This window comes from Vulpes lagopus, chromosome 3 (genome assembly GCF_018345385.1).
Source record: "Vulpes lagopus strain Blue_001 chromosome 3, ASM1834538v1, whole genome shotgun sequence".
NCBI lineage: Eukaryota > Metazoa > Chordata > Mammalia > Carnivora > Canidae > Vulpes > Vulpes lagopus.
In genome coordinates, this window is record NC_054826.1 from 34,154,983 (window position 1) to 35,287,845 (window position 1,132,863).

Sequence of the window (1,132,863 nt, forward strand, 5' to 3'; positions counted from 1 at the left end):
CCACACGGTCATTTGATGTTCTGTGATTAGGTTCTTGTCTTTACCAGCATCTAGTTGAATACCAGGAAAAGCTTTTTTTAATGGTGGATAGTCTTCTGTTTCAAATAATATGGCCTTTCTCCACTACCCTTTGGTGTTGACAATGTGATTCTTTTTTAGGTGTATCATAACACTATACAATAGCTTCCCACTTAAATATCTTTAAAACCTAAAGACTGATATGATATATAGCCCACAAGTCAGGGCTGTTTGCACCATATCATGAACCTGCAATAGAGACTTTTACTGTCTGAGCCCACTCAATGGAGGCAGCCTTCCATTTTAGTTGATAAATTGTTCAAGGTAACATTCTTAAGTGTGACAGCTATCATTTTATTGTCTATCAGCTCCAAATTTACCTTTTATTACCCTACTTATGATACTAGAGCTATATTTCATAATTTTTTTTGCTAGCTCACATGTAGTTAAAGCTTTGCCAGTAGAGGATGCTGGAAGGTCTCTTTGGCTTTTTTGTTTTCTTTTTTGTCTAGTTCTGGTGTGTTTTCCTTGCTTCTTTCACCCTCTTGCTCTTACCTAGCATGTGTGACAACCAAGACATTCCTTGATTTCAAAAAGGATGATGGTATTATGGAGGAGCAGAGGCCAAATGGCAAGACTTCTAAATATAAGCTGACCACACCTTGCAACCATAAAGAGCAGCAGGGACATACAGGTAATTAGAAGGCCTTGGCCTATAAAGCCCTTTAGAAGTATTTAACTGATTGTGTTGTCTCAGTAACAAAATTTATGGACAACTTGCTAGCATATTGCTTGATCCATATAACTAAAGAAACCTCTACCTCTGGTAACAGAAAATCTTACTGGAATTACCACAGTGGTTAGTTATAGCCACCTTTCCAGACCTATACTAATTAGCACTCTTAGGTTCCTTGATTGAAATGAAGTCTGGGTCCCCTTGAGGAAAGACCTTGTAACATCACAAGTGCCTATTATAAATCTTCCTCCAGGCCTTCTGCAAGGAATCTGTAGCCATACTAGAAAGACTAAGCATTGGAGGAAAAGGAAATGCACAGAACTTTCAGAGATTACTAGACAATGGCTTTGAATGAAGGCTCATTCCTGAGACACAAAGTAAGAGGCTTATGGCAATCAAGTTATAGACGAACTCTTAGTTCATGTCTGAATCATACATAGGCTAGTTTACCTCCCCCCAACCAGACCAATTCCGTGATTATTTGCTTCAGTTCCATAATATATAATTTGAAGAGATATACTGAGAATATCCACCTATTTCTCTGACACTTCAAGTAGGAACTATTATGGTAGGAAGGGCCAAGTGGAAGCCCCTGGAACTTCCCAATACCAAGAGTTAACCAGAAGCAATACTGTATCCCTGATGGATTTGCAGAGATTGATGACACCACCAAAGATTTGAAAGATATGGGTGTGTAATACATTTCACATCTTCATTTAACCCATCTGGTGGACTGATGCAGAAGTTGAGTGGATCTTGAAGCACTGTGGACTATCATAAATTTAATCAGGTTTTGATTTCTAGTTGCAAATTTTCACCTCATATACAGTGTTTTTACTAGGGCAAAATGACATGGCCCTTGCATCTGGTATGCAGCTATTAACCTGGGCTATGATGTTTTCTCCATACCAATTTTCAGGGGCCACCAAGAGCAGTATGTTTCTCTCTGGACAGCCAACAGTATATCTTTACATCTTGCCTCAGGGTTACATTAACCCTGCTCTCTGCTATAATATAGTCTGCAATGATCTTGATCATCTTGACCTCTACGAAATACCACACTGGTATACTACATTGGTTATATTATGCTATTTTTATCTAATAAGCAGGGTGTAGCAAGTAATTTGATGCCTTGGAAAAAATATATGAATGAAGGTGTGGGAAATAAAGCACATAAAATTTCAGGGCCCCACTGCTTCAGTGAAGATTTTTTTTTTTTTGGATTCACTCACTTGGAATATGTCATGATATATCCTCCAAGGGAAAATATAGGCTGTTCAATCTTGTACCACACATGATGAAACAAGAGGCACAATGCTTGGTAGACCTTTCAGACTTGGCTATATATTGAGTCAATATATGCCACATTTGAGGGTGCTACTTCAACCTATCTACAAAGTCACCTTGTAGAGTTGCCAATCTCAATTGGGGAAGAGAGCAAATATAAAAGCCTCTGCAGGGATCCCTGGGTGGCGCAGTGGTTTGACGCCTGCCTTTGGCCCAGGGCGCGATCCTGGAGACCCGTGATCAAATCCCACGTTGGGCTCCCGGTGCATGGAGCCTGCTTCTCCCTCTGCCTATGTCTCTGCCTTTCTCTCCCTCTGTGTGACTATCATAAACAAATAAAAATAAAATAAAATAAAATAAAATAAAATAAAATAAAATAAAAGCCTCTGCAGTAATTCCACAGTCCTCTTCTTCCCCAGCCTCGTATCAAATAAATGAAGAGACTTTTGTCTTTCTTTTTTACTGTCCAAAAAAAAAAAAAAAAAAGAAACAAAAAACAAAACTGCATTATAAGCTGCTCTATCACTTGGGCCTTATGATCCTATGATTCAATTATACTTGAATTATCTGTGGCCACTCGAATGCTGTATAGCATCTCTGACAAGCACCAAAAGATCACAGCATAGATATCTATAATTTTGAAACAAATCTCTGTTCTATTTTTCTAATAACTATTACTATTTTTGAGAAACAACTTCTTGTTTGTTGCTGGTCCTCAGTGGAGACTATATGCCTAATGATGGTACATCAGATCTCCATGTGACCTGAGCTTCTTGTTATCAACCAGGTGTGTCTGGCACACTTTGCCCTAGGTTGAGTGTGCATACAATCAATCAAGTGGAATAATGAATGAGAGGCAGAGTTCAAACATGTGCAAAAGGTACAAGTAAATCATGCTCAGATAGCAAGAGTAATGGCAGGAATTACTCCTGTTGCATTGTCTCCTCTCCCAAAATCCATGTGTATGCTCTTAGGGGGAGTTATTCAGTCTTCTCTGTAGTGGATGCCCTTTGGGGGCCACTCACATGAGAAACAAATATCTTTAAAGTCCTTACTCATTTAGGATTTGAACCCTTAGAAATAAATGTTTGTTTACTCCACCAGGTGAGAATTCTGACCAGGTTCGGCCCTGACTGAGGGCCAGGAAAATATAGAATGAAAAGTGGAAGAAAGAAGTACAGACATCAATTCCAGCCTCTGTGACCACTTACAGAAACAAGGACTATTTTCTCTTTGCTTGTTATATTTGCATATGCTTATGACTTTCTTCTTTTCTTTTTTTTTTTTCATTACTAATGTTTATATGACTTCTTGAGGTAAATGTATATGACTTTTTGAGGTAAATGTACAGTTAACAAAATATTCACCAACACTCTAAATTTGAGGAGTAATTAATACAGTCTGACATAGATACAAAGGTTTTGAGAGTTTATGCCTCTTTTTCTTGGGGAAAGAGTGAGGACTTCTTCATTTGTATAAAGGATTGCTCTATCTTGTAAGGTGGAGTGCATCTGATTCATTGTACCTAAATTCAAATGTATATAGAACGATGCATAGAGAAGCTGAACATTCAAAGGAGTGGACTGTGCCTGATACTAACTTATCGCCTGTCAGCTCCAAATCTACTTATAACTGCCCTGTTTCTAATACTGGAGTTGCATGTCGCAGACATTTCTTTGCCAGCGAGCATGTTGTTAAACTTTAGCACCTAGAGAGTCACTGCAGGAGAAAGGGGCTTCTTTTTCTGGGGTTCTGGTATACATTCCTTGTTATTAGCTTCTAGGTGGCAGAGAAGATATGTAGGACACCTAATAGAGCTCCCTCCCAGTGAGTTTCAGCTAAAACTTACAGGAAACATCTGGTAAATTCCGCTGGCTCCAGCCAATTTCTCAGTGAATTCAGCAATGCTTCCTATTGGCAGCTTCCCAGAAAGCTTTCTTGGTAGCCCAGGAGGCAGTTTCTCCTTAGTCTTGGACTGCAGCATCTCAGAGGCAAATTTCTCTGCCATCCAAAGGGTCACAGCTCCAATGATATCAGAATTGCAACTTAGGTAGCTCTTTTCTAAGTACTTGGGTACTTGCCTCAGTTCTAGCTAAGTAGTGGCTGCTTCTGTGATTCCTGTATTCTTGCAAGTTCTCTTTAGTTGTTAGTAGCCCAAATCCTATCAATAGCTAATTCCCTATATCAAATTTTCCTGACTGAATCCTAACTAATATATTAGGTTTAGAATCTACTACCTCCAGAACCTGTCCTATCAAGTCGTCAAATATACATACTTACTTCTTGCTTATCTGGAAAAGCTAATATGATGTCAGCCATATAGTGGACCAGCGTCATACTCTGCAGAATGTCCAAATAGTTTAGATCCAACAGTGGGCAGAAGAGTTAATGTGACTCTCAGGCAAAACTATAAATTTATACTGTCATTTTATCCAAATTTGAACTTCTCCTGATCTTCCTTCCTGATAGGGATGGAAAAGAATGCACTCACCAGCCCACTGGCTACATAACTTGTACCTGGGGCTGTCTTGATCTCTTCTATTACAGTTTCCACTTTTGGCACAGCAGGTACAATGGAACTAATGCTTGTTTGAATCTGTGGTAGTCCATTCTCATTCTCCAGAATCCACATAGTTTTTATAGGGGTCAAACTTAAACTTATGAATTAGATGGGAATAATAAGGAGTGCATTATCTTTGCATAGTTCAGATTTTAATTTTGGAGAAAAAAAAGATTTTAATTTTGGCATTTATCTTTGCTATGGGACCCCAACTGCCTCATTCCTTTAATACAATTTTTTATTTATTGCCTTAGCCTGATTCAGAAGTTTTCAACTGGCTTTCCTCAAACTGTGACAGGACAAGAAACTAATATGGGGGTCTCTCCCAGGTACCAAATATGCCTATGCCAATCATACGGTCACAGATTTTAGAAATGTCCACTGGTTGGGTCATGGAACAAGTAGATTTATTGGTAACCAGATCCTGGCCAATATACCATTTATTACCTGATTCTGTCAATATGCACCCACTCAAAAATGGGGACGTGATGACACTTGAAGTCCCTAGATATCAGTGCCAACTCAGATCCTGTGTCCAACAATTCTTGAAATATCTGAGTATTACTCTTTTCTTGGTTTGCTGGATTAAATAATGATAGATCTTTGAGGGGCAAGGAGTGTATACACTTACTGAAGTGTTGCTCTATCCCTCTTCCTGGGGACCCGGCACTATCCAACAATTCATTCCTTTCTCAAAACTAGTTGTTTTTTTAAAGATTTTATTTTATTTATTTTTTCATGAGGGACACACACAGAGAGAGAGAGAGAGGCAGAGACATAGGCAGAGGGAGAAGCAGGCTCCATGCGGGAAGCCTGATGTGGGACTTGATCCCAGGACTCCAGGATCACGCCCTGAGCCAAAGGCAGACGCTCAACTGCTGAGCCACCCAGATGTCCCTCAAAACTAGTTTGTATCAGGAAACTAGGGAGGGAATAGTTTAGGTTTTATTTGTAGAGTGGGCCTCAGTCTTTTCGATATTCTTTTGATTGTATAATTATAATCCAGGAGTTGGCAAACTTATTCTGTGAAGGGCTAGATAGCCAATATTTTAGGCTTTATGAGCAATAAGGTGACTATCACAACTAGTAAGTTCATCCATTGTAGGACAAAAGTGGCCACAGACAATAATATGTAAATAACTAAGCATGGCTGTGCTTAATAAAACTTTGTTTACAGATACTGAATTCAAGTCATATAATTTTCATATGTCATGAAATAGTCTTTGGATTTTTTTCAGTCATTAAAAGGTGTGAAAAACAATCTTGGCTCATGAACTATACAAAAACAGGTTGGATTTGACCTGGAGGCCTTAGTTTGCCGACCCATGGTTTAATCACTGCCATTGTTGGCTGTCCATCTATCTTGTTCCTAGAGATGCTGTGTTCTTTTAACTGATTTTGTAGCTTTCTGCAGGTCAGACTTCCTTGGCTGCACTATGACTGTAATTGCAATATGATAATTGTGACTTGATTCTAATAGTCAAGCAACACCCCTTATATTTCCTATCATCCTCAGTGCTATTACGGAGTCTGGTTTGTAAAATAATTTCCTATTCATTCTGGTCTATGAAGGGACAGACACCACTGAGCTTCTCGGCTCACCAGTATTCCCAAGTGAATTCTAAAATGTGGTACCCTCCCTGTTCTCTACCCCCTCACACAGAACACTGTAGGTTTTTAGCCTTATATAATAAGTACACTCTAGGCATGTATCCACTTTCTTTTTAGCCTTTTGATCTCTTCTTTGGTCATCTGCCATGATAGTTCTGGCATTTCTACTTCACTTAGTTTAGGCCAAACTGCTAAGAGCCATCCTAATTCTGTGTTATCACTGTCTCCTGGAGTCTTTGCCAGCATATGTGATCCTCTGTCACGGGAGAGGACTTCTATGACAGAAACTCCCTTTTATCCAACTTAATGTCCTATTCCCCCTTATTAGCAACCCCAGGATTTGTCACCACATACATTCTCCCAATTCCTGCTGATGCCTGTTGGCTATCATGATGATTATGATTCCTTAATCCATGCCTATTTTACCCAGTTACCTATCAAATCATCAGATGTGATAAACCATAATATCTACAAGTCTCAATTTTCCATCTGTAAAATAATGTATATCCTCCATGATATTTATTTGAGAATAACAGAACTCCTGTGCTAACTCATTTTGGCAGAAAAGGATTTGTTAAAAGACAGAATCTTTCTAGAGGGCAGAGACCTAGGCTTGGCAACTATACATCTGAGAAAAATGCCCAAATTTCTCTGTGTCTTCTAGTAGAGACTCTTTTGCTGCCACAATTGCTGGAAACAGACATGAAATTTGACATCACAGATAATGTGTACAGTGCTACCCATGTCTTCAGCACTTGTTTATTCTTCATGGTCACCACAAAGTAGATTCTACATGCCTATGCCTACACATTGCTCCTTCCTGAACATAAGTCTCAAGGGAGAATGACTGACTAAAGAAACCTGGATAAAATGACTATGTCCTAGTTGCTAGGAAGTCTGGAAAAAATGGTTCTAGTTTCTACCCTGGGAAGGCAAGATTCGTAATGTAGGAAAGCCCACAAGCAAAGGAAGGCTTTAAATGGTGCTGAGTGGTCACACATATGACAAGAGTATACCAGAAAATGGAGAGCTATAGACAGTAGAAGCCTAGTGCTCAAATGAAGTAATCAAGATAATCTCTAAGAAGCCTCTAGCTCTCACATACATTGCTTTAATGATCCTAACAAGAATATGTCTTTGCATTTAGAGCACATGGACACATAAAATTGATATTTATGAAACTCATATGATTTTATAAATTTGTCTAAATCCTTTTAGTATCACATTGATGTACATTCAAAAACACGTGTTTTTGAGTGTGTGCATTTATATAAATAACCTGGTTTATCTGATTTTCAAGCTAATAAATAAACTCACCCTCCTGTTCATAAGGAGAAACGTAAGGTTACAAGTAAGATTATTTAAATATTTTAGTTTATAAAGTGAAAGAACTCTAGTCTCAGTTATTTTTCTAGGCGTTTTCTCAAAACCTCCTTGGCTACCTAGTCAATTAAAAGGTTTGGAGATTGTTCAAGGAATTTAAGTTTTAGGTTACTTTTTCATACATCAAGGTCACTCAAATTCCAGCTCAAATATCTGATCAGTTTTCTTTTGTCTCCCCACCAAAGCACCTAATGATTACAATTTACTCCTATAAGCAACAAATCTTCACTAAGAATACTGTTCTTAACTGAGGAGAGGGCATACTCACCAGTTGGAAATCATTATTTTAGCCCATTGTACTTCTTCATCCTTTAGCAGCTAGGCAAAATGGAAATGGCATGGGTTTTGTATCTAGGGCAGACTACATAATATCCGCTCTTCCTTTCTTCCTCCTGTTAGATTCTGGAAGTGAAGTGCCCTTTGTAGCTGGAGGTAGACAAAGCAAGGGGAAGTTTATATGTGGAACTTAAAAGAAAAGTATCTTAAAAGGAACTGACTCACCTGCGAGGTTTGTCCTTTTTGTACCTTGCTGTTCTCCTTTTTTTCCTCCCTGGAATTTGGAGGTGATGGCTGGAACTCTTGCAGTTATCTTTGTCCTTGAAGATAAAGCTATGGATAGCTAAACAGAAAGATAGATTCTAGGTCCATGATGACTTCATGGAGCTGCTCTACCAGCACTTTGTAGCTTACTTCTAGACTCTTTTTTCCATGAAAGTAAACTACTACTCTAAAAAATCAAATAAGATAATTTTAAAAATTAAAAAAAACACCTTTTCTTTTTTAAAGTCACTGTCTGTATTACTATCAGCCAAACACATTTCTTATCCAGTAAAAATAAGATTCAACCTGGTTAAAATCTCTTGGTTCTATGCCTCTCTAGGTATGAAGTTCTAAGTCCATCCTTTACATTGCCAAGATTCCTTATTATTACATATAAAATTGGAGTGCCTATTTTATTGGGTTGCTCTGAGGTATCAGTGAGCTAATATAGAGGGAGTACCCTGTCCAGTCCTTTCTATAAAGTTGATTCCCAATGAGTGCTAATTCCTTCTGACTTTCTCTTTGTAGTTTCTCTCTTAGTGATAAGTTTGGGAGCAATAAAATCTTCCTAAGGGGCTACTGAATCATAGGGCAAAAATGAAATTGTGTAAAGTTTGGTGAGAAGCATATTTTGTTTAATTTAAGATATTTGAAAATTATTTGACTTTATATGGATTCTATTTAAACTTCCTATTAATACGAACATATTTGACTAACCAGACCACCTTTTTAGTTAAGAAACATGACACTGCTAAAAGAATAATAAATTCTCTGAAACCGGAGGGCCTCAAAGGAAGGCAGCTGACCAGGGACTTAATTTCAAGCTTGTAAGAGGAATTAAAATTTCAGATCTGGTTTGTACTACACTAATGTTTCTTAGCCTTTCAAAATTTATGGACCCTAGTGGTTTTCCTCATTTTATACTCTATATATTTTTTACCAGCCAAAAAGACTTTGCTGACCTTTACTGACCATCAACTTTACTAAACATTATAAGAATAATAGCTTTATATGATCCTCTTCATCTATCCTTTCCCTCTTTCTCCCATGGAGAATTTTTTTTTCAGTACAGTACAAGAATGAAGAACACAGATTTGCTGCTAATGGATCTGGATTAATAAGAGATTACTACATACACACATCTTAAACAACACTAATACATTTCTAATGGTGAAATATTGGGAAGGTGGTAGGTCAATTATGGGTGTTTTATATGGAGAAGTCACCTCACATTATATCTTTATATAGCAGGGGCCTATGTTCTAGTACTCTTGTAAGGACTGAGGTTCTGGAGTCTACTGGACTCTAACCCAGCAGAGGCCTCCAAGTCTTTGTCCTTCATTTAGGGAAAGAACAAATTTAGTGGTAGTAGCAGTAGCAACAGTATCAAGCCATAATAATAACTTTGTTTAGCATTTTCAAAATACGTTCACTGTGACTGCTATAGAGGCATGCCACTGAGATCCCCTTTCAGGTGAGAAGTTCCTCTGAGAAGTACAATAAACTCCAGCTGCATACCTTTTGGGATCTGGACACAGCAGTATAGCCAGGCCATTCTGCCCAATGGGGCACTTCTCTAACGGGCAGTCTGTGCTCCAGCTCTCCAATGGCCTGCCTGAGACTTTTTCAGAACTGCACTGCAGTATGAGGCTCTTTCTACACAAGTGGCCTTTCTTCTATCTTCCCTTTTATAGGTGTCCAGCTTACACTGTAACCTAATGGCTCTTCTTGACCACTCTTGTTCTTTTTCTGCTTTATCCTTCTGTATTAGTTTGCAGGGCTGTCCTAACAAAGTACAACAGACTGAGTGGATTATACAGCAGAAGCTTGTTCTTCCACAATTCTAGAGGCTTGAACTCTAAAATCAAGATATTGACAGGATTGGTTTCTTCTCAAGTGTCTCTCTTTGTCTTGTAGATAGCAGCCTTGTCACTATATTCTCATATGGTCTTCCTTCTGTGCATGTGTTTGGGTGCTAATCTCCTATTCTTATAGGACAACAGTCAGCTTGGATTAGGGCCCAGGCTAATGACCTTAATTATCTCTTTAAAGAGCCTATATCCAGGGGCACCTGGGTGGCTCAGGAGGTTAAGCATCTGCCTTTGGCTCAGGTCATGATCCCAGGATCCCATGATCCAAAGGGTCCTGGGATTGAGCCCTGCTTGCTTGGCTCCCTGCTCAGCAGGGAATCTTCTTCTCCCTCTCCCTCTGCCCTTCCCCTTCCTCTCCTCCTGCTTGTGCTCTCTCTCTCTCTCATAAATAAATAAATAAATAAATAAATAAATAAATAAATAAATCTATCTTTTTTTTTTTTTTTTTTTTTAAGAGCCTATGTCCCAATTGAGTTATGGTCTGGGGTACTGGGGATAGAACTTCAACATATGAATTTGGGAAGAACACAGTTCACCCCACAGCACCTTTACCGGAATGTCCTTCAGTAAATCTCTTCTTGTGCTTCTCATGCTGTCATGCATCTGCTCCCAGGACCTAAGTGACAAACTAACAAAGATGATTCTCCCTAATTTTCCGAACATCCCTGTTTTAGAAGTGAAAAGTGAAATAACTTCAATAAGATATCATTACTAGCACAGATTGTGGCCAGAACCTGCATCTTCTCTCAGGCTAATGCAGTTTTTTTTTCTATATTTTCCTGGAGTAAACTATTTGTTTCACATAATTGAGCAAAGATGCAAAATTTTCCCTCCAAGCCTTCTTACACTGAATTGGCAATAATGTCATATAGTTTGGTGCATCTTTAACAAACTCACGTTTATTTATCATTTTCTGTACTTTAATTACTAGTAGCCTTTCCCTTTTTAAAAAAGATTTTATTTATTTATTCATGAGAGACACAGAAAAAGAGACAGAGATAGGCAGAGGAGAAGCAGACTCCCTGCAAGGAGCCTAATGTGGGACTGGATCCCAGGACCTCAGGACCCCAGGATCACAACCTGAGCCAAAGGCAGATGCTTAACCACTGAGCCACCCAGGCTCCTTAGCCTTTCCTCTTTAATTTTAAATGAATACCATTTCTAGACTCCAGTTTTGAAGGCTGAGATTTTGTCTTTTTCCTCTCTGTTCTACAGTGTCTAGGAGAGTGATTCATACAGTTGATGCTCAATGAATACAGCTTACTTTAACAACCACTGATTGTGTGCTTGTTCTAACCTGCATTCCTAATGCCTAACCCAGCAACTAACATATATTATTTCTCAATATACATGTATTCAATGGAAAACTTGTTAATAATTACTGAGCAATTACTGGATGGGAGATAGACATACAGGTTTTCTCACTTAAAACCTATAACAACCCCTTGATAGGAGGTACTACTCTGATCTCCATTATTCAGATATAGTGTGAGGAGATTCTATTGCTTGTTAATGCCACACAATTTGTGATGGAGCTAGAATATAAACCAAGGTTGTTTGATTTAACAACTACTTTACACTCTGGAGCATCTTAGGTTATTCAATGGCTTTGCCAACACAAAAACTATAGGAGAAAACTAATTTTAACTAATTATCTTTCAAAACTTGGAAACTTGGAAACAACTCCTTGGCCTGTATTTCCAGTCATAAAAGTATCATGACTCATTAATAACAGGAGTCCCCTCGTTGTGTTTGCAAGATTAGTTATAGTGTTATAAGGTATCCTTGAGAGAAAGGAAAAGTGGTTCTTCAAGACTTTCAGTGAAGAAAAACTTTGAGGAAGGATTTATAGGAAACAATGTTGACCTTTAATTCTTACTTTGGTATTTTTGGTCACGGACTGTTTGATCTGACAGCTGATAGAAATTAAAACTATAGTCATATTTCAGGTTTTTCATTAAAAAGGTTACCTTCTAATGAGCATTGAGAAATAGGACTGTACCATGGTAGAGTTTCATTCAAACTTTTTTTTTTTTTTTGAGGATCTGTGAAAAGATACGTTGTGGAAGCTAGCAAGAATCCTAAAAGGAAAAACTTACAATCACTGTCTTCTAGGAATTTGAGGTCTTGTGGAAAAGACTGACACATAAATTAAATAACTGAGCTAATTTTTGAGTGGCCTCTGTGTTTCAGACACTGTGGTAAGGAGGACCAGGACCAGAGTCATCAAAGTTAGGCACTCATTGTGAGTGTAAAGTTTACAAGGATGCCCCAAAATCAGTATTCAAGACAAACAATATTTTATGTAATATTCTGAAAATCAAAACAAATGCAAGCAAATCCATGATGGAAAAAATACCAAATTTTAAATAAAGACAGAATAAGTATTACTGATTTTTCCTTTTGCCTTGGGCTCAGCATGGCACTGGAGCTGAACACTTGACATATACATCAAATGCATATGTTTCTGCCATCCAAACCACTTGCCTCCGATTAATTTCTCAGGCAGACAACTGGAAATTTGGAGAAAAAAGGTTTTTCTTTAATGTAGTGGTTAAAAGCACAAGTTTCTGTCTCAGACACACCTGAGTTCAAAGATCATCTCTGATGCTGACCCACTGTGCTCTTGGGGGACACACTTCATCATCCTGAGCCTCTGTTTCCTTTTTCTAAAATTGTGCTAATAGTACTTAGCTCCTAGAGCTATTATTTTAAATGAGCTGATACATGTAAAATGTCCAACTAATGTATTTGATAAATCTTATCTACTATTATCATATCATAAACAACGGTATATTAAGCTATGAGTGATACAAATATTATACATTGGGATTGCAACACTGTGAGTCATTTATACCAGGATGCGGAGTGCAGGGTATTATTAAAGGTTTAACAGGGGCAGTTATCTTGAGTCTTGGGTAAAAACTTGACAAATGAGAGAAGGCATTAGAGACAAGTCTCTTTTACAAGGAAGGCATGAAATCATGAACGTAAATGGCAAATTGTGTGCAGAGCATATAGCCTATAGAGGATGGTAGGAGGGAATAGAGATCATGGCTTGGAGTTGTGACTATTCCCTGTTTATATGGCAAGTGCTGGAAGGTTTTTGAGGAGGGAAGTGCCATATATTGACCTGACTTTTAAAAAGATAACTGGCCCCAGGATGAATGACTGATGGCAGAGTTGATGTTTTCAGGAGAAATAAAACTTAATATACATGGATATAGAGAATATTTCATAGATTATATGAAAGAAGAAACTGGTTTGAAGTTACATTTACAGCAAGTGATATTTTTGAATGTTCCACTGAGGAGAATAGTAGATCATATTTTCAAAATTGTAATCATAACTGGAGAATTCAGGAAGACTCAAAATTCCCGTTTCATAGAGCTCTGCTGTATCTTGAGGAAAATGTGGTACCAGAGATGTCATATAATTATCCTGGATCTACAGCCCAGGGCTCAAGCAATCATTCTGCCTAAAGCAATCAGTTTGTGGGCACATTATAATTTGTTTTACTACACTTGTATTTGTTCAAGTCTTAGTTATTCTTAAAATAATTTTATAGCAAAATTAAGCAAAATGTTTAAAAAATTATCCATAGTCTCATCATTCTTATACAACTGTTTTATTCTCCAGGCTTCCTGCTGGTTCATTTGTGTGTGTGTGCATTTTCCTACAGTTGTAATCAAAGCACATGTATAATTTGCATTCTTTTTTTTTAAGCCTAACGTTAGATTACAATTTTCAATTTTTTCCCCGAAATGTGCATAATCCAACAATATTCCACTCTTTCCTCACTAAAGAATGGGTAATATATTATAGAAAACAGAAGAGGTGGAAACATCTGCATTTGGAGTCATAGAAATTAGGGTTTGAAACCCAGCTCACTTTTTGCTAGATGGCTGAATTTGGCAAACTTATTTACACCTCTGTTTCTTTGTCCGTAATATGCAGTAACGGCATGTTCTCACGTGCTGGGAGGTGGACATGGGATGTATGTTCCATAAAATGCACATTTCTTTTTTTTAAGATTTTATTTATTTATTCATGAGAGACACAGAGAGGCAGAGACATAAGTAGAGGGAGTAGTTGACTCCCCAGGGGGAGCCTGATGCAGGACTCAATCCTGGGACCCAGGACCACTCCCTGAGCTGGAGGCAGATGCTCAAACACTGAGCCACTCAGGCATCCCGAAGTGCACATTTCTAAGCCTAGGTTAAATTCTTAATATACTATTATTGCGACTATTATTATTCCTATCAGTCACTATACCAGCAGTACAGTTATGGTTCTTAAAAAAATGTTTATTCAAGGCTTACTGTATACCAGATACTGTGCTCATCACTGTGGTGGAAAACTCAGGGTTCTTACCTCCTAGGGGTTCTTTGTTGAGTAAGGGTGATGATTGTGTAACTGGTAGATTGCAATGAAGAATATTAGGTCTATTTTTGGTATCTCTTTCTTGCTTCACATGGGTTCACATCCTGGTTTTGGTGCTATCATCACTGGTGAGCTATGAGTCTTTCAAAATCCCTTTGCAAATTTCTTGAGTCAGATTATTGCAGGGCCCACTAGCTTTACCCTGAGCACTTTCTGTGAGGAGGGCAGCTACAGAAGATAGCTCTGTGAGTAAAAGAGCAGGTGCTGCACTCAGACTTCTGGCTTTTCAAACCCCAGCTTGGCCACTAGCTGCATGTGAGACCTTGAGAGAATTTCCTGACTCCTCCAAACATCAGTTTCAAGTACCCATCCAATGGGGACAATATCTGTCCTGTAGGGGTAATTGTGAGCATTAAATGAGACAATCCTTGTGATGTTCTTCACTCAGGTCTGGCCCGTTGTCGGCCCCATACTAATGGAAGTGGCTCTTATAATCAGTATTTATCTTCTAACTCTGTGAACTATCATTGGCTTTAACTCATCTGTCCATTGCTCTGACTCATGAAATGCTAGTGCCTCGGGAGGTAATAAGAGAGGTCCTACCACAGTCAAAAAAAGAAACTTTGACACCCAATGTATTTGACAAATGCTACTGTGACTTGACTTCCTTTGTGATTTCTGTTTACACCCTGTATCCTTCTCACGTTTATGCTTCTTCACTGATCAGCTGTCTCTGCGTCTTCTCCACCTGTCTAATGTCCCTCCAGTCAAGATCTGATATCTGTGGGTCTGCTAAGCACCTCCATCTGCAATCTGGCCAGATCTGCCATTGGCTCTGCAGACCACACTGGATATTCTGGATGCACTTCTCAGATGCCATCTATGGTCCATGTACTCACCACAGCCTCTTCTTGACCTGACAGACCATCCTAATTCCATCTGCTCCTCTGTCTGATGGGAGGTTGCTTTTTTATTTCTACTTTTGATGTTTGTGGTAGCAAAGAACAGATGAGTGGCAGAGTGTCAATAGGGAGTTGGTTGTCCTGGGAACAAAGCAGCTCTTTTTCTTGGTGTTCTTTTGCCTGTACAGTGTCTATGCTTTTTGTTTTCTAATTCCCACTGCTTTCCACATGAATTTTATCTGTAGTTACAATTATGTAAGCTGGTGGTTCAGTGTACAGGCGCTCCACAGCATGTGTCCTCATGACATACATATAAAAAATTTTTAAAGACTTTCTTTCTTTCTTTCTTTCTTTCTTTCTTTCTTTCTTTCTTTCTTTCAGAGAGAGAGAGAGAGAGAACACAGTAGGGGGAGCAGAGGAAGAGAGAAATGATGGGGTAAGAATCTCAAGCAGACTCCCCACCCAGTGAAGAGCCCAACACGGGGCTCTATCTCAGGACACCGAGATCATGATCTGAGGTGAAACCAAGAGTCAGTCACTCAACTGACTGAGTGACCCAGGCACTCGTAACTTTTTATTGGTATAAAATTTGCATAACATACAATTCACCATTTCAACCATTTTAAAACATATAATTTAGTGACTTAGTTCATTCACATTGTTTTGCAACCATCACGACTATATAGTTGTAGAATATTTTTATCCTCCCATTGGAAGAAATAATTTATCATTTCCCATTTGCCTAGTCCCCTCAAAATCACCATCTGCTTTGTGTCTCCATGAATTTTCCTATTCTGGATGCTTCATATAAGTGAAATAATATAATACATGACATTTTGTGTCTGATTTCTTTCATTTAGTGCTATGTTTTCAAGGTTCATCCATGCTGTAGCACATAGCATTCCTTTTATGGCTGAATAATATTCCATTGTATAGATATACCACATTTTGTTTATCCACTCAACTGATGAACATCTGAGTTGATCCCACCTTCTGGCTAGGGGCAATAGCCCTGCTGTGAACATTCCTGTACACATTTTTGTTCAAATACCAATTTTGGGGTATTTGGAATGGGATGGCTAGGGATAGAATTGCTTGGTCATACTCTATGAGATTGCACTTCAATATTTTGTCACAGTTAGGTTTTCTAAACTTACAGAATTCCTCTCACATATATAATTTAATGTCATGAGATTCCAGAGTGGTAAATATTTGGTTCTATTGGTATGATGGGTCTCAAATTTTCATCCTGGGAACATTTTCTCAGAGACCAAATAGCTTGCATTGAGGTAATATCTGTGTGACTCAAAACAACAACAACAACAAAAAGGACTCACATAAAGCATGCTTTCCAAAGAAAATACTGTATGGAGAAAGCATTGGTGAAAAAAAAAAAATTATACAGCTTTTGAAGTCCAAAAGAATAGCTCAATTCTGTCTGGTTCACCATAGCCAGTGAATAATGGAAAGCAGCGTCTTTTCTTTTAGCAATTTGGAACTGGCTGGCAATCTTCATTTTGCTGTTCTCTCCTCCAACAAGCCAATGAATAGATGAGGAAAATGGATGGAAATGAATACTTGAATCACCTCCTAATTGTTTTACTCAGTTCAAATGGCCACAGTTACCATACACACATTTTTCTCTATGAAGGAATCCCCAAGATGATAGAAAACAGTCATCTTTTTAAAGGATTTCCTCATTGCCTCTGTTTCTGTCCCATAAATAAACTGGCACATGGTCTTCTACATCCACACTTGCATTTTGTTATTGGTTTCTAAACCTAAATCAAACTCTCCTCATGAAGTTTGATTTTATCTGCTTAGTAGAGATCGAATCTAATAGCCACTGAATACATGTTGTTGACAAAATAACATTAATGTGCACTCAGGCAAATGCCTATGCAATGAAGGGACATTTTAATAGCGGCACGCTGAATAATCAATTCCACTTTAAGACACAGATCAATATTATCTTGGGGATGTCTAAATAGCCATTAAATATGAACAGAACAGGTCTAGCAAGCAGAAAAATGAGAAAGAAGATTGTTTTTGACAACAACATGAGGCTTCTAATGATTCTGAATGGGACATTGGCCTGTCTGGAAAATTAACTGTTATTTTTTTCTCACTGATGAGTCTAAATTAGTTTTGTTTTCATTTTTGTTTAGTTATGGATTTTTTTTCTGCCTTAAATATTTTATTATCCGAGGGGCACTTGGGTGGCTCAGTCGGTTGGGCATCTGACTCTTAATTTTGGCTCAGGTCATGATCTCAAGGTTGTGGAATCAAACCCCTCCATCCCCCCTGCCCCAGGCTGGACTCTTTGCTCAGCAGGGAGTCTGCTTAGGATTATGTCTCTCCCTCTCCCCTTCCCCCTACTCTCTCTAAAATAAATAAATAAATCTTAAAAAAATAAATATTTTATTATTTGAGAAAAGAATGCTATGTATTTCCTGTAGCCTATCTCCCGGGGCTTCACATTTTTGGGGCTTTTGTTTATTTACTTCTCTTGAAAAGCTTTTTACTTTGTTTATTTATTTATTTATTTTTAAAGATTTTATTTATTTATTTATTCATGAGAGACAGAGACAGGCAGAGACACAGGCAGAGGGAGGAGTAGGCTCCATGCAGGGAGCCCAACGTGGGACTTGATCCCAGGTCTCCAGGATCAGGCCTTGGGCTGAAGGTGGCGCTAAACCGCTGAGCCACCTGGGCTGCCCAAACTTTTTACTTTAGAATGGTTTTATATTTCTAGAAAAATTACTGAACTAGTAAGAGAGTTCCCATATATACACATACATCATATCTACTTCCCCCTATTATTAGCATCTTAAATTAGTATGATAGGTTTGTCACAATTAATGAACCAATAATATATTATGGTTAACTAAAGTCCGTTTTATTCAGACATCTTAGTTTTTAATCTAATGTCTTTTTTCTGTTCCAAGATTCCATTAAGATACCACATTGCATTTAGTTGTCATGTTTCCTTAGATGCATCTTGGCTGTGATAGCTTCTCAAACTTTCTGTTTTCGATCATTTTTGACAGTTTTAGGTGCACTGCTCAGGCATTTTGTAGAATATCCCTCAAATGGGATTTGTTCTGTTTTCCTCATGTTTAGACTGTGGTTATGAGTCCTTGGGAGGAAGATCATAGATGTAAAATGCTGTTCTCATCACATCACATCAAGAGTGCATACTCTCAACATGACATCACTGCTCATCTTAACCTTGATCACTTGGCTGAGGCAAGGTTTTTGAGCTTTCTCCATTATAAAGTTCCTCTTTTATCCTTCCTTACATACTGTGCTCTTGGAAGGAAGTGACATAGATGCCCTACCCACACTTATGGGATGAAGGGTTATGCTTTATCTCCTTGAGGTGGGAGTATGTACATAAAATTTTTGGAATTCTTCTATATAGGAGATTTGTATCTACTTATTTATTTATTAGGTCAATCATTTATTATTTTTATTTTTTTATTTTTTATTTTTTAATCATTTATTTATATCAGTGTGGACACTTTAATATTTATTTCAGATTTTGGGTTGTAACTTAATATTACTTTATTTAGTTTTTCCAGTTGTTCTACCTTTGGCTCTGGGGAACACTTTTAGTTAGCTCCTTTGTCCATTTGACATACCCCCAATACTGTGTGTGTGTGTATGTGTGTGTGCGTGTATTTTGAGGACTTCCTTACTTTCTGACACTACAAGATGCTCCAGCCTCATTTTGTATATTTCCAGCCTTAATTCTAGAATCAGCCATTTCTTGAAGATGCCCTGCTTTTTTCCCTTTCATTGGAAAATGGTATCAGAAACTAGGATCTGGGTGCTAGGCATACTCATTGTTACTGCATGTCATTGCTTTTAGTCCTTCTCAGATGACAAAACAAGGAAATATATGTATGTTTTAGTCCTCAGATGACAAAACAAGGAAATATATGCATGTATACACATGTATGCATGTTCACATACAATAATTTCTATATGTATCCATCTGTATCTGCATGAGTTCATAATGATCTCTCCAACTCCATTATTATATAGATCATTCTAGCCTTCTCTCATGGCTTATCTGAAACTCCCATTCCAAAAGTGAGAAACCAGATACCCACTATCATTCCTTTAGATATTTGTTCAGTTCCAGTAGACATTTATAGTGGTTTCTTAATTGTTAACACATGCCCTCATGAGAAACAACTTTATTAGCTATAGAATTGTGCTTATGTACAGTTCCTTTAGCTGTTAGTCTTATATGCTCCACTCATTTGTAGTTACTTAAGTCAGCATCTTCTTCTTCCACTTCTTTCAATGAGAGTGTTTCACACGTTTGTAATTAAGAGTCTGTATTCCTTCCTGGATCACCTGGTCTCCTAATTTATTAAATAAATTAAATTTGCATTTAGTAAGATTTATTATTTGTGCTATAACCTTCTATGGGTTTTGACAAATGCACAGTGTCATTTATCTACCATCATTGTATCCTACGCTATAGTTTCACCAACCTAAAGATAATCCTCTCTGCTTCGGTCTTCAATCCTCTTCCTCCCACCAAAGCTCCTGGCAACCATTCATCTGCTTACCATCCTGTAGTTTTACCTTCTCCAGAATGTTACATAAATGGAATTATATAGTGTATAGCCCTTTCAAACTATCTTCTTTCACTATCAGTATGCATTTAAGGTTCTTCTGTGTCTTTGCATAAATTGATAGCTCATTCCTTTTGATTGATGAATATTGTTGTATTGTATATATTATATGGATATACTACAGTTTGTTTATCCATTTCCCTATTTTTTTAAAAGACTTTCTTTATTTATTCATGAGAGACGCAGAGAGAGAGAGAGAGGCAGAGACACAGGCAGAGGGAGAAGCAGGCTCCATGCAGGGAGCCTGATGTGGGACTCGATCCCGGGACTCTAGGATCATGCCTTGGGTGTGAAGGCAGGTGCTAAACCACTGAGTCACCCAGGGATCCATATCTATTTCCCTACTGAAGGACATTTTGGTTGCTTCCAGTTTTTGATGATGAATGAAGCTGTGATAAACATATGCCTGCAGGTTTTTGTGTGGACATATGTTCAAATTAATTGGGTAAATATATGAGTGCAATTTCTCAATTGTATGGTGACACTATGTTTAGCTTTTAAGGACCTGTGAAACTGTTTTCCAAGTAGCTATACCATTTTGTGTTTCCATTAGCAATGAATGGGCATTCTTGTTACCTACCATCTTCACCAATAATTGGTTTGCCATTTAACAATCCATTTGGTGGAAAGTTAGGCGCCTGCTTGTTGATTATGATCTCAGAGTTGTGAGATCAAGCCCCATGTCGGGCTCTGCACTGAACATAGAGCCTGCTTGGGATTCTCTCTCTCTTTCTCTCTCTGCCCTTTATTAAAAAATAAAAATCCATTTTAATAGATTGTGTAGTCATTAAATTAAATTTGGTTTAGTGACCATCCATATTTAATGGAAAAACACACACATCCCAAATATATGTTGATTATGATGGAATCATTTTGATTGTTAGAAGTTTCCCTTTTTATAATACTTTTTGTATCACCAAAACTTTCCATTTATCTCATTTTTTCTAAGGGTATAAAATGCAGAATAGTATATTGGTTACTTACTTTAATTTTGGAATTAAGTAAATAGAGTTTTAATCTGGACTCTGCCACTTGTCATTTTTGAGACTGTGGGTAAGTTATGAACTTGCCTTGCTTCAGTTTCCTTGTCTTTAAGACAGGGACAGAAATGGAACTCAGCTGGAAAGGTGATATGAATTCAATGAATGAATGGATGGAAAGCATGTAGCACAGGGCGCAGAACATGGCAAATATATGGTTATTATTGTTATTACTGTTTTGCTGCTATTGTTATTCTTGGTAATGTTAGTGCTACTACTGCTACTGAAGGCTCTCGTTATTTTTTAAAAACCGTACATTTTCAATCCTTCACTTTTGAGGTGCACCGATCATTTTCACCCAACCATGCCTCATAAAAATAGAATAAACACACTTCACATTCATTACATTTCTTGCAGCATGATTTTTTTTTCTACTCCAAAGAGCATGGTGGAATAGATATTTGCAAAGGTAACCTAAGTGTTACAACTCATTGGCTTCCTGTTATTTCTTGTATTACTAATAATTTCTTACATTTGCTCAGTGCTTTAGATTTTACATAGTGCTAGCTTCACAGATTTTATCTCATTTGCTTCTTGAAACAGTTTTCTGAGGTAGGCAGGGCATGCTTATTAACCCCCAATTTTGGTGAAGTGAGATAACTTGCATGACAGGTAAAGGCAGAGCAGGGTTTGAATCTAGGTTCTCTGCAAACTGATTCAGTGCTTTTCCCAGTAAACTAGAATAAATCAGAATGAATTGAAACAGAATGAATATCCAGATCAACACGCCTGGGATAGTCATTGGTTCCTATCAATTCTGGTGCATCTATATAGGTTCATGGGTGGCAGGGAGCTTTAAATACTCTCTGTTGCATTTTAGGGCTTTAAATCAGCAGTAACATCACCAACCCTCATGTCATCCTAGTGATCTCCTACATACAATCTAGTGTGTGCCTACTGACATCCCCCACCTGCTTCTAAAGCATTTCATTGCTCACGTTAAGAAGTCTAGTAGCCACATTTCTGCACTCTGTCTGGGATTTACACCAACCTTTCTTCCCCACTTCATATCTCAGGCACAGGGTTAAGTTCTTAGCAGCTTTGTTAGGACTGTGACTACATCCTCCTGCTTCTGTCTGTTGGGCCACAGGTGGACATTTGACCAACGAGATACCCTGATAAACAGACTTGAGGCCCAAAGACAAGTTAATAAATGCATGGGGCAGATATTATCTTCTACAGAAGCAGAAAAGCAGGGAGCTCTTTTGCAGCAAGAAAGGAAAGAAGTAGAAGCATAGCAAGGCAATGAGATGAAAAAGAGATACAAAAAGAGAGAAAGAATATGAGATCTAGCAGGATTCCATTCCTACCTTCCCATCTTGCCTCATTACTTTCCATGTATTTCTTGAGTCTCCTTGATTCTTTAAAATCAGTTTCCTGCCTCACCCCTTAAGCTAACTTAGGTTGGTTTCTGTTACTTTGAAAAAAACCAAAGTATTCTAATTTACAATGGGAGTGAAATTCTCCGGATGCGAAAACTTCCTAGTGAGCTGCAGCCAAAGCAGCTTTCAACAGCAGCATTAACTTTCAAGGGTAATGGGCCACCACTGAGTCAGTTTGTGGATTCTGCACAGCAGGGGGTACTCAAAAGTACTTAATACTATTTCCACCTCAATGTGAACAACTCTTCATGGAATCCCAGAATCTCAGCACACGGTGGTAATATCAAGTCAGTGATTTAATCCTTTACCCCAATCAGAATTCTGTCCTTCCAACTTTCCATCAGTTTTTGCTCTAAATCTTCCGTGGTTGGGAAGCAAAGCATAGAAAAAGAAAGGGTATGGATTTAGGAGTAACATAGGCTTTTGTTCAAATCCTGTTCTGGAACTTTCTAACCTTAAAATCTTCTGGCAAGTTATTTACTCTCTTTGATCCTGCCTTTCCTCATTTGGAAAACGGTTACTTTATGGAATTTTTTAAAAGAGGATTTTATGAAATGAAAGCATGCAAAATACCTGCTACAGTGCCTAATCCATAGTAGATACTCAATAAATATATCCACTGACAGCCTTTTCCAGGAACTCATTGATTATCTTCACAATGAATTAGAGATGCCTATAATGTGTCATCTATAGCTTTCCTATGTAAAATATATATGCCTGAATTTGAAAGTCTAAGATGAAATCCTTGATCTATAGCTTTCTTATAAATCTCATGATAAGGAAATCTGTGATAATTTCTACAGATTCTTTTAAAATGAAAGGTTGAACTGGTGGACATTTGAGATGACTTTACAATATGAGATACTGTAACTCTACTGTTTACACTCTAGGTGTGATTTTATTTATTTTAAATAAATCAATACTCTCCCCTCATTTTGTTGGTTGGTAAACAATAAGGACTTCTTCATTCCTTGTGGTCTCTTTCCTGCAGCAGGGAAATTACTACCTCCAAAAGTTTTGGAAATATATAATTGCCAAGCATCTCTGTTGAGTCAGACGAATCTGCTTCCAACCGAGTATTCCGTCCCAGCTCTTCCCTCCTTTGGTCAGTGGCACTGGTCCCAGAACAAGACCATGCATGAGAGGTTTCCCTCCTTTCTTGTCAGATTTGCACAGACATGTCCTTGTCATTTCTCCATTTCTTTTCCTTATCTAAGAATCTGTGTTAGCTGTTCAGCTGCTTTCCTTCCTACTTAAGTCCCCAAAGTTTGGAATTTTGTGAAGCAATAAAGGTGAACTCTATTGTAAAATAAGATTCTGGCCTGCACTGGAGCATTTGGAATGCATGAGTGTTTTAGAAACGTCCTTTTCTGCTCATAGTCCATTGATACTGCTTCAGGGACCTGGAGTTTTTGGGTAAATATTTTCCTGGCTTAGACTTTTCCTATACTCCGAGCTTCAGTCTCTTCTTCTTCCAGCTTGCCCCCAATCCCTGGGCTTCCATCCACTTATGCCTTAATGGATTGATTTACTTGTTGACGAGTTAACTGAGTTGCTACTACATACAAAACTCTCTATTAACTCTGATCTATATTTCACTGATAAAAAATATCCGAACCTTGCCCTCAAGGAACTCATGGTCTAATAGAGGTGATAAGATACACACACATGGAAACAAAACCCAAAACCCATGGATAAAATATTCAATAGCTTGGCTCAATATTTCTCAAACCACAAATTGCAGCCCATTAGCAAGTCATGGAATCAATTAGCAGGTCATGACCAGCATTTTTTTAAATGAAATAAATTGGGATAGAAAATATTGAAGGGAATCACATTAAAGATGTGTTGTTTTATGAAACTTTTATTTAAATTATAAGGAAAGAAAAATAAATTATAAGGAAAGTGTGTTTGTGTGTAGGTAAGGTGTAATATATGGCTTAAAAACACTGTGCTTCACACTCAAAAGTTTGAAGAACACTAGATTAGGAGAGGAATAGATAGAGAAATGCGTCTCTAACTTGTACATGTGAATCAGCTAGGAATCTTCATACAAAGATTCTGATTCAGTCGCATAGGGCAGGGGACTCAGGTGCCCTGTGGTGCTGCTGGTGCTGGTCCTTGTAAGGAGCTGGAGTGTTACAAAGAGAAACTCTATTTCAAGAACCTAAGGAAGTCCCCAAAGCCATTCATTTGAGACAGTAAGAGCCTCCAAAGGAATGAAAGGAAACAGGATTTCCCCTTCTCTTCCTGGTTTTTGGTTTAAGTTGATTGATAGAAATCCTAGTTGAGCCCATTCTTCCCCAAAGCCTGTGGCCATCCAGCTCCTGGATGCTGAATGTTGAAACCAAGGGACCAGGGAAACTTCAGACCATTTACTGTGAAAAGCTCCACTGCAGTCTCTGAGGATTGGCCCCCAATTTTCCATTATATCTCAGACACATGTGCCTTTCCATACAATGTCCCCTGCAATTAACAGCAGACTACTTCCTATAAAACAGGCTTAAAAGAACAGGGTTGGGAAGAGCTTCATTGATTTCAGCTTTACCTGCCACCACATTTCATTAGGCTCTCATCACTTGCATCCTGATAGCTGCCTTGACCTCCTAATGGTTTGCTATGCCTGCAGTTCCTTCCCTTTCTTTCCTCCCCCTGGCCTTCCCCTTTCCTCATCTCTTCCCCCTTCAAATCCATTTTGTACAGGGATGTATTGATCATCCTAAAAAGCAGCTTTCACTATTTTCTTTTGCTGCTTAAAACCCTTCAATGGATCCCCATCACCTAGGCAAGCTCTCTGCTCTTGCCAAACATGTTTGCTGCTCTTGTAACATGTCCTTCTTCATCTCTCATCGTGACCTCTCTCCCTTCCCTTGCATGATCTTGCTTTTCCAGATTTCTGGATCCTGCCCACTCCTTAGGATTTCACTTAAATCCCGTCTCTTTCATGAAGTCTTTTTTTTTTTTTGAAGCCCCAGAGGAAATAAATAAATGCCTCTCCTTTTGCTGATGCTCATCACAAAACTGCTGAGTATAATTTGTGTCCTGATGTGTGGCAGAGAAGGCACATGTTTGGCAGTAGAAGACCAGAGCTAACCAAAATGGATGTGCCTAACCAAATTGGATATGTGTGACCTTGGACAAGCCATTTGTCTTTTCTGAGCCTCAATGCTTCCTTTAAAATAATGAGAAGCTTGGAGACAGAGATCTCTAAGTGTCTGCACACATACTCAGTAATATGTACATTGTGCTAGTTTTTGTGTGTCCCCAGAGATGTTTCTGTTCTGTAACTTTTTTAAAATAAAAAAGTAAGGTTTCTTGTTAATACGAATTATTTATTACCCATCCTTTGAAGTGTCTGCTAATCTAAAAATTCTCATATGTATTTGTTTTGTCTTCCTCACTCCTATCAGGAAGGAGCCTCGTTTAATGGTTGGAGCCAGGAGGCCCAAGGAGGGCCCTAAGGGCGCGCAGAGCAGAGGACACAGCCTGCAGCCAGGGAGGGCCCTCTGGTCCAGGGCACCCCGGGCATCTCCTAGAGTGAGCGCTCAGTAATTATCTGTCCCTTGACTGGAGGTTGTCAGGCCCATCTTGCAAGACAACTCCTTTCTCCCTGGAAGGAGGAGCCCCTTAGAGTCTGTTGGTTAACGGGAAAAGTGCTTACTCTGGGAGGAAGGCGGGGCAAGCCGGAACGAGCTCTCGCCGGGAGCCCGCATATTCCCTCACTCGGTGTTTCCGAACCCCATCCTTCGCCTGGGAGAGGTGAGGGGCTTCCAGGGTACTTGGAACCTGTCCCTTTGGTGGAGACACGCATCCGCCTCCGGCCGCCGCTCCCGGCTGATCCTGCGGAGTGGAGCGCCCCCACCCCCCGCGACCCGGGTTTCGCTCAGGCTCCCTCCGTTCTGCAAAGGGAGGGGGAGCTAGGGGAGCCTTGCACGCCAGTCTTCCCGGAGCTGCAGACGAGGAGCCCTGCGCCCTGGGGAGCCTCCGGGCGGCTTCCCCTCCTCGGCCGCGCGGGCGTGCGGGCGCTCCCCGCCACCCCCACCCGCGGCTCGCCCTAGCTCCCTCCCTCCAGCCCGGCCGGCCGGAGCGCGCACACCGGGGCTCCGGCACGTGGGCGCGCGGGAGGCGGCGGCCGCTGCTGCCGCTGCCGCTGCCGGAGCCCAAGCCCGAGCCGGAGCCCGAGCCCGAGCCCGAGCCGGCGAGATCGCCCTCCATGCTGCGGGCTCTGCGGTCGCCTTCCGCTCAGCCTCTGGCCCGAGCCCAGCCCCGCGAGCCCTGCGAGCGAGTGAAACAGCGGAGGGGAGGAGGACTCGGACAGGAGGAGGGGCGCGGCGGGCTGGGGCGAGCCGGGCTCTGAGCGAGGGGTGCAGCCCGGCTCTCGCGCCAGCTCTCCGCTCCCGCCGCCGCTGCGGGTTCCAGGCAGCGCGATGCCGCTGGGCTCCTTCTAGGCGGCGGCCAGCGGAGGCTTCCCGCAGCCTCTCGGCCCGCGGCGGCCCCCATTCCGCCGGCGAGCCCCTTGCCTATCCCAGAGGATTCGCCGGGCCGCTCGAGCCGAAGCGAGCGCGAAGTCCGAAGTCCACCCCGGCGCCGCCAACTTCCCCGGGAGCCCCTCGCCCCACTGCAGCCTGCGCCAGCGCTGGGAGCGATGCGCCCCCAGCCGGGCGGCGCGCCCTCTGCCAACTCGCCGCCCATGGGATCGACTGCCCTCGGCTGCCCCGCTTGGAGCGCGTAGCCTTAGCCGCGTGGCCCGGGAGACGAGCGAGACGCCCAGGCGTTGCACGGATTCCACGCGCGCCAGTCTGCGGGGGTCCCCTCCGGGGGCGGCGTTCACGCCCAGGGGTGAGTAGCCCGTTCGCGGAGGCGAACCGTCCCCCCAGCTAGTTGCTTGCAGGGATGGCAGGGAGACACGAGAAAGTTGAGACCGACCCTTTGCACCTATCCTGGGATTTGGCAGCGAAACGCAACATGGGTTCCCCCGGTCCGATTGCCTTCGGGGTTTCCCCGATTGCCTTCACGTCTGAACCTAGGAAGGAGGCCCCTTCCGCTTCCATAGGACAAACGGGGCTCCCTAGAGCAGGCCGCTGACTCTCCCCCACCAGGGTGGCTTTGGGGGCTTTTCTGCCGCCCGCGCGTTAAGCAGACGCCCGGCTGAGCGCTTGGAGATCCACTGCCGCCTGGGCGCGCTCGGAGATCGTGGGCAGCCCGGGCCCCTCGGGGAGGCTGAGCGCGCTTCCTAAAACAGTAGTGACTGCCGGGATATGAAGCAAGTGTGTATGCGTGTGACTGGGAGCAGGGAAGGTAGCCATAGGAGGAGGCGCAAGTGAAATTTCTCTGTTGCTGATGGATTGGGTACCCTGGATGACCCGCTCCTCAGTGCGGGTTTGTGGGCGCAAGATCTAGGGTGGCCGGACAGAGTCCAACAGGTGGCCTGCACGGGCTCCCTGTGGCCAGGCACGCGGGAAGGGAACCGCAACTGAACCGCATCTAGGGGCGCATCTGAACATGGGTAAGGAAACGCGCTCTGCTCTCAGGCCCGGTTTGCGCTGAGTGTGTGAGGCATCCAAATGCCTCCTGTCGGAAAACAGCGGCCTCATTGTGTGCCTGACTGAGGTTTCAACTTGCAGGCAACTGAGGGGCCATTCAGCTGGGGCGACGTGGACTTGGCTGGTCCTCGGACGCGAGCCCCTGCCTTCTTCAGTCCCTGGTGGCGGGTATTCCAGCTCCCCGGGCTGGGCAGGGAGCCAAACGTCAGCGTTTTGCTCCTCTATACTCCCCTAGGGGGAGGGGGAGTTGCGGGAGCATTGCGATGAGCCTCGGCCTGAGCTGATTCTTCTTTACCTGGCTGGCTCCTGCACTTTCATCCTAAGACTCAGACGGAGGGCTCCAGGTGATTGGCGTGTATAGGTGGTGTGCGGGGAGGAGTGTGCGGGCAGGTCGAGCTCGAGAGCTGTGCGGAAAGAAACTAGAGAGAGACAAAGTTCTGCACCTGCCCACGGAGATTGGAACTGGGAGAGGCTGTGGTTCAGCTTTGAAAAAGTTTCATCTGAACTCTGCATCCTTTGGTGTTTTCGAGTGTGCAAAATACTCTGGGTCCTGATAGCGGTGGCCCTCCAAAGTAGCATCTTCCAGAGCCTGCTGTGTAACTTCTCTATCCCTCCGGTTGCCTAACTGTAGATCTGGAAAGTTATCTCTGCTCATGGCAGAGGCTCTGGTATGTCTAGGAACCGGAGATGGGCTGGGGTTGGCAGATGGAGGAGCAGCTTGGGGGAGGGGATGTTGGGGGGAGAGTCTACATGCAAAGCAGAGGCTCAGGTTTTACTTAGATTTTGTTAATGGGCTGATGAAGACTGATGGGCATTTTAAGATGCTGAAGCTTTCCCAGCAGCCCCTTGGCGCTGCCACTCCACTGCCAGCTCTTGGGGTATGGCTGTGTCAGGGAAATGAGGTGACAGACATTCCACAACGCAAAAGAACTCTCCACTGCCAGGCTTGGCCCCGTGGCTTCCCATCCAGGGGAAGGTCTGGGGACTAGACCCCTGTGGCCTTACTGTTTCTATTCCCTAACCCTGCTGCGTCTTCCCAGGCGGGATTCCATGTCCCTTACCATGAGGGATCCTCCTCACTGGGGGTCTCTGGCAGCAGGTCTCCAAGAACTTGTAACTAGAGGGAGCCTCTTGTAGAGGGCGCTGGCTGATTGAGCGTGGGCCTCGGGCTTCCTAGCCAGGAGTGTGCCCCCTAGGGGCTCCTTGTTGAGGGGACTCAGGAGCAGGCGTCAAGAGCAGGGATGGGCAGTGAGGCGGGCTGTTTGACAGTAGAGAGACACACAGAGGCGGAACACAGGGGAATCAGATACACACACACACACACACACACACACACACACACGGAGGCAAAAGGAGAAAGAGACGAAAAAGAGAAAGAAAGCTATAGGGTAGAGGGAGCAAAAATAGGAGAGAGGAGTGGAAAGAAGGAAGAAAGAGAAAATAAATCCGGAGAAAAGAGCATGAGAAGGAAAGTCTCAAAGGGACAGGAATGGGAACCAGGGTGGCGAAGTCAGGGGGCAAGAAAGAAAAGGGTGGGAGAACAGAGTGGGCCGAGGAAGAGGGGAGGCACTCGCTTCTTGTATCTAATTTTTACAAACCACTCCGATGGTCTAAGGAAGTTGACATAATCCACATCCTTAGGTAGCCCTTCACCAGTGTTTGTTTCTCTGGGGAGTCGTGAATTATGCAGAAATTGGACACTGGCTTGGAACCCAGCTGTACTGGAGATGACAAGAATATAAGAAGTTCAGATGCTTGGTATATGCACAGGTGCACGAGTTCATTCGCCTTCCCTGGCTTTATTTATTTATTTTTCTTTCCTGGGTAAACACAGGACTGGAGAATTGGGGAGAAGGTTGTTTCCTTAACTGTTTTAGCCAGTGATGCTCTAACCCCAGCTTGGAAGAATCTCCTGCCTAGCCTCTGAGAAAAACAAATTACAGGACCCACTCCCTTGGGAATCTGAGCCAGCAGGGACAAGAAGGTGCTTTAATGACCGCCCGGGCCCTCCTCCAGCAGGTCATCCTGGACCCACACTTTGCTAAACGTGGTGTAGAGTGGGCAATGCCCTTCTCTCATTTGTTCTATTTCCTCCTAAGAGGCGTAGCTTCATGCCTCTCTCCAGCAGCCCACCCTCTTGCCAAAAGTGCTCATTTCTTGTGATTTTCTCTTGCTATAAGGACAAGCCCAAGGATTGCTCAGCCAGGGTTACTTTCCATGAACCTCATTAATCACAGTAGCTCCAGGGGACAGCAGAAAGGGCTTCTGGTTGACCTTGTCAGGGCTATCCACAACTACCAGGTATTGAGCACTCAACAGGGCACCGTCCTGGGCACTCCTTAGACACTGCCTATTTAACACAAAAACTATTTTTATTTTTATTTTTATTTTTTTATTTTATTATTTTTTTTCAAAAACTATTTTTAAAAAATATTTATTTATTCATGAGAGGCATAGACAGAGGGAGAAGCAGGTTCCTCACAGGGAGCTGGATATGGGACTCCATCCCTGTACCTGGGATCATGCCCTAAGCCAAAGGCAGACGCTCAACTGCTGAGCCACACAAGCATCCCAACACAAAAACTATTTAATAATTAAAACTATTCCATGGGCCCTTTTTTTTTTTAATCACCGGTCTTTTATTTATTTTATTTTTTTAAATTTTTTATTTATTTATGATAGTCACACACAGAGAGAGAGAGAGGCAGAGACACAGGCAGAGGGAGAAGCAGGCTCCATGCACCGGGAGCCCGACGTGGGATTCGATCCCGGGTCTCCAGGATCGCGCCCTGGGCCAAAGGCAGGCGCCAAACCGCTGCGCCACCCAGGGATCCCTATCACCGGTCTTTTAGAGTTGAAGAAACAGAAGCTTCAAAATGATAGATCTATTAATTGTAATAATTAGAATACTTATTATAAATGTATTAATTATAATAATATAAATACATATTCTTGTTCCCAGAGAAATCATATTAGTTGTCCAGCAACTGGAGAGTAGCAGTGCTAAAGTCAGAACCTAGGTTTAGGGACTTGAGTCTAAGGTCCTACTTATGTACTGTAGTGGCTCCTAACCCCAACACTCTGTTAGAGAATGGTGGAGCCAAAGATCCTCGGAGAGCTTTCCTGACACTCTCTGTCTCTCTGTCTCTCTCTCTCTCACTTTATCAATGGAGGAAAAGGAGAAGTAGCAGAAAAAACAAAAAAGTGACTTGCCAGAGATCCTACACCCAGTAGGTGTCAGAACTGGGGCCAGCACCCTGATAGCTTGAATCTCAGTCCAGCCTTGTCCCCATCAGACCAGTGTGGTTGCATCTAGCTTATCACCAAGGTCACATGAGCATCTCAGTTGGAACACAAGTTCCTGGACCCCGCTAAAGGCTTCCCAAATCCAAACCTTGGGGCAAAGAGCCCATTTTTGTCTATGCCCCAAGTCTGCATCCGCACATTACGGTTCACCCTGGTCATAACTCCTGGATTCTGACACTGTGGGTCTCTTTCAGACAGCTTCAAGAGCACTCCAATCCCTCCTGCTTCCAATCAAAAAAACACACAAAAAGTAGTGTGCTCTATGTGTTCTGTAGCTCTTGCTAATGTGCCACAGGTAAAGAAACAAGCTGGTCAACCCAGAGGCAACTTTGAAAGCTTTTTGAGAGGTATAGCAATCACATTGATGTTTATGATACTTGGTTTTTTCCTGTGCCAAGTTGGAAGCCATTTAAAGAAACATCAAATGCTCCTTCAGTGCATCAGTGACGGTGTTTGTACTAATACTTGACACAAAATGACACCATGAGCCAGGCCAATGTGCTGCTATGTCAAAAGTGTCAAGTTCCATCTCCCAATTTAGTGGATCTAGCTGTGGTGTGAGAAAAACCCCTTGCCTCCTCTTCATTATTACACTTTTGACTCCCTCAGACTATGTCAGTGTCTCCTGCAGGGAAAAAGGAGCCATCACACACACTCTGTCTCTTTCTGGCCCACTTAAATTGTTTTCTCGGTGACCTCAACATCTTTTCCCTTCTATTTCATTGAAAAGTGGCCAAAGGTGCCAGACATCTTGTCCAGCAAACTGTTTTGTCATCTTTTCCCTTTTCAGTCCAGATTTATTTTCTGAATCTGATGCTTTTAACCCTGACCTCTTATTCAAGGATGGTAATTGAGCCTCAGGTAGCTTTGATAAGCGATTGTCCGATAACATGTGTTTTAAATAATGACAGCTATTCGAATAGCACACAAACCAAGGAATAATGCCATTTACAACATCTGCATCTTTAATATGCTGGGAATGTTTTGCCACTTCAGTGGTGAAAACCTACATTGCTGGCAGAGCTCGCAGTGGCGAAGTAGAAGGTAGAAAGAAACACTGTTAGTGCTTAAGACTAGGGCTTGGAATCTAGGGTCAAGGCCTACCTTCACCGTGCTAGCTGTTGTAGCCTGGGTCTGCTTGTTGAACTCCTCCAAGCTTCCGTGTCTTCACCTGGACGTCGGAGACACGAACAGGGTGCCCCTTCTGTGTATGCGGCCAGGACTTACCTTCGTCAGTGACTAAAGTGCTGAGCACAGCATTGGCATGTGGTAAGGACTCCTCTATTAGGTAGTATTTGTTACACATTTGTCCTGTGCCAGGCTTCATTTAACTGAGGATGACACTGACAACACAGAAGTTAAGCAACTTGCAGTGTCACCCAGATCCTAAGTAACAGCGGGAGACTTGAAAGCCACATCTGCCCTTTTAAACCCCCACAGACTCTTACTATTGCATTGATTTAACTCCCTGTTCTCTTCTTATACATTAAGAAACAGTGTTGGATATGCAACATATTCTGGTTTGGATTTTAATTAAACCCATTACATAGAACATTAAGGAGAGCAATTCTAGATGGGGATCTTTTGAATTTGGGAGGATAGTTTTTAGGTTGTTACATCACCTCCAAAAATATGGTTTTGCTTTTCCAGAAACTGGTAAGAGTCTCATGGATTGGTAAGAGTTCAACTGTGGGTACCTGGGTGGCTCAGTTGGGTAAGCATCTGCCTTTGGCTCAGGTCATGATCTCAGGGTACTGGGATTGAGCCCCACATCAGGCTCCCTGCTCAGTGGGGAGTCTACTCCTCCCCTAGCTCCTTTTCTCTCACTCTCTTGCTCACACATCTCTCTCAAGTAAATAAATAAAATCTTAAAAAAAAAAAAAGAGTTCCCCACTACTTTTGTTTGGTTAATTTCTACCTGTTTTTAAGATCTTGGCATAGATATTGCTTCTTTGGGAAATTTCCTTTGACTCCTCAAGGGCTGGGTTAGAAGTCTTTGTAGTGTGTTCTTCTACTTAAACTGTAATGTACATGTCTACTTACTTCTCTATATATGCTATTTAGTCTGTGTATAAACTTCTTGAGATCAGGAATCTGTTCTTAATTGAAGTTGTACTTACAGTGGCCAGGACAATGCATGACAGATAGAAAACTAACACAATACCTTTAGTGACCAATTGAAACTTTGAACTAACTCTTGGTGGCCCAGAAAAAGTGGTCATTGTCCTTAAGCTCTAAGAGACAAGTATCCAACCATTGGAATTGAAAAGCAGGAGGTATAATGTGTCCCCAGAGGCACCAGTCCTTCAGATGGAAGGAGGAATGTAAAGGTATCAGTAGTTGTTGATTAACTACTTTGGTAGCTTTGGGCAAATTCCATTGTGATGTTGCTTAAGATGTAATTAGAAGGGACATTCTGATTTATAAGTTAATGTGATTTTATCTGTACATTTAATTAGTTGCTCAGAAAGATACTGGTTTCTCAGCCCAAAAGTTTTAAAAATTAATAGACTTGTGGAGTTAGAACCAAAGTCAGAGATAATCTAGTTCTACCAGCTTGTCAAGAGAAGAAAGGACAGGCTCAGAGAAGGAAAGGGCCTTTTCCCAGGTCATCCAGCAAATAAGTGCCAGAGCCATCATGAGAGCCAGAGCTTTCTAGTTGCTAGCCCTGGAGTCTTCCTGCACAGCTGAGAGTGGTTAACACATCTGTGGTAAGCTACTTGTTGCTTTGAAGGCATGCTTGGAAGCCTTCCTGCATGGACACAGCTTGGCCTTTGCAAAATTCCAAGTTAGAGCTCATGCTGAAAAGGAAGGAAGCAGGACTGAAGTGGTGTGCTACTAGGGCAAACCCCACGTTTCAGAGAAGTTTGTGAGATCATGTCAACATGTCCTATGTTGCCGAGGTCCTATGGGCTTCTGGGATTCCCAGTCTGCTTTTCAAACAAGAAAATGTGACTTGACAGGGATCTTTCTTTGATGTTCAAGTGTGGTATTTCAAGGAGATTTAAGGATATATGGAAGTGCATTGCCAAGCCTCTAGCTGTGGATTTGTTGGCAAGTAGTGTTTCAGATCAGGTTCCCCTTTCTTCTTGATACTATTTTTTAGATGGGACATGGTCACCTTGGGACCCTTCTCTCTCCCTCTGAGGTGCTCTGATGTCTGACTAAATGGACCAGCCTAAATACATCCTCGGGCGCAGAAACGTGTGCAGTCTACTCTGACATTGTTAACACACAGATCTTTATCACATGGTGTCAATATTATGGAGACAGTAAGACACAGATCATTGATGCGATATATTGTGGATGATCTTTTGGAAACGTTATAATCAGTGCTGAGAAGGCAGCAGAAATATCTCAACATAGCACCTTCCCTGCATCCCCAAATCTTACCAAACCTACCCAAAGTAACAAAATTGTGATTATTTAAGGAGGGAAGGCCCAGATAAGAATTCTTTTTCCTCTCAGCCATAATCAGTCTGAGATTATTGGTGCTATTTATGATTTGGTCTTCAAGGACTGGGTGCAAGGAAGAGGCACCTTTCTTTGTACCTCTACGACCAGAATGAATTCCTCCTTTTCCTACTTCATCTGGGTTTCTAAAATCCCTTTATTAAAGAATAATTACTTTGGGCTTCAGATAATTTGGAATTTTCTGTGATTCACTATTATTTTCTGAATAGGATATAGATCAGCTACATTAGCTGTTTAGACCTATTATCTCATTTATATGTTTGACCTTACTGCATTTTGATAGGCATTGAGGATAAATACTACCATTACCACCACCACCACCTGTTCATATGACTTCTTCCACTATTACTATCAGCATGTATTGAGGTCCTACGATGTAAACTGACATGCTCCTAAGTTCCTTTCATGTTTTTTCTCATTTCATGTGCCCACTAGCCCAGCAATTATAGTTATGGGTAGGGCAATCATGATATTACCATAGAAATGACAAATATGCTGAAAAGTCAGGGCAGGATACAACTAGAATAGTAAGGAAAAAAGGTGGTAGTCTAAGAAGGAAAATATTGTGGAATAGCAATGCAAATGGGCAGGAGGGAAAGTGATCACTCTTTTCCCTATTCCCAGACACCCAAATCTCCAAGTAGGATCTTTAGGGAACTAAGGAAGCTGAGGGTTGAAAGGTTAATGTGCATCAAATCTGCACCACCAACAGTGCAGAGCAGTGCTTTGAACCCAGACTTTTCTTATTTTCAAACTTCACTAGGTAATACTGTCTCCAGTTGACTTAGAAAATCCCTGGCTTGAAAGGAGCTTAGAGAATATCTCACTTGTCCTGTGGCTTTCAAATGATTGTAATGTACATTAAGAAACATATTTCACATGCTTATCTAGTATACACATCCATACGTAACTGATACAGAGGTTTTAAAAAATAACACCTTTACTATGTTTTTCTGATACTTCTGATTTTAGTCTATAGCTGTACACATACCCAAGTACAGACACAACATACAAATATAAGTGAAACAAAAGTTTCAAAAAATATTTACCCTTGCTCTGGGTGATATACTCTGATGTTTTCCATTCTCTTCTAGTTAATTTTTAAAAAATTATACTACGACATGCAAAATTGATCCCGTGACTCTGATGGTGTGACACTCTTGATCTGCAAAGCTCTTACCTAATTGGCAAATATAGATTTTAGAGTGGAGATAATGAGGCCTGCAGAGGCAGAGCCACTTTTTCTGATCCAAGGTACCATGGCAAGCTAGTGCAGAGCCAGTGTTAGACCCAGGCTCCCAGGATCCACTCCCACTATGAGTAAAAACATTTTTGATTGCGGATGTTGGGCCATTACTTAGCTTCAATCTGATAGCAAATTGTTGTCATTGATTGTTCATAATTTCTGCCTTTTGACTTGACCTTGACTTTACCTCACTCCAAGTAGAGATTTTTTTGTGAGATTTCAGTGACAGTTGATTTGTGATGCATGAGTTTGGTGGTGGGTGTTTGTGGTTTAATGGGTCTGTGGAGCAGCAGGGATGGTGGTGAGGGCCCTTTGGCTCCTCTGTAGGCCTCTACAGATGCATTGATTGTATGATTAAGGATAAGATACTGAATGATGGAAGAAGCATTGATGCCAACTAGGATGTTCTTTCTCTCAATACTGGTCTCTCTCTGGCCCACTCCTCCCTTTCTCAACTCAGAGGGTATTAGCTACTTCTAGGTTTAAAGGCATTATTAATATGAGGATCTTATGACAGTCTGGCGTTGCCATACTTGGTGTACAAAGGACTTTTTCTGGAAAGATGATGGGACCTAAGATTGGTGGCCGAATTTTTAAAACGTGATAAGTTTTAATTTAACACTGTGTATGAATGGTAACAGGCTAGCCAGTATAAATGGGTGAAAAGGAAGCATTCTTCTATTTCTGATCCCAAGTCCCAAGTTCCCTCTTTCCTGGTACAACCATGTTTCCAGGGTGTTCTGCATTTTCCCTAGTATGCGTGGGGACAGGATGCACATATTTTTCCTCTCTCATATGAATGACAGCATGCAACATATCTTGTTCTTTTAAATTTAAATGGCACATCTTCAGGAATGTTAACATAAGTTTATATTGAGCTGCCTTGTTATTTTTCTGAGCTGCATAGTGTGACATCATATGGATGCACTGGGAATTATTTAGCTGTGGTAAAGTCTGGTGACTAAACTCTGGGGTGAACCTACCTTTGTGTGTGTGTGTGTGTGTGTGTGTGTGTGTGTATGTGTGTGTGCATGTGCGTATGTGCGTGCGCGCATGCGCATGCATGTGTGTGTTTGTGAGAGAGAGAGAGAGAGAGAGAGAGAGAAGTGGAGCCAGAGAAGGCCCCACTAAATCAAGTTGAATTTGTGCATGTTTTTAAGAAATGAATTTTTACTACTGTGTGAACTTTTTTTATACCAATAAAACTACCAACAATTATTTGTTGAGGATCTTTTATCTCTGGGATCCTAAGAGGATAGGAGATAAATAAAGACAATGCTTCCTGTCCTTGATGAATCTGTAAACAGCATTTACTTAATCAAAACAGGTTGGGAATGATAAACAATTGTGTGTTATTGAGACTTAAGCCAGATGCTGTCTAGAAGATAACTGCTAAAAGAACATTCCATGCAGAAGGGAGAGCGAGTACACAGGCCCTGAGGAGGGATTTGGAGTTTCACAAGGAGAACCAGCAAGGAAACTAGTGGTTCTTGAAGTAGAGACTGTAGTAGTTCATGTTTTCCTAGCTTGAGGCCAGCATATGAGTATGTGGCAGAAATATAATGTTCCATCTAAGCTGCCCCAGCCAGGGTTCTGTAGAAGGCTTGAAGAGGGTAAATGGCTATTTCTCAATAACAATAAAATAGATTTTCCTTTATATAAACATGTAGAGCTCAGGATTTTTCAGTGAAGCTCCCTTGCCTATAATCCTAGTGAGTTTGAAGGAAATGTAGTCAGGAAACAATTGTTCAGTGAAGGCACATACCATACACTTGAATAAATGAATGAATTAGAAAGTAAATTCACAGGTTTGGCTAGTGTGAAAACAGTTGTAAGAGATAGAGGCAGCTGCCTCCCTATGAGCAGAGTACTCAGGAAATTTGTGAAAGAAGCTGGTTTTAAATGGTCATTTGGGAATGTCCATACCATCCAAAGGAGGGAGGAAATTTTACTTTGTATTCCAACTGTAAGTTTTTGTCAGTTTTAAGATCAGGTGTTTTGAATGAAACAGAATGAACTGAAACAGCCCTGAGAGTTAATAAGAGCCAGTTCTTTGCTCCCCCTCCCCTTACCCTACTTTAATGAAGCTTTTAATGTGCATGTTCCAGCATTACTTCCACCAGCTCAAAGGGAGAGATGAGGCAGATGGTATCAAAATGCTTGACATGTATTAATATATTTTTATTGAATGACATATTTTTAACAGCAAAAGTATCCCTTCTTTTTTTTTTTAATGTTTTATTTATTTGAGAGAGACAGAGACAGGGTATGAGCACAGTGGAGGAGGGAGAAGGAGAAACAGACTCCGTGCTGAGCAGGGGAGGCAGCACTGGGGATCAATCCTGGGACCCTGAGATCATGACCTGAACTGAAGGCAGATGCTTAACCAGCTGAGCCGCCCAGGCACCTCAGCAAAAGTGTCTCCTACGTCTGCATAAGATTTTTATTTTTATACATCATAATGAAGAGTGTTGTGGAAGCATATATGTAGGACCAGTTGATTGTGAGAACATACTTGTGTTGGATGTTTTCTGTGCATTTATTTCTGTTAAGAAAATAAAATAGCAATGAAAAACACTACCCAGTCCGGGTGGTTCTTTTTCAGATGCAAAATCCCTCAAACTGAAATCCTTTTTGTTCGCGAATTGGACCTGCCAGCTTTAAAAGAGGGCATTTGGGATAATATGATAAACTGGCCCACGCATTCAATCTTAGCTCATCAAGGCTGCGCCAGAATTGACATTTTCGTATAGTATGACTTGATGCTCTGATTACAAATTGGTCCTGAGTAGCTAGACTGTTTGTAATTTTATTCACTAAGGGATTGTGCTTGTATCATTAGGTCTGTTTTGGTTTTGAAACCTGGAGGAGGAAATGTATTTCTGATTCCCCTCTCTTGTTTAAGAATGTGATAGAGAGGGAGACTCATACAGAAACAAATGCAATTTCTTATATGCAAAATTAAGAGTTTCAATTTTCCTCAAGGCAGTGATGATAGCATTTCCCCTCCCACTTCCTCCTGGAAGTTTTGCTGTGAACAGCTTAAATTGTAGTTTCAAGCAGGGTGTTGGGTATTTATATTTCTCATCATTGATTTTACTTGTAATAAATGGGGGAATTATTTTGGGAGAGAGGACTTGTAATTGTATATCTCTTGTGCTTGTTTTCAAGAATTCTGTTTTTAATTCAATTGTATGAACTTTTTTTTTACACATTGAAATTACCAACAATTATTTTTTCATCAAGGACTTTTTGTCCTTGGGGTGCTGGGAGAATAGAAGACAAGGAAAGACAATGCTTTGTGTCTTTGGAGAATCTAGAGACAGCACTTACCCAGAGCAGAATGAGAATGATAAAACTCTTGTATGTAATTAAGACTTAAACTGGATGCTGTAGATAGTAAATCTACTAGGATCCAGAAAGGAAGTGATTTGGTAGGAGCAATATAATTGGATGGTGTTTCCAACATGTCATCAGAGAACTATCATATAATGGAGATGAATAGTTTTATGTGACTCTAATTATATCAACTGAACTCTTAAAATAAGAAATTAAAAATAATTATCTTATACTTTCACTTGGAAGACTATCCCAGTGCTTTAAAATATCTAGATTGTGGTTAAACCTAGGTGTCAGTGCACTACTGATTTGAGATAAGGGACATCTCTAACCCTCCAAGTACCTATCCATCTCGCTCAGAGAAAACAAAAACAAACCTAGAGCAGAAAATCAGGTAGGAAGTACTGAGCAAAGAACAAGTGAGAAAGACCAGAACTGTTCTGAGGCAAATACCCAAATAGCTCTGTATCTGAGGACCAATCAGGCTTGAGCTTGCTACTTAGAAACCAGAAGGCAAGGAAACTAAACTTGACTCCTACATGAAATCATGACCTGGAATGGGACCAAGTGATCCTAGGTTGGTAGCTTTCGGTGGCTTCTAGCAAAAGCAACCACACATTCTCTATAGAGGAAAGCATACCCTATATGAGACCACAGGAATTCCATAAAAAAGATAAAAAAGTGATCCCACAATCAAAGATGATAAAAATACATTGGGATGCCTGGGTGGCTCAGTGATTAAGCATCTGCCTTCAGCTCAGGGCATGATCCTGGAGTCCAGGGATTGAGTCCCACATTGGACTCCCTGCATGGAGCCTGCTTCACTCTTTGCCTATGTATCTGACTCTCTCTCTCTCTCTCTCTCTCTCTCTGTGTGTGTGTGTGTCTCTCATGAATAAATAAATAAAATCTTAAAAAAAAGAAAACCAGCCAAAGATATAAAGAAATTTGTCTGAAAATTTCAGACAAATCAGTCAAAGATAAAAAGTCAAAGTCAAGAAAAGAAATCTCAAATTCTTCTCAAATAGATATATATGTACATATATACATACACTTAACTATATTACTAGCTAACCTCCCTGGTTATATATAACATATACAGGTATAAACAATAAAAGTTGAGTGCTGCTTATTTTTTAGCAAAATGCAGAAATGTTGTTATAAATAATATTTCATAAACAATGTAATTATTGAGCAGAACAGAGCAGAATGTCAAAGATATAAAGAAAACAAAACAGAAAACATACTTAACTCCTTGAGATTTTTAGTTGCTGGAATTATCACATATGGAACATAAAATAAAGAGGTATGAATCCTTAAAGAAGTATAGGCAGTTATTTAAAATGTTAGCCTATGACAACAGATTTAAGTTTTTAATATGTTTAATCAGAGCCCCAGAAGGGAAGCAAAATGGAGGAGACCTAACAGTTGAAGAGGTAAAATCTGGGAGTTTTCTAAAGCTGATAGATGATGTTAATCCACAGACACATAAAGTACAAGCAAGATACATTAAATAAAATTAATCCATACTTATACTTGTAGTGAAATTGCAAAACATAACAAAACATAAACATACAAAACATAAAGAGAAGGTCTTAGAAGCCTCTAGAGAGCAAAGACAGATCATCTACAAAGGACCCATGATTACCAGTTGCTCACAGACACCAGTAGAGGACAGAAGATCTGGAATAGTATCTTCAGAGATCTGATAGAAACTGTCAAGCTAGACTTGTTTCCCTTTTAATAATAACAAAATAAACACATTTTCAGACAAATTGAGCTTGGCAATGGAAATAACAAAAGAAAAGTAATACTAAAAGAAGATTTGATATAGAGGGAGGAACTATAAGTAAAATAAATAGGTAAAATGAAATAAGGCTAAATATTATCTGCATCACAGTATATTTTTTCTAACATGTGTATTTTTTTGAAGAAAATAAAATGCCAGACAATAAGAGCGTGTGTCTAATCAATCACGGAAGCATAAACTAAACTCCCAAACAACATCACAATCTGCTGCCTTCTTCCCTCTTGCCCTCTTTCTTTTTCTGATTGATCTCATTAGAGGCTTATCCATTTTATTAGACATTGCAAAAACCAAAACCAAAACCAAAAACCCATTGACTTTACAGATCCTTTATTTTATATTTTGCTCTTCAAAAGGTACATAAAGTGAAGAAATAAGCTACAAACTGGATAGTTTTTTTTTCCCACACAGGTAGGTAATGAAGAAGTAGTGAGTGGAATATATAAAAAGCTACTACAAAAAACAAAGATAAGACAGCCTAATGGAAAAACAGTCACAGTGCTTCAGTAAGAGTTGCTCTGAAAAGGAAGAACATGTGATCAAGAAATGTATTAAAAGTCACAAAACCTAAAAAAATAATAAAAATAAAAGTTGCAAAACCTCATTAGTAATTGGGGGAATGAAGAATGAGATGTAAGTGAAATATTGTTTGTGCTTCCTAGATTAGAGCAGATGAAGATGTCTGAAAACATGAAGCATTGGAGAGAATTTTATTACATTGCTTTGAGAGTGTAAATTGGGCATCATTTAGAAATTTGGCATTTTCGGGATCCCTGGGTGGCGCAGCGGTTTGGCGCCTGTCTTTGGCCCAGGGCGCGATCCTGGAGACCCGGGATCGAATCCCACATCGGGCTCCCGGTGCATGGAGCCTGCTTCTCCCTCCGCCTGTGTCTCTGCCTCTCTCTGTGACTATCATAAATAAATAAAAATTAAAAAAAAATTTGGCATTTTCTTGTGAAGTTAGACATTGGTGTACTCTATGACTCAGTAATTCTGCTACTCTGTATATGTCTTCCAGATACTCTTGCATATGTGCTACAGTTGACACATACCAGAGTATTCATAAAATCATTATTTATAATAGTAAGAAAATGGAAATAACCAAAATGCCCATAATTAGGGGTGAATAAATAAGTTGTAGGATATTTATGCAGTGGATGAAATAGCAGAGAAAATGAGTGACTCATGACTATATACACTAACCTTGAGATAAATATTAGGCTCAATAATTACATTATTTATGAAATATTATTTATAACAACATTTTTGCATTTTGCTAAAAAATAAGCAGCACTCAACTTTTATTGTTTATACCTGTATATGTTATATATAACCAGGGAGGGTAGCTAGTAATATAGTCAAGTGTATGTATATATGTACATATATATCTATTTGAGAAGAAGAAATAGAAACAAAGTTCAAAGTAGTGTATGACAGTGGTCTTCTTGAGGAGGGAGTAGGAGGATGCAAGAGGAGAGGTGCATGGCAAGAGGAGTCCAGAGATTGCGTAATTTTCAGAAGCAGAGGGTCTAGGGATTTGGCTGCCCTTTACCTGAGGAAGTGCGGTTATTGGAAGTGATTGACTTTGGGAAGGAGAGACTCTCGCTTGAATAGCTGGCTTTTAGATTTTGTGTGCTCCATTTGTATGAGTTTAAAACCAGTTCCTTGAGATGATGGATGCAGAATAATTAGTCTTTTCCTAGGAGGGTAGGGATCTTTTATTTTTACTTGTAAAGTAAGTCTTATGATTTCCATTTAATTTTTAATTTAATTTATTTATTTGAGGTGGGTAGAGAGAGTAAGGTGCACCAGCAGAGAGAGGGGAAAGGGGGGAAGGGGAGGGGCAGAGGGAGAAGCAGACTCCCCACTGAGCAGTGAGCCTCATGCAGGGCTCAATCCCAGGCACTGGGGATCATGACCTGAGCCTAAGGCAGGTGTTTAACCAACTGAGCCACTCAGGTGCCCATGATTTCCATTTTAAAGTTGTTAGAGTTAACTACTTGCTCAAGAGTTACCAGCTACATAGTGGTAAAGCTGGAATTGAAGCTCAGCTCTATGGCTTCACAAGTTGGCATAACATAAGATAGTTTATATCTGAATTATAGTACCTATCATATTCCATGTTGTAAGGTTGTAATAAGGTTATTCCCTAGCTTACTGATGATGCTCTTCACTTCTCTATCTTGGTAAACTGCTTCCAGTTACGGAGACCAAAGACCCAGGCTTCTCCCAGACATTTCTCAGTATTTCCCCCTACCTCTAATAACTTAGCATTCCTAAACACCCGAGTCTTAGCATTCCTAAACACCCGTATGACTTGACCATTTACCTCTGTCTTTAAGAAAGGCAGATTTCATCCTGTCACTTTTGGCTACTTTAAAATTATTCTGTTCTTTTCATTTTGTCTTAGGATAAGACTCAAATCCTTCCCTCTTTTCCATCTTAGCTCGCACCTGTCTCACCTCTCACTGTTTGTGCTTTTTTCTTTCTGTCTCTTATTCTTTCTGGGCACAGGGTCTTTCTATGTGCTGTTTGATTTAAAATTGGAACACTTGACTATATTGCTGGTTATAGTAGTCTACAAACCCCTAGGTCATGCTTCCTAAATTCTTGAAGATTTTAACTCCTGGTTCACTCTCTCTTTACTTAAAACAACTCTGGTCATAATTCTTGACAATTGCAGTTTCTCTGCAGATAATTTCCCCAAATTCCTGGCCAATCTATTTAATTATCATCCTTCAGTGATCTTATTCTCTACCTTACCTCATCTCACTACTACCCTGGGCCTATCTTAGTCTTCTGGTTCTCAAGTTTGGGCATGTATCAGAATAACCTGGGAGACTTTTTCAATTTAGCATGCTGTGCCCCACCCTTAGACTTAGTAAATCTGGAGTGGAGCTGGAGAATTGACATTTCTAACAGCTTCAGAGTGATGCTGATGCTGCTGACCTGAGGACCACCCTGTCCTCACTGTGGTTGTTCTTTTCAACAACTGCACTATTCCCATGATCTGAATTCCAACACCTTACTCTCTAACCGCCACGTTCTAACTCTGTAGATCATTTCCTTCTTCTAGTAGCTTCACTCCAATGATTCTTGATTAGAGAAACAAACTAATCTATCTTGATTAGATAGACAAACCCTATCTCTGATCAGATGTAAGAAAATGGAGAATTTTGTAATGATCCAATGCATGTGATGCATGCAGCAATTAGGATGAGTCATTCAGGAATGGTGTTATTTTCTCTGTGTCAAGTTTGTTTGAAATTTCTGGGAATTGTCACACTGTTCTAACTTCTTTTCTCTATATGTATTTGTCTAACTTAAAAAAAGTGGAATTATTAAGCTCTTGTAGGCAAAATGTTATAGAAGCAGATATAAAATACATTAATAAGGTTGGTTCATCTTAGGGGTAAGGTGCTAAACACATACATATCCAAACACACAATTTACTGTTGGATTTTTATTGTTTTCATCAGGCAGTATATGATTTCATCTATGTTCTTTCAAAATGTAGGTATTTCAGATATTTATCACATCTGTTTTTATTTTAAGAAAATATCTGAAGCAATATCATTGTATTCCTGAAATGAATAAGGAAACCATATGTGTGTTTGGTGATAGTATCTTACATTTACAAGTGTTGTGGTGTTGCTTGCACAAATGATTTCACATCATTCTTTTTCTTTTTTTAAAGGTTATTTATTTATTTGAAAGAGAACGGGAGACACAGTGCACAGAGCGAGAGGGAGAAGCAGCCTCCCCACTGAGGGAGGAATCTCTCTCTCCAGCAGAGAGCCCAACAGGGGGCTCAATCCCAGAACCCCAAGACTGTGACCTAAAGGCAGAGGCTCAATCTACTGAATCACCCAGGTGCCCCGATTTCATGTTGTTCTTAACTACAACCCTGCGAGATGGTTAGGAAACACATTTGTTCCTCTTTTAGAGAAGGGAGGACTAGAGGACTCAAGCAGTTTGTCCAAGGACACAAACTCAGTCAAGTTGGACCGTATATGGACCTTCTGCTTTAAAACCCAGAGTCATTCTCCTTTGGATCAGAGAATCATGATGGTTGAAAAATCTCCAGAGATAAGAGTTCCAAGGAGGCATGAAAACAAATTATATCAGTCATAGAGTATAATACAGACCATCAAAATCAAATTCCAGCTGTTCATCATGGTATAGCTATAAGTATTGCCTTATCTTCTGATTTTCAAAGGAAGCTGAAAATATGGAGTTTTAGTTATATATTTTAAATTTGAAGATGTTTATACAACTCACATTAGAAGGAAAATACTATCTAGGGCCAAATTTAACATGTCTGATTTGTCTGTGGGGGTGTTAGTCTGAAACCTGCGATCTAAAATTATATTGCAGGTGGGAGGTATTCCTTCTACAACAGTCTTAGCATCTGGTAGTTTTGTCCTTTGCTTAGGTATGTCTAATGATGTGGAATTTTCTTTTCTTTTCTTTTTTTGAAAAAATATTTATTTACTTATTTTAGAGAGAGACTGAGACAGAGAAAGTGAAAGAGAGAGAGAGAGCGCACAAGAGGGGGGAGGGCCAAAGGGAGAGATGCAGACTCTGTACTGAGCATGGAGCCCTATGTAGGGCTCAATATCATGACCCCGTGATCATGACCTGAGCTGAAATCAAGAGTAGAATGCTGAATGGAATGGGCCACACAGATGCTCCATGATGTATAATTTTCTATAACTTAATGTGGTTGGGTTCATTGTTGGTCATTTCACTGTTCTTAGGTTACTTATCCTGAGTTACTTCATCCTACTTATATCCTGCATCTATTCATGATTCCATGAAAGGGAATCCTTTCAGACATTTCAAGAGAGCACCTTTTAAAAAATTTTTAAAAAGACTTTATTTATTTGAGAGATAGAGATAGTGGCAGAAGGCACAAGTGAGGAGAGGGAAAAGCAGGTTCTCCACTGAGCAGGGAGCCTGATGCGGGGCTTGATTCTAGGACTCTGAGATCATGATCTCAGCCAAAGACAGATGCTTAACCACCTGAGCTACCCAGGTACCATGAGAGAGCACCTTTTTTTTCCTCAGCTCACCTCCCCAATTTTTATAAGCCAAACATTCAAATAGTCTTTCAACTGTTTGTCTTAAGGCATGGTATTTAGAGTGTTTATAATCCCAGCTACCTTCTTCTGGGTGTTCCTTAAATCTGTTAAATTTCTCCTAATCAGAGTAATTCATAGTGTTCCATAATAACATCTCTTATCCAAGAGATAAAATTAGGTTTTGGTTTACCGTTACAATATCAAGCAAAAACACAAAAGTTTTTGAAATATTTTTGAGGTTATGTTTGGAGCAATATGACCAAAAATGTGGTCTATGTCACAATATTAAATTCAGTCTTCCATGTGACCCAAGATGATGAAGGTCAAGAGGCATGGGTCATCATCCACTTGGGAAAGAGTCACCACACTTGAGACATCATGAGCAGAGAAAACAAATAGTTCTAAAGAAGGGTCTTACTTTAAAAGGTTCATAAATTCTAGATACGACTTATGGTCGAGCTGGTTCTCACAAGGGCAAGGGTCTTTGTGGCTTGCTGCAGATACTAAACTCTGGAGTCTAGAGTCAGGAACCGTGGGGAGTTTTAATTACATGCTTGTCAGTGATTCTCCTAGATAATGTTGTAAGGCCAACTTGTGCATAATCAGAGCCATAGTTTATTAGAAACCTGCTATATGCCAAACACTATGATAGAAGACAGATGAATACGATAGTGCCTGTGGATAATGATTCAAATAAGTGATAGATGTTATTATCAATATCATTAGTATGTTCAACATGTTATTTGATTGTTATAATTCCCTAAGAGGTATTTATTATTGCCATTTTATAGAGAAGGAAACAGACTTAGGTGAAGTTCTGGGACTATACAGCTTGCAAACATCAGAGCCTAGGGACTTAAACATTACACCATGTGCCCCACCCTCTCCTTCATGCTACTTTTCCCCTTGCAATTGAAGATAGACTTGGAATTGGGGTATAACCCGTTGTTCCTTCTGAATTATTGTCAAATTATTTCTTTGTGTGGTGATTTGGCAGTGGATTTAATTTTGAACTCAGATGCAGAAATACATGTTTATCCTTGTCAAACGTTTATTTGTGATATTGGCCCTATATTCTAGTCTATTTGAATCACACTGAAACTCTAGAATTTTATTCATTGTATCAAACTTGTGCCACTTGCACATTTGACAAGTGATATTAGACTTCTAGGACTTTTTCCTAGTTTTTGATGAATAGATTTTTGAGAGGGACATAAAAAAGGGGGAGGCGGCAAAGCAGAGAGAGCCTTGGGGCAAACTCAGAGATACTTTCATTCTTGGAAGTTCCCATCTTTGTATCAATCATGAATTGAAGTTTTTTTTTTGTATATGGTGGGCTGACCTAACATACATTTACCGTCCTAATCTTAGCCTAATCTATTTTACATGTTTTGCTTCTCATTCATAGGTTTATTAAGAAGTATTTTGGCAGATTCTTTACCAAAACCCATAGATCCTACGATTACAGAATTCTTCTACTCTGCAAGACTAGTAGGCTTATTTAAAATTCAGGTGACTTTGGCATAAATTGTTTTTGTTCAACTTATAATGACTTTAGTTATCACTGCTTTCTAATATTGACTCATTCTTACTTGGCTTGAGAGAAGTGACATTTCTTTCACTTAAAGATTCTATAATGATTTCAGCTTTTAAACTGACTTCAGGGAGAAGACAAGGACTAGGAGCCTGCAAAGTTCTGAAGTAAACCATAGTTGTTACAATTAGAATCTGGGCACTTGTTAACAATTTTGTATAATCAAGTGTCATCAAAATGAATGTACAGATGTACTGCAAATAGAAAAGATATTTTTACATGATTTAGATAAATAATAGTTTTGGTGTGGGAGGATTGTTCTAAGATTGTACAGAAAGTAAATGCATTACTCATTCCTTTGCAACTTGTCCCACCATAGGGCAGAGGGTTTATTTAAACATAGACCAGAGCTTGCATGTTCCATATAATTTTCCTATATCTGCTGGGTGGTAAAAGGAAACCACCCTGGAGAGTTGCATTAAAAGCTGTATTTCAAAAAAAAAAAAAAAAAAAAAAAAAAGCTGTATTTCATCTGGGAGGGGAAAAAAACCCTGTATTTGTCCCTTTTAATTGGTGTATGAAGAACAATATTTCTCCAAAGATTCCATTTCTAGTCTGTATTTATAGAATAGCATCTTAAAATGACAGTTTTCTTGAAAATGCAAACTTTAAAAAAGCTTCATACCATACTTTAGAAGGCAGGATTTTAAAAGGTACTGAACTTAATTTGTGAACAGTTAGGGGTCTTTTTTTATTGAAGAGTAAACTCTGAGGTGTCTGTGGGCTACTTCTGGCCCTTGGCCAAAGTGGCATGTGAGTCCAAGAATCTGTTAAGTGTCAGGGTTTTTCAGTGTAATGGGATTGCCCTTTACGTGGGGAGTGTGCTCCCTGATTTATAACAGCCCTTACTCCTTCGTAATTTGTATACATTTGCTGTTCCTGATGAGCCTCTGTAGGAATTTCATTTTGTAACCCCTGGGGTAAAAAGGAGGAAGGGTGGTCTTGTGGATGTAATTGAGATGAGGTGGCAACACTTCTGTGGAATAATTGCAAACCCTATGGAATCCGTAGGTTCCATATTTCAAATTTACTGCATTTTTGAATTATTTTTCTACCAGATGTGGTTCTTTGCTAATTTTAGAACTGATTAGCACCTAACTATGTAAATACAAGTACAAAATGTGTTGGTTAAATATATACACAAAATTAAATAATGGATATATTTATTTGCAATGATGATCATAAGAAACCATCGTGTGGAATTGTTTTAGGAAAGTGGTTAGTAAAAGTACTTGCCTGTAGGAATATGTTCTACATTTTTGAGTTTGACAAATTATCAGTGGATAAGCATGCACATTTTTAAATATACTCTTTTATCTATGTACATGAGCACCTTGACAGCTTCTGGCTTGAAGTTGCCATGTAACTTTGAAATGACTGTATTTGTTTGTGGTAAAGATTCGATATCCGGCCTCTAAAATTTTAAAAAATGAAAACATTCTTCAAAAACCAATGTTCAGTCCTTTTTTGTGTTACATTTTTGACTCAGTTAATGCCACCTTTTAATGCATTACTACCTTTATTTTGTAGCCTGACTGTCCAAAGGCAATTGGGGATAGTACAAAGTACTTTGAAGTCAAGCCTATGGCCAATCAATCATTTGACCCTGGCCAAACCACATGATGTCCTCCAGACCTTGTTTTCTCTATACTTAATGAGCCTAATGGCCTTTTCTACTGAGGTTTCATGAGGATTAAATGAGACAATGCATGTAATATCTGTAATGATAATAATAATAATAATAATAATAGTAACAATAATAGCCAACGTGAGTTATTTAAATAACACTAAGCAATATTCTCCCACTTTCCTTCATGTCATTGCCAAACCTGTGGCCTAATAGACAATTTGGTCTTATCTGGTGGAACATAATATCCATTTAACTTCCCCCCTGCATTGCCTTATTCTCCACATGCCTTACAGCTAGAGTGACATATTTCGAAAGTAAATATCATCTGACCAGTTCAAAGGCTCTCTATTGCTCTTAGAAACAGTCTACAAGTTTTGGCATGGTGTGGCCCCTGCTGCCACCTCAGCCTCATCAGCTATGCTCCCCATGGTTCTCATCACTCAAGGTATCCTTTGCTATTATTTCCTTTATGTGTCCTGCTCTGACTCACTGTCTCCTTCCCCAGGGGACCCTCACTCAGGTCAGTCTTTTTGCTCAGAGCCTTTTCGCCTGTTCCCAGCTGCTTAATACCTACTTGTTTGGCAGATTTCTCCTCCTCTCCAGTTACCTCCCTTTTTTCCCTGATCGTTAGCCTCCCTAGTCAGGTCTGGTTGCCCCACCCTCAATCTCCTCATGCCATAAACTTATCCTTCAAAACACTTGGCACAGTTAAAATTTTATATTGACTTCTGTGATTATTTAATCAATCTCCATCTTACTTGCTAGAATGAAAACTCCATGAGGTCAAGGACTAGGTCTGTATCCCCTGCACCTAGTAGATGCCTTATGATCACAGACCCTCTATCAATATTTGTTGAATGAATTAAATTGCAGATAACAGAGAATACTTACCCTCTTTACAATGAATCCTTATAGTGGCACTGTGAGGTGGGCATCTTCCTTTCTTATGGAAGAGGAAAATGAGATTCAGAGCATTTTTGAAATCTTTGCTTAACACAACGCAGCACATTGGTAGTAGTGCTGTAATTTGCATTCAAGCTACCTTGCATCTGATCCTGTGCTCTTAACCTCTAGCCTTTGCTGCCTCTTGAAGGACTAAATGTAAATGCTCAGTGTGGTTGCTCTTGTTACAGTTAGACTCTGTCTCATTTCAGCTACCTCTCTTCTATTTTGTTTGTGTGCCTTTAGAGTACATGAGTTTTATCAAAGCCTTCTGTAATTCAGAGTCAAACGTTACTGAGCGCTAAGAAGGATCAGGCTTTATGCTATGGTAAGTTTAGGAGTGAAATTGCTACACGGTTTCTCACAATTGCACACAGAATTGCACAGAAAATTCTTTCTCCTTGCTATTTGTGCAAAGGACGGTGAGAATTTATGAGAAAGCCTGCCTACCTCTGATGGGGAACTGGAGCTGATGAGAGGCCTCACTGAGGAAGTGATGTTTTGGTGGGAATTGTCTGTCATTTCTTAGTAGACTGTGAGGTCCTCAAGACCAAAGACAAATTTTCTTTAGTAAATTCATTTCTCAGTCACTGGAGGATTATGGTTCCCAGGTGTGCCCCTGTGTGTATGGGTGCTTTTATTCGTTAGATATATGTTGACAAATATGTATAATGCAGGAGTCACTACTGCCTGCCCAAGGTCCAGATTTACTGCCTCTCCCACCCATCACTCCGTGTGTATTTTTTGGCCCACATCATGTTTAAAATGGTCTTGAGTTGACATGTTTTTATGCAGAATTCACCCCAAATGCCTACCACTTTGCCATAGCCCCTACCATTCTCTGCTGTCTTGCACTGATGTGATTCATTCATTGATATTAATTAATTACCTGATCCCTTTTGAGTTGGCTGACCGTGTATAAAGTACCACGGTAGAACCTTCTTGGGCTGGGGAGCAACCAACATATTCTGGAAAAGAGAACTGAACTAGCCTTTGGAATTGCAAGCTTGCTCTTCACCTAGTGTGGCCTTGAGTGCTTCTCTGATTCTGTTTCCTCATCTCTAATCTGAGACTAGGAACCCCTACTCTATCTTTCTCTCAGAGATGTTGTGAAAACCAAATGAGATAATGGACAAGAGAACATTGAGTAAATGGGAAAATGTTGTTCAAGTAGAAGGGGCTATAATTAAGAGTGAATTTGGCTTCAGACAGAGCAAGCCAGCCAAGGACAGCCTGCCCTATAATTTTTGGCACCCACCACAAAAAGAGGACTAATTAAAAGGGCAAGAGTTACAGAGTTATGACACAGAGGCACAGAGGGAGAAGACCCCCTGCTTCCAATCACCAGCATGAGGGAGGAGGAGAGAGGAGGTAATATTAGTTTGAATGGAGTCCCAGAGAACTATACAATTATGCAAATAATCACACTGCATTGTATTGTGTTGTTCTGGAGCAGTACGTTATGGCATCCATTATAAAGTGGACCATTAAACATTCTATTTTTAAACCACTTCATAGTGTTAAAAAACTTTGTCCAAAAGTGAGCTTCATTTATTTTTTTCAACAGACAAGAGAGAGGAAATGTAGTTTTTCTCCCCTTAATTTATAACTGAGAGTTTATCGATAATGCATTTTATTTCATAAGGCTTAATTTCATGCTTAGTAGTAGTTGCAGAGTTGTCTGCTGACGATTTATGCACTTGCAATTATTTCTAACCTCCTACTTATAATTCTCCCTTGACTTTGTGCATTCAATGTCTTTCTAGATACAATTTTTGGCTTATTGTCAGCCTAATTTTGCAGCCATGAAAACTGTCTAGAATCCAGAGAAATGGGTAACGCACAGCCTGTAACTCTGAGCTATGATGGGGACACACATTAACCTTTGAGAGAGACTGCCAGGGTGCATGAGGCCCCTGTTTGCCACGCTTCCATACAACTTGGTGCATTTTCTTTGTTATTCACCATGAGATGTTATCGTAGCTCATGGAGAAACGTTATTAACTTTAATTTACCAAAATTGAGTGCTCTATGAGACAGTGAATCAAGCTGCATTCTCCTGGCTGGTAAACACATTTATTAAAACAAAAAGATTAGTAACTAACTGTGCCCTACTTGGGTGGATTCACATAGACCATGAAAATAACATTCTCACAACCTGGGACTTGATATTTTATTTTATTTCTGTTTGTACTGTTCTGAGACCAATTCTATGAAACTAATAGAACTATCAGACCTCTCAAATCTAACATCATAAAACATTTTATTGTGGAGTCACTTAATTTGTGGGGGAAACATAGAATTGGCCCTTCCTTGTAAATCAGGGGATCATCCAGCATGTTGTCATAGCTGAGGATGTTATTCTCGCTAATGCATAGTGATTGGTAAATTAAAAAGGACTGTCTCTTCGAATTCTTTCTTTTATGGTAGGAATTGCACTGTGCCTTTCTTTTCTTCATGTGTTCACGGGAATGCCCATGTGGTAGGCCAGGTCCTTCTATGTTCTGGTAGCCTTGGCACTATCTCTGAGAATGCAGTTTCCCTTTTACATAACACTTTTTTTAATAGCCATTTCCCCATGTGCATGTTGGCCATGTCTATGTCTTCCTCTGTGAGATTTCTCTTCATGTCTTTTGCCCATTTCATGATTGGATTGTTTGTTTCTGTGGTGTTGAGTTTAATAAGTTCTTTATAGATCTTGGAAACTAGCCCTTTATCTGATACGTCATTTGCAAATATCTTCTCCCATTCTGTAGGTTGTCTTTTAGTTTTAAATTGAACACCAATAAAAAATAAATTTATTATTGAAAAAATAGCCATTTCCCCGCCTCTATACTGTGAATTACTCAGGAGCTAGCACTCAATTCATTAATGTTTATGATCCTAATAGGAGCAGAGTGCTGGGTAGATAGTTGGTGTGCAACTGATGATGGTTAAATACATCAATGGTTTTGTATTTTTCCTTTCCATAGTCACACTGGAGAAAAAAACAATTAGAACTACAATTTAGTGGCTCAGCGGTTTAGCCTGGTGGCTCCATGGTGTGATCCTGTAGACTCGGGATCGATTCCCACGTCAGGCTCCTTACATGGAGCCTGCTTCTCCCTCTGCCTGTGTCTCTGCCCCCTCTCTCTCTCTCTCTCTCTGTGTGTGTGTGTCTCTCATGAATAAATAAATAAAATCTTTAAGGAAAAAAGAATTTCCTCCACATTAAAAAAAAAAAAAAGAAAAGAAAAAAAGGAGCTTAGGCTCTGGAGCCAACCGCACCTGGGTTCAGGTGCTCCTGGCGCCTACCAGCTTTGTGACTTTGTGAATTCCACTGCCTCTGTTTTCTCATCACTAAAATGGAGGCAGCAGTAATAAAGAACACTGATCTCACTTATATAAAACACTCCTGGCCAGTCTTAGATCAGCATTCATAAGGGTAAGTGGCTTGAGGTGCTTTTCTGCGAAGTGGAGTGCACTGTTTCAGACACTTGGAGGTCAGAAAGGGGCAGGGGAGTTCCAAGTGAACTTGGAATGAGACTTAGTTTTATCAGAAAATGCCCTTGCCTTGTTGCTGGATGATAGTGATTTATTGAATAGGTTGGTCTTTTCTCCCCTTCCCATTTCTCCCTGGGTGGCTCCCCCATGGTGTGGGGAAGTATCTTACACTCCCTCCCAAAATTGTTAATATGTTGGCCAATAAAAGAGAGGCACTGCAAATGTCACATGAAGCCCAGTAAACTTCAACAAGTGGCCCGGAGTTGTTGCAGGGATTGAGTGGGATTATGTTTAAAATAAAGTTCCCAGCACATAATTAACCATTCAGTAAGCGTTTGCCATCATATTTATCACTGTGTCCCATCTACAGGTGCAATTGTATGTGACTAGAATTGGTATAAAAACATTACTGGTTTATGAGAAATGCAGAGCATTTTTAGATGTAGCTCATTAATATTAAGCACGTCCTTGAGAAGCTGTCCAAAGAACAGTCTTTACCTTACCTCGAATGGTGACTTTGAAACCTTAGCCATGTTAGGCCTGGGTTATGCACACCGGTGTGAGGAAGATGTCACTGCAAAGATGACACAGGTTTAGTATCAAACTGACCCTACCTCAAAGCATCTCAGACCTCAATTCCATCTCAGGTTTCTGCAGTCAATGCCAGAGTTGGACATGTGTGTCCTTCAGTCCTTTTCCACAGGGTGTGCCTGATGCCAGGGCTATCTGCTAGCTGTGGATGGCAGGCTGAGGTGGAAGGCCACGTGGGGTGGATGGGCTCAGCTCCTCCCTGGGCTTCTGATGTGGGGTTGTGTATTCTGATTCAGTTTCTAAGCCAACATTCTGGGCAAGGAGACAGGAAACCCAGGTTGAAGTTTAAGTAACAAGAAAAAAGTAATTTAATCATGGAAAGCCTAGAGCTAGAAGGCATGTCAAGGGCTTATTAGTCTGTAGTTAACAATGAACTAGTATTTATTGAGTATCTACCATAGGGTAGGCACTGCACTAAATGCTTTTCATATATTACAACTTATTTAAGTCTTGCAATAGCCCCGCAAATTAAACAGTATTTTACCCATCTTCCTATGTGCCAGATACATGAAGGTTTTGTATATATTACCCCATTTAATCTTTATAACTGTCAATGGGGCTGGTGATATTGAACTTGGAAAGATTAAACCTTGGAGCACTCAGGTGACTCATTCAGTCACAAATAGTAACTAAGTGGCAGAGCCAGGTGGTGAAATCAAGTGTCTCTGAGAGCAAAACACAAACATGGCTATCCCCTGTCTCATCTTTTGCTTACTGTGGCTGACACCAACGGCTGTAAGGAACATGCCCCAAGTACAAGATGTTGGGTGGGTCTTCTTCAGGATCTGAGCTCTTTCCATGTTCTCACTCTCTCTGTGTAGACTTGCAAGATCTCCAGAGCCCTTCTGGCTCTGGGATGGTTATTGTAGGTCTGCTCCTAATTCAGCTGTTAATCTCCTAAATGAACACCTTGAATTGAAGCTCCTCATAATGTATAGTTTCATTCTGAGTTATAAGTAGAGCCAGGATATAACATCCATGACAAAATGACTTTCCTGATGGCTTATCACCTCTACAGACATTTGTTTACTCCTGACTTTACTATTTCCTTACACTTGTTACCAGGGGGAAGGACAGTCTCTGCCTTAAACTTGATCCAAGTCATGGAGAATTTTATCATTACCTGAGTGAAATATGCAAAAAGAGGTTTTGCAAGTGCAGTTTCTCAGTTCATGCAATTGGAATGATTGTGGCTTTTTTTCTCTCTCCTTATGGATAGGACCAATTCTGGATGGCTAATAGCCTTCTATTTTATGCTTCCATTGTCTTCAGGGAAGTTGGTGGTCAGTTTACTGTGGTATTTGGTCATGGGCCTATGCTTGAGAAACTTTTCCAAGATATGATAAAGTCTCCAATTTGCCCAAAACTTTCTTGAACTGAATTTCCATTGTATGATTTACATATTAACCTTGGAGGAAAAAATATTTTCAGTATCATAGCCAGGAGGCTGAAATTAATGTTTTAGTTATGTGTCATACAGGACATTACTGTGTTATAGGTGATTCATATCACCTCTCTCTGTGTCTCATCTCCTGCCTCTTTTCCTCTTGAGTGCATATTTATTTTACTTATCTCTTCTTCCTTCCAGAATGTAACACGTTAGTTACAGGTTATAATGATGCAAAATACTGATGCTTATATTTATTAATTATTTAGGACTTCCTGGAAATCCACAGTATTAGTGCTTTGGTTCTGAAGCTTATGCCAAGGTGTCCCTCTATAATTATATTCTACATCTTCCTCCTGACCATTCCCTTCCCTTTACTGGGCACACCCAGGCTCGTTGAGGGGGGACAAAACACATCCGAGGCCTGACAGCTATGAAAGAAAAACATCTAGCTGAAGCACTTACCAGTTGGTGGTGATGTGCAAGTCACATCTGGACTATAGGTTCCCCATCTGAAAAAAAAAAAAAAACAGATGTTTGGATGAAATGATGCTTAATGTCCCTTCCCATAAAAATTTTGGTGATTTTTTCTGACCTCTCTGCTAACCCACTATAAAAAACAATGGCAATATCTTTGATTTTCCTAAAATTGCTCTCTGATAATACTAACATTATCAGCTATGTTACTTCACAGTTTGCAACACACCTTTGCTTATTTTAATAATAATAACAGTAGTAAGCATAATAACAGGTATCATCTATTTAGCACTTACCATGTGCCAGAGACTCTTTTAATCTTCATGGTGGCTCTGAAGGTTTGTCTTCACCTGTACACTTTCTTGAAACCTACCTGTGTCTCATGATCCAGTTCATTGTATTACAGCTGCCCTTCCAATACTTAGTTCTTTTTTTTCTTCTATTTCTGACTTTGTACCAGCAACATGTATTTCATTAGGCATCAGGAGGACCCAGCCAGAGTAGGTGAATGAGATTCATATTGTCAGAAGCAAAGCAAAGTGGAGCGAACATTGTTGATTTGTGGTTTATCTTAGCCTCGCCTTCCTGCAGACACTCTTAGTAGGGGAGCTGAATTGGCACCCTGGACTTGCATAACTGGTGCTAAAAGAAAAATGTGCAGAGAGCAGAAATCTACTTTGCATTTGTTTTAGAGCAGTAGAATTTATTCTTGTTCTTTTTCCTTAGTTTTGTTTTGTGGTCATTTAATTCTTCAATTAAACTCTCTTATTGGGAGTAAGATCATTGTAACTGGCCCTAGTTTCTGATCATCTTGCTCTTTGAAACGTAATAGTACTGAACTTTCTAATCTCGGGGCTGAAGGAATTACAATGGAACCTGATGTTTCAGAATGATAATTCTCAACCAGGGAGAGTGGCTTCTTAGAGGATGAGAGGGCAGCCAATTGATGAAAAGACTCATATGCAAATTCTAAAAATAATGTTATAGCTGATAAATGAGAAACCATGAATAGAGTTTTGTTAGCCAGGCTATAGAGAGTTAAGCTATGTAAAATATTTTTGACAAGTAGGGCATAAGTTAGGTATGCTCAACCAGATGTGTTTCTCTCTCCAGGTCAGGGTTTCAAAATGTCAGTGATGTGATGGACTATATCTCCATTCTGGATAAATATGCAAGATTATTTTCAGAAGCATTGTTTGTAATAGCAGAACCAAACAGGACCAGAAAAAAAAGACCCATCCAAGGGAGAGTGCCTGAAATTAGTTTGTGGGCTATCATAGACTGGGGTATCATGGTGCCATTGATATGAATGAACAGTGCTGCAGATATTGGAAGATCTCCAACATATATTTTGAGTTAAAGTGACAATATGAACGGTACAGTGAATAGTGTTAAAAAGAAAATGACAGGCCCCAGATGGCATCACATTAAGGCATCAAATCAGTAAACCAATTAATGCCTAACTGGACTGCAGTTTCAGCAACCCCCAGAAATGTAACCTGTAACAAGTCAACATGGGAGTTTCCTGGTCAGCGTTAGGAAATTTACTCATAGACCCTAACGTTCCCCTTAAGAGGGTGACCTTACCTAAAACAATGGATTCTTTGCTAATAATTTCTTTTTTTCCGCCCCCTCTCTATCTTTAAAAGCCTTTTCTTTTCTGTTGCCATTTGGAGCTCACTTGCTAGACAGGCTTGCTACTGGATTCATGAATCGATTAATCAAGCCAATTAGATCCTTAAAAATCACTCAGTTGGATTTTTGCTATTTTAACAATAATGTGATCCTGTTAGTATAAAAACAGCCCTAAGCCTTACAAAAACAATAAACATCTCTCTCTCTCTCTCTCTTTTATAAACTCTCTCTCCCTGGTGTTATACATGTGCATAGACTTCACTCTTCTTTTGGAAAGACACATAAAAATTATGCTAGAAAGGTTAGCTTTGGCAGGAGAGACCACAAAAGAAGCTTAACTTTTTACTTAGTACTTTTTACTTTTTTAAAAATTGCTGAATGAATCATCCAGTCATTTATTCAACAAACATTGGTTGAAAAGTTACTGTGCCAGGCAGCATAATGCTCTCTATAACAATGGCAAGATCCCAACTTTCAGAAAGCTAAGTCTACTGAAGAAACAAAGAGTAATAAGAAAGAAAAAAGAATTTGGAGAATTCTAAGAGCTAAGAAGAATAAAAAAAATTAAATATTAATAGGGGGAGGACCATTTTAGATAGCATAGCCATCAGCTATTACCTTTTAAATGCTCCATAAAATAATAATTAAAAAAAAAAAACAAGTAGAACACCTTGAATGATCCTCACCACAAGCATTTATCCCATTACTCAGTTCTGCTAGTCAACTGTGACTCAGCAGATGTACATGAGATGTGTCTGGGAAGCTGTAGGCCAATCATCTGGGTTTGTAGGTTGTAGGTTCAGCTCAGGTCCACTCTGTATTTGTTTACTGTGAGTCCCAGGCTGAAAGCACAACAGCTACTCTGGGAGGCTGTTTTCATATTCAATCACTAGAGTGCAAAAGAGCCAAGCCAAACTGTGCAAGCCTGTTGGAGGCCTTCCTTTGCTTCATTGTCTGCTAAGGTCTCACTGCCAAAGCCTAGGGACAGGGTGTGGAGAATTATAGTCCACTCATGGGAACAGTGCATGGAAGTGAATATTGCTGCAAAGTAATTGACGCTATTAGTCAAGGCCACTGTGATAGTTGAGCTGGAAACTAAACATCAGTGAGCCAGACATATGTAAGACCATGCTAAGATCTAAGAGTCACGGTGAGGGAATCTTTCTAGGGAGAGAAGACCATAAATGCACAGAATTCTCATCTAAACTGTCAACTGGAAAAAAAAAAATAAAAAAATAAACTGTCAACTGGAATTGACAGATCAGATCGTAGGCCATTTTTTTCTTTGAACTTTTTCATAAGAGTAAATGCAATTAAATGTTCATTCAGAATGGAATAGTATGCGTTGAAAAAGCTCTAAGGAACACCGAATGTAGAGCCCTATAGGCTATCTAATTTTCTACATAGAAGAACATTTATGATCATTAACGTAGCAGGACATGAAATTCAACAATTTGGAGTTACCAGGATGCAACTGGAACCATATACAGGATTCCAAAGTAGATAATCAAGAATCAGATGACTATTACTACTCAAAAGGAGGGTTAATTTTAAAAGCAATAAAAAGATGGTTTTGTGAGGGTTTCCTTTAAAATGTGCTGATATTCTTAGCTCCCTTCTATGACCAAGTGGGAGTGGTAGAGAATGTCTCCCCCTCACCTCAAGTGCAGCAGGAAAGTTATCAGTGGTACCACCTGGGGCAGAAATTGAGGAATGTGGTTGTCTGGAAGCAGATCCACACCTATGAAAACTCAAACAGCCTGTGGAGGAGGGGCTGCTCATGGGTGTGACTGCACTCCTCTCTTACGTGGGTCAAAGGTGTACAAATTCCTGGAGCCACATATAGAACTTGTGGTATGCCAGTTGGCCAGGGGTAATTTAAAAAGATTCCTGCCCAAGAGGACAACTCACCAGGGTGAGGGGAGCCCTACTGGAAGAGGCTGGGATGTTTCCCCAGAGACAGAAGCTATGAAATAAATGCTCAGCCAGCCAAAGGAAGTCACGGTGGAGGCACTTAACTGGGAGACCCATGACCACATCCATGAGAGAGAGAGAGCCTGCTTTTAAAATACGCCAGGGGCAAGGAACAGGAAGCCACCATAGGACAGTACGATTCATGGAAGAATTCTTATCCCTCTTAACTCCCTAACTCCTTCCACATGGACTTTGAACAGGGCACACACAGCAGCTACTGGAAGGGAAGTAGGTAAGCAAGAGGGGAGAGAAGCTGAGGGCAGCCACAGCCCATTCTCAAAAGCAGGTGGCCCATCCACAGCAGACTGTGGCTGCTGGGTGAAGGGAGAGAGGCCCAACTTTGAGAGAAGAATAAATTGTGTGTTTGTCTGCTGTACTACACTTGCTAATTTCTCAGTCAAGAGAGTACTGAGTTAGAGTGATGATAAAGCTTTCTAAGAGTGGTCAGAAGTGTCGCTGGACTGCTTACATTTTTATCTAAGGTAGCGTTTCAGCTAAACCATAGAGCAGAGTTTAGGGGAAGTAGCAGTCAAAAATAATTTGCTTTTATGATTTCATCCTTTGAATCTTGTCCAACCTACTGATTGCATTCACATTTATTAAAAGTTAGAGCTTGAAGCATTATGTTAAGAGTTTTGTAGATATTGCATTCTCAAGAACTCTGTAAGGTAATCATCATTGTGACCATTTTACAGATGAGCACAACTGAAGCCAAGGGGAGATTAAGTGATTGTCCAGGTCCAAGCATAATTGATGTCAAAGTGGGATTCAGCTCATGTCCAGTCCATCTGATTTTAGAGTCTGTGTTCTTAGTAGATCTGATTTCCTTCCCTGAGGGTAGCATCTGCAGTGTATGGAGGAAGTGACCACGCTCACTCTGGCTCCCTTTGCACCCTCCAGGCCAAGCAGAACTAGATTCTTCAGCTACTTCTTAGGGTGTGGGTACTTCACCCATCCTACTCACTCTCCCACAAGTCATGTGTGGTCCCTGTGCATGTGTGGTCCCTGTGCATGTGTGAATGCTAAAGATTGTATTTGATCACATACATTGTGACTTAGCAGATGCTTCAGTAGCTGACCATCAGCGATTGTGTGGAAGTAGGCTAGGGCCTGCTGGATGCACTTTGCACAGGATCCCCTGCTGTGATTTTCACCAGAGTGTCTGAGGCAGCCCCTCCAGGTGGCAGCCTGTGGAAGGCAGAGCAATTGCCTCTTTATATAGATCTCTAGTTCCTTGAATTTTATGAGATGCAGTGAGAATTTAACAGTGGCAGAGCATTAAAGCAACAGCAGCAGCTCTCTTTCCCAAAAAACTTTCTAATAATACTGGAAATAGTTTTACCAAATAGCCTCTCTTGCACTCACTCGCTTACACATTTGTCCAGGCCTTTGTTCACACTAGATGCTGGTGGAGAGTCTACTCTGCATTAGACACTGAGATACAGCCATGGATTGGGGAGTTCCCTGTTTCTGGGGAGCTCAGAATCTATACTGGGAGGCAGGTAAGTAAATCACTTGTCATGCTATGGTGGGAAAAGTACTAAATTGAAGTGTGAACCAAACGTGGCGAGAGCACCCAAGAGCAGGTAACTTGGAGTGTTCAGGAATGTCAGACTGTGTTAGTCATGGTGTTGGGCCTAAATTAGAAAACCAAAAAAAAAAAAAAAAAAAAAAAAAAAGAAAAGAAACAGAAAAGCTGTGAGAAGCTCTCCTTTCAAGTTCTGCCTTTATTTTACAGAAAATTATTTATCTCCTGAAGGGCTGGGTGATGAATGACATATATTTGTATAGAAAGACCTATTTGACCTTGAGTGGAATCATCCCAGAAGTTCCTCTGGATTTGCATGTTGTCCTTTCATAAAGGAAAGCTTGAGTTGCTGGGCTGTATCCCTCAGGCCCTTCTTAGCTCTGTTGACCCACCTTTCCAGAAAGGTAGACCCATTTACTGCTTCTGCCACGCAGAAATAAGTCAGATAGCTGCACGAATACATGTATTCAAGGGTGTTCACTGAGGTATTGCTTATAATAATAACAAATTAAAATGTCATAAATATCCATCAATAAGAGATTGACTAAATACATTAAAGACCACACCACAATGAAATACCAAACTGTCCTTTTAAAAAGATGAGTAGGATCTGTACATATTAACCAGGAAGAGTGTTCACAATACATAAAGTTAAAATAGGTTATAGGTCATAGAACTGTATGTAGTATTATGTTGTTTGTTTTTTTTTTAAATGAATTAATATATGCACAAAAAATCTACTGGGATGGGTTCCAACCTATGAATAGAGGCTGTTGTGGAGGAGGTGGTATATGAGGTGCCTGGAAGGGGATTTCACTTTCTCTTTTAAGCACATCTGTATTTCATACATTTTTAGTTATTTTTATAGAGCCAAAAAAAACCCCCCCAAAAACCTAAAGGCATATTCAATTGCAATTACAGAAAGAAAAGGGAATTTAGAAGGGAGACTTGCATAGCAGAAGGAGGACATGGATGCAGGTAACAAGCTCACAGACTCTGGTTCTTCTCTTTGGCTTTAAATGGTAGCCAGTGTTGAGCCCTACCATCTCCCTCCTCTACCCTAAAACCTTCACTCTACCCAGATTCTCCAGTTTTCAACCTTGGTGTAGCCCTGGAAGACTCTCCTTCTCCTCATTCTCTGCTTTCTATTCTGCAACCAATTACAAAAGGTCTTTTGTGTGTTCTCATTTTTTCCTTTGACTCTTTCATTCTTTTTTGATATGCTGGCCTGGCCTATTGGGGTGACTCTCTTCTGGTCCCTGTCCTTTATACATTTGTGCTGATAGCCGACTGATTCTTCTTCTTTATTTTTTATAAGCTTTTTTCTTTTTAATTTTGAGAGAGAGAAAGAGAGAGAGTGAGCAGGGGGAGGGACAGAGGGAGAGGTCTCTTAAGCAGACTCCACACTTAGTCAGGGGCCTGACACCAGGTTTCCTCCCACAACCCAGGAGATCATGACCTGAACTAAAACCAAGAGTCAGACACTCAACCAACTGAGGTCTCTGGGTCCCCCCGGACTGATTCATCTAAAACATTTTTTTAAAATATATTTTATTTATTTATAAGAGAGAGAGAGAGAGAGAGATACAGGCAGAGGGAGAAGCATGCTCCATGCAGGGAGCTCGACATGGGACTTGATCCCTGGTCTCCAGGATCACGCCCTGGGCTGAAGGTGGCGCTAAACCGCTGAACCACCTGGGCTGCCCTGATTCTCCTAAAACACAGAGATAACCATTTACTCTCCTTATCTCAGCCCCATTGCTCGTGGAATAAATACAAATTCCCTTGTTTAGCCTTCAAGACCCTACATGATTTGTATCCTTCCCTATACCTGACAGAAGACCATGTTTTGCGCTCTTCTCTTTCATGTTTTTATTTGTAACCCTTGTTTCTCCTTTTTATGCTACCATTTAACACCTAACATAGAATACTTTGTGTTATAGCTATTATAGTTATATGAATCTCTTTTTTTCATTCATTCATTAATTCAGTGAATCTTCATAGCATGACTTCTGTGTACTTGGTATTGTGCTGGGGACTGAAGATATAAAACAGACTCCCACACCCTAGTCTCTTCCCAGACCCAGGCAGAGCTAAAGGAGACAAACAAATACAAGTGCCACTTGGGAGAAGCCCTGGGAAGAGAACAGACATGGGGCTGAGAAGAATAACTGTGGTGATGATGGGGTGCAGGAGGAGGGAGGGAGTGATTGGGGAAAAGTTGAATTTAAGTTCCACCTCAAAACCAGAAAGGAGCCAGCCAGCCATGGTGTGAGTGGGAGTAGAACATTCCAGGCAGATGGAATATCAAGTAGGAGTATATTCAAAGTTCCTGAAGCAAGAAAATGCTTGGCTGCACCAGGATCTCAAATAGGACTTCGGAGGAAGGAGGGTGAGTGAGAGAGTGGTGGAAGATGCTGGGAAGGTAGGAGTCTTCAGAGTTGGGCCTTAAAGATCATGTGATGAATTGGGATTTTGGTTCAAGTGCAATGCTGTTGCACTTGGATGTGAGATGATAAATCTAGTTTATCCGGTCCTGCACTCCCCTCAGCCCCTGTCACAATGTCCTGCATATAATTGCTGCTCACTGAGTACTTGTTGCCATATTGAGTGATGTGCCTGTGATTGATTATAGAATTAGTTGCACTTCAGCAGGGGATGAATTTAGTTCTCTTTATCAGTTTTTATCCAGCAAGCTGGATAAGTTCATAAAAAGGTAACTTTCCTGGTAATCTCCTATTTTCAGTTCATTAATCATATACTGAATGATGACTCTGGCTTTGCTTTAAAAAAAACTGCAAAATGATCTCTTAAGTATTCTGGATATTTGAACTTTCATTTAAATTCCATAGAGAAATTCTTTAGTTTTTCTTTATTAAAATATATTTAAATTTTTGACATGGAAAATCATTAGAGTGCTGCTGTGTTCTGAACCACACAATATACGTTTGCTGTTGGTTTAGAACTTTGGTGGACCCTGGCAACTCGCAGATGAAGTGGGGTCCAGAGGGTCAATTCCCTGTCCAAAGGCATCTTGTTACTTAACATTCAGATTTCCTGGATCCTTACCATGCTCTGCCATGTTGTTCCTCTTATATGGAAATATTCAGCTTTCTCTAGATTCATCTGTAATACAGTATAATGTTGACAAGCACAGTGCCTGATAAATATTTGTATTATGCTCCTTAAAAAATAGCTTGAAAAACCTATTCCTGTGATTTTTATGAAGAAGTAATTTGAGAAATTTGCTCCTCTTTACTTTGTGGTTAAGGACATGCAGTAGTCAGGAATCTCTGTTCCTAGAAACAGAAACCAAATTCAAAATCAGGGATATGTTGGAGTGCATTGGTAAGCCATGGGAGGTAGAGCTGGCCTCAGGTGCTGTAGGGTCCCCAACGCTTCAGAACCTGCCTGCCCTCTTTGGCTCTTGTTTCTGCCTTGGAAAAGGCAGTACCTCCTCTTTGTTTGGACCAATGAATAGAGAGGGAGAGGGGAGCAGTTCATTGCCAGGGAAGAAGAAGATGCTGCTTCCAGGGGAACAGACACGACCTAAATGTTGGAGACTCCATATTGTAAGGATTAGCTATTTGGACTAGCAATCATGAGAGCAAATATCTGTGTAACACTTTGATATTTCCAAATGCTTTTGTGTATGTTTTCTCATTGTATCTTCAGAAAAATCCAGTAGGTTTCCAGGAGGGACAGCAATTTGGCTGGACACAAGTAGATGAGGGAATGAGTAGTAGGAGATGAAGTCAAAAGGATGTCAGAAGAGCAGATCAGGTAGGCTGTGGCAGGGGTGGGTTGGAGGTCTAAGTCTGGAATCTCTGCTTTTATTCACATATTGTTTTGTAGACCCTTCTCTGTAGAAACTTTTTTTGAAGTGTACATTTGATTTTTAGAGACAAATGTTTTTTGAGTTAAGTCTTCAAGATAAGCAACAAGTGTTGACACTGGTTTTCTGAAGTTACCACATCTATGCATTGATTTCTTTCACAAACATTTTTAATGCCTGTTTTATTCCAGGCACAGTTGTAAGCATCTAGGATTCAGTGGTGAGTAGGGCATAGTCATTACCCAGGAGAGACCTCCAGGTAGTTGGGGAAACAGATGCATAAACAAGTAATTACAACAGTGGCATGACTACTAATGATACTCTCTCCCACTATGGCACATGATACAAAAAATCAGGAAGCTTGTCTAGGAGTAGTCAAAGAGAACCTACTGAAGGACACAACATTTGGCTTGAGTCTTGAAGAATAAGTCTTGAAGACCTTTTTTCTAGGTCTTGGGGTGGTAAATAGAAGAGGAAGCCAGGAAATAGCATGTGCAAAGGACAGGCAGTGGGAAAGGTGATCATGCAACTAAAGCATGGGATGTGAATGAAGAGGTGATGGTGGTACAAAAATAGAATGAGTGTGATCTATCTTCTCACTCCAGAGTCACCTTTAAAGATTCCAACATGCACATGGATGATGAACCTCTAGAATGCTTAATAAAAATTATGCTCTAACTCTTAAGTTTTCAACTTCTGTTTTGAATTCATTTTGCCCTAAAATTAACACGTAAGAATGGAGACAATGAATAACATTTCTTCAAACTCCAGGATGTCAGGTTTTCACTTTGTTCAAATTCCTGGGCCAGGATATTTTTGTGCTTTCGGATGTTAGTTAGCCTTTTAGCTTTTTTAGAGGATTGTTGTGGTAAAAAGCTCTTCTCACAATTTTTACAAAGTTACTACTGATCTGTAAGTGAACTCTCAAGTAGGGTCATCTAGGTGCTTTGTAACATTCTTTCTCATTAAAAATAAGAGCAGAAATCAAAGAATAGGGGCCATTTTTCCTCTGTCCCTGTGGTTGTTTTAAGGAATCACTGCAAATTTAGGGAGTTGAACAACACAGATTGACTCTCTTACAGTTCTGGAGGTCAGAAGTCCCGGTTTCACTGAGCTAAAGTTAAGGTGTCAATAGGGCTGGTTTCTTCCAGATACTCAGAAGAGAAAATTTGATTACTTGTGATTACTTCTGAATCTAGTGGGCACCTGTATTCCTTGGCTTATGTTTTCTTCCTACATTTAAAACACATTACTATAATCTCTGCTCCCATTACCACCTGGCCTTTTCTTTTGATTCCTGTGTTTATCTTATAAGGGCCCTATGATTATATCAGACCCACTCAGATGATCCATGATAATCTCCCCATTTCTAATCCTTAACTTGGTCACATTGCAAAATCCTTGTTGCCATGTAGGGTAATATCCACAGGTTTCAGGATTAGATAGAGGACTTTTTTGGGAAGCTATTATCTCAGCCTGCCAAGGTCCCCTACCAGTTAATGAATCCTTTGGTGGTAGCAGTTCAACTCCTGTTACCTTTCTTTAAAAAAACAAAACAAAACAAAACAAAACTCCTGTTATGCAGTCTTGACCATATTGAAGCCATGCACATTGCACATTTCTGTGGTTGAAAGTTTGTGTATGATTTTTTTTTCTAGTTTGCACCTAAGTGCTTTTGGATTTATTGTATAGACAATGCAAATAAGAAATTCAGTGATTGAAGTTTAATACCATTGCTTGTAAGAGGTTTTTTTTTTTTTAAATATTTTATTTATTTGTCTTAGAGAGAGAGCGGGCATGAGTGGAGAGTCGGACAGAGGGAGAGGGAAAGAATCTCAGGCAGACTCCATGCTGAGTGCAGAGCCTGATGTGGGGCTCAATTTCACGACCCTAAGATAATGATCTGACAAAACCAAGAATTGGGCACTTAATCTACTGAACCACCAGGTGCCCCTGTTTGTAAGAGTTTTTTATGACTTGCCTAAAAATTAAGATATTGGTTAGTATGGAGATACTTTAGTAACTTTAGAGAGAGAGAAATGTTTACTTTTAAAGTACTAAGTGACTCACTATGGTTACTTACCCAAAGGAAATGAAAATACTAATTCATTTTTTTTTTACTAATTCAAAAAAATATATGTACTCCTATGTTTATTGTAGTATTATTTATAATAACCAAAATATGGAAGCAACCAAAATTTCCAATGATAGAGGAATAAAGAAAATAGATAAAGGAATAGAGGATATAAGAATAGATAGATAGGGATCCCTGGGTGGCGCAGTGGTTTGGCGCCTGCCTTTGGCCCAGGGCGCGATCCTGGAGACCCGGGATCGAATCCCACATCGGGCTCCCGGTGCATGGAGCCTGCTTCTCTCTCTGCCTGTGTCTCTGCCTCTCTCTCTCTCTCTCTCTGTGTGACTATCATAAATAAATAAAAATAAAAAAAATAGATAGATAAAGGATATATATATAGAGAGAGATGTGTGTGTGTATACATTATATATATATAATTATATATATAATTATATATATAATTATAATGGAATATTACTCAGCTCTAAAAAAGAATGAGACCTTGCCATTTGTGACAACATGAATGGACCAGAGGTTATTTTGCTAAATAAAGTAAGTCTAATAGCTAAAGATAAATACTGTATCAGTTCACTTATATGTGGAATCTAAAACAAACAAGCAAATAAACAACAGCAATGGAAAATCAGACTCATAAATAAGGTGAACAAATAAGTGAAATAGGTGGTAGGGATTAAAAGATATAAAATAAATAAGTCACGAGGATATGAACATAGTCCATAATATTGTAATAACATTGCATGGTAACAGATATAACTATACTTATCCTGGTGAGTGTTGTGAAATGTATAAAATCACTATGTGGTACACCTACAACTCATGTAACATTGCATGTCATCTATACTTCAATAATAAATTAAAAAAAAACTAGAGTGATTAATTTCTCATGATCCTCCATGATGTCTTACAGTACTTCATATCTCTTTTAGGGCATACACTCTCTCTTATGTTAAAGTTGTTTATATACATGATTTATCTTCTCTAGACTGTAAGCTTCTTGGGGACAGAGTCCTTTTTTGATTTATTAGTGTATCTTATGGATCATGTAGCCTACCTGAAATATAATTAGGTGCTTTGCATGTGTTAACTATTTAATGCTCACAAAAACCTGAGACAGAGGTTCAGAGAAGATATATTACTCATCCCAAATTGAACAGTTTAAGATACAGCGATAATATTCCACCCCACTCTGACTCCTGCTCTTATGCTTTATCAACTCCATTATGTTCCTCTTTATATTGCACCAAAGTATATGCTGAATGAATAATTATTGCTTTGTAGCTAGCACAGCACTTTCACATACATTAGATTATTAGATACCCATTTTAAAAAAGAGGCAGCAATCACTGGCTTCTTTATTACAGAGATGAGCAAACAGGCTCAGTGTGGTGAAGTGTGTTCACTCATTCAATCTTCATTCATTAAAGAGACATTCACTGAACTTCCACGAGGTGCTAATGCTCGGTGAGGTTTTAGGAAACAGTGGTAAACAGAGAAAAGTATGTACCCTCAAGGAATGTATGGTTCTCTGGGGAATCCTGTATTACCTGTGCCATGACTCTTCTACAGGAGAAGTAGTGTTTTGTAGAGTAGATAATAGAGGACCAAATCTATGGCATCACAAAAGGCTTCTCTTAGCAAGGTATATTAATCAATGTACTTTTAGTTTCCCAGAAATAGTAACTCTATTTAAAATAGCTAAAACACTCATGTATATTGGGTCATATTGCTGAAAAAAAAATCTATGCACATAGATTAGATCTGGAAGTTTATACGACGTTATTTAAACTCTGTGTTGGATTTATTCTTTATCCCTGGTTACAAAGATGGCTACTAGGGAGTGAGATTTTTTATTTTTCTTACTGTTAGAGACCCAGAAGTAAAGAGGATAGTTCTTTTCTAGTAGCTTCAGGAAACATAGTTCTTTAGGAGGACTCAATTTGGCTCTGTTTGGACCACATGTTCAAATACAATGATGGCACTGGGTTCAAGATACTCTGATTGGCTGGATGGGGTCATGTGACTCTTTCTCCTCTGTGGAGAAATCAAGTTTCCTGCTTGATATTGGGAGAGGGAGAGTTTTCTGAAGGGAAAATTTATTAAGTTGAGTGAATTAACTGGTATACCCTACAGGGTCACATAGTACAGGCAGATATGCAATAACATGAACTACATGTTTCTCAAAATCACCACACTGTGCAAAGTCAAGCAATAAAAGCGACATGGCCTATGGGTAAAAAATGGGATTAGGAACAGTACAAAAAAGCCTTTTGGTGGCACATGAAACAAAAGAAACCTAATAAAAATGGTAGCACAGCTGTGTCCATAAATACTTCAGTAAATATAGCACTCTACCTTGAAAAAGATCTGGAATTTGCTTTTGGAAGTAGACAAAGAATGGGCTTCTCCTTATGAGTTATTGTGAATGGGTAGAAGAAGGGTAATACAAATTTGCTGTCCTTTGGAGCCTTAAATTCTGGAGCATGTTTTTCTGCTGTTGAGAATAGTCCTTAGAGGCATACATTTATAATTGATACTTGTTTCATCAAATTGAAAATTTGATACAATGGATAGCTTCTTTTTCTTTAATTAATTTCAATAGAACTGCTACAAATTATTTTATAGCTCTCTTATCTTCACTTGTATCTTCACCCAAAAGGTTTTGGAAATTTTTAGAGATGTTTGAAACCACCAAACCTACCATTACTAGCAAAATGGGACATTTATATGTAGGAGTTGGCAATTTCTGCTTAAGTTCTTCTTATATAGATGGTGCTTTCTCTTTGATTGTGAAAGGATTGTTTCTTTCTTTCTTTCTTTCTTTCTTTCTTTCTTTCTTCTTCTTTCTTCTTTCTTTCATTTATTATTCATTCTAGATGCTCAATTATCTCTTCAGTTCTTCTGTGTCTTTAGGCTGTGTCCTTATTGAATTTCCAATAGTTGAATTGTTGTAGTCCTAAACATTTTTTTTTCTCACATTGTCTCTGATGGTCTGCAATATTGATTTCTCTAACCCATTGCTCAGGGGAGCAGCATATTCTCTTCCTTCAAATTCTTATTTAAAATTTTTACTCAGGATTTATTTATTTTTAAAAAAAATTTTTTTATTATTTATTTATGATAGTCACACACACACACACACACACACATACATACAGAGAGAGAGAGAGAGAGAGAGGCAGAGACATAGGCAGAGGGAGAAGCAGGCTCCATGCACCGGGAGCCCAACGTGGGATTCGATCCCGGGTCTTCAGGATCGCGCCCTGGGCCAAAAGCAGGCGCCAAACCGCTGCGCCACCCAGGGATCCCTTTACTCAGGATTTAAAACTCTTATTTTGCATATACTTCCTAGCATTTTTGAATATAGATACTTTGCATAAATAGATGTTGAAAGAGTGTTTTCTCACATAGGCAGGTTCACGAGTATGAAAGAAGAGTGAAACACAGCATTGTAGGATAGTACACAGTGAACTGGTTACTGTTAAATATTTGAGATGTGTGTCTTTTGTGTGTTCTTGCATGGCTGGTTCATCTGGATGGAATTTCTGTGTTTATCTAGTGTAGTGTTTTTGGTGGAAAAAATTGAGTATATGCAAATGCCAAACTTGTGTTATACTCAAATTGTTTTCTGATTGATATATCAATCTGCCTTTTCAAAACAAGTATTATAGAAGAACTGACTGTAATTGGAAGAGAAAAACAAATAGAACTTCTAACTGCCACTTTTTGCTCTACACAGTAGTGTTATGAAGGCTAGCCCTTGTGTGAACACTTGGTTTCAAATATGATAAAATTAATACAGGACTTTCAGAGCCAAAGTGTCTAGTATTGTCATCCTTGGAGCTTATAAGTCTTTACATTTATTTTTGGGCTATTGCAGTTATTGTTTAAAATGCATTTGGAATAGTTTTGCCCTTGCCCTTGCCCTTGCCTATAGAGCCATTTCATGGCATATTAAAAATCATTTTCACTATTTAATTACTAAGTCTCTAACAAGTATCCCTACCTGATCATTATTTTTTTTTTCTGATTAAGAAACACATTGCCAAAAGAGAGTTTATGAGAGTACTCTATAAGCTGTAAAGGATTACACTAATACAAGTTGTTACTTTATGACCCGGCAATAGTTAACTTAAACATGAACCGTATCTTTCTAATATAAGCTTTGACACCATTGAGGATTCCCAAAATAAAGTGGAAGAGGCTCTGAAGTTAGTTCCTAAAGGAAAGCTCTTAAAATGAATTGAACTTTGTTGGGAGAAGTTGTATTGCAAGCTTAGTTTGAATAAACTTCCTTGATCTCTACTGTAATGTATGTTTACTTTCACCATTTTATAATTTCCATGTATATTTCTAAGATTTTATTCCTTCCCAATTAAATCAAAGTGAAAAAACTTGAAGAGTGGGTCCATATTTTAATCCTTTGTTCATGTAACAATGTCCAGTCTGGTATCTCGTACAAAGGGAGTACACAACTGATGATTACCTACTTGGCTGCTTTGTTCGTGTCTTTCTAGAGGTTTCCTATGCATAGACGTTACTCAGTGAAATCTGATGCTATGAATCTTTTCTTTTATTGTTGAATATGGTATTTTTTTCTAAATATAGTATTTTTTAAGTAGGTAGGATTATATTTAAGTGAGGCAATCAGTGAGATAAAAGGAATTTTTGTTTTGTCTTTTGTTTCCTTCTTTTGAATCTTGGTTACAGAAATGTGAGCTTATAAGCACTTCAGCACATAGCAAAATTCCATTATTGGGCCCAGCAACTCTTGTTTCTTGTTTCAGTATATTATTTCCTTTTTAGCTCCAAACCCTGGCTTATTCCACTGCTCTTGAAGAGACTCACTCAAAGTGCCTTCTATGTGTCCCTATATTTGCATGTATTCTTATGAAGTACATAGTACTAGTTCGAAGGCTGTAGAGTTTTAATTCACATAAAAATCATATGCTATTCTGTATCTTGTTTCTTGTTCTTTTTTTAAAAATCAACCATGTTTTTGAGATATGTCCAAGCTATTGTTGTAAACCTACTATGTTATTTCTGAATTCTATTCCATAATAAGTTTTCCACAGCTTAAATTATCCACTTTCTTACTGATAGACCTTTAGCTTCTCTCCAAATCACTCTTGCCAAAGATAATGGTGTCTTTGTTTAATATCCTTGTACATGTCCCCTTTTAAGCCTCTTAGGAACCAGTGTGAGGGATTCTATGGGCCAGATACTTAGATATGAGACTTCTGACCCATAGTGCATATTTATACTTAATTTATCTAAAAATGACCAGATTGACTTTTGATATAGCTATTCTAATTTACACTCTCCAAATCAGTGCTTGTGCTCTTACACCTTGCCAACGCCTGGTATGATTTTATTTTCCATATTTGTCTTTACAGTGGGTAAGAACAAGTATCATATTATTATTTTAATTTGCACTTTTCTGATTAAGGATAAGTCTGAGTACTTTCTCGTATTTAGTGGACACTCAAGTTTTATTTTTTGTGGGTTTTCTTTTCACATACTTTTGGGTATATTCTTAAAGGACATATATTAATTCACTAAAGAAAAATGCTACCTTTAGACTTGTGGGATTAAGACACCGAAATAAAATGTAGATGATCTCTCAGTAGATTTGGTCATTATGTCCAAGTTTTTCCTATCTGTACAGCAACAGTATAGACAAATTCTGGATTCATTGTTTCTCTATCTGATTACAGCATGGAGGATTATCTCATTGCCTGACTCTAAGTTCTTTCCCCTAAACCACTTGACACTGTCACTTTTGGAAAAGACACTTGGGAAGCTTTGTGGCATTTAGAGTCATATTGTATTGTCTGCATAACTGAGTAAATTTTATGTGTTCTGGCAGGATTTGATTTCAAATGGTTAGAAAATGCTTTCTTTGTGGAGCCAATTAAAATAGTGACATGGATAGTACATTATTTTTCTTCCTCTGGAGTGGAACTTCTGTCAGCATTCCTGTATCTTAATTGGCTCTGTTTGAAAGGATATTTTGAAATCCCCCACTGCACTATAATTGTACTTATTTATCCCATGAATTTCCATCTGGTGCCTTTACAATGATTGTTGAAAATTACTTGTCTTGCTCCTCGTTGGGAGCTGAGGTGCAGTGTCATTTGAATTGATGAGGGCAGTACTACTTCAGATGAGGTAGCAATCCACAGTGATGGGCAGGGGGGAATGCAGTTTCATTGGGTGCAAAGGGGAGAACATGATTTTTATAAAAACACAGTACAGGATAAATTAATAGTAAATCATTAACATGATTTATAGCAGTGATTCTGAAACTTTCTGTGTTCATAGGGCACTTTGGATTATTTATTCTGATCCCTCATTGGAAGAGAATAAAAGACCCCAAATGACTTTGAGCAAGATAACACTATATGAAATAGTCGGTTTCACTGATCAAAATGTCTTACAGACTTTCTAAAGCACCCAGAATTAGCACCTGATTAACTTGGCCATTCTTTAGCCCAGTGCTATAGTTTGAGTTAAGGTTCACATGCTTCTGGCTTATCTGTCTGTATATTTAGAATAAAGTTGTATAATGACTTTTGCTTTTATTTTGTATTTAGCTTCCTTAAGGGGTAAAGTTTAACTTTCAATTCAATGAAATGATGCACTGTTAGTTCTAGAAATGACCCTCTACATCATCTAGCTAGATCATGTTAGAAATGAAGAATCTGAGACTCTGAGAAACAACATTTCCTAAAAGTGAAGAATCATTGTTGATCAGCTTCTTAAGTTTTAGGAAACTCTCAAAAGAGAAATATTTCCTTCCTCCAGTTTTTCTGGAGACCTTCCTGATAAATAGGCCATGGAGTCATATGGGTCTTACTTATCTCAGGTTCTTTGGTAATTTCCATCCATCATAAGAGACCAACAAACCCTCAAATGAAAAAGACATGGAAATAAGTAGTTGTTTGGTGTGGTTTTTAGTTTGTCTGTTTCTGGATATTTTATAAATCAACTGATAAACTAATAGATATTTTCAATTAATTATTCTAAATGGTCATATTCCTTAGACTACTTGATCATTAGAGTTAGTCCAGTGTATCTTCCTAGATAAAGAAAAACTGAGAGTATTAGTAGTTAGGAGCACCTGGGTGGCTTAGTCAGCTAAGCATCCAACTCTTGATTTCAGTTCAGGTCATGATCTCAAGGTTGTGAGATTGAGCCTTATGTGGGGCAGGGCATGGAGTCTGCTTAAGATTCTTTTTCTCTCTCCCTCTGCCCCTCCCTAACCCCTGCTCACATGTGTACTCTCTTTCTCTCTCTCTCTCTCTCTCTCTCTCTCTCTCTCTCTCTCTCTCAATAAAACAAAAACAAACCCAAAAGAAAAAGAAAAGAGTATTAGTTGTAGTTATTGGCTTATACCTGCTTACCATGAAGTCCAGGGATTCCTCATGGGTTACTTGAAATGGTGGTCCCATGGAGAGGAAGGGCTAAGTGGATGGAGAAGGAGGAGTCAAAGAGAATAACTCCACATTATTCACATTTGTTTCAGTTAGATCCATACTGTTGTTTTTTTTTTTTTTTTTTTTTAAGAGGGAGAGAAAATGCTAAAGCAGGGCAAGGTGAGGTTTTTGGAGGAGGGGTGCTGTGGAGGGAGGGAGGGAGGGAGAGAGTGAGAGTGAGAGTGAGAGTGAGAGTGAGAGTGAGAGTGAGAGAGAGAGAGAGAGAGAGAGGGAATCCCAGCCAGGATCCACACCCAGCATAGAACCCCACTTGGAGCTCATTTCAGGACCCGGAGATCATGACCTCAGCTGAAATCAAGAATCTGTTGCTCGACCAACTGAGCCACCTGGCGCCCTTCTTTTTTTTCTTTTCTTTATTATTATTATTATTATTATTATTATTATTATTATTATTTTAACGTGCATTTGGATTTTATTTTATAAAGAATTTGGCTGCCACACAAATTTTGAAAAACCGCTAAAGTTCATTTAGGGAGCAGGTAAGTTGAACAGAGACTAGTTCATTATTAGTAGTAATTTTAGCAAGTGTTTCAGGTTAGCGAGTATGGATCTCTTATATGGCAAGAGCTCTTCTGTGGATGAGGATCATGCCCCTGACTGTTGTAAGGGATAAACTAAGACCTTAAGTCTCATTGTTTGGGAAAAGGATACCAGGTCAAAAGACTCTAGTTCCATGTAAGTAAAAGAATTATCCAAAATCAAAGGATTCATTCCAGAGCTAGAAGGAGTAGACAGAAAGGAATAGATGGAGGGAGGGAAGAAGGGGATTAGAAAGGGAGAGAGATCTTGTGACCTCTGTCTGTCAGACATCTGTCATCTGAAAATTCATAGATCTGTTATCGTGAGGCATTCTAAAGATGAAATGATACAGTGTATGTAAATTGTGTATGGAAGTGCCAGTATGTATGGAAGTAACTCCATCAGTGGGAATGCCCTTGGTGGGAAACTCAAAGTACCACACCCCATCCTATTAAAGCTTGAAGAGGCAAAGAAGGAGAAATAACAGAAATTTCAGCATAATTTAATTTAAAAGACTTTAAAAGTTTTATTTTTATTTATTTTTTAAAAAAGATTTTATGTATTTATTCATGAGAGACACAGAGAGAGGCAGAGACATAGGCAGAAGGAGAAGCAGGCCCTCTATGGAGAGACCGATACAGAACTCGAGACCCCGAGATCACAACCTGAGCCGAAGGCAGATGCTCAATCACTGAGCCATCCAGGTGCCTGGGATTTTAAAAATTTTTAAGTGATATAGACTTACAATATAAATACATTGAAGGGCAGTTTATAGGAATTCACAGATGAATATTGAACTGTTAAATGGCACTAGAGTCACTTTCCTAATTCCAGTGACATTTGGGGTTGCTCTTGAGGACAGGCAATCTTGCTGCTTGGTGACTGATTTGACCCAGTACAGAATTCCTATATTCTTAAAAGTTAGGATCTAGAGAGGACTTTTTTGATAGACTCTTAAAGCAGAATCACTGAAGGTATTCTGTATTTGTCACAGTGGGAACTCCTAGAACATGATGAAACTAAGCAACCCAGAATAAGACAGATTAATTGTCCCAGATTAATAACAACCCTTGTTCATTCTAGAATTAATTCATGCTGAAAATAACATTGCAACAATGTCATCAAACATCTCCCTCTCCAATCCTCAAATACCAGAAAAGCTGAGCTAAAGCATTCTGTCCCCTGGGTGGAAATGAAGAGCGTGAATTGTTTGGAATACAGCACGTGGTAATAACAAAGCTACAGGAATTATCTGCAGCTGTATATGTGACAAACAGAAGAAACAAGAAAAGTGGAACACAAAAGAGTGAGAATTGACTTAGCATCATCCTTTGGTTTTGCATCATGATGTCTTCTCTGTGGCTCCAGGCTCTGCTCTCAGTTACTTTAGATCACAGAGATATTAGCCAGTCATGAGTATAAGATATTGTAATTAGTAAACCAGCTTCAGTTCCTGCTTTGGAAAGGTTTCCAGTCTAGTGGGGAGGGGGGCCGGATAAATACAGATGAGGCAGTGTGCTGTACAGGGACCAGGTGCCATGCTTGCAGAAGCAGAGTGCTCTATGTGCTTTTGACACTTCCCCAGATGCTGAGAGTTGCAGTAGGTTTCCTGGAGGGAGTCCTATTTGAGCTGTTACCTCAAAAGGGGATGGAAGTTAGCCTGGAGCTAGTCGAAGTAGGGTGGGGGGTTGCAATTGGAAGTGGACAGGGAGGGATTTCTAGGCAAGTCTGAAGTCCTAAGGTAGAAAAAGAGAGCAGAACTAAGGGCTATTGAATAATGTCAGAGCATGGAGAGTTTCAGGGTGGAAGCTAGAGCTGATGCTAGAAAGGTAAACGTGCTGGGCAGACAGTACTAGCAGTGTTAATAGGATTTGGAAGGAGGGGGTAGTTAGTGAGGTGTTTGAAGCAGGGGAGACTCCTGATCCAGCTGTATCAGGACCAGTGACTGCAGCTGGGAGAGACCAGTTCAAAGGTGGTTGTTGTCATCTGGGCTGGAAGTGTGATGTTTTTTGGGGGGAAGTGTTGGTCCTGGTTGTAAAATTAGAGGCCAGAGCCCATTTTTTATTCATGTTTTTCATCCTTTTTCCTAATCCCTTATCTCCAGTATCTACAAAAAAGTTATATGTTAAAAGTAGTTTGAAAGGGCAGTCCAGGTGGCTCAGCAGTTTAGCCCTGCCTTCAGCCAAGGGCGTGATCCTGGAGACCCCGGGTCGAGTCCCATGTCAGGCTCCGTGCATGGAATGGAGCCTGCTTTTCCTTCTGCCTGTGTCTGTGCCTGTCTCTCTCTCATTCTCTCTCTCTCTCTCTCTGTGTGTGTGTCTCTCATGAATAAATAAATTAAATCTTTTAAAAAAAGTAGTTTGAAAATTATATAGACACAAATATCAGCTATTAATAAGACAGAAGGATGAAATTGGTCAGGTTACATATAGTACTTTGAAGTCTGGTGTTCCTAGCTCTTCTACTGTTGTGATATTTTTCACATGCATTTTTTTATTGATTAATATAGGATTCTAATTTTCTCAATAGTCAAGATATTTAAATTGCTGGTGGGAATATAAATGGGTCTGTCCCCTTTGGAGACCAATTTATTATGTGACATAGTGAGTTTGAAGTTGTATATATATTCCCTGGTCCCATGTCCACTTCAGGCTCAGAGAAAGTCTCACAACAGTTTGCATAAGAGATGTGTATAATGCTGGGGTATTCATCATGCTACTGTTTGTAGTAATGAATGATTGATGAAACCACCTCACAGGCCATTATAGAGAAACTGATAAATAAGTTGTGATTGATTCACACAATAAAATGCTAAAAAAAATCTTGAAATGAAATAGATATATATTTCTGTGTACATGGACAAATTAAAAAAAACATCAATTCAGGCCAAAAAAAGTGAAATTTTAAAAGAATATACTATGATACTTTCGAAATTTTAGAACTCATAAACCAATATATTTTTATTACTTATGCATGTGTACATGTGTGATAAAATGTACACAAAGGCATGAGAAAACTGAGACAACTTCTGCACCAGTCTCTTTAAAAGTATCCTCGTAGTCTTTAGTATATTTATCTATAAATAGCAAGATAAAGTTCTACCAGAAGATCGATAGAGCTGTAAATTACGCCTTTCTCAGTATAAAAAACCTGAATGTTCCAGATATTACTATGATTACTGCTAGTTTCCACATATTTAGTGCTTCCCATATACTTTTCCATTTATATGCTGGACTGGCCCTTTGGGAGTTAGCTAATGCTACCTTGGGGGATGTGAAAGCAGTGTTTGTCATTGATGACAGCACCTGTTTGGAATAGGTGATCATTTTTTCTCTTTTTCTAGAAATGTGCTGCTTAGGAAATGTTCAATAAGGAAAAAAGAGGGCAGATAGTGTTGCTTTTCTGAACAAAATGCAGTGTTCCATTTGCAATAATGTCTCATTTTAATCTGGATCCATTCTGTCACAAATGTCAGAAACTGAAGTTCCCCTGGCTTAAGACAAAATGAGGATTATCGGCTTGACTCCTGAAAACCTGGATGATGTTTTATTAGGCATGGCCAGATCCAGACACTTAGCACTTCATTGTAAGATCTGTGTCTCTGGCATCACTTCTGAGCAGACAGCCCCAGACTCACATCCTCCCAGTAATCGATCAGAGACCATCTCCTGCAGGAAAGTCTCGAGGAGGCTTTGGATCGGTTTGCTTTGAGTCACAGGCCCCTTTCTGAAATAGTCACCATGGTACAGAAATTAGTTGGGATCTGGTCAGGCAAAGGAAGTTTGAGGCACAAATTAGAAGGAATAAGGATGGGGACACCTTGGTGGTTCCCATCAAATTCAGTGGTTGAGCATCTACCTTCGGCTCAGAGTGTGATCCTAGGGTCCTGGGATCTTGCATCAGGCTTCCTGTGAGGAGTCTGTTTCTCCCTCTGCCTATGTCTCTTCTCTCTCTCTCTCTCTCTCTCTCTCTCTCTGTATCTCTTATGAATAAATAAATAAAATCTTTTTTTTTTTAAGGAAGGAATAAGGATGGAGTAGTTCATTAAAGGGACTGTGGAGTGATGTGGTCAGGGGCTGGGTCAAGGAGGCATGCTAAAACTAGATGCCACAGAACACCTTTAGTTCTCTTTTATTCGGTTTTCTCCTTCACACCCCTAAAGAAACCGTGTGAGAGATAGGCAATGTGTGTTTTAAGTGTTCTTGAGTTTTGCTGAAGCAAAAAAATTGACTCCTAGGAATGAATGGCCTTTCCCCAGGTGAGACTCTCCTTTCCCACGCTAATATTCATCATCAGTCGCATTTGGCTGAATGAGAATTAGGGAAGCTCCTCTAAGAGATGTACCAGAAATTGCCTTGTTCAATGATGGGCTTAAAGATGAAACCCGTGCTTTCCCACTTTGAGAACATTAGCGATCAGAGCTAGTTCATTAGCTGCCTTAATTTGCGCAGATACTGATGGAAGACGGGACGACCCACCTTCATCAGAATGCTGCCAGGGTGTGATCTGAGTGCAAGTGAGCTTTGCTATTAAAAGTCCAGTAATGACTTGTGTCGGTTTATGCAGATTTGCACTGCTGGGTTACTCTGTGCCCAGCACTTGGCAATGCCCAGATAACATTTAAATCAGGCACTAAGTGTAATTAAGTACTACCCTCAGCATAGCTCTCCTTTTAAGACATTTTTATTCACCATGATTTAGAACATGACAATTGGGTGAGATTAAAGCAGCAAATTGTGCCTATAAAACAAACCCCTGAAAATAGCAAGGGACTATAAAATTTTATAAAGGGAATACTGCACATGCCTCCAATCCGATAAAACTTTTGTGAGCTGGGAGATTAACTGTGAAATAAAAGTAAGCCAATACAGTATGTGCCACATCCAGACTATAAATTGCATATTATTGTTTAGCATAACTTTTATGTTCCCTCCCCAAATGACTCCTTAGCATCTTGAGAATACCCCCAGACAGCAAACAATTAATTAACCTTCAAGGGGATGAACTCAAGAGACAGTGGGCCATGCTGTGAGTTTAAGGAGTTTGAGTGACAGTATTGTAATGTGATAGTATTGGGTCTTTTGGGGATTTCTGTGGTTCTTGTAGTTGCTACTTTGGTTTCCTTATTTACTTGGTTCATGTTTATATCCTGTCTGATAGAACAGATTTCTGAGGCTTTTGAAAGCTATTAACTTTTTGCTTAGGGTTCCGGGATTTTATGGCTACATGGCACTTTAACCCTCATATACCCCAGCACCACCTTTTAAAAATAAAGAAGCTGAGCCTGCAAGCATTAAGTGACTTGCTTAGGTTTACACAGTAAGGTAAGGAGACACTGGATCCTCCTTCAAGGATAATCATGCCCTGTTCTGTCCTGCCTAAAACTTTGAAGGTTTTCTTCTATTAAAATGGAAACAATATATAGGTATTTTTTCCTGATTTTAATAAAAAAGATTCTTTTTTAGAACATCTAGAAATTCCAAAGAATATTTTGAAGTAAATTGAAAAGAAATTCATCTAAAATCTCACCAATCAGAGATAACCACTTTTAACATTATATTATTATGTATCTTTCCAGCCTTTTACCTATGTACATGAAGAAATATAGGTAAAACTATTTCCTTAGAAAAGTAAGAAATACTTTTTATTCACTTAATAAATTGTGTTTTATTCAATTAATACATTTCTTGGGAAGATTTTTCAAAGGCATGATTTTTAAATTTTTTGTTATGTTGAAATGATATGGCTCTTTAATAATTTGCTTAATTATTAATAATCTGCTTAATTATTCTACTACTGTTTTATTATGGGTCCTTTTTTTCCCCTGGGTCCAGATACTAAAGACTTTTGAAAGTAAAAAATGACTTTGGAGACACATGAAAAATGACAGATTATTGATGGAACATAAATTTTTTTAATGTTTCATATCCAGAGTAGTTTTATGTGAACAATTGAATCAAGTTTTATGTGATAATATCCAAGATTTTTGTACCAGATAAGATTGGATAATATTATTTCTACATCAAGATAGATTTATAAGTTAAGTAGATTTTTTTATGATTTGAATTTGCTCTCCTGCCAAGTGTATGCTAGATATATAAGTATCAGTCTCTATAACTTTAAAATACTATGTCTATCACTTGGCCTTCTATAGCAGCCATTCATTCATTAATTCATTCATTTATCTGTTTTGTTTTGTGTTTTTTCTTTCACATCCTTGCCTTCTAAGCATATGCCAAGCACCAGAGTGCTTATGGACACATGAAAGATGAATATGGCATCATCTTTTCCTTTGACAGTTTATACTTCAGTTGAAGAATCAGTTAAGTGGGGACACCTGGGTGGCTCAGCGGTTGAGTGTCTGCCTTCAGCTCAGAGCATGATCCCGAGTCCCGGGATTGAGTCCCACGTCAGGCTCCCTGCATGGAGCCTGCTTCTCTCCCTCTGCCTGTGTCTCTGCCTCTCTTTCTCTGTGTCTCTCATGAATAAATAAATAAAATATTTATTTTTAAAAAAGAATCAGTTAAGTGAACAATTCACCACTATAAGGCAGAGCAGAACATGGAATAATGGGAAAGCATGGCTTGCTGAAGCATAATTGACTCCTAGGAATAAATGGCCTTTCCCCAGGTGAGACTCTCCTTTCCCACACTAATATTCATCATCAATTGTATTTGGCTGAATGAGAATTAGGGAAGCTCCTCTAGGAGATGTACCAGAAATTGCCTTGTTCAGTGATGGACTTAAAGATGAAACTCTTCACAGTCTGAAGATAAAGGAGGATTTTGATGGAGGATTTTGATGGACACTGATTGGACACTCCAGGCCAAGAGAATAGCAAAGACACAGAAGAGTCAAGATATTGATAGTGCTTGAGGAATGCTGTTGTATTTGGGAAAAGGAAAATGCAGAAGGAGAGAAAGAAGAGATGTCAAACCATAAAAATATACTGCTTTTATTTTCCATATTTAAATTCAAAGAGAGAAATATCTTCTTTTCTGATTCTGCTCGTGTCCATCATTCAGGTAGGCAATGAGGGATTATCAAGACTGTAGAATGAGCTGGAGACCAGGGAGTTGTAAGTTCTAGTCTCTTCATGTTACTTAATGTTATATACTACCGTCTCTTTTTTTTTTTTAATTTTTATTTATTTATAATAGTCACATAGAGAGAGAGAGAGAGGCAGAGACACAGGCAGAGGGAGAAGCAGGCTCCATGCACCGGGAGCCTGACGTGGGATTCGATCCCGGGTCTCCAGGATCGCGCCCTGGGCCAAAGGCAGGCGCCAAACCGCTGCGCCACCCAGGGATCCCTACCGTCTCTTTTTTTTATTTTTATAAATTTATTTTTTATTGGTGTTCAATTTGCCAACATATAGAATAACACCCAGTGCTCATCCCATCAAGTGCCCAGCTCAGTGCCCATGACCCAGTCACCCCCCACCCCCCGCCCACCTCCCCCTCCACCACCCCTAGCTCATTTCCCAGAGTCAGGAGTCTTTCATGTTCTGTCTCCCTTTCTGATATTTCCCACTTATTTTTTCTCCTTTACCCTTTATATATACTACCGTCTCTTTTTTTTTTTTTAATTAACTTTTATTGGTGTTCAATTTACCAACATACAGAAAAACACCCAGTGCTCATCCCGTCAAGTGTCCACCTCAGTGCCCGTCACCCATTCCCCTCCAACACCCGCCCTCCTCCCCTTCCACCACCCCTAGTTCGTTTCCCCGAGTTAGGAGTCTTTATGTTCTGTCTCCCTTCCTGATATTTCCCAACATTTCTTTTCCCTTCCTTTATATTCCCTTTCGCTATTATTCATATTCCCCAAATGAATGAGAACATACACTGTTTGTCCTTCTCCGACTGACTGATTTCACTCAGCATAATACCCTCCAGTTCCATCCACGTTGAAGCAAATGGTGGGTATTTGTCGTTTCTAATTCCTGAGTAATATTCCATTGTATACATAAACCACATCTTCTTTATCCATTCATCTTTCGATGGACACCGAGGTTCCTTCCACAGTTTGGCTATTGTGGCCATTGCTGATAGAAACATCGGGGTGCAGGTGTCCCGACGTTTCATTGCATCTGAATCTTTGGGGTAAATCCCCAACAGTGCAATTGCTGGGTCGTAGGGCAGGTCTATTTTTAACTCTTTGAGGAACCTCCACACAGTTTTCCAGAGTGGCTGCACCAGTTCACATTCCCACCAACAGTGTAAGAGGGTTCCCTTTTCTCCGCATCCTCTCCAACATTTGTTGTTTCCTGCCTTGTTAATTTTCCCCATTCTCACTGGTGTGAGGTGGTATCTCATTGTGGTTTTGATTTGTATTTCCCTGATGGCAAGTGATGCAGAGCATTTTCTCATGTGCTTGTTGGCCATGTCCATGTCTTCCTCTGTGAGATTTCTCTTCATGTCTTTTGCCCATTTCATGATTGGATTTTTTGTTTCTTTGGTGTTGAGTTTAATAAGTTCTTTATAGATTTTGGAAACTAGCCCTTTATCTGATATGTCATTTGCAAATATCTTCTCCCATTCTGTAGGTTGTCTTTTAGTTTTGTTGACTGTATCCTTTGATGTGCAAAAGCTTCTTATCTTGATGAAGTCCCAATAGTTCATTTTTGCTTTTGTTTCTTTTGCCTTTGTGGATGTATCTTGCAAGAAATTACTGTGGCCAAGTTCAAAAATGGTGTTGCCTGTGTTCTTCTCTAGGATTTTAATGGAATCTTGTCTCACATTTAGATCTCTCATCCATTTTGAGTTTATCTTTGTGTATGGTGAAAGAGAGTGGTCCAGTTTCATTCTTCTGCATGTGGATGTCCAATTTTCCCAGCACCATTTATTGAAGAGACTGTCTTTCTTCCAATGGATAGTCTTTCCTCCTTTATCGAATATTAGATGACCGTACATTTCAGGGTCCACTTCTGGGTTCTCTATTCTGTTCCATTGATCTATGTGTCTGTTTTTGTGCCAGTACCACACTGTCTTGATGACCACAGCTTTGTAGTACAACCTGAAATCTGGCATTGTGATGCCCCCAGATATGGTTTTCTTTTTTAAAATTCCCCTGGCTATTCGGGGTCTTTTCTGATTCCACACAAATCTTAAAATAATTTGTTCTAACTCTCTGAAGAAAGTCCATGGTATTTTGATAGGGATTGCATTAAACATATAAATTGCCCTGGGTAACATTGACATTTTCACAATATTAATTCTGCCAATCCATGAGCATGGAATATTTTTCCATCTCTTTGTGTCTTCCTCAATTTCTTTCAGAAGTGTTGGTTCAACACTCGTAAAACCATCAATGTGATTCATCATATCAGCAAGAGAAAAACCAAGAACCATATGATACTCTCATTAGATGCAGAGAAAGCATTTGACAAAATACAGCATCCATTCCTGATCAAAACCCTTCAGAGTGTTGGGATAGAGGGAACTTTCCTCGACATCTTAAAAGCCATCTATGAAAAGCCCACAGCAAATATCATTCTCAATGGGGAAGCACTGGGAGCCTTTCCCCTAAGATCAGGAACAAGACAGGGATGTCCACTCTCACCACTGCTGTTCAACATAGTTCTGGAAGTCCTCGCCTCAGCAATCAGACAACAAAAAGACATTAAAGGCATTCAAATTGGCAAAGAAGAAGTCAAACTCTCCCTCTTCGCCGATGACATGATACTCTACATAGAAAACCCAAAAGCCTCCACCCCCAGATTGCTAGAACTCATACAGCAATTTGGTAGCGTGGCAGGATACAAAATCAATGCCCAGAAATCAATGGCATTTCTATACACTAACAATGAGACTGAAGAAAGAGAAATTAAGGAGTTAATCCCATTTACAATTGCACCCAAAAGCATAAGATACCTAGGAATAAACCTAACCAAAGAGGTAAAAGATCTATACCCTAAAAACTATAGAACACTTCTGAAAGAAATTGAGGAAGACACAAAGAGATGGAAAAATATACTACCGTCTCTTGATCTTAACTGTCTTTTTTTAAATTTAGGCTCTGTTTCTCAAGGGTGAAATGGAAATAGCAAAATAAAATGTAAAGCATGTCCATAATATTTAGATAGTGTCACCAAAGAGCATATCAGTAACTGTTAGAGTTTGCACTGAACCTATTTTGCAAATTTAGGCTTTCCTCTCTCACAATCAAAAAGCATAAAATTTAGAGTAATACTTCAGTTAGCTGGATTAATGGAGACTCTTTGAAATTATTATTGAAAGAGAAATGCAGCTTTATTACTTTCATATACATAATTTGAATTAAGCTAATAAAGAATTGCTTAATAGATGCCCTGATGAACCTGCTTTAATGAATACATGAAAATAATTTGTAATTAGAATAATAATTTTATGCAAATGAGAGCTGACGAGGTTTTCAAGTGCCTGAAGATAGTTTGTTTTCTGAAATAAGATAAAAATACCTTTTAGAGTTATACAAATACTGATTCTTGCATTTGCATGGTGCTTTCTCATTTTTTGAATATAATACTTAAAAATACACCTTCTCATTTGATTCTCACAACAATTATGATCCGCATAAAATATGTTAGGAGTTTTTAGCCTCATTTTATAGATAAGAAGTCACAGAGACATGGAAGTTAAATAATTTGCCATAGGACACAAAATTAGTAATTGATGGAACTGGGCCTAGGGCCTAGGGCCTTTGATTATTAGTCTATTGTTTTATATCTCAGCTTATACTATTAATTTTCTTAGAATTTCCTCTGTTTTCTGCTGTAGTATAAATGACCATTAGTACCATGTGTTTTGGACTTTGCATAAATTCAGGAAGCAATAAGGATCAAGGAGCCTTGATTATATTTCTAAAAACAACATGTTATGGTATGGTCTTCCCTTATTACTGCCTCAGTAATTTGAATCAAACCCATAACATCTAAATTCTAAAAACAAAGCTTTACTCCTGTGTTTTTAAGATTAAGTTGGCATTTTCTAGTTTTAGAAGGTATCACCATACGTTTTCAGTTATTAGTGAGGTAGAAAATATCATGGTTGTTTAGAATATACCCCAGAAAGAAAGAGAAAACTTTATATTCTTACTCTTCATTGGTTACTTTCATGAGTGAATATGGGAAAGTGTAACTTTCAGAGGATTGCAATGATTTTCGGCATTGCATTTAGATACAAATCTGGAGACTGATCAGATCTACTATTGCAAAGTTAAGTAGTAAGATGTAAGATACTTCAAATTGATATATTTTAAAGAAATTCATAAATATAATGACAGTTATTATCAAAGTGATTTTTACATGTTTAAATAAAAACATTGCTGTTTTTTTTTTCCAAATATGTAGATCAAAAAAAAAAAGCAACTCAATTCCCTAAAAACATGAGCAACATGGAACATCACTGTGTCATTTCCTTGTTATATTAGAGAATTGGCATAAAAACCTCTTCCTTCAGGTCTATGCATCAAGATTTGCTGATGGAAATAATAGGTATATTGCTTGTTCTTATATGTCTTTTATATAAAAGCTGGTGACATGCATACTCATTGCAGTATTATGCTTAGGCTGCAATACAGTGATTTTGCAGTGTTCTAAGTAGCATTTTAAATTTCTTTGCACTGCACAAAGCTCTTCTCAGCTATTTAATATAATACTTTCCCATCTGTCTGTCTTCCATGACAACTTTTGAAGGGACTAGTGGAATTTATTTTACAATGAACAAATATATGATTAGGGTTCTGGATAGGATGGAGTGGAGTGACTTGTGGTAGAATAATGCTTTTGTTGAGGACAACCAGAAAATATGGATAACCGTTGAAAATGTTATGCTTAAATGCATCAGAGAATTTTTGAAGTAATAAGAACTAGAATGGCAAAAATTTCAGAGATGGTAACACTATAGAAAGCTGAGCTGATGACTGATATCTGCTTTTTCTCTGGGGAGATGCCCTACTTCTGGCCATGGGTAAGAAGTAGAGGATGGGGCCTCTGCCCAGACAGAGGGATGCTAATAATGTAAAAGAAAACTTATAGAACTTTTGGTAGTCTTATGGAGTGAAATAAAAAATTAAAAAAAATGGTGACTCAAAACACAGCCTGCTTTTTGCTCATTACCTTTGCTAAATTATGAAAATCAGTGGAATGGCACGGGGGGCAAGAAACAAAATAAAACAAAAAGTCAGGAACTTCTGGGAAGTATCATTGAAACATCAGAGATTAGTGTTCACCAACTATTGGGATAATGATCCTGGTGATCATATTAGCTATTCAGTAGGAAGCATACAAGACTGCACCCTAGAGGGAGCAGACTTCTGGAGGTTGATTGAGCCTTAGTAAAACTATAGCCAGTCTCAGAGCAGATTATTCTTTGGTTGAATAAAGATGATCAACTGTGACTCTTTCTGCTTAGCAGAAAAAAGGGCAAATTTTCTCCAGAGGAAGATAGCGTAATCTGGAACCTCTACAATTTTTAACACAGTGTCTAACATTCATTTAACTATAACTGAGAAAAAATATCAAGACAAAAAATCCATCAATAGAATATATTCACAGGTGATCTGGAAATTGGTGTTATAAGACAAAGATTTAAAAGTGGCTGTGATTCATGTGCTCAAGAAGATAGAGATACTGAGTGGCAATGGATAAAAACATGGATACTTTTACCACAGAAGGAACATCCATAAAAAGAATCAAATGGAAATTGTAGAACCAAACAGTATGATATCTTAAGTACTCAGTAAATGTATTTTACAGTAGAATACAGGGACAATAATCTGGTAGACAGCTCAATAGAACCTGTTCAACTAAAATACAGTGAGGAAATTGAAGAATGTGTAATAGGTAAAGTAAGGATTAGAATTGTAGAATATAATGTAAATATCTAACATACAAGTAATTGGAGTGCCAGTAGTAAAACAGAGAAAGACATTTCAAGATGGTGATATAGAATAATCCTGAACTCACCTCTTCCCAAGAACACAACAAATACATGGCTACATATGAAACAGTTCTCTCTGAAAATGACCCAAAAGCCAGAATAACAACACCCCTACAACAAAGGATTAAAGGGGGCCACAAGCCACAATGAGACGGATAGGGGAAGCAGCCCCATGGTCTTGCAAGAAACCCTACACCACATGTAGTCATCCACATTTAGAAGAGATCTCATAATATGAAACTTGACCCTGAGGTTTGTACTCCACAATAGATATTCTAATCCTTGGGAACTGCATTGGAGAGATGAGCCCCCAAAGCCTGTGGCTATGAAAAAAAATGGAGCTTACTTCCAGGGGAACCATGGGACTATAGGGAATGGAAATTCCACTATTTTTTTTAAATTTTTTTTTATTATTTATTTATGATAGTCACAGAGAGAGAGAGAGAGGCAGAGACATAGGCAGAGGGAGAAGCAGGCTCCATGCACCGGGAGCCCGATGTGGGATTCCATCCCGGGTCTCCAGGATCGCGCCCTGGGCCAAAGGCAGGCGCTGAACCGCTGCGCCACCCAGGGATCCCTGGAAATTCCACTATTAAAGGCCTTCCACATAGACCCACTCACTGCATAACCAAGCACAAAAGCAACAGTTTGAAAAGCACCTAGACCATATGAGAAGGAGATTTACTTGTTAATCTTAAAGTGTTTGCCTGACAGTGAGGTACCTGTTAGGACTTTTGCAAGGGATAGAGGTGCTGATGGGTGCTATTTTTGCATTCTTCTTTTGCCTAGTTAGTGCTGGCACCACAAAGGCCATTTTCATACCCCACTCTCTAGCCTGCTAGCTCTGGTGGGAGCACCCCGCCCTGCATGCCACAGCCACAGCCTGCCCCACCACAGCTGGTGAGTATGTACAGCCTACCCACGGGATGCTCCTTGAGTGCTACCTCTGGTGGCCAGGGGAGATTGTGTTTGTGGGCCCCATGGGTTTGAAACAATTGTATACAAATAACAGACTGAAACATACCTCCATTCTTCATTTCTTCATTATTTTCTTGTCCTGGAGCTTTAGCCTGGCGGACAGGCTTCAGGTTTGCCGTATCCCAGAAGCTACAGAAGTGGCCCCAGGGAACATGGGCAGGGATACACCACATTAGCATCGCCCCCGCTTGGCTTTTCTATAGTTTATTGATACTTCCAAGAAAGAAGCTTATATCTAAAGCCATGATTTTTGCAACTATTACTCAGGAGATAACTTCACACCTTCTGGTGTGAGGCCAGCAGTGTGGACTCACATGACTCTACTTATTTATATACTTTAAAAACTGCTGCCTACAGATCTGGCTTATAGTTAGCCTGAAACTAGGCAGTGTTTGAGATCTCTCCCTTTGGAACACTGACTCATTTTAGCACACCCTCAACAACTGAGCACTATCAAGAACAAATCAGGCTATTTAGACAATCACAGAGGTTTGAGAAACAACCAGACTAGGGCAAGGCTGAATGATAAGGTTCATCTCCTACACAGGTCTACTCCTTCAAGACTAGAGAAATAGCTGTTTTGCCTAATACAGAGAAACACACAGAGTCCAGCAAAATGAGAAGACAGGAATATTTTCCAAAGGAAAGAATAGACAAGAGCTCAGAAAAGAACCTTATGATATGGAGAGAAGTAAACTACCTGATAAAGAGTTCAAAGTAATGGTCATAACGATGGTCACTGAACTTGGGAGAAGAAAAGATGAATGAAAGGAGAATTTCAACAGAGATAGAAAAATATGAAGAAGTACCAAATGGTACTTGAAGTAGAAGAATGGATTAGCAGCCTGGAAGATAGGGCAGTGGAAATCACCCCATCAGAGTAGCCATTTTTTTTTTTTCTTAAAGTGAAGATAGGTTAAGGGACCTGTAGGAGAACATCAAGCAGAATAACGTTTGTATAATTAGTGTGCCAGGAGAAGGAGAAGAGAGAGAAAGGTGTAGGAAACTCTAATGGCTGGAAACTTTTGAAAAAGTAATGGCTGGAAATGTTTGTAACCTGGAGAAGAAAACAGACATCCAGATCCAGGAAGCACAGAGAGTTCTAAATAAGATGAACCCAAAGAGATCCATATCAAGACATGGTACACTTGAAATTTTAAAACCAAGAATATGGGATCCCTGGGTGGCTCAGCGGTTTGGCGCCTGCCTTTGGCCCAGGGCGCGATCCTGGAGACCCGGGATCGAATCCCACATCAGGCTCCCGGTGCATGGAGCCTGCTTCTCCCTCTGCCTGTGTATCTGCCTCTCTCTCTCTCTCTCTCTGTGTGTGTGTGACTATCATAAATAAATAAAAGTTTAAAAAAATTATTTAAAAAAAATAAAATAAAACCAAGAATATTAAAAACAGAAGGAGAAAAAAAAAACTTGTTATGTATAGAGATATGAGGTGATTTTCAGCAGTAACTGTGCAGTCCAGAAGAGAATAGTATGATATATTGAAAACACTGAAAGGAGAAAACCTTCAAGTAAGAATACTATACTCAGCAAGGTTATCATTTGGAATTGAAGAAGAGATAAAAGGTTTTCCAGACAAGCAAAAACTAAAGGAGTTCATCACCACTAAACCAACCTTCAAGAAATGTTAAAGTGACTTCATGAAGCTGAAAAGAAATGGCACTAATTAGTTACAAGAAAATATGTGAAAGATCTCACTGTAAATGCAAATATATAGTAAAGTTAATATATTAGTTACTAATAAAGTTAATATGAAGGTTAAAACAAAAGTAATAAAGTTAACAATAACATAACAATTAAGGGATACACCTAATAAAAAGATGTAAAATATGACAAAAACAAAGCATGTTCAGGGGGAATAAAAATGTAGAGTTTTTAGAATGTGCTCAAACTTGTTATTTTTAACTTAAAATAGACATATATGATGTTATAGGTGAATCTCATGATAACCACAAAGCAAAACATAACACTAAAGAAAATCATCAAACCACAAAGGAAGAGAGCACGAGAAGAAGAAAGGAACAAAGAGGAACTATTAAGAACAGGCAGGAAACAATCAAGAAAATGGCAATAAGTACATGTCTATCAATCATTACTTTAAATGTAAATGGACTAAATTCTCCAATCAAAAGACAGAGTGGCTGAGTGGTTTAAAAAAATGCTCCTCAGTTATATGCTGTCTTTAAGAGACTCACTTCAGAACTGAGGACACACTAATGGTGACAGTTAATGGATAGAAAAGATACTTGATGCAAATGGAAGGAAAAAGAAAGGTGGTGTAGCTATACTTCTGTTGGACAAAGTAGATTTAAAGCAAAGACTCTAATAAAAGACAAGGAAGAACGTTACATAATAATAAAGGGAATATAATATAAGGAAATAACAAGAGGATAGAACAATTGTATATATTTATGCATGCAACATAGAAGCATCTAAATGTATAAAGCAAACATTAACAGACTTAAAGGAAGAAATTAAGAGCAATACAATAGTAATAGGGGAACTTAATACCCCACTTACATCAATGATAAATCATCTAGACAGAAAACCAGTATGGAAACATTGACCTTAAATTGCACATTAGACCAAATGGACTTAATAGATATATGTATAGAACATTCCATCCAAAAAGCAGAATTCCATACACATTCTTCTTCAGTGCACATGGTGTATTCTTTTTGTTTGTTTGGGGTTTTTTTTTTTAATATTCTTTTGGATAGATCATCTGCTAGGCATTAAACAAGGCTCAGTAAGTTTAAGAGGATTAAAATCATATCTAGCATTTTCCAGTTGCAATGGTATGAAACTAGAAATCAATTATGGAAACAAAATTGGAAAATAAGAAGGTAGAGATTAAACAACATGCTACTGAACAACCCATGGATCAATGAAGAAATCAAAAGAGGAATTTTAAAAAACCTGGAAATAAGAAAGCTGTGAAAATGGAAATAGAGAAGTAAAAAATCTATGGGATGCAGCAAAAAGATTTTTTGCCAGTAAAGTTGCAGGATAAAAAATTAGTTTACAGAACTTTCTTGTATTTCTGTACACTATAATGAACTATTAGAGAAATTCAGAAAACAATCCAATTTACAATTGCATAAAAAAGAATAGAATATCTAGGATTAAATTTAATGAGTGAAAAATCTGTACATTGAAAGCTACAAGACACTGACAAAAAAGACACAAATAAATTGAATGATATTTCATTTTCATGAGTTAGAAGAATTAACATTGTTAAAATGTTCATACTACTCAAAATAGTCTATAGATTCAATGCAATCCCTATTAAAAGTGGAGGCATCACACTTTCTGATTTCAATGAATACTACAAAGATCTAGTAATCAAAACAGTATGGTATTGACATAAAAATAGACACATAGGTCAATGGAACAGACAAGAGAGTCCAGAAATAAACCCAGATATATATGGTCAATTAATGTATGACACAAGAGCCAGGAGTATACACTAGGGAAGAAATAGTCTCTACAGTAAATGGTGTTGGGAAAACTGGACAGCTATGTATAAGAGAATAAAATTAGATCACTATCCTATACACAAAACTAACCCAAAATGAATTAAAGACTGACATATAAGACTTGAAATCATAACACTCCTAGAAGAAAACATAGGCAGTAAGCTTCTTGATATAAATCTTAGCTATATATTTTTTTGAAACTTCAAAGGCAAGGGAAATAAAAAATAAACAAGGGGCAATGTCAAACTAAAAAGCCTCTGCATCTTTGCATAGTGAAGGAAACCATCAGCAACATGAAAAAGCAGTCCTACTGAATGAATGATTTATGCAAATCATATATCCAAAATGTATAAAGAACTCCTACAGGGGATTCCCGAGTGGCTCAGCGGTTTAGCACCTGCCTTCGGCCCAGGGCATGATCTTTGAGTTCTGGTATTGAGTCCCATGTTGGGCTCCCTGTATGGAGTCTGCTTCTCCCTCTGCACCCGCATCTCTCATGAATAAATACATGAGGTCTTAAAAAAAAAGAACTCCTACAACTCAACAACAACTATAGAAAACAAACAATCCAATTAAATAGATGGAAAATCTGAATAGACATTTTTCCAAATAATACATAGATTCAATAGGCACAGGAAAAGATGGTCAACATCACTAATTATCAGGGAAATGCAAATCAAAACCACAATGAGATATCACTTCACACCTGTTAGAATGACTATTCTCAAAGAGGCAGATAACAAATGTTGGCAAGGATGTGGAGAAGAGGGAACCATTGTACACTGTTGGTGAGAATGTAAATTGGTGTAGCCACTGTGGAAAACAGTATAGAGAGTCCTCAAATAATTTAGAAAATTGCTATTCCACTGCTGAGTATTTATCCAAAGAATATGAAAACACTAATTCAAAGAGATATATACACTCCTATGTTAATAGCAGCATTGTTTACAATAGCCAACATATGAAAAGAACCTAAATGTTCACTGATGGATGAATGGATAATGATGTGATATATGCAAATATATATATATGAAAAAAGGCATATACATATATATGTATATATTAGCCATAAATAGGAGGAAATCTTGCTGTTTGCAACAACATGGATGGACCTTGATGGTATTGTGGTAAGTACAATAACCCAGATGGAAGAAAATACTATGTGATTTCACTTATATATGGAATCTAAAAAAAAACCAACAAGAAATGAACAAACAAAACAAACTGATGAATATTTATATTTTCTAGATAAAAGAAAAAAGGGAACATTATCCTGATTTCATAATTCTTTAATGCAGAGAGTCTAAGGACTTTTAATAAAGTTAGGAACCTAGGTATTCTACTGTACTAAAAAATAATTCAAAAGGAATTTTAACCTTTATAACAATTTTTGTTAGAAGAATGAAAAATTAATTCCTTATATGTATTTGAAATACATAATCATACTGAAGACTGATTTGTGTCTGTCATCTTAAAGAGGAGCCAATATAACTATTATTGGACTTTAGTAAATTTTTATATAAGTGGTCAGAAGTACAGAGAACTGTACTTCCATCGAGTTCTATGATTTAAAGGTCTTTTGATGATGAATGTCTAAGAGTAAAAATTACATTGGTTTGGGATTTAGAACTGGGTAAACATTTTGGTGCAAATTACCTGTGACCTAAGACAAAAAAGCTAGTATCTTAGAGCCAGTGTTTCTTTATCTGTCCAATGAGGACGTTGGGCTTGAAGATCATTAATACTCCATGTAGAGACGCCCGGGTGGCTCAGCAGTTGGGGGCTTGCCTTCGGCCCAGGGCATGATCCCAGAGTCTCAGGATCAAGTCCCACATTGGGCTCCCTGCATGGAGTCTGCTTCTCTCTCTGCCTGTGTCTCTGCCTCTCTCTCTCTCTTTCTGTGTCTCTCATGAATAAATAAATAAAATCTTAAATAAAAAAAAAAAGACTCTGGGTAAATCTGATGAAATCCGAGCTGTCTTTTCATTCTACCTTATTGAGAGAGGAAAATGGCAAGTTGTAGAGTGATTTTTGTAGGCATTGAGTTGCCATAATTATTATCACCCCACGAAAGCCATCCTATGAGTGATACTACTGATTTGCTCTATACAGCAAGGCCAACAGGTGGGCCTTGAGAGAAGTGTGAATTCACAAACTCTTGGTTTCTTTCCCTAGTTGTTACTAAGCCAGTGGGAAAACAGGCAAGCCCTGAAGGCAACACATTCTCTAGGTCACCACCTTTAGATACCTACTTTGACTTAAACCCTTCTCTGTATGTTCTCAGACTTAATCTCTGTCCATAAACCTCCCATACTGCCACACACAATTCTTTTCCTGTTGTTTCATAAGAATATCAAAACTATTGAGTGTCTCATTTTTATTATGCCAGTGTCCTCAAGTACCTTGCTGACAGCCACCTGTTATAACTGACTAATATTTACTTTTTTTCAGATATTTTATTTTGAACTAAGTGGCACAAAGTATTTCCAAACATACCAGAACCATGTGGTTATACATTTTCCTTAATGATACCTCTAACCAAAATTATTTGATCAATTATTTAACTTAATACTTTTTCCAACTTTAGTACAATATATTTACCTTCAACAAATACCATGTATCATACTCTTTCTCTGGAACAAATTGCATAAGTTTTAATATCAGTTTTTATTATTATTTTATTATTATTATTTTTTTAATATCAGTTTTTAAAATAGTAGTAGTTGTATGGTGTGTATTTTAACTCATTTTACCAGTTTACTCTAGAATCTGTTCCATAATCAGAATATGCATTACTAAATTGCCTTCCTTAGACAAATTTTCTTTTCTAATGACACATGCCATGTTGGCACTGTTTTCATCAATGATCTCAGCCTCTGTCTGTGGGAGGCGATAGACGTGGGGGTTCCAAAAACAGCTGCATGAGGGATGCTTTCAGAAGAGTACATTTAAAGCTAAGGAAATGAGATGATTTTGGCTATGCTCTTTTTCTGCATCCTGCAACCTTGCCTTGGGGATTTTTAGGGGAAAACAGCTTCACCATGATTCGTAAACCATTGTGATGACATGCGTGTGATACTTCTGTTCATTCCAAATGCCTATTGAATAAATGATCTGTAGAGGAAACGTAGGGAATAAATTCATGCATGTATGTAAACATTAGTTTGTCTTTTTCTTTGTTTTCTAGGTAATTCCTGAGCAATTTTTAGATGTTGTTACTTTACCCACAATAATTAAATTACTTCTTATATTAATTTGATGAACAGCTCATCATGGTAGTCTCTACATCATCATTGTTCCAGGGACAGAGGCCTCTCTCTTTGGCCAGACATCTTTCAGTGTACCTTTTAAAAATATATTTAATAAGCAGCCCATGATTCACATATCTGATATGCATTTTATACTAGAAGGATTAAAATTGAAATCCGAACAATTGCCTAATTAACGTAGAGGTTCTACTTTCATTCTAATAATAATTACTAATCCCTGTTCTGCTATTTCAAATATAGATGACTGCTATTCTCTGGTAGCAAAATACAATCCCAACCAAAATGCATTCTTTTCTTCATTATAAGCATAACATTGTTCCCTTTCTACTTTCCTGTTACTTCCTACAAAGGACAATAACTTTTATTTCCCTATCTTCTTTGCCTTCCATACCTGCAACATAACTCTTCCAAATGCCTATATCACCTCCTTATTCCTACCTCCTACTTCCTTTTTAATTTTTTTCTGGAATAGTTTAAGAAAATGAATCCCCTTTATAGGTGCCTGTTTCCTAAATCCCTCCTTAGCATTCATATTCCACATGCCCTGAGAGCTTTCTCATTACTTTTCAAAGCTCAGTGCTATATCCCCTTTAGTTTATCTTCCCTTTTCTATTCTTTTCTTCGGCTTGGGTGCCTTTGTTGTTTGCTTAGAGTATTTTTTTCAGGTATTCCAGATTAGGCATGCGTGTGATATACTTTCTCAGTTACTGCAAGTCCTAGATGTTCTTTCTTCCACTGTGATTGGTGAATTATACCTTGGTGGGTAGAAAGTTCTTGAGTCACAGATCTTTTATAAACATAGTCAGTTGATGCTTTGGCTTCCAGTACTGCAGATGAAAAGTCTGATGCCTATCTGAGTTTTGTTTTCTTTTTAGGTGAACTGTTTTGTTTTTCCTGACAGTTTGTAATACTTTTTAAATTCTTAAACTTCATACATCTTATCAGAATAAGCCTGGGATTGTGTGTGTGTGTTGTGGTGGTAGTTTTTTGTTTTGTTTTGTTTTGCTTTTTTCCATAGTGCTGCTTAAAACTCACAAGCCCCACAAGCCCTTTCAATTTCAGGTTGAGAAGTCCAGTCCAGGGAAGTATTTTTGGTTTTGCGTGTGTCTTGGTTTTCCTAGTATTGGTTCCTAGGAATTAATTGCTATGATAGCCTTTCTGTCATCTGTCCTCATTTTCCATTTGTATTATGTTACATCTTTCATCTTAGTTTCTTAGTACTTTCCTTTGTGATCTTCACATTTTATTATTTTCTCTTTGTTTTGAACCTTGAAATAATTTCTATATTCCATTTTCTGGGCTGCTCATTATTATCTCAGCAATCAATTTATTCTCATTTTTAGTTCTTTTATTTAATTTTGTAGTTCAGAATTGTGTTTTTAAGTTCTAGGAAGTCTTTTGATGTTTGCACTTGAATCTTTCTAGAAACTTAATTATTTTGCATTGAAGTGCATTCCTCTCTTCCAGGAGTGCCCGTTTACCTGGTTCACTTTTCTAGTTGCTTGGCCTCCCAAGGTATTTTTCTTGGTTGATTCATTGGGACTCAAGTTTAGTTATGAGAATATTCTTAATTGTAGATCATCTGTATTTGGTGGTGGTGGGAAAATAAAAGCGATTTCTTGCCTTGCGAGTAAAGGGCTTAGGACTATTAAACTCCTTTTACTACAGTAGTAGGAAACCACTTCACAATCTGATCTCCCTCTGCACTCCAAACCATGAGAGTAGGGAAGATGTATTATATCCATTTAGATCCCTCCTGGACATTGAGTCGTCAGGGAGACTTAGCATTCTCAAAACAGATAAAGTTGAACTTCCCTCACCCTACACTGCTGAGCTCTAAAGATCTGGAATCAGCATGCTTTATATAGGGCTCTGAAGCTCTCTGGCACTTGTGCCAAATTTGTTTCAAGTTCGTTGCCCTGGGATTTCACTAGATTCTGAGTCCTGCTAAACATCTGATAGTAGCTACTGAATTTAGAGAGGCAGAAGGCTAAGCTGATGGTGGTGGGCAAATAGTATAGGTCATGTTTTTAGAACACTTGTTCAGTTCCTTTATAATAATAAAAATTTATAAATTTATAATTTTATTAAAATTAAAAAAAAACTAGTATGAAAATAATATGTACAATAAGTACCACTAGTAGTAGGCTATAAATTTCCATATTTTTAAAAAAGATTTTATTTATTTATTCATGAGTGGCAGAGAGAGAGAGAGAGGCAGAGACACAGGCAGAGGGAGAAGCAGGCTCCATGCAAGGAGCCTGATGTGGGACTCGATCTCGGGTCTCCAGGATCACACCCTGGGTGGAAGGCAGTGCTAAACTGCTGAGCCACCCGGGCTGCCCAAATTTCCATATTTAACCTGCCACAGATTGCATTATATAGGTGTTAACTTAGAATTGTGGAGAAAGAATTCTAGAGACTTGGATTCAAGTAGTGGCTCTGAGTTATTAGATAGGCAATATAACCCCTTTGTACCTGTTTCTTTTCTGAAAAATCAGAATAATTATAGTAATGCTCTTTTGAAGTTGAGATACTTAAGGGGTTGATACCTAGCCCATTACTCTCTTCTTCCACTAACTTTGTCTCTTGGAATTGCTTTGCCAACAGCGCTAGTCTAGCAGTTCTACTTGTACCATAGGACCTCCTTTCCCTAGGAACAGCTGGTGGGGTTAGGAGTAGACATGCTGGATTAGATGAAAGTAATTTGCCCAGAATTGGGGATTTTAGAGATTCTTTTAGTCCCAGCATGCCACCTGAGCCAAGGGCAGGCTAACATTAGATGCTAAGGATATTATTGTCGAGTGGCCAGCCATCTCAGCCACATGTAAGGAGAAGTCAGAGTCTGCTGGCACAGAGATGATAGCAGATAAATCCCAGATTGAGAGAGAATGACATAGGAAGAGTATTTCCTTGGTTCCTGGAGGTTTTCTAGTTCTTGGCTTTATTCTTCCTCATAGGCTTGACTGAATTTTCTCTTCTTGGAATTCATGAGTTTGCTTCTAGATTAGATTTATTTCTACTTTTCTGTGTCATTAAGTTAGTTTAGGTGAGTTTCTGCTGGTCTGAATTAGAGGATTCGTAAGACCCTTCTCCTTATAACTGGCCAAGTGAGTATACATAGAAAATGATAATGAAAAAAATATGTTAAAAATAATCAAAATAATAAAGACCCAACTTCTCCCTATTCTCCTGGACAAATATATTTGCTTAAATATCTGTAATTTAAATAATTTATGTGTATTTTTATTCATTTATGTTTTATTTGTATATATTTTATCAGCATCTCCACTTTAAAATGGGCCATTAGTCTTGTCTCCAAGGTGTTCCAGTCAGAAGTTGGAGCATTTTTTAGCAAATAATTGAGATGAACTTTGGTCACATTTTGGAATCAGTATTTCTCCAGTATTTCCAGAGTTACAGTGAAAGTGGTGGAAATAGCCAATATGCTGTCTCTTTGAAATCCAGCCTCCATCTACTACTCACAGGTATTTCCTGCTTGAGGGATCTGTCTCCTTTGGGGAAATAGTGTATTTTTCCATAAAGAGAAAGCATGTCCATAGAAAAAGAAGTAGTTTCAACTTTGACAGTTTCCCTGAAACTTGTATCCCTAGGAAAGAAAACATTGCAAAATTCATTATTTCCTTAAGAGTCTCTACATTAGTGTTCCACAAGCCATGAAAAACAATAGCCAGGAATAATCCCTTCCTCTCTCTTTGAAGTCATTTATCCAAGATGAAAATAGGAAGAAACATCATCCCTAACTTCACGTCAGTCAGTGTCCAATCAGGAAAACAGAAATTGCTCAATATATTTCAACAGAAGGGATTTAATGGTGTAGAAAATTCATTACATGGGTGACAGAAAAGTTGAAAGAGCAACCAGGGGCACGAGGCCATCCAGGGATTAATAGGAAGCTTGAAGAGACCAGAGGAGGGAGTATTATCAAAGTCCTGATGTCAGAGTCCACAGGAGCAAGAACATGGGCAGGGATACACTTATAGGAAATTGGACTATGGAGAGAGGGTGCTTGGATCCATGAAGGACAGATGCTTTCCAGAGAAGAGACATTACACAAGGCAGAGTAAAAGAGAAATAAATACTCTGACTTATCTCCTTTTCCCACATTCTAGTACCTGTCATTGGATGAACCTACCTCCAAGGCAATTGGCCAAAGAGCCCATGAGATGTGGTTCCTTGAGATGCAGAGCAGGGGAAGGACAGGAAATGGATCTGAGAGCTAGCAGGCAAAGTCCACCAGATAGCTCCTGGAATGATTGAAATATCAGTCATAACTTAATCTTTCTATTTATATATTTTCAAGGTAAATCTCCAGGAGGGAGATTTTAGCTTTGGAAATAGTTTTTAGCAGGTGATGGTACTACCTTAATAGGGAACATAGGAAATATATAAGGTCATTTGTTGTTGTTTCTAAAATGATTGTGTGTGTGTGTGTGAAAGATACTGGTATCTAAAGGATTACAATGCATGGGACAGTGCCATGAAAAAATCGCCTCATCCACATGCCAGTGTGCCCCATGGAGAAACATGGTGATTTTATGTTCCAGTCATCTGAAATGGAAAGAGCTGGCTCAAGAAGCAATAAGTGCATGGTCATTAAAGGATGTCAGTTAAAGCCTGAATAGCCCATGGCAGGAATATTGTAAAGAGGATAAAGAACTCAGATAGTGAGGGCAGAAAATGGGGTTGGAGTTGGGCTTGACCTCTCAGTCTCTTCTATATTTAAAGATTATTTTTGGTAATTATGAAAACAACGACATTTATTCATTGCCTGTTATGTATCAGCTTTTGTGTTGAATGCGTTATACATTATCTCATGATTCCTTCAATAAAACAGTGAGGAAGATAAATAATACTGTTACACACATTTTACAGATAAGGAAACTAAAGTTCAAAGGAGTCAACTGACTTGCCCAAATTGCTCTATTAGAAAGTGATGGAGGAGGAACAGGGATCCAGATCTGCCTGACTTTAAAATCTGAGTCCTTAGTCAGTCAATATGCTCTGAGGCTTCCCTGTTCTAGTTCCTATGCTGTCCTTGTCTCTCCAGGTTTTGAATTTTCCCCTTGGGATCTATGTTATGCATTATAATTGTATCACCTGTGTGCCTCTAGTTGTGGTTGTTGGTGGTTAGGTCCAGGAAGCTATTCAGGAGAGACTCAGATTTGGCAACTATCACTTGGCTTCTGGAATGTTAATTTCCTGACATATGACCCTGTTGTTTGTCCTGATGCCCTGGAGTTTATTCATTACTCACCCTGACCATCTTTTGCCACTCATGACTGAGTGCTCTATGCTGACCACTAGCAAACTGAAATTTTCAGAAAGTTTTTGTCTTGGCTGTGCTTTTATTCTTCATGCAAATAGAGCAAATGGAAATTAGCACACCCAGGAGCCCTATACTGTCATTCATTCACATAAATATTTATGAAATACCCAAGGTGTACCAGGCATGTGTACAAACATAGATAGAGCCTCTCATTCCCATAAAGTTTATACTCCAGATGCTGTGCTGCCCAGTGGAGCCTTCCACACCGTCCAGTGCATTAGCCACTAGCCACATGGGCTTCTTGAGCTACTGCAATGTGGCTAGTGGAACTGAAAAATGAAATTTTTCATTTTGTTACATTTAAAATTTAAATACTGTATTTGGACAGTGCAGGTCTAGAGGGGAAAATAGAATATTATGAAAAAGGATATATGCTCATTTAACGTTATGGACTACCTGTAATAGACAAATCAAGGGATAGAAAGAAGAATAAGACTTGGCTGATTGGAGTCCACAGAAGAGGAGGATACCAACATTTCAATAGATATCTATTATGTGTGTAGGTTGAAACATAATTTTTTTTAGGTTTTTTTTTTTAATTTTTATTTTTTTAATTTTTTTTTATGATAGTCACAGAGAGAGAGAGAGGCAGAGACATAGGCAGAGGGAGAAGCAGGCTCCATGCACTGGGAGCCCGATGTGGGATTTGATCCCGGGTCTCCAGGATCGCGCCCTGGGCCAAAGGCAGGCGCCAAACTGCTGCACCACCCAGGGATCCCAGGTTGAAACATAATTTAAAGCAAACAGGTTCAGGGAAAGTGAGGGAGTGACTGGTAACCTGGAAAATTAGGGGCTGTTTCAAGGACAAGGGGAATTCTGAGTTTGACCTTGAGAAATGGAAGAGTTGGCTGATGGAGGGCCAGCATATCTGGTAGGGCAGAGTTTCTCAATCTGGGTACTACTTTGGGCTATAGGTAATATTTTAGTAATAGGTATTTTGGATTGGATAATTCTTTGCAGGGGTGGCTGTCCTCTTTGCATTGTAGAACATTTAACAGCAGCCCAGGCCTCTACTCACTAGATGCCAATAGCACCATAACCCTCATTTCTGTTACCCCAAAATGTCTCCTGTTCTTGAGAAATAGTCTTTGAAGGAATAAGCTCTGGTTGAGAACCCTTAATGTAGAGGAAATGCTGTGTGAAAACCATAGGTGTTAAATATGGGAGTGTCAGTCATTTAAGGTGGGAGCATGTGTGGAGAGGATGGGGCTAATGAGAGTGAGCACATTGCTCGGTGTGGCATCAAATCTGAAAAAGCCTCAGACAACATCCATGCAGTACAAGCTATGTTGTAAGCAACAGAAAGCCAGTGGAGACTTTTATGGTAGAAGAGCAAGAGGATGGATTTGTTATTTTGGAAGCAAACCTGAAGTGGAGAGTTCTCCAGCACATAGTGCCAAGTGGGAAACAAGCTAGGTTGAGGAGCAATTGGAAGCATATTATACCAGGGCTGATGCCATGGCTTGTGCCAGCACCTAGTGAGGGCTTGGCCAAAGGTTGTGATAGCTGAAAAGGGGAAGAGGTTGGCATAGCTACTCAACAACATTTAAATAAATCATGTCTTTCAGTGATGTCTTGACTAACAAAAGAACTGACAAAACATCCTTGGAATGACAGACTTTGAAGACATTTATGTGATTTTTTAAAAAACTCTGTGTTCTGCATTTTATATTCTCATTAGAAATGAAACTCTTTTCCAGAGTGATTTTATGTGTACACTTGTTGAATTAAGCATCAGAAAATATTATTTTTCCTACTTTCATGTTTATTGCTATATTGAGACAGACAGGGTAGGTAAGAATATGATTTTCATCTTAATTTATAAGAAATTCTGATGAATTTGAATATATATGTAATATATATGTACTTATATTGTGTTATGTGGGTATAGTATGATAAATGCTAGCTATTATGATGAACAGTTTGAGTATTGGGGAGTAATGCTTGTAATTACTTGATATAAATGTCTTAAACCATAGAAGACAGCAGTGAAAGGATAGAAATTCTGTGGTTTTTAGTTCACTGCTTCTCTTAGAAAACATTTTGCTACTGTGTTAATTTCACTTGTAAGTCATGTGATTAGTTCATTTAAACCATCTACTGTAATTTAGAACATACAGTAATTAGTACAGAGGGCTTATAAGCTGAGATTCTGAATATTCAGGGCTAGATTGATCTCTAGGGAACATACTATATCAGCATTGAGACTGTAGCAGTGAATCAACAAGTGAATGGATAAATAACACATGTGCATGGTATATAGATACATACATTATATATACAAACAAAAATATCTGCTTAATTTACTTAGGTTAAGTGCAAAAAAGAAATGTCTCTAGAGATATTTCTCTTTTCTGAGATTTAAATGCTTAATGGCATGAAGTGCAGCCTTTCCTGACTGAATTCCCATCCCTTTCCCATTAGTCCAGTGGTTTATTAGCTCTTAATTTATTCTATCTTGTTCATTTAAATCCTTGTGAAGTTAAACAATGTACTGTATAGATTGCCATTAAAAGAAAGTGTGTTTGGGATCATTGCTTCCTTTAGAGTGATGGTGCTTCTACAATAAGAGAGTAAGCTCCTTGAAGGCTGAGACCACCTCCAGTATGTTCTTACATGAATTTTCTAGAAAACAAATTTGGATTCATTTGTGTTTTATTTTCTCTAATGCTCCAGCTTGTAGTTAATATACTTCAGTGTTGGTCCAGCCAGTAGGTTGTGTGTATAGATATTAAAACAAAGCCAAATGCCAAACTGTCAGAGAATTGTGTTTTTTATGGTAGAACTGTGGTCCATTGCTTGAAATAAGTTCATAAATCCCATGAAACATTCCCTCTGAGCTTTCTTAGATTATATTTTTTAAGTGCAGCCCATAAAATATTTCTTGGTCATTTCAAGTATTTTTGTTCAAAAGAAAGTTTTCCTTGTTTTATAATATAAAGCATTTGGTGTATTCTTATGGGAAACAGGTACTTATCTATTTATTTGTTTGTTTTCGGTGTAAGATGTTTCAGACCCTTTAGAATGCAAGATGCTCCTCCCAAAAGACTCCTTTTATTGAGAGAGGATAGTTTTCTTTTTTACCTCTTAGGCTTATCCTGGGGTTGGGTGAGTAGGTTCTTATGGACCAAAGATAGGTAATTTGGAAAGAAAGCTGGATTTATTCTAAGAGACAAAAATAGCACCTTGTATTAGTAATATGTTGGCTTTTTGGATGTATTTAACTGAAATTGCTATGTCAGATAAAAATTTGGATAAATAAAATTTAAGATATGAATGAATGAAGCTGCCATTGGCACTTAGACCTCTCTAGGAGTTCTGAGGGTGCTGTCCTGCTTTTATAATTTCATTTCCCAGACTTGTTTACAGTTAGGCCACATATCCCCTGGGCTTCCTCCTTCTACTCAGAGTGAGAACTTATAGTTGGTATCTTGCCACTTGGTGATTTATCTTTTTTTTTTTTTTTTGCCTTGTTTTTGGCATTTAAAAAATTTTCATTTATTTCCAGATCTTCTTTCTGGCCACTGAATAGCAACACCCACCAAAGTGCTATTTTAAAAGGTTCTTGTGTAGCATAAACAGTTGCTGGATGGTAAATCAATCTGGTTGCATTTTGTTTTCATTAACCCTTTGTACTCATCCCCATTGGTAGGGAGAGTGAAGAAGGCTCATGTGAGGCAGACAGAGGTGCTGACACTCTGCTGTCCTGAAGAATTTGCTCTCTTCGTACAGTACCTACCAGGTAACTTTTCTATCCCATAACTCCTCCTCACTCAGGAAAGTCCAGTGGCGATAGGATGCTGGACAATCTGACCCATTGGTGAGAAGTAGATAAGGCACAGAGTCATTTACTTGAAAATGAAAGAAGCATAGAGATTATCTAGCTCATGGGTTGTCATTTTGACTTTAGCAGAACTCTTGAGCAGGTAACGTCTTTCATAAAATAGTGATGTTTGAGACAATAATGATAATGATAGAAAAACTTACTGAGTGCTTTCCAGTGCCATATTGTTCTTGTAAGAAACTGGGAGGATTTGAAAAATAATGTACGTGCTAAAGTCACATAGTTATTGAGAGATAGATATGGGTCTTGGCTGTCATAGAGTCACCTTCACCAACTCTGGAACTCTCTATTTGTAGACGTCTTTACTTGATAACTAGGTCCATTACACATTATTGCATTAGCTGTTGCCACTCTGGTATCTTATATGAGCTGGATACATTTAAGTATATTTTAAGAGAACTTGGCTATCCTGTTGTGAACTCATAAGTGTAGAGCTGATAATTGGCCAGTTAGCTGCAAGTCTCTGAACTGTTTCTGAGAGCCAGCCAGGCACAGTGCTAAGAGATGAGGTCTATCTCTGCCAATCTCAGGAAGCTCACAGACTGGTGCCAGGGATGATGTGATACATTTTGATTAGAGTGGTTATATCAGGAAGTAAGAGAGAGAATATGTAGAAGAATGTTTGTCCATCTCATTGTGCTTTAGTCCATATAACAAAGAATCACAGATGCATAGGCTTGTAAGCAACAGACATTTATTTCTCAGTTCTGGAGTCTGGGAAGTTCAAGATCAAGGTGTCTGCAGAGTTGGTGTCAGGAGAAAGTCAGCTTCCTAATTTGTAGATGGTTGTCTTCTCCCTGTTTCTTCACATGGGGAAAGGGACAGGGGAGCTCCCTGGGGTCCTATTTATAAGGGCACTAAATCATGAGGGTTCTACCCTCATGATCAAATTACCTTCTGAAGGTTCACCTTCTAATGCTATCACATTGGGCATTAGGTTTCAACATAGGAATTTTGGGATACATGAACATTCTGGCCTGTAGCACACTGTTAACTGCAAAGGGCAAGAACAGAACTTATTCTGGCTGTGTGTTTAAAATTATTGAGAAGAACCAGGAGGTGATGAATATAGTAGGTTATTGAGGAAACTAGCCTATTTAGAGACATTCTTGGCTAAACTTTGAGGTTAGTGTCACCAGCCTTTTTTTAACAAGAGTCTTAGTATCACTGATTCTTTGGGTGGGTGAATGATCTTGCTGACTTGCTTCTATTTCCTGATTCCTGAATGTATGATTGTGCATTCTCAGTTGACAGAAAGAATGAAGAGTGGGAGGGGACAGAAGAATAGAGGCAAAGAGAAGAAAAGGATACACAATTGGTAAAAGAATTGTGTGAACATCTTGGGTCCTGAATGAACATCAAGTATGCATAAACGTGGCAATGGATATTTATGATTACTTCAGGAAAGCATTATCTTTCTTTCCCAAAGAGTTCTTAAATGAAAACATAACTCAGTAAGAGTCATTTGATGGAAGACTTTCTGGAATGTGTGATCCTGGCAAGTCTTTAGGCCTTGGTTGTCTCTTGTATAAAATGAAAGGGTAAGATGAAATAAACCTCCCTTTTCCATGCTAATATTCTCTTCTCTGTTTCCTTCCTCTTGGCTTAAAAGTTGGTCATTTATTGCTGTATGAGTTAATTTATCCAGGGTTATTACTTTCATTAGATGTAATTAACAAAGAATGCAGATACTTTGATATTTTTATTTTCACTAAAGATAATGGGGATATTAATTTAAGATTGTACAATCTCCAATAAAATAAGCCATTATAATTTTAATGTCATTGCTTTAAACTTACTACACCATGTGTTCCTGCACTTATTTTTTTTTTCTTATCAGATGCTCTTTTCTTATGTTCCTTAATTTCTATGCAGAAGCCAACACACCTTTTAATAATTTGGGCTTTTGTCTTGCTCTTTAAAACTAAAACAAAAGCTTTGCAAGATATTTACTTCTAGAAGATTGTGTATGCTATTTTAGTGTTGTTTTCCCTTTTCTTCCAAATGTCAAGCCAATTTTAGGAGCATTTTAAAGGGTTGTAGATACCTCTGTCTGTCTATCTAATAATAACATAGGTATCTTCTTTGATTGGTTGAATCAATTATGTTAGTTTGCTTTCATACAGTTACAATTAACCTTCCTAAATTCAATAAATATTAAATGTTGATAAAATCCATAAAAAATGTTGGGAATGGGAAAACAATAGCCCCATGAAAGTTAGATATATAAAAACTTTTGCAGTAAAGCATGGATAAAAAGATTTGGCTTAAAATATCAATTATTTGATTTTGGGGGGCAAAGAGATTTTCTTTGAGTAATATTCCTTCAATGTCTGCTTTTTACTGATAAATTCCATTAAGTGCTAGATTGTAGATCCCAAGGGACTACAAATAAATCATTATGTTTTCCAACAATGCCCCTTTCTGTTTGTCATTTAGCCGATGCTGGATATAATGCTCATCTGTGAAATTATGGAAGAGGATGTCTATTGCACAGAACCAGAAATGATGTCAAGATTTTAAAAACTAACATTCAGTTCCATGCCTGGAAATTGATAGTCACTTGAAAGGTATTTGTGAAATAAACCTGGATACTTATGAATAGACATGTTCCTTACAGAATAAATTGGACCAAGAAAGAAATACTGATCCTGGGCCTATTGGTGAGAAAGCTGCCGAATGTCAGTTTGATCTCACCATGATAATTTCTTCCTGAAGGCAGCAAGCTGGGGATGAGCATCGTCAGACCAGGAAAAACCAAATAAACCATCATATATTTATAATCTAATGTTATTGCCAGTTCTTAATTTCCGTAAAAAATTTCCATCACCAAAATCAGGTATTCAGCTGAATTCTGCCTTTAGCATATCAGCAGAGAAAGAATTAATTAGAAGAGCAGTCTGTTTGAAACATAGGAAGTCCACTTCAATGCTACAGAGACACTGAAGTGTTTCTCAGAGTATCATCACCTTTGAAATCAGAAGCAGGTATGATGTTAATTATAAGGTGGATTCTCAGAATCCACCAGACTATTTCAACATAATATTTGAAAACACATTCAGAAATCTGTATATTTTAAATGTTCTCCCAGGATGTCTTCAGTTGCTTAAACAACCATCCCCAAGGAGAACCATTACTGTGGTTTTAGTTGTATAGCCACCCTGGGAATAACCTAGGCATCATCACAATTGTATTTTGTAAAAGAAAGTAATGCTTTTAATGGGAGAACCAGGAAGTTTGTTTTAGATTTCAATGACCCTTGTGTCTTTAGGCATCTTGGTTTTAGTTGCAGAGGTGACTGATGGTGGGATTAAAAAAAAAATGAGGGGAAGAAACGAAGGACATAGGACATTGGATGCTTGAAACTGGTTGTCTTTGTTCTTGCATTTAATAAGCAAAACAATGTCTTGATCACAGTGAATATGTGGAAGGGAAATGAGAAGGGGTTACAGAAGCATGTTTGACGGGTAGGAGGTATGGGATGTTATGTGCAAGCTTAGAAGTTTTTATTTCATTCTTCCGGCCATGGTGAGCCACTGAAGGTGGAGCAGCGGAGTGAGATGATCAAAGCTTGTCTTCAAAAAGCAAAGCAAGAAAGGCAAACTATCAAGTGGACTACAAGGGAGAGGGCAATACGTTTGAAACTGCAAGAGATTTTTGTTTGCATGCTTAAAAGAAAAGGCCTGTGCATGCATGAATTCAACTGAGAGCAAAGGGCTAGCTAGAGAATAAAAACAAAACATCCCCAGGTCAGAAGAACATCCTATGAGCAGGTCCTAATCAAATCCTTCAATTTCATCACTTCTCATCACACTTCCAGGTTACTGTTGGAGGACAGCAGTTTTCCTCTAGACATTTTCTGTGTTGTTGAGCTGGCATCCTCTTTGGGATTCTTCTGAAGGCTTGTTGGTTGACTCTGTGACCTCAGAACATTTGCTTGTGATTTGATAGTTTTCCAGGGAGACTTTCTTGGGATCCTGCCCTGGCCAGACTTTTGCTTTGATTATGGACCAGTTCACTTGTCTGGTAGCCTCTTATCACATTCCTTTGGACATCATTTGCAATGTATGTATTTTTAAATGCCACTGGAAAAGGGTAAGGTAGTGAAACTGTAGTGGCTAGAATCTTCCTTCTCCTACTTCCATTAAATCAGTCCTCAGTAACTTAGAATCTCTTAATTCTTTGATGAGAGGCAAAGGATCATTCATTCATTCATTTTTCAGTCCTCCAACAAACGTTGAACACCCACTGGATGTCTGGTGCTCCCCAAGATATTGGGAATATGGGATTATGAAATGAGAACATTAGCTGTCAAATGTGGAGGGACCGCCATTTACATGGCTAACTATTAGTTACCATTGTTCTTAGGGTGACATCACACATTTTTCATCTGGCTTCTTGGATCCCAAGGCTCCTATCTCCTACATAGTTTCCAAGTACATCTTGTTCTACCCTCTTAAGGTTAGATATGCCAGCCACACTGCTCTTGGTTCCACCAGCACCTTATACATGCCAACATCCTCTCTACTTCAGAGCTGTCCAGTTTGCCCATTCTGTTTCCAGGAGTGTCCTTCCATCTCCCATTTGTCTGGCCAGACTCCGCTCCTCCTTTAGTGTTAGCCTTAAACTGTGACTTTTTCTAGGGTCCTTTCTTTGTCCTCCAAGACTCAATGTTTACCTCTTGCTGTATATTCTCATCACTCCCTGTGTTTTCCTTTCATAGAACTTATCAGCAATATAATTGATTGTTTTTATGAGTGTTGCTATATTTCTATTTTTTATTCTAGACTCTAAGCTACATGTGAGAGGGGATAGAAGCTTAAGTCTTTCATTGCAGTAACCTGAACCTACTGCCAGGTCCATAAATGGCACTCTGTAGGCATTGTTTGGATAATTGAATGAATGAATGAATATAAGGTGGGAAGGGCAGTCACTGCATATGCATAGAACATAGGAATGTCATACCAAACTCAGTTTTGGAAGGATCAGGGAAGACCTTGACGCCAAAACTATAAACCTAATATCTACATACCAAGCAAAATAATGCCCTGCATCTCTTCAAGATCCTAAATCATCAACCACAGACTAAACCCTTTTGACTCTATTTACTAAGATAGTAAAATCTACTACTATTTTAGAAAGAATATCTGTGAAGGGTAAAACCAAATTGTTTTGCATATAAATCTTAATTATAAGAAAATAAAATAACCAAAAGTTTTTAGTCAATGGACATTTCCTAGAGACTAAACAACATAATCAATGATTATTTCTTATGGCTCATCAATTTACAAATAATCCTTTCTGATATTAAGTAAACCTTTTACTACCCAATTTAATAACTTTAGCACAATTCTTAAAGACTAGTGTTATTATCTGCTTCATTTAATCTTAATTTTGTAATAGTATACCTGCTGTAACTTATCTCATTTTTTTAAACATATCTGTACTATTGTCCGTAATTTCAAATCATAGTCTAAGCAGACTATATATTTCAATCTTCTCTGTTCTCTTACTCTTTAAATTGACAATGGTCTTTCTCATTTTTGTTCTTTACCCATTGTTGCCTGTTTGTTATATATCTGTTAAAGTAGCTCATAGAGAAAACTATAATCCAGATTCATGAAGTTGAGAGCTTTACTGCTCTCAACATAAAGTTAGAATCCAAAGGATCTATCTAGAATATTAGTTGGACAATGTTATGAAGCTATATACATGATACATTATAAAACATACTCATTTGAACCATTCCTCCAGGTTATCACAGACATGTCAGTCATTAATAAAAATTGGCAATAAGTAAAGATTGACAGGCAAAGAGACAAGCCAAATATAAGCAGACTTAACACACTGGAAAACATTTACTGATAGTTGTATTTATAAGCAAACTGACTAGATACTTTGAAGTTGGAAGATTTAGGGTTCTGTTCATTGAGCAAGCTGACTGAGTATTCCCCATGTAAAAAACCTTTGTCCTGGGTTGGAAATAGAGGAAAAAAAAGGAAGATGACTGGTCTTTTCTTTTGAGAATTGGAAATTTGTTTAGAATGGTAAAAACACACAGTATCTAACACTTGGTGGATGCTTAGAAAATGATGTATTAACTAGTGGAAACCATTTTCACAAAGATAGTGGGTAAATGATTCTGTGATAAATCACTAAGGAAAGCTTCCTAGAGATGAGTTTTGAGCAAAATGTTGGAAATGCAAGAGCTTATAGATTATGTAAGAGCTTATAGGAACAAGGCAGAGCTGTGCCTTCTTGAACTTACCTTTAATGGAATGAGTAATTCATATACAGGTCTCAGTAAGCATATTAGCTTAACTAATAAGGTAATTGTGGAAAAACACCGAGAAAATAATGAGGGCTGGCTGAACAAATGATTGATGTGATAGTAGGTTGGATAATAACAATTATTAATTTTTAAGAAGTTTTGAGGATTTATACATGTAAGTAGTAGGTCCCTCATTCATATGATGCCTGAACACAACTATTGTGTACCTGCTTGCCTTTTTATATATTGCTCCTCAAATCCCATTACCTATGTATATTTTATGCTGTTGCTATCATAGTGCATGTAGGACTTTGTATTTTGCATTTCTCATTTAACTGTACGTCATAAACATTTTCTACATTTCCTTCTAGTTACAATAATTTAATAGTGTAAAATTTCATCATGTTGATCTGTTGCAATTTACTAAATCATTGCCTTATTGTTGAATATTTAGATTGCCTCCTGGTTTTATTTTATTTTTAGTAATGCTGCAATAAATACCGCTGTACATATACTATTTTTCCTTCCATTCAATTATTTTTAGAGTACATATTCACAAAAATAGATTTATTGGATCTGAAGGTTAGAACATTTTTATAGCACTTGCTGCTTGCCATTCTGATTTTGGAAGGATCTGCCAATTTTACTCTGCTGCTAACAAATGTATATAGGAGATGCTTGTCCTCCTATCTGTGTCAAAATAGGCTTAATCATTAGAAATATGTTTGTTAATTGATAGGCTTAAAATTATACTTTAAGTTTGATTTAATTATGGTTTCTTTCTTCCTTGTGAAGATGGTAATTTTCTTAATTTGTTTATTATTTGTATTCTCATTCATGTAAATTAGGTGTTCCTATCATTTGGCTTTTTGGCTAATGAACTCTTTTCTTTCACAGATATAAGAATTATTTAAAGGGCATAAGATTTTATGTAGGGCCAAAGGAAATCATTAGCTCAAGGTCAGACCTGGAAAACTTTTTTGTTGTTCCCACATGAAGCCTGAACATATCTTAATACATAATAAATAAATAAATATGCTAGTGCCATGTCTGATTGAAATGGCTGATAGTGGATCCACTTCCTTGGATCTCCCTCTCTTGGCTGCAGAAACAGCTCAGAAGAACGGACATTAACATTATTTTATGGTAGGAGATGCACATATTTGAAAAAATAGCCTATGACTGATATTCAGATCATAAGTTAAAGATGTTTTAGAATAGAGAGACTATAAAGAAATTTTCACTGTAGATTTTCTGAAGAATCAGGCATGCAGAATATATTTTTCTTTACTCAGTTCAGTGAACACTTTATAAAGAAAACATGTTGATTGCTGGGAAGGATACAAAAGTGAACCAGGTTATGATTAAACTCTGAACAAGCTTTCTATATCATAGTGGAGATAAGATATATACACAGCAACATACAGGATTATGAGAAAATTCTCTAACTAGAGAGCAAGTAAATTTTATTTACATATACAAGAGCAGATGTGTGTATGTTGGGGGGGGGAGCAGAGGTTATCTCAAAGTATTAATAAGATTCCAGTAGAAGCAGAGGTTATCTTCAAGTGTTAACAAAATTTCAGGAGGCAGAATTCAGGTGAGAGGAGGGTGTTCCAAGAGAAGAGGAAGAGGCAAGACACAGGTTGTGGCGGACAGAGTTCGTATTAGGCTGGACATTCCTCAGCGGAAAGGAACAAGGCAGGAATAGTCATGGGAAGACAGAGGGAGAGGTGTAGTTTAGGAATTTTAATTTTCATTCCTTGTTTTGGGAATGAAGAGGAGGAGGAGGGTGCCAAAGTCAGAGCTATCTTTCCAGCACTTCTAGCAATTTCTTTCTTGGAGATAGTAGATTTTCCTTTTGCAGCTTCCATGTTTACACAGTTTTTCAAGAATGCTCTGTAAATTGTTAGAGACATGAGAAAGAATAATGTGATGTAGTGAAAAGAGAATCAGACTAAGTCATGGAGCTGGATTATAATCACAACATACTGAGTCTTTGGGGGTGGATGACACGGTCTCTCTGGGTTTCAGCTTTTCCACATGTATTGTCCGATCTATCATCTATCTATCTATCTATCTATCTATCTATCTATCTATCTATCTATCTATCTATCTAAAGTAGGCTCCATGCCCAAAGTGGGGCTTGAACTCATAATCCAGAGATCAAGATTTGCATGCTCTGCCAACTGAGCCAGCCAGGTACTGCCAACTTTACCACACATAAGAGGAAGAATAGATTGTATATTTTTCAAAGTTCCTTGTAACTTGAATGTTCTAAAATCCCAAATGTGGGATCCCTGGGTGGCTCAGCAGTTTAGTGCCTGCCTTCCACCTGGGGCATGATCCTGGGATCCCAGAATTGAGTCCCGTGTCAGGCTCCCTGCATGGAGCCTGCTTTTCCCTCTGCCTGTGTCTTTGCCTCTCTAACTCTCTCTGTGTGTCTCTCATGAATAAATAAATAAAATCTTAAAAAAAATTAAAAAATCCCAAATGTGCTTTGGGAAACCTTAAAATATCTTTCTATTTGTCTACCTATCACATGTGTATATATATATATATATATATATATATATATATATATATATATATATATCTGAAATTTTATCTTGAGTGTTTAAGTTCATTGTATTGCAGCTTTTCAATAGTCACTAGTTTTTTCCCCATATAAAAACAACCCAAGGATAATATGCCAAAACATTTGACTATTATAAGTTTAGAAGGATTTAACTACATTAACCACTTTTTCAGATGACAGCTGGAGGAGTAGGGATGTGTCATGTGGGAAAGGACTATTGACAGGAGGGAATAATAAACAATGAAACACTTATATGGCACTTATCATGTGCATTCCCATGTACTGAATTGTTTAATCACAATAATCCTACAACATCTGTACTATTATAATCCTCATTTTAAGATGAGGATATTGAGGCATACAGACCTAATCACTTCCTTAAAGGCACCCAGCTCATTAGGGGCAGAGCCAGGATTTGAACCTAGGAATCCTGATTGAGAGTACATATTTTTATCTGCCATATGGTACTTCTTCTTGAGGGTCTGTGGAGAGAAACATCTGTGGAACTGGATTCTGTCCATGGAAAGCACAAAGATTGTAGTCTCCATGGGAAATGGAGTAGATTTTTTTTTTTTTTTTTGGAGTAGATTTTTGAAAGGGAAGATACAAATGTGCCAGTGATACTCTTGTGACTTCAACATTTTGCTCAGAAATGTTGCTATCAGAAGTATAATTACAACTGATCAGGACATCATAAGCCTTTCTCTTATCTGAACTGTATTTTAAATTATAGAAACATAGTTCTACAGCAGTAGCCTGCATTGATTTCACTGAGATCTGCAATTACATGGATTTGGTTGTTATTTTGAACAAGGCCAGAATGTCCAAGCATTACAGCTGTGAGAATGAGCAACATCAGTTGTTTTGCAGTCCTGGGTCATATTCTGGGGCCAGTGCTCCTTTATGCATTTCCCAGCACTGCTCTTTGAAAGGTCAAACTGTAATCAAAGCACTAATCTTTGCCAGTTCCCTCCGCGTAATAGTTAAGCCACAGAATCCCTGAGAAATACTACTTTGCTTTTATCTTCTCTGAGTTTGGCTCTTCAGCCTATCACAGATAGGCAACAATGGAAAGAAAGGTCTAGTCTTTAACCGTTTTGTTAAAATAATACACACGAATGTGCTTTGTGTCCTATAAACTTCCATAAAGATAAAAGGGTTATAATTATAGCAGCCTTAGAATTTATACTTCAAGTGACCATTACATGTGAGTTTCCTGTGTTTAAAGGTGCTGGTTGAGTGGCCAAGATCACAGCTTTGACAATGAACAGACCAAAACTTCAGTTCCTAACTTTGTTCTTAACATTTGCATGTCATGGACAAAATGAGATTAATATGTTCACTGGCCCCAGAGGCTTGTAAAGCTTAAATGGGATAGTGCATGCAAATTGTTGAGCCCAGCCCCACGAATACTGCATAAATCTTAGCTTTTAATGGTAGTGGTGGCTATAGTAATAGAAATATCATTCTAAAGCAAAAGCCAGAAAAAGCAATAAAACAATTGAGTAGATTACCCAGCACATACCTGAAACTAAGTCTATCACTTTTAAGCAGAAAAAACATACAAGGCAAATTTTAAGAAAACAAAGATATGTCCTGAGTCTTTAGAAGCTCATTCTCTTTGACCCAGTTTATTTTTTCCCCCACATCAAGGACTCTGTTCTAAATTAATAATCAGGGATTAAGGCAAAGGCTTATATACTAAAATAGCCTTTGAAAGTTATTTTTAACAATGACAATAGAAAGAGTCCAAATGTCCAGCCATAGGCGAATGCTTTAATGCATGAGAATACAACTTTAATATGATAGGATATTTATTTTGTAGAATATTAAAAAAGGTACAATTCAAAAGGATATGTAAATGACAAGGAGCAGTATTTATTGTTTAATATTTCAGAGAAAAGGCAAGATCGTACTATAATTTTAATACTGTTTAATATATTAATATTAGTTAAATATGTAAATAAATATATTTAAATGCATTTTTGTTCCTCAGCTAGAAATGGGGTTAAAATAGTAATGGTAATGCCTATATTAAAGGGATTTTGTGGGGACTGTAGGATGACTACTACATTCCTGACACATAACTCATATTAGTTCTATCATTGCATGTTGGCTGAATTTAAATTATTTTCCTTCAGTGATTATTTAAGAAAATTAATAATACTTAAATTAATTTAATTTAAATGCCTCAGCTTAACTATTCTTTACCGAATATCTATTATGTGCCAGGCACTGAATAAGATGCTGGGAATACAAAAATGATAAAACAGGGCCCCTGGGCTGAGAAACTCACATTCCAGTGAGGAGGGGAGAGGCATAAAAATAAAAAAGCAGTGGGTTTAGATCTAACTATTTAAATTTATAATGTCAGCTTCTAAATGGCCCCTCGTTGGACACATGAATTGCAGAAAGGTATCAGCTAAACAGTAGGAAACAGGTTAAACAGGTTGAGTTTTGCCCCCCCCCCCCCCTTGCCTTTCCCTCTCAGGCGGGTATGTTCGTGCTGCTTTCAACCTGCTTAAGCTTATACGCAGAAGCCCTGAAAATAACCTTGAAATGTCCTGAAATTGACCATGAAGCACAGTAAATAAGATTTGGTGTCTATAACCCTAGACAATGATTATTTTGCACATTGAGGTTTGAGAAATACTGAACTAGATTAAAAAATGGAACAAAGAAAAAAATCTATAGGCAGTTGTCTGGATAATCCCTAGCACTGAGTAAGAGATGGATGCAGAATTCTAAAGTGTTTCTGCTCAACTGCAGGATTTTATCCATTATGTTTTAATATTCAGTCTCTGTAACTTGAATGCACATTGATATTTTACTTGTTCTTATGAGCATTGCATAAAGTAATACATAGGAAAGCATCTAGCTCAGGGACTGGCACATAGTAGATGTTTACTAAATATTAATTGATCTAAATCTCAAACTTGCTTGATCACATCCAAAACCAGATTGTTCTTTGAAAACTTACAGAGAAGAGATTGCCTCCTGCTTTCTGTCTCTCCTCATTGACGTCCTGCTAAATAACTGAGTAGCAATCACTCCCAAGCGCTTAGCCATCTATCTCCTCTTTCTCCAAAGTTAGGGAATCAACCCATGAACTAAATGGCAGATGATGTGGCTCCCCTGGGATACAATGGATGTTAGCAGAGGGTTCTGGACAAAAGTCTAAGTAAGGTGCCCAGTGCAGAGGCAGGATCTTTTCTGGTAGCTAGCGGTGCATTCACTTTTTTGCTTTAACAAATGTAAGCAGTGTCTATTCACACTGGCCTCAGGACACTAGAGAAAGCATCCCCTGGTTCCTCTTCCTTAGGGTGTCATCATTACCAGTTTGCCCGTATCTGACCCTTTCCACCTGGGAGTTCAGAACTCTTCAGCTGCAAATTCATGGTTGGTGTTCCTGTTTGAATCCCAGATTACCATACCAGGACAGCTGGAACGGCCTGAAAGAGAGAAATTCATCGGGCAGAGGAAATCATTAGCCTGTCGTGAGTCATCAGGACTGAGAAAAGTCCGATTAGGAAGGGTTTAAGCTGCCAAGGGAAGCCTGTGATGTGCCGCTGGAGTATTAATCTTGGATATTTCCATTCCACTAAACTTGCTTGGGAGTGTTTTAGCATTCACCACAGGCACAGGGGTGGTGTCCCCTGTTCAAGAACTGATACTTTTTTGTAAAAACAAAAAAAGAACCCCTAGACTTTCTGAAAATGGATTTTTGTTTTGCATTATATTCCTGCATTGTAATTAAATGTGGACAGGGGAGCAAGGCTGTCTGGATTCACATCCTAATGTTTCACTTGACCAGTTAACTTCACCTCTCTGTACCTCTGTTTGCTTATCTGTAAAATGGGGACTATAGTATCAGAGATTTTGGAGAATTAATGACAAGAATCAGAACTTGAATAGAATCTTGAAACAGAATCTTGCAAAGGCCAAGCACTCAGTAAATGTGACATTATAATTATTGTCATTATTAGAATAGGTTGAAGCTTTCCAGTACTGGTAGAATTTCATTAGTATCAAATCTCCCACTATTAAAATTTTTATATTATTAAATACCTGAGAAAACATTCAAACGCAAGATCCTTGTAGGGAAAATAAATTCAGTTAATTCTATATGCACCATCATTTGCTTGTTTGAATTTTATTTTGTTTTCAAGATTTATAATGATTTGTCACAGAATTTACATTTAATAAAATACCTTCACATGCATTACTCTCTCTCTAAGCCCCAGTGGGACACTGAAGCCGAGGCCCTGAGAAATTGGGTTATTTAATTGACAGTCTTTGAAGTGGTGAGCCATTAGGACATGAACCCATGTCTTCAGACTCCACATTCTTCTCTCTGTTATGCTGAGGAAAGGGGAGCCTGAGAGAGCAAAAGTGCGGAAGGCTTTGGAGTTGTTAGAATCTTGCTTTAAGTTGTAGGGCTGCCACTTACTATGGATTGTGGTCAACAAATTGCCTAGTTTCATTAAGCCTCAGTTTCCTTATCTGTAAAAGTTAGAGGACCATACCTTCTCTAGACTTGCTGTGTAGATGAAAAACCAAGCAGATCACATATAGGAGATGTGCTAGCCCAGCTCCAGCTCCATGGCCACTACATGGTAAAAGACAGTTTCTGGGAGAAAAAAAAAGAGACAATATCTGCTTTCATTTCTTTAGCATTGAAAATGTACGAGGCATAGCACTAAAATCTTTTTTTCTCTATCAAATGAATATTTCATCAATGAGAGCCTATGTCAGAGTTTGATTCCAATTGCAACCAAGATATCTTGTGATCCATATGATTCCATTCCCAGCCAGTTATGATGATTAATGCACTTCTGTGAAGAGGGGAATGAAAGTAAGAAGGAGCAGAGAAAGAAAAGCTGACCTACTCTAGTCTTAGGGAACTTGTAAAATTCAGTAGTGGCTAAGCAGCAAGGGGAAAGTTTCCTAAACAGTGACTTCATCTCTTTGGTCCTACAAACTAGGTGTCTAGATATAAAAATCAAATAGAAAAAATAAAAAAAAAATAGAAAGGCAAGAACATGTCTTGGTGGGTAAATGGTGCATTGTACTACACTATCCTGGTGATATTTTCTAATTTGTTCAGAATTAATATTTGCTGTTGAAACAACTGCTTGTCTAAGGGGTCTTTGGATTAGATGGTGTACTTCTGGTTCTTTATTAACATATGGTGCTAGAATTTTAAGGTGAAATGACAGAAAGAGCAAGAGAATGTTAGAGGTGCTAGAAACATGTCAGAGAGGTACAAGGTGTTGGCTGTTCATACAATGGAGTTGATTTTGTACATTGATTTTTTTGGGGGGGGGTTTATAGTGGATCTAGAAAAGCAAGTAAATTATTTCTGAGACACTTGATTTTTCTAAATAACAGTGAATTTTGAAGGAAGCTCCAGTGAATAGATCCATAAATTCAGAGAACAAACTGGTGGTTGCCTGAGGGGATGGGGGCAGAGATATGGGCAGAATGGGCAAAGGGGCTTGGGGGTACAGGCTTCCAGTTATAGAATGAATAAGTTATAGGGCTGAGAGGTACAGCCTAGGGAATGTAGTTGGTGATATTGTAAAGCACTATATGGTGACAGATGGTAGCTACACTTGTGGTGAGACGGCATAATATATAGAGAAGTTGATTCACTATGTCCTACACCTGAAATTAATGTAGCATTATGTGTCAACTTTACTTCAAAAAGAAAAAAAAAAGGATAAAGGAAGCTCCCACTGAAAAGGTGAATCCTGTTGCTTGTGTAAAATGCCATCCATTAGCCAGTCATGTGACTCTAGCTCTAAAATGTCCCCCAGATCTGCCTGTCACTCTCCAGTTTGGGTGCTGCCCCACCATGCCTGCCATCTTTGTTTCTCCACTGAATAATAGCATTGGGCTGCCAACTGGACTCCCCACGACTACTTTTTCAGTCTTCATCATTCATTTTCCAGCCAGGAGTTGGAGTGATCTTTTATTAACATAAATCTTCTTCTCTGCATTAGAATCTTCCAGTGGCTTCCTATTTTTCTTATTACATGTACAATAAAATCTAAGTCTGCTGTCATGGTCTACACCATCTGACAGAATTCTGACCCTTCTTTCTCTCTGACTTCCCTCTTACTATTCTCAACTTTGCTCCATAGATTCCTCCCTCCTTTAGCTTTCATTTTAATCCTTGGCTAATCTTTAAATTGGCCAGATGTCCTGGCTCACGTCTTTACATTTGCTGTACTCTGTGTGAATGACTGGGTCCTTCTTGGCATGCAGCTCTCGGTCTATGTGTCACCCGTTCAGATAGATCTGCCTTTCTGCTCAGTGTCAAGAATTTTTTTCTGAAAAAAAAAAAAAAGAATTTTTTCTGAAGAACCCTAAGGGAAGTTCTATTGTTCATTTATTCACTTGTTTATTATCTCTCTTTCCCTCAGCCATAATGCAGGCTCCATGAGAGTAAGAATGACGTTTATGTCTTGCTGTTGCCATGCCCGGTATTTAGAAAGCATTCTCAAGAATCTGTGCTCACCTGCTGAATGAATGAATGAATGAATACAACTAGACTACAGGGATCCCTGAATGAATGAATGATCATAACTAGACTGCAGGAGCCTCAGGGCAGGATCTAGGCCTTGTCTGTTTCCTCTGGACTATTTTGCATATAGGTGCTCAGTGTCTGTTGATTTGGATTCAACTAAGAAATTTATTTTCCTGTTCAGTGGCAAAAAGTGTTAGAGGAAATTTACAAATATGTTTTGAAGTACTCTTCAGGGAAGAAACTTGCTTTTTGGGTAACTAACCATTCCAGGTTGCCCAGAATTGATTTCTAGGATGCAAGGTTATTAGATTACCCTACATGCTTTCCCTTGCTTTAGAGTCAGGAAGACCTAATATGTATCAATCAGGAATTATATTTAGCTGCTAATAACAGAATCTAGAAGTAACATTATTTTAAACATTAAGAGATTATTCTTTCACATAGAATGCTTTCACATGTGGGCACGCCAGGTCACATGTGATCTGTATGGAAACTTCAAGATCATCAGTGACCCACATTCCTTCTTGGGTTTGAGAACTTCACCCTAGTACATGATGTTCATTTTCAGAGTAACCTCCTTTTCTACTGTGGCTTCTTGAAGCCTTCAGCCATCACTTCTATAGTCTAGACAGGCATTGTGCCAACTATCTGTCTTCTTAAGACTTCCGGTGTGTTCTTTCTAAAATCTTGTGTTTGCATTTCACTGGCTCACTGTAGCTAAAAGAGAGACTGGATAATATGAGATGATTTTTTTTGCTGGGCAGATTGCCTCTCTGAACAATTCTTAACATGTTACTGAGAGAGAGAGAGAGAGAGAGAGAGAGAGAGACTGGTTAATGAGTCATAGGCAGTTAGCAGCTTCCTCCATATCTGGATTCATTACTTTATTGATGTTGTGACTTCATGAAAGTTGCTTCATTTCTCTGTGCCTATTTCTGGGTCTGTACTGTGGTCATGAAAACAACAGTAATAGCAAGGGCTGACTACCTATATGTTGGGTTCCATTACTTGTCAGCCATCTTATATACAGTAATTTTACAAGGGGTGTGTTACTATCCTCATTTAGATGAGAAGAGTGAGGTTAGCAGGTGGAGCTAAATCTGGAATTTGAACCCAGAGTGGTTGGACTCAACCTGCATTCTTTCTCTTACCCTTTGCGGTTCTACCTCATTGGCTATAGAGATGAAATGAGAAACTGAATGGGAATTGAACTGCTTGAAATGTACATTTCTGAAGTGTATTGAAGCAATATCTCTGTAAAGAAGACATTTTTGTGGTGTCATTCATTTGGAAAATATAAAAATTAGTGAAAGGGAATAAAGGGAAAGGAGAGAAAATGAGTGAAAATATCAGTGAGGGTGACAAAACATGAGAGACACTTAACTCTGGGAAATGAACAAGGGGTAGTGGAAGGGGAAGTGGGCGGGGTTTGGGGTGACTGGGTGATGGGCAATGAGGGGGGCACTTGGCGGGATGAGCACTGGGTGTTATGCTATATGTTGGCAAACTGAACTCCAATAAAAAAATTTTAAAAAAAGAAGACATTTTAGTGTTTTTTACAAGAAAATGTTCATGGTATGGGATGCTTGGGCAGTTCAGTTAGTTGAGTGTCTGACTCTTGGTGTTGGCTCCAGTCATGATCTCAGGGTCTTGAGATGGAGCCCCATGTGAGCTCCATGCTCAGTGCAGAGTCAACTTGAGACTTTCTCTTCCTCTCCCTCCTCCTCTGCTTCTCCCCTCACTCATATGTGCACACACTCTCTAACATAAATAAATAAATAAATAAATAAATAAATAAATAAATAAATAAAATGTTAAAAAAAATAAAAAGAAAATGTCCGTGGTAGATGCATATAGAGAATGTTTTGATGTCATTTGTCAACCAAATGAATCTAATGCACAATGCCTCCTTTCTCTACCCCAGCCTCTTCTGGTGTTAAAAAACTCTCCCTACCAAGAAGTGCTTCTTGAATTTGTACAAACTGTTTTTGGTTGTGTTTTTTGTTCTTGTTTTTGAATTTGGAAAACTGGAAGACCTGGCCACTATTTTTGAAATGCCACTTGAAGGGAATGATCAAGTCATTTCTCTCTTTCCTCTTTCAAAGTAATTGAGAGGTGGTGGAAGTCACTGAACTGTTCAAAGGAGATGAAAATTTCCTGGTACTGGGGGTGGATGAACCATTTCCTTCCCTTAGCACTGGCCATAAACATTTAGGTAATGCAACGCATTTCTTTGGCATTCATGTGCCTCTGAGCCTGTAGCCTAACAGTCTTTCCTTTGTTCCATGTTCAAGGAGGTCAAGTTTTTGAAAATGCGTGAAGTTTTGAAAGAGCTTTTTTCCTGAAACCTGCTATAAAGCATTATTCTCCCCAATAATGTTTGTAAATAGCTGATGTTTGATTCCTCTAAATTGCACCAGACTTTTCTTATTCGAAAGCCTTTATGATGGATTTCCCCTAGACACATTGAACTCCATTTCAGAGAGTGATGGTTGTATGTATTTCCAGGGAATAATAAATAAGAAGAAAGCAGAGAGAATAGACACATTCTCGGGCCTCAAAGGAGGCTGCTAACAAGTGAATCAAAGACCAAAGAAAACTTGGTAAGCTGACTCATAGCCTGATTAGGAGTCCACTTTGGAGGAAATTGAATGGAAGACTTAGAAGCCAAAGTAGCAATTTCTCTACCTTGTCTACTATCATTTTCCTTTAAAAAAAAAAATGCTTTCTTGGTTTAAGAAAAAAATGTGAGTGACCCATAATTTTAGGGGTAAAATTTCATGCAGAAAGATAACTGAGTGAGAAAAGCCCTGGAATGCAATCTTAAGTTATATCAGTGATTTGAATCATAAAAATCATAATTAAAGTGAATACTTATCAGGGGCTTCTTACATACCTGACATTGTGCAAAGATCTTTAAATACATTCTCTCACTTAATTCTCCACATAGCCAAAAAATAATGATGTGTAGAAGACAGTGACATCATTTCTATTCATAGATGAGGGAGTGGAGGCCCAAAGTGGCTTCATACATTGCCCCGAGCCACTCTATTAGCAAGTGGCTGTAACTAGATTTAGACCTGCTTTTGTCTGCCAAGGAATTGTAGTATATATTAGTCTGCCTGGATTGTCATAATATACAGTACCCCAGATGGAGTCACTGAAACAACAGAAATTTATTTCCTTTCAGTTATGGAGGAACCAGGATCAAGGTGTAGGGTATGTTTCTCTCGTGCTTCTCTCCTCAATTCGTAGATGGTGACCTTCTCACTATGTGCTCACATGGCCTTTTCTCTGTGCCTGTACACTCTAGGTCTGTCTTTCTTTTCGTCTAAGGACACTAGCCCTATTGCATAAGGGCTCCATTAGTGATCTCATTTAATCTTCATTACCTTCTTAACGGCTTGATTTCCAAATATGTCACATTGGGGGTTAGGGCTTTAGTGTATGAATTTGGAGGGGAGTGTGGACCCATTTCAGTCCATAACTAGAGCCAATGAACTTAATGAGTGTCCTCAGCTATTCTGATAATAGGCCTTTGATCAAAATCATTATAACTTCTCTGGCCCCAAGTCTGTCATGGATTTAAAAAAAAAAAAAGAATCTTGCTTTTTAAAATAACTTTATTGAGGTATTATCGATAAACTATAAAAATTGCAATGATTATCAGTTTTTAAAGACTTCTCATTCTAACAAATTACAGTTAAGAAAGACTGTATAATTCATCAACAAATTCAGATATTATTGGTATAAAATTAAAATGGGGCCATTCTCTAGGGTTTCTGAGTGGCTCAATTGGTTAAGCATCTGACTCTTGATCTCAACTCAAATCTTGATCTCAGAGTTGTGAGTTCAAGCTCCATGATGGGCTTCATGCTGAGCATGGAGCTTTCTTAAGAAGGGGTGAATGGGTGATGGGCACTGAGGGGGGCACTTGATGGGATGAGCACTGGGTGTTATTCTGTATGTTGGTAAATTGAACACCAATAAAAATAAATTTATTATAAAAATAAATAAATAAGTAAAAAGAAAATAAATAAATAGGGCAGCCCCAATGGCCCAGTGGTTTAGTGCTACCTTTGGCCCAGGGTGTGATCCTGCAGACTCAGGATCGAGTCCTGCATTGGGCTCCCTGAATGGAGCCTGCTTCTCCCTCTGCCTGTGTCTCTGCATCTCTCTCTCTCTCTGTCTATCATGAATAAATAAACAAAATCTTAAAAAAAAAGAAAATAAATAAATAAAATGGTCCCTTCTAATGGTAACTCTTTTGAAAGTAGGAAAGTATTGTGACCTCCTTTGGGGCCATGTTGTTACTTCACTCTGTAATTGCCATCTTCCCATGGTGTCATTGGCCACTCTGTTTTCCAGACACAAAAGAAGTTAATTTTTCTTCTTGCTTGTTTATGCCTTTATCTAGGAAACAATTAATGCTTATTTGATGTATGCCAGGCATTCTTTCTTCAAGCTTAAACTCACTGATGCTTGTTATATGTGAGACACACTTCGAAGGCCATCCGTTCATTGTATCTGATTTAGTCTTTTAATAAGCTTATATCATTGTGCAGGTGGGGAAATTGAACCTTTTGGTGCTTAAATAATTGGCCTAAGGTCAGTCAGGTAGAAAGGGTAGAGCTAGTATTTGACTTCAAGTCTGATTCGAAAGCCTGGGTCTTTAGCTCTTAAGCCATTGAGATGAACTGCCTCTTGTGCTCTTGTAAAGACTCTTATGCCTTCACCTGTTCTGTGGCTTCGATTTTTTTTTCCTATTCACGGCCTCTTCTGGAGGTCTGCACCTCTTCTTTTCCCCTTTCTTCCCCCTCCTAGTCCATTTCATCTTATAGGATGTATACAATATGAAAGAGGAAGTTCTGCCTCTGTTTCACTCCCAAATTTAATTGCATTGCCTGCTTTAACCTCTTGCCAATTAAATAGTGGCAAACATAGAAACCATTGTCAGATTTATAGGAGAAAGCAGGTTGAGAAGTGCAGTTGCTTTTTGAAGGATGCTTTCTTTTTTCACTGACATTACCTGGACTTTTGTATGCAATTGCTTTGTACCTTCCATTATTTTTAATTTCAGCTTACAATTAGAGCTTGCAAATTGAATTGCTTTCTCTGAGGAGCTCCGATTTCTCTATTTGGCAAGTACCACAGCTCCCCCCACTTTGCTCAGCTGAAATTAACATGGTTGATTTTGTTTCCTTGTACTGCAAACTCGCCTGATCAGTAGAATCATGACCGCACTTAGTAATTGCTTCCACAGAGTCTGTAGGGAGAGTGGCTATCAGCAGTGCTCGGCCTGATGAGGAGAATGGAGGTTCTCCAGGGAGGTACAAAAGGCGCTTTAGGCAATGATCTTGGGGATTAAAGAGAGCTGTTCCTTTTCACTTGTACTCAGAAGTCTTATGGCATTTACAAAAGCCATGAAGGGCCCTGCTATTGGAAGTGTCTTCTTTAGAGTCAGGATAAATTCAGAGACTTGGTTATTTATTATGGCTCACAGATGCTGCAAAGGGACCATATTAACTGAATATTCTAACTCAACCTCAGCTTAGTTCTGATTATATTTATTGGTGAAAACTTAATGTTTAGCCAGTTCTTCAGTATTTCATGTTTCATCTCAAAAGAGTTAAATTGATTTTAGTTTCGCAAATGAGAGAGGGGATTAGTTTTATACTGAGAGACCACAGGGTGTAAAATGAGGGCCAGCACAGCCATGTGGGTGGTCAGTGTCAGGTTACTGAAAATGTTCCAGAATTTAAACCTGGATGACCTATAATACCTTTTCAACTCCTGAGATTCAGGGTCATCCTCCACTCTCAGCTTTACCTCACTACATTCTCTGTATGGTAGCACCCTGCACCTTACTAGTATTTATGAACCTGATGGTCCCTTAATACACTAGTTTCTTTGGTATCTCTGGGAAACTGTTTTCTCTGCTCTTCTGTCTGGTTGATTCCTAGTTAGTCTTTAGGATGCAACCCAGCATTACCACCTTTCTGTATATGAACACCTATCTTGAGGATCGAGTTTAGAGGCTCTACTCTTTTTACTGGTGTACCTCTACTGTAGTACCAGTCACATTGTTTCCTAAGTTTTGGCTGGCTTATTCTATTCCCCTATGTGAGATCAATGACAATGATCAATTTATTTATTTATTTTTAAAAATTTTGTTTATTTATTCATAGAGACACACAGACAGAGGGGCAGAGACACAGACAGAGGGAGAAGCAGGCTCCATGCAGGAAGCCTGACATAGGACTTGATCCCAGGTCTCCAGGATCACACCCCAGGCTGCAGGCAGTGCTAAACCGCTTTGCCACCGGGGCTGCCCCCTCTTTATTTTGTAAATCATGTGTCAAGGATGTAGCAAACTTAATGAAAAATGTTGATGAATATGTGAATGAAACAAAACAGCAACTGATTCTTTTGTGTATATAAAACTACAGATTTTTAAGTGTCATTATTTTGATCAGTGCTGAATAGTTCAGTAAGACTTTTTTTTTTTTTGCTTTACAGTACCTAGTTTTCTCTTGTATGTACTTTGAGGAATCTTACGTACATCTCATGGAGTATTGTCAATGAACATGTGCATCAGTTTTTAAGAAAGTCAGAAGGTAATGAACTAAAATTTAATAGTTTATATAAAGAAATAACTATTATGTAGAAAAAGCAGGTTTTGTATTTGTAATATCAAAACAAATGAGTAAGAAAATCTTATCCCTGGGGAAAAGGTAGATGAATCATATAGAGCAGTGACCCCTTTTACTTGCAAACTGGAGGGGTTTTTCTAGTAGTGTTGGGCATTCAAGAGACCTCCTTTCCAACAGAGGGCGCTGCTACTCCACAAGCTATGATGGACCCCAACAGATAAAGACATCAAAAGAATTGGTCTAAATGCATCACAGCTGGCTACTTGAAATTATGATTTATGTTCAGCTGGAGCCCAATTTGAAGAATTTTTAACCAAGGGGGAAAAAGCCTACCAGCTCATTCTGCAAGCTCCAGTCTTGTTACGTGCTACCTTGCAGCACTTTTCAGGTCAAGTGAGGGAAACCACAGTGCCTCACAGAGCCATGTAAGAGCCCCCCACGTTGGCCCTGCATGATGCATGAGTACCTCTCCCTTTCAAGGAACCCACATTTGCTGAGCGCATTTCTACTTTGCTTTCTCTTTCTAATAATTTTAAGCTAGGTCTGCCTACTTGGCCTCTGGCTACAGGAGGAAAGTGAATATGGAATGTACATGATTAATAGTTTCGGCGAATAGTCTGGAGAATGCATTTTCTTAGAGACCCGGCGCTGAGGTGTGGAAGGACCTCAGCCTTCCTTTCACGCTTCCTCACTTTTGTTCATGCTGTTCTGTTGGCCTTGACTGCCCTTGCCCCTTCCCTGCCTGCTGCATCCTCACGGTTCTCTGACAGCCAACCCAAACACCCATGTAGAATTACTCAGTCCCATGTACTCCTCAGCTTCTTTCTTGCAATTTTTAGTGGCATTTGCTTTATTTTGCCTTCTACAATTATTAGCTGTTTACATATCTGTCTCTTCTCTAAGACTGTGACTGCCCCATGGTGGAAGCTGGGTCTTACTCATCTGGCACCAAGAATGCATATCACAGGTGCCCAATAAACATTTGCCGATTGGAAATGCATGTTTCTGAGGACCATACCACATACAAACATGGAATTTAGAGTAATTAAATCGTCACAGGCTCTATGGAATTTTTAGAAATGCATTTGTCTATATGTATTGATAAAAAGAAAAAGGATAAAAAAGTATATGATAGCTGAAATATGACTGATTTTGTGGTGGGGGTAGAGGTGGAACTCCAATTTAGGAGATGGTCTTTGTAGACTCTGCCTAAGAGTGGTACTCTGCGGTTTTACTTACTAATGTATGTTTTCTGTTTTCATGAAAAATTAGTGTTTGGATGGTTGCAGAAAAAGGCAGTGCTGTGACATGTTTTACACCCTATATAGCTCTTGCCAGGTACTTTTGACAATTCTTTAATGTTTTTTCACAGTTACACCTTTTATTCTTTGTGACATGACAAGTCACCCAGTCCTCCCTGTTACTCTTCCCTGACACCATGTTTACAATGAAGCCCTAGCATCATACAGCAAATGGGCTGTGGCAGATGCCCCCACCAGTCATCCCTGGAAGTGTTTGGGAGAACCTTTAGCTTTCATCATTGTTTCTTCCAAACAAAAAAAAACTTTATCACAAAGGGAACACATGCTCAATGTGAAAAGCTGAAACAATTTATAAAAGTACAGATGGCTTGAAAAGTGAGATTCTTTTCTTGTACCTCTTCTCCAAAACCTACTCTGACCCCCCAGAGAACCACTGTTCCTGGTCATTTAGCAATGTTTACACACACACCCACACACACACACACACTTTTTCTTTATACTCCATATTTTGAGCTCCCATTTTATCTAATGACAGAAAACATGATTATACTCAATCTGAGAAAAACTCTTTTTACAAGTTTAAGTCCTGATAGTTCAGGTTCCCTGTGGCTTGTCTAAAGGCCAGGATTTGAAAGAGGGTCATGGTTTCTGGAGTGAAAAAAACAGCTGGACTCAAAGGGGTATGTTCACCCTAGAATTTTCTAGGGCAGGGATCATCCTCCCTGGTTCCTGGTTCCCTGGGCACCCAGTAAAGTGCTGGCAGTCCCATTTGGTTCTTGGCTGTGCTGTTTATGTCACTATCTGGTTGTCTATACAAGAGGCTTCAGGTATATCGACTTTCTTCTTTGTTGATAAGGAATAGCTCTTCAAGATATGGGGAACTAGGTGAGGCTGTGTTTCCCTCTCACACTCCCCCTCTCTGTACAGCCATCCCTACTCAAGATCCCTCTTTCCTTGATGGAGTGAGAACCTCCTTCGGAAGTGCTCACCCTAGTTGAGGGAAAGCAGGCAATAGGCATCCCTGCTCTCAACCCTGTACTTATCAGAAGGTTCTATTTCTCCTGTACCCTTGAAGGTAACCTTAGGGGAGACAGGCCCTCAGAGGTAGGACTAGTTTGTCATACTTTTGTGTTCTTCTACCCAGGGCAAGGTGTTCCATCTACCCACATCTTTTGGGATAGTAAACAAATGAAAAATAATTTTGCAAGCATTGTATATACATGGATCTCAGCCTTTAAAAACTGAAATGTCAGGAAGTGGATATCTTTTTCTATCTGCAGTTCTGCAGTGACATCTTTACCTTTACAGCAATGGAGTACCCAAAATGGGGATATGGCACAAAAAGGAGTTTGCGGGGGGAAGCATACTCATTGACTGCTCACAGAATCATCCAGACCCACGAAGACACATAGGCACACATATATCATGTTTTTATTGTTAAATTTCTGTTGGCTCTTTGCCTAAATGGAATCCTACTTAGTATATTGTCTGTGATGTGCTGTTTTTTTTTCTTTAGTGATATATCATGAATGTATTTTAATTGCTGGATAGTATTTCTTAGTGTATTAGCCTGTGCAGATGGTCATAACAAAAATCCTATATTCCCTGTGGTTAAACTCACAGGAATTTACCCTCTCACAGTTCTGGAAGTAAGAAGCCCAGATCAAGGCACAGCAGGGCTTGATTTCTGGTGAGATCCCTCTTGCTGGCTCATGTGCAGTCACTTAGACTTTCTTGAGTGCCCACAGAGAGGGAGCTCTCCGGGGTCTCTTCTTCTCCTGGATCAGGACCCCCACCTTTATGACCTCATATAACTTTCATTACCTCCTTATAGGCCCTGTCTCCAAATAACAATCACATTGTGCATTAGGCTTTCAATACATGAATTTTGGGGAGACACAGTTCAGTCCATAGCACTTAACGTGGAACATGATAATGGCCTCCTCTAGGGTGAATATTAACCATTTATTACAAATGTTTTAATACTGGTTTCTTATCTGTCACTTGATTAAAAAATTGTGATAGTTTTCATCATATAAAATTTTTAAATCTGGAATTTTTTATTTGGCAGGGGGCATAGTCAAATGTTCTGATAATTCTGAGGGCTTCTCAGAATCTACATAAGGAGAGACCTCATCATGACATTCACAGCCTTGCTTCTCTCCATGCACCCCACAGTCACACAGCCCCACACAAGGCCCACCTCCTGGACTGTAAACACAGAACAGAAATGCTTAGAGTGCCTATTGTCATAAAAACAATCAGAATAAAAGCTTTCATTGAACATAATTCAGCCTGCTTTCCTTATGCAGAAATCAGCAAAAACTCTCTTATGTCTCCTTGAATTGTTCTTTCTGAATTAGTGGCTGTTTTGTGGATTGTTGAACTGTCCCAGCTCTCATTTAGAATTGTACTTGGAGACTTCAAAAAGGCATCTGGCCCTTCCAAGCACCAAGTTTCAGTGGACAGATCTGGAGACATCATCTTGTTTCTTTATTTTTCTTTTTTTATTGTGAAAAAAATGGAAACATACAAAATTAGGGAAAATAGTGGAGTGAGATTTGTGACCATATGACCCAATCTTGGCTCCTTCTCACCTTCTCTCCTCTATTGCGCTGCATTATTTTGAAGCAAGTCCTGAGTGTCGCATCATCTTATCTGTAACTGTTTCGTCCTGTTGTTGCCCATATTCTGTATTTTGCTGACACTCTATGGTGTCATTTGATATGTTCCTCTGTATTCTTGTAAATTGGTAGTTCAATTGCAGCAATTCTCAAAATGTGGTCTGGGGACATATGGCAGGGGGTCTCTTAGACACTTTCAGGGGATATGTGGGACCTTGACTGGTTTCATAATAATACTAAGATGTAAGTTGCCTTTTAAATTCTCATTCTCTCACAAGTAGGCAGTGGAATTTTCCAGAATCTGTTTGACAGGTGATATTACAACAGATTGGGTGCAGAGGCAGATATGAGAATCAAGTTCTTTTCTATAGAGCCAGATGTTAAAGAGACTTGTAAAAATGTAAAACAATCCAATCTTCTCATTAAACTTTTTTTTTTGTTTTTGAAAAATAGCTATTTTCATAAAAATATGCTATTTACATTAATATGTGATAGATTCATTATTGTTATCTTAAAATAAATTAGTAAATAAATATTTTAATACATTTGTCTTTTATCATTTATTGATTTTTCAGTTAATTGTTTATATCAGTATAGATTCATGAATATTTATTTTATACTTGAGATTACATTCCAATACTATTTTATATATTTTTTTGCTCACAATTTTCTACCTTTCGCTATTGGGATTTATTTCAATTGGCTCCTATGTCCCTTTGACACACTTCTATAAAGGTTTTATTTATTTAGCACTTCCTTACTACTGTGTGATTCTTTAGGCTCACATATTTCTTGCTCCTGTTCTGGGATTAGCCATTTCTCTGAAGACTTCTTGTTCCTTTTATTGGAGAATGGTATTAAAAACCACAGTCTGGGTGCTAGGTGTGCTCATTGCTACTGGGGTAGTGTTTCTTTTAGATCTCTCAGCTAATGGAACCAAGATCATATATATATATATATATATAACCTGTATATATACATGTAGCTAAATATTTCTTCATGTAACCATCTGCACTTACATTACTCGAAACATGAGTTTTATACTGGTGTCTTCAATTCTGTTTTCACGTGGATCATTCTAGTCCTCACCCTCTGCTTATCTGTAAATTCCCACTCTAACATGAGAAACTTGGCTCCTAACACCCACCATCAACTTACTTAATTGTTCCATTCAGTATACACATGTAGCTGTACCAGAAATAACCCACAGTCTTTTGGGAAACAACCTTACCAACTAGAGTGCAGTGCTTTATGCACAGTTCCTTTGACCCTCAGTCTTGCAGAAGAAACCTTTCCTCCCAGTTCCCTTTAGGGAGGTTTCAGATATTTATAATACAATTAGATTCTCTTGTCACAGAATGCATTGTTTCCTGGGATCCCCCAACTTCCTAAATGATTTTTGGAAATTTATATACATTTATATACATTAAGGTTCACTCTCTATGCTGTAAGATCTGTGGGTTTTGATAAATAGATGGCATGTATCCACCACCACGGTGTCACACAACATAGTTTCAGCACTGTAAAAATCCACTGTATTTCAACTATTTAACCTTTGCCACCTTTTGTTTACCACATAGATAGATAGTTTGCAAATATTTTCTCCAAGCTTGTGGACTGTCTTTTGATTTCTTTTAACAATGTCTTCCACAGAGTAGAAATTTTAACTGTCATAGAGTCTAAGTTATCAGTCATTTCTTGCTTGGATTATTATGCTTTTGGTGTTGTATCTAAAAACTCATTGCCAAATCTAAGATCATATAGAATTTCTCCTGTTTCTCCCAAAAGTTTCATAATATTGCACTTTATATTTAAGTCTGTGATCCATTTTGAGTTAACTTTCATAAAAGTGGAAGGTCAGAGTGTAGATTCAGTTTTTGTATATGCACATCCGGTTGTTCTACCATCTTTTGTTGAAAAAACTGTCTTTGTCCTTTGCTCTTTTGTCAAATATCAGTTGGCTATATTTGTGTGTGTCTATTTCTGGGCTTTCTATTATGTTCCATTGATTTGTGTGTCGATACAGTGCCATCTTGATTATGATAGCTTAATAGTAAGTCTTGAAATTGGGTGGTGTCAATCTTCCAACTTTGTTCTTCTTTAGTATTGTAATAGATACTCTGGATCTTTTGCCTTCCCATTAAACTTTAGAATAAAAAAGGTTCTGTTTCAAGATTATGTTTTATAATTTTAAAAAACCCTATACAACATTCATGTGATTCAAAAGTCAAATCTAGAAAACACCGCTTTTGTCCTCTCCATTCTTTTTTGTTCTTTGTCCTAGTAGATATATTTAAATACATACACATAATAAATATGTGTGTGTGTGTGTGTGTGTGTATGTGTGTGTGTGTGTGTGTATACATGCCAGTGTCTTTCCTCACTACTTTGCCAATACCCTTTGCAAGCTTTGGGATTTTTTCCAATTTGATAGGTGGGAAACAGCATCTCAGTGGAGTTGTAATTCACATCTCTCTTATGAGCAAGATTGAACATCTATTCAAATGTTTAAAGTTCATTTGCATTTTATTTTTGTGAATTCTCTGTTTATAGCTCTGCTCATTTTTCTATGTTGGTGGTCTTGTTCTTTTTTATTTTATAAGCTTTTTATTTATTAGAGATATCAACCATCTGTCAGTCAGGCATATTGCAAATATTTTTTTCACAGTGTGTCACTTCTGAAAGTTTATCTTGATGCTTATAACATGCACATTTTTTTTCATTCCATAAATCCTGTGAGAGACGTATCCCTTTGTCATTTTATAATAGTCTTGTGTAGTCTATGTGGTTTAATATGTGACTACCCTTTTTCTCCCAAAGGTCAGGGGTAAAAAAGAAAACTCAGAGATGGTTATGTGATTTCTGTTGGCCTGGCCAATCAGGTAGCACATCCTTCTAGACCCATTAGTTTTTCTAGCAGTGGAGGGGGGCATGGTTTCACTGAGATTAGTGGGAATCCTTTTGGGATTAGTGAAATGCTGTTGGAAAGGCCTCCCTGACTTTATCATCATGAGCCAGGCCTGTTGGGAAAAATGTCTTCTGTCTCTTTGAAAGAGTCAGCTTGAAATGAAATACCAGAAAGAAGAGAAGAGAGGCAGGTGAAGAAAGAGTGAAAGATGCCTGAAGATAATTTTTGAACCTCTGAATTGAGCTGTCCCTCCATTTAGACCACTTTATCACATGAGCCAGAGAATTACTTATTTTTGCCTACACTAGTTTGAGGGTTTGTTTTTTTTTTTTGTAGTAACCAAAATATGACCAACTAAGACAAAGTTGCTTGTTTTCAAAGGATGCTTGTTGCTATCTAGTGGTGTTAGGTAATATTGGCTCAAATAAGCAACTGTATAATCATGGAAACTAAATGACATGTAGAATTTTAATAAAATTAACACAGCATCACAAAAAGTCTTCCAATTAATGGGTAGAAATGTCTAATTATGTTTGTCATTAATTCAGCTTTTTGGTAACTATGAAAGTAAAACAAAAACAAAATAGAAATCTCCAAACTACTTGCTTGTTCTTCTGTAAAAACTATTAATTATGAATATCAGAACATCATTTATCTTCTACTTCTGCTAACACTTTGATTGTAATGATGTCTCATCAGTTGTTATGTGAATCTTTTCTCCAAACTGATCCTAGATTTATAAACTCCCTGTAAAAGCTTCCAGTTACCCAGAGTCCACATTCTTCGTAGTCACCTTGAAAGCTGTGTCTTTCTCACTTGTTCCAATTTTCAAATAATTTTCAACTTCTATCCTTGAGAACAGGTCTGGTTAAAGAGAGATGTTCGTACAAAGATAGTATGTCTTATGTGAGGATTATGTTAGAAGGTCTACACATAAGGTAAAAAAAAAAAACACATATGCTCATAATTTACCTTGAAAAACAAATAGAAAGTTACCATTTGGAAAATAATGAATTACCCTTCAATGGGTTGGGCATAGCCAATTTTTCCTTAAGTTTTGCACCAGGTGGCTATTTCCTTGACTAGATGAAATACTTAGCATTGGTCTAAGGGGTATGTTTTAGGAAAAATTCATATCTTTAAATACTAGAGTAGCACACAGTGAGATGCTCACACTGAGGTAACAGCAGACTTGTGTTTTCCAAATTATGCATACACTGGGGGCATATACTCATTGAGTCAGTGCGCAGAATCTTCAATTTTAAAATTGTTATGTTTCTGTCAAGTGTGTACATTTGAAGTCTCAAATTTATATTCTTAAGTCTTATGGATTGAATGGTTGTGAGTCCCCCCAAACCCCAGGTCGTATGTTGAAACCCTAACCTCCAATGCCATGATATTTATAGATGGGACCTTCTTATTTTTTTATAAAGATTTTATTTTTTTATTCATGAGAGACACACAGAGAGAGGTGGAGAGGAGCCTGGTGCAGGACTCGATCCAGGACCCCGGGATCATGATCTCCCAAAGGGAGATGCTCAACTATTGAGCCACCCAGGTGCCCTGAGATGGGACTTTTTGAAAGTAATTAGGGTTATATGAGTTCATGAGGATGGGGTACTCATGATGGGATTAGTGGCCTTCAGAGGAAGAGAGAGAGATCCTTATACATACACTGAGGAAAGGCTATGTGAGCACACAGAGAGAAGGCAGGAAGAAAGCTCTTATCAGAACCCAGTGTGTTTGCACCCTGATCTCAGACTTCCACCCCCCAGCACTGTGAAGAACATATTACTGTTGCTTAAGCCCCTCAGTCTATAATATTTTGTTATGACAGCCCAAACTAAGACAAGTGATATGAATTAGTTGAACTATGTGACTCATTCCTTCTACCCAGAGCAAGACCAAAATAGAACAGAAGAGATGGCTTCTGACTCAAGGCAAAACAGTCTGAAACTCTTGCCTGCAGATGTAGATCTGGGAATTAAGAAGGTAAACATTGACCAGGAGGTGGTACAGCTAGGGCATGATGTGGTCCCAAGGCTCACCTGTACCTTTGACTCTTACTGGCTTCCTAGTCTTCTGTTCCAGTCTCTCACAAAACACAAAAACATTTCTTCCCTTGACTTAGTTCCACTGGACACCTGTATATCCTTCTAGTAAATCTTGCATCCTCATCTCCTCTTCCCACATACATAGTTCAGCTCACACTGACTTGAAGTGAGTTTCTCTTATGTCCCAACCACACCTGGAACAAACACAACAAATTGTTCTTATAGTGGTACAAATACCTTCTAGTAGGACTGATATTTTGAGACTCAAAATTAATTTCCTCTGCAATTTTGAATAAACGGCAATATTATGGGAATGCCTGGGTGGCTCAGCAGTTGAACATCTGCGTTCGGCCCCCTGTAAGGAACCTCCTTCTCTTTTTATGTCTCTGCCCCTCTCTCTCTGTCTCTCAAGAATAAAAAAATATCTTTCAACGGCAATATTATAAATCAAAAAACAGTTTATGAAGGCTTTTTTTTATATTGAAGGAAAGTTTTATTATTAGTGCTTTATATTAGCAATGGCTGTTTCACCGTCTGTTTTCAAGGTGCATTAGCCACATAACAATAAAGATACATGTTAATTGTCATAAAATCAGAAGGCTTGTTTTTCAGAGCTACCTCTGACCTTTAACTATCCCATGGTCAATACTCTAACTTTTATTGGTGTTTAATTTACCAACATACAGAAAAACACCCAGTGCTCATCCCGTCAAGTGTCCACCTCAGTGCCCGTCACCCATTCCCCTCCAACACCCGCCCTCCTCCCCTTCCACCACCCCTAGTTCGTTTCCCCGAGTTAGGAGTCTTTATGTTCTGTCTCCCTTCCTGATATTTCCCAACATTGCTTTTCCCTTCCTTTATATTCCCTTTCACTATTATTCATATTCCCCAAATGAATGAGAACATACACTGTTTGTCCTTCTCCGATTGACTTATTTCACTCAGCATAATACCCTCCAGTTCCATCCACGTTGAAGCAAATGGTGGGTATTTGTCGTTTCTAATGGCTGAGTAATATTCCATTGTATACATAAACCACATCTTCTTTATCCATTCATCTTTCGATGGACACCGAGGCTCCTTCCACAGTTTGGCTATTGTGGCCATTGCTGATAGAAACATCGGGGTGCAGGTGTCCCGACGTTTCATTGCATCTGAATCTTTGGGGTAAATCCCCAACAGTGCAATTGCTGGGTTGTAGGGCAGGTCTATTTTTAACTCTTTGAGGAACCTCCACACAGTTTTCCAGAGTGGCTGCACCAGTTCACATTCCCACCAGTTCCAAGGGAAATCAAGTTTATGAAGGCTTTGTGTGTTGATTTTGAGTTTGTATTTCCCTTGACTTTACATTTCTTCTTTGCACATAGCCCTGCTCCTTCAACGGGATATGGCAGCTTCCCACTTTTCTGGATTTCTAAAATCTTGTATTTTTTTAAGCAAAATTATGTTGTCCTATATTTCCCCTCTTAATTGTAAATTCTCCATTTTCCTTAATTAGGTTCTTCCTACACTTGGTGCATAAAAACTAATCTTAAGCAAGTTTGTGAATTGCCAGAAGTATTGCTAATACTTAGTCTGTAGTTTTATTTTTATAAACAAGGATGTTTATAACATACTAGAAGAAGGTTGTGACTCAGGAATCCTGGAAAGAGGCATAATTTATTAATAAAACCTTTCTTACAATGATGCAGGGAAAGAGTAGATAATACAGCAGCTATAAAAGAAAAAACAATGACCTTATAGCACTGTCATCTAGCCACTTTTATTTTCTTAAGATTTTATTTATTTATTCATGAGAGACACACAGAGAGAGGCTGAGACAGAGGCAGAGGGAGAAGCAGGCTCCCTGCAGGGAGTCCAATATGGGACTCAGTCCCAGGACCCCAGGATTATGACTGGAGCCAAAGACGGACGCTCAACCACTGAGCCATCCAAGCATCCCTCATCTAGTCACTTCTTAATTGCTTTTTACCAAAATTTAATTGGGGAAGTTTGGTGCTGCCATCCTCACATTGTTAAACAGAACATAAGGAAGTAAAGGGCGGTGACTCACCTAAGTTCACCTGCCCGCTTAAAAACAGCATCACAAGGAGTAGGTTTTTGCACGCTAAAAGTATCATTGGAATGGTTAAAGCTAGGTCATCCAATCCGTGCTACTTGATGGCTGGGTGATATTAGTTATTTTACCTTTCTGTGTTTCCATCACCTTATCTTTAGTACTAACTTGCCTTGGCTTCAATGAGATAACATATGAAGCACTTGGCATGGTCATTTTTCAGTCTTACAGCTATTACCAAATTTCAATCCAAAAATTGCACATCCCTGCTGCCTTTCATGTCGACTTGGTGGCTGAGTAATTTGATGATTATAGAAGAAAAGTGTGGGATGTGTACCTTCCTCTCACTGGATTTTGAAGAAAAATTAAGGGGTCAAGCTGTAAGGCTCATACCGGGTTTTACACATTACCTTCCCTTCTGTTTCGTTTTGCCCAAATGAGGCTATAACAATGAACAATTTTATTATAACCCCTTTCTCCATAAATGTATAACCTTTCCACCTCACTTAACTTTCCACTGAAAAACAACTCAGAAATATTCCACAGATGTAATCATTGTGGTGATAAGACAGGAGACTTCTAGGAAGATATCAAATAGCTTTTTGTGTTTCACATAGTCTCCCAAGCAGTGTAGGCTCAAAGTCCCTGGCAAAGCTAAGTAATTGTCTGAAAACCATTTTTTTTTGTTTTGTTTTGTTTTTGTTTTTGTTTTGTGCAAACCCAAGGGAGATGACCAGGGAAGATTCCTATATGAATTATGTTGACTCTTCAGGGCATTGCTCTCTCTTTCTTATCTTTAATATTCTAATATCTGTCCTCACTTTACCTTTTTAAAATAATATCTTATTTCCAGAATAACTAACATGTTGTGTATATTAGTTTCAGGTATACAACATAGTGATACAACAATTCTATACAGTACCCAGTGCTCAACATAATAAGTGTATTCTTAATCCCCTTTACTTATTTTACCCATTCCCCGCCTCATCCCCCTACCCTGCCTTCCCACTGGTAACTGTCAGTTTGTTCTTTATAGTTAAGAGTTTCTTTCTTTTTTTCTTTGTTTTGCTTATTAAATTCCACATATGAATGAAATCATATGGTATTTATCCCTGCCTTCCCACTGGTAACTGTCAGTTTGTTCTTTATAGTTAAGAGTTTCTTCTTTTTTTCTTTGTTTTGCTTATTAAATTCCACATATGAATGAAATCATATGGTATTTATCTTTCTCTGATCTCTTTTACTTAGCATTATACTCTTTAGCTCTATCCAAGTTGTCGTAAATGGCAAGATTTCATTATTTTTTATGGCTGAGTAATATTCCATTGAATATATATACCACTTCTTTATACATTCATCTATCAATGGTTACTTGGGCTGCTTCTATAATTTGGCTATTGTAGGCAATGCTGCATTAAACATAAGGGTGCATGTATCTTTTCAAATTAGTGTTTTCATATTCTTTGGGTATATATCCAATATTGCAATTACTAGATCATATGATAATCCTGTTTTTAATGTTTTTAGGAACTTTCATACTGTTTTCTACAGTGGTTTCACCAGTTTGCATTCCCACCAGTAGTACACAAGGGTTTATTTTTCTCCACATTCTTGCCAATACTTGTTGTTTCTGTGTTTTTGAATTTAGCCATTCTGACAGGTGTAAAATGATATCTCATTGTGGTTTTGATTTGCATTTCCTGATGATGAATGATATTGAGAAACTTTTTATGTGTCTGTTGGCCATCTTTATGTCTCCTTTGGAGAAGTGTCTATTTAAGTCTTCTGCATATTTCTAAATTAGATTATTTGTTTTTTGTGTCTGTTGACTTATATAAGTTCTTTGTATATTTTGGATACTAAACCTTTATCAGATTTGACATTGCAAATATCTTCTGCATTCAGTAGGCTGTCTTTGAGTTTTGTTAAATATTTTTTCCGTGCAGAAGCTTTTTATTTTGATGTAGCTCCAATATTTTATTTTTGCTTTTGTTTCTCTTGTCTCAGGAAACATCTAGAAAAATGTTGATATGGCCAATGTCAGAGAAATTAGAGCGTATGCTCCTTTCTTTCTAGGATTTTTATGGTTCCAGGTCTCACGTTTATGTTCTTAATCCATTTTGATTTATTTTTATATATCATGTAAGAAAGTGGTCCAATTTCATTCTTTTGCATGTAGCTGTCCAGTTTCCCCAACACCATTTCTTGAAGAGATTTTTTTTCCATTGCATATTCTTTCTCCTTTGTTGAAGATTAATTGACCATATAATCATAGGTTTATTTCTGGGCTTTCTGTTCTGTTCCATTGATCTATGTGTCTATTTTTGTGTCAGTACCATATTGTTTTGATTATTATAGCTTTGTAGTACATCTTGAAATCTGAGATTTTGATGTTTGCAGTTTTATTTTTCTTTTTCAAGATTGCTTTGGCTGTTTGGGATCTTTTGTGGTTCCATACAAATTTTAGGATTACTTGTTATAGTTCTATGAAAAGTGCTGTTGGTATTTTGATAGAAATTACATTAACTCTATAGATTGCTTTGGGTAGAATGGACATTTTAACACTATTTATTCTTCCAACCTGTGAGCATGGATATCATTCCATTTGTTTGTGTGGTCTTTAACTTCTTTCATCAGTGTTTTATAATTTTCACAGTGTAGGTTTTTCACCTCTTTGGTTAGGTTTATTCCTAGGTATCTTAATATTTTTGGTGTAGTTGGAAAGAGGGTTGTTTTCTTAATTTCTCTTTCTGGGCCTTCATTATTAGTGTATAAAAATGTAACAGATTTCTGTACCATGATTATTGCATCCTACAACCTTAGTGAATTCAGTGACCAGTTCTAGTAGTTTTTTGGTGGAATCTTTAGTATTTTATGTATATAGTATCACATCATTTGCAAATAGTGAAAATTTTCTTTTGTTAGTAACTTGGATGTCTTTTGTTGTTGTTGTTGTATTCTGATTGCCATGGCAATCAGACTTCTAGTACTGAGTAAAACTGGTAAGAGTGGGGGATCCCTGGGTGGCTCAGCAGTTTGGCGCCTGCCTTTGGCCCAGGGCACAATCCTGGGGTCCCAGGATTGAGTCCCGCATCAGGCTCCCTGCATGGAGCCTGCTTCTCCCTCTGCCTGTGTCTCTGCATCTCTCTCTCTCTCATTATGTCTATCATGAATAAATAAATAAATGAATCTTTAAAAAAAAACTGATGAGAGTGGACATCTTTGTCTTATTTCTGACCTTAGAAAAAAAGTTCTTAATTTTTCCCCACTGAGTATATTAACTATAGGATTTTAATATCTAGGCTTTATTATGTTGTGGAATGTTCCCTCTAAACCTACTTTGCTGAGGGCTATCATGAATGGATGTTGTACTTTATCAAGTGCTTTTTCCATATCTATTGAAATGATCATATAGTTTTTAATCTTTTCTCTTGCTGTGATATATCACAGCTGATTGATTTGTGAATATTGAATACCCTTGCATCAAGTAGGAATAAATTCTACTTGATTATGGTAAATGATTTTTTAAATGTATTGTTGGATTTGGTTTGCTAATATTTATCTATCTATCTATCTATCTATCTATCTATCTATCTATCTATGAAAGAAAGAGAGAGAGTTTGAGCTGGTGGGAGGCATAAATGGAGAAAGAAAGAGAGAATCTCAAGCAGATCCTGTGTTGAGCATGGAGCCCAACACTGGGCTCAATCCCACAATCCTGAGATCGTGACCTGGGTTGAAATCAAGAGTCGGATGCTTAATCAATTGAGCCAGCCTGGCACCCCAGTTTGCCAATATTTTGTTGAGGATTTTTACATCTGTGTTCATCAGGGATATTGGCCTGTAGTTCTCTTTTTTTGTAGTGTCTTTATGTGGTTTTGCTATCAGGGTAATGCTGGCATCATAGAATATATATGGAAGCTTTTCCTTCTATTCTTTGGAATAGTTTGAGGAAATAGATATTAACTCTTTTTTAAATGTTTGGTAGAATTTACCTGTGAAGCCATTTGGTCCTAGACTTTTGTTTGTTGGGACTTTTTTGATTACTGATTCAATTTCATTGATGGTAATTGGTCTGTTCAGATTTTCTGTTTCTTTCTGATTCAGTTTTGAAAGCTTATGTTTCTAGGAATTTATCCATTTCTTCTAATTCTTCACTTTTCTTGACATCTTGCTCACGTGCTTTGGTCTGCATAAGTCTGCTTTTTTTTTTTAATTTCACATATAAACCTGAGTAGAATGGAGCAAGTTTTCTGGTTGGCAAAGCAATCAGTTCTGTGGCCTTCCATGAAAGATAATGCCTGTGCATATAACAGGCATTCTGAGCATCATCTCTAGCAGGAAGTAATAACTAGAACTTTGCAACTTCTCAAGAATTTTATTGACTATAACTTTTAGTGACTTGAGGAAATCAGAGTATTTTTCATTAAGTTAAGAATTTGATGATGTTAATTATATTGTAAGTTCAACCACAATTAGAGTACATACTAGATAATCAATCGATTGACCTATTTGCCCAGACACACCCTTCAATCTAAAAATGTGAAATCAGCCACTTTATAGTGGTTTCCTTTAGGTTTTTGATCATATAGATCTTAAAAAGTGAGTAAAATTCTAAAATGAAAGGCATATACTTTATCACTCTTTGAGTCCCTTTATGTGTTTGTTGTGCTAACAGATATAAATTGGAGAAGGATAATAACCATATGGTTTCACTCATACATAGAATATAAGAAATAATAAAAAGGATTATAAAGGAAAGGAGAGAAACTTAGTAGGGAAAAATTAGAGAGGGAGACAAACCATGAGAGACTCCTAACTCTGGGAAATAAAGGGTTGTGAAAGGGGAGGTGGGTGAGAGGGTGGGTGTAACTGGGTGACGGGCATTAAGGAGGACACTTGATGGGATGAGCACTGGGTGTTATACTGTATGTTGGCAAATTGAATTTAAATAAAATTTTTAAAAAGTGGGTGGAGCCTTTTCTAGCTATTTCTTCTCTGTTTCACCCATTGTCATCACCTGTGGTTAGTGAAGGCCTTCCATCCATTTTGTTATGTTCTGATTCCCTGCAAAACCTGAAGGTGATTTTTAAAAATCATTTTTCTGATTCACCAAAGAGATTTCTCTCTGGTTTTAAGAGTTTATACTCCCTTGGGCCACAAACCCACAACTGCCATCTAATTTTACCATTTTTTTTTAAGTCTCTAAGAGAACTGACACAGAATCTCGGCACAACACAGAGTAAAGAGATATGGGAAATAATATTTTGCTTAGAGAGATATGGGAAATAATATTTTGCTTATAATGCTACTGCCTGCTTAGATCCATTTTATTTCTTCTAGGACCCCAGTATGTGAACTAGTAATTATTTTCTTGCCTCTTACATTTTTTTCTTTTCTTTTCTGTTTAACCTTTAACCTCTCCTTGAGTTGGTGGTAACAGGGTTTGATTTTTTGCTCAAAAAGAATTTCCATTGTTCTCAGTCACCTTTGTAGATGTGATTACATCAAAAGCACATATTTGAAAATGTGAAGTATAACATTATGGAGACATGAAATAGTCATTTTTACTTTAATTGTATCATTGTTAATGAGAACAGTAACTAACCTTCCTTGAATGTTTGCCATGACCCAACGTCTGGGCCAGGTGTGTGCTCTGTGGATATATGTGTGTCTGCAAGTGTGTGTGTGTGTGTGTGTGTGTGTGTGTGTGTGTATGAATTGAATCTCATTTAATTCTTATAAAAGATCTGTGAAGCTGGGTGTGATTATTATCCTTTTTTACAGTGCTACATGCCTAGTCCACAGTAGAATCAGTACTCAAAATCATGTTTGTCAGACAACAAGGTCATACTTTTAATTACAGCACACTGTCTTGTTGATATTTTGTCTTTTAATTTATGGCACAGTAGTTTGGGAACAGGCGTGGCTCACCATAATGGATTAAAGATGCCATGAATTCTGTGACACTCTTCCCATTGAGGGATGGGTCTCTTCCCTTTCCTCCAACTTGGACTTGCATGTGATTTCATTGACCAAGTGTGATGGGAGTGATGTTAGGGCATTTCTGGCCTCACCATTAAAAGGATTGGCAGGTTCCACGTTGACCTCCAGGAGCTCTGAGCCAGTGTTAGAGATCCAAGTACCTGAGGCCTCCTTGCTGTAAGGAGGCTCAAGCTATGGTAGTGGAAAGGAGATATGAACAGGGAAGGCTGCCCAGTCAGTCCGTAGCTGTTCTCGACTCTGACCCTATAAACCATTTTCACTCCAATCCCAGACTTTATGGAGCAGAAATGAGCTTATTCCTGCTATCCATCTGTCCTAATTCTTGATCAGTAGAATCATGAAATATAATGATAATAATTTGTATCAAACCATTAAGTTTTGGAGTAGATTGTAATAGAAGACTAGATAATGAAATCCCACCTTTATGAATGACACACTCTTTAAAAGCGGGGATACCGTGTCATTTGTCTTTATACTTCCTAGTATAGTATCATTTGTGTAGCTGAAGCTCAATTGATTCTAAGTGATTAAATGAGCAAATAAATGGATGGAATGAATATATAGGAAAGACAGGCACACTAGCCTCATGGAGCTTCTGTTCTAGACTGTTTGCAGGGAGACAGACAATAAACAAAGAAATACCCTGAGGTCGGGTGTGTGCTTTGAAGGAAAATAAGGTAGCATAAGAGGATGCTTCTGCAGAGACTGAATAAGTCAAATAGGACCTAGGTGTCACCTGAAATGTGGCGTTGGTGCTAAAAACCATGAGTTTGGCGTCTTTGTTTTCTGTTTCCATACACTCCTCGTCCGTTGGCAGTAGCACATCTCATGGCCTGAAAAGGGCATGGTGCCAGAGCAAAAAAGAAGTCTGGGTGGAAAAAGAATTGGTGAGGCCATTGCTCAATAGAATCGCTCCCTGAACACATGCAACCTCACACTTCCAATGCTCTTGCAAATGTAGTCCTTCTCATGGAATGTTCTTTGCTACTCAAAACCTTTTCACTTTTTTCTGGTTAGATTCAGTCAGTGTTCCATTCTCAGATACGTGAATGTCTTCCTCCATTGCCTTACAGATTGTTGCTTTGACACCACCTTTCTCTAATGCTTGCTCATCCTCTTTAATATAAAAGCTGTTTATAGAGCATTTTCCCCAGCTGGTTGAGAAAGCAGTGAGAGTAAGGAATGTGTGTCTTACCATCATATCCACTGTAGCACTTACTGTAGGGCTTTGCTTAACCCTTGATAGATGTCTGTTCAAAGCAAGAAACTTGCTTTAATAAAAGAGGGAACAGGCCATGTCTTAACTTTATTTATATAAGTTTATATATTTATATAAATTATATAAATATAATTATATTTATATAAATTATATATAAAATATATAAATTATATAAGTTATATATAAATTATATAAGTTATATATATATTTATATATATAACTTTATTTATATAAGGTCTGGCATGGCTAACATAGCACCATTTTCAGTATTTTTAATCATGAACAAGTTCACTTTTATATAAGATCTCTCTCATTAAATTCCTAATGGCAAATGTATTTCTGCAAGTAGTATATTTACAACAGATGAAAAAGACCTACCCTTTCTCATATGTACTATCAAGACATAACCTGTAACTAGTTAATCCCACTAAATAAAATATCACTGAACAGAAAATACTAATTTTTATTTTTATTTTAAAGATTTATTTATTTATGAGGGACAGAGAGAGAGAGAGACGGAGATAGATATAGGTAGAAGGAGAAGCAGGCTCCCTGCGGGGAGACCCATGCAGATCTCCATCCCAGGATCCCAAGATTACAACTGGAGCCAAAGACAGACACTCAACCACTGAGCCACCCAGGTGCCCCAGAAAATGCTAGTTTTTAGTACTGAAAGTCCCCAGTTTAAATCTAGGAGACACTTGATGGAATGAGGTGCCTTATGTGAGATAATCTATCTATCCTATTTAGATATGATCCAAAGAAAGAATTTCAAAAATACATTTTCCTCACACATGCCTGTGGTCTCTTTACAGGTAATGGCTACACTTAAAACTGCTTTCTTACATAGGTTTTGAGAAAGTTGTTGATTAATCAGGAGAACATAATGGCGCATTAACTGTACAATTTTTGAGTAGCAATTTGGATTACATAGCGTGGAGGGTGGAGTATGGTAAAAAGGCACAGATACGTTGTTTTTGCATTAGAATGGACATGGATTTTGTGTATATCATTCCATTATGTCAGCACAGAACAGTCTTGATATGTTAATAGACACCCCAAATGCAGCCTCTCCCTTTTAAATATCCTAACTGGCTGAAGTACAAATCTTAGTGAAAGTACAAAACTAATGCCTGATTCAGTGGAAGAAAATGACCTTGAATGAGTTGACAGAGTTAAAAAAAATAATGATTCTGATTCAATACATTTGAAGACTTAAGCCAGAAACTTTAAACTAGGACATTAGAATGAATGACCATATCATTTGCAATATAAATATCAGGAATTGAATGCTTGTTATTTGCTATTTGTTTAATTGGTTCATTTCTGGCCATAAGAGAATATTGGACTCATTCTAATTGATTAAGTACCTTGTTTGCTCATATTCTTTAATTTTGGATTCAAGGCTTGTATGTAATCCATTTGATGGTTTTATTTGCTTTTTTCTGTAGTGCAACTTTGCTGACTAGGAATTGGTTTACTCTTTCATGTCTGAAGGCTCTGATAAATTGAGGAGCTTGGGCAGACAGCTCTTTTATCCAGGAGCCCTTACTGGGCTGGTGATACTGCTGAAACCTGCCTTGACTTAAGAGCCTGCAGGGAGAAAGAAACAAGGGAAATTTTTTGCAATGACCTCAAGAAAAAAAAAAAAATCAGAATTCACTCATGCAGCAGTCTGTGCCAAAATAAGAGGATGAGAGTAGGCCTGTTCTGCTTTGGCCGATGAAAGGATGGTGAATTGATAAAATGATCAAAAGTGACATTACAGGCCAACTAAGAAATATCAAAGGAGACTGTACTGCCGATCAGTCACGGGACTCGTGTCCACTGGGGAGCAGCTCCACAAACGTTTGCTGAGTGATTATGGAGAAGCCATAGTAGGTGGTACGTGGCAGGTACAGCGATAACACTCACTAGGCCAGTGTTCCCATGCTCTTCTTGCCTTTTTTCTTGACTTTGCCCTTGCCTCTCTCCTTCCTTTTGCATGGATGTCACCATATTCTGGGGGCTACAGAGATGCATGAGACCCAATTCCTGCCTTCAAGGAAGTCTCAATCTGTTGGGAGAGATGGAAGTAGAGCTGGAAATGTTTATTTGTATTTTTTGTGTTGCTTGAAAGCAGATTCTGATAAAATCACGGGAAATCAATGGGGTGTAGAGACCTTGTTACATTAATAAATGAGCTGCGATTTTTATTATTGTCAGAGGATATATATTAAATCTGATTTCATCTATTTTTAGAGTACCAGTTAATTAGAAGCTTTACTAATTACAGTTCCAAGCAGCTGGTATCTTTTTCTTTCTGAGAAATTCATTTTCCATCCCATCCTTTGCCTATGTTAGTCACACATCTCAACTTAAAGCTTTGACTTACAAATCTGACATGAAGATGGGAAAACACAGTGTATTCTTGGGGATTAATTTGTAATATTTTCAAGATCCAAATCAGTTGAATGATCAGTGCTTAGGAAAAGACTGCATCTTCCAGGTTTCTGGAGGAACACAGGAGTACCTGGGAAACTCATTGTGTTCTTGGATGAGAGAGAGAGAAGTTTGTTGTGAGGACAAAGCAAAGGCAGTTTCAATTGTGAGCTGATATTCTTTTTTTTCTTTTTTGTTTTCCTGGCTGCTTTGAGCCATTCATCATTAGAGGGTCCAGCAGTGCCTTTGGTTTTTCATGCAACAGAAACATCAACCAGTCGAGGAATACAGTGTTAATGACCAATGATAATGGTCAGTGGTGACTCTGCTAGTTGTGAGGTTCTGGTGCTAGCAGCCTACCCACATGTCAATGAAAAATGGAATGCTACTGTTGCAAAAGAAAAATTATAAAGTATTATCCCTTTGCCCATAAAGTTCTTCCCTACATATTCTACATAAAGAAATCATGCTGGATTCATAGATATCTGCTGATTTGCCTGCCTAGAATCTATCCCTCCTTCCTGTACCACCATTTTGATTTTACTTTGGAGAGCCACATCTTCCTTCCTCAGTACGAATCTATGGGAAATAGCTTCACATAGTGTTGAACTGGATGGCATCTAGAGGCAGACTTCTTGGGTTTGTATCCTAGCTCCATCAACACTACCTCTTAGCATCCTGTTCACATGCCCATCATCTGTCGTGACCACACTCATTTGTTCTTATCAATCTGCCTGTATCTGCTCTCAATTATCTGAGAATCTTGGGAGCTCTTTGAGTTGTCATTTTCATTTGGGCAACCTCAGCTGCTCACCCGGAGTCTGGGTCATAATAGGACTCAGAGGACTAAATGAAAGAGCCCCTGTCCTGGATAATGACATGACTTGCAGCAGAGCAGATATGGCATTGTTCATGTTCTGTCTAGACTCTTCAAAGCTGAATGAAAAAATATTTTCATAGTTTGATGTTTAAAGAACTATGTTGGTTTCCACCTAAAAATAATCCCATTATTTCTCAAACTGCTTTTTCCCCTATAATATTTATTTGCCCAAATGTGCTGTAACTGGGCATTCAGATTATTGAATGAATGCAAAGTGTTTCAGATAGTCCAACCCTTTGGAGATTATTAGTAGACTTGATTCCATAGCAATTATTGCCTTATTAATTTAATGTTTTTGTTTGGTGGAGGTAGTTCTTTTTGTCAAGTCGAAGACTTGCGAACTCATATGATTCATGTTTTTTGGCATATACATTTGTGATGGGGCCTTCTTGAAGGTATTAGCAGAACTTTTATCATGATTTTTCTACTGTAAATAAGATTATTTTAAAGAAACATTTTCCCTTCCCTCATTATAAGGATTAATGTCAAAGACAAAGGAGAATGGAACAAATTCAGATGTTAATTTTTCCCAAAATAGAAAAGTTAAAATACAGTTCACTGAAGACTGTTCTGGTCAAATGAATGACTGTTGTCTTTGGGGGAAAAAAAAAGTGAAGGAGAGAGGAATTTAGAAAATTAAATTCATCCCCTTACTGTGGTAGGATAATAAACTTTCTGCATACTTCTTCTCATTTCTGTTCATAGGCCTTGATGTCCTGATGTCTTATATCACAGATGCTAAATCACAACTCAGTGCATTTTTAAGTGCTTGAGGCAGAGTCCTCAGGATAATAGGGGAAAAGTCCCATTTCATAGGGTCAGAATCTTCATTTCAGAATGACAGTTTTCTTCTCACTGTTATTTACGTTTTATATGAATTGACAGATGCTTTTAGTAATTCTTCTCTGACTTGAATAAGTTGATTTCATTTTAGGTTTTGGAATGCGAAATGTCCAAACCTGAAGATTGGAAGAATTCCGATTATAGTGTAATGGATAGAAACATCAGGGAAATGAAAACAGTTTTAGTACCATTATTTAAGATTTTATTATTAGCATGTATTAACATATATTTAGTAAATTGAAAACTCCGTGTGCTTACATGCTTGGATCTCATCTTATTTAGCTTGTTTAGAGAAGAAAATGTGTTTTGAGCTCTTTAGTCTTGCTACAACTGTGCTGTAACAAAGCAATTTTAGTAGAAAAAATGGATTTAGATCACAGTTTCTTGTTGAGTTTGGTGGAATTTGTCGGTTAGGAAAAAAAAATGCCTTGCTGAAAATGTGTTTGCTTCTCTGCTTACATGTTCTAATCTTGGTTCTGATGTTATTTGAACAATTGTCGACAGGCCTTTCAGTAGTTGGGAATAAAAACATTCATTCTCAATTTTTATTTTGTTCTTGTACCTTTAAAACTTGATTAAAAGTCGGCAGGTTGCTCAGAGTTCTAAGTGAATAGACATTGTCATTAGCTCTTTGATAATGTTCTCTGTGTTCTATAAACCAAGTAATCAGGTTTAGCTTGTATTCGTGTTAAAGTTCCCAGACGGTTTACTAATGAAAACCAAAAGGCAATATATGTTGTTGCAATAAGGTATCATTTTGCTTAAAATAATTTGAAAATGAAAATTTTAGCCCCCTGTGCCTTAGCTTTGACCTTAGAATCTCTGGGTTCCTTTCTGTCATTATTTTAGCGATGACAAGTTGGGGTGAATTAACCAAGGTCATGTCTATACCAACATCTTAATTACCTGGCTTTGTTGATAGCTTGTTGAAATTGCTTTCATCTGGCAGGTGGAAACACAACAAATTTATGGTAGGGAGAGCTACTCAGCATTCAGGGCTTCTAGATGTGTGCTTCTTGTCGTAGGAAACCCTTTTTTGGTAACATTGAAAAAGTATACTATATTTTATGATTTAAAAAAACACCTGCATATCCGAAGTGTTTATTCTTTAGAGACTCCAGTGATTTATGGCCGTATAATATAAACAACAAATTAGGCATGGCCCTCAGTTTTGGGGGGCTGTTTGTATTGTAGGATGTTTGGCAGCATCTCTGGCCTTTTAATCACTAAATGCCAGTAGCATATTCCCCGACCCCTAATTTTGACAGTAAAATATGTCACCAGACATTGCCAAATGTCCTCTGGAGAGGTGGGAAAAGAAGCACCCTAGATTGAGAACCACAGCTCAAAATTATAATTTTATCCAGATTTTATTATTTCATTCCATTTTTGTTACACTTTTGGTGTTTCTATGACATAGCTAAGACTTACAGAGTTTTCCTCTAAGAACTGATTCTCTTTCTTGGGTAAAAAAAAGAAATAGTTTTAATCTCTACTGATAATTCACCTAGAAGTAGAGCTCTTATATTTTATTTAAGCTGTTTTGATTGTAGGTAGATTATACAGATTCAAGTTTTTAGAAAGAATGTTTTAGCTATTAAGAACAAAACAATAAATTATTCCTATATAGTGAAAACTTCTGTGTAGTACATTTGGTAATGTTTAAATCGAAACCCAGAATAAAGATGCTCTAATGAGGAACTTCCCATATTGATGTACCATTATCTCCGAATGTGAATATCATGCATCATACATAATTTACGATTTGGAATACAATAATAATAGAAATTATTATAACGGTGGCTGGTATTCATCAAGCATTTATTGTGCCAGGCACTGTAACAAAGTTTTACTTTCATTGAGTCATTTAATGCTTGTAGGTACCCTGAGGCCAGTATTATTGTTGTCATTATTTTATGTAGAGAGAATAAAGAAAGTTTAAGAAAGTTTAGTCACTTAGCCAGGGTCAACTATTGGTCAAGTTTGGAACTAGGACTTGAATGAAGGGTTTCTGATTCTTAAAGATCCTGCTCTTAATTTCTGTGTTGTTCTGCCCACCACTTTCTTTTCACTGAGACATTTTCTCGGGCTAACCATTGTAAAACACTGGGGACTCCCATTAACTGCCACTATCTGTATCTTGGGTTGAGGGTCTGCCTTAACTCCTCCTGCTTTACTCCTGCCTCACCCACACTTAAAGCAAGATGTTTCAGAGAATTAACACCCTTGCTCCTTCAGCAACTCTCAGTTAATGACTGGTGGGATTGGTTGTATACATATATACCCTCAGTCCTTCAACTCGAAGATGAGTACCCCTGAGCTGCTATCCTGGATTCCAGAGTTTCCCAGAAGCATTAAGCCCATGATAATAGTGTACTTGCTTGTAAATATACCCTTTATTACCTGCCTTCACTTCCCAAGTAAACTACTTGCCCTGGAATCCTTTATCTCAAGGTCAATTTCTGGGGAAACCCAAACTAAGTTGCTTTGATGATTGATTTTGAACCCATACTAGAGTTCAGCATTAATGGGAATAAAAAAAACTTTTACATTTATATAGTGATAGAGCACCCATTGAAATATTTTCAGCTAATGTATCACAATGTGTTTCTTATGTTATATTTGTATATTACATTGAAATGTAATCTCCCCAAGTGTACCATATGTGAGCCTAAATGCCATATGGAGACTTGGTCTCATTAACAATCAGTTTCTCAACTTCCATAAGGTCTTTGGTGACCTTTACACTTTTTATAAGCTCTATTTATATCCTATTTCAATCCATAGTATCTGTATACATACTATGTTTTCAACTAATTCATTCAAAGAGTGTGCTGGGTGTTGTGGGCTCTTTACTCTTAAGAAGCTTACAACCAAATACAGGAAACAAAGTTTGTAGTCTTGAAGAAAATTGAAGAACAATATGTATAATGACATAAAATTTTCAAATTTTATAATTTATAAAATACATATAGTGTTAGAGAAGCCAACTGTATAATGGAAAGACTCCTGGGCAGCAGCCTCATATATTAGTTTCCTAGGGCTGCCGTAACAAAAGAGCACAAATTAGGTGGTTTAAAACACAATAATTTATTGCCTCATAGTTTTGGAGTCTAGAAGTCCAAAATCATGCTATTGGCAGAGTTATGCTGTCTCTGAAGGCTCTAGGGGAGAGTCCTATCTGGCTTCTTCCTAGCTTCTGGTGATTTGCCAGCAATCTTGGCTTATTGATGCACCACTCCAATCCTTTACTGTCACATGGCATTCTCTTTGTGTTCTTGTCTTCACATGGCCCTCTTCTTCTAAGGACACTAACTCTACTCCATATACTTCATCTTAACTAATTGTATCTGCAGCATTTTGTCCAAACAAGGTCACAGTTTGAAGTAGTGAGGGTTAGGACTTGAACACATCTTATTTCGGGGGGCATGTTTTAACCCCTAACACCTGAGTTGTGGTTCCACCTCTGTTTTTAGCTAGCCGTGGTTGCCTTGGGAAAGTCCATTAGCTTCTCTGGCCTCAACTTTCTCATCTATAAAAAAAGAGTTTTATTTAGAAGTCTCAGCTCTGAGATTCTTTCTTATTTCTCTTAACCATCTTGAGCTGTAAACAGAAAAATTATTATGATTGTTTTCTTATCTTACACACTCAGACCCAAGAATGTCAAGTGACTTGGTCAATACCATACTACTTGATTGCAGATGGTGGATTAGACCCACCAATACTCTTGCCCAATAATAAGTAATTTCTGTACATGACAATTTACTTTCCAGAGTAAATGATATAAATATGAATAATTCTCACTCACTGAGCACCTACTAAGATCTAAGTCCATAAATCTAAACTCTAGAAGTGTATCCAAATCACCTGGGGACCTTTAAAAAGCACAAATGCTAGGGCTAGCCATCAGATTTTAATTCAAGTGGTTTGAGGTAGGGCTCAGGCATTGAAACATCTTTTTAAGGTTCTCCTGGGGATGCTAATGTGCAACCACAGCTGTGAACTACTGATTTAGTAACTTACTAGACCCTGTATGTGAATTAGATATAATTTTTGCAAAATACTTGATAAATGTTTAAAAACTTTCATCTGACATAATCAACAACAGTTGATGAAATAATCAAATATAACTATACTGATGCATTAAATATTTTAACTTACCTTGAAGCCTATAAATGTACCATTCTTTAGATACACAAGGATACATCTGTTTATCAGGGCACAGGGGTTTCTTGTTCTTGCACATACCATATCCATAATGAATCATATATGATGTTCAGCTTTGGTGTCTTAAAGTGCAGCAAAAAAATTAAGACATTTACAAAAACTCCAATACCAGCCAAGATAGAGTAACAGGAGTGAGATTTACTCTCCCAATATATGAAATGGGTTTTTAAGATGTTAAACATTAGGCAGTGAGCAATGATGATCTTGGAGAAATAGGAAACAAGTAGCCCTACATTTGTCCTAGCTTATACCTGAAGTGAGTTTTTGGGCTGAACTTAAGGGAGGGAAAAACTAGGCAGAGTGAGCAGTAAGGAGATAGAACCAGGAGCCCAGTGAGGCCAAGGCAGCTCAAATTTGAAGGGTAGAGTACAGGATAGGAGAGAGTTGCACAAAGAGGGCAAAACTCCAGGGATCTTGAGTAGACAAGTACATTAAAACAGTTGTAACTGTACTCCGTATGTTCAAGAAGCAAGGAATAGATTAATCATGTTAAGATATGGAAAATATTTTATAAATCTATAATATGTTATATATTATATTAGTATATACATTGTATATTATTTAAATTATGTTATGTACTCTATAATTAACAATATAAAACACAATTTAACATTATATTATGTATATCATATAACCAAAACTTGGAGATAAGGAAATTAAAATATTGGAAATGAAAAATGTAATGGATGGGATTAGCAACAGATTAAACATGGTAGAAAAAATATTAATGAACTTAAATATAGCAATAAAAACAAACTATCTAAAATGAAACGGAGAAAATATACTAAGAAAGAAATTGAAATAGCGCCCACCCCCCCCACACATATATACACACTATACATTTTAACGAAACAACTAAAATATCACAAGTTACAGTTAAGAAGGCAGCACAAGAGATAAAATAGAATCATCAAAAACATTTATCAAAAAAAAACAGAAAAAGAGGAAAAGAATAACAAAGAATGGATGACACAAATAGTAAGATGGTGTATTTAAATTCAACCATATTAATAATCATATTAAATATTAAGTTGTCTAAAAACTCCAATTCAAGACAGACATTGTAAGTTTGGGTTTAAAAAGTAATATCCAACTTCATACTACCTGCAGAAAACCCACTTTATTTATTTATTTATTTATTTATTTATTTATTTATTCATGAGAGTCAGAGAGAGAGAGAGAGAGAGAGAGGCAGAGACATAGGCAAATGGAGAAAGAGGCTCCGTAGTGGGAGCCTGGTGTGGGACTCGATCCCAGGGCCCTGAGATCTCGACCTGAGCCAAAGGTAGATGCTCAACTGCTGAGCCACTCAGGTGTCCTCACTTTATTTCTTTTTTAAAGATTTTAGTTATTTGTTTGAGAGAGCATGAACACAGAAGGAAAGGGAGAAGCAGACTTCCTGTGGAGCTGAAAGCCTGATGTGGGGCTTATCCCAGGATCCTGAGATCAGAACCTGAGTGGAAGGCAGATGCTTAACTGAATGACCCACCCAGGCACCCCAAGAAAACCACTTTAAATAAAACACCCAAAAGGAAGAAACTCAGAAAAAAAAGAAAGAAAAAATTAGATTTCTTAAAACTAAAAACTACTTCTGTTTGAAAGACACCATTAAGAGAGTGTAAAAACAATCTGGAGTAGGAGAAAATATTTGTAAATTGCATATATGATTAAGGATCTGTAAGCAGAATATATAAAAATCTCTTAAATATTAATAATAAGAAAACAAAACAGTTCACACATAGGCAAATGATTTGAACAGACAGTCCACCAAAAAATGTATAAGGGAAGCAAATAAGGATATGAAAACATTATTGGTTTAGTCCTTAGAGAAATGCAAATTAAAGCTGTGAGATACCTCTACATCCATATGAGAGTGGCAAAATTTAAAAAAGAATGACTGAAAAAAAAATAAAAAAGAATGACTGTACCAATTATTGTCAAGGACATGTAGCAACAGAACTTTCATACACTCTCAGGGTAAAATGGTGCAACCACTTTGGAAACCAGTTTGGCAGTTTCAAAAGAAGTTCAACAGGTATCCACAATGTGAGTCAGTCATGCAACTCCTCAGTGTTTACTCAGAGGACATCAAAACATATGTTAATGGAAATAGTGGTACAGAAATGTTCATGGCAGCTTATTTGTTATGGACAAAAATGGGGAACAACTCCATGTCTCTCGGCAGGTGAGCAGATAAACAAGAGTGTGGTATATCATTGCTACAGAATACGAATTTCCAAGAAAAGGAACAAAATAGGATGCAGGAAAAACCATTATTTCCTGGTTTTAACTGACAATCCTGACATTTAAACATTTTTCATCCTATTGGTACATTTCCTCGTCTTAAAAGAGTTGCATCTGGGTTTCATCATGATTTTCAGTTGAGAAACGTAGTCAAACATCAATCCAGGTTCACTAAAGTCTTAAATTTACTTTCCCTAGCACTCTCTTGTAGTGATAATAATTAGCCACTGGACAACCATAGCAGGAGTACAAGATCAATACCGAAACAAGAAAGATGGAAATAATCAAAGGATTTGCAGATAATTAAGATACCAAATTTGAGGTCTGTCTTTGAAAAATTCATTTCTATTTGCAAGCTGTTGAAATCTCACTTTCCTAGATACTTTGCAGAGTATTCTTGATGAAATGCAATACATCACAGGAATGAATCCCCCACCCCCCGTATATGGGAATACCTATTTTGGTATTTTGGAGTGCCCCATATTGGAGAGCCTACTTAGAGCCTCTCAAGAGATGCACCTAAGATTTTCAAGATTTCTGCACTAGATATTTTTAAAGAGTAAAATAAAATCTAGGGAATATAGCTTTTGAAGTGGAAAGTCTGAAACAAAAACAGTTTGATGACTGTCACAGACAAAGCAGCTAAAGCCCTAAAGTATAATTCAAAGTTTTTATAAACTCCAACTTTCAGGTTACTCTTTGGCAAATAAAAAATGAGTTCTGAGTCTAGAAATGGTTTAATTTGAAAACTTGAGTTGAGGAAAAGAGCAGCGAATGTGCACATATCGGATAGCTAATATATACATACATTTTTCAGGATACACGGATACACACACATAGAGCAATCATTTATCATTTACCTAACAAATGTTTGTCACATACCTTTAACGTGTCAAACGTAGACCTGGCTCTTGTTGAACTTACATTGTAGTGGGAAAGACTTACAATAAACAAGTAATTGAAACGAGTCTGATAAGTGTTATGACCAGGGTGGTGCTTGCTAACACAGGAACCTGTATCAGGAGGACATAGCTTAGCTTAGGAGTCAAAAAAGCCTCCTTGAAGAAACAGTGTTTAAATGTATTGTTCCTGCCTAATATCTTCATCTTATTTTACTTCCAACTCCTTGGGGAGTGGGGAGGGTAGTTCAGGGCTTTACTTCTGTTCCTGTGGGACCTGTCCGTCATGTAGAACTACAAACCCTGCCTCTCTATGTTGGGTCTTTCTAGCTTATTTTAAATTCCATGGGAACAAGATCTGAGAGCTAGAAGATTTTGCAGGCAGTTTAAGTTCCCTGATGGAATCCATAGATTCCTCCTCACTCCTGGATGTCTCTCCTTATTTTCCCACTAGGAGAAGAGTTGCTTCCTGATTCCTACAGGTGCCATGAGTCCTTCCTCCCTGCCGCCCCCCTCAGTGTTATGTTAAATAGTTAAATAATCAGAAACAATAATTAATAGCAATGGCTAACCTATTTAGTGTTTGCCTTATACCAGCCACTAAGTGTGCACGTTAGAGAGAGGCCCCATGGTGTATATGCCTTTAACTGTATGTACTTGCGGTTCTTCCCATCTCCTCCCAAGAAAAGGAGACAGCAAAAAATAAAAATGTCAATGACATGGGTGATGCTGCTAGTGATTCTTTTCAGTGAGCACCGGTCTAGAGAGACACACTTAAGCGACTTGGCACCTGTGTACTTTGGGCATCTTGCTGAGAAGTGCGTGTGATTTCTAGGGTGCAAATGATATTTTGACCTATGCAAATTTTCCCTTTATTGACTAACATTGGAACACAGCCCTTGTTGCTCACACCCCACTAATTGCCTTATTTCAGTTAATTCTTCCAGCAATTCTATAAGATAGGGACATGTATGATCTCTATTTTGAGGGGCAGTGGAAATATGGCAGAGAAGTTAAATAACTTGTCTATAAACCCAGTAAGTGGCAGAGGCAAGATTTACACCCCGCAGATCCCTAAGGTGTAGTCTGTGTGATCCTACTTTCTTACCATCAGCAATTTGTTAGGAAGCCTGGAGATTTTTGTTTGGAACACTAATTAATACTGCTTTTCACACAGTAGAGAGAGAAAATCCAGAGGGGAGATGCCCTTTGGTACCCTTTTAGAAAATGTTATGAGCTCCATCTCTGCTGAACAGGGAAGTTTCGAAAGAACCATGGAGAGATCTGAATGTATTTTGGACTGGACAATTGGTGTACTCTGGCTTGACTGAAGGAGAGGGGGTGGGAGTTGCCAGCTGAAGCCAGCAGCCAGACAAATTATAACAATATTGAGCCTGAGTTATCCCCCCAGGGCATGGAGGCTCCATCCAGATGCAGAGCTGTTGTCATGGTGGCTCCTTGCAGCCTGGCTCCCACCTGGCTGCAGTTTGAAGCAGCAGGTTCTCATTATGCTTTAATTTTTTTTAAATGTGTTCTTGAAATTGAATTAAATTTGCTTCCTTCATGGTGTGTGTTGATTTTGAAATGACTTCCTGGTGGGTTTTCTTCAAGATCTTCAGTGGCAATGCAAAGGTTCTCAGGGTAAAATGAGGGATCCAACCTGATGAGAAAAAAATGTATTATTTTCTTACCTTTAAGTTTAACTCAAAGATGCTGCATTTTGACCAATCACAGTTTTTATTTGCTCAAGTGATTTTGCTTTCCCTGCTGGGTTGGCCTAAGTCAATTACCCTTCTCTCCCTGAGGCATTTTTAGTCTTCATTCGCAGAACAAAAAAATTCCTACCTCCAACAAAATTGCCCATCTTCTTGAAACGATTGCATTTTCCATGGATACTGAAATGTACTCTCCATGGGAGATTTGGAGATGAGGGTCAAGATCTCCCGTAAATGTATCCCGGGGATCTTGTTCATAAAAATACCTTCTTCCCTTACACTTTGGAGAAGGGATCAGAATCGGTAAGGTCTGAATAGTTGCCATCTGCTTATTCATTCAGCTGATCCATTCAACAAATACTGATTGAGCATCTACTGTGTGTCAGGTACATAATGGACAAAAGAGACAAAAATCCTACATTCAATGAACTTGTACCTCAATGGGGGTGATGGACACCAAACAAATAATCAAAGGTGAATGTTAGCTAGAGGTGACTGCCAAAGAGAACAGGGACAGTCAGGTGGTATGCAGGGGTGTGGGAGTGAGGGCTGCTGGCTAATGGAAATTTTAGGTAGGTCTCCCGGGAGAGTTTCTCAGAAAAAAGTGAGAGCTCCCTAGAGCTCCTAGAGGAGCTAGAGGAACATTTTCCAGAGACGAGGATAGTAAGTGCAAGAGGTCTGGTGTGGCAGGAGAATAGCTCAGAGACCAGGGTGGTCAGAGCAGAGGGATCTGATCAGGAGGGAGAGCAGTAGGAAAGGAGTTTAGAGAGGTGATGAGAGCAAGATGTATGTAGCCTTCATGTCAAGGACACTGGCTGTGCCATGAGCTAGATGGGTGTGCTAAAAGAAGGTGCTCCTCCCTAATGTCTGTGCTTCAAAGCCATAGGAAAATTTCATGCAGAGTAGAGGCATGATCTCAGTTATGTTTTAACAGGATGGCTGTGATCACTGTGTTGGGGATGCTGAAGGGTGGTATGGGTGAAAGCAAGGGGGTTGTTTAGGAGATGGTTGAGGTAATTCCGGCAAGAGATTGGGTTTAGCTTGGATTAATAAAATGGAAAAGTGGTTTCCAGGGTTGTGTTTATTGGGGTGATTGAAGTATTTATTATCTTTAAGTTAAATGAAAATGTTTCAAACACAGGGGTATTTGAAATTCACCGTTGCAATCTTGACAAATGACTATTTTAAAAATGGAATCTGTATAGAGATTTAACCACAAGAAGTGTTAATAAAGCACCTATAAACACCCAGCTAAAATGGTAGGGTTCTAGAAAATCTTCTGTGAAGAAGTCACTTTTTTCTCATTGAATAAACTACAAAAACATATGAACATATGGTCTAGTATAAATTATGCTTAAATGTTTGTGAGAAACCTAATGGTATCGAATGTCTACCAGCTGCCAGAGTTGGTGATGGGCATTGTCCATAAGCAAAAAAATCTCTTGTTTATGTGGGCTATATATATTGATGTTTACTATATTAATAATTAAAACTAAAACATTTAACAATGATTAATTAAAAATAATAACCCATCATATGTTAACAAACAGCTATATTCTATGAAAATATTATTTACAAAATTTTAAAAGGTGCTAAGAACAGCATTGGTTCACATTTTTGTGTGTCTCGTTAATGTCTGGCTTAATAGAAGACATCTGGATTGTCATGTTTGCTTCTATATTCGATCTGCTGGGATGTATTGTTGTAGTTGAAGTACATGAAGAGAATAATGACCTCATACAAATAAATAGCAGAAAAGGAAGGAGCGCTTTCATATTCTTTTTTGATAATTGTAGATATTGTCCTTTGATGCTAACCTAAAACTCAACATGTGGAGGCTTCTAGAAAGTTAGTTGTAATGTGGACTCTGAGATAATACTAACTTTTTATTCTATTAACTTACAATCCATTGATCACCGTGCATGTTACCCATGCATGGTGTTGTAACATCATGCGTTTATCACCTGGAAAATATCAACTCACTGAATTATGCAGATATCCAATTGTTGACACTTTTCATTATATATTTTTTAAATGTCACATGTGTTAGTCTCACTACCAGTCTCATCAGGAAAGTCTTTGTATTTTACGAAGCTCTTAAGCCATTATGGTGTCAAATGTAAGTTTTCCAAAATTGGTAATGATTGTTGTCATTTGTTTTCCCTGAAGTGACAGGCTTGCTTCTTTCATTTGCAAGAAGATTTCTACTACATATCCAAGTCTCAGGCACGCCAGACTCTATTTCAAGTGCAAAGGAGGGTCTGTGGAAAAGACTGCCAGTTTACCTCGCACCTCAGATGGTTGCCCAGATGCTTTTCCTTGACATGGCCATTGTACTTCAGTGGGCAGAGGAAGTGCTTTCTGTACCATCTATTTTGTCACAGAAAATATTTTAAAAAATGAGCATCTAAGGGTCCATATTTAGTATTATTAATCCTATTTACTGCCTTCATTCAAAGCATTTGTGAAACAAAACTTTCCTCTTCTCTCTCTCTCTCTCTCTCTCTCTCTCTCTCAGCCCTAAGTGGGGAGAATACAACTGAATTACTCTGAAATACTCTGAATTACTCTATCAGAATTACTCTGATAGTTTGCTGTCACTACCTAGATTCGGACTGAAGTGCCAGCAGTTTTACCTTCCTGTGCTTTTGCAATTTGAGGGCAAATGTCAACACAATGACAAAGGCACACACATCTCTGTGTTATTATACAGTAGTTTTGTTACTAAAGACTCCTTGATTGGATCTGGGGATACGGTGCCCAGCCACCAACCCCCAGCCTCATGGGCCTGGGGCCACACCTTGAGAACTGCTATGTGCAGTATGTTTTTTATAAATGAAGATACTGAGCCCTAGAGAAGTGAGGGGACTTGTCTCAGATCACATGGGTTGTCAGAGGCAGAATGAGGACTCTAACTCAAGCCTTGTCAGACCCAAAGTTAGTCCGGAAAGTTGGTCCCCCCTGCTCCCCTCCCTCTGGTTACTCACACAGGAGTATAATTTACATAGAACTTTAAAGGAATTATGAACTTGATTGCTCAGAAGGACACAAGGATCTGGATAAGAAGAATTCAAAAAGTGTAAACGAGGACCAAAATGAGCATGGTTTGTGTGGCAGATAAAGATGGAGACTGAAGTGGAAACACCATTGGCCATTTCTTTCTTTTTGTTTTAAAGATTTTATTATTCATTTATTCATGAGAGATGCAGAGAGAGAGGCAGAGACATGGGCAGAGAGACAAGCAGGCTCCCTGTGAGGAGCCTGATGCAGGACCTGATCCTAGGACTCCGGATCATGACCTGAGTGAAAGGCAGACGTTCAATTGCTGAGCCACCCAGGTACCCCTCATTGGGCATTTCTAAAGACAGTGAGAAGGGAGGATGGATGAATTGATTGAGGACCTGAATATCAGAGTGAGGAGTCTAATCTTAACTCAAGAAAAAAAAGAGAAGCTTTTAAGTTCTTAAACAGAGCCCAATGATGAAAGTAGCATTCAACTAGCATCATTGGTGGATGTTTCACCAAAGAAAAGAGAACAGGGTCCGAGAAAGTCTTGAAGGTCATTGGAGTTAATCAGTATGTGGTAATGGCTTGAACCACAGTCAAAGAGAAAGAAGGATCAGAAAAATAAAAGCCCAGATAAAGCACCCAGAGTGTAGCAATCAGTAATGGGGAAATGCAGAGGGAAGTGATCTCATGGGGGATCCCTGGGTGGCTCAGCGGTTTGGTGCATGCCTTCAGCCCAGGGCATGATCCTGGAGTCCCAGGATCAAGTCCCACATCGGGCTCTCTGCATGGAGCCTGCTTCTCCCTCTGCCTGTGTCTCTGACTCACTCTTTCTCTTTCTGTGTCTCTCATGAATAAATAAAATCTTTAAAAAGAAAAAAAGAAAGAAAGAAAGTGATCTCATGGGATTCCCAGCTTTCATATGTGAGGCTTCAGGGGAGGTGTGACATTTCTCAGAAATTGGTGGTGAGTATGCTAATGGTTATGGTGAACTCATGGTGATGTCAGTGTAGCTATCTAAAGATGTTCTCAAAATGTGTTTTTTTTTTCATGTGTGTGGCATTGTGTTGAGGTTATGGTAAGTGTATAGATGGATTCCTTGAGAGTGGGTGGCCAACAGCTTTATGATGGAAGATGTCTGGTGTGAGGAAGGAACAAAGAAGAGCCAATTGAGGAGAAGGAGGTTGTGACTTGAAGGTAGATGCACAGTAGTAGCAGCAGCCACAGGAGCTGTAGCTATCATCATTGTCACCATCACCATACATCAGTGATGGTAATAAAGGTAGAGACTGACACCAAGATCTCATTATATGCCAGGCTTGACATGCAGGGGGTTATTGGATTGTCAGGACACTTTCATGACTCAGAAGAGTTTTTGGAGAAGAGGTTTTTGAGATGAAGAAATTGGAGTAGAGAAACATTAAAGATCTGTACCACTAGGAAGCTGGTCTAGCTAGCCCTGGACCCCCAATCCCTCTGACTCCAGCACCTCTCCTCCATCCTGATGAGATCTCAGGGAAAGCCAGGCATGTGCCGTGTTCAAAAAGGTCTGTGTAAAATTCACCAGTGAGGTCAGAGCTACGAGGACTGAGGAAGACCGGCTTCATGGTACTTTATGTGAGGTGTCGGCAAGACAGATGATGTTGGAAGCAAATGGCAGGAAGTGGGGACTGTGCCTAAATAAATGTAGCAAAATGGACTGCTTGTGGGAGAGATTTGTGCATAAAAGGAAAAAAATCCTAAAATAACTTAAAGTTGGCATGGATTATTAACTGAGGTAGCTGAAGGTCTCTGTGAGAGGAGGCTGAGTTTAGTTGAATGGGGATGTGAATGATGTGGTTGATGATGGAAGTGAAAAAATTTACAGGTTGGTGTGAGGGGAGCTGGATCTGGGAGAGGCAGGTGGAAGAAACAGGACACAGCGTGCAGGTTGAGGAACAACTTCAGGCCCTTCTCCTGAAACAGCAGGAAGAGTGAAGAGTAATTACTACAGAAACTAGAATTGGCTAATAAGGATTTAAAAAAAAAAAAGCCTGGCAAGGCTGGTGGTCTCAGGGATTTAAGGAAAGATGGAGATTATCTCTTGTTATAAAGCTAAAATGGAGTTGTCAATCTCAGGGTTGAAGGGGACTTTGGATGTCAGCACTTTAGATTATCCCTTTATATGGTAATTACTTATTTCATCATCCACTTTTAAGGGCAAAGACCATACTGATTATTTCTGGACGCTCTTGGGGGCTGAGCACCCAGACTACAGCCTGATACATGGTAGGGGCTCAGAACCAGTTGTTGCATGAATGAATGGATGTAGTGTAACATAGTCATCTGATGCTTCCTCTCTCTTTGTTACCCAACCCTTTCCTTACATTTGGGTAAAGCTCTGCAATTTGTGAAGTGATTTTAATTTTTTCAGACACAGTATCATGATACTGTGACTCGGGAACACTGTTACCATACCAGTTTGATATATGCGGATACTGTCTCGTCTAAGGTTATAGCACAGTGTGGTTGTTTAGAACCTGGGCTTTGGAGTCAGACCCAGTCTGAGCACCAACTCTGCCATTTAAAAGCTGCATTCCTTTGTCAAGTGTTTTACCTCTCCTGTCTTGTACAGTGATCGAAAAGATGAAATAACATAGTGCCTATAAACTATGTAACATAAAACTGACCAGGACATATGAATTCTGGGGTGGTTTATATAGTTATATAGTTATATTATATAGTTATATAGTTGAGCACAGACTGTGAAGCCAGATGGCCTGGGTTTGAACCTTAGCTCTTCATCTGGCTGCTGTGTGACCTTGGGCAAGTTACTTAAACTTTCAGTGTCTCAGTTTTCTTACCTGCAAAATAGGTGCTATGATAACATCCCCTAACTCGTAGTTGTCATGAAGGTTAAGTGAGTTAATATCTACAAGATGCTCAGAATAGTGCCTGGCATATGCAAGTACTTGAAGTGTTTGTTAATACAAGGTATGTATTATAATCATTAGGCTCAGTGAATTGTCTCCTGATTTCTCCTTGACCATCATTGCTGAATCATAATTAACTTCCCAAGTCTTTTTTTTAAAGATTTTATTTATTTATTCATAAGAGACACACACAGAGAGAGAGAGGAAGAGACACAGGCAGAGAGAGAGAAGCAGGCTCCATGCAGGGAGCCTGATGTGGGACTCGATTCCGGGACTCCAGGATCATGCCCTGAGCCAATGTCAGGCGCTAAACCGCTGAGCTACCCAGGGATCCCCTAACTCCCCAAATCTTATTTACATTATTTGCTTTTGCCTCATGCCTTGCCAGAGACTTTACAAGAGTATGTTATTTAGTAAGTATGATTTTCATGTCCCTTTGTCTTTTATGACTTTGTTTGCCAAAAGGAGCCCCAAAATGTCTAATGATGGGCAGAAAAGGAGAAGCATCCAGAATTTTAGTATTTTCTGATGATTATGTCATCTGACCCATCTTTGTAAAGGCTATCTTAAAATGAATATTTGCCCTAAACCTCACTTCATTAGACTCCTTCTCCACCTGCCCTGAATTATTAATACTGAGAAACCTACCACGCAGGTGTCCTGCTCCCATGTAAAAAACAAAACAACAACAACAAAAAAAACACACCAAAAGTGGTTTCAGAGTAGACATGTGAAAACATCCTGTTGAAATTCTCTCAAAGATGATGCCTTTTTTGTAGGTGACCCTTGTTCTATCTCTGCTGGTTCAATCCAGAGGTTGCTGCACCCGATTATTATTTTAGCTTATCACTATCAACAGAATGAATAGAGTCCATTTTCACAATTGTTGCTTTCAAAATAAATTACTTGGGATGAAAATCTTTGCAGGGTCAGAAAAACAGATAAATATTCTCAGCAGGATGTAAAGGTGGCGATGGAGTATAGTGTGCTGTTGATTTAGCTTTGCAACCTATGCAGAGGCACTGGTAGCAAAATGTCTGGAGTCAGAGGGGGCGGCCCCCTTTTTTTTTATGGTGCCAATTTTAAATACAGTTTTATTTAAGACATTTCATTTTCCACTTAACAATACAGTGCTTATAAAGTGCAATGTTTATTTCCTTTCCCTGTGTACATATTCCATATTCAAGTATCAAGAATGCCCAGTATATTTACTATAGCAGCTTGACTTTAAAACTGCCATGGAATTTGCTACAAATTTGGGTCCTTCAAATGTGTGGAACAATGATAGACCTGTCATCAGGTTGGCTTAATCAACCTCTTCAATGGAGGCATTTGTTGTGAACTACTACTACATTGTATGTGAGGCTCTTCATTGCCAATCGAAGTGACATCCCCCTTGATATTTGGAGCCCTCATTTACAGAATTATAATGTTTTGGTACAAAAATCTTTTAGTAGAATGAGTGTCTCCTATACAAATGAGATGTCTGTTGTCAGAGACCATTGCTGAAACTGCACGGCTCAAGTACCTCCAGAATGTGGTTCAGGAAGTCCAGGGCCCATGTTTGTGTCTTGAAGATGTACTGCCTATCTGTAAAAGTCATTATTTATTCAAAAAAACCTTTACTAGGGACTGTAATATGCTGAACTGATACTAGACAATGAGAAGGTAAATGCCTGGATAGGAATCTCTGTCTACCTGAGGAGCCAGGTAAGTGAACAACTGTGATTTAAAGGTGTGTCGGATCATAAACACAATGCTGTGGGAAAATAATGTAAGAAGGTAAGAAGAAGAGGAATTGCTGTTTTGAGCATTTGCTGTGAGCTAGGAGTGGTACTGTTGAGTGGGGGACTGAGAGAAAGGTGTAGGACATGGGGCGTTTGGTAGGAAGCTAGGCTGTGATGGAAATTTCACCCAGAGGTGAACATGTTTAAGAACAGTTGGCCAGGGCATGGGGTGCTGAGGGAGGGCTGGGAACAAAGGGCTGGAGGTGAAGCTGAGAAGACTTTGGGTATTATTCTTCCCCTAAGTGGGAACCACCCACATCTCAAGATTTATGATCAGAAAGCCCTGAGGGTAGCATGGAGGATGAGGCAGAGGGTGGAAGCACCAGTTAGAAAGTCTTCTTAGGAGAAAATGACAGTTGCCTAGGCAAGAAACAATGAAAGCAGGACAGTTGTGTTAGGGGAGAGGAAGGCAAGGACAGTGGATTGAAGCTACGGGACATGTAACAGACTCATAATGCCCCTGAAGAAAGGGGAGAACCATGAGCCTTTTCTAGCACCCACACATCATGTATGTGATGATGCAGCTACTTAAGAAAGATGAGGCTGGGGAAGGAGAAGGAGAACTTGATAAGTCGCCATGTCCTGGGGGAGTGGGTTCTTGTAGTGTTAGTTTCCATCCCTACAATGAGTGTGAGAATGATGGTTGTAAGAGTGAAATGAGATAGTTTATGTGAAATCTCTAGCATGATGCCTAGGACATGATACCTCTGAGTACACATTGTCTTATCTTCAAATTTACACCCACCCCCACACACACACATGCAGAAGACTATAGCTTATTGACATCTTTAAAATCCTCCCCCATATTTAATCATATTTTTAATGCATGCAACATAATTGCTAAGGTACAAAAACATTGCTGTTACGATAGGGAGACAGCCAACATACAAAAGACTTTGAATAGAATTTTTTTCCCAGAATATTGGAGGAAATCTAAAGGTTGCTCTGTGTTTGTAAGAAAATGGTAATGTACATCGTGTACATTTCTTTTGCCAAGTATTGAGTGGTTTGTCCTAAATTTTTTATTAAGGACTTATCTAAGTACCATGTAATGCCAGATGCTGTTCCAAGAGAATTAACTGCCATCACTATGAAATACTTTTCCTGGTCTGTTAGTGGACTGCCATTAACATTGAAAACATGGCTGGTCTGTTGTGGGTAAGATTTAGGTTTATAATGCAGTCCAGGAAAATGATGAAATCCAGCATTTGCTGTTACTTGAAATGGTCTCATAATTAGAGCAACAAATCCAAATCAAAACTTTATGGGTATAAAATGAAATCTGTTGTGAAAAAAGCTTGGGCATGTTTTTCAAAGCTGAGTAAAAGTTTTGCCTTCCCAGAAACCAATCTCTGGGCAGATCTCCAAGAGATTGTTACAGCTCCATCAGATCTTGTCCTTATGCCAGTCAGGAGCAGTGTACTGGATACTCCTTTGGTTGCCTGAGCAAAGGTGACATGCCTCTAGGACATCTTTGATTTCAGCCATCCTCAGTTGGGCCTTCCCTCCCCAGGAGAATTCTAAGCCTCACTTGGTAGATGTCCAAGTCAGTTACCACCATTCCAACATGCTTTAGTTTAGCCAAGATTTCCATTAGGAGTCTTGCTTCTCCACTCAGGAATGTTAGTGCCTATCTGCTCTACCCCTGGGACTTCTCTCTTAGCACCTGATATTGCCTGTATAATCAGGATCTTATGGAGATGAAAATTGTAGTGGCGTGGTGGTAAAAAATTCTTTAAGAGTAATAAAAGCTGAATTCTGATGAGACTTATTAGCTGTGTAACCTTGAACAAGGCAAACCCTTCTGAGTCCCCATTTGATCACTTCTGCGATGTGGATAATAATGATGCCTAGGACTCAAGGGTGTCGAGAATTTTACATGAGATACTGTATATATGAGCTGCTAGACTGACTAAAGACCCATGTAGTTCCTCAACATATGTTGACTCACAAAGAGTTAAAAAAAAATACCTAAGGATTTGCATGTTAGAGAATCAAGGTGAAAATTCTTTCTGAGCTTCCTATGTTATGAATGTCAGATTTCTTTGGAAAGAAGCCTGAATTCAGAGTTAACAGATCAATTGAGCTGGAGACTTCTAAATATTCATTCACAGTTGTCCTTTGGGCTTCAAGAATTTTAGCTTTGTAGAATGCCATGCTGGTGAGGCAAAGTGCCTTATTTTGGCAACAAGTTCAGTAGAGGAAATATCTTGTTGATTTTTGGCAGTTTATCTATCAATAAATGTTCTTAAAAGTAACATGCATGAGAGTTACAGCAATTGCCATTTTTGAGTCTTTTCTGCTCTAGGCATGTGCTAAACTCTTTATATACAACTTCTCACTTATTCTCTGCAACATGGTGAGATAGGGGTTCCTCACTCAGTTTTACAGATAAGGGACCCTAGGTTCAGAGAGGCTGGGGAGATGGTTCTAAGTCATATAGATAACAAAAGTAAGACTTGAATGACAAAATGTATGATTCTTTCTTACCTACCGAACCTCTGTTTTGTACTCAGGACTGCAGAGAGAGGTACCTATAGGCCAGGGGCTACTCTGTAGGGGTTTCAGCCTGGGTCAGGTTGTAGATGCAATTGGAATCTGGGTAGGGGTTGAATGGAGCCAGATGCTATACAAGGCTTTTGGGAAGGATGGCTGAATAGAAGACAGATGTGGGTGGTGATCACTTGCAAGGCCTTTGTGAAAGTTGTGTGTATGTTCTACCCAGGGATACCTGCTTGGGGGGGTGAGAGATACTGAGTCTTGCTCCTACTCTGCTCACTAGGCTGAGCACTTGCTGGCCCATGGCAACCACGGGGATGGGTACCATATTCTTGTTTGCACAGAAGAACCCAGTGGGCAGCAGCCAGCATCAGCTCATTTCCCATTCATGCTGTCCAGCACTCTGTCAGCACAAAGAACCTGAAATCCCAAGAGGCAGGAGGTAAGAAGTTTGGAGAGGGAGCATAGACCCATTCCTTAGCAAGTGGAGTCCAAAGGAAGATCACAATAAAACAAAATATTTTAGAAAGAAGAACCAAAGGCACTTAGATATCTTCAAGGACTGTAAACCCATTGAGTAGAATATTGACCTACTATTTGAATATTGACCATGACAGAGCTGGGGGAAAATTGCCCCTTACAGTAGAAACATGCTCAGATACCCAGTGAGTAGCCACCAGCATATGAGAAACTATAAATATTAATGAAGTGACAGGGCAAGGATTTTAAAAGGAGCTTTTTTCTCTGAGTATCTTTTGTAGGGGGGGGGATCTTTAAACTTTAAAGGGATGTATTTTCTCTACTGTATACTGGAGATTTATAAAGCACTGCCTCCTGCCAGACTCTACAATGGACTTTATATTCTTTTGGAGAGAGGTATTTGAGAACCTATAAAGGCAGGTCAAGCCTAAGGTATTATGAATTTATAGTAACAAAGGAAAGAAAAAAAGAGACAAGCCAAGACAATACAAGATGAGTTCAGACTACCTTATTTTGTGACATGATGGAATTGTTAGGGAGAAATAAAAGAGTAGTGGACTGATGAGGTTGTTGTTTGGGGACTCTCCCTATGAGGTGGGGGCTTGCAAATGAAGGCATGATCACAAAGAGAAGTTTGCATTCATGTTTGGCTTCTAATGCTAGTGACAAAATCATCTGTACAGAAGTGATTTTCTACTTTTTAAAACCAAGGCTTAAGAAAACATTCTAGATCATTAATGAAGTCAATCTTTGCTTATATCTTTATTTCCATATATCTTTGAAAACATATTTATACATCTTGACCTTCATTTTGGCCTATAAATTAAATAGCATTAACCATAGGATTGCCTGCAAATCAACTTGCAGTATCAATGATTTCCTTAGGTTTATGGAATAAATATGAATTCAAGTATTTGAGCTTCAGGTTTACCAATTGTTAAATGACAGCAATCATATAGTAATATAAACCTGCTTTCTCTTTGGAGTTGTTGTGAGGTTAAATGGCATTCCAAACTTGTAAGATGCTGGAGCTGAAAGAGACCTTTTGGATTATCAGGTCCATGTTCTATATTGGAAGCATGACACAAGTGTGAGGTACTTTTATTTATCCTCACTCCTACAATGTGGCCATATTTTTACATATTGGCAAATCCGAATGGTAAGTGATGAGTGGTTTCCTGCTAGAGCTCATGAGTTTCTGAGCTTCTCTCTTTGGGCAATTCTTAGTAATTGTTCTTTTGTAAAACATATCACTGGGAGATGGCTGAAAACAGACAAAACTACCTAATAATATAGGTCACAATGGGGGAATAAAAGAAACAAACACTTCCTGCTAAGCATGTTTATGCATTATTTTTAATATAGCAGATTAAGATTTAATTCACATAACACATGCAGTTCACTCATTTAAAAAGTGTAGAGTTGAGTGGTATATTCACAGTTGTACAACTATTTTCATTACCCCAAAAGGACACTCCATACCCATTAGCCATCACTCCCCACTTCCCTCCCCACTCTAAGCCCCTGGCAACTACTAATCTTCTTCATGTCTCTCTAGATTTGCCTGGACATTTTGTATAGACAGATTTATACAGTATGTAATCTTGTACAATTGACTTCTTTAACTTAGTATGATATTCTCAAGGTTCACATATGTTTTAATAGGTACTTTATTCCTTGTCATGACTGGATTATATTCCATCATATGGATATACCATGTTTCATTTATCCATTTATGAGCTTATTGACATTTGGGTTGTTTCCATGTTTGCCTATTATGAATAATGCTGTTGTGAACAATTGTATATGAGCTTTTGTGTGGACATGTTTCCATTTCTCTTGGATGTATACCTAGGATTACAATTGCAGGTTCATATGGTAACTCTGTGTTCAACTTTTTTTTTTTTTAATTTTCTTTTTTAATTTATTTATGATAGTCATACAGAGAGAGAGAGAGAGAGAGAGAGAGGCAGAGACATAGGCAGAGGGAGAAGCAGGCTCCATGCACCGGGAGCCCGACGTGGGATTAGATCCCGGGTCTCCAGGATCGTGCCCTGGGCCAAAGGCAGGCGCCAAACCGCTGCGGCACCCAGGGATCCCTGTGTTCAACTTTTTAACGAACTGATTGACAACTTTTTCCAAAGCAGTTGCACCATTGTTGGCTCTCTGCTTTTTAAATTTTTGCCCTCTTAAAATTTATTTTCTTACTATTTTCTTTCTTCTGTTTGCTTTGGTATTATTTACTGATCTTTTTTAGTTCATAATGATGGAAGTTGTGGTCACTGATTTGAGACCTTTGTTTTCTAATGTAGGTGTTTTGTGCTATAGATTTCCCTCTCAGTATTGTTACGGATGTATCCCACAAATTGTGACACACAGGTTTTCCTTTTCATCCATTTAAAACTGCTTTAAAAAAAAGATGTTATTGATTTGAGAGCGAGTGTGAAAGGGAGAACACAAGCAGGAGGAGCAGCAGACCAAGGGAGAGGGAGAAGCAGGCTCCCCAGTGAACAGAGAGACTGGCATGGGACTCGATCCCAGGACTCTGGGATCATGATCTGAACAGAAGGCAGGCACCTACCAACTGAGTCATCCAGGCACCCCTAAAGCTACTTCTAAAATTTATTTTCAATTTCTTTTTTTAATCAAGAGTTATTTAGAAGTATACAATTGAGTTTCCAAATATTTGGGGAACTTTCAGTTACCTTTCTGTTATTAATTGAATTCTTAGTCAGAAAATATACTTGGTGCGACTTGCATCCCTTTAAATTTATTCAGATCTTAAATGGCCCAAATATAGTCTATCTTGGTACATGTTTTGTGTGCCCTCAAGAAGAGAGTGTATTCTCCTATTGTTGGATGAAATGTTCTATAAATATTAATTAGGTCAGGTCGGTTTATAGCATTGTTCGTGTCTTCTATAGTATAACTGATTTCTACCTATTCTATCATTTACTGAGAGGGGAGTGTTGAGCTCTGGCTATAATTGTGGATTGAACAGTAATGTTTTTAATGTACAGGTAATATTCATTTATTCGGTACTTCATAGTGCTACTTGCTGGAGATGCAAAGATGAATAAGGAAAATGTGGCTCCTGTAATTATAGAGCATACAGTGAATCACAGGGTGCATCCTTAAAATACCTCTGAGTTACCTGGTTGGTTTTTTTCCCCCTATTTCCATTGGTTCTCTCTAGCCTGGTCTCTCTTCATTTCATACTCAACTTTCTGCAAACATTTCTCTGCTTTATTCCTTCATTTCTCTGAGCCATTTTTTTTCTACTACTGTCTGGCTAATCTTCTAAGGACAATTAGTAGTGTATTCTCCATCCTTGTTGATCCAGGCTCTAGCACAATGGCTCATGGAGTATGTCATGCTTAGTTTTCATTGACACCTTGCATGTCATGAAAGAACTCTTTATTTGGTCCCTTTATCCAGTACTTCATGTTCAAGCTCCTCCTAGTTACTTTTGAGGTAATCCTTAAACCTCAAATCCTTAAACCTTAGTTATGCTTTGTTAATCCTAACTTTCTAATACCTCTTGATATAAATATTTATTGCTTCCAGGTACAAATCATTTCTCCGTTTCCTGATCTTTGCATTAGATGCAGTGGTATACATGAGGACATACATCTTTTCAACTAACAGGACACCTGTGAGAAGTTAATATTTTTAACGGCAGAGTTTATTCATCATTCAGCTTTCTATCTCATGGCCACCATTGCTGTTTTGCATATCACTTGGGTATAACTATAGTAGGAAACCAATAACATTTTCATTAAATTTAATTGAAATACTATTCCTTCCTCTTTTCTTAGAGAGAGAGAGAGACTGAGTGTGCATGTGCTTACATGAGATAGAGGAGGGGCAAAAGGAGAGGGAGAGAGAGAATCTTTTTTTTTTTTTTTTTTTTTTTTTTTTAAATTTTTTATTTATTTATGATAGTCACAGAGAGAGAGAGAGGCAGAGACACAGGCAGAGGGAGAAGCAGGCTCCATGCACCGGGAGCCCGACGTGGGATTCGATCCCGGGTCTCCAGGATCGCGCCCTGGGCCAAAGGCAGGCGCCAAACCGCTGCGCCACCCAGGGATCCCGGAGAGAGAGAATCTTAAGCAGGCTTCTCACCCAGCATGGAGCTTGACATGTGGCTTGATCTCATGACCTTGAGATCATAACCTGAGCGGAAATCAAGTGTCCCATGCTTAATTGAGTGAGCCCTATTCCTAACTCAGGTGGCCCTATTCTTTTCTCTTTTTATTTATTTATTTATTTATTTATTTATTTATTTATTTATTTATTATTTTTTTATTTTTTTCTTTCTTCTTATTTTTTTTTCTTTTCTCTTTTTAAATCATGTACCACCATTTCTCTTTGAAAAGTCATTACCAAAAGAATATACACATAATATTTGTATTTCAGTAAAAGCACATCTCTTAAAAGGTTAAAAAAGCATATCACTTTGCAGTTATAATTTTATGACTCACCAGGAGGAAAAAGTACTTCTAAAAGGAAGAGAGGAAGCAACTCATCCAAAGTTTTAAATTATTTAGTCTTCAGTTTTAAATACCATCTCAGAAAATTTAATGTGGCATCTATTTTTAATCTTTAAAATCGTTCTTCTTTTCAGCCAGGATCAATTTTTATATCATCCTAACACACTGCAAGGAAACAGTTCACTATACCATAGACTTCTTTGAACATTTACCCCATTGCTCATATCAGCAGGAGGCTTCTTGGAATCCAACAGCAATTTCGGTGACCATATATGTTTTATACAATGTTGCACATTTTTTCCTTCTTATTCTGCCTTAGGTTTTCAAAAGAAGGGGAGGGAACACTCCTCATCTTATTAAAAATGAACATCACCCTCTGACCTAACTGAATTGTAGGAACACGTTTTCATGATGATATGAAAAAAAAAGAAAGAACATTTTTAACAATTTGCCACAGTGTGAGTACAAATATATATTAAAAGTAATAGCAACAACAAAACCTATTGGATTTATTAGAAACTTCTTGAAAAAGGAGAAGCAGTTTAGTGACTTTGGGTTTGTCAAAAAATTTTTAATATGATACAAAAAAGTAAAAGAGTATAAAAGAAGAGAAGAAAACCATTTTTGCTCTTCTGAAAAAGCATGGTTAAGAAAATGAAGAGGTGTGACACAGACTGAGAGAAAGTATTTGTGCAACAGGTATCAAACAAAGGACTTGTATCTAGACTAGGTAAAGAACTTTTACAATTCAATAACAATAAGAAAAGCAAATCAATGAATATGGGACAAAGATTTAAACAAGGTTCACCTGACGGGCACTGAGGGGGGCACTTGACAGGATGAGCACTGGGTGTTAATCTTGTATGTTGGTAAATTGAACACCAATAAAAAATTAATTTATTAAAAAAATAAAAAATAAACAGGGTTCACCAAAGAACATACACAAATGGAAAATAAGCATGTAAAAAAGTGCTCAATATCATTAGCCATTGGGGGAAATGCATATTTAAGCCACAAGGAGCATCATTACATATCCCTAGAAAGGCTAAAGTTTAAAAAAAAAAAAGGCAAAAACTGAAAATACCAAGTATTTTTGAACATGTGAGCAACTGGAAGTCTTCATAACCGCTGGGAATGCAAAATGGGACTGCTGTTTTGGAAAAGGCTTTAACAGTTTCCTAAGAAGTTAAACATACATTTACTTAGCATATGGCCCAGCCATTGTACCGCTAGGTATTTACCCAAGAGTAAAGAAAGCATATGTCCACATGAATATTCAGAGAGCTTTATTTGTAGTAGCCCAAACCGGCAAACAACAGACAGGCCCAGCAAGAGATGAATGGATAAACAAATTGTGATATATCTATACAATGGAGAACTTGTTGGCAATAGAACAAACTATTAATACACACAACACTGTGGATGAAAATGAAAGTGCTTATGGTCACTGAGAGAAGCCAGACAAATAAGTGAGTACATACTGTGGAATTCCCTTTATAATTATTATTCCTTTATAATTCCTACTATAGTAGGGGAAAATACAAGTTAACCTATAGAAATGTTTAATTCGTGTCAGTGATTACTTGGTTTGAAAGTGGGTGATTGGGGATTGATAGGAAAGGGAGATTACAGAGGGATACAAGGAAATGATTGGGTTTGATGGACGTGTTCATCATCCTCATTGTGGAAGTGGAGTGGCATGAATGTATGTCAAGAATCATCAAACTCCACCCTTGGAATATATGTGGTTTAGTTTATGTCAATTTTAACTCAACAGATCTCTTTTAAAAAATCCAAATAATGTAAATAAGAGTGCTAGAAACGAGCACTTCGTAGAACATTTAACTTGAGAAACTTCTATCAGACTTGACAAGCTGGTACATTTGCTCTTAAGGACTTTTGCAAAACTTGTGGTATTTCTCTAGATCTCCATCTCCCTTCCACCACGCTGTGGCAATTTAAAGATGTTTCTGTATTCTCAGACACCAATGTATTATTTTTAACCAGAATTTAGAGTTTAGTCAAGATGGCTTGTCTTATTTTTAAGTCATTAATGGCTTTTTTACCTCCCCTTCAAAGCCATGATGGCAGTTTCCCGGGCCAGAGGCAGGCATGTCTGGCGGTCCTGTGACACATCTGTCACAGCCTCTGAGGAGTGGGCAGGATCTCCTAACACCCACCACTGTCTGTGATAAATTGATGACACTTGGGGTGGCCCGATAGGGTTGGAGAGATGTGACTAATAAGGAATACACATCATTGCAATGTTCCAAGGATTGATGGGTGAATAAAAATTGAAAGCATGTTAGACATCGTCTGCAAACTAGGTCTGAAGATCTCCACCCCATCCCTAGCCTCCAGCTTGACTTTTAGAGATGTTTTGAGGCTGACATGGATAAGAACACTTCATCCCTCTCTATATTTGGAATGACATCAGTCTAAGAACATCTGTATACCTTCCCATTTTAGGAACAGTATCGCACTTTAAAAAAAAAAAACACCCCACAGAACACATTGAAAAGCACCACATGAATGGAGGTTGTATTTAGTAAAATGTACCTTCTTTCTGAAGTGCCTTAATAACGCTTCATGTGAAAGACATTTTTAGAATTTGAAAAGTAATGCACTTCGTAAGCCAAACCTTTTGACCTTAGAAAAAAATTTACATTTTATCAAAAGTTATGTTTTTTTTTGTTTTCATCTACAACTTAGCCATCTTTCTTAATGTCCTCTGTGATAATATGAATCCTTGGGCGGATACCCCACTCCGTGTTTGGCCATGTAGGTTTTACTTTAGAATATTAAAATGACATTTTGTCACTTGATTGCTAGTCAAACGAAAAGAGGCTATTAAACATTTTTAAAGAGGGGGTCCCTGGGTGGCTCAGCGTTTAGCGCCTGCCTTTGGCCCAGGGCGTGATCCTGGAGTCCTGGGATCGAGTCCCACGTCGGGCTCCCTTCACGGAGCCTTCTTCTCCCTCTGCCTGTGTCTCTGCCTCTCTCTCTCTCTCTCTATAGGTCTATCATAAATAAATAAATCTTTAAATAAATAAAATAAAAATATTTAAAGAGGCAGCCCAGGTGGCTCAGTGGTTTAGCGCCTTCTTCCGCCCAGGGTGTGATCCTAAAGACCCGGGATGGAGTCCACATCTGGCTCCCTGGATGGATCCTGCTTCTCCCTCTGCCTGTGTCCCTGCCTCTCTCTCTCTCTCTCTCTGTCTCTCATGAATAAATAAATAAAATTCCTAAAAACATTTTTTAAAGACATTTTAAGGACACAGATATTGTGTATGGTCTTCACTGTACTTAAATAAGATTTATTTCTGCATAACAGTTATGTGAAAATACTAGGTTAAGGATATACTAGTTTGAGCGATTTTAATAAAAACATGTAACAGTGGAATCTAAGACAAATTTTAATTTTTATGACCACTATACAGTCAGCATTCTGGAATCTTTCGCTGTCTTCAAGAATCTTATGGTTGTACTCAGATGCTCAGAAAACCTCAACTTCGATGATCTTTCATTTGTGAATGATCTGCCAAGGTCTCATGGGCTTAAAAAAAAAATTAAAGCCTAAAGAATCCCAAAGGATTTCTGTAAATGCAAATATTGTTAAGAGGGAGGCTGTGGCTGTTTGTGCCAGGATTAAATTAAATCCAACTGTTTCTTTAATTAGAAGTGTCTCCCGATCATATCAACACTCCCACATCCTGAGGCCATCAACCTATGTTTTAAGATGCTAGCTGACACTGAATTCCCACATAGCTTTCTCATGGGGTTTGCCAAGTTACTCATGGCCAATTTCAGTCAGTGAGAGGAACGCATGTCTAGCAATAGGATTTGGCTAGTAGTTTTAAGTGTAAGATAAAGTTCTTTTCAGGAACTGTGAAGAGGGTGAGTGATGTAAATTAGAGCATCACAGGGCCTGTTTTTCTGTGCCTCACTTTTCTCATCTGTGAAGTCAGGTTTATAACAGTATCTGCAATTGATGAGCTAAATGTTTCTGATGGTGCCCAGTCCAGAGTAAGCATTCAATAATTGTGAGTTACTCTTATAATTAAAAACTTTAAAAAAATATTTTACTTATTTATTCATGAGAGACACAGAAAGAGAAGCAGAGACACAGGCAGAGGGAGAAGCAGGTTCCATGCAGAGAGCCCAATGCGGGACCCGATCCCAGAACTCCGGGATCAAGCCCTGAGCCGAAGGCAGACGCTCAACTGCTGAACCACCCGGATATCCCTACAATTAAAAACTTAAAAACATTTTTTTACTACAACTAGGCAAGCTTAAATGGTAAAGTTTTTTCAATACCTTTTGTTCCCATGTACTTATATAAAAATTCTTGGGGTAAGTTAAGACTTCTCAAACTGTTTTGAGCAGCATTCATCCTGCTCAGTCAATTAATACATTTTATGTGGGATAAAAGAGTTCTGTGATTAAATGAGGTTGGGAAACACACCTCTGCTTGAGCACAGTAGAGTTAATTAGACTTAATTGCTGCAAGACTTCTCAGAACCTTGATGATGACAGTAAGCAGTAGGGCCATTCAAAGGGGTTGTTATGTAGAACATATGTGTTGAGGTCAAAAACTCTCTCAAGGGACAATTACTAAAACATAGTATCTTCAATGACCCCGTATTTTCCCCAGTCCTGTAATATAATGGGTTATATAATGTAACCCATTAATGTGGGTGGCTCTGAATTAATTTGAGACTATGTATGTTCAGCAGTGGGCTTATGGCAGAAGCGGAATATTTATTTATTTATTTATTTATTTATTTATTTATTTATTTATTTATTTAAGAAGTGGAATTTTTAGTGTGGAAATGGAAGCTGGTGGCAGTTCAGTTTCTTTTGGATGCAAGTAACTGAAACAAATAATCAAAAAGACAAACTGCAAAGAGTATTTATTATCCCATTTTGTAAGAAGTCTAGGGATAGGTTCCAAAATTGGCTAATCCAGCAGTAAAGTGAGTTGCCATGGACCCAGGTTTTTTCCATTTTTCCTCTCTACCATCCTTAGCATGTTGGCATGTCCTCCTTTGTTGGCTGCCAAGTTCAAAGCGGTTCAAAACACGCAAAGGAAAACCAGTGCCAATTAGAAAACTGGAGCATCTAGTATTTTTTTCTTTATTCAAACTGAAAAGTTATTTCTAGAAGTCCTCAAACAGATGTTGCTTTATATTTTGTTGGTCAAAATTGGGTCACCAGTCCATGCCTTAAAGCAGTTGCTTTGCTAGGAGAACAAAAGCGCTCTGCCTGGCTTGGAATAATCAAGATTTCTTTCTGCATCTAGGGGGGTAGTCCAGCCTCCCTGAAGGATGTTGCCATGTAGAGGATAGTAGACTAAAGGAAGAAAGGATTTAAATTTGCTAACTAATGTTACAATGTTGCATAGGAGTCTGATTTTGTTAACCCATATTAAATCTCGGGTGCTATTTTCAGATCCAGTAGAATTAAAATAGTCATACGAGAATATATAAAAATGGACTCTGTCATATTTGAGGAGGTAAGAAGCAAGTTCAATATTGAGCCTCATTTTATACTTTATTTTTTTTTAATTTTATTTATTTATGATAGTCATACAGAGAGAAAGAGAGAGGCAGAGACACAGGCAGAGGGAGAAGCAGGCTCCATGCGCCGGGAGCCTGATGTGGGATTCGATCCCGGGTCTCCAGGATCGCGCCCTGGGCCAAAGGCAGGCGCCAAACCGCTGCGCCACCCAGGGATCCCTCATTTTATACTTTAAACCGAAGAACATGTTCTTAATTTTTACCACCTCCAGCAAGTTTGATGGTTTGAGTTTATTAGTGACTATTAAGATACAAAATTGAGTTTGTGTTTTTGTCATTAAGTTGAAGATATGTATGTTTCGCATTTCACAGTACAGAAGAGCCAAATCCACTCAACACTCACAAGGAACTAGCTATGATCATCAGGCACTACATTGGCAAAACTTAGAAAAAGTATTTGGGGCTGGAGGCTAGACAGATTGAATTCACTAATCTTTTCTCCCCTACTGTAAAAACTACATGGCTTTTAGCCAAAACCTGTATACTTGCCATTCTAACTATCAAAAATGTCCTAGTGTGTATAACCTTCAAAGTCAGAACTCATGAATGTGGCATGTAATTAATTAATTAATTAATTAATTTTAAAATATTTTATTTATTTATTTATGAGAGACACAAAGAGAGAGGCAGAGACATAGGCAGAGGGAGAAGCAGACTCCCTGTAGGGAGCCCAGAGTGGGACTTGATCTCAGGACCCTGGGATCATGCCCTGAAAATGTGGCATGTATTTAATTAAATATATAAAACAGAAAGCTTTATTTCTGAAACAATAAACTGCTCCTTTCCTACACTGGAGTGATTTCTCTTTCTGTGCAGTGGATTTTCCATGCTTCTATCTGTGAAATGGGTACGAATGCTCACTGCTTTCTGAGTTAGGCATTTCTGGTTGTATCACCGTCAGTGTCAAAATGATGTGATGGAAAATATTTTCTGACAGCTTCTGCTGATAGGTGTTATGCCCTCCAAGTCTACCCTTCAGAGGTGGGGGGTTAAGACAATCAAGTAATCACAGAATTTCCTTTGGATACAAATGTTCTTTCTTCTTTCTTTTCTTTCTTTCTTTCTTTCTTTCTTTTCTTTCTCTTTCTTTCTTTCTTCTTTTCTTTCTTCTTTCTTTTCTTTCTTTTTTAAGACTATTTATTTAGTTATTCATGAGAGACAGAGATAAAGAGAGAGGCAGAGACACAGGCAGAGGGAGAAGCAGGCCCCATGCCAGAACCCAGACGTGGGACTCGTTCCCAGACCTCCAGGATCACACCCTGGCTGAAGGCGGCGCTAAACCGCTGAGCCACCCGGGCTGCCCACAAATGTTCTTTCTCGCAAAAAACACTGTTTCTGGTTTCAAAAGTTCCTTATCATGTGAAGTACCGTTTTAAAGGATGATATTTTTAATTCTTTTTCAAGATTTTATTTATTTATTAAGAGAGGAAGAGAGGGAGGGCGCTAGTGCAATGGGGGAGGAGGGGGAAAGGGGAGGGGGGAAATCCCAAGCAAATAGAGCTCAGAGCGGGATGTGTGGGGCTTCTTCTTCTTTTTTTTTTTAAAGACTGTATTTATTTATTCATGATAGACACACACACACACAGAGGCAGAGACATAGGCAGAGGGAGAAGCAGGCTCCATGAAGGGAGCCCAACCTGGGACTCGATCCCCGGTCTCCAGGATCACGTCCTGGACTGAAGGTAGTGCTACACCACTGAGCCACCCGGGCTGCCCCATGTGGGGCTTGTTCCCATAACTCAGAGATCATGACCCGGGCTGAAACCAAGAGTCAGACGTTTAATCAACTGAACTACCCAGGCACCCCAAAGGTAGATATTTTTTAAATTAAATATAGGAGTAAAAGAATTTTTCCTTTTCCAACCACTACATTTTGTCTTATTACGTTAAAATGATGATGAAAATAATGAAAGCAAATTAGATATAGCTTTTTGGGGATCCCTGGGTGGCGCAGCGGTTTGGCGCCTGCCTTTGGCCCAGGGCGCGATCCTGGAGACCCGGGATCGAATCCCACGTCGGGCTCCCGGTGCATGGAACCTGCTTCTCCCTCTGCCTGTGTCTCTGCGTCTCTCTCTCTCTCTATGTGTGTGTGACTATCATAAATAAATAAAAGTTAAAAAATAAATAAAGTCTTTAAAAAAAAGATATAGCTTTTCGATTTTCAAAAGAATTTTCACATTAAAAAATGTTATCCTTACCACAACTCTGTAAAATAAGGAAGTTTTAACAAATTGATAGATTAGAAAACCCAGGTGTTAAAATAGAAAGAGGTTTACCTCTACTCTCAGAGGTATTGCATAGTTTGGTTTAATTTAAATTTTTATTTTATGTTGTCTTTTATAGTAAGAAAGACAAAGAGGTTTTATTGTCATTTTTTGTACCTATTTTCTTGTTGGAAAGGCTGAATTGGGGGAGTTTTGCAGTAACTTATCCAGATTTGTATAGCAACCAAATAAGAGAACTGTAAGGGACTCTAAGAGCACAGCAACTATGGTATTTAAGACCTCTGAAATTAGCCACCTCAGTTCAAAGCCAGGCCTGCTGCAGAACATGTGTGTCCTGGAGCAATGAACTGAATGACTCTGGGTTTCAGTTTTCTTACCTTTAAAATGGGAATAAGTTCATACCAACCCTCCAGATGATTGTTAGGATTTAATGAGAACCTGCCTAGATGTGCTTAGCACATTGCACGGCCTATGGAAATCTCCCTACGTGCTAGGTACCTCTGAAGTTTCCAGCAACACCATTGCTGTAAAAATGTTTAGAGACACTGTTCTTGAAATTAGAATCCTTTTAGCAGGAGCTGGTATTTTGACTTAACTATTGAATGGGTGGAGTTTCCCACAGATGTGGGGACAATGGCATGTGCATAAATCTTAAATTTTGCTACTTAATAGGAGGTTTGAAAATTCACTTTGATACTCGAACACCTATCTCACATATACTTGGAGACTGTCACAAAGCACTGCCAAAACCTGTCAGTCAGAGGTATCCAGTGATACTTTAAACACACACAAGGCACATACATGCACACGGTGGGCACATATGCATGCCATGTTATAGGAGAGAAGGTGGGATAAAGAAGTGTTTATGGTGTCATTATGCTTGAGTTCGCACTCATGCAGTTCTTCCAGGCGCTCTGACCTTGTGATTCTACACGGCTGAACTCCAGCCAGCAAACCTGCATTTGTATTCTCACCAGGACAGTTTTAGAAATTTTTTTTTTGTGTGTGTGTGTTTCTGTCCCTGAAAATCCAGCCTATACATTTCCCCTGTGGATAAGGACATAGGTTTGTTAGTCTTGTCTGAACCTGGTCTATCCTTCTGCTGTTTTTATTTCAGAATTTTACTTTTATTTGACTCCTGGGTAAGCAGAAAAGATTCATTATTCTTAGAGGCAAAATGATCACCCCTGGTATTTCCAAAAGTTCATATTCCGAGATTAAGAAATAGAGTCAAAGGCCTCAGTAGCTAAAAGAGGCTTTGGAGACCATCTAATGAGATGTCTTTATTTTAGAGATGGGGAGACTGAGGCTCAGTTGGGGAGAGGGATAGTTCTCAGGTAGTCAGACCAGAACCAGGTGTCCGGACTTTTAATTTACCAGCATTTCCATAATTAACATGCTTCCACCTGTAGTTAATACCAGTTAAAAATTAAGGATTAAAGGGTTCCTCAGCCAGCCACTTATTTAATAAATGGAGAAATGAAGGCTCAGAGCATTTCGACAGAATCCTACAGAAATGGGAGTTCAATCCAGATTTCTAGACTCCTGTTTCAGTGCTCTCTCCAATTGCATAGTTTATGTAAATGTGCCTATAATGGGAATTCACTCTCACCAATAGCTTTTGAATACCGTTATTGCCCTATTCTTCTTGGCTTTCTGTGTCTCTGATCTAAGCCATCCTGCACACAACTAAAAACCTCCGTTATGACCCAGGTGACACCTAAAGATGATGAATCCTTTACCAAGGTGATTCATAGCTCTTTTGTGCGAGATGAGGGAGCTTGAGAGGCTCGGCTTTCGTTTACTTTCAAGCCACTTGTTTGTCTTTCTGTGTGTCTGGAAGAGTCAACAGTAATCACTCTGCTGATGTATGATCTGATTAGCGGTGCTGGGGCTGCTGCTGTCCTCAGGAACAATAAATCCCACACAAGGCCTGCCCCATTCTCTGCTGTGATGCCTGGGAGCCTTCCAATGTAACCTTTGGCAGTAAATTCAGCTCATCATCAACCTTTCAACTACCATAGAAACTGTTTTGTACTGTTACTTAAGGGCTTTTCCTTAAGAAAAAATTGCTTAGAACTCTTACAATTTTATATTATGTGTATATGCCTTATGTCTAAGTAGAGATTCTCAGGTTGAATACTCTGAGATATATAGCAAGCGTTTTCTTTATTGGGCCTCATTGCTCTTTCCCTTCTCCATACAATTAATACCCTTAGAGCTGACATGGTTCTCTCTGGCATCAAGTAGTTACTAACTGTAGAGATAGAACTTGAGTTCACAATTCTGTTCTGCCTCTTATTAGCTGTGTGATCTCGAGCAAATTACCTAAAACATTGTGGACCTTAGCTTCTCAATCTGTGGAGCAGGAATAGTAACAGCACCTATCTGGTAGAAGCTTGTGATCAGGGATCCCTGGGTGGCACAGCGGTTTGGCGCCTGCCTTTGGCCCAGGGCGCGATCCTGGAGACCCGGGATCGAATCCCACATCGGGCTCCCGGTGCATGGAGCCTGCTTCTCCTTCCGCCTGTGTCTCTGCCTCTCTCTCTCTCTCTCTGTGACTATCATTAAAAAAAAAAAAAAAAAAAAAAAAATTAAAAAAAAAGAAGCTTGTGATCATAAAATGAAATAATAATTGTAAAGAACTTAACACCATACCCGATATATAAGAAGTGATCAATTAATAGGCTGATACTACTACTGATGATAGTTTAGTTCTGATATGTTTCAAAGGATATAAACTTTCAGTTATAAGATGAGTAAGTTCTGGAGACATAATGTACAACATGGTGACTATCCTAAGTAGTCATATAGTATATACTTGAAATTTGTGAAGAGTGTAGATTTCAGGCATTCTCACCATACAGCCAGTGAAAGAGTAGCTATGTGAGGTGATGGGTTGTGGTAATCACTTCATAGTGTATACCTTAAATATATATAATTTTTATTAGCCAGCTGTATCTCAGTAATGCTGGAAAAATAGTCATGGTTTATATAAGTACTTTCTCTCTAACCTTCATCAAAGTAAGAATAATGTCTTATGCTTTTTTTCCCTTCTCACCCTTCCAGCGCTTAGGATAGATGCATATCATGGATGAAAGAGCATGTACTTAGTTAATAAACATGAATTTATATCCATAGCGTCCAAAGTGACATTCTCCTGGGATACTTGGAATTTATTTGGGTGGATAAAATATGCCCCCTTTTTACCATACAGCAAACAGTTAATATTTGCTTATATACTAGACATTGTATTAGGTGTTGAAAATGCAGAGACAAAGGACAAATATCTTGCTCTCAGTAAGTTCCCAACTTTGTATAGCTAAGTAGATGTTAATGCAAGATAATATTTGTTGACATAGAAGCAAGCATAAAAAATCAGGTGTTATGAAAGCCCAGAGAAGTGAGGTAGGAAGTGGGGAATGAAGGGTGGTTGATATGTGAAGAGAAACCACTTGAAAATATACAGATTATTGAGTTAGGATATGTGGCATTGTGTCTAGGTGTGATCAAATAAAAAATAATAGTGATGATAGGGTGCATACATTCTTGCTCTTGCAAATGTTATGCACGAAGTGCTTATTTTTTTGTAATTTGAATTCTGTGCAACCAGTAATTTTGTGTATTAAATGCCAGCTCTGATGTTTGACAACATGAACAACCACTCTCTGAATGGGAAACTTGAATGTGTGTCATTTTTGCTATAAGCAGGTCCAGAGGAATTTAACTTTCAGTGTTACTTTCAAAAAAAGGAAATGAATAAGTGATTAGTTTTTCATAATCAATGATCTGTCCATCTCAAAAACACGATAAATGTCCAAACCCACTTATTCCAGCATGGATGTGTTAGGAGGTTCAAGAATGCAGAAAAGCTGGATAGGTGAGAGTGTTTTCTTGTGCTTTTGTTTCACCATCTATGAGCAGAGTTGGAAATGCCACACCAACAGTCCTGAGTAAATAAACTATTTCTAGGCATACTTTGAAAAATAAAAAAAAATGACTGTTTATCATCATGATTATTTTTTCCTACAAATTTATTACAGAGAGAAAGTCCTCATTTCTGCCTTATTTTGGGCTTCTGGAGAGTGCAATTTCCAGCAATATTTGCATTGACATAAGATTCCTTTGCTGCATGTCTTAGTAGAGGCTTTTTAGGTTATAAATAACAGATGCTGATTTTAACTAACTTAGTCCCAGAAGAGGTAATTTATTGGAAAAATACAGGGCTATTTCATACAATTTAAAAGCATGAAGTTCAGGGATTCGTGGTTGAGTGTCTGCCTTTGGCTCAGGTTGTGATCCCAGGTTCCTGGGATGGAACTCCCTAGAGGGAGCCTATTTGTCCCTCTGCCTATGACTCTGCCTCTCTTTGTGTGTCTATCATGAATAAATAAATAAAATCTTGAAAAAAAAGCAGGAAGTTCAGTTAGTCCTTGGAAGGGGCTGGATGGAGATCTGCACCTCCTGTGTATATCTGCTTCCTGCCATCTTTCTTTCTAGAGCTGAAAGGGGCTCCCCAAATGGTTCCATTGGCTCCCAGTTCATATTAGCACACACCAGCCAGAGATTCCAAATTCCCAGATTAGAATATCTGATGGATGGTTCTTGAGTCATGTGTCTGTCCCTGGTTCAATGAGAACCAGAGAGATGGGTTCATTTGGCACAAACATGATGGTGGAGGCGTGTGTGTGTGTGTGTGTGTGTGTGTGTGTGTGTGAAAGTACACACATGTGTGCACCGACTTAGAAAGTGTGAGTAGGTCATGGGCAAGGCAGATGACCCAGATGTTTTCTCCTCCAGAGGAAAACATTCTAGATACCAGGCATAGTTACAGAAGGATGTTCCTGCACTAAAGATGGAAGGAAAGTATGTAGGCATTAAAGAATAAAGACAAGTTCAGGGTGGGAAGGGATTTATTAGGCAAGCTTCCAGGACCAGCAGCTGAGACTCCAGCTTCCCTTCAGCCTTCTGTGAGTGCTTTGTCAGGGAGTGTGCCCAAGGACCAGCCAAATCACTCAGTAGGAAGGCTCACTGATTCCGGATGTTCTCCTCAGAAGCAGCTGCCGAGTTAGCTCTGTCATTCAGAACCAGATAGAACATGCTGGCTGCAGATTTCCCAGAAACCTCTGGTGAAGCCCTTGGCAGGAAAGCCACATTCTTCCTTTCTCTGCCATCTGAAATCTGATGGGGCAGTCCTGGTAGGAAAGTTTCTGGTTCCTCTTTTATTTCACTGAGACACTGCCGCTCAAGGAACAACACTAGGGCTCTGACCGCATATCACGGTTGACATTGGGGACACAAGTGTTGGGAGAATGGAACCATAAAGATACTTCTCTCTTTCACACATGGATTGCTTCCTGAGAAGCTGCACAGAAATCAAACTTGTATTATTCTGGTTGTATTTTCTTTCTGCCTTGCAAAGTAATTTTTAAGACACTTCTGCATTTCTGATTAATCTTTTGCTGGCAATAGCTCTTCATGCTTTACTATCTCATGTTCTCTGTTCCTTGGTCTTTCTTTTGAGTAGAAAAATGATTTATGAACACACTGCATATCCAACTTCACTACCGCTTTACTTCATTTTCATGTCTCTGAGCGTGTTAAACTGATTCCTCTCTCCCCTCACCAAAGTCCCTTCACCCTACCTCAGAACTTCCCTGGCCTTCCGCGAGTGGTGGCATTCAGGTTCTATGTTCTTTTACTTATTACCTGTCTCACTCAAGCTACTTCTCCATGCTTCTCCATTAGCTGTCTCACTCAAGCTACTTCTCCAGTTTTTACCTCTGTGAATAATGATAACCGAGTTTCTTATAAATATTAAAAGAGATCATGTATGTGAACCTCCTAAGACACTGCCTGACGTATGGCAAACTCTCAATAAATGTTAGTTTTTTCAATTAATGACATATTTCAATTAATGGCACCATCGTATGCCAGACTTCCAAGCTAGACAGTTCTTTCAGATTATCTTCCCTGACATCTCTCCATCAGTGATTCTTTACAATATTTGTAATAATAATGGTAGTAATAATATCAGTACTCAGTGAATATTGAGCATTTAGTTTGTGCGTTAATTTATATTGGGCACTTTACAGCATTAGCTTATTTAATCCTCTAGATAACATTGTCTTCATTTTAAAGATGAGGAAGGGGAAGCTCAGAGATACGAGATAACTTGTGTGACATTATGTAACTAGTAAGTGGCTGAGTTTCAGCTTATATTTGGGGCATCTGATTCCAAAACTCATACTATTAACAACTATGAGCCTCTTTAACCAAACACAGCCCATTTTGGTTCTCCAATATCTCTGAAATAGTTCCCTTCTCTCCATTCAGCTTCTACAGATCTCTCTTCTGATCTTAGGACAGTTTTCTGTATGCTCTCACCTGCCCCCAGCTTTGCCTTCCTCGAACCATCCTCCAACTTCCTCTCAAAGTTATTTTTCTATAACATTTAGTAGATTACAAGCTATCAATGGTTCTCCATTTATGAAACATGTCAGCCCTTCACAACCATTATTCCCAATTTCATCCTTTCTCATTCAGTCTTACCAGATTGTCATCGATTCTTCTACTATCTGTGCTCTCTCCTTCACTTCTGTTCTCTTGCACAGACTGTTGGGTCTGTCTTAACTGGCCTCCACTCTCCCCACTGGGTTAAACTGGCCAGTCCTATCAGACCCTGTTCTCCTGTCCTAAGCTCTCATAAGCATTGTATGCAGAAGGAAGCCAGTAAATGAACTCACCTATGTAGAGACTGATTAAGTAAACTCCCAAGGCAGATCTATATATTTTTTATAGAGTGATTTTTAAAAATAAGTTTTCCTTCCTCATTTGTAATCTTTGTAAGTTTGGGCGCTTTTGATCCTATATTTCCTTAAAAATGGGATCTAGTCTAGTAATCTAAGACCTAATGTTTCTGTAAAGAAGTTTGGGACTCGACATGAAAGCATCATCATTCTCCTAGAGGTAGGGTTTTTTTTTTGTGTTTTTGCTGCACAGAAGATCCAGGAGGTGGTAATTAAAGTGATTAACAAGAGAATACGGGTGTTTAAGTAATCAGGATACCAATTATTCATTAGAGTCCTGTACCTCCTAGATAGGAGAATTGTTAATTTAAACACATTTCATTATATCTTGGATCTTATTTTCAAAAGATGAATTATGTTGGAGAGGCCTTCTAAATGGAGAGTGGTCAGAGGAAAAAGTACTGGGAGGGTGGTTAGGAACCTGCTTTCTTATTCAGGGATCTTGCAACATCGGATATGTTGTCTGCCACTCATAGCATCTTGTGAGTAAAATCATACCACAGATCCTACGTCAGGGATGGCTCCACGAGGACCTTGTGGTCCCCTGCCCCCTTGTGCCACCCCTGTTCCCCATCTCATGGCCAGTTGGGCAGAGAGTAGTCACCTAACCTATTCTATAGACTGGTTAAATCAGGCAGGAGTTTATATTGGCCAACCTCAGGTCATATGCCCATCCCACTGTCAAGAGAGAACAGAACAACCTGATTATCAGCCTCATTATTTCTACCCACCGTGTAGGATAGGTTTTCCCTCCAAGAGATTTTAGGCAGTATCCCAAAAGTATAAGAGAAAGGTTACTAAATATCTCTTAAAACAACAAATATTCCGTGGAGGATCAAAACTCATATTGGAAGAGAAAAGAGAAAGGCCAATACATGGAGATTAATATTAGGGAACAGAGGTCTTCAAATTCTTACTCCTAACGTACCTAGATAGATTTTGGGTATAAAACCAACCCCTGGGGCTTGCTACTTTAGAGACCTCATGTTCAGCTTTTCCTTATTTTTCAGATATGTGTCTCATTCTGGTTGCCATTCATTCAACCCAAGGGTTCCTCTTCAGTTTGTTGTGGCTAAAAGTGAAATAAAACTTTTGAACTCTATCTTAAATTGCTGAGTGACCATAGGCAGTAAATGTCTATCACCTCTAGCCTGGTTTTTTCCATTTGTACAATGAGGAGGTAGACTTATTAAGCACCCTTCATCTCTAATCTCTGCAACAATACTACTTATCTCCCCCTTTTCCCCTTCATCTTGCTATTCACAATGTCTATAGATGCAGTAAAGGTGTTGCCAAATTCAAGAGGAAAATAATTTTTTTAAAGATTTTATTTATTCATGAGAGACACACACACAGAGAGAGGCAAGACATAGGCAGAGAGAGAAGCAGGCCCCATGCAGGGTGCTGGATGCGGAACTTGATCCCAGGACTCCACGATCACATCCTGGGCCAAAGGCAGACGCTCAACCACTAAACCACCCAGGCGTCCCAGGCGTCCCAGGAGAAAAATAACTTTAAGGGTTTCTAGTTTTGTTTTGAATATGCATTTGATAAGTTTATTTGCTATTAGGTGGGCACACTCTCAATTTGTCCTTCAAAACAGAAATGAAAACAATATAGCAGTGCTCCAGGCTGACCTTAAGTACTTTGGCATACATGCTCCATGTCTGGCAGATAAATGGTATTCACATTGGATATAAATGCCTATAGTATTCCCATCTTGGAGAAGTCTTAGGAACTAAAACCCCCATTAGTCACCCCAGTGCCAAGGTGCAATCTACTTATGCAATGCTTATTTGTATTTTTCCAGCTAATGAGAAAAAAAAATCTTAAATATTTTTTCTCTGCTTTTAGTGGCAACAGATTTGAGACCTATATTTGCTTCTTGAGTTTCTCTTGGGAAAGTACACTTGTTTGGGGGACTGAAAGATTACTTAGCTCACTTAAGTTTTTGAACACAGGTTGTTGTTACGTTTTTTTTTAACTATGTTTTGAGCTCTTTGGAGGAATGAAGTAGTCATGGAATATGTCTTGTGTCTGAGGCAGGGATTATAAACTTTGACGCTTACAGGGGCTAGGCAGGACATGAAAGAATAAACTAGTTGTTGCTACAGGAAGTGGATAGGACTGTGGAAGACACATATCCCTTCTAAATGAATGCCTGAGATTCAGCACTAGTCAATTCTTTTTTTTTTAGACTTATTTATTTCTTTTATAGAAGAAAGAGGGAGCATAAGCAGGAAGAGCAGAGGTGGAAGGAGAAAGAATCTCAAGGAGACTCTGTGCTGAGTGTGATATAGGACTCCATCACATGACCCTGAGATCACAACCTGAACTGAAACCAGGAGTCAGATGCTTAACTAATTGTACCACCCAGGTGCCCCTACCACTAGTCAATTCTTTCACTTTGAAAATAAAGGTTTTGTATTGTGCCATCTTCTGATTTTTCAAGATGACTTAGAATTTGGGATATTTGTATAAATTTTTGTGATTTTTAAATGTTGGCATCTATTTTACTTAAAACGGTAGAATATGTAGGTCAAATAACACAATCCATAGTCTGGATATCATGAATTTTAAACTCGTTTCTGAAGGGACCCCTAATATGTGGAGTAGAAGAATGAAAAAAACTTCAGCCTTCCAAATGTTGAGATAAATGGTTTTAAAACTTAACTCATGGAAATAAAGAGTATACTTACCGTGATGAGCACTGAGTAATGTATAGAATTATTGAATCATTATGTAATATACCTGAAACTAACCTAACACTGTAAGTTAATAATACTTGAATTAAAAAAGAAAAGCCTGAATTATTTCTAACTATCTGGATGCTCAGCATAATTCAGTTGAATTATGTGAATGGTTGGCTATTTTTTTTTTTTGCATTTGATTATTGAGATCAGTTATCAGAGAAAAGCATAATGAAAGAGAAACATATATTAGCCTTTATAATACTAAGGCCTGGATCTGAGTCCCAGCAGACCGTAAATTAGCTAGATGAACAAGGGCAACTGACATGACTTCATTATTTTTTTATTTGTAAAATGTGACAATAGTTCAAGCATTATATAAGTAAATTTACATTTACATATAAGTAAATACTAAATGAGATAATATATGTACAGCTTGAATGCCATGTGAACCTTTCTGCCCTTGGCCTGACTCCATTTCTAAAGTCTGGGCTAACTCCAAGTGCACCCCAACTTACCCCGACTCGAGATCATCAAACTCCGTTTATTGTGCTTTTATTCCAACAGGTCTGAGTCACCATGGCCTTCTCCCTCTTAGACTTGAATTGTGCCCAGAAACAGAACCTGGTTCTTCTCTATTTTCCTTAAAAACCCAATCATATTTAACATTCTGTAGCTTGGTAACTTTGATACAGATATTTAGAGGTCCCAGGCCAAGACTCACATATACTACCCCATTCCTTTGTCTCTTTCTTATTCTCCATCTCATCCACCTCCTTGAGTCCTTCCTTGTACCTTACCCTTGACTCACCCCACCATATACAGATCCTGGGAGGTATAATCCCTCCTCCTTTTCTGTTTTGTTTTTGTTTTTGTTTGTTTTTGTTTTTGTTTTCCCCACACAGAAGGTGGCCTCATGTGGCTATCTGGCTAGTTTCCCCAACTCCTCTGGAACTCTGATGATTAAAATGTTTTTCCACTTGAACCTCAATTGATTTCCCAATGTTCTCACCATTCCTACAAGATTCTCTACATTCTGTCTTTTCCCTCCTTTGAACTGAATATTCCTTTTTCCCCTGAGACCTGCATGCAGCTTATTTGAGGGGTTCACTCCCTGAGCTATCACATCAATTTTGAGCTTTTAATTATAGATCTCCTAGTGATTACTCCTGAGTGTTGATCTCCAGCTGGACCCATGTCCTGAACTCCACACTGTTTACTCAACATCTTCCTTTAGCTATCTAATAATATGCATCTAAAATTTTACATGTCTGAAGCTGAACTGAACTTCAGAGCTTTCCTACAAAAACCTTTCAGTGCTTCCAGTAAGACAGGATGTCATTTAGGGTCAAATGCTGATAATAGGTCACGTTATATGATGGCTGAGTATGGACTTCTGGATTTACCATTATGGGAGGCATTAACCAGTGGAGAAGGAATCAAAAGCCTGATTGGATTTAAGAAAATAGGAAGAGAAGGATTGGAGAAAACAGTAGTGACAGCTTTGAAGAGTTTCACAATAAAGGGAATTATTTGCTGGTAAGAGAAGTGGGCTCAAGCAGTTTTTTTTTAAAAAGTGCACAGAGGGGGATCCCTGGGTGGCTCAGCAGTTTAGCGCCTGCCTTCGGCCCAGGGTATGATCCTGGAGTCCCGAGATCAAGTCCCCACATCAGGCTCCCTGAATGGAGCCTGCTTCTCCCTCTGCCTGTCTCTCATGAATAAATAAATAAAATCTTTAAAAAAAAAGTGCATGGATTCTTTTCTGACCACTGCCATTGGAGGCAAACAGGGGCTACAGGCCTTTGAAGCTGCTTGGGAAAATAGTCTTCCTACCCTTAAAAATAATGTGCAAGAATGCCACATCCACATGAGTGTGTACTCTCCACAAGTCAGATTGACACTTTGGGTTCGGTTCTTAGGTGGCTGACACTCTGGGCAAGGTTTTGAGATCCAATTAATTAAGTGCTGACTGATTGGGTCCTTTGTCTTCAAATACATTTAAAACCTGTTCATAGCAAATGTTTTTCTTCCATTCTTTAATGTGATTGCTAAGTGAATTAAATTCAGTTCTTTGAATGACTGGAAGGAGAGAGAGTAGTTGGAAGTTCTCTTTAATGGGTTCATTGTTTGAATTTAAAATATTTGAGTGTGATACTCTATCATCAGGGGTTCCTGAAATAACAATAGTGCAGACATCACACTCTGCTGTCATCTTTCAGTCCTCACAAATGTCCTGGTGGTCAGTGAAACCTTGCATTTAAATAAATACATTTGGACTAATTTCTGCCTTTCATGCTGTGAAAGAACTGTCAAATTTGAAGTATAATGACTAGATGATTTCTTATAATGGCACCAAAAAAAAAAAACCACCCCTGAAAAACAGATTTGAATGTCATCTAAGTAAATTCTCTGTGGGATGCAGACCCATTTAGAGATTACTTTCCCTTTGGCTTTTATACAACAAAGTAGGAGCACATTGCAAGGATGAGAGTATAAAGTGGTATCTCAGGGAGTAATAGGCATAGTGAAGCCTTACAGAGCTCAGAAAATTAAAACTGTTGATATTATTTTAGTTGAACTACCCCATTTCCATGAGAGAACTGACCTATAGCATTGTCTGAGATGTATGGCCTTTGGCTTTAACATATTCTCTCTCACACATTTTGGTTTGTCTGGTGAAACAACTATAAATCCTCAGTTTTCCCAAACTGATTTGGTTTTCTTATGTTCCACTCAATTTTTCCTTGTGAAATATTAATATGTTCCAGAATTCTAAAGTTTCAACATCCACACCACATCAGATCTTTTTTGATTTTCATATTGGCTAAGTCAATTGACAATGGAATACAAGAGAATGTAGAGGAATGGAGAGACAAAGGATCTAATTCCAGCTCTATCACCAGTTGGGGGTGTTAAGTTGAACATCTTATATGTTGAATTTTATTTTCCTCCCTTTTCAAATTAAGGAGTATAAATTAGACATTTGCATACTATGCTCCCTGGAGTCCCAGGGTTTTCTGAGACAGCCTATTGGTCACTGTAGGGTTTGCTAGCCTAACAGGCAGGGTCTCTCCCCTAGCTGCCACTTAAGTTTGTGTCCCCTCCAAACTTAAAGTTTGAAAATCAGAATCTTGAGTAATCTATGAGAATTTCCTCTAAGTTCAACATAGAAGAATTATGTTCTTTGCTTTTTCATAAAAACAATTTTCAGCAAAACCACATGTTGTTAGTGGTGTGTATTTATGCAAAGTGTTGATGCTATTGTATGGCACATGTCCTCAGAGGTGATGTCATACTTGTAATGACTTATTCCTTCTACTCTGAAAGGTCTGTGGGGGCAAGGCTCATGTCTATGTGAATCATGCTGAGTTGCTGACATCTTTTCCATAACATAATACATAGCAGATGCTCAATAAATTCTAGATGAATGAATGAATAGGTAGGTAGTTGCATGAAAACACAAACCCCTTCTGATATTTTTGGTTTGAATTCCTATATTCAACTCTGAAGCCTCTTCTGTTGACACTTTATATCAGCCCCTTTTCCTTCTGTTCTCTTAGAAGTTGGTAACTTCTAAGAATTGTGCCAGGGATACCTTGCAGCAATTGCCTGTGGGTGAACTCTCCCAGATGGCCTAGGTGAATATCAGAATACTTTGGAACCAATGTAAGATACAGTGTGGGAACACTTTTCCTTAATAGCAGATATGAACAAGTGTAATGGAGAAGTAAATGTGATAACAACAGCACCTACTACTTTTCCTGTGTCTCTGTATATGTTTATTAATCTATCTGTTCATTTATTCATTCATTTACTCATTTAATAACTTTTATTTTCTTCTCTGTACTTGATCCTATGCCTGGGAATGGGGAGTTCACAGTCTTTGTATTTATTTTATTTTTTGTTATTTTAAAATTTTTCTTTCTTTCTTTCTTCTTTCTTTCTTTCTTTCTTTCTTTCTTTCTTTCTTTCTTTCCTTCCTTCCTTCTTTCTTCTTTCTTTCGTCTTTCTTTCTTTCTTTCTTTCTTTCTTTCTTTCTTTCTTTCTTTCTTTCCTTCCTTCCTTCCTTCCTTCCTTCCTTCCTTCCTTCCTTCCTTCCTTCCTTCCTTTCTTCTTTCTGGATTTATTTGAGAAAGAGTGTGCATGAGCAGGGGGAGGGACAGAGAAAGAGAGAGAATCCTGAAGCAGACTTCCTGCTGAGCATGGAGACTGACTCAAGGACCCTAAGATCATGATCTTAGCCGAAACCAAAAGTTGGATGCTTAATTGACTACTCCACCCAGGGGCCCCAATAGTCTTTGTTTTTAAATTTATTTCTATTGAGATATAATTGCCATATGATAGCACATAATTTTAAGGTGTACAGTGTATTGATTTGATACATTTATATATTGCAGGATGATTTCCACCGTAGTGTAGCTAACATCTCTATCACATTGCAGAGCTGTCATTTCTTTTTTGTGATGTGAACAGTTACGATCTAGTCTCTTAGTAACTTTAAAGTTTATAATACAGTATTGTTGTTTATAATCATGCTGTGCATTAGACCTGCAGGACCTATTTATTTACGAGTTGCAAATTTGTACCCTTAAACAGTATCTCCCCATATTCCCTATCCCCAGCTCCTGGTAAGCACCATTCTACTCTCCGTTTTTAGGAGTTCAGCTTTTTAAGATTCCATGTATAAATGATATCATATAGTATTTGTTTTCCTCTTATTCCACTTAGCATAATGTCTCCAAAAGCTAACCTTATTGTCACAAAAGGCAAGATTTCCTTCTTTCTCATGGCTGAATAATACTCCACTGTGTGTGTGTGTGTGTGTGTGTGTGTGTGTAAAACAATGTCTTCATCAATTCATCTGTTGATACACACTTGTTTCCATATTTTGGCAACTGTGACTAATGCAGTGAACATGGCAGTGCAGATATCTCCTCAATATCCTATTTTCATTTACTTTGGATGTATATCCAGAAGTGGCATTGCTGGATCATAGGGTAGTCCTATTCTTAATATTTTGAGGACCCACCGTCGTGTTTTCCACAGTGGCTGCACTGATTTGCATCCTCACCATCAGTGCACAAGGGCTCATTTATCTTCACATCCTGGCCAGCGCTTGTTTTCTCTACATAGTCTTTTAACGAGGCACACATTTGCAAAGATATTGTTCCAATGTGAACAGATGCCTTTAGAGGGATAGTGTAAAAATGCTTTGGGAGCCACAGGTGAACATTTCTCCTGGCTAGGAATATGTTAGATGCTCTCAAAAACAGTTTGCCAATAATGCTTAAACAATTCCAGTCTTTTAGGGTAGGTAAACCAGGTGGGTCCGGTATCCGACATGATATTATAAACATGCATTTCCCCCATTCTTCCCCTCTGCCACCCTCCCCATTTCAACAGTCTCAGAGTTGCAGAATGGCTCCTGAAGCTTAGAAAACCCAAGCTTTGAAGGTTGCTTTAGAAGACAGAGCAGCCAGGGTAGTGAACTGAGGAAGTTCTCTGGACACGCTTCTTAATTAGCACGCACAGTTACTCCTGGATGCCTCTAAGCAGATATCCCTCATGTCTCATTGGCTAGAACTGGGTCTTAAGTACCTCAAGCTGCAGGGGAAACTGGGAAACTGAGTGGCTAATGTTTTTTCCCTTCCGTTCCCTTCCCTTTCTTCCCCTCCCTCCCTTCCTTCTTAGATTTTAATTTATTCACTTGAGAGAGAGAGAATGACTGGGGGAGAAAGGCAGAGGGAGAGGGAGAAGCAGATTCCCTGATAAGCCCAGAGCCCCATGTGGGGCTCAACTGGAAGAACTGGAGATCATGGGGCCCAGCTGAAGGCAGTTGCTTAATCATCTGAGCCACCCAGGTGCCCCTAATATTTAGTTTCTTATATGGGAAGCCAGCAAGGAAGAAAGATTGGAAATGGCTCTTGAGCAGACAATTGCTCAGATCTGCCAAATTAGAAAAGTCAGAAAAGATATTACCAGAAAAGGTGATATTTGGTTTGTTTTGAAGGACTTTCTAGTAGAGCTTGCCTGGAGGAAAATAAGGGAACCTATCTCTAAATCGAGAGACTCACAAGGATATGGGGTTATAGAAAGTTTCCATGTGTTTGAGAACCAGAAGAAAGTCAAGTGTGGCTATGAGAGGTTGCCATGGGGAAGATGGCATGAAATAACACAACAAAAAAGAGAGATACATTGACTTGTGTACTGTGCTAATGACTTTACAGGCCATTTTGGTTGTAACTTCAAAGTCAAATCTGCTGCTGTTGATAACCTCCCCATTTAGGGAAATTATGTGGAAAAAAAATACATGAGAGCTTGCCCCAAGAAATCAATTTTTTTAAAAAGATTTTATTTACTTATTCATGAGAGACACAGAGACAGAATGAGTCAGAGGCACAGGCAGAGGGAGAAGCAGGCTCCATGCAGGGAGCCTGATGCGGGACTCGATCCTAGGACCCCTGGATCACGCCCTGAGCTGAAGGCAGAGGCTCAACCACTGAGCCACTCAGGCACTCCTAGAAATCAATTTTGATGAGAAGTAAATGATTCAGTTAGTTGTAATGGGAATACAGGTAAATAATATCTGTGTAACAGATTATTTTATTTTAACCAATCAATGTATTTTAGCTCTAATCCTAGGGCTTTGAGAAAGTTAACTAACATGAAAGAGCATTGTTTCAAAAATCCTCTATTTTTAGAAATGCTATTAGTGAAACCATCAGCTCTAACCTTTTCCTTGTTCTCTCTATGTCATGCACATTAATTAACACTTCCACCGTAAAAGAATGTGTTTCTTTCCATGCACTGGAAATGGAAAGAAGCATGCTTTAGATTAGAAACCTCAAAAATAAATAAGGATCATTTAAAAATGTTCTTTGCTGCACGTAATTTCCTGTTTAGATTTTTTTCAGACGACAACTAGTTAGAATTTATGATCTGCTTTATGTAGGGCAATGAGGCTGAAACTTAACTTTTGTAAGATCTTTGAAAAATAATTTCATATCCAATTAAATGGTACACAAAAAATGTAGGAGAACTATCATAAATACTAAGGAGAATAAAGTTTTAAACATTTTGGAAATGCCCTTTTGCAGGCAGTTCACGTGGAATATAGAAAGATTTATTAACTATTATAAAATCAGAATTATCAAAAAAACCTTAACAAGGAAAAGTATAGCATGGTTTAACTGTTGTTTATCCTTGCATCTGTGAATTTTCTCTGTAAGATTTATGATTCACTTTTTACTAATTTAGGTTGTTTTTTCCTAACTTGGTCAAAAAATGGTACCCCTTTCCTTGTTACCCACACGTGATCTATTAAAAGTAAATTTGCTTTGTTCATTTGGTGTCTTCCATGATTTTGCAGATTTTCATTTGATGTTCACAATGCAGAATAATCAAACCACTATAAATTTTTCCTAGTCTTTAAAAGCCTGTAATTAAACTTTTCTAGAAGATTCTTTCAATTGAGACCTGGTAGATGCTTCCCCTTCATATCAATTAATAAATGCCCCGTAAAAAACAATACAGAGAAATGTGATTAAAATAACAGCAGCAAGAAGATAACCATTGCTCTTCCATCAATGACCCCACACACAATTTCTTTCTTTCTTTTTTTTTCTGCAAGTAGCCTTTTAATAGATGTTAGTACCTGTTCTAGTAATAATTCCAGATCAAAATGTAGAAATAAGATTTTTTAATAGAGTGTTTTACAAGAGTATCCTAAACCCTTTGAAAATATGAATAGCAACTAAATTATGTTTTCACTTTTCAACAAAGGGCTTAAGGAACTATTGAGAACTGTATTCTATCACCAAATGCTGGAATTTGAGGCCATATCCCATGTTTCAAAAGTTGGTATAAAATACAAAGGAAACATAGAAATTGAGTTTGTTTTAAATGGTTAGATGGGTATGCCAATCAAAAAGTAACAATATAAATGAAATTGCTAAGTTTTCTTGGACCTCTGAAATTGAGATTCAGAAATTGAATCTGAAACTCTGGGCTGGAGGAGACTAGATGCTCAGCACCAATCTGGGAAAATGGAGTCTGGGGAAACTCAGTGATTTGCCCTGTTTTTTGAATCATAAGTGGCAGATCTAGATCATGTATGGTGCACTTCTAAATATGGTAAGAAAGTTACCTAAGTTCAGTGCTCTTAGAATAAAGCCACCTGGTAAGGGAATAAATTCACATTTAGTTTTTAAAACAGGCCTGACCTCACACATCTGAAAGCTTCAGGAGTGTCTTATTTGGCATCTAGCCAGGAGGATGAACTTTATAGAACATTGAAAAAGAAACCTTTGCATTTGTATTGAACTGTGACTCTCAAATGGCTTCCATACCTACTTTAACATTTAACCTTCTTGCTTATGAACCTTATTACCTACTTGTAGCTGGTAGTTTATCTCTGCTCTGTGGATCCAGGAACAGAAAGGAGGTGGTAATGGCTTAGTAGGATTTTACCCAAAATAACAGATTTCTCATTTACAACTGTTTGTAGATTTCCCAGAATCTTTCCTGCCTCTCTCTTTGTTCATAGATTACTATAAACAATCCAATACTAAAGATTTAACCAACTTGAAATTGTCAACTCCCAGTTTTTATCTTCTCTGCCCAGGTCCCATGTTTTGATTTGAGACTTCTTGCCTTGAAGCTGCTCCCATCAGTTATTGTGTGCCTTTTAGGCGAGTCACTTTTTCTAAAGATTAATTCCTGCATTTGTAAAAGGGACTGGTAGCAGTAAGTGTCTTAGGGGGTGTAAGGAGTAAATAAGATAATGTATTTAATCAGGCTAGTATATTTTCTTATTAATTCAACTGACATTTATGGGACACCTACTGCATGTGAAGCTGTGCTCATAGTGAATGTTTATGAAAATGTTAGTTGGTATTGGTAATAATATTCCCTTTCTAAACCCAAAAGTTATTTATTTGAACAATAGCTTTTTTAAGCCAGAAGCAATTTTGGTCATTATCTATGCCAATACTCTCATTTTACAGTTGAGGAAGCACAGGGTGGTTAATTGGTTTCTCAGGGTCATACAGTACATAATTGGCAGATGAGTATAGCCATTAAAATATGGTCCTTAAAGACATGCAAACCAGGTCAGGATCCCCAGCTTGGCCCCTTCGTTGTTCTGTGACCTGGGCTGCTGACTTCACTTCTTCACCCTCCGTATTCTAATTTTCAGTTTGGAGATGATAATGGTCCTTATGGAATTATTATCAAGATTAAATTTGATAATTTAGCATCGTGCTCAGTAAACATTAACTATTACTCTGCTGTTCCTTCATTTTCTTGAAATTAAGGATATTACAGCTGTTCATTTATAAGCATTTGCAGCAGTAGAATTCTCTAGATAGGTGGCCAGATTTGTTTTGTTCTCCATACCCAATGCATGAGAAAGTTCCATTCAGTGCCAAGCTATTGGAGAGTATTTTGTAGAAAAGAGTTATTTACAGGCAACCTTATTTCTCCTGAGCCCTGTCTGCACTCTCAACCAAGTCTTTGGACTATGAGCATGTGTGTAGTTGGACCATTTAAGCATTACTGGAACATTAAAAATTAAGATTAGAATTTTTCTCACAATCAGATTTTGTTAATTGTATGAATTCACATGTTCTATGTTACAAGAAACAAAGAAGGTATTTCTATAAGGACGTCATTCCACCTCTTCCCAAAAATGCTGCAATCTATGTTTCTCTGTGCTTCCTTCCCATGAGCTTTTCTGGGTTCTCAATCAGTCTCTTTCTTTTTCTTTCTCTCCTGTAATTTCTTCTGTTTCTCCTTTATCCTTTTATTAGCAACTGGCTCATTCCTTCCGTTTATTCTACAAATTTTAAAGGAGAAAATCTTTTTGGACCAGCTAATTACCACTGTTTTCATGGGAGAGAGCTTTGTGTGGTTGTTTTGCTGTGTTTCCAACAGGTGCTCCTCCTAGGTCTCTAAATAACCTGTCCTTTGGTTGACCTTGAAGGGGTTAAAGTCCATTTGTTCAACAAAACAAGGGACTATCCATTGTTCAAGGAGAAGCCTGAGTGCTTTTTTAATAAGCAGGAGACTCTAGGTGAAGCAGCTTCCCACCCTTGGGGCAATGAGTAAAGTTGGGGCTCTGACGGGCATGAATTACATACTTGAAAATTAAAACAAACCCAAACTCCTTTGGACTACCCAATTGATTATGAGCTAATTTATAATCATTGATAATGGTAGAATAAAATTTAGTAAATAGTTATTAAAACACCTATCATGGGTGAGGTTTAGGGCTACAAAGAAGCTGGAGAGATATAAATCCTGGGCACAATGCATTTGTTTCTCTTACCTAATTCAGCTTCAGTAAAACATATAGTTTCTCCTTGGCTTGAATAGGAAACAACTTTCAACTCACTGTGGAGGTTCTCTTAGAATCAAAAGACTTTGGGAGCTTCGGCAGCACAAAAACCTCAGCAGGGCTTTGGAGCTTTAGCTTTGTGTCAGAAGGACTTTTGCAGCTGACTTCATTCCAGCCTTGACTCACTAGCTATCAGAGAAGCAATGCCCTGATTACTCCCAGTGAATTTCTCACCCTGGTGCATGTGACTGCTAATGTGGGACTGTGCACGTGTGTGAGAACATGTGAAAATCTGTATATACAATTGCCTTTGAAAAGAATGTCTTTCTTTGTTTCCCTGGCTTAAGTTAAAAGGAGAAAGGGTTTTGGGAAACATTCATGATATATTTCTGCAGCTGTTGGATATCTTCTTCCAATGAGAAGCTGGTTTCCTTGGCAACCATGTTGTAAGTCACTTCTTGTGGTCTTGCCCAATCTTGATAGAACTCACCACTAAAAAGTGAATAGGCTTCTTTAAAGAATTTAAACCTTCTTTTCTCTTATTGTGTTAGAATTCATATAACATAAAATTAACCGTTTTATATGGTTAATTTAAAATTATGCATGGTTTCTGCAATTATAAATTGCACAAATTATGCACATATAAAAGTGCATAATTCAGTGACATTTAGTATATTTACTATATTGTACAACTATCATTATTCTACCCTTTTTTTTTTAATGGTTAAAAAACCATACTTTATTTACCTTTTTTGTTTAGTCATATGTTTTAGTTTTATATGTATTGTGGAACATTTTTTAGAGTAGTACCTCCTAAATTGTTCTATACGATATGGGTGAAGAAATGTTATAGACAATTTTTTCATGTAAAGGGTTGTGCTTATGATCTACCAAGCTGAGAGAGGGGGGGAGAAAAGAGAGAGAGAGAGAGAGAGAGAGAGAGAGAGAGAGAGAGAGAGAGAGAGAGAGGCATTGACTGTGGCCTTGCTTTTTGACTTGTGATTTTTATAATTATAGTTTTCTTTTTAAGTAAAACCATGCTCTCAAAGAAATTGTGTAAAGTAGCCTCTTATCTTTTGACCTAATATACTTTACTTATGTGTCGAACACCACCCTCCATTTTAACTAGTGATCATATCATATTTAATCTTCCTGTGCAAAGAGCACCCACATAGAAGTTAGGAAACTCTACCACTTATTGTTTGGACATCTTTGAATATGAAAATTTCCTTCTCTAGTCTCAGTTTCCTCCTTTATAAAATAAATGAGCTTTAGCCACTCAAAAAAGATTGGACTGTGTGCCTGACGGCTCTACATCATACATTGGAGATACTGAGAAAATAGCAGTATTTACGCTGTCTTTCTTGAAGGGTTTTGAAGAAAACTGTGTTACAACGAAGGGATTTCTTCATAAGATAGCATTGTGCTGACACAAAGTATGTTACTGATCATCATCATTATTATTCCTTCTGTAAGTTTAAATGTGAAAAAGAAAAAAAAAAGACAACAAAAACTTTGTCCCAAGACAATAGAGATGATTCCCTTCACTTTGGCCACCTAAAATCCTTGTATAAGGATATACATAATTCCTAGGTGACCTTCACATCCACTAGGATGGCTGTCATCAAAAAGACAGGTAATTGGAACACTTGGGTAGCTCAGTCTGTTAGGCATATGACTTGATTTTTGACTCAGGTCATGATATTAGGGTGTGCGATTGAACCCCACACTGGGCTCTGTGTTGAGTGTGGAACCTGCTTATGAGTCTCTCTCTCTCTCTCTCTCTCTCTCTCTCTCTCTCTCCTCTGCAGCTTGCTCCCTGTTTGTGTGCTTTTTCTCTCTCTAAACAAAACAAAACAAACAAAACAGATAATAGGAAGTGTTGGTGAAGATGTGAACATACTAGAACCCTTGGGTTGTCAATTCTTCCATATGTTAAGTGTAGAGTTACCCTAAGACCCAGTAATTCACTCTTCAGTATATATACTCAAGAGAATTGAAGACATATGCTCACATAAGCACTTGACAATGAATGTTCATAGCAGCATTATTCATAACAGACAAATATGGGATATAATCCAAATGTCCATCTGCTGTTGAATGAGTAAATAAAATAGACTATATCCATTCAATGGATTGTTATGTAATAATGAAAAGAAATGAAGTACTGATGCATGCTATAACATGGTTAAATTTTTAAAATATTATGTTGAAGCAAAGAAAGCCAGACACAAAAGGCTGTAAACTGTATTATGTCCTGTATATGTAATATCCAGGATAGGCAAATTTATAGACACAGAAAGCAGGTTGATGATAGCCATGGGTTAAGGGGAGGTAGAAATGAGGAGTATCTGCCAGTGGGTACAGGGGTTTTTTGGGGGGTGATGGAAATTCCCTGGAGTTCGACATGCTAATGGCTTCACAACTTTGTGAACATATAAAAAACCACAGAGTTGTAGAGTTTAAAAGGGAACTTTTATGGTATGTGAGTTATGTCTTAACTTAAAAAACTCTAAAAACAAATGAAGATAGAAATTCCTCACAGTGCTTTACCCTTCATCCATCTTTGTAGAAACTTTTAAAGGAGAGCACTACCCTTAGAGAAATGTCTTGAAATTAACACTCTATCAATCAGAATTCAGAGAAGCAGAAACCCTCAGTGATATGATGAGATCCCACTTTCGCAATTGTGAAGAGTTGGTTACATGGGAAGCTGTTGCTTTAATGTCTCATGTTGCAGTCTGAGGTGGCCATGCAGGGAATCAAGAAGGAAAGATAGATGCAAAAGTAGGGGAAGCAGGGACAAACTGGAACCTGCAGGATGGGCCAGTGTCCATGAGAGCAGACAGACCCACATAGGTTTCTTGTTGCTTCCCACTCTCCAGGGGAGATGTCTCATGTAGCCAGTGCTGCAGGGATGGGCATTCTAGGTAGCATAATTCTTGTTTAGTTTACTTGGTGCACAAACAAATATCCCACAGTATTAACTGGATTAAAGAAAACAGATGGAAAGATTATGTTAGGGAGAAGACCACATCCCCAGTCAGAATGAAGTGGGACATGCTTAGTAATTATTAGCTAGTATTAGCTTTTTGGATATGCACGTTGAGTGCAGCTGCCAATCAGAAGGGACACTGGATGACAAAAAAGTTTAGAAAATGAATCATAGAGGGAACTTTGGCAGGATCCAACCTGCTTACCTGACAGATAATCCCTCTGACTACACCTGGCTCAGTGAAGCATGCAGCTAGCTCCCCACTTACTAATGCACTCCAGCATTCTCTTTATTTCACTCCCCTTGTCTCCAAAGCCCATGGAGACATTTGATTAATTCACTGCTATATCCCCACTGTTTAGTATGATATCTGGTACATAGAGTGTGCTCAGTAAATATTTACTGAATAAGGGATAAGCACTATGTAAAAGTTAATTCACTTAATAGCAACAATTTTATGGAGTAATTTTTGATTCTTTGAGAATCTAAGAATATGGTGAGCTTGCACGAAGTCAGACAGTAAGTGACCGATTTTGAACCTTTTCTCATATATTCTAGAGAACACATTGGTTGGGATACATTTTATAAATCGTTGGTCCTCTTTGCAATTATTTTTCTACGTGGTCTATACATCAGTTTCTTGTGAGCTTTGCTTCTGTATCTCAGCATCAATAAGTGCAAATAAATCTCGGAATTGGGCAGCATCATTTCTGAACTTCTTTGGGCTTAGAGTCCAACCTCAGCCTGTGGCAAATTCACCAGATTAATCACCTTGTGGGTGTGTCTGTCCACTTTGTCAGGTGGCAGCTCTGTGTCTTAAAACTTCAGTAGATCAATTGATCTTGTACCATCATAGGTCTTCAGTAAAGAAGTGTCAGATGAATAAAGGAATGGATAGATAACATACTTCTCAAATGTGTTATAATAGAACACATGACCTACTGCTGATAAATCATTAGTGGCTTCTTCATTCATGAAGGACACAGGAAGCATGATTTCATTTTTTAAATCATTGATTAGCTTGAGGCTAATCATCTGGTGACTATTAGGCTCTGAGAAGGTGAGTGATAATCTTTCTGCAATTGTGTGCAATTCTCCTCCAGATGCTCCAAACAGGTCCCCCGCTGAACTCTTAAGGAACAAAGTGTATCTTCCTTCTCTCGTCTCTAAAAGGAAGTCTGGTTTCAGCCTGTGAATCATTAAGTGCCTTTTATACCGTAGCTATCTTTTTCCAATAAACCTTAAAAACAGTTGGTTTGCTTAGTAAATATTCAGAAGATAGAAAGTGTGCATTTTCAAAAGGAATCTTCTTTATTACTTGGTGATAAGTGGGGTCCTGATGGAACAGTGGTGTAAATTTCTCTATAAATAACCACCATTTTCTCCTTTATTCATCGCTTTGCACAATGCCTTTATGCGGAGAACATGCTCATGTTATTGAAGAAGAGCTTTATCAGGTAGTTAAGAATCTGTCTGAGGATCACCAGAATGCCACTTCTAGGATGGCATACATTTGAAAAATAAGATTATAAGAACTAAAGCTGAGATTATAGAGTCTTTTCGACGGGGATGAATGAATAATAGCAAGTGCTTCCAAGGGCATCAAAAAGCGCCTTTTTAGAGACCTCGCAAACTCTTCAGCTTCCAAGAATCACTGTGCACTTCCTTCAGGTTTCCCAAGCCCTTAACAAAGTGAGAGGCACTTGAACTCTGTCTTAAATCTTTTTGTAGTAGACCTTAGGCAAAAATATTAAAATTCTTACCAGTATTGAGTGCCTTCAGTTTCTTCAATAGTTTAGCAGATGAAGGCAACATTTTTCCAAATTTTAGGACTTCCCCCCACCCAGGGAATTTTAGATAAAAATCTTACACTTTACCATTTATAATATTATTAGGATTAAATCACAGTATGATTCTTCAGTAGGCTAGGAACAGGAGATAATCAGTAGCCATATTTGGAGCAGGTTGATATCACGTGTACTCATTTTGTTTCAGATGAAATATATTCAACAATTTTCAACTTAAATATTCTTTAAAACAGAAAGTTGTATAGTGTTATGAGTTAGTGGTTTTCACATTGCATACTCCAGAAGATACAGAAGGTGACAGTTGGGTGAGGAGGAGAAATACCTTGTGGCTGCTGGTCCAGACCCATTATCATCACCTTCTCAGCCCCTTCTTCAATATTCTTGGCTAACATAACATCTCTTTTTACCATTTTATAGGTTGGGTTTCTGCCCGCTATGTCATTAAGAACAAAACGTTTACTCAGGAAGTTTAAAAAACAGTGATTAAGAGAAAAATGTGAGGAATTTAAATCTTCCTTTTTCCTTTTTCAGTACTAGAGTTGCAGGATTCTAGTAACATATTTCAGTAAAAGAAGCTGTGTAAGAAACCCAGTAGTGTGAGGGTAGATGACAGACAAGTGGAATTAGGGAAGGAAGCCAGTCTTGGGCTTTGGTCCCAATAAAGTCATTAGATCCCCAGCACAGGGACTTCTAGCCAAAATAGTAGCTTGGTGGTTGTGTATCATGTCAATCTTGATAGTAAAAATTATCCACAAAGGACCCTGAAGAGGTACAACAGTAGGATGACAAATTTATGTGAGTCTGTACAAAAGAACTGACAGAAAGACTGTCTCTACCCTGCCTCTGAGAGAATTATTTTTTCTCCTTAAAGACTAGAGGAATAAATGGGACCTAATCTGTCACTTGGTAATAGAGAGGAGAAAATGAATCATGTGTGCACAGAAATTTCCCAATTTTAGGGGAGAATGCTGTCAAAATGGAAGATACCCCCAACCTGTTGGTACACTTGCTTTCTGTTCCTTCAATTGCGTTATGGCCTGCTACGTAAATATTTGAGCTTTGTTGCTCAGAAGAGACAGCTATACATCTTCTTTGTGGGGAATTGAAAAGATGGTTTCAGGGCCTAATTTGGCATTTAGCTGCTTGTTCCATCACACAGCAGACTTCCTTAGCTCTCAACCCAAATGTAGGTAGGTTGAATGTTGGCTGAATATGGGCTGCATTATTTTTAATTACCTGTATGATCACAAACATGATGCTGCTGTTTCCAGAAGGGCCACAACCCATCTCAATCCACAAAATCCAAGATTTTTAGGATATCAGAATATCCAGGTTCTTGAATTTTAACTGCCATCTTCAAATATTGTTTATTGCATGTGAATTTCCAAATCTTTTCTGACAGCTTCATTCAGATTTTATTTTTTAAATTTATAGAAGGTACTCTTATTTGTATATCACATGTTCCCCTGGAGGAATTACAGTCTTTACTAGGGCCTACCTCAGATTACTAAATCATAAGCAAAGAAAAGTGGAATGATATCTAAACATCTTCTTGACTTTGATAGTCTCTGGGCACAAATAAGTTCACAATGGGATTTATATTTCAGACACGCTGATTCCTGCTCACATCTGTTTGTGGCCAGCATCTTTGTCTGCTGGAAAGTCTTTTCTGGAGAGTTCTGAAAGTACTTCAGTGGATTCTCAGCCAGCTACATTCATGATACAGTAGTGCCATGTTCTTCTTCTCTTGCTCCTGCTCTGATGTTCGTGTCCTCTACTGGTGAATTCATTTGTTGCTGCCTCTCTCCATCACTGCTGCTAGCATCCACCATGAGAGCAAGAAGTGTTTCAGAGTGGTGTGTCCTGGAACTCTGGAAGTATCTTGTCAAGGGATTAGATCAGAGATATGTGACATGAAAAAAAAAATCAGAATGGCCCTCTCCACCAGTGTCCCTTCTGTCACCTGGGAGACACCTGCTTTGTTGTGCCCAGTGCCCCTCAGGGTCTCGTGTGAAAACAATGAACAACTTCCTCTGCTACTGCCCACAGCTTGCTCTCTAATGTGGGGAGCCTGACAGGCTTCACCATACTACCCACTCAATCTCAGGCCCAAGGATTTTGTACATAAAAACTTCCTCTTTCCAAGTGCCTTTCCTGCCAGTGGATTAGACTTAGATGGAAAGTATCAGCAGTGACTTCACTTACTCATCCTTAGCTGTGGTGGAGCTCGTACCTTCCTTGTCTCTGGAATTTTGCAATTAGTATGTAATAGGAAGGCTCTTGAGCTTACTACAGTAGAGGGCTGGAAAGATGCCACACCTGGCTGAAACCCCAGGTGTGCTCACACATGCCATCTCCGCAGAGTGAGGTGTAGATGGGACTCAAGAGCCCTGACAAGCTAGAGGAGGGGCAGAGGTGGGAGCAAGTTCTGCTAGTGTTTATTGCTCTACTCCCTTAGCTTTTGTTCACCTTCAAAGCATTTCTCATGCTGGCAAGAACATTGGGAAATCACACCAACACGGAAACTGCTTTCCACATTTTTCTTTTAACGATTTGCGCTTCTTCTTGGGGCATGAACACCTTTGGGTGCTGTCCAAATGGTGTTCAGAACAAGTTTCTTCAGATAGTGCCAGGTTGAAGCAGTACAGCCTGCTCTGTGCACAGTAACCATACAGTAAGTCATTTTGTTCCAGTTTACATGGCTTTTGTGGCTGTATTTTAAGTATAACTTGGAAGCCACGTTGTTGTGTTGACTGTATTTTTCCCTTATTATGTGGTCTTTATTTATTCACACTAATTTTCTTTGGAAGGCTGTGTGATAGCCAATTCATCTTCATCTTGGCTGGCATGCTTTCCTTCCACCCTCCTGGCCTCTCCCTACTATCTTTCTTTCTTCTTTCTTTCTTTCTTTCTTTCTTTCTTTCTTTCTTTCTTTCTTTCTTTCTTTCTTTCTTTCTTTTCTTTCTTTCATCATGTCCTTCTCTCCTAGCTTCCTTCCATCCCATTTCCCTTCCTAACGTTTTTATTTCTAGTGTCCTCAATGCCTTAACTATTTCTTTCCAAAGTCCTTGCTTTCTTAATTTTATTCCTTCCACCCTTCCTTTGTTTTTGACACTTAATTTTAGAAAAATAATTTCTAAGAATTTTTCTCTTAAATACCCTTTCAGATCTGAATCTATATTCTCATGGATGTCTTCATATTTATTGTATTGTGGTATTTTTATAGTGGTGATATGATAGGTATCTTTCCGAACTTCTTTTCTTAACGAGATTCCTGGCAGTTTTCCTACTCCTGGGTTATTCAACTTTGGGTTATTCGCATCAAAAAGACTTAGGAAAGAGGGTTGCCTTTTGAACTGGGACAAGGATGAGGAGTGGGGGTGGGATGGGCATAGACCAGACAAGGTCATGGAAGAGAACTGGTAGATGGAACTGGGAATGATTGCCCAGGTGAAGAGAGAGTTGGGATGAGCCCTGCCTATTAGTGACTTAAGAGATTTCATTTGGGGGAGAATTCTCCTTCATCTGTGGGACTCCAGAGAGTGGAATAGGAACCAGAAGAGTAAAAGGAAAGTCAACTTTAGGTCAAGGTAAGGCCACTGTGAAATAAGAAGGATTGAGTGAGAAAGAAATGGAGTATCTAGTGAACTGTTGACTTCTCCATCGGTAGCAATATTTATCTGGATAATGGAGCTGGACGGTAATGCTGCTGGATGGTCTATGGGGATGAATTGCTATAGGGAGCATGGTTTAACTTACCTCTAAGATCCCTTATAGTCCAGGATGCTATCATTCCAAGGCACTGCCACCCTTCACTGAACCTCTCAGGAATTCTGTTAACTTTAATCTCTTCCCATTCTGACCATGCTTTGCACCAGTTATCTGCACATTATATATTTGCTCCTGAGCACATTCATTGAAAATGTTGAATACATATTATCCCTTCTTGTTATTTAATGGTTTTATGCCTGCTTTTTGTTTCTTCAATAATTATAAGCACGTTGAGAGTTAGGAAATTCTCATTTTTTTTCTTTAAGCAAAACTTAGACTTGTTATTTTGAGTTATATTTGAAGTAGGATTTCTTTTGTTTTTTTAAAAAAATAGATCAAAGGCCATAATATTGTGGAAATATGGTTGAATTTAGCAGGCATGCCCTGATGAGTGGAAGCTCCTTGCATAGCCTGCGCTCACCATGCAAAATTCAGAAGTAGAGATATTAAGACTGTTGAGACAGTTTCCTTGATGCTAACCTTTTCTAGCACAGGAATATGGGCTTGCAATTTCAAACTCAGGACAGGCTCTAAGAAACTGCTGGTGAGCTTTTATTGAGCATGAAACTCATACAACTTTACAGTTAAAATGTTGGCTTTTTGGTGTCACTTATCCAGTGCCTTGATTTTATTAATGGGGAAATCAAGATACAGGGACATAAGCAACTCCCCTAAAGTGTCAGTATTAGTGAATGGAGAAACCCTTGAACTCTGACCTTCTCATTACTTTCCCATTGTTATGCCTTATTTTATTTACTGTTGTGGTTTTCATGGTGCACTAGGAGTGCTTCACATGTTTGCCATCAAATTTTGATGAAGTTGTAAATAATGTTTGTATGTAATAAATTGAGATGTATATTGTCATCACAATGGGTATTTGGTTGTTTTTCAGCATGACCAAGATCTTATATCCATTTAACAAATAATTCATTTTCATTTCTATGTGCCATGAACTAGGCCACATGCTGAGAGCCTGGTGTTCTAGATGACATTAAGGTATGTCTCTTGCCTCTTCTGCTGATGGTTTCCAGTGTTAGATGTATCATAAAGTCTGTTCAGATTTGTATTCCAAGTGACAGACTGATCACAGTGATTTATTTTACTGATCACAGGCAATAAAGAGATATGAATATGATAATGTAATGATCAAAATCTACCCCTAACAGTTAAATAGATTTTTTCAAATAACTCCAAACTTTCTCTCTCTCTCTCATATATATATATATATAGGCAGTAAACACAATTAACAATTCACTTGCCTTGCCAGCTTTGAAATCAGGCAATTCTGGCAAATTTCTAATTTGAAGAAATTTGCATTATTTCACATTTTGAACCCTGAGTATTTATTATGACATTCTTTCAAATTTGCATAATTCAGAGTTGCATAAAATTAGACTACAGTGTTTTCCCAGGAGGGTGAAAAACAAAAAATGTTGGGAACTTCGAGCAGGTGGTGTAAACATTCAGAAGTAGAAGATATAATCCTTGTTCTTAAATAGCTTCAATTCTGTTAGCAAAACCAAACAGATACATATAAAGCATATGAAAACAATCCTAAGCAATGTTTCTCAGTCTTTATGCCATTATTGCCCCTTTAAAGAGCCTTTCAGACTTATTTTTCCCTTAATTGCCCTTCTGCCCTCTGAAAATATGATATGTATATATATTCTCCATGTATATATTTGTGTATTATGTATATAATTATATATACACATACAGTGGTTATATATCAGGTTCCTATAGGTATGCTTCAACAGATTCTAGTATGCAAATTCATTTTATTGGAGAGAAGTGTTTCTACAGACTTCACATAATTTGTTCCCTACAAAGGATGAAGGGACTTTCTGTGCCTACAATGCTACCACCTGGCAGTAAACACAATTAACAATTCACTTGCCTTGCCAGCTTTGAAATCAGGCAATTCTGGCAAATTTCTAATTTGAAGAAATTTGCATTATTTCACATTTTGAACCCTGAGTATTTATTATGACATTCTTTCAAATTTGCATAATTCAGAGTTGCATAAAATTAGACTACAGTATATATATATATATATATATATATATATATATATATATATATATATATATATATATATATATATATATATATATATATATATATATATATATATATATATATATATATATATATATATATATATATATATATATATATATATATATATATATATATATATATATATATATATATATATATATATATATATATATATATATATATATATATATATATATATATATATATATATATATATATATATATATATATATATATATATATATATATATATATATATATATATATATATATATATATATATATATATATATATATATATATATATATATATATATATATATATATATATATATATATATATATATATATATATATATATATATATATATATATATATATATATATATATATATATATATATATATATATATATATATATATATATATATATATATATATATATATATATATATATATATATATATATATATATATATAATAGAATAAAAGACATTAATTATACACAAGATCCTAAAGGATCATAGTAATAGACATAGGGCCTGAAAGAAAAAATCGTAAGTCAATGGCTATGGAATGCAAGGTGAAATCTGCAAAATCAAAATTAATCAATATTTAATTAAATATGTATAAAACATTGTATCGATTTCATTTCCATCTTAAGCTCTTGAAAATTGGGATACATTTGAAAATAATTTGTAGGTTAGATTTTTTTCACTTCTTAATAATCCCTGAGCCTGAATCAGATTCCCAAGCTTATCGAATGAGGTACTCGTAACCGAAGAAGCTCAGAAGCTAAATTATTGAAACATTTCAAAAGCTTTATAGCAAAAAAATATATATTTAAGGTGGTATATGCGTACATTTAATATGTGGGAGATAACGTTAGGTGGCCCTTCTAAAAATAGGCTCAGAAAGGTTTTCCGATAATAGTGAAATCTGAATACGTCCTGACTGCCCATGTGCCAGCAATGGTACAAAGATGAGAGAGAGAGAGAGAGAGAGGATAAAAAGCAAAAAGGTGGCTTTTGTTGTGATCTTTATACGTATGTAAAAGAAAAATGCTTGACAGAATTATCTTCAGTTAAGCAGCTCTTCTTACAAACCTCGGAAGGCCATATGTTCATTGCACAAACAGTTCTTAGTAAGTGTGAAACATACGAAGTTGTACACACAGACCTACCATGTCAGCAAAGAGAATAACTAAGTCTCGTTGTGTGTTTCCCAACAGAATCCTGTTACTTCCCACAAATGCTATTAAAAGGATGTTTCTCATTAGGGAAAGTTTTGGGGAGAAGTGAAAAATCTTATGATCTCTGACAAGAGATGAAATAAAAGTTGGATATAAGATAATTTCTTTCAGAAAAACTCTTGGCTTTATTCTACTTATATTTTAGTGGACTACTTTAGTATTTATTCTAAAGTTCCTAAAAATTACAAGTCCCAATTTTTAGTACAGTTTGATATGAAGTCTTTGATCTTGAGTTTTTACTGGGGATTGTCCGAGTGCCTTGGTCATCATGACCTGAGGTAATCCTGTTTTTGACAGATGGAGTGTGGCAATTGTCCCAAATTGAACTTGATTTAAGTAGGAATATTGGGTCTATATTGATATTCATTGTTCCAACCTCATTTCTGAGTTTTTTTTATGTTATTTCTGGGAGGATTGTAATTTTATGGCTAAGGTACAAAGGATGCATTGTGTTTGAGAAAAGTGTAGAAAGTTTGCTGTGATTGTTATTGGAGTTTCCTATCATAGAATTTCAGGTAAATGGAGTTGAACTGAATTAGAAAGATGGTGACAATAATAGCTTACAGTTATGGGTCTTTCCAACTTTCCTGAAACTCTTTGAGTTTTGTTATCTTATATACATCTTGCAAATGTCCCCAGCAGTGGAAAAGGCAAGGTGTCATTTGTGAATTCTAGATCCAGTAAAAAGTAACCATGACAGTGAAGTAACTTACCAAAAATTACTTAGCTGGCTTGTCTCTTGAATTCCTTCTATTTGATTTTTTTTAAACTAGGACTTTCTTGCTCTCCTATATTCCGTCTTGTCCTGTTAAAAAGTATATTTTTATCGAGTATTTCCAAAGGTAATATAATGAAAGTAATGCATAAAAGGTGACTTGCATTTGAATTTGACATTTGGCCCTAACTTTATCTTCCAACCCCTAGACATATACCCCTCTTAAATTTCCAGTGATCTTTTGTTGCCCTTCTTACCTTGCACTCTATTCAATCAGCGCCAAGTGGAGAGTTTTTTACATACTACTCCTGGAGAGGGGTAACCTTGACTCGCTACAGGCAAATGATGGAACATACATGAAGGGCTGCTTGGGTGGCCCCTGTGTTAAATGAGGTTGACTGTACTATCTACCGACCTCACAGGACTGTGGCGAGGAGTGGAAGGAAATTTGTTTGCACATGAAACATCTAACATGGAGTCTGGCTCACAGTAATTAAGCAATTTAATGCTGGGCATTCTTATTAGACAGTATTGGAACTTAGAATAGTGTTACCAGGCAAAATTGAGAATTAAAGAATGAGTTTTTAGTGGAAATACCACCTGTAGCCTAGTCGGTTGGAAAGCAAACTTTCCTAGAGAGCAAACAGAATGTCCCCAGGAACTCAGCTCCCAGGATACTACTGAGATGTCAGGCTCAGAGGAAAGGACTCATCTGCTCTTACAGCAGAGAGCCTGCACTGCTGGAAGGATGCCAAAGAGTGTGTATCTCTACAAATGCTGGCTGGGAGGTACATCTGTTTCCAAGAAGGGCCTATTTTTCTAAAGGGTTAGGACTGTTCTAATGTGACCACTGATAAGATTTTTTCAAAGAGCCCTTGGGCTTATTTCACTGGATCTGGTCACAGAGAAGAATTACCTTGAAGTAGGAATTAACAGTTTCACTTACTTTGTTAAGAACAGCATATGCTTGTTATATGTTTGGCTCCATTTCTCTTGATCTCCAACTCACTGTGCTTTTTTTATCTCTAATACCTTGGGGCATTTGCTAAATGGCCAAATATTACAAACAGTCTGATTTTTTTTTATTCAGGTGATTTTCTTTCATATTCTGCCCACCTGAAAAGAATGGAAAATGAATCAGCCCATGTGATTAAAACTCTGATATGAATGTCCCTCTCCTTTAAACAAGAGAAAAAGAAAATAGTAAGAATGGTATCTTGGAAGCTAATCAATAAATGAAGATCACCAGAATAGAGTTTGAAAGTGGGTAAGGGGGTACCTGGGGTGGCTCAGTCAGTGAAGCATCTGTCTTCAGCTCAGGTCATGATCCCAGAGTCCTGAGATTGAGTCTGGCGTCGGGCTCCCTGCTCAGCGGGGAGCCTGCTTCTCCCTCTCCCTCTACTCCTCCTTCCTTGCTCATGCTCTCTCACTCTCATGCACTGTCTCTCAAATAAATAAATAAAATCTTAAAAAAAAAAAAGTGTGTAGGGTGATTTAATACATCCAGGACATTATGGCACTATATTTACTAGAACACCAAACTAGGCTTCACACTTCATTATATATGTTTTTCTTCTTGTATTTAAGCAAGGTGGTGGGAGAGAGGTGAATTATTGGATAGATCCAAGCAGTGCCTTCCAATAGTCACTGGGTTGCCTTTCTCATCCAGTTTCTTTCTCAGACTTTTCTGTGCATCCCTAGCAAGTGAACAGTTGCCTACAGGTCCATGTTCTGTCTTTGCCCTCCTCTCCATAGGTCAACTTGCTAAATAAGTATGTATGTTTGCTCGTTATCTATTTCCTATTTAAAGCATATACTTTCAGAGGTAACGAAGAAGAAAGCTGAAAATGGTCCTCCAGAAAGCTTCCAGCTTGCTGATATGCATTGTTTTCACAGACTAGCTTCCTGTTTTAAAACTTATTTTTGGCTAACTCAATAAAACAGTAGCCAGTTTGAATGCATTTTCCAGTTTGCAGAAAACACTGGATTGACAGACATTGAAAGAGTTAAAAATGACATAGGACAGAATGGAATAGAATTTTGGAGCTAGAAGTGGACACGAACATCATGGAGTTCAGTTCTTTCTTCCAACAGACAGAGAAGTGCAAGTTCATAGGATTTAAGTGCCTCTGCCAAGGTCACACCCCTAGTATGTGATTGAGCTGAGAGACACCTATTTTCCCACTTGTCGACTCTGTTTTTCCACTTTCAAAAATAATTATAAAGCAACAGGCGGGACCAGTGGTATAAAACTTCCATTCGAAGGAAAGGTTTGCTTATTTAGCCATTCTGGTTCTGTCCTCCACCTACTAATTCCTCCCTAATTATTATCATCAATTAGGATTTATTGGTCTCTCCTTGTTTGGTAAACTACTTCACAGCACAACCTGGTATTAGCCCTCTTGGAGATTACAAACTAAAAAGAACAAAATGAGAAAATGTATCTATAATTTAAAACCTTGTTCTTCAGAATGTTACCAATATTCCTCTTATCTTCTAACATAGATCGTTTATCATGACCCTCATTTCAATCTCAGGGACGAGACTCCTGGAAGAATTAAAAACTGACTTCTTGTTCTTCCCCTTTCTTCTTTTCACTGTTGCCTCCTTTCCTTTCCCTTTCATTCATTACTTCTGATAGAGGACTGATTGATGAGTTTATTGATTTCTTTAACAAATATAAGGTATCAACTATATGTTAGTCTTAGGCTAAACCCTGGGAAACAGAAAGACAGGAAATACAGAGTCCCTGTCCTCAAAGGGCTTACCATCTAGCATAGGAAAAGAAAGACACTGGCAGGGTGACCAGTTAGGACCTATGGCAATAGACGTGTTTTCTGTGTTTTTCACAGCATGACATACACAGACAATGATAATATTGCATGAGACATTGTGGAGCCCTGGAATTTGGAATTCTGGATGAGGTTATTCCTTTTTTTAAAAAAAATTATTTTTATAAATATGTATATGTGCATAACAAATATAAGTAAAATATATTATTTCATTATTTAAAAAATATTCATTTTTAAAACAATACTTAAAATATTTATTTGTTTTAGAGAGAAAGAGAGCAAGGGAAGGGGGAGAGGGAGAGAATCTTCAAGCAGACTCCCCACTAAGCACAAAGCCTGACACGGGGCTTGACCCGAAGACCCTGAGATCATGACCTGAGCCCAAATCAAGAATCAACCACTTAACTGACTGAGCCACCCAAGTGCCCCTGGATGAGGTTATTCTTGGATAGAGGCAAATGAATAGTCTACCTGGCTGTCTTGGCTCTATACAGCCACCTCAGGGATAAAATAATCAGTGGTTTGGGCTTCACTGCAATAATTGGAGAGAGGAGATGGGATGGGGAAATTTCCTGGAATGGGGAAATTATAGTAAAAGTGGAGAAAAACATTAACCTGGAAGATATTTGGAAGGAAGAATTAATATGATTTGGTGAGTTACTCATAGATAGGGGGAAATATGAAGATGATGGTGCTATTTACTAAGATGGTGAATATTGGAGGGAGTGGAAAAGGAGGAGGAAGAAGCCATGATTACCGTTGAACCAGGCGCTTGGGTGATGTGCAGCCAGTATGCAGCCAATGCAACTGGAACCAGAATGTGGATAGAGTAGGGTGCAGTATGAGCTTGAGTGGATCTAGCTTTGTTTAAACTCTCAAGTCTGACACGTTAAGGAAAAGCCAGCTCTTTTGGGATTTCTGCCTTTGCCTCTAAGTCCTGATGTGACTATTTGTTATACGGTTGAGAATTAAAGAATCGAATTTTAAATAAGTAAAAAAAAAAAGTGTTTATAAGTTTTTAGGGGTGTGTAATGAGTTTTCTTTTGATGTGGGCTGTGATTCCTTGAGATGGGGAGTTGAATGCTGAAGATGTACTGGGGAGTTCTCAGAGGAGATGACCCTATAGGAAGCAATGAATGGAGGAATGAGCAGAGACAAGGTGAGAAATGCAGTTGTAACTGAGATGTCAGTCAGCTCTACCCAGAGCTCTGAATAGCACTTCTGAGTCCTAAAAATTGTGGCTAGAGGGTCTGGCCTTTTTAACTCACTAACCAGTCATTTACTGTGGGCTTCCTGCTGGGAGAGAATGTCACCTTGATGGTACAGGGTCCATTGCGGACCATAGCTGTCAACAGCTAGTACTCCTGGCAGCCAGGGCAGAGTGGGATGGACAGGCAGCTGTGAAGATGGGATCTAGGTAGAGCCCTGGAGAATCCATCATTCTGCTAAGTGAAGCTTTCAGGGAGGCAATTTACACATGGATGTGGAGGTCAGAAGAGAGGCCTAGAAGCGAACTTGGCATTCATTACAGTGTAGAAGTTGCTTGAAGTCATGGATAACAGTGATTACAATGAAGAAAGAAGAAGGACTAGAAGAGAACCTTGGGTAATACCAAAACTCAGTGGATAAGGTGAAGAAAAGGAAGCCCCAGACATGAAGAAAAAATGTCTACAGAGGTTGGAAACTCAAGGGAGATTGGTTCTAGAAGCCAGGAAGGAAGGCAGGCACATCTCCGAGGTCCAATGTGGCTTGAAGATGTCCACAAGAGATTCATTGTGATTTGAGGGAGAGAAGCTTCTGAGGAAATCTGGAGGCAGAAGCCAGGTTGTGGTAGAGAAGAAAGAGAAGAATAAAAGAGAAAATGAGAATGTGTGACACAGTGCGTACAGGCAGCCCTCTTCAGAAGTTTAGCTCTTGAAGGAAGGAGGTAGAGTGAAGCAGAGGGAGTGCACAGGATGGAAAGTTCTGCCTTGTTTTATTTTAAGTAGGGAAAGAATTGAGCATGTGAGAGTGCTGATAGGGAGTAGCGGTAGCAGGGTAGCAGGCTAAGAATCTGAAAAGAGATAAGGCGAGATGAGGAGGCTGAAGAGGATGGGGGTCAGATTTAAAGCACGAGTGGAGTGTGAGGCCTCTGAGGATTTTAGCTGTTGAAAAGTGGGAAGAAACCTGAATTCATGTAGTGAGCAGCTCTTTTGAGAACTCCATGATAAACATTGGGTATATTGGCAGATGGAGTTTGGTTAAAATCTCCATAATCAGAGGCAGTGCTGAAAAATACCCAACCCCACACACAAACCTCTCTGAAGCCATTGGAAAATACTTAGAAAATGTTTTAAGATTAAAGTGGCAGTACTAAGAATGCCATCTGGAGTGACTTCCAGGAAGTCGTCCCCTAGCTAGAATAAGTCAGTTTATTTTAAGGAGTATGCTTTATGCACCTACTGCATGTGAAGACTAGAAACATATACTGCAGAGAGGGTGGAGGGCTTGTACTCGGGAGGCAAGGTTCTGTTCCTGATATACTGAGGACGCTCAGGGAAAATTCCTTTCTTTCGTGAGGTGGTTTTTCTCCTTGAGTCAAAATCATTTCTGGTGTTGAAAAAGATTAACTTCATGAGTTTGGCAAGTCAGCCTTTCTGACCCTCAATTTCTTATCTTCAAACTGTTCTTTGATGATCTCTAGGCTTCCTTTTTTTAAATCTTTTTTTTTTAAATGTAAGTATTGTTGACACACAGTGTTGTATTAGTTGCAGGTGTACAGCAAGCATGATTCAAGAATTCTACACATTATACTATGCTCATGATGAGTGTAGCTCCCATCTGTCACCATACAAGCCTATTACCACTGACTATATATTCCCTAGGCTGGACCCTTCATCTCTGTGACTTACTTATTCTGTATCCGGAAGTCTGTGGCTTCCACTCTCCTTTTCTAGGCCTTCTTTGAGTTCTCATGCTTTGGATTTACAAGATGAGATCTTTTGGGTGAAACTTAGAAGGAAGGATTTTGGCACATATAAATTGTCCCTAGTTTTTTATCATGAGAGTTTGCCCTTAGATGAGGTTTAAATAAATTAAGTGGTTGGCCAAAGTTCCCTAGGTGGGTGGTGAGCAATATGGTGGGCATGTGGCTGAATCCTCAACCTTAGGTGGAGGCCCCATCCTTTATTTTTGAGTTGCTAAAGCTGGGGGAAAATGATCCTAAGCAGAATAGGGATAGCAAAAGGGTAAACATGGACTGTCTCCCAGGAGGCATCCATTTATGTGGTGTTCATGATTTTAAAACATTGTTTTTGTATTACAATTAAAAATGGCTTAATAAAGAAAAAAATAGATGATTCAGGAAAAAATGAAACTTCAAAGAAATTTTACAATTTACAAATTACATTTGGTAAATATTTTCTAATGGCTTCAGAGAAAGTGTAGATGTGCATGGGTATTTTTCAGCACTGACTCTCAGGTTACAATCCCAGGCTATGAGGACACTCCCACTCTCCTGCTAGTGCAGATATTTTGGTACAAAAACTTGCAAATACTTTCAATAAAACTGCAATGTTTTCAGCCCTCAAAGAAAAGTAAGTTGGAGAAGAAGAGGGCATGAGAGGTTGACTATTCCATCTGGGAAGAGCAATAAATCACCAGAGGCTCCGGCCCAATCAATGCCTACTGAAAAATTTGGACATCAGGCAATGCCCCAAGTGCTCCAGTGGGTAATGAACAAATGTGTACAATGGTGAATAAATCGATTTCTAGATGAGCCCTATTAACATAGCCATACGGCATGAAACATAGTTATTATCTGGGACAGGACAGGGCACAAGCAGATAATGCTCACCACTACTGACAGTCTATCTCAGTATGATAGAACTATAGTTTCTAGGTGGGGTTCTCACGCTGGATGTCAGCAAGACCATTGAGATGCTGGAGGCAAACCGTAAAAGTGTTTTATTGATATATTTTTACTTCATCCTTTTAACTTTTTGTATATTTTCTAAAATGTATAATATGTAAACATAATGGAACATGTAGATTTACCAAAAAGCGCACGTGTTAGGAATATATCTCAAATTTACTTTATTAATGGCTGCATTATCAAAAAGCTCTAGGGACATGTCCCTGGAATAACTTTCTGTGCTTTGACAGGAAATTTGTGGAAGCCCAATGTTTTTACAGTCTTGATGGTTAAAATCAAAAGTTGTTAGACCGTGAACCCTAAGTCCTTATTTCTTACTTCAGCAAAGAGAACTAAAATATGGCAAAGACGGACATTGATAATTACTTATTTTGTGCTGTTGTTATAGTAGGCTTATTGTGAATGGACATTTCCACACAAGGCCCTTGGAAAAACCATCACTTGATCGATATGTTAATGTGACAGGCCCTGCCAATTGAAGAATGTCATTGCACTTTCAATTAGAGTTACAGAGAAGCAAGAAAAGGAAGCAAGGAAATTGGACAAATGGATTTGGCTAACGCAAGCAATATTTCTTTACCAGGGATGCTTAGTGTTTGTTTTGTGCCTTTTATTTTAGGGATTTTTGTTTGTTTGTTTTTCTCAGTAGGAGTTACCCATTTTCACTAGTAAGATGATAATTTTTTTCGTGTAACGCCTATTGTTTATTGGCCATTTTTATGATATTTCATCCTGACAAACACCCTGCTAAGTAAATAGGCTCAGTTCCACATTGCCTAAGAATGAATAGACTAAGTCTTAGGAAAATTAAGAACCTTATTAAAACTTAAACAGAAATCTGTAGAGCTCTTGACTCAGGTGTTTTCTGATGTATCAGACTGCAGGGAAAGAGCAGTACAAAGTAGATGATTAAGAAAGTGCTCTCTGCTGAGACCAGAAATAAGTGCCTCCATTCTCTTCCCCAACCCATCCTACCACTTACCTTTGCCTTTTTGCTGTTGTCTTCCTTTTGCTATAGAAATACAACATTAGGGGCACCTGGGTGGCTCAGTGGTTGAGCGTCTGCCTTCGGCTCAGGTCATGATCCTGGGGTCCTGGGATCGAGTTCTGAATCAGGCTGTCCACACGGAGCCTGCTTCTCCCTCTGCCTATGTCTCTGCCTCTCTTTCTCTGTGTCTCTCATGAATAAATAAAATCTTTTTTAAAAAAATGTTAGTGGTTCTCAACTGGGGACAGTTTTGTCTCCAGGCACATTTGTGGTGTCCAGAGACATTTTTGATTATTATAGCTGGGGGGTGGGGAGCATGATGCTGGCATCTAGTGGTTGGAGGTCAAGGATGCTGCGGAACATCCTCTAATGTACATGTCAGTTCCCCACAACAAAAACATATCCAGCCCCTTAAATGCCATGGTTGAGAAGCCTTGATTTGAAACATAACTGCTTCATCTTTCCATTTCTGTCTGTCATCTTTAAAGTGGAAATAATAATACCTACTTCATAGGGTTATGGTGACAATAGTTAGCTAATATAAGTAAAACACTAAAAAAGCCACTGGAAAACAGTTAATCATTCAGTATGTGCTAGTTGTTCACTGTTATCTGTCACAGTGCAAAGAAAGAGGAGATACAGCAAAATATGACAGTGATAACACTATACTATAGGTATTGTCAGTGCCTTCCAGCCACAGGTCTTTGGGAACATTTTGATAGTTGAACAAGTTACAGCCAGGGAGGACACAAGCCAAATAAAATCATGGGGTGTCTTGGCATGAGTGTGTTAGTAAGGACCTATTATTATAGAGTTTCGGCTTTGGCAGAGTGACTTGTGGGTGGGTCTAAGGAAGCAAGGGGTTCATGCTAGATTGGGTGCTATCAGAAAGTGGGTCTGTGATTGGGCATCTTTTTTTTTAAGATTTTATTTATTTATTCATGAGAGACACAGAGAGAGAGTGAGCAGAGAAATAGACAGAGGGAGAAGCAGGCTCCATGCAGGGAACCCAATGCGGGATTTGATCCTGGGACCCCAGGATCACTCCCTGAGCTGAAGGCAGACACTCAACCACTGAGCCACCCAGGCATCCTTGTGATTGGATATCTTAATTCACCTTACCTCTAGGGAGAGCAGACTAGGGTGAGTACAGAGCTGTAACTGGTTAAAAAAAAAAAAAAGTAACTCTCATCCATTTTGGCTGAGAGAAGGAGTACTTGATTTTTTGTGGGAGGCACAGTGACCTTGTAATAGTCTATGCCCACACAAAACTATGATGTGCATGCTCTGTGTCATTTTGTCATGGTCTCAGTCTAATCATGTCTGAGACTGGTACTCTGTAAGGTGGTCTATCTCCAACGGGAGAATAACATGGTCAGCTATGAGTGGCAGGCCAACTTCTGAATATCAGAGGTTAGTTACTCTTTTCTTTCTTAGTCCTTTTAGTTTTCTTATCACTTTTAAATATTTTGAATCTTTCTACCTTGAACTTCTATTACTTTTGTAATAAGAACGAGTACAGGGGATCCCTGGGTGGCACAGCGGTTTGGCGCCTGCCTTTGGCCCAGGGCGCGATCCTGGAGACCCGGGATCGAGTCCCACATCAGGCTCCCGGTGCATGGAGCCTGCTTCTCCCTCTGCCTGTGTCTCTGCCTCTCTCTCTCTCTTTCTGTGACTATCATAAAAAAAAAAAAGAGTACATGTTAATTTAAAAAGAATAAAAAGCATGCTCACAGAAAAAGGAGTCAAGCCCACAACATTGTAGAATGGAATCTCATCTGTAAAATAGTCATTTTTTTAGGAGGAGGAGACATATTATTAGTAATAATGGACAAATTATAAGTAATTTACAATTTTCCCAAAAATATTTCATGATCTTTGCTATTAAAGAGCTTGGGAAAAAAAAGAAATGTAGCTAATTTTTAAAAATATTTTATTTGTTCATTTGAGAGACAGAGAACATGAGAAAGAATAAGAGAGAGAGAGAGAGAGAACACGGGGGGGGGGGGGGGGGGGTTGGGTAGAGGAAGAAACAAAGTCCCTGTCGAGCAGAGAGCCTGATGTGGGACTTGATCTCAGGACCCAAGGATCTGAGCTGAAGGCAGACACTTAACCAACTGAACCACACAGGTGCCCCAAAATGTAGTTATTTTTGATGCCCACTCCTTTGGTGGTTCTCTTTATGTAATATATAGAAGCTGTAAGAAAGGTTCTTTGTGGTAATGGCTTTTTAAATGAATTACACATACAAAAATTGACTGGCTTCTTCAAAGGGGGATATCAAGTTTAGATGGCATTATGTATCAATCAATTGAATCTTGATTTATAGAAAACAAAATGTGCTTTGTCTTTATTCTTTTAAAGGAGAGAGAAAAAACAGACGGTACATGTGAAAGAATATATGAATGTCTTCAGGGTCTCACATTCAATAAAAAGCAAAGAAAAAAATTGGATTTTCTCTCTTTCAAATTTTTCAGTAACATTCAAGGCAAATAAATTAAATTAAGCCTATTTATGCAACAACCCAAAGCAAGAATCTTCAGGGACATCTTTAAAATATACATGAATTCTCTTTATATTCTGAATCCTTTTGAAATTGGGTTTGGGGGTCTATTGAATTTTATAGCTTTAGTTACTTTTTAATCTTTTGAATTTTTAAATGTTAAAAATAGTATTTCCCCATTATAGTAATTTCAGATGATCTAAAGGGCATAAAGTAAATGGTAAAATCTTTTGTCTAATTTTAATCCCTAGAGTCATTCCAGTTCTCATCTAGTTCTAAATTGTTACAGGTTTTATTGATTTTTTTCTGGTTTTAATTGGTATGAATACATTTACTTCCATACCTGAAATATTGGTCTTCAGTTTGATGTGAGAAGGCGGTATGTTTCATGAGGCCAGGATCATGACTGCTTTTCCTCCCCACCGCAGCATCCTTGGTCCCTAGCACCATATGTACTTGCTCAGCATTTGAATGAGAGGACTCCTCCAATGGAACTGCAGGATTTTTTTTTTTTTTTTTTCTCTCAGGTAATGCTTTTGTGTGAACTAGTGATTAAGAAACATTTTATCTTGTCCCTTATCTTTTCATAGAGACTTTGCAATTTAGCCTCATATTCTCTTCCAAGTACTTTTTTTTTTCTCCCCTTCACCACTGGTCTCTTTCACTCACTTATCACATTTAGTCTCAATTCTTAAAGTAGCTCAGCTCTTGAGATAGTCTCCCTCCCTAATTTCTTATCCTCCAAACAGTCCCAGGTTTATTCTTTTCTAAGTTATTTTTCTAAAACATGAATCTGGATCCTTCTCCTCTCTAAGACTTCAGATGAGTCTCATTGCTTCCAAGATGTAGTCTTCACTTTGTAGCACAGACTCAAAAGTTCTTGTCTGCTTACTCTTAACTTCTTTCCCTAGGTGTATTCACCCTTCCCCACTCTTCAAAAGCCTTTGCCCTAATAATCATTCATTCTACCAGTTGTATTTGTGTGCCTATTGTGCTGCCTGATTATGTGTCGTTTCCGCTCCATTTCCCACATTCACTGCATACTTGCGTTCACTTATTTTGTTCCCTCTTCAGAATGTCATTCTCTCTGTTTTCTATTAGGAAAAATCTATGTGCCCTTTAAAGCCCAAAGGTCCTCTCTTTGCAAAATTCCCAGGGTTCTCCAGGTTGACTTTGCTCTGCTTTCTTTGTGCTGATGGTATTTTGCTTATAGCACATATATGCTGTCCCTCTGTTTGGAAGGTATGGGATACATACATCTTCCCTATGCCTTTGTCTTTTCCCTTCCTTTCTTGCCAGTGGAAACTTTTTGAATGTAAGAGATTCTTTCATTCCTCTGTTCATCTTCATATTTCTCATTCCACGTAGCAAGTGACAGATGCCTGGCAAGTCCCTCTGTAGGAGGAGGGACTTCTGCATGGGAAAATGGTCATACATTGTTCTGAGCCAGTGGTGGGTGCTTTGAGAATGTGCAGGAGATGGTGAAGATCTGAGGTAAGTAAGTTGAACAAGTTCAGCAGCGGAAGTAAACGGAGTTTTCTCATTGGTTGGTCATACTGTAGAGGTAAAGTGTGTTTCCTATGTCCAGATGATAGAGAGAGGGCAGGAGAGAATATTAGCAAAGCGTACACTAGGTTCTGTGATATTGCTGGGGTGCTGTGGTCAGTGTAAATGGTCTTTTGAATCTCACTTCCATGGGTCATTATGCCCTATCCTCGAAGAGTGAGATAGAAGCCTGTGTGGTAGCATCGATGGACGGCAGGAAGGAGTGTGATCTCAGTCTAGCTCATGGACTTTTCATAATGAACAAGTACTGTTCTACATGTGTTCTGATGGTCTGAAAATAACACTGGCAAAATATCATTAATTAGGACATAGGAAGAGATGACCCAAAGGGTCCCTTCCAATTCAGAGGTTCTGCAATCAGATACTATTTACAGTTACATTTATAACTATTGAGAGTTATTGAAAACATTAGAGTTAAGATACTCTGCCCTCATTACTAGGAATAATTTTGAGGTGAAATATCATGTTTGCATGAAAACCAGCATAATCAACATAATTCCGACATTGCATCAGGTTTTATGTTAAGTTTTGTACTAAAGCTTATTTTGAGCATATAAAAAGCATATAATCTTGTTTTGAGGTTATAAGTCTAGGGTTACTTGTTTTTATGTTCCTCCTTTCTTCTTATTTAATGTTGTCAAAGTACTCTGATGTTCTATGGGGTTAGAATAACTTAACATTTGCAGATGGTTGCATGTGGATTTTTGTGTGTGTGTGCAGCTGGAATATGTTACTAACCTGAATTATCATATGGTATTTGAAACAAGTCACACAAAAAGTAAAATTGCTAAACACCACAGAAAAGCTCTTCTCATTCCTTTTAGTTTTCTTGAAGCTCTTAAAGATTTTATTATTTTATCTTATTTTAGAGAGAGAGTGAGAGAGAGCGGGGGAAGGGCAAAGGAAGACAGAGAGAATCCCAAGGAGGGCTCCACATGAGGCTATATCTCATGTCATTGAGATCTTGACCTGAGCTGAAACCAAGAGTCAGATGCTTAACTGACTGAGCCACCCAGGTGCCCCAATTTTCTTGAAGCTTTTAAAATCAAAAGTTTTTTTTTTTTGTTACTTTTAGTGGATGAAATGTATTATATGCATCTATATTCTGAGTTGCATGGGGGCTTATAAGAAATCAGAAAGAAGTAGGGACCGTTCAAATGATCATTTTGTTCAAAATTGCTTCAAACCTAAATGGATTATTTTTTCTATTTATATTCTATTATAAATGCTGGCCTGTGACTATATTTCAACCTAAACAGATTCAGTTATACATGCACCAGAAATATTCCAAATTCCTTGTAGTCATCTTCATTCAATGTCATTTATATAATTATTTCTATATGAGGCATAAAGGTTGTGCAGTTTTTGCTTTTTAATTGCTAAGGAGCTATTAAAGAGATAAGCAAGATTATCCAGTTGTGCTGAGCAGGTGTTTCTGGTATCCCACTAAATAATACATTTTCTTAATTAACATAAACAAGTATTGTTAGCATTTTGGCACTGAGTAAATTCCAGGTTAATATTAAGTCTGGAAATATGTTAGCTATTCTTAGTATTTTGTTTGGCAAGATGATATCTACCTTCAAAACCAGAAAACCTGGGTTTGGATTTGCTTTCAACCACTTACTGCCTGTCATTATGCAGTACACTTCCTTCCCATATTGACTCAAAAATGTGACAGCTTCATCACCCTATCATGGACTTCCATGATGCTATTCTGTTTGTAGCATTTTCCACACTTTTGACTCATATACTCAATTGAGTAATTACTTCCTGACTATAGGTTTTCTCTAGAATAAAAGTTTCTTATAGGAATAAATAGATTTTCTTGAACTTGGACACACTGGGTAGCAAGCTTGACTCCAGATGTTATCTATGGCTTTACTTATCAGATTGTTGTCATCCGAAGGTATTCTCCTATGCATATATTACGTCACTCGGGATAATCATGAGAAATGTGTCTAGGTTAGCTTTATATTCTGTTAGCTATATATTCTTTAAAGTCAGTCTGTGACTGACTTTCATGCACTATTTTGACTTGTTTTCATTCAAAGATGATTTGACCTACTCACTTCTAAAATAGCTGGTTCTAGGAGCTGTTTTTCTGGAACAATTTAGTGAAGTAGAAGAGTCGAATAAATACCTCACACTGGACCTTCATCAGATTAAATTGTTTCATCAGAGTGGTGGGGCATTTCACTGATACCCAAAATGTTTCTAATTTCCTTGATTTAAATGTCAGAGGCATTTGGCTTATCTCCCTGTATTTAATGAATGATGAAACAAACATGTTATCAGATGGGCCTACAATATTTGGAAAGAGTGGCTTTATCTACAAACCCTCACATTGACTCACACGCAAAAAGATGGAGACATTCAAGGTGACCACCAGGTGAGGCTGGACTCATTATTCAGTTTTTGCCTTTTCCTGTCATCCATCATGTTCTCTTGCTCACTACAGAATGTCAGGACAAGGAAAGACCTTTCAGGTCCCCTCCTCTTTTGACATTCTCTTTTTACAAATAAGGAAACAACCCAGGCAGGGTTAGTGAGTGTCCAGAGGACAAACCACTATTAGAGTTGGCACCCTAAGGTTGGAAGCCAAACCCTGAAGTTCCTATAACATCCGTCAACCTGATTTCAGTTGCTTCTCATTTATCCCCTCTCATTTCACTGTAGCCATGCAAGGCTTCTTCTGCTTTGCCCACCTTAGACTCACCTCTGCCTCATGGATGATAGCACTTGCATTTGTGTCTGTCTTGAATGCTCTGTGCTAGATGTTTGCATGGCTCCTAATTGTTTTATCACATATTAATACTGCTTCTGTTACACTCTGTTCCTTTAGCCATTAGTCTCCTGTTTTGTACTTATCATTAGAACCTATACTGTTTTATTTGTTGTTTACTTATTATTGTTTGTCTCTACCATTGGCATGTAATTTTATAATATAAGCACAGATAATCTTGTTTTTCTTTCACTCTCGGGTCTAGAGCAGAATCTGGCAAAATGTACATGTCTGGTCAGTAAGGATGAAATGAATGAATGAGTGAAAATGAATCCCAGTCTTAGAGACTAGTGCATAGGTGTCAAGTGCCTAGGCTTTGGCTTAAGATGGAACCGGTAGCTTAGCTACTTCCATGAGTACATCGTAGGCTAGGCAGATATACAATCTAAGTAGCAACTTTCTTAGCTGCAAAATGGATATAAGATAAGTATCTACCTTGAAGGTTTTGTGAAGGCTAAAATGATATGATACTTAAAAAGCATTTGTCCCAAAGGCTGTGACATAATATGTGTTTAACTAAATTTTAAGCCCTAATATTATTCTAGAAGTCATCTTCAGGTGATTTCCAGAGGAGGCTATATAATTTAAAGCTCATGGTGAGATGACATCCGCAAAATGGCAGAAAAGGAGTTTTCTATTGTCTTCCTTCTCAGAGTGCACTGATTATGACAGTCAGCCAAGGTTGAGAATGCCTTTGGAGAGAAGTTTAAGGGTTCAGCAGGGAAGTTCCATTGCACTGTTGGAACAAAAACAATCCAAGATTGAACGCATTAAAGAGGTGCGAGGAATGGTTTTATTTTACCTCTGTTACTTCTCCCTTGGAATGGCACGGCTCATGGCCAAGAGAAACCTTCTCACCCCAGTTTTTCCCATGGGCAAAACTTAGTGAGTGCCTGGCTTCTCCAGCTGTGTGAAATGCTGCCAATGGGGCTCCTTTTATTTTTGCCTCATCCAGAATATGGAGTTGTGCTGTACAACTGAGAGTGGGGGAGAGCCTGGGAGAACAGCTGCCATGGCTCTGGAAAGGCCTACTAACCAGTTTGCAGACTTCATCAGGAAGCCCATCCATGAGCCTCTGGGGACACCTCATCTGTAGATCACCCCAGTTGGCATGAAGGCCAACTATCCCTCCTGCCTAATGCTTACAACTCACTACCCTAGGCTAGTTCCCTGTATGAGTCTCCAAGGGTGGCAAGTGCCAGGCTTTGCAGATGACTGACTGGTCAATATGCACAGAAAGATACCCCTACTCTGTGGGATTGGGTGAAAACACACTCCCCTGTGTTTTTTTCTTTTTTCTTTTTTTTTTTTTTGAGGTTTTTTGGCTTTTATTTGCCCACAGAAAACACAAAAGATCAACATCAAAGTAACACAAGAATCCACCTCTGTTGTGCGGACCCCTGTCCTTGGCTACACTGAGTCTCCTGCTGGCCTGCTGGGTGGACCTCGGAATACAGGGGTTGTGGGTGCCGACAGCAATGTCCCGAGCTCCAGGGATCCGGGGGCTCCAGGGCCCTGACACCGAATGGGGTGGCCACTTCACGGAGAGAAGCTCTGTCAAGGGTGCAATCCTTCTGGCAGGAGTCCGTAGCCCTTGGTGCCTGGCGTGAGGTCCAGTCTGTAGGGCGGTACTGGTAATGGCACCAGGGGTCTGGCCTTGGGGTGAAGCCATGGACGGTCCCCATATCACATGTGAAATGCTTCCACCAAGAGGCAGGGAGAGACGGTGGAGTTCACCATGGTGGTGTGGGGTCCTAGTGGTGGTGGGGTCCTAGGGAAACAAATAGGAGGCTGTCAGCACCTAACCTGTCTTTGCAGGATAGAGAGATGGCAAAAATCTTAAGAATTTCCACCTAAGAGGGAACAAAAAGTATCAATAGAAAGGTTCTGAGACAACCTCAGAGTCCCTAACAAGGCTGACAGAAAGTATTTCTATCCTGAAGCCTACATTAAGAAAAAAAGAGCTCTCAGGCAGCCCAGTGGCTCAGCAGTTTAGCACTGCCTTCAGCCCAAGGCGTGATCCTGGAGATGCAGGCATCAGGCTCCCAGCATGGAGCCTGCTTCTCCCTCTGCCTGTGTCTCTGCCTCTCTCTCTCTCTCTCTCTCTCTCTCTCTCTGTCTCTCATGAATGAATGAATGAATGAATGAATGAATGAATAAATAAATAAATCTTTAAAAAAAAAGAGCTCTCAAATAAACAACCTAACTTTATACCTTAAGGAACTAGAAAAAGAACAAATTAAGCCCAAAATTAGCAGAAGGAAGGAGATAACAAATACCACAGTAGAAATAAATGAAATGGAGAGTAGGAAAACCATAGAAAAGATCAATGAAAGTAAGAGTTGGCTTTTTGAAATCATAAACAAAATTGACAAATCTTTAATATTAATAAGAAAAACTGAGATCAGATAAATAAAATTATAAATAAATGAAGAGATACCACAACCAATACCACAAAAATAAAGAAGATCTTAAGAGACTACTGTGAACAATTATACACCAACAGATTGGATAACCAAAAGAAATAGTTAAATTCCTGGAATCATACAACCTAGTAAGACTGAATTATGGAGAAATAGAAAATCTGGACAGACCAATATGAGTAAAGAGATTGAATGTACAATAAAACATCTCCCAACACCCAGGGCCTGATGGCATCACAGGTGAATTTTACCAATCATTACAGAACAGTTAATTCTGATCTTTTCCCAAACCCTTTCAAAAACACTAAAGAAGAGAGAACACTCCCAAGTTCATTTTAGAGGCCAGCCTTACCCTGATACTAAAGCCAGGTGAGGATACTACCAGAGAAGAATACTGTGAGCCACTATCCCTGGTGAATATGGATGGAAACATTTTCGACAAAATACAAGTAAATCGAATTAAACAGTGAATTAAAAGGACAATATACCATCATAAAATGGGACTTATCCTTAAGGATGGTTCAGTATACACAAATCAAGAAATGTGATACATCATATTAATAGAATGAAACATAAATGCAGAAAATCCCAGTAGATGCAGAAAAAGTATTTGAAAATATTCAGTACCTTTTCATCATAAAAACTCAACAAATGGACATGGAATGCACCTCAGTAAAGGAATGCACCTCGGTAAAAGCCATATGTGACAAACATACAGCTAACATCATACTCAAAAGTGAAAGTTTGAAAGCATTTCCTCTAGGGTCAGGAAGAAGGTAAGGATGCCTGTCAGTGCTCCAATTCAACATAGTAGTAGAAATCCTAGCAAAGGTGGAAATTCAGTAAAGGTGCAGGATATGAAAATCAACATACACAAACTGGTTGCATTTTTACACACTAACAATGAATTATTCAAAAAAGAAATAAAAGAAACAATCCCATTTACGTCAAATAGCATCAGAAACAAAAACCAATAAAATACTTGGAATAAACTTCAATAAGGAGGTGTAAGATTCATACACTCAAAACTGCAAGACACTGAAGAATGAAGTTGAAAAAGACACAAATAAATGGAAAGATACCCTGTATTCATAGATTGGAATACTTAATACTGTTTAAATGTCCATAATTTCCAATGCCATCTGTAGATCCAGTGCAATTCCTATCAAAATTCTAATGGCATTTTTTGAAGAAATAGAAAAAAAACAGTCCTAAAATGTGTCTGGAACCACACAAGCACCTTCAGAGCCAAGGCCATCCTGAAAAAGAAAAGGTTAAAGGCATCACACTTCTTTATTGTAAACTATACGGCAAAGCTATAGTAAACAAAAATAGTATGGTACTGGCATGAAAGAATACAAAGACCAATGGAATAGGATTAAGAGCCCAGAAAGGAGAGCAGCCCGGGTAGCTCAGCGGTTTAGCACTGCCTTCAGCCCAGGGCGTGATCCTGGAGACCCAGGATGGAGTCCCACGTCAGGCTCCCTGCATGGAGCCTGCTTCTCCCTCTGCCTGTGTCCCTGCCCCCCCCCCCCCTTTCTGTGTCTTTCTGAATAAATAAATAAAATCTTAAAAAAAAAAAAGCCCAGAAAGAAACCCAGGCATATATAGCCAACTGATCTTTGACAAGGAACCATCAATATTTAATGGAGAAAAGACAGTCTCTCAATAAATGGTGTTGAGAAAGTTGGACATCCATATGTGAAAGAATAAAATTGGGCCTCTATCTTACACTATTAATAAGAAATAACTAGAATTGGATTAAAGACTTCAATGTAAGACTGGAAACCATAAAACTCCTAGAAGTAAATAGAGCGGAAAAGCTTGACATTGGAATACACAATGATTTTTTAGATATGACACCAAAAACAAGCAACAACTGCAAAATAAACAAATGGCACTACATCAATTTAAAAAGCTTCTGCACACCAAAGAAACTGTCAACAAAATGAAAAGTCACCTTATAGCATGGAAGAAAATATTTGTAAACCATATATCTGATGAGGGGTTAATATCCAAAATACATTAAAGAACACCTATAACTCAACAGCAGAAAAACAATCAGATTAAAAAATGAGTAAAGGACCTGCATGGACTTTTTTTTCTAAAGGAGATAGACAAGTAGCCAACAGATACATGAAAAGATGCACACATTACAAATCATCAGGAAAATGCAAATCAAAACAAAAATGAAAAGACAGCTCACACTTAAAATGGCTGTCATCAAAAAGACAAGACATAATTAGTGCTGGTGAAGATGTGGAGAAAAGACAAGCTTTGTGTACCGTTGGTAGGAATGTACATTGGCGTAACTGCTATGGCAAACAGTATTGAGGTTTGTCAAAAATTAAGCATAGAACTGTCATATGATCCAGCAGTACCCTCTTCTGATTATATATTCAAAGGAAATAAAGTCACTCTATCAGGCAGATATCTACGTCCCTCTACTCATGTTCCTGTGACACACACATGTACACACACACTCAATGGAATATTATTCAGCCATAAAAAGCAATGAGGTTCTGCAATTTGCAACAACATGGATGAAACTTGAAAGCATTATGCCAAGTGAAATATGTCAGATGAAGAAAGACAAATACTGTAAAATCTCACTTTTATGTGGAATTCAAAAAACTGAACTCCTAGAAACAGAAAATAGAATGGTGGTTGCCAAGGGCTGGGGTGGGGAGATTGGAGAGATGATGGTCAAGCGTACGAACTTAGAGTTACAAGGCAAGTAAGTATTGGGGAGTCTAATGTCCAGCATTAACTCCAGTTAATGATATTATAGACTTGAAAGTTGCTATGAATGCAGATCTAGATGTTTTAACGCACATACACGCACACGCACACGCATGCACAAAATAGTTTATTGTTTAAAGCAACAGGATGTGATGCTATGTGAAAAATTCACAGAATTACGGAAAAGCCAGGAACCAAGTTAAAGAATGGGATTTTGAATGGAACCTCAATTTGGGTACCAGGAACTTTAGGGAATACCATCTCCATTTTGTTGTTGTTTTTCTAGGACCTGTGTCCAGATTCAAATTCCAGGGAGAGTGACTCAGATTGAGCAACTATCAGTGTGTCACATAGGCCTGGACATCCCCAAACCAAATCACCAACTCATGTTAGAGAATGTTGCACAGTTCAGAGACCCATTAATTCTGCAACCACCTTAGTAAAAAGTCTTTGACATCTGCATTTTTGGAAAGGAGCTGAAGGTTTCTTTTCCTTGGTGAATAGCAAGCTATGAAATGGCCTGGCTGATTTGGCAACAAACTCACATCCCCAGAGCTGTGTCGGCAAGAAACCTCTTTAAAGATCGTGTGTGTGTGTGTGTGTGTGTGTGTGTGTGTGTGTGTGTGTAGCTCTGAACTGTGCAGGACAAAAGTTTCCTCAAATCAATACTCAAGCACATTTAATATCCAGCTAGTTGACAAACTGAATAACTCATGAAAAAGTTGTCAAATGTGTGTTTCCACCTTGGTACAGCTGTAGAGAATTAAGCAGTAGGTTTTTCTGTGTCTTCTCTTTTCAAAAAATTGACTGTCAGTTGTTTTGTAAAAGGGGACCTCTTGGTAATTGGATTGTTTTGTGGTTAATATTTATTGAGCATTGTAGTGGAAATTTGTCATTAGTTTTGACTGTTCAGCGTCTGAACCTTATTCCCATTTGGAAAAACTCACTTTATGATTCCAGGTTGGAGTGACAACCTTTCTTCCATCACGGAAGCTGAAATCCATGGCTACTTGCTTTCCCCCCACCCTTATGATATGGTGGGCATCTGGCCTTCAGTCTGCCAGTTGGCTGTGCTGGTCGCAGACCTGAACCGTGAGCAAATGACATGATGCTGCTGGGGCCCGGGGACTGCTATGGGGGCAGGGTTCCTGTTGTGTGGAGAGGGCATCTGGAGCAGCAGCATGGGCACCCACTGTTCACTGCTGCTGCTGCTGCCACCAGCCATGTGACATGCTCCTGGTGCAAGCAGCCCTGTCTAGTGCCTGGGGACGGTAGCAGCAGTGACATTCTTACTCTAGCCTTCTGTGACTGGATTTTAGGTTAGGCTATAAATACTTGGTGTTCAGCCCATAGCCGATTTTGAATCCTCCCAAGAATTCTTTGAGTTAACTAATACCCTTCAGTCAAATTCCCTTTGCGCTTACATCAGCTGCAATTGGCTTCTGTTGTTTGCAAATGAAAACCTTGGCTGACACCACACTCTAGTGACTTTTGTTCATTCATTCATTTACTTATGGATTCATTATTGCTTAATGCATTTATTCAAAATGTATGTATTGAAAGGATAGTTCCTGCCAGGGACTGTCCTCAGGGCTGGGCTCCTGAGTGAAGGTCGTTACAGTGAAGGAGGCTACAGTCCACATGGAACTTCATTGCAGGGGGGAAATGTGAAGAATGAAACAGAAGAGATCATATGAGCCAGCAGTAAGTGGCATGGAAGCCACTTAAAAGGGTAGTGGGAGGGGCACCTGGGTGGATCAGTCAGTTAAGCATCTGCCCAAGGCTCAGGTCATGATCCCAGGGTCCAGGGATTGAGCCCAGAATCAGACTTCCTGCTTAGCAGGGAGTCTGCTTCTCCTTCTCCTTCTGCCATTCCCTCCACTTGTGCTGTCTTTCTCTCTGTCAAATAAATAAATAAAATCTTAAAAAAAAATAGTGGGATAGCAGGTGATGGGTGCGGGCTCAGAGAAAGGCTTTCTGAAGGCACATGACCTGAACCTTAGAGACAGCCAGAAAAAGATTCAGGTGAAGGGCATTGCAGGCACAGGAACACCAAATGCAAACTAGCTGACCATAAAGGTGAAACAGAGGGCCAGTATGTCCAATACCTTGCCCAAGGTCATATGTCTAGGAAATGCTCGGCCTAGGTTTGAATCTGGGTAATCACCTACCACGATTTATTTTCTCAAAATCTGTGATTTGGAAAATAGAGAAAACAGAATCAGGGAAGAATTGGGATTTAAACTGATTTTCACTAAAAAGGGCAGGGGGATACCATGGTATGGAAAAGCCTGAATCTGTGAAAGAAGAAGAGGGAGAAAAGAAAAACCCAGAAAAGGATGAGTTTTGGAGAAAGGTCTTTCGGGAGGCCAGAGCACATGAAATGAGATATTTGGGGATGAGCAGACTGAGAGAAGATGAATGTGCAGGGCAGATTGGCTTTGACAAGCAAGATGCAGTCTCAGCTCTCATGGAGTTTACAATATAGTGGGAAGATGGACATTGAATTAATAAGTAATCAGCACTTACCTAATTACAAGTATAATGTAAATACCCTGCAAGGTGTAATTCAACTATATCATGAGGGGACTGGACCTTGTCTGGGAGTGGAGGTGATCAGGGAAGGATTCTCTGAGGCAGTGGCATTTAACTGCTCAGAATATAGGAAGGAGATGAGAAGGATACAAGCCAAGTTTCACAAGATTAATGACTTACCCTTGGCCCTATAGCTCATTAATGGCCAAGTCAGGATTGGAATGTAGCCCTCCTGTTCTCCAGATCCACTGCTCTTTTCTTTGAGCCACAGTGATGGGAACTATTTCCACTCACACAGAGACACATACACATTTGCATGTATGGACACCCAAGGGCTACATTCTCTGTTGCCTCCTTGGCCTGTGGGGTGCTTTCTACAGGGGAAGCGGTGATTGCTAATGACATTCTTGGTGCCTGTGATAGTTAGATCACTTTATCAATCAAACGTGGCATTTGGTGGCAGCCCTGCCACCTGTCTCTTTTCATCAGTGTCAGAGAGTATTTCACTGCAGGCCACAGGTGCCAGCTGTCAGCCTGAAATAAAGTGGGGTCTGCCCCAGGATAAGTGTGCCTAGGGAATCGCTTCAGATTAAATTTCTCATCTGACAGCCCTTTCTGAATTTGGGACTCAAAATGGAAAAATAAACAAATTATGGATGAGTAAACAAACATGTGGTTGTTTATGAGGCATCAGGCTGGCTGTTGCTGGGGCTTCATTAATCACTGTGCCTTTTTCTCTCCTCTATTGGTCCTGGTGTCATGTATGGTCTATTGAAATATACATGAATTTAATAGGCATTAGCGTAATTGGGCCACTAACCAAAGTGCTGGTACTCTGGCAATGATTTTTCTCGTAAGTCAGTAGCTGTTCTCTTCAGGGGATGTTTTGATTTGAGTTTGATAAAGAAGGGGAAGGGGAAAGAAATTGGACAATTTTGTTTCCCCACAATGCTGGGCACACTGTTCTATGTATTATATATCCATGTACTATCTCATTTAATCTTACAATTACACCTGTGAACTAGACACTATTATTCCCATTTCATAGATGAGAGAACTGTCCCCCTTGTTTAAATAGTTTGTCTAAGGATCCAACTAATAAATATCAAAATTGGTATTTAAACTTGAAATCCTATTTTTCCCCCTTTTACTGTCATACCTCATGGTTCTCATTATCAGTTTTATAGTCAGTGTCACCATCATCACACAGCTAGAGCTGTACTATTTGAGAGTCAGTGTCAGTGTGGTATCACATTCTGCAGAGATAAGAATATCGCATGTCCCCAAACCAAAGAGAATTTAAATGTGATTTAAGTCTTTATCTTGGGTCTTGAAACACTCCTAAGAAGGAAACCAAAGCATGTTGCATAGTAACATATCTAAAGAGATACATTCCATTTATCTTCCCCCAATTTTTTCATCCCCAAAGTTTTCATTTGAGTGCCCCAGACTCCGGAGAGATCTCACTCCAAAATTCATCGCATTCTGGACTTTCCTTTTTCCTTCTTCCTCTTTTACAGATCCAGGTTTTGTCCATCAGGGGGTCCCTTGATTCTTTGAGGGCAAATTATTTTAACCTTTTAACTTTTCCCAGTTTTCTTTACTGACTTCCCTAATTATGGTTGTTGAGAAAACAGATCTTGATAACATGCTCCTTGGATTCAAGCCTTGGCTCCAGCCCTTTCTAGCTATATAATCATGGGCAAGATATTTGACCAGTCTGAATCTCAGTTTCCTCTTTGGTTAGGGAGAGATAATATAATACTAGCACCATGGGACTGATTTGAGGAATAAATAAGTTTATATATGTAAAGTGCTTAGAACAGTACCTGATATAACAAAGCAATAGAAAATTAGCTAGTGTTGGAAAATTAGCTATCATTCTTGCTGTTTTTGTCTTGATCACTTCATTAGGAGCCAAGTACAGGAACCCATTAGGAGGCACATTTTCCTTACAAGTTGGTGGAAGAGGAAACTTTGAATAGTCTCATGTATTTTGGGGTGGGGCACTCCTATCATACGTATGGTACCATTAATAATCATTGATATTGGTTAAATCACCAAAGTCATAGTTACATTGGCATTAATAGTTATTAAAAATTTAAAAGGCGACAATATTAGTATTACCAAGGTTTTTCTGAATGCCTCTACATTTATTATCTCACACATTACCTACCATTACCTACATTATCTTATTTAATTTTTAAAAAGACTTTATTTATCTATTTATTTTAGAGAGAAGGGGGGGGGACGTGTACAAGCAAAGAGGGGCAGTAGGGGAGAGAGAGGGAGAAATAATCCGAAGCAGACTCTATACTGAGTGGGGAGCCAGACATTGGACTTGATCTCATGACCATGAAATTACAACCTGAGCTGAAACCAAGAATCAGATGCTTATCTGGCTGAGCCATCCAGGTGCCCCATCTTATTTTAGATCATATAATAACTCTTTCACGTAGGTATCATTTTTTCCCTCTTTGACTTATGGGGAAAAAAGGCTATAAAAGAGGTAAGTGGTAAAATAGCTTTAAGACTGTTTTTTAATCTTTTTTCATGTTGTAGCATACTTGGAAAATGAAAATATATTGAGCTAAACTGTGGTGGAGATAAATGACCTTAAAAGCTGAGAGTCGCTTTTAACCCATTATCAGCATGATGGTTAGAATTCTCTGTTCTAAGGGAGAGGCAGAGCAGTGACTCAAATCTACCAGACTTCAAAGTCCATGCTCTTGGCGGAATAGCTTCCATCAGCCCGACTCTCCTAGATCATTACAAATGATGGGATAGGGGTATGTATGTGTGTGTGTGTGTAGCATTTATATATACATATATACACATATGTGTGTGTTTGTGTGTATATATATAGTGCATATTTAGTGTGTGTGTGTGTATATATATATACACACACAATGTGCATATTTAGTGTGTGTGTATATATATATATATATATATATATATATATACACACACACACTATGTGAATACAATGGGGAGTGACTTAAAGAAGACAGAGAGAAGACAGAAATTGGGAGGGAGTTGATACATGGAAGAAGGGAATGGCACTGGGTGAGTTTCCTGTTTTTATGATTTTATTTACTTTTTTATTTACTTTATTTATTTATTTTTTTTACTGCTACATGAGTAGCAATCTTATTGGCATGAAGGATTGAAAGAAAGAATTTGAAGCTACTTGAGAAGCTGGAAAGAGGAAGATAAAATCTAGAAAGGAGAGCACCATAAGAGGAATCCTTGTAATAAGCTCTGCCCAAATCACTGGGTGACCCCTGAGCTATGCAAGTGTGAAAGCTATAAAATCAAACAGATTTCAGCTGATACCACAGTAGAGGCAGAATTTGGAGTTTAAGTCAAATTGAATGTCTGCTAAAAGAAGCAAATGGCAGCAACAGCAAACACACCCATTCAGAGGAACATAATAGAACCCAACACAAATTATCATGCACAATATCCAGGATACTCTCCAAAATTACTAGATACAGGCATGTAAGGAAACAGGACAATGTGGACATACTCAAGGCAATAAACAGATAATCTCAAGGTGACCCAAATGTTAGAATTGGCAGACAAGGATGTTAAAGCAAGTGTTACAATTATGTTCAGGTGTATAGAGTAAATGTGCTCATAATGTATAAACCCAGTCCATGCTCTTCATTATCATGCTATGCTGCCTCCCAGATTTTAATTAGTATACTATTTTCCACATAACAGGTTTGAACAATAAAGGATAGAGAAGCACCTTGCTTTAATTCTTCACACAGAGGGATCCCTGGGTGGCGCAGTGGTTTGGCGCTTGCCTTTGGCCCAGGGCACGATCCTGGAGACCCAGGATCAAATCCCTCATCGGGCTCCTGGTGCATGGAGCCTGCTTCTCCCTCTGCCTGTGTCTCTGCCTCTCTCTCCCTGTGACTATCATAAATAAATAAAAATTTAAAAAAAAATTCTTCACACAGCTATGACAAAGTTGACACGAAAGACCAGGTATTACTACTATACTCAGTAGAATTTTCCATTGAAGTGAAGAACTCACATGCTATAGTTGATCTGCCTTGATTTGAATCACTTCCTAGCTATATAACCTTGATAAGTCATTTAATTCATCTAAGCCTCATTTTCCTTAAATAGTTGCTGTGAGAATTATTCATGCTATTACAAATAAAATGCTTAATGAAGTGCTTGACACATAGTACGTGCCTAATAACATTTTAGTTATCATCACCATCATCATTATCATTGCGCACTGACTCCTATATGGAATCCTGCCTTGCTGTTGTAATTACTACATCAAACAGTCAAAAGGGAAAATTCTGTCATAAAAATCTGCTCCTGTATTGCTTCCTGTATGTATTCAACATTTACTAAGTATCTACATTGCACAAAAAGCTGTGCTTGACATAGAGGAAATATAACCCTATAAAAGACATTGTCCTTGCCCTCAATAAACTGGAATAAGTAATTTTAAACTTTACACAATTTGTGTAGAGGGAGAACCAAGAAACTCTAGAACTGCATTTTTTTTCTAGTTTTTAAGCTTTGGTATAGATGAGATGATGAAGATTTCAAGAGTGTATGAATCCCCTTGATGTCAGTAATGATACATAGTTATCATCAGGACTAACTGTCCCTGTTAGTGCCCCTTTATTTGAGGACCACTGAATCCTATAGAAAATTGAAGCAAGTTGTAGAACTGCTCCTGAAAAATGTAAATACCTACACAGCTTTGGAACCTGTTGTGAGGGGCTTGCTGACTTCTGAAATCTATTCAGACTCTCTGTTGCAGAGATCTCTATTTCTATGATGTGATACTGGCTACCTCAAAGCAGCCTATTTTACTGAAGCAGACTCTATACTGGAAAGAGAACTTTTCTCAAAGGTGGGAAGGAATTTTTCTTTCCAGAGATTTGCATCCTTGAGTTTTCTGTGCATTCAGTGGTCCTCATTCTCCCCTGCAGAGGGCAGTCTATTGCCTTTTGCGTGCAAACAGCCCTCCAAGAATTTGAAGGCAGTTATTGTGTTCCGCTTTGGCCTTCTCCAGGCTGAATGTTTCCATTTTTCTTGGTGGTTATTCCTTTCCTGTGGAATCCAGACCCTTTATCAGCTTGATCACTTCGCTCTATATAATAACTCTGTAAGTTGATTCCTTTAATCACAAAAGTAATAGATACTTACTTCAAATTAAGGTAAAATCAACCCAAAACCCAAACAACTCCAAAACTCTACAGTTCTGTATGAAATGAAAAGTAAATGCATTTGTGAGCCCCACATTCCTATAAACAATTGTTAAAGGTTTGTGAATGCCACACAATGTCTAGGCATATGCTTGCATTTATCTGTGTACACGTACATGGTTTTGTTTTGTTTTTTTCCATTCTCAGATGGAATCACACTATGTGTACTGTTTTATAACTTTAAAAGGCATAATATGTTATAGACATTGTTCTATCAGGCAGTTGATTACCTCATTCTCCCACCTGGCATCAAAAGTTAGAGTCCAGAATAAAACACAAGTTTTCTTTATACAACTTAGAATCAAGGCTTTTGTAATAGTAGTCATTATTGTTTCATTTGTTCAACAAATATGAATTGAGGGTATACTGTAGTAAGTACTAGGATATAGATATACTCTATGAAGACATGAACTTACCCTCAAGAAACTCATGGTTTAGTGGCAAAGATGGATACTCTAACCAAAAATTACAAGAGTATGATGAATCTATGATTGCATTTAATTTGTCCCTAAATTTCTGTTACATTTGGTTCTCCTTTTTTTTCTGTCTTTGTAAACTGGTATGTAACATAAATGTATGAATTTAGGCACATTTTAAAATAGATTACCATTTATCTGCCTTTGGACATGCTATTAAAGATGCAGGAACCATGTAAATGGAGTATGAATCTCACCATGGAGGTGCTAACCTGAGGTAACAAACACATACTAAGAGTTTCGTAAAAACGAATGCTTTTATTTTGACTTTGAGTGTGAAACATAAGCCACATGTACAAATGAATAGAAGTTGCATAGAGAGAAATTTTATAAAGTTCTTGTTTTGAAAAAGAACTATCAGAGCTATCTACAAATGAAGATTTTGGGGAGTAATTAGGTCCATGTTACTGGAGACATTCAGAGCTTGGAAAAGAATGTGAGGAGTACCAAATGGAGTGACTGGAATATAGCGAACAGTCAGTAAATATTTGTAGAAGGTTGAAAGGGAAAGAAACAAAAAGAGGAAGACAAGAAAGGGAGAGAATCTTCATTCATTCAAAAATATTTATTGAACACCTACTGTGGGCCTAGCTCTGTATTAGTTATCAGAAAAAACAATAGTAAAAACAGAAATGATTGCACCTACCCACTGAATTTATATTTAGCAAGGGTCACAGACAAGCAAAGAATCACACAAATGTTTAACTGAAGGTTGTAGGTTCTAAAGGAAAAGCCTGGCAAGTTCTGGAAGCATGTGTTGGGGGCAAACCTAGCCTGAGGTGTCAGGAGTGACTACTCTTAAGAATAGAGATGGATGTGGGAGCTGGTGAGGGGAGTGTTCAAGCATCAGTACAGATTGTGTAGCTGGAGAGCACTGGCAACCCTCAAGGCATACAAGAAACGCCAGTGTTGCCAACACCCAGAGAATGAGGTGGATGGCGAGTTAAGATGGAGCTGAGGAAGTGGCTGGCAGTAAGCTCAGGAAGAGCCTTGGAGATCAAAGTGAGAAATTTGGTCTCATCCTAGGAGTAGGAAGGAATCCAGAAGGGCTGAATGGCAGAAGGGACACACAGAGATTTGCTTTTTACAAGATTGTTTCAGCTGTGTTATGGGGAGTCATCTGGAGAGGAGACAGAGGCAGATGTGGAGAGGCCAGTTTAGGTGGGATAGTTCAGGGTGGGAGCATGAAGATGTGACACTGAGGATAGGTAGAAGGGGGTGCATTTGAGAAATTTAACAGGTAAGATGAGCACGGCATCGTGACAGAGCAGATGAGAAGGGGATGTTTGCAGCAGTAGGAGGTCAACAAGGAGAACTCTAAGACTTGGTTGGTGCATCTGAGTGAGTGACTATGGTGTCCACTGAGGCAGGAAACATTGAATTGCAAACTGCAGGCTTGAAGAAGAAAAAAAAAAATCCTGATTTCTGTTTAGGGTATGTTGACTTTAAGGTACTCTGAGTCATAGGCACTGTTGGATGCTTTGCATATTTTATTTAATTCATTATCATAATCATCTTTTAAGTTAGATATCATTATACTCGTGTTCTAATTGAGGATATCAAGGTACTAAAGATTAGATTAATAAGCCAAAGTCATTCAGTGGCTTACAGCAGAGCTGGGGTTTGAAGCTGGGTCTAGCCCACTTTCAAGTCTCTGATTTCTACTCTATTTTACTTGCTGAGAGTTTAATCAAATGTTTGCCAAGTAGTTATATTGTTGATAAGTATGAAGGCTCTTTTTCTAATCGTATTTTGAAACCTTAAAAAAATAACATTATTTTAATACTAATAGGGTTATGTCCTCCCTAATTTCTCCTTTCTCAATCTTTCTAAAGATTTAAATAATGAGAGATTGATACTCCTAGCTTAATCAGAGCTGGTTTTCATGCCAAAACAACACAGCCTCAGTGACTTGAAAGTGACTGTTTATATAAGCATGGTAAAATCATCATGTGAAATTCATCAGCCACTGTGCAGAGTAGTAATAGCTTTCCACAAAATGTATGGCCAGCCAAATCATTAGGACAGAACTGTACGTGATTTCATGATTTTGTTCTTTAGCCTATTGAACTGGGAAACGGGATGTACTTGTCACCTACAACTAGGATAGTTGATGAACTATAGTGATGATGGACTTGTGCGGACTCTGAGAATATTGGGCATTTTAGAGGTGGTCCAGCAAAACCTTTCCTTTTACCAAAGGGGGCCACACAACCTGGCAGGGAAAATGACTAGAGTGGTAGATCTAGTAATAGAATTGGGCCAGAAATCCAGCTTTCCTTAGCACATTGCCTCTTCATTCTGTCAGCAAACATATGATATGGGTAGATAGCAAGAGGGAGACGTAAATATGAGCGGGACAGATGGACACAGATGGAAAGATAGGCTTCTTTTTAATAGGTATTAGAGTATTATTGCTTTGCTTGTATTTTCTTATTTAATTTTTCTGACAGTCTAGTGGTATTGGTACTATTAGCCCCAGGTAGCAGATGAAGAAACTGAGGCTTAAATTATTGTTTAGTATTACCATAACCACCTAAACGTTATGTATATAATTTATAAATCATGCATTTTTAAGGATCTTGGAAACAACTTTTAATTTGTATTTGTTTTTATATACTTGTATACAAAAAAGATGGAACTTTCTTCTTTTTTTCCTTTTTTCTTTCTTTCTTTCTTTCTTTTAACCTAAATTCAATTTGCCCACATAGAGATAGAACTTTCTATATAAGAATGGGAATGCACAGGGAACCTTTATTTATTTATTTATGTATTTATTTATTTATTTATTTATGATAGTCACACACACACACAGAGAGGCAGAGACACAGGCAGAGAGAGAAGCAGGCTCCATGCACCGGGAGCCCGATGTGGGATTCAATCCCAGGTCTCCAGGATCGTGCCCTGGGCCAAAGGCAGGCGCCAAACCGCTGCGCCACCCAGGGATCTCACAGGGAACCTTTATGACTTTCCTCAAAGTCTTAGAAACACTGTGATCTTTGAATCCAGATCTAGGTAAGAATTAGGGCTCAATCATACACTAGTTTTGGACTTTGAGCAAGTGACTTTCCCTCCCCCAGTCTTAGTTTCTTCATCAGTCAAATGAGTATAAAAGTGTTCAGCTCCCAGGAATGCCTGGGTGACTCAGTCCCTTAAGTGACCAACTCTTGATTTCCACTCAAGTCATGATCTCAGGATTATGAGATCCAGCCTCCTGCCATGGTGCTCCATGCCCAGCATGGAGCCTGCTTAAGATTCTCTCTCTCCCTCTGCCCCTTTCCATGGCACCCTCCCCAACTCCATGCCTATACTCGCTCTCCATCAAAAAAAAAAAAATATTCAGCTCCCAAAGGGAGAGAAACCTCTTAAAGAGGTACTTTTGAAAATTAATTCAATCAAGACTAAGTTAAAGAATAGCATGGCAGAGATGGAGGTGGAAAAGAGCAACAGGATGCATTTTCAACTCTGCCTACTACTGCCTACTACCACCCTCCCACCCTGCAGGCATGCGTTGCTTTTAAACATGGTGCTGCACAGTTTGCTGTTACCCCAAGAGTGGGCAAAGAGAGACACTGGAGAGAGGAGAGAGGAAAGGCTAGGAGCACAGGCTCATCAGGTCTAGGAACTGGGGTGAGAGCATGATCTTTCTGAGCCTGGCCTTTTTCACCTATACAGCTGGGAAAATGGGACTTGCTTCATAGGGTAATTGCAAAGATTTCGTAAGGTGATACGTTTTAAATTCTAGTGCAGTGCCTGACTTACATACTGAATAAAGACATGTTGCTTACTGGGTGACTGCTCACCTAAGGGGCAGAAGTTGAGAAAAATACCTTCTATTACAGATTTATTGTTATTGCTATTGATCCCAATCTCGTCTTAACACATTTATTCAACTGAATTATACTGTTTGTTGTTGTTGTTGTTGTTGTTGTTGTTTGTTCGCATCATTCAAGCAGAAGCACACTCTGGTTTCCCTGTAGCATGGACCAGAGAAATCAAACTGGCTTGGTGCCATCTTCTACAATGAGCTGCAAACCCTCTCTAAGTCATCTCATTAGCTCCCCTGTGATATATTTATGAAGACTGGGATTTGCTAATGATCTTAAATGGGGTTAGCCTCTTTAATGTGTGCTAGAGAGAATCAGAAGACCTTAAGAAACCTTAAATGCAAATCTTTACTGAACCATTTTTTGGTTATCTGTTACCTGGTGGGGTGTCTGACAAATACAGTATGGGGTCTTATTCCCCATCATCTGTGTGATGGGGTACCATCTGGGCTTATAGAAAGACACACAGACTCTAAGATTTGGCTGAACTAATTAGTCAATGAATAAATTATCAAAACCGACAAATGCAGTTTAAAACAGAAGTGACCATGTGTTTTAAAATTTTTATTAGTTCAGCTGAGTCTCTGTGAAATAATTTTTTTTCAAAGAAATGCATTGCAAAAAAAAAATGCATTACATGGGACTGGAAAGTTGGTCCCCTCCTCTAAAAAAGAATCCTGCCTTAAAAAAAAAAAAAAAGAATGTTGCACTGAAATGAAAAGTAAAATGCTAATAAACATCTGAGTTCCCTAAGCTAGAAATGGTGCACACTAAGTTACTTTAAATAGGTACTCATTTTCTAATCTGTCCTTCTGACAGATGCCTTTGTAAACTTCCAAAGTTTATGTGTGCAAATTTTCTGCTCAGAGAGCACTGATGGTTTTCTATTTTTAAGGTACATAACTTAGTATCAAAGGACTTTTATAATTAATCATAAGAAAGATGGCTCATTTTTATTGGATGTGGTGTATTGGACATTTTACTAAGCATTTCTGTATAGATTAGAGTATTTAATTCTTGGAACAAAATAACTCCCTTTTGTATCAATGAAATTGCAGGTTTAGAAATATTAAGTAATTCGTCAGCGTTTACTAAGTAGATGGCATATGGTGGAAGAATGTGAATGTAGGAATTCTGTGTTCACTCTACCTTAGGGATCAGCAAATTATGGCCTATGAGCTAAGAATGATTCTATATTTTTAAATGAGTGAAAAAATCAAAATGAGGACAGTATTTTGTGGTATGGGGGCAATTATGTGAAATTCAACCAGTGTTTCATAAATGAAGTTTTATTGGAACACGCTCATTTGTTTATGCATTGACTATGGCTGATATCATATTACAGTGGCAGAGCCGACTAATTGTGACACAAATCATCTGGCTTGCAAAACTGAAAATATTTACAAACACCAAAAATTTTGCTGACCTCTAATCTGTCTTAACCCAATACATAATACCATCTCCACCATTCTGTGATACCTTTCTTGACTTCAATTTGCCCACAGATCTTCCTTTACACCCTTAATTCCTACTGTGCTTGCTCCTGGAACAAAATTTAATGCCCACTCTACCTGTTGAATGCCCCTTATCCTTTCCAGGTTCAGATAAGGCATCACTTATTTTGTTTGTGGAAGTTTAGGTTACAAGCAAGCAGAAAACCAAACTCAAATTGGATTTTTAAGAGGAGAGTCCATTAACTTGTGTAAGACACATCCAGAAATTCATCTCACATCACATGCAATTCCATCTAAGACAAAAATGGGATTATCAGAACATGATTCATGCCCCTCCTGTCATAGCCAGCTTTTCTCTTCACAGCTCCTATTTCATACCATTTAGTCCAGAATGGACTAGTAAAGAGAATCTGTGTTTTAACCTTCACCAGAAAGATTGGTGTCATGATGATCGGTTGGATCATCTAGGTCACATGTCCTACTGTCCTCAGGCTAATGTCTGTGACCAAGAGAAGGAATTATGCTGATTGGAAGTAGATTAAACTCATCCCTGAACCAGACTGTAAAGATGAGATAGCCTGGTTGGATTAAGTCAGTTAGTGTCCATGTTTCAAGCGAGGGGTTGGGTGAGCACCACTGCATTCATGTAGATGAGAAATTTGGGATGTGATTAAGAAAGAATGGGAGAATCATTGCTGGGAAGCCCCCCCGCCCCGCCCAAATGCCCACTGCATCTTCCTGTCCCAAAGCCTTCCACATTTCTGTCTACCTGTGCCAGCTCCTGGCAGGCAGAATTTATCTTTCTTCCCTCTCTATTTCTATTGCCTTTCCTGTCTGAATGCTTGAATTATAGTGAGTTGTATATATTCTCTCTTTCAACAACTGCTAGCACATGAAACTCTTCAAATTGTCAGAGTCTGTTATAATTATTGATTCTTGTGCTAGGCAGGAAACCCACCTACCTAAAATTTCTCTTTTAAGGAATCCTTATGTGGTTTTAAAAGCATATTTTGTTGTCTCTTTTAGATAGGTGATTAATATTGCATGCAAGCTGTCAGGCTTCTTTTGTGTTCATTTCTATGTATTTCTCCCTAATCTCAGCCTCTTGAACTAGATGGGTTGGTGAGGGCCAAGGATGGAGTTAAGGATGGTAGAAGGGTCAGAGATGGAATATGAATCAGGAATATCTCCTTCATACATTACCTTAAATAAAAGATGGGGATTTTGCATTTTAACAGGACAAATTTGACATAATCTTGTCAAAATGGCACACCACCATTTTTTTCCACACCAAAGTGGCAAAATTAAAATCTGCCATGTTCACCAAAAGGCATTGTAGTACTGTTTCTGATAGCCCAAAGCAGGAAATAACACAGCCACCATTGATAGTAGATTAGATGAATAAATTGTGGTATATTTACATAATGGAAATCTATACAGCAATGAGGAAGAACAAGCTACAACGAGGCTTAATGATATGGGTAAATCTCACAAATTTAATTTGGGCCCAAAGAATCAAGACATAATAGTATATACTGTAAGACTCTGTTTATATAAAAATACAAGCCATGCAAAACTACCTTATATTGTTAGAAGTCATGGCAGTGGTTATCCTAAAAGAGGGTATGAGGTTAGCTTCTAGGTGCTAGTAATTCTATTTATTTATTTACCTAATTGTTTGCTGCACAGGTGTGTTTCAGATGATCATGATAGGTGTTGTTTTTCCATGTGTGTATTTTATTTTTATATCATTGAAATTAAAATGGAAAAAAAATACCCCATGTCAAGCTATATCAAAACATCCCCTTGTGTCCTGGTTTTTCTCCTTGCCTCTGAGGTAGGGTGGTACTCTGAACTTAATGCTACGTTTGAGATAGGGTTTGATCTGCCTGGGTCTGTAGGCAGCCTGTCTAGGAATGAACATCCTTCTTTTTTTTTTTTAATTTAATTTTATTATTTATTCATGAGAGACACACACACACACAGAGAGAGAGAGAGAGAGGCAGAGACATAGGCAGAGGGAGAAGCAGGCTCCATGCAGGGAGCCTAACATGGGACTCGATTCCAGGTCTCTAGGATCAGGCCCTGGACTGAAGGCAGCGCCAAGGCCTGCTTTGGCTGAGCCACCCAGGCTGCCCTGGGCATCTTTCTCATATGAGGAATAGAATGAGGACTTTGGCTTACTCCAGACTGATGTCTTTGCTGAGCTAACCAGTTATGGTTCAAGTGCTAGTGAACTTCCCTGGTCAGAAGCTCTTGTTTGAAATATCCACATGTAGTCTGTCCACAAATCAAACCTGTCTGCAACCTTGGACTTTGTTGAAAGCTAAACCTCACCGTGCTGTTGGTGGTTCTTTCATAGGGTGAAATGATTTATCTGACATTCCAAAGTTAAGCTTTTCTTCTTTCCTTGATGGTAAACAATGAGAAATTAACAGGTGTTCATTATGTACCACTCTCTCCCCTTTGGACTATTGCTTTTCACTTTGGGGTCTGTGGATTCATAAAATGCATGCCGTGCCTTCATCTTCCAAGGTGAAAGACTCAAGTAATTGGGATGCAGTGCTTCTGAGAATTTCTGAGAACTGAGGAGGAAGATGCTGATTTATAATTAAGGTCACTTTCATTGTCTTGTTTTGAATACCCCCAACATACATTATGCCGCATCAAAATGGATGTTTTCTTGATTCCTGAGAATTTTTTTTTGAACCTACTGTAATTTGCCTATGAATGCTCTATGTTAATTGGCCTTTAGGTGTTCCTATTATTGTCTTTGAACAGGTCAGTCCCTCCTAGCTTTTCATCATTTTCTTGGCCACACTGTAAATGTCCTCCATTTATCAATGCCTGCCTTGGTCTTGCTGGTCCAGAGGATGCATCCTGTTTCAAAATGTGGTTCCAATGATGCTGAAAAAAGAGACAGGGGATAGATGTTTGCTTTCTGCTATTTGGTATTTCACTTCCGTTTGCATCCTGGTGCTGTAATGAAGTATCATGTAGAGTTCCTATAGGGCTGATAAGCCACCCTCAGCCCCTAAAGATAGCTCTGTCTGTGCATCACTGCTTTCCAAGAAAATCCCTGTCATTATGCAGAGTGTTATGCGTTTCCTTTCAAACCTAGTCATTTGCATTTTTCGCCTTTGAAAAGGCAAATTTGCTTTGAAAAGTGTAATGAAATGTGCCCAAATGAAAAATGGGCCCTGAGGATGGCTGGTGCCAGCATGGGGCTTTAATTAAATGATTAGATGGCAATTTGATATGACCAGCTTTTGAACTGCATCATGTTATCATTTAGCTTTGGGAGGGGAAACGCAGCTCGACCTTTAGAAATACTGAAAGATAATATGAACTTTGCTTCTAACCACCACAGAGCTATGTACAGAAAGCTTTTTCTTTTTTTCTCCTAAATCCCTGTTCATTTTTCTCTGACCCCATTCTCCCTGTTCTCATGGCACCTCACTCTTCCAGAACAAGCTGTGTCCTTGAAAGCTTCCATGACTTTGCCCTGTTGTTCCTGCTGCCCGGAGCTACTTTTTCTCTTCTCCCTTCTGACTTTCTAGGGAGCCTGTTGTTTCTTCAAAGCACAGCTCCCTTAGCCACCCCTCCGTTGATTAAAGCTCCTCTTAATTCCCCAAGACTGTGAGTTAGTTGCTTCTTCCACTATCTAGACATCATCAGACTACTGCTGGCCTGTCTCCTGTTTTGGCAAATAGTTTTATTGGAACACTGCTGTGCTCATTTATTTACATATTGTCCAGTGTCACCTTATGTCGCAGTGGCAAAGTAGAATGGTTGCATCAGAGACCACTGCCTCCAAAGCCCAAATATTTACTGTATGGCTCCTTACAGGAAAAGCTTGTCCAGATAAGCATTTCGTTCAGTTGGTTGTTACCCAACTAGTTCGTGACTATAAGTTCTATGAGGCCAGGAACTCCTTCTTTTGCTCATCACTGACTCCCTGGCACCCAGCAGGGGCCTGAATCACTGAAGCTACTTAGGCAAACATCAGCTGCATTTGTAGCTATGGAATTAGGCGTGCTGATGGAGCTGTGTTGTCTATGGAGTACCTGGTATGGACCAGGTGCTTTGTAAATGCTCATTTCCTGAATATCTATGCTCACACCCTGACACCTTGAAAATCAGGTCTTCTTGTTACGGGATACACCCACAAATTCATGTTTTTCCTGTCTGCTAGGCTTGAAATTAATTTTTCCCATATGCATTAAAATATTAAATTGATGCTTAAGTTTAACCACATTATCTCCATTCATTATTTTTACCTGTATTCAAGTGAGGGCTTAATCTGGTCTAGGCATTGTGCCCAGAACTTTACATCTGTTGCCTCATCAAATAGCTAATGCCTTTGGAGGCAGATATTTTTATTATCCCCACTGTGTAGGCACTGTTGGGGTAAGCACATAGGCCAGTTTCATAAATCTGGTCAAATGGACACCTAAAACCATGACTGCTGGCTGCTCAATCTCATTTCTCTCTATTATATGGACTACAGATGTCCTGCCCCACTCCTCTGTGGGTGAAAGGAAAGAAAGTATTATTTCAAAGAGTTTGATAGTATCTCTGTCTCATCAGTAATTTTAGACTGTTTTGGGTAGTTTATTGCTTCTTGACTTTGCCTCCTGAAGAATCCCACCACATAAATCAGCATTTGACTGAACTTGAAGAAGGATGTATCCTAACACGCGCACACATACACACACACACACACACACACAGCATGTAGTGGCTAAACTGATGAGACATGAATCGATAAAATGGACCCTGCTAAGATGTACTAGGTCTAAGTGATAGCAACTGGAATCACTTGGTTAGTGACCCAGGTCAGGAGCTAAAGCAATTCTTAGTGCCTTGTCTCTAAAACAGGGATAAAAGGCTATTCCTGGGGTATATTATGGTTTTCTTTTAAGATTAAATGATAGATGGTAAAGCTTCCGAGACATGGATTTTGTTTGACTAAATGTCTGAGCTTCCCTTGGCTCAGTTAGGTTGATATGAAATTAGCCATCATGCGCTCTGTAAGTATTTGATGACTTAATAAGTGAGTTCAGTGAACATAAAGCATTTAGAACAGTGGCTGGACCAGATTAACTGCTAAATTAATGTTATTATTATTAATTATTTGAAGCATTCTTGAACCAGGGTTGGCTTATAGCTAATTATATACAATGCAACATGTAATATTTCAGATTGAGACATTTGGCGGAAGCATTTTGGTTCTAATATTATCTATGCAAACACTCTATTGTCTGTTATTTTGGAGACATTTTCATCTTTCTGGTTCTCCTTTGTGAAAAATAATTGCCTCACATATTACTAGAACTCTCAGATATGACTCTAGTTGTTACCGGAATTGATTTGGGTCAAATATTTCTGCTGCATGTTAGCATGTGTGTAGGGGGGATTGTGTAGACACACATATATAAATATGCTGCCTCTGTCATTTTTGTGATCTGCTCATGCACTGATATAGCAACACTTTGACATTCATTAGTCAAAGTAGTTATAGTATTAGGAGGGAAGCTTCTGAACAGGAAAATAAAGACCAAAATCAATTAATAGTTATCTCACAATTATCTCCTCTTTACTCAGCTCTGAAAAGAAACTGGGGGGCGTAAGAAAAAAAAAACATGAGATAGTCCCCTAGCTTAAAACAGCTTACTGCATTAGCTATAAAGGCAGTTGTGCAACAATTAACCGGCAGTGTAAAACAGGGAGTTAAGTATAAAATGTAAAACACTGATGGCAAGCACCAATATAATTCAAAAGAGCAGGAATCACTATTACTTGTAATATTGGAAGAGGCAAACGTTGAAATAATTGCATTTCCACTTTAAAAATTTATAACGCTGTTTTCAGTATCCCACTGAACTTGCCTGCTTGCTATTCTTTTCTCAATTTTTCAAAACACCTCTGCAGCCTGGGCATTCCCTCTGGTTCATCAGGGGTGGGTGTGCCATAGGCTGAAGTGTGTGTGTTCATGATTTAGATACTTCTTGCTGTTTCTTGTAAATTTATCACGGATGTCACTAGCTTGCAAGAGGTTGAGTTCATTGACTTGGCATCTGACTTAAGACTAGGTTATTTTTGAAGTTAGGAACCACTATGACCAATGGAACATTGAATTAAAAAAAAATCAAAACTAAAAAAAAAATCAAAACTGCATTTAATCAACTCTGAGGAAAGTAAATCAAAACTCTACATACATGGAGACTCTTCTGTGACAAGTGACAGTTGCTCATATCTTGAGCTTGCATAGAGAGTATGGAAGGCACTGATGTTTACTTTTTCTCTTCCCCAGAATACTTACTATATTAGTCTTCTCAGGCTGCCTTAATAATTCATTGCAACATTGATTGGTTAAAACAACAGAAATTTATTCTTCCATAGTTCTGGGGGCTAGAAGTCCAGAATTAAGATGTGTCTGCAAGGCTGTGCTCTATGTTAAGGCTACAGGAAAGAATCCTCCCTTGTCTCCTTCAGCTCAGGTGGCTTCAGGCATCCTTTTGTGGTGGCAGACTAACTTCATGTCTGCCTCTGCCTTCAGTTGGCTTTCTCTGTGTGTCTCCCTGTTTCTCTTCACTGAGGCCTCCCCCTCAGAAGATGCTCTATGTCTTCTCTCCTTTTTGTAAAGACATTTGTCATTGGAGTCAGGGTCCATCTGGTAAATCCAGGATAATCTCCTCTTGAGATCCTTCACTTAATTACATCTGTAAAGACTCCTCTTCCAAATAAGGTCACATTCACAGGTACCAAGGATCAGAACTTGGGTAAATCTTTGGGGAGCTACAGTTGAACCCTATCCACTTGTTCTCCCTGCTTTTTGGTCCATGCAGACTGTGGAGGGGAGCTGCCCTGTTGCAAGCACCACCTTGCTGAGACCCGGATGTTAAACAACATACGTGGGATGACATGAGAGGGTTTTAACTAAGTGGATCTTTTAAATCTTTTTTTTAGAGTATCTTTTAAAATTTTTTTGTTAGTTGCTCCTCTATTGCTGGGGAAGGTCTGTGTAAAGGCCACATTGAACATGACAAGCAAAAACATTTTCCAGTCTTTATAATTCAAATCACTTCTTTTAAATTAACATTTTTATCAAGACATTCAGTGACTTTCTATTTTTGCCAAAATCCTAGGTCTCTTCATTACTTGAGATACCATCTAGAACATGAGCTATGAAATCTGTATTTCTTTCCTCCATTAGATATCAAATCTTAAGAGGAATTTGATTTCTGATGAGTAGCATTTTTCCATCTGATTCACATATATCTTATTGCCTGAATGTATATTAGGACAAGGCTGTCAGAAGTCCACAGAAGTGACAGACATGTCTACCTTGTTTCATCAACTGTATCCCCAGAGCCTAATACAGTGCCTGACATAAAATTGATACTCAGTACTTTCACTGGATGAATAATGTTCTGTGAAGGTCATATTTTCAAAATGATTAAATGGTGTATCTTGAGTCAAAATATGGCTACTCGTTATTGATTATACTCCAGTATTGTCTCCCCCCACCCATATGTTTTGCTCTTCACTTGGAGATCTGCACAGTCACTTTGATCAATTCCACATACTTGATTTTGTTCTTTAGTTACAATATACGGAGAGAGATCAGGGAGGGTACCTTAGTTGCTCAGTGAAATTTTAGAGCACTGGGTATAGAGCCTAAAAACTTTGATTTCTGTGCAGAATCTCGCTAGTTTTTATACTTGCCTGCAACCTTGGGTGAGTACTCAGTGTCTCTCATCTTCTGCGTTCCCATATCTCTCATCCACTCATTCAACAAATATTTATTGTGTTTCTGCTAGAGGCCAGGTGCTGTTCTGTGGGTTGGGCATAAAGCAGTGAATAAGAGAGACCAGAGTCCTTGCTCTCAGAGATGTCATCCTAGTGGAAGGAAGGAGACTGTATAAACAAAAATAATAAAATATTAAAGTGCATCAGATGAGTGCAATTGGGAAAAGAGATCAGGAAGGGGATAGAGAACCCCTGGGGTAGAGAGGTGATGTTGTTTTGAGTAAGGTAGTCAAGGGAGGCATCGCTGAGGAGTTGAAAAGAGGGGCTTGCATGTACCTGGGGGGCAGCGTTTCAGGTGGGGGAAAGGTTGATGGGAGGTGCCTGTCCTGGGTCCTGTGCTGTACCGTGCAGATTCTCCCTTTGTGAGCAAGGCACTCCCTCCCGAAGCTTCTGGGAACTCTCTGAATCTTCTGGGAAATGCTCTTGACCGGAGAGAGGAAGAGAGGAAGAGAGCAGTCTCCTCCAAGGTCACGCTGCCTTCCCTGGGGCAGCCTGCATGTTAGCACTAGTTTATTGCGGGGTGTAAAGCCGGGTTCCCTTGCCTCAAGGCAGGATTGTGTTTCTGGAGTTCAGATGTCTGAAATGGGATTCCCTGGGCCCAACCTGAGGTGTCAGCAGGGCTGCGTCCCTTTCTGGGGGCTCCAGGGGAGAATCTAGTTCCTCGTGCTTTCCAGCTCTGATGACTGCCTGCCTGCCTTCCTTTGCAGTGGCTCTCCTGTTTCATCTTCAAAGACAGTGAGAGTGGGGCTAGCCCTTCTGATATCAGACTACTCTGCCCTGGCTCTTCTGTTTCCCTCCTTCCCACTTTAAGGACCCTTGTGATTACACTGGCTCTACCCAGGTAACCAAGAGTAATGTCCCTATATTAAGGTCAGCGGAATGATAACCTTAACTCCACCTGCCCCCTTAGCTCCTCTTTGTCACATAAGATAACGCAGTCACAGGGTTGGGGGGGTATGAGGACATCTTTGGGAGGCCCATCTTCTGCCTATCATAGATGGGAATGTGAACACTTTGCCCCTGCTAACATGGAAGGCAAGAGTGGGCACAGATGCAGAGAGGTCATTCAATTTGATATTGGGAATGTAGAGAAGGCCTATTTTGATGACTTCACTTTTCTTAGTAAAGTAACAAGGAAGGTCAAGAGCTGAGAGCTATCAAGGGCTTGAGAAGAGAGAAGTGACACAAGAGTTGGCCAGGACTATAGCATCACTAGGCAATCCTGCAGGCTCCGATCTCTCTTCCCGGCCACCCAGGACCGTTGTGAGGCCTGTGATGAACAACATGTATAGAAGCACTCTTTAAACTCTGAAGTGCTGTGTTAATAAAAGCTAACATCCATTGCTTGTCCTGGGCTAGTTTCTGTTGGGTGTATTTTAAATGTAGAAACTAAACTAATCTTCACAAAAGGCAAGAAGCTAGGTATTGCTATTATTGTCCCCATTTTACAGATGAGATAAGTGAGGTACCATGCCCAAGGTCCCCACAGCTGGGGAAAGGCAGAGGCAGGGAATAAACTGAGTCAGAAACTGAGATATTCCACTCCTCCCATCTGATTCTCATGTCCAGTTCCCAACCAGAGTTTGTGTGCCTTAAGGAGTATGACCAGTGTCTTCCATTTACAGGGAAGTGATGTTACTGCAATTAACATAGGCAGACAGTGAATTTCTCTGATGTATATAAGCATGGCAACGATAATAAGAATAGTTAAAACCATCAATCTTGAGGGCACCACTGGAGTCCTCCTTCAAGCATTTGCTAGAAATACTGTGCGTTCAGCAAGTCCAAGTCTGGGTATCTTCATCTGTGAGGTAGAGATCATCATATCTGCCTCCAAGGCTTGCTGTGAGGTTGAAATGAAATCAGGCACAGAGGAATCCTGTACCTGGGACCAGGAAAGCACGTATAAGCGCGAGGTCCTATTTTGATAAATAAATGCTGTGTTGAGGAGATTGCTCATCCTAATGGAAAGCAGAGCTCTTCACACAATCTCACACTGGCACCTTGCTCGTCTCCCAGTCCCCCACAGTTTGGGAGCTTATTCTCCAAAACCATATCCTTCATTCTTCTCTCTGTACTTCATTTTCCTCAACAGAACCTCAGTGAATGTAAGTCGAGGTCAGCCAAAATACACGTTTGCTGCAAACTGGACAACGTATTGTACCACTTAGTTACGGTGAGGTCATTTATGGGTCTCTGGCCTCATTTCTCAGTTTAATGCGATATAGTTTAACACATCAATCAGCCTCTCTCAGTCACCTATAGTTTTTCTTCCTATCCCCTCATTCATTTATTTATCTCCCTTATATTTATGAGCCAGGCTCTTCACCCCGTGCCCTGAGCCAGCACCACTGCACCACACTGCACTGTACATCCCCATCTTCAGCTGCCACCCTGGGCTTTCTCCAAGCTTTAATCATGAGTTCAGGCTGGATAGCACAACAGTGACCTTTCTTAGTATGTCCCAGATTTCATCCAGTTCATGTAGAAGGGCCCGGGGACTGACTTCTGTTGGTGGAATCTTTCTCTTCAGGTAGTCTGTGTTGTCCCAAGACGGTCCAGCTTTATGGTGTAGAAAGACGTATTTTGTTTCCTTGTTTGGGTTTTGGAGGAAATTTTGTTGAGTTGCCTTTCCAGTAACTTTTGGTTACTAGAATTTAAGTAAATGATGAATAACATTTTATGGATGCAATCACTGTTTTAGGAGATTTTTTTTCTAAAGATTTTGTTTATTTATTCATGAAAGACACAAAGAGACAGAGCCATAGGCAGAGGGAGAAGCAGGCTCCCTGAAGGGAGGCTGATGTGGGACTTGATCCCGGGATCACGACCTGAGCCAAAGGCAGATGCTCAACCACTGAGCCACTCAGGTGTCCCAGGAGATATTTTTAAATATAAAATTTGAAAGTATTAGTTGTATATTTATCATAGAGCTATTTCCTGATTAGCACCATGTACTATGTATCAGATAATACACTAAGCATGATATATATTCACTTGGTTAACACTCATAACAGCTTCAAGTAAAATGGATTTATTATCTTTTCTTTTTTTCATTTGATGAAACTGAAACTCAGACTAACTGATCATATCAAGGTCATACCGTAGTTGGTTTCAGAAGGCTCTCATCTGGACTCTCAGACAGTGACATTCAACTCCAAAGTCCTTGCTCTAACCCCAGGACAAGAGAGAGAGAGAAAAAAATCAGAAATTCTGGATCAGAAACTATGATTTTTGTGGCAGAGTTTCCCAGGACATAATATAAGATCTGACTTTCTCTTCCCTCCCCTCTGTTCCCCTTCTCTGTTTTTCTCTTCCTCCTCTTCCTTCTTTTTTTTTTTCTCTCTCTCCCTTTCTCCCCCCTTTTGTTTCCACCTCCTCTCTGTTGCTCTAACAAGTGACAGTGATAACATCCATTTCCATCTGGGAACCCTGCCACTTCCTGACCTGGTCTGCTAAGGCCCAGGAGAGGTCCTCACAGGTGCTGACACAACATTCATTCACCTCTGAGTTCTCCCTCACAAAAGAGGACACCAATAGTTTTGGCTCTGGTCCGACACCAAGGCCCCAAGACCAGCCCCCCCCCCCCCCGCCCCCGCCCCTTGTGAACTTTTCCCAGCATGAGGTGAAGAGAGTTTGGGCCTACATCTGCTTCCTGTCAGGTTCCAGATTTATGATCTTCTCTGAGTGAGTCCTCTGATGAAAATAGTAAGAGCCTATACACATCTACCCACCTCACCCCAAACAATTTTTAAGACAGTCTGGTTAGACTTCATAGTCAGGAAGAAATTAAATGTAGCCAAACGGAGGGAGTGCTGATAAAGATGAACCCATTTCAGCTCACTAAGCTGAAAGCCTGACATGTGAGGGCCACCTGCATTTGGGTTGCATCACACATTTAAGACTTCTGATAGTCTTTTTTTTTTTTTTAGAAAGTTAAGCAGAACTTTATTTTTTTTTAATTTTTATTTATTTATGATAGTCACACACACAGAGAGAGAGAGAGAGAGAGAGAGAGAGGCAGAGACATAGGCAGAGGGAGAAGCAGGCTCCGTGCACTGGGAGCCCGATGTGGAATTCGATCCCGGGTCTCCAGGACCATGCCCTGGGCCAAAGGCAGGCGCCACACTGCTGCGCTACCCAGGGATCCCCGACTTCTGATAGTCTTATGTGGAAATAGTAAGTAGGTACTTTCCTTATATCTGATATCTAAATGCGCTCAGACAAGAGATTTCCTATAGGACAGAGTTGTAATCTACCAAGGAAGCTCCAGATTCTTTCCCAAGATTCTGAAAGTGACACACATAATGAGCAGTGGTTCTCAACTTCCGCTCTGGGTCTGGGGGCTCCCTTGCCCCCTCTACTATAACCTGGAATCTCCTGCTTGGGAGAACTCAAGCATTTTGAGGTTGTGATAATTGCAAAATTATAATGGGGGCTAAGAATGATTCTAAGTAAGAAATCAATAATTAGAACTTTCAGGAACACAATTATTATAAAACTTTTTCTATCAGTTCCCCTAACTGAAATTTCTGATGTTATGTTCATGTATCAGGATTATCAAATAGCAACCAAACTTTCCTTTTGCTTGCTGTAGATTCCTCCCTCTAGTGTCTGTTGTTAAATTGCTACTATTTGAGGAATTAGGCCTTGCCCAAGGACACAAATAAATATACTCCCCTTTATCTGCTTTAAAATTTATCTTTGTTTTCTATTTTATCATTCTGTATGTTTTATTTTAATTTTTGAGCAATTACATCTCAATTAGTCTTTAAAAATGATCTTCCACGGCTGATGAGTATTTACATTTCTTATTTTAATTCAACAGCAGCTTTAATTTGTATGCTTTAGATGGGAAATAATTTAAAATGTTGCCCTGAAAACAAAGTTTTAATCTCACTAAAAATATCCAGGTAACCACTTGCTCCCTTTGGCATTTAATTGGCTGGCAATTTAACGTGGTAACTCACAAATAAACATTGTTGGATGTTTGTTGCTCAAGACTAGTGAAGATTAAAAATCCAATTAGCCATCTTATATGTTGCTCACCCACTATCACCTGGCAAGCTTTAATCTCCATTGGGCAGAAATGAAGACCAAGAATTATCAGTTACTTCATAAAGTAGGCAAGTAAGGCATTTATTAAACCAAATGTGGGTGTTTTGTTTTGTTTGGATGTTTTTAGGTCTGTTGCAGAATCACTTTTTAAATCCTCACTTTAATCCAAACCTTTTTGGAAAATTGCAGGTTTTCAATGAAAAGAGTATTTTTTTAAAAACACATGAATACAATATTACTTGATATGATAGAGGCTTTATGCACATATATTTGCATATTATATGCGTATGCACAATATGCATATTAAGTGCATATTTCTTTTTTTTAAGATTTATTTATTTATTCATGAGAGACACACAGAGAGAGAGGCAGAGACATAGGCAGAAGGAGAAGCAGGCTCCTTGCAGGGAGCCCGATGTGGGACTCGGGGCTCCATCCTGGATCCTGGGATCACACCCTGAGCTGAAGGCGGACACTCAACCACTAAGCCACCCAGGCATCCCAGTAAGTGCATATTTCTTATGAAGAAAAACTCCTGCAGTAGTTTCACAGATTGATAAAGAGGGTAAGCAAATACTTACGGTCTGAACACTTTCTTTTTGGTCTGAATACTTTCTAATCAATGATAATGCTGATAACCATAACTGTTGTTAAGTGGTTACTATGCGTCAGATGCTTTATTGCATGTAATCATTGTAATATCTAATGAATTAGGGACTCTGAGAATCTCTATGTTATAGATAAGAAAACTGAGGTTTCCAGAGGTAAATGATCTGTGTCTGGTCAGATAGCAATTAGAAGGTAGTGTCAGAATTTAAACCCAAATCTGTCTAAGAGCTGTTTTTTTTAATCACCACTTTTTACTGGCTATAAGCCCATGATGCCTAGGGAGCTTAGGTAAATCATTCTGTCAGGTGTCTGTGAGAGCCTAGAAAGTATATTTACCTTTGGAGATGGTTCTGAGTCATTCTCTCCAGTGTCCTCACCTTATTACTAGTCTAGAGTGTATCTGGGCTTTGGCTTTCAAAAGGCACTGACGTGACTCTTCCTGTCCTTCCACTGAACTGCATCATAGTGAGGACTCCCAGTGCCCCCCACTAAATACTGTTCCAGTGGTTTCTTCACAACTACTGTACCTCGAAGGAACCTTGCAAGCTTGCATTGTAGGAAGCCTTCGGAGGTAGTAGCAGGAACAGCAGGAAATATAATTTTAGCAGAAGGCAATGGGTTATGCTTCACTTGAGTGTGGCAAGACTGAAATGAGAAAGTGTCCTGAACCATCCAGAGAAATTAGGGGGGCAAAGGCATGGGTCACCACCTGGGGACATCTTTCACAGTTGGTACAATAGGTGCTTGATTGAGCTTGCACCATGTGTGCAAAACTGTACTAAGTGAAACAGGAAGACAGAAAGGGACAGAAAATCTTGGCTGTGCTGCAGAGTGTTTTAAGAGACTGATTTCTGACAAAACCACCAGGTATTACATATTGAAATCATAATGCTGTCTTTTTCAAAGTAGTCACCTTAGTGATCCATGCACTCATTTCAGCATTGCTGCCAAAGCTCCATTGCAAAAGCCCTTTGAAAATTACTTTCAGAATTATGTGGAGGCACGCAAGGAAATCTGCCTCCATTCAGAGCAGACCTTGCTTTCATTACCCACCTGCCTGGATTTGGCCATGAACTAATTTGAACTGTTTCCAATAATCAATGCTAACATTTAAGGACAAAGGCTTTCCATCATCATGGGTATGGACAAGAGTGCCTTATGCACCATTAAGGCAATTCCTAAGCTTGTCTTGGTATTCTTTGTAGCGACAAGCCCATCCAGCCAGCTTATCAAAAATATTCAGCAAAAATTTATTGGTGTGAATTGAAAAATAAGAGAAACCAAAAATTTTGTTTTCTAAATGCTGGTATTATCTCTGGAATAACCTAGTATCTTAAGGCAAATATTTTTCATTCACAAACTTTGAAATTTACATTTATAATTTTATTACATCCATTATTTGATATCTCCCTGAAACAATTATCTAGTTATAACCATACCTGTTGAAAATTAGACAAAGAGTCTTTAAATCTCCTATACTACGATGCCTCCCAGAGTCTTTTTGTTTGGCTCAAGGGTTGTCTTCATTGGCTCCCAAGATGATTGAGAACAATAACTGTGGTGATGCTGATGACATTTTTTGAGCACTCACTCCATACTAGGCGTTGTTCTAATTAAATGTCATGTGTTTTTTCATTTAATCTTTACAATCACCATATGATGAAAAAAATCATTCTTATCTTCTTGTTCTGGAGCTAAGAACTCAAAGACTCAGGGAGTGGCCTTACAGAATTCCATGACTGGTGAAGATGCTCTGGTCCTCAAGGAGAACCCCATATGCCCTATTCTCCTCTCGGCTATTGCAGTGATGTATTCAGTAATTGCTATGTTAAAAAAAAAAAACTAAAAGTTTATTGTTTTATTCTATTTTATATAAATGATTCATCTTCCTCATATTAAAAACTGAGCCTAGAAAAATTACCTGAAATGGAAGCACCAAAAAGTTGATGCTTTGGTGTGTGTCACTGCAGATAATCAGTGTTTGTTCCTATTTCATACCCCACAACATTCATCGTGCCTGACCTCATTTCCACAGGAGCTATTTGTGAAGGTATCTACAAAAGCTACTGTCTTACAGTTACTCATTACGATTGTCCGAGAAAACCGTCTGCACGTCTTTTTAGATCTGTTTTGCTTTGCTGCGATTTTATGACTAGGGTGGTGTTTCCCCTTGACCAGTTGGGCATTTCCTTTTGGCCTTCATCTTCTTTTTCACCGTGAAGGCAAAATGGAAAGGAAGGAAGAGAAACACACTTTTCTTGGTATCTGTGATGGGCTGGCTTTTATATTCAGCAATAGAGATTTGTCAGTCTAATCCGTAAACACTTCATTATGGTCCCTCATTGCCTAGATTAGAGTGCTGGGCCTCCAAGAAGGGAACTAAGAATGCACAGTGCATCTGTGACAGAGCTAGGATGGCATGCTGAACTTATGATTCCAAGCCACAATTCCCCTACACTGTGTGGCCAGAATGCCTGCATTTCTGTTGATGAGCCGATAGCTGGGATATTGGTGCAACTCTGCTAAAGAAAGGCCATTCAACCCCTGCCTGTATGAGCATACCCTAGCTACTCATATAGGTGAATATCAGTGCAAATTTAGCATTCCTCCTAGGCCCCAGGATACCCAGCCCTAGGGCACTGTAGAGGATCCCTCTGGCCAAATGAGTTCTAGAATTGTTCATGGCTGCCTGAATACAAGTGAAAATTATTGAAAGCAGCTCTCAGTGAATGGGCCCAGAGTCCCCATTCTCCACTCTCACAATGCTCAGACACTTGATTTGGTGCATATCTTTCCTGTACAACAGGAAAAATTGAGTGTGGTAGTCCTAAATTATTTCTGATTTCCATGAACCTGAAGTTAGACCTTGTTTCAGAATCCTTCCCTTTGTCTTAAGTATACTTCTGTGGTACACGTTGCTGCTAGGAGCCATAGGACCCATGGCTCCTTCCTTTCATGCATCCTCATCCTTAGCCTACTTCATCAGTATCAGAGGCACTTGGCCCATCCATTACATCAGTATCAGAGGCACTTGGCCCATCCATTACCCTAGTCTATCCCCAGCTGAAGAGGGAGCTTCCCTGCTTAAGGATGGTCTTCATTTCTACATCTGTCACAGTTTAGATCCTGCCTGTGGCTAATGCTGCCCAGTTGATACCACCCCTCAGACATCAAACTAGGGAAGTCCTTCCTTGTGTCTCCCTCTAATTCTCTTTCTACATCTCTTAGCTGATTTTAATAAATATAAATAGAAGGACTTGAGAAAAAGGCAGTTTCTCTGCTTGGTGCTCTCTTTGTGAGATGACAGATTTACCTCTTTGAATAAAAACACTTTTAAAATCATTGAATACTTGCAAATCTTATAAACTTCTTAAAACACACGTACTCACCTAAATCACAAACCTCAAGAAATTTCTTGATGCCAGGAGAAACATCTGAAAGTCCTGCATTCCATATATTTTTGTCAAATGCAAATAGAATCACCACCCTTTTAATAAATGCGCACTGAGTCAGGTGAATCCCCCTTGACTTCAGCTTCCTGAGTGTCATCATGCATTGCAATTTGAGCTACAGAGAAAGCAAATTTTGGTATCCAGCTCCGAGTTCAACTCTTGTATCTTCCTTTGCCAGTTGTGAAACTCTGGGCAACTCTCTTAATGTATTTGAGTCTCAGTGTCCTCATCTACAAAATGAGGATCATACCCCTTGCTTACTAATGGGGCTGAAACAATAAACTAATAAGGCAATGTGTGGGATAGTGCAGTAGCCGGAAGTTTTCATAAAAGCATTTTGAGAATAGCCTTCTGAGCAATATCAGCAAGTTGCAGGAGACTGTGGGAATGTGCAGACTCCCGATCACTCTGCCTGCCAGTTTGACTTGCCTGTTCAACCTCTGGCCAGCTGTGTGACTTTGCATGGTATGAAACCTCTCTGAACCTCACTTCTCACATTTCTAAATTGAGAATGACAGTAATGGTTCTAAACCCTTGGAGTTGTGAGAATTCACTGAAGTTGGTTAGCACAAGGGTAACTGCTCGCTCACAGCTGCCCAATATAAATATTAATATCCATCTAATCCCAGTTTGTATCAAATTGCACCAGGCTGCAGCAGTCACCAAAAGTTAGCTTCCTATGGTTCAGTCTATTAAGTACATGTAACCAGTCATTGCTTTTAGCAGGCTTGTGTTTTCAGTTCTTTGCTAATGGAAGGTTTAGGTGTTCTAATTATCTATATATATATACAGATCTACATCTGTAATAGATTTCGTGCAGCTCTGACTTTATTGTCTTATGTGTCGGGGATTGGCTGTGATAATTGGCGGGCCCTTTTTCCCAGAGCACTTCTTTCTTCTAGAATACTTGCAAAGTTGAGTAAGTTCTAGTAATATTTCTAGAACACACACAGAGTTGAGAGAGTGAGAGTTCGCTGTTGGCCTGAGCACCCAATGGGTGTCACACTGCCCGAGGAACCCAGGCTGAATTACACCTTGCCTGTGATGAGAGTCTCTGCCCATGGAAGGTCAACTGCTCGTCTTGAGCCCTTGGCTCAGCCAGGGAAGACTTGCTGCACTTCGAGGGAAGTTTCCTGTGTCATACGTGAAGGGAGAGGAGCATGTTGTGAAACCAGCTGCCATGAAATTGAATTACAGGTGTTGTGTTCTTCCAGCCTTAAATTGCTCCATTTTACCATGGGCTTTTCTGTTTGTTTGGAACAAATAACTGCAATTTACTAGGATGCTAAGAGATGAAGGTAGAAGCAGTCAGAGGTTGTTTAAGGTTTCTATAATGATGGAAAATTACTCCTATCCATTTCAAGTATGGTTTCTCTCCCAAGCCACCACATTTAAATGTGAGGCGAGGAAATGCCTCACTTTTTAATTCTCCTCTCTCAGCACAACGCTCTTTAAAGGCGCTCCAGGTTTCTCTAATGTTCTTAACCACACACCCAATCAGTTTTATTTATTATCCTGTGGAATACGTTCAGTAATGACTTCTGAGGCGGCCAGGAGGGAATGGACAATTTGCTTTCACTGCCTTCATCTCCCTCAACCCATTTCCTCTTAATTTGGTGGAGATGGTGTGGAGCTTCTGGAAATAGGAGTCACACAGATGCTTTAAGGAGGAAAGCTCTAAGACACCTTTCTTCTTCCTTGTAATTGAACATTGTCAGAAGTGATTTCTGTGTCTCGCCTTCTTCCTTCAGTGCATTGTAGTTTTCCAAGGAGCATTACTGTTTTCTTTTCAAGCAGGAATGTAAATAATTATAATTTGTTTGCCTGGGACAATTCACAAATGGCTAACTGCCTCAGTGTTACAGGCTGGTGGGATGAAGTGGTGGTGGTGATGGTGATCATTTTTATGTGATCCAGTCCTGAAAGTGATCATCCCGTTCTCAAAGCCAAGCCAAGGTAGCGTAGGAGGCTGATCAAAATGTGTATTTTTTGTGGTGGTACTAAACTTAAAAATAAATGGTTGAGTTTCATCAATGATAATAGTCAATCAGTTATATTTGAGACATTTCTCCTGAAAAGATGCTTGGAATTAGGTGGGGGATTTGCTTCAGTTGTACTGCATGTTGATGCTTTTTTAATCTATTCTTGAATTACTAATGGTTTTAGTAATTTCTTTTGCTGTACCAATGCAAATGAAGCCATTCTTTTTGTAAAATCTCCATAATAAAGAACAGAGGAATTTTACACTTGCATTCCCACCCTTCAACCTATTCTTTGCCCCATTAATACCAGTTAGTGTGTGTGTATATGTATCTTCCAGATGTTTTGCATGAATGCATATATATATATATAAATTGGTACAGAGAGCAATATATAGTTTTGCTTTGTGATTATTTTAAGTAAATGAGATCATATTTCATTATTATTTTTGTAGTTTTTTTTTTTTTTTCACTTAATGCTGTATTTTGCAGCTCTGTCCACATCAGTACATATAGATCTAGGTCATTCTGTCTAAGAGCTGATTATTATTCCATGTTATGGATGTACTGCAATTTATTTACCATATTGATGGACATTTATATTGCATGATTTTCCTTTTGCAAAAAAGATGTAGCTATGAACATCTGTGTATTTGTCTGTTTATGTATACATGTGGTGCTATACATCTCCAGTGTAGACATGAAGTTTTTATTGCAACATTACATTATTGGAACCTACTGGTTGGTCATCCTAATGATGGACTAAGGATGGCTTATGTAGACTGTGCTAACCGATATAAATTTGCAAAAGCATGTGAATTTTGTGTTGGGCAAAGGTGTTACATTAGAATTAAAACATACTGGTGATTTGCAAGTGTTTGTTTGCCTGTAAGAAATCCTGCAGAGCTGAGCATGCCACTTCAAATGTGAGAGAACTGTGAAAATTTATTTTAGAAAGAAAAGTAAATTAAATAATCCATGGTAATCAACTTTTGGATCATTTTCCATTAAAGTGAAAATGAGTATGTGTTTAAGAATGTTCAAGGGATTTCGAGTTTAAATTGTTTTCATATATTATAGGAGAAAGTATAGTGTGAGGATCACATGCTGGATCTATAAGAATGATATGTGAAGTTGAATAGCCTGGATTTGAACCCTTGACCCAGACATGGAGGCTTTGGGGTCTCTGGTCATTTGGTATTTCTAAGCTTCTTTACAAGGGGGTTAACCATAGTCTACCTCTTGGAGTGGCCATGAGTATGTTAGGAGGTAGTGTATATAAAATGTCTAGGTGGGCCTGCCACCCGGTGGGCCATCAGCATTATATTGTTTAGAAAGTATTATTATTCTAAACATCGTCATTATGATGTTGGCCAATTTACTTCAATCTCACAAAGTTTGCTGTTTGTACAATAATAAATATAAATATAATAATATTATGAATTTATTCCATAATAAAAAGGAAGCCAAATTGGATCATCTCAAAGATCCATTGCAAAAGAAATAGTTCTTCCTTTTGAAAAACTGAGAATTTGTTCATTGTTTTTGTAAGCCTCTTAGTTAACAGGACACAGTCAAACACAATATAGATTAGGTTGACAACACCATAAGTTTCAGCTCTTCAAGACAGAGCCTCAAAAGAGTCAAGGAGTGACAGTCCCAATTTAGAGCAATCTGAGTGTGAGAGATTCTCTTTAAATAGGGACAAAAGGTGATCTGTTAAAAGAGCCTCCCCCTCTCTGCAAACCCTCATCCCTTTCCACCCTTCAGCTCACTCATCCTCTGTCAGAATGACCAAGTATTTCTTGATATGGATGGGCCACAGTTTATTTAGCATACTGATGAAACACTTGAGTTGCATTCTTTTGTTGCTACAAAAGAAATGTTGCTGTTTATATGCATGCGTGTGCTAGATCTCTAGGGTGGACATAATGACCTATGCTCTCAGCTCTGTCTCTCCCAGTGGGTGTTGCTTGTGTAATAACCATTATTCTCTACTTTACAACAACAAAGAAACCACTATCATTTATTAGCACATTTATATTCCAAACATTTTACATACACTAATCTGTTCATTCATTAGTTGACAATTATTCATGGAATGTAATTTATGTACTAAACCCAATTCTAAGTGCTGGAGTTGTGGAAATAACAAAGTTTCTGGCCTTAGGAAAGATCCATTTTTGTGGAGAGTCCCAGAAAACAAATAAATAACTGATACTAAAATGTTTTTAGTATAAGTTAATAGGAGGAAATATGCAATGGATATAGAGGGTTGTCAAGTAGGACCTCTCTGAACACTATGACTTGAACGATGATTTGAATGTGAATATATCGTAGATTATCTACACATACGCACATGCTTAGGGAGGTTAAGTATGCATTCTACATGCTTTTCAGTAGCAAGTAATGGAGCATCCATGGAACACTGACCTAAACAAGCAGCAGGTGATTTTCCTAACATGACAAGAACTTTGGGGAAGGAGGCAGCTCCTGGCTCTGATTAAGCAGCTCAGTGACATCCACACTGGCAGCTCTGTGATTTTCTCAGCCTTCTCCTGGTGGTTTTAGTGAGGCTTTCCCAGGCAGCGTGTCAGCATCCCAGGCAGGAGCAAGGAAGGAGCAGAGGCACCTGTTCCATCTGTCCCTTTTATCGGGAAAGAAAGAATAGTCGCCAGATCCCCATATAGTTGAGATCAGTGTCCCCTGGCTGCCATTGGCTATGAGGAAGACTGAGGAAGTGAGTGTTTCGTTCTTACACATTCTCTAGTTGAAGTGAGGAAGAAAGTGAAAGTAAGCGCTGGCCTCATGTTTACTTTGCCCTGAGTTATCTTCCCTGTGGTATACCTCTAGTAAACCAAGTCTTGTCCGACAGCAAAGCTCTACTCTTCTAATCTATTCTTGTCCGATTCCTTTAGAATTGTCATTGTCTCTTACAGGACCTAGAGGAGGTGACTGATGTCAGTGACAGCTCCTTCTAAAATATTAGCAGCAGCACCAGTGGGTGCTGTGTGGCTAATATTGGCGATATCACTCTCTGTTCTTTCCAGTATAATTTCCAGGCATTGGAATTTGGCCCAACTTTTCCTCTGATCAGCCTACTGTTTCATAAGAGTTTGCCCACAAATCATGCATAGTTTGTTGCGAATCCAGAGACCAAAAATATGTTGCATATACGATTTAGATCCTGGATCATAGGGAAAATACTGAAATACCGAATTTATCTTCTGAGGAAATACTGATATGCTGTTATTTGGGAGTTGTCCGAAGTAACAGAATCCTTCATTCCTGATGAGTGTCCTTCAGTTTAAAAATTGTTTTTCCTGCATTGATTCATCTACTTTGCATCTTGTTCCTGGGAGATAATGCAGGAGTCCTTACTGCCATTCTCACATGGGTAAAGTGACACTTAGAAAAATCGAAATGACTTAAAACGGTAAAACAAGCTTAATATTTCCTAATCATATGTTCCTCACTCTTATAAACAAAAACACACTACTGAAGCAGATTCAATTACCCACTTCAAACAGGTGACTGCCCCAAATTCTGTCCTATATAGAAATTCTGAACTTTCGTTGGTTAGGTGGAGAATCACCATTGTGGCATTATACATGTAATGATTTGTTCTAGCCTATTCTTAAAGCTCTTTGAAGTGAATGATTAGATCATCAAGTCTTAAAAATACATTCTGACATTTTATAATTGGAGGAGAGAATAATAGATGCTAATTGTCCAAGATACCAACAATACAGAAATGTTTACAAGACACAGGGAAAGTTCTCTTTGGTCATAACTCCAAAAGATAACTACTGCTAGAGATTAGTTTGCATCCTTTCAAACGCTTTTCAATAACTATTTGCAATGGTTATTATTTTTGTAATTATTCTGGTTATCATCATTAATGGAATATGATAGTGTGTTATAGCTTTCATTGCCTAACTGTATTATGAACAATATATTGTCGTCTTTCCATACCAGTATATCTACATGCACCTAATTATTTTGAACAGCTATGTAGTATTATTTAAGAATGAATTACAGTTCTTATAGCCAACCCTCTGATAATTTCATTTTCATTTTTTCCCCAAATGAACATTTCCAAAATGTTTAATATCGTAATAGGCATTCTTGAACATTGTATGTGTCTTTAAGCAGATATTTATTATTTCCATAGGAACAACACCCAGACATGGTGCTGATTAATTAGAAGGTAGGCAGATTTAAGAGTTTGTGGGTATTACAAGATTACCTTCCATCAGTAGTGTGCAAGAGTGCCTATTTCTGTACATTGTTATCAGCACTAGGTAGCATGCATTTTTGGTTCTTGTTAATCTGAAAGACAAACAATTATGTGTTTGTTTTGATTTGCATTAATTAGATAAATAGTGATTTCAGTAATCTGTCTTATGGTTGTTGGTCACTATTTCTTATTCATCTTTACACTTTTTGCCCACTTTTCAACTAGGTTATTTTATGTTTTGATGAACTCTTTTTTAGATAGTATAGCTATTAACCCTTCATGGGGCACCTGTGTTGTCAATCTTTGCTTCTCTGTTGTCTTTTAATTGTGTTTATGGTCTCTTTTGCCATCCAAATGTTAAAATGTTCCTGTAGTCAAATGTGTTATTTTTTACTTTCTTAGTTTCTTGCCTTATTGAAGTGAAAAGTCAAAAACAGTCTGACTATATGGTATTTTGAGTTGGATATCTACTTAGCATGGAGCTTTGATACCGTGAGGCCTTGTCAGAGTTGAGTAATTATCATTACGTGGCTGATATTTACCCACACCCATTTGCAGTGTAGTCCAAACCAGGATTTAATAACCCATAGCATATTTGCACAGACTTTCTCATTTTCTAACCATTTAAAATTAGTTCTGAGAAATGAACGACTTATTTTTTAATAGAGTCCCCTTTGAATCCAGCTATACCCTGAGAAGGTTTTTAAGGGAGAGTCAGAGGCTCAGTTACAACAGCATAGGTGTAACTGAACTTCTTGGGAAGTTTCTGGCTTTTGTTTTGCCTAGATGTTCTCTCTAATGAATAAAATTGTAGACTTAATCCAAAACTTGTCAATGGTGATGGGTTTTCTAAGTGAAGGGGATGGGAATAAACATGATTAGGTGAGAGGGACAGCTGGGTAACTCAGTCAGTTAAGCATCTGCCTTTGGTCCAGGTCATAATCCCAGGGTACTGGGATCGAATCCCTCATCGGGCTCTCTGCTTAGCAGGGAGTCTGCTTCTCCCACTATCTCTCCCTCTGCTTGTGTTCTCTCTTGCTTTTTCTCTCTCAAATAAATAAATTAAATCTTTTAAAAACTGGGCAAGAGAAAAAAGAAAGGATTTGGTATTTGACCATTCAACTAAATCTGCAAGTTACCGAGACAATATGAATATAAATGACACATGGAAGAAAACAGAGATACTTTGTCTCTGGGTATTCTCTCATTATGAGTGTGGTCTTTGAAATCCTGCAAGCCTGGCCTTGAATTCTGGCTTCTCCACTTAATATTTATGTGGGACAAATTACTTGGCTTCTCAAAGACTCAGTTTCCATATCCATGAAACGGGATCATGCGTGCAACTGCCATTACCTAAAGAGCACTTATTTTATCATTTTTGATGTTCGTTTCACTGTTGATTGTAAAAATCTGAGTGATCTGTTTCAACGTAAGTGTGCTCTGGCCTCAAGTTTCGACACTATTTAAAAATCATAGCAGAAGAAAGTGAAAGAGGTGAATAAAAACTGAGTAGAACTGCCATTAATTTGGCATTTTATAAGCAAGTTCTCTGTGGCTCTCGATTCATGCTGTCTGCTAAAGTAGCCCAACTTTTCATTTTTATTTTATTTTTTACATCTCAATCTTTCGCAACTTAAAACTGATGACATCTGAATATTTCTCAAGCAGTTACTACATATTTATGAAGAACAGTTAATCTGTACCAAAGTAAAGAGAGAGGAATCATAAAATTTTAGAACTGAGTGATTTCAGGCTCACGTACAGTAGAGGAAATTGAGACTCAGGCGAGTTACATTACTTGCCTAGCATCAAATATGAGTAATAGTGATAAAAAGTAACTTCTACAAAATTATTATGCAACATGGGAGTCTTGGGTTGGTTCTATTGTATCCCACATTAAGGGGGAGGTACAGGTACAAGGTGACTTTGTCTTCCACACAGTCTCTTCTAACAGGGCGTCAAGGGCCATCTAGGTATGCAGGAAGGGTTCCACAGGTCACAATACCTGGCCATCTAACCATGTCCAGGTCACATATCTGTGCAGCTCCTACTGGCTAACCAGCAGTGTTGAGTGAGTGCACAGTGTGCTAGTATTAAGTATGGTGTTCCCTGATAGACACAGCCTGGGAGCCCAGCTCCCAGAAGCCTCCATGACATGATAAGCACCGTTCATGATAACAGAGTCGATAGGATGTGAGAGGTTCATTGTTCCCCGGGGATATGGGGAATGGATGGTGGACCCCTGATGGGATCCACCACAGAAAATAGGAGGCCTTTGAAGGTAGCTTCTACCATTTTGGTCTGATCCTCCTATTTAGTACCTCTCTGGCTTCTTATCTTCCTTGGAACACCCATCTCTCCTTTTTAGCCCAGGATGTCAGTTCTAGACCACAGTGGGAATTTTTTTTCTCTAATTTAGCATACCTTCTCCTAAATCTATTTACTATGTCCTTGAGACACCAACCATTCCCTGGGGCTGGTAGTGGACTCCTCTTTGTGGCCTCTAGGCATTTCTGCTATGTCATCCATCCTGGAGGAAATGACTGTGGAAGGCCTCAGTGATGAATTTAGAGGGCCCCAGAGAAAGAGGAAAATCCTGAGAACAAAAATACGGTTGTGTGTATTTCAACAATATCCCCCCTGTTCTCATCAACATTGACATCCTCTCCATCACCACAACCACCATTGAGCAAGTACATGTATTGACATTTTACTGTGAAATTGCCAGCAAATATAATAAATACATTATATCATATTATTGCAGATTCCCTATAGTGTTCTTAATATTTTCTCAATTTTATAAGTGATAAAATGGAATCTTATAGGGATTAATAACTTGCCTAACTCAGTGGTTTTCAATCAAGGGACATGTTCCTAGGGGACATTTAGCAATGTCTGGGACATTTTTTTATGGTTAAGAATGCAAGGATGCTATAGGCTAAACATTCTGCAATATACACTTAACTTCTCCAATGAGGAATCTTCTAACCCAAGATGTCAGTGATGCCCAGGTTAAGAAACTGTGGCCTAATATGATACATTAGTAAGTTGAAGAGGCTTTTTTTGGTGAATGAGTGGTAAATATTTATCAAATCCTTGGATTATATCCAAATAATCATATGTTATTTCCTTATTAATTTCTTTATGTGATAAATTCTAGCAATAGAATTTTAAATGTTAAAACTATTCTTTCATTCTCAGGATGAATTCTACTTAGTCCATCCAGTTTGATGTCATTTATATGAAAATTTTAAGCATACCAAAAATAATGCTATGTATATCTTATGGACATTTGCATAGGTAGTAAAAGTATTAAAAACCCCCAGGAGAGAGATTTGTGCCAATTTGAGAATAATGGTCACTTCTGTGAAGGAAAGAAATGGAAATTAATGGAGAGAGTTCTTTAACAGGATCTTACACCATTTTATTCTTTAAAAATAGATCTGAAGCACAATGTAAATAGTTGTTAAATCTGGGAGTGAGCGTGGGGTGCCTGAAACATTATTTTATGTATCTTTGGATATTTGAAATACTTTATATTTAGAAACAAAAACCTAGAGCTAATTTTTTTTTCAAAAAGCAGAGCTAAAATGATATAAATGAGTAAATAGTAAATAGTAACTAAATACGAGATCAGACTCAGTTAGACATAAATGCCTCTAGAGCCCACACTCGGAATTACCATACCATGCTACTTCTACCCCAGGAGCCAATGCAGGATGAGGTCAGAGGAACAGGAGCTCATGGTCTGCCAGACACTGTTCTCAGTAGCTCATGTATTAACTCATTTGATTTCCCTAGAAATCTACTGTTAAGTACAGACTGTCCCCAACCTCTGATGTTTCAACCTAAGATTTTTCAATTGTATGATGCTGCAAAATGGATATGCATTCCTCAGATACTATACCTCAAATTGTGAATTTTGAGCTTTTACCAGGCTGGTGATATATGCTGTATGATCCTCTCTCATGCTATGGGGCAATGACAGTGGCAGCTCATGGTCAGCCATGAAATCACAAGGGTCAAACAACTGATACACTTCCAATCGTGCTGCACCTGTACGACCATCCCGTTTTTCACTATCAGTACAGAATTCAGTAAATTACATGAGACCTTCAGCACTGTGTTATAAAATACACTTTGCATTAGATAATTTTGCCCAACTGTGGGCTAATTTAAATGTCCTATGCATGTTTAAGGTGGGCTAGGCTCAGTTCTGATGTTCAGTAGGTTAGGTATATTAAGTACATCTTTGACTTACAATATTTTCTATGTATGCTGGGTGTATGCTCAACCACTGAGCGATCTAGGTGCCCCTACAATCTTTTGAACTAATGAAAACCCAAGTCATGGAGAGCATCTTAATGATCACTGCATTCTAAGCCCAGGAAGCTCTGTACTCTTATTTTCTTCTTATTATAGATGAAGACACAGAGACACATACAGACCACAAGCCTTTGGAATATGTACACTTAGTTTGCCTTCTCCTTTTCTTCTCCAGGGAAGAGACCACAAATCAGGATTCACAAGGACCAAGGAAACAGTACTACATCCATTCTCTGGGCATCATGCTCTACGCTGCCTTCCCCTCCTCTCATATTTTCATCAACCACCACATCTTCCTGGTTCATCCCTTTACCTCCAGCTCCACTGTTCACATCTCATTACTGTTGGCCTTCTCTTGCTTCTTGTCAGCTCCTCTGCTTCCCCTTCTGTTTGTCTCCTATATCCAAGAAGAGGGATTTGAAATGCATTTTGGATTTCCTCATTCCCCTGCTCAGGGCTCCTTATAGTTTGTAGAGTAAGAAGACAACCATTAGTGAACTTTATGATCAAGCATGGTCCTAGGATACCTTCTTCTCAGAGCTTGGCTGAGCACTGTCACACCTCTGGATCTTGACACACCTCTGGATCTTGACACATGCACTGCTTCCCTACACAGGGAACCACCTTGATGATGTCTCTGGTCCCATACCATCCACATCTTATGCCTTTGGCCAAGTTGTTGATTCTGGCCAACTGTTTAGTGTTCATGTCAAGTGTTATTTCCTCAGGGACTTTTCTGTACCTTCCAAATCTAGGTAGATCCACTACTGTATGCCCCCCATAGGACATCATAATCATTCAGAACACTCACAGGTTTAAAGAAACAACTCATTACATAATCACTTTAAAGTTTGCTCAAGTATAACACTATAACATGAGTTCCAAGCCCCCCCCTTTTTTATTGCTGTATCCTCAGGGCACAGCACAGTTTCTGGCATGTAATTGGTATTCAATTAGTGTATATTGAATAAGTGAAGGATTAATGAGTAAGTGAGTAAATGTTTTTCTCTATTGATGTGGTGACATGGCCGGAACAGGACTCAGCTCTTCCATTATTTGCACAGCCTGAGTTTGTCTCTTAGTGGTGTCATGGTGCCTGGGTTGGAGGGATGAAAAGCTAGCCTAGAATGGCTACCAGGAAAGGGAGCATCAGGTTGCTCTTAGGAGTCAAGTTGTGGAGCCTGGTGGGCCAGGGAACCAGGAATTAAACAGTGAAGAGTTATAGGTAAAGGTAGATGTTTTCATGGGTAGAGCCGCTGCATATAAAGTGGCCAGAATGCACACATCTATGACAAGAACAAAAGGTGGTATAGTTCATTTGTATTTGGGGGTTCCAGTTGTGATTTCACTTGTCAGAAGAGTTAGTCCCAAACATTATTGTGCATAATAATCGCACTGTGCTTGCTAAAAATATAGTTTCTTGAGCATCTCTAAAAACCATTCTGAATCAGAAGGATCAGACCAGATCCCAGGGGTCTGCAGTGTAAGAGTAAACTAGAGAGTTGGGTTGAGAGGGCAAAGGGGGGAGAGGGTAGAGAGAACAAACAGTTTAAAAATCCCTGGTCCATTACAGTCTTTTTCTTTCTTTTTTTTTTTTTTTTTAAGATTTCATGTATTCATTCATGAGAGAGAGAGACAGAGACATAGGCAGAGAGAAAAGCAGGTTCTCTGGAGGGAGCCCGATTTAGGACTAAAATCCCAGGACTCCAGGACCACACCCTGAGCCAAAGGCAGATTCTCAACCACTGAGCGATCTAGGTGCCCCTACAATCTTTTGAACTAATGAAAACCCAAGTCATGGAGAGCATCTTAATGACATTGTGGCGACTATGTCAATGGACTCCCTTTAAGTGGGAAGGATGATGTCAGTTGTTGCATCTATGTAGCCTGTCGTGCATGGTGGCTCCTGCTTTTAACTTATAGATGACCAGGATTAATGCTGATTTTACTCCCCTTGTCTAGTCTGAACCCTCACATGGTGTCAGGAGCACCCCTGGCCTCGCATACTGACTCCTTCTTAATTAACCTCTAAAACAAGAGTTATTGTTAATCTGCAAACCTGTATAAACATAAGCATTTGATGTCATTTTTCCAAGTTAATCTTCAGGAGCAAAACTGTTTCTTTGGAGATAATATGAGGGGAAAAAATTGGAGGTGAAAAAAACAGAGTTAAGGTAAAAAATGAAAGAACTACACAGCTGCCTTAAGAAGACAGTGTATTTACAGCAAAAAAAATCACTACTTAAAGACCTGGTTAAAAAGAAAAAAAAAAATCCTGGCCTCTCAGATGACCAATTAGATCATAAAGCTGGCCTCTTCCTGATTTCATTAGCATGTAGCACAGGGTGTCTCCTCGGGGACTTGTATTTTCTTAGTCAGGCAGTGCTTCACAGCTGGGCTGAAAATGCTGCCACATTATTTTTGAATGCAGAAACTTGTGATTCCAGACTCTCCCAGGATTTTAAGTCTCTTGCCTGAACAGATTGACACAACAACAGATGGTCCACATTGAATCATTGCAACTACCTTGGATATTAAAGATCAAACTCTTTGGAATAACAACTTGTGCATTAGGCTTTGTAGAGAAGTGTCTAATGTATATACACCTGTGAAAAAGACTGTGTTCTAGAGTGGCACTGTAAGCTTCTTAAGGGGACACAGTGGCCGGCACTAGTTGAGATTCCATTCCCCAGTGCTCAATAAATGCCTGAGGTGTATCATGAATGCTGCGGGCGAATCCACATTACTGTTCCAACAGTGTCTAGTTAGGACAGCTCAGGTATTCTAGGAAGCCGACTCTGAGGTAGGAAATTAGCAGGGCTGTGGAATCAATACCTGTGGAAGGGAGAAGAAAGTGCTCGACATTGAAAGGATTGCAAGGAGAGGTTGGGATGCAGTGTAGTTTTCAAGAAGCCTTTGCTGACCCCATGGGGATCTGTGAAGCTGGGATGCTTTTCTACACTTATCCCTAGTTGAGATTAGGAAACTGAGCCTTTGCCCCCTGCCTGGACCAGCCATTGGATATATGTTGGCTCATAAGGACAATTTTTTTAAAAATATTTTATTTATTTATTCATGAGAGACACATGGAGAGAGGTAGAGACATAGGCAGAGGGAGAAGCAGGCTTCCCATGGGGAGCTCAATGTGAGACTTGATCCCAGGACCCCAAGATCATGACCTGAGCCAAGAGCAGATGGTCAACCACTGAGACACCCAGATGCCCCACAAGGACAATTCTTAGAGAGGATTTACAGCTGAGGGCTGTCTTCTGGCCTGTCTCCTTACAGATAGAGGAATAAATTGTTCCTTCCTAAAAGGGGATCTGTAGTGCCCATTGTGGCATGCTCTGTGCTGGTGCTGGGGTACCCACTGGGGCTGGCTCAGATGAGAGTGATTATGACCAGGACATGCACTGCTGGTGATCATGATTGATTTGGACCTCTCAAGATTCTTATCAACTGCACAGATGTGCCTCAAGGGCATGAACTTAAGAGCATGGACTGCAGGTGTGATCACTGATTTCATAATTCCTTTCAACCTATATAAAACTTAGACTTGAAAAAAAGCTTCATTATATTTGATTGGAGGATGCGAAAATAATTCTCCAAAGAAACAGAAACCAATAAAATTATTTCCCTAGAAGATATCAGTACCGCATGTTGGGTACCTTGGGATACTGATGGTCTCTGCATGCTAGATTTTGTGATGCATGCTCTTTTTCTATAAATGTTTAAATGAATGAGTGAAATGAAAGCAGACTATAAAGAACTTCTTGCCTTGGTGAGTAAGTAAATCAAACCTTAGAAAGTTCCCAGTTGCCAGTTTTATAGTATATTTCAGCTTTCTGTAAATGAACCCAACATACGTCTACTTGGGCACTGAAAACACTCTTCTGATTCCAGCAGACTCGTTTGCACTTGTGGGGCTGGTAGGGTGTGCAGAGACCGCTGTGGACACGGCTCCTTGCAGCCTTTCCTCTGGCCGTCTCACTCCAGGTTCCCGCTTGACTCCCAGTGTGTCTGCTCTGTCGCTTTAAGTGTAATTAACACTACCCATGATAAGAATTTCTTTGACAGGTTTCCCAGTCATTTGAGTAAATTTAGAGATCTAATTACCACATGCCTGAACTCTGGGCTTTGCTTTGAGGCCTCATCTATGATACTGCAGATGAATGACTTGGGCAGCTCTGCTTTCTTGAGGTAAGTCTTTTTTTGAAATTAGGTGGACTCCTATCGCCAAAGTATTTCAAATGCCAGCAGTTGAGATTAGTTTCTGAAGTAAAGATGTTCTGCTTTCCGTACTTAACACTCCCTTGATTTTTGCTGTTTCATTTCTGCCTTGAACAGACAACCCCTTTGGCTCCCCAGCAAAGACAAATAGCCAGCTAAGACATCTTCTGTAGGCAGATTTCAGTTCATTTTTGTTTTCCTTTGTTAGTAGTAAGGAGAAAAGAAATAGGCTGCTGAACAATTAGTGAGATACTGCTTGTGTTTCTGAAATGTTGTTTTTGTTGTTTTGTCTTAAAGTGATTCCAGCTTTAGATTCTCACAGGAAATGTGGATCAACAGTGATAAAAATCTTTGCCAAACATTTTAATGCACTAGGCACTGCATAAAGCCCAACCATACACATTAGGTCATCTTACCATTCCTATTTTCCTGGTGAGAAAACTGAGTCTTTGTGGCAAGTAACTTCCCTGCTATCAGTCAGGGCTGTGACTCAAACACGGTTCTTTGGACCGCCAGAGCTCATGCTTTCGTTGCTGCGATATGGAACAACATAGGCACTCGTTCTTAGCTAGATTTAGGATCTCAGAAAAGGAGCCCCCACAGAAACAAAATTTTCTCAGGTTTCCAAGGAAGGGTTCTGGCAAACATACAAACATTCTGTTTTAAAAGAATGTCAAATTAGTGCTGATTGCAATTTTTGGCAGATTTGACTCTAATGATAACCACATGTTGCATTAGTAGCTGCCAGAGTCACTGGGCCCTTGTATTGTTCTAGTTAGAGCAGGTTTACATAGAAACCTAGGGCTCAGGATGCCTCGTCTGGTCTGATTCCTATTCCCTCTACTGATATCCCCCTAATCTATCAATAGCCATTAGCTGCTATTCCAGGTTAAGTGGGTGAACATTCTGTAACCTTCTTCACTCACCTGTTCCAGTCCATTTGTCAGTATTATTCGTACTAGCTCTTAATTTTCTTTAGAAACATTTCTTCTTTTATGAAGACATTGTTGGCTTAATAGTAACAGTAATTATTCACATTTGTAAAACATACTCCACTGTACAAGGCACATTCATGTCCTTGGTTTCATTTGATCTTGAGTCAAGCAGGGCAAGAATTTATTTACCTATTTATTCAGCAATTTTTGTTGTGTGTATCCTATTTGCATTAAAGTATCATTTCCATTCCCCAGGTGAGTAAATTGAGTCTCAGAGAGAATAAATCACTTTCTATAGGTCTCTCGGCCTTGTAATGCCAAGTTTGGGGTTTTTCTAAACCTGTCAATGATCTGAAGTTTGAAAGGCATGTCCTGTACTCAATTTCCTAAGTTATGGATTACAGTCTTAAAAGCCTTCAGTTCACAGGGACAGTCTGAGTATCATTTCATGTATGTAACAATTTCTATAATATTTAATCATCAAGTAAATCTATTGCATTAAACAACAGTTCTTTTTTTTTTTTAAAGCATTATGCATGTTTTTATTTTCCTCAGGGAAAATCCTTAAAATGAGTCACAAAGCACTCACAATCTAGCCATCATTACTTCTCTTTTCAGCTCAACACAGCTACCCCAGCATTTTCACTGTCTCACACTCCTTATGTTCCCTCTTGCTTCAACGCCTTCACTGTTCTTTCTACTCCCAAATCCCGGCACCTTCTCATCCTTCCTGCCTATACTGCAGACCTTAGTTTCATTGTCAAGACCACACGGAAGTCTTCATTAGCACAGACCCACCAGAACCTCTGATATCGGCTCTCTTGGCACCAAGCACCTCCTTTCCATTTTATTGATCATAGTTTAATATTACATATGTATTTATGTGAATAATATTCTTTAATATTTATGTCCCCAACTATCATGAAAGCACTGGAGGAGATGCCCAGTTTTGCTCATCACTGTGAACTTAGCTTTTATAAAGATTACCATATATCTGACCAGAGTAGGTGAGTTGCTCCAAAAACAGATATTTGGGTGGGTGAATCAAAATAATGCTCACCAATGTTGGACCTTTAATGTTATGAGGTTAAGTGAACAAATCTTGTATTAATTTTATAATGCTGCAGTAACATTAGCATAAATTTCATGGTCTAAAACAACACTCATTTACTGTTCCACTGTTTCTATGGGTCACAAAGCCTGGGCACAGGGTGACTCAGTTGGGTTCTCTGCTTTGGGTCTCATAAGATCAAAGTCAAGGTGTTGGCAGGCCTGTGCTATTATATTATCTGTGGGAGGATCTACTTCTAGGCTTGTTCAGGCTGTTGATAGAATTCAGTTCCATGTGGCTGCTGGCTGTTGGCCAGAGGTCACTCTTAGTTCCTGGAGCCAGTATTCCTCAGCCCATGATGAGATTTCTCTCTGTGCTTGTTATCTCTTGCCCTCCCCTTCTGCCTCATCTCTCTGTCTTCCTCTTCTTTCCTCCTTCTCTGCTTCTCAGAGCTCATGTGACTTACACTGGACCTACCAGGACACTCTAGGATAATCTCATCATATTGTTGTATCCTAGAAATTAGGACATGGACATATTTGGGGAACCATTTTTCTGCCTACCATAAATCCAAAGTGCCTATAAAGTTGTATGATTCATCATAATGAAGAGAATGGCATTTGTGGTAGAAAGGCATTTGTATGGATTTCCCTCCACTTCTCCAGATACCATAGAATTTGGTAGATAGGTTCCATAGAAATGGAGCTAATGAAACTGGGGACTGCATGGCTTCAAACAACTTAAAATAATGGTGTTCTCACTCCATTACTTTTGAGTGGTAGCAGTTCACATTAATGCGCTCATTCCTTGTGGAGCAGGAATGCTGATTGAATCAGATTCATGAAATGGACAAAGCAGAAAAGTGTTTGTGGCAGACGGCTGCAAGCCTCAATAGACAGTTGTCCCTTTGGAGTCAACCCTTACTTACTTGTAAATGCTTTCTCTCTTTCACATGAATACTTCCTTGGGTGTTTGCCCAAGGCAGTCCTCTTTCTCTAAAAAGGAATCTCCTTACTTTTGACATGTCAGAATTTCCTTCTTGTGTTCTCAAAGCTCTAGTGCTCTTCCTCTTTTCTTGATGTAGTCAGGACTAGAGTATGAAGGCACCACATGGAGGTAATTACTTCAAAGAAAACATGTGGGTAATTTGTTCATTCCATTGATTTTGTAAATTTCATTCATTCATTCATTCATTCATTCATTCATTCATTTCCTGTATGAATCTTATGACCAAAGATTGGGAAATACTTTTTGTTTTACTCTTTTGTTTACCCATCCTGGAGATGTTGCATTCACTTAAAATATCCATTATTAGGTCAGTGTGGGAAATATTATAAAGGTTCTTCTGCTTCTAATTATTTTCAGTGAATGTTAGTATATTAAAGGCAACAACTATTTACCAAACTTATTTCACAATGACCACACTTACCTAGTCTATGCGATGCTAATTAACACGCATGGAGCCAGGATTCTAGGGAGCAGATGGGACATGGTGGGTGAGAATACAGAACAAGTAGGGTTAAGGCTGCCAGAAAGTACGGGAGAATTCCTGGAAGCCTCAGACCAGCAGGGCATCAAACCTGCTAGGATTGATGCATGTATGCCATCCATGCCATGAAACGACTTGCAACACTTCTGCACCATTTTGAGGGATAGGAAGGATATAAATGGTGAAGAGCAAGCAAAGTTGGGTCAAAGAATGAGACCTGACCCTGAGTAGAGACCTTAAAAAGTAGGGGGCTCAGGCTACAGAATGCCATATTTTATCTCTATGATGGAATAGCCAAATCACCAAGAACCTAGATTCATGCAAAGAACTCCATGCTCTTGCCTTCTGAGACTCCTTCCACAGTGGTCTCTTTGGAGCTTCCACAGTGATCATCAAAGACTTTAAAGTTGGCCCTTAAGAAATGTGATTTTATATCAAATCAAAGGAACAACTTTTTTTTTTTTTTTGCACTTATTTGCAGGCCCTACATTGGGCATGACAGCAGGTTGGTTGGGGAGGTGGATAATAGTAACATTGAACCATGTATCCTGACTGCCAAGTCTTAATGGGATTGTTGGTAAAAAGGTTAGAGATCCTATTTCTCATAAAGGTGCATTCACAGCTGTTTATAATAGCTTGTTAAGAACAGAACATGGCCAGTCCTTATTCCTGTGCACTGATGTTAGCAAGAAGGCTTGAGTGGTACTGAAGGAGAATTGGTGAGACTTTAGGAAGGACTTGACAGAAACAGCTAACTTCCAGAAAGACCATATTCTTATAATTTGAACTTTGATTTATTAATACACTTCCTGAATGTTCAGGTCTCTGAAATGGCATTTAATAGGCCCTCAGCCCTTCAAACAAAACAACTAAGAGTCAGTTTTGAGTCTTCAGTTTTCCTAACCTTCCAAAGCTCATTGATCCTTCTTTCCCTCCAAAATGTCCCTAAAAACTACCCTCCTCCCTGTGCTCTGGCATCACTGTCCTGGTTTGGTTCCTCATTATCCCATATCCCATAGCTGGTTTATAGAAAACACCTCTAATGGTTCTTGTTACTTACACTTTCTACCAACTCCAGCCCATCTTCCATTTTGCTGCCAATTATCCACCTGAAACAGAGACCTGATTATGTCACTTCCTTGCTTACAACCCCTCAGAGACTTCTCGCTTGTGAGATAAAGCACCAGACTCAGCCCACTATTTTATGAGGTCCTTCACGATCTGGCTCCAACTTGGCCTTTCATTTCTATTGCCTGCCAGCACTCACGGCTCACCCCAGTCTCTACTCCATCTGCCACCTCTGCCAAACACTCCCCCTAAGGCAGTTATCTGTGCTCAAAATGTTCCATTCTCCCTCTCTTCTCCAGAAAACTCCTAATTATCTTCCCAGATAGCCTTCTCTGGGTCATGTCTGCCTTCCCCTCCACAACTCCTTTCCCTCATCAAGATTTAAATATATGTTGTTCATATCCTGGTGTGCTGATGACAATAAAAATAATGCAGCTTCTGTTAATCGCCCTTGTGTCCAGATGTCCTGGGCACAATGATTGCACTGCTTCAAATGGCCTTCCACAACGTATGATAACAGAAGTGATCTCTGGCAATTAGACTTTCTGGTGCACATGCCCCTCTCCCTCTCTGAGTTCTGATGTGTTCCCTTCCTCAATCTTCTGTCACAGTGCATAGTCCATAGTAACAGATTCTTAAAGGGTATTTTTTTTGAGTGAGAGAATGTAAGAACAAAGACATGACTGTTAGAATTTAATAAAAGCTTAGTTGGCTTAAGTATAGAGTTTATATATTTATTGTTATGAAATATCATATAAATTTGATTATTTTGTGCTGGAAGCAGTCCATCCAGGAAACAGGAAGGGCTAAATGCAGAGATGAACTCAATTTATATTTCTTTGTTGCGTATTTCTATGAGTTAGGAATGGCTAAAAACAACTACTACATGAAGAGATACAGAGATAGCAATTGCTGTCATCAGTTCAGGAACAGCATCTCTACAATTCTTTGTTTTACACCTGTGCATGTTGTTTCATGATCACAAGATGACTAATATAACTCCAGACATTACAGCCATTTTTATTTTATTTTTAAAAAGATTTTATTTATTTATTCATGAGAGACATAGAGAGAGAAGTAGAGACACAGGCAGAGGGAGAAGCCAGGCTCCCTGCGGGGAGCCCCATGCAAGACTCTGTCCCAGGACCCCTGGATCACGACCTGAGCCAAAGGCAGATACTCAACACTGAACCACCCAGGTGTCCCTCACATCCACTTTTAAAGCATGGAGAAGGAGGAAACAAGGGTGGTTTTAACTATATCTTCACCTTTTATTAGGAAAAAGTGTTTTATGAGAGCCCCTGAGAAACCCCTACCTACATTTTATTGGTCAGAAACATGTCCTAGAAACACCCTGGCTCTCAGGGAGATCTGGAAAATGTACCCTACCTGGGACTAGGTACAGATTCACCTTGAATGAGGTCAAGTTCTCTAAACAGAAAGTGAGAGGAGCTACATAATACATAGACTACTAATTGTGCCAGCTATAGCATGTATGCTGCTCTTCTCAAGTGGCCAAGCTGACTTCAATCTTCAGCTGCCATTGTATTGTACTTCCAAATAGCCTATTGTCCAAGAAAGGAGATACTCAAAATAATAACAGATGGAGTGAGCAGTATTTTGAAGATGTGATAATGTTTATGGGGTTATGAATGAGCCCTAATCATTAAGTAGGCAGGTTATATAAATTCTTTAAGTTCCAGTTTCCTCCTGTGTAAAATGGGAATGATAATGAGGACGTCATAAGATTAATGTCAGGATTCAGAGAAATAATGCACATTCACTCAGAACAATTATCTTAGTTGTTGACATTATTCCAATTTTTATAGTTCTTGAAGAATACATTGTTTCTCCAAATGACAGAAATTTATTGTGAAAGATAGAACCAGTAGACCTATCTCCCTCTTCCCATTGTTAAATATATAAGAATGTTGAGTACTTATTGACTGTCTGCCAAGATGCTCCATTCTTTCTTCTGGTGGTATTTGAACTTTTGTCTATTTTGTTGATTTACTAATCCTAAGCAAAATATCCATTTATGTGTAGTAAGAGTCAAGCCTGCTGAAGTCAGTTGTGATTTAGCTCTGTTGATAAATTTTTCCATAAAGAGCCAAATAGTAAATATCTAGGCTTTGTAGGCTCTACTGTCTCTGTCATTATAACATTGAAGTGGCTATAGACAATATGTATACATTCTGATAAAACTTTATGGACAAAGAAATGTGACTTTCATATAATTTTCATGAGTAATGAAATATTCATGTATTTTTTTAACCATTTAAAAATGTAGAAACCACTCAGCTCATGGGCCATATGAAAAGCCTGCCTAGCTCAATTTGGGCTATGGGCTGTTTTATATCAACCCTTGGTTTTACTTAATGTCATTGCAATCTTTTCTATCATACTAGGTTAAAGTTATCATTCCCTCTGTCACCCCCAGACCCTACTTCCTAATTAAATACTGTGGATTTTAATATTGCCAAATGGAATTTTAATGCACAAATTACTAACTCCTATTATTGGAATGATAGCACAGGATTAAAAAGCAATGAAATTTATTTTGCATCCATAAGTATGATAATGTAGCTTTAAATAAACATAGCAATATAATTAGAATGTTCTCAGTTTATGAGGAAGCAAGAAATAATCTCACACTCTCAACAGGTGGTGAGAACGATTTGTCTGATTAGCCACCCCTCTGTGTCCACCTCATCTCTTGTGTTGTTAGGCTGGGCCTGTATAATGAAAGACCAAAATTCCCTTGCATATTTTGCACCATGAAGAATCATGGTTTGACTTGTAGAATTCCACTGAGAGTAAATAAATGCCAGACTGATAGCTCGAGAATAAAAATGAGACCATGTTTGTTCCTTCTTTTTGTTCAATTTCTTCACTCTTCCAAACCAATTACTCAGACCCTACCACTACTTCTGGGCAGCAGCCTTGAAGTCTTGAAACTCATTATGTCAGGTTGAAAATGAGAGACAACAGCTGTCAGAGCCAGCATTTGATGCCTTTGACTTGTTTCCATGTAGCAAAAAAAAAAAAAAAAGCATGCTTGCAAGGTGTACAATTGAGGGATTCACCATTTCTTCAACTAAGGGTTCTAAGCAGCTGTGAGAGTTTCTTTCCTCTAAGCTGTTTTGCACAAAAACATGCCTGTTTTATTTTTCCTGCAGCTACAACATTGTGTTTAGTATCAACAGTGGTACTGAAACAAGGCAGCTGCAGAATTTCTGAATATGACATACAAAGATTTGAAAAATAGCAGTGTTTTCATAAAGATGTAAAGATATATCAATTTTTGTGTATTCTTCCTTCGTATTAGAGGAAAGTACATGTGTGATCTAATATGGTATTATAGGTAATTTGATGTTTCTGGGGTAGAGTGGGATTTACACATGAATCAATCAGAAAATAAGACTTATGGCAATGCATGCATGCCTTATCATTTTACTTATTTGTTGACTTCTATCCTTTTTTAGTTATATATAGTTTTAGACATCTTCTATCCTCTTAGCCATAAGGCTTCGCTGGGTTTCCAGCCTCAGTGTTTAATGGACCTGCCCCATCAGCACTTGCTAACATTTATTGAATGTGACACCAAGTACTCAGTGCATCTTACCAGTTAATTCTTGCAACACCCTTTTGTGATCATTAGTATTACTATTCCCATTTTTCAGATGGGAAAGCTGAGACAGTGTCAGTGAATAATTTGCTGAAGTAAATAGAGAAGCCGGGTTTCAACCCTAGCTCTCCGTGATCATTTTGTGTGTATGTGTGTGTGTGTGTGTGTGTGTGTGTGTGTGTGTTCTTACCACTACTACACCCAATTTTCTGTGCTTCTTTCTCAAAACAGCAGTTCTCAAATTTGAGAATGTCTCAGAATCACATAGACTACTGGTAGATCCCACCTCCAAAGTTGGTGATTTAGCAGTTCGGGCCGAGGACCTAGGGGTCTGCATTTCTAATAAGTTCCCAGGTAAGGTTGATGTTTTTGCTTCTAGGCCCACATATTGAGAACCACAGTTTAAGTCACCTCTCAGGTTGATGATGTTGTTCTCTATGTCTTTGTTTAATATGTGTGCAAAGGCTTTGGAGGTATAACATGCTACCAAAATGTTAAAAAAGCACACTGTGTTCTTTAGAGCATTATTTAAGCCAAGTAGGTGCCATTTCATGGGAATGCACTATGTGTATGTATATATGTGGATACACACACACACACACACACACACACACACACACACAAAGGGTCTGATACTTTAGAGTTCCATTTAAAGGCTTTCACTGCTTTGTATGGCTTACTTGTGCCAAGGGAGTATGAGGCATCTTCCTGGGATTGGCAGGTTAATCTCTTAAGAACCAAGCTGTTTGTTGGAATCAGTACAGTGAGATGCATGGCCCTGAGTGTGAATTCAGACTCAAAGAGATCACAGTGAAAGGAGTTCACAGCCAGCAGCGGGCTGCTGCCAGAGAAGATTGCTGTTTCACAGATGGAACCCTGAGCTCAGGAGGGAGCAGGAAGTGTGATGAGGATGCTAAAAAAGATTACATGATACGCTAAAGGGGAAGAAAAGCAATGCCTGAGTAGAAACTCTTTTGAATAAAGATTATTTTTCACAGGTGATGCCCAATGTGTGATGATAAGCATTCTTTTAGACTCTCTGTTCATGTATAACCATTGTCTACCTTCCTTCAGAAATTTTTCTTTATATTCAGTTATAGAACACTGGAAATAGCCTCTGGGGTGGTAAAAAAAAAAAAAGATGATTATATGCTTCATTGCTTTCCATTTTTGCTGCATACATTGAAAATGTTAAGGGTCAGGGCAGCCCTGTGGCTCAGCAGTTTAGTGCAGCCTTCAGCCCAGGGCCTGATCCTGGATACCCGGGATCGAGTCCCATGTTGGGCTCCCTGCATGGAGTCTGTCTCCCTCTGCCTGTCTCTCTCTCTCTCTCTCTGTCTCTCATGAATAAATAAATAAAATCTTTAAAAAAAAAAGAGAGAGAGAAAATGTTAAGTGTCAGCCAAGGCAGACAAATATTTTGACTTTTTAAATTTTTATTTATTTATTTATGAAGTATACTTGGCATACAGTATTTTATCAGTTTCAGGTGTACCACGTAGTGTCCACAATTCTGTGCATTATATAGTGTTCACCATGATAAGTGTAGTTACCATCTGTCAGCATACAAAGTTATTACGGTATTATTGACAATATTCCCTGTGCTGTACATTATATCCCCATGACTTATTTTATAACTGGAAGTTTGTACCTCTTCATCCTATTCAGTTATTTCTCTCATTCTCTAAGACCCTCCCCTCTGGCAACCACCAGGTCTCTGTATTTGAGGATCTATTTCTGTTTTTTGTTGGTTTGCTTTGTTTTTTTGGATTCCATATATCAGTGAAATGATATGGTATTGATCATTATCTGACTGACTTATTTCACTTAACATGATTCCTCCTAGGTCTATCCATGTTGTTACAAATGAGACGATATCATTATTTTTTATGGCTGAATATATTCCATAGTGTGTGTGTGCGTGTGTGCGTGTGTGTACATGCGTGCATATTTTCTTTATTGGATATCTGTTTGACACTCAAGTTACATCCATATTCTGGCTGTTGCAAATAATGCTGCTACAAACATAGGGGTGCATATATCTTTCTGAGTTAGTGTTTTTGTTTTCCCTGGATAAATACACAATAGTGGAATTATTGGGTCATATGATATTTCTATTTTTAATTTTTTGAGGAATCTCTATACTGTTTTCCGCAGGGGCTGCACCATTTCACATTCCCTCCAGTTATACAAGATCAACATTGGTTATTTATATTGGTTTTTGTTTGTTTGTTTGTTTTTTAATACTAGCCATTCTGACAGTTGTGAGGTGATGTCTCGTTACAGTTCTGATTTCCAGTGAGTGATGTTGAGTATCTTTTCATGTGTCTGTTGGCCATCAGTATGTCTTCTTTGAAAAAAATGCCTACTGGAATCCTTGTCTCATTTTTAGTTAGGATTATTTGGGGGTGTTTTTGGTGTTGAGCTGTATGAGTTTTTCTATAGTTTGGATATTAACCCCTTATTGGAAATGTCATTTGCAGATATCTTCTCCCCTTTTGTAGGTTGCCTTTTCATTTTGTTGATGGTTTCCTTTGCTAGATTATTGTGATGAGCATTTCATAAGGTATATAAATACTGAATCATTAGTTGTATACCTGAAACTAATGCAATATTGTATGTCAGTTGTTCTTTAATTGAAAAATCTAAATTATTTTCTAGGTATATCAAACATTTATTGAGCTCTTACCAAAATGTCATGGACTGTGGCAGACACTGCCCTTAAATAGATATTTTAGGTTCTTTTCCTGTACACAGGGTCTGAACCTAAGGGACTTGAGGTTTTCTATAGAGGATTATTAATAAAAGCTTTCCAGGGAAGACAGAATTTGAACTGAGTCTGGAAAGTAAGCAAAAATTGATGTGGCTCAAGAAGAAGGGCTTTTGGTTCATTTTTCATCCATCAGGAGATATTTATTGAGCATCTAATAGGAGGCTATGTGCTGTTTCCAGTCATGGGATAAGTAGGTTATAAGCTGTGGTATCTGCCATTTTGGAGTTCAGACAAAAAATTCCACAAATAGGGGCACCTGGGTGGTGCAGTCAATTAGGCATCTGACTCCTGATTTTGGCTCAGGTCATTATCTCAGGGTCATGAGATGAAGTCCATGTTGGGCTCTACACTGAACATGGAGCCTGCTTGGGATTTTCTGTCTATGCCCCACCCCCACCTCTCACTGAAATAATGATTATATTCCTATCGTAATACAAGACAGATAAAAATAAAAAGGAAATACAAGGCCCTATGACAACATAGAGGAGTGAGAGTATGACCTAAACTCTGGGATCAGAAGGATTCTGGCCCAAGCTGAGACCTAAAGAAAGTGGGGACAGTTGGCTAGATCACTGGTGAGAGAAGAAATTCTAGAAGGAATAAAGCCTTAAGACCTGAGGAGTTTAGTGCTTCAGAGGAAGTAAAAGGAAGCCTGTGTTGCTAGACGAAGAGGAGGAAGAGGCTGAAAGGTAAGCAGGGCCAAGCTGGGCATCATGTAAAGTGAGATACAGACTTAAGGAGGAGGAAAAAAAAATGTAGTTAGCAGTCTTCAGGGGACTTTTAGGTATGGGATGGTCTAAAAGGTCTATTTTTTATTTATTTATTTTTTAGCTTTATTAAGATATAATTGACAAGTTAAAGGTATACCATATGTTCATTTTATATATGTATAAAATATTTATAGCAAAATGATTACATCACGTAGCTAACACCTCCATCTCATCACATGATTACCATTCCTTTTTTGTAGTGAAGACATTCGAGAACATCTACTCTTTTTGCAACATTCCAGTGTATAATACAGTATTACTAGCTATCATCACTGTGCTGAAAAGTTCTGTTTTTTAATCTAGACCTTGCTACTACTGTTATTATTGTTAATTTGGTTTCCTCTTGATATAGAAGATGATTGTTCTGAAAATTACAGCTCATCTCATCTGTACTGAGTGGGAACCAATATCTGTTTAAAGGTCCCTTTCAGTAAGATTTCCTGATGATCCATATGACATACCAACATTTGAGAATCACTGAACGTAAGCAGTTATGGCACATACCAAAGTCACAGTTAAAGTTTGTGAATGAACAAACTGATGATGAATTAGTCTTGGATGGGTCAATCCTCACTTCAGTTCTCAGGAGCAGAAAATATGCTCTGGGTGGGAGTGAAATGCCCGTCATATCACAATGCTGTGTACATAGTAGGTGCTCAATAAAAATTCATTGAGCGACTATTGCAAATGTGAATAAAATCACAGTTTGCAGTCATCATTGACTCATGCTTTTTTGTCCTAAACCCCAAAACAACTTAGGGATTTCATAATCAAAAATATTGCTACACATTTTAAATAAAATAGATGTCGTACATGGTTATATACCTGTCATTGCTTTCTGGCTGGGGCCTCGATACCCTGTGCCTGCCATCACTTACCATATACTCCAGAAGGAGGTTTTCTTCCTTTCCTGTAAAGCTGCTCTTTCATAAGGGGTAGTATCCTGCACTCTCCAGAGGCATGTTTGTTGATAAGGTTGAGTGATAAGAATTCCACCTTTCTCTCTTACTTTTCTGCCTTGCCTCATTTCTCTCTGTGTGAATGTGGATATTGTTATGTCACTTTTCCACCACCCTTGTGATTCAGTATTCAAAGCCCTCAGAGTCTCTTTTCAAATTGGCAATATGCCTCTGAATTTTAATTTTTGTCATCTTCCCACAAAATACATGATTTTTTTCCCTCTTCTGGGCTGGATGCTACTTTCAAATTAAGACCAGAGTTCTGTCATTATAGAAAGCAAACTGAATCAGATAGGAATAGGACTCTTGAAACCTTACTCATCTCTTTCTTACTATTCTGTGCACACTCAGAAGAATTGGTCCTTTTGGCTGGGTACAAGTTACTATACAAATGATGGAAACTGTTCTTTTTGCAGAGGAAAGGCAGGATACATGTTTTTCACTAGGGCAGCTTCAGGTGGCACAGATATAGGAATGCAACTTGTCTCCTAATAAAGGAAAATTTCATGAGAACATTGAAAAATTAGCATCACTAATCTCTGTGAATCCTTCAGATAGGGAAAAGGAGTCTAAACACTCTTTCATATCATTCATAAGCACTCATTGACGAAAAGGAATGCCAAGAGACATAGAACAATCAGGAATTCCCCCTTCTATAAGGTAAAATGAACTAGAGTTGATTGGAATCATCACACAAGCTAACACTTTGTGTTGGTCACCTATTGCTGCATAACAAACCACTCTAAAACAACCGGTTTATTATACTCATGGTTCTGAATTCAGACAGAACAAAATAAGGATCAATTTTCTCTGCTGTAAAATATCTAGAACCTCACCTGGAAGGGTTGTAAATTTAAGGTTGAATTGATGGCTAGGGCTGGAATAATATGTGGAATCATGCCTTTTTAACTTCTATATTTGTGATGCTTTGACATCTTGAACCCTTCCTGATACTGCCCCTCTTAGCTCAGAACTAGAGATAGCAGACACTGGTTCCGCCCCAAAGTGCCCCTTTCATAGGCAAACTAACCAATCCAGAGTCCATAGTCCAACCCCCTGGTTTATCAAATTCTCACCTCAGGCATGATATAGAGTATCAGACAACTAGAGACAATCTTTATACTTCTGAACCCACCATTCTGAGTGAATTGTTCCAACTGGCCAATCCTAAACCTGCTTAGCCTGCCTTATCTGTTCCTTCCGCAGAAACCATCATAAAAGTTCTTTCTCCCATTTCCCCCTCACTCCCTCGGCCACCTGAGCAACTCTGATGCTTCCCCATATGGCCTGCGAGGAGCATGGTATGACCACACCTCCTGTTTCTATGGATTCCTGAGTGTAAGCTTCTTCCCTGATGACGGTCATTTCCATGTCTGTGTGTCTTAGCATACTTGGTTAAAACAAATCCTGCATACGTTTTAAAGCAATCTGAATGTGGCTTCACTTACAAGTCTAGAGGTTGATATTGGCTCTGGATCAGAATATCTTGCCCATGGACCCTCTATGGTTGTAATGCGTGTGCCAGTTTGGATTTTCTCTCAGCATGGTGGCTGAGTACCTAGAGCAAGCTTCTTTGGAGAACAAGGCAGAAGTATATGACATTTTATGATCTAGCCATGAAAGTAACACAGCTTCACTTCTGGATCATGTTGCCACTTCTGGCTGAATGGGACACAAGGTCCACACAGGTGGAGTGTTCAAGTGGAGGGAACATAGGTTCTATTACTAAATGAGAAAAGTATCAGATTACATTGAAAAAGGAAGAAAGAGAGATATGATAGTGATCCATCTTTAGAAAATAGAGTCTACCCCAAGGCTTTCACTCCATATATCTTACCTGAGAAGTAATGGAGGCCATGTTAATGGGAGAATAGAAAGGATTACTACACATTAGAAGCATGTGAGACCTAATATATCTTGATTAAGAACTCTGGAGTCCAGAAAGACTTGAATTTAAATTCTGGCTCTTCTAACTGTGTGCCACTGGGAATCAAGTCACAATTCTTGGAACCAAGTTCTAGCCCTACTGTTAACTAGCCAACCACCTGGTTTCTTTATTTGTAAGATATAATCAATAATCACTTCCCTGTCCTCTATCCTTGAATGAACTTTGAATCCGGATATAATTCATAAATGGTTCCATAACTGTTTTATAATTATGCTAATGCATCCTGTCATGGGAATCTTGGTACAACAGGGTCAACAAGGCAGAAGCAGTACAGGTGAGACCCCAGAACTTATACTGACACTGACCTGGTACCAGGAGCTGTGCTGAGCTCTTCACTGGATTCAGATTGACTGTGGGTGCCATTCTTATTCACAGTCATATTTTAGATGGGTGAGTTGGGTCATGCAGAATAACTTATTGAAGACTACACAGCCATTGGGGGATAGAGTCTGGATTGATATTATTAATCTCACTTCACAGCAAGAAATTGGAAGGTCACACAGCTAGTAAGGGGAAGAGCCTAGAGTCTCTGTTTCATTTTCACTGTTCTTTGCCAACTTAAGTATGGTACAAGAGCCAGAGTACTGGCTTTTATCCATTCTACCCCAAGAATTAGAGATATCTGCATTTGATTGTTAAATTTGGGAGACTTGCATGAGTGACTTCAGTGTCCTTCAGAGTTTCATCATCAGCCTGTTTAAGGATACAGGAGTTAGAACAATATTCCTAGAAGTGAATTTTTCATCATGGAGCACACCATTCAACATGGACTACACTTCAACAACAAAAAGTAGACTGTATGGGGATTTGTTCCCGTCTTCATTTTAAATGGGCCCTCTCAGCCTTTAGCAGAGAATTTACTCTTTCTGCCAGAAAGGCATTGTGTATCCCCCATGAAAAAAATCCTAACATGACTAGAACTTGTTTTCAACCAACATACAAATGCTCTGTGTTCCAGAGTATATGTCATTTGTTTGAATCTTTGAAGACATCTCCCCATGGGGAGAATGTTATAATTTCTAAATAGAGCTACCAAGAATGCATCTACCTCCCCTAGTACCATCTGGATACACTATGGAAAAATGCTTTTCAGACTTCCAACTGGTTGTTGACTCTATGGTTCCATTACAGAGAGTCCTTCCCCCATTATGTCAATCATTGCAGCGTGTTACATTAAATTTGAACTTTCCTATCGTCCATGCACAGTACAGATCACTTACAGATCACTCACAAAATCTGAGGATATATGGTTTAGAAGGAAACTTACAAGCCTTGATGGTGCAAGTGTCAGGGGCTGTCTCTAAGTAGGACTAGATTGTCATGTGTTACGATGACAATCATTGCCTCAAGTGTTGAAGATGCTGGGTGTTTTTCATAAATATGAAGATCTGTGTAACATAATAATTTTACAAAATGATGACATTATTGCAGTTTAACATAATAAGCAAACTTCATGAAAAGTAATATCCTCCATTTAAAAAAATCAACAGGGGTTGATCAATAGGACAATCAACAATAATGTCCTCCATTTAAAAAAAATTAAAGATGAAGTTTAAAAGAATCAACTTCATGAAAATAATGTCCTCCATTTAAAAAATCAACAAAAAAATCAATCTACAAATCAAAATATAGAATTGTAATGTCAGCTAATCAGCTATGTCACCTGGCGCGACAAATCTGGTCATGTTGCCTACACGTAGTCTGATTTCAAAAATAATTTTAAAAATATCTTTTATTGTCAGCAGTGAAATAACTTAGGAAGAGGTGATTTTTAGTTGAACTCAAAGCTTATTTAAAATTCCATGTGCATGTTTCCTGAGAAAATTGCTGACTAATGCAATTTCCCTCTGTTTGCTGGGCTCTTTTGTTGGCTTCCATTATAATCAGAAAAATGTGAAGGATTTGCATTGATAGCATCACCGCAAAATATGATCTACTGATTTCATTATGTCTTGGTGGTACATCATACTCTGTAGTGTTGGTTTGTCTTATGGACCTTAAATTGTAGGTCTGGCCTTTTGTGTAACTGCATCATTGCAGGGCTTCATGTGGTGTACAAGTCAGTGGATGTAAAATGCCTTTCTACATTCTCAGCCTTGCTAAGCCCTGGAATTTTGCAGAAAGCTTAGTAAAAACACCAGCTCATACTATTTACAACTTAAGGGATGCTGGGATCCCCTAATAATGGGGCATACAATGGAGGATGGCTGTAAAATGGACAAAGTGCAGACATTCTTTGTTAGTTCTTCTTTGGTGATCTCATTAGAAAGTAAAATCTGAGCAATGACCATGTCTTATGTATAGCTGTAGGGTCACACCTCTGAAGTGAAATAAGTGAATAATGTGAAATAAGTCCTGCACATAGAAATGTGGTGTCTCTGTTTCAATGATGCCTTCCCCTGCAGCTAACACTGTCATCCCAGGCCCCAGATGAGCAAGTCAACAGATATTTCTGCTGGGTAAAGAGAAACTTTAGTGTCTGTGACTAGTTTGCCAACATTTTGGGGTCCTGCCCACTTAATTCCCTTCCAGTAAATTTTAAATACAAAAACTCTGATAAGCAACTGCCTTGGAAAGACCAGATAAACAGCTGTGCTTCACCAGCTCCTGTGGAAATTCTCATTTTGCATGCTCATTCCACCCTTCTAAACTATAAATTCTTCAAGGATGAAGAATTTGGGTGCCTCCTGCCCAGCATACAGCAGGAGGTCAATAAATGATTCTTCAGGTGGCTTAATGTAATTTGGGAAATTTGATTTTTTAAAACTGGTTCTTCAATGATTTGTTTTTCTTTCATTTATTCAACAAACATTTATTGAGAACATAACTAATCATCAGGTAAATGCAAATCACAATGACAATGAGCTATCATTTCACACCTGTTAGGATGACTATCATAAAAAAATAAAAAAAACAAAAAAGGAAAATGAGATAATAAGTGTTGGCAAGGATGTAGAGAAAAGGGAATGCTGTGCACTGCTGGTAGGAATGTAAACTGATACAGCCATCATGAAAAAATGGTATGGAGGGTCCTCAAAACTACTGTATTATTCAGCAATGCCATTTGGGACATATATCCCAAGGAATGGAAGTCAGGATCTTAAAGAGATACCTGCAATATTATTCACAGTAGTCAAGATATAAAAACAACCTAGGTTTCCATCACTGGATGAATTGATAAAGAAACTGTGATATATATACATATATTGGAATATTATTCAACTTTTAAAGAGAAGAAAATCCTGCCTTTTGTAGCAAATGCATGGGCCTGAAAACACTGCTAAGTGAAATAAGCCAGACACAGAAAAACAAAATACTCTATGATCTCACTAATATGTAGAGTCTAAAATAATCAAAGTCATAAAAATAAAGGATAGAATGGTGGTTGCCAGGGCCTGGGGGTAGGGGTCTAATGGGAAGGTGATGGTCAAAGATTTTCAGTTATACAAGATAAATAAGTTCTGGAGATCCACTAGACAACATAGTGCCCAGGGAACAGTACTGTATTGTATACTTAAAATCTAAGATGGCAGATCTTATGTTAAATGTTCTTACCATGTACACATAAATAATAATAATATAAGGAGGTGGTAGGAAACTTTTGGAGGCGATTAACAGGTTTATGGCCTTGATGGTGGTGATGGTTTCATGTGTGTAGGGTATATATTTGCAAGCTCTTGAGTTGTATACAAATAGGCTTTTACATGTCAATTATATCTCAAAAGTGATTTAAATAATAATAATAATAATAATAATAATAATAATAGATGGACTAGGAGGGGAAAAATAAAGAACTTATTCTGTGCTAGGCTCCTGGCTAGACACTAAGGGTATAGTGATAAAAAGAATCTCTGCCCCAGTATTGGAATTCTGTGGGTCCTCTGAAGAACTGACTAACTCATTAGAACTTAACTTCAAATCTTCGACAACACAAAAGTACTTTTACTCTTCCTTAAAAGTAAAATGGTACAGGAAGAATACAGAAATGTTTTAATTTCTTTTAGTTATTCGCTTTTCCTCAAGATAGGTGGGAAAACTTTCTGCTACTACATGAAATGAAATGAAACGAAATGAAATGAAATAAAACAAAATAAATAAAATAAAATGGCATTATGAGCAACCAACCAAAGTGCGTTGACTTTTCATACCCTGTGAACAGGTTCTCTCTTAACCTTTGGGTACTTGAAGCAAAAGTACACATGGAGGTCCACCCACTAAGTGTGTAAAGATTCAAAGTTATAAGTCAGGTGAACAAACTTCATTACAATTGGTTTTATTTTTCTACTTTGGCAAATATGTTTTCATAATGACTTGAAGGGCCAGGTCTAAATTTAGGTTCTCAGACTCCTTGGAGTTTGGAACCTGGACCATGGAGATGCATGTTGTTTCAGCCTGGGGCCACAGGCTGCTTCTTCCAGCTTGGGTACACTTACTCTGTGAAGGACCTTGTATGCCCATATGTGAACACCCTTGTCCATCATGCTTCTAGGTTCTGGTGGCCTGTACCACCCCCTTTCCCTCTATACAGCTGCTATTTGGTTCCCTGTTCTAAGAATGCAGGTAGAACTGGTGGGGCTGCAGATGAATATGAAACTGAGGCTTGCAAGGTTTGCAAGAGCCTGGAGAAGGAGTCACCACATACTCTGCAAGGCCACAGGGGAAAACACCAGAGTGGCCAGGAAGCAGAATATAGAAGTGAAAAGGAGAGCTTAAACTAACCATGGCCTTTATTGAAGTTTTCTCAGGAAAGGCAAGTCAGGACCAGGTAAGCAGTTTGGGATTGGTTAGTTTGAATAATTTCCAGGGGCTCTAAGCTATAGAAATGGTCTCTAGTCACCTGGCACCTGACCCTGGGATGATTTAGGGCATAGTGTGTAAGAGTTAGATAAGGAAGTATTTGGAGTATAAACTTAGGATTGATTGGTTTGCTTGTCAAAGGCATGCTCCCAGCTGGGCCCTTTGTTATCTCTAGGAACTGGCTAGCCTCAAGAGAGATTGTCTCTCTAGATGTCAAAATATCATAATATACAGAATATTAAAAAAATTTAAATGACATCCAACACATGATGTATTGGGCCTAGAGTACATAATATTGCACAGTCCACCTTCCAGAAGATGGTTCTGGGGAAGAGACCAGAAACACAAGCCTGAGCTATGGACTTGGGTATGTTTAAGCAGGCAGTTCTGGGACCTCAAAGGTAGAGCAGAGTCTGGAAGGTCTTGGGCCCCATATGGGCATATTCCCTTGTCCCTGTGAAAAGGCATATCCTTGGAGGGGTCTCAGCAGAAGACCTCTAAAGCATGAAGCTCTTCTTTCTCTATTCTAAGGGAAGTCTCCCTGTAATAGTGGTCTTTATGTTTAAAAATCAGCAGAAAACTGATATTTTCAACAGAGCCATATATGAGACTCTAATATGTGAAACAGGTAAGAGAAAGGTACTCGTTGATATCAGTACTAGAAGCTCAAAATGAGCCCTGATTGGGTTTCTTCCCTGAGTCCACATTCTGCCTTCTGTCTTCCCTTTCTGTGTCTTTCCCTACATTCTTACTCCCACCCCATTCCCATACTTAATGCCAGATGTGTCTTTGTGGAACGCTAGGGCTCTGTCTTTGGATTAGATCGGTGGTTCTGACACTTGAGCAGAAATCAGAATCTACTGGAGGGCTAATGAAAATGCATATGGCTGCCCTCCCCACCCCTGAGTTTCCATTTCAGAAACTCTGGGATCGAGCCTGAGAATTTGCATTTCTAATAAATCCATAGACTGTGATGGGGCTGCTGATCCAGAGACCAGATTTTGAGGACCACTGGGTCAGTAATGACTCAGAATCCAGCTAGTGCTAATTCTCACTCAAACTTTTGGAGCTTGTCTTTCACTGGACCCATCCAAATGGTGCCTATTGTTTAGATGCCATGCAGAAATAATGTAATAGGAAAGTGCTGTCTTGGGGAAACTGCAAGGTCTGCTACTTAGGTAGTATTTGACATAACATTTTTCTCATCATCTTGTTTCTGGACCCCAGTGACAGTGGGAGCTGATGTACAAATGGTTACGTGTAGCTGTTGAGGAAGGCCACTACAGTCTGCATTTAGAGTAAAACATCTGAAACAGCTGTTTAAATAAATTATTTTGATACTGGGGAAGAAAGTCTTCAAGATGAAATGCACTTGAACAGAGAGAAATGTTTTTTTGTCACTGCTTTTTAAGTCAAGAAAGGAGACTAATTTGTTTTATGGGGAACTGGCTGAATTTCAAAATCTTGTCAATGATACGTGAAAATTTTCTTTTTAGCAATGTTTTATATTCCATCAATTCATTGAAAAATGTTATAATTATATTTTACTTTCATATTGTTGAGAACAACTTGGGGTCTGAATCGTGTATCTCTAGCTCATAGTCTCAATTTTGAACTGTTAATGTGTTCCATTTAAACAATATTCTTGTTAATTAACAATCCAATTTCCAGATACTTATGTTCTGTAAGAGTTATTACTGAACGTTTAATTTGCTTTAGTTAAGTATTATTTTTCTATTAGATAAACGTATTGTTTTGGCCAGCAATTACATTTTTAAAGTGCAATGTATTGGGGAATCCTGGGTGGCTTAGTGGCTTGGCGCCTGCATTTGGCCCAGGGTGTGATCCTGGAGTCCCAGGATCGAGTCCCACATCAGGCTCCCTGCATGGAGCCTGCTTCTCCTTCTGCCTGTGTCTCTGCTTCTCTCTCTGTCTGTGTCTCTCATGAATAGATAAATAAAATCTTTTTTTTTTTTTAAGAAAGAAATAGCAGAAGCAACTTATTTGAATAAAAAAAATAAAAACACATATCGTGTGCCAGGACAAAGGCAGAGCTGCATCCTCATGGCTGACCCAGAAGGCCAATTGAGGATGAAGGTACTGGTTAGAAAGCACCCCCAAGGCAGCCGGTCAGGCCCTCTACAGCTCTGTATTTCTAAGGAGCCTAAGTTAAATCAGATGATAGGGCTGGTTTACCTGACATAAGCCCCCAAACTGAAAGAGACACAGGAAGATTCTCTTGCTGTACAGGGTCTAAACATGGAATTGGGGTACCTGGGTGGCTCAGTCAGTTAAGTATCTGCCTTCGACTCATATCATGATAGCCAGAATCCTGTGGTCCAGTCCCGCATCAGGCTCCCTGCTCATCTGGAGTCTGCTTCTCCCTCTCTGTCTGCCCCTCCCCCTACTTGTGTTTTCTCTGTGTGTGTGTGTCTTCGAAATAAATAAATAAACAAACAAACAAATAAATAAAATCTTTAAAAAATAAGCTAGGAATAAAGGGAAAGAGGAGTAAGATGGTGTTGTAGTAAAAATTATGCCCCACTGACCCCACCCCACTCAGTAATTCAGAATGTGAATGCATTTGGAGAAAGGATCTTTAGAGAGGTTTTTCAGTTAAAATGAGGTGAATTAGGTTGGGTCCTAATCCAATAAGGGTGGTGCTTTTGTTAGAAGAAGAGACTGGGACATAGATACAGAGGGAAGACTGCGTGGAGATGCAGGGAGAAGATGGCATCTATCTACAAGCCAAAGAAAGCTCTCAGGAGAAACAACTCTGCCAACACCTTGATCTTGCACTTGCAGTTTCCAAAAACTTTGAGAAAGTAATTTTCTGATGTTCAGCTACCCAGTCCTGCAGCACTTTGTTAATGGCAGCTCTAGAAACTAATACAGATGGGTATCCTAGAGGTTGTGTTTTAGGGATGAAATATTCTATGTTCCTTCCTTGCTTGCTGAGGAGAGCATGCCCCCCCCCCCCAGGCCCCTCCTGTAGTGCTTGCCTGTTTATGACCTTCTGGCTTTTGTCATATCATCCCTGTGATGCCAGCGTGCCCTAAATATGCCCTGCTTCCCCTCTGACTTCTCTGCCCACTCCATGGTGTATTTGGTGGGCCCACGCCAGTGCAGAGTACACTGGAATCAAAATGATACTTTAAGAAGCAGATTCTTAGACTTTTACACAAAGATTCTGATTCAATAGGCCTGCAGTGAGGTTCTGCATTTTTAGCAACCACCTTGGCTGATTCTGCAGGAGATCCAGGGGAACTACTCTTGATTAAAAACTGCCCTAGACCACACAGCAAAAGGGAAAACTTAATCCTAGAAATTATCCAATTATCCAGAAAAACAAAAACAGAAACAAATGAGGCATTCTGGTATACTTTTATTAGATTTTTATTGTTTCACTTATGCTTAAAATCATTCCATTGCACTTAGAATAAACTCCGCAGTCTTTGCCATGACCAAGGAAGCTCTGCAGAAGAGTCTACACCCAAACACCCTAATCATGAAGTGATATCATCCCTGTGGAATCAAGAAGGCAGCCTTTTCTGACTTCCAATCCTTTGCCACATATGTTCCCTCTGAGTAGAATGCTTTTCCTTTCCAGCCAAATTCTACTTACTCCATAATTTAGCTTAAGTGTCATTTCCTCCCACCTAATCATTTCCCCTATTCTTCTCTCTCACAGCACTCTTAATGTTTTCCTCCATAGTAGGTGTCATAACTTATACTTGTGTATTTATTTGCGCAATCGATACTTTACTTCTTGACTCCCTTCCCCCATGCCCGCCCCCATGGCCTATAAACTCTACAGGGCTTTCTCTTGTGTGGGTTCATCACTGTCATCCAGCACTTAGTAGCGTGTCTGGCACAAGATAAAAGCTATGTGAGTGTTTGCTGAATGGAGACAGGAAAGAATATGTGCTGAAAACCCCAGGGAGCTTGAGCAAGGGTTTTGGAGGTTGTCATATCCCTTGGAAGGAAATGTGATTCCCATCCCCACCTCATGTCCATCTTGAAAGGTGTCCTTCTCATCATTTCTGATGATGTGTATTTTCAAATTCCCTTTCCCTCCTCCTCAGAGCTGTCTGACCTGGGCAAAGGCTAGCTGAAGGGCTTACGGGAAGTCAGTTACCCAGTAGAAATGGGAACCGAAAGTAGCCTTGTCCAGTGTTTGATACATCTGGGCACATTGCCGAGATTTTTGACAAGATAAATGACTTAATGATTTCCACCAATTCTCATTCCAAGTCAGTGGGATTGATAGAGAGATGGTCAAAGCAGCTTTTGAATTGAAATCAATACTATTTAATATCTAAATTTCATTTCAAAATGTGACTAAGGATAAGCTAGTGGATTTTTGTTAGACATAGAATTATTTTTAAAATAATGATCCTCAGGGCCCCATAGATTTTCCAATTACTATTATGGGGGGGGGGGGACCTGCTGCAGATGACCCCACAAGCTCTTGCCTTGATTTGCATATTAAAGATGTTTTGATATTTTTCAAGTGGAAGATCAAAGCATTAAGGCTCCATTAGTCACTATATTAGGAACAAAGATAGAAACATAGATTTTGTTTTAATTTGAAAGCAAGCGGCCTTATCTTATATTTCATGTTATTAGGGTCTCAGGGAAGTACATTTATGTTTTGCATGCTTAAATAGATTAAGAAAGAGGAAGATTAAGCAATTCTCTTGAATTAATATCTTCAGAGAATAAATAAATGGAAAGCATCTTAATTAGTTATGCCAGTCCTTATTTCAGGGTAAGATGCTATTTGATATTCATAGCTAGAGGCAAAGCATTTAAAAAAACACACACAAATAGGTGTAGTTCTTAAACATAATATTTGTGTTTTGGGGTAACTCTTATTCAAAATGGATCCAATAGTTATAACTTGCTCCTTTCTATAATAGCACTGTTGCAACTCTGTTAATACTTCTACTAATGGGGCACCTGGGTGATGGTTAAGCAGTGAAGCATCTGCCTTCAGCTCAGGTCATGATCCCAGGACCCTGGGATCCAGCCCCATGTCAGGCTCCCTGAGCCTGCTTCTCCCTTCCCTCTGCCTGGCATTCCCCCTGCTTGTGCATGCTCTCTCCCTCTCTTTATTTCAAATATATAAAATCTTAAAAAAAATACTACTTCCACTACTGCTATTACTACTACCACCATTGCCACCACCATCACTTCTACTATTAGTAATCCTGGTGCTATTACTACTATTAATGATCATGGTAATTTAATCCCCGCAATTTACTTAACAACTGCAGTGTTCCTAGTCTTAATGTGTGTTTGTATAGATACAACAACCCATAAGGTAAGTCCTTATGCACTCCAAGAAAGTGGCAGAAAGAGGTAGTAATTAGCTCAAGGTCACCCAGGCAGTGAATGGCGGAACCCCAACTCATGCCCAGATCAGCTTCAGTAAAAAGCTCAAGCTCCTTCAAGTCCTGCATGCTATCTTTAATAGAAAAGACAAATAACAACACTTATATAAAGTTTGGTGTTTCATCTTCCTTTATCCTTTTTGTCATGCTACCTTTTCAAAGGACTTTGAACCATTTTTATGTAATACAAACGCTCTAAAAGCTGGTGAATGAACCTACCCCTTAAGCTAAAATACATATATTCTTGGCTCCAGCCGACTTGAATTAATCCCTGTTTCCCAGATTATGGCCATTCCTGCTTCTGGTTCTGGCAGCACTTGTGGCACACACCTGAACAGAGATAAAGTGGAGGGATAACTGGAGCATTAGGGGAATCACAGCCTAGTTAGCTGGCATTCCATCCAGCAGTGAGCCTAAACTGACAGGTGGGAGCAGCAGCCCTGAAGTCCGCTACATAGAAAGTGGAGCCACTTTAGGCATAAAGCTTCAAAGACCTCAAGATAAATCTGCAGAGCGGGGAATTCACAGGTAGATAATGGGAAATTGACTCCAGAGTTACAGCATTTCAGGAAGCAACTGACACTGAAGACATCTGAAACACTTGAGAAGGATCCCAATACATTCTTGGCATTGGCCGCATTCAGCCACTTGCCCTTCATCCTTCTTCTAATGGCCTCCTGATTGATCTTGCTTTCCAGCCTGCATTAGGGCAGTTTTGGCCTAGTCTATATTTCACTGAGGGTATTCTAACACAATTAAAGAAGCTCTCAAGGAAGGAAATCAAATCACACTAAAATAAAAATTAGGTAGCTTTCAAGAATAGTCTTCATTTTTCTCTTGTTGCTGTTTTTTTTTGGGGGGGGGTGTTTGTTATTTGTTTTTTGTTTTTATAATGTTCAGGGGCAGCTTCTCTGGTTCACAAAGCCTCTTGGACTCAGAGTCCAGGATGCATTATTGAGTGCCCTTCCCCACATTTTTTTCTGGGCTATTAAATGATACGATGGCATGGGCTATGGTGTCAGGAGGGCCTGGATTTGAACTCGAGCTTTTCCATTTATTGATGGCAAGTTACATAACCTCTTGTAGCTGTGAATTCCTCCTCTGTAAACCAGGGTAGGGATGATAAGTACTTCAGGTGGCTGTTGTGAAGATCAATTGAGAGAATGCAGATTTATCCCTTAGCACATCTCTAGCACAGAGTGAACATTCAGTCAATGTGATCTGCTATTATTATTATGTTGTTGTTATTGTTGGAATGAAGGATCCCTATTGATTGTGTGTAGGACCCAAGTTCATCCAGTGACTGCTAATATTTCACTCCGTTTTCTAAAGAAGGTCACTGGCAGCATTTCTATGTATTATGGCATTTTCTATCTTGGCATTGATTTTGAATTCAGAACCAAAATCAAAGTGACAAATCCCTTTAATTTTTTTTCCATTGGAGGTCAAAGCCTTTCTTTCATTCACTGACTTATTCAAGCAGGGTGGATAGTTACTGCATTCTCAGGGGCACTTGGAAGCTTGTTACAAATGAGTTGTCTGCTGGATTTAAACCTCTCTTCCTTTCAGGAAATGAAACTGCACCACTTTTCTGAGCCAGGCCATGTATCTAATCATTTACCATAGCTGAGAGCCAGAAAAAATTTGGTTCTGTTCACTTGATGCTAGAAAGGAGAAATCATTCTCCCTAACTTTTGCCACTCTGAGAAAAAATATAAACATATATTCCTAGATAGTCACCCTTCAATTTGAGTTGCATTCTACTTAATTGTAAGCTTTAAATGGAAATCTGTACCAGGGTGTCATTTAACATTCTTCCAGCTAAGGGGTTCTAGAACTTGTTGGCATATTTGGATTGGGGGAGTCTGATACCCTCCCCAAAGGAGTCAAGGGCTCTAAGACCTTCTCTTGGATTCTTGGCTGTCCTGGGGGAATCCAGGAAGGCTGTTCTTTTTTCTTCTTAGTTTCAATAAGTCATTTTTTTTCCTATTTCTGCTCAACCTTTGTCTCTTTCAGGGCTGATACTTTGCAGGTGCATGCTGATCCAGCTATACATTTTTAGATCTATTGAAATAGTCTCACAGTGTTTGATCAATAGCCTCTATTCTAAGAACCCACCCCATTCAAGTGCCCCTTCTATTGCCTGCCCTGATCTCTTTCCCAGAATCCCCTGCTCCCCCCTTCAATACTTTAACTAAAATGTTGACCTCTGGCATGGCAGGAGACCTCCAGACCCTGCTTCAGCTCTGCAGCACCAGCTCCATTCTGCTTTGTATGTTCTCTTGCCATATGGAGCGGTACATAGGTGGATTATACCCCACACCTGTTTCTTCTTTCATGAAGACCTTTGGCCTATTAAATCTTGGGTCCAAATTCTTAGCAAGGTAGGATTTCTGTCTCCTTTGTTGGGAAGCAGGGTGGGCTTAGTCTTTAAACCCTCCTAGGAGGTAAAATATTTCATTTCTCCTTTCTAGTGCAGCAAAGAACAAAGCAGTTAAGTTTTCATATTAAAGTTTTCTGAACTTCCTTTGAAATTCTGTCGGAGGAGCTTGTTTGTTTTCTACTAAAGTGATCTGCTTCTCACTAAGCCTCTACTCTGGCAGAGTAGTGGAACAGAATCATTAAAGCACTGGTGTATTAAAATTGGAGGAGTTTGGTTATTGTCAGAACTGGGACAAGAATAGAGTTCTAGAAGTGGTACATAATATGACAAACTTCATCTGCAAACAGTCAGCAAATAGGTAAGCCATGCTAGTAAAACCACAAATTCAAGTGGGCAGGCGTGTAAGGGACTTGCCCAAAAAAGAAATTGGTACAAATCTTTGAGGATCATGCAAAAAGGGTAAGAGTGGGGAGTAGGTCCTTTCAATATGTCATATTAGAACATTATTTAATGGGCCACCCCATGGGCTTTTGAATTATCCAAGGGAATGGTACTTTTGTTTGAGCTGTCATTCATATTTGATTAAAAGGTCAGGCGTGGTGAAGTTATGCGATAAATGATAGATATTTGTTCAGGAGAGATGGTTTCTATCTCCCAAGGTGATGATCCAACTGCTCTCTAGGACATAAACCAGTTTCGCACCTTTTTAAAAAATTAATTTATTCGAGTGAGTGTGAGAGAGAACAAGCATGCTCATGTATGCATAAGCAGGGGGAGGGGCAGAGGGAGAGGAAAAAAATCTCAAGCAGACTCCCTGCTGAGTGCAGAGCCCTATGCTGGGCTGGATCCCAGGACCCTGAGATCATGACCTGAGCCAAAATTGAGAGTCAGATGCTTAATTGACTGAGCCACCCAGGTGCTCTCCAGTTTTGTATCTTTAACAATGTTATTCCAAGTTTTAATTTTTTCAAAATAATGGTAAATACCCTATTTCTCCAATGGTCTTTGGGCCGCTTACCCAGAAGATCATTTCTTAGGACTGCCATAACAAATTACTACAACTTGGGTGGCTTAACGCAACAGAACTTTATTGTGTTATGCTCTGAAGTCCAAAATCATGTTCTCATCGTCTCAAATCAGGGTGTCAACAGAGTCACGCTCCCTCTGAAACCTGTCAAGAAGGGTTTTCTTGCTTCTTGCTGGCTTCTGGTGGGTGCCCAGCAGTCCTTGGTGTTTCTTGGCTTGAGCTCTATCACTCCATCCTTTGCTTCCATTATTACTTGGCATTCTGTGCTCTCAGAGTGTTTCCTTAGAAGGACAGTAGTCACAGTGGATTAAGGGCTCCCCTACTCCAGTGTGGTCTCACTTCAGCTAATTATATCTGCAATGACCCTATTTCCCAGTAAGGTACTTAGGGTTTGGACTTCAATATATCATTTTGTGGGAAAGGACCCATAGCCACCATCTTGTTTGTCCTCTCATTAATGAATTAAATGATGTCTTTAGTATATGTTAATTCTATGTTTATATGAGAATCATGTTTAACATTTTGGAAACTATACCTTGACCATCTTTGGAGGTTAGTAAGAATGTTGCAATGAAGGGCAGATATGAGATCAGCCTGAAACTCTTGTGGATATTGGATCTTGACCAGTGACTGGAGAGAAGGAAGAGATGTTTCCAACCCCACAGTCAGGTCTGCTTAGCAGAAAGTAGAAGATGTGTCCCCTGATACCACATATATCTTCTTTCCTATAGCACCCTTGTAAACATGAGGAAGGCTCATTAATACCATTACTAGATTACTACATGAGTTTTATTGTGGGATATTTATGTTTGTGGACTTTTCCACAGGTAAAATGACCTTGTGGGTCCCAAACCAATAAAATTCATAAAATGTAATGCCTTACCAAATTGTCCAGCCTCTCAGCCCTCCAGTTGCCGTGGCTGGGCATGCTGACATAGCTTGATCTCTGTCATTCTACATAGCTGTACATATGCAAGATCTTAGCCAAGTACCCCAGGCTGTTTTCCTGCTGCTGGGCTGCACTTCTTATAGCTCAATTTAGTCCTTGGCCTCCTAGCTCAGATCCTTGGGTATGTTCATCCTTGTGTTCTTTGGCTCCTATGGCTTGGTCTCATATTCCCTGCTCCCAGACCTCCTGGATATTCATTGCTAGTAAAGTGTCCAGAGACACGCTAGAGACACAATAACTATTTGAATAGAGGAACAAGCAGGTTATGGTTGAGTTGACCCAAATGCTGCCAATAATCCGATTGCTTCTTCAGACTCTTATCTTTGACACAAATCTTTAAGAATTGCCAGCTTCTCCTTGGCAGGCTTTTATTGCTCTCTTGAACTAAACTGGCCCAGTCTGTCCTCTGAGTTCTGGCTCTGACACCTCTTTGAACTTTGGAATCACAGTCTATTCATAGGCTAACAACTGTCTACATTGTTAATCCACTAGCTTTGAAATGAACATCCTCAGGCTTCTCAAACTAGGAATGCATATTTGTAGAAAGCCAAGAATCAGCAGAGTCTAAAAGGCCGGTTTTCCTTACAGACTCAAGCAAGTTTTGGCAAATTTTCCTCTTAATGATTTTGGTTTGCTTAAGTTCAAATATTTTACTCTTTGGTCCACTTAGAAGCTTGATGACTTAGTTAATTAGACCCACATATATTATTATAGACTCTGAGAGAGATTTAATTAGAATGTGCTAATGTGTAAAATCAAATGTGCACCAATGGTTTCTTAATTTTCCCCAAGTTTAGATGAAATGAATTACTGGTATTTACCATAACTTTGGGGGTGTTGTACAAATTCTATGTAAAGTAGCAATTAGATTCTCTGTTTATTACATACTATATTAATCTTCAGGTTAAGATTTAACAGTTGGAAGTCTCATATAGTAATTATTTTGTGGCTTTTGACAAACTAAATATTTACGAATTATAATTTAGTGTGAGAATATACCCTGTAGCTGTTAGCATGTCAAAACATGTTAGGCAGCTCTTACAACTTGTTTGTTAGTGTTAAAATCCAGTTAATGTATAAATTAACTTTAAATATGTTTTGTCTTGTAACAATCAAATGTGTAACTGAAAAAATTTTTCAGACTGTTGATGTCTAATGAGTCTAAGTGATTTAGTATCAAGCCAACTGTAGCTTTAGTCTTTAATAATAATTGTTTCAATTGTTAAGTTATTACTATTACCATGTAGGAATTTGACAAGCATTGTGCTAAGTGCTGTACCTACATCATCTCATTTAATCTTTGGCATAAACTTGGGATGGAAGTACAAATTTAATACCTATTTTATAGCTTAGGAGACTGAGGCTCTGTGAAGTTAATTTAATAATCTAAGTAGCTTGCTGCTCTCAGGGAGATGGTTCAAAACAAAGCCTGGTCTTGAACCCAGAGTTTCCTGATACCAAATCTCATGTTCTTTTTTTTTAAGATTTTAAAAAATTTACTTATTTGAGAGGGAGAGAGAGAAAGCACAAGCAGGGGGAGCAGCAAGCAGAGGGAGAAGCAGACTTCCCACTGAGCAGGGAGCCCAATGAGTTATGGGGCTTGATCCCAGGACCCTTAATCTAGATTATTTCATGGCCTAGGGTTTCCATTAGATTAGATATTTAGTTAATAGTTTCCTCAGCTAACCAGTAATGGAGCTGATCTCTCCTGGATTGTAGTGTTCTGTATCTTGTCATCTTGTCCCACATTTCTCTTTCTCAGATAGCGCCAGGAGGTAGGAGTTGAGGGAGTGGCCTCATTCAGTACTCAAAATTTAAGATGCTTACAAATCACCTGGAATCTTATTTAAATGTATTAAATAGGTCAGTAGGTATGAGGCATGCCTGAGATTTGCATTTCTCATAAGCTCTCAGGTGATACAATAGGTCCCTGGACCATACTTTGAGTAGCAATGACTTAGGATGACTGAATGCAGGTTAGGTCAAGTAGAGGTCCTCTGTCCCCTTGGTCTCTGAGACAGAATTCCTCATTTACCAGTTTCTGTAATGGATTTGGTATTAAAGTCACTTACCTGGGCTTGGTGTTAGTCTTTGGTTGGTGTAATTTGTATCCTGGTCTCCCTTGCCTTGGTAAAGAGCTCATGAAGCTTTATGACTGGATGAGCCCCCTGTTGGCTCTTCTTTGCTAAGGATTCCCAGCTCTCCGTGCTGCCTCATATCAACTCACTCTTGCCTGAAACAGCAGGCATTTTGCCCTCTCACTGACTCTCAACTTAGAGTCCATGCCACTAGAGAACTGAAAGTAGTTTGGTAAATTAAACCTTCCATCTGAGCACAATGAACCACATGTTTAATTTGATGTAACTATATTTCAGGATTTTAGAGGGCATTTACAAGGGACCTCTTTCAAGGGCATCATATTAGGCGGGAGTCCCAGAGCCCCCTGTCCCCACCACCTTGCACAGATCTCAACTTACCTGAAATACTACCACACCTCAAAGTACAGAATCAGATAGCTACAGCAAAGACTGTCCCATAAAGCAAAATATTCACTACATGGACTTTTAAAGAAAAAGTGCCTATTCTGATCCATACCATGAGGGGTATGGATAGGTTGAGTTCCCTAGAGGTAGTGTTTGATATACTACTTGAGAACTCATCTGCATAATTATATATATATTTTTTAATTTTTATTTTTTTATTTATTTATGATAGGCACACAGTGAGAGAGAGAAGCAGAGACACAGGCAGAGGGAGAAGCAGGCTCCATGCACCGGAAGCCCGACGTGGGATTCGATCCCGGGACTCTAGGATCGCGCCCTGGGCCAAAGGCAGGCGCTAAACCGCTGCGCCACCCAGGGATCCCCATAATTATATTTTTACATGTAAAATCTAAATAATAATTAGATCATTCTCTGCATTATTTTTTCTGTAAATCTGGATTTCTCAGCAGGCAATTGCTTTAGACTGATGAGTACAAAGGTCATATACATAGGAAGGCAGAAGACAAAAGCACATTAATAACTTTTAAAATATTGCCCCCATTTATAATAAACTCTAGCTCTATCCTTAGGAAGGTTCCATTCTAATGTAGATATAAAAACATATCCCTCTCAAATATATTTAACCTTATAAGGAGGTGGAGCTTAATTATTTAGTGTTTATTGAATACCACATTAGGAACTTGAGAGAGGAGAGAGATGACACCATCAACTGTATATGTTATAAAGACCATATATATTGCCTACTTTTATTTATACATTTGTGTCTGATTTCTATTTGCTCCTTTTTACCATGGTTCTCCACCTGTTATATACTCTTTTAGCAGATAATCATGTTAAATCAAATAACACAGTAAAGATTATATCTATTATCTATAGAGAAAGAGCATTTTCCAGATCACTCAGTATACATGAAAGTTTATTTTTAATGGGTTTGTAGCATCCCTCATATATATGGCCATACATTTCTTTTCTATTGCCCAATAGCTGACATCTCTGTGTTTTTCATATGTTGCTGTCTTCCTTCATGTTTGATTTAAAATCAAAATGAGATTAGAAAATTTTAAGGCTATTAACATATATCAAAATTTATTCAAGAGACTTTGTGTCAACTTACTTTTATGTTACTGTGTTTAAAAGGGGGACACTGTGTTTTAGATTTTTGCCAATTTAATGATGGGACATTATATCACTATTGGTTAAGCTTTTATCAGCCATGACTGATAGGTTTTTTTTTTTCAATTTTTTTATTTGCCTTTATTTCTATTTATGATATTTCTTTTACAGACAGTAATCTGTTATTTCTGTGCCCGGTGAACATTTTCCTTAATAGTTTTATCATTTGTCTCCCTTCTTTAAAAGACATTGCTCAGGGATTCCTGGGTGGCTCAGCAGTTAATCATCTGCCTTCGGCTCAGGGCGTGATCCTGGAGTCCCTGGATCGAGTCCCACATCAGGCTCCCTGCATGGAGCCTGCTTCTCCCTCTGCCTGTGTCTCAGCTTCTCTATTTCTCTGTATCATGGTAAATGAGAATACAGAGACTCACTGGTAAATGAGGAATTCTGCCTCAGAGACCAAGGGGACAGAGGACCTCTACTTGACCTAACTTGCATTCAGTCATCCTAAGTCATTGCTACTCAAAGTATGGTCCAGGGACCTATTGTATCACCTGAGAGCTTATGAGAAATGCAAATCTCAGGCATGCCTCATACCTACTGACCTATGCATCTCTGTGTCTCTCATAAATAAATAAAATTTTTATAAAAAATAAAGACATTGCTCATTCTTAAGTTAGTTTTTCTTCAGCATTTTTCTTCCATTGCATGTGGATGTGTTTTCATTTGTTTCTGCTTACTTATTTGTACCTGACATATGTTTTGGTTATTTTATGAAATAAAGTCTACTTTGATTTTTTTTTTCTCAAATTGTTTTTCTAAATGCTGGAACAATTTTAGAAAATTGTTTTGGCTTTACGTATTGGAAGTGTGAATCCTTTGCCAAGAGATAGAAATTCCAACTTTAACATATGTATTTATGGCATCTTTTGGGGGGCTGTTAGGTCTCTTTCTTTGATCTATTTTTCAATCCTTGAAGTAGTACAAGACTAATATTTTAGAACTTTATAATGGGATTCAATACTGGTAGAGCATAACTCTCCTTGTTACTCTACTCTTTCAAAGCTTCCCTAGCTTGTCTTACTATTTATTCCTTCAAGTGAAATGTAGAATCTTTTTTTTTTATTTTAAATCATTTTAAATATCTAGAAAGTTACAAGAATAGTACAAAGAAGTGTATGCCTTTTCCCCAGATTCAGTTGTTTTTAGCACTTTCCCTTTTGCTTTATTACCCACAAGCTTATGTTATTATTTTTTCATTTGAGAAAATGATGTGATTTATGATTTATATTTTTCACTTAAGGTGGATTATGTATATTACACCCCTTAATATTACAGTGTTTACTTTCTAAGAACCAGAATATTCTTTTATAACCATAGTATATAATTTATCAACTTTAGGAAATTTCATACACAATGTTTTTATCTTATGTAGACTCCATATTTCAGATTTGTCCCAAACTGTCCGATATTGTCCCAATAATCTCCTTTATCACATTTTTTTCCTCCAGTAGAGAATGTAGTCTGGACTATTAACATTTGTTCTGTCAGCTTAGTCTCCTTCAGTCTAGAACAGTCCTTCAGTCTTTCTTTGGCTTTCATGAAATTGACATTTTTTGATTAACACAGGTCAGTCATTTTCTATAGTGTTCTGCATTTGTGGTTTGAAGATGGTTGTTTGTAAGAAAGATTCATGTTATGCATTTCTCATCAGAATACTATGTAAGTAATGTGTTTCTTCCAGAATGTTACACCAAGGGCATTTAATGAGCATCTGCCCTATCTGGATAATGTTGATGGTGGCGTCAGGCAGGGTATCATCCATTTCTCCACTACATGTTCGGTACTTTTCACCTTGCAACTAGGAAGCATTCTTCAAGGGGACACTTCAAAATATTTATCCTTGATGATGCTGGTCTGAACAAAACCTTCACTTGGATGCCAAACAGAGATTTTCTAAACCCCTCTCCTCCTTATTTATTAGCTGATACTTGAACAGAAGGATGAGCCCTCACTTTTGTTTTTTGATTTACCCATTTATTTTCAAGGAGGACCCATGAATTTTTATTTACTCAGTAGTTTAAAATATCTCAGTTATCTTAATCATTTTGATGCTAAATTTGTCCCAGACTCAGCCAGTCAGAACCAGTTGAAGGTGATTTTTGCATCCTTTTGTTACATTTCTGGCGTTCTTTGGACACGTATTTTTTCTTAATAATTAGACATGTATATGGTGATCATGAAAAAGCTTCATGATTTATTGCTAAGCAAAAGAAAGCAAGGTACAAAAATATAGTATTCTACAGTATGAGGAAAATGGGAAACATAATATACTTATTTGCTTATTTCTTCACAAGGAAATTCTCTAAAGATATCCCTCAAGAATATAGAAAGTGGTTACCCACAGGTTACAGACAAATAACCGATGGAGACAAATGTGATAGTGAAATTTTTATACTAATATCTCTTTTGCAAAATTATTTTGAACCATATGAATATCACAACCTTTGGGAAAAAATATAAATTAAAATTGTTAAAGTATTTATCTTCTATCCTATAATAATTAACTGTTCAATGAAATACTTTATAATAAAGTTTCTTACCATAGGCTGATCCCAGAAATTGGAAAAAATATAAATTGTACCTTTTTTTTTTTAAATTGTACCTTTTTAAAAGTGTCTAAGGATATGTGTAAGTTATGGGGTTAAAGAATACAGCTTGAGGAATACATTCAATGGTATTATAATAACATGTGTGTTGTCAGATGGTAGCTACAATTGTAAGAAAAATACATATGGATAATATTCACTGCACAATAAATGGTTAATGATATTGGTACTATAGAAAGAGATATAATTCTACTTAGTTAACTGTTATTCTCCCAAATAAGTTTGTGATAACAAAGTCAATTAGGTTGCATTTCTTTATATTCATGGAATTTTTTGAAATCAGAGCATATATTTTCTAACATTCTGGCACCAGATGTTCTGGCTCTGGAGCCAGATATTTCTTCAAAGCGTCCTGGTTTGGGGAACGGTATTTAACAAACAAATCTGGCTTCTGGCTGGCTCATTAGTACTGGGCATTATTGTTTTTAAGCCTATTCAAAACCAACTCAGTTCCAGAGATTTCTTACTTTGACAAATCACTGATGTCCTCTAGTACAATAAGCTGATTTTTGAAACAAAGCAGGGTCCCTATAACACTTTGATATTTCACATATTTTAATCTCCCTTCTTTCACAGTGTGAACCCTGATCCCATCATTAACATACTCATTAATTTGCTCAGTTCTACAATCCATGTAAAGTATTTTCAGAACCATACCTCTGTAGAAACCAAACCTTCTAAAAAGAGTTCAACATATGATAGCACTTCTTTTTTTTTTTCACTAGGTTGAAGTTGTATGTCAAAGTACTGTGTTTAAAAGTTACCTGGATTTGTTTTCTTTGCTTCCTTCAGTGTTATTATTCATTTAAAATTCAGTTGGGTTTATTTATTTTTATTTGTGTTTAGGTTTAGTGTTTTATTTTCATTCTTGCTGATTTTATTTAATTTTATTTTTTATACATATAGAATATTAACATGATTCAAAACTGTACCAAAAAAGAAGTAATCTTGAAGGGTCTCTCCATCCCTTATCTCTTATCTGTAGCCCCTCCCCAGCCCTTGATTGGTAACCAGTTTGATTGGTTTATGGTTAATTTTCGTCTATTTTTTTTTTTAAATAAGCAGATGCACATATGTTTTTTTTATTTTCATTTGTTCCTTACACAAAGGTAGCATATTATTTATAAGCTCTTTTACTTTGCTCTATTTACTGAAATGCATCTTGATAATTATTCTCCATGCAGTTCTTAGAGACCTTCCTTGGTCTTCCTTATGGGTACTGGGCTTTCCACTCATGTATGTACCATAGTTTACTCAACTAATCACCTGTACAGGCACGTTAGATAATCATCAGTATTTTTCAATTACACATAATGCTGTAGTGAATGACCCTGTGCATAAGTGCTTTTGTATTGTTAGATGTTTGTTCAGGTGTATTTTCAGATATGTGATTGCTGGATCAAATAACAAAAGCATATAGAGTTTATAATATCTGTGTATATTCTCCTCTGTTGGAGTGATACCCTTGAATTTCCACCATCACTATATGAACATAGTGAGAAATTTTCATTTTTCTCATTACAAGTGAAGTTGAACATCTTTTTATATGTTTAAAAATTATTTTGAAATCTTCTTGTAAAATATCTTTTGCCTTTTCTATAGTCTGTTTTTTCATTTCCTCAGTTTTTTTATTCTATAAGTTTATTTGGTAGATAATCTAATTTGAGAAGTAAAAAAGAAATATTCTATGTTTTTTTCCCCAAATTAATGTTGATATTTTAAATAAATGTTATGAACATTTCCTCAATGTTTGAAAATAAAAAATGTTAAAAAATAGTAATGAGGTACTATTGCAAATACTTTCTCCTAATTTTCCATTGGCATTTTGACTTCACTTAGAATGGTTTTGTTATTGCATGAGAAAATATTTTCCCAGTTTTGTTGAGATGTAACTGACAAATGAAAACTCTATTTTATGTACTCAAATGAACCGATCTCTTGTTTTTTTTTTTTTTAATTGAAGTATAGTTGACATACAATGTTGTATTACTTCAGGTATACAACCAGTTTTCTGTGTTTATGGGTCTGTTTCTACCTTTTGTTGGTTTGTTCATTTGTTTTGTTTTTTTAGATTCCACACGTAAGTGAAATCCTATGGAATTTGTCTTTCTCTGATTTATTTCACTGAACATAATATCCTAGGTCCCTTAATGTTGTCGCAAATGGCAAGATCTCATCCTTTTATATGGTTGAGTAGTATTCTTGTATGTGTGTGTACACATGTAGGTTGTTTCCTATTTTGACTATTGTAAATAATGCTGCAATGAACATAGGGGTGCAGATACCTTTCTAAATTAATGTTTCTGTTTCCTTCAGGTAAATACTCAGTAATGAAATTACTGGATCATGTGGTATTCCTGTTTTTTTTATTTTTTGCAGAACCTCCATACTATTTTCTCTAGTGGCTGTACCAGTTTACATTCCCACAATCAGTGTGTGAGGGTTACTTTTTCTCTGCTTCCTTGCCAACACTTGTTACTTCTTGTCTTTTTGATACTAACCATTCTGACAAGCGTAAGGTGATATCTCATTGTGGCTCTGATTTGCATTCACCTTGTAAATGTTGGACACAAAGCTAACATCTAATGATTTTAAAACTCTTTTAACCTCAAGAAAGCTGGAATATGTATAATTTTGCGTGTCATAGCAAATTCCCTATCTATGGCTCTACCTCAGCATTAATATGCAGACATTTACCTTTTTATTATCACCAAAGCACTGATGGCAGTTTCCCTAGTGGTAACAGATAAATAGAAAACTTAAATCTTAGCAGTTGATGCTGCATAATATTTCCAAGAGTTTCATCGAGTTGTAACCATGTAATTTCATTTACCTATAATTCAAAGGTTCATTGTCTTTTTTATGGAAAAAAATCTGTCAGACAGGGAAATACATAATACCCACAGAGAGGCATTAAATTTTTCACTGTAAAGACAAAATTACTGCATATTAATCCATCACCCATTTCCCTAGCTCATCCCCATTTGACACATTTAATGAAAATCACTGATAGTTCCTAGTATCATAAACTAATCTCTAAAACAAAACAGAGAAGTTATAATACTTACATATTTCACATTGAAAGAGTGATGAAAACTTCACTTCAGACATTTATTTTGTGATTTCAATAAGCATAGTTAAAATTTTAGCTAGGGAGCAGTAAATCACCATATGCTCTGTTCCTTCCAGGCTTGGACGCGGAACCTTGGATGTTGACAGAATTAACATATTAATTTGAGCTTTTCCTGGATGTTTCAGTTTAACTTTTGATATTTTTTTCCCAAAGACTTAAAAAGGCCTTTCATTTAAAATGCATTACTTAGGGAAGTCTTTTAATGATCTCACTTCCTTTCATTAAACAGACAAAATCACATTTCTTTGAAAAATGATATCTGCCCAAAATTTGATTATTGAATGGAGATCAGTAATTTTTCAATGTGTGGAACATCTGTCAGGAATTTTGGAAAGGAATCACCAGCTCCATTCATGTGACTTATTTCTTATGAAAGCCACAAAACATTAGATCTGGAAGTAAAATTGTGTCCAAAATCCACATGGCAGTTGTAAAATGCAGAGAGAAACCTGGACAACTTAGTGGTAGTGTCCTAAATGCCTGACTTCATGGCTTGTGCCCTCCATGTTCCTTACCACGTACCTCTCCACCTGACCATCCCTAATGTGCAACTCTGATCCTCTCATTCCTGTCTTTCCAAATCTTTATAACTTCCCCTTCCCCACACTTACTAGACAAAGTCCAGATGCCTAGATCTCACTTAAAATCCTACTCAATCAACCTGATTCTTGCTTGGAATCTCACATCCTGCTCCCTGTGCACCTTCTCTGACTCTTGCCTCTGGGAACTACAAACTCTTAATATCTCCCTGTCCACCTCCAAGCCCATCTGCTCACTCTCTCCTTACCCTGAAGTTCATTCCCTTCTCAAATTTTCCATCTCTGATTCCCCAAAGCCTCTGCAAAATAGTCCCTGATTTTTCCAACCTGATTTGACCACTATATGTGCTTATCTTTACATTTTTTCATAGACACAAGGATTTATGTTGTACATATTGCTTTATTCTTTACTCTTTCAATTTAATAATTTTTAAATATCAACTGAGTGCATATACCTCTTCTTCATTTTTTAATATGCATGTCTTTACTCAATGATTTTCAAGAATAAATGAGGAATGCTATTCCTTTTTTCTCCTTAATTAAAGACGAAACTAAAGCCTTAGAGAAAATCAAGAGAGCTGAGAAGAGGGCTGCATTGCTCCTTAGTTTTTAAAAAGCTTTCTTAGTATTTTTAACAGCCACATTCTATCACATAGCATGGACACGCCATAATTTAATTAACCCATCCAATCGTAATGGATATGTTAGCTGTTCCTAGTTGTGGTCTTTTCAAAAAACCCATTAAAAATAGCATCTGTTATACACATTCTTAAATGTTTATATTGGAGAACTCTTGGCAAGGGTTTCGGTAGGATTAATTCCTAGCAGTGAGATTGTTTTCTATCTTGAATTGTAATGATTTATAGTGGCGTCCTTTCACCACCATCCCATCTCCTGGAGACCTGTTGCCTTCTTAACTGTAGCTTGAATCATTACCATTGCCATCATTGTCCATTTATTGATCAGGCTCTGTGGAGAGTGCTTCATTGATGTATGCCATTCAGTCCTCAGAACAACCCAATGGTGCTGGGGATTGTTATTTTCATTCCACAGATGAGAAGACTGAAGCTTCAAGAAGTCAAGTTACTTGCAAGAGGAGGTTGTATTTGAACTGGGTTCAGAAGGCTGCCTATGAACTCCCTTGTAAGCACAGTGCTCTCAGTCTGTGCACTCAGACTTGCAGCTGGTCCTCTGACATATTTGCTCAGTGATTGTGCCTGGAACAAAGTAAAAGGCAAACTTGCACAGAAAAGAAAACACATGTTGTTCATATAAAGAAAAAGCATTTCTTCCTTCAGCCACAAATTATGCTAGCAATTCTATTGGTTATTTTCCTTGAGGGCATTTATCTTCTGGAAGAAATCACTTTAAAAAATCTGTTTTGTGTTTGGTTAATACCTATGATTCCATTAGTACATCCCTGTATAAACCGTTTATTTGCAAGTTTTTAAGAGAAATTCTAACTATACTTCTATGATAGAAAAGCAGATAGAGAGAGGGGAGCCTTTTTTGATTAAAAATACAAGCTTGACTAAGAAATTTATTTATTTCTAAAATATTTACTGAGCTTGCATTGCATGCCAGGTGTTGTGCTACCAGCTGGAGGAACAAGCAGGAGCTTCTGCTCCTGAAACAAGAACAATTTAAATCAATGTGTATATGTACCAGGTGACCAGGAGTGCTCTTCAGAGATTATTCTGGAGCATCAGGGGAAGCATTGTGGATTGTCACATGAGAGTAACAATCCGGTATTAAAGGGTGAGAGTGACTCGGGTCTGGCTGACATGAGTGTGGTGGGTTAGAGGTAACAAAGGAGGGTGGAAAGGGAGGCTGGACACTGGGAACAGCAGAAATGGCATGTACAGAGGCCTGGTGTGGGGTCTGAGTTCATCTCAGGAACTAGAGGAAGGCATGTGATCTTGGAACTAAGGATGAGAAGAATGGTACAAGGGGAGGCTACTTTTGGGTACTGCAGGTAATGATTTTTTTTTTAATTGTACTTTTATTTTTTAGATTTTTTAAAAATTTTTATTTATTTATGATAGTCACACAGAGAGAGAGAGAGAGAGAGAGGCAGAGACATAGGCAGAGGGAGAAGCAGGCTCCATGCACCAGGAGCCCGACATGGGATTCGATCCCAGGTCTCCAGGATTGCGCCCTGGGCCAAAGGTAGGCCCCAAACCACTGCGCCACCCAGGGAGCCCCTGATTTTTAGTGCGATAGCTTTATTGACATGGAATTCGCATGCCCTAGAGTTTTACCCATTTAAAATGCACAATTCAGTGGTTTATAGAGTTGTGCAACCATCACCTCAGTCAACTCCAGAATATTTTCATTATCCCAAAAGGAAACCCAGTACTCATTGCTTGTCATTCCCAGTTCCCAACTACTCGCTCCCCCAACCCCTTTGCCACCACTAACATGCATTCTTTCTCTTTGGATTTGCCTACTTTGGACATTTCATATACATAGAAGCAGTACGTGACCTTTGTGTCTGCCTTCTTTTTTTTTTTTTAAGATTATTTATTTATTTATTTTAATTTTTATTTATTTATGATAGTCACAGATTGAGAGAGAGAGAGGCAGAGACACAGGCAGAGGGAAAAGCAGGCTCCATGCAGGTAGCCCGACATGGGACTCGATCCCAGGTCTCCAGGATCACACTCTGGGCTGAAGGCAGCACTAAACCGTTGAGCCACCTGGGCTGCCCTGGCTTCTTTCACACAACATCATATCTTCCGATTCAGCCATGTTACAGCTTATATCAGTACTTCTTTCCTTTTTATTTTTGCCAAATAATTCCTGAATTTTATTGTGAGTAAATGTTCGTGATGTTTTATCTTTGTTGTGGAGTGATTTCAGCAGCTTCCAAAGTACCTCAGAGACTTTAAGTCCTAAAACAAGCTCACCTTGAGGGCAGTAGAAACATGAAATTATATCCCAGTTATTAATTGTTATTCTTAAAACATTTAGATATCATGCAATAGAATTATTGCAAATGCCTATTGCAAAATAGGATAATACATATTTTCTCCTTTGAAGAAATAATAACTCCAGCATGATTTTCAGTGCTTCATTTTTTTTGCAGTATTATCAGAGCATGTAAACATGGCACATTTTATAACTTCAATTAAAGAGCAAGGATTTACATAGAATTGGTATATTTTCTCAGTAGCAGATAGAGATTTGTTTTAGGGGCAGTATGTAGGGAATTTTTTGTGGGAATCATTTGAAACCTATTCTGTTCGGCATAAATAAGTGGAATAAAGTTACCTTCCAGTTAATGTTTTTAGTTGTTCTAGAACATAATACTATAATCTTGTAAGTTTTTTTATTTCCTTTTTTTTGATCATGCCAAAATAAAAAGATAAAGGACGAATCAGATAGTAATTATTTTTCTTTCCTTGCTATATGAAAAACTCACTCTAGAAAATAATCTTCTGCTGTCAGATTACTATGAATTGCACAGTGAAAATAGAGTACAACAGTATACTTTGCCACCTCGGCTGTCACTTCTTTGTTCCTTGGCTAAAAAGCTCATCCTTTTTCCCTAAGTGCATCATAGTGGGAAGAGCACATGCCTAGAAAGAGCAGAGAAAAACAGAATTTGAATTATGACTCTCTGCCCACACATTGTGAGGCTTTGGGCAAGTTACTTAAACTCTCTGAGCCTCCACTTCCTCACCTGTGAATTAGGAATGATGACATCTCTATCATGGGATTCTTGGAAGGACTAAATTACATAGCATCTGTAAGCAAGCAGTAGTGTGCCTGGCACACAGTAGGAGCTCACAATAGGGCAGTTATTCAATAAGGAAGATTTTAACTCCATGGTACACAAAGTGTTTTTTGTTGTTTTAGGCCTTGCCTCTCGTGTAAAAATAATGCCCCTATGCTGCCAAACATTAAGCTTAATATTCCTGTCACCCAACCAATCCAGTATTAAAATTAAAGTTAAAATGAAAGATTAAAGTATTAGAATTAGAATATGAGCTATATTATGAAAATATTATGTTATTATTTTTTCTGCCTTGTGAAATGCTGCCTACAGCTGAGATTTGAATAGGTAGCTCAATAAATATCACAGAAATCAATGAGTTGTGCATCTTCTAAGTACCAGGCTCTGTGGTTAGCACTATGGAAGACATAATGAAATGGACTAGCACCTAGTCACTATTCTCAAGCAACTTGGAATATGAGTTTGAGTAGCATTGGCTAGGCTCCTTTAGGAATTGAGATAGGCTCAAGTTACCTAGAAGTGTGAGAACTTTGAGGCAGCTGAGAGATGCCTAGCAAGGGCCATGGAGACTTGGACCATGATTCAGGATGCACAGTGTATCTTTAACTGTCTAACAAGGTGGACTTTTTAAGAGGGTTTGCCATGCTCACGTCTTCTGTCTTCATCTCAGCTTCCACTCTGATCACAATTGCTTCTTCTGTTGATTACTTATCTGGCTATTTTTCTGACTTAGACACCTCTCAAGAGAGAAGGTCTAGCTGGCTTTTGGGTTAGAATCCAGTGTTGAACATCCCTGTAGGAAGGATTCTCAGGACAGGTCCCTTCTGGTTTCCTGCTGCTACCTTTGCTTCCCCAGTAATCATGATTCAATCAATTGTGGCCAAGGAAGGAGAGGCTCTGGGTTCGAAGCCTGGCAACCTGAGTACTGGGAGGTGTAGGAAGCCTAAACATCCAGACTTTTCTCTGCAGAAGTGAATGGATAACTATCAATAGAGGGTAGTTTGAGCTAAATGTCAAGAGATTAAGATAGTCAATACATGCCTTGTAGAGAAGATGGCTCACCAGGGACAGTCATCAAGGGGGAAGGGAGTAGAATATAAATCACAAACTGCATCTCATGCCAGGGCAGTGCCCTAGGATACATTTAATAAATGTTTTCTAAGTGAATTGTTGAAGGAAGAGACATTTGGGCTACAACATTGACAGAGTTAGTAGAGGAGAAAGAAGCAAAGAAAACTCTAGAGATTTCCAACCTACTTGACTTTTTATTCTTATTTTTTTTAACATTTTATTTATTTATTCATGAGAGACATAAAAATAGGCAGAGGGAAAAGGAGGCTTCCCGTAGGGAGCCTGATGTGGGACTCAATCCTAGGACCCTGGGATCATGAGCTGAGCCAAAGGCAGATGCTCAACCACTGAGCCCCTTGACTGTTTTTTAGTATCCATCTTCTACTTTTGAATTGGCTGTCTGGATTCTCCCTTTAAACTCTCTTGCAGATTGGACTAATTTTGTTTGTTTAAAGAATCCCAAAATTCTGGAGCCATGGTTCCTTGGAAAACTATTTTAGATGGCATAGTGATTCCCAAAGTGTTTCCCTATAAGAAATTTTCTGTGTGGGGGCACACAGTACTGTCAATCTCTACTGTTCTGAATCAAATTGTGTCATATTTTTATAACTGCAGGGAGATTTTTTCTTTTTTGAAGCTTTGAAATAAGTAAAAGAGTACCCATCTTCAAGATTGGTTCATTCTTTCCAGTTTTTCCCAAATTCATTTACACATAGAACTCTTCCTTCATGGAACACTTTGCAACAGTGCTATTCCATGGAACATATTTTGATCAACATTGCAATAGATACTTCATACATGACCTTTGTCATGGCTGTTATAAATAACAATTTTCCTCATCTCCCTTGTGGTGCTCTTATCTGTAAACTTTATTATCATGGAAATTATAAGTGTGCCACTTGCAACTAAAATTCTTAACTGGAACTCAGTGTCTGCAAAGAACATCCAGAAAGGCAAAGCAAACAGACTGTTGGAATACAGCAGAAATGATTACTGGGTAGATGACAAGGAAAGAATCGCTGTCTGCTGGTAGTTTTGTTCATGTTGTTTTAACAGTCCACTGGCCCTTTACTTTAGAAGGATAGGAGATGAAAATACTATCGCTCATGTGAAATAATAGCTGTCACCAAGTTTATTTGAACTGCTAAGTGACATCATCATCTATAAAGTAAGTAGTGGAGATGGTGGCCCTAGTCAGTTGTTGTTAGATCAAATTTGGTTGGGCTTTCAATTCATCCAAGTAAAGTTGCTGATTTCCTGGTAAATGGAAGTTCCATTGCGGGGCTCTGAGGAGGACACAAAAAATATACAACTTAGTTTTGCATGTGATAAGCAGCAGTGAATACTAATTGCTAGATGGATAGTAAATACCAGTCAACAGGTGTTTATTGAGGATCTACTATGTATCCCAAACTGTAATAAACTAAGAATGTCAGGGAGCAGGAAATAAACATGGTGGTAATTCTAATAAAGGTTACAGTTTATTAGAGACACATATTAATCAATCACAAGTGTATATAAATAACTTGAGATAAATGTTCTGGGTGAAAGAGATACCTGAAATCCCCCCACAAGCCTGATGGAGGATAGGGATGTAATATTAAGTCTGAGCTCCAAGGATATGGAAGAGCCAACAATCTCAGAGGTGGCAAGGCCAGAATTTAAACTTATTACTTTGTGAAATTATACATTTAAAATTATGCAAATCTATTCTTTTATATGAAAGAGTTTTTGAGCCTAAGCTATTCAAGGACTTTGCCCTTAGAAAGACCCAAGTGAAATCAGTTACGTTCACTCATGGGCCACTTGATGGTATCAAATCCAAATCACAACCAATTCTAGGAATAATGTTGCTATGTCCTCCCTAATACCTGGTTCTATTAGAGTTCCCACGGTAACCTACCTGAAGGGGCAACTGCAAAAGGGTCCATGCATAGTGGAATATAGCTCTTTGGGAAGAATCTGACTAATGATTTAGACCAGACTTTGGCAAAAAAATTTTTAAGGCCAGATAGTAAGCATTTTAGACTTTGCCTGTCATATAGCCATGACTCAGCTCTGCCATTGTAGTACAAAAATAGTGATAGACAATGCATAAATGAACTGGTGTGGCTAATAAAAATTTATTTATAAAATCAAATGGCAGGCTGGATTTGGCTCAAGGATCATAGTTTGCAGACCCCAGTGTAATCCACAATCCATATATACCTGATTTTATCTGCTATCAACCAGTGGGATATTTTTTCTGAAATGAAGAAAGGCATTTGGTGACATCCCTTTGATATTTTAAGCAGGTCAGCAAATGCAATGCAATTTTAAGAACATCAGAAAGGATTTTGGCACTTTCCATCACAAATAATCCTTATTCATTTTCATATGATATTACAAACTCCCCTTCTGGTACATTATCTATTTTAAGTATTCAAATCCAAGTTGGACACCCAAGTTTTCTGAAAGGGAGGTACTTTAAGATAGTTTAGCTTTAACACCTTCATATGAAAAAAGGCTTTAAGAATGAGTTTTGAATGAATGGAAAGACTTTCTGAAGACCTGTCCATCCTGGGTAAGATGAAATGGAATGTTGCCAGTAGGAGTATGGCTCTTGCTCCACAGCTTTTATGGTTCTGACACTGATTCCTATTTTGCTAGAATACGATGACAGTTAAATAGCAAATACCATGATTATAGTTATTTCAGCTTCTTCTTAGATGGGGAGGATCACATTTCAAATTGCTATGCATTCCCCATAAAACCTCACTCATGGTAGGTACTCAATATGCTGAATATATATTTTAGAAATTAATAAATGAATGAATGAACAGATAAGGCAAAGGCTGTGCTACTTTTTGTCAGTATCAGTAACTATTCAAAATTCAGGTGAAAAGAAATAGTTGTACTTGCTGACTAATATACATATATATATATACGTGTATATGTATATACACATGTAAGTGTATATTTGATAACAGATCAACTTGGCTGTCTAGAAGGACAATGTATTTTTACTTCAGTTTCTTCTGAATCTGCTGTAATTTCTAGGTTCAGTGACTGTTGTTGATGGCCATGATGGCAGTACGAAAGATGGCATGGAATGTGCACTCAGCCTAGAAATGGCCCATGACCATTTCTCTGTGATTATCATTTTGTAAAATCAGCTGATTTCTTAAAGTTTACCTTTATCTATTAAAAAAAAATGAGGGCAAAATGACTTAGTACATAGCACATGTGTTCTAGAGTCGGCCATAACTGAATTAAAATCTGATTCTTTAAATTACTAGGTGTGTGACCTTACACAAGTTATTTTTCCTCTAACATCTCAGGCTTTTTTTCAAGTGTGAAATGATAGTAATCACAATTTTTAGCTCATACCATTATTATGTTTAAATTAGAGAACTTGATGCTTTGCCTTAATGAGTGCTAAAAACTCTGCCTAGAATGTAGTAATTGCTCAATAAATATTTGCTATGATGATAATTATGTGAGTCCTAGCAATCAGAATATTATTTTTTACTTTCTTAAGCTTCTGTACATAATGAAGGCATTGATACTAGATGAGTCATTAAAATGTATGTACCACATAATATAAGATCTGAGAAAGTGATGGAGAATTTTTTTTCCTTGAAAGAGATTTAATATTTCATCTGAATCACAAGATAAAGATTTAATAATCCTCCTTCACAAGGAAGAGAATAAAGCATGATGCTGTCCCAAACCTACCATTGCTTATCAAAGAAAGACTGTCAATGTTAATGCCACCCATCAGAAGATTTGCCACTTAGCACAAAGGCACAAACTGTATATACTGCTTGTTTACTTTACTATGTATATATTGGAGGAGTAGAATGTGGAATGTGGAAAATATCACACATTTTCCACATAGCCTTTAGGCGATTCTGACATTTTTTATACCACAATTTAAGAATGACTTTATTAAGGCCACCATTTTCATCCTCAGCAGATTCTGCATTAGTATTGTCTGGTATATTTCATGTCAGTTAAGCATAGTACTGTGCTCAAATGAATATGAAACAGAAATAAGCACAAGTCCTAATGAGCCAATATAAACAAGATGGGGACAATGCAGGAAAAAGTTGAGTTAAATAAGCAATTAACAGTGTTTAGGAACCCAGTTGAGTGGTTCTTTTCCAGTGATCAGGAGGCTCTAATTAATGGAATGGAATGAAATAACTACTGATAAATACACACATATACACATACATGATTGCATACATACATACAGATGTACATACCTCCCAATAGATGTCCTTTGTCATATATTTGTTCATTCAGGATGTATTCACCGAGCCTATTTTGCATGATGAGTGTTGGAGATACTAGAGTAACCAAAGCAGGCAGTCTCTGTCCTACTCTCAGATGGCCCTCTAGCACAGGAAGATGATCAGTGTCAGGAGAATGAAGTCCAGGGTTCTATGGGCACATTTAGCTGCCAACTCAATTATCTTCCACCAGAAATGAATTTTGAAGCCAGCTAGGGAATGGTAAACAAGTGGGAAAAATAGAAAAGAGAACAAACAATGATCATTGAACTAACAAGAAGATCTGCCTGCTATCCACCTTCCTTTCCAGATCTACTTGCTAGGGCTCTGACTCTACTAACCCAGATTTTTTTTTAAATTACATTTTACACACACACACACACACACACACACACACACATTACATTTTCCACAATCTTTTGTTTGTACTGTTTCCCTACCTGGAATGTTGTACTTTATTTTTTCTCTGTCCCTAAATCCTGTCCATTCATTAAAAAGCCCCTTTGCCTCCACGAAGCCTCAGGTAAGCATTTCCAGCCTCATGGACCTCTCATTCAACCTCCCAATTCCCCACAATTGAATAGAACATATCACACAATTTAGTGTATAATTGCTAGTCATTGTAACAAGTGCTTAGTTACATTCTACCATTTTTTTAGTTTTCTATTCATGAAACTGTAATATGCTAAAAGAGGTCTTTTTCTCAATTAGGTGTCTGGGGAGATTGGGTGGGTGGGTGAGAGAGATGCACAGAGAAAGGAAAATAGGAATGAGCTAGAGAAGTATCTGTCTATAGAGCTTGCTATTGATTAGGGGCCATATGTCATATATGTAAATTATAATGAATTAAACTGTGTTCCCCAAAAAGATAGGTTTAAATCCTAACCTTCAGTATTAAAGAATGTGACCTGATTTGTAAATAGGGTCTTTGCAGATGTAATCAAGTTGAAATGAGGTCATATTAGATTAGAGTAGACTCTAGTCAAATATGACTGGTGTTCTTAGAAAAGGAGAATCAGATGTAGAAACATTAAGGAAATGCCATGTAACTATGGAGACGAAGGTTGGAGTGATGTGTCTATGAGCCAAGGAATGCTCAGAATCACTGGCAACACCAAATACTAAGAGAAAAGACATGACCCTAAGAACACCCTGACTTCAAACATCCCATCTACAGAACTGTGAGGGATATGTATGGTTTTAAGCCACTCGGTTTGTGGTACTTTGTTATAGCAGCCCTAGGAAACTAATACACGCCATGATGATACCAAGGAAGGACATTAGGGGAAAATGGGCTTGTTTAATGCTATGGATGTTCTGAGGAGAAAGCAGCCATTTTTGTCAGGGGTTGATGGTATATTGAGAGAAGTTCCATGCATGGGCCCTGGGTCATGAGATTCAGCAGAGTGTGAACATCTAAGATAGGAAGAAAGTTGAAATTATATTACACTTTTAGGAATTAGTAGGAGTAAAGGCCTAGAAACATATTAATAGAATCATAACATGGATTGCATCCAGAGAGAATTAGGTGCATTAGTTTTGCTAGAGAATTCTGTGAACAGTGGAAGTAGTGGCAGATCAACCTGGCAAGAGAGACTGAGCTTAGACCATGGAAGGAAGAGCATCAGTGGCAGCATATTAATATGTATCACCATTTACTTGGTAGCTAGAGAGAATTGTAGAGCAGAGAGTGACAGACGTATGCATGCTTTGGGAAGACTGATCTGACAGGGAAGGTTCTCAAGCTTGAGTATGTGCACCATGACCCCCTGGAAGACTTGTAACACAGATTTCAGGGCTCTATCCTTAGAGTTTCTGATCCACTAGCTCTGTGGTAGGCCCAAATCTTTGCATTTCTAACAAGTTCTCAGGTAATCCTGATACTATCAGTCTAGGAACCACCCTTGAGAACCACTGGTGTAGAGAGATGGGAATTTGGAGAGATACAAGGCCAGAAAACCCTTTGGAGCTTGATGTAATGAACAGACAAAAGATAAACATGAGCTCGAGGAGTGTCAGCAGGCATGAAGTCAAGGCAAGAGATTTCTAGCAGATGGGTCTCAGGCATCTCATTGAATGGAAGAGTTCAAGGAGAGAAAAGGCAATCCTTGTTCTAAATCCTTGACTCTGAGAATTTATCAGAATGCTCTTTTTGTTTCTTACGTGTTAGTCTTATTCTAAGCAAATTAAAAGCTTTCTGAGAATAATGACTGTCATTTTGGCAGGTTTATAAAACACACACACACACACACGCACACACACAGAAAAACTACCTCTTTGTATTTGGTATAATAATAAAAAACATTTATCAAATGTATAATATATGCCAGACACTTTCAGTAGAGTACCTATTTTACATTTTGTTTTACTTTATTTTTTTTTAAGATTTTGTTTATTTATTCATGAGAGATACAGAGAGAGGAGATTACCTATTTTAAACTTCACCACCAGTCAATAGTTGGGTGTTGCTATTTGTTTTATACAGGAGGAAACTGAAGCTAAGAGAAATTGAGTGGCTTATCTGAAGTCATACGGTAACCAAAGGGCTCAACCAGGATTTGGACTAGGCTGTGTGATTCCAGAGTCCATGTGCTAATAACCCCTACATTATAGCACCTCATTAGTGAAGAGTGAGGTGCCTGATAGATGCTGGGTCTTTATATCTATTTGTATTATAGAGGAAAATTAGATGATGATGATGATGATGATGATGATGATGATGATAGAGGAAAATTAGATGATGATGAGGAGGAAGAGAAGGAAAATTAGATGATGATGATGATGATAATAAATAATAATTCATCCATAAATTCACTACCCAGTAATAGGCCCTGCTAACGTTTTAGTGTATATCTTTTCAGATGTCTCTCTGAGCCTGCATATTTATACATGTATGGATAAAAGTGTTCTATGTATGCTGTTTTGCAACTCTTAAAAATGAGCAACACTCTGAGCAATTTCCTTGTCAATAAACATATTCCTATAATGTCAGTGATAATGATTTATTATTTTATTTTATTTTTATTTTATTATTTTTTCTAAAGATTTTATTTATTTATTCATGAGAAACATGGAGAGAGAGGCAGAGACATAAGCAGAGGGAGAAGCAGGTTCCCTGCGGGGGGTCTGGTGTGGGACTTAATCCCAGGACCTCAGGATCATGACCTGAACCAAAGGCAGACACTCAACTAACTGCTAAGCCACCCAAGCATCCCTCTGATGATTTATTTTTATGCCATATTTATTTAACTGTTTTTTTTGCTAGATGGACATCTAGAAATATTGTCTTGAGACTGAGCTCAGTCTATGAATGGATTCTTAACCTGAAGTACACACCTTGGAACATAGAACTCTGAATTTTGTTGGAAGGGATAAAAGTCATGCATTCGAATTCTCCCATGTAGTAGATGAGAAAGCCAAGGTCCAGGAAGGTAAAGTAGCTTCCCTACATTCACAAACTAGAATGGGAATGATTATCTTGCCTGCCTGCCATCCATCCATCCATCCCTCGATTCTCCTCCCACCCACCCAGTAAATATTAATGGCCATCTACTATGTGTAAGGTACTATTTTGTATACAGGGAATACAGCAGTGACCACAACAAACCAAAGACCCTTCCAGCATTGGAGCTGACATGATGGCGGGGAGGGGTATTGCTAACCCAGTCTCTTTTTTATTGGTGATTGTTGCCCGTTTCCGAGACTGCTTGATTTCATATCTCATATCAAGGATGCCAGCTAAATAAAGCTGCTCAATGCTAGACATGATCTTTTCTTTACTGAATTTCAACCAAGGGAAAGCTACATCTTTCTTACCCAAATGAGCTGGTGTAGTGTGCTGAAACACCCCCTTTCTGGGGCATTTTTCATCCACTTTCTCGAGGTATTTAGGTATGCCCTGCCAATTTTTAACAGTCGTTCTCTCTTACCCAGCTCCTCACACTTGAAGAAACGTAATTTGTTTGTCACAAAAGACTGAAGTCAAGCTGAAAAATGCTTTCTTTTGTCTGTCCATGAGTGACCCACAGCTGAAAGATGGGGACGGCAGAGGAGATGCAGGTGTTTCTTTTTTCACACATTTCCATCAAGGATAGAATTGTGTTCAGAATCCAGACCCAAGAGATTTGCTCTGAAATCTTTATTTCTTTGTTCCAAAGAACATTCTCTCCCCCAAACTTTTAGGAAGCATTTCATCAATTAGTGTAAGTCTAGATATGTATTCTTAAGTTTAAGGTATCAAAAAAATTTTAGTGACTCATACATCAGACCATGTAATTTGGAGTCAGAACCAATGGGTTTCATCCGATCCCTACTTTACTGAATACCAGCTGACACGGATGTATTAGCTTTTTTTATTTTTTTTATTTTTTTTAAAGATTTTATTTACTTATTCATGAGAGACACAGAGAGGTAGAGACAAAGGCAGAGTGAGAAGTAGGCTCCCTGTGGGGAGCCCAACGTGGGACTCCATCCCAGGACCCTGGGATCAGGCCCTGAGCCAAAGGCAGATGCTCAACTGCTGAGCCACCCAGGCGTCCCTGAACTTTTTTTTTAAACTCTGAACTTTTTAATAATAGCGCTTACTATATTTTATTACATCCTGCATCACTTTGCTAGGTGACCAGCTCTTCCCCTTTGCCCAGATCTGAGGGAGTATTTCAAGAGATTTGAAAATTTCAGTGCTAAAACCAGGAATGTACCAAGCAAATCAGGATGTGTTGATTACTTAATTACCTAAGCTAGGCAGTAAACATTAAGCAACTGTTTAATGTGTCCGGTGTCAAGGTCATGAGAGATAAGGAAAGATTGGAGAAACCATTTTTGATTGTAGGAAACTGAGATATGACAACTAAATGCAATGAGATGAGCTGCACAGGGCCCTGGAACACAAAAGAGGTGTTAGTGGAAAACGAATGACATCTTTGTAAAGTTAGTAGTGGAGTGAAAAGTATCCTGCCAAGGTTGATTTTTCAGTTTTCATACGTTACCGTGGTTATGTAAGATGTCCATATTAGAGGAAGCAGGGTAGGGTATAAACAGGAATTCTGTACTGTATCTGCCCTTTTTTGCCCTTGCTGGGCTGTATGCTTTGTGTGGGCAGGGATCAGGTCTTTCTGGCTCTGACCACGGTGCCTGACCCATTGTAAGCCCTTGATAAATATTTGTTGAATAAATGTTGAATAAATGCAATGGGGATTAAATTAGTTAAAATGCCTAGTTCAGGGGAGAGCATATCATAAATGCTTAATAAATATGAGTGAGTTTTGTTTTGCTCTTTCTGTGAGCACTCTATAGTCTCACGTATTTTATTGGCAACCTTTATTTATCGTGACTGCGTTCTACATGTTTCCAATCTAAATTTTATAAGGTAATTAGTAGGACATAATGGATAGCATTAGATAACTATTCTGTTATTTGGGGGATTAAGAAACTTCAAAGGAATTCTATCTTAAGGTGTTTCTTATACTTTTCCTTTGTGAGGCTTTCTGTTTGCTTTCCTACTTTGAAATGCTAATGTCATGATTCTCTTTTGTGCATCTTTTAATTTGGGTTTCAATTCTACCAGTTATCTGTACAACCTAAACCTGCTGCTGAAGCTTTATCAAAGTGGCTAAGCAGGTAAGTTTCTAAGCCAGAAGAGTAGAATGAGGTGACAATTTGGGTGTTCTGTAAGAACAGAACAGAAATGCAGTTTACTTCTCTAATAGTCTAATACAATGAACTGTGAAGCGATTATTTCCTATTGATTTCCATTGGGCATATATTCCCCTGCCCATTAATAAACCCATCTTCATTCTTGAAATAGCATCAAAGGAACCCAAAATATTTATCTTGAAGCACAGCATCTTGGTTTGCAAGCTGTCCAAATCATGTCTAAGAGTACTGGTAGTATAGTTAAGAGAAATTGTTTAAAGAAGTATTAAATCTCTAAAATAGGCTTTTTAATAGAATAGGGAAGCTATTATTTATTCAGCATATAATTTATGCAGTACATGGTGATGTGCTTTGTGCTATATTATCTCATTTAATTCTCTTACAGGTTTTTGTGATGAGGTTTGTTTTCTTATCTCAAGTGGATGAAGACATGAAGACTGAGAGAAATTAAATAAATTGCCCAGTTTCCAGAGCTAGCCAATCACAAATTTAGATTTGAACTTTACTGTGTTTGATTGTGAAGCATGTTTTTCCTGCTAAATCGTGCTGCAGTCATTAGTTTAATAAATATGAACCATGAGTTTTCTTTCTACTAAGATCTTTGCTGATACTCATGATTCTGGGGATAGCAAAATAAATACAGAATCTGCCCACATGTCCCTTCTAGAGTACCAGGTATTAATCTAGTTGTACCTCCAACTCCTCAGAGTTTTATTTTGAAAACTGAGTGAAAGGTATAGTGCTTGACGTATAGAGAGAGTGCTCAGTAGTTATTAGTTGACATTATTTTTATTAGATTACAACACAGACATGTAAGTGTGAATTTTGTTAAGTGCTATGAAAGAAAGGCACACTACATTGTGAAAACATATGAAGAACCTGATTGAGTCTGGAAGATGGATAAAGGCTTTCCCGAGGAAGGCATGAATGGAAGTGGGGAGGAGAGCTATCTAGACAGAAAAAAGCAGCATGTGCAAAGGCCCTGAGGCAGAAGAGAACATCGTACGTTTTAGGAAGCGAATGCAAATATGATGGAGCTAGTAAAATCGGAAGACTTGCAATAATTTTCTCCACTATGTTTCCTCAGCACCAGGCTTTTCTCCAAGTCTTTGATTTCCCCTGTTGGCACCTTTACAGTTCTCAGATCCCAATTTCCTAACTCTGTAAGCTGGCATTTCTGCCTGTCAAATTTATCCTAAAATGAAAAGTGCCTATACAAACTTACTTAGAGACTTAACTTAGGGCACAAAGAAATCTTGCTTCTATTGTGTTCCATTTTAGCAGATTCCATCCATAGATTAGGTAGCAGGTTGATTGGTGTGATTTAAATTCAGGGAGACAGCTCTGTCTTGAAGAGAAGAGATAATTGGGAATGAGTCATTGTCTTTTCAAAAAGCAAACAGTGAGATTTAGAAAACTTGCAGACATAGGTCTTGCACGTGCTAATTCCCTGCCAATGTAGATAGAGTATACTACGTAGAAAGGGATGTCCTGGGGGTATCAGAAACCAAAAATAATCATGTTAAAAGAAAATGCTTCTAAGGAATGTAATACTTATCTTGTCATCGTAGGAGACATATTGCATCTGTAGTGTCTTCAGGGGACAGAGGGAAGGGGGAAATGCAAGAAATGACTTGAACAAACACTGTTTGAGGAGCGTTAAAGATTAATGAGTCCCCTAAAAAGAAAATGAGGTAGGACACAGGACTTTCTATGACTATTATGCCTTAAGCTTCTTTCAGGTCTGATGTGCAGATTATGATGGGCCTGGACGAATGAAGAGGATAGAGACTAGGAAAAATGGCTTTTAAAAATAAAGTTTAGAGTTGGTAGCATATTTAGAATCATATGGATAATGAGAGGGTGTTCTTCCCCAAAGTCATATCCTGAGTGTAACTATGAGAAAACGTTAGAAAATCCCAAGGGGAAAAACATTCTGTCTACAAAATATCTGACCACTGCTTTTTGAAAGTGTCAAGGTCATAAGAGACAAAGAAAGATGGAAAAGCTATCTTTGCTTTGTGGGAGACTAAGGAGATAGGACAACTAAATGCAACGAGATGACCTGTATTGGGTCTCAGAGCACAGAAGAGATGTCAGTGGAAAAACTAATGACAATTGCATAAAGTTTGTAGTGTCATGAAGGGTATTATGCCAATATTGATTTCTCAGTTTTCATACATGTACCATGGTTATGTAAGATGTAGATATTAAGGGAAGCAGGGCAGAGTACGTACAGGAATCCTGGTCTGTATCTACAGATATCCTGTAAATCTAAAAGTTACTTCAAGATACCAAGTTAAGAAATGATGGTCATACACACATAAAAGCCATCTGGCCAAAGCTTTTATGTTATAGAAAAGAAGACTGAAGCTTAACAGAGGCAACATGGTCCCCTAAAGCCTTACTTGGTTATTTAGAGAATATAGAGATATAAATATTTCCCATCCTAGGGCATCTATTCTGGGTTTACTATTAAAGGCTTGGAAGATCCTAAAGGGGTCTTTCCACCATACTATGTGTTGAGACTGTTTTAATATTTTTTTTCTATTTATAGTTTTTACAAATGTACAAAGTGATATGTACTAGATAAAAGGCCAGATCTTTAGCACAGTCTACTGAATGTTTCATCTTTGGCCTCTGACCATCTCCCCAGACTTACTTCTCTAGAATCCAGCCATTGTAGTCATTCCCCAAATGTGTCTTGTACTTTTCTGCCTCAGGATCCTTTTATCTGCCTGCGGAGTGGAGTCCCTGCCCCCATTCCATCTTCAGGTCAATGGGAGAGAGGCTTCCATTATGGTCTTCTCTACCTTCTACCTCTAAGAACCAATCAGTCCATAACTTGCTTCCATTATGGTCTTCTCTACCTTCTACCTCTAAGAACCAATTAGTCCATGACTTGCTTTTCTTCCCCCCTGTGGTATCCTGTGCCTAATGAAGCAACCAACACAGTTTGTCCTATGTGTTCAATTTTTTGCTGTCTATAATACCACTATTAATATATACATTTGCAGCTGACTATCTTTATTCCCCATTTTTAAAAAGATTTATTTATTTATTTGAGAGAGAGCGAGAACGAGTGGGGTAAAGAGGCAAAGGGAGAGATTGTCCAAGTAGGTTCCTGCTGAGTGCAGAGCCTGATGTGGGGTGCAGTCTCACAAGCCATGAGATCGGGACTAGAGCAGAATTCAGAAGTTGGGTGCTCAACTGACTGAGCCACCCAAGTGCCCCTTTCCTCCCCATTTCAAAACAGCGTCTCAAATACTATTCGTTGTTTTAAATCCTGGTATGCCTTCATCTCCACCCTTCCGCATCCTGAAGTCAAAAGTGCATGCAATGTGCCTACCTTGATAAAGTGAGTAGTATGTTTTATGGGAGAGTTTTCTTTTTGCATGATGGTATTTAGGCATGTGCCATTTATCATAAATTCATGGCTAGATGCCAGGTCTCTGCCAGAGTACAGGCACATAATAGACATTTAAACTATCTATTGAATAAATAAATTATGAGATAAAAACTAGACAGTTGAAACAATCATCTGAAAACCAGCTGGGCAGTTAAGGAAAAGTAATATTTGGAAATCCAATTTAACTAGACTGTAATAATCATGTTTTCTCCTTTTGGCCCTTACACTTTTTTGGTATCCATTGAATCTCCTTTTACTACAGAGAGAGTAGTTTTTCACAGTCATGAAAGAGAAAAGGAAATAACATATTATATCAGAAAAGCTTCAGCTGACTCTTGTCATGACTCCTGTATAAAAGAAAAAAAATTCTCTAAATCAATCTAGAAATGAAAGAGATTAATGTGCACTCCTTTCAGATTCTTCTGAATGGTGCCCTTGTGAAGATAAGTTACAGTGAGTGTCAGACCATTTGTAGGACCAGCAGGTTCCAGACAAGGGCTTATTTGTGTGTGCGAGAGAGAAGTAGAGAGCAGAGCCACAAGACAATGGAGAGGACTGTCATCTAGGTTTCCTATGGGGTTTCCACTGGCCAATGGCAAGAGCCTGAAGAGATACGTAGGTATGTGTTGCAACAATTCTTCTCTTCCTTCTCCCCCTCCTACTCCTTCATCATCATCACCATCATCATCATTATGCTCATCCCCACCACCATCATCATCACCACCATCATAATCATCACCATTATCTTCATCATCATTTGTTTTATCACTTACACAGTCTTTTGACAAACTCTGAGCAGACCATTAACTAGAAGGTTCTACTGGGACAAGCACACTGTGCCATAACCAGAGGGGGGTTTCTGAAGTTTATGAATCTTAAGCTTCAGAGTAAAGTGGTAGATGTCTTACAAGAGCTTCTTTCAAGAATGTCTACTTGATTTTGTGTTTATAATTTTGTATTCTTTTTCTTTTTTTCCCCCCATATATTTATTTGTTTACTTGAGAGAGAGAGAGAGAGAGAGAGCAGAGGAAGAGGGAGAGAAAGAATACCAAGCCCACTCTTTGCTGAGCTCTGAGCCCAACTTGAGGCTCAATTCCACCCTGAGATCATAACATGAGTCAAAATCTGGAGTTGGATGCTGAACTGACTGAGCCACCCAGGTGCCCTGATTTTGTATTTGTAATCTTAGAGGACATACCCTCAAATTATATAAGCTTTAGGGTCCAGAAAATTTGGATCTGCCCCTGATTATAATTATTCAAAAGAGGAACTCAAACAAAAGTGTCTGTATTAAGGATACAATAGACTGGATGACATGATTTTATGCCTTGGGGGAGCCTCATCTGCTAGCATGCTATGTACCAAGTAGACATTTATTAGATCCTTGTGAAATTAAAACCAGTGATGGTAAAAAGCTACCACTTTACACTCGTCAGCAATTGCTATCAGGGTAACTGAATTCAGAGATCTAGATCTAGTGCTCAGGATCTCTCATTGAGCTGTTTGTGATCCTCCCATGAATGTGGGGAGATGTATGCCTTCATTTCCATCTGGATGACAGTTTTAATCTCTTGTAATGGGACATCTACTGTTACGTCTCAAATCAAATTATTTTAGGGCTTTTAACATCCTCTGCTGAACCTAATGCCACCCTGGTGCAGCTTGTTCCAATGACGTGTAAGCTTCTCATTTAGGAATGCACTGGCTGGAGGCCCATTTCCGTTTTATAGTAGCCTATTAATAAAACATCAGCAGACTTAGAATCTCAATTCAAAGAAGTATTATAGCTTCTTGGGATTTTTCTCTGATACCTCTGATGTATAAACTGTAGAATGTTCTTTTTTTAAGATTTTTAAAATTTATTTAATTGAGAGAGAAAGGGAAAGACAGCATGTGCATAAGCAGCCAAAGTGGCAGAGGGAGAAGGAGAAGCAAGTTCCCTGCTCCATCTCAGGACCTTGGAATCATGACCTGAATCAAAGGCAGACATCTAACCAACTGAGCCACCCAGATGCCCCTAAATTGCAGAATGTTCTGTATTTCCTTTTGAAGTATCATATTTTGAAATATTGTTTCTTCATGGTATACTTTCCAGCACCAGCTCACTATTAGGATTTTCTAAAAAAGATTTATTTATTTATGATAGACATAGAGAGAGAGAGAGGCAGAGACACAGGAGGAGGGAGAAGCAGGCTCCATGCCGGGAGCCCGACGTGGGACTTGATTCCGGGACTCCAGGATCGCACCCTGGGCCAAAGGCAGGGCAGGCACTAAACCTCTGAGCCACCCAGGGATCCCCCACTATTAGGATTTGTTAAGAGTATCATCAGATATGTATATGGGGGCAGGACACTCTCATTATCCTTCTATAAATAATGAGTAAATTAATAAATCCACCAAGTATTCATAGATAAGCTAAACCAGCATTGGTGGCCTAGACCAATAGTGCCTCCAAATCAGGGAGATTTACCCATATGGTAGCATGCTGAGTCTCTGGAATGAGTTGATTGCCTTATAGTTGGGCCTCTCTCTCTTAACCTTACTGGTGAGATTATTCCATCCTCCTCATTTGGACATGAGTGAGTAAGGAGAGGTGGGAGTAGGACAGACAGAATTTTTCTTACTGATATTTCCAAAGGAGCAGATGTTGCCATTTTATGGGGAAAGATAAAAACATCAGAAAAATGATAGAAATTAAGAGTGATGGGAGGATGTTGCTCCTACACAAAGATCAAGTTCTTTATTTGATTCAAGAATAGGCTTGAAGCTACTCATTTATTTATTCATTCCTCAACTATTTTTTTGAGTACCTATTATGTAGAATTTTCTAGACTTGTATATCTTTTAACACTTTCTAGGTGTGAAAGATACACATTTGACAAGGGTATGCTTTCTATAAAAGGCTACATTCTTGATCAATGAAGCATTTACTGCTGGGGATAAAAAAAGTTTCCTATAAAAGAGATCATCTAATGAAAAATAGCATGAAATAAACATTAGATGGAGGAAATATCTAAATACAGGGAGTGGAAAGGCCCAGAAAAAAATGGTAGCTTCTGACTATGGATTACATCTTTTCATGGAGGCAGTAACCTTTGGACATAGTCTTCAAGAGTGATGGGATTTGGCTAGATTGACTGTGGCAGCCAGTGGCATGCTAGGGATAGGGAATAAATAGCTGAGCAGACAGAGATATGAAGGGCTTGATCAAAATAAGGAATAACAACTAGTCTAGTGCACTTGTTGAAATGAAGTAGGCAACTCCAAGAGTCTTGGATGCACCTGTTCCAATGATACTAATGTGGTCTGGTCTTCTGTAGAACTATCCAAGGTAGACCATTTCCTCCACATCTGGGAGTTAGAGGAACTCAGAATCTTGAATTTATAGTTAGAAGAGTTCTCTTGGGGCTGCCTGGATGGCTTAGGTGTTAGAGTGTCCTGACTTTTGATTTTAGCTCAGGTCATACTCCTGTGATTGTGGGATCGAGCCCAGTGTCCAGGGCCACACTCACTGCAGTATCTGCTTCAGATTCTTTCTCCCTCTCCTCTTCCTCCTTCTCTGCCCCTCCCTGCTTGCATTCTCTCCAAAATAAATAAATAAATGAAATCTTAAAAAAAAAGGTTTTCTTGATGTAGAGAATAACAATAGAAACTCTACTTTTTACGAATTGTATATCAGATGCCCTGAAGGGAGTGTTACCTTAGCCAACCATTGTGGTGAGTATATATAATATATATATGTGTATATATATAAATGTATATTTACATGTATTTATGTGTGTAAGTCACTATTATAGTGTCCATTTCACAGATGACAAAACTGAGGCACAGAGACTACTTTTGCAGGGTCACACGGCTAATAAAGGGCAGAGCCAGGAATTTAACCCGAATCTGTAAGACTCTACACCCCATGTCTTACCTGTGACCAGTTTTTGTTACACGATAGAATAGGTTAAAAGTTAACATACTCTTAAGTGTTTTTCTGAAAGAACAAGAAAGAGTCAAGACATGATGCTTCCTGTGTTTCTAATTGCACCCTCAGACTGTGGAACAGAGCCATGTTGTTGCAAAGATCTATCGCCTTAAGAAAATGAAATTGGATGGCACCTGCCTCTCGCTCAGTCACACAAATCGGGACCCAACTGTTTCACCTTGATTTTTTTTTCCCTCAACCAGATGGAAAATTGGGCAATTCCTCAATTAAATGTCACCAACCTTCTTGCGTCCCCAGCAGCAAATGCCTCATTTCTCATGGGTTTGGCAAAATTTCACTTCTCTGGGATCTCATTTTCCTGGCTCCAGACTAGAAAAGTGGGGGCAAAGACACAACTGTGAGGCCTGCTGTTTCTTGCTTCTTAGGACCCTGTCTTAGCAGGGAAAGAGCAGTGTCACTACTTGGAAAAAACTCCTTTCCCGTCACCGGAAGCATGAGTGTGGAGACCTTCAGTTCTCATTTGGTATTTCAACCCATCTGGCACAAACTAGAAGGAAGAGATTCCTTCTTTGTATTGCAAATTAACAAACTGGCCCTACCGGTTTTTTAGAGCCAGTTAGAAAAAAGGGTAAAATCCAAGACTCTTTAGAAAGGGATCATTACCACGTTTGGGGACCAAGGATTGGCATCCATTTCGATAAATATTAACTGTACCCTAGCAGTTTTGTACTACAGCTTTGGAACAAGAGAAAAGCAAATCCCAGATCTGTCAGTTAATCAACAAACATTTATTCAGTGTCTACCAAGTGGAAAACATGGTAGAGAACACTGAGGATTTTTAAAGAGGACAGTAACCCGCAGGGCTCTGCAGTCTGTCTGGGGAGAGTAGTTAAACATATTGCAATAACCGAGGACTCAGTTTTTATGTGCTCAAAGAGATGCTAAGTACTCTGCATTTTCAAACAAGGGGGATATTTGCTCTAGCCTGGAAAAATCAGATAAAAAAAAAAGATGTCTTATCTGAAAAATCAGATAAGACATCTTGGAGAAATCAGAATTGGGTCTTTGAGAAGAGGTAAAATTCAGATATTTGGTGAGGAGGAATGAAGAGAAAAGTTTCATGTAAGAAGGAGTGTTGTGTCCCAGCCTAGAGCTTTGGGCACATTAGAAGCTCAGTAAAGACTGTTGAATGGATTAAAATTAAAGCTTTATATTTCAGCTATGCTCTTCTCCTGCCATGTCTGATGGTTTCCTAAATACTTTCATGTGAGATCAAAAGATGATATGACATGCTTTTTAGTATTTAAAGAAATCTGGTCATCCAGAAAGTGGATTAGTTTACCCAGCAAATTTTATTTGAATTAGATTGAATCGTGAGGTGGCTCAGCTATAAATGAATGGAAGTGTAGGACCCAATAGACAAAACGTGCTTATTGCTTTTCTTTTTTTATGAAGGGGTGTATCTATTAGCTCTTCTCCTTACTGACAGCCATTGGATCATAACTATGGCCAATTCACTGGGAGAAAGATGGGACAATCAAAGTGGTTCAGTGTAACACATGAAGAAAATTAGAAGCATTCCATAAACTGAGGGGTTTTTTCCTAAATAAGGACTTAGCATCATTTTTTTGAATAATATTTCATATTTTTGGAAGCAGTACATGTGTCTTTCAGAAACTTTGAGAACACAGATAAGCAAAATAAAAATTTAACACATCCCTACCACTGAAAGCTCCAAACTATATCACTTTAGTGTATATCCTTCCAGGTGTATTTTATAGATATAAAAAATGTATATGTGTGTGTGTGTGACAGCATGATACCATACATATTGTTCGGTATCTTGCATTTTCAGCCCATAATCTTCACTTCTCATGTAAATTTTCATCTAATCTAACACCCAGATGTCATTCTGACTTCCCCAATTGACTCAAAAATGTCCTTTGAGGATGGTTTTCCTAAATCAGTATCCAGTTCAGGACCATACATGCATCTAGTTATTGCAATCCTGTCTTAGTTCAGGCTGGCATAACAAAATACCACAGGATGGATGTCCTAAGCAACAGGACTTTATTTTTTTACAGTTCTGGAGGTTAGAAGTCCAGGTCGAGATTAGATAGGGTCAGTTTCTGATGGTGGCTCTCTTCCTGGCTCGCAAATGGTTACTTTCTTTCTGTGTGCTCACATGGCCTTTCTACATGTGCAGGAAGGAAGAGAGCCCAGTCTCTAGCTCACTAGTGTCTGTTATAAGGATACCCATATGACATAATTTAACTTTAATTATTTAGAAGTCCCAGCTCCAAATACAGCCGCACTGTGGTTAGGGCTTCAATACTAATTCTGGGGGGACCCAAACACTGAGTACATAGTAGGTCCTTAAGAATCATTAGTCTAACATGGCCTCCTCCCACTTCTATTTAGAACCTGATTTGTTGAAACTTCTTAACCTTTAAAAATCATGAAATTATGCTTTGATCCCTATCAATTGCTTATGAGGTCCTTGTGATTAGTATAGATGCATTGTCAGTCTGGAACTGTAGTCTTGGGACTAACAGCTGAAAATCAGAGTTTTGTTCCTGTCCAGCTACTGACTTTTTGTGGCTGTAGGAACATCATTTCACTTTCTTAGGCTTCATTTTCTGTATTGGACCAGAAGTTTTGAATCAGAAAGTCTAAGGAAGGGCATGAGGTATCACATTTCCAATAAATTCCTCTCCTGACTCTGATCCCTAGGCAAATTTAGGAAATAGTAGGGTAGATAATATTTTATGACTTGTTTTTAACCTGTGCTTCTGCTCCATCCTGTGAATAAAGGCATAAACTATACAATTCTCCTTATCACAAAGCAGATTAGTTTTTTATGGCTTCTGTAATAATGTGCCACAAATTTGGTGGCTTAGAACAATAGCAACAGTTCTGGGGGGCAGAATTCCTAAAATCGAGGTCTCAGCAAGGCTGCCTTCCTTCTGGAGGCTTGAGGGGAAAATCCATTTTCTTGCCCTTTCTAGCTTTGAGAGATCACTTTCATTCCTCAGCATCTTCCATCTTCAAAATCAGCAGGGTAGCATCTTCCAATCTCTCTGCATTGGACCTGCTTGCCTCTCTCTGTATAAAAACCTTTTTGATTACATTGGTCTGAACTAGAGCCTTAGTGCTAGAACTTGGATCCCCTTTAAGAGCAAAGGGTTACAGCAAAATGCAGTGCCCCTACCTGACACCAGGGTGATCTGGTCACCATCCTGGGTTGAGGGGAGCACTTGCCACTGTGCAGTGACAGGAAGGGGAAGGCTGGGTGAGACTTAGGATGCTAGGGGACAGGCAACAGGAGGCTGGGAACCTGTCCTGGGAAGCAGGGGGGTGGTGGGAGGCAGGACCACTTGAGAACCTAATTCTAAGCCCCTGGTGTGCTCCATTGCACTCCACTTATAAAGCACAAATTTAGAAGATTCAATTAAGCAATTCAAGACAGTAATCGCAGAGCATTCAACTCCAGGTGCAGGACCTTTGGAAGTGTGGGGCTGTATATGATGGTGCTGAGCACATATCCATGAAGCTGGCCCAGACTCCTGGGTTTTTGACTGAAGCATCTTGGTAAATATTGGAGCCATGTTCTGAGATAAGAGGAGACTGAAAACCAACCATTTTGCAAGGGCAAACCAGTTCTTCATGCTAAATTCCAGATGCCTTTGATGTATCTGGGGGAAGATATCAAGGAAGGGATTGTAAATAGAGGCTAGAGGTTATAGAAGGTCTTGCAGGTTTGAAATGTTCAGGGTCCTAGTCTGATAATTTCATCAACTTTTTTTCACAAAAGTAAAGAACAAAAAAAAAAAAAAAGAAAAGAAAAGAAAAGAAGTAAAGATCAACTCCAAAGATCTAGATGTTTGGATTCTAGGTAAACACAAATTTTCTGTATAGCTGAACAACGTCAGGGTTTGGGCACTAATTCCTGTGCTCTTGAAAATCCACATATAACTTTTGAGTCCCCACAACTTAAATACAAATAGGCCACGGTTGACCAGAAGCCTTACAAATAACATAAACAGTTGGTTAACAAGGATTTTGTAAGTTGTATGTATTATATACTATATTCTTATAAAAATAAGGTAGAGGAAAAAAGATGTCTTTAAGAAAATCATAGGGAAGAGGAAGTTACATTTATAGTGTTGTACTATATTTATTGAAAAAAAATCCACATAGTTGCATAGTTGAAACTGTGTTGTTCAAGGATCAACTATATTTGACTATCTCAAATATTTTTGGCAAAACTTTTAATTTATTTGACCACACATGAATGCATTTTTAGGGCACCTGGGGGGCTCAGTCAGTTCAGCATCTGCCTTCAGCTCAGGTCATGATCTCAGGGTCCTAGGATTGAGCCCCATATTGGGCTCCCTGCTCAGCAGGGAGTCTGCTTTTCCCTCTAACTCTGCTGTCCCCCTGCTCATGTTCATTCTCTCTCTCATATTCTCTCTCCCTCTCCAATAAATAAAATCTTTAAAAAATGCATTTTTAAAAGTCTTTCTTTTTGATATATCTATATTCATTTTCCATTTTTATTATTCTAGACAATTTCTGATTTCTAGATAGTATTTGTGTTTCTCAAGTAAATATTACCTTGAATTATTCTGATTTTCCATAAATGGAATTCTCTGTTACATTATGAATACACATAGGGCAACACTGGACTTTTCTTTTATCTTAAAATAGAATAAAAATATGCATCTGGGCCAGATCCTCTTGTCTCAAATATAGTTTAAGCTAGAACATGCTAGCCACCATGCTTGTTTTTATTTTTTTCCTCAAACAATTAGTATATTTCAAAAATAAGCTATTTTGACCACTTTTCCTTTTTCCTGTTATATGTGAGAAGGAGTCTAAATTTTAAACTAAAAGTTCTATGCACAAAGGAGTTGGGAGATGTGTGCCTTCCGGTGATGTGTGAGAAAAACCCTTCACCAGTGCTTTGCCTGTAGCAGTGCCAGCTTCCATTTATCTATTCCCACCCGCATCACAGAAGGATTCAGCCCCTAGGCTATTTCTTTTCTTTTTTCTTTTTTTTCCTTCCTTTATTTTCTTAAAGAACAAAATAAAGTGGTGTCTGATAGACATTAGACAGACAGGGTAGACCAGACCTCTGAAAGATGGATTATGGAGATACTCCTCATTGCAGTGTGACTGTGTCTTTGATTATTTGTGCAGGGCTCCTCTAAATTGGGTCTCTTCCAAATGACAAAGAAAAAACTAGAAATGTGCTTATTGAAGGCCCTAGATTATCATTGTTGTCTCTGCTTCCAGTTAATGCATCAGGCAGCCCATTGAAAGCAGGGACATAATTAGAAGTTATGTTAAAGATGAATTTCTTCCTGCAGATGAATATGGATTTGAAGATTGTTAACTATGTTCAACCAGTCCTAGTGGCCTAGTTTTAAAGAACTACCTGTTTCTGGTACCTCTACTGTTTTTAGATGATAAAGAAAGGATGTTTCAGAGAACAATTTTTTGACTATATATTTTATAGTGAACTTATTCCTCTAACAGGCTTAATTTATCTAAAAATTAGATTTGAACAAGCATGATGGCTTGTAAATAAGAGGCAGTCAGTAAATATTTGTAGTACTTAAATTAGGCATGAATCTTTTCTAGACTCAGAGCCATACAGTCTAGTTCAGTAGCCAGGAGGGAGTCTGAAAAGTTAATTCAGCATGTAGGAAATAAAACTTGCCATGAGTAAAGCATGGTATTAGATGCTTAGTGGAATAAAAAAAAGAATAAATAGGTAGAATAACAGCTCTGACTTCTAAAGAATACTAAAGAATGCTAAAGCATTCAAAATTCCTTAGAATTATATTTGATTTTAAGACTGGAAGGAAATTTATAAAATCACCTAATCTAATGCTTCACTTTTAGAAATGACAATGTAGGACTAGATTCATCCATCGGAATTAGTCATAAAGTTGAGGTTGAGGTCTGTTATTCTTCCACTATTCAATTACATCAATTGGGTTTTCTTTGAAGGTAACTTTTGAAAGTATTCTTGTTACTGTATCCATGGGATGTGATAACTGATACCTGCTTAGAGTAAAAGGTTGTTCAAAGCAATATCTTCAAGCAAAGGTGGAAACTAGCTCATAACCAAGTAGGTTTGAAACAGTGCAAATGGCTTATTTACATGGATGGTTGTTAAAACCATCTTTTTCTTTTTCTAAAGGACTATCTCATAGCCATCAAAAATGAAACTGAAGAATATTTAATGATGTAGAAAAATGTTCACGATGTAATATTATGTAAAAATATACACTAACTTATAATAGCATCTCATTAGTATATATATTGCCTATCATCTGATACAGCAATCACTTCTTCAAACCTATCCTAAGATAAATTTGCCAAACAATAAGGAGGCAAACAAAAAGCTATTCATTGCAATAGTGTAATAACAAAAGACAGGAAACAATCTCAAAGTCCATCATTAGGGACAAATGAGGAATTATGTTGATGTTACTGAGATCCAGGGTATTTGATGTATGAGGAATGAAAAATGGCTCTAAGACAGATGGGTTTAAATAAAATCACAATCATTCTGATATTTATTTGTAAGTATCATTTTGAACGTAAGATGACTTTCTCTGGAAACAAAACATATTTAATCGGTCTGCCTTCTGAAAAGAGCTAGAATAAAATGACTGCCATTAAGTTAAGTCAGGCTTCTTAGAGATGTGAGGGATCCAGGTCTGAGGCAGAAAATGTGTGAACTGAATGTACAACTATCTTGTTGTACCAGAAAGCAGGCCCACTCTCAAAGGCTCCTGACAATATGTCAGAAAGCCAGGAGGACTCTGCTTAAAAAGGCTCTTGCCAGCCAAAGATAGAAGGATTTTAGCTTCTATAAGGATAATAGGTGGGATGATTGGAAAATATCAAATATGTTTAAATCCATGCATTCCTAAGAATGCTAAAAATATCCCAAAAGTTCATTGGTCACCTTTGGAATATGATTGAGAACCAACTCATTCTGAAAACTAATAAAGGGAAAGAAGCAAGGAGTCATTTTTCTTATACAGATGATGCCTCAGAGGAATCCAATAGCTGATAAGGAAAAAATGCTCTTGGAAATGGTAACGCTGTACAAGAGGAAGATAGAATATCACCATTTAACAATGCCTAATGATATAACAGATCTACAGAAGATATTAAGATTACTAATGTTCAAAAAGGGGCAACCAAACTTTATGTGCCTCTTGATAGAAAAAATCCCACCATTTATGTATTCCTTCTCTCCAAAATTGAAACTGATTCTCATCAAGCCTTTAGATAAATTCCTCATTTGTATTAAATTAAACACAGGAGACAGAGGGACTAGTTAAAGAATACCATGAGGATAATATTAGTGATAGCTACACTATGCAAAATTTGAGATCTGCAAGCTAGTTTTTTTCTAGAAAGATTTATGAAATAGGGGCACCTGGGTAGGTCAGTCCATTGAGCATCTGACTCTTGATTTTGGCTCAGGTCCTCATTTTAGGAACATGGGATGAGCCCCAGGTTAGGCTCTCTGCTGGGCATGGAGTCTGTTTGGGATTCTCTCTCTCCATCTCCCTTTCCCTCTCCCCCACTCCCTTTCCATGTGCATGCACATACACTCTCTCTCAAATAAATAAATAAATAAATAAATAAATAAATAAATAAATAAATAAATAAATAAATAAATAAAATCTTTTTTTAAAAAAAAGACAAAGTGAGAGTGGGAAGCCATAGATTAAATGAGACATAAAAGCAGTGAGCCTCAATCTTTAGTTCATGTGAATGTAAATCACCTGTGGTCTTGTTAAGATGCAATTCTGCTTTGATTGGTCTGAGTGGGGTGGGGTAGGGTGAGGTTGACAAGCTCCCTGGAGATGCCTGTGCTACTCCCTATCACCACCACCAACACATTTTCAGGAGGTAAGATTTAAGACATGCATTGACCCATAGCAATGTGTAGACCTAAATTTTATTCTGATTCACACAAGTAACCTAAAAACATGCATGAAAAATTGGAAATATGGACCTTAAATGTGGATATTTAATGATATGAAGGAACCATTGTTAAATTTGCAGGTAAACTAATAATATTAGATTATGATAATCATAATCATAATCACATTTACTTTATCAAATACATAATGGAACATTTACAGTTGAAATGATATGATGTCTGGGATCAAGGAAGGGGGGTAATGGTAGAAATGTCGATGAAATGAGATTGGCCATGGTTAATATTAATTGTGGTGAGTGATGGGCACATTGGATTTCTTTACCAGTCTGCATACTTTTGTGTGTTTTTGAGATTTGCCATGAGAAAAGTTAGTTTACAAATATCTATTGCCTACATGTGGAAACAAAAGATTAGTAGTATACACTGCAAAATGTGAGAGTGGTTGTAGATGATCTTTATTATCTTCTTTATGCTGCCCCATAGTGTCCAAATTTCTACAAGTGTGTGTGTTATCTTGAAAATCAAGAAAATTGTCTTGTTGTATTAAGGGAGATTCCACTAATTGCTGGCCCAGCTGAAAAGGACTAGGTGTCACAAGCAAAACCACAACCTGGCTAGAGGAATGCAAGTTAAATAAACTAATAACATGGTTTCCCAAAGGAGAAGGAGAGTGAGCAGGAAAGGGAGTGCGAGTTTATTTCATTTCTCCTTAGCAGAAGGTGTGCCTGGAGAGAGTTTGAGGGGCATTTTGAGGACGCAGCCCTTCAGAACTAATAACTGGAGAGTTGGGGGAGAAAGCTTGGGGAATCTGAATCAAGCTATTTTAAAGTTGTGTCAGAAGAGGTGTCTTAGAAATGCAAACATGAGCAGACATCAGACTCTCCTGGCAGGGAGCACCATCTGGATTCGGCTGTCTTCACGCATGTGTTGGCATGGCTCTGCAAGGCCAGCGAGGTAAGAGAGTCTCCTATTTTTAAGCCCCACAGACTTTGGAGGCAACCTGCTTTGAGTTCAAATCCCAGCTTTGAAGTTGAGCTGTTTTGTGGCGCTGGCAAAGGGCTTTGCCTTCTTTAAGCCTGAACTCCATTTGCAAAACAAAGAAGCAATAACTCTACTTCACAGGTTTAGGAGCACACAGCCTGGAAACCTTTCCCATGCAATAAATAGAAGTTGTTTTTGAGGTTATTGTCAGTAGAAAAGAAGATCTGCATACCTGTCATTTCAAACAATCTATGAATCATTTCCCACTTCACTGGCTTTTTATCATCTGTTTCTCTTGCTTTCTCCTTTTTAGTTGCTAATGGACCCCAAATTTGGCTCTTCTCCCCAGGAGTGCTGAGACGTTCTTAGACCATTGGTTATCTTTATGCATATGGTTGTCACAAAACCATTCAGGTCATATATTCTCCCAAGAAGCTCCCGAGTTAGTAAATAAAATCCTATGTGAAACTGAAACTCTTGTTACAGAAAAATTATCCTGAACTATTAGCTTGGGCTTATTGTTTAAATAATTTTAAAAGTTAGATTTTGGGAGCACTATGCAGTCCAATTGCCTGCTTAAGTAACTTCCTGAACTATAGAGTGGGCAGGAATAGAAGCAGTGGCAAGTGAGAATAGATGGGAAATCTGGGGTCAGATCCTTACAGGGTCTTGAATACGGTGTGAAGTAGTATAGATTTCACACTGCTTCCATAGGTACACAGTGAGGTACCTATGGAAAAATTTTGAGCAGGAATATAATCTGATAAGAATTGAAGGTGAGATTTCTTTGGTATTGGGGGGTTTTTGAATGGCTTGATTATAGAGAAGGTTTGGAACAAACCTCTAGAGGTAAAGTATCCTACCTCTGAGACCAGAGGACTTGTAGACCCAAAGTAAAATGATAGAAGAGAGGATTATTTAAGTCATATCTGAGGTCATTCAAATATGTAGTTTGTTTTATTTTATTTTGGTTTTTTAAAGATGTTTTCTATAAGAGACTTCTTGGGAGTGACACTGATGGCAATGGGCATATGGAGAATAGGTCCTGGCAAGGAAAATTATATAGCTTTGTTAATGCTGGAATATATGTTGGTTTAATGAATGGAAATAGTAAGATCAAGAAGTCTATTTGGAAGTAGGGGCAATATGATGAATTCAAAGTGGATTCAACTGTAGCCTGAATACAGCTGTGAGTCTTAATACGTATAATCTGGGTGTTATAAGTATAAAAACCAGAGATTTTTTTATACCAAGAAATAAGTGACCTATAATAATTTTGACTAAATGCACTTAATTGTGGTAGAAAATTGGTGGTGTCACGATGTTTCTCTGGGAGCAAAAAGCTGTAAGAAACAGTCACCAAGACAAACACTCCCTGTGTCTCTGTACTATGTATGGACTTTCAGAAGAGTTGATTTAAAATCTGTTCAAAACTTCATTCTCACCCAAACCAAAACACTAGTCTTATATAGACACATTCTTAATTTTTGTGTGATTGTTGGTAGAAAATAAAATATCCTATAAAATATGTCCATAAGAACTGTACTCCCTGCAAAAATATTATACGTTTTCTTAATAAAAGTTTTCAAGAGTTCATATTATTCCAGACTGTACAGACTGCTTTATCTATTATTCTTTAAGGCTAAGAGAACATAATCCTTGGCCTTTATCTGAGGACCTTGGAGTTTAAAAAAAAAATAAAAAAGTAACTGCCCAAACTAGTATAAAACAAAAAAACACTGGGGGTGGGGTGGGCAGAAAAAACAAACAACTAGTAAAAGAGACAGAGACAGGAGGTTAATTAAATCTGTTAGGTATTGTGCTGGCATCCTAGAGGCTTGCTTCCCAATTTCTCTTAGGATTTACTTGTTTCTTTTCAGGCTTGACCCTATAAGATTGAACTAAAGCTTTCCTCAGAGTAGCAAAGCTAGAGAGATGATTTTTTCACATCTGAACCTGAGTCTAGAATGTGAATTTTTTTATTTTCAGCATTCATAATGAAAAAAGTAAAAGGGAGAAGGGGCCTTCTTTGCAAGGAAAGTTCTTTTATCTATTAATGAGGTTGAGGGAACAAGCACCATTTGTATTATGTCTGTAGATTATAGGTGCTTTACAGCTCTGTCTTGCTATACCCTTACACTGCCTAACTGCTGTTACAGACTAGAGAAACCCAATAGAGCTGGCTACAGGATGTGTTGAAATTCACAGAATAGAACTAGTGTCCTGAGAACCAGGATTTCCCATAATTTTAGTTTCTGCCTTAAAGGATGGGCAGAAAAAAATCTAAAAATGAACGCATTGTGCGCATATTAGCGAATTGGACCCCTGAGTAGAAAAATAAAGCTATTTTCAGGGAGTGATGTTAAAATGTAGGAATTTGTATAAATTTGAGCTCTACCAGGTAGTGGTAGAAGAAATAACTGCTGTTAAATAATTGATAAGAAATAGAAAACTAGGAACTAGAGAAATTTATTTTTAAAGTAAAGGCAAAATAAAAAGCAAAAGCAAGAAATATTTAATGATCTAACAGATTTGGGGACATGCATTGGGGTGCTCTTCCAAACTACCTCGAAATGTGTTTTAGAACAACTTCTCCATAGAAACTTGGAGCTGGAAGATTTTGGTGATCATCAGGTATCAGCATTTTCAATTTTTATTAACTGGTAGAATGTTTTCTTTCTTTCTTTTTTTTTTTTTTTGAATTCTTTCTTTATAAATCTCATTGATCAACAAATACCAGATCACGGTGTTGTACAATATAAATTCATGTGATATATCAATTGTATCTCAAAAAAATTCCATTGAAACAGATGTCCAACCAACAGCCTTCGTTTTTTACTTCTCCCCCTCTAGTGGCCTGAAATGCCTCTTGAACTGTAAAATTTCATAAGAAAGGGCCATAATGCCCCCACCTTTCCTTTTGTCTCATTTCAGAAATGAAATTCAAAAGCCTAGTTTGGAGAAAATTCTGGAGGGAGCAGGTGGCTTACCTCCTGTATCTCCTCTGATCTCCTCTCTGTCACATCACACTGCTGCCCAAGGTTTCTATGTTCTATCCTTGGACAGATCAACTGGGTGGGAAGATTAGGGATCCAGCTGTTGTTGCTTACTGCTGTGATAAATACAAGAGAATGAGACCTGTTTTGTACCCATGAAGAGCATACCGTCCAAATAAGCAGCCAAGATATAGAAATGAAAGAGGAGAAGGCAGTTTTGCCTGTGCTTTTAGCCACAACTGTTCTCTTCATATGAATACTCACTTGAAAGCCCCGTATGTTCAGGGGAAAGAGCTGTTTAGAGACTCTGTGGAACGTGGCCTGTAAAGTCTAAAACCTTAGAGGAGAGAAAAGTTACCAAGGATTGGAGTGGAGAAGAGGAAGGTTTTAAGAGACATTTCAGGGAAGAAAGAGGACTTGGCTGGGTCTCAAACAGTGGTAGGATTCAGGTAAATAGAGACATCCTTATCAGAGCCTAAGAAGACAACAAGGAGGGGGAATAGAAGGATGACACGAGCAAATGGGCATATTGTCTTAATGGCCTTGGTCCTCTCTGAAATTGTCTGGTTTGTCTAATTACTTACTTATTGTCTGTTTCCTGCAGCCATAATGTAAATAACATGGCACTCAGTGACCATGCATATGCTGATGGTAGCCCAAGCGCCTAGCCCAGTGGACACAGAGGATCTTGTGGTATGGATGAAAGACTGAATGTAGGGCGTTGATGGAAGTTAGACTGGACTGTTGCCATTAAGTCAGGAGGGATCAGGATCACCAGCATTCAGAGTTTAGAATTAACCTGTTGAAAGTTATTGAATAGAGAGGTGAAAAAATTCTATTGAAATGGACAATGATAATATGGCAGTGGAATTCTGATGGACTTGGGGCAGAAAAAAAATGGGTAAGGCTGCTGAAGCTGCACAGCTAGTTTCTTGGCCTGGGTTCTGCTGAAAACAGCACCAGAGACAAAGGCTGATATGTGAATCTTTTCCTTGGGAAATTCTATGGAGGAGGAGTGGAATGACAAGGAATGAGGGAGAGAATTAGCATATGGAATGTTACTTATTTGGACAGTACTAGAAGTTGGTTGCCTGGTCTTGCTGGAAGGATGTCATGACAGGCTCTAGGACAGGTATCTTAGGACCATCCACCTTGAGGATGAAAAGGAAACATTTTTTTTTTTTTCATGAGCTGTTGTCTTACACTGACTTCACATAGTACATTTCCAAGGGCCAGTTTTTCATTGGTCTTCCCCAGCATGGTGTCAGAGAAGTGCTGGGACAGGTATTGAGAACAGCCTGGTGTCCAGGGCCCAAGGTAATATGCTGCCAGTTTGTACCACTGTAAAGCTGGCTGAAGGCTGCTTGAGAGGGTGCCAGCCATGGCTGGAATAAAAGATGGGTGAAGAGGTTGAGTTGTAGTTCACAGAACCTGGTACAGCTGGTTCCAAGACAGCCAAGTTTTGAACCCCAGCTGGTCTGATTCCAAATCCTGTTTACTTCACCATGATACATTGTTATATTAAGAGCAGTATTGGACTCCCTAGATTTGCTCTTCTGGGATGCATTTGAAGTGTCATCTATCTTGACAGAATGTAACTTAGGTGAAGGTCACCTTCAGTTCTCTCTGAGCCATCCTTTCCCTTTTGCTGTGCTCAGGGCCTTGGTTCAGCTCCCATTCACCCCTGTTCTCTTAATTGCTATGCATCAAACATATGACCTATCCCTTCCTGTAATAACATCTCTTATAGTCCCAGTGTGATGGTCCTGGAAAAAGCATAGAGTCTGGAGTCCAACCTGCATTTTAAATATTCCACTTTAAGCAGTGTGACATTGGGCAAGTCATTTTCCCACCTCTGAGTGTCCATGTTTTATTTTCCAGAAGGGAAGTGGAATACCTACATAATATGACCATGCATGAAAGGAAAAAAGGATTAAAGGTAGAAAAAGTCAATTGAAACACTTGGATAATGGCCCTTCCCTCTCCCCTCACTCCCTCTTTTGGATCTTTTCGGGATCTTTAGGTGACAGAAGCCAATGAAGCAGCTTCTAGATATGTCAGTGGCTTAATGTGACTTCTCTCCAATAATATGTGGGCTTGAGCAACTGCCATACTGAAACGAGGTAGTAAGATTAAGTCACCACCTGGCAAACTCCTTCCTGTTCTTAAAGACCCATCTCGGACATTGGTGCTCTGGGAAGCCCTCCAGATGGGTACTTCAGAGCACAATCCATTGCCCTCTTCCTTCTTTCCCAGTAACTGACGTCTATAACCCCAGTCCCATATTCTTATTATTGAAATAGAAGAATAGTTCAGCAACAACTGCCATTACATGTTTCCTATATGAGATCAGCAGAGGCTTTTCATGTTCCCCTCTTCATCAGCATCTTCAGATCTTCATTCGTCCTCCTGACTCATTCCCATGCCTCTGGCCATTCTATGCTTTCTAAGAACTCCTCTTCCCGGAATTGGCATCTCTCTTTGTGTCTTACCACTACTGGGTGCCCCAGGCATCCTCAGTCAGGTCACTTTCTGTTCTTGGACAGAGGATTGGCTGTGAGTGTTGGCCTTAAAGAAGCAGCTTTACGTTTTGACATGATTTGTAAGGTTTCCATGGTGTGGCTTCAGGGTGAAGCATCTAAAAGACAACTAATCTTTAGAAGTTAGCAAGATTAACTTTTCACTGTCATTTTAAATATACCTTCTTACATTAAACATCTGGGTGTCTTTTTCAGCTTTGAGTTACTGCCTCAAAGGGAAAAAAACAAAAACAACTGTCCTTTCTTACCTTATTCTAGATAGTGCCAAATTGTAGGTAAGGTAGCAAAAGAGAACATTCCTGGCCTTGCGTCTCTTGAAGCACTTCACCTCACCGTATTATCGTTGGGAAATTGTAGTTTACTTTTATATGTGAAAATTTTATGAAGATAACTAAATGCCCATGCAGTTATAAGATACAATGCAGTGGGGGATCCCTGGGTGGCTCAGCGGTTTGGCGCCTGCCTTCGGCGCAGGGCGTGGTCCTGGAGTCCTGGGATTGAGTTCCACATTGGGCTCCTTGCATGGAGCCTGCTTCTCCCTCTGCCTGTGTCCCTGACTCACTCTCTGTCTCTCTCTGTGTCTCTCATGAATAAATGAATAAAATCTTAAAAAAAAAAAGATACAATGCAGTGATCCCCTGTACACTTTGCCCATTTCCATTCACCAGTGTTATTTTTCAAAACTGTAGTATGATTTTACAGCAAGGATATAGGCAATCTTACCTAGACTTCTGGAGTTTAACGGAAACTCATTTTTTGTGTGTGTGTGTGCATGCGTGCATGTGTGCATGTGTGTGTCCATGCATACACTAAGTTCTGTACAGTTTGATCACATGAATGAGTTCATATACCAGTTCCACAACATTTGCTGAACTGTTTCACCCTCCCCATAGTCCCTCATGCTGCCCTTCTATAATCATAACCTCTGGGGCACCTGAGTGGCTCCATGGTTGAGTGTCTGCCTTTGGCTTAGATAGTGATCCCGGGGTCCTGGGATCTAGTCCTGAATCAGGCTCCCTGCAGGGAGCCTGCTTCTCCCTCTGCCTATGTGTCTGCCTCCCTTTCTGTGTCTCTCATGAATAAATAAATAAAATATTTTTAAAAAATAACCATAACCTGATCCCTCCATGGCCCCCTGTACTTCACCCCTGGCAACTATTGATCTGCCCTCCATTTCTAAAACTTTTGTCATTTCAAATCAATTGAATCATATATGGACACCTGGGTGGCTCAGTGGGTTGAGTGTCCAACTCTTGATTTCTGCTCAGGTCATGATCTCAGGGTCGGTTGTTGGATGGACCTGTGTCAGGCTCCATGCTCAGTGGGGAGGCTGCTTGTGATTCTCTCCTCCTGCTCCTCCTCCCACTTACATAGTCATTCTATAAGTTAATTAATTAATTAATTAAAAATTGAATCCTATACTTTGAGACATTTGTGATTGGCTCTATTTCAGCATAATTCCCTATAGATTCATACAAGTTGTTGGATATATTCATTTTATTACTGTTTCATTGCTGAGTAGCATGCTACTGTATGTACCATAGTTTGTTGAACCATTAGTCCCTTAGGATTCTAATTTATAGCTTCTTATAGCTATTACCAATATAGCTATTACCAACAAAGCCACTGTAAATATTTATGTATGAGTTTATATGAGAATATGTTTTGAATTCTCTAGAGTATGCAAGGTATATAAAGGAGATAAATGCCCAGGAGAGTTGCTGGGTCATGTAATAGTTGTATGTTGAATGTTTTTTTAACCCAAAACTGTTTTTCCAAAGTAGCCATGCCAATTTAAAATCCCACCAGCAATGTCTGAGTGGTTCAGTTCCTCAGCATCTTTGCCAGAATTCAGTATTGTCACCTTTTTTTTTATTTTTTTATTTTTAGCTACCTCATACATGTCTAAGTGTTACCTCATTGTGCTTTTATTTGTATTTTCCTAATGGCTAATGGTGTTGAACATCTTTTCATATGCTTATTTGCCATCTGTACACCTTTTTTGGTGAAATAACTGTCTTTTGCCCATTTTCTAGTTGTATTTTCTGGCATGTGTGTTTACTGTTTATTTATGAGACTTATATTTAAGATATGTGTCTTTTTTGGGGGGTAGGTGGTTTGCAAACATTTTATCTATCCTTTGTCTTTCAATCCTCTTTCAAATGTAATTTCATGTATCCAAACCTATTAGTTTTAATGGGGTCCATCATACCAATTTTTCCAACTATGGCTTGTGTTTTTGGTATCTGTTTAAGAACTCCCTGTCCCAGAAATCCACAGGATTTCTTTCCTTCAGTGTTTGCAGTTCTTGGTCACACCACTTCAATGAATCATTTGGCAGCCAAATGAAGACGGTGGGCAGCAAAGCAAAGTTGATTGATAGTAATGTTTGAGTGGTAATACAAAACTCCCAAAGAGGGAAGGGATTCAAGAGGGTTGCCACTGGAGTCTCTAAGTTTAGGAATTTTGGGGGCTTATTGGCAGGCTGTTTAATCTGATTAACCCTCCAGATGCCTGTCACCCAGTTAAATGTTTATCATCTATCTGTCATGTGGGCAAGGGTGGAGGGCTCCTTCCAGGATAATAAAAATCATTTTAAGGGTGATTTCTTCTTACGGTAGGGGACCTCTTGTCCCTGCCTGCCTTTCTTCCAACTATCCTTCATCATAGACTCCAAAGATTTTTTTCCTTTTTTCCTGAAAGTTTTACAGAGTTGTTTTACATTTCGAGCTGTAATCCATTTTGAGTTAATTTTTGTAAAATTGTGAGGTTTAGGTCAAGATTTTTTTTTCTTATGGATATCCTATTGTTTCAGTAATGTTTGGTAAAAAGGCTATCCCCCCACTCCTTTTAGTTGTGCTTTGGTCAAAAATCAGTTAAGGTTATTTCTATGGATCTTTTTCTGAGTTCTCTGTGCTGATGATCAGTGGTCTATCCCCCCAGAAATACTACATTGTCATGATTACTATAACTGTGTAGTTGACTTGCTGTAAGGTAGAGTAATTCTTTCTACTTTTACTTCATCATTTTTTTAGATACCCAAGAGCCTTTGTCTTCTCAATTAAATTTTAAAATAAGCTTGCCTATGTTTATAAACAAAGAACTTGCTTAGAGTTTGATAGAGATTGTGCTAAACCTACTGATGAATATGGCGAGAATTTTCACCTTTACTATATTTAATATTCCAGTCCATGAATACAGTATTTTTAAAATTTATTTAAGACCTCTTTAATTTTTTTTCAGCATGTTGTAGTTTTTTTAAAATATAGATAATGGGCAAAAGACTATGCCACATCATTTATTTTCTTTGGAGTGATTGTAGATGATGATGTGTGTTCAACTTCAATTACTGCATGTTCTTGTTAACATATAGAAATGTGATTGATTTTTTTGTATAGATCTTAAAATCTATGCCTTTGCACTTCTAGTATTTTGGGGGGAGGAATGGGGGAGGTTCCTTGAGATTTCTTCATTTTATCTCTTATTTTCCAATATGTCTGCTATTTATATCATTCACTTGTTGCAGTGACTAGAACTGCTAGCACTGCTCAGTAAGGTTGGTAAGAGTGGACATTATCAAAATTTGAAACTTCTGTGCTTTGTGTCAAAATTTGAAACTTCTGTGCTTCAAAACACATACTTTCAAAAGAAAGTGAGATAACCACCTGCAGAATGGAGAAAAAGAATTTTTTTAAATTCCTATCTGAAAAGAACTTGTATCTAGAATGTATAAGTATAGCAACTCAACGATAAAAGCAAGTTTAAAATGGTCAAACTATTTGAATAAAAATTTAAAGATAGCCAATAAGCACATGAAAAATGCTTATCATCATCAGGGAATTTTAAATGAGAACCAAAGTAAGATAATGCTTCACACCCACTAGAAAGGCAATAATTAGTAACAAAACCAAACAAAAACCCAGAATTGACAAGTTTTGGCAAGGATATGGAGAAATTGGAAGCCTCACACACTGCTCATAAGAATTTAAAATGGTACATCTGCTTTGGAAAGTAGTTTGGCATTTTCTCAAGTGGTTAAACATAGTTACCATATGATTCAACAACTCTACTCTTAGGTATGTGTATATCAAAGATAATGAAAACATAAAACATGTCTTTATAAAAACTGTACAATGCTCATAGCAGCATTATTTATAAAAGCCTAAAAGTAGACACAACCTGAACATTTATTAACTGATGAAGAGATGAATAAAATGTAGTATATCGATACAATGGAATATTATTAAGGTACTTAATATATATTAATATATTATTAATATACTAATACTTTATATTAAGGTACTGAATATTGTATATATCAGTATGCTTAATTAGTAATTAATTAAGCATACTGATATATGCTACAACATGGATGAACCTTGGAATTGTTACACTAACTGAAAGAATCCAGTCACAAAGGATGATATGTTGCATAATGTCAATGATGAAATTTCCAGAATATGAAAATTTACAGACACAGATTAGTGGTTGCCTAGGGCTGGGGAAGATGAGGATTTGGCGGAAAGACAGCCAGGTGGTCTGGAGGTTTTTTTTGGAGCAATTAAAATATTTTAAAACAGTAATAGATACACAACTCTGAATATACAAATACCCATTGGATTATATGCTTTAACAGGATAAGGTTGATGTGTAAACTATACCTTAATAAAGCTGTTAAATGCATAGGAATTTTCAGAAGTTAATACTTAGTGCTTAAGTATGCCATTTTATAACTTATTTTTCATATTTTTTCTTGCCTTCCTATAGTGTAATTGAACTTTTTCTATTTTTAAAATTTTTCATCTTGATTTGTTTATAGTGTGTTGGAGTGCATCTTTCTGTGTAGTTTTTTTTCTGTGTAGTTTTTGTGGTAGTCTCATTATTATAATATGCAGAAAAAAGTAGACTTACAACAGTCTACTGCTGTTAGCGTCTTACCACTTAGAGTGAAATGTGGGAACTTCACTTCTGTTTTGGTCTCTTTAACTTTACCACTTTCAAATAGCATTATCTTGCATTTCAGATGTTATTCCACCTTGTTGATGAAACTTAAGAAAGGGCTAGTTCACTGTATCCCATCTTCGTGTTCTTAATCCTTCTTCCTATATTTCCCTGCTACTCCAAGATTTCTTCTTATTCCTTTCCTTTCTCTTTGAAACTTCCTTTAGTCATTCTTTGAGGGTATCTTTGCTAACAACAAATATTTTAGTTTTCCTTCATTTTATAATGTTCTTATTTCCTTTTTTTTTTTTTTTTTTGGATCTTTGTGCCTGATAGAAATTTCATGGTTAATTGTTTTTGAAAACCTGTTGGCCTTCATGGTTTCAGGTGAAAAATCTGTTACTCTGACTGGTATTTCCCTCTTGTCAGTGTAATGCTTCTCTCTGGCTGTTTTTAAGATTTTATATTGAATTTACACAAGTTTAATTATGACGTGTCTTATTCTTAATTTCTTTGATCTTTTTACTCTGTATAGAGTGTTCTCACTTCGTAGGTAGGTTGCTTTGCATCTTTCCCCAAATTTGAGAAATTTGAGCTTTATTTTTCCCCCATATACTCCATCAATTCTTCTACTTCAGGACTCCAGCAATAAAAATGTTGGCCCTTTCTTCATCAATCTTTAGGTATTGGGTCCCTGAGGCATCTTTTTTTTTTTTTTTTTTTTTACCTATTCTTTTTTTATTGTTTAGATGGGGTGAATTCTGTTATTTTGCCCTCAAGGTCATAGATTCTGTCCTTTGTCATTTCCATTCTATCCACGCAGAATTTTTTGTTTCTATTACTATATTTTTTTTCAGTGCTATAATTTCTGTTGATTCTGTTCTATAATTTCTTTGAGATTTCCTATTTGTTTTGAAAGTTTTTAATTGATAGTTGAAGTTCTTTGTTTTTTTTTTTTTTTTATCACAACCACTTTAAAATCCTTGTCCTACAACTCCAACCTTTGATTTGTCTTTTTATTAGCATCATTTGATGGTCTCTTCTCATTCAGGTTCTGATTTTCTTGCTAAGATGGGTAGTTTTTTTTTATTATATCCTAGATGTTTTGTCAATAGGTCAGGAGACTCTAGGTCCTGTTTAGTTGTTTAATTTAGTAGGCAGTTACCTTGATTTGTTTTAGCACAAAAGTCTTGGTTAAATTTTGTGGGCTGTAGTTCAAAGGTGGTTGAATTTTCAGAGCCTTTGTGGTAATACCCTGCTCTGCTTGATTTGTCTGGTACCACTGATATTCCCACTCATCCCAATTTTTACTGGGGTAAGAAGGGATTTCTCCAGGTTGGGCTGCCTCGCTACTCAGACTTAGTCTTTTTCAGAGGAGCTAGGAGTTTATGGTATGCCCTTTTTGGTATCTCTACCCAGTGTCTGTAGACAATTGAGGGCCATTGGGTCCACAGGAATAAAACAGCTTCTCAATATGAGCCTCTTTGTGATTGTTTCCCTTTTCCTAGTTCTGACTACTCATCCTGGTGGTTTCTGACTGGGGGAGAGGGTCAAGGGCCTAAGAGGACAGAGAGATTTCCTGGACCATGCTGTTTGCTGTAGCTGTTTTTCCTGCTAGTTCTGTGCCCTGACTTGGTATCTTTTGGTGGGGAGAGGATATCTCAGGCCCATGTTTCCCTTGGCTGCTTATTTATGGTTGGACTCCCAATGGATCCCCTTGCCATTTGCTTTGTGTTTACTTTATACTGTCAGAAAAAGCCAACAACAACAAACCAACAACAACAAAAAAACCCTCCTTTGATTCTAGGGAAGAATGAGTTTACCTGGATACTTTTCTCTGTCGCTGTCTGTGTCTCTCTGTCTCGGTCTCTCTCTCTCCCCAGATTGGGGGTTCTTGTGAATGCCATATCTGTGAGGTCTTCCTTCTTCAGTATAGTGAGGAAATTAGATATCTGACCACTGTGCTGTCCCTCTTATCCTGGGGTCTTGCTTTCTGTCTTTTTATTGCCTATCAGAGTTTCCCTTTGGTTGTCTCTCCTAGCAGGGTTTTTTACAGTTCACTGGATTTCTAAGTTTGTGCTTTGCATGAATGGAGCATGGAGAAATAGGTTTATACCATCTTGTCCTGAGAAGAAATATGCACTATAGTTTTCTTGTTTACTTGTCAGATTTATGTCTAAACACATTTCTCCATAGCTCACAGATAATTATTATAACCTATTTACCATGCAACTTTTTGCTAGTGCCTAATATAGTATTGACTTATAGTATATTCTCAGTAAAAACTTTTGTAATGAAGTTGAAGGAACACTTATGTTTGTGATATCAGGTCTGTAATTAGACACTTAGGTCTGGTGATGGCCAAATGGGGCCTTTTGAACCAGTCTATAATTTTACCAAGTGAACAATTGCCTTCCCCTAGACAGAAGACTATGTACCTTCTCTAGTATGTAAAGCCTAAAATTCTTTGAAGGAACATATTAGTAGTCACTTCCCTGAGAAAAGGGAAGTCCTTCCCTGAGCTGCTCCCTTTTTAATTTTCCTACAGTTTTATCAAAACTTATGTTTGAATTAAATCAAGCGGAGTTGTGGGATCACCAGGTCTCTTTTTCAGTCTGTTCATATCATTCCTGTAGAAATTTCTGAAGAAAATAAACTTGACAAATATGTGTACCTTTCTGTGATGTTTGGAGCCATTCTGTGGGTCTTCTGGATCCTTAGTAAGTTGAAATAGTAACATCAAGTTTTCTGATGGAAGTAGTCTTCTATAACCCCCAAATAAAAGATCATCTATAATTTTGGGGGCTGAAGACAAAAAGCCAAGGAGAAATGGAAACATTTGAAAAGATAAAGCATTGGGAATTAAATATATAAAGTAAGTAGCATGTGACTATTTAAAAGGATAAAGTAGATTGGTCTGTACTAGGATGGTAAAATAGCCACAATAAAATAAATGAATAAAACAGAATTGCCACAGTGCATCTAGAAAATGACTTCCATATTTGTTTACGGACCCACTATGGTATGCAGAGCTAAGATAATGTGTAATGCTCCTGTATTCTGTGTGTGATTCCTTCCCTTTCAGTATGGGCTGGCCTAGTGACTTGCTCCTAACCCATAGTTTGTCTAAAGTGATGGGATGTAACCACTATGGTTAAAAAACAAGAAATTGGAACTTTTGTCTTGCTACTTTCTGTGTTGACTCTGTCCTTTGATGGCTTTGGTGAAGCAAACCCCATATGCACATGACAGGGAAGTTCAGTAGCCTGAAAGTGAATCATGCAAACTACACCTGAGCTTGGAATGGATCCTACCCCTGTTGAGTGTTAAATGAGATTCTCAGACCTGACCAAAATTGTAATTAGAGCCCTGTAAAGATGCTGAAGCAGAGGACCCAGTTAAGCTGTGCCCATATCCCTGACCCCTGAAATTTGTGAGACTATGAATGGTGGTTGTTTTAAGCCACTAAGTTTTTAATAATTTGTTAGGCAGCATTTGATAACTAAGATACCTTTCTGTTTTTTATATTAGTATAAGCAGTGGAAAGTTGTTAGTTTTTACTTTGTAACTTTTTATGTGGTAAAGAGTTTCACAAGAATATATATTTTTCATAAGGAGATGTTCACATATATGTAATTGTATGTATATTTTGACTCCTTGTGTCTAATCTGCATAGCACCATATTGAAGCAGAACAGGCTCCAAATGATGCATTGACATACTACAAAATAATGGAAAAGAGGTAAGGAGTAAAAATCTGAAATGATTGTATTTATTCAGATTTGTTCACATGAGAGCATTATTAGTTTAAGTAATGGTACAACTTACTATATTGATCAGTCTAGAGCCAATGAAAACCCTCACTCTTAATCCCCTTAGGAAAGAATAGGATTGGCTTAAAACAGAAAAAGCATGAAAAGTGATATGGTTTTTTATACTTTATCAGATGGTTATCACCTAGGAATGTCAAAAATTCTAATTATTACCAAGGAGATGAGAAATATGTCCAACATATAAGCAGATGTCTCTAATGCATGTGTATTTGGATGTGTTTATTTTTTTAAATTTTTTTATAGATGTGTTTATTTTTAATTTTTTTTACCATAGCATGGACAGTATGAAGTATTTGAATTTCTTATTAGAACTTTCCCTTTTGTTATTAGAAATCCAAAAATGATTATGATTCTGGTGTAATTACTCAGCATCTTCATTTGTCCCTGGTACAATAGTGTTTTTCTTTAGTCATGACTATTAGATCAAAACCACAGCTTTTACAAAAGATAAATTAGGAATTGGCTGATCATTTTTCAACAAATATTAATTGAACATCCTACAAAGGAGGGAGGATATAAAGATAGGCTCTGCTGGTATTTGAGAGATTTTTTTTAAAGAATATTTTCTGATATTTTTTTAATAAGATTTTTGAATATCTTTTCAAAGCAGCCCTTAGGCTAGTAGATTGCTCAAGGATTGCCACAGTCTACCTTGATTTTAGATGCAAAGCACTGAAATTCTTTCTGTGTCTAAACAGAAATGTTCAGGTGATGGACTAGCCTGTTGAAGATTCCATTAGACATTTTCCTATGATGCAGCATGTGTCATTTCTATCTAATCAACTTAGGATACACAGGATGAAACCTATTTGGGTTCATGCAGTGAAATCTCTTGTTTAATATAGGCTCTTACCTCTTTGATGTTCCAGGAGTAGAATAGGAATATTCTAGGTGAGAAGCCAGGGAAAGCTGTGTGTTTGGTTGGAGAGAATCTTGTTTTAGCACAAAAATGGTGCCCAGAGTATGGGAATATGCCTTTGCCTTAGCTAGAGATGTTCTCCTTTGATGAATCTTTATTTCTTCTTTGAGTTACTTATAAATGTCTTTATCTTCTATATTTGAAAACAAAAGTTTCTGAAGCCTACTATTGTGGCATTTTGGTAAGTGTACTTTAATTGCTTAAATTACACAGCAATTCATAACTGAAATAGTTCTGTATATTGTGATGTTTGGTGACTCAAGCCAGCTGATGTATACATGCAGATTTCAGCAGTTTCTGAGAATTTTCAGAAGTCACACGTGTGACAAATGTTGATGCTTATTTGCTTAACAAATCAGTTTTACATCAGTTCTATAGATCCTTTGCACTGCTGGTGCTTTGTCTATTAGGCCATTTTTTTCTATTTCTTTTTCAGCATGCCATTATAGTTTAATTGAGTAATATGTGGAACTTTAAAGATTTTAATTATTTTTAAGTAATGTCTACGCCCAACTTGGGGCTTGAACTTACAGCTCTGACATCAAGAGTCACATGTTCTATTGAATGAACCAGCCTGACACCCCAAGAGAAATACACAGAGTTTTAATCAACATTTCCTTTAGGAACTCAGTAAGAGCCCACTAAGTGTGTGTGTGTGTGTGTGTGTGTGTGTGTGTATTTTCCTCTACGACAGTTCTCCTTTGATGAATGTTTATAATTCAAACGAAGCAAAACTATGTTGAATTAAATGCTATTTTTTCACCCATGCTCAACATGTTTTAGCAAGTAAAATGTGATTTAGTAGTTCACTCAAAGGCCATATTTACTACTTTAATTCGTGACAAGTTTTCTGTGCAATTCTTCAAAGAAATCCGTATATAAAACTCAATAATTGGATTGGATTTTCTTGATTTGATAAGTTTTTAGATGCTTCTAGTTGAATCTCAAGAACTTTTTATTACAAATCCAGATTCCATTGATGTCAGAAGAATTAGCAGAGTTGTCAGCTCCCCATGTCTACTCTAGACTTCATAAATGAGAAGTGAAATATTGGCCCATAGGATGTCCTGTCCAGTTCTGATGTTGAATAATGTTATTCTGCTGTGGGTGGTGGTGGTGAGTTACCTTGGCATTCTGAAGAACTTCTTTTATGTGAAATTTCAGGATTTGAAATTTCTTTTAGCACTTTGTGGGCTCTAAAGAGATGCTGGATGCATGCATTTATGTATTTATTTCATAGTTTGACACAATAATTTTTTTCCATTTTAATAATGTAAGGGATATAAGATGTGTACATGTCTCTTCCCTCTATTGAGAAATATCCTGTGTCTTTCCACAGATGTAACATAATAGTGCTTAAATATTGAATAAAAAAACCCAAAATGTCATTTATTTATTTAAAGATTTTATTTATTTATTCATGAGAGACACAGAGAGAGAGGCAGAGACACAGGCAGAGGGAGAAGCAGGCTTCCTGCAGGGAGCCTGATGCAGGACTGGATCCCAGAACCCCTGGATCATGACCTGAGCCAAAGGCAGATGCCCAACTAATGAGCCACCCAGGTACCCCTCAAGGTGTTATTTAAACTTGATTAGATGATTTCAGTCCTCTGGCCCTCAGCAAAACTCTGTCAAAATGAATGATATGAGGGATCCCTGGGTGGCGCAGCGGTTTGGCGCCTACCTTTGGCCCAGGGCGCGATCCTGGAGACCTGGGATCGAATCCCACGTCGGGCTCCCGGTGCATGGAGCCTGCTTCTCCCTCTGCCTGTGTCTCTGCCTCTCTTTCTCTCTCACTGTGTGCCTATCATAAATAATAAATAAAAAAAAATTAAAAAAAATAAAAAAATGAATGATATGAGGTATTCCACAGCAATATTAGGACATAATTTAATATGCTATAATAATCCTGAACTGCTATAGAAATTTCCTAAAATCATTGGGCTAAGTTTGGAAATGTTTCAGGAAGTCAGCTAAGGTGGAATATTGTTTTCCTTCCAGTACACTTGTAGACATTCAAAGAATAATTTAAATCTCTTAGAAAATGCTAACATTCACTTTTCATTACATATGAATAGGGCCCTAATTGCTCTGTAACTATTAGCAGTTTAGTTGTATGATTTAAAGTATGCATGAATAAATACATGCTTACTATTTTTTTTTGTGGATATCAAAAATATACAATATTAATACAATGACCCAAAGCCTTTTGAAGACATTTCACAATATTTTATTGCGTATTAATTAGAAACTGCTAATTGTACCTTGTTAAAGTGATACATTAATGAAATTTTTGCTGGACAAGATACTGGCTAAATTTTATATTAGAGAAATTTTAGAAGCCTTTCAAGTTACATGAGAATATAGTTAAATTTTAGTCTCCATATAAATTCAGACTAAATTCCATGGGAATTCCTTAGGTGCAAGACTGTCTAACACTAATTGTACTCACTTGGATTTGCATAATGCTCAGTAATTTTCATAGCTCTTTCTTATCCCATTTCACATTTGATCTTCACACTATACCCAAGAGGGTAGTGAGATGGGTATTATCCTCTCTAATTTGTAATCCCCTTGTTGAGTTGTGGTCTAAGAGGAACCTGCCTAATATTGAATCCTACTGTAGAGATAAGGTTCAAGTGTATTTGCTGGACTTTATCCTTGTGCCTTTCTGATTTAAGGTCACTTGGGGTACAGACTAATCTGTAATTTCTGTGCTTTATGGTTGTTTTTTATGCCAATATCCATATGAGGTTATGATTAATTTTTTCATTGAAGTAGTTGATTTTGATATTAAAGCAAGTTTTTTCCTTGGGGAATCATATTGAGTTAGCAAGTGTCCCATATGCTGTGAATAACAGGTATTAGAACAATAGAGCATAAATGGTAAATTGTTGATTCTTTCTAGGGCAAGGCCTCAATTTGATTATCTTGGTCCTTGCCTTGGCAAACTTTTTAATCTCTCCAAACCTTTTTTTTTTTTCAACTTTACAAAGGAAATAATGCTAGTTAGTATTCAGTTCTGAGATTAAACTGGATAATTCATATCTAGTATGAGATAGAATTAACATTGAATAAATGTTCATTGCCTCTATTTCTACTGTAAAATGTGGTTTAACCCAGAAAGGAAGAATATATGTGGAATATTGTATAGATGAAGTATTTTACACATATTTTCATCTAATTCAATAACCTACTGAGAATATGTGTACCTTCCCATATAAATCAGTGAACAAACTTGTTTTTAATTTTTTGGCAGACTTATGAAACCAATTAGCTTGGTAATATATATTCAGCTTTAATGGGCAAGTAAATAATTAATGTTATTGCCTTTGTAAATTTAGCTTTTCAGTTATAAATTAACATAATTAAAAGAGTAATGTTTCTGTATGCATTCTACTAGCCAAATTTAAATCAAGCAATTAAACTGTAGGTTTTCTGCACCAAATGAGCTCAGCTCATAATGAGGCAGACGACAGACGTAAATTTGTTTTTTCATGGTCAGGTTCATTACAAAAACATGAAGGAAAATACTTGTAGTACGTGTAATCAAGTAAATTATTCCAAGCACCATAAATTGTTTTTTCTGGGTCTTCTGCCTTAAACTGAGGACTTAAACACTGTCATTTCCTTCTTTCTTTCTTTCTTTCTTTCTTTCTTTCTTTCTTTCTTTCTTTCTTTCTTTCTTTCTTTCTTTCTTTCTTTCTCTATTCTAAAGATGGTCTCTTCTTGTAAAAGATCACTTAGTTTTTCATCAGAATGTTACTGTGCTGGTTAACTACCTACAGTAATCCAAATCTCTAAAGAGGAAAGGCTTCTTATATGGAGAGAGGACCTCAAAACCAGAGTTGAAATCATTTACATGAAATATTAGCCATTTTGCATGACTTGGATTTGAAAAGCCAGCTGTGTGTTAGTTGTGTGGCACTGGTGATGGAGAGGAGGGTCTGAGGGGGTCACTGCTGTGCTCTAGAATCCACTGACTGTAGAAAGATATAAAGCAGTAGCTTGTGTTCTCCTTGAGAAGTGAAGTAGGTATATTTTTCCCCTTTGAAATCAGCCCTGTGGAGTACTATCAAACAGATTTTAATCTAAGACAATATATTTTGTGACTACATTGTTACAAGCTGAATGAATAGAAAAGGGGACCTGCTATGTGGGGATAATTGAACTGTAGACATTTTTAATCTTCCAAGAAATACTGGTATATAATTAAACATGCACTGACTAATGATCTATATTTAACAGCTCAACCACTTTGAAGCACACTACTAAAAGTAAAATTCTGGGGCATATTAGAATGAGCATGTGTATCCCATTACTCTCTCTTTGGAGATAAGCACCACTGCTTCTCTTTGCTCACTGATACATCTGTAAGGTTAATCCCCCCTTTAGTGATGTTGTTTATTAAAACACATTTGTATATTTATCTTTAATTAGTTCACTCTCCAGTGATGCATTATTTTAGCATGAAATACCTTCAGGGTGAAAGACTTCAATTTTTGGTTAGTAACTTTTGTAAAATGTGTATCCTATTTGTTATGATCTTTTTTGGTTACAGAATGCATTTGTTCCCCTTGATTACCATGTGACATGGTCCTTGTTAGCTTAGGTCCAATTCAGAATTTTTCTAAATGCAGTATATGGTCACTCCATTTTATTTGGACAGCAAAAAAATGCTGGACAGCATTTTTTTTCCCAGAGTCACTGCCCATTACTTCTGATACCTATTATTGACATTTAGAAGCAAATAAAATTGGACATCACAACTAACATACTTCTCACTAGCACTAAAATTACCTTAGAATAAGTCTGTAAGTCACCAATTCTAAGTCTTATTTTGGATCAGAAACTGGGGTCCTTCTCCTTAGGAACATAGAAATAACAAAATGTTGTGCCTAAATTTCAGAGTTTAATGGAACCCCCTTGAAGCTCATCCTCTAATCCCTGGTTTCAAGTTGAAACCTCTATAATCAGAATTACCAGTACTGGCAGTTCTCCCCTTGTTATTCTGTTCCAATTCAATAGTTCTCTGTAAAATGTTCTAAATTAAAACTCTTATTATTGTCCTAAATTAGACTCTATTAATGGTCCATATTGGTCATAGTAACTTAAATTTGTGTGATTTCTGGTTTGTAAAATGCTAGTAATTTTTTAAAGTTAAACCAAACACCACTTGTTCCATGAAGCTCTCAGTCTTTGAATTCTAAAGTGAACCAAAGTAGGCAACCATTCTGTCCTTCCCACAATCAACTATCCCATTTTATAGATGGATCTTTCATACAAGTTCCTAAGTTCTATGTTACAGTTGTATTTCTACCACAATTTTTCAACTTCTTTATGGAAACAAGTTCTGGGTTCTTTTTTTTTTAACCACATATTTTTATTTACATAATATTACTAGTAAATACTGCAGAAATGTGCTTTTTTAAACAAGCATAACTGAAATGAGCAGGTTTGGGAACTTACATGGTCACCTCTCGGAATGTGCACTACTCAGCTTCCTGGGATAGAAACGTGTGAGATAGAATAAAAGTAGATGAGCAGCTTCAATTGTTTATCATGACGTGAGCACTGGTTGCTATATTTTACAAAAATAATGAAGAGTATTGTCTAATTTGATGAATTGATGTATTGTAGGCCACTTTAGAGAGTTTGTTTTGCAATTGGGAAACTAATTCTGAGCCTACCAGTTATTTTGACAGAAAAATAGGAGTAAACAAGATTTATGCCTTTTAGTAAATGTTGTTTAATTTTAATGTTAATTTTGAAAGTTAAAAGTTAATTACTTTTTGCTATTTGCATTCTGTAGTATTAGCTAATGTCTTTAACTTTGTGAGGCAGCTGTGTATAGATTTTAAGAACTTTTGCTATGGGATCAGTAACTGGGAGCTCTAGCCTCTTAATAGCTATATGATTTTGGGCAAACTGTCTAATTTATAGGCCTGAATTTTCTCAGCTGCAAAATGGGGATAATAGTTATAACTGGGTATAGTTTGTTATGAGACTGGATGCCTTGTACATTTACCAAACATTAAATAAATATGATCTGTTATAAATATTAATAGGGAAAGTGGCTGGATATTTACTTTCTCTAATTCTATGCAACATATCTTTATGTTGTGTCCTTAATTTTATTCATTTGAAACAGACTTTCAAAATTCCTAATTATAGTTCCCTTAGGGATCTTAAGGGCATTTAATACCTTGGGCAGTGTTAAGATCCACAGATGAAATTTATCTCAAGTCCTACTGCCTTTCTAAGAAATGTATTGTTTTTATTTAATACATTTTGTTGAGCTGTGTATCTACACAAATAGACATTCAAGGATATAAGGGCTTATCCAGCTTAGTATTTACTTCACTGTGAGTGAGTCAGCCAACATGAAAGAGTGATGAAATGCACCATTGCTGATTTTTTTTCAGGTTTATTAGCCTTTAATACTAAGGAGTCCATAAGGAAATAAGGAAATATTGAGAATGACTCCTTTGTACTAGTTTAGTTATTTTCCAACAACAACAGCAATAATACCAGTGAGTATAGGTGGTGGTGTACTGATAAACCAGCTCTCCAGAAAGGAACACCTTGTCTTACAGTCTTGGCCGAGATTAAGAGTGTAAATATTCCCAACATGTTTGGCTTCAAGGTATATGATTTAACAACCAGCTCACAAAATTCCTGGATAAGGAGCATGACTCTTGCTAGCTGACTTCAGCATACCATGATAGATCCTTTGATCTCATCTCTCTGAGCCACTCTTTAGTTGCTTGCCTTTTCAGGAAGTAAAATTCCCCTTTTGGGCACCCTTTTCTCTTCTCTTCCTTCACATCTAGACTTGCTGTTTTTATGGGCTTCCTGTCTGACCCTGTACAGATTTCATTCACTCAGTTTTGATTCTTGTCTGATTTTTCAGTGGTAGGGGTGTGGTGTAGTGGGATGGGGGCAGTAGGGGAACCATGCAAGGTAGAAATCTTGCTCTTTCCTTAACTTACAGAGTGTGTAATCTGTTCTGACTCCTTAATGTAGCCTGCATGGCTCTATATGGTCTCATCCCAATTTATTTCTCCATTATAATGGTTTTAATGCTCCATCCTGGAAATGCATAACTCCATCCCTATAGGACTTCTTTAAGATCCTGGAAAGCACAATGTTCTTTCTTCCAGGCTTTCCTAGGAGGAGTTTTATTTTGCCTAGAAAGGTCTTCACATATCTTCCCCTCCTTTTAGATTTTCATCCAGGTGAACACTTTTCAGCCTCAGAGCTCATGGACATTACCCTCTCTGTGATGATCCAGATGAAGGTTATGCTTTGATGATCGCACATAGTCTGGTACTTAATTCTCTCAAACAATCCTTTATGTCTCACGCATTTGTCAACATAGAGACAAGTGTTTGAAAGGTACTACCTATGGGGCACCTGGGTGGCTCAGTAGATGAGCGGCTGTCTTTGGCTCAGGGTGTGAACCCAGTGTCCTGGGATTGAGTCCCACATCAGGCTCTCCATGGGGAGCCTGCTTCTCCCTCTGCCTATATCTCAGCCTCTGTGTGTGTGTGTGTGTGTGTGTGTGTATCTCATAAGTAAAAAAATAGAAAAAAAATCTTAAAAAAAAAGAAAGGTACTGCGTATATATTATTAGCCAAATGAGAAACCATGGTTTTGAGGGCACTTACAGATTAGGAATCAGGAGATCTTGCATCATTTGGGGCCAGTCAGAAGATCTTTAAGACTTAGTTTTCTTCATTTATTGTGCATTTCTGTTCTTGCATTATTGGGAACTGCTAACTTACCTGTTCTTTGGAGATCAGTGTCAAAGTGTAATATTTAACATATCCCTTTTTGTCTGACTTCCTTTAAGACTTGAGAAGCAGTGTTGTGCCATAGTTGTAAGTGTAGACTCTGGATTTAAGCCATCTCTTTTTTTTTAAAGATAGTATTTATTTATTTGACAGAGAGCACAAGCAGGGGGAGCAGCAGGCAGAAGGAGAAGGAAAATTCCCCTTTTGGGCACCCTTTTCTCTTCTCTTCCTTCACATCTAGACTTGCTTCTCCCCAGTAGAACAGGGAGCCTGATGAGGGACTCCATCCAGGACCCAGGGATCATGAGCTAAGCCAAAGACAGACACTTAACCAACTAAGCCACCAGGTGCCCCTGGATTTAAGCCATCTAAATACAAATCCCAGCATTACTACTTTGGGCAAGTTGCTTGTTTTCCTCTCCTGTTTAGTGGGGATGATAACAGAATCTCCCTATCAAGTTAGGAAGAAAAACGGAGTCAATAGCTATGAATAGGACTTATATCTTTTTCACTCACCTATAATGTTCTTTCTCTCCTCTCCTTTCAGCATACTTCATGTTAATTCCCTCCGTGGAAGACTACAGCATTGGGTTGGTGAGCAGCATTAATGCAATGACTTTGAGAAAGCATGGAGCCATTACTCCTATTTCCTCTCCAATTGAGCTTCTTCATGTACATTGGCAATTTTATCTTTCAAATAAGTACTCTTTCCCCATCTCCAAAATAACTTTTCAAATTAATATAATGATTTGTTCCATTCTAAGGGGCAATTATATGTAATGTTTTATTTTTAGAGTAATATCCAGTAATTTTCAGAAGCTGGAGCTTGTCATAAAATCATTGAAAGATAAGTAATTTTCTTCTCACTGTTCCAGGAGAGTAGCTCAATTGATTCCATTCGTGCTTGAGAAGTGAGTTTAGCATGCAGGTTGCCAGTTGATACACACAGGAACGATAAATGTGTAATGAAATGTCTGAGATTTGTGTGGGGAAGGAAGAATAAGAAAGATAATATGTCAATGAGAAAAACTTATTAGAAAATACAGTTCCAGGAAACAGGACATACTTCCACTACTGAAGGAAGGTCATTACTTTGAGATCCATGGGACATATGGAACTTCCCTGGGCTGGTGAACCAACCTTCCTCATGAATGGTGCTGGGAGGGGAGAGAGTCCAAGTCTATTTTGATATCTTTTTTGAGATTGTGTGGAGGAAAGATCAGCCTTTCTATTTCCAGTGTACTCAAGACTGAAGGTCAGAAGGAGAATAGATGATGCTTCACACAAACAGAAGTGTGGCCAGTATGGCTGGTGCACGTTAGGAGGTGGAAGTGTAGAACACACAGTGAGACCAGTGAAATGGGCCAGATCTCAGATCTTATAAACTGCATCAAGGATTTGAGATCTTATTCTAAACTCAGTGAGAAACCTTTAGAAGGTTTAGGCTGAGGAGTAGAAATGGCTTATTTTTAAAACCTCATTGAAAAAGGAGTGGGAGCAGCCCAAGATGGGTTGATTAAAGACCAGTGAAAAGGTTGTAGAAATATTCCAGATAAGTGGAGTTGTGCTTTTAGGGGCTCCATCTAGGAGAAGAGAGTGGCCCAGAGTGGCTGGAGGGGCCACTGTGAGAGGTATTACAGTAGAGCTGCTTAGTGGCAGCTGTGCTGGCTTCTTAGCAAGATGATGTGTGGCTCTTCCTGTGAAATGGTTTAGAAAAGCAACCACAGCTTACCATTGCAATGTGTAGTCTGTGTGCATGTACATGCACGTGTGTATTGACAGGTAGAGTGTGTGACATTGCCTTAAGTTTGTTAAAACCAGAGGCTAGAGGTAAAATTATTATGCTTTCCTGTGTAATTGTGAACAAGTTTAAGGATTGACCCGTTTAAACAAAAATAAACCTTCTCCTCTTAGAAATTTCTCAACTTAGAACTTTGAGTGCGATATAAAATTAAGATAGACGTTTTTGGACTTCAGCCAAATGGTTCGTGTAAATCCATGAGCATCCCTTGGTGCCAGATGGTTAAGAACAATTATCTGGCATTTCTTTCAACTTTAATGTTTTCAGAGAACTTTATGATAAGTGACTAATTTAACTTCGCATTTGCCTAGTAAGAAGTGAGGGAAAAATAATAGCCAGCTATCTGAGGCACCATTATGTAATTCATACAACTCTGTGGGTTCTTAATAAATATTGAGTTGTAACTTAGCTTGTGTTATGGTGGGAAAACAGATGATTCTGGAAGGTTTAGGATCAGCAAACCTGTATTTCCCGGTACTTCATACCTAGGTTTAAGGAATTGTTGTTATGATTTTGTATGTGTTTTGAAAATCAAAGCAGAGTACTAGACCTGTCCTATAATCTTTTCTCCTTTCACAGCATGGAACACTGAGGCCAGATGAGTAGATGGATTGCTTCAAGTTTGCAGAACAAGAATTTGGTTCAGAGGTTTGAGGGACTCCATAGTCTTTGTTTTGAAGTTAGATGACAGCTGTCTTCTCCTTGTTGAGGTGACAAGGCTATTCCTTTCCCTAGCCAGGCTCTTTGCTGGCCTACAATGTATATCTGTGTTGTTTTATAAACATTCCATAATCTACCTCTTGATGGGGCTAAATATGTTTTAAATCTAATCTTTCTGGTTTCTAATGTGATTTCAGTGAAAGCTTATTTCCAATGCAATGGTTTTGCAATTATAGTGGAGTCTCAGCTTATGTGCATTTAATTTATGCAAATTCAACTGTACGTGCATGGCAAATAACAGAGAACCATTTCCATAGCACAGAGGGTTTTGTCCATGCAATAAGCACATGCTCCCGAGTAAGAGAAGCTGAATTCTGCTTTCTTCGGTGTCTGACTCAGTGTTTGATGCCCCTATACGGTAAGGATTTGGTGTGAGTGAAGTTCTGTGCCTTAATACTACCTACTTTTCAAACTACAGGGCCCCTAAGCCAAGTCTTCCTTTTGTTTATTGTTCAACCAAAGAAATATGTGCTACAAAATGGGAAAAAAAAGATTTTCTCCTCTGGGTTTGTTCATTTAACGAAGAAATGAGCATTTATTATGTAGCACCATGCTAGGTACTAGAAATGCTACCAAAGATATGGTGAACTACTGAAAGATTACTCACCCTCACAGAACTTAGAGCTTAGTGTCTTCTGAAATCTGTCAGTTAATATACTGCCTTCCTAAGATATTTTGAAGAATGATGTTGGTTTTATGTGATTTTCACTTTACTGATTTTTACCTTGCAACCCTTCTTTGAAGCCACTTTGAAGACACTTTAGCAGTTTCTTAGAAAACTAAACATCCTCTTATTTGATGATCTAGTGATTGTGCTCCTTGATATTTACCCAAAGGAGTTGAAAACTTATGTCCATACAGAAACCTACTCATGAATGTTTAGAAGAGATTTATTCATAATTTTCAAAACTTGGAAGCAACCAAGGTATTTCAGTAGGTGAATGGGTAAAGAAACTGAGGTCCATCCAGACAGTGGAATATTATGCAGTGCTGAAAGAGAGGAGTTGTCAAACCACTGAAAGACCTGGAGAAACTTAAAAGTGTATTGCTAAATGAAAGAAAGCAATCTGAAAATGGCTACATACTAGGAGATTCAAACTATACGACCTTCTGGAAAAGGCAAAACTATAGAAATATTTCAAAAGATTAGTAATTGTCAGAGATTAGAGGGAATGGAGGCAGGAACAGATAGAGTGCAGAGGATTTTTAGGGCACTGAAACTATAATACTGTTTCAGTGAAGACCTGCCAATAAACATTGGTCAAAACCCATAGAATGTGTAAAACCAAGAGGAAACCCTAAGGTAAGCTGTTGACCTTCAGTGATGATGATGGATCATTGTAATGGTTCATTGATTGTAGCAGATATAGCAGTGGTTCAGGATGTTGATGATGGAAGTGGCCGTGCATGCTTAGGGACAGGAAGCATGTGAAAACTCCCTGTACTTTCTGCTCCAGTTTGCTATCAACCCAAAACTGCTGTAATAACCTATATAAAAATAAACCCCTTGTTCTCCTCTCAGGAACCCCCATGTAAACCATGACTCCATCTGTGTCCTATATGTTCTTATTGGTTTTTTGATAATAGATATAATGCAGGTGTGTAGTTGTGCCAGATTATAGAAGTATTTGGGAAGATGCTGTTTAGGGTGGCATAGTTCTGAAAGATTGGGAATCGAGCATTAGAAAGCTGGATTCTTGTCATTCATTTGACCCCAATCATTTCGTGACTTTGGACAAGCCACTTTCCTCATCTGCAAAATAGTACAGTTCGACTGTCTGGCTCCTGCGACCCTGTCCAGTTCGTTTCTTTGAAATATTTTTAATTGAATCATTGGAACTTGGTACTAAATCTTTGATATTATTACAGTAAAATCCCTTCAAAGTCATGAATTATAGGTCATATCTTAATTCCTTTAAAAATAAAAAATAATTAAAGATACATAGATCAACAGTCTCCTAGTGAGCTGTTCTGTGGTCTTCCCTGGAGGGCAGATTCCTAGCATCTCTTACACAGTTCCCTGTAAATGGTTGCAAAAATCCTTCCTGGATTTATGGTTAAAGTAAAGTAATTTTGGGATACTCTTTACCTCTAGATGTCACTTTGGAGAAAGCAATCAATATGACCTAACAGAGAGAATAGGACAGTCCATTTATTTTCAGTTTTTATAATATTTTATTATACATACATTTTTTAAATTAAGGGCAATGATAAAATGAATGGTTTTGTGTCTACCATCCAGGTTGGTAAATCCTAAGATCTTACATATTTGCTTCCCAAATGTTTAAGTAATAAAACACTAATGGTTAAAGCTTAATATAGGAAAAAAGTGTTTTTAAAACAAATTTCCCATTTCTATCTGTAAGAGTGTCACTTGCTCATGAAGAGCAAAAAATAATGGGTCCTAAAGAGGTCAAAATCCTACATAATTTTACCACCTAGAGACAACTATTACCATTTTATCATCTTCTTTCTTTGTTAAACATTTGCTCTATGTGCTTTTTAAAAAATCTGGCAACCAGTTTACTTTATTATGGAAAATTTAGGGCAGCCCAGGTAGCTCAGCAGTTTAGTGCTGCCTTCAGCTCAGAGTGTGGTTCTGGAGACCTGGGATCAAGTCCCATGTCAGGTTCCCTGCATGGAATGGAGCCTGCTTCTCCCTCTGCCTGTGTCTCTGCCTCTCTCTCTCTCTCTCTCTCTCTCTCATAAATAAATTAAATGTTTAAAACTTTTTAAAAAATATTTTTAAAGTAAAGGGAACAGGGTAATGAAATCCTCGGTAAGCATAAATCAGCTGTAAGACTTACCAGTTCATTACCAGTCTGGTTGTATGCATCACCCAGGCCCCACTAGAGTAAATTCCTACCCGTAACATCTCTTCTTTAAATACTGCAGTATTCATCTCTAAAAGGTGGCATCCTTTTTGTAAATAAAACAATGTCATTATTATACCAAATGTATTAATAATTATTTTGTACTGGCAAATATCTAGTCTTTTTTGAGATTACTGCTCATAATTGTTTCTTTCATCTTGTTTGTATATCAACATCTAAATCCCTTTCATCCATTAGGAGTGACTGTGTGTTTCTTAAGTCTCTCTAATCTGTAGGTTCCCATCCCTCTTCATTATTCTCCCTGTGATTTATTTGTTGAAGCTGATCCGGTTCTTTATCCTGCAGACAGTTCCACAGCCTGGATGTTGCTGATTGAATCCTGTGTTGTGTAAGCAAATTCCTATCCCTGCATTTTCTGTAAGCTAGCCTCTTTCATTCAGGTTGCATGGTTTGGCTAGACTGCTTCCTACGTGAAGCTATTGTGCCTCCAAATCTTTCTTTGATGATGTTAGTAGTCATGGATAATTATTACCTAGGTGAATTATTTCATTAGGAGTTAAACATTGGTAGCATTCCAAATTTATTATGTTGTTTTCAGTTTTTGGTAAGAGACTTCTACAAATGGAAACTTCTTTTCTTTAGTATTTGATTATAGGTCCTAAGGAAAAACAGGAGAGAAGGTTGGTTTCCATTTATTTACTATTTTCAAAATAATGTTTTGGTTCTCTAGCACCTTCCAAAGGTGACCAGTGAGAATTTTTTCTTCTTCTTCTTGGTCATTGTAAACTCATTGATTTAAATATACTTGTGGTATTGTACTTCTTTCCAGTTTTAGAGTCACTGATGCTCTAATTTTCTCATGCATAATTTGGATTTCTTAACACGAGTGTCGCTGAGTTCATAGGCTGTTTGCAATTCTTTTTCTGTATGCTTCCTGTTGATATCCCTGAGTATTTTTCTAGGCATTTATTAGTATTTTTCTTTTTTAGGATATTCTTTCCTGTCTTTAGGAATATTAACTCTTTTATATTACAAAATGAAAACATCACTCCTCAAAAATTCACATAAGCAGTGTGAGACAATAATAGGGAAAACATTTGCAGTTTTTATCACAGACGAGAGTGAGTTCATGACTCAGCAGGAAAGACCACAGCAGTGATTAGAAGCCCAGAGCCTGGACCCCCTCTTCTGGGTTCTAATCCACCTAGGAAAGTGTTGTATATGAGGCTCTTGAATACTCTGTGCCTTCTCCTTCGCTGTATGTAAGATGCAAATCCTCATAGCACTTCTCCAGTAGGTTATTAGGGGCATTTCTTGAGCAAATGTAGGCTCAGTACAGTGCTGGTACACACAAGCTCACTAACTAAGAGCTATTGAGACTTTTGTTAGTTACCAAAAACCCTGATAATCTATTACATTTTTATTAATGGCTTGGGAGTTAGACAGTAATACTGCCCCTCTCATCCTTAGTTGATTTGTTTTTTTCCAGCTCCTCAGTCCTTCCCTAGACTGCCCTTCCCTCTTTGCACCACAGGATTAGCAAAGGAATAGTGTAGCTTGCTTTGGAGATCAATCAGTGAAGGAAATCAAACATATATGATTATTTTATGTCCATACACAGACATTATGCAATGGCTCCCCATTCTGTGCTTACTCTGTGCCTCCAAAAGAGAAACATGACATAGATTTGATGTTCTCAGCAACTTGGTCTAGTAGGCAAAACCCATACTATTGCACATATTACTATTTTTCACCTCCTAAATTCCTTGTTAAGAGCCATTGAGTGTTGTTATGCTCATTTAATAGAAAAATCAAACCACTATGAGTTATAACATAAATACATTATATTAACTCAAACATAACATCATTGTATTAAAATTACTCCTCAAAAAGAACGCTTTGAAATATGTATTATGCCTTCTCTCTTGCAGATGAAGCACTGAGAGGTGGAAAATCATGCCCAAAGACAGAGAGTGAGCAGCTGAGCTGGGAATCAACCTCAGGCAGGGATCTAATACTTTCAGCCTGTATGACCTTTGCAGTTGATAGTATCAAGGCAAAATGGTGTCCATGTTGACCAACTCCCAGAATGATGTGTTTTTGCTGAGCATCCTTTGATACTCATAGTGGCATGATATTGTAAATCTAGCTTAAATATGTCACCAAGAACACCAAGTCCTAGGGATGAAGTGATGGTCTCTGATATATTCTTTTTTTTCTTTAGATTTTATTTATTTATTAATGAGAGAGTGAGAGAGAGAGAGACAGGCAGAGACACAGGCAGAGGGAGAAGCAGGCTCCATACAGGGAGGCCAATGTGGGACTCGATCCCAGGACCCCAGGATCACTCCTTGGGCCAAAGGCAGGTGCTAAACTGCTGAGCCACCCAGGGATCCCTCTCTGATATATTCTTTGTGGGGTTGGTGTCTAGAGATACATGGCAAGCTGCCACTTAAAATGCCCCTGATAATTTAATCACTGGTTCATGGAGTATGTTCTCCAGCTGTATCTCCAGCTAACATATAAGGGAGGTGTGGTAAACTTAACATTGTCTGTTTGAGGTGGCACAGAAAGCTCACTGACTGGATTTGAGGCCATGTGAGATAGCATGCTACCACTATGAATTCCGTAGCTATCTACCAGATCCGATGGCCCATGGGCATGTGTGGAAGTTGGAGAATTTGGCCGGATAGGCAAATCATTCGAAGGGCAGATATATTTAGGGAATCGTGTGTGTGGGTATGTTGTGCATGTATTTGCTATTAGGCTGGGAACAAGGACTGCCTCTCTGATGACAGCGATCAATTTCCTAAAGCAAAGGTGGATCTGTATGTAAGGATGTTGAAAATAGCAAATGTCAGACTGGGAGGAATGGTGGGTAGGTGCATATGGAAAGGAGTGCGAGTAGGCATCCATCCTTCTGTGATTCTTAAATTTTAAAAGAACATCTTGTGAACCACTGCTCTTTCTCCCTACAGTCTGTCAGTGTCTGACCCACTTGATGAACTTTGAGATAAATCATTTGTTAACCAGCAAATTCAACAATTAGCCCAGATGCTAGCAAACTCTTTGAAGTTTCATTACAATGTTCAGTGACATTTCTTCTAGAGTCCTTTTGATTTCTCAGTTCAACTTAAAAGGCTAACTAGGTAAGGAAATAAAGTGCTAATGAATTGGCAAGAGATCAGGTATCTAAAAGTCATTAGATGTTTTCTATAATCCTTAAAATCCAGTGACACAAATTTTCTTTTGTTGTTCCCTAGTAGTTTATTTGGTGTCCAGATTAGGAATAAATAGAAGGCTTGCAGATTTAGCCCAAAGGTAGTGACTGCAGTTATAGATGAGCACCCAGATCTTCAAAGTATTCTATGTTTTATGGACCCAACATTGTTTCATAATGTCAGCTGGTAGGAAATGTAATATTTTACAAACTGAGTCCCACTACCAGTGGTGATTTGGTTCACTAAATCTGCTGCTCAGGAAGCAACTATTCCAATAGCGGAGGTGTAATATGACCTCCTCTGTGGCTTTGGAAGAAACCTGCCGTCTGCTTTCATTCTCCTTGACAGAGGTGGGGCTGGGCCCATTTTCACAGTTACATTCTTAGGAGACTGACCAAATTCTTCTTTTGGAGTTAAAACTGCAGCATTTCCAAGTGTCAGAACTCAGTTGAATCAGAAAATCTAGGAAAGAATCCTTTGTGATTTTTCAGCCTATTTGGGTAACAGCAATAAGCTCAAAACCTTGAGTTTAAATCCTGACTGTCACTTTCTCATTGTGTGATTTCACACAAATTACTTAATGACTTCCTCATATGCAAATGGAGGAAATGAACATGCAGTGAAGCATTGCTGACAATACAGATGCTGTGTGTAGGTCTGTGAGGCACGGCCTTGGACACATACATGGTTTATGTATCATCACAGTGCTTCTCCTGGAAAGTTAAGTCCTATGGCAGTACTCAACTTTCTCGTAAAAACCAGCCTAGTTTGATAGATTTCAATTCACAGTTCATCCCTTCCCCCTAGCATGCACCATCCAGAGATTTTTTTTTAAAGATTTTATTTATTTATTAGAGACACAGAGAAAGAGAGAGAGAGAGACAAAGATACAGGCAGAGGGAGAAGCAGGCTCCATGCACGGAGCCCGACGCAGGACTCGATCCCGGGTCTCCAGGATCACACCCTGGGCTGCAGGCGGTGCTAAACCGCTAAGCCACCGGGCTACCCCCATCCAGAGATCTTAATCAAGATCCATTTTAGAGTTTCCAGGATCTTTAAGTCCTTCTCCTACTCACCCTCATCCTGCTCTCTGTGGGGAGTGTGCCCTTTGCAGATCAGTGCCTGTGTGTGTTTTATACTGAGAAGAATTATTGTTAACACAGCCCAATCATTAGAGAGGTGTGGTTCACACTCTGCCATCAAACCAGCCACTAATTGATACCTTTTGAAAAATGACATATTCCCTGAAGCATTCAAGGCTGCCCAACAGGCAAAGATTACACCCACCTCTATGATTAGAACTGTAACCATGCAGACGCTGGTGATGGAAGACACATGTTCTTTCTTGACATTATTCCCTTTGACAATATTCCACAAATATCCTTTCTTTGTTTATTTTGCCACAGAACAGCATTAATCTCATCATGTTTCCAAAGATTTCAAAAGAGCTGATTTCTGCAGCTGTGTTATCTGAGCCCAGTGCCTTCTATACCATCCCATCCACATAGCATCTTGTTAATGGATAGATGTGTACTTGTGGATTTAGTGACTACTTTTCATTTCTTTGCTGAAGGAGGGAAATAAACCAGGATCAATGAAGAGAAGGTATGTGTTGGATGGGGGCCTGGGAACAAACTGAGGAAACTGGATTGTCTCTTGAGAAAACCACAGATTACAGAGTTCTCTCCCTATACCAAGCAGAAATCAGGCTATTTATAACAGCACACTCTATGTCACTATTTGAGTGACTCAACAGCTTCCTAGGGGTTTATGTCTTCCTGTATCTGGGCAGAAGTTAGGAAATTATGAAAGACAATGAAAAACCACTGGAATAAAAGCTTCGAGAGGGTAGGGATAAAGTCATTAGTAGTCCCTACCCTTAACAGAGTGCATAGTAAATTTTATGTACTCGAAAGACATTTGATGGTAAATGCATTTTTGAGCAAGTCCCTCAGTGGCCCAGCATGGGGTAGAAGTGATTTTTCCCTGAAGCATCTTAACTTTTTATTAGGTGTAGTGTAGCTAAACCTGAAAAGTAGGTGACATATTTTTCTGTTGTTGCTACCAGAACATAGACAGTTTCTTAATATCAGTTAAGGAGTAAAGAAAGAAAGATGCATCTGGATAGACTGGGACTTGAATTCTCAAAGCAGTCAGCAAAATTTCTTTAATAACTCCATATATCATTGTGCTGAATGATAGTATTGTTTGCTTTCAAAGTTGTGTTTCTTGGCTTTGGAATGCAGGAATAATTGTAGATTGTGGGTTTCTGATTATCAGCCTGCTATAATACTAGGGCCAAGATCATCTCAAATTGCTGGTCATCAGTGAGAGGACAAGAAATGAACCAAAGAATTTGAGTGTCTCATGTTACAAAGCTCTGCCATCTGCCCTTAGAATGTGGGGGCAGTTGAGGTAACGATTTCCAGAGAAAGACATTAAGGACCATGAAAGTGGTTCTATAAGCATAAAGGTAGAAAAGATTCAGACTCTGCAGACAGGTAGGTAAAATCATGAAATTTCATGCAGAGTGTCAGCCTGCAACAATAAAAAATGAGAATTAAGAGGAACAAATATCTATTGAGTACTTAGGCCATGCACAGTAACAAGTGATTTACCTCTGTTACCTTGTTTGATTTTCATAAACCCTTGAAAGAGACAGGTGTTTCTAACTTCTCACTCTGACAGTAAAATGTGATAGGTGGAGTGTCTTGGTCAGTTCATAGTGATGGAACCAGGATGTGAATAATATTAGGACTGTCCTGAAGGCTAGTTCTTAAACATTGTTCCCTACTTCCTATCCAGTTGTAAGACTACTTTTACCTTGTAATTGGCAAAAGTCTCCCTCATTCTGATTAATCTCACTCACTCATTCACTCACTCACTCACTCACTCTCTAGCTGGGAACTCTTTGGAAGGCATGCATTTTAGCCCAGCGAGCAGTAGGCTCTCAGGAAGGTAAAGAGATCTCTCTAAAGGCACCTGGTCTGTTGGTGGCCCAATTAGATCAGTGGTCCTGTGATTCCTGCTTCATATCTCTTCCCTAAACCTGTCTCTTTATCTAATCTTGGATCTCTTTCCTCCTGTTCACTCAGTTGAGGCAGGGACTGAGATTTGAGAGAGGGACAAGAATGAAGTGTCTGAAGTGTTGGAAGAAAGAGCAGTGAAAACTAGAAAGACGAGGTGAACATTAATAGGGAGTTTGCAACGTAAGGATGTAAGCAGATCCATCCCACTCTATGCAATATTTTCTCTTTAGGAGTTTCTAGAAATCATTTTTGGCTTTTCAAATAATAATATACATCTTCTGTGTCACATGCCAAACTGTACAGAACCTATTCCTTCTACCAACACTAATAGGTCTTCATACCATTTTTGTTTCAGCCAGGAATGCTGGAGACAGATGCTTTTGCATTAAGCCTAGCTCGGCCACTTATCATCTGAGTGCCCTTGAGAAGTTTTACATAAACTTCCTGTTTGTCCCTTGGTTCAGAGATACATATTGAGCTCCACATTGGTCCTAGGTGGTGAGTGACGTGCTGGAAGTACAGCAGGACACCAGAGATAAAATTCCTTGCCTGCATGAGGCTTCTGTTTTACTGGGGAAAGGTAGATAAACAGGTATACCATATAGTATATGAGCAAGTCTTGGTTGGAAACAGAGAAGGGGGAATGTGGAGATGTAGTCAGTGTTTACTATTTCAAGTAATTGTGACAAGGTCACAGTGGAAGAAAGATAGAAAGTAGTGAGGGGGAAAACAGCCTTCCAGGTGAAGGGAATACTAAGTCCCAAATCTCAGGTAGGGATATAGAGGAATTGATGGGAGGCCAGCAGGGCTCGTGAGAGAGAAGGTAGGGGATAAAGAGAGTGGTAACACAGCTATGTCATGTGGTGCCTTTTTTGGCCGCTGTAATGACTTTGACTTTGATCCTGAGTGAGGTGGAAGGTATTGAGCAGGAGAGTGTCACTCTCTTACTCAGGGGACAAGTTGAGAGTGACAGCCATGGTTTGAGCATGCCTGCTGTGTAGCCGTATAGATCTATAATGATGCCTTGAACCAGAGTATTAGTGAAGGAGCAGGTAAAAGTGGTCAGCTTTTGTATTCATTCTGGTGAGAAAGCCACTGAATTTTGAAGAAGGCATGGGGTATATATGAGAGAGAAGAGTAAAGGTTGACTGGCAGGGTTTGCACCTGACCAGAGGGGTGAATAAAATTGCCATTGAAAAAGAATAAATTAGGAAGAGTGTGAGCCTTCCTTTTTTTTTTTATTCAGACGGTGTTTGTTAGTGATAGAATCAGGACTTCACTTCGGGCATGTCCTGACATGGCTATTAGAATTCCAAGCAGATTTGTTGGATAGTCAGTTGATATGGGAGTCTGGAGTTCAGTGAAGTATCTGGGCCTGGAGACAATCTCAGAGTTGTCAGTGTATAAATAGTTTCTCAAGCCATGGAGCTGGGAGATGCCCCCTGATGAGTGAGTGCCCATAGAGAATGAATAGGCTCAGGACTGAGTCCCAGGATGCTCTCACCTTGAACATTTTGAGATAGAGAGGATCTCAGAGAGGTAGCCAAGAGGGAACAGCCAGTAATGATTGGCAAGTTTGGTATCTTGAAAGCCAAGTGAGGGAATGATCTCAAGGTAAGGAAGTGATGCATGGTCCCCTGTCTCATTCTAACATAGACTACAGTGTTAGTCATGTTGTTTGTGTTTATTCACTAGTGGAATTAGGCCACAGGTCATGAATTATCATGGAAAAATCTTTTTTCCTCTCTGATCTTAAGTTTCCCTGAAAGTTAAATGAGCAAATTTGACTAGTCATGTCCTAAGACATTTGCCAGCCTGGATGTAGTGACTTTTTCTGCTTTTGTATGATGGCCTGAGTCTCATGAAGACTGAATCCATACAGCTATTATTTGTATTCATGCCAATCAGAGTGTAGTGTGTCTTCTGTTTACTTCCTCCAAGCCAAATGGCCTGGAATTTCATATCCCCATCCGAGTTTTGGTTTAGTTTTTATTTGTGAATACCTTCTTTCTCTTGTGATTTTTCTAGACGTGGAAGAAACCTCTGTCCTCAGAAAGCAGTGCTGGAACCCGTGTGGAGGTTAAGAAAACTATCCCCTTGGTGGTGGCTTGAGGAGATTATCTCAACCTCAATGTTGCCCTGAAATTGGTGTTCAAGATTCAAGAAGATTAGGACTGCTAAGGTATGGACATTTGATTTTGAGAGATGATATATATATGTAATGTATATAGATATGTATAATCTTTTTTTTTCTTAAGACAAATGCATTTAAAGATGCTTAATCATTTTCACAGCCATTTATCTTCTTCATGCCCTGTTTCTCTTTCCTCTCTCCCTTCCTCTTTTAAGCAATTATCTTAACATTTTTGCTACCAACTTTTGGGATGTGGTGGGATAAATAAAGCTGTACAGTAAGAGAAACTGAAGTCCGCATTATCTCAATAATAATGGAAGTGACCTGAGGGGAGTAAGACAAGGCATGGGGGGAGGCTTTTTCAGGTATTTCTGATAGAAAGAAAAGTGAAATGGAAGTTGGTGCCTATGTGATGGGACACAGGTACAGAGATGAGTAAAGAAGTGGCACTGTGAAATATGCGGTTAATTCTCACTTTCTGTATGCCAAAGCTTTGTATTATTTCTTAAGGTCTTAGGAAGGGTCTATCTTGATATTTCTTTTGGATATATACCCATGTTGGGGGAGACTGAGTTTGGGTAAGGAGGTTCCATTTGTTTTTTTCTGGTTGCAGTGAGAATCCACTGTGTGTGTGTGTGTGTGTGTGTGTGTGTGTGTACACATACATGCATATGTATAATGCATATGTATTATATGTGGGTATATATAAAATTCACTGAGTGTTGTGTAATCTCTTTCACACTCTCTAGATGGAGAGAGAGGGACAGATGGAAGGAGGGCAGAGAGAATCCTACAGAATGGCACGTTTATTGTGGCTCAGGCATTGTGATATAAGCTTGAGGGCAAAAGTTACAAATAAAACTAATGCAAGCCATCTGGAATAGGGATTTCTGTTCTGGGAACCAAAGGAGATATAAGTTAAAAAGGTTTTCTGAGACTCTGTAGCAAAGAAGGGTCAGGAGGCAGACTCAGTCTCAACAATATTAGAGTTGACATCTCTAGACTTACCTCCTGTACAGAATAGTAGTCCTGCATACACCGCTGGTTACCAGCCCTGAGGAAATGTGGTTTAACAGTGTAGAACCACATGACAAATGTAAGAGAAATTCTAGAACATCTCCTATGGGTTCCATCTATAGCTCATTTGCTGTCCTTTTAATTTCCTTCAAAGAAAAAAGAAGACCCTCATCACCCCAAAGCTCTGGAAATTGAGGAACAATTGTAGCTAAGGTACTGGCTGGCTCCCTCCTCAGGCACAGAGGCCTCCCGTGTGTCATCAGTAGTGCAAGGGAGAGGTCCAGAGCTGATAGAAATGAAATACATTGTCACCTCAGGCCCGTTTTCATTTTATCTCTGACTTTCTCAGTGTTGAAAGAAATGTGGTATATACTTTTCGTTGATTATGAAAAGCCCTTCCTTTCAGGAGGAAGCACATCTACTTTCTAGTTTTTTGTAAAATCCTCCAAGGCCCATGCAGAAATGATTGAGCTCTGATGTTCACACTGCTCACAGTACCTCTGAAAAGAGTGCTATGGGATTGGTGACAATGTGAAGGTGGCATTTGAAACCCCTCTTCCCTCTATTCAGGGAATTTTTAATTTTTCTCAAAGAGGAAAATAATTTATCTCCTTTCCAAAGGGCACCTTTAAAGCAGTTTGTCTAAATATTACTTATGAATTCATTTCCCACTAACATGGTTTCAGAGGCTAAATAGGTGATTTAATAATCAGGAAAAAAAATAGTGCCCCTAAAAAAAAAATAGTGCCCCTTTCTTTAGTCGTCACACAAATCTCAACATTCTGCTTAAGAGACACATGGTCATGGTGCAGTCCCTCTGCCCACATGTTCTTGATCTGTTGAAAAAGAAAGCTAAAAAGCTGTTCTGTGCTTGTCATAAAAATCAAGAGAAGCTTAGGGGTTGGGACTGGGATTTTGATGACTGAGTGCTTTGCTTTGAGCGTGTTGATCTTTAATTCAGAATGCCTATGTTCTGTCAGGAATATTCACCTAGATGCTAACTACTTAAAACATAAATTCAGCAGAGAAAGTTTTAAAGGACTCAGTCATAAAAATGTTCCTGGTTTAGAAACCAATCAACCCTTAAGGGGACAATAAAGCTTTCCCTGATTGTTGGCAGAGGCTTAGGGAGAAGAAGCAGGGCACGTTCATCCCAGGGATAGATTCCGCTGTAGTATACACAGGTGACGTGCATGCCCCTGTTCACAGACCAAAACTCCATTTCCAGGAAGGAAGGAGGAAATGAGGCAATGTTGGTACATCAATCTACCCTAATGTTGCCTGGCTTCTATGCTCCAGTGCATTCAGCAGATTTTTCAGGTGTCCTTTCAAGTGAAGACAGTATAAATTAGTGGCTATGTTTGCAGACTTTAGAAAAGGCAAATCAAGCCTCCGTATGAACATTATAAAAGCCATTTACTTTTTTTGAACCAATGCTGCTCAAAGTATAGTCCAGAAACCCACAGCATCAGCATCACCTGAGCTCATGAGGCATGCAAATTCTCAGGCCTTTCCCCAGACTTACTGAATCAGAACCTCTTGAGGTGAAGTCCAAGGAATCTGTTTAAACAAGCTCTCAAGATAATTCCTCTGTGTTGCTGAAATTTAAAAGCCACTGCTAATCCTGGTACCTGGAAAAGAAGAGAGATTTTAGGAAACCTTAGGTCTAAAATCTTGGACACTCTAAAAAAAAATGAATATGCCTAAGTTCAGGTGTATATGTGTACATAAACACACACGTGTATTTATATATATCAGTGAACAGGAAAATGAAAACTTTTTCAAATGCCAAAGCAAAGTTATTGAGGTTTGAACCATGGCCTCTGAAATAATGAAAAGTACAAAAATAATAATAAAAAGTAGTGTTAGAATAGCTGCCTTTATAAATAAATGGATCGATGAAACAAAATGGAACTCTGCATTAGACACACACATGTAGAGTCTGCTAGCTTTCAAGCAAGAGCACCACATCAATTCCGTGGCATAAAAACGCTACTTCAGTAAAGAGTGTTGGAACAACTGGATATTTACTTGAAAAAGAAAGACTCTAAACCCCTACCTCATCCCATACATACAAATCAATGTGAGTGAAATTGCACACTGAGACGCGAAAGCTAAAGCAACAAAGGTAGTAGAAGAAAAATGAGAAGACCTTTGTCACTTTAGAAAGCAAAGGCTTTTTATAAAGGACACACAAGCACAAGCCATAAGAGGGGAAAAATACCCTGAACTTCATGAAAATTAAAAATATCTATTCACCAAAAAAAACCACCCCAAAGCCACCACTAAGATAAAGAGACGCCCCACAGATGGGGAAAGAATATTTATAACTCCTATATCCAACCTGTATGTGAAGAGGCACTTCATACCACAGGGTACAGAAGGGCTGATGGACAGAAGCATGGTGTTTAGCCTGCCTTTAGGGGATGCTAATTGAAAACACACAAGATGCCTGTACATGCCTATCAGTGTGGCTAAAATGCAAAGTAGGGCCAACACCAAAATCTCTAAGGATACAAAAAACTGGAGCTCACAGGAAACTAGTAGAGATGTAGAATGTTCTGGGCACTTTGATGAACGATCTGGCAGTTCCTTAGAGAGTGACACAACTGCCTTACCTAAGAGCCAGCAATTCTAGTCATAGGTATTGATCCGTGAGGCTGGAGAACCGTTTTCCACATGTGTTTGTAGGAGCTCTTCTTCCTTTTTCTTTCTTCTTTCTCTTCTTCTTTTTCTCCTTCTCCTTCTCTTTCACCTTCTTCTCCTCCCCCTCCCCCCCCTTCTTCCTAAAAGTTACTCAGATGTCGAGGAACAGGAAAATGGAGGAACTCTGCTATATTTTGCAAAATTAAATATTGCTTTGTAACAATAAAGAGAAACATTCTACAGAGAAACATAGTAACGTGAATGAATCTTAAAAATAGAATAATCAAAATTAGATAAGAAAAATATTTATTGTATGATTTATATGAAATCATAGAGTAGTCAAAGCTCCTCTATGATGGTAGAAATAGGTCAGTGCTGGTTCTGGTGTGACATGATTACCTGGGGAAGGCACAAGAAGGAAATTTCTGGAGTGACAGAAATGTTCTGTAGCTTGACCAACACTTGTCAAAACTGATTAAATGGCAAGTTCACTAAACATCTTATTGTATGTAAATGTGTATACAAAAATACATAAAATAATTTTTAAAACTCGCATTTATTGAGCGCTTTGTCAAAAAGTGCTACTTAAAAAAAAAAGTTCTATTTTTAATATGTATCAACTCATTTAATCCTTGAAGCCATCTTAGGGTGGGTGTGACTTTTCCTAATTGACAGATGTGGAAGTAGGTACTGAGAAATGATAACTAGCTCTAAGTCCCATTGCTAGGTTCCAGAAACTGAATTCAAGAGTAGGTCCTTTTGTCTTCAAAACACGTCTTAACCATCATGTTATACCTTCAGCACAAAGTGTCCCTGGCTCCATTTTTCATTCCAAATCAACTGAACTCCCAGCCTCGGCATCTTCGCTTGTAGGACGGGGATGATTCTCATGCACACTTGATAGAATTACAGGAAAGATTAAATTAAATTATGCTTGTAAGGTGCTGATATATGCTGGTTCCTTTTAATTCCTGGATAAATGTGAAGCTGCTGGTTTTGGTTTAGAGTTCACCTGAGCAATGCCACTCCTGAGCAAAAGAATTCTTGTCCTGGGTCCATTTCATGTGGCCTTTCTGAGTCAGCGTGCATATTCACGTGTGCATATTCAGTGTGTTCACTAAAGCCAAAAGCAAAATACTGTAATTCTCTAACTACTGTGTCTGTTCCATTATGAAAATTTAGAAACACTGGAAAAAGTTGAGCCTGTTGCCAAAAAGAAAAAGAGTTTAAATAATATGCAGGAAATTCTATTGAGGGAGAACTGTCATTAAAGTTGCATGTTACGGTTTATCTGTCTAGGGTGATTGAAAGGGAGTGGGAAACTACTTAACATGGTTAATGGATATCAGCAAGGTTAATTATCTTGGGAACACAGAGGAGCTGAATGCCTTTGTGTACTTCCCTGATTTGTGATACTGTCATATTATTTTTCATGACACTTGGGCATCTGTCTTTATTTTAGCTGTGCTTTTTACAGTCTCAATTTCCATGGTAAAACTTAAAATCCAGAGCTATTACAGATCAGTGCAAGCAAACAGTGTTTTCCCTATAAAGTACAAATTAATCAGTTTATTACCAACCTGCTATGTAAGTAGAAAATCTCTACATGCCTCCAAAAGATATTATGAAAGAAAAATTTAAAACTGCCTTTGAGGATAGTTGTTTTGTCATTGTTTCTGATCTTTACCACTCAGTGTGGGACCGTCATATGATGGCCCTTCTCATGGTTTTCTTCAGCCCTCACTGGATTTCCCCTGAAATTCATCATGCATCAACATTTCATCTCTGATAATAAAAATCTTAGTGCCGGTCATGAAAGCATCGGCAGAACTGCTTCCTTGTGAAAAGCAGAGAATCTTGTTGGGGAATCCACAGTGTTGCTTTCTACAGATGGCTTTGTTTCTTCATTTAAGCAATATATGCCAACCACAATCATGAGCCTAGGGGTTGCTTCTTGGTGTCTGTATGACTCTCCAACCCACTTTTTGGTTCTCAGTTGCCTCCTATGGAAAATGGGAGTTTAGATCACACAAGCCTGAGATTATCCTAGATTTCAACAAATAGTTAAGTTTCACATAATTCCAAATAAATTAGTAACTGATGGTACTACAGCTGTATACTCTGGGCATGTTTGACACCTGCCTGTAAGGATCAATTCAAACATGGAACATGAGAATCCAAACAGATTGGGCTAAAGAAATGATAAAAATTCTGCACAAAACTTATTGAATTTTATTTTTGTATAAATTGTTAAAATTATTTGTTCAGTTTATTTACACTAAAAACAGTTCACCCATTTCTCCCACCTCCCACTGCCCACCTCTTACAATAATCGTTCTGTTCTCCATGAGCTTGTTTTTTGTTTTTTGTTTTTTTCTTTTAAATTTTTTAAATGAGACCACACAGTGTTGTTTGTCTTTCTCGGTCTCAATTATTTTCACTTAGTATAATGCCCTCAGTCTCTATCTATGTTGTTGCAGTGACAAGATATCATTTTTTTTATATGGCTGAATGATGTTCCATTGAGCTTATATACCTCAGCCTTTTTATCTGTTCATCCATTGACAGCCACTTAGGCTGTTTCCTGATTTTGGCTATTGTAAATAATGCTGCAGAGAACATGAAAGTGGATATCTCTATTCAAATTGACATTTTTTTTTTAATTTTTTTTAAATTTTATTTATTTATGATAGGCACACAGTGAGAGAGAGAGAAGCAGAGACATAGGCAGAGGGAGAAGCAGGCTCCATGCACCGGGAGCCCGACGTGGGATTCGATCCCGGGTCTCCAGGATCGCGCCCTGGGCCAAAGGCAGGCGCCAAACCGCCGCGCCACCCAGGGATCCCGAAATTGACATTTTTGTTTTCTTTAAATAAACTCAGAAGTAGAATTGCTGGATCGTATGATAGTTTTATCTTGAATTTTTTCAGCAACCTCCATACTGTTTTCCATAGAGTTTGCACCAACTTACTTTCCCACCAACATTGCATGAGGGTTCACATCTTCATCAACACCGATTATTTCTTGTCTTTTTGGTTCTAGACATTCTAACAGGTTTAAGGTGACTTCTCATTGTGGCTTTGATTTGCATTTCCCTGATGATTAGTGATGTTGAGGATGTATTCTGGCCCTGTTGGCCATCCAGATGTCTTCTTTGGAAGAATGTGTATTCAGGTCTTCTGCCCATTTCTAAAATCAGATTGTGTTGCTGCTGTTATTGAGTTGGAGTTTTTAAAAAATATATTTTGAATATTAGCCCCATATCAGTTAAGTGATGATCTGTACTGACTTTTTCTCCCATTCAGTCTGTTGCTGTGTTATTGTGTTGATGATTTCTTTTGCTGTGCAGAAACTTTTAAACTTGAAGGTTTTTTTCTTGCTTTTTATTTCATTGCATTTGTTCTTGGTGCAAGGTTTGAAAAATCATCACCAGCATCTATATCAAGATGTCTATTGGGTGGCAATTGCAAAAATTGGGCTCTGACCTAGTACATAAGCTCCCTCCTGGAAGATACTGGTGAGCTGGAACAAGACCAGAAAGCATCAAGATGGTATCACAGCCTATAAGACCAGCTCTGTGGGCCACTCCATTGTGCCAAACTTGAAGCCTCTCTCTCAGCCTGAGGCTCCAGAACAAGCAAAGTGGGCTTCTTTCTAGAAAGACTAAGGGTCATGCCTTAGCCTACTGTCTATGCAGTGCCCTCAGAGTGGTAGCCTGCCAAGAACCATCTTGCCAATTGCCACAGTCCTGTGAGACCCAGGGAGGAAAATTCCTCTGGCCACTGGAAAACCATGTAATCAAAGGAAGTCTCCTGGGTGCTAGCTATAAAAAACAGGCACCAGATGCACGTAAATCTCCTCTTCCATAGATATGTCCTAGAACCCAACGGGATGAGCATGAGATTCTGCTCACCCTCTGAAGTCTAGGGAAGAGTTCCAGTGAGCCCCTTGTTGTATGTTTAATTAGAAGCCTGCCCCTCAGGCTGTAGGCATGATGAGTAACAGTGGACCTCCCCAGAAAGACCAGGCTGCTGAATCTGGGCTGGTATCTGTTCATGAGCTCTTTCTCTTTGGGTTATAGTCCAATGGGACCTACAAGCAGAAGCCCCACTGGCCACAAGCCAGGCCTTATAGAGTGGTTCCCCTGGCAGCAGTCCCAAAAATTGAGGTACCAGACAGGTATAAGCTCTGGGAAAATGCCAATTATAGTCTCATGTGACCAGGAACACAAGCTCCCCTGGCATCCAGGGCTGGGTGATTTCTTCCCTGAACAGCAGCTGCCAAAATTGGGGTACCAGATACATATAAAGGTACCCTTCCAGGTGCTCAGTATAGCGAAGGGAGAGCATGAAGATGGACACCTGCCAGTCCCAGTCCACAGAGTGTCTCAGCAGACTCCCAGATGTGTGTGTTAAATTAGATGCTTCCCTTCAAGCCAAGGGTTTAGTATAAGCAGGTGAACTTCCTTCACTTGAAGTCTGGGTGCTATCAGTTGCCTCTGAGTCGGGCCCTGGGGCAGAAGACTCTGAGCTCAAGAGATGTTTCTCAGATGCTAATAGCTGAAGAGTCTTTGGATGTGAGTCTTGTTGGATTTCAAAATGAGACATTTTGGGGGGCTTGTTTCTCAAGTACATGTCTTAAAGGTTGGTGTTCACAACGTGGTTTGAATCCTTTGCTGCTCAGGGCAAAGTTCTGGGTTTTGAGTTCCCTCCTCATTGTGGGTCACACTGCCAGATATAGGGTTTATGGTGAGACAGCATCCCAGCCTCTCTTACTGGCTTTAATGCAGTTTCTTTTCACTAGCCTGGTGTGTGGTCATAACACCACCAGCCTTTGGGTATTTTAAGAAGAAATTGTTCTATATGTAGCTATAGACTGTATTCATGGCAGGAGGTAAGTTCAGAATCTTGTGTCACCATGGTGAATGGGTACTGAGCTTGTTGAGTTTTCATACTCATTGTATACCATGGGATGTTAGAATACCATTCAGAAAGTCTTTTTTGAGGTATGGTCTAACTTTTTTCTTTTATTCTAAAGATCCTTTTTTTTTTTTTTTCCTTTCTACATCAAATAGCGGCTCTTATGAGGCTATCCCATTTTATACATGGGAAAATTGAGGAATAGAGATAGTAAGCGACTTTCTGAAAACCACCCTGGTCAAAGAAGAAACTCTTTAATCTTTGGGTTAGGCTCTTAAAATGCAGGTAACGAGCCCAACTCCATTCACCGAATGTTTTATCCTGCCCTGAAGCATCCTGACTACAGGAAGCCTACTTCAATGTTCTTTGATTCTGCTTCCCAATGTGGTAGTACCTTTTTGCCTGTATGTTTTGTTTTTAATTCAAAGAACTACCATTTTAGGAATAGTCTCCTTTTGACAGTTTCTGAAGAAAAGATGTGTATTTTTCCCCTTGAGCATGATATTTTGCAGTCTGTTTGTTTACTTGGGCTGAATTTTACCCAAGGCCTTTGAAACTAACAAAATTTGAAATGTTGCTGTGTTCAAAAACTTGTACAGATTGAGGTCTTATTTGCCAGGTTAAAACAAATACACAACCTCACCACTCCCACAAACAATGATGATGACAATGACAAAATGCCCATTTTAATTTTATCCTGCAACTGGATATGTTGTTTTTATAACTATTCAAATATAGCCTAGGTTAAAAAAATATGAACTGTCAAAAAAAAACCACTATGAACTGCAAATTCACAGACTTTAACTTGCTTTTTCTTCCCTTTTTCTTCTAAACTCACCCCTACTTTGCCATTTCTTCTTCATGACAATTTTTTAAATGTTCACACCAGGATAGTCTTCATCTTTAGCTCGAGTTGCAGAGTTGATGAATACTCATCCCATTTTTTTGTTATGAGGAACAGATGGGAATAATTATGAAAACACTTAGAAAGTCACCTTTGAAGAGCTGTCCAAAGACCTTTATGTCCAATATATAATCTTCCCATTTCATTCAGCTCTGTCTCCTGTCCTCCCACTGTGTACCCCTCAGCCTTTGCACCCACTGAAGTGAACTTCTCCATTTTTTGAAAAATATACTATGTCCTTTTAAATCATTACTCCTTTATACCTGCTGGTCCCTTTGCCCATAGCGCTCTCATCTCTACTCCCCCACCAAAAAAAAAAAAAAAAAAAAGAAAAAGAAAGAAAAAAAAGAAAAAAATTCACATTTTAAGATCCAATTCACTGGAAGCCTTCTGGGACTCCCCTGAGCCATGAGTCACTTCTTCCCTTTGGCTTCATGACTTTTTTTCCCCCCCTAAACCTTCATTGTAACTATTAGGATAAAGAGAGGTCATTATACTTGTATTTAGAAATCACTCTCCTTCTAGTTCTCAACTTTTCCTGGAAAATAGTCAGTACTCCACAAACATTGGAACAGAGGGTGCTTAAATATACTGTAGAATGGATTCATTTTAAAAATAATGCCAGTTTCTCCTGATTTATTGGATTTTTTTTAGATTTCTAAATTTTATTTTTGGCTGCTTTCTATTTTTGTTTTTGGTTTCTATCTGCTCCTGATTTTTCCATCTTTATCATCTATTTCAGAGGTTTTCTTTATTTTTTTAGGGTGTGCATGTGGGGGTTTGAGGGGGGCAGAGGGAGAGAGAGAATCTCAAGCATGAAGAGCATGAAGATGGGTATGTGCCAATCCACCTGCTGGGCATGGAGCCCAACACAGGGCTCCATCTCATGACCCTGAAATCATGACTTGAGCCAAAATGAAGAGTCAGACACTTAACTGTCTGAGCCACCCAGGGACCCTTCAAGGCCTTCTATTCTTATTTTCTTCCTAGCTCCACTATCCACTCTTCTTATCTGTCTCTCTTAAATAACACAGTGCTTTATAGCTTTTATTAAGTCCTCACCCTGACTACAGAGCTGACGCCTATCTGGCATGTTCTACACTCCCCCCCCACTCCTGTGTCCTGTGCAAACATCATTCATCAATCCCAGCTTAGGAGCCCTAGAATCTTCCTAATACATCACTCCAGAATATAACTGATTGTAGCATAGAAAGCAAAACCTATGTGCCATTTCTGGACTGGAAGATTTCCTTTCCAGAACTTCCAGTTATTCTTTCCAAAGTCAGGACTTGGTTTCTTACATAGTGAGTACATTTAGGTACCCTTTGCCTTTTCTGTATCCAAAGTGTAACTCCTTCCTTGAGAGATTATGTTTTTTTTTTTTTTTTTTGATTATGGGTCTTGTATTAGGATTTTGGGAAAGTTTTAACATGTTATCAATTTGATCCATTAGACTGGAGAAGCCAAGAATCATTTGTGCAACATTTTACTACAAATGGAATGTCTGAAGAGCTATGTCTACAGTTTGAATTTGATATAAATCAATGTTAATATCCTTGGAGATTATTTAGGTTTTTGAAAAAACTTACTTTTTTAACAGAGGGTTTTCAAAATATTTTAGACTCCTGAAGGCTAGATTTAGTGGCATAGACCTCTTGATTGTGTTTTCTGACAGGTGACGTCTTTCCTGCAAATAATGTTTTGATGTCATTATTGTTGGTCTAACAAAGGATATAAGAAAGTCTGATGAAAAATTGACTTATAACCATAAAAAAAGTTAAAAAACTCCTTTCCCCAGAAACAGAAATATAATCTATTTATTGCGGCCACTAATTTTCTGGCATCTTTCTTCTATCACATTACCTTCTATCTATGTCTATAATGAAACCACAGAGTTTCTTCTCCCAAAACAGTGACCACATATAAACATCCTTGGTACATAAACAATTTCAGGATGTATTTGATCCACTTAACTGCACCCATGGATTAAAAGTTAAGAATTCTTCCTGTAATGACATAGAAAGCATTCTCACCCTAGTTTTAATTAGTCTCTGGCTTTATTCTCACTCCCTTTTAGGAGATACAGTACACACACAAAATAAGAAGACAGGCCAAGTTTCCATATAAGCAGGTATGTGACCTGTAGGAGAGATTATAAACATAGAAAACAACCAGAAATAATCTTTGGCATTTAATGATGTTCATGGCACTGATAGATGAGATTTTACTTGAAGCTGTGGGATTAAACTCAAGCAAATGTTTCTACTTCCCTCTATATAGTTTTTGGTTAAACCCCAACTGGTAAAAAGGATGGGAGAAGGTATAAACAATAGATAAAACTTCAAAATATCTTTGGAAGATATATAAAGGAGATGCCATTTTATGAAACATAGAACATAGCTCAGTAAAGATGTCAGAGGAAACCACTCAATAAATGCTCTAAAATTGAGAAATATGACAAAGTGTGGGCATAAAGGAGGAAAGAAGGAAAAGAGAAAGGATTAATTAAAAATTCTGCCTTTGGTGTGAATGATGATCCATCTCTTCTCCATTGTTTCTCATTAATGGAGCTTAGAAATCATTTTACCCCTAGGCAAAATAAACCAGAAGGGTCTTTTCTGAAGATAATGAGTGAACTTCCTAAGGGAAGATGAAGAGCTTAGGTGTTGAGTTGTGTGGGTGTCCTAGTAAAGGACTTTGCTTGTACCTTTCCAGGGCATTCCAAGGCTGAGATTAGCTTCTTGCCTGTCCATCTTTGGGGAAGGTCAATCAGTGTTGCAGCTCTGTCACACCCACAGAATGTCCATCCAGGTTGCCATTTTACTCCTGGGTAGAAACCTTGTGTTAAGACCTGCATGTAAAAGACTGTTATACAGTATGTACATTTAACTTAGTTCAATTCAATTATATATGATTGATAAGAATATTGAGAAAAATAGTTTAAGTATCTGTTCTACTCCATGAGCGCATGTTGTAGGCTGATGGTGAGATGGAAGACATATTTGCTCATTTTAGTTCTTTCATGCTTTTCATAAGGTGACCATCTCACTGTATTAAATGCAACTTGACTATATGAAGATGCTCACCATAATATATTAAAAATACATAAGGTAAATATTTCATATTGTGTTCAATTTGATTTTTTCCCCAGAGGAAGAGCCTTGTGATATATCTATTGTGAAATACTAGACACTTTTCTACTGAAATTTCAAGGGTCATTTTGACTATAGGTAATTTTTGCCTCAAATATGGGTCATTGTAAATTTTAATCCTTATGTGGGATGACTACACTCTGAAACAGCAAAGGAAATTTCATCTATAATAAAATAACTCAATATCCTCATTCCTTTTTTAAAAATTAATTTTCCTGAGGTAACAGATTGTAAGTGTATGGTTTGAATTTTGACAAACATATATGTTCCTGTAACTACAGACAAAGTCAAGACATGGAACATTTCCCTCACCTGAAAATTCCGTCAATCCTAATGTTTTCCTCCTCATGTTTCTGAGGCAGCAGTGATCTTTATCTTTGAATACTTCCTATAAATAGCCATCCATGATACTGTCTTTTTGTTCTTTCATTCAGCATGATGGTTTGGGGGAAATGCCATGTTTTTGTGTGTATTAGTAGATGGTTCACTATTATTTCTCACCAGTATCATTGAATGAATATATCCTGTTTTTGTTCTTTTTTTTTTTTTTGGGGGGGGTAGATATCTGGGCCAATTCCATGCTGGGAATATTAAAGACTTAAGCTCTTATAAACATTTGTGAATATAAAATTTAATTTCTTAGAGTAAATATCAAGGAGTGGAATTGATGAGTCATGGGATAGGTGTATACTTATTTTTTTAAGAAACCACCCAATTGTTCTCCAGTGTATTTCATTCTTATTTTATATTCTCACAAGACGTGTGAGATCCAGTTCTGTCTGCTAACAATTCTATTGTTAGCCTTCTTAGTTTTAACTATTTTAGTCAGTATGAAATGATATCTTTTTGTTTTAACATACATGTCTGTGTTGACTAAGTGTTAAGCACTTTACCTTCTGTATATTGGTCATTTATATTTTTTGGTAAAGACTTCGTTCAAGTCTTTTGCCCTATTTTTAATTGCATTGTCTTTTTAATTGTTAAACTGTAGGCATTATTTAAATGTTCTGGATGTAAATTCTGTGTTTTTTCTATACTACAGAAGGTTCTTTCAGTTTGTCACTTGACTTTTCTTTTTCTTTGTGATACCTTCTGAAGGGCAGTTTTTAATTTTGAGGAAGTGTTCATTTATTTACATTTTCATTTTATGAAATTTCATTTTATGGTCCATGATTTTGTGTCCTATCTATGGAATCTTTGCCTGACTTAAAATCACAAAGATATTCTGAGCTTTCTTCTATAAATTCTATGGCTCTAGCTTTTACATTTAGGACTATGGAATGAATCTTTTCATTTTGGGTATATCCAGTTTCATTTCCAACATGGTAGCTTACTCCAACCAGAGTTGGCCTCTTTCTCCTGGTCAAACAAAGGCTATTCTTCTTCTTCTTCTTCTTCTTTTTTTTTTTTTTTTTGTTTGACAATTTTATTTGCCATACATTTTTTTTTCTTTACCTGCCCAGAACAGCAAGGTTTTTTTTTTTTTTTTTGCATGTTTTTTTATTGGAGTTCAATTTGCCAACATATAGCATGATACCCAGTGCTCATCCCGTCAAGTGCCCCCCCTCAGTGCCCAGCACCCAGTCACCCCCAGCCCCCACCACCTCCCTTTCTACCACCCCTTGTTTGTTTCCCAGAGTTAGGAGTCTCTCATGTTCTGTCACCCTCTCTGATATTTCCCACTCATTTTCTCTCCTTTCACCTATAATCCCTTTCACTATTTTTTATATTCCCTGTATGAGTGAAACCATATAATGTTTTTCCTTCTTTGATTAACTTACCTCACTCAGCATAATACTCTCCAGTTCCATCCATGTTGAAGCAAATGATGGGTATTTGCCATTTCTAATGGCTGAGTCATATTCTATTGTATATAGAGACCACATCTATTTTATCCTTCTTAAGCAGGCTTGTTGCTCTGCTCACCCTCCCTCTGACCTCTGCACCTACTCTCAAATATGAAACCATTCTCTGGACTTTGATTCTTTTAGATTTCTTTGAATCTACAGCTATTCAGTGAAGATCTTTAAAGAAAGGTATGCATTGGGTTTATCTGGCTAGTTTATATAGCAGGAGTGACTTATTTAGGTTCTTCTACATCATAACTATAAATAAAACATTCAGTTTCCCATTATTAAACCAAAAAAAAAAAAAAGATAATCATACCAATGAAGAAAGTCCCTTGCATAGGAGAAATCATGAAAGAAAGACAATTACTAAAATGTATAGCCATTGCAAAAATAGATAATGTGAGGGACAAAGGAGTGTATTTAAAACCTTTTTTTAGTATCCTTAAAAATAGTAAAAGGTAATTCATAAGATGCATACAGAACAGAATTTAAAAAACAGAATAAGAAATACCTCTTGCAAATTAAGTTTTTTTAATTAATGAAGGGGTTGTGAAATAAAGTATAGATCTAGGACATAGGAAAGAGCATATTTAATGGAAATAGTCAAATATAGTAGACGGATCCCAGTGAACGGTCTTGAGAGATACTAGGTAAATTTGGGAGGTGGAGGTATTCGATTATCAAAGAAATTTTAAAATATTATTCAAGGGAGACAATAAGTTGAATTTATATGTCACAAGCCAAGTGATCTAAATGGGAATTAAGTACAGATACTTGATGTTATAAGACTCAATTTTCAAAATTCTAAGAATAAAACAATCTTAAAATCTTCTGGATGGGAAAGAGGAAACAAAACTTCATACAACAAGAAAGTATTTTTAAACTGGTATCAAACTTTCCATCAGTAACACTAGAGTCAAGAAGATATTGAACAATTTCTGAGGGAAAACTATTTTGAGTCTAGAATTCAGTTCTGAGCCAAGCTATAAGTGAGAACAAGATAAAGGCATTTAAAAACATCAAGATATCTAGGCCTCTCATACACCCTTTCTGGATATATTCCTGTGAATTGACAATGAAATTTAATATTTCTTAACAATACTCAAAAAATGGTGATACTGAAGAAAACAAGCCCTTTCCAAAAGTGGAAGGTAAGGCATACAGCAGGTCTAGAAAGTGTTTGGTCAAAATTAAAGAAATCAAGAACTTTAAGAAGGAGGGATGTCTTCAGGAAGAAAATTGGAGCAGATTAAAGTTTTGACAATGAACCAAGTGATGTGAAGAAAGCATGTGTGTCTCCTCTAAAGAAAAGACATTTAGAAATCATACTCAACAAGAACAGTAGCAAAAACTAAATGCGGAAAGCATGACCCAAAAAGAAGCATAAAATCAAGAAAGTATCCATTTGACTATATGATAGTTTGGGGGTCTGGCATTTAATTCAAAGAAGAATAAATGGCATTTTAATATACTCCCTGGTTCTCCAGTGGACAATTCATATCATAATAAAGTCTTTTCCAACTTTAAAATCATCCTTTTATAAAGCAAACCTACAAGAAAGTTTTTTTTTAAAATATTTATTTATTCATGAGAGACTCAGAGAGAAGAGCAGAGACATAGGCAGAGGGGTGCAGGCTCCTTGTGGGGAGCCTGATGCAGGACTCGATATCAGGACCCTGGGATCATGACCTGAGCCAAAGGCACTCAACCACCCTGCCACCCAGGTCCCCCACATACAAGCAAGTTAACCAAATGTTATAAACCTTGACAGTGAAAGTAAGAGCAAGGTTTAACAGGTAATAGTAGATACAGAGGCAAGAGAAGGAGAGCTTAAGGGGAATGTGGAAATATGAATATCTTAAAATGGGAAGAGGAGATTTTGTTTTTCCTCTAAGGTTAATGAAACAAAACTAAGTTTAGATGTATTACTTCAGTTACAAGTAAAACCACAGAAGAAAAGCTGGGGGTGGGAATAATAAGCTACATTTTTATATTTCAGAGTTAATAGATGAGATCATAAAAAGGTAAATTATGAGAGAGGAAAATAAGCCTAAAAAGGAGCATGGGATAACCACAGGAGAATTAAGCACCAAGGCAGCTAAAAATAGTTGATGTGCTTCTGGGAAGCCCAGGTTGAGAGACTGAGGAAGTCAACCGTTGTTTCAACATCTATTTGTGTGTGTGTGTGTGTGTGTGTGTGTGTGTGTGTGTTTTCTCTGTGCTTGTGTTCTTTTGGGGAAAACATTAAAAAGAAGGAATTTACTCTGACTTCCGGGTAGATATTTAGTGATCTTTTAAAGATTCACTTTGTCTAAGTATAGTATCCAAAAAGTATAAACAAGACTCTTACCCAAATAGGTAATAAATATATGTCAACGTTATATTCAACTTATTAATAAATATGAATGAAAGGAAGATAGAAAAGCTAGATCAAGGAGCGTTTTAAAGAGCAGTGTATCTGTAGTATGCCAAAAAAGGTGTTTGGGAATGAATTTTATCAGAGACAACAGGATTAGTCCTATACAGAAATCAAACTGCAACCTTGGAATTACCTTTTCTGCAGGGCATAAGTCTACATGTTAACAAGTAGCTTCTCAAAGTCTGAGCCCTAATGAACTAGTAATAGCAAAGTCAAACACTGGTGAATTCTCCTGGAAGGTTAAATAATCCTTGGGTGAATTTGTTGAACAATGTGTAAGTGTTACCTTACCTTGTAAATGGTAAGTTACTCTTACCATTTATGCTCTTGATCGCAAAGTTTTAGATAGCCTTTGTTTCTAAAATATCTCAAATATTCAATTGAAACTTCCCCTAACCCTCTTAACATCTGACTTCTTTCTCTCTGTCTCGTCTGTTTTCACAGCATACCTCTATTACAACTAATGACAACTCTAAGGAATGTTAGTTGTACTTTGCTTGCTTCACTCTCCTGCTAGAAAGCAAGTTTTCTGCACACAGGCCTTCTACGTAGTAGATTCTCAAGATACTGGTTGAATTAATGATTTAACTTAAAAAAAAAAAAAGTATTGGCTGAGTTTATAATGCAGAGACAGGAAATTAGAGATAAGAACAGAAGAAGAGAAAGATCAGTAAATAAATAGCCAGAAGGGGAAAACTTAAATCTACAAAATCTGTTGATGTGGCAGTTTATAAGTTGTCCAATAAATAGCTGGGAGAAACTCTGTGTTTAATGCAGTTACGTTTAGATGTTACAGAAAATAGAATTCAGAGAGAAGTACTCTCAGGCTAAATGACTTATTAAGGCTTCCTCTATTTCTTTGATCTTTCATAAACTTTTCATCTTCATGCCAAACATACTCCTGAATGAAACAAAAGGGAAGATTTCAGGGAGAAAATGCCCTTCCATTTATTTCCTACTTGGGGTTAGGAAATGGTTGCCACTGGCACATTCTGAAAACCCATAATCATAAGCCTTTTTTTCCCCTGCTGCTAGAATGGCCTCTATCCTACACAGACCATATATGCAAATGTTGGACAGTCTTGTTTCAAAGGATGTTGGGGTTTCTGTCCAACCTCAAGAGTTTATCCACTGAGGAGAAGTAGCATGGTCCTGGCCGCTGTTTGGCTTCTACATTTTTGTCTGTCTTACTAGTAGATGACGTCTATACCACATATCCAGCGTCTTTATTTGAAGCTGCTTAGAAATTGTCTCCTATCTATACAACTGGACCACAGTCTTTCAAGTTAAGTTTGCAGTGTACTCTAATAAGAGTACACGTGGTACTGCACCATGATCTAGATGTTACCGTTCAAATGATCTGTTGCATGATCCTTAGATAAAGTGTTTCAGCTTTTCTCAGGCTGCCAGAGTCTGTGATGACTCCTGGGCACCCCATTCCCTGTCCTAAGTAGCCTGGTGATGGACGGCTCACCAATTTATCCTTGAAGCACATGCTCTTTAATTTCTTCCTGCTTTGAGTTTGATCACTAGAAGATTCTACCCTGGAGGTCAAGAACTGTAGTTTGTATCTAGGAGCCAGAAGTGAGGTGGTGTGGTGAGCAGGGACCTTGGGAAACGGGGCTAGTGCCCTGCCTGAAAGAGGATAGTGCTCCTCAGCAACAGCTGGTTGTTGGGGATACCTAAGTGAGCCTACAGTTTCCAAGATATGAATTGCTGGAAATGCAGATTTTTATATGCAATCATCTAATTTTCAGAATGGTTTGTGGACTAAATGAGACATAATGACAAGTTCCATGCGCTCAGGAGCCAGTTTACCACCCAAGCCTGGGCCTTTAAAGAAAGGACCCAAAAAAAAAAAAAATAAAGAAAGAAAGAAAGGACCCTTCTAAAAAAAAAAAAAAAAAGAAAAAAGAAAGAAAGGACCCTTCTAGATTTCTAATTGGTCCTCTTGCAACCATCCTGGTTCTCTCTCTTCTCCACACTGCAGCTAGAATCATCTTTTTAAAATGCAGACCTAATTGTGTTTTTTTTCTTTGTTTTAGAGCTGGGGTAAATGCCAGAGGCTTTATCACGGTTTATGGGGCTCTTTGTGGTCTTCAGGGTTATACCCTGTCACCACATGTCACCTCATTCTTTCCATCCCCTCTCAGTGACTCCTTTTGGCTCATGTGAACCACCACACCAGCATGTCCAGCTTTTGCCAGTGCTAACCTGCCACTTGGGATGCTTCTCTGCCCTTCTCTACTTGTTTGTTTTTTTGTTGTTGTTTTGTTTTGTTTTTAAAGGTTTTATTTACTTATTCATGAGAGACATACACACACACACACACACAGAGAGAGAGAGAGAGAGAGAGAGAGAGAGAGAGAGAGGCAGAGACACAGGCAGAGGGAGAAGCAGGCTCCATGCAGGGAGCCCGACATGGGATTCAATCCTGGGACTCCAGGATCACACCTTGGACCGAAGGCAGTGCTAAACCACTGAGCCACCTGGGCTGCCCTACTTGTTCTTTAACGGAACTTTTTGACACCTTTCAAGGCTCAGCTTATGCTCTAAGGGACCTTTATTAACCCCCTTCATTGGACACCTTTCAAGGCTCAGCTTATGCTCTAAGGGACCTTTATTAACCCCCTTCATGGAACTGGTTCCATTTCCTTTATATGCAGCCAACGTGACCTGATTGTCCTCCATCATCATGTACATCAAACTTTAAATTATAATCATATTTTCCTACCTACACTATAGTTTTCCTTAACAGACAAGATGATGTTTGTCTTGTTCATGCTTTATCTTTAGCACCAGTACAATGTCATGTACACAGTATAGAATTTGTTAAGTAGGCATTGATTCGGCATTAAATTAACATTGCCTGTGGGAAGCGTGGAATACTGTGAGTATGTAGGATTTTATAAAAAGGGAAAGATGATCTTCAGCCTGGTGATTTCTCTGAGTCTGTTAAAAGAGCTCTGATTTTCAGAGAGGAGGCAGTTCCATGCAGTGATTTTGCTGTTTCTGATAATGAACTTGTCTTCCTTTCCAAACGATAGGTGTTCATATTTTTTTTTTCTTTTCTGAAAGTCTCTCACTGATCTTTAGGTTCCTTTGTGACATAAATGAAGAACTGGAGGGACTGTCAAAAACTCAGATGCATCATCTAATTTCATGTAGGATAGTGGCTGAAAACTTCTGTGCCTCAAGGGTTCTTAACATAACTGGAATAGAAAAATACGATGCTGTCAGTAGGTAAACATTTCTTGAAAAAAGAAACATAAAACATTTCATTACTTGGCATTTAAACTGAGAACAGAGAAGACCATAAACCATTCAGACACACAATAATATGAGCAGAGACACATCAAGGGCAGCCAATGGGGGAAACGTGGTAAACAGAAGCAGAGCCAGAGAGAAGCCAAGAGACAGATACAAGAAATTCTTGCTTTTTCTTGCTTTTGTTTTTGTTTTTGTTTTAATCTCTTTGCTCCTGTGAGTGACCTAGAATATGAAGGCCTGAAGTTCTGACAATTTCAAGTACTGTTTACTGACAACATCATGGGATAGAGAAGTGAGTTAAAAAGGAGATAGCCTAAATGCATGTGATAGTTCTTTAGCATAAGTTATGATTGCACACATGAATCACTTAAACCACATATCCGGTGCAGTGGCCACTGGCCATGTATGGCTATCAAATACTTGAAATGAATGTGACAAGTCTAAACTGATAAGTAGTGTATGTGAAAAATATACATAAGATTTCTAAGACTTCATATTTCAACAATGTAAAATATTTGTAATAATTCCAACATATTGATACATAATTTACCTACTGTATAATTTACCTATTTCTTATAAATATTGAATGCATGTCAAAATGGTAATTTTTTAATACATCAAGTTAAAATATATCAAAACTAATTTTACCTTTTCTTTTTACATTTTAATATAGCTGTTCAAAAATTTAAAATGTCTCTCATGGTATATTTCTGTTTGACAGCACTGACTTAAATAATGGCTTGTGAGTTTATGATTTGTTGAAGAAAATGCAATGCATACCCTTTTCAAAAGTAGAAATTTCACAGGTCTGCTACTCCTCTTGTATTATTTACCAAAAATATGTCAAGAGATCTCTCTCTCTCTTTCTCTCTGAGACAGGAAATGATCTTGGTGGGTTTTGATTAGCAAAAGCAGAGGAAGGAAAATGCTGTAATCTCCCTTTTCCAAAGATGACAAACCTCACTTGGTATAAACATAAGTTAATACATATTTGGCAGTTAATTTTTCATAGCTAGGTTGCTGTATTATCTTCAAATGTTTCAAACAATGTTTTTGTAGACCTGCTGGAGTATACCTTTCTATTTGCTCGATGAACTGAAATGTTTCATTTTGCCACAAAGTCCTACTAAAATAACATGTTAAAGGAACTGTCATAGTGAAGTGAATCAAAATTATTTTTTTTTTCTTTCTGGAAAAAGCAGGGCTTCAGTTCCTAGTAGACTGAGTAGGAATCTAGGCTGTGATGTATTTTGTTGTTGTTGTTTAATGTGGACCATGGTTTTATATAACTCTTTTAAAACTGCATTTACATTTTCTTTTACTGTCTCCACAAAGGAAAGCAATTAGAAATCAACTCTTCAGGAAAATAAGTAAACATCATTGGCATTCTTGAAGGATCTGGACTGCTCCTTATGGGATTGGATTTTTTTATTTCCTTATGCTTCATGGTATCTTTGCATTGAAAAAAACTGAGGGCAAACCAGTGGATAACCTTGGCCTTGTCTTGGCAAATATTTTCAAGGCCAAATCAATGGAGAGGCATTTGCACATCTGGACATCCAGGTCACTTTTATGACCATTTAAATTAACCCCTGAGCTATATCTCATACATCAAAATTTTCTTAACTCCCTTGGAGTGACTCCAACAGGCTGCCAAGATTGAGAACCACTGCTTTTAAGATTATCAAGCTCCATTGTTTGAAACACTTGGGAAGCCCCAAAACACTTTTCACACATGCAATATTAGTAGGAATCCCCTGTAAAAGCCTGTTTTTCTTTCTTTCTTTCTTTCTTTCTTTTTTTTTTTTCCTGTTCTGCTTTCTAATGCAAGAAGACTGAGCCTGGTAGCCACCCACTTGGCCTGCCCCTTGGTCTGTCCCCAAGTGGTCCCTGGGGAACACTGATAGAAAGTCCTGGATCTAATTTGAAATCCATACTTTATCAGCTCATCCCTGTTCAGTGACTTGTCTGAGGATACCTATCTCTTCTCCCTTTTATCTTTCCATCTCCACTTTGTCTCCTGTAAGAGAGAATGGCAGCCAGTTTGGGAGCAGAAACAATTCAAGCCTGATGTCATGAATTGGAGTAGTGACCTTATCTCTCTTCATCCTCTTCACCTTTGACCTCAACACCCATGGAGGCGGTGAGGAAGACCGAACTGAATATGGGTTGGTGTACTGAATAAATATCGTTTGATACATACACATGCTACTATTTGTCATATGCATTCAGGTGCCACTGGGATTAATGGAAAATAAACCTATTTCCAAGTAATGTACATATCCCAGATTTATGTCACTCTGCATTTTATCTATCAATAATGGCAGTATTAATAAACCTTATAAGGCATGATTTTAGCATTATAGTTAAAGAAGTTAGTGAAAGGTCAGATTTGGTGGCCATCTTATCTTGGACTAGTCTGCACTAGCCTGAGCTTACTCCTTGTTATGTGTTTTACACTTCAAGAAAAGCGGTAACAGCCAGCTTGGGGTGCACAGGGGTGTGTTCCCCAGGTCCCTGACTATCTTGGCTCAACCTTCTTATTAAGGGAGGGGTTATAAATCCACAGCATCTATAGGGACAAGGTAGGGAATGCTAATGAGTGAAATGGGTCAGGTTTGCATTTTAAGCACTTACAAAAGTTCTGTAGCCTCATCCTAGGTTTCTGAAACATAACAATCTCTAAGATCAGGACACCTGGGTAGCTCAGCAGTTGAATGTCTGCCTTTGGCTCAGGGCGTGATCCCAGAATCCTGGGATTAAGTCCCAAAATCAGGCTTCCAGTATGGAGCCTGCTTCTCCCTCTGCCTATGTCTCTCCCTCTTTCTATCTCTTTCTCTCTCTCTCTCTCTCTCTGTATGTATGTATGTCTCAAATAAATAAATAAATAAATAAATAAATAAATAAATAAATTCTTATAAAAACAAAAACCAACAATCTCTGAGACCAGCCCTTTACCCACACCCCTGCTTTTGTTGGAACTGTAGCCAAAGTATTTGCCTATTGAAAAACAAATAGAAGATACCTGGAGCCAGGCAGTAACTGGACACAGACAATAGACTTCTATGCCTGGAAGACAGTACCCCCAGTAGGGTCTGGGAGTAGTCTGGAATATACATGTTCCCTCTCAATGAGAACAGCCAGTAATTCAGCTCTAAAAGATTATGGGTGGGCCTTTGTTGCCAGACACTTAGGATTTTTCAGAATAATCTGGAAAATTGGATTTTTATGTGGAATATTCCAGTTTTCCAAAGTTGACTCAAATGGTTTAAAAACCCTGCAGAGGCCAAACAAATTGTGTTTTTAAACTACTTCTGGGTCTGGGCCTATAGATCACAAGCTTTATTTTCAACGGGGAAGAAACTGACAAAAACCAAATATTGAAAAGCAGGATAGATCTATTAATGTCCTAAGCTAGGCCTAGACCAAAAAGTGCATAGGTTTTGCTCCTGCATAATTTCTGCTATTTCAGGTACATCTATCAGCTTCTTGGCTGTTCTGTGTCAGTGTCAACAGGCAGCTTATGGAGCCAAATGGCTCTCATCCCTCTCTGCACACTGACTTGTACTCTTTTGCCAGTGACAAGAAGAGTTGAGGTGGTAGTGGGCTTTTGCCATGGCTCAGTTTCTCATTAATTTTAACTCGATAAACACTTTGGTATATGAAGGAAAGTGGAAGCTTTGATGCAGGGGCAGCAAGCTTCTGAGATAAGAGGAAACAGAAGGTTGTGGGTCATGTTTTTGCTTTGAGTGGTAGGAAAGCCATTCAAAGAGCCACTACCCCCGCAAAAAAAAAAAAAAAAAAAAAAAAAAAAATCACTTGACCTGCCAAAATTCTATCTGATTGGCCAAATGTGCATTGACCTTTTTCACATTTACCATGATATTTCCTCTTTCTAGCTATTTCCACTTACTTTTAACCTTCCCAGTAAAATAGCAGATCCCAGAAAAGATCTTAAAGATGCTAGTAATGCAGCCCCTTTGTGTAACACATTTTGTGAATTGAGGCCAAAAGAGAACAAAGTTGTAAAGGGTACTCTAAAGTTAGACTAGAACTGATTATTCAAGACTCCTAGTTCATTAATTTTTCAGGGATTCTCAAATCTGGCGGTGCAACAGAATACTATGAAAAGCATTAAAATCCAGGTATGCAGCTCATCCCAGGCCTACTGATTTATAATTCCAGGGCTGAGAACTAGAAATGTGTGTTTTCCCCAGTCCCTGGATGACACTCAGGTAATCCTTCCATGGACATGTAGTTGAGAATCATTGGCTTCTTCTGGACTCCACAGCCAGGTGAATCACACCTGAATTCCAGTGTAGACATTCTTTGAACTCTTGATGTTCATGTTTCTTGGTAATACTTGGTTCTAAGGTAGATTAGTTTACTTTTGCCTTTAGAGATCAATTCAAGAATATAGAAATTATTACACATTGTATAAAGATGGTTCTCATGGTTCCCTGATGCTTGACAAATTTTAGTGAGAGCATGCTCAAAGATTTATTGCATTTGAGATTCTAAATGGTTTTGTGAACAACATTCCTAGAATCTCTCTCAAAGGCAAGAATAACAAAATATACCAAAGTTACTGGAAAGCAAATTTTTTATAAGATGCTTAACTTTGGTCCCTGAAATTTTTAATGTCTTCTCTGGCTATGAATGATTAGCTGTTGTGATCGTAGTAAAGGTAATTAAACAAGCAGTACAGTTTACAGAGTCTTGGACCAGGTGCTGGTACTGGACTAAATGCTGTTAGAAACATCTGATCTAATCCTCACATGGACTCTGAAATGTATTATGTTCACCATTTTGCATATGAGAAAACTAAGACTCCAATTGTAAAATTTGCTCAAAGAAACGCAGTTAACAATATGCAGAACCAGTGTTGAGTTTGAAAGCTGATCCCTTAGCCCTGTGCCACAATCTAGAGGGTGATTGTCCACTCAACTTCCTTTCAAAAGACCTTCGATGTTATCTGCTCAAAACCTCCATCACTATCCCTTACTCTCACTTGGCCATGGACTCTACAACTACCAGAATGTAGTATTCAGTAAGAGGAAAACCATTTTTCTAATAAGTAGGCAATCAGAAATAAATGCTGTTGTCTGTAGAATATAAACAAGAGACTTTATTCATTCTGGATGTCTTCATTGTGGGAGCAAAGCATTCTTCTGTAGCTTTGTTTCACTAACCTATTCATAACTTTTATAATTCGTGCTGCAACACAATGGGTTTTGAAAATGGAACTTTTAATTAAGGATATATTAAAAGGAACTATAATTAGTATAATAGTTAAGTGCATTCACTGGGTCCTTTGTATAACTTCTTGTCGCCAGGAAATATGATACAATCAGTCCTTTAAGCATTTGAATTTGAGGATTTTGAAATAATATATGAAAATATATTTATATTCGAAATATATTCTGAATTTATATTCAAAGTTTGAAATCACATAAATCACCCAATATTCCTCAAGAAGTACATAATAACAAAGTTGGTGATCCACATGGATACAAACGCTGGAGTTCTGAACTGACTTACACTCTGTTCCACCATTTCAACATCTGTAGAACAAGGGTGTTGAGCACATTGCCTAGTCTCCAGGACGACTTCTTTCTCTACCCTTCTAGGAATCCCTATCAATCCCGGGTACTGTATGACATCCCCCATTTGGGAAAGAAGTTTTGTTTTGTTTTGTTTTTTTCCTATGGAGTCAAATTGGTCAAAGAAAGAATTTCCCTTGTGTTTCCAAATTACAATCAAGACACAGATGGCATTCTTGAACTGAGAATGTGGGAAGATTTAGAGAAATGGTGGATAGTGCTATACACTGGGCCCAGCAACAGCAGGGGTTGCTTCTAGCCCTGGAAGAACTGGGAAAGGAGGTCAAAAGACTAGTTAACCCTACTCTTCTTTTCTCCCTGATCTCCTGCTAATGCCCCATATTGAGCAAACCCAACCAGAAGTGTTGAGGACCAGAAGGTGCATTGATGATGTCCATACAGACCAGTACTCTAAGCCTCATTTCCACCATTAAAAGAATGGTAATACCTGTCCTGCCTATTTCACAAGATTATTTGGAAGATCAAATAATCAGTCTTATAAAATGTCATGTGCTATTTATACAAAAAATATTATAGTTCTTAATCATCAGAATAGAATCATAAGTAAAACCATGAAACTTTGTTAATGAAAATATGCAAATTTCACTGATTTTTTTTTTCTTATGCTCTGGATTATCTATTGAGTAGTTGGAATAATTTCAACTTTAAATTTTAAAAAGATAATATTTTTAATTATCCTTTGATATTAGGTTTTAGGCAAATGAAAAGTCAAGCTACGAAAAGAATCCAATCACTGTATATATTATATGCTTATTCTCCCAATTACCCATTAAAAATGAAACCTATCATACCTTTTGCTTCAGGAGAGGTGTTAATTTTTTAGTTTGTAATAATCATTTTCTTGTGGTATCTAAATACTGTTTATGAAATGTTTAGTAGAATTACTCTTCCTGTTAACTACAGATGGAATAAACATTGAACAAATAAAATCCATAAACTATGAAAATAAGGGAAATTAAGTCACTGATAATCTGCCAGGTCCAGAAAGAACCACACTGTATTAAATATTTACACACACTTTTCTTATGAAATAGGAATTCATTGTAACATTTTCATTTAATATTGTAAACATATTTTCTATGTTCTTCAATATTACAACATAACTACAATGGCTGTTATGAGAGTTTCTTAATTTCTTGAACCAATCTCATGCTGCTATATGTGTAGATTTTTGAAAAGTGTCTTTGATGATCAAGAAAAGTTGATATTTTTAATTAAGTACTTATGGAAGACTGGTGCTTGAGAAACAATAGGAAATTGTATTTTTTAAAACAAATGAATGAATTCTTCAAATTTAGTTTTCAGTAAATGTTTGAGTCAGTGTGATTCCCTGCATTAGATCAGTTTAGACATATTATTAAATCTTTAACTCATTTTCTGTAAGTGCCTCACAATAAGATACAATAATTACATAAAGAATAAAACTATCTCAGAAAAAAATGTGTCATCATCTTAATCTAAATTTTGAAAGCTGATAATATGAAACTAAAAGGAAATAAACTATCTTTTTAATGGGGGCATATCAATGTGCAGATGAAGATCTGGTCCAGCATCAATCTTATATATACTAATTTAGAAGTGTTAAATAATTGATCTTATGAGTTTTTCTATTTAAAAAACACCCTCCACTTCCTGTGTTTTATTCCTTCAATTCATTTATTGAAGTAATAAAGTAAAAATGCTACAGAATTACATTCATTTCAAGGTATCTTTATAGTCTCAAAGATGTTGTGATAATAATCATATAAATCAACAACCCAGATAAATGAAATCCAGTTATTGTTGCATTCAGTTCACATACGAGGCTGTCTCTTAACTTACATGTGCTTTTTAAAACTATATTTCCTGGGATGCAACATTTTTGCTTTAAGACCCTGGGGAGGAAATACATTAACATTCTTGGCTTCAACATTTAGCTGTAAGTAGCATTTATGCCCTTAGTCTTTTGCTAATATTGAGCTTGACTTATGTGAATTGTTTCTTGGCCTCTTCTCCATTTGTACCCATCCTCAGGGATGAAATAATCACTTACCATTTGAAAGTGCCTCCCTTATTTTCTCAACTTTTGTTTTCAGTTTGTCTCTAGGATTTTTGCCTCTTAAGTTTTCCCCTTCTATCAGAGGTCAGCGAACTTTCTCTCTAAAGAGCCTAATAGTAAGTGTTTTAGGCTTTGTGGACTTCAGTCTTTCTCTTTGTGTGAGAGGAGTCACAGACACAATGTAAATGAGTGATGTGTCTGAGTTCTGTTTGCAAAGACACACAGCACACTGTATTTACCTTTAGGCTTTGTTGTAGATATTGGCATAATGTTCCTTTACCACATGTATGTTTTTATATATGAATACCTCTTACTTTCTATGCCTACTGTGAAGAGTTTTGAAACTAAGGAAGTCAATAGCCAAATATACCAAAGGTTGGGGGGTTTGTGTTTTATCCTGAAGAAACCCTATTGACTGTTTTGTTGCAGAGAGGAGGGACAAGCTCATAAGGGTGGAGAGCAAGAAAAGCTTTATTTCTACTTCTAATCCTGAAAAGGAATATTTTCTTTATTGAGTTAATTGATGAATTTTTCAACTTGTGCACAACTAAACATCTTGATGATAATAATAATTATAGCACATATTCATTAAGTGCTAACTCTTTTCTAGACCCAGTACTAGGGAGTGTGTGTTTGCACTCAAAGTAGAACTCATAGGTATGTGTTCTTGTCTGTATTTTATGGATAAGGAAACAGAGTGTTAATTGCCCAAGGGCACAAAGATGGTGAATTGCAGAAATGATACTAAGACTGTCTTTGACGCAAAAATCCATGTTCTTACATGCTAAGCTACTGCATATACTTCCCTGTTGTACTCTAAACGAGGAATGAGTGATATAGAAGAGGTAGGGAAGCTACTGTATGTGTGTACTATAGAAGTAAACACTTTCCTTTTCTCTTTCCTTTATGGTTCTGAATTTTGGATCATGTTTCAAGCCTTTAGGCAATGGGTTTTCATAAAGTTTGAATTTTTTAATATTTCTGAATACACCAGCTATTTAATTCATAAGTACAAATTTAGATGTATAAAGATGTAACTATTTTGTTCTGTGGCCTTAATTTCCTTTGTCAGCCTTCCAATCTAGTCCAGCCTGTTAAATTTAGTCAAATTTAGCCATTTCTTGTTAATTTCAAGTCAACTTTAGATGTTTTTTTTCCCCTCTTCTGTTCCTTCCTGGAGTTAATGTTAAGTACTACTACTTGGCCCACATTCTCTAGGAAAGGAAGTGTGAGACAAAATCTTACATATTAATGACTAGAGCATGTGCAGTCACACGGTGGTAGGAGTGAGGGGGAAAAGATAGAGCCCAAGGAAGGAAGGAAGCAAATACAAATTAGAAGACTATGGAACTGGTTACGGTTTGGCAAATAAACACAGATGACTTCCTCTTATTAGTCAAAGCTTTGTCTACCCTTCTGGTTTTGTCAAAGCCCCTCACCAGGCAACTGTTGGGGAATCTACATCCCATGTCTCATGAGCAGTGTTTCATGTGCATCTGGAAGAGAAGAGGCAGAGCTCTCTATGAGCTAATGGCATTGGGCTTGAGAGCCAGAGATGTTGGAGCTTCGTGGATGTAATATGATGGAGGGTATGTTACAGTTTGGCCTTCATGGGGGATGAGGTTGGGTGTTGATAGGTGAGGCCAGATGGTTATGGACACAGCTCTCTGCTGAGCCAATGATGGGGAGGCAGGCAGGGCTGAGTAACCTGATGAGGACCATATCAGACCACCTGGTCTGATAACCAGGACTTTCCACGTACCTCGGCATTTGCAGAAAAGTAGCCAGATCCATTTTTAGGTTGGACTCTTTTTTTTTTTTTTTTATTCTGGCTTATTCTGTTGAGATATATAATCATCATTTCAAGTCCTACCATAGTCTCTGAAGAAATGGTGAATGTTACCTATTACTTTTCCTCCTGCGTTTTGACCAAGAGGACTATAGGGACCTCCAGTTTCTCTCTTACCTGATGCCTCTTACCTGCTCGGGGTGGGAAGGTTATACTGTTTCTCCAAGTTGCTCTGGATGTATGGGAGGTAACTCATGTGCACATCACAACACTGGTTTTAGGGCAGAACCAAAACATTCTGCCAGCCTAATTCCATGCAGGTTATGGGCCATGATTGTCCTCTACCTTAAATTTTGAAAACTAAATTGGATTCTGTAATCTCCACACCTGTGGGGCCTGAGAGAGGGTCCAGATAGGAGTTTATTATCACATCAACTACTTGCTTTTTTGGTGGTGGTGGTGGTGGGTGGTGGTGGTGGGTGGTGGTGGTGGTATTGTTTTTTGTTTTTTTGTTTTTTTAAATCAGACTTCCGTTCTTCTCAGCTCAGAGAGTCACTTTCCTAGATTTGGCCATTGGATATTGGGGTGGAAACGTAGTCAAGCTTCTCTCTAAATTTTTCCTGTTATAAGATAGATTTCAGAGACTTTTAAACTCAACAGTCAAATTTTTAAATGTTTTTTCTTCTCAAAGATTATGGTATACTATCTTCCATTTGCAGAATGCATGATTTCCATTTTCCTGAATGACAGATCATAAGAAAATACCAAGATAGTTGGAGTTTAGGGAGATAATGAATAGTTAGGATATATATATAATCTCACCACTTGTGCATTCAAATTGAGGAATGAAGCCCATTCCTATTGATAAACTCGGTTCAGGCTCATGCTTCCATGGGAACCCATCATTATACCTGGAAGAATCTCTAGTTTGGCAATGACCTTGACTTCCTGTCTCAGAGTCCATGACAGACACCATCATTAATTAACTACACACAAATCAGTCCATAGGGAGATGTCTTCAGTTCTCATTCCCTTTTTTTTTTTTTTTAACATTTTATTTATTTATTCATGACAGAGAGAGAGACAGAGAGGCAGAGACAGAGGCAAAGGGAGAAGCAGTCTCCATGCAGGGAGCCCGAAGTGGGACTCGATCCTGAGTCTCCAAGATCATACCCTGGGCTGAAGGTGACACCAAACCACTGGGCCATCACGGCTGCCCTTCAGTTCATATTCTTGCGGTGTTTTCTCCACCCAGCATATAAAGTCTGTTGGGTATGAGGCACATATGGTGCTAGCATAATGGCTTCTCCACCCACCCCTCCCAACCTCCCAACCCCATTTCTAACCTCAGGTACTATATTCCATCGACTCTTTGTGCTGAAATTTACTCCCTTAGCACAAAGTCATGACCAGGCATCACTCAACAAGCTCTCAGAAATAAGCATGAGCTGATTTCTGGGTTTGGAATCTACCAGCGCTATTATCAAAAGAAATCATTTACATTTTCTGCACGTCTGAACTTTGCCTGCCTTGGAGAATGGCAGGGAAGGAAAGCTAATACAATTTGATAAAATGGCTAAAATGAGTCTATTTACAGTCCTGCAGCTCTTAGAGCTGAGAATTTAAATATAGCCACATAGTCACCCATAAATGTAAATGTATGTGTATTTGGGCAGAGAATGGGAGCTGAGAGTCGATTTTGGACTTAGGTTCAATTTTCCTGCTGAAATAAATATTGAAGCTTAGGTTGACTGCATTGAAAATTCTATCAATTGTTGGACTGGCTTCTTATTCTCCTTTCGTTGGATTTTTAATCCACAGGATGTGAATGTCTGTTTTTTTTTTTTTTTCCTTTCTTTTCTCTTTGCCTTTTCAGCTTTGTTTCCCACTCCTGCCCCTGCAGCTCCCTTCATGAAATGGCACTGAACCCTGGTGTCAGCCTCATTGTTTTACAATGAGGGGCCCCTGTTTCTGACTGTTTCCACTCTCCTCCTGCCCATGCTGGAAATACCAAAAGAATGGCAGACATGGAAATGACTCCCATTTATATTCATTTGGTATTTGGTTCTAGTACCGAATATGAATGGGTATTGAATTTTATTTCCAAGTCAATATTGAACTCAAATGTCAGTCATTTGTAGAGGGTACATTTTAAGTAAGCATTACCTCTCTGGTCTTTTCAATATCAAATCAGGACACATCAGCATATGCAATTTCATGTTGTGTGCAAGACAGTGTGCTGGGCTTTCCGAGGGACATAGAATCAGACAGAACAGGTCCCGGGTCTCCAAAGTCTCAGTGCTGTTTGAAGAGACAGGACAGGTGCACCTGTCTTCATAAATTCATAAATAACTAAAGGTTAAAATGGCTGATAAGTTAATTTCTTCAGTTAAGTCCTCTGGAAAATGGACAAGATAATGTTCTATTTCTTAGAGTTATGCTAATTAATTAAAAAATGTGAGAATGTTGGATTAGGACCTAAAATATAGTAACTTCTCAATTCATTTTATATGTGTATGTATATATGTGTGTGCATACATGTATGTATATATGTGTGTGCATGTGCATATATATATATATATATATGTAAAACATTCAGATGAAGGTAGAATGGAAATTTTATAGTTTATTTAATTGTGATGTCTGCATGCACATTTTTTATCCAAGAGACTGCACCAAACAGCTTAAGAGTTAAATGGTTATACTTCAGGAATTCAAGAGGAAAGTGTCTTTAAGGAGGCCCTTTTGTGGGTTTTATGGAGGTCATAGAAATTTAGCTGGGCCACGAAGTATGATTTGCAATAAGGAGAGGCAGAGAAAAGATTTGCCAGTGGACATTCTGAGCAGAGGCACAATATCCCCCTAGTTCCTTTTGGCTTTTCCTCTGGCTTCTCAGCATAGTGTGAAATGAAAACTCGAGCAGGGGAAGGACTAATAGAATCTTTTTCAGAGAGAACCAGTTTAGTTTAGCAAGGCAATTGTTCAGCCTGTATCCTCTAAGAAAGGTAGCCCTGTTCCATTTTAACACTTCTTTCCTTGACCTTAGGACTTTATATTTGCATTGCCCAAAATGCAAGAGGATGGAACACAAGTGCTTCGGTGCATACAACATAATACTGCCTGGAAATGTGTTGATCTTTCTGGTTGTGTATGCAAGCCTATAGGTGGATGAAGTTGTAAGAGTGCTCCAGACCTGGATGGTATGGATAGTTGCCTTTGGCCTTCATATATGAGTTTTAGATATCTTCCAAGTTTTGGTCTCTAAGAGTAAATGCTTCAAACTGCTTGAAAGTTGCAGGCAGACAACTGGAGGAAGACATGTCATTATATTCTCTAGTTTACTTACTGTCCTTTGTCTCCAGGATTGCTTGATTGTGAAAATGTAGTAATAGATATTTTTTAACAGAAGGAGGGAAAAAAACCCAACAACTTCGGTGCGCCTGAAGAATTTAGGACCAATACATCTTACAAGGTTTTCAGAAAGAGTTCAGTGTGGAGGCCAAGAAAAATTAAGGCCATCCCACCTAAAGTTTAGCATTAGCACAAGTACAGCTATTTTAGGCCCCTGTGAATAAGAGCTGAACTTTACAGGAAAAACTGCAGAATGTCCTCAATGTCCTTGGCAGGGAATCCCATATCAGAAAGACAACAGAGCCCACGCCCCTGCCTGTGGTAGAAAGTCCCATATTAGAATGAGAACAGAACTCCATTCCCTTGAAAGCCCCATATCAGAATGTAAACGGAACTTGAGAAATTCCTCCACCCCTTCTGAAAATCCCCTATACCAGCCTATAAAAAACCCAGCTGTAATCCACTTCGAGGTCTAAGTCCCTGCTCCACTGTGTGGGGTATACTTGGACCGAAGCTCGAGCTTGCTAATAAACCCTCGTGCGCTTGCATCAGTGTCAGCTCCTTGGTGGTTTCTCAGATTTGCAATCTTGGGCACAACATCAGGAAGTAGCAAAAACATTCTGGAGAGAGATCCTAAAAGTATGGCAAGGAAATTTTTTTTTTTTTCTCTTTGACTTAGAAAAATTCCTGTGTGAAAATGTTTCCCTAGTAATCTGCTCTTGGTGATTTCTCAAATTCTTAGATCCTAGCTTCTCTTTCTCTTTCAGTGTCTGTTACTTGTATTGCCTTTTCGGGATTATCAGAGGGTCCTGGAATTTAATTTTTTTTTTAATTACATGTGATGTGTTTTCTTGGAGTAGTGCTGTTGGGGTCCAGAGCCAAAGGCCAAAAAAGAACTCTTGGGACATCTTTGGTGCAAAAAGGTGGTTGTATTAAAGCACGCGGGCAGGACCCATGGGCAGAAAGAGATGCTGGCCCTGGATTGGCAACTGATGATAAACTTTGGGGTTAGGGTTAAGGAAAGACAAAGGGAAGTTCTGAAAGGACTTTCATATGCTAAAGACTCATAGGATAAGGGGTCCTTGCTATTGTCAAACTAAGGTTGTCCTTCCTGGTAGCAAGGCATTAACAGTAAGACAATTGGGAGCTTCCTGGAGGAATGTTATACTCTGCCTGCCTTGAGTATTTGTCATTGGGCTGCAGGTGATAAGGATATTGAATTTTATTGACCTATCCATCTGCCTTTGTTTCTCACATCACAGGTACCTTATTTTCCTTAATATGTCAGAGAAGTACATCACTTGAATGTCTCTTTTTAAAAATACCAGTTGTTGCTTTATAGGGACATAAAGTCAACCGCTTAAGAAAGACTAGTGCGCACAGTGTCCAGGATGTGTGGATAAAGCCAAGATGATCCCTAGCCACCCCAAAGCAGAGCTCGGTCACATTCTGCTTCTGGATTGAACAAAGATGTATGCCCAACTTGTCCCACGGACTGAGGAAATAAACCTACAGGAAGTTTTGGGAATAAATTTTAGACAACTCTGGACTTTCTCTACCTTTAATGCTTATCCATACATTACTCAAATCCCTTCCAGTGAAAAATGAATTTAGTCACACCCAGAGAATAGTGGTCCTCCTGGCCATTATGTCCCATTCTCCCAACTTGTAAACAGTTCCCAAACCTGCACCATGAAGGCAATCACATCCCAACGTCATCCAGCAATCTGCAGGCGTTTCTCTAGCTGGCTGCGCATGCCCCACTCTGATTCTATATTCAGACTTTTTACCACTTGTCTCTGATCTCTGCTGTTTGCTTCTGTCATTTGGGGGCTGGGCCCTTTCTCCATGTCCACGTCTCCGTAGACCCTGACTAGCAGAAACATGCAGCCTGCTGTCTCAGCTCACACATCAGGTACATTTGAGAGGGCCCTTCCCTGACTGACAAGCCACATTTGGGCCCTGGTTACTCATCCTTGTGGTGCCCACTATTCTCAGAGTGCCCTGACATTTTCCTTCTCAGCATGTACTGTAATTAGTCATTATGTGCGCCTTTGCTTGGTTTGCTTGTTTAATGCTCTTACCCTACACTAGATTTCGAGCTCCTTCAGGGCAGAACTGTTTCTCTTTTCTCTCTGCAGCTACTGCTGGGCCTTGTATGTGGTAGGCACTTATAGATCTTTGTTGCATGGGTGGATGAATGGATGCACGGGTGCCTCGATGGAAGGGTGGATGAATGGTTCAGCATGGCTAATATCAGGGAGGCAGGGTGTGCTGTATTTGTCGTACCACAGCACATGGCTTTATGAACAGCTGCCTCTCTTCACTGTATGACATTGAGCAAGTGGTTTAAGTTCTCTGTGCCTCAGAGAAATGGAAGAAACACACAACAGCATGATTTTGAAGAACAAGGAGATCATCCATATCAATCATTTAAAAAAGTACCTAGCACATAGTAAATTATAATAGGGTAACTCAGATAGGGGTGCCTGAGTGGCTCAGTTGGTTAAATGTCCAGGTCTTGATTTAAGCTCAGGTCATGATCTCAGGGTCATGAGATCAAGCCCCATATCAGGCTCAGTGCTCAGTGCAGAGTCAGCCTGAGATTCTCGCTAGCCCTTTCCCTTGGTCCCCTGCCTCTAGTTGCTGTCCCTCCTGTGCACAGACACTCTCTGAACAAACAAAAATTGTAACTAAAGTCATTTTTCAGACTGTCTGGTTACAATAAGTAAATCTAGGTATTAGATTAATGTAGGACAATATTATTAATTCAATTTGCAACATGTTTTTTTTTGTAATCAGATTGAGCAAATTAGAATATTTATTAATTTCTTGGTGAATGTAGAATTTAATTTCCTTCCTCTCATGTTAAGTGTCACCCCCGCCCCCCAATGAAATAAATAGCTCCAATAGAAACCGAACTCTTCCCTTTCTAAAACTGCATTTTATGACAAGTGAGATAACATCATGCCCCCCCCCCCCCGAAAGGCTCAGAGCATATTTGTTTTACCTTTTAAACTTAAAGAAAACCAATACATCTTGTGTTTGCTATTAAAAAAAAAAAATCCATTTGATTTTATTTGTTCATCCAATAATCCTTGAAGGGAGCTTCACTCTTCCCATTTGACAGATAAGAAAACCAGACCTGGACTGATTAAATGAACTGCCAATTCAATATAACAGAGATTTATTAACCACTTGCTCTGTGCCAGGTGCTCTGAGAGATAGAAAGAAGACTAAGCTCTGGTTGGGCTCCCAAGTTGTTGAGGTTCAGCAGGAAGGAATATACACGTGTAGTGTGCAGTCACAGGGTTGCTTAGAGCCTCCCCCACTGCACGGCCCCCACCTCCACCCTCCATGTGTCCTGGAAGCAGGAAGCATGTTCCCGAAGGAGATGAGGCTAAGAGCTGCAGCCCTTGTAAGTGGGTATCAAAATGGCTGACACAAGGAACATCTGATCTTCAGGCCTAATAAAGAACTTTCCGAGCATGACAACAATTCCTAAATCGCTGAGGCTTTCCCACTTCCTTACTGTCAAAACATTAAAACTAATTGCCCCTAGGCTCCTTGATTATCTGCAACCCAGCTGCTGCTTTGACCACTTGAAAAATGAACAGGCCTTCCCAAAGGAGGTTTGTTTCCAGGAAATGGTAGAATTACTGCTGAATAGGTACCCACCTGCTTACTGTACCTGGTCAGCCCTTCTCTTGAGCCCCTGGTGTTCTGTGACCCTGGGTAAGTTGTTAGCAGTCTTCTTATCCCATTTCCTTCTTTATATAGCCATACATTTTGTAAACTGTTTTTCTCCCTTGAAATAGAAAGATAACAAATTTCATTATTTGAGCTTCTGCAAATCACTTTAACTTACTGAACTTAATTTCTTCATCTGTACAATGGAAAGATTAGCAATCTTAAAATCCAGCTCTAGGGGTTGTTGATAGTGGATCAATAATGCAGTATCCACTTTTTCCCCCCCTTGATTTATATTCTCCTTGGAGGGGGACAAACTATAAACAAACAGATGACTATATAAGATGTTCGATGGTGAACTGCTGTGCAAGCAATGAAGCAAGGGCTGGAGAGAAGAGGCCAGGGTGCTGTTGCACAGAAGGTCACCCTGAGACAGCAACCTATCAGTGTGGGTGCTCTGGAGGGAAATGTTTAAAGTGGACATAAAAAAAAAAAAACGTTCATGCAAAGGCCCTATGGTGGGAGTATGTTTGGCCTTTTGGAAAAGTAAGAAGGAAGTTTATGTAGCTGGAGCTGAATGAGCAACGGGGAGTTGGTAGGTTAGTCATTAAGAGATAAAGGAGGTACAGGGTAGGCTCAGACCATAGTGAACCTTACAGGCCTTGGCAAGAATTATGGGTTTCATTCTAAGTTAAGTGGAGAGGAATGGAGGGTTCTGGGCAGTGGTGTAACATGATCTGATTGATGTTTAAAAGTATCACTCTGGGGGCACCAGGGAGGCTCAGTCTGTTAAATGTCTGATTCTTGATTTTTGCTCAGGTTATGATCTCAGGGTCATGAGATTGAGCCCTGCATCGGGCTTAGTGCAGAGTCTGCTTGAGATATTCTCTCTCTCTCTCTCTCTCTCTCTCTCTCTCTTCCTCTATCAAAAATAAAATAAAACAAAGAATAAAGGTACCACTCTCCTGTTGGGTAGGAAGCATACTGTGAGGAAGCAAAATAGAGCAGTTTTTGTGTGTGTGATAGGTATTCTGTTTCTGAGATGTTAAATGGAGAAGTCTAATGGGAATGCAAAACTTCTAAGGGTTTCAGAGAGCTAGGGATGGATATATGTATTAGTTGCTATGCTCCCCACAGGTGGATTGCCATGGGCATTAGAACCAGGGCCCAGAAAATCAGCACAGCTAAAGTCTGAAGGGAGGTAGAGTCACAAAGCAGGAGCTACCAGGGCTTGGGCCTGTTAATGAACAGTCCTTATAGGATACCACTGGACACACTAAGGGTCCTGGGAGGAAGCACCCTCTCTGTTGTGTTGTCAAGTAAGGGTTCTTCTGGATCCAGTCCATGATGAAGGAAAATCTCTGAAATAAGTTATAATTGCTTAAGGAAAACTAAGTTTCAAACCAGAGGAAGACAAATTTCTCTCTGTCTTTTTAAAAGATTTTATTTATTCGTGAGAGACATAGAGAGGCAGAGATACAGGCAGAGGGAGAAACAGATGTCCTGTAGGAAGCCTGATGTGGGACTTGACCCCAGACCCCCGGAATCATGACCTGAGCCAAAAGCAGATGCTCAACCACTGAGCCACCCAGAAGATGAATTTCTATCACAAAGAAAGATTTGGTACTGTTCTTGGGGGTAGGGATTGGAAACAAGATAAGGTTAATAATGAAAAATAGCCAAATTTTCTTTTGCCCACCCAATTTGTAGTGGGTACATTTGGACCCTGATGAGTAATAAAAGGTTTTGTCCGGGAGTCTGAGCGCAGTTAGTGCATAGTAAATATTATTGCTTGGGCTCATACAACAGTAATGAAAGAATGGAATGGTGAGCGGATGATGCCACTCATCAGAACTTCCCCAGAGAAGCAGTGCTTTTGTGATAGGACTCCCAGAATTAGGAAATGTCCTTGGTGTTCTCTCTCCAATTTCTGATAATCAAACGGTGCCAGAAAGCCCATTTGTAGTCCTTCTTGCTACTCGGTAGCTACAGGGTAGTACTGGTAAAACAAATAAAGAGGAGGTACGATGGAGCATCAGTCACATCAGGAAAGCCATTCGTTAACGTAGGCAGAGACCAGCACGCTGTTATCCTCTTGCCCTGGCTCAGGTCCAGGCCATAATCACATTCCATCTCCTCATAAATCCCCATGTGGCTCTCTCAGGAGGAGAAATTGCTGCTTTTCCAGAGTTCTCCAGAAGTGCTTTCTCTTTGCAGTGCTTGGAATAAGTATTTGGAAGACTATAGGCATTTACAAAATGTTGCCAGACACTATCCATTAGGTATGGCTCTTAAGCCATCTCCAAGCTGGGGAATAACCTTCTCCTTTGTGAGTGAGTGGCCTGTCTTAGGATCTGTCTGATTTCTTTGGGCAGGACTTTTTTCTTTATTTAAAGGTTATGTCTTTATGGCTTGGGCATTAGAAACAGAAATATGTAATGCCTCATGGATGATGATCAGTTACCAAAACATGTTAACCAGAAGTGCCTATATCTGACTTTTTAAACATGATGCTTCATGACTTAAAAACTAAAGACCAAGCATAGCTTTGTGCTGTGCTAAGTGGGTTGTCGAAGAACTGATGGCATTGCAATTTTAGTCACTCATAGGTTTGGGCATTAACAAACCTAATGCAAGCCCGTGGCACTCACTGTAATGATGAAGTGGTGCCTTTCACAATGTTCTCTGCTTACCTGTGAACTCCTTGATTTTGATCAGTAGATCTAAGCTGCTACGTTCTTAATTAGATCAAGATAGGGTCTAAATTAAGACTGAGGTTATACTAAACAAAGTATGACATCCTGGATTGAGTCTTGGAACAGAAGGACAATAGTAGATAAATTGGGGGAAATACCAACAATTTCTTTAGTTAATGGTAACATATCAATTGAAAAGTATTGTACCAACGCTTATTTGTTAGTTTCATTGAATATAACAGTTACGTGAGATATGAACAGTACAAGAAGCTGGGTGACAGGTATGTAGTAGCATACTGTATTGTCTAACTTTACTAGAAGTCTACATTTTTTTCAAAGTAGAAAGTTAAATAAAAATAGGTATAATATAGAAGGACATGGTTTGTAGATCTTTTTTGGGCTTTTCAAATCTACCCCTAGAGGCCATGTTCAGGGCACTTACAGCTCAGTGAGAAACACCTGTGGGAGAATAACGGAGGCAACTCTAGAAGCCATGCGGCCCAAGCCATAAGAGGTAAGTAATGCTGCAAGGCCAGTATGGTTGGATCTGCAGTGCATGGATGAGGACATAAAGTAGGGAAGTAAGTCCTCCAAAGTGCACAGTTGGTGACAGTAGACTCAGAATTGTAGCCCTTCCTCCTTGATGAACGCACCTGCTCTCACCCAGGAAATTTGAATGCATTTGTTTCAATCATGGCCCTGCTATTTACTAACTGTGATACTGACAAATTCCTAAACTTCTCTGGTTGTCTATTTCCTCATTATAAAATAAGGAGATTTGGCTTCATTACCCTTAAGGATTTTTTCCAGCTTCAAAATTCTCTGACTTGCTGACCTACATATAAAGTACTTTTTAATTGAAATGTTACCATTTAACTTTTCTATCCAGTGAAAATCCTTTCAAGATTTATGGAAAATAACCTTTGGATTTGTAGGGGGCTTATGTGACATGTGAGCTCTCATCTACATTAATTTTTTTTCTCCGAATAATCCTCCAACTCCTTCCAACTAAACATCTACCAATCCCAGGAAATGTGAGTGCTTGTAAGAGAATTTTTTTCATAAATGATTTATCGTAAATTTCAATAGTGACTTTTGCATGTGTTTGTATATATTTATTTTTTATCTTTAACATATTATTGACAGGAATGAGGATACATTGATAAAGATAAGCTATTCTGAAAGGAGTCACATATCGTAGGTTGGTTCATAACAGAAAAATCACTCTTACCTTATGAAACTTTATATGAATTAATCAGAAAGACTTTCTGATTCATAGATTAACATGAGTTTGATCCTGTTTATTTAAGTTCAAGTATCATATCTTAATAACTTCTTAGCTACTCTTATAATCTTTGACATTGGCCAATCAATATTAATCAAATTAGGATGAACTAGTATTAAAAATGGAAACATCTGAATCCTAGAAAAAAATTTAGCCAATGTGGATAGATTTTTAAAATATCAATACTACTTGGTGATGACCTACTTTGTTCTATAAAACCAAAATAAAATAAAAAAAAATCATATTCACTTGCCAAAGACATTATATCCTGGTATGCAATATAAAATTATTTTTCAATGTTTTTTACTGATCTTTGCAAGATCTTGAAGATAGTTATGGTTCTTCAATGGATGGGGGCACACACAAATACACAAAAACCTAAATTAATGTCATTTCTTTTCTTGACAAAAATGCATGAAGGAAGCAAATAAGCAATTATTTAACTGAAAGGGATAAAATTGAAAGGAAAAGTAATCGTCATTTTGCTAAATGCTCTAACATCCAGGAAAAAGAGTATGAATTAACTGTGTGAGTACCTGAGCATTTACATTTGTTTTAATATACAGATTAAAGTGATGTCTTCATACAGTATTGCTTCCATGCATAGAATCCTTTCTGATTCCCACATTCTAATGCCCTTTTAACTAATTTGATGCATAAGTCTAGTGAAATCCTAAAATTCCCCAAACTATGTTAAATATCTAAATTTATTTCCTTTTCTTTAGAATAATGAAGTAATAACTTCTTTTATAGTTAACTTGACCTTTAATCATTATCCCTTTGATAGTAAATTAAAAAAAACACTCTGTAGTTTTTAAATGATGATCAATCATATGGAAAATTAAGTTCTTTGTATTGCACCTGCAATTAATAGTTCTGTGACTTTACAAAGTCAGGAAACCTTGTTAAGTCACAGTTTTCTAAAGCATACAATGAGTTTAAATTCTTGGTGAATTTACATCAGGGGCTTAATGGATTTTAAAGTGCATTGTAAAGTACCCAGAGCTTTAACCCGGGCAGTTAAAACAGTTCATTCAGTATTTATTGTGTGCTTACTATATGCCAAGCACTGCATTCATGGCATAGCAGTGAGCGAAGCAAAAATAAATAAATAGGGAGACCTGGTGGCTCAAGGTTTAGTGCTGCCTTCAGCCCAGGGCATGATCCTGGAGATCCAGGATGGAGTCCCACATCAGGCTCCCTGCATGGAGCCTGCTTCTCCCTCTGCCTGTGTCTCCGCCTCTCTCTCTCTCTCTCTCTCTCTCTCTCTCTCTTTCTCTCTCTCTCTTTCTCTCTCTCTCTCTCTGTGTCTCTCATGAATAAATAAATAAAATCTTAAAAAAATAAATATAAATGAATAAATAAGTAAAATAACTTAAAAAATTATCTGTACTCATGGGATTGAAATTACAATTAGGGAAAACAACTAAGATACTTTCAGGTAGGAGAAATGTGAAATTAAATGAGGAGGGTAATGGGTTGGCAGAAGAGAGAGGCTTACTTTAGGTAAATAGTCACAGAAAGCTTCCCTGAGAAGGTGAACTTTGAATTAAGAGCCAGAAATAAGGGAATAAATGCAAAGAGCATTCCAGAGGAGGAACTAGCTAAATTGAAGGAACAAACAGAAGGTGAGGACAGCTAGAGCACGCTGAATTATATGGAAGAGGAATTCAAGGTGGAGCAAGAATGTGGGCATGGGCCATATCCTACTGAACCATCTACACCAGGCTGTTCTGGAGTCCTGGATAAGCTTTGTGATTATTTTAAGAAGCAAAGTTAAGAGGTAATAGTCATGTGTGGCAGTTGGCTTTCTTGATTTGTTGAAGAATTGTTTTCTATTAATACTTTATTTCATAATAGCTGCAAAATTAGAGATACAGTCTATGAATGAAAGCAGAATATTCCAAGATAATTATTTGGCCTCTTTCTAGATTTATCCATCATAATTCATAGTTGTTTATATCTTTAAATTTCTCTTTATGAATGAATAAAGAAGTTGTAGTATACATGTACAGTGGAATATTACATAGCCATCAAAAGAATGAAATCATTTTGACATGAATGGAACTGAGGGTATTATGCTAAGCAAAATAAGTCAGAGAAAGACAAATACCACGTGATTTCACTCATATGTGGAATTTAAGAAACAAAATAGATAAACACAAGGAAAAGGAAGGAAAAATAAGATAAAAACAGGGAGGCAAACCTTAAGAAACTCTTAACTCTAGGGAACAAACTGAGGGTTGCTGGAGGGGAGGTGGGTCAGTGGATGGGGCAACTGGGTAATGGGCAGTAAGAAGGGCACTTGATGTAATGAGCACTGGACATTATGAGCAACTGATGAATCACCAAATTCTACAACTAAAGCTAGTAAGACGATATGTGTTAACTAAATGGAATTTAAATTTAAAAATCTCTCTTTCACCTTTCCCCCTATTTTGATTCCCCCTACCAGTATCTTGGTTCAGGTCATCATCATTTCTCTCTTATACTAATGTAGACTCCAAAGTTGCCCTTTGCAATCTGTCTTCCAAATGACTTCTGAAGTACTTGGTTCTAGATTCAAATCTGATCATGCTGTTGCCTTCTCCATTCATGCAGGCCCACCCCTTCCCAACTGCTTAAAACCCTTGTGTGCTTTCTCATCACTAATGAGTTGTCACACTGACATTTGTCACCTCCCCCAGACATTTATCTGGACTCTTTTTGTGCTTCCCTAAGTGGCATACTATGCCCTTCCCACCCTATCCCACACCTCTGTATATTTCTTCCTTCTGCACAGAATGCTTTGTGAATGTCCATTTACCTCCCCAAATGCTGTTCTTCTGTGTTTTCAGAGCATCAGGGATCTAATGTAATAATCAAATATGCTTGTTGTTTGCTTAATTTTTCTTGCTTTGCCACCTTAAAACCATAAGCCCTTCAAGGTTAGGAACCAGGTTCTGCTTATCTTTATGGCAGTAGTACCTCATGCAGTGCTATCACAAAACAAGCTGTTAAATGTTTAGTGATGGGTTGCATTTTAGATCATTCTGTTATGTCGTTGGCTCTGGCTAGGTTATAGAAGTGAATTTTGAAAGCATGAAAGCACCTGTTTTGTGCATTGCTCTCTGTTTAATAACCTATTCTGCTTTTGTTTCCTTACCTCTAAAAAGTAGATGGTAACCCCTTTCTGGCAATGTTAAAATGACCCCCTGCACCACTGTGTTAAAAATGATAAGTACTCTGCTTCATGACTATTGTCACTAACAGCACTAATAATGTAATCATTAGGAGGAACAACAAAGAATTGAGGACATGGTTTCTGCCCTTAAAACTTAAACTCACTGGCAGAGCAAGATATGTGTACACAATGAACTATCAGCCTACCTGATTTTGAATTAGGAAGTTCCAGAATACTTCAAAATTTTGATGTATTACAGCAATTCAGAAAAGAAGAAAAACCCTCAGGGATAAGGAGAAAAATAACGATACTAATGATGATATCTAACAGGTAGCTTAATAGCTTATATATTCTGTGCCTGGCTAAGTGCTCAGCTTTTCATATGGATTATATCATTGAATATTTGTAGTAACCCTTGGAATTGGTACTTCTTGTACCCCTCTATCTTTGCCACATTTTTTTTAACAGATAAAAAGTTAGAAACTCAGAGAAGTCCAACAATTTGCCCAACACTACACTGTAGAACATGAGGGTGGACAACTTTTGAACCCAGGCATTCTGCTACACAGCTCTAGCTTATAACTTCTTTGCTCTATTGCTTCTGTGAAACCATCCTGGAGGACGGTAAGACCTGACACAGGTTTTGAGAAGATGTAAAAATCAAGCTTGTCATTTCAAAAGAAAAGGGGTGTGTGTGTGGTAGGGAATAGGGACATTCCTTGTGAATGGGGAGGTGGATAAGAGTAGGTTACTGGGATGGAACAGCAGAGCAATTAGAAGGAGTCTGGGGTAGCAGCCTTTGAAATTAATCTTAGTAGAACAATGAATCATATGAATCAATAATGAGAACATGATTATCAAACATTATCTCCAGGCCTCATTGTATTCTGTGTAGATTCCTCTGTGGTAGTCTGGCTTTTCCACTTGTCAATAAATATCCAATCCATTCTGTAAATCCGAAGGATGGGTATTCCAGTGACAGTATTCTCCACATCTCAAGGTCTTGCCAAAAATCCTATCTCTGTAGCTTCCTGCCGCCTACTTTATCCACTCATGGGCTTTGCCTCTGGGTTGGACATGCCTTTTGATCCACGTATACTGCATTTTTCATGCAATGTTAAAATGGTGATAATTGGTGATAATTCAGGTGTGAGACACAAATTGAGAGATGTAGTTTAAAGTCTGAAATTTTGGAATTTCTGGTGTATTTTGAGTTTCAGATGGCAGCACTGTATGGAGTTATGATACCTTGAGTGGGGAGAATGGAAAGAACAAGGTCACAATGATATTGTGAAGAGCTCACCAGGGAAACCTTAGAATTTCACATGTGAGTGAGTGGTGGAAAAAAGATGTCCAGCAAGGCTTCATGGTTTCTCACCTGAAATTCCCGAGGGACACAGATAACAGTTGAGGTTGTAAGAATGGAATAGCTTTTGTGGGAGGGAACACAGATGAAGGATGAGTTATGGCTGAGAATTGACTCTTGGGAGCTGCCTCCTGCCAGGGGTTTAGGAGTAGGAGTGAAAAAATCAAAACATGATGAGGGAAGAAAAACAGTGAACCTACCAGGAGAGATCAGTAGGTCTAGGAAAAGAGCATGGTTTAGTTAAGATGGGATGTATTGAATGAAGCAACAGTATAAAATCAGTTGATGATAGACCATTATGTCGATAATAGCACCATATTAGGTAGTCTAGAATTGATTTGACTGGTCAGTAGGGGAAAGACACTATAAAAATAACCAAGTATACTTAGAGTGACTTGTATTTAGGTCTAATCACTAAGTATTCATCAGTCATATAACCCTGCACTTTCCTGCTATTTAGGTAGTCCTTGAAGGGTTTGCTATGCAGGTCAGTCCATTCTGAATACAGAGAAAAACAAAAACCAGTAAAACAAGTAGGAACAAAATCAGCTGAAGAGAGAAAAAATTACAAATGCATCTAGCTCTTACTTTGTGAGAGCATTCTATTCAGAAAAAAAAATATTTTGTGTGTCTTACTGTCTACCAAATCATCAACTACAATAGGTTTTTTATCATCAATATAGGCTCATTTCTGTTGTGCACATGGAGCCAGTTTTAATCAATCATTTTCTTGTTCTCCAGCAAAGAATATTATCCAAAGATGTAGTAATTAATCTAGGAAAATGTATCATTCTAAAAGACTGACTCAATGGGAAAAAAAAGGCACAAGGAAATTGTTTTTAATTTATCTTTTGAAAAAAAAATATAAACAAAGAGCCAGTAACTACTTGGATGTAAAAGAAAAATGGAAATATGCCCCAAATAAATTCACTTGGAAGTCATGGGCTCCAAAAGATACGCCGTTATTTAGACTTCTTATGAAGGTTAATTAATATCATTTTGTTGGTATTAATCAATGATGAGGAAAATAAATTAGATTATATTTAAAGGATACAAAATTACTTTGCTCTTAATTGGAAGAGTAATGGTTAGTGCTCATCTCAAATGGACACATTCTTAGTTAAATATTCACTCAGGTGGCTATTTTTCACTGGTCATTTTTCTTATTTTGGTGATAAGTAAAAGAAATTACTTGATTAGTATAACTACTGTCCCATGCCACATTAATCACTTTCAGACAGTTGGTTGCAGTCTTGTTGATTTCTCTTGGTTTTAGCTTAGTGTGATGGGTATGGAATTCAGTTAAGAAATATTATTTTTAGTGGTGGTAGTAGGCTTAATGCTTGGTGACAGCATGGCTAACTTGCCTGAGTTAATAGATTCAGGATATCACTTGTGCATTCTTCTATTTTATCGTCTCTAACCAGACAAAACTGCCTAGCTTTTGTACTTAGAGATGCCAGAGTCAAATCTTAGGACAAAGTACAAAATACTTAGAGGTATTTACTCATAGCTTTGTTCAAATAGAAATATACTATAGAAACGAAGAATGACAATAAAAATAGGTGAGAGACATCTCCAAGGAAAACCTGGTGTGTGTGTGTGTGTGTATGTATACACACACACACACACACACACACACACACACACACACACATGCATGCCAGGAGATAAAGAATCTTGAAGGAAAAAAATCTTTCTCTCCCATAGCAAGCTAGGTTTTGTGTTTTAAATCTTAATTTCAATGTAGTTCTAATGTTTTAGTTACTGGGATTACTTTCTTAAAGAATTGTGGGCTTTTTTTTTTTTTTTCCCTTTGGAGAATAGGTGAAGAACTCCATGTATTTATCCTTCTAGACTCAGGAATTATTTGTAATATAAAGTAATAATTTTTCCGATTTCACAGACCTTTAGAGGTCTGAAGTCTTTCTTTATCCTGTTAGAGGGTGCAAAAGATTGTAGTCAAATGTTTTGTAATCATATGTGGGGGAAAAAAAAAAAGTCTGTTAATCGTGTTTTTTTTTTTCATTCTAAATATGTATGCCTTCAAAAAATATTAGTTCTCCTTCAATACACACTCCCTTTATTTGCCTTCACCTTGGGATAGTTATAAGGTGCCAAGTTGTCAAGAATGATGCCTAAAAAAAATTCTAGGAACCCTTTAGTTCTTTATCTCTGACCAACGTTATATACTATGAACAGGTGTTTGAATGCCGGCTTTAAAACAAAAGTGAATGAATACCAGATGACCTTTTCTAAATTGAGATGTTTAAAATGGAATATGTCTGGATGGTCTGGAAAGTGGCTGGTGGGTCTTCTATTGAACTACAAAATAGAAGCTTCAGAAAACAGAGAAAGAGTTGGTTACTTCATCATTTAGTTCTCCTGAGGGTATTGTATGCCAGTTATCTAGGGAATTTGTTTAATCAACTTTATTAAGATATAATTTACATGCAATGCACTGCTTTCATTTTAAGTGCTCACTTTGGTTTTGTCAGATGTACACATGCATGAAATTGCCACTAGCACTATCAAGATAGAGCACATTTCCACCATACCCAAAAGATTCCTTACCTCCTTATGCAGCCTACTCCTCTCTGAATCCCAGGGGACCAGTGAATGGATTCTTAGCACTGTAGATTAACTTGGCAGGGCAGTCTTGTAAGTACACAATATTTGTTCAACACAGAACATTGACCAGTTTGACAAGATACAGAGAAGAGCAATGACATTAAGGGAAGGGAGGGCTTGGCATGAATTATATGTCCTTTGTCTTAATAGTAACTAAAGATGTTGCTATTTGATAATGCTTCAAGGACATCAACATGGAATGAGAAGACTTATAATGAAATAGCTTGCCTTGTTCTATTATAACATAATCACCGGGATGTAGGAAGCTTAGTTCTTTGAGTATACTTCAAAACAGAAATAGATGAATATGAAAGGAATCACAACAATCCCCTTTTACAAATTCGAGAGGTAGGCCTCTCTATACATAAATATCTCAAGTCAATTTTCTATGACCTGCTGTATATATACTACAAATGTGTAAGTGAATTTCTTAATGTGATTTTATCTATTTAGGTAAATGATAAATGTTAATCTCCAGAGCCTTTGTTTTCCTCTTCTACGGAATGCTGGGCACAGCTCATGGGTGCAAAATACTTAGCAAATGTCAGGCCATATACATGTTTATTTAACAAAGGATAATCATCATTAAGACAGGTGGTCTAGCAGAGATCAGATCCCACACTTTATTGAATTTATTAATTATTGTCAATATAGTTTGAACTTCTAGCAGTGTCTCAAATTTCACATTGATATTTCTCTAAAGGATCCAATGCTCAGTCACTCATTTTAGAAGTGAATAATCAAGGCCAGAGCTCAGTCTTAGGCTAATAAATAACAATCCTTCAAGTCAAATAGAAATAAAAGCTGTTGACATCTTTCCTGCTGTTATCATTGCTTCCTTGTGGTGCTATTTTTAACACATGTATTAGCTTACATTTTAAAGGCGTTTTCTGTAGTTCATTAGATGTCAACTATTAACATTTTAATATGTACTTTTATACTTTAGGTACATGTATACACATATACATTTTTTGACAAAAATGATTTATACCACATGTGTGGACTTATTTTTTTTTAATCTAGTGTACTGATAACATTTGGCAATACATGTAGTTTTATTTATCCATTCCTCTTTTGCTAGGTATTTGAATTATTTTTTTCTCTATTAAAAACAATGCTTCTATAAACCTTATTGTATATAGATAATTGCATACTTAGTGGATTTGGTGCCTAAAAACATCACTTCTAAGAAAATATTGTAGGGTCAAATTATGGGTGTATAAGGCTTTTAATGATATTCATGAGTTGTCCTCTCTAAAGATTGTGCAATTTATTCTACCCCTCCCACTTGAATGGATGCATATTAATAAGTTCCTGATTTTCCAACTTTTTCATATGCTGCTATAGTTGAGCATGTAAACATAAAAAAACCACAAGAGGATATATTCATTTTTTCCAGATTACTCAGTGAATACAAAGAGACCAGCTAATCATTTCTGAGCCAAAGAATGGCAATTTAGAGGGCTTGTATCTGTATTTGTCCTACATAAACAAGGTGGGCATCTTTGAGTCTTCTCTAAGTCATATGAGAGAGCATAGTTTTTGCAATAAGCTCTTTTCTGGAACGTAAGAGGGTAGGGAGATTTCTTTATCTTTGTTCTTTTCAGGAGCACAGGGTTCAGGTCAAGTTCCACACCTTTAGTTCAATGCAATCCCAGTTAAAATCCCAACATATATTTTTTTGTGGAAATTAGCAAACTGGATTCTGAAATGTGTATGGAAATGCAAAGAGCCAAATATAGTCAAGGCAATTATGAAGAACTGTTGTTATTCTAAAATTTAACATTACCAGTATTAGATAACAAAATTTAGCCAAGCAAATGTAAATATATAATTGGCTTTATTAAATGATTCATGAATCCAATAGCTCCCCATCTAGCAAGTAGACAGTCTAAGGACTTGAACGAAATGGAAGGTTTTTATAGAGGGAAGGTGGGGGCAAGGAAGTTAATAGCAAAAGGAGAGTTGTTCCAGCCAAGGGATCTTGTTGGGTGAAGATGACCTTTTCTTCCTTTGAGGGATGGAGAGGGTCCATGGGACAGACTCATTGGTGCTGCTGAGCAATTCCTGACCAACTCTTAAGACCATTTCTGAGGGAGTTTGAAACTGATGATGTATTCAGAACTATTTAGGAACTTGGTTTAAGTGATAGCATTTTTGGCCTGTGAGTTTTTCTTTTCTGTTTTTAATACAAATTATCAAGACATACTACAAAGCTCTGCTAATTAAGACAGTAGAGTATTGGCATGAGTAGGACAAATGAAAATAAAAAGCTAGGGAATCAGAAACAGATCCCTTCATGTTACAGTCCCTGATTAATGACTTAGAAAGACTGATTAAAGTAATGGCCCTGATTTTTCCTCCCTTCCTTTTTCCATAGTTCTTTGCCACATGACTAAAGTTTTCCCACCCAAAGTTCAAAGTCTGTCTCCCTGCCCCATGAATCTGAGTTCAGCTGTGTGACTTGCCTTGGCCAGTGAGATGTTAGCAAATATAACCTATGCAAAGGCTAGGGGAAAAAAACAAAAACAATACCTCACAGCAGTTGTACATTTCTATGTCTGTTTTGGCCAGCACCAAGACTACACATTTAGGCTAATCTGTTGGAAGAGATAGGTACAACAGTGCTCTGGTACTCCAGTTGTCCCAGCTGGGGCCATCTTCTAGAGGTGGAAAACTAGAGTGTCAAGCAAGTGTTAATCACATCTTGTGGAAAGACGAACATTTAAGGGATAAAAGAGGCAAATAACTCGAGGCAAAATGAAAAGTTAAAGTGGAATGAAATTGAAATAGTACTGAACTTGGCTTAGTAATGAAAAATATTTACATAGTCCTAGTAACAGTTTTAAAAGTCACATATGGATCTTACTAAAGATGTGATGAAATTATATCAAGAGGAAAACGGAAGTGAAGTTAGGTGAGGGGGGGAGGTGGCTGATGAGAGAAGAGGGTTAAATCATCATCTTTCATAGTAACAAATCAGTGAGTAATAGAAAAACATGGAAGATCCATCATGTGAATTGAAAATATGAAGGCAAATACCAGAAGGAAGAACTAAAAGGGTTGAAAATAGTGTCTCTGGGGTCTGGGAGGCTTGGGAAGGATGACCAGGGGACAGATGTCTTTCATTTTAAGTCATCTTATTAGTTGATCTTTTAATGATATAAAAATAGTACCTGGATAAGATATATATATATATTTTTAAAGAGTTGGTATCAGAAGCTATCCCTACCGAAGCTCTCCTAATACCTTGCTATTGTATTGCACGCTCATGTGTATATTGATTCCCCTTTTCCTCCCCTGTCTGAAATTCATGAGCTTTCTTTTATTTTCTTTTATTTTTTTTAAAGACGTTATTCATTCATGAGATACACACAGAGAGAGGCAGAGACATAGGCAGAGGGAGAAGCAGGCTCCCGGTTGGGAGCCCACCATGGGACTCCATCCCAGGACTCCGGGATCACACCCTGAGCCAAAGACAGACGTTCAACCGCTGAGCCATCCAGGCATCCCAATGAGCTTTCTTAAAACATCCCAAATCTAGAGTCTTACTAATAAAGCTTTGATTCATTAGTAATAATGAATAAATAAAAAGAGTACATCTGGTTCTGAAAACCATGCCATCCCTACCCCTTGAATCCCTCCATTCCAGCTCGTGTGCTACAGCCAAGAGTTCACTATGTAAGCAGAATACAGAATACAAAACCACCAGGATGAAAACACAAACAATTTAAGGATCACCAGCTTGGGATCCCTGGGTGGCGCAGCGGTTTGGCGCCTGCCTTTGGCCCAGGGCGCGATCCTGGAGACCCGGGATCGAATCCCACATCAGGCTCCCGGTGCATGGAGCCTGCTTCTCCCTCCGCCTGTGTCTCTGCCTCTCTCTCTCTCTCTGTGACTATCATAAATAAATAAAAAATTAAAAAAAAAAAAAAAAAAGGATCACCAGCTTATGGTAATGCCAGCTACATCCAAAACATTTAAGTGACCCAGTGCTGCCTGCCATTGCCCTAAGGCTGAGATTGGGTCCTGCCTTTTGTTTCTTTGGAAGAGCTTATTTATTGTAAACAATAAATTTACAAAATAAACTGGATTTGGGTTGCATACTCTAATATTCAGTATTCTTATGTTCTCTGATAAGCCTTCAAACACTCATCCAAGGAATTACTATCCCCCATGGATTCTCACTTTTTTTGGATTCTCACTTTTTACATACTTTTTGTTCTTTTTAACTCAGTTTTTCTGATTTTTTTTTTTTTTTTTTTTTTTGTAAAATTGAAATCTAAGTCCTTTGGTTCAAATGTTCCAACAGTGGTGGTGGTCAGATGGTAAAATGACTTGCTTTATTATACTATGTTACTTTTTCCTTTCATTTTTTTTCTATCCTAAGTCTTCAGCTATGTATTTTTTTTTTAATCTATACATTGATATTCTTTTTTGCCCTTGATCAAAAATGAAGGCCTGCAGTTGTCTGGTATGTACAAATTAACTTGAAGTTCAGGATATTCCAACATCTAACTTTCCCCAAGGAAAACTTGCCAGAAACAGTGTGTTTCATTTATAACAAATTTCACAAAGGCGCTCTCTGATGGGACCTCAACAAATGTCACCTCTTTTGTGGGTCTTTTAAGAACTCAGTAGACTGATTTTTACAAACCAAAATAAAATAGCTGTTTCTCTAATGTGCTTTCTTTTCACTGTTCATTACTGCTGTGTGTTCCAGAACTCACTCAGGACTTGGGGGTGTTTTTGATCTGCACAAAATAGCTGTGATTAGACAGGGAATAATGAGCCATTATAGAAGCATCCGCTTCTCAATTCTTGTAACTGGCCACTCTGATGACTAGCAGTGTCACTGGAGAGTTTTCCTGGCAAAAAAAGGGCCGTTTTCAAATTTATGAGATTGATTATAGTTCGTTTTATTTACAAATATATGTTGACCACCCCCTATGGCAGGACTTGAACTAGGGAGCTAATCATAATCAAAGGAAACCTTGTGGTGCAAAGTGCAGTTTGCACCCCATAAACATGGGGACAACTCTCTGAGTTCTTAGATATCAGGATCACAGTTGGTGATAGGTGGGTGGTGAAGAGTGGTCGTGATCTATCTGTGCTGATACATGCATGAAGTCTTGTTGCCATGTGGTCTATTGGCTGTTGAAGACACTGCTTGAATCACCCATTATCCCTACAGTTCAAGTACAGCTTTTCCTCAGATCTCCGTAAACTGCTTTGGGGCATGTGAAATCATCCTCATGCTCAAATGCCACGTTAACCTCAGAAAACACCTTTAGCACTAAGGTTCTGTCTGGTTTGAAGATGCTTTTCGGCAAATCAGTTGTTTTATTGCCCCAAGTTGTGCTCTTTGTGCACAATGCCCTGTCTGCCTACATATATGGCAGCAGGTTTTCTGTAGAGTTCTGTTACTTTCTTGGGTGCCAGTGTTTGATAAATAGATCCTCTCTGCTCTAATGTCTGCAAACTAATACAAGTTTGTCACATCTGCACTTGTTGGAGGGCTCCCCATTCTGTATGACCCTAAAAATCTCTGTCTACTCCTTACCTTCCCCTTTACCCCAGTTGGGGATTTTTTAATCTAATCAAGTGAGTGGAATTGGAAGTCATCCATATGGCTGTGGCCTTTGCTTACTTCTTATCTAGGAGAGTGTGTTAGACTTTTGAAACTCAAGAGCCTAGAGTTTATTTTCTTCCTTCATGATGTGTTTTTCCTCAGAAGCATGAAGTATAGAATGGCATGGGCAGTGCTTTAATGAGAGACAATAGGTACAGGATATAAGGCTTAATAAGCGTTCATGTTTCAAAATATTTAATCAGATCTGGTTAGTTCTGCTCCAAATCTACTTTACATAAAACACTACATAAAACACTCCACTGTTTTATGTAAAGTATTTATGTATGTATTTGCTTCCTTTTATGTAAAGAAACAACATTAATTGACCACAAGAGAGTGAAGTGTACTTCACACGACAGTGTTTGAAGATGACTTGGTGAATGAAATGGAAGTTTACTTTGATAATGGAAAATGGGTGTGATTTCAGTGGAAAAGATCTTGGCAGAAGAATGACTGGAAAAGACTTTTCCAATAAAGAGAATATCTGAATAAAGAGAAGAAATCCGAGAGGATCTAGGACTTGCACGACAGCAGTTTCCATAGGGCCGGAATATTGAATGCATTCTGCCTAGAACACAGTCTCTACAGATATGTCCTTACCTGCTGTGTGATCACAGGTGACTTAAGCTTTCTGTGCCACACTTTTCTCATATGTGAGTGGCAATAATGATAGAACCTATCATATGGCATCGTGTGACAATAGGTGCATTATACACAGTAATGTTTGGAGCAGTGCTTGGAACCTAGAAAACACTATGCATTTGCTACCATTAGAATTTTGTCAGGTAAAAGAAGAGAAAGCTAAACTACAGAAGATTCATGAAGAGCCTTGAATGAGATTAACAAACTGGCTCAAGATGGCTTAGGGACAAATTGATCTGGGCAAGCTGCTGAATTCATGATTCTCAAATAGTATTGTGTGTAGGAATGACCAAGTAGTTCATTCTATATGAGATTGCAAGTCACCATTTCCCTCTACAGTGGTTGTGATTTAGTAGGCACAGTGTGTGGTGAAGAATGTGAGGTTTTTAAATTATTATTTTCAAAAGATTTTATTTTAGAGAGAGTGCTAGTAGGGAGGAGGAGCAAAGGGAGAGGGACAAGCAGATTCCACACTGAGCGTGGAGCCCAACATGGGGCTCCATCTCAGGATGCTGAGACCTTGACCTGAGCCAAAATCAAGTCAGATGTTCAACTAACTGAGCCACACAGATGCCCTAAAAAATGTGAGTTTTTAGTGATAGTTGTCAGATCTGGGATGGGAGTGAGGCAAGTTAGAGACCTACGATGGAAAATTGAAGGAGTCCTCTCACCTCCCTGTTTGTACAGTGGTGGCCCTGAGAGTGAGTGCCTCAGTCGGTTTTGCACCGTGGATGCCTCATGCACTTCATTCTGGTCTGGACACTGAGATTTCTGATGCTGGTGGAGGAAGAAATAATTCATTCTTTCATTAGACGTGTTTCTTGAGTACCTGCTGGCACTATTCCAGATTTTTGGCCTGCATCAGTGACCTCAACGGACAGAGATTTAGCAGCAGAGACAGAATACAAAACATAATAACTAAGTAAATTGTGTATAGTTTGTAAGAATTTGTTCTGTGGAAAAAAGTAAAAATGGAGCCTGACAAAGCTATTCACTCATGCTTACAGAGACTGTATTTTAAAGGAAGGCTAAAGCCACTTCTGAGGTCCAATTTCCAGTACCTACTCATATTCATCAGGAATGTTTTCCTATGGGGTAACCCCGTTGGCTCAGCGATATAGCGCCACCTTCAGCCCAGGGTGGGATCCTGGAGACCCCGGATCGAGTCCCAAGTTGGGCTTCCTGCATGGAGCCTGCTTCTCCTTCTGCCTGTGTCTCTGCCTCTCTCTCTATGTCTCTCATGAATGAATAAATAAAAATCTTAAAAAAGAAAAGGAATGGCTTCCTAAAGCCTCCTACGTTGGAAAAGCATTCTGAGACAACCTCTTTCCTCAGCTGGAAATGTGTTCTAGAAGCCACTGGCACTGTCTGTCATGGGTTCATTCAGGGAGAAGGGGTTATCATTTCCATCTATTTGTTTCCTCTAACATACAATACACCAAAAGTTTGAGCTCTTTCAATAACTAGCATTAAGGTGGCCTATGGTGTACTTGCCAGTGACACAGATGTTGTGCTTTTTTGGAAGCTAAAGAACCTCCAGTTGTTGGAAAAGATTCTGTGAGGAAAATCTAAAGGCAAATTGACTGTAAAATATCACTGAAATGAGAAAGCAGGCTGTAATACTAAAAAATTTAGAGAAGAATGAATTCTATGATGTACTTAGTATTTGTCACACACAAATGTCATAGAATTTTAGAACTAGAAGGGGACCTTGGCGATCATCTAGCAAAGCAGATATGAAATGAAAGTTAGGAAATGATGAGTGCAAAGATCATTTAATTAAGAAAATCTCCTTTGTAAAATGAGTGATAAAGGGAGAGAGCCGCTATTACTGAAAACAGGAGCCCACAGCCAGCCTTATCCATCAGAACACATGGCAATTAGATGTTTGAAGACAAAGCGGAGGAGACTAAGGGCACAAAAGGACAAGAATAAATCAGGAAAATAAATGAGCCGAAAAATAAAAAATAAAAAGAGAGACATAAAGAACTGGAGTTTTAAAATTCGTTAGGTTCTGTTTTATGCCATTTCTAATGTACAAACAGAAGAACATGTTATTGAGTGCAGGATATCTTAAAGCTCCACATGACAGCAATATTTTTTTTTTTTGAATACTGCATTAAGTAAATGAGCCACAATTAAAGGCTGCTGATTTTATGGTCGGGAGCATTGGGGAAAAGGCATTGGAGCATTTTCTCGTTCATTCAACAGTTATTTGTTGCACAGCAGCGAGGTTTCCTTTAGAAGATATTGACAGAAAGAAAACCAGACCTGCAGTCTACGTAAGTCTAGGTGTAGTTGGTTTCCTTTCTGGTATTTATGAAAGACCAGCATTTAGGCTTTTCACAACATTCTGTTGCCCAGAGTGGAATCGACCTCAGATAGGATTACATGGCCTGACTAGGTGAGTTGTCTTGTCTAAATGGTTATATGGACCTGGAAAGTTTTGTCTTAAAATGTAAATCTTCATTATTAGTAGTAACCCAAGAGTCCATAATCAGGCTTGGCCAGAGAGAATGCAAGCTGGGGAAATCATCTAGAAGAGTGCTTAGCACATAGTAGGTGCTTAATAAATATTTGTTAAGTAATTCAGTAAGCTGGTGACCTATCCGCTATGTATTTTAGACAGATGCAAAAAAAAGAAAACAAACAAAAAGAAACAGCCTAGAAATAACTTATTTGTAAGGTAATAGGTTTATAAGGACCCTATCTTGGGGTAGATAAAAACTGTCTAAATCAGTTATGTCTGCTATAATACCTACGATATGCCTGGCATTATTACAGGTGCTTGGCACTTACCAGTGAACACAGCAGACAAAGATAACCAATTCTTGAGAAGCTCAACAGAAGCAACAAAAAAACTAAAAGACATGATTACTAAGTAAATCCTATTATATTAGAAGGTGATATGTATTGTGGGGAAAAGAGGTAGAACAGGACAAGATGGTAGTTCACACTTTAAGATGCTCCATTTTACAGGAGGACCCAGGTCAGTTCTAAGAATTTGTCTCCTGTATGAATTCAAATCTATCAGGGGTGGTTACTGCTGTAGCTTTCTTTAGAACTGAAAACCTAATAAAAATGGAAAACCTGGTAGAGTTAACTTCAGAAAAAAATGTTTCTTCAAATAATACTTTGGATATGTATGATTTTTATGCTTTCCATGGGAATGTCCTACACAAAATAAAGGATCATTGATTTTCACAATAGTCATATGAATTAGACATTCAGACATCAGAAGATAAATTCATTTTATCCCATTATTTTTTGTCATGGCAAAAAACACACATAACAAAAAACTTAGCATCTTAACTATTACGTGCACAGTTCATTGGCATTAAATACATTCACAGTGATGTGCACTCATCATCATCCATCTCCATCCTCTCTTCATCTAGTAAAACTGAAATGCTGTACTCATTAACTACTGACTCCATTCTTCCCTCCCCCAATCCCTGGAAAGCACCATTCCACTTTTTTTCTCTATCATTTTGACTACACTAAGTACCTCACATAGGTGGGATTATACAAGATTTGTTCCTTTATGACTGGATTATTTCACTCAGTGTAATGTTCAGGTTCATCTACTGTAATATATTTCATCATCATACTGTAATATATTTCCTTTTTAAGGCTGAATCATCATTGTAGTATGTACCACATTTTTAAATCCATTCATCTGTTCATGGGCACTTAGGTTGCTTTCATATTTTCACTACCGTGAATAATGTGGCTACAAACATAGGTATGCAGATACCATAGGAGTGCAAATACAAATATTTGAGGCTCTACTTTCAATTCTTTGGGGTATATACCCAAGAGTAGAATTGCTGGATCATAGGGTAATTTTATTATTTGAGGAACTCATCTAACTGTTGTCCACAGTGAGTATACCTTTTACATTCCCACCAACAGCGTACAAGTGTTCCAATTTCTGCATATCCTTGCTAGCACATTTGAAAAAGTAATACCTTTCCCAATAGGTGTGAGGTCATCTCTCACTGTAGTTTTGATTTGCATTTGTTTATTGAAGTCTTTACCCATTTTAAAATTGTGTGTTTTCTTGTTGGGTTTTAGGAGTTCTATGTTCTAGGTATTAATCCTCTATCAGATACATGGTAATCAAATGTTTTCTCTCTTTTCATGGGTTTCCTTTTTGCTCTGTTGAGACTGTCTTCTAATGCAAAAATTTTTTCATTTTCTTGAAGTCCAATTTCTTGACTTTTCTTGCCTGTGCCTTCAATGTCCTATCCAAGAAATTCTTGCCAAATCCAACGGTGTGAAGCTTTTGCCTATGTTTTCTTCCAAGAGTTTTGTAGTTTCTGGTCTTACATTTGAGTCTTTGGTCCATTTTGAGTTCGTTTTTATATATGGTATCATTTAAGGATCCACCTTACACTTCTGTATGCTGATGTCTAGTTTTTCTACCACCGTTTTATGAAATGACCATCCTTCCTCCTGTTGAATTATCTTGGCACCCTGTCAAAAATCATTTGATTCTATATGTCGGGGCTTAATTCTAGACTCTATTCTGTTCCATTGGTCTAAATGTTAATCTTTTTGCTAATATACCACACTGCTTTATTATAGTATCATAGTACAATTTGAAATCAGCAAGGGGAAGTCTCTCTGTGTTGTTCTTTTTCAAGATTATTTTGGCTCTTGGAGGTCCTTTGAGGTCCCACATGAATTTTGGGATGGGATTTTTTTCATTTCTGCAAATAGTAGTTACTGGGATTTGGATAGGGATTACACTGACTCCATAGATTGCTTTGCATAGTGTTGACGGCCAACAGTATTAACACTATCAAGTCATTCCACACATGAATATGTTGTGTTTTGATTTATTGAAGTTTTCTTTGTTTTAGTAGTGCTTTGTAGTTTTCATTGTACAAATCTTTTACTTCTTTGGTTAAGAAAGATGAACTAATTTTTATTTAGTAGATGGGGACTAAGTAGTGGAATCTTGGTTTCATAGAGTAGGTGATGTTCAGGGTGATAATTTAGAACCACTTGATTCCTATTACAATAATGAAAGCTATACTTTGTGGAGATGGGAAAAGACAAGATCTTCAGGCTCTTGAAATCAAGATCCCAAAGTAGGGATCTTGAAGACATCAAATTATAATCCCAGTTTTGAGTTTTTTTCTCCAAAAAAAACCCCAACAGCTCTAGATTTTTATCACTTAACTTTCTAGTGAGGGCTTAAGCACTGAGGGATGGATTTCTCCCTATCAAAGTAACAAAAGGTAGATTAATAAGGGTGACCATTTATTGATTTATAATATGACTGCATGTTTGCAATTTCCTGAATATGTGTATCTAGGTTCCCAGACACTTTCTTCCTGAGACTCTTAAGTTAGTTCAAAATACGTTAGGTATGTTATTGGGTTGAGTCTAAAACCCTAAGTTTGTAGGATATTAATTTCATATGCCCAATAATTTGTTTTGCATGTCTAGTTCTCTCCTTTTCTTATTCTTAGAGTTCCATTCCTCTTCCACCTATTTCCTTGAGAACACAAAGGACACCAAAATTTAAGATGTGGCTCATGACTCTCATTTCCACTCTTAGCAGCTATGCAGGTGCACCACTAGACACAAGAAAATTACAGGCAAGGCTCAGGGAGAGAGATGGTGAAGCTGTCAATCAGGATCACAGCTCAGTGAGGATCAACCAATGGGTCTTGGGGCTCAGTGGGAACCAGCCAACCACTTTCACAGCTCAGCTGCAGGAGCGCCTGGCTGGCAACCAGCAGCCAACATAGGGGTTTGGGATTCCCTGTTTAAGTTCCATCTGTCTCTCCTAACAAAAACTGTAACAATAAACAAAATTATATGCTTTAATAAATTTAAAAGTGAATCATAATGGAGAAAGTTGTCAGATTATATAAATTGTAGAAAATGACTTCTAAGGATTCAAGACAGAAAAACCCCAACAGCTCTAATTCTCTTTCAGTGTGTTTCTATTCTGTAAGAAAGATAAGCCTAAGGGAGATATTTGATCACTCTGGGGCAATTTCTCCAAAAAAGGATTGATTTCATTATCTGATGGTGATGCATTTGGATACTTGACAGATGTTGTAGAGGTGATATATTTGTGAAATTTTAGGATTCTCAATCAGAAAATTGTAATAATGGGTACACATTCCTAAAGAGCTCTTTTGGTTATCTATGTTAGTAGGAATTGACTAATTTATTTTCTAGAATAGGCCCAATAGTCTATATCTTAGACTTCATGACCATGTGACCTATGTTGCAACTATGCTGTCATTGTAAAAGGAACAATAGATTATATCTATACTAATGACCAGGGCTGTATTCCAATAAAATGTGATTTACAAACACTGAAATTTTAATTTCCTATAACTTCAGCATGTCATAAAAGATTTTTTTAACTATATAAAAATGTAAAATCTATTATTAGTTCTTAGGTAGTAATTTGCTGATTCCTGTCTCACACAATCTAATCAACACAATATATATATTCTCAGTATAATGGAAGTCTAATTCTGCAGGCATGTTCATGCAGAAAGGTACCTAGAGTTTTATGGTTCATGATTCTTTTTTTTTTTTTAAAGGGTGTTCTCAAGTCACCGACATCTCAGTAGCCTAGCCATTCAGGAGAACATGGCTCCTCCCCGATTTCCCTGCTCAATTTGAATGATTAAGCTACATTTTATCCTCTTCTCCAATTTTCTTTGTTATTTTTTGAAAATAGATAACCTGGCTCTTCAGTTTAGTCCTCTCTGCAGGATGCCTGCCTCCCTCCCCACCCCCCCCTCCTTGTCTCTGTGTGGCAAAGAACACATTCCTTCTGCTCACCCTATATGTCCCAGTATGTCTGAGCACCTTACAGGCTAGTCATAATAGCTTCTCAGAGAAGAGAAGCTTGTCCCCTTGGCCACCAATTTAAGGCTTAGTTTCCTACTCTTGTCACAGGATCTTCTTTTTACCAGATATTCCAGAATGTCCAGTCCCTTCAGAGAAAACCCAATCACCCACCCACAGAGAAGGATCCTCATTCTTTGATCTGAACAACTAAGAAGTTTAATCTTTTATACTTAATCTGATTAATCAAGAGTGCTTTCCTGGGAACATTGTGTTGCATATTGATTTTATTATTTTTTCGAGTTATAACTGACAAATGAAATTGTAATATATTTAGAGTTCAATGTACTGATTTAATATGTATATACATGGTGAAAGGATTCCCAGCATTGAGTTAATTAACATACCCATCACCTCATATATTTACTCCTTTTGTGTGAGAACGTGTTAGTCCCACTGTCAGCAAACTCTGGTTATACATTACAGTGTAGTCACCAGGTTTTCCATTAGAACCTCAGACCTTATTCACATAAAACTGAAAGTTTGTTTCCTTTTACTAGCCTCTCCTGTTCCCCCCACCTGCCATTCCTAGGCAATGATTATTTTATTCTATTTCTATGAATTCAGCTTTAAGGTTCTATATGTAAGCTATGCCCCATAGTATTTGTTTTTCTCTGGCTTACCTATGTTTTCACAAATGGCAGGATTTTCTTCTTTTTTAAGACTACATAATACATGTGTGTGTATATGCCACGTTTTCTTTCCATTCATCTGTCAACACTTAGTTGGTTCCATGTATTGAGTATTGTGAATAACAATGAATGTGGGAATACGGATATTTCTTTGAGATAGTGCTTTATCTTTTCCTTTTTGGCGTGCGCACACACACACACACACCCAGAAGTGGAACTGCTGGCTCCTATGGTAGTTCTATTTTTAATTTTTTGAGCTACTCCCATATTGTTTTCCCTAGTGCTGTACCAGTTTACATTCCCACCAACAGCGCCTCATGGTTCTCTTTTCTCCACATCCTCACCAGAATTTCTTATCTCTTGCTACCCTAACAGGTATGATTTGATTTGTATTTCCCTAGTGATTGATAAGTGATTTCTTATCTCTTGCTATCCTAACAGGTATGAGGTAATATCTCATTGTGGTTTTGATTGTATTTCCCTAGTGTTGATTGAGCATCTTTGCATGTACCTATTGGCCATTTCTCTGTCTTCTTTGTAAAAATATCTATTCAGATCTTTTGTTCATTTTCTAATTGGATTGTTTTATGCTATAGAGTTGTGGGAGTTTCTGATATATTTTAGAAATTAGTCCCTTATTGGCAAAGCAACTTGCAAATATTTTCTCCCATTCCATAAGTTGTTTTGTTGACGATTTCCTTTGCTGTGATGAAGGTTTTTAGTTTGATACAGTCCTGCTTTTTAATTTTTGCTTTTGTTACCTTTGCTTTTGGTGTCAAAAAAAAAAAAAAAGTCTTCATCAAGACTAAATGTCACAGTGGCACCTGGCTGGTTAAATCATTAGAGCATTCATTTCCTGATCTCAGGGTCATGGGTTAAAGCCCCACATTGGGCATGGAACCCATATTAGGAAAGAAAAAAAGAAAAAAAGACCAATGTCACAGGACTTACCCCCATGTGTGTGTGTGGGTTTTTTTTTGTTTGTTTGTTTGTTTGTTTTTTAGGAATTTTTTTGGTTTCTGGTCTAGGGTTTAAATCTTTAATCTATTTGAGTTGAGTTTTGTGTATGATATAAGATGGGGGGTCCCAATTTAATTTTTTTGCTTATGGTTATCCAGTGTTCCCAGTACCATTTATTTAAAAAGCTATCCTTTCCCCTTTGCATATACTTCACTCCTTTGAATTAAATTTATTATGCATAGGTTTAACTTTGGGCTCTCAGTTCAGTTCTGTTGATCTATATGAATCTATTTTGATGCCAATACCATACTCTTTTGATTATTATAGCTTCACAATATAGGTTAAAATTTAGGAAGCATGATGCCTCCAGCTTTGTTCTTTTTTTCTCAGGATTGCTTTGGCTATTTAGGGTGTGGTTCCATACAAATTTTAGGATTGTTCTTCCTATTTCTATGAAGAATGCCATGAGACTTTTGGCAGAGATTGCATTGAATCTGTGTATTACATTAGGTAGCTATAGACATCTTAAGAGTATTCTTCTAGAGCATGAACACAGAATATCTTTCTATTTATTTGTGTCATCTTGGATTTCCTTTATCAGTGTTGTATAGCTTTTGGTGTGTAGGTCTTTTTACCTCCTTGGTTTGATTTCTTCCTAGGTATTTTATTCTTTTTTGATGCAATTGTAAATGAGATTATTTCCTTAATTTCTCTTTCTAGTAGTTCATATTTAGTGTATGGAAATGGAACTGATTTTTGTATGTTGATTTGTATCCTATACCTTTACTTAATTTGTTTATTAATTGTAACAGTTACAGTGATGGAGTCTTAGGGCTGTTTTTATATGTAATATTGTTTTTTGCAAATAGTGACAGTTTTTCTGTTCTAATTTGGTGCCTTTCTTTAATCTTTCTTGCTGTATAGCTCTGGCAATGGCCCCTATTGCAATGTTGAATAAAATGGTAAGAATAGACATCCTTGTCTTGTTCTCGATCTTAAGAGAAAAGCTTCTAGCTTTTCCCAGTTGAGTAGGATATTAGCTGTAGGCCAGTGATATATGTACCTTATGATTTTGAGGTACATTCCCTCTATACCCACTTTGTTAAGTATTTGTATTATAAATGGATATTGAATTTTGTTAAATGCTTTTTTGTCATCTATTGGGATGATGATACGATTTTAACCCTTGCTTTGTTAAGGTAGTACATCACTTCAATTTGTAGATGATGAACCATCCTTGCTTCTCTGGAATAAAGCCCACTTTATCCCTCTATGATTCTTTTAATGTATTGTTGAATTTGGTTTCCTGATTTTGTTGAAGATTCTTGCATCTATGTTCATCAGGGTTATTGCCTCTAATTTTCTTATATCCTTGTCTGGTTTTGATATCAGTGTAATGCTCACTCATAAAATAGGTTTGGAAGTATTCCTTTCTCTTCTCTGAAAAAGGTTGAGAAGGTTTGATATTAATTATTCTTTAAATGTTTGGTAAAATTTATCAGTGAAAAAAAAAAAATTTATCAGTGAAAAAAAAAAAATTTATCAGTGAAGTCATCTGGTCCTGACTTTTGTTTGTTGGGAGGTTTTGTGTACTTATTCCACGTTTTTACTAATGATCAGTCTGTCAGATTTTCTATTTATTCATGATTCAGTTGTGGTAGGTTATATATTTCTAATAATTTATCCAATGACTCCAGGTTGTCCAAACAATTGGCCTATAATTGTTCATAATATCTCTTATGATCCTTTGTATTTCTGTAATATGAATTGTAAAGTCTCCTCTTTGATTTCTGATTTTTTTAGGGAGTGGGAGTAGAAGGGGAAAGGGGGTGTATAGGGAGAGGGAGAAAGAGGCAGGAAGAGAGGGAGGGAGGGAGAGAGAGAATCCTAAGCAGGCCCCACACCCAGTGGAGAGCTGATGCAAGGCTTGATCTCATGACCCTGAGATCATGACCTAAGCAGAAACCAAGAGTCAGATCCTCAACTAACTGAACCAAACAGATACTTCATTTCTAATTTTATTTGAGCACTTTGTCTTCTCTGAATCAAGTTGAAGTTTTGTCTATTTTGTTTATTGTTAAAGACAATTTTTATCTTTATTTATCTTTTCTGTTACCGTTCTAGTCTATATTTCAATGATTTCCATACTCAACTTTATTTCCTACTAACTTTAGGGTCACTTTGTTCTTGTTTTTCTAGTACTTTAGGTACAGAGTTAGGTTGTTTATTTCAGACCTTTTCCCCTCTTAATTAGGCATTTATCCCTTCAAACTTCTCTCTTAGGATTGCTGTATCTCATAAATTTTATACTTTAACTGTGTATCTACTAACAAATTATTGTAATTAGGATTATCTTTTAATACTTTTCTCTTAGAGTATTTATACTAGAGTTACACTTTGCTTGTCACTATTTAATTGGTTTACTTGTCAACAATATAGAATATTCTGATTTTAATTGTATTTTTACCTTTATTAACAAGTTTTATGCTTTCATGTTTTCCTGTTACTAATTAGCAACTTTTATTTTAGCTTGAAGAATTCTATTAACATTTCTTGTAAAGCTGGTCTAGTGGTAATAAAGTCTTTCAGCTTTTGTTTCTCTATAACTATATCTCTTTGACTTCTGAAGGACAACTCTGTTGACAGAGTATTTGTACAGTATTTTGGTTGGCATCCTTTTTCTTTGTGTCATGCCATTCTCTTCTGGCTTGCAAAGTTTCTGCTAAAGAAACCTCTGCTGGTTATCTTAGGGTGGGGGGCTTTATACGTACCTATATATTTTTTCCACTTACAGCTTTTAAGATTCTCTCCTCGTCTTTAACTTTTGGACATTTAACTATAATATGTTCAGGGTAGATCTTTTTGGACTCATCCTATTTGAATCTTCCTGTACTTCTTGGATCTGGATGTCTTTTTCTTTCCCCAGATAAGTAATTAGTAATTAGTAATCTTTCCCCAGATAGTAATTTTCAGCCATCTTTCTTTGAATATGTTTTCTGCCCCTTTATCTTCTTCTGGGACCCCTGTAATGCATATATTGGTCTGTAGGGTGGTATCCTACAAGTCCCTTAAGCTATCATTACATTTTTATTCTTTTCACTTTGCTCTTCTGATTGGAGGACTTCCACTGCCCAGTCTTTAATTTCATGGATTCTTTTACTTGATCTAGACTTTTGTTGAAACCTCTCCACTAGCTTTTGAGTTTTCAGTTTAGTTAGTTATTATATTCTTCAGTTTTATAATTTCTGTTTGATACTTTCTTATATTTTTGTTGAAATTTTCCCTTTGTTTATGCATTGTTTTGTTATGCATTGGCAAGCACCTTTATGACCATTATTTTGAAAACTCAAGTAATCACATTTGTTTCATTAAGATGGGTTTCTGGACGTTTATTCTGTTCTTTTGTTTGGAGTATATCCTCAAGTTTGTTCATTTTCTTTGACTCTATTGTTTTCTGCATATTAGATAAAATAGCCACCGCTTCTAGTCTTGACAGACTAGTCAATGAAGGAGATGTATCTCATCAATAAGCCTGGCCTGAGCTTCTGCTTCCCACTCAAACCTTGGTTATTGTTCAAGTAACCATCTTTATTTTTAGTGGCTCCCAGTAGTTGATGGTGTGACCCAGAGGTGAGGAAGTCAGTGACTAGATGCAGGCTGATTAGAAGGCATATCCCCAGGTAGCATCTAACAAAGTATGCAGTTAAATCCCTCCCAGGGTGAAACTGGATATGAACATTTTTGCCTGTTGTCTCTGTGCTGAGTCTCAGTGTAGAGATGTGGGGGGTGTTCCTGTGTATACTTAAGAAGTGCTTCTTTGTTTGCTATAGTCCTGTTGTAATTATGAATGCAAGCCCTGTTGGCTTTTCCAGCTCAGTAATTTCAGGGTTTGCTTTTGGGGTGGCTGCTTTAAAAATTGGGTCACTAGATATGTGGAAAAACTCCTTACATGAAGATATTTGCAAGTGGTTTTATTTATGTAGTGAGTTGGAGGGTAACGTTATGGGAATTGCCTCCTGGCTCTTTTAGACTCCAAGGAGGATCTCATTGCAGCACCTAGATGTTTTCCAATTAGGAGCTGAATCCTCAGGCAGCAGCTTATAAATCAGCCACTCAGACATTTTTTAGAGAAAGATTCGGAGATGGGCATTTTTGCCTGCTCCCTATGCACTGAGCCCTGTGGGGAGTCATGCAAGTGCTTTTACACACCTCATAACAGTATTTTTTTTGCTTGCTATAGTCCTGATGGACTTGTGAATGCAAGTCATATTATTTTTCACAATTAGGTATTTTGAGGACCCATCTCTTAGTTGGAGGCCTTGAAGGTTTGGGTCCTAGATATGTGATCCAAACCCTTTCCTCTTCAAAGAGAAGCTGGGAGTTGAATGTTCCCTCATGATTGTGTGGTGCTATACCATAAGTTGGGTTTATGGCAAGAATGTACCTCAGCCTTTCTTACCCATTTTGATGTAGGTATTTTCTCATTTGTCTAATGTGTCAGAATTACTGAGTTAGTCTCTGAAATTCTCTCAGAGAAAATTTTTCCATGTGTGACTATAATTTTGGGGTGTTTTAGGAGGAGGGAAATTCAGTAGCCTTTTACATTGCGATCTTGGTCTATAGTCAAACCCTTCTCCAAATAGGCTTTTATTTCCGCCAGTATGTTTACTAGTTTATTTAAAAGGATAAAAACTCAGGAATATCCAAATAGAAGAGAATCATAGAATAATATGTGGGGTGAGGTGAGAGCATCCTATTCTAGCACCTCAACACACCTCAACAACATATGTTGTTACATTTTAAAGTTGCAAATGAGTTCAGTGATTCATTTTAATGGGTGCAGAATAGAAGAGCAGCAGCACTTATGCTGCAGACATCCCAGCCCTTAAGAAACTACTATTATGAAAAACAGGACACCCAAAAAAGGCGGGTACCAGAGGCTTTCAATTTCAAGTAAGATCATATATAACAAAGATACACCATTCCCTGAACATGTTAAGATTTACATTTTTAAATAGGCATTCATTTGATGTAAAATATTTGATCATTAATACTCTCTGTGAAAGGTATGTTTAACAAATGAAGCTCTCCTATGTTTATTGTTGGGATATTATCAGCCATATTGTAATTTAAATAATATACATTTGCATGGGGAGAGACAAAGATATTCTATTTTAGAAATTTAAGGTATTTCACATATTTGGACCACAGATAAACTAACACAATGCAAAATAAATAATTGGAATTTGAATTGATATACCTTGAAGTGATTAATATTATAATAGTACTTAAGTTTATTAGTAATATTATCTGAATTGATAATATAATAACCTGAAGAAATTCAACTCCTTTAAAATCCTGGCTCTGCCTTGATTTTGAGTAAGACAGACCATTTATGGCAGTCTTGTAAACTCAAAAATGGAAATTATCGCACAAATTCCATAGGAAGTAATGAAGTAATCCTGTAGCACATATTGAGCACATAGTAAGTGCTCAAAATTGATAGTGGTGCTGGCAGAGGTGATGATGATTACAATTATGAAGTCACAGGGAAAACCAAAACATGCCACAGAAACAGAATAAGATAATACCTATTATTGCTGTATTTAGTGTTCTTTAGGGAATGGTTATCTCTAGTAATTCGTTTATCCTAGTTTTGTTGCAAATGGTTGCTGTTAAAATTGTTAATCAGTTGATTAATCTTTGGTTTTGACCTAGCAACCTCATTCAAACCCTGTGCTAGCCTATTTCACGAAACCATTACCATGTTCAAACAGAAAACCATTCATTAGTCTTACCATGTGTTTCCATATACTTAGCATTAATCATTGGTTGGCTGGGTAAACAGGGGCTTGCATTTTATTCTTGATGCCATTAGGGAAATTAGTGTAAATGAGAAATTTCATTCTAAAAATCTCTCAAACGTACCAGAGGCTTTCACATCCAAATGTTACATGATATCATTTAACATTCTTTTAATCAGAAGCCAGCTTTTTTGTATAAGAAAATTGTTATGACTTATTTTTTTGTGGAAGAATTGGAAAATGAAGGAAAGCACCAAGGGAATTAAACCATTCATAGCCTCTTACCATCCAGTAATAACCACGGCCAGCACACTGATGAATATGCTATTTTTTCCCTCCCTATTAGTATATATACTTAGGTTTTTTATAAGTTCTTGTCACTGAACTCCAAATCTGTTCTTGTGTACCTTGTTTTGTGATGCTGTGGCTGAAACTTGGCAAACCGTACTCCTCCTTTGCCTTTGGTTTCCTGATAGCTATTGCCAACCGGGACAGTAAGAGGTAAATTGGAGGATGTAGGTGGGTAAAGGAATTCCTTTTTTATATTTCCTCATTATTCTGTCAACTGTACCTCACCGAGGGCTTACTACCAATGGCAGCATTCATTACTGTGATGATTCCTGTTAGTTTCCGTATGATTCCCACAGTCCCAGAGTGAAATTCATTCACCTTTTCTGAGGGTTGTGTTTTGTAGCTCTATGGAGCCTCTCCCCAGAGCTTTAAGAGCACCAGCACCAGTGAAGGTGGGTCCCCCTTCTCAGGATTCTAGATCCCACATCCTTGGGCTTCCTCGGGCATTCTCATTTCTGATAAAGCCAATTCCATTCCTTTGTTTCTCTTGCCTTAGAGATTGCCACTGTTCAACGTGGTCCCTACCATTGTGATACGTTCCTGACACCCTTTCCATCTCTACTGCCTCTATATCTCCTGAACAATTTTCACAGATTAGGTTCTATGCGTTAAAAGAATTGATGGATCTTGATATGCTCACGCATCAAGTTTCTTAGCTGTTTCATTCAGTTTTCATCCTTTGCTTGAACATTGCTCACAAGACCCCAAAGTATCTTTACAAGCCAAATATACACTTGCTGCATCCCCGAAGTGCTGACATATAGATGATAGGATTAGGATGCCGCCTACTTGCCAACTGGTCAGCCCTTCGCATGTTGGAATCTCTGCCCACCATATTCTGATGCAGCTGTTTGATATTATAGGTGTCTAGTGCTCATTAAAAAAACGAGAAAGACTGGGATGCTTGGGTGTCTCAGTGGTTGAGTGCCTCCCTTCGGCCCAGGGAGTGACCTGGAGTCCCAGGATCAAGTCCCATATCAGGCTCCCTGCAGAGAGCCTGCTTCTCCCTCTGCCTGTGTCTCTGCCTCTCTCTCTCTCTCTGTCTTTCATGAATAAATAAGTAAAATCTTAAAAAAAAAAAAGGACAAAAATTAAAAGAAAAGAAAAGGTAAAGGTTTTGAGATGAAACATACACCTGTTGGTCATGAGTTTACGTGTAATTTGAGGAGAATGTGAAACTCAGGAAAATGTAAGAATTATATTATGAGGGAAAGAAAGAATTAGTCATGTGACCCAAAATCTAGAAATATATTATCAAAGATTATATCTGAAAGACTAGATATAATTAGGAATGTATTACATATTTTCATTCTTTGGAGATAAAACCTATTTTAGCACACCTAAATATGGCCAAAATGGCTTCTCACACTTAAGTCTTGCATGCATTTTGCATTTATCAAAGAAGGAGCTTTCTATATTTTTTAAATTAAAATGTATGTGGACTGTGTAGTGCTTCGAAATCTACCGGTATACTTAATCCAGTATGACCATCTACACATGCCATTAATCCTCTCTCAATGAATGATTCTGAATAGCCATTTATTTTAATATTCCCCCAATGTCAGATATTTATATTGCTTCTAGTTTTCCAATATAAAAATGAAGCCTTTTAAATCACTTGTAGGTAAATCTTTGCATAAATTCTTAAGGATTCCTTAGAAGATTTGCCCTAAAAGTATAATTGAGGGGTAAAAGTGTATAGATCTTTTTTTTTAGCCTTTTGATGTACACTACTAATTTGCCCTCAAGAAACTGTCCCAGTGACATTTCCACTAGCAATGAATAAGGATATGCATTTCTCAGCCCTCACTAATTAATTTGAAACCACTGTATAAAGAGTTGGAAAACAGTTTTCTCACCTGAATTACAGCACTCTCTTGGATTATATTTTTAAAATTATCTGTTGAAGTCGCATTTATTCCCACATATTAAAATCTCCATTAATTATTTAGAATTGAATCATTTTTATGTCCATGTTTCTTTTTTTCCCTTTTATTTCTTTTCTTTTAATAGCTGTATAGAGTTGAAAGAGAGCCAAGGGAGTAAAAGTGCTTAATATGAAATGGGGAGTAGAAAATCAAGGCCAAACAGAGGGATGAAGCACTGAGTTGTTAAATGTATTTTAAGCCTAATGCTATGAAAATTGTGTATATTTTTCTTTTCCTTTTAAATATTAATTATGTATGATTTTCTGGTCCCTATTTACTTCATCATATTGGTTATTATCTCATGTTCTCTTTCTTTCTCATTTATTCTTAAATTATCAACCTAGATTACCCCCCAAGACTCAGCCAGAAAGGAAGGAACAAGTGAGGGAGGAAGTCACATGAGGCTACTATAACACCACAGACTTGGTAGTTTATAAAAAAAACAGAAAATTGTATCTTATAGTTCTGGTGGCTGGAAGTCCAAGATCAAGGCACCAGGCACAAGGTGAGAGCTCTCTTTCTGGTTCCTAACTGTGCCTTCCTGCTGTGCTCTTACATGGTGGAAGGGTCTAGGGAGCTCTGTGATGTCTCTTTTATAAGAGCATTAATCCCATTTAGTAGGGCTTCACTCTTATGATATAAACATCTCTAAAAGATCTCATCTCCTAATACCATCATCTTTGGGGGCTAAGATTTCAGTGTATGAGTTTGTGGGGGACAGAGCTTAGCAAGACAGGAAAGATAAGGGGAGCAAGGAGAGAAAGGAGGAAGGAAAACCTATCCTTTTTTCTGATGCCAAACATGCTGGCTTTTACTTCTTACTTCTTCACCTCACTGCCCCCCGCCCCCATCCAGTTCCTCTTAGATTCCCTTTTTAAATATAACACAAATATTAAAATTTGGTTAGCTATTTCCTATGTTAAGGACACCCAAATTAGTTTTTTTCCCCTCTTCAGGGCTGTGTTTATTCTTACATTCATTCTTAAGACAACTGTGTATGTACATGGAAGAAACAAAGGAAACATAAAGAGATCTTTACTAATAAGAACAGGTGCAGGGAGTATATAAGTATCTAGGACTTCTTAGAGCAGATCCAAGTAGAAACTTGGCCCTGTGGAATTGTATAAATTTGGTATAGATGATGTTTCTTGTATTCACATGAGAAATAAACTTAATGATTTATTTTTCACTCAGTAGTAGTTTATGGAGTCCTTGGATTGTGAGACACTGTTTTAACACTTTGTATTTATTAGTTCACTTAATTTTCCTGACTGTCTATGGAATAGATACTATTACATTCCCCATTGTGTTGATTAGAAATATAGGGATTGGAGTGCTTGGAAATAGTGAATGAGTAGTTTGACTGGGATTTGGCTGTAGTGTAGATTCTTGTTTTTTACTCAGTTACCTTCCAGAAATTGCTTTCTGTGGCACATGTTCCTCGATGTGAAAGGGCTAATGGTTTCTTTTTAGTTGTTCATGGAGAACTCAAATGGCACAAATAATTATAATTATTGGCATTTTAATTGACATTACTAGGAAAATTTTCAGTCTTATTTGAGGTGTGATAGAGTCCTCTTTTATGCTTCAATTTTTTAGAAAGTTATAGACTTGTGATACATGGAACGTGTCAAATGTATTTAGAATCAGGACTTTCCAGTGAATGCATACTGTGATATCTCCTTGACATGAAGCAAGTGTAGCACATGGGCAGTAACTCTACTACCTCGACATAGACACATGCATACCCATATACTTGCACACACACCTATTCCAGTTTCCATGGGGAAAAAAATGCCTATGAGTCTAGACATGATCTTTGAAGGCTTTTCAACACTTAGTCTTAGGGCACTTTGCCACTTGAGTGTGGCAAGAAGAAGCTTGAGAAGAAGCTGGTTTGTTTTCCTTTGTGTCGTACAATCACTTCCAAAGAAGTTTATCAACTTCAGACCCAAGGAGATTCTGAATCATTTGCTTTGACTCTTGACTCAAAAGCAGCCTTAAGACAATTTTTGACTCAAGAACAGAAACTGTCTCACAGATTCTTGAAGGAATAAATTAAATGGGGTATTAATCATCCATGCTTGATTTTCAGAAAATGGCCATCTATAAAGCAAGTCGCTGCCTCCGCTTCATTGTGAGTAGTCCTGTTAGTAGAGGCGTGGGTAAAAGAAAGAAAGAACACTGAGCTGGGAGTCTGGGAACTCCTCAGTTCCAAGTTTGATTGCTGTCTTTCGGCTTTTTCATCTTTTGGGAATTACCTCACCATGGCTTGATTCCTTCCTTTTTGATATAATAGCATTAGAGAATAAAAGACTACTACGATGTGTGTGGATTCAGGGAAGGAGAGGAGCAAGGGAAGAGGAAGAAGCATCAGAAAAGGGAATTCAACTTAAATTTGCATAATTTAAAGCCAAGAACAGTGATAGTTGTTGGTGATTGCAAGGGAAAAAAAAGACATTTTACTTACAATAAAAGCAACAGTTTATTTTTAAAAAATGTCATTGGATTAGCAATAATTTTAAGCTTTTATAGATGATTTCCCCACCAAAAATCTAGAAACTTTACGAAGGCAGGGCTCTCTTTCAGTTTTTCTTTAGTATCCTTGGTGCCATGCATATATTGGATGCTCTAGTGCTGAGTGAGTAAGTGACTCATTAATGAATGTCGTTGATCTTTCTATCTTACTCCATAGGAAACATAAATTCAAAACTTGTGTCCCTTTTCTTTGTGTGTGTGTCTGTGCGTGTGTTCATCGATTTTTTTTTAAGATTTTATTTATTTATTCATGAGAGATACACAGAGAGAGACAGAGACATAGGCAGAGAAAGAAGCAGGCTCCCTGCAGGAAGCCTGATGAGGAACTCAATCCCAGGACTCCAGGATCATGACCTGAGCCAAAGGCAGACGCTCAACCACTGAGCCACCCAGGTTTTCAAAGCTTCTTGGACTTTGGGTAATTAGGCTTCAGATTAAGAAACATACTGCCTGCAGGTTTGTTTGTCTGTTTGTTTATTTATTCATTCATTCAGCAGGTTTTTTAATGTTCTATCAGTCTACTGAAGGCTTCTTAAAATGGCATGATGTAAATAAGATAACAGAAAATATAAATAAATGAGAAGACGACAACCTGTGCTCATGGATTAAAAGACTTAATGTTAAAATGTCCTTATTATCAAAATGATCTACAGATTCAGTGCAATGCCTACCAAAATCCCGGTAATGTACTTTGCAGAAATAGAGAAAAGCATCCTAAAATTCATAAGGAATCAATCTCAAGCTATCCCCAAATAATCCAAACAATCTTGAAAGAGAAGAACAAAGTTGGAGGCCTCAGACTTGCTGATTTCAAACCCCAAATACAACAACAATAATAAAGATTGGTAGTGGCATGAAGATAGATCTATAGACAGATGGAACAGATTAGAGAGCCCAGAAACAAACCTTCACATATATGGCTAAGTTATTTTCAATAAGGTACCAAGACTATACAATGGGGAAGGAAGATTTCTTTAACAAATGGTGCTGAAAAAATTGGGTATCTATATGCAGAAAAATGAAATTGGATCCTTACCTTATGGCAGATACACATATATTAAAGAACTGAACTAAGACCTGAAACTAATAAAAATCCTAGAAAAAAATGTAGGGGAAATTTTTAGGACTTGGGTTTAGCAGTGATTTTTTTGGATATGACACCAAAACAAACAAATAATAAACAAATGGAACTGCATGAAACTTAAAATGTCTTTGCATCAAAGAAAATATTAAGAGCATGAAAAGGAAACCTATGATGTGGGAGAAAATATTTGAAAATTATATTTCTCATGAATCAGTATCCAGAATTTATAAGAAACTTCTGCAACTTGATAATAACAACAGAAAGTATATCCAGATTTAAAAAAATGGGCAATGGACTTGAGCAAACACTTCTCCAAAGAAGATATATAAATGGCCAAAACTGTATGAAAAGATGCCTTACGTGACTAATCATAAGAGAAATAGAAATCAAAACCACAGAGAGGTATCTTTTTATACCCTTATGATGGCCACTATCTAGAGGACAAAAATACCAAATGTTGGTGAAGATGCATATGTATTAGAATCCTGGACTACTGATGAGAGTAGAAAATGGTGCAGCCATTATGGAAAACAGCATGGAGTTTCCTTGGAAAACTAAAAATAGAATTACCATATGCTCTAGCAATGTTACTTCTGGGTATATAAGCAAATAATTCAAAGCACAGGCTTGAAGAGATATTTATAGGCCTATGTTCATTGCAGCATTGTTCATAATATCCTTAAGATGGAAACAATCCAAATATTCATTGGCAGATGAATGGATAAAGAAAAGATATAATATTTATATATGTATGTATATGCAAATATCTATGTGTGTATATATATGATACATATGGTATACTATATATATATATAGTATGCATAGTATTCATGTGGGAGGTGTGTATGTAGATCATGATATATATACCACACACATACATTGATATTATATAAGCCTTTAAAAAGTAGGAGAGTAAAACATTCTGTTACATGCAATAATATAAAGGAAACTTGAGGACAATATGCTAAGTAAAACAAGTCAGTCACAAAAGGCCAAATAATGTATTATTCCATTCATACGATATATCTAAAGTTCCCTAAGTCATAGAAACAAAAAGTAGAAAGATGATTTCCAGGGGCTAGAGGAGACGAAGAGGTAATTAGTAAATAATGGGTATAGTTTGAGTTTTACCAGATGAAAACGTTTTAGAGATCTACTTCACAACAATGTGAATATACTTTACTGAATTGTAATCTAGAAATTAAGAAGGTAAATTTAATGTGCTTTTTTAGCATGATAAAAATATGCAGCATGACTTAAAAGTACACATATATTTCAGCTTTTATGTTTAAAAATGGTATGATAGCTTTTTTGAAAGACTGAGAATCCCAGAGTATCATCTCTGTGCAAGCTATAGCCCAGAACATAGTTTTAGTAAACATATTGACATACGTTCTTCACCTCCACCATAGCAACAAGGAAAGCTCTGATCAATGCACAATGCCAAGATATCTCACGCTGACATGAGAGTATGACCATGGGAGGTTTTGGTTGGAAGCCCACAGTTTAACGGGAAAACCATATTCTGTTGGTGCATGTGCCAACATCATAGGTCCATGGTAACTGCAAATGAGTCCAGTTTGGGAGGTAAAATGCAGTGAGTGTTTTCTAAGGAGAAAATGTGTTATTAAAATCAAATAAATGCTTCATGCTGCAGGAGGGAAGTGGACAAGCCCATCATCCTCCAGTTTGTTTTTTTTTTTTAAATCTAATAAGTGCTTTATCATTTTCAGTTTTCTCAGTCCGAGCCAGGCATGTTTGGGAGTTATTATGAGATTTGAAAGAATGCTGAGTTTTTGATCTTGTCAGGACTGAAAGTGCTTTATAAATGTCAGAGTTGGTGTGTGGGAATCTAGGACACCGCTTCAGCGTGTACCTTGTGAGAGGCAGCTAATGAGGCCACAGGAGAGCCGCCGTCTCAGTGACTCCCGGAGTGGTCCTGACTTCCAAACAGCTCTCTGGGTCCACTCAGTGAAAAGAATTTCACATTGTTGTTGTTGTATTGCAATCAGTATCCAGGTTGAAATTACCTAATTCTAAGCATCACTCATTTATATTTACCTTAAAAACATTATTAATTGGGTACCTCCTTGTTAGAGGAAATACATCCCCTAAGGGGTTCTTTTTAAGCCTTACTATTAAAACAATCTCTGATTAGGACTCCACCCAATGTTGGACTTTTCCTGGGTCAGTTCCTTATACTATATTAAGTATTCTTTAGTTCTGCAGAATTTAGTACAGTTTTCAGTTTAGTTCCCAGCACACACTAAGCTTAAAATAAATACTTCTGCAGTGAATGAATGAAAGGCAGAGTGGCTTACATGTTTGAGTTTATCACTATGATTATTACTTATCTAGCCTCTGAGTTTTGAATGATTCTGACCTTTATTATGGCTCTTGAGTTAATTGAAAGAGGTGTAAGGCTAATGATAAAGTGTTATGGTTTGTTTTTAGCACTGAGATTCCTTGACCTTCAGTGATCAAGCTAAGGCTATAGAGAAACATTCATTTTGGAAGAGCCCTTCAAAGTCTCTTGTAAAGCATTCCATTTAGAGAAGAGGCTTGTGGTTCCAAATAATAAGGTTACATCTCCAGGGTTTTGAAGACACAGATCAACTGGCTATATCATGTAGGGTCACCCAGAGGTGTCAGGATCAAGATACAAAGCAGAGTACTAGATGTGTTCCTGGATGATAATAATGCAATAGAGGTTCTTTTGTTTGTTTTTAATTAAAAAGACTGCAGTTTAAAAGCGGTTGGCTTTAATGCATTTGGTCATGTGCAAGGATGTGCTCTGTTAGATTCTTCTATATCCCGTGTTTAGTAGTGTGTTCTATTAAATAGTGGTTACAAGTGTTTTAATTGATGTTTTATATAGAAAGTAGATTCTATGGTCAAGTAAGTTTGAGAAATGATGTATTTAACAAAGTAAGATTTTTTTTCAAAGCTTTGATACACTTAGATGCTTCAGGACTTTCTAGAAGAGTGACAAATAATTATCATTTCCCAATGAATTGATATTGGGATATATTTTTATGGGAATTTTTCAGAAATAGTATGTTATAGAAGCTACCTGGGGAAACCATACTATAATTTTGAATATAAATGCACGTATACTTTTATCTGCATATATTTTCTATATTTTCTCTGACATTCCCACTACCATTTGTTTAATTGCATTATGTCTATACTCATTTTAAAGATATGTATTTGGAGATCAAGCTTAAATTGTAGGTACTAAGAATTTAAAATTTTCTCGATCACTAAGTTAGATAGGACTGCATTGTAATCATCTTCTGTTGACCATATAAGTGTAGAAGTACAAAGCAGTAGTTCTTGTGTAGTTTGATATTGGACATGGATAAAGGGTAGCATCAAAAGGACAGGTTTGTAGATGTTTACTTGATTGTGAGACTACACAGTCATAAATTCATGAAATTATAAAGATCTTTAAGGGATATATATATTATTATATATATATATAATATATAACCACTTATGTTGTTATCCTGCCTTTATTGAACATATGCTTCAGACATTATGCTTTACACTAGAAAAATGAAGATGGAAAAAACATAATTTCTATTTCCATCTGATTCATGAACTTTCTTAAATATAGAATTCAGGAAGACTTCCAGTTAGAAGTGAGGTTTTCAGTTTTTTTGGTGCAAATGTCTCAATTTACCCATTATGAAACTAAAAAGTCAAATAATGAAATAACTTGCGTGATACAATAGTTAACTAATGGAAGTGTAGAGTATAGGACCTACATATTTGGATTTGAGCCCATTGCCCCACCTCGTACTGTGACATAAACATGAAGGGGTAGGTTTTTTCTTTTTCTTTTCTTTTTTTTTTTGTAATGATTAAGTTTGTATGACTGGAAGTAGAAACTTCTCCAAGTTGGAAAAAGTACCGAGAAAGATCCCAAATAAGAATATTTATCCTGTGCTATTTTCAAGACTAAGTCCCTATTGAGCTTACTTTCTAGAGGCTTTCAAATTGCTTACAACTATAGACTTAATCTCATGACTACATTGATGACTACTGGAGATACTCATAAAAGCAAAAAGTGTGGTTTGTGGGAAGTTATCATCTAATTGCATATTCTAATTTACTGGGTAATAGACAGTGAAGTGGTTTTTTCCACCTAAACAACTGTGATTGAGTGCCTGGGTGGCTCAGTGGTTGAACATCTGCCTTTGGCTCAGGTTGTGATCCTAGGGTCCTGGGAGCCTGCTTCCACCTCTACCTGTGTCTCTGCCTCTCTCCGTGTATCTCTCATGAATAAATAAATAAAATATTTTAAAAAATGAACTGTGACTAAGCCTGTGTCTTCAGAAGATAAAACTACTCAAAAGCAAGGATTTTAACCTCTAACAAGGATGACCAGCGAAGATATCTGTGTTATATAGTTAGAATAGAAATTCCATTCCAAAAATATGGTCATGATGCTCACTTTATAGCTCATGTGAATTATGTATTAGTCAATCAGAATCACCTCCTAAGAACTTGTGATGTGTTCAGCAATATGCTCAGCATGGTAGGGTTTATAAGTATGTATACGAGATATCTTATTGAAAAAGATCACACTTTAACCAATGAGCTAAAACATCCACATGCTATATATCATATGAACATGAGTGGCTCCTGGATTGATACCACATGATCACATAGTAAAAAAAAAAATGTGGACAGTGGATTGAATTTAATTTTCTACATTGTTAAAACCTTATACATGCATGTCAGCCAAAGTCATCTTGACAAGTTATATTACTCCCATGAGCCTCAGTTTCTTTATCTGAGAAAAAGGAATAGCAATCACTGTCTCATGGAATTACTATGAAGAACAAATGTAGCGGCACCTGGGTGGCACAGTCGGTTAAGCATCTGCTTTTGGCTCAGGTTATGATCCCAGGGTCCTGGGATCAAGCCCCACTTTGGACTCCTTGCTCAGTGGGGAATCTGCTTCTCCATCTCCCTCTGCTCCCTTCCCCAAACCCTGCTAGTGGATTCTCTTTCTTTCTCTCTCTGAAATAAATAAATAAGTAAAATCTTTTAAAGAAAACAATAGATGTAGTTATACAGATGTTCATATATGACATGTTTGGTATTCATCAATAAACTTTGGATTCCCTTTTCCTTTACCTGTAAAGGAACTTAGAATTGGAAAGACATCTCAATGCAATAGAAAGTATGGCTTAAGTAACCACTCAAAAATCATTGGAAGAGATTTATAATGAGAGTACAAATTTGTGTCAGATGTGTTGTTTGGCAATGAATGATATAGGAATAGAAATTAGTATTTCTAGCACTGCGATCTTTAAAGACCAGAGGAGAAATCCCAGAACACATAGGAATGCTAAATCTTAAGATATTCTCCGGACATGTGGATTTTACCGACGTTATATTCATTTCTCTCTTTTATAATTGCTCATGGATTTTTGCTTTGGTCAGTTGCCCTTCCCCCATCACAATAGGAGGTGAAGAAAAAGCTCAAAATACACACTCAATATAGACTGTTCAGAACTTTCAGATAGCCAGTCTTCCCCAGCCATCTTGGTTACTTACTTTCTAAAGCCTTAGATTCTGAGGGCTACCCCATGATATTTCATCAAATTCTTTTTGAGGTTAGATTAGTGAGAGGATTCTTTTGTTGGAAGCCACAAAAACGAAGGAGGCAAAGGGAGTAGTACAAAGGCAAAAAATTGAAAAGTTCTAATGAGTAGATCAGGGTAATAAGCAGAATTCATGTTGAAGAATAGTAGAAGAGAAGGTTTAAAAAGTCAGATGAAGCTAGATTCTTTAGGACTTCATAAGATAATCACATAGGCTTGATTTTATAAGCCTTTTTTTTAAATTTTTTTTATTTATTTATGATAGTCACACACAGAGAGAGAGAGAGAGAGGCAGAGACACAGGCAGAGGGAGAAGCAGCTCCATGCACCGGGAGCCTGACGTGGGATTCGATCCCGGGTCTCCAGGATCGCGCCCTGGGCCAAAGGCAGGCGCCAAACTGCTGCGCCACCCAGGGATCCCTAGGCTTGATTTTATACAACAGTACTCTCTTATAATGTCAGAAATGTATCTAGAGCATAAATGTCTATAAATTTTATTTTATCCCTGTGTTTCCTAATCAATATACACAATGACCTAAATTCTGTGGAGGAAACTATTATCTTCCAAGACTGTAACTTGAATATACTTTCTATAAAGATATAGGATAGTCACCTTTACCCACAGTGAAATACAACAAATTTGTAACATTTTTGCAATGTCAGTACCTTATTAACTTAAATAGATCCTAATCCCCTATGTATAGATGAGGATGTATCATGTGTCAAGAAAAACAATGGGCTAGGAAGCAGGATTCTACTGGTTGCTTCATTACAGAAGAGCTGTGTGAACAAGGACAAGTCTTTAATCATCTCTAGACCTCTGCTTATTTGTTCAAGGGAGATGACCTGATCTGTCCTATTTTGCTGAGTCATAGTGAGGCTTTTGTAGCATAATGTGTGAATCTACCTTGAAAACTATAAGAAGCTAATTCTCTCTGTATATATGTGTGTATATGTGTAAATACAAACACCTTGTAGAGAGTGTAATTATAAGGTAATTTGGTAAATGTTCCATGATCTCTCAGTACGGTTGAATGACCTTAGGATACTTGATCCTGTGACTCAGAATCTGTTTAAGGTACTATGTCTCACAAAATTTAATTCCCTCACCCCTCAAATCTATCAGAATACAACAACAGAACAGTAATAATGATAATATCAAGGCCTCAGTGAGTGTTCACTATCTTTGAGATGCTTGGTGAGTTTTTTTCAAATAAGTTATTTCTTCTATGTCAGATATTATGCTTAGCTCTGCAAATACACTTATCTTTCCTTAAAAAAAAAAAACCTTATTTCTTTAAATAAATTGCCTTAGTTTAGAATAATTTTAGATTTCTGAAGAATTGTTTTGATAGTATAGAGGATTCTCATATAACCCACATACAGTTACCCTTATCTTGTACATTTTTTTTAGTGTAATTCTAAGTACAAATATATGAGATGGATTGGTCCTCTTATTATTGATACTAAGTTTAAGACTTCCTTGTAGTGGAACACCTGGGTGGCTCAGTGGTTGAGCATCTGCCTTCCACTCAGGGCGTGATGCCAGTATCGGGATCGAGTCCCCCACAGTGGGCTCCTTGCAGGGAGCCTGCTTCACCCTCTGCTTGTGTCTCTGCCTCTCTCTCTCTGTGTGTCTCTCATGAATAAATAAAATTCTTTATTTTTTTTAAGATTTCTTTGTAGTGATTTTGTCTTTAGATTGTTTCTCACTGAGAAAATTACTTAGATTAGCTACTTTATATCTATAGATATGTCATCAATTTGATACAGACAAATGTATTCTTTGTCTTTTTTACTAGATATGGCTTTTAAATCTTTTTAAGTTAATTTTTTGAAAATGTAAAATACTTCTAGGTTTAGAATTAAAACTAAAAAAGTTGTACTGAGCAAAGTCTTTTTCATTTTTATTTTTTCTACCTTGTTCCAACATTCCCATGAGTATTTTATTATTTTCTTTTTTTAAAGATTTTATTTATTTATTCATGAGAGACACAGAGATAGGCAGAGACATAGACAGAAGGAGAAGCAGGCTCCATGCAGGAAGCCCGATGTGGGACTCCATCCTGAGACTCAGGGATCACACCCAGAGCCAAAGGCAGACACTCAACCGTTGAGCCACCCAGGCATCCCATTATTTTATTATTTTCTAATATATTGATAGAGTGTATATTCAAGTGTGTGCTAGAAACATATACCTATATTTATGCATATACGTATGTGTGTAAAACATATGATTACATGCATTTATATATATTTAAATGTATATACGCACTTACATTTACCCTTATTTTTTTACTCAAAAAGTAAACATGATTGATATTCATTCACATCTTGATATTTCTACTTAACAGTATATTTTGGAAATCACTCCGTATTTGTTCATAAAGATTTTCTTATTTCTGTTTAATGGCTATCTAGTTACTCTACAATATGAAGTTATTTCAGTGTATTCAACTAGTCTTCTGTGGTCAGACATTTCAGTTTTTCCCAATATTCTGCTGTCACAATTAATGCCACAATGAATATGCCACAAGGTTTTGTGCCTGTGTTTAATTCTTGTGGAAATAAATTTTTAGATAAACTCTTAGATTTCTGGGTCAGAAGATGGATGCATAAGGAGTTCTGGTAGATAAGCAAAATTTTTCTTCATAGAAGTGGAATCATTATAAATTCCAATGGATAATATATAAGATTATTGGTTTCCCTACTGGCCTCAGTAACATAAATATTAAAAATATTTTTAATTAACAGAAGATGAGTGTGGTTAAATGGCTTTATGTAGTATTTTAGAAATTAAATTTTTGCCAGGCAGAGGACATCTCTGCATTCAACCTGAAAGTGAAATAGATCTTGTGTCCTATAGCTTTGAAAATAGGTAAGTTTGTTCATTTAAAGACAGGCTTTGACTTTATGTCAGTTTTTCTTAGAGTATTTGTGTGGTGTATATCATATATAGTTAATATCCAAAAGGAACAAATGAGTTTTTACATGAAAATGCATCATATTATTCAAAGGTGACTCCCTAGGCTCTTGAAAAGATTGATAGTTTCCTTTTGTTTGTTTTAAAGCCCTTAATCACATGTTTATAGGCATTATTATCAGGACAAATGAATGATAAGAACTAAACTGAAATGTTTATTGTATCAAAAATATTTTAATAAAACATACTTTATTAGTGAACATACTGCTTGGAGCTTGCCAACTGTGTTTTGTTTGAAATGTAGTTAGAAAGAATAATTAAGGCAGCCCGGGTGGCTCAGCAGTTTGACGCCGCCTTCAGCCCAGGGCCTGATCCTGGAGACCTGGGATCGAGTCCCACATCAGGATCCCTGCATGGAGCCTGCTTCTCCTTCTGCCTGTCTCTCTCTCTCTCTCTCTGTCTCTCTCTGTCTCTCTCTCTGTGTCTCATGAATAAATAAATATTTTTTTAAGAATGATTTAGTTCAGAGAAACCTCTGTTTGCAGATGTCTTTTGGACATTTTAGTTCCCAGCATTTTTAAAAAGGCAAAAAACAGCCAAATGAGTAAAAATGACACCTTTTGCTCTTCAGATCTGATAGCTTAAGATACATTTGATTCAGTCAATATAACTTTTTAAAAAGCAAGGAATTATAACAGGACAAAAATTCAGTAAAGTAGCAAGGAAGAGACATGATTTTTGGTCCTAGCACTTTATAATCTAAAGCTAGTCACAATATATTTCTGGATGTTAATTTTTCCCACTTCCAAAATGTGAACAGTTTGGACTACTTGAAGCTCCATTTTTGTCTCTTCTCCAGATTTTGGTTGTAAAGTGATCCAGTAGAAAGCAAATGCAATCAAATCCAGACCTGTTGTAGCTTTTAGTTATTATATACTGATAAATTATCAAAATAAGATCATTTGTGTTAGGTGACTCTGAAATTCCTGTGATTTCCTGTACATCTTCTGACTTTTGGAGTTGACTGACATAGCCATCTTTTAATTTTTTTAATTAAATTCAATTAGCCAACCTATTTATAGTACATAACTTCAGATGTAGTGTTCAATAGTTTATCACTTGCATTGTAGTAGTATGATTTTTAAGTAGTTTCTAGGAATCATTACCAGCACTTCTATTTCAGCACCATGGAGAGCTACCAGTGACTGGAGGTTGTGTAGTTTTATCCATTAGCCACTCAAAGGATTTGAAACTATCTGGTCCATTGAAAATGTTGACTGGACTTCTTGAAGGACAGTTTCTTCTGACTCTTTATACTCAACAGCTTTAAATGTGTCTTAAAATATTTAAAAATTCCTCTACTGATAAATATCATTTCATTGTTATTGCTCTCACAGTTATTTCTTCACTAGTTATTTTTGTACATATATTCTTCTGCCCTATTGCTTTTATTTTTATGTGCATAGACTCCTAAATTTGAAATGCTAGATTGGTTTGTTTATGTAAGCATCTTTGTAAAGCCAAGATAATACTTATTTTATTCCCATTTGTTTCTTATACCACCATCCATGAGTCTTCTACCTCGTACCTAGCACCTTCAAAATGATGTATGAGCTTTTTCAAAAAAGACATGCATTTGATGCAGTTTTATGACTTGTATTCTGTTGTACTCTTCTCAGGCTCTTAAACACATTTTGTCATAGGGATGAGGTAAATATATTTTGAGGAATTCCAAAAAAAAAAAAAAAAAGAATACCACGATGATGTGAGTTCTGGAGAAAAAAAAAAAAGGAAGGCAGTATAATCAATGTAATATTTTAATATTAAGGGATCTCTGACAAATATTAACATGATTGAAAACAGAATGCATATTTTTTTAAACAATGGCATGTCTCAAAGTGGAATGCTACTATAAATATAGTTCTGTAAAGTGTCTTGATGTCAGGCTTAATTTATTCAATCATGAAGAAAAAAATTGATTTTTAATACTGTAGTGAAACATATTTTGGTTTTAAAGGTTACCTAAAAATAAAACTTGAATCTTTTAAAAGAGTATAATGTTACCACAAATTCATAGATCAGCAAGAAACAGTACTAGCCATGAGTTTTCTAAGCTAACTACATACTTTTTTTTCTTTTGGCTTTTCTTCTCCTATTGAATTTCTAGTAGAAGGAATACATGTGGAGTAAACTTACAAGGGATTTTAAATTACCTTAACTTTAAATATCATTATTTTTGCACAAAAATCAGTTCTGGTTTATCTCTATTTGTATAGGTAACAGCTAAGAAAGCCTTAAACTAGAGATGCATGACCTTTTGAACTCTGATAAATTTAACTCCCTCAGATTTTTTTCAGTGAGGCAGAATATAAATAAATGTAAAAATAGAGATGTTAATATTTTGACCCATACATACCAAGCAACAGAGAGAGTAACAGCTACCTTAATAATGAAAAATAAGTATGTATCTCTATGGGTATATGTGTGGGAGGGGAGAGGTTTTTTGTTTGTTTATTTGTTTTGTTTTGTTTTGTTTTTGGCTAATTCTTCATCTACATATTTTATCTATCCATCATAAAAATACTGGCCAAAATATTGTAATGATTAGCCTAATAAAGAAATGAATATATTAATAGAATTTTAACACTAATGACAATATTCTATTTACTAAAATGATGTTTTGATATTGTCATTTAAACAACATGGGAGATATTACATCAACCACTGTCTGAAGAAGAAAAAAGGAAAAGAGTGACAAGATAAGTTGGATTTACTTTAAGGCTGGCCAGAAAGAAAATTGTCGTACATTTGCTAGCACCTGACTCTACAATGGCAATAGCTTAATAGAACTTAACCTTATCAAATTCTGAGGCTGGGGTGGGATAACATTATGACAACAATTTCTAGTTGGCAAAACTTAGTTTAGCCAACTTCAGTTTACTAAATTGGAATTTTGCTGAAATTGCTATTGTTGTCTAAACCCTTTTCTGCAGTCTTGGTGAGGTTTACCTAAGTGTGAGAAAGGCCAGAGTCATGAGTTGAAACATTCCTTAATCACTATTTGTACAGCTACCTACAGATTTTATTTTGTAATTTTTAATTTTTATTATTTTTAAAGATTTTATTTATTTATTCATGAGAGAGACACAGAGAGTGAGGTAGAGACACAGGCAGAGGGATAAGCAGGCTCCATGCAGGGAGCCCGACATGGGACTTGATCCCGGGACTCCAGGATCATGCCCTAGGCTGAAGACAGGCGCTAAAACACTTAGCCACCCAGGGATCCCCTATTTTGTAATTTTTAAAACTCTGTTTGCCAGTGGGTGAAAGAATGGCTTATTCTCTATTCTCTCTGTGCATACATTCATTCTGCCAATAAAATAATGAGTGCATTAGTATATTTATATGGTTTTTGTGCTTATTCCTGTCAGATAATAAATTTCATGAAAGAAGAGAGCCATGTCCTATTTCTTCTCCCAGCTTCATTGAACTCTGATTAACGTGTAAGTTCAAGGTGTACATCATGTTGATTTGATACACATATGTTTTGTAAAGTTTTTTTTTAAGATTTTATTTTTTATTTATTCATGAGACACACACAGAGAGAGAGAGAGAGAGAGAGAGAGAGAGAGAGAGGGAGGCAGAGACACAGGCAGAGGGAGAAGCAGGCTCCATGCAGGGAGCCCTTGTGGGACTCGATCCCAGGTCTCCAGGGTCACACCCCGGGTTGCAGGCGGCGCTAAACCGCTGAGCCACCGGGCTGCCCTGTTCTGTAAAGTTAACCATCATAACATTAACATCCAGGCACATCAAATAATTACCATTTCTTATTTGAGAAATGATAATTTAAGATTTATTTTCTTAGCAAATTTAAAGAAATTTAAGATTTATTTTCTTAGTAACTTTCAAGTGTATAACCCAGTATTATTAACTATAATCACCATGCCATATGTTAGCTATCCAGATCTTATTCTTCTTATAACTGGAAGTTTGTAATCTTTGACCAACATCCCCCTATTTCCCCCACCTCCCTGCCCCTATAACCACCATTCTACTCTCTGAGTTCAGCTTTGTTAGATTCTATGTATAAGTGATATGACACAGTGTTTGTCTTTCTCTGAATTATTTTATTTAGCAGAGTGTCCTCAAGGTCCTTCCATGTTGTCAAAGATGCATGTTTTTTTTCTATTTAAACCACTCATATTTCCATCCTCATTCCATAGGACCATGTAGCATACTCACCTCTCTTTACTCATTGATGCACTTACTCACTATCCTGTCTTGTAATTACCCTAATAATGGATGCTAGGTCAAAAGAGATGAGAGCCATAAGAAAGAAATGAATTTTAATCATATACATGTTTCTGGGTAGTTTCTCTCTCCTTCCTTTCCTCTTTTTCTCTCTTTCTCTCCCCTTCCCTCCCTCTCTCTCTCTCTCTCTCTGTCTCTGTTTCTTTTGTAACACTATTTAGTCAAGATTTTCAAAGCTGTAGTTCAAGAGACCTGGGTTCTTCCCTGTGGCCTTGTGAAATGTACTGGATCCTTATCTATTTTAATTTCTTCATATTTACCTTTCCCTATAAGAGCAGAGTAAGGATACAATTAGGGAAGAGTTGTGAAAATACTTTTTAAACAGGCAAATTAAAAAAATTGGTAAAATTAAAAAGCTAAACATATTGATTGTATACATAGACATAAACCCACACACAAACACACACATATATATATATATATATGGAAAGTTCTTTAGTTGAGACAGAGTTTCCATTTTGGTAGTCAGATCCTAAGTTAAATTGATTTACTGTGTTAGAAAAGCATTCTGAAGCTGATTTCTTTTTCTTTCTTCTTTTTTTTTTTTTTTTGCATAATTCCTTCACTGAGAAAAAATATACTTCACACATGCTTTAGGATCACCATGTTTGTTAAAATGAGACCTTGTGATTTGAATAGCTAAGCTTCATTGAGAAGTGGCTGCAACTCTGTAATACTTTTTTGAGGTCAGACTAAAAATAGAAGACAAAGCCTTATTTATGTTGCTATCTCTTAGTAACATGGCTACAAATACCATTTCTGCAATTTAGGCCTTAGTGGATTGAATGACAAGTAAGGCTAGCCATAAGATTTAGTAATGCTGGAAATAGTTATCTTGTCTGATTCTGTAGCTTTCAAGTTTTAGCCCTATATTAGAGAAGTATTTTATATCAAAACATGTAGCAGTACAATTCACAAAATACCAAGGCACCTAATGCACATTTTGCTAAGGTAGCAACAATGCCAATTTAGAACATGATCTTTGTCTTTATATTCCCAGGGGTAGGCTTACTGTCTTTGAAGTCCTAGGCTGGTTCAATTCCTCTTAGGTTTTAATGAATTCTGGAAGCAGAATATAGGACAAAATAAATACTCACACTTTGCTGCCTTTGGTTAAAATCTGGTATCATTTTATAACTATTTGAGAATTCACACATACTGGAGCTGTCATGGTGATTCAAAGTTTGAGGAAGGAACATTTCCAGTTTTGTTATTTGCTTTGCAAAGCTTGGCCTTTATGAGTACATATTTTTGGAGTTTTATTGCTATAGAATGTGTATCTTAGGTTTCCTATTCATACTTCAGGGTCCTAGCTGGGTATGGGAGTTTATTCTATTTTGGTATTGTGAGTGTTTGAATATGCTTAAATCTTAACAAGCCCAGTTATGAGTTCACTCATGTGTCCCACAGACTATTGACCAGACCAGTTTTTTTTTTTTTTTTTTTTTTGTGGTTTTATCATTGTAAATTAAAAGCTTCAGGTACGGGCATGAAGTATCTATTGAAAATAATCAGAAAATAGAATTGTTTCTTTAAAAGAAAAGCATTAGTAAGTGATGTTATGAATGGTGGACTAGATATGCCAGTTACAGATATATAATCACAGAATAACTACAGTAAGCACAACAGTAATGGGAACTGCATTATGTTTATTATACTCATACTTCTTTTGGAGATTTATCAGATTTTAGATAATAAAATCCCTAGAGATAATGGTAAAATAAAACCATTAGGATGATATCGAACCTTTTTTTCTTAAGTTTTCATGTGTGTTTTAAGCAAGTTACATACAGTATCTACTAATTTTCATAAGAAAATTGTGATTAAATGGTGTTATTCCTGGATGCAAGCAAATTTCATAGAGATTAAATAACTTGCCCAAGGACCTGCAACTACTATAGGACAGGGCTGGTACTGAGAGCTAGATCAGATTGACTTTCAACTGTATTATTTTAACTCCTCTCATTTTCTCAAAAAAAGAAAAAAAAAAAAAAGCTGAAACAACTGGCAACCAGAGAACTGAAGAGTTTGAAGTTTGTGTGAACTGGAAGTGTTGTAGGATCCAGGATGTTGAAACCATTGAGCTAATTGTTCATGGCTTTGTATGGCATGACTAGGACCTGTGAACAGATGTTGCAAGCAGTAAAATTTCAGTTCTGATATTTCTATTAGAAAAAGGTGGGTGGGAGCTTCTTTCAGAAGGAATGGGCTCACCCATTAGAAATGATTATGCATAGACTGCAGACAAAAGTCAAATAGAAGAGGTTCCCATGGGAACAGAGATATTGTTCTAGATGATTTCTAAATTTCTATCAACCGCCAAGATTCCCCATTTTAAATGTTAAGGATTTGCAAGTGTTTATTGATGGAGACAAACCAAAAGCTATTAATAATTTCTGCCTCTTGAGATTCCTACACAGAGAGATTTCACCTTATAGTACTCTATTGAATTTGTCAATATTTTCTTTTGGAGGAAAGGAGGGGCAAGTTTTAACAAGTTCTTTCACTCCACATCTTCTGTTAGTTTTTACTGGAGATTATGCTGTGGGAGGTGAGGCACATTTGATTCTTTTGGTAATAAATAATTTCAGGTAGTATTTTATTTCCGATGGTATTTTAAAGAGCCCTCAAGTGAAGTGAGCTTTTGAAATGGGATTCATTCTGGATTTGTTTTTCTGAAAATTTTATAAACTGTACATCTTGGGGAAGATAAAAGTGGACTGTTCTCCTTTAATGTTAATTGAAACTTCAAAGCAAATAACATTTTTAAATACATACTAGTAAGCAAGAAGAAGGTAGAGTTACTTGAATTTCAAAGATACATAAGTAGCAAAAAATATGTATCATTTGATTTCTTTGGAAATTGTTGGGCCCATCTGCTTAATATATTTTTTCTACATAGTATGAAAAATAAAAGATCATTTAGGTCACCTTCCTTGTCAGTCATGTTTTACTTACTATTTTTTTTAGTGGGCTTCCTCCATCTTGAAGATTCTTATATGCCTCCCTGGTCAACCACTACCAACACTTCCCAACCCTCTCATATAGTATTACTGAGATTTTCTGATCTCAGTGTAAATAATACAAAAATTATGATAACTATGGAAGTAGCCTTTGTATTTATTTGGAAGAATGTAAAGACGGTGTGAGTGGTTGAGAATGGCCAGTTTCTCCTTACTCTGAATGTGTAAGTTTATCAGATGAGAGAGAAAGAGTTGATAAAGTTTATGGGTAGTAAGGAAGGTTTACTCTTTGAATGAACTAAAAGTAATAGCATTCACAGTATTGGGTTGTGAAAACTCAGGGCCAGTTGGATAGTTGACTGAAGAGGTTCTATTCCCTTAAATGATCAATGGTAAATGCTGTATGGATGATGAGAGTAGTAGAAGTATGTAGCAAGTAGATGTTATGAGAGATGATTAGTACCATGTGGAAAGCCCCCTCTTTAAATAAGGAAGGCTGCTATGGTGTAAGCAAACTGAGTTACATTGGTATGATTTAACAAGGAAGAACATGACCCAGAATTCTAAAATGAGGCTTTTAGGGAACATTAGTATATGGTCTTTTCTCAAGCTTTGAGTTGAAAGTCCATAAAGTAGAATTTTAGAAATTGGGCAAGATTTTGGACCTGTTGGTTTTCTAAAGCAATAGTTGATGCAGGTGAGGTAGGCTCACGGGAAAGAAGTTAGATTTAGTTTGTGCTGACAGGGGCTGGAATGCTGTGTTTACAAGAGCAGATAGCATGGGGCTAACATTAGTGATGCCATGGAAGAGTAAATAGCAGGATGTGGTGACAGATTGAATGCAGAGGGGGAACCTAAATGACATTACTGGCTTGTGGCTAACGTGACAACAAAGCAGCAGGATGTAGATTGTGTGACAGTTGCTTTCTGTCCAAGGACAGCCACAAATGGAACAGTAATCACAACAGGGCATGTCTTTCTAGATGAATCAACATATGTGGCAAAGTATGCATCCAATGAAGGTAAAATTAAAATTGGTGCATAAATTAATTAATCCAATTATTATCTGTATCTTTAAATTCTGGGCTTTTGTAACAGATTTCAACACAGAGAAGTTAGGAATTGTTCTCCTTTATTGAGTGCTCACTATAAAATAGGCACTGTGCTAAGTAGTTTTTTTTTTTTTTAATGCATTGGTTTATTTAGTCTGTTTAGGTACAGTTTTTGACTCCAATGTATGGATAACAACATTGAGGTTTGGGGAGGTAGAGACACTTGTCCAATGTTACACAGCCAGTAAATGGTAGGGCCAGAGTTCAAACTTCATCCCTCAGACCCAGATCCATTCTCTTAAGAATTTTGCAGCCTACCTCATAATTAACTTTCTGATCATGACCTACCCTGGAGGCAAAACCATTATTCTTCAATTAGCTTTTGAAGTGGACATAGCATGAAGAATAGTGTTCCAGACAAAAGTGGAAGATATTTCAGCCAAAAAACAAGGATACCAACAATCAGAAGAATCAATAGATTTTTAGTGTTCCAACATGACCTCATCGTTATTAATAATATATACACTCCAGTAAGATTTATTTTCAAATTATATTTTAGCCTCAATTGGCAAAATTTTCATTTTGTGAAATGGCAGTTTTATAAGAAACAATAGGTCTTGTTGTAACTAGTCTATTTCAAATGGACCACAGAAATTGCTATGGGGTAAAGATTTTGTTATCAAGAAGAAAACAGATGGAATGAAAAGTCCGCATGACTTCAGTTCCTGGTAGAAATCTCTTAATGAGTTATAATTCAAACCAGAAAATAAGGATAAATTATATTCTATGTTAGGCTCTTTGGTTGTTAGTGAGCAAGTCACTTAACCTCTTGGTCTCTATTTTATCATCTCTGTGAAAATATCTTCATCACTGAACAGCTGAATGAGAACCTCCAATGCAAGCCTGTCAAAGCCACTGGAAACTAATATAGCACTAGCCAGGTGCCAAAGGAACCCTTAGTCTGACAGTTTTCTTTTTTCCCTTGGGTTTCAGAGTTCAGAGCTTGTTGAACTTCAGTATCCAATCAGAGACCTCCTTATTGACTGAAAATATTCCTTGGTGATAAGAAATCTAGCTATCTAGCTACCTTGAAATATTAATTTATTAATACACATAAAACTTGAATATTAATAGGGTGTTTGCTAAGTACATGAGACTATAAAAAATCCCTTATGAGCACAATCTGTTGAAGGGACTAATACTTTTATTATCATTAGAATTACCATTTATCTCAGATATTAAAGAATATACACTGCCATTTGAGAATCTTAAGCAGAATAATATGCAGGACCATGAAATGACATTTTGAGTCTCTCTTAATTTGTCTTCAGGACCACTTACTCTGCATCCTACATGCTTGCTGCTGTTGCTAGGTCAGAAATAAGCAATTTAAGAGAAGGAATGCCAAGTTTGCCTATAGATTCCAAACTATAACTTGATTTTTTATTTTTTCAATGGTATCATTAAAATTTCTACTGAATTAAAGGGATTCAGAATCAGTATTTGCTGAATACCTCCTATAACTGACAGAAGATAATTTTTCATTTAGATCCCCAATATAGGGAGCAAAGCAGAAATAATATAAGAAAACTAGAAAGCTGGTACAGGCTCTCTCATCTTCTTATTCAGAAGAGTTCGCCACAGTTTTGCAGAAAAGCAATATCTATACCACATGATGATCTACAAAATTGAATGATTTCTACTTTGTGTGTATGTTTTAGAGAGAAAACATGCATACCTGCATGTGAGTGGTGGTGGGGGGAGGGGCAATGGGAGAGGGAGAAAGAATCTGAAGCAAGCTCCATGCCCAACAGAGAGTTGGACATGGGGCTCAATCTCACAACCCTGGCATCATGACCTGAGCTGAAACCAAGAGTTGGATGCCCAACTGACTGAGCTACTCAGGGACCCCAAATGATTTCTACTTTGATAAGGGAAAGAAATGAAAACTTCTGGGTGTTTAGGTCATTTATTTGAAAAGATTTCATTTACAAGTACTAGAATCAGGATTATCAGCAGCAATATCCACTTGCTTTATCTCCAGTGCTTTGCACAATACTGGGTTTATAGTATGCACTTAGTAAATGTTTAGTGGTCAAATAAATGAGTTCTGTAAGCTGAGCATAGTTACTAATTATCACCTTTATCATCAATATTCCTAATACTCATGCAAGAAATTTAGATATGCAAATATTTCCTTAAATATCAGCTTATGAGTATCCATTTCATAGAAATAATCAGCTGTATACAATTTGCCCATTTAAGCAAGGGATGAAGAAAATAGAAGTCAAGCTGAATTTGGGGTTTTGAGTGGAAATGATTGAGAATAGACAAGGAAACAAGTAACCTGGAAGGGGGTTGTTTCGATTGGGAAGATATAGGAAAAATGATGGTAGGGCAGGATAAATGAATTTGATTTGGGGCACAACGAATGTGAGATGTCATCGTGATATCCATGGAGAAAAAAATGGTAGATGGTTACTGATGGTTAGAATTAGCAATAATTGGGATAGCTTAGGTCCCTTCCATGGAAATGCCCTTCTATGCTTTGTTGAAAGGTGGGTCCTGGGAGCCTATTAATAAAATTGAATGCAAGGTAATGTTGGGAAAGTTTATTGGACTAGAGGATTTACTAGGTCAGGATAAACTGCTCAGATTATCTTGGTAATTTGGACTAAGAGTTAGAAACTAGATCCATAGGAAAGGGTACAAGAGCTATAGATTCATATGGATTTGAGAAAAGGGTTAGTATTTTGTAACCTTAATTAGTTCTGTTTGGTGGGAGCAAGACTTATATGTCATACAGACATAACAATCAGAAGAATGGAAGGATTGCTTTAGAACTTGGATCTTTTGCTGTTCCCCATTCCAGTTCTCATAGATCACCCTCAACCACCTATCTTGGGTTTCTAGGTATCACTGTCTTTTCTTCACAGCTTGAGGTATAGCTTCAAAATGACCTTCAGAGGCACTATTAGTAGCTTTAGATACTTTAGATCGTCCTCAGAGGCGATATCAGTAGCCATTAGAGCATTAATCTAGGGAGCAGAAAAAAGGAAGTCCCCTAATCTTAGCTAATAGAGTAGTTGGGGTTTGTCAAAAGATGCTTCCAAGGAAAATGAAAACCAAGAGTAGAGCCAACACCAGTCCACATCTAAAGTAGTTGAATGTGTCTCAAAGTTTCCTTTAAAACTTCCATCGAAAATTTTCATGTTTTGCTACAATTAGCTTAAGTATTCATGGTTTTTAAAAATCCTCAAGAATAGAACTGTCTGAGATGAAGCACCTATGCAATGAGTGAAACCCTTCAGCATCCCTGCTTACATATATTCGCTTGGATGCTTCAAGTATCTGCTTCTAAAAACTTTCACCCTCAGTTTCAGCTGTTGGGCAGATGGCTAAAATTGAAGCAGAAACCATCTCTCTGTACTTACCATGAGTTCTTGTTCTGCCTCTTTTGAGGTCACAATTTAACAACCCATATGTTCCTAGCCAGTCTTTCACATCCCATCTGATGATTTAATGTTAATAACTTTGCTTCCCTGAGAAACTAATGGCAACAAACTGTTTCTTTAACTTATACAAGCTGCGTAATGACTGACATATACAACATGTATCATTAAGGCTCTACTTATTTCAAACCTGGAATGATTTTTTTAATCCTTTTTTAAGTATGTATGTATGTATGTATGTATTTATTAATTTATTTATTTATGAGAGAGAGACAGACAGAGAGGCAGAGACACAGAGGGAGTGTGCCTCTGCAGAGGGAGAAGCAGGCTCCATGCAGGGAGCCTGATGTGGAACTCGATCCCAGGTCTCCAGGATCAGGCCCTGGGCTGACGGTGGTGCTAAACCACTGAGCCACCTGGGCTGCCCAAACCTGGAATGATTTGGCAGACCGTGAAACCTTAATGAAATTGTAGCCCCTTCTTAGTATATTTGTGTGCCTATTAGGATCTCCTGTAAGAAATATGTCACATTGTAGTTTAGGCAGTTCTGGGACTTTGTATTGCCTTTATTCACAATTCACGTATTCGTATATTTTGTATTGCCTATATTCACAATTCACTCCACGTATATTTATTGAGTCATATTGTCTGGGGTTCTTCCTCTACATTTCCCCTAGCTCCCCAGTGTTTTCTCTCCCATTAAAAGGACCATTTATCCCATCAGAAAAGTATAAAGGCAAAGATACAGGAATTCTTTCTTTATGTACACAAAATAAATGCCTTTTAACTCATCTCTGATGTACGGTAGCTGGAGCTGAAGAACTGACGTGGGATTACCTGAAAGGATTTTTTTTTTTTCTGAAAGGATTTTTTGATGCATTGTTTTCCTCTTTGGAGGATAATATGTATATTTTCTTGACAATACGAAACCAGAGAAAATTTGCTAAGTTGCAGTTTACTTTGCCTATCCTCATGGAAACATGGAAAAATTTGTAGCCAAGCAAGAACATACCACATAGCAAAGATGAATATAGTCTATACCCATTGCCCAAAATTCTAAGATTTGCTCCAGATTTTATTCAGAGAAAAGCAATTATTTGCACAATACCTTTGCAATAAAGTATAATAAAATGGAGTAATAAATGTTATATTTGAAAGCTCCTATAACTTCCAGTAATTAAACATTATAATGGAATGCTCCGACCATAACTTGACTGTCAGTTTATCTGTGTATGGATTTCCACTTACTTCAGCTACATCTGTTGATGAACAAGGTTGTATTCAAGAGGCAAGCATTAAAAAAACTAATGTATTTAGTGCTAATGAAAGGAAATAAAAGGTTTAGAAGGTGTTTAAAGGTACTTCTGAGTATTTATCCAACTTAAAGCTAGTCAAATCCTTGATAGATGCAAGAAATTGAGAAGGGAAATTGGAAGCAATATTTGTGTGTATAACAACAAGGAAACATGTGGCCTTGGGTTGATTCAGTCAGATAAGAACACAGTGCCCTGCTTCAAAGGAGCTTTGAAGTGGATGCTCAAGGTGCACCTGGGACACTCAGTCGGTTAAGCATCTATTTTCTGCTCAGGCTAAGATCTCAGGGTCCTGAGATCAAGTACTATGTCAGGCTTTCTGCTCAGCGGGGAGTCTGCTTCTCCTTCTTCCTCTGTTCCTCCCCCTGGCTCATGCGTTCTCTCAAATAAATTTTAAAAGTCTCAAAAACAAAGTGGGTGCTCAAGTTTTCAAAAGGCAAGTGTGTTTGTTCTACCAAAATTATTTATAAGAGATTGTGAAACTTTTTTTCCAAAGTGACTGTGCCACCTTGTATTCTTAACAGCAGAGGATGAGATTTCCTATGCCCCATAGCCTAGCTAGCATTTGTTGTTGTCAGTGCTTTGGATTTTAGCCATTCTAGTGAATGTGCAATGGTATCTCACTGCTATTTCAGTTTGCAGTTCCCTAATGACACATAATGTTATCTTTTCATATGATTATTTACAATTTGCATGTCTTCTTCAATGAGCTGAATGTTCATATTTTTTGCCCAGTTTTTAGTCAGCTTGTCCATTTTCTTTTTATATATAGTATTATTTGTTTATATAAATATTTATAGTATAGTATATTTATAGTATATATACATACATATGAGTACATATGCAGTGTTATATTGATACACGTGTATATCCTAATATATATACTATAAACATATTTCCTGTATAAATATATTTACATAATTATATATTTATATATTTGTATATATTTATGTTTTGGACATATTAACTTTATGTGTACAGAATAAAGATTCAATATTTGTATATATCATGAATTAATTAGAATAAGTCTAGTTAACATGCACTACCTTGCATAGTTACAAAAATATTTCTTGTAATGAGAACTTACAACATCTGTTTAGCAAATTTCACCTATGCAATACAGTATTATTCTAATAATTGACCTGTTCTATTAATGTTCAGTTTTAAATTTTCTTTGTGTATGTTAGACTCCAGTCTTTTATGAGATAGGTGCTTCGCAAATATTTTCTCCTAAACTACGGATTATCCTTTTGTTCTCTTAACCCAGTTTTTGGGAATAATTTTAAAATAGTAAATTCTGAATCAGAAGCTTAAATTAACATACTAGATTAAAGCAGAAGCCTGGATGGGAGGCATGAGCCCTACCCAATAGTGCTCCACCCCACCTCCTCCATGGGGGAATCATTACAACCTTGCATTGGGCCGCACAGATTGGAAAGAAAAATAACAATACTCCTGTAAGCATTTAATGAGGAAACTATTTGAAGAGAATTCATTTTGATAGCTAGAAGTCTTTTCTGCAAGGTTAAGCCTTGGCATATGGAAGAACTTTTATTAAACTGTCAGACTAATGCATAAAGGGGCTGGTAGTTATAGATAGTGGATAGGGTATAGCCAGATATAGCGAATAAAATGGAGATCTCTCATTTACACTGGAGGTACAAAGGTACAGCAAATAAGTTTTTAGGATAAGCATGCCCCATGCAATATTTGGATCATATTTACACTAAAATACAGTCAGTATTTGTTTTTTTTTTAAAGATGTTATTTATTTATTCATGAGAAACACAGAGAGAGAGGCAGAGACACAGGTAGAGGGAGAAGCAGGCTCCATGCAGAGAGCCCAATGTGGGACTCGATCCTGGGACTCCAGCATCACGCCCTGAGCTGAAGGCAAATGCTCAATCACTGAGCCACCCAGGTGTCCCTATAGTCATTATTTGTTTGAAATTCCTGTTAAACTAGACTTACTATTTTTTTCTGGCAACCCTAGTGCTAGATACATTTTAGTCTTAGGCATGTGCAGAGTTGAGTGTCCTTTGGGTAGAAATCTTGAGTTCCAGGCTTCAGAAGAGTACTTTCAAGTATCTTTCAAGTGATTAGGATTATTTCTGTCCTCACATTCTCAACCTCTCTTGAAGAATCTGAGTGACCTAATATAAATGCATTAAAAAAAAAACCAAACAGTCATGGTTTCAGTGTCCCTATCAATGAGCATCTTCATTTCATCTAAAAGATAGCAATATATTCATTAGTGGGGGATTTTTCAGTAGTAATTTCTGATATTAGGCATTATCAAAAAAGAGAACTGAAGCACATAGTGATTCAAGGGAAAGAATACTTTCCTCAGATCTGAAGTGTGATACATTTATAGAATGTCTTCAGTGTCAGTTATCAATTATTGTGTTAAGAGCTGATTTCAGTTTGCAAGAACATCCTATCTCTGCTTTCAGTCAATGGGGTTAATATGAGCATGGTACTCAGGTATGGCTGTCACAGTCACAGTATTTGATTCTCTTTGCTTCAGTGATTGGCTTATAGATGGGAATATGGTCAATCAGTGATAATTTCTGGACTCTTGCTAGAGAACTTTAAGAACTCATACATTTCTGCTGTATTTAGCCCTGGACAAATGTTATTGTCTTCTGGACACCATAGTGTGGTAGCCTTTTGGAGAGGAACGAAGCCAAGGAATAGAGGTACCCGGCCAGGTTATCATCATCTGGTTCCTTGGGCAACACTTACATTTGATCTTTCTGCCACTCCCAAGGGAATCCTGATACAAGAGCAGATAGGCGTATTTTTCCAGTGTATAACTGTCTCTGATAAAGGAGATTTATGGATCTGAATAGATTATTCTAGAATACTATCAAGAATTATTTATAAACTAAAGTCTATACCCTAATAACATATAGCCACTCCCCTCCCTAGCCCTCTCTGGTAGGTTTTACATAGAGAAAACATTTAATGAGCAGGAGGAACAATCATTGGCAGTGACTGAAACACCCAGTTGGGAAAAATAACATGGCCATTATTGCAAATCAAATTTGGATTAACTGTGAATGTGGCCTACTTGACCTGGGCTTTATAATTAACTTTGGTGCACAGCTTTGTTCTCAGGTAGAAGATCAATCATGTTGTACCATGTAACTCTTGGATAATTTATATCAGAGCAAAAGGAAAGGGGGAAAAAAAAGAAAAAGAAATGAGCAAGCAAGGGAACGTAGTTATCCATATGTTAAAAATCTATTTTGATACTTTGGTTTAACTTACCTCTGTAACGTACTTACCAACAGGGAAGTGAGGAAATAGGACTAGAGAAATTGAGCGTAAATATGTATTTGCTGAGCACAAATGTGGTTCAGAACTTTGTGAGAGATAAGAGTCTTCTATTGATTATGAATTAACTTCATTTCTTAATAAAAGAAGCAGCTCTCTTTTCTTCTTCTTTCCTCTACAGATAATCTAGGTTGAAGTGCAACCCTGTCTGGCCTTCAGTGAAAGCCATTGTAATTAAATAATTCAGAGTCTTAAGGACTTTGATTAACATGGATCTATTATGTAAAAGTTCATTGGAAAGCTGGATGTGCTTCAAATAACATGATTATAAATTGGAGACTGTTTTATTTTGTGTGAGGTATTTAATTTTCCTGAATTCTTGATGAATCTGAGAATTCAATGGTTTCCCCTTTATTTCCTCTATTAGGGAAATTAGGAAATCTACAAAGAAGGAGAGAGGTTTTCATGAAATCAGTTTATTCTATCTAACCTTTGCATTCAGTGTTTCTTGAAGAAAACAATTTAATCCATAAGACAGAAATATAGTCTGAAATTCTTCTCTTGTGGGAAAAAAAACACACACACATACTTGATTCTGTAATATACCCAACCACCTTTTTAGAATAGAAAAATCATTTTAGAAAAAAATGACTAAAGGAGCAAAATCTGATTGATATTATCTTTAGAAATACGTCCTTTCTCATCCTCTTCATCCCCACCCAGAGATGTACAGATCACTAATTGATTAAAATATGAGTAGAATTTTGTTCCTCACAGTGTACTAGGGAATGAGACAAAGTCAGTGTGTGTTCTATTATACACTCCAGGCAAACCTCATTTAATTTGTAGTGTTACTGCTTTGGGTTGAGTAGCAGGCAGTCATTTCAGCTCTAGTGAGTTCTTAGTCTGCAGTAGTTAACTTTGGTACCACCTGAAGTTAATACCAACTGATCATTTTATACATACAACTTGATTACAAGTATATGTTGCTAATTTTATATATGTTTATTTTGAATGTCTCCCTCCCAAAACAAAGAAACAAGATTATAACCAGGAGGGCAATGAATGCACCCGAGCCAAAATTTTAAAACCATTTTTAATAAAATCTAGGCATTTTATCTCTAAAGGGAACATCTGCCCTGATAAATGTCTGATGTATAGGCCCAGTAAAAAAGTTAACCAAAGTAGCTAGTAACATCACTCAGTCTATTACTGTTTTCCTGGCACCTTGACGAGATGTCCTTTAACTCAGAGAAAGCATATACTGTATAAAATGGGACACTAGGACACCTTTGAAAGGAAGGTTGTATTCTGTTATGTTAGAACAACTGGCATAAACTAGAATGAAGGAGGCAAAATTGGATCTGTGTTCACCTTAAGTATACTGCTTTTAAAGATAGTTGTTACATTCAGTATTCATTCAGTAAATACTTACTGAGCATGTGACATGGGCCAGATACTGGGGATGCCAATGTATGAAAGAGCAGAGCAGCTCCAACCTTCTGCGAAATTATAGGCAAGGAAGTTAAGAACTCATAAAATTCCCACTTTCAGAAGGAAATACTAATAGAGAATAAGAGGAATGATTTTACCTGCCCAGTATTTTGTGATTTTACATTTTTGTTGGTTTTACTTGGTGAAATAAGACAACCTACAGCCTTCTGTAGTAGATAATACTAGAGACTAGATCCTCTCCTCTGGATGTAGCAGCTGTCTCCCAGGCACGTCAGCAACTCATGGCTCATAACTGCCTGAGTGTCTGCACCCACATAAGGCTGATCTTTGTGGCTCAGGCCCTCTCCCTTGGTTAGACCAAGGCTTAGCTTCATGTGATATCGCTCCTTATTACTATTGAGTGTTTGAGGTGTGGCTAAGAAATAAATTTTTGATCTTCACTAATATCAATTAAAATTTTAATAGCCACATATAGATGGTGACTACCCTATCAAAGAGTGTACTTTTCTAATAAAATGTTTCTCCACTTACTAAAGTGACCCCCCCAGGGCCATCATCAAGAACCAAGAGATCTTATTTAGGCCGGAGCTGAACTGTGGTTTTATGGTCCATGTGTTATGATCTCAAAGTGTTAATATCCTACAGTCTATTGTAGAGGATGATAAATGGAAATTTGAGTTGATTATTTTGCTGTGATATTAGGCTTACAGAAGGATTTCTGATCAGTGGTTTCCTGGAGCTTTTGAATGAGATACTAGGGTTTGATCTGTAAGGAAAGTGACATTTCTCTTGGGCCAAACATATTCTGTGTGACAGCCTAGAACATTTTTCCAAAAAAAAAAAATATGAAAATGCAAGGCCTCTTTAAGGACATCATCCATTCCTGGAACCATTCCAATGGAACATCTTTGATTTGGAAATAAAGGATCAGATTTGTTTAGTACACTGGAGAACAGTATAGAACAGACTAGTGGATGAATCTTTGTTAAAAAGAATCTGCTTAGTATGAAACTAAAAAACAACAACAACAAAACTGCTATCACAGGTCTACTATGAATATTGATTAGCTGCATATGGAAATAGATTTGTGTACATTAGAGACAAAAATGTTTTTATTGCTGTGTGTATAGAAAATGCTTAGGATTTAAAACCACTGAAACTAGTTCATGAGTGTGTAGTACAATGTGGCATAGAGACACTGGCTTTGAGTCCAGGCTTTTTCACCTGCTACTGTGGTGTCTGAAGACAATTATTTATCCTCTGAGCCTAAGCTTTCTTACTGATGAATGGAAACAATTATTTTATCAAGTCCTCTCATGTGGTTTTGTAATATTTGAATGGGGTAATGTTTTGGTCCTATGCACTGTTCGGGAAACAAGCCTCTGTAAAAGCGTATTAGGGCTCTTTTGTTTGTTCTTTGTGCTCTGTAGGGTTTATTAACTTTGATTTAATTAATCTGGGTTGTTACAATTTCAAAAAGCTAAAAGTTCTAAGCAGGAAACCTAAGTAAGTGGATCAACCAAGTAAGTTTGTGGGGAGCTGGAGAAGCTCATCCAGTTTGGACGGGGTAGCTCTGCCCAGTGCCATTCTGTTGCTGCGTTGTGGGTATAGTGCCCAGAGTTACCATTGCATGTTTAATAAGTTAAAGGCTGAGTTCTCATAGTTTCTGTGAGACAAACAAAGCTCATTTATTGTCCATAGCTAGTCTGCAGACCACTAGTTTGCAACTTGTGCCTTCTTCCAAAAAGGATTTAAAATGAATTATATTCAAACAGAGAAAAGTAGATGAGGGAATCAAAGGAATAGAATAAGCTGTTTTCTATTGATCAATAAGAATTTATTAAGCTCTATCAGGCTGAATGCTTTGGGAGATGCTAACAAAATAGAAAACATTGTATTTGACCTCAAAGAACACATAGAGTCCCTAGAGCCCTAGAGATACATGCAAATGCATGAAGTCTTAGAGAATGAGAAAAAGCCAAGATGTAATTAGATGTGCGATGAGGGTCAGTATAGACTAGTGCCACTCAAAGTGTAGTCTGTAGACTGGCGCCAGGCTGCGCTGTTTGTTACTCATTCTTGATGAGATAAGAACCGAAATTCAGAGTAAGTGCTTCGAAACTTCCAGACCAAGTTGGCAGAGTGTGTTTTTGTCCATTGAATCTAATAAAAAAACAAGATTTATACTTTATAGATCTTTGTTTTATTTCTTAACTTTCATTTTCATTATAATTCATATTCATTATATTTTACCAAACTATTAATCAGGGACAAGTTGACTTAAAAAAAAAAAAGGCAAACAACTAATTGTTGATACTTCACCATGGATCTGTTGGGAATCAGTGATAGACACCAGGATTTGAAAAGTTAGAAAACAGATAATTTTCTATTTAATGTGAATTGTTGACTCTAGATTATTTCAATAAATGGGTTGATTATTTGTTTGTTTTTAAAGATTTTATTTATTCATGAGAGACACAGAGAGAGAGGCAGAGACATGGGCAGAGGGAGAAGCAGGCTCCATGCAGGGAGCCCGAGGTGGGACTTGATCCTGGGACTCTGGGATCATGCCTTGAGCCAAAGGTAGACACTTAACCACTTAACCACTAAGCCACCCAGGCATCCCTGGATTGATAATTTAAAAGCTAACGAAGAAGAATCACCTTATAATGGGTTTATGATAGTTTACCAAAGGTGCTTCACACTGAGAGGCAGCATCAACTGACAGATACAAAGATAGTCAGTGGCATTTAAGGGAAAACGTCACCAATTACTTATTAAACCATTGAGAAATTGAGATCAGCCAAAAGTTGGAAATTTGAAACATTTGAAAAACAGACATTCAGCTCAGTGACACTGATGAGTTCATAGCTAACTGGCTATTAGAAATTCATAGTGAGTTCAACTGGGGGAGGAGGAGGGTCCTTAATTATTTAGCTAGTGGATCAGAAAAGTAATCATTCAGCAAGTTGATTTTCAGCAGTTTAACTTTATTCTGATATTAGAGAAAGCTTTACTAAGAAGATAAGGTAGATCATAAATTTCTTTCCTTACTATGTTGTCATGGAAGATGAATAACTCACCGTGGGCCTACAGGGAATACATATGCACCAGATGTGAGGTATAGATAGAGGGAGGAAGTAGCTAGGATTGAACCATGGGTTGGTTCTGCACTGTTGGCCATTCCAACTTTTTCTTATTTAAAAATTTTCCTAAAATTTTCTTTCATTCTTTTATGGCATCATTTGTTCCTACTCCTAAGAATTTAACATTCATCAATTATTAAATTAAGAAACTTCCATTTTGAGGGCACCTGGATGGCTCAGTGGTTGAACATCTGCCTTCGACTCAGGTCATGATCTCAGGGTCCTGGGATGGAATCCTGCATCAGGCTCCCTACAGGGAACCTGCTTCTCCCTCTGCCTGTGTCTCTGCCTCTCTCTCTGTGCCTCTCATGAATAAATAAATAAAATCCTTAAAAAAATGAAACTTCCATTTTGTCTGTTGGGGAAGCAAATTCTCAAATGTGCCTTCACTTATTCATAGACATCCACTGAATGCTTACCTGGCTCCAGTCACTATAGTAGTAGGTTCTGGAAATATGTTCTCCGAAGTAGCCTTTGCACAGTGTTTATAATTACTTAAGCTCCTCCATATTCCCTTTCATTTTGTTCTGTCCTAAATTCAGTAAGTAGGGCAGAGCAAAGATCCTACTGCTTGAGGCTAAGAGGAATGGGCTATGTCTCCACATGGTGACCCCATGGTAGGTGTGAGGACTCAAACCCACTCTGAGGGTTCTTGTGTCGAGTGCAGGCCAGGGCAGGGTGTCAGAAGCCAAGTAGAGTCTTCACACAAAAAGCCTGGAATCACATGTTCATAGAAACTTTATTCATAATAGCCAAAAACAATAAACAACTCAGATATTCTTCAACAAGTTACTGGTTAAATAAACTTTGACACATTTATATTTTGGGATAGACTTAATAAAAAAGAAACAACTCTGATGGATCTCAGAGGAATTAGACTAAGTAAAAAAAGCCAATCCCAAATGGCTACATGTTTTATGATACCATTTATACAACATACTTGATGTAATAAAACCTTAGATGAGGAGGTCAGATTTGTGGTTCTCAGGGGTTAGATGTGGTGGGGGGAGAGAGTGGGTAGAAGATGTCTGGGATTCTAAAAGGATAACAAGAGTATGTTCTGTGTTGATGGTGGTGGTGGTATTTGCATGAATTTATGTGGCAAAGTTGCATGGAGCTAAATACACATGCAAATGCACATAAAATTTGAGAAATCCGAATAGGGCTGATGCGTTATATTAATATGTCTTCTATTTTGTAATACTATAGCTCAGTGAACTGTTACTTTCAGGGAAAATTGAGTAAAGGTTATGTGGGATCTCTGTAATACTTCTTATAGCTGTATATGTGAATCTGTAATTATCTTAAAACATTTTGCAGCTTTATTAACATAGTATTGATAGGTATGTAAGTTTGAGGTAAACAATATAGTGATTTGCTACAGGTAAATACTGTGAAATCATTACTACAATAAGGTTATTTCATACTTTAACAGCACTCACATAATTATCACTTGTGTATAGTGTGTGGTGGAAACATTAAAAATTTACTTTCCTAACAACTTTCCAGTATATAACACAGTGTTGTTAATTATAACTACCCTACTGTACATAGATCTCTAGAACTTATCCATCTTATAGCTCAATGTTTGTATCCTTTGACCAATATTTTCTCATTTTCCGTCACCTCTCAGCCCTGGTAGCCACCATTCTACTTTATTTATGAGTTTGACTTTTTAAGATCCTATATAAAAGTGGTACCATACAGTAGTTGTCTTTGGTTTATTTCACTTAGTGTAATTTCATCAGGGGCAATGCATGTTGTCACAAATGGCAGGATTTAATTTTTATGGCTGAATAATATTCCACTTGTGTGTACTTAATACATTTCCTTTAATAATTCACCTGTCAGTAGAAATCTAGGTTGTTTTCATATCCTGGCTTTCATGAATAACTCTGTATTGAACATTAGGAGTGCAGATATCTCTTCAAGATAGTGATTTCATTTTCTTTGCATTTATTCTCAGAAGTAGAATTGCTTAATCATGTAGTAGGTCTATTTTTAATTTTTGAGGAATTCCCATTGCTGTTTTTTACCATGTGTACGCCATTCTACATCCCCATCAACAGTGTACCAGAGTTCCCTTTTCTCTAAAGCCTTGTCAACATTTTTTTTGCCTCTTGTCTTCTTGATAATGGCCATAAAATAAGATGTTGAAGTAAAAGAAGAGCCAGCTAGGGTGGGGAGGGTATTCATGTAGGAAGGTTGCCCAGTGCAGAGTGTCAGAATCAAGTAAGCCATGGAGGACATTGAATAGAAAGACTGCCTCACATGTGGTTTCAGGGCCTGAGAAGATGAGAAAGAAGTCTCTGTTGGCTAGGGACAGAGATGGCTCTGTACACGATTCAGAGCCTAAGAGGCAAAAGGAGGGTATGTAAAGTAGAAGCAAGGTGAGAAAGTTGTTCCCATGAAGAGATGGCTGGGTGTGGTAAGCGAGGTGAAGAGTGTGTCTTTGTGGGAGGGTAGCTTGGAATTGGAAATCTTATGAGGAAGACTTCCATGCAGTATAGTGGCATATGCCAAGTAAGGTAGGAGACTGGGCAACCAGCAGCTAGGTGTAGTGTGAGGAGGTCATCCACATGGGGGAGAAAGCTGGGGCAGTGATGGGATATTGGTTACAATCAGGAAAATTGTCAAAGAAGTGAATGTATTAAGGATAATAAGAACTAGATTTTTTTTCTGCTGAAGACAGGACTCAAAAATAAGGAAAAGGAGGACATTAAATGAATCCATTGGTATTGGATTAGGATTGGAAGTAATACTATAATTTATGCCATATTTATAAATAAATATGTATTTCCTATTTCTGTCTCCTGAGATGGCCAAGAAGCAGACAGCCCAATAGCTCTAGACACACATATCACCCAGCTCTTGGCTCCTGCATATGATTCCTTGCTAGGAAGAACTAGGGCTGCCTGAAGAGATGGCTGATTCTAAGCCTAGAGCAAGGAAAGCATAAGATGAGCCTTAAGCATCTTGCTTTGCAATAAAGCAGGCAGGTGCTCAAATAATGATAGTAGAATGTTGAAAACACACAGAGGCCAACTCAAAGGGGCTTCCAGAGGCCAGCTCAAAGAGGCTTGTACTGAATAAATCTGGGACAGTAATATCAACAGAATAAATTACCATAATGGGTTATAACTCATTGAATAAAAACGCACACACACAAGTGAGCCCATACTGATACAAATGAGTAAATTGCTAAATTTGATGTATAATGAGGAAGAGAATATTTACGTTGCTTCAGAGTATCTCCTCCTAAACTACGTACTGACTTTAAAATGTCATTTTTCAGTGTAGAAGCCTGGCGGAAGCCACCCTAATTAAGTCAGCCAAGAACCAAAATTAGTAATGGGATGAATCAAAATTGTGTGCCACCCAGTAGAATACAATAAGAACAGAGCATCTCTTCTGTGATATTACTGCCAAAGATGCAGATCTTAATCTAACGAAGGGAAAGTGTCAGACAAACCCAAATTGAAGAATATAGTCTTCAAAACATTCTGAAAGTCAAGTAAAACATTGAGGCACTCTTTCAGTTTGAGGGATACTAAAGACACATGCTACAAAAGGCTTTTTGGAACAATTGGAACAGTTGGAGAAACTAGAATCTGAGGATTAAATGATAGAAATGTATCAATATTAATTTACTGAAGTAATAGAGTAGTGTGTAGCAAATATATAGTGAAGTACTCCACAGTCATGGGTTATTGCGTTGGCAACTTTACCTCCAAATGGTTGTGTTGTGTTTTTTATTTTCCCCATATTTGTAATATCTCTTCAATTTTGAGATTTTTAAATCTTACATAGGTAAGAAATGTAAAAAATGCAGAAATACTCAGGATGATCTTAATAGCTCATTCTCTCTCTCTCTCTCTCTTTAAGATTTTATTAATTTCTTCATGAGAGAGAGGCAGAGAAATAGGCAGAGGGAGAACTAGGCTCCATGCAGGGAGCCCAATGCAGGACTCGATCCTGGGACCCCAGGATCACACCCTGGGCTGAAGGCAGGTGCTCAACCGCTAAGCCACCCAGGCTAAGCCACCCAGGTCCCTTAATAGCTCATTCTTAGATATTAGGAGTTATAAATATTAGCATGAAACAAAATTTTTGTGCTTTGTAGTTGTGAACCTATGACATAATCTCTCTTAAACTGTTAAGGAAAATTTCTTGTTTTTCTTCACATGTTTTTTCATGTTTTTTTATTTAAATTCCAGCTGGTTAACATACAGTGTAATCTTAGTTTCAGGTGTAGGATTTAGTGATTCAGCACATATGTATAACACACTGTGCTCAGCAAAGGTGCCCTCCTCCATACCCATCACCCATTTAAACCATCCCTTGCCCACCTCCCCTCCAGTAACCCTCAGTTTGTTTTCTATAGTTAAGAATCTGTTTTCTGGTTTACCTTTCTCTTTTTTTTCCCCCATGTTCATCTGTTTTGTTTCTTAAATTCCACATATGAGTGAAATCCTATGGTATTTGTTTTTCTGACTTACTTTGCTTAGCATAATACTCTCTGGCTCTATCCATGTCATTGCAAGTGGCAAGATTTCATTATTTTGATGAATAAGTAATATTCCATGGCATGTATATATGTGTGTGTGTGTGTGTGTATATATATATATACATGTGTGTGTATACACACATCAATTCTTTATCCATTCATCAGCTGATGGATGTTTAGGCTCTTTCCATAATCTGGCTGTTGTTGATAATGCTACTATAAACACTGGGGTGCATTTATTCCTTCAGATCAGTATTTTGTATATTCTTTGGGTATATCCAGTTGTGCAATTGCTGAATTGTAGGATAGCTCTTTTTTTTTTTTAAACTTTTTGAGTAACTTCCATTCTGTTTTCCAGAGCAGCTAAACCAGTTTGTATTTCACTATTGGTAGAAATTTTTTTATAATAAATTTATTTTTTATTGATGTTCAATTTGCCAACATACAGAATAACACCCAGTGATCATCCCGTCAAGTGCCCCCCTCAGTGCCCGTCACCCATTCACCCCCCACCCCCCGCCCTCCTCCCCCTCCACCACCCCTAGTTCATTTCCCAGAGTTAGGAGTCTTTATGTTCTGTCTCCCTTTCTGATATTTCCTACCCATTTCTTCTCCCTTCCCTTCCATTCCCTTTCACTATTATTTAATTCCCCAAATGAATGAGAACATATAATGTTTGTCCTTCTCCGATTGACTCATTTCACTCAGCATAATACCCTCCAGTTCCATCCACGTTGAAGCAACTGTCATTTCTAATGGCTGAGTAATATTCCATTGTATACATAAACCATATCTTCTTTATCCATTCATCTTTCGATGGACACCGAGGCTCCTTCCACAGTTTGGCTATTGTGGACATTGCTGCTAGAAACATCGGGGTGCAGGTGTCCCGGCGTTTCATTGCATCTGTATCTTTGGGGTAAATCCCCAACAGTACAATTGCTGGGTCGTAGGGCAGGTCTATTAACTCTTTGAGGAACCTCCACACAGTTTTCCAGAGTGGCTGCACCAGTTCACATTCCCACCAACAGTGTAAGAGGGTTCCCTTTTCTCCACATCCTCTCCAACATTTGTGGTTTCCTCTCTTGTTAATTTTCCCCATTCTCACTGGTGTGAGGTGGTATCTCATTGTGGTTTTGATTTGTATTTCCCTGATGGCAAGTGATGCAGAGCATTTTCTCATGTGCATGTTGGCCATGTCTATGTCTTCCTCTGTGAGGTTTCTCTTCATGTCTTTTGCCCATTTCATGACTGGATTGTTTGTTTCTTTGGTGTTGAGTTTAATAAGTTCTTTATAGATCTTGGGAACTAGCCCTTTATCTGATATGTCACTTGCAAATATCTTCTCCCATTCTGTAGGTTGTCTTTTAGTTTTGTTGACTGTATCCTTTGCTGTGCAAAAGCTTCTTACCTTGATTAAGTCCCAATAGTTCATTTTTGCTTTTGTTTCTTTTGCCTTCGTGGATGTATCTTGCAAGAAGTTACTGTGGCCGAGTTCAAAAAGGGTGTTGCCTGTGTTCTCCTCTAGGATTTTGATGGAATCTTGTCTCACATTTAGAAATTTCATCCATTTTGAGTTTATCTTTGTGTATGGTGAAAGAGAGTGGTCTAGTTTCATTCTTCTGCATGTGGATGTCCAATTTTCCCAGCACCATTTATTGAAGAGACTGTCTTTCTTCCAGTGGATAGTCTTTCCTCCTTTATCGAATATTAGTTGACCATAAAGTTGAGGGTCCACTTCTGGATTCTCTATTCTGTTCCACTGATCTACGTGTCTGTTTTTGTTCCAGTACCACACTGTCTTCATGAACACAGCTTTGTAGTACAACCTGAAATCTGGCATTTTGATGCCCCCAGCTATGGTTTTCTTTTTTAAAATTCCCCTGGCTATTCGGGGTCTTTTCTGATTCCACACAAATCTTAAAATAATTTGTTCTAACTCTCTGAAGAAAAATTTAATTATAGTATGAGAAGTAGTGTAAGGAAGCACAATGTACCCATTATCTGACTTCAACAGTTATAACCACATGGACAATCTTATTTCATCTAATCCTCCTCTTTCACCCAAGAGAATTATTTAAAAGCAAATCCAGACATCATATCACCAGCAAATATTCTGTTGTACATCTCTATATAGTAATGTCTCATATATTTTCCAAGTATAACCATAATACAACTACCACACTTTATAAATACTTTTTTTAAAATTTTTATTTATTTATGATAGTCACAGAGAGAGAGAGAGGCAGAGACACAGGCGGAGGGAGAAGCAGGCTCCATGCACTGGGAGCCTGATGTGGGATTCGATCCCAGGTCTCCGGGATCACGCCCTGGGCCAAAGGCAGGCGCCAAACCACTGCGCCACCCAGGGATCCCCAACTACCACACTTTAAATGTAAGGTTGGTAATTTCTCAGTATGTTCAATTACACAGTCAGTGTTAAAATTTCTCCATTTGTTGCATAAATGAACATTACAGTTGCCTTGTTCAAAATAATCAAGGTCCACACACTGCACTTGCTTGGTATATTACTTAGATATTTAATCTGTAACCATTTCCTCTTTATTTTTTTGAAAGGTAATTTGTTGTGTTCTAGAATTTTTCACCTTCTAGATTTTTATGGTTTCATCTCAATAATGTTTCTTAATGTGCTTATTGTGAAAGTGGTTCATGTATATTTTATTGCTCTATGTTAGAAGATAGATAATGTCTGGTTGTCTGGGTATCTTTTGCTAAAATTAGCCATCAGGTTTTTATATTATCAGTTCAATCTCTCCATTTTAGACTCCTCATAAGGTTTTCCCCTTATGGTTTTATAAGCCATTATTATTTTTAAATATTTATTTATTTATTTATTTATTTATTTATTTATTTATTTATTTATTTATTTGAGAGTTAGAGATAGTGCATGAGGAGGAGGAGAAGGAAAAAGAGGGAGTGACAAGCATACTACTTAAACATGGAGCTCAACTCGGGGTTTGATCTCATGACCCTGAGATCATGACCTGAGCTGAAATCAGAAATCAGAAGCTTGACCAGCTGGGCCGCCCAGGTGCCCCGTATAAGCCATTATTATTACCTGGCTCCATTATTTCAATAGGAAATGCAAAATACTGGCTTTCAAATATATCACTTCTCATTCATTTATTAGCTGATATTTTTCTCTAAAGAATAACTTTTTCTTTGAACAACTATTTGATTACCCTAAGGTGTCATTCAGACAAAGAATAAATATTTGACTTTCCCTTTTGGGATTTTTAAAAGATAATGTAATTATAAAATATTTGTTACAATTGATGAAAATATACTAGAAAACTATACTAGCTTAAAGTAAATATCAGAGAGAAGACTATGAAAGATTTCTTGATGTCTTTTATTTTTTTATTTTTATGGACTTACTATCTCATTAGCTAGCCTCCCAATATATAGCCATGCTCCTCTCACCCTTCCCCTTCCTTGATGTTAGCACCTGACTGTCACTCTTACTAGGGATATGTTGGTGAACCAAATCCGTGTCCTCCATCAGCTTTCAAGAAAAGCGTGGCTACACGTATTCTCTAAGTTAAATATTTAAGACTTTATTAATGTGGGACAAAATGGATATTGAACAGTGTGAAGCTTGGGGAAAAATGCAAATCACTCATACAATCACAGTGACAGGATTCAGATTATGTTTATATCTGATACATTTAAATGGTGGCTCCCTTTCCAACCTGCCAAATTTCTAGCTTTTTATTCTGAATTGTGGTTTATCTCTATTGTCTGAAAAAAAAAAACATTGAAGGATTATCAGCTTATCACTGTTACAGAGATGACCTGTCCACTAAACATAATTCATGCCCATCACCAAAATCGCTCTTAATGTTTCTGTGATCTAAATATTTCATGTTGTTTACATTTGTTTGCTCTGCTTCCACAGAGTACTCCCTAGTCAGCTGTGCTTGCATAAAATCAGCACATTTTCATCTCTGCCTCATAGACAGTGGCAGCAGACTGATGTTTGCGAGGGAAAAGAACTCTAACAGAGTAAAAATCTGTTGGAAAAAAATCAATAGTTTGTTTTCTGTTTGGGAAAAAATAGGGTTATGGATTTTTTTCCCCAGTAACACACAATATTGATGGGTTCCATTAAAGCCCATGAGAAATTTGATTTTTAATGGAGTTGTTCTTTCACATATGCTGAGCAGATTGATTTAGGAAGTTGTTATTCACACCAACTCAGGGCAAGTGTGGGAATGCAAACAAGGGATATGCTAAAGCTAAGAGAACTTTTTCAAACCCACGTGCAAAGGATATAGTATCACTATATTCCAGTACGCTTAAATATGTGAAGATATGTTTAAAATAGTTTTGTTTAAAAGAGAATGTCTTTTTTTGTGTGCTTTATTTGAGCTGATAGGATAGTAAAATGCCACGATATAATTCATATCTTTTTGTAAAAATGGCTTTGAACATTCCAGGAGTTTCAGTGTGCCCCAGACCCCAGAAACACTGAGAATAGCATCCAATCCCTGGATATCGCCTGCTCACATCTTAGTAATGACCACTTTAGGCCTAAAACATATAATTAAGCTCGAGTACTGAGCATCTCAATGAAGGATATTGCTAAGTAACCAGTCTGCAACCTACTTAATTAGCATAAACAAAAAAAGCACCACTTAGACCCACAGTCCTGGGGCACCAGTGGGTCCCTTTTCATTTGAAGCACTTCATGAGCAATTTTGAAAAGAAGAAGAGATAATGAAGATGATTACCCTGTTGCCCTGTTAGCCACACTTTCTAGTCTTCATGCTAAGTTAGGACTGGAATGAACAAGAAATTTAGAGGATCACATTATCCTTCTTTCATATGAATTCTGAAAGTCATGAATTGTTAAGTAGATTTATTCAAGATATAATAAGCATACTGTGGGGGCCTAATCATTAGAAGTCATTTCTCAGTTCCTACTTGAGCTTCCTGGGGTCCTTGAAACTCACAGTAACACTCAGGGTAAAGGGGGCCCCTGACTTGAGTCAATAAGCAAAGTTTTCCAAAATTTCCTGAAAGAGAATTTTTTGCAAAATAGATTACAGTTAACATGAATTCAATAATTTAACAGTAGCTCTTAATACCTACTAAGTGACCTTCATAAAAGGTGCACGCAGCAGGTGCTTGTCCTCATGAGGTTTACATTCTTGTTGGAACTGGACAGAAAATAATCAGTGTCTTGTGATAAGAAGAATGAATTGGTGGCATGACAGAGAATGATAGGCTTGGAAGAAGTGTTTTTTTTTTTTTTTTAAGGGTTTTTAAAATTAAAAAAAAAAAAACTTTAAAAGACTTTATTTATTTATTTGAGAGAGAGAGAGCACCAGGGGGTAGGAGTGGTTCAAGGGAGAGAAGCAGACTCCCCACTCAGCAGGGAGCCTGATGTAGGGATGTAGGGCTCAATCCTAGGACCCTGAGATCATGACCTGAGCCAAAGGCAGGCACTTGCCAAACTGTGGAAGGAGCCTCGGTGTCCATCGAAAGATGAATGGATAAAGAAGATGTGGTCTATGTATACAATGGAATATTACTCAGCCATTAGAAATGACAAATACCCACCATTTGCTTCAATGCGGATGGAACTGGAGGGTATTATGCTGAGTGAAGTAAGTCAACTGGAGAAGGACAAACAGTGTATGTTCTCATTCATTTGGGGAATATAAATAATAGTGAAAGGGAATATAAGTGAAGGGAGAAGAATATCAGAAAGGGAGACAGAACATAAAGACTCCTAACTCTGGGAAACGAACTAGGGGTGGTGGAGGGGGAGGAGGGCGAGGGGTGGGGGTGAATGGGTGACGGGCACTGAGGGGGGCACTTGAGGGGATGAGCACTGGGTGTTATTCTGTATGTTGGTAAATTGAACACCAATAAAAAATAAATTTATTAAAAAAAAAGGCAGACACTTAACTGACTGAGCCACCTAGGTGCCCTTATTATGGATTTTTAAACAGGGAATTGAAGCAGTCGGTTTTACTCATTTTCAAGAATCATTTTAGCCTTTGAGTAGAGAAATAATTTTAGGAGAATAAGCAGAAACTAGGAAGACTAGTTAAGAGGGTATTGCAATCATTTCAGCAGGAGATATGGTGCCTTAGACTGGGTGATTTCAAGGATGCTAGAGAAGAGGGAAAAAGAGGGACCCTGCCTGTATGCTAAATGCAACAGGATTAGCTGATCTAGGAAAAGGAAGGAATTAAAATGATTGTTAGGCTTCTAGCATAGACAACTTGGTACATGATGGCACTACCCATGCAATAAAAATACCCAAAAGGAGGTTAGTAATTTAAAACAGAAATTTGGAAGCAATTAACCTTTACATTTTTAGTGCTGTACTTTGTCCCTGGTTCTCACATGGAATCCTTTCTAAAGCAGAAATTGATTCATTCATTCATACTTATTGAGTACCTACAATGCTTTGTGCCTCAATAGACCCTGGGGATCCAGCCCCTCCTTCGTGGAGGAAGTGGACATTAGACAAATAGCCACACTAATAAAACCATAATTGTAAGCTGAAATACGTGTCCTGAAGGAACAGAGCATGGTTTTCTGGGAGTCTGTAAGAAATAAACCTGCCAGATGTAGGGGTAAAGTGGGCATGTTGGAATGTCTTCCCTGAGGAAGTATCTTTTGAGCTCAGTTCTAAAAGGTAAGTTCTTAAGTAGAATAAAGTGTGTAGTATAGTGTAGGTGCATGGGCATCCATGTGTGTATATGTAAGAGAGACAGAGACAGAAAAAAGAATGTGAGTAGGATGGGTAGGACTGGAATATTCCAGGTAGAGGGACCAGAATCTGCTAAGACCCTTTGGCCTAAAGGAAGTATGACTTCCAGAAATTAAAACCTAGGTCTGTGAAATGCAGAGAGTAAGAGAAAAGTACAGGAGGAACCTCATGAGAAGTAGAAATTAACTCATTTTGAGCTTTGTAAGGACAGTAATAGATATTTAGGATTCATCAAGCCCCCAACATGTAAAAGATGACCCAGGTCACTGGGTGGAAAATGAATTGGAATGTGGTTGGGAGATCAGTGAGGACACAGTGGAAGGCCTTGGGCAGAGGATGAAGATGGAGGAGACAAGGGTGGGAGCAGATGAGAAGGTGAGGAGCCACTTTGAAAGGACCTGGGATGACACAAAGGTAGGGCTGGTGGCTTGGCAAAGCCACCGTTCGAAGTGATCCAGTCTTCATGTGAAATAAAAGGTATGAAGTTGCAGCTCACCAGTTCTTTAAACCTGGAAGGAGACCAGGTCTGGAGAAGGGAGACATCAGTATTTTTAAGACTTAGTGAATTCTAAGGTACATTTGAGACATTGAATCAAAATTTTGAAAATCTTTGGGTATGTATGCTCAGAGTGCAGATAAGAGCTCCTGGGTACACCCATGTGGATAAGTAAAAATCGCAGCTTTGGGTGTGAATGGTAACATACAAACTGTCAAGAGAAAGGATGCTCAGACTCAGCCTCTGGGAGCTTTCACATTCATGGTTGAATGGGGGGGGGGGGAATGTGTGATGGTGAGAAGGAAGGATGGACAGAGAAATAAGAAATGAGTAGCCGAAAAAAAAATGAGTAGCCAACTAGAAATCATGGAAAAAGGGATGAGAGTGTTTCAATTAAGGAAAAAGGGTAGCAGCATCAGATGCCCTTGAGAGGAAGTCAGGCAGGATGAGGACTGAAAAGTACATTAGAGTAGCAGCAAGTCAATGCCAGTTTTGATCGAAATGGATACCAGGTTGCAGTACAGTAATAATCCTGCTTCTCTGGTTGGTACTGAGCTAATTTCTAGAACCTTTGATGTTCCCTATGTTCTGAGCCTAGAAGTTCCAAGACAGACAAATCATACAAGGCAAAAAACTTTGGATCTTATAGTGGAAGACTTGAATTCAAGTTCTGGTGTTTTATTTATCAACTGTGTGATCTTGCACAAGTAATTCTCTCTTCTAGCCTCAATAATGAATGTAGTTCTGTAGGAATTAGGATAAAAACTGCTTCATAAAGTTATTGCAAAAATAGAGGAGGTATCTCAGTGTTTGGTTCATGCAAAGAACATAATCGATTGAAGATATAGAGATGCACATTTTTCTAAATTCTCTAAAAAACACATTAATACTCTTTTAATCATAGAAAAACCAGAATTATAAGGTTATTTTTAGGAAGGAAATGTATAACAAAATATACGTGTGACATATACAACTGTCTGCTTGGTAAGAAACATTTCCTGGCCAAGTGCCCATCCAGGTTTTAAATTGCTTGCCTATAGATGTTACACATTTAAAAAGGATAAGATTAAGAACCATTTTATGTGATGTGGTTATCTCGAGGCTCTTCTGGAATTTTGTAACTCTAATGCACATTGAAGCTTTGATTCATTCTCCTGCTTGAATATTCTTATATGACCATGAAAATCAACAGTGTCAATTTGAATTTCCTCTTTTTCTTTTGAATTTACTTGAAAGTCAGACATAATTTATGAAGAAACTGAAGACTACCTTTGTCACCACTGATATTTCTCAGACAGTGAGGGACCTTTATATAATGAAATTTGATGTTTATACAAAGGATGTGATAGATCTTAGGATAAATATGGAAAAGGTGCAAACCTCACAAGGACCACAGAGAAAATTAATGATGTATAAATCCAATATATAAAATCCAGTATATAAATAATAAATATAAAATCCAATACATAAAACTCCAAATAATTTGCTTTACCCAGGGTCAGGGAGCATAGAAAGAATATTCTGGACTGAGATTGGAGTGGGTGTCCAGATCCTGTCCTCCTACTAATGAGCTATGAGACCCAGACTCACTGCTCCAGTTCTATTTACCGGGGGTGGGGGTGGGGGGGATGAAGATAAATAAGATAAAGTAAAAATAAAAAATAAAAGGGGCTTAACCAGTGTTCATTTTGTCTGTAAAATTCACCAACTCTATGGTTCTGTACAAAACCTAGAAATCTCTTTAAGGCTCTTTAAGGAAGACTCAAGTGTGTTTTAATGTTTGTTTACAGATTATTAACTGTCTGACATAGAACTGGAAGTTGCGAGTTAGTGATCAGGGAAAATTAAAACTCTTTTTGTTTGCAGTCAATTCCAACAGAAAATGAATCCAGACTGAAAATAAAGCATATCTGAAATTACCAAGTAAGTCAATGTGGAAGTAATGGTAATAAAGAGACAACTAAATATCTTGTTGCTCTTTTTATAGACACTTAACCAAGAGCTTGAAAACAGACATTGCTCTGGAGAGAGTTTAATGATTTCTTTTGCTTTAGTTTATTGAATTTAGCTTAATGTTATGTTCTACCAAATTACTCTTATCGCAGAAAACTTAGGTTAAAATGTTATTAAAATATAAACCCATTTTATATTAATAAACTTTTTGTATAAATTGGAAAAGCAAATCATTAAAGGATCTCTTAATGACTTAAAAAAGCAACCACATGTCACAATTTTCTTTTTCCTTCTTTCTTTGTTTCTTTCTTTCTTCTATATAGTTTGTATTTGTGTATTGTAGGCAGCAACATTACACTTTTTTTTTTCCTCTCTCTTCCAGTGCCCAAAGCAGATCTAGAAACATTGTGGTTGAATAACAATTGATTTTATTTATTTTTTTAAGAAGATTTTGTTTATTTGAGAGAGAGGACAGGAGCAGAAGCAGAGGAGAATCAGGCTCCCTGCGGAGCAGAGAGCCCTATGAAAGGCTGGATCCCAGAACTCTGGGATCCTGACCTGAGCCAAAGGCAGAGGCTTAACCAATTGAGCCACTGAGGTGCCCCTTTATTGCTTTTAGAGGGGAAGACCATCTTTGTATGCAAAGGAATGTGAAGAAGATGTTAATAGATGTTTTGGTCTTTCCCCTAGACCTCTTTTATTCTCAGAGGTAACTATCAGTTGGAAGTGAGTCTTTTCAGACCTTTTGCTATAGATTTTTTTTTTTAGCTCAGTACTGTGTATCAAACTTATCCAGTAAGATTTACCTTATTCTGTTTATACTATTCCCCACTATCCTTAAACCGTAGTTGTTTTAACCTCACTTTTCGGTAAGATCTGTGTTTGAAAATGACCTTAAGTTTAGATAAAAAGTTAGTAACCTTGTTTTGCTTCAGAATTCTAGTTTGTATTAGAGCTACCCTGTGACCCAGCAATTGTACTGCTGGGGATTTAACCCCAAAGATACAGATGCACCTCAATGTTTATAGCAGCAATGTCCACAATAGCCAAACTGTGGAGGAAGCCTCGGTGTCCATCAAAAGATGAATGGATAAAGGAGATGTGGTCTATATATGCAATGAAATATTAATCAGCCATTAGAAACGACGAATACCCACCATTTGCTTCAATGTGAATGGAACTGGAGGGTATTATGCGGAGTGAAGTAAGTCAATCAGAGAAGGACAAACATTACGTGGTTTCATTCATTTGGGGAATATAAAAAATGATGAAAGGGAATAAAGGGGAAAGGAGAGAAAATGAGTGGGAAATATCAGTGAGGGTGACAAAACGTGAGAGACTCCTACTCTGGGAAATGAATGAGGGGTAGTGGAAGGGGAAGTGGGCTGGGGGATGGGGTGACTGGGTGACAGGCACTGAGGGGGGCACTTGACGGGATGAGCACTGGGTGTTATGCTATATATTGGCAAATTGAACTCCAATTTAAAAATATACCAAAAAAAAGAAAATAAAAAAGTAATAAAAGCTATGAACCTTCAAAAAAAAAGAATTCTAGTTTGTATATGTTTATGTATATTAATATTACATTCATTTTTATATTAGTATTTTGGATCCAGTAATGCAAATATGTGGATGGGAGTGAGTAAATAATGCAGAATGTTGCACAGAGGCTGCTGTGGACCTCCAAATATTTTGTTCTTTTTAAAAACAAGTAGTAAAGAGAACTTTAATTGTGAAGAGAATCTGAGGCTAAATTATACATGCTGGCAAATGGAAATTACTTTTTGGACTGTTCTAGTTATTGGTATTATAATGCATGAGTATTCAAACTTTTCTTCTAAAGAACCCCTAATGGCAAAGGAAAGCAATAGGGGACCCCATGAGGCTCAAACTTAGCCTCAAGCAGTCTGCCAACAAGCAGGAAATTTCTTTGAAGTCTGGTATTTTATCTTAAATATTCATGCAAAGTCTTAGTTTAATAAAAAAAAAAAAGAGGTATTTTAAATTACATAATATCTAGTAAATTTGACACTGCTGGAAGATGCAGCATGTTTATCCTGTGGCTTTGAATACCCGCTCCCATGCTGCTACATGCCCTTGGAGTCCTTGAGCCCTAGTTAGGCACAGACACCACATACTCTCTTAGAAGGTGCTCAGATGAGAAGTACCTGGGAAAATCACTAATACCTAGTCTTTTCAAATAGAATGTCCTTATAATGCATTAAAACCCTATTTTCCCACATCCCTTTGTCAAGGATTTATTCTTGGGAAGTAGCAGAAACCCACACGACTGACTTTGTTATCTCACAGTATTGATGTCAGAGAGTAGAGTTGGATCAGGAAAGGGTACAGAATCATGACTTGGGTTCTGTGCCTTTCTGAGCCTGACTCCTTGTCTTTCCTCTGAGCATACAGCACATACTTTGCTGGCTATCACCTAGTATGTGAGACCTCCCCACACCTTCTATAGTAACGTGCCCTCTATTCAAATAACAAGAGAAACAAACTAGCATTTTTCTTTTTCCTTTTTCTTTTTTTAAAGATTTTATTTATTCATGAAAGACACAGAGAGAGCCAGAGACATAGAAAGAAGTAGGCTCCTTGTGGGGAGAGCCTGATGCAGGACTTGATCCCAGGACCCCAGGATCATGACCTGAGCCAAAGGCAGACACTCAATGACTGAGCTGTCCAGATGCCCCTAAACTAGCATTTTTCAATCCCAGTTTTACATACTCAAGAAAGACATTTTGTGTCCAAATCTGTCCCCTGTTATGGGGATCCTTGAAATGGGGGGTGAAATTTCAAACAAAAGAATTGCATAAATGAGAAAGGTATTTTCAGCATATTTCCACTCTCTTATATTTGACTCCATTGCCTCCTATTGTTGTAGAACTTCCCACCATCCACATTACTTAGTTTGAACCCCTAAAGTATCTAATGCTTAGTAAATTCATTGAAAACATGTCTGGCCTGTGTTATATGATTCAGGTTGCTCAGGTCACAGAAACGGCATTTAGTCAGCTACCCTTGGTTAAAAAAGAAAAAACGGCATAACCCACCTGTCCTCTAGCTTAAAGTTAGGTTCACTATGGGGTTCTGAATGCACTTCTGCAATAATTATGATTTATACTTGGACAACTTGCTCAAGAGCAGACTTATCAATGTTTTCCCTAACTCCAAAAGAACCTACCCTTTCTTTAAATGGTTAAACTATAAAAAACAAGATCAATGAGTCATTCTGCAAGTAAAATAATAAGAGCCGTCTTACTAAACTCTTCTATGATTTTCAAGGAATTGTTTCTAAATATATTCGAGAGGGGAGAGGTCTGTGTAAACTACCCTGTTATCTGCAAGTCATATAAGTTTACATTCTTTTCATTCTTTTTTTAATCTTGAGTTTATTATAATGGCTGAGAACCCAATATCACTATTGAGTAATACACTGATGTTTGGCGTGTGTGCCTCATTCCTGATTTTAAAGGCAAGGTGTCAAACATTTAACTATTGATGGCAATGTTTGTTCTAATTACTTTTTTAATAGATGCTGTTTATCAGGTTAAGGAATTTTCCTTTTTTTAAAGATTTTATTTATTTATTCATGAGAGACAGAGAGAGAGAGAGAGAGAGAGAGAGAGAGAGAGAGAGAGGCAGAGACACAGGCAGAGGGAGAAGCAGGCTCCACGGAGGGAGCCTGATGTAGGACTCAATCCCGGGACTCCAGGATCACACCCTGGGCCGAAGGCAGATGGACGCTTAACTGCTGAGCCACCCAGGTGTCCCAGGAACTTTTCCTAATTAGAAACAACAGAAATTATTATTTTTTTGTTTCTTTCCCCTAAATATGTGTTAAATTCTGTCATTTTTTGGTATCAGCTTAGATAAATATAGGAATTCTTTTCTTTTAATCTGATATTGTTTTACAAAGCATTTGTGAATTTTCTCTTATTGAGCTATTCCTGCACAGTTGGGAGAAAACCAGTTTTTGTGTGGTTATTATATTGTACTGATGGGTTCATTATAGTAAGCTATTTCAAAAGAATTTAAAATATGTATTAATTAGTATAAAGAACGTCTAATGTTGCTTATAATATTTTTCTATTTGGTGTCAGTCTCACACTGATTGTTTCTCCTTTTCTGTTCATTGGAAACATATGTGTGAAATTTGGATCTGGTTCCTGATATTTCAATAGCATTCATCTGTGAAATCACTGATTGTGTTTGTTTTCAGGAAGTAGAAGTGGGATATTAAATTGCAATGAATTATTTTTCTAGACATTTCATTTAGGTTTTCAAAATTATTGATCAGTTATGGGTGGACTCTCTTTACCTTCACAACTCTGGTTTTTCTGTTGTTATATCATTTTCATCCATAATGGTTTTTATTTATGTTTTCTCTTTCCTTGGCCCTTTTCCAGTCCCACCTCCTCAGGACACTATGGTTTCTATCATCATAGATTAGTTTTTCTTGTATTTGAATTTTCTACAAATGGAACCATACAGTATATGCTCATTTATGTCTTCTCTCACTTAACCTGATGTCTTGGACAAAAACACGGATTTGTTGCTGCTATCATTTGTTTTTTTTTTTCTTAAATATCTAGTATCATTCTATTTTATAGGTATATGAGGCATTGTTTATCTTCTCTTTTGTTTATCTTCTATTGATGGATATTTAGGTTGTTTTTAGTTCTGAGCAATTTTGAAGGAGGTTGCTATAAACTTCTTTTATAGCATTTTGGTAGACATACCTTTTCATTTCTTTTGTTTAAATATCTAGGAGTGAAATGACTGGGTCAGAGGGTAGATATATCCTTAAATTTTTAACAGTGGTTCTCAGGATTTTGTCCACAGATTCCTGGAGAGCATAAGACTATTGCAGGGGTTTCACAAGGTCAAAGCATTTTTGTGATAATAATAACATGGTATTTACCTTTTTTATTGAGTTGACATTTACAATAAGGATGCAGAAAAGCAGTATTGGGTAAAAATGAATGAAGCCTTAGTCACAGTATTATTATACTGTTCTCTACCAAACATTCAGTACAACAGTTTCAATTCAGATAGTCCTTGATGAATCAGTAAAAATTATTAATTTTATTAAATCTCTACTTTAGTGTATTCATCTTTTTAATAATTTGTATGATGGAATGGGTATTACAAAAAGGCACTTCTGCATACTGAAGTAGGCCAGTTTGCTCAAGGAAACATAGTTGTACAATTATGTGAGTTACAAGCTGAACTAGCTGCTTTTTTCATGGAGCATCATTTGTTATTGACACACAAACTGATTGTTCAGTCTTGTATACTCTGCAGACATTTTTGTGTAAATTAACTAAATACACCTATCACTTTAAGGAAAATTACTAAGTTTGTTGTTAGCGATGAAATTGGAAGTTTTAAGCAAAAATTGGAATTAGAAAATTAGAATTTCAAAAAACATGTATTAGTCACAATGAGCTTAACAACCTCTCAGGATTATGCTCTTTTCTGATGAAATTGGGGGTAATATTAACAAATGTAATATCAAAAGATAGTATAATGAAATGAGTCAACATTTGGAAGATCCATATAGTTCGGAAGACCGGTGTTTTCCAAATGGTCCCTGCCTGGTGTTAGAAAATCATGCATGAGATAAAGATGAATCTATAGTACCAGATAGAGGGATGGATTTTAATGTAACTGAGTACAAAGAGTTTATTGATGTGATTTGATTCTACTTCCGAAAATCTACAACTGGATGTTGGTTTAGTAACAACAAAATACCCATAATTATCTGAAAAGGGTTATTAAAATGGTCCTTTCTTTTCCAACTGACTTTCTGCGTAAGGCACAATTTCCTTCATATACTTCAACTTAAATAATATTAAGAGAATGGAGAGAAAGATAAAAGAATCCAGCTCTACTCATAAGCCAGATTTTAAGAGATTTATAATAATGTAAAACTTTTACTTTTTGTTTTGACAAATACTGTCATTTATCATTAAAGATATTACATATATTGTCATGTTTAAGTGCATTACTAAGGAGATATTTAAAAATTTTATCTGTTATAATTTCTAATATGGTAACTCTTGATTTATAAGTAATATATAAACAAGGCTCTTTGAGCTTATTAATAACTAAGAAAGTAAAGGGATCCTGACTAAAAATTTTGAGAACCAACGTTTTATAAGAAACTACCCAACTAGTCTTCAGTGTGATTATACCATTTTCTATTCTTACTGGCAGTTTCTGTTTTCATTCTTTGTATGTTCCTCCAACATTTGTTATTTTTCTTTAAAAAAGAAATTCTGGTGGTGTGAAGTCTTAATTTAGTTTCAGTTTGTTTTTGTCTGATTGCTAATGACAGTGAGCATCTTTTCACAACTAATAGCCATTCCTGTATCTTTTATACTTTGTATATTCAAAATTTTGCCTATTGTTTTATTGGATTAGTCATTTTACTGTTTTGTACAGCTTTATATCTATTCAGGACATAAATTTTTCTTTAGATTTATCCTATAAATGTGTTTTTTTCCTATTCTATATTTTATTCGTTTTCTTAATGATCTCTTTTGAGGAGCAATATTTTTAAATTTGATTAAGTCTAATGTGTTATTTTTTTAAATGGTTTCTCTTTGTCTACTGCAAATGTATTGTTTATTTTCTCTAAAAGCTTTCTGGTTCTGGATTTATTGAATTAACTTTTTATGTATGGAGCAAGATAAGGGACAATGATGCATTTTTTTTTTTAATATGGCTATCCAAGTTTTCTAGCAATAGATAAACTTTTCTTACTGAATTGATGGCAATTTCTGTTGCTTAAGTCTGTTCTTTATTTTTGTATGCAGCTATTTTATATTAATACCACATGATCTTGTGTATTATGGCCTTTTAACAAGTTTTGAAATCAGCCTAAGTCCTCTCAATTTATTCCTTTTTAAAGACTGTTTGGTTATCCAATACTATTTGCATTTGTAAAATAATTTTTGAATAGTTTTATTTAGTTTACCAGATAGCCTTCAGGGATTTTGATAAAGATAGCATTGAATCTATATTCCAACTTAAGGAGAGTGACACCTTAAATATTGAGTGTTGCAAATGATGAACTTTTATTTTCATAGCCATTTTTAGGTCTTTTTGCTTTTATTCAGCAGTATTTTATAAATTTCAGTGTTAACTTCTTGTATATATTTTGCTAGTTTATCCCAAGGCCTTTGATTATTTTGGTGTTATTGTAAATATTTTAGTTTGATTTCCAAATGCTCATTGTTGGTAAATATTGATATTCTAAGCTATGAGAATGATAAATTTGCTTATTAGTTGAAGTAGATTGTAAATTCTTTTTGGATAGTTTTATAATCATATTATCAGTAAACAACCAACAGTTCAACTGCTTTTTTAAAAAATATTTTATTTACTTATTCATGAGAGACACAGAGACACAGGCAGAGGGAGTGTGGGACTCGATCTCGGGACTCCAGGATTATGCCATGGGCGGAAGGCAGGCACTAAACCGCTGAGCCACCCAGGGATCCCCCACTTTTTTAACCTTTTTAAAAATTTCTTTTACTTGCCTTATTCCATGATCTAGAAGTGCCAGTAATATTTTAAATAGAGAACAAAATATGAAATATAAGCTACAAAATGCTGTTCTCATGAAATGCTTTGTACTATGTTTTTTTGACCTTTTAAAATGGTATGAAGATATTAAAATATTCTAATCCAAAAAAATAAAAAATAAAATAAAATAAAATATTCTAATCCTATTCAACACCTAGCTCTGTTACTATGTGTGCACACTTCAATAAGTCAAAGTCTTTATTAATCTTGATTTTCTCATAAATACAATATCAGATCTTACTTGATTGTGTAGAGCTAAGTTAGTAACAGGTGACTTGACACTTGGTTAATCACCTATTAAGTGATAGTTTCTTCAATAAATGTAACTCTATCTTGTTTCATATTAAGTCTTCGTGGTTTTGCCATTGTGGAAACCTCACCATTCTTCCTATTCCAAGGCTTCTCTTAAGATCCCTTAAACTAGAAGCCTGGTTTTCTTTTTGGCCATAAAATGTTTTAAAATTGTTTCTTTATTCTGAAGCCTTCAATCTTACCCTAAATATCCGAAGATAGTTATAAATTATCACCCACAGAAGGGTAAAAAAAAAAACCTCACTTGGCAGAAGGATTGGCCTCTGTACCTAATATATCTCCATCCAGAGGCATAGCTCTAGCTTCCCTTTGTGGGCACATAGAGAGGCACCCTACACCATGATGCTGGATACTCTGATGCTCCTGTCCCCTCTGCCTTTGCTAGCCCCAACCAAGGCCAGATCCAGAGACCATACTTGACATAAACCTCTGGAAGAATGTAACTATATCTTCATAAAGTTGTAGGTATCCCGATATAGTCTCCATCAAGTAAATTGATAAAACCTAATGCATATGATAAAATTTAATTCTGCCAAATTTGACCAAGGCAAATTTAAAAGTTCACATTAGAGTTGGATCTTTTAACCTGTCTTTTCCATATTTTTACTTAGGAATTATTGAAATTCACAATCTTATTAAGAAAAATAAGTCAAGACAATAGTACTACTGAAGATCATCAAAAGATCGTACATTATAAGTTAGCTGGTAGTGTTACCGGACCTAAGTTTTGCTGCCATCGCTTTAAAGATCCGTTACACAAGAATTTTTTATTGGAAAGGAATTTGAGCTTTATTCAGGAGACCGGCAACTGGGGAGAAGGTAAACTCTTGTCCAAATGTCAACTCCCAGGTTTTGGTCTGGCCAGAAGCTTTAGAAGCAGTTTAGAGCAGTTAATCAGCAAAGGGAGTGCAGTGGCCTGCAACATATCTCGATCATGTGCAGACTAGATGTTGCCAGCTGAAACGTTCTATCAGTGCTCAAGAGGTGTGCAAAGGGGTCTGATTCTTGTCCTGTGATGTACGGGAAGACTTCTTTCTGCACAGGAGGGCCAGGTCTATAGATTTACAAAGGGAGGTCAGTTAAATCATTTGTGTGACCCGAAAAAGAAAAAAAAAAAACATATTGCTAAAAAACATTAGTGAGCTATTCAGAAAGCTGAGGGGGCTTCAAATAGACTCACTGGCTTCTGTGGCCTGGGGAAGTTCTGGTCCCTCTTTAAGGCCAGTGGTCTGTAAATATCAAAGAAAGTGAACTAGTTCTGCTATAGATCAAGGGACTTAGGTCAGCAAGTAAAGATCGTGTTCACTTGAAGCAGGTTAACCCTTGGTACCGGCTGGAGTACTCTTACTGTTGATATCTTGAAGGTTGTCAAGTGCCAACCTTGAGAGTAGAAATCCTTCCTCCCCTATAAAGTTGAGAGATCTCTCTGTGGTCACCCAATTATTTGTGGAGGCCAGAATAGGATAAAGACTTCTCAAGCATACAATGTGTTGCTAAAAATAAGACTTGGTACCCTAGAGCCAGAGGGGCTGGGTTGAATCTCCAATGCTCCACTTAGTAGTTGTATAATGCAAAGATCACTACTCCCTGTCCCAAAGCCTCAGTGTTCTCATCTGTACAATAGGGACAGTGACAATACCTTCTAGAGTAGGGCTGTGGGAAGAACTAAGTCATTTTGTGGAGTGAAAGCACTTTATAAAGCCCCTGGAACTCAATAAATGTTAGTTATTGTTAGTTTGGATCCACAATCACCTAATGATGGGAAAGACCATGCTCCTTTCTCCACACTGCCTTTATCAAAGCAAAAACCAAAAGCACAAACAGAAAACACTGGTGCTCCTTCTTAATATCAGCCTAACACAGGCAATATTCAAATAAGTTAGATTTAAACATGCTGCCTCCATCATTGGCATTGATAAACTAGCTTAAGCTAAAATATGTCATTTCTCATGGAGGTACTTTACGGAAAGAAGGAGACCATTTCCACTCCTTTCAAGTGACTCCATACATGTAAACACCTACTCTAACTGGCATCCTTATGAAAAGTCTATGGCTAACAGCTTTTTGAGGAAGATATTTCTAGTTCCAGCATGTTATTAGAGAACATCAAGGGTAGGGAGGTTGTAGACTGCCAGAGAAAGCTCTCAGCACTTAGGCCTGAGATTCTGTGACCTTTTTGCGGTGGGAAAAGGATTGCCATGCTGCCATCCTGTCAGGGGAAGCCTTGGAGCTTATGGAGACAAAAGGGGGTTGGCCTAGACTTTTGTTTTGGTCTTACCAGATGCCAGGCAAATATCATAATCTGTTTGAGGCAGGACTCTCTTATCCTGGGATCTGTGGGCTGGCCTGGGCAGGGAGGAAGGGGTGTTTGAAAATTATATATAAATATGTGTGTGCATTTGTATTTCACTGGCATGGTAGGTACCTTTCATCAAATACTTGAAGTAGTCCCTGATTCCAGAGTATTAAAAAATACTATTTTGGAGTGTCCTTTAGCATAAAAATAAGAGACATGTATATATGTGAGTGTGACGTCAAGGAGAACAGTCCTTGGAAGCTATTTTGGTAAATAGACCATGATCCATGGGGCATGTTCCAGAGAACATGATGGATTCCTGCTCTTCCCTTCCTCACAGTCTAAAGTTAGCTTGATTTTTGCAACAGTGGCTCAGGGAAATTCTGTAACAGGTGCAGTGGGTAAGCCAATGAGCTGCAATGTTTTCCAGATAGCTTATGCCCAGGCAAAACACCATCACTACATATGATTTATGGCAACTTTTGATTTGAATTTATGACTGAAAGAGAAAGGATGAGATCCAGGGTAAAAGTTTTGTTTTCCGTTTTTTAGCAAAAGCAAAATTCCACTTGTCTTGGCATTTGCCAGTCAAATCCAAAGATGAGCTTCCCATGTAATGGCACCCGTAAGAAAAGCACAGGCACTTACCAGTTCCAAAGCTCAGGAAATACTCAGATCCTTGCTTTTTGCTAAAGACAGTATATTTCTGTTAGCAGTAGGATGCTTGCTTGCTTGTTTTTAACGTTCAAGAGTCAAGGGGGACTTAATGCCATTTGCCTTTTAGATTGGGGAAAAGTAAACTGGGAACCAGAGCCTATTTTTGTAAGTAAAACTTTGTTTTTGTTTTAAAAACAGCTATATCCATTTATTTGTTGTCTCTGGCTACTTTTGAGCATGATAATGGTGATGTTAATAGTTGCAAAGAGATGATAGAGCCCACAAAGCCAAAAAAATTTAGTGTGGGGCCCTTTGAAGAAAAATAGTTTGCTGGCCCCTGCTTTAGAGAGTGAAAGATTGTCCTAGAGAACTTGAACATTATCTTTCCTTAAACCTTTTGAGGATGAGTTTCTCCAGTTTCTCCATTTGCAAGATTGGCAAAAATGGGGCCATTGAGAAGGGTATCGGGGTGGGGGCAGCTAGCGAAGACAGGAGGACACAGGGTCATTTATTAGTTGCCCATATACATTGTTCAGAATGACAAGTCCTAAAGTCCTCTTCTTATCATAGCTTTCCCTTAACCTGCAAGAAGCAAATGTAAAATAATTGCTGTGCTTGTTATATATATTTATAGTAAGTTTTCCTCACATATAGAAGAAAGAAAAAAATCAACAACAGGCTGATTTGAACTCATTTTTCTTGCAAGTCAGTAGGGAGCACTGCCAAGATGAGCGGTGAGAGAGAGCTTTTGACAACATGGGAATCTCCCTCCCAGCACATGGTCAGCTCTCAGATGCCTGTGACTTCTCACACTTTGGATCAATAAAGCAGTCTTCCTCCAACATAACTTATTAATCGGGCTCTGGTGTAACTCTGTGATGGGATCTTTCCATTTTACTGCCTGAGCTAAATTTATTTCTCCTCTGACCTTTCAAAGGGTCTAATCATCTAGAAGAAAATAATTTTTAGCACCCTTTCTACCACGGGAGAGGCGTCGTCTTGGTTATTTGCTACACAGGACACTTTGAAAATTTGGCTTTGGAATTTTTAGAAGTGGGAAAGTGTTCACTGCTAGCAAATGGAGGTGAGTCACTTGGGGGTTATCACAGGATAAAAGGAAAAATTGATAAAAAAAACATTTTTTAAAAGTTCCTATAGCTAAAATTAGTAGCCTGAGAGCTGCTGCTGCATTTGTAAGGTTGTCATGTTCTTGTTGGGAGCATAGGTAAATGAGGACACCCAATTCTGTCCTCAGGAAGGATTGAATGTAATTTCAAGGCTCCATACAATGTAGGCCAATCTGGTCATGTGGGAGCCCCCTCAGCATCTCCAGGGGGCTGACTCCATTGGCCTGGGTGGGGTTGCTGCTGGAAGCCTGTCTTGAGTGAGATTCAAAGCCTGACTTGAGCAGTGGGCCCATAGCAGGAGAGGGAGACTTGTTACCTGGGCCAGGCTCAGGCCCACAGGGAGGGAAGGAGCTCTCAGCTCAGGCACAAAATTTCAGAAGATGCCAAAAACCTCAGCTACTCAAATAAATTCTATTTTAATGCCATATTTTAAAAATAATTTTTAGCATGCCCCAAACACTTTCTCTTTCTCTCTCTCTCTGTCAAATATTTGTAAAGAGACTAAGCAATGTGGGACATTTTATGCAGTCATGTTCTATAATTATAGAGCTCTCATTAGCTTTTTATACCTGGTTCAAAACACGAGAGGCTGTATTGATAAGTATGTATAGGAACACACAGTTTTCCTTTGCCTCAGACTCCACTATGGCCACAGAACTCTGCATGATGCTGTCAGAACAAACCAGTTCTACTCTGAATTGGGCAAGCACAAGCACTAGATCAAGAAGAACAGTCAGATAATCCTTTATTCTGGATTCCAGTGCCCTAGGAACATGAACAGAGATCACAGTGGCTAAGATACTCAGCATGGCTTCTGTGCCATTTAGCTCCACCATGCTTTTGTTTTAACAGACATGGAGAATTGGTGAGCCAAGAGATTTCCCTCATCATAGACATGTTCCTCTTCTTTTCCTGTAGCTCTGTGACCCCACACTCTATAAAGCACTACAGGCTCAAATACCTATTGAGTTAGAGCAAGTTTTGAAAATGGGAGAAGTAAGTTGGAGGAGGAGTGTATTGTGGGATGGGGTGTGCCTGCTACTCAGGTTCAGTGAAGTTTTAGTGGACCCAAAGGGGCCTGGTGTTCTGGACTTGCTAATTCTTGAGGTAAAGAAATGTCCTGACTGTAAAATGTTGACAACTGAAACAAAAAAATAACTCAAGCTGAGTAAAACATATGTGAGGGCAGATTTGACATCTTGTCTTCACCTTGTTTTCCCTCAGCTCTTCCTCCCCTGATGAAGCAAGGATGGGGAAGGGATATGGGTCAGCTTTCTGTCCTGAGGGTGCAGAAAACTTAGAGAGGATGAGCTAAAACAACGCTCTTTTCCTCATCTCTTTACAATGTCTATTTTAAAAGTTTATAGTGCCAAGGTATTAGTACAGGGTACATGTGTACAACTTAAAATAAATACCCATGTGTTGGATATACATGCTTAAGACCCTTGAATTGGAGTGGCGTACATAAAGCCATTGCTGAGGGGACAAAAGTGAATGAGACAAGAGCTTCACATTACCTCCACCTACCTGCTGCTAGCATGCCTCCTGCACATTATGATGCTTTAAAGAGTGTTTCCTCTGCTTTATTGGGTGGCATTACCAAAGGTTCCACTTCGTTGCACTAGCTTCGGTATGCATGGTACCAAGTTCCAGAATGGAAAGGAGATGAGGCTGGGGGTGACAAAGCAGTCTGTCCTAGCCAGCATGCTTGCCATTCCTTTTGAGAAATGAAAATAAGTTTGAGCCATCCCTGCCCCCGCTCATATTGGCCCCTTCTTTGTGGATAGACGTCATTGTTGAGGTACCATATTGGTTCAGTTAATGGCTTGAAAAGGTAACAGCACTTAATAAGCAAAACTCCTTGTCCTAGATCCAAATAAGACCAATAAAAGACTGTAATCTATTCAACACTTAACCATGTGCCTGGTGCTGTTCTAAATTCCTTATGTACACTGGCAATTCTTAAAATCACCCAGTGTCAGTTTGAGGCCTTTTCCCATTCTTTAGTGTGGGACACTGAGCCTCAGAAGGAATGAAGGACTTGCCTTGGGTCCTGTAGCTGCAGAAGTAGTTTCAAGCCAGCTCCACCAGAATGTCAACCCGTTCTCAGAACCATTCCACTCTGTCATCTTCTCTGTCTCAGGCAGCTCAGCACCAGGCACAGATACCTAGGTGCCTGGCAGCTAACACATAATCTTTCTGATCTAGAGAGAGGCTTAACACCTATTGGAATTGTACATTCCATTCTAAGAGACACCTTGATGCCATTGTTAGGTAGTGAACAGCTCACTTAGAAGCAGCTCAAAATGACAAAAGAAGACTGACAATATTTATTGGATTTTGTAAAAAGCTTTGGATTTTAAAACCTCAGAAAGGGAGACAGAACATAAAGACTCCTAACTCTGGGAAATGAACTAGGGGTGGTGGAAGGGGAGGAGGGTGGGGGTGAATGGATGACGGGCACTGAGGGGGTCACTTGACGGGATGAGCACTGGGTGTTATTCTGTATGTTGGTAATTTGAACACCAATAAAAAATAAATTTATTTTAAAAAAAAAACCAAAGTTTTAAATTTTTCATCGGGGTGGGCAAGTTCACCTTGCATAGGATATGGTAGCTTGGCACTCTGCACCAGTTTTCCTATCCTGGGATGCCCCTTCAGTGCTGCAAAGGTGCATTTCCCAGGTTGTCACATACCTCATTTCCCCTGTATTTTTTTAAACAACTAAGAACAGTTTTAAAATCCTCAGTATAAGTTTGTATGGATCCATTGTCTTCTTTTAATGGTGATGGGGTATGTACCAATTCATTCTTCATACATTCCACAAACTTTTTCTGCACACCTCACACTGTTTTAGGAATGGAAGCTCTCTCCCCATGGACTTACACTTTTGTAATGGAATGAGTAATAAGTCCACTTAAAAATGGACAGTGGGTCTGTATAATAAAATGTATGCGATGTCAGCTCACATCATATGTTGATGTCTGAAATCAGTCATAGTGATGTAGTAATATTCCAAGGTATGGATGTGCCAAAATTTATATGAAGTTCCTCTCTCTATGAACAGTGAAGTGTTTTCAGACTTCTGTTAATAATGCATGAAGCAGTGATTACCCTTGCAATGTCCCTTTCTTTCCGTATACAAATGTTGTGAAAGAACTTTGAAAAGTTTCAAAATGCTGGGTCATTTTATTTATAAGAAATGAGTACCTGATGGTTGTTTGGCCTTATCAATGTAATGCCCTGCCACACTGAGATTTTTCTAAAATTTAATAGCTTAAAGGATTTTAGTCCAGAAGGTAAAGGGTTGGAGAGAGAGATGAGTCACAGTGCTGGGCATGTGTCATCTACCCCAGGACAACGTCTTTGCTGGATTCCAAGGAGCCTCCTTTCCCTTCTAACACCCTTCCCTGTCTCTTCCTCACTTCTCTCCCTGTTATTATTAATGGCAAGCTGGCTGCAGTACAAGCAATGTTATTGTTACCTCCCTGGGCCCTTGTCATATTTTATTCTGAGCCTGAGGTTTCGCCGATTGCTAGCAGCTAACAGGTATAAAAATAACCCACTTGTTGTAATGAAGGACATGAAAATGCAAAGTGGGTTGTGGGCTGTGTGAGCTGGCCTGTTAACCTTTGCAGGATTTGCTGCAGTGTTGACCACAGCATAATAAAACTCTGGTGAGTAGAAGGAGGGCAGAAGAGAACACTTATCTATCACAAATGATAGATCAGTTTCACCCTTTAAGAGGCGGGGGAACACTGAGTGGTTTTGCAATCAAGCTCATTTATTTCCCTGCCTCTGCTTTGAGAAGCAGCAGGCTGGATCTTTTCTTTTCTTTGGGATAATTAGGTGGTTTTAATCGCAGTGAGGGATGCTCACCTTTATAGGCAAGCAAGCTTTTGATATTATGCTTAGGAGATGGAAGAGTGATTGAGGATCTGTGGATCATTCATATTTGCAGCCATTTGCATCTCACCTGTGCTGTGGGTGAGGCACTGTGTTGTCCCCATAAACAAGACACATGTGGTCCCTGACCTCATGGAACCACAGTCAGATCTGAAGATCTTATGCATACAGTTACATACATGATAAATAAAGCATTGGACTGTGTGGCATTGAGGGAAAGGATGGGGAGAGGGGTAAGAGAGGAAAAAAACATGGGATAAAGCATTAGATTGGAACATCAGGGAATGAGGTGCTGAAGCTAAAACTTGAAGATGAGAAGGCACCAGTCATGTGAAGAGTGGAAGCAAGAACATTCTGGTAGAGGGGAGGGCATATGTCCAGTGGACTAAGATGGAGGAGAGTCTGGAAGAAGGTCATTGTGACTAGTGAGCAAAGGAAAAGGCCACAAGAAGTAACATGCTTAGGTGACCTTGGTGAGATCCACGGCCTCACTCTAAAGCATTGGGTTATTATTGAAAAGTTTTTCGATGCAGGGCTAACATGATGAAATGACATGTTTTCTAAGGTTCCTCTGGCTGTTTTTGCCTGCATAGATTGGAGTGGAACAGAGGTAGATACTAGATAACTACTTGGGAAGCTTTCTCTATCATAGAGATGGTGAGGAGAGCTCTATCCAATAGCATGGTAAAAGACAGGGAAACAGAAACAGCTCAAAATATATTTTTTCAGGCAAAATCAAGAGTTGGTTATGGGTTAGAAGTGAAAAGTAAATAAGAAGGAGGCCTTCTGGGACATGGAACTCAAATAACTGTTATTTTATGAAGTAATTCTTGATGCAGTCATTTTGTGGCAGTTTCACAAATAATTTTCAAACCTGTCCTCGTGGAAATTGTGGGTTGCTTTTTTTTACTTTTCTCATGGCAGTACAACCACATGACACACGTGTAATATACAGTTGATTCTTGAACAATGCAGAGGTTAGGGGTTGGCACCCCTTATGCAGTCAAAAATCCATGTATAAACTTTGTTCCTCAAAACTGAACTGCTAATAGCCTACTGTTGATCAGAACCCTTATCAATAACAAAAACAATTGGTTAGAACATATTTTGTATATGTATTTTATACTGCATTGTTACAATAAAGTAAGTTTAAAAAAGAAAATTTTATTAAGAATATCATAAGGAAGAAGAAATACATGACTCTATTTATTAATACCATAAGTTCACATCTTCTGGAGGGCACCTGGGTAGCTCAGTTGGTTAAACACCTGCCTTTGACTCAGGTTGTGATCTCAGGGTCCTGGGATTGAGCCTAGCATTGGGTTACCTGCTCAGCGGCGAGCCTGCTTCTCCCTCTCCTTCTGCTGTTCCTCATGTTTGCACTCTCTTGCTCATACTCAAATAAATAAAAATAAAATCTTTAAAAAAGAGGAAAATGTTCAAAATAAAAAAGTCTATGTATTCTGTTTACAAGATGAGTCATCTGCTTGTACCTATTGATATCAATGTATGATATAACACACTGTAGATATTATTTGTATTACTAACATTAGACATCAAAAATGAAAAGATAATATGAAAAATAAACTCATTTATTTACAGGTCTAACAATTGATGCACTGATAATGAAGCAGCAATATGATTGCTTCGTGGTAGCCTAGTATAATTGGTATGATTGTTTCATGGTAGCCTAGTCTATATACTAGTGAGTGAATTGTTATAAAATTTTTATGGCATACAATATTATAGTCCTATTCATAATATAGCACTTAAAGCATTGTTAAATTTTTTAAGCCATTTACCTGTGATGATAGGCTGATGTGCAATTGTTCCAATTATGAAAGAAAAAGAGACATATACTCTATGGTAATGTAAGTAATGCAATTCTTTGAAAGCACAGTTATGAGACTAAGAAAACTAACACATTAATTTTATATTAAATACCACTCACCTTATGCCTATATAAAGATTGGCTGTTTACTTCCATGTGAGTCTTTTTTTTTTTTAGGTTTTATTTATTTATTTGAGGGGCAGGGAGGGGCAGAGAGAGAGAGAAAGAGAGAATCCTCAAGTAGACTCCCCAGCTGAGTGCAGAGCCCAACACGGGACTTGATCCCACAACCCTGAGATTATGACCTGAGCCAAAATCAAGTCAGCCGCTTAACTGAACCACCTAAGCACCCTACTTCCATATAAGTCTCACATAAGATGCTCTACATGGTGAGTACATAGGTAATAATAATAATACAGAAATATCTCATACAGTTCCTGCCATACAGTTAAAATATTTTCACATGAAGACACATGTAGTATACTTAACAGCAGGTAAGTTTATTAACTATACAGCATGATGATTATTTACTATTCATTAAGTGGAAGTAGATCATCATGAGGGTCTTCATCCTCATCATCTTTCTGTTGAGTAGTAAAAGGCAGCATTCTTGTTCCAGGGGTGGCAGATGCAGAAGAGATGGAGGAGGTGGCGGGGGGGGGAAGACAGGCACATTAGGTGTAATTTTATGGAAATACATTGTAATTTCGGTCTGACTTTTTTTTTTTTTTGCTTTTTCATTTCTCTAAAAATGTTTCTATACAGTACAGATCTTTCTGCTACCACTTACTTTACTTTCAGTGCCCTTACCATAGAAGGGTCCATGTCATAAAAGAAGTCAAAGCAGTCTTGAATAATCAGAATCCTTCTGCCAGAGTGTCTAATGTCATTTCATTTCTCATCGTCTGGCACGGGTTCAGACACAGTCATCCCTCCCCATCAAGTTGTCTTTCATTGATTCCTCTGGTGTACTGTCTGTTAACTCTTGAAGTATCCCAGATCCATAGCTTAAACTCTTCACCCCCCCCCTTTTTTTTTTTTTTTTTTGCCATATCCACACTTTTTCGTGATTTTTTAAATGATTTCCTTGATTGGCTGTATTTTAAGTCCTTTCAAGTAATATACAACATCTCTCCAGGAGTCATTTGGCTTGACAACTTTGGTGGCTTTTCCTGAAACAACAATAGCATCTTCAGTGATTGTAATCCTTCTAGACACTCACACCGTTCTCTCCATCAAGTTTCTCTTCCATAGTTCTGACAATCCTCTTCATAGAGTACCTTAAAGGTCATTAAGATCCCCTGGTCTAGGGACACCTGATGACTCAGTGGTTGACTGTCTGCCTTTGGCTGAGGTCATGATCCCGGGGTTCTAGGATTGAGTCCCACATCAGGCTCCCCACAGGGAACATACTTCTCTTTCTACCTATATCTCTGCCTCTCTCTCTCTCATGAATAAGTAACTAAAAACTAAAAACTTAAAAAAAAAATCCCCTAGTCTAGAGGCTGAATTAGAGACCTTGTGTTTGGGGGCAGGTAGACCACTTCCATACTTTCATTGTTGAATTCATGGGTTCTGGGTGGCCAGGGTCAGTGTCCAATATGAAAAGAACTTTGAGATAGTCCCTTACTGGCAAATACTTCTTAACTTCAAAGACAAAACATCAGTGGAACCAATCAAGAAAAAAGAGTCTCCTTGTCTAGACCTTCTCATTGGACAACTAAAAGACTAGTAGATAATGTTTGTCTTTTCCTCAAGGCTCAGTGGTTAGCAGTTCTTAGATAAGACCTACCACATTTGCATAAAACAGTAAAGCCTATCCCTTCTTGCCCTAAATCTTGGTGCTCATTTTTCTTCCTTACTAAGTGTCCTTTGTGGCATTTTTCCCTCCAGAATATGACACCTTCATCTATATTAAAAACTTGTTCTGACAGATACCTTTTATCTTCGATGATTTTCTTAATGGATTCTGGGAACTTGTCTGCTGCCTCTTGGTTGGCAGAAGCTGCTTCTCCTGTTATCTTGACCTTTTTTTAAGCCTAACTTTTTATTTTTTTATTTTATTTTTTTTTTAAGCCTAACTTTTTAATAAAATTATCAAGCCATCCTTTGCTGACATTAAATTCTCCAGCTTTAGATCCTTAATTTTCCTTTTACTTTATCATAAAGTGCCTGCACTTTTTCTTGAATCATAATAGACTCTATAAGTGTCTCTTTCTTATAGCAATCCTGCACCCACATAAAAGCTGCATTTTCAATATGAGATTAAAAGGCATATCACAAAAAGTGTGAGGTTTTTGTGTCTGCTGCTATAGTTACAATATGGCTTTGGAAATTTCCTTTTCTTTTTTTACAGTGGTCCATAGGCTGGATTCATTTATGAGGAACTGTACTGTAGATCTCACTCTATAGGACATACCAAGGAATTCAACTTTTTTTTGTGTCATGTCATGACTTTTCTCTGCTTCTTAGAGTACTCCTAGCTTCACTAATGGCACTTTTTATGTCCCGTGGTGTTTTTTTAAGGTTTATGTCACTACACCAAACATGATGAAAAATATGCAAGAACTGGGAAGGTTCATCTTTTTACTGCAATGCACAATTTACTGGAGGGAAAAAATCTGAGATAATGTCACATGGCATTTTATGCAAGTACTTGTAACACTTGAGCTCACAGCAATAGCAACAGGAGATGGTTACAAATTATTACAATAGTAAGTATCTGTCTACTACAGTTAATTTTATGCAGTTATTATTTAATACTGCATCTTTCCCTTTGCTTACATTTCAAATGATAAAATAGACTAGTATGTACATATAAGAATTCATAACATAGCTAAATTTTCTTAAATTTTTCAGTATTTCTAGGCTATGCAGTTCATCAGTGAGTTTTTTTTACATTGTCACAAATCTCAGTAAAATGCCCCAATGTATTTATTGAAAAATTTACATGTAAGTGGACCCACACAGTTCAAACCCATGTTGTTCAATGGCCAACTATAGTTAACTTTTTAAAAGTTATGAGCAATATACATCTAAAATTGTACTCTAGTGTTCCCTTCCATGGTCATGTTGCTTGACTTTGGTGTTTCTCATGCATTTGGAAAAATGGCTTGCCATGGCAGAGACTGAGTTTTCATTTTGAAGGATATAAAAAATTCATCTTCCATGTATAAACTAAACCAGTCATTTTCAAGTAGAGGCAATTTTCTTTGGAAACTATCACAGATTTCTATGAATAGGCTAGACCAGTATTTTTCAGTTGGTGAATATATCTTTCAGCAGACATTTGGGCAGTGTCTGGAGGTGATTCTCACAACTGAGGAGGTGCTACAGGCTTCTAGTGGGAAGAGGCCAGGTATGCTGCTAAACATCTCAGGACACACAGGATAGCCCCCGCCCTCCCCAACCCAGGACAAAGAGTTATCCGGTTTAAAATGTCTGTAATGCCAAGCTTAAGAAAACTTGAACTAAAAGGATTTTTACTGGCTTATGATTTGGCACATAGCTAGACAAAGCTTAACCTGTGTCACTGATTATATTCCATTGTAGGCAGGGTAGGAAACACGAAGGATCATAAGTTCTTTTATTTTATTTTATTTATTATTTTTTTAAAGATTTTATTTATATATTCATGAGAGACACTGAGAGAGGCAGAGACACAGACAGAGGGAGAAGCAGGCTTCCTGCAGGGAGCCCGATGCGGGACACAATCCATGACCCCAGGATCACGACCTGAGCCAAAGGCAGATGCTCAACCCCTGAGCCATCCAGTCATCCCAGTCCTAAGTTCTTTTAAATACCAAGAAACCTCAGAGTTACTGGTGGCTCCAATGGTTAATCAGCAGACTCTTGATTTCAGCTCAGGTCATGATGCTAGGGTCTTGGAATCAAGTCCTGAGTAGGGCTCTGTGCTCAGCAGGGAGTCTGCTTAAGGATTCTCTCTTCTCTCTCTCTCTCTCTCTCCCCCTCCCCCTCCCCCTTTGCTCTTCTACCTCTCTCTCTCTCTAAAATAAAATCTTCAAAAATAAATATCCAGAAACCTATAACATTATCCTGTGTGATCAATTCTATAGACTTTATATTTTTTATTTTAAATGTTTATTTCTATTTTTTAAATATTTACTTATTTGAGAAAGAGAGAGCAAGAGTACATGTGCAAGCAGAGTGGTAGGGGCAGAGGGAGGAGAAAGGGAGGGACACAGACTCCCCACTGAGCTTCCAGAGTTGGATGCAAGGCTTGATCCCAGGACCCTGAGACCATGACCTGAGATGAAATCACGACTCTGCTGCTTATCTGACTGTCCCTACAATATAAATTCTAAAAATTACATGTGAAAAATCAAATGTAGAGCTATAGACTCTATTAATACAAATTTAAAGATTTAATAACTCGTATTTCAAATTTATATAATGGTGTTAGCAAATCTAGCACTTAGAGCCTATACCCAATAGATCCTTCTTCAAATTTCTTCCAAAGTAGATGTCTGCTCTTTTTCTAGTTGTTAACATGACATCATGAGAAATACTTCCCCCACATAACCCAATGACAAAATGGACAAAGTGTATGAATAGACAGTTCAAAAAAGAAAGGCATAAAACCAGCAAACATGAAAAATGTATTCAAGAGCTTCGGTAATATGAGATGCAAAATCAAACTGTTTTTGGATATCAAGTTCACCTACATTTTTATTAAAAAAACAACAAAATTATCTAAAGAGTAGGAAAGGATGCAGTGATTGATGTTTGCTTTTTGTATCTACCAGAATCCATTTTTTCTTTCTTTTGGGAACAGTGGTCATGAAAATTGTGAGGAAAATGCAAGTGTCAAACTATTTCATGAGAAAGGACTATATTAGGCTATATCCAAAGTCATCTTGTTATTGGAGAATACAGAGATAGAAAGTGATGAAAACAAAGAGGGTACCCATCCTATATTAATTCCCCTGAATGAGAATTTCGAAGAAGCTACTCCAAGAGGAGAGTGTGGCTACACATTTAGATAAACATTATGGTCCCAGATAGGACCATGTCATGATAACAGTCCAAGAAATAATCCAGATAGGAATCTACTGCTTGTGAAATGGTTGGGGCCTAAGTTATATACTAATGAGTACTATTGAGTAGCATCCAAAATAAGGATTTTTTTTCCTTCCTTTTTTTTAAAGGTTATTTTTTTGAGAGAGAGAGAAAATGAGCAAGCATTAGCAGGGGAGAGGAACAGAGGAAAAGCAGGCTTTTCCCGATGTGGGACTCGATCCCAGGTCTCCAGGATCACACGCTGGGCAGGAAGCCTAAAGCAGGGCTCGATCCCAGGACCCTGGGAACATGACCTGAGCAGAAGGCAGATGCTTAACTGACTGAGCCACCCAGGCACCCCTCTTCCTTTTACTTAAAATGTGTGTGTGTGTGTGTGTGTGTGTGTGTGTGTGTATTCATTCCTCTGGCATTTTCTCTAAGGCATTATCTAGCCTCTCTTTCTCCCAGATAAGTTGGGATGCTGCATTGACCAGTGTGGACCAACTTCAGCAGTTGTTTGTATTTTATTTTATTTTATTTTATTAATTTTTATTTATTTATGAGAGAGAGAGAGAGAGAGAGAGAGAGAGAGAGAGGGGCAGAGACACAGGCAGAGGGAGAAGCAGGCTCCATGCACCGGGAGCCCGACGTGGGACTCGATCCCGGGTCTCCAGGATCGCGCCCTGGGCCAAAGGCAGGCGCCAAACTGCTGCGCCACCCAGGGATCCCAGTTGTTTGTATTTTAATGAGAATGAAAAAAAACCATGTTGGCCAACAACCGGCAACAGTGAGTGAGGTGCTCCCAGTTTGTCTCTTGTGATGCTGAGAAGTGTTCATTCAACAGATTGTGTTTGCAACAGCGTTGCATTAATAGGCATCCAGCACCATTATCACTGGAAACCCAGAGAGTGTGTCTGATTTGGGAATAAGAGCACACACATAACGACGTGCAATTAGAGTGGAGACTTTTACAAACATTCACCTGTAGGTTTAAGCCTGAAAGGCAGTTTCAGGAATACTTCCTGACCTGTAGAGACTTTTGAATATTTTATATTTCGAAAGACCTCATAATGGCATTTTTGTTTCCTGGTTTTCAAGTTGACGTTTATTCAATGTAATGGGAAGCCAGATTTGGGGAAATGTTCCTTCTCTCTTTGGGTTCTGCAGTTACACAGGGCAGAGAAGAAATAGTTTTAATGCTCCACTGGATATTTACAGTTGGATGATATTTTTCTTGTTCGGGGGCTGAATATACCCTGGTGTGCTGTTTTAAAAATCAATCATAGATATATTTACATAGTTAGTACAAGCACAGGCAATTCACAGAGGGGGCACATTTCAGAGTTGGGGAAAAAAGAATTAAGAATACAGTTCCTGCCAGTAGCATTTTGGATCCAATCTGCTTCACCTTCCCCCCACCCTTTAATGCAGAGAAATTTTTACAGTGAATTAGTTTTCCCACTGCATTGTATTAATTGGAATCAGAAGTCATTATTAGAGCAAACTCACGGAGCAGGGTTGTTTAATTAGGAGGCAGTTCCAAGTATTAAAGATATAGGCGTTAGTAAAAACTTCATGTAGTGTTACAGAGTAAAATTTTAACCAATTAATTTGTATCTATTCAACATCCAACAGACATAATGAGTACATACAGAAGAGTAGAGACTATCTAGGTGATGTGGACGGAAACATAAAAGTGGGGGAGAGGCGGAGGAGATTATATGTTCGTGTTTTTCAGAAGGTTAGAAATACAAATGTTGAGCTCTGATTCCAGCATATTCATTTAGAGACTAGGTTATTAATTTAACTCTTAGAAGCCTGGTTTTCCTGCTTTATGCCAAAAACGTAATCTGGCTACTTCTTTTCTTTTTCTTTTTTTTTTTTTAAAGATTTTTTTATATTAATGAGAGACACACAGAGAGAGAGAGAGAGAGGGAGAGGCAGAGACAGGCAGAGGGAGAAACAGGCTCCATGCAGGGAGCCCAACATGAGACTCGATCCTGGGTCTCCAGGATCATAACCTGGGCCGAAAGCAGCACTAAACCACTGAGCCTCCTGGGCTGCCTTCTTTTCTTTTCTTTCTTTTCTTTTCTTCTTTTCTTTTCTTTTCTTTTCTTTTCTTTTCTTTTCTTTTCTTTTCTTTTCTTTTTTTCTTTTCTTTCTTTCTTCTTTCTTTTTCTTTTCTTTTCTTTCTTTATTTTAGGGAGAGAGAGAGAGCAAGCAGGTGTGAGTGGGGGAAGGGCAGAGGGAGATATAAGCAGATGCCCAACTGAACGCAGAGCCTAGCAAGGGCTCTTATCTCATGACCCCAACATCATCACCTGAGCCGAAATGAAGAATTTGATACTTAACCGGCTGTGCCACCCGGGTGCCCTTCTGGCTACTTCTTACATATTTTTTGTGATAAGTAAGATCAAGGACAAAAAGAAAAATTATAAATTGAATGTAAAGAATGAGTATCTAGTGGAAATTTAGAATGCCATAGTAGAATCAATGAGCGGGTATCCTGTGTGCATGTGTGTAGGGAAGGGAGTAGTAGTAATAGTGGAAAGGAAGATTAGGAAGAAAGTGATTCCTCTTTATTATTATTATTTAATTTTGAATATAGCTGACATGAAATGTGATGTTAGTTTTAGGTGTAGAACATAGTGATTCTATCTTTTTATATGTTCTGCTGTGCTCACTGCAAGTGTTAACTGCCACCTGTCAGTCCACCGTGCTACGACAATATCACTGACCATACTCCCCGTGCTTTATTTTTATGGGTTATTCATTCCATGGCTGGAAGCCTCTATTTTTCATTACCCTTCAGCTATTTGGCCCATTCTCCCACCTCTCTTTCTTCTGAAGATCTTCAGTTTGTTCTCCATATCTATAGACCTCTTTTATTTGTTGATTTCTTTTTGTTTAGATTCCACATAAAAGTGAAATCATACACAATTTGTCTTTGTTAGTCTGACTTATTTCACTTAGAATAATATTCTCTAGGTCCATCTCTGTTGTCACAAATGGCAAGATTTCATCTTTTAATGGCTGTGGAATATCTGTGTGTATGTGCGTGTATCATATTTCCCTTATCCATTCATCTATCAGTATACACTGGTTGCTTCCATGATTCTTGTTAATTTTTTGAAAAATCATCACTGAGTGACTGCCATTTTCTAGACCTTTTTCCAGATGCATAAATATGATAGTGAACAAAATAGACCCCCCTCACCAAAAAAAAAAGTAATAATAAGGTTTTCATGACCCTTATATTCTATGGGGGTGAGAGGTTCTTGACAGAAAATATATATCTAAAGTATATAGAGTATCAGATTTAAAAACAATAATAAAGCAGGAAGAATAATATGGAGTATGTGTGCTTTCTAATGTAAATCTAAAGGTTATAGGCATGGCTTCAGGCATGGCTTGATTCAGGAAATGGATCAAATAATGTCATTCTTCATTTATTTCTCCATCTTGTGTTAATTTCCTCAGTGTATCGTAAGTTGTTTCATTGTAGTAACTTGAAGAGTTCTGAGCTTACATTGTAAATATACCTAGCAATTTCAGCAGATTAAACATTTTTCTTGTTTTCCTGTAGCTCTAACTTTATTTTTTTTAAGATTTTATTTATTTATTCATGAGAGACACACACAGAGAGGCAGAAACACAGGCAGAGGGAGAAGCAGGCTCCATGCAGGGAGCCCGATGTGGGACTCGATCCCTGGACTCCAGGATCAGGCCCTGGGCTGAAGGCAGCACTAAATCGCTGAGCCACCCGGGCTGCCCTTAACTTTAAGACACACATGAGCTTCACCATGATTTGGGATGTATATCTTTCACAAATCCATCACAGGAGAAGAGAATATGTTGATAGAGTACGGGCTGGGTCATGTGACCAATTCTGGCACCAAGCAGTGGAATCAGCACAGTCAGACCTGTAAATTGAAACATGGAAGGACTTGCTTTCTAAAAAAAATGAAGGTTCTATAAGAGGAAGGCAAAATAAGTATTTGAAAGGCAAAAGCAATAGACATCTGATACACTTTGACTCACTTATAGCTTTTCTTTCTGAAGCAACAGAAAATAAAGTTAGAGTGCATGTAATGTATGTGTAGGGGGAAGGGCTATTTATTCTGTGGAGCATTATATCTCCCATAGTTAGAATAGTCCTGGGATGTGGTAGGCACTCAAATTTTTACTAAAGAAATAAGCAAGTGAATAAATGAAGGACTTAGATACATGATTGTGACTGCTCTGGTTCAATATTTCTTTCCTTGCCAGCACAACGAAAATCGTAAGGCAGCTGTGTGTATTTAACTGCCTTATCGGATGAACAACAAAAAGTGACTTAATTGGCTGTAATATGGTTGAGTACTATTAGATACTCAATTGCATAATTACTGGTTTGGGCCAAGGGATGTTTTTAATCCTTTACTCTGATTCTCTGTGTGTGGTTTATATTCTTTAGTGTGTATGTGTTAGGTTTTTTTTTTTTTTATTTAAATTCAATCTGCCAATGTACAGTATAATACCCAGTGCTTATCTCATCATTTGCCCTCCTTAATGCCTATCACCAGGTTACCCTATCTCTCCCCTTCCTCAAACCTTTGTTTGTTTCCTGGAGTTAGGAGTCTCGTGGTTTGCCTTCCTACTTAATTCTTTCCCACTCTGTTTCACCTCATTCTCTTATGGTCCCTTTCACTATTTCTTATATTCCACATATGAGTGAGAGCATATGATGATTGTCTTTCTCCAATTGCCTTATTTCACTCAGCATAATACCCTCCAGTTCCATCCATATTTAAAGCAAATGGTAGGTATTCATCCTTTCTGATGGCTGAGTAATATTCCATTGTATGTATATTGTATAGATATAGATAGATATAGATATAGATATAGATATAGATATAGATATAGATATAGATATAGATATGGATATACCTCTCTATATATCCACAGGTTGGCTATTGTGGACGTTGCTACCATGAACATTGGGGTGCAGGTGTCCCATCGTTTCATGATGTCTGTATCTTTGGAGTAAATATCCAATAGCGCAATCAATGGATTGTAAGGTAGCTCTGTTTTTAATTTCTGGAGGAATCTCCACACTGTTTTTCAAAGTGGCTACACCAGTTTTCATTCCCACCAACAGTGTAAGAAGGTTCCCCTTTCTCCACATCCTCACCAACATGTATTGTTTCCTGTCTTGTTAATTTTAGCCATTCTTATTGGTATAAAGTGGTACCTCATTGTGGTTCTGATTTGTATTTTCCTGATGACAAGTGATGTGGAGCATTTTTTCAGGTGCTTGTTGGCCATGTGTAGGTGGTCTTTGGAGAAATGTCTCTTCATGTCTTCCGCCCATTTCTTGACTGAATTGTTTGGGGTTTTTTTTTGGGGGGGGGTTAAGTTCATTCTTAATTTTTCTTTTAGAAAGGAAAAGGAAATTATCCTTAAAGAAGGAAATTTTTATGGTTTTATCTGTCTACAGTGTCTGAGACATTTAGTTGAAAATTTACAATTAAAATACTTATTTTTAATAATAGATTAAATTGGTAAATATCTTAAGTAAAGAAAATATATTGTTTTTGGATATTTCTGTACATGATGTCACTGAAATTTCTAGCCATTTTATGTACTTCAAAAAATATTTGGGGTGATTACACTAGTGTTGCTTGAAGGATAAGAGGGAACACTTTCCATTATACCCAAAGAGCCTCCACATTTCTTAAGTTATTCTCCAGAGAACACTGTGTGTAATAGGGACATTTAACTAATTAGCAGCAAATTCACACATGGTGATTGTAGGGGAAGGTAGTTACTGTTTCTCTATGGTCATATAAATCTATTGAAGAGAAGGTGATCAGCATTGGTCCTAAGGAAGAACCGCATATTCATTTCTTTCAAAACTGGTATTTAGAAACTGAAAAACTAATTTGTATTTTTTTTGCCCCCACTTGGGTTCTACTCTGGTTTGACATTATTAACATATCATTCTCCTGCCTCTCTTCTTCTTTTTCTTCCTTTTATTATTAAAGAATAGTTAACACACAATGTTACATTAGTTTCAGGTGTACAATATTTTGATTCCACAAATTTATTTGTCATGCTGTGCTCAACACAAGAATAGCTACCATCTGTCACCCTACAATACTATTACAATATCATTGACTATGCTGTACCATTTATCCCCATGACTTAATCATTCCATAACTGGAAGCCCATATCTCCACTCCTCTTTACTTATTTTGCCCATTCCCCAACATCCTCACCTTTGGCAACCACCAGTTTGTTTACCGTATTCATGGGTCTGTGTCTACTTTCTGTTTGTCCATTTGTTTGTTTGTAGATTTCAAATATACATGAAAACATGTGGTTTATCTATCTCAGTATGATTTATTTTATGTAGTATAACACCCTCTGGTTCTGTCCATATTGTTACAAATGGCAAGATCTCATTCTTTTTAATAACTAATATTCCATTGTGTATGTGTATATAGGGCTGTGTGTGTGTGTGTGTGTGTGTGTGTGTGTGTACATACATATTATATCTTCTTTATCCATCCATCTGACATTGGAAACTTAGGTTACTTCCATGTTAGCTATTGTAAATAATGCTTCAATAAACATAGGGGTATACATATCTTTTTGAATTAGTGTTTTTGTTTTCTTTGGATAAAATTCAGTAGTGGATTTACTGGGTCATAAGGTATTTCTATTTTTAATTTTTGAAGGAGTCTCCACACTATTTTTCACAATGGCTGTACCAATTTGTATTTCCACCAACAATGCATGAGGGTTCCTTTTTCTTCACATCCTTGCCAACACTTGCTATTTCTTGTCTGTTAGATAATAGACATTCTACTAAATATAACGTGGTAACTCATTTTGATTTTTGCTTTACCATTTTCCTAATGGTTAGTGATGTGGGCATCTTTTCATTCATCTCTTGGTCATCTGTATGTCATCTTTGAGAAAAATGTGTATTCAAATCTCAGTTTTTAATTATTTTTTTTGTTACTGAGTTTTATCAGTTCTTAATATATTTTGGATATTAAATGCTTCTTACATGTATCATTTGCATATATCTTCTATCATTCAGTAGGTTGCTTTTCCTTTTGTTGATAGTTTCCTCTTCTGTGCCCATGTTTTTATTTTTGTTTTTTTAATTTTGGTCTAGTCTCAACAATTTATTTTTGCTTTTGTTTCCCTTGCCTGAGGAGATTTGCCTAGAAAAAAAGCCTGGCAAAGAGATTACTGCCTACATTATCTTGCAGGAATATTATGGTTTCAGGTCTCATATTTAGGTCTTTCATCCATTTTTAGTTTATTTTTGTGTATGGTATAAGAAAGTGATCTAATTTCTTTCTTTTGCATGTACCTGTCCAGTTTTCCCAGTACCATTTGTTGGGGAGACTGTCTTTTCCCTCATGGCATATTCTGGCCGTCTTTGTCATAGATTGACCATGAAAATAAGGGTTTATTTCTGGGCTCTTTATGCTGTTCCTGATCTGTGTCTCTTTTTGTGCTAGTGCCATCTTGTTTTGTTTAGAATAGCTTTGTAGTATATATTGAAATCTGGATTGTGATACCTCCAGCTTAGTTCTTCTTTCTCAAGGTGGACTATTCAAGGTCTTTTTTGGTTCCATATAAATTTGAGGATTATTCTAGTTCTGTGAAAGATAAGGTTGGTATTTTGTTGGCAATTGCATTGAATCTGTATATTGCTTTGGGTAGTACGGACATTTTAACAATTCTTGCAGTCCATGATTGTGTTATATCTTTCCATTTGTCTGCATCATGTTCAATTTCTTTCATCATTGTATATTTGGGTGTTTCACCTACTTGGTGAAGTTTATATTTTTAGGTATTTTATTCTTTTTGGTGCAATTGCAAATGAAATTGCTTTAACTTCTTTTTCTGCTACTTCATTGTTTATGTACATAAATGCAACAGATTTATATACATTAATTTTATTTCCTGCCACTTCACTGAATTTACTTATTCCAGTGTTTTGTTTTTGTTATGTTTTGTTTTGTTTGATGGAGTCTTGAGGGTTTTTCTGTATGGTATGCCATTTGCAAATAGTGACAGTTTTACTTCTTCTTTGCCAATTTGGATAACTTTTATTTCTGCTCTGATTGCTGAGGCCAGGAGTTCCAGTTCTATGTTACATAACAGTGTTGAGAGTGGACATCCTTGACTTGTTCTTGCCCTTATGGGAAAAGCTCTGTTTTTCACCACTGAGAATGATTTTAGCTGTGTTATATATATATATATATATATATATATATATATATATATATAGCCTTTATATATAGCTGTGTTTTATATATATATATATATATGTACCCTTTATATATTAGCTGTGTTTTATGTATATATATAAATGTATAGCCTTTATATATTAGCTGTGTCATATATATATATATATATATATATATATATATATAGCCTTTATTATGCTGATGTATATTTCTTCTAAACCTACTTTATTGAAAGTTTTTATAATGAACAGATGTTGAATTTTGTCAAATGCTGTTTCTGCATCTATTGGATGATTATATGAATTTTAAGTTTGCTACAGTGGATTTTCCCATTAATTAATTTGTGAATTTTGAGCAATCCTTGCGTTCTCAGAATAAATCCCACCTGATCATAGTGAATTACACTTTTAATGTATTGTTAAATGTGATTTGTTAACATTTTTATTGAGAATTTTTGCATGTATGTTTATCAGGGATATTGGTGTATAGTTTTCTTTCTCTTTTCTTTTCTTTTTTTTTTTTTTTGTAGTGTCTTTGGTTTGGTATCAGGGTAATGCTGGACTCAGAATAAATTTGGGAGCTTCTTTTCCTTCTATTTTTGGGAATAGTTTGAGGAGAATAGAAATTAATTCATATTTAAATATTTGCTAGAATTCACCTGTTAATCTTTCTGGTCCTTAACTTGTCTTTCAGTAGATCCCCCCCCCCCCCCCAGTGATCAACAAGCATAGAATTATATTCCTGAATTGAAGGGAACTCCCAGATACTATTTATTGTCACAGAGGCCTACAATAGCTTTAAAATCAGCAGGCAGTAGAAGAGCCCTTCATGTTTCCATGTCTTAACTTTGGTTATTCTCATACCCCACACATTTCTAGGGGATGCTATATATCCTCCAAGAGTTAGGGTGACTAAAAGTTTTAGATTCTAGGGTTTAGGATTTTATTTTTAATTTTTTACATTTTTTATTAAATTTAATTTGCCAACATATAATACTCAGTGTTCAACCCATAAAGTGCCCTCTTCAGTGCCCATCACCCAGTTAACCGTGATTCAATTTCATTTCTAGTAATTGGTCTATTCAGATTTTCTATTTCTTCCTGATTCAGTTTTGGAAGATTGTATGTTTCTAGAAATTTATCCAGTTCTTGTAGTTTCTCCAATTTGTTGGCATGTAGTTTTTCATAGCAGTTTTTTTTTTTTTACAATCCTTTGTATATCTGTGGTTACTCTCTTTTTAAATATTTGTTTACCCTTATTTGTTCTGTTATCAATTCTTCCTAACATTTTTTTTTAGCATTTACCATGTGACAGAAACTGTGCCAAATATTTTACCACATCATCTCCTTCTGTTATGATGTCTGCTAATTTTATAAAGTTCTTTCTCTGTGTTGATTGTTGGTGATGATTGCTTAGTGCATTCTTCCTTAGAAAAAGCTTTTCCATTTTAACAGTGTTTTTTGTTTTGTTTTGTTTTTCTAACTCAGTGGCTCTAAACTTGAACGTGCACCAGAGTCACTTAGAAGGCTTGTTAAAATAAATCACTGGGCTCCTTCTCAAGAGTTTCTGACTTACTATGTCTGGGGTCATGTCTAAATATTTGGGTTTGCAACAAATACTCAAGTAATGTTGATGGTGGGGGACTGTACTTTAAGAGTCATTGCCCAAACTCAAAGAAGTAGTTGGTTATGATGCAAATCTGCTTGGCATTGTGAGGAAAAAGTGAAATATGAAATCAGTGCTGAGTTCCAACCAGTTCTTTCATCTAGGGAACAGATTACTAATTTACTAATTGTGCTTTGGGTTTCTCAATCATTAATTTGTGGATATGCATGCATGTCTTCTCAGGGCATCTGTAAGGATGAAAGTCAGGAACAATGTGACATACTTTTGAGTTGACAATATTACATAAAAGAAGGATGATGAAAAAAAAAAAAATAAAAAAAAAAAAAAAAAAAAGAAGGATGATGAAAAATGATTGATAGAGCATTTAGATTGCTGACAGGACCAGTCAGTGGGAGTCTGCTGCAGATGGAGTTTAAATATAGAATGATCCCCTTTCCTTTATTTATTCAACAAATATTTATTGATCACTCAGATGCTAGTAGAGAGAGGTAGGAGTGAAGAAAAGCGACAAAAAACTATGCTTGTGTTGAGTTTACCTTCTAGAAGGAAAATAGAACAGGATAAACTCACAGTACATTTTGAGGTAAGAAGTAAAATGAAGAAGTTACTTAGACTAATCTCTTGGGGAGCTTCATCAAAATGCAGGTTCCAATATTCCACTCCAAGGTATTCCTATTTAATCTATGGCCTGGACTAGAGCCTGGGAGTTGCCCATTGGCTGAAAGGTACTTCTAAAGCAAATGGACTTGGACTTCAGAGTCTAAGAAAGAGTGAGCTGGAGGGTAGTAAGAAGGTCTAGCAATGTAGCTAGACAGAGTTAGAAAAGAAGACTGATGGGGCCTGAAATAACAGACACAAAGAGAAAAAGTGAAGACTAAAATCTCTATGGGAAAGAGGTAGTGAAAAGCTCAGGCAAACTGCCTGGTTGGAAAGACTGTAGGTGGTGGGGTGGGAGGGACCTATCTGTGATTTTAACTTTCCTTACCTGGGTGGCCTTAGGCATGTTACTTAGCTTCTTGAAATCTTAGCTCCACAAAGAGGATACGTGTGTGTATATGTGTCTGTGTGTGTGTGTGTGTACACATATGTTTGTTTATCTTCATTGTTGGCAGTTTAGTGACTACAGATTATACATGTAAATTCCAGACCCTGCACCTGGACCATATATGGTGGTGGTGATGATCCTTGAAGGCATATGAAACTGAGGTAGGATAAATTCTCAAAACATTACATGAGGATAAAGTGGACTCAGAAGCATAAAAAGCTATACAGGGTGATCTTGACACTCAGTTGTATGCCTCAGAATATTTTGTCAATATAGGCATATGTCAGGAAAGTTGTCATGATAAGAAACAGTTTGGAAATGGTCATTTGGGTAGAACTCCTGGAAGTTTTCTGCCAGTGTATTTTCTTTCACTGTGTTTTGTGAGTCTGTTTCAAAGACCTAAGGAAACCAGTAGTTTTGAGTTCATCACTTGGCACATATAATATCTAGCATAGTAGAACTAAAAGTTTTCACACATTTTCATTTGGACCATGTGGGCTGCTCTCTGTTCCCAGCTGGATCCCAGGATGGAAGAAACATTTTTCTGCCTACCTGAAATTAACTTTATTTTGAAGCTCTGCGTTTGGTTGCCTATTCTGAGGGTTTATTTTTCTAGTAAGCATTATGTGGTACCCTGGGGAGCACTGTCATGTTTACTGTTTGTCCAGAGGAGAACCAACTAGGCTTTTTATTTCTGAGACCCATTGTATCTCCAACATAGTAAAAAACATTGAATGTTAATCTCAGGGTGTTTATGGTTTTGTGAGATTGAAGATCAAAACAAGTGCCTTTAGTTTTTTTTTCCCCCAGAAATGATTAAAATTTCAATATGGATTCTAAGATAAATGTGTTTTTAGTCCACTTCTTTTTTACTGATATTTTTCAGGTGTCTAACATTTGCTATACAAAATGTGTTTTAATCAGGGAGTGATATACTCGTAGTCAGAATCGAAGCAGTCTGGCCCCTTGGATCCCATTTTCTGATCTTATACCATTGCTCTTTTACATGACACATCTATTTTTTTCCTCCTAAGGAAAAAGCCATGCAGTGAGTTCTTTGTGTGTGTGTGTGTGTGTGTGTGTGTGTGTGTGTGTGTGTGTGTCTGTGGCCTCCTCGTACAGAATTGGGCACATTATGGGTGTTTGGTAATTACTTAATTATATTGCACTGATTAAAATGAGGAGTTAGAGTTCTTGTTAGCTCATCTTATTTCCGCTGCAGTGAAATTTTCCAAAATGCATTCTATAGAACATTAGTCCTATAAAATGCTCAATTAAAAAAGTCTCTGGTCATATAAGGCTTGGAAAATGCTCTGTGTGCTAGTCCATTTTTGGAGGTTCATAATACACATTGGATACAAACTCTGAAAAATTATGTTTAATTTGTTAGCCCTCCGCATGATTTTTGACTAAGGATCCCCATTCTGTTGATTCCTTTTTTTTGCTGTGAGAACTCTTTGGGAGACCCTATTTTCCTGTTTTATTTTTATTTTATTTTTTTAAAGATTTTATTTATTTATTCATGATAGAGAGAGAGAGAGGGGCAGAGATACAGGCAGAGGGAGAAGCAGGCTCCATGCAGGGAGCCCGACGCGGGACTCGATCCAGGGACTCCAGGATCGCGCCCTGGGCCAAAGGCAGGCGCCAAACCGCTGAGCCACCCAGGGATCCCCTTTATTTTTAACTCAAAGCTTTTCAACACCATCTCTGAAAAAAGTGTTTTCTCCTTTCACAAACTGTTTGAAAAGATACTGATCTAATCTTATAGTTGTGCTGGGTGGTTTGCTGGGGCCAGTTCTGGGTTATTGGTGAAAATATCTCTGATGAGCATATAAGTCTTCTCAGTTCATGTTGATATTACACAGGGTGTACCCCAACCCCACACCCAAGACAGTTAATTAATCAACCCATGGATACAAGTGGATGCAGTCTGTCAATACTAAGTCATAGTGGCTTAGGGCACTGTGGCTTAGCCTTAGTCACAATAGCTAAGGGCATCATTGAATAAAGACCCTAGATTTTTAAACTCTGTTTAAGGACTTTTTTTCTAGGTTTATTAAAGTATAATTGACAAATAAATAATGTATATAATTAAAGTATATGTATAACATGATGGTTTGATATGTGTATACTCAGTTTTTGTTTGTTTTGTTTTTTTAAACACCCAGTATCACAGGCAGCTGAAGGAAATTTGCATTTGTTGCATGCCTACATTTACCAAAGGCACTTGTATAGGTTATAGAGTTTTATGCTGTAAAAGACTCTGAGAAGTAAAAATTCTATCTCCATTTTTCACTTGTAGGTGCTGGAATTGGAAAGGCTTTGTTTGTCCCAAAGCATTCATTTAGGAAGTAGCAGAGCCAGAGTTCCCAGATCCATAGATACAACCAGCTCTTTCCCTTCTGCCATGCCAATATTTTCCAGCCTTGTGACCTTGAACAGGTCACTTCTTTGAACATAAATTTCATCACTGATATACTTAGAAGAAGATAATCCTAAGCTACTACATGGGGAAATTGTGGAACTGAGTGAAAAGTTGTGTGTGTGAATGCTATTAAAATTATATTAGTCCATTACTCACATAAAATATTAAATCGTGACACCACTCTACTTCAATTTCATATTCATTAATACGAATGAGAAGCAGTTTAGCATAGCAATTAAGAATGCAGACTTTGTCATTAGACAGGCCTGAGTTAATCCCTTCTTTATCTTTTACCCACTGGGTGATTTAGGGGCAGTTACTTAACTTCTTGTACCTCAGTACCCTCATTTATAAAACGGAGCTAATTCCAGGACCTAATTCATAGAGTTGTCCTAAAGATTAAATTGTATGTGAAAAACACATAAGACAGTGCCAGGTGGAGAGTTAGATCTTAAAAAAAAAAAAAAAGGGAATTATATTTATCTTATTCATCTACTAATTTAACTAGCTGTATAAAGAATTGTCTAAGCTCTCTTTTCCCATAGACACTGTTGAGGGTACTACTCTTTTATTCTTTAACCTCAAGCTCAACTTGTTGATGTTGTTTTTAATTGAGGTATAATTGACATGTAACATTATTTTTGTTTCATATGTACAACAGAACAATTTGATATCCCTGAGCATTGTGAAATGATCACAACTACAAGTGAACATCATCACCATACATAGTTGAAGTTTCTTTACAAAGATTTACAAACTTAATTTCTTTTTTCTAAGATTTTTTCTTTGAGAGCAAGAGAAAGCCCCAAGTCCCCCCTACCCCCACCAACAACCCTGAGATCATAAGCCACCCAAGCGCCCCAAGTTTAATTGGTTTATGAAGCCCTTGACATTTCCCCTCTTCCAATCTAGAATTGTTTTCAATTTCCAGACTTTGTTTCCTCCCTCATGTCTTCTAAGCAATGTGTTTCAGATCCATGTGTATCTAACTTCACCTCTCTGGGCCAAAGCATCCTTTCCTTTTTCTTCTCCTCTACTTTCCTTCTTATTCTCTTCCTTGGAACTGTGTTGCCTGACATCATTCCCATTTAACAAATAAGGCCTAGTGATTAATTCATGGTGCTTGCAGTTTCTGATTGGAAAAAAAACAAAAAACAAAAAACAGAGCTTTGTCTTGGAAGCTGGAAAGACATTGCTTTTAAATTTTACGAGACACAAATTTAAAAGACAATATTAAAATGGAACATTATTTATTTATTTATTTTTAAAGATTTTATTATTTATTTATCCATGAGAGATATAGGGGCGGGGCCAGAGACATAGACAGAGGGAAAAGCAGGCTCCATGCAGGAAGCCTGATGTGGGACTCGATCCCAGGACTCCAGGATCATGCCCTGAGCCAAAGGCAGATGCTCAACTGCTGAGCCACCCAGACATCCCTGGAACCTAATTTATACTTGATTTCCTACACTTTTTCTTCCTTCCTTTATATTCCTCCTTTTCTGTAGAAGTTGGTCCAAATAGTCTCTTGAGTTTTTAACCAAAAATGTTGCTTACCAATTCTAGAATATATAAATAAAATATAGAGTGATAGGTAAACTAACTAGTTTTCATTTTAAGGACCAATAAATAAATATAAGCATAATTTATTAGTTTTGATTTGCTGGAACAACTTCCTTTCCAAATGAGACAAAAAGCTCCCCTTAAAGATAATAGTCTGTGGCTGAATTCATTGTTACTTGAAGAAGAAAGCTATCAGCTTGGTCATAATCCACTTATTTGTCAGTCATGTTAAGATCTTGGTTAGGGAAATTTTTAGCCTTTATATTAAGTATAAACTGTAACACAGAGCACATGAATCAAAAGGAGAAGGAGCCATCTAGTCAGAATTATCTCTCTGCTTATTAGTAACTGTCTCTCTGAGCTTCAATCCTCTGCTCCAAATATTTTGATAATGCAGAGGTTGGCAAATCATGGCCTTCCCTGGGCCAAATCTAGCCCGCACTGTGTTTTACGGTTCATGAACAAAGAATGGTCTTTATGTTTTAAAATAATTGAAACAAAATGAAAAAAGAAAAAAAATTCTTGACGCACACAAAAAAATGTATGAAATTAAAATGTCAATGCTCATAACAAAAAAAGTTTGATGGGAAGGAGACATGCCTACTCATTTATGCATTATCTACAGTTGCTTTCCTGCCATAGCTGCAGAGCTGAGGAATATAGCAACACAGACTGTGCAGCCTGCAAAGCCTAACATATTTCCTTTCTGACCCTTTACAGAAAATGTCTGCCAAACTCTGAGATCGGACTAACCACATAGGGTTTTCAGGAGATGAAGAGAGATACTATAATTAAAGCATCTGGCACACAGTGGGCACTCAATAAATTTTGGCTGCTAGGATTATATGTAAATATTATTTTAATTAAAAGAGTCCTATTCAATTCTGGTTACAAAATGTAATGTCCTATAAGGTCAAGTTTCCCGAAATAAAGCTGAGTACCTCAGAATGGCTGTGGAAATCAGTTTTGAAGTGGTAAAGCTCTGCGAGTCTGAAGGGCTGAAGGATGTTATGTCAATGGCTTATAAAGTTGGTTCTTAACACTTTGGGGTGTTCTAGCATCATCTTGCCATACATCCTGGAAGTCTTGGCTAATGTTTCATGAAACTCTTCAGAAGTGGCAAATCTATAATCACTGAATCGGTGATGAGATGTCTTAGGTTCCCCATAATTCCATACAGCAAAGAGTTCTTAGGGGAAAAAGCCAATTTAGTCAAAAATTTCAAATTAATTAAACATCAAAATTTCAGTCTAGAGGAGGGTCACTGTATTGGTGAGGAGTTTATTTCAATTGAACTTCAAGGATACAGTATTTAAAGTTTATTTCATTTGAACTTCAAGGATACAGTATTTAGAGTTTATTTCAGTTGAACTTCAAGGATACAGTATTTATTTAAATACAGTATTTAGGGTATTAATTAACGTAGCAGTTTGCAAGTTTTATTTTGAAACTTAGTCTACAAAGCCTAAGCCAGAGAATTAAGTTCAGGTGGAAATTTCATTGATCAGTAAGCACTTTAGGTGTTCAGGCAGAGGACAGAGTAAATGAACATTTACTTGGCATTAGTGGGACAGCGGTTAGTGTAGCTGCTTTCCAGAGTAAATCAAAATTTTCAGATTGAACTTTATGAATAAAACTAACTGTATTATAAATACTATTTTATATTAAGATTTCTGATCAACCAGTACTATTTCTGAGCATAGTTTTCAGCTCCTCCCTTCTTCCTTCTTCTAGCAACTACTATAGTGTCTACTCTGGCTCAGACAGTGTGGTGGCTATTGTGACAACTGGTAAACTGGACAGATGTGCATGTCCTCAAGAGCTGGCAGTGTAGCTGAACAGTCAGACAACCAAGCAATAACAATAAAGAATGGCAAGTAGTAAGACAATAAAGAAATCAAATTTTTTTGGAGCCCAGAACAGGGGACTTAAGATAGAGCAGAGTGCATAAGGAGGAGAAGAAAGACATAGCTTCCTACAAGAGGGGACCTGTAAACTGTTTCCTCGGATGTCACACAGGAAGTGCAAGGTCCAGGTCATCCAATATCTTGTAAGCCATGTTAGGAACTTCACATTGTATCCTAAGGGAAATGAGAAGCTTTGAATTATTTATGCCAAGAGTGAAACTTACAGTGTCTAAAGATTAAAGAATGATTTTTTTATTTAGGTAAAACTTTAATTCCAGTATTGTTAACATATAGTGGTGTTACATTAGCTTCAGGTGTACAATATAGTGATTCAATAATTCTGTACATGACTCTTCTCATCATAAGTGTACATCATAATCCACATCACCTGTTTTACCCATTCCCCAACCCACATCCCCTCCAGCAATCAGTTTGTTCTCTATAGTTAAGAGTATTTCTTGTTTTATCTGTCTTTTTTTTTTCCTTTGTTCATCTGGTTACTTAAGTTACACATATGGATGAAACTGCATGGTATTTGTCTTTCTCTGACTGACTTATTTTGCTTAGCATTATACTCTTTAGCTCCATCTGTGTTGTTGCAAATGGCAAGATTTCATTCTTTTTATGGCTGAATAGTATTTCAGTGTATGTGTGTGCGTGTGTGTACACATCTTTATCCACTTATTAATCAATGGAAATGAGGGCTGCTTGCATAAATTGGCAATTGTTAGTAATCCTGTAAGAAACATAGGGGTGCATGTATCCCTTTGAATTAGTGATTTTGAATTGTTGGGCTAAATACTCATTACTGCAATTGCTGGGTCATAGGGTAGTCCTATTTTTAACTTTTTGAGGAACCGCCATATTGTTTTCCGTAGTGGCTGCACCAGTGTGTATTCCCACTAACAGTGTAAGACCGTTCCTCTTATCAACATCTGTTGTTTCTTGTGTTATTAATTTTAGCCATCCTGACAGGTGTGAGGTGATATCTCATTGTAGTTTTGATTTGCATTTTCCTGATGATGAGTGATGTTGAGCCATCTTTTCATGTGTCTGTGGACCATCTGGATGTCTTCTTTGGAGAAATGTCTGTTGCTGTCTTCTGTCCATTTTTTAATTGGATTATTAAAAAAAGAAAGAGTGCACTTTTAAGAGGCTGATTGGAGACAGAGACGGAAAGTGGTGGCCCAAACTCAGATGAGTGATATTGAAGGCCTGGTTATAAACTAGGTTTTAAGGGAGGATCCATTGAGGAATTGGTATAAATATGATCTTCTTACTTAATAAGTAAACTAGAATGACATAGTTTCTGCTTTATATAGTTATAACAATGAGCTTAGGCTTATAAATGGACCCACTACATTATGATGAAATGAAATTGTATTAAGTCACTATGAAGTTAGCAAAAGTAATAGTAGACTATATTATTTTGAAAGTAGTTTCTTGCTACCAAAGCATACCTATATTCTGAATGGAAATGCTAAATAATGGGATAGCTCAAAAAAAATCCCCATGCAGAATTTAACAATATCTACTAATATTTGTGCACTTACTAAGCAGAACCACAGTAAGCACTCAGTGCTTGTTAGTTGTTGCTATGTATATTCAAGCCACTTTTACTGATATTATTTTGCTAAACCTGTGTACAGTGTCATGGGCTGGCTGCTCTTATTCCTACTTTATACATGAGGACTCAAGGATAAGAGAGGCTATGTAACTTCCCATCTTCTGCTGGCTAAGAGTAACAGCACTAGGATGATAATGTACCTCTGTCGAATTGCATCCCAGGGAAAAGAAATTCTGACTCCTGCAAATCATAAACATGATGGCAAGTAGAAATTTTCCCCTAATTCGATTTCATATAGCTAGGTGTAAAAATACTTTGAAATTCATGGCATTAAACTAAAAGACTACAGTTTCAAATTCAACAGAGTACTTACAGAAAGTCTTGAAATGCAATGAACTTTAAAAAAATCTGTCCAGAACCTCAAAAGCATTTATTCAGAATGGAAATGTTTGTATTTTGGCATAAGTTCCTAAAAAATGGAGAAAATTTTATTGACAGTATTATATCACTCCAAACCCAAGAAGGTTGACTTCACCTTTTACGTGGAGCCTCAGTGCTGCTGTAGCTCATCTGAAACTAGAATCTTTAAATGTTTTTTGAAAATAAAGTATTGATGTATGATAATATCTTAGGATTAAATGAAGTGGCTCAGTTCCCACGATCTCTTATAAATGTGTTAAATGGAGTGCTGAAAGAATTGACCCATTTCTCTAACTATAAATATAAACCTTTGCCAATTCATTATTCTACAACCTAGGCATGGAAATTTATAGATGTTATAGTGATTATTCATGGGGTAAGTATTTTCCTTAGACTCTTCACAGAATGTCTCTCATAACTTCAGTCTTAGGCAGCTGATTCTATCAGCTCAGCAAGAGAGGTTTTATCTCTCAATTGCAGACTCCCTGTAACCAAACTCATGAGATTGAGGTTTACATTAAAAATACCAATTTGTAAATTTGCAATGAAAAATAAGTGGTGTGTAGATCGAGAGAGCTACATCTTCCCTCCCTTTATAAAGTCTACATAGAAAGGGAATATAATGAGAAAGAAAATTAATATACTGGAAATCAAAAAGAGTTAGATAGAATTTTTTCATGGCAGCAGGCTGTTAGCCCAACAGAGGCAGCATCATCAGTGGCATCAAAGGACCGAGTTCTCCCAGCAAAGACTATAAATGCCTTGAGGGTAAGGACCCCATCTACTTTATATCAGTCATCTCTCCACAGCCTGGCATAGAATGGCCACTCGTCAAATGAGACTACAGCCCATTGACTAAGACTCCTTCATTCAGTGTTGGAATGAATTCCACCTACTTTTCTCCTTTGGAGGCTCTCTTTTCTTCTATGAATCCATAGATGACCTTTTGAATACCACATTCTTTCATTAGATAGTAGTATAGTTGGGGATGAATACACTGATTAGGTAGCCAATTTGCCTTTTTATGCTGACTTGTGAATTTCTATTTCCATCTATTTGGTGTTTATGATTCTTCTGCTTCCCAGTTTGGGGAATGAGGAGCAGGGTATGTCACCGCAACCACTAAGTACATGTTCCTAAGGTTTCTTTCTACAAATCTGTTACATCAATACTCTATGCTATTCTCTAAGATGGGGTAGTAATGCAGTTCAGCCAGATTGGCCCAGTCTATTGCTTCTAATAGTTTCTGCTAATTACAAGTGATGAGACTCAGGATACTAAAGGGCTGTTGAAGATGATCAAGATGGAAGCCTTGGGGAAAATCACCTTGTCATTGAACCCTGCCATCCACTGAAGTTATAGAAGTGTTTCACTTCCATCCATTTCCACAGATAATTAATGAGCCCTTGCTGTGTTAAGGGCAAGGTTGTAGGTACATAAGACAATTTTTGCCTGCGTTTAACTTAGAAAGATAGCATTTTATCTTTGGACTTATGTTTTAATTTTTCAAATGACCTTATTTATTTCCATTTAGTTTTATTAACACAATACTTAGAAGTTCTTAAAATGCATAAGCGAAGGTAAAGAGAAAAGTAGATAACCAGACAAATGCAACTTGGTGCACAAACTGTATTTTAAGACCAGACTCCCAGCAAAAATTACCCAAGTGAAGAAGTGGAAGAGTGAACCATGTCTTTGAATGACTTCATTGGTTCTAGGAGGCAAGAGAGGTATCAGAAAATGTGGATCTTTTTTTTTAAGATTTTATTTATTTATTCATGAGAGACACAGGGAGAGAGAGGAGGGCAGAGACACAGGCAGAGGGAGAAGCAGGCTCCACGCAGGAAGCCTGACGTGGGACTCGATCCCGGGTCTCCAGAATCAGGCCCTGGGCTGAAGGCGGCACTAAATCGCTGAGCCACCTGGGCTGCCCTAGAAAATGTGCATCTTTTGCCAACTCCTATATTACCCGTCTCCATGATTTTCATCATGTTACTCAAGTATTAGTTTTTCATGTAAGTGATGAAAAAGTTGGACCCGATGATCCCTGGTCTCCTTCTAGATCAGAATATGTGACGGCCCACCATTTGTGAGCTTTAAAAATTATGTAAAATTATTTTTTCTGCAATCTATTACAAAAATGATACTAGAATATTTGGTTTGTGTTTTTCCCCCAGCTTTAGTGAAGTATAATTGACAAAAATAGTATCTATTTAAGTTATACAACATGATGATTTTATATACCTATACATTGCAAAATAATTACTACAATCGAACTAACACATCCATCACCTCATGTGGTTACCGTGTGTGTGTGTGTGCTCGTGTGTGCGTGTGTGTTGAGAACACTTAAGATTACCCTTTTAGCAAGTTTCATGTGTAAAATGCAGTATTATTAATTGTCACCATTCTACTAATGGCTTCTGAAAGTTTGACTTTTCTGGACTCAACATATATGAGAGATCATGTGATATATGTCTCTCTGTTTTTGGCTTATTTCACTTAGCACAGTGTCTTCCGGGTTTGTCCATTCACCCACCTCTGGACACTTAGATTGTTTTTGAGTCTTTGCTGTGGTGAATAAGGGTACAATGAACATGAAGGTGCAGATACCTCTTCAAGACCTTGATATAATTTCCTTGGTATACATACCCAGAATTGTGATTGCCGGATTATAAGGCAATTATATGTTCAATTTTGGGGTGAAATTCTTAATGTTTTCCGTAATAGCTGAATCAGCTCATGTTCTCACCAACACTGTCCAAGGGCACCCTTTTCATCATACCCTTACCAACACTTGTCTTTTTTGATAATAGCCATCCAGACAGGTAAACTTCTCTCTCAGTGTGGTTTTGATTTGCATTTCCCTGATGAGTGACATTGAGCAGCTTTTTATATGTGTGACCATTTGTATATCGTCTTTGGAAAAATGTATGCTCAGGTCTTGCCCAATTTTTAATCATGTTGTGTTTTGCTACTGAGTTTCATAAACTCCTTATATACTTTAGATAATAACTCTTGACCAGATGAATGGTTTGCAAATGTTTCCATCCATTTCATAGGCTGCCATTTTATTTTACTTGCTATACAGAAGCGTTTTAGTTTGATGTAGTCCCACTTGTTTATTTTTCCTTTTGTTGCCTGCGCTTCTAATGCCATATCCATGAAATTGCAGCCAGGACCAAAATAAAGGAGGTTTTTCCCTATCTTTTCCTTTAGGATTTTTACCTTGTCAGGTATGAAATTTAAGTCTTCAATCCATTTAGAATTAATTTTTGTTTAGACACAAGTTTAAGTTCAATTTCATTCTGCATGTGGATATCCAGTTTTCTCAGCCCCATTTATTGAAGAGAATATCCTTACCTTATTGTGTATTCCTCACAGCCTTTTCAAAGATTAGTTGACTGTATATGTGTGGGTTTATTTATGTGCTCTTTTCTGCTCCATTGTTCTGTGCATCTGTTTTTATTCCATTACATACTGTTTTCATTACTACAACTCTATAGTATAGTTTGAAATCAGGAAGTGTGATACCTCCATCTTTGTCCTTCTGTCTCACACTGCTTTGGTTTGTCAGGGCTTTTCATGATTCTGTACAAATTTTAGTATTATTTGTTCTATTTCTGTAAAAAATATCATTGGAATATTGATAAGGATTAATTAGATAAGCTGAATGCCTTGGGCAGTATGGATATCTTAACAAGATTAATTTTTCCAAACCATAAACCTGTATCTTTCCATTTATTTTTTTCTTTTTCAGTTTCTTTTATCAGTGTTTTGTACTTTTTAGTATTTACATCTTTCATTTCCTTGGTTAAATTTGTTTCTAAGCATTTTATTCTTTTTAGTGCTTGTAATTCAGATTATTATCTTAATTTTCGATCACTTGTTAGTGTATATAAATACAACTGATTTTTGTGTATCGATTTTGTATACTGCAACTTCACTGAATTTATTCTAACAATTTTTTTTGTCACAATCTTCAGGATAAGAAAACAATATACATAAGATTATGTCGTCTTCAAACAATACTGTTTAAGTTATTCCTGTACAATTTGGATGACTTTTATTTCTTTTTCTTGCCTAATTGCTATGGCTAGGGCTTTAAGTAATCTATTTATTACAAGTGGACACCCTTGTCTTGTGTATTTTGTTTTTGATTTTTTTTTTTTAGAGTGGAGCCCTCTGATTTATTCAAGTATAGTTGACACCTGATGTTATTTTAGTTTCAGGTATACAACACAGTGATCAACAACTCAGTACACGATGCTTTGCTCACCACCAATGTATCTACCAGCTGTCACCATACCATTGTAATTATCACTATTGTAACACCTTTAACTCTTTTCCCTATCCTATACCTTTTATTTCCATGACTTCTTTATTCCATAACTTAAAACTGAAAACCTGTATCTCACATTCCCCTTCACCCATTTTCCCCATCCTTCAACCCCCTCCCCTCTGGTTAGGCACCCCTCTCTAATTCCTAATTTTAAGGGAAAGCTTTCAGTTTTTCACTGTTGAGTGTCATGTTGACTATAGACTTGTCATATGCAGCCTTTATTATGTGGAGGTACATTGCTTTTATATTTAATTTGTTGAGCTTTTATCATGAAAACATACTGAATTTTCATCAAATGCTTTTTCTGTATTTATTGAGATCATCATATGATTTTTATCCTTTATTCTATTAGTGGGTATATCAAATTCATTAATTTATTGTGGTGAACCATTCTTGCATCCCAGGGATGAATCCCACTTGATCATAGTATATGGTCCTTTTAATATGATGTTGAGTTCAGTTTGCTATATTTTGTTGAGGATTTTTTACATCTCTGTTAATCAGGGATTTTGGCCTGTAAGTTTCTTTGCTTGCAGTGGCCTTATCTGGCTTTGGTTGAGGGTAATGCTGGACTTGTTAAATAAGTTTGGAAGTGCTCCCTCCCTAATTTTTTGGAAAGGGTTGAGAAGGATTGGCAAAATTCACCCATGAAACCATCTGGTCCCAGGCTTTTCTTTGTTAGAAGTTTTGATTACTACTTCATTCTCTTTACTAATAATTACTCTGTTCAGATTTTCTCTTTCTTTATGATTCATTCTTGGTAGGTCATATGTTTCTAGGAATTTATTTCTTAGAAGTTGTCCAGTTTATTTGTGTGCATACTTGGTCATTATGGTCTCTTATCCTTTGTATTTCTGTAAGATTGGTTGTAATATATCCTCTTTGATTTATTGTTTTATTATCTGAGTCCCTTTTTGTCCTATGTTAGTCTAGCTAAGTGTTTCGCAGTTTTCTTTTTTTTTAAAAAAGATTTATTTATTTATTTATGATAGAGAGAGGCAGAGACAAAGGCAGAGGGAGAAGCAGGCTCCATGCCGGGAGCCTGACGTGGGACTCGATCCTGGGACTCCAGGATCGCGCCCTGGGCCAAAGGCAGGCACCAAACCACTGAGCCATCCAGGGATCCCCCCTTTTTTTTTTTTGAAAAAAAAGTTTCATTGCTGTTTTCTATTGTTTTTCTGGTCTTTCATTTATATGAAATTTCCAAAGCAGAAATGACTTCTTCTTAGACACTATGGCCAATGGAGATATTCTCAAAACTGTGGGTCACCGATTTGTCACTGAGCCAGGCTTCCTTCACAGAAAAAGTCTCTTCTAAATAAACCACATAATATTGCCTTTGGCCAGTGAAAAACACGGTTGAGATTTTTACCCCTAATATAGATATTTAGCACTATAAACTTTTCTCTAAGAATTGCCTTCCTGGGATCCCTGGGTGGCTCATGGTGTGATCCTGGAGCCCCAATAGAGTCCTGCATCAGGCTCCCCAGGGGGAGCCTGCCTCTCCCACTGTCTGTCTCTGCCTCTCTTTCTGTATCTCTTGTGAATAAATAAATAAAATCTTCATTAAAAAAAAGAATTGCTTTCCTGCATCCTATAAATTTTAGTATGTTGTGGTTCTGTTATTATTTGCCTCAAAATACTTTTTTGTTTTTCCTTTTGAATTCTTCTTTGACCAATTAGTTCCTCAGGAGTGTGTTTAATTTCTATATGTGTGAGAGTTTTTCAGTTGTTATCTTGTTATTGATTTTTTTTTGGGCGGTGGGGGGGGAGAGAGAGAGAGAGAGAGAAGATGAGAGCACGTGTGCAAGAGGGGGGGTGGGCAGAGGGGGAGAAAGAGAATCTTAAGTAGGCTTTACGCCAAGTACTGAGCCTAACATGGGGCTCAATCTCACAACCCTGAGATCAGGACCTGAGCTGAAATCAAGAGTTGGATGCTTAACTGACTGAGCCACCCAGGCAACCCCTGTTACTGATTTTGAATTTCATACCATTGTCGTCAGAAAAGATACTTGATATTAATTTAATCCTTTTAAATTTATTAAGACTAGTTTTATGACCCAACATATGATATATCCTGGAAAATGTTCCATGTACACATGAGAAGAACGTGTATTTTGCTGCTGGCTGAAATGTTCTGTGTATGTCTGTTGGGTCCATTTGACTTATAATGTTATTCAAAACCACTGTTTCCTTATTGATTTTCTGTCTGGATAATTTATTCATTATTGAAAGTGGAGTATTGAAGGTCTGCTATTATTGTATTGCTGTCTATTTCTCTCAGAAGTTCTGTTAATAGTTTTACCCTTACATATTTAGATGTCCCAATGTTGGGTGCATATATGTTTACAATTGTTATATTCTGGTAATTAAATAGACCTTTTTATTATTATATGGTGACTTTGTCTTCTGTAACAGATTTTGACTAAAAATCTATTTGTCTTATGTGACTATAATCACTCCTGATGTCTTTTGGTTGCTGTTTATATGGAGTATCTTTTTTCAGTCCCTTCACTATCCACATATGTATATCCTTAAAGCTAAAATGAATCTCTTGCCAGCAGCGTATTGCTGCATCTTGTCTTTTTCTGTCTATCCAGCCATTCTGTGTCTCCTTATTAGAGAATTTAATTCAGGTACATTTAAAGTGATTGTTGATAGGTAGAGACTTATTATTTGTTGGTTTTTTTGACACTTTTTAATTTTTTTAGTTCCTTTGTTCTTCCTGTCTTACTGTCTCCTTTTGTGATGTGTGTGTGTGATAGTGTGCTTTGATTCGTTTTTATCTTTTGTGTATCTAGTAGAGTTTTTTTTTTCTCTTTACCACATAGCTTATAAAAAACATCTTGTAGTTATAATAGCCTATTTTAAGGTGATAACTACTTAACTTTAATTGCATACAAAATCACTCTATGCTTTTACTTCTTCCCCCATTTTAAGCTTGTGGTGTCATACTTGACATTTTTATATTGTTCATCCATTAACAAATTATTGTAGCTATAGCTGTTTTCAATGCTTTTATCTTTTAATTTTGAAATGAGAGCTAAGAGGCATTTTTTGTGCCATCGTAGTACTAGATGACTTTGACTCTGACTTTGACTACGTATTTCCCTTTATCAGTTATTTTTTACTTCCATTTTTCACATTGTTAGCTAGCATCCTTTTGTTTCTACCTCAACTCTGATTATCATTTCTTGCAAGGCAGGTTTAGTGGTGATGAACTCCCTCAGCTTTTTGTTAGCAGCATCAGAATCTTATTTATCACTAGCAATGTCCATTATTAGTAAAACACTAAACAGTTATAAAGCAACTGTTATATATGAGACACTATGCTGGCTGGGAGTTTGCCCAACTATGTCATTTTCATATATGTAAATGAATTCCTTCTAAAGATCAAATAATTAGAAATGTATAACATTGCATTTTTTCCTGTTGGCAACTTTTAATTTTTTTGGTGCACAGTTGCTGGAATTTGGTGTTGAATTTTGGGGATTTTGGGGATTGGCTTTTGATTTCAAGCAGCACTCCTCATTCAGAGGGCTTATAATTAGCTTGGAATTCCTGTATCCAGCAGTTATATTTTGTACCACTGAGCACTGATGGGACTATAAAAATAAAGATGAGCAGTGCTAACATTTTTCAAGTACAGACCTTATTTATTTTGCCTAGTATGGGGTACCTATCATGAAGTCTGGCCCATCTTTATTGATCAATAAATTTTATTTCCAAATAAAAATGCGATATTTCCAGAGTTTTCCTTTCAGCAAGCCTATAATACAATGAGAAATTATGGACCAGAAAGGATTTTGGATGAATTGATCAGTGTTTTTTGCTGAAAGGGAAATAATACATGGGACCATCTGTGTAATTATACCAGTATTTGCTTTACCGTATTTAACTAAGTTTTTTAAAAAGATATATTTACGGCGTATTTTATTGGTAGCCATATTAATTATCAAGTGTGTCAGTTCCTTTTCAAAATACTGAAATAGCTTGAGAATCCTTCATTTTGTACCATGCATATATTTGAATTTCCAAAGCAGAAAATGACTTCTTCTTAGACACTATGTCTGGCCAATGGAGATATTCTCAAAACTGTGGGTCATCGATTTGTCACTGAGCCAGACTTCCTTCACAGAAAAAGTCTCTTCTAAATAAACCACATAATATTGCCTTTGGCCAGTGAAAAACACGGTTGGATTGTTCTGTTTCAAAGAGCTAAAGCTGGCTGAGTGTAATTTTGCATCAGGTATTATTTGTGAAATGAATGGCTGGCATAATGTTACTGTCATAATTACCTGCTATTAGTTTAAATCAATTTCAACTGTCTTTGGCTTGTCTATAGTACATACTTTTCTATCCTTTAATTAAATATTACATCACAATGTTTTTTCAAGAACTTGGGTGAGATTATGAACATGTCTTGGTGCCCTATCATCCACAGCGCACGCGGGACTTCTGTCTGTCTTCATTTTTTCTCAATTCCCAAGTTGGTCTACTCAGTTCATGTGGTGCAGATTTTGCTGATTGCTTCTTTTTAGTCCCCAGGACTATCATATGAGCCCAATATGGCCAACATGAGGACCTCATTCCCTGATCATAAAGATTTGTTCAGGGATTAGCGTGCAGCTCAAGCTTAGAATCCTTTTCTGGAAAAGATATTTTACTTTTCCTGTGGAAGTGAGCTTGAGACCACCTGTGGACATCTTACTATCCAACAGAGAGAGCAAAAGTGAGAATGAAACCAAGACAAGCCTAGAGAAGAAGAGGGAGATAGAGCCTTCATTATATTTTAACTGCTGCACTCCATCCACCTATGATTCATCTCTTGGGGTTAGAGTTACATGATTTAGGAACCCCCTCCCCCTTTTTTCCTTAGGGTACTTTGGATGAGTTCTGACTGCCATTTCCTGGTGAATGCCTCTTTTCATATTTGTGACATTGACTACTTTGTGCCTCATGATGGCCCTGCAGTAGTATCTCAGTTTAACCTGCCCTGTCCACAGCAAACACTGTCCCCTGTAATCATAGCCATCCTGCCTTGTACCTCAGACCTTAATGTCTTTGCCAGGAATCTGATTTGGTAATCTCTCACAAAGTCTTACAAAGGGCTTGTTAGTTTTGAGAAGTATTTACATTGGAAATAGAACTCAATATCCAAACTACAATACAATATCTTAACCTGTCAGAAAGATTAAATGAAGTCTGAAAACTCAAGGTAAAGAAAATGGAGTTGTATGTACCTTCTTGGTCTTGGGTTTAAAAAAAAACCTGCATTCACTTAAAAATACCCATTGTGCATTTGCTATTAGCAAGGTGTGGTGGGAAGAAATAGGACACAGTACAGAGTAAGCAGTTTCTGCTCTCTTGGAAAATAATCATTTTCTATCAGGACATTTTGACATGAATCAAGTAAAAATACAAATATATATGTAATCACATCCATGGTAAGTACTGGTTTTGGGGCCTGTGTAGCAGGAGGCTGTTGGTTCTGGGTGTTTAGAGATAATTAAATCCCAGAAGAAATGATAATGGAGTATAAAGTTGAAGGTTGAATAGGAGTTAAAGAGCTGAAAACATGAGAGTGAAGGTAAGTTCCATGAAAAAGAAAAATCTTTCCAGAAGGAGAAAACAGCTTTGTAAAAGATTCTCAGGTGGAAAGATACAGGATCTCTTTGAAGAAGAGACAGTGGCAGCAGATAAGACAGGGGACATAGACAAGGGACCAGAGAAAGCCAGGCCTTTCAAGTCCTGGTGACAGTTGCTGTCTTTACCTTTCAGGCAATGGTAAGAAAGACATTTAAGGAGTTCAGTTCACAGAATGACACAATTAGGTTTATGTTATAAAAGTTATCACTGCAGCTTTGTGATGTTAAATCGGCTGGTACAAGAATCACCTGGATTACCAGGTTCCTATTCCATTCAGGTAGAACCAAAGTGTGGGCCTCTGGCTCTGGTCATTTTAAAAGCTCCCTCGGATGATTCTAACATAAAGCTAGGCTTGAGAATTGCAGATGTAAACCAGGTAGGAGATGTAGGAGCACCTGTGATAAAGAGTCTCTGCAAGCTGGCTTTTTAGTATGACTTGAGGTTATCACCACCCCTCTCCACCCCAAACCTAATATTGTGAATTGCCTTAATGAAAAGTGAGAGATTTGTTCCCCTGCCCAAAAATTAGACCCAGCACACCTGAAAAGTTTGTCACCTCTCAGGATCAAATTTCAAGAGGAAATCAGCCACACTAAAACATTCCTAGAAGATGATAAAAGGAATCTGAACCATAATGAACAGAAATGATCCAGGGGCAGCAGATATCTTGAAAGTGTAATCAAATAATCCTTTACAAAGGATGATTTTGGTCCTCTGATTTCAAGTAAGTCAAAGGCTTTTATTCATTCATTGGGTAAATATAAGGTCCAACTACTTTCCAGTGTTAGACATTGGAAACAATGACAGGAGATGGTGCAGACAAGAATCCTTGTCCTCCTGGAGCTTTTGTTCCAGTTGAAAATGAAGTTTTCTTGCTCATATGATCCTTAAGGTCAGAATTTTAACCTGACCTTTATGGTTAGCACCTTTAGAATCTGTATGTGTTACAGGGAGATGTATTTCAGTTATGAATTTTAGAACATTAAAAGTAGGAAATCTCTGAAAAGCAAGGAGATTAACATCTGTGGAAGGATTCCAGCAGAAGTGGCCCTATAGGATCTAAGAGCAAGGACTGGAAGATGTAATAGGAAGATGACTGTTGAGTGATCTGGTCTAGTGATCTCTAGAGTCTTTTACAAAGCTGAAAAACAAATATTATGGTATTAATAGGAGCTCTTACATGGTTTGAGCATTTACCATACGCTATACACCTTAAGTGCTTTATTATGCACTATCTCATGTGAGATTTATGTGTTATAAATCTCATGCACAGATCATGCATGAGATCATGAGATGAGGAAAATGAAACTATCAAATTATACTTTTTAGAAGTTAAAAATGTGACTTCTACAAATATAAAGTAAAAAGATGTAAAAAAATTGACTCAGTAATTAATGAAGATGTACATATGATGGTAAGGTTGGTTCCATGAACAGTTGAGGGAGTTCTTTGTTTATAGGTGTGTTAGTAAAAGTACGTTAGTACAAGATTACTAGATTGGATAAAAAACTGATTAATGTTTTATAGGGCAATAAACCGTCACACTTGGGATTATTTTTTCTCCTGGAAAGATATAATTTGTATCTTTAATAGACAAAGCCTGCAGGGTAATGCAACTTCACTAATTTTGGGATCTTTATTTCGTAGTGAATAGTGAAGTTAACAAAGCACAGTTCATTAGGTATTTTTTTCCTTTTTTTTTTTCTTTTGGTTTCAGAAGTAGAATATAGTGATTCATCACTTGCATATAACACTCAGTGCTCATCACAAGTGCCCTCCTTAACACCCATTTCCCCATTAGCCCAACCCCCACCCACCTTCCTCCATCAACTCTGTTCTCTTGTTAGGAAGCCTATTGTTTCCCTCCTTCTCTCCTTTTTTTCCCTTCCCTGCACGTTCATCTATTTTGTTTCCTAAATTCCACATATGAGTGAAATCGTATGGTATTTGTCTTTCTCTAATTACACTTAGCATAATACACTCTAGCTCCATCCATGTTGCTGCAAATGGCAAGATTTCATTATTTTTGATGACTAAGTAATATTCCAGTGTGTGTGTGTGTGTGTGTGTGTGTGTGTGTGTGTGTGTGTACACAACCATACCTCTTGTATCCATTCGTCAGTTGATGGACATAGGCCCTTTCCATAGTTTGGCTAGTATTGATAATGCTGCTATAAATATCAGAGTGCATGTGCCCCTTCAAATCTGTTATTTGTATATCCTTTGGGTGTATGCTTAGTGGTGCAATTGCTGGGTCATGAGTAGTTCTATTTTTATCTTTCTAAGGAACCTCCATACTATTTTCCAGAGTGACTGCACCAGTTTGCATTCCCACTAGTAGTGTAGGAGGGTTCCCCTTTCTCAGCACCTTCGCCAACATCTGTTGTTTCCTGTGTCTCTTAGGTCTTGAGAGAGCATGTTACACAATTGGCACATGAAACTTGGAATGAACATGATTTTCTTTTGGCCTTACTTTCAAGTTTTGGATGATTATTCTTAACATTGGAAGAGTTAAGCACTTTTCAGGATTTTCAAGCTCTAATAATGAGGCTGGGTCACAACTGACCTTTCTCCAAATACCCATACTGAAATGAGCCATGCAGCAAATATGTGGGGGCAGATATTAGGGAAGCATCTTTTGAATCCCATCATCATTGTTCTGCCCTTTTATATGTCTGAGCTTGTTTTTTCCAGTTGCTTTATGTTTGTTTATTTGATTTCTAAAACATTTGTAAACCACTCCAAATTAACCTCTTCTCCTATTTTGTTCCTGCAAAAGTGGTTTGGCACACCGAACATGAATGATAAGTAGCTAGTAGTTCATTAACCACTTGGTACTGTTGGCTAGAAGACCAGGGCTCTGGAATCCCAGGTAGAAATCCGACTCTTTAGAATTTATTGCAGCTGTTTCCTCAATAAGATTTCTCTGTCAGTTATGGGATTGTGCGTGTATGTGTGTGTGTGTGTGTGATTGTTGTTATTTTAGGGCATTACTGATGGTCTTCTGTTTTTAGCATGGTAATCTTGAGCTCTTAAGGTTTAGAGAGAAGGTCCAGTCCTCTGTAAATGGCACTTTGTTCAGCCTCATGTAACTAACTGCAGACTTGATCTCACTGTTTTCTTTCCTGTGAGTTAATCTTGAGGAAAGACTTCAATGTTAGGTTTTCAGGATAAACGAAAAGTAGCTGTATAGTTGGCTTAATGTTTCATTAAGGCAAAAGGACACTTGTCTGTGTTTAAGGTGATAGACCCCTATTATGTAAAGGTAAAGTGGCAGAAAACTAGTCAGTCAAATGGTTTATTTTAGGAACTCAAACTAGATGTGAGAGTACAATTTTTGCTTTTTAGTTAAGAGGAAGGGTCTGATATTTGCTCCATTGGGAGAAAGCTAAGCTGAAATCTATAGGCTCTGTAATAACACATCATTTAGTAAATATAGTGTATGATATTTAATGTAATTTATGGGCCACTTTACATGGGTTATCTCACCAAGTCCTTAGCAATTCCATGAGGTAGAGTACACCTTTGTCTCCATTTTATGGATTTAGGAAACTGAGGTTCACAGGGGCTAAGTAAGCTAGCCAAGATTCACAGCCGGTAGGAGAGGTAGAATGAAGATTAGATCCAGGCCAACTGATGACAAGCCTACTTCTGTGAAGGTCAGATGTCATCGCCTTTCTCACATGATGCCAGGAGAAAGCACATAGAAAATTAGCCAAAATCCCATTTTCTAACCTCAGATCCAGCATTAACTGTCTTTGCAACTCTGGGTGAGTCATCTCATCTGTCTGGGCCTTCATTTCCCTCTGTAAAATGAAGGGTAGAAACAATTTGGATTGGATGGTCTCTGGGGTTCCTTCCAACTCTAAAGTTCTCTGATTCTGTAACTACATCCTGACCTTAGAGATGCACATTCTCCCCTCCCCCACCACACATACACTACTTCCCAAGGCAAAAATCTAATCCTGTCTAAGTGCCCATTGCACTTTGATGCTAAACTCAAGACACCACCAAATCCTATCATTTACGACAGCTCCTGAGGAACACACGTTTTAAAAAATCTGGCAAACCCATTCTTTAAAATAAGTTGCTACTAGAGTGCGTTTTTGGGAAGTAAAATATTAACACAAAAAGACCCCACCTCAAAACAAATGAGGCTTTCTATAAATCGTCTCTATTTTACAATGTTACCTTGACAACTTAGCTTTTGACTCTTAATAGGTGGGGTTTTCAGTGTGGGAGAAGAGGGGTATTCTCTTCATATCTTTAGAGATTTCCTCTTGTTTCATGGTAAGAGGAAATATCAAAGGTAGCCCACGCAATCCAGCAGAATGTACTCAGGACACCTTGATGGAGTGTCATCCAGAAGCAATCACAGGTGCACAGAATTAGGACATACTCTGATTATAGTTACATTGTTTTCTCCTTTCTATTTTCTCTAACCATCACACATCTGGAAGAGCATGTGAAATGTTACATTCCTGGACCAGTGCAGAGCAACAAGAGTGCCCAAAAATAATGGCATTATTTTTAGTTGCAGCCGCAATGGATGCACCTAATAGGATGAGGGGGGCAACTCCGAAGTACTGAACCAACAGTAGAAATGCTAAAAATATTGTTCCCACTCCAGCAATTGGAATGGTGAGCAGTGACTGAGGCCGAGGCAGGTAGGGAAATTAAATTAGGATTCCTGTCTCTCAGCTGTGGTAGGCTGGGTTTCAGGGCTGGCAGGCACTCAGTGGGCCCACGGGGGCTAGCCCAGGACTGCCAGTGGGAGAAGTGAAAAAGGAGCAGTGTTGAGCAGGAGGAGGAGATTCCTCTCCGGCACCCAGCGCCACAGAGCCGAACCTGGAGAATGGCTGAACGATCAGAGTTGGTTCTAGAAGCTCTCTCCTTTGGGGTTGTGCATATGAGCCGGGCAGAAGCCATGGGCGCCGCTGCCGCTGGGGAGCGGGTCTGTGCTTGACACATGTGTTTCCCATTGATAGCTGGAGACAGCCCAGTGGCTCCGAGTTGGCCTGACAAAGCCGTATTGAAGTCCAGACAGAGTACGGTTTCAAAGCAGGCAGAAAAAGAACGGGAATGCTGTTCAGGAAATTCTTCAGGCATGGGCAGGGACTTGGCTGCAATTCTGCAGTTGGAAAATGTGACTGGGGCAGCTTCTGAACGCAGGCTGGGCCTGCTCACGCTGGCGGGCTGAGCGGCCGCCTCCTCCAGAGCCGCCCCGATGCTCTGGGGCTCCGGGTGCTTTTCCTCAGCCGCTTTGTGGAGCAGACGGGAGAGGTAGGGCCCTGCTCTTAAGTTCCTGTATTTCCGAGCTTCTCTTCACTTTCTCAGCCTGCTGTTTGGTGTGCAAGTGCCCTGAGTTTTTGCGTGCGTGCGTGCGTGCGTGTGTGTGTGTACAAGTTAGAATTCCATCACTGAGGGGTAGTGGTAATCCTTTTTCTCCCCCAGCCCTCTTCCAGATCGGATTCTCAGCAGGGCAGAGACACTTTGCAAAGTTAGGGTTGAGCCGGCAACACAAATAGGAGAAGGCAAAGTATGTTCTTGTATGGTCACCCCGCTCCAGGCTTCTGCAACTTCTCTGCATGGAAGGACAGTTCATGGGCAGAAAAGATCATTTTAGACGAAATTGTGTTCTTTGCTTCGTGAGAGTTTTTTGAGAGGGGCATTGTTAGCACAAAATAGCTTTCATTTGAGGAAGGAATCAGAGTTTGAAGTTTCTGTCTTGGATTATACTTTCAGAGTGTGGGAGCAGATACGTGTGCCCGTATTCTTGGCAACTTTTATTATTATAGGGGATTTGGGCTGTCATTAAGGAGCCCAGTGCTGTGTTTGCCTAGAAATATGCTGGATCGACATTTGTCATTCTGTTTCTATGATAATTTTCAACTTTTCTGAGTTGCAAAGTAACTGGCAGTTTTACCCTGAAACAGTCTGTCTGTATTTTGGAAATAGAATCAAAGAATAACAGAAAACAGTAGTTCATTCAAAATCATTGTTAAAAGATAGAAATGTTATGGTGTGAGTTTTAGTTCATTGATTTTGATTTTACACCCTACCGGAAAGAGTGCTTTAAGAAACTCCACAAATTTTAAATAATCCTTTCCCATGCATATCAGCTATAATGCAATATAGATTTTTACCCCCTTCCCCCAGGAAAGTTCTGCCTTAGTCTATGTTCAGCATGTAGAAAATACACAGCATAACTGCATTTAAGAAAGTGGTTTGGCTCAGAAAGGGCTAGACTAAATCTCACTACAGCTCTGTGATTACTGGCAGAGCAATCAGTGACAGCCCTGGTGTTCTCCAAAGGGGGCTTGGCCAAGAGTCTCTTTGGGGAAGTAGATGAATGAATGGATTCAGGTGTGTGTTTACTTCAGTGTTAAAATCTCTCTGCGAGTAGCTAATAGTAAAGATTAATGGGTGAATGAAGAATAAAAGGCTGGAGTTCTTCAGATCTTTTTCTGTGTAAAACACACAAGCAGGCAGACCTTGTGTCCTGTTGGTGAAAAGTCAGCCCTCTTTGCCAGCAATTTCATTTTCTCCACAGCTTTGCAGTTGGAGGAGGGGATTGGGAAATGCCTGGCAGCAGGGTTTCTTACTCCAAGACATGGCACACAAATATTTTCTTCATCAGCCTCATCTTTGTGTTGGGTTGGGTGGAGCAGGCTTGGGACTTTTGGGAGTGCGGTTGGATACCAGCATAGACAGTGACTACATTTGTGTTTTTCCTAAGTGCCTACTGGGTGAGCAAAATGCCAAGACAGATTAGGAACCGACGTGAACCATAGCCAAGCCCACTGCTGGTGAAAAAGGAGACTCAAGTGAGCTCTAATGTCATATTCGTCTAAATTTAGTGCACGTCAAGCACTGAGTGGAGCAGGCGTGAAATGGCAGCTCCGGGTTGCAGGATTATGAACGGCAGTGCCTAAAACTTGGAGGAAACTTTATAGTTTCCCTTTTTTAGAAGTAGAGGAGGGGCCAATCAAGCTCCCTTGACATTTGAAAGGAAAAAGAAGGGGGTGGGAAAGTGGACAAGGAGAAATCCGGGGCTGAGGTGTGGGTAACAGGAGAGAGGAGTGGCCATACCACGCACTGGGCAGCCAGGGCAGAGGGAGGAGATCTTGCACGGGAATGAAGCACATATTCTAGAAACAGCGCAAACCAGCAGGCACTGATCCATTCGGCTTGAAGTGTGTGGATAAACCATGGCCTCAGTGAAGAGAATTGTTTTACCCTTGACACAATGGGAGACCCCATGGTCAGTCTGCCCTGCTGTGCCTTCTGGAAGCAATCAGCGCATTTTGTAAGAATGGCAACACCCGAGGGTTCAAATTTCCTAAGCAAGGAGGGAGCCGGCTCTTCAGGCTTTATTTTTAACCCATATGCTTCCATGTAAAGATATTCCCCCTCGGGGTGTTGAGTGAAAGGACCAGGTGGAGATGTTGAGTGATTGCAGGGAGCACTTTGTTCTAGGCCCTGCCCATGGACACTTTAACAGAAAGACACACTTTTTCAAAATAATATAAAGTGAATAACATCTGCTTCATTTTGACGAATGATATTTTTTTTTAAAAGAAACATCTCCAAGGTCATATACCACATTATTGGTGAAAGTATTTAATACTAGTTTCATGAGGTTAGGAGGTTTATAGAATTATGAATTTGACCATCTGGAAGGGATTTGGGCCCTCCTGTAGTTCAGAACTTCTTGAGTATGAGTAATCTGAAGACCCCTTTTATAGCAGGGTGAGGATTGATTTTCTCATGGTTGATCTAATGATTTCATTATACTGTCATTTAAATAGACACAAACCAGAAATAACTACCTAGATATTGCCTCTCTATCTTCATCATTCTTGAACAGATAGAGCACTAAAACAGATTTTTGAAATAAATACAAAGAAACTCATCTAATAACATCTAGATGATCAACATTTTTTTTAATGTAGAAAATGTATTATTAGAATTTAATAAGGTTTATGCCATGAATGTGGGACTAACAGTGACTTTGGAAATTACTTTTTTTTTTTTTTAATTTTTATTTATTTATGATAGTCACAGAGAGAGAGAGAGAGAGAGGCAGAGACACAGGCAGAGGGAGAAGCAGGCTCCATGCACCGGGCGCCTGACGTGGGATTCCATCCTGGGTCTCCAGGATCGCGCCCTAGGCCAAAGGCAGGCGCCAAACCGCTGCGCCACCCAGGGATCCCTGGAAATTACTTTGATTTCAGCACTCTTACACTCTTGTATCCTGGTTGGACACTTGATTCTTCCATGACTTTTTTCTCTTCATATCTACCTTCACTATGTCCTTATATTTGCTCCTTGAAGGCTTTTTTCTCTTCATATCTACCTTCACTATGTCCTTATATTTGCTCCTTGAAGGCTTTTTTCTCTTCATATCTACCTTCACTATGTCCTTATATTTGCTCCTTGAAGGAATGTGCCATTTTATGTTCTCTCATACTCCTTTCTCTCTTCATGACAATGATAATGGAATCACTTGCTGCCCACATGATAACACAAGTTAATGCAAACACAGACACCAGAGCTCTATGGTAGTAGACATTGGTCAGGAATGGGATCTGTATTTTCTAGGACAAAATTTGCACAAATAAGCACATCAAAAGAAAAAACACAAGAACAAATTTGATGCAGAACTCTCAGATCTCAGGGAAGATCTGAGGATCCCTCCTGGGGTCAACATGCTGATCCTGGCTGGTTCTGGCTCCTTGGACTCCTTGGACGAACCTCTACAGGAATCGGGGGAAGGGATGAAAACACCCCAACTGCATTTCTAGCATTTCTAATGGAGCCCAGCCACTTTTACTTGCTCCATATATTGGAGTTTTGCAGGAGATTTCATCTGAAAAGAGAATTTTAGTGCAGTATAGGTGAAACTTGAGTTTGGTTGCAAGTGATAGAAACTCTGCTCACAGAAGTCTTAATGCTCACATTGCTTTAGGTGTAGAGAGGTGTAGACTATACCTAGACAGTCAGAGCTGTTTCAGCAGCTGAGCAATGTCCCCAGTGACCAAACCCAACTTTCTGCTTCACTGTCCTGAGCTCTTCAGCTGAACTTCCTGTGCTCATGTCCACGTATCCTGTTCAAGTCAGAGCAAAGGTAGCAAGGCATAAAGGGGAAAACACCTCTTCTATGAGACTTTGCCTCACATCTCAGAATACACCCCCAGTACTGGCTCATGTACCCACTGGCCCCGTGCAATGATATTACTATAATGGGTTAAAGCCAACCACATATTACCCTCTGGATATGAAGTAGAAGTCAAAAAAAAAATTCAGATCAAGAGCTTTCTGATGGAGAATGAGCCTCTCCATGTTCTTTTTAAAATTTTTAAATTATTCTTTTATTATTTTTTCTCAATGTTCTATCACCAGTGAATGCCAGAAAGGATGTTTGTAGGATAGGGATAGACAGTTTGGGCCACAAATGTTTTAAAAAAAAAAGAACAAATACATTTGAAAAAACACTGTTCTAATAATCCATTTCTTCCACTTTAAAGGAGGGAAGACTGAGATCAGAAAAGTGAACACTGAGATCAAAGGATGGCCTAAGGGGCACAGGCACTCTGAGACAATGGTAATGTTTCTTGTCCCTTGACCATAAGTCTGATGTGGACTACATGATACATGCATTGTCTCAGCAATGATAGCTTAAGGAATACTTTGGAAACCTACTTCTAAAAAAGGGGAAAGTAAAATTATAATGGAATCTTAGTATTAGAAGATTCCTCAGAAATCATCAGCTTCCATGGTTTCTCAAAACCCCCTAAATCAGAATTTCAGAAACTAGAGTTGGAGAGCCTCTGTATTTTTAAAAGCTCTCTGAGTGATTATTTTGAAGCCAGACACTGGTGCAGAGAGCTGAATTTGTTTCCCCCCCGCCACGGCTAAGTCAGTATCCACTGCAGGGATGCCATGTATTAGTGTTGCAGACAGGTGTCAGCCAGAGGTGATGGCAGTGCCTCCAGTGACGGAGAACATCATTACACTGCGAGGCAGCTGGGGTGTTGTTTCCCACCTCAGGTGTCCTCAAACTGAGCCAAATTGGATTCCTATACTTTGTAATTTGTGGCCATTGTCATGGTCTCTGGAGCCACATTTGAAATTGGCGATGATACTTGGTACAGAAGTGTGGTAAAGAAAGAGAAGAGACGTAGAGGTGGTCAGAAAGCCTGGGATAAGTCCTGGCTTCACTAATGACTGGATCTCAGTTTGACCACCTGTAAAATGGGATCAGATGCCTCTAGAGTGTTCTCTGTTTCTCAGAATGTATGATTTTTGTAATTCTAAAGTTCTCCCATTTTCTTATGAATGTCTTTCTCTCCCTTTCTCAAGGCTGGGCATCTTGAATTATTTCATCTGTCCTTCATCTTTTCCTGTGCTGTTATCTTTATCCTTCTTGAATACATTCCAGTTAACTTCCTTCTGACAAAAATATGATTCCCTGGACTCCATTCCACTCATCTGCCAAGTGCATATTCCGTGAACAGAGCACCGAACATCTATTAACCAAAGGGGGAGAGAGTGATTTTATGGGAGAAGCAGTAGAGTAGGAAAAAAGAATGAAAGGTGGGCAGATCTTATAGCAGAAGGGGACACACACACATATTTAATATTAACTGAGAGAGCATGAGATAAACTGGCAAAGAATGAAAGAGGCAAATGAAAAGAAGTATGGGCATAATCAGCAGAGGGGAGAATGTTTTATGTTGATTGATCCAAGTTACTTTTTTTGTATTGCCTGGATTTCTCGAAAGATTCTACTCTCCTCTTTCTTTCACCTTTGGTGCCACACAGAAAGGTGATCATCTTCATTATTGTTTCACATTTCTGTTGCCAAGTGTGAATCGCCTTATATAAAGGAAACCATGTAATCTGTGGCCCCTGGCCTGCTGTCAGAGAGGTTTGCAAGACTCAGGGAGGAACATGTCACTACAGTTCACCAAGTGTATAAATCCTGTGAGATTGGTTTGCTCAGAAATCTTTGCTGGTAGTTGTCCTAATGGAGTTCTGGGTGTGCAGGTGGATGTGGAAGCTCTGGCTTTATTCTTCTTTTTTGACCGATAATGCAGTGGCACCTATTAACACAAGCAGAGTTTCCTGATAAAAACTATATTGCCGGGGATTAGAAACTCCCTACTTGTTCAGACCACTTACCTTTGCTAGATGATAGCATCAGACTCTTTCATGAGCACCCTGACTTCCAAATAACATATTTCTGAATTCCTGGAAACCCTGCCTTTAGCCACTTGCTGAGGTTGAAGTCTTCAGCAACTGAAGCTGTATTTCTGGAGCTCTGAGTAAATAAATATCAATTGTTGGCTCTTTTGTCTGAGCAAGCATTCAACACCACCCCATTGTCCTAACTCTGGTTAGGGTCATGGTCCTGGGCATGGCATATTTGGTGAGAGGATTGCTTAAATATCTGAGGAGCAGTGCCATACTGTGCTGCTTTTCTTCATGCTCATACCTGGGGTTGTCTGCCATCATCTCTCTTGTCCTGTACTCTTTCTAGCACTCTCTCCTTTTCTCTCTCTTTTAAATTTCATCCTATCTTCCTGTTGCCAGTTTTTCTATTGAGAAAGTTTCTTCTCTGTTTGTTGGTTCAGTTCAGACCCAGGTCATTTGCTTCCCTTGGTGGTCAGAAATGCCAGGGACAAACCAGAGTCAGCTCATAACTTGGACCCTGTAGTGACAGATATTAACTCTGAAAGTTGAACCTGAACTTCAGAGATCTGTGGCATCACTGCTGTTGTGGACAAAGCTACACCTGGTGTTTCCTAGGCTGAGGATATAAACTGCAGATCACAAACTAGAAGTCTGAGGGCTGACCTAAAGGCACATTTTGGGTCATAGAGTGGTGCTTATATTTTTCTTTTTTTAATCAATTACAAAGCATTTGACATTTTGAGATATTATGTACAAATCTAGATAACCTAGAAGGTGCTAATAAAGGGCATCCTTGGTCTCGTTTCCCAGGGCATGGCAGTTAGTACAATCTGAACAGTTCCTGTTCCTTTGAGAGGGCTTGTGTCCACTATTCACTAACCCCAATCTGGTGTTTACAATAACAGTCTTTTCTGTAGGATTTCTTGTCTGAACCACAGAAGATAGAAAATTATTTGAAAGACTGTTTTTTCCCCCAGTTCTTTTAAAGGTGGTATATAAAGTACCATTCTAGATGAATAGGAAAGAAAGTAAGGCATTATGACCTGATTCTCTTAGAGGGCACAGTTGAGATGGGTAGGTATTAGCAAAAATGCAATAGGACAGCATGCGTAGAGCACAGGTTTCAAAGTCAGATATTCCTTGGAGTAATCACATCATAGAACTGTACATGGGATTTAAAATTTTAAATGTGATGGAAATCACAATAGTCACTGCCTCTGGGGATAGGGATTAATTAGGAAGGCCAAGAGGGAACTTTCTAGGATTATGGAAACATTTCCTACTTTGATTGAATAGCATTTACACATATGTACAGAGTTTTGTAAAATCAGAGCTTGGTAGTTAACATCTGTGTATTTCCCTGGAACTAAGTTATAGCTCAATAGACATAGATATATACATATGCGGAGGTATGTAAGGTACTTAGCTAAGTACATAATAACTTCATTATTATTGTTAGCATGTTTGTTTCTGGACACCTTGATTTTAGAAAAAATTACATGACTAAAAATGAGATGAACATTTCCTTTCAGACCACAGATTTCATTGCAAATATTAGAGAGCACAGCTAAAGATCCTTACCAAATACAATTGTCAAGGAAGATCTGGATCAATGCTAATTTTATGCAACTGTCGAATCGCTATAAAAGGATGTGCCTAATTTGTTGTAGCTCTTTTTTTATGATGCTGTAAAATTTTGTGGGTTTCATAGACCTATCAAAGATGGCTTATTACCTGGGAAAACTGCCTGTACTTAGGGAACATGTACCCTGCCTGAAATATAGTAGTTGCTATAGGATTTGTAGTATTGATAAATTGTCTTAAAATTAATATTTGTCTTAATATTAATATTTGCATTGAGAAATTCAAGCTCACACTGTTACCAAAACATGTTTTGAATGAGTCATCATGCTGTTCTGAGCACATATACACACGGATGTGGAAGCATTTAACATAAGAAGTAAGAGAATTGGTATTTAAGCTAGATATTCCAGGTTCAAATTCTTGCTGTCTTCAACACGCCAAGGAAGTTTGGATAAGTCCCATTAGCTCTACTTTCCAAATACTGTATTTCTCTTACACCACTGCCCTGGTTTGGACTCCTGTCCCCCAACCTGAGGTGATAGCAGTAGTCACAGGAGCCTGATTTCTCCACCTGCATTCTTGTTCCCGCAGTCTGTTCCTTATAGATCTGCTGAAATGATGCAAAGTGAAGATCAGATCCTCTTCCTCTGATTCTTCAGTTCTCTGATAGTTTCCCATCACAATCTGTATCCCTTTTCAGGTTTTGATTGTGGTTTGTAAGACCTAGTGTGCACTCCTTCTGCCTGTACTCCTAAGCTGATTTTCAAACACTTTCCCCTTTCTTTGCTCTGGTCTAGCCACTTTGTCCTTCAACCTTCCACAGTAAAATCCCACCTCAGGGCCTTTGCACTTGCTTATATTGTTTCCTCTGACCATAGTGCTTCCCCTAGATGTCTTTATAATTTACTTTCTTACTTGTTGATGCTCTGCCCCTGCCCCCCTGGCCACAAATCTCTCCACTAAAAAGGTTTTCCCTGACCATCTAAGAAACAGGAGCCTCTCACTTATGGTTCGTCCCCTTTTCCTGCTTTCCTTTTTTTTTTTCTTTCCTGAGACTTCTTCCCAAGGCTGAGTTTAAAATTCCATATTTGTTTGTTTTTCTGTTTATTGTTTCCCCCATTAGACTGGAAGGTCCAAGAAACAGAGCATCTTTTTACTGCATCTTGTGTCATACATGATAGTATCTGATAAGTATTTGTTAAAATAAGCCCTGGTTACAAAAAATTATGGGAAACAACCTCAATCAATGTTAACAACTAGGGAATTGGCTAAGTTAAATATCATACATCCCTATAATTTAAAACTGTTTGAACTTAAAAATAAAACAAATGTCTGTATATTTTCATGGGACTATCGCTTAGCTATATTAAGTGCACTGAAAACAACCAAAAGCAGTAAATATGCCCTTCTTTGGGTCAAAAAGAAAAATTTAAATGTGTATATGTTGAATGTACATATTGAATTAAGCCTTAGTATTGAACATTCCTATAAAGATTTTTAAAAACTGGTAATTGATTCTGCAGAGAGAAGCTAAAAGTGCAAATGAAAAATCTTGAGGGGCAACTGGGTGGCTCAGTCGGTTAAGTGTCCGGCTCTTGGTTTGGCTCAGGTCACGATCTCAGAGTTGTGAGATCGAGCCCTCACTGGACCCCACTGTCAACATGGAGTCTGCTTGAGATTCTGTATCTTCCTCTGCTTCAGTCCCTTCTCCCTCTCGTGCACACACACTCAGTCTCCCTCAAATAAAAAGTCTTTAATTTTTCCTGACTATATACTCTTAGGCTTTTAAAAAAAAAATACACGCACTTGTCTAATCTTTTTCAGTAAAAATTGTTCAACACTCACTCCAATTCTTAGAAGACTAAAATATGGAATACCACACTTTTAAAGTAATCCACATATGCGCTTTTTAAAAAAAAAAAAAAAGATACCATTCTTAGACCATTTCACATGAACAAGCCCTTACTCTTCTGGATGAATTTTACAAGAAAAGTGTTGATTGTTATATCACAACTAAAAGTAATGAGTTTGTTACAATTGTCTAAATCGTGCCAAATATTAACAAACCAAGACTAATGTGTCATATGGATGGCTGAATGAAAACAACCCTGGAAAGCAGATAGTTTTAAATCAGAGACTTCAAAATTAACACAGCTAATGGAAAACCACTTATGTGCCAAAATAATCCGAAATGACTGTGATCCTGCAGTCTGGGATCCAGATACTGTGATACAGTGGTGTGGGAATGGATGCCTGTTATTTTACATAAACTGGTTATAATCGTCTACAGAGATGTGATTCATGTTTACTTATAAATGTGCTGGAAATATTAACATGCAGCGTCATTATCCACAATCCCTTGCTCTTTTGATTTGTATTATTTGTCTTATTTTGGGAGAAGATGATAGATTTATAAGTCAGGCCATTTTTATTCATTACTCCTTATTATAACTTATAAGATATGGACGGTACAGGTAGGCCACTAACTCTCTGCAAACTGGTCCCTTACTCTGTCCTCTAAGCTCACTCAGTGCCAGCCTTGCCAAACACCCTGATTAATTTAAGCAGGTCTTTGAGGCCAGAATGCTTGCTGTGCCCTCTGCTGAAAAACCCGTTCAACCTCTGGATCCCACCTTAATTGTCACTTTGTCGGAATGGCCTCCCACGGCCAGAATGAGTCCCCTCCATTCTCAACCGTGGAATCCTCTTCATTTCCTTCTTAGCACCTCACTTAGTTATAATGGCTTAATTGATTTACTTGAGTATGGTCCATCTCTCCCATGAAAGTACAAGCTTGAAGAAACCAGAAACCCAATCCTACTCATTCTTTTGAAGCCTGACATATCTCTAGACTCTGCTGTGGTCACATAATAGGTCATAAAAATATTTTTTTCCTTGACTGAAAAAAATAGATTGCAATTGGGGATTTCCTTAAAGCCTAGACCTGTGCCTTCCTCTGTAACTTTACAGAGAATTGCACTCATCGGCACTCCCTTAAATGCTCTTATGGAACAAGATATTTGTAAAGCCTAGTGGGCTGAAAAGTCTAGCAAGTATTAGTAAAATGCACATCAACGCCTCCTTGTTCGTAACTCTACCTTACTAGTAGAGCAGATCATGGCCCATAAAATTTTATAGGTCCAAGAGAAAAATCATCAGGAAACTTGATGGCATTATATGTGTCTTTAGAAAGTTTGCTGATTATTTTTTAATCATCTCTCAAAACATAATGTGTTCCTCTGTAACAAATTGATAATGCAGATTTTGTAACTATTCTCTGGGTAACTCTTTTATTTGGGGGGAGCATAGGAAAACACGTGTTCTCTTCCTGAAGAATAAACCTGCTGAAATAAAATACTGAATATAGACAAAGCAAGGGCTTATAGCAGTAGTAGCCTGGAATATGCACTCTGCCTCACACAGTGTGCCAGCTATGTGAATTTCTGCCCCCGGACCTTCCATCATCCTTATTTCAACTGATGAAATGTAAGAACTGGGGCAATACGGGATTGTCTAGCTATTTGTTTGTTTTATAAACAGGTAAACACTGAAAATAGCCCCATGAAGGAGTTGAATAATGCTTTGGATTTAAGCCTACTTTACATCAGAATAATTTCCTGTGCATTCCGAAAGGGAGCCAAGTTGTGTAAATTTTTATTCTTTCCTTGTGACCTTATAGCTTTTTGACATTGGAGGATGTGTTTTGTTACTTGGTCTTGGCTTTATTATTGTTCATTCATCAAATCTATGTGTATCTATGCACACATATAATTTCATGTAATTATACACATAAATACACTGTGGTTTAGGCGCCACTGTATTTTAAAGAACTTTTAAATACTTAAAAGTGTTTAGGATATATTCAGAGAAATGACATATCTCACTGTAAAATATGTTGTATAACAATGTAAAGAAGTTCCCAAAGACTTGTGGAAAGTATTAGTCTTATGATTCCCAAGAAGAGAGTGTTTTGAGATATAGAGGGACTCCTTTGTAAAATTCACATGCCTAGTGCATGCCAACAGATGCAGGTAAGCTGAGATTTCTTTTTCATGGCAGAAAACATCTCTGCATGTTTAAAAACCAAGAACCAAGACACCAAAGATTGCAAAAGGCATAATATTCAATATACTGCTGAAAGAGGACAGTGGAAATGAAAACTCCAGGGTAGGAACACAGTGAAAATGTGAAGGATGGCAGAGATTTTTAAAAAATGTACTTGTGTGTGTATTTATTACATATATATGTTTCCATATTCTTATATAATACACACACACACACACACGGGAGGAAAATGGGTGATCTCATGAGAAACAATGCAAGTAGAGGCAAAGATTGGGCCAGGAATGTGTCTGTTAGATCTAAATTCATGTTCTCAAAGCATGGACTCTGGGCCACAGAGATCCAAATCAGTTTTGGTGCTTGTTAAAAACAGATTCCTGGGATGAACTGTAGACTTAGAATTTCTTGGTGTGGGCCCTAGGAATGTTCATTGAATCAATTTCTGCATAGTGTTCTTATCTGCTCAAAAGTCCAAAAATTACTCCCAGTGAAAGACAGATAACGATGCTGTCCACTCTGCTCAGCCAAGTGATGATGTCTCATCATGATGTTATACTGAGGTCTTGTTGTATATGCCAGGGGGTCCTTTATGGGAGGGACTAGAGCAGGATCCAGGTTTTGTGAGGCCTGAAGCCTAAACAATTTGTTGGGCTGTTTAAGGAGGGGGAGACCTAAACAATGAGAAATACAAATTAAAAACATGAAATATACTTATAATGAGAAAGGAAATTAAATTATTAATTTTTAAAAGGCCAATCATAAAATCTAGAAAAATAATATTGTGATTAATTGAGTGACATACTTTTTCTACACTTTTTAGTTGCATAGCCTTTGATTACCTCTTTATATGACAGCTGTTTGGCACTATCACTTTCTGGTATAGACAATAGAAAGATTGTTGTCTCTTATGGCAATTTCAACAGAACTGAATTTTTTATTATTGCTGGTTGTGATGTGTAAAGCATGCAACTTTACACACACACAGAAGATAAACACATAGTGTACATAGCCTGCAAACATAAAAATTCCAATTCTATTTTCCATGATTCCCATAAAAAAAAAAAACTGTGGAGCATTTATCATTTTATATGCTGAATTGAATATACTCTTGTCAGGAGAGAATCTATGTTTTGACTAGGTGTCAGAATTGAATCTTACTTGAAATTTTACATATCTGATGATTGAAAAAAAAATCCAACTACATTCTGGCTTTTGCACTACCATATATTTCTGGTGCTGGCCATCATACGACACGTTTATATCACACTGTGTGCTTAGGTCCTTTACCTTCATGACACTCTGCTTGGTGAGTTCACACAAAGGGTAGAAGAGATTCCTACACTAGGAGGACTAGAAATAATGTACCTCTACAGGGAATTGTCTGCATATGATATAAATACTACTGCAACCAAACCATAGAAACCCCCAGTTTACCTTCCTGTTAGTTAGACCTCCAAAATTAATGTAAATCCTCCAAAGCCACCAACAAAAAAGGAGTTTGAAAAATACAAGGTCTTAACTAGTTGTAATTAAAACGTCTTTTAGCCAATTTTATAAAAATGGATGATACTGTTAATGCATTACTAGAGCGCCTCCCAGAGTCATGAAAGAGGCCTGACCAGAGAACTTAAAACTTCAACTTCATTGCCCAGAGGGTTTTCTGCTGGGGAGGATCAAAAAGAAATACAGGTCGGAGATTATCTTTCTTCTGAGGTTTTTATCATCTCAACATGTTTCAGTTTTGCCTAGAAAAATTAATGTTGTCAGCATGTCTAAATTTTCCTTTTCTGTGCATTATTAACAGACATATCCATTTCCTTATGTTTAGTTGGCATAGCTTCCTGTTGTAACCATTTGTATGAAATTACTCGCTCCCTTCCCTGTTCTTTCTTTTTTTCCTTCTCTTCTGAGCTGTAAACTGGAGGATTTTGTTGTATGTGGCTCATTAAATCAGGCAGGTGCTGTGGTGGTGATGCAAGAGCCCTTATGACATCCAGAGTAGGCTACTACACCATGCATGAGGGATCTGAATTCTAATTTTCACTCAGCTTTTAATTTGTTGTGTGCCTTGAAAGAGAGTCGCTTATGCTTTCTGTCTTTGAGTACCTAAATTAGTCATTTAACACAGTGAACACAATCTGTGGTTCCTAGGAGTCCAAGTGTTCTTCCAGGCCCTCAGAGAAGCTCAGAGAAGCTCTACTTTTTTGCTGTTTAGTATTCTAGAATTTGTTTCAAGCCTTTTGTATTGAAATGGTCATACTATTAAAAAAAAATTACCAAAGCCCTTTTTTTTTTTTTTTAAGTGGAGTAGACCCAAATGCTTGGAATATGTAGGGATTTTTTTTTTAAGCAATTCTGATTCCATGGTAGAGCTCAGAATTTGTATTTATCAGAAGTTTACTTTGGAGCCTGATGCATAGTCAGGGTTGAGAGATATTATTCTGGACCAGTGGTGTGCAACCTTGTCTATACTTTAAGATTACATGGGATCCTTCAAAAATGCTGATGCCTGGATTCTACTTTTGTGATTATTACTGAATCAACCTGAGCATACAGGTTTTTAAAATCTCCACAGCTGTCTTTGATGCATACCTGGGATTGAGAAACCCTAATAGAGACACGATCATTGCATTCTGTCAAGGTCTAACAATCTTTATAAAAAAAAATGACAAGTTTGATATCCATATCCCTTGTCTCTTTATAAGTGTTTATTGAACATGTCATTTCCTCTTTATAGCTAAATTATGTAATTCCCATATTGGTTGGGGCAAATGTCAAAGAAAGAGCACCATGTTGTTGGGGGGGGGGGTGCGACATCTCCAGGGTCTGCACCCTCGTTGGTGAAGAATTTCTCATTGTTCATCATCCCTGCAAGAGTCCAATACTGTTATTCTTGTCCTTGCCCTACCACACAGGCCCTGTGTCCATGCACAAGAGGGTCAACTCTAGTCTTAAATCAGCTCATTCATAAAATTAGTTCATTGGGATTAAGGGACCTTACAGATAGGATTTTAAAACTCCATACTCATTTCCTTAACTTACAGAATATGTTTTATATGAAAAAGAAAGGCCTAATTTCCTTCCAACTTATAAGACCCTTTTTCCCCCTTCCAATTGATCTTGATGTATTTAAAAAAGCCAATGAGCGAAGACTTTGTTGTGTTCCCATGTTGTTACAGCCCAGCCCTGATCTATAATATTCTAAGGAGCTGAGTTATGAAATGGAGATCCTCTTATATCATGAAGTTCAGTGCTTTCTTGGGAACCCAGTACTTGGGGAGCCTAAAGTTAAAATGTGCAAACATACTAAAAATGAATTCTCATGTGCTATTTGGCTTACACCTCCATACACCCCCATACAGAAGAAGCTTTTATAGTAGACAAAAAATCATTCATTCATTCATCATCTATGTATTTGGTTTGTACTCATTCATGCCATACATGTATATTCAAATAAATACTCATGTGAAGACCTGATTATGGTACTAGGGTAGTATCCAGAACAAAACGTATGTCATGTAGAACTTCACAGCATTCCCACTGACCATAAAAAAGAATTCATTGGGATTTTCAATGGAATTCCACTTATGTCCAAAGGCCTTGAGTTCTCAAGGGGATTTTTAGATTTTTTGCATCCATTTTAATAATTATCTAAAAACTAAAATAATCATATTCCAGCCCATCTGGAAGATGACCTTATAGCCAAAGATGTGATTTTTAGGACTCATATTTTGTTTGTCATCAATGTCACTTTGGCACCACATGTAACAAATTTAATTGCTGTTTTTTAAAAGATTTTATTTATTTGAGAGAGAGAGCAAGCAGGAAGGAGGAAGAGGAAAGAGAGAATTTGAAGCCAACTCCTTGCTGAGTGCAGAGCTTCCTATGGAACTCGATCTCAGGACAGTGAGATTGGGACCTGAGCCAAAACCAAGAATTAGAGGCTTACATGACTGAGCTACCCAGGTACCCCACAAATTAATTGTTATTGACAAAGATGAAAATAAATAAATGTAATCTTTATTCTAAGGGAATGCAGTATGCTTACGAGAGGGCCAAATGAAGTAAAGATCTCAAAGGTTGCACGTATTTGCATAGAGTAAAGTAAAGTAGAAGGGGCTGTGTTGTCATGTGTCTCATGACAGAGTAGGGATGATCTACTCACCTCTAGATGCTGTGCTAAGCCCTGAGTACCATGTTATGCCACTTAGTTTTAGGAAATCCTCATCCTTTGCAGTAGACCGTTATTGTCCATTTTGAATGATACACGTTAGTAGCTTTGTTTGTATTTAATTTTAAAATTTGTTTTGGTTTTAGAATTTTATAGAAGTGATAAGTTTACTGAGATTTGTGTTGATATCCAATTAGTAGTGCTAGTATAAAGATCATTTGTGTCAACAACAGGGATTAGGGAATGCTTTCTTACTTTAAAGGGGATTAGTATATTACTTAATATTGACAAATATTTTTCTAACTTATCTCATTGTACTATAATCACTGTTTAATGAGTTCATTCCTCCCATTAGCCTGCAAGCTCCTGGAAGGCATATTCACATTTTTCTTGACTTTGAGCCTCCTTTATGTTTATTAAATAAATGAGTTGATTAAACGTAATAAATAGACACCTGGGTGGTTCAGTAGTTAAGCATGTCCTTTTGGCTCAGGGTATGACCCGGGGGTCCTGGGATTGAGTCCCACATAGGGCTCCCTGCATGGAGCCAGCTTCTCCTCCCTCTGCCGATGTCTCTGCCTCTCTCTGTGTGTCTCTCATGAATAAATAAATTCTTTTTTTTTTTTTGAATAAATAAATTCTTAAAAAATAAAATAACATAAAATAAAAATAACAAGTAAGTAAATACATTGATTGACTACAATTGGAACTGTATAATACCTAATGGCTAAGCCAACACATAATGAGGTTTCTGTCATGGGAGGCATTTAAGCATAAGCTACCATTTGAAGACTCCTAAATCCAGTGAGGCTTAATCTGTGTCCATCAACGTCCCTTTCAATTCTGAAATAGCGGGAAGATCAGAGTTATTACTTCCTCCTCTGATTTTTTGGCAGAACAGAATGATTGCATTTGAGATCATTTTACACCCCAAAATAAATTGTCTGAATAGTATTTATCATACCATCACGTTAAACTGCTGGGGTTTATTTATTTTCTCAAAATCTAAATTTTACCCCTAGTAGTTGGGTAGATGATTTAGTTTGTCTCCCTCACAAAGATGTTGGAATTCTAAGAGTTATTTGGAAAACGGCTTCCTAGGAGTCCTGTTCCTCCCATGGTATGTGTGCCTGTGGATGTCTCAGTACACATCACGAGAGATAGCTGTGTAAAATGAGAGGACTCATGCAGAGTCCAGAGGAGCCACTTTTGTCCAGAGGAAACAGATTTTTGGAGTTGTCAGGAGGGTGGAAACGTACAGACAGCAGCCAGCCATATCTCTTCATCAGTTGATTTTTTTTCTTCTTTTTTTTTTTTTTCTCCCCTCTCAGCAGTTTAATGTGAGTGCTTCTCTCTCACCTCGTTTATTTCAGATGCCTCAGGAACAGTACACACACCACCGGAGCACCATGCCCAGCTCTGAGGGGCCACAGGTATACAAGGTGGGCATTTATGGCTGGCGGAAAAGATGCCTGTATTTCTTTGTCCTACTCCTGATGATCTTAATACTGGTGAACTTGGCCATGACCATCTGGATTCTCAAAGTCATGAACTTCACAATTGTAAGTAAAACGACACGTTTCTTTAGCTCTTCTTGGGGGAAGGGAAAGCATGGAGCAAGAAGAAGGAATGGGAAAAGTGGTGGTAGTCGGTTTAAAAATCTCTTGCAGCCTGGCATTTGGTTAAAAAATATTTCTGTTCGGTTCCTTGTGGGGATCTTACTCTGTCTAATCTTTACTCCTCAGTAGCTGGGTATCCAGGTTAGAGGCATTTCCTTCTTTTCCAGTCTCTTGTATGCTTTCCCTCCGTTTTGATAACCAGGTTTCTGTATCCTATAGTCTTTAAGCCCTTGGAGTATATTATGCAGGAAGACATAGGGGCCAAAATCAAAGTACCAAGTTTACCCAAATTTTGGTAGTGATTGTGAAAGGGTTTTTGAGGTAGAGGGTAGCAGTATCTGAGTAGAATGAAGTTTTGTGGATTATCTAAGAGTTTTAACTGTGTCTATATAAGCCTGGTAACTAATTACTGTGGTCAACTGAGATTCTCCTTGATTTTTAGGAGGCCAATTTTCTTTACCACTGCCTGAGCAGGATGGAAATGAGAGGAGGGTGGCCACATCTCCCTTTTTTTTTTCAGAACCTGTGTTTACGCTTCTTTGAAGAAATTCTTGCTTTTTGTAGTTAGGGGCACTCTACACATTTACTTGTTAAAGTTTAAATGAAAAGAAAATCCTGGAAATAGGATTTCTGATATTATCCCAAGGGTTCTCCCCCCTACCCCCAGATTTCTTAGAGATTCTGGCAATACAAGCACCTTCACTCTCAGTGAATGTATGATGGGTAGTAATCTGCTACCCTGAGATTCCTTTCTTGTGATGTCAAAAGTAAATAATTAGGTTGGCAATAAAGACAAATCCCTTTTGATAAAGAAGTGTTACTGTAATGCAACTAACTGTAAAGTTTTCATGTGAAAGTCCTCAGTAGGATAGCAGATTTTTGTCTTTTCCAGATTATAAAGTTCATTTTTATCTTTAACACACTCTGTGTAGTTTTACTTGTCTGCCTTTGCTGGGGCAGTGTTTTCTGCTTAGGCTGCTTTTCTCCATCTGCCTGGTATTCCTATAGCTGCCTGGGAAAACCGTTGATCCTCTTATAGCTCCATTTATCTCTATCTTATTATCCTCCTCAGCCTGGAGAGTAATTTTTACCTGTTTTTCACAGACAAACTTGGAGAAGAATGCATCTTTTAAGAGCTTATGGCCCTGAGAGGTATACAGAGTCCATCTGCTCCCAAGTCCAAGTGACCACAATTCCCATCTGTTGAGGTGCATGTTATCTGATGTGTTTATTTTTTAAAGATTGATTTATTTATTTGAGAGAGAGAGCACATACACGCACAAGTTGTGTGAGTGGCCGAGGGAGAGGGAGAGAGTGAATCTGTAAGCAGACTCCCTGCTGAGCATAGAGCCCTACATGGGGCTGGATCCTAGGACCCTGAGACATGACCTGAGCTGAAATCAAGAGCTGACCACTTAACTGAATGAGCCACCCAGGTGCTCCTATGATGTTTTTTTTTTTTTTTTAATGTTTCATGAACTTATAAAGTAGTAAAGCTTTTTGCAGTATTAAATGAGAAAAGACTGAAACTAGGGCAGTAGAATGGAGAATAAAGATAAAAAAGACATTTAAAAGATGATGTTGGCATACCTCAATGAAGATGTAGGAGATGAGGGATTGGAAGAGATTCCAGAACATTCCAAGGTTCTGGCTGGTGAGAGTTGGATAGTAGGGTACAAAAAGCAAAATAGAATTTATTACTTTCTCCCTTGGAACTTAGCTGGAATTCATGTGCCTTCTAGTGCCTTATTTGGGCTATTTCTATGATTTTTTACCTAATCTGCTATGAAGTTTAATTTATAGAACCTGAAAGATTGGAGGTGAATATAATAGAGAATATGAACTCAAATCTTGAGTTCATACAAATCATACAAATATGACTTCTAGGAGTGTGTTTTATCTGGCAAGCTTAATAGTGAGAGGTATATGTAAATGTATATTGAGTGACAATTCACTTTGATTGTATGTGAGCTTGGGGAGCAATATGACAGTAAGGTAATAATCTATTTGAAATAGGCTATTTCCTGTAGTTAACTAAATTGATCGCCAAAGTTAAGAGTTCTTAAAGCTTTACCAAACCAAGTACTTACTGAGGTGAGAATAATGCCATTATTAGCCATAATTGGTGCTTTATAATCATAATGCATTTGAGCAAATAGACCTGAAGTGTCAGAAAATTGATCTTTCCCTGCAAGTTAAAAGCATATTTTTCCATCAATCACAGTATAAAACATATTCTTTTAGAATTATAATTCTATTCCACAAATAGTAATTTACCAACAGTGAAGATCTTGAAAAAGAATAAGGTATTAACCAATTTTATATTGGAGTATGTTGGGTGAAAGAGCAAGGAAATCAATGGGATAACAGTTAAGCATTTTATGCCGGGATTTTAAAATATCGTCAACAGACAAGAGTGATTTTTTTTGTACATCTGGAATGTTCAATAATTTTCAATTTGGGAAAGTTCACAGTATAATCAAGCCCTCTGAGTAATAATGAACCAAGTGAATGATGTCATATAAAAGTATTTGGGAGGACTTGGCAATTTATCCAAGCCTGGATATCCAGAATTTTACTTGTGGTCAGATTTGTATTCTGTGCCATCCCCAAGGATATATGCTGGAAGAGCCCTTCCATTAGAGCAATCTGGACAAACATCCAACCAAGCTTTCTTGGTCCCAGAGGTAAATCAAAAGACAAATGATTTTACTCTCCTGTGTTCTTCACAGAATATTCTGGTGTCTGTTATAAGCAGGAGAGCAATATTATACTTTTATTCTCAATTTTACCCTACATGGGGGAATATGTGGTCTCCCTAAACTATGAACACCTATAATTCAGATTATCTTGGTTAATCACACATTGTGCTATTCAGGGGGATTACTATTTGCTAAGTGTTTATTCTGTTAGTTGATTGTATGAGTCACTGTGCTTGGCTCTTAAAATACAACTTATTTAATTTTCACAACAACTTTATAAATTAGGCGTTATCTCCATTTTAATAAAAAGCACTCAGAAAAGTCAGCTAATAAGTAAAATAACTAGTGTTTGACTTCAAAACTCAACCCTTTCCACTATAGTGTAATCCTCTCCCTAATTGCTATAATGATCTGGCTCTTCAACAAAACTGTACAGCTGCCACAATGGCCACTGTCTTTATGACTCTCATCTGGTCACAAATGTCTCTCCCATCTGAAATAGCCATCGAGATTTTCTGCATAGAGTAGTTGCCTGATTGTTCAGGATGTTCAGTCCTCGTGTCATTTCTCTTTGCACTATGTGATGACCCTCTCCCTCCACTGTCTCTGCTTTCTGTTTGATCTCCATTTTGTATTCATGTAAATATTTAATATAAACTTAATAATTACTTCTGTGTCATAGGTTGACATGGAGATTCAGTGCGTTAATTTGTGTTGAGCATTTATGGTAGCCTCTGACCCACAGAAGACTTGATACTGGCAACAGAAAATCATGAGACACCGAACACCATAGTGTGGTGTTTAAGGGTTCATACTCTGGAGATGGATGCTGTAGACAGATCTGGCTTCTGCTACTTAATTTGTCAAGTTCCTCAGCCTCTCTTTTCTGTGGTTGCCTGGGAGTGATAGAAATACCTACCTATTTATTGAATTGTGAAGAGTACATGAAGTGATGAATATAAACTATTTAGAGTGGAGCTTGACATGTAGCAAGTTATGTTTGTGTTTGCTATCATCATCGCCATCATAACTTTTTGAAGGCTTATTTTGTGCCACCAAAATTTAAGTATTATCTAACTTAATCCTTATGCAAGTAGGTAATACTATGGTACTAACTTTATAAGGCAAGGGAGAAGCTCAATAACTTGATTTGTGATCACATAGCTCTTAGGTGGCAGAATAAAGATTTGAATCCAAGCAGTCTGTCTCCAGAATCTGGTCTGTTAGTCACTGTGATACATTGTGGAGCAGCATAGAAAGCCCTAGCATTGGGGCAGAGTGAGGTGTTAGCTGGTGCAGTCAGTGGAGTGTGCAACTCTTGATCTCCAGGTTGCGAGTAGTTCAAGGCCCACGATGGGTGTTGAGCTTACTCAAAAACAAACAAACAAACAAACAAACAAAAAATAGTCCTAACATGAATCATGTCAGAAACTGGCCATGAACTACATCACCTTTTTTCTTTGAGACTCATTATAAAAATGAATGCATTGAACTAGGTGTCTTTAAAACTATAAGGTATCTTCCTGTTGGAACACTATGGTATTATCTTTTGGTCTTTGCCTTCCCCATGTGTGATCTCACTCTGTGGAAGGCGGCTGCTCCTGCCAACACATTCTAGCAACACAGTCCAAATAATGTGGCCTCAAAGACCTCTCTAAATACTCCATATTGATCATCTACAATATCATTTAGCACAAGTGGTTATTAAGTGATAAAATTTTACAGGTTTGGGAATTATCAATAGATGCCGTGATCTCTTAGCATAGTTGAGTATGAAATCATTCATTGTTAGACAAAAGAGAAGCTTAGGAGTCACCTCATCAGATCCCCTCATTTTGCAGATGATGGAATCAAAATGAATGGTGAGGTTGCCTGACCCAACTCTATTGCCCTAACCATGCCAGAAACTTCTTAGGAACAGGGATTATGCTCTATTTATCTTTGTAGCTCTAACTCAGTGCCAGTACGCAATAGGCTTCCAATATGTGCTTGTCGATTGTCAGTTGCCTTTGTGCAGATCACATGCATGAGATACTGGATGTCCAGTATCTGGTCAGTACAGGTCACATGAAAAGTCCTCAGTAAGTGATAGTTTTCTATACCTTATTTAAGAGATAACCTAACTTCTGTTTCTCCATTCATTAAAATTATAAAATTCCAACCATTTGTGGTTACATAAGAAATGAACATCTATTTGTTTAATAAAAACTCAGAACTTAATGATTTCCCCATATAATCCTCATAAAAACCCTATAAGGAAGGCACCACCATTGCCCATATTTTACAGGTAGAGAAACGGAAGCTTGGAGAAGTAAGATAACTTGCCCAAGGTCATGCCGCCAATGAACAATGAAGCTGTGATCAGGTCACAGAGAGTCTGGCTCTAGAGCCTAGCCTCTTAATCAGTGCACTATGCTGCCCATTTTCTAAGTGCTATTTTTCATGAAGACAAATTGAATTTGTTCAGTGCAATGTCTAAAACATGATTTATTTACCCTAAAGTAAGGTAAAGATCCACTGAGGGTCAGAGAAAGGCATTCTAATGCTTGTAAATTGGACACACTGTAAAACAGTCAGAGCCAGAGAGAATGGACAGTGTGTCCCATAACTCAGAGCACTGACATACCATCTGTTTGGAGAAGGCTCAAGGAATCGAGACCCAGTCAAACTAACTCAAGTAGAGGGGAGTGAGGATACATGTGCCTGGGGACGGGGAGAGCAATCTCATGGGTATGTGGGAGCACCTCACAGCAGAGGGACCCAGAGCACTGGCAGGAACTGAGGCTGCTTGGGGGACATGCAAGCTTTCCTCTGGCTTTCTTCTACCACGTGGGCATCATGCCCTGGGACATTTGCTTCTGTTTGCAGGCCAGGTTTTTTCTGCTCTTTTCTTCAACTAACAGTCTGTGTTAATCCTTTGTTTTCCACTGTTTGCATATATCTGCCCTTGACCTTCCCTTTACAATGATGACCTTTCCTCTCCAGCTCCCACCTTGTTACCCAGGTGAAATCTCAGGGGAGAACCTCATTAGCCCACATGCTGCACATCACATTGTGACTTGTTTGCATGCCAAGAGACTTGGGTAAGATGCCTCATCAGCTATGGGCTGGCAGGACAAAGTCACAGTATTGGAGTCCTTGTCTCTGAGCAGCCTGGCCAGCCTTCCCTCCCTTTAGGTGAGAAATAAACTTGAAAATAATGTCTACATTTGATCTTCTATAAACATTGCCTTTTTAAAACTTTTCTCTTTCTTCTCATTTATTCTCTGAAGTCTTCCCAGATTAAGCTGATGACACCATCTTTTGTGTTTTGCTGCACCTGCTGTCATGTAGGGGGGCACATTCAGTACTACATTTTTTTTGGCCCTTTCCCTTGCTAGGCTGTGAGCTCCAGAGACAAGAACCTTAAACTGTTTATATTTGAATCCACAAGTTTATGTACCTTCCTTAGCACATAGTATTTAGAATGTTTATTGAATAAATGAATGGGGAAAAATCATGAATAGCCTGTCACTTTAAATTAAAATGTGTAAAGATGGGTTAATAGAGCTTTATATAGCTTTTAAAATGAACTATTAGTTCATTTATTAAGGTAGACAGATCATAAATGAGATGAGTACTTGAATTTGATTATGAGAAGGTATTTTTAATACAGACACTCCCCCCTGTGTATCAACTACCTGCTACATTTTAATTACATGAGAAAAGAAGGGTAATAATGGAGTGTGAAACAGAATTGAAACAAGAGATGTCATCCTAGTTAATATACAGATTTGCTCAGCAAATGAAAGAAAATGATATTATTGGCTTTAGTTAGACTTTTCATTTAACACTGTTACAAATGAATGTTGTGTGTGTGAGCAGCATTCACTTTAGCTTCCACATTGAAGCATCATGCTTCTGACCCTGGGTGCCTCGACTCTTGTGACCACTTTTTATTCATTAGCTAAAATTCATCAACCTGAAAAACTGCCAAAATGTTATTTTTTAAGGAGGCATGAATATTATAATGTAGGTAAACAAAAGACAAAAGTTCATTCTGTTCCATGATCGGAGCCATCCTGCAATATGGCTCTGCAGTGTCCTATTTACATTGAAGCCTACTGTTTTTTGTTCCTTTATAAGAATGAAAATCTTCAAGGATGATTTTAATCAATGTAACTGCTGCAAAGTGCTGTGAACCAGGCTTGTTACAAATTTATACAATTTATTGGGTATATTTACTTCTATTCAATCAGTATTTCTTAAGCACACTATTTGTGCAGTACACTGTGCTTTGTTTGGACAGTGAAGATCATAATAAAGAAAATCCTGTACTTTAATAGATCATATTTTACTAGGAAGTAAAAAAAATGCATGCATGATATTAATCTGTTCTAAAAATAACAAATACTTTAAGGGAGCACCAAAGAAGAAATAGGCTAAAGCTTGACGGCACTGGAAGGCTTGAGTCTTAAAGGATGGGTAAAATATTTTGAGTTATGTTTAAAGCAGAGAAAGCACCATGATTGTAGCCTGGAATGGAAGTAGTGTGTTAAACTTGGTTGGGAAGCCTCAGACACTGGGATTCCAATATTGAGACCCCAGGCTCCTGGAGAAAAATAATCAGGTGATACAGGAGAAATGTGGAAGCTGACACTAATAAAGCCAAAAAGAATGCAAGTTATAGGCAGGCTTGAGGAGTCAGACTGAGAAACTTGAGCTCTAATTATAAACAAATGACTCCACAATGTTAACCTATTATTTGGACAATATCCATGATTTTTGCCACTTATTTTTTTTTCATATACTTAAAAATTCCTTTAAAATTTTTTTATTAAAGATTTTGTTTATTCATGAAAGAGAGAGAGACAGAGACACAGGCAGAGGGAGAAGCAGGCTCCCTGTGGAAGCCTGATGTGGGACTCAATCTCAGAACCCCAGGGTCATGCCCTGAGCCAAAAGCAGATGCTCAACCACTGAGCCACCCAGGTGCCCATAAAGATTCCTTTTTTGATTCTAGAATTGAGAAAAACAAAGAATGTCAGCCAACTCCCTGGAAATATTTTTCTCTTCATACATCACATGTAGCTGCTCACACATGGAATTTTAGATCTTCTGGGTCAAGTGTTCTGTTACTCAGAACTTTGACTTACTCGCAAAATTGGAAGTTATGACCAGCTCTCTCACTCTCATTGAACCATGAAGCAATGGTAAGAGAGATGTTCCGAATCCGAACGGATGTGTTACCACAGAGAACTTGAAAATCAATCCTTCCAGAGCAGGCAGGGGTTATTCAGACTGTAGAAAGAAACAGCAAAGATGAGGAGGTTTCAGGTCATTTGAGTCGCCTGAGAGTCATTAGTTAGGGTTTCTAAGCTCCGAGTGGCTTTGTAAATACTTTGTCTAGACATTCACTGTCTAATATGAAATTAAAATTAAATAACATGAAAAATGCAGTTCCTCAGTCACATTAGCCACATTACAAATATTCAACAGCTACTCTTCTGAGCAGAACAGATAGAAGACATTTCCACCACTGCAGAAAGTTCTCTGTTACAAAACAGGTCTGGACCCTACTAACCTACCTCTTAGGTCTTAGTGGGTACACTCAGACCTTTGAACAAAAAGTTTTCCTTTCTCTCCATTTACAATAATTTTTGTATTTTCTTTTTATGTTCTGGATAGTTTTTAGGACCTGGAGCCATGGGATTAAGGTAGAAAAAGAAAAAGCAAACAAAACTCAATTTATCAGAAGGAGAAAAAAGTTTCTTTGAATCTCATGAACAGGTGGCCCAAAATAACTGGTTTTTTTTTATTTTATTTTATTTTATTTTTTTTTAAATAACTGGTTTTAATGGCTTGTTCCTTTTCCATACACCCATTCTCAGTCCCCTCTCTGTCTTTCAATATTCCTCACTGGGAGGGTAGTGAGACTGTGATAAATTTTTCACCTTGCATGTGAGGAACAAGGTGGTTCTTTATTGGGCATACAGCTCTATTGAGGGGGGAGAGTCAGGGACAATTTCTGAGCCATATTCTCTCAATCTTGTAAAATTCACAGTTTGGACCAGATGAAATACAAGATCCTCCCTCCAGAGCTTAAAGAGTTTCCGTGTCTAATTACTGGATCCTCCCATACTCTGTGACTCAGAATAAGAGAGATTCAATCATTTTTTCCTCTAGAAATAAGTGTGTGTGTTTGTGTGTGTGTCTACTCACACTATATTTAGATAAAAATCCAAGATGCTATATGCCAGGAAGTATATATCACGTGCCATTTAAAAGTATTAAAACTTTAATCTGTTCAATTATTTAATGAGTAATTTGTCTCACTATCCATTGTTGCCCATCAAACTACTCCCAAACCTAATGGCTTGATGTAACAGCAGTAATTAATTTTGTTCAAGAATCCCTAATTTGGGTGAAGCTCAGTGGGAGTGGATTCTCTCTGTTCCCTGATGTCTAGCACCTGATTTGAGAAGACTCGAAGACTGGGATTGGCTCAAAAACTAAGGCTAGAATCATCTATATGCATGTTTACTTACATATGTGGGCACATCTCTGAAATGGGTTCCATGAAACCCAGAAAATTTGCACATGTCCCACCATATAAGTTGGGCTTCCTATCTGCATGGCAGCTGGATTCCAGAATCCATGTTTCACTTACATAAGGTGGGAATGCATAATGCTTTTATAACCTAGACTTAAGAGTCTGCCAGCATTACTTCTGATTTTTGTCTGTTGAAGGCAGACACAAAATCTTATCTAGATTCGAGGGAAGAGCACCTGGACTTTACCTCTCCATGAGGGAGTTGAAGGTTCTAGACAAACATGTGAGATGGGAGATGATAGTGAGTTGAATGGTGGCTCCCAAAAAGATATATCCTTGTCTTAATCATGGAACCTGTTCATGTTACCATATTTGGCCTTATCTAAATTAAGGATCTTTTTTAAAAAAAATATTTTATTTATTTATTCATGAGAAAGAATGTCAGCCAACTCCCTGGAAATATTTTTCTCTTCATACACCACATGTAGCTGCTCACACATGGAATTTTAGATCTTCTGGGTCAAGTGTTCTGTTACTCAGAACTTTGACTTTTTGACAGAGAGGGAGAGAGAGAGAGAGAGAGAGAGAGAGAGAGGCAGAGACACAGGCAGGGGGAGAAGCAGGCTCCATGCAGGGACCCTGATGTGGAACTCAATCCCAGGTCTCCAGGATCAGGCCCTGTACTGACGGCGACGCTAAAATGCTGAGCCACCTGGGCTGCCCGGATTTTTTTTTTTTTAATTAAGGATCTTGATATGAGGAGATCATCCTGGCTTACCTATTTAGGCTCTACATCCAATAATAAGTATCCTTATAAGAATCAAACAGAGTAAGACTTGACACATGGAGAAGGGGAGCAGGCGGTATGACCACAGAAGCAGAGATAAAGAGGATGCCATACCTGGGATGTCTGGTAGCTTATGGAAGATGAAAAAGTTAAAAAACAGATTCTCCTCTAGAGCCTTCAGAGGAAGGACGGCCCTACTGATAACTTGATTTCAAACTTCAGGCTTCCAGAACTGTGAGAGAATTTTTTTAAGCCACCAGTTTTATGGTAATTTGCTGTGACAGTCACAAGAAATCAGTACAGAGACTGCGTTGTGGCCTTCTTTGGAGGCTAGTCTGCCACAATACCAACACCACCTGCTAATAGCCTTGCAAACTCGACACCCTATATTGAGCACAGTGTGAAGTACCTATCTGTGTTACCTCTTTCCTTCTTCAACATGACCCTTTAAGGAGGTACTGTTATCACCCCTTTAATGAGGAAACTAAAGTACAGACTGCCTGCTTAACCTGCCTGACTTTGTTAGCTGATAAGTAGCAAGGGTAATATATAGGTCATGGTGTGTCAAAGTTTTGGATTTTAGGGATCCCTGGGTGGCTCAGCAGTTTAGCGCCTGCCTTGGGCCCAGGGCATGATCCTGGAGTCCCGGATCGAGTCCCACGTTGGGCTCCTTGCATGGAGCCTGCTTCTCCCTCTGCCTGTGTCTCTGCCTCTCTCTGTGTCTCTCGTGAATAAATAAATAAAATATGAAAAAAAAAGTTTTGGATTTTAGCTTTCTCTATAGATGTTTACTGTCAAAAAAAATACACATGTTATTAGCTGATAATGTATTTAGTTTATAATATCTAATGGCAATGATAGCGTGTAGCTAAGAGTAATGAGGAATGGGCATTTTGAAACTACTTCAGTAGGAAAGCCTGGATGGCTTAGTCTGTTAAGTGTCAGAATTGATTTTGGCTCAGGTCATGATCTCAGGGGCATCATATCAAACCCCATGTCAGACTCCATGCTGAGCATGGAATCTGCTTAAGATTCTCTCTCTCTTCCTCCTCTTCTTGCCTTTCCCTACTTGCTTACTCTCTCTCTCAAAACAAAACACAACTACTTTAGTACTGTTTCAGCCATTAACTACTCAAGTAGTTTTATCCTCATGAATATGTTAAGGATTCATACTAACTACATAACTGGTTCTTATGTTCTAGGAATCATGGTTTGTTTGCTTTTTGAGTTACTTTTTTGCCTTCCCTGAATCACATGTAAATATCTAACCACTTGTTGTATTGATAAATTAGGAGTTAAAGACTAGAAATAAATTCCTTGGTAGGAGCATAGCCCTTCTATTTCATAGAGAAGCCTTCTAACTGGAATGCTTATGTAGGTAAAATTATGCATTTTGGCCAGATTTTAATTATCAACAAAATTTATTAAATAGAAGACTCTTTAGCATCTCTTAAATTTGCTTTTCTAATAGTAGATGGTCTGTGTTTATTGCTTTTTAAATTTTTTTTAAAGTTTATTTTTTTAAAGATTTTTAAATTTATTCATTAGAGAGAGAGAGCATGCTAGAGCACAAGCAGGGGGAGTATCAGAAGGAGAGGGAGACAAAGAGTTAAAAATAGACCTGCCCTACGACCCAGCAATTGCACTGTTGGGGATTTACCCCAAAGATTCAGATGCAATGAAACGTCGGGTCACCTGCACCCTGATGTTTCTATCAGCAATGGCCACAATAGCCAAACTGTGGAAGGAGCCTCGGTGTCCATCGAAAGATGAATGGATAAAGAAGATGTGGTTTATGTATACAATGGAATATTACTCAGCAATTAGAAATGACAAATACCCACCATTTTCTTCAACGTGGATGGAACTGGAGGGTATTATGCTGAGTGAAATAAGTCAGTTGGAGAAGGACAAACAGTGTATGTTCTCATTCATTTGGGGAATATAAATAATAGTGAAAGGGAATATAAAGGAAGGGAAAAGAAATGTTGGGAAATATCAGGAAGGGAGACAGAACATAAAGACTCCTAACTCGGGGAAACGAACTAGGGGTGGTGGAAAGGGAGGAGGGCGGGTGTTGGAGGGGAATGGGTGACGGGCACTGAGGTGGACACTTGACAGGATGAGCACTGGGTGTTTTTCTGTATGTTGGTAAATTGAACACCAATAAAAATTAATTAAAAAAAAAAAGGAGAGGGAGAAGTAGACTCTGGCTGAGCAGGAAGCCTGATGCAGGGCTTGATCCCTGGTCCCCAGGATCATAACCTGAACCAAAGGCTGATGTTTAACCAACTGAGCCACCTAGGAATCCCATATTGCTTTAAAAAAAAAAAAAGATGTATTTATTCATTTTAGAGAAAGAGAGTGCACACTAAGAAGTGGGGATGGAGGCAGAGGGAGAGCCCAATGCTAGGCTTGATCCCAGGACCATGGGCTTAATTCTAGGACCCTGAGATCATGACCTAAGCCAAAGTCAAGAGCCCAATGCTTAACTGATTGAGCCACACAGGCGGCCTTCTGTGTTTACTGTTAAAGAATGAGTTAGTGGAATTTGGGAGCAGTTTAAGCCTTTTTTAGTTTAAAATAATATGGTAGGATGTGGGTCATTTAATATCCACTTACCAAGTACTTGGTATGACCAGACAATGTGATGGAGCCTCTGATGTGTGATTCCCTTCTCAAAAAACTAACAGTGAAAAGATCAATGAAATCATTATCTTTACCATGTTGGCATAATTGTCATTTCATTTCATCAGGTAATTTTAGGTGCCTACTGTATTCCAAAATGACACATATTCATACTCTTGTAAAAGTTCTTTGCACCTTAGAAAGCCAGTTCACATCTATTGCATTATGTGATTCTTTACAAATGGGAGAGACATGGAAGGGATAATTTAATTTTACCCTTTTGATTGAAGGGGTAGCTGAGGCTCAGAGATCTGTTGAAAGTCTCATGTCTAGTAAGTGTGATAGCCTAGCATTGGGGTCTCCCTCTGCCTCCATCCCCACCTCTTGTGTGTACTCTCTCTAAAATGAGTAAATACATCTAAGAAGAACAATGAGCAATATAATTTGATAGCAGTTGCCTTTTCCAGACTTAGGCAAGTCATGGAGCCATAGTTTATGGGATACATGGGAAAAGCAGCACAATCTTGTTCTTTAGCTGGCCATTAAATTTTAGTTGGCCACTATCAAGGAGTTTGGGCCATTAATGCACAAGACTGTACTCAGCCATGTTAAGTAAGCATATTTTTTCTCCCTGGCTTATCTCTTAATTGCAAGATCAGAGGGGAAGTGTGTTCCTAAAACCCCAAAATAGAGGAAAATGATCATTTGGTCACTTAGTCACTCACTGGGTTAAACCAGTTTCATACTGTTCGTAGTTGGTTGCTGTCTTAGAAATGAATGCTTGCTTTCACATAAGCAATTTCAGATATTCTCAACTGAAACCTGCATTGCAGTTTGGCAAGGAGGATTTCACGAGAGCAGGGATAATTTGTGTCTTGTTTATTCACTGTGGAGAGCTTTGTACTTCTGAATTTCATGGTTTTCTTTGACAAATAGTTTCTTGGTCCCAATTGGGTGAATGGTCACTATTTGAAATTGTCAGCTCTTCAAATCTGTTGTTAATCTAGTTACTATCTGGTTATAGCCTAATGAATGAATAGCAGTCATGTACTCAACACATGTTTATTGATCTCTTCCTGTTGTTTAAGCACTATACTAGGTGCTGGAGGTATAAGGGTGAACAAGCGCAAATGCAGCTCCTTCCTCAAGGAGCTTGCTGTCCAGTGGAAGAGACAAGTAGTGATCACTGATCAAACAAATAAATGTAAATGTGCCACTGTGACAAGTGGATGCTATAAGAATGTAGAAAGGGTGATTTGTATAATTAAAGAGGGGACTTTAAAGATGAGATGTTTAAATAGATGCCAAAGGTGAAACTGAACAAAGGAAAAAGAGATGAAGACAATCTACTAATGTATGAGGATCCCTAGAAAATCAGAAAACCTTAGTTCCCTCTGGGAGAAGTGCTGGATGGTGGTAGGGGGTAGGGTGGTGAGGTAGGTGGGAGAGGCTAATGGAAGGTACCTTTCCCTTGTCACACTATTTTATTGAATATTTTGCAAGGAGTGTGAGCTTATGTAGTGTTTGAGGGGTTCAAAAAAAATAAAATGAGCTAACAGGAGAAAGAAAAATCATAAATATAAAAGAAAGATTAGAATGATACTTGCTTTCTTTAAAAAACCATTTAGCTTCATCGTGGCTGAATTAGGGACCTCACCTTTGTGGTGAATACAGATTGTAATTCCCCACACTTGATACAAATATCTTCTGCATTAGAAATAAGAAGCTTGTTTACAGTAGAGCTTTGCTTTCTTCATTGACACAAAACAGTATTTGGCAGCTGCAGGATTTCCTGCAGGATTCATTGACTGCAGGATTTCCAAATGGATTATTGTCATTAGAAGGATGGCATGTATTGAGATTTTTTTCTTATCTGTGCCAGGCATGGTACTGAGCACTTAACATGGGCACTTATTGAATACTTCTAATGATCCCCTTTTCCCACATGAGGAAGTTGAAGCTTCAAACAGAAGTCATTTGCCCATGGTTGCAATAAGTGACAGACCTGGAACATGAAGTCACTATGAACCCAGAACTCCTAATAACTGTGCCATACTCCCTCCCTTGATACCCTTTAGGCTGAGAGATCACTATCTTTGTTCCTCAGAGCTCCCAGTCTCCACGCCTGAGCCATTCCAATAATGTCACGAAGAGTCAGCAGCTCAGTATATGAAGAATGCTGAAGGTCTGCAATATCCCAAAAATGAGCTGATTTCTAGAACCTTCTAAATGCCTGTACATTTGGATGAATACTTCTTATTCTCAACTGGTGGTGTGCCTCCCACACAGTTTATTGAGAAATTGTCTTCTCTTTCTGTTTTCTAATGGACTTTATTGATTCTCTTCTCTCATATTGGACAAATCACTTATTGAACTTAGAGAGGTTAAGAGGCCTCACAACCAGAAGACTTAATTACGTTGGAACAAATCCTCTTACTCCAGACTGCCCAGCTGCTTTGCCCATTTTCCATCACACTCTCATTGTCCAGAGTTGATCTGAAGCCATGGTGCCAACTGATGCTTAAGAGAGATCCTGATGTGTGGAAAAAAATGTAATGTTAGAGGCAGTGTGGTTTAATGAGTGTAGAGAAGATGGACCTGGATTCAAACATCAGGTCTGCTACTGATGAGCCAGGTAATATTAACAAAGTAGCTTAACTTCTCTGGGCCTTGATTTACTCGTTCATAGTAATGAGATTCATAACACCCGCTTTGTGGAGTTACAATGAAGATGTAAACAGAAGGTAGAGCTTGGTAGACACCAGTAAATGCTTGCCATTATTAATGTCAGTTTGAGCACTTGGAGAATTGCCTTGCAAAGAGGAGAAGATGATTTGGTTGCTAAAATTTAGCATAGAGTCAGTCATAAGCTGACTTTTAAAGGAATGACTAATGGCGTCTTAAAAGCATATTTAACTTGGGTGTGGCTGAAAAAATCATTGCTGTAAGAATTACAGTCATTGCAGTATTTTACATGTACACATTATTCCTGATTCAACTTAGAACTGTATGAAACACACGAAATTATAACCCTTCTAATGGATGAGACAGCCTATAAAGGAGCAAACTACTAAATAGGCAAAGAAATTGTGTATCCAGAGATGTCCCCTGAACAAAATGAAGAAATGCAACAATGTGCTGGAGACACAGATGAACATATGTCTCTTCAGAGAGGCAGATTTTAGTAGAAACCTGAAGAATGGGTTTGAGGAAGCAATGGAAAGGACTGAGGGAGATTGCAGGCTGAGGGAGAGGCAAGAGCAAAGGCCCTGATGGGGAATAGTGTGGCATTGACAGCATCCCTATGGTGACAAGGAGTTATCACTCCTTGTTGAGGAGGAAAGGGAGGAAACAGAGAAGGAACAATACACTTGGCACTCAGGTCCCTGCTCTGTGCCGTGTCATTCATGAGAGGCCAGTTGACCTTTAATGATATGTTCCTGATTGGTATGATGCTTACATAAGGCAGCTCGAAAGTCCTAGCCTCTTGGAAGCCCTGTGCCCATCACTGACCTAGTCAGAGCCAATATCCCTGTCTGTAAATGAAGATCAATTGTTTAAATTCCCTAGAAATTGTGATGATGGCATGATAGCTGCTGACCTCATAGCTAGTCTTGGAGATGGTGCCACTGTAGGAAATCATTCAACAATAGATATGTTGGAGGACCATATATGAATATACACTCTGGTTTTTCTCAGAGTCCGTGGCAACCTTAAAGTACTGTAATGGGCTCCACTATCTAATCAGGGAATTATAGCAATCTATTAATTGCCATTTCTGATTATTTGCATTTAATTAAGGGGAACTCTTGAGAAAATGAAGGACAATGTAACCTTAAAATATGGCTTTGCATCTTGGATAATTGACTATAATTTCTGTTTTTACAGCTTTTCTAAATTGTTTATTTCTCCAGATGTTTCCTAAAACTGCAGTTTTACCTCTTTCCTTTCAATGGGTAAGCAGTGGTTTCCCATAAAAGCTTATAGGGTTTAGTTTTCTCAACTAAATTAAAGCTTAATTAGCCAAAAATCCAGATCTGTGATATGTTCATAAAATTTATGCAAGCATAATTAATTTCAGTTAATGGCATTAAGTAGCTTTTCCATTCAAACAGTAACCTTTTCTGTGCTGACCTCTAAACGTCAGATTTCCAGTTATCTACATTTCTACCTTCCTTGGTAATATTAAATCAACTTGCATAATTCTCAAAGTATTACTCTTCCTTTGATTTATGACTTTTATCACAGAAGTCAGTGATTACCTCTATAACCCGTGTTTCATGTTTTGAAAATGCAACGAAAGAAGTGTGCTAGAATAACATTGTTTTTGTTTTGATGAAAGCCAAAAAGAAAAATTAGAAGTACCATTTTGATGTGTTTTCCGAAGCCTACTACTTCTCATAAAGTTACCTAGGCTTTTTTAGTCTATTTGAATGACAGTTCAAATTACATTGATCAGCTAACTGTCAAAAGGAATAGCTATTATTTTTAAAATCTCCTGATACTTCCAGGATTTGTCTTCCTGAGAAGAATGATAACTTTACCATACACTGAGCCAGATTCTCTTGCTGCAAAAGCTATACCCTTTGCAGAAATCTTTAGAAAACCATTTAATCCTAAGGAATTATTCTCTGAAAACATGCCTTCTCACTTGATTGGCAATTAAACTTTCTTATTAGTTCCTTATCATTTCCCCAATAAGTCTTGCATATAAATCAAGCGTGGTGAAATTCTCCCTTGATTCTCTGTTCCTTGTTCATTTTCCAGAAGGGGTGAATGCTGCTTTTAGAGCATCAGACCTAGAGGGAGTTCTTTTCCAGGAGCATCAGCCAGAACTCACCACCTGCCTTACTGGCCTGAATGGAATATTGCTCATCTCTGGACCAATAACTGTGGCCATGGAGTGTGATTATGATCATTGGCTTGGGCCAGAGTCACAAGTCCAGAGACTAGTACCCAGGGTGTATAGGCTGTGCAGAGAGGTATATGAGCAGAAAGAAAATTAGGGTCATACCAAGTGAAGGGTTGGAAATATTGGGAAGGCAATCACAGGTGCATCTCACAGAGCTGAATGTACTGCATTTTAATGGAACTGTAACAGCAGAAGCCTGGGGAACCTCTTGACTTTAGAGTGACTTTTGCTTCATGATGGTCAGTGTATGTGCATTTTGAATATGAAAAGTGCTCTTCCTTGCTAGATCTCTCTAAGGTTCATTAACAACCAGTATTATAGAACCAATTCAAAAGGAACATGTTTTCAGTGCCTATCTTATTATTAGCTTCAGGGCTACATTTTTTTAAATGCATAATGAAATCCATGGAATATTTAGAAAGACTGTGGCACTTTGCAAAATTGGCTTTGGGGGCTGTGCATGGTTTACAGTGGGAAGGAAAAGTATCTGGCAATTGCATGAATTGAAAAACCTTTGGTCCGTCTCTAGGCTGCAGTTAGCCGTAAGCAGTTGTAAAAGAAAAAAAAAAGAAATCTAGTTCATGACTTTCAGAGGATCTATAGAGGTTCAGTACCTTTTTAATCTTGTACACAGACTATAGGAAGGTCATTTTCCCCTATGTGTATGAAGTCAGCCTCTCTACCTTTGTGGGGGTTTTGCTCATTTCAGAGAATAAGAAATGGGAACTGGCTATTGTTAGTGACAGGACAGTACTTCAAGAATAATGAGAGTCACTCCTTCTTTCCCTAAGGATTGGGAAAGCAAAGGTACACACAGACTTGGTAGCTTTTTTAAAATACCTATCATTATCATTTTCTCCCCAGAACCATGTAAAGTCTCATCATTATTAAAGTCAGGATACTTGAGTTATGGTCTGGGCTTTGTCGCAAGCTCTGGGACCTTGGGGCACACTCCTCATCCCCTCCAGGCATCACGGTACATGTTGATAAAATGGAGAGTTTCAAAGGCACACAGAACCACATCGCATCTCAGATAGCTTTTATCTTTAAAGTTGTAAACATCTGGAGTGGGAGGATGTAAAACAAGGACTTGTGGATTAAAAATGGCATCTAACTTAGTCTCTAAACAATCGCCTAAAATGTAGGAGATAAAACAGAGAATGGGGAATTATTCCATCATCAGAAGCTAGGAATGGCAATCAGTCTCTTACCAAATTCTTGGAGGGATTGTCAGGAACTTTCAAGGTCTATGAAACTGCATAAAAGGGCACAGTTAAAGGTACTTGCCTTTTAGGCCATTGAAAAAACAGAATTCATCTCCTCACCAGAAGGGAGATGCTTTACCCCTGAACTCATATCTGTGCCTTGGATGCAAAGACCAATATGGGCAGTAACTGAGAAGACAACTACATCCTCCTCTGTCCCTTGTGGATGCTGTTTCAGAGTCAGGATGCTTTTCAATCATCTTCCCTCTCAGGTAATAAATCTTCATGTCTGTTTAGATACATACACATGCTTATTTAGTATATGCACATATATACATACATGCACAAATACATATGCATATGTGCACACATTTATTCCCATATATGATACACACACACACACACACACACACACACACACACTAGTGTGAGGCTACAATCCCAAAATAACAACAGCCAGAAATAGGAGCCAAGACATCTGCATCTTAGGAGGCGCAGTTTCCAGGTATAGAGCTCCTCAAGCAAGAGAAGGTTCAGGGAATGAGAGTAGCCATGTAAACTGGGAAATGTCCTTCATGGATTGCACCTGTTCAGAGTGTGAGAGATGGGCGCCTTCCCGATCCCCAGAGGAACAGCTATGCGGCCGTGCAAGAAGGGCATCCCATCAGTGGTGGTGGGGACAGCGTGCACCCCAGAGCGGCAGTGTGTCTACACCGCTCTTTCCTCTTGGTGTCAGGAGAGACAATACAGATCCCATGGGCAAAACTATAAAGGGAGGGACAGAAACATAATCCGGAAGATGTGGAGAAAAAAACACTCTTCTAAAAATGATTTATTTTACACATAAGAAGAAAGATTTAGAAAACTAAAGGGCGGGAATTGGTAGAACAGGGAAAGGTCATTGTGTTTTCTCCTTCGCAGAAGAATAGAAATCCATAAAGACAGGTCAGGTGGACAAAAAGGTCAGAAAACCAGGGGAAATGACACAGGAAACACTGTAAGGGAACTGAAAAGGCAATAACAGAATTAAAACCCACTTCGGAATCACTGCAGAATTCATACCGAGAAAAAGCAAATCAGTGAAGTGAAGAATAAAATTGAAGTGCTTTCCTGGAAATGAATGAGGAAGCAAAGTGATAAAGCACAAGAAAATTAAGATGATTACTACGGGGGAAGTGACTGAGTTATAGAAATTTCTACAAACTCTGGAGATTCCTGAGAAAGACTAGAACTGAGACTAACACTTCAAAGACACAATTGAAGAACATTTTTCTGAGCTGGATTTATTGAAAGATTTCATTGAGAGCCACATAAAATAAGTGAAAAGACAATGACACTCAACTGCACCGAGGAAAAATGTTTCCAGTGTAAGAACAGAAAAATCTTATAAAAGGACAGAAGTTATGTTGATCAAAGAATTCTCCTTTAGAGTACTGCAAAAAGGAGTGGAAGGGAAAAGTGAATCCTATGAATGTTACAGTCAGAGAAATTGTCTACTTTCTGACAAGAAAATGATAATGCTTACTCTCATGTTCTAAGCCTCACAAGACATACCTTCCCTCCCCTATTTGCTCCAGCCGAGTGAAAACTTAGACAAATTAACCCAAATGAGAAGGCCATAACACAATGGCTGCTGAGTAAGCTTTGGAACCATTTACATATGAAAGATTTCTAAACATTTGCTGAAAATTATAAAATGTAATTATGAACAAATAAAAAGAGATACAGTATGTTAAATAATCTAAAAACCAATATTCAAGACACCAGATTACATCCACAAAGACCAAAAGAGATGTAAATTAGGGGTGCAGAGGTAGGAGCATAAAGATGTAAATTTGTGTGCAATTCTGTGTATTATATACAAGCAATAAAAAACTACCATTTCTGGTTTTACTTTAATAGTAAAACCAAAGTGAACAAGAGATTTTTTTAAAAAAAAAAGGAAGAAAAGAAAACCTTAGGGCACCTGGTTGGCTCAGTTGTTTTGTGTCCAACTCTTGATTTCAGCTCAGGTCATGATCTCAGGGTCCTGGGATTGAGCCCCTTTGTCGGGCTCTAAGCTCAGTGAGGAGTCGGCTTGGGATTCTCTCTCTCCCTCTCCCTCTGTACCTCCCCTCCCCATACCCATTTTCCCTCCCTCCCTCCCTCCCTCTCTCTCTCTCAATCTCCCCCCCCATAAATAAATATATAAAATCTTGGAAGGAAGGACAGACAGACAGATGGATGAACAAACCTCAAGAGCATATTTCTTCTAAACCTGAGGTCAGGGAAGAAGAAAATCATGACTCAAAAGCAACAGCACTAAATGGACAAACAAGCATGAAAGGTATTCAGATTAATGTCAAAGACTCCATCTATTTTGTTAATTCTAACAAGGAAACCATCATATAACTTCATGGCACATGTGAACATGCAGAATATAGCTTATTCTTAGATATTTGACAAAGACATGTAGATATCCCCCTACCACTCCCTCATACGATATGCTCAGTCCCCACTGGATTGTACTATGCACCAGCCCTGGTGATTGGTCCTAAGTACAACCAAGCAGGGACTTAGAGGTAGGCATGGCTAGCTAGGGTGGAGCCACTCTGACAGTGGAGTCCAATGTTTTCCACTTTGCTATGGTTGCTGTTGTAAACAAAATAGTTTCTGGTGGTGCCATGTGAGCTTGGTGACACAGCATGAGCATTGTGCCAGGGATGAATAGCATGACTTATCTAAGTTTCACCTTGAGAAACGCTGTGGAATCTTTACCCATATGGGGAAACCAGTGTTTTTAGTTTTTTGACGCTTTATTTTTTTTAAGATTTTATTTTTTTGAGAGGGAAAGATAAGAAATAGCATGAGCAGGGGGAAAGGGAGAAGCAGGCTCCCCACTGAGCCTGGAGTCTGCCATGGGGCCCAATCCCAGGAACCCAGAATTATGACCTCAGCTGAAGGCAGGTGCTTAAATACTTTTTTTTTTTTTCTTAAATGAGAAGCTTCCCAAGAAGTGCTAAAGAACTGTTCCAGCTTCTACTGACCAGAAGTTGGGGCTTGTCTTCAATGTCTTCAGCATGTATAGTCTATGTTGTATGCTTTAGCACATGTTTATCTTTATTATTTCTTATCTTAGGGTTTGAAATATCTCTTCCAGGGAGAATCTCTATACTAAAAACCAAGACTAAGATTTCTCTCTCTCTCTCTCTCTCTCTCTCTCTCTCTCTCTCTCTCTTTAAGGGCCTTTGTAACTTCATTCTTTTAAAAGGCAGCTAATACTTTATCTCCCTGAAGGCAGGGGGTAAACCAGATGATTCCGAGATGCCTTCAAGCTTTAAGATCTATGTTTGTGGATGTCTGTGTGTCTGAGAGAGGATTTAGATTTAACAAAAGAGGTAAAAGATTATTACTGTCTTCAGGACAACGGCTATAAATTGATGATTTCTCTATCCACCCCAGGGCGTAGAACCGAGTCATGAACATAGTTGATACTCTATAGAGACCTGGGTTTATGGCGGTGTATTTCCTCACATCACCTAAGGAGATAGGAGTAAGTTGAAAAGGAAATTGGGGGCTTTGGATCTGGAGTCATGAAATCCCACTGGCAGCTCTGCATCTAATGCGGCCTAAGACAGTCAACTTAGCATTTTCTGGGCTGCATTTCTGCTTGCAAATGGAAAGATTTTAATTAGATTAGGAGTTATGGACTGCTAGTTGGCCCAGCTGCTAAGCAGGGTGTGTTACTGGGGCACCAGGGTGTTGACAGTTGTCATTAACATGAAAGCCTTTATAGGAGGTGCATGTGCCCTGCATCCTGCCACAGCCCTCACCCCTCCCAGTTACAGTACACTGGTGGACACCAACCATTGATGCTTGCCTTGTTGGCTTTTACAGGCATTTGGTAATAACCTAAACAAAAAAGAGAGAGAGGAGGATTTGATTTTGTTTCTAACATTAGCTTTTCTGCTCTGCAGATTCAGGATGGTCAGTGTGCAAAGGTTTTTTGTTTTGTTTTGTTTTTAGTAGACTTTGGAAGTTGAAACTATTTGAGTAATTAGAATGGATTGATGTGGGGGAAAAAATGTCAACCTAGGAAGACACACCAGAGAAATTCCAAATGGGCTTGAAAATGGGAAGAGGAGAGCTGAATCCTTCTACTTGTTTTCGGGTGCCTTTTTCTTCATAGCCATTAATTTGGCCTGAATGACACCAAAACGATCCTAATGGCCCCAGTCACAACTGCTATTACAGGTTGTCTAACTTGGTTAAATTCTTTTATGCTTTAAATTGTTAATGATTCAACATTTCACGGCTGGAGTCAGGTGCTCTCAGAGGGCGCCTTCCTTAAAGGTCACTCACTCTCCAGAAATCAACATCCAAGATTAAGATTGCAGATTCTGCTCAGTGACCATGGGAGAATAATTATTTCTTCGATACAGGACTCAGAAGGCACAGCAGTTTAGTGGGAGACCTTTGGTTGGGGAAACCAGGAAAAGCAGAGAGGCCGGTGAAAACCAGGAGTGCTGGGAGAGGTGAGGACTGTGGGACTAAGGATATTGCTCTAAAAAAGGATGCATGTTGCTGCCGATGAGAGCTCCTTGTTGGCCAAACACAGTTAGGGGTTGCATGTCCCTTACCTTATTTCAACCTTACAAGAAAAGGCTGAGGATGTAAACACTGTTATCACAATGTAACAGACAAGGAAACTAAGACTTGGGAGGTGAGGGAACCTGCCTGGCTAAGAGAGATTTGAGGGTTTGCACAGGTTTCACAAAGGGCATATAACTATTCTCTGCACACTGGAGCCTGATGAATGATTTATGCATTTTATTCATTTATTATGATGTTAGGATGTCTGAAAATAAGCTTCCCATAAATGTTGACATGAGAACCCTTTTGTCACCTGCATGAAATCTACAAGGCTGAAACATCACATTCCAAGAGCCAGTGCAGATACTTGCAGAATGCTTTATTTAGGTATTTATTGAAATTTTTAGGAAGAGATTATCTCATGACATTAATAGAAACATAAAAAAGGAAAGGGGTAGGGGAGATATTGTGAGCCAATAGAACAAGAGTGATGAGAAAGTGGAATACTAAAGTAGTCAGCAAAGTGGTATGCAGTTAAAAGTAATTGGACTCTAATTCCTAATATTCTGTGGGAGGCCAATAAAGGATTTATTGTACTTTTTCCGCTTAAAAACCAGCAAGTAGATGATTCATATACTAGGGGGAGAGAAACAATGATTTTTTTTTTATGACATTTAGTTACCAGCTTAGCTTTCTATTTTTACTCTATCCTGGTCTCTGAGCATGTTTTTCCCTTATTTAGGAAACCTGCAACTACAAATATGCTCGATTCATTTTCTTACCTTTCTGCCAAATATAGAGAACAATGCCTATATTGCCATCCCTAGAGATTATTTTAAACAGAATTGAGAACAGTTCACAAAGCTGGTCCTCTGGTGTTGATATCACGCAAAACCAGATTTTTTTAAAAAGATTTTTATTTATTAGAGAGAGAGGGAGCACAAATGGGGGAGGGCAGAGGGAGAGGGAGAAGTAGGCTCCATGCAGAGCAAGCAGGGAGCCCAATGTAGGACTGACCCCAGGATCATGACCTGAGCTGAAGGCAGCTGCTTAACCAACTGAGCCACCAAGGTGCACCTAGGTTTTCTTTTTTCTTACTCAACCTGGAAGTGTTTATTTTCAGGGATAATCTTTTGTAATATATATTGGAGGATAAAATAATTTTTAACATTGTGTTATATTGAGGCAAATAGTTTTAGGATTGATGTAGGAAACACTGTTAATTCCTCTCACGATGCTTACAGAGTCACAAGTAGAAGAGCAGAAGTCTAAGACACCAGTTAAGGTTCCTTCTTGGGAGCTGGAGAGAAAAGGGAGTCCCAGTGTCAGGTGTCTGACAGGGGTGGAAAGGTCCCAGTAGTAAAGGGGGAAGGTGAGAGCCTGGATATAGAGTAGAAGCTTCCTCCCTGGGCTCTCACAACTTGCTCAAGAACCCAAGGTGTGCACTGCTGACTCTGAGTTAACATTTTATCTCCCATAGCACTGGAGAAATTTATCTCCTTTTAAAGGATTTTCTTGTTCCTTCTTGCATTCCTCCTCCATTTTCATGGCCACCACTGTAATTTGGGCCCACTTTTTTCCTCTAACTCCTACTGGCTCCTGTGGGGCCCAGCCTTGCCCAACAAATCCTTATTGAATGCTGCTTTTGTGTGTCACCCTCCCCCCACCCCTCACCCCTCAAAATGGTCATCGGTTCCCAACTGCTAGCTATATAAAGAGGAATTTCCTCTGCATAACTTGGAGGGGTCTCTAATCATGCTGTCCTTCCAACTGTCTCCTGGGCTTTTCAGACTTTACAAGGGCTGCTCCTCCTTTTCCCTTTGGCTGGCCTGATCACTGTCCCATGCATGAATGTGCTCTTCTAATCTCCATGCCTTTGAGCTTGATGCTTACAGCCTTTGACTTTTTTTGACTTTTTTTTAACAGGACATTTAAAAGACACAGGACATGCAGCAACTATACTCATCTGCCTCGCGTATGTTGTATTTTGGCTTTTGTTGTTTCAAGTTATCATAGGATGACTGCCACTTCCATTTCCGCATCGTTGCAAAAATGCCCCAGGTTTTCCTCAGTTCTCTAAATAATTAGGAAATAAAGCAATATTCACAAATAAACAGCAGAGGTCTCAAGACAGTTGAGGCAAAGTGGAGCATTTTGACGTGTGTTGACAGCGGTGCAACTGTATTCTCTTTTAGGTCCTCTTTGAACTTGAGCTACCTGATTGTGTGAAATTCTAATGGAAAAGAGCAAAATTAAAGAATGTGGTGCACTGTAGGCAATGTATCACTGAAGATTGTTCACAAGGTGTGGCATAATGGGCTTTATGTTTTGTAGTGTCTTTATGCTGTGTTAACCTGTTCTTTGAGCAGCATAATTTACTTTGGTGTACCCTTTAACAGATGGGTGATGCAATAAGAGGAGATGGTCTGTAGTCATCAACGCTGGGTAGCTTTTACTATTGTTCTCACCTATAATAGCCCACTCTCCTCAGCCCATTAAGCCATTGGTCAGGGCTCATTTGATTTACCTTCCCCAAGAAGTCGTCTTCAATTGCCTTTTGATTTCCTTTTACCTCCTCCCTTTGGGCTGCTTAGAAATCATAGCAGCATATATCATCAAATTCATATTTACTTGCTGACTCTTTTGTATGTATTTCTTGCCAACAATGTGTATATATCAACCAATTTACCCAGAAAAATGTCTGCTCTGGGGAACATAGGGATATTTTAGCTAGTTACCTCAGAACTCTGGGACTTAACTTGCTTCCTGTGAATTAAATATCTTGAAGCTTTGAAAGCAGCATTCAGCATTCTGTCATGGTACTAGATACCTTCAGTTTACTATGGATTAGGTGTTCAAATTTGTTTTGTTCATTCTCAGTTCATCTCTTTCAAACTAAAAGACCTTGTGCATTTATGCCCCCTTCTGTTCCCTTCAGGTCTTTCTGGATTCCAATTATGTATCACTCCTTAGCCCTTGTGTTACCAGCCTGAGATACCCTAATGAAGATGACATTTTATAAAATGTACAGAAATGTAGCGATTTCCATCTTCTTTTGTACCATCCCAGAGGAAAATAATAGTGATTCTCGATCATTAAAGGTATTTGGTGTTTAAATGAACAGTTAAGAGTTGATTGTAATTTAGCTGTCTAGACATTAGAACAGGTTTCATTTATGTTGGTGTTAGCATTTATGCCTTTTAGATAATTTTCAGGGGAAGAGTATGATTTCCTCTAACATATCTGTAAGAGAGGACACTTGCCAATCCAATCACATCTCAAGTTTCTCATTTCTTTTTCTTTAACCTCCAATAATTTTGTTGGACTTTTAAATAAAAACATGATCTCATATTATTTTTATATGTATCCTCAGTAAGTGCTAATTTTGGTTTTAATGCTCCCTCTTTAGTATCTCTTCTATTGATTTGGTAGGAGTTACCTTTAATCACTTAAAAGTAAGTAATGCATTAAGACTGCCCAAGGCTAGCCTATATTTGGAAAAATCACTCCATTTAAGAATTAGTTTAGCAAAAACCTATTACACATTTTCCTTGGAAAATCACCAGGATTCTTTCCATCTCTGTGAAAGCATTTATTATCCTGAAGAAATTAGGCCTAATTTTAGAGAACGCCACAGTGAGCAAAACTTCTTTAAATTTCCAGAAATGGCCATGGCTCTGATTATAATAATGTTTAAAGTTCTCAGAATTTTAGCACTGAAAGTGAATGGAAAGCAGTTGTAATGAGGCTGTTACCTCTTTCCAATATCTTAAAACCATTTCAACAGTCAAATGAGGCACAGACATAGGGGTTATTATTAACTTAGACCAAGAGGTGTCATCCTTCCATAGATAGTTTTGTTAGTGTTTGTGTCCTGTTAGTTGCTGTCTAGAACAACACATCCCATAGTGCTCAACATGGAGGGATAGATGGAGAGACCAACCAGATTCTGCTGCATTGCTGAGAAAGAAGGTGCCAGGACGTTACGTACTTCCCTTTCAATATAGTTTTCTGAATAGGGGACTAGAAATATTTAATAGAAACTAGAGGAGGAGAAGTGCTGTGAACTGATATGTTTATTTGAGATAGGCAGTAAGTGTGCCGAATCCAGTATCTGGTGGGGGTAGCGGGGTGAGAGAAAATATGTGTTTGATTCTAAGAAGCTGCCTTACCCAGAAATTGCATCACAGCATCTAAGGAGCAAACCCACTCACGTCTGGCTTGATATCAATAACTGGCTTTCGGCATCTTTAGAGCTTTGGGGAAAGTAACACATGAGCAACTACAGCACAACACAAAAGTAATCTGTGGGGTAATTACTGCCAGTCAGCTTGACTTGGCAAAATATCAGTAGTTTCCTTGATCAACAGCTACTGAGTTTCCAATACTTTTCCTCCAGGAGCAATAGAAACCTAGCAAATTGTCTATGACCTTTATTTTCAGCATGTGGCTTATTCATTGATAGAGAGAAAGAGAGAGAACCTCATTTTCATTAAAAAACAAACAAACAAAAGTCTGAACTGTTTCTTAGAGCAGAAGTCTCCTGAATGAATAAATAATGCAAAGCAACACTTACTCTTTGCCCACTAACCAGTGACAACATACCACCCCTCCATCCAAAGATAAGAGCCATTTTAAGTCAAAACTCACAGATTCAGGTGCCATTCAGCTCTGAGAAGGGCAGCTTTAAATAATCATGTATGGCATGTTTGAAATGAGACAACCAAACTGAGCTCTGAACTCACCCACTAAAGGACATTACTCTATACTTTCTCTAGTAGCGCATGCTCATGTGTAAAATAAAACAGCAAAATAACAAGAGTAGAAATTTCTGAAGTTGCTTAACCACAATTCACCAAGTATTTATTTTTTACCCCATTTGGTTATCATACTCCCTTCCCTTCCCCTCTCTTCCCTACCTTTGTAGTTCTTTCTCTTTCTCTCTCTCTTTTCTACTCCCTCTGTTTCTCTCTGTATATGCTTTTTTCAAAACAACTTGAGAGTAACCTGAAGATATCATGCCTCTTTGCTCTTAAAAATTTGATTTCATATTGCCTAATAAAAGGAGCATTCCCTTACATAAATATGGCAAAATAATCAGACATCAGGATCCCTGGGTGGCGCAGTGGTTTGGCGCTTGCCTTTGGCCCAGGGCGCGATCCTGGAGACCGGGGATCGAATCCCACATCAGGCTCCCGGTGCATGAAGCCTGCTTCTCCCTTTGCCTGTGTCTCTGCCTGTCTCTCTCTCTCTCTCTGTGACTATCATAAATAAATAAAAATTTAAAAAAAAAAAATTGATTTCATATTGCCTAATAAAAGGAGCATTCCCTTACATAAATATGGCAAAATAATCAGACATCAGGACACTGAAAATTGCTTTAATTCTATTATCTAATCCACACCATTGTCCCAGGAATAATCGTTCATGTTTTGTCAAGCACTTCTGAAAACATTAGTAATGTTACCTGTCCCCTAGCCTGGCTCCTTATAAAGATATCAGAAACCTTGAGAGCAAGCAAGAGGGTCACTCTTCTATAATAATCTCAAGATTATATGTTATGTCACCGTCTTCCAAGGCATGCTCCATAAAATGTTTGTTCCAGGAAGTGCTTTGGAAAGTAAAGATTTTGAGTTCAAAGTTGGAGAAAACCTTGAACAGTACTTAATGCACCTCCATTCTGTTCACTCCTTGGAGGTTTACAGAATGCATTGGCTTATAAAAGGCTCTGACTATTAGCATATTATGCCATGAGGAGACCTCCTTATTTGTTTAATCCAGAATTTCCCTAAATTGGTGACCACAGACCATCTGATGTCCTCAATTTTATGTATATCTATATAGTCCAGTTGGGGAAATGCTGTTACATATATTTTCACAATATTTATTTCAGTTCAAAAATTCCTTTCTCATTATTTTTTTAAGATTTTATTTATTTATTCATGAGAGACATGGAGAGAGAGGCAGAGACATAGGCCGAGGGAGATGCAGGCTCCCTACGGGGAGCCTGATGTGGGACTCAATTCCAGGACCTCGGGATTACAACCTAAATCGCAGGTAGATGCTCGGCCACCCAGGTGCTCCTCATTATTTTTTTTTTCAATTGCAGGCTAGTCAGCCTTTTTTTGGAACTTGGAAAATAATTGCAATACAACGAAAAAAGTAAAATTTGTGTTTAAAATATTCTTGATTTTTTCCTATAAATGCTGTAATAGATATAAGATCCATGTGTCACAGTAGTATCTTACTGCATGAGGCAAAATCTAGAATCTGTAAGAGACAAACCCCCTATCAGTGATGAACAAAATAGCTAGTTTCCCACTCACCTGGAATATAGTGGCAGAGCAGGGATGAGGGCTCTGAGCCTCACATTTACTCAACAACCAGGCTGAAGGCAGTTTTGTCTTTTTATTTCAGTGGCTCCCCAAATCACCTTGGATGTTGCATCCAGCCAGCAAAAGGGAAGCAATAGAGTATAAAGAATCATGAGGGAAATTTGTATGGGACTGGACTGTATTTACACGCACATTCCACTGACAAGGATCAGCTGCAGGGGTCTGACTGGCAGGAAAGGCTGGGGAGTGTTGTTGCTGGTAGGGTCCTGCTTTCAAGTAGCAACTGCAAAATATGAAAAGTGAATATACATGTTGGTGAACAACTAGCTATCTCTAAAACCTGCATTTGTGGCTGTATAATTCATGCAGTTTGATTTAGTCATTTTGTGTTAATATTATGTCATCTCATTTGGTTCTTGCATGGACTCCATTGAGATTAGTAGGGCAAGTATAAATACCCAGATTTTACAAATGGAGTAGCTGAGTCCCAGCATAACTCATTGAAGTGGAATAAAATGGCTTCTGTGTGTCAGATTTGTTTTGGAGGGTTCTTAATCAAGAAGTATTTTTGTATTTAAAAATAAAAATATTGGGCAGCCCCGGTGGCTTAGCGGTTTAGCGCTGCCGTCAGCCCGGGGTGTGATCCTGGAGACCCGGGATCAAGTTCCACATCGGGCTCCCTGCATGGGGCCTGCTTCTCCCTCTGCCTGTGTCTCTGCCTCTCTCTCTGTGTCTCCCATGAATAAATAAATAAAATCTTAAAAAAATTTTTTTTAACTTGGGGATGCCTGGGTGGCTCACTTGCTTAAGCATCTGCCTTCTGCTCAGGTCATGATCTCAGGATTCTAGGATGGAGCCCTCCACATGCTGGGCAGGGAGTCTGCTTCTCCCTCTCCCTTTGCCTGCTGCCTGTGCCCTGCTTGTGTGTGTTCTTTCTCTCTTTCTCTATCAATTAAATAAAATCTTTGAAAAAATCTTTTTAAACTGAATTATACTTTTTGAGGGAAATTAGTAGTTTAGGGAGAAGGAATTTATTGAAACATTCCTCTAGGGGATTCCTGGGTGGCTTAGTGGTTTAGCTCCTGCCTTTGGCCCAGGGCGTGATCCTAGAGTCCTGGGATCGAGTCCCACATCAGGCTCCCTGTGTGGAGCCTGCTTCTCCCTCTGCCTGTGTCTCTGCCTCTCTCAATCTCTCTCTCTCTCTCTGTGTCTCTCATGAATAAATAAATAAAATATTTTTAAAAAATTCTTCTAGTTTATTAAGGAATTACCAGTGTCTCAAGGTACTCTCTATTGAAATAATATTTTAAAAAATAGAAGCTTTTTTAAATTAATTTTTAATTTCCATTTGTTGACAGATGATAATAAAAGTAAGAAATATGCAGCTTTTGAATCTCCAGGTTTTACTTTGGTCACATATTGGACTTGTAACAGATGAGAACCAAAACTGATTATCAATGAAAAATAATGACAGAAAGAGAAAAAGGCAGAGCTCACCTCTCCAGCAATTTCCCAAGACATATACATATCTTTAAACAACTGAAATAGAAAATAAAACATTATAGAGGAAAATAATTATATGTAAAATCCCAAGCCACTACTTTAAAAAATAAATCAGTGTTATGGGGATAATGAACTTAATAGCTACTATTTAATTAAACTTTAAGCTAATTAGTCTAATTAATTCATCTGATGAGCATATGAATATTGCCAACATTATTCTGAATCTTCAGAATATGGTTTTGAAATTTGGAGGGAGTAATCTAATGATGCTCAACATCAGTTGTTTGTTCCGCAAAATAAATTTAATACTTAATGGGTGCTGAACTTCTATTTACATAAAAAAAAAAAAAAACTTATTCCTGATTCCTGCAGAAGCCTCCGCTTTCTCAGTCCTGATGGCCAACCAATTCAGTACTCTCACAACATACTGTGTTTCTCACTAAAACATGTATCACAGTCCTAAAGTAATGATTTGTTATGATTTATACAATATCTTCCTGACTTTTCTAAATGATAGCAATCCTCATGAAAGCAAGGATTTCTTCTGTCTTGGTCACTACCAAGCCCAGTGAATAGAAGGCATTCAGGAGATAATGGACTACAGGCTGTTCTTGCTGAACTAAAGCCAGTGATGCAGTTTGGGATGGAAACTGTGTGTACTGGTGTATACTAGTATTCAAGCTCAGAGAAATGTAGGCTTAAGCAGCCACTCCCTAGCAAGAATGTCTTAAAGATAAACTTTTAATTATGATACAATAACACAATTCCCCTTCTAGGTGTATACACAAAAGGACTGAAAACAGGCACCTCAAATAGATATCTGTACACCAGTGTTCATAGTAGCTTTATTTACAGTAGCCTCAGGATAGAAGTAAGTGCCCATCCACAGATAAATGGATAAACAAAAGATTGTATATACATACAATAGAATATCATTCAGCCTTAGGAAGTAAAACAATTCTGACACTGAGACATGGATGAGCCTTGAAGATATGCTAAGTGAAATAAGTTGGTCACAAAAAGACAAATCTGATTCCATTTAAATAAAGTACATAGATTCCTAAGAGAAAGAAAGTAGAATTGTGATTGCTAGAGGTTATTGGGAAGGGGGAATGAGCAGTTACTATTTAATGGGTATAGAGTTTCACTTTTGCAAGATAAAAAGCATTCTGGGGGTGTCTGGTGGTGGTAATTGCATGACAGTGTCAGTGTACTTGATACCACTGAACTGTACACAGAACATAAAATTTACCATCTTAACCTTTTTATGCGTATTTTACCACAGTTTAAAATAACATTTTTTTCAATTTCTGTCCAGTATCATATAAATTCAGCCTCAAGTCTAGACGCTCTAACCTTATTACCGGCAATAAGCTCCTAGTGTGTAGAAATTCTGATATAAACCTATATTAAAAAAAAAAGAAAATATTTTTCCTGTCATTTTCCCATCACTTTACATAAACAAAAGAATAAATCCCTCCTGATTTTTCCATCCTTGTCACTTACTAGCTGTGAGCTCATGGATAATCAGTTTATGTTCTCTTGGCCTCTGTTCTTCTCATGTAAAAGGCAATATAATCCTATTTGGTGTACCACCCAGAAAACAAAACAAGATGTGGTATGTGGAAAATTTTTATTAACTAAACTTCTATATAACTGAAAAATAATTGTAGACTTTTATCATACATAAATGTGTGATAGAGATAACCCTAAAGAATAAAATAAAATCACCTATAATATCACATTCCCAGATACTACTGTGTTATGATTTATCCCCTTTTTTAATCTTTTAAGTCACTGAGGTGTCTACTGTGTATCAATATTTATATCTACTTCCATTCCATTCACTTTTTTTTCCCATAAACCTATACATTTATTATTTTATTCAGTTATTCTTTTACCAATTAATTATTAAGAGTAAGTATCATGTGTCACACAGTGTTCTAGGTTCCCAAGATACAAAATAGATAAAAGAGAAAAAAAAAAACAACTTTCCCTGAATATAGCTTGCATTCTCATATGGTATTTTACATTAAGCAAGGTAAAAATGTTTTTGATATTGATAATTACTAAGAAAGAAAAATAACTCCTAGAAGAAGATTAGAAAATGTCATTGGAGGAATGAAGTTAAAAGTTTAGCTAGTCCAGGGATACCTGGGTGGCTCAGTGGTTGAGCATCTGCCCTCGGTTCAGGGTATGATCCTGGAGTCCCAGGGTTGAGTCCCCCATTGGGCTGTCTATGGGGAGCCTGCTTCTCCCTCTGCCTGTGTCTCTGCCTCCCTCTTTGTGTGTCTCATGAATGAATGAATGAATGAATGAATGAATAAATAAATAAATAAATAATATTTTTAAAAAGTTTAGCTAGTACAGAAAAGCCTTATTTAGATGATTTTGAGTAAAGATCTGCAAGAAGTAGGGGAGTTAAGCATGTAGATGTCTGGGCAAAGAGCATGCCATCATAGGAACCAGCATGTGCAAAGGCCCTGTAATAGAGTACAGATACCAAGCTCAAGAAGCAAAGAGGAGTGTTTTACTGTCATGATGCAGTGGATGACAGATTGAATAGTAGGGATAAGATCAGAGAGTTAGCAGGGGTCAAATCATGTAGTGTCTGTAAATCAGTACAAGGTCTGAACTTTTATTCTGGAAAGTTACTTCTAAGCCACTTCTTAAGCAGAACAATGGCCAGATGTTTTATTTACCAGCATGGCTACAGTTGCTGGGATAAGAATGCATCACAGAGGAGCAGGGAAGAAACAGGGATGAGGTAGGAGGCTATTACAATAATTCAGGTGTGAAGTAATAGTGATGTGTACCAGGGCAATGGCAAAATAGGGAGGGAGATATATTTTAGTAGAGTTGGCAGGATTTGCTGCTGGATAGGATGTTGGTTGTGAGGAAAAGAAAAAAGAGCAATCCAAGATGACACACACCAGTCTCTTTATTTTGAAGATTTCTTCAGAATAGTTGAGAATATCATCTTAGATAAAAAGAAAAAGCAACACCTGAGTGCAAATAACAACTTCCCATTGAAAGACCTTGTTTTAGGCTTAATGCATCTCTGGCTTAAAATAATTTCCCTACGTTTGGACAAAAGTAAAGAGTTCCAAAATTTGGGCTCATCCAGGTCTAGAGCCAATTCCAGGTGCCACATTTGTGGTCTGTGTGTTCCCTAAAGTTATTGGTGGTTAAATCTTGAACCCTACCCATTAATTTTCTGTTCTCAGTGGAAATTATATGGCAAACATTTGCTTTCTACTCTCTTTGCAGAGTCTGTGGGTTCACCTCTCTTCCCTCTGGGTTTCAAAGAGAATTGCTGCAGTAATAAAGAGGACTCTACCAAAGTCAGATTCAGGTGTCAAAAATTCTCCTCTACATAACCATACCTTTGAGATCCACAGCTTGATCAGTGCATAGTTTGTTGTTTATATTTCCTTTTCTCATTAAAACAAAAACAACCTAAATACAACCCTCTTCCAACTTAGAGCAGAAGGGGTTGACCAGGCCAAATTTATAAAAGCTGTAGGAACATGTTTTTCAGGCACTCACTCATCCAAAGAAAATCTTACCAAATAACTTCTCTGAAGTTGTGATTTATAAGGCTAGAAGGTTTATTTTTCACTAGTGCTAACACTTGAGAAGCAGGCATTTTGAATATGGCTTAGCTGTTAAGATGGGTGTGGGTTAGTAAGCTCCATTTCAGCTGCTCCCTAGTCCTGTGTTGGTATTAAGTACATCTTTCAACTTCTATGGACTTCGGTTTCCTTATCTGTAAAATGGGAAGGGGCGTACCAATCTCACACGATTTTTGAGTGAAGCAAAGGAATTAATGTAAAGGAAGTGTGCAGCAGAGCCCAAAGTTGTAGATAGACTTGTTGTGGTTTTTATTTCAATCTTAGATTTTGAGGAAGTATGCACGGAAAAGGCAAGGATGAGGGCTGTAGTGGTGCATCTCTTTTTCTGCCAAGTTGAGTAGAAGTGATATGCTTTCTGGAATCATTGCCTGCGCTGCAGCATCCCTGGAGTTTGGGTACCATTTCAGTACCTTAGGAGATTTGGGTGGCTGAGCATGGCACATGGAAGAAAAATTTCCATTACAATTCACCTATAAGCATTAACTTCCAACATGTATGTAGTGCTTGCTCAGAGAGATCTATGCCTTCGGGTAAACATGCATGTATCTATTTAGGTTCAAAGGTATCCTTCACATTTTGTACTGCTCTATGCTGCAACTAGCTAGGTTGTCCTGGTCTTTGTTAAGAGGTACACTTTGTTATAGATGTCATTGGGTCATAGCATTTTAGAGCTGAAGGGGACCCATCAAGAGTTTGGTACTTAACAGTAAGGGGGTACAATTAATAGTTGTGAGTGTGACTCTAGAGGCAGTCTGCTCAGGAGTAGATCCCAGCTCTTCCATTTAAGCCTCTTTGATTTTGGCTAAGTTACTCTCATTGCCTCAATTTTCTCATCCATAAAATGGAATAATAAGAGTGTGTTTCTCCAAGGCTTCTTGGAAGGACTGAACAGTATAATCTGTGTACAACACTTAGCACATAATAACCACTCAATGTATCTTTTTTATTATTATCATAGTTGCTATTTTTATTTTATCTCCTTTAGGTCCCACAACAAGTTAAAGTATGCATGGTCTTCATCTTTACAGCTGCTAAACCAAGGTATCAGGAATGTTACATTACATAAGCAATAATTGTAGTCTCAAGAAGCAAACTCAGGCATGTCTCATTCCAAAACCCATGCTCTTGGTGTTCACTGTCCAAGTGTTTAATTAGTGCCTTTTAGATGTTTATCTGGAACATTTTCATGTCCTTTTCTGTCAACTTCCCTCTGCCAAAAGAAGTTAGCTAAAAAATGCCACCATTGTTTTGCAGCCTTCAAAGACTTGCAGGAGCTCACTCCTGTGGCTGCATGTCAGAAACAAGTAAGATGTCTATCAAGATAATGCACAAACATAAAAACCAAGAAAGTGCTGAGGACCAGGTTTAATAGAATAATGGGAAGGTCTCTTTTATGTCATGATTCTCAAGCAAATCAGGGTTGAATTTTATGGAGTGATTCTGTCTGATTTAATTCCAATGTCAAGTGGTGGTTATTCAAAACCTAAACCTAAGAATTGTGCTTTCCAAGAACTATAAAGGGGCTGGGAGTAGGGGGGTTGGTGTTAAAAGAGAAAGGAATTCAAATTAGGAACATTCAGTTTCACTTGTAATCACATCAGTAGGAACATAATGTCTTCTAAATCCAGTTGAGGATATATTGATGCTCCTGATTTGGTTGCTACCTTGCCAAAGTCTGTTCGCTGAAGCATGTAAACAAAAGTTTCTCTCCTCTTATCCTAGGTTGCTAGAACTGGTGATTTACATGAGAAATTGTGTGGACTTTCAAAGATTATAGTACAATTTGGGGAGGAAAACATCATTACATTTACATCTAGTTGATAAGGACATTCCAGGCACTGAGCTCTCATGGTGAAGAGCTGTATTTAGTATACTTGATTACATTCACAGCAACCACAGAGCTCTTTCCTGTGGGTAACAAGCCCACCAGCCATTTTATTAGGGGCTGTTACAGAGAAGATAAGCATTTGTGAATGCCACCTGATTCTAAAGGCTGATGATATTTTAGTAAAAAAGGAATACATGGGGTCTGAAAGGTTAACTATGATCCTATCATGAAGTTTGAGCTGAGGCATTCTGTGCTTGCCACTAGAATTCATCCAGAAGAGGAATAGGATGCTTGGAGGGTAAGATATTTCCTGGAAAGACAAGATTCCTGGGGCTGTACTGCCCCTGGTCTGCTTGGACAAGTCACTGTTCCTCCTAGCAGTCTTGATTCTCTGGTCTTTAAATGAGAACTTTTCAACAGAGTCTCAAGTGAGGCCCATAATGCAAAACATAGATGTGCTCCAAATGGTCCTTTGTCCCTTCAGATTGGAAACTTACATGTCACCTCTCCAGTGGTCAGTAATAGCAATTAATTCCTCCAGTAATGGAGCATATCATTGTTTCTCATAATATGCATCAGATGCAAGATGTAGCAAATTGGCTTGTGTTTGGGGGATCTTATATTTTTTTAAAAAAATATATTTTTAAATGCCACAATTGTACGAATGTGGCAAGAGGCTCAATATGTGTGAGAAAGATGTGGGGACTGAGATCACCTGGGTATCAAATCTCTTATCTCTCTTTCTAGTTCTGGAGTGCATGGTGTTAATAGCCTATATGGGTGTACATTTATGTGCATGTCTGTGGGTAGATATTTAGTGGCTGAGGTTGGGATATTTGGATCAAAACACCAACTAAATATGTGTACTTGCTGTAGACCTCAGAGCCAAGGAAGAGGGGCCAAGGGGGATAGAATCTTCTAGTACCCAAATGTACCATGTTCTTCCTTACTTGTAACCCTTTGAGTATGTGATCTCTCTTCTGATAACAATGGTTTGCTTGATTTTTTTTTTTCTTTGCTTCCTTAGCTCTTATTCTTCCACTAGCTCTTAGCATAGAAGTCCCTCCTGCCAGGAAGCCTTGCTTGACCCCTTATATCTAAGATAGATGTCCCTCTTGTAGGCTCCTCTAGCATCATAGGTGTTTCTTTTCAAAGCCTTTCTCACACTTAAGGGTAACTGTTTGGTGACTCAGCCCTTCGCCACTAGGACAGGAATTCCATGAGATTAAGAACCTTATCTATTTCATTTACTGAGCTGCTCTTCTGTGCCAGACACTGTTCTGGGCAGGAAGATAGAATAGTAAACATACATTTAGTAATTAAATAAATGCACAAAGAAAATTTTTTAAATGTTAAATGCCAAGAAACAACACAATCTTCAGTTTTATCTATGGGGAAGAGCACTAAAAAGGATCCCTTAATAAATGCAATTTAAAAAAATACATCTTAACAAACTGTCCTGTTTTTTTCCCCCTCCACTGTTAACCATCAATGGCATCAGATGTGATGGAGTAGATCCTAAGAATACTAGATTCCAGGATAATGTTCTTAAATATAAGACTATTTAAACACAAGTTGTTCCATGTTAATGTGCAAACTTTGATGGTCGCTCTAGGTCTGGGGTGATGGGAGAAGGGGCATAGTCTGGCCTGTACAACAAGTCAGGTTTGAGTGGAAGGGCTTGTAATTGTCAAAAGCAAGTGGACCAGAGGTGGAGCTGGAGTTCTTAGGTGAGGTAGGAAGAGTCGGGGTGGGGACGGAGTAAGGGGAGACAGCAGGTAGGGGAGACAGGGAAAGAAAGCACACTAAGTCTGGGCAAACAGAATGCCTTTTGGTGCACAGTGGGAGGACTTAGGAATCCAGCCAGAATGTAGACTATTGAGAATACCAAGAGCTTGCTTAAAAGTCTGGATAATCATGGATCTGTGCTCAGATAGTGACCTGCAGTGGATAAAGCAATAACCTAGGAATTCAGGAGGTCTAATTCCAACTTGCCTAGTAACCAGTCCTGTGACCCTGGCCAAACCACCTCACTTGCAGAGCTCCATTTTCTCTACCTGCAAAATGAGCAGATTGGCTCACCCCCCTAAATGTAAAGTCTCAGCTTCTCTCTGGGCAGTAGACAATGGGACATCACGGCTGCTTGCTGGCCAGTGGGAGCTTTTGAAGAGGGAACTCCCTAAACAACCCTTTCTGTTTGCAGCCCAAGTGAGTCTCAAGTTTGGGCAGTCTAGAGCACAGGAGTAAGGGAGAATAAAGTGAATGGGGAAGTGAGGTTGGGGAAGGAGCTACTATGAAGTCACATAGTTCTTCACAAGAATTCAAAATTAAAATCAGTGGGGGGGAGGGAGTGCTTTATATTGAACAATCAAGGGGTACCTGGGGTCGTTCAGTTGGTTAAGCATCTGCCTTCAGCTTAGGTCATGGTCCCAGGGTCCTGGGATTTAACATTGGGAATCCTTGCTCAGAGGAGAGTCTGCTTCTCCTTCTGCCTCTGCCCTTCCCCCTGCTGAGGCTCTCTCTCTCTTTCTCTCTCAAGTAAAATCTTTTAAAAATTGGACAACATTATTGGTGTTGTCACAATATATTTGGGTCAAGGTCTGGAAGAGTGATCCAGAAAAGTGTCTGGGAATATCAGAGCCAAAGGAGGGGTCAGGGCCATCTGAGCATTCTCTTTAGAGGAGGTAAGAGCTGACCTTAGCCTGCAAGAAAAGAAAGGACTTTGACCAATGATTGTTAAGGTGGGAATAGAATCAGATTTCCTCTTTTGGGTTTTGGGAACACCTTGAGCATAGAACTAGTGCTTTATATGCTCAGCATTATGGATTTAGATGTATCATTAAATTAAAAAGAAAAAAAAAGCTGCAGACATCCCCAACTGCTGAGCACTTGATAGTCACCAGGCACTGTGCTAAGTGGTTTTCATATATGATCTCATACAGTTGCCCAAACTACCCTCCGGGTCTTTTATCCCTACCTCCATTGTATGATGAGGAAAAATGAAGAATTTGGGCAAGTGAGTGATTTTCCCAGGAACATAAAGCTAATTAAAGTTAGAATGTGAACTCCAAATGCTTAGATCCAGAAGATCTTCCAGCAGGGGATGATGACTAACATGTTTTTTATTCCTCCTAGGTATAAAATGGGTCACAAAACCTCCCCATGAGTGTTAGTGATACTAAGTTAATTTAACTTCCCTGGGTTTACACATTCATGAATATTCTTGAAGGTCTTATACTAAGTCCAGTGATCAGGCAACAGTATGATCTGGGGACCATGTAGTGTGTGAGGTAGAGAGAGGTAGAAGCTCTGCAGCCAAGATTGTCAGGGGTTACCTTATGGCTTCTGACTGTGTGACCTAGGACAAGCCCCCTTGCCTCTTGAGTTTAGATTTTCCTAACCAGAAAAGGAGTGGTAAGAATTAATGAGTTAATGCATTTAAACATTTAATACAGTATTACATAGCATGCAGTGAAAATACAACACATAAACAATTATTATAATCATCATCACATTATCACATTTGATGGATTTAAGTATAAATATCTGAGTTTGTGACTTATAAAATGTGCATTGTTGAAAAAACCAGATAAAATTCCAGAAATTTGGTGTCTCAGCTGTAAATAAGAGGTCATAATAGCTCCTCGGAGTGTATATATGCCCAAATGAAATGAAGTATGTAGAAATGGTCTCTGAAACACAAAGCCCTGTACAGATAGTGGTGATACCTTGCCAATGATGAGCTGCCTAGGGTTCTTCCACTATTGATAATTTGGGAGTGTTCCAGGTCATGGAGAGGTGGAGTGCACCCGTAATAGAGTGATGGTTGCTCTGTATTTGGTTGTCATTACTTGGGAATCAGCCAAAACCATCTCAGGGTCATCCTATTATTTCAAAAAAATTTAGGGCACTATAAGTATGTCAAAATGGTCCACCAAAATAGGGTATTTTATCTATTGTTTTTCATTTTTGTTATGTTTGGGGATGTACATAGCCCTTCAAAGTGTGCTTTTTAAGAAATGTCTTTTGTGAGCAGTCAGGAATAGACATTCCAGATATCTAACAGATTCTGGGATCTAACCATGTGGGGGAACTGTCATATACTTTCAAATCAGGAAGGCTTATGGGAATGAGCTTGACTCTCCTTTCCCCCTTGTTCATACTCAGTAATAAATGATCTTATTGTGAAGTGGCTTAACATGAAAGCACATGAGCCTCATGCTTTTGGGTATGTGACAGCTCCAAATGGTGTTGTTTAAAAAAGAGCATGCTGTGTTTAAGTGTGAGTATAATCAATGTATGGTGACATGTCAAGGTTGTGGAAATTCAGATTACATTTTCATGTGCAGTATTAAACACTGGATACAGAAACAACTGCTGTCTCTATTGTACTACACCCTGCAGGATGATTAATGTGCTTTTAGCTTAAATAATTGGGAGGGGTGGCACCTCAGGGAATGCTAAACATATTTTTAATTGCTATATAAATATGTCATTTCCTTGCTAATTCAAGTTATGCATGGGAGGTTATATAATACCACAGGGCCTCCAGGCATGATGTATTGCACCTATAAGCTGAGTTGAAGGACTAACAGGGCCCAACTGAAGATAAAATATTCTTTCCTAACTCTGTCTTAGCAGATGAAGAATAGATGTTGAAGCATGGCATTACTTTATAAAAGCAGAATTACTGTTTGGCATAGAGTATGGTCTCTAAATAACTTTCTGTAATGTTGGAGAGAAAATGCATTTTCAACAAGAAAAAAAGTGCCCCCAAACAATCCCAAGAACAGTTCCCTATTTTAGAAGAATGTACATGCTGTTGGAGAAATGAGCATTGTCTTTGGCATGAAATACAATAAACAAAATGGTGGAGGACATTAGTTACCCATTGCTCACATTCACATTACAGTCTAAAACTGACCTCATCAATTACGATATCTCTGACAGCAAAGACTCCTTTAACTACAAGTCTTGTGTTCTGTTCTTTCCATTCTAACTCTTAGAAAGGCAGAGAGGAAGAAGGGAGAGAGATTCTAAGACTCAGTAGGTATGAAGTTGGGCTAAGTTATCTTTTCAGGATCAGTGGGATATTGATGGATTCTCTAGCAAGAAAAGCTATGTAAGTTGGATTTCACATTCTGAGTCTTCAAAGAAGTCATATATATATCAATTTTGGAGTGAACCCATTTTTGTTATCAGCACCACCAACATAATTCTGAATTACCATTAGACAATTGCATGATAGAAAAGTGAGGTGGCTATTGAGGAATAGAAGCTGTGAATTCAAGAACTATCTGCTCCTTAAAAAGGCTCCTAATGATAGTTTCTGTGAACACTTCTGTTTGTGCCATGGACCCTGGATTATTAACAGAAAGACAGTCGGTGAATTAAATATGGAAGGCAGATTCATTCAATGACCAGGTGCCAGGCAAATGGCAGCCTTTGGCAAACCCAGCAGTCTGATATGTACAGCAATCACTGATCATTATTTTATTTGCAAGGACATGGAGGTGTCCTTTAATTTAAAGCTGAATGGAATCAGAAATCAATTAATGACTGATTGCTGTTTCTTCTACGAATTAATTTTGGATTTGGCAGCCTGAAGACTCTATTTTGCCAGAATCCACACATGGACCACATTAAAATACAGCTAGGAGCTTGGATCAGTTAATTAGAGCAATTCCTCCTCCTCCTCCTCCTCCTCCAGAAAAGCTCTGGATTTTCTTAACAAAATAAGTATAACTTTAAGTTTTCCTCACTCCCAGTCTTGGTATCCTTTCATGATTTTATTAATCTATAACTTCAAGCAGCTGAAAAGGAATGATGGAGACCTATTTGTATTGTAAGTAATTCCCTAAACACTTCTGGATGTAAAAACCTAATACATTATTTTATAATATAAAATACTGAAACCACAAGGTCCCAATGCTAGTCTTGTGAAGAATAATGTTACTTGCAAACCTACTAAAATCTCATCACATATGCATACCTGAAATGTTGATTTGACTCTGCAATATGCATGAGAGAGGAAGGAAGTCATGGTTCTTATCTAGATGAGCCTGTCACAATACTTGCACATTCCCTCCCACCACCCTTCCACAAAGGCATGCAGGCAAACACATATTTGAAGAGGCACAAATTTCTGAAGCCTCCTCTCTCCGAGCTCTTCAAAGATAAGTTTTAATGTGTCTTATTACTATAGGCCTTCTGTTGGCTATCTAATCTGAGAGGATATAGAGGCTTAGCAAATTCTCCCTTCTGTAAAGCATATCTCTATCCAAGATGATGCCCTGAAGGTCTTTCCCAAAGCTGGGTAGCTAGCAGGAATTCCTGATCCTTGTACTACTGGTTAGGGGAAATATTTACGTGTCCCCAAACTAGGGTTGTTCCTCATCTCATCCAGAGAGTGGATGCCTACTCCAGAGATCTCCTAAGAAGATTACAAAAACTCTTGCGTATGACAACTGGGACTAACTCCAGAAGGATACAGCTCCAAGGACATTTTGGACATTCTGGACATTGTTTTGTCCACTGTAGTATAGCATCATGACTAAGAGCAGAAACTCTGGAGCCAGACTGCCATTACTTTCTAACTATGTGACCTTGGGCAAGTTATTTAAATTCCTAGTGTCTCAGTTTTGTTATGATAATAACAGTGCATACATTAGAGGGTTGTTATATGACTAAATGTATTCATAGTTCCTGGCACACAGTAGTTTTATATACACACACACACACACACACACACACACACACTCACACAGCATGTTACTATTACAATTTTTTTGAAATTGTACAGGGCAGAACATTTGTGAAAATCTAAGTCTTGGGGCACCTGGGTGGTTCAGTCAGTTGAGCCTCTGCCTTTGGCTCAGGTCATGATCTCAGGGTCCTGGGATAGAGCCCCACCTTGGGCTCTCTTTTCAGTGGGGAGCCTGCTTCTCCCTCTGTCTCTATGCTCACACACTCTCCCTCTCTCAAAAGGAAAAAAAAGATCTTTAAAAAAATCAAAGTCTTACATGCTCTTCTTTAATGACACTTCTTTCTCAAATCGTGGACAAAATGAGTGTTTTGTGCAGTATTGCTTTAGTTTGCTTATTATTTGCTCTTCTGCCTTTTTTTATTTTTATTTTTTTATTTATGATAGAGAGAGAGAGAGACAGGCAGAGACATAGGCAGAGGGAGAAGCAGGCTCCATGCACCGGGAGCCCGACATGGGATTCGATCCCGGGTCTCCAGGATGGCGCCCTGGGCCAAAGGCAGGCGCCAAGCCGCTGCGCCACCCAGGGATCCCCTGCCTTTTAATTCATAGTTAATATCTAGTGCTTTGTATAAACTGATCAAGAAAGTATAGCAGATAACTCCTATTTTTAGCCTTGGCACTTTTAGCACGCATATACTGAGTGTTATCTTGGGGATTTCTCAAATGTGAGCAGTATTAGGTCACAGTGAGTAAAGACGTATCCTTTTATGGTTTCTGTTTCAAACCCCATGTCACTTGACATAGGGCTTACATTACCCTTATCATGTCAGTATAAATCATCGAGTGGCAATACGATGGCCACATATTTACTCCATCAACACATTCAACAAACGTTTATTGAGGTCCTGACACCAGAAATACAGCGATGAGGAATAGAGTCTTCCACTCTGCAGAGCCTGTGGTTTGCTGAGACAGGTAGGCACAGAACACATAGGATAACACACAGCATGTTGTAGGAAAGCACAGCAAAGGGACAGGGAAAACTTATTTAAACAAACAAAATGAATCTAAGTGGTGCCTTTTACTCTTTTATTGATCGAAACCCACAAATGTTAAGATTGTTTGTCTTCATAGCACTCCTGTTGGCTACATCCAAACAAACTCCATGCTGTCTGTGGTGCAGAGGAGACAGCATATCTGTACTGGTTCATGTAAGCCAGTTGTTAAATTCTCAAAAATTTTGCTAGCTGAGTCAATTATTAACCCATTATTAAAATAAAATTATCTGTAAGTGTACAGTTAAATTAATTGAAATAAAGATTACAGGGACTCAAAAAATCATTGCTTCTTACTCATTTTTACTAGATTTTGTGGTTATTCAGACTGTGGCATCTACAAAGTGGAAATATTACATAATGGTATGGCCCTATGCACAACTCTTCCCAGCTCTGTGTTCAATGAAGTCATGTTGATAGTTGATAACTTAAAATTGGCCATGATGGGAGTATTTACACCATGGAAATTGGCAGACGCTATAAATCAGAGGAGTTGTGGAGTTTTTTTGTGTTTTTTTTGTTTGTATTTTTGTCTTGTGTTTTTTCTTGGTAAGCCTGTTTTTAAATATTTATTAGTACAGCACTGTTGTACTTAAGTGTCTGACATCCAGAGCATCAATCTGTCCCTTCTTAATCTGGTGGGTTGGTGTCAAGACACTGTATGATGAACTAAAAGGAGACAAACCCAGGGACCTGGTGACTTAGCTTCTAATACCAACTTTGCTGCTGGTGAGTTTTGCATTTAGGAATGCCAGTTCTTGGCATCAAAAATGGTATGGATAAGATCATATTCCCGCCCTCAACAAGGCCATATTCTAAGACAGCCATATATCTAATTACAATTACTTCTGGTCTAATGGTGCTTTGAGGGTAAGAAAAATAAGACCAGTGTCATATGGGACACCTGAGAGGCATCCATTTAGAATGTGATAGGTGCAGCAGGATGTGAGAGAATGCACTGGCTCTCAGTAGGTGGAGGAACAGCTGGCAGGTGTGACAGAGTCATGCCTGAGTCAAGGATGGGGAACTTCTAGGGGTCAGTGCTAGTGGGTTAAAACAGGATTATAAATTAGAATCAGATTTTTACCCTAAAAGTGGAGTACCAACAAAATTTTTAAATTTTTTTTTCTGCAAGTTGTGTAATGATCTCTTCTGTATGTTGAACATGTTAACTTTGACAGCTGCAGAAAGGATGAATTCAAAGGATCAGTCACCAAAAAATCAATGGAAGACCAATCTCAGAATTATCAAAATAGAGAAGAGAGATTATGGGGTGCATGGTGATCCTGAAAGAAATAAGTGTTGGCTGACCATTGTTTTATCCATCCACAAAAAGAGGAAATATTTTTTTCTCACCAGGGCCACACTATGACTTTTGAAGTCTCTAGGCACTTTTGCTTTGGTGAGTCCCTTCCTACACAAAAATGCATTAAAATTAGGTTTTATGCCTCTATTGGTATAAAGTCCAGGATACTAATAGTATGTATAAATTATTTTCTTCCACCTAAAAGTTCATTTTATAAGAAATGAAACCATTTTTGTGTGCCTCAAAAGTATTATGGGCCCTGGGCTTGATGCCTACTGTTCTTAATGGAGAAGTTGCCTCTGTCTCTGCTCCATTCATAAAGTCAATGAACAAATAGGGGAACAGTTGGGTAAGCTCTTAGAAGATTAAACGTTACACATACTTAGAGCCTTTTTAGCATTCCTGTTGGTAGAACAAGCTTGAGTAATCATACTGTGGTGATTACTCCCTTTGTTAATTGGGTATATCAGCAGATTGAAAAGCACAATATGGGCTTTCAAGAAATGTGTCTTTTCTCTGTTCACCATATGATAATGTGTGGTTGTGCAGATATTGTATGGGGTAGGTATGTGTGTGCATTGTAGAAGTACAGGAAGACCAATTAAGTGGGAGCAAGCAAAGCGTGTTTATTCAGAGCTGGCAGCAGAAAAGGGATCAAAGACTTGTGTTAGGGAGACTCAAAGGCAGAGAGAGAGAGAGGAGTAGGAAATCTTCAGGTGGGCGCTGATGGCAGGCTGTTGGCATGGGGAAGTTGCTGGACTAACTAGAAGTGGGGTGTCTCTGCAATTGGTTAGAAAAGTGTATATTTGATTTTCCCTGATTCACTCTAAGTTGGAAGCAGGAACAAAATCAGGGAAGCTGTCAGTCATTAATGAAGTTCAGATCATTTGGGGCTAATGGTCAAATAAATTACTGTTTAGCCTCCTGTATTGTCACTCAAGAGAGCAGATTGGCTTCCTGAGTTTATTGTAGTCAAGGGGTTGGTCTTCTGGGCAAGTTGCTGCAAATGTGGGTCAAAGTCATGTTTGTAAGGTCTGGCCATACATACATATATTCCATCTTTGGTACATATGTACCAAGTTCTGTGCTACACTGTATCTCCAATCCCATTACTAGCCCAGTGAAGAAGGTGCATTCTCTTCACCCATATTAACATTTGCAGAGAAGAACTGGATCATAGAAGGGTTTGGTGACTTGGTAACAAGAAGCAGAGTTGCAAATACATGGGCATCTGTTTCCAAAGCCTGTGGGTTTATAGCTTCCTTGCTCCCAAAATGAGGAGGTGAATGAGGATGATCTGTGGAGTCTCCTCAGGTGGAATATTTTTTTTATTCAAAACTTGATCTCAGGAGATTTTCCTTTCAGTCATAAATTAGTTGGCCCACCAGAGCAGCCATTTCCAGCCACCCCAAGGATACCATGATGCCATGCGTTTAATTTAGGCAAAGTCGCAGGACCTTGAGTGTTGAGTGCATTCCTATTGCTTCACCTAGAATTTGAGAATCTCACAAGAACAGAAATCAACCTGCCTGGCCCACTGAACACTTGCCACAGAGCCAGAGCCCTGGAGGAGTTATGCTTCCATACCTTCCCTACCACAGCAAGCCATTTTCCTCAGAACGATTTAATTTCATGCACAGAGAGAGATCGGATGTGGGCGAAGAGAATGCACTGTCATGTCATTCAGTCTTGTCTCCGAGTTCTCAGCCTCTCACCAGTGCTGTAGAAATGATTAATTCTTTGGGAGGGAAGCCAAGAAAATCATGAAAATAGCAAAAATATTTCGACTGCAATTTTAGAGCACATAAACTTGTCACTGAGGTGACGAGAAAACTGCTGGGTCGCCTCTCATTAGCAGCAAAATATTTTATTTATATATGTAGTTTTGTGTGCATTGTTATTACTGCAGCGTGGAAGGTACCTGGAGGGCTTTGGGCTTAGGTAAGCCAGGCAATAAAGAGACACTCAGGGAAAATATTTCATGGCCTTGTTGGGCTTCTCAACTGTGGGATGCTGAGCCTTTTGCCAACAGTATTGATTGGTTAATATGCATTGAGTGTTCCCTGGAGTGGAGCGTGGTATAGGGTACTTTACCACGTAGGTCTTTCTGACCTCTGGATGGTACTGCTGAGGCTGTTTCAGGAGGCAGACATGTATGAGAGATAAGAGTAGATTATCACAATAACAATGATGGTTTCTATTGCTGTATTAGCATGTTGCCAGGCCTTCTGCTAAACGCTGTCTATGCAACATTTCATGGAACCTTCACAGCCTTTATAAAGTTACTATTGTGACTCCTTCTTAAGATAATTGAGGTTTGGAAAGACTAAATAACTTACCAGTGCCCACAGGTCATAAGAGATAAATCCAGGGCTCAGCCTGAATATTCTGGATCAGAAGCATAAGCACAACTTCTAACTCTACTGACTCCCCGAAACATAGTATGGCCAAAGCAGGATTTCAAGCATCACCCTTGCCTGAGGCTTTCAAACTGTACAACAGGAGCTTCAGGGGTTTTCCTTAAATGAAGGAGAGTTATTGGTCAAGTTCTCACCCTTGCACCAACCTCAGTGGCTTGTCCTTGGGTTATACACTCACTGTTTGCATTCCCTGTCAATTCTTTAGAGAGATCGTTTTCATTAGATGGTGGGGGGTTAAAAAACAAATTTGAAAAAGAAGAAAAATATTTTTTTTCTAGTTTATTGTCTTCATTTTAGTGCAGAAGTTGGCAAACTTTTTCTCTAAAAAGCCAGATAGTAACACTTTGAGACTCTAAGGCCCACACGTGGTATCAGTTGCATCTTCTTGGGTTTTTTTTTTTTTTTTTGGTTGTTTTTTTTGTTTTAATATTTTATTTACTTATTCATAAGAGACACTGAGAGAGAAGCAGAGACATAGGCAGAGGGAGAAGCAGGTTTCATGTAGGGAGCCCAATGTGGCACTTGATCCCGGGATTTCCAGGATCACACCTTGAGCCGAAGGCAGACACTCAACCTCTGAGCCACCCAGGCGTCCCTCTTCTCGTTTTTATAAATCTTTAAAGGTCTAAAAATCATCCTTAGCTCATAAGCTGTACAAAAACAGAGCAGAAACATGATTTGGCCAACTGCTGGTAGTTAGTTTGCTAAACTCTATTTTAGAAGATAAAGCCAGATTTAGAAAGGGAAAGTGATTTGCCTAAACTGATCCAGGATGGAATCTCACAGTGCCTAGAAAAGCATAATGGACCCTGTTGACCAAACTGACCACGTAGAAGGTCTCTGTGTACAATGGCTTACCAGCCATAGAACTAGGCAGCTGGGTGTTTCACACAGGTAAATGAGGTCCCTGCCTTCACTAGCAGCTTAGAGTCTACACAGACAAGACCCAAACCCAACAGCAATACAGAACCTTCCCCAAAAGTAGTGCATACATTATTGCCAGGAAAGAGATTGACACTTTAAATGCTAAGTTCCAGTGGAGCAGGGTGAAGTGATTTCTGCGCTCTCCTAACCAAGGGCAGGAGTACCTTTGATGAGTTTCTGGGCGCAGAGATCTGTTGCTCTCTTTTCATCCTGTCTGTTGAGAAATGGTTTGGAATCTATCAGGAGGCTGGCCCAGGAAGGATTTATTATCATAATGCCCTTCTAGTTTTGAGCCAACATTCAAACCTTTTTAGCCGCTTTTTACAAGCATTCCAGGAAACTTAAGAGCTAGTCCTCCTGGTTAGATAAATATCTCCCCATGGCCCAACATGAAGTTCCCCTCTTGGGTCATTCCTTCTGCTTAAGCATTAAAGTCCTTGATTTATTATGCAGCCCTGTTCCAGGATCAAGTTACAGGATCCCTGGTATTCTCATTCACTTGTGAATGTTCATCTGATAGTACTGCCATCCCAACAGGCTCTGAGAGAACATGCAGTTATATTGAACTTGAAGGAAAAGAGAAATAGAGGGCTGGAGTGAGAGGCCTCTCTGCAGGTACTTCAGAAACCTACCTGTTTAGAACTAGAAGAGCTGTCACGTGGAATATTCTAGCATGAATATCTGATTGACAACTAAATGAGATAATCAATTAGTTTTTATCTACTTCTAGTATTCTATGCTGAGGATAGCAGAGTCTTAAGAGTCTGCGTCATATACCTCTTTCCGTGTGTTGTCTTTACACTAACCCTGTAAGACTGTATAAATTAATTATAATTAAAACTCCAATTCCTCAATCACCCTAGCCACATTTCAGGTGTTTGATAGCTACATGTGGCTAGTGGCTGTCATATCAGTCAACACATAGAGAACATTTCCACTTCTGCAGAAAGTTCTATTGGTTGTCTCCTCTATATTGTATTTGAGCTTTTATAAATTTTCACACTATTTTAACAATTAGCCTACCCTTACTAACATATAAGTCAGAGCAAGGTTGACACAGAGAATTTGCTGAACCATAAAAGGCAAGTATTTCGTGGGTGCCTACTGCATGCCATTCCCTGTTCTGGAGTCTGGGTATGTGTTATTGAACACCATAGACAAAATTCTTTGCCTCCAGTGAGAGCACTACTGAATGCTTTTGTTGTCTAGGCTTTTGTTGTCTTTGTAGGAACAATATTATTTTTCACCAGTTCCCCAAAGCTCAACTATATTTGAAGCAGCAGGCCCACCAAACCAGAGACCTGATTTTGGAGGTTCAGAAAACAGCAGCCTAAGAGAAGACACATCTGTCTGTGAGCCTGTGTGCTGTAGCTTTGCTGACCAGCTATGGTAGTCTATTTGGGCTGCTATAACAAAATACCGGAGACTGGGAGGTTTATAAACATTAGAAGTTTATTTGTCGTAGTTCTGAAGGCTGGGATGTTCAGGATTATGGTGCTGACCGATTTGGTGTCTGGTGAAAGATTTTTGGTTACAGACTGGCAACGTTGGGCTGTTTCCTCACATGGAAGAAGAAGTAACCATCTCTGTGGACTCTTATAGGATACAAATTTATTCATGAACACTCCACCCTCATGATATAGGCACCTTCCAGAAGCTCCATGTACTAAAACCATCACTTTTTCAGGATTAGAATTTCAACATAAGAATTTGGGCAGGGATACACATATCCAGACCATAGCATCAGCCTTATTGATAACCATGATGATTCTAAAGCCCTTGTATGTGGGACTTGCTATAAGTACATCTGAAGTGAAGTAGTCTGATTATATATGCTGTACCAGGTACTTTAGTCACCGTGGTCTAGGCAGTGTGAACAAGAGAATGATGAGAATGGCTTACAAAGCAAATTTAATGACCTTGTCCATTGTCCCTCTTAGTGTGCCCTTACATCTTCCCACCCTGTGTGGACTTCATACATAGTATTTCCATATGTTCACTGTTTGTCTTTACCACTAGACCATATATCCTGGGGATGAAGGGATCATGTGTGTCAGATCACTCACAGTATTCCTGGGGTCTGGTATATAGTGTAATGCAATAAATATTTGCTCTTCACATTCTACATTGCCAATTATACCATGAATATATTTAACTTGTCTATAATCTTACATAGTGATTTGTGATTTCTAATGTGTATCTCATCAAACCACAAAATCCTTGGAAATTGACAGCTGTTACATTAAAAGGAGGTGTGGAAGCAAATATGTTTGAGTAATGCTGCTCTCAATAAGCAGGTTTCATTACTGTAGATGTTCTTGAACCATTAATGTGGTAATACAGTGGTTCTCAGACTTCTGTGAGCATCAGACTCACCTAAAAGACCATTAAAACACAGATCACTGACTCTACCTCCAGAGTTTCTGAATCAGTAGACCCGGGATGGGCCTGAAAATTTGCATTGCTAACAAAGACTTGTTATTGGCACGTGATGCCAATGTTTGTTTGGTCCAGTGACTGCCCTTTGAGAAACACTGTGAAGGGTTATTTTTGACTCTTGGAGAAAAGATATTGTTTTCACTAATTCCCAAAACTATACAACTGAAGGTCTTCTTAAATCTGGAGCTCTGGCTAACTTTAGGATATGCTGACCTGGTTCATACTCAAGTGTCAACGAATTATAAATTCAAGCACCCACATTCTATAAAGGGCATATAGGCAGAGAACTATCTGAAGCACAAATAACATGTTGCTGCTGGTGGAATTTAGGCCTCATTCCAAAATAATGACACACTTTTGGGGTGGAGTATATAAAAAAAAACAAAAAACCAGCTACTCCTCCTAGTTATTAGGCAGAGTTGATCACAACTCTATACTGCCTGGAAAAGAACCTGTTTATAACTCAGATCATTGACATTATTATTGTTTAAAGCAATGCTGGTGCTTTGTATCTGCAGCTGTTCTGGTTTAAACACACATTGCTTGGCCCTGACAACGTGCAGCTTTTTGCCTCTTGGACTCTCCGGTGATTTGAAATGTGTTATTCATAAGTCTGCTGAGTTCCAAATATTTGAAAGAACAGATGTGGACCTAGAGGAATAATCAAGTCTTGCTGATATTGCTCCAAAAGGCAGTATCTTTATGTATATTTGTATTTATGTATTTTACTGTGTTATAATGAAGAGCTGTATCTCGGTCTTTAGGTTTAAAGATACTGGAAGGGTAGCAGTGGCTGTAGGATAGCCCAGTGCTCGGTGCTCTGTTATGCTTACCAGGGATCTTATTAAGCACGCAACTTCCACCTTGACCTTCTGGGTGATGCACAAAACATATATGACATATTTCTTGCCCTCATGGAGCTTCTCTTTTAGGAAGCAAGACATCCCCATGAAGTAATTAGAGCAGAGGTTTCCAAATCTGTTTGCATAGCAGTTTAAGCAAACAAACATTCAGATTCCCAGGGCCCATCCTAGACCTATTAAATCAGATATCAGAATGGTGATACCAGAGAGTATTTTAATAAGCTCTCCAGCTGATGAGGATGACCAGATAGAACTGGAATCCACTGGATATCTTTGAAATTCTTGAATATTACAGTGCTCTATTGTACACTATTGCAATAAATTCTTTTTAGTTCAGATGTCCTAGTTTGTAGAGTCTATCAGATCTTTTTCTCTTATTTGCCAGTTAGACTGAAAGGCAAGGAAGCTGGGCCAAGCCCTTATTAATCCAGCTACAGAGAGCTGCCTAGGCTAGACAGGGCAAGCTACAAATTGAGCTAAGGGACAGTGATTAAATTCTCGTAAAGCAAGGTACTGTGACAGAGGAAGCCACAGGTGATGTCAGTCCACAAGCGTGGGCCAGGGTTGGGACACCTGGGGGGTTCAGTGGTTGAGCATCTGCCTTCAGCTCAGGTCGTGATTCTGGGGTCTTGGGAATTGAGTCCCGCATCAGGCTCACTGCAGGGAGCCTGCTTCTCCCTCTGCCTATGTCTTTGCCTCTCTCTATGTCTCTCATGAATAAATAAATAAAATCTTTTTGAAAAACAAATCTTTAAAAAAAAAAAAGAGTGGGCCAGGGTTGGTTCATTATTTGCAACTGTATAATTCAGTGGCATTAAGTTGATTTCTAGTGTTGTGTAACCATCATCACTACCCATCTCCAGAGTTTTTCCATCATTCCAAACTGAAACTCTATTCCCATTAAATGATAACTCCCTATTTCTCCCCCTCCCTGACAACCATCATTCTGCTTCTTGTCTCCATAAATTTGACTACTCTAGGAACCTCATATAAAGTAAGATAATGCAATATTTGCCCTTTTGTGATTGGCTTATTTCATTCAGCCTAATGCCTTCAGGTTCATCTATGTTATACCATGGGTCTGGATTTCCTTCCTTTTTAAGGCTGAATAATATTCCACTGTGTGCACATTCCACATTTTGTTCATCCACCAGTGCACACTTGAGTCATCACCATTGTTGGCTATTGTACATGATGTTACCGTGAACATTTGTATACAAATAACTGTTCTGGCTCCTGCAATACATTCTTTTGAGTATATCCCTAGATGTGGAACTACTGGATTATATGGTAATTGTCTGTTTAACTATTTGAGGAAATAAACTCCTCGCCATATTTCCCCCTGTTCCTTCTTCAGGCCATTGTCCTCAGTGAAGAAAAGCCACAGCCCTGCACTTCAGTCTCCAGAATAAGAAATTGAGACAGGATTTCAAGCCTGGGGTCAGGTGGCCTCAAACGTGTCCCTCTGAATCACAGTTCCTCTATCCTGGTACAATTTTCCATAATCCTATTGCCATGCCCCAGAGGAAAAACTGCTGATTTTAGAGAACTCGAACTCTGTTAAGATTCAGCAAAGGCCTGGGGCATAGACACTGGGGAGTTCTAATCTCAACTTTGCTCCATGTTGTGCGGCAGCCCCAGGCAGGTCATTTAACCTCCACAATTTCCCCTATCTTCTGACTCACTGAAATGATGGTAATAACCTCCCTTTGGAGCTAGTGGTAGGGAAATGCATCATGATAGAGTAAGGCGGTGAGGGTTGCAAAGCCTTTTGTCAGATGTTCACTTGGCTGCAAAAGACTTAGATTTGACTTTCTTGATCCTGTGTCTTTGTGTCCGTATCTAGAGCAGTGATCCTCAAGTGTGTTGCTCCCAGCTGAATTCCTTACTGCTTCGTGGGGATTGAGCTCTAGTCTTTCATCTGTAGTCCTTGCACTTCAACTTCTGATCTAAGGATGTTTTTTCTTACCAATCTTTGGGAAGAGGATGGAGAAGCACCTAGAGGAGAATGGCTTAAGGTGGTCTGTCATCTTTCTTTTTCCCAAAATATTCAAAACTGAACCCAGATCATATTAAGAATGCTGTTTCCATTCCCTTCAGCTTCCCTGTGCATGTGCCTGTGTGCATGTGCAGTGTCACTGTCTTCATGTGTGCTCTCTGTTTTTCACTTATCATCCATCCTTGATGCAGAACTTAGCGCTTCTTTGCATTTTTCAGGGAAATTCCAGTCACACAGAGAGCATTAGAGAGGAATTCAAATTCTACTAAAGATTTTATAGGGGAGCTGAGTGAGGAGCATCTCCTGTAGCCCGGACCTTGATGTTTGCATCAGCTCTGGCTTCCCTCCTAAGTCAGATCATCCCCCTTGAAATCACACTGGGGACTACCCCTCTCCCCTGCCCTTCTCCCCTGGCACAACCAAGATCTCTCTTCCAAATTTCCTCCCTCCTGCATTCACCTCTTTCATCTCAAATTCCCCCTCCCTGCCACTCCGTGTATCATGTACAGCCGCTCGATGATCCTGGCTTCCACCTCAAAGGACTTTTCCATCTGTATCCTCTCTCTGAAGGCAGTGGTAGATTTCATATATTTTTCTTTTACATATGTAAAAATGGATTTATGCAAAAATGTGATGATTTTTATGTATTGAAGAATTTTTAAAGCTCGCCTTTCTAATATCTTGATATAAATGCGCCACTTCCTTTATGGAAAGAAATGCATGCTGGTAGAAATCCAAGATGTCCCCAAGATCTTCACCCTGGCTACATGCCTTGTATAATTTTCTCTGTTTCACTGAGGAAAGAACTTATGATATGTGATGAGCTATCACCTCTATGATCATGTTATATTATTTTACATAACCTAAGGGATTTTGCAGATGTAATGCAGGTTACTAATCATTTGGCTCTGAGTTCATCAAAAGGGACATTTTCTAGGTGGAACTGACCCAATCTCATGAGCCCTTTAAGTTGAAGTATGGAGGTCAGAGACTGAGGCCGGCAGAGATTGGAAGTGTGGAATGAGGCAACACCTCCACATAGCAAAGAATGGACTTCCTAGCTTTCAGGACCTGAGAGTAGTCCCCCAGCAGTCAGCTCGCAAGAAAACAGGAGCTTTGGTTCTATAGTTACCAAGTGCTGACTTCCTTCACAACCACCTGCGTTGAAAATTATGAGTCACAGAAAGGGATGCATCCCAGCTTGGTTTCAGCCTTGTGGGACCCCAGAAAGTGAACCCAATTCTGTGCCTGGATTTCTAAGCTCCAGAACTGTGAGATAGCAAATACATGTTGATTTAAGCCACTAAATTCTGGTCATCCATTACACAATCACAGGCAGTTACTAGGTCACTTTTATTTGGGGCTGGTTTTCCTTTCACTGTGCTTGTTAGAATAGTCATGGCTTTTCGAAATTATGGTGGTGATAGAGGATAAGTTTCCATATGTTTAACAAAATGTTCTTTCTTTGGCAAAATAAGAAATTTATACATCTGAGTCAGCTTTAACCTGCCTTATATGGTTTGCCTATGAACAGTAAAATCGCTAAGTCTAGAAATCAGAGTGATAATATATCCCCTTCAGTCATTGAATTTTTTCTTTCCCCAAAGCTCAAATTACCATCTTCGCAACGGTTTCTAGGTATGTCCTGCCTCTGAGAAATCTCCTTCCCCCTAACAGTGAGTTCTTGAAACCTGAGAAATTACTCTGATTTTGTTGTCAGGGTGGCTTTGAATCCTGTGTAGTTCATTGCTCCCCACTTTTTATCTTGCCTCCCCGGCGAGAGGCAGGACCATGTCCCCTAACTGAGCCTAGCCAAGTCCCTGAGGCACGGGGAGTGCTCCTACATACATACTCTTGGATTGGTTGATTTTACACTCTCTACTAAATAGAGTCAACCAAGTCACCTTTTTATTCTTTACCCACTCCTGTGTTTAGATATCACCTGCTGTATTTGGCCCCATCTTTGCTAAAGAAAAAAAAGAAAGAAAAAGGAAAGACCTCTGGGCATAAATCCCTCTTTCAGAGAGAGAAATAATTTGAGCAGCAGCTGGTCCGTGGCATTAAAGATTGAATGACTGTAATGTGTTCAGACCATGGTTGGCTTGTTAGGAGTACTGTGTAAGGCAAGAAATAACCTGAGAGCCACAGGCCTTGGACACAGCGGGGAAGAGGATTGTCAGTGGTGGCGTCCTTCCTTGAGGCGTCCTGTTATAATTCCTGGGCCGTTAGCACAGACACCCTTCAATGGCTTCTCATTAACCGCAGGAAAACCTCCAACATCACATGCACACTGGGCTCTCAGCCCCTCACAGCCTCCTCCCCAGCGTTGTCCTTGTGCAGGCTTCTGATCCAGTTTCACTCGCCTAGGAGCCTTCTCCCAGGCTCTTCCTCCCCTCCAACCTTGGCCCACATATTTACCTGTTCTGGAGCAAACTTTCCTACAGCCTCTCCCCTCAATCCAATTTAGCCAGTGATTCTGCAATTATTCTGTAAGACTCTGTTCAAGCAGCACCTCCACACACCCTCTCTGGACCTCCCGGCAGGGGACTCCTTCACACACATTGACTGACTGAATACACTCCCTGTGCGGAGAGCACTTCATAGGCATTATCTTAGGTAGCACTCACAACAGCCTGGTGAGGTGGGCACTATCCTTATTTTTACAGAGGCTGAATCCAGGTCTTTAGGAGGTTGTTACCTGCCCAATGCCTCTGCTTACTGTGTCAAGGCCCTTTGTTTTACCTCTGGGCTATGCTGCCACCTGGATCTGCACAGCTTCTACCTGGGCTCTGCGGGAGCTCTCAGGCATTCCTGTTGCTGTTTATCTAAAACTGTCTCCCTTGTTGGTTTGTGCATGAGGTCAGGGTGACATCCCCATCACCCTAATGCATATCCTTAGCATCTCATAAAATGTGGGACACACCTGAGTTTCATAAATGAGAAATTTTTAAAAAATAGCAAAAGGAAACAAGTACGAAGGAAAGAAACATCTAAGAGAAATTCTAATCCCATAATTAAATTTCCTATGGTAAGGTCAATAATAGCCTCATTAGAAGGGCCTTATTTCCACTTCCCTTTCCTAGAAGGGAAAAGGAAAACTGCAAGAAAAAAGTGATATACAGAGTGGGAGAAATAAAGGAGACACAGAGTAAGTTCGTTTCTTTCTCAGCTATATGGGCTTTATTGGATCATCGATGTTTAATTCCACTTATTTAATAAATATTGGATGAAGTCTACTCTCTGCCATTGTGGGCATTCAGAGGGATGGTTGTAAGACATTCCACTCCCAAAGCTCATTTTCACAAACTTTCTGCCTTATGGCATCATATATAACACATATACAGAAGAAAGATCTTTGCCTCGAAGCAAAGGCTGATGGCATTTAATGCTTGGTTGGGGGCATATAAATGTCCAGCTCAGGGATGGTGATGTGAGGAGAGAGGAACGGTACAAAGTAATACATACATGCTCCTAGATATTTACCATTGAATAAGTGATGTGAGACTATAAAGTCAGACACAACCTAATAAAAGTTCATCACTGCCCCCTTAACCCTTTTATCCTTTCAGTTTTAAGTATGAATGTTTCTTGGTGATTTTAGCATTTTACAAGGGGTAAGAGGCAGCCAGTAACAGCAAGCTGAAGCGGCCACCTCTGCACTCTCTGGACGTACACATATGGAACTTACAATGGAACAGACCCTGGAAGCTTTGTATTTAGTGAATCTGCTTCCCGAGCAGGAGTCCACACTTGATTTTATTTGCTCAACACCCCTTGTTATTTTTGCTTCCCCTTCTTCTCTGTGCTCACCTTCTCCTTCCATCCTCACAGCATGCCTTACCTTGAGGCATTCATTCCTTCTTTTCCATTCCAGAGGAAACTGTGCCTTGCCTTTCCAGGGCCAAAACATCTGTGTCTAGGGAAGAAGTACAGGTGCAAACTGAGAGCTTCCTGGGCAGGTGCATTGCATGCACACAGTGGTTTTAGGCAGGTCCCTTGCTGTGTCTTAGTTTCCACATCTATAGAAAGGAGATGCTGATTCCTCTCTTGCTGGCACTCCTAGTCTGCTGCTCCGTATTTCTCCCCAATGAATGGAGTTTATACCCTCTTGGCAGTAGGAAGACAAACAGCAAACATTACCATAATAAAAACTACCTAAAACTATACTTGAGGTTCTCTTATCCTTAGAAAGAAACAAACTTTCCTTGACTCTGTCTCTGGGTCTTGAAGCTATGCTTACTTTCTTTCTCTACTTTGTCTATGGAGTGAGAGAGGCCCTTCTTCCCAGTCCCAACTGTCTTACTCACCACTTATTCATTTACCTCCTAAACCACTACAAACCGCATCCTTCCTTCCTCTATCTGCTGAAATTGTTCTCTTAAGGGTCACCAGTGACCTATCCACATCTAATAGCCTTTGTTCATTTTTCCTTCTTGATGTCTCTGTAGTATTTTATACAGCATTGGTAAAACACTTGTGTTTTAAAACAACTATGAACATTTTTGGACATTGTCTCTGTCCAACTAAGGGCTTCCTGCTTTGTTTTGTTTTGTTTTGTTTTGCTTTGTTTTGTTGTTTTGTTTTGAAGGTAGCACACTACTGGTCTCCTGAGCTTCAGAGCATAGCATAAACTTTGAGTTGCTCATTGCGTTTATTTGCTCACTCCCAACCAGTCTCCAGGCCCTATAGATCCTTGCTTGCAGGATTTTCCCTGCCTCCCCCTCTTCCCCCTCTGCAGACAGATTAGTTGATTGTCTCTGGGTGCAGTTTCTTAAGATTTGTGTGGCCTTTGGCAACTAAACTGATCTAAGCTTTGATTTCCTCATCTGTAATAGGGATCATAATCATAATAGTTTCTACCTCCAAGAGTTATTGTGAAGATTAAATAAAAATAGTAGATAGTCTTATCTCTTCATGTACTAAACAGTTCTTTTATCTGGTCCACACCACCCCAACCCCTGGGTTACATTTTCTTGTTCGATTTTTGTTTTGTTTTGTTTTGTTTTGTTTTGTTTTGTTTTGTTTTGTTTTACCAGGACAAGAGTCAGTGGTCTCATTTTTAATCCTATTGTGTGTCTTCCAACTTCCCATCTCTTACTCTAGATCCTTCACACAAACACTAGATCAGGTTTACTCCAGTGCAGTTGTGAAGGTTCAGGAAGTAAGATGTTATGACAAGTGTGTAGACTTTGGAGTTGGCAGACCTGTGCTTAAATCTTCCATTCTGCTCCTGATTAGCTGAGTAACTTGGGTCTGACTTCTGAAACTCTTTGAGTTTCAGTTTTCTCAACTTAAACATAAAATAGTCACAGATACCATGCAGAGTGTGCAGGCATTAAAACTACCAGGCCCCTAGTACAATGTCCAGTGCAGAGGTCACACTCAAGAAATGATAGTAGCAGGATATTATATCAATCCCCTCTCTGTAACCCAGAATGCACTCCAAAAGCTTAGCTGGATAGATGGGGTTCATCCACAGTCTGGCCACAACCTGACCTTTTAGCTACCATTGCTGTCTTACTTCCTAGAATCCTCCTAATGAGCCATTTGACCCATGTAAGGGGCCTCCTTTTGCTCATCCTCTGCCCTGCTATTTTTCCAAGTCTTCCTTTCTGGAATCCCAGTCCCTTCCCCTTCCCTCTTGACCAATCCCTTTTATTCTCCCAGGACCCTATCAAATCTAACTTGATGAAATAAAGAGATAGAGGGGATCTAGACCCTACTTTGCCAGTTTAATTGGAACTCTGTCATGTTCAGTATGTATAAATGCATTACATTTAACAAATGGTTTTACAGTATTTGACATTATTTAAAAATATTATTGTTTATATATTGTTTATATATTGTTTATATATATAACATAAAATATATGTTTTTTATATATATATATATAAACACACATTTTTTATGTTTTTTTCTTTGTTGCCTCTGTTATGCTGAGATGGATGTTGAGCTATTATACACTGAAAGCTCAATAAACTCTCATTGATGATTTTTCTAGGTTGATTTTCATGGAATTTTCAGCTTATGTACCATCTGATCCTTAGGTCGCACCATTTATTTCTTGGCCCCTGCACAGAACCTTTCCCTCCAAGAGGTTCCATCTGCTTTGCAGAAATTAGCTCATGAGTCATTTCCTTTCCCACCCTCCTTGTAAACTGTGAAAGCAGGTGGGCAGCCCCTCTGGGGTGGGTGGGAAGTAGGGTCAGATGGAGTACTGGGAGTAGAAAGGAGGCTCAGGTTTGTCAATTCTCAGCTCAGATTATGATCCCCCAAGGCACATTGAGAAATGAAGCAAGAAGAGCTCTGTATGGTGGAAGGAATAAGGAGGTTTGGAGCCAGACAAGACTGGGCTCAGATCCTGGCTCTGCCTGTTACGTGCTTGGAAACGTGGGACAAGTCAGTCCTTCTCTCTGAATCTTTGTTTTTCAATCTTGAAAGTGGAGAGATAATAATCTTTCCCTACTGACTATTCTAAGGTTCAAGAGATTGTATAAAAAGCTCCTAGCATGGTTCCTGGCCCATTATGGACATTGAATACAAATTTTCTTCAGTCCCAGTGGTGTGGGGATGCCTCCTAAAGAGAATGTTGCCAAAATTATTGATTCATATGCCAAACACTTGACGAACAACTTCTCATCTGTGTTCAGGCCCATTAAAAGTTGATTATTTTGTTCTTCTTGCTTAACAGGAGGAAAATGTAATAAAGTCCACCTGTGAGTTAGAGCTGTTTTTGTTATTTCCTCCCTAATAGCAGGTAGAAAACGTCTGAAAGTTACCTTTGTCCCTTTACTTTGAATTTCCAAGAACTGATCAATTTTTATATTCCCTAAAGAGGAGAATTCAATAAGACAGTCTGGAATTTGACTAACATTTTTGAGCTGAGCCTTCAGAATGGCCGTTGACAGGATATTTGTTTTGCCTTTGTGTTTTCTGTTCACTTTTTAATTTTAGTTTTAATTTTCTTTAGATTTCATTTATCTGTTTGAGAGAGAGAGAGCATGAGTAGGGGAAGGCAGGAGAAGAAGAAGAAGACTCCCCACTGAGTAGGGAACCCGATGCTGGCCCAGGACCCTGAGATCATGACCTGAGCTGAAGGCAGATGGTTAATTGACTGAGCCACCCAGGCACCTCCTTTTTAGTTTTTTCAAACGATTTTATTTATTGATTTGAGAGGGAGAGAGAGAATGTCAAGCAGAGTTCCTGTTGAGCAGGGAACCCAACACAGGGCTTAATCCCAGGACCCTGAGATGATGACCTGAGCTGAAACCAAGAGTCAGATGCTTAACTGACTGAGCCACACAGGTGCCCCTTGGTTCACCTTTTTAAAGTGACTCATGGGAATGGAATGTCAAAACATTAGACTAGATGGGAGTCAAGTAGCACTGAACTTGGCCACATCCTACCTGAGTTAGACACACCAGTGTGGAGGCCTTTAGTTTCCACTCAAAATGCTTAGCATGACCCTCAGCTTACCAGACTTACAAGGATTTCTTACTTATAAAATTAGTGTACAGGGGATCCCTGGGTGGCTCAGTGGTTTAGAGCCTGCCTTAGGCCCAGAGCTTGATCCTGAAGTCCTGGGATCGAGTCCTGCATCAGGCTTCCTACATGGAGCCTGCTTCTCCCTTTGCCTGCCTCTCTCTCTCTCTCTCTCTCTCTCTCTCTCTGTGTGTGTGTGTGTGTGTGTGTGTGTGTGTGTGTGTCTCATGAATAAATAAATAAAAATTTTTAAAAAATAGTATACATATATGAAAGTGCTTCTAAAAACTGTAGTACTCTGAGTATATACAATGTAACAATGACTTTTTTCTACTTGCATTTCTAAACTGGAAAACAACCTAATAATAAAAATAATAACAGACATAGATATTTTGTGCTTTATGACTTAACTAATTTGATCCTCAAAGAATCCTATGAGCTAAGTTCTTTTCTTTTTCCTTTTCTGAATGAGGGCAGGGAGGCACAGAGATCTTAAATTACTTTTGGCTGAAGTCCTGGGTAATAATGAGAGGTGACAGTTTTCATATGTGGTGAGTCTGTCTCCACAGTTCATGAACTTAATGGCTATATGGAGAAATTCCACATTCTACTATTTACTCATTCCTTACTGTAGCACTATGTATTACTTATTGACTGTATGTCAGGAGAGAGAAATCATGGGGGGAGGGAGTTGTCAGAGGGAACTAGCCAGGCTTGGTTCTTACTCTCCTGGAGTTCATTGCCTAGTGGGTAGTTGAATAAACACTTGAATGAGGAAATATAGAATTGGACCCATGATAGATGCTGTAACTAAAACTGGCAGATGCTGTGATAGAGAAAAAAGGGTCAGAGGAGACCTCTATATGTATTGGATGATCAAGGAAGACTTCTTGGAAGGGATGACATTTAACCTAAAACCCAAGAGATAAGAAGGTAGCCTAACACATCTAGCTCTTAAATAGAAACACTGGATGGAGAGAAGACCAAATGTAACATATCATGTTGGTTTCTGAAGACATTTCACCCTTTAAATCCAGAAAGGCAGACAAAGCATCTGCCAGCAGGATGGAGGGTGGAGGATTCTCTCCTGACATGTGAAACCTTGAATTTCTTGCAGTAGCTGCAGAATCACATCCCTCGTTGTTGAGCCTTCTCAGGGTGTACAGCAGATGTTGTCTTTGCTGGCCAGGACACTCAAAATGGATTCCTTACAGGTTAGCCTCCCAGGACTGAAGCAAGAGAATTGGGGAAAGGAAGCCTTTTTAATAGAAGTAAGTATCTTTGCAAAGATCTTGAAAATTAGAAATGGAGAACACACTGTATAAGAATTCAAAGATGGGGGTCAGATGGGCTGCTGCTTTAAAATGGTGCTGGATGAGAGAAAAGTTCTTCCTTTAGACTTAAGTAATGCGAAATCTGTAACTTCCAGAAAGGCTAAGTTTCAAAGTTTGCCTGGCAACACATTTCCTTCATAGGGGGTATAATATATGGTGTCATGGCAGTCCCTTTCTCTGCTCCCAGGATTCCTGAAAGAATATTCTAAATACTTTAAGTAATATTAGTATTATACTATTCCTGAGAACTGAAGGGGAACCCCATTTGCTGCTGGCTCCACAGACATTTTTCATTAGTTGTCTAGTTTTCTTTCTTTTTTTCTTACTGTGAAAACTTTTAATAGAAAGACCTGGAAATCAAATGTATTAACTCTATGCTTTTTCTCTTTTTTCTGTATATTTTTTATTCGATTTTCCAACATAGAGTATAACACCGAGTGCTTATTCCCATCAAGTGTCCCTCTCAGTGCCCATCACCCAGTCACCCCATCGCCCTGCCCACCTCCCCTACCATTACCCCTTATTTGTTTCCCAGAGTTAGGAGTCTCTCATCTTTTGTCACCCTCTGATTTTTCCCACTCATTTTCTTTCATTTCCCCTTTAATCCCTATCACTATTTTTTATATTTCCCATCTGAGTGAAACCATATGATCATTATCTTTCTCCGATTGACTTACTTCACTCAGCATAATACCTTCCAGTTCCATCCACATTGAAGCAAATGGTGGGTATTCGTCATTTCTAATGGCTGAGTAATATTCCATTGTATACATAAACCACATCTTTATCCATTCATCTTTCAATGGACACCGAGGCTCCTTCCACAGTTTGGCTATTGTGGACATTGCTGCTAGAAACATCGGGGTGCAGGTGTCTAAGCTTTTCACTGCATCTGTATCTTGGGGTAAATCCCCAGTAGTGCAATTGCTGGGTTGTAGGGCAGATCTATTTTAACTCTTTGAGGAACCTCCACACAGTTTTCCAGAGTGGCTGCACCAGTTCACATTCCCACGAACAGTGCAAGAAGGTTCCTTCCCCTTTCTCTACATCCTCTCCAACATTTGTTGTTTCCTGTCTTGTTAATTTTCCTCATTCTCACTGATGTGAGGTGGTATCTCATTGTGGTTTTGATTTGTATTTCCCTGATGGCAAGGGATGCGGAGCATTTTCTCATGTGCTTGTTGGCCAGGTGTATGTCTTCTTTGGTGAAATTTCTGTTCATGTCTTTTGCCCATTTCATGATTGGATTGTTTGTTTTTTTGCTGTTGAGTTTAATAAGTTCTTTATAGATCTGGGATACTAGCCCTTTATCTAATATATCATTTGTAAATATCTTCTCCCATTCTGTAGGTTGTCTTTTAGTTGACTGTTTCTTTTGCTGTGCAGAAGCTTTTGATCTTGATGAAGTCCCTATAATTCATTTTTGCTTTTGTTTCCCTTGCCTTCATGAATGTATCTTGCAAGAAGTTGCTGTGGCAGAGTGCAAAAAGGGTGTTACCTGTGTTCTTCTCTAGGATTTTGATGGATTCTTGTCTCACATTTAGATCTTTCATCCATTTTGAGTTTATTTCTGTGCATGGTGTAAGATAATGGTCTAGTTTCATTCTTCTCCATGTGGCTGTCCAATTTTCCCAGCACCATTTGTTGAAGAGACTGTCCTTTTTCCAGTGGATTGTCTTTCCTGCTTTGTTGAAGATTAGTTGACCATAGAGTTGAGGGTCCATTTCTGGGTTCTCTCTTCGGTTCCATTGATCTATGTGTCTGTTTTTGTGCCAGTACCACACTGTCTTGATGACCACAGCTTTGTAGTACAACTTGAAATCCAGCATTGTGATGCCCCCAGCTCTGGTTTTCTAGTTTTCTAGTTTTCTAAAAGCATGTTGTTTGTGCATTTCTGCCACCCACCACTTTTAGATGCTTCATTGATTCCGTTTCTTTAATTCAAAAACTTGATCTATGAAAATAATTTTAAATGTCGATCAGTTGGGTATTTGTTAGACTATTACAATTCTATATAGGTTGATAATACATCTTTTTTTGAAAAGAACGAGCTAGATGAGATAACATTATCATAAAGGATATTCCTGATATAATGTTGACAGAAAATACAGGTTCTATAGGAGGGGCCAGCATACATTTTTCTGTAAAGGACTGGATAGTAAATGTTTTAGGCTTTGCAAGCCATATGGTCTCTGTCACCACTCCTCTTCTCTGCTGTGCTGGTGTGAAAGCAGCCGTAGATGATATGTAAACAAATGAGTGTGGCAGCATTCCAATATAACTTTTATTTATGAAAACAGGCAGTGGGCCCATAGGCTGTTTTTCACAGGCCCTTATTATAAACTACGGAGGGAGTGACATAATTTGTTAGTAAGCAATAATTAAATATTTGGAAGGATGTATACCAGATTGTTTAATGTTGATTCTATTTTAGAAATGGAATAATGGAGTGATTTTTCCAGCATTTGATATCTTCATATAAGCAATAATTGCCTTTATAATCATCAAAAACCACGAAGTTACTTCCATATTGAAGAAAAAAAAAGCATTAGGCTTTACATTAATTCTGGGTGGTTCAGTCTAAAAAAATCATCTTTAACTATATTCTTACTATGGCTTTAGAGCAGTTGCTCATATTCTATTCTTTGGAGACAGCAGCCAGAAGTATAGAATTAAACTAGTTAAATTTACACTAGAACAGAGTGTAATTACCTGCAATCAAGAGCAAGTTTTGAGTCCTGAGGAGTATTTGGATAACAGGTGAAAGTTCTGGCTTTAGTTATACTCTGATCTCATAGTCTAGAAAAAGATAAACGTTGATAGAAATCCTTAGGGAATGCAAATTTTAAACTATAACAAAACCTGAGGAATGTAACTGGTCTGCTATTTCTTTGCAACTTGAATTTTGTATTAGCAAAGCATTGGGCATCTTTTGCATGATATTGTGCTAGATTAGAAGGTATCCGTACTTTCTTCTATCAAATGGCATTAATACACACAACTGAAAGGAGAAAGCAGGCTTTCTAATCATCTAATCAGGCTTTCTACATGATTCTCTCTTTTGCCTGATGGCAGTATTAAAGATGGGATTTGAGCAGTTGGAATATGACTGGATAAGCAGTTGGAAATGACTGACACCATACATCTCTTGTGATTCTAAGGCTCCTTCTGATTTCACAATCCAACTGTTGATCAGACCGAGAGTACTTTGTAACATGCAAATCCTTGACTATTCTCGAGGTGAAATGAATGGACATAATTTATATTCGAAGTTCCTCATCCAGGTCTAGTTGAGAGAACAGGAGAATTAATGCATAGTTCAGGTTCAGAGCTTACTTTAATGAGAATGGAAGCAGGAACTCAACTTTTAGGCATTGAATGTCCTGCCCCCCTGCTTGATGCCAGAGTACCCAGGCAAACACTCCCCCATCTTATAATGTTTCTGTAACAATGAAGTCTGCATTCCAGGGATTTTAAAAAGCAGTTAAAAGAAGTAAGGCTATGGTTTCTAATTCATTCCTAGAGAAAATTCTCCTCAAAACTTTCAAATGAAATTGCTTTATATTTTCAAATGCAGAATCATGGGCTGGCAAATATATATTTAGGCAGTATATGGCTAATTGCTTATCAAGTTGCTAAAAAGAAATTAATTATTTTCCTATTTTAGAGAAATTATAATCATCCCATTATCTTTCCACAGTTATAATGAACTTTCCATTAAACATCACTATGCATATAAGCTTTTCCTCCTTTCAACTCTCCTGGAAGAATTTCTAAGAGTGGGATAAAGTGTTTTAATGTCTAAATTTGTTCATTCCCAAATATTTAAGAAGTGGCCCAAAATGTGACAATTCCTATGCTACGTGTTATGAATACAGGAATCACTAACTTGTTGTGTGATCTTGGGCAAACCACTTCATGTCTCTGGTCTCCCTTGTCCTGTTGATCTTCTAAGAAAATCATTTACAAGAAGTTCTCAGCTTCAGGCAGACCCTGGGAATACATATTATCAAGTTGCTTTGCAAAAGCTTTAGGCAAATTTGCAATGCTATCAGCAGTCTTTGAGTACACTAATGACATCATAATGTTTACCAGCAAGGGCTTTGTGTCCTTTTAAAATTTTAGTCATTGAAATGAGTGAAAAGTGGCACCTGGTTTATTTTTTCCTTCTGACATTATTACCAAGTTTGAAGAATGCACAATTTTGGCTTGAAGTCAAATATGGTTTCAATTCTATATCATGTTCTTAGATTTTCTTTGCTTAAAAAAAAAGAGAAAACTATTTTGTAGTGATAGGAAGTAGAAGAAAGGGCAGAGGAGAACAATGCTTTTTTTAAAAATTCATTTTAGGAGAGAAAACTATTTGAGAAAACTATTTCCACAACACATTGAACATTGATAATGCAGCAGTGCTTCCAATGTTTCAATTGAATTACTTCGTCTCATTCCCCATATAAAATCCTCAGTTTCTCTGTTTTTACCCTTGTTTCAAATGCCACACGCTCATTTCCATCCTCGTTTCACTGTTGGAGATAATATTAAGCAACAAGGCAGTAGCATACATCTCTACTCATTAATAAATGATTGTAAGTGCTTCTCAAGGCAAAATGCTATATAAATACTTTGAGATAATAATTACAAGAATGTGGGCAGCCCCGGTGGCTCAGCGGTTTAGCACCACCTTCAGTCCAGGGCATGATCCTGGAGACCCGGGATCGAGTTCCACGTCAGGCTCCCTGCATGGAACCTGCTTCTCCCTCTGCCTGTGTCTCTACCTCTGTGTGTGTGTGTGTGTCTCTCATGAATAAATAAATAAAATCTTAAAAAAAATAATTACAAGAATATCTCATGGGGAAATGGAAAAAGCAGATGAACTATTTGAAGTTTGCTTAGTATTTTCAGAGATTGCCTTGGATGTTGTCTTAGGCAGCTTGGGTTGCTGTAACAAAATATCACTGACTGGATGACTTAATAGAAATTTGTTTTGTCACAGTTTGGAGGCTGGAAGTCCAAGGTCCAGGTCCAACAGAGCTTGGTGTCTGGTGAGACCTTCCTGACTTGCAAATGGCAGCCATCCTGCTGTGTCCTCACATGACAGAGGAGGAACAGAGAGCTCTGATATTTTTGTCTCTTTTTGTTATAAGGGCACCAGTTTTCTAGGATCAGAGCTCCATGCTTATGTCTTCATCTAATCATAATCACCTCCTATATGTCCAGTTTTCTATACAGTCATGTGTCTGAGGGGAGTGGGGCAGGGTTCAGCTTACGGATTTGGGGAGACTCACAGTTCAGTTCCTAGCAGTGTACACTCCAAAATTGAATTACTACTAGTCTGGAGCTCAGTTGTCAATTTCACAATGTGCTTTCTTGTCCTGACCCTTTATCATCATTGTTCCACAAGTATTCACAAGTGCTCCTAATCTTCTCTACTATGAGAAGCATGAAATAGATGGAAAAATTCAAGACTGGGTTTGGATGACTTCTGTCCACTGACTTGTCAACATAAAAGGCAGTAATGAGGATCAGACAAGATCATAGACTCACAGATCTCAAAAATCACCCCTGCACAACTTACACCCAGATATTTAGGTGAAGAAGCTAAGATTCAAAGAGTTGGGGAGCCTTTCCATAGGTCATTCTGGTAATCAATTATGGATATGATCCTAGAGGTCTCTGACAAGTGTCAGTGTGCTCAGTTTTGTAATGGATGGGTTGTATTTCACGTGAAATTTGTATGGAAATGAATTCCATCTTTATGGGATAAGCCAATATCAGGATATTTGTTGTTGCAAAAAATATAAATTGACTCTGATCCTAATCAAAAGGATATCAGGGAAAAAAAAAAAAAAACAAAAGGATATCAGGGGCTCACAGAATCAGTGAAGAGGACTTGGTTTGGTGACTAGGGGTGTGATTCCCAACAGCTACAGAGTGAGAAGTACCTCCAGCATCACTTACAGGACACTCATCCCTGCTGCTACAGGGCACAATCTCCACCACCATCGCTTGGAGTAAATTCAGGCTGTCCTTTGTCTTATTAGAGTCCCAGGAAGGAGATTCATGGACCCTGTCTCCACATATAAATGGGGGATACTTCAAAATAGAAAGTGGTTAGGTGTAGGATATCCAAAAAACAAAACAAAAACTAATATCAGCTACAGTTCCTAACCTAAGAGCTTCTACAGTTGAAAATATTTTGTGCTGAGGTAAGTTCATCTCAAGTTCATGCTTTAGCTTTCCCTAGGGGCCTCTGGTGTACTGCGCAACTAGTGCACATTTGGCATTATCATTTATTTTCCCATTATGTTCCCATTCAGAATGAAATCTCATGTTGAATTCTCTGCTTTTATACGTGTTGATTCCAGCCTTCTATTTCCATTGTTACTTCTGGAAATGCATAGCAACGTGGATGCTTCAGAAGAAAAGTAAACTTTATTAACCTACTTTGTTAGCTTACTATGTTTAAAAGGCACATCTCGCTGCATTCTTTTGGCTCTTTTTCCAGCCACCCACAGAATTCAGACACATATGTCACTCTTGATCTTGCTACCAAAAGATGATAATTTGATCACAAAGGTTCACTTTTTCACTTGTGAATTTGACTTAAATAGAAGTAACAATTATAATTACCTGTCCCTTAAACAGCAAGAGATGTATTTACCTTAACCAAAAGAATGAGGGCTTGTTGACAACAATGTTATGGTCCCAGATTATGTGCCAGTGGAGAATTCTTATCATCCTACCTTTGGCTGCACAACCAATAGCCATCAACCATCTCCAAGAGTGTAGCCACAAAAGGCAGCTGAAGTTCAGAAACTTATGTTCTGTTGGTGAGATATCATAGGATTCTTTATATAATCCATGACACATGCACCTCCATCACTTTCTTCTTTAGGATCAGATTTATAGTTTTTATGAAACAGGAATACCGCCACTCAGAATGGCATCTGGCTGCTATTTGTGGATCAGTTTAAGAATGTGATAAAATTGTGATAAAATTGTCCTAGTTGCTGACAAGAAGTAATGACAAGATGGTTATGGGTCAGCAATGGGCTAGCCCTCAAGAAGCAAGGGGAGTTAGGGATTGATGGCTGTCATTTGTAACATTTATTGGTTTCATAAACAGACAAGAAAAAACAGCTATCTTGATCCATGTTCTTGATCTTTTACTGAACAAGTTTTAACACATCTTCCTGGACTAAGACCTAGGTCCATTCCCATGGTTACACGACAGAACGGTTTTCCCATTTCCATAACTGATTGTTGCCAAGGTGAGTATATGTGTGAGTGTGCATTAAACATTGACAATAAACTTGTATACTAAAAGAGTGGTCTAGTTCTCTTTATCCCTGCCAAACATAACACCACACCAGCAGATGGGACTCTTGTGACATGGCTTTCTCCGTATCCCCCACTTTAGTGTCTCTCCTTCCAAACACTTGAATAAGGTCCATTGGTCCTAGCACATCTTGCTTTAGTCTTCTCAACTTCTTCCCACAGTAATGCTGCCAAAATATTTACTCAGCTTGGCCCTTAACCTCACCATTTTTTTCTTTACAATGCTCAAGTCTTCTAAGCATTATTTATATCATACTTCAGTTTGAGTCCAGAGCACTGATGGACATATCATTATAGTTTGAATAGAGTCCAATATAAAATGTCCAAGAAATCCCTGCCATGTGACTTGACATATGAAAATGTTTAGTATATTATAAATGCATGGAGAGCGACTTCAGAGGTGAAGCGCATAATATACATGTGAAGCATGAGGGAAGTACAAAATGAAATTTGTTCTTGGGCCATTTTTACTAAGCCCAGACCATTAGGAGTTTAGAGAATATTAGAAGAATGTTGTATAATGTTCCAGAAACTCACGTTACTAATCTGTGTGAATTTCACAGGGCTGTGAATTTCTTTGCCTGATAATTTCTATATAATTTGGATAAAACTCCATTTCAACTGAGGCCAGATTCTAATTTCAATTTCTACTTTACATTTTTTTTTTATTTATGATAGTCACACGGAGAGAGAGAGAGGACAGGCAGAGACACAGGCAGACGGAGAAGCAGGCTCCATGCACCGGGAGCCCGACATGGGATTCGATCCCGGGTCTCCAGGATCGCGCCCTGGGCCAAAGGCAGGCGCCAAACCGCTGCGCCACCCAGGGATCCCAAAGAAACTTATTCTGCCTTTTCTAAACATACTGGCACAATGGTATTTAGGATTTTGCTGAGGCGAGAGACCAATATGGTATTTCCACCATGGTTTTTTTAAAGAGATTCTATGCTGTGTGATTGCCAAGACAATTAGCTGCAATCTACAGTTATTACCTCTTAGAAATGAAAGCTCCTTCCCACTGTAAGAATTATGTTATTCCTCAGTGGTGTCGACAAGACGAAGAGCCATTCTGGATGTTATGATTCTAAAATGGCTATCTATTGGTGATCCTTGCTTCAAAGCAGTTTTGATTTAATTCTAGTCAACTGACATTTATGGCTTTTAGGATCTAGGCTGGGGCTTTCAATTCTGTTCCATCAGGTGTCTGCAAACAAGCATCTGTTAAGTTTAAATTTCCCAATAACTTTCATTGAAACCTATTATTTCCCCTAAATAACAAATACTTAGTTCAGCAAGGCCTTTAAAAAAAAAAAAAACCCAAAACCCTCAAATGGTCCCAAAGGGACACTTGACAGAAAACTTATAAAAAGGCACAAAGAAAAGTACATGGAGAGTTTTAGAATGAAAATATCCTAATTTGTCTCATGTACTTTAAACTGTTATTAATAAATAGGTTAATAATGTAGCCTAGATTACATAGTGTCTTCAAGGGTTTTCTACTAGATTGGGCAAGTTAAAGCATCATAATAATTAGGTTGCAGCACTAGACCTTTTATTTTTTTAATATTTATTTATTCATGAGAGACACAGAGAGAGAGGCAGAGACATAGGCAAGGAGAGAAGTAGGCTCCCTGCAAGGAGCCCGATGTGGCACTCAATCACTCAATCCCTCCGGGATCACACTCTGGCCCGAAGGCAGGCACCCAACTGCTGAGCCCCCCAGGCGTCCCAGAGCTAGACTTTGTGCAACAGAGCAACACTTTGACACCATGAATCTACAAATCTACAAACAGTATAATCTTGGATGAGTTGCTGATCTCATATTAGCATTGGCTACTATATCTGTAAGTTAGGGGTACCTCTGTTAAATTAAGGAACTGTTCATATCTACACAAATATTTGTTGAGTGTGTGCTATGCATGTGGCACTGCATAAATCTTTGGGGATTCAGGTGACAAAACAAAAATCTGGTCCTATCCTTGCCCTTCGGAAGCTTATATTCTAAAAAGGCTTAACTGCAGTAAGTATTGTTTTTGTATCCCCATTGTCTGCTGAAGCAAACTGCCCTTTGAGATATAAATTAAATAAAACCTCTCGTTACACACCCACTGAGGAATTCAACATCTCTTTTGATATCGTTATGAGTTCTAGGGTAAAAAGAGTTAGCTTTTATTTTTTCCACTTCTAGCTTTGAATTCCTGCTTTTGCTATTTAGTATAGTTAATGGATCTTCCCACTTTTATTATTTTTTAAAGATTTTATTTATTTTAGAGAGTGTGTGTGAACAGGAGGAGGAGTGAGGTGGGGGGAGACAGAATCTGAAGCAGACTCTGCACTGAGCATGGAGCCCAACTTGGGGCTTGATCCCAGGACCCAGAGGTCATGACCTGAGCCGATAGCAAGAGGTGGCTGCTCAGCCAACTGAGCCACCCAGGCGCTCTAGTCTTCTTCACTTTGAAACTCCTATTGTCCCTGTTCTGCATGCCTGACACATTTCAAACTCAGTCCCCAGGGGATCCCTTTTTTTTTTTTTTTACTGTTTCAATGCTTTATTAACAACTGGAAACAAACCCAATAAACTGGAGGTGATGACATCCCAGAAGCCCAAGAGGCAAGGGAAATAGGTTTGCATTTTGTTTTTTGTGTATTTTTTATTAAATGCATCTTAGCAAAAGTAGATTAAAAAAGAAAGGTTCAAAGCCCCAGATGTCAGCAGGGAGGAGGAGCAGACTCAGGGAGGCAGCCTCCCCCTCATCCCCACCTTCTAGGGAAGAGCTCAAAGGAGCTGCTGTTGCACCTTCACACACAGGCCTGAAGGCTGAGCCAGCACCCAGGTTCCCGGCCTGAAAGCCTCCCTGCAGGAATGCTCAGGGTGACTCAGCATTTTAGCGCCTGCCTTCGGTCCAGGGAGTGATCCTGGAGACCCAGGATCGAGTCCCACGTCAGGCTTCCTGCATGCAGCCTGCTTCTCCCTCTGCCTGTGTCTCTGCCTCTCTCTGTGTGTCTCTCATGAATAAATAAAATCTTTAAAAAAACAAACAAACTCAGTTCCCAAAGTATCACCAACATGAGACTAGGAGTCAGGCAAATTGTGGTGTGTGATTTAGGAGGACAGAAATAGCTTCCATCACAAGTTACTTAAACTTTAGTTTTTGTTTTGTCATGGTGAAAAGTCCTGTGGCTGGAGCCCTACCAGAAATTCCCACCTGGCACGGTTTCTCTGTGGGATCTGCCTTCCCGCATATGGCTAAGCCCCACTCTACTTCCATCCAGATGCTTGAGGCCTACCCTGCCCATGCACAGCAGTCAACCGAGCATCATCTCACAAATAGATACTCATCTTGTTGAGAGCAACTCTGGTACCTGTTGTTAAAATAACAGTTTTTCCCCTTCCTGTTTGTTCTGTTGGTGTTGGTGTTTGGCACTATGGATGACTGAGTTATCTTTGTTTTATTCTAAAACTGCTGACTGCCCTCCTCACAACAGCCAAGGAATTTTACAAATGTGGCTCAGTAGGACTGTCCCTGCAACAAAAGGCATGCAGCCACACGTGTGATTTTATTCCCATACCATCATCTTCCTATTTGTACAATAGCCTCTGAAGTGGAGACTTGGAAATGTCATATGAAGGACATCACTTGAGAGCAGGAGAGTGGGTAACCACATGAGCACATGGGTCACATCTCAATAGCCATAGAGTTTGAATTGCTAAAATGGCCCTTAAGTAAATGAGAGTCTTTGGTAGCACTTGAAGTCCTCTGCTATGGCCTGAAAAGGCCCACTGTGAAATCACAGATGCTACTTACAGAAACTGGGGAATTCCTTAACGTACTCTGTATTACCTTTGGAAAGTTTTCTGATTAGGCCCCAGTTTAAGGATAAACCCTAATACCCAATGAGGGAGGCTTTACCAGGTCTACCACTTGGGATAAATGTGCAATGACAGTGCCTGCCCTCTGCAAATTACAGAGATAAGTACAGCCTCGTAGGATGCTCGGCCAGTGAGTCCACAAAGTGCTTTTGGAAACCTACACTTTCCACTCCCCCACCTCAAAGTGTTTTATCAGCGCTTTGCTAATGTGGTTTCCAATGAAGGTCAGAAAGTTAAACTTATCACCCAGAAGCCAGGGTTGATAGTTCATATCTTGATCTTATCACTGGGCCTCTTTTTCCCATTCCAATTGCTTTTCAAGGACTTAGAACTGTTCACTTGGGGAACTGTTTGCAGCAAGTAGGAACCTAAGTAAAAATAAAAATCAAGCCGTGGAAGGCAGGAACACAATGTCCAAAACAATATCACAGTTGGCTCCCCAAATGTGGAATCTGACCCATCTGTTTCTGTCAGTGATGTCACCCAATAACAAAGTCATCATTTTTTTTTTCTTCTGTCTTTGGTTCCTGTTTCACAGATATCAGAGAATGAAGCCTGTTTTCCAACAGATAGCTAGCAAAGGGACCCTCTTTTGCTTTTCTCACCTTCCATTCAAATGTAATTGATGGTAGCAGCATGGCAGCAGCCTTTTAAAGGAATCCACACTTGAGATAGAAAGGCAATCACTGAAAATGTATAAGCAGCTTAGACCCTTAGTATTCATAAGCAAGATAATTTGATATGTTCCCAAATCTCCAAATTCACGAATACCACAGGATAGAATTTCTTCAGTTTGCTTATGATAAAGCATAATATCTCAGCAGCATTATTAATAGTCAGTGCTGGGGGATTCTTGGTTATAGGGAGTGCCCTGTACAATAGAGCAGGTTAAACAGCATCCCTAACCTCTATTCCACTAGATGCACAATAGCACAGCCTCCTCCCCAGTTGTGATAACCGAAATTGTTGTGTCCAGACATTGCCAAATGTCTCTGTGGGGCAAATTCCTCCCTTGTGCTTTTTGAGAACCATTGATGTAAAGTAAGGCTAACGTGCCCTTCTGTAGGTTGCTGGGCTTACAGGAAATTGTGTGCAAGGTGAGACTAAGAAATCTGTATGCTGTGAATACTAAGAGGCCAACGGTGTTTACTCACAAAGTGATTGATTTACACAGACACAAAGCTCATGATGCAGGATTGGTCTTAGTGCAGTACATAAGGCTCCATTTCACAAGGGTCTCCAGACACTTTTGAAACAGGAACTATTAAACTGGCAGAGGGTCTGGGTTTCCTAGTGTCCCAGGCACCTTGGAGGTGAAAATATGTATAATATCCTACATCCTTTCTTTCTTGAATGTCACAATTTGAATTGTGAAGATTTTCTCTCTCATTCTGGAATATTGCCTGGCTCTTGATATCTACTAAAAAATGTTAAAGAAAAAGAGAAGGAGGATGGCATTTCAGGAATACCACCAAAACCAGCAGTCCTGTAGGTATGGGATGAACCTCAGCGTCCCTGAATTAACTTGATGGTTGTATGCCGAGCTGGTTTCATGTTTGACTCTGAAAGTCTCTGAGCTGTGTCACTTTGGCAAGCTCCTTTTCTCTTCTCTCTTCTGTGCCTTGGCTTCCTCATCTGTAAGGTGGGCCTACCAGTGGTACGTGCCTACTAGGATTTGTGGTGAGGATTACATAAGGAAATACTGAGAAGTGTGGACCTGCTACATGATACCCAATTGGAGTAAACTCATAAGAGTATTGTCAGCATTGTCATTGTCATCAGAGAGTGTGAAATAGGTTTATCTAAGATCCCAGGTGCAGAAAGCTAAGTTAATCATACTCCTTTCTAAATGGCACATTTTCACTGTGGGTCTGTGCAAGGTTCTCCCCTTATTTTAAGCTTGTACTTACTTTCATTACCACACCCTACTTCTATCCTTCTTCCCCCACTGTAGAAAATCATTCTAATGTAGTTTTTGAATGTCTTTTTGTCGATGTGTTCTTACAAAATGGATATTGTTTTGTGCGCACTTACCATTAATGTATGTTCAGTGATACTGTGCTATATTCGTTTTTTTCCCCCTCTTCATTCAGCCTGTTGCTGCTTGTTCTTATATTCCTTTATACGGACAAGATGGCCAGTGATGTCCTTCAACACATTCTGCCTTTGCGATCTCCTGGTAATGAGAACCCAGGTGCCTCTGGCTCTCCACAAATAACATCATCACGAATAGCCTCCTTTATAAACCTTTAAGAAGCATGTGTGAATTTATCTGGATATGTACTCTTCACACATTACTGTCCAACAGCAGCTGAAATAGGAGAATTTCAAATTTTCCATCTTGTTGCATCGATACCACTATTGCTTGCAGTTTCATTCAGAGCAAGAACGTCAAGATAGCAGGAAGATGACAGTGCTAAACACATCAGTTTGTTGTATGTTTTCATATGCTGTGTATTATGCGAGATGTTGGGGGTCCCCAAGATGGCCCTTAGGTTTGATAATTCCCTAGGAGGATGCAGCATACAGTCAAACACATAACTGTGTTGTATTTCAGCAAAAGCACATTAAGCCCATGAAATCAGCAAGGGAAAAGATGCTTGGAGCAAAGTCCAAAGGACACCAGATGCCAGCATCCAGAGTTCTCCCTCAGGGAAGTCCCCACCAGACTGACTTCTCCCAGCCACCAGCACTGACCACACTTAAATATGTTCCCAGTCAGGAAAGCTCACTAGAGACTCAGTGAACAGGGCTTTTATAGGGATTGGTCACATAGGCAACCTAGAGGTGGGGGATGGGGTGGGATATACCAAAATTCCAGAAGGAAGGCAGATATTCAGCAAAAACCCTTTTGCCTGTACAAACTGTTTAGAAATAGTAACACATTCTTATCAATCCTGGGAATGGTGGGAACCCTCCCCAATGACAAGTTCCCAGACACCAGGCAAGAGCTAACCTTATCAGCATGTCTTCTAAATGGTAGCAGTTGGGACTACTTAACTCTGCTGCATGTTTGTTTTCATTGTCTGTCTGCATACATTGACAGGAAAGCAGATGAGAGTGTCTCTTTTTAAAATGAGGAGGAAATTGAGGCTTAAAGAGGTAGCCTCCCCCAGATCACAGAGCTAAAAAGAGAGCCAAAGCATACCTCAAATCTTCTAGAAAGTAATTTCTTTTCGATCGCCTTTAAAAATTGGCACATTCTCTGCCATTAATTTAGGTTTGTTCTGGTAATTAGACACAGAAGATTTGACCATCTCTTTCTTTGCTGAAAATAGCTTGACCTGTTATTTTCTTATGTTGGAAGAAGTTTCTGGGAAAATTTTTTAATTAAATAGACTTAAGTACAGGGTGTGGCCATCACTACAGTCTAGAGCAAGAGGCATTTCTCTTAAACTGCCTAGGTGATGGAGATTTTGAACCACAGAGAGCAAAACCTAAAATTTTTGTTACAAGGAATACGAAGTTGGGCTAATTCCTGTGTTGGAGTCAATTTAAAAAGTGCTCCCTCTTACCAGCATTTCCTCTAGGCTTTCTGTTGAGCATGCTATGTGCTTTACTCCCATTGTAGATATGGACACCAGTGCTTATATATGTTAAACTTTCTAAATGTCATCTAGCTAATAAACAGTGGAGCAGGGATTTGAATCAAGCAGGTGGCAAAATCATGACTTATCCATGCATCCTACTGTCATCCCCAAACACCATTCTAATGCCCATCCAGAGTGAGCCAGGTGGGAAAACAGGTTGCCATGAACTAAGCAGGAGAATAAAGGACCAAGTTGGTAGACCAAGTTTAACACTGGCTTTGTGTGCGTTACTGAGCCTCTGTCTCTTTGTGCTTTAGACCTCTTATTTCCAAAAATAAGGCTAACAGTGCCTTCCCCCCAACTGTGTAAGTATCATTCTGGATATATAAGATATAAAATATAAGAGTATGTTGAATAGCTAAAAAGGACCCATATCAGGTATTGCCTTTGGGGTTGTGTGTGTGTGTTGTTGTTGTTGTTGTTTTAAGATTTTTTTAATTTATTCATGACAGGCAGGCAGAGATACAGGCAGAGGGAGAAGCAGGCTCCCTGTGGGAGCCTGATGTGGGACTCAATCCCAGGACCCCAAGATCACACCCTGAGCCAAAGGCAGATGCTCAACCACTGAGCTGCCCAGGTGCCCCAGTTGTGTGTGTCTTTTGGCAAAATAATCAAGGGAATAAAACCAAAAATTCCAAGAGTAGGTCTATCACCATAGGGAGCTTGGATAAAAAGACTGAAATTATGTTGACAAGGTGGTTATTTCCTGACCAGCTTTCAGGTTCCATTTTCCTCATAAATGCCTTTCTCAAAAGTGTCTCCATTTGTGCTTACAGGATCACTATAACACTCCAAGACCTTGATGTCTTTGAGTGTTAAATGTCTCAGGAAAGACAGGGGCAACTCAAGCTGAGAGTCCCAGAATTAAGAGTCATTGCCTGTGATTGGCTTCATTGGATAATATGCCTGGCCATAAATCACTTTTACTAGGACATGTGCGATACTTACTGGCTATGACCCAGCTTCATGCCACCCTTGCAGCTGCTGGTGGAGCCAGCACCATCAGAACCACTTGGAAAGGCGATGTGGGAGCTGTGGGTCTCCAAGTGGCCAACACATAGGAAGGCTGATTACATTGGAAATGAAGATTTAGTGGCATCCTCTCAGTGCTCTGTGTGCACAAAATAATCGTATTAAAACATCATAGATCTAAGAAAGCAATGTGCTCTACAACCTGGCTGGTCTGTAACAGGCAAAACTGAGAAATGCATTTCTGCATGCTGTATTTAGAGGGCGGGACAGCTCCCCATAGACTCACACTACTTATTAAACATGCAGACAGGAAGTGCTATTCAGCAATGCAGGGACTCCCTCCCTCTCCAACCTCATTTAGGGCTTATTTTTCAGCTCTTGTCATATTGGCCCACTTAGGAAAGGGTAACTATATAAGGTAATTATGAAGATAGTATTTAATTAGTTTTGGTTTCAAATCAAGGTATTTGCTGCAAACCTGGCTAGCAGTGCTGATGGACATTAATGAATGAAACCCTGTGATTAAAACATCTGTCACTGTCAGGCAGGGTCGATTCAGGGTGGGCATTGGCTCCTCACTGGGAACGTGATGATGGCCACAGAAAGCCAAATTAGCCAAACTTAATGTTCCTCTAATCATTAGGCGATTGAGCTGACAGTGATTGGTCGCAAACATGCACCGATGAGCAGTAATGAAGTTGCTACCAGATCAGTTCAGCATAGGTTTTTCAGGCTAATTAGCTAGACAAAAATGTTAATTTAATCAAAGAAACATGTATTCATTAAAGGTGTGTAAGAGAGCTGGAGGAGAAAATTGGCTCAGTCATTGAGGAGGTAAAATTATAGCTGCCAAGCGAGTCATCTGGGCTTCGCAAAATCATTCCTCAATTTACTGTATCTCTTAGAAAACAGTCTGGTTACACTTGAGCATATCACCTGGCTCTTTTTTCCTTCAGATCTGATTATTGTAAAGGAGTGATCATCTGCAGAGCAATGTAGAATAAAAGTCAATGCTTATCTCATTTTATCCCCAGAGGGTTAATTAATTCCTCTAGAAGTGTTCTTTTACTTTGATTCATGGACTGTCAGAACAGAAACCGTTCTTAGGAGGCATCTGATTCATGCCACTCTATTTTCATGAAGAAAAATGAGGCACAGAGAGGCTGTACCACTTGCTCAAGACCGCACAGTTTAGCGCACTTTAATTCGTGCCTTTGACACAAGTCTCTCTGTATGGTCAGTGGTGTGTAACTGGTAAATTAAATGTTGCAAAATGTATCACCTCCTTGTGTCACGAGGCTAAAGACATCCTGTGACACTTTTTACAGAGAGGCAGTTATCTCAAAAGATTATGATCTAGTCTTGTAATTGTGAGGACAATGAAAGATCTGATGGACAAATACAATTAGACTTTATTTCATGGTGTGGGATGGTACATGTGAAAGTGCTGGAAGAAATGAGGGCTATTTAGATGTCACCTCCTGCTACGGCAAGTACTAACATTATTTTCTGTTTGTACTCTTGAGTGTCTCTGGCAGGCAATGTAGAGATACAGGCATTCCTTCATAAGTTCTGTATCCTGTTACCGGTATATGTCACTGGACTCCAAATATGCTAACATCCATGAGCTATTAACCACTTAAGTTATTTGTCCATTCCTCTACTCATTTATTAATCCTCCAAATACTTCTGAAGAGGAACTCGAAGTGAGAAATACTGTTAATTGAGGCCTTTGGAGACTTCTCCCTGGGTTGAAAAGGAGACACATGGGTCCTGATGTTTGCCTAAGCTCTTTCCTGTCCAAAATGTCTTTCATCCTCACCTTGACCTGGTGAAATTCTATTCATCTTTGTTTGTTTGAATATTTTTCCCATGAATTCCATGCCACACAGGGAGCCTGTCTGTGTACCTGTCTCAGTGCCATAACCCTAAATTTTTCAGGGCAACTATCTTTCAGATTTTAAATGGCCTGCTTGATTACCTGCCTTTCTCACCAGCCTACAGTATCTCAAAATGTGGTCCAGGCACACTCACATCAAAAATCACGTGGATTGTCTGTTAAACATTCAAATCTCTTGGCTGTTACCCAGATTTAATCAGAGGGGAAGAAATATAAATTGGATTTTAGCAAGTTTCTTAGGTGATTCTTATACACTGGGAATTCTGAAAACACTTTCTGATCCTCTCAGCTTGCTGAAGAACAGACAGGCACACGAAGTACCCAATTTGCACTTAGGCGATGAATGAATGCATGAATAAATGAATTCTGATCATAAGAGAAAAAAGTAAAATCATGTGGTAAGAGTATTCCTAAAGACTTCAACTTACAGTTTTGCTAAGCTAGGATCCCATTTCTTATACCTGTTGCTGCAGAAGTTTAGAGGTAATACATTTTAGAAGTTAGAAGCCTTCTTGAAGATCTTCCAATTGACTACTGGTGTGACTCAGAGGAGCAGATGGAAAGAGACTTGCCTGAGGTCACCAAGCACATTCATGGCAGAGACCAAATCAGAACCTGTGCTTTCCAACAAGTTCATTGCCTTTCCTGTTACACCATGCTTCCATTACTGTGGTCTACCCGGGAGGGAGCGAAGCTAGTCTTGCTGCCCCTACCTCTCAAAAAAAGATCCAAACTCTCTCTTGTTTTATTAAGAATGAGGAACAAATCCAGTTTTTTATAGTGCCCAGATAACTAACATCCACCTGCCCCTGGAGAGATTTCTCCTTTATAACTAAACAACTGAGCTAATTCAAGGAGAGGTTCTTATCAAAATGTCAGGGGTGCTGATGATTGCAAGTTGTCACAGTTAGAAAGCCTTGCCTCCTAGAGCTTAGTCTACTATCATTTCATCCACTGTGCCCATCTTTTATTTATTCCCATTCATTTGTCACAATATTTGCTATATTCAAATACTAAACATTTTTCTTTGTATGAACTTAAAAAAAAATATTGGGTTCATCCTGAATGGTAGTATGTATGGAATCTCAGGTTTGATGTGCTAGTTTTTTTTTGTTCCTTTAATGCACACTTGAAAATATTATTTAGTGGTTTTTTGACCTTTAATGCACACTTAAAATTATTATTTTAAATGCCATCCTTGTACCATGTAAGTCATCTTATGTATAATCAGTTGTACGTGCATTGCACTTTGGGATACAACCTCCTCGTTATTTTAGTTGGATTCTGTGATCTTCCCATTATACCCCGAAGGGGAGCATTCATAAACTTCCAAAAGAACTCTTTTTATAGTCTAATTTAAATGAAAATAAAGACACTATCCCAGAGTCATCTTAATTCCTCTTCAGTATTATCTCTGGCAAGGCACATTTGACAATCTTCTATGTTAATATCACGCCCAGAGCTATTTGGTTATTTTAAAGAAATGACAGATGGCACAGAGGTTGCTAAGGTAGAAATTAAAGTTTCTTTGTATGTCTGGCAAATTTTATAGCATATAAAGGCTGTTTCATTGCTGTGATTAAACAGTGCAGACAGTGTTACATTCGCACCTAAATTTTACATTATTTTCAAGAAAACAGAGACTTGGTAACAGATGGAAATGATTGATAGTCATCTAGCAACAAAGGGGAATCCTAATTTGCTAGATGTTTGAATCTGGACTAAGAGGAGAAGGCAGTTTAGGAAAAGACGAAGAAGAGATAGCTTATATCACTCTTTTGGAGAAGGAAGAACTGTGTATGTACATGTATGTGTGTGTGTATCCTGTTATATGTATGTGTATATATGAATAAATAGAAAATATATATATGGATTTCAAATTATATATATATACGTATTTGTATTTTTGTATTTGTATATATATTTTAACTTTTGGAACGGATGAGCAAGTTCAAGGTTTAGAATCACCTCTTGGACCTATACAAGGGGAAGTTTGAATGAGCACTCCAAATTGTTTCCAGCTGCACATTTTCTAGGTTTGACACAGAGAAGCCTGGAAGAGTCCTGGCAGCTGAAAGGAAATTCCATTTAGAGGGCTTGAGGGCTTATGCCAAAGCGTGCTACCTAGAGGCTGCATCCAGAAGGCTGGATTTTCAACCTGGAAATGGCACCACATTCGCTTGGGAGTTTAAGGATCTCCATGAGGGTTTTGAATTAGGAGAGCTTATTTGTCAGATTTAGGGATAGTGGGAAATTGAGTGTTTTTGGAAAACCATAAATGAGTTAATGTAGTGTTCAGGACAAGCTGTGAATTGGCCATTCAAAGGAGGTTTGTAGTAATAACCTGCTGTAAAAATTACCACTGCCTTTTTGGCCATTTTCACCATATGTTCCTGCTCTGAGAGCTGGCATTTTCTAGCAGTCACTGAAGCTTAAGGACCTATTATTCTGTGAGGTAGACTTTGGCTCTGTTTCCTATGTGGCTTTCAGGTGGGCAATTTGCAGCAAGAGAGGGAAGCCTGTTGGAAGTTAAGTAAAGGTAGAAAGACACTTTTAAAAAATTTTCGTGTGCAGCACCAAGGGGACCAGAACTAAAGAGAAGTGTTTATATTTGTGAGTAATAGAAAGGAGAGTTCACCTCAGCAATCTTCTCTCACAGGAAGCTTTCCTGAGCTACTCCAGCTCAGTGTGTGCTCTTCTGTTGATAGAGTTGTGGATTCCCACTTATCTCTACTGTGATATTATTCAATTAATTTCTCTTTTCTCCTTCTCATTTCTCACAGGGAACCCTAACCAAATGTTAAATGGTCTACATTTTTGAAAGTCTTTTGTATTCCTTACTGCACTGAATTCGGTTATGATGGGCAGATAGGCTAATGATCATAATCACTGCCAGAGTAATCGTGGCAGTAACACTGCTCATAACAGCTTCCATTTATTGAATGCATTTTAGATGGTAGACACCATTTCACCTTTCACCATTTCCAGGAATAGACTCCTTATTTAATCTTCAATAACCCTGAGAGTTATTTTTATTTCCTTCATTGAAGAGGCATTGAAGACAAGGAATGTTAAGTAAGTGGTCCGAAATCAGAGAGAATACTTAAGCCTAGGTAATCAGTCTCTTTGTCCCTCTCTCTCTTTCTCACCTCTGGGCTTGCTTTCTTTTTAATTTTTTATTTAAATTCAGTTTAGTTAATGTATAGTGTATTATTAGTTTTAGGGGTAGAATTTAGTGATTTATCAGTTGCATGTAACCCAGTGCTCATTACATCATGTGCCCTCCTTAATGCCCATCACCCAGTTACCTCATCCCCCCAACCTCCTCGGCAGTAACCCTAGTTTGTTCCCTAGAGTTAAGAATCTCTTATGTTTACCTCCTTCTGTTTTTATCTTATTTTATTTTTCCTTCCCTTCCCCTATGTTTATATGTTTTGTTTCTTAAACTCCACGTATGAGTGAGATCATATGATATTTGTCTTTCTCTGACTGACCTATTTCATTTAGCATAATACCCTCTAGCTCCATCCATGGCAAGATTTCAAGATGGCAAATGGCAAGATTTCATTCTTTTTGTTAGCTGACTAATATTCTGTTGTATGTACATACAACATCTTCTTTATCCATTCATCTGTCAGTAGACATCTGGGCTCTATCCATAGTGGAAGATGAGGAACAGCAACTCAACTTTATAGGGAAGGTAGACTGTTATGGGTGCTGTGCCAAGGCTCTTTGAGGTATCATCCAAATTAATACAATAACCCAATCAAGGCGGGGGAGCTTTTTTCAGCCCCCTTTTCCATTGAGGAAGTTTAGGTTTATTTTTTAATATATTTAAATTCAGTTAATTAACATATATTATTGGCTTCAGAGGTAGAGATCAGTGATTCATCAGTCTTATATAATGTCCAATGCTCATAAAATCATATGCCCTCCTTAATGTCCTTCACCCATTACCCCATTGCCCTACCCCCCTCCCATCCAGGGACCCTCAGTTTGTTTCCTATGATTAAGAGTCTCTTATGCTTTGTCTCCCTTTCTGATTTCATCTCATTTTATTTTTTCTTCTCTTCATCATGATCCTTTGTTTTGTTTCTTAAATTCCACATATGAGTGAGATCATATGATAATTGTCTTTCTCTCACTTACTTATTTTGCTTAGCATAATATCCTCTTAGTTCCATCCATGTCATTGTAAATGGCAAGATACCAATCTTTTGATGCCTGAGTAGTATTCCATTGTGTGTGTGTGTGTGTGTGTGTGTGTGTGTGTGTATGCATGCACATCTTCTTTATCCATTCATCTGTTGATAAATATCTGGGCTCTTCCATAGTTTGATTATTGTAAGCTTAGGTTTAAAAAGGTTGTGAGTGAGTTGCTCAGTGTCATGCAGCTAGTAAATGGACCAGCTGGGGTGCTGTTCTCTTAAACACCATTAAGAAGACATTTGTCTTTAGGACATACTTGATATTTACCTGGATGATAAACAAATATCATTTACTTGAAGATTCTTTCATGCGGAAGCTTACCCATTTCTCAAGAGAGATGAATTTTTCCTCGTTTCCTTTATCTAAGGTGGGGCTTTTCAATTATTTTCTCATTATTGCTCCACTAGGGAGCCTATCCAAGTCTTTTTACATAATCACCCCCCATCTGTGTCAATACCACAGATATACTATATATTTGTTTATGTACTATATGTATACCTCTGCTTTATGCATTCAAAGAGTAATAAATGTAAGCTACCACAAACCAATTTTCATTCTGTCAGCAGTCATATACCATCTATCCTCTAATTAGAACACGTGGTCGAGTCTTTCCAGGCCCCCATTTTTAAGCTATTTGGCATGAGCTCTTGAAAAGCAATCCATGGTAAAATTTTGAATCAACTAAAAGCTCACTGTCCAGGAGGCTCCACTTAATTAGCCAAGAATCCTTTAGGCTTGTGCCCTTACTAAATACCTTGCCTGTGTATCAGATTGTTCTGAGAAAAAAAAAAAAATAGAAGTGAGCTAGATTTGCCTTCAGTGCCTTTCACTCAATCTTTTGAGGTGCAGAACTCATAGGAAACCCATCCTACAGAAGGTCATTTGCTTTTATTTTTATTGAGGTCAAATTCACATAACCTAAAACCAACCATTTCAAAGTGAACAATTCAATGACATTTAGTATATTCAAAATGTTGCACAACTGCCATTTCTGTCGAATTCTAAAACATTCTTCTCCAAAAAAAAAAAAAAAAAAAAAAACCCTGTACCCATTAAGCAATCATTTCTCATTCCCTCTCCCTTCCAGCCCCTGGCAATTACCATTCTGCATCCGTCTCTATGTATTTACCTCTTCCAAATGTGTCGTATGAATGCAGTCATTTAGTATGTGGCCTTTGTGTCTGGTTTCCTCAACCTAGCAGGTTCCTTCCATGTTATAACCTATATCAGTATTTTATTTCTTTTTGTGGTTGGATGGTATTCCTTATCATGGCTAATGCCACATTTTGTTTATCCATTTATTAGTTGATAGCCATATGGGTTGTTTCCACATTTAGCTATTAGGAATCACGCTGCTATGAATAATCTGTTGATGAATTTTTGTGCGGGTGTGTTTTCAGTTCTCTTGGGTATAGAGGAGAATTGATAGATCACATGGAAACTCAAACTCAAAATGAGTTTAACATTTTGAGTAACTGCCAAACTCTGCATTGTAGCCATACTATTTTGCATTTCCACTAGCAATGTAAGAGGTGTCCAATTTTTCCGCATCTTTACCAACACTCAATGTTCACCTTTTTATTAGTGCCCTCCTAACTTGAAGTGATATGTCATTGTCGTTTTGGTTTGCATTTCCCTAAAGACTGATGATGTTGAAAAGTATTTCATGTGCTTATTGGCCATTTCATATATCTTCCTTAGGGAAATGTCTTTTCAAATCCTTCCTCATTTTTTAAAATTCAAATTTTTTATCTTTTTATTGCTGTAAGAATTGGCTATACATTCTTGATACTAAATCCTTATCAGATTTTATCTGATTTCCAATGTCTGATTTCCAAATAGTTTCTTTCATTCTGTACATTTGTCTCTTCACTTTCTTCATGGTATACTTTGAAGAAGAATAATTTTTAATTTTGGTGAAGTACAATTTATGGATCCTTTCCTTTTGTTGCTGTGCTTTTGGTATTACATCTAACTAAGATGCTGGCATTTTAATGGGCTTCTTGTAGCTATTCAATCCTTAACCTGAAAAATTGAGACTTCAAGGCTCTGTAGTAAGATGGGTCATTACTAGTTTTGGTGAGAGTGGCCTTGTAACAATGTATTTCAAGTTGTCACATGATTAGCCACCTACTCTGAACGTAATAAAGCTGCTCTGAGCATGTAGAAATGAATCCCTGAGAAGTATAGCATACTGGTCATGGGTACAGCTTTGGAAGCAAACAGATCTTAGTTTGAATCCAGCACTTACGCACCAGCTCTGTGTCCTTGGGCAAGTTAATGAACCTTCTGGTTGTCTTGTTCTATAAAGGAAGGATGATAATACTCTCCTTCATAAGGACATTTTATAAATAGCTTAATAGCATGTGGTACACAGTGCCTGCTTGATAAATGTTATTGTTAGCTATTATATTAATAGGTATTACTTTATTCTTTACTAATCATTACATATTATACAAAACCAGAATGACTGCAATGATCATTCCCACATTCAGTGGTTCTGCATTATCCGTGCAACTGTTCTTCTCTTTTACTGTGACTAATTGAAAGATGATTGCACAGATAAACCTCCTACATTTGCAATCAAATTTTGCCATTGACATGTAGCTCAGTGTCTTTCCCTGTGGATTTTAAAATAGGAAACCTATTGGTCACCTGTATAGGTACAGGGAAAGTTCACCTAGAAACGTGTGTAGAATCCAGCCAAGGCTATTCTCTGACCTCAGCTCCCTGCAGTGTATTAGTAGGCTGTCATCAGCCCTGAGGTTAATTTTATGCACTCCCTGAGTGCTGCAAATGGGCGAGTTGCTCACAGTCACCCACATTAGAAATGGCTGATTTGGATGGACGGTATGACTTGTGACTGTGCACTGTCATAAGGGCACCTTCCTAACTGTGAAATGAACTCTTCTCCAAGGAGGAAGGGAACAGGTTGCTATTTAAGAGTAGAAAGCTTCTATGCAGCAGTCCACTTTGGCCCCAACTCATGGTGCACTCTCTTGGATATCAGAAATAATTGAACTGTGTTCGGTAGGAATAAAAGAACAGATTTAGCTCATGATATGGCACCAGGGTTTTTTTGCGGGGGGAGGGGAGCAGATACTGATTGAGTCTAATGGTGCTAAGAAATTGTGTATTGTGTTTCTTTATTTTCTGAGCTAATGAAATACATACCAAACAGTTACCTATGATCTGCAAGTGTGACTGAGTTAAGAAAGACTGTTCCAGTATTCCTCACCCAAGGAGTCTGGCTAATAGAGTAGAAAGTGTTCCAGTAGAATTGGGCTACCCTGTTTTAAACCTCATCTCTACCATTTCTTACTTCTAGACATTTTCACATGTCTCCACATCTCTGGAAGTTATTTTCTTAACTGTGTAATGAGAAAATTGGAGTGAAAAAATTGCCTTTGTAGTTCAATTATTTCATTTTCCAATGGCAACTCAGAGGCACCATAGGATAAAATTCAAAGGTACAAGATTGTATTTCAGCCTACAGTATGTGAGCAGCTTTATGGCCTGTACCTGTCTCTTTCCATTCTATGTAATGAGCATTTTCCTAAGTTTTCAAGTCATCTTTATAATGATCATTTATATTCATGCCTTATAAGCCCTCCTTCCCTAACCATCTATGTAAAAGTCCTTTGTCTTTTATTAAAAATGTTCTAAATTTTATTCATTATTTAAGTTAACAGATATGATCTGAGCATTTACCTTGACTCAGGTACCCTACAAGGTGCTGGGAAGATGATAGAGAAGAAAACAGAAAATGTCCCTACCCTCATGGGGTTTACGTTCTAGAAGAGAAGTCAGATAGTAAACAGGACAACAATGAAAGCGATTTCAGAATGGGTGGCATTTCTGAAGGAAACGGACATCTGTGATGAAGTAAAAGAGAGAGTGGACACACTCTATAGAGATGTACATAGTGATGTATGTAGCCTTCTTTCCACCTTCTTGTAGACTATTTGCTTATAATATATGCTCAAATTTAAGACTAATATTGCAAATGATAGTAACAATTTCCCAGACCCTTGGTAGAACGCATGACTAAATTCCTATTGTAAATAGTCTTGCCAGCATGAGTCAGCCATGGCAATACCTGGTTGTGCAGTGGCCCCACCTGGGGAATCATTGGACCAAGCCTATGTTGCCATTGCCCGGGATGGTGAGGGTTAAAGAGTGGGTCAGGCTGACTAGAGACTGAGATATTTATTTATTTCATCTCTTTCAGTTCTATTTGCAGGCTCGAGTTTTCCTACACTATGTGTCATTGCTGATTGTACGTCAGTAATACTCTTGTGACATGTAAAGACTCAAGAACCAGGAAGGAGGGATTCAGCTCCTCAGATATATAAGAGGGTATTGTTTGACATGCAGTGGCTTCTAGTTTTTGTCCCTTGAGCCATCGGTAGTATGGAACCCTGAATTGAGGCCCAATGAGGGAAACTGCCACAGTTGATTATATCACCACAGGTAGGGGAGAGGTGAAGTTTATACTCCCGACTTGCATTTGCTGACCCTAGATTAGATCATCTTTCTAGTCCTCATCTAGCTACAGAAATCTTTTACCTCTAGGATAATAAGTGTCCCAGTTCATTGAGATTTTCTGCATTTTTAACAATTGACCTCAACTAAACAGATACTTGCTAATTTCTGAATGCCCCACCAGGTTTTCAAAAGTTTTTCTTTCTGTTGTATGCGTCAGTTGGCTTTTCTTTCCAGCTGTCAACTAATCATTATTAAAGGGGTTACTATAACTTTCAGGCTTTGGAAAGCCTCTCAAGAGCCTGGGAACCCTGCTCAGAAAATATCGTTTCTCTCCTTTGGGATAGACTGGCTACCTCTGCTGAAATGCTTAGCTTAGAAGCTGGCTAGTCTTCCAGATGTGTTCTGTCACAGGAGACAGTTTGCACTTGCAGAGCTGGGCCTCCACCAGTGCCAGCCAAAAGAACACAGCCAGCTCCACAGGCTTGCTCTCCTCTGAGAGATGATTTTAGTTGGAATGGAAATCTCTCTATGCCTCCTCCACCTCCACCCGCTCCTTCAGACATCCCTGCCACCCAAACAAATGCTTCTATTAGAGGAGGGAAATGGTCTTCCTCTCTAGCTACCATAAATCGCTTTTCCTTTCTGTGGAGATTGTGGTTAATTTCATTATCGTATATAATGGATGAAGAACATTCAGCACGAAAATGTATCTATCTGCTGTAATTACATCAACATTTTTAAGCTTAAAAAAAGTGTTGCAGAAAGAACTCATTTCGCATGTATAACCGAGAATGCTCCATGTGTTTTTACAAGAGGATAATAAAGACATAAATGGGATAGATGGGGCTAAGTAGTTTTACAGATGGTAGTTGCATATTAAAGATTAAATTGCTGTCTATAAATAAAACCACTTTTACAGTAACTAGGTTACTGCTTTATCTTAATTTAGGTGTAATTGAGAGCATTAGCGTTCTTCATAATAGCCCAATGAATGTTCCTGCAGACTGTAAACAGGACTCCATGGAATGCTAACTGATGAATTTTCTTTGCCACAGAGAGGCCCTAACTTAAAAGGTTACTTTAGAAACTCTCCTGGTTTCTAGGCCTTATCTTTGACTTCTGTGAGCCAGAGGATTTTAGATCTTGTGGGGCTTCCTAAGGAGGTGGCAAACATTTCACTTTGTGTTATGCGTTTAAGTGTCAGTGTATATTATGTACTGACGGTGTGTTTTGATCTCTCCTGTAGGTCATTTCTTTTATACTTTTATTAAAATTACTACATCTGGCCCAAATGAGAGATCTTTAGATCTTGACCTCCCATCTTCCTGGTAAAATCTGGACCTTCGAGTCAAAATGGCTACAAAATAGAAATTTACTTTGAAGTGTATTTATTTGAGGATGAGAAGAAAATGTAAAATACCAAACATCACCTTTCAGATGGGAAAGGAGGGGAAGACCTTTATTGTATTGTCACTACCCTCAGTCTGGTGTCCATGATGAGGAATGAGGCAACACAGCAGCATGATTGTGAATCTGGTCTAAGGAGCTAGACTACTGATTCAAATCCCCCTTCTACTGTCTGCTGTCTTTGTCCTTGGACAGGACAAATCTTATTCAAAATCCCCTTTTATTTTCTGGTTTTGCAACATATTTTGTGATTTTCCCCAGCAGGCTTGCTTTCCTAATTAAATTTGGTGTAGGCACCCACTCAGAAACAGTCTACAGTGGAGAGGGACAGATGGCCAGAGTTCTATCTCCTTTCCTTGGTAGAGAGAGCTGGATCCAGAAAAAGGCTAGCTGGGTGGGAATAATTGTTGTGCAAATTAGCCCTTGGTAAAATTCATGAGATGGAATGATTTTATGAGGATGAGATAGTGTGAGAAAGAATATGAATCCCAGAGGCTCCTGACTGGCTCAGTCAGTAAAGCATGTTAACTTTTGACCTCAGGGTCATGAGTTCAAGCCCTGCATTGGGTGTAGAGCTTACTTTGAAAATAACAATAAAAAATAAAGGGATAGCATAATTAAAAAATATATATGAATCCCAGGCTCCTCACATGAAAGCCAAGCTATAGAACTAAGGAATGGTAGAGTTGACCAAAATCTGGAAGGCCTCCACTCCAACTCCTTCATTTTGTAGGTTAAGAAACTGAAGCCTGGGTAAATATGTATCAAGGTTATATATCAAATAATTGCAGACCTAGGGCTTTAGCCCCCAGGTCTCCACAAGCAGTGGCAGAGACCTAATAAACTGTTCCCAGGACAGTATCCAGAACACATGACAGGTATTGAACAAATATAGGTAAGATTCCAGAGATGAGATAAAGTAACTTTTTTAAATGCCCACAAAGAATTCTACAGTGTTTTATTGGGAGTCCTATGGAATTACACAGATAAATATTTCAATGAAGTTAATTTACTTCTACCCACTGTCAAATCTCTCTTTAGAACATAAGATTGAAGAGGTATGATTTTGGGCATATTATCCCCATAGAGATAGAAAATTGTCAGTATCTGACCACTTTGGACCTACAGAAACGGAAAATCTTGTAACATTGAATCTAATGCCACATAACACACAAATGAGTGCTTATTTGGTATTCTAAGAACACAGCAGTGTGACCAGGAATAATTCATACTTCCTGAATCCCCTAACCAAATTTTCTAGTGCTGCTATGGTCATATTGCCTTAATGGAAATTTGTCTTTCTCTTGTAATATTGACATGCCTTGTCGAATATAAATACCCTAATGGACAGCCTAGATGTTATTTTTTAAGGTAATAACATTAAAAAATTTTTTGAAAATCATAATCACTACCCTTTATTGAGTATCTACCATAAGTCATGTATCATGGTAAATGCTTTATCTACACAATTGTATTTAATTTTCACTACTGGACCCATGAGGTACAGATATATTTTTATGACTTTATTTTTTAGGACCATCTAAGATTCACAATAAAACTGAGCAGAAGGTGTAGAAATTTCCTGTATACCTGTGCCCCCATACTTGTATAGCTTCCCCCCACCCACTATCAACATCCTCCACCAGAGGTTATATTTGTTGCAATTAATGAACCTACATTCACACATCATTATCCCCTAAAGACCATAGTTTTTGATACAGATTCATTCTTGGTGTTGTACATTCCATGAGTTTGAACAAATGTGTAATGATGTATATATGGTATCACTGCCCTAACAAAACCCCTATAGTCTTCCTTTTCATCCCTCACCTCTTCCCACTCCGGACCCCTGGCAACCACTGATCTTTTTACTTTTTCCACATTAATACCCTTTAATACAATGTCATAGAGTTGGAATCACAGTATGTAGCCTTTTCAGATCGACTTCTTTCATTTAGTAATATGGATGGAAGTTTCCTCCATGTCTTTCATGGTTTGATAGCTTATCCCTTTTTAGGGCTGAATAATATTCTATTGTCTGAATGTACCACAGTTTCTTTATCCATTCATCTACTGAAGGACATCTTAGTTGCGTCCAAGATTTGACAGTTGTGAATAAAGATGCTATAGACATCCTTGTGCTAATTTGTGTGTGTGTGTGTGTGTGTGTGTGTGTGTGTGTGTGTGTGTGTGTAGTTTTGTAACTCCTTTGGGTAAACACTATGAAGCATCATTGCTGGACCACATACAATAAGAGTATGTTTAGTTGTTTTTTAAGAACCTACCCGACTATCTTCCAAAGTGGCTCTGACATTTTATATTCCTTCCAGCAATGAATGAAATTTTGTGTTGCTCTAAATTCTTGCTATTAATTGAGCCTGTCAGTCTTCGGAATTTGGCTGTTCTAATAGGTATGTAGTGGTATCTTGTTATTTTTTTTTTCATTTTCATTTCTCTGATGACGTATGATGTGGAGTATTTTTTCATATGCTTATTTGCCATCTGTCTATCTTATTTCATGCCTGTTAAGGTCTTCGGCCCATTTTTTAATCAGGTTGTTTTCTCAGGTATTGCTTTTAATCTCCATTTTACAGGAGAGGAAAATATGAGGGTCCATGCGATTAAGCACCTTTGCTCAAGGTCACACTACTTTTCAAACCTAGGAGATAAAATTCAAACCCATGTCTGTCTGAATATAAGTCTACACATTTGATGTCCACTCTGTTCTGACTTTGAAAAATCTCATTCTATAGCCCCTCAACACAATGCATCCTTTCTCTGTTTGCAGTCCCCCAGTGACTGGAACTTGAAACTTCCTGAAGCACAACTATCATTGAATGGTTCCAACTGTTCCAAAGTATGTCCTAATTTCACACCCCCAAATGCCACCCATTCACTTTCCAGCTCTGTGCACTGACTAAGCCCTGTGTTGTACCTGTTGCATAGACCTCAGTTTCAGTTTGACCAGCTACACAAAATCTGCACAAAGTATGATGAGATTACATTAGTTAGAACACTCTCTTAGGGATGAATTATATTGATTTCTCAATCAGAGCATGATGATGGGAAGCAGTTATTTAATTTCTTTATTAGTATAGTCTGTGGTACAACACTAAACAGCAAGCTGTCCATGGGACACCCCAGCAATGCTATCTTTTTACAGAGTATAGCAACATGAACTGGAAAGATATGCTTAAAATAGCCTCCCATTGCCTGGGCATTTTCAGGACATTTAAGTGTATACAAAAACTTAAAGTTGCCCATTCTAAGGATAGGCAACTGCCATGGGGATGTAAATGGGCAGAAGCAACCTCATTCACAGGACTGCTTCAAATATGCGAGAAGGCTTCAAGTCCTTTACTTTCCTTTTCTGTAAGGGCCTTATCAAAGCATTCAAAATGTCTGTACATGGGGGCACCTGGGTGGCTCAGTGGTTGAGTGTCTGCCTTTGTCTCAGGTCATGATCCAGGGTCCTGGGATCGAGTCCCACATCAGGCTCCCTATAGGGAGCCTGCTTTTCTCTCTACTTATGTCTCTGCCTCTCCCTGTCTTTCATGAATAAATAAATCTTTTTTAAAAAGTCTGTATATGATTGATTGAGTTCTCAGTTGCTAATAGTACATCCAAAAGATCAGGTCAGTAGGATTGAATAGGTTTTGCTCTAAAAAGAGTTGTATGATGGGATAAGTTGATTAAATAGAACTGATTTCTTCTTCCCAATTTCTAATTTATCTTCCTTTGTCAGATTATTTGGGTCATGTTCATTTCAAACTAGACCATGAGTTTTATAAGGGCAGAACTAAGTCTGAATTTCCTCACCAGTGAGTCTCTAGTACCTTGTATGACACCGGTTACATTCAATATGTATTTGCAAATTAAATGACTGAATGACTTATTAAAGGAACGAAGAAAAGGGAGTTAGACAAGGAAGGATAAGGAGGAGGCCTACTAATCTACCAGGAAGAAAGAAACATGAAGAAAATAAAAAGGAAACTTGACCAACTTCGTAACTTTTCCAAAGCTAGGCCTACTCCAAATTGTGTGTGTTCAAGGATGGAATTATTTAGATTCGTTAAGATGGATGGTTATATTTATTTTTAGGTTATGAAAGCCTGAAATGGTGTGTTCTCCAGATGGGAGGGAGGATGAGAGCATCTGGGAGCCAACTTACTGCAAGCTTGCTCTTTTCACTACCCTTCACACCCTGGCAGCTGGTCAGATGAGCCCTGTAAACACTTGCTACTATATTTCAATATTGTTCTGTCTTATTCCTTTCAGAAAATTTAGGTGACTTGCAACTTGGATTGCCCTTTCTTTTTTTTTCTTTTTTCTTTTTTTTTTTTTTTTCCGGAGATTGGATTTGCTTCCTTTGCTGGCAGCCTGGCTATTTTGATTGCCCAAAACAGTCCATTTTTCATGTCCACACCATCAATGAGAACCCAGGTGCAGAGCAAGAAAATGCAGACAGGTGTTTAAGACTGACGGGGGTTTCATATGGTGCAATTTGCATGCTGGATAGGAAGGTTTAATGAGAATAAAGCTGCTAAAGACAGGATATTTGATTCATAGAGTTCTTAATCCTGTGTTAAAAAGTCATCCAAAACTTACTCTCCATTTTCCCTGCAAATGCAGATAAGTCAGATAACAAAGAGTATACAGCAAGCTGAGACATTCACCAAAAGATCCCTTGAATTAACTGTGACTCCACTTTGGAAAGAATTATTGTGTTCCAGATTAAGAGATTTAAAAAAAACAGTATTCTCATTTTTTTCTGTTATTATTGAGAGCCTAGGGGAATCTCCTCACTCACAAAGCACTGACATTGGTTTTCAAAAAATATAATTTAAGGAATTTTGTGGAATTTCAGTTTTTAAACAAAAACTAAGAGGAGTGTAGCTGGAACTTAATGATAGAAGCAAATTCTATCTATGTGTTTAGAATTTAGAGGAAACTTTGTTTTTATATTAAGATAATTCAGACATACTGTAGAAAATTTTGAAGAACAAAGGAGCAAAACATAAATATAAATTTACTTAAGATTTCATCATTCCTGAAATTAGCCTCTTTTCTTCCCCAGTCTTCCAGAAGGAGGCAGATGTATTGGTGTAATCTACTTTTTCCTCTTTTTCCTTCCTTTCTTTTTTCTTAAGTGGGGTCATACTATTTTCCAACAGCATTTTTCAGCTAAGAATTGATGAGCTTGATTAGTAGATCAGTTTAATGCCATAGATATTTTGGGTCTAAGCCTAGTGAAGCATTTGACAAAGCCTGTTATTACCTACTTGTGGATAAGATGGAGAAATATGGTCTAGATGGCAGAACAATTAGGTGAGTTCACAGTTGGCTGAACAGTTGTACCCCAAGGGCCTTGATTAATGCATGGATGTCAACCAACAAGGAGGTCCCAATAGTGTTTGTACAAGGATGTTTAGCAGATATTATGCTTAGTCACTGCCCAAGAATATACCTTCTGAAGGGATTTTTTGAGAAGTGTTGCATCTGTCCACTCTGAATTCCAAAACCTTCACAGCAGTTTTTAGTAAAAGTCCAGTAGCCAGTGATAGAGTAGTCTTCTAAGAATGGAGTCCTAAAAGTGTAGGACTGGTGGGCTGGAATTGCCATGCACACAGTTACAGGCACAGATGCTGTGGAATTTGCTGACTTGGTACAAAATCTGGAGGAGCTTTTAGAATAAAGGATTCTACCAATAAGACAAAGGACTGAAAAGTTATAGTTGCATTGGGGCTGAATGTAGTACTGAGTTTAATAAATAATTAACCTGACTGTGAACTAGAACATCAAACTACAACATAGTACATGGTGATTATTTACACTCAGTTTTATCTGCACAGAAAAATCATTGACACACTCAGCTAGGTATGGCTAACAAGAATGTCTGTACCTTGTTCCTTAGTGGATAATAAAACACTTGACCTTTATTGAGCTTTTAATCTGTACCAGTCACTGCTGAAGACTTTAATGACTCATCTCATTTGTTCTCCCAAAACCCCTGCAGGGCAGGTATTCTGGATTTATAGATGAGAGAACTAGGGCAGAGAGAGGCTGCTTACGTTCCTAGAGGTCACCTCGCTGGTACAAATTTGAACCCAGGCATAGGTCACTAGGTATAGGAACACTACCCTCCCTTTACTGCCTCATGATGCCTTACTGTTCTTCTTCTGTGTTCCCACTGCTGGAGGGGCTAGTCAGGTGCTCATCTGGGTCCCAAAGTCTGCTTCTTGTCATCATAGTATTTCATTCTCAATGCAGAAAGTTCATGGTCCCTGCAGTCCTTCAGAAGCCAGGCCCTAAGTACAAGCTCTCATGAAGTTTTTCTGGCATTTCCTTCTCACACAATGTTTACTGTTTGCGTAACACAAGCTACAAGTCTGCGTTCCTCTCTGACCATGCTAGCAACTTGCCTTCTACCTATTTTTTTCAGATTGTGCTATAAAGTTAGCAGGCTTTTTAAGCTACTAGTTTTTTGATAGGAAGAAAAAAAGTTCCCTCTCTGGCTTATACATGGAAAACAGCTCCTAATTCTGCAGTGTTCTGTGATAGTTTCTAAGTGATCCTGACAATAGCCTTTCCTTTCTATAGCCACCATGGTTTTCAGAAAACACACCAGATCAACAGAAGCCAACAGGGGCCTTGGCCCTTCATCTTCAACATTTATCTTGAATTATAGAAGATTTAGAAATTATTTTAAATGATGTCTGAGTGCCACAAAGCCAGGATACTTGCACTGAATGACACAAGATTCACGTGAACAATGACTTGTTGAAATGAGGGTGCATATGAACAAGGTGAAAGGTTATTTAGAGAAATTTGAAATCTTGCATTTATGCTGTCTCCAAAATAGTACAAGAATAAGATAAAAGAGACCCTGATTAATAGTACTTTATGTGGAAAAAATTAGGTAGACTGATTTAACCATAAATTATTATGAACCATCTCAATCCTGAACTACATTAAGTAGGATACTTTTATTTAATGACTCTGAACATTCATCCTTTTATTTATACTGTTAAATAGTAGTTGGAGTTTTTTACTTCATTTTTAATATTGCATACTAATAGTATCCTTGCCAAGTTGAAGCTGTGTCCTGGAGAAGGCAAACAGAGAATAGCACTATGGTATATGAGGGAAGGCTGAAGAAACAAAAACTTTTTATCCTGAAGAGAAAAAAAAAGTCAGAGGAGAAATAACATAGTCTACCATAGGACGCACTGTCACATAGAAAAGGAAAGAGGATCATTATAGAAGCCTCTAGTGTAGAGCAAATGAATAGATTTCCCCGTCATAGGAACTACATTCAGTGTCCAGTTATAGAACTTGCTGTTTTGCAAAGTAGTGAGTATCCCACCATCAAAAGTGTTCAATTAGAGACTGGAAAATTGTGTATCATGAGTGCTATGAAAGGAAGTGTTATACTTGAACATGAACGTTCACTGTAGCTGAAAACTGGAGACCATCTTAATGTCCATCATTTAGTTGGATGGATAAGTCAATATTCCCAACCAGGGGTGGTTTTGCTCTCCAGGGAGTTGTTGGCAATTGGAGACATTTTTTGTTTATCCTAGAAGGGAAAGGGAATGCTATTAGCATCCATTGGTTTGAGACTGGGGTGACTGCTAACCATCCTGTGATACGGAGGCTAAGAATTATCCAGCCCACAGGGCAGTAGGACCAAGGGTGAAAGACTCCAGGATGAACAAAAGATGGTGCATCTGTACAGCAGAGTTGCTCAGCAATAAAAAGTAACAAACTGCTGATATGTGCAACAACATGGAGGAATCCCCAAATTACACACTGTACAAAAGCCGCCAGACACAAAAGAGTAAGACATATTACACGATTTTATTTGCACAAAATGCTAGAAAATGAAAACTAATGTATAGTGACAGCACATCAGTGGTTGCCTGGGGTTGAGGATGGTGGGAGGGAATGGATGGCAAAGGGTCATGAAGAATCTATTGGGATCGAAATGTTCTGCATCTTGATTGTGGTGATGTTTTCACAGGTACATAGAATTGTCTAAATTCACTGCATTGTGTACTTTAAAAAATATGAACTTAGGACACCTGGATGGCTCAGCAGTTGAGCGTCTGCCTTTGGCTCAGGGTGTGATCCTGGAGTCCCAGGATCGAGTCCTACATCAGGCTCCCTGCATGGAGCCTGCTTCTCTCTCTGCCTCTCTCTCTGTATGTGTCTCTTATGAATAAATAAATAAATAAAATCTTTTAAAAAAATAAAAAAAAAGATGACCTTGAGTAAATTCAAATCATACATACTTGAATAAAATTATTTTTAAAAAAGGGAAATGTTACATGAGAGGGACTAAACTCAAGATCTTTTGCTTCCCAACTTTAAGATGCTATTATTTTATTGTTCATATCCATTGTGTTGCACATCTAGTGGACTTGTAAGAAATGTGTATAAAAGCTTGTTATATCAGTATGGGTCCAATCAGGAGATGAAGACCATGCAAGAAGTTAAAGAGAAGTATAATGTAAAGAATTATTAAATGCTGATGAAAGACAAACTCAAAGACATAAGGAAACTCCACATGGTACCCCCTAGGACTGAAGGAGAGCACCTAAGGAAGGCCAAACTTGGAAGGGAACCATCTCCCCAAGGCTAGGGTCAGACTTTGTAGGGCAAAGTATAGTTCAGATCACTGAATAGCAGAGGTTTGCCTGTTGGTCCAAATCACAACTGGTCTATAATCACTGGTAAAGCAACAGGCAACCTTCTGGAGTATAGATAGGGTGCAGTCATTCAATAGCTGGTGATGTGAATATACACGGAGAGGAGGTTCTAGGGTACTAGGGAGCTAATCATGGATGTATAGAAGGAATGATGGTACAGTAGTAAGAGTGGAGACCTCAAGAAAGCTGAATGTGGGGCCACAGAGACAACCAGGGCTTTTTGAGGCTCAGAGACCTGGAGCCTAGAGTGTTCCTGTCAAGGGAGCCACTGATGGGTTATTGTCAGGCCAGGGGGAGGATACAGTATTGCCAAGGGACTAGGTACTCTAGGTATATGGATGAGTCAGAACTCCACTGGAAGTCCTCACACCCACAATGCTGATGCACTGTGAAACAGGCCAAAAGAGCAAAATATCTTCCTCCCTCATGGTCCCTTCAAGAAGAAAAACTCAACAATATCTTCATCATAAAGAAGGGATGCCTAAAGAAATTGTGGACATTATTAAAAAGCACATACCAAAGAGCGAATATATGTGGAGCTGAGAGACTTAATTGATACTTGGCAGACTCATTGTTATGGGTTGAATTGTACCCTTCCAAAAAGTTATGTTGAAGTCCTAACTCCCAGTACCAGTAATTGGGACCTTATTTGGAAATGTGATCTTTGAGTATGTAATCAAGTTTAGCTGAGGTCTTCAGGGTAGGCCCTAATCCAATATGCCTGGTATCCTTATAAAGAGATAAAAATGCTCTGTGAAGACAGTCATACAGGAAGAACACCATATGTCAATGGAGGCAGGAATTGGACTCATGCTGTGGATAGAGGCTCACCATCAGAACTATGGGAGGAATCTACAGAGTCTCAGAGGAGACATGTTTTTTTCTGACACTTTGAATTTGGACCTCTAGTTTCTAAAACCATGGAAATAAATTTCTGTTGTTTTAAGCCACCTAGTTCGTGTTACTTTGTTACAACAGCCCTGGAAAAGCAATACAGATTTGGTAGCAGTAAGTGAGATGCTGCTGTAACAAGTATCTCAAACTTCAAGGGTAGCTTTGGAATTGGGTAATAGGTAGGGGCTAGAAGAAGTTTGAAGCACTTGATACAAAAAGTCTAGACTGCGTCAAAGAGAATGGTGGTAGAAATTAGGGATGTTAAAGATGACCCCTGTGAGAGCTCAGATGGAAGAAAGAAGAGCTAGAAAAAGCTTTTACTGTCTTAGAAAATGCCTATATTGTCGTGAACAGAGTGTTGCTGGAAATATGAATGTTAAAGGTGCTTCTGGTGAGATCTCAGAAATGAGGGACATACCATTGAACACTACAGGGAAGATGATTCTTGCCATAAAATGATGAGGAACTCAGCTGAATTATGTTCTGCGACTGGAAGGAAAGTAGAACTTAAAAGCATTAAGCTTGGATATGTAGGTGAAGAGATTTCCAAGCAAAATATGGGAAAGTGCAGCATGGTTTGCTTGTACTAAAATGCAAAAGGAAATAAACCAAGGAATGAACCATGAGGCAAAGAGAGCTTCTAGGGTAAGTGGAAGTCAGAAGAGGCAAGGAAACTTCTCCCCTAGAGGTTTCAGAAGGAGCATGGTCCTGCTAACACCTTCATTTTCGACTTAGACTCTCCAAACGGTGAGATGACTCATTTGTGTTGTTTTAAGGCACCCAGCTTAGTAGTTTACTTTGTTCTGGCAGCTCCAGGAAACAAATGCACATGGCAAGTTTCATTCATCAATCCAAATTTGGAATTAAAGCACATTTAGTAATTACATTTGCTTTGTTAGAATATAGGCAAAATTGCATTTTATATATTGTAATAAAAACTACATCAATCCAAAAATAATTTGGTCCTAGTGAACATGTCTTGATTGGAGCCTCTGCCTGAGGAAATATTTTCCGTTATTTTTAGTTCCTAGGTTTTTGCATTGCTCATTTATCTACAATTTACTGGAACATAGACCAAAGGCACATTTGTTAACTTTCTTATTTGCTTTCTCATGTGTGACAGTCTGTGTTTAACGATTATACCCCATTTAGAAGCTGTATTTTTTTCTAAATAGTAAAGACTTCAGAATGGACACCTTGTTTTTGTTTAATAATACAAATAGTTCTGTAAAGATCTTTTTTTTTTTTTCTTTAAACCCACTTACTTTCTTCAAGTTTAGTCACTATTGCTATACTTTTAGTCCTCTAATTTCTGGCATATGTAAAAAGCTGACTTGACATTTACTGATTAAATATAGAGTAGTTATTCTGGGGAATTTTAATTAGTTTTACAATCTTAAAAAGTTAATTCCAATAGAAATCATTCCAATGAAAAGCATAAAACAGTACATTTTGACACATTCATCCAAAAATGTATCAAATATCACAACCCTGGAGGGGGATGTGATATACTGTCCTTGAAACCATTTTCTTGGCATCTACTGAAGAAAACACAGATGCAAGATAAAATTCTTTCCATTTTACTGTCATATCTACCTTTGCCTCAAAGTCCCTTGCCCTGTGGTATCTGAGCCTGGGACACACAAAGAGAACCTCAGAAAATTCAAATAAGAGAATCCTTGCCCTATGATTCTCTTAGAGAGTGATAAAAAAAAAAGGGGTACTTCATGGCTGGTTGTGAGATGTACATATCTCATTTGGGAGCTTAAGATCTGGGAGACCACTGACCCCTTATCATCTTGTTTTCTCATTTGGGGTGTGTGTGTGTGCAAGAAATGCAGTTAGACCCGCAGTCTGCACCAGGCTTTTGTATGACCTAGTTAGGTGGCTTTCGGTACCTTGATAAACATGTCTAATGTTCAGATTTTTATTTGTAAAATATTCTGTATGTATATATGTATATATAAAAATATACATGTAGATGTACAAATTAGATGAGATGATTTATATAAAGGATAAACACAGCTACCTTATAAGAACACACTCTTCATCATCATCACCATCCTATGTAAAACACAGACAATCATGATTTACCCTCAAAGGCATTGATAACTATCACATGGGAGAATCTTCACAAAGTGTTGAACCCAGTGTCTGGCACATGGTGTCCAGTGTCCTATTGTCCAGAAAGGTTATAGTCTAAGTGGAGAGTGTATATTCCATTTTACCCTCTCAGTCATTCAGAGTCTTTAAAATAATGCATCTCAAATATTGGTGTGGATGAGAATCACTTGGAAAACTTGTTTAAAAATAATGTGCCTTACTGAGGTGGGCACTTGATGGGATGAGCACTGGGTGTTATTCTGTATGTTGGCAAATTGAACACCAATAAAAAATAAATTTATTATTAAAAAAAAATAATGTGCCTTAACTTAAGAGACATTGGTCAAAGTGAGAGTCAAGAGATGTAGCAGGCATTTCCCACTGTATCTATGAGTCCTTGGAGAACTTGACTGCTCTGGGCCTCAGAACCTAACTCAGTGGCCACATATTACATAGGAAGAAACTAGGAGCCTTTTGTATGTCTTTAAAGATTCTCTATTTCTCTTGTCTTTTCCCAGCTGTATCTGTGTTCTCAAGAACTGTTGGCAAATAAGTATTAGCTCTTTGATAACCACTTGGTGATTTAAAGGAGAAGATAAAATGCATTTAATGCACCATGACTGTATTGTAAGTTAGCACAGGCCAGTTAACATCTTGACAATTTTTCTTAAAGTGAGGTCGTTTTTAAGATTAACTACACTGATTTGGAAAGGCCTAGGTTCAATTGGATAGCATGTGTTTACGTACTTCTCTTTCCTACTACAGGTTAACTAGGATTTCCTTTCTATGTTCCCTGGAGATTTGAATTCAAGTAAGAAATAAGCTTTGGCCTGAAAGGTTCCCTGCTCCTATAGAGGGAAACCTATTTTAGAGATACCACCCTTCCCCCAACCCACACTACTGAAATGTGTTTCTTTATTGCATATAGCATCGTTATAATGAAACCAAAGGTACCACTAATGGATTGATACCATCAATAAAACTTCTTATTTGGCTGAGGTCTTTTCTTTCAAACCTGAGCTGAAGGTCAATTAGAACAATGATGGAAGGCAGTTAATTTCCTGTTTATAAATACAGACTAGGAAATGCACTATTGATTGCTGCATTTCAAGGAGGGGGACAGCTGTCCTCAACTGTGGGCAGTCAGGATGATGTCATTCATAAAGTTAGAGAGTTCAGTGTTCTGTATATGTCAAGTGAACGATAATTTATTAAAACAGTACCATTTTAGGTCTATAAGTCTGAAGTATATGAAATATAGTCCCTGCCTTTGAAGAACTTAACAAATGTAGGTATCAAATCAAGACCTAAAAATATTAAGATTTAGAATTCATTATCATAATTACAGATATGCTAAATGCTTTTGGAGTTCAAAGAGGAGAAGGATCCATTCTATAATTAGGTAGTGCCCTAGAATTCACTGAAGAAATGGGATCTGACCAGGACATTAAAGAATGAGAAGGGGCAAGGGTCAGTTTTGTTGAGTGAGTGAGTGAATGAATGAATGATAGCTATCCTAGGAATCATTCATTCCGTAGTCTAAAGTGGTTGAGCTAAGAGATTGTTCAATCTAGGACTATAACCTGAGATTTCTAAATTATGAGTTATCTCATAATAGTATTTTCTGTGGTATGCTCTGTAGGATAAAGAGATGGTTCATGAAAAGAAGTTCTGTAGCCAAATACATTTTCAAAGCACTGGGGAAAAGTTAAACAGATCACTTTTAGCCCTCTGAGAACTTTGAACAGACTATTATGCCTTGTCATTTTCTAAGAAGTTGATAGAATATAGAACATTTCCCGAGATGATTTGCCAAGAAAGAAAGTAATTATATATTTGTGTATTTATAGATACCTATATGGATAGGTAGATAAATACACAATACGGATTTCATTTTTTCAAGTCATTTCATAGGGAAATGTTTTCAGGGAATACTTTGAGAAGTGCTCACAAAAAAGTTTCCTTTCACTTAGGCTGTTACTAAATCTCCAAGTACCTTTCAGTGTAAGGTTTCTCCTAGTCCAGATTTTTCATTTCTTATGACAATTCTTCCCCTTCATTATGTCAATTATAAGAATCTTCTGAAAATGTCAGAATCTGTGGCATACAATGTGCATTCCATTCTCAAAAACATATATTTTTTTTAATGGTAAAACCATAATATGTAATTCAGCAATCTGATGTGTCTGGGCTTTCTTGTCTAGTTAACCCAACACCTGTCAAAATAAACACCCTATTCTCTTTGGAGTTTCTATAACAGCGTAGCATTATCAGAAATTCTGGAAGACAGAAAATGAAACCTTTCTATTACTATCAAATGAGAGTAAACTTTAGTATAGCAAAAAAATCAGCTAAGATAAAATAATTTTAATTTTTGAATAAAGACAGCTATAATGAAATTAAATTACCTTAGGACAAAAAGCTTCCATCTTACAAATTACTTTTTGTGTAAAAGATACTGTTAGGAAATCCATTTTTGTCCTTGGTTTTTCACTCTATTTTTCTTAGTCACTTGCCTTCTAACTTCTAGGGCAGACAGAGCCTCTACTCTGGAGTTGTTTTCACAATCATATTTCAAATAATTAAATCTCAAGTCACCTTTATTGTAATATCCTTTGGGCCCTTCAGTTCCACTTAAGAGGGAGGGAGTCATAGAGTGGGAATCTCATACTTACTTGACTTTCTTCTCCTGAAAATATCCTTTGTGATTGACCAAGTGTGCTTTCTGTTTCCTTCCTTCTTAGATAAATCCATTTTGCATTGCCCTTAGAGCTCTATATTAAATCAAGAAAGTTTGGGCCCTAATTGTACTTGAGACCTTGAGCTGTCCATCCATATAGTTGTTACAAATATTATAGATTTGGACCAAGGATAGAACTGCAGGTGAAGGAGGAAATATGTGAAAAACTGTATATAGTAGAATACTATCATACACAAATTTTATGTAGCCAAGTCAACTATGTAATGCTGAGAGAGGAAGAGAGGGACAAGGTTAGCGGAGGAGGTGAGAAGAAGAAAACAAATAGTCTGTGTTCCTCCCCCTGTTCAAATGAGACTTCGGCCTTTGTGGTTCTATAGAACAGGAATCCACTGCCAAAATACAAATGGAAATGAAAAAAGCTAATTCTGAACTTGTATGTTACTAAAAGTCCAGCTCCTGGCTTTACGGGGAAATTTAAGGAAATTTCAGAGTTACCTCAGACGTACATGTATATTTTTTATTTTCATCTTATCTGCTCACTTCTGATACATTTACCTCCTTGAGATAGTAACTCTACTGAAATTCATAGGATTGCATAATTATAGAATCAAAGGAAACCCAGGAGATTACTTAGTTTAACCATCCTTGTTCACTGTTGGGAAACTGAAGACTCACATGGAGGAAATGACTTAAGTTTTTCTCCCTCTGAGGCAGGTAGATAGAATTTTTGACTCCTTAATTCCAATGTAGTGTTCTTTCCACTGAGTTTAGAAATCAGATACCAAGCTTGTTAGAATTTGGTATAAAGGAATGTCAAGTGGACTTTGAGTGTCTGGGAAAGTGGTGGCAGCCGAGATATAGTAATAAGGAATGCATTCTCATATGAATAAAGCATAAGTGTTTAGAATAAAAAAAAGAATATATATACTTTATTTTCAAAGAAATGTTCCCAAAGAAAAGAAGGCTATAATGTAATTTTTAGGCCATGGGCTTATACAGAGTTGTGAATAATAGACAGTTATGTGATATACATTCTTCTATTCTGATTCATTGAGATTTATCATTTTTGAGAAAAGTTAGCTCCGAGAAGCCCTTAGTATTAAGTCCATATCTCTCTCCTTTCAAATGCTTCCCTTCACTTAGAAAGATTGTACAGACATGTTAGAAGAGAGTGACCGGCCCTGGGAAACATCAGAGTAAAATGTGTATTAACAGTGGCAAAGAAAATGTGTTGACTTTTCCCAGAGAAGTCCTTTTCAGGGAGCAGACATACAATTCTTGGTCCCCAAGCAAACAACAAGTTTGTAATAGGGTTCCGTATAGGCTTGGAGGCACAATTTTTTTTACCCTAACTGCATATCTCTTTGGATGAATTTACATAAAGATGATAGAGTTTTCGCTGAGGTCAAATGGTGTTTACCAGAGGGAACAACAGGGAAGAAGTGAGATCTTTGTTTCCCCCCCTCCTTCCTAAAAGCATAGGACCTGACAGGAGTCACTGAGTTTCTCTCTGTTTCACCCTCCTTACCTAAAGTGAGGGTAAAAAAGTTGCTTAGCTGATGACAGTGATGATAATAAATCTAAGCTACATTTATTATGTGTCCGGTATCATGCTTATCACTTTATGTGCACTATCTCACTTAAAACTCACAACAAGGGATGCTGAAGTGGTTCAGCTGGTTAAGCGTTTGACTCTTTGTTTCAGCTCAGGTCATAATCTCAGAGTTGTGAGATGGAGGCCCGCCTCAGGCTCCATACTCAGCACAGAGTCTGCTTGGGGATCTCTCTCTCCCTCTCTGTTCTTCCCCCTGCTTGTGCATGCATATGCACGTTCTCTAAATAAATAAGCAAATAAATAAAATCTTTAAAACTCACAACAAATCTCTGAAGTAGCTACTACTATGATATTCATTTTACAGGTGAAGGAGCTGAGACAAAGAAAAATGATATTGTTTGCATCCAAATCATGCTGCTAGGAAGTGGAAGACCCAGATTTGAATCATGCTTATAACCACCATGTTGTATATGAAAGCATTTGGGAATAGACATCTACAGAAATGTAGGGAAGTCTTTCTTTGCAACACTCTCAAATACTCTTGTTGAAACCAAAGCAGTGGCAAAAAACGTTATTTGATTGACCTGAACTCTTTTTTAGAGCAACTTGGAAATAATAGAAAAATGGTGCCTGGAAGCTTAATTGCCATAGAACCTGATTACAGATTTGTCATTCGCTTTTATTTCTTCCTCCAGCTATCTTTCCCCTGAGCAAATATGACTTGTATAACCCACTACAGTTCATGAATGTTCCATGTTATGTTTGTCAAATAATGTAATGACATTTAGGAGTGGGCAGAGTGTAGCAGAGGTGTTTGGGCCCCCAAATACTTGAAAGGCTTTTGTATTGCTATTGATTTTTTTTAAAGTCAAAACTCTAACAGTTCCTGGCTTTAACATTAATTACAGTATTTTTCTGCAGTTGAACTGAAATGCTACATAGGATAAGGTCATTCTGCACATTTTAGATTTGTTGAGCTCTGTTTGAAGCAGTCTCCATTTTCTCAGCTGCAATATGAGTGTGACTTGGATGTTACTGGATGCTTACCCATACTGTAGGAAATTTATGGAGGCACATGTTTAAGAGAGGGGGGTCAGGGTTACTCCCTCTAGGGGAATGACTCACCCACTGCTCTGCAGTGCTTCAAGTGTGTCCTTCCGAAACAGTAATGTATGCATCAGTTACCAGGAGCCAGTGAAATGCAGATTTGAATTCAGTGGGTCTGGGCTGGAGCCAAGTTATGCTGATACTGCTGGTCTACTTGCTGTATTTTGAGAACCAAGATAGTTGAAGGACATTTCTCTATCCTAGTAGAATGAATTGATGTAGCATGTCAATTTGGGAAAAAGAATTATTGGGCAACTTACTATAGCTAGTTGTAGTAAGGTCCACAGGAATATTAGGATATTGGCAAAATTTATGGTAAACATCTCCTGAAATACAAACATACATACCCCACATGGGCACCTCTCTCTCTGTCTCTCTCTCTCTTTCTCTCTCTCTCTCTCTCTCTCTCTCTCTCAATAACTCTTATTCCCCAAGTTATTAAGTGTTCGGGCGCTTCTCTTCCAGAGGCTCTGAGAACGTCTCTCATCCTTTCCCGTTCTAAGATTTCTCCCTTTTTCTTTCTTAACCCACATCAAAAGTTATCTGTGGCCTGCCTCAAACTCTCACACCTTATGTTCATGCTGGTGCCATTCTAACCAGTTCAAAGCCTTGACTGAAAAACAAATGATTTGAAGAAATAGGATGGAGAGAGATTTGGGAGCAGAGGAAATTTCTGGAATCCCTGAGATGCCACTTGGATGTTGGTTGAGGTATATACTGACGGGGCTCACTGAAGAATGGCTCTCTCTACTCAGCAGACAGTCCCTCGTACTTGCTATTCTAAACTATCAGGCTTTCATGCTAACCCAGATTTTCTTCTTGTTTCAGAAATTCTTAGTTGGTACATGTTTGTAAAGAAAAAGAAAGTAATAGACTTATTCCTTCCCCTTTGGGACAATATCTTTCAAATCTCTCATTTCTATGTAGTCTCTTGAGCTTTCTCTGCAGCCAGCAATGTCCTATACAAGTTGTAGATAACACCGGAAGGCAGCTTAAATTATTTTTCAATATATTCTGAGGGTGAAAACGCCAAGTCATATATTTTAGTGAACAAATATAACTATAAAAATTCAGTGTTTCCTTAACTGGAGAAGTTATAGGGGAGGGACTAGATGACAAGGGAAGTCATCTTATCTCTGTTCCTGGTAAAGACTCCAGGGAGCAAAAACATCCCATGAAATAAACATATTTAACCTTTGTCCACAACTATTTATTTTCACAGCATTTTACAAACACTAATTAAACTGCCTACTAGCTTTAAGGATAATGAGGACCACAAAGCACTCAATTAGCCCAAGTACTTTAATGGAAAAGCTTTTCTCTCTTTCTGGTGGTTCTGGAGTCATTTACCTAACTCTATCTATGGTCAGTAGGGCAAGGCAAGGCAACAAAAATGTGTGACAAAGGGTTTAAGAGTTTGCCCACATGGGTTGAATAAGACCTGGGCCTGAGTTCTTGCTAGCTGAGTGGGCTTGCATAGCACTGATGCTCTCTCATTTGGTTTCCTCATCTCTCTGACAGGGGCTGCTGAGACATAAATGATGTAGGTAGAGCTGACTTCTCTAGGCATGGGGGCACAGTGCCCATGATATTTTTGGAGCACCACAAAAATATTTTAATTTCTTTTAAAATCAGAAAAAAATGAGCTTTAAATATCAACGTTACATTTTCATATGTGATGCATTTACGTTTGTATCAATGAAGTCACAAAATATAATTTTGATTATTTCTTATGGAAGGAGGAGCCATGAAGGCAAAAATGCCTAGAACCCCCCCCCAAAAAAAAAGTCACAATGAGCCCTTAACGTATGTAAATCATTTAGCCCAGTGACCATCACATGGGAAACATGTTGGGGGTTGGCAGACGTTTTCTGCATAAGGCCAGATAGTAAATATGTTAGGCTTTGCAGGCCAGATGGTCTTTGTTGTAAGTACTCAGTCCTGCCGTGCTGGTTCAGAAGCACCCATAGATAATATATAAACTAATGGACATGATGTGTTCCAATAAAACTTTGTTTATAAAGGCAAAGTCTGGATTTGGTTTTTAGGTCTTACATTACTGACTGCTGACTTAATTACTGATACTATTTAAATGAATTTTTATTTTATTTATTCAGTTGTCTGTGGACAATGTGAGCAAAAGGGGGAAGAAATAAGTGATATTCCTCGGGGTATTCAAGACGGCCAAGTAGAAGAATCTCATTAAAGTCTCATTTATTCAGGATCCCTCTGACTAAAACAGGCCATCACAGTTTTCTTCACTATCTAAAAGAAAGAAGTCAAGCGTAAGGTAGCAAAATCTATGGTCACACCTCAGTGTTCCCAGAGACCACTTTGTATGGAAAAACACTCATCAAGCGAACAGTCTCTATGGAGAAGTAATGCATGTGTGTATACAAATCCATAAACAGAAATGGTATGTGACAACATATCTAGTTATGCTCTGCAGCTCTCCGTTGTAATTTGAAGCCACTCTCCCTGTGATTCTTTTGATAGATCAGGTAGCCCAAAGACAGAGACTGTTTAATAATTATGTAGGAGGGGCAGGAAGATCTTCCCAGAGACTAGCCTTAGCTCAGTGAGCCCCTGAAGAGGTGGACAAGACCCGTGCATTAAACATATGTACTTGACTATAGTAAAAAAAAAAAAAAAAAAAAAAAAAAAGAAGCCACTATCCAGTTTCTCGAAGCCAGAATCTTAGTTCACGTCAGTTTGGGCCTAAGAAACAAATGGCTACATTTGTTGGTAGTATATATGAAATAGGGATGGCTTCCAAAAGGAAGCAGAAGGGGAAAGGACATAGCATTCAGGAGGAAATTTGAACTCGAATCCAGAGTCTGCCACTTACTCTGGTGTTAGGCAGAGTCAGTCTCAGTATTTGTAATTATCGCCTGGGAGTAAGAATACATATTTATACATAATGCATGGCAAGTGAGAGGGTTAACTGAGATTTTACTGTGAAGGCCCCCTAATGACTGACTTGAAATAGGTGTCCAATGAATGGTTGCACTTTAACTCCTACCAGAAGTAGGAATAATCACTGCTGGGAGAAAGGACAGCAGGGCAGGAATGGCCTAGAAAACACAGGTGCTAAAACATTCGCCTCTAGAATTCGAATTTCACCCTCTATCCAATTATTCGTTGCATTATACTACACATTCTTCTTCTTCTTCCTCCTCTTCCTCCTCTTCCTCTTCTTCCTTTCCTTTTCTTCCTCTTCTTATTTATTTATTTATTTATTTATTTATTTGAGAGAGAGAGAGAGAGCATGCAAACAGAGGGAGAGAATCTTCAAGCAGACACCCCATGAGTGTGGAGCCCAATATAGGGCTCATCCCAGGACCCTGAGATCATGACTTGAGCTGAAATCAAGAGTCGGATGCTTAAAAGACTGAACCACCCAGGCGCCCCTATACTGCACATTATTCTGAACCTGAGTTTCCTCATCTGATAAATTAGTATAAGTGGGTATAAATAGAAATTCCTCATGAGGCTGTTAGGAATATTACATGTGATAACACACGTAAAGCCTGATATAGTGCAAAATGCTGGTATAAAATTTTATCTCCTTCCTCCTCCTTTTTTCCTCCTCATTGTTTAGTGGGTATCATGATTTTTGGGGGGGTCCATTTGAGACATGTGCCTTTTAGGAACACATGAATCCTCTTAAAACATGTATATACCAGAACTTATTTTTTTGTTTTTTAATTTTTTTGTCCATGTGTGCATTTTTCTGAAGTAAACATTCATAGTTTCCATCCACTTCTCAAAGGGATCCACATCCAAAAGACTTTACAGTTCATATTCATGTGCTTTCAGGGCTTCTGCTATTGCCTGTATCTTAAGTGCTTATAATGATGATCCTAGTTATCTATAACTTGTTCTTTTAAATGGTATTCCATATTTAAGAAGATGCCCAAGAATATATAGTGATATATTTTAATGAGATTTCCAGATACTACGGAACCAATTTTCATGTAAAAGAATGAAGTTAATCTAGGGATGTGAATTTCAGTACTTTGGAAAATCAATATAAGTGAAATAACTCATTCCTTGCTCATTCTGGGTGATTATCACCATGGTGAAAACATAAAATCCAATAGCTAATATATGTTTACCATTTTCCAGGGTAGTCTCTGAAGAATAACTTATATGTACTATGCCATTTGGTCCTTGTCTCAACCCTGGGATAATTCACAATTGTGCCTGGTTTCTTGATTGAAATCAGTCCTTTTGTGAGTTGCTATCAAGTGGCACTAGAAATCCATTTAAAGCGGATTGGAAAGCAGCTGCAAAGAACAGAAGTGACTCCATCAGCTATTATTAGTAATGATGATTTGACTCAGCTTACTGTAAGGAGAGAGAAGGCTCTAAGGACCCAAGATGTGGAAAAACCTATTCAGAGAAGTACAGACATGGCAGGTCAACTGGAGGTCTCTAATGCTGCTAGGTGTGGAGTCTCCTAAGTTTGTCTGGTTTAATAAATCCAGAAAGTATGATGGTCATAAAGGGAGGCACATTTTCTGAAGTAATCAGCCACTAGGGAATTACCTATGAGTTATATGCACTACTTTGAAGCCAGGCTGGGGAGCTTAGGGCTTTGAGAAAAGAAGTTGGCTTATATAGGGAAATACCCTCTTTCTGGATGTGATCAAGCTCTTTTTAAATTAAAATTAATTTATTTCTTGAGCACCTTAGAAGAAATGAAAATAATTTTATGTTCACTATTATCTTCTTAGCTTACTTCCAGGATATTATTTTAGAAGAATACTCAAATAGAATTATTCCACAGGCTATGCTTCCAATTAACTCTGAATGATTACTATAAAATTCATGAAGTGGCTGATGTTTTAAGATTTTTTTCTGTCACTTCTGTTGCTCTGAATTTTTTCAAAAAGTCTTTTTGCCCAGGTATAAATTTGTATCTTATCCAAACATTTGATCATGAACCAACATAGATTATCTCAAAAGAAACCATAATAAGGATTAATTTGATTCAAATTATGTTCATCTATAATAATGTCAAATGTTGTATTAGAGTTTTTGGTCACAAGCAACAATTTACCTTCCTGAGGAAAATATTTGAAAGGATATTGAATAACTCACTAAATTCAAGAAAAAGCTTAATAGCTAACATCTATAGAATACAGGAGCTTGATCATCTATAGAGCTCAGTCAAAACGCCCTGAACCTTATTTTTTGGATATTGAATCTGAAGAATTCACCTCCTCAAATTCCTAAAAGAAGGAATTAATTGGATGATGTTAGTTGGGAGACTTCCCACCCTTTGCTAAGCTATGAATGTCATTATGATAGATAAACACAGCAGGACCTGCCTGGGAGAGGAGAGAGACTACTCTTTAGAAGAGAAATTAAATAGATGTACCTTATCTGTGGACTGGAAAACTGACTAGTATGTATTTTAATGCTATTTCTCCATTTCCCCTCAAATTGATTTATATTTTTAATGCAATCACAATCCAGAGACTTAGTGCCAGAGACATTTTTTTTTTATGATACTGACACATTATTTCTAAATTTTTTTTGGAAATGCAGAAGAGTAAGAATAGCCAAAACAGTCTTGAAAAAAGTTGAAGATCTCACAATACCAAGTTTAATAGAAAGCTGCAGAATTAACATGATATGATATTGGCAAAAGAACTGACAAACTGCATGAAGGACAGAAAAGAAAGTCCAGAAATTGACTCAAGCATATGTAGTCAACATCTATACAGTTAATTGATTTTTGACAAGGATGCCAAGACCACTGGGGAGGGGAAAGTCTTTTCTATAAATGGTGCTGGCAAAAACAAACTTAGTTTTTTAAACAGAGGAAATTCAGGCCCTGCCTCACCCTGCACAGCAAAATTAATTTGAAATGGATCATGGACTAAAACTATTAAATTTCTAGAAGAACACATACAAGATTATCTTTATGAGTTTGTCATAGCAAGAATTGCTAGGACATAAAAAACCACATAAACATAAAAGAATATATAATTAATTGGACTTCACCAAAATAAAAACTTCTCATCAAAACGTAACATTAAGAAAGATGAAAAACAAGCAAGAAACAAAATATTTGCAATATATATATATATACATATATATGACAACTATGTATACATGAAGAATTGCTACTACCAGTAATAAAAGACAACTCAAAAATGGACAGAAAAACCTAAACATTAAACAAAAGAAGATTTGTAAATGGCCATTAAGCACATGAAAATGTCTTCAATATCATTAGTCATTAGTGGTGTCCAAATTAAAACACCAGTGAGATCATCTTCTACACATATTCTACAAGAATTATCAAACATTAAAAGTCTGGAGTAACTGGAACTCTCCTATGGTGTTGATGTGAGTGTAAAGACTCATAGAAATCACTCAGAGAAAAACTATTTTGTATTTTCCTATGAACTTAAACATATATCCTTTCATGACCCAGCAATTCTCTTTCTAAATAGTTAAGAGAAATGAAAATATATATCCACAAGGAGACACTTTTAAAGGATATTCATAGCAGCTTTTAAAAATAACTGAAAAATGGAAATATTCATCAACAAAAGAATGGGTAAATTTATATATATACACTCAGCTACTCAGCAATAAGCAATAAAAGAATGCAGAACTACTGATGCAACAACACAGGTGAATAAAAAAAAATGTTGAGTAAAAGACACACAAAAGGACATACCATATGAATCCATTTATATAAATTTCAATACCAGGCAAAGCAAATCTGTGATAGAAACCAAACAATGTTTGTAGGGTGTAGGCATTGACCGAAAAGAAAACGAGGGGACTTTTAAGAGTGAGGGTATTAGTTGTTGAGATGGTTGTTTGATCAGTGTGTGTGTTCATCAAAATGACTTAAATTATAAATTTATAATCTGTGCATTTTACTAAATATAAACCTTCCTAAGTTAAAAAGGAAAAACAGGTAAGATGGCTGGGAGAATTCACATAGCCATCTATCATCATCACCATCTCCATTTGCCCAGTGCCTAAATTTGATAATGCCACCTAAAGTTTTATTGCAGGTTTAGGTGGTATTTCAGCCATTTCCTCTCCTTCCAGAAACTTTCCAATGTTTACCACCTTTAAAGATGTATGGCTTTTTAGGTTTTTAAAATTGGTTTCTGTCTCTTCAAAGAGATAGCAGATTCCTTGGGAATGTCATCTATATCGGTGGTTGTCAAACTTTAATATGCACAAAAATTACCCCGGGGAGTTTATTAAAATGCAGATTGCCAGGCTCACCCTGCAGCTAGAATGGTTTGTTATATTTGGCACTGACCAAGGAATCTATGTTTTTATATAGCTTTCCAGATGATTGTCCAATGACCAGCTTGTGACAAACACCGATCTGTATCTCATTGGAATCATTTATGTGGTATCCACAAGGCCTAAGTTGTGTTTGCCAAGAAATAAACTGTTAAATAAACTAGATGAGTTTGAATGACTCCCTCTAAGACCTGCTATGAACTGTAGCTAGTTGTTTTATTTTGTTTTGTATGACACTTCAGATAGCAATGAGAGAAGGTATCCTAAATTAAAAGATAATTTTCTTTCCCTGACCCTTTAATTTTACAGAGAACAACAGAGGGTTTCTCAAGGCCATTTAGTGAGAGGTGAACTCATATCTCCTAATTCCTAACCTCATCCAGTTCTCCCTATCCAACCACTGCTTTGACAAGATGGGAAAGTGAAATCTTCTCAGCGGCGGCGGGGTGGTGGTGGTGGTGGTGATGATGATGATGATGATGATTTTTTTCCCTTAAGGGACATTGGGCAATGTCTGAGGATATTTTGGGGTATCACAAGTTGAGGCAGAGGGAGTGGTGACTACCATTTAGTGCATAGAGGACAGGGATGCTTCTAGATGCCCTCCAGTGCACAGGAAAGCCCCCACGGCAAAGAACTGTTAGCCCCCTAAATGGCATCAGTGCCAGGTGGAGAAACTATAAGGTAGTCATTGTGGGTATGTAGTCCCAGATAGTCTTCAAAATGATTCAGCCTTGTGTAAGCACCATGTGTCAGGATTTCCCACAAACCACTGTGGTGGCTACACTGTATGCTTTTGCATGCTTGTCTAAACCTGAGGACTGACTGCAGACATTCCTCTCCTATAGGCAGCTCAGACTGACTCCTTAACACTCCCATGGCAATTTGTATCATCTCTTTTGACACAGCATCTGCCAGCAACAGGCCAGGGAGTCCTGAATATGGGCCACCCCAGCCCTGCTGACAGCCCTCTCTGGTGAGGCAGGGTATGCTCCAGCTGGTCACAGTAAGAACTGCCAGCTGGATTTGAAAGGAAACAGATTTAATTTTGGTCTTGAGTGAAGCTGAAACCAGTTTAGAGCTGTGCCCTCTCTAATTTGTGATTTGTGATTCTTAAAAGGATAATTGGAGTAACGGGTAGAAAGTAAACCTCATAACTCAGGATATAAGGAAGGATAGATGCTCACTGTGTGCCCAGAGCCCATTTGGCCTATCTTGCTGTGCTCTTAGGATAATATCAACTTGCCATATGTGCCTTGGGTCTCAGGGGTTCAGTTCTTACTAGTTATATAACCTCGGTAATTTACTGAACTGCTCTAAGCTTGAGTCCCCCCAACTACAAGATGGTGAGAGTAATAGTGCCAATGCCATAGGGTTGTTACAAAGATTAAATAAGCTAATGCATAAATAAAGATTACAGTATAGTGACCGGCATGCAGTAAGCACTAACTAAATGATAGCTATTAGCTATTATTACCCTGAACCATTACCTTGCAAAATATGCCAGGCTCCACCAGCCTCTGGAAATGCAGGACATCTCTCCCACTTCTTTTGTATACTAACAGTAGGTTGGCACAGGGTCTTCCTGCCTTAATTACTGCAAGTTATAGGCTCTCTTCAAGGTACCCTCATCCATTATTTTAATCATCTACAAAGGAGTCACTCCATTGGCCCCAGTCTTTCAGCTGCAGCCACCATTACCCCTAACTATGTCCTGTCTCACTTAAGCTGACCTCCTCTACCCACAGACCCATTTGGAGATGTACCCCTTGTCATGGCATGTCTTCAGATGTCAAAGCTCATATTGGTGGTTCAGACTTTGGCTTTTCCTGAGGCCGCATGGTGATGGAAGAAGTCGGAGTGCATCTGAGATCCATGCAAAAGGAGGAAAATCTCCTTGCAGCTCTTTATCTTCTTTGTTCCTTATGGACCACAAAGCAGCCTATCTCTTACTTAGAAACCTGTGCTGACTTGTTCTCCCGGCTTATTCCTCTAGCTTATCTCCCCAAAGGGACTTCAATCCATCCAAAAGATAGGAGAGGACAAGATACTCTACAACTCCCCTGTCTTCTAGTTCCTTCTGCAGCTAGCACTGGTAGCTTATCCCATGGCTACAAAACAAACACTCGCAGACATTCAGACAGCTGAAAACAATTCCTGGAGCAGTGGCCATTTCCCTGGCAGCTGCAGGCCCCCAATTCAGCATGGTAAAATTATGAGAACCTGCTAGAATCTGAGAGGATTGAGGCAGAGGCACAGGAAAGGGAACCAGGTAGCCCTTGGGGAAGGAGATGGCCAAACCTGGGAAAGGCAGAAAGGAGAAAACAAAGTCATGCAGGAGAAGCAGCTTGTGTCTTGGAGTAGGATGTGCTGGGTCCTGAAGGGTAAGATCCCCAGGGCCACAGAGTGAAAAATCAGAGGGAGAGAGGCAGTCCATCTGCGTAGCTGTGATTTGTCTTGCCTTCAGGCAACGGTCAGCTGTGGCCTCTTCCTCATCGCTAATGTCCGAGCAGATTGGGCTAGCCCCAGTCTCCCTATAATTTATCATCAAACCAAGGCAAGAACTGGATAGCTTCCAAGAAGTCCCCTGCATGACTGATTCTTGAACTTGAGGTGTGGGAGGATAGCCTGGGATCTGCAGGCTTGTCTATCTTTTCTTGATTTGCATCTTAACCCAATAAAAACAGTGGGTTTTGAGCTAATCTTTGAAAAATTGGCAAAAATCCATAAATATGTGGGGGGAGGCATTCCAGATATGGACTGAATGTGCATAGGCAGGAGCAACCAAAGTAGAAATAGAATTAATTTGATAGAGTAGCTGAAGCAGGGAGTGGATTAGAAGCATTAAAACACTCCACAATCATCAGTTTTCAACCCAGCATCCGGAGAGACCAAATTCTGGTGTAATTGTTACATTCAAACATAGCCATAAGGAGACCTGAAGTTTAAAATTTTTGGACAGAGGCCTTTGAAATTAATTTTGAGAGGAAGGCATAGAAGAACCATATATGGAACTGGAGAAAAGAAAAATAATTTCAAGAAAATAGGGCATAGTAGAATGCTTCTGTAGCTAAATGTCGCACACAGGAGAATTGGAATGCAGTGAATGGTAAATCCCGAACTTCTTCAGCAGGATCGTTGTAGAGGAAAATTGGCACCCGAGGGAGGAACCCATCCTGGCTGCTTCAGTTATAACGATGACTCTGGGAATCCTAATCGAGTACCATCTGATAGGTAAACTAAATCCTTTTGTTTTAAAAATATACACCCAGACCAGCTGAAATTGCCAATTTAAGTAACAAATTAGTCCCAAAATAGATCTTAGCACTGTGATCTCAGCAGGGATTTTATTTTTATTTTTTTAAATTTTTTTGGTGAAAGATATTTTATGGGCCTACAGGAAGCTTTGTTGGAACTCACAATATCCTGGAACTGCAAGCAACAGCCATTTTAGACATTGAGTGTTAATTCAGTGAACTTAGAAGGAAAAAAGAAAAAGAAAAAAAAAAGGAAAACCCATACAATTGTCAATGTTAAATGAACTGAAAAGTAGTTTGAAAGAACATTTCAGACTCAGTGCTTTCTATATTCTGTTTTTACTTTTAAGGAATCCTTTGGTATTGTTGAGCTCCACTGAATAGAATGGAACCAACAAAATATGGTATTTATTTAGTTATATGTATGTTTTTGTACAATACTATAGTGGAACCAGTCCATTGAACAAGTAAGATCATAAGATGCAATCAGACAGCAAGATTATTCTCTCAAACATAATATAACCTGCTAGATCCCCCTCAATCCACCCAGTATTTCCCCTGTCCTTGACTAAAAATAGGGCAGGTCCTATGACCTTTCTAGTCACAGTCAGGTAATGAAGAGTCATCTGGACATTTTGAGTCATGAAAACAATTTCATTTCAGTAACTCCAAAGGAGAAGAGGAAGAAGCACGGACAAAGCCGCTCTTGACTAGGACTGTTATAGCTGGCGTAGTTGATTCTCTGCACTTAGCCTCTGCTAATAAGGCTTTCTTTTAGGAGGAACTCCTGAGGATCTCTTGCTGTTTCCTTCATACTAAAAACTGAATTTTCCTTATTGCTATGACTTTCTAACAGTGTGTTTGTTTAGATTCTGTGTTGGTCTCCTTGGCATCCATTTAAAAAACAAGGCCAGTTCTATTAACTATATTTTATTTCCACTATTCTTAATGTTCTGGCATTTGGGGACTTTACAGATCCAGGGAGAGACCACCCCTTCCATAGCTAGCTAATTCCTAAAGATGGTAACAACTTGCCTAGGAGCATGCCTGTCATAGACAAATCAACCGATCCCAAGTCAAGTCCTAGCCACCTCCTTAGCTAACTCTCATCACACTAGTCCAGTGTCCCTGCCCTAAGTCATTCAACAGCCAGATACCAGGTAACCAGAGACCACCCCTCTAGCCCAAAGATCATCAGAATCATTCAAACTGACCAGTCCTAATCTATTGACCCTGCTTTGGCCTTTCCTTTCCTGGGGAAAACCTACTGAGGGCTTTAGCCCTGTCCCCTCCACCCAGTCAAACCTGGTGCTTCTCCTCATGGCCCTTTGTAGCTTCGTGTGTGCCCCTTTCTCTCAGAAGATGGCTCTGGCCTCTTAAGGTCATCAGTCCATAACCTCTGTAAAATAACACCCATGGGTACAAATTTCAAAGCAGATGGTATTCCACAATTTGAGAGAGCTTCTGCTGGAAACTGGCTTTGATGACGTAGCAACTAGACTTGGAATCTCACAGCAGAGTTTAAAAATATTCAAAAGCAACCAAAGAGTGTGGTATCATAGCCATAGACACTTCATCTAAATTTTGTTTTAATGACATATCAGATAAAGGGCTAGTATCCAAGATCTATAAAGAACTTATTAAACTCAACAGCAAAGAAACAAACAATCCAGTCATGAAATGGGCAAAAGACATGAAGAGAAATCTCACAGAGGAAGACATAGACATGGCCAACATGCACATGAGAAAATGCTCTGCATCACTTGCCATCAGGGAAATACAAATCAAAACCACAATGAGATACCACCTCACACCGGTGAGAATGGGGAAAATTAACAAGGCAGGAAACCACAAATGTTGGAGAGGAGCAGAGAAAAGGGAACCCTCTTACACTGTTGGTGGGAATGTGAAGTGGCTGCACCAGTGGAAAACTATGTGGAGGTTCCTCAAAGAGTTAAAAATAGACCTGCCCTACAACCCAGCAATTGTACTGCTGGGGATTTACCCCAAAGATACAGATGCAAGGAAACACCAGGACACCTGCACCCCGATGTTTTTAGCAGCAATGTCCACAATAGCCAAACTGTGGAAGGAGCCTCGGTGTCCATCGAAAGATGAATGGATAAAGAAGATGTGGTCTATGTATACAATGGAGTATTACTCAGCCATTAGAAACAACAAATACCCACCATTTGCTTCGATGTGGATGGAACTGGAGGGTATTATGCTGAGTGAAATAAGTCAATCGGAGAAGGACAAACATATGGTCTCATTCATTTGAGGAATATAAAAAATAGTGAAAGGGAATATAAGGGAAAGGAGAAAAAATGAGTGGGAAATATCAGAAAGGGAGACAGAACATGAGAGACTCCTAACTCTGGGAAACGAACTAGGGGTGGTGGAAGGGGAGGTGGGTGGGGGTTGGGGGTGACTGGGTGACAGGCACTGAGGGGGGCACTTGATGGGATGAGCACTGGGTGTTATTCTGTATGTTGGCAAATTGAACACCAATAAAAATAAATTTATATAAAAAATGTTTTAATGAACTAAACTAATAGTGATGAAGGTAAAATGGTCAGTGGACATTTACCTTGAAATCATTTATTTTCTATGTCATTAGGTATATAATGCAGCATTTCTCTAAGTGTGTTGTCTGGAATACTCATTCCATAGTTGACAGTAGAGAAAAAAATGTTTAGCCATATATGCTTGGAAACTCTGGATCAAACTGCCACTGCATCTAGGTAGTATACAAAATATAAAGGACAGTTAAAAAAAAAAGTGAAGGTTTCAGTACTGGAGAAGCAGCCTGGATAATTGGGGGAGATTTGGGACTGGAGTCTAGGATTTGAGTGCAAGTGATGTCCTTTACCAGCTGTGTGAACCTTGAGTATTGTAGAATACTTCTGTTCCTTATTTCTCACATAGAAATGACAGTCCCAAACATAGCAGTTATGACTACTCCATGCAATATCAGCTTTCTCTATTTTTGTTACCTTCAATTTCTGAGAGTACTTCCCTGAGATTGATGAGAAGTACATATCAGGAATTTGAGTGGGCTCCCTTCCCAAGCTGGGAGCCAGCCTCGGCTATAGGCTCTGACAGTGGCCACTGGTGCTATCAACCACCACCACCCCCTCCCTTGAGGTCCTTTTTGAGACCAGGTAACTGTGCTGGCCACTCTGTTCCCTTACTGCTACTGTCAGCCACTGGAATCTTTGTGGAAGTTCTCAAAACTACTGAGGTTAGCTTCAGTCCTGACAGGAATCAATGTAGCCATCCCTTTGGAAACCCCGTCCCCTGAGGATCTGTGTTTGACCCACATGGCACAGTTCTCCATCTACTTTCCCCTCCTTGTTCAGTCACTCTCCACTTGGAGTCTTTGGAACCAAAAAGTTTACCACCTATCATTCCTTTGTGGTAATCCAGCCAGCCCCCTCAATTGTCTTTAGCCTAAGAGCCAAATCCACCCACCTAGATTGTTTTATTTGATCTTCTAGGTGTTGAGAGACAAAAAGGAATGAAAATTTAAAGTTGAGGATATTTTGTATTAAAAAAAATCCAAAATTATTTTCAACAATGTTCAACTGGGGCTGAGCAGACATGTCCCTCACAGGATCTCCAGTCTCCGGACTTCTACTTGGGTGTCCATTCATTAAAGTCACCTGCCAGCCTCTGTCAGCATTTGAGTTTGGGACCCCTGCCTTATACTTTAAAGCACTAAGACCTGAGGAGGATTCGTTCCTTTTGCTCATATCCATTGTGGTACCTTACCTGTGCTCACAGCTCCAAGAGCCCCTACAGCTCCCTTTTCACCCCAGTACAATGGTATAAGAATAGATAATATAGAAAAAGCACTCGGGAAACAGTCCGGGCTTTTCTGAAAGTCTTGGCATGATTCACTACTTTTCTTTCATTGTATAATTATGTTATTCTAGAAGGCACATTTGACACAAACCACCACTCATAGGTCACTGACTGCTATTACAGCAAGTGCCAAATTCTCGTCTCCTGGTTCTCCCAACACTTTGCATGAAGAAAGTCCCACTTTGACCCAAATCTATGAGGTCACTCTAATTTCAAACCAAAGCCAACACCACCAGCTGCTGTCTTGATGAGTGTGGTAGCCTAGGAGGAGCCCCTGTGAATGGAAGGGCCAGCCCTCCAGCTGCCCTGCCTCATGTTCCCCCATCATCCCCACTGGGATGGCTGAAACACAGGCTAGACAAGTTGCCATTACAAATACACTGACTAGTCAATAGTAGTACTCTGGTGACCATGCTCCCTTGATTCCAAGAGTTGCCTACTAGTCATCATTTTGGACTTAAATAAATTAAAAGCATCCTAAGAGTGCTTTCAACTATATGTAACAGCTGTGCATGGATGAGATACAATGCTCTTAGCTGGTAGATAATATAAAAGTCCAAAGAAACTGAGGCTTTAATGGGGGATTTGATTCTATTTTTTTCTGGGACTCTTTTGGTTTTGTAGAAACTTGAAGTTGTCTTATCCTCAAATGGTTTCACTCATGGAAGTAAAATGGCAGCAGCTGTTTCAGTTGTGTACTACACATCCAGAGCATAAAAATAGCTTCTCTCCCCCCACCCCATATCAAAAAAAAAAAAAAAAAAAAAAAACAGAACTTCACTCTGGTTGGACCAACTTATTCCTCATACCTAACCTAAGCCAAACACTGTGCAAGGGGAATCAGATGATTTTGATGGACTTGAGTCCATCAGGTTCTTCCCTTGGAACTGGAAAAGGAGTCAAATCTATTCACCTTGCATGACTGCGAACACAAGTGTTCAGTGCTTTAATAGCTTATTTAGTTAACTAGATCTGGGGAGATGGAAATCAACATTTTCTGAAACTCAACTCTTCCCCAGGAATAATGCTGAGTATTTCACTTACCAGGCAATTTCCACTGCTGAAAATGTGTGGTGCATTTAGAAAATTCCGATTCTCAAGAGATTAAAGAACTTGCTTAAGGTTTTAAGAGGCCCATCAGATTAACATTCAGATTGTATTACTTTCAACGGCTATTCCTATGGAACACTATGTAGGCAAAAGATCACACTATTTCCCAAGAATTGAGTGAGAGGAACACTATAAAGTAATAGAAAGATGGCTCAGATAGCTAAATCCAACCCATTACTAGCAGTTTATGTGATCATGGTTTTGAACCTAGTTCTCAATCTCTCTGGGCATTGGTTTTGTCATCTGATACATTGAGAACATACTAGGATGGATTCCCTAATGTTGAGAAGAAAATGGAAATAATGCCCACGGTATCAAAGTCTAGAGAAGGAGTATTTTTTCTTTCCCCTAGAGTATTGGTGTTTGAGATATTTTTCTTTCCCCTAGAGCATTGGTGTTTGAAATTCCACTATGGACCTTTATTTCTGTAGCTTAAGTTTCCTCCATTTAAAAAATGCACATACCCTTAAAGTGTAATGCACCAAGCTAAGGCCTCAAAATCAAAAATCTAGCAGGACTGGCAATCAATGAATGAATAGACAGGGGGTAACACTGTTGGGGGCTCAGGGGTTTGTGATGCTCTGGACCTGGACTTCTTGTGTGAAGAGGAAAGGGACTACTTAGGCTCAGCCAATTGTAATCATGTAGAAATATGGGGCCTTGATGCTAAATCTTGTGATTTACAAAGGAACTCACAATTCAAATGCCTTAATTTTTGTTTTATTTATTTATTTATTTATTTTAATTTAAAACTCTAGGTGCATCCAAAAAAACTATATCTGCTGGCCCAAAATAGCCCACAGGCGCACCTACTTTGAAATTTTGCTATTTTATATCTCTTGATATACACAAGCCTGGGGGTTTCTTATCTGTATCTGTCAGAAGAGGGAGATAATAATAGTAGCTGCCCCCACAGGAATTTAGGGCAGAAGAAGAGTAGAAATGTTTCTACAGTTAGTCTCAGATCTGTTCCAAAGGCAAATCAGAGCAGACACTGCTAAAGAGGCACCTGTTACAGAGAACCTGAGGTAAGAGGCACAGAACCCAGGGTGGGGCCCCAAGGTCAGCTTTCTCTGCTCCCCTTGGCCTCTACCAGGAAGTCTGTGAAGAAGCCTAGGCGTTCTTCTGCCTTATTAACCCTGACTTATCACATACCACCTCCTTGGGCTCCCTGCTGGAGTCACTGCATCTGGGACTCAAACCAGCACAACCCACAGAGCAAGCCATCTGGTCCCAGGCCTCTTGAAGGAGACACTTCCGTCTTCTTACTTCTAAGCTTGGTCACCGCAGTTTCACCCCCTAGGCTTTAATGAGGTGTTGAATTGGGGAGATCAGAACAGCTGCTGGCACTGAATATCAGTCTTTGAGACAAGATCAACTCCAGGGGATTGAGTCTTAGCCTCCAAGTGCCATGAGGTGAAGGAGGAAGCTGTGCAGATCACCTTAGCCCACAGTGATTTGGGTTCTTGCTGGAAGTTTTTATTAATTAAAATCTCAGGAGAAAAATGCCAAAGGTAGAAAAGGTTTAAATCTGTGTTGATATGGTAAATATGGTATCCAGTGGCCACATGTGAAGCTCTGGAGTGCTTGAAGTATGACTTCTCCACATCTAGATGTGCTATAAGTATAAAATATACACCAGATTTTGAAGTCTTAATACAAAAAAAAAAAAAACCCTCGAATATTTCATATTTTTTAGTCTGGTTACATCACAAAATGATAAGTTTGGCTATATTGGATTAAATTAAATGTTTTATTTTACCTGTTTCTTTTTACTTTTTAAAGTAGCTATTCCGGGATCCCTGGGTGGCGCAGCGGTTTGGCGCCTGCCTTTGGCCCAGGGCGCGATCCTGGAGACCTGGGATCGAATCCCACGTCGGGCTCCCGGTGCATGGAGCCTGCTTCTCCCTCTGCCTGTGTCTCTGCTTCTCTCTCTCTCTCTGTGTGACTATCATAAATAAATTTAAAAAATTTAAAAAAATAAATAAATAAAGTAGCTATTCCAAAAATTTTTATTGCATATATGGCTTGTATGTTTCTGTTGGACAACACTGATTTAGACCTATCTATACAGAGAAGTTATTTCACATGTACTTTTAACTCACATTAATTATTCAGACTCTCATGTAATTAAGAACAATCTAAATATTTTATGTAATATTTATATTATACACTGTAGTAGGCATCCTATTTTTTTTAAAGATTTTATTTATTCATGAGAGACGCAGAGAGAGAGGCAGGCAGAGACATAGGCAGAGAGAGAAGCAGGCTCCATGCAGGGAGCCCAATGTGGGACTTGATCCCAGGACCCTGGGATCACTCCCTGAGCCGAAGGCAGATGCTCAACCACTGAGCCACCCTGGCATCCTATATTTATATGCACATATTGTATAAGGTCATAAACAAATATTATGCATACCATATTTTACTTTATGGACTACTGAGGAAATTTTCTTTTTTAAAATATTTATTTATTTTAGAGAGGGAGCTCAGGGAGAGGGGCAGAAGGAGAGGGAAAGAGAACTTAAGCAGACTCCTTATTGAGTTCAGAGCTTGATGTAGGGCTTCATCCCAGGACCCCAAGATCATGACCTGAGCTGAAACCAAGAGTCAGATGCTTAATGTACTGCGCCACCCAGGCACCCAGCAACTAAGGAAGTTTCTAAGAGTAATAATTATTTATTTATTGTAAGATTTTAATTTTACTTATTTATTTGAGAGAGACTGAAAGAGAACATAAGCAGAGAGGAGAGGAAGAAGCAGGGGCTCCGTGACTTAGGCCAAAGGCAGCGACTTAACTGACTGATCCACCCAGGTGACCAAGCAATTTTTATTTCTTGACTTAATCTCACTTTATGCATCGACCTTAGAAATTAACATCACTCTTGTCCATCAGAAAGAGCATTGTATCAGGTGTTAAGTGTCTAAAAATATTCCTTGATCTATAGGCCTACCTTCCAAAAGCAAGTTCTATAGCTATTTTTTCCACTATTAGGAATGAGTTTGAAGTGAGCCATATACACACTCTCAAAGATGGCCTCCTCATGGCCAAAAACACATGTCATAATGCAACTGCCCTGAGTCTATCTCTTTTGTTCAAGTCACCTCAAATGCTACTTTCTAAAAACACATGCCCTATATTAACAGTTACTCAGTGAGCCTTAAATAAGGAGCCATGCAGCAGCATTGTGTGATGCAGTGTCCTCTAAGAATAAAAAAAATGTAATTATGACCCTTTTTAAGAAAATGGCAGTGATATTCTCTAGCAGTATTTCCCTTTTTGCCATGACTGCCAGGGAACTGAGAGGTAAATCCAGTTTTTAGTTTTAGTAACCTCTTAGGTTTAACAGGAAATCATCCTCTGATAGAAAGATATGGATCTTTTTTCTTGAATTTTAGTCAGTTTATTGTACTATGCATTAGAAAAACTAGCATGCATCAGATACGATTTTGTAAATACTTTGCAGGCTACCTTTTTAATTTTTTTTAAATTTTAATTCCAGTGTAGTTAACAAATAATGTTATATAGTGATTCAGCAATTCCATGTATTACTCAGCGCTCATCACATATTTAACCCATCTCTCCTTCCTCCTTCCCCAGTAACCCATTTGTTCTCTGTAGTTAAGAGTCTGGATTTTTGTTGATCTCTCATTTTCCCCCCCCATTCATCTGTTTTGTTTCTTAAGTTCCATGTATGAATGAAATCATATTAATTTGTCTTTCTCTGACTGACTTATTTCACTTAGCTTTATACTCTCTATATCCATCCATGTTGCTGAAAATGGCAAGATTTCATTCTTTTTTATGACTAATATTCCAGTGTGTGTGTGTGTATGTGTGTGTGTGGATGTGTATCTCACATCTTCTTTAGCATTTGGATCTTTTTTCACCTAATTTTAACTGTCATGTTTCAGGGACTCCATGCCACTCCATGTGGTACAGACCTCTTGCTTTATCTGATGTAATTTATACCCTACCTACAAATATGTTTTGTAAGTGAGTATAGCATACAGATAGAAGAGCCCTAGAGAGGTGATATAGGTTTATTTCATGTGCCATTCGTCTACATTAAGGACTGGGGCAGAGGGTTAAGGGACTCTGAGGCTTTTCCAAACAACACAGGAAAAGGTGCTGTGGCCTATTTATGACATTTGATCAGCATTTCAGCAGAGGGGTGGCATCACACATGGCCAGCCACATTTGACATACTTGATAGAGTGTATGGTCTGTAATTGTAGCAGAAGAAATTTAACCACTGGGAAGGTGACCAGAGACTCTAAGCTTATCATTATATTGTTCTGATCAGTATAGGATAGACTTTCAAAGTTTAGAACCATTCTATAAGTACTAAAAATACCAAAGCATTGATGTCCACTTGAGGAACCCAGCTTGCCTGGGTACCTCCTTTCCATCACTTTATTTTCTTCCTAAAAAGTACTGATTTGAGTACTTTGAATCCATATATCTCAAGTTCTAAATTTTAGAATCTCTTTTTGGAAGGTCATTGGTACATCTTTGACACTTATTACTCTCTCCCTTGTGTTTGCCTTTGATCTCCTCTAGGAAACTGCTAGCATCCATATCTGATTGATATTTTTATTCTTTTTCTCTGAACCCCTAGGATGCACATTTGGTGCCAAGCACAATGTGGCATAGTGTTTACCAGCACAGCTATTCAAGTCAGATAGGGCTTGATTTCAATCCAAACCTCACCATTTGCTGGTTATTTGCCCTTGGGCAAATAGTTTGCTTCCAAGACTTAATTTTATCTTTTACATATGTGGATAATAATATGACCTACCTCAGGGGTTGTTGTGATAAGCAGTCAGTGTGTATAAAGCATTTATCTCATTGTCTGGGATATTGTAAGGGATTGATAATAATATTTTTCATTATATTATTGTTACTATTTTACACATATTAATATCAAATAATTATTGAATCAATGAACAAAGTAACTCTGACTCCTATTGTTGCTGTTTGTTTCTTTTTTCCTGTGGAAAGGGTCAGTCAGTATTCCTTCTGCCAATTCTTTTTTTTTTTTTTTTTTTTTTTTAATTTTTTTTTTTTTTTATTTATTTATGATAGTCACAGAGAGAGAGAGAGAGAGAGAGGCAGAGACACAGGCAGAGGGAGAAGCAGGCTCCATGCACCGGGAGCCCAACGTGGGATTCGATCCGGGATCTCCAGGATCGCGCCCTGGGCCAAAGGCAGGCGCCAAACCGCTGCGCCACCCAGGGATCCCATTGCCAATTCTTTTATCACAAAAACAGGGATGGTAATGCTTGCTCAGTAGGCTTTGATAAATAAAGAGCTCTACTCTTTGTTCTCTTTAAAATAAAGGACCTCTCTAAAGTCAAAGTACAAAGATTCTATTGTAAATGAGTAAGATTATAAGCACCTTACAAGCCTCCTTGAATAATCTGAGAAAGTATCAAGAGGTAAAAAAACAAAAAAGTAACATTTATAAAGTACTTTTCAAAACACATTACGCACATTACCAATCTGTGCTCCATGCAAGAGGGCGAGTTAGGAAGAACAAGTATTATCTTTTTTGGTCAGGTAGAAACCTGAGACTTAGCAATATTTGAATCATCTAGGACAGGGTTTCTCAACCTCAGAACTTTGGACATTTTGAACCAAATAATTCTTTATTGTTGGGGGCTGTTCTATACATCTCAGCTATTCAGTGGCAACTCTGGCCTCTAATGGTATCCACTAGATACCATTAATTCTACATTAAGGACCCCTTCCCCAATTGTGACAATCCAAAATGTTTCCAGACACTGCCAAATTTCTATTTGGGGAGCAAAATTACCCCTGGTTGAGAACCATTCATATAGGGCCATACCATAGTCAGTGGATGAGCTTGTCATAGAAGCCATTCTCTTTCCTTTGATTTTCATAGGAGTAAAATAGGGTGGGAATGAAAAGGCAAGAAGAGTACTGTGATTTGGGTATGGTGGGCTAGTCGAAGGGATATATGCAGGGAAAGAGGAGGAGAATTTTCCAGAAAGGAGAATGACTGGGGAAAAGGTAATGCCACTAAGCAAATGGATAAGTGCATTTCTGTTAAAAACTTGGACTAGAAGTGTTTGTATCTTGAATAATGTTTTACAAGCCATCAGTGACAACTAAATTTGTATAATATGTACAAGTTTTTGCCTGGAGTCTTACTAACATTTGTAACCACATTTGTTGTGGGTGGCCTCTAGAATTTGATGCAAACCAGCTCTTCCAGGATCGTCTCAGCCAATTAGGCATCCATGCTTGTCATCATTGTTTAGCTGGCCTACCCAGGCCTTCTGAACAGTCCACACTAATTTACCCCACTAACTGGATTTTGTTTCAAAATCTTAGTCTTATGGCTACGAGGTACAATTTATATATTCAAATATTAGAACACTTTGGGACAAGGTTGGTTCCTTGTCCAAAATTCTACAGCCCAAGGCAACTTAAAGTGATTTCAGAAAATCTGGTCCAAAGTGACTTTCAGAGCCTATTCACTTACTAAATGTAAGGGTTAGATTTACCCTAGCAAGGTTTTTCCTTTGTTCCCTCTCTCTTCCATGTACCGTATCAGTTGTTATATTACAGACCTTAGTTCTTCATTCGAATTAAGGGTTTATAAAGCTTGAATCCCTGGTTGGGGGCACTATGCAAGGTGTCTGATTTGGGGGTCTTTGTTACCTTAACCTAGTGTGTTTTTCCCTGAGTGTTTTGTTTTAATTACAAGCTTCATGAATCAAAGCTATACACTTGGGCCCATTTACTTTTCTTTTCTATCTCTACCATAGGCCTTTTACTTACTCTGTTCACCCACTTATCCATCCATCCAAGAAGAATTTATTGTCTACTCTATGTCAGGCCCTGGGCCAGTCTCCCCAATGCCTTGTGCCCCATATTAAATACTGGTTTGGGGAAATACATTTGATCTAGGTGTGTTTCATATGTCAGATAAAATATAAAATTGTTTTTCAGTTGTTATAAAGCAAATGACATCACCTTGAGAGTGTTTTTCTAGATGCTAAGTGCCCTTGCTTCCACTGTATCATTTTCTGCAAGCATGTCCATTTGATTTGATGAGAATGACAGAGCTTTTTTTCAAAGCATCCCTGGGACCCATTCCAGGGTTGAGACAGTCGAGACCAACTATGTAGAGTAGAGTAAGAATCATTTTAGGAAAGCATTGGGTCATTTTAACAGGATGTATGCTACTGAGAAACTAACGTCTCTAAGGCTCAACTCATCATCTATAAAATTAGGGAATTGTAGTTAATGATTGCTAAGGGGCCTCCTGGCTTTAAAGTAAGTTTAAAATTATTGGAGGAATGTTGAGATCTTTATGTCTGGGATGTTCTTGATGACTTAGATGTCTGGGTTTCTGAAAACACAAGTCTAGAGTGAGGGAAAGGCCCTAGTTTAATTCATTGCTTGACATTCTGGATCATTCTTTTCCATGGTCACTTTCAAAGGGTCTGGCTGACTGAGTCATTGTTCAGTACTAACGGACTGGAAAAGTGGAAAGAGCACTGGATGAGGAGTCAGGAGACTTAAATCTTGATTCCAGTCCTGGCACTAACTCCTTGGGTGACTGTGAACAAGTTATGGTAGACCCAGTGCTCCAATTTCCTTTTCTGTTAAATGGCAAGTTTGGGTTCTATGACCTCCAATGTTTCTTCTGGTTCTGAATTGCTTTAGTTTTGTGTCTATATATATATATGTTGACTTAATTTCTGATCTCATCTATCTTTATGAAACAGAATCACTGACTATGTGTTATTTGCCTCAGTGGGTCTGTCCGATTTCCTATGGATTTCACAAAACATGAGAAGTAAAAGTGGTCAGAGAGATGTGCATTTTCCTGCATCAGTTCTGTGATGCCTAGACCCACCCATGGCTGAAACCACTGCCATTTCTGACTACATATTGGTAATCCCAGTTATAGCAGCTTATTTATTTCCATCCTATAGCATCCTTATTTATTTCCATGCCCCTACTGATGGCTTTAGGCCTTGGGCTGACTGTACTTAGGTTCAGGAATTCCTGTCTCTCCCTAAGGCCTTGTATCTGTATTCATCTAACAGAGTAGATTCACAGCTCAGGTTTGACCTCCTATTTATGAAGATTTGATTAATCATGACAGTTTTATTGATTTGGGGCCAGTGATTCAGCTTGTACCTCTGGACCAGGGTCCAGTCCTAATACTCTTCAGGGTACTAGTCTAATACCCTAGCCACTGTGTTGTCTTCATCCTTAGTTTTATGAGTCAAAACTGGACATTTGGCCCCATCTCCTTTCCTTTGCTAAGGCACTTTATTTACTCTATCCCTCCATTTATCCAACAAGAATTTATTGTGTCTACTGTAAGTCAGGCCTAAAGAAAAAACAATGACATATTATCACTACTTTCAAGGAGCTCACCCACACTTGGACAAGTTTATAAATCAGGCCACAGCTTCAAAATCCATCACTACCTGGTGCTTTGATGGAAGAGCTAGTTCATGGTAATGAGGATAATAGAAATTACTAACATTTCAGTGCATTTTATGGTTTCTTGGGTAGTTTTACAAAGTAAATTAATTTGCAAAATTTTATGATGTTAGATATTATTTAAGTTTATAAAGGAGAAAAAATGACTTGGCTTTACTGTTTTGTCAAGGATAACACATTTACTTTGAAAAATTATGTATTGACCTCCTACTCTGTGTTAGGTATTATTCCAGTAGTAAGTGAAGCAATGTCTTTCTCTCCATGGAGCTGTGATCTAGATGGGGTATCAACCATATACACATGAGCAAAACAAACATTAGATATTGAGGAGTGGACTGGCATAGATAGAGCAAGGGTGCTATTTTAGATAGCCTGGTCAGGGAAGGCCTCATGAGGAAGATGTTTGAGCAGAGACCCAAATTAAACAAAGAAGCCAGCTGTGCAGAGAACTTGGGGAAGAGCATTCCAGGCAGAGGGAACAGCAAGCACAAAGACCCTGTGGTTGGATCTATTTGATGTATTCAGAGGATAAGCAGTGTGGCAGCAGTAGACTTTGGTCCTTCTGACTTTGCCTTGGAGTCCCCAAGATCATGGGCTTGCCTTAGACAGAAGAGTTTCTTTTCTTTTATGCCTGCTTGATATTTAACAGGAATCAGACTGTGACATTTTTAGAAGACAACAAATCTTAAATGTCTGACTGTGAAAGGAGTCACCCTGAGGTTGAGGAGAAGGAACTGATACAAATTGCAGTTGACACAGTATGCCCATCTTAAATGCTTACTGACTCCTACTGCTCACAAAGGTTGTTCATATGTTATGTCTCTTTTGTCCTTGTGCATGCATAAGCAAAGGGAGAGAGAAGTTCAGGAATTCCACAGTTTCATCTATATATGGAGTCAACCTCAGGGGAAATTCAGGTTCTTTCTTTTCTTCAGTAATTTTTTTAACCTCTTTCTTGAGAGAAGCAGCCTTTGTACCTAGCCTGGCACCTAGTATGTGCTGTTTAGTGAATAAAGTATGTGGTGACTCTCAAAATAAAATCCACATGCCACCTCATCGATTTGAACTGGAAGGCACTCTTCTCTACCTGCCAGGCCAACCACTTTGTTTCCCATGCCTAGTTTTGATGGTACTTTTGTTTTTTGAAACAACTAATAGAGCAAGCACATTTCTAGGTATGGGATTTCAGTAAAGCCCTGCTGTTCATAATAGTGTTTCTCTATTTCAAAATTGTGAAATTGGCATCATCCAGGAGATTACAGTGAGCTTTGGGGCATCTCTGCTAACATTCTTATCAACCTAGGGACAGAGCTTAGATAAGTGTCATTGCACTGTAACTTAGACTTTGGAGCTAAATCCAGGTGGAAGAGAGGATAACTTGATGCTAGTTAGAATGGCCATCTGGACCTAGATGTTATGTGTTTCAGGATCTGAAGCTTAAATCTAAGGCAACAGAAAGAAAATTTGTGAATGCATCCACCAGTCTGAAATTGACATCCCAAAAGCTAGGTCTTTGTAATATACAGAAACTAACTCTGGTGAGTCCCACATGTCAGACCTGGCCCTAAGGGAAATAACTCCATAGGCTTTAGTCTGGATCCACTAAAGAACTCATTCTCTAGTGCATGACGTTATTATGATAGAAAGGGAAAACCTGAAATAATCCTAGCCTTAAAAATCTCTAACCTTAACAGAAAGCTTTTTTTCTTCCTAAAAAGACAGAGCATGTTAAGGCCAAATCTCTTTCTACTTTTAACTGAAAAAGAAATAACATTTACAAAGCACCCACAGCTTTCCACTTTCTTTACCAAGCAACTTAAATATGTTGTTTTGAGTGCTTATACCCATCCACCTAGGCAACATGTTCATATTTTATGGAAGAGGAACTGAGGTGCAAAAGAACAAGTGACCTGCCCAAAGTCACGCAGGTAATAAAAGAGTAGAACTGGCATACAAGTAAGGGTCTGGGGATACTCCAGCTGCTACTATGCTTCTCTGTTAAAAAAAGAAAAAGACATTTTTAAATCTGAAGTTAAGGAAGAAGGCATTGAGTTATTCCATAAACTAATACCTTCATTGTATAATTACTTGTTAGACTGTGCATTTTTTTTGAACTATTCATACTCCCCTCTTACTCAGCCACTCCGAAATGGCTTTTTTTGTGTTTCCTGGACCCGGTCTTATTCTTACACTTACATCAGTAATGGTGACATATCCATTTTTTTTAAAGCTTGCCCATTACAGGGTATTGTTTGATGAGAAAGGTGGCTTAGATGATAAAAAAAAAAAAAAATGATTGGCGAGTTTTCCCAGCACCCTCTGGATGGAATGAATAACGCATGGCCGTTTATGTTAAAAGGTTTCCTTTTACCTGAGCTTGGTAATTTCCAGGGTCATCTTGGTTAAATTAGATTTTAATTCTGAAATATTGTTGCTGGAAATGTTCCCACTGGCCAATTCATATCTCCTGAATAATAGGATTTGAGCCAAAATTGAAAGTGCTAGTAAAGTAAATGAGGAATATCTGCCACATAACCTTTGGGAACAAGTTCTTTTGTTTTGTTTAATATAAAGAGTTTTACAAGTGTAAGAAGTCCTCACCATATTGCTTTGTATCTGAGGTTCCTGAAAACCAGAAGTGCACCTCAGATGAACGTTTTCCAGTTGACGTTAGATCTTTCCATTGTATCTTTTAGGTGTGACCTGAGGGATGCTGTATTCTTTCTACTCATCTTAGGCATCTCTTTCTTCCTGTGTTTTGAGTACAAGGGAGGATGCTTTCTTGCTGACCTCTCAGACACAACTTGTGTTACAGAGAATGCAGGAAAAGTGAATCTTACTATGTCTTTCTTATAATCAAAGCTTACAGAGAGCCATTAATAACAAAAGGCAAATCTCTCAAGACTCTTGTATAAGCATGTTGAATCCACACAGATCAAGAAGCACCTTGCTTCCAACTTCTAGATGACTGCCATAAATATAAACTCTGATAAACAATGCCCAACAAGTTTACATTGAGTAGTTAATTAATTAAGTAGTTAATTTCTTAGTACCTGTGGAAGTCCCATTCCCATCAAGGTCAAGATTACCCTGAGCTCTTTGCTGTTGCGACATTGCTCATTCTTACCTGGCTACATTGTCATCTTAATCCTGGCATCCAATTCTGGGAAAGATCCATGGTAAAGTTCTAACTTGGTGCTTGAGAACTCCTGATAGTGTTACATAATGGGGTTTCCCTCTTAGGGGGAGGAGAAGGGACAGTGGTCGCTATTGTTCCCATGCAAGGGCTAAGAAGGTCTTATGTCCTCTCCAAGAGAGTGGCTCCATCTTTAAGAGGTGAGTGTGCAGGTAGAGATTATATAACATGGATGAATTCTTTTTGAAGGTTACTTTTAATTCCAAGTCATGCTTACTTGCTTTGTTGTGACACTTGAATAATCTGAATTTAGGGATAAGCTTCTCTATTTCTATATTAGTCCGTGTTCTCCAGAGAAACAAACAATAGGCTGTGTGCACATTTGTGTGTATGTATGTGTATATAGAAGGAGATTTTATTATAAGGAATTGGCTCACACAACAATGGAGACTGACTAGTCCCAAGATCTGCAGTTAGCAAGCTGGAGACCCAGGAGAGTCAATGATGTAGTTTCCATATGAGTCCTAAGGCTTGAGATCCAGGAGAGCTGATATTTCAAGTTCCACTCTAAAGGCCAGAAGGCTGGAGATTCAGGAAGAGCCAGTGTTACCATCTGAATTTGAAAAAACTCCCCTTTCCTTGAGAGAGCGGTGAGCCTTTTTGCTCTGTTCAGGCCCTCACCTGATTAGAAGAGGCCTATCCACCTTAGGGAGAACATTCTGCTTTACTTGGTGTTGCACTTCAAACGCTAATTGCATACAGAAGCCCTCTCACAGATACACCCAGAATAATGTTTGACTAAATATCTATCTGGTCACCCCACAGCCCAATCAAGTTGTATAAAATTAACTGTCACAACTACTCTCCTAAATAAGGTTTAAAGAATGGTTGTGATTCAGTTTGCTATGGGTTTTTAATCTCCTCTGCTCTCTGCTATTCTTGCCCAGAGAATTATCATAGTTCTTGGTCTCTGAAGTTGTTTAGACTTTAAGGATTCCCTTCTTCAGATATGGATGGAGGGATATGGATAATATCTACATGATGATTCAAAGGGAATAAGAAGTAAATGGATCTTTTAGCCAATTTCAGTGTCTTATTATTTGATGATTTGATTATTTGCAGTTAAAATTATTCAAGTACTGTCTTGTCCAGAGAGGGAAGCACTCTCAATTCTGGCAAGCCGTAGAACACCCCTTCTCCTTTCCTTCCCTCCCTCATTGCTAGCTGGGCAACACTGAGTGAATGCTAATCCCTTCCCTTTCTTCAAATTCAGTGGCAAACTTTTTTTGCTTCTTCATCCTGTCCCTCACCTCCTTCATTTTCCATCCACTCGACATTGGCAGTTCTACCATTGACCCTCTTTCTCCTTCTTCTTGCACAAGCCTCTCAAAGCATATCAAATCAACTAAGTGCTAAATTGTGTGTGGCAGAGTGTGACTGCCATAAATCAGAGAAGGTAGTCAGAAAAGGCAGGAGGAAGTGGATGTGGGAGCTAGGGGACGGGCTGGGGGTGGTTCAGTAGAGGGCATTATTGATTATTTACAGTGTGCCAGGCACTGTGCTGAGCAGATCAAATGCATGCACATGCACGCACACACACACACACACACACACAGTCCTCAAAAAGGGATACCCTGATCTCCATTTCACAGAATTAAAAGGCTCAGGGGAGGTCCAATGACTAGTAAGTGATCTGAACCCCCAAATAGGTCTTTTTGATTACAAAACCCATGGTCATGTTCATTGTGCTCTCTGAAATTTAGACAGGCAAAGGAAGAAGGGAGTGCATTCAAAACATTTTTTAAGTTGAACAAAATCACAGAATCTATTATCAACAAGTTCTTTATTAGAAAATTATTTTTGGAATTAATTCTGAGGTAGTGAGCTTATCAAAGTTGGGTTTAATACTTTCATGAAAGTCTCATTGGAATATATCTAAATTATTGGGCCACACTGGTCCCCCTTGCCTTGGATCGTCCTGTGACTTGCTCCCTGACTTCATCTGGGTTTCTGCTCAGAGACAACTTCTTGAACATCCTGTCAAAAGTACATCCCCCCACACAGCTTCTTGCACTGCCTCCTTCTTCCCAGTACTTCCTGGCTCTAGCTGGGTAATGCTCCAGTAAAAAGAAACAAGTACCTGCCTTTGTTCTCTGAGCAGACAGGATTTTCCAAGGGTTCCGTGATTCCCTGTGCTGTGTTCAGTTCTACTCTTTTGAGAATACATGCATAAAATGTGGGAAGAATATAAGGCCTTAGGGGTACACATGAGGGAGGCAGCAACAGATATCACCTCTAGACCACTGCTTTTTCTTGTTAGTTTAAGGCTAAAGGTAATTGTGGAAGTTGGTAAGACATCTGAAAAGAGCAGAGTATATGTGGTACCATCCTTCAGAAAGCCAATTTGGACATCAAAACTTGAACAGAGGGCCAAATTAATAGGTAAGACAGCTCCAGTGCCTGGAGTGCACATACCTGCCTTTGTTTTTCTGAACTTATCCTCAGAACCCTTCTCACAAGTATCAAAAAGGCCCTGGGTCCTTTGAAGCTGTAACTTGAAGTCTCATAAAAGACACTGTCGTGTACAACTGACAACTTTTCCTAATGAAGTAGAGAGAAGGCAGGACAGGTAGCTCCCTCATGGTGGATACCCTGATGGAAGAATCTATTTTGGGAGGGATTTTCGCAGCATGCATTTTAAATATCACTCAGGCCAGCATCTTAATCGGGCTTTGATGGTGGGAAGTGCTCACGGAGCAGCAGGGATTTCCGTGGCAGGAATTTCATCTGAACATTTGGCATAGGCCTAATCATATTTCATTTATTTCCTTTTATGCGTCTGCTTAAGATAAATGAGCCCCCTCCTTTATCAACAATAGCTCAGGATTCATAAGCTCACATATTTCACCGGAGACAGGGATGTAGCAACCTGTGCTTTATTATCCATCTCTCATTTTTTACCTTTCAAACAATCGATAAATTCTCCATCGAGATCACTTTTTTAAAGGTTGCTTACAAGTTTCTGTTTCAGAACGATGTGCTGGCAGTAGTTTTCATGCCTAAATCCTCCCCAAAACAGGGTGGGAGTAATTTGTAAGAGTTTTTGCAAGAATTTCCTTGCCAAAAAGGAAATCATACAAGATGCCCTAATTGCAGCTTCTCAGAGTCTTGGGCACCAGTTCGCAGTGACAGCTGTGATTTGTTGTTGGCCAGACAGCATCCCGTTTCCTGCGCATCATAACACAGGACTTTTTTTTAAGTGGAGGAGATTTTAATGCTTATGTTGTCCAACTACCCATCATGAACTTGGAGGAAACCAGCTTATCCATGTTTGCTTGGAGAGCTAGCAGAGGGCTCAAGACCAGAACCCAAGTACTACAATATTAGGATTCCATAAGATGTGCTAACATTTCCTTGCAAACATTCTTGAAGGATGCTCTTTAATTAATATCTAGAGGCACACAACAATCCCCATGGTGATCTAGCTGTTTTCCTGGATGGCTAGCAAGCACCATACTGGTCTGGGTAGCTGGTATCTAGCTAGGGCTGTTTGACTTTTCTTCCAGACCTGACTTCATTTGGGAACAATGCTCACAGTTCTTTGTGGCTGACAGAAGACTCTTCATCCAGTCAGTCAAAATTTACTGTCTATCTACTCTGTGTAAGGATTATGACAGGTGACTAGGATAAAAAGACAGTTAAAATACTGCCCTTGCCTGCTAGAAGCTTTCAATCTAGAGAGAGAGAAAAAAAAAATAGAACATGGTCAAGCATGCCTTGGCTGTTCCAGCATCTGCTCAGAATTGAATTATGCTCACATTTCACGAGCTACAACAAATCTCACGGCCCAAACCATCATAAGTGGGTGGGGAAATATAATCCTACATGTACCCAAAGACAGAGAACAGCACAGTTTTAAAATCATGGCTGCTCGATCATCTGGTATCCCTGGCTGACTTCACTGTTATGCCTCTGTGGACTTATAGCTTGGGTGAGAAATGAATCTTTGTTGTTTGAAGCCACTGAGAATTTTGTTGTTGTCACCATGATGTAACCTAACCTCTCCTGAACAATACACGTGATTTGTCTGATTTAATCCTCAATTTAGAGGAGCTAATTATCTTGGCTCTATAAGAGTGAGATGCAGAAAGGCCATCAATAAGCTAAGTGGAAGAACTAGCATTTAACCCGTGCATTCTGATAGCAGAACTCATACTTTTAGTCCTGTACTGAAAAGCTCTGTGTGTGTCAGTGTCTGTATGTTCCAGTTACTGAGGAAGGCTTATTTCTAAAGAATTGAAGAGAATCAAGGAGGGTTTCCCAAAGAAACTGGTAGGTATGTCCCAAAAGACAAGTAGGAATAAAGAAATTTGAAAATAAAGAGAATTAGTCTTATTCACTGTGTGTATGTGTGTGGGATGAGCCCCCTCCCCCCCCCCCCCCCCCCCCCTGCTGATTAACTCACCTCCAGAAAAAGTATACAGCAAAGAATGTCCATCCATGTATTACTACTGGCAACCGGGAAATATTGAATGCTTCAGATACCATAGCCTTGGATCTATATATCATTAAAAGAAACTTTATGAGATGTTATAAAATGTGAGAAATCACAATTCTTACCCACAATTCTTACCCTTGAGGCACCAAGGCAATTTGACAGCTTTGTATGTCTTATATCCTGCCTTCTCTCTCCCTGTCTCCTCTGCTTCTTTCTCCCTCCTTCTCTCTTTCTCCCTCCCTCTCTGTCTCCTTCCCTGTTTCTCCCCCTCTCCTTCTTTCTCCCCGTGGCCTCTCCCCCTCCCCCTCTCTCCCTTTCCTTCCTCCCATCCTCTCCTCTTCTCTCTCTCTCTCTCTCTCTCTCTCTCACACACACACACACACACACACACACACACACACACAAACACATAATATTCTAACCAATCTATGAACTTCTAGCTTTTATGGTAACTTGGCAGTAATAAGGAGAAGAAAGAAAAACTATATGATAAATTAATATCATTCCTTTACAAGAAAGGGAATATGGATGAAGTTGAGATTATATAGCATCTGACCCAAAGAATCAGAAGCTGTGACCTAGACATTGAGGGGTCATCTGGTCTTCTCTTTTGCTGCTGTTTTAATCATCCAGCACTCTTGACTGGTCCCATTATTAATGCTCTCTGGAAAAGATCACTAGCTACCACTATGACCTAGCCCACAGTGTAATTGCCTTGACTACAGAAACAGGTCCTGTGTTTAATTCAGCTCTATCTTCCTTTATGCCACCCCTCCTCCCCTGCGCTTGGTCCTTGATGTATCCTTACTACATCAGGACCATCTTTATTTATTAATTATTATTTTTAAAGATTTTATTTATTTATTCATGAGAGACAGAGAGAGAGAGACAGAGACGGAGACACAGGAAGAGGGAGAAACAGGCTCCATGCAGGAAGCCTGACATAGGACTCGATCCTGGGTCTCCAGGATCACACCCTGGGCCGAAGGCGGTGCTAAACCACTGAGCCACCGGGCTGCCCCCATCTTTAGTACATACAAGTCCAACCTGTATCTTTAGCAACTCCATACTGGGTAGAGGCAAATAATAGGGTTGGCTCATACTGGTATTGTTGCTAACCTGCTCTTTTCCCTAGCACACATCTCTAAACCGCTTCTCTTTGAAGATTTTGGGAATTCCACAGCATGTAACACCAGGTCTCCAGAACTAGATTCATCTTTTCTATGAACACTATTACATGTCTGTTACTCCTTTTTTTAAAACAACTTTGTTAAATTTACATACTGTAAGATTCACCCTTTTAAATATACATTTCAATGATTTTTAGTGAATTTACTGACTTACACAACTATGACCACAATCCAATTTGGGAGCATTTCTGTCACCTCAATAAATTTGTCAGGCCTACTTCTGGTCACTCTTCACTGCCAGTCTCAGACAACCACTCATCTACATTCCACATCAGTTTGCTTCACTGGGTGTTATATAGAAACAAAGTCATACTGTATGTGGTCTTTTGTGTCTGACTTCTTTCTCTTGGCATAATGTTTTTGAGGCTTATCCATGTTGTCACATGTGCCAGCATTTAATCCTTTTCATTGCTGAGCGTTGTTCTATTGCACAGATACAGAATATTTTATACATCTGTTCATCAGTTAATAGATACTTGTTTCCACTCTTAGGTTAAGGTGAATTTTACTCCAGTGAACATTTACATTCAAGTCTTTGGGTGAACATGTGTTTTTATTCATCTTTGGCAAGTAGCTAAGAGTGGAATTTCTGGGTCATGTGGTAACTCTAGGTTTAACTTTTTCACAGTCAAACCATTCCTCAAAGTTCTGCCCTATGCTGTGTTCCCACTAGTGGTATATGAAAGTTCCTATATACCCATATCCTTGCCATTATGTGTGTTACTCATGTTTTTTTTTTTTCCCCCAGTAGCCTAGGAGTGACTAGAAGAAAGACTCTTTATGCCTCCTTACTTGACATTCAGCACAGGGCTGGCTACACACTTAGAGCTTAGCAGTGCCATATGAAGCATGGTGGTGAAGGACTTCTGTTTTGGAGTTGGTGTGTCAGGATGTCTGAGCAACAGAGTCCTTAACTGTGAAATGGGCTAACAGTGCCTACCGCCAGTGAGGATTAATGGACATAATGTCAATGAAGTGCTTTCTCAAATGCATATGGAAACAGTAGCTTTGATATTACTGTTTTATTTGTATGAATGCATGCTTTCTGAACCATCTCTAGTTTAGCCTATTTCTTTTTCGCTCTTACAGTCACACATTTAGATGTGTGGGACATCTGCATGGCTCAGTTGGTTAAGCATCCAACTCTTGGTTTTGGCTCAGGTCATGATCTCAAGGTTGTGAGATCAAGCCCCACATCAGGCTCCTCACTCGGCATGCCTGCTTTAAGATTCTCTCTGTCGAAAGAAAGAAAGAGAGAGAGAGAGAGAGAGAGAGAGAAAGAGAGAGAGAAGAGAAGAGAAGAGAAGAGAAGAGAAGAGAAGAGAAGAGAAAAAAGAAAAGAGAGACATAAAGAAGGAAGGAAGGAAGGAGAAAAGAGAAGAAAGAAAGAAGGAAAGAAAAAGAAAGAAAAGAAAAGAAAAGAAAAGAAAAGAAAAGAAAAGAAGAAAAGAAAAGAAAAGAAAAGAAAGAAAGAAAGAAAGAAAGAAAGAAAAAGAAAGAAAGGGAGGGAGGGAGGAAGGAAGGAGGGAAGGAAGGAAGGAGATACAATGTACTGGGCCATGAGGATTGAATAATGAGTGACACACTATTCCTGATCTCAAAGAATTTGAAGTCTAGCAAGAAAGGACATAAATGTAAATTGATCACTGCAGTGCACATGATAAATGCTCTCATAGAAAGGGACATGGGGTATAAGAGATCTCAGATAGGGACCCCAGACCCAGAAAGGATGTCTAACCAGAACCAAAGGACTGGAGAGAAGGACAGAAGGGCTAGAAAGAACACTACTAGCCAAGGGAAGGACATTTGCAAGGGCTTGGTAAGTGAAAGAGTTTGGAGAAGTTGCTACTGTGTTTTGTGTGGACTAAAGGGAGACTGGCAGGAGATGAGGCTGGAGAAGTGTGCAGGTGCCAGATGAGGATGGTGTGAAATATTACATTAAGGAGTTTACTGTTTACCTGTGCTGCTCTGTTCTGTCACATTTTACAGGTAGGGGAGCTCCAAACAAGATGGTTCAATACCTGAATGACGGAAGTAACCATTTATAGATTAAAGCGAAGAAAGTTAGAGTGGTCTCAAAAATCTCTGACACTCTGAAGCATTGTTTCTCAGCCTCTTTTTTTATTGCCTCCCCTCCCCTGAGACCATTTTTAGACACATTAATTAGAGCAATTTCTAACTATTCCCCTCCAGATGAAATTTTAATACTACAGATCCAATGTGCATGCAGTCTATACCTAAGCATTTTTTTTTATTTATAAACAAAAAGTGAGATGTGTCTCACCTCTCCCTCAATCACTAATTTTTGCCCAATGGGGACTGTATCACCCTGGTTGAGAATGCATGTTCTGATACATTGTCATCTGCTCGAGGGATAAGCCTCGGTTCTAACATTTTATATTCCCCTCAGTACCCTTCAAAACACAGCATTTAGAATGAAGAAATTCTATCATTTAAGAAATATTTGCTGAGTGCATACTATGGGCCAAACAGTGTTTTAAAACTTGAGACAACAGTGAGCAAAACTCTCACCCCTCACAAAGCTAATGTTCTAAAGCAATCTCTGTAGATAACATCAGTTCACTCTTTAATCCAAATTAAGCAATGCCTGCTATTAAAACTGCCCAGCAAGAGAGAGACTCGCAACACGTGTACTGAAATAGGACTTGGCATTACTTCCAGCCTGGAAAGAGGCTGAAGAGATCAAAAACCTGTTTGATGCTAATGCAGAAGCAAAATCAGAGGAGCAAGAAATAATACTGTCTTTAAATCAGCATAATACTAATTCCCAGCTCCTCTCCCACAAAGGCCAGCAGAGCATTTTACATTGCAGGATTTTTTGGACAGCACAGTATTTTGCCAACACCAGTGAGAAGGGCTCTGGGGGCACTGGTCTCTGCCTTTCATGGGCAGTGGCCGAGAGAACTGTGCTCCCAAGCCCGTGGTTCATTTTAAGTCTGCGAAAGGGACCTATCTGCCATTCCTGTAGAAGGGAGACTTTGGGGAAGCTGGGGCCCCACAGCCCCCCCAGGGGTTGTCCCCTCCTGGGGACAGGGTCAGGACGGTGATCTCTGGAATTCATAGGATTCACAAATCTTTTGTCCACTCCCCAGTTGGAAAACCTATCCTCTCCTTCTTGCCTCCCTCCCTAACTCACGTAGTTTTATCCATTCAGTGGGAGTTACCTTTTACAAAAGAAATCTCTGCTTCTTTGCTCCCCAAATCTCTAAGCCTCATAATGACAAAGCCTAGGAACCTATTTGAAATGGTGATGAAAAGGGGCCAGAGGCCAACATGAGAGATAGAAAGAAACAAATTAATATTTCAGTCCATTGTCCTGCCACTTTGAAACCCCTGTTTATTCTGTACTCATTTTGTAGAAAACTGCATTTGAAACAACCAACCAAACAGTGTGGACCAGATAAAAAATAGAGAGCTGATGCCATCATCCTTGGACTAGCCCAAAGGGAGATTCTCAGATTCCCCCCACCTCTGCTCCCATACCCCACCCCCTCCCTCCTTCGGTCCTCTCTCCCCCAAAAGACCTTACAGGGAGGCCATTCTAAATTGGACTGGGAAAATAATGAGATTTCCTCATGTATTTATGAAAACTCCTGTGTGCCAGTCTTGCAGGTAGGCCCTGGTGTATTGCAGTATACAGGACAGCTGGGGCCCTTCCTTCGCCAGGAGGACTGTGAGATCCTGACCTCCACTTTTGTTTCAAATGTACTTTATAGACTTTAGGACACTTACTGGGTAAGATTGGCTCCGTTAAGCCCAGCTTTTTGGCTGCTAGAACTTTTATGGTTGTCTTTAAGAACATTGAAGTTTTACCATTTGAACAGGGAAGGAAAGAAAAAAAAGGTCTCTTTCCTCCTAATTACTTTAGGAGTGACTGTGAATCTTCTAAATGTCTCTTTTGCATCTTACTGGGAGGGAAATTTTCCTTTAAAACTGACCTAAAGCTCCTATATTAATAATACTGATAGCTTCTTATGTCGGCAGTTAAAGGTGAAATGGTTTTAAATAAGGCAATTCTCAAATTGTTTTGATGTGTATCCGATCCAGTCTGACTGTTTCAGAGCCAGAAAGGAGATTCTAATATGGGAACATAAGTCGTTGACCACTCTAATCTGCTTTGTATTATATTTAGGAAATAGAGACCAGTAGCATAAATTCATACTATCTGATTGATCTTTCCCACCAATACCATTGGGCAGACCCAGAGACTGAGAAAGAGGCTGGAAAAATGAAGTGATGGTTCTCAAGAATAGAAAGAACCTATAACTGAATTAAATGGTAGAGATTTGGCAAATTTGTGGTGAGTTTCCTACCAAAAGAGGTACTTAAGTAAAGGTTAAATTACTATTGCAAAGGAATCCATTGCCTCTTGGATTACAGGAGTATTTCTCAAACGTTGATCCTTCTGGTTTCTCCTTCACTATTCTCTGGCTGTGTGCCACCTGTTTTGCAAACTGTCTCAGAGGACAGGATGAGGAGGAACCTTTTTTTCTGACTCCCCATGGCTTGTAGCACACAATTGTGTACACAGTTGTCTTTCCAGAAATAGCAGATGATTCATTTTGCTTATGTTCTGTGGCATGGGAAGCAGGTGGGGTTGTAATAAAGAACCTCTGGACCCCAAAAAAGTGAAGTAGAAGTTTTAGACCGTAAGAACAGATGGCATTATTCTTGTGGTTGGAGAGGGCCGTCTCTCCCATTGCTGAGTGCCCTCCCAAGAAAATGAAAATCAAAGTGACCCTACAAAGTGCAGCAAATACCTTATAGCATATTGCTTTCACTTACATTAGGTTAGGTTAAAATAATGAGCATATAGCTTGAATTGGAAAGACTTGTGTTCATATTCCTGATCCCGTCATTGACTAGTTGTGCAGTTATGAGGCAAGCTACTTACCAGTAAATTTTCTCACTTGTGCAATAGGGAAAATAAAAACTGTCTCATAGGATCATTGAGAAGATGGCATGAGATAATATGTGTATAGCACTTAGTATATGACATAGATTCTTGACAAATGTTGCTTTTTAAAATAAATCTTAATTTATTTTAGAATATAAAATGAAGTTAAAAGAACTTAATTTATAACAAGTTTTTAAATTGCAAATGCTATTTACAAAAAAATGATAAGTACAGACAAGTAAAAAGAAGAAAATAAAAAGCACTCGTATCTTAGGCAACTACTAAGATACTACTAAATACTTCAAAGATTTTTAGTATCAAGTAAATTTCTTTCTGGAATTTTTCTCCTATGAAATTTCTTCCAGATTTTTTTTATGTGCACATATGATTATATGTATGCATGTGGATGAATATTTATATATATTTACATAAAAAATGGAATAAAAGAGGGGTGCTCTGTTGCTCAGTCTGTATCCAACTCTTGATTTTGGCTTGGGCGGTGATCTTGGGGTTGTGGGATTGGGCCTTGCATCAGATTCCACACTCCATGAGGAGTGGTCTGCTTGAGATTCTCACTTTCAGGTCCCTCTGCCCTTCCCCTGACTCATAATCAATCAATCAATCTTTTAAAAAATAGAATAAAATGTATGTATAGGTTTCTTTATTATTTCATTAATAGTGGATTATCTACATTTGCCTATGTTATTAAATATCTCTGCAGAAGATACATCATGTTCTATTTTATCATATTCAGTTATCTTTTTCACTTGAGATTTTTAGGTAGTTTTTAAGTTTTAATTTTTTCCCTCATAACTGGCTTGGTGATAAACAACTCTATAGCCAAATAATTTCACATTCATAGGATTATTTTGTTATGATTACATTCAAGAAGTAACATGGTAGTTTTCAGTGACAATCAAGAAAATGAAATACAGCATGAAAAGCACAGAGTATAGTAATGTAGTAATGAGCATCTAGTAAGTCATCCTTAAATGTTAAGGATAGCAGATCTATATACTGTAAGAGGGGAGGGAGATATATTTTATTTGGAATATGCTAGCTAATTACCCCAAATATAATCTTCTATGTAAGAGTTTATAGATTCAGGTTTAGTATATGTTTCTATGTAAAGGTCTGCTTCTCCACACTAACAGAAGTCTTGTTTTAGAATAATCTAAAGCAAGATAATTGACATATCCTTTGCAGTTGGGCGTGGAGATGGATTAGGTGGATATTTGCTTTTTCTTTTTTCCTTTTGTTGTGGATTCTACATGCTACTAATGTGTTACGAACATACCCTCCAGCCCAATGCCTCTCTCACTGAGTTTGAATGCCTAGTCTGGGGTCCTTTTGGCAGAGTTGTCCCCACAAGTACCAAAAATAGAAATATACAGATGGCACACTATCTATGAAAGGACAACATTGACCTGAAAAATCTGTTCTCATGCATAGGCTGAAGTGCTGTTATGAAGGAGGGATGGGGAAAAGTGCCCATTTCCCACTTGGTCATTCAGTACCCCCCAATGTGGTGTCTGTCCTGAACGTATTGCCGTACAGAGTACATGGCAGTGCCAGGGAGAATAAATGGTAGTCTCTGGTGAGAAACCTCAGGAGTCTGAAAAAATGTAGCTTAGTGAAATAAGCTGGATGGGAACTGGTGAACTGTAGAGCATATGATTCATAGAGTAGCATAGGGTAGCAGCTATTCAATTCCAGATAGTGGTGGCCACGTGAGAAACCAGGCTCAGATTTCCTAGAGCTTCCAGTTTCACAAGAAGTTGATAACCTGGATTATTTTTTTTCCAGATCTTTCCATTTTCAAATGTATTCGGGAAAACGTAGGAATCAATTGGTAAACACTGTGTGTGCATGTGTGTGTGTATTTATAAGTATGTGTGTGTGCATATGTATATATGATGTGTTTTATTAAGATGGGTCTCTAGCTTTCTAGCTGCAGATCTTGAAACTTATCAGCCTCCACAATTGCTGAAACCAGCTCCTTAAAATGAATGTGTATGTACACACACACACACACACACACACACACACACACATCCTTTTCTATTCCCCTGGAGAACCCTGACTGATATGGGCACACAACCACACTTATTTGGAGAAGAGGAAACCTGGTGGAGGGACAAGTATAGAAGCTAGACTTCTTTTAATATATCTTATTTTGTAGATTTGACTTTGGTGCCATCTAAATAGTTCACAAAACTAAGCCTTAAGAAAGCAGTCATGAAAATTTGAGAGGTGGGAGGAATGAAACAAGTAAACCTGACTGGACAGAAAGTTGGTAATGCTACCAACTATACAGGATGGAATCAACTCAAGTAGCTTTGAAATCCAGTCATTTGTGCCTGCCTAGAAGGATGCACTCTAGAGCTTTTTTAAGACAAATTTTAAATTGTTTTTCTTAATTATAATGTTAGAATAGTACCGGCTCTGTATATTGTGGGTTAAATCAGATGAGTAATAATTTTGGTGTTGAGAACATAGTTTTTTGGTATGTAAGAAAGTTACTAACACTTTAAGATCCATGAGATTAAATGGAAACATTCATATCTTCAATTTGAATTGAAGTTTAATGGGAATTCATGGTATATTCTATTTAAAAAAACACAGAACTAAAAAAAAAAAAAAAAAAAAAACACAGAACTAAAAAAAAAAAAAAAAAAAAAACACAGAACTTATTTTCTAGCTCCGTCCTCAGAAATGGGTCAATCCAGTAGCCATGAGCACCCAAAGCTATCAGTTTGTGGTCTCTAAATATTAGTTGCCACAAAAATAAACCAAGCATTCTTATTAGAAATGGCTGGTTCCAGCCTGGAACAGGACATGAATGCAATAACCCTGGATCATGTTGTCATACCAGAAGCAAAAGGGCCATCAAAGACTACTGAATAATATTAAAAGGACTTAGGGGCCAACTTGAAGAGGTTCCCACTGAGCAAGGGTAAGAAAATTAAAACTTGAATAGCAATAGAAACCACATTGGAATGAAACAAATAAAAAAAATGTCTGTAATGATATTTTTTAAAAAATAAGTTTTAAACCAATAGGTTTAGAAACCTATTGGAGGATACTAGGTAACCAATGTTTTGAGAATCAATAAATAAAGGAGGAAAAATCAATCACCTTTCAAGTTTTGTAAACTATAATTTAGGGTAAACAGTGGATGAAATGTAATTTCTCTTGATGGAATATCCCAGTTAATTAAGAAATGATAGAATTTTTTTTCTTTTTTTTACCAATTTGAAATCTCTGGTTGAAATCATAGATCCTCTAGGCAAAGATCACCAATGTCTGATAACATCACAGCAGAAGACATTGTATGGCTCCTGAAAGAATATGCAGTAGACAGAAAAATGTGATCCACTTCAAAGATGTCAATGTCCTAATCTCAGAACCCCTGAATATGTAACATCATGTAACAATGGAGAATTAACACTATGGACAGAATTGTATTTGCTAATCAGGTGACTTTAAAATGGAGAGATTATCCTGGATTATCCAGGTATGTCTAATGAACTTACCAGGGTCTTTAAAAGTGGAAGACTCATCATCAGAGTGATAAACATGAGCCAAATTCAACCAGTCATTGTGGACCTTGGAGATGAAAGAGGCCACAAGTCCAGGAATGTGGATAGGCTCAAGAGGCTAGAAAAAGTCAAAAAATGCATTCCCCCCCGCTGCCTTTGAACTTCTAGATAAAAGTACAGCAGCGCTGCTGGCACCTTGATTTTTGCCCTTTGAGTCTTGTGTCAGACTTATACAGAATTATGACATAATAAGTTTGTGTTGTTGTAAGCCATTGAGTTTGTGGTTATTTGTGATGGTAGCAATAGAATAATAATATATTCCATTTCCTGGAATATGTTCTTCCTAGAAAACTGAGCCTAAATCTCATCAATCTTCTTGTTCTAACTACCAATTTACAAGCAGCATAGGAGACAGAATACATTGTATTAAATTATAGGAATGTTCAGCAAAATATAAATGCTGGGCATTGCTATTAGAAAAAGTGGTTTGTTCTCTTCATTAAATAAAGTACGTATATGTACTTTATGTAGATCTATGAGAGAGAACCTGACTGACTGAAGATTTTTAGGAAATGACCTACAATTTCATGTATCAACCAACTATAGGGAACCTGATTCAAATAAGCAAATCGGAGAAGAGAAAATAAAAATGAATGAAATCTGAACACTGACTCTGGCTATTAGATGATACTAATGATTTTATTATTTTTTGTGGTGGTGGTAGTGATGGTGTTATGGTTATATTTAATCAAATGAGGTGGGTGTGGTGAGCATTGCAGATAACAATAAACATACATGGATCATTGTTGAAGACGAATGATAGTGCACAGGTATTTGCTATTTATCCTTTCTATTTTTGTATATATTTTAATATTTAATAGAATGTCAGTAAAGATGTCAACAACTAATTTGACCTCTTGAACATTTTGTGAGCAAAACACATTGTGTCCAAGAACTGGAGTCAACCAACAGACTACCACTTTACAGTTTTTGCATAAAGTTTTGGAAACCAGAAAATTATCCTTTTATCTTTTCCTGCTTACCTCCTGCCTCCATTCTGTCTGCAATGCCTAGCAAAAGGACTTTCTTCATTTGTGCTAGTGAATGAGTAGGGGGCATTAGTTTGCTTGGATTAGAATTTCCTTAGAATAAGTGAGCAAAGAGGATGATATGCTTAAGTGCATTGAACAATATCTCTCAGTATTTTATGGACCCTCTCTCATTCCACCTCTCAAAAAAAAAAAAAAAAGCAGTAACTTTGTTTCAATTCTTGAAAACCTGAGATTTTTTTGAAATATTAGCTAATTGCATTTTCTATGTTATCTCCGTGCATCTATTTCAGGATGGAATGGGGAATTTGAGAATCACAGACAAAGGTCTAAAACTAGAAGGAGACTCCGAATTCTTGCAACCTCTCTACGCCAAAGAAATCCAGTCCCGACCAGTAAGTACTGCTGTGGTGGGAAAAAAAGGAATGGTGGTTTATCTGGAATCTAAATCTGGAGAAATTTATCATCAGCCATCAACTGAGTATAGAGCATCATGGGAGGGAATGGTAATGTAGGTAGTGAGATATGATCAAATCTGAAGTCTTGATTATAATCACCGGTGTGGTACTGTATGAAACTGTGATGACCTGTCTGAGCCTTTCACTGTTCCTGCCAAATGGAGGGTAATAACCTCTGTTAATGAACTATTCTAGATTATGTTGCAAATATAAGGCAAGAAAATAAATGTGAAAGTGCTTAAGTACTATGCAAGTCCAAGAAATTATTGCTATCTTTTTTAATTGTCAGGTGCTTTAAATGCTATCTGTGGAAACAGAATTAAAGAACTAGAATTTTGTTTTTCATTAAGAATTTGAACATTGTAGCCAAGGTTTGTTAAAATCATTTCAATATGTCAATAACTATGTTCTGAAATGGTATTTAAATAATCACTCCAGCATATGTGCTTTGTTCCATGTATTTTGCTGCTTTGTGTGCATTATCATTTCTTAATTTAATCCATAGGTTGGTCCACAGGGTTGGCAATTATGGTTGCCTCAATCTTACAGATTAAAGAATTGAGACTTAGAGAACTACTATGTTCAAAGTATGTAGAAGGGCAAGAACTTCAATGCAGGAAATCTAGTTCTAAAGCTTTTCTGTTAACTAGAGTCCCCTACCTAGCCTTTTTCTCTCATTCTTTCTTTTTGTCATGATAGAGGTGATTTCTAGATATTTTGCTTTTATTAACTGATATTGTCAAAATTAATTTTTGTTTCTGAGTGGGGTTTTTTTTGTTTGTTTTGGTTTCTTTGGTTTTTTGTTTGTTGGTGGAGTGGTGGAATTTTCTGGTTGAAGATTAGTAATGCATTTGCTCTTCCTAGATTTGGTTCATGTCCACATGCAAACAAAAAGTATGTGAAAGGTCCCCAAAGCATTATTTGCACAGTGTGCATTGATGAGCATAATTAATAAAATTCAGCAACTTGAGGCAGTGGGTAATTTTATCTGAATGCTATCTAAACTACTGAATTCTATTAAACTGAATTCTCTTAAGCTACCAAATTGGCAATACATTTACTTCCTTGTGTGCCTAATAAAAGGGTGGGATCCATGATGTTAAAATTATCAAAAAGAGCAATCAGTTCAGGTACCCTATCAGTGATTATAAAATTTAACTGTAAGCCATCACATACTGGGTTAGGCACTAATGTTCTAAGAGTACTGTAAATGCATCCGTTGCCTTGAAGAAATATCCTAGAAGGAATCATGGGATAAAACTATAATAAAAGAGTCAAATGATGATTCTATGTTAAATGGAGATTGCCAATTTCAAGCATTTAAGAATTCACTCTTATGAGCATTGCTTCAATCTATATTTCTCCCAACCTGGTAAGTGGTTTAGTTAAATTATCTTTTGAGTTATTAGTTGTACTTTAAATTAATCTTGTCTTTATTAAACTATTTTTGAGTATTGTTGACACAGTGTTGTATTAGCTTCAGGTGTACAACATAATTCAACAAATTGGAACATTATGCTATGCTCACAAGTATAGATACTATTCATCGCCATACAACATTCTTTTTTCTTTTTAATAAATTAATTTTTTATTGATGTTCAATTTACCAACATACAGAATAACACCCAGTGCTCATCCTGTCAAGTGCCCCCCTCAGTGCCCGTCACCCATTCACCCCCACCTCCCGCCCTCCTCCCCTTCCATCACCCCTAGTTCGTTTCCCAGAGTTAGGAGTCTTTATGTTCTGTCTCCCTTTCTGATATTTCCCACACATTTCTTCTCCCTTCCTTTATATTCCCTTTCACTATTATTTATATTCCCCAAATGAATGAGAACATACAATGTTTGTCCTTCTCCGATTGACTTACGTCACTCAGCATAATACCCTCCAGTTCCATCCACATCGAAGCAGATGGTGGGTATTTGTCGTTTCTAATGGCTGAGTCATATTCCATTGTATACATAAACCACATCTTCTTTATCCATTCATCTTTCGATGGACACCGAGGCTCCTTCCACAGTTTGGCTATTGTGGACATTGCTGCTATAAAAACATCGGGGTGCAGGTGTCCCGGCGTTTCATTGCATCTGTATCTGGGTAAATCCCCAACAGTGCAATTGCTGGGTCATAGGGCAGATCTATTTTTAACTCTTGGAGGAACCTCCACACAGTTTTCCAGAGTGGCTGCACCAGTTCACATTCCCACCAACAGTGTAAGAGGGTTCCCTTTTCTCTGCTCCTCTCCAACATTTGTGGTTTCCTGCCTTGTTAATTTTCCCCATTCTCACTGGTGTGAGGTGGTATCTCATTGTGGTTTTGATTTGTATTTCCCTGATGGCAAGTGATGCAGAGCATTTTCTCATGTGCTTGTTGGCCATGTCTATGTCTTCCTCTGTGAGATTTCTGTTCATTTCTTTTGCCCATTTCATGACTAGATTGTTTCTTTGCTGTTGAGTTTAAGAAGTTCTTTATAGATCTTGGAAACTATCCTTTTATCTGATATGTCATTTGCAAATATCTTCTCCCATTCTGTAGGTTGTCTTTTAGTTTTGTTGACTGTATCCTTTGCTGTGCAAAAGCTTCTTATCTTGATGAAGTCCCAATAGTTCATTTTTGCTTTTGTTTCTTTTGCATTCGTGGATGAATCTTGCAAGAAGTTACTGTGGCCGAGTTCAAAAAGGGTGTTGCCTGTGTTCTCCTCTAGGATTTTGATGGACTCTTGTCTCACATTTAGATCTTTCATCCATTTGGAGTTTATCGTTGTGTATGGTGAAAAGAGAGTGGTCTCATTTTATTCTTCTGCATGTGGATGTCCAATTTTACCAGCACCATCTACTGAAGAGAGTGTCTTTCTTCCAGTGGATAGTCTTTCCTCCTTTATCGAATATTAGTTGGCCATAAAGTTCAGGGTCCACTTCTGGGTTCTCTATTCTGTTCCATTGATCTATGTGTCTGTTTTTGTGCCAGTACCACACTGTCTTGATGACCACAGCTTTGTAGTACAACCTGAAATCTGGCATTGTGATGCCCCCAGATATGGTTTTCTTTTCTAAAATTCCCCTGGCTATTCGGGATCTTTTCTGATTCCACACAAATCTTAAAATAATTTGTTCTAACTCTCTGAAGAAAGTCCATAGTATTTTGATAGGGATTGCATTAAACGTGTACATTGCCCTGGGTAACATTGACATTTTCACAATATTCATTCTTCCAATCCATGAGCATGGAATATTTTTCCATCTCTTTGTGTCTTCCTCAATTTCTTTCAGAAGTGTTCTATAGTTTTTAGGGTATAGATCTTTTACCTCTTTGGTTAGGTTTATTCCTAGGTATCTTATGCTTTTGGGTGCAATTGTAAATGGGATTGACCCCTTAATTTCTCTTTCTTCAGTCTCATTGTTAGTGTATAGAAATGCCAATGATTTCTGGGCATTGATTTTGTATCCTGCCACGCTACCAAATTGCTGTATGAGTTCTAGCAATCATGGGGTGGAAGCTTTTGGGTTTTCTATGTAGAGTATCATGTGATCGGTGAAGAGGGAGAGGTTGACTTATTCTTTGCCAATTTGAATGCCTTTAATGTCTTTTTGTTGTCTGATTGATGAGGCTAGGACTTCCAGTACTATGTTGAATAGCAGTGGTGAGAGTGGACATCCCTGTCTTGTTCCTGATCTTAGGGGAAAGGCTCCCAGTGCTTCCCCATTGAGAATGATATTTGCTGTGGGCTTTTTGTAGATGGCTTTTAAGATGTCAAGGAATGTTCCCTCTATCCCTACACTCTGAAGAGTTTTGATCAGGAATGGATGCTGTATTTTGTCAAATGCTTTCTCTGCATCTAATGAGAGGATCATATGGTTCTTGGGTTTTCTCTTGCTGATATGATGAATCACACTGATTGTTTTACGAGTGTTAAACCAGCCTTGTGTCCTGGGGATAAATCCTACTTGGTCTTGGTGAATAATTTTCTTAATGTGTTGTTGGATCCTATTGGCTAGTATCTTGTTGAGAATTTTTGCATCCATGTTCATCAGGGATATTGGTCTGTAATTCTCCTTTTTGGTGGGGTCTTTGTCTGGTTTTGGAACTAAGGTGATGCCGGCCTCATAGAATGAATTTGGAAGTACTCCATCTCTTTCTATCTTTCCAAACAGCTTTAGTAGAATAGGTATGGTTTCTTCTTTAAACGTTTGATAGAATTCCCCTGGGAAGCCATCTGGCCCTGGACTTTTGTGTCTTGGGAGGTTTTTGATGACTGCTTCAATTTCCTCCCTGGTTATTGGCCTGTTGAGGTTTTCTATTTCTTCCTGTTCCAGTTTTGGTAGTTTGTGGCTTTCCAGGAATGCGTCCATTTCTTCTAGATTGCCTAATTTATTGGCATATAGCTGCTCATAATATGTTTTTAAAATCGTTTGTATTTCCTTGGTGTTGGTAGTGATCTCTCCTTTCTCATTCATGATTTTATTAATTTGAGTCTTCTCTCTCTTCTTTTTAATAAGGTTGGCTAATGGTTTATCTATCTTATTAATTCTTTCAAAGAACCAACTCCTGGTTCTGTTGATCTGTTCCACAGTTCTTCTGGTCTCGATTTCGTTGAGTTCTGCTTGAATCTTTATTAACTCTCTTCTTCTGCTGGATGTAGGGTCTATTTGCTGTTTTTCCTCTAGCTCCTTTCTGTGTAAGGTGAGCTTTTGTATTTGAGTTCTTTCCAGTTTTTGAATGGATGCTCGTATTGCAATGTATTTCCCCCTCAGGACTGCTTTTGCTGCGTCCCAAAGATTTTGAACGGTTGTATCTTCATTCTCATTAGTTTCCATGAATCTTTTTAATTCTTCCTTAATTTTTTGGTTGACCCTTTCATCTTTTAGCAGGATGGTCCTTAACCTCCACGTGTTTGAGATCCTTCCAAACTTCTTGTTGTGATTTAGTTCTAATTTCAAGACATTATGGTCTGAGAATATGCAGGGCACAATCCCAATCTTTTTTTTTTTTTTTTTTTTTGTGATAGTCACAGAGAGAGAGAGAGAGGCAGAGACACAGGCGGAGGGAGAAGCAGGCTCCATGCACCGGGAGCCTGATGTGGGATTCGATCCCGGGTCTCCAGGATCGCGCCCTGGGCCAAAGGCAGGCGCCAAACCGCTGCGCCACCCAGGGATCCCGCAATCTTGTGGTATCAGTTCAGACCCGATTTGTGACCCAGTATGTGGCCTATTCTGGAGAAAGTTCCATGTGCACTTGAGAAGAATGTGTATTCAGTTGAGTTTGGATGTAAAGTTCTGTAGGTATCTGTGAAATCCATCTGGTCCAGTGTATCATTTAAAGCTCTCGTTTCTTTGGAGATGTTGTGCTTAGAAGACCTATCGAGTATAGAAAGATCTAGATTGAAGTCACCAAGTATAAGTGTATTATTATCTAAGTATTTCTTCACTTTGGTTATTAAGTGATTGATATATTTGGCAGCTCCCACATTCGGGGCATATATATTGAGTATTGTTAAGTCCTCTTGTTAGATCCTTTAAGTATGATAATAGTGTCCCTCTTCATCTCTCACTACAGTCTTCGGGGTAAATTTTAGTTTATCTGATATAAGGATGGCTACCCCTGCTTTCTTTTGAGGACCATTCGAATGGTAAATGGTTCTCCAACCTTTTATTTTCAGGCTGTAGGTTTCCTTCTGTCTAAAATGAGTCTCTTGTAGACAGCAAATAGATGGGTCCTGCTTTTTTATCCAATCTGAAACCCTGCGCCTTTTGATGGGGTCATTAAGCCCATTCACGTTCAGAGTTACTATTGACAGATATGAGTTTAGTGTCACCATGATATCTATTCAGTCCTTGTTTTTGTTCCACTGAACTTCACCATGATATCTATTCAGTCCTTGTTTTTGTTCCACTGAACTTCTTCTTAAAGGGGAATTTTAAGAGTCCCCCTTAAAATTTCTTGCAGAGCTGGTTTGGAGGTCACATATTCTTTCAGTTCCTGCCTGTCTTGGAAGCTCTTTATCTCTCCTTCCATTTTGAATGAGAGCCTTGCTGGATAAAGTATTCTCGGTTGCATGTTCTTCTCATTTAGGACCCTGAATATATCCTGCCAACCCTTTCTGGCTGCCAGGTCTCTGTGGCGAGGTCTGCTGTTACCATAATACTGCTCCCCGTAAAAGTCAGGGATTTCTTGTCTCTTGCTGCTTTAAGGATCTTCTCTTTATCTTTGGAATTTGCAAGCTTAACTATTAAATGTTGAGGTGTTGAACAGTTTTTATTGATTTTAGGGGGGATCTCTCTATTTCCTGGATCTGAATGCCTGTTTCCCTTCCCAGATTAGGAAAGTTTTCAGCTATGATTTCTTCTAATACATATTCTGGCCCTCTGGCCCTTTCAGTGCCCTTGGGAACCCCAATTAAACATAGGTTTTTCTTCCTCAGTCTGTCGTTTATTTCCCTTAATCTATCTTCATGGTCTTTTAATTGTTTGTCTCTTTTTTCCTCAGTTTCCCTCTTTGCCATCAACTTGTCTTCTATGTCACTCGCTTGTTCTTCCACCTCGTTAACCCTCGTTGTTAGGACTTCTAGTTTGGATTGCATCTCATTCAATTGATTTTTAATTTCTGCCTGATTGGATCTAAATTCTGCAGTCATGAAGCCTCTTGAGTCCTTTATGCTTTTTTCTAGAGCCACCAGTAGCTGTATAATAGTGCTTCTGAATTGGCTTTCTGACATTGAATTGTAATCCAGATTTTGTAACTGTGGGAGAGAGTACTGTTTCTGATTCTTTCTTTTGAGGTGAGGTTTTCCTTCTAGTCATTTTTCTCAGTGCAGAGTGGCCGAAAACAAGTTGTATTGGGAAAAGGAGAAAAAGAGAGGAGAAATAGAAGGAAAGAAAAGAGAAAAAGAAAAAAGGAAGAAAAAAAGAGAAAAAAGAGAAAGAAAAAGAAAGAAAGGGAAAAAAGGGGTGGGGGAAGCAAACACATCAAAACCAAACAAACAAAAAAAACAACCCACACATGGGGGAGTATCTTCTGTTTCTGAATACTTTAAGTCCCTTGACTTCCCCTGGAACTTGTCCGTCTAGCTGGTCTTCTGGGGGAGGGGCCTGTTGTGCTGATTTTCAGGTGTTAGCACTTGGGGGGGCTGCTCTGCCCCCTGCCTGGTGCAGGGCTCAGTGGGGGTTGTTTACCCTGTGAGGCCCCAGGAAGAACAACCGCAGTGGCGGCGGCCAGCTCTAGAGCCCTGGAGTCAGCTACTGCAGTAACTACAGAGCTCTCCCTCTGCAGGGCCTGGAGGCTCCGGGATGGGGCCGCTTATCTGCTCAGCTCGGGGCAGGAGTGTCCTTGCTGTCCTGGGCCCTCGGGGCCTCTCCCTGTCCCGGGTGGAGGCCAGATCCTGGGCTGTGTCCTGGTGCCCTGTGCTCCCGCGCCTGTGCTGTTGGATTCTGCTCCTGGCCACGCAGCCCCCTTTCCACGGAGCGTGGCCCGAGCCCCTCCGAGCTGCTTCCGGGTCCCGCCGTGCTCGCTGCAGCCCTTAGGTAGTTCGGCGCACTCTCCCCGGGGGCGCAGGTGTCTGTTAGTGTCCCAGGGAGCCCGAGGGCATCCCCGCCCTCCTGGGTCCTGCTCTAACTCCCTGCGAGCCCCTTTCCACCTGGGAAGATTGGTGCAGCTCCTGCTCCTCCGGGACGGAGCTCTCCTGTCCTGGGGACACTGTCCCCAGCCTTAGCCCGGCTCCTCGCAGGGCCCCTCCCCCTTGGAGGCCTTTTGTTTATTTATTTCTTTTTCCCTGTCTTCCTACCTTGATAGAAGCGCGAACTCTTCTCACTGTAGCATTCCAGCTGTTCTCTCTTTAAATCTCAGGCGAATTCATAGATTTTCAGGATAATTTGAAGGTTATCTAGGTAATTTGGTGGGGACAGGGACAGGTGATTTGGGGACCCTACTCCCGCCATCTTGCCCCTCCTCCCACCATACAACATTCTTATAATATCATTGACTATATTACGTATGCTGTGTCTTTTATTCCTCTGACTTATTCATTCCATAACTAGAAGCCTGTATCTCACACTCCCCTCTACCCATTTTTGCCAACTCACCTCCCCTCTGTTCTCTGTATTTCTAGGTCTGATTTTTTTTTTGTTAGTTTATTTTTTTTTCAGATTCCACATGTGAATGAAATCATATGGTATTTGTCTTTCTTATCTGACATCATAATACTCTCTTAAGTCCATCTGTGTTGTTGAAAATGGCACTATCTCATTCTTTTTATGGCTATGTAATAGTCCTGTGTGTGAGTGTGTGTGTGTGTGTCTGTGTGTGTGTATATACCGCATCCTCCTATTCTGTATTAAACTTATTTAATTCATTATTTCAGAGTGATAATATCCTTTAACTGGTGTTGGCCCCTTTTTTGTAGAGGGCCAAATAGCAAATATTTTATACTTTTATTTTTTATAACTCTCTAAAAATATAAAAAATGTTCTTATCTTGAGGGCCACCAAAAAAATAGGCTGTAGCCTATAGTTTGCCAAACCTTCTAGCCTATATTAGTGATACTTCTATAAATATGTAGATGATCAGCTAAATTGCATGTGGTATAAGGGAGCATATTTGGGTAGAATAGTTGATGTGTTACATAAAATGCCCTGAGATAAGTTTCCTTGGCATAAAATTAGAGTCCTATAAAATAATTGAAAAAAAAAATAAAAATGTTAAAGTTTTTAAAAATGGAAAAATAATTTTAAAAAGGAATTGAGAAATGTGTTTAGAAGACTTGAAAGTAGATACAGGATTACATCTCTTAGGCCAATATGCAGGAATTGAACTTTTTGCAAATATTCAGCCAGTGTATCTGAAAATCAGTGGTCATCTGACCCCAACTCAAAAATACACTTGATTGAAAGCTTAAAAAGTAATGATAATATCAGAAAACTTATTTGGGGCTACCTTGGTGCCTCAGTGGGTTAAGCATCTGTCTTCAGCTCAGGTCATGATCTCAGAGTCCTGGGATGGAGCCCTGCATTGGCTCAACAGGAAGTCTGCTTATCCCTCATCTTCCACCCTTCCCCACACTCATGTGTGCACTTCCTCACTCTCTCTAGCTTTTTCTCAAATTTTTTAAAAAGCATAATCTAATCTTGAAAAATCAGTGAATTAAATTCAATGCTTTCACATCATGATTTAAGGAAAATAAAGTTTCAGAATTCACTGTTTTTCATTGTTCTTAAGAAAGCATTTTCCTTCCAAAAATAGTGAATAAAGCTCTTTAATTTAAATGTTTCTGACAACAAAATAAATATCTCCTCACTGAAGAAAAAAAAAAGAGATACAGATATGCATATACAGCAAAATCCACCTGTATGTCCCATGAGTTCTGAAATAGTGCCCATATCCATATCCTCTTCTCCATCACACGCCACCTGTAGGCTCCAGCCAGCACCTTCTCTCATCTGCACCATCGTGACAGCCTCCTTCCTCTCTGCTAACTTCCTCTCTTAGCCTCACAATCCACAAGTCAAAGCCAAAGTAGACTTTTTGAAATATCAGGTCTCTCTACCCTTTACCAAGGATTCTCTGTTAACTTCCCATTGGACTGGAAATAAAATCCTAACTCCTCACAAAGACCTGTAAAACTCTCTCCTAAATGTTTTTCATCAAGAGCTCCTTGTGGTCATCCTGTTCTCAGTTTAAATGTTGCCATTCTAGAAAGACCTTCCTCATTTAGCACAACAACCATATATAAAATATCACCCTGGTTCCCCCCATCCCTTGTAACTGTCATCATTTGACATTCTTGTTTGCTCAAGAATATAGATTGGCAGAGCAGAAGATTGTGCAGATTTTCTCATCCTGTATTCCTGAGCCCTACTGTGGTATCTAGCACATAATATGTGCTCAGTAGATGCTTGTGAAATTAAAAAATAAATCATTAAAAATAAAGTGTCACCTACATCTGCTTTGCAGGGGTAAGCATGGTTAACAGTTCAGTTAGCCATTTCCCATAAACATATTTTTATAAATAAAACCATATTTAGCATACTCTTCAGTACTTGTTTTCCTCCAAAGAAGATGTAAACAGTAAATTTTCTGTATCTAAATAATATTTAAAAGTTTAAGACCTTTTGTGAGGCATAATTGACATAGAATAGATCATACCTATTTAAAATGTGTACTATGATACATTTCTGCATATGTATTTTATACATGAAATCCTCACCACAATCAAGATAATGAGTATATGTGTCACCCCTGAGAGTTTCTCCCATGCTGCTTATTAGTCACTCCCACCCTGTTCCCAACCAACTTTCTGTCCTGTACTTTCTGCCCTGCACATTACTTTGCATTTCTTAGAACTTTACATAAATGGAATCGTATAATTTGCATATGTGAATAGTTTTAAAAATACATTGTCTAAATTGCTTCATCAAGATCTCGTAACCATTTATTTAATATCCAACCGAAGAATTTTGCCTGTAATTGGGCCATCTTGGCTTGGCTGGGGAGAGATAGCAGAAGTGGCTCAGATCTTGACTATTTCCCTTTTAGATGCCATCAGAGCACTGAGAAGGAACTAGAAAATAGCACTCTAGGCATGGCAGCCAGGGTAGAATTTGTTTCTTTGGATTTTCACAAAAAGTAAAAACAGATACGCTGGATCAAAAAGGCAGAAGCTGGTAACTTAGTCCCTAGGGCTCCCCTACCCTCAAGCGCAGAGTAATTGCCTGCTGAACAGAACCGGGTTCTGATAGCACAGAAGGTGGAGAAGGATGGTTGAGCAGGTGACCAGTAGAATTTGCCATACTGACTGACTCATAACCTCAACACGGTGCTCACATGACCCTCACGTGTAGCATTTTCCCCCTCCCATCTGGCAATGTCAGCTTATTGGTTTTTTTTCTGATGCACCTGACCATAGACCACCCCTGGGCGACTCCTCTCAGAAGAAACATCTGCAGTATCATTTCCCCATAGGTCACAGCTGCCTTTATTTCTTCATCCCATTGAAGAGATATCAGTGCCCATTTGAATAAGATTACTCAGCCCCTCTCAGTGAGGATAACTAATGAAGCAGTAGTTCATTCTTCTTCTGTGTTTCATTGATCTGAGCGGAATTGGGGTTGGTTAAGCAACCCACACAGTGTTCAATACTGTATCGGATTTCATTACTGAAGGTTGCAATCCTGTAGAGTCACTACAAATGATTAGTATGATAGCACTCACTCTGGAAGATATATTAATGAGAAAATGTTCATTGCTACAAAAACTTCCATGTGGGAATTGAGTGCAAGTCCCAGGATGTGCTAGCTTTAGCCACATGGATGCATAGATTCTATAAGTATCGTGCAGCTCAGAAAATAGATTGAAAAGGACACGCACTAAATTAACTACTCTTCCATGACATCTAAAGACCAGCCTGTCTCTAGAAATACTACTTGAATGCATTAGCACAGAATATTGTAAAGTTAGGAGATATAATGCCAAAAAAACTCTGTGTCTAAATCCACATTTCTGAGTGCGAGGTATCTTTTTTAGTTCCCAAATACAACTACAAAATTTTGGCAAGAGCTTTTAGTAGATAGGTTGAATGAATGAATATGAAAGGAGACTTTTAGCCACAAAGTCTCATTTTGAATAAAAGTGGTCCATCCCTACTTTGGAGAGACTGTTTACCTTACTTTCCATGATGCTGCAAGTAGATGGTGCTTTTATATGATTTAATGTGAAGTGATATTGGAAGGGAAACTAACATTTCTTGGGCAGCTACTATGGGTATGTTGTGCCAGGCCTATAGCAGTAGGAACATTGTGTGGTGAGTTTATTTCTATACTCACTTCAAACTATACTTCTGGTGAGTATGGTGGTTCTAGCCCATTGCTATATGGAATTTAGAAGTTTACAAAAGGAGGGATAGAAAAATAAGTTGGAGGGGGATAAAGATATGAACTTACTTTAAAAGAGTAAAGTAGAAAATTATCATATAAGACTTGAGATTTATAAGTCTTTTAAATGTCCCTATCCTATAAAAAAAACTCTCAAATTTTAAGATGGTCTCACTTACTAAGACCTGTGTTATAATTACAGTATTTGAAATGGGGCTTTAAAAGTTGCCTGCACCAAGAGACAGTATCCCACCATGGTTAAACCCATGTGCTGTATTGTTGAGTTCAGATGGCAACAAGTGCTACCAGTTGACAGATGAGTGATCCTTGAGAAGTTTATTAATTTGGCAAGTCTTGCTTCCTTGCCTGTAAAATTGATATTAATACCTACATTGTGGTGGTTATAAGTAAGATAATATTTATAAAGTTCTTAATACAGAACTTGACATGAAGTGAGTATTCCTAAAATGGTGGTAACTCCTGCTCTCATTCCCTTCCGACAAGGACAATGACAGTTATGATAACCATGACAGTGACAGAAATTTTCACCATCAGCAGCATCATGATGTGGCCCACATCTCACCTGATGTTTGAACTTGCTCTGAACCAAATGGTCTTTCTCTTCTTCTTGAACGTCATCTTAATGTCAAACTCAGTGCCCTCCAAGGAAACCCATTTCATAATAAATAGCTTTTAGCTTTAAATATTTCTTTCACTGAATTACAGTCTTCCAGTGTTCAACTCACTTTTTCCTCATCCTTCTGCTTAAAATGTTTTATTACTGGCACAGTCTTTCTTTTTATTTTTTTTCCAATTTTTCTGAAAAAAAAAAGTTTTATAGTACATGTCAAGCACATTAAAAATGTTTATACACTTTGATCTGGGAATGATATTTCCACTCATTTTCAATCTACAAAGAACCAAACATAATAAAATATTTCAATAATAAAATATACACAGCCGCCAGTGCTATACAAAAACAAGGCTAAGGGTTGGTTCATATGAAAGTCTGAATGCCACATATAAAATGGGGTTTGGAAGTTTCCAAGTAATGAAAGTTGAGAAACTCCTGCATTCTCCTTGAAAGTCAGAGCAGGACATCCTCACTGTACATTTTTACATTTTGATATGTAATCTCTTGTTTTAGGGAAGGATAAGTTTCTTAAATTCCATTTTGATTTTAGTGTGATGTGAATCAAGTTTTATTCCACCAGTCTGAATTATCAAGGCACATGTAGGCCAAAAGTTGAAAGCCCCTAAGAAGTCAGTTAGACCAATCACCTCACTTAACAGATAGAGTCCCAAAGCTCAGAAAGGAGGTAAGATGTACCTAAGTTCTACCAAGTAAATGTCAGAATGAAAATCCAGAATTGCAGTCTTCTTCCATCCCAACGCATTGTATGGTAAATGATTTTTCTCATGACATTGTTTGGAACAATAAACTGAGTTGTGCATAGCCATTTGCCTCTCTTGCGGAATTATTTCCTGGAAGGTATGTTAAGTTCCAGAGAAAATTCAAAAGCACTGAAAAAAAAAAAAAAGGAAATTAGAAACAACAGTGGATAATACAACAAGAACAAGCTTCACTTATGTCTGATCTAGTCATTGAGCTGATAGTGTCTACTTCAGAAATTTATTGTGAGGGCTAAATGTGGTAACTTCAGTGACCCACTTTATAACCTGAGCTCTTGGAATGAAAACTTACAACAGAAGTTGCAAACTGAATGCATCCCATAGATACAATCTACTTGCATAATACAGTATTTTTTTCTTTTAATATGAATTTTTTAAATATTGAAATAGCTGAACATTTCACATTTTAAAAAATCTACATTTTATGAATCTCATAAAAAATTAAAACGCAAACAAAAAAAGAAAGTCTGGAGAGTGGTTTGATATTTCTAAAGGCTGGATCTGAATAGAAGATACCTCCTTTAGATGGGCATTTGTTCTCTGGTTGGCCACAGTCTCCACCAGGCATTATCGTCTCATACACAAACTGCTTAAGTCACTTATGTGATGGGTCCCTGAAACCTTTCAGAGCACAGCCCCTTGTTTATCAAATTGAGAATGTGTGTATCTTGTCATGCAAGAGTTCAGAAATTAGGTTGGCTTCTTAAGATTCATAGTCACTGAAATTAAAAAAGGGATTCATAGTCACTCATAACTCACTGTTCCTTACTTTGTGTTTTGTTTCTTTCTTATTTGCCCCAATTTCTCCTAATGGTATGATTCCTGTGGGTTTGAAATTGTATGCAAGCTCGGCAGTGTGGGTTAGCAGGGTCAGAGTTTCTGGAGGCTGAAGCTCTGGCCCACTCCAGCCATGCCCCTCCCTTCCTGAGTCTCCTAGAACATGCCTTCTTTTCGTCTTGCTTCCTAACCACTACAGAGCATGACTGAGGAGGAGGCAGATTGAGAAAAGAACATTGAAAATTTGGATTCAGCATTCTCGGCATGAGACAAAAAAAAAAAAAAGTAATGTGGGATGGCAGACAAGTACGAGCTTTGTCTGAAGAGGCTCCATTGACAATTTAGTGGCAATGAGAGGAGCCATGTCTCTGGTTAGTTTAGAAACCAAATGAAGGCTGCGGTGGCTTCTCCTCAGTAAGCAAAACAGCTTCAACTCCCAGCTGAACATATTGCACATAAAACAGTATGTTCCATGCTGCTTGCATGGAACATGAGCATCTTGCTGTCTTTAATTAAGAAGTTAACTGGACCATGAAGTATTGCCCAAGTAAATAAAAGTGATTTGTACTAAGTCAGAGGGGTGCATACGGCATCTTTGCATTTCTTTGTTCACACATAAATTATGGAGATTATTAAAAAATGGAAGGGTCATCTATAAGCCCATCTGCACTGTGGAGCTCATTGCCATTCCCGAAATGTATCTATCTTTTTGCATATTGTAATTTATTGTGGACAAGAGTATGAAGCAGCTGCTTACTCATTTTTTTAAGCAAACAATCTTGAATAGATCAAGGCTTCATACTATGGTTGGTTGGTTTGTTTATCCTGGGAAACAGAGATAGTTGTTCAGAGGCTTTTGGTTGCTGTAGAATTAAAATGGGCTGATAGGGTTTTTGTTCTTCCTTTAATTTGGGAGAAACTGACTGTGTGTACTTTTCTTAAATAAGGGTCATGCTGGAAATTATAAGAGTTTACTGAGGGCTGTGGTCAGATCTCACTTAGAACTGTAACAGCCAAAAAAAAAATTATATATAAAAAAAAGAACTGTAACAGCCAGTTTTGGTAGTAGTAGTTCCAAATGCCACATGAGGCTGGGGACGGATGTCTGGCTGTATGATTTGAGGGCCTTTGGTCAGGGAGGCTGCCCCAAATTCTTCTATATTGCCTTTGATGATGCCCACAGATCCACGATTCAGATCTTATTTACCCGAAGACTCAGAACTGTGTATTAATACCAAGCCCCTACTGCAAATACTCCTCCTCTTGTGCACATACATACTTCCACAAGGATTTGAGGTAGCTTATGAGAACTATTTATAATAATACAGTAACAACTGATATAATGGATTACGATCAGGAAAAATATAAATTACAGTAAAAAGCAGAGCTAGGGACAGTGTAATAAAACACAGGAGACGGGCTCTTGCTAAGGCTGGAGTTGATTATGAAGTTTCCAAAGAGAGAAACCTTTACATAAGATCTATGTTTACCCTCCAGAGATTATACAATGTCCTGGATGGGCAGGAGAGTTAAAGCTGGCAGTTCAGTATTCCAGAAAGTACACTGGATTCAAAGTTAAGGAATCTGAATTTTCTTCTTATTGTCCTACATCAGCCATGAACACTTATCAAGTCATTCCTCTTCTCCCTCAATTTCTTCATCTCTGAACTAAAAAATGGAATATGATCAATGGTTTTCTACAACTTTTCTTTAAATCATGGAATCCTTTTGAAGCCAAATTTAACGGAGACACCAAAATTCAGAGAAGATGGAAGCTCAGCTGCTGTGCCTGAGCCAGGCCTGAGCTCTGCAGCCTGTTGCCTTGCCTGCCCAGTCTTCCTGTCAACAGCCACAGGTTGCCTAGGCCCTGGCAGGGTTCAATACACCACAGTCTGAGAACTACCAGGTTAGATGAAAACCTAACCTTGCTGTGTCTAGGTCTTTGCTCAGATGGCACTTTCACATGAACACCTTCCTTGACCACTCCATCAAAAATATATCCCTTACCTAGCAGTTTCATTTTCCTTCATTATATTATCATACAAATTACATAGGTATATTTATTTTCATCTATCTAGTATATGTACTCTACTATATAATTTTATATTTATGTATTTACCAATTTGCTTCCCCTATTACTATATAATCTCCATGATGGCAGGGACATAGAAAGGTAGTTACTAAGTGATGTTTAAGAGCAGGTTCTAAAGCACCAACTTCCTAGAATAATGTCCTGACTCTTGAGCAAATCCCTTGACTTTTTCTGTGCCTCACTTCCTCATTTGTAAAATGGGCATAATAATAGCACTATCTCAAGCCTATTACAGAATCAGAAGAGTTCATTTATTTTACATAATTACATAAAATTTACTGCTTATAGAATAGTGCCTTGAGTGTAGAGCACTATATGAAATTTCAATACAGTAAGTCATTATTTGCCTTGTTTACCACTGCATGCCTGTTCTAGAGTAGTGCATGTCACATGGAAGTAAAGCAAATTGTGTGTGTGTATGTGTGTGTGTTTAAATAAATGAATGAATGTTCTCTTAGGGTACTTCTGGCTCAAAGATTCTATAAAAGCTTCTCATCTCGGGTAGAGAGACAAAGACAAGTTCTCTTTTATACAGCTTCCAGATTGATTATCTGTACCAGCCACCCACCACAAATTCTATTATGTTGAAGAGGACATGAATAGCTATGTGGCATGACGCCATGGGGAAGTGGAACAGACTAAGTGGAAGAAATAAAAGTGGTATTAAAGGTACTAAAAGCCCATCTTTCCCTACTTTGCAGTTTGGTCCTGCTATAAGTCTTGATTCCTGCCATCTACAGGCTGATGAAAGCTCCCAAGAGTGGAGCTCTGTATTACAGAAAGGAAAGTTTAAGAGAATAAAATTAGCACTGCCAGCCCTTCACATCCTTGAGCTCCTCTTCATCATCACTATGGCATATCAGCATTGTCTAACTCCCGGTTTCAGGAACATTCCAGCTGCTTATAATGACTGTTTGGTGCAAGACTGCTTCTTGCTTATCTCCTAAATAACATTTAAGAGGGAAAAGTGCCCACCAGAGTCTACTGTGCTTTGGTTTATGTTCCTTTAATGGTAGGAAGAGCCCTACTTCAGTTAGGTGGCATCTCACAGCCAATGATACCTGCTGAGGATTTGGGGAGTATAATGGAGAGAGAAGGCAACTTAAAGGATGAAGGATGTTTTAATACATTCTTAAAAGTTGTATTGTTCTTCACTCCAAAAGGGCTGGCAAAAATATCACCTTAAAAAAATTGCTTCAGTCAAAACACACTCATCTCCTGGCAACTTCTGTCATACCAGGAGTTTATATTGCTGTGGGTGTGTTGCACTGTTAGTCTTAATTTTTAAGAATTTTTTCATTTGTAAAATCAGTGATAATTTTTTAGGACATGTGATTTCAGAGGCTGAAAAATATATATGTCTTTGCCATATGAAATTATAAGCAAATAGTTACTCTTACTTTGATTTTGTGATCCCCATCAGCAGCTGAGTGTAGCCTGTGATGCAGTGCTCTGTAAATTATCACCAGTGATGTTTTAAATGGCAGTTGCCTAAATTATGAGTGTGGGACTTTCCACTTCCATGAATGATTCTGTTTTTATCAGCAGAGATTCTGCCTCTAGGCAAATACCAAAAGGCCCTCGAAGTAAATGAGGCTTTTAAGACTAATAAATATTTTGCAGATGAACTTGTTGCATTTTGGAGAGAGATGAAGAAGAGGTAGACTGATAAAACCCACTGTGTGGAAAGAATGAGGCAAGCAGGCTACTCTGTTTCTCCCCTGGCTATGTGCAGTGAAGGTAGATTTTTCTCCCTAGTAAGCCACAGCTTTCATTTTGTAACATCAAGAGTCATGGAAACAAAAAGTGACATCTCTCTACAGTAATAGATAAGTACAGATGGTCTGATAATTGCAGTTTTCCAATTTCAAACTGTGTAGATTGGTTTTAGCACTTGGTTAAGGCTCCGGCAGTTATGTTAAGAAATATGAGAGGAGTGATATGGGAAGATGAATTTTCCTTAAGTAGCACCCCATTAACAGATGAGAAATGCATGAGTATTCATTCCATTGGATGGATATAGAGTTTCCATGTTTGTTTCTCACATTAGTTGTTAACTAAGTTTTTCATTTCTTAGCATTCTCAATAATTTTTGACTAGTCTTACCATGTGAGTTTCCTGAAAGGTGGAAATCACCCTGTGCTTTTGAGTGCTGCCACAAAGAGTTCACTGAATCACCAAATGTTTCTTGCATCCTATCTTAGCAGCACTCTGGTTGGGGAGGTACAGGAAGAAGTTTAATGAAAAGAAAACCAAATCTGATGCCATTACAACAGAGTTAATATAAAAAGATGGCCAGAACCAGCAGAGTTGTGGTCTATGCAAGACAATTACCCACTCTCCTTGGGTGAAGGTAGGGGGAACTGTTTCTATCAGGGTTCCTACCACCACCACTGCCCATAGGACTCATGATCATGGGGGATCCAGCAATGTTGATTATCTGGTAAGGTTACATGGTTTTGATTTTTAAAGTTGGCTCATATGGCAACTGTTGAGCCATAGGAGTTGGCTCATATGCCTGTTTAAATCACTCCTGAAAGGTCCTTATATCACCACAGAGTATAATAGTCTCTATGGCTTTGTGTGCACAATCTTATACAGTAAACTAAAGTATGAGAAAACCACTGGGGCTAGGCTGGTTGGAGGAATGAAAGAATCCACGATTGCCTGCACTGTTCTGTCGAAGTAGGAACAAATTGCTACCAGGAGACGGGGTGTGATTAGAAAATTTTAAAGTATTGCTGAGTGTCCACAGGGTTTTGCTGTGTTCTTTTAATATTGAATATATGTAACTCTAATACATGTTGAAAGATTTGCTGTTCTGGAGATTAAATGAACTAATAGGTGCAAAATCACCTAGCAGAGATCCTTGCCCATGGTAATTGCTCATAAATGAGTGTTGAATTTGAATATAAATAATGTGAGATTAGGCCCTCATGTTGTAAAAGCTAATGGCTGCAGTTCTCACGTAACATTTTCTCATTATTCCTTATAGTAACCTTAGAAGAAACCTATCATTTTGATCTTCTCTTTAGAGAGGAGCAAATACAAGGGTCAAGGGAGAACACATCCCTCACGTTCCAACCCATGTTATCATGAACACCTGTATTCTCAACTCGGATGCATATTACCTTAGGATAGTAAATAGTACTTAGTTGTTGGCCTATGCTTTATAACTGACCTGCTTTCCCTGCAACCCTTAAAAACATGCAGAACCCTTGCCAGTTCCATGAAAAGGAGAGCATCTTATTTCCTTTTGCTGTCAATTGCTTTCTCTGGCTATTCCTTAAACCCCTTCAGATGGCCTCTGTTCTATAGGTCTGCATCATACAATGGCCTTCCTTTGGATGTCATTGTTTTTTCTCCCATTCAAATCACCAGTCTCCCTCTATACCATTACTTTTCTCTGGCCATGTCTTCTGTTAGAATGGTATTACTTTATCTATTTAAAAATAAGCAAGGATCCATGTGTAGATTAGGTCTGACTCTGGGAAAATGCCCATTAAGGTCCAAATATATTACGTTCTATAGCTATGATTTTGTCTAAAACCTTAGACTATGAGTTACTGGTTTCTCATTCTGAGCCCATCAAAATGAAACAAATAGAAAGTTCTAAAGATCTATAGAAATTCCAACCAAAGATCTGGACTCTCTTAACTCTGGTTCCTTATCTGAAACTCCAGAGCACAGAAAATATGAGTGACTATTGTATCAATTCTTCCAGTTCTTCAAACAGCCGGTAGCATCCTAGATTCATAGGAGAGAAGTTAATTTATTATATATAATGGATGTCTTAGGGCATTGGAACTTAATTGCCTCTGGGAACCCCTTTGGAGAAAGGATTATGTCATCTTCATCCTAAATTCAACTTCTCTTACAAATTCTTCAAATATAATAAGTACAAGATCACACTACCATTCTTATTCCTTGAGCTGTGTCTTCTTATCAACCCAAACTTTTTTCTGTGTTCTTAGCCTCACACTGGCTTACCCTGGCCCATCCTCTACTCATTTCTGAATCTGCTCTTGGCCTCTCTCACTTCTAAATCATCCTTCTTTTATGGCCTTGCCCTAAGCTGCTTCGTTAGCTCGCTTCTGCTTCTCCAACTTTGATGTACACATCCGCCCTTGACTGCGGTGGGGTGAGTTCTCTTTATTTGATTCTGTAGCCTTCAGCCATCCTGGATTATCATCCTCCCTGGTCTCCTCTAGTCCCAATGTGGAAATGCTCTCTCTGGATGTCTCTGTCCCATCAGAAAATGGAAACAGGGTGATGGTGAAGGTAATATAGCATAGTAGCAAACTACCTATAATTTAAAGTCAGACTAAAACTGGATTTGAAGCTTAGCTCTGCTACTCACTACTTTGTAACTTAGGCCTTATTACCTAATGTCTCAAACCTCAGTTTCTCTCTCCATGATATGGAGTAACTGTATGGAGTATTATACAGTTGTCTTAAAAATTAAATGAGAATACAGACAGGGTTCTTAGAGTGGTACTTGACACTTAGCCCCTCTCAATAGGCACTATTATAATTAAAAGCTTCAGGGTAGAAGAAAACCTGGAGACAAGTGTTGAAGGATTGGTAGTGTAGGCACCATTGAAAATATACATAAGGTTCCTTAGATTCCTCTCCATTTATTAATTCTGCTTACATTGGTCAGATGACTGGTTTTGAATCCTACCAAAAATTGCACCCTCTGAGCTGAAGCAAATAGAAAGAGAAATCTCTCTTTCCCAGAAGCCAAAAGCCATTTCCCAAGAGGTGTCTGTCCAACCAATACATGCAAATGCTTCTGTGATGGTTTCATCAGAGGTTGTTCAGAATATTACACACCAATATTAGCCTTAAAGAATGATACTGGGGCTGTTGCCTCCTGGTTCACGGGGTGTACCCACAAGGAAAAATAGAAACAAAAGCAAAGGTAGGTAGCCCCCACTTGGCACAGTTGATTGACTTTAATAGGTCCTGATTATGCTGCTCATATTCCATGAAATTAAAAAGCTTACAAATGTTATGAGCCATTACCCTTCCATTTAAGGGAGCTTATGACATGTTAGCAACATTTAATGAAATTCTTTTCAAAATGCCATCGGCAGACTCACTAAGACACTAAGATTCCATGTTGAAATTCAACTTGAAGAATTGTTTGAGAAAGTTTGTTCTCTGCCTACCTGTCTTTGTAATGTATGGAATCCACCTTAGTTTCTCATAAGTCAGAGGATGATTTGTGAGTATCAAGAAGTGTTTCTGCTTTGGCCGTAAGAGTGTTTCCCAGCTTAAGAGGAGATTACAAACACTGCCTGGTTTGTGTTTGTGCTTAGGATGTTCAGAAGAGCCTGCGTTTTCACATGCTTACAGATTTCAAAACTTAGGTCCTTTCTATTCAATTCTATTTGTTGAATATCTGAAATATTTTAGCAAATATTCAAAATGTTGTTGCTGGCCCCGTCTTCAGTGAGCTCTTAAAATATAATTTGGGAAATAAGACATTGTTCAAGAAGACAATTAAAGCATAGGAAATGAGATGATTAAATCCTAGATTATAAATCCTGATGATTTATACAAAAAATGTTCAAAAAATAAAAAATATTACAGTCAGTCGAGTGGGGATTTTTATAGATTATAAGAAAGATGAGTAGTGAGACACAAGTTATTTAGGAAAAATTAATTCTGGTAAATCTTACATTTTAACTTCTAGGATGGGGCTGTTTCATAGTAATATCCATCATTTTGTCCATTTGATTCTAAGGGATTACTAGCCATATGTGTTTACTCTGTATTTTCATTAAATCCTCTTGGCAGTCTTTAAAGGTACATCATTTGATCTTCATTTCATAGGTGAGAGCTAGAGCGCAAAATAATTAGGTAATTCCTTCCAGCTCTACTATGTCGAGCAGTCAGAAGTCAAATCCAGACATGAACTATCCCAAAGCCTGTTTTCTATCTCAATTTTAATCTGCTTTAGAGTACAGATTATATCAAGGCAGTGCCCATCCTATCCCACTGCCTTTTGAACTCCTTGCAGGCAGGAGTGCTGTTGTAGGATTTATTCACCATTGTATTCATTTGTCTACCACAGACTTGGTACCCAACAAATATTTGTTTAACACATATGTAACTGATATGTTAAATAAGCACAACTCAGCATTAAAATGCAACTTAATAGTTTGCACTATTCTTTGTAACGTAAGTTAAGGATGCTCTTTTCCTCTATCCCTCTCATGAAAACTTGGGCAATTCCTAGTGGATTTTCTACCCACTTAAAAATTATAAGCATCATGGTAGTATTTAAAGAGACAAATACAGACTCAGTTTGGAAATTTTAAATATCTAAGATACTGATAAACGTTTTAAACCTCTTTCAGAATTTAGTGTTTGGGTTTTTTTCCCCCCTTGATAGTCTTTATTGGTGGCTTCCTACTTGAAGGAGGAGGAGGGCAGCTCTTTTTAGCTGTCTCCGCTCTCACCTTTTGATTTGCTAGCTGTTGGCTATAGTTTTAGAACTTACTTAGGGTAGTTAGTGGTGGTAGAGGCTGGGACAGTTGTTACTTGTCTGGGTGACTTTATGCCATCTAGGACCAGTAGGTGATTTAGCTGACTTCTTTCCTCATGGGGCATCTTCTGGATTGTTTTAAGCTTCTCAGTTCTGGAAGCACAGTACATCTCTCACAACTCCTATGAACAGAAAGAGGCAAAGCATTCCATCCCTGGAGAGGGTGCTTCACTGACTCCCTTCCATTCTGAACAGAAACCTCTTGTCTTCCAAGAAGTCCCTTTGGAGAGGGCTTCTGATATCACCAAGCACAGCAATCTCTATCCCACTTGAGCCATGTCTTATTTCTGAAAAATAATCTACACCCTTTCCCTGACAGATTCTAAGAGCAGCTCTCTTCTACTTCCACTACTCTCCATATTCCCCTGGTCATAGGAAACACATAGCAAGATCTCAGATCCAATTCATTCAAACCTCGTTTCAATGGACTTGAGGTTAGAAAGTAGCAGCCCCCTCCAAAAATTTCCATTTGCAAATGCCGTCTCTTCCACTTCCTTGATGTTTGCTTCTTCTTGAAATCAGCGAGTGTGTTCGTGGATATTTCCTCCATAAATTTGGTTTATTTTGATCTGATCTCTTATTTTGGAATTTCATATCAATTACATCTTGATGCCTGGTTGAATATTTATATTTTTACTGAAGTATAATTGACATGTAGCATTAGTTTCAAGCATACACCATATTGATTTGACATTTGTGTACATTGCAAAGTAATCACCACAGTAAATCTGGGTATCATTGGTGACCATGCAAAGTCACAACTTATTTTCTTGTGATGAGACTTTTTATGATTTATACTCTTAGCAACTTTCAAATATACAATACAATACTAGTGACTGTGGTCACCATGCACTATATTACATCTCTATGACTTATTTATAACTGTAAGTTTATACCTCTTGATCCCCTTCACTTATCCCCCAACGATCTTCATCTCTGGTAACCACCAATTTATCACTGTATCTATGATTTCTCTTCTGTTTATTTGTTTTATTTTCTAAATTCCACATATAAGTGAATCATGGTATTTGTCTTTCTCTGTCTGACTTATTTTACTTAGCATGATGTCTTCAAGGTTCATCCATGTTGTGATAAATGTAAGACTTTGTTCTTCTTTATGGTTGAGTAGTTTTCCACTATAAATACATATCTCATCTTCTTTATCTGTGCATCCATCAGTGGGCACTTAGGTTACTTCCCTATCTTGGCTAGCATAAATAATGCTGCAGTGAACACAGGGGTGCATATATCTTTTTGTATTAGTGTCTCTGTCTTTTTTTTGATAAATACTCGAAAGTAAAATTAGTAGATCATATGATATTTATTTTCTTTTTACCTAACTTTTATTTTTATTTAAATTTAGTTAATTAACATATAGTATATCATTAGTCTCCGAAGTAGAGGTTAGTGAGTCATCAGTTGTATATAACACCCAGTGCTCATCATACCACGTGCCCTCTCCCTAATGCCCATCACCGAGTTACGCCATTCCCTCACCCGCTTCCACTTCAGCAACCCTCACTTTGTTTCCTATGATTAAGAATCTCTTATGGTTTGTCTCCCTCTCTGATTTTGTATTTTGTTTTTCCCTCCTTTCCCCTAGGCTCATCTGTTTTGCTTCTTAAAGTCCACATCTAAGTGAAATCAGATAATGTATTTCTTCTTATTATTTTTTGAGGCACCGTCTCCATAGTGGCTCTGCTGATTTACATTTCTACCAACAGTGCATGAGGGCTCCCTCTTCTTTACATTGTCACCAACACTTGTTATTTCTTAATGATAATAGCCATTCTGGCAGGTATAAGGTGATATTTCATTGTGGTTTTGACTTGCATTTCCTTGATGACTAGTGATGTTCAGCACCTTTTCATGGACCTATTGGCCCTCTGTGTGTCTTCTTTGGAAAAATTTTCATTCACATGATCTGTCCATTTTTAATCAGATTTTTTTTATTGCTGAGTTGCATGAGTTCTTCATATATTTTGAACATTAATCCTTTATCAGAAACATGATTTGAAAATATCTTCTGTTCAGTAGATTGCCTTTTCATTGTATTGATGGTTTCCTTCTCTGTGAAGAAGCTTTTTAGTTTGATGTAGCCTCACTTGTTTATTTTGCCTCTGTTGCCCTTCCACAAAAATCATTACCAAGACCAATATCAGGGAGCTTACTGCTTATATTTCCTTCTAGGTTTCATGTCTTTCATTGAAGTCTTTAATGCATTTTAAGTTCATTTTGTGTATGGTATGAGATACCAGTCCAATTTCATTCTTTTACGTATAGCTGTCTAGTTTTCCCAACACCATTTACTGAAGACACTGTCCTTTCCATTTTATATTCTTGATTCCTTTGTTCCTAATAAATTAATTGACTATATATTCGTGGGTTTATTTTTGGGCTCTCTCTTCTGTTCCATTGATATATGTTTTTATGCCAATCCCATAGTGATTTTATGACTATAGCTTTGTATTATAGTTTGAAATCAGGGGGCATGATGCCTCCAGATTTGTTCATCATTTTCCACTTTGCTTTGGCTATTCAGGACCTTTTGTGGCTCCATGCAGATTTTAAGATTGTTTGTTTAATTTTGTGAAAAAAGCCACTGGAATTTTGATAGGGATTGGAATCTGCTGATTCCTTTGGGTTAATATGATCTTTTTAATAATATTCTTTTGATTAATGATCATGGAATATTTTTCCATTTATCTGTGCCTTTACTTACTATCATTAATGTCATATAGTTTTTGATATATGGGACTTCCATCTCCTTGGTTAAATTTATCCCTAGGCATTTTATTTCTTTTCTTATAATAGTAAATGAAATTGGTTTCTTAATTTCTCTAAGGGTTCATTGCTTGTGTATAAAGGCACCAAAAGTTTTGTATATTGATTTTTACCCTACAGCTTTACCATATTTGTTTAGTAGTTCTTTTAGTTTTTCAGTGGAGTCTTTAGGGTTTCATATATCAAAGCATGTCATCCTCAAATAGTGGCATTTTTACTTCCTTTTAAATTTGGATACCTTTTTTTGGTCTTTTTCCTGGCTAATTAATAGATATGGCTAGGACTTCCAATACTATATTGAATAAAAGTGGCATGGGTATGCATCCTTGTCTCATTCCTGAGCTAAAAGTTTTCAGCTATTTGCCACTGAGTATGATATTAGCTGTGGGCCTGTCATATATGGCCTTTATTATGTTAAGGTATATACTGTTTACATCTGCTTTTTTGGGAGTTTTTAGAATGGATGTTGAATTCTGTCAAATTTTTTCTGCTTTTATTAAGAAAATTATGTAGCTTTTATCCTTCATTATATTATCATAGTGTATCACGTTGTTTGGTTGTGGATGTTGAACTACCTTTGCATCACTGGAATAAATCACATTTGTGAAAGATCCCTTTAATTGTTGAATTGTCTTTTTGAATTTGGTTTGATGATATTTTGTTGAAAATTTTTGCAACTATGTCCATCATGAATACTGGCCTATAATTTTTTTCTAGGAAACTTGTCTGGTTTTGGTATCAGGGTAATACTGGCCACAGATGATGACTCTGGAAGAATTTTCTCCTCTTCAGTTTTTTAGAAGAGTTTGAGAAAGATAGGTATTAAATATCCTTTGGGTATTTAGTAGAATTCACCAGTGATGTGAAGCCATCTGGTTCTGAACTTTTGTTTGTTGGGAAATTCAATCTCTATACTACTAATTGGTCTACTCAGATTTTTCATTTTTTATAAAACCTTATTTTTAGTATCTTCCTAAAAATTTTCTTTGACTGACTTTCAGGGTAAAATGAGTAGGAGTGCTGCCTTAACTTGTTCTATTTTATGCTGCAAATAGGTTATTGACAACATGATGGAAGGAAGAAAATGTTTATGCCCATTTGGGATGCCCAAATGAGTAGAAAGTGAAACAGTAAAGTCAGTGGCCAGAAGAGAGGCATTTCTGCTTTCATGCCTTTCCTTGCCATTACCCTGCTCTAGGCCTGGAGAAGTATGCTGACCTTTCTTCTTGTAAGATCTAACTTAAAGGAGATATTATGTGTTTTTCCTTGCTATTGAGTTTCTGTGGGCCTGCTTTGGTATGCTTCCAGAGGAATCTTGGTTAATAAATTTTCCTTGGCTTTTCAGATCTCCAGGGTCTTTAGAATAATACATTTGACATAATTGTCCTTGAATAAGGTAAGTTAAGTGATTGGCTTAAGGTGATTCCACTGGATGTTAGAGTGATGTCATTTAGAGCAATTCACTTTATTTATTTATTTATTTATTTTTTTAAGGAAGAAAGCAAGCTTGTGTGCCTGCTCTCTCTCTCTCTCTCAAATAAATAAGTCTTTTTTAAAAAGAAGGGTTTGGCACCTGGGTGGCTAATTTGGTTAAGCATCTAGCTCTTGATTTTGGTTCACATGAGTTTGGGATTGTGGGATACAGGCCCATGTCAGGCTTCCTGCACAGTGGGGAATTGGTTTGGGATTCTCTTTCTCCCTCTCTCTCTGCCCCTCGCCCTGCTCACACTTGCACACAAATGTGTGCTCTCTTTCTTTCTCTACCCCCCCCCCCCCGCCAATAAATAAATAAATAATCAATCTTTTTCAACAAGGGAAGAAAATAAGTATTTGAAGAGCAGATGAGAAAAATTGCAATGGAAAGTTGGTATTTCAAATAGAACTGACCAGCATTTGGTATTGAATATGCCCTTCTTTTGTGTTTGTTGCCTTCTTTTTAATACCTTACTTCACTAACTCCAATATCTTGGAATATTCAAGGATGAGGGTCCAGAATGACTTTTACTTCATGTACCTAGAGACTTCCCTTTCATGAGTGACAGGCAATATCCCCTGTGAGTTTCCTATCATTTCAATCTCTCATCTCTATTCTCAGAGCTCTGTGATTGCCCTGTTCTCAGTTTCTTATATAAAACAGGCACTTAGCAAGTGTTTGCGGACTTAATTTGAATCAAGTTTGCAAACTTCATGTGAATTAAGCCACCTTCATTTCTTCTTGCCCTGCATCACCTCTTATGTAACACTTTTAAAAAATGTTTCTGAGCTGCTTCTGTTTGTTTAGCATTGTGTTAAACATTTGGATAAGTTTTATGGCCCAGAGCAGGTGCTCCATAAATTATTATTGAATACATGAATAGAGAAAAAGAGAAAGGGAGGGCAGTAATGGAGGAAGGAGAGGAAGGAAGGAAGGAATTGGAAGACAGACATGCCCTCTATTGTAATGTCTTGCCTAGCCCAATTTTTCAAGGTCTGTACTATCCTTTTATCTTTTTCAATTTTTCTGCTCCATTCTTAATTCTTTTCTAAGTAATTCCTAATTGGAATTTAATTCTAATCAAGCTGTAAGTAACAGCTAATAATTTCACATATTAAACTCAGTTGGTGTGTATATTATGACAAAGGACTGTAGGCGACTCAAAAATCAAAATAATAATTTTTGGCCCTTAAATAGAGCCTTTGGGGAGACCCCGATGAAGACTTCCACACCGTCCTTCAAAAATTGTAGTAAAAAGACACCACTTACTCTACCCATATTTGTGTCTGACCTTTTTGTGTTGAGTGGTGCTTCTGAGAGCTGTAGGAAAAAAGAGAAACGTGTCTGCCAGACTTGGCACACTTGGGCCTGTCTCTTTTTATGAGTTCCTGATCTGACACATTTCAAAAGATTGATTCCATTTGAAGGGCAACAAGGTATATTGGAAAAACCAGAGTCTTTGGGACCACATAGGTCTCAGATAAATTGCTGAACCTGTCAAAGCTTCATTTTCCTCAATTATAAAATGTGAATATGAGCTCATGGAGTCAAGAATCATATAAGCGCCATGCAGAACATTAAGTGAATAATATATTTTCTATTTTACATATACAGCATCCTTTTAAAATATGACTAACAAGTTCTGAGAGGTTTCTAATTTGGCCAAAGCTTTATAAACATCTAGAATTTTGACCCTAGACTCCCGGCTCCCAAGTTCATATCCCTGACCATGATGTCATATTGTTTCATTATTCCACACTTGGTATGGCTACAAATGAGGAAGAACTTATGTGTGTTTGTAAAGCAGTTAGCACAGTCTCTAGCAGATGCTCAGCACTCAGGTGATAGGAAACTAGTATAATTCTTATTTATTTTATTTATGATTTATCCCTCTATTTAATAGCAAATTATTTAAGGGTAAGAATTCTAAAATTTTCTTTGAGGGAAGTAATTGTTACACTAAATGTTTTTTTGTTTTGCTTTGTTTCTTCCTCTATACCTATGTTTGTGGCAGTACTGTGGATATCTTCCAAGAGAGGTCTTCCCTTTTGTATGTATACCCTTAGCCAAGCCCTGTTATGTAATTTTACTCTTTTTACATTTTCTTAATCTCTTTGCCTAACGTGGGGCTCCTACTCACAACCACGTGATATGGCTCCTACTCACAACCATGTGATATGGCTCCTACTCACAACCATGTGATACGAGATTAAGAGTTGCATATTCTACCAACTAAACCAGCCAGGAGTCCCCAAGCCACATCACTTAAGTTGACGTTTAACTCCTACTTCTTCTCCCTGAATATTTACTTAATAATCCTAGACCTTAAATGCTTCTGTGCCTTGGTGGACTTTAAACTCATGATCAGTTTAAAAAGCGTTGATGCTTACTTTGCGTAATAGTTTGCTGCTTGGTCTTATCAGATACGAAAGTGCTGGTCAAATCCTGATGGACCACATTCTCCATCATAGAAACAGTCATGCAGAAGTGTGTATTTACCCATTTGCCTTGTCACCAGCATGCTGACCATACACAGTTTTGATGGCAGTCAGTTCACATTTTCCACAAGGATGTCTTGAGCACCCCCTAGGTGCTGGGTGGGAGACTATAAGCTCAGGAATACATTTTTCCAAAGATCAATATTTTCTTGTTTCCAGAGTTACCAGTCTAGTCAGGGAGGTAAACAACAAAAAACAAGTATCGATTATTTTTTAAGAGCTGTGAAGAAGACAGAGTATAAGGAGATGGTGACAGATGACAGAGGAGGGTCTAATTGATATGATGTTGTCATAGAGAATATTTCTGAGACCCAAAGAAGTTAACCATGGTAAGAATAAGGAGGAGGATCTTTCAAACTGAAGAAATATGAATACAAGGTTCTAAGGCAATAAGCTTGATATTCTCAAGGAGCCCAAATAAGGCTAATGTGGTTGGAAAGGAAAGAGTTGTACAAACTAAGTACAATTTGTTAATTATGACAACTATGAGCTAAACTGTGTAGGTAATGTTGATAGGCTGGGGCTTTATCCTAAATGAGCTAGGGAGTCAGAGGAGAATTTTTTAAGATTTTTGTTTTCAGAGAGAGAGAGAATCTTAAGTGGGCTCCATGCCCAGTGTAGAACTGGATGTAGGACTTGATCTCATGACCCTGAGATCATGACCCAAGCCAAAATCAAGAATCTCACACTTAACTGACTATGCCACCCAGGTGCCCCTCGGGGGAGGATTTTAAGATGAGAAAGGACCTATGTTGTTTTTTTGTGACTGATATGTAAAAAAATGGACCACAGGGAGATTGGGGAGACCTGCTCTGTGGTTCAAGAGAGAAAGATGATGGCAACTGTGAACTGGGTTGGTAGCAGAGAAGATAGGGAGTAGAGAGATATGGGAAGTATTTTGGAGGTACAGTTGACTAGAGTTGCTGAGACAACCACTGAGAGTATAGGGAAAAGAGATAAGAGAGGAATCAGTTGTGATTCTTGGATTTCTGTTGGAACTTTTTTTTTTTAAGTGTGTTGGTCTTGCAGAGATCATAAATTCAATCCTTAGCATGGATAGAGGGCAGTGGAGGAAGGCACTATAAGAAGGAAGGGGAAATGAAATCTCCCACTTATGGCATCCCTAAAGTGTGTCAGGAACTCTGCTAACGTTGCATATGCTATTTAATCTTCTTTATAGCAACCGTACAAAGTAAAAATCATGACACTTTACATACAAGAAAATGAAGCCTTGGAAAAGTTAAATAACTCACCAAAGGTCACAGACTTGGCAAATGAGGAAACCAGAAATTGAAACCAGATCTTTCTGTTCCTAAAGTCACATTTCTTTCTATAATAGCATGCTGTTTCTGAGGACTGAGATAGTGCTATATAGCTCCATATTTTATTCCTTGAAAAGTGACTAGCATTATGCTAGGCATCTGTTGAATATTCATTATATACTGGTTAAGTGATAGATTTTAATCATCAGTGCAAACATTTGCCTTTATTGAAATGCCAAAGGTTTCAAAGGCTGGTGAACATAAAAAGTACAGTATATTTCAAGATAAGTTGATCACAAGAGTAGAGAAAATATTAATGGCAAAGTTAGGGAGGAAATCAGGTTTATTTGCATGCCTACTGTGTGCAGGCACTCCCTCTCCTCCTCAGCATACCTACAGCCAAATTGGTGATGTAAAACATATATTTTTCCCGATCCCCACAGAGTATTTAAAACTTTAAACACAAGCCATACTAATAGAAGTTCCAGGATTGAGTGCCAAATAGTTGATGTTGGAAAAGATGAGGGAAAGGGAGAGAATTCACTGTATACTAGACTGGTCAGAGGATTCCATTCTGTGTTTGGAAAGATCTGTTCTGTATCTGTTTATTTATAACACATTCTGGGTCACACTACTCTGGGTCTCGGCCATCTACAGTTTTAGCAGCTTTACCTTGGGCAAGTGACTATATGTAACTTATATGGAAAAGAGAATACCTTTATAGACTAAAAGTTATTAAAACTTTGGGGAGGTGTTAACAAATTATAAGACAACAAGTTCACTTTGGAGGGATTTGTGTGTGTGGGTGTGCATGCGCGCGCGTGCGTGCACATACATACAGGCATATGTAAATGTCTGTGTGTGTGTGTTTTGGGAAGCAGAGGATGTTCATTTTTAATGCCTTTTGGCAAGATACACCATCCCCAGATGGACATACCCCCACCACCTTGTTTTGTCCTAACCCAACCATTTCTCCTATTTACAATAACTGGCTTGCCTTTCAAGATATTTTAGTTTCCAGTGGATATATTAAACATAAGAACCTCTGAATTTTACATCCAAATGCCAGAATTTATCAGAATGATTTATCTGCATTATATGAGTGCAACCTGACTTTCTGGAACCAGCTTGTATAAATGTGACCAGCTTTCTGGAAAAGATTAAGTTAAACACTCTTTCATATACTGTCAGGTAATGTGCATTACACGTATTAATTCATGTACTGTTTCTAGAAACCCAGCGGAAGTAGGCACTGTTATTATCCCTCTATTACAGGTAGAAAACTGTAAGGTGAGCCTCAGAGAGATGGAGTAACTTGTCTTGAAGCTAATAAGCTACACAACTAGCACTCCCACTTGGTCTGAATTTAGAGCAAACCTTAACCTCTACTCTATGCTATCTCCTTAATAATAACTGACCTCATGACCTCTACTTGGCTACCTGAAAGCACTGACTCAAAAGAAAGAATTGTCCAGGGCATCACAGCAAATCAGGGCAACAACAGAGCAAGAATTCCAAAATAGGAGATCTAGGTACTAGTCCTCCGTCTTTGGAAAATAGAATCTGTGGACCATGTGACTAGGTATATGAATTCAGGAAAATAGAAGCAGGTATCCAAGATATAGACCAAAGCCTGAAGTCCAGATGAAGGCAAGCCCAGGTCACAGATACAGAAATCAAATGAGATTCTAATTCCAAGATACATCTCTAGATAGAAATAGCTGCTTTTATATCAGCAAGAACCCTCACTGGTTACATGTAGACTAGGACTTCTCAACCTCAGCACAATTTATGTTTTGAATCAGAAAATCCTTCCCTGTAAAGGAGCTGTCCAGCACAGTGTAAGATCACTAACCTTTACCCAATACATGTACGTAGCAACACACATATACATCAGTCATGACAATCGGGTGCCCCCACCGACAAGCATGATGTAGATGAAAGAATGTAAAAGAATCCATTCATTCATTCAACAGATGCTTGCTATGTGCTACTCAGTTTTAAATATCATGTGATTGCAGGTCCTTTTCATTGAAAAGTTCAGTAAAACAGCACTCCTGGATTATAGTACTTGTCTGGAAACTTGGGACAGCATTGCAATATTGTGGAGGACATGTGCTGGGAGTCTAATCCATTTAGAGTTTGGGCATCTTTATTCTGGGCAAGTCACTAACTCTCTCTGAGCCACAGGATCCCTTTCTGCAAACTGGAGATAATAATAATACCTAACAGATGGGTTTGTTGTGAGGATTAAATAGGATAATAAAAGTAAGAGGCTAGGCCAAGTGCCAGTACTCACACACAGTAAGTACTTGAGTGATCCTTATCGTAGGTGATGTCTGTCATATCCACTGGGACCCAAAGATAGTCTTTGATGCTCTGAGCTGGCAGTTGCTGAACCCACTTCTATGGCTCTACTGTCAGGACAAGCATCCAAAAAGTGGCCAACGAAGTGGATTTTCTGTGAATGTAGGGAAACTTGTACAAATTCTGGAAGACCCTGTGGAGTCTGTCCAAAAGGTGGACTGGCTCCATTTCCACTACAATTTTGTCATTAAAGGATTTAAGAGATTAACAACATCTCTTCAAGAAGCAGCTTGGAAAGCTCAGCTGTGTATATTCCAGTGAAGTGGGATTTTCTAAATTAATTCTTTTTGGGGAACAAGATGTGTGTGTATTACAGAAGTAAAAAGGGTAACCTCAACTTCAAGTAAACAAGGAGTGGTTACTTACTAAAAGTGATATCCCCTGGTCTAGTTGGTATTAGCAAGAATATCAAAGAGAAGCAACAGGCAAGTTGTATCATTATCTTTCCTTTCCCTAGTCAGAGGGAGATCTGAATGTTGTGCAGTGAAAAGCTAGCCTCGCTAGTAAAGACTGGGCTTCTGATCCTCAGCCCCATAACTAATCTCCTGTGGGAACTTTGAACTTAACTTTCAAGGAAGAGAATTACTTAAGCTACCAGACTATGAGATTCAATTTTGTAATTTTCCCCCTGCAAGTCTGGAATATCCAGACCTGGATGGTAGTCTCCCTACAACCCACATTTCTCAGTCTAAGCCTTCCAAATAAACCAATGTAAGAGCTTCTGAAGGTTTCAGAGCAAAGGGTGGGCTGTGTGTGACCAGAGAGGACACTTTCTTCATTTCCTGAAAGTAGTATTTTCTGAATTGTAACAACTCCGCTTTCCCCAGAAGGGGACAGGACATTTTCATTATAGCAGTGCCTAGGGACTAGAAGAATCCAGCAAAGGATTGGGAGAGAACAAAAGGACATTTATTAAGGGTGAACATTAAAAATTACTTATTCTGCATTATTGGGCATGTGGGCCTCTCATGAAGTGTGTTTGCCATCCTACAGTCTTGAGAATGTTGAATTGAAAGGTTTTTGGGTACGTGTGTATGCTGCCATCACCCTAGGCATCACCGCTCACCGTTTGGCCCATGGAGACATTTGAGTTTTGTTCCCACCCAGTGAGAAATAAGTACAGTGTTGGCGGTAACAAAACAAAAATAAAGGTCAGCCTGGTTTTACACTTGGCCAAGAGGGTAAAAGGTGGGTTTGTGAAAAGGCCAAGGAAAAAAGTAACTATGCTAGACAAGGACAACATATTCCCATAAATATGAGCTCAGGGATGTTTTATCAGGAGGTGATGGCAATGATGATAACCATTGATAATATTCTGAGTTATGAATTTCAACATGTACATGCATAAAGCTAATAATAGTACCAGTAATACTGATCACTGCTATTATCACTGTGTTAAATTACCTTTCCTTTGTCTCCTTTAATCTTAACACTGAGAACTGGATATGAATAGCCTCACATTTTAGGAAAGGGAAGATCTGAGCAAGGTGAAATGACTTGCCTAGGGTCACACAGCTGGCACATGGAATCTTCTGACTGGGTGACTTGTCAGAAGGTCTGTCAGGGTGACCTGACCTGGTCAGGTGCTGGATCTGCCACTAACTCTGTATCTTCTGTTTCTCCTTTTAGCACATCAGTTCCTTTATGTAATAAGGAGGTTGAACCATGTAGTTCTTCAAGTCCCTCCTTGCTTTAGTATCCCATCGTTCTAGATAATATAAATATTTTTTATTTAGGTATGTATCCCTTGAAATGAAATACTTAATAATATAATGAGAGTCCTGTGTGTTTTAACACCAAGGGACAGTAGATTATGCCTCCCTATACCCAGGCTTTATCAAAAAGTCACTTCTGTTGCTACAGAGAAAAGAAAGAGAAATGTACTAAGAGCAGTGGATTAACATGGAGTCAAGAGCCTCGGGTTCCTAGTCTCAGCTTTGCCCCTGAGCCATGGTTGGGACCAAGACACTAAGCCTCTTGAGACCTCAGTTTTTCCATCCAGCAAATGGGGATCACACACGCTCAGCTTATCATCCAAGATTTGAAAAGGGAAGCTTGTGTGGACAGTAGAATCCTACATGGGGGGTGTAGAGAGTTTGAATGTTGAGGTCACAAAATAAAGGCTGTGAGGAAGGAGTCCACAGCAGGAAACCCAGCTTCAGCTCCTGGTTCTGTAGCTAATTAGCCAGTGTGTCCCATCAGTGCCAGTTTCTTGATTTGAAAAATGGGAGCATTAGTCTAGGTCAGCATTTCAAAAACTGTCAAGGATTCTTCAAAATGTCTGAGTGGTACCCATTTTAAAAACACAGCATACTCTATCCCCCTCTTAGATGTTAGTGTTAGCATATTCTGAGAAGTTCTGCAGTAGAGAAACATTATTTTATCTTATTTAACTTATTTGCCCAATTAGGTTGACCATGGTGCTCATCTCTCTGGAATCCTTGTTAACATCTCATAAAATATAATTGGGAAATTCGGGGTCAGATAGTGTGGTTCTCTGAGACATTACTTATAGAAGGAGATTCTGATGGATCTGTTGTCAGAATCTGTGTTACATATACAAGTGCTGGGGGGGTGTGTCATTTTTCTTCTCCTCTTCTTCCCTCTGAGAACATTAATGTCCTTAGTTAGAGGGCCAGCAGCCATATATACATCTGTATGTGCATGTGTGTATTTTATTAGCAAGTATTTTGAATGCCAGTGTACATACTACTTTGGTAGATTCTATGGGTAGTGGAAGAACAATACAGAATATGGCTCTTTAACTTCCATTGTAGATTCCATTATCCTTGAGGGAAGTCCTAATGCTGAATGATTTTTCAGATGATTCCATTGAGTTCTCTGGCACTAAATGCAATAGAAGGCAAAATCATTCATCGCCATCATCATCATGGACTGAAGTGATTAGAAAAAACTTTATGGAAGAAATGAAATTTTGTCTAGACCTTGAAAATTTGTGAAATATGATGTTGTCAGGTAGGAATAATATGGGACAGACATAAATGGAGCCATGATTTGAAGGGCAGGAAAAGTATCTGGCCTAGTGGACACTAGCAGCCATCATAAGCTTTAAGCAAAGAAATAGCACAGGGAAAATGCATTTTAATGGAGAGAAATCTGGGAGGTAAAATCAACAGGAGATCTTTGGTATAATCCTAGGACAAGTGACTGGTTGAAGTATGGCATTATCTTGCAGGAAGAAATACATCGCATTTCCAACAAGAAAAATTGCATTTGTGTCTTACTTTTTTTAATTAAAAAATTACCCACCTTTATTAACACTATATAATTAATGTAATGATTTATTTAAAGGTAATTGTTTAGTTTTAGGTACTGACTGCTGCAGCTACCCATTTCACCTCCACAGAGGCAATTACGATGACCAGTCTTGTGCATCTTTCAAGAGCAAGTTTCTCAACCTCAACACTATTGACCTTTGAGGATGGATGTCATTGTTGTAGGGACAGTCTGTGCATTAGAGGATATTTAGCAGCCTCCTTAGCCATGAGATGCCAGTAGCACCCTCTCCTCCTCAGTTGTGATAACTGAAAATAATTCTTGACAATGGCAGATGTCCCAGATTGCCCCAGGGGGAGCAAAATCACCCTGATTGAGAACCACTCTTACAGAGATATTTTCTAAAGAGGAATTGCTGTACTAAAAGACTGAGTCAATGTTGATAGGATTTTTAAATAAATAAAGAATGGGAAAACTGAAAATTAGCTTCAAGGACTCAGGCCTTTGTAAATGAAAAACGACTAAAATCTTTGATGATTATGATGCTTTTGGTGGGAAGTATCAAATATTCAGATTTAAACTGATTTGGCCAAGAAGGAAACCTATTTTCTCATCTGACAGATGGTCCTGAGGCAAGTCGCAAATCATATTTGGCTAATTCAGTAGCTCTTTGTGTCATCATGGACTTACTTCTTTTTGGACTTTGGGTCTCTCACCCATAGCATTGTGCTGGTTCCCTTCCAGGCTATAGGATGGTGACCAGGAGCAACTGCGTCTAACTGCTTCCTTATTTGTGTCCAGTGACAAACAAATAGCCTGACTCCCCAAATAATTTTTCCCCCGGAAACCATAAGAAGCCCTATATTAATATATTACTGACCCCAGTTACTTTTGCACCCTACCCTATACCCCAGTCCCTGAGCCTCCCGCTGACACTATGGATAAGATCAGCTTCATGGAGTGGATACTGGGTTTTTAGCCATGGCATACCCTGCAAAGTCTTTGAAGGGAAAAGACACCATCAGATAGGTGTAGCACATGGTAAATTTGAGGTAGTACTTCATGCATTTTGAGCTAACCACGATTCAGATAGATTTAGTGTTTTGGTTAGTGAAAATTCCAAATTGAATCGAAGCTGGTTCATGAAAAAACCGAAAGGAAGAGCTTGCTGAGCAAGCAAAGGAGAAAAAAAAAAAAAGCATAAAAGCCAAAGACTATAATTGTGGAGGAAATTGAATATTGGAATTAAGTTATGGTTTGAGAGGTTTGGTCTTGCTTGTAAACGGAGCTGGCTTGGCCACCCACTGGGCATGTTATCTTAGCCAAGTCACTGTCCCTCTCTATTGGTCTCCCATACATATAAGATTGGGAGAATAAGCCCTGCCTCTTAACTCTGGTGGGAGGATCAGGTGAGGAGGTGAGCCCTCGCAAATGATAGCCATCAAAGAGCTTTAATGAATGCTCGCTGGTGGTGGTGGGTGACATGACTGTCACTGACTGGGGAGTAGAAAGAGGCTACTGACCAGTAGAGCAGATCCTGCAGGAGGTGGTGACTGCTCCAGAACATCTAGAAGAACTTTCAATAATGTTCTAAAATCCCCTCTCTGGGTAAGCATCACAGCATGCCAAAATTTACTTCTGCTCTGAGCTATTTAGAGGTGCTTTCAACCTAGAAAATTGCCAGCTCAGACCAGAAGTTATTTAGACCATGTGTCCTTTTTCACCACCCCATTCCCTTCCCAGTGTCAAAAGACAAAAATCAGGTGTTTAAAGTCCTAAGTAAATACATAAACCCAAATACAGGAACTATGTGTAATGCTTTGGGGAGTATTTAATATCCCAGGAGCCTTTAAATACGGTATTACCTTGCACAAGGTACAGTATCATCTTTGATCACAGACTGTTGCTAAAGGAAAACATCTGTTCCATGGGATTTTTTTTTTTCAGTAAAATAGGATGTAAAGTATGTTTGTCCATCAGCAAAGCAGGATGTGCTCAGATTGTCAGCCTAGATGCAAATGTGGTGGTATTTTATAGCCCTGGATTTTATAAACCTATTTACTATTTAACATACTTAGCTACAATTTTTCATTCATTCCATCAAACACACATTTGTCAAGCACCTATTACATGCAGGGCATGGTCTTGGCTTGATGCCTATAAAAACATTCCTGAGTGGGGTAGAGGATAGAGACTTAGAAGGGTTAGCATCTGATAGGCTTGTATTCTACTCAAGTAAAATGAGCTCGAAATAGGATATGCTAGATAGAAATATGTGTGTTATTTTGCCTAATTTCTGTAGCTACCTCATTGCAGTATGCCACATTCACTGTGTCTAATATTATTGGAGGCATCAGTTTTTCTTTGGTTGCATGATCTCTAGGTACTTTGTTCAAGAGCTAAATTTTCATTAATTGCTGCTCAAGTTCTTTGCTTTCTACACCATTGCCTAAACTCAAAGGTGATTGGACTGAAAATCTTATGTCTAATTCTGACTTTCTGCTAAATAACCCTACTTCACAGGCAGGCAAGAAGTAATCACTGCCATCAAGAACTTTACAGTCTCATAGTCAAGTGGAAACCAAACACAAATATCCATTATCATCGTTATGAAAACAATAACCATATTGAAGCCAGGAAGCATTCTAAGTGTTCTACATACATTAACTCATTCCGTCTTCACAACAAGCCCAATAAGGTTTCTATCATTATTAGATCAGTTTTACAGATGGGGAAAACTGAGGTACAGAAAATATAAGTAAAAGATGATACACCAAATCAGAGATGAATCCAGGACTTAAAACCACTAAGTCTCTCTTATAGCTCGTAACCACTGTGCTTCATCTCATAACTGTTCTACAAGGTTACAGCTGCACAGATCCTAAGAAAGAAGTACAGATAAGTTGTATTTCTTATCTGCGTAAATAGGGAAGGCCTGGGGCAGGGGTGGGGGGAGCGGGATTTGATCTAGTCTTTTTACTTTTATATATTTTTAAAGATCTTATTTATTTATTCCTGAGAGATACAAAGAAAGAGGTAGAGACATAGGCAGAGGGAGAAGCAGGCTTCCCATGGGGAGCCTAATGTGGTACTCGATCCCGGGACCCCAAGATCACCACCTGAGCCAAAGGCAGAAGCTCAACCACTGAGCTAGCCAGGCATCCCTGATCTAGTCTTTAAAGGAACAGGGAGGATTTAGTTGTACAGAGCTGGGAAGTGGGCGTTCCAGGTGAGGATGTTTAACTGTGAACAGACAGACAGAGAAGAGATGCTAGTAATTGTTTCACACTCTAGTTGCTTTGGTGATAAGCTATAGGATGGCTTCCCTCCCCCCACCCACCCCCAACCCTACTGCCATCACTAATGACTGAGGAGGGCGAGCCTGGGACACACTGGCAGCCCTGTGAGAGCTGACTTTATGTCCATTGATTTATCCTCAGATTCCTCAGACCACAGATACATCACCAAGCACTCCTGCTCCCAGAGTCAGTGAAGGAAGGTTTATGACTCAATTTTATTTGTTTGCTTGTGCAGACAAGTGGCTTCGGTTGTGGAGGAGTCATTTGAAATAACACATCACTATTAGATTCCGTCTTTTTGGCCCATGGTTGCCTTTGACTTAAGCCCAAACCAGGGCCTGCCTGAGAACTTCTCCATGGAGCAAAAAAGGTCCTTTTTTTTTTTAGCAAGCAGGGACTTAATAATTGGTGTACAATACTTTGGAAGTGCAGTATGGAAGACTCAGGAATTAACATGCCACATAAAGGTTGCACTCGACTTTTCATGTTGTTTTTCTGCCTTTGTGAGTCATCTTCTTTGCTTCAACGAAGAAAACAGTCATGAGATAGTATCCGTGTTCTTTCGTGAGTTGGCCATCTTGCCCTTGCACTCTTTCTCCTTGTACTCAACCATTACACTTGTTCTTCATCTCTGAACATGACCGCTCGCCCAGATCTTTTCTGACCTTGTCCCTATACCCACTTCCTAAGTCCTTAGCCCTAACCCCTCCAGTAGCACAAGCAACGTACCACCATCCCCAGGGTCTTTGCACTTTCTTGCTGCCTGGAAGATTGTAACTGTGACATCTGTCAGTCTTATCCCTTCCTTCATCCAGATCTCTGCTCAAATTCTCATAACATCAGTGCCCTTCCAGTGCGAAAAATGCCATTCCTAATATTTGAACCTTGTTGACCTTGTCTTCTTTGTGCTTAATCACTATTGGGCATACTAATATTTACATATTTTCTGTAAGTCTCATCTCCTTCCTACACACGCACACACACACTTACATACACACACACACACACACACACACAGCTCCTGGATCTTCTCTGATCTTCTATTGCTCTTATGATGCCTCAGTCAAGTCTGTCTTTCCTGGCTCCTCCCCTTGATATATCCCTTCATGGGGAAGAGGGCAGGGACTTTACTGTTTTGTGTTCTTTATCTCCACTGCCTAGAACAGTGCCTGGCACATAGTGAAATCTGGTAGTCATTTTATGAATACAAGTGTAAAATGGAAAGAAATGAAAGACACAAGGAAAGGAAGAAGTAAAGAAAAAGGAAGAAAGAAACAATACATGTTGATTAAGCTGTCCATGTCACAGTGACTTCTAGTCTCTTCTAGAGACACCTCTCCTGGTCTAGCAACCTCTCCATCGATGCATGCTGATAGGCACTACACTACAAACCAAAATTCCAAACAGAACTTTTCCTATCCACCATATATAGATGCTTCAAGTACAAATGGATTTAGAGGCTCTGTGAATGGGGAAAGGCTCCTAACCTATGTTAAGAATAAGAATCAGCTCATCAGAAAAAAAAAGAATATCCTCCCACTGTCCACCTAGAATATCCCCATCTCTTACTTCTCTCTGAGGCAGCAATAATATTACTGATGATAATGAGAATAGCACAGGACATTTCACAGTAGAGCACCACTGTCCCCTGTGTTTGCCCCGAGGCTCCAATATTTTAGTTTTTTTGGGGTTTTTTTTGTTTGTTTGTTTGCTTATTTTTTCAGAATCCCTTTTCAATCTGTTTATCTATACCCCTATCAAGCTTCATATTTAGGTTATTCCACTTTAAAGGATATCAAGCTATACAAATGTATTTATTTTTTAGATACCCTAAAGTCACTTGTTAGCACACTTCGACTTTATACGTTCGAGCCCATGATTATCCCATTCATATCATCATAGTCCTATTTATAAAGATAACTGCCACATAACATAAAAGTTTACATTTTAAAGCATACACTTCAATGGTTTTTAGTATATTTATTATATTGTGTAACCATTGCCATTATCCTATTCCAGTACATTTCCATCATCCCAAAAAAGCAACCCCATATTCATCAGCAGTTACTATCTGTTCTCTCCTGACTCCTCTCCCAACTCCCTGGCAACTACTAATCTGCTTTGGGTCTCAATAGATTTGCCTATTCTCTATATTTTGTATGAATGGAAACATACCATCTATGGCTTTTAGTGTCTGGCTTCTCTCCCTTAGTATAATGCTCTCAAGGTTCATTCATATTATAGCATGTACCAGTACTTCATTCCTTTTTATGGCTAAATTAAATATTCTGTTCTTTGCATGTACCACATTTTATTTATTGATCATCACTTCATGGATATTTTTGAGTTATTTCCACTTCTTGGTTATGCTAAACAACTTGCTAAAAAAAAAACTAAAAACAACAATATCAACAACATTGCTACACATATTCATGTACAAGTTTTTTGTGAACATATGTTTTTAGTCTTCTTGGGTAGATACCTAGGAGTGGAATTGCTGGGCAATACAATAATTTTATGTGTAACTCATTAAGGAACCACACGCCAAGCTATTTTTTTTAAGGATTTTATTTATTTATTCATGAGAGACAGAGAGAGAGAGAGAGGCAGAGATGCAGGCAGAGGGAGAAGCAGGCTTCATGCAGGGAGCCTGATGTGGGACTCAATCCTGGTCTGCAGAATCAGGCCCTGGACTGAACGCGGCGCTAAACCGCTGAGCCACCCGGGCTGCCCACCAAGCTGTTTTTAAAAGTGGCTGTACTGCTTGTCATTCCTGCCAGTAACTTATGAGCTTCCAGTTGTTCCGTGTCCTCAACACCACCTCATGTTTTCTGATGGTTGTTATTATAAGAGCCATCTGAGTATAAAGAGGTATCTCACTGCAGTTTCTATATGTATTTCCCTAGTGACTAATGATATTGAGCATCTTTTTTGTGTGCTTATTACACATGTGTATATCTTCTTTGGAGAAATGTGTATTCAAACCCTTTGTCTGCTTTTTTAATTGGCTTGTCATTTTATTGTTCAGTTATAAAAGTTTGTATATATTCTGGATATAGAGAAGGGCCCTTTTAAGAAACATGTCTTTGAATTATTTATTCTTATTCTGTGAGTTATCTTGATAGTGTACTTTGGCACAAAAGCATTTTTGCTTTTTGATGAGGTCCAATGTATCTGATTTTTCTTTGATTGCTTGCGTTTCTAGTGTCCTAAGAAGCCTAATAACTTGTAATTTACATTTACACCTTATGGTTTGTTATAATTATTTATAATTTCAGCCCTTCCAATTAGGTTTTCAGTCCATTTTTGTATATGTTATGACATGGGGAGCCAATTTCATTCTTTTGCATGCGGATATTCAATTGTCTTGGCACCTTTTGTGGAAAAGATACTTCTTCCCCCACTGAATGGTTTGAACATCCTTGTTGAAAAACAGCCACAGTGTATGGGCTTATTTCTTGTCTCTCAATTCTGTTCCCTCAGTCTACATGTCTGTTCTCATACCAACACCACACTAGGTTATAGTAGTTTTGCAGTAAGTTTAGAGATAGAGAAGTATGAGGCCTCCACATTTGTTGTTGTTTTTCAGGGTTATTTGGACAATTAGGTATCTTTTGCCTTTTGTAATGAATTTTATGTATCTATTTCTGATTTAAAAAAAAAAAAAAAAGCTGGCTTCCAGTAGGGATTGTGTGGAAACTATAGATCAATTTGGAGAGTGTTGCCATCTCAACAATATCCAATCTTCCAATTAATGAAAATCAGATTTTTTCATTTATTTAGCTCTTTAATTTCTTTCAGCAGTGTTTTATAGTTTTCAGTGTACATGTCTTAAACTTCTTTGGTTATATTTAGTACTAAGTGGTTTATTATTATTATTATTATTCTATTATCAGAGGAATTGTTTTCTATATTCCTTTATGCTTTAGGTATTTGTCCTTTTGAAGGTTCATCTTTTCTGCTTGAAACTTCCCATCTCTTAAGTCAATAGCATGTTTTTTTAATTGCCTGAATAGTGACTTACACTTATGCATGTGTTACCTAAAACACCTCATTATAGGGGCGCCTGAGTGGCTCAGTCAGTTAGGCATCTGCCTTTGGTTTAGATCATGATCCCAGTATCCTGGGATCAAGCCCTACCTTAGGTTCCCTGCTCGGTGGGAAGTCTGCTTCTTCTTCTGCCCCTCCCTCAGCTCATGCTCTCTGTCTCTCTCCCTTTCTCACTCATTCTTTCTCAAATAAACAAATAAAATCTTTTAAAAATATTTTAAAACACTTTAATTATAGATAATGAGGAAAAACAGAACAAAGCACATGCCAGAGATGGCCCTGAGCTCCATAAATTCATGTTACCTCCCTCCAAATAAGCTAAGCCGAATCAGTCTTACTGTTATTCCTTAGAGAACGCTGTGAGACTAAATTGTTCATGGTTATTTGTTACCAAAAAACTTCTCTTTTTTGTCACCACTTCTCCTTTACCAGAATTTGTCCTTTCCTATGATTTTTCAGACTCCCATTCTCCTGATATCTAAGGTCTGCCCTTCCTTCATACCCTCCTACTGCCATGTTCCAGAGTTTTCCCTCCTTCACTGTATGCCTCTTTGTACCAAAGAAATCTAATGCTAATCTCCAGAGCAGGGGTTAACACATGGTTAACAATGGCTTAAAATGACATCCAGCTAATGGGGATGTTCTCATGGTTATGACTTTATTGAGTTAATGTTTGCACCCCTGTAGCTCCTCTCTTTTGTTAGAGTGTGTCCTAAATAAAATATTTGTGAAATGAACAAAGTCAGAGTCATCTCTATGGACCCAAGCTAGTTTAAGGTAAGAATTAATGTGAAGTCGAACTATGTACACTTTGTTCTTGGCTTGGCTGAGAAATTTATTAGACCTTTTGTAAACATTTTTTGATGGACAACAACAAAAACAAGGGCTTGATATGAGAGATTTTGAAAACTTAGAGGAAATTTGCACCTTTCTGAAATTGCAATTACAGGTTCTACACCAGTATGTTTATAAATACAGAATTGTATTTTACTCTATAATAATTTTTATAGTTTAGATAACCAATTTCACAGGGTCTTAATTTAAGAGGACTCTAGCAATGATAATACTGTCATGGTGTGTCTACTTTTAATTGCTTATGCGTCCCCCACTTTTAGTGGTTTTTCTAGCTGTATCATATGAGTGCCTTTGATTTTTTTTTTACTAGTGCGTACTCTTTATTTGAGAAAATCAACTATGGTTCTGAATTTCCCATCTGCAGAATATTTCTATCTTTAAATATTTTCCCAAGAAGCCATCACTTGGTTGATCATTTTCAGCCTGCAACCCATATAAGTTACATCTGCAGCTGAGGAGGATGTTGAAGACTCCATAGCAGCACCATCTGTTGTTCACAGAATGTTTTCTCTCAGATAAAAATGGGAGGCGTTAGTCATAATTAGGCACATTGCATGCTGGGATCAGAAGCTGATCGGATTTACCAGAATTTCTTACCCAAATAAGTACTACTGGCCATGTGGGTATTCCTAAATTTAAGAGAAGGTAAAACTAATACAACTATCATGAGTTCTGGTTTTTCATGCTGCCACAGGCATCAACAAACTACAGACCACAGGCAAATTCAGCCTGTGGCCTGGTTTTATAAGTAAAGTTTTATTGGAACACAGCCATGCTCATTTGTTTTTATTTTGTCTATGACTGCTTTCAGCACATAGCAGAACTGAATAGTTATGACAGAGACTATATGGCGTTAGAGCCTAAAATATTTCCTATCTGACCCTTTACAAAGTTTTTCTATCCTTGTACTAGCAAATGACTTAGAAGAAAACTTTATACTGTCACTAGATCTGTATGACCTTTATATGAAGTCCGTGTCCATTTTAGATTTGCAGCACACTAACAACACAGTATCACCACCTCCAGGAAGTCTCCCTTGACATTTCCCTTGTGTGCTCCATCAAATTGAGCAGAAAGCTCTTTTCCTATTGTCCTCTAATACTGTGGCCAGGTCCCAATTACTACATATATCTTATTACCCTTAATAACTTAATATCTAAAGCAAATGATTTCTGTGACTGCTATTTTCTCTAAACCTGTGAAAATTCTCACATTATATTCTGATTTAGATAGTAGTCTAGCAAAAAAGGAAACATTATCATTCTTGGGGGAGGGCTCTACCTAATTTATATCCCTATTAGTACCTAAAGCAAAGAATGCACTCAAAAAATTATTGAATGAATGAAGAAGTGGATTGAATGAGTTATTAATAAAAATAACAAGCTATTATGTGACTCTCTTTTAAAGGCAGTGGCTAAATGTGTGGTCTCTTGATTCCAATTACTTGACCTAAAACTTCGTTTCCACCGTTGAGAGCTCTGAGTCTTTTGTTAAGTTGCTTATCTTCTCACACTAAAATTTCCTTACCTGTAAGATGGTGATGGCAATATTATGTCCCTCCTATGTCATTGAGGAGTACAAATTATATTATCCATATAAAGTTTCGCACAGCGCCTGACATATACATAATGTTCACATGGTCACCATGACTGATGAGTCTCACCATTTCCTTTCATCAGAAGTCCGTTCTCTATCATGTCAGATACCTCCAAGTTATAACTTCCCTGGAAATACTTGTGTATTTTTGTATGGAGATCCCCTTACACAAATAAGTGAAGGTTTTGTCTCCTATTCTGTGTTAGACTGACCTCTGCAATAACTGAGGATAGAGAGATGGATCTGATGTCATTGTGATGCTTAAATTTTTCAGCAAATGATGCATACTGCTCAGTCACAAAGAGGGTAGGGGCATCAGAAATTGATAATCACTGAGGATGATTTCCTTTCCTGGTACATTTTTCTGATAAGATGAGAGAAGAAAACCCTAAGCAAATGAAATGGTGCCCTACCTGAAGAATTTCAGATAGCAGCCAAGGAGCCCAGTGTTGTTAACAGAGAAAGCTCCAAATCCTCACTGTGCTTGGAGATGCTGTTTCTGTACACACTTACAGATGGTCCTAGTAAAACATAACAACAACCACCACAAAATGGCTCAGATATCTAGACTTAATTAAAAGTTTGGTACTCATCTTTGATTGTGTGATGTGACTAACAGTAGGCATTTAGCAGAGGATGCCGATGCCATACAAAAATAAGAACTCCTTTTCTGGAATCTGACAGACAGCAGTTAAATTCCAGCTCTACTTTTCAAAACTAGATGACCTTGGGCAGCACCTTTCCCTCTCTCTGTTTCACTTTTCCTATCTGTAAAATGTGAACAATCATTTTATCAATTTTACAGGTAGTTGTGAGATTCAATAGGATAACATGAAGTGTTTAATAATAGTGCCTGGTGTATAGTAAGAATTAAGTAACATGAGCTTTGAAATGAGGAGAACAAAAGCCATTTCTAGATTTTGTTTAGTTGTGCAAAGTAGGAGTGTATTGAGGTGGGCCTTTTTCTAGCGGAAGAAAGATAAGCAGTGGTCTTGGTTTGAGCTTCTAGCCTTAGGAACACTTATTCATTTTCAAAAGCTGCCCTGAATCCCTCAGACCAGGAGGTTTTACATCATGACGCCAGTGAGCTGGGACTCCCCCATCTGCCACACTCTCCATCCCTGGGCTTAGTCTGTGTGTGGCTTTTCCAGGTTTTGCAATGTGAGAAGGCTCTCCACGGGCCAGACAGCAGTGCTCATTGGTACTGTGAAGCTTGCAAAGTTCAACTTGGCTTTAATACATGTTGGAAAATTACAAAAAAATTAAAAATAGGGGCACGTGAGTGGCTCTTTCCATTAACTGTCTGACTCTTGGTTTTGGTTCAGGTCGTGATCTCATAGCTGTGGAATCAAACCCAGCATCAGGCTCTGGGGTCAGCATGGAATCTACTTCAGATTCTCTCTCCCTCTCCTGCTCGCTCTCTCTCTCGCTCTCTCTCTCGCACTCTCTCTCTCAAATAAATAAAAATTTTAAAAAGTGCTGTCTCACTTTTATGCAGAAGTAAAGGCTACTTCTGCATAAAAATCTATGATGGCCCAAATATTTCCACTAGAGGCAGAAGAGAACAATAACTTACAACCTTGAAAGTAAAAGTTTCAAATTTGCCATTTTCTAGCAATAATAACAGAGCAAGAGTCCTAACTTCTCAGTTGTCTTCTCTGTAAAGTGGGAATGCAGATGCCTCTCTCTCTCTCTGGGGTGCTGTGAAAATGAAAGGGTTCTGCTTGGTTCTCAGTAACAGTGGTTGTTAAGCAGAATACTGGCTTCCTGAACCTCCATGCGAAATATGTGCCCTTTCTAGTTTTGAGTCTCTCAGAGATCTGTGCCTCTTTAAGGGAATTTGCCTTCCCCAGTATATGCTGAGAGGATTTCTAGCTCTCAAATCTGAAGGTTCTAAGAACATCACATTATTATAAAGCAGTGTATGTTTCTGTCTCATGATATTTATCAAGCCCAGGGAATAAAAACTATGGGTCTCTTTATATTTTTCCCACCAACAGGTGAGTAACAAAGCCAGTATCTGAAGTTTCCATAAAAAGCCTACAGTGGTAATAGAGGTCAGAAGTTAGAAATATACATATGCAAAAAAAAAAAAAAGGGAGAGAGACTTACATATGCATTGATGCATTGCCATGGTGATGAACTTAGGATTCTGTTATCAGCTTGTTTTATTTATGGTTAGTTATTTCTGTCAGTTTTCTTTCATCACCTTTGTTTTTTCTCAAATTACAAAACAATTAAAGAATTTGGCAAGGAAATGGAGCCAGATGTAACAGTTTCCTCTTACATCTCATAATAGAAGCAAACAAGCTGTAATATAATTTTTCTTCCCTTCACCAGAACCCCACCCTCCCCCAAATTCCCAGCTGCAGAGCAGTAACAAAACCCCTAGGAAGTGGAAAAGCCCTGATCCTTCATGGAATGTAATTAAATTTAAATAACGTTGCATCAGCCAGTTGAAGAGGGGAACCTGGAAAGAAAGCTTCCCTTTTCTCAAAGTTACTGTGAGTTAACCCAGAAATCCTGCTAGTTGCTGACATACCTTTCTACCTAGTGGTGGCAGTAATGCAACTGTGGGCTGTGTCTGTGCCATGATGAAGGTGGCTCATGGAATCTATGAAACCAAGAGACTTATAATAGAAATTCAGAGATGGATATACAAGCCATTAGTAAGTTAATACTGGAAAATTGTTAGAGTTTAGGATAATACTTATTTTTTTTCCCATCCTCTGTGTTTCAGGCAAGTGAAGTTAACGTAATTTCAATAAGAAACAGTATAGGATATGATGTAGGAAAGACATTAGGGTTTGAAGCAAATAGCCAAGAAAAAATTCTTGAGATATCTTTGGTGCAAAAAAAAGTGGCTTTATTAAAGCACAGGGATAGGACCCATGGACAGAAAGAGCTGCTCTGAGATCATGAAGAGTGGCCCATTATATACTTTCAAATTGGGAGAGGGTTAGGGATAGTGTAAGTCTCTAAGAAATTTTGTAAGCAAGGTTTCCAAGACCTTAAGGGGGCTAGGTATTGTTGGGAAAAGGTCATTTATTAAAACTATCTAATAAAACCTGAGTCATGAGACCCTTCAGATGTGTATCAGTGGATCATATGTTTGGGGGGATGATTGCCAACATGTATCTTGGGGAAGGGGTGGGTAGAGATAAAGGAAGTTTCCAGAGGAATTTTTATATGTTAAAGTAGACTTACAGGAACCTGCGGGTCAGGCTAAGATTGCCTTTTGCTCTTAGCAAAGTATTAACATTACAGCTAAGTTCCTAGAGGAAAGTCACTTTGCCTGTTTGAAAGACTTGTCAACAGGCTATATAGGTAATAAGGAAATTTAATAAATTCTCTTCTGCCTCTGTTTCCCATATCAGGGTAGTAGACTAATTATGAATATTGGCTTTGGAGTTAGATTTCTGACCAGTCGTGTTTCTCCAGATGAACTTAGATGAGTCACTTTACCCCCTTGATCTTTTGTCTTCTCATCTGGAAAGCAGATGCAGGATAATATCTCTAATTAATGAGAATTATTAGCTCTTACTCTGGCACATAGCATATATTCAATAACTTCTATTACAATTATTTATTAGCTGTGGAGGTTCAGTAAAACCTCATTAATTAGTATACACTCCAGGAGTTGGGGGGGGGGGCAAGGAAGACAGAAACATACAGGTAAATCCAAGCTTAAGGAAGGAGAAGAATGAATTAAGAAAGATGTGGAGAGACGTTTCATTGTGTAACTCCCACCTGTGTACAGCACATGAAGTCCTTCTGTTGACAAGATCTGATTCTTTTGTATTTGGTTCTTTGTGGAAATAATTTGGCAACTTTCGCCCTCAGGTTTTCCCTCTGCAGATGGCAAGGTCAGAATGGATAACCTCTGAGGACTCCTTCAGATCTGGCTTCTAGTAGTTTATCCCAGGATTGGTCCAGGCCATTTTTGAAGACATTAAGAGAAACACTCATCTTTGCCTTGATATGCCAAAAGAAAGAACGGATTTTCATTTGAGAAGAATTAACTAACAGAATCTCAAGAGCCAGGCTGGAATTTATCCGACCTTATGTTAGTCCAATAAGCAAAGTAGTGAAACTCTTGTGAAGAATTTTCTGACTATTCAGGCTTGGATAACTTAGTTATGATGAGTTAGAAACATAGATCAGAATTGCCCCTGTTAGGATAGGGGTCACTGACACATGCTTCTCTAAAGGTAGAAATAATCAATCTAATGGTATTGAATGAACTTAAGTGGTTTTCCAGTGTCTTAGGAGGTTCCTCGGGTCAGTCTTTCCAGCAGGGGTGCAATCTGCAAATGGACTGATTTTTGCTACACGTCACCTACATTTCCCATTGACATATTAAGATGTGGCCTTATGGAAAGAATGCTAAATTTAGAATCAAGAACTTAGGTCTAAATCCTAGCTCCCATATACATGATCTTGAATAAGTTATTTTACCTCTCTCACTGAATTCAAACTTAAAAATAGGGATAATATTACTCATGTTAAAGGACCAACATAAGGATTAATTAAGACAGCTCGTGCAGAGCCCCACATATACATGTTGTACTTGGCAGGCACTAGATATATGGATAGATGAATTAGATACACATTTATTATTTTTATTCCAGAAGCTTGTACTGGATACTTCTCATGTGCCAGGCACTGTTTTAGCTACTTGAAATACATTAGAGACCAAAACAGACCAAGACCCTATACCTATAAAACTTACCTTCTAGTGGACAGAAACAGAAATAAACATAGTAAAATAAGTAAATTGTGGGGGATCCCTGGGTGGCTCAGTGGTTTGGCACCTGCCTTTGGCCCAGGGCGTGATCCTGGAGTCCCGGGACCGAGTCCCACATCAGGCTCCTGGCATGGAGCCTGCTTCTCCCTCTGTCTGTGTCTCTGCCCCACCCCCTCTCTCTGTCTATCATGAATGAATGAATGAATGAATGAATGAATGAATGAATGAATGAATGAATGAATAAATAAATAAATAAATCTTTTAAAAAATAAGTAAATTGTGTACTATGTGAGAAAGTAATAATTACTGTGGGGGAGAAAAGAAAAATGTAGCACAGTATACAGGGTATGAAGGGCCAGGTTGAATAAGAGAGGTTGTAGAATTAAGTAGGATGGTCATGGTGGTTCTCTTGAGAAGTTGACATTTGAGTAATGACAGGAAGGAGGTGATGGCTATGAAGATATTTCCTGGAAGAGAGTTGCAGACTGAGAGGTGCAAAGGCCCTGAGGCCAGAGCATGCTTGTCATATTGAGGAATAATAAGGAGGCCATTGTGGCTGAAGCAGAGTGACCAAGGGGACAGCAATAGGAGACAAGGCCAAACAAGTGATGGGACCAGATCCATGTAGGGCTTTGCAGGCCATTCTTAAGGGTTTAGCTTTTATTCTGAGGGTAAAGAGGGAGGAGTCATTGAAAGACTATGAGTAAAAAAAAACAAGTTATCTGACACAGTTTCAAAAGAGTCACTCAGGTTACTGTTTTAGGACTAGAATGATACAAGGACTGGGAAGAGGGAGGCAAGGATAAAAGCAGGGAGACCAGATAGTGGCTGACCAGAATTCCAGGTAACAGATGATGGTGGCCTGAGCCATGGGTGGTAAGGAGGGATCAGATTCAAAATAAAATATACAGGTCTGTCTTTCCACTTTATTTCTTAGATTGTAGTAATATTTACCTAATTAACTTTTAGAGAGTTATTAACAAGATGACGTTAGTGATGATAGGCAATTATTAACACTTACTCTAAAATAGTCACTGTATGAAGCACCCATAAACCCTCTTAACTCTTTTTTGACAGATAAGGAACCTGAGGCATAGAGAGACCAAGTGATATAGCCAAGGGCTCACATCTCCTAAGTGGTGGACCTGGGAATCAAACTCAGTTTGAATCTGGAGCTCTGCTATGAGTATGGTCTAATGCAGTGTGAAAAGTTCTCTAAAGACTCTTCTCACTGCCTCAAGTTTTTCAAACTAAATCAAAGAGAGGCTTGCCACTCTCACTATCTTTGTCTGGAATCATTATCAAAGAATGAGGAAGTTAAATTGATGCTTAATGGCAAGAAGGAATTTGTCCTTTGAGATGTTGGTGTGTTGGTTGGTTGGCAAATTGATTTGTTGGAAAATAAGACAAAATAAGGAACAAAGAATCCTATCAAACACTTTTTTTTTTAACTCTTTCAAAGTTGCATTGCTTTTTTTTTTTTTTTTAAGATTTTATTTATTTGAGAGATAAATAAGAGAGAGGGAGGGGCACAGAGAGAGGGAGAAGCTGACTCCCCACTGAACAGAGAGGCCTGACTTGGGCTCCATCCCAGGACCCCAAGATCATGTGGGTCACATTGCTTCTTCAAAAATTTTTAATCAGGGCAGCCCAGGTGGCTCAGCGGTTTAGCGCTGCCTTCAGCGCACTGCGTGATCCTGGAGACCTGGGATCGAGTCCCACGTCAGGCTCCCTGTTGGAGCCTGCTTCTCCCTCTGCCTGCGCCTCTGCCTCTCACTCTCTCTCTCTGTCTCTCTCATGAATAAATAAATAAAATCTTTAAAAGAAAATTTTTAAATCATGGTAAAATACACATAAGCCATTTTGAAATGTACACATAAGTGGCATTAAGTGTACCCACATTGTCATGCAGCCACCTCCACCAGCCATCTCCAGACTCTTCATTTTGCAAAACTGGAACTCTCTACCCATGAAACATTAACTACCCTCCTCCTTCAGCTGCTGGCAGCCACCATTCTACTTCCTATCTCTCTGAATTTGACGGCTCTAGGTACTTCATAAAAGTGAAATCATATAGAATTTGCCTTTTTTGTAACTATTTTATTTCATTTACCTAATATCCTCAAGGTTCATCCATTTTGCAGTATGTGTCAGAATTAACTTTCTTATAAAGGTTGAATAATATTTCATTGTTGGTATATACTACAGTTTAGTTGCCCAAGTATCTGTTGATGAGTCAAAACATATTTTAAGAATTTTATAGCACAGTGACTTAACTGCTTGAATTATAGAGGTTGTATCATTCTGTAATCAAGTAGGGACTCAAACTAGAAAGTCTCTGTCATGCTCCAAGACCTTATAGAGGAGAGATCTGAAACCTCAGAGACTCAGCAACTGATTTGTCTAAGTTAATGGGAAAGTCCCACAGTTCACAGAACAGAAACTTCTGTTGACTTTCCTTCCACAGACTCATAAATGTAGAGGGTTTCCCACCATACATTTTCATCTCATTTGTTATGTTTCATTTGTTGTAAATTAAACTAATCATCTTGTTTGTAAAACAATTTGCTTTTTTAGGTTGTATTTAGGTTTTGTGAAAATATCACTTTCCACAGCAAGTAATAGATTTGTTCAAATATTAACCTTGGGGAATGTGATTTGACAGTTCTTCAAAGAATATATAAAACTAATTATAAGTGAAAGTCATTTCAATTTCAATAATTAAAGAAAAACCTGCCAGCCCTGGATTATTCTCTTTCAACTCATATCATAGACCTGTCCATCATTATAGTCCCATACATGCCTGTTGACCAAATTACATGAATCAAAGGACGGAACATCTCTTTTTAATTTGGTGTTTTATTCAGACTTTATTTTAAAATAAAATTTACCCAAACTCAGTTTCAAAAAACTAATAGATATCTCCCAAAATAGTTTTCTACTGTTTACTTCTGAAAGTTACTTATGTCTTATTTTACACGTTTTAAATAACAATATATTATTTTATTATTAGGCTAAGATTGCAGCAACTTTACAGAACCTACCATGTTATGGAATCAAATCTCAGATGGAAGAAATGTGTCTTAAAAATTATATGCTCCCCACACTCAACCTGGGCTGGATCCATGTGGTGGTCCTTTTTTTAGTCTTTGCTAGAACACCCTCTGTCCTGTGTTACTCAAATTTTACTCATCTATGTACCCCTAGCATGATATGAGTCTTCCTTACTAGTTTTACTTAATATTTTCCTTTTATAAGACTCTATCTTCCTTTGATATTTTCTTTTTTTTTTATTTTTTTTTCCTTTGATATTTTCAAAAAGAAATTTAACACTATGTGAAAAACCAGCATGATGTCTCATGAATTAGAAGGAAGGCGTGGAGAACAACTATAAATAGTGAGCGAGTAAGCTTGAGACCAACTCTTTGATAAAAATGGAAATGTGGAAGTATTTCAGGGGTAATAACGCCACTATGGACCCAAAATGAGACATTGTTTTTAACATCATGAAAGATAGAGTTGAAAGGCAGTGACTTTCATATATGTATCGCTGTGCTTTGTGAATCCCCAACTCATCTTGCATACAACTGAGTTCCAAACTTTGAATATAAATTTCATCCAAAATAACATCCATGTTAACATAAAACTAACCATCACAGTGCCGTTTGTATAGCTTCATGCATTAAGCATCATGATTAACAAAATAAGCTGAGAATAGGTAAACAATGTATTCAAAGTATGTGATACAACTTTGTGGAACATGTAGACCTCTGAATGTGACAAATTCAGTACTCTGAAAATTTGAACTAAGCAGCTCAGAAATGGTGGTCAGTCACTGATGGATGTTGGATGATAATAATGATATTACATTTATTATTAAGCATGTCAAAAAATAGCTAACATGAATTTGAAGTGTGCTATCAGGCATAATTTTCATTGCTTTTCTGACATGACCTAATCCTCATAATTAACTAGAAAATAGCATCACATTTCTATTGAATGGATGCAAAAGCTGCACAATAGAGAGTTAAAAGTAATGTGTTCAAGTTTATGTGAAGCTTCTAAAAGATAAGGATAGAATACAAACTTAAGTAATCTGATTCAAGAGTCCATATCATGTTTAGTTGACCCTGATTCCTACTCTTCCCCCACTGAACCAATGAAAAGCATTGTAGAACATACAGGGTGACCACAAATTCTGGAAACACAGATGACTAATAATTTGAATATGTAAGTGACTAATTAATACCCATATTTACCTAGTGAGAAGGCCACTTAGATTAGTTCCAACAGGATCCTGTTGGAGGTGGCAAGGGACTGCCTTGTCAATCATGTCTCAAGCTGGATTAGATGTGTAAACATGTGCAGTGGACTACCTGTATGTCAGATATGGACTCTGGGATCCCTGGGTGGCGCAGTGGTTTGGCGCTTGCCTTTGGCTCAGGGCGCGATCCTGGAGACCCGGGATCGAATCCCACATCAGGCTCCCGGTGCATGGAGCCTTCTTCTCTCTCTGCCTGTGTCTCTGCCTCTCTCTCTCTCTCTCTGTGACTATCATAAATAAATAAAAATTTAAAAAAATAAAAAAATTAAATAAATAAATAAAAAGATATGGACTCTTCTGATATGTTCTAAGTTCAGGTTTATTCAAGAATAAACAGACAAATCACCTGAAACAATGCATCACAGATACAAGTGCAGGGTTAAGGAAATGTGTTACTACACCACATTGATTGCAATTTTTCAGTTCATTGAATTCTGCTTTGCTAGTGAGGAACAACACATTGAACATTCATAATGTTATTGAGCACATGATGTATAGTAAAATAATACTATGCCATTTTTATGTACATACATCAATGTTTACATACTTTAGGAACATACCGTATTTACCATCATGGTTATTGGCCTTTGTCTGTCTCCCACTTAGAAGTATGGGACCTGGGTCTGAATACAGTATTCCAGATGTGCTCTAACTATGGTAAAATAAGATCATTTTCCTGTTCTTCACATTTGAGATACTACAATCTAAGTGTATTGACCTTTCTGGCAATTACTTATCTCAGTGAATTCAGGTTGACTTTAATATCCATTCATCTGCAAACATTTTTCATGCCTACCTTGTACAAGACACTGTTTTAGGCACTGACAGCATAGTGGTGAACAAAACAAAGACCCTGCCCTCCTGGATCTTTTATTGAAGTAGGAGGAGACATATTATAAAAACACGATCAAATAGATATACAATACACATTAGATTGTGCTAAATTAAACAGAGAAAGAGAATGCATCTCTGTTCTTTCTCCAAAGGACAGAGAATGAAGAGGCTGCCCTGTTAGCCAGGTGGGCATTTGGGAGGAGGGGAGTGGAGGTAATTGCAGCCTCTAGGGATAGGAAGTACAAATACCTCTCCCCAGGCTGCCCCTGATTTGTTTGAAGAATAGAAGGGGGCCAGTGTCACTGTAGTAAAAATGACAATGGGATTGAGGAGAACCTGGTAGGGAATAAAGATTAGAGAGACAGTAGCAGACCAAATCACGTAGAGTCTTGTAGTAAGGAGTCTTAATTCAAGCCTTAGTTGTGATAGAAAGCCACTGAAGGATTTTTTGTTGTTGTTATTCCATGAGAGTGACATAATCTGTTTGAATTTGAAAAGGATTACTCTGGCAGCTTTGGGGCTAATAGACATTAAGAGAGCAAGAGTGAGAGCAGGGAAATCAATATGGACTACATCAGTTATCTTTATATGTCCAAGATAGGTTGGCTTTTAATTATCTGTTGTCTTTGATTTATAATTTAATTGCACTGCAGTCAGAAAATGTGTTCCAAATGACACTGTTTTTTTTTTTTAATTCCTTTGTGAATTAACTCAACATTAACTTCTGCAAATGCTTTTGTGTATTTGAAAATAATGTAGATCCTCTGTTTGTTGGGTATGGAGCCCTCATATCCATTAGTTAAAACTAGTTAAATATTGTGATTCAGATAATTCATATCCTTGATATTATTTGGTTGACAGAGTCTATAATTTTCTAATAGATTTTTATTAAAATCTCAAGCTAGAGTTTGCCAAGTTTACCTCATGCTTCTGACAACTTTTAATTAATGTTTTTAGGCTACCTGTTAAATAGTTACAAGTTTGCTACATAATTACATGTACTGTGTATCATTACATGTCTGGTCATGATTTGTATAGCTTCTTTTTAGATTTTTAATTTTATATGTAGTTCCTACTTATGTGTTAATGTTGTTTACTTAATATACCATTTTGTCTGAATTAATATTGATACACGAGCTTTCTCTTGGTTAAATATTCGTGTTGAGTATCTTGGCCATATCTTTATTTTCAACCTTTCTATGTGGTTTTTGCCTTAACTGTTTCTTTTATAAACAGCATTTTCTTTGATTTTTTTAATATACATACTATGGATTTATTTTAATTACTACCATCTTGGTTTGTGTCTCTTGTCTCTTCTCTTTGCCTTTTATTTTTTTTTTTAACTTTTATCTTTCTGGTGGATTAATATTTTTTTCTATTTCTTCTCTCTCTCCTGGTTTCAGGACCACATATTATATTGCAATTAATTCAATAGCCATTTTCATTTTATTAGACCACTTTCTTTTTTAGCATATATACTTATTAGGTAATTACATCTTCCCTCTTAAGTATGATCCAGACATCAGTTCATTTTACTACCCCCTGATCTTCCTAGCACATGTTCCTTCTTTTCTGTGGTCCTTCTTCCCCTCCCCCCACCAAATACAAAAACTTCCCAGCAGGAGTTTGGCTGTGCTCTCTTATGTCATAGAAAACTCTTTAGAGTCCTTCTACTTTCTTGAGCTAAGCACACGATCACCAGGGCCTGCTCCCAGCCCTCTGTGCCTGCAGGCCTGTGGCTATAGCCCATTATACATTTAGTGTCTCCGTTTCTGGTCCATGAAAATGATTATCCACATTATTGTGGTAAAATACACATAATACAACATAAAACTTACTATTTTAATCAGTTTAAAGTGTACAACTCAGGTACACCTGGCTGGCTCAGTCAGAAGAGCATGCAACTCTTGATTTCAGGGTTGTAAGCTCAAGCCCACGTTGGGTGTCAAGATTGCTTAAATTTAAAATATTTTTTTAAAAAGTGTATAATTTAGTGGCATTAATTACATTCATGATGTCATCAATCATCAGCACCATCTGTCCACAACTTCTTTATCACCCCAAACAGAATCCCTGTATTCCTTAGAAGTCACTCCTCAGTCATCTTTCCCACCAGCCCCTGAAAACCACTAATCTACTTTCTTGTCTCTATAAAGTTATCTCTTCCGGACATTTTATACCAATGGACTCATATAATATGTGGCCTTTGTGTCTGGTTTTTCATTTAGCATCATGTTTCCAAGATTCATTCAGGTTGTAACATCTATCACCACTTCATTCTTTGCTGTGTCAGAATAGTATTTCATTTTATGGATAGACCACTTTTTGTTGATTCATTCTCCTGTTGATGGGCATTTGGGTTGTTTTCAACCTTCAGTTATTATGAATAGTGCTACTATGAATATGGGTCTACAGATTTTTGTCTGAACGCCTATTTTCATTTATTGGGAGCACACCTAGGAATGGACATGCTGAGTAATTCAGTAATTCTATGTTTACCTTAAATGGAGGAACTGACAAACTGTTCGATAGAGGCTGCACCATTTTACATTCCCACCAGCAATGTCTGAAGGTTCCAATTCTCCACATCCTTGTCAATACTTGTTATTTTAATATGATCATGATGGTGATGGTATTGGTGATGGTGGGTGTCATCGTAGTGACTATGAAGTGTTATCTGATTTTAGTGTGACCATGTTGGTGATGGTGTTAATGATGATGATGTTTGCCATCCTCATGACTATGAAGTGTTATCTGATCTTAGTGTGATCATGTTGGTGATGGTGTTAATGATGATGATGTTTGCCATCCTAGTGACTCTGAAGAATTATCTTTTTTTTAATCCAACTATGACCTACCTGTTTTCCATTTCTTTTTTTACTATTGTTGTTGTTATACCAGCACAGTTCTATCCTAATGTAGCACAATCAAAGCATGACCCAATGTCCCCATTCTGATTAGAACCTCATATCAATTCTAGTCACGTGTTTTCAGTGGACAACTGAGTTAAGCGGCCAATGTACCTGATTACATGATACCGTTACTTTTCTACAAAATGAAGAAAGAGATGTATTAGTAAGCTAGTATAGACTTACACCAATGTAATCAAAGCTTATTTCAGTGTTTCCAATTTTAACATCTCCCTTTTGCAATCAAGTTAGTACAATGCAGACATTATTTAGTTAAATGAAGAAAGTGGAAATGCATTTGATTTTTCTACAAGAATTGAGCTTTCTTTTCAGAGGATTAGTGACAACGGCAAAAATCACTTCTCTTCATTTGACCTGCCCAAGAAATTAGAAATGTCTGACCTGCCAAGAAGGAAATTAAAAGCACACAAAAATAACTTAGAAACTCACATATTTCCTATAGTTTTCAATATTTTTATATAATAATGTCATGTTCTTTTATTAATTTATTTTTATGTTTTATATTCATGATATTCGTTATTGTGAGCATATTGTATATTCATGATTTCTTTATGGTTATGAAAATGATACATGATCACATTTTTTGAGCAAGAAAATTGAAATCACATTTTATCTGCCACTTCTAAAGTGCTGCAAGGACTTGGGGGTCATGGCATAAAGGTCCCAGAACTTCATTTGAATTATGAGCCTGGATCCTAGGTCAGGTTTGTGTATCATGGGGATTATTATTGCTTCACCTCTATGTGAATCTGATAATTACATGAATACACAGTACAGACATTATGCTTCGTGTATGAAATATTTTGTTTGAATTCTCCCTCTTATGATCTGCCTACCCTTCGTGAATTCCCCACCCAGGCAAATTTGGTCTAGGACTCCACATGGAATTAGTGTTTTCTGTCCTCACTTTAAGTCAACAGGTACCTATCCTATTTCCATTCTCCCTAAGTTGGCTCTCCATGGCACCTCATGAGAAAGGCTTTCATGTGAGAAGCAGCTTTAAACATAGACTCTTTAAACATCTTTTGTAGTCTTGGTGCCTTTCAACACCTCCTTAGTCACACTGGATAACCATCTACCCTGCCTAGGCACAAAATGCTATGCAAGACACTCTTCTTGTTCTTTACTATTGGTTACCATTGCCACATGCTACCGTACTATATGCTTATGTCTTGACTTCTGTTATCTTACTACTGACAGCCACTTGAGGTAGGCACTCTTCTCCCTGCACTTTACATGAGGGACAAAGACACAGGTTAAGTTACCTATCTGCTTTATACTATCAGCATGGAGAAGCACCAAGTTCTATGCCCAGCTGACCTGCCCCAAATCAGGCTTGTCACCACCATAGACAAAGCAGAAACATTTAATATCCTGATAGCTCTTCCATTTTCTTGGGGCTGAAAAAGCTTATCAATCAACAACATCAATGATCTAACACCCTTTCAAAAAATACATGTTTGAAGATACAAATATAATGCTAAATTCCTTATTTGGGCTATTGTAGTTATCTTTTTTGCTCTATGAGGGATGTATTGTTATAATCCCTATGTTGCATATTATTATTCTCATTTTCCAGTTGGGAGGTTGAGGCTATGTGGTCTAGGGTTACTATCTTAAAAATGGCAAAAATGGGGTCTCCACTGGGGGGTCATGTCCCTCCAAACCTCAATATAACCATGACAGCACATGGTTCTATCACCAAAGTCTCAAGTCACCCCAAAATTATAAATTTGGCTATGTCACTCACATTGATTTTTTTTTTTTAAGAAGTGAAGCTCCACCAAGTTAGTCTACATTAGGCTGAGTATGTATCTCAAAAAAAATCACATCGCAATGCTCCCATAACAGAAGCCAGTCCTGTGCAACGACTGTCTTTCTCTCCATGTTAACAACTCCAGCCTCTGCTTGCACTGGTTTTTCTCTGAAAGGCTCATGTCATCTTCACTCAGACTCTCCCTGAGAGATGCTTTTCGACTCCCTAGAATGCTACATGCCATTCTGTGAAAGGTCAAGATCCAACACAAAAGGCCCTCACTGCTGGAAGGGAAACGTGGGTAGATGGCTGAGGAATGTGTGGGGGCCAGCCACAAAGCCCCGACTTGTGCTCCCAAATCTGGGGGTCCTCTTGGGCCACTGCAAGTTCACCATAGGTGGAGGAACCCTGTTTCAGTTGTGGCCCAAGCTGGACAAGTTTGGCCTACAGAGTTTCTGCAGCAAAGAACAGTGCAGAAGAGTTCTTATCTATGTTACTTTGTACAATATAGTATAGGAAAGCCTGTCTTGCTCTAGTTGCTGTTGAGTTTCAATGCTGTAATATTACGATCAACTTGCCCTCATAGGGAAAAGCCTGAGCTGCTTCCTTGCCCTACAGTTGCTCCCTGTGTCCTGCATCTCCTTCTGTGAAGATTTCCCTAACTGTGCCAACCAGCACCAAAGTCTTCCTTCCATCACAACTTATGTCACTTATAGCTCAGACTATATTTTCCAGGGCAGTAGAACACAAGTGAAGTACTGGAATCCTAAGTCCTGAGTCCTCTCTATAACTTACCAACATATGCAGGCTCAGGCAACTCATGGCCCCCACACTTATGCTCAGTCTTTTCATCTATAAAATGGCAATAACATCTGTTCACTAACATTGTAGCCATTAGCCAATCCAATCCGACAGGTATTGAGAGCCCATCATGTGCCAGATTCTCTGCTTGGCACCTTTCATGGTTTTAAAGAGAAAAAGCCAGAGACATCTAAGTCATAGCATATGTATTTAAAGCATTCAAGGAGTGTCTGGGTGGCTCATTTGGTTAAGCAACCAAATCTTGATTTCAGCTCAAGTTGTGATCTCAGGGTCCTGAGATGGAGCCCTGAGTCAGGCTCTGAGCTCAGTGGAGGTCCTCTCCCTCTGCTCATTTTCCTCTCTGTCTCTATCTCTCCCTCCCTCTCTCTCTCTCATATAAATAAATAAAATATTTTTAAAAATAAAGCAGTCAATAAAGTAGTATTTTCCAAAATAGGTCCTGTAGTGCTGTCTATTAATATGTGGTTTAAGAAAAAAATTCTAGGACTAAGTAAATCTCAGAACTGTTGGTACACAAAGCTAACCAAATGTTGATATAGGACTTCTCAGAGTTATTAATATCCTATTATGCAACATACAGCTAGAAGGAGGAAAAAGAAAAGTAGGTTCAATTTCCTAGGTTTTTTTGTCCAAAAAACCTTTTTGGGGCAGATTTTTATTTTTAAGAATGGCTACTCACATTCTACAGAACAGTTTTCTACAGAACATGGGAAATATCAGAAGGAAAGTTCAGGAAGCTACTTAAGCTAGAATTATTTTATACACCATGAGGGTGAAATTGTCACCCAAGGTAATATATAAAAGAGTGCACTGGACATTGACAAGTGCCACCTGCATAGTCTGTCTCTGATCTCATAATACTTTTAGACTGTTGCTTGAGTGTTACTGTGTCTTTCCAAATACAGCAAGTGTCATTTAAATGGTGTAGAAGAGCAAAGAGGGTGGATGGATCTATCAGCCATTTAGGCATATCACAAACTACAGAATTAAAAAAAAAAAACAGTACATGTTGGTGCAAGAACAGGAAGACAGTGGAACAGACCTGAAGGCTCTCTGACAGATTCATGTATATTTAAGAATTGATATAAGATGAAGCTGTCACCAAATATCAGTGGAGAAAACAACATTCTCTTGGTAGACAGTATTGAGGAAAAGGGCTTTTGTATAGATTCCCACTTAAATGATGTACAAAAGTGGATTTCATGGACAATAAAGACGTAGTATGAAAAGTAAAACTCAAGTGTTTTTTAGAAGGGAGTATAAAGAATGAAGTGGGGAAGGGAAGGATTTCTTTACAAAACCCCGAGAAACTATCCTTAAGGAGAAACAAAAAAAAATTTTCTTATGTCAAAATTAAATTCTCCCATTCACCAGAGGATAGCGTGGGCAGAGCTAACACCACTGATAGCAGAACGGGACTCATTTCCCTCCATCCCCTGACCTTCTGTCTCCAATCAAATTGACCTTTCTATCTTTCCCTTTTATATACCAACCCCCTTCCTGCCTTGGGGCTGGTATACTTGCCTGTTGCTCTGCCTAAAAAGTTCTTTCTCTCCTCGATTCACCTAATTGCTCTTCATCCCTGTGATCTCAGCCAAGATGTCTTTCCCTTAAAAAAGCCCTCTCTGATTGCATTCTCCTTTCACCTTCTACTTTGTGTTCATTGCCCTCCTTGCTGTTACAAGTATATGTCATTTATGAAACTCTGAATTTCGTATCCATCTTCCTTTACTAGGTGGTATGTAAGCTCCGGGAGAGCAGAGACCCCCTGCCCAGTACTTGACACAGTGCTCTATGCCTAGAAGATACCTTTAAAATGTTAATAGAGGGATGCCTGGGTGGCTCAGTGGCTCAGCCAACGATTTAGCTCCTGCCTCTGGCCCAGGGCGTGATCCTGGAGTCCCAGGATCAAGTCCCACATCAGGCTCCCTGCATGGAGCCTGCCTCTCTCTCTCTCTCTCTGTGTGTCTTTCATGAATAAATAAATATAATATTAAAAAAATAAAAATAATAAAACGTTAATAGGGTGCTTTGATGAGGGGCAATTGAAAGAGGACATATTCCATACCATGTGCTAAATGGGTGCTGCAAGCATAGGGAAGATTCTGACATGCTTTAACCTTTATGTCAGCAAGAATTTAGGGTAACTGTTTGCTCCCTGGCTTTTTCCTGTCATCTGGAGACTCAACAACTCAACTCTGATTTGTATCACCTGCGGTTCCTTGTACTCCATTAAGTGGTACACTGATATTTGTTGATTATATATCTATACTGCTTCCTCCCACCACACTCAATTTTCTACATTTGGACTATCACAATAACCATGCTTAATGACTTGCCTTTTGAAAACTCTCTTTGACAGTTGGCATCAACCTTCATTTAATTACTCCTTCTGTTGACAACTCTCACTCTCTGTTGACTCTTAATTTGATCCGAGCATTTAGTTATTCAGCAAATATTTATTGAAAACCTAGTGGGTGCCAGGAATGTGCCAGACACTAGAAAATCTGGCAGTCCCCTTCCAATATTGACATGCTAACATGACACCTCAAAGGAATCATTGAACAGAGCAACTCAACTTAGTTAAATATTGAGAGAGACCTAAATGCACCCAGATTTGGGCACAGCGCAGAGTGGCTGAACAGGAACACTACAATGGAAAAACTGGACCAGTTCCCAGCTTATTTTGAGTAAGTGCTTCAGAGTGGAGCTTCATTATTCATGACTGGAAAACTTCAAAACAATACAAATCTACCCTAGCATCATTATGAAAAGATATCTTTAAGTAAAATAAAAAATAACCATACTCTATTATTGTTTTTAAACACTTGCCATGCTTTTGAAAGGGTCAATTTAGAGACAATTAAAGCATCCTGTTCAGATTAATAGTGATAATAGAGACATTCGAAACTTGCTAAAGATAAACTTACTAACCTTTGAAGATGATTTTAATGACAAACCTAAGCTGGTGTCATTTTTTTTTCTAGTCATATGAAGAGTATTACTTAGTGAATATCAATCACTGGAGCCAGTATATTGTGATACCTACCACAAAGAACTGGTACCTTCTAATTACAATGTTTTCTGTAGGCTGACCAAGGAAGAATGATAGTGTATAGAGAGCCCTGGAAGGAGGATTATCTGTTTATTTTAGTATTCCAAAAGACAAAATCCCATGAAAGAAGATTTAAGGGAGAATTTCTCATTAATATTATCAACACCAATGTGAAATCACATGTCTGTAATTGTTGTAAGCTTCCTGCCTACTCAGAGATGGCTGGCTTCCTGAAGACTCTCCCCAAAGTTCTGGATCTTAGAATTTAGCAGCCTAATATAGCCTTCAAAAAACTATAACTTTTTAAAAATAGTTGTATAGGGACGCCTGGGTAGCTCAGCAGCTAAGCGCCTGCCTTCAGCCCAGGGCGTGATCCTGGAGACCTGGGATCAAGTCCCACTCGGGCTTTCTGCATGGAGCCTGCTTCTCCCTCTGCCTCTCTCTCTCTCTCTCTCTCTCTCTCTCTGTGTGTGTGTCTCATGAATAAATAAATAAAATCTTTAAAAAAATAAAAATAAAAAATTAAAAATTAAAATTAAAATAGTTGTATATATGCAGAAAAGTTGTAAAGATTGTGCAGAGTATTCTTATATTCCTCATAGTCTCCCTCATTACTAGTATCTATCATTAATATGGTACTTTTGTCAAAATTAATGAACCAGGATTGATACATTATTACTAACTACAGTCCATTCTTTATTCAGATTTCCTTAGATTTAGCTAATTTCCTTTTTATGCCCAAGGATCTCATCCAGAATGCCACATCACATTTAGTTTTCATGTTTCTTGAAAAGGCTCTTTTTGGCTGTGGTGGTTTCTCAGACTTTACTTGGTATTGATGACCTTACCAATTTTGAGGAGTACTAGTCAAGTATTTTACAAAATTACTTTCAACTGAGATTTGTCTGAAGTTTTCCTCATTATTAGGTAGGTATTATGGGTTTTGAAGATAAAGACCACAGAGGTAAAGTTCATTTTTTTCATATATATCAGAGGGTCAAGCTATCAACATAGTAAGTCACTTCTGATGTTGACCTGGACTATTACTTGGCTGATAGTGTTTGTCAGATTTCCCCACTGGGAAGTTACCACTCCCCGTTCCATGCTGTACTCTTTGAAAATAAGGCTTTATTATTCCATCTTTTAAGGAGTCGGGAGTTAGCTATGAAAATTGTTTGGAATTCTTGTACATGAGAGATGTGTTTATTCTCTCCCATTTATTTATTCAATCACTTATTTATATCAGTCTTGACTAATGGATATTTATGTTATGATTTGGGTTATAATTCAATACTACCTTCTTTGTTTTGTTGAAAGTAATCCAGCTTTGGCCATTACAGACTTTTTCATTTCTCTCCTGTGTCCCTTTGATATGCTCCCATAATTATGAGGGGTTTTTTTTCTGTTTGGTTTTTTATTTGTTTTTTGAGAATTTCCTTTCTTTCTGGCAGTGCAAGATGTTCCCAGCTCATCTTTTATATTCCCTGCCTCAGTTTTAGAATCAGCATTTTCCAAGGGGCCCTCCTTATGTAGGTTTGTTTTTGTTATAGTTGATGAAGTATTTTGGTAGCCACTATGACAGGCACTTGATACATACTGTCTTTCTTAATCCTCATATCAATGCTATTGTGCAGTCTTCAGCTTAATTTTGTAAGCATAGAAACTAGGGCTCAAAGAAAATAAATGACTTACACAGGGCCACACAGTTAGTAAGAAAGTAGAGTTGTGATTCACACCCAAATCTATCTGACTCTAAAGCTCACACCCTGAAGCCTGACTGTACAAGGGCCAGCCTCCCTTGTTAGCTAAGTTAACACCAGATGGAATCTATGCTGTTGCAAACCACCCTGAAAAGATAGAAGCCAGTGAAACATACTTTGGAAGACCTCTCAGGACTCGAGCCACACTGATCCTTTCCTTCTCTGAACTTCCCACTGAGAGTTGAAAGCATTCCCTGAATGTGGAAGGTGCTTATGTGCTGTGTTATGGTTTTCTCATTTATCTAAATTCCCAGATCAGATTATTAGCTCCTCAGAGAGCAAGGAAAATCTACTACCATGTAAGATTATCAAAAGAAGTAACTTGCAGAGGCCATATCCCTTCAAACAGACTGGGGTGATAGAGCTACCATCAAAGGCAAATATTCACATCATTGCCTGTCATACCAGGAAAGGATAGATCGCCCCTGAAGTGATATCATATTGTTATCATGATTATTTTGCATCGATTCAGTTTCCCCCTAGTCAAGGAGCTTCTCAAAGATAGAGGTTGTATCTTGACCATTCTCCGGTGCCCAAGACAGTGTACAGGTTCCAGGCACTCACACAGTGTGTGTTAAATACTTAAGAAAGCTCTTGAGTCCCGGGTTGAGACTACAACCTGGGTTGTGTGTTCTTGATTTACACACAATTTTAACCTGTTTTCCTCTTGAGAAGGCAGTAGTAAGAGGTGGCCCTAGAGGGAGACAGACTGGCAACCATGAAAAATGGTAGGTCTCTGCTTCATTCAAAAACCCCACTGATGAGGCACCCGGGTGGTACTGTCAGTCATGCATCTAACTCTTAATTTTGGCTCAGGTCATGATCTTCAGTGTCATGAGATCCAGCCATGAGTTGGGCTCATGGGCATGGAGCCTGCTCAAGATTCTCTTTTTCTCCTTCTCCTTCTCCCTTGCCTCTTCCCTTCTCCCCTAGCTTGTGTGAGATCATCTCTCATTCTCTCTCTCTCTCATAAAAAAAGTTTCAAAAACCCCTTGAAAAAGACAACAAATAGAGAACAGAAGTGAAAGGGGTAGACACACATAGTCCCTTGGTCCCTTCTCTGGGAGAGAAAACAGTGGAGAGAGAATGATGGAAAAAGCAGATAAATGAGGGCTATACATGCCTGTAGGATTGAAAGCCACTCTACAGAGTGAGTGGAACAAGACCACTTATCCACGAGTTATTTTAAGTACAGTGCTTGGGGTCCACAGAAGTCAACAGGGACTGGGCTGGTCAAAAAATCTGCACAAAGACCTCTCACTTCTACTCTCCATCTATTCCCGGCTCCCATCCCTAGCTGACTCAGGTAATAAGTACCTCTTCCCAACCTCATAGAAGATAGGAAGATTGTTTTCTAGAAAGTTTGACCGGAGAACCACTAGGTTCTGCATATTAGGCACAGATAAGATCAGGAATGAGGCATGAAAATAGATTTAACTACAAGTCTGACCCTGAACATCAAAATGCCCAGCCCCCTTCCCCTCTAACACTCAGAACTCCTATATCAAAAGTTACACCCACCACTTTCCTGGCAGGAGTTAGAGAATTCTTTTTTGATGAGAGTAGCCCACGGGTACTGACTGCCCACTGGTACTGACATCTGGACTCTCCATTGAATTAACCAAAGCCCCACTACAGTACCCTATGGCAAGGTATACTCATCTAGAAACACAGAGCTTCCAACCAGCCTTTTATTCTCATGAAAGAGAGAAGAGCATATCAATCAAACAAGGAAGTGATGGCATAAAAAGGAAGAGTCCAAGAATAAGAAAATGATCTTGAAAATTAAGAGTATGGTAGTATAATTTAAAAAAAAAATAACAGAAAAATTGGGATTTAAAGTATGACCCCAAAAATAGAAGCTAAAGAAAAAAAATTAAACAGTAGGAGGAAAAAAAGAAAATTTAGAAAATTATTTTTTAAAGAAGCATTTACTGGCTCTATGAGAAAGAAATGTGTAAGAAAGTGAAGGACATGTAGTTGAAGAACACTAGTTGGCTCAGCTGTGAACGGTATACACATTATCATAGTAATGTAGATTCTGAATGTTGATTTTACCAAAGTTGCATGGAAGAGTCCATACCATTGCAGACATTCAGTAGATAACGTCTAAAGTTGATAAATCAAGAGAAAGTGTGGAAGAATATTTTGGGCCACAGAGAGAGAAATACTCCAGGAGGAACATGCTGGCAAGTTGAAAGCTCTTACGGTGGTAAGAGGTATGAGCTATTGCTCTTTGATTATAAGCTTTATAATATTTGACATTTAAAATTTGTTTTGATATGAGAATGAATAATACATTTTAAAAAATAAGACACACTAGTTTTAAAATGTCACCCTGATGGAGCCATTTAGTGTTCAAGTAGCCACATGCATCCAGTAGCCCCTGGAGGGCATCGTAGAACAAATAATGTTCACTTCGTGGTCTTGAGTGATCAAGGAAAGGTTTGATTTTGTTCTGCATGTCTGCTTTAGGGAAACAGATGTGACAGGGATTCTCCTCCATCAAAATGCCATGTGCTTTAGTTACTTAGGGGAGAGAACTGATGGAGACTGTCCTCCTCTCCCAGTGTGGGAAAAATGGTGCTTGCCCCCCTTCCCCATCTCCCAGTCAGGCTAACTCTGTGTCCAGAAGAATCGAGGTCTTCTGGACTGGCCTCAGCCTGACTTGAACTGGTTCAGAGCACTGATCTTTATCAGAAGTCGTGGGTCCACCAGACTCCTTTCTGGCAGGCAGAGCTGATCTGCCAGCAGTTCCCTGCAAGCCCCTTTGGATGGTTGCACTGAGGTCGGTTAGTGAAAGTCACCAGCCTCAGAGCAAAATCTTCTGTGGCAGAAATTAACCTCTCCAGGGGCAGAGGCTACAGTGGTGAAGGAGGAACACAGACTGGAGAGCATTTCCCTCCCTTGTTCTAATACTGCAGAGACCCCAGGGATGCTTCACTTGACTGGTATTTTCCTGGTTTAGTGTCAGTAAGCAGAGATGGCCAAATAAAAGTCACACTGTCCAGCTGCCATGAGAGGCATTTCAGAGTTTGTTAGTGGTTCATGCATTTTACCTGGTGATTTTTTTGTTATCAAGGTGTATGGGAGGATTACAGCAACACTTTCTAGGCTAGAATGAGGCTTTTTGTTTAAACCCTGACATAGCAAAGACTGTTTCCCAGGATTTGAGCATATCAACACAGTTAATGGTAAATTATAATATTTTGACATGACAATAAAAAGGGATGGGTGGCTTTCTTATATTTCTTGTTATAAATCTTGAACAAAGCTGTTGGGAGATTTTTTCTGCAGTGAGATTTTTTGAATAATACTAAGGATAAGCAAGTAGCATTTGAAGAAACTGGGATTTGAAAAATAATGGTGAGCCAGTCACATATAGGGAGTTCCTTTGAAATATGGAGATGGAAGCTACTGGAAACAGAAGTCGCTGACTCACTGCCCAGATGGGTTGTGAAGATTGATAATACAAAGAGAGGTCTTCCTCATTTCCCTCTGTCTTTCCCTCACTCCTCCTTCCTCCTTCCCCCTCCTCCTCCTGCCTGTCATTACTCCCCCATCCCACCCCCACCCCTGTTTACCATAACTACTGGAAGACTTACTGTGTGCCTGGCACTGGACCAGATGTGCTTTAATAATTACATATAAAATTTAATAATTTCAATAATATGTGAATTTTAATAATTCAATAATATTTGCACCATTATACATATCAAGAAACTGAGGCTTAGAACTATTAATTTGCATAATGTCACCCAACTAGCAGGTGGTAGAGCGGGGATGGTAAACTAGGCAGGCTGACTCCAGGGCTTCTGTTGCACACACGGCTCATAGTGAGTGCACAGTTCTGTCAGCTGTGAGCTTGCTGCTCATATCCGTGTTGATGGTGAAGAGCGCACAGATAAACCACTGAGCAGTTAAGTGATTCACTCAAGATCACACACTGGTCAGTGGCAGGAGAATATATCCCATTCTCTCACTCCATGTAGCTCTTCTCTCTGCAGCGCCAGCTCACTGAATATAAGAAGAATTAGTACATTAACTTCTAGAAACATATAACCTCCTGTCCGGGTTCCAGGTTCTGAATCCTCACATTACTTGAATTGATTTTAGGCTTCAAGTGGAACTGTTGAGCGCTGCCAAAAGCTATGCCAAAGAAACTGTTTTAGTTTAGGCTAATATTTGTTATGCAATGGACAAAAGACAGAAGCCTATGACAATATTGAATTTCTTCTTTTACCTAATTGAAAAACAAAAGAAAGCAAAAAGTTTACCATGAGGAAGAATTTTAACTGAGCCATTGTGGGGGATTCCAGGGAATCAGCAGTTACCCCGATGAGACAGAAGTCACTGTCTCTCTAGCTGACAGTAGGACAGCAGCTCTTGCCCAAGGTGAACTGACTCTCCATGGCGTGGGCACGTCACAGGTATAGGGTATGAGTTCTCCATTTCATAAGTTCACCTTGGGCCAGAGCTGCTGTTGTAGTGTCAGGGATAGAGACAGTGACTGTTTCATCAGGGCAACCCCTGATTCACTGGAGTCCCCCACAGTGGCTTGGGAGAGGGAGACCATGATTCTAGACCTTCAGTCTACAGGAAAAATGCCTTCGTGGTGGCTGCCTGTCACTGCTGGCCAGCTGCCCTCCCACGTGCAGATGCTAGGTTGAGCTCACGAATCCCCTCCTACGCCCTGCCAGCTTTAGAAGGAAAGAGACATTAGATACTCATCCCACAACCTTCCTACCTCCATGACCTCCCTTTTTCCTTTCATCTTGATGAAACCTATCTATGTTCTTTTTAAGGCTCAGCTTAAGCATTAACAAACATCTCCTTTGCTTCCCACTCCTCAGCCTCAAGCAATAAATAATCTTATGCTTCTGGAAGGTCCCCCACACACTTTGTTTGGGGCTCCTTAATCCACCCCCCACCATCGTTCTCTGCTGGTGTTGTGTGTCCATTTTATCCCTCCTATTAGATCCTAAGACTTTAAAAGTAAAGAGGAGTCTTGCTTATCTTCACTTTCTGCACCGCTCTTAGGACGATGGCTTTTCTGGGTTTGCGCCTTGATGCATTGTGGTATCAAAGAATTTTGGGGGCAGATAAATGCCATGTGGTATTTAGGTTTAAAAAGATGATAATGACTACCCCCACATTCCTTTTTTCTAATAACAACTATCTGGATACTGACATATTCTGGCAGCAATTCACCCTTTACTTTGTGGCTTTAGTTTACTCCAGGAAAGGGAGAACATCGAAAGCCAGGAGTTGATAAACTATGGCCTATGGGCTAAATCCAGCATCTGTACCTATTCTCTTTTGGCCAATGGCATAAGAATGGTTTTTACTTTCTTAAATGATTAGGGGACAAAAGGAAGAACGTTTTATGATCCAGTAAAATTATGTTAAATTTAAAATTATTGAAATTCAATTATCACTGTCCATGAAAACAGTTTTACTGGAATACAGCCATCCCCATTTGTCTATATGCTGTCTATGGCTGTTTTGCACCAAAACAGCAGTGAGCAATTGAGTAGTTACCCACAGAGACTGTACATCCCACAAAAGCTAAAATATTTACTATTAGACCCTTGGCAGAAAAAGTGTGCCTGCCCCTATTCTGAGTCATTCTCAGAAATATCTAGCCCAGGGTGAAAATGGACTGGGGTGCTCTTTTTGACAAAGGAAAAATTGAATGAAAGCACGGAGAATTGGATGAAAGCACAGAGAGTTGCCCTGGATTCTCACAGCAAGTGGATAGGCCAGAGGAGCTGACCTCAGGTATTTTATACATGCTTTCTCCTCTTCATTAAGGACTCTCTATGGTTCTTTGAGAGAAATTATGAACTAGAAAGGGTGAAATTAGGAGATTATCAGTCATTCCTGATTGTTCCGTATACCAAAGGTAACAAACATCTGAGTAAGATCTAAAAGTCTTTGTCACTGGGTTGTCTCTGATTCAACTATGTGTGTATGTTAAGGAAATCTATTTTGAATGTATGTTGGTCTCTGTGGATCTCTTTGGCAGAGATCCATTTTGGATGAATGCCAATTAATTATCACGTATATGGGGATGATTGAACATTTGGAGTTTTCAAATAAAGACATATCAGTTAGAACTTGGCGAAGACCAGTTCAGTGCCTTGGAGAGTTGTGGTTATAGGGTTTGTTGTTCCTGTTGTTGTTGTTGTTGCTTAGAAATCTGCCATCTTCATGTCTTTCTCTTATTTTGTCATTACAGGGTAATGCCCTGTACTTCAAATCAGCCAGAAATGTTACAGTGAACATTCTCAACGACCAGACTAAAGTGCTAACTCAGCTCATAACCGGTAAGAAAACAAAGGACTTGTCAGTACCTGGTCTACACTAAGCACTCAGATAACATAGAACTAAAGAGTGAATGAAATACCATGTGAACTAAACAAAGAAATGTGCACTAACATGCTTTATAGTATGGGGAAGGAGAAGGTAGCATGTGTTCTATGATTCTACTAAAGGGTAGAGTCTCATCATATACACACATTTAACTTAGGCAAATCCAACAATACTCGTTTAGAGGGGCAATAAACTATTTTTCATGTAACATGGCCCCTAAACATAAGCCAGCTGCTTCATCTGGTGCTCAACAACAGAAAAGCTCTCTGCTCCAATGCTGGAGGAAAAGCTGGCTGTGTTGGATTAATTGAGAGAGAGCACAATATACACAAAACCCTGCACACAGACTTTATGGGGTGTAAAGGGGATTTTTAAAGGCAATTTAAATCCATGCCATGTTTGTGATATGTGCTGACTTTGAACCTGACTCAACTGCAAAATGCAGATATATCTCCACTGATGATGTTTGTATGGTTTCTTTTAGTAGAGCAGATCCGTTCCTAAGTCATGGAAAACACTCACTGGATTTTAAGCTGCATCTTCCTAAAATTTAAACAAGGGTTGGTTATTCACATAATGATTATAATGATCAGCATGGGCCTTATGGTCATGGTAATGTGTTGTGTGGTATGACCAATGCCCCATTGTAGGTTATGAGCTGCAGTGAACAGAGCCATTATGTACCCCAACAATGGAAGGGAAAAAGAGGTATGTGTCTGAATGGCATTGTTACACTTCCAAAGAGAGAATGCCATTTGTTTGGCTTCGGGGCTAAGAGAGAAGTATACAGATGGACATCGTGAGAAGCCAGTTGCCCAAATACCCTGAAACATTACTGTGCCTAAAACATCTGGAGCCCCTGCTAATAAACATGCTACAAGGAAACAGGTGCCCTGTGCCCAGAGCCTTGCTGGGGAAAGCGTCTCTGTCCCCTGCCGGAACACTGCATCTGATGGCTGGAGACTCATGGCCAGTGGGTAACTTGGACCATCGACCTGGGTTGGATGGAACTGCCGCACGGCGAAGCCCATAATCCATAAACATGTTGTTCCGGTGTGTGACTGGATTGTCGGCCTTGCTTACAGAACATCTGGCCTGCAGTCACAATGCTAAATAATTAAATAAACAGCTTCAGTAAGCAGTGATTTAAGCAGCATGTGTGAAAATTGCCTCCAGGAGGGAAATAAATCCAACCTCTCGTTCCCTGATTCTTCTGTTCAGAAAGGAACTTATTTAGCCTGTTGATCATTTGCCATTTATTTGCCATGGGAGATTTGGTTTACTTGAGAAATTTAGTTTTGATAAAGCTGGAAGTCCCCAAGTGACTAGTCTTCAGTTGGCGTCTCTCCCCTTCCCCCCTCCAACCCAACCTCCTCCTCTCCCTTCTCTCCCCAAATTCCTTACCCCTTCCTCTCATCTCCCCTACCCTACTTCTATCCTTCCTTCCTCTCCCCACACCCTCTCCCTTCTCTCTGCTCTGGTCTTTCTTCCTCCTCCTCCCTCCCCCATCTCTCCTCTCTCTCTCTTTCTTTCTCCTTTTTCTCTTCCATTCTCTCCTCTTTTCTTCCTTCCTTGTCTTCTGTCTTCCTGTCTCCTCTGTCCAAGTTAGGCCCTCCTGGCAGCTGATACACTTAGCCTGAGCTCTCACAGTGAGGCCCAAGATAGCTCATATTAAAATGAGATGGACCAAAAGCTACTCTAACACCAGCTGGGAGGAGCCTTTCAAGATTCTCTAGAAAGGATAATAGATGGTTCAAAATATAATTCTAAGTACATATACGCATGCATGCTCACCCAGTAAAGTTTTCCTTTAGGCTCTCCTTTTGCATTTATGCACGTGATGGAAAGCACAGATCAGTTCCAGGAGACAGGATCTGCTAAAGCTTGTTTTGGTTGGTGGGGTACCTACCTGAGAGCAAATGACCGCTCTCCATCCAAGTAGCCAGGTATAGGAAGGCAATCCTGAGGATCAGGATTTCTGACCTCAAGAATGTCTCAAAATCCCAGAAGAAATTCCAGTGTTAGTAATTCAGGGAAATTTTCCTCATGGAACAGTGCTTTCACTGATAGGCAAATTGTCAGGTTAGGCCACAAAAGCTCATCTGGCCCACCTTGCTGCTGATTTAGTGTCCTCTCCATAGTGAACCATATGGGAAGCCCTCTGGCCTGCAAAGAGGGGGGTTGTAAGCAAACCTTCCATAGCATCTCACCAGAGTGGGGAAGGGTCTCAGGCTCAAGGGAGCTGGGAAGAAGAATTAGGCAGGATGACCTGCTTCATGGCATGGGCATGGGTGGGGGGGCTGTTAGTGTTTCCTGATGGATTCCAGTTCTCCCTGTGTAGGAGATGCATTAAGGAAGTACTCAAAATATACCACCATGCACTGAGGGAGATTAACTGGAGAGTAGTTACAGATTACAAATAATGATTTTTTTCCATCCCAGAGAGGAACGGTGGGTTCACCGAGGGAACTCCTAAGTAGTCTCCAGCCCCATTTGCATTTCCCTCCAGAATCTTTTTTTTTTTTTAAAGATTTCAGCCATGTCTAGGCCATTTGGCAGCCCCAGGTAAAATCAACAAAAGGACAAGCCATCTGCACCGTTGAGCCAGTAGTTGTTCTGTGAGATTTTGGCTAAAATCCCCAACTACAGAGCTTTATATGTGCAAATGGCTCTGGCTGTTCGTAGATATATTCCTTTTTGTGTTCTAAGAAGCCCTGAAAAGCAAGATAACTTAATTGTGTCTTGAACTCTATGATTGCTTCAGTGTCTTTAGGACATTCTCTTGCATGTCTCACAAACCAGTAGTAAATTTAGAGCAGACTTGCTTTATTACGTAGGCAGATGTCCTTGATTCCTCAAGGGCCTTATCTCATGATACTACCCATCTCCCTGGGGCAAAGCCCAAGCAAGAATTTTCGTACCTCAGTCATACCCCCATTATGCCATTAACTAGATCCAGAGTGGCAAACTATACTTAACCCCATACCTGTCCTGAGGTTTACCTCCTGATCTCCACTCTCCCCCTTAGAAAAGAGGTAACAGTCCCGAAGCATTAACAGATTTAATTTAAAATTTTGGTATGACCAAGAAGACAGCCACATCTCACCCCTCCCAGAATCATCTAATCCAAAGCCCTCACTTCCCATCTCCTTTCTTTGAGAATTGCTCTCTGGTCCTTATCTCCAGCTTTCCATTATGCCACCTCCAATCCCCCAAAAGCTCCCCTCCTAGCTGCTCCTTATGTGTTGTCTCTAACCCTCTTCTCTCTCTAGACAAACACACATCCGTGTTCTTCTATGGAACAATTCTTTAGTTCCAGACCCAGATCTGCCATTAACTGACCTTGTGACCTTGAGAGAGCCCTTAGCTCTGCTCCCTCTTGTTCTCACCTACAGCATGAAGGCAGTCATGGCTAAGTCCCATGCCATTTGGAAAGTCTCTGCTATGTCTGTTACAATTTCCCACTCATTCAGGAGCCTTTCCAATGCCCTTCGTTTTGTCAGAGGACTAGTGTGGGTGTATTAGCAGGAGATCAGGTGTATTAGCTGCCAAATTGGCATGATTAAGTGAATGAGGCGAGTGCATTGAGAGGTGATTGTCATTAATTATTTTCAATGTGTTAGGACCATTGCATTAGAAAAATGGTGATGGGTTATGATGACAGTGATGATAATCATGAGAGCAGTCCCCAACATTTCACACCACTTTTCCACCTACAAAGTTCTTTTTATAAACATCATATAATTTGATCCTTTTAACCTTTCTATAAGGTAATAGGATAGATGGTGATAGTACAATTTTACAGATGCAGAAAATGAGGTTCAGAAAGATCAAAGGATTTTCCCAAAGTCACATTACCAAAATATGAGGAAGTTAGCACATAGTTCTTATCTTCTGATTCTTAGTCTGGTAGACTTGCTAATGAGGAAAGTAGCCCTAGATGTCCAGGCCTGATACCAAAAGCCTAGCCTCTGTGTTGTCCTGTTTGAACATAAATAATTTTGCACCAGACAAGGCTACTTGGTCATCATGAAGGATCAAGACAAATCAAAAAACAAAGACAAGTCTAATCATGTCTGAAAATAAACAAAAATTTATCCAAATTATCCATTTACCCAAACCATCAAAATGACTGAACATTCCTCAGTCCTGGTTAATATCAGTGACTGCTGTTTCTTTATCCCTTACAGTTTTAGCATTGCACTGGTCTTCTCTGCCTCCAGATAAAATTTATTAACTCACCAATTGTAAAATTACGCCTACTTTCTAACAGCACCTAATGCAGAGCAAAGCCTTGCTTCCTTAAACCTAGCCCCAAAATAACATAATACCAAATACTGTAATAAGTTCTTTCTTACTGATATGACCTGTGTGGTTGCCAATCACAGCAATGAATAATAAGCCCAATTTGTTCACCTGTATGTGTGTTCCCGTTGGTCTTTGCCTGGAAGGCATTGAGGGCCCTTTCATTACTGCTTTTTATAGTTTAGTGACACTGTTTTGAAAAATAACTAGAAACAAAAATGCTCTATCAGAATCCCCTGAGCAGTTTTGGAAAAATATAAAAATATAAGATTTCTAGACTCTAACCTCAATTTTTTTTCTTTATGAACTTCCAGACCAAAAGATAAATTCCTTTTGATCTGAATGAGGTTTAGGGAGGATGATTACACCCCCAGGTTATTCTGATGCATTTCTGCCAAGCAGCTTTTGAGAGCCATCTGAACTTGAGGTATTCAGGTAGCTCTAGCTCAGATCAACTGAAATGTCTCCTGTTGTTTGTTTGTTTGTTTTAAATTCTAACACATTAACTTATTTTATTTTTTTCCATTGTACCTAAAACTCTGCAGTTTTCTGATTCATTAATAAATGTTTAAACTTGTATCTGTTCCCATCAGAAGATGCCACCACTATAGCCCCCCTTCAAGAACAGCATCTGTTGTCTTATGATAAACATTCTAAAATTTATTGCATGAAATTCTAGCATAAAAGATTCAACAACTTTCTAACAATTAGTTGCAATATATTATAGCCTTTTCTGCCAGGAAATGTTCTATATACTGAGGAAGTAGACTTGTCGGGTGTCACATGCAGCTACTGGGTTAAGGGTACAGAGTGAGACAGACTTCAGCTGAATTTTAAAACACCCTTTCCAACAGTTAGAGCTGGCCAGAGTTAGCCTGATTACTTCAAGAGGTGGTGAGCTTTCTGTGCCTTGATACATTCAAGCCAAAATCTACAAAAATTTGACAGTAATTTAGTGGTTAGCGAAGGGAAACCTCATTCAAGCATTAGTCTGAAGAAAGGACATGATGGTCTTTAAAATCATAGCCTGAAAGCATATGATTAAAAGTAATTGACAGGACATGGCCAGAGTCACAAGACTGATTTTTCACGGTTGGCTTCTGAAAACCAATCCACGTACATTAAAGTCCAATACAATCTTGTCAGATGTATATGTTCTATGAAAAGCTCTTTGTAATTGAATGCAATGAGACTAATGTGTGTGTGTGTCTCTATCTCTTCCTTCTAGGTCCAAAAGCCGTAGAAGCATATGGCAAAAAGTTTGAAGTAAAGACAGTTTCTGGAAAATTGCTTTTCTCTGCAGATAACAATGAGGTGGTGGTGGGAGCTGAGAGGTTAAGAGTTTTAGGTAAGGAAACATTAATCATTTAATTGATTTGATGCCAATGTATACATTTTAGAGGAAAAGTGAAATGGTGCTTAGAAGAGATTTAGGCCAATTACCGAGATTCTCTTAAATTAAGGTAGATGAACTCCTCCTACCCCCTACCTCAGAACCTGGTCCAACCATGAAAATATCTCAAATCATGAGTTTTTGTAGCATAACTGCCAACACTTAGCTTTGGATGGGGATGCATGTTCGTGCCAACAAGTATAATGGAGCATATCCTATCCTCACAGACTGGCAGTCTTGGTAGAAGCAGTCAAGACATATACATGATTCAGAGATTTCTAAACCTGGTTGTAAATTAAGAATCACCTAGGGAACTTCTGAAAAGTCTAGATTCACAGATCCAACCATGTCTCACTGACTTAGAAGCTCTGGTGAAAGGACCCAAGAATATATTCGTGAAAACATTTGCAGGAATATCTATGGTGCCACCAATGGACTCCTGAGATTTGAGCATACAACAAAGTAGTGTTCTGTGGCTGTTTACTGATATGGTCTAGTATGGTGATTTAGGAATCCTGGTGCTGGAGTTAATCTGTCATTTATCCCTGCTCTCTGTCACCAATTAGTTGTGTGGCTTTGGGCAAGGTACTGATATCACTGAGCTGGTTTTCTTTTCTCAGTTGAGCTAAGAACATCTACCATCTCAAGTGGTCCCTCGGGTTAAATGAGCTCATGTTACATCAACCAGGTATTTTGAATTTGGCATGTTTCACTTTAGAGCACTATACTTTGCTACCTCCTCAAATTTGTCCCATTTTCAGATAAGTAAACTAGGGCTTGAAAAGGTAAAGAAACTTGTCTAAGATCAAGCACCAGTGGTAGGATGGTTCAAATCCTTACCCTTGGGCCCCAGCCTCAATACACCTAAATGCACATAAATATGTTCTAAGACCTTGGCCAACCTTTACAATTAATATTTTTCTCTATTATTTTTAGAAATGGCACTTTCCATATTTGTTCTAGGTTTTGGGGGGCCGTGGGGGAAACAAACACGAAAACTTCAGGCTCTCCTTTTGTTCAAGAGTATTTTTCTATACCAGCTGTAGAATAATTACCCAGGGGGGAAAATGATATCTTATGCTAAGATCATTTTGTACAAATGTGGTTTGGCACTTCCCATTAGTTCTTTGGCACTTTGTGAGTCACCTTGCTTCTTTAAAATCTGAATCTTTGGAAAGATTCAGGATAATTTTAGATGTCCAAATACTTCAGCTTAATCTTTGTGTAAAAACACTAGGATGGTATCACTTAAGAACAACCTCCCCCCCCAACCTTCCCCACCCTACTGTTCAATAGACTAAGGACTGGAAGACTATTGTAGTTTTGGGTCACTTGAAAAGAGGTAGATATTTTTGTTATTGTTGTTGTTGTCATTGTGTATGCTCGTGCTATTTTACTTAGAGAACGATTTAGGATAAAATTTGTCTCTTTCCATCATTAGGAACATTTGCTTTTTTATGTTAAAATGTAGAAAGGAAGCATCATAATAAATACCACTGCTGCTATCAATACTAAAAAGATTAGGAAATGACCACCCCACATATCTCGCATCAACCTACTCAGTGAAATGAGCCTGGTGTGTTGCAGAAATGAGCTTCCTGTCAGCTGGGATTCAGCCATATGGTGTGGAATGAGAAGTTTAGGCAATTTCATTTTCAGCTTAATGAGAAGTTTGTCTTTTTGAGTCATCAGACTGAGCAAGCTCTTGGGATGTTTGAATCTGGATGCATATTTCATGGTGGATTCTAACATAGCTAGATTTGAATCCTTGCTCAAATAGTTAGGATCTGAGTGACCCTACTCAAGTCTATTTTTCTCTCTAAGCTTTAGTTTCCAAGTATATGAAACAAAGAGAATGGAACAAAATGAAGAATGGGAGAATGAATAAATATAATAAGAAACATAATGTAAATAAATTAGTTATTTCTGTCGATAGTTGAGTAAGAATAGCAGTAGAAAATATTAAGGAGTAAGCCTAAGAGAATAATACCTCCGGAATATAGTAACTTAATTCAATTGTTTACATTCTTCTCTGCATAACTACATCCACCTATTCAGTTTTCAGGTCATTGACTTCCTTGTGCACATTCAAAGGACCCTGAATAGTATGACCAAGGGTCTAGAAGCCCTACTTCATTAAGAATAGTTCAACTATCTGGAAGTTTTTATCCAGGAAGATATATGGGGGGGGATCAAGGTAGGTAGACCATAGTTGCTGATCTATCATCTATGCACATCTTTCCTGAGGGAAAGAGAGCAGACAAGAGCCACGTACATGAGTAGCTGAGAGCACAGGTTTTAGAGTTGACACTGGCCAAGAATCTTGGTTTCTGTCATTCATCAGCCAGGGCCTTAGGATGTCACTTCACCTTCTAGGCATCCTTCTGCTCTGTGACATGGTATGATAATGCTTGGTGGTCACAGTAGTTGGAAGGACTGGATGGCACAGTGTATGTAGAGTGAATAGCACAGTGGGTGGCATACAATAAGCACTTGGTACATGCTAACCATCATGTTGGTGATAGTTTCTCTTGGTTCACTTGGCCTTCAGGGGACCCATGACATTCTAAAACTTTATGCAACCCTGTATGTTCATGTAAGAATGTACTTAGAAATTGGCAGAGACCTTGTAGAAGTATGCATATATCAGTTAAGTTTAGACTAGTGAATTTCTGGGACATAGGAAGGGCCAGCAGAGAAAGAGCCTTTTATTGCTAAGAAGTACTGCACTGTCCATGTCACCCAAGGGCACACAAGGCTAGTCTTGCTTACCTGTGTGTTCTCAAGTTGACTTACATGATGGAGGGGTTGAAGGCCTTGGGTTGAATTCCCCATTATAGGATTCCTTCTTCAAGTCACTAAGATACTGGTTCTGAAAATGCTAGTCCCTGAATGGTGAGTTTCAGCTATAGTCTACTTGTTAGTCTTGCAAACCCTCAAGCCTCACCCAAACCTACTGAACCAGAAACTCATGAGTGGGGTCCAGCAAGCTGTCTTTGAATAAGCCTTCTGGGTGAATATAATGCACGTGAAAGTTTGAGAACCACTGACCTAAGACACTCCCAACTTTGCCCCAGTTTTGCTGATAACTTTCAGTGAGTTCAGGCTCAGCTTTTACCATGTTGCTCCAGAAATGACACAGATGAATATAGCCAACATATGTGGAGGGTTTACTCTGGGTAAAATGCTCAACTAATCACTATTAATAACCACATTGGTTGAGAGGGCCCTGGCTTATCATCTTGATGTACAGAGGAACAAACTGAGGCACAGAGGGATGTGAAATTGCCCAAAGCTGCACAGAGAGAAACTGATGCAGTTGGGCTCTGAATCTCGGCAGTCTTCACGCTATATGCGTGACTTTTATTACATTAGATTTCATTGAGCTTCCTAACACACGACCACCACAAGGAGAGGGAAGGAGAACTGGACAACTGCTTTCCAGCCACCCTTCCCTTTCTGGCTTCTAGATACTCTGCTGCCCCATAGTCCTCCCAGGTCTCTGACTTTTCCTCTGCTGCCCTCACTAACCCATCTTTCATCTCACAAGTAACATGAACTCACACTTGGCATCAGGTGTAGACTCCCTCTAGGCTCAGCCCTCATTTTCCTCTTTTCACATTTCTGTGGGAAATTCCACACTTATATATGACTTCAACATTTGCTTCCTTTCAAATGACCCCAAATCACAGTTTGCTTTGAACTGCCTTCTCAATTCTAATTCCAAATTCCCAGCAAATAGCCCGCACTTTTCTGCATAGGCATCACTCCCTCCCTTCTCTGCAGCTGAACTTAGGAGTCCTCTAGCAAACTCCCTACGTCTCCAGAGCCCACTTCCCTAACTCTGCTGATAAGGGCTGTCATTCTCTTAGTCTCCTAGTGCCCTGGTTCTCTAGTCTCTTTGCTTTCATGCAGGTACCAGGCCCTGTCTCTCTTTATGTGGTCCTGATATCTTTGCCATCCTTGGGATTTCCATTCTGCAAAGTTATCTCTTTAGGTCAGACATAAGAGAATTCAGATTTGTAGTCAGGCCCATCTGTTTAATTACCAAAAAGGTGTAAGTTACTGTGCAAGATAAGGCATGATATTGTTCAGCTTTAATTATAGAACAAAGTTATTAAATATTGGGCAGAAATAGTCTTTAAAAATCACCAAGAAAATAGGCAACATAACAGTCAGTGCATCGAAGAGGCATCTTCATGGAGACATCAGGGAAAAATCACTTTGATTTTCATTAATGACCAATTTCATTGAACAATGAATTGGACATTCTAGCACTTATAAACAAAGCATAATTATAAAATGTTATTCTAATTGTTAATTAGGTCTATTTATACTCTAGATTAGTTTTTTAAATATGTCCTTTAGATGCTACTTGATGCTAATTATTTGAGTTACAGTATTATTGATTGCAAAACATTTTTAATTAATTCTAAAGCAATTGAAATTAGCAGAAGATTTATAGAAATTTAAATGTGGTCTGATGCTAATTTTTTTAGGAAGACATCAGATGATACATTTAGCCTTCTGAATTAGTTTTTGATGAAACTTTCTATTGCAACCTGGCAATTGATAATTATAATGAAAGGAGTGGGGTGTTTTTAGTGGTGGTCATTCATTAAATAGATACGTGTGTGTGTGTATATATATGACATATACATATACACATATATACATTTATAGACCTGAATCTCTAAGTCCCCACAGCTGGAGTCCTGGAGATACACAGATGTGAGTCCCTATCCCTGCTCTCTTAGGTAGTTATTTGTCCCTTCAGGGAGTTGAAACACACATGCAAAAAACAAGCTGCTTAGAAGGATAGAAACAAAGAGATTGGAATTACAGAAGCCAACTGTGATGGGGTGGTATGCTAGAGAGAGTTTAGATAGCTGCTTAATTGAGAAGCTTTGAACAAGACCTTGAGTACATGTTGGTGCATCAGAGCCCATAGGGGGAGTATTTGCTTGGTGAATGGAACAACACATGTTTATTAGTCAAGAGTCACTTGGTTGGGGGGTGGGGAGACCGTTGCCTCATGTGATAGAAAAGTCCATCAGTAGTTGGCTTTAGGCTAGATTCAGTGGCTCATATAATGTAACCAAAATTCAGGGTCTCCCCTTTCCTGAACACCTATGGGCTCTGTTATACAATCATGCATTTTGTTTTCAAAAGCAGAAAGTGCTTATCTTCTTTATATCTTGAGTATATATCCAACAAAGGCCTGGATTTTTTCTCTGACTAGACTGGTGCAGGCCACATGCCCATCCCTGAACTAGTTGTGACCACAGTGATGGAGTTTGCTGGTGAGCAAGGCCTGGGTCATATCTCCACTGCTAGAGCTAAGGTTGGAGATGACCAAGAATGAGCTAAAGGGGACAGTTGTCCAAAGGGAAATTGGGATGTTGTTGTGTCCAGGAGAAAGAATGGATGCTAGACAAGAAACAGGAAATATTCATTATTGTTATCAAAGGTATGACGATGGAAAATCCTGACAGCCATGCCTGAGACCATGGTACCCAGGAATTGTGACAATCAGCAGAAGATGCCTTACAACCTCTCATCCCCTTGCTCACTCAGCTCCACAGATGTGGCCCTCCTTGCTTCATCACCAAGCACGTTCTCACCTCTCAGCATTTATGTTACATAAAATGCTCTTTCCAATCTATGCATAAAAGACCTCTCCCTTTATGGCTTAAATGTCACTTCATCACAGAGGTCTTCCTTGGCTGTCTTCTAAAAATAGCACACTCCTGATTTCATTGTCTGTACCAAGTGCTGACAACATAGGCCTGTGGACCAGTGAGTCTAAATGCACCACCTAGTTTTGTAATGTTTACTGGAACACAGCAGTGCTCATTTCTTTAAGTATTATCTATGATCGCTTTCACACTACAACTGCAGAGTTGAGTAGTTGAGACAGATCATATGGCCCACAAAGCCTACAATGTTTATTATTTGGCACTTTACAGAAAAAGTTTGCATACTCCTGGTTCATGTCTTTACTCTGCCTTGTTCCTCTTCAGACAGATAGCACAATATGCATGGTTGTGATAAAGTTTTTATTTTATGTAAAATATGTTTATTTTCATTATATCCTCCTCATTAGAATGTAAGCTTTATGACAGCAAGAACTTTTGTTTTTCAGAATCTAGAATAGTGCTTGCAGAGCAAGTACTCAGTAGTATTTGTTACAAGAATAGATTGAAAGATTTTGAACATTGGAATGTTTGTGTATAGAGAATGAGAGGGAGGGAGAATGTGCACCTAAGTTAAGAAAATATTATTATGCTTTCATTGAGGATTCATAAGGGCCTAAACCAGAATGGAAAGAGAAAAGAGAACAAACGGGAAAGAGCATTTTGAAGAAGAATTGATGGAACTTGACAACTAAGTGCATGTGGATAGTCAAGAGGGTTCCGGAAGTCAGGGATGGCTCTGGTATTGTGTACTTTGTCAGACAGACACTTGTAGCATCATTAATAGAACTATAGAGGGGAACAGTAGGTTTGGGATTGGAGATAAATGGTTCAGCTTTAGATGCCCTGGGTCTTGCTGCTTGAGCACCTGAGCGAGAGGCCAGGTGTCCAGTGGAAAATGCCAACAAAAAAGCCCACAAGAGATTGTCCACTAACAGAGAGTCAAAGAGTCATCCATACAGATTGAACACAAGGACTCCAAAGAGATGACCTAAGAGGGCATCCCAGAGCAAGAACTCACAGATTCTCTTCAAATAGAGTGTATCCAATAACCCCTTCCCCATTTCTTCCACTGAACAAACCTCCAGGGCAACTTTATCAAGGCTGTGACTGCCCTCCTGGGGGCATCCTCAGATGTTAAGGTCCCCATCCTATGTTCTTATGCTTTTCCTTATCTCCTCTGTCTTTCTCCATGAGAAGGAACTCAGCACTTTAGAATGTGACAAACTGGTTCTACCATACTTACCAGCCATGTGATGTTGGCTATTTGACTCTAATCACTTAGGCAGTGTGTGTGGTTCTGAATAAACAACCTCTCCCCCTTTTTCTTTGCCCTCCATTTTTTCTGTTTCTCTTCCTTTCTGAAGTATCTCATCAGTGAGTAGGAAGAAACATGAGAGAGGCCTAAGGGTTACAGTAAAAATGGAACATGGTGCCTTCTATGTGGTGGTGAAAACTGAGTAATTCAGACATTGATCCTTAAGAGATGAGAGCCTACCAGTCTAATAGGAACATTTGCGTAACAAATCAGAGGAGCCTGGAACCTGCCAGGGCCCTCCTTCTGCTCTTTATTATCATTATCAGAGATAATCTACAGGACATTCAACTATTTAAAAAGAATTGCCTGTTGTAGAGTTCTTCTCCGGCATCTCATTCCAAACCTGGTTTATTATTTACAGGAATGCAGAAATAATGTACTCGATCATAAAGATACATTTCCCATAAATAATGTAGCGAGAAAGCCGAGTATAAAAGAGTCTCAGATGAACAACCCCAACCTTAATAAACCAGAGCTACTTAATGAGAAAAAGCACAATTCTACAATAGAGAAATAATAATGAGGTTTCATCTGAAATGCTACTGGAGTACAAACTGTCATGATTTTCCAAAAAATAAAAAAGCCCATCCAAAAGCCTCCATGATTCCACCACCTTGTTTCATGCACCCATCCACCCATGTGCCCGGGCATCATAAGCTGCCATGGTTCTGGATGCACCTTCATCCCCCAAGCTTGAGGGGTTGATTCCTGATGCAAAAGTATTCGTTGGGCCCTGCACACTTTTCCCTTTGGCAAGAGGGAGATGTGATTTAATATCAGCGCGATAGATTCATCGTACTGTGTAAACGTTGCCAGCTGTCCCAGCAGCATTGCCTTAGCAGACCTCCCCAGTCGCTGAGCCATTGTCTCCCGCACTTGCACATGAGGCGAGGGGGGGGCGGTGTAGAAGGGAGGGAGGAGGAGAAAAGACAGTTGGGGACATTTGTGAGCTTTCTAGTTTGATTAAAGAGTTGATGAGGTACACTATTTGGCTGCTTTCAAGAGAACCAATTCCAGCACTTATTGAGGGAGGGGTATGTTTCAGCTTTTTGTCTGCGGAACCAACATGACTTGAAATTCTCCATTGAGCTACTGGCTAATGTGCTTTCAGGCATCTGTTGGTTTGTTTTTATCATCAGAGTTTTCTTCTTGGCAGTTAATACCGAGAACAGTATTTTCAAATGAGGGGATAAAGTTCTCCCAGGACATCTTCAATGTCAAGAGGCTGTCCATATAGGCTAGGTGTATTGTCGCCTTTCTCATTAATTATATTCACTGTTGCAGAATATTCTTATTCAACCACAAGTCACCTGAGTTGATTTTTTTTTTCTTTCTTCCCAGCAGAGACCAAGGAGAATGTTGGTGTTTCACAGTGACACTAGGAATTTAATGAGATGACAATGTGAATAAGAAACTCTCAGTGTGCAGACTGGGGAAGGAAATTAACTTCATTCTCCTTTATTGGAGGGACTTGAATTTAATTCTGCTTATTTGAGTGGGAGAAAAGAGTGCTAAAAATACTTCCCTCTGCGACTTATACTCTCCCTCCCACCTTGTTCTATGCTTTTGCTATGTACTACTTTTCTAGTCTTAACCCCTTTTGTACCTTTCCTTCCCTAGGAATGATGGGTCAGGTGGCAAGGGTGACTCTAAACAAAAGGAATTAGAGAGAAATTACTTAGAACCCTTCAGGGCACAGGATAGAAGCAAATGTCTGAGTTCCCTTTATGACAGTAATATAGGACAGCAGAATGGTTAGATGGGTATGAGATTGGGAGACAGATGGCCTGGATACCTCTCATGGTTCTAGAGGCACAACCTTGGGTAAGTCTCTAAATTCTGAAAATCTCAGGTTGCCCATATGTAAAACGAGGGTAGTAAGAGTACCCACATAGTGTATGAAAACTTCCTGGCACACTGCTAAGCACATAAATGCCCACTCTTATCAATGACTATTACTATTGTTCCTTCTACAGATTCCAATTGAGCATGATTTGTGCAACTATCACCAAAGCCCAATGTGAGGATATGAGGACACAGCATAAAATTCCCTTGATCTCAAATAGGTTAGAGGCTAGTAGGAATGTCAAAGCACATTCTCTGTGAAATACTAAATAGCACTGGAAACATTTCTTATGAAGTTAAATAGAATATAGAAGCTGGTACTGGGCTGTAGTATGTACTAAGAGGATTACTCAAAATGCTGGAGAGAAGGGTAGGACACCAAGCCAACAGAAGTGGCCTGGAGAAACTTTTCAGAGGAGAAATTGAGGGAAAGTGTAAGGGGGGATATTGACTTAGCAGATTCAGGGGAATGACCTACAGCCTCCTGAACTGCAGGATCAGCAGAGCCAGGAGCATGGCTCTGGGTGACAGAGGAAGTGGGGTGAGCTGCCCTTGTTTTTTTCCAGCAAATAAACACATCAGGATTTATTTTGGGGGAAGAGATTGTTGTTATCAGCATCAAATAAACAAAAATCGCTTACTTCCCTCAAAGCCTGAGTTAAGGAGTCATCTGAGGGTTCAGCCAGAGACTCCTCAGGATTTTCCCCTTAAGGCAATGTGCTGTGCAGGTTGTGGCTGAATTGTTAATGGAAGTATTTGATATGATTTTGATTCTGCAAGCCAAAGAGAAAAGTGTACTTAGACAATTGGGAGTTATTTATGATGCAAGAAATCTCATGAGTCCAAAAAAAGAAAGGGAGTGACATCAACAGGAAGGTTCTTGGCATTATTTAAGCCATAGTGTAGGCAGTTCTCACTTAAAAAGATATTCAGCTGCATTCAACAAATTGAGCACTTACTGTGGCCAGCTGCTTTGCTGACCAAAGAGCTAGGGTTGGGGGCTAGGTGGGGGGGGGCGACTGCCTTTCTGGAATCCACAGCCAAATAAGAAAGACAATTGTTAACATTTACATGAGAAGAATGTGATTTATCATGGAGAAAGGACAGTATGTCATGGAAACATGAAATTAGGAGATATTAACTTTTTTTTTTCTTTTATCTTTCTTTTATTTATTTATTTATTTAGCCAGCAAGGAAGTGTTCTCAAAGGAAATTATTTTTCATTTGAGACTGGAAAGATAAATGGAGGTTAGTCCAGGAAATGGGATTGGAAGGCAGAGTGTGGAGCAACATGTACAAAGTCTCAGGGAAGCATGCTCTTTCAGAAAAAGTTTTACAACTCCAGCAAAGCCAGGGAGTGGAGGTCAAGGAGCAGAGTACTCAGCCATGAAAAGAGAGAGGCCGTAATTATGATAGTCAACATTTATTAAATACTTACTCCCTACCCAATACCATTCAAATCTCTTTATGTGTTAACTCAGTTCTCAAGATAGCCCTCTAAGATAAGTTTTATTATTATGCTCATGTTACATATGAACAAACTGACCAAAGCAGAAGCAAGTTATGTAGAAGTTCAACAGCTGAAGTGAGATATAAGTCTAGATAATCAGACTTTATTAGTGTCTTTATTTGGTTTGGTTTTTGTACCTTTGTTAAGATGTAATTCACAGATCATACAATCCACCCATTTAAAGTGTGGAATTCCATATTTTAGTATAAAGAGCCTAGTCTTTTAGCATATATCACATACATGTAGCAACAAATACACATATACATGGATCATTGTGGAGATGTGTGTGTGTGTATGCATCTATTATAGAACCATATTGTTAACTTGGACACAGTGTATCCTATTAAGGTACTTAGACTTAAGGATAATGGGAAGACATTGAAGGGCTTCAAACGGGAATGACAGGATCTGATATGTGATTTATAGGATGGTATGGGGAGGATGATCTGGGGGGTGGTCAGACAGATCCACTGTTTATGGGACCAGACACCTCTGTGAGGTCTCTGCTTGGCAGTTTAATTCAAAAAGACATCCCCAAAAGAAAGTTATGCAGCCTGCTCTCCCAGACCTCCAGTGCACAAGACAGCTCACCTTGCCCATTTTTACTCTCAGCCCAAAGGAAACAGGCTGAGCGTATGAGGAAGGGTGGAATTATCCCAGTTGGACAGAATGCAAGCATGGCGGATGAATGCTGAACGGGGTCCATTGTTCTTCCCACCAACTTGCTTGATGGGAGCTGATCGGAGGTCAAAGCACATTTAAAGTACTTGTATTGTATCCTAGGCTTGTGGCAGAGATTGCATTTAACCAAACAAAAGAGAGAGCTGATATGAAATCAATATGCAGAGTGCCTATGAGCTATGGAGGAAGGTAATGTGCTTTTCTTCTTTGGCTGTTAAATGCATCTCAGCTGCCAAGGAAAATGACTTTCCCTCTCAACATCCTATCCATCTAGCTGACTGGTTATTGGGAAGTGTTCAGGCTCTAGTGCTTCAGCTGTGTTTAATGAGAGCATCCTTGCATGATAGCCTAAGCGAGTTCCTCCGGCCTAATTCTTCCCCCCAGGACTCTGAAAATATGTCTCTTTAGCAGATTCTGATCACAGATGTCTGGTGGAGCAAGGAAGGATGCCGGGGCCTTGGATTTATAAGGCATGGTCTCTACTTGCCTTTGGGAATGGGAACTTATATTAGAATATCAGATGTGAGAAATGTACCAGAGACTGTCATGTGCAAGGCTGTGCACTCTAAAAGTGGCCTAGGACATCGGGGCCACACATGTTCCAAGGAGGGGCCTTCCCTGAGAATTAGAGACTTCACTTAGCCCTTGAAGGATTTCAGTGGGTGAAGTTAGAGGAAGCAGGGGGAGCTGGTCTTGTTGGGAGGAAAAGATAATGTCAAAAGCCATTCTTGTTCTTGCAGTACAGCCTGGCAACTGAACTTCAGTTGAAAAACCTAGTCCTATCACTTGAATGATTGGGGGATAAAAAATGACTTACAGGATGGGAGTTGAATTGATTGGTTGTTAAAATGAGCCCTTTCCTCTTTCTCTCTCTCTCTTTCTCCTGCCCTCTTTCCTTCTGCGATCCTCAGACAGACTAATTACAAGTGTGAGAAGCCAGTATGGGGGAATGTCTTTGCTACCACAAATCACAAGTGAGCTGACACACAAGAACTAATGCAGTCCTTGAGAACTGAATGTATAATCCCCTTCTGCATAGTAGCATTTAGTTAGACTAGAATCCTTGCAAAGGGTTTTGGGGTTGGTTTTTGTTTTATTTTGTTTTGGTGGTGGTTTTTGGTTTGGTTTGGTTTGGTTTGGTTTGGTTTGGTTTAGTTTTTCCATCTTCTTTGATGCCCAAAGCTACCCTTAAAGACACTTAGGATGAGGGAGAAAAAAGAAATAAAAGAAATCACCATCTTAGAAATTAATGGATAGAAGACTGTGGAAATAAAACAACTTATCTGAGGTTACACAGTAAGAATGGATTTCTCCCCCACCCCCCCATGTCATGCCCTACAATGAGATAAGTCAGCCACATGTCCTACCTCTCATTGGCAGTAGTTATATTTCTTCTGTGAGTATGGCCCTCCCTGCTCAAGGACCACTAGGGATGGTACAGAAAGTTCTAAGAGATTGATTATGATCTCTGAACATTTGCCTGATAATTATAATAGTTATCATTCTAAAGCACGAGTTTTTTTTTCTGTCATAGACCCCTTTGAAGACATTTGACCTCTTTTCAGAATTATATTTTTAACCCTTTATATGAGATGACCAAAAAAAAGCCAATGTCACACGGTTATCAAATATACAATTCTGTGATGTAATAATTTAGGTCTTTCTTTGTTACAAACATATAAAAACATCTAGCTATAGGCTGAATAATTACCATCATTTCAAAGTAGTGATGAGTATAAATAATGTTTTCAGATGTGTGTAACAACTTCACTATGATAAGAAATAATCTGTGATTTCTTTTGGTAATAGAGTCCCAGAATGATAATTACTACAGATCATTTTCTACTTTCTAATCAAAGGAAATGCTATATTTCAGTTAAAGATTAGTGAAAAGAATGATGTTAGATCTGCCTTTTCAGGGTTCACAGACCTACTGACTTCTGTCTATCTGTGAGTCCTTAGCATCTCTAGGTAAGGTCCCCTGTCTTAATGTTAATGCTTAGCACTTATGTACAGACTCTATGTTAAGTTGGGGATTTAGCTAGAATATAACAAGAATCAGACATGATTCCAAACTCTGAGATAAGCCTATATCATTTATTGTTTGGAATCACGGACCGTTTGTCTCAAGCAGAGCTCTCTCATTAAATTCTGGGGATGGAGTTAGCCTGGAGCTGGTTGGGAGAAGATGTTACAACACACTAGGACCAGACAATGGCTCTAGCAGTTTTGCATTGCCGCAACCCAGAGAAACATGACATAATCTAGAGACATCTTTGATGGTCACAAACTTGGGTGGGTGGATTGCTACTGGCATCTAATGGGCAGAAGATGAGGAAGCTACTGAACATCCCATGATGCACAAGACAGCCCACCACAGCAAAGAATTACCTGGCCCCAAATATAGAGTTTGAGAATCCCTGTACCAGAGGGGCGGTGTAGAGAACACTGACGTACCACTATAAATAACTTGTGTGTGTCCAGGTTGTAGATTACATTCTTCTCCCCTCCACAGTGCCTGAAGTCAGGCCATACGTACATACAGCAGGGTGTACCATGTTAGCCAATGGTGAAGGGTGATCCTGCTGCCCTTCTAACAGGGCTTGGCTCCAAAGTAGTGGCAGAAGCAAGGAACTCAAGATGGGAGCTTTGCAGGAGATGGCTTTTTGGCATGGGGAAAAGGGAAATGACACCAGTAGAGTCTGAATCTCTGCCTCCTAATCAGAGCAGCAGGATGGCCTACTTTTATTTGTGAAGTCAGAGACGTAGCAGCCTAGAGAAGGCATCCCTAATAGGAAGTTCCATTTCTTCTTGATAATAGCATGAATTATGCCTGTCACATAGGATAGATATCCATTCCTTTATTATATAATCTTGTAGTCGAAGTAGACCTTAAAAGGCATTTATGGAATCACTGACATCGTTAAGCACCTAAGTACTTAGCACTGATATGAGCCTAGCACTAATAAGTATTAGCTCTAATATGTACTTAGCTATCTGCCCTTCACATTTATTACATTGCTTGTTTTTGATGTTTCCCCTACATTCCTTTCCATTGAGAACCAGGGTTGTTTCCTCCATTACAAAAATCTATTATTGGGATAAAGGACAGGCTGCATCTGTCATCTGAGGCACTCAAACGGCAAATGTTAAGGTGTGTATTATGTGTTAGAAGCATGCCCTGTAAACTACCCTATTAATACATGTGTTATCTCATAGTTGGATATGTTTCTTTAAAATTCTGAGATGTGTTGAAATTGGTGGTTTTTCCTTCTCCTCCTCTAAGGCTGCTTTGGCCCAATCCTGAAATAATTCCTCAATTCCTCAAGTTATGATCAATTGCCTTGTGGGAGGATGATTTCTGTGGGGTCCCTGGGTCTCTGAAAGTCCTTTGCTCTAATGGATTAGAAGTATGTCAGCTTCATCCATTTAGTGAGCTTTCTCCTTGAGCTGTTTCCATTTGTCATGAAAATCTGGAAAGAGTTTTTGCATTGCCTGAGTAAAAACATTCAGCAAAAATGACACTGGGCTTATTGATTTGTTAGCATCCAGTGTCCCTAAATGGGACCTTGAGGTGGGACTTTTGGAGAGCTTTGGAATATGTATAGAGAGTTTAATGACTTAGTTGAAAATCTTGCTTTTAATCTTAAATTAATCATATTTAGTTTACTAATCTGACTTTAGGAGGACACACTTACAAAAGGAGCAGTTTTTAAAGAGTGAAAAAGAGTCTTTATCTGATCCAGGGGGATTCTCTGATCTGGGACCATTTGTCACTAGTATTTGTACTTTGCTCTGCGGGTTGAAAAACCCCTTCATCTCTCATCTGGTCTTCATGATAAACTTGATCCATCGGTTGGGCAACAGGTTACTCTTACTTTATAGATACAGAAAATAAGCCAAGAAGAGTTAAAAGGTTCAGAATCACACAGTAGCTTTGGTGGGAAATCCAAGATGAGGATGGTAGAGGATATATTTCTTAATATACAGGAGTTCCAATATTATTCTTCCATTAGTGATGAGAACTTAGACTAGGGTTTATTTTTAAAGGAATATAATAATAATAATAATAATAATAATAATAATAATAATAATAAAAGTAACTGAAATCAGGCATCCCAGGGAGCTTAAATCTGCTTCTCACTAAGCAGAAGGTGTCACCATGATAGGTTTTATCTTTTCCTTCTGCCATTTTCTCAGCTCTTCTATCACTCCAGCCACCAAACCACAAAAAGGAACTAACCAGATGTTTTAAAGTCTGTTTACTCAAATGAGGGAGCTACATCTAGGCCCCACATTTGATTCAGTGGGAAGGAAAAGGGAGGAGATAGGTATGTTTGAATCTGTCACAGGATAGGCTTTCCATGGGAGTTCTCAGAACACACCTTCCAGATCTCAGTCAGATCTCATTATCAAGTCCTCGTGCCCCTGCTTAGTTGAGGCAGGATCATAAGCAAGTCAGCAACCTCACTGAGCCTTTTGTGCACAATGGGAATGGGTGGGCAGTCCTGCTTTTCCAGATAGTGTCTGTAAGAATTAAGTAATATCCATGTACAGCTTACCATGTTCCTGAGATATACTAATCTCAATAAATTAACTGTTTTTTATCATTTAGAAAATAAATTACCTCTGTCAAAACCTCTGTTTCCCCATCTGCAAATGAAGATTGATAATAGTATCTAACTTGCATTGTTGTTGTAGTGATTAAATAGCATAATGTAGTCAAAGTGCCTGAAGTAATGTTATTGTTGCTCTTAGAATCTTTAACATTTCCTGTAAGCCAACAGTTAATATTTAAAATACCCATGCAAAATAATATTTACAAAAAAGAAATTCTAACTCCTCAATATATCAGCCCACACAAACTTGAGTAATAAAAGCCGAAGTAATACTGGTGAAAAAAAAAAAAAAGAATTCTAGCAAAGAAACATAAGAATGGTCTTCCCTTGCCCAGTGATCACATAATGGGAAAAAGTTGGGCCAAGCATGAGATCATAAGGAAGCTAAGGATTGCTTGAAACGTTTGGGGCATCATAAGGAAACAATAAGTAGGAAGAGAGCAGTAGGATCACAGAAGAATGAGTTCATGCTTTGGAAGAATATATTCAGAAGGTTATCCAGCTGCCCATAGAGGGCAATAGAAAGACTTCCCCTGGGAAAATCAGTAGTGTCAAAATCATAAAGGACTTTTTTTTTGCATTTAGGGCTTTATCAGATGTAAGCAAGCTCATGGGCCCATACAAGGCAAGCCCTCACCTTTTATTCCTAAAATTCCAAGGGACGTTAAGGTAGGTGGATGGACAGATTGACAGTGGTTTATGTCTGTTGCTAAACGGGGACAGAATCATGACACTCATTGCACACTTTCTGTGTTCTAGGCCCTTGCAGAATGTTTTACCTGTGTTCTGTCATGAGCAGCAAGGCCTTATAGAGCAAACTAGGAGGTAGATATTTTCCTCACTCATCCAGTATTACTACTGTCATGTAGTCCTGGACTTGTTAGATGCTCACCCTTAAGTGAGTCTCCATTCCCTTCATATAGGTGTTTATTGGAATTTAAAAGTAGGTATGAAACTCCCCATCAACTGTAAAGTGACATTATAAGATTGAGTCGTTGCTTAACCAAGCTCTGGTGTGCATAAACAGACTGAAGTGCTCCAGCATAGGAGTATTCGACCCTAGGTGTGTACTGCTCCAGCTGGCCATGGAAAAATTAGACAATATTAGGGCAAATTAGGGATGGAGGTCTGTAGATTATTGTTGAGCATCTTATCTCTCGTCCCTAGGGCATCACCTGACCCACAGTGGGCACTAAATAAATATTGATGTAAAGGAGGATTGAAGGCTTAAACACACTAACAAGCAGAGGAAAAAAATAAGTAAAAAAAAAAACAAATCCACCTGCCCAACCCAGGAAGGACAATATGTCCATAAAATATTCTGAGTGTTAACTTAATAGGTAGCCCCAGAGACGGGGATATAGATCACAATATAAAATAATGGGAAATGCCTGATCTACTTACTACTGCCTTGAAAGCCGAAACATTTTCATAATGGATCAGAAAGGCATTTTTTCAGGACAACTTGGTAATTCATCTTTATTTTCTTGTATACACGGTGCATTCCATTTAAAAAGAGATGCTAATGCATTTACACTAAAGCATATGGATTTACAGCCTGGGATAAAATATATTCATAGGTAGTATACCTTAATCCTGTTTATGGAAAGGGAAGAATCAACTGGCATCAGATTAGTATTGATTAACTGTCACTTGGATTGACAAAGCAGCACAAGATACACTTAGCAAACACCCAAACCAAGCTATAAAGCTCTGCAGATTTTGGTTTTGACACTTGCTTTTTTTTCTTTTCTCTAAAAGATAATCAGTTCAACATTTAAGAACATACTCTTTGGTACTGAATAATTCAGACCTCACGGACACCATTGTTGTTGTTTTTCTTGTGTGACAATGGCACTGTTTACAGAAATAGAGGAAAAAAAACTACGAAAGGCTCACAAAATGTGCTTGCTCCTGTATTGTTAAACAGAGAGAAAGAGAGAGAGAGAGATGCTAAATGCCCTCAAAGCTGTCTTACACCAATTCAGCCCAGAAGGCCACTTGAGCGCATTTACTTTCACAACTCTTGTCTGGTAGTGAAAATTGACTGGCTTCTGTTGCCCTGTGGATTTCCATTTCATATTGAGCAGGTGTTTGAAGTGAAGTCATATAGGAATAATGATCTCTCGCAAAAGACAGACTTGTTTGTAGGCTCCAGAGAGCAGTTCTTCTTGCTTTAGTGATGTGGCATGGTATAGAAAGTCATGACATCGACTTCTTCACCCAAGAGGAAAAGAATGCATTACTTAGGGTGCTTCCAATTATATGTGACAGAAAGCAAAATTAATCAGGGTTAAGGAAAGTATTTTTTTAAAAGAAAAAAAAAAAAGAAGGGAAAAAGGGAACTTGCTCACTCACATCAGTGAAAATTCCAGATAGGGCCAGCTCTGGTGCTTTTAATATCTCATTCCAGACAGAGTTTCTTCGGGCAGCTCCTTAGCAGACAGTATTGCAAGGGAGAGATGGGAACACCTTGTCCAGACAGCCAGGGACGTCACTGGGGGAAGAGAAGTGATCAGCCCTGCTTGGATAGCATATTCTCGGAGCAAGCACTCTTTCTAGAGAATCAGATAGTCTGATTGGCAACCCTAGGTCACATTCCCTTCTGTGTGTTTGTGGGATGTGTAGGGAGAAACATGTGATCACATCCCTGGTAGATTGACCCAAAACAAATAATTATTCTACTATTGAAAGGAGAATGAGAGAATGTTAAATAGGCAAAGACATTGTCCCCGTTCAACCTTTTTCCCTAGACTCATGTGCAGGTGGAACATCTCTTGAAATTCTTCCTTTAGACTTTATTTCTTGCTAAAGTCTTAATGATCTGCAATGACAAAGGGCACAGATGAAAATGAAACTTCCATTTTTTTTATTCCTCTTGTCTTTTCTCCATAGCTCCATTGCCTAACCCTGCTTGAGTACCTGGTCAGGGTTTGATGCCTGTTACAAACCATTGAAGCCAAAGGGCAGTAAGATTGTTACAGATGCCGTGGCTTGGATTTAATGTAGCAAAGTAGGTGAACTGGAATGTCTGAGCCACCATTCACAAATGAAGAACTGCCTCCTGAGTGGTATTTTCTCTTCAAAGAGGCAGACCTCACTTCATGCTACAGATCTGCATTCAGTCAAGTGTTCTGGGATCTGTGTTAGGGAAGCTCCCAGAATGCAGGTGTTGCCCCTGCACCTCACAGGCCATGTGACTTCTTTTATCTCTGCTCTGCTCACTCACATTTTCACATGGAGATGGTCTTTCTTGCATACCTGTCAACATGGCTGCCAGCCCTACATTTCTATTTGAAGGTTAAAAATGGAAGCCAGAGAACTAATTTGTCTAGTTTCTCCACAGTCCTATTAGTAATTAGTTTTGTAACAGTGGGTAATTTATTACTTAGCATCCTAAGCCTCATATTTCTCAACCATAGAGTTGTCACGAAGATGGAAGGGAAGGATTGTCTCTGTTAAAGCATATAGCATCATTGTCAGTTAAGTGTGAGTTGTTAGTGGCCAGTTAGTACCTGTCACTCACTGCAACTGTCCTCTGGGCTGCTTGGTTTCAATTTTCAAGCTAGAATCTGCTTGGTCTTGTGTGGACAGGTGGCAGTTCAAACAGGACCACCTAGTCAACCCCTCAGCAGAGAATTAGCTATATCCAACCATCACTACTCCTTGGTGGTCTTTTTCCTGGAGGAGGAGATTTGGAGAATATGACTCAGTTCGCAAACTCATGATAGAAGAGATGACACATTCAGTAAGAAGTTAAGGATATACTCTGCAGCTAGATTTGCCAAAGTTCCAATCCTGATTTCCATCACTCTCTGAGACCTTTCTGTGTTTCGGTCTTGTCGTCTGAAAACAGGGAAATAATAATAGCGTATGCCTCACATGGGTTCGATGAGAATTAAATGAGTTAATCCATGTGAGGTACTTAGAAAAATGCCTGGCAAATAGTAAGCACTTAATAGATATCAGCTAATGAAATGACTTTTATTCCCGCAATGTGACATGGAACTCCCACAATAGTCTGGTAGGAAATTCTGTCTCCATCATGACTGGGTTACCCAAGATCCAGAAAGCACATATAGTTAGTGTCCAGAAAATATGAGCAAGCCTATCCGATCTTGGTCCATTAAGATCATTTCTGCTATCCTTATCTTTTCCAGCCTATGTGGTCATTGAAAATATGTCAGCTCTCAACTTGCATGCCATAGAGAGGGCCCAGGAATCTCTGCTGAGGCTGTAGACTCCTGTGCCAAGGGTCCTGCCTTCCAGGGGCATGACATAGCTGTGCCCTCTGAGAGTTTGTCACCTCCCTAAGGAAAACTCTGGTCCTCAAAAGACCTTACATCATGCAATTATTCTAAATCAGAGGCAAAATCTGCCCCTCCTTTTGGCTTCCCTCCAAAGCACTCTTCTCTTTCCCCTCCCTGGGAGGGTAGCCAGCACACTCTCCACTAGGAGTAGGTCTTTGCCAAGGGCAGGAATAGCTGTTGATTTAATGCGGCTCTGCTTTTGGTCCACTGAAAACCTTCCATCATGCAACTTAAATGCATTTTTCTAAGTGAAAGAAGCCAAACCCCAAACTTTGTACTGAGTGATTCCATTTATATGACATTCTGGAAAAAGCACCATTGTAGGGCCTGAAAACAGTGGGAGCCAAGAGTAAGGACTTGAGGGAGAGATTGACTACAGAAGAGCAGCACAAGGGAAGCAAACTTCCAGAGTGATAAAATTGTGCTGTGTTTGCTTATGGTGGTAGATACATGACTGCGTATATTTATCAAAACTTACAGAACTATGTGCTACAAATAGTACATTTTACTTTATGGAAACAAACAAACATCAGAGATAGGCAGAGGGCCTGGCTATCTGCTTCAAGTGGAGGAGAGATAAAAATATGGGAAGAATAAACACAAATCAATATTTAAAAAATTTATCAAGGCACAGACAAAGATAAAGAGGTGGGCTAAGCCTGATCATGCCATGGTAAAATGTTGGGCTTTTGTGATAGGAAAAAGGAACTTATCAGTGATTGTAAACCAGGCAGGAGTCCTGGGACACTTGGGTTTAGGGAAGTTGCACTGGCTGGATAAATTGGAGAGGTTACAAGAGAGCTGCTAGAAAGAAGGAAGACTCTACCACTGAGACCACAGAGCCAGAGCCTTAAGCATTTACTTTCCTGGACAAAGATGGCCTATCACAGCCTATCACAGTGGTGTTAGCTGATACTGACCAGCTCAGACCTCTCCCCTCTGGAAGTTTTGGCTTCATTACACAGCTTTTCCTGCCTAAGTGAAATTGAATTCAAAACATCTAAGTCTGTGCTCCTTGTCTAGAAAAGAACAAAGGCTCCAATGACATGGTCCTTACATTATGGTGAAGGTAACAGACACTCAGTGAACCATCTCACAAGATAGAATGACGGCTCGTCCAGCATATCAGTTGTGCATTACAGAAACACAAAAGAAGGAACAATTAGCGATAACTGAGAGAGAGAACCAGGGAAATTTTCATTATGGAGGAGGCATTGGAGCTGGGCCTTAAAGAATTTGATGCACTAAAAAGCAAAAAAAAAGACTTTCTGGCTGAGAAGATGGTACGGGAAACCCAACCCCACTCTGCAGTCGATTAAAAGGTTCTTCAGGGGGCACCTGGGTGACTCAGCCAGTTAAGCATTGCGTTTGGTTCAGGTCATGATCTCAGGGTCCTGGGATTGAGCCCCACATCCAGCTCCCTGCTCAGTGGGGAGTCTGCTTCTCTCTCTCTCTCTCTTTGCTCTCTCTCTCTCTTTCTCTCAAATAAATATATAAAATCTTTAAAAAAAAAAAAGTACTTCAGGATCATAGGAAGGTACAAGTACAGGAAGAGTGGTTTCCAACTTTCAAAAATTTGGCTTAGGGCAAAAAAGTTCTAGGTGAAGATTATGGCCATCGTAAAGGGTCAATTCACTTATCTCTTCCAGACCTTGGGTAGAATGATATCATATCTTAGGCAAGGCTGAGCAACAGAATTCTCATAAGGTGGCTCAAATGAATAACCCAATGAGGGGCACCTGGGTGGCTCAATCAGTTAAACATCTGTCATCAGCTCAGGTCATGATCCTGGAGTCCTGGATTCAAGCCTTGCTTATGGCTCTCTGCTCAGTGGGGAGCCTGTTTCTCCTCCTCCCTCTGCCCCTCCCTGCTGTTCATTCCCTCTCTCTCTCTCAAATAAATAAAATCTTTAAAAAATAAAAAGAAGAAGTCCAGTAATAAACCATTGCTGGTGGTTTAGTGGTGTCTGGGTCAACATATCTGAAGTCCTCTTGGCCTTTGTGTCATGGTTGGAAGATGGCTCTCATAGCTCCAGATTATGTTGATAATCAGAAAAAGGATGGAACCAACGACATCTGTATCTTCCTATTAAAACAAAGATAGCTCACTGGATGCCCCTCCCCAGTAGCCTTCTATGTACATGTCATTAGACAAAACCATGTCATAAAGGCCACCCCTAGCTTCAAGGGAGTCTGGGAAAGTAAATATATAACTGGGTACTTTGGTTCCCTGAAAGTAACAATATTTTGTTGGCAGGGGAAAACGGATGTTGATAAATGACATGCTGACCATACTAGGGATAAGATAAAAATCATTCAATCAAAATGACCCTTTAAGTCACCTGTAAAGTATGCCTATTTTGAAGCTTGCTTTCACAATAAGATTGTATTCTGAAATTAAAGCATTCAAGTGTTTTAGAGCATTGAGACATCCACTTCTTTTATTACGATTTCGACATGCTGACCCTCACTTTTCAAGTCCTCATCATCTTCATCCCCTGTAAATTACTTTATAAGTTTGTCCAATTATTTTTTAGACCATGTTTCTCTATGGTCTTCAATTAATGTTTCAATTTCCTTCTCCATAGGAAAGCATCGCCCCCCATCTACTTGGCTACAGGAACAGAGTGTTCCACTTGTTTTTCAATGACCAGGAAGCCCTTAAAATCATGTATGTGTTGTTTTCTTAGATCTCACCAGCATCCATGGAGTCTCAAGAGTCCTGATTGCTCTCACACTGGGAAAGACACTTGGAAGTCGAGATCTTGCCTAAGGAAGGGAAGATCTTGCCTATTCAGGGCTCCAATTTTATACTCACTCCCAGGTGGAGGGCCAGGCAAAATCAGTGCTGTCCTTAATATCATGGCACAGCTCATATCCACTCCATCCCCCATCTCCCTGCACTGTTGGCCTGATTCTGGCCACCTGTTCTACAAAGACCTGGAGGGAATGTGGGTGGGGTGCCACATTCATCTCATTCGTGGGACACACACAATGTGTCATCTTTGGGAACACGGCATCTCTCTCACGCCCAGCTCCTCATTCTTGCTGAGCAGCCTTCTCAGCTTGTTGCTTGTGCTCCAGTGTTCATATACCCTCCTAACTTAAAGGCTGCCTGTTCTAGCATCCCATCTCTGTGACACAAACCCAATGAGTTGAAGTTATTTGTTTTACTGTGTGGTTTTATTTACTATCAAAAATAGTGTAGTCATAAGAAACTGAAATGAGGTTGCTTGCTGCTTGGATGATTCCTTTTATTTTTTTTCCCAGTTTGGGCTTAATGATACACCGAGCATGAGTTCTGGTCTATTGGTTTCAAGAGTAGAGTTTGTTTAATTAAACTACTTGTCTCTTCATATCTTGCCAGAATATTTTCCTATGTGAATCTTTAAATTGCTCTGCAGTTTCACATTCTACCAAAATATGTAAAATGTATACCTTGGTGGTATGGCCAGTTAAATTGTTAAGAGTATTTGAAAGGGAGCATGCCTTACTTTGTTCTTCTCCATGGTTACCAAATTATTTAATAATATTCTTCTGCCTTTCTGGCCTTATCCTCTCTTGTTGTCCTCAATGTCATCTATTATAATAAATATTTATTATTTAGTGAGCATTTTGATGTATGAGGCACATGTAACACTATATATATTATGTTATATAATATATACATTAACATATATATTATATATGCAGTACTATTATCCCCATTCCATACTACATAGGTATATATACATAATAATGTACTGTTACTATCCCCATTCCACAAAGCTGGGAATTGAGGCTAGAAAAAAGCTAAATAATTTGTCCAACATCGTATTCCTCTTCACAGTCTTCCTGTACACCCTGAACTTGGTACACTTTATTCAGTGTACTTGTCTACTAAAGTCCCCACTCTACATGAACCCAGATATTCACATTATGCGTACCTGCATCCAGGTAACTGAGCACATGTGCCTCTGCATAGCCTGTGCCATACAGCAGAATGGTGTTCCTGTAAAAGTTTGGTTACTAACCAGAGCTAGATCTTTAAACTCTGATCCAATATCTAATATTCAGCTGTCTTACTATGTAGTTCTTCTGTGAAAAAGTAGTAGCTCTTGCATGTAACTATTTCTTCCCTTCCATCTTACCCCTGCCCACAAGAATCTGTCTCCAGTTCTTCATAGAATGGCTCCAAGAATGGTATCAGTGACCTCTGTGTTGTTAAATTTCATGGGCATTTTAACCCCTCTCCTACTCCTAGGCACCAGTGAACATAGGTTACTCCTTCTACTTTTCTGAAAGACTTTTTTCCCTTGGCTTCTGGTGTTACCCCATTTCTGGTCTCCTTCCTACCTCTCTAGCCATTTATTTACAGTTTCCCTTTCCTTGATAGTTGATGTTCCCATGCCCAACTTGAAATGTTGGAATCCTTTAAAATTCAGACTGTGGTTCTCTTTCTGACTGTGGCTCTCTTTCTATATCCCTTTCACCATATCTTGGATCATATCATTCATTCTGCTGGTTTCCATAATCATCTGTATTCCAAAAAGTCTATATACTCTGCCTTGAGTACTGTTTACTTGTGTATTCAGTTGCCTACATGAACATTGGAACCTTCAATCCATTGATAACTTAAATCCAACATGACCAAATTGAATATATGCTCTGCCCCCAAACCTGAACATGTCTTACCCCCTCACGCCTCATACCATACTTACCACTAACTTCTTTCAACTCTACCTCCTCACTAGTTCTCATGTTCAGTCTTGCCATTTCTCACATTACAAATTAATTAGTTTAGGGCACCATAATTTCTTACCTGGCTACTGATATAGTCAGTCCTCTGATCTGCATGCATTTGCTCTCAATCCCCTGTTCTGCACTTTACAGAGTGTAGTCCAATCCTCCAACTATGGGAATCAGATTTGATTGGAAATAACAGACAAACCCACAAATAGTGTCTTAAACAAGTCAGGGGTTTATTTTTATTATGTGATAATAATTCCAGAGGCATGGTCTCCAGGGCTCACAATAGAGCAGAGTGTCCTGAAGGAATCAGATTCCTTCAACCTTCTTCCTTGCACACCTTCAGCAACATGGCTTTTGCTCTCGTGGTCACACAGGGCTGCTGTGCCTCAAAGCATTGCTTCTGTATTTCAGAAAAGGAATAGTAAAGAACAAAAAAAAAGCCTTCTTGTTAGGCTTTGCTTTTCTTATTTGTGAAGAAAATATCTCCCCAGACACTTGTACCTACATTTCACTGGCCAAGGCTGTATCACACAGTATCTTAATGCTGCAAAGGGAGTCTGAGAAGTTCAGCTGTTTGGATTTCCAGCCTCTATGGAGGCAAATGCAAGGGAGGATGCACTGTGCTTAAAATTAGGGCAGTCAAGCCACGGTATCTGCCACCATAGTATTTTTTAAAAACACATATCTGAGCACAGTCATTCTCCTGTCTATATCCTTTCAATGATTTCTTTTTCCCATTAGTATAAAATTCTCAAATTTTGCCATGGCTTGAATATTCCTACATGACCTTGCCCCTAGCTACCTCCCCAACCTTATCTTATGCAGTCTTGATCTTTCTACTCCAGCTACACACACCTCTTTAAAAGCAGCAAGCCTGCTCTTGTGTCAGGGCTTTCACATGCCTCCTCCTCCCTGGCGCCCTCTCTCCACCTGGCTCCATCCAAACCATCACTGCTGGACTAACCCCTGCTCCATTGTCAAATCTCAACTGCCTGTCATTTCCCCAGAGAAGTTCTCAGGGTCCTCCATGCTTAGGCAAGATGCCTGCTCAGAGCTCTAGCAGCTCTCTCTCCTACTCAGAGCATTTACAATAGTGTTTCTCAACCATTTTTTTCAGTATCACTCTTTTAAGGAATCATTTCAGACTTCCTTTTTTTCTAATCCCTTTTCTGCCATGCAACTTTAGTATCACAGATACACTGTATATCATCGTATGCATTGCATGTATGTCTGTGCTTTGTACTCAGAGAAAGATTTCTAGTGCCTTTAAGTACCAATTTTTGTACACTTGGGGGCTACATCGCCCCCATTGAGAATACATGATTTACAGTAATTGTCATTACAAAAATCAGTTTAAATATGTTCTCTAGCATCTGTCTGTCTAGCCACTAAAAGTACGTAAGAGCAGAGATCAGATCTTCATTCTCAGTATTGCCTTAGTACGGTGCCAGGTACATAGTAGATAATTGTTCAATGTTTATAGACAGTGAATGTTACAACACTTAAAATGGCTAGATATTGTATATATTTTTTGAAATTTTTATTTCTGAGTCCATAAAGAGAAAAAGTCTGAATCTGTTTTTCCCACAAAACCATGTTTGCAGTAGGCCCTCCATAAATAGTGGTTAAATGAATTAATTATCTGTACTTTTTTTGATCAGGATATCTGCCCTAATTCCTAAAAAGAAAATATTTGTTATGTATCCTGGAAATGACTTATAATGACTACAGATTTTTTTGCATTAGGAATTTATTAAATGCCACCAGCAGCCAGGGAAACACAAGGGGATTAAATTACTTCAAGTGATTTCTTCCACTCAAAATTACTGTCTCACATGTCTGTTGCTTATGTTGGGAAGGTTTTCAGAAGCTGATAGCTACCTTCAAAATAGGTAACCTTGAAATTTATGGAAACTCTGCAACCTCACTGATTACTCAGCTCATTTTAAATCCCAGATTAGATATAACCCAACTCACTTCCATAAAAAGAATTTTTCGGGATGCTGAGTGGCTCAATGGTTGAGTGCCTGCCTTGAGCACAGGGGGTGGTCTGGAGTCCCAGGATCCAGTTCCCTGCATGGAGCCTGCTTCTCTCTCTGCCTGTGTCTCTGTCTCTCTCTCTTTTTCTCTGCGTCTCTCATGAATAAATAAATAAAAATCTTAAGAATTTTTCACTGTACATTATAATTAGGAGAAAGCCAATAATTCGTGTTATGAAATAAACAGAAACCACCGTTTCTGAGGGATTTCTTGTGATGAGTGCTCCCACGATACACTCTTACAATACCGTGGATAACATGCTATAGAGATTGCATTTCAGGAAAATAGGCCTCAGAAATTAAAGGATATTTAAATATTAACATGTAACTATGTTCTCTAGCCTGGACTTAGGCAAAAAACGTATCTCGTGTACTTAGAAAGCTTATAACAAAAGGATATATGTATATGTGTTTAGCTAAAACTTTAGAGTCACTAGAAAATTATCTTGCACAGGGGACAGTCTTCATTATTCAAGAAATTACTACATTATTCAAAATTTTTAAAATATTTCTTGCTAATAAATACTTTGGGAGATTTGAAGTTTCTTTGTCACTATACCCTCATAAGAAAAATGTTGGATTCAGAGAAGCAGTTTTTATTAAATAAAGGCAATTTCAATTGCAATTAAAATATCAAATATGAAAAAAGCTGGATTTCATTGGAGATGTATAAGGTTGCCATGGGTACCACTGACTTTGAGTATTAATCACTTAGCTTTGACCATCCATTTCAGCTCTTCCCATGAGCCCTCTGGTACCCATCGTTCTTCTTATCCAGCACCTCATCAGATCCCATTGGCTTTCCACTTAAGTATCTCTAAACCCATCCACATTTCTTCATCTGTACTGCCAGTTCTTTAGTCCAGCCTACCACTATCCCTCTCACTGTCCCATCTCATCTATCCTTGCCCTCCTCAAGTGTCTTTTCCATGATAACAACGTTGCAGCCAGCTTCTGCTTTTACAACAGGCTACCATAGACTGGATGGCTTAATCAATAGGAATTTTTCACTATTCTGGGGGCTGGGAGCCTGAGATCAAGGTGCCAGCATGGTGGCATTCCAATGATGATTAGACTTTCAACATATGATTTTAGGAGGATACAAACATGCAGACCATAACATGCTGCCACAGTGATCTTTAAAAAAGACCACTCTGATCAAGCCAGATTCCTGCTTAAAACCTTCACCATGACCTACAAGTTTCTGAATTACCTGGGTTAACTCACCTCTCCAACCTCCTCCTATGCTGCTCACCCTATGCTCCAACCTCCTATGCTTGCAAATATGGTCTAGCCACACTGATCTTTATTAACTTTAACTTCCCAACCCTGATGTCTTTACATTATCTCATCTACTGCCACTTCCCTCTCTTAACTAGTTCATTCCTAATCGCTTAATAAATATCAACAAAACTTTACTCTCTCAGGGAAACTTACTTGCCATGCCTGGATATGACCCTAAGTTGTATTGCAAAGACCTTTTTTATTTTCCAAGTCTTTATCACTATTTGTAACTATTGTGTATTTTTATTTGCAAAATTATTTAACAACTAGTTATTTAAACTAATAATATACACTACTAGAGTACACTGCACTCTTCTAGCCTATGGACTCCATGTCTCTCTGGCTCACTTCTAGAGCCTCCTGCACAAAACATATTTATTAAATAAATTGAATGTTGGGTTTATCAAACTTATCATGCTTTTCTCCTAGTCCCTGGGGTTTATCCAACCAGGTTATCTGGTGGATTGTAAAACAGCAGGGCTGGCAGCAGCCTTATAGATTGTTTAATCTCCACCCCCATTTTGTATAACAAATGGAGGAATAAGACCAGAGGGCAAATTGCCAAAGGTCACATAATAAACTCATAGAAAATCAGCACTAAAAATCAGGTCTTTGGTTTTTCAGTTCTCTGATATTTTAAGAAATCAAATCATTCTTAAGTGTCTTATCACCATTTTAGATTAAAATCCTTTGTCTATTTTTTTAATCTAATACTGGTATTAAAATATATCCTTACCAAGTAAAATGTGGTTGTTGTTAAGGGTTGTCATTCAGGTTATATCTACCCAAGCAATATGGAGTTAGAACACTTAAAATGTTTTGACTTCAGACAATGGTGATTAGATATATTAACTCTGCATTTTGAACTTGTTGAATATTTTGGCCCCAAGATTTAAGCCCAAAGATGAGTTTTAGTCTGTGTTCACTAATACAAAGCATTAATCATAATTATGCCAACGTTAATGAATGTACATCAAGAGAGAACTTTCCAGAGCAAACTCCATTAAGCTAGCTTAATTCCTTAATCAATGTTCTAAATAGCACACTTAAGCCATTTCTGACCTTTTTGAAAGTTTTTCTAGAAATTATCATCTGAAAAATCAGTTCTCCATGTACAACAAAGATTTTATTCATCATCAATTTTTCTGGCTCCAGCCACTATTCATAACTTCTAGCATAGTATTTCTTCCTTTATGTCTAATGCTTCTTTCAGTCCAGTTTTCTTGTAGCACATTTTACAGATGTGAATCTGCCTTTCAGGATTTGGTTCATGGCTGTATTTAACATATACAGCTATAGGCACTTTAACATTTGTTATTTTTTATAAAACTGAATTTTCCCCAATTTTTGAAGTCTTCAAGAGTTATGAACCAGGTTTTTGTTTTTTCAATTAGTTTCATTTATAATAAATTTTGCCGTCGACCATTTTATCTGTGTGGTTTATTTTCTGGTGAATAGTTCTTCCAATTAAATGCAGCTTGAATTGGACAAAAGTCTGTTTGCTTTTACTTGTTTCTTCCTTAAACACTGAGAAAATTTTTAGGATTTTTTTTCTTTATTTTAATATATATTTCAGGGTTACTCTTTTTTTCTGGTAGGAAATGGAGGTGGCTCAAGACAATCAACTGTTTAGATTGTTACCCGATGAAATTTTTGATTTGAGAGGAAAACAGGTTAGCCCTGATTCTTCTCATCCTATCCCTTATTTTACAGTTGAGAAAGTTAAGGGTCAGAGAAGAATTCTGATTTGCATGAGATGATAGAGGTAGGACTAGAACTCAGGTGTCTTAACACCCAGGACACTTTGAAGGGAAAGTCACCAAAGTTGAGGATACTTTCCATAGAGGAGAAGCTGGCTTTTTGTTACCATGGCAATGGAGTGCATTTGAAATTTTTGACAAGTTTACCCCCTACCTGTATTACAAGGAAAAAAGAGCCATTGAGCTGATCTTTATGGTGATTCAAAACACTTTAGATAGATCCTGTCACATGCTTTATAAGTTCCTAATTGATTGTGTGGAATTAAGTTATTGGGCAGAGAACCAGCTAATGGAAACACATTGACAAAATCATTTTTGAGGGACATTAATGGAACTTAAAATAAAGCTGAAATGGCTTTATGGATTTTTCACTCAAACTGTTTATGAACATTTATTGCCAGTAAATTATATTGTGTCAAAAGAAGGAATCACTAGGTATGGCTTTAATAGAAACCTTTTTGAAATAATAAAATTGAGAGTAATTTATTATCTAAGAGTGGATAGGGGATAGGATGGGAGAATTCATCCTGATGAATGTTTGTCCACTCTGCAGCTTCTGAGAAAGTGAAAAATGGTGTGAAAATCAGAAGCCTGATAGGACTTGGAAAGAAATGGTGTTTTTGAAAGTATTAATATCTCCTCTCATTGTGCATGAGAATTGGTTTTAAAAGAGAGGTGATGGGAGATTTGGCAAGTTACTTGAGGGTATAAACATTGATATTTGTTCATATTTCATAAAGAGATGAGCAAGTAGGGAGTGATTTGATCTGCTGAAAGAGGTCTAGAGTAGTGGTCACAGGCATTGGTTTCAGAGCAGAGAGTTCAAATTCTGACTCCCTGTCTCCACCACTCAACCATAGGAAAATTTCCTGACTTCCCTGAGTCTCAGATTCCACATCCATAACAACAGATATGCACATCCCTACCTCATAGGGTATTCTGATGATCAACTTTAAAATAGTTTCAATAGTTTGTACTTCATAGTAAGTGCTTTAAAAATGTTATTTTTTAAGAGTCATAAAGGTAAGAGGAGGAAAGAATAGGATTCACAAATATTTTAGTACTACTAGAAGTATTTTATTGACTATGATTTGCTGATTGCTATGTGCCAGAGATCTCATTCAATCTCCCAAGACCCCTAGGAGATGAAGTTACTATTAATATCCCTTCTTTTCTAAGAAGGAAACTGAGCATCTTAGAGATTGGGTTTCATGCCCAAGGACACTCAGATCATGAGAAATTGTGGTACATTCCCCTGAGAAGTCATATCTATGGGTTTATTTTCAAGCATGGCCGGCACATATGGGCCCCTGTAGCAAAGTCCATCAAAAACAAAATCAGAGGGCATCTGGTTGGACAGTGGGAGCTAAGGGAGCCTGAGTGTCTTGCCCTTCACTTTCATCACACATCCAGAACCTGTCCCATTCCTACATCCTCTACCTATGAGAGCCCAGCCCTCTTGGTTTTGCTAGCTTGCCATTTTGCAGGTGCCACATTGTCTGGGCATTCAGAAAATAAGGCACTAGGGTATGATGGCTGCAAATGGGTCCTGGAGTTTGATGCCTGCATCTGAATCTCAACTCTAGCAGTCATGTGACCATGAGCCACATGTTTTTTTAGCCCCACTTGTCTTGTCGATTAGTTTTCTTGGTCTGGGGAAGACACTACAAGGCTTGATCTCATTTTACTTTAAAGAGATATTTGTTTAGCCCAAATAATATCCTTTTATTAACATAGATCTTTTATTTTAAGAGGTACAGTTAAATATGTTGGATTTTGGACATTTATTAAATTAGTCATGTAATACATAAGGAATTTTATAACAGTAAATTAGCACTCCCATAGAAGTGGTAGTACCAACTAGAAATGAGTCTAGTAGAAGTCTTCAGAACCTAAAATTCAATGTTTGTATTCTGTGACCTTGCCTCTGCTCACATAGAGCTTAGGGTCTTATTGAAGAGATGGGGAAAATGTCAGTAAGGTAAATAAAAATCCCAGGTAGTGTGTGCTCAGTGCTACATTAGTGTTATAGTTGTATTACAGATATTTATTGAGAACCTACACTGTGCTAGGCAATGGAAATAGGTTAGAGAACAAGACACACTCCTCCAAGGCACCCAGAAAATAGGACTGTAGATCTGAGAAAGCTGAGGACCCAAGCTCAGTTATTCAGAGACCATGGTCCTTCCACAAACATACAGTGCAATGTATTGGATGACTTTATGTAACCTTCCTTTATCCATCTTGGAATTGCTTTAAAAGGATGGCCAGGCTAGGGACCACCAGCTGCAGTAGGGTGATTCCTTCTTGAGCTCAGTGCAGCCAGATGTTAGCAAGTGAAGTTTTGTTAGTGTATCTGACAAATGGGGAAAACAGGCTCAGCAAAAGTATGGATGGAATAAATAAAATGGTGTGCAGGCTTCTGAGGTTCATTTTGCATAAAAAAAAAATGCCACTCCTCATTCTTGGACAATTGGACTGAATAAATGCAACATATATCCTTATTTTGCATAATCGAAATTTGTGAAATAGGTATTCTTTGGCTTCAGAGACCTTATAAAATGATAGACGGGTGCAGGAGGTATCAGTAAAACATAAAGCTTCACAACATTTTAATACCGGTTCAGATAATGAAGGTTGTCTATGAGTAGTACTAATTGTCATATGGGGAAGTCACACAATTAAGGCTAATTTTATAAGAGGTAATAATGCTCTTTCTCTTGCAGTTTTCATAGAATTCTTAGTAGAGGAAGGGGAGATATGAGCTGGGACTCAAGAATGTATACAATGTAAATAAACAGAAATAACCATTCTAGCTTTAATCAGGTATATGTGTTCCTTTTCATCATTAAAAAAAAAAAAAAAAAGACAGGTTCCAAAGGGTAAGAACTAAGCATTTCTAAGAAATAGAAAGGAAAAGAATCTCAAAGGAAGCCTGTGTTAACTGCAGTAGTGACAAATGGGAACTGTTTAGTAACAGGTTTGGGATAGTACTGAGATGTGGTAGCTTAGTCCATGCTCTTGAGTCACAGACACTTTAGAACCACATCCCAATGTGTTGCTCAGCATCCTGTGACTTCTACCAGCCTGTTTTACCCACTAGGCATCCTCCACAGTAACTTTGATCTAGGTCTTCCTCAAAGGATCACAGAAATGTTGGAGATGTGGAATGCATGCTCTGCCAAACCAAATTTAATATATGGGTAACAAATGCTACATTATAGTCTAGAATCCGACCCAATCTTATTCAGTTATTGTATCAGAGTTCTTCAGAAACAGAACCAATATGGATATACATGGAGGAAGAGATTCATTATAAGAAATTGGCTCATGTCATTATAGAAGCTAAGAAGTCCCATGACCTGCTGTCTGTAAGGTGGAGACCCAGGAAGGCTGGTGGCATAAATCAGAGTGAGTCCTAAGGCTCACTAAGAACCAGTGGAGTCAATGGTGTAGATTCCAGTCTGGGTCTGCAGGCTTGAGAAAAAGGTATGCTGAGGGCAGGAAAAGATTGATATCCCAGCTCAAGCAGTTAGGCATAAAGGGCCTAATTATTCCTTCCTCCACCTTTTTGTTCTGTTCAGGCCCTCAAGAGAATTAGCTAATGCCCACCAGCACTGGGGAGGATGGATTGCTCTGCTGTATCCACTGATTCACGTGCCTCTCTCATCTGGAAACACCCTACAGACACACCCAGAAATCATGTTTAGCCCAATATCTGGGTACCTTATGATCCAAGTGAAGCTGACACATAAATTAACCACCACATTTATAAAAAGACAATAAAGCTTAAATCACAAGGGCAAAATAATTTATGTATAATGAAACAACATTCTTAGGAAATTTACATCAAAAAGTTGTGTTTAATGGAAACTATGGATACATTTTGATCCATTTGAAATGATGTGGTTTGGGGTCTTGAAAGGTAGAAGTACCTACATGCAGAAAAAGATCTTAAATGTCCCTACACCAAATGTCTCTGCATACTGCAACTGTCTGTAGGGTTGTTGCGAGGGATAATTGAGCTAGTGCATATGAAGTAGACATAATGATATCAATGATAATGTTAACTTAGATTAATAGTTATCATTCACCAGGATATTCTTTTAAATGACCACATATAATGTCAAGTTGAGGCATTATTTTCTGATTTTATTTGCAGTAGTCTATTACTCATATCAGAAAGATTAAATACTTCCCCCCAAAAGATTAAATACTTTTGTAGTTACTACACAGGTTCATTTCACTAGACTCATCAGTATGCTAGGATAAATCTGGATTTGGAATAACAGTGGTTAATGGAGGATTTCTAGACATTTTAACAATGCAAGAGGATTCCAGAAATTCAAACCTGATTACAAGATACTACTCTGCCCCTTTTTGTTGCATCAAAGAAATACACCAAATAAGGTATAAAAATAAACACCTTTACTTCAAAGTACAGGATACTGCCTAGCTAAGTTTAATTGAAAAACTAATATCCAGTGCAATTGTCTTTGATAAACTGAGGCTTAAATGATTTGAAAACACTCTGGGAGCAGACAAATCAGATAATCACCATCTTTATGGCTGGGAAGGTTCAGCTGGTGATGACAAGTTGTAAAGATAAAAGCTTATTGCAAAGTCAAGAGCTAAATGTCTAGATTGGGCTGGGGATCAATGTTAATACTCAAAGTGTAAAAGCAGTGAACTTCAAATCATCTTTCATACCGTTCTGTTTAACTTTTCAAGATAATAGTGTAGAATTTTATTTACTGAAAAATTGTTTGCTTAATTTCATTAGATGGACACCTCACAGTGTGACGGTGTTCTCCACCATCCACCCACTACCTAGATGTTGGATGTGTTCTGTGATTTGTGCTCTGCGCTGCAATAAGAGGCTTCAGCTGCTGTTTTTCAAAACATTTCCAGTTGGATGACTATTAATAGTTGATGAGAGACACAAGTTAAACTGTGCCATTTCTTAGGCATCTTCTTCTCTTTTTTTTCCTTTTTTTTTTTTTTAAGAAGTCGACATAGTATTTGCCTCATGGCCTCACTCTGATCTCATCAAGAACACTTTCAAAAGAATTTCCTTGTTTTTTCAAAGGCTGTTTGCCTGAGTTGATTTAGTGTTCCCCTATCATGGAGCTAAAGTCGCTGGCAAAATCCGTGCTTTGGGTTGTATGAAGGATTCACTACATTTAGCTCCCCTCATTGTGTTGATTGTGCCTCCAGGTGACGTGTCCAAAGTCTCCAACCTCTGTTTACTTTTTTCTTTTGTTTACAGGAGCGGAGGGCACAGTGTTCCCTAAATCTATAGAGACACCTAATGTCAGGGCAGACCCCTTCAAGGAACTAAGGTAAACTTCTGACTATGGTTTGCATTGATTAGTGGCTATTTCCTTTGAGCAACTGACTGATGATTCATTTTGAGTGTATGGAATGTAACAGGCATCACAACATGAATATACAAACTTGGAGAGATTAGAAAGAATGCGAAGATAAGCTACATCCAAGAGAAAATTTTCTCAGAGAACTTAAGAAGATTGGGGGTCTGGAGGAGGCGATTGCCAGCCTTGTAATTATGAGATTTGGGATTCACTCATTCACAGCGTTTGTTTCCTGCTGTATTTTGCGGTACCAAAAACCTAAGCAGTTACAGAACTAGTCAGTAATTGGTACTGATCAGTCCAAAGAAAAGTGGTACGAACAAGAAACTAAAGTCTAAATACTATACAGATTTTTGTTTGTATATAACAAGCTCTCTATCAGTTGAAGCATTAAGGTACTAGAGCTACTTTCTGTGGATATTCCATGTACTGGTGTTAATCTTCAAATATCCATAATTGTACTGCCTTTAGCAGAAAAGGACTCTGAGATGCTGTATATTTAGTACCAACAACTAAGGAAAACAAAAAAGAACAATACGTACATACAGACAAACAGGCCTAAAAACCACTCCAGCCACCAAAGGACCATCCTTGGTTCCAAAAAGGAGATACATTTAAAAAAATGGTATGTTGACACTAATATAACTTTTTTTTTTTTTGCTATATACTTATGATGCAGGCAGACTGGGACCCAGTGGGGGTTCCTGCAAGACCAGCTAAGAGGGTCCTTGGCTTTATGCAGGATAGAAATCAAATGCAAGCCAGGAGAGGGAAAGCATAATTTACTGAATAGCATGAGCAACATAAAATAGCAAACAGAGTGTCTGGGAGAGACTCAGAAAGGAAAGAGAATGAGTTTCGACATGACTTGGGGTTGGGAGCTAATATTGGGAAGGGGTCTAGGGTATGTGTTCCTCCAGGAATCCAGAGCAGGTTCTGATCAAAGGCAAGTGTCAGGTAAACAACAGGTGTTACTCCACAATATAGGGAGCATTGATGCCAGTGTCAGTTGAGGTTTGTTGGAAGCTAATGTCCTGGGAAATGTTTGGGATCTGGTTCTTCTTAAGAGTTCTTAGGTGTTTGGAACCTAGGACAAAACTCAAAGAATGATTCACTTTCTAGCTTCCCCCTTGAAGTGAGAAGTTAGCTGCTTTGACTTATTCAGAAATGGGGCCTAGCAGAGATGGAGCCACTCTATAATGGAGTCCCTTTAGCTTCCCTACCTCGCTCAGAGCCATGAAGAACTCAATGAATAATGGCTTTCTTCATTTCTTGTAGTTCTTTTAACTAAAACCAATCATAAATCATCATAAATAACATTGAATGTTTAATAGCAGACATCAAACATTAGCAAATGTGTTTGTATTACACAAGCTGTATCTACTCTTCTGAGACGCGGCCCCGAGATCTGTGTCTTGCTAAAACAGCAACAGCTATGTTGGAGTTTGTGTTTCCCTAAACAGAAGCACACGCTCAGTAAGTGGGGACTATTATCACCTCATTACGAAGCCCCTGACATTCTCGCTAAGCCTGTAAGTCTTTATAAATATAGGGAAATAAATAGGGCTAAAAGAAGATGATAATTGGTGGAAAAAGAGAGCATTTTCTTATCAAAATCCCATATACAGTGGGCTATAGTTTTCACATTATATGCCACACTGCAAAGCTTTACTTTTCCCTAGAACAGCTGCTTCCATCTCAGGGCTACTACCTGCCAGAAGTTACCTGCCACTCTGTCAGCTAGATCCTTTATTTCATATTAGGCACTAAAGCTGGAATCTTTTCAGCAATTCCACCAAAGGAAACCTGTATTTTAGGACTCCAAGAGCAAGCTTATTCTCTGAGATTGTGGTGAATCCTCATATGTTTGATGTGAGAGCCCTTTTGAGACAAGCTAATATGTGGCCTGGTTCTCTTCCTTTTCACAGACCTCCTTGGGAGCAGGGTTCTTTATAATACAACTAATCAGTAGTTAGTCCTGATTAGTCCAAAGAAAAACGCTCTCTAAAAGAAGCTGACCTAGGGGCTCCTGGGTGGCCCAGTAGTTTAAACGTCCAATGCTTGATTTGAACTCAGGTCATGATCCCGGGGTCGTGAAATCCAGCCCCACATTGAGGGCACTCAGCAAGGAGTCTGTTTGTCCCTCTCCATCTGTTCCTCCACCTCCCCACTCTCTAAAATAAATGGTTTTTAAAAATAAATTTTAAAAAATACTAATAAATTAAAAATGAAATAAACTGACCTCTAAAAATAATACAGTTACCTCCCACCCCATGGAGCAAGCTCTCCATTACCTAGAAGATCAGGAAAGTTTAAGAGTCAAGAATTTAGGCTAACTTTGCTTTAAACAGAAAACTAGAGGCCCCTAGGTGGCTCAGTTAGTTAAGCATCTGCCTTCAGCTCAGGTCATGATCCCAGGGTCCTGGGATAAAGTCCCAAATCGGCTCCCTGCTCAGTAGGGAGTCTGCTTCTCCCTCTCCCTCTCCCACTTCCCCTGCTTGTGCTTTTTTTCTCTCTGTCAAGTAAATAAAATCTTTTTAAAAAATAAACAGAAAACTAAATCTGTGGATAAAACCAAACCCAGCCCACATCAAACAAACAAAAAGACAACTCTCCAAGCATCCACTCAGCCCACTTTGGATATCCATATTATGAAAAAATAAGAACAGATGATTTGCTCATATTACTCTATAGCCATAATGATGTTCCTCTGTAGACCCTATGGAAATCCCCAGGACCTTGCCCTAAAAAAGCTGAATCTCCAAAATTTACAAGTGAATCTCCTAATTCTGAGTGCAACAAAATAAGGACCACTGGTCGTTGCTGCATTTCCATTGTTTATTCTAAAGATGTAGGTATTTTCTATAGAAACTAGAAATAAAATTTTCTTATAGGAACCATAAAAACACTGTAATACATAATTCTACAACTGACTTTGTCTTTGCCCCTAGCAAGTTGATGGTTGATAGCCTGAACTGAGTCAGACTGTGATAATTAGCCCCTTTATCCTTATGATTTTTTTATTTTAATGGCACTTTGTGGAGGATCTCCCACCAATTGAAGGGTAATCAAACATAGTTGATACATTATCCCAGATCAGTGCATCTGTGGATGGTTCACATTTGTCAACTCATGGTGTCACATTTTATTCTGTGCAATTAAATGGTATTGACCTTGGATATTGAATAAATAGGTAATGAACCTGGTGACTACGTCTTCTAGCCTCTGGCTTTACAGTTAGATCAGTTTTACTGTTCTAGCACATTTGTGCCCATGTATCTTCTAGTCTTAGGAAAGTAGAATAAATTTAGGGAGATCCCTGGATTTGTGCCAGCAGGTAGCACTGAGTGAGCTGCTTAGGTGAAGCAGAAGTAGTTCACTCGTCAGTAGCAGTAGACAGGGGTGGGAGAATATCGAGCTGGGAGACAGAAGACTACAGCCAATACACCATGAGGCCTTAAGCTAATCCTGGAGCCCTGATGTCAGTAAAAGGCTAGGTCACTTGAGGCTCCAAACAGCTAATCCCCTGACATTATTTTACCTTTTATTTTAAAATAATTTTAGATTAAAAGAAGAATTGCAATCATACCAATTATTCCCCCATACACTTGACCTGGTATTTCTGATGGTAACATTTTACATAGCCATGGTATATTTGTCAAAACTAAAGAATTAACATCATAGCCCTAAAATATTTTATGTAAGATCTGCTTAAAAGGGTGTAATCACATGAATGCCTTACAGATCTAGAAAATATGTATTTAAAAAAAAAAGATGTTTAACAGAAAAGTTGTTGGTTGAGACATGAATTAATGGATCTTTAAAACTCCCAATGCAGTTAGGTTGGAATGTTTGTAATAAGAGGTGTTTTTTTTTTTTTTAAATAATGTTCTATATCCAGATTTTCTTGGTCTTACTTCTCAATGGGAAGCAAATTGAGTTAAAAGACTACAGATTATTTATACATAAACCATCTTCTGCAATGAACAAGCAAAATTTAAATCCATCCATGTCCTTCACTTATCCAAAAAAACAAACTATGCAAAATGGAAAATAACATCTATTTCAGAGACCTTCTCTATTGGGATAACTTGTTTCTTCCAATGTCTGTTTTGGCTAGTAAAGGGCTTTTGTTGTTCTCTAGTTTTTTGTTTGCTTGTTAATGAGAATCTAATTTTAGGCCTTCAGCACATCTTCCTAGAAAATCTCAACCCTCAGCTCAAAGAGTGGTAGCTTCCTCTCTGCTAGTTTGAGTTTTGGTTCACTGCTTTCCTTTTCAGAGTTACTATAGTTACTGTATTCACAGTGTTTGCTTAAGATGTTTGTAAATAATCCAGGGTTAAGTTGAAAATCACAAAAGAGAGTTGCTTCTCTCTAGACAAATAATGAGTGTTTAGCAAGGTCTGAGCCCAACATCCAACTTGGGCCGTTTGTTTGCCCTGCAGGACAATTCTGAAATAATGCCATGTTGCTCTAGATTCAAGACTCTACTGAAAACATCTACCAGGCACTATGAATATCTCTTGAAATAAGAAAAACTACTTTAGAATAGAAACTGGGTTTTAATAAATTCACAATCTGAAATTCACAATCTGAATATATTAAATGTTCACTTGTTCATTATTTCTTTTTCCTGGTGTCTGTATATAAAGACAAATGGAAAAATCCCTGATCTGAGGCGGTGTATGATCTGAGACAGGAAATAGGCCATTTAGTTTTGCATATGTATTTTCTGTAAGAACAAAAGCTATCTCTGAATGCCTACCTTGCTGTAAGGATTCTTTTCAACTGTGAAGCTTCCCTGTAAGATTCTGATCCTACAAGAATAGGAAATAGACTGTGAAATCTTATTTCCCAGACATATGCCATGGGAAATGTAAAAAATGGGAGAAAGTTACATAGACCACTGAACACAGATAACCAACTCTGTTCCTCTAGATATCACTAAAATCTTGGAAGGAACCACAGAAGAGCAAGAACCCAAACGGCCTTTATAAAAGAATTCTTCATCAGCTAATGTGCAGACATGTTCTTCCTTTACATACAGTTATGACAAGGGTTGTGACCTGATTTCCATTTAATCACAGCTCAGAAACTGTTTGCCAGGTTTTTTTTTTTTTTTTTTTTTTTTTGACACTTGGTAGGAGTTGAGGCATGTGCTAAATACTTGGAATATAGAAATAAATGAATGAGTACTCAACTAATTTATAGGTAAGGAGAATAAGATAGGCACCCCAAAATACAAGGTGGTATATAATAAATTATAAGGGTTAGGTAAGACTGGCCAAAGGAAGGGACATTTCAGTTGCAAGATGAAAGAAAAAAAAACAGTAAGGTTTTTTTTCTTAGAATTAAAGAAGGGGGCCTTAAAATTAAAAAAGCATGGTTCTCTAGGTCCACTTAATGTAAAGACAAATAGGCCAATGTATTTCTACAGCTCCCAAAAATACTACTGTGTCATTTACAAAAATAAGGTTCTGTAATTTCCTTGTGACAATTGTGTCCTTTAATAAATTATGTGAAGGCAATCTCAAATATGATCACACAAGACTTAAATGATTGTTACAAGCTTCAAAGTTCAGTACCTAATTCAGAACCTAAAGAGTCACAATATCAAACCCATTCTATAGCCTCAAATAAATAGGCATTTCTTTGATACTTTGGGATCTTTATGCCCACAACATTACCAGAGTTTTAATAATAAAGCAGAAAGATTTGAAGATGTAGCTGGTATTCCCAATATGCACTTGAATATTCTATAGGATTTTTTTCTTAATGGATAGATACTAATCTGAACTCCTTTGAGAATGTGTGAGATTTAAAGTCGGTGTATATCATAAGAAAACAAGGATTAGACAGCACTTCCAAGTTGACAAAAATGAATTTATTTCCTTAGTTTTATTTTTAAATGGTTGCAGCCAACTAACTACATGATTCTCAGTGATTCATAAATTGAAGCTACCAGAATAGTCTGTCAGAGCATCACAGTTCAGTTAGAGGCTTGGTAATACTTCTCTTTTCCCTTGCCCCCCTTAATAGTCACAATAGCAAAAATATTGGAGAGGCAGTTAATTTTTTAATCATATAAGTATATTTATATCATTTTATGCAAATACATTTTACATATATGTACACATGAATAATGTACATATATTAAAACATATATACACACATATTTTACGTATATATACATACAGAGAGATTGAAAGAGACAGAGGGAGTGGGGAGAGAGGTGTTCCTTAGCTATGGGTGGGTGCTTGGTATATGAGGCAATACCACTGTGAAAGAAATCTTTAAATTTTCTCTTTTTCAGTATTTTGCAGACATGTTCTGTAACTATCTCCCCTCTCTTCTACCTCCAATCCCACGTAGTTAGACTCAGATTTTTAGTTTATTTTGCATGTATGAGACTCATAATTATTTGATCATAGAGCATGAATATTGAAGTGATTCAAAGGAAAAATGAAAATGTATAGTGGCCTGATAATATCACAGATATTCAAGGGCCTTCCAAAATAAAAGAGTCATGAAGCAATGCCCATGGTGATCAAGAGCCATGCTTTGAAGGTGTCCTGTACTGGGTTTGAATTTGGTCCCAAAGCCTATTTGCCTTGTGAACTTGGGCAAGTCGCCCAAGCTCTCCTTGCCCAGTGCCTAGAACATGGGGAAAGCTCAGTGGACATTAACTTAACAAATGTTACCCCATGGGAGGAACAAGCAGCTCATTTTCATGGGGCTCCAGTCCTCAGACAGGAGTTCCCAGAGTTTTCAACGTCATTAGCCCATAAAAAGTTTGGTGACCAACAATTTTTTTTGGTGAAGGGCAAAACCAAAAAGCTGTTGTGTATCTCTATCTATCGTTAACAACATTTTATATAAAAGGATGAGGATATTTTATCTAACAGGATATTGTATCCTTAGACTGGAAGACAGTGCCTAAGCTTCATGCCTTGAGTGGTCATTGTGTTTCCTCCATTTTCCCATTTTTGCCAGTGACACTAGTGACTGTGCTATAACCCTTCACTCACGCTGCAGTGCCAGCCCAGAAAAAAATACAGATAAAAATACAGATATCTGAAAGCCACGGGCTAGTGCTTAAAGAAGTGGTTCTCTTAGCATACAGGAGGGAAAAAGGGGGTAAAGGAAAAGGAATACTGCAGTATTAGAGGTATTTCCAGCTTTGCCTTGGCCTTGGTCATATTTTACAAATGTGATAGAGATTATATTGTAAAGCTACCAAACCTCTGTGTCCCACAGGTCTCTCCTCTGTATGGTGTAATTCTACCATTAGAAGCCAGGGAGGGATAAATGGAGAATAACGTCCTGGGAGACAAGGAGTCCAGGACATAGAGGAAGTCCTACTTGGATAGGGAGAGGAAGTTAAAAACCCATGTCTTCTAGTCTCTGGTAAATTGTAGGAAGAAGATAGAAAATTCAGGGAAAGCAAGTGGTAAAATTTACAGCCTGATGACCTTTATTATCTGACTCACGGAGTGGAGAAACCAATCAGATTTCAAGGAAAGTCAGAAGCAAAGAGTCATCATGCATTTTCATTTGCGATTCTAGGAGGAAACCAACTTGCAGGGTGAACTGTCATGTGGCTAGAGAGGAAAAGGGGACTTGGGTCAGCAATGTCAAATCTTCCTCAGCCTCTGGCAGGGCAGGGCAGGTTGTGGGGGATTTTCCTGCGGATGCAGGAAAGAATCATGTGGTGTCCTGTTGAGCAATGCAGATGGTTAACTGATGGTGGTGCAGGCTGGCAGGCTCCTGGGCAGCTTCCCTGCAGTGGGGCTGAGGGCTAAAGAGCAGATGATCCAATTTGGGGGTGCAGGGGGAAACCTACCCAGACCTCAGATGCCACAAACAGCATTCAGATCTGACTCAGTGGCTGCTAAGTGAGCACAGTGAGAAATAACCAGAATTCACCCATGGAGGACTTAGGAGTGTGGGCTGCTAGCCTGATGACAATCAAGACAACATCTCCTGGAATCTGAACTTTCTTTGTTCCTGTCACCAGGATGTTACAAAACCCCCATTCCTCCCATGTCTGTTATGATATCATAAAGAGGGAGAAGGTAATTGTTTATCCTCATGAGAAAGTTAAAAGTTTTTGATCACAGAGAGGATACCACAATAAATTTAGTTTTTCCTAACAATCCATAAGGATAAGTTTGAGAGAAAAATTAAATCAGGTAAGAACAATAAGGAAATGCCATTTGCTTTCACTGATGAATGCAATTTATAAATTGTGCAGCCTGCAACATAAGGTGTTATGCCAGTCACAACATCTTAGCTGACTGCCAGGCTTCAAAGGCTGTGTGAGTCATGCCCTCTGCATCTTGTAGGAACCATTGAGTATGATCAAAAGGGAAAGAAAAAAAGTGCTTTCAGAATCTATCATCAGGCAACTGCTATTAGTGATTTAGTTTCTCTGTACGTCTTGAGCTAGCATTGATTGAGAGTATAATCCAGACCTGATGCTTTAAACATACATCCCAAAAGTGTTCCTAGATTTGTAATCTTTTAAACCAACAAAATATAGGAGGAAATTCCTTAATAACCAAAACATTTTAAATGTCTCTCCAAATAATTGCTAGACTATCTCTGAAAGCTAAAGCCGTCAGCCATGTGCAGTGAGGTACCTTAGTGCCTAAGTGATCGTCCCTTATGGCTGGCCCATTTTCATCTGAACTGGAGAAAGGCAATGTGACACATCATTAACATTATGTAGGACAAGTAGCTTTTACTTAAGAATTAAATTTATATCCTTTAAATTAATTCCTAACAGAGGGTCTCAAATGTGAAAAAAATTATTCAAAATATAAACTCATAATGGAGAGGGAGAGGATAAAATTGCGTTTTTATCCATGTTGTCAGGGCAGGCATGATATCATAAATTATGCGCTAACCTCTCAGTCTTGTAAAACAAAATGGGCATGTGGGTATGTTTGCCAAAATTCCTGAGTTGGGACTACCTTCTGCCTCCAAAGGAGCACTGTGACTTCATTATTGTTTTTATCTTGATTAAAATGTCAGCAGCTGCCATTTATTATGTAAAGTGTGTGGGGTAGATTGTTCTGTTATTCTTGAAAAACACACAATTGCTTTTGAATCTCTCATTTTTCCCCCTCAGTAGGATGGCCCTGCTGGATGCATAGACAGAAAATCTTGCTTAATTACACCCTTCATGATTTTGGCTTGAAGCCAGCCTTGTTTTATTCCAATTATAACCTTTTCAAAACAAAGAGTAATGGGAGTAGAAAGGAACAAGATGACAACAGTTTTTACCTGAAATAAGTTGAGAGCTAGAAGTGAATCATAATTTAAAAACAAAAATCAGCCAGTGTATATCATTTTTTTCTTACTCCAGTATGTTAGAATAGAATAGAAATGAGATAGAGACCATCAGATCTCAGAAACAATGCTAGACCCTCACTGAATTTCCTGGCCATTGACTATGGGTGACCTTGGGCCAAATGTCACATTGGTGGCTCCCATTGGCTTGAGAATAAAATTCCCAAACCAAAGCACTCACAAGTAACCTACAATCATTGGTGTGGTCCTGGGTGATGTCCCGACTTCTCATTTCCCATCACCCTTGCTCCCCTTCCAATCTTTTCTCATTTTTGTTTCTCCCTCTGCTCTTCTCCTCTCTGTTGGCCATTTCTCCCATTGAATTTGTAATCCCTGCTCTCACATTTCAATTTCTAAACATACTTTATTCTATAGTGGTTCCCTTCTATAACACACTGTATTAATTTCACAGATGTGTTATCTTCTCTCTACTTTTTGATTATATTAGTGATTGAAATTTCTTCTGTTCTCTGTGTTTTTGAGTTATAATTCAGGTCTCTAGATTTTTGATTGCTACTTTTTCAAATGGCTGGTAATTCTGAGATGTCTATTTTTAAGAGTAAAGCACTAAGAATCTTTTGGCACATTTGTGTGCATGAATGAGCCTTATTGAATGGTGGGCTTCAAGGTAGGATGGTCAGGCTGGAATTTTAAGGTGGGTGACTCCAAATATGAGAATCTGTATACCTTTTCTGTTGAAATAGTTTCCTCAGGATACCGATTAGTGTCCTAATCCCTTATTAGGGATGAATCTGGAGGCCAGTATGTTCAGGCTGAGCCTATAAGGACTTCTTTAATATGTAGGTTTTCACTTAATTCCCTATTTTCAAGGTAGCACTGCCACCCTTAGCTGTCCTTGTCTCACAGAGCCCAGTATTCAGTTCTTCCCTAGTGAGCATCCTAGTCTGTTTGTGCTGCTATAATAGAATATCATAGACTGGATGACTGATAAACAACAGAAATTTATTTTTCACATTTCTAGAGGCTGGGAAATCCAAGATCAAGGTGCTGGCAGGTTCCTGTTGAGGGTCTGCTTCCTGTTTGTAGACAGCCATCTTCTTGCTGTGTGTTCACATGACAGAAGCAGCTAGGGAACTGTGGCGTCTCTTTTATAAGAGTATTTATGTCATTCATGAGGGCTTCACCTGCTCACCTCCCAAAGGCCACACTTCCTATTACCATCACATTGAGGATTAGGATTTCAACCTGTGAATGGGGGTGGGAGGGAGGGAAGAGAACACAAACATGTAGTCCATGACAGTAAGGGTGTCCTGGCCACTGGGTATATACACTGGAGAAGCAGCCTAGGAGTATCCACACTTTCCCATGGAGACCTCAACCAGTCTTCTGATTGCAGTTCCACCAGACTTTCTGAGCCCCAGAAGTGCTAGCTTGTTTCTGTCCCTGCACCTGGTGAGTATTATGCAGCTGGGGTTTGCTTTTGGTTTGGTCTTCACCAAAGCCACGGGCTCTTAGCTTTCACTTTTCTATCATCTGCTAATGAAGTCACTGTTGGTTGCTTGCTTTTCAACTTCTAAAACTTTGTCAACATTTTGCTTCTACCTGCGTGGCTTCTCTTTTTCTTTGTCCTCATGCAGGTCTGTGCCTTTCTGGGGTCCTTTCATCATCATCGCATTAGCATTTCAGGGAGAAACATAGGTAGTCTGTGTGTTGAGTCCAGTCAGAAGTCCTGGCTTCTTCCATTCTCCCTTTTCTTCGTGTCCTCCCGAGTCCCTGGAAATCTTCACTTAGAGCCTTATTGCTCCCCTGTCTGGAAACATTTTTTGTACTCTCTTTCCACATAATCACATTGCCAGTCTCAGCTTAAACTGCACTTCCTAAAGAAACTCTTTTGGGTGCGCCCTCTGGTTCATATGGCCTACTGTTACAAACACACATAGACCCTATGCTCCTTCCTTTTAGGATTTACTGGCTGAGAGGTCTTCCATGTTTGCCCATGGCCCACAACCACAGAGAGGTTTAGGTTAGATGGATCCTTATAAATTTATTCTCTCCAAAAGTATGTGCTCAGCCAGCAAACACATGAGTGATTGCTTCCTTCACATTGGTTTGTCAAGGAGAGCCATCAAAGTCTCAGAAGACCCTTATTATCCCATGCCTTTCTTTCTTCTAGCCAGGCTAAGTCATTTCCAAAAGAAAATAATTCATTCCTCTTTCTCTTACAGGCAGTTTCAAAACTTTAGATTCCTTTTTCACCCATGGGCTATACTGTAGTCACATGCCAGCAGAACTGTGCTTAACTTGAAGCCCCTGGCCTGCAGTTCCTATTCGTTTTCTCAACCATGGTTATTATAATTCATAGAAGAATGTGAAGTCTTCTTTCACCCAGTTATGCATGTCATCGTCACTTCCTATTCACAAAGGGAAATGAGTTTCCAGCTCTTTGAGTTTTTTTCAAAAATACAGCCTGAGTCATGAATGATTATTTTCCTTGCCTGGCATCTGAGCTCAGGCACACTCAGTCCAGAATAACAGCACAGAGCAATTTGCATCTTTTGACAGTCCAAGCACCATACCCCTAACCTTGAATAGAACATAGATGCTAATAAATTCAGGGTCTTAAAAATGTGAATTATAGTCATTTCACACTTCGTGGCAGCTTCATGCTGAAGAAATAGCTTAAAACTTAATTATAATGCTTGTCCCTTCATTAAGTGCAGATGACATTCCTCAGATAGATTTTCACAGTGACATCTGAGGAAAGGAGTTCAGAAACTTATTAGTTATTCATGATGGAGAATATTGACTGTGTACTGATTAAAGGAAAGTGTTGACACCCTTCTTAACAAGATGCATCTGTCTATTAGTTTTTGGTTCTCCCTGTGGTCCTCATGGAAGGCTCTTTGGGAAATGAGGAAAATACCCTTCATCCTTTGAGAGCAAATGTCTGTAGAAAATGTGCCTGACAAGTGGGATTAAAATGGAGAGCAGGGGGCATCGGGCCACTGATTACCCACCCCTGCAAATGACTGGGCTGTGCACTGAAGACCATTTGTGAGACACAACAATAATGGATTGGACACATCCCCCTCTTGGCACTTGAGGGGCTATTATGGTGCATTCAGTACTTCAGTGGCTCATTCTCAAGCCAGAAGTCATTTCTTCGAGAAGGATCCATGGAAGGTAGATTTTGCCTCTTGTCACATAATAATATTATAGCTTGAGTCATACACTGACTAAATTAAGTGAACAAGTAAAGGCACAGTCTTCCTCTCTTTGTGCAAGATGTGGTATGCTTACAAAAAGAGATTTTTGCAATTTATTCTGATGAACTAGAATGCCTAAGGAGTGAGGGCAGCAGAGCCCAAAGTGAGATAGTGCAATATAAGAAAGTTTCTTTCTAATTGTCTGAAGTGGTGAATTATCTTCCTTAATAGTCATGAGCTCCTCACCACTGAGAGACTCAAGGTGAGGGGGACTGTCATACCCTATTAAAGAGGTGTGTCATCCATCAGAAGGAAGATTTTAACTATATGCCCTTTCAGATCTGCTCTTATGTCAAGATTCTAAGACTCAGGCTTCAAAGTATGGCTCATGGATGTGATTTTACCAGGGACCTCTCATTACATTAAATTCTGTTTAAAAGCTGTACTCAGTGAGCTGACCTTGAATATAACCTTGAAGGACAGAGTCTGTGACCAACATTGATTGGATCCCTTTTGTTTTCCCTTGTAATATGGGTGTTTGGAGAACAATTCAGATTCTTCAGAGTCTTTGTGGTACTTTGTAAATTTCAAAGCATTTTCATAAATACTCCCTTAAAAACTCCCTGAAGTGGGGCAGGTGGAGTTGTATAGATGAGGAGACTGGGGGTTAATATACACCACCCCTCTGTTTGGCATAATGAATAGACCTTACCTTTTTTTAGAGCTCAGTGAGAGTTTGAGGTTTTAGTCTCTGGGCATAATCTCTCACACTGGCAGCAGTATGGAGTGAAGTTTAGGGACAGAACTCTAGAGCCTGACTGTTGGACTTTAGATCCCACTTTTGTCACCTGCTAAGGTATGCCTCTGGGCAAGGTTTAAAACCTCTATTTCAGTTCCCTCATTAGCAAACAGGGGGATAAGGACAGCACTACCCTCAGAAGGACTTGTGAGAACCAAATAGCATGACATATATAAACAACTTCAACCAACAACTAGAAGGTAAGGCTCAGATGATAGTTTGGGGGACTTTGTTGTTAAAGCAACAGATTATTACCCATTCTTGATTATGGCCAAGAGATCTGTCCCAGTGAAGGGATAATTTTTCTGTATCTTTTGCCTCTGAGAGATAATGGTCAGCCGTGGGTTAATACCCTATTCTGTACCAGTCAATATAATCAAAACAATAAAAGGGTGAGGCATTCAAATTGACCAGTATTTTTTTTAAGATTTTATTTATTTATTCATGAGAGGTACAGAGAGAAAGGCAGAGACATAGGCAGAGGGAGAAGCAGGGACCCTGAATGTAGGATTCGATCCCAGGACCACAGGATCACGACCTGAGCCAAAGGCAGATGTTCAAACACTGAGCCACCCAGGCATCCCTTCACTAGTATTAATAGTGAACCTTAACCCATCTTTTGAAGTTTTCTTAAAGCAAAGCCACTTTCCATTTAATGAAGGCATGAGAGAAGCAAACCTTATCCAAAGAAAGGAAAACTGTGGACAGCCCGGGTGGCTCAGTGGTTTAGCACCTGCCTTCAGCCCAGGGCGTGATCCTGGAGACCTGGGATCAAGTCCCACGTCGGGCTCCTTGCATGGAGCCTGCTCCTCCCTCTGCCTGTGTCTCTGCCTCTCGCGCGCTCTCTCTCTCTCTCTCTCTGTGTCTTTAAAAAAAAAAAAAAGAAGAAAAGAAAAAAAGAAAGGAAAACTGAGACTTTTTGCACTACATAGACATTGATAAAGTGGTAAGTGTTGTGGTTTTGGGTGAAAAGATTAATGTTTTAAGTACTCAAACCACAAATAGCTTTTGAAATTTTTCTGAATTTAGTTGCAATATGGTGAGGGAAAGGGGTAGAAGCATTCTTGAAAACAAAAAACAATAGTGCTTACATATCAACATGTTTTAAAATCCACTAACTCTTGGGGCGCCTGGGTGGCTCAGTCAGTTAAGCTTCCGACTCTTGGTTTTGGCTCAGGTCATTATTTCTGGGTACTGAGATGGAGGCCCCCCTCTCCCCTGCCCTATGTAGGGGGCTCTGTGCTCAGTGGGGAGTCTGAGATTCTGTCCACCACCCTTTGTCTCTCCCCCTTCACACATTCACACTCTCTCAAAAAAAAAAAATCCACTAACTCTCACACTATACTGATCAAAATACTCCCCCTCCTAACTTCTTCAGCCGTTTCTAGAAAAAAGACAAAGGTTTAGACCAGCTTCCCTGGAGGACACACCAGACAGAAAACCCCAGAAACAAGAAACCTCATCTGCTTACCTTTCATCCTGGTTGTTGAATGCCGCTAGGAATCAATGGCTCTCTCCTAACCCCAGCAGGAGAATGAAATGACACATGAAATCCTAATGAGGTTTCCTTTTTAATTTTTCACATTAACTCTTTTGTATCATACTAGACCTTGCCCCTTATTTTTTATATTCATAAAGTTTCGCTCTTCCATTAAATTGCGCTCTTTTAAGGTCTAGTGTTTCCTTTTTGCGGAAGGCCAGAATGGGTCCCTATTTTTCACATGACTTATGTGGATTTTTATCTCATCACCATAGGTTGCTGTCATTGAACACTTGCCTTCTTACTGGCAACCCATTTCCAGCCCTGATGAACCTGTAAGACAGAGTGGTTGCTGTGATTTTCTAGTAGAATTAATTCTCTTTGGTAATAATAGTTAGACACCCCTGTGGCGGTGAAAAGCAAACCTCAGCAGTATTTTTCAAAGGGCTGGCATCACCTGACCAGAGACTGCTAATGAGGTCTAATAGGTGAATAGCACATGGGTTGAAATGCTATTTCTGTGTGTTCTCTGGAGTAGCCCTAAGAGGGAGTTGAAGGGCATTAGCCTTGAGCAATGTTGATCCTTCGGTTGGCCAACACTTCCAAGTCCCAGCAGAAAAACTTGCTAAGATCTGGGGATACCACCTTTAAACAGGACAATGGGAAGCAGGCCTAGGGTGCTGTTTCCCAAGTTGAACTCATTCAGGAGTTTTTGAGATGACATTTGCTACTAGAATCTGGATACTTCACTGTCTAGGTTTCTACCTGGACCTACTAGGCTACATAACTATAACTCACATGAATTTATTCCTTCTACAAATATTCAAATGCCTGCTGTGCATTGGACATAGGTGCTAGGGATATCATGAGGACCAAGACAGATATGATCTTTGCCCTCATGGAACTTATTGTCTATAAGGCGAAACCTTGAATACCCAAGCTAAGGGATCAACTTTGATGGAGCACATTCCTATGCCTAGAACCAGCCTAGTTCCTTTGTGTGTCTTATCTCATTTAGTCTTCACATCAGAAGCACCTCTGAGAGGGAACTCCGTAATCATCCCCAGTTTATGGATAAGGGACTGGAAACTCACAGCAGTGCAAGGGTCTTACACAAAGGTGTTCAGGGAGCCAGAAAAAACAATCTCACTTTTGCCTGACTTTGTACTCTTCCTGCTAAACCATACTACCATGCAAAAGGAATCTGCTCTCTTGGGATGCCTGGGTGGCTTAGTTGGTTAAGCATTTGACTCTTGATTTTGGCTCAGGTAATGATCTTATGGGTTGTGAGATGGAGCCCCACATCAGACTCCACTCAGCAGGGAGTCTGCTTGAAGATTCTTACCCTCTGCCTCTTCTCTCTCTCTCTCTCTCAAATTATTTTATTTTAATTTTTTGTAAAGATTTTATTTATTTATTCATCACACACACACACACACACACACACACACACAGAGAGACACACACACAGAGAGAGAGACAGAGACACAGGCAGAGGGAGAAGCAGGCTCCACACAGGGAGCCCGATGTGGGACTCCATCCCCCTCCAGGATCAGGCCCTGGGCTGAAGGCAGCGCTAAACCGCTGAGCCACCTGGGCTGCCCTTAATTAATTTTTTAGAAGGAATCTGCTCTCAGGGGACAAAAGAAATTTCAATGTCCATGTTCTATTTCTCATGCCTTCAACTGGATTCATTTAAGAAGGCTTTCAGATTTTCTGATCAGGAAAAGTAACTTGACACAGTAAAAAAAGCTGAAGGTTTAGCTTTCTGTCCATTGCCTCACTGAAAATCTACGACAAGGGAAATGTCTATTACAAACACAACCCCACCATGGAAAAAATGTAAGAAGACACAGATCAACAAAATTTACTTTTCAGTCACAGTCTACCAACCCTTGACCTTTATCTCAGAATGGAGATTTGTTAGAACTAATCAGAAAGCATAAAGCACCACTCTTCACGGCCTTTTGTTTCATGTAATTGTTATTATTTGGTTCACTTATTTATTCTTTGTCTGCCTGAGTTGTAAACTCTAAACCAGTGATCTTCAGCCTTTGCTTCATATTAAAACCACCTGAGAAGTTCAAAAAATAATCCTGACTCCTATTTGCCATCCCAGAAAAATTAAATCAGATTTTCTAGAGGTGCCGCTTAAATGATGGTCTTGTTTAGAACATGCCTGATGTTTCCAGAGTGTAGCCAAGGTTGAGCCCTGAGTTCCAAGAGGACAGGTCTTATATCATGTGCCCTCATTGCTGTGCATGTTCTGAGTATCACAAACTGAAACATTGCCTTGCCCATTAGCGGATAATCAATAAATGTTTGCTGAATAAGTGAGTAGGTGGAGAGATGGAAGGATGGGTGAATGAGTGAATGAATAAAGAAACTAATGATTATAACAATTACTGGAATTGAGGAAGTTCTTACAGTTAACTATTAGATAATAGTTTACAGCTGACCTTCTAATAGTTTGGTTTCTATATACCATGGTGCCAAAAAACAAAGAATAGCCCAAGGTTTTAGATAAGTATATGAAAAGTAAACAGTAGACTGCAGGATGCTCACATCATCCAGAAGTGGAATTTACATTGCCTTCCTTAATACTGCATTAATCTCCAGTCTTGGCACACTCCCATCTTGACAGTGCAGGCAGCCGTTACATCAAAGGTAATGGTTCATTATTATTTCTTCAGTGAATCATGTTTGTCTGAAGGAAACAAAGATAACAAAGAGGAAATTATAGTTTGTGTGGGGTGATATGATTGCTTGTAAACCAAGCAGTAAAAGGAAAATGTATGCAAGCAATTGAGAATTCTTTCTCTGTCCTCCAAATGCAGAAAAAGCACAGAGGGAGCCATTATGCCCTATTCACATTTTAATTGGGGATGGGAGAAAGACACTGAAGTATCATCCACACCTGGGCAACCCACAATTTCCATGTTACAGCCTTGATCACACCCCTGGATAATTCTGTGGAATGCCAGTGCCATGTTGGACACACCAATTTTTCTTCTAGCTCTTATTCATGTAAAAGTTGAAGCAAATATGTATGTATAATAGAGAACAGTGTAGAAAGTTTCTGTTGATGTACCTAGTACCGATTTGTCAATATGCTACTTGGAAGTGTGCTAAAATTAATGTAATATCTGTAATATCTACTTAAGAACGATTATTGCAAAAACTCCTTTTGACAGTCTAAGCAAAATGTAATGTCCATCCTAAGGTCCTGCCAAGTGTCCCGATGACCTCTGATTTGGAACTCCTATTCTATGAATATATTTGGTTTAAGACTGAGTACCACCAATGGACCATACAGTGTTGTGCAGATTAGAAAAAGGTGCCCCTTCTTAATGTCACATTCATCTGTCATAAAATTGTCATAATATGGTGAGTTTTTAAGTGTTTATTTATTTATTTATTTATTTATTCATTCATTCATTCATTCATTCATGAGAGACACACAGAGAGAGAGAAAGAGAGACAGAGACACAGGCAGAGGGAGAAGCAGGCTCCATGCAGGGAACCCGATGTGGGACTCGATCCCGGGCCTCCAGGATCACACCCTGGGCCGAAGGCGGCGCTAAACCGCTGAGCCACCTGGGCTGCCCCTAATATGGTGATTTTTTTTTTTTTTTTGGACAAAACACTTACTGCCATGTATTGGAAAATTTTAAGTGCACAACTTATGATACCTAGGATTTGAATTGCCCCTCCACATATGCATGCACATTTGTCACCCTTGAGCAATGCATGACCTGCATACCACATACTCTGAAAGGGCATCTCCCCATCCTGCTTAAGTTTTCTGTGTCATAACACACATAATCTGTGTGATTTAAATTTGGATCTCAGCATTTTTCATTTAATTTTCACCAAAAATGCTACTCATACATGGCTCTGGTATGTACAGATTTTACCAAAATTTTAAGAAAGCAAAACACACTAAAATTCAATAATACGTGAATATTCTTTTTCCCAAAAGTCCCCAGACCACATCTCATGGTGTCTCTATCTTCCTTCTATCTGCTTTCTCCCTCTCTTTCCTTCTTTCTGCTCTCTCTACCCTCTACTCCTCACACCCAACTCTCTAAATACTGATGCCTATTGATCAGTTTAATTATACTCTTGGTAACTCAAGTTCCTATGGACCTGCACCCTTGAGGTCTTGTCTTTCCCTCAATTTCATATCAAAGTATTTTCCCAAAGAAAATTCCTTCCATAAGATAAATTACAGAGCAAGTGCTAAGATTTTTTGTTTTTAGTATTGCCACACATATTTAATCTGGAATTAGGAGTTGTTCAGTGTGAAGCTGGTTTCTTCTTGACAAACATTCTGTAGGCTATAAATAGGGAGGAACCATTCAGGAAGGAGAATTCATATGAGTTGAAGATGCAGGTAGCCCATGGAAACTACCAGGTCCAGTCCTGTCATGTTTTGAACAGGCAAGTCCAGGCCCAGATAGAGAGAGTGGCCTACCTCAAGTCCCACAGCGAAAAGGAGTGCTTAGTACTGGAAATGAAATATCCCGATTTCCAGGCCTGGATACTTCTTGGTACTAGACCACCTCTTAAAACTTTTAATCCATACCTTATATTCTTCTCACATGCCAGCCTGCTATAACTATTAGAATCTTCACATTAGACTAAGACAGTCATGAGCCTGCCACTTTGACCAGGGATTTGCTCTCTCTGGCTTTCTGTTTTCTCATTTGCAAAATGGGTGTGCTAACACCATTAAGTAAGAAAATCCAGGTTGAAATGCACTCTTTGGGTTTCAGAAGGCTTTTGGTGTTTTAGAGTCCTGTACTTCATTCCCTCAACCAAGTCAACATATGCCTGGATATTCAGAATGCAAAGATGAATAAATAATAGTCCTCAACTCAATGAATACATCACCTACTAAATGTGAAAGCCAGTTTTATAATAGACCTATCTAAAAGGTACCAAAACAACACAGATGGACTGTCCTGGGTCTCAAAGATGAGTAAGAAGTCACTAGAAAGAGGTGAGAGCCATCCAACAGGGTGAGGTAGCAGTACTTGGTAGAGCATGGAGACATGAAAGTACTTGGATGGTATGAGAGAAGTGTGATGATAATGTCAACAGAGCATTTGGGACAAGGAACAATCAGAGACTGTGCTGGAGGGATACGCTAGGAATGGATGATGCAAAGAATTGAATGCCATGGTAATAAATTTGGATTTTAACCTATAGATGATGGGGGAGAGCAAACATAATCATAAAATAAAGGAAGCACTACCATATTAATCATTGCAGTGATGTTTTTAATGTTTGACTGTTATCCATGTTCTTGATTTATTTCTCAATTTGGGATTACTGATGAAAAATATTCTAGTTCTAAGCTGTCCACCTGAAAATGGATTGCCTCAAATAAAGTAGCCAAAGCAAATGCTGTCACGAGGGTGAAAATATAATCTCAGCAGGCTTTTATTTAATTGAGGGCTTGCATAATGAAGGAGTTCACTGTAGCTAAAATAACATGTTTCCTGCAACTGGATTTAATGAAAACCTGCTTAAAGTATATATAAAAAGAGTGAAAAGCTAGGTGCATTTTCTCTCTGGTACATTTCCCAGGACTTTACTTACTGAGGATCAAATATGACACACGTTGCCAATTTATTCAAGGATATGTAATTTTAAAAAAAGAAAAGATAATTGTGAAATGTCAGTCAAAAACAGGTGTCAGAAACAGATGCAGCACCACAGTTAAAATGACATGAAACACTTAAGTTGTAAGTTTGTAGATCCCTTCCCATTGAGAAATAAAATGCTATGTTTTCTCATAAGAAATTCTATGAGAATTTCTATCTTCCTTCTATCTGCTTCCATGGGCCCATCCCATGGGCCCATGGAAATTCCTAAAATAAAATTTTCGAAGGCATCTGTACAAGTGTACATGTTGAATAGCTTCAAGTGTGGGCCAGTAGCAACAAAGAACTCTGTGGCAAACACTTATGCTGGAATAGTAAAAGAGAAAAAAATTGTTGACTTTTGTTTCACCCCTGTTCTCCAAAATCAAACTGCATAAATGCAGAAATCTTTTCAGCTTCTGCCAAAAAGGCAGTGTCTTCAGGCTATACCATAGCTACTTTTTAGCGTTTTGGCGCAGTGACCAAGACATGGGCATGGAATGTTAAAGTACGAGGCAAAAAACTAATGGGAGATGAAGGAAGAAACCAGCATGTCCAACTGTGAAAAGAGAGGACATCATTTGACCAGCACGGGCTGGGTTCTCTGTGGCTTTGAGGTATCAGGGGTCATGGACTGGGGGAAAAGCTTAGTTTTACTCTCTACAACCCTTAATGACTTGGGGTGCATTATCAATGCCCAGTGTCTCTAAAGCATTGACACAGAATATACACATGCACGTGGTGGATTAATGGGTGTTTAAAGTCCTTCCCTTCCCTGGGCATCCTCCTCACAGCACACATTTACATAGGTTTAATTTAGAATCCCAAAAAGTTAAAACAATTGACACATTTCAGTGCAGGAGGTAAGTGCCAAAGCCTGTGATAAAATGTAGAAAGAAAAGGCACGATTCTATTTGTGTTTCCCTGATAGCAGGGAGTGGGGGCATCTGAGTGAATGACAGTTAAGCACAAGTCTCAAAAGTATTTCTGCCCAGTATATAGAGAAGTTTACATCTAGTAAAGGAACCACAGGGGACTGTAGGAAATACCTGAATATCTTCATTCTGTAAGGTTTGATTGACTCAATAAGCTATGTAAGCTCATGAAACAGACACAGATCTTCCTACTGAACACTTCAAGATTCCCTTCCTTTTGCCTAACTAAATTCCGTACTGAGCTTAAGCATCCCCTCCTTATACTCCACCCTGTGTCCTAAACTTTTACAGCCCCTACATTTCTCCTCCATAGCATTTACTTCTATTTCCTCTTACACATTCACTTTTAGGCATGTTTTACTCATCTTTGTATCCCCCTTTTGGTGAGCCAAAAGCACCATAAAGGCAGGGCTACTTTCTTTCTTTCTTTTTTTTTTTTTTAAGATTTATTTATTTATTTATTCATTCAGAGAGAGCGAAAGAGAGGCAGAGACACAGGCAGAGAGAGAAGCAGGCTCCACGCAGGGAGCCCAACGCAGGACTCGATCCCGGGTTTCCAGGATCACACCCCGGGCTGCAAGCGGCACTAAACCGCTGCACCACCGGGGCTGCCCTACTTTCTTTTTTACCAAGAGTGTCTAACACAGTGCCTAACACATAATAGTTTTTCACTAAATACTTGTTGAATGCAAGATAAACAAAGGAGGATTAATCAGAACCAGCTGGTGCAGTTAACCCTAAGAAAGGAGATAGGCAATCATATGGACGGAATTATATTTTGCTAAATTATAGTACCTCTTCAGAACATATTTCATCATGCCTGACGTGGGTCCAAATGTCTTTACTCAACCAAAAAAGCCAACTCCCTGAAAATTAACAAGAACAAAGCCAGCCACTTACGAAGCACCAAAACACCTGCACAAATATCAGCTTTGGGCTCATACACACCTAAGTTAAGACTCACAACCTGAGCCAAAGGTAGATGCTCAACAACTGAGCCACCCAGGTGCCCCTGAGTCTGAGTTTAGACATCATTTCCTCCTGTACAGCTACTCTGAAGCCTCAAACTAGTTCCAGTCTTTAATACAATCATTGCAATTATGTTTCTGTGTGTGCATCCATACTGAAACGTTCCTTTCCCTCCTAGTGGGCCAGAGGAGAGACAGTCCATGCCTCATTCACACTAACCAGTGTCTGGGACCTAGTAATCATATCATATGAATAATATCATTCTAAGGTGTAAAGCCTAAAAGAATTATCAGAATGTTCTAAGAGAAATAAGAAGATTGGGGATGGTTGGGGCTTAAAGTGGAATAACTTCAGTTTTTAGTTTTCTTTGAAGGAACAGAGGGTCAGATGAATAAAAATACTCAGTAAGCAATAGAACAGAAGGGCAGAAGAGAGAAGGCGGGGCTGCAGTGGATGACATCTCCGGAGAAGAACAAAGGGTGAAAAAAGACATACATACACTTAAAAGCAGCTGACAGAGGAGTTAAGTTACAGAAGCCAGAAAAGAAAAAAATGTTTCTCAAAAGAGTAGACATGGTCAAACCCTGCAAGTGGAATTTTAAAAAGCCATTAAAGCAAAGGCCATGTGCTGCAGGAAGTGGGTGCTGCAGTGGAGACAACCACCCTAACACCCCAGAGTGAGGTGAGGGGCTGCATCAGAACTGGAATGGGCTACTCGGCCAAGGGCAACTGTAGTAGAGACAAGTTAGAGCTTCACCTGTGAACAGCAATGAAAACGGAGAGATGGAAGACAGTAGAGACAAGACCAAAGGAGTGAGGTATGAGCTAGCAAGTCACTGGTGTTTTTCTGTCCATGAATCCTCTTTGTTTCTTCTGCTTCTTCCTCACAGGGAAGCAGAGTTGGGTATGTTGTCACAAAGAACATATTTGTGGTTTCCCAAACATTTGACCAAGCATGCTGTGGCATGGTTGGAGAGGAAAAAGCCATTAGCACTCCCTGTGAATATCTTTGTGCTTGGTTGTGTAGCTCCTAGGAATTTGGGTATTTCCATGTCTACTGAACTGCCAGCCTGCTTGCGTGCTGCCTCGGAACCCTCTTGTTTCCATGGTGCATATGTCCCTCGTCAAGAAGTTTCTAGTACAGCTGGGGAGACAACAGGGATATTGTCACTGACTTCAGTGTCTGGCAGTAACCAGTTTCTACATAATGGATGCTCACGAAAGTGAAGTCAAGCTGGGCTGATGTTCTTTTATGCCATGAAGCTTAACTTGCACATCTTTTCTTCCACATGGATGAAAAACACTATGTTTTTAAGATTTTATATATTTATTCATGAGAGACACAGAGAGACACAGAGGCAGAGACATAGGCAGGGGGAGAAGCAGGCTCCATGCAGGGAGCCCGATGCAAGATGATCCAGGACTCCAGGATCACGCCCTGGGCCAGGAGTGGGTGCTAAACTGCTGAGCCACCCAGGGATCCCCTGAAAAACACTTTAGAAAGATTACTCTTCCACGAATTGCTAAGAATAGTGGCCACTATACACTAAGCACGGTACAAAACACTGCATCTTTAAAACAATTCTCAGAGGCACCATTTGTATCCCAATTTCACTGATAAGAAAACTGCGAGCTGAAGGAGCTTTTTAAGGTCATGCTGTAAGTAAATGGCTCAGCTGCCATTTGGACCCAGGCTTGTCTGAGTCCAAGGACCGCTAGGTTTGACTACTCCTCCTATGATGAACTCCTCTCTCAGCGTCTCCATAAGGCATATACCCAGAGAAAATCAGGATTATGATAATCTGCAAGGGAACTTTACTCCTACCTTTGTCCTCATTTGCCTGCCGGCCCTCACAGAAGCCAGAGTTGCTGGTGTATTTAGCACGGACACTGCCTCATTTGTCAGGAGAATGCTGATAGTCTGTCTACGCAGGCTAGTATCTTAAATACCAGCGGTCCTCAGCTGTCTTCATCCTGAAACAGCATCCCTGCTGAACACACAGCAGCCACCGTTCTTGACACAAAGCTTACCCAGTTGCTAACGGGTTTATGAGTGTCCAGGGGACAAAGCACTAGTCGATCACTCAATTTGCTTTAGATTCACTGAGCGATATAAGCATGGTGCTTCGAGATTAACAAATTTAATTAACTCCTCTGAGTAAGTGGGGATGGCTTTTCTTAAATCTCTGCTTAGCTATGCATTAGGGAATTTGATCTGAAGGACTTCCCAGGACCAGTCCTTAAAACTGACCATTTCTTCTTCTCATTGTGAACCTCTGTCAGGATTTAACAACTGTGATTTATTAACGTGTCTGGTTCCTTCTGGGGGCAGTCCCATTTTTAAAGATATCCCACACTCCAGGCAGCTCTTTGCAGGGACCGTCCATCAGAGATACCTGCTCCAGCAATCAGCAGCTCCAGATGTGCTCACACCTCCCCAGACAATGCAACAGTTTCCTAGGAGCTGGCTCACAGAGGAATAATGGATTTAGAGAAACGTGTTCCTGTGACAAAGAGAGAAGGCAGATTAATAGGAAAGGCAGGGATGCCCAGAGGCCAAGGAACACAGAGATGAGATTTCAGGAAACCCACACAATGTAGCACCTTACGTGGCTGTGGCACCTTGCCATGTTCCCCCTCCTTATCCCCCTACCTAGCAAGAAGAATTAATATTTGAGTACCCCAGGGTGTGGGGCAGGTGGGATTGGGTCTCAGGGACTACAGAATGGCCTCAGATCTGGATTGAGGAAATCTGGAAGTCAGAATTAAAAAGACATAGGAACAAACTTTCCTTGCTTTCCATCTTTTCATTCCATGTTGTTTTCTTTTCCTCTTTATACACCATTTAGCAATGATCATGAAACAGAACAAAGAGTGGGTGGTGGGCTGTTTATTGGAGGTAGAAAATCCAACTTGTGCTGGCATTATTTCACTGAACTGAATAGCTCTCTCTTCCCTCAACTTAGAATGGACCCAAAATGTCACTGTTATCAAAGCTGCGCATTGAAGAAGACAGAGATAATGTGTCTGGTAAAACAGGCAGCCCCAGCCAGGAGAATATATAACACTTCCATTCAGTGACCCTCCGTTCCCTCTGCATCAGTGTGTGTCATAAATCGCTCCTCTCTGCTGACAGGTTGTGCTGATACAAACTCAAGGCTGGTCCAGCACAGGAGAAATATGTCATTCACTTAGTGCTGGGGACTTTGGGTCCTACCCATCCCAACCTGATCACCGTTTTGCTGCCTAACAGAGGGAAGAAAGGTGATAACCATCATCATTACAAGGCTAATTCCCGGATGTGAATTTCAGCACATTAGTGACCAGAAGAGAGTGATTCAGCCACTATAGGAAGCTTGAAAAATTCTGCTGACATCCCCTCCCAGCCCTTCCCAGTGCCCCCAGCATGCACACACGCACACTCATAAACTCAACTCCTCACTACAGAATGTTTCAGCCTTGAATTGTGTTGATAATTATTTTTGAGAGGTTTGCTATTGTTAGCACAGTTCTGGCACAAATAGATATTTGGTATTCAAATCTTTATTGAGTGATAGCTCTCCTCAGGCTTGTTTGGGATGAAGTAACACACGTTTATAGATTTATCACCTTCTCTATGCAAGGCAGTGTGGAATTCACAAAACTGGAAATCCCAGCCACCGTACCAAAGAAAGAAATTGTTCAGAAAAAGCAGTCACCATACCAGAAAGGAATAGGGGGTACCAATAATATATTTAGGAAGCTCAGACAAGGCAAGAAAATTTGGGGACAGAGTTGTGGCAAAGGTGGCATTGGAGTCGGTCATGGAAAAGAGTGGAATTTGGATCTCCAAGAAGATGGAAGTAGGAAGCCTAGTCTCTGGATCATAAGAAAAGAATGATACTGAAACAGTGAATGAGATAGGACATGGAAGACCTGACCATGCAGACTGAAAATGTGGAGTTTCCTCCTCTCTGTTGGCAGTCAGATGATGTCATCAGAGCTGTTTCTGGAAAGCGTATTCCAACTTGATGTGTAGGAGAGATTCTGAATAGAGAAGCAGCAAGCAGGAAAGAGGGTGGGAAAATGATTCAAAACACAAGAGACAATTCAAATCAGTTCTGTGTCTTAAGCACAGAAATAGTTATCAGTGAAAGTCTGTTTATCCAAATAACCAGAACTATCTGGAGGAGGCACTAAACATTTGCTGTTATTTATGGCAGCTTAGAGAAGCAAACTGGATGTGGAATTTGGCTCATTGCTTGTAGTCATCTATGATAACTTGGTAAAAGATTGCTAAAACATAATCCCCCCTTTTATTGTATCAAATAGCAGTTATCATTCTCAAAACATAATTCTTACATTTAAAAAAATAGGGAATTTTGAAGAGCGCCTGCCTGGCTCAGTCAGTTAAGCATCTGACTCTTGGTCTCAGCTCAGGTCTTGATCTTGGGTTGTAAGTTCAAGCCCTTGTACTGGGCGATGTGCTGGGCATAAAGCCTACAAGATAGGTAGATTATTTTGCAAATATGTAGCCATTCGATCCTCATACTGTGTGCTCTTATGAAGGAACTACCATATTAGCCCTATTCTTCAGGTAAGGGAACCAAGGAACAGAGAGTTTAAGTAACTTACCTAAGGTCACAGAGCTAGTAAAGAAAAGAGTAGAGCTAAAATTCAAACCCAGCTGTCCTGGCTTGAGTCCTTGCTCTTAACACACTGTTTCATTTGATAATTTAAAAGTTGTGATGAGAAGAAATAGATCATGCTCAAACAACAGTGGGCAGAGTGGAGGAGTGGATGGGAGGAGAATATATAGAGTATGGCAACTCCTTGAAGGAAGATGGGACTGCAGGAGGGAGTACAACAGCGTGACCCCAAGCATGTGAGCCTTGCAACTGGAAGTCTTTCTGGAAAGTTAAGAAAATATGGTGTGCTCAGGGAGATGGATAAGGGGTAGCCAAAAATGAGCTTGAGCTTGTGCGCTGGTGAGTTGTTTAAATAGAGACATACAGCAGGCAGACTTGTGGGAACACCACTCAGATATGAAAGCCATCTGCTTAGTCATTACAGCTGGTGCCTCAAGAGTAGAAGTTATTGTCAGTAAAACAATTATAAATAGAAGACATGGCCAAGCCGTTAGTGAATGCCTACTTTTTAAGAAGAAGAAGAGCCCACAATAAGTAGAGATAGGAAGAAATTTCAGAAGCACAGGAAGTAGAAGAAATGCCAAGGAAAAGGAGTATCAAGAATGGTGCACTGCATTTGGTAACTGAAGGTCAGTTGTATGGGGGGAAAATAGGGTGAGTCATAAAGTCAGAAGGTTAAGGAGATGGCAGGATACTATAATCTTTGTAGGTCAAAATGAGACCCAAATTGCCATTATGGATAGATAAGAACTGTAGTGTCTGCTAGGTCCATATGGCTCCTTAACTTTAAAATAAGTACAATTAAATAAAATTAAAAATTCAGCTCCTCAGGCACATGGAGCACATTTCAAGTGCTCAGTGGCTACATGTGACTACTGGACCACACAGATACAATTTTCATCATTGCACAAAGTCCTAATATAAATACTTGAACTGAAATATGGGTCAGGAAACTTTTTTCCTGTAAAGGGTCAGATAAGTAAATATTCTAGGCTCAGCGGGCCACGCTGTCTGTGTCATAGTTACTCAACTTTCCCACTGTAGCTTGAAAACGGTCATAGTAAATACACAAACAAATGAGAGTAACTGTGTTGCAGTAAAGCTTTATTTTTGGACAGCAATACCTGAATTTCATTTTTATGTCATGACATATTACTCTCCTTTCAATTTCATTTTAACCATTTAAAAATGTAAACTCCATTCTTCACTTGTGTGCCATACAAACATAGATGTCTGGTCAAATTTAGCCAATGGACTGCAGTCTACCAGCTTCTAGTCTGTGGGTCTCAGAAACAGAAGCAGCACATGCCTGAGCATCTGTGTGTGTGAGATTGGCTGGACAAGAATAAAGTATTAAAATAAGTACATATCAGCCTTGAGTTCCTCTACTTCTCGTCATCCAAGTAGATAATGCAAGTCAGATAAAAACACACATCAAAATTGCATGAGCTGTGTTAGAATATAAAAGGGGAGATTGTTAATATATAATGATGAAAAGGAAATTTTGATGTGTGGCATTCACATTAATATGCTGGAATTTCAGCTTGTGACTAGCTAACTAGATCTGTTGCTGTATAGAAATCAAATTAGGTGTTTGATGCGGAAAAAAGAAAATTCTCCTATTTAGCCCAATTTCCTGAAATACCAGTATTATCTGCCCTCTTAACCACTAATTGTGCCAAGACTCAACAAGATCCTCAAAAAAGAAAAACAAATTCAGTTAAGTACACTAATGACCTTCCTTGTTTTAAGTCATTGGTAGTAAAGAGTTTTCTTTTATTCTACCAACTTCCACTAATTGATAGTAGCTGCTGAGAGTCAGGAGATGAGAAGTGTCATGATGGACTGTTAATGTTTGCCATGGGTGACCAAGTGGGGATATGTAGCACAAGTATTTGCCATTCTTATATGAACACCATGACATAGAGGGTGAAAAAATAGTAAATTTTGAAATATTTGAAGATTTGACTCTATTATATTTGAGCTTATATTTTTGCCTTTTATTACAGAAAAATGTAAATATATACAGAAGAGACAATGGTATGAGCCTCTGTGTACCTATCACTCAACTTCAACAATTATCAACTCATAGCCAATCCTTACTTCACTTTCCCATCCCCATGTTATTTAGAAGCAAATCACAGATATCATAGCATTTGAGAGTTTCTTTGGACCCATTTCTAATCCTGCCTAGTTTGCTTCTGCTGTTATACAAGAAATGCTTTTAAATTGCTCAGTGTTGTTTAGTGTGTGATGTTAAGGCAAAATCAGAGGGAGATATTTTTGAAAGGGTTAAAATGGTTGATTTAAAAAGAAACTTGAGCCTATCATGCTTGCATGTACATGTCCAAAGACATGATTTATAATATGTGCAGTTCTGAGTATGCTGTATCCTCAGGCTCAGCCAGCAGTTACCAAGTGCCAACCACGTGCCAGATACCACGCTCAGCATAGTCACCTCCTTTCATCCAGATCTTGGTGAGGTGTTGTTGTCACAAGGCAGGCTGAGGCACCAGTGTGTGGAGTGATAGCCAGTTAGCCAGGTGGGCGGGTGGTGTGGGGGCAGCAATTAAAGGAATAATTTACTGTTTTAATGAAACATGGCTTCCAGTAGACCTAAGCTTCATCTACCTTAATCACCATATCTCTGATACTCCCTTTCAGAGATTTTGCTTGTTCTACCCAAGTTGTTTTTGAAACCTGAGTCCAGTTACTACATAAAATTTGGATTCTTCTGACAAAATCCATGAAAAGAGATACGGAGGGAACAAGCAAGTTCAGAGCTAGTATTTCTGACCATGGCAATAAGGAAGGCAGGAAATCTTGTTACATGTTCTGACAACCTGGAGAAAAAGAGCCTGGTGCATCCTACATCCCCAGACTTGAGCAAAGAAATGTATGCATCTCTCTTCCTTTTCGCTGCCATTGTGGTGTATGAGGTTGACTGTTCCTCACCATGTCTCTTCATAAGACTTTCAGGATCAAGCGATTCCTGGCCAAGAAACAAAAGTAGAATCATCCCTTTCCCCAGTGGATTTGGATGAAAACTGGTAATAAAATCAGATACACCTCCAAAAGGAGGCATTGGAGAAGAACCAAACTGGTCATCTCACAGAACGTGAGATGGCCTGCATATTTATAATGCATGAAGATCACGTACTCCTATCCTATCACTCTGTAAACACTACTATTACCTGAACAATAGATTTTATTGGGGGAAGTAGTTTTTCTGTTACCTTGCTTCTGCATCATTAGGTTGGTTCCGTAATAAATATGTGAGACCTTTTCTTTGAAGGCAAAAAAAGAAAAAAAAAAAAAAGAAGTGCATGAATATAAACTCAAAATCACCTTTAGGATCTTCCACGATAGTTTCATTCCTATCTTGAGAAATGGGTAGGGAGATGGAAATGAGAGTGAAAAAATATTCTCAACCTCAGGAAGGTTTGGAGGCAGTTATACATCTACATTGAATCATCACAATGTTGGGAACATCAGTGCATCTGCCAGCACAGTGTAGTGATGACAAGGAAATGGTTTAGAGGTAGGAACACCTGGCCATTGACTGACTGGTTGCCCCTGCCTGGTCACTTGTCTCTGCTCTTATTTCATGTCACGAAAATCAGAAGGACAGACTATCAGAAATTGCAATTTTTAAATGAGGTATAATTTATATATAGCATTATATTAGTTTGAACCATACAACATAATGATTCGTATGTGTATAGATCACAAAATCACCACAGTAAGTCTAGTTAACATCTGTCACCCTACATAGCTAGAACTTATTTTTCTTGTGATAAGAACTTTTAAGATCTACTCTTCTGAGGCATCTCAGTGGCTCAGTCTGTTAAGTGTCTGTCTTTGGCTCAGGTCATGGTCACATGGTCCTGGGATCGCCCCAGGGCACCAGGCTCTCCTCAGTGGGGGAGTCTGCTTCTCTGTCTCCCTCTGCCCCTCCTCCTGCTCATGCTGTCTCACACATGCTCTCTCTCAAATAAATAAAATCTTAAAAAAGAAGATCTACTCTCTTAGCAACTTCTAAATATACAGTGCAGTATTATTAAGTATAGTCACTATGCTGTATATATTACTTCCCCGTGACTTATTTATTTTAAAAAATTGCAATTGGCAGCTTGTCAATGTTTGGTTTAACATGGATTATGTGGGGGGAGGTTTGTGGTTTTTAAAATTCAAAGTAACTGCCAGTATTTGAAAATTGGGGAGGTTCCAAATCTTTTCTGGACCCTTATTTCAACATGGCAAGAGTTGAGAATCTCCAAATAGAGCTGCTGACTTCAGAAAGGATGGGGGGGTGGGGAGGACGAGTGGCTTCTTACTCTCCCCATTCCCCACCATTCCTTACTGTCTTCCCAACAGTGAGGCTGAATCCCTGCACTTACGTGACTTCTGACATATTTTGCTCACATTCCTTGCCTCATCCCCAGAGACATTTGCAATTATAACCTGGACTTTATGAACTCTAAGGTCTCTGAGGTTCTGTGGTTTTCTGGTAAAATATAACATCCCCATCAGCTAAGGTTGCAATATGTTGTCTAATTAAAGTTTTCCAGCAGTGGGAGCTTTGGTGTCCAAACTGCAGGACTCACCTTTTCACCCAGGTCACTGTAATTTTTAGAGGAAATGCTGACTCCTGGATCTGAGAGGTTAGGTGAGCGTGGTAGGGTTCTGCATTCTGTTTAATTACATCTCCCTGCTTTTGCTTTGCCTTGGTATTCAGCCATTCACGGAAGATTTTTTTTTAACTTCTTGGGTACTAATATTCAAATCCAAACTATAGCAAGCTGGAGTGTTCTGACCTCTTGCTTTATCAACCTCTGTATAGGCTTTTACCATTTTCAAAAACTTCCCTGAGATATCATTTGCCTTTCATACTAATCCTGTGAGAGAGATAGGGCATGTATGGCTGGACCTATTTTTACAAACCTAAGAGGAAAATAGCATGTTCTTTAAAAAGATTTTTACATTTTGGCCTTGTCCCTTAAAATCAGACCCCAATACATTGTTTATAAAGCTGTTTCCTAAATACAAAAATAAAAACGTATTTATTTAATTAAAACATCATTCTCCAAGGCCTAAAGACTTCCAGGCTGCACTCTTCTCCTTCCCCACTGAGATGTAATTGAAGATTGATATGATACATTTTATTAATTAGGCCCGTCTGGTTTTCCCACAGAGAAAAAAGGAATGCATCATCTTTTATGCCAGCTGATTTAAATAAAAATCCGTTTGGATTTAGAACTTTCATGCTGGTGCTACACAGAAAGACCAGGGAGTGAAATGTGAAACATTTACCTTTATTTCATTCTCTTAAAGAAAATTTGAATTTTTGTAGCAAAAATATATTCTTTGTCAGAGCACTGAGAAATGAGTACTAGGCAGGATCGTGTACTTTTTTCCTGATTGACTACAAACCAACCAAAAGAAGTTAAGTGGGATCGTCAGAAGGAATACAGATGGTAGAGTGCCCTCTTTCTGGTTTACATAGGGCTCTTCTGGAGGTGGGGGTGTTCATGTGCACACATGCATGCATTAACCCACGTTGGTTTAATTTTAAGTGTCAACTCGGCTGGGCCATGATACCCGGATATTTGGTCAAACCTTATTCTAGATGTTCCTATGAAGATATATTTTTAGATGAGATTGATATTTAAATCAGTAGACTGTGAATAAAGCAGTTCATCTTCCATAATGTGGGTGGGCCTCATCTAATCAGTCAAAGGCCTTAACAGAAAAGGAATGACCTGGCCCCCCTCAAAAAAAAAGAATCCTGTCAACAGACTGCCTCTCCTGCCAACCCTGCAGAGTTTGACCTTGCCAGCCTCCATAATCTTATGAGCCAGTTCCTTAATCACACACACACACACACACACACACACACACCCTATTGGTTCTTTTCTCTGAAGAAACCTAATGACTAATACAGTATATGCAACTGTGTGTGTGTATATATCTGTGTGTTCTATCCTAAAACAATTAAGACCCTATTTTTTAAAATCCTTTTTCCTTTATTTTTTTAATTTTTTTACATTTGTTTTTATTTAAGTTCGATTAGCCAACATATAGTATAGCACCCAGTGCTCATCCTGTCAAGTGCTCTCCTCAGTGCCCGTCACCCAGTCACCCCAACCCCCCACCTACCTCCCCTTCCACAACCCTTTGTTTGTTTCCCAGAGTTAGAAATCTATCATGGTTTCTCTCCTTCTCTAATTTTTCCCACTCAGTTCCCCCTTCACTTATGATCCCTTTCACTATTTCTTATATTCCATGTATGAGCAATTTTTTTAAGACTTTTATTTATTTATTCATTCATGAGAGACGAGAGAGAAAGAGAGAGGCAGAGACACAGACAGAGGGAGAAGCAGGCTCCGTGCAGGGAGCCTGACATGGGATTCGATCCCAGGTCTCCAGGATCAGGTCCTGGGCTAAAGGCAGCGTTAAACCGCTGAGCCACCCGGGCTGCCCATGTATGAGCAACTAAGACTCTAAACCAGGAGTTGGCAAACATTTTCTGTAAGGGGTGAAAGGTTTTGAGGGGCATAGGATCTCTGTTACAACTACTCAGCTCTGTTGTAGCTCAAAAGCAGTTGTAGAAAATGTGAAAGAAAGTGGGCATGACTGTGTTTCAATAAAATGTTGTTTGTAAAAATGGAGAGTGAGACAGACTTGATGTGCCATGGCTTGCAGACCTCCTGTCTACACTCCAGAGGTGTTGTGTAACCATTGTAACAGTGATTGATTGATGAATAAAATATTGAGAACTCATCACATACCCAAGCATTTTATGGCATGTAATGTGTATACATTTTAACCACAACTCAAATATATAAGATATAGAATCCTTATTTTTGCGTAACAATTTAATAGCTAATTTTAGCTCTCATTCCACCAGAGTGGAACAGAGTGACAGAACTTAAACTACCAGCTGGGACAGCCAGAATAATTTCCTCAGGGTTTACCCTATACAAAGGGAATATGTCCATGTTGGCACTTGATACCTTCGTCCCACTGATATCCACTGTGGTGCCCATTATCTCATGATTCCTGGTCATCACAGATCACTAGTGAGATATCCTGAGTTCTGCTCTGCAAGGCTCTTTCATGTCCAAAGATACTTTCTGCTGTCTACATACCACTCTTGATAATGGTTCTATTCTTGCATTACGTGAGGGCAGAGAAAACTTAAAACAGCTTGTGGTCTTCATACCAGAATATACTAGTTAGTTGATGTTACTCAGAGTTTTGCCCCTCCTGGGATCTTTCCAACATTGGGATACAATGGATATCACAAACTTTTCCCTATCTTTGTTTCCCTCTTCTCTAGCCTCAGCTCATGAAGCAGGGTGTAGGAACTGGCCAATGCCTACTTTGTCACCCCCTATCTGTCTTTCATCCCTTTTCAAGTGTGATCAACTTTTTTTCTGGTTCAGAAATGAGAAAATCTCACTTTTTCTCATCTTTTCTTGAGTCATTCCCAATACCCTCTCTACTAAGCTTTTCAAACTCAAAAGTTACCAGAAGACTCTAGTTTTCTCAGCTTTCTCTCATGGTATCTCTTTTCTGAAGCAGTGAGCAAAACAGGCCTGGTTCCTAGATTTGAGGAATGGCTGGAGTGAGAAAGAAAATATCCAACACTGGGAAATGTTTGACAATACTATCCTGTCACATTCAATCCTCACAACACCCAAAGTAAAGTGAATAGCCATACCTATTCTGTAGAACTAGAAAACTAGAATTGAGTAAAACTGAACTGTTTGCTGATACAGTAGATCTAAGAATCGAAAAGAAGGTCATCCTGACTTCAAAGCCAGGATTCTAAACCTCCAGTGAGTTATGTTAATCCAGTATTTACACAGGACGTTCTGTTGCAGTGGACTACAATCTGAGGAGTCACAATTGGTTTGTGAGTATCAAAGGAAAATGAGCAATACAGAGTAGTCTCTTGGTGGCAAAGAAGTGGGATAGTCAAGGGCTACAAGTTTGTAGAAAGCAGATATTACCATGAATTAGGGTAAAGCTTTCATAAAGAAATTGTAGTTAAGTTCAGTCTTCAAAGACTGAACTAATAGGATTCAGTTGGCAGGGACATATAATTTATGAGGAGGAATTCTGTATCTTCCTATCTTAGAGGAAGATGTCTGATCCATGGCCATCAGTATGTATCCAGTCACTTGAGATGAGCCATTAGTTTTAGTTACCAGTACCTATCCCAAGAACCGGAAACATTTCTATTTTCTTCAACCAGAGACCTCTCAAGTAATATCAGTCAATTATTCACTATATATCCCCTCTTTGGGGTACTTGGGAAATTTTAAAATGCTCCTCTCCTTGAGACTCTATGGAACTGTCCTAGCGTGGCTGGGAAGGCGGGAAATTATTTCCACAGTTAGACCTTTTGGTCACTGCCACTTAGACACCAGGAAGACCTAGAATTTCTCACTGATATCTTTAGCTTACTCTAGTATCATCTGTAAAACTAAACTATAGTTAATTTTGTTTGGCGAACCCTCTCCAAGACCTATGTGGAATTCTAGTTAGCTTGACCCTACACACCTTGGCCCAGCATCCTGGAGTCCTGAGCCATAGGCAAGTTCTAAACTTTGAATATGCTTCCCTTCTACTTCTTGTTTTGACAGCCATTTGTTCTGTTGTTTTGGATAGGAAAACTGTCCTTATTTAGGCTTTCCAAACTCCCTCTTAACTACTCCATGATTTTGGCTTAATATATAGACCAACAAACAAAAGACAAAACCCCTTTCTCAAAGGATCAGCTCTAGAAAATAAATGCCTCTTTTTTCATGAGCCTATTTTGTGCTAAAAATGGAGCATCTGACTCATTATTCTCAGGTCTCTTAGAACTCTCTTCTCTCCCCTGCCCCTTACTCACCACACACATATACACACACAGACTTCACCATCACAGAAGACAGAAGACTTAGAAAGCCCTTCTTGATTCCACAAGTTGGGTTTCTGGCTGCTTATTTTCCGGACAACAGATGGCAATTGACAGTTATGCTTTTTTTTTTACTTCTGAAGGTCACTTGCATGTTTAAAAACTGATTGCCTTAGGGAATGACAGCTAAAGAGGACAGGATTTCTTTTTGGAATGATCAAAATGTTCTAAAAGTGATTATGGTGATGGTTGTACAATTCTGTAAATATAATAAAAGCCATTGAATTGTATACTTTAAATCAGTGAATTATATGGTATGTGAATTATATCTCAATATAGCTGTTTAAAAAATAGTTTGAGAAGGAAATGACCTAGTTCTCTGGGACCCTTGACTGTGTGTCTGAAGAGATGCATAGAAACTACCAGGAGGTGTTCTGTTCCCCGAACCCTGTACTTTGTTGTCTTCCTCATGTTTCCTATACTACAAAATTTGCTAGGCACCCCCTAGCCTTGCCCTGAAATCTCATACATATGTAGTTGGCCTAAAGAATTCCAGCTAATCTTTGGGAAACAATTTAGACATTAGCTATTTCCATAAAGTTTTATTTGATCAGCTAAATATGAGTTAAGAGCCCCTGCCATATATTTATATCATGACATATCCCTACCACAGCCTATTTCATTATTGACTATAATTGCCTCCTCTTTAGAAGTGATCTTTGTAAGAATAGAAGTCATTTTCATCATGTCCCACTATTATATCCTCAGGGCCCAGATCAGTGCCTACAAGATTGTACAGAGTGGGTAGATGGGTGGATGGATAGATGGATGGATGAACTAACTACTAATAGACAGTTTAGAATTTTACTTTCATGGAAGAAAAACTGACAGAAGTTACAAAGAAGATAGTTTTCCCACTTAAGTGAGGAGAAAGAGAGAGGTGAGGATGTTAGTATTTAAATCAGTCATTTTGTTTTTTAAGAATCTTAATTTTTTTGAGTGGTGTGTAATGAAGGTTTTCTCTGGGGATAGTGGCTCATCCACATTTGCTATTATAATTGACCTAGCTCTGCTGTCCTGCTGTTCTCCCTACTTGTTTATAAATTAGAGAACATCTTTCAACTTGGTGGGGGAGCTGCATTCTCACACAGAACAGTAAGGTGGCAAGATGTATAGGACCATTTAGAGACATCATTGCAGCTCAAAGGGGGGCACCCACATTTTCTTTCAAGACATAAAATCACTCATGAGGACAGGACCAAACAGAATGAGAGCTTATTTGCAGGACTGACAATATTTAACCAGGCTAGAAGCATGGATAACATGGTGAAAAATTGAGGAATTCCCTGAGTGACTGCTTCTTTCCTTCCCATCTGTTCCTTCCCTAATGACACCTGCAATGGTCTAATAGGGTGACCAACTCAGGATCCCAAAACTAACTTCAAAAAGATGCCAACCTTTTACCATAGTGTATCAGTTGGAAAGTATTTCAGATACTGCGGTACAACATGCTTCTTAATGTAAGAGAGTGCCTTCCACAGTGTTCTGTGGGATTCATTTTATTCTTTGTGCATCTCTAGCAATGATTACTCATTATTGTGGGAAACAACTGACTTCCCTGTTGGATGATGGCACAGAAAGTTCATTTCAGTGGAACAGAGCCTTAAAATACGTGAGTCTGGAAACACACAAGCCTTGGAGTCGTGGCACTGCTCCTGACTAGCTGGGTGTCCTTGGGCAAGTTACTTAATATCTGTAACCCTTATTTTTCTAACTATACAAAAAGGAGGGGGGGTCAATCATATTTAACTTGTTATATTATGATGATTAAATGAGAAAGTATATACAAAACATTCAGTGTGTTGCCTGGCACATAGGGAAATATCCAGCAAGTAGTAGCTTAAAAATCAAACAAAAATATTCTCAGAAGGTTCTAAGACTAATAGTTGCATATAAAGGTGAAGAGCAGAATAAGCTACAGCTACCATGATTGTCATGATAGTATCTCACTCTAACATGTATACCATCTCATGACTACACCTGGATTTGAAATAAAGGACCCTAAACTCATCCGAATTAAGGAAATTTAGGAATGAGGAATTACTAAGCAGAGACAGTGATACATGGGAATTCATTTGATAGTTGCATAGGTAGTGTGCGTGTGTGTATACGCATGCGTGTGAATCATGACATAGAATAGGCTACCCTTTTCTTAAGAAAAAGTTGAACAGAAAAAGGTGATAACTTCTGAAAGGTTCTATGTTTGCCTCTTGGTCACCTTGCTTGCCAAGCCCCTGTTCCTACTGTACCAGATAGTAAGTACCACTACACGACATAAAATCACACAGATCAATTTGTTTGAAAGAAAAGACCTTTCTTTATTAGCAGTACCTTCATGCAGAGTTTGATGACTTTAATTGTGGTTTGGGGTTTTGTTTTGTTTTGTTTTTTCTACTTCTAGCTCATCAGGGTGATAACTGGAATTTCTGCCTAATTTCTAAAAGCAATTGGCTGCTTCTTCTCAAACAAAAGACCATTGTTCATGATTTTTCTGAATTATCTTGCATTACAATCAAGAGTTATCCTTACAAGTAAAAGGCCCAAGGGTTAGGGCCTAGCTCTCAACTCAGCAAACCAAGAAAGGAATAAGGTTTTGATGAAAGATGACTTAGGACCTAAACCTGTTTCCTCAAAGTGACTATGTGCTATAGGGGAAAGAGCTCTTGAGAAATATGTGAGAGTACTTCTTAAGTGGCCAAGGACTTCTCAGCCTTTCTCTCAGTGGCACTGATCCAGATCTCAGTCAGAGTTACTTATCTAATTTAAAGTATGTCTTGTGCATGTGGGCTGAACATAAGGTTGACATGAAATGGGTTTCCCAATAATCCAAGAGTGAGGGGGATGATGTTTTTTGTAGGACCATGAGGTCATTACTTTCTAGTCACCAACTTTTCATTTTGTTACATCACTGGATTCAACTGAAAAAAAATCATTTGGGTCTCATTGTGTTGGATGGAGGCATTTTCAAGCTCAGGAAAAAGATGAAAGCTTTTCTGTTCTTTTCTTTCTTTCTTTCTATTCTTTTTTTCTTTTTAAATGGAAGAACCTTAGGGAAACCCAAGTTTATTTTCTTCAATGAATGAAGCTGATTCCTAGAACAATTCTGATGGCTGGTTTTATCTCTCCTTAACCCTGTCCTTTGGATCCCATTATTCCCTTACCTAGCATACCCATTCCCTGATTCTCTTTATCAAGATAACTCCTACTTACCCTGAAACACCATCCATTCCTGCACTTCCTCCAACATCTTAGTTCTGTACCTTTGTAGGTAGCCTGCACTGTTATCTTGTAACTTACATGCTTGCCCACCTGTTTCCAGGAGACTATGATCTCCACCTTTGTACCCTTAAGTTCATGGCCTTTAATAATTTCCCAATAATAGATTTGTTGAGTACTTCTGATAGAAAGCAAACTACCTAATTCAAGTATTTTTTTTCACTCAACACATAGGAGTTATTATACCTAAGGAATAAAAAATTATAGAGGAATGAGGTTTCAAAGTCAGCAGAACTGCGAGAGCAAATTATAGTAAAAAAAAAATTACCCTTGGAATCTCCCAAATTGTACCTGTAGTACATGGTTTTATATGTTCAAACCTGTGCAATAATTCTAATGTGCTCAAATGTTTGATATCCACTGAGTTAAAAGAAGAAACAAAGGTTATCTAAATGCACAGATCTAGGCAACCAAACTATTCAGCATTTAAGTAACTATTAAGTTCCTAAAGGTGAGTCAGTTACTGAATATAATGTTCCTGCTCACCTGAGGGGTTCTTTTTAATGTTAAGTCTCTATAGTCCTAATACATAAGGATAGTTAGGAATTAAATGATATAATAATCTCATAAAAACACATAGCATAGGTCCTAGTATGTGAATGCTGAATAAATGTTTGCTCAACTTAAATTTAAATCTAACTTGATTAAAACTATTTCAGAAAATTATAGAAAAGAAGGTAGCTACTGACTTCTTGGTCATTGGTACAGTGGCTTCCCTAGCTGCCACTATTAATTCTGGGCCTTGGCACCTTGGAACCCAAGAACTAGGAGTTTGGTTCCAATGACAGTGTTTATGTTGGATTCACAAATCATGTGACTGGACCACGTGTAGCCATGCTCTTTGCCAGCCATGGAGACAAGATGGGTGGGTGAGGCAGGCATATCTCTGGCCTTGGGAAATTCTTGGTCATGTATGAAAAACATAGATTGAATAAGGAATGTCTTTTATGGAAGAAGTCAGAGTGGCAGAGAACCCTCTACAGTGGTCTATGAAAGTAAAGACTTACTTAAGGAAGTAGTGTTAAGATAAGTAATAATTAGCCAAGACACAGTGGGAGACAGAGTTTAGTAGGGGAGTAGAGGAAGATCTAGAGAAAATATCATGATGAAATGAAAGAAGTCTAATCTGTTTGGAATGTTGAATGTGGGCTTGACCTTTGCCTCTCCCACCCTATCATTAGTGCCTTACTAAACCTCATCTTTGGTTCATCTAACAATCTACCTACCTTCTGTCTTCACTGAGGCAGCAAACAATAGCTAGCGAAAAATACACAGTCATAGTAACCAGTCTTTCTTCAAGGTCATGAGCTCTAACTTCAAGTGGATTGTAAGTACAGTCCAGAAATCCTCCAACCTGTCTGCAGTCCATTCCCTGTCATAGTCCCCTGGAGAATTACCTCATATGTCTTTCTCTCTAAACCTTTAACAGATCCCTCTCTATGCCTCCTTCTATTCTGGCTTTGTTTCCTTTTACCTGGAAAAAGAATAAATAAAAATAGACAATAAAAAGAGAACTTCCACACATTCTGACCACATCTAGCTGTGTGTTTATCATTTACCTTCCTCCAGTTACTACGACAACATGATTCTCTCTAGTGCATCCTCTCCACTCCTGCAATGGATCCCATTTCCCTTGCACCAATTCAGGGATATTAGTCCAACAACTGACTACCACTTCCTCACCTGAATCTTCAACTTTTATGCTCTCATCTCCTAGCAAAGAAAAACAAAAGAAAAAGAAACCTTCCTTTAACCTCCATATTACTCCTGGCTACTACCACCTTTTCGTTTCCCCCCTGTAAGAAAACTCCTTGAAAACATTGTTTCTACTCTGTCTTCATTTTTTCCCCTCCCATTTCTCTTGCTTCACACTAGTAGGTTCTCTTGACCACTACAGAGCATACTTACTACATGCATCAGTGACCATTACCACAGGCAGCTTTACTATGAAACTAATAAAACTTATGCTTCAGTGATCCTCATTTTCACAAGCCCTTTCTAGCTCTATACTTAGGTCCCAAGACTCTATATGTAAGTATGAGAGTCCCCAAATTGCATATGCTTTGGATCCCACAAAACCTGGATTCCCCCCCTCACTGCTATGTTGCCATATCTAATAGTCAGTGTCTTTAGTCCTTTTCTTACTGATCTGTCAGCAGCATTTGACACATATGGCTCCTTCATTCTTAAAGTTTTTCTTGCTGCAGCTGCTCCTTCTCTGGGTTTCCCTCCTATTTTGCTGGTCTCTCCTCAGTGTCTTTGGCTATTTCTCCTTATTTCCTTGTCCTCTTATGTTCCCCAGGACTCAACCCAGGTCATTATCTCCATTCATTCCCTTGATGGTTTCATCCAATTTCTTGGTTGTAAATGCCATCTCTATGCTGATGACTCTCAATTATTTACCTCTAGCCCAGACTTTTCCTCTAAATTCCAGATTTTATGCCTAAGTAGTTACTTGTTTCCCTGTTGAGTTATCTAATAGCTATCTCAGATACTAACTTTGAACTCCTGATTTTTTACACCAGCCTGAACTCCTTTGATCTTTCTTGTCTTAGTAAGTAGAAATTCCATTCTTCCAGTTGCTCAAGCCAAAATCAAAACAAAACAACAAAAACTAAACAAATAAAAACTTTTCTTTTTTTCATGCTTTACATTGCTTTTATCAGAAAAATCCTGTCACTTCTCTTAAAAATAATGTCCAGCTCCCATAATTGCCACCACTGCTCTCCTGCCCCATCATCTGCCATCATCTCTTGCCTGGGTTATTGTAATAGCCTGGGAACTCATCCTCCTGCTTTACAAGTGTGTATCTTATATATTCTCTATTTTAAAGTCTAATCATATCCCTTATTTACCCCAAATCATCTAATTAAGGTGAGGCAGGGCACCCAGGGAAGATCAGCTGGTGGAAGGGCCCATAAATGCTTTTAAGGAGGAAGGTTTTTATCTTCAGTGTAATGGAAAGCCTCTGAAGAGATTTAAAGGTGACTTACCCCAGATTTTCATTTTAAAATGATGTTTTGATAATACAGTGACCTGGAAGAACAGGATTTCTAGTACCCTCTAGAATTTGAGAACGTGGAGATATGCAGTAACTACTGTGGTCATTTATGTTTACAAAGAAAGCTAAAAACGATAGTATTTGTATGTGTTGCCTATGTTTGTTTTGTAAATAATGTGATGTTAAATAGATTCACTCTCTCCTAATTGTTTGTACTTTTACAAAAAGGAAACATACAAAAAAAATCACATAGATAAATTGAAATACATAGAAGCAATTTAGCCTTTTCCTTAATTATATTAGGGTTGTGTCTGTGATTTGAGTCTCAAAACCCCAGTGATCTTGTGCCCTCTGTTTGCCTTACTTATGAACAAGGCATTTTGGGGTAAGGCTCCTCTCAGTTAAAATCTCCTGAACCTTCTCTGGCTCTAGAAGCGTTCGTGTTGGGTGTTACAGAGTACTATTAGTAGTAAAATGTTGCCTTACAATTCAACTCTGTTTAAAACTGTGTTTTAAGGGCTAGGTAACTAAAATTTACTTCATTCATGCCAATGGGTCCTCTGCGTTAGATTAATTTTCCCCTCCTAAAGGTAAAGACCTGCATTTCTAGTCCTCTTAACTCATTTCTCAGCTCAACCTCCTTTTCCCCATGAATTCTTTTACCCTTTTATCATAAATTCCACCTGGGCATCAAGTTAATGTCCCAGCAAAAACGTGGATATTTTCTCTCCCTAAAATCCTCCCCAAACAAACTCAGGAAGAAATGTATTGAAACTCAATCTAGTGAAAACAAACCCAAAAGAATCTAACTTTCTTTGGAAAATGATTCTCAATTAAAAAAAAAAAGCAATATGTTGTTTGCTTTTTATTCTTCCGGACACTTCAGAGTCAAATTGGCTTTGTATAGCTTCCCCTTCTGAGGTGGTAGGAGTTCTATTTGAGGGGAAGTTAAATATCCAAAGTTTAATAGAGTCAGACTTTACTATTTTAATTTAGATTTTCCGTTATTTCTCTTATTATTGGCAAGAGGCAATTCTCATGGGTCTCCTGTGTTACTGCATGTCTTGTGTTTAGCTTTTGATTTCAAACTCTCTTCTCAAGGAAGTTTATATAGTGAACAGCTTTAGGAAATAAATAGCATCTCCTCCAGAGCAGAGAGCAGCCATACTTACACTCCAGTATAATAACCATATCTCTCTCCAAAGCAAAGCACAGGCAAATTAATGCTCATTAAAAAAAAGTTTGGGCTCCCTAAGCTGAGAATCCCCCTCTTGTAATGTAAGCCACTACATTTGTAGATATGCATCTGGGCCCATCTTTGTTGCTCCACGCACATGGGATTTGGGGCAAGGAAAGCTGACAGTGGCACGATGATGCTTATTCTGCTTGTGCCATTAGTAAGAGAGTCCCTTGTCTCTGACCTAAGAATCTCATGTCTTCTGCCAGCGTCCATGAAACTGAAGCAGGCTATCTTATTAGTTTGAAATTGGGGTGAAATCTCAGACATGTAGTTATTGACATATATGGGAAAGACACTTTTAAATAATGTTTGAAAAGGGAAAAAATACTCTTTAAAATTTTATATTCTGGAACATGCCTAGGCTTCTTTATTTTACTCAGGCTGTCCCTTCTACCTAGAATTTCCTGCCTTCTACATATTTTCTAAATCACTCAACAGGTGCATTTGGGAAGTTTTGTGAATAGGATTACAACTCAAAACACATTTAATAAGTCAATGGCTCATGCTATAAAAGTTATTGAAATAAGAGAATTCAACTTCAATAGCATTATTTGGTATGCTAGGCATCAATTTTAATAAGGACTATTCATGCATTCCTTTGCTCAAGTATTTATCACATACCTAATTTGTGCTAGGTACAGTGTTAGATCTTGAGGCTACAGAAATAGGAAATTTTTGTTACTATAAAGCACAGGAATAAATTAATACAATATAATGCGGTAAAGATGAGACAATATCCATGCCAGTATAGATTTTGTTATATTCTTCCACCATTAATATTTCACAGGGAGCAAGGCCTCCAGAAACCATGGCTTTATACTGCTTTTGTGATTTACATAAAATGATAAGGTACCCTGGGATTCTGACCCACCATCCCCTCTTGGATCATTTTCCTATACAGAGTGGGGAATGAACCATGTCTACCAGCAGGACAAGTGTATTACTAAGAACCGTAGTTGCAAGTGGAAGAACACCTAACTCAAACAGACTTTTAAAAGGATGGTAAGGAGGGGAGAGTAGTAATGACTGGCTAACAGAACTGAAAAGTACAGAGAGTAATATGCTGCAGACATATTTTTGGATCCAGGAACCCAAATGAATAACCAAAACTCCACTTTACTCTTTCCATTTTTTAGCTATTTTCTCTTGTATGGGTTCCATTCTTAGGAAGGCTCTCCTATAGTTCTGTCAAGATGCTTCCCCCAGGCTTCCATCTCACTCTTTAATTCACTCCAGAAGAAAAAAAGAATCTTTTCTCAACCATTCTAATAAACCCCACTAGCCTGACTTGGATCACATACTTATTCCTGAACCAATAATGAGTAACCAAGAGAGTAACATACTGAGTGGCCAGAGATGGCTCACATGACTCTTCCTGGGTTGGAAGGAAAGGTATAGCCATCCAAATCATGTTTCCTGGATATACATGAGGGATAGAAACCCAAAGAAATTCTGGTCACTGTAACTAGATGAATGGAGGCAAACAGAAACAACAAATGTCTATTGTCTACCTCAAGGTCTTTTTTTTTGTTAAAAATGTTTAAATGTGGAAACTTTAAACATGTTTTGAAATCACCAAGTAGTTATAATAGGAAAATAGGTTACTTGAGTCTGTTAGTAAAGCAGGTATCAGTTAAACAATGATTGACATGATAAAGAACAGTGTCTTCAAGTTTATTTTGCTTTAAATGTTGGTCTAAATTGCATAACATCATTCAAATATAGTGAAAGCTGGCTGTACATTTCCCACATTTTTTTAATGCAGCTAACAATGCCTGTAGGATGTCTATGTAGTTGCCCTTCAGGTACCACCATTTGGTGATAGCTTACCTAGGTTTTAAAAAATATATATATGAGGTGCTACCCTCAAAAACACAACACAGGTGTTTTCTGTTAACATCAACCCAAAGAACCAAATCTGATGTGAAAGTTTGAGATAGAGTGGAAGAAAAGAAATGACATTTTAGTCCTTCCTTAAAGATCCTTAATTTGTAATAACCCATGCATAGTAATGATTCAGCAAACTTTTACTAAAAACTTATAACATCAAATGCTGTTATAGGCATCCTTAGTAATATTAATTAATTAATTAAGTAGATATTTCTTTTCCCACAAGTTAAAGTGCTAATTTATAAATCAAGCCATCTTCTTCTTATAATAAAATTTAATAGGTTGTTTAAAAATTCACTTGTAATAATAGAAATAAGAATATTATGATAGATTATATTATTGTAAAAAGTATCTGTTACTTTCGCTGGAGAAGATTTACAGTGCCCTGCCCATATCAGGAATCACATGATTTGCTTTGACCACTGAAGCATGAATAAACTTCAGGAGCCATTGATTGGTTCTGCCATTATCTCTCTGTCTCTCTCTCTCTCTCTCCTTTTAGGAGGCTCCACACCCAGTGCAGAACCCAACATGGGGCTCGCACTGACAACCCTGAGAGATCAAGGCTTGAGCTGAGACCAAGAGTCTGATGCTCAACCTACTAAGCCACCCAGGCACCCCTCTCTCTTCCTCTCTGCCATGATCTTAGCACGTTGTTTTTGTAAGCCATTGAAATTTTGGGTCTTTGTTACTGTGGCATACCTTAACTTAAACCAATTGATAACAAACGCAAAGATTTAAAAGGATATTGTATCAGCTTAAATGTGATTACCATTTTGATCTAGAAATCAAAAGGGCCTTTTTAGTCCCTCCCACCAGAAAGTCAGAGAGCTATAGCCTGTACTAATTAGGAAGAACTCAATATTTTGAGTGCTGGCATTGAGCTGTGTGTGACTAGTTTGCATTGATTCTGCCTAGGCATTGCATACCTCTCAAAGAAGATGAGTTTCTTTGTCATGACTCCGTGATCACAGGTATTGAATAGTACCTTATTAATTTCCTTTAAAGAACTCTAGTATTTGATTTTGTGTCTTGGCCAGTCCTTTAATAGTGATGTGACTTAGATCTTGCCCTTCACCACTATTTTGTTGTACCTTGTTTTTATTCGGGGTGAGTTCAGATATGTTTACTAAAATACTCCAATCAAGCTGGCACAATAATATTCAATTTTGTCAGAAATTCTAAAGTAAAAGTCACTTGAAGGATATATTTTCTCCCATTTCTATGAAGGATCCAGTAGTATAATGTAATATGTATTTTATGGGTGTAAAATCTCAAATTATATCTATCCATAGCTGATGCAATTCCAACCTGGAATAAAAAAACAAATGGGCCTTTTTTTCCTATTTAGTAGAAATGGAAATGTTCTACTTTCTAAAAGTAGAACATCTATTTTTCTAGATAGCATAGATCTGTTATTTAATTCAATATACCACTATCCTCCATCCTTCTCACTCTGGTTGTAGGTTTCAGTTTTGGCATGAGTACTAATGTCATAACGAGGTTTCTGGGTAGGGGCACTTGAATCCTTGTCCTTCTCCAGTTGCACTGACATTTGCCAAGAAGGCTTTATTTATCCTGATATTTATGTTTTGGCTGTATCTTACTGCATCCCCCTAATCCTGACAATAAGACCCTACACTCTGTCCATTCTCTAAGTCACTTTCCTACTGCACTTACATGGTGGAAAAAATTTTATTCCTTTCTGTGCTCTGCTCAGAGGCACACTGAAATGCCCTTACTCTGTCTGTTGGACCCATCAGGCAACCATTTCTTCTTGGGTTCTTGACACTTTACTAGCATTTCATGGGGAAAGGATGAGGGTACATGCTCTCAACGTCTCCACACTTAACTGGAGGTTTCAGTGGGCTTCCCCTTCCTGCACTTAGACTTTCCTGGGGTATGAAATAGGTACTAGGGCCCATTCTCAGAAATTCTTCATTGTCTATGCTTTCTTCTTCTCTTGTGACTTACCCCTTTCTTTTCTTCATCTGAGAGAGTATTGATCAAGTTTGATGATATGTTACTTTGACTCTTTAACTGGTCTTTAAGAACCCATTGTTTATACCCTGATCTAGCCCTTTTGAGATCCAAAAGCCAAGAACTTGACTGTCTCATTACCTGCATGCTGCTGTATCATTTCTTACTTGAAGTAGTTTGCATAGAATACAATATCTGTGACCTGAATAGGGAGAAGAGCTACAGAATAACAGTAATATGTGTTCCAAAAAAGCACTACCATTATTATATTAAGAAATTATTATATCACAGATATATATAGATAGATATAGATATAGTCATAAACAAAACACAAATTTTAGGGTCTTGGTAGAGCATCTTTTGATCAAAGGCCAGACATTTTTATATGAAAATTAGTATTTGTTTTCACTTGTCTTTCCATCTATTCCTATCTGCAGACTGTTTCAGAATATAAGCTTATACCAATCAGCACATCATGGAACAGTTGTCTGGTTTCATGCCTATTCAATAAAATTATTTCTTTAGACCCACATCCTCTTCACTCATTATGATTATGACTCTCAGTAAAGAATATTTGAATTTACTCAAATTTTACATTTTAGTGCATTATCAGATCTTACAGCATGCCCTACCTTTTCTCTTTTAAAAATAAAAGTTTCATGGTTATTCTAGATAACAGGCCCTTGAGCTACCACAAAACAACAAAACCAAAATGAACACAATCAAGTTAATGTGAATTAGTACCTTGTTTATGAATATTTATCTTTGAAAATACACAAGTGTTCCTCACCTGTTAGAGATGATCATAACATGAGAAGAATTCTGAGCTAGATTATTGGACAAGCTATTTATTAATGATGTAGATTGAATCAATATGATAAATGATCATGACAGGGAGACCAAGAAATAATGTTTAATTGTCATTTTTTTTCCTAAATGAAAATTTTTGTGTACTTGAAAAAGCACTTAATTAAGGGCCTAAAAGGGATTCTAAGTTTGGTTCTGTCATTAATAAGCAAATCATTTAACTTCTCTGAGCTGTTATTTTCTTCCAAAATAGAGGAAGGAATAGCACTGTCAGTGTTTCTCAAAGTGTAGAAAGCATATCACTGGTGTCATTGGAGATAATGGTAGGTGGTATATGAAATAGACTTTTTAAAATATTTTATTTACTTATTCATGATAGACACAGAGAGAGAGAGGCAGAGACACAGGCAGAGCGAGAAGCAGGCTCCATGCAGCAAACCCGATGTGGGACTCGATCCCGGGCCTCCAGGATCACACCCTGGACTGAAGGCAGCGCTAAACCGCTGAGCCACCCAGGCTGCCCAACTTCTACTTTTTAAAATTGAATTATAGTTAATATATGATTAGTTTCAGATAAACAACATAGTGATTCTACAAGTCTATATGTTCTGCTGTGCTCACCACAAGGTAGCTCACATCTGTTACCACACAATGCCAATATAGTACCATTGGCTCTATTCCCTATGCTGTGCCTTTTATCTCCATGCCTTATTCATTCTATAACTGGAAGCCTATACCTCCCACTCCCCTTCACCCATTTTATCCATCCTCCCTCACCTCTGGCAACCAACATTTTGTTCTCTATTTGTGGGTCTATTTCTACTTTGTTTTGTAGCTTCCACATAAAAATGTAACTATATGGTATCTGTCTTTCTCTGACTTATTTCACTTAGCATAACACTCTCTAGGTCCACCCATCTTTGTAAATGGCAAGAGCTCATTCTTTTTATGGCTGAGTAATATTCCTTGTATATGTCTACTTTTTAAACAAAGAGATCTTTAAATTCAGAACTTTTTAGTATGTATTAGTTTCTGGATAAAACATTATTGTGTTTTTTATTGTATTCTTTGGTTATCTTCTTTGAGGCAAGGAATATTGACTTCCATTAGTAGTAGTAGAATGGAATAGCCTTTTAAAATTTAAGAAAAGTATTCATTAAAAAATAATAAGTAAATATGAGGGTGGGTATAATGTGCATAATAAACTTTGGCACCATTGGCTGAGTGATCTAAAAGGACTTTTTGAAAGAGTCCAGTTTGTTTTGTTTTATCCTGTTATGGGTAAATGTGAAAGCCTGGTAACTAGGGAGCTAGTTCTCCCCCTTCAGCTTACGAACCAGAGTGCAAAGTGATAAAATAAGCTTCAGAATGTAAACAAGACACATCTTCTGCAGTTGGTTAAGCATCTTGGTTTCGGCTCAGGTCATGATATCAGGGTCCTGGAATCGAGCCCCATGTCAGGCTCTGTGCTCAGTGTGGAGTCTGCATGAGATTCTCTCTCTGCTTCCCTCTTCCCCTGCTGTGTGTGTTCTCTCTTTCTAAAATAAATAAACGAATCTGAAAAAATAAAAATATACCTTTACTTTCCAAAATCTGAGCAATACTTTAAGAGGCTTTACAGAATTTGTCCCATAAAGGTAGAATTATAGGATGTCCTACTTTAGTAAACACAGCTAAGGCAGTATGGATGGCTTCCTGCCAAGTTAACATTAAGTTCCTGCAAATGTATCTTCCAGTATCTCCCTCACAGAGAAGTCAGAGATAAGAGGGAAAATGAAGCTGGGGGAAAAAAATGAATTTTGATGCAAGCAGCTCAGGCAGCCATCAGCATCAACATAAGTGCTTTTTAATCCACTGCATTTTGCCAGAGGATGACCCTCTCTGTTAGGAGTGGTAATTGCTGAACTTTACTTCTTGCTGTGACTCCAGGGAAAGGTTGTCCCCAGGCCCTGACCTGATTTTGCTTAGTGAGAGATCCCTGGGAGCTACTATTTTAGCTTTAATCCAGTACATGCACTTTTTTTTATCAGGTTTTATATTTTAATGACTTCCTGAAACTCCCCAAAGTCAAATACATCAAAAATATGTATCTCTGCAGAGGTGTGATAGCCTAATAGTCTGGCCAGTTGTTGCAAAAGAGAGTAACACCACAGGCTTAGCAGATCTTTAAGAAATATTAAAGATGAGCTGCTGGTATTAGGTGTGCTATGGAAATCAGATAAGATAGTCATTATTTTATCAATTCATATTTGATAAGTTAAAGTTCATTTTTCCAGCCAAGGTAATGTTTTTACTTACCTATTCCAACTTCCCTATTAGATAAGAAGCATCAGATGCAATTCTTAGAAACTGGACAGATTTGGGCTGCCTGGGTAGATTATTCGGTTAAGCATTTGACTGGCTCAGGTCATAGCCTCAGAGTCCTGGGATCAAGCCCTGAATGGGGCTCCCTATTCAGTGGAGAGTCTGCTTCTCTCTCTCCCCCCCCCCCTACTCTGACTCCTCCTGCTCATGCTCTGTTTCTCAAATAATTAAAATCTTAAAAAGAAAAGTAAAGAAAAGAAAAAACCAAACTAGACCGACTCAGGTTAGGGGGGGGGGGGAATATTATAAACCTCCTGGGTTTCCTCATAGAATCCACCAACCAGCATCCAGTCTCTTAGGAAACAACTAGGGCCAGGGTGGTCTGGGCTCTGCTCCATCTGCACTACCCTCCCCCGCCCCCCCCCCCACTGTCCTCAGTCTGCATGGCATAATGAACCCATGTCTTGGTGATGGGCACTGAGCATTATCTCTTCTTTCTGCATTGTACATTTTCTTCCTTTGGCTTCACCCTTCCATGGGCTCCGTCAGATAGGCATTTCCCCACATTTTTTTTTCTGGAATAGCTTAGTTTTCCACTTGGTCTCTGTCCTCTCATTGTTTCTTTCATAGCACCTAAAATGATCTACCCCAGAAATTTGACTATAAGTTTCATGAGTCGCTTGTTTACTACTATATCCTCATCAGCTGAATTAATATATAAATATAGGCTTAGCCCCAGTTAGGGTGACCAGGTAGTTAAAGGAGACCATTGGGGGCTAGAAGAGACTCCCCACAATGTCAGCTACCACTTGGCTACCTTAACCAATTTCTAATATTTTCTCAATTAAGCAGGAGGTCGGGCATCACACACCAATTGATCCTAATCCATGTACCAACCAACTTCAGTTCAAGAAGCTAAATAATTATGCCATTCACAGGGGAAGAGGGTGTGGGTCCAAGCTCATGTCAAAAAAAGTTCCAATTACCTATTCACTCCAACATATATGGGAATCTCAAACGAACAGCACAAGATTAACATATACAGTCAATTTTCATTATTCACAGATCCTGTATTTGTTAACTTGCCTACTCACTGAAATGACTTTCTGAAGCCTCCCAAAGAGAAGTACCTCAAAAATATGTCTCTCCAGATACATACCAAAAAAAAAATGAATACAAAATAAATACAAAGAGTACAAAGAAATTTGTAACCCACAAATAAATACTTGTTGTTTTTCATTCATGGCCATTCATGGCCATGGGCAGAAAGATGGAAAATTTGAGGCATTCGGTGTGTGCATGTTCCCATCTGAGGTTTAACAGGGAAACTCTGCCTTAGTGTTTCAACTCATGCAATTAACATGTGTCCTTCTTGTGGCTTGTTTACTGACACTTATTTTTAGGTTTTTGCCCTTTAAAATGGCATGCAAGCATAGTGTTGAACTGCTTATCTGGTATTCCTCAGCAAAAGAAGGCTGTGCTATGTTTTATGGAGAAAATATGTGTGTTAATAAGCTTCATCAGACCTGAGTTATGGTGCTCTCTGTGAGTTCACTGTTAGTGAATCAACAATATGCATATTAAATGTCTTTAAATGATCAGTTGACAAAAATGGTGGGACCAGAGGCTCATAAGAACCTAACCTATATTTCCCCTAAAAGCGATAGTTCACTATTTGCTATTTCAGTGTTCACAGTGACATTATAGAACATAACTCTTGTGAATAATGAGAATAGACTGCATGTTTTAGTGAGACTTTGAGATTTTCAAACCTGTTTGATTGAATATATCATATCACATTTATGATATAGTCAATAAGTATATATAGGCATTTAGAAAGAGGTTCACTTGAAGCATATATTTTTTCAAAATAAGCCATTCAGAACACAAATCTTTGATGAAGAATGTGCATCCTTTCAACACATTTTTTTTTTTACTGCTTGTCATAAATTAATCTCAGATCATTGATGTCAAGCTTGTGAGAACTATATATACATCCATGAATACTTGGGGCTGAACATCTAAGCTGTTCTGCTTACTGGAGAAAGAGAGCTTGTATTTCTTAGAGTTCACTGTTGACAGGCCCAGGAAAGGGCTCACTGAGCTGTGACAGTTGACATTTGATACACAGCCACTCAGCCTTCATGGTAGTGAAGTGCCATGAAAGCATGATACATTCATTCTAACACGTCTGGTCACTCATCGTATTGCCTGTCATTTGTCTTGGACTGACTGAAAATTAATTAAGAAGCAATCATGGAAAGGGAAAGGTAGGAATAGATAAGATGAATAATGAAGATTAAATTCAATGGAATTATTATAAATTGACTAACTCTAGACTAAATGGAAAGGACAAGAGATTAGAGCCTTTAAGGCTCATAGAAGCTCATCAGCAAAGGGCAATTTGGTTGCTCCAGTCAAACTTCAAAATCAATGAGGACCATATGAGGGGACAACTGATGAGAAAGCAGACACATCACATAGGCATATTTAGGATTCACAAACTGTTTCCTTTGTGGGCCAGATGGGGCTTGTTCATCATGCTGGCTTCTCTCAATCCTCAGTGACTAAGCCATGTTCATGCATCACCGTCAAGCCGGTCTCATTCAACAAACATTTCCTTGGAGTGGATAGGAGAACCAGGCCAGTTCAAACTTGGGGGATATGGTAAAGTGGAGATTTGGAGTGTTTGGACCATGGTGCAAGAGTGGCTGGGTCTGAATTACAGCTTTGCCATCCATCAATTATGTGGTCTTAGGCCAGTTAGTTAACCTGTCAGGGCCTCACTTTCCACCACTGTAAAGCAGAGATAACACTAGTACCCACCTCATCAGGCTATTTTGAGGATTAAATGAGCTAATCCGCATATCGGAGCTTCGCACAATGCCTGGCATAGATGGAGTCCTTGTCTGAGAAGCAGAAGGGTGGTCACTATGCCAAGATCTCCTTAGCAAAGAAGGAGTGTTACAAGATGAGGTAGATGAGCCAACTCCTACAGGGCCTTACAGGTAGCCAAGGTAAGGATTTTAAATTTAATTCTTAAGTGCATTTAGGAAACCTTTGCGTGGTTTTAAGTAGGGCACTGACAACATTGTTTAGAAGAAAACAATGTTCTAAATATAATTTCTGCAATACATGGTCTTTTTTTAACCAGAAAAATTTGCACCACAGCCTCAATGTTGTGATTCCCCTTCAGTGCTGATTGGCCGCTGAGCTACTCCTCCGTAGTGCTCCTAAATACTCCATTGTAAAATTCCACTGGCACCCACTAACCTTGTCCCATGGTGATGCTGGTAGTACTGTCATAGGTACCAGTAGATGGAGCTGCTGCTTGTAGCGTGCCTCACTGTGTCAGGCTCACATGCATGCATTCTTCTATTCAAACCTCACTACTATGTTCCAAGGTCAGACTATCCCCCTTTACATGGATGAGCACCTGAGGCTTGAAATCCCACAGCTGGGGTGCCACGTGGGTTTTGGCTCCAGGCCTCACTGGCTTCTCATTGACTTCTAGAGGCCACTTGAAGAGAGGGCCCCAAAGTCAGACAAGCTGTTTTAGCTCTGCCTTGCACCTTTGTGGCTCAGTTTCCATGTTTGAAAAATGGGAATAATGCCGCCTTTTCACAGACTTGTCATGAGGGACTGCTGCAGTATTATTACAAAGCGGCCAGCACAGTGCTCGATGTAGATGAAGCATTCGGCTCATCTTCCGCCGTTCTCCGTGTTTTGCTGTGTTGCCAATCCACCAATGTGTTTTTGGCTTCTAGTGTGCTGAAGTAGTAGGATTTTGTCTCCTTAAAAGGCTGCTCTTTACCATTAACTGGCTTCCTTGTTGTCTCTGAGACAGCGTACATGCACAAGGAGAACATGGCCCATCCCTCTGCAAAGGGCTGTTCCTGTCGTTCCTGTGGTTGCTGCTTCCAACCTCAGTGGGGGGGAGAACAGGGCAGCCCTGCTGCCTACACATTCATGGTGCCAAGCCCCAATTCCTCCTAAACTAGTTTTCTCCAAATTACGCTTTTTAATTAAACCTTTCAAGGTTTAATTAGGAAGTGACATGAGTCATCTTTGTTTCTGAAAATGTATTTGTGGTTTAGCTAATTATGTAGTGAGATTGAATATGGTTTCTCCTCATGTGTGAAATTAATACATGGAATATTTTAAAAAGGAAAACATCTAAAGCATTTTACCTGGGCTTTAGCTTGCCAACAAATGTATAGGTCAAGGCAGACCCACTTGAAGCAATGCTGGGAATAGCCAGTCTGGTTTTCAATGGTCACTGTATGTGTGATGCCTCGAAGACATGCCCTTTGTCTCTTAACCAGTACCTCAGATCATGCCACCTTTGATGGTGCTTCACTGCTTAGAGGTAAAATCAGAATTCCTCCTCAAGGTATTTTAACTCCAATTTCATCTCCACCCCCCCCCCCAACCTCATGCAGACTGTCCTCTAGCTCTGTCATTCCCCAAACCATCAGGCTCCCTTATGCCTTCGTGGCTCTGTCCATGGTATGGCCTTTCCCACATAGTCCCATCCCATCTCTTCCTGATATATGCCTCTCCCTCAAACACATGGCTATGTGTATATTAACCCTGTCTTTTTCAGTATCCTGATATTTTGACCTCAAGAGGGCTTGCTAGGAGGGACTGCCCCACAAGACATAGCTAATTCTTAAGGACAGCACACAACTCATCTGCCTGCAGGCATACCCGTCATGTGCAAACCAACTAATGCAGAGTCCATACTCCCTGCCACCTCCTTTGTTAGGCTTTCACACTCTGGACCATTATTTCCCTGCCATATCACTCCAGGGCCAGGACCAGACAGCAAAGGACAGTATGTATGCCCCATAGCCTGCTCTAGTTATTCAAGCTACCTAAGCCTACCCCACCTAGACTATTCCTTCCCATGGAAAGCACACTAAAGGCTCTTGCCCCCAGGGTGATCCTGATGCTTCCCCATATGGCCCCTCTGCATAGCATGTCTCATGTTTCTAGGGATCTGTGAGTAAAACAAACCCTTCCTTTATGACTGTCATTTCTATGTTTCCATACCTGATTAAGACAGCATCTTTCAAAGCACAGCTCAAAAGGCACTTTTTTTTTGGATGTCTTCCCCTTGAAAATGAGGTTACTTCTATGCAGGCAAACATGTCTGTTCCTTCATGTGACTGAGCTTTCCTAGATTCTATGTCATATTTGTCTCAACTCCCAACATTTAGCAAAAGGCCCAGGATATTTTTATGTATAGTACACACAAGGAATAAGTGGCTGAATTGCCAATAACTCAGCCTTTGCATCTGAGTCCATCAGTAGCAGGTGAGTATGGAACAGTTCAGTATGCATGCTGCCCTGATGGGTTCTCTTGTATGATTGGGGCACTGCAGATTGATGGCTACCAGCACAAGCCTGGTGTCCAATCCCAATCCTGTCATCCTAGCTACATGGCTTTGTACAGCATATTTCACCTCCACATGCTTTGGTTTTCTCATCTATAAAATAAGGACAATAATAGTATCTATCTTCAAGTGCTAGAATGATTAAAAAGAAAAGGTCCCCAAGTCTTTTTACAAACTCTTACTTCTGCCTAGAATGTTGTTTTCTGTTATTGTGAGCTCTCCTTACCCTTGGCATCACAACTCAAAAGCCACTCCTTTAGGGAAAACCTCAGACTTTCTTAACTAGGGAAAATCTCCCCGTGTACTTCTCCTTAGAGTGGTATTTGCTGTCATAATTCTTCATTGACATTTGTAACTTTTGAATAATACATATCTTTCCTATCCGACTGTGTATGAGTCAACGTTCTCCAGAGAAACAGAACCAACAGGATGTATGTGCATGCAAATAGAGAGAGAGGGGTATTTTTAGCTATTGGTTCACTCAGTTGTGGAGGCTTGATAATTTCAAAATTTGCAGGGTAGGCTAAAAGGTAGGAGACCCAGGGGAATTATAGTTAACGTCCAAAGGCAGTCTGCTGGCAAAATTCCCTCATCTTCTGGGGAGATCAGTATTTTTCTATTAAGGTCATTGATGATTAGATAAGGCCCACTCATAAAGGGTAATCTACTTAGAGTCTACTAGTATATTAACCTAAAGATATGAGAGCAGGGTTCAGTCTAATAGTACCACCTGTTGAAGTAGGAGTGAAGATAGGGTCTGCAAGTTACCCTACCTAAATGCACAAGCAGTGGTAGATGGTAGTCTTCATTACAACAACAACTTTTAGAAGTGTTAAGATACAAATAGATAGGAAATAGCCAGGGCCCAGGATTTTAAAGAAGTGTCATACAATTAGAGGAGAGTTCTCACAACATACACTATTACAGCTCTCCCCCATAAGGTCTCTAAGGAAGGTAGGGAGTAGGGAATGGATGGGATAGATACAGTGAGGAGACCTGTTAGCATAGGCCCTAGGCACACAGGACAAGGAACATTCTATTGCTAGCTGTAAGTTTTTGTTTCCAAACCCAAAATTAGACTTTAAGAAGCATAATTGGATCACAGTTGGGTCACAAGATCCCTTATTTACCTCTGAATTACAGAGTTCCCTTTGAATTCTTTTTTTCCAGAGTCCTACCTAAGAGAGAAACACTTTCCAAGAGAGGGGGTTCAGATGTTATAGCTCTAGCCACACTGAGTCCACATATCTTGGCCCCTACTCTGGTAATCCCAGAAGCTCCACAGCCTAACTTTTCTGTGAGAGGGGATGAAGAGAGGCAGAACTTTGAGATATCACATTTGTATCCATTAATTTTATCAAAGCCTTTCAATGAACAGCCACTGAGCATTACTTCGACAAATATTTATTGAACATTATGTGCCAAGTAGAAGCGACAGACCATGAAACTAATAAACAGATGTCAGGTAAGTAGTAGGAAAAAATAGTAGGATAAGCAGGATGGTGAGCACCTAGGGAGAATTCTGTTGTGAGTGGTGGTCAGGGGAGCCCTCTAGTCCACCTGGCATTTTGAGCAGGGACTGGAAGGAATGAAATAAAAGACATAAGCCAGTATATATTGAGGTGGGGGCAGATGTGGTCCAATCACAGAAAATAGGGTCCATAAGCCCACTGAGCTTGCATTACAGGGTCCAAAGCCCATTAAGCTTGCATGCTTTGTTTAAAGAGCAGGTAACTGATGTAGCTAACAGAGAGGCAGCAAGGGGCCAGGTGCTCAGAGGCATTCTGGATGGTTATAAAGACTGCAGCTTTTACTTTGGCCCACATGCTTACCACTTGGGGGTTTCAAGCCACTCAGTGAAATGAGGGCTACTAAGAATTGAAGGCAATCCAACAGAGGGCTGTATTCTCCTAAAGAAAGATTTGTTTACTTTCTAAATTCACTCAAAGGTACCTTTGGCTCATAAGGCTGGCATTCCAAGGATTGCTTTGGCCCAGATGTGCCACCACCTTTAAAAATTTTTGGCTTCTGTGAAAAGACTGTGAAGGGCACAGGGAGGAAAGCAAGGAGACTAGGTGAAAAGGATCTTGCAAAATCCAGGGAAGACAAGATGGTGACATGGCAAGAGTGGTAGCGCCAAGTATTTTGAGGAGAGCTTGGATTCTGAATATATGTTGAAAGCAGAGATAAGCCGCATTTCCCGACAGAGTAGTGTATGAGAGTAAGACCTAGAAAGGAATTAATGGATAACCCCAATGATTAAGGCTGGAATAACTGGAAAAATGAGATTGCAGTCAGTTAACAGAGATGGAGAAGCAAGAGGGGAACAGTACAGGAACGGGGAGGGGTGGGGGGGTGGGGATAGGAACAAAGAGTTTCAGTTGTGTTAATGTTTGAGATGTCTGTGGCTATTCAGGTGGAGAAATTCTGTAGGCAGGTAGAGAAGTCTGAAGTTCAGAGTAGGGGCCTGGGCAGGAGATGTTGATGTGAGAGTCATCCACTCAGGTGGTAACCAGGCCAAGACACTGGTTAAAATCATCTAGACAATGAGTCTTGAGGTCAGAGAGAGGAGGAGAAACTTCCAGTGAGATAAAAATTAAGAGACTGAGAAAGAGAGAGATGTCCTGGAAGCCAAGTGTTTGGAACACTGGAGAAGGAGGGAGGGATGACCAGCATCAGACCCTGCTGAGAGGTAGTGGACCACTTACTTTGTCTTCAGGATGGAAATGGAGCAAGCATAAACAAATAGTTTAGGAGCTTTGATATCAAAGGAAGAGAGATTAAGCAGCAAGTTCATATGCTAATGAAAATGATGTATGAGGGAAAGAAAAATTAATGCTATAGAAGAGAAAGAATAGCAAGATGATTTACTTAAGTAGGGGAGAGATCTAGAGATTAAGTTCAAGGTTAACCCTGGGAGCATAGAGAATCCAGGCACAGTGAGAGCAGGAAAGACAGTGTGAGTACAGATGTAGGTTAGTTGAATGGGTGAAAATATATAGAAGTTGCCTTCTGATTGCTTCCTATTTCACTGAAAATAAGACAACAAAGTTATTAGCAAAGAAAAAGAAGATTCTCTCTTTTGATTCCAGTATTTCCCATGCTGGATTTCTGAAGAACAGGAGCCACTAATCACAAAAGTAATAGGCATCTGAAAAATAGGAGTGATTGATCACAGAAGCAATTATTATTTTGAGAATGCCTGTATGATCCTTATAAGCCTTACATACACTATAGCTTATTCCTGGAATGGAATCACGTTGGACAGGCAAGAGTAATTGAGAAGGAATTCCACATGGGGAATGCCACTCATGGTCTACACCATCGTAGGTTGTCACCCCATAAGGATACTAATCCACACCTATTTCCAACCCATTCTGCCAACACTACAGTCTACACAGTGGTTGATCCTTCTCCACCCCTCTCTGTCTGGTCTTTATTAGCTATGATGAATTCTGTTAGGGAAGGGAACAGGATGGAGGAGAAAAATCTAAGCAGGTAAGGCCAAGTTTATTTTTGGGAAGACATGGGGAGGAAGGAAAGCTGTGAACACTCACACATTAATAAGTTTTGTCTTGTCACAACTATAATCAAAGCCTTGATGACAGTATTGTCATAAAATCTATATAGCCACTACTCTGGGCTTTGGGTTTTACTCTTTTTCCTGGGCTACAAGCTCAGAATTCACCACAATAAATTCTGTGGCTATTCAGCTCCCGTTATCATACTCTGTTTTACTACCTCTTCCCAAGCTTAAAATGCAACATGTACTTTATACCAAATATAGAATCTCAGAGAGGAAGTGTGGAGGTCATGTTATCCAATGTTACATCCAGTTCTGGAATTATTCTCGTCACTTTCCTGACAACTAGCCATTCGGACTTTATAAACAACCTCAGCTGTAGGCCTCACCACATCATAAGGCAGCCCATTCCATTTATGGAATGTTTTATGTTACAACAAACTAAATCTCTTCCTTCTACTTCTAACCCTTATTCTCTGACTAACCTCCAAGGCTATACAGAGCAAACACATTCTATACCCTTTTGGCAGAGAACCAGAAACCCATCCTGTTCCTTCCACCCTGCCCACTAAATGTCCAGTCAGCTTCTGAATCACAAATAACATCCACAGAGTAAAAGCTTTTTGCATAGTTCTTACCTGCTAGTAAATTAAACATTAAAGAAAGAATATACCTACTATAGTAGAGTTCAAAGTAGCCTTTATTTAGGATTTAAAGCTCCTTGAATGCCAGCACTATCAAATCAAATCAAATAGAAAGAGTAGAGCATGATGAAATCATGTTTTTAAATGTTCCATCTCCCCAGATTTCTACAAGATATGAAAGGGAAGGCACATCATGATTATCTGAAATTGAGAGGCAAAAATTAGGGAGGGAGTCATCCACATTCATCCCACTAGACAGTAATCTCAGTCTTTCTTCCTTCACATATCTATCCAGTCCTTTCAGATTCCAATCTATGAGCTGGGTGTTAGGGTTTCAACAATGAGCATCTCTCTTCACTTCTATTCAACAAATATTGATTTGAGGCATACAAGATCTTCCCAAAGAATTATAGCAGTGAATAAATAATCAGGCAAAAATCCATCCCCTTTTACACCTAATATTCTAGTAAATGAGTGAAAACATAATTCCACAAATATATATAAAACTGTAGTAAGTTACAAAGAGCATGAAGAAAAGATTCGAGAAGTTACATCAGTATGTAATAGGGAACTAGGCTAGTCCCATGATTAGAGAAGCCTACCATGAGGAAAGAATGCTGAGTTGGGCTCTCAAAATGTTTTGGAAAAGTCCCTGGCAGAGGAGCACATTGGTAAGCAGTCTGTGGAAAAGGAGCATGGCAAGTGTGAGAGCTGGAAGGAAGATCAAGGTCAAAAGTGAAACTTGAGAGATAAGAAGTATCCAGATAATACAGAGATAAGTGGGCATATTAAGAATTTCCATCTTTAACCTACAAGCAGTGAGGATCCACTGACAGTGTTTCAAGCCAAGAATGTATGTATATACATGATCTAGTTTCTATTTAGAAGATATCACTCTCCATGCAATGTAGAAAATGGACTGGAGGGGACCAACATGAAGACAGTTAGGAAACTATACAGTGGTCTACAGGAAAGATTTTAGTGACTTTGATCAGGATAATAGCAATAGGTATGGAAACAAGAGATCATATTTAAAGAGATTTAGAAAATAAAACCAATGGGTATCATGTGATTTTAATTTAGAAGTCAAGAGAGAATAAAATGGCTGTAGTAATCCCTCACTAGGCCTAGCCCACGTACCCCCCTACCCCGACAGTCATCTATCATGGAAGATAATCAACTGCTTACCCCAGGCACTGGTCGTTGGTACAGAACTGAATGTGACACTCATCTAGGAGGCTTTACCACTGTTGTGTAACTTCCGGATGAGGAGCAGGATGGAACTGTAGCATAGGAAAATAGGATAACTGGATGTTAATCTAGTTGATAAGATTTTCTAAAAGCCCTCTTCAAATAGGCAAGTTAATTGTGCTGGAGTTTTAGAGTGATAATATTTAGAGGATATAAGTATTTAAGTTCCCATCTGGGTCTTTCTTCCTCCTTATAGGTAGGACCTCACCCTGAACAGAGAGAACCACAGTTACCAGCCCAAGCCTATCCTCTATGGGTGATCTGGAGAAACTTAAGAAGTCTCTCTTCTTAAACATCCTCCAGCTTGAGATCTCACATGAGGTTTCCTGGGGATGTGTCCTCTGTGCACATCACAGTAGACTGTACCCTCTTTGAGATTCATATGCTAGGGTGCTCATTTTTACTAAGCCTTTCACATGGTACTCTGCAGGACTTCTGCAATGTCAGGAATGGATCCTAGCTGGTGACTAAGAATGGTGGTGCCACTCACCGGGATAAGGAGCACTGTAAGAGAACCAGACTTGGGGAGGAAATACCATGCCTAAACTGGGGATTTGTTGAGTCTGGATGTTTGAGATTAAACACAATAATGGAAGTGCTGATAAACAATTTAAATCTGGAGTTCTAAGGAATTGTCTGGCATGGTATTGCCAAGAATGATAGGCTATCTCAGGGAAGGGTCAAGCTTGGTTGAGAAGTACTGCATATTAGAAGCATGGTCTTATAAAACCATTTATCCAAGAAAGACTGGACTAAGACTAATAGATGGTTTTAGAACCACTGGGGCATCTAATTAAAGCTGTCTTAGCATAGAATCAATTGGCTATAAAGAAACAAGTCTATTCTAGGCAGGTTATGGAAATGTATTAAAAAGAAACAGGAGTATCAGAATCAAGACATTTTAGCTTGATTGATAGGGTCCATGAATAGGAATTGGGGCTCAATCTGGAAATAAGGCAATCATCCCTTTCTCTGTAGATGAGACAAAGTGGCCCACCCCCACTCCAAATACCTCCTTGCAGGGAGTCTTCACATGGCCCTCAGCAGAGATTGTAGGAGCAGATATGGGCAGCCCTGACCAAGGGACTAACATGTCTGCAACACAGTATAATTAATGATCTTCCAATCTTTGAAGAAAAAACTCTCCTTTATAATCAACTCTTAATTATTTTGATGGTTATTAATTTGCATTTCCATATCTCTCCTTGGTTAATTATTAATCTTAGGCTTTCTGTCTACTCTGTTTTCTAACAGTCACTGACTTGGCATCTAATAAAATCCAGTACCAGATCTGAAGATTTTCTTTTCAAATTTTTGTCCTCTCCCCAGAGTTTCTGCTTCTCAATTAAATTTATATCCATTTGATTTTGTTTTCTAAGTGTTATCTTCATGCAGTGCATCTTGAAGATGGCTATGCTTAAAAGTTCTGAAAAATCCCTGAAATATTTCAGACCTATTTGCATCCTTATTTCTTTTTCAGAGACCTTGCCTGTCACAGTTAAGTATGAGGGTGCTAAACCTAGCTCCTAAGACAACTGCCCACTAAGATGAGCATTTACTTTTCATCTTTCCTGAGAGTACTACAGGCCAGCACCTTAGCTCCACCCATCTCTTATCTCTGCTTCTCATGCTTAGTCTATGGCAACATGAAGACAGACATAAGCCTGGCTGTCCTCTCCCTCCACACTAACCCTTAACCTGTCTGATCACTTCCCATCTTATCTGTCACCACTTGCAGTGTTTTCTGTGGCCTGAAATCAGAGTCTTTCTAAACAGTCTTACTATGTCTCTTTCCATTTAACCCCTTTTAGAGGACACATTTCACATTCCTTTTCTTGGTCCACAAGGTCTTGAGGGTCTTTCACTTCTACACCATCCCTACCCTACCCTATTCTCCATGGGTAATAAAGTCCCTGTGTTTACTCCACCTGGAGAAGTCCCCTTCCCTCCCATATCCTGTGACTGTCTCCTTGGGGGATTTTTCTAAGGTGCCTCTACCCACAGCTCATATCACCCATTTCATTCCATTTCTCTTACAGTGTATGCTTTTCAATTGTTAGTATACAGGTTTGTCTTCTTCAAGAGAAGAGTATAGTGAGCACCAACTTTAGAACCACATTGCCAAGGTTCGAATCCAAGTTTGGTACTTACCTAGCTGTGTGGATGTTGGCAAGTTACTTAACCATTCTGTGCTTCAGCTTCCTTCATGCAAAAGAGGAGTAATAAAATCTCTTAAAAAGTATCTTACTATATTCTCAATATAATACATCATGCATAGCAAGGCCTGAATAAATACCTGGAGGAGAGACAACTGACAGTCAACGTTCAACATTTGAGTCATACAGGTAAAGGTCAATGTGATAGAATGTACATAGACCCATACATACTACCTTCTGGTCAATTCTTTAATACCAAAGAACTCAAGAACCCCAAGTTCTTAGAGTGATTCAAACTATTGGTAAACATTCAGCAGAGATTGACAAAAGAATGTCAGCATATTTTTATTTTTTAAGATTTTATTCAGAGAGAGAAGGAGAGCATGCAAGCATGAGGAGGGACAGAGGGAGAGCAAGAATGTCAAGCAGACTCTGTGCAGAGCCCAACACTGGGCTCAATCTTACAACTCTGAGACCTGAGCTGAAATCAAGAATTGGATGCTTAACCAACTGAGCCACCCCCTTCAAAACTAAATTCTTTTTTTAAAAGATGTTATTAATTTATTCATGAGAGACACAAAGAGAGAGGCAGAGACATAGGCAGAGGGAAGAGAACCACAGGTCCATGCAGGAACCTGATGCAGAACTCGATCTTGGAACACCAGGATCACGTCCTGAGCCAAAGACAGATGCTCAACCGCTAAGCCACCCATTGAAACTAAATTCTTAAGCACACTGGAAGGAATACAAACTATGAAATTAGATTTAGGTTTGAAATTCATCTCTGCTACTTCTCTGTGTTCCATAATATAACCTTTTTTTTCTCCGCCTCAATTTCTTCACATACGAAATGGGAATAAACTAAGATTATAACCCATGGACTAAGTAAAGTGTGTGTATAAATTACTCATCACAATGATAAACAGACAAGGTGATCGATGCATTTCCATTGATAAAGCACCTTCTATCTTCTACATGAGTTCCCTTTCAGTGTAAAATATAGAAGGTTGTTTGAGGAAATAAGTATAGGTATAAGTTTTCTCTGTCTCATGAATATTAAATTGTTTGACTCCAGGCCTAGCCCATTTCAATAGTTCTAAGATGTTAGCTATATTCAATTCCCCCAAATCCTATGAGATCAGTACTAGTATTATCCACACATAGCAGATGGGTAAACCAAAGTTGGGGAAGTTTTTAAAAACTAAAATGTGAAGAGAAATGAGGAAGAATGACTTCATGGGAAATCCCTGTTTTGAAACCAACAGTGACGTGGTGTTATAGACTGGGAAGGAAGTGGTCTCAACAACTTCATGGCAAATCCTGGTTTTGAAGCCAATTGTGACATGGTGTTACAGAATGGGAAAAAAGTGGCCTCAACAGCAAGCCTAATTCAGCATCAGCCCCAGATAAATCTCTTTGAAATACTGGTTGACGTTTTCCTGTAGTAGTTATTCATTTGTTAACCAGCAGATAGCCCAGCAGTTGCTTAAGAGCATTATTTTGCCGATGTCACTGTGTACAATGGGAGTAGGACTTCTTTCCCTGGTTACCTCAGAATTCAACTGCATTAATAAATATGCTCCAAAATCAGCTGGCTTGCAGAAACACCCCTTTTATAGCAGACTTGCACCATAACTGTTGGAAATTACCTGATGATTTATGTCATCTAACCCAGAGAACTATATTGCAATGAGGTTCAGGATTTATCGATAAATATGATAATAATCCTCTATCTTTGTTTACATCAGTAATTAATGTAGTTCAGGAGGGAGCCCTTGAAACCTTGTATAAGCAAGATTTATCCCCACTGGAATAGATTACAGCCATATGTCACCATTCAAAAGGTAATTGGAACATTTCATTAGAAAGTAATTGAAAAAAAGATTTATTTTAATGCCTTGTAATAAATAATCTTGATAAATACCATTGTTAGCAGAGATATCTGCACCATGTAAGAATTTTCTTTACATCAAAATATGGTATATACTATATATCATTCTTGGATTTTTCTGAGAAGCTTTTACTTACTTTGTTGTGACTCTGAGTAAAGGAAAGCACATTATTATACTATGATCTTTCCTTTGAGAATAAGACCTTCTCTTTATGGCCACATGCCTTTACTATTCTCATAATTTGCCTTGCAACAAGACTCTGGCTTATTCTACATTTCTCAAATGAAAATCTCTTATGTATATAAACAGAAATGTTTGGAGCAAAGCCCTAAGAGACAACAATTCTGGGCTGTGAAGTCCATCACTTTGGCTAAATGGAGATGACCATAGGACAAATCTCTTAGGGCTGTAGCAAGCATTAAATGGGATGAAACACATAAAGGATTTAAGCCAATACTTGGAATAAAGAAGCACTCAGTGAATATTATAAATAGTACAATTATCATCTCTACAGTATCTCCCTACTCGAACTCCTTTAAGGAATGATTCTGAGTTCTAGGGTGAGCTTTTATTTAAATCTCATGGTAAAAGCAGGAGTAAGCATAAAAGCATTTTTGTCTGCATTTTCATTTATTTTGTAATAAAAATGACAAACACATGAGGAAAAAAAGTGCAATATTCTCATTACCAGCTATGGTCACTACTGAAATAGACTTCCAATCCCCAGCCCCTGCACTACAGGCTCTGAGTAAAAACAAATCAAGACTTATTGTCAGAGTTTTGCAACTTTGCAATAATTTGTATGCAATAATTTTTATCAAATAACTTTTATAATACTGAACTTGAATGAAATATAATCATTCATATATGAGGCATTAGTTTTCACTTTTCAGCTCTCTTAGAGTGAGAAATTTCACCTATTTAGGCTCCATACTGGTCCAGTAATCCTTCTGGAGCTGAACTGACTTCAAAACTAGAAATTCCATTTCATGGAGAAATCTAAATAACATTTGTTAATTACTTAATTTTTATATTAAGAGAATTGACAGCCTAACTCTGTTACACATGGAGTGAGGTTAGTTACATGGGTCATTAAATGTTCTGAAAGCATTTGGTCTCATTGGGAAGAGTTGAAAGTCATTAATGAGAAGTGGGAGTGAGGAAATGTACATCATTTCTTTGATATTCAAATCAATTACTTAGTTTCTATCTTACTTGAGAAAGTTTGAAGAATGGGCACAGGAGGAACTGGGGAGAGAAGTCTTATGAAACCTGCAGTTATGATGTCTGTAGTTTCATATGTAGTCACGCTGGAAACCCCAGGTTCTGAGAAATAGGATTTCCTGCAAGAGCTAAGCTTCTAATCACTGCAAGAGCTAAGCTTCTAATCACTGTTTGGAAGCCCCTGCTAGGCTACCAAGGCACAGTAGTATTAGTACTACTATACTAATAGTAGTATTTTCCCCCTAGCAAAAGTAATTGATGGATTCTATAGGATCTATCAAGATTTTCCCCTCTCCAAGTTATTGGCATTTTAGTAAATCTTGTAACAGAAACATACTGTGCAGAAAGAATGGACTTCTTCAGCCACCTGCTCCTGAACATCTTGTATTTAAATTACCCTTGGTACGTAAGCTTTTTGTGAAGTCTGTTATATTGCCACTGTGTTAACCAGGATGCCTCTTGTGAATGGTAAAACGTTAAGAACGCCAGAGGTGATTAGAGATGGAGAAGAAAAGTGATCACCCATCCTAACCAGTGTAAGAGGGAATGAACAGGTGCGACAGAATTTTTATATGGATGACTAAAGTAATAAAACTATCACTTGTCACCACTTTCTGTGTATCATATATTTTACTAAGGCATCACCTATATTCCACATTGCAGTTTTCTAACAATCCTTTCAGAGATGAATTGTTATCTCTACTGAACTCCTCTGCCCCCATTCCAGGACCAAACATCCAGCAGATGGCGGTGCTTGGACTTAACTCCTGATGCTGATCTTAAGCTATAAATCACTATACTATATTCTTTCCCAAAAGATCTAGATGAATATATTTGGGGGGTGGGGGAGAGGCTGTGCCCCTCATATAAAATCTAGAAAGTAACATATTACAATGGGCAAAATATGTCCTGAAAATCACAAATACAGAATGAGGTGATTACCAGCAAAACGAGTCACACTTTTTTTTTTCTGTTCCAAACTCAGTATGCAGTAACACTAACATGACCACAAATTGTAATGCCATTATACTGCACTAACTTGTCCAGTATCACGCCAAGAAGGTAAGGGGAGAGATTGATTCTTTTGGTCCTGGACCTTGCTCAGAATGTAACAGGAGCACTGTATTTAGTGATAGGTAACAGAATCTAAGAGGGACATCCATTCAACAAAAAGTTATTGAACACAGGCAGTATCCTTGATTCTAGAGATAAATCTAGTGGAATTACTGCCCTAACAGAGCTTATTCTAGAGGAAGAGATTAAATCAAGTAAACAGACAAATTATTGCAAACTGTGTTCAGTGGCATGAAGGAAAGTCACTTGAGTGATAGAAGGGGTCAGAGCAGGCCTCTCTAAAGAAGTGGTATTTAAATGAAACCAGACATACCAAGAGAAAGATCAGAGGATGGAGCAGGTGGACCTACCATCTGCTCCAGGCAGGATGACCAGGAGGGTTATACCAGTACACTCTCTGGAGCATCTGCTAAAGATTTTCTTTAGCCCAGATAAAGAAAACCTCAAAATAACTAGGGTGCTTATCTTTATAAATTTGGAATAATAACCTATCAAAGTTCCAGATCCCATAACAGGTTAGAGAATGAGACTTCCACCCAATATGGGGAACTACTTTTCAACAATCAGAACATACTGTCTAGGAATCAGGGTGCTTGGACTTGATATACAAGTCTTTAGGCATGTGATCTAGACCATGACTTTTAACCTCTCTGAATCTCCATGGCTTTCTTTCACCAGTGGGGCTGGTACTGAATACTAGATGGAACAAAATGAAAAGCACCCAATGTGCAGAGCATATGATAACACGTTTACTAATGGTAGGTGATTCTAACTCTGTCCCTGGAACAGGACATGGGGCTTTCACTTGAGACCTCTGAGGTTCCTTTGAATCACACTAATAAAAGCTTAACTCAGAAATACAGGATGAATCACAAGGGTGTAGGAGAATGAGGTCTGAGGGAGCACTATGCATTTTTTCCTCTTAGAGAGCAGAACCAAGGGGAAGAGGCAAGAAGAAAGGGAAAAGCAGACTTCCTGCTGACTGAGGAGCTTGATCACATGGGGCTCCATCCCAGGACCCCAAGATCACAACTTGAGCTAAAGTCAGACTCTTAACCAACTGAGCCCTCCCCCGGTGCCCCACATTTTTAAGCTGAAAATGAAGGAGCCACAGTGTTAAACATAATGGTAACCAGTACCATGCTCTAAAAGTTGTCTGGCATCAAAATCTCACTCAACATTACTTTAAATGGCCCACTATACTGATACAAGTCAAATTCACCAGAGTGGCTGTTGGTTTATTAGTGTTTATCAAATACATAAATAAAATATGAGAGCAATTTTTAAAGAACTTTCCTTGAAATAGGAATTCAGCTTTGAGCTCTTGAAGATTTCAGAGAGCGGTGAACTTAAGATCAGTGAAGAAATTGATCAAGAAATATACATACTTGAGTAAAGAATCCCACTGATTTGCTAAAGTTTTAATTTTTTTTAATTTTTTTTATTATTATTTATTTATGATAGTCACAGAGAGAGAGAGAGGCAGAGACACAGGCAGAGGGAGAAGCAGGCTCCATGCACCGGGAGCCCGATGTGGGATTCGATCCCGGGTCTCCAGGATCGCGCCCTGGGCCAAAGGCAGGGGCCGAACCGCTGCACCACCCAGGGATCCCTGCTAAAGTTTTATATGCACAGTATCATCACATCACAACACAGAAATATAGTTGGACAGGGAAGTACATTAGACTGAGAGTATGTGCTGCAGGTCTTCATTTTACCAAATATATTAACTGAGCTGCTGTCTCACAGCTTGGGTTAACTTTTCAACCAGAAGCAATACCATAATCATTCTGTTCCCAACAGTGGGATGATAGTATTCCATATTAAAGTTTCTATACCTATAACACACACAGAGATCTGCTAAGTCAATCTAAGCCAGTAGTTTTCAACCATCACCACATAGAGAATTTTTTTTTAAATATATAGGTGCCCTGGTACTTTATTTAGTTTGTGTGGGATGTGACTCAAGCATTGAACACTCCCCATGTGATTCTGACTGAATTGAAATTTCCCAGCCGTGGCCTCAAGAACTCCCCAAAAGCAGCCACTATAATGAACAGAAACACCAGCAACTTCAAAACCCCACCCACCAGTTTTTTTCTAAATTGTGTCCCTTTCAATCATAACTGTTTCTATTTCTTTTTTTCCCCCTCAAACTGAGAACACACACAGTAATCCTAGGTATTGATGTTAGCGGGAATATGTTCTTTCCTAGGAGAGGCTGGCATTAACCCTCATCTGTTTGAGTTACCACATATATTACTTGGTTTTTATGATGTTTTGAAGGTCGCTCCCCAAAGTAACAAAAGCCATTGTCTCCATTCTCTGAGGATGGGAGCAAAATATGATCTAAAAGCTTGTCTAGGTTTGGAAGTGATTAATGTAGATTCTTATGATGAAGGAAATGAAAACGAGAAATCTGGATAAGTAATCACTGTTTCCACAAAAACAATTTCAACAAAAAATGAGCTTGAAACGGAGAGAACAAACTGATAATGCCAACAGCAAATAAATTATTCTCTGAGTTTTAAAAACAGACCTTGTGATAGCATTTAAAGTTTTGTGGGTTTTTTTGATTCATGACACTTCTGAGTGTAACCAAGGAAGAAAGGGACATGGTTACTGCCCCATGTTTTACAGGTACCTGCAATGGAATTTGAGTAGAGAAGGAAAGGTTACAAATGAATGCAGAAATGTGCCAGGAAATGATGGTTCAATAAAGAAAACATTTCTCTGGAGCTTTATAAAGCTAGGAGACACAACCACATTTCTCCCTGTCATATTCCCTGGGCCACACAAGAGCTATGAAACCACCTCAAAGGGCAACAGAGTCTGGGCACTTTGGAACTCTGGTCCAGACTTTGCTTTGTCTCTGGCTATAGAAAACATCCCTCTGAAATGTTCACTGTGAGAGGATGCCACCATCATTACTTGGCTGAGATGGCCACTTCTCGGAGTGCACCTGCCTAGTCTCACCTGTTAAGTCCATAGAATCTGACTCGGTTTTCAAATATATCTTTTGAGTTGTATATACACAGTACCATTATTTCAGCACTACAGAAATATACTGTCAACGATGATGATCAAACATACCTCCAACTTTTTTGTCTCTAGCCCTGCATGTCCACATTTCCATCTCAAACTCATTCAATTTGACATGTCTTTGAGTCACTCCATCATCAAATCCAAGTCACCATCTTCTCCCACCTGGTTAACCCCTGTCTACTCTCTTTGCAGGCCTCTTGCCCCTCTTACATCCACTCTGTAGCCATATATACAAATATATATATATGTATATATTAGGGTATCTAGATAAACAGAATCAAGAGGAAACATATATCCAATATTATATTTGATGTATTATAAGGAATTGGTTCACAGGATTACGGAGCCTGAGTAGTCCCAAGATCTGCAGTCAGCAAGCTGGAAACTCAAGAGAGTCAGTGATGTAAGTTCCAGTCTGAGGACAAGAAAAGTTCCCTCTTAGCCTTCTTGTTCCATTCAGGTCCTCAGCTGATTGGATGAGGCCTGCCCACAGTAGGGAGGCCAGTCTATTCAGTCTACTGATTTAAACGTTGAAATCATCCAGAAACACCTTTACATGCTCATTCAGAATAATATTTGTCCAACTGTCTGGGCATGCCACAGCCCAGTCAGGTTGACATGTAAAATTAATCATCACCATCATCTGTGTAGCATGGACATTTGGTCATATTGTCTGTTATCTTTTTACTCCCCTACACCACCTCTCCATTTTAAATCCTTTATTATCTCACAATATTCTGCAAGTCTCTGCCTGATTTACCTCTTCGTATTAATACCCTATTCTCTATCAGCCTTTTTACCATTTCTTTTCACCTAAAAAAAACTATTTTGTCCTAGAAGTCTTTAGGCATGCTGTTCCCTCTGCTTGACACACTCATCTTTCACTAGGATAACCCCTTCTCATCCTTCAAAATGTCATCATAAGCCTTCCTAGGCTCCATCTCTTCCATGACCCAGTTCCCAGTTATAAGGTTCTTATAACTTTTCCATCAAGGACTCTTCACCACCAGAAACAAGTTGCTTAATGTCTCTCACCTTTAATAGTACATAAACCCAAATAGGCAAGGATTAGGGCTATCTTGTTTGCAACTGTAACCCCAGAACTTTGCATATACTGGGAATTCAATAAATGTTAACCAAATAAATGAGCCAATTCCTAATAGACCTTCAAGTCCAACCCAGACTCTACCAGTCTTGGATACAGGTCACTTCACTGTGTCCCCTTAGGCCTAGAGTAATAAATGTTTATTAAATATATCAATAAGCTCTTCACTGGAAAAGAAGGGTTGATTCAAAAAAACGTTTTGTGATGGTCTGGCTTGCCTTTTATACAAGCAAACTTCAAAATAGTTTTGCTCTAGAGGACAGAATATCACTGCTTTTCTGAGAGAAATGGCCTTCAAATGAGAATATCCAATCCATTTCTTAAATCTTCAGAGCAGAACCCTAGAATATTCTGCTTAGATCTTTCAATTTAGGATTTAAAGACAGAGCAATCTCTAAAAATTCAGCAGCTTCATGGGTAAAATTTATAATTTTTTTTATTTTATTGAAGTTTAATTTGCCAACATATAGCATAACACTTGGGTAAAATTTAAATACCAACTGCAGATATGAGGAACTTGAATTCAAAGTAACTCACTCAACTTAAAAGTAGATCCTATATAATTAGGAAAGCCCATGTTTCTCACTTTTTACAGGTGCTTATTTTATTTCAACCAGTTTCTGTACTGGAAGTTGATTTCACTGAGTACAGTATGTTCAAGCCAAACCAGCCATTAAAACATGATGATGTGGGGTGGATTTGTATCATACCAATTCAGATAAGTTAGAACTACGTTTTCTGGAATTCCCTTCACTGAATTAGCATGGCTGCATGAGGCTTAGAGAGTGGGAGTTAAATAGCACGCATACTCCTTTTATTCTAGATGGTCAGTAGAGGGCACTAGACACAGTTGGAGATCACCAGCCAGCACACCTTCTTCGTGTGGGGCAGCTGCCAAGTCTTTAACCCCTCCAACTCATATGCCAGATCCATGCTTTGCTTCATAAAGAAGAGCAGCAGCTTTTCCTCCACTGAATCAGAGACTTTAAACTGCTACCTGTGACAGTCTCTTATCACTTCTTCATTGTGGGTTCCAGCTCTTCCTCTCCCCCCACCTCACATGCATCCTCCCTTCCTGACTGCCTGTCCTGCTCACTTCAGACTCAGGATCAGACAGAAAGTCACATTAAAGTCCTATAGAGTGTGTGTGTGTGTGTGTGTGTGTGTGTGTGTGTGTGTGTGTGTATTTCACAGAGGTTCTCTTTCTCTGATTGAACATTGATCAATAAACCTCTAGACAGTTTTCTAGCAAATTGGCAACCATTAGACTAGATCTGGATCTTAAAGAGTTGGCACATTGATAGTATCAAATAGTAATAAGCTACCAAGTTTTAAAGTTGAGGTGATTTCACTATAAAATTTCAATTCCCATCTTCTTTTGAAAAATTAGAAACTTGGACCTCTAATGCAATAGAATGGTAGTCTCAGTACCCTGACTAGCTCACCCACTGAAAACAACTAAAACTACAATGTAAAAATATCTTTAAAATATTTTAAATGTTTTGAGCTAAAATTTGGGATTTTTCAGAGTCTAAGAGCTAAAATAGCATGGGAGCTTAGAGAAGTAATCTGAGCATCAAGTTCAACCATAACTTTACAGATTTAGATAAACTAGATGAAATTCAGCTACAGTTTTAATGGGAGCAAAACCAATGTCAGGGCCCACCTGAAGCAAGCAGTCTAATTAGAGATCCCACAATGAAACTTGGATCCCAATGTACCAAACCCTCAGTGTAAGGACAAAATAGAATTCAGCCTAAGTAATCTTCTCCACCCTGACCCTTCCACTTACAAGATTGCAAGGGAAGTTACATATTTTGAATCTCAGCACTGAAAGGAAGAGAAAGAAAACATTTTTCCAAAGTTTGGTAACTCCAAACTGGCCCTCACTCTGATTTATAACCTGAATGTATATTACCTAGGGGGTTATAAAAGTTCAAGCAAAGAAATTAGTTTGCATTGGGCCAAAGGTAGTGGTAGCACCAATGATTGATGGCAACAAATGCAAATATTCTCTGGATAAAAAGGTACCCTAAATATAGGTCTCAAGTAATGTTTTCAGATAAAGAAAAACATAAACCCACAATTGAGAAATATGAAACACTCAAATCAGGCACCATGTACAGGAGAGCAAGCAGGCAAATAAGGCAGCCAATGTAGACCCATGGAAGCTTTCAATACAAGAATTATCAGAGAAATAAAATAAATATGTTTGAGTAAAGAAACAAAAGAATGAATTGAAAAAGTAAAAGATGACACAAAGAGAAAGACATACTATGTTTATGGGTTGGAAGAATTAATATTGTTAAAATGCCCATACTGCCCCAAGCAATCTACAGATTTGATGCAATCTGTATGAAAATACCAACAGCATTTTTCACAGAACTAAAATAATTCTAAAATTTGTATGGAACCACAAAAGACCCCAAATATCCAAACCAATCTTAATAACAAAGCTGTAAGAATTACATCACCAAATTTCAGATATACTACAAAGCTGTAGTATTCAAAACAATATAGTACTGGCACAAAAATAGACATTTAGATCAATGGAAAAGAATAGAAAGCCCAAAAGTAAACTCATGTTTACATGGTCAGTTGATCAATGACAAAGGAGGCAAGAATATACAATGGGATAAAAGACAATTTCTTCAATAAATGGTGCTGGGAATACTGGACAGTTTCATGCACAATAATGAACTAAACCACTTTCTTACACCATACACAAAAATAAACTCAAAATAGATTAAAGATTTAAATGTGAGACATGAAACCATAAAAATCCTAGAAGAAAACATAAGCAGTAATTTTCTTGAAATCACCTTTACTAACATTTTCCTAACTATGTCTCCTCAATGCAAAAGAAGGAAAAGCAAAATAAACTGTTGGAACTACATCAAACTAAAAAGCTTTTGTGCAGGAAAGGAAACCATCAACAAAATGAAAAGGCAACTTAGTGGGAGAAATATTTGCAAATGATATATCTGATAAGAGGTTACTATCTATAATATATAAATAACTTTACACAACTCGATACCAAAAAAAGCCAAAAAAATCCAATTTTAAAAGTGAGTAAAGGACCTGAATAAACATTATTCAAAAAAAGACATACAGATGATCAACAGTCATGTGAGAAATACTCAACATTGCTAATCATCAGGGAAATACAAATCAAAACCACAATGAGACATGACCTTGCACCTATAAAAATGACAATAAATAACAACTGTTGGCACGGATGTGGAGAAAAGGGAACCCTCATGTACTATTGGTAAGAATGTAAATTGATACAGCCCCTGTGGAAAACAGTATGAAGGTTCCTCAAAAAATTAAAAATACTGTATGATCCAGTAATTCCACTACTGGTTATTTATGCAAAGAAAATGAAAACACCAATTTGAAAATGTACCCCTTTGTTTATTGCAGCATTATTTACAATAACCAAGATATAAAAGCAGCCCAAGTATCTATCCATAGATAAATGGATAAAGAAGATGTAATACACAGGTACACGCACACATAACATACACACACATACACAGTGGAATATGACTTGGCCACCAAAAAAGGATGAGACATTGCCATTTCTGATATGGACTTAGAATGTATTATGCCAAGTGAGTTAAGTCAGAGAAAGACATATATATGTGATTTCATGTATATGAGGAATCTAAAAAACAAAATGAATGAACAAACAGAAAGCAAAATCAGACCCATAAATACAGCTAACTGATGGCTGCCAGAGGGCAGACAAGTGGGAGGATGGATAGAATGGGTCAAGGGGAGGAGGAGATAAAGGCATCCAGTAGTTATGAAATGAATAGTTCACAGAGATGAAAGATACAGAATAGGAAATAGAGTCAGTGGTGTTCTAACAGTGTTGTATGGTGACAGATGGTAACTACATTTGTAAGTATAACATGACATAGGCTTGGCATCACTATGTTGTACACCTGAAACCACTGTAACATAGTGTGTTAACTATACCTTAATTAATAAAAAAGCACATGAGCCCTCTAAGTCACACTGTACACCTTAAATATGTAATGTTTGTCAATAAAATAAAAATACCCGTGCATTTCACTATATGTAAATTTTACCTCAAAAAAATCAGAAATAATAATCCAGTTATATGCGAAAACCTAAAACATAACCATAAAGAATAGTTGGTATTTAAAAGTATGAAAAAAATAAAAATATGAAAAAAACATGCACAGGATTGAAACTAATAGAAACAGAGTAAGAATAACTATACTAATAGGCAAAATGAGGGCAACTACATGGTATAAGAAAAATAAAATAGGATAGTTCTAATCTGCTATGTATTTAATAATATGCCTCTTATAGTAATTAATAGATCAAACAGGTATATGTGTGTTTAATTGTTCTACTCAAATATAAATGTATATACCTTGAATTAATAACCATGACATGAACATAAAACATAACACCAACAACTGTAATAACACACACTCTTTTCAGACAGGCATGAATGTTTTTATGAATTGACACATACTAGGCCAGAAACCTAGTCTTGATTTTTTTTTCTAGTCCTGATTTTTTAAAGAATTGATTTTATGAAGGAAATATTTTCTGTTGTAAGATTATCAGCTCAAAACCAATGAAAAAAATATATACCAGAAATTTATCTTAGAAAATCTTACATATTTAGAAATTAAGGAAAACCCCTCTATAAAACATATAAACCACAGGGTCCACACAAGGTGTGAAGCCTACTTAAAAACAAACACACAAAAAAGAAAAATGATAGGACAAACTCACTAAAATTAAAAAATATTTGCACCCATATCATAAATACTCTTCTAGGATACTGCACAAAAAAACCCTGCATAACCATAGATACATATATTAAAAATCAAGAAAGGCAAAACATTTAGAAAACTGTAGAATTATCCTTGTTTTGTTCAAGAACTAGAAATTTAAAAAAGAAAAAAGAAAAACCCAAAAGTTAGTTCTTTGAAAAGAGTAATAATTGGCAGTACTGTTTAAGGGGAAAAAAAGACATGAAAAAAATATTTGGAACGAGAGATACATAACTACAAATGTAAAGGCACTTGAAGATATTATGAAAAGTTTTGCCAACCGATTTAAGTCTTTATATGAAACGGAAAAATACCAAGAAATAAGATAACTTGCCAAAGCCAATATGCAAAGAAACACAAAACCTAGATAATCTTGTAATTTTTTTAATAAAATAAGATGTCTTTCTAAAATAAATAAATAAATAAATAAAGATGTCTTTCTATGCTCAGGTTTATAAATGAGTTTAAATATACAAGGGACAAGTCATTCTAGTCTGTAAGAAATTCTAGAATATAGAAAAGCATTGGAACCTGACAAAGATATTTTAAGAAAGAAAAATGGGTTCCTGGGTGGCTCAGTCAGTTAAACATCTTACTCTTGATCTCAGTTCGGGTGTTGATCTCAGGCTCATGAGTTCCAACCCTGCACCGGGGTCCACACAAGGTGTGAAGCCTACTTAAAAACAAAAAATGAACAAATAAAAAAAGAAAAAAAGAAAAATGATAGGATAAACTCACTTATGAACACAGGTACAAAAGCCTAAAAAATACTAAATAGTTTCAGAAATAGAAAAGATGCTCTGTAATAATGATGTTCAGTTAATGCAAAAAAACTGGATTATTATTAGAAAATATAATTCACATTAATATATTGAGAAATATCACTTGATAAAATTCATACTAATGAACGACAGAAACGATTAGCAAAATAAGAATAAAAGGGAACTCTCTTATCTTGATAAAAAGTATTTTTTTTAAAAAAGCTCAGAACAAAATATCATACATAAATTGTTCAGTTTTCCCTTTAAAGTCAGGACACTGACTTGACTTTTTTGACTTCTAGTCAACAGTATATGGGGTAGTCCTAAACAGTACAATATGAAAAGAAAAAGGAAAGGTATAAGAAATCAAAAGATGTAAAACTTTCATAAATTAAAATAATTAGTGCCTATGAAAAAAAACTTGGAACTGCAACACAAAATATGAAAAGCAATATAATCCACATCTACATGTTGACTATAAGATCGACAAAAAATATTGGATAGCCACAAAAGTATGCTAAACCCACATAGAGAATATTGTTAAACTTTATTGAAATACATCAAAGAAAACATAAGTAACTAGGGACAGATGCAATGTTAATGGAGTGAACATAAATCCCATCAAATTCTATACAGGGCTTCCTTGTAAAATTTAAGTTCATTCTTAAATGTATGTGGAAGACCAAGAATAGCCAAGACATTCATGAAGACCAAGATAAGAGGACATGCCTTATGAAATAAAACACTTTAAATGTCTTTTTAAAGTGTAACAAGTAAGCTAAAATGATTTATTGTCACAGGGATAGATAAATAGAATAGTGAAACAGACTGGAAGGCCCCCAAAGAGACCCATAGGTATATGGCAATGCCATATGACAGAGCCAAGTAAGGACTTTCCGATGTATGATGATCTCATCGATTTAACCTCTGTTTTGACCCCAACCTCAAACCATTCACAAAAAGTAATACCTGATGAATTAGAAACTTAATGAAAAAGCAAAACTTGAAAGTCTTGAAAACAGTATATTAGATCTTTATGACATCAATGTAGGAAAGGATTGCTCAGGTAAGACACAGAAAGCTCACACCCTCGAGAAAAGATCATAAATTTTTTGCCATTAAAATGTAAAAATCTTAAAAAGAAATGTTAAGATCTTAAAAAGATACTGAGCACAGACTGAAAAGATACAACCACAGACTCGAAGAAGAAATTTTAAGTACATAGACCTGCTAAATAATTATTTTTCAGAATAGAAAGTACTGCTACAATTCACACACATAAAATAACAATAATAGAAAACAATTAAAATGGACAAAAGACATTTCACTGAAGGAGAATCCCAAATGGTTTACAAACAAATGAAAAGATGCTTAACTCCATTACTAATCTGGGAAATGCAAATTTAAAAGACAATAGCATCCTATTTCACACTTGTTCCATACTAAAACATTATCAAATGCTAGCAAGAAAGTAGTATAACCAGAACTCTATATCCTACTAGTGGGAACTGTATACAGTACACTACTATGCCCTACTGGTATCTAATCAAGCTGCAGTTACACATACCCCAGGAGCCAGCAACTCCACTCTTCATATATGTGTCCTAAAGAAAATTACATGTGTGCACCAGGAACCACATGTAGTATGTGCATAGATGCACTGTTTATAGAAACAAAAACCTGGAAGCAACCCACATGTCTCACAAAGGGATGAACCAATCACTATAGAGGACACCAGGGAGACTGAATTAATGACAGCTATGTGCTACAGCATGGAGGCATCTCAGGAATAGAATATTGAGGGGAGGAAGTCAATGGAGAATACTTAAGTGGAATTGTTCTATACGTCAAATTCAAAAACCGGCAATGGTAACTAATATATCGTATAAGGAGGCAAACCTACAGTAATACTATAAAGAAAAGCAAGAAAACAGTCAACACAAATTTCATAATAGTAGTTACTCTTGAGAAAAGGAAATGGTGGAAAGAGAAAAAGGAGCTCAGGACATGACAAAGATCATCAGTAATCAGCCAGATTAGAATAGAAGCTGCCCCCTGCAGAAAGCATTTCCATCACTTGCCATGTGCTGTTGTCCAGACTGTTGTTTTCCTCGCAGCTTCCTTCTGGGTCACTGACCTCCAGCACCTATCTAGTCTTCGTGGGCACTTGAGATTATGACTTTTCTTTAGAGTAGTGGTTCTCAAGTGTGGTCCCAGAACCAGCAGCTTCAACTTGCCATAAGTGCCAAGTGTTTAGGTCCCACCCTAGGCCTGCTGTATCCAAACTCTAGGGGTGGAGGCCAGCAGTCTGTGTTTTAGCAAGCCCTCCCAGGGATTCTGAAGCTCAGCTTGAGAACTTTTGTTCTTAAGGACCTGGCCCAGGCCCTGGACCTCCTGCTTGGTCATCCTTCCACTCTGAGTCTTTTCTGTACTGCTATAGCAGGGCTGCACTTTCTTCTAGCGGAAGCAGTAGTCTTTTCCAAGAGCCAGCAAGACCCTCAGCTGCCCCACATCTGAAGGGAGCCTCCTCCCACTTTGTCTCAATCAATGCCATTTTAGCCACTGTGCTGTGACTGGTTCTCTAGGGTCAGAAATTGACATCGTAGGAGTGCTCTGCCTGCCTTATCCCAACAGGACTGTTGTAGGAGCTTTTTTCCACAATAGAAAGATTAATATTAACAGTAAAGAGTATCTGTCTTAACGAACTACTAAGTCTGCCTAACAGCAAAAGACGTTAAGATAGGCTGGAAAACAGAATGCAGTTACCTTTTTGTCTCTGCTTCCAAGAAATTGTCATTTTTCACAATAGGAGACAGTTTCAGCATAGCTCCCTTTCTCGGCTCCCTACTATTTCCCAGGCGGGAGGGCGGGGGGGGGGGGGGGGGAGGCAGCAGTCATTCTGTGTCCACTTCTCCAGCCTTGGAGCCCTCCTGCTGATCTCAGAGCCCTTAGGAAATGAATACAAGTAAAGTGAATTCTAATGTCCATCTGAAATGCAAGTGCTTCACCTGATAACATTCTCCTAGGTCCAGACATTTTTTTTCTGTGTCAAGCTTTTTTTTTTTTTTAACCTCAGCTATCTTTTTGTATGAATCCTTCAGTTTAAATGCTACATAACAAATACGAACACATTCACCATATCCTGAATTTGATGTCACTGACATCAATTGTTTAAGTTTTGAGAAATATTGCCTACTGTCATCACTGAGCCGTATGCAGTACTATCATTCTACCCTCATTTACAGATACTGGTTTCAGAAATACAGGTGCTAATTTCATGAAAGGTGGCCTTTAACAACAAAGAATGGCATGCAGATATGTTAGACAGGAAAGAAGTCCAGTTTTTCTGGAAGTGATAAGATACTGGACAATATACTGGCTAAACCTGGGTTCAAATCTTGCCTCTGCCCTTTTACTAGATGTACAACCCTGGGCAAGCCTCTCACCTTTGTGACCTTGTGTGCACAATCAAGACTAAAGAGTACCAGAGTCATAGGATTTTTATGAGGTTTAAATGAAGTAATACATGTAAAGCACTTGGCGTGGTATCCATCACCTACTGAGAAAAAAAGTGATATATTCAAAATGTACTTCAGGAGCTAGACTCATGTGTGAAGTACACTGGGAAGAAGGAAGAATGAGAAACAAAACTTGTGAGGCACTCATATAGTCCAGGTTAGAGATGAATTAGTACACTGAGAAGGGAGAAGTTGTGAGTTAACTGATCAAATAAAAGAGGGAAGGAACAAGGGGAAGGAGAAGATGCCATGAAGACTGTCACCTGAGGAGGGTGGATGACAGCAGTGCCATTGAGAAGGGGTGAACAAAGTTGGAGTTGAGCAGAAATATTACCAGAAGGGATACTTATGCCGTAAGAGGGAAAGTATCAACACTAGTAAACACCGAAGCCATTAGAAAATGCTGGATAACTGTGTAAGCCAGCCAGACTTTATAGGAGAGAAACCAAATGGCGCAAAAGCATCCTCATATTTCAAAAGTGAGAGAATCAAGAGCACAGGAGGAGCTGAACTGATTGGATGAAGGTTCTAGGCAAGACTGCACTACATAGACATCACTCTCTATTGCTCTGTTTAGTGAGAGAAACCACAAGCAAATTAAGTAAGTCATAATTAGAGGTGGAACCACCCTAGCCCAGCACCAAAGCGGTGAAGGTCTTGTGAGGAGCCAGTAGGAGAGGGGGATTCTTGCCATCACAAGGGATGGGGTCAGAAAGAAGAGAATAAGTTCAACAGAAGCTCAAGCCTGTCTCTCACCAGGACTATAGACCTGTCATTCCTCTGTAGGACTCTGGTTGGGTCACTGTAGGGGGAATGCAGACATCAATAAAGAAGTGTGAAAGACCTGACTCTTGGCATCTGTGATGGGGCTTAGGATCTCTGGGTGGTGTCCCTACTGGTCAGCTCATTGTTCCTGCCACTTACTGAAACCCAAAAGGGTTTGCAAAAAGTGGTGGAAGCAGAACAGGGAGCCAAAAGTTAGCAGAGAGGCTGTTGTCCCTAATGTTTTAAGTATCTAGAAGCTGGGGACACAGAAATAAAACTCAGGAAACTCATCTGAGTCAGAGCAGTTTGAAAACCATGCTTAGGTCTGTGCTTCCTAAGTTAGGATATTCTTGTTGTAAAGAGAGAAGATTTTGATCCACTGCTATTTGATGATAATGTTAATATCTAGACTATTCAGGGGATGGTTAATATTTTTCACATTAAATGAGTTAAGCAAAGGTCTTTCTAAGGAATATTATCCTGTTTTGCCATCATAATTAACATGGAGTGTAGCTGATTCACCTTCTCCCCTTTCTTAATTACATACAATAAAATCTACTCTTTGGTGGTACAGTTATGTGAGTTTTCACAAACACAGAGGGTTGTGTAACCACCACTGCAATCAAGATCCAGAATAGTTCTATCACCTATACCTCCCCTTCCCATGCTGCTCCTTTACGGTCTAATCCCTTACCCTCTCTAACCCTCCACAACCAATGATCTGTTTCTCTCTTCTTTTGACAACTAGTTGAAGAGGGCCCAAGATTTCTTTATGATTTGCTGGTATAATAACACTAGTAACAGCAGTAATAGTTAATATATATAATGATTTTCAGTGTGTCAAGCACCACTTGTGACACTTTATAGTTGAGAAAACTGAGGCTTCGGGAAATTTTGGAAAGCAAAGAAGACAGGAGGGAAGAAGAGTCTCGCCAGGGTCACAGAGTGGCAGCCCCAGGGCTTGAGTCAGGTCTATCTAACTCCTAAGTCTCTTTTTATAACCTCTATCTGATTCTGCTCCTTTTGACAAAGTAGAAGGGATATCTATCAATTTTAGAAAGCTCAGCTGAGACCTGGGATCGCCTTACTCTAAAAAAAAACAAAACTTATGTAAGAATTTGGTTAATTATACCAATAAAGCAATAATTGAGTAGGTGTAAGATAAAATGAAGCCAGGATCCTAGAACACCTTTCCTACAATCTTTTTGATGTGCAATGAAGATAGAGCCCAGATATGTTACTTCCTCCCTCATAAACTTGACAGGTTTGTAAAGCAAAACTAAAAAAAAATCCTGATCGAATATTGAAATGCCATTTTGTGTCAATGCTTTGAGCAGCAACTTCCTCTCAAATTTGCAAAAAAAAAAAAAAAAAAAAAAGGGCAAAATGGGATTTTTAATCCTCATCTTACATGTTTTTCAGGTTGGAGTCCCCAACCCGGTCTTTGGTGATGGAGGCCCCAAAAGGAGTAGAAATAAATGCAGAAGCTGGCAACATGGAAGCTACCTGCAGAACAGAGCTGAGGCTGGAGTCCAAAGATGGAGAGGTAAGGGTACAAAGGACACAGGTCCGGAGAGCTACAGCTCCAATAAGACAACCTTTCCCACAACTTTCCCAGACTCCCTTGGCATCGAATCTGATCCTACATTTCTAACAAGAGGAGCCAATCAGAAGGTTTTATGTCCAGAACAAATATGTTGAACAGCACAGTTATAAGCCTAACCCACAATATATGAGTTATGACTTATTATTTGTAAAGTGCTGAGGTAATAGCATGTACTCCAAGTCCAGAATTATACAAACAGCTATTAAAATGAATGCTATTTCTGAATTCTCTCTCTCTCTCTCTCTCTCTCTCAATCTCTCTCTCTCTCATCACCCAAAAGCAAGATTTAGGTAGCCAGCTTAATTGAGCTGTATGTCACATGCATCTGGTGCAAACTGAACATAATTTACTCGTAGTCATTTTTAAAGCTTATGTTGTATGTTTCTCCTTTGAGAATGGAGAGTGGGACCCAACAGTTATCCCAAATCAGAACAAGACAAAACCTAAATAGGGTTAAGAGCAGGCAACAAGAGGATGGAGGACTTTACATATATTCCTTCTTCCACCTGACATAATCCCACTTTAGTGAATAGAATAGTCGCTTGCATTTGTGTAAACAAGGTAAGCCAAACCCCCAAGGAAGTTAGATTAAACTGCAAACTTTTAAAAATGTCTTCATCACATTCATAAGTGAACTTTTCTATTTAAGAGTTTTTAAATAGAGGGGAAAATGTCATTTTTTAAAAGCAAAACTCTTTTCCACTTTTCATATCTGCTTAGAGATTATCCATCTCCACCTGCTTCTGTGCACCAAATACACACCTTTTGATTGGTTTGGCATTTGCAATATTTGTTTTAAAAGAGCTAGTCAGATAAAGCATTCATTTATCAAAACACTCTCTTCAAACAGCCACAAATCACACACATTTTGAAATAGTGACTACATAACCTATGCAGATTATAGCTTGCAGAATCCAGACTCTGGAGAAATTGATTATAATCTTCAGAGTCATGTAAGAGTGGAAAATACTGCATATTCTTAAAGTCATCCCACGCACTCAGACCTAGATGGGGGTCTGAAGGCCCATAGTAAAGAAATGGTTAACCCAGCATTTCCAAATTCATTTCAGTCTAGGACTCAATTCATATCTTACATGATATACTTTTGCACAATGCTCATATAGACCAGTGCAATGTTGTCTTGGTAGATTATAAGCCTCCGGGTAGAGACTCTCTGTCCTGTTCTTCTCTGAATTCCCAGTGCCCAGAATACTCAACATATCATAATGGTAGGTGCTCACTTAGGCTGAACACACATCTATTGTCTGAATGTCAAGAAAATAAATGGCAGGTTCTAACTGTCTTTCCTTCCTATTCGCTTTCTTTAGATTAAGTTAGATGCTGCGAAAATCCAACTACCTAGACTGCCTCACGGATCCTACACACCTACAGGAACGAGGCAGAAGGTCTTCGAGATCTGCGTCTGCGCCAATGGGAGATTATTCCTGTCCCAGGCAGGAACTGGTTCCACTTGTCAGATAAACACAAGTGTCTGCCTTTGAGAGACCATCCATAGTGGACGTTGCTGGTAGCATAAAGGCCGTTTTTGGCTTTAGACACTGGCTGCCAGCTATTTTTACTAGAACACAGAAAGCCTATCAAAGACCTTGTGTGTGTGTGTGTGTGTGTGTGTGCACGTGCGTGCACGTGTGTGTATGTGTGTGGGTGGATATAAATATATATAAATATATATAAATAAATATATATATCCTCTGTATAAAATGAGGTTTCAGTACAAAAGGAACCATGGGTGACCCTGTGATATCCACTGTCATTTCCATGTCAACCCCACCACATACATGATAAAATCAAAACACCGATTCAGGCCCAGTATTCCCTTCAAAGTCACACAGTGTGTCAGACACTTACTGAATATTCACCGACATATTTGAGTAGCTGCATATCTTGCACTTTAGTGTCATTTTACAGGGCAGTGATGGCGGGAATCTCCAAGTCACACTCAAGCACTGAGACTCTCGTATTGAAATAGACATTTCATTTCCATTTTTAGCTTTAGGAAGGCTGGTCAACTTTCCCCTCTTCAAGTGAGGGATGGGGGCAGTGCCATACAAGTCAGCTGTAGGAACTCAAAGTGGTTGTTCTCCCTTCATAACCAAATGTATTGGGGCTTTTGTTAGTTGAATGAATGTGGAGGATGAATATTAGTGAAGTTTGAAGTGCTCACCCAATGCCTGCTATCTTCCTTCAAAATCACATATTATCCCACAGTCAAAATAGGAGTTGTAAATCAGCACAAAAATAGGCTAACAGCTGCTTCTCAGTTGGCTGGAAGCTACTCAGTGGCCTGTCAGACAAAGAATAAATGGGTGATAGGTCTCTGTTTAAAGGAAAAAATGGATCAAGATCTGTTCCATCCTCTCTTTTGACTTCATTCAGTAGCCCCAAATGATCAGGTCAATCAAAATCCTTAAGACTGGAACCCCCATCCCAAGAGAAGCCATTTAGGGATGGAAACCTAATTAAGAGTAGCATGGAAAGCCTAATTAATTTTTATGTTTCTTGGGATTTGCAGGTAATTTAGAGATGCCTTTTATTTCTAAAGGCATGCACAAACTTTGGCTTCAATCTTCTTCTATATATTTTTCGTTGGGATATTCATTTTCCTAAATCATTATGTTTTCTCTAAGAATAGTGACCCAAGAATCACAAATCTAAAATACATGCCCCCAGAAATGGTCACTAGAAAGTAACATAAACTGAGTTATGTATCTCTCTCAGACTCGCTGTGTTCCCGTGGCCCAGCAGCACCACTACCTGATATGTGGAAGCAGCTCCCTAGTTCCCGCCATCAGCTACCTCTCATCCCTTCACCTTCATCATCGTGCTCCAGGGTCACCCTGGCCAGCTCTTGTGCTGGGACAGGGGATACACCATCTCTGTTCAAAGAGGGGGAAATGTGCCTATGCCTTAAGTCAATGCACTCAGCAAGGAGAAGCACATCCTATTTATCTTGTTGTTACCTGTAGTTTATTTTGGGTGATTGGAGGGGAATGGTTTAGTCATGAGTGGGCATCTTAAAATCTCATAGACAAACCAAGTGGCCAATAGACATGGACTCTCAGGAGCCCAATGGAATGATAACTGGTTTAGACAGTCCTGGATGCCATTTGGCAAGCATTGGCCCCACAATCCTAAATGAAGTCATATTTGTAGGCCTGAATGGCATTTGTTTTTTCTTCAAGGTTTTAATTTTTCTTACTTCACAAGCAGGGGAAGATTTGACATAGGAAATGAATAAAAGATTTGGTAGTTTTGAGAGGACACTCAAGCATCAGGCTGAGGTTTGCATACAAAGGATATAAAGGCAAGCTGGGTGTTGCTTAGTCACTTAGGAGTGAGTGGGTGAGCGCTGGAGAGAGAAGAGGTTTCCTAGCCTGATCAGCAGCCCTGCTGGCTTCCAGACCCCATACTCTCTCCAGTCACTCCTCCTCAGTATCCTATGTAGAAGAATCGAGTTGTTCAATGGCAAAACTACTTAGTTTGTAACATTAGAGTCTAAAAAGGAAAACCCTAAGAAGATAGCAAGTTGCTCTGGATTGGTATTATTTATATCCTGTAGGATCATACTGCCAGAATTTGCATGTTCTACATACAGGGTTTTGTCAAATAGGAGAGCCCCCCCCCCCTTGGCTATAAGGAACACCTACCCCATATCATTCAGACAGTAGTAGCTATGAGGCTCTCCATGGCTAAATACCTTAACACAGTATTTTTAAGCAGACAGACCATCTTTGCATTTTGCCATCTCAAGTACATAATCAATGGATAATAAGAAAACAAGGTTCCCTGAACCTCTTTCCTCTGATTTTGTTCTAATCATCATATGAAATTCTGAGATCAGCACCTTGGTGATTTTATGCCCATAAAAAAGCGAGGTGATCCCACTTGCAGAATTTAATACTAAAGGTAATCAGATCACAAATAAGATAATAATAGCAAACCAAGAATAGAAATCAAGCATCTATGAAGGACAGACATGATCAAAACTTCTGATTTTCATTTGTGCTAAGTGACCACGTAATATACCACATAATAGGCAGGAAACTTGGCATCGTCTAAATTATATATTTCAGTTCAGACTATAGAATTCAGTATAATGCAATCAAGTTTTGTTCTCCCAACTTCCTCCAACTAGAATATTTGTCTGTGGTCAGTGGTTATGAGACAAGGTTTTAATTCTCGGGAAAGAAATCTACATTAAAATTCTATAAACTTTAATTTTAAAAACTGGGATTCTTTCTAATCTTTATATATAATATATTCTGGACAATCACACTCCAGTATATTAAGCAGCAGGTGGCGTAAAAAAGAGTTCAAATGAATCTTTAATATTATAGAAGTTCTAGTAGGCTAATATTCTTCAGATTTTTAAAAATTAAAAAGTGATCTCCAAATATGTTTAGCACTCAGTACTATTTGTTATCTGTTCAATAAGTCATAAAAGTTCAGTCTTAAGAAACTACTAGCATATGACTAAGGTTTTCAAAAGCCCTTATGGTGGCATCTCCGTAGGTGGAAACTTGGTATGAGGCTTTCTAATTGCTCTGTTACCCAAGGGATAGATCTTATCAACTTGAATTGGCTTTAACTTCCTTTAGGTCAGTTTCTTTGGATGATTTTCATTGTATATCCAGCAACCATAGACCAAAGATTGCTTAAAGTTTAACTCTAGAGCAGGGGTCAGCAAACTGTGGTCCCTAGACCAAACCTGGCTCATCACCAGTCTTTGTAAATAAAGTTTTATTGTAACACAGACATATCCATTCATTTCCATGTTGTCTGTGGCTGATTTCATTCTTTAACAGTAGGGTCGGTAACTGTGCCAGAGACCTCATGGCCTGCAAAGCATAAAATACTATTTAGACCTTTCCAGAAAAGTTTGCTGGCCCCAACAAAGAGGTCATTTGTGCTATGTGTTGGACACAGCTGGAAAGAAAGTAAACTCCACAGTAGCATGGAGTAGCCCTACATGTATATGTGTGCTTAGGAATATAGATACTTGCCTATAGAAGAAAAGGTTAGTCTTATGTTACATGTAAAAGTGATCCACTTGTCTGAGAAATGCAGGTTCACAGGATTCTTGCAAAAAGGGAGGATGGAATCAGGGGGAGACTTAGTGCAAAAGGAAAGCTGTGATCCTCCAAGAGTTTTTTTTTCCTTAGGACCCTTAACAGAGAAGTGGTTCCCTGGTCACCATCTTATAGAACCAGAAGAGAAATGGAAGTCCTATGATTTATATTTACAATCTTTCTCCTGAAGAGACTGTTTCTGCAATGTCACAGGTTTTCCACTTCACCATCACATTTTCCAGAAAGATGCCCATTCCATGGTCCTCCAGAGACTATTTTTAACCGAGCAGGTCTTGTTGACATCAATCAACTCAGTTATTTATACCTCCAGTGCACTTGCCATTCCTATGTCCCTCCCCGGCCTGAAGGGTTGGTGAGACCAATAAATAATATTGGAAGAATAATAAATATTGGGAAAAAAGAAATATTGGAAGCAGCATTTTAAAACATGTAGGAAGAAAAAAATATAATAAACGTCTTTCATGAAGGTGTTTAATGGGGAAATGAGATCAATGCCAGGTTGATTTTGTTTTCAAGAATTTGGTCTTTGTTTTTTGGTGTAGCAAGAGTGAAAAAAAAAAAAGATCTATTTTGAATTCCAGTATCTCTGCCTCTGTGTAGTATGGCAAGTTCCTACCAGAGATTTGTCTTTACATCAACATCCCTACTGCTAAATCCATACTTCTATTCAATATTATTACAGCATCAGTAATGACAGTCTTTGTAAGCATGAGTGTTCATATGTCAGAAAAGAAAGTTGTGTTTTTTTTAATAAAAACAGCCACCACTTACCAGAACCTAATCAACATCACTTAAAGAGCACTTTTGCATTTTATCTGGATTCAACCAAGAGGATTAAATTGGCAACACTGCCCTCCACAGAAGCAACTACATGAGAATATCTTGCTTTTGTTTATTTTAGGCAAAAGGTAGCATGATGTTTGAACCAAACAGGTGAAAAGATCCATGTAAGCACCTGATCCTTGTTTTTTAAGGCTCTGTGAGAGGAGAATCTCATTTAAGTAAGTTGTAAACAAAACCGTTTGCTCTCTTTCCCCTGCACCAGGAAATCTTAGGCACAAAAAGGATAATGAAGCAGTTCCTGGAATGATACATTTGCATGGTGCCCCAGTAGTAGGTGGGGGGGAAAAGTTAAAAGAAACAATCTGAGAAAACAGGCCTTTTATCTCAAAGATAAAAATGTCTCTCTTTTGGTCTTTCATCACTTTCTCCTCAGGGGAAGGTTCCCCCACTTCTAACGTATTTCCATTAAAATAGTCAAAACTACTGCATTGGGATGTCAGATGCATCTCTTTCTTTGTGGCAATCTGAATTTAAAATTATACAGTTGCCTCTGAATTTCTCATTCACAAAGCTAAAACCACTGATAAGAGATAAAGCAGTCTGAAGCCTGCTGCTTCAGCTAGCACACCACACCACACACATTAGCCCTTTCAAAAGCAATGGGATTTCTATGGTTCTTAAAAGCTTTCTTCATAACGGAGTCCTTGAAATTTCTTCAGGCAAGTCTGAATGGCAAAGGAAAAATCATTATTTGCAGGAAGTCCTTGTTTTGATTGTTAGAGCATAAATGTGAAAAAATTCTCCAGTTAGGGTGACCCATGCTCATATATGCTATTTGCTTTGGTTTTAACCATATTCCTTCCCCCACCCCCCCCACACAGATACACATACACTTCCTGTTATAGATACTGACAGAGTAAGAAATTAGCATCTTCTTTTGAGAAAAGAAAGCAATTGCAGAATCTGGGGCCCTTTGATGCAATAGAAGGTGTGATGTCCTAACAGTGTTGATGGTATCAAATCCATCACTAAATAGTCTCAGCTGTCCCACAGCAATGCTAACTGCTCTTCCATTGCAGCCCAGCAGGTGGTAATAGCACTTCCACATCCATGAATTTTACAATTGGGATAGAACAAAGAACTTGCTGTAGGCAAGAAGTATTTTTAGAGTCCAAATCTACCTGTCTACATAAATGGGAAGCCAGAGTAGCCCCAAATGCCTCATTAGGCATCTTGACCCCTCAGTAGTGAATGAGGGGGTTTGGCTTCATCACTGAGTGCTAGCTGAAGTCAGATAAATACAGCAAACGTGGCAAAGGAAACATTTGTTTTACCTAAAGTTTACTCTTCACGTATGAGGCTAGTAGTCCCTCTGCTTCCAATGTTTTCACAGCCTACTTCTACGTTTGGGTTATGTTGGTGGAATCAGAGTTAGCTCAGACTCCATAATGTGAAAAATTCCCAACTGATCAGTTAGGTTACATAGGAGCAGTAGAGCAAAGGAGTGTCCTAAGGCAGGGAGATGCTATTTGTTGAGAAGGAAGACACTGGTGCGTTAGTTCCCATATTCATCCAATTCAGGAAATTCTAAATTTGAAAGTCATAGGTTCTTCTTTTGAGAATCTGAATACTCAACCTTCTCCGAAAAAAGAATCACCCACAAAACTTTACATAAAATCAAAGCAATTTTCTTGGACTTGAAGCCCATTTTAAGATATGGCAAAAGCTGTATTCCATTTTCTAATAATGTTTATTAACTGGTATTCATTAAGCACTATATGCTAAGCATTATGCTCAGTATTTTATATGCATTCACTTATTTCACCCTCAACACAATCCTTTGAATTAACTTCTACTTTGGTTTCCAATTTACAGATTTGGAAACTGAGGCTTAAAGAGATTAGGAAACTTGTCCAAAGCCACTAACTAGACAATGGCAGAGCTAGAATGTGGGTCTAATTCCAGCCCACTATCTATGAAGTCACCAACACGTCAAACTATGTTTCAAGCTGTTGAGAAGTGACTCCTATCGGCTTTTAGACTAGACTTTCTTGGGTGGATAAGACTATAAAATTTACATCTCCCTTCCCTCTGTAATCTCTCATCCATGACAGTATCTAGTATTAAAGTAGAAATACCTAGGTAAAAATATAAGTGATTTGTCTGAAAAATAGAATCTGGACCCCCCCCCCCAAAAAAAAAAATAATTCACTTGTTCTGTGTGTGATTCTTATCAAGTCAGACTTCCTGTCCTTACAAACAGAAAGATTCCCAGGTTGTCAGCCTTACATTTAAGAGAAAATTATAATAGTGATCTATAGGCATGGGCTAAACAAGTCAGCATTTCTGCATACATACACATCCTTCTCCTATTCTTCACTTAAAGGACAAATAACTGATTTTAGGTGAGGTCTTGGTTATCATATTTCCTGAACTTTATTTGTGGCAAAATTTAAGGGAAGAATCAAATGGAAGGGAGCTCAATCTCTGTTGTTGTCCCCATTATCCCTTTAAGTAGATAGGAATAGCAAGAACTCAGCATTATGCATTCAGTACCCAACCTGGCCACTTTGGCTCTAATAATGGCTTGAGACCCATACCCCATACCTTGTCCATCATCACTAATAGGCCATACCCGTCTCCATGACCAGAATTCTTCTTGCCAAAGTATTCAGGCCATTACTACCAATTGATTGGAGTAGGAAATGGGACCCATTTGCCAATTCTTGTCCAAACAGTGCCTCCCTTTAACCTTGAACTTATACATTTTAACTGGTGTCCTAGATTCAGCAATGAGGTTGGTGTCTTTCCAACTACTAAAGGAGAAGATGAGTACATCTGAAGTTCCTTACAACTTGGTGGCTTTGGAGCACTTTCATCTTCTGAGCAAAGGGACTAGGGTTTGATATGTAAGAGTTAAAAGACCTAAAAGCATTTTGAAGAATTAACTCATCCAGGGACCAACTGAACAGGTTAAACCAGTGTGCCCCTGTTAAGGTCCTACTGTCCATCTACCCCCACCCAATGCTGAGAGACCACGGCCACAAAGAGACTGGGGTTCATCCTGCTTTCTTGCTTTTGCAACAGCACATATCTGATCCACTGGGTAGTTAATAGACAGAGCTTCCCACTGGTCTCAACAGATACAGCCCCAGTGCCAGCCAGGGTCCTATAATGCTCTCTGGCTCAGTCACCCCATAAAACCTCAGTAAAGGGATTAGCTCAAAAATGTCAAAAACTTGTTTTAGGATAATTCAGGAATTTTCGTTTACTGGTGTCTGTGTTCCAGTGGCAAATCAGAAATGGGTACCCTTTATGAGCCTTATGGAACTAATGTCACCAGAGCCAGAAATCAAGTTCTCTGGTAAGAAGGGGATAAGTAAGCAAAATAAAGGGAAGAACTGGCACACCCAAATTTGGGGTGGACACAAAATTAACCTAATTCATATCTAGTGTTTTAGTAAGGGAATGGAGTTTTTATGCATTAACCACATCCTCAAAGTATATAAAAAAATTAAAAATTTAAAAAATTTTTAAAAACCACATCCTCAGTCAAGTTTCTCCCTTTTAGAGGACGCTAAGAAGGAGAAACACATCTCTTAAGGAGGGCATGTTTTAAAAGGAAAAGGTAGAGGACATCCATCATTGTGCTGGCTAGATATGCTTCTGGAGAAGCCAGATTCTGGTGCTTTTAACAGAAAAGATGAGGTCATAGAAGTCCCATTTGCTTGGACATTTTGTAAAAGGAACCCCATTCCCATAAAGCAATTGAGTTCAGCCTTTGGGTTATTTTTGGGTTTGTTTTGTTTTTCTCTGGGTTTGGGTGTGATGTAAGAGAAAGAGATTTTTAGTTTTGTTTTGTTTTAAATAACATCAATCCTTGCACACTCTATGCAAAAATTTTGTAAGCATTGCAATAATGCTATGAACTACAAGGAACTATTTTAACTTTATTACACTTTCTGTATAAAAAATTTGTATTTAATATTATTTCAATTGCAGTCTTGTAAAATATATTAATAAAAATAATGATTGGTAAGAAGGAAAGCACCCTTGTCCACTTCTTCAGGGAATTCCTCTTTCACAGTTAATAAGTCAGTCACTCCTACTGATTCTACCTCAGAAATAAATTTTCAGATTAACTTCTCTTCCGAATTTCTTTGATCAGTGGCACATTGATTAAGCCACTTTTGCCTCTCTGGAAGAGATTTACACAGGCTGCCTCATAAAAGAGAGCTTATTTTAAGGTACTACATGGCCTAGAATTGGGAAGAGTCCCCAGTATTTGGAGGTCAGGAAAACAGCCAGCCTCTACTGCTCTCCTAACAACCTGCATAGGTTCCTTTTGCTACATTTTACCACAGCCCTCTCTGAATCAGTGAAGATGCCTATCCGACTGGTCAATTTTAGGTAAAATATTTTTAATCATGCTACCTTAGCATTCCTGGTCAGCCTACAGATGAGCCACCTTTGGGCCAGGGGGCCATTCTTGGTCCAATCAGCTTTCATTGTCATCCAAAGAATAACCTAGCATTGCTGCCCTACATGGTGTCATGAGTGAAACAATCTATGAAAGAAAGCATCATGGAAGAACCACTCTAATCTACCCATCACAATCAATCCTCCTTGTTGAGCATCTCACATCTCCTGGCCTTCCACACTGCTGTTTTTGCACATACTATTCCATCCACCTAGAATGCCCTTCCATCTAGCACCACCCTATGCCAGCATATCATCCTCTTCAGGATCCTATTCTCTTATCACCTTGTCTCAGTGGTCTTGATCATTCTTCCTCAATTTCCCTATTAATTTGTTCTGATTTCTTCCATAATTCTACATTGTACTATGCTTTATCAATTTACCTATCAACCTGGGACCCTAGAATGCTTCTGTTCATTTTTAAAATTTGTAAAAGAGTAATGACATCTAAATTGATCCTCATGTTATAAGGTAGGTAAGGCATTTCATCATCTAGAAAATCTAAGATAAATTTTACATATCCAGGACATGATAGAACCAGTGGCCATTCCCAACCATATTTTCATGGTAGGCTACATCTCATCAAATTTAACTTCTGATTACAAATGACACTAAAGAAGTATTACAGAATCCTCAAGGTAAAAAGCTATAATAAAAACTTCATTCCCAGGCAAGGTGCAATTTATCTGGCGGTGGGGGAGGGGGCAGTGTGACTATACCAGAAAAACAAACCTAAATCAAAGAGAATGAAACAGAGAAATCACCATTCAAGAGACCTGATGCATTGATGGACAAAATGTTGAAGTGTCCCTAAAATAATAAAGAAACACTATGAGAGGGATAGGCTGTTACTGATAAGTCAAATTAACTGACATCAATGTTTACACATAATTAGCAGAAGAAATACCAGAAATCTAAAAAGAGCCTTATTCCTTCGCTTTGAAAGAAACAATTTTTAAGTGGACAATAGATATCAATCGGTAACTTTTATATTTCCTCCAATCTTGACTCCTTTAAAAAAGATGTGAGATTCCATAACCTACTTAATAACCCAGCCTTGCTTTGTCAGAGGAAATGAACCCAGAGCTAGTGAACAGGGATCACAGTGCAGAGACATAAACACATTGTGAACAACGTTTAAATCAGCTTCTCTAAGTCTGATGACAGGTTAATTTTAGTTGAGGAATGACAAATTTTAATTACCCTCAATAACATCAAACACTTATAGTTGATGATTAATTTACAGCCCCCAAGGAAGACTCATGACCTATCAGTGGACAGACAGCAGATCAGCCTTCAGAACTTCCTAGCACAAGTAATCAGACATGATTATAGAATGCTTGTGAGGTATTTCAAGATAACTCATTAGAACTTAAAGTGGATATCTAAAACATGAGAATAGAATCTTCCAAATTATATTTTAATAGGAAGTAACAATTTTGAAGTGGCAAAATTTAGGAAATAAATAATCAAAAGTAGAAGCTATAACACTAGATTGTCTGTTTTAATCTATTATTATACCATGTCAAGAGTTGCATTTAAAAATAGGTTGGGCAAAAACTAACCCATACAACTCAAAAGGAAAATCTTTTTTTTTTTTTTTTTTAGAGTTTATGGTATAAAACATTAAGAGAGGTTCAGATGAACAATATGTAATGATGAAATTAGTCTTACTGATATATAGGATTAAACCTATATAATGAGCAGACAAGTAATAAAAACCAGAAGTCCACAACTTCAAAATATAAGAAGAAAATTGACAAATTTAATTGTAGTGGAAATTTTGTACCACTTGTTATCTTCTAACTTGCAATTTGGCAAAGCATAAATAAATGAACATATACACATTCCCTTACACGTGGCACCCAAGAAAGCAACTGCTCTTTGACCGTCCATGATCATATAAAAGAAATAAATACAATCTCAAAGTGAAAATAATTAAAGCAATCTTTCTTCTCAGGCTATGTTTTCTGAACATAGAAATAGATGATTTATATTACCAAAAATTCTCAGGAATTTCTGAATTGAAAATCTTTTTTTCTTTTTAAAGACATTTTATTTATTCATGACAGACAGAGAGAGAGAGGCAGAGACACAGGCAGAGGGAGAAGCAGTCTCCTCACAGGGAGCCCAACGTGAGACTCGATCCCTGGTCCAAGATCATGCCCTGAGCCAAAGGCAGACACTCGACTGCTGAGCCACCAAGGCATCCATGAATTGAAAATCTAATCAGTGATTTGAGAAAGGACACCAGCCCATTTAAGAATTAATAATTAAAAACACTAGAAATTATGAAATTTTGCCAAAGCAGACTTCTGACATGATAAAAGCATTTAAATGAAAAAATGAATAAACAAAGCATTCAGCCTAAGATGCCAGAAAAATCAACAAAAACAAAAATCAATAATAAATATAAGGTGACAAGTAATTCTAAATCTTACCTCTCAAAAAAATTGAAAATAAATATCTAAGACAAAATTGATCGGAAAAATTGAAAACATAAAAATAAGTTTGAGATACACATGTACAATTTAAAATATGTTCTAGCATACTTTATAACATGTTTTTTCCCTATGATAAAGAATAGAATAATTCCATGAAATATACAATTTTAAAAAATAGCCAGAATTAACAAAGTAAAAGAAATTAGTGCTGGTTTCTTAAGCACAAGTGAAATATTTTGTGTAGCAAATTCTTTAAGATATAACTTTTCTAATATTAATTAACAAATTATTGCATATATTGTAATATATATGCAAACATATTTGAAAATTTATCCACACAGGAAAAATACCATGAGATCTACTATAACCTATGCAAAAAATTTAAAATACTTTGAGAGAGAGAAATCTAAAATGAAGAGACTAACTCTTAGCTGAGCAGAATAACATTGGTAAAGATTGGTAAAGATTACACATTACAAGTTAATTTACACATTTAACAAAATTTCATCAAAATCCCAACAGAAATTTTCTGGGAAGTGAACAAAATAAATCTAAAGTTTATTGGGCAAAATAAAATAGGAGAAAAAGTTAAGGAATATTCTCTACAAAAAGGCACTAAAATGAAGGACTATTTCAAGGTACAAAACAGCAATAATGAAGCTACTGATGTTTCAAAACCAGAAACACAGATCAATTGCATTTAGTATTATTTCCTTGTTAGGAAAACACCCTTCTTGTTTCTTTATCTGCTCATTTAGCTCACAAATGGGCAATCTTGACAATGAAACAAACAGCTGCAGGTATTAAATAAACAATGATGGAGTGTACATGGTGCCAGGGAAGCAGGTAGCTGGAATGCTATTAGAAACCAGTGAAAAATGTACCGATTATTTGTTATTAGGAAAACTGATTAGTAAATCTTTGTGTGAGGGTACGGAGAGGGATCTTCAGAGTTCCTTTAATTGCCTCCAGTGGACCAGCATTAAACATATTTGTTCATCTAACATCTATTAAATATTATTCTCTTCTAAATAAGTAACACACTCTCCTTGCCCTTGAATATCTCAGAGTCTAGTGCGGGGCGGTGGGGGAACAGAGATCTAAAAAGGCCAATTACAGCTAGTATGAAGAGCTGTGAAAAATGTAAGAAAAAAAAAAATAACAGGAAATTGAGTAACAACCTACCCATGATCTGAAACAGAATGACAAAAGAAATTACAAAGAGGAGATAGGATTAATGAATTGAACCATATGCAGTTCTGTAGTTCTTGCTTCTGCTGCCCACCTCCAAACCCACAAGAACTTTCTTAGAAAAAGAATAATGTAATAGAAGGAAATAGAAGAAATAGTTTTAAAATGTTGTGCTTTTAGAAGTTCAAATTAATAAGAAAATCATCAAGACATCACTAAATAAATGAACAAAAGAGATAATAAGCACTCTATTCACACAAGCAAAAAATACACTCTTCTCATTCTAAAACACTGGAAGAGGTAACAAAGAATTAATACCCACTTTTCAAGGGGAACAAAAGAATGCCTGCTACATTAAATATTTACCTTGACTGCAAAATACAATCTTTCAGAAATGTTAAAAAGTCCAACTTAGATCCTACTAAATAAAGTATTGTTAAATCTATCAAATAAAGGTAGTTAAACATGCTCATAGCTTTGCAAAGAAAATAGAATTAAATCAATGAGATTTTTTTCTTTAACCTACAGGATGGGTTAAATATATAGTGACCATTTTGAGGACCCTGTAAAAAGGCTGTGTTTTATAGTCTATATTTAACCCTATAAAGTAGATATCTCCATTTTACAGAAATAATGTTCAAAGAAATTAAGTAACTTACCTATGGCAATTCTACTAACAAATGTTGACACTGAGTTTCAACTTCAATTAAAATACTTTCTATTTTATGAAGCTGCCTACGTTTATTATGAAAAGGGGTTGAGACAAACGCATATCTGCACACTGGTGCAGTAGACATTGGTGTATACTTTCAGGAAGTAGAAGGTTATAAAAATGTTCATAACCTTTGGCCCAGTAATCCACTTTCAAAATCTATCCAAGCAATAATATTTAAATAGAAAAAAGTTGTTGGCAACAGTGATAAGCATTGTAGATTTGAATTTAAAGATGGAAAAAAATTGCAACACTACCTAACCAGGTGAAATGGAAGGCTAATTAGTTCATGGTTATTTCAACTTTATGAAATATCATGCTGCCTTTAAAAAAAGTTATAAGGATTTTGTTTTGGTATGGCAAAAGATAATGTTAAATATATAAAAATGTTGTAAAACATAAATCAAGACTTCCAGAAAAACTGAAAAATGAAGATGATTTATTTGGATGATGGTATTATAGGTATATTTTTCGTATTATCATTCTTGTGTTTATAATATTTGTATAATAAACTTTTTCAAAAAAGACTAGTATCTGCTCTTTTTCTATAAAATAGAATTAATATCACATACTTTGATCCCACAAATAGTCTACAAGAAGGAGAATTTATAGATTCAAAATTATTTACTGTAGTGCACTATATTTAAAGAAAAAAATCTGGAATTTGCCTTTTCCCCAACAATAGAGGCAATAATAGGTAAATAAATCATGGCACATCAGGCAAGGGAATATTATACATATTAAAATAACATTGGAAACCATAGAACAATGTAACATGTTTCAAATGAGTTAAAAAGACCTAGTGTTACATGAAAGCTAATTGCTGCTATATCAAAAGCAACAAGAGACCACTGATAATTTAAAGTTATGGTGTTCAGGTAATATTAATTGGCTATTCATATCTGTTTTCCTAAACTTTCTTAAGTCACTTTATAACCATTAATTTTACAAAATGGATAAATAAAAATCATTTTTAAGCTTAGCCAAAAAAAATTAAATTTCAATTTTCAGTCCATTTATTCAAGTCTACCAGTGGTCAAATTTGAAAAGACCTCTGAACACAGAGGATAGCTAGGGATTTAAGGTGGCCTCTTCTTCCATTCCACAGAAGAACAAGATCTTTGAAAATGTTCTTCAGGTCTCTGTGATGGTTTACAAAGCTCTACCACAGATTTGACATCAAAGAACAGGCCACACATCTAAGCTCTATTTGGACACCAAGGTTATAAAGATGTGGCTCCCCTACTGGATTTCAAGCAAGGACCAGGTGAGGAAGGGCCCAACCCTTCCCCCTTTTAAGGCACATAAAAGGAAACCAAAGAAAACTTTTGCTACAACTTGAGTTGGATAGTTAATTTATGACAGTAATTGATGCTGTCCATTCTTGAAGATTATTTCTGATCATCACTATCATCATTCACTCTCACCCCTCATACTCCCATAATTCCTTCCTGCCTCAACTCAACATTCCATATTTGTTTGTAAAGTTAGACCTTATATTCTCTAATTTCAAATAGTTTCATACAGATTTGGTATATCAACAAACCATCCCTCCCATGATTTCTAGGCATCATAACCCACTTCCCTTAGCTCACATGATACTGCAATTCATGATTTCTCCTCCACCATCTGACTAATCCTTCTCCTTTCTATAAAAGACTCTATAAAAGGTAATCCACCAAGGTCTCCAGAACCCAATAATTAACCCCTTCTCCAGTACTTTGGCTAATTTCCACAAAGTTCTTTCTCTATTTTTTAAAAGCTAAATCTCTGAGATACACTATAATATGGTCCAACTAATTTATCTTCCTCATGTTTCCCTCTCTGGCCAAATGAGTATTCTCCAGCCAAATTGTATTTCTTAATAGGAAAGGCACTTAACATAGAGTGACAGATGCAGACATTGAGGAAGGACATTGGTTTTGGTGTCACCTAGATCTGTGTGTAAGTTAGACCACTGTCTAGAACCAGGTTCCCATAAAGAATGCCAACAAATTCTGATCTGAACAAACTGAGTTCCTGATACCTTCAACCATCCCACTCAGCTTTTCCATGTCTTCCTTTGGATTCTCTTCCTTGAAGAAAAAAAAAAATTTTTGAGCCTCTCTTTTCCACTAGATCTTGCTAGATTTTGCCAAATCTTCCCTGTAAGACGCAAAAGTGTTCTCTCAACTCTGCCCACCTCAAGAAAATTCACCACTCATATTTGTGAAAGCAGTCTATACTCTTTTCTTTAGTTTGCACACTTACAAATATCCTTCAATCTAAATTTTGCCCCTTTCTTTAATATGATGCTGCTCTCTAAAAAAGCTGCCATTGACTTCTCAGTGGTCAAATCAACATTTTCCAGCAGTTATTTCTCCATTTTGGCACCACTCAGTCATACTATAGAAGACTGTGGTGGTTGACCTAGTCAGGATCCACTGACCCATCCCATTTCCTTCCAGACCGTCATCTGACTTACATACCTGGATAGCTGCATGACATCCATATGACTCAGGGAAACATGAACTGTTACCAATGAATATTAGATAAATTAAACTCAGAACTCCTTAGTTCCCCACCCCCATTTTGATGAAAATTCGGTGATTTCATAGCATCTCAGATCTCTGACATAGGCCTTATATTTTACATTACTAATGTCATTCCTCTGACACCTCTATCATGATTCTGATAGTTACAAAATTATTTTTGCAGAGAAAAAAGGGCCCACTCTCTCTTTCTGATATGATAAGTTTATAACAGCAGTCTCTTTTCATACTTTCTCCTTGCCTCCTAACTCTTTCTTTAGCTCAGTATATCTTGTTCTAGCACTTAGACATCAATCTTTCTTTGTCTTTATAGTAACTGCAGTTAGAACAAGGGTGGTGACCTCCTTTTACGCTTTTCTTTCTGTGAATGCCAAGCAGGATCTTCACAAGGATTGCCAAACAATCCTTTAAAAGTATCCCACTTAACTGTCACAGTAACCCTATAAAATAAGACACACATATCATCTTGCTGATAGGGAAACTGAGTCCCAGAAAACTGGTGACTATCCAAATTTACAGGTGTAAAAGCAACAGAGGCAGATCTAGAATCTGTTCAGGGCATCTATATTTCTTGAGCACCAGCCATGCAGCAGGGGTTCCAACCCTACTTTCAAAATCTGTCATACAGCATAGATAAAAGAAAGTCAACTTCATTTCCTGTCTGGCTACTAATTAGGTAACTATGTTACACCTTAAGCCTCAGCTCCTTCCTCTATAAAATAAAGGTGTCAGATGAATAATCTCCAGTAACCCTCACATCTGGTGATTTCACACAGTGTTCTGTAAACTATCATCCAAATGACCAGTTCTGAATCATGGATAAGACTAGTTCATTGGCCAAACATTTAATGAACATATGAGTGCTGGATATGTTTTTAGGTGTTTGGAGTTATAAGAAATAACAGGGCAGCCATGTTTTCACTGTTATGGAGCTTCCAATCTAGTGGGAAGGGACAATGCAAAAATATTTTAAGGATCAAGATAATTTCCAGACACTAAAAAGTACAGTCATTCAATTAACTGCTTCCTTGAGGACATGACATCTGAGCAGACATTCAATGAGAAGGCAGCACATAAAGAGAAAAGTGTGCCAGCAGAGGAAACAGAGTTCTTAGAAAAGTGTGGCATGTCATTAGTTTCATTACTTAGGGAGGCTCAACACTCAACTGCTTTGTTCTTCTTCATTTTCTTCTGTGAATTAGACATATGGGATGTAATTATTGCCTTTAACCTGCTGGGAGGTTGTGAATATTAATCTGTCCTCCAGGAGTACACTTTTTTAGGTGCTCAGATGGCTTTTTTAATCAACCATCAAGAACTATAATGAAAGAACCAAAGGATACAGGGAGTATCTTTGAGGCTAACAAGAAAGGACAGGATAGAGATCCTGTAAGGTTAATAGGAAAGGGACGGAAGTAGGAGGTCACTAGCAGTAGCAGACATTTCATACTACTCCATGCCCGAAAGGGGCCAAAGTTTCAGAAGCCAAGATATAGCATAGCATGAATTTCCAAATGAGTCCACACCACAGGGAGAAGAATCCCGACCTAGAAGAGATTCATATGCTTTGACATCCAGTCAAGGTGATCTAATATAATCTTAAGGCCCACAGTTAGATTTAAACATATATCAAAATTAAACATAAATTAAAAATATAAAAAGTTTTAAGATGGCCTCTAAAACAAGGCAAACAGTGTAAAGCAGAAACTAGTGGAAATGCAAACCATGTAAGGTTAACACTTTGGAGTTGCTGAAATAGGACCAGCAGACAAGGGTTATCTAAGGGCAATATGCTCACTGCTTCAAACTAAGGACAGAAGGATAAAGGAGAGAAGAGCCTGCAGTTGATTGCTGTCTGCATAATAGGTAATGAGAAGCTTCCTGCCTACAGCATAAAAAAAGATTAGATACAACCTCATTACCAGTACCTAGAAGTATTCAGAATTTCCCTGATGTTACCCTGGGAGAGAAACCTTAGCAGGTAATATAAAACCTAGTTCTGGACTAAAAACTTTTAGAGGTCTTAGGAAAACTCAAAAAAAAAAATCATTTAAAAAAAATCATTTCAGGCAGGGAAAATTACCAAAACAAAAGTCTCAATCGGAGGGGGGTGGGAGTGGGGTGAATCTAAAACATATGAAGGAAGTGAATTTTAAAATAGGCAGGTAATAAGTCAACAACTTACAAAATTCAATGCTGATGAGTTAATATTATAGAATAGTCTGAAAGAGACTTTAAAATAAGTAGTGATAAGATCTTTAAAATAAAAATATCCTTAAAATGGGAAAACATATGAAGCAAAAAGAAAAGTTATCTATCTATATGAAATTATTAGGTAGAACTTTGGAAATAAAAAATAATCATGAAGTAAACATTTAATGGAAAAGATAAACTCTGGAATGAACACAGACAAAAACAGTCAGTAAATTAGACAATAGTATAAATGAATTCAGGTAGAATGCAGTAGGAAAACAGAGTAACAATTCTTAAAGTGCTAGGGAGAGATGGACATTAGAGGCAGAGGTATTCCAATGTTTGAATGGAGCATCAGAAGAATAGAAGAGGATTCTGGAGAAGGAATATTCAAAAAGATATACACTCTAGATGTTCTAGAATAACAGATAAGAATTCTCCACTTTAATATGCAGAGTACTGAGGAAAATAAAAATAAATTCATAGGTAGACATATTTAAATAAAACTGCAGGAATTATGTCTAAAGATAAGACTATCTGGTAAGTGAAAAAGGTGTTATAATGCATAAGAAAATAATGATAAACATCATCAGCTTGTATCACTTGTATCACAGTGCTTGTTGAACATAATTGTCAAGATAAAATTGTTTACAAAGTTAAACTGCCATTAGAGATAGGGCAGGAAAAACTTTAACAGAAAATTTTATATACACAAAGACTAAGAAGATGGGAAACTCTCTAGAAGACCTTTCTGGGAAAACTACCAAATGATGAACTCATAGAAAAAGAAAAGTTACCCTAGGAGGAAGGCAGGAAAAAAAGGTAGGAAAAAAAGGAAGAATGGAGCACCCAGTTACTAAATGACTACAGTTTTCAAATAAACATTTTTTCTAAACAAGATATAAAAATAACCAGCAAGTACTTGAAAGATGTTCACTATCATTAGTCATTAGGGAAATATAAATCAAAATCACGACAAGATACCATTTTGTACCCAATAGAATGGCTATGATAGACAATAGTGAGTGTTAGTAAGGATATGGAGAAATTAGAACCCTCATAGCATTGCTGCTGGGACTGCACTTGGAAAGCCTTTTGGAAGTTTCTCAAAATTTTAAACACAGTTATCATATGACCTACCCATTGTACCAGGAAATGAATGCCCAAGAGAAACAAAAACACCGCATAAAAATTGTTATGCAAGTGTTCACAGCAACATTATTCTAATAGACAAAAAGGAGAACCAAACCAATTGTCCATCAACTGGTCAACAGGTAAAATTAATGTGGTATACACTGTAATGGAATATTATTTGGCAATAATAAGGAATGCTTTAGTGTGTATGCTACAATATGGATGCACCTCAAAAAAATTATGTGAAATGAAAAAAGCTAGACACAGCAAATCACCTATCATATGATTCCATTTTTATAAAAGGTCCAGAACAGGCAAATCTATAGAAACAGAAAGTAGATTAGTGATTAACAGGGCCTGGAAAAGAAGAGAATGGAGATTGACTGCTAATGTATAGGGAGTTTCTTTGTGCGGTAATGAAAATGTTCTGGAATTAGATGGTGGTGATGGTGGCACACTCTGTGACTATACGAAACTACTAAAGTGTACACTTCAAAAAGTGAATTCTATGGTATATGAATTATCTCAATAAAGCTGTTATTTTAAAAGTTTCAGGGTGCCTGGATGCAGCTAAGACAGTGTTCATATGCAGATTTGTAATTTTATGTTAATATATTAGAAAAAGAAAAGCCTGAAATCTAAACACCTACACATCTACCACAAGAAGCTAGAACAATAAATCAAACATGAGAAATAAAACCAGAAACCAATGAAATATAATACAAACATGTATACAAAAAATCATGAAAATTGTTCTTATGGAAATATTAATATGAACATATTAACTAATTTACAAAATTAGGAGAAAAAGAAAACACAAATTAAAAATATTTAAAGTTAAATGAGGTCACTACTACAGAATCTACAAAGATGAAAACATTTTTTTTTGATGAAAACATTAACAAGAGGAAATTATGAGTGACTTTATGCCAATAAATTGAATATCTGGATGAAATAGAAAATACTTCAAAAATGCAGTTTACCAAAGCTGACAAAAGGAAATAGAAATTTTTAATAAGTCACTGCTGCTTAAAGAAATTGAATCTATTATTGAAAACTTCCCACCAAGAAAACCTAAGGCCGAGAGGTGTTCACCACTGAATTCTTTTAAATGTCTAAGGAAGAAATAATTCCAATCTTCCATGGAAATTTTTAGAAAATAGTAAAGGTAGCATGCTATCTTTTTTATGATTCCAGCACAACTTTGTTTCCAAAATATTTTCATCTCTCATGATGATAGATGCAAAAACTCTTAGCAAAGTATTTGTAATTCTATGGCACCAAAAGCACAAGCAACAAAAGAAAAATAGACGAATTCAACTTCATCAAAATAAAAAAACAGTTACACAAAGGACACTATCAAGAAAGTGATAATGTGGCACCTGGGTGGCTCAGTTAAGTGTCTGATTCTTGATTTCAGCTCAGGTCATGATCTTGAGGTCCTGGGATCAAGGCCCACATCGGGCTTTGCACTCTTCGGGAAGTTAGCTTGAGGATTTCTCTCCCTCACCTTCTGCCCCTCCCCCTGCTCATGCTCTCTCTCTCTATTTTAGAGATTTATTTATTTTAAATAAATCTTTAAAAAAAGTGATAACAACTGCCAAAATCAGAAAAAAATTCTTAATTGTGTATCTAATAAAAGCCTAGTATCTAGAATATATATTTTTAAATCACAGCGCAAAAACAACAAATCACTGAATTTCAAAAAGAGTAAACACTTGAATAGACATTTCTCCAAAGAAGATAATCAAATAGCCAAGAAGCACATGAAAAGATGCTAACATCACAGTCATTAGGGATATGCAAATAAAAATCGCAAAGAGATTGTGATTTCATAGCCACTAGAATGGGTATGCCCACCCAAAGAGATAGAAAATAACAGGTGTTGAGACATGGAGAAATTTGTAACCTTTTACACTGTTCATGGGAATGTAAAATGGTCCAGCCACTGTGAAAAACAATTTGGTGTTTCCCTCAATACTTTAAATATATAATTACCATATGACCATGTAATTATACTTCTAGGTACACACCAAACAATTAAACAGGTGCTCAAATAGAACTTGTACACAAAAAATTCATAGCTATTGTGAATAGCCAAAAGATGGAAATAACCCAAGTATCTATCAATTGATGTGCAGAGAAGCAGAACTTGATATATGCATGCGATGGAATATTATGCAGTCAAAAACTGCTTACGTGTGCTGCAATGTGAATGAATCTTGCTCAGTGAAAGAAGCCCGATACAAAGGACCACATTTTGTATGATTCCATTTATATGAAATGTTCATAGAGACAAATCCATAGAGATGGAAAGTAGACTAATCATTGCCAGGGTCCAGAGAGAAGGGAGAATGGGAAGTGTTTACTTAATGGACATAGAACTTCCTTTTATGGTGATAAAAATGTTCTGGAACTAGACAGTGGAGATGGTTGCACAATACTGTGAGTGTATTAAGTGCTGTTGAATTTTAAATTTTGAAATTGTTAAAATGGTGAATTCTACACTATATAAATTGTACCACAGTAAACAAAATGCAAATTGATTCTAGTGATACATAAAAAAGCAAATTTATCAGGGTCAAATAGAGTTTATTCTAGGCATGCAAAAATGTTTTCACATTTAAAAAGATATCATTGTAACTCATCACACTAACTGAAAAAGAAAGAAAACACATTTGATCATCTGATAGATTCAGAAAAGTAATTTATAGATAATTTTAAAATTCCACAGCCCGCACCTGGTTGGCTCAGTGGTTGAGCGTCTGTCTTTGTCTCAGGTCATGATTCCAGGGTCCTGGGATTGAGTCCTGCATTGGGCTCCCCACAAGGGACCCTGCTTCTCCATCTGCCTATGTCTCTGCCTCTCTGTGTCTCTCATGAATAAATAAATAAAACCTTTAAAAATAAAAATAAATAAAACTCCATAGCCCTTTGTGATAAAGTTAATAAGAGAGTACAGCAAACTTCTTGGACACAGGATGATTGTGAATAGTGCCTTATACATTAGTAAAAGACAATTAGAGAAGATAATAGGATGAGCTATCCCATTTAACCTGGTAACAAAATTTATGAAGTACTTAAATATGAACCTAACCAAAAATACATAAGTTCTATCTAAAGAAAATCACCAAATGTTATTGTAGAACATAAGAATCTTGAATAAATGGAGAGATATTCTATGCCTATACATGGGCCGATTCAATATCACAAAAATGTCTATTTCCCCCCAAAGTAATCTATTATTCCCTAATACAATTTTGATAAAAATCCAGGAGTTCTCATGGAACTTGACAAGCTGGTACTAAAATATATAGAAGATTAATGAGCCAAGAATATCTGAAACAATTTTGAAGAATAATAAGGCAGGAGAAGTCTACCTACCAGATATCGAGTTACTATAAAGCTACAGTGATTAAAATAGTGCTTTATGGAAGCAGAGACAGAAAAATAGACCAGTGGCACAGAAATTTGTTTTGCACATAAGTAAATGCATATGTATATGGAAAATTGACGTATGACAGAAGTGGCATTTCAAAGTGGTGGGAAAAGATGGTGTCTAGTATTCAATAAATGATATTGGGAACATTGTTTCCTATACTAACGTATTAAATTAAATTAAATTTATGCCTCAGAAAACTTATGAAATATACTTTAAATAGATGAAAATCTAAATGGAACAGCAAACCTTAAAATACTTAGCAGAAATTATAGGTATATGCTTTCCTGGGCAGCCCCGGTGGCTCAGCGGTTTAGTGTCGCCTTCAGCCCAGGGTGTGATCCTGGAGACCCGGGATCGAGTCCCGCATCAGGCTCCCTGCATGGAGCCTGCTTCTCCCTCTGCCTGAGTCTGTGCCTCTCTCTCTCTCTCTCTCTCTGTGCATCTCTAATGAATAAATAAAAATCTTTTATAAAAAAAAAGGAATATGCTTTCCTTTAAACAGAATAAAAAGGATTTCTTAAGGTTAACAGTAAGAGAAAACTTAAAAATTTCATTACTTTAACAGTTAAAACTTCTATACAACAAATAATTGCATAAAGTAAAAAGACAAGCCAGAGATTGAAGCAAAAAAGACAATAAAAAGTATGCATAAATAATACTATTTATCATATCCAAAAAAAGGTAAAAAAAAAAAAAAGATGGATAGGAAGAATTCTTACCAATTTTAGGATTGTGGTTACTTCTGGGAAGGGGTAAAAAGTGAGCTCAGACTGTATTTGCATGGTTTGGCTTCTTAAACAAACAAACCAAAAAGCTAAAGCAAATATAAGAAAATGCCAGGGTTTGATAAATCTGAATGGGTATTTGTTACATAAGCTCCTGAACTTTAAAGAAAAGTTCACAATGTTTCATAAAAGTTTTTTTTTTTAATGAATATTTTCCTGTGTCAAGAATGTCTTGATTCTCAAGTTGTCCCATTCCTGTCAGCCTTAGAGGAACTTGGCCCTGAAGTTGGAACTAAATTGATGTCACATTTAAAAATATATTCTTTATAGGGCTGCATTATAGGCTTTGTGTCTATTGCACATTCATATCATAGAAGCAGGGAGGTTGGGGAACAGTAACTCAAGGAGCAAATGCACCAGATTTAGTCCTTAAAATGTTGGGAAAATGTTAGAAACCACATCAAGGTCCAGTATCAAAGAAATAATTAAGTTATCATGGTACAACCACAATACAATACAAAATAATTAAAAATTATGTTTTCTAAGAATATGAATGACATGATACAGTAGCAAATCTTACAATTTTATATATAAAATTTACTGAAAAACAGAGATGAAAAATTAAAACAGTAGCATATTTTGAACCATATAAACACACCAATAGGGAAAAAAAAAAGGCCTAGAATGATTCCTGAAGCTTAGTGTTTTCCCTTCTAATTCACCATTTTATACTTTCCCAAACTTTTTCAAATGTGCATTTACTCCTTTTATATTTAGAAATAAATCCATTAAAGACATATTAAAATGAAGAATAGCAATATACCCTTTCTCTAACATAAAAAGAAATTATAGTTTACCAAAGCTGCTTTTCTCTAGGTCTTAGACATGAACTGGGTATTTTCTCTTCTGTTCTGACACATGCTGCGTCTGCTTAAAGTTTTAATCTTGATAAAAAAATATGATATGCTGCTTATTTACCTAGACATTAGGATGCACAGCCTCTGGCGTCACTCTCTATTCCATTAAAGAGAATCATTTTCTTGTCTGATCTTCATAGAATCTCTCCCCAAACTTCCCAGCTAGACTCTGACATCCTGGCAGGTGGATACTTCAGTATTAAGAAATTTAGCACTTATAAATGTTTGAATGTTATTCTTTAAAAAAAAAAAAAGAGAGTGAAGAATCTAATTAGGTAAGAGCTGTGTTCCCTCTCTTCAGCTGTCCTCCTAGGAACATAGGAAAAGAAAGGAAGCAAGTAAATGGAAGAAGGGGGTGGAGGGAGGCAGACTAGATTCACTATCACAATTAAAATGCTCTCCAGAGTCCCTGGTTACATTTGCATAGAGACTACATCAAACCTATCACTTGAAATTGATAAGAAACTGAAGGCATCACAGAGATTAAGAAATGGGTTTGAAGTCAGTTCAGATTAGGGTGGTTATGACTAGGAAACTTATTTAATATTTTGGGTCTCAGTTTCCTCACGTGAAATATGGAACTATAATAATCAAAGTGAACATCAATTGTTTCTCTTTTGTCCAACAATGGTGTCTAGTTCTCTGGAGTTGGGAAAGAGCTGCCAACCACAGGTTCCTACATGGAAAGGAAGCCATGCTACTATTAGTGCCTATACCCCTGGCCAACATGATAGATCCAGACATGAGTAGACACACAAGCCAAGACTGGCCAACCAGAGCCTTTCCATGTGATTGTTCAATTTCAAACTGCAGAAGAAAAAAAAAAGAGGTCTTGCCTTTGGGTCATATGTCCAGGAATAAGGCGCCATCTTCCTAGCCTTGAGATAGGAAAAAATAAAGACAAACACATGTAGAAGAGGAATGATTATGAGAAACCATACGTGAGGGCAAGAGAGGCAGGGGTCAACAAGGGTCTCAGGCAAGAAGTAAGGGACAGGGGACAACAGGGAGTAAGATAGCAGATAGCATTGCCACACTTAAAGAGTAAGATGAGAGAAGCTGAGCAAGAGCAAGCTGTGGCAAGATGAGAGAGCTAATAAGAGGAGATTCAGCTAATGGAAACAGGTGGTCAGATAGAGGAAGGTTTGTAAGCAGTGGAGAGAAGGGGAAGGAAAAGGGGAGAACAGGTACAGAGGCAGATAAGCTGAGAGATGGACATGAAGGGAGAAGGTGGGGAAGGTGAGCAAGTGGAGTGAGCTCAAACATCTGTGTACTGGTTGTATACACAATAAAGTCTGGAACTCTTTGCTGGCATTCCAGGTACATAATGCTTTGATCTGTATCCAACTTTCCAGTCTCATTTCTCACTATTTACACCAGCTTCATGTGTCTACTTGAGTTTTGGGGACACTCTTGGACCTTTTCCATGTCTTTGCCCGTGGCTTCAGTGTAGATGTTCCCCTCACATCCATTCCCTTTTGACATACTAACCTTGTTTTGTCACAAAATTCAAACATACCACCTTCCAAGAAGCTTTCTGAGATATCCTAGTTAATTCTTTCTCTCAAAACTATCCTGAAAATATTACTTTAGTATGACACTTATTTTCTTCATATGCCTCCATTCGTTTGTGAGGATTTAGAGGACAGGAAATGAATCTTACTCATCTTTTGAGCCCCCTCCACTGAAGTTCTAAGTGATTACACATACAAGTCATCCAATAAGTGTTGGTTGTATTCACCTGAACTTAAATTTATATAGTTCAGTAGCTGCTGACACTGTCGTATAGTGGCTTCCCCCAAAATATCACCCAAACAACCTCAGACAAAACTGAATTTCTTCTGTGAGAAGAAAGAACACTTCCTTGAAAGAGTCTTCATATCCTCACAAATTGGGAAGGGCAAAGTAGGAACATTTATGTTATTTGAAGTCTACTTTTAAGCACATCTTTCAATGTGGCGGGCTTGGTTAGGATTGGGTAATCATGATAAGTAGTTTGAGACTGGTAGACACAGTATAGAGAGAATTTTGAAGGGATATTCAAAGGATCCTAGAGTAGAAACATGTTTAATATGATTTTCTGTTGGAGAGTTATGGGTCTTCAAAATGCAACATAAAATTATTTGTGGGGTTGCCTGGGTGGCTCAGCTGGTTAAGTGCCTGCCTTTGGCTCAGGTCATGATCCCAGGGTCTGGTATCGTGCCCCACATTAGGCTCCCTGCTCAGCAGGGAGACTGCTTCTCCCTCTTCCTCTGCCTGCCGCTCGTCCTGCTTGTACTCCCTCTCTCTTTGTCAAATAAATAAAGAAAAATATTTTTTAAATAAAATGATTTGCTATATGTATCTTCTTGGGCAAGCATTTTCTGAAAAAGTTGTATTGATGAAGACAGTATAACAGTAGAGTCATGTTAATGTGGATAGTAAACAGTGTGAAGGGTAGATGGCTTATTTCTCAACATCAGTAAAAATCTGCCAGGCATCCAGTAACAGTACTGTAGGGATAAGCGTTAAATGAAGGCTAACAGAAATAAAACACCCAGAGTTTTTCTTTATTGTCTTATCATCATAAATGTCTTCCAATAATCAATTGCCTCTTTTAAATGAGACAAAACAACCAGAGCACTATCCTCTGATTCCAACATACAGACCCCACTAGGAAATTTAATTTCACCTTTTTAGAACTTTCAATATGCCCTCAAGTTTCTGAATGCTAGAAAACAAAATAGAATGATAGCACCTGGCAGGCTCAGTCAGAAGAGTATGTGCCTCTGATTTTAGGGTCATGAGTTTAAGTCCCACATGGGGTGTAGAGGTAACTTAAATAAATAAAACCAAAATAGAACGATGAAGTATGGAGACTGAGGTTCTGTCGTGGATGCTAAACAAGTTTATTTTGCATTTCAATATTGAGTTCCTAGAGGGCTTTTTTGAGGAGTCTGAGACCAGATCTGAGCTTACCAGAAATAGAGTACACTTGATTACTAATGTCTGTCATGAGTACAAGAAGGGCAGTGTCCAAGTTGAGAAGACTTTTGTTTGTTGTTTCATACCATTCAGACTTTATTTGGTTTTGCTTTCATTTCTGCTTCCTATTCTACCTGGTAAAGTCACATCCATCCCAAGTAGCCACGATGACTTTATTGTCAAAATCTTTGGGTGAAAACTCTGGCGTGTTCCACAAAAATGCAACTATTATTTCAGAAAAGTAACATAGTAAAGTACCATTCAGCCAGAATGGATTCAACCGACTAGAGTCTTGGGGGCATTGAGGTAAATGCTAAGAATATTCTGATAGTGATACAGGACTAAAAATAATACTGTCAGGCTTTCTGACCACTGATGGGCCCACAGATGGGAATGTGACCCAAACTGGCCAAGAAAATCTTCCCTGGGATTTTGTAATCTGATGCTAGTAAAAGAAATGGTCTCCTTATTTCTTGCAGTTGCTAAATGGGGTTGGTTTAAGCCTGACACCATTGCAGCAATATTGCTTCTCTACAACTTGCCCTGTATCTGATGTCTGAAGGAACCCAATGTGAAGAAGAAAAAATTGAGGCTAGCTCAGAGAAAAATCACACAGAAAGTAACGGTGACAGAAACTGGATGATATTACATGAACCTTGAGGATTGCCCTACTCCCAGACCTTTCAGTTACTTGAATCAAAACATTGCTTTTGCTTACACCAATGTCTGAGTCATTTCAAACTTGAAAACTCCTGACTAGGATGCATTAGGCCCACATCTAAAGATTTCTCTCAAATTCCAGATACATGCATAATTTTGTGGTTCTCAAGGGATCCTCATCTTCCTTGCAGCCCTGTACCAATATGCCATATATTTCATTAGCAGAGACAAAGGTTTTCACTTCAGTTTGTAAATACAGATTTTATAATACTCAGCTATATCTTTTGTATTGCATGAAACCCAGATTAAAATTCACTGAAATTTGTAAGGGGCCAAATATGCCCCTTAGTGATGCCTGCATATGGGTGTATAGATTAAGAGAGAAATCACACTAAGATATTTGGAGAGATGAGAAAATAGAAAAATGTTCACATGATCCATAGCAATCTCTTTCACACTCTTAAAATGTTTTGGGGCTATATGATATGATAATAAGAAATTCAAGAATGTTCAAATCTTTCTGAAAAAAAAAAATAAATTTTGTGAAAGGATAGACAACCGGAAAAGAACGTCTCTTAATAACAGTGTTACTTAAATTGACCTCTAGAGGTCATGTCTAGCCAATGCAATGCACCTCTAATAATGAAAATGTTTCCTTTGCCTGTTTAGCATTTTGCAAACTGTTTCCTGCAGGACCTGGGCTTCTGGTGAAATGCAGCAGGGACTTCATCATGGTGAAGGGGAGGACAAAGGACAGACTTCATGTTATATCTTGCATCAACCAGAATTTCATTTTTTAAACTGTTTTTTATGTATTGGGCTCCCAAATAAAGCTCACATGAAAAAAGGTTTTGACTGCTTGAAAACTTAGAAGCTAAGTGCTTTAGCATCAATTCAAGTATTGAATTCTTAAGTATTGAGAGTCTTAGGTAATGGAAGAAGGTCTCAGTGGTTTCACATATACAGAAATAACCTCTGATCCTCAAAAGTTGTATGTGATGCATTAAGATAAAATGTTCATCTTCTTTGACCAACTCTTTATTAGAAAATTAGTTTCTGCTCATCTCACTCTCCAGGGCATGCACCAACTGATGAGCTTTGTGTTTGTTAGAAAGTAAAACGAAGTTTGAGGGCAGGGCACCAGTGCTGCCTCTGAAGTTTAATCACTTGGACTTATCAGACAGTCTTGATGTGAAATCCTACAATTTGAGATCAGAAGCTCAGCATACAAATAAACCGCTATTGTTCCAACACAGAGACCCCCATATTTAAAGTAACATTCCTTCAAGGCATTCCATTTACATGTGATCAATAATGCAAAAAAACACCTGTGCTAGCATTCTGGTGCAAAGAAGACATAGAAAAAGGCTCTTAGGAAGCACTGGTATAATAAGCCTATAGATGTATTGTGACTTTATAGAATTATTCCCCAGCACATCAAAGACTATCATTGCTGTGACCTTGTTAATTTTATAATTCTATCCTTTTCCATAACCAGAAAATTGAGGACCTCTAATTCTTTATCCTATTCTCCATCTTCAAAGTAGGCTTTCTTTAATCTCTTGCATTTAGATTCCATTCTTCTACTTGAAGTAGTAAGTTCAGGGAATTTTCAGAGGAAAAGCTACTCAAAAGAATATAAATGTCAAACACATGTAAATTTGTCCTGCTCCATTTTTCCCCAAGTCAGGAATGTCCTTTGTTTTCTCTTGGTATGTTTCAGCTGGCTGACATCTCTGGATGAGGAGCAATCATCCAAGCAGCAGCCTTACAATGTAATGACAATCAGTTACCAAAAATGTGCAGGCACTGATAACAGGATTCAGAAGGGTCAGAAATGAGTGGAAGAAAATAGACATTTCAAACAAGTGCACAGCAGCTGCTGCTGACCTTGGCTTAAGATTGCATCCAAAGCATTTATTAATTTTCTTTGAAAAATAGAGGGAAGCCAAGTGAAATCCTGATAAAGGATCATTCTGGAAAGGAGGGGTGAACACTTTACTGTTTAAATGGTATCCTGCAGTTAAATTAATTATTTCAGAAACATCTTTGCCCCCACTTGTGTCAGTTCAGACAAGATAAAGGAGGTACTAAGAAGGAGGCACAACATATCTTCATATTTATGCCTTCTTTGAAGATGATCATGTAGTTTTTATGGAATTGGCTAACTAAACCAGGCCCATGTTAAAAAAAAAAAAAAAAAAACAGGTGCACAGAAGATTTCAGCAAATCTTTTCAGCAAATTCAGAAAAAAGAAAACATGAAGAAATTTATCCTACATGTATGCTCTCTCAAGGAGACAGTAAGTATACCAATATGAAAGCAATTGCAGCAGCTATTTTTTTTTATTGAGTGCCTACTATAATCCAGGTGTTCTTTTCATTCACAAGGACTCTGCAAGTTGGGTAATATTCTCTATCTTGCAAATAAAATATCAAAGGCTCAAATTAACTTGTTCATAGTCAAGCAATTAATGAACCAGATCTAGGATTTGAAAGTAACCTTTTTTAACTCTAAGACCAGAAGTCAAAATCTTTGTGCTTTCCATTTAAAAATGGGGAACCAGAATGGTGAGGGGTCTGGAGATTATGTAATAAAGAGTTTTATGAGATAAATAATTTTAGCCATTTAATCTATAGAAATGAGACTCAACAGGCTTTGTAGGATCTGCAGGAAAACATCTAAAACGTCATCATATGCATGAGAACAGACTTCCTTTTAATCCATATATTTTAATAAAAACCAAACAAGAACTTCCGGGTTCTACTTCTATGACAAAGAAGTTTGATTCAGACTCAACCTCTTATTTAAAACAACTATAAAAGCTAAAAAAGGGAAAAAACTCAACTGTTTATATTCACCAGAGAGCAATTAAAACAGGCAGGATTCAATTCATCAGGATATTGATGAGAAAGAAAATCTATTGAAAAAACCCTTATATTTGTTTTTTCTTTTTCCCTCTCCAAATTACCCTTGCGAATTTTTAGAGAAAAGAATACTGGTAGGTCAGAAAATGTGAATCAAGAGGTTCTGTCTCACTGGGTTGAGAAGACCAAAGTAAATTAACATAGGGTTACCAAGAAAGCCAGCATTTAAAAGAAAAAAAAGTTTTTCTAGATTACCCTTTCTGAAAGTGAAATAGTATGTCACTAGCACAGTGTCATTAGAGAAATGCTAAAGGAAGTTCTTTAGGCAGAGGGAAGATGATCCTTGGTAGAAGAATACTAGCAAAAGAAAGGGTAATACTTGGAAAAATCTAAATGAATATTGAATTTTCAATAAAATTTGTGGGAATAAATTTTATATATACAAGTATTCTTGAAGGTTTTTTATACCTAATTTTAATATGTAACAATAATAACACAAAATGTAGGAGAATAGTAAATGGAGTTAATATTTTTAAGCTTTATATACTGTAGAAGAGGTAAAAGTAAAATTTAAGATAAAATCTAAAATGAAATAAAGAATTTATAGTTAGTAAGAAAATAGAAGGAAAAGAGAATAATGTAAACATTTACTAATTTAAAAGAAGGCAACAATTGCAGAAAAAAAGTAGGTGGGGGCAAATAAAAAAACAGTAAAATATAGATTTAAACCCAAATATATCATCAATTACATGAAATATAAATGGCATACATATTCAATAAAAATAAACATGGTTAAATTGGGAAATAAAGAATATAACTCTACCATACATTGCTTCCAAGAGAAATACCTGAAATATGAAAAACACAATGAATGAAAGTAAAAGGCTACTGCAAATACTAATCAAAATAAGGCTGGTATAAGTATACTAATATAAAATTAAGAATATTTTAAGAAAACAAGTACTATTAATAGAGGCATATATTGTAATAACAAAAGATCAATTTGACTGGAATGTAAACATATATACATCTAACAATATAGGTTCAAAATATATAAGTCACAAACATACCAAACTAAAAGGAGAAACAAAAATATACCAAATATAAAATATACAAACTACAAAATACACAAAACTATTTTAAAAATTTATAGCTTGAAAACAACTCACATGTCTAAGTAATTGATAGAACAGAAAAATAAAAAATAACATACATTTTTGAACAACCCAATAAACTAACTTGACTCAATTGACATATATAGAACACTATGACAAACAACTACAGAATACACAGTCTTTTCAAACATACATTATATCTTTATCAAAATGGGCCATAAGGTGTGCTTGGGTGGCTCAGTCAATTAAGTGTCTGCCTTTGGCTCAGGTCATGATCGCAGGGTCCTGGGATTGAGTTCATGTGGGGCTCCTTGCTCAGCAGGGAGCCTGCTTCTCCCTTTCCCTCTGCTCCTCCCTCTTGATCATGCTTGCTCTCTCTCTCTCTCTTTCAAATAAAATCTTTTTTAAAAAAGTCTATCTTAAAAGGGGGAGGGGGGAGGCAATAAAGCAAGAATGTGACTTCTGACCACAGTGGAATTAGGTTGTAAATTAGTAACCAACAGATACTTTATAAATATTTGAGGATTTTTTAGTTAAGCAAGTGTTTTCTAGATAATCCATGTATCAGAAAAGAAATTACAAAGGCAAATTAGAAAATATTCTCAACTAATTATGAAAACATAGATATCAGAATTCGTGGAACACAGCTGAAGTCATGCTTACGGAGAAATTTGAAGTCAAACAAACATTTTAGAAAGAAATGAAAAATTATACAACTATCTCCTAAAAAGCTAGAAAAAGGACAGCAAATATTAAAGTCAGAAACATTTATGAAATAGCAAACACAAAAAGAAAAACTTGCTTTTCTGAAGAGATTAACAAAATTAATAAACATCTAGCAAGACTGGTTACAAAAAAATTGAAGAATTTAAAAAGATGTCAGACATCTAGATTTTAGAGATATATAAGAGGATAACTTCTAGCTTTCAGATAAGATATAGAAGTCCTTAAGGTATGATTATTCTCATCATATAAATTAGAAAGGTAACTGAGTTCCCATCCCCTCCCATCATATTTAAGATATTAGAGAATTACAGACACACAGTCTACAGAAATTAAAGAGGAGTATGAGGTCTTTCTAGATGAGCAGATATCAGTTTAGTGTTGCCTACCAAATTTCCTCCACAGAACTGTTGCTGAATGTGTGGAAGTGGCATGGAAGCTAAATTGGAAAGCAGAGAGAACATTCTGTAGTCTTCCAGTGCTTAGATCCCAAACTCCTACTAGGGGGAGTGGCTTGTAGTATAAACAAGAACAGAACAAGTTAATTCTAAAGACATTTGAAAACACAGGTGTAGTGAACCTAACTAAAGCTGTAACCTAGCCACAAATCAGTTCAAATCCTGATTGGATATAAAGATGACCCCTCTCCCTAATTTACTGACAGAGGAAAGTACCTGCCCTCTCTTATAGAGGATAGTATCTACTCCAGTGGCTACTTTTTCTTTACACAATTTTTGATATGCAATAAAAAGTTATGAGACAAGTGAAGAAATGGTATGAGAGGACTCCTAATTAACAGAAAAAAAATGTCAGTAAAAGCAGATTCACAAATGGCTCAGATATTGGAATTAGTAAAGACCTTAAAATAACTATTAATATACATTAGAAGGAAATGATAAAGTGGATACAAAGAATGAGTATTTTAAGAGAAAAAAAAATCTCTAAAATAGTACCAAGTAGAAATTCTAAAACTGATAAAATACAAACTATGAAATCAAGAATTTATTTAATGGACCTAAGAGCAGAATGGATGCAGCAGAGAAAAAATTATCCGATTATCCATTATTTCACCCAGGTTATCATGTCAAACTGGTTAAAAACAAAAAACAAAAAAAAGAAAGGAATAACTTTCAACTTACAAAAATATAAACATAAAATAAATTCTTGAATGAAGACAAAGGAAATAAGTGGATTATAATCAGGAAAACAATGATAAAAATGATAGCTAACTTTGTATCAGAAAACAATGGGAGATAAAAGACAATAGAATTGATATTTTTAAATTGCTAAAAAAATTTAGAATTCAAAAAATGAAGTCTATCTAAAGACATTTTTAAACAAACAAAACCTGAGACAGTATACCACCAGCTTTTCCCTACAGGAAAAAATGAATACCAAAAACATCAAATATGTGCATAAATTAAAAGAATATTTTTAAAAGTTAAAGAAGATTATTAGCTATTAAAAAGCACACTAAGAACAATACATTGAAGTGTTCATAATACATATAGAAATAGAATATAGGATATTTTTAGAGAGAATAAATGGAATTATGTTCTTTGAAAGTTTTTACATTGCTCATGAGATAGTAAAATGTTAATACAATTAGCTTGATAAGTTGGGGTAATAAATTGAAGATGCATATAGTAATCACTAGAGCCATGATTCTCACCTTTGGTAATTTTTCCCACAAAGGGAAAAATCTGTTGGTTGCCTTAACTGGGGCTGGAGGTTGGTGGTAGAGTTGCAGGGGTGAGGAGGGGTGGGGAATGAGGGGGATGGGGAGTGGGGATTGCCACTGTCTCTAGTGGGAAAAAACCGGGGATGCTGCTCAGCAGCCTATGATGCTAGAGCAGCCCCCACAACAAAAACTTCTCTGTCCCCAAATGTCAATAGTCTGAGGCTGAGAAAGCCAAAGTACCAAATGCTTACTAAAGTGACCATTAAAAATAGCAACAGCAAACCGAGATATTATAACTTAACCTGGAATGATTAAAAAATAAATGAGGCAGTCCGGGTGGCTCAGCAGTTTAGCGCTGCCTTCAGTCCAGGGCGTAGTCCTGGAGACTCGGGATCAAGTCCCGCATCAGGCTCCCTGCATGGAGCCTGCTTCTCTCCCTCTGCCTGTGTCTCTGTCTCTGCCTCTCTCTCTCTCTCTCTCTCTCTCTCTCTCGCTCTCTCACTCACTAACAAATAAATAAATCTTTTAAAAAATAAAATAAATGATCAATCAGAAAGAAGGGAAGTATACGAAAAATAAAGATGAGACAAATAAAAAATAATGAGCCACTAGATACAAAAGCAAATATATCCATGATTACATTGGATTTTTTATAGACAAATACTCCATCTATTGGCATAAAGTGGTTCCGAATAAGACGGATTTGTCAGAAAATCTCACAATTTTTCCAGACTAGAAAAAAATAAACACAAATATATTTTGTTAACAAGAGACACACACATACAAGTACACAAATAGATTGAAAGCAAAAAGTTTGAAAAAATATAGCATACACACTTGAACCATAAAGTTGTTTATGTGGCTGTATAAATATCAGGAAAAGTAGACATTGAAACAAAAAATATTATAAGAAAAAAAAATATTATAAGAAATAAAAGGGCATTTCCTAATAACAAAATGGTTAGTTAATGGAGGACACTATTACAAATGTGATGCAATGAACAGCATCACTTCAGGATACGTGAAGCAAAAATTAAAGTTAGATTTGACAGAACTAATCTATAGATTATAGAAAAATCTATAGTTATAATTAGAGGCATCAACATTTCTCAGTGAATCATAAAATGGCGTAATCAACAAAATTATCCAGTAGTATTTGGTATTTGCAAAGAAGATTTTACACAACCCCTTAACCAATTTGACCTACTTCATATATATTAAATATGACAGTCACTGCAGAATACACCATCTTTTCAAGTGCATATGGAACATCCTCCAAAATAGCTACTTGGTAATTAGGTCTCAAAAGTTTAAAGGCAGTGAAACTAAAAAAAAAGAAGTTATCTGCACATAATTGAATTAAACCAGATGTCAATTATAAAGACAATGAGAAAATCTCCAAATGCTTGACAATTACATAATACATTTCCTAGCGCCCCATGAATTAAAGAAATAATACTTAAAATTTGAAAACAATTTGAAGAAAAATCAGTGAAATTTCAATATGTCAAAATTTGTGAAATGGAACTAAAGCAGAGTTTAGCGAAAGTTTTATAGCTTTAAGTGTATATATTGAAAAATGTTTGAAATCAATTATTTAAGCTTCCTTTTCAAAAAACTAAAAATAAAATGGGGAGTCGAAATGAGCAGATACCAATGAAATAGAAAATCAACAAAGCAAAAAATTAGTTGAGAAATTTCTAAAACAAATAACTTTTTAACAAGACTAATCAAGAAAAAATGCATAAACTATAACTATCTGGAGTGAAAAAGAAACATCATCTCAGATATTAAAAAATAACAAGAGAATGTTAGGAACAATTTTAAATTAATAAATTTGTTCAGTGAGATAATAAACAAATTGCTTGAAAACACATCTTCCCAAAACTGACACAGAAAAATAAAGAAAAATGAAATATTTCTATATTATATAATTAGAATCTGTAATTTAAAACCTTACCACAGGGATCCCTGGGTGGCGCAGCGGTTTGGCGCCTGCCTTTGGCCCAGGGTGCGATCCTGGAGACCCGGGATCGAATCCCACATCAGGCTCCCGGCGCATGGAGCCTGCTTCTCCCTCCGCCTGTGTCTCTGCCTCTCTCTTTCTCTCTGTATGACTATCATAAATAAATAAAAAAAAAATAAAAAAGAAATAAAAAAAAATAAAATAAAATAAAACCTTACCACAAAGTAAATTATTGACCAGATGGCTTCAGTAGTGAATTCTACCGAACACTCAAATACACGAATAATATCAATCTTACACAAAGTCTTTCAGAGAAAAGAGACAAAAGAAACAATTCCCAATTCATTTTATGAGGCCACGTTATCCTGATACCAACATTCAACAGTTTTTATAAGAAAAAAAAAATGGAGATATAAAATGTCTAAAACATACCAGCAAGTCAAATAGAGCAATATGAAAAATGACAATACATCATGACCAAACAGGCTTTATTCCAGAAATGCAAGATTAGTTTAACCTTCAAAAATCCATTGAATAAAAATATACTCCATGTTCATAAATTGGAAGACTCATTAAAATATCAATTACCTTGTACCCAAAGTTAATCCATAAATTCAATGTAATCCCTACCAAAATCCAAAAAGGCCCCCACCAATTTATTTGTAGAAATTGACAAGATAGTACTAAAATTTGGGTCATAGCCTATCTATGAAAACCTGAAGGAAAAAAAACGTAAACATACACTCCTAAATTTCAACACCTTCTATAATGCTATATACCAATTAAGAAAGTATGACAGTGTGGTGTTGGAAACAAGAACAGACACTAGATCAATGGGACACACTATAGAGTCAGGAAGTAGAGTCATACACAAATGGTTGCTTTATTTTACTAGAGCAATTCAGCTGAGAAAGGCAGGTCTATTCAATAAATGATGTTAAACATCTGGGGTAACCTGGGTGGCTCAGAGGTTTAGCGCCACCTTCAGCCCAGGGCCTGATCCTGGAGACCAGGGATCGAGTCCCACATTGGGCTCCCTGCATGGGGCCTGCTTCTCCCTCTGCCTGTGTCTCTGCCTCTCTCTCTCTCTGTGTCTCTCATGAATAAATAAATAACAAAACAAAACATCTGAGGAAAAAAAAGAACCTCAATCTCTACTCCATACTGTACAAAAAAGTTAATTTGAAGTAGATTGTGAATTTAAAGGCACCTATAAAGGTTCTAAAATAAACCTTTGAATGTCTTCAATTACTGAAGAAAATTTCTTAAACAAGACACAAAGAACAGAAGTCATAATCTTGTTTTAAAAAAGTGACTTCATTAAAACTAAGATCCTTTAAAATTCCTACAAGGAAACATAAGCACTAATCTCCTAGACATTGGCCTTTGCAACATTTTTCTGGATATGTCTCCTCAGATAAGGGAAATAAAAGCAAAAATATTGAGATTATATCAAACTAAACAGCTTTTGGAGGGAGGGGCAAGACGGCGGAAGAGCAGGGTCTCCAGGTCACCTGTCCTCAACAAATTACCTAGAAAACCTTCAAATCATCCTGAAAATCTACGAATTCGGCCTGAGATTTAAAGAGAGACCAGCTGGAACGCTACAGAGAGAAGAGTTCGCGCTTCTATCAAGGTAGGAAGACGGGGAAAAAGAAATAAAGACACAAAAGGCATCCAAGGGGGAGGGGCCCCGCGAGGAGCTGGGCTGAGGCCGGGGCGAGTGTCCCCAGGGCAGGAGAGCCCCGTCCCGGAGGAGCAGGAGCTGCACCAACCTTCCCCGCGGAAAGGGGCTCGCAGGGAATTGGAGCAGGATCCCCAGAAAGGCGGGGACGCCCTCGGGCTCCCTGGGACAGTAACAGAGGAACTGCGCCCCGGGGAGATGCGCCGAGCTCCCTAAGGGCTGCAGCGCTCGGCGGGACCCGGAGCAGCTCGGAGGGGCTCGGGCGGCGGCTCCGCGGAGGGGGCTGCGCGGCTCCGGGAGCAGCTCGGAGGGGCTCGGGCGGCGGCTCCGCGGAGGGGGCTGCGCGGCTCCGGGAACAGCTCAGCGGCGGCGGCTCGCGCAGAGGAAGAAGCTCCGCGCGGAGGGGGCTGCGCGGCTCCGGGAACAGCTCGGAGGGGCTCGGGCGGCGGCTCCGCGGAGGGGGCGGCGCGGCTCCGGGAACAACTCGGAGGGGCTCGGGCGGCGGCTCCGCGGAGGGGGCTGCGGGGCTCCGGGAACAGCTTGGAGGGCCTCGGGCGGCGGCTCCGCGGAGGGGGCTGCGGGGCTCCGGGAACAGCTTGGAGGGCCTCGGGCGGCGGCTCCGCGGAGGGGGCTGCGGGGCGGGAGGCGAATCCAGCAGCGCAGGCTCCGGAGCACAGGGCGCCGGGACACAGCCCAGGATCTGGCCTCCCCCGGGACAGGCAGAGGCCGGGAGGGCCCAGGACAGCGAGGACGTTCCTGCCTGGAACTGAGCAGATCAGCGGCCCCGCCCCGGAGCCCCCAGGCCCTGCAGAAGGAGAGCCCCGGAGTCACTGCGGGAGCTGACTCGAGGGTCCCAGAGCTGCCCCGGCCACTGGGGTTGTTCCTCCCGGGACCTCGCGGGGTGAACACCCCCCACCGAGCCCTGCACCAGGCAGGGGCAGAGCAGCTCCCCCAAGTGCTAACACCTGAGAATCAGCACAGCAGGCCCCTCCCCCAGAAGACCAGCGAGACGGACCAGTTCCAAGGGAAATCAAGGGACTTAAACTACACAGAATCGGAAGATACTCCCCCGTGGTTTTGTTTGTTTGTTTGTTTTTTGTTTTGTTTTTGTTTTTGTTTTGTGCTTTTTTTTCTTTCTTCTTGATTTCTGATTGCTTCCCCCACCCCACCCCCCCTTTTTTTTCTTTTTTCTCCTTTCTTTTTCTTTTTCTTCTCTTTTTCCCCTTTTTTTTCTTCTTTCTCTTTTTTCTTTTTCTCTTTTCTTTCCTTCTCTCTCTTTTTCTCCTTTTCCCAATACAACTTGTTTTTGGCCACTCTGCACTGAGCAAAATGACTAGAAGGAAAACCTCACCTCAAAAAAAAGAATCAGAAACAGCCCTCTCTCCCACAGAGTTACAAAATATGGATTACAATTCAATGTCAGAAAGCCAATTCAGAAGCACTATTTTACAGCTACTGGTGGCTCTAGAAAAAACCATAAAGGACTCAAGAGACTTCATGACTGCAGAATTTAGATCCAATCAGGCAGAAATTAAAAATCAATTAAATGAGATGCAATCCAAGCTAGAAGTCCTAACGACGAGGGTTAACGAGGTGGAAGAACGAGTGAGTGACATAGAAGACAAGTTGATGGCAAAGAGGGAAACTGAGGAAAAAAGAGACAAGCAATTAAAAGACCATGAGGATAGATTAAGGGAAATAAATGACAGCCTGAGGAAGAAAAACCTACGTTTAATTGGGGTTCCCGAGGGCGCCGAAAGGGACAGAGGGCCAGAATATGTATTTGAACAAATCCTAGCTGAAAACTTTCCTAATCTGGGAAGGGAAACAGGCATTCAGATCCAGGAAATAGAGAGATCCCCCCCTAAAATCAACAAAAACCGTTCAACACCTCGACATTTAATAGTGAAGCTTGCAAATTCCAAAGATAAGGAGAAGATCCTTAAAGCAGCAAGAGAAAAAAAGTCCCTGACTTTTATGGGGAGGAATATTAGGGTAACAGCAGACCTCTCCACAGAGACCTGGCAGGCCAGAAAGGGCTGGCAGGATATATTCAGGGTCCTAAATGAGAAGAACATGCAACCAAGAATACTCTATCCAGCAAGGCTTTCATTCAAAATGGAAGGAGAGATAAAGAGCTTCCAAGACAGGCAGGAACTGAAAGAATATGTAACCTCCAAACCAGCTCTGCAAGAAATTTTAAGGGGGACTCTTAAAATTCCCCTTTAAGAAGAAGTTCAGTGGAACAATCCACAAAAACAAGGACTGAATAGATATGATGACACTAAACTCATATCTGTCAATAGTAACTCTGAACGTGAACGGGCTTAATGACCCCATCAAAAGGCGCAGGGTTTCAGACTGGATAAAAAAGCAGGACCCATCTATTTGCTGTCTACAAGAGACTCATTTTAGACAGAAGGACACCTACAACCTGAAAATAAAAGGTTGGAGAACCATTTACCATTCAAATGGTCCTCAAAAGAAAGCAGGGGTAGCCATCCTTATATCAGATAAATTAAAATTTACCCCGAAGACTATAGTGAGAGATGAAGAGGGACACTATCTCATACTCAAAGGATCTATCCAACAAGAGGACTTAACAATCCTCATTATATATGCCCCGAATGTGGGAGCTGCCAAATATTTAAACCAATTAATAACCAAACTCAAGAAATACCTTGATAATAATACACTTATACTTGGTGACTTCAATCTAGTTCTTTCTATACTAGATAGGTCTTCTAAGCACAACATATCCAAAGAAACGAGAGCTTTAAATGAGACACTGGACCAGATGGATCTCACAGATATCTACAGAACTTTACATCCAAACTCAACTGAATACACATTCTTCTCAAGTGCACATGGAACTTTCTCCAGAATAGACCACATACTGGGTCACAAATCGGGTCTGAACCGATACCAAAAGATCGGGATAGTCCCCTGTATATTCTCAGACCATAATGCCTTGAAATTAGAACTTAATCACAACAAGAAGTTTGGAAGGACCACAAACACGTGGAGGTTAAGGACCATCCTGCTAAAAGATGAAAAGGTCAACCAGGAAATTAAGGAAGAATTGAGAAGATTCATGGAAACTAATGAGAATGAAGATACAACCGTTCAAAATCTTTGGGACGCAGCAAAAGCAGTCCTGAGGGGGAAATACATCGCAGTACAAGCTTCCATTCAAAAACTGGAAAGAACTCAAATTCAAAAGCTCACCTTACACATAAAGGAACTAGAGAAAAAGCAACAAATAGACCCCACCCCCAGCAGAAGAAGACAGTTAATTAAAATTCGAGCAGAACTAAATGAAATCGAGACCAAAAGAACTGTGGAACAGATCAACTGAACCAGGAGTTGGTTCTTTGAAAGAATTAATAAGATAGATAAACCATTAGCCAATCTTATTAAAAAGAAGAGAGAGAAGACTCAAATTAATAAAATCATGAATGAGAAAGGAGAGATCACTACCAACACCAAGGAAATACAAACGATTCTGAAAACATATTATGAACAGCTGTACGCCAATAAATTAGGAAATCTAGAAGAAATGGATGCATTCCTGGAAAGCCACAAACTACCAAAACTGGAGCAGGAAGAAATAGAAAACCTGAACAGGCCAATAACCAGGGAGGAAATTGAAGCAGTCATCAAAAACCTCCCGAGACACAAGAGTCCAGGGCCAGATGGCTTCCCAGGGGAATTCTATCAAACGTTTAAAGAAGAAATCATACCTATTCTACTAAAGCTGTTTGGAAAGATAGAAAGAGATGGAATACTTCCAAATTCGTTCTATGAGGCCAGCATCACCTTAATTCCAAAACCAGACAAAGACCCCACCAAAAAGGAGAATTACAGACCAATATCCCTGATGAACATGGATGCAAAAATTCTCAACAAGATACTAGCCAATAGGATCCAACAACACATTAAGAAAATTATTCACCATGACTAAGTAGGATTTATCTCCGGGACACAAGGCTGGTTCAACACTCGTAAAACCATCAATGTGATTCATCATATCAGCAAGAGAAAAACCAAGAACCATATGATACTCTCATTAGATGCAGAGAAAGCATTTGACAAAATACAGCATCCATTCCTGATCAAAACACTTCAGAGTGTTGGGATAGAGGGAACTTTCCTCGACATCTTAAAAGCCATTTACGAAAAGCCCACAGCAAATATCATTCTCAATGGGGAAGCACTGGGAGCCTTTCCCCTAAGATCAGGAACAAGACAGGGATGTCCACTCTCACCACTGCTGTTCAACATAGTTCTGGAAGTCCTCGCCTCAGCAATCAGACAACAAAAAGACATTAAAGGCATTCAAATTGGCAAAGAAGAAGTCAAACTCTCCCTCTTCGCCGATGACATGATACTCTACATAGAAAACCCAAAGCCTCCACCCCAAGATTGCTAGAACTCATACAGCAATTTGGTAGCATGGCAGGATACAAAATCAATGCCCAGAAATCAGTGGCATTTCTATACACTAACAATGAGACTGAAGAAAGAGAAATTAAGGAGTCAATCCCATTTACAATTGCACCCAAAAGCATAAGATACCTAGGAATAAACCTAACCAAAGAGGTAAAGGATCTATACCCTAAAAACTATAGAACACTTCTGAAAGAAATTGAGGAAGACACAAAGAGATGGAAAAATATTCCATGCTCATGGATTGGCAGAATTAATATTGTAAAAATGTCAATGTTACCCAGGGCAATTTACACGTTTAATGCAATCCCTATCAAAATACTATGGACTTTCTTCAGAGAGTTAGAACAAATTATTTTAAGATTTGTGTGGAATCAGAAAAGACCCCAAATAGCCAGGGGAATTTTTTTTTTTTTTTTTTTTTTTTTTTTTTTAAGAGAACTAAAGTGTAGGGATTGAGTTCCTTTCTTTTTTTTTCAAATTCCTATTCACTCATGATAGTCACACACACACAGAGAGAGAGAGAGAGAGAGAGAGGCAGAGACACAGGCAGAGGGAGAAGCAGGCTCCATGCACCGGGAGCCCGACGTGGGATTCGATCCCGGGTCTCCAGGATCGCGCCCTGGGCCAAAGGCAGACGCCAAACCACTGCGCCACCCAGGGATCCCCAAGCCAGGGGAATTTTAAAAAAGAAAACCATAGCTGGGGGCATCACAATGCCAGATTTCAGGTTGTACTACAAAGCTGTGGTCATCAAGACAGTGTGGTACTGGCACAAAAACAGACACATAGATCAATGGAACAGAATAGAGAACCCAGAAGTGGACCCTGAAATGTATGGTCATCTAATATTCGATAAAGGAGGAAAAACTATCCAGTGGAAGAAAGACAGTCTCTTCAATAAATGGTGTTGGGAAAATTGGACATCCACATGCAGAAGAATGAAACTGGACCACTCTCTTTCACCATACACAAAGATAAACTCAAAATGGATGAGAGATCTAAATGTGAGAAAAGAGTCCATTAAAATCATAGAAGAGAACACAGGCAACACCCTTTTTGAACTCGGCCACAGTAACTTCTTGCAAGATACATCCACAAAGGCAAAAGAAACAAAAGCAAAAATGAACTATTGGGACTTCATCAAGATAGGAAGCTTTTGCACAGCAAAGGATACAGTCAACAAAACTAAAAGACAACCTACAGAATGGGAGAAGATATTTGCAAACGACATATCAGATAAAGGGCTAGTTTCCAAAATCTATAAAGAACTTATTAAACTCAACACCAAAGAAACAAACAATCCAATCATGAAATGGGCAAAAGACATGAAGAGAAATCTCACAGAGGAAGACATGGACATGGCCAAGAAGCACATGAGAAAATGCTCTGCATCACTTGCCATCAGGGAAATACAAATCAAAACCACAATGAGATCCCACCTCACACCAGTGAGAATGGGGAAAATTAACAAGGCAGGAAACAACAAATGTTGGAGAGGATGCGGAGAAAAGGGAACCCTCTTACACTGTTGGTGGGAATGTGAACTGGTGCAGCCACTCTGGAAAACTGTGTGGAGGTTCCTCAAAGAGTTAAAAATAGACCTGCCCTACGACCCAGCAATTGCACTGTTGGGGATTTACCCCAAAGATTCAGATGCAATGAAACGTCGGGACACCTGCACCCCGATGTTTCTAGCAGCAATGGCCGCAATAGCCAAACTGTGGAAGGAGCCTCGGTGTCCATTGAAAGATGAATGGATAAAGAAGATGTGGCCTATGTATACAATGGAATATTACTCAGCCATTAGAAACGACAAATACCCACCATTTGCTTTGACGTGGATGGAACTGGAGAGTATTATGCTGAGTGAAATAAGTCAATCGGAGAAGGACAAACATTATATGTTCTCATTCATTTGGGGAATATAAATAATAGTGAAAGGGAATATAAAGGAAGGGAGAATAAATGTGTGGGAAATATCAGGAAGGGAGACAGAACGTAAAGACTCCTAACTCGGGGAAACGAACTAGGGGTGGTGGAAGGGGGGAGGAGGGCGGGTGTTGGAGGGGAATTGGTGATGGGCACTGAGGTGGACACTTGACGGGATGAGCACTGGGTGTTTTTCTGTATGTTGGTAAACTGAACACCAATAAAAATTAATTAAAAAAAAAACTAAACAGCTTTTGGACAGCAAAAGAAATCATCAACAAAATGAAAAGACAGCCTCCCAAATGCAAGAAAACACTTGCCAATGATATAGCTAATCAGGGATTAATATTCCAAAATATGTAAAGAACTCCTACAGCTCAACATGAAAAGAAAAACAATAATAATAATAATAATCTGATTTAAAAATGGGCAGAGTAGGGGCACCTGAGTGACTCAGTCAATTAAATGTCTGCCTTCAGCTCAGGTCATGATCCCAGGACCCTAGGATCTAGCCTGATATTTCCCTCCCTGCTCAGTGGGGAGCCTGCTTCTCCCTCTCCCTCTGCTGCTGTTCCCGCTCTCTCTCTCCAATAAATAAAATATTTTTTAGAAAGAAAGAAAGAAAGAAAGAAAGAAAGAAAGAAAGAAAGAAAGAAAGAAAGAAAGAAAGAAAGAAAAATAGGCAGAAGACCTAAATAGACATTTTTCCAAAGAAGACATATGGATGGCCAATGGACACATGAAAAGATGCACTAATCATCAAGGATATATAAATCGAAACTACAATGAGGTATCATCTTGCATCTGTCACAATGGCTAGTATCCAAAAGACAAAAAATAAATGATGAGGATGTGGAGAAAAAGGAAACCTCATGCACTGTTGGTAGGAATGTAAATTGGGGCAGTGACTATGGTAAACAGCATGGAGGTTCCTCAAAGTGTAAAAATAGAATTACCATATGACCTAATAATTTCACAGCTGGTTATTTCCAAAGAAAACCACTAATTTGAAAATATATGCACCCTATGTTTACTGCAGCATTATGTATAATAGCCAATATATGGAAGCAATCTAAGTGTTTACTGATAGATGAATGGATAAAGAAGATGTGGTATATGTATATACAATAGAATATTACTCAGCCATTAAAAAAATGAGATCTTGCCATCTGCAACAAAGTGGATGGACTTAGAGGTATTACGCAATGAGAAATAAGTCAGAGAGAGAAAGATACATACCATGATTTCACTTATATGTGGAATCTAAAAAACAGAACAAATGAGCAAACAAACAACTAATATTCAAACATAGGGAGAATGAACTGGCAGTTGCCAGAGGAGAATGAAGGGATGAACAATATAGATGAAGGTGATTTAAGATGTACAAACCTCCAGTGATGAGATGAGTAAATCATTGGGATGAAAAGTAGAGCATAGGGAATATAGCCAATAATATTGCAATAACTTTGTGTTGTGACAGATGGTAACTACACCTGTTATGGTGAGCATTGCACGGTGCCTAGGATTGTCAAATCACTATATTGTACAGCTGAAACTAATAGAACATTGTATGCCATCTATACTTCAAAAAATAAAGAAAACAAAAGGAAAGGAAAAAAACTTAAATCTTCTGCCCATCAAAAGGTATCTTTAACCAAGTGTAAAGCCACAAACTAGGAAAAAACTATTATAGAGAGATATATAGATATGACAACAAATTCATATCAATAATGTGCCACAATTTTTATAAATCACTCAGAAAAGGTAAATAGCCCAGCTTTTTAGAAATGAGCAAATGACTTAAAAAGTCACCTTTCAAAAGGTGACTTTTGGTATTCAAAAGCCAAAAAATACAAGAAAGAGTCCCAACAGTGTAACTCAACAGGTAAATTCAAATCAAAACAACTAAGAGATACCATTATAGACTGACTAGTAAGACTAAAATTAAAAAGGCTATGACAAAACCAAACACTGGAGGGAGTGTGCAGCAGCTTGTAACCATTGTGTATTACTGGTAGAATGTAAAATGGTTCAACTACTTTTGAAAACTTCTTGGTAGTTTCTCATAATGTTACATATATTTCCTACCCCATGGCCTACCAATTCCATGCCTGTATGTATACCAAAAAGAAATAAGTGCCTATGTCTACAAAAATACTTGCATAAGCAGGATCGTAGTAACTTTACTCATAATAGCTTGAAATAAGAAATGATTTGTCCATCAACACAAAAATGGATTAAAAATTGTGCTGAATTACTATAATGGAATATCATAATGCAATAAAAATAAAACACCACAGACAAACATAACACAGGTGACTATTGAAAATGTTACAATTAGCAAAAGAAACCAAAAACAATATATATATACTGTATGTTTCTGTTTATATGAAGTCCAAGAATAGATGGAACTAATCTATTGCAATATATCAGAACAGTGGTTACTTTGGGAGTAGGGGATGTGAGTATACATTGGTAAGGAGTATAAAGGAACTTTCTAGGGGCACCCGGGTGGTTCAATCAGTTAAGCAGCCAAAACTTGATTTTGGCTCAGGTCATGATCTCAGGGTGGTGAGATGGGGCCCCACATTGGACTCCACACTCAGCTGGAAGTCTGCTAGAGATTCTCTCCCGTACTCTCTGCCTCTCCCCTGCTTGTGTGCTTGCTCTCTCTCTCTCTAAAATAAATACTTTAAAAAAATAATAAAGGAACTTTCTGGAGTAAATAATCTGTAACTTTATCTGAGTAACTCATACAAATATAATCATAGATCAAACTTGTTGAGTTGTAGACTTAAGACTTGCACATTTTACTTTCTTTTAAATTATATTTAATTTCAAAAGAGATAAAAGGATATTATAATAAACTTTGGCCAATATATTTGAAAATTTAGTTGAAATGTAAATATCCCTTAAAAATCACACTTAACAAAAAAATTGAACAGTCATATATCTATTAAAGAAATTTAATCCATCATGTAATATCTCTGATAAATAAAACTCCAAGCCCAGGTAGTCTCACAGGTGGAAATCTCATAACCATTAAAGAAGAAATAATACCATACAAATTGCACCAGGAAATGGAAAAATGGAAACATTTTTAAAGTGGTTTTATAAAGTCATGCCAGAACATAAGGCCAATCTGTCTCATGTTTAAGCTTTTAGTCATAGAAATCTTAACAAATATTAGCAAAATCAAACTTACCAATAAGCATATAGAAGGATATAGAAGATAATATCTAAGTTATATTTATTCCAGTAAAGTAACTTTGGTTTAACATTTGAAAATCAATTGTTATAATGGCCACATTAAGAGAAAAAAAAAAAAAACTAACCAACTCAGTAGCTGAGCAAAGCTTTGGATAAAATTCAATACCCATTTATAATTTTAAAAAAACTTCAGCAAACTAGGAGTAAAAGGAAACTTTCTTGATCTGGTATTGTATCTACTAACTTAATTAATGATAAAATTCTGAAAGAATCTCCATGCTGTATAGAAAGGTACAAAGATACTAGCTATCACCACTTGTACTAAATATTGGAAAGGAGCCTGACTAATGGAATAAGGCATAAAGAAGAATAAATAGCATAGGGTTTAGAAGTGGAGAACTAAAATTATGTCAAATATCATAGCTGTATATATGGGAAATACCAAAGAACCTATACACTAATAGAATTATGAAGTGGATTTAGCAAGATCACTGAATACAAGGTCAATACACAAAGTCATATACAAAATTCAATTGTATTTTTCATACAAGCAAAAAAAACCAAGAAAAATGTAAATACATAATTATATATAAATATGTATATTTATAAAAACATCAGAAAACATTTTCTAGAAGGAAACTTTAAGAACATATGCAAATCTTCTACAGAGAAAACTATAAATATTACTAAGTAATATATATTACTGTATTAAGTAATTAATACAGTAATTAAGTAATATATATTACTGTATAAAACTTCAAAAGATGTAAATAGGAGGATGTAGCATGTTCATAGATTGCAAGCTTATGTGTAAAGATGATACTTCCCCCCAAACTTATCTATAGATTAAATGCAATCCCTATCAAAATGCCAACGATTTTTTTTTAAATTGACTAACAGATTCTATTCTATATATGAACAGATTATATATATATAATGTGTATATATATAATGTACATATATATGAAAATGCAAAAGTCCAAGCTAAACTCAAAGAAAAAAAAACAAAGTTGAAAAACTTACACTACAAGGTACCAAGATTTATTTCAACTTTAGTAATTAAAACAATGTTGAATTGGCACAAGAATATACAAACAAATCAAAGAAAGAAAAGAGAATTCTTAAAGAGACCCACATGTTTTGGCCACTTGATTTATGACAAAGATATCATCACTGTGATTCAAAGAAATTGATGGTCCTTTAATGAACTATACTGGATTAAACAGATATTCATATGAATAAAACTTGATGGTCAATATTCTTTTTCCTACATTATAGAAGAGGACATTGGGACTGCAAGAGGTAAATGGCGTCACGAAGATCACACAGCTAATAAACCAGAGCTACATAAGATGTTGTTGGTCCTGGTTATGAGCCAAAGCATTAGACATATTGTTTTATATGATTCCTCCAAATATTCTTTTTTATGAAAATTTTGTAGATAAGAGAACATACTCCCAGAAATTAACTCCTAGAACTACCTGTGATAAGCAAAATAGTGACACCCTCCCCCCAAAGATGTCTCCATCCTAATCCACAGAACCTGTGGATATGTTATCTTACATAGCTAAAGGGACCTTGGAGATGTGTTAAGGATTTTGAGATGGGGTGATTATCCTGGATTATCTGAATGGACCAAATGCAATCACAAGGGTCCTTATAAAAGGGATGGAGAAGGGTCAGAATCACAGAGGAGATGTGATAATGGAAGAAGAGGTCAGAGAAAGAGGTTTGAAAATGCTGCATTGTGGGCTTTGAAGATAAGGAAGTGGCCTCGAGCCAAGGAATGCAGGTGATCTCTAGAAGGTGGAGAAGACAAGGAAATGGATTTTTCTTCAGAGCCTCTGGAGGTAGCACAGCCCTGCTGACACCTGGATTTCAGCCCACTGAAAACCATTTCAGATTCCTCATCTCCATAATTATAAGGTAACAAAACTGTGTTTTAAGTCACTAAGTTTGTGGTAATTTGTTACAGCAGCAGCAGCAGGAAGCTAATACACATACCCAACTAGGATTTGCTTCTAGGTTTTTCAGTCTCCACAGTCTGCATTTAATCACAAGATGAGCGTAGTTACCATAAGAGAAGCCAAGCTAAAGTATCTACATGAATGGTTTGCCCTGCACAGATCTTTAGTGTGGCCTAATTTATCATGGTATCTCTAAAATTGAAATATATAGGCAAACTACTAAAACCTTATTTGATTTGTCTAAGTGTACAAGCATACTTAATGACCAGTAGAATTCTAATGAAGTGAGAGCTCCTTGAAAAGTCTTGAACTTTTTTCCCCAATATATGTATAGATGTAAGTATTCAGGTACACATGTATAATGTATACATAGATACACACCTATGTGTACAAATATATATATATATACACACACGAATATCTGTATAGATATGCATACAGATACACACATATATATGTGCATGTATATGAGTAAAATATCCTTGAAAGAATATATTAAACTATTTTTAAAAGTTTACTTCTAAGAAGGGAAACTAAATTCCTAGGGGATAAGTCTGGGAGGCTTTTAATTTTACAATTAGATATCCTTTTGTATATTTTAAATGTTGACCCAATAGAATTGTTTTGCCCATTAAAAAAATACTCACTTAAGAGAAACTCTGTGTGTTTTTTTCTAGGATCCTCAACCATTTCTCCCACCCAATACTTGCTGCCTTTTCTCTACTCTACCCTGCAACTGTGAGGCCTCTTCTGGCTATAGCTTTTATCCCTGTCCACCATAGAGACCTCCGGCCCTGCAGGTCAACCTCCAGTCCCCATGGCCCTCTGCACTGGTAAAATTCCTCCTCCTGCCGTACCAGCCTCCCATTCCTGCTTTTTCTCCATAGTCTCTACCTCTAACAGGTATAGTTTATATTTTACACCCTTATCTCAATCACTGCTTGTTTCTCCCCACTAGAAAGAAAGATCCATTAGGGCACGGACTCTAGTCTGCCTTGTTCAGTCTTGTGATCCAGCACATATAGGAGAACCTGGCTCTCAATACATATTTAGTAAGGGTATGACAAAGGGAGTAAAAGTACCAGATAATCGTTCTATACTATGCTGGGAATCCCAGTTTCTTCAGCAACAACATAAACAAGATATGAACAGAGTGAAGTCTGTTCCTTATAGTGAGGACCAGGTAGAAAGAAGAAATCACCATGAAGGCATGTTCCCTCTGTTACATGCCTCTGGAGGCAGGTCTCTTCCACCCACTTCTGTCGCACAGCACCTGCTGCAGCAGGAGCTCAGGGGAAAAAAAAAAAAAAGGCTGGAAGCCAACTAAGTGGGCAAGAGGCCAGGTTGAAGGATTAGGGTGCCCATGGCTGGGAGACCACTGATGGGAGAAAGGTATGGGACGGATGGGATAACGGTCACATTTGCCACAGGTAGTAGAGCACCATGAACATCTCAGTAATTAAATTTTACAGTTTCCCAAAGGGGTAGGAAAACCTGCAGAAAGGATACTTGGAATTTGCTGCATCATTTGTGTTAATCATGGAAAATTTTTTTCAGGGGGTGAGGTCCTACCCTTTTTTACATACAAATATATCCCCAGAATAGGCTTCTGAGAATATCACCTGTAAAAAATTATTGAATCGTTCCATAAATATTTACCAAGCACTGATCTGTGCACGGGGCATTGTGGTCCCTGGGGAAACGACACTCATTAAGACAGATGAAGTGCTCACAGAGCTGACATTCTAGTGAGGAACACCAGTGACAAACAAGTCCCCCAAACTACGGATACTGCTCTTTCAGCCTGTGCTTTGCCACTCAAAGGAAATAAATTGAGAGAACCTGAGGACACCTCCGTGAGGATGGGCACAGAGGAAGAGGTGGCCCACTGAGTCAAGTCCTCTTCTGCCTCTGACTTGTTCTTGCAATGCGCTTCCAGAGTTTGCTGCCCACAGCATCTCAGAACATCAGCAGGGGCATCACCTGGGAGTTTCTCGGGCAGAATCTTAGATTCTCTCCTCATAGAACTCCTGAATCAATCCATATCCTAAAAAGATCCCCAAGGTTTGCACACACACTAAAGTGTGAAAACTACTCTTCGGGACTGCTTCTAAATGCCAGTACTGCAGTATTTCCATGCTCAGTCTATAACAAGTAGCAAACTGGAAGCGCCTTTTCCCTAACCAGTGGTCCCTTACTGTGGCTGAGAGGAGTGGGCGGGTCCAGATTCCTCAAGGGCACTAACTCTGAGAGGCACATTTCATGCTTTCCTGAAGCTTCCCTGTGTGTTAAGCTTGGCAGCTCATGTGGTAGCTGATGCCCTCTGTTGGCTGCCTCCCCTTCCCTGTGTCACTGCCCTACTTTCCCAACCATAATCTCTGGACCTGCTGCTGTTTGCTTCCTGTCTCAGGGTCCTCTGAAGGGACCCCATGCTAAGACAGCAGGCCTCTCTGAGTAGGAGGTATCTGAGTGGAAAACTGACAGAAAGGAATGGGAAAAGGCACTCTCCCAGCAGAGGCAACAGTGGGAAAAACTGTGTAGCACTCAAAGACCAGAACTGAGGCCAGAGTGGTGGGAGCATGGTAGGAAGCTGTGTGGACAATGAGTGGCTCAGGAATAGAAGGGTTGACACCAGAGAACTAATGCAGGTGACAGATGTGCATGGCTTGGATGGATCCAGTAAAGCAATGTTAGTAGAAGGTCAAAGAGGCAAGTAGAAGAGTCTTGACTGCATTTTTAAGTGTAGCCTGAAGATATGCACAACTGTTTGGAAATAGTCACATAACTACTAGTAGCCTATTCTTTACCAGAAGCCTTACCACTCACACTCAACTAAAAATAGTTTGTATGTTGTATTAAATACTGTGTTCTCATAATAGAGCTAGAAAAAAGAAAATGTTAAGAAAGTCATGTAGTACTGTACTGTATTTATAGAAAAAAATTCACATGTAAGTGAACCTGCATCATTCAAACCCATGTGGTTCAAGGGCCAATTGTTATTTTTCTGAGGAAAAGCTCAACAGGGCTGGAACACAACCTGTATGAACCGACAGGAGGTAAGGTGATCGGGGAGTAGCTTGTTCAAGTCTCTCCAAGCATGTTCTATTGAGTGATTTATACAGTTTTCTTAATTTTGGGATTTCTCAGAGCCCTTCATATGTGCTTAGTGATTCTCCACAAGAAAGGTATGTCATTGCACACTTCCTAATCTTACTTGATAAAGATCATTTTTCTGATGTTTTCAATATTTAAAAAAATTAGATTACCTCCAGATAAGAAAAATCACTTTAAATCACATTATGAAGTGACTTGTGCATCAAACTCAGGAAGTGACAATAAAAATGTAAGAAGTTTTTAGAAGAGATCATCAAGGTGATCATACAGATGCTTTAGAAAGCTAATTCTAATAGTAGAGATTGTTTGCTTGAACTGATAAGCTACAATAGGATTTTAAATGATTATATAATCTCTGCTAAGAATACATTCTAATCTTAAAAAAATTCTTCTTGTCAAATTCTCCAGTACATCTAACCTAAGTATTTCTTGCTGCAGATTAAGTCCATGAATAATCCTTGCATTCTCTTTAATCATTCACTTTATTTTTCCAGATTATAATGCAGTGTTTTTCTCTTTTGCTGACTCCAGCAAAACTTATTAAAAAACAAGATGCCAGAGAAATACAGGTGGTGAACACTAAAATCAAATTTTTTTTAAGTTTGAATTTGGAAAGCATGAACAATCCAGTTTCCTGTGCCTTTGTTCAAGTCTATTCCTTCCTAGATAAAAATTATAAATATCCTACCTAGATATAAACAGGCTCTCTCTTGCAGAAACCATTCTATTTTGCCTTCTGAATACTTGTGAATGATTTGCATGTAACACTATACTATCCAATGCCTGGACATGTGCTTTTTCTCATCAACCCCCAGTGGAAATCCCAGATTAAGATTGAGGAGAGGTGGGGCAGCCCGGGGGACGGGGGGTGGGGTGCGGGGGGCTCAGTGATTTAGCACTGCCTTCAGCCCAGGGCGTGATCTTGGAGACACAGGATTGAACCCCGTGTCAGGCTCCCTGCATGGAGCCTGCTTCTCCCTCTGCCAGTGTCTCTGTCTCTGTCTCTCTCTCTCTCTCTCACTCTCTGTGTGTCTCTCATGAATAAATAAATAAAATCTTTAAAAAAAAAAAAAAAAAGATTGAGGAGAGGTGGAATCAGGAGTCCTCTGCCACCAGCCATGTGATCTTGGGTATGACACAGTCCCATCTGTGCTTCACCTTCTTGATGTACCTTGTCCATGAATCTGAGAACTGCTCTCTCATCCTCTCAACTCTCCTATCTACAAAAGAAGCAAATTCCCAGGATTGTAGAGATGTCTAGATGCTTTCCCTCTCAAGTCTCTGGCTCTACCACATTCGTGACAGAAAATTACTGAGTGCTGATATTTAATAACGATCAATTTTCCCCAACCTCTCTTAGATCAAGTGAGACCTAACTATGTAACCTTTCTGATCTATACCATCCCTCAAATAGCCACACAAAATATGTTCTTTTCCTTGGAATAAAAAAGTGACAATTTCTTAAAATCCACATGTGAGTGAAAGAAATACACATAAGCCCTGTATATCTCCTAAGGAACCTTCCTTCATCATGTTGGAGCCAATCAGTTCACCCAAACTAGAAAATTCAGGCAAAAAAAATACAACTCTGAGAAGAAAACTTTCGAGGTTTAGTATCATGCTTATAGCTTATTAAGTTAGAAATCCCATATCTATTTCACAAATGAGGGTTTGTTTGTAAGTTTGAGCAACTTTATGAAAATGGGAAGAATCCACATAAAACCCAGATTTCCCATTTCTCTTGAAAAATCTGAAAATCTGTCTATGCTAGAACTCCATCACCTTGCTGGCATGTAATACAGCTGGCCCCTATTCATTCTCATTGTTTCCCTGACATGTAGCCAAGGACTTTCATCATGCTTTTGTGGTCTAGTTGCTGTTGTTTAAAAACAGAAGAAATTTTCCCTGTATCAGTATTGGTGAAACAAGAGATACACCAAATGGACTGGTCAAGGAAAATGGAAAACAGCTTATTTTTATGGGGAAGAAGAGAGCATAGTATTTGTTCAGACAAATGGGACCCACTTGACTCTTTCATCTGCTTGGCCCTATGGACATTTATATTTGAGATAGTTTGGGAAGCCTGGGGTGAGAGAACCAGCTTTCCCTTCTCCATGATTCTATCTTTCTATCTGTGAAATAAGCTGGTTGGACTAGATGGTCCTCCCCAGCCTGGACAGAAAGTCTAACATCCTATATTCCAGCAAAGTCAAAAAGTATCTGATAAGGACTAGACAGCTCAATTTGGGTTCTGCTAGGGTAAGAAAAGACAATAGTGACACCCAGTGGTCCATTAACCAGCTCCCATCTGATGCCCCAAAGTTCCTAAGGATGGTTTTGGAAACTCAGGCTCAGTTAGAACCTTCTTCATCTGCTGGAGGTATAGGAAATTAAAGAGTATCTTAAGACAATGACAGGAGAGAAAAAACAAAAAGGCATGTACTGGCTTGTTTTCTAAACCATTCCAATGGGGATCTGGCTAAATCTTGGTTTGGCTTCAGGCTATCCATTATATCACAAGCATTTGTATTCAACAAAGTATTTGTCTTACATAATGGAAACAAATATGCTTTTGAAAATGCAAGACTTATTTCCCAGGAGGTAAAAGCCCAAACACCCCGAACTGTTCTATAATGATTTCTTTGATTTATTAATTAGTCTTCTGAGCCCTGAAAAGTAAATGATAAATATCTGAGATGATGAGGACAGGGACTCTTTTTGACTAGTTTGTGAACCTCTCAGCATGACCTCAAAACCTTCAATTTGGAATAATAATGAGGTTACTGCAAGTGTGAGGACTGAGGCGGAATTGGCAGAGAAAACACATTTTGAGACCTTCTTTCACTTTCAATGGACTAATAGTTACCAGAGTTTTAAAACCAGCAAGATCTAAAATGTAACCTTTGGTGACATTTAGTTTGACTGCTGAACAAAAGAAAATAAGTGAAAAATACATTTTACTAATTATTATTTCACATCTAAAGCCCTTGATTTTGGAGGGGGGAAAAAAAGGACCAGCGACCTGGCCTTCCAATCATAACGTAAGCTGACATCTCGATGCAATATTCTAAATTAGACTTCAGGGTATTAGCACTGGCAGGAAGTGTGCGAAAAGTTAATGCTGTTACAAAAATATCTGAGGATCTTGTCTTTTTATTAGTGGAAAAATCACCAGCTGGTGTCACAGCATAACAGAAATACTCAAGATGCACACTGAAGAACAGATAGAGTAAACCAGTTCACAGATTTTCCCCTCTTCTCATGAACAACAAAATCAAGGGAAAATACATCAGAAAAAAAAAAAAAAATCTGCCACAACCAAACAAGGAAATCGAATGTCATAATCTCTGAAAAGCAAAAAAAAAAAAAAAGAAGAAGAAGACTGGCTTCTATCTTATTCCCAGAGGATAATAAAAGTCCTGAGAATGTCCCCTAATACTCCCAAAATTAGCAAGGAATACAAGAATGGTATCCTTTTTGTCTCTTTTGAGCTCAAGGTAATACTGAGGAAATAGTCTGGGAGTGAGGAGAAATTAAAAGTGAACAGTAACATTGACCTATTGTGCAGAAACATAGGCTATGGGACTCCAGGCTTAATTGGGAGAACCATCTAGAAGATATTATCCTATGCTTCATGAAGTGGAACAGTCCCAGGCACAAGACAAAAACAAAATTTAAGAAAAAGGAACACAAACCAGTTCCTCTAAGAAAGACTGTACACAACCCCAGCAGAGCTTTGTCTTCCCCCACCATGCCCACAGGTTAGAGAGAAAGGGATGGAATGCAACACCTGGGCCTTCTAGCTGTAGCTATAGGGTAAGACAAGACTCAGGTAATGGTGACAGGAGGGCTGGGGAGAATTCTCTACAACTAGCAGTCAAGCAGCTCTTAAGGAGGAGTAATGCAAAAAGGAGCAAGGTGTTAACCTGAAAATACCCAAGAAATTGCAGCATGAAAATGCAGTTTAAAAGATTAATATCTTACTTTCGTAGAAAACATGGCCCAAGGATCATTCCCAAGTGCCTTATCCAATAGAATACATTAATAAGATTACTTAAAAGCAATAAACAATAAATTAAACCTCTCAAAGTCTAGCCAATAAAACTGCAAAATCAAATATAAAGAGATATGGTAAAGCTAAGGAAGTAAGAACCAAATTAAAATAATACCATTTAAAAACTAATGAATAAATTAGAAGCGGCAAGAAAGAGAATAAATATAATTGAAAATGAAATTCGGGACAGAATACTGAAGATAATCACGGTGGATAAGAAAGGGGAAAAAGCTAATGAGAAACAAATAATAGATATAAAACGGGAAGTTATTGTATTCTAAAAACAGAAAATCTCTGAAGTAGTGTTATGAGTTGGACTGTGTCCCTTCCCCAAAAAAGATTGATGTCCTAACTCCCAGTCCCTGTGATTGTGAACTTATTTGTAAATTGGGTCTTTGCGACTATAATGAGGTTAAGATGAAGCCATACCTAATAGGTGGACCCTAATCCCATATGACTAGTGTCCTCATAAGAGAATACAGAGATGTTAAGAAGAGAAGATCATGTGATGACACAGAAACATACAGGGAAAGACAGCCAAGGGAACACCAAAGTAGAGATTTGAGTGATGCTTCTACAAATCAATGAACTTCAAGGATTGCAAGGCTTCACCAGAAACTAGGAGAGGGGCATAGGACAGATTCTCCATCACAGCTCTCAGGGAGAATCAACACTGCTGAAGTCCTGATTTTGAATTAGTATCTTCTGGAACTGTAAGAGAATACATTTCTGTTGTTTGAAGCTACTCAGTTTGTGTGGTACTTTGTTAAAGCTGCATTAGAAAATGAAAATAAGTATCAAGTTCTACAAAGAGAACAAGAGAACAAATCATTTAAAATATTATTGGAAATTTTAATGAAATTTAAGAAACAAGATAATTATAGATTGACAGGATATAACATGTTTCAGGACACACTGAAACAGCTGATGGACGCAAAGCCAACCACAGTTAAATGACTATGCTTTCAAGAATAAAAATATTTTCCAAGCTTCAAAACAGAAAAATAACTCAGAGACTCTGGTAATCTATGACCATTCCTTTAAAAAAAAAAAGACAGAAAGAAGAAAAATTATTTCTGATGAAATGATAAAATCTAGGCAAGTGAGAAATCAAAATAGAGACTTCAGTTATATGGAAGCTTAGAATAATTTGGAGTGAGCATTGAATTGACTTAAATATAGTACTAATAAAAACAACACTAGTGGGGAGCACCTGGGTGGCTCAGTGGGTTAAGCATCTGTCGTCAGCTCAGGTCATGATCTCAAGGTCCTGGGATCCAGCACCTTGTTGGGCTCCCTGTTTAGCCAGAAGTCTGCTTCTCCTTCTCCCTCTATCTCTGCCCCTCCCCCCTGTTAGTGTTGTCTCTCTGCCTCCTTCTCGCAAATGAATAAATAAAAAATCTTAAATAACACAAATAACACTAGGAACTAAGATTGAGAAATGGAATAAAAATATTGTAAATCTTAGTGAAAAAGAACTTCTACTACCTCCATTTTGACCTCAAGCTTTCTAAATGGTTAAGTTCTTCTTTTCAGCTTGCCTCTTAACTCAGGCAAAAGACCTCATGGGCAAAGACCCTGTGATAGGAACTGAAACTATCTTCTGGAGCAGTAAGGACTACCCTCAGCCAGCAAGCACCCTGCCCCCTGCCCAAGTTTGTTTCCAAGACAGTGATCACCTGACTTTTACTGCCCACCTGCCTGTACCCACCCACCTTTGTCTCACATTTTCCTTATATAAATCTGGAAATATCTTCAGCACTTTGGAGACAGTCTTTAAGATGCTATTCTACTCTCTCCCTGGTGATGGCTCATGGAAATAAATTCCTTTCTTGTTTTACCACCACTGGTTTATATAATAAAATGTATAAAAAGTAACCACTAGTAGTTTGAGAGGACACGAATAAATACTGCTTATAATTTAAATATGATGTTTGAAAGAGTCCAAATGTTCAATGTTTTACCTCCTTTGTCTTCATATTCAACATTCTTAACAAATGGTCATAAAGATTTATATGGGAGCCACTGTACTAGACATCAGGAATCCACTATGACTAAGATTGCCTGCCTTCCAAGATTGATACTCTTGTCACAAAAATAATAAATCTAGTATTTACACATTTTTTTAGGTTTTTACACTGGCATCATCATAGGCAGCTCATATCCTTTTATGAAATAGGCATTGGTCAAGCTGCATTATACATGCGTCATGGATTCCATGCAGCAGAGCTACAAGAAAGGTACATTATTATCCTCATTATACATTTTATGAGGAAGAAATATTTATCTAAAACTTATTAACTTCAATTTCACTCTCATTTCTTTTTGCCTGTTAAATTCTAGTAAAATTCAAGTTAGTAGTTTTTTTGTGTGAAAGAAAAAAAAAGGTTGGGGGAGTGGAATCCAGTTTCAGCTCAACTGTTAATTAGCTGTGTGCAATAGTTAATTTTATATGTCAGCTTCACTGGGGATGCCCACATACCCGATATAATATTATTTCTGAGCATGTCTACCAGGATATCTCTGGAACAGATTAGCATTTCAATCAGTAGACTAAGTAAAGATCACCCTCACCAATGCCAGAGAGTACCATCCGATTTGTTGCTTGCCTGAATAGAGTAAAAGAAACATAGACAAAGCATGCATTTGCTCTCTCTGCTTGAGCTGAGGCATCTGCCTTCTGGAGCTCTCAGATATCTGCACTCCTGGTTCTCAGACTTTTGGACTCAGATCAGGATTTATATCTTTGGCCCCTCAATTCTCAGCTGTTTTTATTCAGCCTGAATTAGTCCACTGGGTTTGCTGAGCTCCAGCTTGCAGGGACAGATCATGGGACTTCTCAGTTTCCCAGGACCTGATTCCTGTAATAAATTAATCTCTCTCGTGCACTCTCTCTCAATTTATGTTCCTGTGTATGGATATATATATATCTTCTATTGGTTCTGTGTCTCTGGAGAACCTTAATACACTGTGTGACCTTAGACATAGGACCGCTACTCTTTTTTTTTTTTCTTTTTTTTAAGATCTCATTTATTTATTTGAGAAGGAGCAAATGACAGAGAGAGCACAAGAAGAGGGAAATGCAGAGGGAGAAGGAGAAGCAGACACCCCACGGAGCAGGGAGCTGGACTCGGGGCTCCATCCCAGGACCCTGAGATCATGACCTAAGCTGAAGGCAGACACTTTCACCAACTGAGCCACCTAGGCACCCACATAGGACTGTTGTTCTGCATCTCTTACCAGAAGGGTGGTCCTCGTTGTCCACATATAAGTTTCCTTATTCTTCCTTTCATTAGAGAATTCCTGGATTTTAAGTGGGTACATACAGAATGAAAACTTGAATACTCAGCTCTTTAGTAACTGAAGATGACTATGTGACTATGCCACAACCCAATTAGTTTAAGTACATTTGAGGCACTTTCTGGACAGGAACCTTAAAGAGAAAGGGTGTGTTTCCTCCCCCCGCCTCCCCACTCCCAACCCCTGCTACTGCTTGGAGTATCAATGTGATGACTGGAGGCTTTTACATCATGAGATTTGTAAGGAGGCAGGAACAGAAAGCCGGAAGAAACATAGATCTCTAGATGATTCTGGAGCCACCACATCATCTCTAGTCCGTCTATATCTGAACTTTACAAAGAGAAAAACAAATGTCTGTCTTATTTAAGCCGTTATTTTGCATTTCAGTTACAGCTAATCTAATCTCACAGATGCAAATGACTTTTTATTTCTTTTTGTTGTTGTTGTTGTTGTTGTTGTTTTTGACTTTTTATTTCTTAAAGCAGTAAAAGTCCTTTACTCATAGTAAAACAATTAAAATGCAATTCTCAGATTGAAGCAGGGGTAGAGAACAGAGTCACATTTTACCAATGAGGAAGATGAAACTTGGAGAAGAAAAATAACTTATATGCAAAGAACAAAGCTCAGATCCAAACCTGAAATATTCTAACATCTGCAGGTAAGGCTGGCAAAACAACAACATCATTTGGGTCATTTTTCCCTGTGGACCCCATATACTCTCCTTGCCTGAATCCTCCTCAACATGAGAAGAATAAAAGCATTTTCATCCCTCATCAAGTATGCAAAACTGCCCAACTATTTTAATAATGCAAAAATAGGAAAGAGACAATGGATATCTCTCTGAAAAGCTGACATACAGGTTTTGACCAAGAGAGAAAAGAAGTAATGAAGGAGAAAAGTCAGAGAGGAGCTACTGACCAATTCTGAGGACTCCCACAGCTCCTGCCCTCTACATAGAGAATGACATCTAATTGCCTCCCAAACTTTTGTTTACAGCCCCATAGCTCTCCTCAGCTCCAAGGGGATGCTGGAAATTCAAAAGCATCCATTCAACAAACAGTCATAAAGATCTACATGGGAGCCACAGTGCTAGATACCAGGGAATCCCATATGAGTAAGACATGATTCTGCCTTCCAAATTTGTAATTATCTGACAAAACTAGTAACTATGATATGTGAACACCTTATTAGCTGTTACATTAGTATAATCTTCCATGCAATAAATCTGTGAGAAATCTGTATTATTACCCTCATTTTACATGATGAGAAGGTGAGGCACAGAGCAATTAAATAATTTATCCAAGATTACACAGCAAATTGCAAATGCTGCCTCATTAAAGACTCCCAACTGCCCTAGTTATCATTACCTGCATAATACCATAAGTATCATGCAGATTGTTCGCAAGTGTGGGGAAATGGATGGACATAGCCAAGTACTGTGAGAGTTAGCAAATACAGTTTTAGTGGAAGAAATACAAAACAAGATATAAAGGATTAAGCTTACTTAACATCTCCCAGGTATTAAAACTCGAACGTGAACCCAGGCAAAGTGAACTCCAAATGGAACCTCTTCTAACACCTCACAGTGTAAGCCATGCTAGATGAGTAAGCATAGCACTCCATGGATGCAGCTCTTAGAAAAGACATCTGAGGAAGGAAGTAGGGGAGTATTCATGAGACACTTCTTAATGGAAAGAGACATCCAAGCTAAGCCTAAAAGTGTGATTAGGTCCAAGGCAGGGAAAGGCTTTCTATGCTGGGAAAGTAAAGTGCAAAATCTTGCAGGAAGATGAGAACTTGCCTCCCTGGGGGACAGGCCTACCCTGTGATTGGCTGAAATGGATGAAATGGATGACATGGAGAAAGATGTGACAGGAAATAGTATCCTACTCTGCAAGTGTCCACAGCTATAGCCAAACTTTCTTTAAACATTTGCTCTTCCCCTGGCTCCTCTGGCTCAGTTATTTTCTGAATAATTCACATGTGAAGTCTTCTAATCTTCTCTGATATGTTCTCCCCATCTCCCTTGTCTCTGCATTCAAATCCTCATGACCTCTTGTTAAACTAGCTGATATACGTCTTTTTGTTATTCCCATTATCATACCTTGGGCATACCCCAATTCATCTCAAGGCTAGACAAGAACAATTACCCAGCAGCCTACAATTTTCAGCCCAGCTTGTTAAAACTCATATGCTATACAAGATCTTGGGATCTCATGAGTACATGGCAAAATCTGCTGTTTCACTCTCACACACAAATCTAATACAAATAGCACCAGATATGTGGGAATTCACTGAGGCTTACTGGCAACCAAATAAGTGCAGATTATAATAATTCTTAGCTCTTGAAACTTGAAAGAAAAAGATTGGCAGTTGACGTCAAAGATGTGAGGAAATGGGCACACAGGGATTGCTTCAGGAGAGTGAACTGGTATAACTATCGTGGAAAATGTTTTAGCAATGGCTATCAACATCCTTAAAAATGTGCATGACCCCTCCTAGTAATTCCACATCTGAGTGTGTATCCACAAGAGATCACTGGACGTATGTATAAGGAGGCTTACCTTGGCAATTCAAGACTGAAAACAATGCATTAATTATTAATTTATTTTTTAAAAATTATGGGGGATATATATATATAATAGAAATCCTATCCAACAGGTAAAGATAATATAGACTTATATTTGTTGACATGGAAAATTGTCAGTATAAATATATACGTTCATGTATACATATATAAAATGAAAGAAACCCTAGATGATGAAAAAAAAATTTGTAAATATCTACCTGTCAGACACCCAAGCAAATTCCATGGCCAAATCTTGCCACAAAATCTCAACTGAAGACAATCTAAAGAAAAAGGAAAGGCTGAAATCAGAGAGATACAGTTCTAAAACCAGGAGCTACTTCCTAATTGGATCAAGGGCAGTCCAATATATGTTGCCGAACAACACCTTTTACACCTGTATTTTGCCCTTTTCTCTCTAGTCTCACTATGCACAGAACTCTTCCTCTCCCTCCATGACTTACTCCCTACCATCTACCAAAATATCCCTGACTCATGCTGTGATATTTCAAGGTATATTAACAACTGTATATTTGGTATTCATCTAGCTGTTTTTGGAACCATTGGAATTTCTGTTCCTAATATAACAGAAGACAAAGGTCTTCTGTTTTATTAATGACAACTTTAGGACCATACCTAAGGATGGGGGCTGGTTGCCAGGAAAACCAATCAAGGTATTAGAGGGTTGGAATTTTCAATCCCATTCCCCTGACCTTCAGGGAGGGGAAAGGGGATGGAGGTTGAATGGATGCCAATATCTTATGATTTAATTAATCATGCCTCTATAATGAAGCCTCTATTTAAAAAAAAAAAAAAGGTAGGGTTCAGAGAGATTCTGGGTTGCTGAACACATGGATATTCAGAGAGTGGCTTGCCCAGAGAATATGGGGGCTCTGCACCGCTTCCCCTACCTTGTCTATGTATCCCTTCCATCTGGCTGTTCCTGAGTTATATACTTACTTAATAAACTAGTTATCTAGTAAATAAAATGTTTCTGAGTTCTGTGAGCCACTCTACCAAGTTAGTGGAACCCAAGGAGGAGGTTGTTGGAATCTCGAGTCTAGCCAGTTGGGCAGAAGAACAGGTGACAAGCTGTCCTTGCAACTGGCATTCAAAATGGGAGGCTGAGGAGTCATGTGGGACTGAGCTCTTAATCTGTGCAGTCTGATGTTATCTCACACTAGGTAGTGTCAGAATTGGTTTGAGTTGTGGGACACCCAGCTGCTTGGTGGTATGGGAACCACCCACTCCCTAGCCATGAATCAGAATTGGTGACCAGAACCCTTATATGCTTTCTTTCCTCCACTTTTATTTATATGTGGTCCATAAGACCCTTCTAGTCTAGCCCTAGAGTCCTCTCGCAGATTTATCTCACCCTTTATTCTCATGTGAACCCCAGACCCCAACTTCACCTTTCTCTATGTAGAACATTTGCTTTTCTGCTTCCATGCCTTTGCTCATAGTAGTTCCTGCCTAGAATGCCCTCTCCTGCCAGCTCCTCTTAATAGCACTTCAACCCTATCTGTCCCAGAAAGACTTCATTCAACTCCAGCAAGAAGATTCTGCTTCTGAAATCCCAAGCATGTGTGTATCCCATTTATCATCAGTATCCAATCCATTGACAAGTCTTTTTAGAGCTCCTTTCCTATTACATCCTATAGAAAACCATTTAACCCTGACTACTGGTCCCACCCTACTGCAGGCTGTACTCAGCTTTCATCTGGACAGTCAAAATTTCCTCCAGCTGGCTTCCTTATTAAATGTGTGCTTCCTTTCCCCCAGTCAATTTCTAGCACAGATGCCAGACTAAGGTTTTGAAAAATGTAAGCTGGATCATATTATCCCCCTGTCCCAACTCTCCAGGTGGCTTCCTAACACATTAGAATAAAATCCAAGTTCCTTTCCTTCCTGGCCTACCATCCTTTTCCACAACCTGGTGCCTGTCTGCTCCTTCAAACTCCATTTTTATTCCTCTCTGCTTATTTACCTTAACCATGCTGACCTTCTTTGGTTCCTTGAATGTGCCAACCTAAATCCAGCCTTCAGACATTGGCACTCACATTCCATTTACCTAGAATGATCTCCTCCCAAATCTATACATAGTTGGTTCCCTAATTGCTAACAAATCTCTGCTCAAATGTCACCACCCCAGAGAAGCCTGCTTTGATGACTTTATCTAAAATAAATACAATACCATTACCTAACATTTATTCTTTTCCTTGATAGCATTTCTCCTACCACGCTACCATAAGCCTAAATCTATTTTCATTTTATTTATTATAGGATTCCCTGTTAGAATGCCAGCTCACAGGTGGGGGCTGTGTTTTATTCATCATTGCATCTCTGGTATCCACCACAGTGCTGGGCATAGAGCAATTTTGACTATTTAATGGGTCCTGCTTATGCACAGTTTGTATACCTACCTCATTATCACTACCAGGTGGGTATTTGCAACCCATGTCATCTTCAACATCTCCTCCAATTGAGCCTCCCCTTCCTTCCATCCTACTGTCTACTCCTTATACCTACTACAAATTTTAGAACATCTGAATACTGGTGTGATAAATGAACTTTTCAGTTTCTGGGTTTTTTTTAAGATTTATATTTATTTATATGAGAGAGAGAGAAAAAGTAAAGGGAAGGGAGGGAGGGAGGAAGAAAATCTTCAAGCAGACTCCCCACTGAGTGCAGAGCCTGACGCAGGCTCCCTCCCACAACCCGTGAGATCAATCACCTGAGCCAAAACCAAGAGTTGGACACACAACCGACTGACCCAGCTAGTTTCTGGTTTTATTTTCAGTCTGTCAGCAATCTCTTGATTAATCTGTAAATTTGCTGAAACTAATAATATTTGTCCTTCACTAAGTAAGTTAAGTGCTATGAAATAATTTTGTAATAAATCATTTAGTTTTCTTTTTATATTTCCACTTTGAATCCTTCTTGTAGAAATACATTTTAAAATACAAAAGATGAAATAAAGTTTAAAACTTAATAAACAGAAATAATGGTATGCTATTTAAAAAGAATCACTAGCAACCACAAGGCTGTACATGGAAATACTAGTGAGGTACTCTATCTGTTGCCACTCGAAATTTAGCTGCCCCCATACAGCTAAATGACCACCGCTGAAATCTAAGTTTCCTGGTATCTTGAGAATACCCTCTCAGCACCAGCCTCATTTGGACAGCAGATCTCATGGCGTCAGGTCCATGACTTAAGTTCTAATGATTTAAGTTTTTAGCAGCAATACTACGTCAGATAAAATAATTAAAACTACAGTTTCCCTTAAATGTATAATCGCTTAGTGAAAGAAGCCAGTCTGAAAGGCTAAATATTTGTAGGATTCCAATTATATGACATTCTAGAAAGGCAAAAGTACAAAAACAGTAAAAAGATCAGTGGTTGAATGTAGTTAGTGCAACTAAATTGTACACTTAATGATGATTAAACTGATAAGTTGCTTGTGGCATATATTTTACCATAATAAAAAAGGGCAAAAAAAAATCAGTGGTTGCCCATAGGTCCATTAGGAGAGGTATGAAATGAACAGGTGAAGCACAGAGGATTTTTAGGTCAGTGAAATTATTTGATAGGATAATGGTGGATGCATGTCACTATACATTTGTCAAAAGTATAGATGGGCAAGAGTGAACTCCAATATAAACTATGGACTTTATTATTAAGTATCAATATTGGTTCTTCAGTCGTAAAAAACGTATCTGACTGAGGCAAGATGTCACTAACAGAGGGCACTGAGAAGAGTTGGGGAAAGGGGATGTGTATAGGAACTTTGCATTTTCTGCTCAATTCTCTATAGGCCTAAAATTGCTCTGGAAAATGAGGTCTATTAATTTTTTAAAAAATTCCTCTTCTGGTCACCAGTGTCTACTCAAATAGAATTGTGAAGGAAGCCCTTAGGGATAAATTGCAGATTTAGGTTGTCATTATTTTAATTGTGTGTTTATATTTCTCTATTACTCAATGAGTTTTCTGCTTAATATGAATTCTTAAATATCAAACAACTCATTTGGATAAATGTTTATTAAATGCAAGGCTCTGTGGTAGGTACTCATATATTTTTAAATAAACCAAAATGTTTATTCAAAATCACCCTGGGAGAGGGAAAAGATAGATTTTCATAGGATTTCCCGGAAGCTATTTTCTGGGTGCACAGGTCACCTTGCTCCTTAATCATTCACCCCGGCAAGCTTAGAGGAACCAAGACACTATCTCCTATCTTCTGCACATTTTTATGGATTCCTCACCTCCTCTCAACAGAAAGAAGATAATTTCTCAGAGCAAACGGCCACATTGATATTCATGGGATAAACGGTTTGTAACTGAACAGCAACACCCTGCTAATGTAAATTTCATACACAGCTTCCAAAAGGTTAAACAATGCTGCTTCACTTGACTGTGCCCGGAAAGCAAATGACAGCAAGAGGCTCAACCCTGGCGCCAGGCTGGGCTACGTCCTTCTGCAGAAAGTTCTCCCAGCAACAAGGTCTTGCTCTCTGCTTAAGGGAGGTGTTCAAGGCCCTTTAACAGTCAGAGTTCCCTGGAAACTAATGACTCAGCGCACATGCATACAATACCCATTCAACTTTCTGGACTCAAAAGTGAAAGACCGTGGTAGAGGATGGGGAGAAGCAGAGATTAAATTATTTTCAAGTTTATTTTATGTATATGTATTTTTAAAGAACTTTCTCAACTATGCTTGCTGCATATCATTATCCTTCCCCACTGGTCTTTAACTTAGCACTCTGACTTCATCTTCTCTCATTCTATTTATTGAGTGCCTACTGTGTGAGGTGTGACAAGCACCCTTAAAGATAGTGAGAGTATAACAAGGAAGAACTCGACAATTGCTTTGCCCCCAAGATGTTTCTAAACCAGGAGTAGCTGACAGTAAGCTGACTCCAGACTGTGTTAAATGCTATGGAGAAAAATAAAATGGGATGATAGCATAGCAAGGAGAGTGACTGTGGTGGGACATTTGGCATATAGACTTTAGAGAACTGGGTCATGGAAGATCTTCATAAAGAGGTAACATTTAAACTGAGAATAGAGCGACAATCCAAAGATGTATAAAGGTTCCAGGGAGGACTAACTTGACATGTTCAAGATTAGTCAGGAGGCTAATGGGTCCAGAAAGAGTGAGAATGGAAAAAGTGATAATCAGGGACCAGATAGTAGAGCCTTATAACCATTCAGGGTTTGTTTTTTTGTTTTTGTTTGTTTTTTTTTTTTTTTGCTACATACAATAGTGAAGCAAAGAAAGATTTTAAGCAGCAAAGTACAATGATCTGATGTGTACTTTGAAAAGGTCAATTTTACCATAGTGTATAAAACGGATTGAAGAGAAACAAGATTAGAGACAGGGAGATGCATCAGGAGAGGACAGATCAGTTGAGAGGGAATGGTAGCTTGGACCAGTAGGCCATAATGTGCTGCTACACAGACCCTTCTACAAATATGTCGAAGTCCAGGGACAAATGGGAGTAAAAATCTAGTCCTCACCCATACTGACAAACCCTGGAGTCCAGTTAGGCAAGGGCTGATTCAGTCCGGAAAAGAGACTCTTTGGACAGTTTGTCCATTCCAAGGGAACACCTTTTTCCCTACATATGAAGTTGACTTATCTGCTTGGGGAGCCCCCTGAACCAGGATAGCCCCAGGGTTGGAAAGAAGAGCTTCAATGGAGAAAATACCATAGAAGGTAACCTGAACAGAACTTGGTGATGAATTCAACTGGAGTCAAGTGGAAAGTGAAAAATATGGAGTGACTCCTAGCTTTTGGGCTTGAGAATCATGCTGGGCTGTCCCACTTGCTGAGAGGGGGAAGTCTGAAAAAGAAGAACTTTGTAGTGCTAGGAAATCAAAAGTTTTGTTTCAAACATATTAATTGAACTTTCCATTAGATATCAGATAAGCAATCAGATAGGGAGTGAGTTTAGAAAGAGGACATAAGGAGAGGGCTGAACCCAGTTGGAGGGTGGTAACAATTAGAGATCACAGGAAAGGAGCCAGCAAGTTCTATGCTCAACTCATTTAGCCACTAACATGCACTTACACGATGAAACAGGACACAGAGACCATTTGTTCCAGAAACGACTGCCTGGCAGGTGGAGGCTGGGTGTGCTCACTCAACATGTGTTTTATAGCTCATTTTCAATCAAGGGATCCCATATAAATCCAGACAGTAGATCATCTACAAATTTAATTAACTGTATTTTTGCAGAATCTCAATTTGACCATAAAAATTTAATGCTTAATATAGTTTAAGGTTCAATGGCCTTTCTTTATAAGAGGAGACAAATGAAATGGCCACAGATTAATTTTTCCGGTCATCTCCAATATATCAGAGTTATGAAGACAACTGAGAAGAGTGTATATTCCAAGGACAAGTCTGAATATTTGGATAAAATATAGGATTTAACTGTCTCCTACAAAATTCTCCTTAAATAAGAATTATTTACTTAATTGTTTGCTTAAAGTAATATCTTTCTAGTGCTTCCTGAAGTGAGTCTCAGAAGCCAAGTAGCTCACACCCAGGTGAAACAACCACGTCACCTTCTAATACCCTTTGCCTTTGGGTACAGACAGTAACTATGTCCAGTTGCTATTAATAATGAAAACAAAACACCTTGCAATAATTTTGACCAGAGCCATAAATATTTATAAGGCCTAGGGTGAATTCATTCACATTATTAGGTCTGCTAATTTAAGGAGACTTGTCGTAAAGAACAGTAGACCTGGATTTCAGTCTTAGTTCTGTCATTTGCTAGCTATGACTGTGGGCAAAGCAGTTACGATCAGTTTCTTCCACTGTAACAGGAGAATAGGAATGTCTACTCGGACTACTTCACAGGGGAGTAGAGCAAAGTAAATAAAATGAGTGTATGTAAAGTTACCTGCCATATCTATTGCTAGGAAGAGTGAATTCAGGTACATTACAAACTCACTGTCATTCTGTGTCTGATCTTATAATTGCTGGAATAATCAGAAATCAAATATATCTGGCATATCTGATACAAACACAAAACAAAGTCTAGCACATAGTAGCTGATCGATAGATGTTAGTTTCTTTCTGCCCATGCTTCCTCCATTGCTCACCAGAAGAGCATACAAAGACTCATTGGTTCAATCATGTTTCAAATATGAGGGTTTAAACCCCAGATTCGTGAAATGACATACTTTTGGTTTCACAGTAAATGCCTCTCAGCCTAACTTTTCTCATCTGTTAAGTAAGAGATTTGACTAGATAGGTCATTTTAAAACTGTTTCACAGCAAAGGCCTCCCACAGGGGTGAAGGGGGAGACAAAATACAGCTTCCATTCACCCAGGAGCAGATCTGCTTTTAGGGTACTACATACTCTAGTTCTGCATAAGTTTCGTTAGGAAAGAGGGTTGTTGCTAACAACAACAAAATACTTTAAAGCAACTATTAGTTTGTGAGAATTAGAAACACTGGTTTGGTGACTGCAGACTCTCTGAGGGCTAGGTATGATTGAAATGTTAGTATCTCCAGGCAGGGCGCAGGTCTACAATTCACCTGGCCGCCTCAGCTTTTTTTGTCTTATACCAGCCTGCTTCATTCAACTAAGTTCCTGCCTAGTCCCAGAATTGCCCCTACCTCTTTGCCATCATTCATATTTTGGGAAAGTTCTATGGTTCACTTACATAAGCTCTTATAAAATACAATAGGAGTTTAAATGAGATAGTTAACTTTTTTCTCATGTAGCAGTGTAAGCAGTCCAGGGCTGATGTGGTAGTCCCATGGTGTCTTGGAACAATATACCTCCTGTCTCGTTGTCCTGCCATCCTTAATCTGCCATTAGGCATCCGTGAGTCCAGATAAAGCTCAGGATTGCTAAAAGGAAAACAGGAGAATGGCTACTGGAAGATAGCTGTGGGCTTGTGCCACAACTCTCCTATTAAATTTTAAAATCTGAGGGCAGATACCATGAGATAAGCATCAGCATACCTTATATGATATGATGCCCAGTTATGTGCAAAATCTGTACAAATAGCTGCATAACACTCATTTACAGTAAGAAGGAAATCAACAGGGAAAGAAAAGATTCTAGGTAGGAAAAGCAGATTGGGTATGAAGGAGAAATTCAATTTTAGACATGTTTAACTTAAATACTTGTTAGGCATCAGAGGGAGAGGTCAAGTTGACAACCATATAGATCAATCTACCATGTGGGGTACAGACTGGACTAGGAATGTAAACTTAGAGCAGTCAACATATGGATGACATCTAGAGATTTAGATGAGATCCTGGGAGAATAGGTATAGATAGAGTAAAAGAGAGATCCAAGAACTGGATACATGTGCAATTAGAGGTTGAGGACCTAAGAAGAAAGAAACAAATAAGACTGAAAAATAGCCCTTGTAGGTGGTAGAGAGGTAGGATTTTCAGACACTGAGTGAAAGGTTTTTAAAAAGTAGTGGTGATCAATTGTGTTAAATACTGCTAATATAGGTAGGTAGAAATTGGTAGAAAGTAAGGAATCAAAAAACAAGTATTAGATTTATCAGGGAGAAGTCATCAGTCATTGATCACTGACTGAACAGAATGTTACAAGCAAAAGCATGATCAGAACAGGATCAAAGAATTTTCTTGTAAAAGGGAGAAAAATGGAGCATCAACTGACAGGAAAAGGGGGAGGTCAAGAAAACTTTTGGTAAGATATGAGAAATAATAGCCTATTTCATTCTGATAGGAATGATCTATTAGATAAAATTTAATGATGTGGGTGAGAGGGAATATTATAAGCAATGTCCTTGAGCAGATGAGAGGTGACTGGATCTCATGTATAAGTAAAAGAACCAATACTAGAAAGAGGCATGAGAACTTCATCCTAGTCATAGTTGGGAAGGCACAGTACATGGGTGTCATGCTGGCAAATGGGTAGATATGACGGAGGAGTGAATGGAAGATCTTTGTTCTTCAATTTTTTTTCAGTGAAATAGGAACTAGATCATTATTGAAAATGAGGATGGAGGAGGGGGAGATATTGGAGCTTTTAAAGAAGAAAATGAGATGTAAAATGGTTATTTAGAAATGGGAGAGTGAATGGACTGAGATTGTATAGTATGCTTGCCCACAGCATCAAGAATACCCTAACAATTTATGGTCATGAATTTAAAATGAACCAAATCAGACCAGTTATGTGTTTTATTCAAACCACATTCAACTGTACAGATGCAGGCACGAGGTAATGAAAGTGAGTCAAGGGTAATGACTGAAAGGTAATGACTGATCTTAGAATTTAGGAAGGAAAGTGAGGTCATTTTGGTGATAAAGTATAGTGAAATGCAATAAGATTAATAAATTGAATGTCCAAGTGGGTTTGAAGGACTTTTAGGGTTGAGAGGTAGAGGTAGTGAGTGGAAAGATGGAGATGGTGGTTAGAGAGTGAGTTACAGGAAATTAGGATTCTTAGGATTAAACTTAGGTTATAGGAAATTAGAAAGGGGTACAGCCATTTGTAATGGTATAGGCTGGAGTAAGACTGGGTAAATGACAGGCCGACAGATGAAAAGAAAGCCTGGAACTAGGACAAAAATCACACCTCTCCTGGGTCTTCATCCTCATGATTAAGGCTGATGATGGGCCTCTGCTCTTTTAGGGGAGCTGGTGTTATTACAAGTCAGTCAGTAAGGTCAAGACAAGTGTGCACATTCAACGTTTGCCTTTTCCCTGGCAGGGACTAAGAAACCAGTGCATGTGGATTAAAATCCCCTAAATCCTCTACCCGCATTGGAAGAATTAAGAGAGAGCTCCAAACCCTCTGATACACGCAGCTTTGCCCATGTTCTAAGCTTTGAATCCACCAACTTGAATCTCACTATGCTGTTCATTAGACCATCACTGGCCCAGATCACCCCTCCTCTACCATATTCTAATCTTCATGGGGTTCTGCAGATACCCCATTTTTTGTCCTCAATATCCCATTTGTCTTATTACTCTACCCATGATATCTGGCTCTTTCCTAAGAATACAGATGCCATTGTAGCCTTCTCAAATGGTAGCTCTTTTTTTTCTCCCACACTTCTTGCCTGCTGGGCATGGAGGTAAGGCTGGTTTTCTCTTTGCTTCTTATTGTGCCTTCCAAACAATTTTCCATCCCCCCTCTGTTGAAAACAAAATAAAACAAAAAATGAGTTTTGAACTTCATGTCATCAGATTCTATCACATATTATCTCTCCTTGATGCTGTCATCAAACAAACCCTATATCACTTTCCTAAATTCCCCATAGCTTTCAGTTCCTGGCTCACTGTCATTTTCTTCATTACGATTCCCACCTTAGCTCATGCAATTTTAATATAAATTTGAATGAATTATGTAGCTCTTAACTGCCTTAGTTCCATGGTCTACTTCTCTCCATTTCGTATATTCACCCATCAGATTTAGCTATTCACTCCCATGAGTATACCTAGATCTGGTCACTGCTTCTATTAGGTGATGGAAGTCTAGAAAGTTTCTTTTTTTTTTTTTTTTTTTTTAATTAACTTTTATTGGTGTTTAATTTACCAACATACAGAAAAACACCCAGTGCTCATCCCGTCAAGTGTCCACCTCAGTGCCCGTCACCCATTCCCCTCCAACACCCGCCCTCCTCCCCTTCCACCACCCCTAGTTCGTTTCCCCGAGTTAGGAGTCTTTATTTTCTGTCTCCCTTCCTGATATTTCCCAACATTTCTTTTCCCTTCCTTTATATTCCCTTTCACTATTATTCATATTCCCTAAATGAATGAGAACATACACTGTTTGTCCTTCTCCGATTGACTTATTTCACTCAGCATAATACCCTCCAGTTCCATCCACGTTGAAGCAAATGGTGGGTATTTGTCGTTTCTAATTGCTGAGTAATAGTCCATTGTATACATAAACCACATCTGTCTAGAAAGTTTCTTAATCGGTATTCTCTACTGTCTTCCCCTTGACATTCATGAAAGGGATGTGGACCTATGAATCTGACCCATGTTCTAATTTAGACTCCTCTATTTACTGTCTGACCTCAGGCAAATTCAAGCTTTGATTCAATTTTTTTATTGGAAAGGGGAAATAATATCTTCCTCACAAGGTGGTTGTAAGGATTAAGTGAGATTATGTATAGTAAAGCTTAAAACTACTACTTTTTTTTGCTACCTTTTATACTGAAGAGGCAATATGATACAACACTGCTTAAGTATATAGATTCCGCAGGTTGACTGCCAGAGTTCAGAGCCAAGATCTACAACCTAGTCACATGATCTTGAGCAAATTTCTTAGCTATTCTATGCTCCAGTATCCATATCTGTAAAATGAAGATAATAGCGGTACCTGCCTTATTAAGTTGTTGTGAGCATTAAGAGTGTATGCCAGAAAATGAAAACACTAACTTGAAAAGAAACCTACACCCTTCTGCTCATTACAGTTTTACAGGGGCTAAGGCAAGGAAACAACCTAAGTATCAGTCTATGGAAGAGTGAATAAGATGAATAATACATACACACAATGGAATATTACTCAGCCATAAAAAGAATGAAATCTTGCCATTTGCACAGGATAGATGGACCTTGAGGGCATGATGCCAAATGAAGTAAGTCAGACAAAGACAAATACCATATGATCTCACTTATATGTAGAATCTAAAAATAAGAACACAAAAACTGAGCTCATAGATACAGAGAGCAGATTGATGGATGCCAGAGCTAGGCAATGGAGGGTAGGTTAATGGGTAAAAGTGGTCAAAAGGTACAAACTTCCACTTGCAAAATAAGTCATGGGGACATGGTGACTATGGTTAATACTGTACTGCATAACTGAAAGTTGCTAAGACAGTAGATCTTAAAAGTTCTCATCACAAGAAAACATTTTGTGACTATGTTTAGTGAGAGATGTTAACTAGACTCATTTTGGTGATTATTTCACAATATATATAAGCATCAAATCATGTGCACTTGAAACTAATATAATATTTTAGATCAATTATCCCTCAATTTTGAAAATAAATTACATGCTAAAGTTTGGCAAAACACAGCCACAGGTCAAATGTCTGCTTTTATAAATACAGTTTTATTGTTAAACAGCCACATTCATTTAAGTACTGTTTGTTGCTTTACAGTTGCAATTGCAGAGTTGAGTCATTGCAGCAGATACCATGTGGAATGCTAATTCTAAATTACCATCTGGCTCTTTACAGAAGTTTCCAGACTGCTGGTACATGCAATCTATTCAAAACAGAGGCACCTGAATGGCTCAGTTGGTTGAGCCAGCTGACTTTTGATTTTGGCTCAGGTGGTGATCTCAGGGTTGTGAGGTCCAGCCCCAGATCGGCCTCCTCACTCAGTATGGAGTCTGCTTGGGAATCTGCCTCTTCTTTTGACCCTACCCCTACTTATGCACTCTCTAAAATAAATAAATAATATCTTTAAAACAGTCTAATACAGTGTAAGCTCTCAAACAATAATACATTTATTCTCGATATAACCCTACTACAAGTTGTTCAAAAAAATTATGGAAGAAATTGAGTGTGGGAGGGCAAGTAGGAATAAACCACTTGCATTGTGAAGTTCTGTAGTAAAGTTCTATTCCACATAGCCCTATACAGAAGCTTGCATTTCTCTGGGAGCAGTGGCAGAGTTTTTTATATTGGGCATAAGGCTAAGTTAGACTTTCACTGGATTTTTATGTCATTGCTGATGTGGTGACCAGCGTACCTCGCGCCAAGCATAAAATAGACTTCCAAGGCTATCGTCTACATAAGATACCTAACTGAACCCAAGATTTGCACAGCAAGTCAGGGAAGACAAGCCTAAGAGTTCAACTCAGAACTTCTCACAGAATACAATCATTCAAACATAGAGTTATATTTTATTATGTATCTCTAATTGCTTTAGAAACTGAATAATGGATTAGGAGAATAATAAAGGATGTCTAACTAGTATTTTATACTTTTTAGGGTAAAATGCATAGAAATGGCTTTTTGTCAGGACTTGTATAAGCAACTGAAAGCATTTTATAAAACGGTGCTTATATGCCGCACACCGAAACACTTATAAACAAAACCTAAGCTCCTAATATTCTTAATTGACTCAATGCTTCTACTTGATATAACACATGGTATTAACTAGAACTTCTATGAATTGCATTCCCTTATTCTATGACTAACTCATGACAAAAGGCCCAAAGGGTTTCTCACTAAAGTTGGGAAACCAGAAGGCTGTGTTAATTGTAGAAATGTACTAGAGTGGTTACCAACCAGGTTTAGCTGAATACCTCAGCTTTTGAATGCTGGAATTGGCCAACTACTAGCCTTAAAAGGCAATAAGATTATTTTAATATCTTTACAGTCCTTCTATAAAGTAGTCACGAGGACTCCATAAGATGATGAATTTAAAGCACTTAGCACAGGGTACTAAGTGAAATAAGTCAGACAGAGAAAAATATATCATATGAATTCACTTTCATGTAGAATATAAAAAATAAAAACCAGAAACAGACTCATAAATACAGACTGGTGATTCCCAAAGAGAAGAGAAGAGGGAGATGAACAGAACCGGTAAAGGTGATTAAGAAGTATAAATGTCCAGTAGAAAATAAAGAAGTCATAGGGATGAACAGTACAGCATAAGGAATATAGTCAATATGATTTCAATAACATTTCATGGTAACAGATGGTAACTATACTTACCATGGTGACCACTGTGTAATGTATAGAATTGCTGAATCACTGCTATATACCTGAAACTAATATAATATTGCACGTCAGCTCTATTTTAATAATTAAAATTAAGTAAATAAAAATGTAGAGGGCATTTTGTACTTTATACCTCTTATATAAGTTATCAAATATTACCTAGTAATAGTAGCTGTTGTCATTGCCATTATATTGCAAAAACTGCAAAATACAGAGTTACAGACTCCTGGAAACCAATTTCAGTTGTGGATGACTCCATTTCTAGTATGGCTGAGGATTCTAAATCCATAGCCAGTATTGTTTGATAAACTGGAAAATAAAAGAATTAAGACCTAATAGGTCTTAGCATTCCTGAAAACTAGATTTACATCAACGTTTAGGTGTTTCGTGTTGAAGTTCATTTTATGAGTTTGTATCTATGTATAAAAAAAATAACACCCCCCCCAAAAAAAACACCCTTCCCAAAAGCCTACATAAAAAATTATTTTTTAATGAAATATGGCTTTCTTAGAGGTAACCTCATCAATGGATCCTAGACATTCTCTAAATAAACTCCATAAAGGAGAACAATATTAGGGATATAAAATAATAATTGAAACATCTAACTTAAAATTCCATATCTGATATTAAAATGGAATTATTTTTTGTTCTAATTGAGATATAATCCACATATAAAAGTTTACCCTTTTTTGCTTACAATTCAGTGGTTTTAAATAGATTGACAAAGTTGTGCAACCATCAACCACTCTATAATTCCAGGATATATTTAGCAATCTACAGAGAAACTCTGTACCCATTATCAACCATTCTCCATAATTTATTGAAAACTTTGGTGTTTGTTTTTTAAGACATGGTAATAGTATTAGGACTATTTTAAAGTGATTCTTATATTTTGTGATATATCCTAAGATAAAGATAAAATCACATGATACCTAGTAGCTGTGCAAAATAACCCACAGATGAGGATACAGTTAAGACAAAATTAGCCTTGTACTAACAATTGTAATTCAAGATCATTATTTCTATTTTTGTATTTGTTTGAAATCCTCCATAACAAAAAAGGCTAAGTAAACAAATATAACACATGAAATTTCAGGGAATGTCAAATCAAGAAATACCTTTTTGATATAAATCTTTAACCCTAATAATATTTAGGAAAAGCAAAACTCTCAACTACAAAAGATAGTTTGTAATTGCAATTACATTACCATATGTCACATAAACATGAAACATTTTATCTTTCACTAACCTTTTATTCAATCTTTGTGCACATGGTTTTCATGTAGCTGAGTGTGGATATGTTTTTTAATATTTTCCAGATGAGCTATGCCTAATCTGGTATTCAACCTACCAGTTGTGTTCTTAATTTCAATTATTGTAACTTTCTAGTATTTCTATATAACACAAAAATGAATAAATTCCAAGTTTATGGTTAATTTTTCCATTATTTTAAAGTTTGCACCTGATAATCCCAGTATTTAGATCACCAATCTATTGTCTATTTTCTTACTTGAAGCACTAAATAATGTTTTAATTCTTCAGGGAAAAAAAATTTAAGTCCCTGGCAGGTAATTAAAGCAGAAATTTCCCACCTTCACCCAATCAAGAACTAAGAAAATCAAGGCTGGATTTCAGTCTTTGTGGAGCTGATCTATTTCTGCTTCATCTTTATTCCTGAGGAATAGTCCTTCAGGGATCCCAACTGAAAGTCCTGAGTGTTTACTACCAAAGCACCTTTACCTTGGCAGGTCCTGAACTACAATTTTTATTCTTTCCAACATAAAGAGAATGCTGACAAGTCTGCTTGCTTTTTGGTTTCTTTGCAGCTACACCTTGGAGGTTGGAGAATGCTCCAAGGAGAAAACTGGTACAGAATATTGGATTCATGATATTTTCCTATTTCTCTGAGATCTTAACCTCTCAACTCATAGCTGTCTTACCAGGCTCAAAATCCAATTTTGTCTCACCATGCCCCTAAGATTGTTAAAAGCTCTACTCAGTTTCTCAGCTTCTCTACCCATGCCAACTATGAATCAGCAGATGCTGTGAGGAATAAAGCATCATAGAATGTCAAAACCCACTCCATGTGTTTCCTTTCTTTCTTAAATCCTGGCACCTCAATTCCTAGTTGACTTGGTAGCTCTCTGATTCTTTCAAACATGTTACTGTTTTTGTATTTTGTTGAGTTTTCTAGTTGTTCTAGGCATGAGAAATGGTTTACTACAAACTATTCCACTCACTCTAGAGACGGATATTACGTTTGGGTATATATATATATACACACACACACACATACACGTTGGAGATATATACATATATATATATATATACACACATATATATATACACACACACACACACACATATATATATACATTCATTGACATAGTATTTCCAAATGCTTTCCACATTGTAAATTCCTCGAGATTATAGCAAAAACTGGTAGAAGAGTAGCACTATTTTACATTTTTGCAAATCTCTTTAATATCTATCTTAATAGAGTAGAGCTGGATTTTCTGTCATCTGATTCTGCATTCAATCTTATTGCCATATATTGTTTTGGTTGAAATATATAAAGAAAATCTAGCCTCATGCAGAATACGTAGATAAAAATGGAAGAGTGTTTTAATAGTCTTTTCATATAATTGTGGATTTCCTCCTTTGGTACCACACCTAAACTCAAAAGAGAAACAGTTTCTTAAATATTAGTTGCAATGTAAAATCCAAAACTGTATCAATGAACATTTTTTACTTTGTCACATTTAATTTCAGGGAGCTATTTTTTTTACTCTTGAAATATTTGTAACATTATGCACTGGTCATTTGGAAAGTATTGGCTGACCAATATACACACCATTTCAATGAAATAGTTGAAATAGTTCATTATATAATTTTTTTAGTTCATTATATAATGTTTAAAAAAACCCACATTCATTAATATCACCATCATTCTCTTGCTAGAAGTCTAACTATTGAGAGGCTATCAAATTCATAGTGGCAGAAACATGCTTGCTAAAACTTGAATTTCATCAATGGCGACAAATACTGTCAATTTGTTTTAGTAACAGGCTCACTTTTTTCATTTTCAGGATAATATTTACCAAATAATGAAGGCTGAAAAACAATTGCCATAAAATATTCTCTCAAGTAATTATGGTGTTCCATGCAATCAGTGGCCAGTTGAGCTTGCAGACCAATCACACGTGTTTTTGGTATCCAGCAAAACTGTTTTATGCAGAGTTCCCATTTCGTCACCCAGCATATTAAAAAGATATTTTATAGGAGATTAAAACTTAATTAACATTTTAATGCTTCATCACATTCTTAGGTGAAATTGTTATGCACACATGTATTTACATAAATATATATTATCAATCCCCATTCACGGATCTTTATTTGTGAACTTGTCTACTCACTAAAACTTACTTGTAACTCCAAAGTCAATACTTGTGATACATTCATGGTCATTCACAGACATGTACACTGTGGTGAAAATTTGAGCCATCTGATGCTACATAAGCTGGAACAAGGCAAGATAAGCTTTTCTTCTTGTTTCAGTTCTCATAGTGTAAGCAAGTGTCCTTTTCACAGTCTATTTACTGTGTTTCTGCATTTTCATGCTTTTTGTTGGTGATGATTTTGTGGTTTAAAATGGCCTCAAGAATAAGACAAAAAGTCTCTCTAGTGTCCCTTGGTACAAGAAAGCTGATATGTGTTGTCTAAAATATGTGTATTAGACAAGCTTCCTTCAAGTATGAGTTATAATTCTGTTGTCCATGAGTTCAATGTTAATAAGTGAATAATATATTAAATAAGGTGTCTTTAAAAAGACACACACATAAAACAAAGTTATATATTGATGGTTGGCAAAAATGTATTGAGAGACTTGCAGGAACCTAACATTATATTTCCACTAAGAGCAATGGCACAATATTCACTAACTCATCTTCATAATAACTTTATAGAATATAATTGGGGTAAATAATAAGCATGAACCATATATACATATGCATAGATGTATATGTGTGTGTGATATATATTATGCATAGTACATGTGTATTTGTAAAGACTTTAATGATCACTAATAGGATTTGTGCCACTGCCTTGATTTGTTCTAAGGCATCAGCAGTTTTTATATTATTATTTTTGTACCACCAATACAAAAGTCAAATGCTGTAAAAAATATCATCTTAGTACTATTATTTTTAAACATTTTATTTATTTATTTATGAGAGACACAGTGAGATAGGCAGAGACATGGGCAGAAGGAGAAGCAGGGTCACCTGTGGGGAGCCTGATGCAGGACTCTATCTCAGGACCCTGGGATCACGCCTTGAGCCAAAGGCAGATGCTCAACCACTGAGCCACCCAGATGTCCAACATCTTAGTATTATTTTTTGAATATTTTATTTATTTATTAGAGAGAAAGACATAACACTAGTGGGAGGGAGGAGTAAGGGGGGGGTGGAGAAGCAGACTCCCCACTAAGCAAGTAACCTGGGGTGGACTCCATTCCAGGACTCTGGTATCATGACCTGAGCTGAAGGCAGACACTTAACTGACTGAGCCACCAAGGCACCCCTAGAATTTTAATGTTATTATGAAAATATTATGATGTTCCCCAAAGCTTAAAAAAGTTTTCATTATCAAACAGATTTATTTAAAATAGTAGTGTCTGCCATAAAATACATAAGTACATAAAATACATCTGCATTTTCCTTGTACTGTGTGTATAGATTTAGCTATTGTTACTTTTTATATATTCATGGAAACAGTATTTCCAAATACTTTCAACATTGTAAATTCTTCAGGATTGTAATAAGTTTTGACAACAAAAGCTTAAACAGAAGAAAAATTCATGCCTTGTTTTGTTTTATTTTGGTTTTATTTGTTAGTGAAATTTTTGGTAATTTCCTTAATATAATTAACTGCTCATATAATAACTTTAAATTATGTCCATTGAGATATATATTAAATAATTTCCCATTTATACGTTTTAAGGCAGAAGATTATTATATCTACAGCATGACTTGAGGGAGTTATAAATGGAAGAGATAAACTCAGTTTGAGGTGATGGCAAAATAAAATTATTAAAGGGAAGAGTGACTTTTTTTTTACTTTTAAATTACAGTTATTATTGCCCAAAGGGAAGAATAGACAAATAGATCACTTATATTATCTTCATGTCTAAAGTATAATTTGATAGGAGAAAATGAAAAAGGATTATGATTTATAAACAAAAAGGAAAGGATAGGTAATGTGAATAAAAGAAAAGATAAATTAGAAATAAGGATTAAAAGTGAAGAAAGATTGAGCAATTATTAATAACAGACACATGTTTAGGAGGCAATTTGTATAGGAGACCATCTTTCAATAAATTCTATCATTCCAGCCTGATGGAGTCTCTTCTCTCATTTCCTTCTTCATGTACTCACCATTCTAGAAAGCTATCAAGATGAGATTTGAATCTTTGATGAGACTGCAAAAAAACCTGGACTGAGTTGGTATTGCCCCTCCTAGGGCTCACAGGTGCTCTTTAAGACTGAATAGCCCAGTTGTGTGAAAGGTAAGGTACTTACAACCTGGAAGAGAATGAATGTTCATTCTGTCAATTATCCTGTAAAAATACTAATTATAGGGCAGAAATTAAGAAAATTTAAGAGAAAATTCTTCTCTCTTTAGAAAATAAGAGAAAATTCTTCTCTCTTTAGAAAATAAGAGAAAATTCTTCTCTCTTTAGAGTATAAGAGAAGAAAAAAAAAAAGGAGGAATAGGATATCAATTTGGCCTTTACTCTTGAAGCACAAAGTCATAGTTTTTAATCATGGGAAACAAACTTGTTCTGGCCACATGGACTTGAGCCAAGAACAAGTCAAGGACACATGCTGGCTAATGGAGACTGATTCGTTGTTACTCTGAGTGTTTTCCAAATTCTGTCAGTTACTGCTAAACATTGGGTAAAAATCTGCCTTGATTGGGGGGCGGGGTTAGTAGGGTCTAAGCCCAGAGTTAAAGCAGAAGAGCAGTAGCCCCTCTCTTGAGCATGAGCAGTGATAGCAGCAAGCAGTCACTGGTAGATGAAGTAGACCCAGTAGAACAATGATACCTTGAGGGCTACCTGAATTACAGCCAGAAATGTAGCTGTTGAGGGAGGACAGTGTGACAGACCCTCAAGACTTATTCTGAGTAAATACAAAAAAAGATGCAGGCTCTCTGAGAACTAATTTTCAGCAGTGAAGCAAAGTAGGGTAGCATGTTATATAAAAGCTATTAACTTCCTTGGTAACTCTAGGGTCAGCAAATTAAAAGACTAGCTTGGGATAAGTTTTAATGTTTGCATTTCCTACAAATTATCTTTTAATTAGTGTTTTTGAGGCTTTACTCTGAAAACAAGCAAGTGATACAAGAAAGTCAACACTTTCATTTGTTATAAAAACATTTCCCTTTGCTTAGTTCTCTATTCTACCCCTCTGTGGGACTTGCCCTGTAGGATGCTTCCCATTAGTCTTGGCTTTGTCCTTTTGTTACTAGTTTTATTAAAGACAGGATCAGTTTAGCCCAGTATGACACACCGCCTTGTGTGTAATGGTAACTTCATTCCTCCAACTTTGAAACTGGTTAACAATCCTTATCAACAAATAAAAGCCCCCTACTGCAGACAAGTAAAGTGATTGAGAATCTCATAAAAAGCTGAGGTAAGAAAGCCAGATGAAGTTAAAACAAGTATCGGCTCTAGTTCTCCATTGATCTTAACAGTAAATATAAAAAACTAACATGTTTATTGGCCTTCTTTTGATTATGTCATTATTATTGCACTTTTTTTATATCTACTAGTAACTTCTTAGTTGGAATCTTCCAGTAAAATGCTCAAAATGAACATTTTTAAAGATAAAGAGGCACAACTATTCAGGTTTTAACTTGTAGAGTTGTGGGTTTTCTAGGACTTGGAATTATACCATACATGTAAATAATGAGAGTTCTAAAAACCAAACTTCAGTTTTATAAAAAATATGTTTAAATTTTGTTGGATAAAGAAAATAGGCATCTCCAAATTAAGACAGGATGTATAGAATGCTCTTTCAGGAGATAACAGTCTAGTTAAATATAACTAATGAAATAAGCACAGACTCACTCCTATAATGTGATCATATATTAAACTGCATTTCTATACCTAGCAGCAACAAAAAGGTTGAATTAAAATAATTTACTCTAAAAAAAGGGAACACTTGTGATCATGATTTTTAATCATCAAATGCTGTAAAACCCAGTGGCTAGAAAGTTTACACTTGCTTTATGCAACCCCAAAGGTTTGAGTTTAGATATTATCACCAAACACTCTAGAGAGAAATATTTTGTCCAAAGACAAGTGAGGGTCCAAGTGTAGGAAGAGCCTGAACTCACTTCCTCCCCAGAAATACCAAATCTACACCTAGAAATAGCACAAGTCCTCCTGAAGAACAACTGAGCATTGATCGAACAACTTCTGCACAACAAATGCCAGAGAGGCTACATAGAGAAGGGTAAGAGAGAAAAAGACATGGTAATAATAGGAAACCTATCCCTCATGCAGGAGCCTGAAGTAGGGAAGGATATCACTGAGCTCATGCACAGACTCACCCACCCTGGGGCACAGTGAAAACAATACTGGTTTAAAAAGCAACTAGACTATAAGTGAAGAAGATCTATTTACTAACCTTAGAATGCCTGCCAAAATGGGTTGAGAACTGCTGGACTCTCCAGGGTCAGAGGCCCCAACCAGCATAATATTTTACATTTTCTCTCCACCTCAATAATGTAGGCAACGGTACAGTCTGGATGTTCTAGCTCGCCTGTCAGGGCCACCCTGGCATGCTCTGGGCCCTTCATCTGCCCCAATCTGGATGTCCCACCAAGGAAGCTCCAGCATAGCATGTTGCAAGACTCTCCTGCTTGCACCTGACCCAGCCATCCCATGAAGGCAGCCCCAGTACAATTCTCTGAGATTCCCCAGCCCAAGCCTTCTCTAACTGTTCTACCATGGTGGCCCTGGTATAGGACACCACTGGACTTTCTGGCCCACATCCACTCCAGCTCTCCTATCACAATGGTCCTAGCACGCATGCCCTAAAACATGCTGGCCAGTAACCACTCCAGCCTCAGCCATCCTGCCAAGGCAGTCTGCATGTGGAATGCCCTGGAACCCCACCAGCCCCTATCTGTACCAGCTCCAGCTTTCTGCCAAAGCATCCAGGTACATGCAGTGTAAACAGGAAAAACTTCTCTTCCAAGACCAAAAGAGATAGCTCTCCCACCTAATTTATAGAAACAAACACATAAAAAGTCAAACAAAATGAGACAGAGAAATATATTCCAAAGAAAAGAACAAGATAAAACCCACGGAGAAAAAAACAACTAATGAATGGAGAAAAGTAGTTTACCTGATGAAGAGTTAAAATTAATCATCATAGAAATCTAACCAAACTCAGGAGAAGAATGGAAGAACAGAGTGAGAATTTCAATATAGTTAGAAAATATAAGAGAAAAACTATCAGAACTAAAGAACACAATAACAAAAATGAAAAATATACTAGAATGTGTCAATAGCACATTAGATGATTCAGGACAGATCAGCTATGTGTCAGATAGAAGAGTGGAAATCACCCAATCAGAAAAAGAAAACAAAGATGTTTTTAAATAAAGATAATTTAAAGAATCTCTGGGCAACAGGGGGTGTGCTAATATTCATATTACAAAGGTCCCAGAAGAAGAGAGAGAAAAAAATAAAAAATCTCTATGAAGAAATAATGGCTGAAAATCTCCCTAACCTGGAGAAGAAAACAGACATACAGGTCCAGGAAATAAATAATATGAACTCAAAAAGATCCACATCATGACACACTATAACTAAAATGGCAAAATTTAAAGAGAGAATCTAAAGGCAGCAAGAGAAAAAGAATCATTTACAATGGAAACCTCATAAGTCTATCAGCTGATTTTTCAAAAGAAATTTTGCAGACCAGAAGAGTGACAGGATATATTTAAAGTATTAAAAAGGAAAAACTTACAATCGAGAATACTCTATCTGGAAAGGTTATCATTTGGGATTGAAGGAGAAATAAAGAGTTTCCCAGATAAGCAAAAACTAACGCAGCTCATCACCAGTAAATTGGTCTTACAAGAAACGTTAAAGGTTGGTCTTCTTTAAGCAGGAAAAACCTTAACTAGAAATCAGAAAATATATTAAGGAAAAAAGTCTCACTGGTAAAGGCAAATAGTACAGGTAGTAGATTAGCCCTTGAAAAGCTAGTTGGAAGATAGTAAAATCAACCATAACTACAATAAGCAGTTAATAGATACACATAATAAAAAAGTATGAAATGTGATCTTAAAACAAAATATGGTGACTGGGGCAGGGGGTGGAGATAGAAGTGTTTTTAGAATGCATTTGAACTTAATCAACTATCAACTTAAAACAGACTACTAAATATAGAGGTCAATATATATGAACCTCATGGTAACTAAAAACCAAAAACCTTTAATAGATATAAGAAAAATAAAGAGAAGGGAACCCAAACAATAAAGAAAACCATCAAACCTCTAGAGATAAAAAGAACAACAACAACAAAAAACAGACAAAAACAAAACAAAAAACAAAAGACAAAGAAAATTACAAAAAGAGCCAGAAAAAAAATTAACAAAATGGCAATAAGTACATACCTATCAATAATTACTTTACTGGGATGCCTGGGTGGCTCAGAGGTTGATCATCTGCCTTCAGCTCAGGGCATGATCCCAGTATGCGGGATGGAGTCCCACATCGGGCTCCCTGCACAGAGCCTGCTTCTCCCTCTGCTTGTATCTCTGCCTCTCTCTGTGTGTGCCTCTCATGAATAAATAAATGAAATCTTTTTTAAAAAAATTACTTTACCTGTAAATGGACTAAGTTTTCCAATGATAAGATATAGTGTGGCTGAATGGATAAAAATACAAGACCTATTTTTATATTGCCTACAAGACCTATTTATATGCTGCCTACAAGAGATTCACTTCAGATCTAAACACACATACTAAAAGTAAAAGGATGACAGGATGCCTGGGTGGGTGGCTCAGCAGTTGAGCACTTGCCTTTGGCTCAGGGCATGATCCCGTGGTGCCAGGATCGAGTCCCATATCAGGTCCCCTGCATGGAGCCTGCTTTTCCCTCTGCCTATGTCTCTGCCTTCCTCACTGTGTCTCTCATGAATAAATAAATAAAATCTTTAAAAAAAAAAAAAAGAAAGTAAAAGGATAGAGAAAGATATTCCATGTGAATGGAAATAGAAAGAAAGCTGGAGTAGAAATTCTCATTTAAGACAAAAGAGACTTTAAAAGAAGACTGTAACAAAAGACATAGAAGGGCTTACATAATAGTAAAAGGATCAATCCAAGAATAGGATAAAACATTCATAAATACTTATGTACCCTACATAGGAGCATCTAAATATATAAAGCAAATATTATCAGACATAGAGGGAGAAATTGATAGTAATATATAATAGTAAGAGACTTTAATGCTACACTTACATCATTGGAGAGATTATCCATACAGAAAAACAATAATGAAATATTGGCCTTAAGAGACATTAGGCCAGATGGATTTAAGAGACATAAACAGAACATTTCATCCCCAAACTGCAATACACTTTCTTTTCAAGTGCACATGAAACATTTTCTAGGAGAGATCACATGTTAGTCCACAAAAGAAGTCTCAATAAATTCAAGATAGGGGTCTTATCAAGCATCTTCTGTGACCACAACGATATGAAACTGGAAATCAATCACAAAAAGAAAACTAGGATAACAAACATAGGGAAAATAAACAATATCCTACTAAACAACCAATGGGTTGAAGAAATCAAAGAGGAAATAAAAAATACCTGGGAATAAATACAAATGGAAACACAACTTTCCAAAATCTAGGGATATAGCCAAAGCAGTTCTAAGAGGCAAGTTCATAGTGACATGAGCTTCCTTCAAGAAACAAGATAAATCCCAAATAAACTATCTTACTTTAGACATATAGGAACTATAAAAAGAACAAATTCCAAAGTTAGTAGAAGAGAAATAATAAAGATCAGTGGAAATAAATAAAATAGAGATTAAAAGAAACATTAGAGAAGATCAGTGAATCTCAACCTGGTTTGTTGAAAACATAAAGTCAATAAACCTCTAGCCAGATTCATCAAGAAAAAAGAGAGGAGTCCCAAATAAAGCTATAAAATTAAAGAGATGTTACAACTGACACCATAGACACACAAAGGATCACAAGAAGCTATTCTGAAAAATCATTTGTCAACAAATTGGTAAATCTAGAAAAAGTAATTAAATTCCTAGAAATATATAGCCTTCCAAGATTGAATCACAAAGAAATAGAAAGCCTGAATAGACCAATTACAAGTAATAAAATTGAAACAGTAATTTAAAAACTTCCAAAAACCAGAAATTCAGACCACAATGATATATAATCTGACACCTGTCAGAATGGCCATTATCAAAAGACAAGAAATAACAAGTGCTGTCAAGGATGTGGAAAAGGGGAAACCTTGTACATTGTGGAGGGATGTAAATTGGTATATCCACTACAGAAAACATTATACGGGTTCCTCAAAAATTTAAAAATAAAACTACTTTATAACAAGCAAGCCCACTTTGGGGTTTTTATCCAAAGAAAATTAAAACACCAGTTCAAAGAGATATATGCAGCCCTATGTTCATTGCAGCATTATTTACAGAATCCAGGATATGGAGGAAATCTGAGTGTTACTTTTGGATGAATGGATAAAGAAAATATAGTATAAAACCAATGGAATATTACTCAGCCATAAAAAAGAACAAAATATTTCTATTTGAGACAACATAGATGGACTTAGAAGACATTACACTAAGTGGAAATAAGCCAGACACAGAAAGACAAATACCATATAAGTTCACCTGTATGTGGAATCTAAAAAATAAAATAAATGAAAAAACAAAAACAAACAAACAAACAAACAAAAAAAACAAAGCTGAAACAGACTCACAGATACTGGAAATAAACTGTTGGTTGCCAGAGAGGGGAGGAGTTTGGGTGAATGGGTGAAACAGATAAAAAGAACTAAGAGGTAGAAACTTTCAGTTATAAAATAAATAAATCAGGACACCTGGGTAGCTCAGTGGTTGAGTGTCTACCTATGGCTCAGGTTGTGATTCTGGGGTCCTGGGATCGAGTCTCACATCAGGCTCCCCACAGGGGGTCTGCTTCTCCCTCTGCCTATGTTTCTGCCTCTGTGTCTCTCATGAATAAATAAATAAATCATTTTTTAATTAAGTAAGTCATAGGAATATAATGTACTTCATAATAAATAACATTCTGATAATCTTGTATGGTGACAGATGGTAACTAGACTTATGGGGATCATTTCATGATATATAAAATATATTTTATACACTAGATATAAAATATATATTAGATATAAAATATAAAAATACCAAATCACTATGATGTACACCTGAAACTAAGAGGATATTATAGGTCAATTATACTTCAATAAAAACAAAGACAAGTTAGAACTGTATTACCAACAACAACAAAAGTAACTTTATAATGGGTTAAAGCAGTAGTTAATGAACTTAATTTACTAGAGATAGTTAAATATAAGCCATTGAGGTATTTTACTGGTCCCTCAAACATGGGTTGTTAAATAAGTAATTTCAAGCTTACTTTGTAGGTCTTAGCAGCAGAAACCATTACTGAAAATGAAATCTTGATTTCTAAGTATTCCATAGAAATGGTAGACACTACAGAAATCAGAATCTTTCCACCTATCCTTCAAAAGCCATTCCAATCAACAAAGCAGAAACAAAATCCTTGTTTTGTTTGTTTTACTAGGAAAGAGATAACGCTTTAAATGTCAAGCTGTATTTATGTAGGAAAATAAACATTCTGAAGCCAACAGTACAAAGTGAGATCTTGTGTCAGAGCAGAATCATACACAGAGTAAGTGGGAAATGAGAGGGACACTAACAAGTGAAACATCAACAAAATTTCTTCTATAGAAAGAAAGCCCCACACTGAGTGGCAAAGTCCCTAAAACAGGCTGGAGATCTGGTGCATCATAACACTGGAGAATAGAAAGGAAAAAGTCTGAAGTTGCTCAGGAACACAGGTGACAAATCTGGAAGACAAATCTTGTGTCTGTGGGGGGCAGAGGAGGGCAGCGGGAGGGCATGTGGTAGCGATGACTTGGTGCATAGAAAATACCCAAAGAATGAAAAACAAATTAGAGGTACAATGAATCAAAGAAAAAGTAATAGGCACAGAAGAAAAGCTAAGACATAAAAACGTTATTGGAGTCCTTGAAGACAAAACAACATATTGTGGATGTGAAATAGGTGTGAAATGTGAAATGGAACTAAGTTTAAAACTCTGAGTTACTAAAAACTTCCCAAATGTTAAACTAGACCTGAATTTACATATTAAAAAGGCCAATTCTCTATATGTGAAAATTGACAAAGAATGACCAACAAAAGTGGATGAATTTAATTCCCAATATAAAAGACAAGTACAATAAAGGAAACAGAAGAAATCAGAAAAAAAAGGAAAAAATAAAGTATAAATCAATGAAGTTGAAATCTCAAAATGCTAGCTCACTGAAAATATCAACAAAATAGACAAACTACTAGCTTCTCAATCAAGAAATAAAAAGAGAGGAAGAAAACAAATATAACTAATAAATCACAAGGAGGATAGTAAGCCCTGAAATAGAAGAAATCTTAAAATGGTCTTCAAAAGTTATTCACACAACTTTACAGAAAATCGAAAGCATATAAACAAGGAGGAACTATACTTCTATCCACAATCCTTTATCCATAATTCTGAAATCCAAAAAGCTCACCAAATGTATTTAGTGGCAAAATTTCACTTTAATTGTGAAATGGTAAAGTTATTATTCCACTTAAAGTGAGTTTTCTTACTTAGAATATATAAAAATGGATAATTTCCAAGGAAAATATGATTTGCCAAAATTGAACCAGGTTAGTTAAAAATACTCAAATTTTCATAGAGGAAATTGAGAAATTATCAACGTCCTACCTTTCAAAAACACCAGGGGAAGTGTGTAGCCCAAGATGGCAGTGTAAGAAGACTCTGAACTCACCTCCTCCCACAGACATACCAAATCTACAACTACATGTAGAATAACTTCCACTGAAAATATAAACTAAAAACTAGCTGAACAGCTCCCTCTGGAACAAGGGTTAAAACAGCCACATCAAGATGGGTAGGAGGGGCAGAGACTGGGTCCTGCCAAAAACTCTACCCCCAATGTATCAACATACAATAGGGAGGAATCCAAGAAGTTGGAATCCAAGCCTCTTTCTAAGTGGGGAGGGGTTTATTTGTGGCCTATATCAATCACCCAATCCTTGGAATACAAACTAGTAAAATCAAGTTCCCCAAATGTATGGCTTTGGAAATCAACAGTGCTTATGTCCAGGGGGCCTAGAGGGCTAGGAACGACCTGAGATACTCCTTGTGAGGGATTTTTGTGCTCTCAACTCAGATACAGAAAAGAGATTAGCGGTCATCAGAGAGAAAAAGGATTGGGGGAGAGGCTAAAAAGGTGAAGGAGGTCAATTTTATGGCAATGGATTGTAAGTGGGCTTATTGTGCTCATCACTCTGTAATGTATGCAAATATTGAGAAAGTATACCTGAAAGTAAGATGTTATATACTCTTTTTTTTTTTTTTAAGAAGAAAAGAAGATGGGAAAAAAACAAACTCAGATGTTTTCACAGGGGAATTTTATCAGAACTTCTACATCCAGAGAGTCTCATTGTCACACAAATCATTCCAGAAATTAAAAAAAAAAAGTCTTCCACTTCTTTTTTAATAAAGCAAAATCTGATAAATACATCATAAAGGTACTACAAATCTCACAATCCAATTTCACTTACACAAAAATAAAACATTAGCAAAAAGAATTTCAACACTCTTAATAAAAATCTTCCAGGAGTGGAAGGTTATTGTAATATTTGTTAATCTATTAATTATTTGCCATATTAATAGAGTTAAGAAGGAAAATAATATAAACTGACTATTGAATTTCAAAATAATCATTCAACTAGAATAGAAAATGATATATACTTCCGTAACATAATAGACACCAGAGCATACAGCCATATGCATACACACAGCTCTGTCATAAACCATGACTTTACTTAATGGGGGAAATATTAGAAGTATTCATAGCAAAATTAAGAACAAGGCAGGAATGCTCAATGTCTTCAATACTATTAATTTAGGGGTATGAGTCAACACAACAAGCAAAAGAAAGTAATGAAAAGCATAAGAAATGGGTAAGAAGTATAATTTACTCTAATTCACAGATGACATCATATGATATTACAAATGGAAAGACCAAAAGACTAAAAGATAAATTTAACACAAGCAATAAGATAATACAGTAACATAGTAGGATATAAAATTGTCATCAAAGACCAGTAGCTTCATATTTGCAAATGACATCCAGTTAGATCAAATAAGGAAAGGGAAGATGTCAGAATATCTTCACTTAGATCATTGCAGAGGGAGAATCTGATATAGCTATTCTGGAATTCTGGAGTTTAGTGAAGGATTGCAACTTCCAGAGGAAAGCTTGGATTGTAAATTGTGCCAAATTTCTGGCAGTTTCAGTTATTAGCAGCTTACATGAGCCAAGCTAGTCAAAAAGGACTTTGTCCTCAAAATATTTGGCATCTGTGCTGATTACCTATTGTGGCTTCTGACCACAGAAGTACAGACCAAGAGGCAGGCATCCCTTCATTTTGCACTCCTCCACTGTTGCAAGGCCCTCTCCCTCCAGCTGAAATGGACTTCCAAGGTATTTAAGAAGCTAGCACCCTTCCTCCAACCCCATTCATTTAACTCTTTCCCTCCTTTTGGAAGCTAGACTTTAAAGACTAAGACATTCAAAAACAACTGCATATAGGAGGAGAACTAGAAAGTGACTGCACATGTCCAGAGGAAAACTCAGAAAATACCCGAGAAGACCTTAAGTTTATACCTCAGGCTGATCCTTGGCACAGAAACAGCCTACAACAATCAACCACCCACCCACCCACCACCATCACCAAGAAGCAAAAACAGTAACACAAAACAGAAAACCTTGGGAAACAGGGGGACTCTGATTTCAGAGTTACCATGTTATAAATTCAAAAGCCCAGCTTCAACAACAACAACAGCAAAATCACAAGACATACAATTAAGGGGAAAGGAGAGAAAATGAGTGGGAAATATCAGTGAGGGTGACAGAACATGAGAAACACCTAACTCTGGGAAACGAACAAGGGGTGGTGGAAAGGGAGGCAGGTGGGGAGTTGGGGTGACTGGGTGACAGGCACTGAGGGGGACACTTGTGGGATGAGCACTGGGTGTTACGCTGTATGTTGGCAAATTGAACTCCAATAAAAAGAATATACAAAAAAATACAATTAATGGAAATGCTCCATTTAAAGGAAAAAAATAATCAACAGAAGCTGTCCTTGAAAAAATATCTAATGACAGATATACTAAATAAAGACCTTTTAAAAATTGTCTGAAATCACTCAAAGAACTAAAGAAAGATATAGACAAAGTCAAGAAAATAATGTGTGAACAAAATGAAAACATCAACAAAGAGATAGAAAACTTAAGAAAAAACCAAAAAGAGAACTTGGAGCCGAAAAGTACAATAATTGAAATGAAAAATTCACTAGAGATATTCAAAGGCAGATTTGAATGGACAGAAGAAAGTCAATGAACTTGAAGATAGGACAACTGAAATTATTGGAGCTGAGGAACAGAAAGAAAAAAAAAGATTTAAGAAAAGCAAACAGAATAAAGTGTCTATGGGACACCATTAAGTGAACCAACATAAGCACTGTGGAAGTTCCAGAAGAAAAAATGGAGAAAGAATGGGGCAGAGAATATTTAAAGAAATACCAGCTGAAAAACTCTCATGTTTGATCTAAGGCATAAACACAAATATCCAATAATCTCAAAGAACTCCAACTAAAGTGAACTCAAAGAGACTCACACTGAGACACATTATAATCAAATTGTCGAAAGACAGAGAATCTTAAAAGCAGGAGAGAAAAGTGACTCATGACATGCAAGATAGTCTCAATAATACTACCAGATTTCCCCTTAGAAAATTTGGAGATCAGAGGACAATAGACCCATATATTCAAACTACTAAAAGAAGAAAACTGTCAGCCAAGTATCCTATCTCATGGAACTGTTTTTCCAATATGAGGAAGAAAATAAGAAATTCCCAGAAAAGTAAAAGCTGAGAGACTTTGTTACCACTTAACCCCTCCTGCAAGATGTGCTCAAAGGAGTCCTATGGGGTGAAATATAAGGACTCTAGAGATAACATGAAGCTGTATGAAGAAATAAAGATTTCAATAAAGGCAAATACATAGGCAATAATAATAGGTGGTATTATAACAATTGCTTGTAACTACATTGTTTTCTATATGATTTAAGAGGCTAATACATCTTAAAGAAACAATTAATCTAAAAGCCAATATTATTGTACCAATGGTTTGTAACTCCAAATGTTGTTCTCTGCATAGCTTAAGACATGAATGCATTTAAAAGATTTATTAGCTTATATTTGGGGGCACAGATATATAAAGAAATAATTTTGTGACATCAATAACCAAAAGGGGTAGAGATGGAGATGTAAAGCAGCACAGTCTTTGTTCTTGAAGTTAAACTGGCATAAATTCAAATTACAGTGTTATAACTTGAGGATGTTAAATGTCATAAATATGATCTCCACATTAATCACAATGAAATAGCTACAGGATATGTACCCAAAAAATGAGAAAATTTTACTACAGAAAATTTACCACAAAAGGCAGCACTAATGCAGCAATAGAGGGACAAAAATAACCTGCAAATGCTATAGAAAATAATACCAAAATGACAGAAGTAACATCCTCCTTATCAGTAGTTACTTCAATTGTAGATGGATTAAACTTTCAGAGAAAGAGAGAGAAATTTGCAGAGTGAATACAAACACAATATCCAACTATACACTGTCTACAAGAGACTCACTTTAGATTTAAAGACACAACTCAATTGAAAGTGAAGAGATGGAAAAAGACATTTTATGCAAATAGTAACTAATGCTAACTGTCCTAATATCACAAAATAAACTTGAATAGCAAGGTTACAAGAGATAAAGTATATTACATATTAATAAAAAGTTCAACACAGCAAGAAGATATAACAATTATAAATTTTTACATACTTAATGACCAACAATCAAATTTTTGATGCAAAAACTAACACAATTTAAGGGAGAAACAGACAATTCTGAAATCACAATTGGAGACTTCAATACCCCACTCTCAATATGGTAAGAACAAACAGAAGATGAGAAAATAGAGGACTTAACACAGCAAAAACCAACTAGCCCCAGCAGGCATATACAGTACATTCTACAGAATAACAGTATGTGCATTCTTTCCAACTACACAGGAGACATGTTTCAGGGCAGACCATATGCTAGGCTACAAATTAAGTCTCAATTGATTTTAAAAGTTAGATATAATACAAATTATTTTCTCCAAAGACAATGGGATAAAGTTAAAAATCAACCAAATAAATTGGAGAAATTCATAAACTTGTGGAAATTAAACAGGACACTTTCTAACAACCAATGAGACAAAAAAGAAATCATAAAGGAAATCAGAAAATACTTAAGAATTAAAATGAAAGCATACATATCAAAACTTATGAGAAACTATGAAAACAGTGTTAAGGGAGAAATTTATAGTCATTAATGCTTACATTAAAAAACAAAGAACTCAAATTAATCTAACTTTCAGCTCAAGGAACTAAAAAAAAAAAAAATGAATAAACTAAACCCAAAACTGGCAAAAGAAAGGAAATAATAGAGAATAGATCAGAGAAAAACAAATTAGAAACTAGAGAAAAACAGAAATTAATAAAACCAAAAGTTTTTTTTAAAAGATTTTAAAAATCGATAAATAGCTAGATGGACTAAAGAAAAAGAAAAGGTAATATTCAAAATACTATATAAGAGTATTCTGAACAATTATACACCAACAAATTGGATAACTTGGATAACCTATTTCTAGAAACATAAAACCTATAAAGACTAAATCATCAGGAAATAAAAAATCTAAATAGACTTATCACCAGTAAAGAGATTGAATAATCAATCAAAAATTTCCTGATGAGGAAAAGCCCTGAATCTGATGACTTCACTGGTGAATTTTACCAAACATTTAAAGAAGAACTAATTCCAATCCTTTTCAAATTTCTCCAAACTATTGAACAGCAGTGGATATTTCCTAACACATTCTATGAGACCAGCATTACCCTGATACCCAACCAGACAAAGACACTACAAAAAACTACAGCCAATATCCCTTATGAACACTGATGCAAAACTCAACAAAATACTAGCAAACCAAATTCAGCAGCATATTAAAAATATTATACACCATGGCCAATGGGAATTATTCCTGGAATGCAAGAATTTTTCAATATATAAAAATTGAGTAATATACCACATTAACAAAGAAAAAACCCCACATGATTATCTCAAGAGATGGAGAAGAATTGATAAACTTCAATAATCTTTCATGACAAAAACACTTAAAAAAACTAGAAATAGAAGGAAATTGTTTCAACATAATAAAAAACATATGAAAAACTCACAGCAAACCTTATACTCAATGATGAAAGACCAAAAGCTTTTCCTCTAGTATTAGGAATGAGACAAGAATGCCCCTTTTTGCCATTCTATTTTACACTGTACTGCAAGTTCTAGCAAGAGCAATTGGGCAAGAAATAGATACAAAAGGACTCCAAAGTGGAAAGGAAGATGTAAAATTGTGTTTGTTCAGAGACAATATGATCTTACATATCAACTTTAGACATTCCACAAAAACTATTATAGCTAATAAATGGTTTCAGAAAAATAGCATGATACAAAGTCAACACACAAAATAAGTTGCATTTCTGTGCACTAACAATGAGCAATCATAGAGGAAATTATGAAAACAATTCTGTTTACAATTTCACTTTAAAAAATACTTGGGAATGAACTCAACTAAGGAGGTAATAGGCTTGTACACTGAAAATTACAAAACATTGCTGAAAGAAATTAATGAAAATACAAAAACATGAACTTTGTTCATGGATTGGAAGACTTAATACTATTAAGATGCCAGTACTACCCAAAGCAATTTATAGATTTAATGCAATCCCTGTGGAAATCCCAATGTTTCTCTCAAAAAAAAAGAAAAAGTCATCCTAAAATACAATTGTAATCTCTAAGAACATTTGATAGTCAAAACAATCTTGAAAAAGAACAAAGCTAGAGGATTTCCACTTTCTGCCTTCAAAACTTGCTACAAAGCCATAGCAATCAAAACAGTGTGGTACTGGCATAAAGATAAATATATATATACCAATGAAATAAAATAGCCCAGAAAAAAAGCCCCTCTCATATATGGTAAAACAATTTTTGACAAAGATGTAAGGGCCACTTAATGGGGCAGGGACAATCTTTTCAATAAGTGGTCCTGGGAAAAGTGTCACATACTGGCACAAGAATGAAGTTAGACCCTTATCTAACACAACATACAAAAATTAACTCAAATTGGATCAAACCCTAAATGCAAGACCTATTAAATAAACCCATAAAGCTCTTAAAATAAAACACAGGGCAAATGCTTCATGACATTATATTCAACAATGATTTCTTAGGTATGAAACCAAAGGCACAGGCAACAATAACAGAAACCCAGACAAATTGGACTTCATGAAATTTTAGAATTTTGTGCATGATAAGACAATATCAAGAAAAAACATCAGAATAAAAAAGCAACTCACAGAATGGGAGAAAAAATATTTCATAATAGATTAATCTTTAGAATATGTACAGCTCCTAAAACTCAACAATAACAAAATCCAATTTAAAAATGGCCAAAGGAATTGAATGAGACATTTCTTCAAAGCAAATATACAAATGGCTAATAAGCTCATGGAAAGATGTTCAACATCAGAAACATTAGGGAAATGCAAATCAAAACTACAATGAAATTCCACTTCATACCCAGTAAGATAGCTCCTATCAAAGGAAAACAGAAAATAGCAAAAGTGTCCATGAGAATGTGGAGAAGCTGGAACCCTTGTGCACTGCTGGTGGGAATATAAAATGGTAGAGTCTCTATGAAAAACGGTAGTTCCTTAAATGATTACAAAAGGAATTGCCATAAGATCCAGCAATTGTACCTCTGATATACCCAAAAGAACTGAAAACAGGATCTTGAAGAAATAACTTACACACCCATGGTCATAGTCGTATTGTTCACAATAGTGAAAACGTGGAAGCAACTCAAAGGTCCACTAATGGAGAAACAAAATGTGATATATGCATACAATGGAATATTAGCCTTCAAAAAGAAGAAAATTCTCACATATTCTACAACATAGATGAGCCCTGAGGACATTACACTAAGTGAAATAAGCTAGTCACAAAAAGGACAAAAACTGTATGATTCCACTTATATGAGCTGCTTAGGGTAGTCAAAATTGTAGAGATGGAAGGTAGAATGGTGATTGCCAGGGGTTGAGGAGAGGGAGAAATGGAAAATTATTGTTAAATACATAAGGAGTTTCAGTGTATAAGAGCCAGGGAGAAGGATAATGGCATGATTGTATTTAATATATCTAAACTGTACATTTAAAAATGGTAGAGATAAAGATAAATTGTATGCATATTTTATTACAGTAAAAACATTTTGGGGAAAAAAGAAAAACCCTTTTGTAATAGCATCAGGTGGATAAAATACTTACAAACTACCTTAAAATAAATGCAGGAAACTTATATGAGGAGAATTTTAATATATCTTTGAAAAATGCAAAAGTAGACTTGAACAAATGGAAAGACGTATCCTGTTATAGGATAATATTAACCAAATTCATAAATTTTGATGTCAATTCTCCAACTTAATTTTATGAGTGCAAATGTGATCCCGATTTTAAACCAGCAAGTTTGTTTCTGGAGCCAAATAGGCTGATTTTAGCTTTAATGTTCATATGGAAAAAATAATCATGCAAATTTTTTTTAATTGGGTAAAAAAAGGAGATTAGCCCTCTCAGATATGAAAACTATTATTAAATGTCTATAATGAAAAGAATATGGTTTGAGAACCTGAATAAATAGTAAGATAATGGTATAGAATAAAAAGAAAAACAGATAAGACTCAAACAGATATGGACATCTATCTCAAATCATGAAGAAAAGATAAGCAGGTGTTTTTAATAAATGATGTGAGATATCTATTTGGGAGGGAAAATTTTGAGTCCACTTCTCACAAATATACCAAAATAGATCAAAATAATGTAACTGTACAAATATTAGGAAAAAACTTGGTGAATTCCTTTATAATCTGGCTGTGGGAAAAATTCAGATGCAAAGCCAGAAAATATTGTTAAACACAATTCCATAAAAATAAAAATTGTTGAAGAGCAAAAATTATGATAATGAAAGTAAAAAGCAAATAACATGCTAGTAGAAAACATTTGCAATATCTATCACTGTAACTTAGAGTGATATAATAGTTTCCTATCAGTAGGTAAAAGACTACCACAAACTTAGTGACTTAAAAAAAAGAAAGCACACATTTATGATTTCACAGGTTCTAAGTATCAGAAACCCAGGTATGGTTAGTGGGGTCCTTTGCTCTGGGTCTCACAAGACTATGCCCCAGGAATCAGCCAGGCTGTATTCCTTTCTGAAGTTCAGGGTCCTCTTCCAAGCACAGGTAGGTGTTGGCAAAATTCAGTTTCTTACAGTTGTAGGAATGAGGTCCTCATTCTTAGCTCCTAGATGCGATTGCAGTTCTTTGCCTCCCCCAACATGCAGCTTACTTCTTCAAAGCCAGAAGAATCTCTGGATCCAATCTGCTAAGATAGTCTTATGTACCAAAGCCTAAAAGAGGGCATGGCTATCCCATCACATTTGCCATATTTAATTGGCTAGAGGCAAGTCACAGGTCCCACCTGTATTAAATGAGAGTGATTGGACAAGGATGTGACTCATTGCTCTCCTTTTAGAATTCTGTCTACCACCAGCAGCCTCTAGACAAGGAGCTGAATCCTGCCAACAACCATTTAAATGACCTGAACCTTGAGATAACTAGAGTCCCACTCAAAATCTTGATTGTGGCCTGTATGAGACCCTGAACCAGAAGATCCAGCCAAGCCATGCCCAGATTTCCTGCCCCACAGACGCTGTGAGATAACAAATATTGGGCTAAGCCACTAAATTTTGTGGTAAGATGTTACACAGCAATAGATAATGAATGAATAAATATAATTGTAAGTCTTATTTGGACCTAGAAAGGAAGAAACACAGATACAAAAAACATTGCTTGGCCAATTAGAGAAATATAAATACGTAGTATTAATGTGAAATTTCTTTGAGGTAATTCTTATATTGTTGGGGCTATATAAGAAAGTGGCAGTTTTTAGGAGATCTGCACTAAAGTACTTAGGGGTAAAATGGAATGTTATTTGCCATTCACTTTCAAGTAGTTCAACAAACAAAAATATAATCAAACATACCCATAAACAAGCGTATGGCTGAGTGTATCGTGTGTGTGCGTGCGCACGCATGTGTGTGTGTTTATGGAAAGAGACCAAGGTGGCAATATAACTAATAATTTATAAATATACACAAAAGGTATATGTTCATTTTGTTAATGTATATAAATTATATAATTTAAAATGTCATTGTATAAATTAAGATTGTCAACTCTTCTGTAAGTTTTTGATTCTTCAAACTAAAAGTTTACATTTTTAGGATGAATATTGCTAGAAATGTATATAAAGAGAATTTTTAAGTATACAAATATAATATTTATAATATAAACATATATAAATAGAATTTTTTTAAATGACTACCTGATAGTAGAGAGCCCTGCACACTCAGCCCTCAGTCTGGCAACAGGACACTCTGGGGATAAGGCTTCATGAGAAATTCAGAAAATCACTAAAGTAAATCAATTTGAAGGTCTCATCCCATCCTGAGCATCACAGTTTTATGCTTCTTGGTTCATCATAAAATTTGATCATAAGTCAATTGTTTGCCTTTATATAGGAGCCAGCCTCAAACATTTGAAAGTCTATACCTTCCAGGAAAAGTTACTAGAGAGCTAATAAAGTGTTTTGAGTAAAAATAAAGCTCTCCTACCTCCAATTTTATTGTCTCCAAGGGGGCATAGGAATCACCTGAGAATCTTATTAAAATGAGAAATTCTGATTATGTCTGGAGTGGGGCTTAAGAGTTTGCATTTTTAATAAGCTCCCAGGTAATGCTGCTGCTGATCCAAGGTCCACATTTTGAGTTGCAAGGCCTTGGAGCAACTTCCCAACAGGCCGTAATTTAAAGTGAAGTCTAGGGACTCCTGGGAGGCTCAGTGGTTGAGTGTCTGCCTTAGGCTCAGCGTGTGATCCCAGGGTCTGGGGATTGAGTCTCACATCGGGATCTCCACAGGGAGCCTGCTTCACCCTCTGCCTGTGTCTCTGCCTCTCTCTCTGTGTCCCCCATGAATAAATAAATAAAAATCTGTAAATAAAAAAAATAAAGTGAAGTCCAACTCTGACAAGTCATTTACCTGCAGATTCACTTTCTCAAGAAAGCAAAAATATACCTATAAAGAGATTTGCTATAACAAACATACAATTACAAAAAATAATAATCTAAATGTCCATCAACAGGAAATGATTAGAATTTATTTATATAAGGCAACTGGTACCTCTTTTAAAAAGCTGCGTACCCTGTGACTCAGTACTTCTGATTTTGTGTATCTTCACAAGAGAAATAAAACAGGCCCACTAAAAGACTTATACACATATGTTTATGGCAAATTCTCACAATTGCCAAAAAGTGGTAACAGCCTGGGTGCCTATGAATAGGAAAATTGATAAACAGACTATAGTATATTCATATAATATAATACCAATCAGTAATAATAAAGGAACATATTATCCTCAACATGGATAAATCTGAAAAATGTCATATGACCTAAAAGAAGCCTTATGCAAAAGAGTATGTCCTTTCTGAGGCTAAGATAATTTTCTGTTTCTTGACAGAGATTTGAGTTACACAGGTGGATGCATTTATGAAAAGTCTGCAAATGTTACACTTAAGATTTGTTAATTTCGTTGTATGTAAAATTTATCTCCCAAGAGGAAAAAATGTAAGCAAACCCTGAACCCTAGTTAAGGATATGAATAGGAAGTATTTAAGGGAATGTGTACCAGTATCTGCAACTTACTTTGCCTCAGAAATATAAGATGGAAAGAGAAAATGGATAGGGAAGTGAATGTGATAATGCAAGCAGAGCAAAATGTTAATGGTGAAATTTCTTTAACCTTTCTACATGCTTGAATCTTTTTCATATTGAACTGTGGGGAAAAGTGAGATAGATGTATATGTTGACACAGAAAGATGAGCAAGCAATATCATTATGTGGAGAAAAGTAAGTTACACAGATAAATCCAATTGGACATGTGTTAGATTTCTGGCCAGATAGACAAGGAACTTGCTGTAAGTCTGCAGAATAGAAAAAGATGTTGGTCTAGTAGAAATTGGAGAATGTCACTTTCTGGAAGTGAAGAAATGGCAGTACCGTCAAAAATAAAATGACACAAGCTGAGGAAGTAATGACCCAAAAAAAGGCAGAAGTGAACTCAGTGTTGTATAAAATGATATGTGTGTTGGAACACAAAACAAGCATGTATGTTTGCTCTGGCCTTTACAACTCAAACAGAAACATTAAGCCCCTACCTTTATCTTGTTGCTCTGTGCAGTCAACTTTTATGCTACTGAGAAATATCTAATTTTTAAAATTGAAATCAATATTTTACTAGGTTCTGGGATGTAATAATGAAAAAAATTCAGTCTCTCTCCTTCTAATACCTCTGAGAGAGTCAATGTTCAGATACCTAACACGTTAGGGTATTATTTGCAATGTTGGTTGTAACAGGCAATTACAGGAGGTCCCTTTCCCTGAGGGCACTTCACACAGGGGTACAATCCCAGGTGTGTACTTCTATTTGATTGCAAACCAATAACCATGACTAACTGGACTAGGATGAACACCTGTACCCAGGATGTTCTCATCAGACTCTCCCACAAGTTTAGAATTAGATTAATATCTGTTTTGCTAGTGCTGGATCTGGAAGGACATGCAAGCTCAGGAACTATGGAGATGCTCTTTTCCACCATGTACAGCTGAGAAGCAAAGCTTATCTGCTAAAAGATAAAGGATGGGGGTCATGCAGAGACAAGTAAAAATGAGAGTCAATGAAGCCCCCAGAGATCTAAAGAGCACAGCTACCTGATTTCTATTCAGACCTTTGCATTTTTGTTTTTGGTACTTTGTAAAGCACACTCACAGGCCACTGCCCCCTAAATTCCATGAGACAACCCTGAAGCTGCTCATAAAATTTCTTTTTTTCTTAAACCAGTGTGGACAGCCAAGAAAGCTATAGCTAAGGCACATATCACAGAAGAACATGCAAAGTGAAATCAGGAGGCCAGAGGAGATACCATCTAAGAACTCGGAGAGTTCAGAAAACTTCATATGAAATAGGAATTCACCAGGGCCCAGACTCCATGTGCCATGGTGCTCTAAACCTTGAGACCTCCTATTTTGTGACTACTCATCCATCATTCCTAGTTGGAGGTCCAGAGGTAAAATGTGGCTTAGAGATGATAAAATTTTTATTAGCCATCACTCCTAAATTAATTTTCAATCTTGCTTTCCAAAACAGCCTCAAGAAATCTCCTAACCTTCACTTACAAATAAATTTTTACCCCAAATCCTTCCTACATAGAAGTTTCCATGATTACAGAAATTCTGGGTCTTTAAAAAGCAATCTCAAAGTATTATCCAAGAAACTTGCTTTTTATTTCTCATCTTTCTATACCATACTGATGGAAGAATAACAAATGGTTGTATGTTTAGACAAGGAGAGACTTGTGATATGAGGTTCTTTAAGAATTAAGAAAAATGTGCCAGTTTCTGCATCCATTGTTTCAGACATGCATTCATGACAACTGAGAGCTGTCTGTCACCTGCTGGCTTTTCAGCTTCTGGTAGGTATCCTGCCTTCTGTGCTTTTTAGTCCAGCACTCCTTCTACTCTGGAAATAACATCTTTTAGATAGATATAAACACCCACCAAAGCCTAGTTTACTTTCTTGGGATTCAGTGTCTGGGTCACACTATCCTAAGACAGAGGAAAGAAAAATAAATGAATGAATGAATGAATGAATGAATGAATGAATGAAATTTGGTTTTTGGTTTAAAATGAAGAAATTTTAAACCCCCTTCCATTTCAGCAACTTCTAAGTTGTGCATTGGTAAAAAAAAAAAAAAAAAGGCAGTCAAGATAAAGAGATGAGAATGTGTCTATTCATCCAACAAATATTTAAGAGTCTGTGTATTAGGCCTAAGTAGGTGGAGCTCTAGAGAGGTCAGAATAAGTATATGCCAGGGGGTAATGAGTTCTTTGATAAAAAAATAACACAAGGTAAGAGTACCTTTTAGCTGGATTGGTCAGGAAAGACTGCTGTGATAGGAGCTATCTGGGCAGAAGACTGAAGGACGTGAGGGTGCAGCTCTCTCAGAAAAGAGCAGTATAGATAGCAGTAAACCATACGTGCAAAGGCCCTGAGGAATGACAATGCCAACAAAGCAGTCTCTAAGAAGGTATCACACAGAGAGTGAAAACAGGCCTTGATCTGTGCAAGCAAGGCACACTGTGAATGATGAACTGCTTTGAGTCCTTAACACTCCACTGATCTTCATAAATTCCCTGTCTATATGCCCTGTCATTTTTTAAAAATCAAAGCTCCAAGGTAATTTATTAGTATACAACAGTTAATGGTTACTTGGAAGTAAAATTATTATTTTTTCCCGTTTTATCCACTCTATGTCATCTGCCAGGTCAAACATTAAATCAGTCACATAAGCCCATTACTTACTGATTTGATACAAAACAACCAGAGGCTAACAAAAAAATAATAAGCAGCCTTAATATCTTTTATTAGATTCAGACTATCAACAAAGTTAAAGTGCAAGTATGGGATCAAGATTATTAGCCAGTACATGTAACTTTCAAACTGTGGCTTTTGCAGGAAAAGAAGTTAAAGCCCAAGGTACACCAACGCCCCCCCCCCCCACATACACAAAGAATTTCTTACAAGATAAAAGGTAGTATTTATAAGCAATGGGACAATGTAGATTGTTCAATTAATGATGATGAGACAACTGGCCAGACAACGGGGCATGGGGGGCAGGGGACAAGGTGAGCATACAGATTTATCATCTCTATTTACACCAAAATAGATTCTAGTATATCAAAAGGTAAAAAAAATAATATTGTAAGAGTTGTCAAAGAAAACATTGCAATTTTAAAAAATAATATTCAAGTAGAGAAAGCTAAAGCAAGATATATAACCCAAAGCCTCAAAAGGAAAGATTCATAAGTATTACTACATTAAAATTTGAAAATCATAAAACGGCAAAAAGATATGCTAGGAAAATGCAACATAATGCAACAGGTAAATTCCTCCATCCATATAAATTTTTAAAAAATCAATATTAAAAACTATCTCCTACTCTCCTACAAGTACAAATAATGTGGGTAGGCACTTGGCAGGAAGAAAAATGTAAATGGCTCTTAAGTGTACATGTAAATGCACAATCAAAATTAAATTTAAAACCATTAAATAACATTTTATTCTATTAAATACTGAAGTGTTTGAAAGCAAAAGTGTTGGGGAGGCTGTAAGAAATAGCCTTTGCTATGCAATTTGGTGGAAGTGGAAACTCGTATAATGTCTTTGGAGGATGACTTGCCAACATCCATAATGATTTAAAACACACATGCCCTTTGACTTTGCAATTATACTTCAAGAAATTTATCCTAATAAATATGTTCTCATATATGTGTAGAAAAGGAATATCTAAGGCTGCAGTACAATTTGTAAAGTAAAAATTTGTAAATCTAAACATTTTCTGCTGAGGAATGAGCTAAACAAAGGACAGCACAATCATATTGTAATACTGTGTCCCCATTAAAAAGATTGAAGCCAACTTACTTGGGCTGATAAGAAAGGACTTTCAAGATATAATGGTGAGGAACAAAGGTATTACAGTTATTATATGCACATACCCACACACATAAGAAAAATGTGCTAGTAAAGACTAACCCTGGAAAATATCTATCATATCCTGTGTGGCCAAAGTTCATTGCTTTTGTTATATTAGCACATGATTATTGGGCCAGTGAATACCAAAGCCAGAACTCAAACTCAGACCTGTCAGACTTCAAAGCTCATGCTGTTCATCATGATGCTATATGCCATTTGATGATGCTTAAAGGAGAAAAGTAGCAAGAAAACAAATGGCAAAACATTTCCTACTTTCCACTTCCCAAACAACCAGGTGTAAAAATAAACAGAGGAAATAATGGAATTTTACAAAAGAACGGCATATTCATCTTTAAGTCCTTGAAGGGAAAAGGCTGGTATGGTAGAAGAATATTTAGCTTTGTCTTCCCCTCCCCAGGATAATCGAAAAGGACACTAGAATTCATCAACATTGAGAACATTTTGTCACTTATAGGAGTTTTAGGCACAAAACCCATTAGGCTAGAATTTTTACCTTCTGGCGACTCTTGAGAGTTGGTGTTTTCTTTACTGGCCTCAACTAAATTCCACCCAGTTTTTTTAAAAAAGTAAATAAATCCCCAGTTTGTTTGACAGCACTGAGTGTCAAATAAACCTACGTATCTACAGCCAGATACATAAACAGCCTTCTAACACTGCCTACTCATTGGGAAGAAGTAAAGATTCCCAGATGAGTTCTGAAATCTGCAGTGCTAGAATCTGGCAAAACTTCATTCCAGCCCTTGTGTTAATTTTTCTATGCCAAGACCAATCATAAGGGCTGTCTAGCCTCAAGAATTGCCTGTTTGGTGGGTAACAAATTCTAATACCCAGGGTTAGGCCAGAGCCCAAAGGCTATCTCTATGCTTCATAGTCCTGTCACCCCAATGTAGCACAGTGAGTCCAGGAAGACCAGAAGTCTCAGCTGGCCAATCACATTTTCTGTCTCAAGTATCTGTAGTTTAGAATCAAGTGACCAAGAGCCTGCTTTATTACTGAGTCAGATGAGTAGGAGCACACCAGAAAAGTTCATGATTCCTGTGGCTGATGTTCCCAGAGCTCCCCTGGCATCCAACCTTCTTCAGGCTTGAGTCATATTTCTTCCATTCTTTGAGCCAGATCACTGTCCTTTTTCCACAGGCTGCCCAGAGTCAATCCCCATTGTTTTCAAGAACAAAACAAAAGGAACAACGTGCCTCTACTTGTTGCCTGCCCAACATAAATTTCCCATTTCCTTTACTAACACAATCCTGATTTTGTTTGGCATAACAATATATCCACTTAAATACTCTATCTTTTATCCTTCATTGCAGCTCCAGGTAGTCATGTGACCCAGTATTGGCCAGTGAAACCAGTGGAAATCACTGGTGAAGCCTCCTGAGAACCTCCTCAAAAGTGATGACATGCTGGTGACTTATCTTTCATTCTTTGTGCTCACTTTCTCGGCTAAAAAGCAGATGTGATGCTGAGCAATAAGACCCACCATCCTGAGGGTGGGAGCCACACACTGAGGATGGCAGGACTGGAATAGAGAGAGACTGTATTCCTAAAGACATCCTCAAACAGCAATACCAGCTCCACCTCATGACTTCTTATGTGAGGAAAATAAACCCTCAGTTTAGTAGTTTGGGTGGGTTTCTGAAACAAATAGCCAAACACAACCCCAAGGGACATACACCTGTCCTTTTGTGAAATCTCCTATATGAGTTCAGTTCAATGCAAGTACTAGGAGAGGATCTTCTTGCACAAATTAAGGCAGGAAAGAAAATAATGACAAATAAGTACAGGTTAGCCCTCTTGTGGGTAAAACACACAGTCCCATGATCCACCCTAATAAAAGCCTAAGCTAAATAATGGAAGTATAAGCAATTGCTGTGGAAACAGGTGAAAACCAACAGTAGACTAAGAGAAGATGAAACATTTAATAGCAGACATGGTAACTCATCTGAGCTTTGAAAAATAAACAGAATTTTGATGGGCAGAGATCTATAGGCCAGGGTACAGAGCATGAACAAGGGCTTATAGATGTGTTTAAGGAATTAAAGAACTCATCAGGTATGATCATTGAAATGCTTACTAACAGTGATGGTTGTCAATTACTGAGTGCTTACCACACACCAGTTGTTTTACGTCCATTTTCCTACTAACTCCTCACTATGAGCCACAAAAAATAAGCTATTGTTATTACTATCACCATTTTGAAACAACAAAAAAATTAAATAAAGTCTTCAGGATAACAAAGCAAGTAAGTGGCAGAGAAGAGATACTGGCCTGAATCCGTCTGGCTCTAGAGCCCAATCTCTAAAATCTCTTTACCCAAGTGTTAGATAATAATGTTCTTATGAAGGACATTAAAAAGTTGAGAGTGGCTACTGGCCCATGGAACTGGGTGGAATCTGGTAGCTAAGACTACTAAGTTTTTAAGATCATTGTATTGTCAAGATCCTGGACTAAAAATAAATGGCTATTTAAGACTTAAAACCACAAACATCACTTGACCCCCAAGTGATGTTTGGCCCCCAAACATCACTTGTCAAGAAAGCTGAACCAGCTCCCATATAAGGTATATGCCATCTATGCCCACAATATTGCTGGCCAAGAAGAATAAGGAAAATAGGAGATTATCCCAAAGAGCAGAGCCAGAAGCCAGGAAGGATAATTTATGAGAGAAATATTACCAAGGAACAGAATGGAAGCCTCATCAAGGAACATCCAACAATAAGTGCAGGTGAGGCCAGGGGGCTTTGGAATTCCTCCAAACCAGTGACAGCTGTGTAACTCCCATTCTTTTCCAGTCAAAATGGGAATAATAATTAAAATTATCCCGATACTCCTTCTTTCGTCACTGACAACCTCAAATGGAAAGGAATTTTTTTGGTAAGTCAGCAAAACAGATTTAAGAAGAATTACAATCTTCAGTTTCCAGTAGTGTTATGGATGGATTCTGAAAGGCTCATCCTCTCAAAATAACTATATTCTACATAAAACACATGTTTCATTTCATTGCTGAATGCACAGAGGAGAGATTAATTCACAAAGAGAAGATAACACACATGTGTAAACCGCGCCCCCCCCCCCCCCCGCAAAAAAAACCTGAGCTTGAACTAGAGGCATTAGCAGGAAGCACAAAGGAACAAAATGGTTATGCTAAGGGTGAAGTGTTTTATTTGTAAGATTACACTTAATAGCAATTTGGGGTGGAGGATAAATCTGAATTTCATAAAATAAGCTAAGGAGTCGGAAATGAACTAAAGTGGTCCTCGTACTGGTAGTGCTCCATTTCATAGCAGAAGCAAAATAATTGCAGGTCATCTCTGGATGAGATTATCTTCAAATGAAAATTAGCCTCATATGTTCTTTTAACCGAAGATTACCTGACATACAAGGAAATGAACCACCATAAGAGATAGCAGAAATGAATCAACAGATTTAGACTCTTCTTTCCCCATGGACTAGAGATACTAGAATCAAATTAAGAATTAAAAATATCAAAAAAAAAAAGAATTAAAAATATCAGCTTACAAAATTATTTTAAAAGTAAGAAGTGGAATGAGAAGACTGCCAAAAATGAACTGGTAGTTTTCAAAATGAACCAAATAACTCCTAGAAATAAAAGTATTTATTATAATACATATTATATAAATAGTATATATTTACTACATATTATTATTGATGGAGATAATATCAATAGAGAATAAGAATCCCTAATGAGAAAATTTGTTGGGAAGATAGATATAAAGAAATCACTCAGAATGCAGCTCAGAAAGGATAGGACATTTGCTTTAAAGTGTAAAATTCATCATTGCTTCTATTTTTTAAATTAAGCTGGAAATTGTAGCTGGAAAAGCAAGACAAGAATTAAAATCAAAGGTCTATTGGATCTATTGACAGGATCATGAAGCAAAGACCTTTTCACTAGCAATGGGCATACCTAACAGATATTGGTCTCTAAATGCTATTCTCCATTGAAATAAACCCAGGTTCCTAAGAGAAGTAACAGATTTCAAGAATCCAAAGTTTAGCTCATTTTGTGACAAGATGAGCTTGCAATATCCTGGAATATTCCAGATAGTTACGATTCACACTAAAAGTGACGGGGGTGGGGGGTGCCTGGGTGGCTCAGTTTCTTTAAGCATTTGCCTTTGGCTCAATCTTAGGGTTCTGGGGTGAAGCCCTGTGTCTGGCTCCCTGCTCAGCAGGAATTCCTCTTCTCTCTCTCCCTCTGCTACTTTCGCTTGTGTGCTTTCTCTCTCTCAAAGAAATAAAATCTTAAAAAAAATGATGAGGGCAAGTTATAAGGACACAGGAGCCAGCTTTAGACATCAAAAATGTTTAGGCAGTCATGAATTATAAACCACTGAGAGAAAATATAAGGATTCATGAGTTCATTCCTATAAAAAGTACATAGATAAATAAACTAGAATTATTACAGTAAAATATAAAGGAGCTGACTGGTGAATACAGAAGACATGCTGGAGTTAGAAAATTAGCATTTGCAACTATCCTAATAAAGATTGGATCAGGCAAGAAGTTTCAATAAATGTTAAATCCATAGGGGAATTCTGGTGAGGAACAGAATATTTACATGGTCTTTATTATTAGTTGCAAGAGAAAAACATAACTAACAGTATTATGAATAAATCAGCACCCTAATTGAGTCATCAAAATTAACATCACCAAGGAAGGGCAGATGAGTATTAGACATTGCCAGATTTCATAGCTTCAGAAAGATACGTCGCTTATGAAGTGTTCTGGCCAAGGGTGTGTAACCCAAATGCAATCACACAGAAACATTAGGCAAGGCACACTGAGAAATATGCTCTTAAAAATGTATGAGTGGGTAGAAAGTAGGGGGCGGGGGTACGGGCACGAGGGGAAAAGAACCGAAATGCAATGTGGTATCCTGGATTGAAATTTAGAAAAAAAACTAGGAGTGGAAAAACTGGTGAATTTGAATAAAATCTGTAGTTAATAGTACCATACCAATGTTAATTTTTCAGTTTTGACAAATGTACCATAGTTATGGGAGATACTAACATTAGGGGAAATTTTGGGTTTTTTAAAAGATTTTATTTATTTATTCGGGGAATCCCTGGGTGGCTCAGCAGTTTAGTGCATGCATAGGCCCAGGGTGTGATCCTGGAGACCTGGGATCGAGTCCCACATTAGGCTCCCTTCATGGAGCCTGCTTCTCCCTCTGCCTATGTCTCTGCCTCTGTGTGTGTGTGTCTCAAATAAATAAATAAATAAATAAATAAATAAATAAATAAATAAAATATTTTTAAAAACCTGAAAAATTTTTTGAGTCTCCTGGTGTGGGACTCAATCCCGTTACCCCAGGATCTCAATCAACCTGAGCTAAAAGCAGATGCTCAACCACTGAGCCACCCAGGCATCCCTAGGTTTCAGTTTTTAAAAAACAGAAACAAAATGCTAAGGAGAATAAACAACTAAATGTAATACCTGACCCTATACCATATTGTGCACTGATAGTATAAAATTGCTCTAAAAGATATTGGGTTAACTGACAAAAATTGGAATAAGAGTTTTAAAGTATGGTACCAATGTTAAATTCATGGATGTTGATAATTATATTATAGTCAGGTAAGATATGTTTTCTTCAGAAATATCACTGAAGTATTTAGGCAGAATGGCAGGAGCACACAAATGATAAAGTAAATAGGGTAAGAGGTTAACAATAGATGAATCTGAGTAACAGATATTGAACTGTAATTCTGATATTAACTACCCAGAATTAACAGCATGGTCCTCCATAAGACTGCCCTCAGTTCAGATAGCATCCATAAACTCTCAGGTCCCAGGCCACCTACACTTCTGCACAACTGCCTGTAAATTCAGAAATTCCCATTATCCCTTCAGGTTTGATAATTTACCAAAACAACTCACAGAACTCAGGAAAACTCCATACTTATAACTGAAATTTTATCATAAAGGATGCAAATTAGGACCAGCCAAATAAAGAGATGCATAGGAAGAGGCCTGAGAGTGCATCAAATGTGAAGTTCCATGTCCTTAGAACATGTCACCATGCTAGTATGAATTTATAATTACAATCAGGGAGGTTCTCCTGAGCCAGAGACTTTATTGGGACTTAAGTACATAGATAGGATTGATTGAGGTCAATCATGTGGCCAAAGATTCAATCTCCAGCCTCCTTCCCCTCCCCAGAAGTCAGGCTGATGTTACCTGATTGAAAAGCCCCATCTAATAACATGATTGGTATTTGTGGACTGGCCAGCCCTGATCCCGACTCATTAACTTATACTCAGGAATCGTCCAATGAATAATCAACACTCTCTTATCTCTCACAAAATGGCATACATTTTTAAAAAGATTTTATTATTTATTTATTTATTTATTTATTTATTTATTTATTTATTTATTTATGAAACAGAGAGAACATGAGCAGGGGGAGTAGCAGAAGGAGAGGGAGAAGTGGGCTGCCCACAGAGAAGGGAGCCCTGACATGGGGCTCGATCATGACCTGAGCCAAAAGCAGATGCTTAACCAACTGAGCCACCCAGGCACTCCTCTCTGTTTTGTTTCTTAAATTCTACAAATCAGTGAAACCATATAATAATTGTCTTCCTCTGACTTATTTTGCTCAGCATAATATCCTCCAGTTCCATCCACACTGATGTAAATGGTAAGATGTCATCCTTTTGATGGCTGAGTAATATTCCATTACCATTATTAAATTACCTATTCCATAGGTGTGTTTGTGTATATATATATATATGTGTGTGTGTGTATATATATATATATATATATATATATATATATATACACATACATCTAATATTCTTTATCCATTCATCTGTCAATGGACATGGGGACTCTTTCCATAGTTTAGCTATTGCTGGTATAAACATTGGGTTGCAGGTGCCCCTTCAGATGACAATGTTTGTATCCTTTGAGTAAATACCTAGTAGTGCAATTGCTGGGACATAGGATAGCTCTATTGTTAACTTCTTGAGAAACCTCCATACTGTTTTCCAGAGTGCTATACAAGCTTGCATTCCCATCAGGAGTTTAAGAAAGTTCCCCTTTCTGTGTATCCTCACCAACATTTGTTGTTTCCTGACTTGTTAATTTTAGCCATTCTGAGTGGGGTGAGGAGGTATCTCATTGTGTTTTTTTGATTTGTATTTCCCTGATGCTGACTGATGTTGAGCATTTTTTTCATGTGTCTGTTGGGCATCTTTTTTGTTGTTATAGTGAGAAGGTTTAAGGCTAACTCATAGCAATTTTCAAATATATGATACAATATTGGTAACTTAGTCATGTTATACAGTAGATTCCCTGGAATTCACCTGTAAGTTTGTACACTTTGACTAACATCAAACATACCCTCCCGCCCCTGGCTAAGAACCAATCTACTTCTATGGAATTCAATGGTTTTAGACTCCACATAGAAGTAATAGCATGCTATCCTTTTCTGTCTAGCTTATTTAACTGAGCACAACACTTTCAAGATCCATCTTATCAGGGACACCTGGGAAGCTCAGCAGTTGAGCGTCTGCCTTTGGCTCAGGGCATGATGCTGGGATCAGGATCGAGTCCTATATTGGGCTCCTTGCAGAGAGCCTGCTTCTCCCTCTGCCTGTGTCTGTGTCTCTGCCTCTCTCTCTCTCTCTCTCTCTCTCTCTCTCTCTGTGTGTGTCTCATGAATAAATAAATAAAATATTTATACAAAAAAGATCCATCTTGTCATAAATGGCAAGCTTTCCTTCTTTTTTATGACTGAATATTGTGTGTGTACATATGGATACATACACACCAATATTCCTTTGGTATCTTTATGGATACTTCTTATCAGCTGATGGACACTTGAGTGGTTTCCATAATTTGGCTATTGTAGACAATGTTGTTATAAACATTAGAGTACTTGTATCCCTTTGAGTTAGCATTTTTGTATCCTTTGGGTAAGTACCAAAAAGTGCCATTGTTGGATTGTAGGGTAGCTCTATTTTAACTTTTTGAGGAACCTCCATACTATTTTCCACAGTGGCTGCACCATTTTGCATTTCCACCAATAGTGTAGGAGAATTCCTCTTTCTCCACATCCTTGCCAGCATCTGTTGTTTCTTATGTTGTTGATTTTAGCCATTCTGACAGGTGTGAGGTGATATCTTATTAGAGCTTTGCATATAGCTCCTTTAGATAGCGATTTCATTTCCTTTAGATACATATCCAGAAGTGAGATTGCTGAATCACATGATAGTTCTATTTTTAATTTTTTGAGAAACCAGTTTACATTGCCACCAACAGTGCACAAGGATTTGTTTTCTCCACATCCTTACCAGCATTTACCTCAACTTTTTGATGATAGTCATTTTAACACTGTGGGGTGATAGTCTATTGTAGTTTTGATTTGCATTTTCCTGCAAATGAGGATTACTGATGTTGAGCAACTTTTCATGTATTTGGTCATCTGTGAGTCTTCTTTGGAAAAATGTCTATTCAAGTGCTTTACCCATTTTCAAATTAGATTATTCATTTTTTGCTATATGAATTCCTTATATGTTTTGAATATTAACTCTTTATTAAATATGTGGTTTGCAAATATTTTCTCCCATTTCCTAGGTTTCCTTTTCATTTTTGTTGATCCTTCCTTCCTCCTTTTTCTTTTTCTTGCTATGTACAAGTTTTTAGGTTGAGACCATCTTGTTTGATTTTCATCTTTGTCAATTGTGCTTTTGATATTTTATCTGAAAAGTGTTGTCAAGATGAGGTCAAGGAGTCTTTTCCTATTTTCTTCTAGGATTCTTATGGTTTCAGGTCTTCTGTTCAAGTCTTTAATCTGTTGGTTTTTTTTTTTTTAAGGTTTTATATATTCATTCATGAGAGGCAGAGATATAGGCAAAGGGAGAAGCAGGCTCCTTCTGGAGAGCCTGATGTGAAACTGGATCCCAGGATCCTAGGATCACAACCTGAGCCAAAGGCAGATGCTCAACCACTGAGCCACCCAGGTGACCCAGTCTTTAATCTGTTTTAACTTTTCTTAATGATGTAACATAGGGGTTCAATTTTATTCTCTTTCATGTGAATATCCAGTTTCCCCCACAACCATTTATTGAAGAGATTGTCCTTTCCCCATTGTAAATTCTCACCTCCTTTGTGGGAAATTAGTTGACTATATATGTGTGGGTTTCTTTCTGGGATAGCCATTCTGTCCCATCAGTCTGTTTTATGCCAACACCATATCATTTGGTCACTATAGTGAGATTTGAAATCAGGGAGCCTAATGCTCCAGTTTTGTTCTTTCACGAGGTTGCTTTGGCTTTTGGGGTATTTGTTGTTTCATAAGAATTTTAGTGTTTCTTTCTAATTCTATAAAAATGCCATTGGAATGTTGACAGGAACTACATTGACTCTACAGATCATAGACAGCATGAACGTTTAATATTAACTCTTCTGATCCATGAACATGGGATATCTTTCCATTTAACTGTGTCATCCATTCCTTTCACTGATGCCTTAGTCTGTAGACCTTTCACTTCCTTGGTTAAATTTATTTCTAAATGGTTTATTGTTTTTGATACTACTGTAAATGGAATTTTTCAGTTTTTCAAATAGTTCATTATTAGCATATAAAAGTGCACCTAATTTTTGTATTTTTATTTTGTATCCTGGAACTTTACTGAATTCACTTATTAGTTCTAGCAGGTTTGAGTGAAGTCTCTAGGAACTTTATATCTACAAGATCGTGTTATCAGCAAACAGAGCTAGTGTTACTGCTTCCTTTTTGATTTGGATGCCTTTTGAATTTTTTTTCTTGCCTACTTGCTTTGGCTAGGACTTCCAGTATTATGTTGAACAGGAATAGTGAGGGGCATCCTTGCCTTATTTCTGATGTTAGGTGAAATGCTTTCAAGCTTTCACCATTGAATATGATGCTACCTGTGGGTTTTTCATATGTGGACTAAAATAGGTTGAGGTACATTCCTTCCATATCCAATTTGTCAAGAGTTTTTATCATGAAAGGATGTTGAATTTAGTTAAATGCTTTTTCTTCATCTATTGAAACCGTCATAGGATTTTTATCTTTCATTCTATTAATATATCACATTTGATTTGCATATGTCGAACCATCCTTGCATCCCAGAATAAATGCCATTTGATCACTGTGTATAATTCTTTTAATGGGCTGTTGAACTTTGTTTCCTAGTATTTTGTTAAGAATTTTTGCATCTATATTCATCAGGGATATTGGACTTTACTTTTTTTTGTAATGTTTTAAATTGCTTTGGAATCAGGATAATGCTGGCCTCCTAAAATGAATTTGAGAGCTCTCCAAATTTTTGGAAGAGTTTTGGAAGAACAGGCATTAATTCTTCTTTAAACATTTGGTAGAATTCACCCATGAAGCCATGTGGCCCTGGGGTTTTTTTTTTTTTTTTTTGAGAGGTTTTTGATTAAAAAAATAAAAAATTTTTTAAATGAGATTTTATTTATTTATTAATGAGAGACACAGAGAGAGAGGCAGAGACAGGCAGAGGGAGAAGCAGGCTCCCCACAGGGAGCCCAATGTGGGATTCAATCCCAGCACCCCAGGATCATGACCTGAGCCGAAGGCAGATGCTCAACCACTGAGCTACCCAGGCATCCCTTGATTTATCATTTAATCTCCTTACTAATTTATTGGTCTACTAAGATTTTCTATTTCCTCATGCTTCAATCTTGGTAGGTTATATGTTTCTAGGCATGTATCTTCTATATACTCTATATAGTATAAAGACTGCTGAGTAAGAATAACCAAAATCATTCACAGGACAGGTATTGTTTATTTATGAATTAAAAAAAAACTTAAGCTATAGAACATTAAAGATCTACATTTAATATACACATTACATGTATATTATATATATACATGTATACCTATTACATATATTTTGATATGTATACATATATTCATTTATACAAATACTATAAACATGTTATATTATAAAGATATCAGTCCTCCTCCAAATTGTCCAGACAGGGTTGTTAATATTCTAGTTGTTATTGTTGATTTTTGAAAATGTGTGTGTGTGTGTGTGTGTGCATATATAAATGGATAAGCTGAATCTTAAATTTATGTGAAGGAGCAATGAACCAAGTATAACCAAAAGAATAAAAGGACTAGCCCTACCAGGTATTGGGACTTACAATTAAGCCATATTAATTAACAAAATGTATAGTTTGGTGCAGGGATAGATAGAGCAAATGTCAGTAATTACTGTAACAAATAGATGTTTGGGGCTGCAAATAATGGGGGAAACAGTGACTCAAATGGCTTAAGTGATTTAATAGGAAATCCAAAAGCAGAGTTACTTTTAGGGTTGGTTAACTTTGTGGTTTGACAGCATCATTAAAAAAAAAAAAAAAAAACCCGGTTTGTTCTATCTTTCTGTTCTGTTATCCTCAGTGTGGTGGCTTTACCCCTTGGGCTAGTATCCCGTATAGCCACAGATGGCTGTCACAGCTCCAGGCACCATGGCAAGATTCAGTAATGTCTTCCTATGTTATTTTTTTTCTTCCTCTGTTAGAAAACCTTTCTAAAAATCCCCTAAAACATTTACTCTCGTGTCTTCATGGTCCCAGTTGCATCACTCACTCAATTCCCAAGTCAGATACACTCATTCCTGAATCAAATATTGGCAACGGTTTTGAGGTCAGCATTATTGTCTTAGACAATAAGACAGGTAGAATTTCAGGTAGAATGGATGTTGAGATGTCAACCATCAAAACAATTATGTTCATTCTGTTTTATGAGAAAAGAGTTTTTGATGTTATTCTTTAAACTTTTTCACCTCCAAAACTAATGCTGAATTAATCTATCACTAAATGAAACTCAGATGTCTTACCTAAAAACAATCATATTCAATCCTCTCTTTAAATGCAGACAGTTGAAAAACTAATGTTTGTTGAGTTTCTACTAAATACCAGACACTGTGCTGAGTACACCATCATATTCAATCCTCACAACTCTCTATTAGTTTCAGTAATTCTCTTTCCAAGGATGAAATGAGGCCTATGCAAGGAAAAAGACCAAGATTTGCATGGAGTAACCTGTTGAGTAAATAGTAGATCTGAAACTATACACTGACCTTTGAATGAGGGCCGTATTCTTCAACCCAGCCTGGGGACATATTATAAGTTGAGATACAGACTCATGTACCAAGAGGAGTTGTCAAGTATCTCCCAAAAGTAAGGTTTTCTTCTCCATGAACTATAAGAATAAGGGATATAAATTTCAGAATTCTTAAGACCTACTCTCTACTATCAGATAATGTGTTAGATTCAGAAGAAATAACTCCATCTGTCAAACCAGGCTGAAAGAATTTCAGAAATACAGAAAGTCTATGTAAGGCAAACACTCCTATTTGTCTCCCTTACTCTACCACTACTACCATACCCACAATACTTCTAACACCATATGGGTGGGCATTTCACACATTCCGCAATTCTCTATGACACCAGCTGGGTGTCCAATAATTTGATTCAATTCTTACACCAACTGGAGTTAACACAAAACTCCAAGGTCAAGGGCTCAGTCCTGAGAGACGCTGCCTCCCACTTCAGATGCCAATCCCAAGTAAAACACTCAAGATTGCCTACAACTTTTGTCTAACTTGGATAGAAATCAGAGGTTCCCATGACTACTCTCCCACTGTGGATTCCATTTATTCGCTAGAACAAATCACAAAACTCAGGAAAAACTTACCTACATCTACCAGTTTATTAAGTAGTAAAGGATATGATAAAGGTTAAGATGAGCACCAAGATGAAGAACTACCTAGGGCAAGGTCCAGAAGAGTCCCAGTCCCTGTGGGGTGGGGTGTGCTGCCCTCCAGCATATAAATGTGTTTATCAAACTAGAAGTTCCCTGAACCAAAACCGTTGGGATTTTTTTTATTAAGGCTTTCACATGGAGGTATGATCAAATTATCAGCTCCATTCTAAACCCCTCTCTTCTCTCTGAAGAGTGGGGAGCAAGGCTGAAAAATTCCAAGCTTCTAATTATGGGATCTTTCTGGTAAACTGCCCCCCCACCCCAGCCCCATTTGGGAACACAGTCACCTCATTAGAAGACTCTACTACCAACCAGGAAGTTCCAAAGAATTAGGAGCCCTAGGTTGGAAACCAGGGTCGAAGATCAAACATTAGAACAAATGATACTCTAGTGCTCTTCTCATTTAGGAAATTGTAAGGGTTCCACAAGACTATAGGAACTGGGGTCAGAAACTAAATATTAGTACATAAGATTCTCCTAGTGCCCCCACTTACAGGAGTTTAGGGAGCGCTATGCTAGGAACTGGAAGCAGAGATCTGTATTTGTATAGTTATTAGGACTATTAACCTACAGTTTGGCATCCTCATCGTGCCTGCTCATGAAAATCGACTTTCATAAACCGTGGGATACCTTAGCTTCCTTAAAGGGTGCATGCATGAGGAATGTCAACAAACCAAGGGGACAGGGCATCAGGTGATGAAGGGCAGAGCAGCAGGGTGGCAGGGGAAAAACTTTGATAAAAAGGTCAACCTGGCAGGTAAGGTAGAAACGGAATAGCCCTGTGCTGCCACGAATCACCAGGCCAGTGGTGCAAGTGTGATGGATAGGCCCCTCTGAGGCTGCCTGTGATTGAAGCCACATTGTCAAAAACAGACAGTAAACCAGGAGAGAGAAGCAAGAAGTTAGATGGTGCTGTCAACATGCCAGGGGATATGCGGCAAGGAGTATGGACCTGCATGAAGAGTGAGGAGAAACAAAGGGGGTGAGATGGTGGATGAGTTTTTTAAATAGCCTCCAAGGACACCTGTGAGAAGATCTGGGCAATCTGATGTCCTAACAATGATGAGTTTTCAAAAAGAACTCTTATCACCTCCTTATCACCTCCCAGGACAGGAGGCTCTCTGCTGGGACCTCGTCTATAACCCAGGTCGAACCAGCTTAGGGCCCCCACCACCTAGCAAACCCTGGAGACTCCAAGGCAGTGCTCTAGAAGACAAGAGCTGTCTCTCTAGGACCTGAACAGAAGACAAGGTAGAGTTGTGAGCCAGTCCCTCCCCATTCACCCAGGAAGGAAGGGCTGCACTCAAGGGCCACTAAGGAGGCTTGGCTTTGTTCTGGAGCCACAGCTAGTAACTCCTGAGAACCGTGGGGCAGCTGCTTCATTAATTTCATCTTAAATTTTACTGTAGAAGGACAGGCCTGTTAGTCTGCAGCAGACCAAGAAATCGAAAAATGCCAGGGGAAAACTAGCCAGTCCAATGTGTTCACAATGTGCTCTGCAAAGTCCTAGGCATTCTGTGACAATATCTCAGGGATACAAGTGGGGAGTAATAGCAGGCAAGGCTCCTAGCCCTGCAGCTTCTCTTCCATGGGTGTCAAGTTACAGCTTATATTTACCAAGGACTTATATACATCAGGCAATGTGCTGAGCATTTCCATCTACTTAGTTCTTATAGCAACTCCAGTGCAGATGCTCTTAATGTTCCTTTTATGTAGGAGAGGAAACTAAAGCACAGAGAGGTTAAGTAATTTGCCCAGAGTCACACAGCTAGTAACTGGCAGTGGTGGGATTCAAACAGAGCTCATCGCTAATGTGCTATCCAGAGGTCCTCTGTAAGACTTCTGGGGTTGGAAGGGTTTTCTCCGCCCCCCCCGCCCCATGCAAAAGAGGGTTTATTCACTGGCAGCCACCTCAAGACTGACAGCCTGAGGTTTATCAAAATCTCTGATGGCAACTCTGAAGAAGTGGGAGTCACTGCTGCACTGCAGTTTACTCTGCCATCTGTTACAATGAGGAGAATATTAAGTATTGACCTCTCGTGGATTAGGCAGGCTTTGTAAGTTTTAAGGATTTAATGTCTGAAAAGTACCTCTTGCAGTAACCTCGAGCACCTTATAGTAACCCTCCTGCAACATCAGGCTTTTTTGCTTTCTCTCGCCCAGAGCTGATGAAGGAGCAGAAGCTGATCTGAGGGCTTGCCCCAGACAGTCACCACAGAGGTCAGGGTCAAGAAGAGAAGGAAGGAGAGAAACGGGGAGACAGAGAGCTGGGGGTGCAGAGGATAAAGAGAACGCTGGGTAAACATGGGAGACAAACTGATGTTGTCTTTTACACTAAGGAAGGTAACAGTTTGTCTTCTGAAGAGTTGCTGTGTTGTCATGAGACCATTGAAAGACAGCCTGGGTTTTTTCCTCCCTTGCCTATAAGAAGACTCAGTTAAATTTTATGTTTGATTTCAATCTATTTCCTTAACTTAGAATTTTGGCAAGCAGCTTTCCCCTGACAATAAAATCCAAAACTGTCAAAAATGAAGTAACTGTGCCTGGTTATGACCTGGCTTTATATTCTTTTTGGGGAAGTGGGCAGAAAGTAATAAATTATTATGCTAAGATAGAAGAGAGTACACATTGGCCCAGGAAATGTGCTAAAAAGATGGGGTCCTTGCTCACCCTGGATTTTCTCAGAAACAATCCCCACTCCAGGAAACAAAGTCTGAGAAAAAAAGTTGTTTTTTAAAAATTTTGTATTTAATTTAAAAGTGTTTAAAAATGTTTAAATTAACTTAAAATGTTGATAATACAGGAAGAATCTGAAATAAACATGGAAATTATTAGCATCTGGGTGGTAGGCACATGGCTCTTTTTCTGTGCATTTGAAATATATCAGACTTTTGAAAATAAACTCAAATTGCTGAGAGAGGAGACCAGCTGGCATGAGAATTAGAAGCTCTGGACAGCCTGGCTTTGGGGATATAAACAGCTCATAATTTGAATCTGAAGTCGAGTGAGATTAAGGTAAGGAACAAAACTCTGAACAATCAGGAGACTGACAATTAAATCATCCAAAGACATTTATAGACCTCTACTGTATACTGAGGACTTTTCTTGGCATTGAGGACATAAGGTTGAACAGAATAGATGCGGTCCCGAACTCTGAGCTTCTAGTCTAGGGGAAGGCCAGTCAAGAAGTAAACAAATGAGTGAATAGTTATACACTGTGAGAAGTGTATAACTTGTTATGCCAAGTAAGTATATAGTGTTGAGTTAGACAATGATGGGGGGGAGCTTTGCCCATCTTAGACAAGGTGATTACAGATGACCTCTATGAGCAAGTTCTATTAAGCTATGAATCAAAGGAAAAAGAACAAGAGAACAATCCATAGTGAGGTCACCAGATATATACATGCCCTGAAGCAGGATTTGTTGTTTAAGTCCCAGGGCCAGAAGACCACAGTGGCTGGCGTACATCCTTTGGGAGGGTGAGGAACAGAGGTGTGGTTCAAGAAATAGTCAGACGCATCGTTCTGGATATGAGGGAAGGATCTGGCCTTTTCTCCAAAACAAATACGGCAGCCACTACACATCTTAGTCACAAAGGACTAGCATGTTCTGAATGTACCTTGAAAAAGATCTCTCTGGCTACTAATGTGAATTATTGATTTGGAGATTGGTAAGAGTGGAGGCAGGAAAATGAAGGAGAATGGGGATCATCTAATTGCAGCCAAATATGGTGGATGGCACTGCCTTTTTTGTACATAAAGTTTTATTGCAACGCTACACACTCATTTGTTTCTGTGTAGTCTATGGCTGCTCTTGCACTACAACAGCAGAGTTCAAGGGCTGAGGCAGAGGCTCTACAGCCCACAAACCCCAAAATATTGACTATCTGGCCCTTTACAGGAAAGATATGTTTTCCCCTGAGTTTGAAATTTGTGGCACTAGCCCCAAAACTATATGATAATGGCCAATCAGCTTTTTCCAGCAAGAATTATTGAACATCTTGTGTGTGCTGAGGGGAAAGACAGGACCCTGGAAACAAATACTGTGCAAGACCAGATGTCTTCTTGAGAACTGTTCATCTCATCAGATCCATCCCCTCACTTACCCTTCCATAAGCCGACACCATTCCTTTCTGAAGCTTCCAGTTTGGTTCAAGTCCTAGACTGTCCATAAAGCTTTCCCTGACTTAAACCATCCTCCATATTTTCAAACTGCAGCCATAAGTATCTCCTATGTTATATACTTAGCCCCTGATTATGCTGTACATACTGATGGTTTTAGATGACCAAAACATCTTCCCCATGTTTTGAAAACACGAAATATCCACACGTGGTCCCCTAACCTCTGAGGTACCACTCAAGCCTCTCCTCCATTGAGAAAACTCTAGTTCAAGGGGACAGCAGTTGGTTCAGGGATAGAACATGACCCTAACAGAACCTTTCCTCCAGGGGCATCTGCCAGAATTAGTGAAAATTATCATTTCTTTTCAGTGATGGTACAGAGAGTCTCTAAGCCTAGGATTGCCAATACCCCTGCCAAACGTGCACATTCGGGTAACACACATTTTGCCCACCTTCAGTAAGGGGAGAGGTAATGGTGAGAGAAGCAGATGGGAGTCTGATGATTTCCCCTGAGCCCTGCATCTCACAGCACCTCTCATCCTTACTAATGACACAAGCCAATAAATCCTTACTGTTTAAGTTGATTGAGTTTCTGCCATAAATGACAGAAATACCGAAGGCTATTTCTGCCTTCATCAACTCGGCCAAAAGATGATCAAGTCAGGGCCATTTGGCCATTCTATAACCCTCCTCCTGGTACCAGAGAAATGCAAATTGCTAGCACACTAAAAGCTGGCTGGTTGGTGGGCACATAGGCCTTTTACACTTTGATCCTGGCTGTGAAGGCTTCACCTACAATTAGACTTTGCTAAGAGTAAATCTAGGGAAGTTCTAATACAAAACCAGGATACTCTACCTTTCATTACCTCTGGCGCTGGCTTAGCTATGAACTTGCTATGGGATCTTAGGTAAGTCCTTGATATCCTCAAATTTTTCCACCTATAAAATAAAGAAACTGGCCTTCCTGAACAACCATCTCCAGGCTGACTCTTGAGTTCAGGTCTGTCTGATTCCTCCAGGAAAATGTGCATTTCTATCCCATCACTTTGGGACAAAGGTGACTTTTCACGGAGCATTATTTGATTTTGTTCTTCGAAATTTAATCTCCGAGCCACATGTAGAAGCAGGAGTCTGCTATTTACATTGGACTTCTTGTTCCACCCAGATTGGGCAGCCTCCACACACCAGGCAGTGACAGGCTAAAGGAAATGGGAACACTTTGTTTTTCACTGTGGTTACATCATGTGTCTCATGAAATACCTTAATAGCTTCTTGAAAAATGTATCAAAAAGTATGAAAAGATTTACAAATATCTTAGAGGCCAGCATGACCTATGATGAATTCAAATGCTGGCTGAAAATGTTGTTTTCTTGTTTTTTCCGATAGGGGCACCTTATTTTTTTAGGGGTACCTTATCAAAAAAAGGGGGGATCCCTGGGTGGCGCAGCGGTTTGGCGCCTGCCTTTGGCCCAGGGCGCTATCCTGGAGACCCGGGATCAAGTCCCGCGTCGGGCTCCCAGTGCATGGAGCCTGCTTCTCCCTCTGCCTGTGTCTCTGCCTCTCTCTCTATGTGTGACTATCATAAATAAATAAAAATTAAAAAAATAAAAGATCAAGATGATTTCTGGCAATGGTTTCTTATTTTTGTCCTTAACCACATTTCTCATGAGCTCTGTTAGTCATGGACTAGCCTAGCTGTAATATAGGTCAAGATCATCACAGTGTTTCTCAACTAGGGCACCATTAACATTTTAAATGAAATTTTTCTTTGTGCTTCAAGGTCTCCTGCATGGCAGGACTTTTACTCTCCCAGCTAAATGCCAGTAGTACAGTCCCCTATCATCGTGACAAACAGTCTGAAAAGACTCTTATTCATTTCTAATAACCTGAAGGGGGCAGGTGCTACCTCCTATCAAGCTCTTATTTTACAAACAAATCAACTGGGGACCAAAGATGTGACAGGATTTTCCAAGATCACACATGTGAGATAGGACTGAAAGAAGAATCTGAAGTCACATATTTTGATATCCAATCCCAATGATCTTTATACTATCTAAACCCATGTCAGATAGCTGTGGGTTTCAATTTATAGCTGATGCTATTATAAAACTTACAACCAAGCTATTAATATTAATACCAACACCAACCATTACCTTCCAATTATACTTTGATTGCAATTGATACATTCTATAGTTCAGCAAGTTTTATCATATTCATGAGGGTCTTCATTACCATATGTAGCTCATCATACTTGCATTTGTTAGTAGACAAGAAATAGCCTATCAGAATCCAAAAGCAGCCTTCTAATTCTTGCTCATTAGCTGGCCCCCAAGGAGCAGAGAAAGGAACTCTTGGGCATTCACCCAGAAGGCAGTGATCAAAAGATTCAGGAACTGAAGAAGCTACTTTGTCCATGAAATTCTAGTATTTCTGACATGTGGAGTACCATTTGGTCAATGCTAAGGTCTTCTCCTGAGTTGCTCCTACTGAGTGATTCCATAAATGGTCTAGAATAAATAGGGGGGATGAGTCTAAGTTTCTAGCAGTAATCAGGTATTAGGCTGAAATCTGCTCTTCCCCTGTCCATTATACATCCCCAAATGCCACCCTCTTACTAAGTGCCAGAGGAGTTAAACAGGTAAGAAAGATGTTACATTTTTACAGTAACTGGTGTTTGCACTGCACTGTCTTGCTACAATAGAGTTGCTGCCAACAAGGATGGAAAACCCTGCTTGATATCATTGGTCTTAGATGCCTCCTCACGCTCATGCACACCAGATCCATCAATATTATAGGAAGGTGAAAAAGGACAGCGCCTCAGGACTCTATGTTCTCATGGTATTTTCAGAGCAATTCATGAGCCTCTTTTAATGCATTTGCCTCCTCCAAGATGTGCTTCAGACAAGCTCATATGATCAATGATCAAGCGATGCCCGGTCACTTTTTCAGAGTTCGGTAGACCAACAGGTCTGGAGTTGCATTTTAATAGCATCTCTCTTACAATCCAGAGTCCTTTTTTTTCTAAAGAAATTTGAAAACAAAAAAATAGATTGACTCCAAAGTTTAACTCAAGAAAAATGCTAAGGTCCCAAGTTTGTATACTTTTTACCCAAAAGCATTTAAAGCAGTAAATATAATGTCATAGGAATGCCAATTTATAGCTAATAACCACTGAGGGGAAATGAAAAATAAATGTGTGTGTATGTGCACGCAAACCTCAAAAAAAAAATGTAGTAGTGGCAGAGAGTTTTCTTTTTCGTTCTTAGCAGTGTTATTAGAAACTCATTAGGAGTCAATTACCATTTAATTTCTCTACAATATCCAATTATGTTTTTACTGTCCAAATGTTCCTGCATATCACAGAGGCCATTTAAAACTAAAATTTTGCTCCTCCCATCCCACCACTGCCACCACCAAAAGAGGGTCAATTTTGAAATACAAGTTCCAGAAGTCCCTTTTTTATTTTTGACAATTATCTTCCAGGGAAACCAGAGAAACTAGCCGAGTCCTATAAAAATGCTGGTGGCTAAGCACAAGGATGCCCTCTTAATCTCCCCTCCCTTTGTAAAACTGAGAGTTATCCAAAGTATTTAGCCAAATCCATTCTTCAACAAATATTTGTTGCAAACAAAGAAAAGGCATACAGAAATACTTTGAGCAAGGAAGAAACCCCACATTTGTGAGGCAGGGGGAAAGACCCTAAAAATGCTAGAAATGATGGAGTTATAACATTATAGTTGGTAAAGTTATGTGGTACAGAAATGCCTAACTATCCCCCACCCCCTGACACACACACACACACACACACACACACACACACACACACACACATTCTCCCAACTTACCTTCAACTCTTACCTATGAAGCAGGAGTAAAACTGCAAAGTAAAACTTTGTGATGGGGGGCGGGGGTAAATAACTTGGAAGCAAATCAAAATAACAGAATCAGACAACAACCACTAAGACTGATCTTCAACTCAATTATTTGTCCTCCGGGGATGAGGAGCTCTCAGGACACGGTATTGGTAAATACTCTACTGGCATAGATTTGGTCTGCTTAAACATAACATTGCACATTGCTCCTTGCCACTCTTTCATTCTTCTCCTCCCAGGACCCCATCTTTATCTCAAGAGGTCCCAATCTGAAAATATTCAGAGAGAAGGGTGTTGCCTTGTCGCAAACTACAGATGGTAAAGAAGATGTTATTTTTGAAAACTCTGTCCACATTTTGTCAAGATTTCCAAGTAAAATGAATCAACTTGATCATTTTGGTGCCAATATTTTTGGCTAATAAAGAAAAAGTCCTCTGACCCTAGATAGTCAAAATTCCTCAAGCAATAGAAAACCCTTTTTGTATTCCCAGGAGACAAATGTTTGTGAGTAGAGATGCCCAGGCAAAGCATACCTTGTGCCTGAGGACCAAATTTTTCTATATAAATATAAATATACAACACATGCATACATATATACACACACAAGTGTACACACAAGTGGGATGATTGTTCAATAAATCTCAAGGGCAGAGTAGAAGATGTTTTGGAAGAGTGGTCATCAGAAATGTTGCAGATGAAAAAGGCAAGACCTAACAAAGATTCTCTCCCTAACCAAATGTCAGACTTCTTAAAGCCCTTTTTCATTAGGCCTCATCCTTGGGCCTTGTTTTCAAGTACAAGAATCCCTTACCGTTGTAGGGGAGCTGATCATCTGCTCAAATTCCTCATTCCTCCTTATCCCCAGGTGATACCTGGTCACTCTGGCCCACCTTCAGCAAGACTCCTGTGACATTGACTTAGCCAGGAATTTCCTATTAGTTAATTTCCCATCCACTGACCACACCACGCCCCTCGCCCACCATACCTGCTCCTTTGCTCTGGTTTGTGTTCTATTTGGAATTGACAGTTCTGTACTGAGGTCTGTGGTCCCCTATTGCCATAGTTCCTGAGTAAATCTGTTTTTATTACTTTCACTACTGTTTAGCTCTGGTTTGTCTTGACAAAAAAAAACAGAAGTGCAACAATTTAAAAAAACTTCCATAGAAAGGCATCTCTGCAGTGGATTACATGTATATGAGCACTTTCTTTTTTTTGTTCTTTTTGGGGTTTTTTTTTTTGCGTCAAATGACCTTTAATGTTCAAAAGAGGCATGAATGTAAGTGTGCCTTTTCTTTTTGTTTTCAAATATTAGCTCAAAAATCGTAACTCTGTCTCTTCCACAGAAGGGGGTGATGGCTACATAAATTCAGGGTTTCCTATGGTTCCTATGCTCCAAGTCTTAAAAGTGGCTCTTCTTTATTCAGAGAGGGAACCAAACTGGGGGGATGGGGGGGAATATTATCCCAAGTAACTGATCTAAAAGAAACTGTCAAGGTGGTCAGGTCTCTTTGAGCCTAGTTGCTTCAAATTTTTTTTCAACCTAGAAAAAATTCCACTAATTTTTCACTCATCAGTGAGGTTCAGAACGTTACCCTAATAAATCTTTCTCTTCATCATCTTAGCAGCTACTAAGAGTAGAAATAAACATTTGGAAATAGTTTTAACAACAAAATCCAGGGGAGTTATCTTTGATTTTAAAATGAGTCAAGGAAAAAGGAAATTTTTAATGATGTAGGAAATGCAATTCAACCCAGAAAATGCCAATCCCCATGCATTCTGGTTTATTAAAGATGTGGAACTTGAAATTGTCTTATAGGATAAAAAGCAGTGACATCAACTAGAAAGGCAGTGATGAGCATTTGGATTCTAGCCTCTATTCTGACCATTTTGGCAGAACACAGGGCACTCACAGGAAATGGTAGGAGCTATACTTGGAAAGGGAGGTGAGGGGCAGAATGGACCATCTCCTGGGCAAGGTAAGCCAAAGACTTTGAAGAAAGGGAAGGTCTTGATTGGGGTTGGGATTTAGAAAGCTCTCTGGAAGAGCTGGTCTTTGATGAATTGACAGAGGGAAAACATAATAGAGAACACAGTTAGGAGGCTACTGGGATAGTGCAGATAGCAGAAGTCGGGGCCTGAACCAGATAAGGCAGCAGGCAGGTGAGAGGATGGATCCCAGAAAGCCCTAGAAGGAGAAGCAAGACAAGAGGCTTGGTTTGGAACACACTGTCTTCCATGAATGGCATTTGGACCAGAACTGTTTGAACAACGGGGTGTGACAGTGAAAATGAGTAACAAGTTATTGGAAATAAAGAACCAGAGAATCAGACCCAGCCAAGATTCACTGAGCTCCTGCCAGGCACCAGGCCCCTTTAACTATATATGAAGTATCGAAACAGAAAATTCATCAATACAATTAAACATATGCCACCCGTTGCAAGAACCAAAAATCCCAAACAGATCTTAGGAGCAGCCCTACACAGTCAGCCAAGCCTGGAAATGGCTTCATGTATGTCTCCCTCACTTGGAAAACTCTTGCCCCATGTACTTGGGTTCCTCGGTGGCAGTGTCTGGCTGGTGGCTAGGTTAATCCAATAACCTAGCACCTCTTTCCCGGGTGAGGGTATTGTTAGCTCATAAATGCTGCAGCTGGGCCCAAGGGTCAGCTTGCCCTGACCCTGAGAAGGTTGTATTCCGCTGCTTCCCTTCAGCCCATCTCCTAGTCGGTCATTCCTCTGCCTTGATAATAGCCCCTCGCCTATCTTCTCCCCCATCTTCACAGCCCCCAAGCTGGAAGAAAGGTCTTCCTCTCAGTCAAGATTTCTAAAAGACTCAGACTACAACCCTCAGGCCTATTTCATTTCACTCACTCATCTGGTTTAGGCAACCATGAGCTTTCTTCCCTTTGTCCTACTCTCTACTTAGTAAAACTTCAAGTTAAAAATAATGAAACCATCCTAAGTGCCCAGCAACCTCCATGCAGTCAAGCACCATTCGACACTTGAAATTTCAACAAAGCTTACCTACTTATGCAAATATGGAACAATCCCCCCATTCTCAGTTAAATGAAGAAAAAAGCAAATAATATGCTTTACCACCACGTGAGCCAGGAAAGGGGCTCTGTGTACTTGTATCAAATAAGTCTGGGAGAACACTCTTTTTGAGTTACAAGCAGTCAATCTCAGGAACATAGTCTGAGGTTTGTCCCAGTAGGTTTGGGACATACCCAGTAGGTATGTCCCATAAGTTTGTCCCAGTAGTGGGTGAGTTGGAGGAAAACAAAACTTACAAGGAAATGAAAGATTCTAGTCACTACTTGACTTCTATCCTATGGAAATTGGTAAAAACAAGTTTTCTGTTAATGTCTTGTTACCAGGATACCATTTTTCCAATTACTCACAAAGAGCAGAGATTATTAACCCTGTGATTTTATTCCAGTGGGACTATTCAAAATCGCACTTCCTGCCATTCACGGAGGTTAAATAATGAATTACGAATGGCACAATGGTAATGAAATTCTCAGAATGAACTTCTGTAAGCTCCAAATAGGTTTTCTTGGGAGGGTGGAAGGGGGCAAAGAGAGGAAAGGCAAGTATTAATAGTGTGAAGGTCTGGTGTACTCAATTTGATTTTGGAGAACAGTAAAAAAGGCCCAGAGCCTCTGAGAATTTACTCTAATTCCACTCAACAAACATGAAGCCACAGTGTCTGGGAGATTTTAGAATTAAATGCAATAGGAACCAATTGCAATGGTGCCTGCTATTGAATTACCTTCGGAAGAGCCTGTTTCGAATTTCCACCAAAATAGGATGTGTCGCCAAACTCTGACCTCAGCAGCTTTCCCTGCACAGAAAGAGAATCAGTCTGGAAATGCCTGCCCTGCCTCATTATCCCTTATATTGAGTTCATGGAAGGTGGGTGGGGGTAGCGGAATCTGTGAGGCCCTCAGGTGAGTCCACCAGTTGCAAGTCATTGAGAGATACAAGATAGTACAGCCAGTCCTAGGAGTGGCTGAAGGCTGAGTCGGGGCTCTGATTACTTACTATACCAGTAAGCCAAGTAAAAGCCATAGCAGCCCCTGAGAGCTTGTCAAAAATGCAGAATCATGGGCCCTACCCCATACCTTCAGAATCTGCATTTTAACAAGATCCCCAGGTTATTCATATACAATTTGAGTTGCACTAAGGTTAAGTAGCAGTCATGAGAAATACTTGCTGCATTGAATACAAAGCAGCCAGAGGTGGGGGATGGGGGGAAGCCCTCCCTTTTCAGCCTAGACTTGCAAAATGTTCAAAATGTATTATTTTCTCAAATTTTGGCATGGCACTGATGCTTTGGAAAGATACTCCTGCAGAGAAGCATGGCATCCCTACTTCACCCTGTGCCAAGGGGTGGAAGGAATAGAAAGAATGCAATGAAGGTTCTGAGTTGTAGATCTGACTTCTGGTCACTCTGACTGTTGGAGCATTTGTTCCTCATAAACCCATTCAGCTCCTCTTCCTCGGGGCAGCCTTCCAGCTACTGTTCTCTAATTAAACATCCCAACTCCTCCTAAGACATTGTTCCAAATCTCTTCGGTAGGTTCATGTGGTCTTTAAGGAGCAGCACCTGGACTTGAATTCTGTATTCTGGACATGGAAGAGAGCAGAACTTCTCTGTTCTGTGGCTCTGTTTTGCTGGCTCTCTTTTTCAGAAAGGAAATGAAAGGAAGGCATGATGGTGCAGGGTGATTTATTGAGATACAGTTTTTGTTCTGTTCTCCTTACTTTGACCCAGTCACAGGACCTTTGTGTTCCCATACTTTTGGGGAGGTTTGCTTTGCAAAATTAAGAGCAGAAGTTGCTCTCAGAATATTCTTGACTCTTGTTTTCCAGGATCTTATACTCCTTGACAGACTTGTGGGGTGGCAGGAAGAGCAGAGAGATGGGATAACCCTTGAAGCAGAATGGTTGAAGCAAAAGAAAAAAAAAGAGATGCTCCAAGAGAAAAAGGGGTGGAGGTAATCCTCAAGGTAGTGGAGACCTTTGCCAGTATGGTGCTTAAGAGAGGTGGCATCCCATGCACCTGGTCATATTAAATTTTCAATAAGCAGTGGATATATTGCTTAGGCTATGGTTTAAAACCTTGAGCTCTAGAGCCAGAACATCTGGGTTTAAACCCTGGTTCTGTGTGAGTCTGTTACCCTGCCAACATTTCAATTTCTTTATCTATAAGATGGGGATAATACATTCTAAGTGCTAATTAACTATTATACATTGAGGAAGTTGACATGAAAACATTTGACAAAATTAAACACATCATAAAAATGTAAGTCATCATTATTAAGTACTTGGTATTTCAGTTGACTTGAAAAGAAATTTCCCCGTTTCTTAAAATAAATTAAACATCTGGATCTAAACATACAGAATTATAACAACAAAAGGAGAGAAAACATTTACATCCACAGATGGAGAATATTACTTATTTGGGCCTAAAAATAACGCAAAACTGCCATATAACTTGGATCCTGTTCCATAAATAATCATAGGAAGATTAAGTGATAGAGTGTTAAAGTACAGTATTCAAAGCTTCTTTTCTGCATATACATCTGAATACGAACATCTTTAAAATTAAAGTTTTCCTTCATCTGCCAGGCAGATGATACAAAGGTCTAATCAATAATTCATCCTGCCAAAGAAACTCATTACTCAGCCAAGGCGATGACGAAAATCCTGTCAAGAAGCCTTGTTTTGGCTAAATAAGACAACTTAATTTAGTGCAAAGTGAATAATCCAAGTCTAAATCATTCATTCTGGGATTAAACATTATGGATTTCTCCATTATATATGCATCCCAGGCCTGGACAAGTATTAACTTCTGTACTGCTTGGCCCAGAAGGATGGCCAACTCAGTGTTCTTGGAGCCTCTTTGAAGCTCCCAGGTCTGCCGGGGAGAACAAAAGCCAAGTAAAGGAGAGTTATGGAGAAGCTGAGAATTTAGAGTTGGAAGTCCTCAAAGTCAACCTTTCACATAGTCTGGGTGTTCCCCCCCCCCCCCATAACTACTCTGAACGCTGGTCATCCCTTTCTATGTGAATACTACTGTGAATGGGTAGTTTACCAGCCATTTTAGTTAAAACTCCTTACATTTAAAATAGCAGAAAACTGAACTCAGACTAGCTTAAGCAAAATGGCAATTTATTTCCTCATATCCTATAGCATGAACAGCCTAAAATTGTACTTTCGGTCTTGACATGACCTAGGCTCAACCAATGTCATCAGGGTTTGTTTCTTATTCCCCTATCTGACTTCCACTTCCTCTTAAACAGTCTCCCATTGTGATGGCACAGTGACAGTGGCAGCCTCCCATTCTTTCCTTCACAGTCAGTGGGAAAAGGTCAACATCCTGTGTAACTGAAACAAAAGGCTTAGAATTGGGTCTTTGGGGCTCTAATTGGCCTAGCTTGGGTCTTGTGTCCATCCCTGACCCACTCATTAGTGCAGAGAGGAGGGTAGAGTTATACAGTGCTCTGATTCCCCAGGTTCAGCTTACGTGTTGTGGTTGGATAGAGGATAAGTCAGGTGCAAGGGAACTACAAATAATGAAAGGGCAGAAGGGAAGTTTCAAAGAAATCAGTCCAGATGGAAAAGAAGAACAAACGAATGCTAAATAACTAAAAGCCTACTCAACATAGTATTCGAAGTTATTCTGGTAAAGCATTCCTTTGGCTAGATAGAAATTGATTTTTGAAATTTAAAATTCTCAGTCCTAAATTTGCCTTCTGGAATATTTTTGCCTTGTGATTACACAGAACAAGACTACTTCCTCTTTCCAGTGGCAGTTCTTCAACTGTTTGTAAACAGATATCAAATCTCCCTTGCTCTATTCTCCTCCAGGCTACATGTACCAACATACCAGGAAGTAGACTTCTGGGATTGGAAATAAATCAATGCATACTATTAAGTAGACACTAGAATCTTATTGTGGAACTAAATATGGTTTTGTTCTGTTCATTCTTGTTTCAAAGAAAATGATTTTATTAATAAATTTGATAATGATTAGCATTGGCAAGGCTATTGGGGAAATACACATTTTTAAGAACAATGAGTTCTGAGGATGTTCATTAGGTAATTTAGAGTAACCATCAAAGACACAAAAGCCTGAACAAAATACTTTTCAATGTCCTTTAAAATATCGAAGAGCTAACAATATAATGAAAAATCACTAGGCCTAAAACCAATGTATATGCTAAATCAGAATGTAAAGTCTAGAACTCAAAGCTGCCTTTGTTTTGGAGTGCTTTCTAATCTGGAAGAAATATCTGCAAAATTGACTTGTAGTTTTGGCTGCCTGTGGTTAGATGAAAAATGTCAAGGTGCAGAACTCCTCAAAGTTAAGGACTTTGATAAACCATACTCAGAATTAGCTAGGTCAAAAAGGGCTATTCCCTCAGGATAAGGATGAACCAGCAGTCACTCTGGTCTCTCATGAACTTACAATCTGACTTCAAGTCATCTAAGTAATCCATGGAACTTTAAGCAGTAAACCTGAGTTATGGTGGACCAAGACTGATGACACACAAAAGTGCCTGACAGAAGCAAATGCAAGTTCTTTCTGGAGAAGATCACAGTATCCTGGAACTCAAATTAGTCCTACAAACAATTTTCAAATGCAATAATCTTTATACAATCAAGATGACCAGGCACACAGAAAAATAAGATGCCATGATAAGAATATGAGGAGACAAAGGACAGCAGAAACAGAGCCCGACATACCCCAAAGAGTTGAATCATCAGACAAGCATGCTTAGTATTCTCAAAGACATAAAATTAAATTTGAGTTCCAAGTCCATTCAATGTAGAAAAGTTGCATCCCTTTAATAGATGGTGCTGGCACAACTGGATTCCACATTCAAAAAATAAAGTTGGACTCCCTACCTTACACTATATACAAATCAGAGTGAACCAATGACCAAAATAGAAGATCAAACCAAAACATGCTTAGAAGAAAACAGAACTATATTTTCATGACTTTGGATTTAGAAATAGACTCTTAGATGTCACACTAAGATAACAAGCAACTAAAGAAAATTATACAAAATGGACTTGATTAAAATTAAAAACCTTGGTGCAAAGGGCATTATCAAGAAATTGAAAGATGACCTATAGACAAGATTAAGCCAAAGCCAACCCTTGGGCAGGTAGGGGAAGCTGAGGATAGAGGCAGAGGGTAAGAATGTTCTGGGGTTGATCGTGGTAAACGAAGAAAGAGCAAAACCAGAGCTGAGCACAGAGTCCAAAGACAGACGAAGGAGAATCAGGGTCAGAATCCAGGAAATTGTGGCAGGGCAGAGCAGTTAGGAATCAGGCTAGCTACCATGAGTACTGTTTGAATGTGAGACTCAGACACACTCTCAGAGGCTCCATAGCTCTCTGCTTTCAGAACTCCACTGAGATCATAAAAAATTCAGGTGGTAGGGCCCAATTCCAACTCACTGAATCAGTATCTCTAGGGGGTGGACCCAGGTATTTGCATCTTAACATGCCCTCAGATGATTCTTAGGCTAATGTATGAGACCTCCAGATCAGAGGACATATGTGCAGCTCCTGAGACCAAAATCCCACAGGCTCAACGTTCCAGTTCTGCAAGCACAATCCTGGGGGCTATGTATCCTCAGTGAGGGACTTTGCAAGTCCTGCCAGCAACTTCCAATTAACAGAGACTTAAAACTGGGGCTGCAGAGTGAACTAAGGACAGTGCCTACTAGTTGTAGAGCACCTACCCTGTGCCAAGGCACTAGGGCTGTGGCATAAACTAAGGACAGTGCCTACTAGTTGTAGATCACCGATCCTGTGCCAAATCCTGTGCCAACTGGTATTGCTCTATTTGATGCTTTACTGGTATTACTCCATTTAGTGCTTACTTATGAGGGTCCCAATACTATTCCATATTTACAAACGATAAAGCTGAGACTAAGAGAAGCCAAGCAACTTGTCCTGGGCCACCCAGCTAACTAAGAGCAACTTCAGGTTCTAGGCCAGTTTGACTCCGAGACCTGTGTTCTTTCCATACACCATCATGCTGCAACATTTTTCAACAGTTTTTGTTTTGTTTTGTTTTTTAAAGGCAGGGGAGCAGGGGGCTGGTGGCAGAGGTCATAGCATTAATTGATGGGGAGTCTTAGGTTAATTAAAAAACTTTTCTCACCGTAGCATACCCAGGGCATAGTGGTGAAATAAGACTCTGCTGTCTTTTCTAATCATCTTGATCCCTGAGCCAGAAGGTATTGTCAGGTAATGTAATCTTGCTCCAGCCTTTTCTTCATCTAAGTGAAGAAGGGTCTGAGATTAAGTTTGGGAAGAGATTGAAAAGCAAAGCTCAGAGGAACAGATTAAAATGATGCTCAGGCATCCTGAAGCAGGAGAAAAACTGATAGGACTTTGTTGATGGAGCTGCTGAAGGAAGATAAGACACATCGCTGAGGGACCAGAAGGGAAGGAAGAAGCTGAGGAGAGAATGGAGATAAACAGGGTAGAGAGAAGAGATAAGAGGCAGCATGAGGGCGAGGCAGGGAAGAGGAAGATAGGACCAGGGGCTCTGCAGGAGAGTAGGACCCAGGCCCTTTGTTGTCTCCTTTCTCAGGGCATATTCTTAAAGGGAGAGGGAGCCAAAGTCATAGAATATGTTAAGTGCCAAATTCTGATTATTCAATCTCTGAGCCTGAATAGATAGTCCCATTTGAAGGTAAAGCTAAACTGTCTCTTCCAGAATGTGAGACCCTCTGGCTTTGTGCCCTTCACCCTCCCCTATCCATTTCCAGGTTGGTCCAATCAGACAGACTTAGAGACCTAAAACCCCCCAGTGCAATCCTGTCCACTTTACATGGGAGTCACAGTCATGAAGAGATCACTAAGGCACTTTGTATGCCTGGAAAGGCCAGAGTGCAGGGGTTGAGGACATGGGCTCTGAAGATGCTCCAGAGTTTGAATACCAGCTCAACTGCAGACTAGTTTCTTTATGAATCTGAACTTCCATTTCCTCACCTGTCAAACAGGGATAAAACTGGCAACCCCCTCATAGAGAGATTGTTACAATCATATAAAATAATGCATGCAAAGTGCTTAGGATAGTGCCTGACATACAGAAATAATATTAGTGATGACTTTTAGTGCTGCTATTAGGTTCAAGCACAAAGCTAGGTGCACCTAGTAGGCACCTTATAAAAATATTTATCCATTGGATTGAGGAGGAATCAGAACATTTGATTCTAGTCCTGTCTCGCTCACTATGGTGGGAACACAGGAGGTGACTTTACCTCTCTGTGCTTCCATTCTTCTCCCCTATCAAAAGAAGATATGCTCTTTCTCTGACCCAGAGTACTATGGGTTTGGAAATTCTTAGAAAAGTAGGAAATAGCATAGAAATACAGAAGAGGTTATTTCCTTTATTCTACCATTGGAGTTTTACCCCAAGCTGTCTACTCTCTGCCATACTTACAAAGTTTCATTGTAGCTAAGAAATTTTGTTGTAATTTGCTGTCACCTACTAGGGCTGAAAGTTTCTGCCTCATTCTTCTATTGACTCCTGACACCGCATGAAAGATTCAGTTCCCCAGCTTCAAGAAGGTATGTATACAGAATTTCTAAACTTTTATCTTTTTGAAATCCCTTGATTCTTTTTGCCTCTCAGGTACATTAAAGACGATCCAAATATTTGGAATCATGAAATGCATAATTCAGATGAAAGTGGCTCTGTAGATTATAAGCTGTCTGGGAAGAGGGAGTAGGTCTGTTCAGTTCATTACTATACCCCAGCACCCAACAGAGCCCTTTGGCACATAGGAGACACCCACGACACTTTCAATGGATGAGTGAGTGTGTCAGGAATCAAGGTTGTTGACCCAACACCCATTCCCAGTTTCTCCCGTGCTGATTGACTGTAAGTTTTGATTAAATGGCCATGTGTACATCCTGGGGGCTGAGTAATGATTGGAGTAAATTAGTCCTGGATATTTCATTCCCCTTTGCCAAAGGATGGGCATGTGATCAAGTGAAGTATATGGATAATGAAATATATGGGAGGTTCTTCTGGTAACCTCTATGGCAGATTTCCCTTTTTGGTCAAGGATAAGGATCATATTAGGGGAAAGTCTCATTCCCTTCCACATCCTTCCTTCCTGCTTGAGATCCTTTTGTGTGAAGGCACATTAGAGCCATGGCAGCCATCTTGCAACCATGAGGGACAAGCCAAAAGAAGTCAGAGACTCTAATATCTCATTTCAGTGAAGCTGCTGAACCAACTCTCAAACAGCCTAAATCCAAATTTCTAGTTATGTGAAATAATTAAAAGTCTTTAAGTCACTGCTTTTTAGTATTCTCTTACTTGCAGCTGAATACAGTCTTATTAAGACAATGTATGACTTTGCCCTGAGGAAGGTCTCCCATTATTTTTAGGGACAAGAGGGCAAATAGTTGCCTTTTTACTAAATTCTTTATTCTGCAACAAAGGTTTCCACTTAACCAATCTCCCATGTTTCTCTTATAATCTTAGCATCATCTCATTATCCCTCTGATGTCTCTGAAAGATTAATAGCACCACCTTGACCCCCAGACATTCTTTCTCCATTTATCTTTTCTGTTTTCTCATTATCACTTTCCACAGACCAAATATTATATCTTGATTTTTAATTACTTTAATGGGCCTCATCCATAGTAATTGGGACATTTAGGTCATTATCGTGTCTCCTCAGATCTTCTTGAACAATTTTATTGATCATTTCTTTGAGCAAAATCATGTGGGGGTACTAGACCCACATAAACTCATAACTTAGGCCAAAAGTTGTCCTGATTAATTAGCAACATTTCCTTCTGGCACAGAGCTGCCCTCCCTTTAGAATAGTGGCTTACAGTCATTGCTGCACATTAGCGTTATCCAAGGTGGCCTAAAAACCTCTGAAAGCCAGGTCTCCCCCATGCCCATTAAAGTCAGGATCTCAGAGGGAAGTCAAACATCAGTATTTTTTATTATTGAAATCCCCATATGATTTCCACATGCAGCCAACGTTGAAAATCAATACTTTAGGCCAGTACTTCTCAATCTTAAACGTGCATATGGATAACATGGAAACCCTTGTTAAAATGCAGGTTCTGATTCCGTGCTCTAGGATGGGGACCGACATTCTGCACTGCTAACAAGCTCCCAGGTGATGACCACGCATGGTCTGAGTCCTACATTTTCGTTAACAAAGGTCTAGAACCTAAATCTAGTGGTCTATTTTAAGACTGGATCTAGGGATCCCTGGGTGGCACAGCGGTTTGGCACCTGCCTTTGGCCCGGGCGCGATCCTGGAGACCCAGGATCTAATCCCACGTCGGGCTTCCGGTGCATGGAGCCTACTTCTCCCCTCTGCCTGTGTCTCTGCCTCTCTGTCTCTCTCTGTGTGACTATCATGAATGAATGAATAAAATCTTAAAAAAAAAAAAAAGACTGGATCTAAACAAATTAAATTCCACTTGGGTACTTGCAATGAAAAAAATGATCACTTCAAGAGAGTCAAGAACTCAGAAGGACGTTGTTTCCATCTCTAGTTTAGTTATGGACTTAGGTGGACCAATCATCCCAGTTTGCCTGGACTTGCAAATATGGTATAGTCATTATAGTCATCCTGAAGGAGGTCCCAGCAATGCCAGACTTTGAGTTTCAAAACAGAATGAATTGGTCACCCTAGTAATGGTGGTGTTCTTCAAAAAGCAACAGAACAACCTAGCTTTGAACTTCTACATTCCCATTCCTCTTTCTGGGAACAGCCGTCCAGCACAAGGTCAAGGGTGTGCAGGGTAAGATGGTTCAAGGGAAAGAAATACTGAGTTGCTCACATCAGGAACTTAATGTGACCTCCAAATGGTAAACAATCAAGCAGATCCAGGTGGACCTAGAAAAATCCAGGAACAGGTTTATGACATGGCCACAGAGAAGTCCAGGAGACATGGTTTAGGCCTGTGCTCTGGCACTGGTTTACTGTGTAGCCTGGGATCACTCACTCCCCCTGTCTGGGCCTCAGTTTCATCAGATAAAACATGGGAGTTGAACTGCTTGTTGTATCAGGATCCTTCCTGCACGCACCCTCCCCACCTCCACTCCATATGCAATCAAAGAACAGCACTCTCCCAGCTCAGATGGAGAGTAAACCCATCTTCCATTTCATGAGCTATCTCCAGCACGCCCAAGACCCTGATAAAAACATCAGCATTCATCTTACTTCAACACACTTCTCTTCACTGTCTTTTGATGTTCAGAGAGCTGAGAACTCAGTGTCTCTCTTTTTTTTTTTTGTAATGACTATAACATGTTTACAAATCCAAATGATTCTATTTTGAGACCCAGCCTTTTGGTTATAAGTGGCTTCCTCCTTCTGATCTTGCCTTCACCCAGGGAGCTCACTTCTCAACTTTTTGTTTTCTTTAGAGAGACAAAGAGTCTCCCCAGCCACCCATTGCCGGCTTCCTGTTAACCTTTCATTAAGCCTGCTGACAGCTGGCTCTAGCTCTTCATGAGTTAGTTCAACACATTCTCATTTAAATGTGTCCCACCTGGCTTCATTAAGGTTCCTGCCAGGTTCTCCACTTGCAGCTTCCTCTGCAAATGCAAATAAGATTCTGAGTAAATAATATGGGGACAAGGGAAGATTGAGCTATAAAGGGGTTGGGATTGGAAAACCATCAAAGCACTCAGGTCGCCCTGGATTTGAACAAACTAAAATCCATCTGGGACCAACGCAGGCCAATACTGCAGTTCTGTATGCATGAAATGTTAAATTAAGGCCCTTGCTCTGAGGTATAGGGTAGTGGTTAAGTGTGGAGTCCTTCCAGCCTGGTTCAAGGCCCTGCTCTGTCACAGAGGGTTGGTCCATGTGAGCTTGGGCATGTTCCTTGGCCTCTGCTTCTGTTTGCTCAACTCCAAAAGCAACAGTAATATACTTGCTTGAAACACTTAGTAGAGTACCTAGACCATATCAAATGCTTTTTCAGGATTGGATATTAGCTCTGATTGAGCCTAGAAAGGTCAGGGTCAAGGCTGAAGAATTAGGTTGTTCTAAATCCTCAAAGTTTGATTGTGGAACCACCATGTAAACATCAGCTGTAAGAACCACATCTCCATCAAAGTCCTTGCTTGTGCAAATGGAAAGTCAACACTGATTCTACTCTGTTGCATTTCCCATGCATGTTTCGTCTCATTTAGATTTTTAAGCTCTCTAAGGAAAGTGATCCCCTCTCCTGGGCCCTAGATATTAGGAAGCTATTTGTAGGTGGCTACCAATTCATCCTGATTGCACAGAGAGGGAAAGAGAGGAATAACTAGACCAACAATCTTCTCTGACCAGGGAGTTTCATCCTAAGAATTATATATTTATTAACTCATCTTTTGGTAAAACCCATATCATACCTCCTGGACTTTGGAGTCTTAGACCGATTACCTTGTTCCAGCCCATGGTCCTGTGTTGCTTGCCCAGGGCATTATTCTAACGAAGCTGGAATGTTAAGGCCTTCAAGTGGACACAAACATTCCACTTTGAATAGCCCCTGCACTTCCCTATGCCTCACTCATCTGTGGCAGCCACCTGGCCTCAGGCAGAGCCTAAGCACTTCTTCAACACCAACACCATGGGTAGACAGGACCTTCTGATCTGCTCTGCCACAGCATGGAGAACAGATCGGAGAAGGGAAGGACTGCAGACGAGGTGTGCAGCTTAGAAGCTGCGATGGGAGTCCAGGTAAATGCCTCCTTAAATGCAATCTCTGACAACCACCTCCACCTGGACCATTGCCTCCTGCTGCAGGAAACTCCTGATTCTGTGCCAATACACCTGCCCCCACAGAGCCCTAGTTAAGGGAGATTCTTTTCTCAAAAAAGGAAATGTGAGCCAAAATCAGGATACTTCTCTACATCGCTTCCTGCATTATTGATGAGGTTCAGACCCAGGGCTGCTCCTACCTTACCTGGAGTGGGGCACTAACCTCTGAAAGTTGGGCATAAACAGAGAGACCCAAATACATACGAGGCAAAGGCAACTAGGTAGAAAAGGGACTAGAAAACGCATCTCAGAAGCAAGGCAATTTGGACAGACAAGGCTCTCCTTGCAGTATCTGGAGCGCTGCCAGAGAGAAGAGAGATTACACATGTTCTGTGTAAACACAATGAATTCAACTAGGATGTATAAGCAGATGCTATATGGAGACAGACTTCATTTTAAATATTTCAAAGTCTCAGAACTGCCCTGAGATTGAATGATCTCCTTTAGATGTGCTAGTGAGTTCACCATCACCAAGATTACTCAAGCACAATTCTGGAAGATCACTGACCAGGATGCTACCCAGGAGATTAAAGCACCTGGCAGCGAAGGTGCTAAAGGTCTCTAAAATACCTTTCACTTGTGAAATTAAAACCAGACTGGATCAATGACACCAATGGAATAATAGATGGGGCTTTTAAAACAAAACAATACATTCTAAGACTTATTTTGACAATTCCTGCATCATGCCCCCATCCTCAATCCTGAGAAAAAGTGGCACATTAGAGTGTGAAAAGACCATCTTCGTCTTCTCTTCCATGCTGCATGTCATCGAAGTTGTTTTTATATCCTTCAACATTGTCCAGCCTGTAACAAGAAAATAGAGGCTGAGAATGGGAAGCACCAGGACCAGAAAGAACCAGATATGGCTAAATCACAAGGCAATGAACAACGGCTATTAGAGTGAAAAAGGCTCAGACTCCATCGGGTCCAAGCCTTTCCATTCACAGATAGAAAACTGACGCTGCAGAAGATAAAGGGCTTTTGCCAATCTAGCCTAATAAGGGAATTAAATGTTTCTATATTAGCAAATTACAAAATCAAGATTGAAACGTGTTTATGACCTTGGAAAGTTACCTTGCTGAGTCTCAGTTTCCCTACTTGTTAATGTTTATTTGTTAATAGATATTTTGGTATTGATACAATTAAGTGAAGGCACAGTCTTCCTCACAGTTTACCAAATCTTTTCATTTCTTTCCCAAAAAGCTATAGAACAGGACAGATAACCAAAATCTCTTTGCAGAGACTCTTCAAACTATTTGAAACAAAACAAAACAAAAAACCCCTGCTCCAATGGTCTAATATTGGGCAGAGAAACCAAATCCCAGGAATGATATTCTACATGTTTTTCATTCCCCATACTGCCAACTCTCTTCTCTGTGAACTTCTTTTTAACAATATCCTTTTTTTAAAAAAAAGGTTTTATTTACTTATTCATGAGACACACAGAGAGAGAGAGAGAGGCAGAGACACAGGCAGAGGGAGAAGCAGGCTCCATGTAGGGAGCCTGACATGGGACTCGATCCTGGGTCCTCAGGATCACACCCTGAGGCTGAAGGCAGCGCTAAACTGCTGAGCCACCCGGGCTGCCCAGCAATGTCCTTTTAAAATGAATTGCCCAGAGTTGAACAAAGAATTCTGAGCAAGATGACAGAGACATATCACCTTCTTTCTTTTGCATGCCATGCTTCTATTAATGCAACCTACCTTTGTATTTATATTTTGGACAAACAACACACTGTTAACAAATACAGAGTTTACTGTGAGCTAAATCCTACGTCTTTTTCACCTCTAATGCCACACTTCTCCAACCCGGAATTTAATCAGAACACGAGCACAAATCATTAAACTACTGAGTAGTATCTAATCATTTGTAACAGCTTGTACAATCATTACAACAATCAGTCATGCAAGATGAATTACCGTGTGTGTTTCAGGAACCAACTGGATTTCATGACTTTCCCTGAAAAGACAAGGCCATGGTATAAGCAGAGTAGCTGTGCTAGAACATGTGAAACATGGGGAAAACCTAAAGCTGTCTTACCAAAAGCAGAGTTGGACCAAAGGTGAGAATTTAGGGACTGGTTTTGGCAGGGAAAGCTTCCTTTTCCCAGATCAAGTGATTGCTTCTTTGGGCCCCAAGGCAGTACCCATCATTACACAGCTGTTTCCACGTTGTGAACACTAGTGTTAAGCTGCTTCATTCTTAAGTCACTTGTCCGCCCAGAACTGAAGCACTCACTTGAGTTGTAAAACACGTCCTTATGAGACATACTCAGAAACCTCAAAACTGTATGAGGACCAGTGGCTTCTGCCTTTATGAGGACTTTATATGAAGGCTAATGGAATTCCAAATTTCCTTCATCAGGGTTCACTAGGGACAGGTATTGAAATGTGCAAGTTTCACTACTGTTGCTCAAACAGGATGGTTTGCAGTCTTACTTCCTCATTTACCACCTCAAAACAGTTTCTGTTAATAACTACAGAACAATTTTCCCCCATTTTACAGTAGGACCAGATGTCACATGCCTATACTTTGCATGACAACTGTAATCTCTGTTCCATGACTCCTTTTTGCAGTGTTTTAAAATTATTTTTTTTTTTAAAGATGAGGGGTGGTGGTAGGGAGGTGCAAGGTCACAGACCAGCCAGGGAATCTAATAATAACTACGGACCCTGCCCCAGAGAAATGCAGATATGAATATGCAAGAGCTTTTGCACAGAATTTCAAGGGATTCACTTTCCCCTGAGGTCCATCTGGGGAGGCCCAGTAAGGAAAGCTTGCTTTAAGGGGATAAGAAGCCCAAGATCATTCACGGCTTTCCTCCTAGGGCAGTCCTAGCCAGGGGAGGAGACTGGGCCAGGGTTTCCTCCACTCCGAGACAATGGTAATAATAGCACTTTTCACTTAAGGCAGTAATGAGGATGAAATGAGTTAGACACACAAGAATAGAGCAACAGGACTGTCACAGATAAAGTGTCCAGTAAATGATGGTGTTCTTGTTTTTCTTTTCCAAAATATAAACTTCATCAGGAAGATGTTAGATGAAGGATGGAAATGGGACTCGGGGGGATGGAGACAGGGGCAGGAAGCAGAATCAGTCCATTCCCAGATCCTCCTGGAGCCTCCACAGCTCTGAAGGCCACCATCCCACCTGGCCGCCCTGCTTACCTCGAAGGAAAAATGCCACAAGCAACGCCAACAGCACAAATCCCAGGGAGGGAGCGATGATCATTAGCAGGTCAGAGTTGATGACCATTTTTACCTGATGAGACACAGGGAAAGCAATTGGGCCAGTCGTTTCTGAACATCACCCCCACACAACTTTCCCATCCTAATCGTACCTTCCACTCGCCAGCAGCTTCCCTCCTTCTCACCCCATTTTGCCCAATCTGGCTCAAGATCAAGGCAAAGCAGCCTTACAAATCAGAATTTTTTAAAAATCTCTGAAAACTTGGAACATTTACCCAGACCCCCACAGTTTCCTGTCTTCGATATCAGGCATTTGGGCTGTGGGTTTCAGGGCCTGAAAATGGAACTCAGTTTCAAATGTTCTGTAGCACTGGTTCTCGAAGTGTAGCCAGGGGACCCATGAGATCAAAATTATTTTCACGAGACATTATTTGCCAGTTTCACCATCATTCTCTCATGAGATGGACAGTGGGGTTTCCCCAAGGTTGTATGACAAATGATGTGCTGATGTCTTTCTGTCTCCCAGGTAGCCAGACATTATAAAGCAATGCCACTCATGCCATTTTTCTAATATTTTTCATCCAGGAAGATACAGGTGTTTTTCATTAAATGTTATTTATGTCAACATGGAATGGGTTTGCTTGTTATTCTTGCTTTTAAATGAACTAATAAACATTGTTTTTAATTTCTGTTTTGATTTTTGTGAGTATCAAGGGGTCCTGATGCCAAATCATTGGAGGAGTGCTGCTCTGCAGGCAGCACCTAGTTCTGGTGGGGACTATGCCACCACCGCTGCCCAGGCCAGGCTCCACTTCCTCACCTTCCTGGCCCTGTCTCCAACACAGCAACAAGGAGGGCACACCTGCCTCTGAGGAGGGAGAAGAGAAGAAAGAAGGGATGGGGGACCTTCACTTTTCCCTTATAGGTGTCGATGTTGCCTGCAGTTTTTACTTAAAGCAGCTTGAATCACTTTTGTGATAATAAAAGTTAATGAAGGGTACACTCCACAAATAAGAAGGGTGCCGGTGCCAAGTGTTGATCCTGCAGGACGTCACTAATCCTGGGACATGCAGAAGGCACACATGATTTTTCCACGCTTTTGTACTTTTTTTTCTTTTTGTTTTGCAAAGCATCTGCACATATAGAGGTAACAATATAAACATTATTTCTGCCAAGAGCACAAAGCACGAGTCTACAGATTGCTTAGTTATTTCCCCACAGTTGCCGCTCAGATATATCTGCCTCCCCAGTTCATTTCTGCAAACCTCTATTGTGGATTTTTAAAATCTAACTCATGCTTCAAATACTTCACCAACATTTTACCTGTTCTGATTCAACCTTGTTTTGCACAGGCATTTCTGTCTCCATCGCTGGGAAGGAAAAAGGGGAAGAAATGTTTACATTTTCTGTGGGAGAATAAAATACCACATCCTGAAATAGGCATTTCAAAGCTCATCTGAAATTTTTAGTTGATGTGTTTAATCTTTTAATCCCATCTTTCCTTATTTGTATAATTTATTTACAACACATTTGTTTTGAGATGGTTTTATCTGAAGCTCATCTGCTATCCAACATTATCCCACAGGAACATCTCCATTTTCTAGATGGGTAGAATGGGGCATTAGGCCAGCAGGCAATTTGATCTAAATTTTCTGGAGGTGCCAGCAATGCATTCAAGATTTTTATCCAGCAAGAAAATATGTCAGTCTATCAGTTAACAAAATGAGCAATTATTATAGGCCAGGTACTCTGCTAACTGTACCATCTACCTTGTTGACAAAATTTACAACTTAGTGCAGGAAGGCAAATTTAAACAAATAAGGTGAATAATTGAAAAAATAATGTTATAATTCTTCAACACTCTCGGAATAAATAGCACAAGATATAGGGACATATCATGAGGATGGCTGACCTGTTCTGGAGGATCAAGGGTGAGTGTCCCTAAGAATATGGAGTTTAAGCTGAGACATGGACTCATTTATTTATAATTGATAGTTGAATTCAACATGAGAGACATACTGGGCTAAGCACTGTTCCAAGCACAAGAATATTAAGATGAATATAGCCTGACCCCACCGTCCTGAAATTCACAGGGCATTAGAGAAGGAAGATCAGAAGGTCATTTTGGCCTCAAAGGCCAAGGGTAGTGGTTCCATGTGGAATGACAGGCAGCCATGAAGGCAGAAAATGAGGGGTGGGGAGTGGCAGGGGATGACCACAGAGATGAGTAGGAACCAATCAGGGAAGGCCTTTGTATCATGCTGATAAGTCTCCATTTAATTCTGTCCACAGTGGGAAACCACAAACATTTTAAATATGCTATAGTCCTGTGAAAAGGATAAGGAAATAGCCAAGATGAGATGATCAATTATCATTTGATCCCAGGTCTGAAAATCAGAGCTAACAGAAATGAAGGGAGAGGCAGATTCCAGAAATACTTAGCAGGGAAATCAAGAGGATATGGACATTGAACGTGGTAGTGAAAAAGAAACAAATCTTAGATGACTTGTAGATTCCTTCTTGAGACTCTGGGCCACGGCCCATCTGTTGGCCAAGGCTGGGCACAGCAGAAGCAGAGCAGAAGGATCGGTCTGGGGGAGAAATGTGCCAAGCTCAAATTTGTAGTCCTTGGGTAAGGCACCCAAGAGAGTCACGAAAACACCTCTCACCTCATGAGCAACTGATGGATTCAAGTCTAAACCAAACTTAGAGAAAAGTTGGAGTGGCAGATACTGATGTGGGAGCCATCAGTCTCCATGAAGCACTTAAGAGTGCTTCTGAGTGTATAAGAAATACAAGGGCCACATGTCCACAAAGAGAAGAACAGGAATCCTAAAAAACCCCAGCACTTAAGAGGTGGGCAGAGAAGGCAAAGGAGAAGGAAGCAGAAGAAACAAACAGCGGAGAGCAGAAAGTGAGAACAGTGTCATGGAGCCCAGGGCAGGAGAAAACGCCTGGAAAGGACATAAAATCATATATGCAATAAAACCTGCTGATAGACCCAGAACGTAAAGCCAAGCATAGACAAGGCCTGAGTATAATAAAAATCAAGGCAAATAATTACTGAAATCGATCAATGTTTCTCCCAAGCTTCCTTGCACTTGAGGCATAAGAAAAAAAATGTCATAGGTTTTCGGAAGCTCATAATTTGGCACAAGAGAGCTTATTTGTTCGACAGGGAAAGTGACTTGTTGAATGCCTGCGAGCATAAGACTCTGAGGGGAAAATTCAGTATGTTTTCATATCCTACAACGCAGTTACTGTTGTTTTTCTCTCTGCTGTTATTCCCTAGAGCTGGAAATTGCAGGTAAGAATTCAAAACTCCTACCCTTGATCTGTCAAAATCCTATAGTATTACAATCATTTGTGATAGATAAAACCAAAATTGAAACCATCAAAGAGCAAAGTCAGCCTAGGTCAGTTTTGTCAGAGCTAATCTGTATTTTAAACTGGAGAGATGGGAGAGACATTTTGCAAACATAAACACTGCTGAGTGATACTACGCACTACTTCCTCTTCCTCCTCCTCCTCCTTCTCTTCTTCCTCCTCCTCCTGCTTTTCCTCCTCCTCCTCTTCCTTCTCTTCCTCTTTTTCCTCCTCTTCCTTTCCCTCTGTCTCTTCCTCTTCCTTCTGCTCTTCTTTTTCCTCCATTTTTTTCTCCTTTCCATCGTCCTTTTCCTCTTCCTCTTCTTCTCCTTCTCTTGCTCCTCCTCCTCATTTTCCTCTTCCTTCTCTCCTTCTTCTCTTTCTTCTTCTTCTTCTTCTTCTTCTTCTTCTTCTTCTTCTTCTTCTTCTTCTTCTTCTTCCTCTCCTTCTCCTTCTTTCTCCTTCTCCTTCTCCTTTCTTCTTCTTCTTCTTCTTCTTCTTCTTCTTCTTCTTCTTCTTCTTCTTCTTCTTCTTCTTCTTCTTCTTCTTCTTCCTTCCTAAAATGCCAAAAGCCCCAATGGGAAGCACTTTGAAGCCACAGTGTTAGACACTGTTAAACACTGAATAGGGACAAGAAACACAGGTGTATGGTGATTTTTCTTCCTTGTGAAACATAGCAATGCTAACAGCTAGGGGAGGAGGTAGACAAGTGAAGACTACTTATTTCTGTGTCTTCTGTGCTATCTTTACCCTTACACTCTCAAGACCCTGAACTCTTAAACAAGCACATTCAGGGAAAGGAGGTACCCCCCCTGCCCCAAACTTGTAAGAAAAGCAATTCTGTGAGTGGGGAACTGTGATTGGTTGAATGTGTCCTCTTCAAGGGTATGTTCACTCAGAACCTCAGACTGTCACCTTTTAGAAATAGGGCATCTTTGCAGATGTAATTAATTTAAGGATATTAAGATGAAACCATCCTAGATTTAAGATAGGCCCTAAATCCAATGACAGATGTCCTTATAAAGAGAGAAGAAGACACGGAGAAACATACATGAAGACCTGTAAAGATGGGCAGAGATTGAAGGGAGGTGGCCTCAAGCCAGGGAATCCTGGGGGTATCAGAAGCTGGAAGAGGCAAGGAAAGATCTTCTCTTAGAGACTTTAGAGAGAGTATGGCCAGGTGACACTTCAATTTTAGGACTTTTGACTTCCAAAACTATAAGATAATAAATTTGTTGTTTCATACCAGTACATTTCTGGTAAACTTTTACAGCATCCCTGGAAAATTAATACAGAGACACAGTGGTCTTTAAGATCTTCCATGAGAACAGCAGCCCTGGTGATGAGCAAGGGATGAAAGGAAGATTTGCCTTTCATTTAAAAAATTTTTTGTGCACTTTGTACCTTCACCATATATATATATGTTACGTATCTCAGAGAAATTAATTAACATGTAATAGTAATAAAAGAATCTTCAACTTAATTATACTTTTCCGAGGTCTATGGACTCACCAATACTCCTGATTAACACTAGATTTGCCTACAGAGTGAGAATATATTTACATTAAAAAAATACCTAAATATGGACCCTCTTAGCAGAGTTATCACTGTAAATTAGTGAATTGGCTTGCTGGCTTAATTTTAGGCTCTTGAGTTCTTGAGTACTCTGGTGAAATGGAATTCCTGCAAAACTTAACCCCAGACCTTGGAGCGCTGCAACAGTGCATCTAGGCCTCCTCCATACTTCACTGTCATCGAGTAACAATCTATTCCACATTTCCTGGCTGCGTGACCTTGGGCATGACATTTCCTCTCTCTGAGCCACAGTTTATTCATCTAAAAATGCTGATACTGCACCAATGCCTTTTTAACCTTTATATTTCTCGATGCCTATTTACGAAGACTTTGAATGACCTGAGAAAATGATCATTTCACAGTAATTTTTTTTAAAAGGGATGCAAAATATAGGAAATGAGTATGTAAATACTTAAGAGCACGCAAACACATGCACACCTCTTGCTCCACAAAGAAAACTAAAAAATACTGCAAGACTAAATACATATGACTTTGAGTGGAAATACTATAGGCAATTAAATTTTTTTATTAGTACTTTGTATACTTTCTAAATTTTCTCAAATGAGAAAATTTTAATTGTAAAATATATATGACATTTTAATCACTAGAAACTCCACAAGACGCCTGAGTCCGGAGCAAACTCTCAGATAGTGTATCATTTCTCTGAAGCAATGCCACAGTGACCTTCTAGGTGAAACTTTGAAGATCCCTATTAGAAACCCGTGAAGTCATAGCTAAAGAAGAGCTGAGTGATGCTATTAATGAAAGACACATCCCTAGATATGAGTACTGGCATACAGCGAAGTTCAGGACATATATACACTTCTTTGTAGATGAAAAATGGGCTTTTTTGTTTGCTTGTTTTTAAATAATGAGTGCATGCAAAAACCAGTAAAATCAAGTAGAGTTTGTAGACTTGTTAATTGTATTATGCCAATGTCAATTTCCTACTTTGACCATGTGCTATAATCATGTGAGATGTTTGAGGGAAGCTGGAGAAATATATACATTTCTCTACACTATTTTTGCACGTTTGTGTTGAATCTAAAATTGCCTCAAAATAAAAATTTTTTAAAAAGTGGTTTAAGTGTCAGCATTTTATATGGTTCAATCTAATGTATGCATGCATGTTACACACTGGCTTTGCAATAAAGATTTGTTGAAAAAAATTGTTGAATAAATGTTAAGGCAGGTTTAAAAAGATTGTAAAATGTTTTAAATGTTCGTAAAAAAATAATAATAGATGTTACTATATCATTAAAAAAAGAAAATGATCTGGGGTGCTTGAGTGGCTCCGTCGGTTAAGCATTGGACTCTTGATTTCAGGTCAGGTTAAGCTATCAGGGTCCTGGTGTCGAGCACCACGTTGGGCTCCAAACTGTGCATGGAGAATGCTTGGGATTTTCTCTCTCTCCCTCTTTTTCTGCCCCTCCCCTGCTTGCTCACTTGCTCACTCACTCACTCTTCCTCTAAAAATAAATAAATATTTTTAAAAAAGAAAAAGAAAAAGATCTGAAAGGATATAGACCAAACTGTTGCAGTAATTATTTCTTCCTCTTGATCATTTGGGGTGAAGGGTTAGAGACAATATTTGGAATGCAAGGAAATTTCACTTTATATTGTTTAACTATTTTCCTTTATAAGACATATTTATTTTATAACATAAAAAATAAAGTTTAAATATTAAAATGATAATATAATAACACTACCTTTACCTCTAAAGGACTTAAAATCTAATAGAGCAGGAAGCAATATTCAGTGCCTATGCTGGAAGAGCCCTGTTGAAATAGACTCACATCTGCTCTTTCTAAAGAATGTGTCCTATATCTGAATGATATAGATTAAAGGTTGGCAAACTACAGCCTGAGGGTCAAATCCACTCTGCTGCCTGTTTTTGTACATCCTAAGAGCTAATAATAATTTTTATATTTTTTAATGGTTGGAGAAAAAAACAAAAAAAAATAATAACTCATAACACATGTAAACTATGGGCAATTCGTATTTCCATATCCATCAATAAACTTTTATTGGAACCTGGTGGTATCCATTTGTTCATGTGTTACCTCTGGCTGCGTTTGCACTACAAGAGCCAAGCTGAGTAGTTGAGACCAATAACATGGCTGGTAAGGCCTAAAATAGGTACATCTGGCCCTTTACAGGAAAAGTTTACTGACTTCTGGTGTAGTTATCAGAGCATAATTTTAATCCTAAAACCTTTAGAACTTCAGATCCTAGGATGATGAGACATCCCCTTCAAGGTGGCTATGCCTATGGTAGTAGGACTCAAACCTACTCCCTGAAATAAAACTATGTGCTATGTGCTATGTGCTCATCTGGAATGGCACTGAATTTTTAGGTAAGAAAATCTTTTAAAATCCATTTTGAATATCACCCCTGTTCCCATCCCACTGGTCATAAATATACTTCAAAATTATTTGGCACAGTGATAAGCACTTCATATAAATGATCTGATTTAATGTTTATACAATCCATTCTACAGACTGAACTGAAGCTCAAAATGTTTAAATCACTCACCCAGGATAACAAAGATAATAAAAGGAAATTTGAACCCAACTCCGAATGACTCAAAAAATCATGACTATAACCACTCTGAGAGAAAAGAAAAAGAATATATTAAAATCCTATTTGAAAATATAAACTCTCTAGCCAGTGGGCTTCATGCCAGAAATCAACTAGAAATAAAAGCACTTTATTTTCTCAGTTGGTATATTTTAAAACTGATACTACATATTTTGACTCATCATTAAATTCAGAGACACAAGGATTCATCTGTCTCTACTTTTAAAACAAATTTAGTTCTGATATAAGTCAACTCAATGATAAAATCTTAACACAATCATAGAATTTTTAAAAGTGACAGCGGTTCTTTCATGGCAGCATCTGGCTTATGCTGCCCCCTTCTGGACTACTGGTGGTATGGTCTTAAAAAATCCAAAGGAAAGAGGATAGATAGATCCCAAAATCCGAGTATTTTAGACCTGAAAAGAATTATCCTCTTTGATTCCCCCTCTTTTTTCATCAAGAGAAAAACTAAAAATCTAGGGACATTTTCACTTACTCAAGGTTTCACAGCAATAAGTAACAAGCAAAATAACTAGAACCCATGTTTTCTGAACTTGCCAGGAAGCACTCATGCAGATCTGGAATTTCAAAAAGACTTTTGAAAATAGAAATGCACGTTAATCGAGTTCACAGACTTCCTTTAAATTTTGGAGACCACTGAATGTTTGTAATATGTGCAATGATCAAAAAGAGTACTATATACTTAAATACATCAACCATTACATACGTGAGTCAGGTGTTCCTTAGCACCAGGGGCAAAATTGGGTGAGGACCATTTTTTTTTTTTTAATTTGGAAGGGAACAGAGAACAAATTGTGTTGGCACCCACTGTGGTTCCATTCCTAAAGCAGAAGGAATGATCAAATGACTTTACATTCCATGCAGATGAGATAACAGAAGGAAACCAGGGACTACAGAACACCATTATTTAAGACTCACTGAATTCCAAACTTTGCCCCAAGCTTTCACTGCCTCCAAGGATGCCCCACCAACAAAAATGTCATCATCATTTTGAGAGCCCAGGGTTATCACCTCAAGCTGCTGCTCTCATGTGCCAATCAATATCTGAGGGTCTCAATGAGGGAGAAATAAGAGCCCATCCAGAATCCTTCCCCACCTGCACTCTTCTCTGAAGGGCAATGTCTGGCACTGCTCTTCCTACAGCCAGCTGATCAATATATCTTGATTCAGAGAGGTGGCAAAGTCCTCATTTTACCAAGAAACCTCAGAAATATCAAAGACAACAAGAAAAATAATAATAAATATATTATTACTTATATATACCAAGCACTTAGCTGTACTACATGCCAGGCACAATGCCAAGTACTTTCATGTTTGATCTCAGAAAATGCTCTGCAGTAGATTTCATTATTGTTCTCATTGCACAGTGAGAATCCTGTGGTCTAGAGATGGTCAGACGCCTTGCTCGAGTCACATAGCTAGGAGAGGAGAGAGCAAATCTCAGAGCCAGGATTACCTACCTGCAGAGCCCAAGCTCTTCTCCTCTGAGCTCTGCAGCCTTTGCAAAATGTGGCAAGGGCTCACATACACTTGCTATGGAAAAATCAGTGGTGGAGAGTGAATGATCTCGCTATTTCATGGCACAATACGAAGAGATCCATTTGGAATGGAACCCTAACCTTTGGCTGCTCTGATGGGTGCGATTTCTAGAAAGGAGACTCTTAACTATGATTATTGATGATGATGATTATGAGCACAATGTAAACAGCTGGAAGTGCATAAAACACTTCCACATTCATTATCACTTTTGAACTTCAAAATAAACCTGCTGAGGTAAAGTAAACTTGGGCAGGATTATTGAAAAAGGAGGAAAATGAAACTCAGAGATCCCATATCTTGCCCAAGACTGCATAGCTAGTAATGATCACTAGAAAACAGTAAAGCTTTGCTCAGTGGCAGTATTAGAACCAGTGAGGTTTATCTGAGGCATAATTATTGTTGACTGAAAACTTTTCCCAATGACATCTGATTCCACGTTCCATGTCTGCCCCCCACCCCCCGCCCCTGCTGTGCTGCTAAGGATCCCAGGGTTCAACAGACTACAAGTGCAGGGAGGCTCTTTCCAAAGGGTTGTGCTACCTTTAGTCAATGACTTGTTCAAGGTGGGAGAAAGGATGCTTCATCTTCTCACAGAACTTGCTGCCATTTATCCTACCCTCTGTGAGACCAGAGATCTCTCCAGTGCCTAGCTCAGCATCAGAGGAACATTTTGGTCTGCAGCGCGGTCACCCAGCTCGCTTGCTTATCCATTAACGAGGATACATCTTAGGACTGGCTCCATGTTCCATTTCAGTGGCTGGCACCTTACTTCTTTCTCAGTGTTTGCTTTACCACGGTCAGAACTCTCTTAAAGCTTGGCAGCCCTCTTTGTTCTTATTTGGTTGACCTTTCTGAAGGTGAGCTGTTAGATGGCAGAATTACACAGATTCAATCCCCAACTTTATTAATGAAAAAATATCATTTGTACGGTTGGTAGAATAGAGTGCTATTGTGAGAAGAATCATGAGAATCCATTTTCTGTCCTTTGCCTTTATCCTCAGACCAACGGATTGGAGCCTGTGAACAGCGTGGCCGTGAGAGATAAAACAAATCGGCTAAGGCCTCACGAAAAATGTTGACTTTGAAATCAACTGCATCCAATTTCTTTCCTCCTAACAACGGTATTTGTGGGTGAAAATGAGCTTTGCTTCATTCCCCTGCCTTCTTCTGTTCCTTCTGCTGAACTTGTACTGAAAATGATAATTCCCCCTACAACTGCTTTATGTCCTTGATCAATTGAGGACCCAGAAAAGTGTCAAGTTCTGACACGGCTCAATTTTGTTTGTTTGGTTTTTTTTAATTTTTATTTATTTATGATAGTCACAGAGAGAGAGAGAGAGGCAGAGACACAGGCAGAGGGAGAAGCAGGCTCCGTGCAGGGAGCCCGACGAGGGACTCGATCCCGGGTCTCCAGGATCGCGCCCTGGGCCAAAGGCAGGTGCTAAACCGCTGCGCCACCCAGGGATCCCTCAATTTTGTTTTTAATAGAATAGTGCAGTGTGGGGGAAAGAGCTCTGATTTGAGAGCCAGGAGAGGGTCTTACCTGGGGCCTCGTTCCCACTTCTCTCTGAACTTTTTTTAAGGCTCTGTGCCTCAGTCTCCTTCTATGTAGAACAAGGAGCGTGCGCTATACCAGCAAATCCTAAATGCCTTCTTGGAGTCAGGGATGGGCTGGCTTCAAACGAATCTCCTGAGGAAGTTTGTTAAGCAACAATTTCTTGGACGCACTTCCAGAGACTCTAATTCTACAAGTCTTGGGTAGATTAGAGCAATCTGTATTTTTACTAAGCACCCTGTGTTTCCAGCCCATGGCCAGGTCTTGCTATACATAGACTGGATGACCTTGAAGCTTAAGGTCTTGGTTCCTCAGTGTTCTCCTGTCTCCCTGGGATGTCAACATGAGATCAGATTGTTTCACACCTTCATTTATCTATCCTCACTATCCTCACTCCCTTTGCTCTTACCTCCATTTCTAGACCAAACCCTATCTCCCTGATTTTTGACGGGTTCCCTTCTTCTACACCAGGACCAACCTTGCTCCATTCACTATCTCCTTCTCTAAATACCCATTCTCAAGCTTCTTAAAAGAAACCTACCACTCATTTTTTAACAATTGCTCATCTTGGACTTCAGTGCATCCACCCACAGAGCTAACGCGGTTCACCAAACAGTCTTCCTGTCACAGTTCACAGACACCTAAGGGCCCCATCCTACTTGACCAGCATTCTGAATTTCCTAACACCTAACTACACCCTCCATAACTTTTGTTAGCCCAGCCCTCTCTGCACTCCTAAACTCCTGGATCCTTTCCTACTTTTATTGTCTCCCTCTCTGCCTCCTCTCCCAATATAGTTGTTCCTTTATGGGCTCACACCTCTTCATTTCCCTCTTCATCCCACATGATATCTTTAGGTGATTCCACAGGAGTTTCAATTACCTCTGTGCTGATGAAACAATATAAAAAAGTGCTTAAGAGCTCAGTTTCAAGAGCCAAGAGACTCGGAGTTCAAACTCTGGCACATTTCTTATGTTCTTTCTTTTTTAAGATTTATTTATTTTTTTGAGAGGGGAGTGGGAGAAGAGGGGAGAGTGAGGGGTAGACTCCTTGATGAGCATGGATTATTATCAGTGATTCCCCCAATTGTATCTACAGTCCTGAACTCTCCCTTATGAGATAATATGTATTAAAGTATTGTTTTAGTAGCAATTCCCTGTTCGGCAATTATAATGTGAATCACAGGAATTATTATTTGATCAGAGGTAGGTACCAATCGTCAAAAACACCCATTCCCATCCAGGCATCCATAAATTAAACCAGCCTCACATTTCCAACTGCCTATTGGACATTCCTCGGGGCCCTTTGAACTCCAGCTCTTCCAGATTTCATTCTTCCTCTTGGGGTTCCCAATTAGTTAACTTGTCACAATGATCTAATTTCCCAAAGTACAGAGAATTTGTCATCCTTCATTCTTACTCCGGTTACCAAGTCCTCTAGATCTTAACTCCAAAGTGGCTCTGATTCTGTCCCCTCTCTGTAGTTACTGCTGCCATCATTCTAGTCTAGACGCTCATCCTCAGCCTGAATTATTGTGAGAGCCTCCTAGGTAGCCTCTCTGCCCCCAGGCTTGCTCTCTCTCATATATCTTCCACACTCCTACCAGAGCAGGTCTCTTAAAACCGAATTGGAAATGTCATTCCCTACCCAGAAAACATGAATTGTTCCCTATGACCCTGGAATAAAATCTAAATTCTTCAACCCATCAATTAGGTCTTCTAAGAACCTAGACCATTCTCTGCCTCCTGTCTCCATTAGCTTAAACTAGACTATTAGACAGTCTCCAAAGATTTCATGCTCTTGTCAAGTCCCTCTCTCTTTTTTCATGCCATTCTATCTGCCTATTCACCCTTTCCTACACAATTAAATGTTCTCATCCACGGAGGATATCTATCCCTACTCTTATCCCAAAACAAAACCCACCAGATGATTGTTTGCTATGCACAGCCTGTCCATCCCACTAACCTGTGACCCCTTTTAGAGTGGAGGTCACACCTTATTCATTCCTGTGCCATGTATAGAGAGGCAACTCATTCAGCCAAGTTTAATGAATGACAGATTTGAAAGGCTCTTACCAAAAATCATGTTACCTATTTCCATGTATCCAAATCAAATGCCAAGATAAAGGCAGAAAATCCCATCTCCAACCATTTTGTTCCTTTGACTCCATGGATAGGTCAGTTTGCTCTGGACCATGAAGCTTGGGATGACTTTGTAAAACAGAAAGATACAGTAATAGAGCAGATCTTTCTAAAAGTGTTCCCTCCCCCCTTTCTTTTACCATCCTACTCTGGGACCAAGAAAAAGTTACTGTAAAAATCTTAAGAAAAGGGAAATATTATTATCAAAGGATGTACATTTCTTGCTAATATTACTGGATTGACGGCAAAGTCCTCATGCATACATAGGTGACTTAAATTTGCAATTGTTCTACAGCTTTGACTTTATGTTGGTGATGAGTATAATGATCCATCTGGGAACTGAGAAAAAGTGAATCCTAATACTTTAGGGGCAAATATGAAATCTTCCCTCAGGGAAGCCATGTTGAGAGACAGTGGCTGCCAGTCCTAGAACAAAGGCCAACTATACATGGGATCAGGAGACCTGGCCTCTGGTCTCAGTTTGCTTCCCAAGTCACTGCAAGGGCTCTCAACTCACAATCCTGTTCTAGGTCTCAGTTTCCCATCTTCTTGGTTTCCCAGTTTTCTTCAGAGAACACCCCTCCCTAGGAGTCATGAACACAAGTTTAAACCCCCTGAAACCTGCGTGTTAGTCTCAGCTTTCCTTCTTGGGAAAGTCACTCCACATCTCTGAGCTCCATTTCTAGGCAGCCTTAGAGTGGAGGTAAGGATTTGCCAGCCTGGATAGGGCTTCTTCAAATGATGTCTGCAGCAGATGCCTTAAAAGTGGAGAGAACACTGAAGCAGGAGATACATACTTGTAGTTGTCTTATAAAAGAAATAACATGAATCTGGAAGCTCTCCTGTGACACACTCAACCACAGCTCTTTTTCTACTATGACTTGATTTCCAAGCCTACATTGTAGAGTGGAGCCTCCCTAGACTGAGCACTGTGAGGGGGACAAAACAAGAGGCAGAAGATAAAGGTGTACAGAAGTAGGAATAAAACCAGTAATTGAGAAATCTGTAGAGCTATCTAAAAGGAATCTAGTGAAGAACTTTCAGAATCTCAGATTAACTCCGATAGCAAGTAGAGAATTACTACTGTGAGATTTTAAAGGCTTTTGTAACTTCCCCAAGTTTGCAATTTTGTCACTCATTGGCTGTATCCCTGATGTGAGTAGCAGTTAATAAAAATTCTAAAACCAAAAAGTGTCTGTATACTTATAAGGAACAGCAAGTCAACTGGGAGCTGGTAGACGTAGCCTCTTGTCACCCTGCTGGACTGGCCTACAGATGAAAGTGTGTGAGTAGGAATAGCAGCAGAGGTGTAAAGATGAGAGCAAATAAGAATCTAGCATGATGACTATCATTTACTAGCCCCTAGTTAAGGCCTAGACATCTGTCTCATGCACTTCCTCACTGAATAGTCCTATGAAATAAATACTACTATTATCTTCACTGTACATTTTGAGGAAACTGAGATTTAGAAAAGAATAAAACAAGTAACTCACCCGAGGTTCTGGAAAAAAAAAAAAACACCCCAAAACAGCACACACACACACACACACACACACACACACGCAAAATGGCAGAACTTAAATATAAGCCTGAGCCTTCAGACCCCACAGTAGAGCTCTTTTAACCCTCCCTCAATGCTACTCGGGAGACGATAAGGAGAAAAGACTGGAAAGAAAAGATCTGAGATGTTATGGAGGCTGTAGAAGGACCAGAGGTATAATCAATGGAAGACTTAATCCCAAAACCTGTGATTAGGGCTGCAGGGTCCCTCCCCAGGAGAGAGTTTGGGACCATTTCACACATTCCTACTGCCAAGCAAGAAATGAAATTAACCCTTGGGCTGGACGGAATGATTTGAGTATCTAATCACTTTGAGGGATCAGAGTTTGTATTCCTTGGACAGATTCTTGTTAGCTGGGGGTAGAAACCTATGAGAGTTTTTATTGTTGTTGTTTGTTTATGTTTGAATTATGGTTCTAAACCATTTAGAGTTTTGCAGAATGCTTAGAGAATCTCAAGAAATCTTCTGGACTTTTCCCTCCAAAAGATGTGGGTGCACATGTATATACACAATTATATATGTAATTTCAGGGGATTCATACCACCCTCCAGCCCATCCACAGACAACTCCACCCAGGAAAGAGTTTAAAATCTCTAAGGTTTTAGTCCCAACTTTCCTTCTACTCAGCTATGTGATCTTGGGCAAGTCCCTCCACATCTCTGAATTGCAGTCTAGGGAGCCACAGAGTGAGGGTAAAGAGTTGTCACTCTAATTTTAGGGAATAACAATTTTTTTTTGCCTTTCTTTTTTAAAATTTTTTTTTATTTTTTTTTATTTAAAAATTAATTTTTATTGGTGTTCAATTTACCAACATACAGAATAACACCCAGTGCTCATCCCGTCAAGTGTCCCCCTCAGTGCCCGTCACCCACTCACCCCCACCCCCCGCCCTCCTCCCCTTCCACCACCCCTAGTTCATTTCCCAGAGTTAGGAGTCTTTATGTTCTGTCTCCCTTCCTGATATTTCCCACACATTTCTTCTCCCTTCCTTTATATTCCCTTTCAGGGAATAACAATTTTTGATCAGATCTTCTTGAAGGATTTAAACCAGCTCTCATCAATGGAAGGCTTGCCATGCAAAATTACATGAAGAAATGAGGAAGGAATTGGGGATATTTACCTGGGGTAGGGGGGAAATCCCACAGAGGCATATGGGCCCTCTGAAATGAGTTGAAACCATTTTCACAGGAATAGAGAAGTAGGACTAATTCTGACTTACTCTATAAGTGGCCCCAGAGAGGAGACTGGGTGGACGGGGCGTGGTAGGGAGGGAAACAGCACAGCACAGTGTCAGAGTGGCATCACAGTTGAACAGATACAATTAAACCCAGGCCATCAGTTACTAGATAAGTTAGACAACCTTCACAGACTCTGAAATGGAGGTGATAATGGTATCTATCTCCTAGGATTTTGTGAAAAGTCAAATGAGGTAATGCACTCAACATGCACAGTGTTAAAAAACAGAGACTTCAATAGGTGTCAGCATCTCTACTAAACTCTCTGACCCTCCATTTCTTTGTCTGAAAAATGGGGATTAATATCTGTACCTGATCAGAAGGTCACTGTGAGACTTAAATCAGAAAATGTACATTAAACACTGTTAATACAGCACCTGACACATAATTAAGTCCTCGGCAGATGGGAAGTACAATTATTATTACTAAGGTTTCATTTCAAAAACCAATGGGATGTGAGAACAGTAAATGAAATAAACATAAACTTTTATTTCAGAATGGAAGGCAAAGCAAATTAAAATAATATCTAAGAGCATGGACTCAGGGCTAGACTTCCTGCTTCTGGCACCTGATAGCAGCATGGCCTCAGGAAAGTTGCACAAAATAGGGATATGAACATCTGCCAAAGAGGAATTGAACGAAGTAGCAACATGAGAACAGCTTGGCTCTGCACCAGCACATAATACATGTTCAATAAATCCTGGTTTCTTCCACAGTAAGTAAAGGTTACACAGAGAGAGACCTTCTTACAACAAGGTCCTCTTCAGCAGTGCAGCCTTTAGTTGCTACAAGTATTCCCTCTCCTCCAGAGAGTGATTTATCAAGGAAGAGGGAAATGAAATTTCCAGGGACATTACAGAAGAGGGTAAAACCTCAAGATGACCTCTTGTTCCCTTGCAATTTAATGTAAAATAGTCCAAGATTTAAATGGAATGAATGATAACATTTTGAAAACTCCTTGCCCACCTGCCATCATTTTTCTAGTTGCTACCTTCTCTTCAGCCAGAAAATAGCCCCCCCCCCCTTACCCAATGCCACAGAAAAAGGTTTGGATCTTGGGCATCTAGCTTCCCTTCAGTTAACAACTACTAGTTCAGATTTTCTGTCTTCCTGCTGGATGAGATAGTGCATGTCAAAGCTTTTCAACTTTAGATCACACTTGCATTTCATCTTGATTTATAGCCTTCCTTCAAAACATATCCCCCTTCCACTCACTCTTGCCTGTCCCCTCCAATTGTGTCTTCTGAGCCTTTGGTGAGTGATATTACATTGCCTCCCTCACAGAATTGAAGAACTATCACTTTCTGGCTAATGCACATATAAAAAGACACTCAAACTCTTTGTTAATCAGAACAACAAAAGCATAAGATGACTTTTTTCCCTCAGGAAATTGAAAAAATTTAAGTAGATGGTCCTATCAAAGGTAGGGAGGATGTACGAAAGCAGACACTCTGTGGATGGGAAAATAAATTGGCAAAGCCCTTCCAGAAGGCAATTTTGTAATGGCTATTATATTTAAGTGCACATCACTTTCAGCCTACCATTTTTCCTTCTTGGTCAATCCTCTAGTAGGGAAACACCAGCATAGACACTTAGAAGGCACCCACATACAAGGATGTCCCCTGCAAACTATTTATGGTCATGAAATATTAGAACAACCTCAATGTCCCTTAGTGGGTGATAGATACTACAAGTATCCATGGTATAAAATACTATACAGCAATTTAACACAATGATGCAGATCTACCTGGCCTGGAGAAGGAGTGGCCCAATATATAACATTAGGTGACTAAAACAAGATGCAGAAGGCTGCATACACTATGTCAGATTTTTTTTAATCCACACACAAAACAAAATCACATTTTCCTATATCTATCTATACATACACATAAGCAAATAGAAACGGGTCTGAAGAATGTTCATCTTCAACTAATAGCAGTGATTATCTCAGAGGAAGGGCTAGGATTCAAGACAGGCAGTCAACAAGAATTTTTATCTATTGTTTTTATGCATCCCTAACAAAAGTACATTAGCGCAATATTTGTGCAACCTACCATAAATTGCTTATTAATATTTTTTTAAATAAATGGATGATTTTCTGGCATTTCTCGCTTCAGGATAGAAGCAGCCAAGAAAGAGGGGGAATCCCAACAAGAAGTTTCAGAAATGAGGCAGAGGAGGGAAGAAGCCAGCATGGATGCTGTTAGCTGGTTTCACTTTCATCCTAGCTTGTGGGATGATGTAGGGTGTAACCACAATGGAACCAAAATAGCCGAATCCCAAGACAAGCAGGCAAATGACAGATCAGATTGTTCCCATGGCCCCAGACAAAACCACTCTCAGGAGCACAGCCCCTTACCTCCTGTTTGAGGAAAAGTCACTGAGTCACTCATTTCCCACTTGGACACCTGGGATGTTGACTGGAGAACCCAATCTTCAGATTCTGGAAAAAATAAAAAAGGAAAAGAGAAAACAAACTTAGGTAAACACCTGTCTTTTTTATTTTTAGTGCCTCACTGTCCCCTAAAGTAATTTCTGTTATTAAAAAAAAAAAAAAAAAAAAGAGGGCAGCTTGGGTGGCTCGAGTGGTTTAGTGCCACCTTCATCCCAGGGTGTGATCCTGGAGACACAGGATTGAGTCCCATGTCCGGCTCCCTGCGCAGAGCTTGCTTCTCCCTCTGCCTGTGTCTCTGCCTCTGTGTGTGTGTGTGTCTCTCATGAATAAATAAATAAAATCTTTAAAAAAAGAAGAAGAAGAAGAAGAAGAGCTAATGTTTACTAAGAATTTAGTACACGCCAACACTGTTCTAAGTGATCTCCATGCATCTTCTCATTTAATCCTCAATAAGAGACACAGGATAGGTATTATTATTATTCTCATTTTACCAATGAGGAAGCCAAGGCCCAGAGAGATAAAACAACTTTCCCAGAGTCACCTAGCAGATGGGAAGCAGAAGTAGTACCCAGGTAGTCTGATGCCAGAGCACACACAAGAACCGTCCTACCTACCATACTACCTCTTTATATTGTACTAACACAAGATTGGATTTATCTATTTACTCTATAGATGCCTGCTTTCTTCTACTTGGTTATAAGCCCCATTAAGTAATACCTACCACTTGAGCACTTACTAACGCGCCAGCCACTTGCCTACGGCCATTATATGCATAAAGTTACATAACTCTCCAACTAACCTGGGAATAAATCAAGGCCAGAGACTCCTGGCAAAATGTGGTAGAATAGGGAGCCAAGGTTGGGAAGTTCTATCCCCCCCAGAGATGTGAATCATGCCTTACTTTTAAGGTGTTCTCTGCCCTTGGGGCCCTAGTAAATACATAAAGAACCTTGATGGATGGATGAAAGGTCAGGAATGAAAGAATTCCTCCTCTACTACAGAAAGCCAGGGAGTCAAGTGAGGACATCCCTCAAGGAGATCTACGAAGATCATGGTGCTTGGAATTAGGATGAGAAAGCTAAGTGCTACCTTACCTAGAATGGAATGGCAAATACCTCAGAGATATGCTACCAAGAAGAATTGCTGAAACAAATCAAGATCTGTCCCAATCTCTCTCTCTCTCTCTCTCTCTCTCTCTCTCTCTCTCTCTCTCTCACCCCCACCCCCTTTCTCTCTCAAAGCCACAAGAATGAATGAACCACAAATGCTGTCTAATTTGCCTTTGGTGGGGTTCATGGCATTCAGGACCCAAAAATCATCTCTAATCATCTGATTCAACATTTGACTCTCCTCGGTGCAAAAAATAAGGAAAAGAAAAAGCAAGCAAGTGTTCACCTACCTTGGGATGTAAATAAGGCAATGTTTCCAGAAGGCACCTCAGTGCTTCTCTCAGAGTCACTAGAGAGAAAGAAAGTTTCTGACCCTGGAAGAGAAAAAAAGTTCAATTAAACAGAACAACAACAACAAAAAAAGTGTTTGTGCTGAGTGGTGGGATTCAGGGCTATTTTTATAGCTGTTTTTGTTTTTTTTTAATAAAAAACAGGTTTTCTTCAAGGACTGCAAGTAATTTTTAGGATCAAGGGGAGAAAACCACAAATGTTATATTTCAACTTGATTATTGTAAAGTCCGAAAGAATAAAAAATATGTACAAAAATTGACAGGTTTGTGATTCATGGACTTTAGGGGACTACTCACAGCATAACAGAATTAGCCAGTTCAATATTGTAAAGCTTTTTAAATTATCCAGGCCTTACTGAGGCAGCTGAGACACCTAAGAAAACTTCATGTTATCTCTTAATGGTTTTCCAATATTCTTACATCGGAATTAGAGGTTGAAACATGGTGGGAACTTTGATAGGCCCTGTAAGGAATGGACCTAGTAAATCAATGAGGGTCCAAGATGCAGGATCCAAAAGGACTGAGGGGAGGGAGAAGGGGGAAAAGGATCAAAATGGAAGGGAGGGATGGAAGAAAAATGGAAGGAAGAAACAAAGGTAGAACTAGTTCATCATCAAGGTTTATTTTAAGGCATGTGGAGGCCTTTCTTCAACCATTCTCTAACACCCAGGGGGAGACTTAACCCCTGGAAGAATGAAACTGGAGTCTGACCCTGGGTGACATTTCCTGGTTCTTTAATAAATATCTCTAAGCTTCCTGGAAGGTCAACTGGAGAACAAAAAAAACAAAACAAAACAAAAAATAAATAAATAAAACTTTCATAAAAAGGTGGGGAGGAGGAATAGGAGAAAAAAAGGAAACCATAAAGCAAAGAAAAGGAACAGGTTAGTGAAACCACAACCTCACTGACACTCACAAACACAAACACACATACACACCCATAGCTATAAGCTAAAAAATTCATATGTTGAGATCCTAACCCCTATACCTTTCCTATACCCCCTATACCTGGAGAAAGAGGCTATTAAGGTAAAATGATGTTATATGGATGGGCCCTAATTCAATAGGAGCCATGTTCTTATAAGAAGATAAGTTTAGGACACACACATTCACAGAGGGAAGACCGTGTGAAAACACAGGGAGAAGGCTGCCATCTGAAGCCAAGGAAAGAGGCCCCACAAGAAATCAACCCTACTGACTCTGTTATCTCAGACTTCTAGTCTCCAGTACTATGAGAAAATAAATCTGAGAAAATAAAATAAATTAATCACCTGTAGTCTGTGGTTTATTATGATAGCCCTAGCAAACCAATATACACACACATATACACACACAGACCCAAGAGCAAGTCTCTGAACTGCCCCATTCAGTAAAAAGAACCCTGTTTTAAGGGACCCAAGATACATCTTACTGGCAGAAGGGAGACAATGGCCAAATGTACCATGTACCTGCAGTGAGGATAGGCCCTTCTGTGGAAAAATCAGCTGTTGGAAGAACCGTGGTTGCTTCAGGAAGTAAGGTTCTCGTTGTTGGAGGGCATGTAGTTGCCACTGTCGTGAGAGCAGTGGTGGTTCTTGTCTGGAGTGGTGTTCTGGTTGTGAGCTCAGGTATATTCACAGCCGTTGTTGGAAGTGCAGTTGTGGCTATCCTCACAGCAGAGGTGGCTTTTGGGAGATGTGTTGTTGAGTGTGTGGTTGTCGGGGCTGTAACCAATAGGAGATGGAAGAAAAGGGAAACCATACAAATACATGTGGGATCTGTCCACTTCTCTCCATTCCTGCTGCCCTTATCTGGTCCACTGGTCCATGGTCCATATGCCCATGAAAGTTGGGGTTCTTGCCTCTACTTTTGACTTTCTAATCTGTTCTTCACACATTGGTTAAAATAATATTTTTAAATGACAAATAATTATGTTAATCCCTTGCTTAGAACTTTATACTGGGTCCTCTGTGCTCTTCAGATAACGGACCCAACCCAAACGCGGCCCATAAAACTCCACGTGATCTGGCTCTTTCTTTCCAATCTCAGGTCTCTGCTCTACTCTTCTTGCTTTTCCCCAGCCCACTCTCCCTTCTTCATCTCTCTGAACAATGACCTCACACAGGAGGGACTTTGTGCTGATGGCTTCCTAGCCTCTCCCTTCATTAGGCTGGCTCCTACTGAACCCTCTTGTTACAGCTAAAAGGACACTGCTATAGGAGGTCACCCATTTTCTGCCATCAGAATTATGATTATTAACCTAATTAGGTTTCTGGGTTTTGTGCTCTCATACTTTACCTTCACAGCATTTGCTGAATTACATAACTGCAGATTTTATCTAATGATTGTGGTTTAACACCTGCTTCTTCCACTAGATTTGTGAGCTCCATGAGGGGAAATCTGGGGTTTATTTTGTTTTCTGCAACAAATCTAATACCAACCACGGGGTTGAGTACATAGTAGGTGTTCCAAAAACATTGCATCAATGACCAAATGAACAATTGCATCAAAAGTGAATCTAAGGGACGCCTGGGTGGCTCAGCGGTTGAGTGTCTGCCTTCAGCTCAGGGCGTGATTATGGTGGGATCTGGGATCAAGTCCCACATCAGGCTCCCTGCAGGGAGCCTGCTTCTCCCTCTGCCTATGTCTGTGTGTGTGTGTGTGTGTGTGTGTATGTGTGTGTCTCATGAATAAATAAATAAATCTTTTTTAAAAACCCAAACATAAAATTTCAGTCAAGCAAGATGAAGAAACACCAGTTCTGCTGTACAGCATCGTACTTGCAGTTAACAATAGTGTACACTTGAAAAATTGTTAAGTTAGTAGAACTTATCTTAGATGTTCTTTCCACAATAAAATAAAATTAAAATCTAAAAAAAGTGAGCCCAAAATATGCAGCATGGGGTAAGAATGTAATCTCTTTCAGATATTAAAGAAAAGTTTATGCCAACACCACTCACCCCTAACATTTGAATTTCGGTTCATCAGCCATAGTTATTCTATATATGCTTCCCTCTCTTGAATATGCAAGATTTCAATTAACTCTAACAGATTCCAGTCACCTTAGAAATGACCCATAGATATTGAGTTCGACAAGTATTTTATAAAATAATAGCTGGTTATACCAGGCTGGAAAAGAGAAGGCTTGGATTAGCATCATTTAACTTCAAAAAAAACTTCATAAATCAGAAAAATAACTTCTGTATCACAAAGTCGCCTTTAGAAAAAAATATACTAATGTGTATGAAAGTCATCTAATGAGAAGCAACCGTATAAGTTGTTCACAAAACTTAGAGTGCATTGGAGTCACCTGAGAATCTTGTTAAGTATATGGCTATAACTGTATGACTCTGCCTTCCAAGATGCCTACCCAGTTAGGAACAGAGCACAAGAACCTTCTATCTTTGATGCAGGTTGAACACAGAGCTTACCCTGAGAGGCTCCATTGCAGGCAAGCAGGAAAGGTTATTACTGTTAGCACAATTCAACCATAGGCTGCCTTCCATGCAGCTCCAATCTTTAAGAGTTCCAACATATACCAAATTCATCAAAAGCAAATAATAGGGACAGAAGGAAGGGCCACCCGAAAACTGTTGTGACTGTCTCCAAATTTCACGCCCTTTTCCCACTGCTGGAAGTCACAAATTATTGGCTGATGGGCTGAAGTTGACCCATGGACCCATTTTATTTAGTTTACATGGTAGTTATTTTTTAACCTTTGCCAACATGCATATTTTTATGCTGTGCACATAAAAACTGGGAGATCTGAGAACATGTACACAGATTTCTGTGAAGTGACAATCTCCAAGACAAGAAGCAGATGCCCTCTGCATATTGACGCTGCAATTCACTGACTGTCTTCCCCTACACTCTCCACTCACTAATTTCTGCGGTCTTCTTAGCTGCCATGGGCATTTGCTCCATACTGTGGCTGCTCCAGCCATAGTGACGTGTCTTAGATTTAATCTGCCCACTCACATGTAAGCACCTACAGCCGCACCACCCACTGAATCCATTCCTCATTAACTGTTGGATCTGTCCTCCCACAAACACAGCCCACTTTGTGCACACACCTCTACTCAGCTGCAGGTGAATGTTCTTCTTCACATCGTTGAACCAGCCAGGCACCTCTACGCGGCAACAGTACACACCGCTGTCACCTTCATTGGTGTTGAAGATGGTCAAGGAGACATCACCTCTCCGGATGCTGCCCCGAAGTTCATATTTTGATGACTTCCTGGACAGCACCTTCCTCCCATTGGTGTGGAGAAGCTCATCATTGCATTTGGATTTGGGACACTCACCCTTGCCCCAGCACATGCTGTTGCTATTTTGAGACCAGGATGAGTAGGTACAGGGCAAAATCACTGACTGACCCAAAAATGCTCTCACAGTCTCTGATGCAGCTGGAGCTGTGAGGAAAGATGAGAAAAGTAGGTTGTGTGGTACTAAAATCTTTCAAATATGCTACATGCTGTTTGTATAGATAGATGCTTCCAGAAAGATGAAAAGAGTCGTAGTGTATATATTTTTTAGCCTAAATTCCAATGTGCCCTTAGCTGCTGCTGAGTCTCTGAACTCTCTCTACAACAAGATCTTTTTCCTGATTTAAAATTTTTGATCTTGAGTACTATTCAATAAACCAAAAAATTCTACAATGAAAAAGCTAATCCAATTCCACTAACTCATATGAGCAGATCCAAAACCAGCATTCTACCCACTGTATCTCAATAAGCGGTGAGTATGTGCTACTGAACAAATGGGACTCCCTCCATCCTCTACCTGGAGAATGCTATGGCAGTAAGATAAGCTGTTGAACTACATTCTGCTGTCCATCTCTTCTTTCGGTACTGGATACAGAAATTAATTGCCCTGGACTATTTATTTGTTGTTAAAGAATATAAAGTTAGGTGAAGCATGAAAACTTTTTAATGTTAAAACTGGAAGGGACCACAGGAATTAGATAGAATGGCAGCTGTGACATACAGAAATGCTGGAAGCTTAGTCTTACCAAATTAGCTGTGTGAGATGAAAGGTATCACTATTTCTAAAATGAAGTAGTTATCTTTCCCAGCTTTGGCTGCTCATCAGCATGACCCAGCATGACCCAGGGAGCTTGCTAAAAAATGCAAATTTTATTGCCCAATCCTGAATCAGAATATCTGAGGCCAACACCTATGGAAATAAATATAAATAACCAAATTCTCTCCAAGTCATTCTGATGTAGCTTGCTACTCGCCCAGTGCTTGAGGACCACTAGACAAGCTCTTCTAACGTGGCTTCCATGTCTGAGAATCTGTGAAACATTTTCACTGTGGCAAATATTAAGTCCACTGGTTTACCTGAGCATCAGCAATTGTTCTAATCCCCTCACCCCTCAAAAATGCTATGGAAGGCAGGCTGAAGCTCATCAGGACTCCATCCTGCTCCCTCTGAAGCACCTAGGTCCTGCTTATTGTTTTCCCCGAGGAATCTTCCTGTGAGACTCTCCATTCACTAATTTTGTGGATCCATTTGGCTAAGTTGTATAAGACATGGCGAGCAGTACCAGGTTCTTCCCCTGACCCAGGTGTCAGGGATGCTCATATATCCCTCTCTAGAAGAAGATGAGCACAAACCCTAAGAGTCACCAAACTCAGACCAGCCTGGAGAATTCCCTGAAACCACAGTTTCTTCACTTCGTTAAAGTAGAAATGTTTCAATGGTCATAAATGCTCTGGAAGTGCCTTTTGCCCACCATGAAACAAGGAAAAAAATAAATGAGAAATTCATTGTCATCACCTTCAGCTATATTAGCAACACAGAACATATGCTCCCAACACTAACAACTCCCATAATATGAGCTTGTTCCAATGAATATTTGGAAAATTAATAGCAAATACATTCAGGAATTGTTTCTGCTAGAAATTGGACAGTTTATTTTTCCAGTATAACTGTACGGAAGGAGGCATCCTACTACTCAGTAAGAAAAGACCAGTTAGAAAAATTGACAGCAGACAGAATAGGCATAGATGAGAAAATGTGTGCAGCCAGGAATTTCCCCTCTAAGACTAGCAAAAATTTAGAATGCCAATAATATCAGGGTTGGCCAGAGAGGGATCTAGGAAATGACATAGGCTACTAGAGTATACTGGAATGAATTGGGAGGTTAATTGGTATAGCCACACTGTGGGGCAGCCTGGCAGTTTCCATTAATACTGAACATGCATGTATCCGAGGTAAGCCTTAACGATTTTGTGTTTTGTTATCCACCCTGGAAAAACACGCCTGCACAAGGAAACCTGTTTGCAAATGTTTGCTACAGCTTTCACATATATGTGAAGGAAATGAACAACGTATGCATGGGCAATGGCAAAACTGGCATACGCATCCCAAGGAATCGTGAATGAATCATTCATTCCCTGTAATCATTCCAAGGTTAGGGGAAGTAGAGAGATCTATATCGGTTGACATGAAAACTCCAAACCTTTTTAATGAATGAAAAGGGCAAATTCAAAACAACACATAAAATATAAAAAACATCTGATTACATAAATAAAACAATTTGCATTTTTTTGTGGGCACAGACGTATGAAGGTAAATGCATAGAAAAGTGTCTGGTGACACATGATGTGATGAGCACTGGGTGTTATACTATATGTGGCAAATTGAATTTAAAGAAAAGAAGAGGTTAGCCCCAGTGGCTCATCGGTTTAGCCACACCTTCAGCCAGGGTGTGATCCTGGAGACCTGGGATCGAGTCCCACATAGGGCTCACTGCATGGAGCCTGCTTCTCCCTCTACCTGTGTGTGTGTGTGTGTGTGTGTGTGTATGTGTGTGTCTCATGAGTAAAATAAATAAAATCTTTAAAAAATAAAGAAAAGAAGAGTGTCTGGTGGGATATACACTCAACTCATTGTACCAGTCACCTCTGTGGTCAGAGGAAAGGAAGTGGGACTGGAGGTAGTAGTCAAAGGAATTTTAGCTTTATAATGGCTATTATATTTTTCATTAAGGGTATTTCTATATTACTGATCTGATTAAAAATTAATATTAAAAAAAGGAAGTGGGCAATTTGGTGTGGCAGAAAAACACTCATTGAGCTTACATTGTAAACCTCATTCTGCCAGATACTGCTGTTGTGTTCTTGGAGGAAAGCCACGATAATCCTGACCTCATTATCATCGAAAGACAAAGGGGATATATAATACTTGCTTCAGAAATAGTTCGGAGGTTCACATGCAATGAAGTATCAAATGCCACATGAATTTAATAAAGTATTAGTACAAGTAACCAGGCATTTCAGAATTTAGAAATAGGACAAGAAGCTGTTGCTTGCCATTACAAAAGCATTTTGGAGCAGAGGGATCAGTGGCATCAAATCAACGCCCATCTTTGGAAATTACCCAGGAGAGGCATCAGGGTGACTCAGTGGTTAAGCGTCTGCCTTTGGCTCAGGGCGTGATCCTGGGGTCCTGGGATCAAATCCCACATTGGGCAGGAAACTGCTTCTCCCTCTGCCTGTGTCTCTGCCTCTCTCTGTGTATCTCTCATGAATAAATAAATAAAATCTTAAATTAAAAAAAAGAAATTGCCCAGGATGGTAGGTACAACTAAGATTCTAGTGTCAGCTGTTTTCCTTCTCCAGCTGGTGACCTCTAGAAAGACCCTCTACCAACCTGGGTCTCAGTTTCACTATTTATAAAGTGTTTCACTCCACATCTTTTTTTAAAAGATTTTTATTTATTATTTATTTGAGAGAGAGAGAGAGAGAGCACAAGCAAGGGGAAGAGTGGTAAAGGAGGAGGGAGAAGCAGATTCCCACTGAGCAGGGACCCTGACATCGGGCTTGATCCCAGGACTCTGGGATCACGACCTGAGGTCAAGGCAGACATTTATATCAACTGAGCTACCCAGGCACCCCTCCTTCTACATCTTTTAAGAGCACATCCAGCCCTGATTGATCCTTGGTGATTCTGAGCAGTCTCTTCTACATTGGTCATTTTAGCAAAGGTACAAATGAAAAATGAACAACACACCATTCTCTCTGAAGGTGCTGCTTCCTTCGGGCAGGATTGGAGAAGCCCACACAATCAGTGTCTGACCGGTAGCAGGGAACGTGGACATAGTCTCCAACAAACTTTAGCATAATAAAACCTCCACACCTCAACTTACTCGGGACAAGATAAAGACCAGTGAAGACACCAATAAAGAAAGTGACAGGGGCTGCCTTCATTCTGTTAACTCCTACAGAGTATCTGGGGGGAGAGAGGCAGTTAAGTGATCAGTTACTACAGGGTGACAAGTTTGTTACTACAGGGCGACAAGATCTCTGATGGGTGACTCCATGGGAGATAGGAACTCAGAGAAGAAACACCTAAACTCTAAACCTTCCAGAGGCTCTGGGTGCTCAGGAAAAGCCTTACTTGGGTGGAGACCTGAGAATGCATGCAGTTACAGAGGAAAGAAAGGCAGAAAATAACAGCATGGCAAAGGTTTGAAGGGTAGAAAGAACACATTTGTTTTCCTTGGAATGTTGGTGTTTTCTCACGCAGCACATTTGAAAGATCACGTGCAAATAACTATGAAGTTTTAAAAGTGCTTAAAAAAAAGTGCTAGGGACATTAGATACTGTTTCGTTCTAGGGTCATGGATTGTTCAAACTTGTCTTATCTGAGTCCCTCATTTCATACACAGAAGAGCCAGAGCAATTTCCACATGTTCCCAGCATTAATGATTAGTGACTGAGACACAACCACAGCTCAATGCAGAGCATTTTGCCCTATGCTGCCAAGACATAGAAGTCTAGGTGGCCCAAAATGGGTGCAGACCTCTGCACCATTCAAAACTGGAAAAAAAAATGTGCAGAAAAGAAACTTCACCTTGAAGCCTCATCCCCAGCAAAGTAAAACAAACAGAAAGCAAACTACAACTCCTGAAAATAAAGAGAAAAATAAGAATTATCATAAAGAGCTCCTACAGAACAAATTCCCCTGGCTCTGACTGTGCTAATAACATCTGCAGAGGAAATTTCTTTTCCCCATCTCATCTGACCCCTTATTTTGTGTTTCTTCTTAAATGGTCATTTCTGATTTGAACACAGATTATCCCATCCTAAAACTCCAAAACTGGTGTCAGGATAAAACCCTGTGTAACAGGGAAGGGGAGAGACCCTCCAAAGAAGGAAGCTTGGAGGGAAGCAGGCAACTGCTCTACCAAGGCCCAATCAGCCATGGAAACCCATCAGGGGATGCCAAGCTCTCCAGAGACTCCTGCATGGAAGGATTCAGAACACTTACTCAGAAAAAGCCGCCCGAGCTCAATCAGCAGCCAGAGAATAAGAGGCCCTTTAGACATTTTGACTGTTGGCAGGGCCCAGGAGTCTGTCTGTCTGTTCCAAGCCCATTTCTTATACTCCAGTGAATGCTGACGGGGCAGGATCATTTAGTTTCATTTCTCTTTTTGCCTCATAATCTTCCTTTTCCCCCCTCCTGAATGGTCTCCCTCAATCTGGGATGTATGATAAAATGTGCTGAGCACTTTTCTCCTAGCCACTAGCATGTGTGTAAATGTGTGCATGGATAGTCAGGTTGCACCTATATTCTTTTGTCCATGTGTATTGAGGGGTTTCCCACCTACGTGTTAGCATCCATGCATGTGCTTCTGCATGTGAGCATGTGTGAGCTGTGCATGAGCTACAGTCCTCCTGGCTACTGTGCAGCTTATAGTAAAATACAATTAACTCTCTCATTGGCAGCTATTCGAACATAGGCTCCTCATTGGGCCAAAGGAAAGCCAGACTACAATTGGGCTCTGCAACCTTTACCTGATTCACTTGGTTCTCCATCACTCAGACCTTTGTTCCCTTTACCCTGATAATGGAGAAAGAAAAGCAGAACTGCAATCAACCATCACATAGGCCAAAATCATCATTAGAGTTTACTAGACAAGGAAAGAAGAACTCAATAGAAGAAGCATAGTGTGGCCATGACAGGATGGGCTCAGGTAACAAGAAAACCCATGATCAGGAACCAAATCTACCACTTTTTAAGTGAGGCCACTTGATGGGGAAGAGCATAAAAGATAATTCATGAACCAGGTTACAAGGCTGGACTCTATAGATTCAATGATCTATCCAAGAACCAGTTAGAGGATGAATCAAATCAACTAGGTGTGTTTTCTAAAATAGACTTAGGGGCACCCGAGTGGCTCAGTCCATTGGGCATCCAATTCTTGATCTCAGCTCAGGTCTTAATCTCAGGGTTTTAAGTTCAAGCCTCATGTTGGACTCCATGCTGAACATGGAGCCTACTTAAAAATTAATTGATTGATTGATTAATTAAATAAAATAGACTTAGATCATCATCATTGGTTACTGAATGCTTAGCTATATACCACACACTCTGCTACATGATACAGATGTATTATTTAATTCTCACAACCCTAAGAAATAGATAATATTTTCCCCATTTAACACATTAGAAAACTGAGGGAGCTACATAAATTACATTGAAAGTTAAGAAGGTGTGAAAAGAAAAAGACTCAAGCCCAAGTTTCTCTGATCCCAAAACCCATGCCCCTAATCACTACACCCTCCTTTGACCTGTGATCCTTAGGGTAATACAGCCATGAGACTACCAATACCCGTGACCAGCCAAGTGCCACCCAGCCCCATAGAGGAAATTTAAGAATGCACAAATGCTCTAGATTTAAAAAATAGTTCTCATTTGATTGTAACCAGGCAAATGAGTCTCAGACATTCAACATTGTGCAGAGTAAAAGTTTTGGTGAAAATACAAATATTGGATGAGGCTCTGGACTCAGAGAAGCTAGAAAAACAAAAGGAAGGAATAAAAATAGAGAGACTCAGAGAAAAACTTCCCATTGAACTATGGAATCCCCTTCCTTGGAAACTGGGATTTAATCTCTGGATAAACTGAATGACCCCAATAAAACACAAACATTGATATTTAGGTGTCCCCCAACAATATGAACAATTCACCATCAATAAAGTAACCAGTGCATGAGCCTCAGTCATGCATGCAACACTCCTAATTAGTTTTAAGTGTGTGACTTTATTTTTTTAATTAATTTTTATTGGTGTTCATTTTACCAACATACAGAAAAACACCCAGTGCTCATCCCATCAAGTGTCCACCTCAGTGCCCGTCACCCATTCCCCTCCAACACCCGCCCTCCTCCCCTTCCAACACCCCTAGTTCGTTTCCCCGAGTTAGGAGTCTTTATGTTCTGTCTCCCTTCCTGATATTTCCCAACATTTCTTCTCCCTTCCTTTATATTCCCTTTCACCATTATTCATATTCCCCAAATGAATGAGAACATATAATGTTTGTCCTTCTCCGATTGACTCATTTCACTCAGCATAATACCCTCCAGTTCCATCCACGTTGAAGCAAATGGTGGGTATTTGTCATTTCTAATGGCTGAGTAATATTCACTGTATACATAAACCACATCTTCTTTATCCATTCATCTTTCGATGGACACCGAGGCTCCTTCCACAGTTTGGCTATTGTGGCCATTGCTGATAGAAACATCGGGGTGCAGGTGTCCCGACGTTTCATTGCATCTGAATCTTTGGGGTAAATCCCCAACAGTGCAATTGCTGGGTCGTAGGGCAGGTCTATTTTTAACTCTTTGAGGAACCTCCACACAGTTTTCCAGAGTGGCTGCACCAGTTCACATTCCCACCAACAGTGTAAGAGGGTTCCCTTTTCTCCGCATCCTCTCCAACATTTGTGGTTTCCTGCCTTGTTAATTTTCCCCATTCTCACTGGTGTGAGGTGGTATCTCATTGTGGTTTTGATTTGTATTTCCCTGATGGCAAGTGATGCAGAGCATTTTCTCATGTGCATGTTGGCCATGTCCATGTCTTCCTCTGTGAGATTTCTCTTCATGTCTTTTGCTCATTTCATGATTGGATTGTTTGATTCTTTGGTGTTGAGTTTAATAAGTTCTTTATAGATTTTGGAAACTAGCCCTTTATCTGATATGTCATTTGCAAATATCCTCTCCCATTCCGTAGGTTGTCTTTTAGTTTTGTTGACTGTATCCTTTGCTGTGCAAAAGCTTCTTATCTTGATGAAGTCCCAATAGTTCATTTTTGCTTTTGTTTCTTTTGCCTTTGTGGATGTATCTTGCAAGAAGTTACTGTGGCCAAGTTCAAAAAGGGTGTTGCCTGTGTTCTCCTCTAGGATTTTGATGGAATCTTGTCTCACATTTAGATCTTTCATCCATTTTGAGTTTATCTTTGTGTATGGTGAAAGAGAGTGGTCCAGTTTCATTCTTCTGCATGTGGATGTCCAATTTTCCCAGCACCATTTATTGAAGAGACTGTCTTTCTTCCAATGGATAGTCTTTCCTCCTTTATCGAATATTAGATGACCGTACATTTCAGGGTCCACTTCTGGGTTCTCTATTCTGTTCCATTGATCTATGTGTCTGTTTTTGTGCCAGTACCACACTGTCTTGATGACCACAGCTTTGTAGTACAACCTGAAATCTGGCATTGTGATGCCCCCAGCTATGGTTTTCTTTTTTAAAATTCCCCTGGCTATTCGGGGTCTTTTCTGATTCCACACAAATCTTAAAATAATTTGTTCTAACTCTCTGAAGAAAGTCCATGGTATTTTGATAGGGATTGCATTAAACGTATAAATTGCCCTGGGTAACATTGACATTTTTACAATATTAATTCTGCCAATCCATGAGCATGGAATATTTTTCCATCTCTTTGTGTCTTCCTCAATTTCTTTCAGAAGTGTTCTATAGTTTTTAGGGTATAGATCTTTTACCTCTTTGGTTAGGTTTATTCCTAGGTATCTTATGCTTTTGGGTGCAATTGTAAATGGGATTGACTCCTTAATTTCTCTTTCTTCAGTCTCATTGTTAGTGTATAGAAATGCCATTGATTTCTGGGCATTGATTTTGTATCCTGCCACGCTACCAAATTGCTGTATGAGTTTTAGCAATCTTGGGGTGGAGGCTTTTGGGTTTTCTATGTAGAGTATCATGTCATCGGCGAAGAGGGAGAGTTTGACTTCTTCTTTGCCAATTTGAATGCCTTTAATGTCTTTTTGTTGTCTGATTGCTGAGGCGAGGACTTCCAGAACGATGTTGAACAGCAGTGGTGAGAGTGGACATCCCTGTCTTGTTCCTGATCTTAGGGGAAAGGCTCCCAGTGCTTCCCCATTGAGAATGATATTTGCTGTGGGCTTTTCGTAAATGGCTTTTAAGATGTCGAGGAAAGTTCCCTCTATCCCAACACTCTGAAGGGTTTTGATCAGGAATGGATGCTGTATTTTGTCAGTGTGTGACTTTAAAAATGAATAGACAACCAAGGATCCAAGACATGTATGGAAAGTCTTCAATATGAAAAAGATAACATCCAAGATGACTTTTTCCCTTATATGTTTAGCAAATTGACAGGATGACTAGAAGACCTAAGAGCTTGACAAGCAGCCCTGACTTTCCATATGGGCTTTCCAAAGGCATCTTGAGCTTCCTTACAGTATGGTAGTCTGAAAGTAAGTGGATTTCTTACATAATATCTGGCTTTCTCAAAAATGAGCATTTCAACAGGCTCAGGAAGATTCTGCAAAGGTTATGACCTAAACTTACATGTGATTCAGTATCATTTCCACTGCATTCTGTTGGTCAAAAAATAAGTTATTCAAGTAGAGGAAACAATACAAGGGTGTAAATTCCAGGAAGTTCATTGGAGGTAAAGGGAAAGCATCCTTGCGGACTAGTTACAAAAACCAGCAAACCAGGCTGGAACAGAAGGGCAGAGGAATAAGGTTTGGAGTGGTGGTGATGAGTGTAACTGGTAGATTGTCTCATGCATTTAGATATTTTGAAAATAGATTCAACAGATCTTTGACAGAAAGGGGTTGAATCATTTGAGGTGATTTTTTAAAAGATTTTATTTATTTATTTGAAAGAAAGAGAGAGTGGGTAGCCTGGGTGGCCCAGCGGTTTAGCGCCACCTTCAGCCCAGGGCCTGACCCTGGAGACCCGGGATGGAGTCCCACATCGGGCTCCCTGAATGGAGCCTGTTTCTGCCTCTGCCTGTGTCTCTGCCTCTCTCTCTCTCTCTCTCTCTCTCTCCCTCTCTCTCTTTCTCTGTGTCTCTCATGAATAAATAAATAAAAAATCTTAAAAAAAAGAGAGAGAGAGAAAGTGGGGGGAGGGGCAGAGAGAGAAGCAGACTCCCCGCTGAGCAGAGAACTGGTACGGGGCTCAATCCCAGGCCCCTGGGATCATGACCTGAGCTGAAGGCATCCACTTAACTGACTGATCCACCCAAACACCCCGGGATGAATTTTGATAAGCACTTGGAAAATTAAGAAAAGGAAAACATGAGACAATTATTACAATCAGGAAAGTTAAAATATTGTACAAGAAAAAATATGTAATTATACTACATTTGTTCAATGTGAAAGATAGTTATATGGTCATGATAATGTAAAGTCTGGCTACTAGTTTAACACAAAATTGTTGGGGGTGCCTGGGTGGCTCAGCTGTTGAGTGCCTGCCTTCGGCCCAGGGCGTGATCCTGGAGTCCGGGATCTGGTCCCGCATCGGGCTCCCTGCATGGAGCCTGCTTCTCCCTCCGCCTACGTTTCTTCCTCTGTGTGTGTGTGTGTGTGTCTCTCATGAATAAATAAATAAAAATCTTTAAAAAAATAAATAAACACAAAATTGTGATATGAATACATTGAGAAGATGGGCAGAGAGGAAGGGGAGTGGAGGTGCAAGAAAGCCAAACCCAATTCACCCTTATAGGAGATCAATAGGGGGTGATCAGAGTGATCAATCCAACAATACCAGTATAAACACATTATTAGTAATATGGAAGGGGGGAAAAACAGAAGAAACAATTTAGAAGGCTTTACGTTTTATGGGAAGGACTATGAGAGAAATCAACTGGTTTTTTAGTTATTAGCTTTTTAGAATAATTTTACTTTTAAAAATGTACATACTGAGCACACCTAGCACCCAATATTAGTTTCTAAATACCACTCTCCAATAGAAGAAACCAGGGCTCCTTGGAGAAATGGGTGTTTCTAGGACCGGGACAGCAAATACTTAAATGAATCTGGAACATCTTGTACTAGAAAGCACAAAAGTGCTAAGTAAATAAATAAATAAATGAATAAACAAACTCATAATGGTACAATCATTAAAAGGACACAAGAGACAACAGAAAGAGCTCCTAATAACCAAAGCTGGAACAACTTGAGCAACAAAATGAACTAGTACTGGGTTATAATTTAAAGCATAAAATAAACATTTACACTGATACAGTGATCGAATCAATAAATAAGTGAGGGAGGAGAGACAAATCTTCTGCCCCAAAGAATTCCAAATAATTTATGTAGAGAAGGAGCATAACTCCCACTCCTTAAGTGTGGGCTAGACATACTGACTTTCTTCCAAAGCATCCAATAAAGACAGTGAGAACAAAGACTGCCTTTAGAGAGGAGAGATCTGGCAAACATGACCTCAGGCAGGTGATCAAGGTCAGCATCAACAGAGATAATAAGTCACCTCGATGGTCTGCACCCTTGATGTGATGTGATGTGATGTGGTGTAAATGGCGCTTTACCTCTGGGGTAAAGTCTTCCTCCCAAGAAATATAATCCTACTCTAATCATGAGAAAAACATCAAACACAGCCACACTGAGTCACATCCTACAAAATATTTGCCAAATACTTCTCAAAACTGTCGAGGTCATAAAACACAAGAAAAGCCTGAAAAATGTTAACAGCCCAGAGGAACATAAGGAGATGTAATAATCAAATGTAATGTTGTATCCTAGATAGGCTTCTGGAAAGAAAAAAGGGCCAGTAGGTGAAAACTAAGGAAATTTTGGACTTTGGTTAATAACAATGTATTGGTATTGATTTATTAATTGTTATAGATATACCATTACCACAATGTAAGACGTTAACAATAGGGGGAACTGAGTGTGGGGTGTATAGGAACTCTGTTCTATCTTCATCATTTTTCTTTAAATCTAAAGCTATTCTAAAACAAAGATTTTCTTAATGCACATATCCTTTTATCTTAGAAATGCAAATGTTAATAATAATTTAGTATCTGGAAAAGGTCATACACTGGAAAGAGAGACTGAGACTAAGCTTAATTATCTTCTCTTCCTAAGTTAGGGTCCCTGGACAGTCTTCAGGGAATTCACAAACATTCTAATATTGGATGCTCAATTTGTATTACCATATTAGAGCATATTCTTGAGAGAGACCATAGCAGTTTTGGATAATTCATGTCTTTGCCACCTTCCTCCACATGTGCATCTAGAGAGCCAGTCCTCCCTCATTCCCAGTCAGTGCAGTTTAGATGGCATTGGTTTCATTCGTGGCCATGGTGTTTGGATCAAGGATGAACAACTGATCCAAATAAAGCCAGGGATATACAACTTTAACACATTTCCTGGAACTTTTGAGAGATAGTAACACTCCCTATTTTCCACTGCTTTTTCAGCTGTGAGGCTATGAGCTTGAATCCAAATATATTCAGTATGCCACCAATGGGTGAAGCCTGCCTGATGAGAAAACCAATCAGGCAGAAGGTAAGTAGAGAAATAGAGAACCCTAGGTCCTCTATGAAGTTCGAACCCCTGAAACAAGACACATCAATGTGTCAATAAACTTCTTTTTGAGCTTCAGCCAATTTGTGTGAGGTCTTCAGTCATTTGGAATCAAAAGATCCCATGTTCTTAAACCTAAAAGAACTTCTATGTAGTGATAGTTCATCTGGATCTCTAAAGTTTCTTTTTTTTTTTTTTTTCAATCTTAACAGTTTACTCAATTATCTGGTCCAGTTATCTGCTGGTTAGGTCACCTAACACCTGTTTCACCCTGACCTTTCAATCATTCAGCAAGTGGCTCATCAACCTATTAAACTTTAGGCATGTAGAAATTCTGCCTACCTCTGGGGATAAAGACAAACAAGGCATAGATCCTACCCTTAAGGTCCTGACATTTTCAAATTTTAAGCAAAGGAGGTATTATTTAGCTTATTATTTAAAGATAAGGCTGTGGGAGGCCAGAGAAGATAAAAGACTATTAAGTAATATGAAGGAAATAGAATCCAGGTTTTCTAATAAAGAGTTCTTTGTGATAAACAAAAGAAAGAAACTTCCTTTCTGATGAGTGAGATTAAATTCAGTCCCACTCATTCATTTTTATTCATTCATTTCTTCATCAGTTATAGCAGGGGTCAGCAAACTATGGCCTATGGCCCAGGTCCAGCCCATCACTCATCTTTGTAAATAAAGTTTTATTGCAATACAGCCATGCCCATATGTTTCCATATTGTCTATGGCTGCTTTCATAGTACAATGGCAGAGTTGAATAAATCCAACAGACACTGCATGGCCCACAAAGCCAAAGATATTTACTATCTGGTCTTAACAGAAAAAGTTCAATAACCTTTGAACTATATATTGAGTTCATGCTATGTGCCATGCACTATGCTAAACACTAAGATGGGAATATTAGACCAGCCATTCTTTTCCTCAATAAGCTCACAGGCTAGTACCTCCTAGTGGGAGATAAACAAGTTAACAGACAATATAGCACATTGTTATAGGGAAAGGACAGAACAGTATGGGAGTGTTGAGAGAAGAGTCCTAGCCCAGTCTTGAAGATGGAAGAAGAGAATCCAGGACACTTTTTAAATACAGATTTCAAGGACATTGGAGAGCATTGTGGTGTCATGGAAAGAATTTCAGGCAGAGTAGAGAGAATGTAAAAGCTCCGTGGTAGTAACAACAACATATTTTAGAGTAATCAAAGAATTTCAGCTCCACAGGTCTTTATTACAGTATTTAAAAGTAGATGTGGAACTAGGGCACCTGAGTCCCTCAGTCAGTTGAGTGTCTGACTCTTGATTTCAGCTCAAGTCATGATCTCTGGGTTGTGAGATTGAGTCACACATTGGGCTCCATACTGGGCATGAAGCCTGCTTAAGATTCTCTCCCTCTCTTGTCCCTTGCCCCTCCCACTCCTGCCCTCCCTGTTTAAAAAAAAATTAAAAAGTAAATATAGAACCTAAATGTTCTCACCACACACACACAAAAAAAACAAAACACAAATGAAGCAACAGAATAAAACAAGTTATGCATAGGCCAATACTGATATGATATGATGTAATGATCTGAGAATTATGATTAGTGTGTATATGTGTGTGTGTGTGTGTGCTATACATACACACATAATCAATTATGATTAGTGTGTATATGTGTTTGTGTGTGTGTGCTATACATATATATAGTGCTATACACTATACATAGTGTGTGCAGATTTCTCTATGGCCAGACCTCAAATCAGGAGGGAAGAGATGGAAGTGCCAAATGAGAAGACTGGAACATAGGCCAGAAGCAGACCATGAAGGGCCTGACAGGCCACATGAAAGAGAAAACTATCTGAAGGCAAAGAGGAATCCATCTTTTGTGGATGATTACTGAGCTTGAGAGTAACACCTATAAAAGAAAGAATTCCACAATTGGGAGCATTTCCATCAAAATGTGTCTAGAACTAACTAGTTGTAAGCTCTCTAAATCTCCTCCAGTTTTGGCAGGTTATGACTATGTATTCTCTTAGATCAGGAAATGATTCAACCTAAGAAGGGAGCTATTTTTTTAGTTCTTTTACTGGGGTAGAAAGGTAGCCTCTCTTGCTTATTATAGTCAACCATGGAAGTCTAATCAGAAAGAATTTTCTAACTCTATGACCCCTGCATCAGCTTCTTTATTTTCTGTGGTTTCCTGTGGGATGAGAAATCACACTACTGGCGTTCCATCTTGACTATATACCAGCTGCGTGACTATAAGCAAATTATGCAATGTCTCTGTGCTTAATTACCCTTCTGTAAAATGGAAGGGTACCTACATCTTGGATTGCTGCAAGCATTAAATGAGGTGGTCTATGGAAAGCATTTAGCAGAGTGCCATGCAAATAGTGAACCCCTAACAAATATTAGTTATTATTCAACTAGTTATTGTTCAGGGAGAGTTAGAAAAACACAAAAGACAAAATGACCTATTGAAGTGGACATATCCTGTTGCTGCCTGCTCTCCGTCTCTTCCTCTGTGGAACCAACACTTTTTCAACCTATATGGATCCAGTCTGGCATAGAGTAGGGTGGGCATATGCCTTAGGTATAACCATTCATTTTTAACCCATTCTCTTGAGACAAGACAAAGAAAATAGACTGGTTTACTTGGAGAAGCTAGTTCAATCAGAGGCATGGAGAACCAAGGAATCTTGGGGAAAAAAAGCAAGTAAAGGATCACTAATTTACCCATCAGTCCAAAGCTTAATATATGTGGTCGCATTTCTACTTGTATACTTCCTTCCAAGTAGTCCGTTCTACTTCTGTATAGCCCTAGTTGTTAGGAAATAGAAAGGAATTAATATTCATAAAATTGTGGCTATGTGCTAAGCTCTGTGCTAGGTGTTGTTCACATATAATCCCAATGTATTGTAAAAAAAAAATATATATATATATATACACACACATATATATCTTTTGCACTACACATATAAGGAAAGAGGGATTATAAGATATTTAAAATTTAACTCAAAATATAGTTCTTATTGTCTAGTATGTTAGAGATTATTTGAGGATAAGAACAGAGGTTCACTAATATTGCCCCAAAAAAGAAATGACTTATGACAGGGCATTATGGAATCAGTACCCCATCAGGAATCTCCAGGGTATCACTTACTCTGTGCTTCTCTTGAGTATCTCTGCCACTCTCTGAACCTCTCCCCATGACCAGCTTTCTCATGATTTCAACTTGCACATGGTCTATATCATACATTCCAGCCCCAAACCCTCTCTGTGACCCTCACTCAACTCAGCTCTCTGAGCTCACTGACTCATTCTCTCAATTTTAAATTCCAGATTTCTGAAAAAGAACTCCAGTCCCTCCAGTTGTCATTTTCCATGGAAGGCCCAAGGCTGTAGTTCATTGGCAGATCTGTAGCTGGCTACCCTAGAATCAGCCTTGTCCCTGGGGAGAAAGATCCTATACAGAACTCAATCATTCCATTTGCCATTTCAGAAATGGGAGCTATGGATGAAGTACAGTCCCTCAGAAGTGGCTGGGGTAGGCAGGCAAGAACTAAGAACTCTAATACAAATAAGAATTTGTGTATGAGTCGGTCACCAGAAAAGTTCATTGATTGAATCACTTGGGAATCCTTTCAACTGTGGGTAACAGAAAATCCAATTCACAGAAGCCTAAACATTTAAGGGTTTTTTCCCCCCTCTCATAACAAGAAGTCTGGATATAGGTAACCCAGGGATTTAAAAATATCATCAAGGACTCAGGCCCATGTTGGTTTGATACAACATGGTCATAGGAGGGCTGATGTACTTTCAAACATCAAATTCATCTTTGATAAGGGAAAAGGAGAGTCCTGGTGGCTTTCACATCATTAATCCTTGACTTTCATTTGGGAAGGGAAGCCCTGCCAAGCAAATATCTTCTTTAACAGAGCACTTTTCCAGGACAAGGGACCATATGTACTCATACTCTGCAGATGCCCCATGTCAGGCTTCCAACAGATAACTATTTCTTGTTGAGTGAGTGAATTAATTAATTAATTAATTAATTAATTAATATTTTGGCTCATTAAAGGGATAAGCTGATAACAAGAAAGAAGACTATTGGCTATCAGAAGAGGCAAGTATTTCAGAAATCTCCATGAGACCTTGTCTCACCTCTCTGAATCTCAATTTCTTCATCTGTAAAATAGGATTGCATAATCTCTTCACCATAAAGTTTATTTGGGGATTAAATGAGACCATTTATGGGCAAGCCCTTTGAAATCATAAAGGATTAGGAAGATATTGTTTTGACTTATAAGCTGTGGAAACAAAGATAGGAGGAAGCTGGTGTGAGTCAATTGGCCCGAAGTCATCCTCACAAATAGAAAAGGAGAAATAGTGCCTGGGTGTATACATATTCTGGCTGATTCAAGAAGTCATTGTTACAAGGATCTTACCCTCTAAAGATGAAAGAGAGTTTCCATCTGAATAATATGGAAAGTGCTGAAATCTTGGAAACCCAACTCTTGTTTTTCTGGTAAGGCCAAAACTTGGATTAAGAAATTGAAAGTGGAAGAATTAGATGTAAAAATAAAAAAGTGCATCATTCAACTTCCTTGGGAATATCCTTCCTAGTTGGCTCAAATATTAAGAAATCACGATTTCCAGGTCATATTATACTGTGGAGCCTCAGATAAATGTTAATTGGCCGCCTTTGGCAATTGAATTCAATTTGATATCATATAGCTTAGTGATAGTCATTTTTATAGATATCCCTGTTATCTTCCAGGCCTATGGTTGAATAGCATGCCCACCCTCATGATGTTAGATATGGGCACTTGATTTGGCCAGTGCCTGTGGGCAGAAGTGTCATGGGTCATTTGTAGGTGGAAGTCTATATAAATTTGCATACAATTCATTATTCTCCCTTCCCCTGACAGAGCAACTGGCTCTAAATAGTGAAAGCTTCACAACCCTGTGTCCCTGAGTAAGAATGACATCAAGAAGGAACTCCTCCCCAATGACATTCAATGAAAGCCCACGAAAACAAAAATAAAATTTTATTGTTCTAAACCACTAAATTGTTTGTTTAACTGCAGCATAATGTAACATATCCTAATATTACCTAGGTGCTATGGAAACAGCAACAAGGAGTGGTTAAGAACATTCCAATGAGACAGTCCACAATTGGAGGCTCTGACACTTACTAGCTGCATGGCTACTACCATTTACCCTCTGTAGTCTTGCTCTTGTTCCTGTATCAGTCTAGATCTATGGTTCTCAGATCTGTGATTCTCAGATTTGGCTGCACCTTAAAATCACAAGAGAAACTTCTTTTAAGATTTTATTTATTTGAGAGAGAGAGTGTGTGTGGGTGCGAGATCGAGAGAGCGAATGAGCAAGCATAAACAGGGCGAGGGGGAGGGGCAAAGGGAGAAGGAAAGCAAAGTCCCCACTGAGCAGGGAGCCCTGCACAGGGCTTAATCCCACAACCTTGGGATCATGACCTGAGCTGAAGGCAGATGCTTAACTGACTGGGCCCCAGGCGCCCCCACAAGAGAAACTTCTGAAAAAGATGCCCAGGTTCTGTGCCAAATATTGTGATTTCATTGGACTTCGGTGGAACCTAGACATAATATTTTTTAAGCTCAAATGTGCAGCTAGGTTTGAGAATCACTTGTCTGGGATTCTTTAATTTTACTGAACTGGATCATCTTTCAACACTCAGACTGAATCTTCTACAAAAAGTCTTCCTGAATTCAAAGGTCCCACTTGAGTTTCAGTAGCAAGTTAGGCATACCTTATCTCTGAAATTAGAACATCATAGTAAGGTTATCCATGTCCATATGTATTTTCTAACTGGAGTGTTAGATCTCCTAGAACACAGGGACTGCACTAGAATCTTCTTGTGCTGGCACCTCATGTCATATTATGCATCAAAGTAACCTAATAAATGCTTATTTATTTAAGCAGAAAAGAGACCACTTGATTAAAATTAAGAAACCATTGGTTACCTTTGAGAAAACAGCTCTAAGATAAGGGTGGGGAAAAAAATAGTAATCATTCTACATTGAGCAGTAAATGTGAAGGTAAGTTTAGTTATCTATTGGAAGATGTCTCGACACCAGAAATAGAAAGACAGATGATGATGGTCAAGAGAATGGGTTATTTTTAGGATGGGCAAAAATCAGGTTTTGTAGCATTGGGAAAGATATCGCTCAAAGGGAGAAATGTGTTTCCACAGAAAAGCTTAATTTTTGTTAGTCAAAGATTCAGAAATAGAAAAAGGAGGAGGGGAAAAAAGCACTATTGTACAAAATGTCAAGAATGGTTTTTTCTGTATGCTGAGATCTGGGTGGTATGTTTTCTTTCACTTCCAGCAGGTGCTCAATAAGTATTTGTCCAATGAATAAATTTTCTTTGTGTGAGTGAACATGTGTATTTCTTCAGAGATGCAGAGTTGAGTTAGCCATACATTTTAGGGCACAACATCATCATAGTCTGTTACACCTCCTCCTATTTTTTCTGATATCTGCATACCTATCCCAACTTTTCTCTAATGTATTGAATCAATGTCACTGCATATGTAAGTATCCTCGAAAGATGCGTAGTGTTACTTCGTATGTTATTTTTTAATTTACAAAACATTTTGCCATAGATCTCATTCTGCCTTTTTTTTACTTAATCCTATGTTCTTAAGATCTGTGTTACAATATGTACATTAATCTTAAAGCTTCTAATTGCTTAATATACCATTGTAGGCATATCTTCTATTCTCTTAATGATGAATACCTAGTTTGCCTTCAACTCTCCACTAACAAAAATTTTTTTTTCAGTGAACAATCTCTTACATATCCTTACATGGACCTGAGAAAGAATTCTTTAGGGGTAGATATCTAGAAAAAGGATTGTTAAACCATAGGCTAGGCACACACTTAATTTTCATAAGCACTGCCAAATCTCTCTCCAAAACAAATGACCAGTTTTACTCCTGCCAGTTATGCATGAGAGTTTTGTTTCCCCACATCCTTGCTAACAATATCCTTCCTATTTTTTTAAAGCAGGTCATAGATCCACATGATGGAGTTGTTTATTAATGGACTAACTAGAAGAAATAAAATGGATATCTGGAGAAAAAGGTGCCACCAATAAAGGGAGATCTTTTCTCGTCCACAACAGAAACAAATTCTGAACCTCTCATAACTTGGGCTAAGGAACCAAAATTTGCAAATCCAGATAAATGTCTTAGTGGCTCTGGGCCCTGCTCAGAAGCAGCTGACTTCGGGGAGGGACGAGTAATGATATCCTTCTTTATAATTTTTGCCAGGCTGGTGAATATAATGTGCTACTTTTGTTCTCTTCAGATTTCTTTTACTACCAAGAGTTTAGTCATCTCTTCACATACTGGTTAACTGTTTATGTTTCTCCTTTAGTGAATGGACTTCTTTTATCTTTGCCCACTTTTCATGTGTGTGTGTGTGTGTGTGTGTGTGTGTGTGATCTCTAAACATTAATTTTTTCTGCTCCATCATTCCTTTACCAACTTTGTCCATTGAATACTTCACTAAAATGAAACCCTTAATAATGATTTATTAAAATATATCAAGCTTTATCCTATGACTTCTACTGGGGGGAGTATATTTAAGAGGGTTTTTTTTTCCACTCCAAGGTTACTGTAATATTTGCCTATAGCTTTTCTACTAATCTTATAGTTTAGTCTTGTAATTGATCTCACCATTATATATGGTATGAGGTGGAAATCTAACTTTATTTTTTCTATATAATAAGCTAATATTTTTCTCCTAAAAATACATCCTTTTTCATTGGTTGGTGATGCTATCTCTATCATTGCTATGTAGAATATTAGGTAGGTAGATAAATGTATGTGGACGTGTGTGTGTTCTGTGTTACTTATTTTGTTGCACTGGGCTTTTTCTTGGTGTTCCTGTTCTTGGGCCCTTATCACATTATTTTATATGATGGCTTGGTAAAAGGCTTTAATATTGGAGAGTGGTTCTGAACAATCCCACTACCTTTGTTTTTATTTTTATTTGTTATTATTTGCTATTTTTTATTTCATACTTGCATGAAAATTCTAGAATCAGTGCTGAGTGCTTAAAAAGATTCCATTAAGAGGATGGGGAGGGTGCAATGAAGGCAGTCAGAAGGTAAAAACTTCCAATTACAAGATAAATAAGTTCTGGGAAGTAATGTACAGCATAGTCATGAAGCTATTAATACAATATTGTATATTTGAAAATTGCTGAAAGAGTAGATCTTAAAAGTTATCATCAAAAGAGATGAGAAAAAGTTATCATCACATATAACTATGTGAGGTGATAGATGTTGACAAAACTTATTGCAGTAGTCATTTTGCAATATATACACATACCAAGTTAGTTGTAAACTGAAAATGAATACAATCTTGTATGTCAGTTATATCTCAATAAAACTAAAAAAAAAAAAAAAAAGATCCTGTTGGATTTTATTGGAATTGGCTTAAATGACCTGATTTATCAAAAAAGAATTGATATCTTTACAAATGTTAAAATCATTCCATTCACTAACTGGGCACATCAGGTTGCCTTGTATTTGCTAATAGAGTTTTAATTTTTTTTTCATAAAGGTCTTGTGCATCTTTAATTACCACATACTATTTGCTTTTTCTTGCTAATGTGATTTATACCTTATTTTTATATTTGCCAATTATTGCTAAAATAGAGACTGCTGTTAACAGCGACTTTTTATTTTGTACTCAATTAACATGGATTACTTTTCAACTTTATGAAACTTTATGAAACAAAAAGAGGGGAAAAGAGTAATATGAAAAGTTTGCCTTTGTAGGAAAAAGGCTATTGCTTCCATTAAAACAGGAAAGAAAGAAATAAGAAAAGTTAAAGATAGAGAAAAATATAGTGGATTAAGTGAAGGAAGTTGAACAGATCATTTCTCGAATTGAAATAGTCCTGAGGTTTAAACTGCTTCTCCCTGGAAGAAAGAAAATATTTTGTTAGAAAGCCCAGTCCAGTCATGGCAATCAAGGAGTTAGTAGAGAAACAGCTCTTTTCAAAAAGAGTTACATAAGCCAAGAATTGAAGAACTAAACCTTCAGAGGAAAAGAAAACAAGATCAAAATGAAATCTGAACATTATATTCTCCACCTACTTCCCTATCTATAAAATGAGGAGACAAAACTAAATGATACCTAAACTCCCTTCTACCTCAAGTCTTTGAAAATATTCTTTTTATAAAATGAAGCAACAGGGTGTAAAAATAATCTTAAGTGTGAGTTAATCTCCTCTACTGACTCTCCTCTTCTACTGTTTTCTCTGGCAAAGAGAATTCTGAGAAGTTTTTCTCTATGGGAACTCAAGGAGAATGAGTTTAGTTCATGTAACTGCATAGAGACAATTTGGGAATGGACACTTTTAGAGAGGAACAGCATTATTTTTATCACTGTCATTCTGACTGGTTACTGAATCAACTCTTCCCTGCCATCAGCTCTACCCCCACTTAATATTGAAGCCCTTTTCAACTGGTTCTATGCATTTTAAGAGCTTTCTCACTTGGACAGAGAAGAGGAAGAGGGAGAAGTGAAACTTCTGGAGTTGCATTGTTAAAGGAAGCTTGTCCTTCTCAGACTCTTCACTGCCAAATTTTTACTCAAAGTTCCTCTTTTGTGAGATGGGAGGGATTTTTTTCATATTCAAAAAAAATTGAGGGGCGCCTGCCTGGCTCAGTTGGTTAAGCGTCTGCCTTCGCCTCAGGTCATGATCCCAGAGTCCTGGGGTCAAGCCCCGTGTTGGGCTCCGTGCTCACTGTGGAGTCTGCTTCTCCCTCTCCCTCTGCCCCTCCCCTAGTGTTCCTTAAATAAATAAATAAAATGTTTTTTTAAAATTTGAGACAAAGTATCTTACATAACAAATCTATTTCTTTCTTTCCTATTTATTTATTTAATTGAAAGAGAAAGGGAGAGCAGAAGCAGGATGAAGGGCAGAGGAAGAAACCGACTCCCTGCTGAGCCAGGAGCCAGATCCCAGGACCACAGGATCATGACCTGAGCTGAAGGCAGATGCTTAACCAATTGAGCCACTCAGGCACCACATCAGACCTATTTCTTCACTCAGATGAGTTCCATTTCTCATTTCCACAGCAAGCCTAATCCCCTCACCAACATCTCTAGGGTAACTTGGAAAGAAATCAAAGTTAGTTATGTTTTTGAAGATTAGCAAATCTTAAACGATTCATCTCAAAATGCAAAAGTACATTTTACATTTCGGTGGAGATACAAATAAATTCTTAAAGACAAATACAATATTATTGCTAATAATAGCACAAAATTGAAAATGACCAATTGTCATGTGCTATCAATATAAAAATTTATACTGAATCATCAATATAAAGATCCAGCTACCTCTTAAAAGGATGGCGTAGGTATATATTTATCACTGTGAAAAGATCTTTAGAAGTGAGGAAAATGATCTTTATGGTTGAATGTGGCAATCAAGACACAAAAGATGACACACAATCTTAACTGTCTTTGTAAGAAAAAACACACACACAAATACAATCCTCCCCCTCTGAGCAGAGGAAACAGGTAATTTTTGGCTCCTTTTTCTTTCTATACTATATTTTTAAATTTTGTGTAACAATTAATTTACATTTTCACATTCAAACAAAAGATCCAAAAAGAAAGAAAACATTTAAAAAACTAAAAGGCAATGAATGCCGGATATCTATGTCTTAGTCTTAGCACATCCAAAGTTTAATAGCAGAAAATTTCAGTAAAGCACCAAACTTCCCTCGTGCCTTAGTTTCCCTCTCTGTAAAGTAGGAAGAGCCGCCTTCCTCTGGTATAGTTTTTGTGATAAGTGAAAACATCTTCCTACAAACAATTAGCACTAGAGTTAAATGTACACTTGCCATAGACACAACAATTCCACTCTTCGATATTTGCCCAAGAGAAATAAAAATATGTCCATACAGATACCTAACTGTCCATAATATTATTCACAGTGGCCAAAAACTAGAATGTTCACACAACAAAATTCTTGTCAGCAAGAAAAAAGAGCAAACTACTGATATGTGCAAAAACATTGATAAATCTCAAAAACATGAGGTCAGGTGAAAAATCTAGACACATAAGACTCCATATGATACATGTCATCTATATGAGATTCTAAAACAAGGCAAAACTATATAGATAAGGAAGCCAATCAGTAGTTGCTTGAGGCTGGAGAGGAAGAGAAGGGATTGTCTGCCAAAAGGTACATGGGAACTTGTTGGAGTGATAGATCTGTATCTTGAATGTGGTGGTGGTTACATAAACATATATATTTGCCAATAAGATACATACTGAAAATGAGTGAATTATATGTAAATTATACCTTAATATAGCTGCTTTTAAAAGCATGCAGCAGGGATCCCTGGATGGCGCAGCGGTTTGGCGCCTGCCTTTGGCCCAGGGCGCGATCCTGGAGACCCGGGATCGAATCCCACGTCGGGCTCCCGGTGCATGGAGCCTGCTTCTCCCTCTGCCTGTGTCTCTGCCTGTCTCTCTCTCTGTGTGACTATCATAAATAAATAAAAATTAAAAAAAAAATAAAAGCATGCAGCAGAACTCAAAGGGGGAAAAAATACATTATCCAACAAAGTACGTAAAAATACATTGTGAAATATAAAGCCCTATAGAAATGTAAGGAGTTTTTCTTAAGTGCATTTCCTTAAAACTAAACAAAGTACAAAGAAACAACCTTGGAATATATTCAACTAATGACGATTTCTCTTTGATAAATGGGGGAGTGGGTGTAAGCAAAGAGAAAAAAGAATAATTGTTATCTATTCCTTTGATATTTTTTTCAGTTGTGTTAAAATTTACATAACAGTTCAGGGGGAAAATATATATCCTTTAAATTATTTTAATTATTTTCTCTGCTAAATACTTGGTTGGAAAATAGAGAGGAGAAAGTACAGGAGAAAAACTTCCTCAGTTTCAACTCCAAAACCTGCCATTGGAAACCTAGAAAAACTGCCATCAGATGTCAAATATTTGGAAAACCTTAAAGCTCAGATTCTGTGTTTCTAATGACACTTTAGAGAAACTGACTCAGAGTTGTTGATTACTTGCTTGAAGACACTTGCTAGCAAGTGGTAGAACCAAACTCTTCCAAGTGATTAGAGCCTGGACACCGAGTCGCCACCCCACTCTGCCTCAAGGAGCTTTCTGCAGAATAAATATACAATAAGGACCAACATGAATACGGTGAGAGGCTCTAGAGGAGGAAGATTTTTGGAAATAAGAAGTGTGAAAGGTGGGGCTGCATACAAGGAGAAGGAGGCCAGAGAGGAAATGGTGAGGCCTCAGAAGTCAGGTCCTCCTTTCACAGCTGTGGCCTGGCTGGCCTCTGGTGCCCCTTACCATGGGCATGGGGGAGGGGTGCCCACATGACAGAGCCTGGACTGTGCCTTGGGTGACTGCCCAGTGTGTCTCAGTCAGGGGGTGTGGCATTCATGTGTTGAATGTGCCCTGAATCTCTGCATTGAAAAGGAGGAGCTACCAACCCTACTTGTTAAACTGAGGGACATTTACATTTTGCTTCTAATTTGTCTCGTCTGACTCCTTTCCCAGGTTCTAATGTATGAGGATCCTAAAGCCGGGCATGTGTTGCTTTGCTTCATTCTCTATTCCCTTTTTAAAGAATGTGGTTTGAAGGAATTGAGGAACCTGCAGGAAGCCACAGAGGTTTATATCTTTATAGCATTTTATTTCTGGGGTATAAATTTATTTATTTAAGCTTTAAATTTTTAAAATTTTATTATTTTAATTATTATTTTAATTATTTATCATAAGATGATAAGATGATGTCTATTGGTTTTATGCTAGTATTACCACAAAGTAATGAATGATCATTACATATCTCTCTTTTCTTTAATTCCTACAAAGGAATAACAGGACAAATAGCTTATTGATTCCACCACTAATACACAGCTTTGTGATGTAGATCCTGCCATTCATAATAATACAGGGCATATTTTAGCTTTGGTGATAAGCTTTTTTCATCTATTACAATATGAACATGTTTCATATTCTCAAATTTTTATTTAACTGCTCTTTTTACTGTGTATTTTTTAATGTCTTCAGTATTGATTGCACACTATGGGCATGTCATAATTTATTTAAATAAGTCCCTTTTACTAGTTAGGTTCCTCCCCTCAATTTTTTACTCTTAGAAATAGCACTTTATTGTTTTATATTCCCCTATATTTATTGCTATTATTTATAATAGCTAATATGGGGAAGCAACCCAAGTGTCCATCCATAGATGAATGGACAAGAAAGATGTGTGTATGTATACACACACACAGTCACAATGAAATATTTTAGCCATAAAAAAGGATGAAATCTGGCCATTTGTGACAACATGGATGGACCCAGAGAGTATAATGCTAAGTAAATCAAATCAGACAGAGAAAAACAAATACCATACCATGATTTCACTTATATATGAAATCTAAGAAAAAAAAAACAAAGCAAATAAACAAAAAACAGACTCTTAAGTACAGAGAACTAATCGGTTGTTGTCAGAGGGGAGTTGGGCAAAATAAATAAAGGGGATTTAGAGGTATAAACTTTCAGTTATAAAGTAAATGTCATGAAGATAAAAGTATAGCATAGGCAGTATAATCTATAATATCATAGGGTAGTTCTATTTTTAACTTTTTAAGGAACCTCCATACTGTTTTCCAGAGAGACTGCACCAGTCTGCATTCCCATCAACAGTACAGAAGGGTTCCCTTTCTTCACATCCTTACCAACACCTATTTGTTTCTTGTATTGTTGATTTTAGTCATTCTGACAGGTGTGAGGTGATATCTCATTGTAGTTTTGATTTGTATTTCCCTGATGATCAGCAATGTTGAGCATCTTTTCATGTGTTTGTTGGCTATCTGTATGGCTTCTTTGGAAAAATGTCTATTCATGTCTTCTGCCCATTTTTATTGCAGATTATTAGTTTTGGGGGTGTTGAGTTTTATGTTCTTTATGTATTTGGGATACTGACACTTTACTAGATATGTCATTTTCAAATATTTTCTCATTCTATAGATTGCCTTTTAGTTTTGTTGATTGCTTCCTATGCTGTACAGAAGCTTTTTATTTCGATGAAGTCCTAATAGTTTATTTTTGCTTTTTCCCTTGCCTCAGGAGACATATCTAGAGAGAAGTTACTTCAGGTGATGTCAAAGAGGTTACTGCCTTTGCTCTCTTTTAGGATTGGTTTCAGGTCTCACATTTAGGTTTAATCCATTTTGAAATTATTTTTGTGTATGGTATAAGAAAGTGATCCAGTTTCATTCTGCATGTTGCTGTCCAGTTTTCCCAACACCATTTGTTGAAGAGATTATCATTTTCCCTTTGGATATTCTTTCTTGCTCTGTCAAAGATTAATTGACCACAACTAGGTATTTATGCAAAGAATACAGAAATACTAATTCAATGGTATATATGCATCCCAATGTGTATAGCAGTATTACCCACAATAGCCACATTATAGAAATAGCCCAAGTATCCATCAACTGATGAATGGATAAAAAAGATGTGATACACACACAGACACACACATACATATATACACACACACATGCACACAATGGAATAGTACTCAGCCATAAAAAAGTATGAAATCTTAACCATTTGCAATGATATGGATGGAGCTGTTTAACAACACCTCTGATGAAATATTTTTCACAAAAATATTGAAATTGGATCTAATCAAGCACTCAGCTTTAACTGCTAGGTTACAGGAAATACAACAATTTGAAAAGTCCACAAGGTGGGACATTTTAAAGAACAATTCACCTAGTTTTCAACAAGTCAATGGCATAGAAAAAAGTGAGGAGTAGTCACTATTCTAGATGAGAAGAAACTTAAAAGACAAAACAACAACATGCAGCCTATGGGTCTCATTAGGATACTAATTTGGATGAATCAATTATAAAAGACACTTGCAGGGAAATCAGGGAAATTCAAATATGGACTAGTATTAAAGAATTATCACTGGTTTTATAGGTGTAATAATGGTGATGACTTTCATATTTTGGAGACATATGCTAAATATGACAAATAGCCATCACTTTAAGAAGAATGCTTGTTCCTAAAAATATTGAGGACTGTGAACAAAGAAAATTACAAAGATGAGGCAAATGGCATTCATGGAACTAAAAAATACAATAAATAAAATAACCGAAAAAAAGAGTCTGATAGATGAGCTTGATACTAGAGAGGAGATAATAGAGGAGAAAAGCAGAGAATTTGAGGACAGATTAATAGAATTTACCCAATCTGAGTGACAGGGAGAAAAAGACTAAAACAAGAATGACAACAGCAAAAAAGAAACCCAGAGTCTTAACAAAACTACTAAAACAAAAGAGTTAACATTCACAAAAATTAGAGTTCCAGATGGAGAGGAAAGGAAGAGTGGAACTGAAATAACAGGAAGAAATAATAGCTTGAAACTTTTAAATTGGGCAAGAAAGAAACATATATTCAAAGAGCTGAGGAAATCTCAAATAAGAGAAATCAGAAAGTCATTCCACAACAAGAAGTCATCATCACATTTCTGAAGTTAAAGATAAAGAAAAAAATCTTAAAAGCAGAAGAGAGAAATGACTCATTGTTTTGGAGGAAAACACTCATTTGAGTGACAGTGGAATTCTCATCTGACACCATAAAGGTCAAAGGAAGTGGCACATTTTGAAGTCATAAAGAAAAGAACTGTCAAACATGAATTCTAGATCTGCCAAAAATACCTTTAGGAACAGAAGAGAGATAAAGACATTTTTAGATGAAGGAAATTCTTTTTTTTTTTTTTGAAGGAAATTCTTAATTAATGTAGAGGAACTATTTAACACAATCATAAGTGGGAGGAGGTAAAGAGAGATTAAGTTTCTCTACTTCATCCAAACTGCTAAAATATTGACACTAGTAAACTGTGACAAGTTATACATGTGTTGTACAATATATAAACTCCTAAAAATCTATACAAAGAGGCACACTCAAAAGCATGACAGATCAATCAAAATGGAACTCTACAAAACATTTGAGTAACCATTAGAAGGCAAGAAAAAGCAAACAGAAAGAAAAGCAGAATAAATTAAAAACAAAATATAAAATGGGAAGCTTAGGTCTTAATGTATCAATAATTTCATTAAATGAAAATGGTCTAAATACCTCAGTTAAAAAGGAGAGATTGGAAGAATGGATTGAAAAGCATGATTGGTTTATATGCATGATCAGCTGTCTACATTCAAACATACATGGATAAGTAGGTTGAAAATAAAAAAGATAGAAATATACTATTATGGGCTGAATTGTATTGCCCCTAAATTCATGTTGATGTCCTAACTTCCTAACACAGAATGTAACAGTATTTGGCAATAGGGCCTGTAAAGAGGTAATTAAGTTAAAAGGGTCATGGAGTTGGTCCTAACTCATCCATATGACTAGTATCCCTATAAGAAAAGGGAATAGGACACACAAATAGAGGGATGACAAAGTGAAGACACAGTAAGACTCAACAGCCAACTGCAAACCAAAGAGACCTTAGAAGAAATCAAACCTGCTGATACCTTAATCTCAGACTTCTATCTTCCAGAATTGTAAGAAAATATATATATGTGTATATATTTTTAAATTTTTATTTATTTATTGGGAATAGAGATAGAGCATGATTAGGGGAGGGGTAGAGGGATAGGGAGAAGCCGGCTCCCCACTGAGCAGGGAGCCAAAAGCAGGGCTCAATCCCAGGACCCTGAGACCATGACCTGAGCTGAAGGCAAATACTTAACCAACTGAACCACCCAGGTACCCTGATAATATATTTTTTAAACCACCCAATCTCTAGTATTTTGTTATGGAAGCTCTAGCAAACTAATATAGATACTACTGAGCAAACACTAATCTAAACATTAATGTCAGAAAGCATGAGTGATTATATTACCATCATACAAAGTATACTTCAGACCAAAAAATATTACCAGAGGCATAAAAGGACAATGACCCATCTAGCCAGAAATAGCAATCCTAAATGTATATGCACCAGACAGAATTGCAAAATATGTGAAGCAAAAACTGACAGAACTAAAAGAAGTAGAGAAAGTTACAATTAGAGCTGGAGACCACAAGAGTCTCCTCTTAGTAACTAAAAGAATAACTGGAAATAAAGTCAACAAGGATATCAAAGAATTCCACAACACTACAGCCACCAGGATCAAATCAACACTTATAAATACCTATCAATAGCAGAACAGTTAAGTTATTACAGAACATATACCAAGATAGACAATATCTTGAGTAATGACTCAACAAGCTTCAACAAATTTTTAAAAATTGATATCATCTAGAGTATGTTCTCTGTCCACAGTGAAATCAAACAAAAATAACAGAAAGCTACCAGGAAAATCTCCAAATATTTGGGAACTAAAAAACATACTTCTAAATAGTCCATGATTCAAAGAGGATCTCTCAAAGAAGTAAAAAAAAAAAAAAAAAAACTCTGAGCTGAATAAAATCATGCTGGAACTTGTGGGACACAGTTAAAGCAATGTGGAGAGGAAAATTTATAGCACTAATACATACACTAGAAAAGGAGAAAAATCTCAAATCACTAATCTAAGCTCCTACCCCAGGAATCTTCAAAAAGACGAGAAAAAGAAATCTACGCCAAAAGAAGGAAAAACATAATAAAGATTGGAGCAAAAATCTATGAAATTTAAAACAGAAAAAAAATGGAAATCAATGAAATAAAGAGCTGATTCTTTGAAAGAACAACTGACAAACCTCTAGCAAGACTGACAAAAAATATATGATACAAAAGAAAATTAAAGGGAAGACATAAATTACCAATATCACAAATGAAACTGGGGATACCCTGAAGGCCCTGCCGACATCAGAAAAATAAGGAACTACTATACTAAGAGCAACTCTACCCAGATAAACTTAGATAAAATGGACCGTTTCCTCAGGAAACACAAATTGCACAAGCTATCTAATAGGAAATAAATAATTTGAATAGCTCTGTAAATATTAAAGCAAACAAAAAAAAAATATATTAAAGCAAACTGAATTCATAACTTAAAACTTTCCCCAAAAGATATCTCAGGGCACCTGTGTGGCTCAGTCAGTTAAGTTTTGGCTCAGGTCATGATCTCAAGGTCTGGGATTGAGCCCTGCATTAGGATCCACACTCAGTGAGAAGTCTGATTGGGATTCTCTCTCTACCTCTCCCTCTGCCCCTCCCTCTTCTCTAGAAAAGATAGGTAAATTTTTTTTTTAATCTAATGAAAGAAAGAAAGAAAGAAAGAAAGAAAGAAAGAAAGAAAGTCAGTCTCCAGACCTGATGGTTTCATTGGAGAATTTCACCAAACATTCAAAAGAGAATTAATACAATTCTACACAATATTCTCAAGAAAACGGAAGGGGAGGAAACATTCCCAATTCATTTTATGAGGTTGGTATTACCCTGATACCAAAACCAGACAAAGACATACAAAAAAGAAAACTATGCACCAATATCCTTCAAGAATATAGACCCACAAATCTTTAACAAAATATTAGAAAATAAAATTCTGCAACATATAAATGGAATTATACACTATGACCAAATGGGGTTTATTTCAAGGGTACAGGACTGATTCAACATTTTAAAAAATCAACAAATGTAATCCACTGAAAAATCATACCAGCATATCAGCTGTGGTGTGGGTCAATAATACTGTATTGCATATTTGAAAGCTGCTGAAAGAACCTTGAAAGTTTTGTAACTAGGTATGATGACAGGTGTTAACAAGATTTATTGCGGTGATCATTTTGCAATACATGCATATATAAAACCATTATGTTAGGTACCTGAAATTAATATGTCATTATTAATATAATATAATATCAATTATACATCAATACAAAAAGAGAACCCAGAAATAATCTCACACAAACATGACCAATAAATTTTTTGACAAAAGTACAAATGCAATTCAATGGAGAAAAGATACCCTTTCCAACAAATGGTGATGGAGCAAATGAAAATCCCTAGGCAGAAAAAAAAAAAAATGAACTTTGACCTAACCTCAAATCTTATACAAAAATTAATCACTAAAATTAATCATGAATTTAAATGTAAAGCATAAAGCTATTAAGTGTTTGGGAAAAATTATAGGAGAAAAATTATAGGAGAAAATCTTCTGGATCTAGGGCTCAGCACTGTGTTTTCAGACTAGACATTTAAAGCATTCTTCACATAAGGAAGAATTAATAAAATTGGACTAAATCAAAACTGTAAACATTTTCTCTAAAAAAGATCCTGTTAGGAGGAAGTAAGATAAATTGCAGACTAGGACAATATATTTGCAAACTCATATCCAACAAAGGACTAGTATCTGGAATATATGAAAAATTCTCAAAACTCAACAGTAAACAAAACAAAAAATTCCAATCACACAATAAACAAAAGACATGAATGGAAATTTCACTTAAGAGAATATACAGATGGCAAATAAGCACATGATAAGATGTTCAACATCATTAGTCAATCGTGAAATACATATTAAAACCACAATGAGTTACCACCATAACCTTTCAGATTGGCTAAAATTTAACATAGTGACAACACCAAATGCTGACAAGTATCCAGAGACACTGGATAATTCATAATTGCTGGTGAGAATGTAAATGGTATATCTGCTCTGGAAAATAGTTTGGCAGTTTTAAAATATCTGATGTGGAAGTAGGTCCAAGATTTATTTTTAAGTAACAAAGCAAGTTACAGAACAATATGTATAATTTGATCCTGTCTTTAAAAATACACAACACAGAACAAAATGTGTATTATATGGGTATTTATATTTGCATTTGTTTAGAGAAAATTGTGGAAGGATATACAACTCTGAATAAGGGTTACTTCTTCATAGCAGAATGAGAAAGAAGACCAAGGAAAGTACTTTTTCCAGTTGTGATTAGAGGAAGTCTAGAGTAGCAATATTTAACAGAACATTCAGTGATGATGGAAGTTTATACTGTGCTTTCCAGTAGGGAAGCTACTAGCCACATGTAGCAATTGAGCAATTGAAATGTGGCTAGTGTGATTAAGAAGTTGATTTTTTTTTTTTTAAGTAGTCTCTACACCCAGTATGGGGCATGGACTCACAAGCCCAAGATCCAGAGTCACATACTCTTCTGACTGAGCCAGCCAGGCACCCCAAGAAACTGAATTTTTAATTTAATTTTAATAATTTAAATACATGGCTAGCAGCTATCTTATTAGACAGTACAACTCTAGAATCAAAATGGATGGAGTCACATCCTGTTTCTAGAACTTTCTAAGTGTCAATCTCTGAACTCAATTTCTTCATCTGTGGAAAAGGGTTTTCTACTACTAAATGTTGTGTAATCTGCTCAACACTACACCTCAATACTGTTCAATACTACACCACATTGATAATATAATTATCACAACTGGGCCTGAAGTTAAAGAGAAAGATCTAACTGTAATAGAGATTTGGAGCTCTCCAGTAAATGAGGAGTAGACATCAAAAAAAGAAGCCAAGTGGTAGATTGAGTCCTGGGGCACATTAACACTCAGGGAGTTAGGAAAAGATTGCCACAGATAATAAGAGCAAATATAGAAGAATAGGGAAAAAAAATCCAAATAAATGGTACCACTCCCTGAGACCAAAAGGAAGAGAAAGTTTTAAGAAGTATGGTTGAGTTAGTGGAGTCAAATGCTACAAAAAGTTCAAGTATGATACGGATTAAGAAAGAGCCACTGCACTTACAGTGAACTTTTGCTTAATGGCTTCATTGGAGGAGTGGAGCGGAAGCCAGAGTGCATTAGTTTAAGGAGTAAATCAGAGGCAGGGAAATGGATATTTGGAAAAGAAAAGTTTGGCTCAGAAATAAAGAAAAGAGAAAGGAGAGTAGCCAGAGGTTGTTAAAGAGTCAAGGGAAAGTTGTTAGGGGTTTTTGTTTGTTATAGGCAAAGGGGAAAATTCTAATAGAAAGCAAAAGGCAGAAGGGAGAGTTCTAATAGAAAGCAAAAGATCAGAGATATAGATAAGAATGGAATGTACATATAGCAAGACCTCTTAAAAAGTTCTCATAGTCATGGTCCTTGTTCAAAATCCAAACTAGATATTTTTCGCTAAGATCAAGAACAAAGCAAGGTATGCCCTCTCCTTTCAACATCATACTGGCAATGCAAAAGATAAGAAAAAGAAAAGTATATACATGGGGAAGGAAGAAATAAAATTCTTGTTCACATGTAACATAGTTGTCTGCATAGGAAAGTCCCCAAAAAATTGACAAAAAAAAGAAAAAATTTCCTGGAATTAGCCATTACAGTAAGGTTGCAGGATACAGGTTAATATTAAAAGTCTATTGCTTTCCTGTATATTAGCAATATATTAGAAAAATTGGAACTTGAAATTAGAAACATAAAATCACCTATATTAGTACCAGGAAATGAAATAGGTATAAATCTAACAAAATTTATATATGTATGAGGAAAGCTACAAAATTGATGAAAGAAATCAAAGATTTCTTTCTAAATATCAATAAATAAATATCTCATGTTCATGAATCAGAAGACTTAGTATTGTTAAAAGGTCAGTTCCTCCCAACTTGATCTATAGGCTCAATGCAATCTCATCAAAATCCCAGAAGGTTATTTTGTGGATATTGACAAACTGATTCTAAAGTGTATATAAAGAGGCAAAGACAGAATAGTCAACATAATATTGAAAAACAAAGATTGACACTATCAATTTCAAGCTTTATTATAAAGCTACAGCAATCAAGACACTGTTCTATTAACCAGAGGATAGAAATATAAATACACAAAATAGAGACCCAAGAAAGAGAACCACACAGATACAGACTTCTGCTCTTTGACAAAGAAGCAAAAGCAATTCCATGGAGAAAGAATTACTTTTTCAACAAATGCTGCTGGAACAACTGGATATCTGCAAGCAAAAAAAACCTCAGATGCCGATCCTTCAGAAAAATTAACTCAAAATGGATAATAGCCTGAAATATAAAGTCCCAAACTATAAAACTCCTAGAAGACAGTATAGGAAGAAATCTGGATGACCTTAGGTATGGCAATGACTTTTTAGATCCAAGACAAAAGACATGATCCATGTTAAAAAAAAAAAAAAGAAAGAAAAGAAAAAGTGAGAGAGAGAGATAAGCTGGACTACATTAAAATTAAAAAGTTCTGCTCTACAAAAGATACTATCAAGAGAATGGGAAAACAAGCCATATATTGGGAGAAAATTTTTGCACAAGACCTATCTGATATGACCAAATGCATAATGCAAAATATGCAAATTAACTCTTAAAACTCAGTAAGAAAATCAACAACTTCATTAAAAAAATGGTCAAAATATCTGAATAGACACCTCATCAAAGATACATAGATGGCAAATAAATACATTAAAAAATGTTCCACATGTTATTAAAGAATGGTAACTAAAACAATATTACTACATACCTTCTAGAATGGCTAAAGTTCTTCAGGCAAGGATGTGGAGCAGCAGGAACTCTCATTCACTGCTGATGGGACTGCAAAATGGCACAGCCACTTTTTGAGACAGTTTAATAGTTTCTTATGAAACTAAACCTACTCTTACCATGCAATCCATCAAATATGTTCTTTAATCTGCACATGAATGTTTATAGCAGCTTTATCTATAGCTGCCCAAACGTGGAAGCAGCAGCCAAGATGTCCTTCAAAAGGTCAATGAATAAACAAACTGTGGTACATCAAAACAATAAACTATTATTCCACAATAAAAAGAAATTAGCAATGAAGGCACAAAAAGAAATAGAGGGACCCTAAATGCATACCGCTTAGTGAAAGAAGTGAATCTGAAAAGACCACGTACTCTACAATTCCAACCATATAACATACTGGAGAAGGTGAGACAAAAGACAGGTTAGTGGTTGTCCCAGGCGTGGGGGGAGTGAGGGGTGAATAGGTGCAGCATAAGGGATTTTTAGAGCAATACAACTATTCTCTATGATACTATAATGGATACACGTCCTTATACACTTACAAAACCTGAAGAATGCACAATGCAAGCATGAGCCCTAATGCAAACTATGCACTTCCATTGCTAATGACGTGTCAGTGCTGGTACACCAGTTGTACCAAATGTACCACACTGAGGAGAGCTGTTGATGATGAAGGAGAATGCATGCTTAGGTAAGAGGGTGCTTATATGAAAATTCTCTGTACTTTCCACTCAATTTTGCTGGGCACTTAAAACTGCTCTTAAAAAACAACAACAACAACAAAAAAAAAACCCCACCAGAGTCTATTGAGAAATGTGTGAGTTGGTCATCACCCAAGTATTTTTAAGGCTCAAGCAGGTGCAGGAACTGCCAAATAGAACAAACCCCATCTCAGCAATCCACAGCACAAAACAAAGAAGGTTACCTTAGAGCATTTCCTCACAGGCCAAAGGGGATTTTCTTATTTGCTTATTTTTACAACTTGTAGAGGAAAACATTTAGTTCTTAGGAGGCCCAGGACAGTCAGCTAGACAGCCATGGGCCAACTTCCTGAGAAGCTTTACAAAGCATGGCAATGTCCAGACTTCTTGTTCCCAGGGCTGCCAAAATAATGCTGTTGCCATGGAAGCCAGATGTAGGACAGGTCTGCTGTTAACCCAGTGGCATGCCCTTTCCTACTTGGCTGTTCACCTGCTCCAGCCCATGGTTGGTATTTTCTTGTTTTAGTTTGTACTGTTTTATGTTTTTTCCAGAGCACTCGTCGCACAGAACAAGAAAACATGCTGTCATTTTTCCTCTCCATTTCTCTAGGTCAGTGGTTTGAAACCTCAGCTGTACACTGAAATCACCTGGGGAGACTGAAAAATTACAATATCTGGGCCCTCTCCTTCTGAAATTCTGATTCAGTTGGTCCGTGCACAAGTAGTTTGGCCTAGCTTCCCAGGTGATTATAATTTACAGCCAAGGTTGCAAATTATTGGTCTCAGAGAGTCCTTGAGATTCACGCAGACTCCTACACTCCACCCAGTCATATGAAGAGTTGTTTCTACCTCATAAATCAGTTTTAAAGACACACTTCTTTCCCACCTCCATCCCAGCACATACAGAAAGGTTCTAGGAAGTGTTCTCTCAGACCATGCATTCACTGATGTTCATAGATATGTATTAAGCACCTACATGTGGATGCTAGGCACTGAGAAACAAGATACTTCCCTCAAAGAGCTCAGTATAAAAAGCATTATCAACCAAACACCTCTAATACAAAGGATTAAGTTATAGGGTCTCTATTTATGGTTGTGGTTTGTACAGACTCCATTTGACAGGTCTCTGCCCCAGCTCAGAGCTGTGTCAGCCAGAAGGAGGAAGGAGGCTATTTATAATTCACTCAAAGATGCCTCACATGCTGGGGAGGGTCCTGGCCTCAAGCAGAATAACCTGAGCAAGGCACTAGCACCATGGCTGGCATAGGGGAGACACTCCATTATATTCAGTGAGTGAGCAAAAAAGGGCTGAACAGAGTATTCATAAAATGGATTTAATACTGTCTGGGAGGATGAGGTCCAGAAAGGCTGAAGGACTAACACTTGAGCTGAGCCTTGAAGAATGACATCCCAGCTGAGAGGTAGGGGACAAGCATTCCTGGAAGAGGAGTTGGTCTACAGAGTAGAGAGTGGGTGTTGGAGGCATTCATGTGCACTGGAGCTCAGCAAAGAGAGGTGCACGAAGCAGATGAGGAAGAAGCTGTGAAGGGCATATGACAGAGTGGAAGTTTTACCTACTGGGAAGCAGCGGGAGCTTTTCAGCTACCATGTGACACAATCAACTCTTGGTTTTTTAGATTATCCTGATGGCCCTGTGGGGGCAGCCCTGGAGGCAGTGAGGAAATATGCTAATGGCCACCCAAGACTCTAAGTCAGATTTGGAAAGGACTTGAGAATTCCCAAGAGAACCTGGTAAGTAGATGCCTGGGAGTACTATTTAGTAGACTCTCCCCCACAGCACTCTGTACACCGTGCTCACATTCCACATCAAAGCTACTTATTTTTGTCATCTGTCATTGCCTTTGCAGTGGGTGGACGAATGCCTTTCTATTATACTGCCTCAGATAATCTGATGTCATCAAGAGCCAAAGAAGAAACCAAGTCTTGGGAGGATGTGTATCTAAAGCAGCCCACAATCAACTGACAAAAGACCTTGATCAGAGGAAGAACAAATGACAAATTGTTATTTCTTTCCTTCTAGAGAGCACCGTGAACCCGGAGGAAACATTTCTACACAAACTATGAAATGCAGTGTAGATATGCCTCCCCCACATTTCTTACGGTTTTCCTATAGGTGGGAGTCTCTGAGGAATTCTGTTTATCCTCAAAACTGGCATCAGAATACCCATCTATTCTTTTTTTTTCTTTTTTTCCCCCAGCTATTCTAAATATAAAGTTGCCGCATTCATTTTCTGAGATTCACTTCTGAAATAAGTAGAAATGAAGGACAATTACATGCTCTTATTTCCACATATTCTTTCACGACATCGAAGTATTTTGGCTGAAATGTAAAGTAATTTGTAGTAGCTTGTCTTCTGTAATTGAAACAAACAAAAAATAAATACCTAGATGCACTTGGGTGCTCAGTCAATTAAGCCTCCGACTCTTGATTTTGGCTCAGCTCATGATCTCAGGTTCCTGGGATCGAGCCCTGACTCAGGCTCCATGCTCGGCAAGGAGTCTGCTTGAGATTCTTTCTCTCCCTCTCCTTCTGCCCCTCCCCACCCTCTCCTAAATAAATAAAAAAATCTTTTAAAAATACATACATACATACATACATAAAGTTCCACCTGTGTTATCACTAGGAATAGGGCCTGTTTTTTTTCATTACCTCCCAGCTA

General features: G+C 38.4%; 2 protein-coding genes and 1 pseudogene across 3 annotated transcripts; 2 read left to right on the forward strand and 1 right to left on the reverse strand.

Annotated features, from left to right (window-relative positions):
- The first annotated feature begins 27,116 nt into the window (after positions 1-27,116).
- SGCD (sarcoglycan delta) lies at positions 27,117-937,125 on the forward strand. 2 transcript variants are annotated; one of them, XM_041747418.1, is made up of 9 exons: positions 27,117-27,204; positions 385,807-385,960; positions 577,339-577,527; positions 728,242-728,343; positions 800,995-801,082; positions 806,662-806,781; positions 841,888-841,960; positions 925,045-925,168; positions 926,557-937,125. In XM_041747418.1, the coding sequence occupies exons 3-9, from the start codon at positions 577,339-577,341 to the stop codon at positions 926,728-926,730; spliced, it is 870 nt and encodes a 289-aa protein (XP_041603352.1). In that variant the 5' UTR covers positions 27,117-27,204; positions 385,807-385,960; the 3' UTR covers positions 926,731-937,125. The 2 variants fall into 2 exon arrangements, with proteins under 2 accessions (XP_041603352.1, XP_041603351.1); XM_041747417.1 differs by lacking the exons at positions 27,117-27,204; positions 385,807-385,960 and adding an exon at positions 560,013-560,232.
- Positions 937,126-1,059,699: 122,574 nt separating this feature from the next.
- TIMD4 (T cell immunoglobulin and mucin domain containing 4) lies at positions 1,059,700-1,099,688 on the reverse strand. Its single transcript, XM_041750217.1, has 9 exons — positions 1,099,614-1,099,688; positions 1,094,408-1,094,746; positions 1,091,804-1,092,058; positions 1,090,296-1,090,379; positions 1,088,861-1,088,944; positions 1,072,249-1,072,295; positions 1,070,905-1,070,998; positions 1,069,656-1,069,695; positions 1,059,700-1,068,539 (listed from the first exon to the last, which is right to left on the reverse strand). The coding sequence occupies exons 1-9, from the start codon at positions 1,099,669-1,099,671 to the stop codon at positions 1,068,455-1,068,457; spliced, it is 1,086 nt and encodes a 361-aa protein (XP_041606151.1). The 5' UTR covers positions 1,099,672-1,099,688; the 3' UTR covers positions 1,059,700-1,068,454.
- LOC121488413 lies at positions 1,080,352-1,080,434 on the forward strand (annotated as a pseudogene).
- Positions 1,099,689-1,132,863: the final 33,175 nt, after the last annotated feature.

Bases quoted from the DNA above. Each gene is read 5' to 3' on its own strand.
- TIMD4 (XM_041750217.1), bottom strand. From the start codon at position 1,099,671: ATGTCTAAAGGGCCTCTTATTCTCTGGCTGCTGATTGAGCTCGGGCGG. The intron at 1,092,059-1,094,407 runs GTGTGTGCACAA...TATTGGTTACAG, and splicing joins TCACCTGCAGCTGAGTAGAG to CCCCGACAACCACACACTCA. The intron at 1,068,540-1,069,655 runs GTAATTCATCTT...TTCTTGTTACAG, and splicing joins TGGTTCCTGAAACACACACG to GCTGGACAATGTTGAAGGAT.
- SGCD (XM_041747418.1), top strand. From the start codon at position 577,339: ATGCCTCAGGAACAGTACACACACCACCGGAGCACCATGCCCAGCTCT. The intron at 801,083-806,661 runs GTAAGAAAACAA...TCTTCCTTCTAG, and splicing joins GCTAACTCAGCTCATAACCG to GTCCAAAAGCCGTAGAAGCA. The intron at 806,782-841,887 runs GTAAGGAAACAT...TTTTGTTTACAG, and splicing joins TGAGAGGTTAAGAGTTTTAG to GAGCGGAGGGCACAGTGTTC.